Below are 1,125,354 nucleotides of genomic sequence, written 5' to 3'. Positions count from 1 at the left end.
GGGTCTGTGCCACCGTTGGCCTCCAAAAACCAACTGGCAGTGGCTACTGCTGAAAGTTTTAATTCTGGGTTCCAACATGAAGTTTTCAATAGTGCTCTTTTTGAAAGAAGGGGGCCCCCAGTCACTCTGCCATACAGGATAGCGTGACTCACAACACGCACTGCTAACCTAGGGAGTCTTTCTGCTTTCAGTTGCCACCTGCTACTGAAAATAAGAGAAACACTATTTTTTTTAAAAAGGTTTAAAAATTAAAATATTGGGCACAAGTCAGCAAGGCTGATATAAAGTCTTGCTTAGAGGAAAAGAAAAGTTTTGAGGGATTAGTTGTGAATCCATGGTGTTTAATGCACACCAACAGAGGTCAGCCCTCCTCCCATTGTGCCCACCTGAGCCACATCAGGCTTACCATCCACATCACTGGGCACCTGGCCGAACATGGCCAGGTAGGGCTCATAGATGACCGAGCGGAATATCCATCTCCAGCGATGCTCGTTTTGCCTGAGGATCCCCTGTCTGGCCACCCCAAAGGCCACCATCCACACCGCAAAGAGGAACAAGAAGAAGAACACATCGATCAGCTGCCAAGAGAGGACATCAGAACAAAGTCAGGGCCCGGCACGGCCTCCTGCACCAGCTGGACAGCAGAACGAAATCAGAGCCATGGCCTCCTGGACCAGCTGGACATCAGAACAAAGTCAGGGCCCGGCACGGCCTCCTGCACCAGCTGGACAGCAGAACGAAATCAGGGCCATGGCCTCCTGGACCAGCTGGACAGCAGAACAAAGTCAGGGCCCGGCACGGCCACCTGGACCAGCTGGACAGCAGAACGAAATCAGAGCCATGGCCTCCTGGACCAGCTGGACAGCAGAACGAAATCAGAGCCATGGCCTCCTGGACCAGCTGGACAGCAGAACAAAATCAGGGCCACGGCCATGGCTGCCTAGACCAGCTGGACAGCAGAACGAAATCAGGGCCATGGCCTCCTGGACCAGCTGGACAGCAGAACAAAATCAGGACCACGGCCATGGCTGCCTAGACCAGCTGGACATCAGAATGAAGTCAGGACCACGCCCATGGTCAACTGGACCAGCTAGACAGCAGAACAGAATCAGGGCCATGGCCGTCTGGACTAGCTGGACATGAGAACGAAGTCAGGGCCACGGACATGGCTGCCTAGACCAGCTGGACATCAGAATGAAGTCAGGGCCACGCCCATGGTCGCCTGGACCAGCTGGACAGCAGAACAAAATCAGGGCCATGGCCATCTGGACCAGCTGGACATGAGAACGAAGTCAGGGCCACGGCCATGGCTGCCTAGACCAGCTGGACATCAGAATGAAGTCAGGGCCATGCCCATGGTCGCCTGGACTAGCTGGACATCAGAATGAAGTCAGGGCCATGCCCACGGTCGCCTGGACCAGCTGGACATCAGAACGAAGTCAGGGTCATGCCCACAGTTGCCTGGACCAGCTGGACATGAGAATGAAGTCAGGGTCACACCCATGGTCGCCTGGACCAGCTGGACATCAGAACAAAGTCAGGGTCACACCCATGGTCGCCTGGGACCACCTGGACATCAGAACAAAGTCAGGGCCACAGCTGCATGGACCAGCTGAACATCAGAACAAAGTCAGGACCATGCCCACAGTCACCTGGACCAGCTGGCCTGGCCATTCTCAGTGGACCCCAGAGAAGGGCGGAGGTCCCAGGCCCAAGACAATTTAAGTCACCAGAGTTCACGCACTAATTTATAAAAACCACTGACATCATCTTTATGTCTTGGGACATCTATTTTCCAGTATTAAAATGAATGGATGCATTTTTACTGCATGCTTTCTGAGTGAGAGCCCAGCTAGAGAACAAAGGTGGAACCTAACATTGGGAGGGCCCCTCTGTCCCACCCCTCATTACACACCATGTGCATTGTTTGGGCAGGAGATACCCTAAAGCCCTGGCTGGGCCACTACCCAATTGTGCATGGAACAGAACTGCTCACGTACCCCATACATTTGTACACATAAACACATTTCTAAAAATTAAAGGAATAAAGCCAGATACACCCTGAAAAAAAATGTTGTTCATATTCTTCAAATCCCTAAATTATTTTCATTTTTTTTAGGAAAATAAAAACCATCCTTATTAGATGAGAATGAACAGTTCAATTTTTTGCCCACATAGCATGACTTCATGGTGACTGGATGCCTCAGCTATGCTTTGAATTAAAACCACAAACTCCAAGAACCTCAGCATTGGAAAGGAACTTCCAGATGAGCTAATCCAAATGCCGTCTGATTTAAAGGTGGAACAGTGGAGGTTTGGGTCATCTGGGAAGCAAACTTAGGGAAGCATCACCATCAGTGTGCAATCCTGTCACGCGTGAAGAACAGTCTGGCACCACCTTTCCCTGTTTCTTAAATTACACAGTTGTGAGACTTAGGGTCCAGCCTTCACCATGAATCTGGCAACACTTCTTTTTTTCTTTTTTTTTTAGTATCTTTTTTTTTTTTTTATTAAATCATAACTGTATACAATGATATGATTATGGGGCATCATACACTCACTTCATAAACCATTTGACACATTTTTATCACAGTGGTTAACATAGCCTTTCCGGCGTTATCTCAGTTACTGTGCCAAAACATTTACATTCTACATTTACCAAGTTTCGCAAATACCCCTGTAATATGCACCACAGGTGTGATCCCACAGATTCCCCTCCCTCCACCCATCCCCCCCTTTCCCACTTCCCCCTATTGTTAAGTTGTAGCTGGGTTATAGCTTTCATGTGAGAGTCCCAAATTAGTTTCATAGTAGGGCTGTGCTGGTGGGAATGCAAATTAATACATTCCTTTTGGAAAGATATATGGAGAACACTCAGAGATCTAAAAATAGATCTGCCATTCAATCCTGTAATTCCTCTGCTGGGCATATACCCAGAAGACCAAAAATCACAACATAACAAAGATATTTGTACCAGAATGTTTATTGCAGCCCAATTCATAATAGCTAAGTCATGGAAAAAGCCCAAGTGCCCATCGATTCACGAATGGATTAATAAATTGTGGTACATGTATACCATGGAATACTATGCAGCCTTAAAGAAAGATGGAGACTTTACCTCTTTCATGTTTACATGGATGGAGCTGGAACATATTCTTCTTAGTAAAGTATCCCAAGAATGGAAGAAACACTTCTTATCCCTAAATATACCAACCTCTTTGGACGCACATGTCCACATCTCTAAAACTGGTATAAAAGTTCCTCTCCTTTCTACACTCTTGGCCAATTGCTAACACTCAAATGAAAGCACATTGTAAAGTGTAAAATCTAAATAAGTGTGTTGTTATTAGCAGTGCACTGAATGACATTATTTGCTCCTGACAACCATCTTTTGTTAAATTTTAACCTGGGAGAAGCCCCTGATGAAACACATCAAAGAAAGTAAACCTTACTGTTTGTGAAATGCAACAGTCATTCTAAGGACAAAATCCCTCCTGTCAGCAGTTAAAGGAACTCTGAGGACAGCAAGAAAAATGATGACTGCAAATATTGTTGGCTCTTACCATCCTCTGTAACATTATAATCTTGGGTCCTAAGTTTCTGCTTACGGTGAAAATGTGGATCAGCCTTAGAGTGAAAATAATGTAATCCAGGCAGAAAATGACTCTTCCAGAATACAGAGCAGTTTTGTTAGAATTGTGGAGCCTATAGAAAAAGAGGGAAGAGAATTTGTGAGATGTTGACAAAACATTTCAAAGTTTTGTTTCTACAAATAAACTATGAGACTTAGGTAGCAAATAAACTGATGACATGAGCCAGCCAAGAGCTGGGAGGATAGGTGACTGGAAACGGGCCAGGAACACCACCCACCCAAGGCCTTGGTCTTCTGCCCTTGTGGACTCAAGTAGAGGCAAGGACAAGAGAGGACCGTGAAGGTGCGGACAGCACACCAGACAGAGCTCTCATGCACAGACACCACGGCCCAGGGTCCCAGTCACATCATCTCTGACTGTCCTGGCTCACAGGCTGCTCTCATGATGCCAGTTCCAAACACATCCTCCCACCATTTGTGACTTTCCTTGCCAGCTGTCCCCTCATGACACTTGCTGTTCACACCAGACCATCTGATTAGCTAACTCTCTGCTAATATGGTGACTGAAAGCTATATGTGGATGTAGGAGTCACGTCCAGCCAACTGTGGTTCAAATGCCAGGAACTTCAACTCACACAGAAAGGGAGGTTATTTGAGGAAAAAATGGAGTTTTTACCCCTTCAGACTGGTGGGTGAGCACTCAATATAAACCATCTGACCCTTTATAGGTGTGCGTGTGAACAGTTAAGCTTCCCTGCAAAGTGACACCCTCCAAAAGCTCAAATATAAGTGTTAGCATTTATCTTAAAGCTATTTGGGGAAGACGGGCCTGGAGGAACACAAGCACAGCAATATGAGCCATGGCTTGGGGCACACCCCAATCTCCATCACATATGGGTCCTTTGATTTTTGCCTTTCCTGGTAATCTTGGGCTGGCTTTCCTGTTACCACACTCTGGCTCTGGGATTGAGGAAAAATGCTTGTAAATGGGAGGAAAGACGCCACCATTCAAGTAAAAGTTAAGTGCATTTCAGATCGCATGGCCTGAAATGAAACAAATCTGTACGATATTTAACAGCTCCATCACCCTCTTTGCTTCCCAACTTTTAATGATCTCTCTCCAATGTTTATAAGAAAAAAGAGAAAATCATAAAGAACTGAATACCATTTTAATGATTGATCACTGGGAAGGGGAAGGGAAGAAACACCAGTTTGTGCCAAACGAGGTGTGTCTCTGATAAACAGACACTGTGGCCTTCTGTAAAAATCTCTAATGGGGGAAACAGAACCAAAAAAACAACAGACTTCCCTTGGAACTGAAATGTACAAAGAGCTATTCTCCACTTTTGTGCCCCAAACATCTAGTACCAGAGAAACGGCTGAAGACCACTTACCGGAATGCAATTCCTGCTATGAAGTAAAAAAGGCCCAGCGTGTCCATAACATTCCACAGGTCGGTAAAATAATTCACCCCATTTATGTACCACTGTGCACAGAAAGGGACAGAGAGGGGACATCAGCAGCTTGGAACATCCACCACTTCCAGATTTTTAAATGTCCACTCACTTTTTTCCAGATCTTTTTTGAGTCATTGATATGCTTGTTGAATCTTTTATGTACCAAGTAAGCCCAACCACTGTTCTTTCAAGGTGAACATGCCGACAGCAAGTATGACCTATGTAGTCAAATGTGGAACGTCTAGACACATACAGTGGTGCAAACTGTGCACTGCACAATTCTAGAAGATGTTACCCGTACTATTGTCATCATAGATTTATCTATTTACTATATGATTTTAATATGGCAAAAAAACATCTTGATTAAAAGAAACCTTTTTGGTCCTTTGCAGATTTGAGTCGTAGGATCGGAGCCAGGGCAGGAGGCTAGGAACAAGATGGTGGCCGAGTAACAGCTTCCTTGCAACTGGGCACGGTGAGTGGGAGACAAGACTCCAGGCATCTCTGGCTGGTGGGATCTGCCTATAATCATCCCTTTGAGGACCCAGGGAGTCAGCGAGAGACTTCTGGACCCCAAGAGGAGGACAAAAGCAGTGGAAAACTGGCAAGTGCTTGCGTGTGTTCAGTCAAATCCCACCGTAAGTACAGCACCAGTGAGACTTCAAACTGGAAAGGCCTTACCTGTGAGCTGTTTTGGTGTTTTTGGACTTGGCACTCAGTTGAACTGCCTTAGGAGAGCTTGGGGAGGAGTGCAGAGAACTTTGGGTGTAGTCTGGGGTCCCAGACTGAGCTGCTGAGCCAGATGGAGCTAATAGTGTTCAGCTGTGGGCCACGGGGAGCCATTGTGAGAGAACAGCCCCAGCAAGCTCCACCCTCAGGGTTGCAGAGCAAGGATCAGGCAGGAGCTAGTAATCTAGTGACTGAGCAGCCTAAAGGCGGGGACTGAGCTGCCTTACAGCCTTAACCCTCAGGGGCAGAAGAGACCGGTTTTGGCACACTGGGTACAGCAACTTAAAGACCCAGAGGAAGCAAAAGGAAGATTAGGGCAAGGAAACAGATAAAAGAAATCACTCATGAGGAAGAATCAGCAGAAAACTCCTGGTAACATGAAGAACCAGTCCAAAGCAACCCCTCCAAGGGACCATGAGGTAGCTACTGCAGAGGATTCCACCTATAAAGAAATGTTACGAATGACAGAAAAGGAATTTAGAATACACATGATGAAAACAATGAAGGAAATGATGGAAACAATGAAGGAAACTGCTAATAAAGTGGAAAATAACCAAAAGAAAATCCAAAAACAGAATCAAATAAGAGATGAATGACATGAAGAATATAGAAAAGACATAGCAGAGCTGAAGGAACTGAAGAAGTCAATTAGGGAACTTAAAGATGCAATAGAATGTATCAGCAACAGGTTAGACCATGCAGAAGAAAGAATTTCAGAGGTAGAAGACAAAGTTCTTGAGATAACTCAGATAGTTAAAGAGGCAGTAAAGAAGAGAGAGAAAGCAGAACGTTCACTGACAGAATTATGGGATTTTGTGAAGCATTCCAACATACAAGTTATAGGAATCCCAGAAGGGGAAGAAGAATGCCCCAGAGGAATGGAAGCCATACTAGAGAATATTATAAATGAAAATTTCCCAAATATCACCAAAGATTCTGACACACTCCTTTCAGAGGGAGATCGGACCTCAGGTCGCCTGAACTTTAACTGAGCTTCTCCAAGACACATTGTGATGAACCTGTCCAAAGTCAAGACAAAAGAAAAGATTCTGCAAGCTGCCAGGAGTAAGCACCAGTTGACCTATAGGGGCAAATCCATCACAGTGACTGCAGATTTCTCTAATGAAACTTTCCAAGCCAGAAGACAATGGTCATCTACCTTTAATCTACTTAAACAGAACAATTTCCAGCCCAGAATTCTATATCCTGGTAAGCTAAGTTTTAAAATTGATGGAGAAATCAAATCATTTACTGATATACAAACATTAAGGAAATTCATCACAACAAGACCAGCTCTACAGGAAATACTTCAACCTGTTCTACACACTGATCATCACAATGGATCAGCAGCAAAGTAAGAACTCAGAAATTAAAGGACTGAATCTAACTGCCGCACTGATACAAAAGATAAAACTAAGTAATGGACTCTCACAAGATAAGACGAATAGAATACCACCACAGTTATTAATTATCTCAATAAATGTCAATGGCTTGAATTCCCCATTGAAGAGGCATAGATTGGCTGACTTGATTTAAAAAAAAAAAAACCATCCATTTGGTGTCTTCAGGAAACACACCTGGCTTCAAAAGACAAATTCAAGCTCCGAGTCAAGGGTTGGAAGACAATTTTTCAGGCAAATGGAATTCAGAAGAAAAGAGGAGTTACAATCTTATTTTCAGACACATGTAGATTTAAAGCAACTAAAGTCAAAAAAGACAAAGATGGTCACTTTATATTGGTCAAGGGAAAAATACAACAAGAAGATGTTTCAATTCTAAATATTTATGCACCCAATTTAAATGCTCCCAGATTCTTGAAACAGACCTTACTCAGTCTGAGCAATATGACATCCGATACTACCATAATAACAGGGGACTTTAATACTCCTCTTACAGAGCTGGACAGATCCTCTAAACAGAAATTAAACAAAGATATAAGAGATTAAAATGAGACCTTAGAACAACTGTCCTTGATAGATGCATATAGAACACTCCATCCCAAAGATAAAGAATATACATTCTTCTCATCACCCCATGGAACATTCTCCAAAATTGATCATATCCTAGGCCACAAAACAAACCTCAATAGAATCAAAAGAATTGAAATTTTACCTTGTATCTTTTCAGACCATAAGGCACTAAAGGTGGAACTCAACTCTAACAAAAACGTTCAACCCCACACAAAGGCATGGAAATAAACAACCTTCTGTTGAATGACAGTTGGGTGCAGGAAGAAATAAAAGAGGAATCATTAACTTCCTTGAGCATAACAACAATGAAGACACAAGCTGCCAAAACCTGTGGGATACTGCGAAAGCAGACCTGAGAGGAAAATTTATCGCTTTAGATGCCTACATCTGAAAAACAGAAAGAGAGTGCATCAACAAACTCACAAGCCATCTTATGGAATTGGAAAAAGAAGAACAATCTAAGCCTAAACCCCGTAGAAGAAAAGAAATGTCCAAAATTAAATCAGAGATCAATGAAATTGAAAACAAAAGAATCATTCAGAAAATTAATGATAAACAAGGAGTTAGTTTTTTGAAAAAATAAAACAGATAAACCTTTGGTCAGAATAACTAGAAATAGAAAAGTAAAATCTCTAGTAACCTCAAATCAGAAATGACAAAGGGGAAATAACAACTGATCCCACAGAGATGCAAGAGATCATCTCTGAATACTACCAGAAACTCTATGCCCAGAAACTTGACAATGTGAAGGAAATGGATCAATATTTGGAATCACACCCTCTCCCTAGACTCAGCCAGGAAGAAAGAGACCTCCTTAACAGACCAATTTTAAGCACTGATATTAAAGAAACAATAAAAAAGCTTCCAACCAAAAAATGCCCTGGTCCAGATGGCTTCACACCAGAATTCTATCAAGCCTTCAAGGAAGAGCTTATTCCTGTACTGCAGAAATTATTCCAAAAAATTGAGGAGGAAGGAATCTTCCCCAACACGTTCTATGAAGCAGACATCACCCTGATACCAAAACCAGGAAAAGACCCAACCAAAAAGAGAATTTCAGATCAATTTCACTCATGAATATAGATGCAAAAATTCTCAACAAAATCCTAGCCAATAGATTACAGCTTATCATCAAAAAGTCATACATCATGATCAAGTAGGTTTCATCCCAGGGATGCAAGGCTGGTTTAACATATACAATTCCATAAACATTATCCACCATATTAACAGAAGCAAAAATAAAGAACATACTATCTTCTCATGATGCAGAAAAAGCATTTGATAAAATCCAGCATCCTTTTCTAATTAGAACACTGAAGAGTATAGGCATAGGTGGCACATTTCTGAAACTGATTGAAGCTATCTATGACAAACCCACAGCCAATATTTTACTGAATGGAATAAAACTGAAAGCTTTTCCTCTTAGAACTGGAACCAGACAAGGTTGTCCTCTGTCACCTTTACTATTCAACGTAGTGCTGGAAGTTCTAGCCAATACAATTAGGCAAGACAAGGAAATAAAGGGAATCCAAATGGGAGCAGAGGAGGTCAAACTCTCCCTCTTTGCTGATGACATAATCTTATACTTAGAGAACCCCAAAGACTCAACCACAAGACTCCTAGAAGTCATCAAAAAATACAGTAATGTTTCAGGATATAAAATCAATGTCCACAAGTCAGTAGCCTTTGTATACACCAATAACAGTCAAGATGAGAAGCTAATTAAGGACACAACTCCCTTCACCATAGTTTCAAAGAAAATGAAATACCTAGGAATATACCTAACGAAGGAGGTGAAGGACCTCTATAAAGAAAATTATGAAATCCTTAGAAAGGAAATAGCAGAGGATATTAACAAATGGAAGAACATACCATGCTCATGGATGGGAAGAATCAACATTGTTAAAATGTCTATACTTCCTAAAGCAATCTACCTATTGAATGCCATTCCTATCAAAATACCAACATCGTACTTTCAAGATTTGGAAAAAATGATTCTATGTTTTGTATGGAACCAGAAAAAACCCCGTATAGCTAAGGCAATTCTTAGTAATAAAAATAAAGCTGGGGGTATCACCTTACCAGATTTTAGGCTATACTACAAAGCCATAGTGGTCAAGACAGCATGGTACTGGCACAAAAATAGAGACATAAACACTTGGAATCAAATAGAAAACCAGGAAATGAAACTAACATCTTACAACCACCTAATCTTCGATAAACCAAACAAGAACATACCTTGGGGGAAAGACTCCATATTCAATAAATGGTGTTGGGAGAACTGGATATCCACATATAAAAGACTGAGACTGGACCCAAACCTTTCCCCACTCACAAAAATTGATTCAAGATGGATAAAGGACTTAAATTTAAGGCATGAAACAATAAAAATCCTCCAAGAAAGCATAGGAAAAACACTGGAAGATATTGGCCTGGGGAAAGACTTCATGAAGAAGACTGCCATGGCAATTGCAACAACAACAAAAATAAACAAATGGGACTTCATTAAACTGAAAAGCTTCTGTACAGCTAAGGAGACAACAACCAATGCAAATAGACAACCTACACAATGGGAAAGGATATTTGCATATTTTGAATCAGACAAAAACTTGATAACTAGGATCTATAGAGAACTCAAATTAATCCACATAAAAAAGCCAATAATCTCATATATCAATGGGCAAAAGACATGAATAGAACCTTCTCTAAAGAAGACAGATGAATGGCTAACAAACATATGAAAAAATGTTCATCATCCCTATCTATTAGGGAAACGCAAATCAACACCACCCTGAGATACCATCTAACCCCAGTGAGAATGGCCCACATCACAAAATCTCAAAACTGCAGATGTTGGCATGGATGTGGAGAGAAGGGAACACTTTTACACTGCTGGTGGGACTGCAAACTAGTACAACCTTTTTGGAAGGAAGTATGGAGAAACCTCAAAGCACTCAAGCTAGACCTCCCATTTGATCCTGCAATCCCATTACTGGGCATCTACCCAGAAGGAAAAAAATCCTTTTATCATAAGGACACTTGCACTAGATTGCTTATTGCAGCTCAATTTACAATCGCCAAAATGTGGAAACAGCCTAAATGCCCACCAACTGAGGAATGGATTAACAAGCTGTGGTATATGTACATGGTAATTCAGCTATTAAAAAAATACATCCTTTGTATTAACCTGGATGGAAGTGGAAGACATTATTCTTCGTAAAGCATCTCAAGAATGGAGAAGCATGAATCCTATGTACTCAATTTTGATATGAGGACAATTAATGACAATTAAGGTCACAGTGGAGGTGGGGGAAGGGGAGAGCAGAGAGAGAAAGAAGGAGAGAGGGGTGGGGAAAGGAAGAGCAGAGAGAGGGAAGGAGGGAAGGGGTGAGGCCTTGGTGTGTGCTACACCTTTGGGGGGCAAGACACGATTGCAAGAGGGACTTTGCCTAACAAATGCAATCAGTGTAACCTAGTTTATTGTACTCTCAATGAATCCGCAACAATAAAAATAAAAACGAAACCTTTTTACATTAATATTGAATATACTAGATATTGTTTCTAGTATATAAACAATTACATGTGCACATGAACAATAAAACACAAATATAATCAAGGAGGAGGGGAGAGGTGGAGCGGGAAGGGTGATTGTTGGGAGAAGGGAAGGGAATTGGGGGATTTCATCTGATGTGCACAAAGGGAAGGTGTTTAGCACATCCCCTGGGTGAAGGGCTCAACCACAACATGCACTTTACCTTGGAAGTGAGAACAATGTAACCTAAAACTTTGTACCTTCATATTAATTTGAAAGATAAATAAATAAATAAAAATTAAAAAAAAACTTAAAAAAAATTATACACCGGTGCTGTATGCGGTACCTGTGAAGACAGATGTGGTCACAGAAATGACCGATAGAAAACTGTGTATATCAGTCACGACTGTTTGGGAAAATAGTATATCGGGAAAACTCTGAGACAGAGGGAAAGGACTATCCCTTAGAAGACTGCGCCTGGACAGCCTGGATAGCACCCGTCAGCTGGAGTCCAGTGATTCCAGGCACTCATCTAGTCCCTTCCTTTGTCTACCCATTCCAAATAGATTTCCTGAGAGCACATGGAATCCCCCAACCCAGGCTCCTGGGACACAAAGACAACGGATTAGGTACAATGCTGATTCTCAAGAAATCCACCGTGCCGTGGGACCCAAGACGGACGTTAAACAGGTTGAAAAGGAAATGTGATGACGTGTGATGTGGGATGACACTGAAGCCCCAAGTGAGTCAGGTATTATATTTCCCACTTTTACAGCTGAAACCAAGGCCCAGAGAGGCTAAGCAGCTGCCAGAAAGTGGCAGCCTGATGGTTCTGAATCTCAGCAGCTTCTCCCCATGTCGCCCTGCCTCTTCAGATCCCACAGAGACCCTACAAACTTAGATATGGATGGGATTCAGGACTCACCATCAACATCTCAAGGATTACCTTTCCTTCATTTACAAGTTCCAATAAAACTTGAGTGGACCACGGGGGAGAGGGTATTACGAAATCAAGGTTCAAGCAGCCCCAGGTTGATGACATTCTGCTCAGACACTGGGTGTCCCTGGGGAGGCAGAAGGAACGGCCCACCTGGCTGGTCCCAGCAGTCCCAGGTATCATCCAACAACAGCCATCTGCTCTTCTGGTGCCCGGCAAGACGAGGGTGGTTGAGGCAGGCCCCACCTGTTGCTAGTTCCCCCCCCTTAAGACCTGGTCTCCCAGGCAGGTAGGGACCAGCCAACCTGCACTGCCCTAGCCCAGCCCAGACCCAGGTGACTGACCTTCAGAAGCTGACCCACACGGCAGGGGACATCGTGAGTGGGTCAATGCTGGGCCTCTGAGGTACCACTGCAGAGAGAAAACACTTTTGAAAATGAAAAGTGGCCTCTTTTCTGAGCAGAATGCCAGAGATAGGCTGTATCCATAAAATGCCAAGACCGTATTTCTTCGTATCTCTCAGGATTTGGAAATTCGGAAATCTCTCATTGATTTGGAAATTCAATGGGCCTCAAGATTGACCAGTGCCCTCTGTGAAGACACAATGGGATTTATCCCATTTTAAATAAACATCCACACTGTCTGTTTAATGGAACCGAGGGTTATTTAGCAACCGTATTTGCACTTATTGACTGCCTCGGTTCAAAATTCCAAATCAGCATACTAACATTTGCATGTGGGCCAGGCACAGAGGTAGATACTAACACTAATAGCTTTCCACCCCAGATACAATCTAAAACAGGTAGAACCTGTTTGGGGTTTTTGCCCCCTAACCAGTGGGACCTAGGTTAATGAAGACAGCACCAGGCCAGCAGAACTTTCTTCCAGAGGAACAACCACCTTCAGGATGGCAAATGGACATGTCTGCAGACAAGAAGAGGAACAGCGACCCCAAGTGTCGGATTCTCAGAACAGCAAGCATCTCCGTGGCTGTGTTCCCTGGACACGCGCTCAGGACCCCAGAGCAGAGACCAAAGGCTGCTGAAGACCTCAGGCAGCAGAGGGCAGAGCCCCGAGTGAGCATTGAAAGAGGACGAACAAACTAAAAAGCTTCTGCACAGCCAAGAACACAGTAAGTAAAGCAAGCAAACAGCCCTCAGAATGGGAGAAGATATTTGCAGGTTATGTCTCCGACAAAGGTTTAATAACCAGAATCCACAGAGAACTCAAACGCGTTAGCAAGAAAAGAACAAGAGATTCCATCGCAGGCTGGGCAAGGGACTTGAAGAGAAACTTCTCTGAAGAAGACAGGCGCACGGCCTTCAGACATATGAAAAAATGTTCATCATCTTTAATCATCAGAGAAATGCAAATCAAAACTACTTTGAGATATCATCTAACTCCAGTAAGACTAGCCTATATCACAAAATCTCAAGACCAGAGATGTTGGCGTGGATGTGGAGAAAAGGGAACACTTCTGCACTGCTGGTGGGAATGCAAATTAATACATTCCTTTTGGAAAGATATATGGAGAACACTTAGAGATCTAAAAATAGATCTGCCATTCAATCCTGTAATCCCCCTACTGGGCATATACCCAGAAGACAAAAAATCACACCATAACAAAGATATTTGTATTAGAATATTTATTGCAGCCCTATTCATAATTGCTAAGTCATGGAAAAAGCCCAAGTGCCCATCGATCCACGAATGGATTAATAAATTGTGGTATATGTACACCATGGAATATTATGCAGCCTTAAAGAAAGATGGAGACTTTACCTCTTTCATGTTTACATGGATGGAGCTGGAACATATTCTTCTTAGTAAAGTGTCTCAAGAATGGAAGAAAAAGTATCCAATGTACTCACCCTTATTATGAAACTAATGTAGGACCTTCACATGAAAGCTATAACCCAGTTACAACCTAAGAATAGGGAGAAGGGGGAAAGGGAGGGGAGGGAGGGGGGAGATAGGTGGAGAGAGGGGGATTAATGGGATTACACCTGTGGTGCATCTTACAAGGGTATATGTGAATCCTAGTAAATGTGGAATGTAAAGGTCTTAGCAAAATAACTAAGAAAATGCTACGAAAGCTATGCTACCTAGTGTGATGAAAATGTGTCAAACGATCTATGAACCAAGTGTATGGTGCCCCCACGATCATACTAATGTACACAGATGGTTTAATAAAAATAAATAAATAAATAAAAAGAAAAAGAAAAAAGAAAGAAAGAGGACGAGCCCAGACCCGAGTGGGAAAGTGGGATCTGAAGAGCAACATGGGGAGAAGCTGCTGAGATTCAGAACCACGAGGCTGCCACTTTCTGGGCAGCTGCTTAGCCTCTCTGGGCCTTGGTTTCAGCTGCTGTCTCTTGGCACAGAGCTTCCAGTCCTATTGCTTTCATATGCTGTTGAATTCAGTGCTGCTGAATTAAAACTGGCCCATGCAAAGATAATTCTTAAAAACAAAGAGAAGAGATACTTACTGAACACCCGCACTGCTCCCCTTGTAGCCACCAAGGCAGACCAGACAGGCAGGACGTGTATCCCTTCCTCCCGCATACCACCTGTCCCTGGCCATCCACTCCCACCCAGTGTCCCTGCCTGGTCTGTGTCCTCCCTGATCAACGCCTCGTGCCACACCTGCCCAGGGCCTTCTGCAAGAAAAATGTGCTGATCCTCTCCTGTGTGACCGCACAGGTGACTTGGGAGCTGAGGGCACACACAAAATTGACGTGGAGGTGTCGGCAATTCACAAATTCAGGCTTTACCATTGCAAGTCCCCGGGCCCATGGCCCCACAAATGTGAGACTCGCCCCCTCTGTGTTGTTACAGTGCTCCTCCCCTCTCCTTGAAAGCTTCCAGAAATCATCTCCAACTGGTGGAAAGCTCCAGAAGGGCAGAGATATTTTCCTGGTTCATGGCTGTATCTCCAATGCCTCAAACAGTGTCTGACAAATAGTAGATGTCCAGTAAATGTTTGTTAGAAGGAAAAACACATTCATGAAATATTTGGTGTAAGCCAAGATGATCTCTCCGCAATTCCACCCAGGACAAGCTCTGCCTTCCACAGGGCCCCAGAGTTAAGTCCCTCTCCCAGCTCTGTGGCTTCTATAGATGCCAGAAGGGACCAAGTAACACATGGACTCAAATGGCAGCTTCTGTGTCTTATTGCAGCAGGCGACAGGGACAATGCCAGGGGACTAACGTCTGGGAACACCAGGCCTATGAAGGAGCAGGAAGAAGACTTTTGACTTTTTACCAACCATCTAAGAGGCCACCAAAGCGCCCTCTGCTGAAAGGGTGCCCATGAGCACCTTCATGCCAAGGATGCAGGCAGGGCTTCCCCACACAGTGCCCAAGTACTGGTCTCATGAGCCATCACCAAAGCCACCCACACAGCCCATGACTCTAGCATTGAATTATGAAGACCCTGCCTCCTCAATTCATTTATTAAAAACACACACACCTGCCAGAAATGTGTCCACCCAGCTCCTGTGCCAGCCCCTGAGGTCCAACATGAATGGAGGAATGAGAAGCTGAGGCCCTGGGACTCAACCACACCAGTTTGCAGATACAACAATTAGGAGAAGGAAAACACCTGCCCTGGTGCCGCAGGAGCCTCTGCAACCGGCTCGGGGCTCCTGGTTAGACGAGTGCTGCCCTCTCACTTTCTCACTCTGGTCTGGACCCGTCCTCTTTCAAAGCTGAATCTCCTCCATCTTTCTCTGCTTCTCCCAAGCAGGGTATTTTCATGTCCTTGCTGCTGCCAACCCTCAGTAATTAAGACACAGAACTAAGAAGTAAAAGGTGGCAGCTGAGAGAGAGAGACAAGGTGGCGGGTGTCATGAGTAGAACTGTGCCCCCCCCAAATTCATACACTGAGGTCCTATCCCCCACTACCTGGGAATATGGACTTGTTTGGAAATAGGGTCACTGCAGAAATAACTAACAAGGCAAAGGTGAAGTCACACTGAAGTTGGATGGGCCGTGATCCTTATGAAAAGTGGGAACTGGGACACAGACATGCACACAGGGAGAACACTCTATGGACGTGAGGGCAGGGATCGGAGTGATGCTTCGGCAAATAAGGAATGGTGAAGACTGCCATGGTGAGTGGCACGGGACAGACCCTCCCTCCTGGCCTTCAGAAGGAGCAACCCTGCTGACAAACGATCTCAGACTTCCAGAACTACAAGATATCAAACCTCTGTCATGTCAGCCACGCTATCTGTGGGGCATTGCCACGGGGGCCACACAAACTAACATGGAAGGTGTGGCGTTGGGAGGGTGATCTGAAGCTGCAGAAACTCCCTGCACTCTAGCAGGATCCAGAAAGCCTGATAATCCTGGGGTGTCATTTCATCATCCCCCCCTCTGCCTCCACATTGCCCCCTCAGCACGTCCATCCTATGAGGTGAGGGAAGGCTGGCACAGGGCACTGGTGCCAGGACCCTCCCTGCTCACACCCCCTGCAGACTCACTCACTGACCAGGACACGCTCCTGCTGAGGCTCACAGACCCTCAAATCTTTCTCAACCCAGGACTTCTAGAAGTCATAAAAAAAAAAAAAAATTCTACCAGTGTTGGCATGACGGTTTAAGCCAACAAGGATTCTGACGCCAGTCAGTGGCTCTGTAGGGGCAAGAACAGCATCCTCCCCCATCGTCCCCCATCCATGTGCCTGCGTATGTCACAAACTACATGCTCCCAGGACACACTTGCTGAGTTGATGCATGTTTTTGGATTTGGTCTCAGAAGGGATGAGAGAAGTGACACCAACAGCAGTTCTCAAACAATCTGTAAAGTGCTGCTAAGTCTGGAAAGATTGGCTGGGATGACTTTTTATCATGGTCTGGGGACAGCATCCTTCTCCTCAAACATTTATTTCTCCAACTACTACTGGTGAAGCCCCTACTGCACGGAAGGTCTGGGCTAGAGTTTTGGATTCAGCATTGGAGAGAGTCTACAAAATTGTAGAGCCCAAGAAACCGCAGGGAAGCATGAAGAATAATTCACACAAAGTTCCTAAGATCCAGTGACTTACAGGACATTGAAACGCTACCACTTTGACATGCTGGGCGTTAAGAGGCTCTTGGCAGGGAAGTCCTGACAGTCCCCTTCCCTTGTCATGCTGTGTGGCCACAGCAGGCACACGACCGCTCCTGATGAGGGCAGCTGGCTCAAAGTCCGAGCTCTCTCTTCCCTTTGAACATGTCCCCATTCCTGACTAATTCATCTCCATCCATTAACTCTAATGGAGCGACCCTCGCCAAGGGTGAGCACGGACCTAACAGGAGCATTTATTTTGGGAAAATGATGACTGTTGAACTTCAGGAGCGACTTATTTTGAAAAGTGCTGCACAGGACGAGGCACAGGCCTCGAGGCGGCCCTACCTGTCTCACTTCATCACAGAAGAGGACGAAGACCAGCGCGTAGAGGACCAGCTCCGGGGGCTGGGGCACCGTGTGGAAGTCCATGAGCAGCACGTAGGCGAAGAGCAGCAGGAAGGCGATGTAGAAGACCACGTTCCAGGAGAAGACCACAAAGGGCGAGGTGAAGAAGGCCACGTAGGACCAGAGCAGCTTCTTGTGCTTCTCCTGGGGCTTCTTCCTAGACCAGAGGGGAGGGCGCATCACAGCCAGGGGACACAGCAGGAGGAGGGGCAGGGAGGGACAGCACCCGGAGACTGACCAGAGGGGAGGGCGCGTCACGACCAGGGGACACAGTGGGAGGAGGGGCAGGGAGGGACAGCACCCGGAGACCGACCCCACCCAAAGCCAGCCCTCGGCGGTTTGAGATTAACAAACCTAAATCTCCTTCGGTTATGGAAGGGACAATCCACCTCTACCCCTGTGTAAATCACTCCCGGGGAAGATACCAGACTGAATGCGTAGGCACAAGTGTGACTCTCCAAACACACAATCGTTGTGAGAGCACACACAGCTGCACACACACTCCAGCTCACACACACAGACTTACACATGGCTGCACACACACGCATTCACGCACGCACCTGAACGGTACAAAGCCACAGCCTACCAAGGGTATAATAAACAGACACAGAATAATCTTCCTGTTCTTGGTGTCACACACACTCCAGCTCGCACACACATGCTCACACACGGCTGCACGCACACTCCAGCTCACACACACACAGTTACACATGGCTGCACACACACTCCGGCTCACACACACACAGTTACACACGGCTGCACACACACTCCAGCTCACACATACACACAGTTACACATGGCTGCACACACACGCATTCACGCACGCACCTGAACGGTACAAAGCCACAGCCCACCAAGGGTATAATAAACAGACACAGAATAATCTTCCTGTTCTTGGTGTCACACACACTCCAGCTCGCACACACATGCTCACACACGGCTGCACACACACTCCAGCTCACACACACACAGTTACACATGGCTGCACACACACTCCAGCTCACACACACACAGTTACACATGGCTGCACACACACTCCAGCTCACACATACACACAGTTACACACGGCTGCACACACACTCCGGCTCACACACACACAGTTACACATGGCTGCACACACACTCCGGCTCACACACACACAGTTACACATGGCTGCACACACACGCATTCACGCACGCACCTGAATGATACAAAGCCACAGCCCACCAAGGGTATAATAAACAGACACAGAATAATCTTCCTGTTCTTGGTGTCACACACACTCCAGCTCGCACACACATGCTCACACATGGCTGCACACACACTCCAGCTCGCACACACATGCTCACACACGGCTGCACACACACTCCAGCTCACACACACACAGTTACACACGGCTGCACACACACTCCAGCTCGCACACACATGCTCACACACGGCTGCACACACACTCCGGCTCACACACACACAGTTACACATGGCTGCACACACACTCCGGCTCACACACACACAGTTACACATGGCTGCACACACACTCCGGCTCACACACACACAGTTACACACGGCTGCACACACACTCCGGCTCACACATACACAGTTACACATGGCTGCACACACACTCCAGCTCGCACACACACAGTTACACATGGCTGCACACACACTCCAGCTCGCACACACATGCTCACACACGGCTGCACACACACTCCAGCTCACACACACACAGTTACACATGGCTGCACACACACTCCAGCTCACACACACACAGTTACACATGGCTGCACACACACGCACTCACGCACGCACCTGAATGATACAAAGCCACAGCCCACCAAGGGTATAATAAACAGACACAGAATAATCTTCCAGTTCTTGGTGTCCCGAGAAATCTCTCCATACCATTGCTTGGAAAGAAAATTCTACAGGGAAACAGAGACAAAAAAAAAACCCATAGATCCTTATTAATACAATTATGTGCAGGACACCATGCAATCTCTCTCCAGGCCCACACCCTCCCCAAAATACGTAGCTCTGAATTAAGGGCCTTACTCTTTTATAAGATTTCCCTGGAGTCTAGGGGGCTATGATAAGACAATTTAAAATGCTACTTGATTTCAAGTCTTTTTCTGAATTGGGTTATGTGAACTTTAAAACAGAGGTTGTGTGAGTCCAAATCCGTGAGCCTATGAAGGTTTAACCAACTCTAGTTTTTGTTATGTAAGCCTAAACAACTATCTTTCTAGCTCCTCATTCAGGAGGCTGACAGGTGATGCTTCTGTCAGAAAACTGAAAGGAAGCCAGGAAGGGAGAGGCAGTGGCTTCTTGACATCACTTCCAGCTGGAATGCCTGAGAAAGCTTCCAGACTGTACCAATCCCTGAGACTGGAACAGGAGGGACTTCCCATGAAGGTGGAAATTAGAAAACTTACACCATCTCTAAGAGCTACAGGGGTGAGCATGGATCTGACAACACCAAAGGAACACATCGATTTTAAGAAAGTGCCCATCAAGCAAAAGGGATGAGGTATTTTGGGAGCAGAGAAAAGGGAAAGCCTGGACCTTCCGGCTCTGGCTGGCAGGGCTGAGTTTGGCATGTCCTGCCCACAGACAGGGCACCTGCCCTTCCCTTGGAAGAGGATGGTAGCCACTCCTTCCGGCTCATGCCTTTCTCAGCCTGAGGCTACCACAAACTGGAATGTGCTTGGCTCTCAAGGGACAGCCTGGACCACTAGGATCAGCCTTCAACGGGCAGCAAATTGCAGCTGGCGGGTAGACAGCCAGCTTCCTTGCAATCAGATGGGCAATGCTGAAGCAGGTTCCTGCAGATCCCTGGCGAGGGTGAGCCCAAGTTGCCCACAGTGGAAACTTCCATATCTGCTCCTTCCCCGTCCCTGGCTCATTGGCCTCCCCTATGCCTCCTTGCATTTGAATCCCCACTTTGGGGTCTCCTTCTTGTCCTGTCTCCCCCAACCCCCACCAAGCCAGCGCCGGGTGGCACTGTCACAGAAATCAACAGCATCAGGCTGGGTTCCATGTCACCAGCAACCTTCTGGTCCTGACTACGGGATCTCTGGTCTGGCCAGGTGGTGGTCCCACGGCCTGGCAGTGAACATGATCATGTGAATTTTAGGTGAACATTAAGGACCTAGCATCTGAATAAAACAAGACTTGCAAACTTGGGCAGGAGCATGAGTCAGGCTCCCCAAAACCCAAAGACCTGGGACACCTGCAAAGTGGGGTTTGAGGCCTAAGAAGCCCTGAGCAGTGTGTGGCCTGCCTTGGCAGCTGGCTGGTCTCTGGCGTATCTACCTGCCACCCACAGCAGAGGCTCAGACAGCAGCTGTGGCTCTTTGGGCGGTCCTTATCACAGATCCCCACGCTCATTTAACACAGCTCAGCAGCAGCAGCAAATGGATTTTGTTCATAAACACTTTGCTGCTTACTGGCTGATGGAAAAATGGGCATAATGGATCGTCAATGAGGTAGACAATCGACAGGGGGTCAAATCCCAGCACTGCTTCTTCCTAACGGTACAAGCTGGAGGAACATTCCAGAACCTCTCTGAGCTCCTAGGTGAAACGGGACGACACACTGCAGGTGTGCTGTGAAGAAACATGACCACAGAAACCACAGGTGAGGCTGACAAGTGCCGGTCCCTCCACTTCCGTGCTCCCCGCATACACCCCCACATTTCTACACCTTTGGAGAAAGGGGCTCCCCCGCAGCCTGGAACAGCAGGTAAAAACAGCTGCTCATTGAATTCAGTGCAGGAAACTTCTAGACTGGCTTCAGTCACTTCACAATAATTTCCCTGTTGCTATTACTGTTACTAATAACTGTAATGGTGACAGCTAAATAAAGTACCAGCAGCTCTCACATATTAACTCATCAAATCTTCACAGTAATCCTCTTGTGAGGATTTGATGAGATACTATCCCCATTGCTCAGATGAGCAAACTAAGGCTCAGAGAGCTTGGTAAGCAGACCCATCATCACATACCCACTTAGGTGCACAGGGGCTGAAACCCAGGCAGTGAGACCCAGAGACCTGGCTCATAATTACAATGCTATGTTGTTTGCTTTGTGGAAATGCCAAGAATTTTTTTCTCCTGCACTGTCCCTAGAAGCAAGGATTTCTGCCAGTGTCTCTACACTGCCATCTCCTCTATGGTCACCCAACTACCCCTATTATGGCTTTCCTATTGGAGCAGAAGGTTCTTTTGAATACCTTTTAAACACTGTTAAACATGAAAATGCCCATTGAGGGGGATGGTCTTTGGTGGCAGCACATCACTTACCTGGACCCCGGGCTGGGCGATGAAGTGCCTGTCTGTCGCCTCCACTGCCAGCTCCAGGCAGTTGCTCCCACCCCAAGCTTCACAGGAATAGACCAGCAGCTGCTCTGCCAAGTCCTCATCACTGCTATAACACTCCGTGAACAGCTCTGCAGGGCAAGGAGAGGGACGCTGGAGCAGGCTGCACATACCTGAGACTGTCTACACCACCCAGGCAACCCCTGAGTCCACGGGCAGCCTGGGTGCAAGAGTCCAGGCTTACAAAAAGCCCAGAGGATGTCACCGAGGCACCATTCCTGACTGGCAGGTAAGGCACAGTACAAAAAGGGGGTGGGGTAAGAAAACTGACCTATCACATTAAGGGCATGCTGTAAGTTGACCACCTAAGAGACTGCAACAAACTGGTCAACACGGGTAAGGAACCTGGCCTGCTGTACTGATTCACACATGTACTGCATGTCCGGTCAATGAAAATTAGGTCAACTTAAGGAGGTCAGTGTAGGGATTTGCAGCTCAAATCACCAAGTGTCATCACCTGCTGCCACAAGGAGCTCTGAGGGTGTGGCGTAGGGAGGTGGCCAGCTATGGAGGTTCTACAAGGGGCTCTGAGGGTGTGGTGTAGGGAGGTGGCCAGCTATGGAGGTTCTACAAGGGGCTCTGAGGGTGTGGCGTAGGGGGGTGGCCAGCTATGGAGGTTCTACAAGGGGCTCTGAGGGTGTGGCGTAGGGAGGTGGCCAGCTATGGAGGTTCTACAAGGGGCTCTGAGGGTGTAGTGTAGGAGGGTGGCCAGCTATGGAGGTTCTACAAGGGGCTCTGAGGGTGTGGCATAGGGAGGTGGCCAGCTATGGAGGTTCTACAAGGGGCTCTGAGGGTGTGGCGTAGGGAAGTGGCCAGCTATGGAGGTTCTACAAGGGGCTCTGAGGGTGTGGCGTAGGGAGGTGGCCAGCTATGGAAGTTCTACAAGGGGCTCTGAGGGTGTGGTGTAGGGGGGTGGCCAGCTATGGAGGCTCCGCAAGGGGCTCTGAGGGTGTGGCGCAGGGAGGTAGCCAGCTATGGAGGCTCTGCAAGGGGCTCTGAGGGTGTGGCGCAGGGAGGTGGCCAGCTATGGAGGTTCTACAAGGGGCTCTGAGGGTGTGGCATAGGGGGGTGGCCAGCTATGGAGGCTCCACAAGGGGCTCTGAGGGTGTGGCGTGGGGGGGGCCAGCTATGGAGGTTCTACAAGGGGCTCTGAGGGTGTGGCGTAGGGAGGTGGCCAGCTATGGAGGTTCTGCAAGGGGCTCTGAGGGTGTGGCGTAGGGAGGTGGCCAGCTATGGAGGTTCTACAAGGGGCTCTGAGGGTGTGGCGCAGGGAGGTGGCCAGCTATGGAGGTTCTACAAGGGGCTCTGAGGGTGTGGCGCAGGGAGGTGGCCAGCTATGGAGGTTCTACAAGGGGCTCTGAAGGTGTGGCGTAGGGGGTGGCCAGCTTTGGAGCTTCTACAAGGGGCTCTGAAGGTGTGGCATAGGGAGGTGGCCAGCTATGGAGCTTCTACAAGGGGCTCTGAAGGTGTGGCATAGGGAGGTGGCCAGCTATGGAGGCTCTGGGAGGAGCTCTGAGGGTGTGGTGTAGGGAGGTGGCCAGCTATGGAGGCTCTACTGTATTCCATTGCCTAATAACAAAGAAACTGGAGTGTAAATCCTCAAAGGAAACTTTTTTAAAAGTCAAGATATTAGGAACCACTGCCTAATTAAGGCCATCTTGAAGTGACCATATTATGTTTGAAATTTTAGTATGTTAAAAGAAATAATTAGACACCTTTTTCCTAACACAGAGAAGCAGGAAAACCTTTTACATTAAAGAAGACAAGAGCCAAGCACAGAGGTGTGTAGCAATCACAAACTTAAACCCACCACGTGAAAACAGGAGAAAGGGAGCGGCCAACTCTCTGCTGGCTGGAGGCACGTGTTCCGGATTCATCACACACTGAATGACCTGGGCCTCTGCACAAAGGCACTGACAAGCTTGGTTCAAGGACTAAACAGCACACAGAGGTCAGAGGTCCTGCAACGCTCCAAGAGAGTAATGCTCGGGATGCCTGTCCCCTCCTCCACGCCAGGTAATGAGCAATCCCACCTGCAGCCCCCATGGAAAGCTCAGTCTCCTGACTTCCTGAAGCTCACAGCCGGCAGCGCCAGCCACTACTGAAGTCACCTTTGGGGTTTTGGGGCTGGGGAACCAGCCCACGATGCTGCTCAGGCTGCTGCCTCTGCCGTCGGTGCTAAGCCACATGTGTCGCAGACCCAGAGGACTGGAGTCTTTGGCAGAATATTTCTGTATATGAAACTGGCAGGCTAACTCACTAGTACAAAAGTCAGGGTAAATCTCAGAACTGTCACAGGGTCGTAACGGCAAAACCCAAGTCTAAAATCCAAAGAAACAGAAACACCCTGCACACCCCGGCTTTAGCATGTGCACTCTCAGGAACATCAGTAAGCTGTGGCTTCTGTGTACCCAGACCTTGGGGCCTGCAGCCCTCAGTCAGGCTGGCAGGGAGAGCTTGGACATGCCGCTAACCTCAGCCACCTGACCTGAGTGTCACACGTGGCAGACCTGCCCCACTGCGGTGTCCTACCACCGGGGACTTACCGACAGCACGGGTCTCATACTCATTCGCCAGCTCCTCCGACTCCCCGGCAGCATTGATGTCGTTCTTCACTTTGGCCAGAGTCTTCAGGAGCTTGCTGGCCCCCAAGGCTGCCAGAGTACAGCCCCTGGTCTTTTCATGGAGGGGGGTGGGTGGAGAATTTTAAAGTTAATTCATAACCCCTTCAAGTCAACACTCACGTCAGAGGAAGAACTCATGGCAGAGGGGAAATGGTAGAACCTAAACTGTTCATAACAATGCAAAGTAAAATTTGTAACGAGCGCAAAATAGCCCTGAGCCTGGATGTGCTCGAGGTCTTGAACTTGGAATAAGCATATAAAAATAAAATATCATACCAAGATAAAGCCGTGAGAAACTGACAGGAAGACCACAATGGTAGCAGGTCTGACTAACCCTCTCTCATACTGACACAACCCCAACTGTTTTTTGGTGGTGGGGGGGGGGCTGATAAGAACACAGAAGACCCAAACAACGTTCCCAGAAAGGCTGCGTGAATTCAATATCCAATTTCATTCTCTAAAAATTGAGAATGGAGTGCAGGTATCCATATGTCATTTACAAAAATTGTTCCATGCTAAATAAAAAAGAAAATTCTTAAAAATTTTTCCAAAGCAGAATTTTTCACAGGTCCTGCTTCCTGTCCATAATGACAGAAATAGCATCACAGCTCACAGCAACCTCAAACTCTTGGGCTCAAGCGATTCTCTTGCCTCAGCCTCCAAAGTAGCTGGGACTACAGGCGCCCGTCACAATGCCCGGCTATTTTTAGACATGGGGTCTCGCTCTTGCTCAGGCTGCTCTCGAACCTATGAGCTCAGACGATCCACCTGCCTCAGCTTCCCAGAGGGCTAGGATTACAGGCATGAGCTACCATGCCCGGCCCTAGAAATTAACTTTTAAAATTAAATCTAAAAACGTTATCCACACAGAAAACAGTCACAACCTCACCCATACACACACACCACAGAAGTAGATGCCTACCAGGTTGCCCACCAAGAAGGATTAATTTGCAGGAACCCCCCCTCCCCCAAAACATCAACAGAGGCACAACCATGTTCATGGACATCAGATGCCTTTGTTAGTGATGATTTCAATTAGGCACATGCGTTTTGAGAAGATCAGACCTGCTATAACAATGCATACATTTGGCATAGATCTGATGTGGGTTTGGACACCTACCTGTTCCCATATGACTTTGGAGAGTTCCTTCTTGTTCTGAAGAATGGCCCAGATGAACAGTGCTTGCAGGGGGTGCCGGGTAATAGGAGACACATCCTGGAGGGGGGAAAGCATACAGTCAGCATGTGCAAAGGGAAATCATTTCAGGGGTCCCTCTGTTACAATAAAAGCAGGAATAGGAAGCCCTGGGACAGCACCCCACGTTGGCAGGGTCTGCAGCTTTGTGTATGAGTCCATTTTAACAGCACAGGGGCCAGTGATGTGATTTTCATCTCTGCGCCTCACCAAGTGGTATAATTTGACACAAAATCTTTTATCTATCATAAAAGGCAAAGCACAACGTAGATAGAGAGGTATAAAGGGTGAAATAAAATGTTCTGAGAGCAATTTAAAAACCGAATGACAGTCCAAAGAGAAAACAATTCCTTCTCATCCTGTAAATCTGTTTCTCTTCTAGAAAAGAATCTTTCAAACTAAATCTCAACTTTCCTAAGGTATAGTTCAATTTTATCCCAACATGAAACTAGACTTATTTCTTTGGACTGTTAAAGATTTGATTCCTAATACATCAGTTAGAAACCCAGCTCCTATTCAGCCTGGTGTACCTTCCGGTGGAAGCTTTCCAGATAGAAAATTCTTACAAGTTTTACCTGGATTTAAAATGCATGAGGCACAGTTATGCAGATCGCAAAGGGATGTAACATATAGTGGAACAGAAGCTCTCTAAATGCTTCCAATTCCTGCAAACACTTAGCTCGCTTACATTTTTGCAACATATACCTGCGTGCAAGCGTGTGCATGCACACACACTTTCACAGAATCTCGGCATTACAAAAGATAATGATCTCGTTTGGGTTCTGCCAGAAACAATCCCGAGACAAGAATTGGAGGTAAACAGCTCATTTGATTCAAAGAAAACCAATAGAGGAGAGAAGAAATGCTATTAGAAAAGAAAGAAACCTCACTTATTTAATTGTTGTGTTTAGACATTTATACTCTACTATTAATATATTTGACATGTACCCTTGCAATAAAAAAAACAAGAAGAAGAAAATTAACTATATTAAAGAAAAAGAAAAGAAAGAAACCAATAAAAGGTGCATTATCAGCCAAGCTATCTCATTGGGTAACTAGAAATGAGCCCCCCCAGGCACCTCCCAGAGCCAACGCAGCATGGGCCTCCAGTCAGCCCCTCCCCTCCCCCCGAGGGGGCTCAGGTAGGTGCACACCAGCCTCTGACAGATACAGGGGCTGGCAACTGGAAATAGGGCTGCCCCTACTTAAAGCAGGAGGCCCGGGAGTGAGGTGGTACCTATACAGCTTCCTCTCATGTGAATGCAGCTTAGTCACAGCCCCTTTTATTCCCCAAGAATACCTGCCTGTTCTTCAGCCCTTAATATGCTTGCACAGCAAGGAGCTATTTTAAGGAAATCATATCCAGTGGGCTAAGACTTGGGTCCGCAACCCTCAGGTCAAGGACCAGTACCAGTCTGTGGCCTGTTAAGAACCAGGCTGCACAGCAGGAGCTGAGCAGAGGGCAAGTAAGTGAGACTTTATCTGTATTCACAGGCACTCCCCATCCCTCTCATCACTGCCTCAGCTCCGCCTCCTGTCAGATCAGCAGCAGCATTAGATTCTCATGGGAGCGTGGACCCTGCTGTAAACCACATGGGAAGGATCTAGGTTGCACGTCTTTATGACAATCTGATGCCTGATGATCTAAGGTGGAGCTGTAATGTGCTGGAGTCATCCCCAAACCATTCTCCCAACAAGTCTGTGGAAAAACTGTCTTTCGTAAAACTGGTCTCTGGTGCCTAAAAGGTTGGGAACCACGGAGCTAAGACGTGGGCAGGGGACCACCAGGCTAAGACGTGGGCAGGGGACAACCGGGCTAAGACATGGGCAAGAGACCACCAGGCTAAGATGTGGGCAGGGGACCACCGGGCTAAGACGTGGGCAAGTGACGTTGTTCATCCCTGTTCCCTATTAGGCGTCTTCAGAAAGTACACCATAGTGAGCTGTGCAATTATGAAGACTGCAACCAGTGTAAACACAGCATGGAGCGTAATGCAAGATATTAGAAGACTTGCCAGGTAGAAACCTCAGCTTGAGTAAAGGCGTGTTAACTACCTCACGGCAAGGGCGTGGGAAAGACAGAGGTAGAGATATTTTTTGAAGGAAGACTCAAAATATCAGAGCATTCTCCCAGTACATACGTGGAATTCTACATCCATCTCATCCTTGCTATTTCTGTCTTCCTTCCGGAAGCCTCTGCGGAAGTTTGCAACCAGTTTCCAGACAAAGGTAAGGAGGGCGTCATTGTAGGAGTTCTTGGCGATCTGCAGGTTCTGGTACACGAGGGTGCTGAAGTGGCTGGAGAAGAGCTCGGTGAGCACGTCGTGGGTGAGGAACTTGCGCAGGTTCAAGCCGTTCTCCAGAAAGAGGCGGACAAACTTGGGTCTGTCCTTTATGAGAGCCGTGAACATGACTTCCTGAAGGTCTGCAGACTAAAGAGAAAGAGCAGAGCCGTACCGACAAGGCTGGGACAGTAACAGGAAGAACAGGGAAGGCATTTTTTTTTCTCAGCCACAGAGTAACAGTATTTTCAACTTCTCTTTCAATCCTGTCTTGAGAGTAAAATTTATCTTTTCAATTTTAACATGGCATCAGATTACAATTTGAACATCCAAACAGGGGAAATGGTGTGGTGGAATTTTTGTAATTGGTTAGATGTGAACTTGGATGTGACCTGCCTCTTGCTACTTTAAAGGGGAGATAAAAATACCCAATGTAGATATGACATTGCTCAAAAAATTTACCCCAGTGTCTGACATAAAGGAAACACTCAACCAGGGGTGGGGGTCAGGGACCAGCTGACGGCATCTCTCTGCCATCTACACTAGACACCCACTGTGAGCCGAACACCAGCGCGGACTCTGTAATCTGTGCCATGGGGTCTGCTGCCCTTCACAGATGCCCGTGCACCTTCCATTATGGTGACCATGTTCCCAAATGCAGGAGTCAAGATGGGATCCATCAAGCCACAGGCAAGTCACATGCCACCGAGCAAAATGCCCAGTCACGTTACATCCCAGTAAGTCACCAGGACACTTCACAATTAGATTTGATTATCAGTTAACCCATGGAAACTCATTGAGAATCTCAAGAAAGATAAGCAGTGCCCGGAGGGCTGCAGCCACGGCAGCACTCAGACGTGGGTCAGTGTCCTCCACAGTACTTCTTACTTCTTACAGTGAGAAGTTTATTACCAACCTTCAAAACCTATTACCAGCCTTCAAAAATTAGAAGATTCATCAAATATATACATTCCCAGCATTGAAATCCAGATTTAAGAGTAAAAACCAACTCTGGCAACACAGGTCCTGTTGGCTGGAGCCAAGGGGCAGCCACCTCAGGAGCCCAGGCTCTGGGTCCCACTGTCCCTGTACCCCTTGGTGGCCTGATTCCTTCTCTAGGTGAGTGTCCGCTGCCACGGGCCATGTAAATGGTTTCATTTTGTCTAATGTTGGTCTCATAGGGCTCACACATCATCTACAGGGTGACCTGTCAAGGTCCCATGAGTCCCCACTGTGTATGCAGCCGGGCTCAGTGGTGGGGGTGGCAACCCCTGGGAGGGTGACAACTGCGCTTTCTCCCTTGTCCTCAAAGCAAGTGTCCCCTGTGGCCAGCATCGCGTATTTCTTTCTATTAGTAAATCCATTTGCCTTTCCTTCAGGCACACACTTGCTAGCACAGGGCAGTGGTTCTCAGACTTTAATTGGAGGCCCCTCAGGGCTTGTTAAAACACAGATGGCCAAGACTCAGCCTTGGATGTCTGATTCAGAGGGTCCCAGGCTCAGGGAGCCTGAGGATTTGCATGGTGACAAGTCCCAGGTTATGCCCAGCTGCCCCCAGTCCAGGAACCACACCTTGAGGACCACTAGCAAACGGGAAAGAGAAAAGGCCTGAGGTCGGACACATCTCTGTTTTCAAATCTTGACTCTACCATTTTCTGGCCATGTGACCTTGAAGACTGTGTCTCTGGGCCTCGGTTCTCTCTTCTATGAAACCAGAGGTTGTGAGGTTGAAATGAGCTAACACACGCCACAGTCCCATCAGAGATTTGAGTTCAGAGCAGGTCCTCAAAAAACAGCAATAACTGGTGGCGCCTGTGGCTCAGTGGGTAGGGTGCTGGCCCCATATACCGAGGATGGCAGGTTTGAACCAAGCCCTGGCCAAACTGCAACAAAAAAAATAGCCGGGCGTTGTGTCGGGTGTCTATAGTCCCAGCTACTTGGGAAGCTGAGGCAAGAGAATCGCCTAAGCCTAAGAGCTGGACGTTGTTCTGAGCTGTCATGCCATGGCACTCTACCTAGGGTGACAAAATAAGACCGTCTCTTAAAAAAAATAAATCAGTAACCCCCCTGCTATGACACCCACAGAGTCCTGGATTAATAGCCAGCAAAATGAGGGAATCCCCCTGTGGATTGGTGTGAGGGTCCAGCACACTAACACAACAAAACTGCCTCATGCACTATGAGAAGTTACACAGACATTATCATTATTCCAAAGACTTTAACATTTAAACAAATGGTGCTTAAAGTGTGTCAGTGCTCTAAGCACTTCAGTAACCTTGTCTGATTTAATCACCCTCACAACCCAATGAGGTGGGTACCGCTATTAGTGTTATCTCCATTTTCAGATGCGCAGTGAGGTGCTGGTAAATGCTTAACCACCAGCTCTCTGAAAGAAAATGCAGGCCCCAATTTGTAGTGTGTGCCAATTCCGATGGTGTAAACACTCCCACCATGGCCAGTTCTCAGCTACCACAGTGGCATAATTGGATCTAGCGGACAGATACATTGTTAACCTTCAGAACACAGATAATAAATAGCAAATGTAGTCAAAGAATTAGAGAACGAGGGCTGATTAGTACCTTTGTTTTCATAAAATCTGTATAATTCTCTGTTGGCATAATTTAAGTTTTAATAATGACTATATTTAACAACCAACTCATAAAATACCTAAAAATTTAGCAGTTGGTTCTTACAAGCCAGTACCAGCTGGCCCCAGTATGCCACTGTAGGAAGACACTGAGGCACAGAGAGGTGATTTGCCCAAAGTCAAGTGGATGGGCTGGCGGCACAGTTCAAACTCTTAACCATTATTCCCTTCACCTTTAACAATCTTTAGCTGAAGTAATAAAATTAAATGCTTCTCCTGATATGTGCCTGAGTTTATGTTTATTTGTACCATGTGACTTTACTTAAATAGAACGTCTTACACAAAAGGTAATCTGTTTATGAATCAATTACCTAGATCAATTTACAGTTTCACTTTCCCTAACTAAAGCCTTATAATGAGCAATAGGGTTCATTATACTGAAGAGACCAAATAAAAGATAATGCTTGCTAAAGGAAAGAACAACTTAAAAATGTATAAGTCATTAGTTTATCTGCACTGCTAGCATTAAAAGTGATCGCATGTTAATGTAAATCAAGCCTTTGATTGTACAGTGATAGGCTCAAAGGTGTTTGCTAAACCTGGCAGTGAAGGATGAAAGTTATGAAATACATGCATTTGCAAATTTATGCATACATGTATAAAATTAAATATATTCTCACTGCCCACTAATGACTGAAATTAATTTGGAAGAGCTAAAAGCAAAGATGCACCCTTGTGAACAGGGTGACAGTAACAATTATCTCTACTGAGGGGGCTCCCAAGGCTGATTGGACTTTAATTGTACACAAGGGGACACTGTTGGAAAATAAGACCCAAAAGCACTAATCAAATTGAAAAATGAGAAAAGACAGACTGTTGGAAAAGTCTACAGTTTGTGTTGTGTGGGCAGCTTCCCTATCAAAGGAGCTCATTTGCCAAGCGAGGCCCAAGCGTCTAGCTCTAGGACTTTCACTGAGTGTCTTTGATGGAGGTGTCCACTTTTCCTTACACGTCTCACTGCTGACAATTCACTTTTAGTCCACCAGGTGTGGTTGGGGAGCAGAGCTGTGCTGCTGCCTTGACTTTAGTCAAGCTACTTCCAGTCACCTGCACACATACTTCTGCCCACCCGATCCCAGGAGGAGAGCTACACCCCCACACCCAGATGGGAAATCACCAAAGGCTCTGGGGAATTGATATTACCTTACATGACTCCATTTACTTTTATCTCTTCACAACAAACCTCCAAGTCAATGTTGTTACCCCATACTACAGGTGCGGAAATCAAGACTCAGCAACACTGATGTACTAGAACAGACTAATCTTTCACAAGATTAGATACTGAAGACCATGTCAGAAGTGGACGAGCCACCGTCTAGCCCCAGGAGGGCTTCTCGTTACCTCCCATCGGCGGTCATTGGTGAAAATCTCATCGTTGGCTAAGTCCAGCTGGTTCCACTCCAGCAGAAGCTTCAGCTGCCCGTTCCAGTTATCCTTATCCTGCTCGTTGGTGCTGAAGGCTGCGGGAGGGCAAGACAAGAACCCACTCACCAAAGGCCCAGGAGTCAGAGTCAGAACCACCCATGTGGCAAGTCACTAGAGCCATTTATCAAAGGTGGTGCTGAGCAAGTTCTTTGAGATTCAGACACTTAGCTCTTACATTTCACTGTTTCATTCCTACCCACATGCCGTATGTTCTAAAGTGTGTAATGAGGATCGACTCAGGCACAGTAACATCTTTCCACTGCCCATCCTACAGGGTAACAATGGCATCAGGAAATTTTCCCACAGATTCAGATTCTGTGAGTGTTATACTTCGAGGCCCATATCTAACTTATACTGTATCTAAATCTGCAGAATAATGAGCCATATTACGATGTTCTTCTTGTCTTTTCTAGAGCTAGTATTTTCTGTACCTATGTAGCTACACAGAGAAAATTCCATTTTTGTAAATACCTTTATAACCAAGTTTCTGGCGAGCATACTAAGAATAATTCTAATAAATAACTAAGGCTTAAACTGCATTTCCTGTGTGCCTGAGTAATTTACATTTATTAACCAGGCAGTTCAACTGCAGATGGTATGCCTTCGCCAAGGGCCTACTTACTGCAGGGAACATCCAGTTTGATGGAATTCTAAGACAGCAAAGACCGGAGATGAGAATTTTTTAATCTAAGGTTCTGAGCTTCAGGAAATTTGTAAGCCCCTGAAATGGAATGCAAAATGACTTACGTGTGTGACGTGAGTGTACATGTGGGTGCACGCACACGTATGTAGAACTCTGGGATAAAAGTGCATGGATTTGTCACATTGTCAAAGGAGCCTGAGTCTCAAAAAATATATATTAATGTATTTTAAACCATGGATGGGAACAGCTCTTTGGAGAGTATTGTGATTGTGTTTGAGCCGTATTTTAATGACATCAAAATTGTCATTCTATCAAATACACACAACCAAGGAGATTTGCTTCACCAGGGATAGTAGTTATTCTAACTTCTAATCAAAGTTAAATGCACAACTGTATTCTAATAAAGCTGTTTTAGGAAAGAAATGCAAGTCATTAAAAGCCACAAAAAGCAACATGAAGCTGAAACTTCAAAAAAAGCTATTTTTACTCACCTTTATACAGAGCATAGGAGATAGCATTGCTCACGATTTCATCCCCAGCTTCTTCCATTTTAATAACTGTTAATAGGTGAGAACTTTCAAGAATTTCCTTGAGCTGGAAACATTTAAAGAACTGATTTTAGGTAAGAGGATCATAAACTTCACTCCTTGGGTGGGGTCTATTTTATCCCATCATTTTTAAAAGACTCCCTATAGGGGAATCCCAGGTCTTCTTCCCATCGCCACTAATTTCTCAGTTGTAATAATGAATCCTTGGTCAGAATGAGAATAAAATGTTGGTTATACAAGAGCACACACATCAAAACCCTATCAAAACCCATACAGTAGCCCCTATCAAAAAGCCAAGCGCCTCTGACTAGGGCGTGCATGTGTGTGTGTCTATCATGAAACCTGGCACATGGCAGGAACTCAGGTGCTGAATGAGAAAACAAATGAAGAAAGGACAAAACAAAAGACCAGAGACCCCACTCAGTAGGAAAGAGAAGTTCAAATGCAGACAAGAACAGGTAGGATTTGGCAACTGGAGGAAGAACAAGAATTTGCTATGTTATCCTTTGTGATTTTTCCTGTAATGTTTAATCTTAAAATATGTTTTTAAAATTAAGGTGCCCCCTAATTCCAAGGTTTTGAACATTGGAGAGCCTGGCAGGAGCTTGGTGAGGAAGGCTCCTTCCTTCCAGAGAAGGAAGTAATCTGGCCTGAGCTGGAGGTACTAGTGGGCTTTCCTGGCAGGATCTGGAGCTGCAGAGAGCCTCAGCTGGACGGGGAGGGAAGGGTCAGGGTGCAGCCGCTGGAAGGCGGAAAGGTGGGAACTAAGAACAGCATCCCTCCGTCCTGGAAAGTAGGAGGTGAGCTTGTGAGGCTGCAGTTTCCAGAAAAGGTAGTGACGGAGGCCTGAGTTCAGAAGATGCTGCACCCCCCTGGGTGGCAGGAAATGAATGAAAACTGCAGGAAAACACAAACCATGGGGATTCTGAGGGTGAGTGTGGGAGGAGATGACAGAATGAAGGGAAATGCCCTCTCCACCTGGCTGCAGCCTTGTTCAGGCTGAAGATAAGAAACGACAAGCCAGAGAAAGGGGTGCAGGTCCCAACATTATGGGGCACAAGTGGGAGTGGACTGTACTAAGAGACTCTTTCTATTTTCCTCTGAAATAAAAAGGAAGAAAATGCATATGGACCCAGCATAAACTGATGGGACCCAGAGACCGCTACAGGGGCCTCCCGTCTGGCATCCCCTCCCCACAAACTCTGGTGTCCCCTCAGCCTCCTCCCCACTGGAGCCAGTGTGAGCTTTCCTGAGCACAACTCTGGTTGTATTTTCTCCCTACTTCAAAGCTTTCGACAATGTCCCATTACACCTGAACCAGAAGAAACGGTCCAGGGAACCGCCTGGTTTGGACCCCCACAAGCTCATAAGCTTTCACCCACAATGTCCACTATCACTATCATCTTTCAGCTCCTTGGCTGTGCCATGCTTGCCCCTCACCTCAGGACCTTTGCACATGCTGCCCCCCACCATCACCTCATTAACTCCGTCCATCCTTTAGATCTCAGCTCCCATGTCACTTCCTCTGAGAAGCCTTCCAGAAAGCCCCAAACCAGGCACATGCCCTTCCGTGTCCATGTTACTTTTCTTCAGAACATCATTTCAGTTTGAAATTATACAATGCCCTGTGTTGTAATCACTCAACATGAACCCTTTTCCAACTTCTTTTTTCTTTTGGGGGATACAGACTCTTTCTGCTGTGTACACGATTCTTTCTGAAGTATGATTATTTCAGAACCCGGTACACAGTATGTGTCCAGTGTATATCTACAGAATAAGTGAGTTAGAATGAATAAATGAACTTGGTTATAGACTGTCAAGTTGTTGAGCAGCTGAGGATAACTACGAGCTGGTGGGATATCGGGAAGTGATCCCAGGGGGAGAAGGGTAACAGAGCACTTAGAGAGTCAAGAAACCTGGAGTCCAGGTTTTGGGGTCGTCATCCACGTATCAGTGACTTCATCCAGGATTGTTCTGGAAGGTTGCTTAATTAGTATTTGACTGAATGTATAGATTCATTAATGAATAATTTCACTCTTGAGCTCAGTCTTTTAGGAAATCTGTACCAGCTGCAAAATCCCATAGGAGTACATAATTAAAATCGCAGACTAATTTTTATTATTTATATATGTCTTCTGATTGACATAATTCAAATTATGATACGTTATTAGCATAGTAGGTATGAATATGAATTAGATCCAAGTCCCAGAAAGGATAATATAATTATACAAGGTAGACTGTGACTTTGAGCCTGTCACAGATGAGTTTGCTATGATGGTTTTTTTGAACCAGAAATCAAAATTTCTCACCAAGGGTGTGGGAATCCATCAGGCTGCCTGTTTTCTGGACATCACGTGGTCCAGACCCACAAGCCAACCCATCAAAGAGGAAAGTCACAAGAACGGGCCCGGGGCCTTCGTCAGTGGGTAAGTTAAGAACTGCCTATTTCTTCTCCTTGGGTATTCTTGAACTGACCTCTGAACTTCGTCCTTCCATCACAGGAAATCACCTTGAGAGTGATAATGAATGGGTAACATCTTACTCTGAAATGTGCACTTTGGGACTGGCCTATTTGTATGTATAGAATTGACTCAAAGCAGTTAGGTCTGAATGTTTAAAGAATTAAAAGCATATAACTACTTTGGAAAGGAAAGACTTATGTTCCCTGCCAGCAGATTTCCATGCAGAAGGGGCCTCATCAGAGCGGCTGCTGGGCCACACTCCTTCTCAGGATGGGCAGTCACTCTGGCTGTGCCCAGCCAGCCCTTCCCAAGTCTCTCATTGGGCTCCCCAACCCCATGCGGGGGGCTAGTGCTCTCGTCTGCACCCACCACATGCTTTGCCTGTGTCTGGGTGGGCTCGTTTGTGTCCCTCTGAGACTCAGCATAAGGAGAGCTATTGTGGCTGCACCTCTAAGCCATGTCTTTGAACTTTGCCTTCATCATCAATAAAGTGGATATTTTTACCTCCATTTGCCTGATTCTTGTGTATATCTCTCAACCGAACTCAAATAAGATAAAAGAAAATCCCAATCAGAACTTTCATATTAAACCACCAGTTTTACCTTTTTTAAATTAATTGTAGGAAAAGATACAAGTTCATTTTATGTGGATACACAGGAGCTTTCAGAATAAAAACTCCCGGTTTTACCTCTTGTAGTAAAATCTGAAAAAATGCAACATCTCAGTTAGACATATCATATGCACAATTGCTAGGGCATCATTCAGCGCCAATGCTGTCTCTCAGTTATGGGACGAAGGCTCACATGTGTTTTTAAGTCCTGAATTTTAGACAAGGAGGCTAAATCCAGAAAAGACTTGTTCCCTGAGCATTCTGGAGCACAATGCCCCCTCCGAACTGTGGGCTGACTGCCCTCTCACGTGAAGCTAAACAAAACCATTAGGGTCCCACTTCATGTAATTTACTAGAGGGTACCTGGCAGCCTACAAGGTGGGGCTGACTTTTCTCATTATTTACAAGGATTTGGTGTGTTCAGGCTTACCTTAAATCAGCAGTTCTCAGCCTATGGGTCACGACCCCTTTATCACAATGAAAATACATTGCAGCATTAGGAAGGTTGAGAACCACTGCCTTAAATAATGACAGAGGCTACCACAAGCAAGAAGAAATTATGTTTGTTATTCCAGGACTTCAGTTTGCTGCATTTGATCTTTTGAAACCTTTCCACTAGAAATTGTTGAAATCCCAGTCTGGTTAAAGGATTTATATATTTTTTTTATTTACACCAAACCCAGCATCTGACTCTCAGGCTGAAACAGGTTCTACGATTAAAATAACCCCTGTTGTCTGCAGCCTCTTTCCTTTATGGAAACATTTCCAACTGGCAATACCTGCTCCTAAAAATATCCAACTAGCAAAGGCCATTTTTGAAGGAGCTGATGTGAGTGCAGCTCCTGACAACCACGAGAGCTTCAGTCATCGGGAAAACAAAAGTCGTTACAAGTCAACAGCAGTCACGAAACAGACAAAAGTGAGCCAGCACAGCACCACGGGGGCAAAATCTTCCCATCAGCATGGCAAATAAGAAGCAGAATACGCATTCCAGGGGGTCCATGTCTGCTACGTGACTAAGGCAGAGGACAGAGTCTGTACTGCACGGCAGGCCAGCTAATGCAGAAAGGCAAGCGTTCTGGAGAGCCGGCTTCGCCAGTGGGTACAGACTTGGTTTGGAGTCAGCATCTCTTCCTTCCCAGGGATTTCTTCCCGTCCAATCCTCAACTGATACATGAAAAACTCAGAAGCACGTTTGTTGACTTCGTGGTGTGAAACAGGGATTTTCAGCCTGCTGTGCCATGGCAGGATCTTAGATGTGCCACAAAAACTTGTAAAGATCATTAATTACATTATTTTCAAAGAAGCTCAAAGCACAGTAAGTGTATTTTTTTATATTTTTACTTTTTTTTTTTTTTTTGCTCAACATAATTTAAGCATTCCATGGAAATTTAACTATAGGTTCAATTGTGCCATAAGATAAAAACGGTTAAAAAAAACACTGGTGTAAAAGAAGGCTCATAAGCTTGTCAAACAGACCTGAATGAATTTCAGCCTTATAGGCTGCCCCTGAGGAGGTAAAGAGGCTCAGAACGTCACAAACTAACAGGAGTTTCAGTTTCCAGCTAGATGTCTGGTTGGGGCCAGAGTCTCAAAGGCCAGGAGTACAGCTACCAGCGGGGATGGATTTTTAAGGCATCCTCCCTTCCCACAGACCCCCTTCTCCTCTCAGCCCTCAGACACGGCCCCACCGACTCACCCATCTGATCCAGTTCTCAGTCTCGTCCTCAGGCAGCCGAGACACCGTGCGAGGTAGAAAACGCACCAGCTTCTCCTTGATGATGGACGACGTCAGGGCATCCTCCACCTCCACCAGGCTGGCGATCACATCGGCAATCTGGCCTGAGCCTTCCACCACGACACAAGGAATTTTACTTTTGATGGAGGTATTGATGGCCTGGGAGAAGGGAGACAGAGTCGGGCAGACGGATGAGATGCCAGTGTGCACAGAACCCAGCTCCAGACTAAGGTTCTGAATCCAGTTGGCGAACATAACACAGGGACACATCCCTGTGCTTTTTCCTTTGGGGCTTTCATCTTAAATCAGAAGCAAACCAACGTTGGCAATGACTTTATAAATGAGAGAGGTAATCGGGTTGTATGGCATCCTGTGCCCAAAAGAAATGCCATAATAAGAACTCATGTGACCAGCGTGTTTTCCACAAGTAAGGCTTTAAAATATCCCTACATACTAAATAGATCACTCAAAGTATGGACATAACTTGAGTGACAACTATTAAGACTGCAGTCAAAATCATTGTGATAACTTATCTGATCAAGCTAAGTGTTTTGTGTTATGTTTTTTCATATACTTCTCTCCTCAAATATTTTCACTTTCTCCTATTATTAAAAGAGAATAGGAATAAATTTTATGTATGGGATAAATACCTACTACACTTTTATTTCCTTTATAATAATGGCAGAGGTCAGACTAGGTTTTAAGAATTTGAATCACATAAGATAAAGGTGTGTTCACATCAGCTTATTCAAAAATACCTTTTGATACTTAGATGTTTTTAGGAGTAGGTGTTGCCACTTGGAAATTTTTCCAGAAAAGAAAGTGGCTGCAGACAACAAAGGTTATTTTAATCATAGAGCCTGTTTCAGCCCAAGAGTCAAAAGTGTAATCAAAACAAATACGTTCTTTAACTAGATTGGGATTTCACCAATATTCAGCTGTGCAAGGGCTTCACTACATCAAACGCAGCACACTGAAACCCTGAGGTAGTGAAGATAAATGGGTTTACACACGGGCACGGAGGAAACGGGAAAGCACTTTATTCCAGCCTGACACTTTTCTTAGATAAGGCCTCGTGCATAAGGCAAAGCTTGTGGTGCCGTGATTGGAACTGATGGAGGGTCAGAGCCACAGAGTGGCAGGGCGTGTGCTGGGTGGACGCTAAGCCAGGGGGCAGGAGGAGGCTCCCGCAGGGCATGTTCTCCCCTCTGCCCTCCTCTCTCCTGTTCCCTCTTCTCTGGCTGGTAACTGGCTGAGTGTTGCTGAAAACACGGCAGAAACACAGTGCCCTACACTGCAGCAGCTGCTGGCCTTCCCTTACACCCTAGGCCACCACATCTTCTTCCAAACCTAAAATTTGAAAGAACGATAATAAATGTAACCATCTTTCAACTACTGTTTCTCCATCTTTCTTCCTCTTTGATCTGGCTGCTTTTTTAGCATTCATTTATTGATAATGTCACATTGAAAAAAAAGTCTTTTATTTTTTCCTAAAAAGTCTTTCCCTAAAAGTGTTATTTAGCAACGTTCTCAACAGTAGATCTCACCATAGGTACTCAGTAACTGTCCGTTGAGTGAATGAATGAAAGACCATGGCTATGTTAAAGAACGGACCAAGGGAGGAGCTAGATTATGGTTCCAAATAACTTCACCAGCAGTTACTCGTAACTCTAGAGATGTACCCTAGTTGAGAGAGGAGAGAGGATCAGAAGTCTTTAATCTAATTCCTGTCTTTGAGTTAAATTATGTTAGGGGAAAAGGGGCGAGGTACAAATCAATATGGAAATTAATTAAAAAGAAGAGCGAAAAATCACTTTCTTGTAATGCCCTGTTCCTAGAAAAATGAGCTCTTGAAAATGATGTCTTCCGACACTGACTACAACGTGGTCACACTAATACTTTTTATTTAAAAAGAAAAACTCAAGGCTTGGCACCCGTAGCTCAGGGGTTAGGGCGCCGGCCACATACACTGAGGCTGGTGGATTCCAACCCAGCCCAGGCCTGCTAAACAACAATGACAACCGCAACAAAAAATAGTCAGGTATTGTAGCGGGCACCTATAGTCCCAGCTACTTGGGAGGCTGAGGCAAGAGAATCACTAAAGCCCAAGAGGTTGAGATTGCTGTGAGTTGTGATGCCACAGCACTCTACTGAGGGTGACATAATGAAACTGTCTCAAAAAAAAAAAGGAAGAAAGAAAAAGTCAGACAGAAGAAGGCTGGCTGCAGGCAAGATGATCTCCATGATATCAGAGTCTGCACAGATGGGCTGGGAAGCCAAATTCTTGCTCAACTGTTCACCGTTGCAGGCATGGAATCATAAAAGAATCTTTCTATGATCTCAGTACCACCTAGGGTTTGGATTTCTCTGTGTGGCATCCTGGCATCTTTGGGAGACATGGATGGGCCATAGGTGGCCCGAGAATGTGAGGTTGGGAGGCAAATCTGTGTGTGTATGATCACAGATCATCTCTCTGCAGACGGGCAGCCATAGTTTTGCAATATATATGCTGGTCACGATCCTTACCTCTCCTGAGTTAACGTCACCTCTTCTCTCTGGCAGGTTGGTCATGAAAGCTGACACTAAATGCACAGACTATTCATATCACTTCAAATTCTCACATCTGTTAGGGGAACAGTACATGGAGGAAAAACGCTACCTACTTACTATAGTGACAGAAATTAGTCAGGTCAAAGCCCTGATAAATACAAATTTGTTGGATAAGCTTATGAATCAACCTTCTAAAAAAACCAAACCAGAACTCACTTTCAAAGTCTCTTTTCCACCTCCTTGGGCAAAACACACAATGGGGATCTTGCCACCATAGTTGGAATCTGTAAAACATGAAAAGGAAAGCTTATGTTGGGCTCAACAGAAATATACTCCCCCAGCTCAAAGACAGAGAAAGTATGTGCCACTGACGTGGTGAATAAAGGCCTTCACTCAACTGCTGCACTCTCGCCCTTGAAACCAGTGTTTCAGGTGCAGAAGTAACCAAGATTCAAAAAAAGCAAACCATCAGGTTGTTAATCCAGTGTGTGTGTTTCCCCACTTCTACCCTACTTAATTACATTGCCTTATAAACTCCTACTTGTCGTGGTAGATTTTATTTTTTCTTATAGGGTGTCTAGCAGAAGAGACAGCAGTCTTTCTAATACTGACAAACCAGAGTGGAAGAGGCATTTGGCACTGCCTTTGGCAGGTTTTACCCCTCACAGTGGCTCTGGCAGAAGCAGGGTCACTTCTAGTGTTTTGAAGAAAGAAAGGAAACAATAGCTCTTCTTCGGCAATAAAAACACCTCATTGGGTGGGTTTATTATCATGCTTCCCTCAATAGTTGGTAGCTGGTGGCCATGCTGCAACTGCTGTTCCCATCGTGTATGTCCAATGCTCCAGCTCCCAAATACTGACCTGGAATAGTGAGCTCGGAGATGTACTTCTCCAGCTGACTCCGCAGCTTCGCTTCAACTGCGGGATGTCCGTGACAGCCATTGTCCACAAGCAGCAAATGGGTGTGGTTGTTGTCCAGGATATACAGGGGGTCTCTCGAGAAGTCATCCATAATGTATTGGGCTGAAAAACATCCCTGAAAAGTACAGGGAAACTTGTCTTGGAGATTTATTTGTTGGTCAAGATACATGATAACAATTTTATATGTTCGTATTAAAGCTAATACGTGGATTCAATTCTACTGATGCCTCCCCCCAGAATCCAAAATTCAGAAAGATCCTAGAGATTTCCCAAGGACAGGCTTCATTTTAAATATAAGGAAATGAAGGTTCAAAGTGATTCTGATTCTGACTGTGTCTCGACAAAGGGGTTGTAAGTTTGAAATGAAAAAAAAAATACATGGTAATGAACAGCCCAGAAGATTTTGTAAAAACAAGAATAATGACTAGAGGCTTGTGCTATATTTTTAATGCATATGTAATGCTACAGTAATTTTTTTTGAGACAAAGTCTCAAGCTGTTGCTCTGGGTAGAGTGCCCTGGAGCCAGAGCTCACAGCAACCTCCAACTCTTGGGCTCAAGTGATCCTCTTGCCTCAATTTTTCTACTTTTAGTAGATACGGAGTCTCACTTTTGCTCAGGCTGGTCTCAAACTCGTGAGCTAAAGCAATGTATCGCCTCAGTGTCCCAGACTGCTAGGATTATAGGCATGAGCCACCACGCCTGGCCAATGCTACGGTAATTTTGAAAGTGTAGTACTAAGTCAAGAATAAACAGATGATGGAAGATGAGAAAAAACCCTGAAAGAGATCTCAAAATTATAGTGTTTGTGAAATGTGACATTGTTTTAGGTCAGCCAGATTTGGGTCCTGTGGAGCAGTGCTAGGGTTTTGTACTAAATCCCTGAGTAGAAACCACACAGTAAGAAATGGCTAATAGAGGTATTATGAACAACTCTGCCTTCAACTTCTGCAAAAGACCAAACACTTTTGTTCAGGGAAGAGAGTAAAGAGACAGGAAGCTAACCACAAGTTCATATATGTCTCCGTGAAACTACTCCAAGTTGCTAAAGATTAGCTTAACAGAAACATCAAAAAAAGAAAATCTAGCACTACGATTTATCTCTAAAAATAATACATGTGAACTGTGGTATTTGTGACAAATGCAGAAGCCAAGAGAAAAATTAAAGATCATGCTTAATTCTACAACCCCAAGAGAGTTACCATCAAGATTTTAGCCTACTTATTTCTTTTTAGGAATGTTTTTTCTTAATTTTATATTTAAAATTTTAAGTATTTCCCATACCTGTACTATCAGAACATCTTTGGGAATCGCTTTTTTTCTCGTGTTTGTATAGTAATCTAACTGAAGATTTTCCTGCTACAGATATTACTGTATACTATTTAGATGTATGCCAATTTTTGGCTATCACAAGAAATATTTTAATGAAGATCTCTGTACAAATGGTAAATTCTTCAGTGGTGTATTTATAAATATGAAGTATGATTATTAGAACCACAGCATGAACAGTTCTCATGCTTTTGATACATACTTCCAAACGGTTTCCTAGAAAGAACACACATTTGCTCTTTCTCTAGGAATTTATGAAGACCCATTCTTCTCCATGTGTTAGAAGGCTATCAATATTTTTTAAATTAACAAATTAATAAAAGATGTTTTCATTGTCCTATGAAATAATCTGACCCAAAGCAATTGGGAGATAATTGTTCATTTCTCTTTAAACGCAGTCAGTGATAATCCCACTATTCAGACTTCTGGTTCTTGAATCAGTTTTGGAAAACTATAATTTTACAGAAAAACATCCGTTTTCAGGAGATTTTCAAATTTATTGACATGTCAGTATTTGTAGCATTCTCCTATTTTTCTTAATATCTACTTCATATTTAATTTGTCAGTTTTATTCCTTAAACAAAACCGTTAGCTATTTTAAAGAATAAAAAATGTTTCTTTTCTCTCTCATTTTTATGTTTTAATTATTTATTTCTGATGGAATATTATTTTTTTCCTTTCTCCATCGTTGTGTTGGTGATGTTAGTTTCCAAACTTATTAATTTGAATACTATAGTGCTTAAAAGATTGTAAGGCATGGATCTACCACTAAATATGCAAGTTAGGAAGTTTCTCATTTTTTCTACGCCTCAATTTTATCATCTATAATGAGGGTAGTAATAGTAGCACTTGTCTCATGGGTACATTGTGAAAATTAAATGATTTAATATATGTAAAACACATATATAGAATGTACTAGAATAGAATCTAGTACATAGTGCTATTAAATGTTAGATACCATCATTATTATTATTGAATTATTTATAAACTTTATTTTTACTCGTAAATGTCCATGGCTATGCATTTCCCCATGAATGCAGCTTTGGCCATATATAGCTATTGATAGATGTTCACATTTATTATTCTTAATATGTAATATTTTCATTTGTATTACTTTCTAAGTGATATGAAATTATGTTTCTTGAAGTTCATTCATGGCCCAATATTTATTTACCAGATAATTGGTTGGTTGTTTTTTAATTTCCACATGATCGTCACTTTCTCTTCATCTTTACATTTTCATTGCAATTTTACTTGTTGCCATAGAACGAGCCCTCATAAACAGTCTCCAGGGAAATACTGAAGTCTTGCTCCAATTCAAGGGTAAAAATACCTAGTTTCAGTGTTCTTTTTGTCACTCTATATGTACTATGTCCACACCCAAAACGAGAACTTTACAACACAAAGTTGACTCCCATGCCCATGACCAACCTTGCTAATAGTTAATAGTAATATTACTATTGTTGTTGTTATTATTACTATATGGTATTATAATATTTCATACCCAGCCTGCCACTGTCCTCAAAATCCTACTCCAGGCCACTCTCACCCCTGATGTTGGCATTTGATGAGAGACCATTTTCCCATCTCTTTTTGAGCATCTAGCAGTAAAAGCTACTCTCCACAATGACATAAATCAACCCCCTATCAGTACGAGGTTATTAAAAAAAAAAATACTGAGAGAAGGGACTTGGCTCAAGACTATGCAGCTAGAAAAGCAGTGGTTACTCAAACGGGGCTTCTGTCCCCAAAACCCACCTTCCTTCCTCTTCACCAGGCTGCCTCCTTGGAGATACATAGGAATTACCTCCTACTCTCCACCACCCCTTAACAAATCTCAAAAAGGGTAACAAGGACACTAAAGCAAAATAATTTAGAAGAAGAACCACAGAAACTCCAAAAATCCTGAACATTTGTTGTCTAAACTTGTAAGGAGCTCCAGATGGGAGAAGGTGCAGATTAAATTTGGATTTCCGAACATTTGGTCCCAAGCTTCTGGGAAGAGAACACCTGTTGCTTAGAAGGTCCTTGACTCACTAGAAATGTTGTTTTCAAAAGTCCATACTTGATACAAAGCTCCATATGTCTACCTTGTATTTTTAATATGAAATGCTCATTACTCCCTAAATATGTTCACAGGAAACAGTTGGCAGGGGGTGGGGGGAGACCAAATTAACCAGGAACCATAACAGTGGACTTGAATTCTGTGAATGTAGCCAAGCACAAGGCATTTTGGCCAGGCTTGAGCTCTCCCAAGGTGAATTTAAGTCTTGCTTATCAAGAACCTGACTCCAACGTGAGATTGCTGAGAACTAATTTTATGGAACAAAATGCATTCAATGATAACTCCTTCCCAAGAGTTCCTTATGTATGTCATCCTTGTTTTTAATTCCTGAGGTCCTGAAGTTATTCCTTGTAGGACAGACTTCCCCATACACAGACTCCATCTTGGGGCCCCAGGGTTCAGGCCATAGCCCCTGTCACAGCCTTCCTTCCATGTTACCCTGCAGACCTCCTCCCGTCCCTCCTGTACCTCAGCATCACAATTCCTGATGAGGGTGTCCCGGTTGGAGACCATGCCCCAAGCTGCTATGCCGATGGCAACAATGTTCTCCTCTGAGTTCCTACTGATGGTGTTGTCCCTCACCACCTCCCCGATGTACTTCATCAGGCCATAATGGATACCCCCTGTGAGAATCCAAGCACCTGTCAGTGAGCAAGAAGAGCAGATGTTCAGCTGGGAAAGGCTCCTGTCCTATGCTCAGGGACACCTAAAGAAGGGCCCACCCAGTAGGGACCAAGGACACAGCCAACATTGGCAGTTATGTTTTGAAAAGGCCTTGTCTGTGCTGTATGGCAAGGAAGGAAAACCTTAGACAGTGTTTCTGAGAGGTGGTTGATAAAAATACTGATTTGGGGCCCCACTCCAGATCTCTGGGGAATCTGCATCTTTAATCACCCTCTGGGGGACTCTTTTGTGGACAATGAATGGCTAGACTGACTGAGCTGCAAAGCAAGTTAGGCAGTGCCACTGTGGAAAGTTAGATATTCTGCTCCCAGACACCACATTCAGAGCGGAGCTTCCTGGATGACCCTGGGGCTAATGATTTTGCTTTGCTTTATAATGACAGGACTTCACTGGCCTTTTTAAGGTTTATATTTCATGATCTTCTCGATGCCAAAGTTAGAGTTTTAACGTTTTTGGAGCAAAACAGAAGTAAAGAAAATACCTACAAAAATACTATTTAGCTTAATACTATAATCTGAAGCTGAAGTCAATGACTCATTCAGAGGACTAAAACAAAAACAGTTGGAAATGACCCTGTTGTAATATGCAGGGATTTTCCCCCTTCCCCACCAGGGGAAGTCACCAGCCTCTGGATCAGCTCTGGTCCTGGGAGCCTCAGGAATTTCAAAGCAGCACTTTCCTGCAATCCCTAGAAAGCACTTCTCTTGGCTATCTCCATTCTCTCATTTTTTAACTGTCTTCAGCAGTGAAGAACTAGTTTAGTCATCTCCGTATCAGAGTCCTTCTGATATTTTTAGAAATTTGATGCGGCCCTCAGAAGTTTCATACCCACTTCTCTCAGCCAGTTCTCGTGGGACATAAATCCACCCCTCAGCACCCAGGGTCATTTGTCTAGACAGATTTCAGCCTCTCAATGTTCCTCTGTAAGGTGAGGCAACCAGAAGTGAAGGTAGCAATCCACCTGGCCACCCCAGACTATTCACTGCTGCTCTCACCCCTCAGTCACCTGGATAGAAACAGGCCACTCCTCCAGGCCAGGGACATTTGTCAGTTTTGTTCTGCTGTATCTTCAGTACCTAAAACAATTCCTAGCACACAGGAGGGATCCAGTGTTTACTGAATGAACAAATGATGCGTCTTCAGGATTTAGTAGTAAGGAAGTTGAGTTGCTAATTTCATAACAAAGAGACAACCACAATGGCCTCCTCTGGTTGGTCAGGAAATTAAGAATAAAAATAAACTGGACTGACTTGGCATCAGGGAAGGGAGGAAGGAGCTAGAAGATACTGAAGAATTTTTTTTTTGGAAGGTTTTTTAATTCTAACTTTAAAAAAAGAATAAAAATTAAAAACTCAGTTTCTTCTTGACATTAACAAAAACATTCATGTATTAAATGTATTTCCTTAGTTCTATTAGTCAATATTTCTTTATAAAGAAGTTTAAAAAAATTTTAAGCTTAGATTTTAAACTGAACTTAATTTTGAGAAAACAATCAAACCCAAATGGGGGGACAGTCTACCAAGCAATTGGCCTATACTCTTCAATAAAGTAGTGAAGGACAAAGAAAGGCTAAAAACCAGTTCTGGAGGTAAGAAAATTAAAAAGATGGGAAAAGCTAAACAGATTTGGAGTCTAAATGAAGAAAAAGGAATACTTGCTCTAAAGAACATTACTGGAGTAATTAGCAAAATTTGAGAATGAACTGTTTGGTAGCTGTATTGGTCAGTATGAACTGTCCCAGTTTGGAAATCACATTGGCTTATATGAGAGAACACCCCATAGACAGGAGATGCAGGGTCATGACCTCTGCAACTTCTTTTCAAATGGTTTCTAAAAACAAGTCATACTATGTGGATACTTACGGAACAAGATAATACAAATGTGGGGAAATGTTAACAGTTGGTGAATCAAAGTGAAGAGTGTACAGACTTTCACTGTATTATTCTTCAAATTTTTTTTGTAGATACGAACTTTTTTTAATGAAAAGTTGAAAAAGAAAGAAAACACTAACTGAATATTTGTTTAAAAACCTGTGGCTGTTTTTTCCTCCATCAGACACATATAGGCTGCTTACACTCTGCCAGGCACAATCACTCTTTCCAAAGCGCATCACTGATCTCAGAGTTAGAAAGCAAGCAAATTAAACTGCCCTTTTCAATTCGCCACAATGGAAATTCTCAGGAAAATTTTATAAGTGTAAATAACAAAATTTAAACTTTAGAAGATTAAAAAATAAAGTCCAACCGACCCAAAGAAGCATCTTAATGCCAATTTAAAGAGTTACTTTGGGAAACTCCACACACACCTGCCAGAGGGCCCTGTGCGTCCATTCATCCCAGGATACCGCTTTAGGAAAACCGAGCCCTGCAGCAGGCAGCACCTGAGCTCTGCGCGGAGACCGCGCCTCCTGCCTCGCCCCTCCCTCCCCTCTGCGCCCGCCGCGCCCCGCCCCTTCCCCGGCGCGCCCCGCCCCTCGCCGCCGCACCCTTGGTCTGCGCAATGTAGATGAGGCGGCTGACGATCTTGCGCATGCGCGGCTTCAGCGAAAAGTTCTTGGCGCCACCCGCCACGGAGATGACCAGGTTGGGCGTCCGCAGGTGCCAGTGTTGGGTCAGCAGCTCGTAGAGGGGCTCCGCGTCCGTGTCACAGGACAAGCGGATGTACTGTGGGAGGACAGAAGAGCGCCCGGGTCGGCTTGGGTTCTGGGGGCCTAGGGAAAGGGGGTGCAGCGTGGGGGCCATGCTGAGGCCCGCAGGGAGGGGAAGCTAAGCAGCTCCAGAGGCCCCGCTTGCCTGGCTGGGCCACCCTCCCTGGCCACCCTCCTATGGTAGGGCTTGGGAATGGGAGGGGATGCGAGGTCAGTGGCAGTGACGGTGCTGTCACTGAGCAGGGGGCGCCAAGGATGTAAGTAGAGGCTCTCTCCATCATCAAACACCTTTGCAGATCCCTGCAGGTGGTGCGTCGTGGGTGTGTAGAGAACACAGCTCAGGGCCCTGTGCATTTGCTCACAGAGGCTGCATCGAACCTGTCATACCAGGATGCCGGCCCTGTGCTGGCACAGAGGAGGCTGGGTGGTAATGCTGTTCTCACCTGTGGAGTTTTTCTAATCTCACCTTTTTCTGCAGTCTTTGTTGGTATTTACTACGCATCTCTTTGCCTCCACATTGACAATTCGAGGTGTCAGCATATGAATTCCTGTGCCCAGGTACAGAGCTGTGGCGACTGCTTACCTTGCCTTTCTTTCCCAGAGTCTCAAACTGAATGTCCCCAAAAGCGTCGGTGGGAAACTCCTTGGTGTGTTTCTTGTAATTCCATTTCTCATTTTGGTTGATCTGGGTGCCTTCTATGTGATGGCTCTGGGCATAGCCACACTTGCACACGCTTTCCCTGAGCACAGGGATGTGGACAGGAAGAAGGGAATTTGATTTCACTAAACCTACTTGTGGAAACCAGGCATTATTAGCTTAAATAAACACACAAAGAAATGACACCATCAACTCTTATTTGCAGACCATTTTCATTAGCTTGCTTGTGTAGAAACTATTTTGTTATGCTTTATCTCCCATGTTTTTTGTCTAACCGCCTACACGCCGCTCTGTGCTGAGAGGTGAGATTGGAGCAGGGCCCTGCCCTCATGGAGCCTAATGTGTGAGTGGCCATGAGGCTGCTATGCCACTGAGCCTCAGAAATTTGGAAACTGTTTATCCAGCATCTCACAGGATCTGTAATGCTTAGGAACCCTGAGCACCAACCCTGACAGTTTGCCCAGCTGATGGTGCAGGTGAGGTGAGCCCTCCTAACTGGGGACTGAGCTGACAGTGGAGACACTCCCATGTCAGGGAACCAAAGTGTCCCAGAGTTTAGAGGAACCATCCTTTCTGTATTGGACATTAGCTGCTTGGGGGACTTCAATAATTTGAGCTAGACAAGAACAAAGTGCAGTAAATGAACGCTAGTTCTTCCCACTAAAAGTGCAATAGAAGCTAAATTTGTCTACCAGAAGACACATATACAAGATAGGAAATTGGAAGAAGATAAAAAGACACAGTGGTGAATCCTCTCACCCCGCTCCTTCCCCAGCCTACTCTGATCACTATGCAGGTATTGATTGACAATGCTGAGTCGGAACTGGGCTGCACTTCACAGCACCCCAAGATCAGCTGGGAATGATCCTTGCCCTTCAGTTGCTCACCATTGTCTTGGGAACAGCTAAGGATGACTCCTGGCACAGTACATAAGGAATAAGCAAAACGCCTCCTTTCATCCCCCACATCCCCTCTCAGCACCTCCATGAGTGCTGAGAATGGTGTAGAGCATCTCGCTGGGCCTCCTACGTGGTGCTTGATCCATTAAGGTGACTTTTAGGTTATGGTGGTGCCACAGATACAACTTTAGGAATAGCAAAGGCAGTGACAACAGGAAGGAAACAAAAATGCAAAAAAAAAGAAACACAGGGCATCCTGAGTGTTCTGGTCTCCAAAGAGATGAACAACAAAACAAAATGAAATTCCAATGTGGCCAAAACACAAGTCTCTCCTGGGGAGGTCCTGGTCACCTTCCTCCCAGCCCCTTTCTGCCTGGCCCGCCCACTTGGCTCTGCGTCTCTCCCTGGTGTCTCTCCGATCACTCTTTGGACAGGCTTCAGAAGGATGCTAGGAATTCAAGGGGAGTGAGGGCTGGTGAAGAAAGACAGAGTGCTCTGTCCTGAGGAGGATGGAGAGTAGCAAAGTGGGTGACATGTTTGGCCACTGAAACAGGCCAGAGAGTAGGAGACGTACTGAGCAAAGGAACAATGGAACGAGAGAGAGCCACCGCATTTGGGTGACCTGACCTGCTCAGGACACTCTGACTTTACACCTGTTGTCTAAGCTCTGGTACATCAATGCCTCTATCAATCTTATCAGTGTCCCAGGTCCCACAATAAAATATGCAGTCACCTTTACCACTAGCCTACCAGAAAAAATACCCCTTGTGGCCAATGTGGACCTGCACCACAGTGCAGGAGCAAGTCACTGGATTCAGTCCTCACTTAGCCCCAGCATCTTTGTGCACAGACAACACAGCCCAGACAACCAGGTATGGTCACCCTGGAGCACGGATTTCCTAGACAGACTGAGCCAGATAAAGGTACACAAACCGAGGAAACCCTATTAGACTTGGCTTCCAGCTGCACGCAGTCTTCTATTTTCTGTTCCAATGTCCCTGACACATAAGGGTATTCAGCAAATAGCCTTTGAATGAATCAACAAATAAGTGAATGAATACATTGATGGTTTTTCCTGTAAGATAGTTTGCATTCTAATCCATGCTCGGTGATTTTTGTAAAGTAGGTGAGCTTCAGTATACATGGCTGTCATGACCAAGGAAGGGCTGTATTCACCGTTGAGCTTCTTTGACACATGACAAAATGTAGGATTAATTCTAAAAGCACTGTATTGCAGATCACATTTTCATTTACAAGATGCTAATAGTGAAAAGCATTTCTGTAACTGTTTATACGATACAATAGGAGCCAAACTAGTAGCTTTGGAGGCAAATTTTAAGACCACTCCAGAAGCAGATGGATTCCAGATCAAATTGTGGCCAGGGGCCATAATGGATCTGCACCGTAAAAGGCCCAGCACTTAACTGTCTGAAAGCCATTGGCTTCCACCATGTTTCCTGGGCCTAGAGTTTCTCTGCTAATAGTGAATCTTCTTGAAAAACTGGAAGCCTGGGGCAACTACCAAAGCCACACCACAGAGAGATTCTGTCATGAAGAAAAATGCATCTCAGCAGCAGCCTTCAGGGGCAGCTCTCTCTCCTAGGGGGAGGCTCTTGATGGCACATCAGTGCAGGGACTTGCCTGACACCACCTGATGACCTGGCCCTCTGAGATGGTCCTTGCTCCCGACCTCTGCACAGTTGAATCAAGGTGAGTCTGTCCATATAGCTGAATCATCTGGAAATGTTCCAGTTGGTAGGTCCTGGGACAGGAAATTAATCCAGGAGACATAGGTGTCCCTTTGTTGAGAACCTGGAATTCGGCCCAAAAAAAGCTGCTCCCATCACTCTCCAGGTCTCAGCCTGCTTGCCCCGGGGAGGAAGCTTCACAACACAGCTACACTGAGAAAGAAGAACCTAGCTGCGCAGCAAGAGGTGGAGATGAGGGGTGTGTGGAGGGGCCTCCGGGGCCCCCATGTGTCCACACATGGTCTGGAAGCAATGCAGACGCCCAGCTACTACCCGCTCTTAGCTGGCATTCCTGTTCCCTTATGGTAAATCCCCCTTTTAGGTTAAAGTAGTTGAACTCCTTGGAACCAAGTATTTATTACTAGAGAGTATGGAAATGACCCTCATTCTAAATATTCACCAGAGCATTCAATATTTGTGATAGCTGTAAGAATTGAGCCAGAGACTGAATCCAAACCACCCCTGCAGCAGCACCCCCGCTCCATGTTGTCGCTGCTCTCAGGGCATCAGTCTGTTTGGCCGAGAACAAAGTCAGCCAGCCTCAGTCACAGTCTCCTCGGCCCTTTCTCTTACTAAGTCCTGGGTTCTCCTCTGACGCTCCTCACCTCCCTGCACAGCTGGAGTCACAGTGAGATAGTGGGACGCAGTTCTGCCATCTGTGGGGATCTGCCCACACCCAGCCGAGACCATGACGGGAGGGAGGAGAGAATTCCCTGTCCCACTTGTTCTTGCTACAACTGAAGACGGACTCCAGCCCTTTCACCAGCTAAGGGTAGGGGTGTGTCTCAAGTGACCTCCACTGAGCCATATCTGGCTCTGTCCCGGTGGCCTGAGGGCTGGTAGCCCTCCAAGCTCCACTTTCCATGACCTGCTTTACACACACCAGCCAGGAGTTAGGAGCACAGCTACCTGCAGGCGTTAGGAGCACAGCTACCTGCAGGCGTTAGGAGCACAGCTACCTGCAGGCGTTAGGAGCACAGCTACCTGCAGGAAGGGTGGGGACTGTACACACGAGATGAGGCCGAGGGGAGAGCAGCAGGGCCCTGGTCCCCACCACGTCTGAGCGCCATGGAGCTGCACCGTCCAGACCATAGCCACTAGCCACAGACAGCTGTCTAATTTTATATTTAAAGTAGGTAAAATAACGTTGAAGACTCAGTTTGTTGGTTGTACTACCCATGTTTCAAATGATGAATGGCCCCATGTGGCTGGTGGGACCATTGAACAGACAGAATATTCCTGCCACGGCAGAAGGGCTGCTGCTGGGAAAGTGGCATTCCGCCTGCTGCTACTGGAACCCAGCACAGCCAAGAAAGTGAGAGCTGATGAGAACAAGCCGGGATCCAGGGGTCACCACCCCCGGACGCCAGGAGGTGGCCCCTAAGCTACTGGTGCATCTCAGCTCACCCTCCAGAGACCCCTCGAGAAGCAGAAATCATGAGGGGTGACAGCAGAGAGACACTCCAGTGGGGCCAGGGACTGTCAGGGGAGACTGTGGGCAGCTTATGCCAGTGTGGAGTAGCAGCAGAATTGGGGAATGAGTAATCACCTCATTTGATTCCTTTGTCTGATGAGTAATTTACACGTTACTACCTATAGAGAGACAGAAATAATAAATACGGGGAAACACGAAGCTTGCCATATCTGTCTTCCCTCTGGTCCACAACTTTGCCTGCTTTTGAGACAGAGATGGATGCCCCAAGGTGTCCCTGTCATCGCTTCTGCTGTTGAGGGCCGTGACTTCTCACCACATCGCCCTTCAATTTGGCCCAGACTTGAGACGTAATCAGTCACTAGAAGGTGATGCTGTTTCCCACACAGCATCCAATTTCCCTGTGCCAGAGGTGCACCCCAGTTTTTCCTTGGCAAATCCTCCCTTTCTGCTCTGAGTCCATGCAGACACATCCCTCAAGCCTGGCCAACCAACACCCACTGGCCCCAAGCCAGGCCAGTAACTGCCATGAATATCAGCCCAGCACTTTGGATGGAATTGCTAGGAACAAGCCCTCTTCCCTCAGTCTGGTAAATGGTAAGCTGATGACACAAACTAAAGCACAGTGACCATTCTGCCACCACCTGTGAAAAGCCTGCCCACCAGAGAAGGGCAGAAACAGCAGGTGGAGAGAGACAGGGTCTCAGTGACATTGTTTGAAATTGGGTCTGCCTGAAGCAGTGTCGTTCTTAGACAGGGAGGCAGCTGGGAGTAAAGAGAAGGCACAACCTTGGAATCAGAAAGCCTGGGTTCTTGTGGTGGCACCTGTGGCTCAGTGAGTAGGGCGCCAGCCCCATATACTGAGGGTAGCAGGTTTGAACCCAGCCCCAGCCAAACTGCAACAACAACAAAAAAAAAAAGCTGGGTGTTGTGGCACGTGCCTATAGTCCCACTTACTCAGGAGGCTCAGGAGGCTGAGGCAAAAGAATCACCTAAGCCCAAGAGCTGGAGGTTGCTGTGAGCTGTGATGCCACGGCACTCTGCCGAGGGTGACAAAGTGAGACTCTGTCTCTAAAAAAAAATAATGAAAGAAAGCCTGGATTCAAATCACTCATCCGTCTTCCACTGGCCATGTGACCTTGGAAAAATAACGAACCCCTCTGGACTCCATTTGCCTTATCACAAAAAATATAACAGTGACCTTGTCAGGGAGCTATAGTATCAGCGAGGGAGTAAATAAATTCCTCTGGCATAGTAGATGCTCGGAAAATACCTAAATGAAAGGATGAATCCAATGTATGTTTTCTACCCATCCAATGAATAGATTAATAGCAAATCCTTCAGTGAAACACGCATGGAATAAATAGCCGATTTACGGAGTCTGTACTTATCAGAATGTCTCGCAACGAGTACATTTATACTAATGGGAAGTAGAGAGCTCTCGTTTCCCTCGCATTCCTTTTTTAATTCCATGAAGTGAGAAAACACATCTACTGAGAGCCTTTCATGCTCCAATTCTATATGCCTCCTCTTTGAATCCTTACCCTAAAAGTGAGATACGCTTTTGCTAGATTTTTAGGATAGGAGAAATAGCCATGCACAGAGGGGGCAGCCAAGTCCAGCTTGGAGTCAAGGGTGAAGCTAAAGGTCCTTTCCTGACTTATTTTTACATCCTGCCTCTGTTCAACAGAAGATCTGTTTTTTAATTATAAACTGTAACAGCAACTTCCAATTAGTTAATTGGAATTACTTCCAGTAACTTCCTTGCATCATCAGCAGGCAAAGAGGAACAAGACGAGTGAGTGGTAAGATTAAAATTGTTGGAATCTGATTCGGGTGCATCTGCTGCAATCCTGTTTGTTCACTGACCTGCTCATGAGCATTTATTGAGGACCTGCTGCATTCTGAGCAGGTGGGGGCTGCTTTTGTAACCCAACCTTAATGTTCCAAAATGCATGGGACTTAGAGCTGGCGGCCACCCAATCATCAATACAAGGGAAGGCCTACAGAGGAGCCAATCAGGTGACACAGGTGAGTGTGCCTGGTCTACCCCCTGCTATAAAACCCTGGTTCATGGCCCAGGCCACTCGGGTGGACCCCCAGGCTCATACGAGTGCCAAAGGGAGCGGCAGCCTCTTTCAGGAACCAACTCTTGCCAAAGCTAACAACATTTTTTAAAAAATTAAAACTCTATGGAACAACTACAAGATACTTGCCAAATCTTTCTTACTCACACACCATTTCTGAGAATTACAAGATGACAACATCTTTAATAATAAAGTAGTGAGCATTCGTGTTTCTTATAATGATGGGTGATAATTTGCTTTTGAACATGGAAAGCAAAAACAGGGAAAATAGTAACTTACGTGGCCTTGGAATCTTTGGTAAAGAAGACACATTCTCGTTTCTTAAAGTTTGCTTGAATAAAATTCACAAAGTCCTTTGGAGAGAGAACATTGGATAATACATTACTATCTTATTCTCATTGCCACTGATATTAATAAATACTAAATAAGATCTAATCCCACTTCAAAGGCTTTAAGAATTTACCGTGTATTCATGGTATCCAGAATTTGTCCAGGCTTTTCGTGTACAAAAAGTTTTTTTTTTTTTTAAGAGGCATAGGTTTAAATTTTTGTAACTAAATGCAAATTTTTCCAAAAGTTACATGGAGTTATCTTGTAAGAAATGGCATTACACACACAAATTGTGTTTTTCTGTCTCCAAGGCTACCACGGGGAATATAAGCATTGGATAGTTGTTCATAAATAATAAATCCATGCAGATTTCCAATCCTCTCATGCTTGCTTTTTAAAAGGAGATGTGTTCCTAGGCGGCACCTGTGGCTCAAGGAGTAGGGTGCCGGTCCCATATGCCGGAGGTGGCGGGTTCAAACCCAGCCCCAGCCAAAAAAAAAAAAAAAAAACCAAAAAAAAAAAAAAGAAAATAAAGGGTGGCGCCTGTGGCTCAAGGAGTAGGGCGCCGGTCCCATATGCTGGAGGTGGTGGGTTCAAACCCAGCCCCAGCCAAAAACCACAAAAAAAAAAAAAAAAAAAAAGAAAAAAAAGGAGATGTGTTCCCAAACCTCCTTCCTTAGCTGTCTTTGTCCTCCCCAAGGCACAGTGGTTAGGCACACCTGGGACCCAGTTCTGACAAACCAAAAGCCGAAACAAACTATCTGGAAACAAATGAAAAATGCTTTGGAAATACCTTCAGTCCTCAGAGTGGGAGGAGACATTTACGGTACACATTAGATGTCATAGGACCAGTAACCAGACTATATAGGAAATGTAAATCGGATGAATAAGATAGACGACCCAATGGAAAAAAATGGCAAGAGACAGCAAACATGGACTAAAAGACAATAACCCATGAACACATGAAAAGAAGCTCAGTCATACATAAGTATTATTAATGAGGCAAATAAAAAAAACACAATGGGATCCCATTTCTCACCCACCAGGTTGGAAAAAATTAAAAAGGCAATTAACACCCAACGCAGGTAAAGGGAGGCCATGAGAAAACTGGTACAACTGTTCCAGAAAAGTGACTGCTATTGTCAATGAAGTTATCTCCCTGAGGACTCGACCTCTGTGTAGAGAGGCAGGATTGTCCTGTGCACAACCTGCACACTCAGAGTGCCTGCAGTGAGCTTTCCACTTCCCAGGGCTACCTGGCCCTGGAAGGTGAGGCTGCTTGGGGCTTCCCTTCCCCAGCAGGCCAGTGCCACTTCCTGCTGGTCATCAGGGGCTGACAGCTGGAGTGCTCAGGAAAGTTCACACGTAGTTGGCCTCTAGGCAGGGTGCTGGCACCAGAGCTAGCTCTGACTCCTTCCTGACTACAAGGCTGTCACCAGGGGATACATCTCCTGGAATGAAGTCCAAGTTGTCCCCACCCCCCTGCGAGACAATGGGGCCCATGTGCTAGCTCTACCAGATCCTTTGGACATGTTTCCCCATAAATCCTGTGTCTTAAACCAAGGCCTTATAAAAGAGAGATACTGACTGTCATCCTCCCAGCCTCAACCCAGAGAACCTTTCCTGGGGAGACCCAGCTTACACATCCAAGAATGTTAAGTATTGTTCCTAACAGTAAAAACCAGAAACCCAAATGCCCCCCACTTAGGCTAAATAAATATAAGCACACATGGGCCATACAGAGAAATTAATCAACATCTGCCCCACCTAGCAACATGATGAGTCTTCACAAGTGAGTGGTAAGCAAAAAAAAAAAAAGGAAAGGAAAACATAAATGAACACTTATAGTATAATTCCATGCACATCAAAAACAGAAAAAACTAAAACATTTTGCTTAGGGAAATATATATTCAAGTCATAAAATTATAAATAAAGCAACGAATGGGTAACACAAAATTTAGGGTAATGACGAGAGAGGAATCCAACAGGGAGGGCGTGTGGGAGATTCTGAAGTGCTGACGCTGCCCTGTGCCCCAGGCTGGTGGTGGATGCGAAGGCGTTCATTTTAATACTCTTCTTTAAGCTGGAAACTGACATTTATACATTCTTTTCTATGTATATTTCACCACGAACACATAGAAAAAAATAGCTTTCACACTCACCTGTATGCAAAAATTTTGAAAATCTGTGATGGCCATTTTTCCTCATGATTTTTTTTATCCACTTGACTAATTTTGAGTCTACTTAACACAAGTGAAGGAAAACTCAACAGCTTTGTAAGCTTGTGAAATCAATAATCGTGGAGGAAGAGTGGTGATAAAAAAAATGGCTTTGTTGCTGGAAATTCCTTCTGAAAATGCACTCTGCTGAGATGTGTACGCTTTAGGGTAAACCCCCCAGAACTGTGATGCCTTTGGATGGTCTCAGCACTTCAGCAGGTCCCCATGCTTTGGGGACAAGATGACCTGCAGGGGCTGCAGAGGCACAGGTGCACGTCAAAAGAATCAGCCGTTGTCCATCTCTGGGGACCACTGATGCCTGAAGCCAGAGGGACCCATCTGCAAGGGGCTCCCCACAGATGCTTCATTGCTTAGGGTGGGATGAGGAAAGAGGGGGGAGAAAAGTGGGAGAAGCCACCAATTCCCTTTGCCCATTATTTGGTGCTCACAGGGCCCAGCTGCGGGTAAACCTGGGGAGGCACTCAGCTGGGAGTGTGGGTGTAGGGGTAGCCTTGAGAGAGGCCTCCGTAAACTTTGTGCCAGGGAGGGGCCCTCACTTGCCTAGTCACAAAATCAGCCCCTATGTAATACCCCAGTGGGAACAAAATACTGCCCAGCACCCCAGAGCCGCCCGCGTCTTCCCTTTCTTTCCGATGCTAGCCTCTATCCCAACTTGCAGCACGTACTTGAGAGGGAATTTGGGTGTTGGACTGGAGTGTTGTCCTAATTTCCTGATAAGTGAGCGTGAGTGTGGGCAGAAAACCTGCGGAAAGAACTTTGCCCGGTGTCAGCAAGGCCAGGGCAGGAGGAGCAGCCGGGTGCGGAGGAGACCTTCTCCTGCCGGTTTAAGAAACTTTGACAGGGCACATCTGTGTCCTGAAGGCTACAGGGAGGCTGGCCTGGGATGAGCAGAGGAGGCTGTTGTGAGAAGGAATGCGAGTGGACCCGAGCTGGGACCCGCCCACAGGGCTGGAGAAGGGACTGAGGTTGGGGGATCAGATGGAGAGCCGGGGCAGCAGCATGGAATAGTGAAACAAGTATGAAGAACACAGCACTTTCCACATCCTAGAAGTCCTTTAGCAAATGCATTATTTCACTGTGTTTTAAGGTTGAAGTTATAACCTCTAAGACCATCACGCGTGACTCACACTCTCACTGTAAGACAAGTCCGTGCTCCGTGACATGCTGGAGTACAGGGTCCGGGTGCTGTCCAAGGTGCCATTTCTTCTCTTCCTCATGCTCAGCCTGGCTGCCTCAAAGGACATCTTTCCTGTGGAGATGGGGCAGGGGATAGTTTGGGTTGCAGGCAGTGAAAGGGCTTCCTTCAAAACTTCACCCCTCTGCCCCCTTCTCTTCGCCCTCTCCTCAGCCGTGTGCTGTGTCCTGTGCTCTGTCCTGCCCACTAGGGACACTGTGCCCTTGCCCATAATTGCTGTGTGTCCTCCCGGTCCCAGCCGGAGGTTCCTCCCCAGCACGTCTTCCCTGGCTCCCACCCCTGGGTCAGGATTCCCTCTTCGGAGCAGCATGAGGGCTACCAGGTCACAGCCGCCCAGCTCTGAGGGGACTGGCTGGGCTAACTGCATCACGAGCACCAGGCGTATGCGGTTTGCAGTAGCTGTTAGCTGAGGTAAAGAGTTTGAGCAAATTTGCAGAGCAGACTGTAACTAGCAGCTTGTTGGGCCAGAGGACGGGCCTCGGGCAGGCGAGGAGAATCCTGCGCCTGCTCCCAGCAAGTGAAGCAGAAGTAGTTGACCAACTGGGCTGTGGGGGCCTGGGGATCAGCGTGCTCCAAGTCACCCCAGGGACGCCCAGCACATCCCTCTTGTTAGCCTGGGCAATACAGGAACTCATCTCCATGGAGACACTGCCCCGGGTCCGCGCTCTGCTCTTCTAACTGTGACACTCCCATCCCACCCTCCAGGGGTCCCTTCCTCTCCTGTTTCCCAGACTCCAACTCAGACCCACACCCCAAGTTCTGGACAAAACCCCCTGCCACCTCTGGACCTCCAGCACACCCCGTAGATAGGGAAGAAAAGCATCACCCTTCCCTGCGCCTTGCCGAGTCCCCTCCTCCTGGCTCCAAGCCCCTTCCCAGTCCCAATTCCTCCTCGAAGCCCCTCCAAAGGCTCTTCACCTGCCAGCATCTGCCACCTAGGGCCCTTCTTGCCTCCCAGCCCAATAGTGCCCCCCTGAACCCTGCTCCTCCCTGGGACCCTGCCTTTCTCGTCTGCAGTCCCCACTCCGTCCAGAACCCCTTCCCAGCCCCCTCCAGCTGGGCAGCTCCTATTCAGCCTCCAGGCTCAGCTCACACATCACATCTTCAGGGAGACACCCCATGCCTGGGCCCCATTCCTGCAGCCCTGTTACCTTCCTCCAAATGTGGGCATTGTGACCTGTGCAATGATCTGTTTGGCCCCATAACTAGCTGAAGCCAAGAACCGAGTCTTTCTTGTTCACCATTAGACTTTGGGGCCTGGCGTGGTGCTGAATGACAGCTGCATGATATTTATTGGGGAATCATTTGAATGAATAGATATCCCCCTGAAAATCCCCCTTTGGTTTGCAAACTACTTGCAGGTCATCTTCCACAGCTCTGAATGCATAACATCCAGGGCACAGAGCAGACCATCGCTCAGCCCCACCCTGCTCCTGGCCCCTCACCCAGTAGTCCTAACACTGTCCAGATCACCCAGTGGCCCAGACTCCTCTGTCCCAATTGCCCATCCCAGGCCAGACACAAGACTCTGACATGCCACAGAAACTGGATGCTTTTAAATATGCTCCATCTTACCAAGATGTGGAAACAACTCAAGTGCCCATTAACTCACAAATAGATAAACTATGGTACATGTATACCTGGCTTTCCATTCAGCCATAAAGAAAGACAGAGCTTTTACATCTTTTGTACTTACCTGGATGGATTTGGAGAACATTCTCCTAAGTATCATAAGAATGGAAAAGCAAGCATCCAGTGTACTAATACTGATATGAAACCAGAAGATGAACAACCACACGCCCACACAAGAGAAAAACACAATTAAATTCAAGTTGGGGGAAGGGGAGGCCGGAGGAGGAGAGGGAGGGGTTTGGTAAGCTCTCACCTAATGGGTACAGTTTAGGGGCATATGGCACACCTCAGGGTGAAGCGCTCAACTGCAGCTCAGACTTTACCTAACAAATGCAAACCATGTAACCTAATCCTTTGTACCCACGTATCAATCTAGGGGGAAAAAAAAAAAAAAAAACACTCTAAATGGTTGATCCAGACAGTTTAAAACAAGGAGCATTTCTTTTACTTCTCTCCCCAGGCATTTCAAGGAGAAGCTCAGACTATTAATTGGTACTTTACATACATTATCGCAAAACCGCAAATCAATCCTGCCAGGCATTCTCTGTGATTCCCATACGGCAAATTGGTTGTAAGTAGAGCCCCGATGGTCAGGAAATAACTTTGCCTCAAAATGAAAAACTGCTTATTTCTCTCATTGCAACAGCAGAAGGGGAAGCCCTGTAAGAAAGGTGTGCCCTGCTCCCAGGTTCAAACACCTTTATTACTTACTGGTTCCTAAGTGGTTCCCTGAGGCATTGAAGTCAAAAGATGAAGGGTTAGGCATTCTCTACAAAGTCCTACATCGTGACCATTCCGGGTGCACAGGTGTGTGGATCTTTCAGGATTTCAGGCTAGAACATGAAAGAAGCATGGGAAGAAGGGACGTAAGGCCCCAGGCCTGAGGGAAGAGACAGGGAAAGAGCTCCTGGAGCCCGGAGAGAGAGGAGGAGATGCTTCTGAAGAGGAGTGCAGGGGAAAGGCAGGGAGCGAGGCCGAGCCCGGAGCAATCTCCGGCTATGGCATGTGCCAAGGAGAAGTAACAAGCCACACCCCCAGATTTGCCCAACCCAAAGCCCTCTGGAAAAGTGGGCAAAGGGCTGGAATCTAGATTCAGCAAATGAGGGGGCACAAACCACCAGTCAACACAAAAACAAAAGCAGTAAGAATTCAACAAAAACAAAACACCAAGGGGAGATGTTTTCAGGAGACAGCACTCAATGTCCAGATGAGGGTGTGGGACAGACACTGACCTAGGACCGGGTCAGTGAAGCAATTTGGCAATAAGCTATCAAGGCGTTTGTAAGTTGTCACTGTGGACCCAATGAACTGGCTTCGGAGAATCTCCATAAAAGTCTCAGAGACACATAAAAAGTTATACTCAGAGGAGGTTCATTGCATTCTTTATCGTCAGGAAAATTGGAAATGACCTGAATCTCCACCAATACGAGAACATTAACACACAAAAGAAGTAAGAGGACAGTGAGGCGAGGAGGGTGTATTTAACGACATGGAAAAATCATTGTGATTTATTGTGAGTAGAAAACAAGTAGGAGCCAAGAAATCATAGTGGCTAAAAGTTCTGGCCTTGGAGACATCAGCTTGGGCTCAATCACTCTCTCCGCAGCTCCCTTACAAATTGACTCAGCGATTATCATGGCGTGTTGTCCGCAAGGGCAGCTATTGCCGAAGGACAGCCAAATGCATCGCATATGCTGCTCAAGACACCTGGGAAGCAGTGCATCACACACTACCTATTGCTATCCGCGGGGAGTGGGACTGTGAGTGATCTCAGCTTTATTCTTGTCCTTTTTTGATTTTCCAAAATTAAATATTTTGCTTATGGCATCTAGAAAATATATTTAATCAACATGAAAAGTATCCAGAGGCTGGGCAAGGTTAAGTTAACAATGACCTTGGCAATAGCAGTGTCGGTAAGTGGGAGGTGGAAGAAGGAGGGCACCCCATGGAGACCTCTCTCTCCCCAGGGGCACCAGAGACAGAGGCTGGACTGGCCAAGAGCAGAGGGCCTGTGGCTGGTTATTTGCTCCAAAGAAGTGGACACATGTCTAAATCTTGGGGAAGAAAACTATAGAGGGGAGAGATCAAAGTGCAGGGAAGTACTGTAACTTCCTAACTGGAATAACACGAGTGTGGAGTGGGAGTGCGTGGGGAAGGCTGGGTGAAAGCTTTCCTGGATGCAGAGTTAATTCTCCTGCCCTACCACAGCACTTTGGTCTCCTCTGGATTCTTACTCCAGAGAAGAAAGGAGTCTGCCCAAGATCAGAGATGCAATGTCAAGGCTGAAGGGTCTTTCAGGCTTTTGCAACAGCCACAGCGACAGTGGACCACAAGTGTCGACTGTGGCAAGAGGAGGTGAGAGGCAGGAAGAGGTTGTGAGCAATGGAAGTGGAGAGGAGGCAGAGCACGGACTTCATGAAGAAAGCAGGTGTTAACAGGACTTGCGTCCTTGAAGGCTGCTACACCGAGGGCCTCTGCACCTGGCCAGCTGTTGGCCAAAGCACCCTCAGTGTCTGGCCACATCGGCCTCTCCAACTTGGCAACTTGCTCTCCCAAAGCATGTGAGCTGAGCAGGCATGGGTGGGCTCTGCTAGCAAGTCAAAGTCATGATCCTGTTATCCAATCACTGCAGTGACAACGTGTCACTTCGGCCATATTCTACTGGCTAGAAGCAACTCGCTAGGTCTAACCCTTACTTGGGGAGGGACAACACGGGGGGCATTGGATACCAGGAGGCGGGGATCCTCGGGAACATTTTAGGGTGTATCTACCTCCACGCCCTTGAACTTACATTTATTTCCAATGCTCTTGCTTTGTGGGACCTGAGCAACTTTTGAATAGAAAATCATGCTGGGAGTTGGCCACAAAACACAATGTAAAAATCAAAGCAAATCGAAGCTCTGAAGGCATCTGGTGCAGCAGAAATGCTGAGGGAGAAATCAGAGTAACATTAGGAAGGAGTGACTGGGCTCGCAGCCGTCCCCTTTCTCCCGGCATTCCTCTCTGCCACATCCCTGAGGGTCAGGGTTAGCTTATCTGCCAGCTGCTGGGTTCACTGTTTCTGAGCATTTATCACCCACCTAGTGCTACAGTGGTTAGTGTAATCTGGGACTCAGACCCAGAGGGGTATTATTAAATGATTCTTTTTAGATTGTGTTTTTACCTTTGAGAATAATTTTTATCTCCATGTTACTTTTTATTTCTGTATTTTCTGCACTTGTTTACACTTAGCCCTCTCTGCTTTACTGGTATCCGTGCCCCATGAGAGTCCTTCTACTCCTGACTCGGCCACCTTGGACTCCATCTAACAGCATGGACCAAAAATCCCTGGGGAGGCTCCAAGAGGAGCAAAGCACGACAGGGCACGTCCGCAGCCCTGCTCTGTGGGAAGTCTGTTTATTGCATTCACACACTGACAGCTTGACCAAGACTTCCTCCCACCCCAACACTGTAAAAAAAGTCCATTTTCATCAGATTTTTGATAAAGGACCAGGTCTAAAATTTTTACAGAGATCCTAGGCTCTTTGTACGTGCAAACTCAAGTTTGGCTGGGTTTTTTTCCAGCTCCAGAAAGTTTGTTGTTATTAGGTAAATAGGAAGGAAGGGCTTCAGAAAATGCTGGAATTCAACCAACTTGAACAAGCAAACAGTTGTTTGGCCCTTTTCTCCGGGGCCAGTGGCTGATCAGCAGGCTAAAGCCAGCCTCTGACACCCCCTGGTGGCTGGTGGATGAACAGCCGGCCCATGGATGAACTCATTCCCAGGCTGAAGGCCCCCCAGGGAGGAGCTGCAGCTCCGTTGGGTTAGTGCCAGCATGACTCACTAACGACTAGTGTGTGAGGGGAACTGTGTCTCTATGTGCCATGGCACATCTTTTTCTTTCTCTCCTAGCCCATAAAAACCTCAGGCCACCTTCTGTCAGGGAGACACTGCTTGGGAGAATATTCCTAGCACCCTCTTCACTTACTGCTGGTAATTAAAACTCCTGCAGATCAAGACCCACGTTCTCTTGGAGAGTTGTTTGTTACTTGCCAGGCAAATGAATTTCGATCTTTCCAGTAAAGGGTTTTATTGCTGTGGTTGTTACTGTCTTCTGACTACAGCCTCCCCTGGGCAGGGAGCTGCTTCCAGTGATGACAGAGGTTGAGACCTGAAGCTTCGTGAGCCGTCGGGGGCAGAGCAATGCAGCAGAGGACGTGAGGTGCTGTCCCTCCACATCACCCACCCCACAGGGAGCAGAGCACCTTGGAACGGTCACACCACACCTGGCTGTCCCCATTGCTGGCGAAGCCATGGAGAACATGGAGATATACCAGGTAAGTAACAAGCCTCTCAGAAGAAATAAATGTTCCACGTATAGGAGACGGTAGCAATAAAAAAAAAAAAATCAACAGGTAAATCTTCCCAGCACCAAGGAAAGTTTTAAGTCTTCACCACAAAAATCCCACTGGGTGTGATGCCAGGAAAAATGACTAGGGGCAGAGGTATCCTGGTGAGGTTACTTATGTTTAAGAGTGAACATAAACCCACAAAAGCAATATAGCAGAAAACATTACTGCAGAGGAAAACCACGCTGGTGCCAAACTTCTCTGCACTGTCGTGTGCCAGAAGGAGATGCAGCAGTATCTTTATTAAGACAGAAAAGATTGTGATTGAGGAATTGTATTCTCACCAACTCTACAGTGAGTGCGGCAGAAAGACACACTCAGGGAGGCCACCACATAAATCTCAGAAGTTCAGGGAAGGGGAAGGAGAGTCTGGGGGCTGGAGGGCGAGCAAGAGAGCTAAGTAGTAAGTGGAGAATGTTACTGAAAGTTCAGCACTCGTCCCCTGAAGCCACATCAGAAAAAGAGGGATAATCAGTTTAGGAGAAAGAAAGAGAAAAATGGAGGAGGAAAATGGCAGACAATGGTCTCAAAATCTGATTGCTGATTCTGGGCAGAAGCATGGAGCTTCTAAAGGTTCAGACCCCATCATCCCATCAGGAGCCAAGGCTGTCTCCAGCCCTCTGCCCAGATTCATCCCACCTTTGGGCCAGAGGAGTCCCTTCAGCCGTCTCCAGTGGCACAGAGACCAAGAGACATTCCCTGCCCCTCCCGACCACTGGCCTGAGGCAGGGATGCAGGCTTCACTTCCCCAAAAGTTGGGGAGACAGAAAATATTTTTGCCCTTTTTTTCAGCCCATTACCTCTGCAACAAGTTGGCGTGCCAGAGCCATTTCATTTGTCGGTTTAAATGTTTATTTTCACCTTGGTACACAAAGATATGAAGAGACTTGCTAGAATAGGACCTGATACAAAGGAACCAAAGAGAAAGAGGTGAGCAAAGGGTAAAATAAGAAGAGAGACTGGGAAAGTGGGGAGCCCTTCAGCCACATGGGAGACCTGCTGTCAGGTCCTAATGGGTCACCAGAAGTTGGACCCTAATCATAGGAGTGGCCAAAGCCGAAGGGAGAACATGGTCACCTGCAAGCTGCTCAGTGTCCACAAAGCAACTTCAAACCCACATTCCCTGACACAGAGGCCAGGGGTGAAGGAACTCCTGCGGCTTGGGGCAGATGAGGTGGGAAGACGGGGTGGGGGGGTGGGGAGGATTTCTCCAGGGCAGCAAGGAGGATTTTTCTAGTGGTGGAACAGTTTCATTATGTGATTGTGGAGGTAGTTACACAAATTTGCTCATGTGATAAAATTTGCATAAAGCTATACCAACACCCATGAGTGCGCATGAAACTGGGGAAATCTGAATAAAGTCTGTAGATTGTGTTTCCTGCTGTGGATCTTGCGTGACAACTGCAAAGTTATTACTGGGGGGAACTGGGTGAAGGGGACATGGGATCTCTCTCTCCTGTTTTGTCAATTATCTTTGAACCTATAATTATTTCAAAATAATAATTGAAAAGAAAATGCCCGTGCCAAAAGAACACCAGCTCACACGGTGGGGAAAGAACCTTGGCGCAGCCATGCAGTAGCCACAGCACCAAACTTAGCGGCTGTCTCTCACGAGGTCCTGAATGCAAGCTGAAGCTTCACTGCAAAAGTCAAGTTCCATGATGGAAGTGTCTCCACCGCAGGCCCAACTGGTGGTAACCCAGTCGAGAGATGAGAACTCAGCCCATTCTAGGATGCACTTGTTTAACTCTGTACAACCTTGGCTTTCCTGTTTTCATTAATAACTCAGTTATGTTTATTTATGGTCCCTACTCTCAAAAATTTCAGACAGGTCTGACAAATTTAATGAAATCCTAATAGCGACCATGGAGTTACCTCAATAAAAATTTAAATCAGAATGGACTCTTGAAACACCATTCACCTTTTTCAAAACTTCATAATAGATCATGAAGATATTCACTACCTGACGGGAGGGACGGCCATTCCAAGCTAAAAACCAACAGTTCCTCCAGCTCCCCACCCAGAGAAACACCTGTTCACTGTTATAGGCTGACGCACTGCACTCATTTAAACCAGAATGCTACCCCCCACCCCACCCCAGTGCTGGGTAGGTCTGGGGCAGACTCCAGACTCTGCATCACTAGCGAATTTCCAGGTGCAGGTGATGCTGCTGGTGTCAGAACCACTTTTAGAGGAACTTTGGGCCCAAACAGGGTGCTACAGATAACACCCACCACCTGCATTGCTCTTAGACTGCAATAAAATCTTTTCAGAAGTTGGAATCAAATCTTTTAAAACATAACAAGCATATGATCAATGGAAGGCTTAGGAGGTGATATTGTGTGAATTTTGGCTTAGTTTTTCTCTAGCCAGAACTTGAATTTCTGAACAATACGATTTGTCCTGCTAGTACATGAAACATACACGCCTATCAGGCCAAGGGTGCTGTCCACTGTCAGCAACGAGCATCAGCTACGTCTGGTGTGATGCCCATGTGGCCAGGCCTGTGCTGTGTTCTACATGCATGTCAGCTCTTTCAGTCTTCCCTCGAGTTTTATGAATTGTTATCTTTCCCCTTAGAAGGATGAGGAAACCAAGGCACAGAGAGGTTAGGTGACTTTCCCAAAGTCTCTCAGCTGGTAAGTAGAGAATAAAGGATTTAAACCCTAGCAAAGTGGCCTAAAAGCCTGATCCTCAAATTTTAAGCTACTCTGGTTCGCATTAGTACCTCTTTGGGAAGGGATAGAATATTGTTTTTACTATGTTAATACACAGTCAAAATTTAGAATTACTAACTTTATTTTGTTTGTTGGGGGAAGAAGTTGTTGATAATCTTATTTTTACTATGGATGCTCACAAATAATTTTCAGTAATCTGGAAGTCACCCATTATCAACAGAATACTCTTGCCCAATACCAAAAAGAAAAAAAAAATCAGTGGGAATACTTCTGTCTTAATACAAAAATGGCATTTGGCATGTTCTTAAATTCCCTTTTAGTCTCCCTATCACCATATTCAAACCAGTCCTAAGATGTCCTTTTCAAATCAGAGGTCTAGTTCTAAGTCTCTTAACAGTAAAAAGAATAAGTAAGATGCTCTCCTTGTGTAGCCCTGAATGAGAGAGGGAAAAATTGTTTGTGTTGTGAGGAGAATGTTCCAAAGGGCCTCCACACTAAGCCCTAGCCGTCTCCATTCCCCGCTTCCATCAGTTATTCATTACATTGGTGAGGGTGACACTCACAGAGTCTGCAAACCTCAAGGACCCATCCAGAGAAATCTTCTCCACTCTGGTTTGGCAAGAGCACAGCAGCATAGGAGAGTCACAGTGACCAGCCGGGTCAGTACGCATCTCAGCCTCCACTAGAGAAGAACTGAGATTGGCTTTGTTATAAGCATTAACCTGGTTTTCTCATTGCCTCTGTCAACCAAAGTTTTGAAACTTGAATTGATGAGTAAAAACTGGGGGAAAAGGCAAAGAAGCTCCCAGAGTCATTGTCCCAAGATATCTCACTGCAAAGAGTAGAGGGGAGAGGCGGGAGGCAGAGGACAGGCAGCAGAGAGACCCCCAGAATAAGAGGGAAGGCAGGGCGGGGGCTGAAGTGCCTGGAGCTGGGCTATCTTCACAGGTGCTGAGAATAATACCAATTCTTAGGCAAGACAAAAAGAATGAATAAGGAATGGTTACAACTTCCTTCCAAATTTTCAAGATTTATATATCCAAAGTCACAACCTTGAAAGAAAATTCTTTAAACTCTCAAGATGTCAACAAGCTGAAACTCCTGTGTTTGTGTCAGCTTATATAGGACAGACTTAAGGAACAACCATTTCTTTACATTCAGCTCAGGAATCTTAACACTAAAAAAGGCAGCACTGGCAATAATGGATTCAAAATTAAACAGAAATAAAACCTTTTAATTATTCATCTACCCTTCAGCATTTCTCTCTTGCTTCTAAATAACACAAATGCTGAGCTGGCAGGAGGGAAGTTAACGACCGGATGTGAATCTCTCCTCTTATCATCAAAGAATATTTACTAGTTGAAAGCGTTATTTCTTTACATTAATTTATGTTTTCCCATACTCTTGATTTAGGAGAAACTTGTTTAAGTTCCTAAGAAGTTTGGGAACATAAGATTGCTTTAGAAAACCAGTTGCAAAGCTAACCCATGGGTGAATTTCTTAGTAAAGCTCAGTTGAGGGGATTTCTAATGCTGTCAGTCAGAAAACGAAAACTTGCAATTATATTTAAAATCGTTCAAAAATCTAGGAACAACTTCTACATGCCTAAATAAATCTGGATAAAGACTAGCTATACTTGTGAACTTGCACTTGGCTTATGCTCATGTCTTTTTAAGGAATTTAAAGTTTTATCTTCCTTTAGTTTCAAACCTTCATAGAAAAAAAATAAACGACACCCTTCCCAGAGATACTAAACTTGTATCAATCCTCCAAGTTACAGCAACAGCAATGTCCATGGAGAGGAGACAAGCAGGGTTGGTGACATACCGTAAGTGCTGGTTTATCAGACGGGCTTTTCTTACACCCTCGAGATCTTGCTCGTCTTCTCCGCTCACAGGAGGAGGAAGGCTTTTATAACCCAGCCTTGTCCGCCCCTCCTTTTTCTCTGAGGTTCTTGGAAGTAGAGGAACAAAAAAATCTTAAGCCACTCTTAAAGCCACGGCACACAGTAGCGAGTTAGTGATTGCATCTGAGTGAGGAATGCAGAAATAGACAACACGGTATTGTAAATGCTGAGAAAGGAAGGATGCCGAACCCCCACGCTCAGCGTACCAATAACACCGCAGTATTAAATCATACTAAAATTTAACTTCTGCCATTAGTGGCATATTTTAAAAGCCACAAATAAATTGGATATACTCACTATAGAAAGTAATGACAAGATTCATTAATTAATAGGTTAAAAGCTCTTGATTAAGACTAGGAAAAAAATTCTTAAATAGAGGAAACTTAACTGCCTTTTTTTTTTTTTTTGCACGTTTTATTAACTTTCCCACACCAACACACATGTAGCATTGGGAGCAGCGGGGTTACAGACCTGAGCAAAACTAAGTGACTTCCACATTCTCTTTAAACTACACTTTGCAATAACTCTACGAGGAGAGAAGTAGTAATCACCAGTGGGCAACTTTCAGTCATTTTACTTAAATGATGTATCACAAACATAACAGTTTTGCTATAACCAATGTTCCTTGAGTCATTATTTCTATGGTATATTTATATGTGAAGTATATGTTACACATAAGTAGAAATAAGATGGTGTGATTTAAAAATTGATTGCTCAGGACATACAAATTCAAGGGGGTTGGGGATTAAATGGAATGAGTGTCAAGGGATATTTTTGTAAAGATAGAGATGTTTGAGCAAGGTCTAAAGGGAGGAAGGGGGAATGTGGTGAGAACTCCCACGGAAAGCATGTTCAGTTTAGGGAGAAAACCCCCTGGACAAAGAAGGACAAAGGTTAGGACAGAGGTCAAAAACCCAGATATCCCAAGCCTTAGACAGGTAACGAGAATGAAGGGTGCGGCCGAGTGTGAGGCAGGAGGGAAGGGCAGACGTCGAGAACTGGAAATGATGAGCTCTGTGTTCCAAAGAGGACCTGGGAGTGGGGAAGGGGGAGATCCAGCCAGACAGAGAGAGAAAGAGAGAGAGAGAACCAGAGAAATGTGGTGGATTCCAGGACTAAAACCCCCCTGCCCTGATAATTTCCCTCCTCCCTCGCCCCCAACACACAGACGCACACAGACAAGCCAGCGGGCCCAGGGTTCTCTGTCCTCAGCGTCTGCCCAGCATTTTCAGAGATGGAAAGGAATTGGACAGCAGAACCTAAAACCCAATGACCAAACTGGAAAACCCAGAGAAAAAAGACACTGAAGAATGAACTGCACACTTACATGTGAGGAAAATGAAAACAAATTAAAACTGTCATGAAACTGACCAAGGACACTCCCCATGGATGGTGACAGAGTGACCATGCTGGGCGGGCCAAGAGAAAGCTGCAGCAGCAGGGGGAGTGAGCAACGAAGGTCACGTGTAGACACGGGAGGAGACGGCCACAAATGCACAGCCACGGAGAGAGGCCTCTGGACACAGAGGAGACGGCCACAAATGCACAGCCATGGAGAGAGGCCTCTGGACACAGAGGAGACGGCCACAAATGCACAGCCACGGAGAGAGGCCTCTGGAGATGGGAGGAGACGGCCACAAATGCACAGCCACGGAGAGAGGCCTCTGGAGAGGGGAGGAGACGGCCACAAATGCACAGCCACGGAGAGAGGCCTCTGGAGAGGGGAGGAGACGGCCACAAATGCACAGCCACGGAGAGAGGCCTCTGGAGATGGGAGGAGACGGCCACAAATGCACAGCCACGGAGAGAGGCCTCTGGAGATGGGAGGAGACGGCCACAAATGCACAAGCACAGAGAGAGGCCTCTGGAGATGGGAGGAGACGGCCACAAATGCACAGCCACGGAGAGAGGCCTCTGGAGATGGGAGGAGACGGCCACAAATGCACAAGCACAGAGAGAGGCCTCTGGAGATGGGAGGAGACGGCCACAAATGCACAGCCACGGAGAGAGGCCTCTGGAGAGGGGAGGAGACGGCCACAAATGCACAAGCACAGAGAGAGGCCTCTGGACACGGAGGAGACGGCCACAAATGCACAAGCACGGAGAGAGGCCTCTGGAGACACAGCCCTGCCAACGACTGGATCTCACCTTTCCAGCTTCCGGGGTGTGAAGAATTCGGCTTCCGTCATTTACGCCGCTCAGTCTGTGGCCACCCTAGCAGACTAGCACAGCCCCAGAGGTTGAGTGTACATGGAGTTACTCAGCCCCTCCCTCAAGACAGCCAGGACCACCCAAAATGGCCCAGGCGACAGCAAAGGATCCTCACAGGAGCTTGGGTGCAGCCCCAGAGCCCAGGTTCAGCACCCCACAGGGAGCAGGTGGATGAGGGAGCGCCAGACATGGCTTCTACTGTAATCATTAGAAATGCCGGAAACCAAGGCGTTGAGTGAGTGTGAACTTCTCTCATTCATTCTCTGCTTATTAAACAGTCAAGTTCTTTGTCAGATCTCAATTTTCATTCTAATTCCAAACATTTTTGTCCACCACTAATAAAGTTGATCTGGCCAGAACACGTTCTATTCTCATGTCTTCAACAATTCCTGAAAGTCATTGTGCCCAGATCTTGGCTGTTAGTGAGCGTCCTATAGCCTGGGAGGGAGACGGAGACCAAGAGAGACAGATAGAGGCTTGATGTGTCACCTACAGACTCGCCACTTTCCCCAAGACTCATCTAGCAAGGCAAGTGGGAGATTTTTTTAAAGATTTTTTTAAATGCTAGCTTGTTGCACTATCTTTCAATGCCAGAAGGTGGCTTCTCTAACCAAACCTTGCCATGACAGACATTCACCCAGCTACAATCTCAAAGCAGGTTTCAGAGCTGAACTATGGTGCTGACCATGCTTGTTTCTCCAGACAGTTCTCTCCCACTGAGCTAAGCCCAGCCGTTCAGCGCACTCCCCTGCCACATTTGTAGACCCCAATTCTCAGGTTAGCATCTTTATTTTTTATGCTGCAAGAAAACATGTCAAAACTGAACAAACTCTTGGCCAGGCACAGTGGCTCACGCCTGTAATCCTAGCACTCTGGGAGGCAGAGGATTGATTCAGGCCAGGAGTTCAAGACCAGCCTGAGCAAGAGCCAGACTCTATCTCCACAAAAAAAGCAGAGATGTAGTGGTGCACACCTTTGTCCCAGTTGCTTGGGAGGCTGAGGCAGGAGGATCTCTTGAGCCCAGGACTTTCAGGCCCCAGAATAAAATGAGAGCTAAAAAAAAAAAAAAAGAAAAGAAAAGAGGGCGGCACCTGTGGCTCAGTGAGCAGGGCGCCGGCCCCATTTGCCGAGGCAGCGGGTTCAAACCCAGCCCCGGCCAAACTGCAACCAAAAAATAGCCGGGCGTTGTGGCAGGCGCCTGTATTCCCAGCTGCTCGGGAGGCTGAGGCAGGAGAATCGCCTAACCCAGGAGTTGGAGGTTGCTGTGAGCCGTGTGACGCCACGGCACTCTACCGAGGGCAATAAAGTGAAACTCTGTCTCTACAAAAAAAAAAAAAAAAAAGAAAAGAAAAGAAAAGCTGAACAAACCGGAGGGGAATGGTACTGATGGTCGCACAGCAGTGCAGGTGCATTTAATGCCACTGACTGTGCACTTAAAAATGGTTCAGATGGTAAATTTTATGATACGTGTACTTTACCACAGTTAAAAATGACTTTTGGAAATGTTCAGTGAAGCCATCTCTGGATTTGCACACGAGCTCTGGTTCTTGGCTACCTACAGGTCATGGGCAAACTCCTCAACTCCAAACTCAGCTCAGGAACTGGGATCCTATCTCTGTGTCTCAGGGTATGTGAGGGTTTGGGGGATTCTGAACCGACCAGCCATGTCGATGTCCCAGCCCAGTTAGAATCCCCCCCCTTAAGAGTTCAGGGTTTCCGCAGTGCAAAGGCAGCAGGGGAAGGCATCTTTCTTCCTGCCGCCTGGGCTGCAAGGGAAGACCTCTGCCCCCTGCCTCTGCGCTGGCACCTCCAGATGACACCATCTGGAGGTGCCAGCGCAGAGGCAGGGGGCAGAGGTCTTCCTCTGGTGTTCCCCTCTGCGCTGGCAGCAGAGATGCACAGGCTGAATTTGAAGCCCCAGGCCTGTTGACTCAAGATCTCCAGGTGGGGCCATGGAATCTGATGATCCTCAAGTTCAGCAGGGTGTGAGAACCACAGCTCTGAAGGTTTGGGTGTCATCAGAAGAAAGCTGTTCACTCAGCAAGAGTGAAGCAAAAACAGCCTACTGGGTGATCCTGGGATCAAAGGACAGCAGGCTGGAACTGGGCAACGGCACAGAAAGGTGACCACACCCCACAGGTGGCTCTGAGATTTCACCCCCAAGGCTTGTGGTCAAGACAAGGAGGATGAGAAGGGAAATAATGTCAACAAAAGCAATGTCACCCAGAGCTTGGGCCCCTCTGCATGGCACTGGCTCTGAGTTGCCAAGACTACTCAGATCCTGGGAGAGATTTCTTGGCCATTTATACCTCCAAGGAATTCTTCTAGAAAGCAGCGAATTGCCTATCTACTTCCAGGAAATGCATGAGCCTGCGGCCAGGTACTCTGGCACCTCTAGCCCTGGGCATCTAAGGAGCCCAGATGTCAGCAGAAGGGCGCAGCACTCAGGAGGGCTTCATCTGTCTCCCCGCGCTCCCCTCATTATTCAGATTTTGTGCCACTAGAGCTCCCGTCCTGTCCCAGGCATGTGGGCCAGGCACCCCCTGTCCTGGAGACAATGCACACCACGCACAGCAGTTCTGCCCTTTCCGTCTGAGTTGCTCAGTGGAGCTGGCTGAAAGGAGGGGCCTCTGATCCAGCATGGGGAGGTCACTCCAGCACTGCAGGGAGCATCTGCCCTTCACATGGAGGCTGCCCTCGCGACAGTCCACCAGCCTGCCACATTTCTCAACGCTGTGTATGAAGCTGGGGTTCCCGGTGGGCCCTGGCCCATACTCCAGGAAAGAGGTTACTTCCCACTGCTAGAAAAGGGGGGCCAGCGGGGCCCATTCTATGCCTCCCACTCAGTCTTCCTCCTGGCCAAGCCTAGGAGAGAATTTTGCACCATGCTGGTAACTGATGGAGGTGGGCACCCACTCCCAACTTAGAACACTGGCCATTCACGGGCTTCGGGTGTCTTTTATACCAAGTCTGGTACGAGAAACACAGACACCTGACCCTCACTCACTCCTGGGAGGAGCAAGTGCAGTTCCTGGACATCCCCATCAACTCGCAGATCCTCCCCTCCCCGGCACGGACAGTGGGCCAGGTGCTCCCCTTACCTCCATCTCTTTGCCTCTCCTGGCAGGAAATCCACAATCCCTCCTTCTCCAGGAAAATTAGCAACTTTCCCTTCACTTCTACCCACCTGAGTCCTCCCAACATCCCTGCCACTGGGCCTTTATGAACTTCAAAATGGGTGAATCTCATCAGGAAGGGGAAAGATCACCGCAGCACCAGAAGTGCAAACATGCAATAGTTCTGGGGCCAAGACCTGAGTCTCCCCATGAGTGCATTCATTCCATATCCAGGGGCTGACCACAACAGCTCCCAGCACTCCAGAGTGACCTGGGAAAGCCCAACAGTGGCAGGTAGAGGGCACCCAGCCCACCAGAGTAGGCCGTCCAAGGAACCCTACTCCCCAAGCAGGGCAGACTGCTTGCTTTGGTGGCAACTCGGGTCCCCAGGCATGGCCATGGACAGAAGAGGCTGGGGAAACCTCATCCAGCACAATGCCCCGGAGCTCCCCAGCCGGGGTTACAGCCCAGGACACATTGTGAGCCCCGTGTCTAGTCCCCAAGCTGCCCCCTCCCTGGCTTCTAACTCCTCTCAGTCTCTCAGTGGCCAAGGCCTCCCTTACTCTTTGCTTGCTTTTGTCCCAAACTGCCAGTCCACAACCCCTTTTGTGGCCTTCATCAAATATGCATACTAAACCCCAGAGCTCTCTGACCACAGCCCTCAGTTCACCATCTGGATTCTAGAAATCTCTCTACCCCATTGCATCTCATGATCCACACACTGACAATCAGGAGGAAGCCAGGTCCTTGGCTGCACTTCCTGTGTGAGCATAGCTGGTTCACAGTCTCTCCAGCTCACCATGGCTTAGGTGAGAACACACCCACCCACCATTCCACAGGAACTGGCTCCCACCCCAACTCCATCAGCAACTTTGCACATGGACAGATTTCTAGCCAACACAGGGATAGACCAACACAGAGCTCTGTATCCATGAGTGGTACCAAAACTGCATTTGCAAGAGCCAGAAGCAACTACCCAATGAGAAAGAAGCTTTTAGGTTGAGTCTGACTTCCAACATGCATAATCCACCCTCACAAAAACTATGGAAGCTTTCTTAGACCACTCGAATGATCAAGTCTCATATAAACCAACTCCATGTGTCTGCATCCCCTTCCTCAACTCCCTCTCCCTTTAGCAATGGTTCTGTGGGCTAGTAATAAAGGGCAGTGCTCAAACTAGCATGTACATGTGGACCACGTGAGAAGGCAGAGTCTGGTTTAGAGCATACAGGGTGGGATGTGGGAGGCTGCCTATCTAACAACCTCCTCCTAGGTGAGCCGATGCTGCTGGTCCACAGCACACGTTTTGGATAGCAAGGGCCCCAAAGCACCAGCACCATGGTCAGCTCCAGGATCTGCAGAAAGGAGAAAGGCAGGACGGCGGAGAGCCATCCAAAGTGCTGCCCACCTGCAGAGGGCGCAGGGGGCGAACTCAGGAGTCCATCTGCACAGGGGCTACCGGGGCTTCTCCCGATGTGGAGCTCTTCTTCAGAAGTCTCCTAACCCCCTCCGTCTTCCTTGGGAGAAGTTCAGCCAGCTCCTTCAGGCTCTGGTCTCTTGGTGTTCCTTCTGTTCCCAAGGAAGAAATTCTTGGTCCAGTCCTGAGTTCAAGGTTCAGAGGTCAGATGACTATCAACCAGCCTCCTCCTGGCTTGGCCTCATCTTTCAGCTTCACACTTTCCCAGGTCTACAGACCTCACCAGGGATCTCTCCCTCGAGAACAAGGTTGTAAGTGAGTAATTTGAGAATCTCAAAACATCAGCACCACCCCAGATCAATATCCGTCTACCCAATGCTACAAAAGCAAAGAACTCTCCATGCGTCTGAAGAATAAAATATGACATTTGTGTGGGTATATAAAGGAGACAGAGCCTTTTATTCTTTCACAATAACTGTAATTTTAATGAGCTTTTTAAAAGTTTCTTCTTTCAAATAACATCTCCTTCCAAATCCCCATTCTCTGTCCAAATCAACTAATTTGACTTACTCTTTTGTGAATATATATGAATTCTACTATTGAATTCGCACAAATATCTTCATCATCATTACTGTCCTTTCATTCTAACTGGTACAGTTACCATTCTAAACTCTGTCTAAGGAAATTCTGAGTTCATTTCATTGTCTCATTAAGTGAAAAAGAAATCTGCCCTTCTCTTGCCCAGGGTTTTCTTTCTCTGAAGGAAATAAAAAGGATCATGATAGGATGAACAAGGCCTTGGAACAACAACCTGAGTTCCTACCCACTTCTATTCTGATCTGACTTGTTACTGTAGGAAAGCCACTTCCCTTTGCTCAATTATCCAAAAGACATTTTGAAGCTATATAATTTCTGCATTTGAGCACCTGAAGCAAATGTCACAGAACAGGTTCAGTTGGGGCGAAGTGTAAAGTCTGTCCACGTGATTTCACTGTGTTAGAATGAATGTGTTGGTGGAAAGGTTAAGTGATTGGCATCTGGTAGGTCATGGAAGGACACAGGGTGGAGGTTTTGCTTTGCTCCCATGTGTTATATGACACAAAGTTACATATTCTGGCCATATGTTAACGTGTCATTACAGGATGAAAGCGTTCTTGGCACCGTTTAAGGCGCATGGTAATACAGTTGTGAACAAGAAAGTTCAGTCCCCTTCCTTACGGAGCCTTCATCCAGTCAAGGGCACAAATAACAAATAAAATACCAGAGAGTGCCAGGTGGTATTAAAAAAAAAAATAGGCCAGCATAAAGAAATAGGAAGAGACCAGAAATGTCTCTGCAAAGGCAGTAACTGGGCAGGGTCTGAATGGAACAAGAAAGCCAGGAAAGAGAGACTGGAGGGGAAGAGCTCCAGCCGGGGCAGGAGCAGAGGCAGAGCCTGGAGTGAGCTGGTTAAGCTCAAAGAAACCCAAGGCCACTCAGTCAGGCCCCCGTACAGGAGGCAGCGACAGAAAAGGAAGACGAGAAACTGACCAGGACTCAGAGCATGTGGGATTTTATAGGTTCTTATAAAGATGTTGGCTTTTGTTTGAGTAGAAGGACAATCCCTGGGGGGTTAAATGCAGAGGAAAGAGTGATCTGGTTGGTCTTTTAAGTGGCCCCTCTATTTCTCTCTCTCTGTTCACACCCCCATCTCCATTTCCAGCTATCTCTGTCTCTGTTTCTCTCTCCACCTCTGTTTCTGTCTGCACCATATTCTGTTCATTCTTACCCCTAGCCCAGTGTGGATTCTTATATGCAAAGCCACTTGAGTGCCGCAGCAGGCACAGGAGGCTGAGAGGGTGGCCTAGCACGCCGGCGGGATGCTGTGCCACGCAGGGGTCAAGGCTGGAGGTGAACACAGCTGGGACTTCCTAGGATGGGCCTGTGAGGGTGGATGAAGGGGTGACTTCAGATTCAGGACCAGGCTGGAGGCAGAGGGAACCCTAGGTGACTCCCCCGTGATGGTGCATCCCCCAACTGGGGAGGCCTGGAAGGAGGGAGGCTATGAAGTAGGAGCTTTCAGCTCTTCCAGGGTCTTGGGAGCCTTGCTTAGTTACACAGACACAAGGGGCTAAGTGAAGCTCTTTCATGAATTTTCTATAGCGGCACCCAAGTGGCTTTGCATATGAGAACCCACACTGGCCTGGGGGTGAGAATGAACAGAAGATGGTGCAGACAGACACAGAGGTGGAGAGAGAAACAGAGACAGAGATAGCTAGAAATGGAGATGGGATGGGAACACACAGAGAGCAATAGAAAGATGAGAGGGGTGCCGATTAACAAGGATCCAAAATCACTTAGACTCGAGAGACCAAAGTATTTGCTGTTCACCAACATGTATGTGAACAGTGACATCTGCCTTCTGCATTTATAATAAATCAGAATAAGGCAGAATTAATCATCAGTGAGGCACACGGGTCTGGAATAACATCCAGGCTTAAGAGTCTGGAATAACATCCCTGTGCCTGCTGCAAGTTTCTGGACCTCTCTGAGCCTACTGTCTTTGCCTTTGACAATAACACCACCTGTAAAGGTCTGGGAAGCACAGGTGTCCTGCAAAGAGAGAATCAGGGCCGCTTGCTGCTGGGGCCAGTTCAGCTCCTCCAGGGAGGTGCCCTGTAATGGCAAGACGTTTGCAGCCTCAAGTTTGTCTAATTCTGAGCAGCAGAATTAGAGAGAGGCTATGAGACTTATTTCAAAGAGCCTCAGAGGAAACTTCTATGTCTACATCAAATACAAACAAACAGGGTGTCAGGGAGCAGGAGACTTGGAGGTCCAGGGCTTTGGAGGGAAGATGTTGCCCCATCTCCAGCCCAGTGTGTTTCAGCTCCTCAGTGAGAGAACATGAAGCCACTTTGTGTATTAAAAATTCATGTAGTGGTCCATTTGGCCTATATGACCTTGCTCTATCTCACTTTAGAGCTCTGGGCAATAAGAACCCATTTCTTTCCTTTTATCCAAATTACTGAAACTTTGCTTAAGAAGACAAAATAAGTTCTGAGTGATTTCTGACCACTTTTATGTGGTAACTGCATGGGAAGAAAAACCCACTCCAGGCCCACTTGGGTTAGTGGGTCTGCTTCATCTTCCTTCTGAACCGAAGCGAGACCAACCCACCCCAGGACAGGATGGATGCTGAATGCTGCTTAAAAGCATGATGGCTGTGGGCGACCAAGTGTAATGGAAAAGGAAATACACAAAAAGATGAACAATTAAGATTATTAGAAGTATTACCAGCCCACAGAGTGGTCCCTAAGTGGAGAAGGGTTCAAATGGCAGAGACAAAAATAGTCAAATGACCCCAGATGATCATTGAATATTTGCCCCGAAAGTAACCTTGATGGGAAAGAAATTTTCCAAGGGGAGAGTGGGCACCACCGAGGGCTGGCCCCCAGAAGTCCTGTCCAGGGTTGTCTGGCTTCCAGAATCGAGGCTGGGGGCTGCAGATTTAAGCACACTTAAGACAAAACCCCCCACCCAGGGAATTCAGGTGGGTGAAAGTTGTGTTAGGTAATGAAGAAATAGGTGCCTATTATTATGAGATTCTGCTTGGGTGAGGCATTTCATCCACTGACCAAGGATAGGCTTCCTGTTAACTGTCCCCCTTCTATCTGTAGTATAATGCGGGGTTCTCAACCTGTGGGTCGCAACCCACAGGAATTGTATTAAAGGGTCGCAGCATTAGGAAGGTTGAGAACCACTGGTATAACAGAATTTCTCAAGCAGGAAGGTATTGGACCATTCATCCAGTGAAGAATTCCTATTTCTAACAAGTCTTCAGTCACTAACCATGTCAACATTTATGTGCATGGGTCCACACTCCCCCATGACATTAGCTAGTATCTGTTGAGGGCCTCGTACCTGTGAACTCCTAACAAACCTGCAAGGTAGGTGCTCCTAGCACCAGCTTCTCCATTTCATAGGAATACAACAGAGACACCGAATGATTAAGTAATTTACCCAAGGTCACGCAACTAGCAAGTGGTGGAGCGAGGTTTAAAGTCTAGGCTATCTGGGCCCCTTCTGCTCAATCTCTTGGCCAAGCCTCCAGAGGCACACATGTGCATCCCCCATGAACACACACACACAGGCACACACGCACACACACACACACAGGCACACACCGAGAGCTCCTAAGAATAAAAGGCAGAGGTAGGCCACTTGGCCTTGATGAAACTCAGTGTCAAGGCATTTCTGCTGCCCTTTGAAACTAGACTTTGTGGGAGAGGTTATGTTTTCCCTATCTCTGAGGATTACCCTTGATGTCTCCACCTCAGACTTAATAGGTTCTGATCAAAGCATTTGATTCCAAGCCACACCCTAGCCCCTTCACCTGCATCTCACCCATTCTTCCCCATACTTGCCCATGTTACCACTGACCATGAGTTGCTCAGATCAATACCCTAAAGTCATCCTTGGTTCTCTCTTTCCCCCAGGACTCCATCCAGCAGTCAGTTCTGCCTCCAAATCTGATTCAGCACAGCCCAAATCCAATTGGTTCTCTGACCAATACCAGGTACCATCAGCTCTCTCCTGATGTTGGCCACGGCTCCTTGGCCATGACTCCTTGGCCACGGGTCTTCAGCCACGGCTCCTTGCCAGTCTGCTAGCTTCTACTTCTGCTCATAGGATCCATTCTCCACTCTTCTTCCAATGTCATCTCTTCAAAGTACTTTCCAAAGCATATCAGTTCCCTTCTTGAAACCATCAGGTGGCTTCCCATTATAGTCAGAATGAAAGCCAGGTCCAGGTGGTCTACAGCAACCTACCTCTACATGATTATCAACAACAAACCACCTACACCATGTCTACAACCTACTTCCATGCAATGGTCTATGCCAACCACATCCACACCTACCTCTATCCGATGGTCTACGCCAACCATATCCACACCTGACCATATCCAATGGTCTACCCCAACCACATCCACACCCACCTCCATGCAATGGTCTATGCCAACCATCCATACCTAACTATATCCAATGGTCTATGCCAACCACATCCACACCTACCTCTATCCAATGGTTTACCTACAACCTCATCTCCCAGCACTCTCTGATCCCTCCTCAGGCTCTTAGTGCTTTCCACTTTCTATCTAGAACTCTCTTCCCCCAGATCTAGTATGTGGCTGCAAAAGCTGACCATCTGGGTGAAAACTCCAAATTCACCGTTTCACCTGTGTGATCTCAGGCAACTTTCTTAACTCTCTGGACTTATTTCTTCATCTAGAAAATGATGAAAATAATAGTATGTACCCAGGGCTCCTCTGAGAACTAAATGAATTAACCTCATATAAAGCACTGAATGCAAGGCCTTTTTTCAGGAATGCCCACTATTGTTTCTATTACTATCAATACTGTATTACTACCAATAGAAAATTGATTATGAACTTGGATTCTGGAAGGACAGACCACCATTCAGTACAGACGGTGTGACCTTGGACAAGCTACTTGATCTCTCTGTGCCCAGTTTTTCTATTTGTTAAATAAAGAAAATAATTAATATTATACCATCTTCATATATGTTATCTGAGGGTTTAATTTGTTAATACATGTAAAGCACTCAAAGTAATGCTTGGTACCCAGCAAGTATTCAGAAGTGTTTGTTGTCATTATTATTATTATATTCTCAATATTACTCTCTTCTTGCAGGTCTCTGGCCAACCATCCCACCACTCAGAGCCCGCTTTGTCCCACACTTGGGCCACTCTGTCATATCAGCCTGTCTTGTTTCTCATCTTTGCATTGATCCCTGCCTGACACTGGCGACTTCACTGTGGTGTTGTGCGTCATCCAGCATCTCTCTTCCCCACTAGAGAAACACTTCACTGGTGTTTCTCCGGGGCCTGGAGCAGAGCCTGGCACATGCTAGGACTCAATAATAGGCAAATGAACAATGTCACATTTTTCACATGTGGAAAGGCTCTATTTGCATGAGGTCTCTCTTTTTACCCTGGGTTGTTACTCTGCTGTGCAATTTTGTGGCCCACCATTCCTGCACATCAAACCTTAATGGAAGGTCTCATAATTTTATTCCTAAGTGAATTGTGCTGTTCTCAAGTTGCTGCCACCTGCGCGGCTCTCTCTGGGCAAGATGAGCACTTCTGTGCCGAATCTGCCTCGGCTCGGGTGCTCAGACACACCCTCTCATATTTACCTTCTCTGTTTACTAATTGATTTATTCTGTAATTCATTATTCACTGTATTCATTAACTTAACACTGATTGAATGCCAACTATGTACAGGCCTACCACAGAACACCAGAGTTGCAAAGACTAACACAACTTATTTCCTGCCTATAAGGAGTCACAATACAGCTAACGAGGGAGATGCAGGAATGGTGATTAAAAAGCAGTGGGCTATAGGTAATGACAGCTAGCTGTGTGCATTATTTTTACAGGAGTCCCCAGAAGGGGCAGCAACCTGACCTGGGGGAAGAAGAAAGGCGGCCACTCCACCATGTGTCTGGATGAGTGTGAACCAAAACACAGGCTGAGCGTCAGCAAACCTCTGAGGATGGCTGTCATTTGGAGTGAAGGGGAGCAGGTGGGCAGGACAGCAGATTAACTAGCTGGGCAGGGGTACTTTGCTTGGCAGAGGAGTTTGGAATTTCTCTTGCAAACAACACATAGGCATAGAAGGGCTTCATCACAGGATCAGTACCAGATTTGTGTTTAGGAGGGCATCCTTATGTCTCCTGGGTGGCCAGGTCAAGAATGGAAACAAAGGAACAATTCAATCCAAACAAGAGCTGAGGAGAGTGATGGTGATGATGGAGCAAAGGGATGAACATCTCTGAAATATAGAAGGTCCGGGTAATTGACTGACATAAGACATAAGAGAAAAGGAGGGACCAACTGAGCTGGGGAGGTTCCATGTGACTCCTTCTCACTCACTATCGCTGCCCACAGTGGTAGAAACCTCTCACCAAGGGCGGCGCCTGTGGCTCAGTCGGTAGGGCGCCGGCCCCATATACCGAGGGTGGTGGGTTCAAGCCCGGCCCCGGCCAAACTGCAACCAAAAAATAGCCGGGCGTTGTGGCGGGCGCCTGTAGTTCCAGCTACTCGGGAGGCTGAGGCAAGAGAATCGCTTAAGCCCAGGAGTTGGAGGTTGCTGTGAGCTGTGTGAGGCCACGGCACTCTACCGAGGGCCATAAAGTGAGACTCTGCCTCTACAAAAAAAAAAAAAAAAAAGAAACCTCTCACCAACACCAGCAGAACTGAGCAATAGAAAGTTAAAGACTCTAGAGAAGCATCCAATTGATATCGCCGCGGTGAACAGAATGACAGCGCCTCAAAGATGTCAACCTCCTAAGCCTGGAACCCAGGGATATGTCGCGTCACATGGGAAAAAGGATGAAGGTTGCAGACGGCACTAAGTTTGCTAATCAATGGATCTTCAAATGGAGAGATTATCCTGGCTGATTTGGGCAGTCGAAGGGAGTCACAATGGAAAGGGAAGACGGCAGACTCCGTGTTGGAGAAACTGCTGCAAGGATGGATGCAGAGTCAGGGAGACACTACAGGGCTTGGAAGATGGGGGAGAGGCCATAGTGGGGAGTGTGGTCAGGCTCTAGGAGCTGGAACAAGCAAAGAGGTGGGTTCTCCCTTGCAGCCCCCAGAAGGAACATAGCCCTGCCAGCACCTTGATTTTGGCTCTGGGAGAGCCGTGGTCTTCTAACACACAGAATTGTAAGATATGAGATTGGTGTAGAATCAATTTCATGCATGTGGGGTACATTATTTTATAGTTTATGAAGCAGTTTCTCTAGCTCATGTGGTTCTCCAACAATGCGAGGCAAGTTTTACAACCTCCTGCTTTACAAATGAGGAAATGAAGGCTCAGAGTGACTCTGAAGAGCAGGGATGAGCTCCTGGGTCTATGCTGGGCCCTTCCTCTGCCCTCACTGCCCTGTTATGTGGTGAAAGGAAAAAATCACAAATTCTCTAAAGAGCAACTTAGCAGCAGCAAAGATTTGGGGTGTTATGGGCCAAGTCCAGCAGGTTTTGTGGGGTGGATTAACAGTTCACATCTGGAGATTCAGCTAAGTGGAGATGAGTTAAGACCATTTTTACTACAAAATTAATTTCTTCACTCTGCAATTTCACTGTTGCATTAACTGTGATAACAGAGAAAAGATGGAAAATGTGGGAGCACTTCAGACAGCAGGGCTGTGTTTTGTCCCCAGCAGTATGGCTCAGCTGGGAGAGATCAGTGAAACAGGAGTCGGAAGCCTCGGCCTGAGGGCAGCCTTGGCGCGTCTGTGGAAGCCGTGGGAGGGCTCAGTGAATCAGTCTCTCATCTGCAGAATGGGAGCAGCAACATCTATCTAACTTACTGGGCGTGGCTGTCACAGAAGTCAATTTTCCATGTAGGGAAATGGGGTTGGCATTCTGCTCCCCAAGTTCATGACACAACACCCCCGGAGAGACCCAGCACAGTGCCCGTTGCATGAGGAGCACTCAATCCAGCGTGGCTGAGGCGACTGCTGGCAGCTCTCCCAGTGCATCCTGGAGGACCAGAGCCCCAGAAGCTGTGCCAAAGACCTCAGGATGCAGACACCTAGAGCCCAGAGCACCGTGAAAGAAAGCTTTGTACTTTCTTCTGAAGATATCACTTATAATCAATTGCAGACTATGGATTAAGAATTGGCCCCAATTTATACATCTGTAGTCTTTACACAACAAAGTTTTGACTCTGCTGACAACCAGAACCAAGGCACATGGACACAGAGTCCTGGGAACTGTCACTGCGTCCATGTGTATTTTTATTTTTTTGGCAATAAGTAAATTTTTCCTAATCCTAGAATGGGATAAAAATTCAGGCTCAAATATGTTCAGTGTTTTCTGATTCATTTTCCCATAAACCATGAACAAAGGGAAAAGTCATTCTTGTGTAAAGCTTTATCACAGGTGGAAACAGCCTGTGCCTCTGGTGCCCGATGGCCATAGAGATGGCTGTGGCAAACATGACCCCTGTGCCTCCCAGATTCCTGGCACAGCCAGCGCCCAGTAAATATTGGCTGATTGATTAGTAGCATGCCACACTTCAATGGCCATGCTGCATGCTATGATCAGGAACCAAGATCAAATACAGGTTCAGCCAGGTTCAGTGGCTATAATTACACACTGTAATCGCAGCATTCTGTAAGATAGGACACCTAAGGCCAGTAGTTTGAGACTAACCTGGGCAACATAGCAAGTTGCTGACTCTATAAAATATTTAAAAGTAAAAAACCAGCCAATGGCTAGTTACAGGTCACATGTACCTGTAGTCCCAGCTACTCAGGAGGCTGAGGCAGGAGGATTGCTTGTACCCAGGAGTTCAAGGCTGCAGTGAACTGTGATCAGGCCACTGTACTCCAGCCTGAATGAGAGAGTGACACCTTATCTCAAACGTATATGTTACCCGTATAGGTTCTGTGACTGTGTTTCCACCTCCCTAAATATTGCATTCTTCTTTACCTTCCTTTGAAGGTAAGAAATCTAATTTATTAGGAGACTCTTGCCTGCAACAACTCTACTCCTAGGGCCAAGTACGAGGAAGTCATTCAGCGCGGCTCCTGCTCGTGCTGCAGAGATGGGGCAGAAATGCATATGAGGACTTTGCTCACAACAGGCTTCTTTTTCCCTAAAAGATATTTATTCTCTCTACCCTCTCCCTTCTTTCCTTCTCTTTAGTAATATGTAAGGCTCTTGGCAATGCTTGCCTCTGAGCCCCTCCATTAATACTCAGACTTGGAAGTTACTAGGTCTTGCTGGACCCTTAGGCATATTTATTGCACTTAAAGAGTTGAAGACACTGTATTCACCGTATCTCCCGTTAAAGAGAACAACAGCATGTTAGTTTGCAGGTAGATAAGAACCCAGTCCAAATCAAGTTGGCTTAAGTAAATAAGGGACTTACTGACTCAGGACATTGGAAAGTAACAGAGAAACTTGTGTTTCAGAGAAGCTCAGTCAGGGGCTTAGACGACACCGCCAGGCTCCTTCCTGTGTGTTTCCTGGTTGGGCCTTCCTCTCCAGGCTGTGTTCTCAGACGTGCCTTTTGCTCATGGCTGCAGGTGGCCGCTGCACCTGGAATGTCCCTCATCACTTGGGCAGTGAAAATGGGAGAAGAACGTCCACTTTGCAGACTGCATAGACAAAAGTCTTAGAATTGAATCTTTACATTTCTGATTGGCCTGATTGAGGTCACGTGCAATTGTAATCAATTATTGCTACAATGAAATGCAACTCAACAGTCACAAGTCCACCCTTGGATCAAAATCTGGAAGCCAGTGGGCCGAATCCAGTCCAGAGATGTGCTCTGCTTAGCCAGCCTGGTGTTTTGAGATCTTCAGCTTGAACAACTTTGGCTGGTGTCTCTACTTTGCAGTTTCCTAAAGACCCTCCTGCCCCATGCTCAGCCTTCTTCACGGACTGATGTTTAGTTTTGCACACTCTTACAGGTGGAACTCAAGAACTCAGTGTAGCTGAACTAAATGAGCTTTGGAGATTACCTCTATGCCCCCAATATCTAGCCCAGAGCTCAGACAAAGAGCGATACAGAAATGCTTCTTGAGATACACTCATTAACGGACGAATCAAGACAGGAAAGGAAGCTTCTCAATCAGAGAGCCTAGGAGGCCTGGGGAGGGGGGTGGCTCCAGCTTCATCAAACATTAACCACAGGCCTTGTGCATGTCTCTGTGCCCCAGGAGGATACAGTGAGGATAAAATGAGCCACGTGTGCAAGTAAGTGCCTGGAAGCTATTTTGTGATAGTCGAGGCAAGCCAAATGTCCTGACCGACAACCCTTATCCCTGAGGAACAAATGTCTATTCTTGCTCATGCCCAAGTTGAGTGTGGGTGTTTAGTGGGCAACTAACATTTATGTGCTTCACCACATTTATGCTGCAACTCTGATGTCTCCTGCACCTAAGAGTCCCCTGTGAGATCATCTGGTAAGCCTGTCAGACAAGGGAAAAGAGTGGGCAATGGAGAGGGCAGAAGCGACAACTGTGACTTCCAACTACATTATCCAGAACTTAGCCCACGGCCAAACCTGCCTTGAAGAGAGGCTGAAAGTGTGGTCTAGCTGAGTGCCCAGGAGGAAAAGGAAATGTGATTCAGGAACAACCAGCCAGTCTCTACCAGGAGCTACAGGGCAAAGGAAGGGCTTTATTCACCTTTAATCACAGTCTCCACACCTTCATCCTGGTAGCCTTGATATGACATCTAATATTTCATGGCAAAATCAAAACAAGAAAAATTCCCTTTTTCATCTTGAAGAGGGAGAAGTAGGAGGAAGAACAATGAGAAGAAGAAATACCAGTGAGTTCACCAGCGAGTTTATAACTCGAGCACGTGTTTTCTGGAACTCCTGTTTGTTAGTATCAGCCAAATCCTCAGCTAAGGTTATATTATTCGGTCTTGTCTAGCACGGGCCTTCACTGGTAAGGAATCATTTTTAATGGTGGGAAATAGAACTTTCCGATGTACAACGTTTAACAGGAAATTTGCAACTTGTGTCTACCAAAACACATAGAAAGAGAAACCGTGTATGAGTCAGTTGTTCACTGGTAAGTTTAATTTGTAAACGTTCCATACTCTTGATGATTTTCTAAGCTTTCCAGAGAGCTTTTGCTGTTTATTACTCTCCTCATGTGACACACACGAACGGAAGGGCACATGTACACCATGGGGACTGATCTTTTCTCTTATTATCAATTTAAACTGTCCCAATTGATTTTCAAATGCTATTTGTGATACTTCTCTGAATCACCCTGCAGAGTGTGTGTTGTTATTCTAGTTCATGGATGAGGAAATTGAGGCTTAAAACTATAATGTAACTTGCCCAAGTTTCAGCTTGCTAGCAAATGACGGAGCCAAACACTGAAGCACAGCTTGTCTGACAGTCCAGAAAGCACGCTAACAATGGTCAGTCTGCCTCCTGGTCAGGGCCGGGCAGTGGTGCGGCTGCTGCCACTGTTGTCACCACTTGCTTGCTTGTTGTTGTCCTTTGTATGATTGTTTTGGTGAAGTTAATTCCGAAAGCCAGCTAAAATCTCCATCCTTGCCTAAAAGGTTTATTTCATTGTGGAGGACGTGTCTCCACCGTACCCAGTGGAACCATCCATTGTTCAAGCTGTAAACTCACTCTCCTGCCCACCTGGGCCCGCTTCTGTTCTGTAAGCCCCTGCAGCAGCAACATTCTCTCTGAGGCTCGGGGCAGCCATGTTCAGAATGGTAGGCAGCCAAAGTGTCCCCAGAGGTGTCCCTGGACATCCCAAACTCCTTCTTTGGTTTCACCATATCAGGTCATCAAGTCATCAAAGGAGCCCTGAATCCCCAGCTTCTCAGATGCTCATATTGACAGACTCTGCCACTGAAAGCAGTTGAAAGCAATTATTGAAAGCAATTTGAATTCTAAATACACTGAATTTTAGAGGAAAAAACCCTGCAATGAAACAATATTCTTATGAAAAATATATGAGGTTTCTTCCAGTAATTATAGATCCATGTGGAGATGTTTCTTTCATTGGCCATTAATTTATATCAATTATTTATTGAGCCCTGTGATGCTGTGTGCTTAAAACCACTTAGGACTGGGTGCTCAGATGTGCTTTTTAAAGGGACAGATTATAAATTCCATTTCAAGATTTTTTTCTCCTATGATTGACATGGAAAGAAAGAATAAGCAGTTGAGATCAAAATAAATCTGATCTTTAAAATGAAGTTGCTATTTCCCAACTTTAAAATGATGATATGAAAACTTTTATAATTTTTTTGCTATTAATTTCTCTGATTCCACATATGCTGCTATTCTTAAGAACATCTTTGGTGGTCCATTATGGCTATGTTATGATTCCTCTGACTCTACCTGTTTATTTCTGATTAGATGACTTAATGAGTGTCCTGGTCACACCCATAATTATAAGATCAAACCCTTTCCAGGTTTCTTTATGATATCTAGTCACAAAAATTTGCAGAGGTGTCTCATTCCCTAGACTACATGGAGTAAAACTTAGACCCAGACAACGATGGCATACCACTGTTTAATACAGATGATGATGGCACACCACTGCTTCACCCAGATGATGATGGCACACCACTGCTTCACCCAGACGATGATGGCACACCACTGCTTCACCCAGACGATGATGGCACACCACTGCTTCACCCAGACAATGATGGCATACCACTGCTTCACCCAGACGATGATGGCACACCACTGCTTCACCCAGATGATGATGGCACACCACTGTTTCACTCAGACGATGATGGCACACCACTGCTTCACTCAGACGATGATGGCACACCACTGTTTCACCCAGATGATGATGGCACACCACTGCTTCACCCAGACGATGATGGCACACCACTGTTTCACCCAGATGATGATGGCACACCACTGTTTCACCCAGACGATGATGGCACACCACTGCTTCACCCAGATGATGATGGCACACCACTGTTTCACTCAGACGATGATGGCACACCACTGCTTCACTCAGACGATGATGGCACACCACTGTTTCACCCAGATGATGATGGCACACCACTGCTTCACCCAGACGATGATGGCACACCACTGTTTCACCCAGACGATGATGGCACACCACTGTTTCACCCAGACGATGATGGCACACCACGGCTTCACCCAGACGATGATGGCACACCACTGCTTCACCCAGACGATGATGGCACACCACGGCTTCACCCAGACGATGATGGCACACCACTGCTTCACCCAGACGATGATGGCATACCACTGCTTCACCCAGACGATGATGGCACACCACTGTTTCACCCAGACGATGATGGCACACAACTGCTTCACCCAGACGATGATGGCACACCACTGCTTCACCCAGACGATGATGGCACACCACTGCTTCACCCAGACGATGATGGCATACCACTGCTTCACCCAGACGATGATGGCATACCACTGCTTCACCAAGATGATGACGGCATACCACTGCTTCACCAAGATGATGATGGCATACCACTGTTTCATTCTCTTTTTACTTTTGTGCTGTTTTCTGTTCTAGAGTCTTTTATGATAACAAAGGTGAATGCTCTAAACAAAATGGAAGTTTCCTAGTGTCAAGGAAGGAAAAAATTATGAAAAGATAGTGAAGATGACTCAAAGAATGAAGTAGTAACATAAGCAACATTAGCAAAAGTTGCCTTAACTTCAAGATAACCTAAAGTACATGGGCCTGCTGATTGGGAAAATTATTTGCAAGGGTGGTTCAACCTGCTCAGTTCCAACTCACTTTACAACTCCCTTCCACCTGCCTGGCCATATCCAGATGAGAACGGTGGCGGCTTAGCCAAGAGTGGGAAAGGGCAGGTGGTGAGAAGTGGTTCTTGCAACCAAATTTTTGTTCAAATCTTTAATCACTTCCTGTTATAGGCTGAATTGTAGCCCCTCCACCAAAATCTATATGTTGGCATCCTAACCCCTAGTACCTTAGAATGTGATCTTACTGGGAGGATACGGGGTTGTTGCAGATGAACTTAGTTAGGATCGAGTCACACTGGAGTGAGGTGGGCCCTAATCTAATCTGACTGGTATCCATTTTAAAAAAGGGAAAAGAGTCAGAGACAAAAGATAACCCTGGGGAACTGCCATGCACAGATGCAGCCAGAGACTGGGTGATGCTTCTACAAACCACAGAGCACCAAAGTTTGTCAGCAAAGCATCAGAAGCCAAGGGGAGGCCTGGAACAGGTCATTCCTCAGAGACCCCAGAAAGAACCAACTCTGGTGACCCCTTGATCTTGGACTTCTGGCTTCCAGAACTGTAAGCCAATATATTCCTGTTTGTTTATGCCATCCTGTTTGTGGCATTTTGTTACAGTGGCTCTACCGAGTAGATAAATTCCTGCAAGTAAAATTTCCACTTCAAATCTGGAAGTATTTTCATCTGGAAGTGTTGTACCTATTTACACTTGCAGTCACAGTATATACAAGTGTTCATTTCATCATAGTCTTACTAACACAAGAATTTAGGATTTGTTTTATAACAATTCACAGTTTAATAGTTCAAGCTTTCTATTTTAATATACATTATTTGATGACTAATAACCTGAAAATATTTTGCATGTTTTTGATTCTTTTAGAAATTGCCTGTTCTTATCCTTAGCCCATTTTTCTACCAGCTGGCTTGCCCATAATTATTAATTATTATTTTCATTTTTTAATACATTTATAATAAATTTAAATGATGACGTGGCTGACATCATATTTCTGGAAACAATGCTCTTATATGTTATAAAATAATGTTTTGTATACTAAGTTATCAATTTCTTTTATTAATGCAAAATCTACTGGTTTTTCCTTTATAATTTTAGCCTTTAGTGTAAGGCTTAGAAAGCTTTTCAAACTCCCAAATTATACTAATGATTGCCTATAGTTTGTCCCAATACATTTTAGTTAATTTGAAATTTATCTTTTGTTTATGGTGAGACATTGGACTCTACCTGACATTTTTCCTAGTCACCTTGCTCGGTTTCTGAAACTTGGTTTGTCTGTTAATGTTTTAATCATTATAGTTTCATAAAGTGTTTTGACATCTCATAAAACAATTATCTCACATTGTTCTTGTCTCAAAAATTTACTGCCCAACCTCATACACTCACACTTCTAGATGTACTCTGAATTCTGTTTATAAAGGAAGAAAATCTGTGAGGGATTCTGTTAAACGTATAAACTATTTGGTATGTTTGTAGCATTGTTAATAATAGAGAAGAATGACAGCGATGTTCCAGGAAAAAGAACTGGTTATGTAAATTTAGGTATCAATCCATTGCAAGTTTCTGCTGTGATGATGTGATTGGATATTTATTTGACCTCAGCAATATCTAGAAACTTTATTGAATGAAAAATGCGAGTCCTGACACATGAAGTTTATTCTTTTAATGTAAATTTGCAAACATGGATCTGTGTGTGTTTCTTCCCGAGAGAACTATCTGAAAGAGTCTGGTCCTTGCCATGTGGTCCTATTCAGCTTGTTTCTTTTTCCTCTGCACTTTCTCTGCATTACTTGACTGACACTTTCTACCATTAATGAGTCAGTTATTAAAAACAAAAGGCTGTAGTTAAATACTTAATTGACCAATTAATTCAGTAATTCTGAATTAGCATTTTTATAACACTGTATTTTGTCCTAACATTCAAGAAGATGATACATCTCTCAATTTTTAAAAGTCTTCTACTTCCCTCAGAAACATTTTCCTGTTACAATCATATACATTCTAAATATTTCTTTTTATTTGTATTTCCATTTTCCTATTTTCCCACTAACTATAATAACCATTGATAGGTGGGAAAACTTGAGAATTTTATGTATTTCTTTAATTTGTCCATTTCAACCACCTAATATAAGCTCTTTAATTAATTCTAAATGTTTCTTGGTTGATGTATTCTCTTGAATTTTCTCAGTAGACACTCTGCAAATCATCTGCCTATTCCTTCCTGAAGTTTAAACTCTTCTTTTTTTATACTTAACACCCTGGACAGCTCCTGAGGATAATATTGAGTTATATAGTGCTGTTAAGTACAGCTTTGTCTTGTTCCTCACCTAAAAACAAAGGGTGTTACTCATTGCAGCTCTGTGGAGACCCAGTGTATTCCTTCCAGACTTGTTTTGACTTGTCCTTATAGCTAAGCAGACAGGAGCAGGTGGAAGCAGGCACTGGGGAGCTTGGGTTGCCTTGGTAAAGTCTCTGTATCACCTCCAAGCTGGGGTTGGGCGAGCATGCTAACTCACAGGGAAGAGTGGGCTGTTGCTGAAGGCTCTGGGAACCCCAGATTGTTAGAGATCCTGGCCTAGCTGCCCTGATCTCATGTGTCAGAGTCCCCTTCTTTGCCAACCAGAACCCTGACCTTGGCCTAGAAGACCTGCCTCGTTTGGGGATTCATCCTTCTCAGGAGCTCAACCATGCTGGGCATTCAGTCCTAGGAGTGGTCCTCAGAGCACCCTACCTTTCTCCTGAAGATAAGCCCCTTTGTATGTTTTCAAAAAAGCATCTTCATTCAGCTTCTTGTTTTCTGTGCCCCAGAGCAGCAGTCAAGCTCAGCATAGATTCCCAGTCCCATTGTCCCTACAGCGACTGCACGCAACAGCTTCCACTGCCTGAAACTTTGCACCTGCTGATGCCCCCCTTCTACCACTCCATCCCCCACCACAGGAAGAGGCAACAGTTGGACCTCCACTTCACACCTGGCACAGGACAGGGTTCTCACTGCCAGCTTTGAATCAAAGGATTCGTTTCCAAAACTTGACCCCATCACCTGTGTAATGAGTTGAACATGGTTCCCTGACAAGACATATTATCTCCTGGGACCTGTAAATTGGAACTTATTTGGAAACATGGTCTTTGCGGATGTGATTAAGGGTCTAGAGATGAGATCATCCTGGATTAGGTAGACTCTAAATCCAATGGCTGTGCCCTTATAAGAACAGGGAAGAGGAGAAGACACAGAGGAGAAGGCCACGTGAGGACACAAGGCAGAGATTAGACGCTGGATCTACAAGCATGGAACACCAGGATTGCCACTGTGACTGGAAGACAGGAGAGTGGCACAGGTTGTCCCTCTAAGCCTCCAAAAGGAGCCACCCTGATGACACCTTGATTTTAGTCTTCTGGTCATCAGAACCATAACAAATAAATTTTCCTTGGTTTAAGCCACGCAGTGAGTGCTGATTTGTTACCGCAGCCCTGGGAAACTCACACAGCGTCCTTTCTAGGACACTCCTGGAGCCAACTATCCCAAGGTGGGTTCCACAGAAGCCAGGCTCTGAGACGGATTTATAAGACAGAGTATTTATTAAGGACTGCCCCTGAGACCAACACCAGTAGGAAATTGTGAAGGAGGGTTGAGGGAGAGTAGGAGAAAGGAAGAGTGGACAAAGGGGGCCAGGCGCAGTGGCTCACGCCTGTAATCCTAGCACTCTGGGAGGCCGAGGCAGGTGGATTGGCTGAGCTCAGACGTTTGAGACCAGCCTGAGCAAGAGTGAGACCTCATCTCTAAAACTAGCCAGGCACTGTGGTGGGCACCTGTAGTCCCAGATTCTTGAGAGGATGAGCTAAGAGGATCACTTGAGCCCAAGGGTTTGAGGTTGCTGTGAGCTATGATGCCATAGCACTCTACCAGTGCTAGTGAGACAAAATGAAACTCTACCTCAAAAAAAAAATATGTGTACAAAGGGAAAGGTTGAGCTTCAACTGAGGTCCAATGATAGCCTTGGCTGACCAATGGGTCCCTCCAGAGTTGCTCCAAGTTGGGCCACAGTGCTCAGTCATGGTCACCCCTGGATGAGTGTGACCTTGACGAGGCAGCTTCTATATCTGAAGCAGTGCCCAGAGGAGCTGACGGCCGAAGGCCACTGCCGACAGCACTCGGAGCAGCGGGGACAATGAGAGCTTCCTTGGAAAGGAATCAGAGCGGCACATTACACTGCCCAGCAGAGCTTCTTTGGTGCAATACTGTTCCTATGAGATCCATCCATGCTCCCGCATTAGATTTATTTATCCATTTTTCCTGCTGCTCATCATTCGGTCTGGACTGTGAATTGAATTGTGTACCCTACCCCCACTCAGATTCACATGTTGATGTCCTAACCCCAGCATCTCAGAATGTGACTAGGGTCTTAAGTTAAAATGAGGTCATTAGGGTGAGTCCTAATCCAATCTGACTGGTGTCCTTTAAAGAGGAGGAGATGAGGACACAGACACACAAAAAGGAAGACTGTGAAGACACAGGGGATGACCCTGCAAGCCCAGGAGAGAGGCCTGAGCACAACCCAACCCTGCCAGCACTTTGATCCCCCACTTCCAGCCTCTAGCACTGGGGCCTACACACATGCGCTGTCGAAGCCGTCGGGTCTGTGGTGCTGTGTTATGGTGGCCCGCACCAACTCACACAGTTGGAGTCCGGTTTGGAGCTGCTGCTAGCGTTCTTGTGTGTTAACGCACAGGTTGGCACAGGTGTTCATAAGCTTCCTGAGGGCACCTTGGCTTCTCTGGGCATATGCTTCTTAGATGGGAGTGCGAGGATGGTTGAGCATGTATGGATCTGACACTATATTAGATGATGCTCAAATGTTTTCTGAAGTGATTGAATGAATTTACATTTTCCCAGCAGGGTATCCAGAGTCCAGCTGTTCCATGTCTTTGTCAACACTTAGCGTTATTATCAGGCGTTCATATTTTTATACAACCTAAAGGTACATAATTGTATCTTGTTATAGTTTTAAATTGTATTTCCCCAACTATTAATGATGCGGAACACTTTGTCACATGTTCCTTGGTCATTTGTCACATGTTTCAGGGTCAGTTGGAGTCTATTACTGAGAAATACATGTTCAAATATTTTCCCTGTTTTTCTGTTGTCTCTGGCACTCTTATTAATGGTTCACATTGGTCTGGAAGTTGCAAATATTTTTCCACTTTGTTTTTTTACTTTATGGCATCTCTTACGAATAGATCTTAATTTATGATGTAGTCAAATTTATCAATTTCTCTTTACAGTTAATGTTGCTGCCTTCACCCTGGCCCTCCCACCTCTCCCTGTCCAGCTTTGCTTCTCTCTGAGCAATGTCCCCCATACCCCTGTGTGTAGGGCATGACTTCCTGGATGCCATGAGGAGAGAGACCTGGGGATGCATGACCCACAAACAGCTTTACGTTTTTATCTTTGGATTTGGCAATTCCAGAGGAAAGAGGTCCCCTCTGCTCAGCATCTTTGCATAAAATCCCTGAAAGGAATCTCATTGGCCCATCTCAGGTCACACCCTCACCTCTGTGGCAAGTGCAGCCACAAGATTAATGGCCCCATCAGAATGACATTTTATTCTAAAACAAAGGGATGCTAAGCCTGTCTACTGGAACCAGTGGGAGAAGCCAGACATTCAAGGAACTGGAAGAAGGCCACCGTGGCTGGGATATTCTAGAAAGAGAAGAGAGTGGTGTGAGATGAGACTGGATGTGGCCAGACCTGGGTCACATAGTATCTCAGAGGCCATGTTACAGATTATGGGTTTTTATCCTTAACAAGTGGTAGTGGTGATGACTTGGGCCAAGGTACATTAACAGAGTCTGCCATTCACGCGTTCATGGAATATTGCTGAGGTTTGGTTGTCTCTGGTTCAAATGTGATGACTTGTCTTTCTGAACTCCATTTTCCTCAAAATTAATGATTGGGGTAACAATTATGTTTTTAGAACTTGCTTATCCCTGGACCATGGAACATTCTGGAGCACAAAGATATATATGGTCCTTGTCCTTAAAGTCCTCATAGTCTTTTTTTTTTTTAAACTAACACCCTTGAGACATAGAAAGCAAATTCTTACTGAGTTTGAATCCATCCATATCAAACACTAAATCCATCCGTATCAAACACAGAAATTTACAGCACATCACTGGACAGGCAATACTTACAAGTGACAGGAAGTGAGGACGAAATAGTGGTTATAATAGGCCACTAATAGACAGCCTTCTGAATGGAGTTATTAACCCCAGCTTGAAATACAGATTCCTCTGTTGTCAGTCACAGTCAACAACCTAGGACAGAGCTGCCCCGTACAGCCCTGTCCACGACAACCAATTGTCCCCTATCTGCTCCATCCCATGTAGTACCTGACTACTGAGCACTTGAAATGTGGCTAGTGTGAATGAGTAGCTAAAATTTTAATTGTACTTAATTTTAATAGGCATGAAGCCTAGAACACCACCAAGATCCTAGGAGGAAGCAGAAGCAACTCCACAGTAGCCAGGATGGGAATTATATTATGCATGAAACCGCTTTACTTATAAAAGATTCTGCAGAGTCTCACAAAGATCGTAAAGAATCTCTGATTATTTTTTATGCATTTCTAACAAATTTTGTTATATGGCTTCCTGCCCACCAAAAATCAAAGCAGCAAATTAAAATTTTGAGACAGACTTTGGCATGCTGACCAAGAAGAAATAAAATTATACCCTGCTAGCAAGGGAAGAGACAGAAAAAAATGAATATTTTATAGTATTCTTTAGATTGCATTCTGCAGGACTCAAGCTTTCAAAATGATAAACATGTCAGTCCCTTTCAAAGATACAATTAACATAAAAATGATCTCAGAACCTTATAAAGAAGGGGATTTAACTTCACTGAAACCGGGTTTTCTAACCAGGGAAACTGTTTTTTTAAAAAGTTACCAAAAAATGAATCACAATTTAGGAAATGCTAAACTTGAAAGGACCAGTCAGGAGACATTTTCTGTGTGTTAAACATGTCTCAAATCTCACAAAATTTTTGTCAGAAAGTTTTATCAATTTTGCTAAACAAATGATGTTCATGCTCTTGAAATTATTTCAAAACATGCCCGTTGCCTCAAAAAAAAAAAAAAGGAAAAAGGAAAGCCTCCCAGTTTACTCTCCCAAGCAAGCCTGTTACTAAGACAGCAGAGACTTGACAAGAACAAAGAAAGAAAACAAGGGGTTAAAGAGAAAATAGTGGAGGAGACATTTTAGGAGTATTTAGCATTGGCAAAGATTGTAAGTAGCAGGCAAACGTGAAAAACAATATGATCATATTAATAAATGCCACAAGGGTAGCTGATAAAATTAAAGATCAAAATGTTCAGTGAAATAGGAAGGAAAAAGGCAAATTTCTGAGTAAAATACAAATAATAATCTGGCACCAAAACCAGATGCCATACTCAGCAGTTGCATAGGACCCAGCGGGCTGCATTAGGACTGACCTGAGCCCTAGATGTTTTCGCCTTCAAGGGCCCCAACTCTATAACAAAGTAAAAATGCATAAAAAATTGTAGTCACATGCCTGTACTGTATAAAGACTAATATCATCCAGGCAAGGCTACATCTATCTTTTTGTTCTGATTCTAAGAGAAATTAAAACATTCCCATGACCCCTCTTGTGGGCCCCCTCTCTGTCACCTGTACTGACAGAGACGCCCAGGTGGCCGAGGGCACAGACCCTCCTGCTAAAGGTGCCCCTGGTCCAAGGTCATGCCCGGCCTGGGGTGGCCCAAATCCCATGACTGACGGATGCAGGCGTGGGAAGGCCTGGCCCTCTAGGTCCAACCTCGGACACTCTGAAGAACGACCTGGCTCCAGAGTTCCCTGTTGGCCAAGGGTATCTTGGGGTCTACATCTCAGCCCGGCCCCTCCCTCATCCTCCCCTTCCTCAGAGTTCAGTCCCAAATGCACCCCCAAATAAACGTCCTGTGTTCAACTCGGTCTCAGAGTCGTCTTCCAGGAAAGCCAACCTGGGATGGCAGCACGTTAGGAAAGCATCGCGCCCAGGTTTCCATGCGTCCCCATCTCAAAAACAGGCCAGACTAAGCTGTGTCACGCAGAGATGCACATACGGGAGGCAAAACCGATGGGGGATGGGGGCGTTCTTATCACAGCCAGAGAGGGCGACCTCCAGGAGAGGGCACGCAGCGAGCTTCTGGGGTGTGACCCCCGCCCCTTTCCTTGACCCCGTGGGGTTCCGGGCCTGTTTGCTTTATGAGCACTTTATCCATTGCACAAGGATGCTTTGTGCAATCCTCTGTAATGATAAATCTGGCAGTAAAGAGAGGAAGGATTTGACCCCCCCCAAAATGCACTCATTGTCACTGTCATGGGGGTGGTGGTGCTGGCTCTGCTCCCTCTGATGGCCAAAGCAGGAAGGATCAACTGTTCAGTTTCTCTGTCCTCTTAAATTCTAAGTGCAGCTGCAGCCATAGGACAGTTACGTTCCTAACTTGCTCATCCCCTGTCCCTCCTTTTGGAGCTGAAATGTAGAAAAGATCACGTGAGAAAGGAGCAATGAAGGTCCCCACAGGTGGCCTAGCAACGTCCCCCCTTCCCCTCTAAGCCTGCATAGTTCTCACGGCCTCCACCAGCCATACTAGCAGGCTGCTCCTTACCTGCTCCTCCCAACAGGGGCACATAGGGTCCCAACCTTGAGGATGGAGCTTCACATCAAATGACCTTCTCCCTGACATTAACAGACATTCTCCCGTCTCTAAGGTTTGTACCCAGTTAGAGAAGAAGTAGGCCTGGGAATGGATGTATAACCCCCCAACATAAATGGGACTTGATGCTGAACCTGAATTCTCCCACTGATCAGTTGCTGGAGGGACTTTCAGCCCAAGGAGACAGAGTGGTTTAGAAAGTTCCTCCTTAAAATCCTCATGCTGTCAGAAAGGTCAGCAAAGCCATACACTCTCATAAAAAGGAAAGTTACAGCCCTAGAGGCAACGTCCCCTTCTCACTGCCCTTTCAAGTTGTGGCAAAGAAGTGATGCTGTCAGACCCCTGTGGGGCAAAATGGTCCATTAGGCTCCAGGAGCAGCAGGTGGGTATGCCGTAAAAGCCACACAGCACAAAGCAGGCACCTGCAAAGTGCAAAATCAAGGCTTCCAAAAAGAAGACGGGGAAAGTAATTTAGCTAAAATCCCCATTCCAAAGCCATTTAGCAATCTCTTCTCTCATATTTGCATTAATGCTTATTTGGTTTTTAGTTGACTTTTTGAAACTATAAAATAAAGTCCAAGAGTTATTCCCTAAAATAAGTTTTCCCAGATCTCAGAAAAACCATGAGATTTGGGATGTTTGTTAAAAAAAATACTGCCTTTCCTGCCTACCTACCTGAGAGTGACATCTCTGTCCCTCCCGAAAACACCCAGCCCCACACTGGCTGGTTAGGAAACCAGCATTCCTTAGCCACTGTATCCTTATGCCAGGCATGGTGCCAAGTGTTTCTTCTTAGCTCACTTTGTTTAATCCCTGCAACTCTCCATGGAGATACTATTCCCATTTTACAGATGACATAACTGAGGCTCAGATATATTGACCAAGATGGCCTCGGTTACAAATTGCAGAATTAGGACTTCATTATAGGTAGTCTCCCTCCTTAGTTAGGACAATGGAAGGATACGACGTACGTAACTGCTTAGCACAGTCTCCACCCTATGGATGAATAGTTGTTACTGTTATTATTATTACTCATTTCATTACCAGCTACAGCTCCCAGCCCCATCACGTCACCCAAGGCAGAGTCATTCAATCAGGAGCATCCTTAAGGCCCACTGATACCCTGAGAAGAGCATATAATAAACAAATGACAAAAAAGGACAGTTTACAGAAAAAAACATTAATAATGGCCACTAAACATACAAAAATATGTTCAACATAGTAGGAAAAACTAAAACAAGATAAGAGTTTACCTACTGGATTAGCAAAGATCAAAGATCCTGATAACACATTGTGTTGAAGAGAACTTTGTTTATAGGACTATAAATTGGTGGGGCCCCTGCCCTCCATCATTAGTGCCTCAAACTAAATCCTGTCCGGACATGTTATAACAAATTAGTACAAGCTTATTTTGGTGCAAAAGAAGTTTGGGAATCTATGCATAGTTTTTTCAGAATACGTATTTTCCATGAACTTTCTGAAGACCCCTCTGATACATACAAGGAAATTCAAGGTTCTATTTTTCAATACTCAGAGGTCCAGCATGAGAATCATCACGTATTAGTAGGGTATCAGTTAAGTAAAGAAAGGGACCTGCATGCAATGGCATACTCAGAAACTATGGAAGAATTGATTCATTTAGCAAATATTTAAGTTCTACTCATTATTTACAAAGAAATAAATGATAATTTGAAATATCATTACATTTAATCCTCATCACAAGCCTATGAGGAGGACTCTATTCCTACCCACAGGTGCCAGAGCAGAAGCACAAAAAGGTTAAATACTTTCCCAGATTCACACACCTGGGACATGCTGGAGATAGCCTTGGAATCCAGGCATCCCAGCCAGAGTCCTGCTTCCACCCACTACAGAATGCTGAAGGTTCTCAGGACCATTCTAATCTTAAACGTTTCCATCAGGAAATAGGATGGAATGAAAATAATGTAGTAGGCAATCACATCAAGAAGTTAGGTAACAACAAAAAAAAGCAAGTGAAGAGGATAGGTTCAATGCTAATGTGAAAGTAAAAAGTCATAAATTAGAGAAGATATAAAATATGGAAGCCTAATAAACAAATCTAAGTGTTAGTGCTTTGCAAAAAAAAAGCAAAGAAAATGTAAAACACTAGATAACCTCATGGGGGAATGAGGGAACACAAAATTTGAAACCTGCCAAACACAGAGCTGGCGCTTCCCCTCCTCCTTCCTGCCATGAGCATGGACGGCCACAACATCTAAAGCAGAGACTACCATTTTGCAACCCTAAAAGAGGTGACCTTGGGTCAAGGTCAGATCCTCTTCTCATTCTTCTCCCTTCCCAGGCAACTACCCTGTCAAAGTTTGCATTCACCACCACCCGTGTGTCTGCAACCCTCCAATTTAAATTTGCAACCCAGATCTCTCTTCTGTTCCCTGGATCCTTCATGTCTATCTGTCTACTCAGAATTTCTACCTGGATCACACACTGACACCTTCAATTCCGCATCGCTCAGGAACAAACCTGGAAGTTTCTACAATTTTTCCCCCTTAAATGTTTTTTTTCAAATGCTGTTTTTTCCTCATCATTGCATATCATTTTTAGTACATGAATAAGATGGTGAAGGGCCAACCTTGGACCCAATCAAGATAAAACTAGAGAAGGGACAGACACCATGACATAGACCAGTGGCTTGAGCACAACTTGAGCAGCCTCTCCCTGGAGAAGGGAAGCTGGTGAGATGATGTGCTAGATATGAATAAAAAAGTTATCTTGCAAAATAAAGGGAAGAAAAATTTGGAATATTAATTTTGACAATAATTTTTACAAAAATGTTCAATAACAATTTTTAATAAAAAATAGAGACTAGCATTTCCACACTGAAATAGAATAGATGGCCTAAAACCGAAGATGCAAATCCACTCAGCCACCTCAGGAGTGTTATCATTCCCATTTTACAGACTTAGATACTGAGGTTGAGCAAGGTCAAGTGGTTGGTCCTAGGCTACCAAGTGGCATAAGCAAAAAAAGTGGAGCCCAGTCAAGGCAAGAGCCCTTGGCCATTATGCTGCATCAGATTCAGGTTTCATGGACTTGGAGCTTTTTAAAACTATAAAGTGAAATATAAAAATGCCTGTTTGTTTAGAACGGTTTCTCAGTCTCAGCACTTCAACAGATAATCGGGCCAGGAAGTTCCTTGTTGTGGAGGGTTTTCCTGTGCTCCATAGGATACTTAAAAGCATCCCTCACCTGTACCCATCAGCAGTTACTGGCACACTCACACATCCCGGTGTGACAAAACATATCCCAAAACAACTCCAGACGCTGCCCAATGTCCTCTGAGGAAGCAAAACCTCCCTCAGCTGAGAACTGCTGATGTACAATGAAAAGGGAAATCACGACAAGTTACAAACACTCTAAAAGTTTATAAATACTATAAAATCTCAAAATACAGCCCATCCCAATGTTGTAATTCACAGCTCTACACTCTTCTCTACCACACTTTTAGTTCTTTTTTTCCCAGGTACCCTTTGATCACCTCTTATATGGCAAGAAGCTGGTCATACTATTTTCTGTAGAGATAACATGGTTGGTGTGAATAATTTTACACGAGACTTCACACCCAGGTGAACTGATCTGTACAGGGGCTCGAAGGTTACAGGTGCTTGGGCCCTGAAGCTCATCTATTTCATGGCAAATCCATTCCAGCACTGCTAGTTACTATGTGGCCCTGTGCGAGTTACATCTCCACCACGCCCTACCTCCAACGTCAGTTTCCCCTCTGTAAAATGTGGATAATAATAATGTCTACCTAATAGAATTGCCCTGGGGATGAAAGAATATAGTATAGAATATATACAGGACACCAGAGCATGGTGAACTGTAAGCTGCAGTGAACAGCTGGAATGACGGGGAGGGGAAAGATCCTGCCACCACCTCCACTCTCATTTTTGGCACTGGCTTGGTCTTTGTTTGCACATGAATGAAACTCCAGGACTCTTCCCAGCATCCCTTCAGAGACAATCAGATACTGTCAGGCTCAATGGTTTGTACAGCAAATGACTACTGTTTGTTCCTACTAGAAGAGACGTTTTTATTGCGTTATATAATTTCTTCTCCTCAGAGAAGTAGCAAATTATATTATTAATTTCAGAGGATGACAGCAAATAGAGAACATAACATTTCATAATAAATTCAAGTATGTGGTACAAATACTACTTAGAAGCCAGAGAAACGTGTAGGTATGTAAATGGGAAATTATCAGGTTTTTTTCCTGTCAAATCTTCCAAACTGATAGAATTAAGAAAATTCATTAAGAGTTCTAAAATATATAATTTCATTCTGCAATAGAAAAAGTGTGAGATATAAGAGAAACACTTAAAATAAGGAAGATGAGAATACAAGTGAGAATTCCTGAAGAAACAGAACTCTGGGCATTTTATAACAATCCTAAGATATAATTTTGATAAATGAAAATTACACACATAATTCTTATTTCTTGAGGACATTAGAAGCAATGCTGAAAGTAGTTGAGTATAAAAAGATAGAAAGAATTGATAACTAGAATCCACAGAGAGCTCAAATTAATCAACAAAAAAAAGAGCAAACAATCCCATCTATCACTGGGCAAAAGACATAAACAGAACCTGCTGTGAGGAAGACAGACAACTGGCTAACAAACACAAGCAAAAATTCTCATTGTTCCTAATAATCAAAGAAATGCAAATCAAAACCACCTTGAGATATCCTCTAACCCCGGTGACAATATTCTACATCACAAAGTCCCAAAGCTGCAGTTGCTGGCATAAATGTCGGGAGAAGGGAACACTTTCACTGTTAGTGGGACTGCAAACTAATACAGCCTCTTTGGAAAGAAGTATGGAGAATCCTCAAAGAATTCAAATACACCTTCCATTTGCTCCCACTATCCCATTACTAATTATCCACCCAGAAGAAAAAAAAATTGTTTTATCATAAGGATATTTGCACTAGATTGTTTATCACAGCTCAGTTTATAGTCACCAAGATGTGGAATCAACCTGGTGTCCATCCACCTATGAATGGATTAATAAACTGTGGTGTATGTATACCATGGAATACTATTTAGCCATAAAATGATGGAGACTTTACATGTTTTGTATTATCCTGGATAAAGTTGGAGAGCATATTTTTTAGTAAAGTATCACAAGAATGGAAAAGCAAGTATCCAATACTTGCTTAATAATTAGTATTTAATACTAATAGGAAGCCAGTAGATGAACTAATACATGCCCACCTAAGAGAAAAACTCAATTCCATTCATGGTGGGGGGAAGGGACAGAAGGGAGGGGAGACGGGTAAGGTGGGAGGGGATTGGCCTGCTCCCACTTAATGGTCCCTGTCGTAGCTGTGCTCCATCACTCAGGAGGTGCAGGGATATGGCACCTCCTGAGTGATGGAGCACAGCTACGACAGGGACCATGTTTACAAATGCAAACATTGTAACCTAATCATTTGTACCCTCATATGAATCTGAGATTTTAAAAGTTAGAAAAGAAGGTAAAGATTGCTGAGAGAAGATGTAACACTATTAACTTAAAAGCTAATTCTAGGTAAAGACTAGATACACTAAAACTTTTCAAGAAACAGAACAGAATGTCTTCTGCGCCTTTCGAACCTAGCCCAGGAAACCATGGAGGTCAGAAGGAAATTCAAAGGGATGACGAAAGACAGGGGTGGCATCCTAGAGCGTTTCTAAACTGGAAAACTGAAAACAAAACAAAAAAAAAGGACAGGAAATTGTCAATTAACCTGATGCCCCCTGTTTTAAAATTATTCAAAAGAAAGATGCCCTGACAGTTATCAGGTCCATAAATAATGGGGTTGACTAAAAATAGGTCATCCCAATCAATCTAACTGCCTTCTATTTTTAATGTAAACTCTTTTCATTGATTTTTAAAATGGATAGCCCATTAAAACTCATTAATCATGACCCCCAAAATGTATTTGTTTTGCAAAAAGCCTAAGGTGAAGAATAAAAAGCAATTCCCCACCACATGAAACTAGGCCAGGGATATCACCAAAGGGAACTGAAGCCCTACTTTTTCCAGGAAAAAGGTATTTCTGGTATTTCTGGGTAAAAAGCTGGGAGGTGAGGCGCAGTGATGATAAGCATCATCCAGCTGTATGACAAAGATTTCAGAATGTGTGGAGCCATGTCGGTCTTACTGGGCTGAAAAAGGCTCTAATATTGCAGAGGCAAAATAAAAAACTCATGATTGGTCTTCTCTGTTTTTTATTACATGAGTAATGCACTCTCATAATTGTATAAAAAGATGCAGCTAAGGAAAACTAATATTAAAAATGATCCATCGACCATCATCCAGAGATAACCCTGGAATCATTTTGACACATACACAGTCAAACTTTTAAAACATATGATGTATAGTTTTTTGGGGGGGTGGGGAGGTGTTCTTATTTATTTATTTATTTATTGTTGGGGATTCATTGAAGGTACAAGAAACCAGGTTACACTGATTGCATTTGTTAGGTAAAGTCCCTCTTATGATGTATAGTTTTTAATCGCAGGTACAGTGTGTGTGTGTGTGTGTGTGTGTGTTTTCAGAATCTCCTTTTGTACTAAAAAAAAAATCATATACATGTTAGATGCCAATCAATATAGTTCTTCAAATTTGTAGTTAATGGAACACAGGTAAGTGACACCATTTACTCTTCCCTTCCTCTTGTACTGGACATGATAAACAGGCTTCACGAAAGCTCCTCCAGCTAAATCCTGGCCAACATCCTTGCTTACCCAGGATAGATTTCAAAAAGTAAAGAATAGACATGTTTGCAATGCTCTTTGTACATAAAACCAAATGACCTCTGGAAATGTGCACATTTATGCTTTTTCTGAATTATGAGAAAGTATTCACTTCTTCACGCCTTCACTAACATTCGCTATTGTTCTTTATCTTTTTTTATTTGATAGGTTTTAAATGATGATTAATAGCTTTTAGTTTTCAGGGTAGAAAATTTTATACGTTTGTGGGCTATTTGTATTCCACATTGTGCTGATGCCAATTTACGGACTTCCTTCTTTTCCCTCTTGGGGTTTCCATGTTGCTCTGATAAGTTCTTATTATTAGCCCTCTGTAATACATAATGGACTACTTCCTCCATTTTGCTGTTTATTATATTTGTCTTGGGTAGTTCTTCATAAAGAAATGTTTCATGTCTATGTATTCACATTATTAAAAATATAATTTCTTTATAGTTTTGAAAGATATTAACAAATACCTAAATTATAGGAGAGATATACCATGTTAATGAATAAAAAATTTGATATCATAAAATTGTCAGTTTTCCCCAATTGATCTACAGATTCAAAGTAATTCTAATCAAAATGTCAACAGACTTTTGTGGAACTAACAAGCTGGTAAAGAGTTATTACAACAATGTGATATAGGTACAAAGACAGAAAAAAGACCAGTGAGAATCAGTACAGCATCCAGAGACAGGCCAATGTACATACAGGAAAGATATAGTTCAGGAGAGGCACTGTAAAACAGTGAGAAAAGAATGAACTATTCAACAGATGTTGCTGAGATAATTTTTTTATCCCCATTGAAAAAAGAAAAACTTCACAATTGGCTTTTTGCCTTAAAATAAATACAAAAATCAATTCCAGGGGACTACAAGTTTAAATGTGAGAGACAAATTTTATAACCTTGGATCATAAAAGGATTTCTTAATTCAAACACCAGAAATGTGTCACAAAAGAAAAGATTAAAAATAATTTATTTCGACAAAATTAAAAATATCTAATTACTAAAAAGTACTGTTAAAAAGTGGAAAGACAAACCACAAACTAGGACAGAACACTTAACAAATAAATAAAACCAAAAAATAAGAGGATACAGAAATCAAAGAACAATAGAATGAGAAAAAGGCGATCAACCCAATATAGAAATGGGCAAAAAGCAAGACTAGGTCAACAAATTTAAAAATCACATAAGAGTAGGACTGGTGACATACACCTGTAATCGTAGCACTTGAGAGGCTGAGGTAGGAGGATCACATGACCTCAGGGGTTCAAGGTCGTAGTGAGATGTGATCTCACATGATCCCTTCGGTAGTAGTGAGATGTGATCATGCCACTGAACTGTAGCCTGTCAAGAAAGGAAGGAAGAGAGGGAAGGAGAGAGAGGAAGGAAGAAAAGAAGGAAAAGAAAAATTTGTAATAAAGTGTGGTCAGTCTGTTTGTTTAGCAATTAGGGAGATAAAAATTAAAACTACAGTGAAATACTATTTTGCACTTAGAAGATCAGCAAAAATACAAAAAACCCTAAATATTATGGCTCATGCCTGCAAGCCCAGCACTTGGGAGGCCGAGGTGAGTGGATTGCCTGAGCTCACAGGTTGGAGAGCAGCCTGAGCTAGAGTGAGAACCTCTCTCTAAAAAAAATAGCCAGGTGTTGTGGCAGGTGCCTATAGTTCCTGCTATTTGGGAGGCTGAGGCAAGAGAATCGCTTGAGCCCAAGAGTTTGAGGTTGCTGTGAGTTGTGATGCCACAGCACTCTACCAAGGGTGACCAAGTGAGACTCTGTCTCAAAATAAAAAAATAAAACTAAAAACTAAATATTGGGCAAGAATACAGAACAGTAACAACTCTTATACACACATGGGTGCTGTTTTATTATCCTTTATATGTTATGCGTTCCACAGAATTTTTGTATGCATTGCATATTTAATTTAAAAATTAAAAAGAAAGAAAATAACTTTATTATTAACCTAAATGAAATGCTTCCAGTATTTATCATTAAACATTAAATATTAATTGTTTTAACATCCAATACTTATTATACTAAGGATTTTAAAATTAGAGATAATATTAAATCTATCTATGCAAGTAGACATAGCAGCACAAAATCCTAAATAGAGCTTGTATTAAAGAAGAAAGGCAGAGGAACATCATGACAGGTACTCAGAGAATAGATTGCATTAAATGCATTTATTAGGAAATAAACACAAATGAAAATATTTTAGTTATGCTTTTGGTTGAGGAAGTAATGATAGAATAAGTGAATCTAAGTTACATGAAAGGAAGAAATTAATAAAATGAGCTAAGAAATTAAAAAAAAAAAAAGTGTGTAGAGAGGCAGAGCATGATGGCGGACAGGACAGACGTGTAGCCCACCTCTCCCAGGTCACCAGGTGAGAGGAAGGGGGGTCTGGACCTTTGCCCCACGTGGATTGTTGGTGTGGACAGACAGCTGGAGATGCACAGCAAATTGGTGGATTGCTGTATATGAGGTGTAATTTAAAACCACGGGCTCTGTTGTAGATATTTTCCCTACTCGGCCATCATGGCTGGCAGGCCCCTCCCTCACGGAGGACAGCAGCTTGCAATTCCTGGCAAAACACAATTGACGAAAATTTATTCCTGAACCGAGTTTACCGACCCAAAAGAGGTCCCCCTCAGAGCCACCAGGAGCTAGGCAACCCGAAGGAAAATTGAAGGGAAGGGATCCCACCCAGGAAACAGACATTTTTGAATCGTCCGAAAAGGCAGACACCTTCCCCCTTTAAACAGGAGTGATTAAATAGACCGGACCATTCCCAATGGGGAATATTGGTGTGGGCTGGCAGTTCAGGCGTGCAGTGAACTGGCAGGTGGCTGGACTCAAAAGTCCAGATTCAAAAGTGAGACTCTGAGCCACAAAAACTGAGGATAAGGTCTCTGTGCGCTGCAGCCGGGGAGCCTGGAGCAGCTAAAGCCAGCAGAAGCCAGCCCCTCCCCCACAGCCAATTGCAGTTGCCACTTTACAGGACAACGTGGGAGCAGAGTGGAAAGATTTGTGAAGCATGGACTCCTGCACTGAGTTGGGAGGTCGGATAGGAGTGCTGTCTGGAACACAGCACCTGAGGTTGGACAATAATCAGGGAATAAACTTTTACAGAAACTCCAAAATGGCGATCGGCCAGGTAGGATGGTTACCATTGTAACAGTAGAAACTGTGAACCAGGTATAAGTCTGGGAACCACTCACAGTGCCACCTCACGTCCAGAAAGTATATTGCATTATAAATATATTCCTACAAGAGTTGATCGCTACGTCATACATATAGATGTATAATTCTACATATACAAAAATAATATTTTTGTGGTTGTGCCTTTTTTTCCTTTCTTTTCCTCATTACTTTCTTGGAGGATCTATTGTTAATTTTTCTATTTTTATTATTTTTTTTATATATTTTTTTATTTTTATTTTTTTCTATTTTTAATTTTTTCTTTCTTCTTTTTTAACTTTTTTATGAAAACCACTTTTTTCTCCTGTTTCCCTTCTCTCTTCCTCTTCTTCCCTTCTGATGGTTTCTGAGAGTGCTTACATCAGATTTTTAGAGGTTTTCTCATTTGTTCATTTCATTTGTTTGTTTTTTACCTGTTTTTTCAATTATCTTATGATTATCATTATTTTCATTGTAGTTGTTTTTTTGTTGTCTGCATGTCTATATGTTTCTGATTGTTTCTGCATCTGTGGCCTTGTGTGTCTGGTAGCCTTTTTTATCTGTCTATTTGCTCATTTGGCCTCAATAAGTTTGGTGTTTTGCTAAATCCTTGGGTTGGCTATTTTCCCTAACTCCAGTTTTCACATTCAACAAGAACAAGCAGGAGGCTAGAGCTGACAGATAATCGTGCTGCGAATACAAACCTGCAGGAGTAAAGACAGGGCCTGAGGCACAGGTTCTGGGAACTCAAAACAGCTTTTCTTCTGCAGGGGAATTTAGCAGGAACAGAAACAAATTCCCACAAAGTAACATCAATCGGGGGCGGGGCTGGAACTGAGTGAACACCACCCAGACTCCATCAAGCACCCGAGGTTGTCAGGCCACACCTCTCCCTGATGGACAGAGACAGAGAGCAGAGGCCCAGCTGAGCAGATACAGATTTCCTTGTGATTCAGGCAGGTGTAAACCCCTGGAGTATCTGCTCACTGGAGAAAGTGGGTCACAGCCCTATGGGGCTAACGGTGACTGGGTGTGACAGAGGTGCAAGGTAGGGAAGGAGGCATCAACCTTCCCAGACTAATCAATTTCCTGGGTGGGTCCTCCTGACTTCATGGAGCACTGGAGCAAGTCATATCTGAGTTGTCAACAGACCCCGGATCCAGTTGCCAGAGACATTTTAAGCTCTCCCACCTAGGACAGGTGCTGACTGAGACAATTGATTTGGACATTTTGAACTGAGCCAATTTCCTGAGAACTATTCAAATGGTGCCTTGGGTGTGCAGTTGTGGGAAGGTTTGATTTTCCTTTTCCAATTGTTGCCTGTGGGAGGCTGGGTGATTTAATTGCTGGTATTTCTCTACAGCTGAGATTTCAACCCAGAGTAACAGTTTCACTTGGGCCGGACAGAGACCAACTGAAAACAAGACAGAACCACTTAGCCCACCACACCAAAAAGGTCCCCAGTTTCTCAGGCTGTACCACAGTACAGGTCCTCAACAAAGCTCCAGGGGAAAAGTCAAACAGTATAAAATAATCATGGGGCAGAATCAACAGAAAAACTCTGGTAACATGAATAACCAGAATACATCAAACCCCCAGGGAAAGGTACGGCAGATGTAACTGAAGATCCCATTCATAAACAGCTGGCTGAGATGTCAGAAATCGAATTCAGAATAAGGATTGCAAACAAGATTAATAGAATGGAGGAAAATTAGGAATTAGAAATTTGAAGAGCAATTCAAAAGTCAGAATTAGAAATTCAAGGAGAAATTCAAAAGTTATCTCAAGAATTTAACAAATTTAAAGACAAAACCACCAAAGATTTTGATCCATTGAAGCAACAATTTGCAGCCCTCAAAGATCTGAAAAATACAATAGAATCCCTCAGTAACACAGTGGAACAAGCAGAAGATAGGATCTCTGACATCGAAGATAAAGCTTTGAAACGCTCGCAAACTCTCAAATAGGAAGAGAAATGGAGAACCAAAATGGATCATTCTCTCAGAGAGCTCTGAAATAATTTGAAGAAGGCTAATATCTGCCTCATTGGAATCCCTGAAAGTGATGAAGTGACCTCGCAGGGCACAGAGGCCCTTCTCCATGAAATTATGAAAGAGAATTTTCCAGACATGCCAAAAGATTCTGAAATTCAGATAGCAGACAGTTTCAGAAACCCAGCACAACTCAATCCGAATAAGACATCCCCCAGGCATATCACAATTAACTTCACTAAAGTTAATATGAAGGAGAAAATTCTGAAAGCAGCCAGACGTAAGAAATCTATTACCTACAAATGGAAGAATATTAGGATGACTGCAGATGTCTCTGTTGAAACTTTTCAAGCCAAAAGAGGGTGGTCATTGACTTTTAGTCTCCTAAAACAAAATAAATTTTAACCGCAGATCCGGTATCTAGCTAAACTGAGTTTCATTTATAATGGAGAAATTAAATACTTTAATGACATTCATATGTTGAAGAAATTTGCCATAACCAAACCAGCTCTTCAGGATGTTCTCAGACCTATCCTCCATAATGACCAGCCCAATCCTCTACCACAAAAGTAAACTCACTCGGAAACTTTGAATCAAACTCCAACTTCCACAGTGGCGAATAGATTAAAAATGTCCACTGGAATTTTGAAAAATTTGATACCCAAAATTTTATCAGACTTATCAGTATTTTCCATTAATGTGAACAGCTTAAACTGTCCTCTAAAGAGGCACAGGTAAGCTGACTGGATACAAAAACTCGGGCCAGATATTTGCTGCATAAATGAGTCATATCTTACCTAAAAAGACAAATATAGACTGAGGGTGAAAGGATGGTCATCCATATTTTAGGCAAATGGTAATCAGAAAAAAGCAGGTGTTGCCATTCTATTTGCAGACACAATCAGCTTTAAACCAACAAAAGTAAGGAAGGATAAGAATGGTCACTTCATATTTGTTAACAGTAATACTCAATATGATGAGATTTCAATTATTAATATTTATGCACCCAACCAGAATGCACCTCAATTTATAAGAGAAACTCTAACAGACATAAGCAACTTGATTTCCTTCAGCTCCATAATAGTTGGAGATTTCAACACTCCTTTGGCAGTGTTGGATCGATCCTCCAATAAGAAGCTGAGCAAAGAAATCATAGATTTAAACCTAACCATCCAACATTTGGATTTAGCAGACATATACAGAACATTTCATCCCAACAAAACTGAATACAAATACTTCTTATCAGCCCATGGAACATACTCCAAAATTGATCACATCTTAGGGAACAAGTCTAACCTCAGCAAATTCAAAGGAATAGAAATTATTCCTTACGGCGGTGCCTGTGGCTCAAGGAGTAGGGTGCCGGTCCCATATGCCAGAGGTGGCGGGTTCAAACCCAAGCCGGGCCAAAAACCACAAAATAAATAAATAAATAAATAAATAAAAAACATTTAGATCCTCCGTCCCGCTCGCTGGGAGAGAGCTACCTCTCCTTTTCTCTCTCCCTTTCTCTAAGAGTTGTCTGCTGGTTCTCAGCTTGAAGAAGATTCTACAGTCCTTATTGATCCTTTTTCTTGGCATTACCATTTTTTGAAGCAAAGTTAACCTAGCTTTCTAGTTTGAGCTTTCTTTTTGGCCGTCTTTATAACAATTTTTTTTAAATCTATAAAATAGACAAGAGATAGTTCTACAATGTCCAAGTCATTCCAGCAGTCATCTCTCGGTAGGGACTCACAGGGTCATGGGCGTGACCTGTCTGCGGCAGGAATAGGCCTTCTTGCTGCTGCTACCCAGTCTTTAAGTATGCCAGCATCTCTTGGAAGGATGAACCAGGGTACTGCACGCCTTGCTAGTTTAATGAATCTTGGAATGAGTTCTTCATTGAATCAACAAGGAGCTCATAGTGCACTGTCTTCTGCTAGTACTTCTTCCCATAATTTGCAGTCTATATTTAACATTGGAAGTAGAGGTCCACTCCCTTTATCTTCTCAACACCGTGGAGATGCAGACCAGGCCAGTAACATTTTGGCCAGCTTTGGTCTGTCTGCTAGAGACTTAGATGAACTGAGTCGTTATCCAGAGGACAAGATTACTCCTGAGAATTTGCCCCAAATCCTTCTACAGCTTAAGAGGAGGAGAACTGAAGAAGGCCCTACATTGAGTTATGGTAGAGATGGCAGATCTGCTACACGGGAGCCACCATACAGAGTACCTAGGGATGATTGGGAAGAAAAAAGGCACTTTAGAAGAGATAGTTTTGATGATCGTGGTCCTAGTCTCAACCCAGTGCTTGATTATGACCATGGAAGTCGTTCTCAAGAATCTGGTTATTATGACAGAATGGATTATGAAGATGACAGATTAAGAGATGGAGAAAGGTGTAGGGATGATTCTTTTTTTGGTGAGACCTCGCATAACTATCATAAATTTGACAGTGAGTATGAGAGAATGGGACGTGGTCCTGGCCCCTTACAAGAGAGATCTCTCTTTGAGAAAAAGAGGGGCGCTCCTCCAAGTAGCAATATTGAAGACTTCCATGGACTCTTACCGAAGGGTTATCCCCATCTGTGCTCTATATGTGATTTGCCAGTTCATTCTAATAAGGAGTGGAGTCAACATATCAATGGAGCAAGTCACAGTCGTCGATGCCAGCTTCTTCTTGAAATCTACCCAGAATGGAATCCTGACAATGATACAGGACACACAATGGGTGATCCCTTCATGTTGCAGCAGTCCACAAACCCAGCAGCAGGAATTCTGGGACCTCCACCTCCCTCATTTCATCTTGGGGGACCAGCAGTTGGACCAAGAGGAAATCTGGGTGCTGGAAATGGGAACCTGCAAGGACCTAGACACATGCAGAAAGGCAGAGTGGAAACTAGCCGAGTTGTTCACATCATGGATTTTCAACGAGGGAAAAACTTGAGATACCAACTATTACAGCTTGTGGAACCATTTGGAGTCATTTCAAATCATCTGATTCTAAATAAAATTAATGAGGCTTTTATTGAAATGGCAACTACAGAGGATGCTCAGGCTGCAGTGGATTATTATACAACCACGCCAGCATTAGTATTTGGCAAGCCAGTGAGAGTCCATTTATCCCAGAAGTATAAAAGAATAAAGAAGCCTGAGGGGAAACCAGATCAGAAGTTTGATCAAAAGCAAGAGCTTGGACGTGTGATACATCTCAGCAATTTACCCCATTCTGGCTATTCTGATAGTGCTGTTCTAAAGCTTGCCGAGCCCTATGGAAAAATAAAAAACTACATATTGATGAGGATGAAGAGTCAGGCCTTCATTGAGATGGAGACGAGAGAAGATGCAATGGCAATGGTTGACCATTGTTTGAAAAAAGCCCTTTGGTTTCAGGGGAGATGTGTAAAGGTTGACCTTTCTGAGAAATACAAAAAACTGGTGCTGAGGATTCCCAACAGAGGCATTGACTTACTGAAAAAAGATAAATCCCGAAAAAGGTCTTATTCTCCAGATGGCAAAGAATCTCCAAGTGATAAGAAATCTAAAACTGATGGTTCCCAGAAGACTGAAGGTACAAATGAAGGTAAAGAACAAGAAGAAAAGTCAGGTGAAGATGGTGAGAAAGATACAAAAGATGACCAGACAGAACAGGAACCCAATATGCTTCTCGAATCTGAAGATGAGCTACTTGTAGACGAAGAAGCAGCTGCATTGTTAGAAAGTGGCTGTTCAGTGGGAGATGAGACTGATCTTGCTAATTTAGGTGATGTGGCTTCTGATGGGAAAAAGGAGCCTTCAGATAAAGCTGTGAAAAAAGATGCGAGTGCTTCAGCAGCAGCAAAGAAAAAGCTTAAAAAGCGTCGTTTCCCAGGGAGTATGGAAGGTTTTGTCACTCTAGATGAGGTTGGTGATGAGGAAGATTCGGAACGTCAGAAACTTCGTAAATCGGGCATGGCATTTAAATCTGGTGACAAAAATGATGATGGTTTGGTTGAAATTAAGGTGGACAAGATCGAGGAACTTGATCAAGAAAATGAAGCAGCGTTGGAAAATGGAATTAAAAATGAGGAAAATACAGAACCAGGTGCAGAATCTGCTGAGAATGCTGATGATCCCAACAAAGATACAAGTGAAAATGCAGATGGACAAAGTGATGAAAACAAGGAGGACTATACAATCCCAGATGAGTATAGAATTGGACCATATCAGCCCAATGTTCCTGTTGGTATAGACTATGTGATACCTAAAACAGGGTTTTACTGTAAGCTGTGTTCACTCTTTCATACAAATGAAGAAGTTGCAAAGAATACTCATTGCAGCAGCCTTCCTCATTATCAGAAATTAAAGAAATTTCTGAATAAATTGGCAGAGGAACGCAGACAAAAGAAGGAAACATAAGATGTCCAAGAAGAGTTAACGATTTCAAAGAAAATAATGGTTCTTTGTTTTTAATGTTAACCTTTTTTAAATACAATACTGATGTTAGAAGATGACTATTGTACTCATTTGTTTTAGTGGAGAAATACTAGTCTGTTCATGTGTTAAATGTTATAGCAAGAAAGTACATACGCGGTTAAGTTAATGAAGAATAGTTTTTCTTTTATCAGAATGGCAACAGAAATACTTGTAGAAACTGACTTCGTAAGCTATTTAAGACAACTTGCACCACTAAGAAAAAGATAAAGTAGAACATTCAGAAAAATGAAATTTAGTAGTTCCAAGCTTCAAAGAAATGTTAACGTTTGATTCCATTCAATAAAGAACAAAACCAGTTGTATTTTTATTACTTTCATCTGAAACATTCCACATATTAATCTGAGCCTTGCAGACTTTTCAGTTGGAGTTTTGAAGCTTCTTTGTTTGCATTTCATTTTTGGAGAATTAATGTGAGATTGGCAATTCAAATGCAGGTGCAGTTTTCTTTTAATGTCATGCTGTTGTTTAGGTATTGAGTAATTGGCTTTAGATTTTGTAATTATTTCCCTGAGTTCCTGCTAGATTTCGTATTCTAGTAGTTCTATGTATTTTCAGTGAAATGTAAAAATATTCTTGTTCTCTCTGACCAGTATTAATTTTCTGAGATCTTACTGCTTGTCACTTGAATCCTGTAGCTGTCATACATCTCTGGTATAAGCAACATTTGATTTTTGAAGTGTGTAGATCATCTCTTCATACTTTCAAGATGTAATTTACCTTTCTGCATTTTAAAGACAGTTTGGCCATAATTCTAGATGCACGCTTCTGATTCATGTACCTGCACATGTTACCTTCGTGAACAGAAATTTGCATGTATAATCTGTGTTTACTTGTGACTTTCTGGTTATATACTGCTTATATCTGTGGATTCAAGTTACTGAAGTGAATATCAATAAAAAAAACACAGGCCATGTTCATTGGTTACATATTTGGAATGTTAACCAAAAAAAAAAAAAAACATTAAAAAAAAAAAAAGAAATTATTCCTTATATCTTCTCGGAACACCATGGAATAAAAGTTGAACTCAGTAACAACAGGAATCTGCATACTCATACAAAAACATGGAAGTTAAATAACCTTATGCTGAATGATAGCTGGGTCAGAGATGAGATTAAGAAGGAAATTGACAAATTTTTGGAACAAAACGACAATGAAGACATGAATTATCAGAATATCTGGGATACCACAAAGGCAGTCCTGAGAGGGAAATTTATAGCGCTGAAAGACTTCCTCAAGAGAACAGAAAGAGAGAAAGTTAACACTTAATGGGACATCTCAAGCAACTGGAGAAGGAAGAACTTTCCAACCCCAAACACAGTAGAAGAAAAGAAATAACAAAATTACAGCAGAATTAAATGAAATTGAAAACAAAAAAATTATACAACAGATCACTAAACTGAAAAGTTGGTTTTTTGAAAAGGTCAATAAAATAGATAAACCTCTGGCTAACCTAATCAGAAAAAAAAGAGTAAAATCTTTAATTTTATCAATCAGAAATGACAAAGACGAAATAACAACAGACTCTTCAGAAATCAAAAAATCCTTAATGAATATTACAAGAAACTTTATTCTCAGAAATATGAAAATTTGAAGGAAATTGACCAATACTTGGAAGCATGTCACCTTCCAAGACTTAGCCAGAATCAAATGGAAATGTTAAACAGGCCAATATGAAGTCCTGAAATAGCATTGACCATACAAAATATTCCTAAAAAGAAAAGCCCGGGACCAGATGGCTTCACGTCAGAATTCTACTAAACCTTTAAAGAGGAACTAGTACCTATATTGTACAACCTGTTCCAAAATGTAGAAAAAGAAGGAATACTACCCAACAAGTTCTATGAAGCAAACATCACCCTGATCCCCAAACCAGGAAAAGACTCAACAAGAAAAGAAAATTATAGACCAATATCACTAATTAATATAGATGAAAAATATTCAACAAGATCCTAACAAACAGAATCCAGCAACACATCAAACAAATTATACATCATGACCAAGTCGGTTTTATCCCAGGGTCTCAAGGCTGGTTCAATATACATAAATCTATAAGTATAATTCAGGACATAAATAAATTAAAAACAAAAGACCGTATGATTCTCTCAATTTATGCAGAAAAAGCTTTTGATAACATCCAGCATCTCTTCATGATCAGAACACTTAAGAAAATTGGTATAGAAGGGACATTTCTTAAACTCATAGAAGCCATCTACAGCAAACCCACAGCGAATATCGTATTGAATGGAGTTAAATTGAAATCATTTCCACTCAGATCAGGAACCAGACAAGGCTGCCCATTGTCCCCATTGCTCTTTCACATTTACAGTCTTTCACACTTAAATAGTTTAAGCCATTGGAATTAGGGAAGAAAAGGTGATCGAGGGTATCCATGTAGGGTCAGAAGAGATCAAACTTTCACTCTTCGCAGATGATATGATTGTATATCTGGAAAACACCAGGGATTCTACTACAAAACTCTTAGAAGTGATCAAGGAATACAGCAGCGTCTCAGGTTACAAAATCAACATACATAAATCAGTAGCCTTTATATATACCAACAATAGTCAAGCTGAAAAAAAACAGTTAAGGACACTATTCCGTTCACAGAAGTGCCAAAGAAAATGAAATATTTGGGAGTTTATCTAACAAAGGATGTGAAAGAACTCTATAAAGAGAACTATGAAACTCGAAGAAAAGAAATAGCTGAAAATGTTAACAAATGGAAAAACATACAATTTTAAAATCAACATTGTTAAAAAGTCCAAACTACCCAAAGCAATATATAATTTTAATGCAATCCCTATTAAAGCTCCACTGTCATACTTTAAAGATCATGAAAAAATAATACTTCGTTTTATATGGAATCAGAAAAAACCTCAAATAGCCAAGACATTACTCAGAAATAAAAACAAAGCAGGAGGAATCACGCTACCAGACCTCAGACTATACTATAAATCAATAGTGATCAAAACAGCATGGTACTGGCACAAAAAGAGGGAAGTAGATGTCTGGAACAGAATAGAGAACCAAGAGATGAACCCAGCTACTTACCGTTATTGGATCTTTGACAAGCCAATTAAAAACATTCAGTGGGGAAAAGATTCCCTATTTAACAAATGGTGCTGGGTGAACTGGCTGGCAACCTGTAGAAGACTGAAACTGGACCCACACCTTTCACCATTAACTAAGATAGACTCTCACTGGATTAAAGATTTAAACCTAAGACATGAAATTATAAAAATACTAGAAGACAGTGCAGGGAAAACCCTTGAAGAAATTGGTCTGAGTGAGTATTTTATGAGGAGGACCCCTCGGGCAATTGAAGCAGCTCCAAAAATACACTACTGGTACCTGATCAAACTAAAAAGCTTCTGCACAGCCAAGAACACAGTAAGTAAAGCAAGCAGACAGCCCTCAGAATGGGAGAAGATACTTTCAGGTTATGTCTCTGACAAAGGTTTAATAACCAGAATCCACAGAGAACTCAAACGTATAAGCAAGAAAAGAACAAGTGATCCCATCACAGGCTAGGCAAGGGACTTGAAGAGAAACTTCTCTGAAGAAGACAGGCGCACGGCCTACAGACATATGAAAAAATGCCCATCATCTTTAATCATCAGAGAAATGCAAATCAAAACTACTTTGAGATATCATCTAACTCCAGTAAGATTAGCCCATATCACAAAATCCCAAGACCAGAGATGTTGGCGTGGATGTGGAGAAAGGAGAACACTTCTACACTACTGGTGGGAATGCAAATTAATACATTCCTTTGGGAAAGATGTTTGGAGAACACTTAGAGATCTAAAAATAGATATGCCATTCAATCCTATAATTCCTCTACTAGCTATATACCCAGAAGACCAAAAATCACATTATAACAAAGATATTTGTACCAGAATGTTTATTGAAGCCCAATTTATAATTGCTAAGTCATGGGAAAAGCCCAAGTGCCCACAGATTCACGAATGGATTAATAAATTGTGGCATATGTACACCATAGAATATTATGCAGCCTTAAAGAAAGATGGAGACTTTACCTCTTTCATGTTTACATGGATGGAGCTGGAACATATTCTTCTTAGTAAAGTATCTCAAGAATAAAAGAAAAAGTATCCAATGTACTCAGCCCTACTGTGAAACTAATTTATGGCTTTCATATGAAAGCTATAACCCAGTTATAACCTAAGAACAGGGGGAAGGAAAGGGAGGGGGGAGGGGGGTGGAGGGAGGGTGGTTGGTGGAATTACACCTGCAGTGCATCTTACAAGGGTATACATGAAACTTAGTAAATGTAGAATGTAAATATCTTAATACAATAACTAAGAAAATGCCAGGAAGGCTATGTTAACCAGTGTGATGAAAATCTGTCAAATGGTCTATAAAACCAGTGTATGGTGCACCATGATCACATTAATGTACGCAGCTATGATTTAATAATAAAAAAGGAAAATCGGTATAGAAGGGACATTTCTTAAACTAATAGAGGCCATCTACAGCAAACCCACAGCCAATATCGTATTGAATGGAGTTAAATTGAAATCATTTCCACTCAGATCAGGAACCAGACAAGGCTGCCCATTATCTCCACTGCTTTTTAACATTGTAATGGAAGTTTTAGCCATCACAATTAGGGAAGAGAAGGTGATCAAGGGTATCCATATAGGGTCAGAAGAGATCAAACTTTCACTCTTCGCAGATGATATGATTGTATATCTGGAAAACACCAGGAATTCTACTACAAAACTCATAGAAGTGATCAAGGAATACAGCAGTGTCTCAGGTTACAAAATCAACATTCATAAATTGGTATACATGAAACTTAGTAAATGTAGAATGTAAATGTCTTAACACAATAACTAAGAAAATGCCAGGAAGGCTATGTTAACCAGTGTGATGAAAATGTGTCAAATGGTCTATAAAACCAGTGTATGGTGCCCCATGATCGCATTAATGTACACAGCTATGATTTATTTAAAAAATAAAAAGAATTAGTACTATGAGGAGAAAGTAACAACTATCCACAATGAACTAATTAGCAGAAAAATGTTTCTATTAGCAATAGGGATTTGCTACATATATTAACATCCGATTTAAAGTAATCCTAGTATAAGACCTAAAGATGCCCTGAATAACTCAGTGGAGGCCTAATTGCTTGAGTACACGAGGCTAAGCCTTGGGTCCTGGATCAAAGAATAAGCTAAAAATTACAATGAGTTTTTAATGTCTGCCATGTCATTGGAGTAATACTCCCAAGAGCAGCACTGCCCACTGAAATAGAGCCTGACCGCATAGTGAATTTTAATGTTTTTTTTTAAGACAGAATCTCACTATGTCGCCCTGGGTAGAGTGCTGTGGCATCACAGGTCATGGCAACCTCAAACTCTTGGGCTTAAGCAATTCTCTTGCCTCAGCCTCCCAGGTAGCTGGGACTACAGGCACCCGCCACAATGCCCGGCTATTTTTCTGTTGCAGTTGTCACTGCTGCTCAGCTGGCCTGGGCTGGGTTCAAACCCTCCAGCCTCAGTGTATGTGGCTGGTGCCGTAACCCCTGTGTTATGGGTGCTGAGCCAAATGTTAATGTTTTTAATATTTGCATTTTTAAAAAGTAAAAAGAAGTATGTGAAAACATTTTATTTAGGGCAGCACTTGTGGCTCAGTGAGTAGGGTGCCAGCCCAATATACCAAAGGTGGTGGGTTCAAACCCAGCCCTGGCCAAACTGCAACAAAAAAATAGCTGGGCATTGTGGTGGGCACCTGTAGTCCTAGCTACTTGGGAGGCTGAGGCAAGAGAATCGCCTAAGCCCTGGAGTTGGAGGTTGCTGTGAGCTGTGTGATGCCACGGCACTCTACTGAAGGTGATAAAGTAAGACTGTCTCTAAAAAAAGAAAAATATATATATTTAACACATTTACCTAAAATAACATCAGCTCAATATTTAACCAATGTTGAAAATTATTAATGCACTATTTTATATTCATTTTTATATAGTGACTTCAAAATCCAGTGTGTACTTCACACTTAGAGCCATCTCAACACAGTTCAAGTTGTCAGTCCAATGGCATATCCTATTCTCTCATGGACATGCAAAAAAATTATAATAATCTGGGAAGAATGCATCTGAACTCTTATGGGCTTTGCTTGGGTTAATTCATCTATGGTCCATAGAACATTTTATCTATAATGATTATGGGCACCTGGCCTATTCTTTGGTTATTTTGGTGGGGGAGGGGGGAGGTTATAGTATAAATACATCTATGTCTGGATCAGCTAAAATCTAAGTATATATACATGTTTTAAATGTCTAAAATAATTTTCCCATAGTATATTTTCTCTGATAGCGCTCCCTTTGCAAAGTAAGTTTTAGTTATTGAATTTTGTAGATTGCGATCGTTAATTTTATGTGTCAACTTGATTGGGCTAATCGATTCCCAGATAGCTGGTAAAATATTACTTCTGGGTGTGTTTATGAGAATGTTTTTGGTAGAGTTTGAATAGGTATATTGGGGGAAGAAAATCACCTTCATCAGTTTGTGTGGGCCTCTTCCAGTCTGTTGAGGACAACCAGATAGAAAAAAAAGTGGAGGAAGCATGAGTTTGTTCTCTCTGTTTGAGCTGGAACGTGCATCTTTTCTTGCCCTTAGACACTGGTACTGTGGATTCCTTTTTCCCTCTGACACCATTCATTCCCCTGTTTCTCAGGCCTTAGAATTTGGACTGAATCTATACCACTGGCTTTCCTGGACCTCCATTATCCTCATAATAAATATCTATCTATCTCTGCATCCATATCTATATATCATATTGGTCTGTGTCTTTGGAGAATTTGATTACTACCATTGTGCCCAGGAGTTCCACAAAGACTACACTGCCAAGCAAGCTAAATTTACAGCAGAGTCCTTTTATTGCCAGCCAGTCAGCGACTACCTCAGCGTCCCAAAATGGGGTTTCTGAGAGCAGCCCCGAGTGCTTAAAGAGTCAGGTTTTTACAGCTTGGTCTGCATCCTGGTTGGCACGCAGTTTGTCCAGGTGCATTTGGGTGGGGCAGCAAGCAAGCATTGTACAGAAGCAGAATTTTGTGGTTAGTTAACTATATGTCATACATCTTTGTTTTAATATTTTCCCATACATCTTAGTTCCAGTATTCTTTTCAGTCCGGGGTCAGTCTGGGGATAGTCAGTTCATTTCCCAGGGAGTTAGTCACGCAAGAAGTTTGTGAGTACTTTCCCATAGTGAATCAGACTTACTCCATTTTGTTTAGGGCTTGCAGCCCAGGAATTTGCCAGGCGTTAACTGGTATTTTTCTACTTTAGCCTAGGCCTAACACTATATAAAGGGAGGGAGGAAAAAAACATATTCTCATGATGACATCATGTTAGCACGTGGGAAAAGGCTAGGGATTACACACTTTCACAACCTGAGTGGTTTTATTAAGTCAAGATAAATAAAGTTCATTTTCCCCTCAAGCTTTCAAAAATTTACTGCACATCTCAAGTTTGTCTTTTAATTATTCTCTTTGACAATCTGACACAACCAGACATTTTTAGATTAAGATCAATTTTCCCCTTTTCTCTTTTTTACTTCTGCCAGTCAATTTTTCTCCTTTTCTTTTTTCAGAAAACTTTAAAATTTGATTCTAAAGGGGATGGTGTTCTTTGGCAGTGGCACTTAATGGTATCTTAAAACAGAGCTGTATTGTCCATCTGCATTTATATATAATTTTCTTTCTTTTTTTTGTTAAACAGAGTCTCACTCTTTTGCCCCGGGTAGAGTGCCATGGCATCATAGCTCACAGCAACCTCAAACTCTTGGCCTTTAGCAATCCTCTTGCCTCAGCCTCCTGAATATCTTGGACTACAGATGTGTACCACAACATCGGCTAGTTTTTCTATTTTTAGTAAAGATGGGATCTCAGTCTTGCTCACACTGGTCTTGAACTCCTGAGCTCAAGCAGTCCATCCAGCTCAGCCTCCCAGACTAAATGTGGGCATGAGCCACCACCAATTTTCTTTATGAAAACATAATTCTCTTTAAGAGATTAGAGAAAGGACAGGGATTAGGGGGTGCTAATGCGTCCCTAAAAGCAGCATCACTACACAGATTTTGAACTATCAACCCTGTTTCTTAGTCAATATAGGGCACAGGCACTTCCAAAAACCTTGCTCCTTGAAATCCACAGGTGTACTTATTTATACCCTCTTGATTCTTAGAGAATATAGAGGACCTTACATTCCTGTTTTAATTTTGGAGGCCAGCTGTTTTATTTGGACAGCTATTACTTATTTTCATTTCTAGCTTCTTTTCTTTCTAGGTTCTATGAAAATGCTCAGTTGCCAATTAGGGATCCTCTAAATTCACAATTTTCTATTAATTTTTTTTTTTTCTGTTTAAGGCACCTAATTAAAATGTGTGCTTATTTTTAGATGTTGATTCTAGCCTAGAACACTGTTCAAAAGATTCCTGCAATCTAATTTTTTAAATCCCTTGTTAATTTGTGTTCATTACAATTTCAAATCTTTGTCCAATTTACTCTTAAGGGAAAGATTTCTAAAATGGCCTTAATGGGTTTCCTGATTCTTCTTTCTGTTTCCAGGAAATATTTTAAATTTTCAGATGGATAATTTAAGTCTTGTCTTTTCTACCCTCTTGTTTTAAACTACTTTAAATTTAAAATTAAGTGAACTAGTTTATATGGATCTCATCATCCAGGACTATAGTATATAACAAAGATCCTATTGCAAATGTCTGTCCATCTTCCTGTAGTATAAGAAAATCCTTATTTATAGTACTGCCATAGACAAAAATTTAAATATTGAAGCTGAAACTGCTAGTGTGACTGTATTTGGAAACAGGGACTTCAGGAGATAATTAAGGTAAAATGAGATCATAATAATGGGGCCCTGATCCAATAGGGTTAGTGTCTTTAACAGAAAAGACACCAGAGAGCTTGCTGTCTTCTGCCCTCATTCTCTCTCCCCACATACACAAAGAAGAGGTCCTGTGAGTACATGGCCACCTATAAGCAAAGACAAGAGGCTTCAGCATGAAACCTACCTTGTTAGCACCTTGATATTGGACTTTTCATCCTCTAGAACAATGAGAAATATATTTCTGTTGTTTGCAAGCCCCTCAGTCTCAGTAATTCTTTAAGTTCTTGATTCAGCTCCAGATCAGGTTTATAAATCCAATGTCTACATAAATATCTGATTTCGGATCTGGCACAATTTTATGAATGTTCTTTTCCTGTAAAAACCTAAGGCAATGATAGCTAATTTAGATTGGAGGAAAGACTGAAGAAGTAGAAGGGCTATAAGTGAAAAGTGCAGACAAAGGGGCTTAAATCAAGCAAAATAGGTCTCAGAAGGTTATAGGATCCTTGGACAAATTGTGTTTTACGCCCCTGCATACCAATAAAGAAGCTGACTATTGAAAGGTTGGTATGTCTGTATTCTGACTTTTTTAGAGTTCATCTTAAACATATGATTTTAACACAGCAAACTTTCCATTTTTGTCATTGACATTAAAAAAGTACAAGAGTTAAGATCATAGTGAGACTCTACATAGGAAGAAGAATTTATTGTAGGAGTTTGAGACTTTGACGCAGACAAATGCACACCAGGAAGATGGGTCACTACAGGCAGTCCTATGTGAGCTCATGAATAGTGTCTCGGGTTTCCTGACCAACTAAAAAAAAATGTCAGCCAGACCTCATTTACCGTAAAAATATAGACTGAGCTAAGAGACGATCTTTCTCAAGTTGATAAGACAATAAGTGTCATCACAAAGGGTTAGTAAGACACCCAAGAAAATTTGAATAATTGCCTTTTCACAAATTTGTCATTAGTATAATGGACATCCAACCATTTCTCTTTATGATTGAATTAAAATGGAGCAAAAAAATAATCACCTTATTTCTGTGCCTGTCTCTTATAAAACACTGCCCTATATAATTGACAGAAACAAGATAATCCAGGAAAATACAAAGGCAATTGAAATAGAACTTTACACATAGACACACACAAGCACACACTAAGCAAACAGCAGAAGAACAAGCAAAAATATCTTCCAAATGTTATATCTCTAAAGCAGAAGTTCTAATGATCTTATACAAAGACCTAAACCTAAACTTTAAACAAGATGTCTAGTTATAAGTCCTAGGGTAACAAAATAAATTCTGCAATGAGAGCTCAACAAAACTAGTAAGAAATATCCCTCTATACCAATTTTCTTAGGTGTTCTGATCATGAAGGGATGCTGGATATTATCAAAAGCTTTTTCTGCATCAATTGAATCATATGGTCTTTGTTTTTTAATTTGTTTATGTTCTGAATTATATTTATAAATTTACGTATATTGAACCAGCCTTGAGACCCTGGGATAAAACTGACTTGGTCATGATGTATAATTTGTTTGCTGTGTTGCTGGATTCTGTTTGTTAGGATCTTGTTGAATATTTTTGCATCTATATTCATTAGTGATATTGTTCTATAATTTTCTTTTCTTGTTGTGTCTTTTCCTGGTTTGGGGATCAGGGTGATGTTTGCTTCATAGAATATGTTGGGTAGTCTTCCTTCTTTTTCTATATTTTGGAACAGGTTGAGTAATATAGGTACTAGTTCCTCTTTAAAGGATTGGTAGAATTGTGACGTGAAGCCATCTGGTCCCGGACTTTTCTTTTTCGGGAGATTTTGTATGGTTGATGCTATTTCAGAACTTGATATAGGCCTGTCCAATATTTCCACTTGATTCTGGTTAAGTCTTGGAAGGTGATGTGCTTCCAAGTATTGGTCAATTTCCTTCAAATTTTCATATTTCTGAGAATAAAGTTTCTTGTAATATTCATTAAGGATTTTTTGAATTTTGGAGGAGTCTGTTGTTATTTCGTCTTTGTCATTTCTGATTGATGAAATTAGAGATTTTACTCTTTTTTTCCTGGTTAGGTTAGCCAAAGGTTTATCTATTTTATTGACCTTTTCATAAAACCAACTTTCTGATTTATTGATCTGTTGTATAATTTTTTGTTTTCAATTTCATTTAATTCTACTCTAATTTTGGTTATTTCTTTTCTTCTACTGGGTTTGGGGTTGGAATGTTCTTCCTTTTCCAGTTGCTTGAGATGTCCCATTAAGTGTTAACTTTCTCTCTTTCCGTTCTCTTGAGGAAGGCTTGCAGTGCTATAAATTTCCCTCTCAGGACTGCCTTTGTGGTATCCCAGATGTTCTGATAATTCATGTCTTCATTGTCATTTTGTTCCAAAAATTTGTCAATTTCCTTCTTAATCTCATCTCTGACCCAGCTATCATTCAGCATAAGGTTATTTAACTTCCATGTTTTTGTATGAGAATGCAGATTCCTGTTGTTACTGAGTACAACTTTTATTCCAAGGTGGTCCAAGAAGATGCAAGGAATAATTTCTATTCCTTTAAATTTACTGAGGTTGGACTTGTGACCTAAGATGTGATCAATTTTGGAGTATGTTCCGTGGGCTAATAAGAAGTATGTGTATTCAGTTTTGTTGGGATGAAATGTTCTGTATATCTCTGCTAAATCCAAATGCTGGATGGTTAGGTTTAAATCTAGAATTCCTTTGCTCAGCTTTTTATTGGAAGATCTATCCAACACTGCCAAAGGAGTGTTGAAATCTCCAACTATTATGGAGCTGGAGGATTTCTTAAACTGATAGAGGCCATCTTCAGCAAACCCACAGCTAATATCGTATTGAATGGAGTTAAGTTGAAATCATTTCCACTCAGATCAGGAACCAGACAAGGCTGCCCATTGTCTCCACTGCTCTTTAACATTGTAATGGAAGTTTTATCCATCACAATTAGGGAAGAAAAGGCGATCAAAGGTATCCATACAGGGTCAAAAGAGATCAAACTTTCACTCTTCGCAGATGATATGATTGTATATCTGGAAAACACCAGGGATTCTACAACAAAACTCTTAGAAGTGATCAAGGAATACAGCAGTGTCTCAGGTTACAAAATCAACATTCATAAATTGGTAGCCTTTATATATACCAACAATAGTCAAGCTGAAAAAACAGTTAAGGACTCTTCACTGTTCCATTCACAGTAGTGCCAAAGAAGATGAAATATTTGGGAGTTTATCTAACAAAGGATGTGAAAGAACTCTATAAAGAGAACTATGAAACTCTAAGAAAAGAAATAGCTGAAAATGTTAACAAATGGAAAAACATACCATGCTCATGGCTGGGAAGAATCAACATTGTTATAATCTCCGTACTACCCAAAGAAATATACAATTTCAATGCAATCCCTATTAAAGCTCCACTGTCATACTTTAAAGACCTTGAAAAAATAATACTTTGTTTTATAAGGAATCAGAAAAAACCTCGAATAGCCAATCTATTACTCAGAAATAAAAACAAAGCAGGAGGAATCATGCTACCGGACCTCAGACTACACTATAAATCGATAGTCATCAAAACAGCATGGTACTGGCACAAAAACAGAGAGGTAGATGTATAGAACAGAATAGAGAACCAAGAGATGAACCCAGCTACTTACCATTATTTGGTCTTTGACAAGCCAATTAAAAACATTCAGTGGGGAAAAGATTACCTATTTAACAAATAGTGCTGGGTGAACTGGCTGGCAACCTATAGAAGACCAAAACTGGACCCACACCTTTCACCATTAAATAAGATAGACTCTCACTGGATTAAAGATTTAGACGTAAGACATGAAACTATAAAAATACCAGAAGAGAGTGCAGGGAAAACCCTTGAAGAAACCAGTCTGGGGGAGTATTTTATGAGGAAGACCCCCTGGGCAACTGAAGCAGCTTCAAAAATACACTACTGGGATCTGATCAAACTAAAAAGCTTCTGCACAGCCAAGAACACAGTAAGTAAAGCAAGCAGACAGCCCTCAGAATGGGAGAAGATATTTGCAGGTTATGTCTCCAACAAAGGTTTAATAACCAGAATCCACAGAGAACTCAAACGTATAAGCAAGAAAAGAACAAGTGATCCTATCGCAGGCTAGGCAAGGGACTTGAAGAGAAACTTCTCTGAAGAAGACACACACAGACACATGAAAAAATGCTCATCATCTTTAATCATCAGAGAAATGCAAATCAAAACTACTTTGAGATATCATCTAACTCCAGTAAGTTTAGCCCATATCACAAAATCCCAAGACCAGAGATGTTGATGTGGATGTGGAGAAAAGGGAACACTTCTATACTGCTGGTGGGAATGCAAATTAATACATTCCTTTTGGAGAACACTTAGAGATCTAAAAATAGATATGCCATTCAATCCTATAATACCTCTACTAGGTATATACCCAGAAGACCAAAAATCACATTATAACAAAGATATTTGTACCAGAATGTTTATTGCAGCCAAATTTATAATTGCTAAGTCATGGAAGAAGCCCAAGTGCCCATCAATCCATGAATGGATTAATAAATTGTGGCATATGTACACCATGGAATATTATGCAGCCTTAAAGAAAGGTGGAGACTTTACCTCTTTCATGTTTACATGGATGGAGCTGGAACATATTCTTCTTAGTCATGTATCTCAAGAATAGAAGAAAAAGTATCTAATGTACTCAACCCTACTATGAAATTTATGGCTTTCACATGAAAGCTATAACCCAGTTATAATGTAAGAATATGGGGATGGGGAAGAAGGAGGGGAGGGAGGGGGGAGGATGGGCGGACGGAGGGTGCTTGGTGGGATTACAGCTACAGTGCATCTTACAAGGGTACATGTGAAACTTAGTAAATGTAGAATATAAATGTCTTAACACAATAACTAAGAAAATGCCAGGAAGGCTATGTTAACCCGTGTGATGAAAATATGTCACATGGTCTATAAAACCACTGTATGGTGCCCCATGATCACATTAATGTACACAGCTATGATTTAATAATAAAAAAAAAGAAAGAAAAAAGAAACTAGTAAGAATCCAAATCGACATAAAAGCTGATTTACCTGGCAGAAGATAGGAAGATAAATGGAGTTTGGACAGGCTTGGTGAGTACACCTGTTTGGTCTAAGGATATCCTAGAATGATTCTAAGTAAGGGTCTCTGAAATGGTCTCAGCAGAAACTACAGAGTTGTCATAGAATGATAAGCCCTCCCTCAATATCTGAACTAAAAAGACAAAACTGAATGTTTTGCTGTCAGCTGTAGCTTGTATTTGCTACACAAAGCAGTTTTACCATGTTTGGAGCCAGGTGTGTTTCTTATTTGGATAAATGGCCTCTGATTTTTGCAGAGCTAAGGTAAAAACCAAAATCATGTGCTGAAAACTTAACACCCCGTGCAACAGAGTAGGCAGACAAGTATAAAAAGTGATTGGGCCAGAGGGTGGAATGAAAGGATTAATGCTGTTATCATGGAAGTGGGTTTGTTACCCAGGGAGTCGATTTCTTATAAAAGAATGAGCCTGGCCCCTCTTGTCCTCTCCTGCCCTCTCTTGCCTTTCCACCTTCTGCCATAGTAGGACACAGCAAGAAGACCCTTGCCAGCCCCTCTGTCTTGAAACTCCCGATCTCCAGAATAGTGAGAAACAAATTTCTGCTCATTATAAATTGAACAATATCATCTCCTATTATTGCATCACAAAATGAACTCCAACAATTGGTATTCAGTGCATTTTATTACATGAGTAATGAATACTTGTAATTGTAAAATACACACTCATTCTAGGAAATGCAGTTAAAGAAAACTAATAATAAAATGATCCATCATACCACCATCCAGAGACAACCGTGAAAACATTTTGATACATACATATTCAAACTTTTAAAAATATAATGCACATTATATGTAGGAATATAATACAAGTTCTGATAAATAAGTTTGTAAACTTGCCACCAGGCCCCTACATTGGCAGGACTGTACAAACAACTCAGTAAGGACTCAGAACCTTGGAATACCGTGTCTCACAGATGTGCTCAGGTCGATGTGTGGTGGTGTCTTGCTGAGTAGCATTATTGATTGTTGTTGTGTGTTTTTATATGTCAGGAGAATGGCAGAGCTTAAATTAGCACAACAAACATTTGTAAATTTCTAGTTAAATTTGGCAGAGTAGAAGTGAAATCATGGTTAGTCCAAATTTATGGGGATAATGCCATGAAGAAAATGGCAATGTACAATGTACAAAATGGCAATGTACAAATGGCAAGCTTTTTCTTGAGGGGAGAGAATGTGTCACTGATGAGGAGAGGGTAGGGCAGTCAGTAAGGAGCAGAACTGACAAGAACATTGCAGAACTTTATGGAATTCTCTGTCAAAATCATCGCTGACTGTGACAAGCATAGCAGTTAAGTAAAGATCGATAGAGAACAGGAGGAAATTGTTTGTTTGTTTGTTTCTATTGCCCAGGCTAGAATGTCATGGCGTCAACCTGGCTCACCACAACCTCAAACTCCTGGGCTCAAGTGATCCTTTTGCCTCAGCTTCCCAAGTAGCTAGGACTACAGGTGCCCACCACAACGCCCAGCCAATTTATTTCTATTTTTAGTAGAGATGGGGTCTTGCTATTGCTCAAGATGGTCTCGAATGCCTGAGCTCAAATCTCATCTCAGCCTCCCACAATACTAAGATTATAGGTGTGAGCCACCGTGCCTGGGCTCAGATAGGAAAATCTTAAAATCTCTGGATGAGAAAAGTGTGATTTTTGCATCATGACAATGCATCAGCTTATACAGCACTAGGAGGGAGTTTTTAGGCTGTAAACAAATAATTATATCGGAACACCCTCCCTACTCACCTGATCTGCCCACCCCCACCCCCAATGACTTTTTTCTTTACCTAAAGATAAAGGAAATATTGGAAGGAAGACATTTTGATGACATTCAGGACATCAAGGATAATAAGATGACAGTTCTAATGGCCATTCCAGAAAAAGAGTTCCAAAATTGCTTTGAAGAATGGACTAGGGGCTGGTGTCAGTGCACAGCTTCCCAAGAGAAGTACTTGGTGACTATAGTAATATTCAGCAATGAGGTATATAGCACTTTTTCTAGGATAAGTTCATAAACTTAATTGTCAGACTCTGTGTGTGTATTTATTTATAGCCTCTTTTGATAGTAAAAGTATACATTTTTGATAGTAAAAGTATACATTTTAAATGGGAATAACTACAACTTTTTAAAATTATTGTCAACAGAACACAGGTAAGTATCTATCACCATTTACTGTGCTATTCTCTGGTGTTGGGACTTGTAAACAATGCTTCACTAAAGCTCCTCCAGCTAATCCTTGCCAACATACTTAATTACTTCAGATAGATTTCATGAAGTACATTCATTAAATCAAAGAATAAATGGGCTCTGTGAGATTTGGCTGACACCTTGTGGAATATTAGCTCATTGCCAGCTATTTCCCAGCAAATAAATGGGAATTTATTTATGCCAAATAAATCTCCCTCTATTTTATTTGGAGCAAAATGCATGCACACAGGAGCAGACATAATTTAACTCCAATGAGAACTATTTCCTAGGCACTTAAACAGTCCTTCCAGAGTTGGAAAACTGAGTGGTGGTTTTGAAAAGCGCAGTGGTTCACACCTATAATCCTAGCATTCTGGGAAGCTGAGGCAGGTGGATTGCCTGAGCTCAGGAGTTAGAGACCAGCCTGAGCTAGAGAGAGACCCTGTCCCTAAAAATAGCCCAGTGTTGTGGTGGGCACCTGTAGTCCCAGCTAGTCAGGAGGCTGAGGCAAGAGGATCACTTGTGCCCAAAAGTTTGAGGTTACTATGAGCTATGACACCACAGTATTCTACTGAGGGTGACAAAGTGAGATTCTGTCTCAAAAAAAAAAAAGTAAGAAGAAAAAAAAGAAAATCTACCCTGGGAGTGGGAGGGCTCTGTGCAGGGACAGCCACAGAGACAGCAGGGACAGCCACCCGAGACGCTACAGCAGCCAGCTATCATCTCTGGAAACCCTGTGAGACCCCAGGTGTTGCACCCAGAAACTTCTGCTGCCAGGGAAGGAACTGTAATCCTTCCCAGCTACATGTGGGTAGGAAGTGATAAGGAAGGAGTTTGCTTAGCAGGTCTGGGTTCTTGAGGTCACATGCTCTGGCCACTACACATGGGTGGAGGGTACAGGGAATAGCATCAAATTAGATGCATGCTGCAGAGTTTCTCTTCCCTTAGCCAGGCCACCACTCTGGACCATGGGATGGGGAAAGCCAGCCAGAGAGGACTGGAAGCCCAGCAGGCTAGAAGGACAAGTGGTTGGCTAACCTGTGTATATTTGGGGGCTTTAATTAAACTTGAATTTGAGACTGACAAATCTTCCCCTGAAGCTGCCCATGGGCCAGCAAGGAAAGCCCTAGGACCTGGAAATAGTTTCCTAAGAATTGAGAAACAAGCCCAAGGAGAAGCCAATTTTGAAAAGTGGCTCTATCATACTTGTTAGAAGGTCACAGAAGAGAAAGTTATCCAAAACTTTAAAGAAGAAAAAAAAAAAAACCTATCCAAGGTCTCAAGTCTCTAAGTGTGCCAAGTTAAATGTCTAAAAATTAAATTATCTGTGGAAGCACAGTCAAAGGAAACAGCATTTTAAATTTCTGAACATTGCTGAGGAAGGGGGAGGAAGACTCCTCGGCCTGTTGGAGAAAATCAGAAAAGCTACAAATGGAATGTGTAGATTCAGTAGCCACTTGCAGCAAGATTGGGTTGGCCAGGGAGCGGTTTCAGAGAGGTAGTAGGTTGTTTGGAAGAGAATGCCATGGCTGGGGATGGCGACTCATGCATGTAAACTCATCACTTTAGGAAGCTAAGGCAGAAGGATTCTCGATAACAGGAGTTTGAAGCCGGCCTTGGCAGTAGTGAGACCCCGTCTCTACAAAATCAGAGTAATTATACAGGCATGGTGTTGCACGCCTGTAGTCCTAGCTACTCAGAAGGGTGAGGCAGGAGAAGCATGTGAGCCCAGGAGTTCAGGGCTGCAGTGAGCTACTATCATGCCACTGCACTCCAGCCTGGAGGACAGAGGGCCTCGCTGCCTCTGATAAATAAACAAATAAAATAAAAATATAAGGGACTGCTCTGCAGACCAACTTCTGAGGAAGGGAGGGAAACACGATAAGGCAGGTTACCTCTGTCAATAGAATGGCCCATCAGGGTTGTCCTCCACTGGACTAAAACGGCACAGCCTTCATACTCCCACCTGAGCCAGTCAGGTTTGGGCCACCCTGGGGCAGAAAGACCTTGGTTGAGATCGCTGTCTGCAAATGAACAATCCCAGAAGAGGCTTGGGACATCTTGAAGGGGAATCTGGCCAGCACACCTCTGCACAACACATTTTGTGAACACTTATACTTCATGAGCCCTGAAGTTCCTCTTACTCTGCCCCCTCCCGAAATTCCTAAGGGACACTTCCCAGGGTTGTGGTGCAGGCTGAAGGGGTAAATAGCCCCCTCTAAGGTACCAGTTGGTGCTTTTTTTTTTTTTGTAGAGACAGAGTCTCACTTTATGGCCCTCGGGTAGAGTGCCGTGGCATCACACAGCTCACAGCAACCTCCAACTCCTGGGCTTAAGCGATTCTCTTGCCTCAGCCTCCTGAGTAGCTGGGACTACAGGTGCCTGCCACAATGCCCAGCTATTTTTTGTTGTTGTTGTTGCAGTTCGGCCGGGGCCGGGTTTGAACCCGCCACCCTCGGTATATGGGGCCGGCGCCTTACCCACTGAGCCACAGGCGCCGCCCCTTAGTAATGCTTTTAATCACGCACCTTGGCAATCTCAACAGAGCAAGGGCACAAATATGGCTAAGGGATGATGCTGAATGAAACTCTCCTAAAAGATCAAACACAAAATAAATCCCATTAACGATACTAAAGAAATGAGATAACAAATATGTAGGGAGGGTATTTAACAGTCAATAAAAATAGCCTTTTTCCCCGGATTCTGTGATGTCTGCGGTCATTTATTGCTATTTCTTTTTTCTTCTTAACGAATCTGCCTTCTCTGTGCGGTAACTTAAGTCTTTCCAGCCCGTGCTCTCTCTGGTACAGCGCCAGGCCCGGGGCGGGCGGCGCGCCAAGTCGGCCCGGGGACCCACTGCAAGCCCCCCAGACCTCTCCAGGCCCGCCCTTATTTCAAGCGCCCAAAGGGGAAATACTACTTATTTACGTATTTCACGGAGACCTCGCGCAGCACTGTTAGAGCAGCTCTAGGATCACCCCGGCCCCCAGTTCGCCCACCCACCGCTGCGACCCGGAGCTCGCCCTCTTTCCTGTCCCCGGAGCTTCCCGGAAGCTTCCCGGAAGCGCAGGCGCAGATTGGCGGAGAGAAACTGGCGCAAACTTGTTTGAAAGGCCCAATCAGAGCCCAGTATCTCAGAGACAGCCAATAGGAAGCCTAGAGCGGGCAGGAGGGGCGGAGTCATCCATTTGAGCCGACCCCGCGCCGGGGACCTGCCCTGCTTGTTTGCAGCTGAGTTCGCGGTGAATTCAGCTCTGCGCCATGGCGGGCGAGGTCCTGGAGGAGGACGTGCTGCTGCAGAAGCTCCGGGACAGCCGCCGCCGCTTCCAGAGGCGCATGCAGCAGCTTATCGAGAAGGTGCGCGCCCCACCGGTCCGCGAGGATGGGAGGCCAAGGGCGCGGCCTGTGGGGCGGGGTGGGACGAGGAGAGGGACTGAATCCCAGGGGTGAGGCGAGCCCGAGTTGGGGGCTCCAGAGCGGGAGGCAGGGCCGGGGCTCGGGTGCAGAGCGGGGGCTTGGGACGACCCAGGCCGGACTGCGCCTCGCGCCGGCTGGCGCCTCCTCGGCCCGAGTCAAGGGCTGCCGGTGGCCCTCGGACCTGACCGGAATCCGCTCCCTCCTCCGCAGTACAACCAGCCCTTCGAGGACGACCCACTGGTGCAGATGGCCACACTGACCTATGAGACTCCCCAGGGTAAGGATGCATCTTACCCCTTCTGTGTATTTACGGTTAAGAGTGTGAAGAGAATATTGTCTCGTAGAATCTGAAACACTGTCCTTGCTTTCTTGTGGAGTGAACTTTGTTCACCTGCCTAAATAGGAGCCCAAACATTACTTGTTGCCTTGAACCTATAAATTACTTATTTCCAACAGAATCATTTATTAAAACAGCATCCTGATGACACATAGATGCATCTTGCTTGAAAGTTACCTCTACCTGGCTGGGTTGTCATCCCAGCTGGCCACTTCCCAGCCATGTGGGTTAAGGTTTTAGCCAGACTGTCTGTGTCTTCATCTGTTAAAATGGGAAGGATGGGACAGTTACATGAGTCCTTAGCACCAGTAAACGTCACATCCACTGTTGTTTGTCCTGTTTAATTTGGAGTTGTAGCTGTTGTCCTATTCTGAGTACCTGAATGGAGATCAGAGGCTGGTCTGTTCAGTGGTTAATGTTGTAAACTGACTGATATCTCAGGATTCTCTTTGGTAAATGCCTGTAGATGGTGAAAGTTTGCACTGGGTGAGATCCCATACAGCCTTAATGACAACTTACTGCCACTAATGAAATCAAATCTCAGATCAAATTCTGTTGTAGTAAACATACAGGCACAAAAGTTTCATACTGCTCCTGGAATTAAATGAAATAATTAGCTCTCAGCTCCTAGCCACACCTCGGATGAAAAATTTACATAGACGGAAATTAAAATATTCCAGTGACATGTTTCTGTTATTCTGTGGTGTGCATTAGGCCACAAGGCTGTGCAGGATTCATTCGGTTAGCAGCCCTCTCTGTGCTGCAAGGATAGGCAGTCTGGAGTGTTTTGGACAATCCACATTTCTTGAACAGCACTGATTTCACCAGTTAAATGTCATTTTTTGACTCTGATGAGAACAATAGTGGAAGCACCTTATACCTTGTATGTAGTCACTGTAGCTTATAGAAACCTAGAGAGCTTGCTAAATAAAACATAGATTCCTGGGGCCACTAACAGCGGTGGCAGATACTGATTTCAGTAACAAGCTCCTAGCTAATGTTGCTAACACTGACACTGATTTTGATGAAGAGAGCAGGGAAGTAATTGCTCACATGCACTGAACAGTCCTTCAAGGTAGGCACTGTTACTAGAATCATCAATGTTTGATAGTGGACACAGCACAAAGAAGTTAAGTAACTTGCCCTGTGTTCGCTTAACCAAAATGGCAGAGCCCTGACTTGACTTTGAGTCCCATCCACAAGCATCACTGCATTCTGGACAGTTCACAGTGCACTATGAGCAGGCGACCTGGGCTAGTAGTTTAGATTTCTCCTTTCCTCTGTCTGTCCATACAATGAACACAGTAGGTCTCTATCCCATAGGTGTTAGGGTTACTACACGAGTTATATTTAAGTGGGTGGTTGTGAATGCTAATGATGCATACTTGAAAAAGGCTTAGAATAGATCTTGGAACACAGTAAGCACCACATACATTTTTGCTGCTGTTGTTTGTGCTGTTATAATTCAGAACTATTGCAAGCCTTGCAACCCAACGATTCCTTCTTATTGGAGAGATTGAGTATATTGCCCAGCAGGACTGGGTGTACTTGAACTCCAGTGCTGATGCCTGTGCTCCGGCTTGCTCTGTACATGTGATATATAGATTGCCCTTAGGAAGCATTACTCTCTATAGGGGATGTAGAGATTGCCCTTGAAAAGTGCTTTCTCTCTATATATGTAGGGTATGGATTGTTCTCAATGTATATTTTAAGAACTGTACTGGGCATATGTATATTCCTTGTTTACATTTAACTTTCAAGTTAATGGTATGATTTGATGCGCCATTGCCTAAGGTAAGAGATTTCCATTAACAGCAAATTTGTCTAGTTTTGATTTAAAAAAAAAAAATATGACAGGAGAGTATCAGAAGCCTGGCTTGGTTTTCATTTTATCTTTTCATTTTTGCTTGCCCTTCTGGGTTTCTCTGAGTGCAGATTGGGTAGTGTTCAGGATAACTTAAATGGTAATTTTTGTTTCTTTTCTTAAGGACTGAGAATTTGGGGCGGAGGACTAGTAAAGGAAAGAAACAAAGGACAGATCCAGGTATTTAATGTCAAGTTTATTGCCAGAATGCCTTGCTGTGGGGAACCTCAATGTGAATGGAGGTGTGGGTGAGCCCTGGCTCTTAGTGTGCACAGGGAGGCTGCTGCAGGGGACTTAGTGCCTCACCTTGACTGCCCTCTTCTGTTTTTAAGGATTTACTGAGAAATGTTTCTTCTTTTGCTTGTCAAGGACAGGAAGGCACTCTGTAACATTAGCCTTTTTTGTACCTTTGAGACAGCCCAGGGGGCTCTGACGATCTGATCTCACGTGCAGAGGCTGGGTCCCCTACCACACTCCAGCTCAGTGAGGGAAAAGACAAATCCGGTTCCTCTCAAGGAAGAAAAATATGTCTGTCCCCTTCTGAGATGAGGGAAGGGTTCAGTGTGCAGGATCACATTCTTTTATGTTTTTCTACCTTTTAGAGACCTAGATTTTTTTCTTTCCCTGTTTGACTCCAGGGTGTGGCAGCTATGGGATCTGTTATTTTAATAAAATGTGCCTAATGCGGTTTGCCTTCCTCCTAGGAGGCTGGGGAGCCCTTTGTCATAATAGCTTCCGAGATTGTCTGATATTCTGTGAATCACGGAACCTGTACTCAGAGTGAGAACATCAAGGTTAAGATGACACGGCATTAACAGCAAACTAAAGTTCAGATCATCTCAATTATTTTAGTCACAGAAATGTTAGAAATACATACAACTATTAATTAGGTCATTAGATCTGAAGTGTCCAATTTCAAGTCAGAAGTTTACTTTATTATATCTTAAACAGGAAGCAGTATAAATCAATCAACGTATGCCCCTAAACTATCACAAGCATCCTCACGGTTTCATCCAATTGGTTGCAGTAGACATCTGCTGTGATCAACTGACCAGGTTACATGAAGCTACAGTGGGTGATAGCAGGGCTGGACCACCACACAGGCACCACTAGCTTTTTTTGATGAACATTCAGTTTTGGACTATGTTTCAGCATTTCAAGCTGTCTGCACTGCATTCATTCCACAATGGAACTCGTTTTCAAAAATAACACAAATTTTTGACTTACCCATGGTTTCACAAAAATTGCTCTAAAACAATTTTCTTCATAACCCAATACTTAAAATTAGCTTGACTTCCGTGTGCAGATATAGTTACTAATGATATTTTAGTGGAATGTGATTCCTGTTTACAATACACATCTTTATAAATACACATTTTAATCCTTATTTTTCCAGTTCTCTATCACCCATCATGCATTTCAATCACCATTTTTTAAAACTGTTCTCCTATTGATAGACATTTAGCTATTTGTGCTTTCCTTTATTATAAATCAGGGCCTTTATTCCATAAAGTGCCAGATAGTAACTATTTCAGGCCTTGCTGGTTCTGTGTTCTCTATGGTAATTTCTCAGCTCCATGTTGCAGGGGGAATACAGCATAGAAAATACATACCTACTTATAGCTGTGTTTAAATAAAACTTTATTTATAAAGCCCTGTCCTGAAGAGTTTAAGAATAAAGAAACATCCTTTTCAGTAAATGCTGAGAAGTGGGATTATTGGTCCAAAGGATATGTACCCTTTAAATTATGTTATAGGGTGGTGCCTATGGCTCAAAGGAGTAGGGCACTGGCGCCATATACTGGAGGTGGCAGGTTCAAACCCAGCCCAAGCCAAAAACTGCAAAAAAAATAATTAATTAATTAAAAAAATAAATTATGCATTGTAATGGAGACACCCCCTCATCAGATCAGTGTAAGAATGGTCCTAGTGGCAAAATGTTTTCATCAGGACATTTATTTAATGTCTTTGCTTAAAATGTAGGGGGACCCCTATCTGGGGTCTTCAGAATTTTCAGACCTTTTCTTGGGGTTAGAAAATGGCACACTCCGATTACAGCTTAGACATCTGCAGCAGCACAGAAATTACCATGGGTGACTGTGCCCAAATCTGCCTTCACCTTTTCCCTAACTACCAAACACTGGTGCTGTCGCAGAGGCCGTGGCAGGCTGTGCACCAGCCTATGCTGGTTTGGTTACAGTACAAGGCTTGGGGTGTCTCTAGACAACAGTGATGCTAAGCACTTAGGGGTTAGTATAGGTCCCCTGTTTCCCCATAATTCTCGAACCAAGTTTCACTGCTGCCTCCCTGAGTGAGACACGGCCCCAAAAAGCTCTGTGCGGATTTCCAGAAGTAGGATGTACTTACCAGGTAGCATTCACATGCAGCCACAAATCCTGAGTCCTTGGAGATGACACCGGGAGATCACCCCTAAAGGGATAGGTCTTGCCACCTTCTCACTGCCTATTCTTGCAAAGTTGGGTGGTTCTGAAAATATTTCAGCCTGTCTGGCATCTTGAATGGTTGAATTTCACTGAGAACCCATCGATACCATCTGCTAGGGACATCGTGGGGCCTGGTGTAGAGCAGGCTCTAGAGAGCAGGTGGAGGCCTCACCAGGACTATGGCCACCACCCCTGCGGTGTGAACTCCAGGTCAGGGTACCCAGCTGCCCCTCCATTGTAGCGGAGGCTTAAACTAGTCCCACAGGAGTGCGGGAATTGTAGGCCTTGTAGGCCTCATGACATCACCGTGAACACCACTACTTGTGGAGACAGAGAGCACAGAAAATCTTCCAGAGGCCTCTTGGCTATTTCTGGATTCTCGGTGATGACCTAGTGATATTTTGGGATTTTGTTTGCCCCAGTCCTCATGAGCCACACATGGGACTGGACACAGATGAGATCATGGCTGCCTGCATCTCTGCTCTGTCATTCAAGTGGCTACCCTATGCCTGAGCCCCAGAAGGGAACTCTGCTGGTTTCTCAGGGAGGACCTTGGCGGCCTCCCTGGCCTCGGAGCAAGCACTTACAGCGCTCCCTGCCCTCTCCTGTGCTGGTGGGAGGCTGCGGGTTCATTACTTGAGAGGCTTTGCCGTGAGCTGTTTCTCTAACGGGTGTGTCTGTATTGACTTCTGTACTTGGAGGACTCCCCTGTGAGGCCTGTGGACAGGATAGATGGCCCTCTGCAAGCCGCAGCCCAAGGTCATGAACTTTCAGCACAAGGCACGCACGTCCTGGAAGCTGGTGATTGTCACTTTTCTTCAGGTGAGTTCAGAAGGGATTGGGGATTGGGCCTGTCATGTCTCTGTTGCAACATTTTAAAATCTACATCCCACGTTGTTAAAGTTTTATTTTTTTCTACGATATTATTAAAAATGTTATTTCCTTCTGAGCTCCCTGGAGGATAGGGGACCATGTCCTGCCCACAGTTAGATTTGTGGTGCTTTTGTGTTTCTTGAATAAACATATACTCCTCCACCCCCGGCTTTAAAATGCCCGCACTTTACAGACAAGCTGCTGCCTTTTTCCTTCTTTGTCCTCCATAAGGTTCCTCTGCCGTCCCTCAGGCCAGTGTGACTGCTCTTCCCAGGCCTGTGCCTGCTGTCCTCAGCCTCTCTGCCCTGGATTATCTGCTGCGTGGGGTTTCCTCACCTTCCGTGTGTTCCTTACCTCGCTCCATTCCAGCTTCAGGCTCCATTGCTGATGCCCAACTCTGGCTGAGGGTCCTTCACCCCATTGCTGAATCGGGTTGGCATTCCTTGGGTTGTATTCCTGTTGAAACTTCTGGAAGCTCGTGCCTTGGGGTCTTTGGCACTGTGCTCCTGGGGTTTCCCTCCTTCTTCCTGCCCTCCTCCTGCCATTAGCCCCCCTTCCATCTCTCCTGCACAGTGTCTGGAGCCTTGGTCTGAGGCCCTCCTGTCACTGGTGGAGCCCCCACTTGTATCTGAGCTCTTTGTACCAGGGTCTCTGTGCGGCCCTAAACAGTTTTATCCTGGACCTTTAAACTCCTATCTCTCCCATGAGACACTGGCCTCTCTACAGTCTCTGTCCCCTTGCCCAGCCCCTTCTCTGCCCCCACCAGTCAGTGTTAGGTTAGTAATAGTCAGTAATAGTAATAGTTTACGAGACACTAAAGGGAATGCTGGTAGTCTTTCAGAGTAACACCAGAAAGGCCTTAGTTAGGATGTTTACTCATAGATGTTATTAATTTACTAGTATTAATCCAAATCTTAATACTGTAAACCCTTAGGCCCATGAATTTCCCATACTATTCGAAATAACTGAAAATAGTTCCTCAGAGCAGCACTGTCCAGTGTGGTCCCACAAGCTGCCTTTGGCTGCTGAACTGAAAATTAAATAAAATTTAAAGTTTAGTTCCTCAGCCTTATAGGTGTCCAGCAGCCTTATGTGGCTGGTGGCTGACAGAGGACAGCTGGTAGAAACATCCATCATCACAGGAAGTTCTGCGGGGCAGCGCTGGGCTGGAGTGCTCCTCTAGGATCAGAGGTCTGTGACAACTGACGGGTGTACACTCTGCTTGGCCTTGTCTCCAGCACCTGGGGCATATTCCCATCTTGACAGTTTCCTTGTTGAAGCCATAGGCGCTTTTCACTGTGGTACACACTTGAGTGACACAGTAAGCCTCCCAGAGAGGAAAACACACCCCCTTCTAAAACTCTGGATTGAGATTTTCCTTTGTTTACATTTAGATTCAAAAAGCAGTGATGTCGATGCAACTTTAGACCAGGACGATCCAGTTGCTTGGGCCGTAATGGTGAGCGCTGGCTTTGGTGACACGAGGGCAGAGCGGGGCTGGGGTCCTCGCACATGTCCTCTCAGCTGCCACAGCCTGGGGAAGAACTGTCTGCACCTTCTCAAGTCCTCTTCTGGGGCTCACTCTCACTACTGCCACCCCTCAAGCCTTTGATTCCTCCCCATGTGGATCCCCAAGGCCCTAAGTCCCTCCCCAGCCTAGCACTTAGCAGCCGGCTTCACCTAGTTTGAGCCACGTTTACTGAGCATGCATGGTCCTGAGTAATCCTGGGTGATTTTCATGGCGGTCCAAAGGCGGTGTTTGTCTTGAGTAAGCATTGTGACATTAAAAGTTGGGATCTAAGGGCAGGACACAAGTATAAGAGGGACTTTACCTAACAAATGCAATCAGTATAACCTGGTTGTTTGTACCCTCAGTGAATCCTCAACAATAAAAAAGAAAAGAAAAAGTTGGGATCTAAGTCTTGCTCCACAGTGTCAGAGGAAGGTGTTCTGGGTATCCCAGGAAGTATTTCTAGGTCAGCCTTCAAAGCCCCTTTAGTCAAGAGGTCACATAATGAGGCAGCCACTGCTCCCCTAAACAGTGTTGTTCGTGTCTGTTTCTCAGTGGTCATAGAAATCACCTGTCTCCTTCTAGGGTGTGTGTCTCACCTTCCCTAATAGACAATTCACACAGAGCTTAACCCACACGAGTGTCTTTTGTGGCCCCTGTGTCACATGATGTCACAAGCTAGTATGGCCGGCTCCTGGTTTTTCTGTGAAATTGCTCTTTTTCTGCAAGGGTTGCTCATTCACCAATGTGACTTGGTGACTAAATAAAAAAAGGTAATGACCCTGGGGAAGGCAAGTGGTATCTACTGAAGTGTGAGGTGGGGACTGGCAGTGAGGGGGAGAGGGTAGGCCTGGTAGTGAAGAGCTGGCCCTTCCCTGACAAGGTGCGAATCATCCTCCCTGATCAGCCCCACCCGGGTGCAGAGAACGGAGGGTGACACTTGTTTCCAGTGTCTGGCAGGTGGGGTGGGAAGGCCTCCCAAGTGGGAACACTGCATTTCATTTCTGATAAACTTGCCACTTGGAGTTGTTACCAGTAGTTGAGTCCTAACTTCACCTGAGAATATTCAGATTGTTTTAATTTTTTTTCCTGTTTTATAATGCTGTCATAACTTCTACTGACTTGCTTTTTTTTTTTTTTTGTCTTTTTACTTTCTTTTGGATTAACACGGGGCAAATTCCCTGGAGTCAGATTACTGGGCCTGTGGGTTCTCAGAGTGGGTGGGCCACTCTGTGCTGCCGACAGCAAGTGATGGAAAGGTGGTTCCAAGTGGCTGTTCACGGATCAGTGCAGTAATGAGCTTGCAGTTTGCTCCAGAATTCAAGAGGTCATTGTACCCAAAAGCTCTTACGAATACTGACTGCTCTTTTTTTGATCAGCCTGCAGTGCCTCAAAGCCCTTTGAAAAATGAATTAAGAAGAAAATACTTGACCCAGGTGGACATACTGCTACAAGACTCAGGGTGTTGGGAGGTAATCTGTTTCTCTGTTTTTGTATAATTAGATCATAAACTAAAGACACATTAAGGTACAATATGATCATGTTTTTCTTTTATTCTCTACAGAGCCCGTAAAGTGCATTTTGAATAATTATTTCCAGACTGTTTTATCCACATGCTGATAGACTTTTGCTTGAGTAAACACTCCAGGTCCGTGAGGACAGTGTTGTTGGGGAAACTCACAGTGGTGGGGTACCCTCCACTGCCTGCTGTTTGGGTGGGGATGAGGCTCACAGAATCTGATAGGGCCACCTGTAGGATTCCCCAAAGGCAGCCCTGGCCCTTGCGGAGAGGGGTTTGAAGCTGCATAATTTGGAGGCAGTGGCTCCCACCTTCCCTTGTGTGACCAGGCTGGGCTCAGTGGCAGAGTGAGTCAGAGGCTGGGCTCAGTGGCAGAGTGAGTCAGTGACCTGTGGCCCCAGTGTGTCCCCTTCTGCTGAGGTCGTGGCAGGTGGGGGCTGTGGTGAAGCCTGAATGGCAGTGTGGATGGCAGGAGAGGCAGGCAGCCTCGCTGCCCCTCCCTCTGCTGCCTTCTGTGTCTCTGCCGCTGCCTGGGAGCTTTGCCTAAAGGCAGAGCCTCATGTAAGGGTGGCAACTCTTTAGTTTTCCTAGTTCTGTTGTCTTATATGGTAAAAGATGTTTTAGCACCAGAGAGCTAAAATGTTGCAGGATAAAGAAAAATTCATTTCCAGAAAAGGTGGCGTCACACGAGTGGGTGGGGGATGTGCTGCTGACCAGTGGAAAGCCTGCATTTGAGGACTGCGGAATTAGCAGATGTGCTAGAAATGCTGTTTTCCTTTGCCCTAAAGCAGCAAGTGGTGTCTTGGTGGCTGCATTGATCAGAGGAAGAGGCTGGAGTGAGGAGCAGCTCTCTCTAGTCTTCTCTGCCCACCATGCCTCTGCCCCTCGGTGTTCCCCTTGTCCAGGTATAATGGTGGACAAAGAAAAGCCATCAGCCTTTCTGGGGGAAGGAGTTACTATTAGCCAAGTGGTAGCTGTGGCTGGGAGGCATCTTGGAGGCCACATAGAAGAGTTCCCAATCTTACTGGGGCACCTCTTTCCTCCACTGCTGAAAGCCCAGCCAGCCCTTGTCACCAGGGTTACATGCTGGTCAAAAGCACCATGCTAAAACACACAGTCCGTTTTGGCAGGGGAGCAGTGTCATTAGGGGACCTTGCGCTGTCAATGGGAGAACCCAGCTCCCTGTGCCCTGGGTCTCCACATTTGACAGCTCTCTTTTTATAACCACTGACTTTGATTTCAGGTTGCAGACAACAGAGCTGGAAAGGACATAGTCATGGCCCTGCCCCCTCCGCTGGCCGCACCTGCCCCTCCTGCCCCTGGTGAGTGTGACCTGGAAATGTGGCTTGCACTGCACATGCCACCGTCACCTTAGATGGAACCACTCACGCTGGGCATACCACCTGTTTCAACAACACAAACTTAAAAACACTTGCATTTCACAGGAAAATTAAGATTTTAAAAAGTCTTAATTTAAGAAAAATGAACTGTTTTTTTTCCCCCTGTAATTCTGCCTTTTATTTCAACTTAACTGCTTCGAGAAGTTTTAAATCTCCAGAAGCACAAGACTAGTGTCATGGCCACCTGTTTCACCTGTTTTCACCTGTTTCCCAGCTGGCAGCTTGTCACCCCACCCCCGGCACACACAGGTGCACATGGTGTGGATTTATCTGCAGCTGTGTGTTTATTGTCCCCCATAGATCGAAGAACAGGGTAATTCTACATGTCTGCAGAAAGCTTAGATGCCAGAAATTGAACATTAACGTGATAAAGGTTTACCAGTTGTCCTAGCCCAGGCCAGTAGTTTGCAGAATGCCCCTGGGTTTGGAGCTGTCTGATTGTTTACTCAAGGTTAGATAAACATTAAACACTTTTAGCTAAAATGCCTCTGCGTGGATGAAATGTCCTCTTGGGACCTCAGGTCAGTCTGTCGTATTGGTGACCTTTGAGTCTGGTGGTTTAGTTAGGGTAGGACCCACAGAGTGGCCTTTTCCTTGGGGTTGTCTGTGGGTGGTCCTTTGAGATCTCCCAGCAGCCTTACGTTACAGACTGTTGTATTCAAAGTTAACTGCATTCTTTTTTCTCTTTCAGTTATTAATTTGATATGCAGGCTTTTTTTTTTAATTTACAATCAATCTTGGGGTTTTTACTAAGGATGGGTTTTCCTTATTGGCTTAATTTCATTTTTTAAAACATCTTGCACATGATGTAGAGGTCAAAGCTGTGTGAGAGGTGTGTTCAGGAGTCTTCCTCCCTCCCCACCCATCCCCGTAGGGAAAGTGTCTTCATCTTCCAGTTTCTAATTAGCTTTTGAAAAGGCACCCATCTTCTAAGCCACGTGGGAAGGAAGACTCCTTTGGGGAAGGTTGGATAGAGAGTAAAATCAAATCCTGATAGCTAAAAAGACATCTCCTAGAAGAGTCTGTTCCTATACATTTGTGACAGTTTTATTTTGGAATTGTTTTGTATTGCTTAAGAAAAAGGCAGGATTCCCTCTTAAGTTCCGTGATCTGTGCATTTGGGTGGCCTTGGATGGCAGCACACCTCTCTTTATGTTTTTCTCCCAGGATCCCATGGTGGTGTCTCTGGAAAGAGTCCTGGTGACCCAGCTCAACCAGCTTCATCTCTCAGACAGTGGGATCCTTCACATCCTTGCTCAACAGACCTGGCCATTGTACCTAGAAATGACAGTTTCCCATTACCAGGGACAAGTAGCAGCATCTTCCTAAGCAGCCAGTCCCTTGGAGACGACGACATTTGTAACGCAACAATCAGCGACTTGTACGAGGGCATGCTGCATTCCATGAGCCGGCTGCTGAGCACACGGTCGTCAGGCGTCATCTCCACAAAGACGCTCATCATGCAGAACTGGAGCTCCCGGAGGCGGCACAAGTGTAAGAGAATGAACAGGACGTTCTGCAGAGGAGCCCAGCGTCCTCCGAGGGGATCCAGGGAGAGGCCTTCACCCCGTTCTGAGCCTGGGAAAGAAAGAGGAGCATTAAGAGACTGTAAGAACTTACTAGATGTTTCTTGCCATAAGACAAGTTTAAAATTGAGAAAAGCTTTTCTTGAAGTAAAACCTCAAGTTCATAAGGTGGATCCAAGTTGGAAGGAGCTTCAAGTGACACCCAAGAAGTGTTCCTCATTGACTTATTTAGATCCCAGTCGAACACATCATCCTGATCAGGAAAACAGATTTGTGACATTAAAATGGTTAATTTCTCCTGTAAAAATAGTTTCCAGACCAAGAATACTACCGGGCCATGGAGAGAATCGTCAACGGGAGATTGAAATCAGATTTGATAAACTCTATCAGGAATATTGCCTGAGCCCCAGGAAACCGCCTCCCCCAACTGGCCCCCCCAATTCCTGGGCCGTGGCTGTGTACAAAGGTGGTCCTGAAAGCCCCAGAGACCAGCGGGGTCTGGAAACCCACAGGCTCAGTTTGCCTTTCAGCAGAGCGAAATCAAAAAGGTTAAAGGAGGCTTTTGAAACCATAGGCAGAAGATCTCTGAGAGTGAGTGGACACCTGCCAAAGAGAGATGCCTCTTTGTCACTTGTAAGCACCAGCCCCATGTGGAGCCCAGGTCACTCTTGGCAGACGTCTGTCCTACATTTTCAAGGAAATAGTTGTGGAATATTTAGAAAGTCAGTTTCACCCAGCAGAGCTATTCCAGTACCAAAGATAGAGCCTCTGGGCTATGGAAGAAACCGTTATGATGAAATTAAAGAACAATTTGACAAGCTTCATCAAAAGTATTGCCCAAAACCGCCTGTGCAGATGAAGGCGCCTTTAGGTACTGGAGTGTCTCCACATAAAGCAAGTACGGAAGTTCAGGATCAAACAAAAGACTTAGGAAAATTAAATCTAGACTCTCTCTTCCAGGGTTCCCCAAAGTTGCCATCATCACTCCCAAAGTGTAGGAGAAGTCTGCTGGGCTCAAGTGCAATTCAGGCTCATCCATCTGCACGAGTCCCTTGTGCTACTGGGAGGGACAGTCAGTGTCCTACAAAAAGACGCAGGTTATCAGACCCCTGGAGTTACGGACGCTACATCGGTTCCCAGGATTCCTCAAGTGGGGTGGGCACAGCCGTCTTCAGACCAGAGCAGGACAGCTGTTTCCGGCCTGACTCAGAGGAAGAGGAGGTGGGTTTCTGTTTTTTGAATGTGGGGCTTTCTGAGTGACCATTCTGGGCAGAGGCTTTTTATGGTAAAAACCTTTGTGCCACTTTTGAAGAATCTCTGTAGAATTCTTACATTAGTGTTCATTTTCCAAGTGTTTTCCAAATACTTTTCCTTCCTCTGAAATCAGGGTTTATATCAAGAACGTATTTGTGTATACGATACTTCAAGGTGCGGCAGAAAAATGTTCTTGTAGGGGGAGTTTTACACATTTCCCATTGAGTTGAATCTGGGGCTTTTTTCTACAAGCCCTAACTTACTGTGCTCTATCCTTCTATGTCAAACTGTCCTTTCCAACCTCTGTCTCACACTGCTATGAGGTGACACTCATCTGGAAGCAGTGACTTCCTATCTGTCTGCTCTGGGTTTCTGGCAGGAAGAAGCAGGGGCCTGGGAGAGCTAGGGGCGTGGAGTTCCCTCCCCCAGGAGGGTCCCCTCAGGGCCCTACTCTTGTCTGCGGACAATCTCCGTGCTTAGTACTAAAGTCCCCGTGCCTTGAGCTACAGCTTAGTCTGCAGATCATGTGGCTGAAGTTTTAGTCTGTGTGTACGGTTTGCTTTCTCCAGAGACAAGGTGGACAGGTATTGGGTGGGTTGGGTTCATATGAGTTGTTACCTTTCTTGCGTTAGGTGCTAAATTCCCCAGTGCAGCCACTCTCTGTCCACAATTGGGTCAGGCAACATGGCCCTTTTAACTGAGTGTGGTCACTTACCCACTGGCTGGGGGATTTGGTATGACCAGTTCCCCTTGGGTTTTATGTGTGGTTTGGGCAGGTGAGGCAGTGTCCCCAGTGGCCTGTCCCTCTTACCCGGTGGTGGGCCTTTCTGTGGGAAATGAACTGTCCCTGTTTCCCCCAGCTGGACTTGTTTGGCCTTCTGTCCCTCAGCTGCTGGCTCCTGCTTGTCCAGCTCATAACCAAGGTCTAGTCTTGTTCCTTCCGCAGGTACTGCCTTTGCAGCCTGCAGTCCAGCCTGTGCATGACAGAGACCATGCTCTCCTACCCGCAGCGTCCTGCTGTGGCTCCAGCCACACGCCTGGGCCTTTCTCACCGTCACGATCCTCCTGTGCCCTTGGGCTTCTCTCCCCTCCTTCCCAGGAGACTTCTTGTTGGCATTCTTCCTCCCGTCCTCCAGTTATTTCCTCTTGTGCCCCCAGCCCTGCACCTGCCCAGCCCCCCATGCAGGTGAGCCACGACCTCTCTAGGGGCAGGCGCAGTGGACACAGGCTGCTGGACACAGGCCAGTCCCGTAGGCACAAGGCAGGATGCTGGCTCAGGCTCCTAACTCAGTCCTAGGAGCTCCCAGGTTATGTTGATATTTGTTTTTTTTAGGTTATTTCCATGCGTAAAATCATATTGAGCTAACCAAAAGCAGAATAAACCATCCTGGGTGGTCCTCCCACCCGACAATGTTAGAGCAGTTCAGTGACAGCTCAGGGTAGTCACCAAAATAACTGAAAAGAACAAGAGTAAGTAAAGTTGTAGCAAGAAAGGAAAAGTTTATTTTAACGGCCTGGGGAGCAGCCAGGCCCCGTCCTAGCGACCGCAGACATCGTGGAGAGTACATGGATTTTGTACACACCTTCTGAGGATATCACCTGCTGCTTGGAAGCTTCCTTGGGTCTTGATCAGCACTGTTCCCATGACAACTTGTATCTATCTGTGCACATCAGAAAGTCCCCCAAAACCCACAAGCAAAGTCTTGCACCTGTAAGATCTCGATTAGTCCCATTCCTATAACAGCTCACGCCAGCCCGACCCAAGCCCGCCCAAAATAGCCAAATAGCCTAACCGCATCCACCTCCACCTGCCCTGCTCACGTCTGACTAACTGCCTTACACGAGAGAATGGACCTAAGTCTCCAGGTGATAGGAAAGGTTTGCCCCAGGACCCCTACTGGGGTCAGGGACCTTAGCTGAGACACGTGGAGCTGAGTGGGACAGGCACAAGGGCAGCACCCATGCCCCCACCCTCCGGGCCTGCGTGGGTGGGCTCCCACACGGTGAGTGGCTTATGGCAGGCCCTCCCACTGGTCTTGGTCTCAAGCTCTCTCCCACTCCCCCCATCACCCTGTGCCCACTTGGCTTTTTCAGGCCAAACCATCGGCTGGGCGACTTTTATCTTCAGTCTGCTCAGAAACCTCAGCCACTGCTCGTGGCGGGCACTCAGTGGAGTGTTCTGTTTAACAAATTGCCTCTCAGGACGCTCTATTTCTCAGTTGAAAGGGGGCATTTCACTGAAAACAGCTCCCCAGCCCAGAGCCGCCCCTGAGGCCTCTCTAGGCCTCCCGACACATCAGAACTCCATTGGTACCTGGTGCCTTGGCTAACCCTGAGCCACTTTTTCTCAGATAGCCCCCACTTGTTCCTCTCACCGTCATCCCGCCCCTGGGATTCTCCCTGTGCCTTTGCCTGCTGTCCCTCTGACTGGCTTGTGTCCCCTGCATGCCAGCTCTGTGCCTTGCAGCCTCAGCCTGCCCTCACAGGACTCTTTCCCTGCCCAGCACAGAGGACTTTCCTTTTCTGACCCAGACACTTAGGGTGTCACAGTAGAGTGTGAGGTGATGTGCTGGGAACAACATCACAGCACCCGGCAGGGGAGGGTTGGCCCAGCAGGGACCCCTGCAGCTCCCCCAGAATGTGATGGTAAGTCCTGTGACCACAGCCACTTATAGTTTCATCTTAAACCAGAATATCAATGCTTAACCAGTTCTCCTACTTACTTTACTTTTCTGCTTATCCTGCTTAAACAATAACAGTTGTTAAGGAAAGGGTCCCACTAACTGTTCACTAGTTGTGACTACATGAGTAGCGTTAAGGACTGACATCCGAGTGCCAGGTCATGCTGAGCAGGTTTGAGGCCTTATCTTACTCACCCGGGAGCCCTTTGGTTAGATAGGTTCTGTCCTGGGCAGACTGTCTCTCAGCCCCCAAAGTCACACAGGCCCCTCTGCCTGCTTGAGGGGTTACTGTTGACTCTTTAAAAAGCATTTCTTAGGGTATTTATTTAATGTAGTAGCATTATGTTTTTATCGTGGGCACACAAATATATATACATATAGAGAGAGAGAGAATTTTGAGATTTTGGTAGCTGGCGTTGGGAGTTCTGGAGGACCTTTACTGAAAGTGTTCTGTCTTATTTTTCCTAGAGGAATGAAGAGCACATCTTTCAAGAGGGAAGAGAAGATTCATTTTTGTGCTAGAAAAATTCAAAGCTAATCACCTCTAGCCAGGGTGTGTTGGAGTGTTGTTTCTTTTTCTCATTTATGTTTTTTTGTTTTGTTTTGTTTCATTTTGTTTTTAATCCTCAAGACAATGCGAGAACTTGGTTGAATTATCTGCCCTTAAAGGAAATGTCAGTGAACTTGGCTGCGTCAGAGATGACTGAGTTCTTGGTATAGAAATTGTGTGAATAAAGACACTCAATTAAAACGTTTCAGTTTTAGGCCTGTTTTTCTTGTGTTTTCTTTTTTAACTTTAGACATGTCCAGAGAATTCTCCCTTAACTTTTGTTATTTCATTAAAGAATACTGTTTGCTGGTGAAAGCCCTAAAGGGGCTTTGACAAATTGAGGACTGTGGGTGGGCACATGTTCCACTGAATCCAGTAAGCCCTGGATACAGTGATCCTTGAAGGGAAATACAGCTGCGTGGTCTTTTAAATTCAGACCCATGGGGAGTTGGTTCCCTCCCTACTGTGCGTTAGCAGATTAAAATCTAATACAGGTTGAGTATCCCTCATCTGAAATGCTTGGTACCAGAAGCATTTTGGAGTGTGTGATTTTTCAGATTTTAAGGTATTGGCATATGAAGTTAACTCTTGAACGGCAAGGGTTTGAGGAGAGCAGGTTCCCTTAAATGCAGACTTTGTTCCACCTTCGCCACCTCTGAGACAGCAAGACCAATTCCTCCTGCTCAACACAAAGATGATGAAGATGGAGACCTTATGCTGGTCCTCTCCCACATAGTGAAGAGAAAGTATTTTGTCTTCCTTGTGATCTTCTTAATGACATTTTCTTTATTGTGAGACTATATACGGTATATAATACATGCAGCATACACAATACATGTTCGTGGACTATTGTTATCAGTAAAGCTTCAGGTCAACAGGAGGCTATTAGTAAGTAATTAAGTTTCTGGGTAAGTCAAAAGTTTTTGACTACACAGGGGTGATTGGGACCCCTAACCTCTGCATTGTTGAAGGGTCAGCCATGTACAGTAAGGTAGCTTGGGGATGGAACTAAAGTCTAAATGTGAAGTTTATGTTTATACATATACCTTATCACGTGGCCCAAAGATAATTTTATGTAGTATTTTTAATAATTTTATACATAAAACAGAGTTTTGACTATGACTCGTCATGAGATCAGGTAGGAAATTTTCCACTTGTGGCATCATGTTGGCACTCACAAAGTTTCAGATTTCAGATCTTTGGATTATGGATGTTCAAACTGTATAATTCACCCATATAAGCTGTCCTGGTAATTAATTCCAAACACTCTTACAGCCACACGGCATCTGTGATGTCTTGTGATTTTTTTTATTGGAACTGCTTATGATAGGATAGCAGAGTGACTTTTTTTTGTTTGTTTGTTTTTTTGGCAGTTTTTGGCCGGGGCTGGGTTTGATCCCGCCACCTCCAGCATGTGGGGCTGGCACCCTACTCCTTTGAGCCACAGGCACCACTCTATCAGAGTGACTTTTTAAAGTATTTCAAATATTCAGAATGTAGTAACAAAGCCCACGCTGGAGTAAATAGTTGTTAGTGTATTGCTGCATGCAGTATGGATTTTTGTAAATGAATGGTTAAGGATAAGACTAAGTTACACACTTTATTTCTTCCAGCTCCCTAGGCAGCTGCTTAAAAGACCACGTTACCTATGTGTGAGTCTGCTCTGGCTTCCATAACAAAATGCCAGAGGCTGGATAACTTTAGCAACAGAGATTTATCTCCTCAGTGCTGGAGAGCTCTCTCACTGGCTGACAGACAGCCGCCTTCTTGCTATGTCCTCAATGGGAAAAAGATCTCTGGTGTCTCTTGTAAGGGCACTAATCCCATCATAAGGGCCCCACCCTCATAACAACTTCCAAAGTTGTTAATTGCCTCCCAAAGGCTCCATCTCCAAATACCATCACATTGAGGGTTAGGGCTTTACCCTATGAGTTTGAGAGACATAGTTCAGTCCACAGCACTGATCAGTAAGGAGGGCAAATACTATGTATGGCTGAGAACCTGGCCAAGACCCTTAACCTTGCAGGAGGTTCATTTTTCCTCACAGAACATCCTGGCAGTGGACTGTTAGCCAAGGCCAGGGTGACCCCTACAATTCTAGGCCTTTTCCTTAGGCCTGCTGTTTCCTACAAAATGCCATCTCATCCTTCCTTTGTCATCAGGAAAACCATCTTTCATACCCACGTGCTGAGGGCTCGGCTGGGCCAGGCCTGAACTGCAAAGGGACTGCAAAATTGAGTTTTTGATCATCCAGAGGAGGAAGGTGAGGCAAAACGAATTGGCAAGGGTCTTAGCCAATGTATAAGACCTGCCAGCAAAGGACCCGTAAGCTGCATAGTATTGTCTGTTTTTGACTTTCCTATGAATCATTTAACGCTGCATACATCTGACGGGCTGATACATGGGAGCTTCTCTCATCCAACCGTTCTCTCGGCAGTTTAACTCCACTGTCCGTTTGGGGTCCTTGTATGCAAATGTAGATATGTCTGTGGCACACATAGACAAATTGAGGGCTGTGGGGGGGGGCACATCTTTCACTTATCCAATAATGCCAAATTGCTTTCCCAAACAACTTCCAGGTTGCACTAAATCCAGCACTCCAGGAGGTACTATTTCCCCCATTCTCTCTGGAGGTTGCTGACAGCCTCTAAGCTGCAGTGGGTGTGCAAAGAGCTGCTTCATCGTTTGCTCCCTTGTGATGACTTGAGATGAGCCTGTCTTCTGGGAGTGCTGGTCTCTCTGGTGACCTCTCGGGACACTGTTTTCTGTTTACCTCATTGTCTGTTACTGGTTTGGGTGTAATTATATGAACCAATATAATCCATTATATGAACCCGGATCCAATTATATGAACCAATCCAGTTTTGGTGTAAGTTTCACATAACTTCTCCCATTGATGATCTGTCCTTTAACTTTATGGTATTTCATGCCAAAGTCACATTTTAACACAGTCAAATGGTAATGGTTTGGATGTAGTTCGTCTTGAAATTTTATGTATTAAATTTGGCAGTATAACAGGATCAGGAGGTGGAGTTCCAGTGGGAGGTGTCTGAGGATCTGGAAGGAATGCTTGCTGTCTCGGGACTACATTAATTACTATGAGAGCAGTTTGTCACAAAGCAAGCATGCTCCTCCTGTTTGGCCCTTGCACGTATATCCCCTTTTCACTTCTTCCATGTCTTGATGTCGTATGTAGCCCTCCCCAGAAGCTGAGCAGATGCAGGTGTCATGCTCCTGGACTTCCCAGCTACCAAAATCATAACTAAATAAGCTTTTCTTTATAAATTACCAGCCTGGGTATTTTTCTACAGCAATGCTGAATGGACTGAGCCAGATAGCTTTTAATATTTTTTCTGGCTTCTGTTTCACTTTTAAAGAAAAACTACCCTACTTTTTAGGATCAAAAATACTAAATTTTGTTTTTCATATGTAGTTCTATAAACCTTCTGGTTATGTTTTTGCCCGGTAAGAAGAGAGAGCCAGTTACGCAGCTGTATGGCCATCTCCCTGTGCATGTATTGGACATGCAGATGTCTGGCCATCTCCCTGTGCATGTACTGGACGGTGTGTCCATCCCCCTACATCAGTGGTGTCCAAGTTTGTTTAGCAGCAACACTCCATTACTTGGCAGAAAATAACTAAATTATTTGTTCCATGGGAGCCACAAAACACTTTGAAAACCACTATTCCAGAGAAGCAATTAGCATGGATTGATTTTTTTCAGCGGCTCAGCAACTCTGTCCTGTTAATGGGACACCCGATAGTGACTGCCCTCAGCAGTTGTAGTGGGAACAGCTTGCAAGTCCTGTTTTTACCTTCTCTGGGGGCAAGCAGACTTCTGCTGATGGCCTGAGGATAGGAAAAGTCTTTCCCTGAACTCCACCCCTCTTCCCCCTAAATATTTCTTGGACTCTCAACCAAATTTTGTTCCAGAAAACTAAACATGCTTTGGTAACTACAGGCCTCAATGGTATAAATGTCACTTCCTCCATGGGCCTCCTGGATTGCCCCCAAGGGAACACGCATTCTCCCCACTGTGCCACAACAGTGCTTCCACCCTGGCTGCAGCCCTCCTCTCCCTCTGATGTGTGTCCTGTTGGCTGGCTAGACAGATGTTGACCTTGCCCTCTAAGAATGGGGTGTGTGGGGGACAGAGGCTGGACAACAGGTTGGCCTCCCCTCTCTACTTGGCACAGAGCCTGCAGTGGACACACTCAGCATGTTTGGAACTGAAGTACACACGAGGACAAGAAGCAGGTCTCCGGTCCCTTGGGCCCAAGGGCTCCAGGGAAAAGCAGGAATTACATGACGTGTTATGGTCAAAGTTCCCTTTGCCCCATCATCTATCTAGGTTCCAGGATGTCATCACAGACGGGAGCCTCACTCCTAACAACAGTGAGGTTTATTTCAATGGAAGGAAAGGAAAGGATTATTACAAACTAAACAGGGTTTGCATTGCTAAGCACAGTTACATCTTACATTGGGACTACTTAGGACATTCCTCCAGGTAAACCCAGAAGCCCATGCTGACTGCAGCTGTCCAACACTTTGAGTGTCTCCAGGGCTGCCTTCCGGACTCCAGGATCCGTGTCCAGCTGGAGCTCCTGGAGAGCTGAGAATGAGCACAGAGAAGGAAGATTCGGACACCCACTCGAAATGGTACTCCCCATGCCAAGCCATTGACTGCTGGCCAGGGTGGCTGGCAGTGGGTGGGGCGTGGACTTAGAACTTCCCACAGGAAGCCAGAAGATGGTAGGTGGGGCTGTGTGATTTCACACACATCACCAGGCCTCAGCAGCCACCCTAACATGACAGAAAGATCACCACAGAACCTGATTGCAGCATCAGGGTAGAGCATTTCATAAATAGCTGTGAATGGGGGAAACAACGGGAGACAGAGTGGCCTCCACCTGTCAGTAGCTGTCTTCCTGGGCAGTCCTCCCCACACATCCACTGCTTTCTGTCCAGGTTAGGCCAGCCACCCGCCCCCTCCCCAGACCCCACAAGAAAGGGTCACCTCGCTCTTCCCTCAGATGGCCCTGCTGGCTGGAATATGGGGCCACATGTTCATTTGTAAAAATCACTGAGGAGGCAGTCGCACTAAGCTCCCTGAATGAATTTTGGTGAGTTGTGCACTCAGAGTACAACTGAGTCCCCACTACTTACAATTCCGTAATGCTGCGAAGTCCAGCTTTTTCAGATAATTTGTAGACATCTGCTTCATAATAATTCCTAAAATTATAGCCAAAGAAATGCTTATCAGATGCATATTAGGTCAGCAGGCAAACCCCTTTGTGTCCCTCCCTGCAAAGGACTTAGTTTTACCTTCTGAGGACATCAGTTAAAGATTCTGTTGGACCAAAGTTAGCAAGAAGGAAGCCTAGTTCAAAACCAGGCAGGTAAGAAACCCAGGGGATACACGGCCCAGTGTGGGGGTTAGACCTGAGCTCAGGTCCTACCTCCACCACCTGTCTCCTCCCCCGTCCAGAGCTGGGTTGACCTGATGGCCTTCCTTCGTGGTCCAGCCTGAATCGGAAGGCATCTGTCTACTTACCTGCCAAGTTGCAGGCAGCAATTCTGATCCTTGACAAGTTATTTTTCACATAAGCCATTGTTTCTAGCAAGAAGCTATAGAGAACAGCAGGCTTTTTCTGGGTCTACAAGAAACAGGTGACACACACAGCCTGAGGGCTGTTCACCCCTCTGTCTGAGGCATCAGTTCCCTTGCAAATGGGAGGGTCTGCCCAGAGAGGGCAAATTCCCTTCCCAGCATCACACAGCAGATCAGCTGCTAGGCCAGCGAAGGAGCTTCAGCCCCTGAGGCACTCCTCTTAGACTCCAGAGGGGCTATTACCCTTGTCTAGCACCTGTGCTGCTGGACACAGTAGCTGCTGCCCACACATGGCCCATGAGCATTTGAAGTGTGGCTGGGCTGAATTAAGTGTAAAATGCTTCCTGGATTTTGAAGACTACCAAAACCACCAAAATGTAAAATATCACCATAGTTTTTATATTGATGACACATTGAAATGGTCAAGTTTTAGTTATATTGAATGAAATGAAACATTAAGATTAGTTATCACTTCTTTTTACTTTTTTGAATGTGGCTACTAGAAAACTTAAAGCCAGTTATGTAGCTTACATTCTACTTCAGTTGGTCTCGACATTTCCCATGCAGAAAGCAGAGTCACAAGAAAGGAATCTGTGGCAGTTTCAACCCCTAGTCCCAGGCCCGTGTGGGGCCACCTGGGACAGGCCGGTCCCCTTTGGCTTCTCACCAGAATGGAGCACATGGTTGTCTGGAAAGCAGCCAACTTGTCATCAGCACTGGTGTCGCTCTGTCCCCAGGGGCTCTCCAGGGACTTCCAGCCCCAGAAGTGCACACACTGAAACATGGTAGCCATACAGGCCTGGAGGGACAAGGACATAGGACAGCAGAGAAGTGTGCGGCCCACCCAGCCTGAGTGGTTCAAACAAGGGGTGGGCTGGCAAGAAGCCGGGGGCAGCCCAGGAAACACCCCGCGGAGCAGAAGAGGAGGGGGGCTGGTGGCTCCTGGGAGGCCACCTGGGGCCAGAGGCCCTGCTGGCTGGAATATGGGGCCACATGTTCATTTGTAAAAATCACCGAGGAGGCAGATGCAGCCCCACTCACCCCTGTTGCAGCACCTTTGTACCCTCAGCTGGCCTGCCTGGGACCTGGCTCTCGGAGGGATCAAGGACTGGGGCCTGGCTTGGGTGGGCAGGACTGGTCGAGTGCCCCAGCCTCTGGCTTCAGAAGAAGGGAGGGCAGGAAGGGAGGGTGGCCGACTCCTCCCCAGGGATGGGCGTGGCACTGCACCTGTCCTGAGCGTCCCTTCCCCAGCACTGCCTGCATTGGTGGCACTTCATTAACTCTCCACCAGCCTTGCTGCATGTGCCCCCAGCTTCCCTGCAGCAACTCCCCACCCCACCACCCCACTGACTGTGGTTGATAAAACATGGAAGAAGAGCCTGCGCTGAAGACAGAGGGTGGTGGGATTAGTAAGGAAAAAGGGATCTTTGAGTGGTGATGCTTCATGCCCAGGGTTGCCAGGGACCCTATGCCAGAGCCTAGGTCTGGGGAATGTGTTTCCACCTGCCACCTCACAGCAGTGGGTCCAGGAGACTTGTACAGAATTGGGGACTAAGGCACCAGTTGAAAATGACCATTGAATCCCCCCTCATGTGGGGCTAGCAGCACCCCTAAGGCTTTCTAGGAGGGGGCAGAACCACTCTGGTCTCCGCCACCTCCCCAGCAGCCCCTCTGCTGTCTGCAGGAGGAGGGGAGAAGGGCGACTGTGGAGCCTGGGTGATGGATTCCACGTGTGAATGCCTTGGTGGCACTTCGTTAACTCTCCATCACCCTTCCTGAGTGTGCCCCAGCTTCCCTGCAGCACCTACCCCCTAACCTCTCTTCCTCTCCTACCTCCCACCCCAAAGCAATGAAGAAGCTGGGCTGAGAAGCAGAGGGGAAGCCCAGCCACCTAACAGCCCCCAACATGGGCCTGCCCCGAGTGAGGAGGGGACAGGGCCAAGTCCTGATGCCCAAAAGTGACTGGCCAGTTGTAGAATCTGCTGGAAGAAAGGGAGATTGCACAGAAGATGGCTATAGGCAGTGACTAGAGAGGAGGGAAGCCAAGACACATCCCCCACAGAGCTGAGCCCCCTCTCCCCAGCCTGCTGGGTGATGAGAACAGGGCAGGGCTGGGGGCTGCAGTCCTGGGCTTTCAGAGAAGACTGAGTGGGGTGGGGAAATGCATACAGCTAACACAGCCAAAGCACCTGTCCCTTTGAGGGAAAGTGGGCCCCAGACTTTGGGACACAAAGACAAGGACACATCTTACTTGGGCTGTGTTAGTATAGGGGTCCTGGCAGTGCAGCAGGAGAGAGACCCAGGCCTTCTTCACTTCCCCTTTGAAGAAATGCTTCTTGGAAATCCTGACCACCTTTGCCAGCCTCCCGAAGAGGACGAAGGCTTTTGAACGCAGCAGCTCGCTTTCCTGTGGCCAAGGCACACACATGGGGCTGACGACAGGAGACAAGAAGCCCTAACTGTCCTCTCGGGGTCATTTTCAAAGCCATGGCTCCTGCAGAGCCTTTTGATTATTCCATCAGGGCACGGCTGACATAACCCACAAGGGACTGGGAATAATCCAGATCTAAAATCTAAAATTCTAGATTTTAGAATAAGCCTCTTTTTTTTGTTTGTTTGTTTTTTTAAATAAGCTCCCCTGACCTGCCGGCCTCGGCTCGTTCTGCTCCAGAGCTAGCCAGTGTTTCCTTTGGGAACGAGAAGTGCCCCCTCCTCCCCTGAGCAAGCTGGCCGAGGCTCTAATGTGGACTCACGTTGTCGAAGAAAATCCTGCACTGCTCAGAGATGCTGTCAAAGAAGGATCCCAGGTCGCCTTCCCGGAGCTCAGCCAGAATCCTGGCCAGGGCCTCCATGCCCTCGGCGGTCACACTGGTGTTCGCGGGCCCCCGCAGGGAGCTGAGACACCTCTCCAGCAGGACCCTCCGGTACTGCCTCACCTGGATGGGCACAGCAGCCCTCAGTCTCCTCCCAGGCTCCCCGCTGGCAGTGTGCCCCGTGGGGCCCCAGCTCCAAGGACCTGGGTGCAGGGCTGGGTGCGGTACCTTCCTGGGGGCACCAAGGGCCATGTTGCCGAGGGCGCGCAGGGAGAGCACTCTCAGGACCTCGTCCTCCTCCTGCTCAGTGCCCTTCTCCAGCATCAGCACCACTGGCTTCAGCAGCTTCTCCTGGTACAGAATCGGGTCACTCATGAACTGGAAGGGAGACGTTTGACAGTTACCCCGACGGAGGCCCATTTCTCTGCAACCAGGGATTAGATGCGATGCCCACACTGGTGCTTTGCGAGCAGAAAGTGAGGGCTTCAGGTGCCTGTTTTCTCATCAGTAAAAAGGGGACGATACTGGTGCTTGCCTCAGGGAATTCAGTAATGTGTAGGAAAGCTGGGGGAACCCTATAAACACAGACGTGTGCATTCATTCCTCTTTACGTCTTGAGTTAACGTGACAGAGCAGCTGCCAAGCACCAGAGCCGTGTCCACCCAGGTCTGAACAGAACTGTACAAGAAGCAGGAGTTTCTCTCACTCGGGAGAATCATGATGGACCTAGTACTCAAAGAGCCAAGACCTGAGGCCAATGGGACCCCCTGGCTCTCGAGTCTGTGCTTGTGTGTGTGTGCATGCATGTATATGCGTGTGTATATGCGTGTGTATATGTGTGTATATGTGTGTGTATATGCGTGTGTCTGTGTGTGTGTATGCATGTATATGCGTGTGTATATGTGTGTATGCATGTATATGCATGTGTATATGCGTATGTGTGTGTATGCATGTATATGCGTGTGTATATGTGTGTATATGTGTGTATGCATGTATATGTGTGTGTATATGTGTGTGTATATGTGTGTGTATGCATGTATATGCGTGTGTATATGTGTGTATGCATGTATATGCGTGTGTATATGTGTGTATGCATGTATATGCGTGTGTATATGTGTGTATGCGTGTGTATATGCATGTGTATATGTGTGTATGCATGTATATGCATGTGTATATGCGTGTGTATATGTGTGTATGCCTGTATATGCGTGTGTATATGTGTGTGTATGCATGTATATGCATGTGTATATGTGTGTGTATATGTGTGTGCATGCATATATGTGTGTATATGTGTGTATGCATGTGTATGCATGTATATGCGTGTGTATATGTGTGTATGCATGTATATGCATGTGTATGTGTGTATGCATGTATATGCATGTGTATATGTGTGTATGCATGTATATGCATGTGTATATGCGTGTGTATATGTGTGTATGCATGTATATGCGTGTGTATGTGTGTGCATGCGTGTATATGTGTGTATATGCGTGTGTGCATGCATGTGTGTACGTGTGCGTGCATACGTGTGTGTACATGTACGTGCATGTATCTGCATGTGTGTGCATGAGTGTATGTGCATGTGTGCATGTATGTGGGTATGCACATGTCTGCATGTGTGTGCATGAGTGTATGTGCATGTGTGTGCATGTGCACACACATGAGCCCCTGAATGTGTTTTAATGAGTCCTAAAAAGAGAACTAAACACCAAACGGGTGAGTCCAGGGGTAAGGGAAGTAACTCTACTGACTGTTGCCACGTCCAGTTCCTCAATCCCCGGTTGGGCTCGGCTGCCCTAAACCCGCAAGTGCTCTGTCTCCTCCTTGCTCCCCTCCAGCCAGTCCTAGACACCAATATCAACGGAAGCTTCCTGCAATGCTGTGTTCACTTAAACATCTACTAAACCCCTGCCAAGAGCCAGGCAGAGCACTGAGTGAAAGTAGCATGCCCTAGTTGAAATGCCCACAGGATAAAGTCGAAACTTCTTGGCTTGAGTTTAAAAAATCCTTTACAGGCCGGGTGCGGTGGCCCATGCCTATAATCCTAGCACTCTGGGAGGCCAGGAAGATAGACCACCTGAGCTTAGAAGTTCAAGACCTGCCTAAGAAAGAACAAGACCCCTCTACTAAAAATAGAAAAAATAGCTGGGCTATTTACCACAGGTTTGGTAAGGCCTATGGTCCCAGCTACTCAGGAGGCTGGGGCAAGAGGATCACTTAAGCCCAGGAATTGGAGGTTGCTGTGAGTTACGATGCCACAACACTCTACTCAGGGCACAGAGTGAGACTGTTTCAAAATACTAATACTAATATTAAAACAATAAGAAATCATTTACAATACAGTCTTCTCAACCTTGAAGAATTTGAATAACTTGCTTCTCAAAAGCCGAACCTAATTTTTTAACAGTAATAACTAGCTAGCCTTTAGCAAGTGCTCACCACGTGCAGGCGCTCTCATTTAAGTCTCACCACCACCTTGATACAGTAAGCCCTGCTGTCCCGATTTGGTAGATGCAGAAGTCAAAGCTTGGAAACTTAAGTAACTGATTCCTGGCTGCCCAGTGCTGGGCAGAGGAGCAGGACACTGCCCTGGGCCCTGAATGCCAACACCTGGACTGGGCCACAGAGAGCTCCAAACCCAGACATAGCAGAGGGCCCTCCCCTTCCCACCTTTGTTTTGAGGGTTCGTGGGGTGCCAGGAACACAGGGAGGAGCCCGAGGATGTGAGAAGGCGTGAGGGGCACACCCCGGGGTGTCTCCCACTAGGCTGGGAGACTGTACAGTCCACAGCCAAAAATCATTTTTAAACGGTGGACAAAAAACCCAAAGAACATTTTGTGACACAAGAAAATTGTATGAAGTTTAAGTTACAGCGTCCATCAATAAGGTTTCACAGGGAAGCAGCCATGCCCGCTGGTTCACGTATCGTCTATGACTGCTCTTCCACCAAACTGGCCACAAAGTCAAAAATATTTCATTACTATACAGCCCATAACCCTGTCCTAGGCTGCTGTTGGTCCCTACAACATATGTGGCAGAGCCCCTCAGCCTGTCAGAGCTCTCCTCTGGGTCGCTGGTACTTACTTCATCACCCATCAATTGGCTGCCACACTTCAGGGCACAGGCATGAACTTGGCCCCAAAGTGCCTGGCCCTGAATTATCGATGTGATAAACGAATGAAGGGGCAGGTGAGTGAATGAGCATGCAGAGGAGGGGAACTGGCCTGCCCCCGACTCCAATGCCCGGAGATAAGGCATGACAGAGGAGCTTAGGACCTCCCACCCATCCACACGCACCCGCCCACACCCGGCCCCTCACTTCCACACAGATGGCTGTGCTACTGACACGGCAGCTCAGCACCCGCGAGTCCATGCCCCTGAGCGCCAGCTCCGCCAGCCTCTGCTTGTAGCCCTCCATGTGCTGTGTGAACAGCCTGCAAAGGGAGATGGGCTGCTGGTCGGGACCACCCAGTTCCTGCCTGACGTCTTCCAGAGCGGGGCAGAGCTGGCTTGGGGCCCAGTGTGGGGTAGGGTACCATGGGAAGATCTGATATCTCTGGGTCTCACCTCCCTCGCCCACGGGGCTTGGTCAGGTGGTCACTGAAGTACTTAATCTCCACCCCCTTTTCATCAAAGGGAACAAGAATGGGGCTGCTCGAGGGTTCTGGACCTGGGAGGTAACTCCCTGTCCTGGCCCTGCTCACAGCCCTGCGTGGCCCTGGGCAACACCCTGACCACTCTCTCTGACCGCTTGTGTCCTGCTCTGAGCAAGAAGAGGTGGAATGAAAGAACCTCGCTGTGTCACACCACCCAGAGGCTGGGACGCAGGTCACTTGTCCTGGCGACTGCCCCAGAAGAGCTGCCTTCAGCCATGAGACTACGGCAAGGGGTGCCTCTTCGGTCCCACTGCCACCCCAGAGAACTGCCCCACCTGGCCAACAGGCTCACGCCCTCCAGGAAAGACGCACTGTCCCCCAGGAGGGCCCACACGGCCTGCTCTTCCAGGGCGTGCTCCAGGGTCTGGCTGCGGGTCCTCCTGAGCAGCAGCTGCATGGACTTGATGGTGATCCTGGAAGAAGGGGGGGGCGTGTGACACATCACCTGGCTTGGGGCCGTGCCCTCTGAGCCTGCTGCGCCTCCAAGTTGTGGAGGGCATGGACACGGGAGTGGGTCTGCAAAGTCTGAAAACCATGCCGTAAGATCACCTTCCAAAAACTTCTCTTCCTCACCAGGAGGTGAGAACAAGGCCCCCTCAGTGGAGGTGACTGGCTAAGATGGAAGCTTTAGGAGGCTGCATCCAGCCCAGGCCTGTTGCCTCGCTCCCTCCCACCTGCCCACCCGTCCCCCCAACCCTGGAGCACCTCTGCAGGCTCAGCTCTTCCGGCAGGGGCCCGGTGTGGACCAGCCTCCACGTCTTCAGGACAGGCGAGGTGGCCTCTGGCTGGTGAGTGCTGCCAAGCTGCAGTAGGAGTGTGTAGAGGAGGTCGGGCAGGAGGCCTGGGAGCATGTCACCCTGGTCCGTCTTCTCAATAAGGAGTTGGATGGTGCACAGGGCCTGCAGAAAAAAACAGGATGTCGGGGCTCCTGCCCAGAGTCCCCTGAGGAACCCCAGGGCCTGTCCTGTGACTCACCATCAGAGGGTCTACTGCAGCCAGGCGCCAGACATCAGCCTTGGAGGTGGCGCTGACCCTGGGGCTGAACCGTGACTGCAGCCGGCCCATGAGGCCATGGAGCATGGTCCGGGCAAAGGACACATTCTCAGACACAGCCAGCCACACCTCTGTCAGGTGGCTGACCAAAGCCAGGGAAGGAGACAGGTAAGAATCCCATCAGATGCCCCGGCAGTCCCTTAGGCAGAGGATGAACTCTGGGGCCTGAACTTCAGGGAGTTTAGGTCCTGACCTCAGGTGGGCTGCCACTGTCTGCATAATTAGAACCCAGGCCTCCGACTCCACACTCTTCCTCTGCACAGCTCACAGTAACCACAGCTCCCAGGGAAGGCCCAGCCTCACTGCTGGGTGACCTTAGAGGGCCCTCATGGACATGTCCGATTATACCCCCAGTGCCCAATTTATGGCAGCTTGCTGATATTATATCATCTAATCTTCCCTTCCATCTTTGAGGGAGATATTTTTATCTCTATATTCCACAGAGGAGGAAATTATGGCTTGCAGAGGGTAGTAACCTGCCAAACTGCAATTGAAAACAGTCTTGCTGATGGCCAAGTCCAAGCCCATAGCCCTGCTGAAAAGGTAAGTGGCCAGGATGGGTACAGAGGACAGAAGGGTGGGAATCTGGTGAGTTCTAAAAGGCTAAGGTGACAAGCCTAATACAATTTTACAAGAGTAAGTGGACAAAGAGATGTGTAAACTGCCTATTTAAACCCACAAAACCAAATGCCAAGTACAGGGAGATGAGTTTGGGGTTGGGGGAAGATGCAGCTGAGCGTCCCGTGGTAGGAACTAAGTGGCGATGTGGGCCCAACGCTCTCATTAGCACCAGGTAAAGGCACAGGGGCACAAGGAAACAAAATGGGGACTTCAGTCCTGCAATGGCAAAAAACAATTCTAGCAACAGTTGGATGAAGACCCGGGCTCAGAATGCAGCTTGCCTTGTAATGCCCTGAATAGAAGGCCCGGCTGAGCCACACACAGCTCCTGCCCCAAGGACATGTGAGACCACACGTGGGTGGTGGTCTGCCAGGCGGTAATAACTGACCAATACAGATTCCAGGGGACTAAGTGAGAAGCTGCACTGAACACTGCCCTCGCCCCCACCAGCCTTGGGAGCAACGGACACGTGTTATGTGCCAACACCCCACCATCTACTCTCCTGGACCCACCGCAGGCAGCCCAAGGGGGGAGCAGCTTTGCGGGGGAGCAGCTCCACAGGTGAGCCAGACCTGCATTCTGGCTCAGCCCTAGGGCTCTGAACACAAGGCCCAGGTTTGAAGCTCTTTGCCTTGTCCACAGACTCTGGGTGTGACACCTGCCTCATCTCCCTGTGCCAGCACAGGCTCAGCTACTCTGGAGATGATAGCCTACCTCTTTCTGGGCCCTCTGCATTTGGGGAGACCCTCCCAGCTGCCCCTGCTGTTCTGTGCTTAATTCACACTCACAACCACCTGAGGGATGCAGGCGAGGCCATTGCTTCCTTGGAAACTTGGACAAGTCACTGCCCATCTAGGGACACTTTGAAGGGTCAGGGACAGACTGGAGCATCTCTAGAGGCCTCTTTGGGCCTCAGGAGGTCTTGTGCTTATCTGCCTGGAGCTCTGTTCTCCTCAGGGCAGAAAAGGGCTGCCGTGGGGGATACTGGACGTCACAGACACTGCCCTGGAGGAAACCAGAGCATGTGAGGAGATGAGGGATGGCATTTCAGCTCTGTAGGATGAGGCAGTGAAAGTCCAGGCTGGGGATCAGTGGTTCACTGGAGGTTGGTGCCTCGCCAGGGTCCTGACCTCAGGTGGGCTGGGCACTGCCCCAGGCCCGGGCTACCAGGACATGTGGGGCTGGTGAGCAGGGCCCTGTCTGAACCGTGCAGGGGCTGTCTCCCCTGGGGCGCTCACCTCTCCATGAACAAGGGCTGGCTCCCCCAGGCTCCGTCTGAGTCATGCAGGGCTATCTCCCGTGGGGTACTCACCTCTCCATGGGCAGGGGCTGTCTCAGAAGTGCCGTGAGGACCGTCTCCTGGTGGTGGTGTGCCAGCAGCAGGATGCCTTCAATGAGAAGGCGCCGCACCTCCGAGTGATCCACGGCCGGCAGGTGCACCAAGATGGCGCCCAGGATCTCAGCCACCTGGGGAGGGGTGCGGATCACAGGGCTGGCCTGGGTCCCCCAGGGCTCCTGGCCCCACCACATGGCACCCACCCCTCCTCGGTGCTCTTGTCCAGCTGGATGACAGACAGCACAGGCTGCCGGCACCCTCTCTGCGCATCCTTCCATCCTTTGCCTTCCTCCTCAAGCTCATTTTGTTAGGCTTTCAGGGTGGGAGGTGGTGTAGGGGAGGGAGAGCCTCAGCCTCCAAGCCACTGTCCACATATAGTCCAGGTGACCTTCAACACATTTCTCTCTCCTGCTAGAATTCTATTTCCTCCTCCTCTTGGGCAACGAGAGGTTTAGGGCACGCCCTCTCAGCAGATGCAGGCTGGACCCTTGCCCGGCCCTTCTCCTCTGGGTGCAGCAGGCAGCCCAGCCCCAGCCCCAAATGGCCCCTGCCCCACGCGGCTCTGCCACCTTGTCCTCCAGGTCTGTGACCCGCATCTGGAGGAAGATGCCTATCCAGGTGACAGAGGCCTTGTCATGCTGTGGGTTCATGGCCCCAATGTTCTCACAGAGTTTCTGGATGAGCGAGACCACCTCGTCACAGTTAAACTCCATGCAGATCACCTAGAAACAGAGCAGTCAGCTGTGGAGTCTGCAATCAAGCCCCAGGCCAACTCCTGTCCTACCATGGCCTGTGATCCACCCATCCCCTCCTGCCCCAGCCTAGGCCCCCATTCTTTCTCAGACCCTGGCTCCAGTCCCTCTTGCTGTCCACAGGTCTGCTCAGCCTCTCCAGGATCCGCCAGCTTCCCCTAGGCCTCTGGGGCACACCCCCAATCTCTCCACTTGTCATCACCTGCCCCTAGCCCTGTACAGGAAGCTCTGCCTCAAAATCCACCATTCTCGCTCTGCTGCCCTGCAGCCCCAGTGTCCTGAGCCCCGATGCCCCTGCCTTGTCCAGCTGCTCTGAAGCCCGCCCTGGTCCTGAGGCAGCAGGGGCTTTGCCCTTCTGAAGCTCTAAGCCCCCTGTTCTGGGGGCTCTAGGCACTTCTGTTCCTTACTGCACCATTAGTGTGTCCATGTCCAACACCCACACAGTGCCAGTGGCCCCCTCATTGTAGGGATGGGAGGAGGCAGCCAGGGCACGTGTCAGAGGGTGCAGTGGGGAACCTGACGTTCTGCAGGCCATCTCAATACGCATGGCACAAGAAGGACCAAGGCCATTGAAGCAGCAGCCCAAAGAAGCCCTCCCCACAAGAGATGGCCCAGCCTGAGACCAGCACAGAGCCACATAGGCTTCCCACTTTTACCTTGGCAATTCTGGAGGAAGCACAGAAAACCTTCTCCACGTCCACGCCCTGGAGGTCCTCCTTACATCTCTCCAGCTCCTTTTCCTTGGAAGTGCTCCACGGGGAGCAGGTCTGACTTGCTGTTGGGAATGCAGTTTCAGACATGACCCGCAGGGACAAAGGGCCTGGCCAAGGCCACTCTGTGGCAACCTCCTACCCTGGCTTTGCCAGCCTGAGCCACTTCCAGCATCCAGGCATCCCATCCCTCCAGCCTCTACTCTCATCATTCCTCCTACACCCAGGCCTCTGCCTGAATGCCCTCTGTTCATGGCTCAGACACTTGCTGTCCCTTCAGCTCAGCTCTGGCCAGCTCTGCCATGTCTTGGTATCTGTGAGCTGACATTCTTCCAGGAGAGGCTCTTAGTGCCTGACACATACCCTCATGAGTCAATCTGGCAATAAGCCTCTCCTTCCAGAAGCTTCCATGGCCTGTCCATGAGCTCCCTCACTCTGCTCTGTTGGTCACCCATGTCTGTCTCCCTGCACAGAGCAGCCAGGCCTCCTTGCAGGGCAGGCTGCAGCTGACACCCCTGGTGGGAGTCTATCTCTCTCTGGGAAAGTGGGCCCTCGTGCCCCATCCCTCCATACCATGAAGATCTAGCAAGGTAGACAGCACATTAGTTGAAGACACACGGATTCTTTGGTGGGTGTCACAGGTGCACGGGGCAATGAGCCCAACCAGTGTGCCAAACTGTCCCAGCTTCAGGGGGATCTGAGGGACAGAAGACGTTGGAGCACGTCATGTGCTCTCCTGTACACTTGGGAAGTAGAAAGGGTGAATCCTGCTCTGAAGACACCATCCGGGAAGGGTAAGCAGCTGCCATCCACCTCTCACCCACACATCAGCTGCCCAGCTGATGGGTCCTGCCCCCAGTCAGAGCCAGCTCTGCTCTGCTCTGAGCTCAGATGCAACTGTCCCTGTAATGAGGCCCTGGGCTCCAATCAGGACTCCCCACTCAGTGCCTGAATGACCTGTGTGGGGACTTCTCCTCTCTGCCGCTCATGTTCTCTGTCTGAACAGTGGAGATGAAAGTGTCAACTCCTCTTTCAAGGAGGGTTAAGAGAATCAGATCAGAGAATCCAGGTAACACACTCCACACAAGTGCTGGTTGGGCCTCCTATAGTCCTGCCTCACTTTGCTGAGCCCTCACCCCCAACTCCATCCAGTTGCCCCAGAACTGGGAGCCTATCCGGCCCAGCTCTCACCATGCACCTTCCCCAAGAAAGTGAGGCCCATCCTGCACCCAGCCCCAGACACCACTATCCTGCTCACAGCCTCCTGAGAATCAGGCCATCAAAGAGTTTGGAACAATCACATGTCAGACAGGAAGTCTCACCGTGCTGCGTCCAACAGCTAATCAATAAAATACTGCATTGTTTTAGATTTCATGATGTTCGTGGTACCTATCAAGCTTTGTAAAATTTGTGATTTTATATTGACATATTTTCTCATTCTAAGTAAATAACCATTTTCCTAGTCAATATGGTATTCATAATTGTGTGTCCTTATTCTTACAAAGACCCTCACTGCTGCATGGACCTCAGACCCACAACACCTGGACCCACACCCAACTGAGTCCTCTCCCATCTCTTCCTTGCCTGCCCCAGAGACCCAGTACTAGTTCATCACAGCCTCTTCCCAAGGAAGTCTGCCAGGGAAAACTTGATTTCAAAAGTGTTCCCTCTGCTCCCACATAAAGACAGAAATCTGTCTGTGGATATCGGCGCAGCAGGCTGGGGTTGGGTTCTCCTTGACTCACACAGACGCCGATGCTCTGAACATAGGTCTTCATGAGGTGCAGGTGGAGTTCCATGGCCTCCTCCCGCTCCCATTCTTTCTCTGACAAGATCCACTTTTCTAGGAGCTAAGGGTAGAGCCCAGAACATAGAAGTAGACATTAAAATCCTGGGGCCAGCCCTTCTCTCAATAGCTCTTCCCCCCTCTTCCTTCCCACTCAGAGTTTGACTTCTGGTGTTGCTGTGTGAGTCTAGAAACTTCTAGTTTTCTTCCCAGGCTCCATGAAGGGAGATGACACTACAGTCAGAGAGATTCTGTCCCCAGGATCACCATCAGGATAGTGTTTGGCTATTGTGTTTGGCCTGGTTCCTAATGTTTCCTGCAATAAAAGCCCAAGGGCACAGCCCACCCTGTCCTCCAGGTAGCCCTGGGGTCCATTCTGATATCAAAGTTCATGCCAGAGCAAAGAATATTACTATAGATTAAGTGGATCATAAGGGTGAGTTCATCAAGAGGACATAACAATCCTAAATATTCATGCATCTAACAACATAGCTAAATAATACATGAAGCAAAACCTGATAGAACTGAAAAGAGAAATAAATCCACAGTGACAAGAGATTTCAGGACCTCACTCTCAACAATTGATAGAACAGGAAGGATTCAGGAGACTTGTACAATACTGCCAATCAACTTGGCCTAAGTGCCGTTAAGGAACAACACACCCAACAACAGAAGAATACTCTTGCATATTTACCAAAATAGACCATATCTGGGCAACAAAATGTCTCCGTAACTTATAAGGGGTTGAAAATATGCAAAGTATGCCCTCAGACAACAGTGGAGTTAAATTAGGAAACTAGATCAGAAAGATCTCTGGAAAATCTCTACATATTTGAAAATTTCTAAATAAAATACATATCAAAGAAAAAATCAAAAGAGAAATTCAAATGCATTTTGAACAGAAACAGTAAGATGAGAACACAATATATCAAAATCTGTGGAATTCAGCAAAAAAAAAAAAAAGAGAGAGAACAAAGTCTATAAACTTATAATACATTGATTTTAAGATTTATCGTAACATCAAAGTAATCAAGACAGTATGGTATAGCTAAAGACAGACAAACACATCAATGGAGCAGTAAAAGTGTCCAGGAATAGAACTGCACCATACAGGGTCACTTGATTTTTGACAAAGTTGCAAAGGTAATTCAGCGGAGCAAGGTGGTGCCTATTGAGCTTTGTAAAATTCTAGCAAAGGTGCTAAAATGTGTAGAATAATAAACCTTAATCCATATCTCAAACTATTCAAAAATTAACTCAAAATATATCATAGACCTAAATGCAATCCCTGAAAACAAAACTTCTAGGGAAAAAAAAGATGAAAATCTTTGTGGCCTTGGGTTAGGGAAAGCCTTCTTAGATTTAAAACCAAAAGCATGATTCCTAAAAAAAAAAAAAAATTAATTAAACAATCAAAATTTAAAACTTCTGCTCATTGAAAGAAATTGAAAACTCAATGGAAATACAAGCTACAGACTATGAGAAAATATTTCTTTTCTTCTCTCTCTCTCTCTCTTTTTTTTTTTTGAGACAGAGTCTCATTCTATCACCTTGGGTAGGGTGCCATGGCATCCTCATAGCTCACAGCAACCTCAAACTTCTGGGCTCAAGTGATCCTTCTGCCTTAGCCTCCTGAGTAGCTGGGACTATAGGTACCTACCACCACACCTCGCTAGTTTTTTATTTATAATAGAGATGGGGGGTGGGGTTTCACTTTTGCTCAGGATGGTCTTGAACACCTGTGGTCAGGCAATCCCCCTAACTTGGCCTCCCAGAGTGCTGGGATTATAGGCATAAGCCACTGCGCCTGGCCGAGTATCTTGTTCTTGATGTCTGCAGCTCACTTTCCATAGTTCAAAAGATGTATATGGGTGAAATGAGAAAGAGAAAAAATTGAGAGAAAATGTGACAATATTGCTAACTGTGGGTCTGCACAAAGATTACCTTTGTACTACCTTGCAACTTTTCAGCAAGTTTGGGGATTTTATCAAAATGAAATTACTAAAGCAATATTTTGTGCATCCCTATTTCCCATGGTATGGCCCTTAGGCCAGCTGGTGGGAGGGACCACCATCCCTGGCTCCTGCCCTCTCCCACACCACAACACTCACGTGCACCATGTCCTGCAACCCCCGGGGATCCAGCTGCCTCTGCAGGAGGTGCCCCATCAGCCGCTCCAGGGCACTCTGGGCATTCATGTGCAGGGTCTACAGCCAAGAGATAGAGCTGGGCAGGGGATGGGAGAAGCACACACACACACCCTCTCTGTGGGAGTCCAGGCCAGGGAGGGAGATGTGAGGTGGTCTGATGGTCATCCACTGTCTTCTGCTTGGTCTGTACTCTTTACAGTCATCTTCCAGGCAGCCATTGAGAGGAATCCACAACACACAGGAAGAAACTGAACTCCTGGAGCACAGTTCTCCTGACTCCTCATCCAAGCACATGTCCTTGAGGAGAAAATGACTACCTGTCCACAAAAGGTTCCTTCTCTTCTTCCATAGTATCTTTGGGAAACCACCAAGTAGTCAGGATCTAAATTTCCCAGGATGCCTTGCACAGGGAGAGCCATGTGACAGTGTGTGGCAAATGGAATGAAGGAAAAATGGCTCATAAACATCCCCGGGCTTTCTCTCCTATCTGTCCATGCTGAATAGCAACACCCCAGGGCTCTTAGGAGCTATTTATGGGAAACAGTGGGGTATCTGTCAGCCTATCCTCCTGAATAACTGTATGCAGCAGCCCCACTCCTACCTCAGTGACAACCAGACTTGGCTTGAGTAAGAAATAAGGCCAAGCATAGTGGCTCACACCTTCAATCCTAGCACTTTGGGAGGGCAAGGTGGGAAGATCATTTAAGCCCAGGAGTTTGAGATCAGCTTGGGCAACATAGCAAGATCCTGTCCCTAGAAAGAGTAGAAAAATCAATGGGGCACTTTGGTGCACACCTATAGTCCCAGCTACTCAAGAGGCTGAAGCAGGAGGATTATTTGAGCCCTGGAGATTGAGGTTGCAGTGGGCTGTGATGACACCACTGCACTCTAGCCTGGACAATAGACCAAGACCCTGTCTCAAAAGAGGGAGGATAAATTTTATCTTATCTTGCTAAACCACTGAGATTTCCGGGTTTATCTGTTATAGCAGCTAGTGTTACCTTATGCTTACTAATAGTGCCCACTACACTTTGCTGCCTATAACCACCTGAGAGTGGTTCAGAAAGGGCGACTCACAGCACGACCCATGTTAATGTAAACTTTAAGGTCCCAACACAGAAAATGAGGTGGCCCAATGTAACCTACCTTAATGGACTCATTGTCCTCTCTTGGGGGTGGGAGAGAAATTACAGAATGTATACTGACATCCATCAGCTCACTGTTTTCCTCTGTAGAGTAGAAAGGCTTCAGCTTGCTGAAGAAGAAGTGGTAACAACGAGAGTGGTCAGGAGGGCTGAGTCCATGCAGTCCCTCTGCCCAGGACAGGGGAGAGATGAGCTTCTCCAGTTGGGGGCTTACCTGGCTTTGCCCAGCCACCAGTGTCCAGTGACTATGTGTGAATGAGGAGGGATTGTGGCCCAGATCCTATTTGCTGTCTGCTTTGAACCTGTTAGTCCCCTGCTCAGAAACATTTTGTTGCTCTTCCCTGACTACAACCATGGATCTGCCCTTTCAGGCTGCTCCTAGTTCAATGATTTCCGAGCATAATACTTGGACTAGCAGCATCACCTTGGAACTCAATAGAAATATGAATTCTATGGCTCCATCCCAGATCTACTAAGTCAAAAACTAGGAATGGATGCCTGGCATCTTGGCTTTAACAAACCCTCCTGGTGGCAGCTAGCTGATGAATGCATGCTGGTACATTCTCCTTCTGTCCCCTTCATTTCTAGTTCTCCAGGACATGTATTAGAACCAGCCAAGAACCTCTAGGACCATGTGTAGGCCCCAGGGTCTGGCTTGGGACCTGACTATCAGATAGTTAAAAGTCCCTCATTAGTTCTGTTGTGCCCCCAGTGCTGACAGCCACCCCCAATCTACTTTAAATTTCTGCTCCCCAAAGGTGTCTCATACTTCTCCCTGCCTGGAGGACCCAAATCCAGTCATTCTGTTTAAGCTCAGCTCAAAAGTCAAATGCCAACTCCTGCAGCAAACCTTTTGATAGCCCCTGTTGGATAGAGTTGCATTGTTTTAGTAGCCCCCTTTTTCGTGGTCTTACATTCTTTTTCAGGGGGTGGGGAGGCTCACCTGCAAACGTAGTCCTCTTAGCTGGATCTATAATTCTGTTTGCACGTGTTTGCCTTATCTCTAAGTCCCTAAAAGCTGGGACTAGGTCTTATGTATCTCTGTGTCCCTTAAGAACCCAGCATGAACTGAATACGTGTTCACTTGGTATCTGTGAAGTGTATTTAAAATCTGTCTGTTTGCTGCAGCTTAAAGCAGCAGATAGTTCAGCTATAAGCCTAAGTGATGGATCTTCCCCCACAGGTGCAGTGTTCCCAGAGATGACCCACCCGCTTCAAATACTAACTTTATAAATCCATAAGTTCTTCCCCCTCCCTCCTTCCCTCCAATGGATTGACAACTCCAGGCAGATGAGCCTTGAGTGTTAGATCAATTTGCATAAACCATATCAATGAATAGTTGTCTTAGCCATTGATTCATTGACATAGCCCAGTTCATCCTGAAGGATGCAATCTCCCTACCATGGTCTTCAGTGTTACTGCTGAGATTTCTTGCTCAAAACATCCCCTAATCAACTGAAGAACAGCCTACCTACATGCCATCCACCTTCCAGTCTTGAAATCCTGCTGAGAATTACAGAAAGGAGCTGGATGGGACAGACCCTGACCTTTTAGGCTGGCCCACTTCTCCAGGGAGTTGCACCCATGGTGCCTGCTACACCACCAGGGAGGGCAAAGGAATACAGCCTCTGAGGGCTGGGCTCAGATTTCGTCCCATCCCTAGGGCACAGGCAGGGGCCCAGCTCACCTCAGGTGTGAGATAGCATCCATCGCCATGGACCGCACGGGAGAAACCAGGCTGTCAGTCGGCTCTGCCCTGATGACTGCCTGCCCAGCACAAGCAGGGTGGTGAGCCACTGGCACCCACCCTGAGGTCCAGCACAGCGGCATGGCCCTTGGCTGACAGTGACAGTGAAGGCAGCAGCACTCTCCAGGGTTAGTGCCAGAAAACCTGCTGTTTCACAAAGTGCTCTAAGATGCCACACCTCTTCCACCCTTTTTAGGATCATTTGGCCTTTGGCATTTTAGGAGAGGCAGCAAAGTGGGAGTGGGGCCCTAGACTTCCCTTGCCTGAGCCCAAGTTCCCTTCTCTGCAGAGCAAGACCTGATGACCTATTTCCCAGGCTGTGCCAGGCTGGCCCAGAGCTCCTGGACAGTGTGGGAGTCCCATCAACGTCCATTTCCTTCCTGCTGCTTCCTGCCTTCGCTTCCCTCAACAGCTGCTTCCAGCCAGCTAAGCAGTTTCCAGGGACCAGGGCAACGGCAGTGATGTGGAGTGGGAAGCTCCGGGGATGAAGGACACTGGCTGTCCCACAACTTCCATCAGCCTTTGAACAGTTGACATCTTCTATGTCTTGTCAAAATTCTGGACAAGTGTCACTCTAAGTCCTGCTTCCAGCAGGTCCCTGCCTCTAAATCCCTCCATGGAGAGACATACAGGCCTCATCTGGGGCAGCCCAGTGGGTCTCTGTCTCCCAGCCCCTGAACCAACTGCCTCCGGGCACCCCAGGGCCCAAGACAGCCAAGGTCTTCCACCTGATTTCCAGACTACTGCCTGTCTGTGAAACCTTATCAGACACAACCTTGTTCTCCAAACTCCTACAGTCAGAAGGTCTGGGCAGGACTGAGACAGGGAGGTGCTTCAGAGACCTTGCAGATGGCTTGTCCCTTAGACACCCTCAGGAACTCTGAAAACTTCAGACCAGAGGGAGGCCAGTCTGCAGAGCTAGACCAGGCGGCCCCTGGTGCAGCTTACCATTATGATGCCGGTGAGAGCCGTCTTCTGGGCATATTGGAAGTCCTCCAGGTCTGTGATGTTGTTAACAGCATTGGTAACCTGCACAACGCTCTTCATGAAGGCCATTTTGAGGGACACATTCTGTGCCCATAAGAGGGACAGGAGGGAGAGACATTTAGTGAGCAAGGTTCTGAAGAGCTAGGACACTCCCCACACTCTGAAGGAAGGACTCAGTGTTGGGTGCTCTGAAGAGACAGCCAGCCTCACTCTGCCCATCAACCACATTCACTGAGCACCTGTCGCATGATGGGGCCACAGGCACATGGCAAGGGTTAGGGTGAGGGGCCAGGGGTTAGAGGTCAGGGTCAGGGTTAGGATTCGCCTCCAGGGCCCCACAGAAAATGCCGCCTCCCCTAACCCCCCCAAGTTTGTGCCCAGGGGCAGCAGTGTACTCATAAGCACCTCCTGACCTGACCAGGGGCACTGAGCCATGGGTACCTCCAGAGAGGCAGGATAGATTATTGAGATGAAATGATTTTTGCTTTTACAACATGGGTGAGCCTGGAGGACATGCTAAGTGAAACTAGCCAGACACAAAAGGACGACTATTGTAATTCTGCTTCCATGGCTGCCCCAAGTGGTTAAATTCCCAAAGACAGAAAGTGGATGGTGATTGCCGGGGGTTGGGGGGAAAGGGAATGGGGAGTTAGTGTTTAGTGGATATGGGGTTTTGGTTTTGCAAGATGAGGAGTTCTGAGGACGGATGGGTGACAGCTGCACAACAGCGTGAATGTACTTAATGCCATTGAACTACACACTTAGAAATGGCTATGATGGCAAATGTCATGTTCTGTATATTTTACCACAGTTTTAAAAAAATAAAAATAAAATCATTTTTCCTTTATTCTCTGTGCTTTTGCTTCCTTGCCATTGAAAGAAAGTGGCCAATCCTTTCATGTCTCCTCTCTTATCAAAGGGCCTGGGACAGGTATCAGACAGAGCCAGAGGCAAGAACAGAGGGGGGTGGCTAGGAAAGAGGTAGGGCCCATCTCGTGGCTCTTAGGGACCCACACTCACCCCACTTGGCACTTGGGAAAGGGCTGCCTGCATGACCGCTGTGGACACCAAAGCCCAGAGACCAGCTTTTCTCTACCCTATGCCATTTAGGGCCAGGATGTTTCCTGGGTGGGGCTGGAGGGGATGCCCCACCAGCCTGGCCCAGGGAAGGTGTCCCCCGGCCACAGATAGTGGCTACCTGGCAGCTGCTGGAGTAGTGGTGAATGATCTTGGAGGTGATAGGACTATCCACGTGGTTGAGGAGCATCTGGGGGTGGCAGTAGGAGGCCACACAGCTGTACATCACCATGAGGGCACTCTTCACCGCCTCCCGCCTCCAGGGGTGGTCCTTCTGCAAGGCCAACCAGAGGGGAAGCCCTGCTGGGGAGAGCTGGGGCTGCTCAGCTGCACGTGGGACCACCTCTCGCCACAGGACCAAAGGACCTATCGAATCAGTGGAACATGCTTCCACTGACTGTTTTCTGGGTGCCTAAAAGCCCAGGCACCTAGTCATGCCTATATTCATTCACTCGGTACATTTATATTGGTCACCTACTACACCCCAGGCACTGGGCACACAGGGTAAGCAAGATAGGCCAGAGTCCAGCCCTGGGGAGGCTTCCACCCAGCAACAGCTGCCTGGACCACCCTCCGCTGTGTGGGGGGTTTACGTGGCAATCCACACACAGAGGCAGCTCACACCTCCAGGCCTTCACTTGCCAGGTGTCTGCTCCAGGCTGGGCGCTCTCAAGGCTGTGCATCCAGCAGAAATTAACAGCCTCAGCCCTGCATTCTGGCATGCACACTCTCTGAAGGGAGGTGTGGAGCCCACCAAACCCACCGTGGACAGGGTACACAAGTGCCCATGCCCAGCTGGCTGGTAAGTAGGAGTCTGAGTCTCAGGTCCTGCTTTGTAGAGACGCTGGGGCAGAAGCCTGACACACTCTGGGACACTCTCCATCCAAACGACCCCAGACCCCAGATCCCAGATCCCAGGAAAAGAGCCGAAGTCAAGAGCAAAGCCTGAGGCATGGGGGACTGGGATGGTTTCCCAGACTGTGGGACCACCCCCTGGGCAGGCAGGGGCAGCCTCCAGAAGCAGGGGCCATAGGCTGTCTGGGTCCAAACCCTGCCTCACCCCTGAGCAGCCGCCTGCCTGTGGACCAGCCGCAGCGTTCTCACCCACATGCAGCCGCTTCATCCCAGCTCGGTGGATTCCCTGTGGCTGTTCTGTGGGGAAGCACCACTGAGCGCTCCTTGAACAGCTTCTTCAGATCCTGGGGGTCTGGGCAGGGCCTGGGACTCTAAATTTCCAACCTGCACCCAGGGACCCTCACTGCTGGTCTGAGGACTGCACCAAGGTTGGCAAGGGGCGGGGCTCCTTGGCAGAATCTGGGTCCTGGAAAGCCCCAGCCTGTAATCTTAGCCGATCCAGGAACATAAACTCTGTTGGAGGAAGCCTCCAGATCTCCGTCATTTGGAAACAAGAGACCTGGAAGGGGTGTTCCCTACTGAGATCTAGAAAGGGCCAAGAGGCCCCAAGAGCCGGCTGCGGAGCGCGGGGCCCCTACCCGCCACGCGCTGATCTGCCAGGACTGCTCCGACTCCTGGATCCTGTCCTCGAACTCATGGAGCACGTTCAGCACCGTCTTCACCTGGCCGCGGGCACACAGGCCGAAGCACAGAATCACGCCCTGCAGGGAGACCCGGCCGGCTTGAGGGCAGGGGCAGGGGCAGAGGAGGAGCCCCCACACACGTGTGCATGGACACACACGCTTGTGCGCACACATGCACGCGGGCGCATGAACACACGTCCCTCTCACCTCCCGGTCGAAGTCATTGCTGTAGTCCGTCTTGTATAGCAGCTCCAGCAGCAGCACCTCCACCTTGCTGGCCTCCAGGCCGGTCGCCAAGGTGAAGCCCAAGGCCCGGTACAGAAAACCCTGGACAGGCAAGAGGGAGAAGCGCGCTCAGGTCGCCCCACTCCCGCCCGCCAGGGGGCGCTGCCGACCACCCTTTGCTACCTGACCCTCAAGGCTTTGTAATGTGCGTTTCTACGCATTTTGTATATTCTTCAAAACAAAGATTCAGGTTAGTCTGGGGTGTCGGACTGCGTAGGGACAGGCCCTTTGCACATGTTAACAGTGGAGGCCAAACTCTTCTCCTGTATAAGCTGCATCAACCAACACTCAGCGCACAAGTCTGAGAGCGCCAATTTTCCCACAAACTCCCTGAGGTGGGTTGTGATCAATGAGACACTCCGAGTGTAAAACGTTTGTGTATTACTCACAGCGATCACCTTTCCATATATTCTCATCATTCATTTTGCTAATAGATCTTTGAATTTATAGCTATATTCTTCTTCTCATTTGCGGGGCAAATTTTTCTTACTTTTTTATTCATAATAATTCTGTTTGTGTATTTGGAGACATAATGAGAGCAATGATGTATTTTCTCATTTAATCTACGCAACAACTCCATGTGGTAAATAGTATTTTTGTACTTAGAGATGAGAAAGCAAGCAGGAAATGCTAGGACCACACAGAAAATTTAATATTCATAAAATTTATCTCTTTTCCTTTCTTTTTCTTGGTTTTTTCCTAATATGCATCAAAATATTCATCAATATGTTTTCTCACCCCTTTGTACACTTAAATCTTTGATCCTCTCTGGAAGAACAAATCCTTCCTTAAAATGCTTCTTTTTTTTGTATGTTACTATTCTCTTTCATTTCCTCATTTCAATGAACTTGGAAATAATCTTGTCAAGTTGTCAATAAATATTCCTTTAGGGAACTTGACTGGAAATAAATCATACTATAGATTAATTTGAGAAGAATGGACACCTTTTCTAGTTTGTGATTTTCTATTCAAGAAAAAGAGACTGCGTCTATATTTTCAGGTTTTCTCTTTGTTTCCCTTTCTGCCCCTGGTAATTTTATGTTCTTCACATTGGTTTCACATATACTTCATATATTCAACATTTTATTTGCTCATATATTTCCCATTGTGATGCTACTTTGAGTGGGCTATTTTATATCATATTTTATTTATTGTGTTATATGTATGTAAGCAAGATGATGATTTTTGAATATTAATTTTGAGAAAGGACTGGGTCTACATACTGGGGTTATCAGCCTGGAGGCTGCTGGCAACCAGTTCCCCTTCCCCAAGGATGCCAGCCTGGGAGGAAAAGAGAGAAGAGCCTTGAGAAGTCCCTTAAGCTGCCATGCCTAATTGTGCCTTTGAAGTTATCTGAGATAACAAAACCATTTTAAAAATTAATTTTTTTAATCTTGTTTAAGCTATGTGAGTTATTATAATATGGTTTACTTGTATCTATTTGCTTATTTGATAACTATATATAACTTTCTTTGGAATGGGCCTTAAAAGAACATCTCATTAGGACCTTATACATACAAATGTACAGTGTCTAGCTAATGGAAGAGATCTGTAAGACACTGCTGTTATTTTACAGACTAAACTATGAACGATATACATATATATGTGTGTGTGCATTTTTTTCTGAGACAAAGTCTCACTCTGTCGCCTTAGATAGAGTGCCGTGGCATCATCATAGCTCACAGCAACCTCAAACTCTTGGGGTCCGGAAATCTCTTGCCTCGCCCTCCCAAGCAGCTGGGACTACAGCTGCTTGTCACAATGCCTGAGTAGTTTTTCTCTTTTTGGTAGAGATGGCCTTGCTCAGGCTGGTCTCCAGCTCCTGAGCTCAGGCAATCCACCTGCCTCAGGCTTCCAGAGTGCCAAGATCACAGGTACGAGCCACTGTGCCCAGCCTAAAGGATATATATTTGAATAAATTCGATTTTTAGTTAACACCTGTAAAAGACATTTTAAAAAACTTCTTTATGGAGATATAATTCATATATCATTAACTCTCCCATCCATTTAAAGTGTACACATTCAATGACATATTTGGAGTTGTGAAACTGTCATCACAGTCTAAGCTTGGAATAGTTTTACCACCCAAAATGAAACTTCATACCCACGTGCAGTCACTCCACATTCCCCACAGCTGTCCACCCCTGGCAATCACTAGTCTACTCTCTGTGGATTCGCCCATTCTAGACACAGTTCATATAAACAGAATCACGTGATCATGGTCCTTTGTATTTCCTTGCACCTGGTTTCTTTTAGTTAACACATAACCTTTTCTTTCTTTTCTTTCTTTCTTTTTTTTTGAGACAGAGCTTCAAGCTGTCACCCTGGGTGGAATGCTGTGCTGTGAATCAGAGCTCACAGCAATCTCCAACTTCTGGGCTAAAGCAATTCTCCTGCCTCCGCCTCCCAAGTAGCTGGAACTACAGGCGCCCGCCACAACGCCTGGCTATATTTTGTTGCAGCCGTCATTGTTGTTTGGTGGGCCCAGGCTGGATTTGAACCCGCCAGCTCAGATGTATGTGGCTGGTGCCTTAGCCTCTTGAGCCACAGGCGCCGAGCCAAGCTTGAACATTTTCAAGCTTCATCCAAGTTAGGGCATCCATTATCACTTTGCTCCTTTTGGTGGCTGAATAATATTCCATTTTGTGGCTACACCACACCTGTTTATTCGTCCACTTGTGGACATTTAGGTTGTTTCTACTTTTTGGCTATTATGAATATGCCGCTATGAACATACATGCACTTGTTTTTTGTGGGTAGAGGCTTTCATTTCTCCTTAGTGCACACAACTAGGAGAATTACTAGGTTATATGGTAAATACACCCTTAACATTTTAAGGAAATGCCAGACTTTTCCAGGTCTTAACATTTCCAACAGCAATATATAGGGTTTTAATTTCCTTATATCCTTCCCAACACCTGTTAACATCTGTCTTTTTAATTACTGTCATGCTAGGAGGCATAAAGTGGTATCTCATTATGGTTTTGATTGGCATTTCCCTCACAGTAATGATCTTAAACATTTTTCATGCACTTACTTGCCATTTCTGTCTCTGAGGAAATATCTATTTACAGACTTAGTCCATTTTTTTTTCCTTTTTATTGGAGACAGAGTCTTACTCTGTCACTTAGGCTAGAGTGTTGTGGGCATAGCCTGGCTCATAACAACCTCAAACTCCTATGTTCAGGTGATCTTCCTATCTTAGCTTCCTGAGTAGCAGGGACCACGGGTGCCTACCATAACACATGGCTAATTTTTTCTATTTTTAGTAGAGACAGAGTCTCACTCTTGATCGGGCTGGACTGAAACTCCTGAGCTCAAGGGATTCTCCCACCTTGTCCTCCCAGAGTGCTAGGATTACAGGCGTGAGCCAATGCACTTGGCCCAGACTTCATTCATTTTTAGTTGGCTTATTTGTCTTTTTATTAATGAGTTGTAAAAAATATATAGAGGTGGACATAGGTATATTAATAAGCACTTATCATACATATGATTTGCAAATATTTTCTCCTGTGGGTTGTCTTTTCACTTTCTTGATGGCATTATTTTCGGCACAAGAGGCTTTCATTTTTATGATGTTCAATTTATCTGTTTTTCTTTTGTCATTTTTGATTTTTGGTGTCTTATCTAAGAAGACTTTGCTTAGCTCAAGGTCATGAAGATTTACACTTATGTTTTCTTCTCAGAGTTTTATAGCTTTAGCTCTAATATTTAGGTTTGCGTTTTCTTCTGATTTTATTTTTATGCATGATGTAAAGAAGGAGTCTATTTTCATACTTTTGCATGTGAATATCCAGCTATTCTAGCACCATCTGTAAAAAGACCTTCTTTCCCCATTGAATTGTCTTGGCACCCTTGTTGAAAATCAGTTTATCATGAAAGTAAGGGTTTATTTCTAGATTCTCGGTTCTATTCCATCAATCTACGTGTCTATCCTTACGCCAGTACCATGTTACTGCAATTAAATAAGAAGTCTTGAAGTTAAGAAATCTGAGTCCTTTGACTTTGCTCATTTTTATCATATTTGTGTTGGCTTTTCTGGGCCTCTTGCATTTTAGGACTAACTTATACATTTCTGCAACAACATCAAAAGATACAACTGGAATTAGGATAGGGATCACGCTGTAGCTGAAGATACTTTTGGGAACTACCACCATTTTAACTGAACATGGGATGTTTTTTGTTGTTGATTTCTTTCAAAAATGTTTTATAGTTTTGTGGGAAAACTTTTACCAAAACAAAACAAAAAACACATATGTGATCAAGACCCAGAATCTAGAAGATGAAGAAGACAAAAAAAAAGAAAAAAAACCTAAACTAAAAACTAATGACTATTGATCTGGATCACCCACCTCTCCTCCCAGGACCCTATAAATAGCTACAGGTCCTGCTGGCCTCACACACACAGCATGACCCTGTTTACCCTCCCTGGGGTCTCCTCCCTGCCCCTGGCCCTGTGAAGGTGAACCTTCTCTAGAGAGGGGCTGTCAAAGCTCTCAATCTGGTTGCTCAGCTCTTTGCCCAGGCGCAGGCTCCAGCTGGAACCCCGGGTCTTCTTGAGGGAGTTTCTCAGAAACTGGGGAGGAAGAAGACATTGATGGCAGGGGACAAGGGCCCCTAGCCCCATTCTTGCCTGGGCTTTAGGAATGCTATTTGACCTTGAATAACAACTTGGCCTCTCTGGTTTCCCATTCCCACATCTCTAGATTACTTAGTCCATAGATCCCTGACCCAGTGCTAATGATCTGTGGGTCTGGGAGTGGCAGGAAGAGTGTCACCCCTAGCTGCTTTCCTGAGCATTTGGCTCCCCTGTGTGGAAGGCTCTCTCTGTTCTCCCCACTGACAGACATAGTATGGACTTTGTACTCCCCAAATCATCTTTGACAGGAGAACATGTCCTTCCGAGGCTTTGAAACTCCTCCCTTGCCAATCTCATGCAATGTCCTGCCATCCACTACCCCTCTCCCTCCTCCATCCCCATGCAGCAGACTGGCCCCTCACCTGAATTAGCTTGTCCTCCCAGGCTTTCTGGTTCCAAGTGAACTCAGTGTGCTCTGCAGGAATGTAGGCATAGTCACACCTGCTGCCCACTGACTCTTGAATTGGCCTCCTTGGCCTGGCATCCAGAACACATCCAAGGACGAGCCCACCACACACTGCACTCTGCCCCTACCTTTCCAAACTGATCAGCCATTCTCAAAGCCAAAGTAGGCTGTCTGGGTCCACCCTGAGCCTTGGCTCTTTTGTTGTTCAAGCCACACGATCAGGACTCCAAGACAGGGATGGAGTGGAGGGTTGAGTCAGAGAGGGTTCCCCAGGCACCTCACCTTCCAGGTATTGGACAAGCTGTGGTATCTCCTGATCCCACATGTCAGCCATAGTGGGTGCGATGCTCTGGCTCAGGGTCCTTAGGAGATTGAGCATGGCCACCCCACGGCTCTCCCCCTTATAGGGTGATGACATCAGCACCTGAAGGGCACCAAAGCTCTAGTCAAGCTCACTGTGCTCACTTACAAAAGGAGGGGCTGGGAAAGATGGGTGGTTTCAAACAGAGTTCAGGCTTTCCAGGGGCATAGGGAGTCCCTGCTGAGGACCCTGCAGGAAGAAGAGGAGGTGATGGGTCCAGCATGGGGTCCCTCCCTAGCCCAGGCCTCAGTGGAACATGGATTAGCATCCACAGTTACCATGAAGAGGAAGACTCATGGCTCCAGTACTGAGCCCAGGTGTAGGCAAACTAGGTGTAGGCAAACCATTGGCAGTGCCCCAGAGACACCATGGACAGAGGAGTCTAGGAGCAGGTCTGACCTTGGCCCCTGCCACATCTACCCAAGAAGGATGACAGGAGATGGACTGCTCTGTCCTGTTGGAATTGTCCTGTCCAAGTGTCTGACTCCTTCATTGTACCCTGAGTCCTTCCTACCCTTGGGCTCTGGAATTAGGAGCTCAAGGGGGAGGTGTCACAGGGCATGGCCTGGTAGTGCAGGTTAGCTACTCACCAGAAGACGGGCCAGCAACTTCTGAGGTGCAGGCAAGTCCACTGAGAAAGAAGGAGATACAGCCTCAGAGAGGCTGCCAGCCCATACCAAGATGTGCCCCCATACTCCGAGTCCCCCAAGGGGTCTTTGCCCTGGAATGTGCTTCCCTAACATGATCTCATTGCCCCATCACGGCAATGGAGAACAGGGTGGCACAGGGATTTTTCTATAAAGAAATGTCATAATTGACTTATCCTAGAAAGAGGGGAGAACTGCACTCGTCAGCTGAGGTCTAAAAGGTGTGTTTTCAGGCCATGCCCATTTTGTAGTGGACAGGCCACAACAGTGTTTTGTTTCCTACTGTGAATCTCGGCCTCTGTTGAGCAACAGTAATTAGACACCCCCGTGCTTTCTCTTGTCTCGCTGCAGGCTTTGGAAGTCAATGAGCCCATGCAAACTGGAAGTGCTTGGACAGATGAGCAGGGGTAGGGACAGGCCTGCGGAGAAGCTGAGGTACAGGGGCCTAGGAGGGGACCTAACCGCAGGGGCAGGGCGAGCAGGACACAAAGAAGGCCTCAGTGTGTCATCTGGCTGGCTTGCTCAGATCAAATTCAGAGAGAAGGCCGTGCCGTTTGCTGTCCCTGGATGCTAGAGGCCTCCCTGAATCACCTCTGCACCAGCCATGCACATCCCTGTGAAACCCTGGACCCAGGCTGGGGGACTGCACCAAACACGGGTGTTGACGGTGCCCACACCAGGTGGCCTCTGGTGGGGGTGACTTGTAAGGCTGGAGATGGGATGGCTGTAGCTCTCCCCACTCCATCATCTTCAGCTGGCCCAGAGAGGCTGAGCAGAGAAGAGGCTCAGGAAGGTCACAGCTGGAGAGAGGCTGGGCCAGGAGCTCCCCAGGGTGGGGTCTGGGCCAAGCATGTGGATCAGGGGTGCAGGCCATGGGGACGGGGACATAAAGAATGGGCCACCAGGGGGAAGTGTGCCCAATTCTAACATCTCGTTGGGTACAAGGGTAAGCTTTAGATTTTACCTATCTAGCAGGGTTCCAGATGCTTCCAGGAGTAGGGGAATGGGGGTTGAGGGTGTGTGGGGTGAACATTCCGACACAAGGAGCCCGCCTTCATTTCCCTGGTTGGTTCAGTGAGGCTGCTCACCATGCCTACTCTTGCCCGCTATTCCGGCCTCTGTATCCTCGCCGTGGAGCTGGCGTTCTGCTAGGTTGGTGAGGCTGACACAGATGGGGGTCAGGGCCTCTGTGTAGTCTGTCTCCATGATATAACACAGGAGCCTCACCCAAAACTCCTGGGGTACAGGTGGGAGACAGGGTCCAGGATTAGCTGTGGTGTCCCAGCCACCCAAGCAGAGTGTCAGGCTGAACCCACGGACTCAGCTCAGCCTCAGGTCCTCAGAGTTGTTCCCTGATCACCAGAAGCCTCAGCTCTAAACTGGCTCCACCACCAACCCCAGTCTCTGTCAGTGCATCTATATCACCCTGACCCTGTTGTGATGACAGAGCCAGTCCCTGCCAGACCCAGCATGCGCTCTGCCCAATCTCTGCCCCTGCCAGCCTCATACCAACCCCACTCCATCATCTTCATCTGGGCCCTCCCTCTGCTCCCAAGTCTTCTGCAGGTGCACTTGGGAAGATGGTCCCACTGAACCTGCCAGTTGTGATGATCAATTTTATGTGTCACTTCAGCTAGGGAGAGTACCCAGTACTGAGTCAAAAAGTAATCCAGGTACTGCCAAGGAAGTATTTTGTAGATACGATGGAAGTCCATAGACCGTAGCAGATGATCCTCAACAACATGGGCAGGTCTCATCTGGTCTGTTTAAGGGCCTTAAGAGCCCTCAACATCCCCAGTGGATTGTGGGTCCCCTTCACTCCACCCACATCCTTAGGAGTTTAAAGTGAAGCTCTTGGGCTACCAGCTAACAAGCACAGTGGCCTGACCTGTTTCAACTGCCAGGATTAGACGCCCCCCACCTCCACCCCAGTTCCTGGGTTCCCCCAGAAAGGCAGCATGATGAATAGGAAAGGGCATTCTAATCCTGGCTCGACTTAAGGCCTTGAGCAAATAAATGAGTCCCTTTAGACCTTAGTTTCTTTATCTACAAAATTGGGACAATATGATAGGAGAAACTGCCCCATAGCATGTTGGTATGATTGGGATTGGACATGCTGCACACCTAGCACAGTGCCTGCTATCTGCAGATGCTGCCTGAGCTAAAGCTGTGATTGTTATTTTCATTGTCTTTGGAATCACAGTAAGCTGCCCCTGGACAGGAAACAGCTCGTCTTTGGCCTCATTCCCTCCTTGATGCTCTTAGAGTAAATTTTTCCTATCTTATCACTATATCACATTTCATTGCCAAAGTTGCCTCATTGGTTTCTCCTATAGCTTGAAAACCCCTGGGGGTTGTACTGAGCCCTCTTAGGGCACATCCTCATGTTGTTCACATGGTAGGAACTTGATAAATGTTTACAGAATTTGACCATGAAAATCACTTCTTTACACACACACACACACACCCCTGCCTGAACTAAAGGGACTTTAAAAGTAATAGGCACACCTCAGGCAATAAGGGAGACCTGCTATATGCCAGGCACTACCCTGGCTTCTGGAGGCACAGAAATGAAAAGTAAGTTCCCATCAAGGACCTGGTGTTGGAACTGGGTCTTGAATTCTTGCAGGCAATTAGAAGAGGAAGTCCCCACAGACCCCAGGCAATGGGAATGGAAGGAGCAAAGCAAAGGTGCAGGATTAGGGGCATGTTTGGTTCTCCTGCCCTCAACCTGGAGACAGGATTCATCAGCCCCAGCATGTCAAGTGGGCAGGGCCCACTCACATTGGTCATCCCACTGACAGAAGAGGTTAAAATCTTCACGGTGTCCATGGTGACTTTGTGGACCATCTTCTCCTCCAAGTCCCTCTGACATAAGTTCTCCCGGCGGTTTGTCTGGAAAACAGGGCCATGGGGTTCCCACTCGTGGGCTGGCAGGTGTGGTCTCCTCACCCCCTCAGCAGCGCCATGCCCAGATGCTGGGTCTCCGGGATGCTCAGAGCTGTGCATGGGTCTTTTGCCTGTGGGACTGCACACATCCTTACCTTCAGGCTCATTGTGTATCTGTGCACTTATGCCGGAAACAGATGTGCGGCTACAGACTCAGGGGCACTGAGTGGCATCCTTCCCTCAGCACTTCGGAACCTATTTCCAAAGGCCAGCTACTCCATGGTCTGAATGTATGTTGGGGCCACTCACCAGTTTGTAGGTGGATAAGGTCAGCTGCACAGACACATACTTCAGCCCCCAGCCTTTGATCCTCTCCTGGTATCCAGACAGAGCCAACTGGCCAATGATACGAAGAATAGCCATCCTCACCTAAGGGGACAGTGCAGTGGGTGTGCCAGGGTTGGGGTAGGCTCTAGGGCAGGCATCTGACACTCAATCCTGTGACATGAGACAGCTGGGAATAAGGGGTGCTCTGGGGGAAAAGGGGCTACCCAGCTACTGCCCACTCTGTCTGCCACCCCAGTCTCACCCAGGTGTCCACTGTGCAGCATGCCCTGCCGAGAGCCACTATGGAGCCTTGAAGAGACACAGGGTCCCTCTCCCCCTTCTAATGTGGACTGCTTCATCTCAGCAGCTCTGGCAGGGGGCTCCAGGCAGGCGTGGGTAAGATGCAGAGCAAGCTTCCCTTCTCTCCCCTTCACAGCCCAGCTGTGTGTGGAAGGCAGCCGTGCTGTCTGCAGCCCAGCCCTTCTTCCCTCCTCTGCACTCTTCAGTCTCACTCTGAGCCAGCTGTGGCCACCATGGAGCCTGGGACTGTGGTTTTCAGACTTTTTGTGGGAAGAAGGGGGTGTGCCCCTCATTTGCTTTTTTCACATGCAATATAGACCTCAAAAATCCCTCAGTAGCTGAGCAGCTCTTGGTTTGCTCGGCCTCTCCTCTGTCCAAAGGGGGCGCCTGAGACACATAGAGAAAACTCCAGCTGGGGGGAAGGGGAGTGCGGGGGGGACTTGAGAACAGAGCCTCAACCCCATGCCAACAAGACCCCAAACTAGATTGTGTTGCAAAAGCCACGAAAGTATAGCTCCATAGAGCTGGGCAGGGGGCCAGAGCCATCCTCTGTCCCCCAGCAGGTGCCCTGAGCGCCCTCCCCTTCCTCCCTCTGCCCTTCACCTTGGACCGGGTGTCAGAGAGGGTGTTCTTGACCACCCGGATGGCCATGTAGATGGTCCTGATGTTCATCCTGGGCTCTGAAAGAGGAAAGCTGGCTGGAGGGCTGCGGCCCAGGCACACATCAGGTGGCTCGTCCCATAACGGCCTTGTGTTCTCTCCCCCAACATCCTCAGCTCAGAGGCACTTCCTTGGACATCAGCCTGGCCAGGCTCTCCCAGTCCCCTTCCTCCCTGCTCAATACACTCAGCAGCACCCTCCCCACTGGCCTGGGGGTGGAGGGCTGTTGTTTCCCGCCTTGCCCCTTGGCCATTGCTTTGCTGTGCCTCATTGGAAGCAGAGTGGATGATCCCTGAGGGCAAGGTCTCCTCCTAAGAGCGCTTTAGTGCCTTGCAGCTGGGAACACAGCTCTGGGCATGCAGGGGCTGCCAAGCACAGCTGTGAAGAGCATGGGTCCTGATGCCAAGCTGCCTGGGTTCAAATCCTGGCTCCACCACACCCCAGCTCTGTGACCTCAGGTGGACTACTGAGGCCCTCTGTACCTCAGTTTCCTCACCTGCAAAACGTGGATATAATAACAGAGCTGCTGTGAGCAATGAATGGTGTAACATTGACTGGGCTGGCTGAGTATTTGCTAGTGGAGACCCAATCAAAGAGGAGGAGTAAGGGGATGAGACAGAGCCGTGAGAAGGTTCTGGAGAGGTCCAGTATGAATGCAGGTAGAGTTAGACATGCAAGTGGATGCCACGCTCAGGAATCAGTGTTACTGCTGCTAAGTTTCTAAGGTGGCAGGGTGATCAGGCATTAAGGGAACATGGTACAAGTAGAAAACTTTATTTCTGGTTATTAAAAAATGGTATATGGTCATTGCAAAATTGAAATAAAAATTTACTTAATAGGTTAGGTGTGGCCTTCTAAACTTGTCCATGCATAAATAAACGTATTTCTTTCACATAACTGGGGTCGTGCTATAAACACTGTCAACCTATGCGGTATGTTACAATTAATACAGAGAGGGCAGCTTTTCCACAAAAGGTGTAGGTGGATTCCTTTTTTTTGGAGCCTGACTCTCACTCTGTCAGGATAGAGTACAGCAGTGTTGCCATAGTTCACTGGAGCCGCCAACTCCTAGGCTCAAGCAGTCATCCTACTTTAGCCCCTTGAGTAGCTGGGACTACAGACACATGGCACCATTCCCATCTAATTTTTCTTATTTTTTTTTACAGACAGAGTCTCGCTATGTTGCCCAGACTTGTCTCAAACTCCTGGCCTCAAGCAATTCTCCTGCCTCTGTCTCCCAAAGTTCTGAGATTACAGGCATGAGCCACCATGTCCGGCCAACCATACCCTTTTTAATGGCTACATAATCTTTCTTTATGCAGATAAATTATTTAGCCTACAAATTCCCCTTAGAAAAACATTTAGGCTTTTTAAAATGTTTTGCTTTTAACACAAAGTTACAATGAACATCTTTGTCCAGTTACCTTTGGGAATTATTCCCTTTAGACAGCTGACAAAAAGTTCAATCATAGGACCCAAGTTATGGCCCCTATCCAATTGAGCACCCAGAATCGTTTTATCAACTTACAACTGCATCAATGAAGTATTAGAGGTTGATTCCTTGTAACCCTGGACTAGAAAGGAGCAAAGCATAGCCTGAAGGCTAAATCAAGCCCAAAGCCTCTTTTATAAAGTTTTCCTGCAACACAGCCTGTTCAGCAGTCCACAGTTGCTTTTGCTCAACAATAGCAGAGCTGAATAATTGTTATAGAGACTATAACAAAAGCTAAAAATGCTTTTACAATCTGGCCTTTTATAGAAAAATGGCCAGGCTAACTGTAGCCATCATCTTTATTATCTCTGTTCATCAGATAGTTAAAAAAAAAATTGTTATTTAAATTTGCATGTCTTTAACAGAGAGGTTTAATGTCAGTGGAAGGTCCTTTTTTTTTTTTTTGGTGGTTGTTTTTTTTGGCCGGGGCTGGGTTTGAACCCGCCACCTCTAGCATATGGGACCGGCGCCCTACTCCCTGAGCCACAGGCGCCGCTCAGAAGGTCCTTTTTGTACAGTTGTCCAGGTTGTGCACTGCACAAAGGCACCTGGATTTAGGGCTGAGTGGGAGTTGCCCCCATCTTCTAACCATTATGTTCCTACAGGGCTGCATGCTACCAACAGGGGCAGGGTTGTTCAAATCCACACAAAGGTACAGGATGGGCACTAGCCTTGGTTAGAGACAGTGGTTCCCTTCTGAGATCAAAGCTAGATTTAGAGTTTGGGCTTAGGGATTAGAATCTGGGGGTTAGACTAAGGTCGAGCATTGAATCCATAGGGCTTGGGGTTATGCCCATGTGATATATTTAGGACTTATATCCAGCCTTTGATCTAGCTTTGGAGGTCAGTGATAGGATTCAGATTAGTAGTTTGACATTCAGAATCAAAATGTTGGGTGGGGGGGGGGAACATTGCTGATTAGTCCAAGGTTAGAAAATGTAAAGTAACTGAGAACCTTGGTTCCCTTGGCCCACTGAGGATTCTCTATAAAAGCAGCAAATGCCCAGACATGCAAACCAGCCTGCCCTACCCCCACCCACCTGCCCACCTTGCTCACCATCTGCGCTCACCACTGCCCTGATCAGGGCCAGAGTCCCCACTCGGATGGCCTCCTTACTCATCTCCATCTGGCTAAAGAAGAACTTCATCAGCTCCTTGGGGTAGGAGCGAGCTGCAGATGGAAGGATGACTTTGGTCATACCCACTGGGCCCACCGCAGGTCCAGCACTCAGAGGGGCAAGGGCTCCCCACAAACCTGGGGGCAGACAGGGAACGCCCTGAGAGGAGCCTCACCCAGGGCCACGAAGCAGTGCACTATCTCTGCCAGGTTCTGGTTGCTGTACTGATGTTGGCTCGAGACCTTGGTGCACACCTGGGGAGGGGCGTGCAGGGAGGTGGGGAGCTCACAGGGCACAGGTGCAGGGGCAGCCCAGCCTCCCATGCCTGAGGCTGCAAGGGTACCATGGCCTCACTCCCCAGCGGGACACAGAGGCACACAAGTGAGTTGAGTGGGGTATCAGGTGACTTCCTGAAGCACCCTGCTTCTTCTTCCTGCTGACCCATCCCTAGAATGTCCTCGCCCAGCTGGCCAGCTGGCCTCACCTGCATGTGCAGTTCTGTGAAAATGGTATGTAGCTGCATTTGGGGCACAGGGGTGTTGGTGGTGACTGACATTTCCAGGATCTGCCTCAAGACCTGCAGGGGATGGGCAAATGGTGGCAGGTGACCTTCCACCAACTCAAGGTCAAACCCTGTCCCTTGCTACTGAGTGGACTCCTTGATCAGTGGGATAAGCATCCCCTGAGAGATAATTAGAAAGAGAGACTCTAAAGCCCTAACTCAGACCTGCTGAATCCAGCCCGCACTGCACCCAGCCTCCACTGCACCCAGTCCCCACTGCACCCAGCCCCACTGCACCCAGTCCCCACTGCACCCAGTCCCCACTGCACCCAGCCTCCACTGCACCCAGCCTGCACTGCACCCAGCCCCCACTGCACCCAGCCTCACTGCACCCAGCCCCCACTGCACCCAGCCCCCACTGCACCCAGCCTCACTGCACCCAGCCCCCAGACCATTCCCACGCACAGGAAGGCCCAGGAAGTGCTGGCTAGGCAGGAGTGTGGCAGTCAAGGCCTTCTTCATCTTTCTCTCCTATTCTCTTGGAAGGGAATCCCATTATTTAGACAGAATGATGCACAGATGGTTCCTAAATCAGTTTCATTCATTCTCCTCCACTTGCTTTATAGCTAAAGATGGTGCCCCATTTGTACACAAGTCACTCCTTATGAGAAACGTCAGCCCCAGCCACGCTCAGGTCAAAGGTTGTCAAGAATTGACTGGTGTCCTCCCAAAATCCATGTCCACCCAGAACCTGAGCATGTGACCTTACAGGGAAATCAAGTCTTTGCAGGTGTAATTAGTTAAGGAACTTGAGGTGAAGTCATCCTGCCTGAAAGGTGGGTGCCCTTACAAGAAGAAAAGAGGACACAGAGTCACAGAGGAGGAGGCCATGTGACAGTGGAGGACGAGATTAGAGTGATGTCACCACTACCACAGGAATACCTGGGCCAGCAGAAGCTGGTAGGGGCAAGAATGCTTTCTGTCTCAGAGCCTGCAGAAGGAGGTGACACCTGGTTTTGAGCCTCTGACCTCTAGAACTATGAGAATAAATTTGTGTTGTTTTACAAAGGTCACAACCTCACCATGGCTGCCAAGACTTTTCAGAACCTGGTCCCGTCCACCTGGATGGCAGCACTGTTTTCCCATAAGCCCTACAGGTGCTGGGCTCCACGGCCCTCCACAGGCCACAGGTGTTAGGTCTGCTGACACGATCCCAGAATATCTGACATCCCCACCTTGCACCCAGGTGACACCTTCCCCCGACACCTAGGAGCTGTAAACTCCCTGGGTCTCCTGCCCAGGGCCGTGGTGGGGCCTCGCCTGCGTGATGAAGAGGGCCTCCATGCCGCCCTGGTACTCAGCCAGCAGCAGGGGGATGTAGTCGTAGACCTGTTCCCGCAGGTCGTCGTTGGGGAGAAGGAGCTTCAGCATGGGCTTCAGGGCCTTGATGACCCCCAGCTTCACCTGCCACAGGAAGTGAGCTCTCTGACTCATGGTCCCAGGACCCCTCACTCAGCAAGCCTTGACTTCACCCACATCTCCAGAATAAAAGGACAAGTGATGGAAGGAATTCAGAAGAAACTTTGAGGCCTCGTCCAGCAACGTGAGGCAGTGTAGCTGGACCGCCAGGTCTACGTCCCACTTACCAGCTGGGTGGCCTCAAGCAGGCACATAACCCCTCTGTGCTCAGTTTCCTCATGGAAACCCTTTGTGTTAATAAAATAGTTCTATAACATAGAGTTGGTGTGGAAATAGCTCCTGTAGGTAAGATGGAGAGAGGGCACCCAGCATGTGACCAGTGCTCTCAGAATGATCACCCACCCCCATCCAGAATTCCTCAGGGCCCTTTCCCAAGGCCAGCCTCGAAAAGTGAGGCTGGCAGGTCCATGCCATTCAGCATTCACACGTTTCCCGGCTTTGCCATAAATCAGGTCACTGTGCTCTGGGGTCCTGGGAGTGAGGCTGGACCCAGTGGTCTCTCAGCAACTCCCGACCCCACGGGCTGGACAACTGTGACCAGAGGGACTAGGGTGCCTTCCTAAGAAGGGCCCATCTCACCTCAGGGTTGTGCTGCCTCAGCCATACGGTCACAAAGTAGCGATACATTGGGAACACCTTCAGAGCAAACTGGTCCTCGGTCATCACAGGGTACACGCTGTCCTCCAGGTGCCGCAGGTAAAACTGCACCGTGTCACAGAAGGTCTCCATGGCTATCAGCCGCAGGGAGAGACGCAGGTGGAGCCAGAGGGAGCAGAGGCAAAACAAACCCTTCCTTGCCCACCTGAGGCGGGGACTCCCCCATCTCTGCCTCTGGCGGCCTGCTGTATGCCTTCCAGCCCCTCACAACTCCCTATTGCCCCCACGCCCCTGGGAGTGAGACTTGAGCCCACAGGGGTGTCTGGCCCCTCCCTCTAGAGACCACTGGGTCAAGGACAGGGCCTGGCAGGCTTCTACCCGCATCCCAGGGATTTCACTGCAGAGGGAAGCAAGCACATTGGACATGATCCTCCTTAGGCACCAGGGGTTTTTAGCCCAGGTGAAGGTTAAGTGATCACTGGGAAGGTGATCAGATTTAAGTAGCACCAAAGACCTGCCCAAGTCAAAGCCAAAATAGAAACAGTTTCCCTGTGTCTCCTGTGAATGTCCATTGCCCTTCCTGAAATGCTCAGCTACAAGGGTCATTATGAAAGCATTGAGATAAACAAAAATCAAGAAACATAAACTCCATGGGCATGGAAAGAAATGAAGCCATCCCAGCAATACCCATAAGCCGAGAAGGTTGCCACTTGCGCAGGTGAATCAGAAAGGACACTGTCGACTGTGTTTCTTGGAAGTGAAATAATGGACCTTGGCACAGGCTGTCTCAAAACATTCATTGTGACTTATGTACAAAGCAAGCTAAATGGAGTCAAGTGACAGTTTCCAACCTCTGAGCCAGGATCTTTTAAAAAGCACCCACTGTGTCTCACCCCCTTCCTCCCCCCAGAGGCCTAATCAGAAGCCAAACAAAGCAGGCAACTGAGCAAAATTATTGGGAACAAATGAACAGCACATGGCCCCACCACCACCACCACCTGCTCCCTACTCTGCTTTCCCCCTGGAGCACCTGAGCAGGCCACACCTGCAGGCCCAAGTGGGACACGCACCACTACAGATCACCTGGCGTATCTTGGCTTCGTTGGCGAGCCTCAACATGGTGAAGATGGTAGCCAGGGTGATGCCCATATACGGCATAAACTCAAACACTGTGGGGTTGGGGGAGAGGTCACAGGGAGAAGGCACAGAGGACAACCTGCTGCCCAGTGCTTCCAGCCCCCAGCATTCCAGAGCGGGGGAACACCTCTGCCATGCCCTGGCATGTCTTGAGGCTCTCCCACTCCCACCTTCTCCAGGCTTAGCTCACTGGACCCCTCAGCAGAAATGGACCAACCTGGTGCCTCCACCCTTGTGAATTACCATCCTCTGGCAGGGCCGCGCCCCCACTGTCTCCTTGCCAGTGAGTTCTCCTCCAACCCTCCTGGGCCCCCTCAGTGCTGGGCCCCTCTCTACTCTCACTTCTTGGGTGCTAATGGCTTTGAACATCACTGACACTCTGAGGTCACCCTGACCAAAGGCCAGGACCAGACCTGCCCTCTGAACTCTGCATCCACAAGTCAACTGCTCACGCCACCTCTCCACCGAGACCGCTCACAAGGGAGGAAAGCTCAGTATGTACAAAACAGAATTCTCTGCTTGAGCCCCCAATTCCAGAAATGACCCACTGCACCCCCAGTGTTTCACTCTCCTCTCCTTCACCTGTTCCCCCCTTCCCCAGCAGGTCTCACCCACAGCTGCCTCCCACCTCTGCTCAATGTGCCATCACCGCACACGACAGCCAGGAAGGTCTGCAGCTTAGTGTTCTTCAGTGGCGTCCTCTAACTCCCACACCAAGTGCAGACTCCTTACCAAGGCCCTGGGGCCCTGCCTTACCCTCCGCCTCATTTACACCCATCTCCCCTGATTCCCCAAGGCCAGCCTCAGTTCTTCAGAGAAACCAAGCCCATCCCTGTCTTTCTGCCTTGGCACTCGATGTTCCCACTGTGTGGCATGTTCTCCGCCATCCCATTCTTCACAGGGACATCCTCCTTTCACCCTGCAGGTCTCGGCTGAATATCACCGAGACCCCTGCAGAAAGGAGGTTCCCTCCCCTCATTCTAAGCTCAGACAGCTGTCACCTCACAGGAACATCAAATTCTGTGTTTGGCTTATGGTCTCTTCTGAGGGCAGGGGCCAGGCGGGTCTCATTCAATGCTGTGGTCAGGTACCTGCCACAAGGCCTGCATGGAGCAGGGGCTCAGCACATGTTTGTGGGATGACAGGGAGGGGGAAGGGAAATAAAGGGAGAAGGCAAGACTGGAAGACCGGACAGACAGTATGGTGCAGGCAGGGGGAGACAGGGGAGAGAGGGAAAGAGGATGGGAGGGCAGGAGAGATGGAGGGAGAGAGGAAAAACAAGATGAAAATGAGAGGCAGAAACACACGGAGAGAATCTTAACAGCTGAGGGAGGCAAAGAGTCAGGCGGAGATAAAGAAGAAATGCCAGAGTTAAAAGAGATGGACAGGGAGGGGCAGAGGTAAACACAGAGACAGGGAAGTAGAGGCAGAGAGAGGCAGAGACCCAGAGGGAGCCAAGGTGGAAGGGACCAAGACCTGGGCTGACAACCTTTGAGTGCCTACCATTGCCATTGGCCAGCTTGGCCAAGGTGACAATGACAAATTCATCCGTGAGGTTGAGGGGCTTGAGGTGATGCTGTAGCTCGTACATGACCAAGCTGAAGTGATTTCGGGACAGAGCCACCAGGGTGTCACTGGCCACCTCTGCCTTCACATAGTTCTCCATCTGCTGGGGTGGGAGAGTGGTGACACCACTGCCAGCAGGGCCTCATGAAACCCACCTGCCCCAGCTTTCTCCAGCCCACCCGGCTTTTGGGCCCAGCCTGTCCTGCCCCATGAGGTAACTGCACAGGGCCAGGACACCAACAGCCCAGCTCCTGGGCTCATAGAGGATAGCACCGATGGATCCCCAGGCCCTCCCACCTCTGGGGTCTCCCGCATCTCCTTGGAGGCAATGGCGACCAGCCTCTGGACACACCGCTCCTCCAGCTCCCCCTCCTGCTGGATGATTTCCTGGAGAATGTTGTAAATGTTAACCTTGCGCTTGGTGGAAATCTGGAAAACAAGTATGGTGGGTGGGAAGATTCCTGGCAGGGCAGGAGGGCCCATATGTCCACCTCCTCTCCCTCCCACCATCCTCCTTCCCCACATCCCATCTGGAGAAAGGTAACCACCACCCTCCAATCACATAAGTCTCAGATCCTGATTCCTCCATGTCCAAGACCTTCCTTTTCCCTTCTCCCTCCCCACTCATCCCACTCCCCAGTCCACGTGACTTGTATATCCATTCCCTCTTCCTTGTCAGTCAATATTCAACAAGGCAAGTGTCACATGGTCAACATATCAGTCCTCCACACACTGGCCATTGGCCATCTTGAAAGCCCAAGAAGGCAGATTCACTCTGCCTTGCACCCTAGTGAGAGAGTGTGTGAGGCCAGAACACGTGCCTCTCATTCTCTTTTCATTCCTACATCAGTAGTACTTATTACTACTTACAGTGACGTGGTTTGGGATGGATTGGACAGATGGACTGCATGCCTGCACTACCTGGAGAATAGTATTTGAGAATGACTTGTTTAATTAGGCAGGACAAGCCCACTTAAGGAATGAGGGTGGACTTCCCACTACGTGAGGCCACTGCCTGCAAAGCTCTTGGGGAAAATGGCCTCAACCTTGAGTGGGGGAGAAGGTCGCTTTCTAATAGTCCATAAACTTTAGCAAATTTGAGGACCTTGAGAAGAATTTATAAGTTCCAATGAAATTCAGTAGAGGGAATCTTAGCCTTTGTTTCCTAGTTTTGAAATAGCACATACCGGGTGGCGCCTGTGGCTCAGTGCGTAGGGCACCGGCCCCATATACCGAGGGTGGCGGGTTCAAACCCAGCCCCGGCCAAACTGCAACAAAAAAATAGCCGGGCGTTGTGGCGGGCGCCTATAGTCCCAGCTGCTCGGGAGGCTGAGGCAAGAGAATCACGTAAACCCAAGAGCTGGAGGTTGCTGTGAGCCGTGTGACGCCACGGCACTCTACCAAGGGCATTAAAGTGAGACTCTGTCTCTACAAAAAAAAAAAGAAATAGCACATACCAGAGGTTTGTAAAACTCCAATCAGAGATTTCTTATGATAACTCATGGGCATAAATTAATTACATGGCCTTAGTAGCTGCTCAGTTCTGCATGGCTTAAGACCAATATTTCTCAACTATTATTTTTATTGTTGCTGTCATTATTACTGTTGCCCCTAATGAGCCTTTTTAGACTTTTTTTTCTAATCAACCCCCATGAAATTTTAATTCACAGATATGCTATCTATGTATTGATGAGTGAGGGGTGTCCAACCTATGGCCTGGGGGCCACATGCTGGTTTTGTTAGGACTTTTATTTATTTTTTTTTTTTGCTTATCTGTGGTGTCAGATATCACAAAAAATATGCATGGACCTTTTTTTCCCTTGCTAATCAGCTTTTGTTAGTGTTTGTATATTTAATGTGTAGCCCAAGACAATTCTTAGTCTTCCAATGTGCCGCAGGGGAGAAAAAAAGGTTGAACATCTCTGCTTTATGTGCTGTATCTGTTTTTTAAATATAAAAAATTAAAATTTTCTTTGTCCTTCCAGTTTTCCCACTTGGGGGTGATATCACCACATTGAGAACACATGCTCTAGAATTTGTTCAAAGGAACCTCAAGGAGGCCTGTATCCTTAATTAACACTCTTGCTGCATGAAAAATTATAATACAACCAGCCTTTCTATGAAAGAATAGTCTTTGGAGAATATTTATAGTCAGAAGGGAAAAACTGCCAAAGACTTGGAAACCAGCAAAAATGATCATTGGATGGCCTTCCAGAGCAGTGTTTGGTGATGACTGGAGGAAGCTCTGGGATTACTGGATTCCATGGGGTGAACATCTTTCATTGCCTTTGATTGCCCTGGACTATTTTGCAGCTCTGTAGGAGAATAAGTTAAGGCCTAGAAAACTGATAACAATACAAATGTTCCCTCCATAGCAATGAAAATGATTCCTGTCTGTCTGCAGTATGTAAATGGATTTTATTTTCTGGTAAAGAATATAAATATCTATAGGTAAATTTTTTTTTTTTTGCAGTTTTTTGTCCGGGACTGGGTTTGAACCCACCACCTCTGGCATATGTGGCCAGTGCCCTACTCCTTTGAGTCATAGGCGCCACCCTGGTAAATTTCTTTTAACATCTTACTGGTTCCTGCACTAATTAAGGAATAAATGAAATATTTGATGTGTGTTAATTTTTTAAATATGCCTACTTATTTATTGTCTAGTTATTTACACTGATCACTGATTAAGGCCTGTGTATTAATTATATGTTTTTTATTTTCTACATTTCCTGATGCATTGAGATCTGGGGCCTTGCTGAACCTGGAGAGACTGTCCCTCCCAGAGCTAGCCAACTCCCAGAGAAAGCAAACAAATGTGATTTTCAAATACATAACAACTGTTATAGATTGAATGTGTTCCCTTACAATCTGTATTTGAAGCCCTAACCTCCACTGGGATGGTGTTTGAAGATGGGGCCTTTGGGAGGTTATTAGGGTTAAATGAAGTCATAACAGTGAGAGCCTAATCTTATGGGACTGGTGTCCTTATAAAAGGAGGAGATCCAAGAGAGCTTTGTGCATGCACAAAAGAAAAGCCAGGTGAGAGGGAAGCTGTCTGCAAGCCAAGAACAGAGCCCTCAGCAGAAACCAAAGTAGTTGGCATCTTGATCATAGACTTCCAGCCTCCAAAACTATGAGAAAATAAATTTCTATTGTTTAAATAAACCAGTCTATGGTATTCCATATGACACCCTGAACAGAATAATATACCAACCAAACCAGAGCCCACCTCCCAATTACCTCCTTTATTGGGCTCTGACACTCTGGGCCACTATCCACCTTCCCTTAATAACCCAGGCCAGGAACCATACAACTAGGGACAGCTACTATGTCCCAGAGCCCACTGAAGTTATTCAAACTAGCCAATCCCAAGACTTGTTATCCTGCCTCACTCGTTCCTTCCCATAGAAACCATAATAAAGACTTTGGCCCATAATTTTTTCTCATTCCCTCTGTGTCCTGACACAATGGCCCTCCTTTTGGGAACTGTAGTAACACACTAACTTTTATAATCAAGCATATCCTGGGCAGTATCCTCACCATATCTGAACAAAACCTTCATTTAAAAACATCCTGTATTGAAAACTCTTTGTTTTATGGTCCACATATCCAGGCACCTTCCTCATGGCTGCCCTCCATTTTTCTATCAAATAAAGTTTTCTAAAGAAGAACCATTTGGGGAGTTAGAGAAGGAGAAGAGACAGGGAAAAATATATGAAACTTATTTCATGGGCTCAGTGCCCATAGCTCAGTGGTTAGGGTGCCAGCCACATATACTGGGGCTGGAGGGTTGGAAACTGGCCTGGGCCTGCTAAACAAGCATAACAACAACAAAATAGCCAGGCATTGTAGCAGGTGCCTGTAGTCCCAGCTAGTTGGGAGGCTGAGGCAAGAGAATTGCTTAAGCCCAAGAGTTTGAGATTGCTGTGAGCTGTGATACCACTCTACTGAGGGTGACATAGTGAGACTTTGTCTCAAATAAATAAATAAATAAAACTCATGATTGCCTTAATGTATACAGCTATTATTTAATAATAATAATAATTGTTTTTAATTTGCAGAAAAAAATAAATAAAACTTATTTCATGAAATAATACCTGAAAGCATCTTGTCTTTTTTTTTTTTTTCCAACATCTCAAGTCTTAAAACAGAAATGGACATACAGATACAGGAAGCTCAAAGATGATCAACTAGATTCTATCTTAAAAGGCCCTCTCTGGGGCTTTTTTAACCGTCAAAATTCAAAGGCAAAGAGAAAATTCTAAAAACAAGAGAAAAGCATTAAGTCACACATAAGATAATACTTATCAGACTAACACAGATTTCTCAACAGAAATGTTATGGGATAAGAAGAATAGAATGATATATTCAAAGTGCTGAAAGGGGGAAAAAAGCTAGCTGGTCAAGAATACTATACCCAACAAAGATATCCTTCAGAAATAAAGAAAAGTAAAATATTTTTCAGACACACAAAAACTGAGGGAATTCATCCCCACCATAATGGCCCTAAAGAAATGCTAAGGGAGTCCCACACTTGGAAGTAAAAAAACGATATTTCATCATAAAAAAACATGAAAGTATACCACTGGTAGAGCAGATACATTAATGAGAAAGATAAAGGCATTAAATGTTATCACTACGGAAAACCTCTAAGCCACAAAGATAAATAACAAGGGAGGAAGTAAGGGACAAAGTATATGCAAAACAATTAGAAAACAAGATGAAAGAAGTTAGTTATTAACTATCAGTAACAACCTTAAATGTATAAACAGTTTAAATTCCACAGTTAAAATATACAGCCTGACTGAATGGATTAGAAAAAAATGAGACCCAACTATATGCTACCTACAAAACACTTGCTTCACTTGTAAAGACACACATATAGACTGAATGTAGAAAACATTCCGTACATGTAGAAAACAGAAGTATACAGGAGTAGCTATACTTAAATCAGACAAAATGGACTATAAATACAAAAACTTAAAAAATATATAATGATAAGGAGATTGATTCAGTAAGAAAATACAAGATTTATAAATGTATATACACCCAAAACCAGACCATCTATATATCTGTACAAAACAAATATTATCAGAGATAAAAAGAGATAAGCCTCATTATAATAACAGTTGGGGACTTCAAAATCCCATTTTAAGCACTGGACAGAGCTTTTAGAGGCAAAATCAACAAAGAAATATTGGACTTAACTGCACTATAGACCAAATGAACTAACTGACAATTTTAAAAATTTCATCTAACAACTGTAAAATACACCTTCTTTTCATCAGCACACAGAAAATTTTCCAGAATAGACCATATGTTAGGCCACAAAACAAATCTCAACAAGTTTTTAAAACTCAAAATTATATCGAGTTTCTTCTCAGATCACAATGAAATAAAAATAAGAATTACTAATAAGAGTAACATTTTAAATTGTACAAATGCATGAATATTAAATAACATACTCCTGAAAAGCCAAATAATTTGTGAGGAACTTAAAAAAAAAACTTAAATTTTTTTTAAACAAATGAAAATAGAAATACAACATAACAAAAACATGGTATACAATAAAAGTAGTACGAAGGGGAAAGTTTATAGCAATACATGCCTATGTCAAAAAAGGACAAAGATTTGAAATAAACAACTGGGTGGCACCTGTGGCTCAAAGGAGTAGGGTGCTGGCCCCATATACTAGAAGTGGCAGGTTCAAACCCAGCCCTGGCCAAAAAGAAAAGAAAGAAATAAACAACCTAACGATGTACTTCAAGGAACTAGAGTTGCAAGAACAAACCAACCGAAAATTAGAAGAGATAAAAAGGTAATACACAGCAGAGCAGAACTAAACAAAATAGAAACAACAACAAAAAAATGCCAAAAAAATCAATAAAATTAAAAGTTGTTTTTTAAAAAAGATAAACAAAACTGGCAAACTATTAATCAGACTAATTAAGAAAAGAGAGAAGACCCAAATAAATAAAGTCAGAAACAATAAAGGAGACATTATAACTAAGACTACTAAAATATGAAGGGTCATTTGAAACTATTATGAAAAACTACATGACAAATTGGAAAACTGAGAGGAAATGGATAAATTTCTGGAACATATAATCTATCAAAATTGGACTAAAAATAAATAGAATATCTAATCAGACCTATAATGAGCAATGAGATTGAATCAGTAATAAAATTTCTCCCTAAAAAGAGAACCCCAGAACCAGATGGCTTTACTGTTGAATCCTACAAAACTTTTAAATAAATAACATTAACTCTTCTCAAACTATTACAAAAAAATCAAAGCAGATATGAATTTTTCTAATTTATTTTAAAAGACCAGCATTACCCTTATGTCAAAACCAGAAAGAAAACAACAACAATACAGACCAATAATCCTGATGAAAATAGATTCTATTTATGAGAAGGACCTCCCGGGCAATTGAAGCAGCTTCAAAAATACACTACTGGGACCTGATCAAACTAAAAAGCTTCTGCACAGCCAAGAACACAGTAAGTAAAGCGAGCAAACAGTCCTCAGAATGGGAGAAGATATTTGCAGGTTATGTCTCCGACAAAGGTTTAATAACCAGAATCCACAGAGAACTCAAACGTATAAGCAAGAAAAGAACAAGTGATCCCATCGCAGGCTGGGCAAGGGACTTGAAGAGAAACTTCTCTGAAGAAGACAGGCGCGTGGCCTACACACATATGAAAAAATGCTCATCATCTTTAATCATCAGAGAAATGCAAATCAAAACTACTGTGAGATATCATCTAACTCCAGTAAGATTAACCCATATCACAAAATCCCAAGACCAGAGATGTTGGTGTGGATGTGGAGAAAAGGGAACACTTCTACACTGCTGGTGGGAATGCAAATTAATACATTCCTTTTGGAAAGAAGTTTGGAGAACACTTAGAGATCTAAAAATAGATCTGCCATTCAATCCTATAATTCCTCTACTAGGCATATACCCAGAAGACCAAAAATCACATCATAACAAAGTTATTTGTACCAGAATGTTTATTGCAGCCCTATTCATAATTGCTAAGTCATGGAAAAAGCCCAAGTGTCCATCGATCCATGAATGGATTAATATATTGTGGTATATGTACACCATGGAATATTATGCAGCCTTAAAGAAAGATGGAGACTTTACCTCTTTCATGTTTACATGGATGGAGCTGGAACATATTCTTCTTAGTAAAGTATCTCAAGAATGGAAGAAAAATTATCCAATGTACTCAGCCCTACTATGAAACTAATTTATGGCTTTCACATGAAAACTATAACCCAGTTACAACCTAAGAATAGGGGGAAGGGGAAAGGGAGGGGAGGGAGGGGGGAGGGGAGCAGAGGGAGGGTGCATCTTACAAGGGTATATGTGAAACTTAGTAAATGTGGAAAGTAAATGTCTTAGCACAATAACTAAGAAAATGCCAGGAAGGCTAAGTTAACCAGTGTGATGAAAATGTGTCAAACCATCTATGAAACCAGTGTATGGTGCCCCATTATCACATTAATGTACACAGCTACAATTTAATAAAAAAAAAAAAGTGGTATATAAAAAAAAAGAAAATAGATTCTAAAATCCCCCAATGAAATTCTGGCAAATTGGATTTAATAACACATGCAAATAATAATACAGGTAGATCTTGATCAAATGATGAATCCTAGGAATGCAAGGATGGTCTGACATAGGCAAAAACCAATAACTGTGATCTATCACACCAACAGAATGAAGAACTAAAATCATATAATCATTTCAGTAGATGCAGAAAAGGTATTTGATAAACATTTCTTCATGATAAAAAAAATCTCACCATGTTAGTTATAGAAGGAAAATACCTCAATACAATAAAGGCCATATAGGCAAACCCACTGCTAACATTATACTTAGTGGGAAAAAGCCAAAAGCTTTTCCTTCAAGAACTGAAACAAGAAAAGAATGCCTATATTCACCACTTGTGTTCAATATAGTACTAGAAATTCTAACCATAGTAATTAGATAAGAAAAAGGGGCAGGGCATCCAGATTTAAAAAGAGGAAGTCAGTTTGTCCCTCTTTGCAAATAACATGATCTTATGTATAGAAAAACCTACAGACTCCACAAAAATACTCTTAGAATAAACAAATTCAGTAAAATTCCAGAATAAAAAGTCAATATACAAAATCAGTTATGTTTCTATACACCAATAACAAACTAGCTGAAAAATAAATTAAGAACACAATTCTATTTACAAAAGCTACAAGAAGTACAAAATACCTAGGAATAAATTTAACCAAAGAAGTAAAAGATCTTTACAAGGAAAACTATAAAACAGTGATAAAATAAATTGAAAAGAACACAAAACAATGGAAAGATATCTTATGCTTATGTCTGAAAAACTAATATTGTTATAAAATGACTGTACTACTCAAACCAATGTATAGATTAAATGCGATGTCTATCAAAATACTAATATACACTATGAATGGAACTGTATATTAGTATAGCCATCACAGAAAATCATACAGAAGTTTCTCAACAAACTAAAAATAGAACTACCACATAATCCAGCAACCCACTGCTGTGGTATTCATCCAAAGGAAAGAAAAACAGTATATTAAATACACATACACACACCCCACACACACAGTGTGTGTGTTCCCATGTTTATTGCAGCACTATTCACTATAACCCAGATATAGAATCAACCTAAATGTCTACCAACAGATGAGTGCATAAAGAAAATATGGTGTATACACACAGTGGAGTAATATTCAGTTATAAAAAAATGAAATCATGTCATTCATGCAACATAAATAAGCCTGGAGGATATTATGTTAAGTGAAATGAACCAGGCATACACAGATAAATACTGCATGTTCTCATATGTGGGGGCTAAAAGAAATGTGAGAATTATGGTTCTTAGGGTATAGGAAGGGTAGGGGGAAGGTAGCTTAGGGAGCTGTTGGTTAACAGAGAATTGCAACTAGAAAAGATTAAGTTCTACAGCTCTCTACACTGTAGAGTGAAAATACAGTAGAACCTCTTAAGTTGACCTAATTTCATAGACTGGACATGAACCACATGTAAATGTCAGTACAATAGGCCTAGTTCCTTACGCTGACCACCTCCATATGTTGACCAATTTGTTACAAGACCTTTGGGCAGTCAACAATATAGTTAACAACAATATACTGTATATCTTCATAGAAGAGAGGATGATGAATGCTTCCAACACAAAGAAATGATAAACGTTTGCAGTGATGGGTACGCTAATTTCTTTGATTTGATCATTATACATTATATACATGTTCTGAACTATCACTCCACATCCATAAATGTGTACAATTACTGTATGTCAGCTAAAAGGGAAAGGGAAAAAATCAAAATAAAATGAAAAAAAAAATAAAGATTTCTGTAGAAAACCTCCTCTGCTTACAGAACTCCTTCGCTACCTACCCCCCAACTAAGCATAGGCTAAGATCCAGCAGTTCTCAAAGTGTGGTCTCTGGACCAGCAGTAACAGCATCACCTGGGAACATGTTAGAAATGCTGCTTCTCAGGCCCCACCCAAACCTACTGAATTAGAAACTCTTGGGGGATTTAAATCCGTGTTTTAATAAGCCCTCTAAAAGATTCTGACACTCTGGTCCAAACTCTGTCAGCCCATTATGGCCTCTAGCTGCACTTTGCATCACTCCCTCCAACATCCTTTTCCCCAGTCTCTTACCCTTGCTATACATCTCACCATTGCCCAGGTGTGTTATCGCTCCCTGTGCCCACCTGGTTTAACATCCTTGTAACTCAGCTCATTTGGTCTAGGACAATGGCTCCGAAACCCTCTATGTCAGAATCCAAGAGCTTTAAAAACTTATGAAAGCCTCAGACCCTAATGGTCTTCAAGGAGTAAGCACCTCACAGACTTGCCCATCACTGTGTCCCAGCACCAAGCACCATGTCAGTAAATTTGTGCTGAGTAACAGAGGGGCACACAAGCAGAGAAAAGTGGCTGAGCACAGAGGATGGTTCCAAGGGTGAGGTAGTCTTACCTCTGGCACCTGCAGGCAATGAATTAGAGCATTCATCACCACTAAGGGCTTGATGGTGGCCTTTTCTGTGATTATTACTGAGGCCAGGGTCTTCCGCATGTCAAGATTTGCCCCTGCTGTGTCTGTCTTTGATGACTCACTGTCAATAATGTCCAGGAGGTTCGTGACTTGTTGGAAGGTACCTAAAACAAACATGACTCAGGTGTGGTGTCAAAATGACCATTACAGGGGTGCCCCATGTGCTCCTGGCCTTCGCTACATCTCCACACTTCTAGCTTCACCTGGGACGCAATGTCCACTAGGTACATGGAGAAACTGAGGCATAGACTGGGACTGAATTCAAGGAGCTAGTGGCCAAGATGGAGTAGGAATGCAGGGATGTGGATCACTTCCTTACCATTGTCAACTGGCTCAATAGGGTCCAGGTCCCCTGTTTCCTCTGACATGTGTTCATTTGAGTCTATTGCTGTTTCTGCCATCACTTCTGCCATCTCTTTCTCAAGCTCTTTTGAGACAAACAAGATTTGAGAAATAAATAGTGTGTCAACACACCCTGTGAAGACACACCCTTGGATAAACCCTCTCATTTGTGCATGAAACCTGTCACTTTCTTCTAACCATCAGAATATGGCAAAGGTGATGGGAAGTCCCCCCACTCCCCAAGCAGATTATGCTACATGAGACTCTGTCTTAGCAGACATCTCCTGCTGACCTTGAAAAATAAACAGCCATGATGCAAATTGCCTATGGAGGGGGCCAGGTGGAAAGGACCTGAGGACCTCAGTCCTGCAGCCATAAGGAACTGAATTCTTAACCACATGAGCTTGGAAGAGGAGCCTGAACTCCAGAAAGGAATGCAAGTTGGCCAATACCTTGACTGTAGTCTCTAAGACCCTGAACAAAGGACCCATGCCCAGACTCTTGACCCATGGAAGCTGTGAGATAATAAACAGGTATTCTTTTAAGCCACTGAGTTTATGATAATTTGTTACATGGCCATAGATAACTAATACACTTGATTAAAAAGAGTACTTCTTCCCACCCTTTTGTCCAGCACTGAAAATATATGACTAATGAGAAATCCATATCAGCAGCTCTCTTCCTGCTTTCAGGGAACTCTGTCAGTGTCAGCAGCTTCTGAAGGGTTGACAAACACCAACACAGATGTCAAGATGGCAGAATAAAGTCTCTCAGGTCCTTTCTCCTCCTGTCCCAAGTTTCTTTATCCTTAAAGTTCATCCAAGGCCCTTGACCCTCCTGTGCTATTTCTTTACTGGAGATCATTTAAAAGTGACTCTGGGATTTAAACACTGACCTTTCCTTAGGGTCCTCTTTTGGATGAAAAAAAATAAACCACAAGAAAAAGCTCCGTTCTTTGCCTCATACACATCAATGGAAATATGAATGGTGGGATCAGTAGTCAAAGTAAGACAGTTGGGCTCATCAGTCATTTCCCTTATAAGGAATGGGTCTCCTGGTGGGTGGGACAGTTTCATTAGAACTATCACCGTTAGATCTCAGACCCTTGGAATCTTGAGACCCAACTGCCTCCCTGAGTTTCTGTCCGCCCAAGACCTGGAGCTTGCACAAGGACCTGGGGTAAAAACTCTGTATCATTTTGTCATTAAACTTTCTGTTGCTCTCACATGTATGTTGGATTACGATGGCCTGTTTGGGAAAGGAAAATGGTGGTAATGGGGATGGCTTATAAGCAAGTCCCAGAGGAACGCGGTCATGGGAGTCTAGGGCAGGGAGGTGTGGTCAGGACAGCTGGAGAGGAGAAGAGGAAATGACAGAGAGGTCCTGGGGAGAGGAATCCTCCTTCTCCAATGCGCAGAGTGAGAAAGTGAATTTCCACTAGCAGAATATTTAGAAGATAAAGAACATCAAAGACAGGTAAGAGATCAGGGACCCTGCTTCCCCAAATGAAAAGAGTTCTCTGTCATTTGTAGTCTACATCAATAGCTTGAACAATAAAATAGTGGCCTTTGAGAAACCTTTCTATGCATTACAGGACAACAGAATAAAACTCAGAGCCATGTAGGTCCAAGGCTGCTTAGTTAAAATTCCCACTCAAATTTTTCCATCATGCCAAATGGGAATTCCTCAGCTTCTGCTTGGATGCCTCCAATACCAGGGAGATCATTACTCTCAGGAGAAACCCATTTCTACTTCACAAAATTTAGATGGGTAGAAAATGAGCTTTCTCTATATAAAGCTAAACATTTCTTCCCCTCCCCTTAAAATCCCTGCATTATTCCTGGTTCTGCTCTTTTGCAACACATTGATTAACATGAAATAGACACAAGGACACAGTTATCATGTGCCTCTACTTTCACAGCCCCCCACCCCCACCCCGCAACCTGCACTGCCTCCTCCCGTTCCCCATGGGGCCTTCTTTTCTCTTTCAAGGATCACTCAAGTGACATGGCTGCAATTCCATTCCACAGACTGACTGCTTGCCTACCATGTGCAGCAAAGCATGGAGCTCCATGTTGTGATGAATACAGGGTGGGTAGGGCACATCTTTATCCTCTGAGCGTCTTCACATTCAACACATGAAAAATCACAAATCTAGACCCAGAACTGTATGTTTCAGTTAGCAATTGCTATGTAACCAGCTCCCTCAAAACTTAATGACTGAAAATAATCATTATTATTGTTCCTTCAGCTATACATCATCTGGGTGGCTCTGTTGGTCTGTCCCATGCCTAGCCAAGCACAACTGTGGCCATTCACCCATCTCAATCAGCTAGTGGGTTGGCTGAGGGCTGGCCGTTGGCTAGCTAGCTATTGGCTGAAGTGAAGAGGGTGACTGGGACATCCTGTCGCAGGAGTAGCCCAAGCTGTTCTCATAGGACCTGGGCAGGGTTCCAAGGGAGCAAGTGGCAACATAAAGGCCTGGAAACTGAGACTCAAAACCAGCAGCCATCACCTGCCACATTCTATCCACCAAGGCAAGTCATAGGCCATCCCAGACTCAAGGGCTGTGGAAACAGATGCCTCCCTTTGATAAAGAGAGCTTCAAAGTCACATTGTGACAGATGTGGCTATCAGGAGGGAGGTTGTTTTTTACTACTCACAGGTTGACAGTGACTTATGGGAAAAGATAAGATGCCCCTGATCATATTATCTAGAGAGGGCACCAGAACAATAAAACTATGGAGAAAGAAGTGGGCCCTGCTTGGTTTTCCAAAATGAGAATACTTTAGTTTCTGATTATGACAATAATATTGACTCTTATGCCATCCATTCACAAAATCTGCCTATCTTGGGTGCTGTCACTGAATTATGTTTCACGCTTCTGCTTCTCTAAGAACTAACCAGGAAATAGGAAAGCACTGTATTTGTGAAATCCTGTGAACTTACATGCATGAAAGGGCCACGGAAGAATGTGGGAAAATGTATAGAAGTTGACCCAGAGGCAGCCTCTACAGAGTGGACACATTTTGCAGGTTTTTACCCAGTTCCCAAGGCTCCCCCTTCCCTCATCCATGCAGCCACGGTAATGGGATCCTGGGAGCCTTGTTTTTTGCACTGTAATCCCTCCCTCAACATTTCTGATTGGACAAGGAGTAGACACTTGATCCAGCTAGGCCAATCAGATTCTTAGGTGCAGGAATTTGGAATTCTGGGTAAGAGAGAATCCAGTCTCTTTTTGTGATGGTGGAAGCCAGGGCTGGAGGGCATCTGGGACAGAAGAGCAAAAAAAGCCTTGAGGAAAGGAAAGGGTAAAGCTGTCTCCCAGAGTGAGCAGAGACAGGAGAGGGAAGGAGAGACTGGCTCAGTGCCCGCTTGGCTGTGCACTTCACGCCCTTAGGAAGTCTATCTACTTACAAAAGCACTTTTATTTTTTTTTCTTACATTACCCCTGTTGGGTTTTCTTACTTGTAAACAAGAGGGCCTAAATGCTACAGGCACAAAGGTGAAAAGGGGCTGGCGGGAGGTCACAGCAGCTTAAGGATCCCCAAAAGGGGTGGGCGTTTCAAGGAGCTGTGGGCAGTGAGGCCAGCAGTTGGTTCCCGGGTGCACCAGCGAGGGATTTAAATGAGGGTGACGTGGTTTAGGAGACACAGAGAATCTCAAAATTGTAGATGGGGACTACTGTGAACATATTATGTTCCTCCTGAGGAAGGAGGAAATGGGGCTGGAGTCCAGAGACGAGCTAAATCCCTCACTCTTTGTGTGATTCCATCTCCAATGCAAAGCCTACAAGTTTAAAATTTCTGCTTGTAACACAAAGCAAACAACAACACCCAAAATAAAATCAAAGACAAAAAACTAGTGGAGAAAATACGGTACATGACAAAAAATATTCTGATTAAAGAAATAAGCACTCTTTTTTTTTTTTGTAGAGACTGAGAGTCTCACTTTACTGCCCTCGGTAGAGTGCCATGACATCACACGGCTCACAGCAACCTCCAACTCTTGGGCTTAAGAGATTCTCTTGCCTCAGCCTCCCAAGCAGCTGGGACTACAGGCGCCCGCCACAACGCCCGGCTATTTTTTGGTTGCAGTTTGGCCGAGGCCGGATTTGAACCCGCTACCCTCGGTATATGGGGCCGGCGCCCTACTCACTGAGCCCCAGGCGCCGCCCAAGAAATAAGCACTCTTAAATCCTCAGGGTAACAAACTCCAATAGGAAAACAGATAAAAAATATTCTCCAAAAAAGAAATAGATGTGGCTCATAAGCTTGAAAAAAAATTCAACGTCTAATACTAATAAAAAGCACATTTAAAACCAGGATCCCACTTTTCACTTATCAAACTGATAGACTTTCTTTTTCAAGATAGTTCTTTGTACTAAAGAGGGTGTGGGAATTTCTGCTCTCTCACACACTGATAGTAACCCTCTGGACACAGGTTTGGAACATCTCAACATTTGTCCAGGGTAGCCATGTGGGCAGTGCCCCACCAGATCCCCTGTGCACCTCTTTAGTGACAAGTTCTCACTTTTCCCTGACTCCCAGAGTACCCAGAAAAATGTTCCATTTGCCTACAAGAGAGCCAGCTGGTGGTAGCCATCGCTCTTTCTCACGCCACCAGTCCCCTATATGTCCCAAATAAACTCCTGGCTTATTGAATCCCCGTCTCAGGGGAAGCCAAACGGAGACAACCAGCAACTGGTTATAAAGCACTTCCCTGCATGGGAATAACTACGGATATGTGCAAAGTCGTCAATATGTGCAAAAGCTTAGTTACCAGGCTGTTCCAGGAGGACCTTTTAAAAATAAAAACAAATAACTGCAATTGAATGAACCCAGAAGTTGTGGTAAAATAAATCCTGGTATGTCCATGTAATAGAATACTTCTTGGCCATTAAAAATGAATTAAATATCATACAAAAACACTGGGAGAACCTTCATCATAGAGGGACATGAAGAAGGAATGTAAGTGAATACTAGGTATATTTGGTATATCTGCAGTATCTTATAAGCAAATGTATTTGTCAAAATAGTAGCAGTAGTTATTTTGGGGTAATATGAGATAATCAGCTATTTTTTTTTCTTGTATGTGTATGTGAGCACATGTAATAAATGTGTGTGCAGGTGTGAACCTCTACATTTTGCAAACTTTCTTTCATAACCATGCATTACTTTTGTAATTAGAAATTGAAATTCAACATCAAATAAATGTAATCCAATGAAGAGAAAACACCTAAAATATGATTTATATAAATTTATTAATATATTTTTAATTGTGGGAAACATCAGAGAAAATATTGTTGTCCGGCATTATATTTTGGGTTTTCATTCAGTTCAGATCCATTTGACAGAAGTAAGATTATCCTCTCACATACACCACCCATCAATTTTAGAACATCATTCCTTTCCCCCCAAATAAAAAATTATACACTATTCTCAATGGATGCTAAGCTATTCATTCAAGTGCCCTAAAAATACAAAAATTCCCTACTCTACACACACAAATTGACACCTTGATCATAAATGAAGACTGACCATTATTGGTGAAGGGATCAATCTCAATAGTGAAGCCAGAGGACAGGTTAACAGCTGCATCCCAAGTGGGGGAGCCAGGGACCGCCTTTGACTCCTGTGCTCCCAAACAGGCCAAGTTTCTCAATGAGAAAAGTAATATAGAGTGCAAACTCTCTCTGCAAGTTATTTGAAAGATGACAAATGTGACCCAGATTAAAGATACTCAAGGGCAGCATATATATTCCAAAGCTTTACTGACTAGCAATTGGATTAAAAACCACTCTGGGAGTGACTAACGGATGCAAAGTATTTCCTCAATAAAATGAATTTAACACTGCTTCTGGTTTCAAGTTTGAAATTGAACAGGGAATGGATTAAAATGGCACCTTATTTCCTACCCACTCTTTAATGCGCCTTGGATTTGTGCGTTTTCTTAACTCGCCCTTTTTTTCCGAAACACTTCCGGCAGCCGTAGGCACAACATTTAAAGGCGATGAAGGCCACGGTCAGCACCGCGGCCAGGAGGAAGCCGATCACGTCCAGGGAGTGGTACTGGTACCAGGTGAGATCATGGGCGGCGGGGCGCAAGTGTGGCGCCCCCTTGTGCCTCATCACGAACTCCACCCAGAACACGGCCAGGTCCAGCGGCTCGATGGGGCGGTCCTTGTGGAGGCTGGAGAGACGCATGATGTTCTCCTTGTAGCTAAACACAAAGACAGTTCTGTTATGCCTGCGACGCCCATAGTGAGGATCCTGACGTTACGCTTGCTTCTGCCAGGAATGCATTGGCAGAGGAAACATATTTCTATTACAACCAGGGATGAAAACACACGCACACACTAGCAAGTGTCCTTTATCTAGGAGGAGGAGGAGGAGCCAAAATTTTAATTTTACAAATATTTTAACCTTGCTTCCTACTTATTTTCTATTTAGTGATTTTTTTGTGTGGTAAATTATATTATACTTTCTTTATAGGGAAATGAAGAAAGGAAACAGACATGTCAGAAATTATGAATCATCTCCCATTTGAAATTATACACAATCGCATCTGGTCAAAGTGAAAGCTATTTTTAAGCACCAAGTCCAAGGTGATGCTATCCTTTCAATTCAATCACTGAGACAGCAGACTGTCTTAGCATGAGGCTGTGTCTATGCCAAACGGATTCCTGTTTATTTGGGACAGTGTTCATAATTGAATCAGAACATCTGAATCCACGGACGGTTAGATCCACATACACTCTTGGTGCCCATGAAGAAGGAAGAAGAAAAGAGAGAGAAAGAGAAGGCAAAGAAGGAGGAGAAGAACAAAAATGGGGAGAAAAAAGAACAAAAAAGATACTTCTACTTGAGGCTACTTATGATCATTGCTGTTATTAAACATAACCATAATTTTGTTTAGAAACATTATTGTAATGCAGTATTAGTATTTGGGCACAAATCATGTTAAATATCTTCCTTTTATATAAATAAATCTTAAGATAGATTTTCTTGGAATTTTCAGTCATTCGTTCAATTTTTATTGAGCCTATAATGGCCTTGCCATCTGCATAAACAGATGTTTGAAAATTTCTCATTTCTCTTTATTTTGTGTAAGGGCAGTCCCAGCTTAGAGTTCAGGAAACATGGGGATTCACAATCAGATAGAGATGACTCAAAAATGAATAGAATTAGCTAACAACTTAAGCTGACTGATTAGTGTTTTTTTGTTTGTAGTTTTTGGCCGAGGCGAACTACAGTGAACACGCCACCTCCGGCATATGGGGCCAGTGCCCTACTCCTTTGAGCCACAGGCGCCGCCCTGATTAGTGTTTTTAAAAAATAATGTACAAAAGAAGTTCTACTGAGTCATTTTTGTGTTACAAGCAGTTATATTGCTGAATAAAGGATCAAAATTATTTTAATATTGATAACTTCAAGAAGGAATTTTGTCAGCATGCTGGGAGAAGCGGGATTTTGTCTCATAGGCACACACATATAACAAAGTTACACACGTGCACACTTACATGCAACATCTTCTGCATACAGACATGCTCACACATGCCTAAATGCACCTGCAGGTGTGCACATCACACCCGATCCATTGCTGAGGGAAATCCATCACAGGCTATCACTTCTTCTCATAAGGTTTGGATCAACCTATTGCCAGTAAACTTGACAGTAATTCACTAAATTTTACACACAGATCATTTGATTGATGACTTTTGCCTTTTGATCAGTTTTCAGGGCCACATGCAAACAAATTTGCCTTTGCTTTTTTTTTTGCAGTTTTTGGCTGGGGCTGAGTTTGAACCCGCCACCTCCAGCATATGGGGCCGGTGCCCTACTCCCTTGAGCCACAGACGCTGCCCTGACTTTGCTTTTATTCTAAGCCTTTGTGATATTTCATGATTCCCCCATTTATAAAACAAATGAACAAAATTTGTCACAGGTTCTAGTGCTGGGAAAAGCTATATTTCTAAGCCCCCTGGGTTGTTTTTATCTTATGGACACTACACTTCTTCTTTTTTTTTTTTTTTTTTTTTGCAGTTTTTGGCCGGGGCTGGGTTTGAACCCACCACCTCCAGTATATGGGGCCAGGGCCCTACTCTTTTGAGCCATAGGCACCGCCTGACACTATACTTCTTAAAATGGAATATTTCTTTCTGTGCAGAAACTTACAGATTAAATGTCTATGACTGTGACTTTTTTTCCATAAGTTGGAGTTTTAAACCTACCAGGGAAATAAAATTAAAAATAATTCTATCATAAACTATGTAGGATTTAAAGGATCCTTTTATAAAGAGAATAATAATCATAATTCCCAAATTATATTAGTAATAAGTATAGATTTTTAGAGATTTGTTTTCCTAGTTGAGTGTTTTGTTGACAGCTATGGCCAAAGCAGAGGAAGTTTCCCTCCCCATCTTCTCTCCTACCTTTTGTCATTGATGACTGTTTTTAGGGCATTTTCTAAATCTGCAGAAGTCATGTCAAGAACATTCAGGGTCACACCAGCTCCCCTGGTCTCCATGCGCTTTGCATTGTCCATCTGATCACCAAACAGGGGCATCATCACCATGGGCACACCGTTGCATATTCCCTCATAAATACCGTGGGAGCCAGAGTGGGTGATAAAGGCGCGAGTCTTTGGGTGACCTGAGATGCAAAATGGAGAGGATGCCAATGGTCAAGTCACTGAGTTTCAGTATGACATCATCTAGGTTCTGAAAGTATTGTAAGGACCAAGTATTATCTACATTTGGCTCTTGCAGAAATCTGCAGAAGAAACTGGGGGTAGGATACCCTGCTAGATCAAAGGCAATGTAAGGTACATTGGCCATAACGTTTTCCAGCTAAGCAATCCTTCAGAATAGTGGTGCCTAAGTCATTTTCTTAATTTAACCCAGGTTTGAACTAATTATCAAATCCTCCCAACATACCAAGCAGGTCATTTTGGGGTAACCACTTGACAAGTATCGTATTTTTCGCAAGATTGGATGGTCGACTTCCAGTGTAGCGCCACAGGACCTGGGGGGGGGGGGCAAAAGAACAGCATTTAAGGAAAGAGCATAATATAATTCAAAAAAGAAAATATGCTATAGTAGCTAAAAAGCGGGTCCTCTGCATAAACATATCCTCTACACAGCCGGGAGGGTTAATCGCTGAGAAGCTCCTGGCACCTGGCAGCATCTGGGGTCTTGTTCTGGAGGCCTGAGCCATGCACTTTGGATTTTTTCACCTTGTCTGCACTTCCAAGGAAAGTTGATTTAATAAAATGAGTGGGTGCAGAACTATGAAAGCAGAAATATAAGCAATAAATTCAGCACCCTAACCAACAGGTTTTTGGAGAAATATCCCTATTTGGTATGAAGACCCAATTTTCTGTTTAGTCTCTTAGAGAAAATGAAGCTTCCAAGATAGGTGGACCACAGTTTAACAGAATATTTTGAGAGTTAGGTCGCAAAAGAAAGAAGTTTGGCTTAGCTGGGAAGTGGCAGAGGAGACCCAATCTACGGCACTGGCACATTGAACTAATGGAGATACCAGAGGCCTGAGGTTGGGGCTCCTGTGAATGTGGGTGTGAAGGAGTAGAACAGAATCTTCTTACTGTCTGAGGTATTTTTCCCAAAGCATCAGCAATTTCCATAGCCTTCTGCTCTGGAATCTCTGAGACCATTGATCCCAAAGAGAAGACCACAATCCCATGTTCTCCAGAGGCGTTTACGTAAGCTTCAAATTCCTAGAGCCAGAAGAGAAATTTCCAGTTAATTTTTTCTCATCTTCTTGGGTGACTATAAACATTAAACTATGAATGAGATGTCTTCCTCTTAACATGAACAAAGGTGTGTTTGTGTGTGTACGTGTGAGATAGAATACAAAATTATCAGTGTGTCAGTTTTATAGTATTTCTCCCTCCCTTACTCCCTTCCTAGGGGGGCAGGCCTGTTGCTTACGGGGTTTTCTGTTCTTCTCTGAGGTGCAGAATCCAGGCGCTATGCCAATTTTCCAAAATGAAAGCATACCCTGTTTCCCCGAAAATAAGACAGTGTCTTATATAAGATGCGCTAGGTCTTATTTTCAGGGGATGTCTTATCTTTCCTGTGAGTAGGTCTTATTTTCGGAGGATGTCTTATTTTCGAGGAAACAGGGTAGATGTATTCGTGTACATGCACAGACACGAGCAGGACATAAACACGGCCATCCTTTCCCAACTGTACATTATTAGTGATCTAATTATCACCTCTCTAGAGTCTCCCAAATGGTCTTACATGATTCCAAAAAATACCCAGAGCACTAATAGAATCATATGATGTAGTAGGGTTTGCTCAGAACTGAGGTGTTCCCTGGGGACTTTCCGTCCTATACCCTGAACAGTTCCGAGCAAACCAGGACATCAGCCTCCTAGAGGTGACACACAGGAGACTTGTGACAGGGCTCAGCAAGCACAATCTGAACAGCAGGACTTCTGCCAGGCTGGACTCGGGACATGACCGGCAAAGCCCGAGTGTCCCCTGAGGTGAGCCTGCTCTCCCGTTCACCTTGGCAGGCCCCCATTCCCCTCGAGTCCCCTGACCCACAGTGGCAGTGTCACTGGGCCCATGTGAAAGGTCAGGGAGGCCAGTGTTATCCTCTTCACCCCCATGTGGCAGTTTTGGTTTGTGGCAAGAGCATCCAGAGGATGGTTTTTCTTGAGGTCCTTCTTCCCTGGGGCCCACGGCATACTCCCTTGCCCCCTCCCTCCTTCCTGGGGAGACACAGCTCACTTCCAAGTGCTTTCTAAACTCTTCTTACTGAGTAACTGCAGGTGGCTTTTACTTAAACTTACTAGGACCCTTGCCAGGGAACTGGCTCTTACATGTAACCTCGTCTGGAAAGCGCAGAGTCTAATTTGCCCTTTCTTGCTCACACTCCCACACCCACTCAGCAACCAGCCAACAAGATTCACACAAAATTGAACCCACAGGCCCATAAACATTCAAAGATAAACAGTGGGTGTTGCTGAAATTTAAATGGATGAAAGTTCGTCTACAGATCTACGCAGGGCAAACTGCCAGACGCCTTATCATAGCCAGCTCTTACACAATGTGGTAAAGGTGTGGTTCATCCCTTACTTGGCAAAATGTCCCCTAAACCTCACCCCAAATTCACAGCCCCTGGAATGGCCAAAGAGTGAAGCAAGGTATTGACAGGAAATAGCCCTCGGTTCCCCATCACTGGTCCTCTTCCAAAGTAAGGGGACCTCCCGAGTGAAAGGATTTCCCTACCCTGATGAAACTTCCCCACCCAAGATGAGACCTTTAAAATAGCTCCTAAGTTTTACTGTGAGTTTATTAGTATTTTTAGTTCTGGATTTTTATTAGATTTTCCCTTCCCAAACATCTTTTGTTTTTCCAGAATCCTCATTTAGCACTTAGCACACTGGGCAGCTGCCACTTCATCATCATGTGTTACAAGTCACCCACACATGTTTCAACCTTCCCCACTCCCAAGATTTCACCTCCTCACCATTTGGAAGTCCTCTCTGGCCTTCTATGTGGCTATTTTTCTTGGGCCTAAAGTGTGGCTATTGTCTCTGAATCGCTGCTGTCCACAAGGATGGTCTCTCACCCTGACGGGAATAACATCTTGGAATTCTTGAGTTCCATTCCTTTTCTCCCAGTGTTGTTCTACTGCCTTTTTCTTTTAGACACACCAAAGACATGTCCGATGCCAGGTCATGCTTTCTCTATGGACCTTCTTCATGGAATAAATATTTTGTCTTTATTCTTGAAGTACAGGACTTTTACCAAGAGTGTTGACACTAGAACAATCCCTACTGGGGGAACAGAACTGCAGAGTAGCTTTATAATTAACACAGGAGAAAGAAAATAAACAGTAACTTGACCAACCAGCAACAGTCAGGAAAAGGGAAATGGCAAAGTAAACCAAAAAATAAATTGGCAGCTTTACAATCAGATACACCAATTGCTAGATTCAAACAGGCAAAATGTATGCGTTAAAGCAATCTTTTTTAGATTAAAAATATTCAAATTAAAAATATCAGCCCTGTGACAGGCACGTCGGCTCACTCCTATAATCACAGTGACTCCAGAGGCTGAGACAGGAGGATGGCCTGAGGCCAAGGAGTTCAATATCAGCCTGGGCAACATAGTGAGACCCCACCTTAGGTCTCCCAGGTGTGGCTTAGGTGGCCCAGTTACTCAGGAGGTTGAGGTGGGAAGAATCTTGAGCTCAGGAGGTCAAGGATGCAGTGAGATGTGGTCAGGCCACTGCACTCCGGCCTGGGTGACAGATTAAGATCCCATCTCAAAAACGCAAACCAAAACAAACAAAAACGCACCTCCATGTTTTTTAAAAAGATAAAAAAGAAAGCTTGAGGAGAGGGACAGGAAGGGGACACTGAAGACATACTAGAGATATGTAAATAAAAATAATACGCGGAGCCAGGCACGGTGGCTCACACGTGTGATCCCAGCATTGTGGATTGCCAGGCAGGTAGATTGCCAGAGCTCAGGAATTTGAGACCAGCCTGAGCAAGAGCAAGACCCTATCTCTACTGAAAATATGAAAACTAGCTGGGCATTATGGTGGGTGCCTGTAGTCTCAGCTACTCAGGAGGCTGAGGCAGGAAGATCACTTCACCGCGACACTTTAGCCTGAGCAACAGAGTAAGACTCTGTCTCAAGAAAACAACAAAACAAAGTCATGGTGATATTAATGCCAAAAAAGTGGAATTTCAGATTAAAATATTAAGTAAAATTAAATGCTACTGTTAGGTATTATAATGATATTTTCACACCTAAGCCTGATTGCACCAAACAAGGCAGAAACCAATACATAGTCGATATAATTCACCACTTAAACAAATCTATAGGGGAGGGGTATGAGTGTATCAATAAATGCCAGAAAGGTAGTTGATAACATTCAGCAGCCTCTCCTATGTAAAGAAGAAAATAATTTAAATAAATAAATACTAGGTGCCAGGAAACAATGGCAAGCATAATACAAAATGATGAAATAAAAATCAATTTCCATTAAAATCAACAGCAAGACAGGAATCCTTCCTACCAACTATTTTTAGAGATTCTAGTGAATTCAGTAGCACTCCTACACATATTTGGCATGGAATTTAGACCAGAAGCAGCCAAAATTCCTTTATCAGCAAATGACTGCGTGTTAGATTTGTTTTTAAAGTATGAAAATTAGTATTTTGGTAAGATGGCTGAATATAATCAACTAGATATAGAAACAGAAAAAAATGACACATTTTCCAAAACTATGAAACACTTAAAAAAATATGAATAAGAAAAAAACAGAAAAATGCTAAGAAAACCACAAAATGTATGGTATTTGCTAAGACAGTGTGTGAAGTCACAACAACAAAAAAGCCCAGAAATACAAATTTTAAGTTTCCTCTGTGGTAAACTAGATTAGATGGCTTGCAGAATAAACTTGGGTACACAAATACCCTGAAATATCATAAAATACTCTGAAATACAATTTTGTAGTTAAAAAAATAAAATAAGTATAATATTTGGAACTGGAGGGATACATGTGACACTGTGTAGAAAAAGCAACACAAACATTCTATGTGCATTACAAACGTTTGTACATGACTATAAAAGTAGGAAGAACTGCTGGGGATTACTATCTCTCCATTAACTAGTTCCCAGTTCACACCATAATCTTCTTTTATTCATTTAACAAACATTTGGTGATGACTACCATATGCCTTTGGTGCTGGCATTTAAGGATCACCGAGCATGGGCAGACCCACTGGGAGGTATCGAGGCTGCAGCACATGGCAGATGTGACCAACACAAAGTCACACATGCCCCCACGCAGCTTGTGACATGAAGCAGATGATGAGCAATGACTGTGGCACCTGATGTGCTGTGATAGCCACTGCGCAGAATGCCGTGTTTGAGGGGACAGCTCTACCAGACAGTGACACTTAAGCTGACCCCCAAAATGAGAAGACATGTAATAAATTCAGGGAGCAGAATCGCAGTTGGAAGGGACAGCATGGGAGAGATTTTGGAATGTCCCAGGGACAGACGGAAGGCCAGCGTGGCGGGGGCATGTCCATGCAGATGAGTAACTGGAAGCTCCCTCACACGCGCATGTCTCCAAAGTTTTCAATTTCCAGATGAATGGGAAACACAGTTGTTTTCTTTTGGATCCTTCACAATGATGCCAAAAGTCTCTCTCGAATGCCTTCCTGATTTAGACATGCTGCCTATATTTCTCTTCTTTGATCTGAGATGTGCCTTTTGTTTGACAACCCTTTGCCTATTTCTTTTCCTCTCTGTGAAAGAGAATTATTAATGGTTTTCTACACTGCTAGGTCTTCTCATCTTGCTTTCATTTCTTTATTTTTATTTTTTCCAGACAGAGTCTCACTCTGTTGCCCTGGGCTAGAGTGCCACGGCATCAGCCTAGTTCACAGCAACCTCAAACTTCTGGGTGCAAACCATCCTCCTGCCTCAATCTCCCCAGTAGCTGGGACCACTCTACCCATCTAATTTTTCTATTTTTAGTAGAGAAGAAAATAATTTAAATAAATAAATCCCTTAGTAGAGATAGGGTCTCACTCTTGCTCAGGCTAGACTCGAATTTATGAACTCAAGAGACCCTCCCACCTCAGCCACTCAGAGTGCTATAGAAAATCAATAACACTTTCTTCTTTTTTAACCAGACCACCTTATCCAACAAACCATCAGAATCTTAGAGCCAGGAGATCTTGGAGGATCATCACATCTCTCCCACCTTATGGATGAGGACTCAGCCGCACAGAATCTGATCACACGGCAGTGGGGTGCAGACATTACCCTGGTACCTCACTTCTCACTTGTTCTTTCTGCTGCCACCAAACTTCTCTTTGCCATGACAATTGAATGATTGTTTAAAACATGAACCACATGGGAGGCATACTGGAAATAAGATCCAGTGCTCTCCAAGGGTTATAACAGCCCCTTAGCAGGAGCCAGATTCAGCATCTGAACAGTGCTTGGCCACTGGAAGATCTCAGCCAATCTCCAGAGAATAAGTGAGTGAACACCCACTAAAATGTCAACACTTCAGTAACCCTCCCTGTGCAGGAGCCTCTCCTATTATTCTCTATCATGTCTGCTGTGATTTAGAAAAGGATGTGAATGTTATCTTTCCATATTTTAAATGATATAGGAAAAAAATTAACATCTTAGCATTTCAGGGACTTTTGGCCCAATGTCAGAACCTGACTGGTGATTCCATTACAGGAGAATGGACAGCAGCCTCTAGCTTCCTATTAGAACAACTAGAAACTGGAGCTTTGTGGGCCAGGCCCACAAAGGCAACTTTTCTTGCCCAAATTTATAGATGTCAAAAAACTATTTCATCAGTCATGAACTTTGTATGCCCAGCCCAATGCAGGGCAAGGAGCATGCCACACAGTTTTCTGCACCATGCCCCAAACCCAGAACACCGTGCTCCTGGCATTTAACACTTGTTGCTTCTAAATGATTACTACCCATAGGAGCACACAGAATAAAATGCCCAAAGCATCCTTTCCCAAAATCTTGGATGCAAAGAGATAATCCAGAAGATGATGCCAAAGACAGAGAAGCTCAGGCTTAGGAGACTTGTGAATTAAAAATGAACAAAAGGAGGCATTTTAAACAATCTCAGCATGCTCGTTCAGCATGTCTCTCAGGCTGGTTCATCCGTCCAAAGGACTATATTTGTGAGAATATAGATAGATATGTAAATGTTCCCCTCAAATACACACCTGGGAGATTGGGTTTTTGTCAAGGCAATTGATCCCACCAATAAAAACCATATTGGGCATGATGGGTCTGGGGTAATCATTCACAAAGTCATTTCTCAACAGCCAGATAGATGCAGAGCTCAAAAGGTCCTGGACCGTCACATCTCTCTGAAGGAATTCTGAGGCAAGTAGTGCATATGGAGAATAAACCACACTGCACAGAAAGTTCTCCGTCAAGGCAAAGAGCATGTTCTTCACCCTCTGCAGGAAGGTCATGCAGTCTAAGTTAAAGGACAAACGCCTGGGCACGTAGGACGACGGGTTGGGACACTGGGTAGCCTGAAAGTCCAGGCTGCACGGCAGTGAATTCAAGAAGAATACGGTAGGCAGAGCCAGGTACTGAGCCACGATGGGGCCGCAGGGAAGGAAGGGGTCTGTCAACATGATGTCGAAATGGCTTTCTGCCAGGGAGGCCATGAGCTCCTTGTTGTGCAGTAAGTAGGAACAGCCAGACAGAAGCAGGGCAGAGTTATTTTGGACTTTCTTATATGTTTTGATCACACGCTGAAGGAAAGGCTTGTTCTCAAAGACGTTATGCCCAAGACCCACAAAAGCTGCATCCAAGTCCTCCCTTCCGTATGGCACAGGGTACCTCTGCAAGGTGTAAGATGCTCCTTCCTTGATGTGCACTGAGGCCTCCGGTGCCAGGACTACTATTTCATGTCCCCTCTGCTGCAGCTGCTGGATGACCCCAAGCATGCTCAGCCAGTGGCTGCCGTCCACTGGGACCAACAACACCTTCCCAGCATGAGACACGGGGGTGCTGAGCGCGCAGAGCAGCAGGCCCAGGAAAAGCGCGTGGCAGCCCTGAGGCCCCGCAGCCATGGCACCTTTGCTCCCCGCAGAGGTTCGGGTTCACCCTCTCCTACTTAAATGTCACAGGAACCAATCTATGCACCAAGTTAATGTTTGATGTGTCACGTGATTAGAGTGCAAAGACAGAGCAGGAAGTTCACTGTCAGAGATAAAGTGGGTGGAGCTTTACTGGGTTTCTGAATAGGCAACCGCCGGGACCTGGCTGGAATTCCTTCCTCAGGTCACGTTTTTGAGTGAACATAGAAAGCCAAGAACTTCTAGCACTTCTGAATTCTTTGAATTAGTATTTCCATGGACCAAGAGACAGTACCAGAGAGGAGAAAGGACTATTGTAAGGGACCCAGACATCACCTTCTACCCCCATTTTACCCGCAGTGGGCTCTTCAGGCAGATCTAGAAACCGAGTGGACCAGGCACATGAATGAGAGAAAAGCAGACGCATTTTATTAGTTTTCCATGAATTCTGAAGTGGAGGCCAAAATAAATGCTTTATACACGTTAGATAAAGAACAATAAATCTAAGAAGAAATGACAGGACATGGAAAATCTCGCTAAGGGCAGTAAATTTTCTAGGGTAGTAACTAGGAAGAAAGGGTAAGGGTGTGTCATTAACTTTGTTAGTGGGGGCCCATTGCAGCCTCTAATTCCAAGCCTTTGGTGATAAGAGCTGTTTTCTCACCCCTGTGCAGGGAGGGTACCCCTCCCAGAAGTATCTTTGTGGCTTGGTCTTCCTGAAACTATAATTTCTCCAATGTTTTCAACTCCAGATAGCCCATATCCCAATCTGGCACATTTTGAAATGGCACCTCCTTCACTATGCAGTGACAAGTTAGACTTCCTTCTCAGAAATGAAACTGAACGATTTTTAGAAAGCCCTTTAGAAAGAAAAGAACGGGATGTCACAACCCCGCCTTTGGCTCGCGGAAGACATCAGGAATGTCTTTCCCCAAAGTTCCCTCAGGACTCAGCCTGGCCACTTGCATTCCTTTTTGATCCATTTCTTCCCAGTGCACAGTCTCAATGCTGCAGCAGAGCCCACCGCAGGGGGGTCTCCAGCCCTCGGAGTTCCCACTCCATTAAGAGAAACACACAATTTAAAGGCATACACAGGGACTTGAGAGTGTGAGCCAAGCCAAGAAGGAAATGAAGGTGGGAGAGGGACGGGGACATCTGGGGCTGGAGATGTCTGGAAAGGGAGACACAGTGAGTACATGTACACAGATGGCTTCCCCAAAGACCAGTCTGTAATCACTCAGAGAATTCTCTAAATGGGAAACCAAATAGATAAGCAAACTTAAGTTGAACTATACTCATCACACTGGCCCAACATGCATGAGAAATAAGACACTTTGGGAAGTTCTGACAATCAAGAGAAAAGCAAAGGAGAGAGGTGAACAAAAACAAAGAAAATGATACAAATTTGTACTTACTGAGTGTGTGCTGTGTGCCAGGTATTGCACTAAGCACTTTGCAACACATCTTGTGTAATCCCTTAGAACTGCCCTGCAAAAGCAGATACTGTTTTTCCCATTTTACAAACAAAGACACAGAGGCTTGGAGACTAACTGAAGGAGGTGAGCCCCAGCACCTGGTTGGCCATACCTAGAAGCCCTGCTCTTAACAAGTCCCCGGGCCCTCTAGTAATACCCAGATAATAGTATGCAAACCCCTGGTTGAAATTTACAGTCAGAAGTTAGAAGTAAAACCATCATCCCCATAGTCATTATCCCGTCAAAATAAGTGGAGAGAAGACAATGGCTGGACTTCAAGGCCAAGGAGAATGTGTTCATATGGCAATGCCCAGCACCAACAGGTACACCCAGAAGACTGAGTGAAGGATCAGGGAATGAGTATGATAACTAATGTCCAGAAATGTCCTCTCTTGAAGAAAGGGCAAACCAGAGTGTAGGCAGAGCTGAACATTTCACACTTTTCTTTTGGGATCCACTGTGTTCTATACAATCCCAGGATGAAAGCACAGAACCCAACATTTTCACCACACAAGTTATTGGCCACCCACACTTCAGGATGTGCTTGGAGAGTCAGGGAGAAAATGCTAACTGGCAAGGTTTGGTGTCCTATGGGACATATCAACAGGTACTTAAAAGTGCCCTCTCATTCTGCCAATAAGAGCATGTACTTAGAGGCCCCTTTCCTTGGACCACCATCCTTCCTTAGTAGCCCTCCAGGGTTGCATGTGATTCTGTATGGACGTGCACACACATAAGCACACACACCTGTGCACACTTATATGCTCTGAAGTTCCTAACCAAGCACTCTTCACGCTTTAAGATTCTGGTGAGCAGAAAAGGCGTAGCAATGCTTTTACTCTTTGTTGCATCTTTATCTGCAATTCTGAAATTCACAGTCCAATTTAAACTTCAAGGATGATAATACTTTCAAAGTCCTAATGTCATGAAAGTTTATCTGCAGATTATAGGGAGTAAAGGGGCTGTAAACACATACAATTACCCTGGCATGATTTTATGACTTTCCCACATCACGCAGAGCCTCCAAGCTTTTTGAGGCTGCTGTATACCTAGATGGTTTGGGGCCACAACTCTGCCCCTGACCAGGGAATGTTATTTACTAATCTGAAAAGCAGACCATCCATATTCTCTCTCATGCATTCCAACTGAGAACCATTACTATGCAATCCAAGAAATCTCTTCCTCGGACCACAGCAGAGCCGACATCCAAAATCCAATGCTAATTCCTTTGTTCACCAAATACGTAGGTAATCTATGCTAGGAGCTGGGGCCAGAAAGCCACATTAGAAATAGTCCCTGACTTCAAGGAAGGGTCCAATAGACAGAGACAGACTCACAACCAGGTAATTGTAAGGCAGAGTGAGGGTGAAGTATGCTCTGGTGGTGGAGGAGTCAAAGACCAGGGCAGCAACACAATCTTGCTTTCGGGCTACAGAGTATCTGCACAAGCATTCCCAAATCCCATTAGAAGCCAGAAGTTAATAGACTACCACTCCACATACCTTTAGCTCCTCTAATCAGGTCAGAATGGAGGGGATTGCTACTAAGCCAAAGGACCAACATAAACATATTTGTTGCCCAGTGGACCATCTACAGGACCCTCCAGAGGAAACAAAGCCATCTTCCTCGAATCTCCGAAGCATTTTATTCTATTCTGCCTTGTAGCCTTCAGCAGTTTGCATATCTGTCCTTGCCACTAAACTATAGATATATACTATACATATATTACTTACAAAGTTCTGTATATAGATATATACTATACATATATTACTTACAGACAAATTTCAAATCATCCTGTCACTCAGAAGCCAGTCCATGATTTTGCAGACAGTAAGCACTCAGGAAATGTTTCTCTATAGGTATGACTTCTCCTCTCTTTGTTCTAAGCCCCATATCCAAGCAAGCAAGAGTTAAATCTAAATATCTTTCAGACTCAGCTGCCACCAGCCTATTTCAGGGCCCCCGCCTCCAGAACCCCCAAGCCCTTGTGTCCCTTCTGAATCACTGCATTGGCTGCCCCCCTGCACTGCCCCACCCCACCACCACTTCTGGAATCTTGGTCAACAGCTCCCTGGGGCCCAGAAAAAGATTCAGACTCCTCAGCATTCCCCAGAGGCCTCCTGAAAGGGACCCCAGCCCATCTGTCCAAGCTCATCCCTCCTCTCTAGCCTCCTGGTTGAGCTGTCCCTCAGTCCTCTACCTGCCAGCCATTTGGGGTCACTTGCCCTTCCCAACACTTGCTTTGTATGTTCCCAAGTTGCTTTGATCACACTGAACACTACTCTTAATTTCCTTACTACTTTATTGTGTGCTCACCAAGTGCCAAGTCCAAGGCTTCAAGTTCACTAGAGGCAATATAAAGTCTGCAATTTGTTCTGGTGAGATAACATATCCCCTTAGACCTATTATCCTTTATGATGAAATCGTAGAATTTCATTAGCCAGTCATTTCCCCTCAGAACTCAGTGATCTTGATCGGTGTATTGCCTCACAATTTATCAAAGAAAAGAATATCATGTCACAGACAGAATAGGGGGAGGTAGGGAGAATGCAGATGTCAAGACACACCAAAGAAAATCAAGGTCATGAGATGATACAGCAGTTTTAGTAGAAATGAATTACTGCATCCCAAGTTTACCCAGAAATATAAACGTGTCACACAAGTTGTAACGATTTTGATATAGTGCACAGTACTTTCTTTCTTTTTCCCTGAGAGGATCTAAAAACAGGATGGAATTTCTCCAAGCAGTGAAGAAAAATGAGTAACAAGTATAATTTGCTCTCTGTATCTTAGGGCTCTGTGACCACAGATTCAACCAACTGAAGATTAAAAATATTCACATAAATATATAATAACAATAAAACAATTTTTAAAAATTGAAAACTAGATCCAGGCATAGTGGCATGCTACTCAGGAGGCTGAGGTGGTAGGATTTCTTGTACCTAGGAATTCAAGCCCAGACTGGATAACATAGATCCTGTTTAAAAAAAAAAACAAAACTTGCATTCCATTAATTATGTATTCACTATATAAAATTTATTATAAGTAATCTAGAGATAATTTAAAGTATATAGGACATTGTGCATAGGCTATATGCAAAATATTACACCATTTTAGATAAGGGATTTGAGCATCCAAGGATTTTGGTACAACCAGGACAGTGAAGGAAGGGATCTAATCCTTCCAAGATACTGAGGGACTATTGCACTAGACCAACAGTTTGAAAAGTATGGGCCAGGGAATGCTGGGAATCCCCAGGAGCTTTTCAGGTGAATTTTGCAAAGTCAAAACTATTTCTATAATAATGCTGTTCTATGTTTTCACTCTGATTCTCTCCTAAGTGTACAGTGAAGTTTTCTAGAGGCTACATGTACAATGCATAACATCACAATAGATTGGATGCAGAAGCAGACATGAGAATCCAGATCTCTTCTATTAAGTCAGGTACTAAAAAGAGATGCAAAAAATGTAAAGTAGTGGCATGCTTCTCATTAAATATTTTTGTGTTGAAAAACATGTTTTCTTATAAATACATGATATATGTTAGTATGTAATGGACTTACTGTTATAACATTGACCAATGAATTTATATTTATTTATTTATTTATTTTGAGACAGAGTCTCACTATGTGTGCCCTGGCATCATAGCTCACAGCAATCTCAAACTCTTGGGCTTCAGCCTCCTAAGTAGCTGGGACTACAGGTGCCCACCACAATACCCAGCTATTTTTTTGCTTTAGTTGTCACTAGTTGTCATTGTTGTTTAGCAGGTCCAGGCCAGATTCGAACCTGCCAGCCTCGGTGTATGTGGCTGGCGCCCTAACTGCTGAGCTACAGGCACTGAGCCCAGGGAACTTATCTTTTTAATTTTCATTTTTAGTCTCTAGGTAAAAGAGATCTAAATATGATAGATATTTTTAGATCTAGGTAAGATAGATACAGGTACCAAGGCCAAACGGCTTGAGAACTGCTGTCCTAGACAAAGGAAATGATGGCCTTCAACCCAGGGTCAGACAACTCGCTGCCATAACACCATCCGTCGTCCAGGCAGAGAGGAAATCCTGACATAAAGCTGCTTTAAGCAAAACACATCCTAAGACATCCAGTCATAGCCCTCCCTGTCCCCCATAAATTCTACTCTTTTCTATACCCTATTTGGAGACTACAACTGGGTGGGGCCAGAGTGGGCGGGGCGGGACAGTGGGCGGGGCCGCCATGCCCAGGTCTGCGAGGAGCAGAGCCTCGTGGAGAGCTGGGCGTGCCCCAGGAGCAGTGCATACTGGGATAGAGGGCCACGCGGCCTTGACCAATGAGATGTGGCCACGTCACAAGGAGTGCCGCATCCGTTGGCTCCACCTGGTGGAACGCTGGACGTGGGCCGAAAAGTCTGACCGGCCGGTTCCCCTGGGGCTGCAGTCCATGGGCTTGAGACCCCAGCATGGTGAACTACTACGAGGTGCTGGGTGTGCCCCGTCAGGCCTCATGTGAAGCAATCAAGAAGGCGTACCACAAGCTGGCACTCAAGTGGCACCCTGACAAAAACCCTGACAATAAGGAGGAAGCGGAGCGGAGATTCAAACAAGTGGCAGAGGCCTACGAAGTGTTGTCAGACACCAAGAAACGCGACATCTACGACCGCTACGGCAAGGTGGGCATGGATGGTGGCAGTGGCGCCTGTGGCAGGCCCTTCGAGAACCCCTTTGAGTTCGTCTTCACCTTCCGCGACCCGGCTGATATCTTCAGGGAGTTCTTTGGTGGCCAGGACCCATTTTCGTTTGACTTCTTCGGAGACCCGTTTGAGAACATTTTGGGCAGTCGGAAGAGCTCCCGAGGAAGCAGAATCAGAGGGTCTGAACCCTTTTTCTCCACCTTCAGTGAATTTCCAGCCTTTGCGGGTAGTTTTTCTTTTGATACAGGATTTACTTCCTTTGGTTCCCTGGGAAATGAGGGCCGTTCTTCCTTCTCCATGTCTGGTGGTGGTGGTGGGACTGGCAGCTTCAAGTCCATGTCGACTTCCACAGAAATAGTTAATGGCAAAAAAATCACCACCAAGAGAATTATTGAGAATGGCCAAGAAAGAGTGGAAGTGGAAGAAGATGGAGAGTTAAAGTCCCTCAAAATAAATGGCAAAGAGCAGTTGCTACGCATTGAGACCAAGTAATTCCAATCCAAATGTGCTTTGACTTTAAAGCACGTTTTAAGGAATAGCAGGACGTTTTTGTTTTAAGATTGCTAGTGAACTCTACTTTCAGAACAACTGTACCCAAGAATTTATAAACACTTCATGCCAACTCCTATTTGTTGTTATTAGTGGGACTACACAAATGGAACCTCTGTCTTTAAAACTGTTGTAAATATCTGTATGCACTTTGATATTTATTAAACTTCATACTGAGGCATATGATTATTTTGTAGTGATAACACAAAATGTCACCATAGCCCCTTGAACCTTACCTTTTCCTTTTTGTTTGAAATATAAGCCATTTTATTTGCTCTGAATAATTTTTCTTCAATTTTTTAATATGTGGTCGTTTAAAGATATGAATATGTTAATACTTCTGGTTTAAAGATGGATGTTAATTGTGCATACATTCTGGTAATGTAGGAAGAGTGGAAATACAATGTTAGAAGTAGGTTTTTTTTAAAGCAGATAAACCTGGCAAAGGGGTGTATAGGTTTCCTATGGATGCTGTAACAACTTGCCACAAAATTAGTGGCTTAAAACAACACACCATTTATTTCTCTTAAAATTTTGGAAGTCAGATGTCTGAGAAACCTTTTACTGGCTGAAATCAGTGTCAGCAGAAACATCCTCCCTCTGAAGGCCAAAGGCAAAATAGTTAAGTAAATGCCTTAAGGTACATGGTTGGTTAATGGCATGTTAGGACTATAGTCAATTCTTAACTTGCTTCTACAACTATGGCAGATCCTGGAAATGTAAAACAGCATTTCCATAAGGCTACGCGAAGGACATATATCATGTTAGATTGAAAAAAGCCAGGTTTCACCTGAAGTACTAGTTGGGTGAGACACATACATATATATGAGAAAGTACTATTCAGTTGGCACAGTTTATGCCCCAACTGAAGATTTTTAGGGCATGTTGCTTTGTGATAATTCATCACAAAGTGTTGAGACGGGAGTGTCCTGTCTCCCATGGTCACTTCTAAGGAAAGGATTGCATAAAGCATGAAAGCACAAGGGCAACCGAACTAGACAGACTAAAAATGCAGCATACTTTTAATTCTTTGCAGAAAGATCGTGTGGCCTGAACACACATTAATAAGCTATGACTGGGAGAATAGGTTTGGGCATTCTTTAGTGTCCTCAAAGTCCAAACGGCATGAGAATAGGTTTGGGCATTCTTTAGTGTCCCCAAAGTCCAAACGAATTACATAAAAACTATACACAGCAGGGACATGGGAGTCAGCTGGCAGTGTCCCATGGGCACATAGAGTCTGCCACTGGAATATCAAATGAAGTCACTGAGATGCCTGGGACAGTTGCTTCTTATATACTAACTGTATAAGAAGTATCAGAATAAAACTATCAGGAGTTTTAAAAACGAGTTCATTTGCTCACCAGACAAGGGAACTCAACGCCTGTGAAGGTGTTCACTGAGTAGTTTGCTGCTTCTAAAGAAGTCAGGGGACCAAACAATGGAGTTTTGAAGTAATAGGAAGATGCGGGCACAGTTTCACAGCGCTGGAAATCAACACTCTGGACAGGGCAGGATAAGGGTGCTGGTATCTGTACCACTGGCTAAAATAAACCTCATTGTTGAGTGATCAGCAAAGGGTCGGCATAACAGCGTCTCAGAGGTCGTGAGTCTTTATTAGTTCTGGCTCATTTTAACAATTGAAGGTAAACACAAAATGTTTTAATATATCCTGGATTAGTGCTGCTATAAATAAAAATTTTTATGTTTCCAGAAGTATAAAGCACTCTATTTAAAGAATTTTCAAAATTGAAAATCTTTTTAAAATGTCCCAGCCCCCAACAGTTTGATGAGAATATTTCAGATTGTACATGAAACCAACATGTTGTACCCCTTGATTATACATATGTACACAGCTATGATTTAACAATAAAAAAAAATAAATCTAAAAAATAAAATGTCCGAGCCCCCAAGAAAACACTGCTATGGGCCTCTATGTGGGCATTCATCTTTTATGGAAGAGTTGAGAAGCTTTTTGGAGTGGTGAAAAAGGGCATGTCCTCTGGGACATAGATGACCATCTTAAATCCCCTACAGTGGATGCCCTCTATGGAATATGGAGCGCTTTCCCACAGAGCTACGAGGCAGAGAGAAGTACACCCTGTGAGCCTGAAGAGACCTGGAGACCTGTGGCCATCTCAGCAACATCCCAAAATCCAAAAAGCCAGACACTGCTGGCTGGTGCTCCACACACAACTCTTTTTAATCCAGCGTACATCATGCAATGGAAAGCCTCTGGAAGAGAGAATGTTCCCTTCAAATATTATTAAAGGATCAATCCATCTTCCCTACTGATTCCACTCTCCTGTCTCTAGAAAGAGAGATCTTCCCCATCCCTGGATAACATTCACCCAACTGCTTGCTTTTCTTTTTCTTTTTCTTTTTTCCTTCCATTCTTCCTTCTTTCCCTTTTCCTTCCTTCCTTTCCTTTCTTTCCTTCTCTTCCTTTCCTTTCTTCCCTTTCCTTCCCTTCTCTTCCCTTCCCTTCCCTTCCTTCCTTCCTTCCTTTCTCTCTCTCTCTTTCTCTCTCTCTTTCTCTTTTTTTTTTTGAGACAGAGTCTCAAGCTATTGCCCTGGGTAGAGTGCTGTTGCATCACAGCTCACAACAACCTCAAACTCTTGGGCTTAAGCAATTCTCTTGCCTCAGCCTCCCACGTAGCTGGGACTACAGGCACCCACCACAATGCCTGGCTATTTTTTTGTTGTTGCAGTTATTGTTGTTTTAGCAGGCCTGGTCAGGTACAAACCTGCCAGCCTCAGTGTATGAGGCCAGCACTTTAACCACTGTGCTACGGGCACCGAGCCCCAAATGCTTGCTTTTCTAGGAATTTCTAATTCTACTTTCTCATCTGACTTTCTCAATTAATGCAGATTCCTTTCATTTCCTCTTCTCCCACCCACGTTTAAGCCCTTTCAGTATAACTTCATTCACCATCAATCTAGGTGACTTCACTCTAGGAATTAGTCAGTGTCCTCATTACTGAATGCACTAGCTTATACTAAACTTTTAGCCACTCAAAAATCAGTTTTGGTAAGGCGGAAATCAAGTGAGCTCCTTAGTTTTTCCACTTAGGTAGTAAGAATATTTATGTAACGCCAGGGAGAGTGTTTTGTTTAAGGTATTCACATTTTAGAAAATTCAGAGGAATTCTTTACCTTGGGACTTTATGAAAACTTTGTAGACAATGATACTATTCATACATGGAGGAAGGGGAACAGTAACTTAAGGAAAGCAAAAAAGATGAAATTATTGAAGTGTAGATTGAAAGCAATAAAGAAGAAAATTGATAATGCAAATAATAAAATCAATTATGTAAATGTGCTCTTTCAGAGGTGCTTTCCCAGAATGCAAAGGGAAATAGAAAAGATAAGAAAGTTGAGGTGTAGAGTGGTGCCTGTGGCTCAAAGGAGTAGAGCGCCAGCCCCATATACTGGAGGTGGTGGGTTCAAACCTGGCCCTGGCCAAAAACTGCAAGAAAAAGAAAGAAAGAAAGTTGAGGTGTAAGATGATAGCAATGGAAGCTGAAGAATAAAAAGCTATAGATGACAAAGAAAAATTCCAATGGCTTAATAGAAGGAAACCTTCAAGTTTGGAATAAAATGTGGATTTACCATTAAGCTTACTGTCTGTGGTAGACAGAATAAGGACCTCATAAAAGTGTCCACATCCTAAACTCTGGAACCTGTGACAATGTTACATTACATGACATGGGAATGTGGCAGATATGATTACGGGTTTTGAGCATAGGAAATTATTTTGGATTATGTGGGTAGGTCCAACGTAAACAGAGGGACTCTGAAAGAGGGAGACAGAGGCTGAGATTTGAAGAGGTTATACTGCACCCACGTGAAAATGGAAAATGCCATTGAAGAAGGAAAAAAGGAAACAATAATCTAAAAAAAAAAAAAAAAAACTTAACGCTAAATGAAAGGAACAAAATCAAGCCTAAACATTGTGTGAATGGAAAGAACTCTTATATCAAAAGCAACTATTAAATTGGAGTTTCAAAAAAAATCTTTAAACTTTTTAAACAAAATTTTCACAAACAAAAAGTCAAGAGTAATCAAAAAATAACCTAGGAGTGGCAATACTAATATCAGATAAGGTGTACTATAAGGGTTATTATTTAATGATAAAGGCAAACTACATGAAGAAAATACAAGCCTTAAGCCTACATGCATCAATACAGCAGCTGTATAAAGCAAAAACTACTAAAAACCAAATATCACTTGAGCAAAATTTGTTATATAATGAAATATATTAACACATCTTTTTCAGAATTGGTCAGATTCAGTAGATTTTTTTAAATACAAAAACTGAAAGTACACCAAGTTAGATGTATCTATAGAAGATTTACAAATATTGACCATATGGTAGCCATTGACTACACATGACAATTGACCACTTGAAATGTGGGTAGTCCAATAAGATATGCTGTAAGTATAAAATGGACATTAGATTTTGAAGACTTAGCATGAAACAAAGAATGATAAAATATCTCAATTATTTTATATTGGATACATATTGAAAGGATAATTTTTTGGATGTATCTGGTTAAATAGAATGTATTGTTAAAACTCATTTTAACTGCTTTATTTGCTTTTATTAAACATGCCTACTAGAAAAATTTAAATTACATATGTAGCTTGAATTATATTTCTATTGGACAATTCTGTACTAAAGCACAAAGAAAGCCTATTAAGAATTTTTTAGTCCCATCACAAGAAAAGTTCTCTCACTTTAATCCAACAAAATTAGACAAAAATGAGAAAGATAGCCACAAAAAAACTTACCTATGTGTTAAGAAACATCCTTGTAGATAGCTCATTGAATCAAAGAGGGGAAAAAACCCTAAATTTAAATGATCAAATGAAGTGAAGAAGCAAATCAAAGACACAATACCCTTCACAGTAGTCTCAGAGAAAAAGAAATATCCTGAAATATATTTTACAAAGCAAGTGAAGCATCTCTACAGACAGAACTATAAAACCATGAGAAAAGCATAGAAGACACTAACAAATGAAAGAACATATCATGCTCTTGGCTGAGGTATTCACATTTTACAAAATTCAGAGGAATTCTTTACCTTGGGAATTTATGAAAACTTTGTAGAGAATGATGATATTCATACATGGGGGAAGGGGAACAGTAACTTAGGGGAAGCAAAAAAGATGAATTTTTTAAAACAGAGATTGAAGGCAACAATGTTAAAATGTCTGTACTACCCAAACCAATGTACAGACATAGTGCAACTCCCCAAAAATACCAAGAGCATATTTTGAAAAACTCCAAAACAGTTCTTGGTTTTGTTTGGAACCAGAAAAAACCCACATAGCCACGGCAATCCTTAGTAATACTAGTAATAAAAACAAATGCAGAGGCATCACTCCACCCAATTTAGGTTATACTACAAGTCCACAGTGATCAACTAGCACAGTATTGGCACGAAAGTAGAGACATAATTCTATGGAACATAATTGAAAACCCAGTGATGAAACCAAGCTCTTACTGTCATATGATCTTTGATAAATCAAACAAAAATATATACTGGGGAAAAGAATCCATATTCAGTAAATGGTTCTGGGAAAACTGGTTAGCTACATGTAAAAGACTGAAATTGGACCTGTACCTCTCACCGTTTACTCAAATTGACTCACAGTGGGTAAAAGATTTAAATCTAAGACATGAGATGATAAAAATTGTAGAGGAAAGCTTAGGAAACACTATAGATTATATTGGCCTGGGGAAAGATTTTATAAACAAGACTGCATCATCAATGGCAACATTCACAAAAATAATCAATGGGACTTAAGCTAAAAATCTTTTTCACAGCTAAGGACACAATAATCAAAGCAAACAGTCAACCTTCAGAATGAGAAAAGATATTTGCATGTTACCAAACTGACAAAGCATTGCTAACTAGAATCCAGAGAACTTAAAATTAATCAACAAAAAAAGAGCAAACAACCCTAGCTATAAGTGGGCAAGAGACATGAACAGAAACTTCTCTGAAGAAGACAAATGAATGGCCAAGAAACACATGAAAAAATGCTCATTGTCTCTAATCATCAGAGAAATGCAAATCAAAACCACCCTGAGATATCACCTAACCCCAATGAGAATAGTCCACATCACAAAATCTCAAAGCTGTAAATGTGCATAAAGATGTGGCGAGAAGGGAACACTTTTACACTATTGATAGAATTGTAAACTAATACAGCCATTATGGATAGAAGTATGGAAAATCCTCATAGAGCTAAAGGTAGACATTCCATTAGATCCTGCAATTCCATTGCTAGGAATCTACCCAAAAGAAAATACATCATTTTATCACAAGGAAATTTGTATTAAAATATTTACTGCAGCTCAATTCACAATTGCCAAGACATGGAAGGAGCCCAAGTGCCCATCAACCCCATGAATGAATTAATAAACTGTGGTATATGTATACCATGGAATACTATTCAGCTATAAAAAAGATGGCAGAGGGAGGTGATTGGTGGGATTACACCTGCAGTGCATCTTACAAGGGTACATGTGAAACTTTGTAAACGTAGAATATAAATGTCTTAACACAATAACTAAGAAAATGCCAGGAAGGCTGTGTTAACCAGTGTGATGAAAATGTGTCAAACTGTCTATACAACCAGTGTATGGTGCCCCATGATCACATTAATGTACACAGCTATGATTTAATAATAAAAAAAAAGATGGAGACTTTACATTTTTTGTATTTACCTGAATGGAGCTGAAACACGTTCTTCTTAGTAAAGTATTACAAGAATGGAATGCAAGTATCCAATGTACTCAATACCAATTAGAATCTAATAGAAAAGCAACTACATGCCCATACAAGAGAATAACACAAGTAAATTCAAGTGGTGAAGGGGAGGGAGAGGAAAGGATAAAGGAGAGGAGGGGGAGAGGAGGGGGAGAGGATGGATACATTGTGAGGGTGTACAGCACACGCCCAGGCTGAAGGGCTCAACTGCCTCAACTACAACCTGAACTTTACCTTAGATACACAATGTAACTGAATAATTTGCACCCTCCTATTAATCTGAATTTTTTTAAAAAAGAAAATATAAAGAAAAAAGAAAAAGAAAAATTTATTTTTTTTTCTAAATTAACATATATTTATTTGAAGTTTGGGCTACTTGGCCAGAAAAAAACAAATCGTGTAGTATTTTATTTTTTTCTTTTTTGCAGTTTTTTTTTTTATTATTAAATCATAGCTGTGTACATTAATGTGATCATGGGGCACCGGACACTGATTCTATAGACCGTCTGACACATTTTCATCACACTGGTTAACATAGCCTTCCTGGCATTTTCTTAGTTATTGTGTTAAGACATTTATATTCTACATTTACTAAGTTTCACATGTACCTTTGTAAAATGCACCACATGGGCGGAGGGAGGGTGATTGGTGGGAAAAAGAAAAATTTAAATGATTAAAAAAGCAATGAAAAGAATGATAATTTTGACCAACACATAACATACATAAAAAGCTTTATTTATACCCTAAGTTACTTCATTATTAAGAAAAATCAAATGTAGAGGAATCAAATGATTAAGGAAGTTAGAAAAGCAACTATAAAATAAACCAAAGGAAAGTAGGATGTGATCATTAATAAAAAAAATTCAATTCATGGAAATAAAAAATAAACTGTAAAAAGAATATGCAAACACAAAGGTTATTTCTTTGAAAATACCAGTAAAGGCTCGGTGCCTATAGCTCAGTGGCTAGCATGCCAGTTGCATAACCAGAGTTGGTGGGTTTGAATTCAGCCTGGGCCTGCCAAACAACAATTACAACTATAAACCACCCCCCCCCCAAAAAAAATAACCAGGTATTGTGGCAGATACCTGTAGTCCCAGCTACTTGGGAGGCGGAGGCAAGAGAATCGCTTAAGCCCAAGAGTTAGAGGTGGTTGTGAGCTATGATGCCATGGCACTCTACCCAGGCCAATAGCTTGCAACTCTGTCTCAAAAAAAAAAAAAAAAAGAAAGAAAGAAAATACCAGTAAAATAATTCAACCCAATATAAACCTTAAATTAACAAGAAAGGGAATAAGCAAAAAATATAAGACTTAAACCTGAGTCTTTTGTATGTGTAGAAAAATTCCATAAGCTACAAAAAATATATAATATATAACAAAGATTTAAATTTAAATGATCTTTCATACACCAAATAAATTGGTACAAACCTGTCTGTGGTCTTGAGATCGCATGCATTGTCATGCTAGGCACTTGTTAAGTATAATAATAATAATGATAACAGATAATATTTACTGGATACTCACAAAGGCAATATAAAAACCAGAAGGGTTTGGCAACATGCCCAAGCTCATCCAGCTAAAGAAATAAGAAGCTTGAAGCCAATGTAGTTGAACTAGAGAATATAATCACATAGAAAACCTAGAAGAAAAGAGTGATAATTTCTAAATGGCTTCTGACAGTACAACATTTTCACAAATCTAATACATACATACAGTATATATATTAGTCAGAAAACTATAGTGCATAAAGGGAAAACAAAACCAGTAGAACAAACATCGTTTGGTTTGATCAAAAACAAAAATGAAATTTAGAGTCATTTGCAGTAATATATGAATAAAAGAAGAAGGAAAATAGAAGTACAAAAAATGTGAAACCTCTAAACTCACAGAATTTAATATAAATTAAATGAATATGACAGAAATGGGCTGGATATTCTCTCAGAAAAGATGGTTCACACAATGGGTTCAGAAAAAAAGTCCAACCCTACAAAGTCCTATTTCAATTAAACCCAAATATTCAGGATGAATGTAAGGTTCCTCTAAATTCCTTGCTAACAGAGGAGATTGCATTGAAGGAACTTGGGTTTGGATAGGATGAGCTTGGCAAAGGGATCACCCCTCCTAAGAAACCTGGCCCTCTTTGGGCTCATATCTGTTCATCACTGCTTCCCATCCATGGGGTGAAAAGAGCACAGTTTTATCTCCTCTCTAGCCCCTCCCCATCCCCAGATATCAGTGCCCAAGTAGAAGACCCATCTGACACACAGTCTTCATGATGCCTTCCCCAACATCACACACCAGATGCCAACTCCTCGTCAGGCACATCTTGTCAGTACAGCTCCTGCTCTGAAGAGCTGGACTCAGGTACTCCATCCTCTGATCACAGAGACCTCGTCTTCCTGGTTCACTTCCTCTGCAATCACCCAAACTTCTGGTTCCTTTCAGTGCTCAGGGTCCTGTGACCACTTGTGTTCTAGGACGGGGCCACTAGAAATTCTTATGTCAAAAGTTGCAATCTGCTAGTTCCTGTATCCTCCTACCAACAATCTACAAGCAAATATCCTGTTAGATCAGTGGACAATGCAATTTCTCTGTTCCTGCACAACCATGAAGGTGATGCCTTTACAATGCACAGTCTGGGCTGAGTCATGCTCCTTTGTGTCAGTCCCATCCCAGCCCTTCTCCCCTCCTCTCATTCCTCTCAGTGCCTGTTGCAACCTAACTATACTACCGTAGACTGCTTAACAATTTGTCTCATTGGAGACTATTAGGAGAAGAAGTGAAATCTTTTAAAGTCAGTACATAAGTAGGCTTTTGTACAAAACTCAAATTATATGTATATATATACACACACATACATAATACACACAGGCATATGTATACATATGCACTATATATACTATATGTACAGTGGGTGCCAAAAAATATACATAGACATATTCAGAAAAGAAACAACTGTATTAAAATTGTAAGTCACATGTGGTTTCTGTCATTACAAATGTGACTTGCATTCTTCTGTTATCAGGATATATTGAGTCTTACACTGTTCTTGTTTTTTTGTTTTTTTTTTTTGAGACAGAGTCTCATTTTGTCACCCTCTGTAGAGGTGGCATCATAGCTGACAGCAATCTCAAACTCTGGGGCTCAAGCAATTCTCTTGCCTCAGCCTCCCATGTAGCTGGGACTACAGATGCCCACTACAATGCACAGATATTTTTAGAGACAGCTAAAGGCTGGTCTCAAACCTGTGAGCTCAAGTAATCCACCCACCTTGGCCTCCCAGAGTGCTAGGATTAGGGACATGAGCCACCACGCCTGTCTGAGTCTCACACTTTTAATATACCTTTCACCTTGCTTAAAATATGTATGTATTTTTCTGTGTATGTGTATGTGATGGTGATTGCAGAAATCCTAGCCCTCTGGTAGGCCAAGGCAGGAGAATAACTGGAGGCCAGGCTCTGAGACCAGCCTGGGGAATACAGCCAGACCCCATGATTACAAAAGAGTTTTAGAAATTAGCCAGAATTGTGGTACATCAGGAGGTGGAGAGGATGGATCCTTTGAGCTCAGGAATTCAGTGGTGCACTGAGCTCTGATGATTCCACGATACTCCAGCCTGGGTGACAGAGCAATACTCTGTTTCTAAAAACTTTTTCAAATAAATATATTTAAACAAAATCCTCTGCCTGGAGCACTGATTGGATAAAGGCACCAATACAGACCTGAGATAGGGGCTTCCCGTTGGCACAGTTGATGCCCCCAATGAAGACCATGTTGGGCATGATTGGCCTGGGGTAGTCCATCACAAAGTCCCCTCTGAACAGCCACACGGACCCATGGCTAAGGATATCCACCAATGACACCTGTCTCTGAAAAAGCTCAGAGGCCAGACTTGCATAAGAAGAAAAAGAAATATGGCAAATGTATGTCAGGGCCAGAGGGTAGAGCATGTTCCTGACCCTTTGCAGGAATGTCATGTGGTCTGAATTCCTTGTTAGCAACCGAGGAATATATGAAGAAGGGTTTGGACACTGTGTGCCCTCAAAGTCCAAGTCACATGGAAGGTACCGCAGAAAGAACACAGTAGGAATGCTCAGGTACTTGGCCAGCACTGCCCCACAGGGAAAAACTGGATCCATTAAAACCACATCAAAGGATGTGGCATTCAGGTGCCCAATCAGGGTCTTGTTATACATTAGCTCTCTACAAGTCCTATAAACAGTGACAGCCATATCTTTCAGAACTGCCACACTTTTAAAAAATGTCTTCAGAAAATGTTGTCTTTCAAATTGAATTTGAATGTAGTCAGCCATGATTTGATGTAATTCCTCCTGGGTGTAGGGAATAGCATAGGTTTTCAGGGTAAAAAAGTCCTCCTCTTTGATATGCATAGTCACCTCTGATGTGAAGACCATGACCTTGTGTCCTCGTGCATGTAGCTCCCGTACGGCCTCCCGCATGCTGAGCCAGTGGCTGCCATCCACGGGCAACACCAGCACCTTCCCTGCATTGGCCCAGGGCCCAGTGCTCAGCAAGTACAGCAGCCCTAGCAGCCCCAGCAGCCCCATTGGAAGATGCTGGAGTACTGGGACCATCTCACCAGCACCCAACAGCAACTACCTCTCCACCACCAGCTGTTCCTTTTATGTTCCTTGTCTTTATCTCATTATCTTATCAGAGAGCCATGTAGCAATATGGCATGTAATTGGCAGACAGAGTCCCCTCCTTAAGTTAATCATTGTAGTATAAATCTATACCTGCTGATCGCCACTGGCCCCAATCCAATCACTCCCATCTTACAAAAACTCAGTTGACCCTGCTGCTTTTTCTGGAGGAACATTCCAGTTCACTCTCTTGCATCTCATCCAATTCCCGAAACATGGCTGTGGACACACATTTCATGTCACCAACTCTTACTTCTCTTTCCACCCACCTTCCACCTGCCTGATTGTGCTCTGAAGAGTCACTGAAGACCTGCTCCCCACCCATAACCTCTGTAGATCTGACCTCATGTGGTACTCTTAAAACTCATTCCCACGTGCCTCTGTGTAAAGAGCTCATCCAGGAAAACAGAACATTGTCCAGTCAGCTTCTATACACAAGTGGGTAAAGTTTATCCCTTTTCCAAACCAGGATATCTCTTATAGTGACCAGGGAAGACTCTATTTAAAGTGGCTGTCAGACATGGGAAGATGTAAAGGGACACTGACCACAACTTGTGATGATGAGATTTCACTGAAGGGTTTGTTGAGAATTCTACATTTCCCATGGAATACAAATTGCTGTTTTCTGAGGCAAACATAAGCAAGACGGACCTAAGCAATGTCACTCGGTGGTTTCAAACAACATTATGCTCCCCTAGTCTTCTCCACACCAGATAAGAGGGAGGTGAAGCCAGTCCTTGAATCAGGCCTTTTCTGAATTTCTCTTCTCCTGAGTGCTCAAAGATACTCTGTGCAGGGACTTGGGATATATTCCTCCTGAAGAGTAGGGCTACATAATTTGGGGGGCCTTTGTTTAAATTTCAAGATAGAAAAAGCAAATGAGGGCCCTTCAGATGACAGAAACCTATGCACTCAGAGGGGTCGCTCAGAGGCTAGCCCAGCTCCAGAAAGTCACTGTCAGACATGCTTGGTAAGGCTAATGTCACCAAGATGTCCAGCTTTCTATCTCACTGTCTCCAGGTTTTCACACCTGGCCAGCTCCCCCATCGAGGATGTTACTGCTCTAGAGACTCTCTTCTGTAACAGATTCCACTGCTGGACAGATAAGTACATTCCCAGAGACTTGCAACAGGACCCCAGATGCCACAGTGCAGACAGCTACTGGTTTTAAGCCTTTCTTGCTGGCTTGTGGGCCAGAGTCCTTGTTTTCTCACTTCCTCTCACAGCACTTTCTCTGCTCTCTTTGTTGTGCTTCCTTCTCTCTGACCCACATAACTCTGATTTTCCTCAAGCTCAGTTTCCACCCTCCTACACTCAGAGTAAAACCTGTCAACTTCAGAGAGGGCCAAAGTGGGTGGAATAGAGGCAGCTTTCAACAGAAGCTCCTGTACAGAAGGAGAAAAGTGAGAATGAAGTGAACTTGGAGAAGTCGAATGCAGGGAGTTGAGCACAAGAAGAAATCAAGACGCACATCATCCTCACTGAGAAAAACTTGGAGGCTGAGAAAGAGTAAGAAAGATAATAGTGATCAGGTATGGAGAGACTAGTCTGAAGGCTTAGTTGACAAGAGGATGGGAGACCCCCGCCCAACCAGGAGGCCTACTGCGGGTTTCTGCCAGCATGCAGGGACCCAAAGACCACTCACTTCACCCCACAGAAGGGTGCCACAAGGTCCTGGTGCTCCTGAACCTGGAAATTTCCACCTCTGTGTCCAGTCCCCATCCTGCCTGATGCAGAATTGAACAAATATTCTCTCTGCAGTCATAAGCCCATAGCCCAGCCTTCCCCCTCTCTGGCTGCCCAAGTATTGTGAGAGATACAGAAATTCAAATTGTAGATAGTTTCATAAGTCCAGCATGACTCAATCCAAATAAAGCATCTCCTAGACAAATTGTAATTAACTTTGTCAAAGCCAGTATGATGGAGAAAATCCTGAAAGTAGCCAGCCATAAGAAAAATCTTACCTACAAAGGGAAAAACTTCAGGATTACCACAGATCTTTTAGCTAAAAGATTTCAAGCCAGAAGAGGATAGAAAATTTGACCTTCTTAAACGTAAGAATTTTGACCCGATGATTCTATATCCTGCTTAACTGAGTTTCATTTGCAAAGGAGAAATCAAATATTTACTGAAATGCAAATGTTCAATAAATTTTCCACAATTAGACCAGCTCTACAGGACATGCTTAGACCCTTTCTTCATAATGTCCTTGTGCCTAGCTTCCACAATGGCACAAGGAATTAAAATAAGCTCTAGACCTCTGAAAAATGAGATGACCAAAACTCCACCATACCTATTGATCCTCACAATAAATGTGAATATGTTGAATTCCCCTCTAAAGAGGCATAGGCTGGCTGACTGGATATAAACGTGCAGGCCCAATATCTACTGTCTCCAAGAAACACACCTAACCTCAAAGACCAAACTAGACTCAGAATGAAGGAGTGGAAAACAATAATCCAGAAATCAGCAGAAATCAGGGGTTGCAATCGTATTTGCAGATAAAATTATATTTAAATGAACAAAAATAAAGACAGACAAGAATGAACACTATATACTGGTGAAGGAAAGCATGCAACATGAAGTGATTTCAAAAATTAACATTTACACACCCAACCTGAATGCTTCTCGATACATAAAACAAACTTTAAAGGATATAGACAATATGATATCTTCCTACACCATAGTAGTGGGAGATTTTAACAACCCTTTGTCAGTATGGGACAGATCTTCCAAGCAGAAACTAAATGAAGAAATAATGGACTGAAACAGAACCCTAGAACAAATGGAATTAACATATATGGAACATTTCATCCTAACAAAACTGAATACACATTCTTCTCATAAGCCCACAAACTATCCTCTAAAATTGATCATATCTTAGGACATAAGTGTAACTTCCACAAATTCAAAAGAATAGCCATTATTCCTTGTATCTTCTTGGATCATCACAGTATAAAAGTTGAACTTCACAGCTACAGAAATCTTCATACCCACATAAAGTCATGGAAACTAACCTAATACTAAACAACAGCTAGGTCAAAAATGAGATTAAGAAGGAAACCATTAGATTTCTTGAACAAAACAATAATGAAGCCACAAGCTAGCAAAACATGTCGGAATCTGCAAAGGCAGTCCTAAGAGGCAAATTTATAGCATTAGATACCTTCATCAAGAAAACAGAAAGAGAGGAAGTCGACAACCTAATGGGCCATCTCAAGCAGCTGAAAAAGATAGAACAATTCAACCCCAAACATAGCAGAAGAAAAGAAACAACCAAAATTAGAGCAAAATTAAAAGAAATGAAAACATAAGAATCATTTGGAAGATCACTGGGGAGGCTGAGGCAAGAGAATTGCCTAAACCAGGAGTTGGAGGTTGCTGTGAACTATGATGCTATGGCAGTCCACCAAGGGCAATAAAGTGAGATTCTGTCTCTATAAAAAAAATTTTTTTTGGTTCTTTAAAAACATTAATAGAATCAAAAAACCCTTGGCCACAGTAACCAGAAACAGAAAAGTAAGATCTCTAATAATTTCAATCAGAAACAAAAACTGGGAAATAACAACAGATACCACAGAAATATAAAAGATCCTTAATGATTACTACAAAAAACTCTCTGCCAAGAAATATGAAAATGTATAAGAAGTGGAAGAATATCTGGTATCACACCACCTTCCTAAACTCAAACAGAAAGAATTAGAAAATTTGAATAGACCTATGTCAAGCACTGAAATTGCATCAACAATATGAACTCTCCCAAAAAAAGAAGAGCACTGGACCAGACGGTTTCATACCAGAATTCAACCAAATCTTCAAAGAACAACTAGTACCTATGTGGCATAACGCATTCCAAAACATAGAGAAGAAAGGAATCCTCCCTAACACCTTCAATGAAGTAACTATCACCCTGATTCCAAAACCAGGAAAGGACACAATAAAAAAAGAAGACTATAGGCCAACATCATTACTGAATATTGAAGGGAAAACATTCAATAAGATCCTAGCAAACAGAATATAGCAACACATTGAAAAAGTTATACATCATGATCAAGTAACTTTTATCCCAGGGATGCAAGGTTAGTTCAATGTATGTAAATCCATAAATGTAATTCACTACATAAACAAAATAAAAAACAAAGACTGTATGATTCTCTCAATTGATGCAAAAAAGGCTTTTGACAATGTATTCCTTTTTGATAAGAACACTAATAAGGCTTTGGTGGGACAACTCTTAAACTAAGGCCATCTGCAACAAACCCACAGCCAGTATCATATTCAATTGAGTATAATTGAAGGCATTCCCTTTCAGAATTGCAACTAAACAAGGATGTCCACTATCACCACTGCTCCTCAACATAATGCTGGAAATCCTAGGCATCACAATCAGGCAAGAGAAGGTGATCAAGGGGGTTCAAATGAGGACAGAGGAGGTCAAATTCTCACTTGTTGCAAATTCTCGAGCCACAGTCTCGCTAAGGTGCCAGCCATGTTCTTATACCTGGAAAGCTCCAGGGACTCAACTATACACCTCTTAGAATTGATCAAGGAATAGACTAGCATCTAAGGATACAAAATCAATGCCCTCAACTCAGTCGCCTTTATATATGCCCAATAACACGCAAGCTGAGAGTAAAACCAAAGAGGTTATATCTTTTAGAGTAGCTCCAAAAAAGATGAAATGCCTTGGAATATATCTAACAAAGGGTGTGAATGATCTCTATAAATGGAACTATGAAACCCTGAGAAAAGAAATAGCAAAAGCTGTGAACAAATGGAGGAACATACCATGTTCATAGCTGGGAAGAATGAACATTGGTAAAAAGTCCATACTACCCAAAGCAATCTACAGATTTAATGCAATTCCCAGCAAAGCACCAATGTCATACTTGGAAGAACTTGAAAATATAGTACTTTGTTTCCTATAGTACTTTGTTTCCTTAGTCAATACAATTTTTAGGAATAAAAACAAATCTAGACGCATACTGTTACCAGATGTCAGGTTATACTACAAGTTTACTGATCAAAACAGCATGGTTCTGCCACAAAAATAGAGATGTAGATTATTGGAATAGAATGGAGAATCTAGAAATGAACCCCCCACATATCATCATTTCATCTTTGATAAAACAGACAAAAGCAAGCACTAGGAAAAAGAATCCCTATCTTAAAAATGCTGCTAAGAGAACTCGTAGGCACATGTAGAAGACTGAAACACTTCTCACTAGTCACAAAAATTGACTCTCACTGGATAAAAGATTTCAATTTCAGATACAAAACAATAAAAATTCTAGAAGAGAATATGGGGAGACAATATTGGCCTGGGAAAATATTTTATGAAGAAACCCCTCTGGCAATTGAAGCAACACCAAAAATAAATCAATGGGACCTAATCAAGCTAAAAAGTTTCCACACAGCTAAGAGCACCACAACTAAAACAAACAGACAACCTTTAGAATAAGAGAAGAATTTTTCAAGTTACAAATCTGACAAAGAGCTGCTAACTAGAGTCTTCAAAAAAGCAAACAACCCCATCTATAAATGGACAAGTGACTAGAATGGAAATTCTCTGAAGATTACAGATGAATGGCCCATGAACACATGAAAAGATGCTCATCATCCTTAATCATCAGAGAAATGCAAATCAAAAGCACCCTGAGATATCACCTACCTCCAGTGAGATTAGCCCACATCACCAAGTCCCAAATCTTCATATGCTGGCATGAATGTCGAGAGCAGGGAACACTTCTGCACTGCTGGTGGAACTGCAAACTAATACAACATCTATGGAAAGAAGTATGGGGAATTCTGAAACAACTAAAAGTCCACCTTCCTGATCCTGCAATTCCATTACTAGATATCCATCCAGGAGAACGAAAATTATGCTACCACAAAGACATCTGCAGCAGAAGGTTTATTCCAGCTCAATTTACAATTACCAAGTCATTGAAGGAACCCAAATGCCCATCAGCCCATGAATGGCTTAACAAACTGTGGCATAAGTATACCATGAAGCTATAAGAAAGATGAAGACTTTACACCTTTTACATTTACCTAGATGAAGGTTAAACACATTCTTAGTAAAATAGCTCAAGAATGAAGAAACAATATCCAATGTACTTAATACTAATATGAAACCAATATATAGACAAATTACATGCTCACAGGAAGGATGAAACACAAATATAGTCTAGCAAGGGGGAAGGGGAAAAGGAGGGAGAGAAGAGGAATTAGGAGGGACGGTGATGGCAGAATGAGGGAGGGCAATTGGCAGGATCTCACATAATATGCACAATAAATTCAGAAATAAAAACAAATCTGGAGGTATCTTATTACCAGACTTCAGGTTATACTATAAGTCTGTACTGATCTAAGAGTGGTCAGAACACCACCCTGGGTGAAGAGCTTCTATGACTTGAACTTTACCTTAGGGTTGAAAATAACGTAACCTAAATTTTGTACCCTCATATTAATTTGAAATTTTAAAGAAGTGAAAACGAAAAGGCTATCCTTCTCATCACCTGCTCACTTCTTCCCAGATTACCCCCCAGGGTGAGTCCAGGAGAGCCAAGTCCCTCACACACTATACTCAGAGTGAAAGAAGGAGGGAAGAGGGAGCAGGTGCTGGGAAGGCAGAACTTGCACTTGGCTGTGACTACAGCAGTTTCTGTGGGGGTAGGAGCAAGGGCAGCTGCCACCTCTGCTTCAGGGGAAGCACTGAGTGTCCAGAGAGGGACCCTCCTGTTGAGCTCTCAGTAGCCTCCCCTCCTCACCCGGCTGCAGGTGTACCAGGTGCCTGGGGGACAGCAGACAGGGGCATGTCTAGCTCTCCTCCCTGTGCACATCTGCCAACTACACCATCATCTGCCCAGTAAGTTGCCACATCAAACCTAAGCACTCGGCAGGGCCTACATTGCTTGCTCGGGGTCAGTTAGACACATCCATCCACACTAGGATAGAGGAAGGGGCACATAACACAACAGATTAGCATCTCACACTCCCCACGTCCTGATTTGGTCCCAAATAAGCTGTAGATTTCATGTGAGGCCAAACAAAATCTCACTAGGTTCTTTAACATGACAAAAAAAAATATCCTCTTAAAATTCACCTAGAAGACTCTCTGGCTTCTGGTACTAGAGATGTCACTCCTATCAGACCGATGATCTCACAGGTTATAAACTCTTGAAAAAAAAAAACAAAAAATTTGAAGGCACTGAAGAGCAGAAACAGGAGGAACTTGAGAGAGGAACCTGAGGAAGGAAGAGTGGACAACAATCGGTGAGTTCTCTGTGTTTGTGGCTTTTTGCACAGGAACAAGGCATAGTTGGTGCCACACTCCGCCCCTACAGCTCTCTCTCTGCTCTGCTGTCCCCACCCACCCTGCACAGAAACATGGGAACAGCAGGAAGCATTTGAAGAATTATAAACTGTGTGACATGGGCAGTGTGGGGAAGGTTGCTTGTGCAGCAGGCAGGAATCTGTGAGGTCAGAGGAGTGTCAGGCCTCTGTGGGATCCCTGTGGAATGGGTTCAAGGACTTCACAGTTAACCTACAACAAGAAGCCAGGCCACTCCAGGCCCGTGAGCTAAGCTGGGAGCCTCAGCTTCTCCCTGAAGGCAGAAGGAGTCTCTGAAAGAGGTGTGGCAAGGCAGGTGTGCATTCTAGAAATATATCTCTTGCAAAGGACTAGAGAGTGGTCTGGAGGGGTCAACTTGGAATGAAGATCAGAGCCAATGCACTCAACTCTCCAGAATGTAGAACACAGTCACATGAAACATGAGAAGGAATGAGGAACAATTGCTTCTCGAATGTCTTCCTACTTTTCCTTTCACAAATCTAATAGATATATGTGAGGACAAGCTAGAAAAATTATAAAACAAAAAAGTGGTAAAGCATTAGTGAGGAGTTAAAACACCAAGAGCCTTGCTCTCTATCTTGAAAGCTGAACACAGCCATAGGACTAGAACGCTTACCCAGTTTTGAACAAGTTAAAAGGTTAGATTAGGAAGCAGTCACTTGGCCTACCATGGAATGATTAGCCGTATAGATAGATGGGGGTGACATCGCCTCCCTCCTACAATATATATTGCCTTCTGAAAGTTAATTCTAACTCAGATCCTTTGTCCACCCCCTACACATTATTCCCCCGAGGTCTTACCCAAGACTACCCATACATCACTTGTGGGGACATAGTTCCCTTGACTCCTAAATAGTCATAATAAATCAGCTAATGTTATATAGTTGATGATTGTTAAAACACAACAAAAAGCCTAGTGGGACCACAGGTCAGGGCAGCATTCTGTCAGCACGTCTTTGAAGCCTCAAAGCAATTGTCCCAGCCATAGCTACATGTTAAGAGTCTTTACTAATGACTCTGATCTCCTCTGCTGTAGCCAGTCTCCAAGGAAGTAAATGGGGGAAACGACAGTTGGTGCCCAGTGTGAGGACCCCCTGTGTCAAGTGGAAGGAGGCACTGATCTCCTAAAGCCCAGGTGTTTTCCCTTTGGAAAGGAGGGCCTATCATCCTGGTAAGAGACAACAGGTGCTGGGGAAAAGCCCAGAACCCCACAATGGAATCGAAGTTAGGGAAATGGCTAAAAGATTTCTTTCTTTCATCTTCTTTTTCTCTCTTCCTGGACCACACACAGCATAAGGGGGTCCGCCTCAGGTCCCATTCTGGGATCCAATGGTATTAGGTTCTTGTCAGGGCTTATGCTGACCCACTAGTAGCCAAGAGAACAGGGGTCTTCCCTTCGTTTGTCATAATCGAAAGCTGAAGGACTGCTTGCAACCCTGCTGCTTTCAAACACTTCCTGCCTCTTTTCCATGTTTGTCTGTGTGCTCATTTGGGTTTCTTCCTTTTGTCTTTCATTTCACGACTAAGTGTTTGGTTTACCCCAATTTCAACAGTTTTCACAAATCTTACTGAGAGAGTTACAGTGGTAGCCTTTCCCTCCATTTTATTGTATTTGGATCTCTGCCACTTTATACAGGAACTCCATTTGCAGGGATCTTTCCAACATTTTCCACTGGTCAAAAGCTATTTTTACATCTTTTAGTTAGGGTTTATTTTGTTCCCTTTTTGCCTTTGAGCCATCAACACCATGGACAGTACTCTTACTGCAGAGCAAAAAAACGTCAATTCCAGTTGCAGGGGTTACTCCACACAGCTGGATTTAAAGTTAAAGGTGATTGATTAACAGAGTTATTAAAGGTAATTCAGTGTCAGTGCCCACGGTACCCAAAGACAGGCACTTTAAATGCACTAGACTGGGAAAGAGTAGGACACTGGCTATGACAATCTCTTGGGCCAGTCCCTGTCCAACATTTAACCATTTGGAATCAATGCCGTTTGGCTTTCTGCCCTATTCATGGCAGTTGGCCCCCATATAAGGCTTTCCCAGTCAAATCAATATCAAACCATCTAAAATATTATCCCCCACAAAGGAAACAAATCCCTTTATTTCAAACTTCTTGAAAGGGACTTCTCCATCAGCTCCCTCTCCTCTTGTGGAATTAAACAAGCCTACTCTCTCATGAAAACATATTTAAGAGAAGGGGCTGAATTAGATGCTGGCACTCACAGGCTTTTCCCATATTCCATGGTAACCATGGTTTCTCTCGTGAAAAACTCCCATTTTCTATTTTGAAAGAACTAAGATCTAGTGTAAAAGAGAATAGCACTCAAAATATTTTACCAAAAGTTTGCCTGATTATATTGCTCATGAAGTTATGAAATGTTCCCCTGGGATTGAAAATTATTGGTAAAAGCCATTGTAACTCCTGCTCAATTTAGTGTTTGGTATCAGGAATTTCAAGATTTATGCCACCAATTTGCCAACAATAATGCTACAACAGGAACTCAAAAACATTTTGACATGTTCATAGGAGCAGGACTGTATAGCACCCCCCAAGAACAACTACAAAGTACAAAACAAGCCAGAGTTCAAAGCTTGGCTGTTGGTGCATGGATTAAAATCCCAGACAGCCAGGAGCCTACAGGCTCCTTTTCTGCCATCTCCCACGGGGCTACAGAGTCTTACTTAGACTTTGTCCACTGTTTACAAAGGGCAGTAAGCCCCCACGTTGACAACCCTCAGGCCACTGCAATTTTGCTTCTGCAGTTGGCTTATGAGAATGCTAATTGTGATAGCCAACAAGCAAACCCTAGCTGACATGATAAAGGCTTGCCAGAATGTCAGCACAGAAGCTCATAAAGCCTATGTTTTAACAGCAGCCCTTCCAATTCCCTGCACATGTTACAAATGTGGAAAGGAAAGACATTATCAAAAGGCATTCCCCTCGATAATAGCAAGAACACCAGTCCCAATGCTGCATCACCTGGGAAAAAAATGTCCCAAATGTGTTAAAGGGGTTCTCTGGGCCAATCAGTGCTATTCTAAATTTGATGCTCAGAACAATCCTTTAAATGGGAAATGGGGCACAAGCTCCTGTGCCTCACTAAACAACAAGAGCCATCCCTTGAATAATCTCCATGGACCTCCCCACAGCAGTAACCACACTAAAGGAAGAAGGTTCAAAAAACCCATAGCTACCTAGTGGGGATAAAATTGAGCCACGTGAAATAATATTCATGCATGAAACCATACCAAAATATGGCATAAAAAGGAAAAGCAATTAAGTCTAGATTCAATCAATCTTTTTATTAAAAGTATACCCAAACAAATGTCTGACAACTCACTTGTGTGGTTAGAATTTGTATATCCTCTTTGGCTAATGGAAAACACAAATTTAGATTGGGCAGGAGAATTCGAGAATTACCTACTCATCTCCATGCCCTCCCATCTCATGACTCTTTAGGGGTGATAGTAAGTACAAGATGCATTGAGACCATAAGCTTCAAGTTATCCCTGCTATAATTAGCCTGACAATGACAGTCCTGTTAAAGTTACTATTTTTACCCATGTCCCTCAAACTCTTTATAAGGGTGAGACTATTGAGAAAGTAAGACTTCTGCCCTATGTTTCTGAAATAAGCCATGTTCTCCCTCCTGACCTCACCCCAGCAAATTTCAGCCAAATATTTTAAACTACAAAATTAGGCACACACAACCCTTTTATGACTGCAACAATTAATCACAAATCTTTTACAGGTCTTGTAGATTCTAGAGCTGATATTACTATCATAGCAGCTAAACATCACCCTCAAGATTGGAAAACAACCACCATTTTCACCACGATCTCATTCAGGGGAGGAACAAAATAACCCAAGGAAATATTTTCTCTGGTGCATGACTCCAGATAATCAAGAAGCAACTGTTTGTCCCTTCATGTTAAATTTCCCTTCTCTTTATGGGGATGTGATTTACTGTCACAATGGAATGTCCAAATCACTTTAGGACAGACTTTCATTAGTGGCCATTGAAACTGAACTGCTCAGGCGCCAGTGGAAACGGGCTCCTCTGGTTTGCATGGATCAGTGGCCACTGAAGGGAAGTTACTTAAAAACATCCAACAATTAGTGCAAGAACAACCAAAATGCAATTGTATAGCACCTTCTATATGTGCTTGGAACACCCTATTTGTGGCATTCCCCAAAAATCTGGAAACTGAGGTAAATTCATGGCCTTAGATTGGTAATTCTCACATTATTCCAATGGGAGTTACATAGCCAGGGCTCCCTAACCTTCATTTAATTCCTCAAGAATATAGTTGCATAGGGATCTATTTGAAAGACTGATTTTTCAATATCTCTGGGCATCCATCTGATAGAAAACAATTTACCTATTCCATTCCTACTATTAATTGTGGAGCCCCAATGGAACGTTACCAATGGAAAGTTTTGCCCCAAGGAATGATTAATAGCCCTACCATTTGCCAACAGTACATGGTATCAAAAGCTTTAAAGCTGACCTGTATTAAATTCACTTTAGCTTTAATATATCATTATATGGATGATATTTTAATAGCCCCAGAACACAAAGACATCCTTTCTCTTTTTTTTTTTAAGACATCCTTTCTCAATTATCAAATTTCTTGATTGAGTCTGTAGTCTATGCAGACCTTCCAATTACTCCAGAAAAACATCCAGACTCAAAAACTTCAGCAATATTATAGGTATATTTTACATTATAAACCTTACATTGTAAACCCTGGAATTGATAAAGGTAGTTTTATGGCAGCTTAGACTCATAGTGAATTATTACAAATTGCTCTTTCTGATTTTACTGGATAACTACAACTTACAAGCCCCCCTCTGGAAGATATATATGGACTCTTAATGTTCCTTCTGACTTATTTAATACAATTTCCTCTCCACTTATACTCCACTTGACTTCGCTGTGTTTATTGGTGGGTCAAGAAAAAATGGTAAAAAGCTGGTCACTTGGAAACCACAAGAAACTTGTGAGAACTCTATTATCAGCCATCATTCAACCACTCTATAAGCACTAAATGGCTATAGTGCTAAACTTACTGAACTCATAATAGCCATTTTAGCTTTGCAATTGTTCCCTTGCCAGTGGCTTAATATGGTGGCACACTCAGCCTATGTGGTACATACAATACAAACCATTGGTGATACCCTCATGCACCAATCGTCTGATGAAACTTTGCATAATTTCTTTTCTTCCCTTCAAACCTACTTACTAAAGTGAAAACATGTTTTATTCATTACCCATATTTGTTCCCATTCTAACCTCCCTAGGTCCCTTACCCAAGGGAACATGTATGCTGATCATTAGCATATTTCAATGCTACTGTATCTGCAGCAATACAGTCTCATCAGTTTTTCCATCAGGGATACTAGCATTGACTAAAACCTATGCAATCACTTTGCCTCATGCTCACGATATTATCCAAGCCTGCCCAGAATGTCAACAGAAATCTTCTCCTCTCCCCAAAGGAGTAAATCCCCCAGGTTTGCAATTACCAAACACCCTTCTTTTGGCACTTCCCTTCTTTAGATAAATTTAAATATATTCATGTTTCTATTGACACTTACTCTCTCTGATTCATGCTGGTTGGTAGGTTGGAGGAACTATCAAACATGCATGAAAACGTTTGTTGTCAGCTACAGCCACTTTAGCACTCCTTCAACAAATTAAAACAGATAATGGCCATGCTTGTACTTCCAAAATATTTTCTTTATTTTGTCTACAATGGCAAATCAAACACACCACAGATGATCCTCACAGCCCAACAAGACAAGCCCCCATTGCAAGGGCTCAGGGCCTTCTTAAGCACCAATTGGAAAAAAAAAGAAAAACAGTGTGGAAGTATAGAGGACAGACTACCCCCAAGAACAACTACACAAAGCTCCTTTTACACGTAACTTTTTAAATTGCTTCAAGGACACAGTAACTGCTACTGAAAGACATTTAACTCCCCTACATGAAGACAGCAACACATGACTATTATATAAAACACCTTTAGGGTCCCACAATGGCTACCACTGCTGAAACTATTATCATCAACTATTATCAAGGGCCTGTTCTATTTCCTACAGGCCCTTTGTGGATTCTAGCCAGCTTGTGAAACATTATCACGTATTGGCTTTAATATAGAAGAACTGACCATGGTCACAGGGAATCTGATCCTGGAGATACACTACCACACCTTGAACTCTGCCCCCCACATGATAATAACCTGGGAGATACCTTTTAATTGATATCAATGTAGGGCTCCAGTCCATAATTTTGGAGTTTTTCCAGCTAACTATCAAGCCCTAGATATTACCTGGAGAAATGTGAAATGTATTACAAACCAATCTAGAGATGCTATGGAAAAGAGAGGAATACCACCCACTACTGCCCCAGACGAAAACACTATACCTGTTTACTATGTCCCATACCCATTTACTATGTGGATAATGATGTTCATTAACAAAACAAAAATGGGGGAAATGTGAGGACAGGCTAGAAAAATTATACAGGAAAAAAAAAGCTGTAAAGTATTACTGAGGAGTTCAAACAGTAAGAGTCTGGCTCACTATCTTGAGAGCTGAATACAGCCACAGAAATAGATACCTGGTTTTGAACAAGGTAAAAGGTTAGATTAGGAAGCAGCCACTTGGGCTAGAAGGGAAAGATTACCAGTATCAATTAAAAGGTAATATCTTCTCCCTCTTACAATATATATTCCCTTCTAAAAGTTAATTCTAACCCAGACCCTTTGGCCACCTCCCTATACATTATTCTGCTTGGGTCTTACGCAAGACCACCAGACATCACCTGTGGGGACATAGTTTCCTTGATCCTAAGTAATCACAATAAGTCAGCCAATGCTATGATTATGAATGATTGTTGAAACACAGTAAAAAGCCTCGTGGGACCTTGGATTGGGGCGGCATTCTCTCTGCACGTCTTTATGCTGGTCAGAGTATCTGCCTGTTTGAAGCCTCATCAGCGATCGTCCTGACAGTAGCTGAGTGTCAGAGTCTTTATTCACCACTCCGACCTCCTGTGCTCTAGCCAGGCTCCAAGGAGGTCAGTGGGGGACACAAGCAGACATATATACAGTGTATATATTTACAATTGAATAAATACATTGCATAAGAGAAAAAGGAAACCAAATGGAAAAAATATGTTATGGTTTGATCAAAAACAAAAAATGAAACTTAAGGGCGGCGCCTGTGGCTCAGTGAGTAGGGCGCCAGCCCCATATGCCGAGGGTGGCGGGTTCAAACCCAGCCCCGGCCAAACTGCAACCAAAAAATAGCCGGGCGTTGTGGCGGGCGCCTGTAGTCCCAGCTGCTCGGGAGGCTGAGGCAGGAGAATCGCGTAAGCCCAAGAGTTAGAGGTTGCTGTGAGCCGTGTGACGCCACGGCACTCTACCCGAGGGCGGTACAGTGAGACTGTCTCTACAAAAAAAAAAAAAAATGAAACTTAAGAGTCCATTGAAATAATACATAGATTCCTAAAAAGAAAATACAGAAAGAGAAATACCAAAACTAGGAAACCTCAAAAGTTGTGGAACTTAATATAAACAAAGTGAACCTGACATAAATGGGCTGAATCCTCTCTCAAAATAGATGGCTCATACAATGGCATCAAAGAATAAAACCCAGTTCCCGAGACTCCAATTTCAATTAAACCCAAATATTCAGGATAAATGCAAGATGCCTCTGAAATCCTTGCTAAAGGAGGAGATGCCACTATGGGAACTTGGGGTGGGATATGGCGTGTTTGGAGAGGGAGTCACCCTTCTTAAGAAAACTGGCCCTCTGGAGGCTCATATCTGTCCATCACTGCCCCACATCCACGGGGTGAGAAGAGCACAGTTTTGTCTCCTCTCTAGCCCCTCCACTATTCCTTCATTTCAGTGTCCCAAGTAGAAGACACACGTGACACCCAGTTTTCATGATGCCTTCCCCACTCTGGTATGTCCTCCACATCACACACCGGAGGCCAACTCCTAGTCAGACACATCTTGACAGTACAGCTCCTGCTCTGAAGAGCTGGACTCAGGAACTTTACCCTCTGATCACAGAGACCTTGGCTTCCTGCCTCACCTCCTTTGAACTCACTGAAACCTCTGGTTCCTTTTGGTGCTTAGGATCCTGTGACCACTTATCTGTCCCTTCCAGGATGGGGCCACTAGAAATTCTCATGTTGACAGTCACAAACTGCTAGTTCCTGTGTCCTTCTACTAACAATCTGAAAGCCAAACCCCCTGATGTAACAGATGACAATGCAATGTCTCTGCTTGTGCACAGCTGAAGGAAATGCCACAACCAGGATGATGGTGGCTTTACCACGCACAGTCTCAGCTGAGTCACACCACTGTGTCAGTCCAATTGCCACCCCCCCTCCATCTCAGTGACTGCTGCAAACCTAACTACACTACTGTAGACTGCTTAACAATTTGTCTCACCAGAGGCTATTAGGAAAAGAAGTGAAATCTGTTAAACAAGAGATAAATAAGCACTTGTACTTAAGTTATATGTGTGTGTGTGTGTGTGTGTGTACATACGGTGATTGCCAAAAAATACAAATTCTCAGAAAAGAAAATATTGTATTATAATTGTAAGTCATATGTGGCTTCTACAATTACTCAAATGTGACTTGCATTAGTCTTCTGTTATCAGTATATATTGGGCTTCACAATTTTAATAGGCCAAACCCCCGAATTCCTGGGCTTCTTAAAATGTACACACCAATGTACACACATTGTTTGTATGTGTGTATGGTGAGGATTGATGGCAGAAATCCTAGCCCTATGGGAAGCCAAGGCAAGGGAATAACTGGAGATCAAGGTTTGAGACCAGCCTGGACAATACCATCAGACCCTACCTCTACAAACAAGTTTTAGAAATTAGCCAGAATGGGTGGCGCCTGTGGCTCAAGGAGTAGGGCGCTGGTCCCATATGCTGGGTTCAAACCCAGCCCCGGCCAAAAAATAAAAATAAATAAATAAATAAATCTGAACCATAAAAAAAAAAAAAAAGAAAGAAATTAGCCAGAATGCTGGCAAGTTTGCAGTCTCAGCTACTCAGGGGGCAGAGTGGGTGGATCCTTTGAGCCCAGGAATTCAATGCTCCAGTGAGCTCTGATGGTTCCATTGCCCTCCAGCCTGGGTGACAGAGCAATGCCCTGTTCCTAAAAATCTTTTCAAATAAATAAATTTTAACATGTGCTCTGCCCAGAACACTGGTTGGATAAAGGCGCCAATACAGACCTGAGATAGGGGCTTCCCGTTGGCACAGTTGATGCCCCCGATGAAGACCATGTTGGGCATGATTGGCCTGGGGTAGTCCATCACAAAGTCCTCTCTAAACAGCCACACGGACCCATGGCTAAGGATATCCACCAATGACACCTGTCTCTGAAAAAGCTCAGAGGCCAGACTTGCATAAGGAGAATAATAAACATGGCAAATGTACCTCAGGAACAGAATGTAGAATGTGTTCTTGACCCTTTGCAGGAATGTCATGTGGTCTGAATTCCTTGTTAGTAACTGAGGAATATATGAGGAAGGGTTTGGACACTGTGTGCCCTCAAAGTCCAAGTCACGTGGAAGGAAACATACAAGGTACACAGTGGGAATGGACAGGTACTTGGCCAGCACTGCCCAGCAAGGGAAAGCTGGATCCGTTAAAATCACACCAAAGGACGTGGCATTCAGGAGTCCTAGCAGGGTCTTATCATACATTAGCGTGCTACAAGACCTGTAACACATGACAAACAAATCTTTGAACACTGCCATACTTTGAAAAAATGTCTTCAGAAAATGTTGTCTTTCAAATATAATTTGAACGTAGTCCACAATGATTTGATCGAATTCCTCCTGGGTGTAGGGAACAGCATATGTTTTCAAGGTGAAAAAGTCCTCTCCTTTGATGTGCATATTCACCTCTGCTGTGAGCAACACCGCCTGGTGTCCCTGGGCATGGAGCTCCCACACAGCCTCCCACATGTTGAGCCAGTGGCTGCCATCCATGGGCAGCACCAGCACCTTCCCGGCCTTGGCCCAGGGCCCAGCACTCAGCAACAGCAGTAGCCCCAGCAGCCCCATTCCAAAACCCTGGACTCGCACGGCCATCTCCTCAGCGGCCAAGAGCAACTACCTCTCCATCACAGGCTGTTACTTTTATGTTCATTATTTCATTTCATTATATTTTCATAGAGCAATGTAGCAATATAGCATGTAATTGGCAGACAGGGTCCCCCACCTATGTTAGTCATTGCAGGATAAGTCTATGCCTGCCTTTGCCTACCGGCCTGATCCAAACACTCCCATCTTGCAAAAACTCAGCTGACTGCTGCTCTCTCTCGTTTCTCATTCAATTCCCTAAAGACAGCTGTGGACACACATTTCATGTCACCACCTCTTACTTTTCTAATCACCCCCCTTCCACCTGCTTGTGACTGTGCTCTGAAAAGTCACCAATGACCTGGTCCCCAACCATAACCTCTCTGCTGGATGTGACCCCATGTGGTAACCCTTAAAACTCGTTTCCACATGCTCAGTGTACAGAGCTCATCCAGAACAACACAGAACTCTCCTCAGTCAGCGTCTCTACATGAGTGGGTAAAGTTTGTCCCTTTCCATCCCAGGATATCTCTTATAGCGACCAGGGAGGACACTATTTGAAGTGGCTGTCAAATATGGGAACAGATAGAGGGACAATGACCACAACTTGTGATCACAAGATCCATCCCATGATCTGTTGAGAATCCTGCATTCCCCGTGGAATATGAATTGCTGTTGCACTAGGGCAGGACAGGCCTAAGCAATGAACACTATGAGATCAGAGAGCCTCCTGCTCCCCTAGTCTGTTCCCCACCAAACAAGAAGTGTCTGGAGCCGGGCCCCAAATCTGGCCTCATCTGGATTTCTCCTCTGAGTACTGAAAGCTTTAGCCTCTGATACTCTGTATAGAGATGCAGTTGCACACTAATCCGGGCCTGTCTCACATCCTGAGTTTACTCAGGCCTTTCCCCAAGGTCATCTCCACGCTCAACTCCTGAGAAGGACAGATTCTCTCAGAACAGGAGGGTCACATCATTTATGGGGCCTTTCTTCAAATTTCAAGACAGAGAAACCAAATGAAGGCCCCTGGGAGGGTGGGACCCTATGAAATCAGAGGGGTCAATCAGAGGCCATCCCAGCTCCACAAAGGCACTTCACATGTTCTTGGCAAGGTCACTGATGCTTCCTTCTCTGGTGGCCCTGGGATGACACACAGAGTCCCTGGGCTGTCAGCTTTCCTTCTCACTGCCTCTGGGTTTCCACACCTGGCCAGCTCCCCCATAGAAGATGTTGCACCTCTAGAGACCCTCCTCAGTAACAGATTCCACATCCACTTCCAGGCAGATGAGCACATGCCCAGACACTGCTGGGGAGCCCCAGCTGCCACAGTCCTGGGAGCTTCTGGGTTGAACTCTTTCGTGCAGGCTAGCAGTTCAGAGCCCTGGTGACCTCATTTCCTCTCACAGCACTTTATCTGCTCCCATTTTTCTCCTTCCTGCTGTCTCAGCCACAAGACTGTATGATATTCCCAAGGCTCAGTTTCCATCCTACACCCAGGTGAGATTATTCTACCCATCACCTGTTCAGTTCTCTGCAGAGCACACAAGAGGGGAAGTCTCGTGGGACCACAGCCCCTCACACCCTACACTCAGAGTGAGAGCAGGAGGGAGGAGGGAGCAGGGGCTGGGAGAGCAGAACTTGCAGTTGGCTGTGGCAGCAGCAGCTTCTTGGGGGATGGGACCAAGGGCAGCTGCCATCTCTGCTCCAAAGGAAGCACTGAGTTTCCAGAGAGGGACCGTCCTGCTGAGCACTCAGTAGCCTCCCCTGGTCACCCAGCTGCAGGTGTGGCACGTGCCTGGGGGACAGCAGATGGCACATGCCTGGGGGACAGCAGATGGGGCGTGTCTAGCTTTCCTCCCTTTGCACATCTGCTAACTGCACCAGGTGTCACCTGCCCAGTAAGAAGCCACATCAAACCTAAGCACTTGGCAGGGCTACAGTGCTTGCTCTGGGCCAGTTTAGACACATCTGTCCACAGTAGGATAGAGGAAGGGGCACACACCCATACCAGAGGTTAGCATCTCAGTTCTCATGTCCTGATTTGCTCCCGAATAAGGTACAGATTTCATGTGAGGTCAAAAAAAATCTCACTGGGTTCTTTAACATGACAAGAAAAATAACCTCTTAAAATTCACCTTGAAGACTTTCTGGCTTCTGGTACTGGAGGTGTTGCTCCTATCAGACCAATGCTTTCACAGGTAATGATTATAAACTCTTTCAAATAAAAGCCACCTGAAGGCAATGAAGAAGGCACACAGGAGAAACTTGAGGGATAAAGAGGCGACCGGAGTCAGCGAATTCCCTGTTTTTGTGGCTTTTTGCATGGGAGCAAGAGGCACAGTTGATGCCACACCCCGCCCCTACAGCTCACTCTCTGCTCTGCTGTCCCCCACCCACCTTGCACAGAGACAGGGCAATGACAGGAAGCATGGGCTAAAGAAAAACTGTGACAGGGGCAGTGTGGGGAAAGTTGCCAATGCATCCGGAAGGATGCTGCGAGGTCAGAGGAGTGTCAGGCCTCTGTGGAATCCCTACGGGATGGGTTCCAGGACTCCACAATTAACCTATAACAAGAAGTCAGCCCCCTACCACCCTCCCCTCCAGGGCCTGTGAGCTAAGCTGGGAGCTCCAGCTTCTCCCTGAATACAAGATCAGTCTCTGAAGGAGGTGTGGCATGGCCAGGTGCGTGTTCCAGAAATATCCCTCTTGTAAAGGACTAGAGAGTACCTGGAAGAGTCAACTTGGACCCATGGATTTCCAAGTGGAAGCTGTTTGTGCAATGGGAGGACCTGAATCAAGGTGACCGCCAAATCTGGGCCTGAACCAGGTGAGAGGCAGTGAATGGAGACTTTCAGTAGGCAGCACAGGTACAATAGGTGCATGTTTGCAAGGGCAATGAGAACTGGGCAGTAGAGGACGGTCCCCTGGGACCTGTGAGGACACCTGACATTTTAATAGACAATGTCTTTAATACAGGGCGAATTCCCAGTGTGAACAAGTTATTTCCTATCTCACCCCCAGTAAACCACCCCTCTCCTGGACTCTTAAATGTACTAAGGTGAGATTCCACTCCCAGCTCCAGATAGAACACATAACCTGGGGCTCAACCAATCAGCATGTCTCATTGCCTTGGTTGCTGCAGTGATTGGTTCACTGATGGGCATGTGACTTAGTGAAAACCAATGAGGCAGAAGAACTTTTACTAGAAATCCTGGGAAAAAGACTCAGGCTACAACCCCAGCTTCTGGATCAGGAGCCTGGGAAGGATAACATCACCAAGGAAACGGAGTATGAAATGGAAATAATAAATGGGTCTAGGGACATAGTTCAGTGCTATATCAAGCAATACCTAACCAGATTTCCCCCGAGATTTTTCCAGCATTGGAACCAATAAAATTGCTTGCAGCAGAAAGCTTTGCAACAGAAAGCTTTGCAACAAATTCATTGAGTCAGCAATAGGGTGAGGTTGTCCAAATTGCCAAGAAGACCGCAGGTCACATCAGTTCTATTCCATGAAAAAGGTAAAGCCCAGCTCTATTTCTTGCTGTCAAACAACTTGATAAAGAAAACACACAAGAATAATTTTAAATGAACAATTAATCAGGGAAGTGTAAATTAAGGTAACCTCAAGATGTTTTTCGCCTTCTGAACTGGTAAAAACCTAAGAAGTTCAAGTATAATAAATGTAAGCACAGTTACGAAGAAAAGTGTGCACTTACACATTTCTGAGGGAAGAATAAGTTCTTAATAATTTGTGATTTTTTTAAAAAGCACATGACCTAACAAGTCTATTTCCTGGCATCTCCCCATGGAAATTCCCACATAGGAGAACAGTGAGGCATAAATAAAGATTTTCATTTGCTTGAATAAAAGTAAAAAGCAAACCACAGAGAGGGATTAGATATTTGCAAAACTATCAGTGCCAAAGAACTAGTATCCAGAATGCATAAACAACTCTTACAAGCAAACAACCTAGGTAAAAATGGGCAAGAGACTTGAGTGGGCAAAATAAGAAATCCAAATGACCCAGAAATATATAAAGAGATTCTCAACATTATTGCTTGTATAGGTAATCAATGCCTTAGTTATCAGGACAATACAAGTGAAAATATAAAATACCATTACACCCTCACCAGAATACCAAAATTTTATATATGGCAATGCTAAGTGAAAGCAAGAATGTGAGGCAATAGGAACTCTTTTACAAGGCTAGTAAGGATTTAAATTGGCACAATTGCTTTGGAAAATGTTTCTCATTATCTTATTAAATTAAAGAGATATATATTCTACCACACTGAAGCTCCTCTCCTAGGTATATACTCTAAGAAACCCAAACACATGTTTCAGAATTTTTAAAAATGTTCATTGTAACAATGTTCAAGTAGTCAAAAGCTGGACACAAAAACTATCAGTGGCAAAGAACTAGTATCCAGAATGCATGAACAACTCCTACAAGCAAACAACCTGGGTGAAAACGGGCAAGAGACTTCAATGGGCAAAAGAGGAAATCCAAATGACCCATAAATATACAAAAGGCACCTGGGAAGGAAACATCACCAAGGAAACGGAGTATGAAATGGAAACAATAAATGGGTTTCCATCAACAGTAGAATGAAGAAATAAAATGGTGGTACGTTGACACAATGGAATACTATTCCATACTGAAAATTCACAAACTAAAACTTGTAAGAACATACAATCTCTCAAACAGGTTGAACAAAAGAAGCGAGACAAAAATAAATACAGTATGATTCTATTTACATAATATGAAGTACCAAAACAGGTGAAACTCATCTGTATTACTTACAGGTGCAAATTTAGGTGGCAAAATTGTAAGGAAAAGCAAGGCAATAATCATCACAGAAGTGAGAACAGGGATGAACAGAGAGTAATATGGAGACCAGAAACCCAGGGCAACGTCTGGGTGTTGATAAACAGAAATGGCCACCAGGCATAAAGCCCAGAGCAGAGTGCTTTGGGGGCCTCTCAGCTCGGCTGCAATGTGCAGCATGAAGCACAAGCAGACAAGACTCTGTCCACCCAGAACAGCTTCCTAAGCCTTTGGGGGACCAGCCAACGATGGATTCTAGGCCTCTGTTGGATCTTGACACCTGTCTGTGAATAATAAAGTGGCCTTGCTGACTTGCCTGTCTCACTGAGCTCACAGTCTGGCAACCAGGTTTATGCAGACCTGGGAACCAGGTCTAGGAACCAGATCTAGGAATCTTAGCAGAAACTGGCCAGGTATTCCGAGTCCTGCCCTGGGACGGTAACTGGTACCTGGTGTTCTTCTCCCAGAAATTGATAGCAGTGCACAGTACTCTGCTTCATCATCATTACCAGTCCTGAGATTCTAGAATTCTATGACTTATCAGGGGTAAGGACGTGGGGGTGAGGTGAAGCTAAAGTGACAATGGGGCAGAGAGGGTAGAAAAACTGATTCCCCAAATCTTCTTATCACATACTTAGGTCCACTTCCCATCTCCACTCCAACCCTAACGTTTGAGAAACCCTTAAAAAAACATTTTGCTAAGCCTCTGTAAAGGTATTAGCATCATGACAGCCCAGATAGCCTCATGTACCCAGCTCATAGTGAGACTTTAAGGGTCATTTGCTCTGATCAAGTCTACCACATTTGAAAGACCACATAGTGTTAATGATAAATAAATTTGGCCAAGGCTCTTGTGCAATGGCTTAAACTAGAAGAATGTTTTTGCTTAGGTTCACCAGTTTGAACAGTTCTAAATGGCATGGAGCTACCCAGCCACATATCTCCTAGCATTTGGGCACATCCTTACTTTTGTGTAACAAAACAGCCCTGGTTCTCTTGCTTTCTTGACTCTACCATCCCCTCTGTCAAGGCCAGCCAGCTTCGTGGATGTGCACCTGTGCAGTCACAATGCACCCACATTTACAATGCCCTGATGGTTTTCCTCCTAAGATTAGGAATAAGAAAAGGATATCCCCTGTCCATTTGTATTCAACATTTTACTAGAGGTTCTAGTCAGGACAATTAGACAAGCAAATAAAATAAAGTCACCCAGATTGGAAAGGAAGAAGTAAAGCTATCTTTTTGTAAATGACATGATTTTTAATGTAGAAAACACAAAAAAATCCACTAAAAAAACTGATCAGAACAACACAAATGTTCACAAATGTTCATCAAAGTTGCAGGGCACAAAGTCATATTGTATCATGGTTGTAATCAAGGTTGATTATATTTCTACACACTACCAATGAACAATCTAAAATTGAAATTAAGAAAACAATTCCTGCGGAGGAGCTATGCAGGGACCCGTGATCAGCACCCTCCCAGCTCTGGAAGAGCTGCGCCGGGACCCATGATCGGCACCATCCTGGACCTCCGGAAGACCTGCACCAGGACCCATGATCAGCACCTGCCCAGACCTCCAGAAGAGCTGCACCAGGACCATGATCAGCACCCTCCTGGACCCTGGTAAGAGCTGTGCATAGACCCTCCTGGAGCTCTGGAAGAGCTGCGCCCTCCTGGACCCCGGTAAGAGCTGCAGAGGGACGCGCTACCCCATGTGCCGGGCCTCCCCATGCCCTGACCAGGAACTCCGGGAGCCCTGCAACCCCGAGTCCTCCTTCCTGTACCCTCCCTGCCTCCACACTGGCCCACTTGTCTGGCCAGGGACTCTGGTAGCCGTGTGCCCTTCAGAGCCCTCCCTACCTCTGGGAGGAGCCCTGCTCCTGGCCAGAGACTGCTGGAGCTTTGGGCCCTCTGTGCCAAAGTCACTGGGTGCCAGGCACTCCCAGAACCGTGTGCACCACCCCCTGCCCTGCTGCTGGATGTGGGGGTGTCACACTCTGGAGCTGCTCCCACAACCAGAACTCCCTGGCTAGGGCAGGCCCAGAAGAGCTACACAGGGTCACTCCCTACAAAGATCCAGCAATAATAGAGTGATTCCCCCTGGGTCTAATCTTGGAGAGACATCACCCCAACTCTGAGGATGGCCAGAGGCAATGGTGAAAAACAATCATGAGGTGAAATCAAAGGAAATACTTTGGCAATATGAATAATCAGAGTAGATAAACTCCCCCAAGGATCAATGGGGCAGACACAGCACAAGATCCCATGCACAAACAAATAGCTGAGATGTCAGAAATTGAATTCAGAATCTGGATAGCAAATAAGATCGAATTAGAATTCCAAGCAGTAACCCAAAAGATGTCTCAAGAATTCAACGAATTCAAAGACCAAATGACCAAAGATTTTGATACATTGAGACAAGAAGTTGTAGCGCTCAAAAATCTGAGAAACACAGTAGAATCCCTCAGTAACAGAATGGAGCAAGCAGAAGAAAGGATTTCTGACATTGAAGACAAAGTTTCGAACACTCTCAAACTCTTGGAGAGGAAGACAAATGGAGGGCAAAAACTGATCAATCTCTCAGAGAGCTCTGGGATAATTCGACGAAAACCAATATTCATCTTATAGGGATCCCCGAAAGTGATGAAGTGGCTTCACAAGGCACAGAGTCATTTCTCCAGGAGATTATTAAAGAGAACTTTCCAGACATGCCAAGAGATTCTGAAATTCAGATAGCAGTTTCAGAACTCCAGCACAACTCAACACGAATAAGACATCTCCCAGACACATCGTAATCAATTTCACTTAAGTTAATATGAAGGAGAAAATTCTGAAAGCAGCCAGATGAAAGAAAACCATCACCTACAAGGGGAAGAATATTAGAATAACTGCAGATCTCTCTGCTGAAACCTTTCAAGCTGGAAGAGGATAGGATGGTCATCGAATTTTAATCTCCTAAAACAAAATAACTTTCAACCCAGGATCCTATACCCAGCTAAACTAGGTTTCATTTATGATGGAGAAATTAAATACTTTAACAACATTCACATGTTGAAAAAATTTGCTACAACTAAATCAGCTCTCCAGGATATACTCAGACCTATCCTCCATAAAAACCAGCATAATCCTCCACCACAAAAGTAAACCCACCCAGAAAATTTTGATCAAATTCCAACTTCCACAGTCGCAAAAGGATTAAAAATGTCCACCAGACTCTCAAAAAGCTTATCAATATTCTCAATTAATGTGAATGGTTTAAACTGTCCTCTAAAGAGGCACAGGTTGGCTGACTGGATACAAAAACTCAAGCCAGATATATTCTGCATAGAAGAATCTCATCTTACATTAAAAGACAAATATAGACTCAAGTTGAAGGGATGGTCATCTATACTCCAGGCAAATGAAAAGCAGGAAAAAGCAGGCATTGCAATCCTATTCGTAGATGCAATAGGCTTTAAACCAACCAAAATAAGGAAGGATAAGGATGGACACTTCATATTTGTTAAAGATAATACTCAATATGATGAGATTTCAATTATTAATTCTTATGCACTCAACCAGAACGCGCCTCAATTTATAAGAGAAACTCTAACAGACATGAGCAACTTGATTTCCTCCAGTTCCATAGTAGTTGGAGATTTTAACACCACTTTAGCAGTGCTGGATAGATCCTCCAAAAAGAAGCTAAGCAAAGAAATCTTAGATTTAAACTTAAACATTCAACATCTGGACTTAACAGACATCTACAGAACATTTCATCCCAACAAAACTGAATACACATTCTTCTCATCAGCCCATGGAACATACTCCAAAATAGACCACATCCTGGGCCACAAATCTAACCTCAGCAAATTTAAAAAAATAGAAATTATCCCTTGCATCTTTTCAGACCATCATGGAATAAAGGTTGAACTCAATAACAACAGGAATCTGCATACCCACACAAGAACATGGAAGCTCAGTAACGTTATGCTGAAGGATAGATGGGTTATAGACAAGATTAAGAAGGAAATAAACAAATTTTTGGAACAAAACAACAATGAAGACACGAATTATCAGAACCTCTAGGATACTGCAAAGGCAGTCCTAAGAGGGAAATTTATAGCACTGCAAGCCTTCCTCAAGAAAATGGAAAGAGAGGAAGTTAATAACTTAATGGGACATCTCAAGCAACTGGAGAAGGAAGAACGTTCCAAACCCAAACCCAGCAGAAAAAAGAAATAACCAAAATCAGAGCAGAATTAAAAGAAATTGAAAACAAAAGAATTATACAACAGATCAATAAATCCAAAAGTTGGTTTTTTGAAAAGGTCAATAAAATAGATAAAACTTTGGCCAACCTAACCAGGAAAAAAAGGGTAAAATCTCTAATTTCATCAATCAGAAATGGTAAAGATGAAATAACAACAGACCCCTCAGAAATTTGAAAAATCCTTAACAAATATTACAAGAAACTTTACTCTCAGAAATATGAAAATCTGAAAGAAATCAACCAATAGTTGGAAGTACAGCACCTACCAAGACTTAGCCAGAATGAAGTGGAAATGTTGAACAGGCCTGTATCAAGTTCTGAAATAGCATCAACTATACAAAATCTCCCTAAAAAGAAAAGCCGGGTGGCGCCTGTGGCTCAAGGAGTAGGGCGCCAGTCCCATATGCCGGAGGTGGCGGGTTCAAACCCAGCCCCGGCCAGAAAAAAAAAAAAAAAGAAAAAAGAAAAGCCCAGGACCAGATGGCTTTATGTGAGAATTCTAATAAACCTTTAAAGAAGAACTAGTACCTATATTACTAAACTTCTTCCAAAATATAGAAAAAGATAGAATATTACCCAACACATTCTATGAAGCAAACATCACCTTGATCCCTAAATCAGGGAAAGACCCAACAAGAAAAGAAAATTATAGACCAATATCACTAATGAATACTGATGCAAAAATACTCAATAAGATCCTAACAAACAGAATCCAACAACACATCAAAAAAATTATACACGATGACCAAGTGAGATTTATCCCAGGCTCTCAAGGCTGGTTCAATATAAGTAAATCTATAAATGTAATTCAACATATAAACAAACTAAAAAATAAAGACCATATGATTCTCTCAATTGATGCAGAAAAAGCTTTTGATAATATCCAGCATCCCTTCATGATCAGAACACTTAAGAAAATTGGTATAGAAGGGACATTTTTTAAACTAATAGAGGCCATCTACAGTAAGCTCACAGCAAATATCGTGTTGAATGGAGTTAAATTGAAATCATTTCCACTTAGATCAGGAACCAGGCAAGGTTACCCATTGTCTCCATTGCTCTTTAACATTGAAGTTTTAGTCATTGCAATTAGGGAAGAGAAGGTGATTAAGGGTATCCACAGAGGGTCAGAAGAGATCAAACTTTCACTCTTTGCAGATGATATGATAGTATATCTGGAAAACACTAGGAATTCTACTACAAAACTCTTAAAAGTGATCAAGGAATACAACAATGTCTCAGGCTACAAAATCAACACACATAAATCTGTAGCCTTTATATATACCAACAATAGCCAAGCTGAAAAAACAGTCAAGGACTCTATTCCTTTCACGGTAGTGCCAAAGAAGATGAAATATTTGGGAGTTTATCTAACAAAGGATGTGAAAGATCTCTATAAACAGAACTATGAAACTTTAAGAAAAGAAATAGCTGAAGATGTTAACAAATGGAAAAACATACCATGCTCATTGCTGGGAAGAATCAACATTGTTAAAATGTCTATACTACCCAAAGCAATATATAATTTTAATGCAATTCCTATCAAAGCTCCATTGTCATATTTTAAAGATCTTGAAAAAATAATACTTCATTTCATATGGAATCAGAAAAAAACCTCGAATAGCCAAGACATTACTCAGAAATAAAAACAAAGCAGGAGGAATCACGCTACCAGACCTGAGACTGTACTATAAATTAATAGTGATCAAAACAGCATGGTACTGGCACAAAAACAGAGAAGTAGATTTCTGGAACAGAATAGAGAACCAAGAGATGAACCCAGCTACTTACCGTTATTTGATCTTTGACAAGCCAATTAAAAACATTCAATGGGGAAAAGATTCCCTATTTAACAAATGGTGCTGTGTGAACTGGCTAGTGATCTATAAAAGACTGAAACTGGACCCACACCTTTCACCATTAACTAAGATAGACTCTCACTGGATAAAAGATTTAAACTTGAGACATGAAACTATAAAAATACTTAACAAAGTGCAGGGAAAACTCTTGAAGGAATCAGCCTGGGTGAATATTTTATGAGGAGGACTCCCCAGGCAATTGAAGCAGTATCAAAAATACATTACTGGGACCTGATCAAACTAAAAAGCTTCTGCACAGCCAAGAACAAAGTAAGTAAAGCAAGCAGACAGCCCTCAGAATGGGAGAAAATATTTGTAGGTTATACTTCCAATTAAGGTCGAATAACAAGAATCCACAGAGAACTCAAACGTATTAGCAAGAAAAGAACATGTGATCCCATCTCAGGGTGAGCAAGGGACTTGAAGAGAAACTTCTCTAAAGAAGACAGACTCACGATCTACAGACACATGAAAAAAAGCTCATCATCCTTAATCATCAGAGAAACGCAAATCAAAACTACTTTGAGACATCACCTAACCCCAGTAAGAGTAGCCCACATAACAAAATCCCAAAACCAGAGATGTTGGTGTGGATGTGGAAAAAAGGGCACACTTCTACACTGCTGGTGGGAATGCACCCTAATACCTTCCTTCTGGAAGGACGTTTGGAGACCTAAAGAGAGACCTGCCATTCGATCCTATAATTCCTTTACTAGGTTTATACCCAGAAGACCAAAAATCACAATATAACAAAGACATCTGTACCAGAATGTTTATTGTAGCCCTATTCCTAATTGCTAAGTCCTGGAAGAAGCCCAAGTGCCCATCGACCCACGAATGGACTAGCAAATTGTGATGCATGTGTACCATGGAATATTATGCATCCTTAAAGAAAGATAGAGACTTTACCTCTTTCATGCTTACGTGGATGGAGCTGGAACATATTCTTTTTAGCAAAGTATCTCAAGAATGGAAGAAAATGTATCCAATGTACTCAGCCCTACTATGAAGCTAATTTATAGCTTTCATATGAAGGCTATAACCCAACTATAGCACAAGAATGTGGGGAAAGGGCCAAGGGAGGGAGTAAGTCAGGGTGGAGGGAGGGTAATGGGTGGGGCCACACCTACGGTGCATCTTAGAATGGATACAGGTGAAACCTACTAAATGCAGAATACAAATGTCTATAGACAATAACTAAGAAAATTCCATGAAGGCTACATTGAACAGTTTGATGAGAATATTTCAGATTGTATATGAAACCAGCACATTGTACCCCTTGATTGCACAAATGTACACAGCTACGATTTAACAATAAAAAAAAGAAAGAAAGAAAAATGAAAACAATGCCAAGTGGCAGAGCAAGAAGGTGGATTAAAGAAATCTCTGCACCCCATCTCCTCCTGCTAGATAGCGGCAGTCTGCGGGGGCCTGGCAGACTTCCTTGTGATTCAGGCAGGTGCAAACCCCTGGAGTGTCTGTTCACTACAGGCAACTGGGTTAGCCATCTGCAGAGATACCAGTGACTGGGTCCGACGGAGGGGCAAAGTGGGGAAGGAGACGTCAACCTTCCCAGACTGCTCTGTTTGCTGGGTGGCTCCTCCTGACTCCACGCTGCACTGGGGTGAGCTGTGTCAGAGGATTCACCAGGCCCCTGTGATCCAGGTCCCAGAGACCTCTTGAACCCTTCCACCCGAGACAAGTGCCGATTGAGACAGTTGATTCAGACCTTTTGAACTGGGCTAATAGACTGAGGACTTTTCAGGCGGTGCCCTGGGTGTGCGATTGTAGGAAGGTTTGATTCTCCTTTTCCAACTGGGGCCAGAGGTGGGCAGGCGGGATGACTTAATTGCTGATTTTTCCACACAGCTGAGACTTCAAGCCAGAGTAGAAGTTGCAATAGGATCGAACAGAAACCAGTTGAAAACAAGACAGAACCACTTTGCTCCACCACACCAGACAGGGCCCCAGTTTCTCAGGCCACAACACTGTACGGGCCCTCGATAAAACCCCAGGGGAAAAACCAAAGGGAGTAAACCATGGGGTGGAATCAGCGGAAAAACTCTGGTAACATGAATAACCAGAATAGACCAACCCCCACAAGAAAAGATACGCCAGATGTGATTGAAGATCCCATTCATAAACAACTGGCTGAGATGTCAGAAGTCGAATTCAGAATTTGGTTTGCAGACAAGATTAATAAAATGGAATTAGGAATTCGAGGAGAAATTCAAAAATTGTCTCAAGAATTTAACGAATTTAAAGACAAAACCACCAAAGACTTAGACACACTGAAACAAGAACTTACAGCACTCAAAGATATGAAAAATACAGTAGAATCCCTCAGTAACAGAATGGAGCAAGCAGAAGAAAGGATTTCTGACATTGAAGATAAAGTCTTCGAACGCTCCCAATCTCTCAAAGAGGAAGAGAAATGGAGAGCAAAAACGGATCACTCACTCAGAGAACTCTCAGATAATTCGAAAAAAAACAACATAAGGGTTATAGGAATTTCGGAGAACGATGAAGTGGCTGCCAAGGGCACAGAGGCCCTTCTACATGAAATTATGAAAGAAAATTTTCCAGACATGCCTAGAGAATCTGAAATTCAGATAGCAGACAGCTTCAGAACCCCAGCACGATTCAACCCCAATAAGCCATCTCCCAGACATATCATAATTAGCTTCACTAAAGTTAACAGGAAAGAGAAGATTCTCAAAGCAGCCCGGCGAAAGAAAACTATAACGTACAAAGGTAAGAATATTAGAATAACTGCAGATCTCTCTGCTGAAACTTTTCAAGCAAGAAGAGGCTGGTCATCAACTTTTAATCTCCTAAAGCAAAAAAACTTTCAACCCAGGATCTTGCATCCAGCTAAACTGAGTTTCATCTATGATGGAGAAATTAAATACTTCAATGACATTCATATGTTGAAAAAATTTGCCATAAGTAAACCAGCTCTTCAGGATGTTCTCAGACCTATCCTCCACAATGACCAACCCAATCCTATACCACAAAAGTAAACTCACTCAGAAACTTCGGATCAAACTCCAACTTCCACACTGGCGAAAGGATTGAAAATGTCCACTGGACCTTTGAAAAACTCGATACCCAAAATTCCACCAGACTTATCAATACTCTCCATCAATGTGAATGGCTTAAACTGTCCTCTAAAGAGGCATAGGTTAGCTGACTGGATACAAAAACTCAAGCCAGATATTTGTTGCATACAAGAGTCACATCTCAACTTAAAAGACAAATACAGACTCAGGGTGAAAGGATGGTCATCCATATTTCAGGCAAATGGTAATCAGAAAAAAGCAGGTGTTGCAATTTTATTTGCAGATACAGTAGGCTTTAAACCATCAAAAGTAAGGAAGGACAAGAATGGTCACTTCATATTTGTTAAGGGTAATACTCAATATGACGAGATCTCAATTATTAATATCTATGCACCCCACCAGAATGCACCTCAATTTATAAGAGAAACTCTAACAGACATGAGTAACTTGATTTCCTCCAGCTCCATAATCGTCGGAGATTTCAACACTCCCTTGGCAGTGTTGGATCGATCCTCCAGAAAGAAGCTGAGCAAAGAAATCTTAGATTTAAACCTAACCATCCAATATTTAGATTTAGCAGACATCTACAGAACATTTCATCCCAACAAAACTGAATACATATACTTCTCATCAGCCCACGGAACTTACTCCAAAATTGATCACATTTTAGGTCACAAGTCTAACCTCAGTAAATTTAAAGGAATAGAAATTATTCCATGCATCTTCTTGGACCATCATGGAATAAAACTTGAATTGAGTAACAACAGGAATCTGCATACCCATACAAAAACATGGAAGTTAAATAACCTTATGCTGAATGATAGCTGGGTCAGAGATGAGATTAAGAAAGAAATCACCAATTTTTTGGAACAAAACCACAATGAAGACACAAACTATCAGAACCTCTGGGACACTGCAAAGGCAGTTCTAAGAGGGAAATTTATAGCACTGCAAGCCTTCCTCAAGAGAACGGAAAGAGAGGAAGTTAACAACTTAATGGGACATCTCACGCAACTGGAAAAGGAAGAACATTCCAACCCCAAACCCAGTAGAAGAAAAGAAATAACCAAAATTAGAGCAGAATTAAATGAAATTGAAACAAAAGAATAATACAACAGATCAATAAATCAAAAAGCTGGTTTTTTGAAAAGGTCAATAAAATAGATAAACCTCTGGCCAACCTAATCAGGAAAAAAAGAGTAAAATCTCTAATATCATCAATCAGAAACAACAAAGACGAAATAACCACAGACTCATCAGAAATCCAAAAAATCCTTAATGAATATTACAAGAAACTTTATTCTCAGAAATATGAAAATCTGAAGGAAATAGACCGATACTTGGAAGCACGCCACCTTCCAAGACTTAACCAGAATCAAGTGGAAATGTTGAACAGACCCATATCAAGTTCAGAAATAGCATCAACTATACAAAACCTCCCTAAAAAGAAAAGCCCGGGACCAGATGGTTTCACATCAGAATTCTACCAAACCTTTAAAGAGGAATTAGTACCTATATTACTCAACTTGTTCCAAAATGTAGAAAAAGAAGGAAGACTACCCAACACGTTCTATGAAGCAAACATCACCCTGATCCCCAAACCAGGAAAAGACCCAACAAGAAAAGAAAATTATAGACCAATATCACTAATGAATATAGATGCAAAAATATTCAACAAGATCCTAACAAACAGAATCCAGCAACACATCAAACAAATTATACATCATGACCAAGTTGGTTTTATCCCAGGGTCTCAAGGCTGGTTCAATATACGTAAATCTATAAATGTAATTCAGCACATAAACAAATTAAAAAACAAAGACCATATGATTCTCTCAATTGATGCAGAAAAAGCTTTTGATAATATCCAGCATCCCTTCATGATCAGAACACTCAAGAAAATTGGTCTAGAAGGGACTTTTCTTAAACTGATAGAGGCTATCTACAGCAAACCCACAGCCAATATCATATTGAATGGAGTTAAATTGGAATCATTTCCACTCAGATCAGGAACCAGACAAGGCTGCCCATTGTCTCCACTGCTCTTTAACATTGTAATGGAAGTTTTAGCCACCGCAATTAGGGAAGAAAAGGCGATCAAGGGTATCCATATAGGGTCAGAAGAGATCAAACTCTCGCTCTTTGCAGATGATATGATTGTGTATCTGGAAAACACTAGGGACTCTACTACAAAACTCCTAGAAGTGATCAAGGCATACAGCAGCGTCTCAGGTTACAAAATCAACATTCATAAATCGGTAGCCTTTATATACACCAACAACAGTCAAATTGAAAAAGCAGTTAAGGACTCTATCCCATTCACAGTAGTGCCAAAGAAGATGAAATATTTGGGAATTTACCTAACAAAAGACGTGAAAGATCTCTATAAAGAGAACTATGAAACTCTAAGAAAAGAAACAGCTGAAAATGTTAACAAATGGAAAAACATACCATGCTCATGGCTAGGAAGAATCAACATTATCAAAATGTCCATACTACCCAAAGCAATATATAATTTCAACGCACTCCCTATTAAAGCTCCACTGTCATATTTTAAAGATCTTGAAAAAACATTACTTCATTTTATATGGAATCAGAAAAAACCTCGAATAGCCAAGACATTACTCAGAAATAAAAACAAAACAGGAGGAATCACACTACCAGACCTCAGACTTTACTACAAATCGATAGTGATCAAAACAGCATGGTATTGGCACAAAAACAGAGAAGTAGATATCTGGAACAGAATAGAGAACCAAGAGATGAATCCAGCTACTTACCGCTACTTGATTTTTGACAAGCCAATTAAAAACATTCAGTGGGGAAAAGATTCCCTATTTAACAAATGGTGCTGGGTGAACTGGCTGGCAACCTGCAGAAGACTGAAATTGGACCCACACCTTTCACCATTAACTAAGATAGACTCTCATTGGATTAAAGATTTAAACTTAGGACATGAAACTATAAAAATACTAGAGGAGAGTGCAGGGAAAACCCTTAAAGAAATTGGTCTGGGCGAGTATTTTATGAGGAGAATCCCCTGGGCAATTGAAGCAGATTCAAAAATACACTATTGGGACTTGATCAAACTAAAAAGCTTCTGCACAGCCAAGAACACAGTAAGTACAGCAAACAAACAGCCCTCAGAATGGGAGAAGATATTTGCAAGGTATATCTCTGACAAGGGTTTAATAACCAGAATCCACAGAGAACTCAAACGCATCAGCAAGAAAAAAACAAGGGATCCCATCGCAGGCTGGGCAAGGGATTTGAAGAGAAACTTCTCTGAAGAAGACAGGCGCACGGCCTTCAGACATATGAAAAAATGCTCATCATCTTTAATCATCAGAGAAATGCAAATCAAAACTACTTTGAGATATCATCTAACTCCAATGAGACTAGCCTATATCACAAAATCTCAAGACCAGAGATGTTGGCGTGGATGCGGAGAAAAGGGAACACTTATGCACTGCTGGTGGGAATGCAAATTAATACATTCCTTTTGGAAAGATATATGGAGAACACTCAGAGATCTAAAAATAGATCTGCCATTCAATCCTGTAATTCCTCTGCTGGGCATATACCCAGAAGACCAAAAATCACAACATAACAAAGATATTTGTACCAGAATGTTTATTGCAGCCAAATTCATAATAGCTAAGTCATGGAAAAAGCCCAAGTGCCCATCGATCCACGAATGGATTAATAAATTGTGGTATATGTATACCATGGAATACTATGCAGCCTTAAAGAAAGATGGAGACTTCACCTCTTTCATGTTTACATGGATGGAGCTGGAACATATCCTTCTTAGTAAAGTATCCCAAGAATGGAAGAAAAAATACCCAATGTACACAGCCCTACTATGAAACTAATTTGGGACTCTCACATGAAAGCTATAACCCAGCTACAACTTAACAATAGGGGGAAGTGGGAAAGGGGGGGATGGGTAGAGGGAGGGGAATCGGTGGGATCACACCTGTGGTGCATATTACAGGGGTATTTGCGAAACTTGGTAAATGTAGAATGTAAATGTTTTGGCACAGTAACTGAGATAACGCCGGAAAGGCTATGTTAACCACTGTGATAAAAATGTGTCAAATCGTTTATGAAGTGAGTGTATGATGCCCCATAATCATATCATTGTATACAGTTATGATTTAATAAAAAAAAAAAAAAAGAAAGAAATCTCTGCACCAGCAACTCTTGGTGAGAACAGGGAGAGAAAACTCCAGACATCTCCTCTTGCAGTAGTACTCCCATAAACATTGCTCCAGGGAGCCTAGTGAGACTTCAGGGGCCTGGGTGCCTGCAAAAGCTGTGTGGGTGCCTGGGTGCCTGCAAAAGCTGATCAGCCCTTTGGAGGAGGGCCAGAGACAGTGAAGGCCTGTCCTGCAGTGGGTTTGGACTTGGGTGCTCGCCGGAGCTGCCTTGGGAGGGCTTACGCAAGGGAGAAAATTTGAATGCTGCCAAGCACTGGGATTGAACCACCAGGTGAGATGGAACTCCCATTGGTTCAGCTTCTAGCAGGGCCCTCGCCCCCAGGGCGGAACAGCCTGCAGGGTCCCAGGACAAGGCCAGCTCTGGTGCACCCGCTGAGCTCATGCAGCCATGCTTGGGGTGAGTTGGGCAGCTTCTGCACCTCTTTGTGGAGGTGAAAACTACTTTGTGGTCAAGAGGCACATGCAAGGTTGAGGCATGCCTCCCAAGAAGTATGGCCAGAGCTTCAGGCTCCCAACCCTGTGAGAATTGAACACCAGGGAAACAATCACACCCTAATTGAGGGCAAATAAATCAGGAACCGGAGTAAATCAGGACTATGTCTCTATGGCAACTAGACAGTGGCTTGGCAACTAGATAATGACTTGGCAATTGGATAGTGGCTTCTGCATCCATCTTCTACAGCAGAATCAGCAAGCTTTGTTTTGCAATGCTTAACCCCTGAGCACCATCTGGTATCCAGGAAATATATTGCATTATATATATATATATATTTTTTTTTTTCTATCTTCTATCAGCACCACCTGGGGGCCAGGCAATGTATTGCAATATATACTTTTTTCTTTCTTTTCTTTTAAATTTTTGTTTTGTTGTGTTTTTATTTTTTCATTTTTACTTTCTACACTATCAAGTGTCCCATTTTGTTACACTTTTTGTGCTTTTTCTTCTTTATTTTCTATTTCTCTCTCCTCTCCTTTCTTTTTGAAGAAATTTTTCTACTTTCCTCATTTTTTCCTCATAAATTTCTCAAACAGCAACTAAAATTATCCCTATTTTTTATTTTTTATTTACAATTTTTATTTTTATTTTCTTTATATGTATTATTACTTTTTTCCTTTCTATGGTCTGCTTTGTTCTATTGTATTCTGTATTTTATTTGTGGGACAGATCCTGGCTCTGAGGCTTGGGCTGGGTGCCACGGCAGTGGCCTGGCTCAAAGAGGCCTTGAGTCCCTGGTCTAGGGTGTCCTTCTAGTTTTAGCCTTTCAAAGGACTGTATTGGTAGGTCCCCACTGTGACACACTGCTGATGTTCTTATATATTTGGTGGGGATGGGGTCTTGCTTTTGCTCAGGTTTGTAAGGAGGTCCTGACCTTGGAGGATGCACCTTCCTCAGTCCCCTAGAGTCCTGGAATTGTGGGTATGGGTCAAATGCCCTCCTGAACACTACTATTGCTCCTTTTTTTTTCTTTCCGTCCTTCTCTCCTTAAAAAATTTTTTTCCTTTCACCTTGTTTTCTTTTTCTTTCTTTTTTCTCTTCTTGCTCCTTACTCTTCTCTTCCTTTCATTCCTATACCAAAAGGCCATTCCAACACCTAAGCACAAAGACAAAGAAATTTAAAGAGAAGGAGGAAATCAGAGGAAAAAGTGGGGGAAGGAAGTGAACAAAAAGAAAATATACATGAGGAGAAACCAATGAAAAAATTCTGGCAACATGAGAAACCACAATACATCAACCCCCCAGCAAGAGATCATGAGGTAGTTACTACAGAAAATCCCACCTATAAAGAAATTATGGAAAGGACAGAAAGGGAATTTAGAATATGGATAGCAAAAACAATGAAGGGAATTGAAGGCAAAGTAGAAAACCACCAAAAAGAAATCCAGTAATTGACCCAATAAATGAGTGAAAGACATGGTGAAATTAGAAAGGAAGCTATTAGAGCTTAAGAAATTGAAGAAGTTGAGGTGGAGCAAGATGGTGGCCGAGTAACAGCTTCCTTGCATATGGGCACCGTGAGTCGGGGGAGATAGGAATCCAGGCATCTCTGGCTGGTGGGAACTGCCTATCATCACTCCTATGAGGATACAGGGAGTCAGTGAGAGACTTCTGGACCCCAAGAGGAGGACTAAAACAGTGGAAAACCGGCAAGTGGTCACGTGTGTTCAATCCATCTAAACCCGCCCGCAACTGTAAGTTCAGTAGCAGCGAGACTGCAAACCAGAAAGGCCTTACCTGTGAACTCTTTTGGTGTCTTTGGACTTGGCACTCAGTTGAACTGCCTTGGGGAGAGCCTGAGTGGGAGTGCGGAGAACTTTGGCCGTAGTCTAGAGCCCCAGTCTGAGCCCCTGAGCCAGACGGAGCTAATAGTGTTTGGCTGTGGGTCACAGGGAGCCATTGTGAGCGATCTGCCTGGCAAGCTCCGCCCTCAGGGTCACAGAGCTAGAACTGGGTGGGAGCTGGTAACCCAGCGGCCAAGTAGCCTAAGGGTGGGGTCTGAGCTGCCTTGCAGCCCTAACTCTCAGGGACAGAGTGAGACCAGTTTTGGCACACTGGGTAAGTGGATAGCCACTTCAGCAGTGACTCCAGTGACAAGTACTTTCCTGGGAAAGCTTCTGCTAAGCAAGTGAACAAGTTCAAAGTGCCTTTTAAGTGGGCTGAAGAGATTTAGGGTGTCTACCTGCTGGGGTTTGAGAAATCAGCAGCCTCCAGTTGTATCAGAACTGTGATTAACATCTCATACCCCAGAAGACCACATGTTGCCCAGACAATATTCAATAACATATACACACTGCTTTGTTTTTGGTTGTGTGTTTTTTTTTTTTTTTTGGTTTGGTTGTTTTTTTTTTTCTTTATTTTGATGTTGTTGATGTTCTTTTGTTTTTTAAGTTCAACCTTTTCCATACAGATCCTTTTTCTTTCTCAATTTTTCTAGTTTAATTATAATTTCCCATTGCTGCCTTTTTCAATAATTAGAACTTAATTTCTGCTAGTGTTTCTACCGCTATTATTTGGTTTTCCACCCAATTTTATCCTGTAAAGTTTCTGTTAGCTTGTTTTGGTTTGATTTATAGCATTTTTGTCTTTCCTCTCTACTTGGTGGAGGTGGGGTACTGTGTCTGATCAGGTTAGCAAAGAGCTGCTGACCTCAAGGGAACCACCCACCTTGGCACCCCCAGAAGGTGGGGGTATTTTAAGGTTGTGTCAAAGTACCCTACGGTACACCTATGTTGCTCTGTCTCCCTCTTTCTGTGCCTCTCTTCTTTTTGTCAATATTCCTTTTACCCACCCCCTCTCCTTTCTCTATTTTTCTTTGTTTTTCTTATCACTTGGTCCTCCTTTCTTTAATCCCTTTTTTGCTCTTCAACCTTCTCACCCTTCTGGTCCTGTAACCCTTAGTCCACAGGCACGAGAACTTAAAGAGCAAGAGCAAGTGAAAGGAAAATTAGGGCAAGGAAACAGATAAAAGAAATCACCCATAAGGAAGAATCAGCAGAAAACTCCAGGTAACATGAAGAACCAGTCCAGAACAACGCCACCAAGGGACCATGAGATAGCTACTGCAGAGGATTCCACCAGTAAAGAAATGTTAGGAATGACAGAAAGGGAATTTAGAATACACATGTTGAAAACAATAAAGAAATGATGGAAACAATGAAGGAAACTGCTAATAAAGTGGAAAATAACCAAAAGGAAATCCAAAAACAGAATCAAATAAGAGATGAACGATATGAAGAATATAAAAAGGATATAGCAGAGCTGAAGGAACTGAAACAGTGAATTAGGGAACTTAAAGATGCAATGGAAAGTATCAGCAACAGGTTAGACCATGCAGAAGAAAGAATTTCAGAGGTAGAAGACAAAGTTCTTGAGATAAGTCAGATAGTAAAAGAGGCAGAAAAGAAGAGAGAGAAAGCAGAACGTTCACTGTCAGAATTATGGGACTTTATGAAGCATTCCAACATACAAGTTATAGGAATCCCAGAAGGGGAAGAAGAATGCCCCAGAGGAATGGAAGCCATACTAGAGAATATTATAAAAGAAAATTTCCCAAACATCACCAAAGATTCTGACACACTGCTTTCAGAGGGCTATTGGACCCCAGGTCGCCTCAACTCTAACTGAGCTTCTCCAAGACACATTGTGATGAACCTATCCAAAGTCAAGACAAAAGAAAAGATTCTGCAAGCTGCCAGGAGTAAGCGCCAGTTGACCTACAGGGGCAAATCCATCAGAGTGACCGCAGACTTCTCTAATGAAACTTTCCAAGCAAGAAGACAATGGTCATCTACCTTTAATCTACTTAAACAGAACAATTTCCAGCCCAGAATTCTGTACCCTGCTAAGCTAAGCTTCAAAATTGATGGAGAAATCAAATCATTTACGGATATACAAACACTAGGGAACTTCGCCACAACAAGACCAGCTCTACAGGAAATACTTCAACCTGTTCTGCACACTGACCACCACAATGGATCAGCAGCAAAGTAAGAACTCAGAAATTAAAGGACACAACCTAACCTCCACACTGATGCAAAAGATAAAACTAAGCAATGGACTCTCACAAAATAAGATGAATAGAATACTACCACACTTATCAATTATCTCAATAAATGTTAATGGCTTGAATTCCCCACTGAAGAGACACAGATTGGCTGACTGGATTAAAAAACACAAGCCATCCATTTGCTGTCTGCAAGAAACACACCTGGCTTCAAAAGACAAATTAAAGCTCCGAGTCAAGGGTTGGAAGACAATTTTTCAGGCAAATGGAATTCAGAAGAAAAGAGGAGTTGCAATCTTATTTTCAGATGCATGTGGATTTAAAGCAACTAAAGTCGAAAAAGACAAAGATGGTCACTTTATATTGGTCAAGGGAAAACTACAACAAGAAGACATTTCAATTCTAAATATTTATGCATCCAATTTAAATGCTCCCAGATTCTTGAAACAGACCTTACTCAGTCTGAGCAATATGATATCTGATAATACCATCATAACAGGGACTTTACACTCCTCTTACAGACCTGGACAGATCCTCTAAACAGAAATTAAACAAAGATATAAGAGATTTAAATGAGACCCTAGAACAACTGTGCTTGATAGACGCATATAGAACACTCCATCCAAAAGATAAAGAATATACATTCTTCTCATCACCCCATGGAACATTCTCCAAATTGATCATATCCTGGGACACAAAACAAATATCAACAGAATCAAAAGAATTGAAATTTTACCTTCTATCTTCTCAGACCATAAGGCACTAAAGGTGGAACTCAACTCTAACAAAAATGCTCGACTCCACACAAAGGCGTGGAAATTAAACAATCTTCTGTTGAATAACAGATGGGTGAAGGAAGAAATAAAACAGGAAATCATTAACTTCCTTGAGCATAACAACAATGAAGACACAAGCTACCAAAACCTGTGGGATACTGCAAAAGCAGTTTTGAGAGGAAAATTCGCTTTAGATGCCTACATTCGAAAAACAGAAAGACAGTGCATCAACAATCTCACAAGAGATCTTATGGAATTGGAAAAAGAAGAACAATCTAAACCTAAACTCAGTAGAAGAAAAGAAATATCCAAAATCAAATCAGAGATCAATGAAATTGAAAACAAAAGAATCATTCAGAAAATTAATGAAACAAGGAGTTGGTTCTTTGAAAAAATAAATAAAATAGATAAATCATTGGCCAGACTAACGAGGAATACAAAAGTAAAATCTCTAGTAACCTCAATCAGAAATGATAAAGGGGAAATAACAACTGATCCCACAGAGATACAAGAGATCATCTCTGAATACTACCAGAAACTCTATGCCCAGAAATTTGACAATGTGAAGGAAATGGATCAATATTTGGAATCACACCCTCTCCCTAGACTCAGCCAGGAAGAAATAGAGCTCCTGAACAGACCAATTTCAAGCACTGAGATCAAAGAAACAATACAAAATCTTCCAACCAAACAAATGCCCTGGTCCAGATGGCTTCACTCCAGAATTCTATCAAACCTTCAAGGAAGAGCTTATTCCTGTACTGCAGAAATTATTCCAAAAAATTGAGGAAGAAGGAATCTTCCCCAATACATTCTATTAAGTAAACATCACCCTGATATCAAAACGAGGAAAAGACCCAAACAAAAAGGAGAATTTCAGACCAATCTCACTCATGAACATAGATGCAAAAATTCTCAACAAAATCCTAGCCAATAGATTACAGCTTATCATCAAAAAAGTCATTCATCATGATCAAGTAGGCTTCATCCCAGGGATGCAAGGCTGGTTTAACATACGCAAGTCCATAAACGTTATCCACCATATTAACAGAGGCAAAAATAAAGATCACATGATCCTCTCAATAGATGCAGAAAAAGCATTTGATAAAATCCAGCATCCTTTTCTAATTAGAACACTGAAGAGTATAGGCATAGGTGGCACATTTCTAAAACTGATTGAAGCTATCTATGACAAACCCACAGCCAATATTTTACTGAATGGAGTAAAACTGAAAGCTTTTCCTCTTAGAACTGGAACCAGGGAAGGTTGTCCTCTGTCACCTTTACTATTCAACGTAGTGCTGGAAGTTCTAGCCAATACAATTAGGCAAGACAAGGAAATAAAGGGAACAGAAAGAGGGACGGAGGGAGGGGGGTGGGGCCTTGGTGTGTGTCACACTTTATGGGGGCAAGACATGATTGCAAGAGGGACTTTACCTACCAATTGCAATCAGCGTAACCTGGCTTATTGTACCTTCAATGAATCCCCAACAACAAAAAAGAAAAAAAGAAAAGAAATTGAAGAAGTCACTTGGGGAACTTTAAGATGAAGTAGCAATTATCAATAAAAGATTATCCCATGGAGAAGAAAGAATCCAGAGCTAGAGGATAAAGCTCTTGAGCTTACTCAGGCATTTAAAGAGGCAGAAAAGAAGAGAGTAAAAGCAGAGCCATTGTTTAGAGAATTATGGGATTTCATGCAGCATTAAACATATGAATTATAGGGATCCCTCAAAGGGAAAAATAATGACCCAAAGGAAGGGAAGTCCTACTGGTGGATATCATAAAGTAAAATTTCCCAAGTATCACCACAGATTCTGACACATTGCTTTTAGATGATTATCAAACTGTGGTTCATCTCAACACAAATTGACCTTCTCCTAGACACATTGTAATGGACCTGGCCAAGGGCAAAATCAAAACGAAAATTCCGCAAGCCACCAGGACTAAGCACCAATTGACCTATGGGGGAAAATCCATCAGTGTGACAGCAGACTTCTCAGCTAAAACTTTTCAAGCTAGAAGAGGGGGGTCATCTTCTTAAACAAAACAATTTTCAGCCCATGATTCTGTATCCTGCTAAACTAAGCGTCAAACTCAATGAAGAAAACAATTCCATTTAAAATAGCATCAAAAAGAATAAAATATTTAAGAATAGATATAATTTTTTAATGTAATATTTTACACTGAAAAGTAAGAAAAGTGTTGGAAGATATTAAATAAAACCTAAATAAACAGAAATATTTCCCGCATTCTTGAATCAGAAGGTTTAATATTGCTCAGATGGGGCAATATTTCTCAAGGTGGTCTACAGATTTAACATAATCTCTATCAAAATTCCAATTGGTGATTTTTGCAGAAATGTTTGCACAAACAAACTAGCACTGAAAGTCATACAGAAATGCAAGGTAGCCAAAACAATTTTGAAAAGAAATAACAAGTTTGGAAGAGTCACACTTCCCAATTTCAAACTTATTATAAAGTTACAGTACTCAAGACAGTGTGGTTCTAGCATAAAAATAGACAGATAGATCAGTGGAGTAGAGTTAGGAGTAGTGTTAGGAGTCAGAAATAAACCAAATAAGTCAAAGGGTCCCAGGGCAATTCAGATGGAAAAGAACAGTATTTTCAACAAATAGTGGCAATATAGCTAGATATCTGTATGTTTGAAAAATGAAGTTAGACCCTTATCTCACTCCATATACAAAAATTAACTCAAAGTGGATCACAGACCTAACTATAAGAGCCAAAACGATATAAAACATTCAGAAGAAAACATGGGAGTAATAATCTTAGCCTTGGATTTGGCAATGTTTTTGAACATGACACCAAAAGTACAAGCAACAAAAGAAAAAATAGACTAGTTGTACTTGATCAAAATGTAAAACTTTGATGCTTCAAAGACACCACCAAGAAAGTGAAGAAACCCACACAGTAGGAAAACAATATGTATCATATATCTAATAAGGGACTTGTATCTACAATATATATAAAACACTTACAATTCAACCAAAAAAATTAAAAATGTACAAAGGTCTTGAATAGATATTCACTAAACAAGATACAGAAATGGCCAGTAAGAACATGAAGAGATTCTGAACATCAATAATCATTAGGGAAATGGAAATTAAAATGACAATATAGCACTTCATACCTACTAGGATGGCTATACATTTTTTAAAATGGAAAATAACAAGTGTTGGCAAAAATGTGGAGAAACTGAGACTCTCATACACTGCTAGAGGTAATGTAAAATGTACACCATTATTAAAAATTTTGTTTGTTCCCCTATAATTTAAACATAGATTACCCTATGACCCCACAATTCCTTTCCTGGGTTTGTACACAAAAGAATTGAAAACATGAATTCAAACAAAAACTTGTTTACAAATGCTCATAGTTGCACAATAGCTAAAAAGCGGAAACCCAAATGTCCATCAGCTGATGCAGTGATAAACAAAGTGATGTGTGTCCACTGGATAATGGGATATTATCCAGCTACAGAAAAGAGTGAAACACTGATGCATGCTACAGCATGAATGACCTTGAAAAGATGCTAAGGGAGGCGGAGTATGATGGTGGACAGGACGGACGTGTAGCCCACCTCTCCCAAGCTGTCAGGTGAGAGGAAAGGGGGTCTGGACCTTCCCCATCTGTGGATTATTGGTGTGGATGGACAGCTGGAGATGCTCAGTGAATTGGTGGATTGCTATATATGAGGAGTAATTTAAAACCACAGACTCTGTTGTAGAGATTCTTCCCTGCCTGGCCATGCTGGCCAGCAGGCCCCTCTCTTACAGAGGACAGCAGCTTGCAAATGCTGACAAAACCCAATTGATGAATATTTATTCCTGAACTGAGGGAGGCATCCAAAAGGAGAGCCACTCAAAACCACAGGGAGCTGGGCAGCCTGATAGAAAATTGAAGGGAAGGGATCCAGCCCAGGAAACAGACATTTTGAACTACCGAAAAGGGTGGATGCCTTCCCCCAGACCTGAACAGATCAGAGCATTCCTGGTGAAGAATTTTGGAAGGGGGTTGGCGGTTCAGGCTGTGTGGCAAAATGGCAGGTCTCGATCCAAAAGGGAAACTCTGAACCATAAAACTCAGAATAAGGTCCCCGAGTGCTCCAACCGCGGGAACTGGCTACAGTCATGGGACCCTGCGGACCCACCGCAACCACATGAACCTAGCAGCACCCTGTCTCACAGCCAATTGCAGTCACCAGTTTTCAGGAGAACCTGGGAGCAGAGTGGAAAGATTTGAGAGGAGTGGACTCCTGCACTGAGTGGGAAGGTCGGTCGCAAGTGCTGTCTGGAGCAGAACAGCCAAGGTTACACAATACTTAGGTGACAAACTTTTACAGAAACTCCAAAATGGCGATCAGCCATGGAAGGTGGTTACCATGGTAACAGTATAAACTGTGAATCAGGTATAAGGCTGGAAACCACTCACAGCGACACCGGGTGTCCAGAAAGTATATTTCAGTATGAATATATTGCTACGAAAGTTGATCTCTACATCATACATATACATGTATGTTTCTACATACAAGAATAATATTTTTGTGGTTGGTGCTTTTTTTTCTTTTCTCTTTTTCTTTCTTTCTTTTTTTTCTTTTGTTCTGTTTTGTCCTGACCATATTCTTGGAGGAGCTTTTGTGAATTTTTTTATTATTACTTTTTATATAGGTATATTTTTTATTTCTATTTTTTCTATTTTTAATTTCTCCTTTCTTCTCTTTTAACTTTTCTATGAACACCACTTTTTTCTTTTTTTCAATTATTTTACGACTATCACTATTTTTATTGCAGTTGTTTTTATGTTGCTGTTGTCGTGGGTGTTGTCTGTATGTCTATGTGTCTCTGTCTGTTTCTTTATCTATGGACTAGTGTGTCTGGTAGCCTTGGTATCTGTTTATTTGCTCATTTGCTCTCAATGAGCTTGGTGTTCCGACCTGCAAATCTGAGCTCCCAGCACTCCCCTCCACTCTCACTCTGAGGTCTGGAGGCCTGCCCCCCAGGAGTCCATATTTTTGGGTGATTTCTCGAGAGGTGTAGACAGGACCTGGACTGCAGTGGGACAGTGCTGATTCTGCAGCACAGGAGTGAGGAGATGACGGTCGGCTAAGAGGGAATCATGCCGGAGCGGCAGTGCCCTGAGGTCCAGAGCAGCAGCCGTCTTTAGCAATAACAAGACCCACTCCCAGATATCCCGTAGCCACTCCTCCTGTCTCCCTGGGCAACCAGATGAGGCCAGGCATCTTCTCAAATGGCAACCACCATGGTACAGACCTAGGACTAAAACATAGGCCCTGTAGGTAAAGGGTTTGCCTGAGGCGGTACTGGCCTGGATGGAACATGAGGAATAGAAAATGCACACACAGAGCAGGGAAACTCCCAAGGTGGGGCTGATCCAGAGGACCACTTTACTGAGCCTAAGATACACCTGGCCCTCAGGGGATCACCAGCCTATAGACAAAGGAGGCTAAGAGGCTACAGCTGATAACTAATCGTGCTGCGAATACAAACCTGCAAGAGTAAAGACAGGGCCTGAGGCACAGGTTCTGGGAACTCAAATCAGCCTCTCCTCTGCAGACGAATTTAGCAGGGTCAGAAACAAACTCCCACAGGATTGTTCTGTTCAGCCAGTAACATAAACTAAGGGTGGGGCTAGAACTGAGTGAACACCCCCCAGCCTCCATCAAGTGCCCAAGGTTGACAGGCCTCAAAACCCCCTGCTGGAGAGGCAGAGAGCAGTGGCCTGGACGAGAAGATACAAACTTCCCTGTGATTTAGGCAGGTGCAAACCTCTGGAGTATCTGCTCAATGAAGACAACTGACTGGGTCACAGCCCTGTGGGGCTAGCAGCGACTGGGTGTGACAGAGCTGCAAGGTGTGGAAGGAGGCATCAACCTTCCCAAACTGATCTATTTGCTGTGTGGCTCCTCCTGCCTCCACGCAGCACTGGAGCAAGCCATATCAGAGTACTCACCAGACCCCTGTGATCCAGTTCCCAGAGACCTCTTAAACTCTCCCACCCGAGATAGGTGCTGACTGAGACAATTGATTTGGACCTTTTGAACTGAGCCAATCGCCTGAGGACTATTCAGGTGATGCCCTGGGTGTGTGGTTGTAGGAAGGTTTGATTTTCCCTTTCCAATTGTTGCCTGTGGTGGGTGGGGTGACTTAATTGCTGGTATTTCTCCAAAGCTGAGACTTCAACCCAGAGTAACTGTTTTACTAGGGTTGAACAGAAACCAGCTGAAAACAAGTCAGAACCAATTAGCCCCACCACACGAAACAGGGCCCCAGTTTCTCAGGCCACAGCACTGTACAGGTCCTCAACAAAGCTCCAGGTGAAAAATCAAAGGGAGGAAAACATGGGACAGAATCAGTGGACAAACTCTGGTAACATGAATAACCAGAATAGATCAACCCCCCAAAGGAACGATATGGCAGATGTAATTAAAGATCCCATTCACAAACAACTGGCTGAGATGTCAGAAATCGAATTCAGAATTTGGATTGCAAACAAGATTAATAAAATGGAATTAGGAATTCCAGGAGAAATCCAAAAGTTGTCTCAAGAATTTAACAAATTTAAAGACAAAACCACCAAAGACTTAGACACACTGAAGCAAGAATTTGCAGGCCTCAAAGATCTGAAAAATACAATAGAATCCCTCAGTAACGAGTGGAGTAAGCAGAAGAAAGGATTTCAGACATTGAAGACAAAGCCTTTGAATGCTCCCAAACTCTCAAAGAGGAAGAGAAATGGAGAGCAAAAAAGGATCATTCTCTCAGAGAGCTCTGCGATAATTCAAAGAAGGGCAATATCCGACTCACTGGAATCCCTGAAACCGATGAAGTGGCCTCGCTAGGCAGACAGGTCCTTCTCCATGAAATTATGAAAGAGAATTTTCCAGACATGCTTAGAGATCCTGAAATTCAGATAGCAGACAGCTTCAGAACCCCAGCATGACTCAACCCCAATAAGACATCCCCCAGGCATATCATAATTAACTTCACTAAAGTTAATATGAAGGAGAAGATTCTCAAAGCAGCCAGACATAAGAAATCCATTACCTACAAAAGAAAGAATATTAGAATGACTGCAGATCTCTCTGCTGAAACTTTTCAAGCCAGAAGAGGGTGGTCATTGACTTTTAATCTCCTAAAGCAAAATAACTTTCAACCCTGGATCCTGTATCCAGCTAAACTGAGTTTCATTTATGATGGAGAAATTGAATACTTTAATGACATTTATATGCTGAAGAAATTTGCCATAACCAAACCAGCTCTTCAGGATATCCTCAGACCTATCCTCCATAATGACCAACCCAATCCTCTACCACAAAAGTAAACTCACTCAGAAACTTTTGATCAAACTCTAACTTCCATACTGGCGAAAGGACTAAAAATGTACACTGGACTTTTGAAAAATTCGATACCCAAAATTTTACCAGACTTATCAACATTCTCCATTAATGTGAACGGCTTAAACTGTCCTCTAAGGAGGCACAGGTTAGCTGACTGGATAACAAAATTTAGGCCAGATATTTGTTGCATACAAGCATCACATCTTAACTTAAAAGACAAATATAGACTCAGGGTGAAAGGATGATCATCCATATTTCAGGCAAATGGTAATCAGAAAAAAGCAGGTGTTGCAATTTTATTTGCAGACACAATAGGCTTTAAACCAACAAAAGTAAGGAAGGATAAGAATGGTCATTTCATATTCGTTAAGGATAATACTCAATATAGTGAGATTTCAATTATTAATATCTATGCACCCAACCAGAATGTGCCTCAAATTATAAGAGAAACTCTAACAGACATGAGCAACTTGATTTCCTCCAGCTCCATAATAGTCAGAGATTTCAACACTCCTTTGGTAGTGTTGGATCGATCCTCCAATAAGAGGCTGAGCAAACAAATTTTAGATTTAAACCTAACAATCCAACATTTGGATTTAGCAGACATCTACAGAACATTTCATCCCAACAAAAGTGAATACACATACTTCTCATCGCCCACAGAACTTACTCCAAAATTAATCACATCTTAGGTCACAAGTCTAACCTCAGTAAATTTAAAGGAATAGAAACTATTCCTTGCATCTTCTCAGACCACCATGGAATAAAACTTGAGCTCAGTAACAACAGCAATCTGCATACTCATACAAAAACATGGAAGTTAAATAACCTTATACTGAATGATAGCTGGCTCAGAGATGAGATCAAGAAGGAAACTGCCAAAGTTTTGGAACAAAACGACAATGAAGACACGAATTATCAGAACCTCTAGGATACTGCAAAGGCAGTCCTAAGAGGGAAATTTATAGCACTGCAAGCCTTCCTCAAGAGAATGAAAGAGAGGAAGTTAACAACTTAATGGGACATCTCGAGCAACTGGAGAAGGAAGAACATTCCAAACCCAAACCCAGCAGAAAAAAGAAATAACCAAAATCAGAGCAGAATTGAATGAAATTGAAAACAAAAGAATTATACAACAGATCAATAAATCAAAAAGTTGCTTTTTTGAAAAGATCAATAAAATAGATAAACCTTTGGTCAACCTAATCAGGAAAAAAGAGTAAAATCTCTAATCTCTTCAATCAGAAATGACAAAGACGAAATAACAACAGACTCCTCAGAAATTCAAAAAATCTTTAATGAATATTACAAGAAACTTTATTCTCAGAAATATGAAAATCTGAAGGAAATGGACCAATACTTGGAAGCACATCACCTTCCAAAACTTAGCCAGAATCAAGTGGAAATGTTGAACAGGGCCATATCAAGTTCTGAAATAGCATCAACCATACAAAACCTCCTTAAAAAGAAAAGCCCGGGACCAGATGGTTTCACGTCAGAATTCTACCAAACCTTTAAGAAGAACTAGTACCTATATTACTCAACCTGTTCCAAAAGGTAGAAAAAGAAGAAAGACTACCCAACACATTCTATAGCAAACATCATCCTGATCCCCAAACCAGGAAAAGACCCAACAAGAAAAGAAAATTATAGACCAATATCACTAATGAATATAGATGCAAAAATATTCAACAAGATTCTAACAAACAGAAACCAGCAACACATCAAACAAATTATACATCATGACCAAGTCGGTTTTATCCCAGGGTCTCAAGGCTGGTTCAATATCCGTAAATCTATACGTATAATTCAGCACATAAACAAATTAAAAAACAAAGACCATATGATCTCTAAATCGATGCAGAAAAAACTTTTGATAATATCCAGCATCCCTTCATGATCAGAACACTTAAGAAAATTGGTATAGAAGGGACATTTCTGAAACTGATTGAGGCCATCTACAGCAAACCCACAGCCAATATCATATTGAATGGAGTTAAATTGAAATCATTTCCACTCAGATCAGGAACCAGACAAGGCTGCCCATTGTCTCCATTTCTCTTTAACATTGTAATGGAAGTTTTAGCCACTGCAATTAGGGAAGAAAAGGCAATCAATGGTATCCATATAGGGTCAGAAGAGATAAAACTTTCTCTCTTCGCAGATGATATGATTGTATATCTGGAAAACACCAGAGATTCTACTATAAAACTCTTAGAAGTGATCAAGGAATACAGCAGCGTCTCAGGTTACAAAATCAACATTCATAAATCGGTAGCCTTTATATATACCAACAACAGTCAATTTGAAAAATCAGCTAAGGACTCTATTCCATTCACAGTAGTGCCAAAGAAAATGAAATATTTGGGAGTTTATCTAATAAAAGACGTGAAAGATCTCTATAAAGAGAACTATGAAACTCTAAGAAAAGAAATAGCTGAAAATGTTAACAAATGGAAAAACATACCATGCTCATGGCTGGGAAGAATCAACATCGTTAAAATGTCCATAGTACCCAAAGCAATATAATTTTAATGCAATCCCTATTAAAGCTCCACTGTCATACTTTAAAGATCTTGAAAAAAACAATACTTCGTTTTGTATGGAATCAGATCAGAAAAAACCTCAAGTAGCCAAGACATTACTCGTAAATAAAAACAAAGCCAGAGCTACCAGACCTGGTCTGGTCATGCTACCAGACCTCAGACTATACTACAAACAATAGTGATCAAAACAGGATGGTACTGGCACAAAAAGAGAGAAGTAGATGTCTGGAACAGAATAGAGAACCTATAGAAGACTGAAACTGGACCCACACCTTTCACCATTAACTAAGATAGACTCTCACTGGATAAAAGATTTAAACTTAAGACATGAAACTATAAAAATACTAGAAGAGAATGCAGGGAAAACCCTTGAAGAAATCGGTCTGGGCGAATATTTTATGAGGAGGATCCCCCGGGTAATTGAAGCAGCTTCAAAAATACACTACTGGGACCTGATCAAACTAAAAAGCTTCTGCACAGCCAAGAACACAGTAAGTAAAGCAAGCAGACAGCCCTCAGAATGGGAGAAGATATTTGCAGGTTATGTCTCCAACAAAGGTTAATAACCAGAATCCACAGAGAACTCAAATGTATAAGCAAGAAAAGAACATGTGATCCCATCACAGGCTTGGCAAGTTTCTCTTCTTTGAAGAGAAACACTGAAGAAGACAGGCACGCGGCCTACAGACATATGAAAAAATGCTCATCATCTTTAATCATCAGAGAAATGCAAATCAAAACTACTTTGAGATATCATCTAACTCCAGTAAGATTAGCCCATATCACAAAATCCCAAGACCAGAGATGTTGGCGTGGATGTAGAGAAAAGGGCACACTTCTACACTGCTGGTGGGAATGCAAATTAATACAATCCTTTTGGAAAGATATATGGAGAACACTTAGAGATCTAAAAATAGATCTGCCATTCAATCCTGTAATCCCTCTACAGGGCATATACCCAGAAGACCAAAAATCACATCATAACAAAGATATTTGTACCAGAATGTTTATTGCAACCCTATTCATAATTGCTAAATCACGGAAAAAGCCGAAGTGCCCATCGATCCATGAATGGACTAGCAAATTGTGGTGCATGTATACCATGGAATATTATGCAGCCTTAAAGAAAGATGGAGACTTTACCTCTTTCATGCTTACGTGGATGGAGCTGGAACATATTCTTCTTAGTAAAGTATCTCAAGAATGGAAGAAAAAGTATCCAATGTACTCAGCCCTACTATGAAACTAATTTATGGCTTTCACATGAAAGCTATAACCCAGATACAACCTAAGAATAGGGGGAAGGGGGGAAGGGAAGGAAGGGAGGGGGGAAGTGGGCAGAGGGAGGGGGATTGGTGGGATTATACCTGCAGTGCAGCTTATAAGGTTATATGTAAAACTTAGTAAATGTGGAATGTAAATATCTTAGCACAATAACTAAGAAAATGCCAGGAAGGCTATGTTAACCAGTTTGATGAAAATGTGTCAAATGGTCTATAAAACCAGTGCATGGTGCCCCATGATCACATTAATGTACACAGCTATGATTTAATAAAAATAAAAAAAAGCCAGGCATTGTGGTGGACACCTATAGTCCCAGCTGCTGGGAAGGCTGAGGCAAGAGAATCCCTTAAACCCAAGAGTTGGAGGTTGCTGTGAGCTATGATGTCATGGCACTCTACCGACGGCCACAAAGGAAAACTCTGTCTAAATAAAAAAGTAAATAAATAAAATTTAAAAAAAAAGACACCCCCCCAAAAAAAAAGAAAAGAAAAGATGCTAAGGAAGCAGACACAAAAACCACATATCATAATAATTCCAGTTATATGAAATATCTGGAATAGGGCTTGGTGCCTGTAGCTCAGTGGTTAGAGTGCTGGACACATACACTGGGGCTGGTAGATTTGAACCCAGCCCGGGGCCTGCTAAACAACAATGACAACTACAACAAGAACAACAAAAAATAGCGAGATGTTGTGGTGGGCGCCTGTAGTCCCATTTTCTTGGGAGGCTGAGGCAAGAGAATTGCTTAAGCCCAAGAGTTTGAGGTTGCTTTGAGCTGTGATGCCACAATACTCTATTGAGAACAACATAGTGAGACTCTGTCTCAAAAAAAAAAAAAAAAGAAAAGAAAAATATCTGGAATAGGCAGAGCTACAGAGACAAAAAGGAGACTGGTGGTTGCCCAAGATGGGGGGAGGAGAGAATGAGGAGTGAATACTTTAAAGCTACCTTTTGGGGGATAATGAAATGTTCTGGAACAAAAGGGTGGTTACAGTACAAAAAGCAAGTATGCTTTAAAATGATAAAGTTTATTTTATGTGTATTTTACCATAGAAAAAGAAAACAGTACAGCCACTTTGAAAAATAATCTAGCAGTTCCTCAAAAGATTAAACATGCAGGCTCAATACCCGTAGCACAGTGGTTATAGCTCCAGCCACATACACCAAGGCTGGAAGGTTCGAATCATCTTTGAACTGGCCTGGCCCAGCTAAACAACGACAACCACAACAAAAATAGCTGAGTGTTGTGGTGGGCATCTGTAGTCCCAGCTACTTGGGAAGCTGAGGTAAGAGAATTGCTTAAGCCCAAGAGTTTGAGGTTGCTGTGAGCTGTGATGCTACAGCACTTTACTGAGGGCAACATAGTGAGACTCTGTGTCAAAAAAAAAAAAAAAAATTAAACATGCAGTTACTATCCAACCCAACAATTTTATATACCCATGAAAGTTGAGAATACATGTCCACACAAAACTTACATACAAATAATCATGCAGCTTTATTCAAAATACCTAAAACAGGTGCATCTTACAAGGGTACATATGAAACTTAGTAAATGTAAAATATAAATGTCTTAACACAATAACTAAGAAAATGCCAGGAAGGCTATGTTAACCAGTGTGATGAAAATGTGTCAAACAGTCTATAAAACCAGTGTATGATGCCCCATGATCGTATTAATGTATACAGCTATGATTTAATAAATAAATAAAATACCTAAAACAACCCAAACATCAATCAGTTTATAAGTAAACAAGTTATAGTACATGCATACAATGAAATATTATGTGGCAATAAAAAGTTAGGCTACAACATGGATGAATCTTAAAAACCCTATGCTAAAGAGGAAAAGGCCATCACGTATTATGTGCTTGCATTTCAATGGAATGGAATCTACAGACATATTCAAATCCACAGAGGCAGAAGTAGATTAGTTAGTGGCCAGGGAATGGAGAAAAGAGGGAATGAGAAGTAATTGACAATACGTATGGGGTGTCTTTCGGGAGTAGCAGAAAATATATAAAATTAACTATAGTGATAGTTGTACAAATCTGTGAATGTTCTAAAGATCATTGAAATGACTGAACTGCATGGTATGTGATTTATATCTTAATAAAGTTTTTTTTAACTCACTTCATCTGATTGTCTTAGAGTTATCTAAATTATTAATCAGCCATGTTTTTAGTCTTCTTGATACTTGTGTTGAATACTTTTTCTTTCACCTTGATTCACTCTTTAGATAATTACTCATTAACAGAAACACTAAGGTCAAAATGTTCTCCATGTCTGGCAATCTCCAAGATAAGAGTCATAAAGGTAAATAGGTGGTTTTGAAAGAGAGGCAGAACATTAACATCACTGTAGACATAAGTCATGCTTCTCTCTCTCTCTCTCTTTTTTTTTTTAGAATGACTTGGCATTTTCAGGTTTTGTTTCCCTGACTTGCCTAGAACCAAACTTTAGCTCAACCAAGAAATGTTGTTAATACCCATCCTGAATGAGTATTTGCTCATAAAGACTCCTCAGGCGGGTATATGTGAATCCTAATAAATGTGGAATGTAAAGGTCTTAGCAAAATAACTAAGAAAATGCCACGAAAGCTATGTTAACTAGTGTGATGAAAATGTGTCAAATGGTCTATGAACCAAGTGTATGGTGCCCCATGATCATACTAATGTACACAGCTATGATTTAATAAAATAAATAAATAAATAAATAAATAAGACTCCTTCAGGCAGACAAAATGCGCTCAGGGTGGGCAAAGGATCCTGCTGGGACCTTGCTGGGTGGTCACTGGTGCCCATTTGGAATTTATTATATCAGAGTGTCTTAATATCAGCACTATTGATATTTTCAGCCAGATCAATTCTTTGTTGGGAGTGGGAAGGGCTGGATATTTTTTATGCACTGCACAACCTTATACAGCCTCCCTGGTGACAGTAACATCCCTCTAACTGTCCATCAAACATGTCTTCAGACATGTCCAGCCTGGGGAACAAAATAGACCCCATTTAAGAACCACTATTTAAACAGTCCCAGAACACAAGAGGAGGAAATTTGGGAACAAAAGAACTAGTCCTGAGGAACTAGAATTCAGTTTTCTAGGAAAACGCTTCCCCTAAGAATGTCACAAGAAAACCATTATTTTTCTCTTGCAGAGAGAAAGTTTCAGCCTGTGTTGAGTTAGGGTCTAAGGAAGAGAGGGGTGGAGGTCATGGTTTCCCTTGGCAGTCTACAAAGCACTTTTCCTGCCTTCACATGTCTGCTTGGATCTTCCAGTCTCCCTGTGAGGGGCAGGGCAGACATTACAGGCCTCATTTTTGGCTGAAGAAGCTCAGTCCAAGGCCATATGGATGAGAGGAGGCTGGTCAGACCTACCTCCTTGAAGGCCTTATGGGTGGGAGGAGACTGGTCAGACCTACCTCCTCCGTTCAACTTCCTTCCTTCCCTTCTTGTTGCTGACACTTTCCAGGTCACGTATCATGGAAAAAGAAAAGGGCTGGGCATACACAGGACATCACAGTGTGAAGGTGACAAGAGAGTGAGCTCTCCTCCTGCTTCTGCCTGCTATGGCAGACTACAGCCTCCGGAGTTCACTCAACATGCCCAGAAGCCAGGGTTTCCTCTTTCAAGTGAGAATCCTCTGGTGGCTCAGGTCTGTAATCCCAGCACTCTGGGAGGCTGAGGCAGATAGACCCCTTGAGCTCAGGAGTTCAAGACCAGCCTGAGCATAAGTAAGATCCCATCTCTAAAACTAGTCTGGTGTTGTAGGCACCTGTAGTCCTAGCTACTTGAGAGGTGGATTGCCTGAGTCCAAGAGTTTGAGGTTGCTATGAGCTATGACACCACGGCACTCTACCCAGGATGACAGAGTGAGGCTCTGTCTCAAAAAAAATAAAACAAGAGTCCTCGATCCTGTCATTCTAACATAAAGTAGCACTGCCTCTTTGGTGTTGCATTTACAGTTTTAGAGTTCTCCCACGAACCTTATCTCAGCATGCATGACAATTTCCTGAGTGTTGCCATTTTATAGATGGAGACACAAAGACCCAGAAGTCAGCCACCACTTGCCCACTCACACAACTGGGTTCGAATCAAAGCCTTGTAACTTTTACCCTGTGTTCCTGTTCTACCGATATGCTGGCAACAAGGGAGGGATCCCTGGAGCCAGCAGGGGACGCTTCCCACCCAACATGGGGCCAGGGCTCAGTTCTCATTATGTTCCCTCCCACAGACAAGGTTGAATAGAGAATATGTGATCATCCCTGGAGCCAGGACTCTGGCCATGACATGGCTCCAAGGCCTGCAAGCTGTCCCTTCAAAGGTTTGAGCAGTTCTTTGCATTGCAGGGGAAAAGGCTAGGATTTACCTCTGAATCCCTTTGTTCTAAGACAAACACTCCAAAGGTCCTTCTAATAATGAAATGTGAAGCTAAACTCTCTTCTAAAGTGGAGATACTTGAAACCTGAGCCTCCCAATAGAAAAAGAGGTTAGCATGAGATGGATGAGACTCAACCAAGCAGCCAAAAGGACAATGTGGAGAATAGCCTGGCAGCTGGCCTGGATCCGAGACCCTATAGGCAGAGGGGAAGGGCTAAAAATAAAGGCTCTTTTTTCATGCAGCACCATGTGAGATTCTAGGGAAGAAGTGAGGGCCAGAGAGGCAGAAAGAAAGGCGGAAAAATGCCTGCGAGAATGTATCTGGGGGTAGGTGGCAAGGTGCACAGGGCTGAAGAGGAGGCCTAGGCAGATGCCTCAATAAAGGCCATATGTAACAAACCCACAGCTAACATCACATTGGATGGGGTAAGACTGAAAGCCATTCATCTAATATTTGGAAAAGGCAGGGATGCCCACTTTCATCACTTTTATTCAACATAGTACTAGAAGTCCTAGCCAGAGAAATTAGGCCACAGAAAGAAATAAAAGGCATCCAAATTGGAAAGGATTAAGTCAAATTAGCCTTATTTGCAGGTAAAATGATCGTATACTTTAAAAAACGTAAAGACCACACACACACACACACACACACACACATACACAGACGCACACTGTTATTACTAATAAATAAATTCAGGGAAGTTGCAGGTAACAAAATCAGCATACAAAAATTAGTAACATTTATATACGTCGACAGCTAACAAACTGGAAAAGGAACCCAGAAAACAATCCCTTTTACAAGAGCTACAAGAAATATAAAGTATCTAAGAATAAAATTTAATCAGAGAAGTGAAAGATCTCTACATGGAAAACTAAAACACTGAGGAAAGAAATTAAAGTGGATGCAAAAAAAAAAAAAAAACAAAAACTGGAAAGATAGCTCATGCCCATGGATTGGAAGAATTCATGTTGTTAAAATGTCAATACCACCCAAAGAGATCTACAAGCTCAATGTAGTCATCTCTATCAAAATACCAATGACATTGTTCACAGAAATAGAAAAAAGCAATCCTAAAATTTGAATAGAACCACAAAGCAATCCTGAGCAAAAGGAATAAAGCTACAGGCATCATACTATCCAGATTTAAAATATACTACAAATCCATAGTAACCAAAACAGCATGATACCGGCACAAAAACAGACACATAGAATGATGGAGCAGAACAGAAAACTCTGAAAGAAACATATAGTGGGGAATGGACAGTCTCTTCAATAAATGGTGCTGGGAAAACTGGATAACCACATGCAAAAAATGAAGCTAGACCATTTCATTTTTGAAAGCTAGACCTTCCCCCTCACCAAATACAAAAATCAAATCAAAATTAATTAAAGATTTAAACCTAAGACCTGAAATTATGAAACTACTAGAAGAAAACACTGGGAAATACTTTAGAACATTGGTCCGGGCAAAGACTTTCTGGATAAAACTTCAAAAGCACAGGCAACAAAAGCAAAAATATTAATAGACAAAATGGAAATAACATCAAGCTAAAAATCTTCTGCACAGCTAAGGAAACAATCAGCAAAGTGAAGAGACAACCTACAGAATGGGAGAAATATTCACAAACTACATATCCAACATGAGATTAATACCAGGATATATAAGGAACTCAACTCAATAGGAAAAACAACAATATTATTATTCATCTAATTTAACAATAGGCCAAAGACATTGACATAGTTATATAGTTTGGACGTTTGTCCCCTCCAAATCTCCTGTTGAAATTTGATCCCCAGTGTTGGAAGTGAGAGGTGCTTGGTTTGGTGGTGGGGCAGATGTCTCATGGAGACTTGGTGCCCTCTCTAAGGTAATGAGCGATTTCTCCCTCAGTCAGTTCACAGCAGAGCAGGCTGCTTAGAAGAACCTGGCACCACCTCGTCTCCTTGGTCCTCCTCTCATCATGAGACACACCTATTTCTTCTTCACCTTCTGTCATGATTGGAAGCTCCCTGAGGCCCTCACCAGAAGCAGATGCTGGCACCATTCATCTTGTAAAGGCTGTAAACCCCTTAATGTAGACATATGGCAGAAAAGGAAGGTCAAGAGCATCTGAGCACACCATTTTGACTGACACCAGACCCTTACCACCCTGAACAGGAAGTCAACAATGCATCAGCATCCCCGGAGCCATCTGAAGATGGATGCATTGCCAAGCTAGACACATTACCAATAAACTGTCTCTTCTCACCTTCTATAACAGGATTTTATGATTAAACTTTATGGACTGACCTGAGGACAATGCTGGTCATACATGTAGTTTTGAACTACATATATTTAAACTACTAATATTTAAAAATATTACCATTGACCCATAAGGTGTCTTGCTCCTGCTTCAGAAAGGATCCCTGCTTTATCTGTGGAAAAGGATCTGTTGTCTGCATCTTTCAATAAACTTTCTGTGGCTAGTTGGCTCACTCTCAAATTCTTTCCATACAGGAACTCATTTGGTGAGTTCAGGGGAGTTTTCTTCCTTCACTGAGACACCCACTGCATCACTATGAGTCAAATAAGCCTCTTTTTCATAAATTACCCAGTCTTGGGTAGTACTTTATAGCAACACAAAACAGACTAAGATGGACCTGAATAGACATTTCTCAAAACAAGACACACAAGTAGACAACAGGCATGTGAGAAGTGTTCAACATCACTAGTCATTAGGGAAACGTAAATAAAAATCACAATGAGATATCAGCTCATCCCAGTTAAAACAGCTTTTATCCAAAAGTCAAAAAGTAATGTGTATTGGCAAGGGTGTGGAGAAAGGAGAATGCCCTACACTGTTGGTGGGAATGTAAATTAGCATACCCATTATGGAAAACAGTATGGAGGTCCCTAAAAAACTGAAAACAGAACTCCTATGTGATCCAAAATCCTCACTACTGGGGATGTGTACAAAAAAGGGAAATCAGTCTACTGGATAGCTGTATGCCCATGTTTACTGCAGCACAATTCACAATAGCCATGATACAGAATCAACCTAAGTACCTGCCAGAAAATGAATGGATAAAGAAAATAGAGTGCTGTGATATTGTGGAATATATATTTGGTCTTCAGCCTCAGTTTCCTGGCATACAACTCCTAAAATCCTTAGAAATTGACAGTGATGTCTTCTTGTATGCTAATGAGTTGGCTAATAGCTGGCAGCCCCTAGGTAACTTCCAGGATGGAGCCAGTCTCTAGAAAGACCCAGGTTGGATTAGAAAGTTGGAAATTTCAGTCCCCCCTTGCCCATGACCTCCAGGAAGTGAAGAGGGCCTTGGGTGAAGTTTGTCACCAATAGCCAATGTTTTAATCATTCCTGTTCACATAATAAAGCTTCCAGAAGGATAAAACCCCAGAAGGATAGGATTTGGGAAGTTTCTGGAGAGAAGGCTTGGAAGCTCCATGCCCCTTCCCTCATAACTATCCCTATGTATTTCTTCATCTGTATCCTTAGTAATATCCTTTATAATTAACTGGTTTCCCCAAGTTCTGTGAGCATGCTAGCAAATTAATCAAACTCAAAGAGGGAGTCATGAGAATCCCAACTTGAAGCCAGTTGGTCAAAATATCTAGAGGCCCAGACTTGTAACTGGTGTGATGGGCTTAGTCTTGGGCACTGAGACTTCTACCTGTGGGATCTGACACTCCTCATCCCACCAGTTACATACTTGGAATTCCCATGACTCCCTCTTTGTGACATTTAGAGTTTCTATTTGATGCCTAGGCTCCCCAGAACCAGTTCAATTATCCCCAACTTCCCACCCCTGATGTTTCCTGGTGGCCACTGCCAATTATTCAACTTATTACCAGAAAAATCAGCAGTTGTTGATGAAGAATAGTAAGGACCTTTGGAACCTGTTTGAGGCTTTCCCTTTGATGAAAATGCATTGAAAAAGAAAATTCTGGCATGAAAGATACAAGGAATAGACTGAAGTCTTTCTAAAGTATAAATATTTAAATTAACAATCTCACAGATTTTTATTTTCCAGAATAACTCTGGGCTTTTTTCCCACATGTCAGGAGGACAACTACAAAAAACTTGCCTTAAGTTAGAGGCCACCACACCTTTTCTTTTTTTTTTATCTTAACAATTTTTTAATTAAATCATAACTGTGTACATTAATGCATTTATGGGGTACATGTGCTGATTTTATATACAATTTGGAATGCTTACATCAAACTAGTTAACATAGCCTTCACCTCACTTACTTAATTGTTGTGTTAAGACATTTACACCCTACTCTTAATAGATTTGACATGTACCCTTGCAATATGTACCATAGGTGAAATCACCCTGATTGCCCTCCCTCCACCCAGCACCTTTTCTGTAACAGCTTGATAACAAATATGTAGGCTTTGTGAGCCAAACACACCTCTGCCATTTACTCTTTGCCGTTTTTAACATTGCCTTAAAATTATAAAAACTGTTCTTAGCTCTGGGTCATATAAAAACAGGCCTCAAAGGAAAAAAAAATAAAAACCAAAACACCCAGGTGTTTGGGAGGATTTGGCTCCCTGGCTATCGCTTGCTGACTCCCGGCTTAGGGTCCAAGGACAAACACAGGACAGAACTGGGAGAATGGGTTATGACCTGGACCTGTCCCGTTGGTCAAACCTTTACCTCTTTTTGTACTGAGACATTTCCAAGGTTTGTTCAACAATTCTGTGACTGTCCCCAGATCACCCATTTGATTGTGTTTCATCCTTACTAGGCATGAACCCTGTATTCACTCAAATGCCTCCATATCACCTCAACCTCAGGTCTCTTAAGGGGTCCCCCACTACTCAAAGCCCAGCCTGCCACTATGGTTTCAAGCAGTCCCCCAGGTGGCAGTTGGCTCGAGGAAGGGATGACAAAGCCTAGAATAACAATGTCCACCCATGAATAAAGAGAGCAATGCAAAAGAAACAACACAAACCTGAGACAGGGCCTTCTTGATTTTGCAACTGGTGCCTCCAATGAAGACCATGTTGGGCATGGCCGGCCTGGGGTACTCAAACACAAAGTCATACCTTAGCAGCCAGACAGAGGCCTTCTGATACAAGGTGGGTAGGTGCACATCTCTCTGGAGGACATCTGAGGCGAGGTCTTCGTACTTTGAATACAGAAAATAAAATAACAAGGGCTCCAACCCGGGCATAAGGAAGTTGACCACCCGTTGAGGAAAAGTCATCTGGTCTGAAAACATTGTGTAGCATCTGGGGATGTAGGACACAGGGCTTGGGGTTCTGCTGAACCTGTGCTCCAGGGAGCATGGGAAGCCCCTGAAGAGGTACACGGAAGGCAGGCCCAGGTACTCTGCCAGGATCACACCACAGGGTAAGCCTGGGTCTGTGAGAAGAACATCAAACTTGCTCTCCTTGAGGAAATTCATGGTGTCTGGGTCCTTCAGGAGGCTCTGGCAGTTGGTGAACCACATGTCGATGACAATCATGTTATTCCTATACTCAAACACAGGAGAGGCCAAAAAGGACCTCTCAGCAAACAGACTGTTCCCAAAGGAATGGAAACGATTCTTCAGTTCCTCTTGGTCGTAGGGCACTGGGTAGACTTTTCTTGAGTAGTATTTGGATTCTTTCAATAGCAAATTGACTTCTGGTGCCAGCACCACAATGTCATGACTCCTGGTGCTGAGATGCTCAATTACATCCCTGACACTAAGCCAATGGCTTCCGTCCAGAGGGACCACCAGCAGCTTATCACCTGCAACCATTCCCCAAAAGGCTAAGAAGAAACCCCCCACAGAAACCCTCTGAAATGCAGGAAGAAGGCAAAGGCAGGCCATCCTGGAAGGTGTTAAGGTGAAAACAATGGTAAATAGTTTACACACCCAAAACCAGCCAGTCCTTTTCACAGACCACTCCCTTGCTCTGAATTTGGCCTTCCTCTCCCTTGCTCTGAATCTTGCCTTTTGATATGAAAAAAAAAAAACCCTAAATTAATAATTAACCAGTTTTAAGCACACTGCTTCTATAGACAAACTATTCTTCTTATCAGCTTTCCCCTAAGCTTCTAGAACTTTCTGTTCATCTCCACCAATCTGCCTCTCCCACTATAAAGAGTCATAGCAATACTCTAAGGATAACTTGGAGAGACCCCTGCTCTCTACCCCACCAACCCTCTATTCTAAATTCTCTGGATCCCTCATCATTGCTGATGTCCTCGATATGTGGAGATTTCCTTCCACACTGACAAGTTCTCCAGCACCACATGACTGTCCTACAAATCAATTCAATTCTGACAGTAACAGGGTCAGTGTTTGGTCCCCCAAAGGACTGCCCCCACTTCAGACACCAACCACAAGTGGTAGGTCCCCAGGCCGGAGTTGGCTACAAATCAGAGGTTCCCACATCTCCCTTCTTGGGTTTGATCATTTACTAGAATGTCTCACAGAATGAAAGAAAACCATTTATTTCCGAGGTTACTGGTTTTTCACAAGGCTATTACAAAGGATACAGATGAGCAACCAGATGAAGAAACACAAATAGCGAGATAGGGAGAAAAGAGAATGGAGCTTCTGTTCCCTCTCCTGGCACACCTCTCTTCACACCTTCAGCAGTCTGGAAGCTCTCCAAATCCTACATGAGGAAAATGAAATTTTCAGGACCACCCCCCAACTCCCTAGGCATAAAGGAAGATAAGGCTGGAGGCCCAGCAATGCAAGACTCCCTCCTGAATAGATAGCTCTTCCTAACATTATGCTTCAGCTAGGTTTCCACACAAGGGCAAAGCCCTCAGGCACCTGCAGAGAATTTCATGCACAGATCATTCCCAAGGAAAGGCCTCGCTGGCCTCCTGTCAACAAGGACATGGCCATGATGGCTTTAGGTCTGCAGTCTTTCTCTCGTTCCTAAAACTAAAGTCTTTTCGACTCCACACTGATAACATTGATTTCAAACTTATCTTCCCAGGCCCAGAACAGAGACAAGATGGGTTCAATCATTCTTCCACCTGCCCAGGGACATCTGCATCATTGATTCTTCCTTGGCTCCCTTTTCCTCTTTGAACACTTGCCATATCTTATATAAAATGCAGAATTCCTGGGCCTTACAAGAATGTAGCCATTTGCCTCACCATCTGCCCCCTCCTCCCTTTTCTTTCTCTATGCCTCTACCCTTAAATACTGAGTTCCCAAATAAAAAAAATAAAAAATCACAAATGCATCTGGAGCTGGTGTTTTCCCGGGATGCATCCTCAAGCTTTGGCTTTATAAACCTCCATTGATTGAGATAGTTGCCTTGTTACCTGTGCTTTTGGGTTTTCTATAGACTTTGTTACATAGTAGCCATGATTAATTAAATCACTGTTAGTGATCAACTCAACCTTCAGCCTCTCTGTCCTCCCCTCCCTCCATAAGGTTGGTTCTCCTGGCAGCAGCCAGCCCCCATCCACAGGCACTTTGCATCTCCTTACACAAATGCTGGTGTAATTAAAGGAAGCTTGTTCTGCGTAACCAAAGATGCTCTAGTCACCTTTATTGCTGTCCTCACTTAGGAAATTGCAAAGGTTTTAGTCGTTCTGGCCAGGAAATGGGATCCAGGACTGCCATATATGTTTCTTATTGTATATTACAATATCACAACATGTAATCTGATAATTTACTTCAGGAAATTATTATTTCAGAAGTGCAAGTCTAGCCAGTAGGTGGTGAAAGCCCCAGAATAGAAGTCAGCTAAGCCTGGCCTTCAGAACCAGCCACCACTGGCCACCATCAGAACCAGCCACCACTGGCCACCAGGTGGCCCATCACCTTAACTTCAGATTTCTCAACTGAGAATGGGGAGGGCAGGTCATCTGAGTCCTGCCTGCTCAATCATCCACCGAGGGAGGTCCCAGAGGATGACAGTAGTGGAGACCAGGCTGTTCTGGTGAGAGGTGGTTCCTAGAATTACTAGAACAGCCTCGCCCAGAGCTAGTCACGCATACCAGGGCTGGCACGCAAGGCCCTGTCCTAACCCACATCTTTGGCAGTGGAGGCATGCTGGGACCTGGGAAAGGAGAAGCAGCCTGGGAAATGGAATTGAAGGGGTTATTCCAACCCCAAGAAGGGCTGGTCTCGGGAACACTGCCAGGATGCAAATTTATTGTTCAAAACTTGGCTCAGCACAAGCTGAGAACAGCTTCTCAGGACTCCTTCCCAGGAAGGTTGCCAGCAGGATTTCCTAATTACAATGATCAAAGTCAGGAAGGTGGCAGCGCCTTGCTCTGGGTCTATTCAGACACCAATAAGCCCCAGGAAGGTTATAAAGGGGGCACAGTGCAGGTCCCCCTTTCTGAGGCAGGCGCACGCCAGGGAGAGATCCTTCCACAAACAGTCCAGCTGGAGGGAGAATGGCAGGGGGAGTAAGAGGAGCTCAGACCTCTGATGCTTTGTACTACACCTCTGCCCTTCCAAGGACTGTGGTCTGAGCCCTTCTCAGCAGGGCCTTGCTCAAAAAATCATATGGCTTATTACTGGGTCCTGTTCTTAGGCCCAGCAGACCCAAAAGAACACAGGTTGTAGGCAGGAGATGAAAACCAGGAACTGAAACCTCTACACATACCATCACCTTGTAAACTAAAAGAGTGTTAGAAAATATTTCTTCTTTTTCAGTGTGAGCTTTGCCCATACTAGGCCTGGTGTGTGTGTGTGTGCGTGCACATGTGTGCACACACGTTTTCCTGCACTCTAGAAGGAATCTGACGTGTTGGTTAATGACAATGAATAATTCCTAAAGAATTGCTGCCATGATAGCCTAGGCCTGGTGCCAAAGTGCTTAAGGTGTCCTTGAGCATTGCCATTTACCTGAGTACCCAGGCAAAGGCCAACTTTGTCTCAGGGATTATCACAGAAAGAATGACTCAGGCTTGGGACACACCACAGTGCCTTTCCTACAAAGAAACCAGTCTCTGTGGACAAGGAGCAGATTTCCCAGCAAGTGAATGAAGAGAACTTGCACTTTGAGAGGGAGGTCTAAAAGTGTGCATGGGGGTGACTGCGTGTTAGGGCAGGAAGTGCTGGGAAAGGCTGACCCTTCGGAGGTTAACCTCTTGAGTGCTCCCTCTCCCAGATCCTTACACTACCCACAACCCATGAGCAATGGAGCCAGGACCAGCCTACAAGATTCCAAAAACCTACAAAACGTTCAAGATTTGAAAAAATAAATTTGCTGAATCCAGAATATTAAAATGTGGAAATATTTTATTAAATGGCTATAAATGTCTAACGACGTGTCAGCGAATCCATGACAGTTCAGCACATTGATGGAGACTGTATACGGGATGTGGGATACTGGGGTAATTTAGGCTGAGGGACAGCTGCAGAAGTCAGAGTGCTTTGGGCCCAGACCCAGAATGGTCAAGTCTGAATCACCCACAGAGGGGAAAGCACAGCCAGACATCTTGAGTGGGCTGTGACTTCCCAGGGTGCTTGTAACAATGTCAGGTGGTGGTCCCAGGAGCAGTGGGGAGGGCTACAGGCCACTAAAAAACATGACAATGAGACTTTTCAGAAAAGATGTAAACTAGGACTTCACTATGGTAAAGAGACTCTGGCACACAGGGATGATGGGGAAGAATTTGCTGCTGTTCCAAACTTGAAAGAACTCCTGGCACCTGGCTTCATGCCGCACCTGTCTTCTCTGCTTGGCACACTATTCCCCCAACTTCTCCCAGGATTGTACCGCATGGGAGACATGACCAGGCATCTCTGCACCCTTTACTTTTCTTTCAAAGTAGCTTCACAGTTTGCAAACAACCATCTTCTCCCCTATTAGACAAGCAAAGCCACCGTGTGCATTTGATTCTGCTATTTTCCCAGCACCTGGCCAGGCATACATAGGATCTTAATAGACATTTGTTGAATGAAGAGTCTTTAATATCAATAACAGGACAGAGCTAGCCATGTGTTCCTCGTAACACCCCCAAACCCAACAAACCAACCCATGTCTGCTCTAGGGTTAGAGACCAAACCCACCCTGGGCACATTTCACGGAGCAGGACATTACCAAAAGGCCACGGAGGAGACATTTCTAAAGAAGTTTCCCGTTACACAGGGAGGCAGTCGAGTGTACAGGCTAGGCACATGGGTTCTAAAATAACAATTTCAGGGTTCATTGTACACAAGTGTTCATTGTAGCAGCATTATTTTTTCATCACTGAAACTTGGGAACAACCCAAATGTCCATCAGCTAATGAGTGGATAAATGGGAGCAGTGTGTCATACAATGGAATACTATTCAGGCACAGCAAGGAAATGAAGTATTGATTCCTGCCACAACGTGGGGCAACCATGGAACTAAGTGAAAGACCAGCCAAAAGGGAACATGTGCTGTGATGCCATGTCTGTGAAATGCCCAGATTAAGTAAATCCATAGAGACAGAAAGTAGATTCATGCCCAGCATGAGGAGAATGGTGAGAAACGGAGAGTGACTGCCATGGTCATGGGGTTTCTCTCTAGGGTAAGGAAAATTATCTGGAATGAGACAGTGGTGATGATTGTTCATTTCCTTAAATATAACAAAAACCATTGAACTGTATATTTTATTTTATTATTTATTTATTTAAGACAGTATCACTGTGTCGCCCTTGGCAGAGTGCTGTGTCATCGCAGGTCACAGCAACCTCAAACTCTTGTTGTAGTTGTCATTGTTGTTTAGCAGGCATAGGCCGGGTTCAAACCCGCCAGCCCCTGTGTATGTGGCTGGCGCCCTAACCACTGAGCTACGGGACCTGAGCTGAACTATACGTTTTAAACAGTTAATTTCTTAGTATGGGAATTACATCTCAATTTTTAAAAAAGAATGCCTGGGTTTGAATCTTGGCTCTCTCACTCATTAGAGCCGGGACCTTGGACAAGTCATTCAACCTCTCTACACATCAGTTTTATCATTTGAAAAATAGGCCAATTCATAATGCTATCTTCTGTGCAAGTCCTTGGGATAGCACCTGTCACATGGCATGCATCCAACACCTGTTAGTTTTCATTAAATGTAATGTGCTCAGGTGTCCTCAAATTTTTTTTTTTTTTTATTGTTGGGGATTCATTGAGGGTACAATAAGCCAGGTTACACTGATTGCAATTGTTAGGTAAAGTCCCTCTTGCAATCATGTCTTGCCCCCATAAAGTGTGACACACACCAAGGCCCCACCCACCTCCCTCCTTCCCTCTTTCTGTTCCCCCCCATAACCATAATTGTCATTAATTGTCCTCATATCAAAATTGAGTACATAGGATTCATACTTCTCCATTCTTGTGATGCTTTACTAAGAATAATGTCTTCCATGTCCATCCAGGTTAATACGAAGGATGTAAAGTCTCCACTTTTTTTTTTTTTTTTTTTTTATTGTTGGGGATTCACTGAGGGTACAATAAGCCAGTTACACTGATTGCAATTGTTAGGTAAAGTCCCTCTTGCAATCATGTCTTGCCCCCATAAAGTGTGACACACACCAAGGCCCCACCCCCCTCCCTCCGTCCCTCTTTCTGCTTTTCCTCCCCCCCATAACTGTAATTGTCATTAATTGTCCTCATGTCAAAATTCAGAACATAGGATTCATGCTTCTCCATTCTTGTGATGCTTTACTAAGAATAATGTCTTCCACTTCCATCCAGGTTAATACGAAGGATGTAAAGTCTCCATTTTTTTTAATGGCTGAAAATAGTATTCCATGGTATACATATACCACCGCTTGTTAATCCATTCCTGGGTTGGTGGGCATTTAAGCTGTTTCCACATTTTGGCGATTGTAAATTGAGCTGCAATAAACAGTCTAGTACAAGTGTCCTTATGATAAAAGGATTTTTTTCCTTCTGGGTAGATGCCCAGTAATGGGATTGCAGGATCAAATGGGAGGTCTAGCTCGAGTGCTTTGAGATTTCTCCATACTTCCTTCCAGAAAGGTTGTACTAGTTTGCAGTCCCACCAGCAGTGTAAAAGTGTTCCCTTCTCTCCACATCCACGCCAGCATCTGCAGTTTTGAGATTTTGTGATGTGGGCCATTCTCACTGGGGTTAGATGATATCTCAGGGTTGTTTTGATTTGCATTTCTCTAATATATAGAGATGATGAACATTTTTTCATGTGTTTGTTAGCCATTCGTCTGTCGTCTTTAGAGAAAGTTCTATTCATGTCTCTTGCCCATTGATATAAGGGATTGTTGGCTTTTTTCATGTGGATTAATTTGAGTTCTCTATAGATCCTAGTTATCAAGCTTTTGTCTGATTGAAAATATGCAAATATCCTTTCCCATTGTGTAGGTTGTCTCTTTGCTTTGGTTATTGTCTCCTTAGCTGTACAGAAGCTTTTCAGTTTAATGAAGTCCCATTTGTTTATTTGTGTTGTTGTTGCAATTGCCATGGCAGTCTTCTTCATGAAGTCTTTCCCCAGGCCAATATCTTCCAGTGTTTTTCCTATGCTTTCTTGGAGGATTTTTATTGTTTCATGCCTTAAGTTTAAGTCCTTTATCCATCTTGAATCAATTTTTGTGACTGGGGAAAGGTGTGGGTCCAGTTTCAGTCTTTTACATGTAGACATCCAGTTCTCCTAACACCATTTATTGAATAGGGAGTCTTTCCCCCAAGGTATGTTCTTGTTTGGTTTATCAAAGATTAGGTGGTTGTAAGACGTTAGTTTCATTTCTTGGTTTTCAATTCAATTCCAAGTGTCTATGTCTCTGTTTTTGTGCCAGTGCCATGCTGTCTGGAGCACTATGGCTTTGTAGTACAGACTAAAATCTGGTATGCTAATGTCCCCAGCTTTATTTTTGTTACAGAGAACTGCCTTAGCTATACGGGTTTTTTTCCGGTTCCATACAAAACGCAGAATCATTTTTTCCAAATCTTGAAAGTACAATATTGGTATTTTGATAGGAATGGCATTGAATAGGTAGATTGCTTTGGGAAGTATAGACATTTTAACAATGTTGATTCTTCCAAGCCATGAGCATGGTATGTTCTTCCATTTGTTAATATCCTCTGCTATTTCCTTTCTGAGGATTTCATAGTTTTCTTTATAGAGGTCCTTCACCTCCTTCGTTAGGTATATTCCTAGGTATTTCATTTTCTTTGAGACTATGGTGAAGGGAGTTGTGTCCTTAATTAGCTTCTCATCTTGACTGTTATTGGTGTACACAAAGGCTACTGACTTGTGGACATTGATTTTATATCCTGAAACATTACTGTATTTTTTGATGACTTCTAGGAGTCTTGTGGTTGAGTCTTTGGGGTTCTCTAAGTATAAGATCATGTCGTCAGCAAAGAGGGAGAGTTTGACCTCCTCTGCTCCCATTTGGATTCCCTTTATTTCCTTGTCTTGCCTAATTGTATTGGCTAGAACTTCCAGCACTACATTGAATAGTAAAGGTGACAGAGGACAACCTTGTCTGGTTCCAGTTCTAAGAGGAAAAGCTTTCAGTTTTACTCCATTCAGTAAAATATTGGCTGTGGGTTTGTCATAGATAGCTTCAATCAGTTTTAGAAATGTGCCACCTATGCCTATACTCTTCAGTGTTCTAATTAGAAAAGGATGCTGGATTTTATCAAATGCTTTTTCTGCATCTATTGAGAGGATCATGTGATCTTTATTTTTGCCTCTGTTAATATGGTGGATAACGTTTATGGACTTGCGTATGTTAAACCAGCCTTGCATCCCTGGGATGAAGCCTACTTGATCATGATGAATGACTTTTTTGATGATAAGCTGTAATCTATTGGCTAGGATTTTGTTGAGAATTTTTGCATCTATGTTCATGAGTGAGATTGGTCTGAAATTCTCCTTTTTGTTTGGGTCTTTTCCTCGTTTTGATATCAGGGTGATGTTTACTTAATAGAATGTATTGGGGAAGATTCCTTCTTCCTCAATTTTTTGGAATAATTTCTGCAGTACAGGAATAAGCTCTTCCTTGAAGGTTTGATAGAATTCTGGAGTGAAGCCATCTGGACCAGGGCATTTGTAATCTATTGGCTAGGATTTTGTTGAGAATTTTTGCGTCTATGTTCATGAGTGAGATTGGTCTGAAATTCTCCTTTTTGTTTGGGTCTTTTCCTGGTTTTGGTATCAGGGTGATGTTTGCTTCATAGAATGTGTTGGGGAAGATTCCTTCTTCCTCAATTTTTTTGGAATAATTTCTGCAGTACAGGAAGAAGCTCTTCCTTGAAGGTTTGATAGAATTCTGGAGTGAAGCCATCTGGACCAGGGCATTTTTTGGTTGGAAGATTTTGTATAGTTTCTTTGATCTCAGTGCTTGAAATTGGTCTGTTCAGGAGCTCTATTTCTTCCTGGCTGAGTCTAGGGAGAGGGCGTGATTCCAAATATTGATCCACTTCTTTCACATTGTCAAATTTCTGGGCATAGAGTTTCTTGGTAGTATTCAGAGATGATCTCTTGTATCTCTGTGGGATCAGTTGTTATTTCCCCTTTATCATTTCTGATTGAGGTTACTAGAGATTTTACTTTTCTATTCCTCGTTAGTCTGGCCAATGGTTTATCTATTTTATTTATTTTTTCAAAAAACCAACTCCTTGTTTCATTAATTTTCTGAATGATTCTTTTGTTTTCAATTTCATTGATCTCTGATTTGATTTTGGATATTTCTTTTCTTCTACTGAGTTTAGGCTTAGATTGTTCTTCTTTTTCCAATTCCATAAGATCTCTTGTGAGATTGTTGATGCGCTCTCTTTCTGTTTTTCAAATGTAGGCATCTAAAGCGATGAATTTTCCTCTCAAAACTGCTTTTGCAGTATCCCACAGGTTTTGGTAGCTTGTGTCTTCATTGTTGTTATGCTCAAGGAAGTTAACGATTTCCTGTTTTATTTCTTCCTGCACCCATCTGTTATTCAACCGAAGATTGTTTAATTTCCATGCCTTTGGGTGGGGTCGAGCATTTTTGTTAGAGTTGAGTTCCACCTTTAGTGCCTTATGGTCTGAGAAGATACAAGGTAAAATTTCAATTCTTTTGATTCTGTTGATATTTGTTTTGTGTCCCAGGATATGATCAATTTTGGAGAATGTTCCATGGGGTGATGAGAAGAATGTATATTCTTTACCTTTGGGATGGAGTGTTCTATATGCGTTTATCAAGCACAGTTTTGCTAGGGTCTCATTTAAGTCTCTTATATCCTTGTTTAATTTCTGTTTAGAGGATCTGTCCAGCTCTGTAAGAGGAGTGTTAAGGTCCCCTGTTATTATGGTATTATCAGATATCATATTGCTCAGACTGAGTAAGGTCTGTTTCAAGAATCTGGGAGCATTTAAATTGGGTGCATAAATATTTAGAATTGAAATGTCTTCTTGTTGTATTTTTCCCTTGACCAATATAAAGTGACCATCTTTGTCTTTTTTGACTTTAGTTGCTTTAAATCCACATGTATCTGAAAATAAGATTGCAACTCCTCTTTTCTTCTGAATTCCATTTGCCTGAAAAATTGTCTTCCAACCCTTGACTCGGAGCTTTAATTTGTCTTTTGAAGCCAGGTGTGTTTCTTGCAGACAGCAAATGGATGGCTTGTGTTTTTTAATCCAGTCAGCCAATCTATGTCTCTTCAGTGGGGAATTCAAGCCATTAACATTTATTGAGATAATTCATAAGTGTGGTAGTATTCTATTTGTCTTATTTGGTGAGAGTCCATTGCTTAGTTTTATCTTTTGCATCAGTGTGGAGGTTAGGTTCTGTCCTTTAATTTCTGAGTTCTTACTTTGCTGCTGATCCATTGTGGTGGTCAGTGTGCAGAACAGGTTGAAGTATTTCCTGTAGAGCTGGTCTTGTTGTGGCGAATTTCCTCAATGTTTGTATATCCGTAAATGATTTGATTTCTCCATCAATTTTGAAGCTTAGCTTAGCAGGGTACAGAATTCTGGGCTGGAAATTGTTCTGTTTAAGTAGATTAAAGGTAGATGACCATTGTCTTCTTGCTTGGAAAGTTTCATTAGAGAAGTCTGCGGTCACTCTGATGGATTTGCCCCTGTAGGTCAACTGGCACTTACTCCTGGCAGCTTGCAGAATCTTTTCTTTTGTCTTGACTTTGGACAGGTTCATCACAATGTGTCTTGGAGAAGCTCGGTTAGAGTTGAGGCGACCTGGGGTCCGATAGCCCTCTGAAAGCAGTGTGTCAGAATCTTTGGTGATATTTGGGAAATTTTCTTTTATAATATTCTCTAGTATGGCTTCCATTCCTCTGGGGCATTCTTCTTCCCCTTCTGGAATTCCTATAACTCGTATGTTGGAACGCTTCATAAAGTCCCATAATTCTGACAGTGAACGTTCTGCTTTCTCTCTCTTCTTTTCTGCCTCTTTTACTATCTGACTTATCTCAAAAACTTTGTCTTCTACCTCTGAAATTCTTTCTTCTGCATGGTCTAACCTGTTGCTGATACTTTCCATTGCATCTTTAAGTTACCTGATTGACTGTTTCATTTCCTTCAGCTCTGCTATATCGTTTTTATATTCTTCATATCGTTCATCTCTGATTTGATTCTGTTTTTGGATTTCCTTTTGGTTATTTTCCACTTTATTGGCAGTTTCCTTCATCGTTTCCATCATTTCTTTCATTGTTTTCAACATGTGTATTCTAAATTCCCTTTCTGTCATTCCTAACATTTCTGTATAGGTGGAATCCTCTGCAGTAGCTACCTCATGGTCCCTTGGCGGGGTTGTTCTGGACTGGTTCTTCATGTTGCCTGGAGTTTTCTGCTGATTCTTCCTCATGAGTCATTTCTTTTATCTGTTTCCTTGCCCTAATTTTCCTTTCACTTCCTCTTGCTCTTTAAGTTCTCGTGCCTGTGGAAGTTGCGGGCGGGTTTAGACGGATTGAACACACGTGACCACTTGCCAGTTTTCCACTGTTTTAGTCCTCCTCTTGGGGTCCAGAAGTCTCTCGCTGACTCCCTGTATCCTCTCAGGGGTGATGATAGGCAGATCCCACCAGCCAGAGATGCCTGGAGTCCTATATCCCCAGACTCACGGTGCCCAGATGCAAGGAAGCTGTTACTCGGCTGCCATCTTGCTCCGCCTCCTCAATTTTTCCCGCGGCTGCTCGGCCCGCGCTGGCCCTGCACACAGCCCTAGCGCGCTAGTGCATGCGCCACACATCTGTCCTCAAATTTTTTAAACAGGGGGCCAGTTCACTGTCCCTCAGACCATTGGAGGGCCAGACTATAGTTTAAAAAAAACTATGAACAAATTTCTATGCACACTGCACATATCTTATTTTGAAGTAAAAGAAAAAAAATGGGAACAAATACAATCATACCGCCTCATGTGGCCCAGAGGCTGCAGTTCAAGGACCCCTGGTGGAAATTCTCAGGGGACTGTCCACCCAGCTGAGGACTAAATAACTCGTGGGTGTCTTGCAGCAAGAACAGGATATTGGCATCTGGTCATGTTGTTTTGAAGACCAGCTGAATGTGTGGTTAATTTTCCTAACATTGTGGAAATTGGAAATGACCGTGCTAGAAAATGCATATCACTGACCCAGTTATGGCTAGTGTTGATTCAAGGCCACATACCAGGCATCCACGTGCACCATCACATTTAATCATGCATTACCGTATTTAAACAGCTCTGTGGGGTGGTATGTTTTATCTCCATCTCACCTGTTTAGAAATTCAGGCTCTTACACAAGGTTATGTAAGTTTCATAGCTGAGTATGTATGAAGTCAGGTTGGGATGGCTCTAGAAGCCACGTGCTCAAACACTGTGTGAAATCACCACCTAAGGTACCCTAGTGCTGAAACCATGACCCAGGGTACCAGTTCCTGACTCAATGAATTACTAACATCTTCTCTGCCTGAGACAGGCAGTGGAATGCCCTTTCTCCTTGACCCCTCTGGGGCAGGAATCATGCTGAGGAAGTGATACCAAGGAAAGACAAAAGCTGGGAAGCAGCTAGAAAAGAGGAACAGAATAGGGAGGGGAAAGTAGCACAGGAGCTGGAAAGGTGCATACAATAAAGCCCGTGATGCTGGGGAAAACAGGATCATGGGGGACCTTGACAGCAGGAAGATAGGGCAGTGACAGGACACAAAGTACCCTCCGCGTATCTAGAGTGGGCCAAAGACGTGATGTGTGGAATTGTACATGTTCTCAGGGTAGGTTAAAGGGCAGAGGAGTGGGAAAAGAGAAACAGCAGTATCCTCACGCAACCTTCAATATGAGGGAGGAGAGGCTGCAGGAAGGGTGAGTGCCAAGGCAGATGGAGGCTCCAGCTGGGCTCACCTGTTCAGAAAGGTCCACAGGTTCTTGGGGGAGTCCCTACATGAAGCATGTGCATGTATATTTGTACATCATAGTGAAGGGGACCGTGTGGATTGTCCCCTCACTCTCTTCACAGTGTCTTTTCATTGTCCTTTTATGCAAAAACATTTTTAATTTTGAAGAAGTCAGATTTATCTATATTTTTCTTTTGTGTCTTTTGCTTTCAGTGGCACATCCAAGAAACCACGGCCATATCCAAAGTCATAAAGATTTACCTCAATAACCCTGGGTAGACTCAGTGAGATTTTGGAAAAGGAGACCCTCAGGAAAACCCCCTAGGTAGATCCTAAGGCGCCTCATGCAAATGCCCATGCACACACACAAAAGCACACATGCAGATACACAGGCATACAACACACACTCTGTCATAAGCAGTGTTTTCTTACCACACAAATGAGACTCAAACTATGAATCTTGTTCTCCGGAAAGATACAACAAGCTGTATGGTTTTCCAAGGCATAGACCACCTGTCTGAAGCAAAGAAGGAGGAATACACAGAGTCCATAGGTATTTCAATGGAATTTCCTTTGTACTTGTGCTGTATCCTAGGCTCTTTCTCAGATAGCCCTCTTGGAAATATAAATTCCTCTTTGAGAATTCAGATTGCTTTACACTTGTCAATACATACACCAATATGTAACCTTCCACAGACATAAAACATTTTCTACATATAGATCACTTAAAAGATACATAAAAATATTTCTTATATCATTAAAGTTGTATCTATAACAAAAAACATATAAAATTATGTTGTGTTCAATATATTCCATATTTTATAGATGTGTCCATATCATAGGTTATATAAAATCATGTATCTCTAAAACTCTCTGGTGACCCAGGAAGTTGCAGGGCTCCACCCTTGCCTAGAGAGGGCAGGGTTCAGCCAAACCCTGAATGGCTCTTGCCACTGTAGTAGATGGAGGGTGAAGGGAAAAGAAAGCCGTTGGCAGGCTCAGCCTCTGAACTTCCACTAACTTGCCCCTCCTCGCCTGTTCTTGCTAAGGGCAGAAAGTCACCCCTAACTTTGAAAGACATGTGAATTGAAATGGTAGACATTTTTGAAATTTTACTCTTCTGACTTTTTAGAAAGGGCATTATTGGGTCACATTGGGCCAGGTGTGGTGGCTCACACCTGGAATCCTAGGACTCTGGAAGGCTGAGGCAGGTGGATTGCCTGAGCTTCACAGGTTTGAGATCAGCCTGAGCAAAAGCAAGACCCCATCTGTAAAAATAGCCAGGCATTGTGGCAGGCTCCTGGGGTCCCAGCTATTGTGGAGGCTGAGACAAAAGAATCTCTTGAGCCAGAGAGTTTGAGGTTGCTGTGACCTGTGATGCCACAGCACTCTACTGAGGGCTACAAAGTAAGACTCTATCTCAAAAAAAAAGAAAGAAAAGGCATTATTTCACTTCTCCTAGAGTTGGCTGATAAGTCACTGTTTCACTAAACATCTGCTAAGAGATCCATGCAAGATTATGACTGTCATTACACAGTCTACAGAACCTTGTGAGAAGACAGAACAATGGATAGAAATAGCCCATTCCTAACAGATGATACGCTGAGATGACAAACCAGGTGGTTCGCCTGGATGTAGCAACTACACATTTGGCAAGAATCTTACACCTGCATTTGTCAAGGCTTTTTCAAGAGCAAGTGACAGAATCCCAACTTCAACTGGTGAGACCAACAATATGACTTAATAGTGTTTTGGGAATATAAACTATAATAGAGCACAGTAAGGATACAAACATCATGGGAGGGAATTATTTACAGATGCTATTACACACCTAATAAATCAGACACACTATTAACAGGAATTAGTACATGCAAGATAAATGAGCAAAAACCAAAGCTATACTTTAACTGCCCAATAATTAAAATGTAAAATAGAAATGGAATAACTGCTCCGTGCTTGATAGTTTCAAATAAAATAAACTGCCTAAGCATACATTTCAATAAAATAATCTTATATAAAGTGCAAAATATAAAACAAGTGTGATGAAATAATGAGAAATACATCTTCCAGAACAGAAAGACTTAACAGCAAAAAGATGCCAGTTTTTCTCAACCAAGGAAAAATCAGCAAACCGACATAAAAGACTCTACTCTACCGAGATAGAAGCAAGATATGACAATACATGAATGTGAAGACAGTATTTTTTTCCTTTTTTTTTTATTTTTATCAAATCATAGCTGTGTACATTAATATGATCATGGGGCACCATACACTTGGTTCATAGATCGTTTGACACATTTTCATCACACTAGTTAACATAGCTTTCATAGCATTTTCTTAGTTATTTTGCTGAGACCTTTACATTCCACATTTACTAGGATTCACATATACCCTTGTAAGATGCACCGCAGGTGTAATCCCATTAATCCCCTTCCCTCCACCTACCTCCCCCCCTGAATGTTTTTGGAGTCTTCTTCACAGAACCAAAAAGTGGGAAAGGCCTAAATCCTTCTCAATAATGAATGACTGATAAAACTATTACTACATTGCATCCAAACTAATGATTTCTCTGCATTTTCAAAAGAAAGTGTCTACTCTGTACAGACTGGCCTATAAAGAAGTCTGTGATTTATTGGTAGAAGAAATACAATGTGAAACATGATATATTACAGCCTGACACTTAGTTTTAGTTTAATAAAATAAACGTAAGAATTTACACAGCTTTATGGTTTTATAGCAAATGATTTCAAAACATTTTAAAAGATGCTAAGAGCTAAAGTAGCTACAAAACTACTAAAGTAGCATTTTCCTGAAGGGGATAGAACAAGATCACTAACAAAACACAGAGGTTCATTTCATTTTTGTTTGAAAAACACTACTGAATAATGCACCTGCAATTTATGTATGATTATATACGTAGGTCAAGAAGGGCACCATTATAAAATTTGGTAAACAACAAACAATTGAATTGAAAACATAATTTATTAAACTAGAAAGAAATTCCAAATTCAACAAATATAAATGACAAATAACAGCTAAGTAAGGAACCTTTCTCTTTTTGCTTCAAGTCCAAAGCCAGGTAAGCCTATTCTGTTAAAGGAGAGACAACTCACCTCAGGCAATGGCTTTCCCTGGTGGCAGTTGATGCCCCCAATGAAGATCATGTTGGGCATCAGGGGTCTGGGAGATTCCAAAACAAAGTCACTTCGCAGCAACCAGACTGATGTGTGGCTGTACAGATCATATGCTGTGACAGGTGTCTGCAGGATTTCAGCGGCACTTTCTAGGGCTGTTTGTATAAAAATGGGGCAAAATAAATGGTCTCCCAAGTAGGAGATGTGGTTCCATACTCTTTCCTCGAAAGTCATGGCATCTGAGTACCCTGAGAGAATTCTGGGAACGTAAGAAAGAGAAGCAGGGAGCTGTGCACCTTCTTCAAGATAATGGCAAAATATCCCCCTGCTGAAAACCACAGAGGGGAGTGAAAAGTACTTGGCAACTATTAAGCCACACATATCAAAAGGGTCCAGAAACACAGCATCAAAAGAGCTCTCTCTTAAGAATTCTACTAATTTTTGATCACTAAACAAACTCCTGCAGTGTGAAAAAATTAGCTCAAAAAAACCAGTGGTTGAGCTTCTTAATGCATCAAAAGAACTTTGTTCTCTATGTTTCCATTGTTCATCAGCAAAAGCCAAGAACTCCTGGTCCAAATCCTCCAGGGAGTAAGAAGTTTTAAAAGTCTTCACTGTACAATTCAAAGATTGTCCCAGTTGCCAGCTCACCTCTGGCATGACCACAACCACCTCATGTCCTTTCTGGATGAGTCTCTCCACAACCGACCGCATAGTGAACCAGTGGCTCCCATCCATGGGCACCACCAGCAGCTTGCCTGCCTCGGCCAGGCCAGGTGTGAGCAGCAGACACGCACACAGGGGGAGCAGGCTGGGCAGCCCTGCAGGAGCCATCGCAGAAAAACAGCCCAGAGCAGTCAGGCTGCCTGGACGCTAAGTTCCAGTGACACAGCAGGAGGAAGAAGGGCAGGCACAAAACCTGTGTTCAAAAGAGGGCGTGAACGCACATGTTCATAGAACAAATCACACTCACTGCCAATGATTGACTCATAAACACAATAAAAAGTGGGCAGCTGCTGAGATACTCACTCTATGCTCTCCAAATGAAACTACTGTATTATCTTTGCCTTACAAATTTATCATGCTTAATACTGCAATGTGACTTTAGAAACTGATTATTAAGCAATGCCTTGGACTCTGACAATATAGAAAGATAAATAGGAGAGAAAATAAATACAGAAAATAAAATAAAGTTTGTATTTTTGAAATTTGATTCAAAGTAAAATGTGTATATTATTCACATATTAAAAAACACTCTTTGCCCCAAAACAAATTCTCATTCTCCTGATCCAAGGAAAGACAGCAAGGCCCTCTGCAGTGACTCCTGACTGACCAGAAATTGGCCACATATGTTTCTGCACTGTGTGTCCATTGCTGCTCGTCTTTCTATTTTCCACATCTGTGAAGCCTCTGAATTGCTGAAAAAAGGAACAACCCTTCCAACATGGACCATCCCGGGATTTGATGAAGAGTACCTGGCAGATATGCTGTATGCAGGAGGTAGTCACCTGCTCAGCAATGCCTCAGCACTCAGCTGAGATGCCTCTCTCTGCCCTCCACACTTCCGCTTTCTAGCCAGAAGTGTGGATAGATCTCTGCCGAGGGCTCACCACATCACCTCAGGTGCTCTCCTTCAGGAGAATATGCATTGGTCTCCCCCACTCCGCTGAGCACTCCTTGAGATTTAGGGGTGGTCATCCTCATGTTTTCCCCCTCTTTCCACAGCTCCTGTGTGTGCCTTGCACAGGAATGTGTGCTGCATTGGACTGAACTGGACTGTGCAGGGTTCCCAGGTATCTTCCTGGTTGAGCCCATTGGTGTGAGTCAGGGGACACCATGGGGAGCACTCAGGGATGGATTCTGCAGCCAACCTAAGAGCATCATCCTTGCTAGAACAACAGATGGTCCCCACAAGTCACCTTGACTGTTACTGGACATTTCCTTAGTCTCTATTCACCTTGCAGCCTGGGGCGCTCTCATAGGATGGTCATGGACAAATGAAAATGGCAGTGCATGATCTACCTTCCCTGAAGGCTCATGTCAGAGCAGAAATCAGAGAACTGGAAATAGGAAATCACCAGAGGAAAGCAATGAGACAACAGCAGGTTCTTTCAGAGCAATTAACTGGCTAAAGTTCTAACCAGACTGATCAGATCACAAGAAGAACATGAGAGAGAGAGAGAGAACAAATAAATTACCAAGGAGAGGAATGAGAAAATCACCACGAATTCTACAGATATCATGATAATAAGAGAATATCATTAATACATTTGTGATAAGAAATTCTACAGTGTAGACTGCACAGACAAAATCCTTACAAGACAGAGCTACCTCAATTTACACAAAAGAAATGAAAAACCCACATAGAGGTAATCTATACTTTTTTTTGTGGCTTTGGGTTTGTAATTATTTCTTATAAATAATATATCAATTCCACATGACAGGGTAGATATATGGAATGGGATATTATTCATCCCTTAAAGAGGAAGAAAAATCTGACACGTGCTACAACATGGATGAATCCTTAGGACATTTTACTGAGTGAAATAAGCCAGACACCAAAAGACAAAGCTGTATGATTCCATATTTAAGAGATACCTAAAATAGTTGAATTCATAGACTATCAGAGTTGAATGGTGGTTACCCATGGCTAGAAGGAAGGATGATAGGGAGTAATTGTGTAATCAGTCCAAAGTCTCAGTTTCAGATGATGAAAAGAGTTTTGGGAATAAATGGTGGTGTTTGGAATGTCAAAAGACCCACCATTGAACTGCACGCTTCAGATGGCTGAGATAACTTTCATGTCATGTGTATTTTTTCCACATTAAAAATGAAAGAAATAATTAAAGCAAAATCACCCAGGTAAAATACCATATCTTCTTAAATCCATTGAAAAAATAAAGCCATATAATCATCTCAATAACCATAGAAAAAGCATTTGGCAAAATTCAAAATCCATTCCTGATAAAAAGTCTTAGCACAATCAGCCAATAGAAAATGTTTAACCTTAATGAAGGGCATCTTTGAAAAACCCTCAGTTAACCTCATACTTAATGGTGAATGACTGATCATTCTACTCCTGAGGTCCAATCCATGTCTGCGATGAGTATGTGGCTGGCCCATAACCACTGTGCTATGGGTACCGAGTCAACTTTAAAATTTTTAAATGTTGATACTTTAAGTCACACAGCAGCAGAATATTTTTGGAATGCTCCATCCTCCAAACACACTGAGATCCTATGGAAGGACCCCTTATCTGGTACCTGGCAAGGGTCTGATCCTGTGTTCATATGGGGAAGAGGACAGGTTTGTGTTTTTCCTAGAACAGCTGCTAGCCCTCGTTGGCTTCCTGAAAGACTAATCAGACATGAACCCAGAACATGGACTTGTCCCCACAATGAAGAAACTGAAATTGACTTTCAAAATGGTCTACCACTGAGCAAACCATCATGGATGGCAAAATCCCTGACATGGGGCCAACTAAAGAAGCTGACTGATGAGTTTACTGAATTGTGTGATGCTGTGGAGGGCCAGACACCCTGGAGAAACTTTTTCTAACAATGATGGCTATCATTTCTTGTCATTCTTCTGCAGAGTCAAAGCCAAATGATTCCTCCAATTAAAGGCATCCATTCATGAATTGAAGCTAACAAATAAAAAGGGAGGAGATGTGGAGAATGGGCAGTGAGGCTGCAGGCCCCCCCATAGCCTGGGGAGAATTCAGACAATGAACCCCCAACAACTTCTCCTCCTTTCCAAAATAACCATATACTTTTCTTCATGCTCCCTCTGCTAGAAGTCACATAGCTCTTTCTCTAGTTAATCTTTAGGAACTATACAGAAATTCTGGGTGTGTATAAATCTGACTTGGGGAGAATTTAACAAAAAAATAGCTTTTTAATTTAAAACAGACCTGCCTATTACATTTTGTGCTCTTCATCAATTAAAGAAGCCAAGTAGCATTTTTAGTTTTATATTGTCTGTTTTCCACTGGTGTATCCCTGCTGATTTGTTTATGGCCTTTTATTAACTGTCATTTTCTAAAATTTTTTTCAATGAAAGGACAGAAAAGAAGAAAGGCAAATGTATCTTCCCTTTTCACTTCTGATCTGAAGTGTGATCTTTCCCTTTTTTACTTCTTATCATATGTTAACAAAGTTAAGTAGGAACCATTCACAGGATGATCTGGGGTTTTTTATTATTAAATCATAGCTGTGTACATTAATGCACTTATGGGGCACAATGTGCTGGTTTTATATGTAATTTGAAATACTTTCATCAAAGTGGTTAACAGAGTGAAAGTTTGATCTCTTCTGACCCTATATGGATACACTTGATCACCTTTTCTTCCCTAATTGCAATGGCTAAAACTTCCATTACAATGTTAAAGAGCAAGGCGGAGCATGCTGGTGGACAGGACAGACGTGTAGCCCACCTCTCCCAAGTCACCAGGTGAGAGGAAGGAGGGTCTGGACCTTTTCCCCTTGTGGATTATTGGTGTGGACAGACAGCTGGAGAGGTGCAGCGAATTGGCGAATTGCTGCATATGAGGTGTAATTTAAAACCACGGACTCTGTTGTAGAGATTTTCCTTGCTTGGCTGTGCTGGCCAGCAGGCCCCTCCCTCACGGAGGACAGGAGCTTGCAATTCCTGGCAAAATCCAACTGACAAAAACTTATTCCAGAGCAGAGTTTGGCACCCAAAAGGGGAGCCACTCAGACCCACAAGGAGCTAAGCAACCTGATGGAAAATGGAAGGGAAGGGATCGCACTGGGAAACAGACATTTTGAATTGTCCAAAATGGTGGACACCTTCCCCGAGAACAATAGGAGTGATTAAATAGACTGGACCATTCCTGATGGGGAATATTGGTGTGGGCTGGCAGTTCAGGCTGTGTGGCAAACTGGCGGGTGGCTGGACTCAAAACTCCAGATTCAAAAGTGAGATTGAGCCATAAAAACTGAGTATAAGGTCTCCATGCGCAGCAGCCACGGGAGCCGGCGGCAGCGAGACCCAGCAGCAGCCAGCCCCTCCCCCCACAGACAATTGCAGTTGCCAGTTTACAGGAGAACGTGGGAGCAGAGTGGAAAGCTTTGTGAAGGGTGGACTCCTGCACCAAGATGGGAGGTCGGATAGGAGTGCTGTCTGGAATAGAGCAGCTGAGGTTGCATAAAAATTAGGTAATAAACTTTTACAGAAACTCCAAAATGGCAATCAGCCAGGTAGGGTGGTTACCGTGGTAATAGTATAAACTATCAATCAGGTATAAGCCTGGGAACCACTCACAGGGCCACCTGGTGTCCAGAAAGTATATTGCATTATAAATATATTCCTATGAAAGTAAATCCCTACGTCATACATATAGATGTATATTTCTACATATATATAAGAATAATATTTTGTGGTTGGTGCCTTTTTTCTTCTTTTTTTTCCCCATAATTTTCCTGGAGGAGCTATTTTTAATTTTTATGATTATTTTATTTTTTATGTTTATTTTTACTATTTTTAATTTTTTCTTTCTTCTCTTTTAACTTTTTTATGAACACCACTTTTTTTTCCCTTCTCTCTTCCTCTTTTTCCCTTCTTATGGTTTCTGAGAGGGCTTACATCAGATTTTTAGAGGTTTTTTTTTTTTTTGTTCATTTTGTTTGTATGTTTTTTCCCCTTTTTTAAAAATTATTTTACGATTATCATTATTTTTATTGTAGTTGTTTTTTGTTGTTGATGGGGTTGTCTGTATGTCTATGTGTTTCTGATTGTGCATTTGTGGTCTTGTGTTTCTGGAAGCCTTTCTGTTTATTTGCTCATTTGGTCTCAATGACTTTGGTGTTTAGACCTGCAATTCTGAGCTCCCAGCACTTCCCTCCACTCTCACTCTGAGGTCTGGAGGCCTGTCCCCCAGGAGTCCAGACTCTTGGGTGATTTCTCGAGGGGTGTGGACAGGGCCTGAACTGGAGCTGATCAGTGCTGATTCTGCAGCACAGGAGTGAGGAGATGAGAGTCAGCTGAGAAGGATTCACGCCGGAGCAGCAGTGCCCTGAGGCACAGAGCAGCAACTGTTTTTGGCAACAATACGGCCCACTCCTGGATATTCCGAAGCCATAACCCCTCTCTCCCTGGGCAACCAGAGGAGGCCAGACATCTCAGACAGCAACCATAGCAGAACAGATCTGGGACTGAAACACAGGCCCTGTGAGTAAAGGGTTTGCCTGTGGCGGTACCGGCCTGGGTGGAGCACAGGAACCAGAAAACGGACGTGAAGAGCTGGGAAATTCCCAGAGTGGGGCTTACACAGAGGACGGCTTTACTGAGCCTAAGACTCACCTGGCCTCAGGGGATCATCAGCCTATTGACAAAGGAAGGCAGGAGGCTAGAACTGACAAACCTACAGGAGTAAAGACAGGGCCTGAGGCACAGGTTCTGGAAACTCAAAACAGCTTCTCTTCTGCAGAGGAATTTAGCACGGACAAAAACAAATTCCACAAAGTTCTTCTGTTCTGTCAGTAACATCAATTAGGGGGGGGCTGGAACTGAGTGAACATACCCCAGCCTCCATCAAGTGCCCAAGATTGTCAGGCCTCACTGCCCCCTACTGGATAGAGGCCGAGAGCAGCGGCCTGGCTGAGCAGATACATATTTCCTTGTGATTCAGGCAGGTGCAAATACTTGGAGTATCTGCTCACTGGAGGCAACTGGGTCACAGCCCTGCAGGGCTATCAGTGACTGGGTGTGACAGAGGTGCAAGGTGGGAAAGGAGGCATCAACCTTCCCAGACTAATCTATTTGCTGGGTGGGTCCTCCTGACTTCACGGAGCACCGGAGCAAGTCATATCCATGTTATCACGAGACCCCTGCATTCAAGTTCCCAGAGACCATTGAAACTCTCCCACCTGAAACAGGTGCTGACTGAGACAATTGATTTAGACCTTTTGAACTGAGCCAATAACCTGAGGACTATTCAAGTGGTGCCCTGGGCATGTGGTTGTAGGAAGGCTCCATTTTCCTTTTCTTGGTATTTCACAGCTGAGACTTCAACCCAGAGTAACTGTTTCACTAGGGTTTAACAGAAACCAGCTGAAAACAAGACAGAACCACTTAACCCCACCACACCAAACAAGGCCCCAGTTTCTCAGGCCACAGCACTGTACAGGTCCTCAACAAAGCACCAGGGGAAAAAATCAAAGGGAGTAAAACAATCATGGGGCAGAATCAGCAGAAAAACTCTGGTAACATGAATGACCAGAATAGATCAACCCCCCAAAGGAACAATATGGCAGATGTAATTGAAGATCCCATTCACAAACAACTGGCTGAGATGTCAGTAATCAAATTCAGAATTTGGATGGCAAACAAGATTAACAAAATGGAATTAGGAATTCGAGGAGAAATTCAAAAGTTGTCTCAAGAATTTAACGAATTTAAAGACAAAACCACCTAAGACTTAGACACACTGAAGCAAGAATTTGCAGGCCTCAAAGATCTGAAAAATACAATAGAATCCCTCAGTAACAGAGTGGAGCAAGCAGAAGAAAGTATTTCTGACATTAAAGACAAAGCCTTTGAACGCTCCCAAACTCTCAAAGGGGAAGAGAAATAGAGAGCAAAAACGGATCATTCTCTCAGAGAGCTCTGGGATAATTCGAAGAAGGGCAATATCCAACTCATTGGAATCCCTTAAATCCATGAAGTTGCCTCGCTAGGCACAGAGGCCCTTCTCCATGAAATTATGAAAGAGAATTTTCCAGACATGCCTAGAGATTCTGAAATTCAGATAGCAGACAGCTTCAGAACCCCAGCACAACTCAATCCCAATAAGACATCCCCCAGGCATATCATAATTAACTTCACTAAAGTTAATATGAAGGAGAAAATTGTCAAAGCAGCAAGACGAAAGAAAGCCATTACGTATGAAGGGAAGAGTATTAGAATGACTGCAGATCTCTCTGCTGAAACTTTTCAAGCCAGAAGAGGGTGGTCATCGACTTTTAATCTCCTAAAGCAAAATAACTTTCAACCCCGGATTCTGTATCCAGCCAAACTGAGTTTCATTTATGATGGAGAAATCAAATACTTTAATGACATTCATATGTTGAAGAAATTTGCCATAACCAAACCAGCTCTTCAGAACATTCTCAGACCTATCCTCCATAATGACCAACCCAATTCTCCACCACAAAAGTACTCTCACTCAGAAATTTTTGATCAAACTCCAACTTCCACACTGGCAAAAGGATTAAAAATGGCCACTGTATTTTTGAAAAATTCGATACCCCAAATTTTACCAGACTTATCAATATTCTCCATTAACGTGAATGGCTTAAACTGTCCTCTAAAGAGGCATAGGCTAGCTGACTAGATACAAAAACTCATGCCAGATATTTGTTGCATAGAACAATCACATCTTAACTTAAAAGACAAATATAGACTCAGGGTGAAAGGATGGTCATGCATATTTTAGGCAAATGGTAATCAGAAAAAAGCAGGTGTTGTGATTTTATTTGCAGATACAATAGGTTTTAAACCAACAAAAGTAAGGAAGGATAAGAATGGTCACTTCATATTTGTTAAGGGTAAGACTCCATATGATGAGATTTCAATTATTAATATCTATGCACCCAACCAGAATGCACCTCAATACATAAGAGAAACTCTAAAAGACATGAGCAACTTCATTTTCTCCAGCTCCATAATAGTTGGAGATTTCAACACTCCTTTGGCAATGTTGGATCAATCCTCCAATAAAAACCTGAGCAAAGAAATCTTAGATTTAAACCTAACCATCCAACATCTGGATTTAGCAGACATCTACAGAACATTTCATCCCAACAAAACTGAATACACATACATCTCATCAGCCCACGGAACATACTCCAAAATCGATCACATCCTAGGTCACAAGTCTAACCTTAGTAAATTTAAAGGAATAGAAATTATTCCTTGCATCTTCTCGGACTACCATGGAACAAAAGTTGAGCTCAGTAACAACAGGAATCTGCATACTCATAAAAAACATGGAAGTTAAATAACCTTATGCTGAATGATAACTGGGTCAGAGATAAGATCAAGAAGAAAATTGCCAAATTTATGGAACAAAATGACAATGAAGACACAAATTATCAGAACCTTTGGGATACTGCAAAGGCAGTCCTAAGAGGGAAATTTATAGCACTGCAGGTCTTCCTCAAGAGAACGGAAAAAGAGGAAGTTAACAACTTAATGGGACATCTCAAGCAACTGGAAAAGGAAGAACATTCCAACCCCAAACCCAGTAAAAGAAAAGAAATAACAAAATTAGAGCAGAATTAAATGAAATTGAAAACAAGAATTATACAACAGATCAACAAATCAAAAAGTAGGTTTTGTTAAAAGGTCAATAAAATAGATAAACCATTGGCCAACCTAATGAGGAAAAAAAGAGTAAAATCTCTAATCTCATCAATCAGAAATGACAAAGATGAAATAACAACAGATCCCTCAGAAATTAAAAAAATCCTCAATGAACACTACAAGAAACTTTAGTCTCAGAAATATGAAAATCTGAAGGAAATTGACCAATACTTGGAAGCACGTCACCTTCCAAGACTTAGCCAGAATCAAATGGAAATGTTGAACAGGCCCTTATCAAGTTCTGAAATAGCATCAACCATACAAAACCTCCCTAAAAAGAAAAGCCTGGGACCAGATGGTTTCACATCAGAATTCTCCAAACCTTTAAAGAGGAATTAGTACCTATATTACTCAACCTGTTCCAAAAGGTAGAAAAAGAAGGGAGACTACCCAACACATTCTATGAAGCAAACATCACCCTGATCCCCAAACCAGGAAAAGACCCAACAAAAAAAGAAAATTATAGACCAATATCACTAATGAATATAGATGCAAAAATATTCAACAAGATCCTAACAAACAGAATCCAACAACACATCAAACAAATTATACATCATGACCAAGTCGGTTTTATCCCAGGGACTCAAGGCTGGTTCAATATCTGTAAATCTATAAGCATAATTCAGCACATTACCAAATTAAAAAACAAAGACCATATGATTCTCTCTATCGATGAGAAAAAGCTTTTGATAATATCCAGCATCCTTCATGATCAGAACACATAAGAAAATTGGTATAGAAGGGACATTTCTCAAATTAATAGAGGCCATCTACAACAAACTCATACCCAACATCATATTGAATGGAATTAAATCGAAATCATTTCCACTCAGATGAGGAACCAGACAAGGCTGCCCATTGTCTCCATTGCTCTTTAACATGGTAGTGGAAGATTTAGCCACCGCAATTAGGGAAGAAAAGGCGATCAAGGGTATCCATATAGGCGCAGAAGAGATCAAACTTTTGCTCTTCGCAGATGATATGATTGTATACTTGGAAAACACTAGAGATTCTACTACAAAACTCTTAGAAGAGATCAAGGAATACAGCAGCATCTCAGGTTACAAAATCAACATTCATAAATTGGTAGCCGTTATATATACCAACAATAGTCAAGTTGAAAAAACAGTTAAGGACTCTATTCCATTCACAGCAGTACAAAAGAAGATGAAATATTTGGTAGTTTATCTAACAAAAGACGTGAAAGATCTCTATAAAGAGAACTATGAAACTCTAAGAAAAGAAATAGCTGAAAATGTTAACAAATGGAAAAACATACCATGCTCATGGCTGGGAAGAATCAACATTGTTAAAATGTCCATACTACCCAAAGCAATATATAATTTTAACGCAATTCCTATTAAAGCTCCACTGTCATACTTTAAAGATCTTGAGAAAACAATACTTCGTTTTATATGGAATCAGAAAAAAATCTCGAATAGCCAAGACATTACTCGGAAATAAAAACAAAGCAGGAGGAATCACGCTACCAGATCTCAGACTACACTACAAATCGATAGTGATCAAAACAGCTTGGTACTGACACAAAAACAGAGAAGTGGATGTCTGGAAGAGAATAGAGAACCAAGAGATGAATCCAGCTACTTACCATTATTTAATCTTTGACAAGCCAATTAAAAACATTCAGTGGGAAAAAGATTCCCTATTTAACAAATGGTGCTGGGTGAACTGGCTGGCAACCTGTAGAAGACTGAAACTGGACCCACACCTTTCACCATTAACTAAGACAGACTCTCACTGGATTAAAGATTTAAATGTAAGACATGAAACTATAAAAATACTAGAAGAGAATGCAGGGAAAACCCTTGAAGAAATCAGTCTGGGCGAGTATTTTATGAGGAGGACCCCCCCCCCCAGGCAATTGAAGCAGCTCCAAAAATACACTATTGGGACCTGATCAAACTAAGAAGCTTCTGCACAGCCAAGAACACAGTAAGTAAAGCAAGCAGACTGCCTTCAGAATGGGAGAAGATATTTGCAGGTTATGTCTCCAACAAAGGTTTAATAACCAGAATCCACAGAGAACTCAAACGTAGAAGCAAAAAAAGAACAAGTTATCCCATCGCAGGCTGGGCAAGGGATCTGAGGAGAAACTTCTCTGAAGAAGACAGGTGTGTGGCCTACAGACACATGAAAAAATGCTCATCATCTTTAAGCATCAGAGAAATGAAAATTAGAACTACTTTGAGATATCATCTAACTCCAGCAAGATTAATCTATATCACAAAATCCCAAGACCAGAAATGTTGGCATCGATGTGGAGAAAAGGGAACACTTCTACGCTGCTGGTGGGAATGCAAATTAATACATTCCTTTTGGAAAGATATATGGAGAACACTTAGAGATCTAAAAATAGACCTTCCATTCAATCCTATAATTCCCCTATTAGGCATATACCCAGAAAACCAAAAATCACATCATAACAAAGATATTTGTACAAGAATGTTTATTGCAGCCCTATTCATAATTGCTAAATCATGGAAAAAGCCCAAGTGCCCATCGATCCATGAATGGATTAATAAATTATCGTATATGTACACCATGGAATATTATGCAGCCTTAAAGAAAGATGGAGACTTTACATCTTTCGTGTTTACGTGGATGGAGCTGGAACATATTCTTCTTAGTAAGGTATCTCAAGAATGGAAGAAAAAGGATCCAATGTACTCAGCCCCATTATAAAACTAATTTATGGCTTTCACATGAAAACTATAACCCAGTTACAACCTAAGAATAGGGGGAAGGGGGAAAGGGAGGGGAGAGACGGGGGAGGTGGGCAGAGGGAGGGGGATTGGTGGGATTACACCTGTGGTGCATCTTACAAAGGCATATGTGAACCTTAGTAAATGTGGAATGTAAATGTCTTAGCACAATAGCTAAGAAAATGCCAGGAAGGCTATGCTAACCAGTGTGATGAAAATGTGTCAAACGGTCTATAAAACTAGTGTATGTTGCCCCATGACCACATTAATGTACACAGCTATGATTTAATAAAAAATAAAATAAAATAAATAAAAAGGAAGCTGAGCAAAGAAATTTTAGATTTAAACCTAACCATCCAACATTTGGATTGAGCAGACATATACAGAACATTTCATCCCCCCAAAAAATGAATACACATACTTCTCTTCAGGCCACGGAACATACTCCAAAATCGATCGCATCTTAGGTCACGAGTCTAACCTCAGCAAATTTAAAGGAATAGAAATTATTCCTTGCATCCTCTCGGACGACCATGGAATAAAAGTTGCACTCAGTAACAAAAGGAATCTGCATACTCATACAAAACCATGAAACTTCAATAACCTTATGCTGGATGACAGCTGGGTCAGAGATGAAATCAAGAAGGAAATCGCCAAATTTTTGGAACAAAACAACAAAGAAGACACGAATTATCAAAACCTCTGGGATACTGCAAAGGCAGTCCTAAGAGGGAAATTTATAGCACTGCAACCCTTCCTCAAGAGAAAGGAAAGAGAGAAAGTTAACAACTTAATGGGACATCTCAAGCAACTGGAAAAGGAAGAACATTCCACTCACAAACCCAGTAGAAGAAAAGAAATAACCAAAATTAGAGCAGAATTAAATGAAATTCAAAACAAAAGAATTAAACAACAGATCAATAAATCAAAAAGTGGTTTTTTTGAAAAGACAATAAAATAGATAAACATTTGGCTAACCTAACCAGGAAAAAAAGAGTAAAATCTCTAATGTCATCAATCAGAAATGACAAAGACAAAATAACAACAGACTCCTCAGAAATACAAAAAAATCCTTAATGAATATTACAAGAAACTTATTTTCAGAAATATGAAAATCTCAAGGAAATTGACCAATACTTGGAAGCACGTCACCTTCCAAGACTTCCCCAGAATCAAGTGGAAATGTTGAACAGGCCAATATCTAGTTCTGAAATAGCATCACCCATACGAACTCTCCCTAAAAAGAAAAGCCGAAGACCAGATGGCTTCACATCAGAATTCTACCAAACCTTTAAAGAGGAACTAGTACCTATATTACTCAACCTGTTCCAAAATGTAGAAAAAGAAGGAATACTGCCCAACATGTTCTATAGCAAACATCACCCTGATCCCCAAACCAGGAAAAGACCCAATAAGAAAAGAAAATTATAGACAAATATCACTAATGAATATAGATGCAAAAGTATTCAACAACATCCTAACAAACAGAATCCAGCAACACATCAAACAAATTATACATCATGACCAAGTCGGTTTTATCCCAGGGTCTCAAGGCTGGTTTAATATACGTAAATCTATAAGTATAATTCAGCACATAAACAAATTAAAAAACAAAGACCATATGATTCTCTCAAATGATGCAGAAAAAGCTTTTGATAATATCCAGCATCCCTTCATAATCAGAACACTTAAGAAAACTGGTATAGAATGGACATTTCTTACACTGATAGAGGTCATCTACAGCAAACCCACAGCTAATATCGTATTGAATGCAGTTAAATTGAAATTATTTCCACTCAGATCAGGAACCAGACAAGGCGGCCCATTGTCTCCACTGCTCTTTAACATTGTAATGGAAGTTTTGGCCATCAAAATAGGGAAGAAAAGGTGATCAAGGATATCCATATAGGGTCAGAAAAGATCAAACTTTCACTCTTCGCAGATGATATGATTGTATATCTGGAAAACACCAGGGATTGTACTACAAAACTCTTAGAAGTGATCAAGGAATACAGCACACTCTCAGGTTACAAAATCAACATTCATAAATCGGTAGCCTTTATATACACCAACAATAGTCAAGCTGAAAAAACAATTAAGGACTCTATCCCATTCACAGTAATGCCAAAGAAGATGAAATATTTGGGAGTTTATTTAACAAAGGATGTGAAAGATCTCTATAAAGAGAACTATGAAACTCTAAGAAAAGAAATAGCTGAAAATGTTAACAAATGGAAAAACATACCATGCTCATGGCTGGGAAGAATCAACATTGTTAAAATGCCCATACTACCCAAAGCAATATACAATTTAATGCAATCCCTATTAAAGCTCCACTGTCATACTTTAAAGATCTTGAAAAAAATAATACTTCATTTCATATGGAATCAGAAAAAACCTCAAATAGCCAAGACATTACTCAGAAATAAAAACAAAGTAGGAGGAATCACGCTACCAGACCTCAGACTATACTATAAATCGATAGTGATCAAAACAGCATGGTACAGGCACAAAAATGGAGAAGTAGATGTCTGGAACAGAATAGAGAACCAAGAAATGAATCCAGCTACTTACCGTTATTTGATCTTTGACAAGCCAATTAAAAATATTCAGTGGGGAAAAGATTCCCTATTTAACAAATGGTGCTGGGTGAACTGGCTGGCAACCTGTAGAAGACTGAAACTGGACCCACACCTTTCACCATTAACTAAGATAGACTCTCACTGGATTAAAGTGAGACATGAAACTATAAAAATATTAGAAGACAGTGCAAGGAAAACCCCTGAAGAAATTGGTCTGGGCGAGTATTTTATGAGGAGGACCCCCCCGCCAGGCAATTGAAGCAGCTTCAAAAATACACTGCTGGGACCTGATCAAACTAAAAAGCTTCTGCACAGCCAAGAACACAGTAAGTAAAGCAAGCAGACAGCCCTCAGAATGGGAGAGGATATTTGCAGATTATGTCTCTGACAAAGGTTTAATAACCAGAATCCACAGAGAACTCAAATGTATAAGAAAAAAAGAACCAGTGACCCCATGGCAGGTTGGGCAAGGGACTTGAAGAGAAATTTCTCTGAAGAAGACAGGTGCATGGCCTACAGACATATGAAAAAATACTCATCATCTTTAATCATCAGAGAAATGCAAATCAAAACTACCTTGAGATACCATTTAACTCAAGTAAGATTAGCCCATATCACAAAATTCCAAGACCAGAGATGTTGGCATGGATGTGGAGAAAAGGGAACACTTCTACACTGCTGGTGGGAATGCAAACTAATACATTCCTTTTGGAAAGATGTTTGGAGAACACTTAGAGATGTAAAAATAGATCTGCCATTCAATCCTATAATTCCTCTACTAGGTATATACCCAGAAGACCAAAAATCACATTATAACAAAGATATTTGTACCAGAATGTTTATTGCAGCCCAATTCATAATTGCTAAGTCATGGAAAAAGCCCAAGTGCCCATCGATCCACAAATTGATTAATAAATTGTGGTATATGTACACCATGGAATATTATGCAGCCTTAAAGAAAGATGGAGACTTTACCTCTTTCAGTTTACATGGATGGAGCTGGAACACATTCTTCTTAGTAAAGTATCTCAAGAATGGAAGAAAAAGTATCCAATGTACTCAGCCCTACTATGAAATTAATTTATGACTTTCATATGAAAGCTATAACCCAGTTATCACCTAAGATTGTGGGGAAGTAGGAGAGGGAGGGAGGGAGGGGGCAGGATGGGAGGAGGTAGGGCAATTGGTGGGATTACACCTGTGGTGCATTTTACAAGGGTACATGTGAAATTTAGTAAATGTAGAATATAATTGTCTTAACACAATAACTAAGAAAATGCCAGGAAGTCTTTGTCAACCATTTTGATGAAAATGTGTCAAACTGGTGCCCCATGATCGCATTAATGTACACAGCTATGATTTAATAATAAAAAAGTAATGTTATTTATGTCTGCACTTGATGATTGGACAATATGGGTTTGAACTGTAGGGGTCTATTTATGGGCAGAGTTTTAAATTAATGTATAAGAAAACTTTTTGGATATTTGTAACAGTTTCAAAAGTCTTACAGGTAAACAAATGTAGCTTAGAATATCAAAAAGAATTGAGGGAAAAAGTACATACGTAGTGAACACATATGCATGTGGATTTCAGTCTATTCATTATGTTCTAATATAAAATATGTGAATCTATTATAAAAAGATAAAAATTATCGACCGGGGGCGGAGCAAGATGACAGCCGAGTAACAGCTTCCTTGCATCTGGGCACCGTGAGTCTGGGGAGATAGGACTCCAGGCATCTCTGGCTGGTGGGAACTGCCTATCATCACTCCTATGAGGATACAGGGAGTCAGCGAGAGACTTCTGGACCCCAAGAGGAGGACTAAAACAGTGGAAAACCGGCAAGTGGTCGCGTGTGTTCAACCCGTCTAAACCCGCCCACAACTGTAAGTTCAGTAGCAGCGAGACTGCAAACCAGAAAGGCCTTACCTGTGAACTCTTTTGATGTCCTTGGACTTGGCACTGAGTTGAACTGCCTTGGGGAAGGCCTGAGTGGGAGTGCGGAGAACTTTGGCCGTTGTCTGGGGCCCCAGTCTGAGCCGCTGAGCCAGACGGAGCTAATAGTGTTTGGCGGTGGGTCACACGGATCCATTGTCAGTGATCTGCCCTGGCAAGCTCCACCCTCAGGGTCACAGAGCTAGAAACGGGTGGGAGCTGGTAACCCAGCAACCAAGTAGCCTAAGGGTGGGGTCTGAGCCGCCTTGCAGCCCTAAACCTCAGGGGCAGAGTGAGACCGGTTTTGGCACACTGAGTAAGTGGATAGCCACTTCAGCAGCGATTCCAGCAAGAAAGCTGGGAAAGCTTCTGCTCAGCAAGTTTACAAAGTTCAAAGTGCCTTTTAAGTGGGCTGAAGAGAGATTTAGGGTGTCTACCTGCTGGGGTTTGAGAAATCAGCAGCCTCCAGTCGTATTGGAACTGTGACTAACATCCCATACCCCAAAAGACCACGTGTTGCCCAGACAATATTCAACAACATATACAAACTGCTTTGTTTTTGGTTGTGTATTTTTTTTTCTTTTTTTTTTTGTTTGGTTGGGTTTTTTTGTTTGTTTATTTTGACGTTGTTGATGTTCTTTTGTTTCTTAATTTCAATCTTTTCCATACAGATCCCTTTTTCTTTCTCAATTTTTCTAGTTTAATTATAATTTCCCATTGCTGCCTTTTTTAATAACTACAACTTCATTTTTGCTAGTATTTCTACCGCTATCACTTGGGTTTTCACCCAATTTTATCGCCATAAAGTTTTCTGTTTGCTTGTTTTGGTTTGAGTTATAGCATTTTTGTCTTTCCTCTCTACTTGGTGGAGGTGGAGTACTGTGTCTGACCAGGTTAGCAAAGAGCTGCTGACCTCAAGGGAACCACCCAACTGGGCACCCAACCCCCAGAAGGTGGGGTTTTTTAAGGTTGTGTCAAAGTACCCTACTGTACACCTATATTGCCCTGTCTCCCTCTTTCTGTGCCTCTCTTCTTTTTGTCAATATTCCTTATCCCTACCCCCTCTCCTTTCTCTATCTTTGTTTTTTTTTTCTTATCACTCGGTCCTCCTTTCTTTCATCCCTTTTTTGCTCTTCAACCTTCTCACCTTTCTGGTCCTGTTAGCCTTAGTCCACAGGCACGAGAACTTAAAGAGCAAGAGGAAGTGAAAGGAAAATTAGGGCAAGGAAACAGATAAAAGAAATCACCCATGAGGAAGAATCAGCAGAAAACTCCAGGCAACATGAAGAACCAGTCCAGAACAACCCCGCCAAGGGACCATGAGGTAGCTACTGCAGAGGATTCCACCTATACAGAAATGTTAGGAATGACAGAAAGGGAATTTAGAATACACATGTTGAAAACAATGAAAGAAATGATGGAAACAATGAAGGAAACTGCTAATAAAGTGGAAAATAACCAAAAGGAAATCCAAAAACAGAATCAAATCAGAGATGAACGATATGAAGAATATAAAAAGGATATAGCAGAGCTGAAGGAAATGAAACAGTCAATCAGGGAACTTAAAGATGCAATGGAAAGTATCAGCAACAGGTTAGACCATGCCGAAGAAAGAATTTCAGAGGTAGAAGACAAAGTTTTTGAGATAACTCAGATAGTAAAAGAGGCAGAAAAGAAGAGAGAGAAAGCAGAACGTTCACTGTCAGAATTATGGGACTTTATGAAACGTTCCAACATACGAGTTATAGGAATTCCAGAAGGGGAAGAAGAATGCCCCAGAGGAATGGAAGCCATACTAGAGAATATTATAAAAGAAAATTTCCCAAATATCACCAAAGATTCTGACACACTGCTTTCAGAGGGATATCGGACCCCAGGTCGCCTCAACTCTAACCGAGCTTCTCCAAGACACATTGTGATGAACCTGTCCAAAGTCAAGACAAAAGAAAAGATTCTGCAAGCTGCCAGGAGTAAGCGCCAGTTGACCTACAGGGGCAAATCCATCAGAGTGACCTCAGACTTCTCTAATGAAACTTTCCAAGCAAGAAGACAATGGTCATCTACCTTTAATCTACTTAAACAGAACAATTTTCAGCCCAGAATTCTGTACCCTGCTAAGCTAAGCTTCAAAATTGATGGAGAAATCAAATCATTTACGGATATACAAACATTGAGGAAATTCACCACAACAAGACCAGCTCTACAGGGAATACTTCAACCTGTTCTGCACACTGACCACCACAATGGATCAGCAGCAAAGTAAGAACTCAGAAATCAAAGGACAGAACCTAACCTCCACACTGATGCAAAAGATAAAACTAAGCAATGGACTCTCACCAAATAAGATGAATAGAATACTACCACACTTATCAATTATCTCAATAAATGTTAATGGCTTGAATTCCCCACTGAAGAGACATAGATTGGCTGACTGGATTAAAAAACACAAGCCATCCATTTGCTGTCTGCAAGAAACACACCTGGCTTCAAAAGACAAATTAAAGCTCCGAGTCAAGGGTTGGAAGACAATTTTTCAGGCAAATGGAATTCAGAAGAAAAGAGGAGTTGCAATCTTATTTTCAGATACATGTGGATTTAAAGCAACTAAAGTCAAAAAAGACAAAGATGGTCACTTTATATTGGTCAAGGGAAAACTACAACAAGAAGACATTTCAATTCTAAATATCTATGCACCAAATTTAAATGCTCCCAGATTCTTGAAACAGACCTTACTCAGTCTGAGCAATATGATATCTGATAATACCATCATAACAGGGGACTTTAACACACCTCTTACAGAGCTGGACAGATCCTCTAAACAGAAATTAAACAAAGATATAAGAGATTTAAATGAGACCCTAGAACAATTATGCTTGATAGACGCATATAGAACACTCCACCCCAAAGATAAAGAATATACATTCTTCTCATCACCCCATGGAACATTCTCCAAAATTGATCATATCCTGGGACACAAAACAAATATCAACAGAATCAAAAGAATTGAAATTTTACCTTGTATCTTTTCAGACCATAAGGCACTAAAGGTGGAACTCAACTCTAACAAAAATGCTCGACCCCATCCAAAGGCATGGAAATTAAACAATCTTCTGTTGAATAACAGATGGGTGCAGGAAGAAATCAAACAGGAAATCACTAACTTCCTTAAGTATAACAACAATGAAGACACAAGCTACCAAAACCTGTGGGATACTGCAAAAGCAGTTTTGAGAGGAAAATTCATCGCTTTAGATGCCTACATTCGAAAAACAGACAGAGAGCACATCAACAATCTCACAAGAGACCTTATGGAATTGGAAAAAGAAGAACAATCTAAGCCTAAACTCAGTAGAAGAAAAGAAATCTCCAAAATCAAATCAGAGATCAATGAAATTGAAAACAAAAGAATCATTCAGAAAATTAATGAAAAAAGGAGTTGGTTTTTTGAAAAAATAAATAAAATAGATAAACCATTGGCTAGACTAACTAGAAATAGAAAAGTAAAGTCTCTAGTAACCTCAATCAGAAATGATAAAGGGGAAATAACAACTGATCCCACAGAGATACAAGAGATCATCTCTGAATACTACCAGAAACTGTATGCCCAGAAATTTGACAATGTGAAGGAAATGGATCAATATTTGGAATCACACCCTCTCCCTAGACTTGGCCAGGAAGAAATAGACCTCCTGAACAGACCAATTTCAAGCACTGAGATCAAAGAAACAATAAAAAAGCTTCCAACTAAAAAATGCCCTGGTCCAGATGGCTTCACTCCAGAATTCTATCAAACCTTCAAGGAAGAGCTTATTCCTGTACTGCAGAAATTATTCCAAAAAATTGAGGAAGAAGGAATCTTCCCCAACACATTCTATGAAGCAAACATCACCCTGATACCAAAACCAGGAAAAGACCCAAACAAAAAGGAGAATTTCAGACCAATCTCACTCATGAATATAGATGCAAAAATTCTCAACAAATCCTAGCCAATAGATTACAGCTTATCATCAAAAAAGTCATTCATCATGATCAAGCAGGCTTCATCCCAGGGATGCAAGGCTGGTTCAACATACGCAAGTCCATAAACGTTATCCACCATATTAACAGAGGCAAAAATAAAGATCACATGATCCTCTCAATAGATGCAGAAAAAGCATTTGATAAAATCCAGCATCCTTTTCTAATTAGAACACTGAAGAGTATAGGCATAGGTGGCACATTTCTAAAACTGATTGAAGCTATCTATGACAAATCCACAGCCAATATTTTACTGAATGGAGTAAAACTGAAAGCTTTTCCTCTTAGAACTGGAACCAGACAAGGTTGTCCTCTGTCACCTTTACTATTCAACATAGTGCTGGAAGTTCTAGCCAATACAATTAGGCAAGACAAGGAAATAAAGGGAATCCAAATGGGAGCAGAGGAGGTCAAACTCTCCCTCTTTGCTGATGACATGATCTTATACTTAGAGAACCCCAAAGACTCAACCACAAGACTCCTAGAAGTCATCAAAAAATACAGTAATGTTTCAGGATATAAAATCAATGTCCACAAGTCAGTAGCCTTTGTATACACCAATAACAGTCAAGAGGAGAAGCTAATTAAGGACACAACTCCCTTCACCATAGTTTCAAAGAAAATGAAATACCTAGGAATATACCTAACGAAGGAGGTGAAGGACCTCTATAAAGAAAACTATGAACTCCTCAGAAAGGAAATAGCAGAGGATATTAACAAATGGAAGAACATACCATGCTCATGGCTTGGAAGAATCAACATTGTTAAAATGTCTATACTTCCCAAAGCAATCTACCTATTCAATGCCATTCCTATCAAAGTACCTACATCGTACTTTCAAGATTTGGAAAAAATGATTCTGCGTTTTGTATGGAACCGGAAAAAACCCCGTATAGCTAAGGCAGTTCTTAGTAACAAAAATAAAGCTGGGGGCATCAGCATACCAGATTTTAGTCTGTACTACAAAGCCATAGTGCTCAAGACAGCATGGTACTGGCACAAAAACAGAGACATAGACACTTGGAATCAAATTGAACACCAAGAAATGAAACTAACATCTTACAACCACCTAATCTTCGATAAACCAAACAAGAACTTACCTTGGGGGAAAGACTCCCTATTCAATAAATGGTGTTGGGAGAACTGGATGTCTGCGTGTAAAAGACTGAAACTGGACCCACACCTTTCCCCACTCACAAAAATTGATTCAAGATGGATAAAGGACTTAAATTTAAGGCACGAAACAATAAAAATCCTCAAAGAAAGCATAGGAAAAACACTGGAAGATATTGGCCTGGGGGAAGACTTCATGAAGAAGACTGCCATGGCAATTGCAACAACAACAAAAATAAACAAATGGGACTTCATTAAACTGAAAAGCTTCTGTACAGCTAAGGTGACGATAACCAAAGCAAAGAGACAACCTACACAATGGGAAAGGATATTTGCATATTTTCAATCAGACAAAAGCTTGATAACTAGGATCTATAGAGAACTCAAATTAATCCACATGAAAAAAGCCAACAATCCCTTATATCAATGGGCAAGAGACATGAATAGAACTTTCTCTAAAGACGACAGACGAATGGCTAACAAACACATGAAAAAATGTTCATCATCTCTATATATTAGAGAAATGCAAATCAAAACATCCCTGAGATACCATCTAACCCCAGAGAGAATGGCCCACATCACAAAATCTCAAAACTGCAGATGCTGGCGTGGATGTGGAGAGAAGGGAACACTTTTACACTGCTGGTGGGACTGCAAACTAGTACAACCTTTCTGGAAGGAAGTATGGAGAAACCTCAAAGCACTCAACCTAGACCTCCCATTCGATCCTGCAATCCCATTACTGGGCATCTACCCAGAAGGAAAAAAATCCTTTTATCATAAGGACACTTGTACTAGACTGTTTATTGCAGCTCAATTTACAATCGCCAAAATGTGGAAACAGCCTAAATGCCCACCAACCCAGGAATGGATTAACAAGCTGTGGTATATGTATACCATGGAATACTATTCAGCCATTAAAAAAAATGGAGACTTTACATCCTTCGTATTAACCTGGATGGAAGTGGAAGACATTATTCTTAGTAAAGCATCACAAGAATGGAGAAGCATGAATCCTATGTACTCAATCTTGATATGAGGACAATTAATGACAATTAAGGTTATGGGGGGGTGCAGAAAGAGGGATGGAGGGAGGGGGGTGGGGCCTTAGTGTGTGTCACACTTTATGGGGGCAAGACATGATTGCAAGAGGGACTTTACCTAACAATTGCAATCAGTGTAACTGGCTTATTGTACCCTCAATGAATCCCCAACAATAAAAAAAAAAAAGATAAAAATTATCAAAAATTTTTACACACAAACAAAGACTATACATGGCACCATTCTCAGTCAAGAAAAATGTAAATAACTGGGATATAGCTTTCATGTGAAGGTCCTACATTAGTTTCATAATAAGGGTGAGTACATTGGGTACTTTTTCTTCCATTCTTGAGACACTTTACTAAGAAGAATATGGGAGAAAGGGGAAAGGGAGGGGAGGGGGGGAGGGAGGGGGAAGGAGGGGGATTAATGGGATTACACCTGCAGTGCATCTTACAAGGGTATATGTGAATCCTAGTAAATGTGGAATGTAAAGGTCTTAGCAAAATAACTAAGAAAATGCTACAAAAGCTATGTTAACTAATGTGATGAAAATGTGTCAAACGATCTATGAACCAAGTGTATGGTGCCCCACGATCATACTAATGTACACAGCTATGGTTTAATAAAAATAAATTTAAAAAATGTAAATAAATGTGAAGACATCGTATAAATCTTCAGACATAAAATTAATAGTAGTTCATACTGGAATAATTTCATCACCACATCCTCTTGCTATTGCAGTGAGTTCAAGCATTGCAAGTAAGTGTTTAACACACTGTGTGATGCTTATCGTCTCCACATGAGCAGTGCAATTCCACAGTAAATTGCATGTGAAACTAAAAAGTAATATCTCATGGTTCTCACATATTTTTCATCATGGTTAGTGTAAGATCAACAATATCATAAACCTTGAATAACACCATGGGACCCACACAAGTTACCACTAGTGAAGGGGGATGGTCTCCCCAGAAATGAAAAAAAGTCACGGCACTTAAAAAAAAAAAAAAAAAAGCTGAATTGCTTGATAAGGTTGGCAACTGTGTTTGCCCACAATTTCAAAATAAATGATTCTTACGTAAGGACCATTGCCACAATAATAAAAAAAGAAAAAGAAAGCATATTTTAGAAGCCATTATTTCACCTTTATCAGCAAGTGCCCATATCTTGCACTTGTTGTGAGATAACTTATTATTTTGTATAAAAAATGCTGAGTGTATCTCCCATTGGCTGGGCTGCTAGCTGGGTCACCATTGTCGTAAGATCTTGGATGCTAGCAGGGCTGCCATCGTAGGAAGGTTCTGTGGGAGGAAGGGTCCCAGGGTCTTATGGCACAACTGGCTCTGGCACACCTGATGAGCTTGGGCATCCATTCTTGGGGTGAGCTGAGTGGCTACCACACTCCCTGGGAATTGTTTTTGGGAGAACTGTGAGACGTGCCTCCTAAGGATTCTGGGGAGCTTTAAGACTCCAACCCTGCACAGACTGTATGATGAGGACAATCTGGCACTGACTGAAGGCAACTAAGTCAGGAAGGCAGGAACCTATGTACTCAGCAGCTAAAGATTGGTTTCCTGTGTATTCTCAGTCTCCTAACATCACAGCGCCACCTGGTGTCCATATAATACATTGCAATATGTGCATTTCTATTATTTTTGTTCACCTTTCCCAATACTTATTTAGGCTTTTTTTCTTTTCTCTTTTTTGTTGTTGATATTGTTGATCTTTTTGGGTTTGTGGGGGTTGTTGTTTTTGTTTTGTTTTTATTTGGTTTGTTCTATTCTTTTTATTATTATTAAATCATAGCTGTGTACATTAATACGATCATGGGGCACCATACACTGGTTTTATAGACTGTTTGACACATTTTCATCAAACTGGTTAACATAGCCTTCTGGGCATTTTCTTAGTTATTGTGTTAAGACATTTACATTCTACATTTACTAAGTTTCACATATACCCTTGTAAGATGCACCACAGGTGTAATCCCACCAATCACCCTCCCTCTATTCACCTCCCCCCTCCCTCCCCTCCCTTTCCCCTTTCCCCTATTTTTGGGTTATAACTGGGTTATAGCTTTCATGTGAAAGCCATAAATTAGTTTCATAGTAGGGCTGAGTACATTGGATACTTTTTCTTCCATGCTTAAGATACTTTACTAAGAAGAGTATGTTCCAGCTCCATCCATGTAAACATGAAAGAGGTAAAGTCTCCATCTTATTTAAGGCTGCATAATATTCCGGTGTATGTATACCACAATTTATTAATCCATTCGTGGATTGATGGGCACTTGGGCTTTTTCCATGACTTAGCAATTATGAATTGGGCTGCAATAAACATTCTAGTACAAATATCTTTGTTATGATGTGATTTTTGGACTTGTGGGTATATTCCTAGTAGAGGAATTATAGGATTGAATGGCAGATATATTTTTACATCTCTAAGTGTTCTCCAAACATCTTTCCAAAAGGAATGTATTACTTTGCATTCCCACCAGCAGAGTAGAAGTGTTCCCTTTTCTCCACATCCATGCCAACATCTCTGGTCTTGGGATTTTGTGATATGGGCTAATCTTACTGGAATTAGATGATATCTCAAAGTAGATTTGATTTGCATTTCTCTGACGACTAAAGATAATGAGCATTTGTTCATATGTCTGTAGGCCGTGTGCCTGCTGACTTCAGAGAAGTTTCTCTTCAAGTCCCTTGCCCAGCCTGCAATGGGATCACTTGTTCTTTTTTTTCTTATACGTTTGAGTTCTCTGTGAATTCTGGTTATTAAACCTTTGTGGGAAAAATAACCTAAAAATATCTTCTCCCATTCTGATGGCTGTTTGCTTGCTTTACTTACTGTGTTCTTGGCTGTGCAGAAGATTTTGAGTTTGATCAGGCCCCAGTAGTGTATTTTTGAAACTGCTTCAATTGCCTGGGGTGGTCCTCCTCATAAAATACTCGCCAAGACCAATTTCTTCAAGTGTTTTCCCTGCACTCTCTTCTAGTATTTTTATGGTTTCATGGCTTAAGTTTAAATCTTTAATCCAGTGAGAGTCTATCTTAGTTAATGGTGAAAGGTGTGAGTCCAGTTTCAGTCTTCTACAGGTTGCCAGCCAGTTCACCCAGCACCACTTGTTAAATAGGGAATCTTTTCCCCACTGAATGTTTTTAATTTGCTTGTCAAAGATCAAATAACGGTAAGTAGCTGGGTTAATCTGTTGATTCTCTATTCCATTCCAGACATCTACTTCTCTGTTTTTGTGCCAGTACCATGCCATTTTGATCACTATTGATTTATAGTATAGTCTGAGGTCTGGTAGCGTGATTCCTCTTGCTTTGTTTTTATTTCTGAGTAATATCTTCGCTATTCGAGGTTTTTTCTGATTCCATATAAAATGAAGTATTATTTTTTTCAAGATCTTTAAAGTATGACAGTGGAGCTTTAGTAGGGATTGCATTAAAATTGTGTATTGCTTTGGGTAGAATGGACATTTTAACAATGTTGATTCTTCCTAGCCATGAGCACGGTATGTTTTTCCATTTGTAACATCTTCAGCTATTTCTTTTCTTAAAGTTTTATAGTTCTCTTTATAGAGATCTTTCACGTCCTTTGTTAGGTAAACTCCCAAATATTTCATCTTTTTAGCACTATTGTGAATGGAATAGAGTCCTTAACTGTTTTTCAGCTTGACTATTGTTGGTATATATAAAGGCTACCGATTTATGAATGTTGATTTTGTAACCTGAGATGCTGCTGTATTCCTTGATCACTTGTAAGAGTTTTGTACTAGAATCTCTGGTGTTTTCCGATATACAATCATATCATCTGCGAAGAGCGAAAGTTTGATCTCTTCTGACCCCATATGGATACCCTTGATTGCCTTTTCTTCCCTAATTGTGATGGCTAAAATTTCCATTACAATGTTAAAGAGCAATGGAGACAATGGGCAACCTTGTCTGGTGCCTGATCTGAGTGGAAATGATTTCAATTTAACTCCATTCAATACGATATTGGCTGTGGGTTTGCTGTAGATGGCCTCTATCAGTGTAAGAAATGTCCCTTCTATACCAATTTTCTTAAGTGTTTTATCATGAAGGGATGCTGGATATTATCAAAAGCTTTTTCTGAATAAATTGAGAGAATCATATGGTCTTTGTTTTTTAATTTGTTTATATGCTGAATTATACTTATAGGTTTAAGTATATTGTACCAGCCTTGAGACCCTGGGATAAAACCAACTTGGTTATGATGTATAATTTGTTTGATGTGTTGCTGGATTCTGTTTGTTAGGATCTTGTTGAATATTTTTGCATCTATATTCATTAGTGATATTGGTCTATAATTTTCTTTTCTTGTTGAGTCTTTTCCTGGTTTGGGGATTAGGGTGATGTTTGCTTCATAGAACGTGTTGGGTAGTCTTCCTTCTTTTTCTATATTTTGGAACAGGTTGAGTAATATAGGTACTAGTTCCTCGTTAAAGGTTTGGTAGAATTATGACATGAAGCCATCTGGTCCCGGGATTTTCTTTTTAGTGAGGTTTTATATGGTTCATGCTATTTCAAAACTTGATAAGACCTGTTCAACATTTCCAATTGATTCTGGCTAAGTCTTGGAAGGTGACGTGCTTCCAGGTATTGGTCCATTTCCTTCAGATTTTCATATTTCTGAGAATAAAGTTTCTTATAATATTCATTAAGGATTTTTTGAATTTCTGAGGAGTCTGTTATTTTGTCTTTGTCGTTTCTGATGGATGAGATTAGAGATTTTACTCTTTTTTTTTTCCTGGTTAGGTTAGCCAAAGGTTTATCTATTTTATTAACCTTTTCAAAAAACCAACTTTTTGATTTATTGATTTGTTGTATAATTCTTTTGTTTTCAATTTCATTTAATTCTGCTCTAATTTTGGTTATTTATTTTCCTCTACTGGGTTTGGGGTTGGAATATTCTTCCTTTCCCAGTTGCTTGAGATGTTCCATTAAGTTGTTAAGTTCCTCCCTTTCTGTTCCCTTGAGGAAGGCTTGCAGTGCTATAAATTTCCCTCTTAGGACTGCCTTTGCATTATCCCAGAAGTTCTGATAATTCATGTCTTCATTGTCATTTTGTTCCAAAAATTTGGCAATTTCCTTCTTAATCTCATCTATGACCAAGGTATCATTCAGCATAAGGTTATTTAACTTCCATGTTTTTGTATGAGTATGCAGATTCCTGTTGTTACTGAGTTCAACTTTTATTCCATGGTGGTCCAAGAAGATGCAAGGAATAATTTCTATTCCTTTAAATTAGCTGAGGTTAGACTTGTGACCTAAGATTAATCAATTTTGGAGTATGTTCCCTGAACTGATGAGAAGTATGTGTATTCAGTTTTGTTGGGATGAAATGTTCTGTAGATGTCTACTAAATCCAAATGTTGGATGGTTAAGATCTAAGATTTCTTTGCTCAGCTTTTTATTGGAGGATCGATCCAACACTGCCAAAGGAGTGTTGAAATCTCCAACTATTATGGAGCTGGAGGCAATCAAGTTGCTCATGTCTGTTAGAATTTCTCTTATAAACTGAGGTGCATTTTGGTTGGGTGCATAGATATTAATATTTGAAATCTCATCCTATTGAGTATTACCCTTAACAAATATGAGGTGACCACTCTTATCCTTCCTTACTTTTGTTGGTTTAAAACCTATTGTATCTGCAAATAAAATTGCAACACCTGTTTTTTTCTGATTACCATTTGCCTGAAATATGGATGACCATCCTTTCACCCTGAGTCTATATTTGTCTTTTAAGTTAAGATGTGACTCTTGTATGCAGCAAATATCTGGCCTGAGTTTTCGTATCCAGTCAGCTAACCTGTGCCTCTTTAAAGGACAGTTTAAGATGTACACATTAATGGAGAATATTGATAAGTCTGGTGAAATTTGGGGTATCGAGTTTTTTGAAATTCCAATGGACATTTTTAATCCTTTTGCCAGTGTGGAAGTTGGAGTTTGATCAAAAGTTTCTGAGTGAGTTTACTTTTGTGTTAGAGGATTGGGCTGGTCATTATGGAGGATAGGTCTGAGAATGTTCTGAAGAGCTGGTTTGGTTATGGCAAATTTCTTCAACATATGAATGTCATTAAAGTATTTAATTTCTCCATCATAAATGAAACTCAGTTTAGCTGGATACAGAATCCGGGGTTGAAAGTTATTTTGCTTTAGGAGATTAAAAGTCAATGACCACCCTCTTCTGGCTTGAGAAGTTTCAGCAGAGAGATCTGCAGTCATTCTAATATTCTTCCCTTTGTACGTAATGGATTTCTCACATCTGGCTGCTTTCAGAATTTTCTCCTTCATATTAACTTTAGTGAAGTTAATTATGATATGCCTGGGGGATGTCTTATTGGGATTGAGTCATGCTGGGGTTCTGAGACTGTCTGCTATCTGCATTTCAGAATCTCTTGGCATGTCTGGAAAATTCTCTTTCATAATTTCATGCAGAAGGGCCTCTGTGCCTAGCGAGGCCACTTCATCACTTTCAGGGATTCCAATGAGGTGGATATTAGCCTTCTTCGAATTATTCCAGAGCTCTCTGAGAGAATGATCCTTTTTTGCTCTCCATTTCTCTTCTTCTTTGAGAGTTTGGGAGCGTTCAAAGGCTCTGTCTTCAATGTCAGAAATTTTTTCTTCTGCTTGTTCCACTCTGTTACTGAGGGGTTCTACTGTATTTTTCAGATCTTTGAGGCCTGCAAATTCTTGCTTCAGTGCATCAAAATCTTTGGTGGTTTTGTCTTTAAATTCGTTAAATTCTTGAGACAACTTTTGAATTTCTCCTTGAATTTCGAATTCCAACTTTTGAATTGCTGCTCGAATTTCTAATTCCAAAATTTCCTCCATTTCATTAATCTTGTTTGCAATCCAAATTCTGAATTTGATTTCTGACATCTTGGCCAGCTGTTTATGAATGGGATCTTCAGTTACATGTGCCATACCTTTCCTGGGGGGTGGGGGGGAGGTTGATCTATTCTGGTTATTCATGTTACCAGAGTTTTTCCTCTGATTCCACACCATGATTGTTTTACACTGTTTGATTTTTCACCTGGAGCTTTGTCAAGGACCCATACAGTGCTATGGCATGAGAAACTGGGGACCTGTTTCGTGTGCTGAGGCTAAGTGGTTCTGTCTTATTTTCAGCTGGTCTCTGTTCAACCCTAGTGAAACAGTTACTCTGGGTTGAAGTCTCAGCTGTAGAGAAATACTAGCAATTAAGTCACCCCGCCCCCCACAGGCAACAATTGGAAAAGGAAAATCGAATCTTCCTACAACCACACACCCAGGGCATGACCTGAATCGTCCTCGGGCTACTGGCTCAGTTCAAAAAGTCCAAATCAATTGTCTCAGCCAGCACCTGTCTCAGGTAGGATAGTTTAAAAGGTCTCTGGCAACTGGATCACAGGCGTCTGGTGACTACTCTGATATGGCTTGCTCCAGTGCTCTGTGGAGTCAGGAGGACCGACCCAGCAAATAGATCAGTCTGGGAAGGTTGATGCCTCCTTCCCCACCTTGCACCTCTGTCACACCCAGTCACTGATAGTCCCACAGGGCTGTGACCCAGTTGCCTGTAGTGAATAGATATTCCAGGGCTTTGCACCTGCCTGAATCACAAGGAAATCTATTTCTACTCAGCCAGGCCACTGCACTCTGCCTCTGTCTAGCAGTGGGAGGTGAGGCCTGACAACCTCGGGTGCTTGATGGAGGCTCAGGTGTGTTCACTCAGTTCCATCCCCGCCCCTGATTGATGTTACTGACAGAACAGAACAGAACAACTTTGTGAGAATTTGTTTCTGTCCCTGCTAAATTTGAGTTCCCAGAGCCTGAGCCTCAGGCCCTGTCTTTGCTCCTGCAGGTTTGTATTTGGTTACCTGTCAGTTCTAGCCCCCTGTCTTCTTTTGTCTATAGACTGACAATCCCCTGAGAGCCGGGTGCGTCTTAGGCTCAGTGAAGTGGTCCTCTGGTCAGCCCTGCCCTAGGAACTTCCCGGCTCTGTGCGTGCGTTTCTAGTTTCTGCGTGCTCCACCCAGGCCAGTACCGCCTCAGGCAAACCCTTTACTCATGGGGCCTGCATTTCTATCCCAGATCTGTTCTGTGGTGGTTGCCACCTGAGAAGATGCCCATCCTCCTCTGGTTGCCCAGGGAGACAGGAGGTGTGGCTTCAGAATATCTGGGAGTGAGCCCTATTATTGCTAAAAGACGCTGCTTGTTTGTGCCTCGGGGCACCGCCGCTCCGGTGTGGTTCCCTCTCAGCCGACTGTCCTCTCCTCACTCCCATGCCCCAGAGTCAGCACTGACCAGCTGCAGTTTAGGCACTGTCCACATCCCTCGAGAAATCACCCAAGAATCTGGACTCCTGGGGGACAGGCCTTCAGACTTCAGAGTGAGAGTGGAGGGGAGTGCTGGGAGCTCAGAGTTGCAGGTAGAGAATATATACAGTTTTATACAGTTTTATCCCTAGCAGGAGAATGCCGTGGCACCCTAGTAGGGGAGGTTGGTCCAGTTTTTAGAGGGTCTCTCCTGTGGAGTGTAGTGGGAGGACCTTTGAACTCTGCTCGTTTGTTTGTGGGGCACTCTGAGCCATTCTCATGGGGGTCGGGAGGACTCCCGTCCACTTGGTGATGGATTTTGTACCTTTGTTTGTATCCTTGGAGTTGCAGCTTGCCTCAGCAGGTTTGATGTGCATTCTTCAACCTTCTCTCTTGGTGCAGCTCAAATCCACCAGGTTACTTGCTAAATTTCTGTCCTTTAACTCTCCTTCTGGATGGAAGCCTCTGACAGGTGGGCAGGGCAGCGGGAAGTGGCAGCTGGCGGGCACATGACGTGGGCTGGGTGCCGGGTGCAGGTGGTGGTGCCGGCAACTCCGGTTACTGTCACTACAGTTGCCGCTCAGTCGCGCTCTTCCACCCCGCTGCCTCCTGCCTTCCCACTGGGTATCTGGCATTGCCAGGACAGGCCAAACTCAGCATGGCTTCCTCTTGTAGTCTCCCAGGTGAGCTTCAGCCAGCGACGTCGGCAGGGGCAAGGCCCCGGTCCCGCACCTGCGTGCCTGTTTTGTTGTATTCTTAATCTTCATCTTCACTTTCTTCAATACCATGTGTTCCTCCATCTTTGTTAAGGTATTCCACCACCTTTTATGTTCTCTTTCTTCTTTATTTCCCTCCTTCCCTTTTTTCTCTCTTATTGTAAAGACTTTTCTACTTTGCTCATCTTCCCCACATTCATTCATTATACAACAGCTAAGATATCCTTTTTTATATTATCTTACATAATAATTTTATTTTATTTATCCATTCTTATTTTTTTTTGTTTTCTCTGAGGACTGGGATGTCATGCCATTGGTGTGGCTGAGAGTTCATGAAAGTGGTCTGTCTCAAGGAGGTCATGAGATCATAGACCAGGGTGTCTTTCTAGCTTTGGCCTTTGGAAAGTCAGTATTGGCGGTCCCTTCTGTGATATACAGCTGAATTTTACTTTACCTTCCTCTCCTTTTTTTTTTTCACTTTCTCTTCCTATAATTTTGAGAGGTGGGGGTCTTGCTGTTGCCCAGATGGGTATGCAGCTCTGGATTTTGAAGGACCCACACAGCCAAACTTAAAAGTCCTGGAGTTGCAGATGTGGCCATAGCACCCTGCTGAATAATACCATTTCTCCTATCATTCACTTTCTCTCTTTGTCCTTCTCTCCTTTCCTCCAATTCTTTTATTTCACCCACCTTCTTTTTGGTTTTCCTTTTTCTTTCTTTCTTTCATTTCTCTTCTTTCTCACTGCTAGCACTTGACCCTTCTCTTCCTTTTGGCCTTATGTCAAGAGGACAGTTCAACACCCATGCTCTAATACAAAGTAATAAAGTGAAGGAGGAAGTGAGAAGAGAAAGCAGAGGAAATAAGTGAACAAATGGGGATTGAAAATATGGGTGATAAAGAAGATCAAAAGAATGATGAGAAAGTACAAAAATAGAACCAAAAATTATAAAAGGTATGAATATAGGAAGGATATGACAGACCTTAAGGAAATTATGTAGTCAATCATGGAACTTAAAGATGCAGTAAAAAGTAGTAATAACAGATTAGACCATGGAGAAGAAATAATCTCAGAGCTAGAGGATAAACTCCATGAGTTAACCCAGGTAGTTAAACAGGGAGAAAAGAAGAGAGATAAAGCAGAACATTCATTCAGAAAATTATGGGACTTCATGAAGTGTTCAAACATATAAATTATAGGGATCCCTGAAGGGGAAGAAGAACATCCCAAAGGAATAGAAGACCTACTTTAGGATATCATAAATGAAAACTTCCCATGTTTCACTAAAAATACCAAAGCACTCCTTTTAGAGAGATATCAAGCCCCAAGTCATCTCAACACAAAGACAACATTTCCAAGATACATTGAAATGAACCTGTCCAAAGTCAAGATGAAAGAGAAAATTCTGCAAGTATCCAGGAGTAAGCACCAACTGACATACCAGGAAGATCCATCAGGGTGAAAGCAGACTTTTCAGCTGAAACTTTCTAAGCCAGAAGGGAATGGTCATCTAGCTTTAACCTTCTTAAACAAAACAATTTTCAGCCCAGAATTCTGTATCCTGCTAAACTAAACTTCAAAATTGATGGAGAAATCAAATATTTTCCACATTAAGACCTGCTTTACAGTAAATACTTAGACATATTCTCCACGCTGATCATCACAATGGACCACCACTGAAGGAAACACCCAGAAATGGATGGACAAAACCTAGTTTCCACAATGGCAGAAAGGATAAAACTAAGTAATGGACTCTCACAAAATGAGATGAATAGAATTCCACCACACTTACCAGTTCTCTCAGTAAATGTTAATGGCTTGAATTCCCTAGTAAAGAGGCACAGCCTATCTGATCAGATAAAAGAAGCACAAGCCATCCATATACTGTCTCCAGGTAACACATTTAACCTTGAAAGATAAATCAATACTCAGGTTACAAGAGTAGAAAGCAAAAGAAAAGAGTGGTCACATTCTTATTATCAGATACCAGTGGATTTAAAGCAAGTAAAGTTATGACAAAGATCATCACTTCATACTGGGTCAAGGGAACAATACAACAATAGGACATTTCAATTCCAAATATTTATGTACACAACATAAATTCTCTGAGATTTATGAAGCAGACCTTTATTTGTCTGAGCAATATATTCCATAACACTATAATAGCTGGGACTTTAATAGAACTGAACAGATTCTCTAAACAGAAACTAAACAAAGATACAAGGGACTTAAATGTATCCCTAGAACAAAGGGATATATACAAAACACACCATCCCAAAACTAAGGAATATACATCATTCTCATCAGCCTATGGAATATACTCCAAATAGATCCTATCCTAGGATAGAAATCAAATCTCTAAAAATTAATAGAATTGAAATTATACCTTGTAGCTTTTCAGACCACAAGGCCATAAAGGTGGAATTCAACTCTAACAAGAATTTTCATCCTCACACAAAGGCACGAAAATTAAACAACCTTATGATGAATAACAGTTGGGCCAAAGAAAAGATTAAGGAGGAAATTGTTAAATTCCTCAAACAGAACAACGATGAAGCTATGAGTTACCAAAACCTGTGAGATACAGCAAAAGCAATGGGAAATATCTTGCATTAGATACCTACATCTGAAAAACAAAAAGATAGCACATTAGTGTTAAGGAAATGGAAAAAGAAGAAAAATCTACTTCCAAACCTAGCAAGGGAAAAGTAATAGCCAAAATTAAATCCCAAATTAATGAACTTGAAGACAAAAGAATCACTCAGAAAATGAATGAAACAAAAAGTTGGTTCTTCACAAAAATAAACAGAATTGATAAACCTTTGGCCAGATAAATAAGAAACAGAAAAATAAAATCTCAAATAACCTCAATAAGAAATGAAAAAGGGTTAATAACAACAAATACCACAGAGATACAAGAGGTTATCTCTGACTACTACAAAAAATATCTATGCCCAGAAATTTGACAACATGGAGGAAATGGACCAATACCTGAAATCATACCCTCTCCCTAGATTTAACCAAAAATAAATAGATCTCTTGAACAGACCAATATCAAGCACTGACATCAAAGAAACAATAAAAAATCCTCCAACAAAAAAATGCCTTGGACAGATGGCTTCACACCAGATTTCTATCAAACTTTCAAAGAAGAGCTTATACCCATACTGCAGAAACTATTCCAAAACATTGAGAAGGAAGGAGTCTTCCCCAACACGTTCTATAAAGCAAAAATTATCCTGATACCAAAACCAGGAAAAGACCCAACTAAAAAGGAGAACTACAAAAACTTTCATTAATGAATATAGATGCAAAAGTATTCAAGAAAATTTTAATCAATAAATTACAGCTACACATTAAAAAAAATTATACATCACGATCAAGTAGGCTTTGTCCCAGGGATGCAAGGCTGGTATAACATATGCAAATCCATAAATGTAATACACCATATCAATAACAATACACCTAAGCAAAAACAAAGATTAATGATCCTCTCAATAGATGCAGAAACAGCATTTGATAAAATTTGGCATCTTTTTCTAACAAGAACATTTAAGAATATAGGCATAGGTGGCACATTTTCTAAACTGATTAAAGCCATCCACGACAACCCCATAGCTAGTATCATATTGAATGCAGTCAAACTGAAAGCTTTTCCACTTAGAACTGGAACCAGACAAGAATGACCTCTATCACCACTACTATTTAACATAGTGCTGGAAGTTCCAGCCAATGCAGTCAAGCAAGAGAAGGATATAAAAGGCATCCAAATGGGCACAGAGGAAGTCAAACTATTGCTCTTTGCTGATTATTTGATCTTCTACTTAGAGAACCCCAGAGACTTAACCACAGGACTCCTGGAAATGATCAAAAATACAGTAATATCACGGGGTATAAAACCAATGTCCATTAATCAGTAGCCTTTGCATATGCCACTAATAGCCAAGATGAAAATCTAATGAGAGACACAATTCAAAAAAATGAAAACCTATGACAATACCTAACAAAAGAGGTGAGGGACCTCTACGAAGAGAATTATGAAACCCTAGGAAAAGAAATAGCAGAAGACATTAACAAATGGAAGAGCATACCATGTTCCTGGCTGGGAAGACACAACATTGTTAAAATGTCTATACTTCCCAAAGCAATCTATAGTTTCAATGCAATCCCCATTAAAATGCCAACATCATACTTTGAAGACTTGGAAAAAATAGTTCTTCATTTTGTTTGGAACAAGAAAAAAGCTTGTATAGCCAAGGCCATTCCTAGTAATAAAAACAAAGTGAGAAGCATCACCCTGCCAGACTTTAGGCTATATTACAAGTCCACAGTGATCAAAACAGCATAGTATTGGCACAAAAATAGAGACTGGAACCGAATAGAAAACCAAGAGATAAAACCAATCTCTTGTATCCATCTGATCTTTGATAAATCCAACAAAAGCATACACTGGGGAAAAGAATCCCTACTCAAGTGCTGGGAGAAATGGATACACACATGCAAAAACTGAAATTTGACCTATTCCTTTCACCACATACAAAAATTGATTCAGGATGGATAAAATATTTGAATTAAGGCGTGAAATTATAAAAATCCTCAAAGAAAGAGTGGGAAAATCTCTTGAGGATGTTGGCCTGGGGAAATATTTTATGAAGAAGACTTCCATGGCAATTGCAACAAGAACAAAAATTAACAAATGATCCTTAATTAAACTGAAAAGTTTCTGCACAACTAAGGGCACAACAATCAAAGCAAATAGACACTCTTCAGAATGGGAAAAGATATTTGCATATTAAGAATCTGAGAAAGGCTTGTAACTAGGATCTATAAAGAACTCAAATTAATCAACAAAAAAAGAGCTAGCAATCCCATTTATCACTGGGCTAGAGACATTAAAAGAATCTTCTCTGAAGACGCCAGATGAATGGCTAACAAACACATGAAAAATGCTCACCATCCCTAACCATCAGAGAAATGCAAATCAAAACTACCCTGACATATCACCTAAGCTCAGTAATATTAACCTATATCACAAAATACCAATGACACAGACACCAGCACAAATGTGAAGAGAGGATAACACTTTTACACTGCTGGTGCAACTGAAAACTAATACAGCCTCTTTGCAGAGAAGTATGGAAAATCCTCAAAGAACTCAAATTAGACCTTCCATTGGATCTTGCAATCCCATTCCTAGGCATCTACCCAGAAGGGAAAAAATCATTTTATCATAAGGACTAGTTTGTTTATCACAGCTCAATTTACAATTGCCAAGATGAAGAAACAACCTAAATGCCCATCAACTCAGAAATGGATTAACAACTGTAGTATATATCATGGAATACTATTCAGCCATTTAAAAAGATGGTAACTTCACATCTTTCACATTAACCTGAATGGAGTTGAAATATTCTTCTCAGTAAAGTATCACAAGAATGGAAAAGCAAATATCCAATGTACTCAATACTAACATGAAGCCAGTAGACAATCTAATTCATTCCCACATAGGAGAAAAATTCATTTCATTTCAAGGGAGGCGGGGGAGGGGGTTGGGACACTCCCACTGAATGGGCACAGTGTTGGGGGTGTGGCACACCTTTTGGGTGCAGGACATAACTACAAGAGGACTCTTCCTAACAAATTCAAAGATTGTTACCTGGTTGTTTGTACTCTCACATTAACCTGAAATAAAAAGAAAAAAAATCATTGAGGAGAAGAGATAACTGCCTGAATAGGTTTAATGCAGATGAAAGTGACCTATTATGGAAAAATAATGCCACAAAGGACATCTGTTATTAACAAAGATAAGCAAATGCAAGTATTTACAGCAGGAAGAAGGAGTTCAACTCTACTGTTCTGTGCAAATGCAATCAGGCTTATGATCAGGATGGCCCTTGTCTATGAGCTGCTAACCCCCAAACCTTGAAGGAAAAGAGAAATCTTTCGGTTGTATAACAGGAAGGCATGGACAACGAGAACACTTTTTCTGGATTGGTTCTATCAATGCTTTCTCCCTAAAGTCAGAAACGTCCTTTCTGATAAAGGATGACCCTTCAAAGTTCTTTTGACATTGAACACTGCCCTGCCTACCCACAACCCCATGAGATCAGCCCAGAAGGTGTCAACATGATATATTTGCTCCAAAAAACGGTGTCTCTAATTTAACCTCCAGATCCATGGATTATAAGGACCTTTAAATGTTCATTATACACACACTGTGTGTAAAGGATTGTTCATGCTATGGAAGAGGATCCCACAGAGAGAACATCACAAAAGTCTAGAAGGATTATACCACTATAGATACCATTGTTGTTACAGAAAAAATTGGCAAAGTCATTAAGCCGCAATTTCTGCTATATAAATTGTGTCTAGGTGTTCAGAATGACTTCAAGAGATTTATTGTAGCACTAATCCAAGGAAATCACCAAGCTAATTGAGGATTTGCCAAAATAAAAAAAGGAAAAAGTGGTGGGGCATAAAGTGGTTTGACATATGGATCTTTGAGAAATTCAAGAGCTAAAACATACCACACCTAAGAAATCAACAGAGAAAGACTTGATGGAGATGAGTGCTTTGGAACCAGTTCCAGATGATGAGGAAGAAGATAAAGAAGAGCAGTGCCTAAATCAAATTGAAATCAGGTAACCTGGCAGAAGAGTTCCAATTGGTAAAGATCGCTTCTGACTTCTTCTATGACACAGAGCCTTCTGTGACATGCACACTCACTGCAACTAAGACAAACAGTGGAAGGAAGATCAGTAGTGTGGAGAAGCACATTTTAAGAAAAATGTTTGACAAAAATTATGATATGTTTTTGGTAAAGCTACTCTGAATGGACGCCTCTTTCCTGCCTCCTCTTCCAGCTCCCACACGTCTGCCATCCCGGAGGCAACAATACCAACTCCTCATCTCCCTCCTCCTCCCCTGCCTACTCCACCTGAAGGCAAGGAACATGGACACCTTTATGGTCATCCACTTCCAACGAATGGTAAATGTGCTTTCTCTTCCTTTGATAGTCTTAATAACATTTTCTTTTCTCTGAGTTACTTTAATTTAAGAACACAGTATATAACAAGCATGAAAAATGTGTATTAATTGATTGTTCATCTCATTGGAAAGCCTTTCAATAAACAGTAGGCTAGTCTTAGTTAAGTGCTTGGACAGTCAAAAGTTATATGTAGATTTTCAGTTGCATGGGAGGCCTGGTGTTCCTAAGGGTCACTTCTACTTGCAATGAACACTTGGAAATTAGAATAAAATAGAACTTAAATAGCATCAGAAATATGAAATACTTAGGAAGAAATCTGACCAAAGAGGTAAAAGACTATACACTAAAAATTACAAAATATTGTAAGAAGATCTAAATAAATACAGAGATACACCATGTTCATCAAGGAAGCCACAGATTCTGAAGAAACCAACTCTCCCAAACTCATCTACAAATTTAACACAATCATAATCAAAAGCCAAGCAGGATTTTGGTAGAATTGGAAAACCGGTTTTCAACATCCTATGAAAGTATAAAAGATGTAAAACATCTCTGAAATGAAGGAAATTATTACACAGCAATAGTACCTCATTGTCAAAATTTATTACAAACCTAAAATAATCAAATATTTCATAAATAGAACAAGGGAACAGAGAGGAATCCAGAAATAGATGCACAGATACACAGACACCAATTATTTACAAAGTTAAAACAATTCAATAGAGAAAAGAACAATCTTCAAAAAGGGCATATGTGTACACAAGAAAGCAAGAAAAGACATCACCTCTGGGTTCTTCCTCTATTTTGGTCTTTTCTTTCTTGTGCTTTTTGGTATCACATCCAAGAAACCATTGCCACATCCAGGTCATGAAAATCTGCCCCAATATTTTCTTCTAAGAGTTTTACAGTTTTAGATTTTCTATTTAGGTCTTTGGTCCATTTTAAGTTAACTTTTGTGCATAGGATGAGGTAAGGGTCCAACTTCATTCTTTGGTGTATGTATAGATAAGGCACCATGTATTGATAAGACTATTCTTTCCCAGTTGAATGGTCTTGTCAGCCTAGTCAAGAAATCACTTGCCCAAGGACGTATTGGTTTATTTCTGTGTTCCCAATTCTATTTCATTGATCTGAGTGCCAAAGACATTCTCCAGATGACAGGGGGGAATTTAAGTATGAACTGGAAATTAGATGGTACTGAAAAATTACTGATTGTGTTAGGTATGACAATGATACTATCACATGGCTATGTAGCAAACTGTCCTTATTTTCAATATTTAGTGAAATAATTAGGCATTGAATGACATGTTAAAAATGTCCTAAAAACACCCCATACCCCAAAATTTTCTTAGAGAGGAATGAAAATAAGGGGTGGATAAATCAGTACAACCAAATAGTGAAAAGTATTCAACCTAAGGGTGGATCATGGTGCTCATCATGCTATAGTCTCTCCTGTATGTAACTTTGAAAGATTTGACAGTGAAAAGTTGAAATAATCTTGATAGAAGGACTTAGTCTAACCCAGTGACTATTAACTTTTAATTGAAATTAAAAACAGAACCTAAGACAAGTCAAGGAGGCACACATCTCTTATTGTTGTGTGACCACATCCCACCCCTAGTTCTCCAGAGCTATAGCTGCCCCAAATCATATAGACTGAACCTGAAATCCTTGCAGCTGGACCCAGTCATCATTTCTCCTAGAACTCACCTAATACTGAAAAAGACTGGGACTGATTGTTTTTTGCACAGAAATGATTTTAATTTCTCCTCAATCATGATCTGTCATCCTATTTAAAGAATTATATCACTGGATATGATTCCCTGGATAGACTCAGTAAGATTTTGGGCCAGGAGACCCTCAAGAAAATTCCCTAGGTAGAGCTTAAGGCAGCTCACACCAATGCCTGCCTGCACACACAAAAGCACACATGCACATACACATGCATACAGCACCCACTCTATTGTCAGCAATGTTTTCTTATCACACAAATGAGATTCAGACTATGACTCCTGTTCTCCAGAAAGATACAAAAGCAGTATGGTTTTCCAAGGCATAGAGTGCCTGTCTGAAGCAAAGAAAGAGAAATATACAATGTCCATGGGTATTTCAATGAAATTTCCTATGTACTTGTGCTGTACCTAGGTTTTTTCCCAGAGAGCCCTCTTGGAAATATGAACTTTGAGAATTTGAGGTAAATTTGAGAATTTACCTTTCTTTACACTTGTAAATGTATACACTAATACATAACCTTCCATAGCTACAAAACATTTTATAAATATACATCACTTAATAGATATATAAAAATATTTCTTGTATCATTAAAGATCTATACATAACCAAAAACATAGAAAACTATATTGAGTTCACTATATTTCATATTTTATGGATGTGTCCATACCATAGGTAATATAAAATAATACACAACTTCCTATATCTATAAACCCCTCTGGTGACCCAGGAAGTTTCAGGGCCCCACCCTTAATTAGAGGGCAGGGTTCAGCCAAACCCTGGGTGGCTCTTGGCACCATAGTGGACCGAGGGTGAAGGAAAGAAGAGCCCTTTGGCAGGTTCAGCCTCTGAATGTTCACTAAATTGCCCCTCCTCAACTGTTCTTGCTAAGGGCAGAAAGTCACCCCTAATTTTGAAAGACATGCGAATTGAAATGGTAGCTATTTTTGAAATTTACTCTTCCGACTTCTTAGAAAGGGCATTATTTCACTTCTTCAGTTGGCTGAAAAGCCACTGTTTCACTAAACATTGGCCGAGACATCTGTGCAAGAATACGATGGTCATTATACACAGTCTACTGAACCTTGTGAGAAGACAGAACAATAGGTAGAAAAGAATAGTCCATTCATAATAGATAATACACTGAGATGACATACCAGGTGTTTCGCCTGGATGTAGCAACTATACATTTGCCAAGAATCTTACACCTGCACCTGTCAAGGCATTTTCAAGTGCAAGTGACAAAATTCTGACTTCAACTGGCAAGACCAGCAATATGACTCAATAATGTTTTAGGAATATACACTATGATACAGCACAATAAGGGTATAAACATCATGGAAGGGAAATATTTATAGATGGTAAAAAACTGTACTTAATAAATCATCATATTAAGAAAAACCAGTAAATTGAAGATGAATGTGCAAAAATCAAAGCTATACCTTCGTTGCCCATAGTCAGTTCAAAATGGAAATGGAAAAACTGCTCTGTGCATAGTAGTTTCAAGTAAAATAAACTGCCCAGTAATAATTTTAATAAAATAATCTTATATAAGGTGAACATTTTTAAACAATATGTCAAGAAATAATGAGAAATACATCCTCCAGAACAAAAAGACTTAAGAGCAAAAAGATATCCATTTTTCTCAATGAAGGAAAACCCAGCAAACCCTGGCTGGGTTTAAAAGACTCTACTCTGCCAAGATGAAAGCAAGAATATGGAAATACATGAATGTGAATAAAGTATTCAAGAAGGTTTTTGAACTCTTGTTCATAGAAGCAAATAGTGGAAAAAGTCTAAATCCTAACTAATATTGATTGATTAGTGAAGCTATTAATATGTTGCATCTAAACTAATGATTTTCCTGCATTTTCAAAAGAAAAGGTCAACTCTGTATGGTTTGGCCTAAAAATAAATTTGTGATTTATTGGTACATAGGAAATACAAGGTAAAACATAATAAATTTGAACCTGATATTGATTTTTAATTTAATTAAATAGACATAATAGGAAATAATTTCAAAACATTTTAAAAGATGCATAGAGCTTAAGTAGCTAGAAAAATACCAAGAATATTTGCCAATAGACGGTAGAACAGGATCACTTAAACAAACAAAGTTTCATTTCATTTTTCTTTTGAAAACAGTATTGACAAATGCAGCTGCAAATTGTGTACGATTATATACATATATCAAGAATGGCACCATTATAAAATTTGGTAACCAACAATGAAATGAATTGGCAAAACATAATGCATTAAACTAGAAAGAAATTCCAAATTAAAAAAATGGAAATGACAAATCATAACTAAGTAAGAAATCTTTTTTTTTTTTAACTTCAAGTCCAAAGACAGGTTATGCCTATTCTGCTAAAGGAGAGACAACTCACCTTGGGCAACGGCTTTCCCTGGTGGCAGTTGATTCCACCTATGAAGATCATGTTGGGCATCAGGGGTCTTGGATATTCCAAAACAAAGTCACTTCGCAGCAACCAGACTGACGTGTGGCTGTACAGATCATATGCTGTGACAGGTGTCTGTAGGATTTCAGAGGCAATTTCTAAGGCTGTTTTTATAAAAATGGGGCAAAATAAGTGCTCATTCAAGTAGAGGATATGATTCGATACTCTCTCCTTGAAAGTCATGGCATCTGAGTACCCTGAGAGAATTCTGGGAACGTAAGAAAGAGAAGCAGGGACCTGTGCACCTTCCTCAAGATAATGGCAAAATATCCCCCTGCTGAAGATCACAGAGGGGAGTGAAAAATACTTGGCAACTATTAAGCCACACATATCAAAAGGGTCCAGAAACACAGCATCAAAAGAACTCTCTTTTAAGTATTGTACTAATTTTTGATCATTAAATAAACTCCTACAGTGTGAAAAAATTAGCTCAAAATAATGAGTGGTAGAGCTACTCAATACATCAAAGAAACTTCGTTGCTGAGATTTCCATTGATCATTGGCAAAAACCAAGAACGCATGGTCCAAATCCTCCAGGGAGTAAGAAGTTTTAAAAGTCTTCACTGTACAATTCAAAGATTGTTCCAATTGCCAACTCACATCTGGCATGATCACAACCACTTCATGTCCTTTCTGGATGAGTCTCTCCACAACCGACCGCATGGTGAACCAGTGGCTTCCATCCATGGGCACCACCAGCAGCTTGCCTGCCTCGGCCAGGCCTGGTGTGAGTAGCAGACACGCACACAGCGGGAGCAGGCTGGGCAGCCCTGCAGGAGCCATCGCAGAACCACAGCCCAGAGCAGTCAGGCTGCCTGGACGCTAAGCTCCAGTGACACAGCGGGAGGAAGAAGGGCAGGCACAAAACCTGTGTTCAAAAGAGGGCGTGAACGCACATGTTCATAGAACAAATCACACTGCTGCTAATGATTGACTCATAAGCACAATAAAGAATAGGACAGCTGCCGAGACACCAACTCTTAGCCTCTCCAGATAAGACTACCTTATTATCTTTGCCCTACAAATAAATTATGCTTAATACTGCAAAGGGACTGTAGAAACTAATTATTAAGCAATGTTTTGGACTTTGACAACACAGAAAGATAAACAGGAGAGAAAATACAGAAAATAAAAAGGGAGAAGAAATACAAAAATAAAGCTTGTATTGATGAAATTTAACTCAAAGCATATTATCCACTGAATAGAAAATACTCTTGCCCAGAAAGAAATTAGCATCTCCTGTTCCAAGGAAAGGCAGCAAGACCCTTTGCAATGACTCCTGACTGACCAGAAATTGTCCAAAAGTGTTTCTGCACTCTGTAGCCATTGTTGCTCATCTTTACATTTTCCACACCTGGGAAGCCTCTGAAATGCTGAACGAGAGGGGCAACCCCTCCTACTTGGACCATCCAGGGTTTGATGGAGACTACCTGGAAGATATGCTGCATGCAAGGGTAGTCACCCACCCAACGCTGCCCCAGAACTTGGCTGAGATGCTTCTCTCTTCCCTCCACACTTACACTTTCTAGCCAGAAACATGGATGGACCTCTGCTGCAGGCTCACCCATCACCTCAGGTGCCCTCCATCAGGAGAGGATCCATTGGTCTCACCCACTCTGCTGAGCACTCCTGAAGTGTGAGGGGGGATCTTCATCTGTTTTCTCCCTCTTTCCACAGTTCCTGTGCTATGCCTTGCACAGGAATGTGTGCTGCATTGGACTGAATTGTACTGTGCATGGTTCCTAGGTACCTTCCTGGGTGAGACCATTGGTGTGAGTCAGGGAACACTTCTGGGGAGCACTCAGTGAGGGGTTCTGCAGCCAACCTAGGAGTATCATCCTTGCTAGGAATAAGATGCACCCCACAGGACACCCTGAATGTTACTGGATATTTGCTTAGTCTCCATTCACCTTGCTGCCTAGGGCACTCTCATAGGATGGTGTAGGAAATGGGCTGGAAGGTGGCAGGGCCCCTCGCAGCCTGGGGAAGCATTCAGGGAATGACCCCTACCCACCCAGGCCTTCTCCTCCTAGATTAACATTCTTTTCACCTGTCAGAACTCACATAGCCCATGCATACTTTCCTTATTACCCTGGCTGTTAAGATTTACCTTATTAAATATACTTTATAAATCTTATTGACTTCAGCGATGAATTCTGCCAAACATGGAGAGAAGAAATAATACCAATTTCTCACTCCCCACAAAATAGGAGGATAGGAAATTGCCTAATTCTTTCAATGAGCTGAGCATTCCCATGATATTAAAATCAGATAAAGACATTTTTTTAAAAAAGTACAGGCTCTTGTGAACATAGACGTGCAAGTTCTAAATAAAAATTTAGTGCCTAATTCAATAAGATATAAAATGTATACAACATATAAAGGTAATATACAATAATCAAGTGGGGTTAGCTCAAGGACGCTGAATCAACATCAGAAAATCATTCATGATTGTCATACCAACTTGATGACAGCATTATTTATAATACCTAGGACTGGGAGCAGCCCTACTGTCCATGCACAGATGAACACTTAAACCAAATAGGGTAGGTGTATGCAATGGAATATCATTCAGCCTTAAAAAGGAAGAAAAATCTGATACATGCTACAACATGAATGAACCTTCAGGACATTTTGCTGAGTGAAATAAGCCACCAAAGAAAAAAAACTATATGATTCCATATTTAAGTGGTATAAAGTCATGGAATTCATAGAATTACTGAGTTGAATGGTGGTTACCAAAGGCTGGGAGGAGTGATAGGGAGTAATTATGTAATGGGTCCAAAGTTTCAGTTTGGGATGACATAAACAGTTTTGGAAATGAATGGTGGTGTTTGGAACATCAATAGACTCAATATTGAACTATATACTTCAAGTAGCTGAGATGATAACTTTCATGCCATGTGTATTTTTTCTACATTCAAAATGAAATAAAGAATTAAAGCAAAAATCAGTCTGCCTAACATAACATATCCTAAAATATACATTGGAAAAAATAAAGCCATGTAATCATTTCAATGATCATACAAAATGTATTTGGCAAAATTCAAAATCCATTCCTGATAAAAAGTCTTAGCACAATTAGTCAATAGAGAAAGTTCTCACCCTAATGAAGGGCATCTTTGAAAAACCCTCAGCTAACCTCATACTTAATGGCAAATGAATTGCAACAAATTGCAAAATCTTGCAGCTAAACCATATAAATAACAATTATCAAAAATAATTGGGAAAAAGTTAGATATGTAATGAGTGCATAAAATACATGTATACATAGACTCCAGGGTTTGTTTGTTTTTTGTACCATGATAAAACAGTAGGCTAATCCTAGTTGAGTATTTGGAGAGTCAAAAGTTATATTTGGATTTTCAACTGCACGTGAGGGCTGGCGTTCCTAAGGGTCATTTGTACTTGCAATGAACACTTGGAAAGTGGAATAAAAATAGCATTTAAATGGCATCAGAAATATGAAATACTTAGAAAAAACTGACAAAAAATGTAAAAGACTGTATACTAAAAGCTACAAAATATTATAAGAAGACCTAAATAAATCCAGAGATATACCATATCCAAAATAAGCCACAGATTCTGAAGAAATCAACTCTCCCAAACTCATCTATGAATTTAACACAACCCAGCAGGATTTTTGGTAGAAATTGTAAAACTGATTCTCAACCTCCTATGAAAATGTAAAAGACATACACTAGTCAAAACATCTCTGATATGAAGGAAATTATTACACAGCTATTAGTATCTCATTTTCAAGACTTATTACAAACCTAAAATAATCAAATATTTCATAAATAAAATGGGGAACAGAGTGGAGTCCAGAAATAGATGCACAGATACACAGACACCAATTATTTACAAAGTTGAAACAGCAATTCAATAGAGAAAAGAACAGTCTTTTCAACAAGGGCATATCTCTACACAAGAAAGCAAGAAAAGACATCACCTCTGGGTTCTTCGACTATTTTGTTCTTTTCTTTCTTGTGCTTTCAGTGTTACATCCAAGGAACCATTGGCACATCCAAGGTCATGAAGATCAGCCCCAATATTTTTTTCTAAGGGTTTTACAGTTTTAGATTTTCTATTTGGGTCTTTGGTCTATTTCAAGTTAACTTTTGTACACGGTACAAGGTAAGGATCCAACTTCATTTTTTGTTGTGCAGAAATGCAGTTGTCCCAGTACCTCATGTAGACAAGACCATTCTTTCCTTTTTGCATGACCTTTGCAGGGTAATCAACAAATCAGTTTCCCAAAGGTGTATTAGTTAATTTCTGATTCTCAATTCTGTTTTGTTGATCTGAATGCCAAAGGCATTCTTTCAGACAATTGGGGGAAATTTAATTGTGAACTGGAAATTTGATGATATTGATGAATTACTGATTGTATTAGGTATGACTGTGATACTAGCACATGGATATGTAACAAATTGTTCTTATTTTTAATATTTAGTGAAATTATTAGGCATAGAACAACATGTCAAGAATTTCCTAAAAACACAACAGCCAAAATTTTCTTAGAGAGGAAAGAAAATTGCATGAATCAGTACAACCAAATATTGAAAGTATTTAACCTAAGGGTTGATCTGGGTGCTCATCATACTATAGTCTCTCCTACATGTAACTTTGAAAACTTTGATAGTGAAAAGTTAAAATAGGAGGGATGATGGGAAGATGGCGGACTGAAGCTTGCTTTCCACAGAGGCTCCCATCCTGAAGGAGAGTTAGGGGACGAAAATTTAGCAAGTAACCTGATGGATTCGAGCAACACCAAGCGAGAAAGTTGAAGAATGCACATCAACCCCGCTGAGGAGAGCTGCGACCACAAGGAAGCAAACAAAAGGTACAAAACCCATCACCAAGTGGACGGGAGTTCCCCCTCCCCCACCTGATCAGCTTAAGGGCCCCACAAACAAAAGGGCAGAAATCAAAGGCCCTCCCACTACACTTCACGGGAGAGACCTACTACAAACTGGACCTACCTCCCTTACTAGGATGCCTAGGCATTCTCCTGCCAGGCATAAAACTGTATAAATCTGTAAATATCCTTTGCTGGCAATTCTGAGCTCCCAGCACTTCCCTCCACTCTCTCTGAGGTCTGAAAGCCTGTCCTCCAGGACCTCGGATTCTTGGGCGACTCCTAAAGGGGAGAGGACAGTCCCCGAGCTGCAGCTGGTCAGCGCTGATTCTGGGGCATGGGAGAGAGGTGAGGACAGTCAGCGGAGGGAGACCCTCACCAGGGTGGTGCTTCCCCGAGGCGAGGTGCAGCAGCCCTCCTTGGGCAACAATACAACCAGGCATATAACTGAGTCAAACTCGCTACCAGCTGCTCTGAGCTCCCTGCTGCTCTGAGCTCCTGGCGCTCCCCCCGCCCTCGCTCTGTGGTCCGGAGACCTGAGCGCCTGCCATGTGACAGGGCAGGGAATTGGGTGGAGCTGAGTCTGTTTTTCGCTGCCTGGCAGTCCTGGGCTCCAGCCGCTCCCTCCGCCCCGCCCCCATTCTGAAGCCTGAAGGTTTGTGCTGCGACAGTACAACCAGGTGAGAGACTGGGAGGAACTGAATTTGCTTGCTGTCGACCGGGCTCCCTACAGCTCGAAACCCCTGCTGGCTCTGGGCTCCCGGCGCTCCCCCACCCTTGCTCTGTGCTCTGGAGACCTGAGTGCCTGCCATGTGGCCGGGCAGGGAACTGGGTGGAGCTGAGTCTGTTCGCTGCCTGGCAGTTCTGGGCTCCAGCCGCTCTCCCCACCCTGCCCCCACTCTGAGGCCTGAAGGCTTGAGCTGTGGTGGTACAACCTGGCGAGAGACTGGGAGGAACTGAATTTGCTCGCTGTCGACCGGGCTCCCTATGGCTCAGAGCCCCTGCTGGCTCTGAGCTCCTGGTGCTCCCCCTGGCCCTCACTCTGTGGTCTGGAGACCTGAGCGCTTGCTGTGTGGCTGGGCAAGGAACTGGGTGGAGCTGAGTCTGTTCGCTGCCTGGCGGTTCTGGGCTCCAGCTGCTCCCCCCACCCCGCCCTCACGCTGAAGCCTGGAGACTTGGGCTGCAGCGGTGCGGTGGAGCCAAAGATTGGGAGGAATTGAGTGAGCTTGCTGCCGGCGGCTCTGAGCTCCCAGCACCCCACCCCACCCTCACTCTGGGATCTGGAGGCCTGTCCCCCAGGAGTCCAGATTCTTGAGGGATTTGTCGGGGCGTGGACAGTGCCCAAACTGCGGCTGGTCTGTCCTGACTCTGGGACACAGGAGTGAGGCAGGGGGAGACCCACATCAGAGCGGCAGTTCCCTGAGGCGGCTGAAGCCATACCCCCTGCCTCCCTGGGCAACCAGAGGAGGCCACCCCTGAGTATAGGATTTGCCTGAGGTGACTCACAGAGCCTGGAAATATCCAGGGTAGGGCCGACTCAGAGAACTGAGACTTCAACCCAGAGTAAGTGCTTCACTGGGGTCAAACAGAAGCCAGCTGACAATAATTCAGAACCACTCAGCCCCACCACACCAGACAGGGCCCCAGTCTCTCAGGCTACAACACTGAAAACCCTAGGAGAAAAATCAAAGGGAGTAAAACAACCATGGGGCGGAATCAGTGGAAAATCTCCGGTAACATGAATAACCAGAATAGATCAACCCCCCCAAGGAAAGAAATGGCAGATGTAATTGAAGATCCCATTCATAAACAACTAGCAGACATGTCAGAAATCGAATTCAGAATTTGGATTGCATACAAGATTGATAAAATGGAATTAGGAATCCGAGGAGAAATTCAAAAGTTGTCTCAAGAATTTAACGAATTTAAAGACAAAACCACCAAAGACTTAGACACACTGAAGCAAGAATTTGCAGCCCTTAAACATATGAAAAATACAGTAGAATCCCTCAGCAACAGAATGGACCAAGCAGAAGAAAGGATTTCTGACATCAAAGATAAAGCCTTCGAACACTCCCAAACTCTCAAAGAGGAAGAGAAATGGGGAGCAAAAATGGATCATTCTCTTAGAGAGCTCTGGGATAATTCAAAGAAGGCAAATATACAAATAATAGGAGTTCCGGAAAACGACGCAGTAGCATCGAGGGGCACAGAGGCCCTTCTGCATGAAATTATGAAAGAGAATTTTCCAGACATGCCCAGAGATTCTGAAATTCAGATAGCAGACAGTTTCAGAACTCCAGCACAATTCAACCCCAATAAGTCATCCCCCAGACATATCATAATTAGCTTCACTAAAGTCAACATGAAGGAGAAAATTCTCAAGGTTATCAGGCGAAAGAAAGCCATTACCTACAAAGGTAAGAACATTAGAATGACTGTAGATCTCTCTGCTGAAAATTTTCAAGCCAGAAGAGGGTGGTCATCGACTTTTAATCTCCTAAAGCAAAATAACTTTCAACCCCGGATCTTGTACCCAGTTAAACTGAGTTTCATCTATGATGGAGAAATTAAATACTTTAATGACATTCATATGTTGAAGAAATTTGCCACAACCAAACCAGCTCTCCAGGATATTCTCAGACCTATCCTCCATAATGACCAACCCAACCCTCTACTACAAACATAAACTCACTCAGAAACTCCTGATCAAACTCCAACTTCTACAATGGTGAAAAGATTAAAATTCTCCACTGGACTTTTGAAAAACTCGATACCCCAAATTTCACCAAACTTATCAATAATCTTCATTAATGTGAATGGCCTAAACTGTCCTCTAAAGAGACATAGGTTAGCTGACTGGATACAAAAACTCAGGCCAGATATCTGTTGCATGCAAGAGTCACATCTTAACTTAAAAGACAAATAGAGACTCAGGGTGAAAGGATGGTCATCCATATTTCAGGCAAATGGTAACCAGAAAAAAGCAGGTGTTGCAATTTTATTTGCAGACACAATAGGCTTTAAACCAACAAAAGTAAGGAAGGACAAGAATGGTCACTTCATATTTGTGAAGGGTAATACTCAATATGATGAGATTTCAATTATTAATATCTATGCACCAAATCAGAATGCACCTCAATTCATAAGAGAAACTCTAACAGACATGAGCAACTTGATTTCCTCCAGCTCCATAATCGTTGGAGATTTCAACACTCCTTTGGCAGTGAGGGATCGATCCTCCAACAAAAAGCTGAGTAAAGAAATTTTAGATTTAAATCTAACCATCCAGCATTTAGATCTAGCAGACATCTACAGAACATTTCATCCTAACAAAACTGAATACACATACTTCTCATCAGCCCACGGAACTTAATCCAAAATCGATCACATCTTAGGTCACAAACCTAACCTTAGTAAATTTAAAGGAATAGAAGTTATTCCATGCATCTTCTCGGACCATCATGGAATAAAATTTGAGCTGAGTAACAACAGGAATCTACATACTCATACAAAAACATGGAAGTTAAATAACCTCATGCTGAACGATAGCTGGGTCAGAGATGAGATCAAGAAGGAAATTGCCAAATCTTTGGAACAAAACGACAATGAAGACACGAACTATCAGAACCTCTGGGACACCGCAAAGGCAGTTCTAAGAGGGAAATTTATAGCACTGCAAGCCTTCCTCAGGAGAACGGAAAGAGAGGAAGTTAGCAACTTAATGGGACATCTCAAGCAACTGGAAAAGGAAGAACACTCTAACCCCAAACCCAGTAGAAGAAAAGAAATAACCAAAATCAGAGCAGAACTAAATGAAATTGAAAACAAAAGAAAAATACAACAGATCAATAAATCAAAAAGCTGGTTTTTTGAAAAGGTCAACAAAATAGATAAACCGTTGGCCAACCTAATCAGGAAAAAAAGAGTAAAATCTCTAATCTCATCAATCAGAAATGACAAAGATGAAATAACAACAGACTCCTCAGAAATCCAAAAAATCCTTAATGAATATTACAAGAAACTTTACTCTCAGAAATATGAAAATCTGAAGGAAATGGACCGATACTTGGAAGCATGTCACCTTCCAAGACTTAACCAGAATCAAGTGGAAATGTTGAACAGGCCCATTTCAAGTTCGGAAATAACATCAACCATACAAAACCTCCCCAAAAAGAAAAGTCCGGGACCAGATGGTTTCACATCAGAATTCTACCAAACCTTTAAAGAGGAATTAATACCTATATTACTCAAACTGTTCCAAAATGTAGAAAAAGAAGGAAGACTCCCAAACACATTCTATGAAGCAAACATCACCCTGATCCCCAAACCAAGAAAAGACCCAACAAGAAAAGAAAATTATAGACCAATATCACTAATGAATATAGACGCAAAAATATTCAACCAGATCCTAACAACATATCAAACAAATCATACATCATGATCAAGTTGGCTTTATCCCAGGGTCTCAAGGCTGGTTCAATATACGTAAATCTATAAATGTAATTCAGCACATAAACAAAGTAAAAAACAAAGATCATATGATTCTCTCAATCAATGCAGAAAAAGCTTTTGATAACATCCAACATCCCTTCATCATCAGAACACTTAAGAAAATCGGTATAGAAGGGACATTTCTTAAACTGATAGAGGCCATCTACAAAAACCGACAGCCAATATCATATTGAATGGAGTTAAATTGGAATAATTTCCACTTAGATCAGGAACCAGACAAGGCTGCCCATTGTCTCCATTTCTCTTTAACATTGTAATGGAAGTTTTAGCCACCGCAATTAGGGAAGAAAAGGCGATCAAGGGCATCCACATAGGGTCAGAAGAGATCAAACTTTAGCTCTTTGCAGATAATATGATTGTATATCTGGAAAACACTAGGGACTCTACTACAAAACTCTTAGAAGTGATAAAGGAATACAGCAACATCTCAGGTTACAAAATCAACATTCATAAATCGGTAGCCTTTATAAATACCAACAGTAGTCAAGCTGAAAAAACAATTAAGGACTCTATCCCATTCACAGTAATGCCAAAGAAGATGAAATATTTGGGTGTTTATCTAACAAAGGATGTGAAAGATCTATATAAAGAGAACTATGAAACTCTAAGAAAAGAGATAGCCGAGAATGTTAACAAATGGAAAAACGTACCATGCTCATGGCTGGGAAGAATCAACATTGTTAAAATGTCCATACTACCCAAAGCAATATATAACTTCAACACAATCCCTATTAAAGTTCCACTGTCATACTTTAAAGATCTTGAAAAAACAATACTTCATTTTCTATGAAATCAGAAAAAACCTCGAATAGCCAAGACATTACTCAAAAATAAAAACAAAGCAGGAGGAATCACACCAGACCTCAGACTATACTACAAATCGATAGTGATCAAAACAGCATGGTATTGGCACAAAAACAGAGAAGTAGATGCCTGGAACAGAATAGAGAACCAAGAGATGAACCTAGCTACTTACTGTTATTTAATCTTTGACAAGTCAATTAAAAACATCCAGTGGGGAAAAGATTCCCTATTTAACAAATGGTGCTGGGTGAACTGGCTGGCAACCTGTAGAAGACTGAAACTGGATCCACACCTTTCACCACTAACCAAGATAGACTCTTACTGGATTAAAGACCTCAACTTAAGACATGAAACTATAAAAATACTAGAAGAGAGTGCAGGGAAAACCCTTGAAGAAATTGGGTTGGGTGAGTTTTTTATGAAAGGACCCCCCGGGCAATTGAAGCAGCTTCAAAAATACACTTTTGGGACTTGATCAAACTAAAAAGCTTCTGCACAGCCAATAACACAGTAAGTAAAGCAAGCAAACAGCCCACAGAATGGGATAAGATATTTGCTGGTTATGTCTCTGACAAAGGTTTAATAACCAGAATCCACAGAGAACTCAAACGCATTAGCAAGAAAAGAACAAGGGATACCATCACAGGCTGGGCAAGAGACTTGAAAAGAAACTTCTCCGAAGAAGACAGGCGAGCGGCCTTCAGACATACGAAAAAATGCTCATCTTTAATCATCAGAGAAATGCAAATCAAAACTACTTTGAGATATCATCTAACTCCAGTGAGACTAGCCTATATCACAAAATCTCAAGACCAGAGATGTTGGTGCCGATGTGGAGAAAAGGGAACACTTTTGCACTGCTGGTGGGAATGCAAACTAATACATTCCTTTTGGAACGATATATGGAGAACACTTAGAGATCTAAAAATAGATCTGCCATTCAATCCTGTAATTCCTCTGCTGGGCATATACCCAGATGACCAAAAACCACATCATAACAAGATATTTGTACCAGAATCTTTATTGCAGCCCTATTCATAATTGCTAAGTCATGGAAAAAACCCGAGTGCCCATCGATCCACGAATGGATTAACAAATTGTGATATATGTACACCATGGAATACTATGCAGCCTTGAAGAAAGATGGAGACTTTACCTCTTTCATGTTTACATGGATGGAGCTGGAACATATTCTTCTCAGTAAAGTGTCTCAAGAATGGAAGAAAAAATATCCAATGTATTCACCCCTACTATGAAACTAACTTAGGACCTTGACATGAAAGCCATAACCAAGTTACAACCTAAGAATAGGGGGAAGGGGGAAAGTGTGGGGAGGGAGGGGGGAGATTTTTTAGAGGGAGGGAGATTGAAAGGATCACACCTGTGGTGCATCTTACAAGGGTACATGTGAGCCTTGGCAAATGTGGAATGTAAATGTCTTGGCAAAGTAACTAAGAAAATGCCAGGAGGGCTATGTCAATTAATGAGATGAAAATGTGTCAAATATTCTATGAACCAAGTGTATGGTGCCCCATGATCATATTGATGTACACAGCTATGATTTAATAAAAAAAAAAAAGAAAAGCTAAAATAAACAATCTTGATAGTAGGACTTAGGCTAGCCCAGTGACTGCTAACTTTGAATTGAAATTGGAACCAGAACCTGAGAGAAGTGAGGAAAGAACACATCCCTTATTGCTATGTGACCACATCCCATCCCCAGGGCTCCAGAGTTACAGCTGCCCCAAATTGTGTAGACTGAACTTGAACTCCTTGCAGCTGGACTCAGTCATCAATTCTGCTGGAACTCACCTAATGCTGAAAATGATTGGCACTGATTGTTTTGCCCACTGAAATATCTTTCGTTTCTCCTGAATCATGATCTCTCATCAATATTTACAGAATGTAATTGCATCGAAGGATATGATTCCCTGGAGAGACTTGATGACATTTTGGGACAGGACACTCTCAGAAAAATTTTCTAGGTAGGACCTAAGTCACCTCACACAGATGCCCCTGCACACACTCAAAAGCACACTCATACAACACTCAATCTGTCATCAGCTATATTTTCTTACAATACAAATGAGTCAAATGAGGACCCCTTGTTCTCCAGACAAATACAAAAAGCTGTATGGTTTTCCAAGAAATAGGGTGGTGTCTGAAGCAGAGGAGAAATATACAGTGTCCATGAGTATTTCAACAAAATTTCCTTCGTACTTGTGCTGTATCCTAGGCTCTTTCTCAGAAAGCCCTCTTGGAAATATGAACTCCTCTTTGAGAATTTAGTTTTCTTTACACTCATAAATATATACACTAATATGTAACCTTCCATAGCTACAAAACATTTTATACATATATATCACTTAATAGATATAAAGATATATAAAAATATTTCTTATATCATTAAAGATCTATGCATAACCAAAAACATATAAAACTATATTGTGTTCAATATATTTCAAACTCTATAGATGTGTGCATATCACAGGTTATATAAAATCACATATAGCTTCCTTTGTCCCTAAACTCTTCTGGGTGATCCAAGAAGTTGTAGGCCCCACCTGTGGCTAGAGGGCAGAGTTCAGCAAACCCTTGGTGGCTCTTGGCACTGTAGTGGATCGAGGGGGAAGGGAAGAAGAGCCCTTTGGAAGGCTCAGCCTCGGAATGTCCACTAAATTGCCCCTCCTCAACTGTTCTTGCTAAGGGCAGAAAGTCACCCCTAATTTTGAAAGACATATGAATTGAAATGGTAGATATTTTTGGAATTTTACTGTTCTGACTTCTTAGAAAGGGCATTATTTCACTTCTTCAATTGGCTGAAAAGTCACTGTTTCACTAACATCTGCTGAGACATTTGTGCAAGAATATGACTGTCATTATACTCAGTCTACTGAACCTTGTGAGAAGACAGAACAACAGGTAGAAAAGAATAGTCCGTTCATAATAGATAATACACTGAGATGACATACCAGGTGTTTCGCCTGGATGTAGCAGCTATACATTTGCCAAGAATCTTACACCTGCAACTGTCAAGGCATTCTCAAGTGCAAGTGACAGAATTCTGACTTCAGCTGGCAAGACCAGCAATATGACTCAATAATGTTTTAGGAGTATACACTATGATACACCACAATAAGGGTATAAACATCATGGAAGGGAAATATTTACAGATGATAAATCATGTGGACCTAATAAATCATACACATTATTAAGAAAAACTAGTAGATTGAAGACGAATGTGCAAAAACCAAAGCTATACTTTCATTGCCCATAATCAGTTCAAAATAGAAATGGAAAAACTGCTGTGTGCACAATAGTTTCAAATAAAATAAACTTCCTAGGAATAAATTTTAATTAAAAAACTTACATAAAGTGTAAAATTTAAAGTAGGATGTCAAGAAATAATGAGAAATACCTCTTCCAGAACAGAAAGACTTACATCTAAAATACATCAATGTCTTCCCAATAAGTAAAGCCCAGCAAACCCATTTAAAAGACTCTTTCCTACTAAAATAAAAGCAAGAATATGGAAATACCTGAATGTGAAGAAAGTATAAAGAATGATTTTGGACTTTGTTCACAGAAGCAAAGCATGGAAAAAACTGTACATCTTTATCAATGTTAATGAATTGATAAAACAATCAATTTGTTGTATCCAAACTAATGATTTCTCTGCATTTTCAAAAGAAAGGGTCAATTTTGTATGGATTGGCCTAAAATGAAATTTGCGATTTATTGATATAGTGAAATATGATATATTAGAGCCTGACACTTAGCCCTAGTTTAATAAAATAGACATAAGAATTTGCATACTTTTATGGTTTTATAGCAAATTATTTCAAAACATTTTAAAAGATGCTAACACCTAAAGTCACTTGAAACCTACTAAGAGCATTTTCCTGAAGGGAGTAGAACAGGATCACTAAAAAACACAAAGTTTCATTTCATTTTTGTTTCAAAATAGTATTGAAAACTGCAGCTGCAAATTGTGTATGATTATATACATATATGGAGAATAGCACCATTATAAAATTTGGTAACCAACAATGAATTGCATAGGCTAAACATAATTCATTAAACTAGAAAGAAATTGCAAATTCAAAAAATGGAAATGACAAATCACAGCTGAGTAAGGAATCTTTCTTTTTAGATTCAAGTCCAAAGCCAGGTAAGCCTATTCTGCAAAAAAAAAGAGACAACTCACCTCAGTCAATGGCTTTCCCTAGTGGCAATTGATGCCCCTGATGAAGATCATGTTGGGCATCAAGGGTCTGGCAGATTCCAAAACAAAGTCAGTTCTCAGCAACCAGACTGACGTGTGGCTGTACAGATCATACGCTATGACAGGTGTCTGCAGATTTCAGAGGCAATTTCTAAGGCCATTTTTATAAAAATGGGGCAAAATAAATGGTCCTCCAGTTCCTTATTGTGTGCCTGGACCGGCAGTGTCCCAACTCCTTCTTATTCCGACTGCTGGCCCAAGTATAGGTTGGAGCCGCAACCCTACCCCATCAGAAACCTTTTCAGCACAGGTCCTCTCCCCGCACTCCTTGTGCTCCCTAACATGCCCAACCCCAGCATCACCTCTTCTCCCTACCCTCTCCCTGAGGAAATTAGGAACCTGTTGGCAGATGAATTAAGAAGTGCCATTAAGGGGAGGCAGAGCAAGATGGCAGCCAAGTAACAGCTTCCTTGCATCTGGGCACCGTGAGTCTGGAGATATAGGACTCCAGGCATCTCTGGCTGGTGGGATCTGCCTATCATCATGCCTGAGAGGATACAGGGAGTCAGCGAGAGACTTCTGTACCCCAACAGGAGGACTAAAACAGTGGAAAACCGGCAAGTGGTCACATGTGTTCAATCCGTCTAAACCCGCCCGCAACTGTAAGTTCAGTAGCAGCGAGACTGCAAACTAGAAAGGCCTTACCTGTGAACTGTTTTGGTGTCTTTGGACTTGGCACTCAGCTGAACTGCCTTGGGGAGAGCCTGAGCGGGAGTGCGGAGAACTTTGGCCTTTGTCTAGGGCCCCAGTCTGAGCCGCTGAGCCAGAAGGAGCTAATAGTGTTTGGCTCTGGGTCACAGGCAGACATTGTGAGCGATTTGCTCCGGCAAGTTCCGCCCTCAGGGTCGCAGAGCTGGAATTGGGTGTGAGCTGGTAACCCAGCGACCAAGTAGCCTCAGGGCGGGGTCTGAGCCGCCTTGCAGCCCTAACCCTCCGGGGAAGAGGGAGACCAGTTTTGACACACAGGGTAAGTGGATAGCCACTTCAGCAGTGATTCCAGCGACAAGCACTTCCCTGAGAAAGCTTCTGCTCAGTAAGTGAACAAGTTCAAAGTGCCTTTTAAGTGGGCTAAAGAGAGATTTAGGGTGTCTACCTGCAGGGGTTTGAGAAACTAGCAGCCTCCAGTCATATCAGAACTGTGATTAACATCTCACACCCCAGAAGACCACATGTTGCCCAGACAATATTCAATAACATATACATACTGCTTTGTTTTTGGTTGTGTTTTTTTTTTTTTGGTTTCGTTTTTTTTTTTGTTTATTTTGATGTTGTGGATTGTTGTTTTGTTTTTTAAGTTCAACTTTTTCCATACAGATCCTTTTTCTTTCTCAATTTTTCTAGTTTAATTATAATTTCCCATTGCTGCCTATTTCAATAATTAGAATTTCATTTTTGTTAGTGTTTCTACCGCTATCATTTGGTTTTTCCAGCCAATTTTATCCCGTAAAGTTTTCTTTTTGGTTTGATTTATAGCATTTTTGTCTTTCCTCTCTAATTGGTGGAGGTGCGGTACTGTGTCTGATCAGGTTAGCAAAGAGCTGCTGACCTCAAGGGAACCACCCAACTGGGCACCCCCAGAAGGTGGGGTTTTTTTTAAGGTTGTATCAAAGTACCGTACTGTACACCTATATTGCTCTGTCTCCCTCTTTCTGTGCCTCTCTTCTTTTTGTCAATATTCCTTTTACCTACCCCCTCTCCTTTCTCTATTTTTCTTTTTTTTTCCTTATCACTCGGTCCTCCTTTCTTTCATCCCTTTTTTGCTCTTAAACCTTCTCACCCTTCTGGTCCTGTAACCCTTAGTCCACAGGCACAAGAACTTAAAGAGCAAGAGCAAGTGAAAGGAAAATTAGGGCAAGGAAACAGATAAAAGAAATCACTCATGAGGAAGAATTAGCAGAAAACTCTGGCAACATGAAGAACCAGTCCAGAACAACCCCACCAAGGGACCATGAGGTAGCTACTGCAGAGGATTCCACCTATAAAGAAATGTTAGGAATGACAGAAAGGGAATTTAGAATACACATGTTGAAAACAATGAAAGAAATGATGGAAACAATGAAGAAAACTGCTAATAAAGTGGAAAATAACCAAAAGGAAATTCAAAAACAGAATCAAATAAGAGATGAACAATATGAAGAATATAAAAAGGATATAGCAGAGCTGAAGGAACTGAAACAGTCAATTAGGGAACTTAAAGATGCAATGGAAAGTATCAGCAACAGGTTAGACCATGCAGAAGAAAGAATTTCAGAGGTAGAAGACAAAGTTCTTGAGATAAGTCAGATAGTAAAAGAGGCAGAAAAGAAGAGAGAGAAAGCAGAATGTTCACTATCAGAATTATGGGACTTTATGAAGCATTCCAACATACGAGTTATAGGAATCCCAGAAGGGGAAGAAGAATGCCCCAGAGGAATGGAAGCCATACTAGAGAATATTATAAAAGAAAATTTCCCAAATATCACCAAAGATTCTGACACACTGCTTTCAGAGGGATATCGGACCCCAGGTCACCTCAACTCTAACTGAGCCTCTCCAAGACACATTGTGATGAACCTGTCCAAAGTCAAGACAAAAGAAAAGATTCTGCAAGCTGCCAGGAGTAAGCGCCAGTTGACCTACAGGGGCAAATCCATCAGAGTGACCGCAGACTTCTCTAATGAAACTTTCCAAGCAAGAAGACAATGGTCATCTATCTTTAATCAACTTAAACAGAACAATTTCCAGCCCAGAATTCTGTACCCTGCTAAGCTAAGCTTCAAAATTGATGGAGAAATCAAATCATTTACGGATATACAAACATTGAGGAAATTCACCACAACAAGACCAGCTCTACAGGAAATACTTCAACCTGTTCTGCACACTGACCACCACAATGGATCAGCATCAAAGTAAGCACTCAGAAATTAAAGGACAGAACCAAATCTCCACACTGATGCAAAAGATAAAACTAAGCAATGGACTCTCACAAAATAAGATGAATAGAATACTACCACACTTATCAATTATCTCAATAAATGTTAATGGCTTGAATTCCCCACTGAAGAGACATAGATTGGTTGACTGGATTAAAAAACACAAGCCATCCATTTGCTGTCTGCAAGAAACACACCTGGCTTCAAAAGACAAATTAAAGCTCCAAGTCAAGGGTTGGAAGACAATTTTTCAGGCAAATGGAATTCAGAAGAAAAGAGGAGTTGCAATCTTATTTTCAGATACATGTGGATTTAAAGCAACTAAAGTCAAAAAAGACAAAGATGGTCACTTTATATTGGTCAAGGGAAAAATACAACAAGAAGACATTTCAATTCTAAATATTTATGCACCCAATTTAAATGCTCCCAGATTCTTGAAACAGACCTTACTCAGTCTGAGCAATATGATATCTGATAATACCATAATAACAGGGGACCTTAACACTCCTCTTACAGAGCTGGACAGATCCTCTAAACAGAAATTAAACAAGGATATAAGAGACTTAAATGAGACCCTAGAACAACTGTGCTTGATAGACGCATATAGAACACTCCATCCCAAAGATAAAGAATATACATTCTTCTCAAAATCCCATGGAACATTCTCCAAAATTGATCATATCTTGGGACACAAAACAAATATCAACAGAATCAAAAGAATTGAAATTTTACCTGTATCTTCTCAGACCATAAGGCACTAAAGGTGGAACTCAACTCTAACAAAAATGCTCGACCCCACCCAAAGGCATGGAAACTAAACAATCTTCTGTTGAATAACAGATGGGTGAAGGAAGAAATAAAACAGGAAATCATTAACTTCCTTGAGCATAACAACAATGAAGACACAAGCTACCAAAACCTGTGGGTTACTGCAAAAGCAGTTTTGAGAGGAAAATTCATCACTGTAGATGCCTACATTTGAGAAACAGAAAGAGAGCGCATCAACAATCTCACAAGAGATCTTATGGAATTGGAAAAAGAAGAACAATCTAAGCCTAAACTCAGTAGAAGAAAAGAAATATCCAAAATCAAATCAGAGATCAATGAAATTGAAAACAAAAGAATCATTTGGAAAATTAATGAAACAAGGAGTTGGTTTTTTGAAAAAATAAATAAAATAGATAAACCATTGGCCAGACTAACGAGGAATAGAAAAGTAAAATCTCTAGTAACCTCAATCAGAAACGATAAAGGGGAAATAACAACTGATCCCACAGAGACTCAAGAGATCATCTCTGAATACTACCAGAAACTCTATGCCCAGAAATTTGACAATGTGTAAGAAATGGATCAATATTTGGAATCACACCCTCTCCCTAGACTCAGCCAGGAAGAAATAGAGCTCCTGAACAGACCAATTTCAAGCACTGAGATCAAAGAAACAATAAAAAAATCTTCCAACCAAAAAATGCCCTGGTCCAGATGGCTTCACTCCAGAATTCTATCAAACCTTCAAGGAAGAGCTTATTCCTGTACTGCAGAAATTATTCCAAAAAAATTGAGGAAGAAGGAATCTTCCCCAACACATTCTATGAAGCAAACATCACCCTGATACCAAAACCAGGAAAAGACCCAAACAAAAAGGAGAATTTCAGACCAATCTCACTCATGAACATAGATGCAAAAATTCTCAACAAAATCCTAGCCAATAGATTACAGCTTATCATCAAAAAAGTCATTCATCATGATCAAGTAGGCTTCATCCCAGGGATGCAAGGCTGGTTTAACATACGCAAGTCCATAAACGTTATCCACCATATTAACAGAGGCAAAAATAAAGATCACATGATCCTCTCAATAGATGCAGAAAAAGCATTGGATAAAATCCAGCATCCTTTTCTAATTAGAACACTGAAGAGTATAGGCATAGGTGGCACATTTCTAAAACTGATCGAAGCTATCTATGACAAATCCACAGCCAATAATTTACTGAATGGAGTAAAACTGAAAGCTTTTCCTCTTAGAACTGGAACCAGGGAAGGTTGTCCTCTGTCACCTTTACTATTCAACGTAGTGCTGGAAGTTCTAGCCAATACAATTAGGCAAGACAAGGAAATAAAGGGAATCCAAATGGGAGCAGAGGAGGTCAAACTCTCCCTCTTTGCTGACGACATGATCTTATACTTAGAGAACCCCAAAGACTCAACCACTAGACTCCTAGAAGTCATCAAAAAATACAGTAATGTTTCAGGATATAAAATCAATGTCCACAAGTCAGTAGCCTTTGTGTACACCAATAACAGTCAAGATGAGAAGCTAATTAAGGACACAACTCCCTTCGCCATAGTCTCAAAGAAAATGAAATACCTAGGAATATACCTAACGAAGGAGGTGAAGGACCTCTATAAAGAAAACTATGAAATCCTCAGAAGGGAAATAGCAGAGGATATTAACAAATGGAGGAACATACCATGCTCATGGATGGGAAGAATCAACATTGTTAAAATGTCTATACTTCCCAAAGCAATCTACCTATTCAATGCCATTCCTATCAAAATACCAACATTGTACTTTCAATATTTGGAAAAAATGATTCTGCGTTTTGTGTGGAACCGGAAAAAACCCCGTATAGCTAAGGCAGTTCTCTGTAACAAAAATAAAGCTGGGGGCATCAGCATACCAGATTTTAGTCTGTACTACAAAGCCATACTGCTCAAGACAGCATGGTACTGGCACAAAAACAGAGACATAGACACTTGGAATCAAATTGAACACAAAGAAATAAAACTAACATTTTACAACCACCTAATCTTTGATAAACCAAACAAGAACATACCTTGGGGGAAAGACTCCCTATTCAATAAATGGTGTTGGGAGAACTGGATGTCTACATGTAAAAGACTGAAACTGGACCCACACCTTTTCCCACTCACAAAAATTGATTCAAGATGGATAAAGGACTTAAACTTAAGGCATGAAACAATAAAAATCCTCCAAGAAAGCATAGGAAAAACACTGGAAGATATTGGCCTGGGGAAAGACTTCATGAAGAAGACTGCCATGGCAATTGCAACAACAACAAAAATAAACAAATGGGACTTCATTAAACTGAAAAGCTTCTGTACAGCTAAGGAGACAATAACCAAAGCAATGAGACAACCTACACAATGGGAAAGGATATTTGCATATTTTCAATCAGACAAAAGCTTGATAACTAGGATCTATAGAGAACTCAAATTAATCCACATGAAAAAAGCCAACAATCCCTTATATCAATGGGCAAGAGACATGAATAGAACTTTCTCTAAAGACGACAGATGAATGGCTAACAAACACATGAAAAAATGTTCATCATCTCTATATATTAGAGAAATGCAAATCAAAACAACCCTGAGATATCATCTAACCCCAGTGAGAATGGCCCACATCACAAAATCTCAAAACTGCAGATGCTGGCGTGGATGTGGAGAGAAGCGAACACTTTTACACTGCTGGTGGGACTGCAAACTAGTACAACCTTTCTGGAAGGAAGTATGGAGAATCCTCAAAGCACTCAAGCTAGACCTCCCATTTGATCCTGCAATCCCATTACTGGGCATCTACCCAGAAGGAAAGAAATCCTTTTATCATAAGGACACTTGTACTAGACTGTTTTTTGCAGCTCAATTTACAATCGCCAAAATGTGGAAACAGCCTAAATGCCCACCAACCCAGGAATGGATTAACAAGCTGTGGTATATGTATACCATGGAATACTATTCAGCCATTAAAAAAAAATGAAGACTTTACATCCTTCGTATTAACCTGGATGGACGTGGAAGACATTATTCTTAGTAAAGCATCACAAATGGAGAAGCATGAATCCTATGTACTCAATTTTGATATGAGAACAATTAATGACAATTATGGTTATGGGGGGAAAACAGAAAGAGGGAAGGAGGGAGGTGGGTGGGGCCTTGGTGTGTGTTACACTTTATGGGGGCAAGACATGATTGCAAGAGGGACTTTAAAATAAAAATAATAAAATAAAAAATAAATGCTCCTCCATATAGAGGATATAGTTCTATATGCTCTCCTTGAAAGTCCTGGTGTCCAAATACCCTGAGAAAACTCTGGGGATGTAAGAAAGAGAAGCAGGTACCTGTACACTTTCTTCAAGATAATGGCAAAATATCCCCCTGCTGAAGATCATAGAGGGGAGTGAAAAATACATGGCAACTATTAAGCCACACATATCAAAAGAGTCCAGAAACACAGCATCAAAATAGCTCTCTCTTAAGAATTCTACTAATTTTAGGCCATTAAACAAACTCCTGCAGTGTGAAAAAACTAGCTCAAAAACACCAGTTGTTGAGCTTCTTAATGCATCAAAAGAACTTTGTTCTCGATGTTTCCATTGATCATTGGCGAAAACCAAGAACTCCTGGTCCAAATCATCCAGGGAGTAAGAAGTTTTAAAAGTCTGTACAATTCAAAGATTCTCCCAGTTGCCAACTCACCTCTGGCATGACCACAACCAACTCATGTCCTTTCTGGATGAGCCTCTCCACAACTGACCACATGGTGACCCAGTGGCTCCCATCCTTGGGCACCACCAGCAGCTTGCCTGCCTCGGCCAGGCCAGGTGTGAGCAGCAAACACACACACAGGGGAAGCAGGTGGGGCAGCCCTGCAAGAGCCATCGCAGACCCATAGCCCAGCTGTAATAAAGCAGGAGGAAGAAAGGCAGGCACAAAACCTGTGCTCAAATGAGGGCGTGAATAACCATGTTCATAGAACACATCACACTGCTGCCAATGATTAAGTCATAAGCACAATAATGAATGGGCAGCTGCTGAGATACCCACTCTTAGGCTCTCCAAATAAGACTACCTTATTATCTTTGCCCTACAAATTTATCATGCTTAATTCTGCAAAGTGACTTTAGAAACTAACACTTTGGACTCTGACAACACAGAAAGATAAACAGGAGAGAAAATAAATACAGAAAATAAAAAGGGAGAAGTAAAAAAATACAAAAATAAAGCTTGTATTGATGAAATATGTCTCAAAGAAAAATGTGGATGTTATCCACAGACCAGAAAGTACTCTCTCCCAGAAGGAAACTGGATCTCCTGTTCCAAGGAAAGACAGCATGGTCCTTTGCAGTGACTCCTGACTGACAGGAAATTGTCCACATGTGTTTCTGCACTCTGTAGCCATTGCTGCTTGTCTTTCTATTTTCCACACCTGTGAAGCCTCTGAAATGCTGAACAAGAGGGACAACCCCTGCTATTTGGACCATCCGGATTTGATGGAGAGCAATATGCATTGGTCTCCCCCACTCTGCTGAGCACTTCTGGGGGCCAGGGGTGGCCTTCCTCCAGTTTTCCCCCTCCTTCCACAGCTCCTGTGCTGTACCTTGCACAGGAATGTGTGCTGCAATGAACCAAATTTGACTATGCAGGGTTCCCAGGTATCTTCCTGGCTGAGCCCATTGGTGTGAGTCAGGGGACACCTGGGGAGCATTGAGGAGTTCTGCAGCCAACCTAGGAGCATCATCCTTGCTAGAACAATATATGCACCCCACAAGTCACCCTGACTGCTACTGGATATTTGCTTAGTCTGCATTCACCTTGCAGACCGGGGCCCTCTCATATAATGATTGTGGAGGAACGAAAATGGTAGTGTGTGTTCTACATTCCCTGAAGGCTCACGTCAGAGCAGAAATCAGAGAATTGGAAATAGGAAATCACTAGAGGAAAGCAATGAGACAACAGCAGGTTCTTTCAGATCAATTAATGTTCTAAAGGTCTAGCAAGAATGATCTGATCAAAAAATAGAGAGAAGAAATAAATTACCAAGGAGGGAAATGAGAGATTCATCATAGATTCTACAGATATCAATATGAATGTGTGTATGACAATAAATTCTTCAACTTACGTGACATGTACAAATTCCTTGACAGACACAAGCTATCAGAATTTTTACAAGAACAAATAAATTACCCACATAAAGATAGCCTATATATTATAAACAGACATTATATCTGTAATTCCAACATTTCCAAAAATAATACATCAAGTCCAGAAGACTTCAGTGATGTATTCTACCAAATCTGGAAGGAAAAAATAATACTAATTCCTCACAATCTATTGTATGAAATAGGAGCATAGGAAATTTCCTAATTTGTTCAGTGAGCCCAGCATTCCCACAATATTAAGAACAGATAAAGAATTAAGAGAAAAAAAAAAAAGGTACAGACCACTATAACTATAGATTTTATGGCCATAGCAAAAAGGTAACAAAGACATTATATCTGGGTTCTTCCTCCCCAACACCTAGAACCTGATTTAGCCATCATAAAAAAAAAAAAATGATGGAAACCCAAACCAAGGAATATTCTACAGAATGCATGACCCAGTACTGCTTAAAACTTATCAAAGTCACCAATAACAAGGGAACTTGTGTCCTGCATAAGAACCCAGAAAAGAAAATAGGATATTAGGGAAAAAATAATGGAATCTTAATAAAATATAAACATTAGGGTGGTGCCTGTGGCTCAAAGGAGTAGGGCGCTGGCCCCATATGCCAGATGTGGAGGGTACAAACCCAGCCCTGGCTAGAAACTGGGGGAAAAAAAAAAAAATATATATATATATATATATACACACACACACACACAGTAGTTCATCATAATACGTTAAAATTGGCTCGCAGTGGTGATTAATGTGCCACAAAAACAAGATTTAACACGAGGGAAAATTGATAAAAGGCTTATGGGAATTCTCTGTAATATTTTTTGCAAACTTGATTTAAATCTAAAATTATTCCAAAATATTTATTTTAAAAAAGTGAGGCAGGAGGCAGAGGCAAGATGGCCAACTGGACCCAGCTTTCCACAGAGGCTCCCATCCAAAAGGAGAGTTAAAGGAAAGAAGTTTAGTAAGTAAGGTGATGGCTTGGAGCTGAGCCAAGAAAGAAGGTTGAAGAATGCACATCAACCCTGCTGAGGTGAGTTGTGACCCCAAGGAAACAAACAATAGGTACAAAATCCATTGCCAAGCAGACAGCAGTCCCCTCCCCCATGAGAACGGCTTGTAGTATACTTTCTACAAACAAGAGAACAGAGTTCAGATATCCTCCTATTTTATCCCATGGGAGAGACCCTCTACAAACCAGAACTCCTTCCCCTACTACAGTGCCATGGCACTCTCCCGCCAGGCATAAAACTGAATAAAACTGTATATATTCTCTACCTGCAATTCTGAACTCCCAGCACTCCCCTCCACTCTCACCCCAAGTCTGGAAGCCTCTCCCCCATGGTGTCCAGATTCTTGGGCATTTTCTCATGAGGTATGGACAAGGTGTGGGCTGTTGCAGGTCTGTGCTGATTCTGCAGCATGGGTGAAAGGAGAGTCATGCTGAAAAAACAATCAATAGAATCAGACTCTATTCATTTCATAGTGCCAAAGAAGATGAAATATTTGGGAGTTTACCTAACAAGGACATGAAAGATCTCTATAAAGAAAACTGAGAAACGGGGCGGCGCCTGTGGCTCAGTGAGTAGGGCACCGGCCCCATATGCCGAGGGTGGTGGGTTCAAACCCAGCCCCGGCCAAACCGCAACAAAAAAATAGCCAGGTGCTGTGGCGGGCACCTGTAGTCCCAGCTACTCGGGAGGCTGAGGCAAGAGAATCGCTTAAGCCCAGGAGCTGGAGGTTGCTGTGAGCTGTGTGATGCCACGGCACTCTACCAAGGGCCATAAAGTGAGACTCTGTCTCTACAAAAAAAAAAAAAAAAAAAAAAGAAAGAAAACTGAGAAACTCTAATAAAAGAAAACCTGAAATGTTAACAAATGAAAAAATATACCATGCTCATGGCTGGGAATAATAAACATTGTTAAAATGTCTATACTATCCAAAGCAATATAAAATATTAATGCAATCCCTATTAAAGCTCCACTGTCATACTTTAAAGATATTGAAAAAAATAATACTTTGTTTTATATGGAATGAGAAAAAAAACTCAAATAGCCAAGATATTACTCAGAAATAAAAACAAAGCAGGAGGAATCATGCTACCAGATCTCAGAGTATACTATAAATCAATAGTGATCAAAACAGCATGGTATTGGCACAAAAACAGAGAAGTAGATGTCTGGAACAGAATAGAGAACCAAGAGATGAATCTAGCTACTTACGGTTATTTGATCTTTGACAAGCCAATTAAAAACATTCAGTGGGGAAAAGATTCCCTATTTAACAAATGGTGCTGGGTGAACTGGCTGGCAACCTGTAGAAGACTGAAACTGGACCCACACCTTTCAGCACTGACTAAGATAGACTCTCACTTAATTAAATATTTAAACGTAAGACATGAAACTATAAAAATACTAGAAGAAAGTGCAGGAAAAGCTCTTGAAGAAATTGGTCTGGACGAATACTTTATGAGGAGGACCCCATGGGCAATTGAAGTAGCATCAAAAATACACTACTGGGACCTGATCAAACTAAAAAGCTTCTGCACAGCCAAGAACATAGTAAGTAAAGCAAGCAGATAGCCCTCAGAATGGGAGAAGATATTTGCAGGTTATGTCTCCAACAAAGGTTTAATAACCAGAAATCCACACAGAACTCAAACATATTAGCAATAAAAGAACAAGTGATCCCATCTCAGGGTGGGCAAGGGACTTGAAGACAAACTTCTCTGAAGAAGACAGGTGCACGGCCTACAGACATATGAAAAATGCTCATCATTCTTAATCATCAGAGAAATGCAAATCAAAACTACTTTGAGATATCATCTAATTCCAGTAAGATTAGCCCATATCACAAAATCTGAGGACCAGAGATGTTGGCATGGATGTGGAGGAAAGGGAACAATTCTACCCTGCTGGTGGGAATGCATACTGATACATTCCTTTTGGAATGATGTTTGGAGAACACTTAGAGATCTAAAACTAGACCTGCCATTCAATCCTATAATTCCTCTACACCCTACTAGGTGTATACCCAGAAACACAAAAATCACATTATAACAAAGATATTTGTACCAGAATGTTTATTGCAGCCCAATTCATAATTGCTAAGTCATGGAAGAAACCCAAGTGCCCATCGATCCACGAATGGATTAATAAATTGTAGTATGTACACAATGGAATATTATGAAGCCTTAAAAAAAGATGAAGAGGCTCAGTGAGTAGGGCGCTGGCTCCATATGCCGAGGGTGGTGGGTTCAAACCCAGCCCCGACCAAACTGCAACAAAAAAATAGCCGGGCGTTGTGGCGGGCGCCTGTAGTCCCAGCTGCTCGGGAGGCTGAGGCAAGAGAATCGCGTAAGCCCAAGAGTTAGAGGTTGCTGTGAGCCGTGTGATGCCACGGCACTCTATCCGAGGGCGGTACAGTGAGACTCTGTCTCTACAAAAAAAAAAAAATATGTAAAAAAAAAAAAAAAAAAAAAAGATGAAGACTTTACCTCTTTCATGTTTACATGGATAGAGCTGCAACATATTCTTCTTAGTAAAGTATCTCAAGAATGGAAGAAAAAGTATCCAATATACTCAGCCCTACTATGAAACTAATTTATGGCCTTCATATGAAAGCTATAACCCAATTATAACCTAAGAATATGGGGAAGGGGGAGAGTGACAGGAGGGAAAAAAATAATAAAAAACAAAAGAAAGAAAATATGGGGTGAATGAATCAGTACAGCAAAATACTAAAAACTATTTAACCTAAGGGTGGATCTATGGGCATACATCACATTATAGTCTCTCCTTCATATAACATTGAAAACTTTGATAACAAAAAATAGAAATAAATAATTTTGATGGGATGACTTTGACTTACTCAGTTAGCATCTAAATTTGAATGTAAATTGGAAGCAGAACCTGAGAGAGGTGAGAAAAGCACACATCTCTTATTGCTGTGTGACTACATCCCACCTTCAGTGCTCCAGAGCTCCAGCTACCCCAAATTGTGTAGACTGAACCCGAACTCCTTGTAGCTGGATCCAGTCATTAATTCTGCTGGAATTCACCTAATGCTGAAAAAGGCTGAAACTGATTGTTTTCCCACTACAACTAATTCAATGTTCTTTGGAATTATGGTCTACCATGCTTGCCAGAGTATTTAATTATTCACTGGATGTAATTTGCCTGAGTAGCTCAGTGGTATACTGTTACTTGCCACCTTCAGGAAAATCATTTACATTAGATCTGACATACCACACACAAACATGGGCACATGCACACACTCAAACAAACATGCACACAGAGAGAATAGACACTGTACACTCAGACACAGATGCACAAACACACACAGAATATGACTCTGTTACTCTATCACTAAACAACGTTCCCTCCTCATCAGACAAATGAGGTTCAGATGATGACTCTTGCTCTCTAGCAGGCACAACACCCTGTGCTTTTCCAAGACACGGGGTTCCCACCTGAAGTGAGGAAGGAGAGATGTACAGTGTCCAAGAGTCTTTCTATGCAAATTTACTTTTATAGTTGTGTTGTATCCAAGGCTCTCTGTCAAACAGTCTTCTTTGAAATCTCAATTCCTCTTTGAGAATTCACCTTGATTTATAATTATAATTATAAACATATAAATTAATATATAACAACCAAATGTATTTCTCCCTTAATAGGTACATAAAATTATTTGATTTATAGATTTTATAGATATAATCAAAAATATATAAACTATATATTGTTCAATATGTTTCATGTTGTATAGACATCTCTGTATAATAAGTAATATAAAATTATAATGCTATGTATAGATTTTGTATTTCTAAACCTCCCAGGGTAACCCAAGAAGTTGTAGGGCCCTACACTTGGCTGAAGGGCAGGTAGCAGGCAAACCCTGGGTGGTGCTTGGTGATGTAGTTGATGGAGGGTAAAGGGGAGGAGACTTTAGACGACCTCAGCCTCTTACTCTACAACAACGGTTCTCTACCCCCTTTTAACAATGAAAATACATTGTGGCTCCAGGAATGCTGAGAACCACTGCTCTACAATAACTGGCATCTTCTTGCCTGCTCTTGGCAAAAAGTCATGACTAATTTTGAAAGACCTAAAACTGTAGTTATCCTGCTTTTTGTCATAGAATGAGCATTATCCCACTTTCCCACCAGTTGGCTAAAAATCACTCACCAAACATTTGCAAATGCCTGAGGGAATATGACTCTGTTACAACATTTACTGAATCTTGGAGGAAGACAAAATGGTAGATAAAAATGCATAGTCCATCCCAAATAAAATAAAAAGAGCCAAAACTATGTTTTAGTTGTCAATACATTATACCCCATAAATGCATTAATGTACACAGTTATGATTTAATTAAAAAAATAAATAGTTAAAAGAATAGTTCAAGTGCTAAACGTAACATCCACTCTTCACATAAACTCTTAATCTCAAAGTAATTTAAAATTGTCTCTATTTGAACAAAAAGTCAGTTTTGTTTCTTGAATGGGGAAAATAATTAAAGTGGTTTGAATTCAACAACAAAAAAAATAGAAATGGGAAAACTGCCCTACAAACAATAGTTTTATAAATAATAAATGCCTAAGAATAAATTCTAGTAAGAGATAAAATACTTATATAAAGTGCCAAATTTCCTAGATAGACATAAAACAAGATCTGGATAAATAAAAAGGAATACATACTTCTCCATAGGAAAACTTAAGTGCAAAAGATGCCAATCACTTGCAAATTAATAAACATATTTCATATAAAAATAACAGAGTCCTAAAGGTTTGTTTTTAGTTTTGGAAATTGTTAGACAAAACAATTTTAAATTTTGTGAAGGAAAATAATGAGGATAACCAAGAACATTTAGTGGGAAAAATTGGGTATAGGGCTTACCATGCCAGATGCTAAGACTTACTAAAATACTAGTATAATCAAAATATGGTAAGACACATAAATATAATTAACTTAGAGTCCAGAAGCACATGTAAATAGATGTATAAATTTAAAATATGACACAGATGCATTTTAATTCAATGAATAATGGATAAATTTTTTATTAAATGGCATCAAGACAAGGGACTGTCCATTGAGAAAAGAAATAGACCATTTTTTGTGTAGATTACAGTTCTCATGGGGAAAAAATAATACTATCACTGTTAGAGGAATTGAAAACACTATAACCCAGTCAACCTAAGAATAGGGGGAAGAGGGAAAGGGAGGGGAGGGAGGGGGGAGGTGGGTAGAGGGAAGTGGATTGGTGGGATTACACCAGCGGTGCATCTTACAAGGCTATATGTGAAACTTGGTAAAGGGTCTGTAAAGCTAGTGAATGATGCCCCATGATCATATCAATGCTATGATTTAATAAAAAAAAAAGAAAAGAAAACATTAAAACAGTGGGCGGAGACAAGATGGCTGACTGAAGCCAGCTTTCCACAGAGGCTCCTGTCCAGAAGGAGAGTTAAAGGACAGAAATTTAGCAAGTAACCTGGAGGATTAGAGCTGCACCAAGAGAGAAGGTTGAAGAATGCACATCAACCCCCCTGAGGTGAGCTGTGACCCCAAGGATACAAACAAAAGGTACAAAATCCATCAACAAGTGGACGGGAGTCCCCTCCCCCAAAGAATGGCCCCACAAACAAACGAGCAGAGTTCAAAGGTTCTCCCACTACACTTCACAGGAGAGACCCACTAAAAACTGGACCTACCTCTTCTACTAGGGTGCCACAGTGTTCTCCTGCCAGGCATAAAACTGTATATATTCTCTACCTGCAACTCTGAGTTCCCAGCACTCCTCTCCACTCTCACTCTGAGTTCTGGAGGCCTGTCCCCCAAGAGTCCAGATTCTTGGGTGATTTCTCGAGGGGTGTGGACATGGCCTAAACTGCAGCTGGTCAGTGTTGACTCTGTGGCACAGGAGTGAGGAGAGGACGGTCAGCTGAGAGGGAACCACACCGGAGCGGCAGTGCCCCAAGTGCAGAGCAGCAGCCGCCTTTTGGCAATAATAGGGCTCACTCCCAGATATTCCAAATCCACACCTCCTGTCTCCCTGGGCAACCAGAGGAGGCCGGTCATCTACTCAGGTGGCAACCACCATGAAACAGATCTGGGATGGAAACGCAGGCCCTGTGAGTAAAGGGTTTGCCTGAGGTGGTACTGGCCTGGGTAGAGCGTGGGGACTAGAAACACATGCAGAGAGCCGGGAAGTTCTAGGGTGGCGCTGACCCAGAGGACTGCTTTACTGAGCCTAAGACGCACCCAGCCCTCACGGGATATCAGCGTATAGACAAAGGAACATGGGAGGCTAGAACTGACAGCTGAACTGAATACAAACCTGCAAGAGCAAAGACAGTGCCTGAAGCACAGGCTCTGGGAACTTAAAACAGCTTCTTTTCTGCAGGGGAATCTAGCAGAAAAAATTCCCGCAAAGTTGTTCTGTTCTGTTCTGTCAGTAACATCAATCAGGGGCATGGTTGGAACTGAGTAAACACGCCCCAGCTTCCATCAAGCACCCGAGGTTGTCAAACCTCACCTCCCTCTGCTAGATAGAGGCAGAGCACAGCAGCCTGGCTGAGCATAAATAGAATTCCTTGTGATTCAGGCAGGTGTAAACCCCTGGAGTATCTGTTCACTACAGGCAACTGGCTATCAGTGACCGGGTGTGACAGAGGTGCAAGGTGGGGAAGGAGGCATCAACCTTCCCAGACTGATCTATTTGCTGGGTGGGTCCTCCTGACTCCACAGAGCACTGGAGCAAGCCATATCAGTGTAGTCACCAGACCCCTGCGATCCAGTTGCCAGAGACCTTTTAAACTCTCCCACCTGAGACAGGTGCTGACTGAGACAATTGATTTGGACTTTTTGAACTTAGCCAAACGCCTGAGGACTATTCAGGTGGTGCCCTGGGTGTGTGGTTGGAGGAAGGTTTGATTTTCCTTTTCTAATTGTTGCCTGTAGGGGGTGGGGTGACATAATTGCTGGTATTTCTCCACAGCTGAGACTTCAACCCAGAGTAACTGTTTCACTAGGGTCAAACAGAGACCAGCTGAATACAAGACAGAACCACTTAGCCCCACCACACCAAACAGGTCCCCAGTTTCTCATGCCATAACACTGTATGAGTCCTCAACAAATCTCCAGGTGAAAAATCAAATGGTGTAAAACAATCATGGGGCGGAATCAGCGGAAAAGCTCTGGTAACATGAATAACCAGAATAGATCAACCTCCCCAAGGAAAGATATGGCAGATGTAACTGAAGATCCCATTCATAAACAGCTGGCCAAGATGTCAGAAATCGAATTCAGAATTTGGATTGCAAACAAGATTAATGAAATGGAGGAAAATTTAGAATTAGAAATTCGAGCAGCAATTCAAAAGTGGGGATTAGAAATTCAAGGAGAAATTCAAAAGTTGTCTCAAGAATTTAATGAATTCTAAGACAAAACCACCAAAGATTTTGACTCACTAAAGCAAGAATTTGCAGGCCTCAAAGATCTGAAAAATAAAGTAGAATTCCTCAGTAACAGAGTAGGCAAGCAGAAGAAAGGATTTCTGACATTGAAGACAAAGCCTTTGAATGCTCCCAAACTCTCAAAGAAGAAGAGAAATGGAGAGCAAATGGATCATTCTCTCAGAGAGCTCTGGGATAATCCAAAGAAAGCTAATATCCACCTCATTGGAATCCCTGAAAGTGATGAAGTGGCCTTGCAATGCACAGAGGCCCTTCTCCATGAAATTATGAAAGAGAATTTTCCAGACATGCCAAGAGATTCTGAAATTCAGATACCAGACAGGTTCAGAACCCCAGCATGACTCAATCCAAATAAGACATCCCCCAGGCATATCATAATTAACTTCACTAAAGTTAATATGAAGGAGAAAATTGTCAAAGCAGCAAGACGAAAGAAAGCCATTACGTATGAAGGGAAGAGTATTAGAATGACTGCAGATCTCTCTGCTGAAACTTTTCAAGCCAGAAGAGGGTGGTCATTGACTTTTAATCTCCTGAAGCAAAATAACTTTCAACCCCGGATCCTGTATCCAGCTAAACTGAGTTTCATTTATGATGGAGAAATTAAATACTTTAATGACATTCATATGTTGCAGAAATTTGCCATAACCAAACCAGCTCTCCAGGATATTCTCAGACCTATCCTCCATAACGACCAGCCCGATTCTCTAACACAAAAGTAAACTCACTCAGGAACTTTCGATCAAACTCCAACTTCCACAGTGGTGAAAGGATTAAAAATGTCCACTGGACTTTCAAAAAATTCGATACTAAACATTTTACCAGACTTATCAATATTCCCCATTAATGTGAACAGCTTAATCCCAGATCCAGAAATGTTGGCATGGATGTGGAGGAAAGGGCACACTTCTACACTGCTGGTGGGAATGCCCACTAATATGTTCCTTCTGGAAGGACGTTTGGAGAATACTGAAGAGACCTAAAAATAGACCTGCCATTCAATCCTATAATTCCTTTACTAGGTTTATACCCAGAAAACCAAAAGTCACAATATAACAAAGACATCTGTACCAGAATGTTTATTGCAGCCCAATTCATAATTGCTAAGTCATGGAAGAAGCCCAAGTGCCCATCGACCCACGAATGGACTAGCAAATTGTGGTACATGTATACCATGGAATACTATGCAGCCTTAAAGAAAGATGGAGACTTTACCTCTTTCATGTTTACATGGATGGGGCTGGAACATATTCTTCTTAGCAAAGTATCTCAGGAATGGAAGAAAAAGTATCCAATGTACTCAGCCCTACTATGAAACTAATTTAGGGCTTTCACATGAAATCTATAACCCAGTTATAACCTAAGAATAGGGTGAAGGGGGAAAGGGAGGATTGGGAGGGGGGATGTGGATGGAGGGAGGGTGACTGGTGGGATTACACCTGCGGTGCATCTTACAAGGGTATATGTGAAACTTAGTAAAGGTATAATGTAAATGTCCTAACACAATAACTAAGAAAACGCCAGGAAGGCTATGTTAACCAGTGTGATGAAAATGTGTCGAATGGTCTATAAAACCAGTGCATGGTGCCACATGATCACATTAATGTACACAGCTATGATTTAATAATTAAAAAAAGAAAACATTAAAACATAATATGGAGAAAATGTTTATATATAGGGAGAAATATATATATAGAGAGATACAGATATATAGATAGAGATAGAAATACATATCAGGTTTGCAAAGACCTAAACTAGTTGAAATCCAGAAAACAGGACATTTGCACTGGACTGTTTATCACAGCTCAATTTACAATTGCCAAAATGTGGAAACAACCTAAAAGCCCACCAACCCAGGAATGGATTAACAAGCTGTGGTATATGTATACCATGCAATACTATTCAGCCATTAAAAAAGATGGAGACTTTACATCTTTTATATTAACCTGGATGGAGCTGGAACACATTCTTCTCAGTAAAGCATCACAAGAAAGGAGAAGCAAGAATCCAATGTACTCAATTCTAACGTGAAGGCAGTAGACAATCTCTTACACACCCATACAAGAGGAAAATTCAAATCAATTCAAGGTGAGCGGTGAGGGAATGAGGGAGTGGGGAGAGGGGAGGAGTGAGAGGGATGGGGGTTTAAGGTGTACGGCACACCTCTTAGGGGGTGGGACACAAGTATAAGACTTTACCTAACAGATGCAAACCTAATTCTTTGTACCCTCTATGAACCTGAGCCAACTAAAAAAAAAAAAACATCCAGAAACCATTAAGGAAAAAGTTAACCAATGTGACTACCAAAACATGAAAGTCCTATGTAACAAAATATGAACAGCTAGAAGAAAAATGTTCGTGGAACACATAAAAAGCCATGTGTTAATATCCTTAATACTCACGAGCCTTAAGCAATAAATTATAAAAAGACAAATAGACCCATAAGAATGATTGAAGAGCGTCAACATGTCGTTCACAGAAGAAGTGCAAATAACCTATATTTCTATGAAAATGAGAAGTAAAAATTCAAACAGTTACACACAATTTGGTTTTTGCCCTGAAAATCAACCACATTTTAATGTGTGACAACATTAGAAGCTGGAGAAGGGCCTGCCTGCTCGGTAGCCTACCCGCCCGGCGCCACTCAGGAGAAGGTGCCAGGGGACGCAGAGCAGCTGGAGGCGCGTGGCCCCGGCCCCTCCATCTCCTGCGTGGGCGCTGCGGCCGAGGCCGAGGACTACAGCGACAAGAACCCTCGGGAGTGCAGGCGGGCAGGCGGCATGGAGCGATAGGAAGATGTTTGTGGATTCTTCTGTGGGATCAGAGGGCACGCCTATTATAACCGGGAAACTCCAAGTATAGCAGTGAGGATGGATGAACAGGCTCTTTTAGGGCTAAATCCAAATGCTGATTCAGATTTTGGACAAAGGGCCCTGGCCTATTATGAACAGTTGAAGATTTCCCCAGATGCTTGGCAGCTGTGTGCAGAAGCTCTAGCCCAGAGGACATACAGTGATGATCACATAAAATTTTTCTGCTTTCAAGTACTAGAACATCAAGTTAAATACAAATACTCAGAACTAACCACTGTTCAGCAACAGCTAATTAGGGAGACGCTCATACCTTGGCTTCAAGCGCAGATGCTGAATCCCCAACCAGAGAAGACCTTTATATGAAATAAAGCAGCCCAAGTCTTCGCCTTGCTTTTTGTTACAGAATATCTCACAAAATGGCCCAAGTTTTTTTTTGACGTTCTCTCAGTAGCGGACCTAAATCCGAGAGGAGTAGATCTGTACCTCCGAGTCCTCATGGCCATCGACTCAGAGCTCGTGGACCATGACGTCGTGCACACATCAGAGGAGGCTCGTAGGAATGAATACTCTCATAAAAGATACCATGAGAGAACAATGCATTCCAAATCTAGTGGAATCGTGGTACCAAATACTACAAAATTATCAGTATACTAATTCAGAAGTGACATGTCAGTGCCTTGAAGTAGTTGGGGCTTATGTCTCATGGATAGACTTGTCTCTGATAGCCTAATTAGCATTATAAATATGCTGCTAGGTCATATGTCAATAGAAGTTCTCCAGGAAGAAGCATGCGACTGTTTTATTTGAAATTGTAAATAAAGGAATGGACCCTGTTGATAAAATGAAACTAGTAGAATCTTTGTGTCAAGTGTTACAGTCTGCTGGATTTTTCAGCATTGACCAGGAAGAACATGTCTACTTCCTGGCCAGATTTTCTAAGCTGGTAAATGGCATGGGACAGTCGCTGATAGTTAGCTGGACTAAATTAAGAATGGGGATATCAAGAATGCTCAAGAGGCACTGCAAGAGACTGAAACAAAAGCTGATGCTGCAGCTCCTGATCCATGAGGATGATGACATCTCTTCCAACATTATTGGGTTTTGTTACAATTATCTTCATATTTCGAAACAGCTTACGGTGCTCTCGGATCAGCAGAAAGCTAATGTAGAGGCAATCATGGTGGCTGTTATGAAAAAATTGACTTATGATGAAAAATGTAACTTTGAAAATGAGGGTGAAAATGAAGCCATGTTTGTAGAATACAGAAAACAACTGAAGCTGTTGCAGGACAGGCTGGCTCAGGTCTCCCCGGAGCTGCTGCTGGTGTCCGTTGGCAGAGTGTTTAGCTCTACACTGCAGAACTGGCAGACCACGCAGTTCATGGACGTGGAAGTGGCCATAAGATTGCTGTATATGTTGGCTGAAGCTCTTCCCGTGTCTCACGGTGCTCATTTCTCAGGGGACGTTTCCAAAGCTAGTGCTTTGCAGGATATGATGCGAACTTTGGTAACGTCAGGAGTCAGTTCGTATCAGCACACGTCTGTGACATTAGAGTTCTTTGAAACGGTTGTTAGATACGAGAAGTTTTTCACAGTCGAACCTCAACACATTCCATGTGTACTAATGGCTTTCTTAGATCACAGAGGTCTGCGGCACCCCAGTGCAAAAGTCCGGAGAAGGACCGCGTACCTGTTTTCTAGATTTGTCAAATCTCTCAATAAACAAATGAATCCTTTCATTGAAGATATTTTGAATAGAATACAAGATTTATTAGAGCTTTCTCCACCTGAGAACGGATACCAGTCCTTGCTGAGCAGTGATGACCAGCTATTTGTCTATGAGACGGCTGTCTATGATTGTCAGCAGTGAGTACCCAGCTGAGAGGAAGCAGGCCCTAATGAGGAATCTGCTGGCCCCACTGATGGAGAAGTTTAAAGTTCTGTTAGAGAAGTTGATGTTGGCACGAGATGAAGAAAGGCAGGCCTCTCTAGCAGACGGTCTCAACCAGGCAGTGGGGTTTGCCAGTCGAACCAGCAAAGCTTTCAGCAACAAGCAGACTGTGAAACAATGTGGCTGTTCAGAAGTTTATCTGGACTGCTCATAGACATTCTTGCCAGCCTTCAGTTGTCCCTTACAAAAAGGACATTCTCAGAAGTGGAGTTCGCACTTTCCTTCATCGAATGATTATTTGCCTAGAGGAAGAAGTTCTTCCATTCATCCCATCTGCCTTAGAACACATGCTCAAAGATTGTGAAGCGAAAGACCTCCAGGAGTTCATTCCTTTTATCAACAAGATTACAGCCAAATTTAAGGTGCAGGTGTCGCGGTTCCTGCAGCTGATGTTCATGCCCCTGCTGCACGCCATCTTCGAGGTGCTGCTGCGGCCGGCAGAGAACCACCAGTGCGCGGCGCTGGAGAAGCAGATGCTGCGCCGGAGCTACTTTGCGTTCCTGCAGTCACCGGCAGCGGGATGAGAGCCGTCATTGCCACCCAGGGTGCGGAGAATGTGTAAAGAGTGCTGGTCACTGTTATCCAAGGAGCAGTTGAATATCCAGATCCAATTGCACAGAAAACGTGTTTTATCATCCTCTCAAAGTTGGTAAACTCTGGGGAGGTAAAGATGGACCAGTGGGATTTGCTGATTTTGTTTATAAGCACATCGTGCCCGCATGTTTCCTGGCGCCTTTGAAGCAGACCTTTGACCTGGAGGCTGCGCAGACAGTGCTGGCTTTATCTGAGTGTGCAGTGACACTGAAAACCATTCATCTCAGACGGGGCCCAGAGTGTGTTCAACAAGAATACCTGCCCTCCTTGCAAGTAGCTCCAGAAATAATTCAGGAGTTTTGTCAAGCGCTTCAGCAACCTGATGCGAAAGTTTTTAAAAATTACTTAAAGGTGTTCTTCCAGAGAGCAAAGCCCTGAGGACCAGATCACTCTGTGTGCACTACCTGATCAAGAATTCAGTTAATTATTTATAAAGAAGTGACTTTTGTGTGCCATTCTCACTGGTCTTTTTAACATTGTTTTGAGCTTCTTATTGGGATTTTTCTGTAAAATGGGTATAATTTTCCCTAAACACAGGTATGTGACAACAAGAGAAGTTGTGTGCATGCCAACTCAGATTCTTCTATATGAAAATGCTGTTGAAAGACACAGCAGTTATCTTAGTACCTTAATTTTTTAATTTGAAACTTTAATTCAAGTCCTTTTTAAGACTATAGCTGTGGAAAACAGGGTACTTACTTTTTAAAAAATTGCTGAATATAAAATGTTTGAAAAATATAATTGTCTTTTATGTGTGCAAACGCATAAAGTATGGGAGGTATAACAATCAAAACTAATTTTTTTGTAGATAGCCATTACATTTCTTTAAACTGTCTCAATGCCAATGTGTATTCTACAAAAGAAAATGGTTTCATAAATTAACTGATTTAGAAGTAGGTACCAGTGTTGTACATTTTTTTATAAAAAATAAAATAAATTTTATGTAGCAAAATCTAAAAAAAAACAATTCAATTTAATTTAAAAAAAGAAGCTGGAGAAGGTATGGAAAACCAGAACTCTCAGATGCCATTGGTCAAAATATGAGATTGTTCAATAAAATGAAAGAAATTTATCAAATATGTTAAAAGGTAATATCTGCAAATCATTTGACCCAGCAATGCCACTTGTGGGACTACAGACTACAGCGATAAAGGAAGTATTTAAGAACGTTTGGGAAACTTCTAAATATCTATCAATATCATTTGGTTGAAAAAAACAATTGTGTATTCCAACCAAAAACTTACACAGATATTAACAGAATTTGTTGTATCTGTATGCATTGACAGGTAAAGCTATCTATGACATATTGGCAGGTGAAAAAAGTAAGGCAAAGAGCAACATGTCCCACTTAATAATAGATTATATTTAAATAAAAGAGATACAATAATTTACATGAGGTATCTGGGTAAACAAAATGATTTCAAAAACTGAAAACAATGTGTACAAAACTGCTAAAAACATTACTCAGTATGGGTGGCACAGGATTAACAAAAAAGGCAAGCTGCACTTCTTCCTGTGTTTCTCATTATTTTTCCATAAATAGTGTTAAAAGTGAGCCAGAGAGAGGCCTCGGCTCTAAAAAATAGTGGGGCATCTGGTGGGTGCCTATAGTCCCAGCTACTTGGGAGGCTGAGGCAAGAGAATCACTACATCTCAAGAGTTGGAGGTTGCTGTGAGCTATGATGCCACAGCACTCTACCCAGGGCAACAAAGTAAGACTCTGTCTCAAAAACAACGTACAGCCTGGTAGTTGGTAATTGTGGCATAAGCCTATAATCTCAGGTACTCAGGAAACAGAGCTGGAAGGATGGATCCATCCCAGAAACATTCAAGGCCATCCAAGGCAACACATTCACATCCTATTTCTAGTTTTTTAAATGTAGTTTCATGCAGGAACAGTAGCTCACACTGGTAATCCTAGCACTCTGGGAAGCCAAGGCAGGAGAATCTTTTGAACTCAGGAGTTTGAGTCCAGCCTGAGCAAGAGCAAGACCCCATCTCTACAAAAAATAGGAAAATTTGTGAGATGTGGTGCACTTTTAGTCTCAGCTATGAGGATCACTTGAAGCCAGGAGTCTGAGGTTGCTGTGAGCTACAATGACACCAGTACACTCTACCAGGAAAGACAGAGCAAGACTCTGTCTCAAAAAAAAAAAAAAGTACAGCTTGGAAATTATGTACATCTATACAAATTGTGTGTATGTGTGTATCAAATGACACAGTTTGCTAATTCACAATTACCTGCATTAACACAAAATAATTCATTAAACCAGAAAGCAATTTGAAATTTGATGAATGTAAATGACAATTCATAGTCCAGTAGGAATTTTTTTTTTTTTTGGTTAGGTCCAAAACCAGATTATGCTTCTTCTGCTAAAGAAGAGACAACTCACCTCAGATAATGGCTTTCCCTTGTGGCAGTTGATGCCCCCGATGAAGATCATGTTGGGCATCAGGGGTCTAGGATATTCCAAAACAAAGTCATTTCTCAGCAACCAGACTGATGTATGGCTGAAGAGATCAGATACTGTGACAGGTGTCTGCAGGATTTCAGAGGCAATTTCTAAGGCGAGTTTTAAAAAATAGGGACACAACAAGTGTTCCTCCAAGTGGAAGAGAGAGTTCCGTATTCTCTCCTTGAAAGTCATGGCATCCGGGTAACCTAAGAGACGTCTGGGAACATAAGAAAGAGGAGCAGGGCTCTGCGCACCTTCTTCAAGATAATGGCAAATTACTCCCCTGGTGAAGACCACAGAGGGGAGTGAAAAGTACTTGGCAACTATTAAGCCACACATATCAAAAGGATCCAGAAACACAGCATCAAAAGAGCTCTCTCTTAAGAATGCTACTAATTTTCGGTCACTAAACAAACTCCTACAGTGTGAAAAAAAAACCTCAAAAATACCTCTGACTGATGTCAGTAAAAGAGAATAGAAAGTTTGTCCCCGATTTTCCCATTGATCATTGGCAAAATTCATGAACTCACGGTCCAAATCCTTCAGGGAGTAAGAAGTTTTATAGGTCTTTGTTGTACAATTTGCTAGTTGTCCCAGTTGCCGGCTCACCTCTGGCATGACCACAACCACCTCATGTCCTTTCTGGATGAGTCTCTCCACCACCAACCGCATGGTGAACCAGTGGCTCCCATCCATGGGCACCACCAGAAGCTTGCCTGCCTCGGCCAGGCCAGGTGTGAGCAGCAGACACGCACACAGGGGGAGCAGGCTGGGCAGCCCTGCAGGCGCCATCGCAGAACCACAGCCCAGAGCAGTCAGGCTGCCTGGACGCTAAGCTCCAGTGACACAGCGGGAGGAAGAAGGGCAGGCACAAAACTTGTGCTCAAAAGAGGGCGTGAACATGTTTATAGGACAAATCACACTGCTGCTAATGATTGACTCATAAGCACAATAATAAATCATTAGCATTTGCTGAGTTCACGGTTGTGTATTTTCGGGCAAAAGTAACAGTGATCTTTGCCTTAGGGACAAATCGTACCCAGTACTACAATGTGAGTTTAAAAACAGACCTTTGTGGTAACCCACTTCCCCCTAACAGATGGTAAATGTGCTTTCTCTTCCTTTGATTTCCTTTCTCTAGGTTACTTTAGAGTAAGAATACAGTATGTAATACACACAAAACGTGTATTAATAGACGGTTTGTCTCATTAGCCAGCCTTTCAATGAACAGTAGGCTATTCCTAGTTTGAGGAGTCAAAAGTTATATATGTATTCTCAACTGCATGGGATGATGGTGTTTCTAATCTTCACATCATTCACAAATAACTTGTACTCGCAATGAACACTTGAAAATTGGAATAAATGTACCATTTAAATAGCATTGGAAATATGAAATGTTTGGGACTTCAAACTAGTGCAGCCTTTATTGTAAGAAGTATGGAGAATTTTCAAGGAACTAAAAGTAGACCTTCTATTTGACCCTCAGACTCATTACTAGGTATCTACCCAAAAGAAAAAAAAGACTTTTACTATAAGGACATTTGCACTAGAATGTTTATAGCAGCTCAATTCACAATCACAAAGATGTGGAAAAAACCAAAGTGCCCATCAACCCATGAATGGACTAATAAACTGCAGTATGTGTACACCATGGAATACTATTCAGTCATAAAAAAAGATGGAGACTTTGCATCTTTTGTATTTACCTAGATGGCTTTAGGGAACATTCTCCTAAGTATCACAGGAATATAAAATCAAACATCCAGAGTATTTGATTCCAAGTTCAAATTAGTATATTAATAACCACAGGCCAACTAAGGCCCACAGGAGAATTAAATTCCAGAAGGGGGGCTCGGCATCCATAGCACAATGGTTACAGCGCCAGCGACATACACCAAGGGTGGTGGGTTTGAAACCAGCCTGGGCCAGATAACCAACTGCAACAAAAGAATAACCAGGCATTGTGGTGGGCATCTGTAGTCCCAGCTACTTGGGAGGCTGAAGCAACAGAATTGCTTAAAACCAAGAGTTTGAAGATGCTGTGTGCAGTGAGGCCATGGCACTCTACTGAGGGTGACATACTGAGACTCTGTCTTCGGGTTAAAAAATAAAAAGAAGGGGGTTAGAGGGGAAAGAGGTTTGGGAAGTTGTCACCTAGCAGGTACAATGTGCAGGTATATGGCAGATATATGTCCTGGTAAAGGATATGAGTGCAACTTGAACGTTACCTTACAAATGCAAATGATGTATTCTAATCATATGCATCCTTATGTTACCCCACAATTTCAAAATAAATACTTATTTAAGGGAAAAAGAAATAGGAAATAGGTACAGACTTAACCAAAAATGTGAAAGACTCTACACTGAAAACTTCAAAATTTGATGAACAATATTCAAAAAGACCTAAATAAATGTAGCGATACATCATGTTTACAAATGAGAAAACACAAGATTCTGAAGAAGTCTGCACTCCTAAATTGATCTATAAATTCAACACAATCCCAACCAAAATCACAGCGGGTTTTCTTGGTAGAAATTGGCAAACTGGAAGGAGGGGTGAGATGGCCGACTGGAGCCAGCTTTTGACAGAAGCTCCCATCCATAGGGAAGAATTATGACCAGAAAGTACCCAACAATGCTGAAGACTGGGAGCCGAGCTGAGAGAGAAGAGTGATAACTGCACATTACTTCTGCTGAGGCAAGCTGAGACTCCAAGAAAGCAAATTTCAGGTACAAAACTCATCCCAAAGGAAAAGTATCTGCCCCCTCCACTAAGAGTGTTTGTTTTTTTTTTTTTACTTTTTGGCTCGCTGTAAGTTTTCTACAGGTGAGCAGTGAACTGAGGACCTCTTGTCTCACCCCACGAGAGAGAGTTGCAGGAAGTGGGGACTACTTATCCAGAGGGACCCTGCTGTGACTCTGAGCACTCTCTTGCCAGGCATGAAAGTTGAAGTAACGGTTTCCCTGCCATTTTGAACTTTCAGTCTACCCTCCCCCCTTCACCTGATGGTCCAGAAGCCTAACCCCTGCAGAGACCAGAATGTCTGCAGTTCATTGCCTGGTCCGGGCACTGCAAGGGCCATGGTAGAAAAACTACACTGTAACTGTGAGCCCAGCAGTAGTGCAAACAAATGAAGGAGGCTGTCAGGCTTGGCTCTGCGAAAGTGCAAATGAGCTGTGGGAGAAGGTTTGTGAGCTGCGAGCCCTGCCTTGCCAGAACTGAGTGCACCACACCCCACCCTGCCAAAGCAGCCCTGCCAGAGCCAAAGTTATGCACTCTGCCCAGCCAGAGTTGCTTGTCACGTGTCCTGCCCTGCCAGAGCCCGTGCCCGCAAGCCCCACATCCTGCCCAGCTAGAGTTGCTCGCTGTGAGCCCCACCCTGTCAGAGCCACCAGTGCCCTGCCCTGCCAGAAATGCACACCCATGTGCCCTGCCCTGCTGCTGGAGCCATGTGCTCCACACTCCCGGAGTGGCCACTACAGCCACCTCCCTGGCCATGATAGCCTCCTGGGAGCTGGGCAGAGACATCTCCCATGAAGGTTCAGCAACAGTAGAGTCATCCTGCCAGAGCCTAATCTAGGAGAAACACCTCCCCAACTCTGAGGACTGACAGAGGAAGCCAGACCTCACCCTATTGGGACACCAGTGCAGCAAAGCAGTTAGGGCAAAGGCACAGTGGCTGAGGGAGAAAATCATTTGCTGACTTGTTTTCCTCAGGTACGGACTGAGCTCAGGTGGCACACTCTTCATTGCCATTGAGTACCTGAGGCAGGCTAGTCTCACCTCCCCCAGCTGGTGGGTAGCAGAGGGTGGTAGCCAGGCTGAGGGGGCACTGACTTTGACTCTGGGAGATGTGAAGCCCTGGCTCATCTGCTTATGGAGGGAGCAGGACCACAGCCCCAAGGTGTTACCAGTGACTGGACATGAAAGAGGTGCAAGGTGTGGAGATTCCAGCCCACTGGTCTAACTCAGCTACTGGGCAGCCTTGAGTGCTGGAGTGAGCCACATTTGAGCACCCAGTAGACCTCTGCTATCTAGTTGCTGGAGACCTTTCGAACTCTCCCACCTGAGAGCTGGTACTGACTCTGTTAAATGGTTTGGAACTCTGAACCTGGGCCAATCACCCAAAGACCCTCTTGGGTGATACCTTGGTTGTGTGGCAATGAGAAGGGTTGATTTTCCTCTCCCAGTTGTTGCCCATGGGGGTGGTGTGTCTTAGTTGCTTGTATTTCTCCACAGCTGAGATTTCAACCCAGGGTCACTGATTCACAAGGATTGGAAAAACACCAGCTGAATATAAGATAGAGACATCTCCCCCCACCATACCATGTAGTTCCCCAGAGCCTCAGACTGTAATACTGTACAGATACTTTGAAAAGCTGTAGGGGAAAAAGCTACAGTCACCAGTCCCAAATCCTTCACAAAGGGCTGGTTAATGACAACTACAGGAGCCCCCAATCCAATTTCACCTTACCTGCTCATCTAGCCAAACAATGAAAAATAATCATGGGGCAGAATGAGTGGGAAAACTCTGGCAACATGAATAATCAAGAGTAGATCAACTCCCCCAAGAAATAACAAAACAGACACACCAGATGATCCCATTCATAAACAAATGGCTGAGATGTCAGAAATCGAGTTCAGAATTTAGATGGCAAATAAGATCAACAGAATGGAGGGAAAGATGGAATTAGAATTTCAAGGAGTGATTCAAAAGTTCTCTCAAGAATTCAATGAATTTGAAGACAAAATCACCAAAGATTTTTGACACACTGAGAAAAGAACTTGCAGCCCTCAAAGATCTGAAAAATATTGTAGAATCCCGCAGTAACAGACTAGAGCAGGCAGAAGAAAGAATCTCTGACATTAAAGACAAAGATTTTGAATGCTCCAAAATGCTCAAAGAGGAAGAGAAGTGGAAAGGAAAAACAGATCATTCTCTCAGAGAACTCTGGGATAATTCGAAGAAAACTAAAATCTGCATTATAGGAATTCCTGAAGGCAACAAGGTTGCTTCGAAAGGCACAGATGCTCTACTGCAAGTAATAATCAATGAGAACTTCCAAAATATAACAAGAGATTATGAAATTCAGATAGCAGACAGTTTCAGAACCCCAGCACAACTCAACCCAAATAAAACATCTCCCAGACACATTATAATTGAGTTTGCCAAAGTTAATATGAAGGAGAAAATTCTGCAAGCAGCAAGACATAAGAAAACCATAACCTACAAGGGCAAGAATATTAGAATGACTGCAGATCTCACTGCTGAAACCTTTCAAGCTAGAAGAGGGTCATCATTGACACTTAATCTTCTAAAACAAAATAACTTTCAACCCAGGATCCTGTATGCACCTACACTGAGTTTCATTTATGATGGAGAAATTAAATACTTTAATGATGTTCACATGTTGAAGAAATTTGCCATAACTAACCCAGCTCTCCAGAATATTCTCAGACCTATCCTCCATAATGACCACCACAATCCTCTACCACCAAAGTAAACTCACACAGAAACTTTTGATCAAACTCCAACTTCCACAGTGGTGAAAGGATTAAAAATGTCCACTGGACTTTTGAAAAACTCAATACCCAAAATACTACCAGGCTTATCAATATTCTCAATTAATGAGAATGGCTTAAATTGTCCTCTAAAGAGGCACAGGTTAGCTGACTGGATACAAAAACTCAGACCAGATATCTGCTGCATACAAGAATCTCATCTGGGCAGCACCTGTGGCTCAAAGTAGTAGGGCGACAGCCCCATATACCAGAGGTGGAGGGTTCAAACCCAGCTCCAGCCAAAAACTGCAAAAAAAGAATCTCATCTTACCTTAAAAGATAAACATAGACTCAGGGTGAAGGGATGGTCATCTAATTTCAGGCAAATGGAAATCACAAAAAAGCAGGTGTTGCAATTTTATTCGCAGATACAATAGACTTTTTTTTTTTTTTTGTAGAGACAGAGTCTCACTTTATGGCCCTCGGTAGAGTGCCATGGCATCACACAGCTCACAGCAACCTCCAACTCCTGGGCTTAAGCGATTCTCTTGCCTCAGCCTCCCGAGTAGCTGGGACTACAGGCGCCCGCCACAACACCCAGCTATTTTTTGGTTGCAGTTCAGCCAGGGCCAGGTTTGAGCCCACCACCCTCGGTATATGGGGCCGGCGCCTTACCAACTGAGCCACAGGTACCGCCCTACAATAGGCTTTAAATCAACAAAAGTAAGGAAAGATAAGTAAAGTCACTTAATATTTGTTAAGGGTAATAGTCAACATGATGAGATTTCAATTATTAACATTTATGCGCCCAACCAGAATGCACCTCAATTTATAAGAGATACTCTATGAGACACAATCACCTTGATTTCCTCCAGCCCCATAATAGTCAGAGATTTTAACACCCCTTTGGCAGTGTTGGATAGAGCCTCCAATGAGAAACTAAGCAAAGAAAATATAGACTTAAACTTAACCATTCAATATTTGGATTTAACAGACATCTACAGAACATTTCATCTTAACAAAACTGAATACACATTCTTCTCATCAGCCCGTGGAACATACTCTAAAATTGATCACATCTTCAGTCACAAGTCTAACCTCAGCATATTTAAAAGAATATAAATCATTCCTTGTATTTTCTCGGACCATCATGAAATTAAAGTTGAACTCAGTAACAACAGAAATCCGCATACTCATACAAAAACATGGAAACTAAATAACTTCATGTTGAATGATAACTGGGTCATAGATCAGATTAAGAAGAAAATTACCAAATTTTTGGAACAAAATGATAATGAAGACATGAATTATCAGAACCTCTGGGATACTGCAAAGGCAGTCCCAAGAGGGAAATCAATAGCATTGCAAGCCTTCCTCAAAAGAATGGAAAGGGAGGATGTCAAAAACTTGATGGGACATCTCAAGCAACTGGAAAAGGAAGAACATTTCAACCATAACCCAGCAGAAGAAAAGAAATAACTAAAATTAGAGCAGAATTAAATGAAATTGAAAACAAAAGGATTATACAACAGATCAATAAATCAAAAAGTTGATTTTTTGAAAAGGTCAATAAAATAAATAAACCTTTGACCAACCTAACCAGAAACAAAAGAGTAAAATCCCTAATTTCATCAATCAGAAATGATAAAAGCCAAATAATGACAGACTCCTCAGAAATTCAAAAAAATTTTAATGAATATTTGAAAAAAACTCTATTCTTGGAAGTATGAAAATCTGAAAGAAATAGACCAATATTTATAAATACATCACCTTCCTAGACTTAGCCAGAAAGAAGTGGAAATGTTGAACAAGCCTGTATCAAGTTCTGAAATAGCATCAATTATAAGAAATCTCCCCAAAAATAAAAGTCCAGGACCACATGGCTTCACATCAGAATTCTACCAAACCTTAAACAGGAACTAGAACCAATATTACTTAACCTTTTCTAAAACAGAAAAAGAAGGAATATTCCCCAACACATTCTATGAAGCAAATATCACCCTGATCCCCAAACAAGGACAAGACCCAATAAGAAAAGAAAATTATAGACCAATATCACTAATGAATATTGATGCAAAAATATTCGATAAGATCCTAGCAAACACAATCCAGCAACACATCAAACAAATTATACACCATGACCAAGTGGGTTTTATCCCAGGGTCCAAAGGCTGATTCAAAATATGTAAATCTATAAAAATAGTGCATCACATAAACAAAATAGAAAATAAAGACCATTTGATTCTTTCAATTCATGTGAAAAAAGCTTTTGATAATATCCAGCATCCTTTCTTGATCAGAACACTTAAGAAAATAAGTATAGAAGGAACATTTCTTGAACTGATAGAGGCCATCTACAGCAAACCCACAGCCAATTTCATGTTGAATGGAATAAAATTGAAATCATTTCCACTCAGATCAGGAACCAGACAAGGTTGCCCATTGTCTCCACTGCTTTTTAACATTGTAATGGAAGTCTTACCCATCACAATCAGGCATAGAGAAGGCAATCAATGGTATCCAAATAGGATCAGAGGAGATCAAACTGTTACTCTTCACAGATGATATTAAATTATGATGGTATTTCTGGAAAACCCCAAGGACTCAACTACAAAACTCCTCAAAGTGATCAAGGAATACAGTAGCATCTCAGGATACAAAATCAATATTCACAAATCCATAGCCTTTATATATACCAACAACACTCAAGGTGAAAAAACAATCAAGGACTCTATTCCCTTTAAATAGTGCCAAAGAAGATGAAATATCTGGGAGTGTATCGAACAAAGGATGTTTAAGATCTCTCTAAAGAAAACTATGAAACTTTGAAAAAAAGTAATAGCTAAAGATGTTAACAAATGGAAAAATACTACGCTCATGGCTGCGAAGAATCAACATTGTTAAAATGTCCATACTACCTAAAGCAATCTACAGATTTAATGCAATTCCTATTAGAGTACCTCTGTCATACTTTAAAGATGTGGACAAAAAATAGTACTTCATTGTATATGGAAACAGAAAAAAAACTCAAATAGCCAACACATTACTCAGAAATAAAAACAAATTAGGATGTATCACACTACCAGATTTCAGACACTACTATAAATCTATAGTGATCAAAACAGCATGATACTGGCACAAAAATAGCAAGGTAGATGTATGGAACAGAATTGAAAATCAAGAGATGAACCCAGACACTTATCATCATTTGATCTTTGATAAGTCCATCAAAAATATAAATTGGGGGAAAGATTCCCTATTTAACAAATGGTGTTGGGTGAATTGCCTGGTGACTTGTAGAAGACTGAAACTGGACCTACACCTTTCTCCTCTAACAAAAATTGACTCTCGCTGGCTAAAGGACTTAAACTTAAGACTTGAAACTATGAAAATTCTTGGAGAGAGTACAGGGGAAACACTTGAAAAAATTGGCCTGGGAGAATACTTTATGAGGAGGACCTCCCAGGCAATTGAAGCAACATCAAAAATGCATTACTGGGATTTGATCAAACTGAAAAACTTCTGCACTGCCAAGAGCACACTAAGTAAAGCAAGTAGACAGCCCTCAGAATGGGAGAGGATTTTTGCAGGTTATATTTCCAGCAAAGGTCTAATAACCAGAATCCATAGAGAACTCAAACTTATTAATAAGAAAAGAACAAGTGATCCCATTTCATTGTGGGCAAGAGACATGAACAGAAGCTTCTCTGAAGAAGACAGGTGCATGGTCTACAGACACATGAAAAAAAGCTCATCATCTTTAATCATCAGAGAAATGCAAACCAAAACCACTTTGAGATATCATCTAACACCAGTAAGAGTAGCCCACATCACAAAATTCCCAAACTACAGATGTTGGCGTGGATGTGGAGAAAAGGGAACACTTCTGCACTACTGATGGGAATGCAAGCTATTACATTCCTTTTGAGAAGAAGTTTGGAGAACACTTACAGATCTAAATGTAAATCTGCCATTTGATCCTGCAATTCCTCTACTGGGTGTATATCCAAAAGACCAAAATCATCTGGTGATTCTGGGAAGATGGCCAACTGATAGCAACCCTTGTCAGAGGCTCCTGAACAGAGGAAAAAAACTTGACAGAATCAGGCTCTACAAAGCCAAAGACGGGAGCTAAGCCAAGAAAGAAATTTGGCAAGCTGCAACTCCAAGAAAGAGCATTCAAGAAAACAAATTACAGGTACAAAGCCTATTGACTAGAGATGGGACATCCCTCCCCCAAGCAGGAGGCCTGCCACAGGCTATCTGTGAATGAGCAGGGAACAAAAGACCTCTCATTTTACCACGCTGGAGAGAGCTGCTAAACTCCAGGTCTCTTTCTCCAAGGACATCCCATTTAGGAACCTAGACACTACCCCATCAGGCATAAAATTGAACAGATATTTTTCTCCACAAGTCCAAACTCCCAGTCCACCCTTTCCCCTTCGCATGGTGATCTGAAGTTCTTCCCCCTGCAGAGCACAGAGTGTTTGGTCTTGTCCTGAGAGACCTGGGGATAGTGTGGACCACCAACCATCAGGACAGAATCTGTGACTAATGGGGAAGAAAGAGGGTGTGGGAAGAAAGGGGCACTCAGTGAGAGGAGGAGCAGTCCCCTGGTTATGACTATGCCTGGCCAGTGGTAGTGTTGACCCTCGGTTCAGGCTATGTCTAGTGGGATGGGGTGCAGAACCCCCAGGTCTTATGGCATCCACAGCAGGAGAGTGGTTGCCCCATGTGAACTGAGTTTGGCAGACAGGCTCAGTCCCTGCTGGGCCTGAGAGCAGAGGCTTGATAGGCGTGGACTGTGACCTGAGAGCAAGGGCATGGTCTGATTCCAACAGAAGCCTCGAGCAGTGACTTACTGGGTGTGAACCAAGACCTCAGTGCTTACCAGCGCTTACCTGAGCAGAGGTTTACCAGGTAAGAACTGAGACCTACAGGCAGACTGTGGTGCCCTGACTCTAACACAGCCCACAAACAGACGCTTGTCAGGCAGTGGACTGAGACTGACAGGGGGGACATGGTCCCCTGACTCCAACTAGTCTGGCAAGCATAGGCTAGCTGTGTGTAAACTGAGACAGAGGGCAGGCCTGGTGCCCTGACTCCAACAGAGGCTTGCCTGGCAGCTAGAAAAGAGTAACAGAATAGGGAGGGGAAGGGAGCTTGGGGCTGAAAAGAAGAGAGCTGGAGAGATGCATGCAATAAGTCCCATGATACTGGGGAAGACAGGATCATGGGGGACCGTGATAGTTGCGGGGCAGGCAGTGACAGGACACAAGAGTACCCTCTGCGTATCTGCAGTGGGCCAAAGAGGTGGTGTGTGGTTTTGCCATCATGTTCTCCTCTTCTCAGGCTGAAGAGCAGAGGAGCAGGTAAGGGGAAGTAGCAGTATCCACACGCGACCTCCAATGCCAGGCAGGAGTGGCTGCAGGAAGGGTAAATGCCAAGGCAGATAGAGGCTCCTGCTGGGCTCACCTGTTCAGGAAGGTCCACAGGAAGGGAAAGTAGGGTGGTTCGTGGGGAGCCCCCGTATCAAGCATGTGCATGTTCATTTGTACTTATTAGTGAGAAACCCCACAAAGGTTTGAAGGAGAGCATGAAAAAATTCATCACAAAGCAAGGGAAAAGAACACTAGACAGAGAACGTGCACAGAGGCCGATCCCTACTTACAGTGGAAATGTGCAGGGAAGGGGGGGCACGCAGCCAGTCCACTCTGCACTGTCCCTGTGGGGTACATGTGTCATCAACATCTTGGCACAGGAGAGAGGCTGACAGGCCCTTCAAGGCCAGAGAAGGCTCCTTGCTTTGGGAAGACCAGGAGAATGATAATGCACTCCACTTTCCTAGCAAGGGAAGTGTCTGTGAAACCTTTGTTGTGGGGCTCTCTCTGGCTGGGTTTCCTTCTTTCTAGAGGTATGATATTTCTACAACCAGATGACTTTCTTTCCTGGCCCAGCTTCTGTTTGGAAGAGATTTGTCACCCCTCAGGCCTCTGAGCAGACAGCAACAGGAGGAAGAAGGATAAGCCTCCTGCAGTGCCACCCCCTCTGGAGCTCCTGATGCTGAGGGCCCACTTTCAGTGGTTCCGTGAGAGCCACCACTTGTCCCTGTTCTTCTGAAAATGAGGAGTCTCTCAGGATGTAAGATTCCCAGTGCTAACCTTGGGAATGTTCTGGGAAAACCAGCATGTGTGATCACCCTCTCAGGGAAAAGTACCGCCAGGTTCCCAAAACGTACATTTACAAGGAAAATAGGTAGCTGATGATGAAAGCGTGTCAGACGGTCTGTGAAGCTAGTGAATGATGCCCCATGATCATATCAATGTACACAGCTATGATTTAATAAAAAAAAAGAAAGAAAGAAAGAAAGAAAAGAAAATAGGTAGCTGACAGCCAGGTTTGCCCTGGGCTTCACTTATTATCTGGTATTCAGGACCATGTCTTCAGCATATTTAACAAAGGATTCTGATCATTCTTCATGTCTCACCCGACAACGCTCCTCTGAAGGTCCTGGCTTGGGTCTAACATAGGGCTGCTCAGTGTGTTCCCTGCCCAGCGTGACCCGAGGGCAGCCCCAAAAGTTAAGTGCTGAGGAATTCTCATACCACGTCATCCAAGAAAGTATCCGCAGTTCTGCGTTTTAGAGGTCTTCGGATTATTTCATTTCATTTCCTAGCTTTTGTTTTTCTTTATTTTACAAACGATATGGATCTGTAATGAATTACAGAAAATGTGATGCTGGTTCTTAAAACAGACAGCTTGGGAAGCACTGCCGTGAACTCACATCATGACGCTCTGGGGTCCAGGGTGTGTCTTCTTAGATTCGTATGCAACGCGCTAGAGGACAAGATGCTAAGGGCTTTGGCTCAAAACACTCAAGACACAATCCCAAATGCTGAGTGGTAGAAGATCAAAATCCTTAAGGTCGAAATCCCTAAACTCTGAAACTCCTAATGTCTAAGATCCCCATAATCATAACCACAGGGTAGAGTGTTTTTTCCTTTTTCTTGTCTATAGAGTTTGTTCCCCACTATTTTAAAACATCAGCATTATTTTTTATAATTAACTACTTTATGTATTTCATCTTCATATCATTTCCCATACTGAAGGTATAAATTGTGTGGAGATCTTTTAGCAACTTCTAATTTACTTTAATACATTTTTGCAAATTTGATTTTGCTAAATTGTGCATTTTCACAAAGTTAGTTTAGTGTATAAAAAATATGTATGTGCAAAAAAAGTTGACACTGCCTCAAAAAGAGATGCCCATTTTATACATCTGCATCTTGGAAACATGAAAAATGTGGCTCAGCGCCCGTAGCTCAGTGGTTAGGGCGCCGGCCACATACACAGAGGCCGGTGGGTTCAAACCCTGCCTGGGCCTGCTAAACAATAACGACAACTGTAATCAAAAAGTAGCCAGGGATTGTAGTAGGTGCCTGTAGTCCCAGTTACCTGGGAGGCTGAGGAAAGAGAATCACACAAGCCCAAGTGTTTGAGGTTGCTGTGAGCTGTGATGCCACAGCATTCTACCAAGGGCAACATAGTGAGACTCTGTCTCAAAAAAATAAAATAAAAATAAACCAGACACATGAAAAATGTGAACATCTTGGCTCTTTGGATAACTGTATATACTGGCATGGCCCATACTGGTTTTTGTTCGATGTCATCAAAAGATGTGGATTGCATGGCTGCACTCATAAATCTGGGAGCACACAATCACCAACTACCTTTTTGACCTATTTCTTTATGAATACAGCTCATTTGGTCATACTTCTTGTAACCGTGTGTCTGTCATTAGTGTAGTTGAATGTTTGTTTGCAAAATATGTATGTTGCTATTGCCAATTTTATTGTATAAGATGGCCTATGCAGTGTTCCTTTGTCTTTTTAGGTTGCTCGATTCCCTTTAAAATTTTTTTATATTTTCAGAATTCTATTGTTTGATAGAATTAAAGAATCAAATCAATTCAATTTTGATCTTTAAGAATCTTAACATTCAGAACTGTGGCATTCAGGATTGTGCATTTCAGGATTATGATGCCTTCCGGGAGCCTCCACATCAAGCACGTGTGTTCATTTGTACATCTTAGTGAGCCCATGTGAGATGTTTTGTTCCTCTTAAAAGTGTCCTTTGATGCACAAACATTTTTCAGTTTGAAGAAGTCCAATTTATTGATATTTGTCCTCTTGTTTCTTGTGATTTTGGTGTCACGTCCAAGAAACCACTGCCATGTCCAAGGTCATGAAGATTGACCGCAATATTTTCTTCTAAGAGTTTTACAGTTTTAAAGTAAAGCAAATAGACAGCCGTCAGAATGGGAGAGGATTTTTGCAAGTTATTTTTCTGACAAAGGTCTAATAACCAGAATCCACAGAGAACTCAAACTTATTACTAAGAAAAAAACAAGTGATCCCATTTCATTGTGGACAAGAGACATGAACAGAAGCTTCTTTGAAGAAGACAGGTGCATGGTACAGACACAAGAAAAAATGCTCATCAACATTAATCATGAAAGAAATGCAAACCAAAACCACTCTGAGATACCATCTAACTCCAGTAAGAGTAGCCCACATCACAAAATCCCAAAACTACAGATGTTGGCATGGATGTGGAGAAAAGGGAACACTTCTGTACTGCTGGTGGGAATGCAAGCTAGTACGTTCCTTTTGTAAGGAAGTTTGGAGAACACTCAGGGATCTAAATGTAGACCTGCCATTTGATACTGCAATTCCCCTTCTAGGTGTACATCCAAAGGACCAAAAATCATTTGGCAATAAAAATATTTTCACCAGAGTGTTCATTGCAGCTTAATTCATAATTGCCAAGTCATGAAAGAAGCCCAAGTGCCCAGTGACCTATGAATGGATCAATAAATTGTGGTATATGTATACCAGGGAATACTACGCAGCATTAAAAAAAATGGAGACTTTACCTCTTTTATGTTTATATGGATGGATGGAGCTGAAAAATATTCTTCTTAGTACAGTATCTCAGGAATGGAAAAAAATATCCAATATACTCAGTACTACTGTGAAACCAATTTATAATCACTCACACTTGCATATGAAAAATGAAACAAATGTATAGCCTAGGATGAAGGAGGGAAGGGGAGAGAGAGGGGAAGAGAGGGGGATGGGTTGTTAGAGGGAGGGTTAGTAGGGGGACCACACTTATAGAGCATATTGGCAAATACAAGTTGGATCTATCAGGTGTAGAACACAAATGTCTTGACGCTCTAATTGGGTAAATGAGGTGAAGGCTATGTTGATTAGTAGGATGTAAGCACTCAAACTTGTATAAATAATCAACACACTAAATCCCATAATGGCATAAATGTATTCATGATCTATATACAAATGACTTAATAAAAAAAAAATCCCAGTCACTGCTGTAGGAGATGTGGGGGTGATGCCCTTTCTCCCCACTGCAGAGGCACAACCAACACTCTGCCAAAAAGACAGTTTCTGTGAATTTATAGTTATTCATTAAAGAGAAAACCACCAAAAAAAAAGTTTCACACTTCCTGATTTTCTGTTTAGATCTTTGGTCCCTTTCAAGTTAACATTAACTTTTGTGCTTGGTTGAGGTAGGACTTCAACTTCATTCTTTTGTATGTGAAAATTCAGTTCTCCCAGCACCCCATATGGACAAAGTTATTCTTTCCCATTTAAATAGTCTTGGTAGCCTAATGAAAAATTCAATTGCCCAGAGATGTATTGGTGTATTTCTAGGTTCTCAATTCTAGTTCATTGATCTGAATGCAGAAGCCATTTTCAAATCTATTGGGAGAAATTTAAGTATGCATTGGCAGTTAGATAATATTGAAGAATTACTGATTGTGTTAGGTGTGATAATGATACTATCACATGGCTATGTAAGAAATTGTCCTTATTTTCAATATTTAGTAAAAGAGCTAGACATGGAATGACATGTCAAGAATTTCCTTTAAAACATGACAGCCAGAAATTTTCTTAGAAAAGAAAGAAAATAGGGGGTGAATGAATCAGTACAGCAGAATAGTAAAAACTATTTAACCTAAGGGTGGATCTGTGGGTGTTCATCACATTATAGTCTCTCCTTCATATAACTTTGAAAACTTTGATAAGAAAAATTATGAATAAATAATTTTGATGGGAAGACTTGGGCTTACTCAGTTAGCATCTAAATTTGAATGTAAATTGGAAGCAGAACCTGAGAGAGGTGCTGTGTGACTACATCCTACCCCCATTGGCCAGAGCTCGAGCTGACCCAAATTGTGTAGACTGAACCTGAACTCCTTGCAGCTGGAACTAGTCTCAATTCTGTTGGAACTCACCTAATGCTGAAAAAGCCTGGGACTGATTGCTTTTCCCATTACCACTAACTCAATGTTCTTTGGAATGATGGTCTCCCATGCTTGCCAAAGTATTTAATTATTCACTGGATGTAATTCGCCTGGGTAGCTCAGTAGTATGTTGTTACTTGCCAGTCTCGGGAAAATCCCTTACATGAGGCCTGACATACTACACAAAAACATGTGCACACAAACACACTCAAACACACATGCACACAGAGAGAATAGACACTGCACACTCAGACACAGATGCACACACATACACACGCACACACAGAATATGATTTTGTTACTCCATCACGAAGCAATGTTCCCTCCTCATCAGAAAAATGAGGCTCAGATGATGACTCTTGCTCTCTAGCAAGCACAACACACTGTGCTTTTCCAAGACACGGGGTTCCCACCTGAAGTGAGGAAGGAGAGATGTACAGTGTCCAGATGTCTTTCTATGCAAATTTACTTTTATAGTTGTGTTGTATCCAAGGTTCTCTGTCAAACAGCCTTCTTGGAAATCTCGATTCCTCTTTGAGAATTCAGCTTGCTTTATAATTATAATGATAAATATATACATTAATATATCACCACCACATGTATTTATCCCTGAATAGGTACATAAAATCATTTGTTTTATAGATTTTATAGATATAACTAAAGATATATGAAACTATATATTGTTCAACATGATTCATGTTGTATAGACATCTCTATATGATAGGTGATATAAAATTATAACGCTATGTGTAGATTTTGGTATCTCTAAACCTCCCAGGGTAACCCAAGAAGTTGTAGGGCCCTGAAGTGCTTGCTGTTTGGTGCTGTAGTTGATAGAGGGTGATGCGGAAGAGCCCTTAGACAATCTCAGCCTCTTACTCTACAACAGTGGTTCTCAACCTGTGGGTCGCGACCCCTTTTTAACAATGAAAATATATTGTGGCTCTAGGAACACTGAGAACCACTGCTCTACAATAACTTGCATCTTCTTGTCTGCTCTTGGCAAAAAAGCCATGACTAATTTTGAAAGACCTAAAACTGTAGTCATCCTGCTTTTTGTCATCGAATGAGCATTATCTCACTTTCCCATCAGTTGGCTAAAAATCACTCACCAAGCATTTGCAAATGCCTGAAGGAATATGACTCTATTACAAAGTTTACTGAACCTTGGAGGAAGACAGAATGATAGATAAAAATGCATAGTCCATCCCAAATCAAATGAGCCAAAACTACATTTTAGTTGTCAATACACTGTACCCCATAAATGCATTAATGTACACAGTTATGATTTAATTAAAAAAATAGTTTAAAAGGACAGTTCAAGTGCTAAACATAACATCCACTCTTCACATCCACTCTTCACATAAACTCTTAATCTCAAAGTAATTTAAAATTGTGTCTATTTGAACAAAAAGTCAGTTTTGATTCTTGAATGGAGAAATAAAGCAGTTTGAATTCAAAGACAAAAAAAATAGAAATGGGAAAACTGCCCTATAAACAATAGTTTTATAAATAATAAATGCCTAAGAATAAATTCTAGTAAGAGATAAAATGCTTATATGAAGTGCCAAATTTCATAGATAGACAAAAAACAATATCTGGATAAATAAAAAAATACGTATTTCTGCATAGGAAAACTTAATAGCAAAAGATGCCAATCATTTCCAAATTAATAAACGTATTTTATATATATTAACAGAGTCCTAAAGGATTGTTTTTAGTTCTGGAAATTATTGGACAGAACAACTTTAAATTTTGTGAAGAAAAATAATGAGGATCACCAAGAACATTTAGGGGGAAACAATTGAGTATAGGGCTTAACATGCCAAATGCTAAGACTTATTAAAATACTAGTGTAGGGGGTGGGAGACAAGATGGCGGACTGAAGCCAGCTTTCAACAAAGGCTCCCGTCCAGAAGGAGAGTTAAGGGACAGGAATTTAGTAAGTATCCTGGTGGACTTGAGCCTCACCAAGAGAGAAGGCTGAAGAACGCACATCAACACCGCTGAGGCAAGTTGTGATCACAAGGACGCAAACAAAAGGTACAAAATCCACCACCAAGCGGACGGGAGTCCCCCTCCCCCATGAGACCGGCTCTAGAGCCCCACAATTGAACAAGCGGGCAGAAATTAAAGGCCCTCCCACTACACTCCACGGGAGAGACCTTCTAAAAACTGGACCTACCTCCCCTACTGGGGTGCCGTGGTGTTCTCCTGCCGGACATAGGGCTGAATAAAACTTTGGGAATCCTTTGCCGGCAACCCTGAATCCCCGGCGCTCCCCTCCCGCCCACTGAGGTCTGGAGGCCTGTCCCCCAGGACTTCGGATCCTTGGGCGATTTCTCAAGGGGAGTGGACAGTCCCCGAGTTGCGACTGGTCAGCATTGACTCTGAAGCACGCAAGTGAGGAGAGGGCCCCGGGCTGAGGGGGAGTCACGCCTCGCGGCACTTCCCTGCGGTGCAGTGCAGCAACCCTCCCCGGGCATACGGGGCCCAAGACCGAATAAGACTCTGGCCTCCCCGCTGAGAGCTGAGAAACCCTACTCTCACTCGGGGTCTGAGGGCCTATCCCCCAGGAGTTCAGCTCCTTGGGTGATTTCTCGAGGGGAGTGCACAGTGCCTGAGCTGCGTCAGGTCAGCGCTGACTCTGGGACACGTGAGCGAGGAGAGGGCACTCCGCTGAGGGGAAATCAAGCCTTGGTGGCACTTCCCTGCGGTGCAGTGCAGGAGCCCTCCCCGGACCGTAGTATTGTGTGAAACTGAATGAAACTCTAGCTTCCCCCCGCCCCACTCCCAATCGGGGTCTGGGGGCCCATCCCCCAAGAGTTCTGATTCTTGGGGGATCTCTTAAGGGGTGTGGACCCAGCACAAACTGCGGCCGCTCAGTGCTGACTCTGGGGCGCGGGACAGAGGAGAAAAGGGTCGCCTGAGTGCCCACACCAGAGCAGCAGCTCCCTGGAGGTAGATCAACAGCCGTTTTTTCTTTAACGGCAGAACGCTCACTTCTGGATATTCTGAGGCCACACCCCCTGTCTCCCTGGGCAATCAGAGGAGGCCACCGGTGACACGGCTCACAAACCCGGAAGCCTCCAGGGCGGGGCCGACCCAGAGAGGTGTTCAGACGCAATTCTCCAGCAGCAAAGACGTTTGAACTCAAAACAGCCCGTCTCCTGTAGGCGACGACAGGAACAGAGACAGAACCTCACAAAGTTGTCTGTTCTGTTCTGTTCTGTTAGCAGCATGCATCAGGGACGGGGCTAAGCCTGAGTGAACGCCTCCTTCCCATCACCTGCATCAAACACTCAAAGATGTCAGGCCCCATCTCCTCCTGCTAGATAGCGGCAGTCTGCGGGGGCCTGGCAGACTTCCTTGTGATTCAGGCAGGTGCAAACCCCTGGAGTGTCTGTTCACTGCAGGCAACTGGGTTAGCCATCTGCAGAGATAACAGTGACTGGGTCCGACGGAGGGGCAAAGTGGGGAAGGAGACGTCAACCTTCCCAGACTGCTCTGTTTGCTGGGTGGCTCCTCCTGACTCCACGCTGCACTGGGGTGAGCTGTGTCAGAGGAGTCACCAGGCCCCTGTGATCCAGTTCCCAGAGACCTCTTGAACCCTTCCACCCGAGACAAGTGCCGATTGAGACAGTTGATTCGGACCTTTTGAACTGGGCTAATAGACGGAGGACTTTTCAGGCGGTGCCCTGGGTGTACGATTGTAGGAAGGTTTGATTCTCCTTTTCCAACTGGGGCCAGAGGTGGGCAGGCGGGGTGACTTAATTGCTGATTTTTCCACACAGCTGAGACTTCAAGCCAGAGTAGAAGTTGCAATAGGATCGAACAGAAACCAGCTGAAAACAAGACAGAAGCACTTTGCTCCACCACACCAGACAGGGCCCCAGTTTCTCAGGCCACAACACTGTACGGGCCCTCGATAAAACCCCAGGGGAAAAACCAAAGGGAGTAAACCATGGGGCGGAATCAGCGGAAAAACTCTGGTAACGTGAATAACCAGAATAGATCAACCCCCCCAAGAAAAGATACGGCAGATGTGATTGAAGATCCCATTCATAAACAACTGGCTGAGATGTCAGAAGTCGAATTCAGAATTTGGTTTGCAGACAAGATTAATAAAATGGAATTAGGAATTCGAGGAGAAATTCAAAAATTGTCTCAAGAATTTAACGAATTTAAAGACAAAACCACCAAAGACTTAGACACACTGAAACAAGAACTTACAGCCCTCAAAGATATGAAAAATACAGTAGAATCCCTCAGTAACAGAATGGAGCAAGCAGAAGAAATGATTTCTGACATTGAAGATAAAGTCTTTGAACGCTCCCAATCTCTCAAAGAGGAAGAGAAATGGAGAGCAAAAACGGATCACTCACTCAGAGAGCTCTCAGATAATTCGAAAAAAAACAACATAAGGGTTATAGGAATTTCGGAGAATGATGAAGTGGCTGCCAAGGACACAGAGGCCCTTCTACATGAAATTATGAAAGAAAATTTTCCAGACATGCCTAGAGAATCTGAAATTCAGATAGCAGACAGCTTCAGAACCCCAGCACGATTCAACCCCAATAAGCCATCTCCCAGACATATCATAATTAGCTTCACTAAAGTTAACATGAAAGAGAAGATTCTCAAAGCAGCCCGGCGAAAGAAAACTATAACGTACAAAGGTAAGAATATTAGAATAACTGCAGATCTCTCTGCTGAAACTTTTCAAGCAAGAAGAGGCTGCTCATCAACTTTTAATCTCCTAAAGCAAAAAAACTTTCAACCCAGGATCTTGTATCCAGCTAAACTGAGTTTCATCTATGATGGAGAAATTAAATACTTCAATGACATTCATATGTTGAAAAAATTTGCCATAAGTAAACCAGCTCTTCAGGATGTTCTCAGACCTATCCTCCACAATGACCAACCCAATCCTATACCACAAAAGTAAACTCACTCAGAAACTTCGGATCAAACTCCAACTTCCACACTGGCGAAAGGATTAAAAATGTCCACTGGACCTTTGAAAAACTCGATACCCAAAATTCCACCAGACTTATCAATACTCTCCATCAATGTGAATGGCTTAAACTGTCCTCTAAAGAGGCATAGGTTAGCTGACTGGATACAAAAACTCAAGCCAGATATTTGTTGCATACAAGAGTCACATCTCAACTTAAAAGACAAATACAGACTCAGGGTGAAAGGATGGTCATCCATATTTCAGGCAAATGGTAACCAGAAAAAAGCAGGTGTTGCAATTTTATTTGCAGATACAGTAGGCTTTAAACCATCAAAAGTAAGGAAGGACAAGAATGGTCACTTCATATTTGTTAAGGGTAATACTCAATATGACGAGATCTCAATTATTAATATCTATGCACCCAACCAGAATGCACCTCAATTTATAAGAGAAACTCTAACAGACATGAGTAACTTGATTTCCTCCAGCTCCATAATCGTTGGAGATTTCAACACTCCCTTGGCAGTGTTGGATCGATCCTCCAGAAAGAAGCTGAGCAAAGAAATCTTAGATTTAAACCTAACCATCCAATATTTAGATTTAGCAGACATCTACAGAACATTTCATCCCAACAAAACTGAATACACATACTTCTCATCAGCCCACGGAACTTACTTCAAAATTGATCACATTTTAGGTCACAAGTCTAACCTCAGTAAATTTAAAGGAATAGAAATTATTCCATGCATCTTCTCGGACCATCATGGAATAAAACTTGAATTGAGTAACAACAGGAATCTGCATACCCATACAAAAACATGGAAGTTAAATAACCTTATGCTGAATGATAGCTGGGTCAGAGATGAGATTAAGAAAGAAATCACCAATTTTTTGGAACAAAATGACAATGAAGACACAAACTATCAGAACCTCTGGGACACTGCAAAGGCAGTTCTAAGAGGGAAATTTATAGCACTGCAAACCTTCCTCAAGAGAACGGAAAGAGAGGAAGTTAACAACTTAATGGGACATCTCACGCAACTGGAAAAGGAAGAACATTCCAACCCCAAACCCAGTAGAAGAAAAGAAATAACCAAAATTAGAGCAGAATTAAATGAAATTGAAAACAAAAGAATAATACAACAGATCAATAAATCAAAAAGCTGGTTTTTTGAAAAGGTCAATAAAATAGATAAACCTCTGGCCAACCTAATCAGGAAAAAAAGAGTAAAATCTCTAATATCATCAATCAGAAACAACAAAGACGAAATAACCACAGACTCATCAGAAATCCAAAAAATCCTTAATGAATATTACAAGAAACTTTATTCTCAGAAATATGAAAATCTGAAGGAAATAGACCGATACTTGGAAGCACGCCACCTTCCAAGACTTAACCAGAATCAAGTGGAAATGTTGAACAGACCCATATCAAGTTCAGAAATAGCATCAACTATACAAAACCTCCCTAAAAAGAAAAGCCCGGGACCAGATGGTTTCACGTCAGAATTCTACCAAACCTTTAAAGAGGAATTAGTACCTATATCACTCAACCTGTTCCAAAATGTAGAAAAAGAAGGAAGACTACCCAACACGTTCTATGAAGCAAATATCACCCTGATCCCCAAACCAGGAAAAGACCCAATAAGAAAAGAAAATTATAGACCAATATCACTAATGAATATACACGCAAAAATATTCAACAAGATCCTAACAAACAGAATCCAACAACACATCAAACAAATTATACATCATGACCAAGTTGGTTTTATCCCAGGGTCTCAAGGCTGGTTCAATATACGTAAATCTATAAATGTAATTCAGCACATAAACAAATTAAAAAACAAAGACCATATGATTCTCTCAATTGATGCAGAAAAAGCTTTTGATAATATCCAGCATCCCTTCATGATCAGAACACTCAAGAAAATTGGTCTAGAAGGGACTTTTCTTAAACTGATAGAGGCTATCTACAGCAAACCCACAGCCAATATCATATTGAATGGAGTTAAATTGGAATCATTTCCACTCAGATCAGGAACCAGACAAGGCTGCCCATTGTCTCCATTGCTTTTCAACATTGTAATGGAAGTTTTAGCCACCGCAATTAGGGAAGAAAAGGCGATCAAGGGTATCCGTATAGGGTCAGAAGAGATCAAACTCTCGCTCTTCGCAGATGATATGATTGTGTATCTGGAAAACACTAGGGACTCTACTACAAAACTCCTAGAAGTGATCAAGGAATACAGCAGCGTCTCAGGTTACAAAGTCAACATTCATAAATCGGTAGCCTTTATATACACCAACAACAGTCAAATTGAAAAAGCAGTTAAGGACTCTATCCCATTCACAGTAGTGCCAAAGAAGATGAAATATTTGGGAATTTACCTAACAAAAGACGTGAAAGATCTCTATAAAGAGAACTATGAAACTCTAAGAAAAGAAATAGCTGAAAATGTTAACAAATGGAAAAACATACCATGCTCATGGCTAGGAAGAATCAACATTATCAAAATGTCCATACTACCCAAAGCAATATATAATTTCAACGCACTCCCTATTAAAGCTCCACTGTCATATTTTAAAGATCTTGAAAAAACATTACTTCGTTTTATATGGAATCAGAAAAAACCTCGAATAGCCAAGACATTACTCAGAAATAAAAACAAAACAGGAGGAATCACACTACCAGACCTCAGACTTTACTACAAATCGATAGTGATCAAAACAGCATGGTATTGGCACAAAAACAGAGAAGTAGATATCTGGAATAGAATAGAGAACCAAGAGATGAATCCAGCTACTTACTGCTATTTGATTTTTGACAAGCCAATTAAAAACATTCAGTGGGGAAAAGATTCCCTATTTAACAAATGGAGCTGGGTGAACTGGCTGGCAACCTGCAGAAGACTGAAATTGGACCCACACCTTTCACCATTAACTAAGATAGACTCTCATTGGATTAAAGATTTAAACTTAAGACATGAAACTATAAAAATACTAGAGGAGAATGCAGGGAAAACCCTTGAAGAAATTGGTCTGGGTGAGTATTTCATGAGGAGAACCCCCCGGGCAATTGAAGCAGCTTCAAAAATATACTACTGGGACTTGATCAAACTAAAAAGCTTCTGCACAGCTAAGAACACAGTAAGCAGAGCAAGCAGACAGCCCTCAGAATGGGAGAAGATATTTGCAGGGTATAACTCTGACAAAGGTTTAATAACCAGAATCCACAGAGAACTCAAACGCATCAGCAAGAAAAAAACAAGGGATCCCATCGCAGGCTGGGCAAGGGATTTGAAGAGAAACTTCTCTGAAGAAGACAGGCGCACGGCCTTCAGACATATGAAAAAATGCTCATCATCTTTAATCCTCAGAGAAATGCAAATCAAAACTACTTTGAGATATCATCTAACTCCAATGAGACTAGCCTATATCACAAAATCTCAAGACCAGAGATGTTGGCGTGGATGTGGAGAAAAGGGAACACTTCTGCACTGCTGGTGGGAATGCAAATTAATACATTCCTTTTGGAAAGATATATGGAGAACACTCAGAGATCTAAAAATAGATCTGCCATTCAATCCTGTAATTCCTCTGCTGGGCATATACCCAGAAGACCAAAAATCACAACATAACAAAGATATTTGTACCAGAATGTTTATTGCAGCCCAATTCATAATAGCTAAGTCATGGAAAAAGCCCAAGTGCCCATCGATCCACGAATGGATTAATAAATTGTGGTATATGTATACCATGGAATACTATGCAGCCTTAAAGAAAGATGGAGACTTTACCTCTTTCATGTTTACATGGATGGAGCTGGAACATATTCTTCTTAGTAAAGTATCCCAAGAATGGAAGAAAAAATACCCAATGTACACAGCCCTACTATGAAACTAATTTGGGACTCTCACATGAAAGCTATAACCCAGCTACAACTTAACAATAGGGGGAAGTGGGAAAGGGGGGTGAGTGGGTAGAGGGAGGGGAATCGGTGGGATCACACCTGTGGTGCATATTACAGGGGTATTTGCGAAACTTGGTAAATGTAGAATGTAAATGTTTTGGCACAGTAACTGAGATAACGCCGGAAAGGCTATGTTAACCACTGTGATAAAAATGTGTCAAATGGTTTATGAAGTGAGTGTATGATGCCCCATAATCATATCATTGTATACATTTATGATTTAATAAAAAAATAAAAAAATAATAATAAATAAATAAATCAAAATAAATAAATCAAAAAAAAAAATACTAGTGTAATCAAAATATTATAAGATGCATAAATAGAATAAAATAAGACTCCAGAAGCACATGTAAATAGATGTAGAAATTTAAAATATGACAAAGATACATTTTAATTCAATGAATAATGGATGAATTTTTTATTAAATGGCATTGAGACAAGGGACTGTCCATTAAGAAAAGAAATAGATCATTTTTTATGTAGATTACAGTTCTCATGGGGTAAAAATAATACTATCACTGTTAGAGGAATTGAAAACATTAAAGCATAATATGGAGAAAATGTTTATATATAGGGAGAAATGCATATATATAGATACAGATATATAGATGTAGATAGAAATAGATATCAGGTTTGCAAAGACCTAAACTGCTTGAAATCCAGAAAACAGGACATTTGCAATGGACTGTTTATCGCAGATCAATTTACAATCGCCAAAATGTGGAAACAACCTAAAAGCCCACCAACCCAGGAATGGATTAACAAGCTGTGGTATATGTATACCATGCCATACTATTCAGCCATTTAAAAAGATGGAGACTGGAGAGAGATTAAAGATGGCGGCCGAGTAACAGCTTCCCTGCAACTGGGAACAGCGAGTCTGCGGAGACAAGACTCCAGGCATCTCTGGCCGGTGGGATCTGCCTATAATCATCCCTTTGAGGATACAGGGAGCCAGCAAGGGACTTCTGGACCCCAAGAGGAGGACAAAAACAGTGGAAAACTGGCAAGTCGTTGCGTGTGTTCGATCGACCTAATCACACCGGCAACCGTAAGTACAAGCAGCAGTGAGACTGCAAACCAGAAAGGCCTTACCTGTGAACTGTTTTGGTGTTCTTAGACTTGGCACTCAGTTGAACTGCCTCGGGGAGAGCTTGACCAGGAGTGTGGAGAACTTTGGGCATTGTCTGGGGCCCCAGACTGAGCCACTGAGCTGGGTGCAGGAAGCCATTGCGAAAGAACTGCCCCTGCAAGCTCCTCCCTCAGGGTCTCAGAGCAAGGATAGGGTGGGTCAAAGTAACCTACTGACTGAGCAGCCTAAAGGTGGGGGCTGAGCTGCCTTACAGCCTTAATCCTTAGGGGCAGAGTGAGACGGTTTTGGCACACTGGAGCCTTGGGCTGTTGCCCTCGGGAGAGTGCCATGACGTCACAGTTCATAGCAACCTCAAACTCCTGGGCTTGGCGCCGCCCAGACCTCCATAAGAGCTGTGCAGCGACCCCCAACCAGTGACCCGCACCCACCGGGCCTCCACATTCCCCGACCAGGAACTGCGGGAGCCACGCAACCCTGTGTCCTCCCAGCTTCCACACTAGCCCGTTCATCTGGACAGGGACTCTGGTAGGTGCATGCCCTTTGGAGCCCTCCCTGCCACTGTGCAGAGCTCTTCTCCTGGCCAGAGACTGCTGGAGCCTTGGGCCCTCTGTGCCAAAGTCACTGGGTGCCTGGCACTCCCAGAACTGTGCGCACCACCAACAGCCCTGTTGCTTGATCCAGGTGTGTCACAACCCGGAGCTGCTTCCACAACCAGAACTCCCTAGCTAGAGCAGCCCCAGAGGAACTACACAGGGTCACTCCCTAAAAAGATCCAGCAACAATAGAGTGATCCCGCTGGGGTCTAATCTTGGAGAGACACCTCCCCAACTCTGAGGACAGCTAGAGGCAACGGTGAAAAACAATCATGAGGCGAAATCAACAGAAAAACTCTGGCAATATGGATAATCAGAGTAGATCAACTCCCCCAAGGATCAATGGGGCAGAAACAGCACAGGACCCCATGCACAAACAAATAGCTGAGATGTCAGAAATTGAATTCAGGATCTGGATAGCAAATAAGAACAAATTAGAATTCCAAAAGTTATCTCAAGAATTCAACGGATTCAAAGACCAAATGACCAAAGAATTCGACACATTGAGAAAAGAAGTTGCAACCCTCAAAGATCTGAGAAACACATTAGAATCCCTCAGTAACAGAATGGAGCAAGCAGAAGAAAGGATTTCTGACATTGAAGACAAAGCTTTTGAATGCTCCCAAACCATCAAAGAAGAAGAGAAATGGAGAGCAAAAACAGACCACTCTCTCAGAGACCTCTCGGATAATTTGAAGAAAACCAAAATTCGTCTTATAGGGATTCCCCAAAAGTGACGAAGTGGCTTCACAAGGGGTCTCTTCTCCATGAGATTATGAAGGAGAACTTTCCAGACATGCCAAGAGATTCCAAAATTCAGATAGCAAACAGTTTCAGAACTCCAGCACAACTCAACTCAAATAAGACATCCCCCAGACACATCATAATCAATTTCACTAACGTTAATATGAAGGAGAAAATTCTGAAAGCTGCCAGACGAAAGAAAACCATTACCTACAAGGGGAAGAATATCAGAATAACTGCAGATCTCTCTGCTGAAACCTTTCAAGCTAGAAGAGGATGGTCATCGACTTTTAATCTCCTAAAACAAAATAACTTTCAACCCAGGATCCTGTACCCAGCTAAACTGAGCTTCATTTATGACGGAGAAATTAAATACTTCAACGACATTCACATGTTGAAGAAATTTGCCACAACTAAACCAGCTCTCCAGGACATTCTAAGACCTACCCTCCATAAAGATCAGCGTAATTCTCCACCACAAAAGTAAACTCCCCCCAAAAATTTTTGATCAAATTCCAACTTCCACGGTCGCAAAAGGATTAAAAATGTCCACCGGTCTCTCGAAAGGCTTATCAATACTCTCAATTAATGTGAATGGTTTAAATTGTCCTCTAAAGAGGCATAGGTTGGCAGACTGGATACAAAAACTCAAGCCAGATATCTGCACCATCCAAGAATCGCATCTTACTTTACAAGACAGATATAGACTCAAGGTGAAGGGATGGTCATCTATATTCCAGGCAAATGGAAAGCAGAAAAAAGCAGGTGTTGCAATCCTGTTCGCAGACACAATAGGCTTTAAACCAACCAAAATACTTAAGGATAAGGATGGACACTTCATATTTGTTAAAGGTAATACTCAATATGATGATATCTCAATTATTAATATTTATGCACCCAACCACAACACACCTCAGTTTATAAAAGAAACTCTAACAGACATGAGCAACTCGATTTCCTCCACTTCCATAGTAGTTGGAGATTTTAACACCCCTTTAGCAGTCCTGGATAGATCCTCCAAAAAGAAGCTAAGCAAAGAAATTTTAGATTTAAACTCAACCATTCAACATCTCTACTTAACAGACATCTACAGAACATTTCATCCCCAAAAAACAGAATACACATTCTTCTCATCAGCCCACGGAACATACTCCAATATCGACCACATCCTAGGCCACAAATCTAACCTCAGCAAATTTAAAAAAATAGAAATTATTCCTTGCATCTTCTCAGACCATTATGGAATAAAAGTTGAACTCAATAACAACAGGAACCTGCATACCCACACAAAAACATGGAAGCTAAACAACCTTATGCTAAAGGATACATGGGTTATAGACGAGATTAAGAAGGAAATCACCGTATTTTTGGAACAAAACAACAATCAAGACACGAATTATCAGAACCTCTGGGATACTGTAAAGGCAGTCCTAAGAGGGAAATTTATAGCACTGCAAGCCTTCCTCAAGAAAACAGAAAGAGAGGAAGTCAATAACTTAATGAAACATCTCAAGCAACTGGAGAAAGAACACTTCAATCCCAAATGCAGGAGAAGAAAAGAAATAACCATAATCCAAGGAGAATTAAATGAAATTGAAAACAAAAGAATTATACAACAGATCAATAAATCCAAAACCTGGTTTTTTTAAAAGATCAACAAAATAGATAAACCATTGGCCAACCTAACCAGGAAAAAAAAGAGTAAAATCTCTAATTTCATCAATCAGAAATGGTAATGATGAAATAACAACAGACCCCTGAGAAATTCAAAAAATCTTTAATGAATACTACAAGAAACTCTACTCTCACAAATATGAATTTGAGATATCATCTAACTCCAGTGAGACTAGCCTATATCACAAAATCCCAAGACCAGAGATGTTGGCGTGGATGTGGAGAAAAGGGAACACTTTTGCACTGCTGGTGGGAATGCAAATTAATACATTCCTTTTGGAAAGGGATATGGAGAACACTTAGAGATCTAAAAATAGATCTGCCATTCAATCCTGTAATCCCCCTACTGGGCATACACCCAGAAGACCAAAAATCACACCATAACAAAGATATTTGTATCAGAATATTTATTGCAGCCCTATTCATAATTGCTAAGTCATGGAAAAAGCCCAAGTGCCCATCGATCCACAAATGGATTAATAAATTGTGGTATATGTACACCATGGAATATTATGCAGCCTTAAAGAAAGATGGAGACTTTACCTCTTTCATGTTTACATGGATGGAGCTGGAACATATTCTTCTTAGTAAAGTGTCTCAAGAATGGAAGAAAAAGTACCCAATGTACTCACCCTTATTATGAAACTAATGTAGGACCTTCACATGAAAGCTATAACCCAGTTACAACCTAAGAATAGGGAGAATGGGGAAAGGGAGGGGAGGGAGGGGGGAGGGAGGGAGAAGGAGGGGGTTAATGGGATTACACCTGCGGTGCATCTTACAAGGGTATATGTGAATCCTAGTAAATGTGGAATGTAAAAGTCTTAGCAAAATAACTAAGAAAATGCTACAAAAGCTATGTTAACTAATGTGATGAAAATGTGTCAAACGATCTATGAACCAAGTGTGTGGTGCCCCATGATCATACTAATGTACACAGCTATGGTTTAATAAAAATAAATAAATCAATAAAAAAAAAAAAAGAAAAGAAAATCTGAAAGAAATCAACCACTACCTGGAAGCATGCCACCTACCAAGACTTAGCCAGAACGAAGTGGAAATGTTGAACAGGCCTATATCAAGTTCTGAAATAGCATCAACTATACAAAATCTCCCTAAAAAGAAAAGCCCAGGACCGGATGGCTTTACATTAGAATTCTACCAAACATTTAAAGAAGAACTAGTACCTATACTACTAAACCTCTTCCAAAATATAGAACAGAAGGAATATTACCCAGCACATTCTACGAATCAAACATCACCTTGATCCCCAAACCAGGGAAAGACCCAACAAGAAAAGAAAACTCCAGACCAATATCACTAATGAATATAGATGCTAAAATACTCAGTAAGATCCTAGCAATTAGAATCCAACAACACATCAAAAAAATTATACACCATGACCAAGTCGGATTTATCCCAGGGTCTCAAGGCTGGTTCAATATACATAAATCTATAAATGTAATTCAACACATAAACAAACCTAAAAATAAAGACCATATGATACTTTCAATTGATGCAGAAAAAGCTTTGATAATATCCAGCATCCCTTCATGATCAGAGCACTTAAGAAAATTGGTATAGAAGGGACATTTCTTAAACTAATAGAGGCCATCTACAGCAAACCCACAGCCAATATCGTATTGAATGGACTTAAATTTAAATCATTTCCACTTAGATTAGGAACCAGGCAAGGTTGCCCATTGTCTCCATTGTTCTTTAACATTGTAATGGAAGTTTTAGCCATTGCAATTAGGGAAGAAAAGGCAATCAAGGGTATCCACATAGGGTCAGAAGAGATCAAACTTTCACTCTTCGCAGATGATATGATCGTATATCTGGAAAACACTAGGGATTCTACTACAAAACTTTTAGAAGTGATCAAGGAATATAGCAATGTCTCAGGCTACAAAATCAACACCCATAAATCTGTAGCCTTTATACATACCAACGATAGCCAAGCCGAACAAACAGTCAAGGACTCTATTCCTTACACACTAGTGCCAAAGAAGATGAAATATTTGGGAGTATACCTAACAAAGGACGTGAAAGATCTCTACAAAGAGAACTATGAAACTCTAAGAAAAGAAATAGCCGAAGATGTTAACAGATGGAAAAACACCATGCTCGTGGCTGGGAAGAATCAATATTGTTAAAATGTCCATACTACCCAAAGCAATATATAATTTTAATGCAATTCCTATTAAAGCTCCGTTGTCATACTTTAAAGATCTTGAAAAAATAATACTTCATTTTATATGGAATCAGAAAAAATCTCGAATAGCCAAAACATTACTGAGCAATAAAAACAAAGCAGGAGGAATCACACTACCAGACCGGAGAATGTACTAGAAATCCATAGTGATCAAAACAGCATGGTACTGGCACAAAAGCAGAGAAGTAGATGTCTGGAACAGAATAGAGAACCAAGAGATGAATCCAGCTACTTACCGTTATTTGATCTTTGACAAGCCAATTAAAAACATTCAGTGGGGGGCGGCACCTGTGGCTCAGTGAGTAGGGCGCCGGCCCCATATGCCGAGGGTGGCGGGTTCAAACCCAGCCCCGGCCAAACTGCAACCAAAAAATAGCCGGGCGTTGTGACAGGCGCCTGTAGTCCCAGCTACTCCGGAGGCTGAGGCAAGAGAATCGCTTAAGCCCAGGAGTTGGAGGTTGCTGTGAGCCGTGTGACGCCACGGCACTCTACCCGAGGGCGGAACAGTGAGACTCTGTCTCTACAAAAAAAAAAACATTCAGTGGGGAAAAGATTCCCTATTTAACAAATGGTGCTGGGTAAACTGCCTGGCAACCTGTAGAAGATTGAACTGGACCCACACCTTTCACCATTAACTAAGATAGACTCTCACTGGATAAAAGATTTAAACTTAAGACATGAAACTATAAAAATACTTGAAGAAAGTGCAGGGAAAACTCTTGAAGGAATCGACCTGGGTGAATATTTTTTTTTTTTTTGCTTTTTTTTTTTTAATTGTTGGGGATTCATTGAGGGTACAATAAGCCAGTTACGCTGATTACAATTGTTAGGTAAAGTCCCTCTTGCAATCATGTCTTCCCCCATAAAGTGTGACACACACTAAGGCCCCACCCCCCTCCCTCCATCCCTCTTTCTGCTTCCCCCGCCCATAACCTTAATTGTCATTAATTGTCCTCATATCAAGATTGAGTATATAGGATTCATGCTTCTCCATTCTTGTGATGCTTTACTAAGAATAATGTCTTCCACTTCCATCCAGGTTAATACGAAGGATGTAAAGTCTCCATTTTTTTTAATGGCTGAATAGTATTCCATGGTATACATATACCACAGCTTCTTAATCCATTCCTGGGTTGGAGGGCATTTAGGCTGTTTCCACATTTTGGCGATTGTAAATTGAGCTGCAATAAACAGTCTAGTACAAGTGTCCTTATGATAAAAGGATTTCTTTCCTTCTGCGTAGATGCCCAGTAATGGCATTGCAGGATCGAATGGGAGGTCTAGGTTGAATGCTTTGAGGTTTCTCCATACTTCCTTCCAGAAAGGTTGAACTAGTTTGCAGTCCCACCAGCAGTGTAAAAGTGTTCCCTTCTCTCCACATCCACGCCAGCATCTGCAGTTTTGAGATTTTGTGATGTGGGCCATTCTCACTGGGGTTAGATGATATCTCAGGGATGTTTTGATTTGCATTTCTCTAATATATAGAGATGATGAACATTTTTTCATGTGTTTGTTAGCCATTCGTCTGTCGTCTTTAGAGAAAGTTCTATTCATGTCTCTTGCCCATTGATATAAGGGATTGTTGGCTTTTTTCATGTGGATTAATTTGAGTTCTCTATAGATCCTGGTTATCAAGCTTTTGTCTGATTGAAAATATGCAAATATCCTTTCCCATTGTGTAGGTTGTCTCTTTGCTTTGGTTATTGTCTCCTTAGCTGTACAGAAGCTTTTCAATTTAATGAAGTCCCATTTGTGTATTTTTGTTGTTGTTGCAATTGCCATGGCAGTCTTCTTCATGAAGTCTTCCCCCAGGCCAATATCTTCCAGTGTTTTGCCTATGCTTTCTTTGAGGATTTTTATTGTTTCATGCCTTAAATTTAAGTCCTTTATCCATCTTGAATCAATTCTTGTGAGTGGGGAGAGGTGTGGGTCCAGTTTCAGTCTTTTACATGTAGACATCCAGTTCTCCCAACACCATTTATTGAATAGGGAGTCTTTCCCCCAAGGTAAGTTCTTGTTTGGTTTATCGAAGATTAGGTGGTTGTAAGATGTTAGTTTCATTTCTTGGTGTTCAATTCGATTCCAAGTGTCTATGTCTCTGTTTTTGTGCCAGTACCATGCTGTCTTGAGCACTATGGCTTTGTAGTACAGACTAAAATCTGGTATGCTGATGCCACCAGCTTTATTCTTGTTACTAAGAACTGCCTTAGCTATAGGGGTTTTTTCCAGTTCCATACAAAACGCAGAATCATTTTTTCCAAATCTTGAAAGTACGATGTAGGTACTTTGATAGGAATGGCATTGAATAGGTAGATTGCTTTGGGAAGTATAGACATTTTAACAATGTTGATTCTTCCCATCCATGAGCATGGTATGTTCTTCCATTTGTTAATATCCTCTGATATTTCCTTTCTGAGGAGTTCATAGTTTTCTTTATAGAGGTCCTTCACCTCCTTCGTTAGGTATATTCCTAGGTATTTCATTTTCTTTGAAACTATGGTGAAGGGAGTTGGGTCCTTAATTAGCTTCTCATCTTGACTGTTATTGGTGTATACAAAGGCTACTGACTTGTGGTCATTGATATTATATCCTGAAACATTACTGTATTTTTTGATGATTTCTAGGAGTCTTGTGGTTGAGTCTTTGGGGTTCTCTAAGTATAAGATCATGTCGTCAGCAAAGAGGGAGAGTTTTACCTCCTCTGCTCCCATTTGGATTCCCTTTATTTCCTTGTCTTGCCTAATTGTATTGGCTAGAACTTCCACCACTATGTTGAATAGTAAAGGTGACAGAGGACAACCTTGTCTGGTTCCAGTTCTAAAAGGGAAAGCTTTCAGTTTTACTCCATTCAGTAAAATATTGGCTGTGGGTTTGTCATAGATAGCTTCGATCAGTTTTAGAAATGTGCCACCTATGCCTATACTCTTCAGTGTTCTAATTAGAAAAGGATGCTGGATTTTATCCAATGCTTTTTCTGCATCTATTGAGAGGATCATGTGATCTTTATTTTTGCCTCTGTTAATATGGTGGATAACGTTTATGGACTTGCGTATGTTAAACCAGCCTTGCATCCCTGGGATGAAGCCTACTTGATCATGATGAATGACTTTTTTGATGATAAGCTGTAATCTATTAGCTACGATTTTGTTGAGAATTTTTCCATCTATATTCATGAGTGAGATTGGTCTGAAATTCTCCTTTTTGTTTGGGTCTTTTCCTGGTTTGGGTATCAGGGTGATGTTTGCTTCATAGAATGTGTTGGGGAAGATTCCTTCTTCCTCAGTTTTTTGGAATAATTTCTGCAGTACAGGAATAAGCTCTTCCTTGAAGGTTTGATAGAATTCTGGAGTGAAGCCATCTGGACCAGGGCATTTGTTTGCTTGGAAGATTTTGTATTGTTTCTTTGATCTCAGTGCTTGAAATTGGTCTGTTCAGGAGCTCTATTTCTTCCTGGCTGAGTCTAGGGAGAGGGTGTGATTCCAAATATTGATCCACTTCCTTCACATTGTCAAATTTCTGGGCATAGAGTTTCTGGTAGTATTCAGAGATGATCTCTTGTATCTCTGTGGGATCAGTTGTTATTTCCCCTTTATCGTTTGTGATTGAGGTTACTAGAGATTTTACTTTTCTATTCATCGTTAGTCTGGCCAATGGTTTATCTATTTTATTTATTTTTTCAAAAAACCAACTCCTTGTTTCATTAATTTTCTGAATGATTCTTTTGTTTTCAATTTCATTGATCTCTGATTTGATTTTGGATATTTCTTTTCTTCTACTGAGTTTAGGCTTAGATTTTTCTTCTTTTTCCAATTCCATAAGATCTCTTGTGAGATTGTTGATGTGCTCTCTTTCTGTTTTTCGAATGTAGGCATCTAAAGCGATGAATTTTCCTCTCAAAACTGCTTTTGCAGTATCCCACAGGTGTTGGTAGCTGTGTCTTCATTGTTGTTATGCTCAAGGAAGTTAATGATTTCCTGTTTTATTTCTTCCTGCACCCATCTGTTATTCAACAGAAGATTGTTTAATTTCCATGCCTTTGGGTGGGGTCGAGCATTTTTGTTAGAGTTGAGTTCCACCTTTAGTGCCTTATGGTCTGAGAAGATACAAGGTAAAATTTCAATTCTTTTCATTCTGTTGATATTTGTTTTGTGTCCCAGGATATGATCAATTGTGGAGAATGTTCCATGGAGTGATGAGAAGAATGTATATTCTTTATCTTTGGGGTGGAGTGTTCTATATGCGTCTATCAAGCATAGTTGTTCTAGGGTCTCATTTAAATCTCTTATATCTTTGTTTAATTTCTGTTTAGAGGATCTGTCCAGCTCTGTAAGAGGAGTGTTAAAGTCCCCTGTTATGATGGTATTATCAGATATCATATTGCTCAGACTGAGTAAGGTCTGATTCAAGAATCTGGGAGCATTTAAATTGGGTGCATAAATATTTAGAATTGAAATGTCTTCTTGTTGTAGTTTTCCCTTGACCAATATAAAGTGACCATCTTTGTCTCTTTTGACTTTAGTTGCTTTAAATCCACATGTATCTGAAAATAAGATTGCAACTCCTCTTTTCTTCTGAATTTCATTTGCCTGAAAAATTGTCTTCCAACCCTTGACTCGGAGCTTTAATTTGTCTTTGAAGCCAGGTGTGTTTCTTGCAGACAGCAAATGGATGGCTTGTGTTTTTTAATCCAGTCAGCCAATCTATGTCTCTTCAGTGGGGAACTCAAGCCATTAACATTTATGGAGATAATTGATAAGTGTGGTAGTATTCTATTCGTCTTATTTGGTGAGAGTCCATTGCTTAGTTTTATCTTTTGCATCAGTGTGGAGGTTAGGTTCTGTCCTTTGATTTCTGAGTTCTTACTTTGCTGCTGATCCATTGTGGTGGTCAGTGTGCAGAACAGGTTGAAGTATTTCCTGTAGAGCTGGTCTTGTTGTGGCAAATTTCCTCAACGTTTGTATATCCGTAAATGATTTGATTTCTCTGTCAATTTTGAAGCTTAGCTTAGCAGGGTACAGAATTCTGGGCTGAAAATTGTTCTGTTTAAGTAGATTAAAGGTAGATGACCATTGTCTTCTTGCTTGGAAAGTTTCATTAGAGAAGTCTGCGGTCACTCTGATGGATTTGCCCCTGTAGGTCAACTGGCGCTTACTCCTGGCAGCTTGCAGAATCTTTTCTTTTGTCTTGACTTTGGACAGGTTCATCACAATGTGTCTTGGAGAAGCTCGGTTAGAGTAGAGGCAACCTGGGGTCCGATATCCCTCTGAAAGCAGTGTGTCAGAATCTTTGATGATATTTGGGAAATTTTCTTTTATAATATTCTCTAGTATGGCTTCCATTCCTCTGGGGCATTCTTCTTCCCCTTCTGGAATTCCTATAACTCGTATGTTGGAACGCTTCATAAAGTCCCTTTAATTCTGACAGTGAACGTTCTGCTTTCTCTCTCTTCTTTTCTGCCTCTTTTACTATCTGAGTTATCTCAAAAACTTTGTCTTCTACCTCTGAAATTCTTTCTTCTGCATGGTCTAACCTGTTGCTGATACTTTCCATTGCATCTTTAAGTTTCCTGATTGACTGTTTCATTTCCTTCAGCTCTGCTATATCCTTTTTATATTCTTCATATCGTTCATCTCTGATTTGATTCTGTTTTTGGATTTCCTTTTGGTTATTTTCCACTTTATTAGCAGTTTCCTTCATTGTTTCCATCATTTCTTTCATTGTTTTCAACATGTGTATTCTAAATTCCCTTTCTGTCATTCCTAACATTTATGAATAGGTGGGATCCTCTGCAGTAGCTACCTCATGGTCCCTTGGCGGGGTTGTTCTGGACTGGTTCTTCATGTTGCCTGGAGTTTTCTGCTGAGTCTTCCTCATGAGTGATTTCTTTTATCTGTTTCCTTGCCCTAATTTTCCTTTCACTTCCTCTTGCTCTTTAAGTTCTTGTGCCTGTGGACTAAGGGTTACAGGACCAGAAGGGTGAGAAGGTTGAAGAGCAAAAAAGGGATGAAAGAAAGGAGGACCGAGTGATAAGAAAAAAAAGAAAGATAGAGAAAGGAGAGGGGGTGGGGATAAGGAATATTGACAAAAAGAAGAGAGGCACAGAAAGATGGAGACAGGGCAATATAGGTGTACAGTAGGGTAGTTTGACACAACCTTAAAAAACCCCACCTTCTGGGGGTGCCCAGTTGGGTGGTTCCCTTGAGGTCAGCAGCTCTTTGCTAACCTTATCAGACACAGTACCCCACCTCCACCAAGTAGAGAGGAAAGACAAAAATGCTATAAATCAAACCAAAACAAGCAAACAGAAAACTTTACGGGGATACAATTGGGTGAAAAACCAAATGATAGCGGTAGAAACACTAGCAAAAATGAAGTTGTAGTTATTAAAAATGCAGCAATGGGAAATTATAATTAAACTAGAAAAATTGAGAAAGAAAAAGGGATCTGTATGGAAAAGATTGAAATTAAAAAACAAAAGAACATCAACAACGTCAAAATAAACAAACAAAAAAAAACAACCAAACAAAAAAAAAGAAAAAATACACAACCAAAAACAAAGCAGTTTGTATATGTTATTGAATATTGTCTGGGCAACATGTGATCTTCTAGGGTATGAGATGTTAGTCACAGTTCTGATACCACTGGAGACTGCTGATTTCTCAAACCCCAGCAGGTAGACACCCTAAATCTCTCTTCAGCCCACTTAAAAGGCACTTTGAACTTGTAAACTTGCTGAACAGAAGCTTTCCCAGCTTTCTCGCTGGAATCACTGCTGAAGTGGCTATCCATTTACCCAGTGTGCCAAAACCAGTCTCACTCTGCCCCTGAGGGTTAGGGCTGCAAGGCGGCTCAGACCCCACCCTGAGGCTACTTGGTTGCTGGGTTACCAGCTGCCACCCGTTTCTAGCTCTGTGACCCTGAGGGCGGAGCTTGCTGGGGCACATCACTGACAATGGTTCCGTGTGACCCACTGCCAAACACTATTAGCTCCGTCTGGCTCAGCGGCTCAGACTGGGGCCCTAGACAACGGACAAAGTTCTCCGCACTCCCGCTCAGGCCTTCCCCAAGGCAGTTCAACTCAGTGCCAAGTCCAAGGACATCAAAACAGTTCACAGGTAAAGCCTTTCTGGTTTGCAGTCTCGCTGCTACTGAACTTACAGTTGTGGGCGGGTTTAGACGGATTGAACACACGCGACCACTTGCCGGTTTTCCACTGTTTTAGTCCTCCTCTTGGGGTCCAGAAGTCTCTCACTGACTCCCTGTATCCTCATAGGAGTGATGATAGGCAGTTCCCACCAGCCAGAGATGCCTGGAGTCCTATCTCCCCCGACTCACGGTGCCCAGATGCAAGGAAGCTGTTACTTGGCTGCCATCTTGCTCCGCCCCCGACCTGGGTGAATATTTTATGAGGAGGACTCCCCAGGCAATTGAAGCAGTATCAAAAATACACTACTGGGACCTGATCAAACTAAAAAGCTTCTGCACAGCCAAGAACATAGTAAGTAAAGCAAGCAGACAGCCCTCAGAATCGGAGAAGATATTTGCAGGTTATACCTCCGATAAAGGTCTAATAACCAGAATCCACAGAGAACTCAAACGTATTAACAAGAAAAGAACATGTGACCCCATCTCAGGGTGGGTAAGGGACTTGAAGAGAAAATTCTCTAAAGAAGACCGACAGAAGATCTACAAACACATGAAAAAAAGCTCATCATCCTTAATCATAAGAGAAATGCAAATCAAAACTACTCTGAGATATCACCTAACCCTAGTAAGAGTAGCCCACATAACAAAATCCCAAAACCAGAAATGTTGGCGTGGATGTGGAGGAAAGGGCACACTTCTACACTGCTGGTGGGAATGCCCACTAATACGTCCCTTCTGGAAGGATGTTTGGAGAATACTTAGAGACCTAAAAATAGACCTGCCATTCGATCCTATAATTCCTTTACTAGGTTTATACCCAGAATACCAAAAGTCACAAATTAACAAAGACATCTGTACCAGAATGTTTATTGCAGCCCAATTCACAATTGCTAAGTCATGGAAGAAGCCCAAGTGTCCATCGACCCACAAATGGACTAGCAAATTGTGGTACATGTATACCATGGAATATTATGCAGCCTCAAAGAAAGATAGAGACTTTACCTCTTTCATGTTTACATGGATGGAGCTGGAACAGATTCTTCTTAGCAAAGTATCTCAGGAATGGAAGAAAAAGTATCCAATGTACTCAGCTCTACTATGAAGCTAAATTACAGCTTTCACATGAAGACTATAACCCAACTATAGCACAAGACTATGGGGATAGGGCCAAGGAAGGGGAAGGGAGGGGGGAGGTTTTGATGGAGAGAAGGTAATGGGTGGGGCCACATCTATGGTGCATCTTAGAATGGGTACAGGTGATTGCACTAATGTACACAGCTATGATTTAACAATAAAAAAAAAAGAAAGAAAAAAAAAATGGAGACTTTACATCTTTTATATTAACCTGGATGGAACTGGAACACATTCTTCTCAGTAAAGCATCACAAGAAAGGAGAAGCAAGAATCCAATGTACTCAATTCTAATGTGAAGGCAGTAGAGAATCTCATACACACCCATAAAGAGGAAAATTCAAATCAATTCCAGGTGAGGGGTGAGGGAACGAGGGAGTGAGGAGAGGGGAGGAGTGAGAGGGATGGGGGTTTAAAGCATACAGCACACCTCTTAGGGGGTGGGACACAACTATAAAACAGACTTTACCTAACAGATACAAACCTAATTCTTTGTACCCTCTATGAAGCTGAGCCACTATTATTAAAAAAAAAAAAAAAAAAAAAATCTACAAACCTTTAAGGAAAAAATTAACCAAAGTGACTACCCAAACATGAAAGTCCTATGTAACAAAAGATGAACACCTAGGAGAAAAATATTTGTGGAACACGTAAAAAGCCATGTGTTAATATCCCTAATACTCATGAGCCTTAAGCAACAAGTTATAAAAAGACAGATAGACCTATAAGAATGATCGAAGAGTGTCAACATGTCATTCACAGAAGAAGATGTGCAAATGGCTTATATTTCTATGAAAATAGAAGTAAAAATTGAAACAGTTACACACAATTTGTTTTTTGCCCTGAAAATTAACCATATTTTAAAGTGTGACAACATCAGAAGCTGGAGAATGTATGGAAAACCAGAACTCTTAGATGCCATTGGTCAAAATATGAGATTGTTCAATAAGTTGAAAGCATTTATCAAATGTGCTGAAAGGTAATGTCTGCATATTATTTGACCCAGCAATGCCACTTGTAGGACTACAGACTACAGCGATAAAGGAAGTATTTAAGAATGCTTGGGAAACTTCTAAACATCTATCAATATTCTTTGGTTGAAAAAATAATTGTGTATCCAAAGCAAGAACTTGCACTATTATTAACAGAACTTGTTGTATCTGTATGCATTGACAGGTAAAGCTATCTATGACATATTGGCAGGTGAAAGAGGCAAGGTAATGAGCAACACGTCCCACTTAATAATAGATTATATTTTAATAAAAGATATATGAGAATTTACATTGGCTAGCTGGGTAAACAGAAAATAATTTCAAAAATTGAAAACGATGCGTACAAAACAACTAAGAGCATTTTTCCAGTGTGGATGGCACAGGATTAACAAAAAAGGCAAGCTGCATTTCTTCCTGTGTTTCTCATTATTTTTCCATAAACAGTGTTAAAAGTGAGCCAGAGCGAGGTGAGCCAGAGCGAGGACTCGTCTCTAAAAATAGCCAGGCATAGTCCCAGCTACTTGGAAGGCTGAGGCAAGAGAATCGCTACATCCCAAGAGTTGGAGGTGCTGTGAGCTATGATGCTACAGCACTCTACTCAGGGCAACAAAGTAAGACTCTGTCTCAAAAAAAAAGTACAGCCTGGTAGTTGGGAATTGTGGCATAAGCCTATAATCTCAGGTATGCAGGAAACAGAGGTGGAAGCATGGATCCAGCCCAGAAACATTCAAGGCCAGCCAAGGCAACATACTGATACCCTATTTCTAATTTTTTTAATGTAGCTTCAGGCCGAAACAGCAGCTCACACCAGTAATCCTAGCACTCTGGGAAGCCAAGGCAGGAGGATCCTTTGAACTAAGGAGTTTGAAACCAGCAAGAGCAAGACCCCATCTCTACAAAAAATAGAAAAATTAGAGATGTAGTGGGCATTTGTAGTCTCAGCCACTGGAGAGGCAGAGGCAGGAAGATAACTTGAACCCAGGAGTCTGAGGTTGCTGTGAGCTACAATGACACTGCTGCACTCTACCAGTCTTGCTCTGTCTCAAAAAAAAAAAAAAAAAAAAAATTGCAACTTGGAAATTATGTACAACTATATGAACTGTGTGTATGTGTATATCAAATGACACGGTTTGCTAATTCACAATTACCTGCATTAACACAAAATAATTCATTAAACCAGAAAGCAATTGCAAACTTGATGAATGTAAATGACAATTCATAGTCCAGTAGGAGTTTATTTTTTTTTTTAGGTCCAAAGCCAGATTATGCCTATTCTGCTAAAGGAGAAACAACTCACCTCAGGCAATGGCTTTCCCTGGTGGCAGTTGATGCCCCCGACGAAGATCATGTTGGGCATCAGTGGTCTGGGAGATTCCAAAATACAGTCAGTTCTCAGCAACCAGACTGACGTGTGGCTGAAGAGATCAGATACTGTGACAGGTGTCTGCAGGATTTCAGAGGCAATTTCTAAGGTGGGTTTGAAAAAATAGGGACACAACAAGTGTTCCTCCAAGTGGAAGAGAGAGTTCCATAGTCTCTCCTTGAAAGTCATGGTATCCGAGTAACCTAAGAGACGTCTGGGAACATAAGAAAGAGGAGCAGGGCTCTGCGCACCTTCTTCAAGATAACGGCACATTACTCCCCTGGTGAAGACCACAGAGGGGAGTGAAAAGTACTTAGCAACTATTAAGCCACACATATCAAAAGGATCCAGAAACACAGCATCAAAAGAGCTCTCTCTTAAGAATGCTACTAATTTTCGGTCATTAAACAAACTCCTACAGTGTGAAAAAAATAACTCAAAAACACCTTTGGCTGATGTCAATAAATGAGAATAGAAAGTTTGTCGCCGATTTTCCCATTGATCATTGGCAAAATTCATGTATTCACGGTCGAAATCCTCCGGAGAGTAAGAAGTTTTATAAGTCTTTGTTGTACAATTGGCTAGTTGTCCCAAGTGCCGGCTCACCTCTGGCATGACCACAACCACCTCATGTCCTTTCTGGATGAGTCTCTCCACAACCAACTGCATGGTGAACCAGTGGCTCCCATCCATGGGCACCACCAGCAGCTTGCCTGCCTCGGCCAGGCCAGGTGTGAGCAGCAGACACACACACAGGGGGAGCAGGCTGGGCAGCCCTGCAGGAGCCATCGCAGAACCACAGTCAGGCTGCCTGGACGCTAAGCTCCAGTAACACAGTAGGAGGAAGAAGGGCAGGCACAAAACTTGTGCTCAAACGAGGGCGTGAACATGTTTATAGGACAAATCACACTGCTGCTAATGATTGACTCATAGCACAATAATAAATCATTAGCATTTGCTGAGATTCCCGGTTGCGTATTTTCAGGCAAAAGTAGCAGTGATCTTTGCCTTAGGGACAAATCGTACCCAGTACTACAATGTGAGTTTAAAAACAGACCTTTATGGTGACCCACTTGCCCCTAACAGATGGTAAATGCGCTTTCTCTTCCTTTGATTTCCTTTCTCTAGGTTACTTTAGTGTAAGAATACAGTATGTAATACACACAAAACATGTATTAATAGACAATTTATCTCATTAGCCAGCCTTTTAGTAAACGGTAGGCTATTCCTAGTCAAGTATTTGGGGAGTCAAAAGTTATATATGTATTCTCAACTGCATGGGGTGATGGTGCTTCTAATCTTCATGTCTTTCACAAGTTACTTGTACTCGCAATGAGCACTTGGAAATTGAAATAAATATACCATTTAAATAGCATTGGAAATATGAAATGTTTGGGACTTCAAACTAGTACATCCTTTATTGGAAGAAGTATGGAGAATCTTCAAGGAACTAAAAGTAGGCCTTCTATTTGACCCTCAAACCCATTATTAGGTATCTACCCAAAAGAAAAAAAGTCTTTTACTATAAGAACATTTGCACTAGAATGTTTATAGCAGCTCAATTCACAATCACAAAGATGTAGAAACAACCAAAGTGCCCATCAACCCAAGAATGGACTAATAAACTGCAGTATATGTACACCATGGAATACTATTCAGTCATATAAAAGATGGAGACTGCATCTTTTCTATTTACCTAGATGACTTTAGGGAACATTCTCCTAAGTATCACAGGAATGGAAAATCAAACATCCAGAGTATTTGATTCCAAGTTCAAATTCGTATATTAACAACCACAGGCCAACTAAGGCCCACAGGAGAATTAAATTCAAGAAGTGGGGCTCAGCATCTATAGCACAGTGGTTACAGTGCCCGCCACATACACAGAGAGTGGTAGGTTTGAAACCAGCCTGTGCTAGCTAACCAACTGCAACAAAAAAAAATCAGGCATTGTTATTTTTGAGCATCTGTAGTCCCACCTACTTGGGAGGCTGAGAAAAGAGAATCACTTAAACCCAAGAGTTTGAGGATGCTGTGTGCTGTGACGCCATGGCACTCTACCAAGGGATTCTGTCTCTCAGAAAAAAAAAAAGGGGGGCGGGGGGTAAGAGGGGAAAGAGGTTTGGGAAGTTGTCACCTAGCAGGTACAATGTTCAGGTGTATGGCACACTTCCTAGTGAAGGACATGAGCACAATTTGAATAGTACCTTACAAATGCAAATGATGTATTCTAATCATATGTATCTTCATGTTACCCCACAATTTTAAAATAAATAAATGATTATTCAAGGAAAAAAGAAATAGGAAATAGGTACAGACTTGACCAAAAATTTGAAAGACTCTACACTGAAAACTTCAAAATTTGATGAACGATACTCAAAAAGACCTAAATAAATGCAGAGATACAACATGTTTACAAATGAGAAAACACAAAATGCTGAAGAATTCTGCACTCCTAAATTGATCTATAAATTCAACACATTCCCAACTAAAATCTCAGCAGGTTTTCTTGGTAGAAATTGGCAAACCGGGAGGAGGGGTGAGGTGGCTGACTGGAGATAGCTTTTGACAGAAGCTCCCATCCAGAGGGAAGGATTATGACCAGAAAGTACGCAACAATGCTGAAGACTGGGAGCCAAGCTGAGAGAGAAGAGTGATAACTGTACGACACTTCTGCTGAGGCAAGCTGAGACTCCAAGAAAGCAAATTTCAAGAACAAAACTCATCCCAAAGGATAAGTATCTGCCCCCTCCCCCAAGAGTGTTTTTTTTTTCTTTATTGGCTTACTGTAGGTTTTCTATAGGTGAGTGGTAAACTAAGGACCTCTTGTCTCACCTGGGAGAGAGTTGCAGGAAATGGGGACTACTTATCCAGAGGGACCCTGCTGTGACCCTGAGCACTCTCTTTTCAGGCATGAGAGTTGAACTAATGGTTTCCCTGCCATTTTGAACTTCTAATCCACCCTCTCCCCCTCACCTGACGGTCTGGAAGCCTAACCCCTGCAGAGACCAGAATGTCTGCAGTTCATTGCCTGGTCCAGGCACTGCAAGGGCCATGGGAGAAAACCTACACTGTAACAGTGAGCCCAGCAGTAGTGCAGACAAAGGGGGGAGGCTTTCGGGCTTGGATCTGCAAAAGTGCAAACATGTTGTGGAAGGAGGCTTGTGAGCTGCGAGCCGTGCCTTGCCAGAAATCAGTGCACCACACCACACCTTGCCAGAGCTACCCTGCCATAGCCACAGCCCCATACTCAGCCCAGCCAGAGCTGCTTATCATGCTCCATGCCCTGCCAGAGCCCAGTGCCCTGCACATCCCATGTCCCACCCAGCCAGAGCCACCAAGAGCCTGCCCTGCCAGAACTGTGGGCCTTGTGCCCTGCCTTGCTGCTGGAGCCATGCACCCCACACTCCCAGAGGGGTCACTACAGCCACCTCCCTGGCCATGGGAGCCTCCTGGGAGCTGCAGGGTTACTCTCACGAAGATTCAGCAAAGTAGAGTGATCCCACCAGGGTCCAATCTTGGAGAAACACCTCCTGCACTCTGAGGACTGCCAAAAAAGCCAGACCTTGCCCTATATGAACACCAGTGCTGCAGAGCACTTGGGGCAAAGGTGCAGTGGCTGAGGGAGAAAATCATTTGCTGACTTGTTCTCTTCATGTTCAGATTGAGCTCAGGTGGAACATTCTCCACTTGCCATTGAGTACCTGAGGCAGGCAGGCCTCACCTCCCCCAGCTGGCAGGTGGCACAGGGTGATCGCCAGGCTGAGGGGGCATTGACTTTCCCTTGACTCTGGCAAAGCCCTGGCTCATCTACTTGTTGGAGGGAGCAGGACCACAGCCCCATGGAGTTACCAGTGACTGGGCATGAAAGAGGTGCAAGGTGGGGAAAGAGATAACAGCCCCCTACTCCAACTCAGCTACTCGGCAGGCATTTGTGACTCCACAGAGTACTGGAGTTAGCCACATTTGAGCCGCCAGTAGTCCTCTGCTATCTAGTTGCTGGAGAACTTTCAAACTCTACCACCTGAGATTGGTACTAACTGGGTCAATTGGTTTGGAACTCTAAACCTGGGCCAATCACCGAAGGACCCTCTTGGGTGATACCTTGGTTGTGTGGCAATGAGAAGGGTTGATTTTCCTCTCCCAGTTGTTGCCCATGGGGGTGGTGTGTCTTAGTTGCTTGTATTCCTCCACAGCTGAGATTTCAACCCAGGGTCACTGATCCACAAGGATTGGAAAAACACCAGCTGAATATAAGATAGAGACATCTCCCCCCAGCACACCATGTAGTTCCCCAGAGCCTCAGACTGTAATACTGTACAGATACTTTGAAAAGCTGTAGGGGAAAAAGCTACAGTCACCAGTCCCAAATCCTTCACAAAGGGCTGGTTAATGACAACTACAGGAGCCCCCAATCCAATTTCACCTTACCTGCTCATCTAGCCAAACAATGAAAAATAATCATGGGGCAGAATGAGTGGGAAAACTCTGGCAACATGAATAATCAAGAGTAGATCAACTCCCCCAAGAAATAACAAAACAGACACACCAGATGATCCCATTCATAAACAAATGGCTGAGATGTCAGAAATCGAGTTCAGAATTTAGATGGCAAATAAGATCAACAGAATGGAGGGAAAGATGGAATTAGAATTTCAAGGAGTGATTCAAAAGTTCTCTCAAGAATTCAATGAATTTGAAGACAAAATCACCAAAGATTTTTGACACACTGAGAAAAGAACTTGCAGCCCTCAAAGATCTGAAAAATATTGTAGAATCCCGCAGTAACAGACTAGAGCAGGCAGAAGAAAGAATCTCTGACATTAAAGACAAAGATTTTGAATGCTCCAAAATGCTCAAAGAGGAAGAGAAGTGGAAAGGAAAAACAGATCATTCTCTCAGAGAACTCTGGGATAATTCGAAGAAAACTAAAATCTGCATTATAGGAATTCCTGAAGGCAACAAGGTTGCTTCGAAAGGCACAGATGCTCTACTGCAAGTAATAATCGATGAGAACTTCCCAAATATGACAAGAGATTATAAAATTCAGATAGCAGACAGTTTCAGAACCCCAGCACACCTCAACCCAAATAAAAAGTCTCCCAGACACATTATAATTGAGTTTGCCAAAGTTAATATGAAGGAGAAAATTCTGCAAGCAGCAAAACATAAGAAAACCATTACCTTCAAAGGGAAGAATGTTAGAATGACTGCAGATCTCTCTGCTGAAACTTTACAAGCCAGAAGAGGGTGGTCACCAAATTTTAATCTCCTAAAGCAAAGTAACTTTCAACCCCAGATCTTGTATCCAGCTAAACTGAGTTTCATTTATGATGGAGAAAATAAATACTTTAATGACATTCATATGTTGAAGAAATTTGCCATAACCAAACCAGCTCTTCAGGATATATTCAGACCTATCCACCATAATGACCAACCCAATCCTATACCACAAAAGTAAACTCACTCAGAAACTTCAGACCAAACTCTAATTTCCACACTGACAAAAGGATTAAAAATGCCCACTGGACTTTTGAAAACTCAATACCCAAAACTTCACCAGACTTATCAATATTCTCCATTAATGTGAACAGCTTAAACTGTCCTCTAAAGAGGCATAGGTGAGCTGACTGGATACAAAAACTCAGGCCAGATATTTGTTGCATACAAGAGTCACATCTTAACTTAAAAGACAAATACAGACTCAGGATGAAAGGATGGTCATCCATACTTCAGGCAAATGGTAATCAGAAATAAGCAGGTGCTGGAATTTTATTTGCAGATACAATAGGCTTTAAACCAACAAAAATAAGGAAGGACAAGAATGGTCACTTCATATTTGTTAAGGGTAATACTCCATATGATGAGATCTCAATTATTAATATCTATGCACCAAACCAGAATGCACCTCAATTTATAAGAGAAACTCTAACAGACATGAGCAACTTGATTTCCTCCATCTCCATAATAGTCGGAGATTTCAACACTCCTCTGGCAGTGTTGGATCGATCCTTCAACAAGAAGCTGAGCAAAGAAATCATAGATTTAAACCTAACCATCCAACATTTGGATTTAGCAGACATCTACAGAACATTTCATCCCAACAAAACTGAATACACATACTTCTCATCAGCCCAAGGAACTTACTCCAAAATCGATCACATCTTAGGTCACAAGTCTAACCTCAGTAAATTTAAAGGAATAGAAATTATTCCATGCATCTTCTCAGACCACCATGGAATAAAACTTGAGCTGAGTAACAACAGGAATCTGCATACTCATACAAAAACATGGAAGTTAAATAACCTTATGCTGAATGATAGCTGGGTCAGAGATGAGATTAAGAAAGAAATCGCCAATTTTTTGGAACAAAACGACAATGAAGACACGAACTATCAGAACCCCTGGGACACCACAAAGGCAGTTCTAAGAGGGAAACTTATAGGACTGCAAGCCTTCCTCAAGAGAACGGAAAGAGAGGAAGTTAACAACTTAATGGGACATCTCAAGAAACTGGAAAAGGAAGAACATTCCAACCCCAAACCCAGTAGAAGAAAGGAAATAACCAAAATTAGAGCAGAATTAAATGAAATTGAAAACAAAACAATAATACAACAGATCAATAAATCAAAAAGCTGGTTTTTCGAAAAAGTCAATAAAATAGATGAACCTTTGGCCAACCTAATCAGGAAAAAAAGAGTAAAATCTCTAATCTCATCAATCAGAAACAACAAAGTCGAATTAACAACAGACTCCTCAGAAATCCAAAAAATCTTTAATGAATATTACAAGAAACTTTACTCTCAGAAATATGAAAATCTGAAGGAAATTGACCCATGCTTGGAAGCACGTCACCTCCCAAGACTTAGCCAGAATGAAGTGGAAATGTTGAATAGGCCCATATCAAGTTTGGAAATAGCATCAACCATACAAAACCTCCCTAAAAAGAAAAGCCCGGGACCAGATGGTTTCACATCAGAATTCTACCAAACCTTTAAAGAGGAATTAGTACCTATATTACTCAACCGTTCCAAAAGGTAGAAAAAGAAGGAAGACTACCCAACATGTTCTATGAAGCAAACATCACCCTGATCCCCAAACCAGGAAAAGACCCAACAAGAAAAGAAAATTATAGACTGATATCACTAATGAATATAGATGCAAAAATATTCAACAAGATCGTAACAAACAAAATCCAGCAACACATCAAACAAATTATACATCACGACCAAGTCGGGTTTATCCCAGGGTCTCAAGGCTGGTTCAATATACGTAAATCTATAAATGTAATCCAGCACATAAAGAAATTAAAAAACAAAGACCATGTGATTCTCTCAATCGATGCAGAAAAAGCTTTTGATAATATCCAGAATCCCTTCATGATCAGAACACTTAAGAAAATCGGTATAGAAGGGACATTTCTTAAACTGATAGAGACCATCTACAGCAAATCCACAGCCAATATCGTATTGAATGGAGTTAAATTGGAATTATTTCCACTCAGATCAGGAACCAGAGAAGGCTGCCCATTGTCTCCATTGCTTTTTAACATTGTAATGGAAGTTTTAGCCACCACAATTAGGGAAGACAAGGCGATCAAGGGTATCCATATAGGCTCAGAAGAGATCAAACTTTCACTCTTCGCAGATGATATGATACTATATCTAGAAAACACTAGGGACTCTACTACAAAACTCTTAGAAGTGATCAAGGAATACAGCAATGTCTCAGGTTACAAAATCAACATTCATAAATTGGTAGCCTTTATATATACCAACAATAGTCAAGTTGAAAAAACAGTTAAGGACTCTATCCCATTCACAGCAGTGCCAAAGAAGATGAAATATTTGGGAATTTATCTAACAAAGGATGTGAAAGATCTCTATAAAGAGAACTATGAAACTCTATGAAAAGAAATAGCTGAAAATATTAACAAATAGAAAAACATATCATGCTCGTTGCTGGGAAGAATCAACATTGTTAAAATGTCCATACTACCCAAAGCAATATATAATTTCAATGCAATCCCTATTAAAGCTCCACTGTCATACTTTAAAGATCTTGAAAAAACAATACTTCGTTTTATATGGAATCAGAAAAAAACCTCGAATAGTCAAGACATTACTCAGAAATAAAAACAAAGCAGGAGTAATCACACTACCAGACCTCAGACTATACTACAAATTGATAGTGATCAAAACTGCATGGTATTGGCACAAAAACAGAGAGGTAGATGTCTGGAACAGAATAGAGAACCAAGAGATGAATCCAGCTACTTACTGTTATTTAATCTTTGAAAAGCCAATTAAAAACATTCAGTGGGGAAAAGATTCTCTATTTAACATATGGTGCTGGGTGAACTGGCTGGCAACCTGCAGAAGACTGAAACTGGACCCACACCTTTCACCATTAACTAAGATAGACTCTCACTGGATTAAAGATTTAAACTTAAGACATGAAACTATAAAAATACTAGAAGAGAATGCAGGGAAAACCCTTGAAGAAATCAGTCTGGGTGAGCATTTTATGAGGAGGACCCCCCGGGCAATTGAAGCAGCTTTAAAAATACACTACTGGGACTCGATCAAAGTAAAAATCTTCTGCACAGCCAAGAACACAATAAGTAAAGCAAGCAAACAGCCCTCAGAATGGGAGAAGATATTTGCAGGTTATGTCTCCGACAAAGGTTTAATAACCAGAATCCACAGAGAACTCAAATGCATTAGCAAGAATAGAACAAGGGATCCCATCGCAGGCTGGGCAAGAGATTTGAAGAGAAACTTATCTGAAGAAGACAGGCATGCGGCCTTCAGACATGAAAAAATGCTCATCATCTTTAATCATCAGAGAAATGCAAATCAAAACTACTTTGAGATACCATCTAACTCCAGTGACACTAGCCTATATCACAAAATCCCAAGACCAGAGATGTTGGCGCGAATGTGGAGAAAAGGGAACACTTTTGCACTGCTGGTGGGAATGCAAATTAATACATTCCTTTTGGAAAGAGATAGGAGAACACTTAGAGCTCTAAAAATAGATCTGCCATTCAATCCTGTAATCCCTCTACTGGCCATATACCCAGAAGACCAAAAATCACATCATAACAAAGATATTTGTACCAGAATGTTTATTGCAGCCCAATTCATAATTGCTAAGTCATGGAAGAAGCCCAAGTGCCCATCGATCCACAAATGGATTAATAAATTGTGGCATATGTACACCATGGAATATTATGTAGCCTTAAAGAAGATGGAGACTTTATCTCTTTCATGTTTACATGCATGGAGCTGGAACATATTCTTCTTAGTAAAGTATCTCAAGAATGGAAGAAAAAGTACCCAATGTACTCAGCCCTACTATGAAACTAATTTAGGGTTTTCACATGAAAGCTATAACCCAGTTACAACCTAAGAATAGGGGGAAGGGCAAAAGGGAGGGGAGGGAAGGGGGAGGTGGGTAGAGGAAAGGGAATTGCTGGCATCACACCAGTGGTGCATCTTACAAGGGTATATGTGAAACTTGGTAAACGGTCTGTGAAGCTAGTGAATGATGCCTTTGATCATATCAATGTACACAGCTATGATTTAATAAATAAATAAAGACAAAAAAAAGAATGCAATGAATTCAAAGACAAAATCACCAAAGATTTTGACACATTGAGACAAGAACTTGCAGCCCTCAAAGATCTGAGAAATACAGTAGATTCCTTCAGTAACAGAATAGAGCAGGCAGAAGAAAGGATCTCTGACATTGAAGACAAAGCTTTCAAATGGTCCCAAATGCTCAATGAGGAAGAGAAGTAGAGAGCAAAAACAGATCATTCTCTCAGACAATGCTGAGATAATTCAAAGAAAACTAATATTCACCTTATAAGAATTCCTGAAGGTGACGAGGTTGCTTCGAAAGGCACAGATGCTCTACTGCAAGAAATAATTGATGAGAACTTCCCAAACATGGCAGGCGATTCTAAAATTCAGAGAGCAGACAGTTTCAGAACTTCAGGACGACTCAACCCAAATGAAACATCTCCCAGACACATTATAATTGACTTCGCCAAAGTGAATATGAAGTAGAAATTCTGCAACCAGCCAGACAGAAGAAAACCATAACCTGTAAGAAGAAGAATATTACAATGACTGCAGATCTCTCTGCTGAAACCTTTCAAGATAAAACAGGGTCATCATCGACCCTTAATCTTCTAAAAAAAAAAATAACTTCCAACCCAGCATCCTGTATCCAGTGAAACTGAGTTTCATTTATGACAGAGAAATTAAATATCATAACTAACCCAACTCTCCAGCATATTCTCAGACCTATTCTCCATAATGATCACAACAATCCTCTACCACCAAAGTAAACTCACTCAGAAACTTCTGATCAAATTCCAACTTCCACAGTGGTAAAAGGAATAAAAATGTCCATTGGACTTTTGAAAACTCGATACTCCAAATACTACCAGGCTTATCAATATTCTGAATTAATATGAATGGCTTAAATTGTCCTCTAAAGGGGTGCAGGTTGGCTACTTGGTACAAAAACTCAGACCATTTATCTGCTGCATACAAGAATCGCATCTTACCTTAAAAGATAAATTTAGACTCAGGGTGAAGAGATGGTCATCCATATTTCAGGCAAATGGAAAACAGAAAAAAGCAGGTGTTGCAATTTTATTCACAGATACAATAGGCTTTAAATCAACAAAAGTAAGGAAAGATAAGGATGGTCACTACATATTTGTTAAGGGCAACACTTCACATGATGAGATTTCAATTATTAACGTTTATAAAAACACACACACACACACACACATATATATATACACAATTATTAACGTTTATGCACCCAATCTAAACGTGCCTCAACTTATAAGAGAGACTCTAACAGACATGAGCAACTTGATTTCCTCCAGCACCACAATAGTTGGAGATTGTAACACCCCTGTGGCAGTGTTGGATAGATCTTCCAATGAAAAACTAAGCAAAGAAACTACAGACTTAAACTTAACCATTCAATAATTAAATTTAACAGACATCTACAAAACATTTCATCCTGACAAAACTGAACACACATTCTTCTCATCAGTCCATGGAACAACCTCCAAAATTGATTACAACTGAGGTCACAAGTCTAACCTCAGCATATTTAAAAGAATAGAAATCATTCCTTGTATTTTCTTGGACCATCATGAAATAAAAGTTGAACTCAGTAACAGAAATCCGCATACACATACAAAAATATGGAAACTAAATAACCTTATGCTGAATGCTAGCTCGGTGATAGATGAGATTAAGTAGGAAATTACCAAATTTATAGAACAAAATGATAATGAAGACATGAATTATCAGAACCTCTGGGATACTGCAAAGGCCATCCTAAGAGGGAAATTAATACCACCACAAGCCCTTCTCAAAAGAACGGAAAGAGAGAAAGTCAATAATTTAATGGGACATCTCAAGCAACTGGAAAAGGAAGAATATTTTAACCCCAAACCCAGCAGAAGAAAAGAAATAACCAGAATTAGAGCAGAATTAAATGCAATTTGAAAAAAAAGGATTATACAAAAGATCAATAAATAAAAAAGTTGGGTTTTTGAAAAGATCAATAAAATAGGTAAACCTTTGACCAATCTAACCAGAAACAAAAGAGTAAAATCCTTAATTTCATCAATCAGAAATGATAAAGTCCAAATAATGACAGACTCCTCAGAAATTAAAAAAATCCTTAATGAATATTAGAAAAAACTCTATTCTCAGAAGTATAAAAATCTGAAGGAAATAGCTCAATAATTGGACACACCACCATCCTAGACTTAGCCAAGAAGTGGAAATGTTGAACAAGCCTGTATCAAGTTCTGAAATAGCTTCAATTATAAGAAATATCAAAAAGAAAAGCCCAGGACCACATGGCTTTACATCAGAATTCTACCAAACCTTAAACAGGAACTAGAACCTGTATTACTTAAGCTTTTCCAAATCACAGAAAAAGAAAGAATACACCCCAACATATTTTATGAAGCAAATATCACCTTGATACCCAAACGAGGAAAAGACCCAATAAGAAAATTATAGACCAATATCTCTAATGAATATTGATGCAAAAATATTCAATAAGATCCTAGCAAACAGAATCTAGCAACACATCAAACAAATTATACACCATGACTGGGTATACACTGGGTTTTATCCCAGTGTCCCAAGCATGGTTCAACATTTGTAAATCTGTAAATATAAAGCATCACATAAACAAAATAGAAAATAAAGACCATATGATTCTCTCAATTGATGCGGAAAAAGCTTTTGATAGTAACCAGCATCCTTTCTTCATCAGAACACTTAAGAAAATAGGTATAGAAGGAACATTTCTTAAACTGGTAGAGGCCATCTACAGCAAACCCACAGCCAATATCATGTTGAATGGAGTAAAATTGAAATTATTTCCTCAGATCAGGAACCAGACAAGGTTGCCCATTGGCTCCACTGCTTTTTATCATTGTAATGGAAGTCTTAGCCATCACAATCAGGCATAGAGAAGGCAATCAACGGTATCCAAATAGGATCAGAGGAGATCAAACTGGTACTCTTTGCAGATGATATGATTGTATATCTGGAAAACCCCAAGGACTCAACTACGAAAGTCCTCAAAGTGATCAAGGAATACAGCAGCATCTCAGGATACAAAATCAATACTCACAAATCCATAGCCTTTATATATACCAACAATAGTCAAGGTGAAAAAACAATCAAGGACTCTATTCCATTTACAATAGTGCCAAAGAAGATGAAATATCTGGAAGTGTATCTAACAAAGAATGTGAAAGATCTCTATAAAGAAAACTATGAAACTCTGAAAAAAGAAATAGCTGAAGATGTTAACAAATGGAAAAATATACCATGCTCCTGCCTGGGAAGAATCAACATTGTTAAAATGTCTATACTTCCAAAAGAAATCTACAGATTTAATGCAATCCCTATTAAAGTACCTCTGTCATACTTGAAAGATATAGAAAAAATAGTACTTCACTTTATATGGAAACAGAAAAAATTTCAAATAGCCAACACATTGCTCCGAAATAAAAAGAAATCAGGGAGGGTACAGGAGGGAGGACGCAGGGTTGCACGGCTCCTGCTGTTCCTGGTCAGGGCATGCCGAGGCCCGGCGGGCGCTGGTCGCAAGTCGGGGGTTTCAGCACAGCTCTTACGGAGGTCCAGGCAGCACCAAGCCCAAGAGTTTGAAGTTGCTATGAGCTGTGACGCCACGGGACTCTACGCAGGGCAACAGCCCCAGGCTCCAGTGTGCCTAAACCGGTCTCACTCTGCCCTGAGGCTTAAGGCTGTAAAGCATTTCAGTCCCCGCCTTTAGGCTGTTCAGTCACTAGGTGACTAGCTCCTGCCCAATCCTTGCTCTGCAACCATGAGGGCAGAGCTTGCTGGGGCAGTTCTCTCACAATGGCTCTCTGTGGCCCAGAGTCAAACACTATTAGGTCCGTCCAGCTCAGTGGCTCAGTCTGGGGCCCTAGACAATGCCCAAAGTTCTCTGCACTCCTGCTCAAGCTCTCCCCAAAGGCAGTTCAACTGAGTGCCAAGTGCCCTCCAGAGCCCTCCCTGCCTCTGCACACAGCCCTTCTCCAGCCTTGGGCTCTCTGTGCCAAAGTCACTGGGTGCCAGGCACTCCCAGAACCGTGCATACCACCTCACACCCTGTTGCTGGATCTGGGTGTGTCACACTCTGGAGCTGCTTCCACAACCAGAACTCCCTGGCTGGGGCAGCCCCAGAGGAACTACACTAGAATGATGAATAGAATGATCAACAATAGAATGATCCTGCTGGGGTCTAATCATGGAGAAACACCTCTCCAACTCGGAGGACGGCCAGAGGCAATGGTGAAAAACAATCATGAGGTGAAATCAATGGAAAAACTCTGGCAATATGAATAGTCATAGTAGATCAACTCCCCCAAGGATCAATGGGGCAGACACAGCACAAGATCCCATGCACAAATAGCTGAGATATCAGAAATCGAATTCAGAATCTGGATAGCAAATAAGATCGAATTAGAATTCCAAGAAGTAACCCAAAAGATATCTCAAGAATTCAACGAATTCAAAGACCAAATGACCAAAGATTTTGACACATTGAGACAAGAAGTTGCAGACCTCAAAGATCTGAGAAACACAGTAGAATCCCTCAGTAACAGAATGGAGCAAGCAGAAGAAAGGATTTCTGACATTGAAGACAAAGCTTTCGAACGCTCCCAAACTCTCAAAGAAGAGAAATGGAGGGCAAAAAAAAATCACTATCTCAGAGAGCTCTGGGATAATTCGAAAAAACACCAAGAAGGAACGTATTAGTGTGCATTCCCACCAGCAGTGTAGAAGTGTGCCCTTTTCTCCACATCCACGCCAACATCTCTGGTTTTGGGATTTTGTTATGTGGGCTACTCTTACTGGGGTTAGGTGATATCTCAAAGTAGTTTTGATTTGCATTTCTCTGATGATTAAGGATGATGAGCTTTTTTTCATGTGTTTGTAGATTGTGTGTCTGTCTTCTTTAGAGAAGTTTTTCTTCAAGTCCCTTGCCCACCCTGAGATGGGGTCATGTGTTCTTTTCTTGCTAATACGTTGGAGTTCTCTGTGGATTCTGGTTATTAGACCTTTATCGGAGGTATAACCTGCAAATATTTTCTCCCATTCTGAGGGCTGTCTGCTTGCTTTACTTTCTATGTTCTTGGCTGTGCAGAAGCTTTTTAGTTTGATCGGGCCCCAGTAGTGTATTTTTTTTCTTCTTTTTTTTTTTTTTTATTAAATCATAGCTGTGTACATTGATATAATCATGGGGCATCATTCACTAGCTTCACAGACCGTTTACCAAGTTTCACATATACCCTTGTAAGATGCACCGCAGGTGTAATCCCACCAGTCACCCACCCTCCACCCACATCCCCCCTCCCACCCCTCCCTTTCCTCCTTCCCCCTATTCTTAGGTTGTAACTGGGTTATAACTTTCATGTGAAAACCCTAAATTAGTTTCATAGTAGGGCTGAGTACATTGGGTACTTTTTCTTCCATTCTTGAGATACTTTACTAAGAAGAATATGTTCCAGCTCCATGTAAACATGAAAGAGGTAAAGTCTCCATTTTTCTTTAAGACTGCATAGTACTCCATGGTATACATATACCACAATTTGCTAGTCCATTGGTGGGTCGATGGGCACTTGGGCTTCTTCCATGACTTAGCAATTATGAACTGGGCTGCAATAAACATTCTGGTACAGATGTCTTTGTTATATTGTGACCTTTGGTCTTCTGGGTATAAACCTAGTAAAGGAATTATAGGATCGAATGGCAGGTCTATTTTTAGGTCTCTAAGTATTGTCCAAACGTCCTTGTCCAAACGTGGGAATATTAGTGGGCATTCCCACCAGCAGTGTAGAAGTGTGCCCTTTCCTCCACATCCACGCCAACATTTCTGGTTTTGGGATTTTGTTATGTGGGCTACTCTTACTGGGGTTAGGTGATATCTCAGAATAGTTTTGATTTGCATTTCTCTGATGATTAAGGATGATGAGCTTTTTTTCATGTGTTTGTAGATCTTCTGTCGGTCTTCTTTAGAGAAGTTTCTCTTCAAGTCCCTTGCCCACCCTGAGATGGGGTCACGTGTTCTTTTCTTGTTAATACAGTTGAGTTCTCTGTGGATTCTGGTTATTAGACCTTTATCAGAGGTATAACCTGCAAATATCTTCTCCCATTCTGAGGGCTGTCTGCTTGCTTTACTCACTATGTTCTTGGCTGTGCAGAAGCTTTATAGTTTGATCAGGTCCCAGTAGTGTATTTTTGATACTGCTTCAATTGCCTGGGGAGTCCTCCTCATAAAATATTCACCCAGGTCGATTCCTTCAAGAGTTTTCCCTGCACTTTCTTCAAGTATTTTTATAGTTTCATGTCTTAAGTTTAAATCTTTTATCCAGTGAGAGTCTATCTTAGTTAATGGTGAAAGGTGTGGGTCCAGTTTCAATCTTCTACAGATTGCCAGCCAGTTTACCCAGCACCATTTGTTAAATAGGGAATCTTTTCCCCACTGAATGTTTTTAATTTCTTGTCAAAGATCAAATAACAATAAGTAGCTGGATTCACCTCTTGGTTCTCTATTCTGTTCCAGACATCTACTTCTCTGCTTTTATGCCAGTACCATGCTGTTTTGATACTATAGATTTCTAGTACAGTCTCAGGTCTGGTAGCGAGATTCCTCCTGCTTTGTTTTTATTGCTGAGTAATGTTTTGGCTATTCGAGGTTTTTTCTGATTCCATATAAAACGAACTATTATTTTTTCAAGATTTTTAAAATATGACAATGGAGCTTTAATGGGAATTGCATTAAAATTATATATTGCTTTGGGTAGTATGGACATTTTAACAATGTTGATTCTTCCCAGCCATGAGCATGGTATGTTTTTCCATCTGTTAACATCTTCAGCTATTTCTTTTCTTAAAGTTTCTTTCACATCCTTTGTTAGGTATACTCCCAAATACTTCATCTTCTTTGGCACTACTGTGAAAGGAATGAGTCCTTGACTGTTTTTTCAGCTTGGTTATTGTTGATATATATAAAGGCTACAGATTTATGGGTGTTGATTTTGTAGCCTGAGACTCTGCTGTATTCCTTGATTACTTCTAAAAGTTTTATAGTAGAATCCCTAGTGTTTTCCAGATATACAATCATATCATCTGCGAAGAGTGAAAGTTTGATCTCTTCTGACCCTATGTGGATACCCTTGATCGCCTTTTCTTCCCTTATTGCAATGGCTAAAACTTCCATGACAATGTTAAAGAGCAATGGAGACAATGAGCAACCTTACCTGTTTCCTGATCTGAGTGGAAATGATTTCAATTTAACTCTATTCAATACGATATTGGCTGTGGGTTTGTTATAGATGGCCTCTATTAGTTTAAGAAATGTCACTTCTATACCAATTTTCTTAAGTGTTCTGATCATGAAGGGATGTTGGATATTATCAAAAGCTTTTTCTGAATCAATTGAAAGAATCACATGGTCCTTATTTTTTAGTTTGTTTATGTGTTGAATTACATTTATAGATTTACGTATATTGAACCAGCCTTGAGACCCTGGGATAAATCCGACTTGGTCATGGTGTATAATTTTTTTGATGTGTTGTTGCATTCTGTTTGTTAGGATCTTATTGAGTATTTTAGCATCAATATTCATTAGTGATATTGGAATAGACCTGCCATTCGATCCTATAATTCCTTTAATAGGTTTATACCCAGAAGACCAAAAGTCACAATATAACAAAGACAGCTGTACCAGAATGTTTATTGCAGCCCAATTCATAATTGCTAAGTCATGGAAGAAGCCCAAGTGTTCATCGACCCACAAATGGACTAGCAAATTGTGGTACATGTATACCATGGAATATTATGCAGCCTCAAAGAAAGATGGAGACTTTACCTCTTTCATGTTTACATGGATGGAGCTGGAACAGACTCTTCTTAGCAAAGTATCTCAGGAATGGAAGAAAAAGTATCCAATGTACTCAGCTCTACTATGAAGCTAAATTACAGCTTTCACATGAAGGCTATAACCCACCTATAGCACAAGACTATGGGGAAAGGGCCAAGGAAGGGGAAGGGAGGGGGGAGGTTTTGGTGAACGGAGGGTAATGGGGGGGGCCACATCTACGGTGCATCTTAGAATGGGTACAGGTGAAACTTACTAAATGCAGAATACAAATGCCTACATACAGTAACTAAGAAAACGCCTTGAAGGCTGCGTTGAACAGTTTGATGAGAATATTTCAAATTGTATATGAAACCCACACATTGTACCCCTTGATTGCACTAATGTACACAGCTATGATTTAACAATATAAATAAATTAATTAAAAAAAAAGACATGAAACTATAAAATTCTTGGAGACAGTGCAGGGGAAACGCTTGAAAAAATTGACCTGGGAGAATACTTATGAGGAGGACCCCTCAGGCAATTAAAGCAACAACAAAAATACTTTACTGGGATCTGATCAAACTCAAAAGCTTCTGCACTGCCAAGAACACTGGAAGTAAAGCAAGCAGACAGCCCTCAGAATGGGAGAGGATTTTTACAGGTTATATTTCCAGCAAAGGTCTAATAACCAGAATCCATAGAGAACTCAAATTTATTAATAAGACAAGAACAAGTCATCCCATTTCATTGTCAGCAAGAGACATGAACAGGAGATTCTCTGAAGAAGACAGGTGCATGGTCTACAGACACATGAAAAAATGCTCATCATCTTTAATCATCAGAGAAATGCAAACCAAAACCACTTTGAGATATCATCTAACTCCAGTAAGAGTAGCCCACATCACAAAATCCCAAAACTACAGATGTTGGTGTGGATGTAGAGAAAAGGGAACACTTCTGCACTGCTGGTGGGAATGCAAGCTAGTACGTTCCTTTTGGGAAGAAGTTTGGAGAACATTCAGGGATCTAAATGGAAACCTGCCATTTGATCCTCCAATTCCTCTACTAGGTGTATACCCAAAAGACCAAAAATCACTTGGCAACAAAGATATAAGCACCAGATTGTTCACTGCAGCTCAATTCAGAATTGCCAAGTCATGAAGAAGCCCAAGTACCCATCAACCCATGAATGGATTAATAAATTGTGCTCTATGTATGTCATGGAATACTATGCAGCATTAAAAAAAAAAAAGATGGAGACTTTACCTCTTTTATGTTTACATGGATGGAGCTGGAAAATATTCTTCTTAGTAAAGTATCTCAGGAATGGAAAAAATATCCAATGTACTCAGTACTACTATAAAACCAATTTATAATCACTCACACTTTCATATGAGAGATGAATCACAACTACAGCCCAGGATGAAGGAGGGAAGGGGAGTGGGAGAGGAAGTGATGGGGTGGTTCGATAGAGGGAGGGTTAATGGTGACACCACACCTATGGAGCATATTGCAAGGGTACAAGTCAAATCAATTAAGAACTGAACACAAATGTCTTCAAACTGTGATTAAGTAAATGAGGTGAAAGCTATGTTAGTAAGATGTAAGAACTCCAATTTGTACAAATAATCAACACATTGAATCCCACAAAGGCATAAATGTATTTATGATCTATCTATATATGACTTAATAAAATAAAAGAAATTGGCAAACTAGTTCCAAAACTGCTATGAAAGTATAAAAGACATATGCTAGCCCAAACATTCTGAAAACCAGGGGGGAAATGAGATGGCCAGTTTCAAAGCTTATTACCAAGTTATAAGAAGCAAACATTTCATAAATGTAACAATGAAACAGAATACAGAGTCCAGGAGTAGATGCATATTTATATGGACATTAATTTTCTACAAGGTTGCAAAGGGTATTTAGTAAAGAACAGTTTTTCCAACAATTTTATGGCCATAGCAAGGAGGCAATGAAAACATTACTTCTGGGTTCTTCCTCCCCAACACCTAGAACCTGATTTAGCCATCATAAAAAAAAAATGACAAAAACCCAAACCAAGGAATATTCCACAGAACACATGACCCAGTACTGCTCAAAACTATCAAGGTCACCGATAACAAGGAAACTTGAGAGATCGCCACAGACTGGAAAAGGCTGAGATGATGGCGACTAACAACCTGTCATGTCCTAGATGAGATCCCAGAAAAGAAAATTGGATTTTAGGACAAAACTAATGGAATCTTAATAAAATATACACATTAGTTCATCATAATACGTTAAAATGGGTTCACATTAGCAATAAACATGCCACAAAAACATGATTTAACACTAGGGAAAATTGAGAATGGGCTTATGGGAATTCTCTGTAATATTTTTTGCATCTTGATATAAATCTAAAATTATTCCAAACTAAAATATTTATTTAAAACAAGTGATACATTCTGCAGACTGGGAAAAAATACTTGCAGAGACTTGATCTGATAAACAACTTATATGGAAGGGCAGCTCCCATGTGGCCAGTGGTTAGGGCGCTGGCCACATGCTCCTGGGCATGTGGCTTGGTACCCGGCCCAGACCTGATAAACAAACAAACAAAAAATAGCTGGATGTTGTGGTGGGCACCTGTAGTCCCAGCTACTCAGGAGGCTGAGGCAAGAGAATCTCTTGAGCCCAAGAGCTTGAGGTTGCTGTGAGCTGTAATGCCACAGCATTCTACTGAAGGTCACAAAATGAGACTCTGTCTCAAAAAAAAAAAGAACTTTTATCAAGAATAGATTTAAAAAAGAATAGATAAAAAAAAAACTATTAAACATCAATAATCACAAAAAAACAATTAAATGTTTTTTAAATGGGCAAATATTTCAGCAGACATTTAAAAACACAGATATGCAGATGACAGTCGCACATAAAGACATTCAACATCATTAGTGAGTACAGAAATTAAATTAAAACCGCAATGCTCCAGCATCCCTTCATGATCAGAACTCTTAAGAAAATTGGTATAGGGCGGCACCTGTGGCTCAGTGAGTAGGGCGCCGGCCCCATGTACCCAGGGTGGCGGGTTCAAACCCGGCCCCGGCCAAACTGCAACCAAAAAATAGCCGGGCGTTGTGGCAGGCGCCTGTAGTCCCAGCAGCTCGGGAGGCTGAGGCAAGAGAATCGCGTAAGCCCAAGAGTTAAAGGTTGCTGTGAGCCGTGTGACATCACGGCACTCTACCAAGGGTGGTACGGTGAAACTCTGTCTCTACAAAAGAAAAAGAAAAAGAAAATTGGTATAGAAGGGACATTTCTTAAACTGATAGATGCCATCTACAGCAAACTCACAGCCAATATTGTATTGAATGGCGTTAAACTGAAATCATTTCCACTCAGATTAGGAACCAGACAAGGCTGCCCATTGTCTCCATTGCTCTTTAACATTGTAATAGAAGTTTTAGCCATCGCAATTAGGGAAGAAAAGGCAATCAAGGGTATCCATATAGGGTCAGAAGAGATCAAACTTTCACTCTTCGCAGATGATACGATTGTATATCTGGAAAACACCAGGAATTCTACTACAAAACTTTTAGAAGTGATAAAGGAATACAGCACACTCTCAGGTTACAAAATCAACATTCATAAATCGGTAGCCTTTATATATACCAACAATAGTCAAGCTGAAAAAACAGTTAAGGACTCTATTCCATTCATAGTAGTGCCAAAAAGATGAAATATTTGGGAGTTTATCTAACAAAAGACATGAAAGATCTCTATAAAGAGAACTATGAAACTCTAAGAAAAGAAATAGCTGAAAACATCAACAAATGAAAAAACATACCATGCTCATGGCTGGGAAGAAACAACGTTGTTAAAATGTCCATACTACCCAAAGCAATATACAATTTTAATGCAATCCCTATTAAAGACCCACTGTCATACTTTAAAGATCTTGAAAAAATAATACTTAGTTTTATATGGAATTAAAAAAACTTTGAATAGCCAAGACATTACTCAGAAATAAAAACAAAGCAGGAGGAATTACACTACCAGACCTCAGACTATACTAAAAATTGATAGTGATCAAAACAGCATGGTACTGGCACAAAAGCAGAGAAGTAGATGTCTGGAACAGAATAGAGAACCAAGAGATGAATCCAGCTACTTACTGTTATCTGATCTTTGACAAGCCAATTAAAAATATTCAGTGGGGAAAAGATTCCCTATTTAACAAATAGTGCTGGGTGAACTGCCTGGCAAGTCTTCAGAAGAAGACTGAAACTGGACCCACACCTTTCACCATTAACTAAGATAGACTCTCACTGGATTAAAGATTTAAACTTAAGACATGAAACTATAAAAATACTAGAAGAGAGTGCAGGGAAAACCCTTGAAGAAATCAGTCTGGGCAAGTATTTATGAAGAGGACCCCCGGGGAATTGAAGCAGCTTCAAAAATACACTACTGGGATCTGATCAAACTAAAAATCTTCTGCACAGCCAAGAACACAGTAAGTAAAGCAAGCAGACAGCCCTCAGAATGGGAGAAGATATTTGCAGGTTATGTCTCCGACAAAGGTTTAATAACCAGAATCCACAGAGAACTCAAACGTATAAGCAAGAGAAGAACAAGTGATCCCATTGCAGGCTGGGCAAGAGACTTGAAGAGAAACTTCTCTAAAGAAGACAGACGCACGGCCTACAGGCATATGAAAAAATACTCATCATCTTTAATCATCAGAGAAATGCAAATCAAAACTACCTTGAGATACCATCTAACTCCAGTAAAATTAGCCCATATCACAAAATCCCAAGGCTAGAGATGTTGGCATGGATGTGGAGAAAAGGAACATTTCTATACTGCTGGTGGGAATGCAAATTAATACATTCCTTTGGAAAGATGTTTGGAGAACACTTAGAAATTTAAAAATAGACTTGCCATACAATTCTATAATTCCTCTACTAGTTATATACCCAGAAGACCAAAAATCACCTTACAACAAAGATATTTGCACCAGAATGTTTATTGTAGCCCAATTCACAATTGCTAAGTCATGGAAAAAGCCCAAGTGCCCATCAATCCACGAATGGACTAGCAAATTGTGGTGCATGTATACCATGGAATATTATGCAGCCTTAAAGAAAGATGGAGACTTTACCTCTTTCATGTTTACGTGGATGGAGCTGGAACATATTCTTCTTAGTAAAGTATCTCAAGAATGGAAGAAAAAGTACCCAATGTACTCAGCCCTACTATGAAACTAATTTTTGGCTTTCATATGAAAGCTATAACCCAGTTATAACCTAAGAATATGGGGAATGGGGAGAGGGAGGGGAGGAAGGGGGGATGATGGGCAGAGGGAGGGTGATGGGTGGGATTACACCTGCGGTGCATCTTACAAGGGTACATGTACCCCTTAGTAAATGTAGAATATAATTGTCTTAACACAATAAGTAGGAAAATGCCAGGAAGGCTAAATTGACCAGTGTGATGCAAGTGTGTCAAACTGTTTAAAAACCAATGTATGGTGCCCCATGATCAGATTAATGTACACAGCTATGATTTTAAATTAATAAAAAAAAAAAAACTGCAATGCAAATATACACCCAGTAAAACAGCTACAGAGTATAAAGACTGAGCATGCCCAGTGCCTGGAAGCTGAGAAGAGCTGGGCTCTAATGTGATGCTGGAGGGACTCCACAATGGTCCTGCCACTTGAGGACATTGTTTAGCAGTTTCTCAGTAAGAAAATCATACGCCTCCCATAGAACGCAGCTATTCCAATGCTGGGTGCTCATCCACAAGAAAAGAAACCTTACTGCCTTTGTAGTTTTTATTTGCTGTATATTATGATGTGTCCATATGTTACAAAACCTATCCATATGGAGACACAGTGCCCTGCCCTGGCTAGCTGAGGAATTCTCATACCACGTCATCCAAGAATCAGCAGTTCTGCGCTTTAGAGGTCTTCGGATTATTTCATTTCATTTCCTAGCTTTTGTTTTTCTTTATTTTACAAACGATATGGATCTGTAATGAATTACAGAAAATGTGATGCTGGTTCTTAAAACAGACAGCTTGGGAAGCACTGCCGTGAACTCACATCATGACGCTCTGGGGTCCAGGGTGTGTCTTCTTAGATTCGTATGCAACGCGCTAGAGGACAAGATGCTAAGGGCTTTGGCTCAAAACACTCAAGACACAATCCCAAATGCTGAGTGGTAGAAGATCAAAATCCTTAAGGTCGAAATCCCTAAACTCTGAAACTCCTAATGTCTAAGATCCCCATAATCATAACCACAGGGTAGAGTGTTTTTCTTTTCCTTTTTCTTGTCTATAGAGTTTGTTCCCCACTATTTTAAAGGGTCAGCATTATTTTTTATAATGAACTATTTTATGTATTTCATCTTCATATCATTTCACATACTGAAGGTATAAATTGGAGATCTTTTAGCAACTTGTATTCACTTTAATGCATTTTTTACAAATTTGATTTCGCTAAATTGTGCATTTTCACATAGTTTAGTGTATAAGAAATATGTACGTGCAAAAAAAAAAAAGAAATATGTATGTGCAAAAAAAGTTGAAACTTCCTCAAAAAGAGATGCCCTTTTTATAAATCTGCATTTTGGAAACATGAAAAATGTGGCTCAGCGCCCGTAGCTCAGTGCTTAGGGTGCCGGCCTCATACACCAAGGCCAGTGGGTTCAACTCTTCCTGGGCCACTAACAACAATGACAACTGCAACAAAAAAAATAGCAGAGCATTGTGGTTGGCGACTATAGATCCAGCTCCATGAGAGGCTGAGACTAGAGAATCACTTAAGCCCAAGTGTTTGAGGCTGCTGTGAGCTGTAATGCCACAGCACTCTACTGAGGGTGACATAGTGAGAATCTGTCTCAAAAAGAAAAAGAAAGAAAGAAAAATATGAAAAATGTCAAGATCTTGGCACTTTGGGTAACTGTATATACTGGCACGGCGCATACTGGGTTTTGCTTGATCTCATCAAAACACATGGATTGCTCACCACTGTATTTCATACGACTGCACTCATAAATCTGGGAGCACATAATCACCAACCACCTTTTTGACCTATTTCTTTATGAATAGGGCTCATTTGGTCATACTTCTTGTAACTGTGTGACTGTGATTAGTGTAGTTGAATGTTTATGTTTGCAAAATATGTATGTTATTATTCCCAATTTTATTGTATAAGATGGCCTATGCAGTGTTCCTTTGTCTTTTTAGGCTGCTCGATTCCCTTTAAAATTTTTTTATATTTTCAGAATTCTATTGTTTGATAGAATTAAAGAATCAAATCAATTTGATTTTGATCTTCAAGGATCTTAACATTCAGAACTGTGGCATTCAGGATTGTGTATTTCAGGATTATGATGCCTTCCGGGAGCCTCCACATCAAGCACGTGTGTTCATTTATACATCTTAGTGAGCCCATGTGGGTTCTTTTTTTCCCTCTTCAAAGTGTCCTTTGATGCACAAACATTTCTCAGTTTGAAGAAGTCCAATTTATCGATATGTGTCCTTTTGTTTCTTGTGATTTTGGTGTCACGTCCAAGAAACCACTGCCATGTCCAAGGTCATGAAGATCGACCCCAATATTTTCTTCTAAGAGTTTTAATAGTTTTAGATTTTCTATTTAGATCTTTGGTCTCTTTCAAGTTAACATTAACTTTTTTTATTTTTTCAGAGACAGAGTCTCACTTTGTCACCCCCGGTAGAGTGCTGTGGCACTCTCACAGCTCACAGCGACCTCCAGCTCTTGGGCTTAGGCAATTCTCTTCCCTCAGCCTCCCGAGTAGCTGGGACTACAGGTGCCCGCCACAACGCCCAGCTATTTGTTGTTGTTGTTGTTGTTGTTGCAGTTTGGCCAGGGTAGTTTGAACCCTCCACCCTTGATATATGGGGCCAGTGCCCTACTCACTGAGCCACAGACACCACCCAACATTAACTTTTGTGCTTGGTTGAGGTAGGAGTTCAACTGTGAATATGCAGTGTGTCCCAGCACCTCGTATGGACAAGGTTATTCTTTCCCATTTAAATGGTCTTGGTAGCCTAGTGAAATATTCAATTGCCCAAAGATGCATTGGTATATTTCTGGGTTCTTAATTCTAGTTCATTGATCTGAATGCAGAAGACATTTTTCAAGTCTATTGGGAGAAATTTAAGTATGCATTGGCAGTTAGATAATATTGAAGAATTACTGATTGTGTTAGGTGTGATAATGATACTATCACATGGCTATGTAAGAAATTGTCCTTATTTTCAATATTTAGTAAAAGAGTTAGATATGGAATGACATGTCAAGAATTTCCTTTAAAACATGACAGCCAGAAATTTTCTTAGAAAAGAAAGAAAATAGGAGGTGAATGAATCAGTACAGTAAAACACTAAAAACTATTTAACCTAAGGGTGGATCTACATTATAGTCTCTCCTTCATATAACAAAAATAGAAATAAATAATTTTTTTTTTTTTTTTGTAGAGACAGAGTCTCACTTTATTGCCCTTGGTAGAGTGCCGTGGCGTCACACGGCTCACAGCAACCTCCAACTCCTGGGCTTAGGCGATTCTCCTGCCTCAGCCTCCCAAGCAGCTGGGACTACAGGCGCCCGCCACAACACCCGGCTATCTTTCTGCCGCAGTTTGGCCAGGGCTGGGTTTGAACCCGCCACCCTTGGCATATGGGGCCGGCGCCCTACTCACTAAGCCACAGGTGCCGCCCAGAAATAAATAATTTTGATGGGAGGACTTGGGCTTACTCAGTCAGCATCTAAATTTGAATGTAAATTGGAAGCAGAACCTGAGAGAGGTGCTGTGTGACTACATCCCACTCCCAATGCTCCAGAGCTCGAATTGCCCCAAACTGTGTAGACTGAACCTGAACTCCTTGCAGTTGGATCCAGCCTCAATTCTGCTGGAACTCACCTAATGCTGAAAAAGCCTAGGACTGATTGCTTTTCCCACTACAACTAATTCAATGTTCTTTGGAATGATGGCCTCCTATGCTTGCCAAAGTATTTAATTATTCACTGGCTGTAATTCACCTGGGTAGCTCAGTGGTATATTGTTACTTGCCAGCCTTATATTAGGCCTGACATACCACACAAAAACACGTGCACATGAACACACTCGAACACACATGCTCACAGAGAGAACAGACACTGCACACTCAGACACAGATGCACACACACACAGAATGACTCCCTTACTCTATCACCAAGCAATGTTCCCTCCGCATCAGACAAATGAGGTTCAGACGATGACTCCTGCTCTCTAGCAGGCACAACCCACTGTTCCTTTCCAAGACACCTGAAGTGAGGAAGGAGAGATGTACAGTTACCGTCTGTACAGTGTACGTCTTTCCATGCAAATTTACTTTTATAGTTTTGCTGTTTCCAATGCTCTTTGTCAAACAGCTTTCTTTGATACCTCGATTTCTCTCTGAGAATTCAGCTTGCTTCATAATTATAATTATAAATATAAACATAACTTTTATATAATTTAAATTATATAAAAATTATAAATATATAACCACATGTATATATCCTTTAATAGGCACACAAAATCATTTATTTTATACATTTTATAGACATAACCAAAGATATATAAAACTATATATTGTTCAATATGTTTCATGTTGGATAGACATCTCTATAAGATAGATGATATAAAATTATAATGCTATGTATAGATTTTGGTATCTCTAAACCTCAGGGTAACCCAAGAAGTTGTAGAGCCCTACTCTTGGCTGAAGGGCAGGTGCAGGCAAACCCTGGGTGGTGCTTGCTGCTGTAGTTGATGGAGGGTGATGGGGAGCCCTTAGACAACCTCAGCCTCTTATTCTACAACAGTGCTTCTCTATCTGTGGGTCACGACCCCTTTTTAACAATGAAAATACATTGGCTCTAGGAATGCTGAGAAGCACTGCTCTACTATAACTTGCATCTTGCCTGCTCTTGGCAAAAAAGCCATGACTAATTTTGAAAGACCTAAAACTGTAATCATCCTGCTTTTTGTTATAGAATGAGCATTATCTCACTTTCCCACCAGGTGGCTAAATATCACTCACCAAACATTTGCAAATGCCTGAGGGAATATGACTCTGTTACAAAGTTTACTGAACCCTGGAGGAAGACAGAACTGTAGATAAAAGTGCATAGTCTATCCCAAATAAAATGAAAAGAGCCAAAATTGCATTTTAGTTGTCAATACATTGTACCCCATAAATGCATTAATGTACACAGTTATGATTTAATTCAAAAAATAAATAGTTAAAAAGAACAGTTCAAGTGTTAAACGTAACATCCACTCTTCACATAAACTCTTAATCTCAAAGTAATTTAAAATTGTGTCTATTTGAATAAAAAGTCAGTTTTAATTCTTGAATGACTTTTTATTTGAATAAAAAGTCAGTTTTAATTCTTGAATAACGCAGTTTGAATTCAACAACAAAAAAACAGAAATGGGAAACTGCCCTATAAATAATAGTTTCATAAATAATAAAGGCCTAAGAATAAATTCTAGTAAGAGAAAAAATGCTTATATAAAGCGTCAAATTTCATAGACATAAAACAAGATATGGACAAATAAAAAGAAATACATATTTCTGCAGAAGAAAACTTAGTAGCAAAAGATGCCAATCATTTTCAAATAATAAACATATTTCATATAATATTAGCAGAGTCCTAAAGGTTTTTAGTTTTTGAAATAGTTAAACAAAATGATTTTAATATTTCTGAAGGAAACTAATGAGGATCACCAAGAACATATGGGGGGAAAATTGAGTATAGGGCTTACCACACCACATGCTAAGACTTACTAAAATACTAATACAATCAAAATATGGTAAGATGCATAAATAGAATAAACTGAGAGTCCAGAAGCACATGTAAATAAATGTAGAAATTTAAAATATGATAAAGATGCATTTTAATTCAATGAATAACAGATGAATTTTTGATTAAATGGCATCAACAGAAGGGACTATTTCACTGAGAAAAGAAATAGATCATTTATTGTGTAGATTACAGTTCTCATGGGGAAAAAATACTATCACTGTTAGAGGAATTGAAAACATTAAAACATAATATGGAGAAAATGTTTATATATAGGGAGAAATGCATATATGTAGATACAGATATATAGATGTAGATAGACATCAGGTTTGCAAAGACCTAAACTGCTCGAAATCCAGAAAACAGGACATTTGCACTAGACTGTTTATCATAGCTCAATTTACAATCACCAAAATGTGGAAACAACCTAAATGTCCACCAACCCAGGAATGGATTAACAAGCTGTGATATATGTATACCATGCAATACTATTCAGCCATTTAAAAAGATGGAGACTTTACATCTTTTATATTAACCTGGATGGAGCTGGAACACATTCTTCTCAGTAAAGCATCACAAGAAAGGAGAAGCAAGAAACCAATGTACTCAATTCACACCCATACAAGAGGAAAATTCAAATCAATTCAAGGTGAGCGGTGAGGGAATGAGGGAGTAGGAAGAGGGGAGGAGTGAGAGGGATGGGGGTTTAAAGCATACAGCACACCTCTTAGGGGGTGGGACACAAGTATAAGAGGGACTTTACCTAAGAGATGCAAACCTAATTCTTTGAATGCTCTATGAACCTGAGCCAACTAATAAAAAAAACTCCAGAAACCATTAACGAAATAGTTAACCAATTTGACTACCCAAACATGAAAGTCCTATGTGACAAAAGATTAATAGCTAGGCGAAAAATGTTTGTGGAACACATAAAAATTCATGTGTTAGTATCCCTAATATTCACGAGCCCTAAGCAATAAGTTACAAAAAGACAAATAGACCTGTAAGAATGATTGAAGAGTGTCAACATGTCATTCACAGAAGAAGTGCAAATGGCCTATATTTCTATGAAAATGAGAAGTAAAAATTCAAACAGTTACACACAATTTGTTTTTTTGCCCTGAAAATTAACCATATTTTAAAGTGTGACATCAGAAGCTGTCAGAGTTCAGAAAACCAGAACTCTCAGATGCCATTGGTCAAAATATGAGATTGTTCAATAAATTGAAAGCGATTTATCAAATGTGTTGAAAGGTAATGTCTGCATATCATTTGACCCAGCAATGCCACTTGTAGGACTACAGACTACAGCGATAAAGGAAGTATTTAAGAATGTTTGGGAAACTTCTAAATATCTATCAATATTATTTGGTTGAAAAAACAATTGTGTATCTAAAGCGAAAACCTACACAATTATTAACAGAATTAGTCATATCTGTATGCATTGACAGGTAAAGCGATCTATGACATATTGGCAGGTGAAAGAGGCAAGGTAATGAGCAACACGTCCCACTTAATAATACATTATATTTAAATAAAAGAGATACGAGAATTTACATTAGCTATCTGGGTAAACAGAAAATGATTTCAAAAATTGAAAACGATGTGTACAAAACTGCTAAGAGCATTTTTCCAGTGTGGGTGGCACAGGATTAACAAAAAAGGCAAGCTGCATTTCTTCCTGTGTTTCTCATTATTTTTCCATAAACAGTGTTAAAAGTGAGCCAGAGCAAGGACTCATCTCTAAAAATAGCCGGGCATTGTGGTGGGTGCCTGTAGTCCCAGCTACTTGGAAGGCTGAGGCAAGAGAATCACTACATCCCAAGAGTTGGAGGTTGCTGTGAGCTATGCCATGGCATTCTACCAAGGTCAACAAAGTAAGACTCTGTCTCAAAAAAAAAGTACAGCCTGGTATTTGGGAATTGTGGCATAAGCTTATAATCTCAGGTACTCAGGAAACAGAGGTGGAAGCATGGATCCAGCCCAGAAACGTTCAAGGCCAGCCAAGGCAACATATTCATATCCTATATCTAGTTTTTTACATGTAGCTTCAGGCAGGAACAGTAGCTCGCACCGGTAATCCTAGTACTCTGGGAAGCAAAGGCAGGAGGATCTTTCGAACTCAGAAGTTTGAGACAAGCCTGAGCAAGAGCAAGACCCCATCTCTACAAAAAAACAGAAAAATTAGTGAGATGTGGTGCACTTGTAGTCTCAGCTACTGGAGAGGCTGAGGCAGGAGGATCACTTGAACCCAGGAGTCTGAGGTTGCTGTGAGCTACAATGACACCGCTGCACTCTACCAGGAGAGACAGAGCAAGACTCTGTCTCAAAAAAAAAAAAAAAAGTGCAGCTTGGAAATTATGTACAACTATATGAATTGTGTATATGTGTATATCAAATGACACAGTTTGCTAATTCACAATTAACTGCATTAACACAAAATAATTCATTAAACCAGAAAGCAATTCGAAATTTGATGAATGTAAATGACAATTCATAGTCCAGTAGGAATTTTTTTTTTTTAGGTCCAAAGCCAGATTATGCCTATTCTGCTAAAGGAGAGACAACTCACCTCAGGCAATGGCTTTCCCTGGTGGCAGTTGATGCCCCCGATGAAGATCATGTTGGGCATCAGGGGTCTAGGATATTCCAAAACAAAGTCAGTTCTCAGCAACCAGACTGACGTGTGGCTGAAGAGATCAGATACTGTGACAGGTGTCTGCAGGATTTCAGAGGCAATTTCTAAGGCGGGTTTGAAAAAATAGGGACACAACAAGTGTTCCTCCAAGTGGAAGAGAGAGTTCCGTAGTCTCTCCTTGAAAGTCATGGCATCCAGGTAACCTAAGAGACTTCTGGGAACATAAGAAAGAGGAGCAGGGCACTGCGCACCTTCTTCAAGATAATGGCAAATTACTCCCCTGCTGAAGACCACAGAGGGGAGTGAAAAGTACTTGGCAACTATTAAGCCACACGTATCAAAAGGATCCAGAAATACAGCATCAAAAGAGCTCTCTCTTAAGAATGCTACTAATTTTCGGTCACTAAACAAACTTCTACAGTGTGAAAAAAATAACTCAAAAACACGTCTGGCTGATGTCAATAAAAAAGAATACAAAGTTTGTCCCCGATTTTCCCATTGATCATTGGCAAAATTCATGAACTCACTGTTCAAATCCTTCAGGGAGTAAGAAGTTTTATAGGTCTTTGTTGTACAATTTGCTAGTTGTCCCAGTTGCCGGCTCACCTCTGGCATGACCACAACCACCTCATGTCCTTTCTGGATGAGTCTCTCCACAACCGACCGCATAGTGAACCAGTGGCTCCCATCCATGGGCACCACCAGCAGCTTGCCTGCCTCGGCCAGGCCAGGTGTGAGCAGCAGACACACACACAGGGGGAGCAGGCTGGGCAGCCCTGCAGGCGCCATCGCAGAACCACAGCCCAGAGCAGTCAGGCTGCCTGGACGCTAAGCTCCAGTGACACAGCAGGAGGAAGAAGGGCAGGCACAAAACCTGTGCTCAAAAGAGGGCGTGAACGCACATGTTCATAGAACAAATGAGCGCAATAATAAATCATTAGCATTTGCTGAGACTCCCAGTTTTGTATTTTCAGAAAAAAATAGCAGTGATCTTTGCCTTAGGGACAAATCGTGCCCAGTACAGCAATGTGACTTTAAAAACAGACTTATTAAGCAATACTTTTGAAACCCGATACTCAGAAAGATAAAAAGAAAAGTAAATTTGAATAAAGCTTGTATTTTTATAATTTATTCCAAAGAAAAATGTGGGATTTTATCTTGTGATTAGCAAAGGCTCTCTACCTGGAAAGAAGTTAGCATCTCATGTTCCAAGGAAACACAGTGAGGCCCTTAGGCACTGACCTAACTGGCAAGAAACTGTTGATTATGAATGTCTGTGCCATACACAAGCATTACTGCTGGCCTTCCTCCACGTCCAGCCCGCTGAGGCCTCCGAAGTGCAGAAGTAAGATGGACAACCCCTCCTCCCTGACCCAATCCAGAGACTTGATGGAAAGTAACTGGCCTCTATTTTATTTTATATTTCAGGTTAGTATGAGGGTGCATACAATTAGGTTACTTTATTTCTGTTTGCAAGGTAAAGTCCAAAGTCCGAGTTGTAGTTGTGTCCCTCACCCAAGAAGCATGCCATTTATCCCTACACTGTACCCAGTAGGTGGGAACTTACTGAGGTCTTCTCCCTCCTCCCCTTGGCGGATTTAATTGTTTTTCTCTTGGGCCGTGCAGGCCCACAATTGTTGATCTACTAGTTTCAGATTAGAACTGAATACTTGGGGTGCTCACTTTTTCATTCTTGAGATACTTTACTTAGGAGAATGTTCTCCAAATCCAGCCAGGTAAATATAAAAAATGCCAAGTATCCATCATTTTTATGGCTGAAAAGTACTCCATGGTCTACATACACCACAGGTGCCTGATCCATTCAAATGTTGATGGGCATGTGGATTGGTTCCACATCTTTGCGATTGTGAATTGAGCTGCTATAAACATTTGCGTGCAAATGTCCTAATGGGATTGTGGAATCAAATGAGAGGTTTACTTTTAGCCTCTCTTTGAGGATTCCACATACTTCTTTCCAAAAAGGCTGTACTAGTTTGCAATCCCACTGGCATCTATTTTAATTTGCTTTCCTCAGATACGCACCCAGTGGTCAGTCGCCTGTACCTGCTCAGCTGCCTGAGCACTGGGCTGAGATGCCTCTCTCTGCCCTCCACACTTCCACATTCTAGCCAGAGGGGTGGACAGACCTCTGCTGTAGGCTCACCTGCTTCAGGAAAGTGTGTCTTGGTCTCTCCTAGTCTTCTGAGGAATCCATGAGGTCAGGGGATTGTCTTCCTCGTGTTTTCACCCTCCTTCCACAGCACCCATTAACACTGGCAAAATCCATGAATTATGCCTTGCACAGAGAAAGTGACAGGATCATTTTTTTGCATTGGAATGAATTGAATTACGTTGCTTTTCCAGATGCCTGCCTGGGTGAGCCCATGGACGTGTGTCAGGTAACACCCTGAGGAGCACTTAGTGAGGCATTCTGCAGCCAGCCTAGCAGTATAATCCTTGTCAGGAAAATAGAATAGATAAATAATAGAAGTGGCTTTGTGTGATCTATCTTCTCTGGAGGCGTACTTCAGAGTAGAAATCAATGGAATAGAAACAGAGAAGATCATTAAAACAAAAAGCCATTTCTTCGAGATGGTCAATTAACTTGATAAAGCTCTAGCCACAATGATTAGGAAAAAAGCCAGAAAATAATTAACCAATAACATGAATGAGATAGGTGGTATCCCCACACAGTCTATAGATATTAAAATGATAATAGAATATGTATCATGAATGTGTTTATGCCAAAAAATTGTACAACCTAAGGGAAATGTACAAGTTCCTTAAAAGACACAAACTACCAGTGAAGGGGCACAGTCTTCTGCACCCCAGAACAGTGGCTTAATCTCATATGTGCTCCTTGAGGTACGAGGCCCTGAGAAGAGAAAATTCCATTCTCGGCTAGAAGCAAGACGGGGGGTTAATTCCTCCCTGCTTGCTGAAAAGGCCTTGAGAAAGGAATCCCAGAGGACCCTGCCAAGTCATAGCTGGAGATTTAACACCCGCCTGGGGCTGAACTGTTGCACTTCGTTCCCTAACTTCAAGTTACACAAAAGTTTCATTTAACCTTTTAGGGAGATGGGCGAACAGAACAGACAGCCTGGTGTCCTTGTGGTTTATCTTTAAGTTAAACACTCCAGACTTAAAAATGATGTGTATGTGCTTTGTAACATTTATGCTGAAGAGAAATTTTTTATGGCAGTCTCAACTAGTGCTTTTGTTTTTTATTCTTGGTTATTTTTATCTGATGAGTTTGGATATATAATTCAGTGAATAAAGATGGGTAGTCACTGAAGGCCTGCGTGAGCCTCAGTCTTCCCTTTACAAATCATTCATTCGGTCTACAGTGCTTCCTCTGTGTCGTTGACTAGACTAACAGACAGTAACACTACCAGTCTTTACCGAAGAACAAATAATCAAAATAGAAATGACCTATTTATTTCAAGTTGCAATTGAATTTATAATTCAAACTTTCCCACAAATAAAACATTAGGTCCAGATGACTTCACTGATGAATTCTACCAAGCATGGGAGGAAGAATAATGCCAGTTTCTCACTACCCATTCTATAAAATTGGAGCATAGGGAATTTCCACATTCACTTGATGAGAACAGCATTCTCACAATACCAAAACCAGAAAAAAACATGACAAGAAAAACTATACATTCTCATGTCCACAGATGCAAAAATTCTAAACAGAATTTTAGCAAATCTAATTCAAAAATATATATTAAATAGTATATCATAATCAAAGGGAGTTTGTCCCAGGAATGCAAGGCAGGTCCAGCATTCAAGTGTGTACAGCCACACTCATATTGGCATTATTCACATATGTGTGCATGTATAATATTCATAATGGAAGGTCACTCTGCCTTAAAAAGTTAGAAAATTCTAACCCATGCTACAATGTGGATACATCTTGAGGGCATTTATCAAGTGAAATAAGCCAGTACAAAAAGGAAAATACGTCATTCCACTTAAACAAGGAATCCAAATAGTCAAATTCATAGAATCAAAGAGTGTAATGTTACCAGGGGCTAGGATGAGGGAGGAATGGTGAGTTATTATTTAATGGATCCAAAGGTTCAGTTTGGAAAGATGCAAAGAGTTCTGGAGATGGATGGTGAATACAATGTAAATGTACTCAATACGAAACTGTACTCTTAAAAATGGGAAGATGGTAAATTTTATGTTATGTGTATTTTGCCACAATCAAAAATAAGAAGTTATGAAAAGAAACTCAATCAAAATAATACACCATGCAATTAACTTTTTAAAAGTATGGTATCACCTCAATAGGCACCAAAAAAGTACTTGACAAAATACAAAATCCATTTTTGATAAAAATTATCAGCAACCTAGAAAAAGATGAGAAGTTCTCCAATCTAATGATGGGGGAAAACCCACAGTTAACTTTATACTTAGTGCTGAATGCCTCAATTCTCTTCAGATCACACACATGTCAAGGATGTCTGTTCTCGGGCGGCGCCTATGGCTCAGTGGGTAAGGCGCCGACCCCATATACCGAAGGTGGCAGGTTCAAACCCGCCCCGGCTGAACTGCAACCAAAAAATAGCCGGGTGTTGTGGTGGGCGCCTGTAGTCCCAGCTACTCGGGAGGCTGAGGCAAGAGAATCGCTTAAGCCCAGGAGTTGGAGGTTGCTGTGAGCTGTGTGACGCCACTGCACTCTACCAAGGGCCATAAAATGAGACTCTGTCTCTACCAAAAAAAAAAAAAAAAAAAGGATGTCTGTTCTCTCCAGTGAAGGCTATTCAATCTTGTTCTGAAGGTTCTATCCAGTGGAGCCAAACAAGAAAAAAACTGTCCAGATGAGAAAGAAAAAGTAAAAAAACCTCATCTATATGTTTCATCAATTCAGTGGGAAATTCTACACATCTCAGCCCCACACCAACAAAAACTGTTCTGTTTTTAACATATAGACTTTACCTGCTTTGTTTCCTTCACCTCACCTCTTTTCCTTCCAATAATAGTTGTAATCCTATGCAAATCTGCAAATCCGTTCTTGATTCTGCAAATTTTCCTTCTGTGATGCCCCTAAGGACAATTAAGCTCCAGGCTTTCTGCTGTGGGAAGGTTTTATGAATTGCTCTGAATGTGTCTTTAAGTTATTGTGACCAAATATGTTACATAAAATTTACCATTTTAACCATTCTTAAGTGTACATACGGTTCAGTAGCATTAACTCCATTCACTTTGTGCAACCATTACTGTGGAGTTTCTAATCTTCCCCAACTGAAAGTTGTACGTGCAGAAGTAACTCCATCCCTGCCTTCCCTCCAGCTCCTGGCAACCATTCTCCTTTCTGTTTCTATGCATTTGCCTGCTCCAGGTACTGCGTAGAAGTGGAATCATATATGTCCTCCTAGGTCCATTTTGTAGCATGTATCACTGCCTCACTCCCTTTTAAGGCTGAATAATATTCCACTCTGTGTGTATGTCACATTTTATTTACTCAGTCATCTGTCAAGGAACCCTTGGGTCATTTGCCCTGCATTTTAATAAGAAGAAGATTACATCCTAGTGAATGTCACCTCCTGGGCCTTCTATTAAACAGCATTCACATCTCTGTGAATTGTAACTTCTGACCATCTGCCTCACCAGGTTTTGGTTTGCTGTTTCACTTATAAAACGGGACTTCCAAAAGTTTGTGGAAAACATAACTGAAAGATAAAAAATATAAAATGTAAACTTTATTTATCAACGTAAGCTCCCTCAAGTTCAAGAAACTTTTGTAACCAATGATACCAACTATTTAATCCATCCCTAAAGAATTCATGCAGTCCTTTTTATATTAACTGAAGAAAAATAGGTTCCTTTTCCAGATTTTTTTTGGGGGTGGGGGAGACATAGTCTCACTATATCCCTGGTTAGAGTGCTGTGGTGTCACAGCTCACGACAACCTCCAACTCTTGGGCTTAAGCGATTCTCTTGCCTCCACCTCTCAAGTAGCTGGGACTACAGGTGCCCACCACAATGCCAGGCTATTTTTCTGTTGCAGTTGTCATTGTTGTTTAGCTGGCCCAGGATGGGTTTGAACCCTCCAGCCTTGGTGTATGTGGCCGGTGCAGTAACCACTGTGCTACAGGCGCTGAGCTCAGATATTTTTTTAAAGATGAGAAATCAAAGGAAGTCAGAAGGAGCTAATCAGGACTGTAAGATGGATGCCTAGTGATTTCCCACCAAAACTCTCCCAAAATCATCCTTGTTTGATGAGAACAATGAGCAGAAGCATTGTCATAGTAGAGAAAGATTCTCTGGCAGAATCTTCCTGGGTGTTTTTCTGTTAAAGCTTTGCCTAACTTTCTCAAAACACTTTCATAATAAACAGATATTATTCTTCTTCGATCCTTCAGAAATGCCTTGAACAACTACCCCCAAAATTGTTGCCATAACCTTTGCTCTTTGCACTTTCACTTTGGCCACTTCCACTTCTCTGAACCACTTCTTTGATTGCAGTTTACCTTCAAGATTTTACAGATAAAGCTGTTTCAACTTCTGTCATAATTCTTCCAAGAAAAGCTCTAGGATTTTGCTCTCTCTTATTTAAAATTTCCCGAAAACTCTGCTCTTGTGTGCAGCCAATCTGGGAACAACAGTTTTGACAGCCATCCGTCGGGAAGATAATGGTTCTAGAAAAAAAGAAAACAAAACCATTTTGACAACCATCAATTGGAAAGTTTTCTTCGGTCAGAAATGTGTAAGCTGAATCAGTTGAAATGTCTATGGTGTTGGCTGTTGCTTCTGCTGTTAATTGTTGCCTCTCTTCAATTAAGGCAAGAATAAGATTAATTTTTCCTTGAAAACTGATGTGGATGGTCTGCCACTGCAGGCTTCATCTTCAATATGGTCTCATCCCTTCTTAATGTGAGTTATCCATTTGTAAACTGCTTGTTTCTTTGGGGGCACTGTCCCTATAAATTTTCATGAAGCATCAATGATTTCATCATTCTCTCACCCAAGCTTTACCATAAATTTGCTATTTGTTCTTGCTTCAATTTAGCAGAATTCATGGTAATTTGATAGAAGTTCTATTCAAACTGACATCTTATCCCTCTTAGTGCCTCAAACTAGATCCTGTTCAAATAATGTTATAACAAGTTAGTATGAGTTTCCTTTGGGACAATTCCTGCACAGTTTTTTTTTTTATAATAACCATTTTCCATGATTTAAAAAAAATAGCCCTCATATACAAGTTATGCATGCAAAGATAAAATAATAATACCTACCTCATTTTATTTTAACTTTTTATATTTCTCTTTTCTCTATCCACTTTGAGCTCCTCAAGGGCAGTGCTTGTGTCCCACTTAGGAACTGTATTCATCTATGAACACTCTATCAAAAGAAACCCCATTGGTGACTTCAATGAAAGAATCCTTTTTATCTTGCAGGAAAAAAATGTCAGGAGATAGATACTCTAGGGCTGGCACATCAGTTCTACGATGTCATCAGGGTCTAAGTTTCTTCAATCTTTATAGAGCAATCTGCATCCTGTTGTTCTTAATGGTTGCCAGAGCTCCAGCCATCATGTCTACATCTCAGGTGGAAAAGAAGGCAGAGAAAAGGGCAAAACAACCAGTGTTTTCCTGTAAAGAACTTTCCCAGAAGCCTCACCCAATGACTTCTACTTTTAATAGCATCTACTTCACAAGGTTATTGAAAGCATTTAATTAAATGAGTTCCTATGTGTAAAAGCACTTACAGTGATGCCCGTTAGCTATTGTTTCACATGATCACCCTGAGCTGAATGGGAGTTTGTACACCCTATAAAATTGGGGGTCTGCTAGTAAGGAAGAAGGAGAGAAGCAGATTGGGTAGAAAGATAGCGGTGTTGGCCACAATCTGTCTCACTCTTTGTAATGCCACAGTGCCAGACACGAGAGGTGTTCAAAAAAAATTGTAGAATGGAAGAAAGGAAGGAAGGAAGGGCAGGGGGAAGGATCATAGGCAGTCAAACAGTTGCCTGGCTTTGTTGAGAAGGATGGAAATAGTGGTTAAGAATGCAGACCCCAGAGTCTGGTGGCCAGAACTCAGATCTCATTGCTAAAGCTTATTTGCTGTGTAACCTTGTAAAAACTGTTTATCTTCCAATATGTACTCATCTGCAAAATGGGAATAATACCAGTTCCCAACTTGTGCGGTCCTTTTGAGAATGAAATGAAATAGCACTTGAAAGCCCTCTGCATCTGCCTGGTACAGAGTAAATGCTCACAACTTTAAAAAAGTATTATTAATCTTTCTGAATTAATATACCTTATCTGCCCTGCAGCCCACCATTCTCACATGATGAGAATACTTGGTTGAAACCTTCATGGGTACAGAGTCTGGTCAACAGCTTTATAGATTCAACTCTAATTTCCTGTGGAGCAAATTAAATAAAAGATTTAAAATTGCACTCTAAATTACTGTGAACTGCTATGGGGCTACACGGCAGATAAGGTATAACCTCTGACTTGGTAATGCTAACAAAATGATCAGATGTAACTTTGCTAGAGACAGGGGCTCTAGGAGAGGTACATTTTATAGATCACATCTTATTTAGGCAGATCTCGAAATATTTATCAATAAATTGGAACTTGTGCTGGGCTTTTACGCTGAATAGGATTGAAAAGAAGACCTGAGATGATGAACATCCTTTGCAGAGGGGACATGAATAAGATCACAAAGGCCTGAGTGAAGCACAATGGCTCACACCTGTAATCCTAGCTCTCTGGGAAGCCAAGGCAGAAGGATCACTTGCACTCAGAAATTCAAGGCCAGCTTGAGCAAGAGCAAAACCCCATCTCTACAAAATAACAGAAAAATTAGCTGGGTGTAGTGGTGTGTGCCTATAATCCCAGCTACCCAGGAGGCTGAGGCAGGAGGATTGCTTGAGGCCAGGAGTTTGAGGTTGTGGTGAGCTACAAGGACACCACTACACTCCAGTCTGGGCAAGACTCCGCCTCAAAAAAAACAAAATTTTCATAGAGGCAGAAAGGCATATGGCACACTTGGAAATGCTTCGCTGGAGAATAGGTGTGTACTGAGAAATACAGTACAAAATACAGCACAAAACAAAATGTTGGGACCATGAGTGAACTAAAAACATCAAAATGAAGCATTTTTACAGGGGACGATGAGGAATCATTGAAGCTTCTTTAGCAGAGAATTTTGAATTGAGTGATGTGCAGGATTGGATGGGGAAAATTAACTCCACTTAAAGGGCTATCATGGTAACACAGGAAAGACCCTCAAGAGAGGGTCTGATAGGAGAAGAGGTAGCTGTGGAAATGGAAGAATATTGCTCAGGAAATACTTCGAGTTGCAACTAGTTAGATTCACGGACAAAAGACGAAGTTTCAAATATAGCTACAAGACTTTGATTCTGATGAGAGAAAGTATGGGTGGTCTTAAGAACTCATTCATTCATTCCATAAATATTAATTAACAATCCTGTGGTGAGCCGGGCACTGTTGATGTTGTCAGGAATACAGCTATAAACAAGGCAAAGCCCATGTCCTTGTGGAGCTTAATCTTCCAGTGGTCATTTTTGGTCAGGGAGAGAAAGTTTGAGGAATATCTGCTGTTAGCAAGAGGGAGGATGAAGCACAGGGGCATAGAAGCAGAGAGTAGAATATTGTGGAGCCAGGGAGGAAAGGCACATCCAGGAAGCTGCTGAGAAGCGACGAGGCAGTCAAGCCTGATGAGAACTGAAGAAGGCTATCCCCACTGAAATTTCCTAGTGCAGACATTTTGCCTACTAGATGGTTCTCTGCCTCCAGTTCTTTCCCTATCAACACTTCCAGGACCTCCCTGCCACACGAATCTGCCTCAAATGCTCCAAATACAAATTCCTTGGTTTTCACTTTCGCTCCTGCCTTTCCTGCTTTATCTATCACTATCCCTTTTCTGGATCTCTAAAACTTTTAGCTTAAGTCAAAATTATTTTCTCCCTGGCTCCCTCATTCACTCTTGCATGGAAGCTGTATTGGACAGGGATGATACCCGAAGGAGGCGATCGACATAGGTCACCTATGGCGCTCAAGTGGGAAAGAGAGGATAATTTTGAGATATTTTGAGTGTACTCTTACGCATGATACTTACGGTTAGTGGAGACCAAATAAACACTGAAGATGTTACAAAAGTTCGGGGAATGTGGAACACTCTTTACAGGTTGCACTGAAGATACACTTGTAAACTGTCTTTAAGCACTACACAATTGTTTCCCACGTTCAGGTAACTTGACAATTAACTTGCCAAAAGGCAAGGGATCTTCCTATACCCTACTGCAGCCAGTATGGATTATGGAGAGCAGCAATAAAGGCAAACTTAGAAAACGTAAATGAATGAGTATTCAGCGGGCAGCACGGACCCTCGAACGCACGAGCAGATCTGGAAGGTAGCGCAGCCCCCCGGGCCGACCTTCGGAACTCACCGGGAAGAGAAACGCCAGTGCCCATAAGGCCCTTCGCGACCGGCCCGCGCTCCCGCGGGGCACCCTGGGAGGCGTAGTCCGTGCTGCGTAAATCACATTCCGAAGACCCGCCCTCGCCAAAATGGCGGCGCCCAGTTGGGGCGGGTTCACCAGCTGCGCGTTTTGGCCGGGGCCGGGGTCTGGGCTTTAGGCAGTAAGTGGGGCTGGCGGCCGGGAATTCCGAGGGGTCATGGGAAGCGTGGGGACGTTGTTGGCTGCACAGCCTAAGGAAGGCGAGGCGGGGGCGGCCCGGGCCTGCCTGGGGACACGGCTCTTTTCTGAGGTTGAGTCAGTGGTCTCCAGCCGCGGAGGTCTCTGCCTCGTCGTGCCTCTGGGCCGAGTGGTGGCGCGGAGGAGTGGGCTCCGGCCTAGGCTTTGGAGAGGAAGATTAGGGAAATCCACACGCTGAGCGCAAGGCTAGACTGTCAGTTTCATTTTTGGTGCTTTTCTTCTTTGGAGTGAGTTAAAAAGGAAAAAACTATTTCAGCGCTTTCTGTCAATTAGAAACTGTGCTAGCCACTTTGCTTTTCTTCTCTCCAAGTAACCTTCCACTACCTTGGATATGAAATCTTGAGCCTGTGACCTGTGTTCCTGGGGCTGATGCTTGGATTAGTGAGAGTATTAGCGGGATCGATAATTTTTTTTTTTTTTTTTTGTAGAGACAAAGTCTCTCTGTACCGCCCTCGGTAGAGTGCCGTGGCGTCACACGGCTCACAGCAACCTCTACTCTTGGGCTTATGCGATTCTCTTGCCTCAGCCTCCCAAGCATCTGGGACTACAGGCGCCCGCCACAACGCCCGGCTATTTTTTTGTTGCAGTTTGGCCGGGGCTGGGTTTGAACCCGTCACCCTCGGCATATGGGGCCGGCGCCCTACTCACTGAGCCACAGGCGCCGCCCATGGGATCGATAATTTTAATTGCAGTCTCTCCCCCTCCCCAGTGAACCTCCTCCCAGCCTTCCATCTTTGGAACTACGTACTAAACTATCAGGAAGATCATTTAATTAATTTAAATGTCATAATCTGGCACAAGGTACCGAGGGGTGTGAGAAGCAGAGATTTCAGTGAGTGAGGGATGGACCCAAGGACCCTGTCAACTTTTGGAGACTAGGATTGGCTTAGCGAACCCAGTAGTGAATTAGGCATGATGGTGTTTTCTAATAAGTGATCTAAATGTGCCTTTTAAAGAAACAGCTGTCGTTTTTTGTGGACCAAACCCTGTACTCTAAGTGCTTTTCTTCCATTATGTCATTTGACTGTTAAAAGGAGCCTAGGGGCCAGGTGGTATCCCATTTTATACATAAGAAAAGTTTAGCACCCAGGTAGTTAGGATCCTGACTGGGATGGAAAAAAATGCAGATCTTATTACCTCCAAAACCCAAGCTACTGTACATACTTTCTAAGGAATGACTTGACAAAATAGATATTCCCAAGTGTAAGATAGGGAGATTTGGGAAAATTTTATTTAAAAAATAAAATCATTTATGTAACATGTCATTTTTTTTTTAAGGGTAGAATTTAGTTTCACAATGTTTGGGGACCTATTTGAAGAGGATTATTCCAGTGTGTCAAATAATCAGTATGGAAAAGGGAAAAAATTAAAGACTAAAATTTTGGAGCCACCTGCTCCTAGAGAATTCACCAATTTAAGCGGAATCAGAAATCAGGGTGGAACCTGTTACCTCAATTCCCTTCTTCAGACACTTCATTTCACCCCTGAATTCAGAGGTATGCTATGTTACATTCATTTGATCCATATTATGTACTGTCTTTATATGTAATTCATTATGCAAAATCACAAAGTATCTTAAAGATGTATTGCACAGTATGTGTTTATTGTTACATATGTGAGATATAAATTGGTAATTGTCTCTACAGAGAAATTTGAAGCTTAAATTATCTTAAATATTTTCAGTGCAGTTATAATGTTTAGTAACAAAAAACAAGGTAATATATTTCTTTTCTAATTCAATTTGAAATGCAATGTAAAGATAATTCTGTCATAAGTATAGGCTTTCATTGTTGCTATACTATTTGTATTTTTGTGTTTTAAAACTTTTCCAAAATAACAAACACTTAAGCCAGAGTTATCTAAGCAATTTTATCTGCCTTTTGGAGTGGGGAGGGCTTTTACATTATTTACAGGGGTTCACTTGCTATTCATCTGCATTCCTGAAATCTAAAAAGCTCTCAACTTGGGGCAGTGCCTGTGGCTCAAAGGAGTGGTGCCCCTGCCCCATGTACCGGAGGTGGTGGGTTCAAACCTGGCCCCGACCAAAAAACTGCAAAAAAAAAAAAGGAAAAATAAAACCTCTCACTTTGATTTAATCTGATCTGACCTGAACTCCTATGGCTTTAGAACCTGACCTGGTATAAGGCTATTTAGTCTCTGGTTTTCTCACTTGTATGAATATTTTTGCATTTATTACAGGAATATTAATCTGCTTAATTAATGGGTAGTATGTCCCAGACCCTGCTGGGAATATAATGTAATGTACATAATCCTTTTTTCTAAAATGTGGACATTCCAAAGACCCAAGGTAGGGTCTTGGTAAGGGATTGTGTGCAAGGAACAGAAACCCACTCAAATTAGCTACATTAAAAAGGGGAGTTATTGTAAGAATATGGTGGAGTCTCCCAGAAACAGATTGCAAGAAGCCAGCTTGACCTTATTGGACCCTTGATTTCTTGCCTCTTTTTCTCTATGTGTTTGTTCCATCCCCATCTCTGCAAACCAGCTGTATCTTTAAGACTCATAGCATCTGTGTTCCCTTGATCTCAGTGCGAACATTACTTTGCCTTCACATGGCCCTGACGGGACCCCAGCACCACATGGCTTTGTAACTCAGCTTTCCGCATATCTCCATGTTCTGAGGACAGGCAACCTGATACTTCCTGCATCTAGATTGCCATGTTCCCTTCCTATCACTAAATTTATCTAATCTTTGTGATGTTTTCTGTTTGCATCAAAGCTTGAAAGACTTCCTGCCTCCAGAAATTCAGTAAATACTTACCACTGTCTTCTTCCCAGGTCCATTCTAATGGAGTGGACTGCAGGTGGGATTTAAGAGTGGTGCCTCTTGTCCTTGACTCTGTCCCTTCCATAAAAATATCTTCCTGATGTAGTCAGTAATTCTACCATTAGAAATTTTCAGCATTAATACACAGATTCCTAAAAGGGATAAAATTTTTCCAGGTTTTAACATCCAGTAGAACATCTGTAGGTTGACCACTTGAGGGAATTTAACAAACTGGTCAACATAAGGCACTACACCCACTGTACTGATACATCATGCAGGGCATATCCAATCTGTGAAAATTAGGTCAATTTAAGGAGGTGATCAGTACAGGGAAGTGGTCAACTTTGAGGTTCAACTTGAAGTAGAAAAGTAGCCTCAAAGAGACTGAGGGAGAAGTGAGGCAGTGGAGAGTGCCACTAGGCAAGAGCAGGACCAAGAGCCCGGGCCGGCTTCCTCCCCAGCAAAGGGGAGTCACTGGCCACCGATGTGGTTTGACGTTTCGGCGTGGAGCGTGCACTCCTCGTGTGACTTAGCATGGATCCTGATGCCGAAGTGGGGGAGATTTGTGGTTTAACGTTTTGGTGTGGAATGTGCACTTCTCGTGTGGCTCAGCATGGATCCTGATCTGAGGGGGGGAGAGGAGATTTAGTTTGGAAAGGGTAAGGAAGAGCAGAGAACTGGGAAAGAAAAAGTTCAGAGAAGTATTTTAAAGGATAGGGCTAGTACAGTGGAGTAGACCTGGCACCAGGTAGCTGAAAGTTAAGGGGAGGTGACTACAAAAGTTCTTGTATAGTTTTGTGCTTTAACTTGTAGGTTCAAGGTTCACTACTATATTTCCTAAGATTCCTCATGGCTTTCGGCCATAGGCAATGAGAAGCCATTAAAGATTTCTGATGTTACTGTTTTTAGTTTTCTGTGTATAAACTAAAGATTATTTGCCTTAGCATGCCACTTCATTTTCTTCGAGTCAGGGGTTAAAAATGTTATAAGAGGGGGCGGTGCCTGTGGCTCAGCGAGCAGGGTGCCGGCCCTTTATACGGAGGGTGGTGGGTTCAAACCCAGCCCCGGCCAAACTGCAACAAAAAAATAGCCGGGTGTTGTGGCGGGCGCCTGTAGTCCCAGCTACTCGAGAGGCTGAGGCAGGAGAATCGCCTAAGCCCAGGAGTTGGAGGTTGCTGTGAGCTGTGTGAGGCCACGGCACTCTACCGAGGGCGATAAAGTGAAACTCTGTCTCTACAAAAAAAAAAAAAAAAATGTTATAAGAAAGTAGAGCATGGCGAGTAGGGCTGTAAATATTGCCACAGTCATATTTCTAAATCTTTGATTGGTTTCACTGGTGGTCTTGGCTTTCTAAAACAATTTTTTAATATGAAATAATGTCATTTACATCTCTGATTCTACTTTTCTGTTTAGAAGCTTTGTTTTCTCTTGGTCCAGAAGAGCTTGGTTTGTTCGAAGATAAGGATAAGCCTGATGCAAAGGTATTAAATGTGTGATTTACTGGGGTGTTTTGGAGTACTGAGGCAATGTTTTTTTAGGAAAGATTAAGTTATTCATAGAAAACAATAATCTTATAAATTGTCGAATATGGCTTTTATTTTCAGAAAGTGATTTGGCCTATACCCTCTGGGTAATAGAATTTTCCTTCTAAAAAAGAATTACTGTTCCAAATGTAATACTGCTACTGCAGTATAAAAATACCTTACTCTTGGGCGGCACCTGTGGCTCAACGGAGTAGGGCGCCGGCCCCATATACCAGAGGTGGCAGGTTCAAAAACTGCAAAAAAAAACCAAAAAATTACTCTCTACTGTTTATTTTTTCTTCTGATGAAGAAAAGGTTTGCGTATCTTCCACACCAACCTATCAAAAAAAAAATAAAAATCCATTTAAATCACTTGGTTGCAACAATACCAAAATTCAAAAGGAAGAGCAGTTTTCTTTTTTTTTTTTTTTTGTAGAGACAGTTTCACTTTATCGCTCTCAGTAGAGTGCCGTGGCGTCACACAGCTCACAGCAACCTCCAACTCCTGGGCTCAGGCGATTCTTCTGCCTCAGCCTCCCGAGTAGCTGGGACTACAGGCGCCCGCCACAATGCCCGGCTAGGAAGAGCAGTTTTCTTTTAGTTTGGTACTCTGTAAATAAATTGAGTAAGGAATTGTTTTATTATTTTATATGTTACTGTGGTGAAATTTTATTTAAAGTGCAGGTGTAATCATGTTCTTACCTGCTAAAAATAACTCAGAAGTTTCTTATCACTTTCAGGCTCAAATCTAACAGGAGTCTTAAAAGGAGTCTTTTGTGATCCAGCCCTATGCTTCTGAAGCCATCTGTGTGGCTTTTGTGTATTTTTTTAATTCCCAATCTGTTGCAGACCAGTACTTATGTAGTATATAATAAAAATGGAGTAGGAATGTCAAATTGCCATAAAGGTTTCTAAATACTTGTTCTCTTTTCCAATCCCTAAAATCTAGCCTACAAACAAGACTCTACTGGCCATTGCTCAGTCTGGCTCAGCCCTCACCACGTCTACTAAGACAGAAACAGGCATGAGCCTGTCGAAAGTGAGGCAGGGGTGACTGGCCTTATAAAGTGTCAAAACTCAAGAGTGCCTGGAAATTTTCCTCAGAGGGAATATATGTGTATCAGAGATATCTGAGAGAAAGAATGGGCTGTTAGAGATTCAAACTATTGTCAGTCTGTAAATAATTGGCCTATTTGAGCTTTAACAGTAATCTCAACTAGGTCAAGGTAGGAAACGCCACATTTAAAAACCTTTTTGGATTGAGTTACAATTTTCAAAAATAACTGTGTTATAATCAGTTCTCCATTTATGTGTAATAAGAAATATATTTATAAACTGTCTTCTGAATGAACTAGGAGATATGCAAAAACTAGTATGCTGTTGTTTTCAAACACCTCAATCGCACTTAAGAATCCCTTTAGAAGTGTGTGTGTTTCTCATTCAGGTTCGAGTCATACCTTTGCAGTTACAGCGATTGTTTGCTCAGCTTCTGCTCCTAGACCAGGAAGCTGCGTCCACAGCAGACCTCACTGACAGCTTCGGGTGGACCAGCAATGAGGTACGGAGGTCAGCTCCTGTAAGGAGGTGCTACCAGCAGTAGAGGAAAGAGTAAATGCTAGTTAATGTTATCTAACTTCCTTTAATTTTTGTCTTAGGATCTCAACATATTGTTTGAATGTTCCCCCTCACATTAAAAAATTACAAGCCAGAAATACGTTTTTTAGACACTTTCTATATACAAGATTTTATGAATGATCATTGAGATACAGTATCTATTACCTGGAAATTACTTACCATTTACAAAACAAACTGCTGATCAGCTTTTTAGTCTTTGACTCACAATAATGAATAAATTAAATGGTAACCATTTTTTTTTTAATTCTGTCTGCCTTTGTGGCAAGCTTTGTGTTTGACAAAATCTGGGTATTCTGATTTGAATGTTTGCTTTAGTCAAAACAGTGAAACCATTCTTGGCAGGACTTTTCATTTGCCTGACTTTCTCCTGACTTGTTTCATTTTTCCCTGTACCTATTGTGTGTGGGCTTTCTTTCCCTTTCCAGTTTGGGTTCCTGACAGGTGTCCCACTCTATACAAACACCTATACTCTCAAACACCTCACTCTATACAAGCAATGAGAAAAGGTGCTTGTCAATACTGATGAGCCATGAGCTATCCAGATTCCAGCAAATGCAGGTCTTTCATTTTTTATGGACCTGCTGGTATCCCTGCAGAGACGGGAATGGGTGACGATCACAGAATTTAAAGAGGCAATGATAGGAATAATATTATATTGTCTTTAACAATAAAGTTTGAACAGTGGTCTTCTAACCGGGAACATTTTTTTAATTAAAGAGGTAGGACATGGGCTTTAATGTAAAAGGGAGTAATAATACAGTCCCTAAACAGGTATGTTAAATTTTGATGTAGCGCTGGTGCTTGGGGTTAATTCTTTTTGTTTCCTTTAAAAAAATAACCACTTCTTTGAGATAGAATTTACATGGCATAAACATCACGCTTTGAGAGGGTATAATCCAACATTGTTTTTTTTTTAGCATGTTCACAGAGTTGTGTGATTGTCACTTCACCACTACAATCAATTTTAGAACATTTTCATCACCCCCAAAAGATATCCCAGTCCCACGAGCAGTCAGTCCGCAGCCCCTCTCCCGCAGCCCTGGCACCTCTGGCCTCCTTTTTGTCTCTGGACTTGCCAGTTCCAGACATTTCACAGGGAGGGAGTCAGAGACTGTGTCATCCTTTGTGACTGGCTGCTTTCACTTCGTGTTTTCAGGATTCATTTATGTCGTACTATGTGTGGCTATTTCCTTTCTTTCTACTAACAGATAAGACTCTATTAGATGAATATGCCACATCAGTATTTTTTTAATCTAGTAATCAGCTGATGGGTTTCTGTTTGTTTTTGATAATGAGTTTCCACTGAATTGCTGATTTAATACTACTTGAAGTCATGAAAACCTTTTTAATTTTATTTTCTCTAAATAAAATCTGCAGGAAACTCTCTAGGACTGGATCTGTAGTGGTAGTAGAAAAATTTGTGAGGTACCTTTACCAAATGTAGGGTGTTCAGAAAGAGAGCTTGAAGACTTCCATGAGTTTTCAGCCCCATCAGAACCAGTGATCCTAGAGAAATTTATATTCTTTAGTGTCTTACATTTTGAAAGACAAAACAGAGATCCCAAGTCCCACATCATGCTCCAGCTTTCATCCACTTTATCTGCTACTCTTCACACTATACTTAATTTGAAATTGTCTTCACTGCCTTTACATCTGTGCCCTCCATTGGTTCCTCGGCCTCTTTTATGCTTTCTTTGTCCAAGTCAACAGTGACATGCATGTGCTGAGTCGAGGAGATGTGCTCTATTCTCAGCTGAAGGGGCTCTTGGTGGCACTCACCACTCTCCTTAAAGCCCTGGCTTCTGGTTCTGGGACTGTCACTCACCTGAAATTGCCTTCCCCTGTTCTTCCTCCTCTTCTCCATACCTAAGTGGTGGTGCACCCTGCACTCTGGTTTATAAATAGTACCTGAAGAGAAGTTCACACACAGCTACGTGACTCATGAGGGAAACCAAGTTCTGTCGCAAGCTTTTCTCAGTAACGCTGTTAGTCTTGTTTTAGCAGTTTATTCGTCCAAGTAATAAATGCTGGTTCTTTTCTAATGTTGCTAATTAAGACTTGCGCTCACCACTAAGTGAAGTTTTCGTGTGCAGACATCACCTGCTCTTAGATGCTGGTCTGTGGCTATTGTTCCTTCCCCCTCTCTCCTTTCTCTGGCTTAGCCACATGTACAGTTTTCCACAAGAATAAATGTATTGGTTCGGCGTCCGCAGTACAGTGATTACAGCGCCAGCCACATATACCGAGGGTGGTGGGTTGGAACGTGGCCTGGGCCAGCTAAACAATTACAACAACAACAAAAAAATAGCTGGGTGTTGTGGTGGGCACTTGTAGTCCCAGCTACTTGGGAGGCTGAGGCAAAAGAATTGCTTAAGCCCAAAAGTCTGAGGTTGCTGTGAGCTGTGATGCCGCAGCACTCTACCAAGGGTGACATAGTGAAACTCTGTCTTAAAAAAAAAGAATAAATGCACTTTCTGGTTGTCAGGGGAATTGAGTTATATGTGCACACTGCCTGTTCATATTTTCATTTTCCATTATAAATAAAAATAGGTAGTGTGCTCTTAACCTGCTCTTAGCTTACTTGTGTAGTCATACTTATCAAGGCTTATCTTGGATGCTTGGTAAATCTTGTGTTTTGTTAACTAGCATTTTTTTTAATGTTTTTAAAAATCCGAAGCAAATGACTACATTTAAAATTTACCTGTTTTGGGCAGCGCCTGTGGCTCAAGGAGTAGGGCGCCGGTCCCATATGCCAGAGGTGGCAGGTTCAAACCCAGCCCCGGCCAAAAAAAAAAAAAAATTTACCTGTTTTATAGGAGATGAGGCAACATGATGTGCAAGAACTGAATCGAATTCTCTTCAGTGCTTTGGAAACTTCTTTAGTCGGGACCTCCGGCCATGACCTCATCAATCGTCTGTATCATGGAACCATCATTAACCAGATTGTTTGTAAAGAATGTAAGAACGTCAGTGAGAAGCAGGTGAATATGCTGGAGTATTTTAGTTATAAGTTATGTCATAAATTATAATTCCTGTACTTAAACCTATGTGCTGTAATACCATGAGATTAAAGTGTTTTTTATTAGAAATATTTTATTGCATTTTTTCTTTTACTGTACACCTAAGTCACAAGTTCACCATGTAAACTGAAGGAAGCAAACATCTTGAAACTTAATCTTTTATTCAGTATTCTAATATTTGGAAGTGGATTTGGGGGATATTTACGAAGAGAAGACTGCAGCCTCAGGAGAGAAGCCAGTGTCATCCTGGTTGGAATATTGTCAAGAACGTTAATTAGGGAAATAATAAAAATAAAGAAGACTGAGGAATGTTTAAATTGACAAACATCTGCAATTAAATATTAGATTTAGTTTATTACTTTCCTTTAGAAAGATCATTTATGTATGCATGCTTATGTTTATGTTTATATAAACCAAATATATTATGCACAAAGCTATTGTAAACCTGTTTTAATTAGTATAACTGTCAGTTCTTTGTAATGACACAGACTACCCATTTAATCTAACTGGAAATTAGATACTGGAAATTTGTTCATGTAAGTATAATAATCTCTGTTTGCCCTACAAATCTCATATGGCCAGTGGTTTCATCACTGAACAGTAATCCTTTAATAAAAATCTATTGTGTCAAGAGTTGAAGAAAGTATCTGTGTTTGACTGTATGAACAGAAAATTAAATGCTATTCTCTGAATGTGTTAATTGCTGTTTGGGAATTATATGTTTTTTCTTCTTTGTTATTTTTTAAGAATGAATTGGGGATAAAAAAATGTTTCTTGACCCTATAGGCTATGCAGATAGAAAACTTTCTGGGTCAGCCCAGTTTAGAAATACATAGTAATTAAAATGTTGTGTCTGTCTTTGAATTACTGTGATTGACTTAGCTATGATATAATAATTCACAAAGTAATTTTAAAACAATGCATATAAGGCACATTATAAATTAAAGACATTAACTTTTTACATGTGTTACTTTTATTACTTAAGATTTCCACCATGAACTAACTAATGCCCTATTATCGTCCATTCTCCTTAATTCCTTAAAATAATACTGTTGCACACATACAGAACTATAAATACGACTTTGACTTTCCAAATTGTAATAATATTACTACAGATATATTGTAGTTTAAATGTATTTATAGTAGAATTGATAGACTCCCTTTTTGCAAAATATCCTCCTCTTAATTTTCATAGAAATACCTTCTTCTGGCTCAAGTAATTTATTCTAATAACTTCTTCAGTTATAAACAAAAGTATATGAAGAAATAAAGTTTACATTAAAAAATTCAGCCCTGCCCTTGCTATCATATCCTAGTATAGAGAGTAAAACTGTGCTATTAACCTTGTGTGTATACTGTTCTATATTCAGATACATGTTTTATTATGGTTTACATGATTTTGTCATAAAATAGGCTTATTATAACTATAGTAGACTCATAAACTTCTTCCTTTATAAATTCTTTCTGATATATTTTAAGCTAAAATTATAGTTTGATTTAGAAGGAAGAATAATTTAATGTTAGGAACATATTATCTGATCAGGAGATCCACATCTTCTATGTACAATGATTTAGAAAAAATATATCTGATTATTCCTAATATGTGTGTGTGAGCTGGTGATGTCTTTGTACACCCCTGTGAAATTGTTTGTTTTCTTCAATGTTGTATTCATGTATATTTCAGGAAGACTTCTTAGATCTAACAGTAGCAGTCAAAAATGTGTCTGGTTTGGAAGATGCACTCTGGAATATGTACGTGGAAGAGGAAGTGTTTGACTATGACAACCTGTACCATTGTGGGACTTGTGACAGGCTGGTTAAAGCAGCAAAGGTAAAGACAGATACCTGCCTTTTCCCAGGGTCCCTGCTTAGGGCGTACCAGCTACTGAGTACTAACAGCAGGGCTGTCTGCCAGCTGAAGTCAGTGTGTATGAAAAAGTCTGGAGGAGACACTTGAAGCTCTTCACAAATGTATTTGTTGAAAATACATTTACATTATTATCTGATTAATTTTTTACAGTAGAGAGTTTTTTTAAGTTTTCAACCCAACAGTTCTCTCAACTTCCTTTTCTCCCAGGAAAAATTAATACCTTAATGTTTTTTAAGTATGCCTTTGTTGATAAACACTCCATATCCTGCTGTTTAGAAATTACTATTGTGAAAAGACAGTGTGTATTTTTATTCCTGCCAACTGAGAAGCTTGTTGATCTTTTCCTTTCTTTGTTTACTACTATGAAGATAGATGGCTCTCTGCGTTTTCTTAATATGCAGTTATTTTGTATCTTGATACATGTCCTCCCTCACTCTGGCAAATCTAGGATGCCTTTTGCTCTTTGACCAGGTAGGAATACTTAATAAGTAAGCAAGTTAACAGAGAACACTTCTGGTTTTCTTGCTGTACAGCAAAACAAAATACAAGGTAAAAGGAAAATAAGGTTAAAGCTACTGATTTCTTTTGCTATGTGAGGGCCAAGAAAGAAAAATAAAGCAACTCAATGAGCTTAGAATTCTGATATTTCTCAAATTTGTTCACTATGTTCATATATAAATAGCCATTCCTATAGATATAATTCATAGTTATTTTCGATTCTAGGAAAGAAGAGAAACTTCTCAAGAAGGGAAATGAGAGGCAATTCCCATTTAGGCTAATGGAATACTTTCCCAACATTCCAGCTCCTTTATGACGTGGCATTGATTTATTATATTAGTACTTTGGCATTTCTGAAAATCTGCCACATATTGGTGTTTAATACTAGTTTTGTTGTAAGGTCTCTGAGCTTTACTGATTGAGTCCTTTGATCCAAGGTTATCTTGTCTTTTTGTTCTAAGAGACTGTGGCATCTATCTGAATAACTCTCTTTGGGACAGATTTTACAAAAACATTTTATAAAGATTTTTTTTCACTTTATCTTCTAGCAACCATTCATTTATATTTCTTTTTCACCACTCTTTCACAATTCTGTGTAATTTTTCACTATGGAATTGTTCTTTAATATATGTCTTACACAGTTAATTTCCACCCAAAGCGTTACCAATGCTAATAAATTGCTGAATACTAGTAATTCATTAATATCAATATAAAAATGATTATGATAGATAATTGAGAAATGTCTCTATGTCTACGTATGTATACATCATGAAAGCCATTTCCCTTTTCTTCCGACTTGGATGTGCTGTCTCTAGCCCTCTCTGGCCTTCCTTCTCAGCTCCCTGTACCTGTGGCCAGTGTGGCATCAGCCTTGCTTCTGTCTGTCTCGTCTGCAGCAGTAACTGCCCACTGCAGCTGGATGACATGGCCTGCTGTTCATACACATCATCGGCTTGAGCTCAGTTCAGTCAATGGTGACTGAGCACTGTCTCGAACAGCTACCATAAAGGGCATGTTTATGCAGTGACTCCATTATGTTGAAGGGATAGCACTCTTCCTATAGCTGGCAATTATTGAGTTTTTTCAACAAATAAATGAGCATTGATTTGTAATAGACAATACATGACACTGATTTTGTATCCTGGAGTTTATAGATGAAAATAGTATAATAAAAATAGTACACTGTATGCCTGTAGTTTTCACAATAAGATTTAAAACCAGAGTAAACTTTATACTGTTTAATATATATTTCCATCTATCCTTTTCCCTTTATGAAATTCAAAGAGAAATATTTATCATTCACCTATTATTTTCTACTTCACCTTTCTTGTTAAAACTACGATCTAATGAATAAGTATAAATTTCAAAGTTTGGAAAAGTCTTAGATACTTACACATTCTTCGTTTGTGGTTAGACTTAATGTATACATTAGTAAAATAAAAACCTCTTGCTAAACAAATACAGTTGCTTTATATACCTTTTATACCATTTGTTTGATTCTTTTTTCAGTGGAAATTTTTTGATCTAGATACTTTTAAAATTGCATTCTATTCCAGTTGCATCAGATTAGTTGCATTCTAAGTGTAGTTTGGCTGAGCTACCTAAATAAAAGCAGATTTTCTTGTCCTCAGCAGTGTCTTCTCAACCAAATTATAGTTGAGTTGCTCAGTTTTTAATGCGTATTTTTAGAGCTTATCTGAAAAATCTACCATGTTCTTATATTGCTGGGGAGGGAGAGAGTTACTTAACTTTTTTTACCCACTAGATTTATGGAACTTATTTCAAATATATTTTAGTGATATTAGATATATATGACTGTGGATAATTTTATACATGGGAGAAGGATTTTTTTTCTCCTCAGAGATCGTTAATCCAAGAGGGCTGGGGACACTGATGACTCTTAAACAAAAATATCTGTCTGCTTTCAAATTTAAGAACAGTGACGATGATATCCCAATCAGTAGATCTTCTTAACTTTTGAGGAGTTAGAGTCTTTTTGAAAGTCTAACAAAAGCTATGGATCTTCTCCCCAGAAAAGTAGATATGAACATGAAATTTTTGTATCATTTCATGGTCTCAGATTCTTTGAAACAGGTTCCCAGGTACCAGGTTAAGAGCTCCGGTTCTTCACTAAACAAAAAGAACTGGGTATGGAGACACCAAGAAAAAGACCAGGAAATGAACACCGTTAAAGGGGGACTATGCCCATGAAATAATATTTTAGGATATCAACACTAAAAACATAAAATAGGTTTGTAGATTTTTAGTTGTAAACATACATGAGTGATGCCAACCTCAGACCCATGAAATAGGTAAGTTTATATCACAAGTTATTTTGCATCCATAGTAACAAATTTATGTGATCTAGGGACATTTTCCCCTTAGAACTGTCATAAGGTATTGTTTCTTCCTACTCCAAGAAACATTATGTATCCCTTTGTATAACTCTGTTTTTAAAAAGCATTGTATATTTTTCTCTTAACAGTCGGCCAAATTACGTAAGCTGCCTCCCTTTCTTACTGTTTCATTACTAAGATTTAATTTTGATTTTGTGAAATGTGAACGATACAAGGAAACTAGCTGTTACACGTTCCCTCTCCGGATCAATCTCAAGCCTTTTTGTGAACAGGTTTGAACCATTTTACTCTTAAATAATTCTTCCTTTTCCCTTCCCAAGATTGCATCTTTTATTTACCTGATTTTCAGTTGGCTGTGGCAGAATCTTTCAACCTTGACACTACTGATATTTTAACTGAAATCGTTCTCTTTTGTGGGAGATGATTGCAGGCACTGAGGGAAACTTGGCAGCATGCCCTCTGTGAATGGGAAAGTCTTCAGAGGAGGCAGAGGGGAGGGTGGGCAAAATCACCTCTGGGTGGGAACCACTGATTTATTTATAGTCCGTTTGAATTTCCAAATTTTCAGTTCTCTGCTTGAAAATCTTTGAAATGAAAACTCAAGGACAAAATTAGAAATAGCCCTGCATTTAGAAAAATTACCATTTATTGGTACCTTGCTATTTGGAGGTTGTTTATTTTAGATGTAATCATGAATTATGCATCTAGAAAGTGAAGAGGTGAGTGAACTACACTAGTCGAAAGTGTGTAACCCTTAAGACAGGAAATAAAACATTTTGAGAATGAATTAATTATAAAATCAACCTATTTTATTACCCATTTTCAAATATTTTCATACATTCCGTGCCAAGATTGGAGTGTGATACTGTGTTTCTTGGCACGAACCACTTTTTATATTTATTAAGAGTAGAATATTAGCTAGCTACTAAATTTCCAAGTTAAAATAATAACATTTTTGTAAATGTTTTTAAATTCAGACTCTTCACACATGAGTCTTTTCTACTTCAAACCTAACTCCTGAGCGTTTTGGTTTTTGTTTTATTGTTTGAATTATCACTCAAAGGTTCTAAAGTTTTGTTGACCCTGAACCTGTTACTGGCATACTCAGAATGAATAGTTTTCCCAGAGTTAGTTAATATACTTGCCCCTCCTTTTATACAAGATAGTTTGTCACATGATTTTAATATACTTTGATATAACCAAACTGGAATAAGTAAAGAAATGGAGCACTTATCTAGGAATGCACATTAATTTTACTTTTGGATTTCTGTAATAATAGAGAAAAATGTCACTTTGCATCTTTGTGTACACTTCTTGTCTTCTGCCTGAACCAGACATTTGGAAATGTTTCACACTTAAATGTATAATTTAAAAGTATAATTTTTTAAAGCAAATCCTTCAAATAACTGGCATCCCTCGAGTGGCATACATTTAACATCACAGATGAACACTGAGTTTAGACATCAAAAATACCAAAGGGGCTTAGATCATGTAGTTCAGACTCCTCAACTCTGAAAACTCAGGCTTCTTTTTTCTTCTGTATCAGGAATTTAAATAACCTAAAAAAAAAACCTTTTTTGGGGGGGGTGGCGCCTGTGGCTCAAAGGAGTAGAGCACCGGCCCCATATACTGGAGGTGGTGGGTTCAAACCCAGCCCTGGACAAAAAAAAAAAAAATTTTTTTTTTTTTTTTTTTTTAGAAACAGGGTCTTGCACCGTTGCCCAGGCTGGAGTGCTGTGACGCAGTCATCACTCACTGTAGCTTTGAACTCCTGGGCTCAAGCAGTCCTCTACCTCAGGCTCCTGAGTAGCCGGAGTTACGGGGGTGCAACACCATATCTGGCTAGGGAATTTAAATAAACATCTTAAAAGTATCTCTTATCTAAAGTGATTTTTTTGTTTCATTTTTAACTGCTAGTATAGAACCTCATCAGTTGAGTCACTCATAATTATAGAACATAATAATTATAGAAAAGGATGATCGTAGAATTAACAAAGCAAGAAAGAACATCTTCATTCCACTAAACTGCCTCTAAGTAAGACCAGCTGGTTTTCGTAATTGCTAAGTTCCTTCTCTATGCAGAGGATGGAAGTGTCATGAGGAGTGATAGTAGATCTGGCTTTGACTCTGTAGCACAAAATAGTTAGGATATAGGACAGTTTAAACAGGTAAAGAATATACGTATAAAGCAGTGTAATCGGTATGATGCAAAGATAGGTTTCTCTTGCTAAAACTATCTACAACAGAGGCCCTGATAGGGTATTTGTCTCACTGGCATACATGATTTTAACCAAAGTATGTAAAAATAATATCTCTTTTAGATACATGTGTTCATGTTTAAGAGGCAGGATTTGATTGGTGTAATATAATTGGTATTAGACCAATGAATTAAGAATTTTAAAATTTAGGCTGGGCACAGTGACTCACCACTGTAATCCTTGCACTCTGGGGGGCCGAGGTGGGAGGATTGCTTGAGGTCAGGAGTTCAAGATCAGCCTAAGCAAACCAAGATTCCATCTCTACTAAAAATAGATTGCTTGAGCCCACGAGTTTGAAGTTGCTGTGAGCTAGGCTGATGCCACAGCCTTCTAGACCAGGTAACACAGCAAGACTGTCTCAAAAAAAGAAAAGAATAAAAAAAAATTTAAATTTAGAGCCAGTTACTTAAATTCATCTTTATTTCCCCTTAAATAACAATAATAAACAATCAAGTTTCTTATTGATTTCAGTTGTCCCTTTGATTATGTATCTTACCATGTTATAAACTATACCAATGTTTATATTATTTTTTTCTTTTAGAGTGAATTAGATGACTTAGAATATATATACGACCTCTTCTCAGTTATTATACACAAAGGTGGCTGCTATGGAGGGCATTATCACGTATATATTAAAGATGTCGATCATTTGGGAAACTGGCAATTTGAAGTAAGTACAGAAATTAATTTATTTTAAATATCTTTGCAATCTCTTTGCATTTCTGCTTCTGTTATTTTGTTGAGGATAATCTTTTACCATATAGCATATACTCGCTCTGTAGAAAACTTTGATTAGTACTGAAAATTAATATAGATATACTTTTAAATTTTTATTTCCAAATAATTTCAGTTGTACTGAAAAATTACTAGAATAGTAAAAATAGTTCCTGTATACCCTTTACCTAGATTCTCTAGTTGTTAACATTTTGCCACATTTGTGTGTGTGTGCATACACAGACACATCAGGTCCTTTACCCCTAGGTACTTCAGTGTTTATCTTCTAAAACCAAGGATATTATCTTATGTAAGTATTAGTCAAAATCAAGAGCATCTAACATTATATAATACTGTTGTCTAATATTTAGGTATATTCAGATTCCACCGGTTATCCAAATCACATTCTTTTTGGCAGTCTTTTCCCCACTTGAGTGTCAAGTCCAGGACCATCATCCATTGTATTTAGTTAGCTATCACTTAAGTGTCCTTTAATACGGGGCCATTTCTCAGTTTTCACTTCATTATGACACAGAGATGGCACTGTTCCTATAGCTGACAATTACCAAATTTTTGCTGACAAATAAAATGAGCATTGATTTGAATAGCACATGATAACAATTTTGTATTCTGTGTATTATAGGTGAAAATATAATAAAAACAATAAATTCCATGCCTATAACTTCCCCGGTAGGATTTAAAACCAAGGCAAATATTGTCCTATTTTATACACTGCAACTGCAAAGTCAGGTCTTTTGTAGTAGCTCTTTAAAATGGTTCTCATGGGCCAGGCGTGGTGCCTCATGCCTGTAATCCTCGCACTCTCAGAGGCCAAGGTGGGTAGATTGCTTGAGCCCAGGAGTTTAAGGTTGCTGTGAGCTATGACACCACAGCACTCTACCAAGGGTGACAAAGCCATACTCTGTCTCAAAAAAAAAAGAAAGAAAATGGTGCTCAATAACCACTACTTGAATTATATTTAAAATTTCAGTCTTCCTAGAATGACTTCCTTTGAACGGTGTTGTAAGTTTTTTTGTTGCATTTGGGAAAATCGCCCATTACCATTCACTGAATAATCCATATTTCTCTTCCAGTCTACTGTGCCAGTTCTGTTATGTCACTTGTACATTTTAGTGTGATTCTGTTTTTCAATTCTCTATTCTGTTGTTCTTTTTTCCTACTCTTGGGCAAATGCCACCTCATTAATTTTCCTGGCTTTATGTAAGGAGCCGTAGTATCTGTAGGGCTAGTCTTATATGTGGTTGTTCTTTAGGAGTATTGACCTTCTTGGATTCTTATGCTTCAGTGTACAGTACTAGAATCACCCTGTCAGCATTCTCAGCATGTGCGTGTGCGTGTGCGTACACATGCATAGAGGTCTCGAGTCTTCTTATGTGAAGAGGTGTATCTTTCAATTTTTAAAGCTCTTTTAATGTTTTATTAAAAAGTTTTATAATTTTCTTTAAGAACTTACAGGTAGATGTTCTGAGGGGAATCACTAACTGAGTCTGGTTCCTATGATATTATAATTATAACATATCAACCCCAAACTCTCAGTTTTCTAAAATGTAACTAAAACACAATAAAATGTCTATATGTAAGTCACAATCACCATGTTAGGGTGTAAAATGCTTAAAGCATAGCTTTCTGATTATGAAACACTTAATATGGCTGTTGATGAGTAGTTGCTCTCGTGTAGTAATGTGGTTTCTCTTGGTGCCAATGTTCCCTTTGTTAACACTCAGCTTGGTTTTCAAAACATCTTTTATATTTCTTTTTCTTTTCTTTTAACATACCCTGTGGTCAAGCCTTCGATATTTTTGCCATTCTATCAGTTGTATTTGGAATGCATTGAGATATATACATCCTCTGTAAATTTGGATTTGAAAAAAGTCAAACTGTGTTCTACCAAAAACAACATTTATGGGCAGTGCCTGTGGCTCAGTGGGTAGGGCGCCGGCCCCATATACCGAGGGTGGTGGGTTCAAACCCGGTCCCAGCCAAACTATAACAAAAAAATAGCCGGGCGTTGTGGCGGGTGCCTGTCATCCCAGCTACTTGGGAGGCTGAGGCAAGGAAATCGCATAAGCCCAGGAATTGGAGGTTGCTGTGAGCTATGTGATGCCATGGTACTTACCAAGGGTGATAAAGTGAGACTCTGTCTCTACAAAAAACAAACAAACAAAAAAAAAAAAAAAAAAACAATGTTTACCACGGAAATGTTCTGTGGGAATCATTATGCCTGTACTCTGTGTTTTTTGGACTGTTTGTGACTACTGTGTTGAAATGCAATTATCTTTAATATATTGATTTTATAAACTAAAATATATATTTTACTATGTAAATTTAAAAAATGTATATACTAACAACGGTAATCTCACTAAACACTCATACGTTGTACAGTTTAATGAAAAGTATATATTTGGTCTCTGTCCCCAGTGGTGGTTCCTAGCACAGAGCTCTTTGGAATTTCCTGAGTGGTGAGAGTGTCTTTTGTTGTTCATAACATAAGGAGCCCCTTTTCACCATCTTTGAGTTGATGCTAGTGAGATCACTCCTAGATACCTCAAGATGGGGCTAGTGACCAGAGACACCAGTCATGTTATTGGGGGCTTGAAACTTCTGGACCTTGGGGAATGGAGAGGGACAACAGATTGAGTTCAATGACCCATGATTTAATCAGTCATACCTCCGTGATGAAACATCAGTAAAAACAACTGGAAAACAAGGTTTGGGGAGTTTATGGGCTTGGCGAACTCATCTTCATGCTGGAGGGTAGCCACCCCAATTCCATGGGGAACAAGGTTTCTTGAACTCTGGACCCTCCTGGACCTCACCCCATGTATCTCTTCATCTGGCTCTTGATTCATATCTTTTATCATAAACTATAATGTAAATATAAGCTCCTGGGTCCTGTAAGTTGTTTCAGAAAATTGTGAACCTGAATTAGGGATTCTGGGAACCCTAGAATGTGTCCTCAGGCAGGCAGGAGTCCAGGTAGCTGAGAGACCCCATTTATGGTTGGTGTTTGAGGGGACTCTCTAATTTGTTAATTACTTCTTCAGGGATAAGTAACAGAAACTCTTTTATTGCCTTCCTTCTCAGGAGGAAAAATGTAAGCCAGATGTGAATTTGAAAGACCTTCAGAATGAAGGAGAGGGCGGTGATCCGCTAGTGATTCTCAGAGCTATCTTATTACAGGTAATGAGTGGGCGTGTCTGTGCGTGTGTGTGTGTGTGTGTGTGTGTGTGTGTGTATCACACACACACCAGATTTATTTGGCAGATAGGATATGGTTACCATTCATAGTGTTTTTCCTTTAGGACAGTCTTCATGTCTACATTTTAAAATTTTTTATTGGGGATTTTCTGGTTATAAAAGAAATATATTGTCATGGTAAAAAAATTCAAGGGGAAAAAACCCAGAAAATATATAAAGAAAATGAGAATACTTCTGTTTTGTGTACATATATTGGGGCTAAGTTATGATTTTTTTTTTTTGTCAGTCATTTTAAACAGAATTTTACCTCAAGTATATGACTTTTAATGTTTAGTCCCCTGTTTTAAAGATATTAAGTCTCCTTTCATTTATTCATTCATTCTTAATAAGTGATCTTTTTATACTTTCCGTTAGGGCCTGTGCTGAGTACTTTAACTGTGTTGACCGGTGGCCACTGTATTAATTTTCCAGAGCTGCCATAACAAAATACTACAGACTGGGCGGCTTAGACACCAGAAATTTATTTTCTGACAGCTTTAAAGGCTGGAAGTCCAAGATCAAACTGTCAGCAGATTTAACTAAGGCTTCCCTCCTTGGCTTGCAAGTGGGAAAGGACGCTGCCTTCATGCTGTGTCCTCACTGATTTTTCTCCATTCGTGTGCATGCCTGGTGTCTCTTTATGTGTCCAGATTTCCTGTTCTTATGAGAACACCAATCAGATTGCCTTAAGGCATACCCTAGAATGAAAAACAGCCTCATTTTAATTTAATCGCTTCTTCAAAGGCCCTGTCTTCAATTATAGTCACATTCTGAAGTATTGTGGGTTAAGGGTTCAACATATTAATTTTGGGGAGATATAATTCAGCCTATAGCAGCCACATCTTACCCCCTTTTAGAAGTTATTTCTACTTAGAAATATTCAGATAAGACATTAATCTTTCCTTTTAAGTATTTCTTCTTAAAATTCATATAATAGCAGGCATTTGCCAAGCCTCAGGCTGTTCTTTGGATATTGCTATTTAAATGGTTGAACTGTGACCCATGAAAAGTGGGAGAAATCCAAATTTTCTAAACTGAGGCTTAATCTACTTCTTAAAAAAAAATTTATAATGAAATAATTATGATTAATCTACTTAGATGTTTGCTGTTCTAGACATGTTTAATTAGATATAATCCAGTTAGTCTCTCTGAATTTGTAAGTGTCACAATTATTTCTCATCAGATTTTCTTAAGTGACTTGGTATTTCTTTCATAAGGAGGAAAATAATCTAATTACTGTTGATCAACTGGGCCAGAAACTCTTGAAAAGGATAGGAATATCTTGGAACAAGAAGTACAGAAAACAGCATGGACCACTGCGCAAGGTAACACACAGCATCATCATAGGAAGTCCCAGTCCCAGAAAATTTTATTATGATCCTAGCAACATGAATTCCTCTGCAAGAAGATATTAAAAATATGTGAAAATAGGCTGGTCATGGTGGTTCACATCTGTAATCCTAGCATTCTGGGAGGCTGAGGTAGGTGGATCATTTGAGCTCAGGAGTTTAAGACCAGCCTGAGCAAAGCAAGACCCCTGTCTCTACTAAAAATAGAAAAACTACCAGCTATTTGGGAGGCTGAGGCAAGAGAATCGCTTAAGCCCAAGAGTTTGAGGTTGCTGTGAGCTGTGATGCCATGGTAGTCTACTGAGGGCGATATAGTGAGACTGTCTCAAAAAATAAAAAAGAAAGAAAAACTAGGCAGATTTTGAGGCAGATGCCTATAGTCCCAGCTACTCAGGGGGCTGAGGCAAGAGATTGCTTGAGCCTAAGAGTTTGAGATACTGTGAGGTATGATGATACCATGACACTTTACCCAGGGTGACTGAGTGAGACTCTGCCTCAAAAATAAATAAGTAAATAAATAAATAAAATTAACTATGTGAAAATAAAATCAGTATTTTTGGTTAATGGTTAATTCTGCTAAGTTACTTAATACTACTTTTAAAGTTGTCTTTTATAGAACCAAGAAGTAAGCAAAACCAGGGAGGAGTGGCTCCCAATCACAGGAGCAGAAACAAGTCACAAAGGTCAAACTCTAAAGCTTATTTTACTTATAAAAATGTCTTCAGGTACTGGATCTTTCTTTCATCTAAAATTCTAGTAAACTTGGTGACCTAGATTCCCAAACTGTAGGATTAGATGCAAAAACTGATACGGCCAGAAGTAAAAGAGAACTTGAAGTAAAAGAGAACTTGAAGTAAAAGAGAACTTGAAGTAAAAGAAGCAAAGCAACAGAACCTTTAGTAAATGTTTTGAAGCTGTTTTCTAAGAAGCAAACCACCCACATCAAACAATCAACTGGGCCAGAAACTCTTGAAGTTAAAGTGCATCTTTTAATTAAACCACACACACAAAAATAGATTTTTTTGTTGCTTCTTATATTATTTTGGAAAATTATAGTTTTATAGACAATTTGGCTTTTCATTTATGGTGTCAAATTTATTGGCATAAAGTTCCCAAAATATCTTGTATTGTTCTTTTAGTGTCTGTAGAACCTGAAGCTATATCCCCTTTTCATTTCACATATTAATAATTTGTGTTTTTCTCACTTTTTCCCATCAGTCTAGCCGAGAAGGTTATCAAATTTATTTCATAAAACTTTCAAAAAGCCAACTTTTGCCTTAGGTATAATTAGATATAATCTTATTGATTTTCTCTACTGCTTAACTCTTTTCTGTTTCACTTGTTATGCCCAGGAATCTTTCAAAGACTATACTGACACACAAGTCAAATTTAAAGAGGAGTTCTTTTATTGAAGAGCTGGCCGGCAACTGCCTCAGTGTCCCAACATAGGGTTTCTGAGAGCAGCCCCCAAGTGCTTAAGGGGTTGGATTTTTAAGGCTTGGTCTGCATCCTGGACATGCAGGGTGCCCAGGTGCATCTGCGTAGTTTAGCAAGCATTGTATAAAAACAGAATTTTGTGGTTAGTCATACATCTTCGTTTCAGTACTTTTCCTTCTAGTATTTCTTAAAGGTCAGTCCAGGGACAGTTGGTACCTCCCAGTCCCTTTCTCAGGGAGTTAGTCAAGCAAGAAGTTAGTGAGTACTTTTCTCATCTAACTTGGGAGTAAACCAAAACTCCATTTTGTTGAGGGCTTGTGGCCGAGAAATTTGCCAGGAGTTAACTGGTATTTTTCCACCTTAGTCTAGGCCTAATATACTGATTTCTTACTTTTAATTATTTCCTTCTACTTGCTAGAATATAATGTGATTATCTTATTCTAGCTTCTTGGGTTGATATCTGTTTTTTGTAACCTTCTTTCTAATACTCAAAGCTATAAAATTTCCTTCTAAGCATGTTCAACATGCTTTCAGTCTCATTCAATTCCAAATATTTTGTAATTTGCCTTATGATTCTTTGACCCACAAGTTCTTTAGAAATGTGTTGCTTAATTTTTAGCTAAATAGAAATACTTAGGGGATTTCTAGTTATCTTTTTTTGTCAATAAATTGCTTTACAATTAATGCCATTATACTTTGAAAACATTCTCTATATGTTTTTATTTCTTTTGAATTTATTGAGATTTGTTTCATACCTCGTAAGGCAGGGCTTAGGAAACTACGGCCTTGGGCGAAATGTGGCCTCTGGCCAGTTTTTGTACAGTCTTTCTTTAGTTGAGAACAAGTTTTATATTTTTAAAGGATTACTTTTTAAAAGATTATATAAGTACCTACATAATGCTCTCGATGTTACCTGTAAAGTATTTACCATGTGGCTTTTTAAGAAAAAGACTCCACCCCTTCTGATTTGTCAGGACTTGAATTTCCATGTGCTTTGTACTTGGCAGCAGGTAGCTCTGCTCAGATATGAAACCTCCCAGCTGTTGCTCTCTGCTGGGTGCCTTGGGGTCTTGGTCTGTTCATCTACCATTTAGGAGTTATCCAAGGATTAGAGGGAACTTGATGTGGGTTTGGGCTTCTTTACAGCATGTTTTCTCTTACGTTCCCGCCTGTCTCCTCAACCCAGTAAGACCTCTGCCACTTTCCTGCACTCTTCCACAAACCGAGGCTGGAAGTATTGTATCCTCTTCACTTTGTCTACTTGTGGTTACTTTCCCAACAGTTCTCATTTTGTCTAGAGTTTATCATTTTCATCAGGAGGGTTAGTCTAATAAAAGTTCTCTGCCATTACTGGTGCTACCCTGCATTGAAATTTGAGGCTGAAGACTTAATTTTCCACTATCAAACAAAGAAAAACTTGGCAGTAATGAACAAAACTTTCCTTACATGTAAAAAAAAAGAAACTTCATTGCTAAGCTTTCAGATTGCTTCTATTTTATTGTATCTAAAACAAAGTAGCTGCAAAACTATTTTACCCTCTGTTCTGACACACTGTTGACTGTCTTTGGGTCATGCCCTGTGGTAAAGGCCTATGCTCTTCTGTTTGTGATTAAATGATAGTTTTGAATAGAAAGCTGACATTACCACAATTTACTTTCTTTCTAAGAAAAAATGAGAAAATCACCTTTCCATGGTGATTGGTGAGATAAGCAAGTGTTATATTTTGCTCCCAAGTGCTTTTCTATATAAGGTAATTTTTTGCTGAAAGAAAAGGAAGTGATGCAAGGCCACGCGGAGACCAGGAGCAAGGTAGGGGTGAGGAGGCAGGGACAGGCAGAGAGGAGATGAGGAGAGAGATTGTTTTTCTCTCCTAATCCTTTAGCAAGAAGAACTTGAGAAACAGTCTGTGCTTTGATTTTATGAATTTGCCTGTCAGCTTCCAGAACAGAAAACACTCAATGTTGAAAGATAATTTAGGCATGTGGTGCCACTTTATCCCAGCAGAGTCTTTCTGGGCCACTAGTTTTCGAATTATACTTTTACAGGCATGCCCTGTGTGATTGCCTGTGTGTCGTGTTTTGTTTAGATTGCTTTTAAATATTTTAAAAGTGTTTATTTTACCTAATCTGTTTCAGTTAAACAGTAATTATACCTTATAACACTGTTTTTAAAAGGTGTTAAAACGGTGTTAGTAAGGTATAATTAAAAATGCTTCTTAGATTGTAGCATGGCAACTTTCTCCCTTGGCATAACTATTAAGACTGTTTAACAAAATACTCTGGTTTTGTTAAATGTTTTATTATACCCAGATGGATTTCCTCCCACTCCAGCTGACCAGGCCAAAGTTAAAGATGAAATTAAAAGCTCTAATCACAGAAAGGAAGAAAACAATGTTTTTATCATGTCTAATTTAAAAAAAAAAAATGTTTTTATTAATCTACTTTTTTTTGTTTGTTTCTGTATAGTTCTTACAGCTCCATTCTCAGTTATTTCTACTCAGTTCAGACGAAAGTACAGTTAGTCTACTGAAGAACTGTTCTCTCCAGGCGGAGTCTGATTTCCAAAGGAATGATCAACAAATTTTCAAGACACTTACTTCAGAAACCTTGGGATTAAATGATAGTGCCTCCTGTCCTCACTGGTTTGATATAAATGATTCCAAAGTCCAACCAATCAAGGAAAAGGATATTGAACAGCAATTTCAGGGTAAAGAAAGTGCCTACATGTTGTTTTATCGGAAATCCCAATTGCAGAGACCTCCTGAAGGTATGAAAAGAAAAATGTACCAATTTGTTTAAGTTAATGATTTAAAATGTTTGAGTTTTTGCCCTAAAAGTTTGTCATTTTATAAAGAGTATATATTTTTACTTAACTTTCTCTCCTACAATAATGTGAGATTATAGTTAGAGTCTCAAAATTGGGTTTTCTTGGTCACATAACATCTTCTTACTATGTTGGCAAACTTGAACGTGATTGAACTGTGCTCTGTTGACTTGGCTCTGTCATTCAGCCCTGTGTTGCCTTTGAGTTGTAAGTGGCCTTGCTCTTATTTTCTTATCTTGCCCTTTATCTTCCTCTTTCTTTTATCTTTCTCTTCAAAGTAATGTGTTCCTTGAGCAAGTGAAACATCTCTGAAGCACTGTTCCTTGAACTTACTAAGAGAACCCAGATCATGGTGCTATGCATCAAGACCCATAGTAATAGACTTTTTTTTTTTTTTTTGCAATTTTTGGACGGGACTGGGTTTGAACCTGCCACCTCTGGCGTATGGGGCTGGCGCCCTACTCCTTTGAGCCACAGGTGCTGCCCAATAATAGACTATTTTTTAATTGAAGTTGTTAACATAAATAAGTCAGTAAGACTTTCTGATCACTTTCCAAAGTCTGCTTAAAAGTAAAAAACCCTAATTAGGAGAGGTTTACAAATTGAGACTTATCTGTGATTAGAGATGAGGATAATGTTCTTAAAGAATGAGAATAGTAATCATTTTTATAAAGAATAAATTTAAAGTAGGTACTAATTTTCATGCGAGTCAAAGGAAATTAACTTTGTAGATCTGAAACAGTTATGCAACTATGCTTTTAATCAGAAAGGCTTTGCATTTTCCTGGGAAGAAAAAAAGATGTGGTAATAAGTCTGATAAAAATATTGTATATCAGAATTCACAGTTATGGAAATAACTCTTTATCAACAGAAAAAGAACATCTTCGAGTAGAACATTAGTCTTTGCCATGGATTAAGATTTTAATATGAGCAAAACTGGAGCATATACTTAATGATAGCTTTCCAGTTAGCTTAGGAATTGAATAAAGGTCCAGCCAAAATCTTGATAGACCTTTCTGGGGAGTGAAAGGATAGAACTTTATAAGATGATTCTAAAATTCACCTAGAAAGATAAAATAATGAAATTGAAGAAGGGACTGTGGAGAAATTTCCTGTGTCCTTAGAAGCATGCTTCTCAAGTTATGGTGGTGATGGAAGTGTGATAATTGCAAAGGTAAACAGAGCATCCAAAGAGCAGGGAGCCCAGGAATTGATCTGAGCATATTTGGGATTTTAATCCATGGTAAGGTAGTTCAGATAAATGGGGAGAAAATGAATTACTCAATAAATACAACTGGGAAGTTGGTTAGTTGCTAGGGAAATACCTGAGGCATTTTCCTTATTATACAGTCACTTAAATGGTAGCTCCTTTAATGTTTATATAAAGAAGGAACCTTAAAATATATAAAACGTAAATATTTATCTGATTATAAGGTAGAAACAACGTTTCTAAGCTTAAAAGAAAGAAAGGAAAAAAATTAAGGAAAAAAGATATAAATCTTAAATAGAATTAAAAAGCAAATGACAAACTAGTGAAAAACAGTCAAATCTGTGAGTAGCTCTCCCATCTGTGGAGCGCGCTCACACCTGTGAGTAGCTCTCCCCTCTGTAGAATGTGCTCACACATATTCCCCTGTGCTCAGCAGCAAACTGGGGAAAGGATATAAATGAGTAATGTACAAAAGGAGAAATTTAATTTCTATTTCTCCAAAAAAATTTTCAACGTAACCCATTAACAAAACAACATGAATGATAAAGAGATGAACAGTGTTGAGGAGCCACTTCTTCCCTTCCAGGCCTCATATTGCTCTATTCCTGTGACCCTGGGTCTCCACAGTGGCTGCTTCTCCACAGCTGGTAGTTATGTAACTAACATGATCAGCTGGGTGTATATATTCAGCAGCCTTAGAAAAATTCATGCCCTTTATTTCTACAAGTTTGTCTTAAACTAATCCGAGCTGTGTGTGAATATTTATGTTCAAAGATGTCTTGTTACTCCTATCCCCATTATTTTATAATAGTAACTATTTGGAAATCACCTTAATGTCTAGGAGAAAAAGGTTAGACGTATAAATTATGTTACTTGTAGAATGGACTAACATCCAATTGTTCAAGGCTTTGGAAAAATACATGAAATGAAAAAGCAAGTTACAAATTTGGTGAATACTATCCCAGTTGTTTTAAAAATGATGTGTGTGTGTGTGACTTGGGAGCAAAATTATAGGTAGTAACCTTTTCTTTTACACTTTTAAAAATAATTTTCAGAATTTTTACATTTGTAATCGGGATGAAAATGTGAGTGTTCTTTTTAAAAAGTATACTTAAAGAGGGTTGAGGAAATGGAATTCTTCTGGCTTGGCTTAAAGACTATTTACCTTTCATTTTTTCTAAGCTTTTCATTTTTCAGATGGAAAAACTGAGACTCAAAGAAAATTAGTATTCACACAGCTAGCCAGTAGCCCTTTTCCTAGCTCCCAGCAGTCTTTTCTGGTTATTACGCTACCTCGTCAGCAATCAGATTTTATTTAACCAACGTGAATTAATGAAAAGTTTTGTTCACAGCTCGAGCTAATCCAAGGTATGGAGTTCCACATCACTTGCTAAATGAAATGGATGCAGCTAACATTGAACTGCAAACAAAAAGGTAGTTTTAAATCACTTTGGGAGTTTAAATAGTATTTCTAGAGAAGGAAGGTCTATATTAGGCCTTAAGCATTTAATAATTAACATTTTTTTTTAAGTCAACTAGTTAATGTTGGTATCTGAATTTTCTAGTGAGGGTATCTCTTACTTTGAAATTATCCTTATCTGTGACGGTGGCTAAACGATGGCATACAAAATGGCCGTGGCTAAGTAGGAGGCCTGAGGAGACCAGAGAACCATGAGCACACGCTAGGCTGAATGAGTTGTGTCCTGGCCTGGCCCTATCATTGCCTTGGTTACAGAGAGAACCAGCCAATAAAATGACCCCTCCTATTTAAGTGGTTGTGGAGGACTGGCAGGTGGTGATGAAAGACCAGAGGGGGCAGATTTTCAAAAGAAAAGAAATATGGACTCTACAGACTGTTGGGTCTAATGTTAATCTTGGGCAAAAGCCTGTAATGGCTTCTTAAAGGAATGCTGTGTGAGAACTTGATGATCTCACCCTTCTGTTCTGGGACCTGACCTCGGACCCTGAAGAGCTGACTCTTTATTTGTGCTCCCACAGGGATGAGGTTAGGACCCAACGGACTGATTACATAGCAGGGATGTCTTCCACATTTTTATCATTGACTTAGAGCTGGGGGAAAAACTGGCAAATATGATGAATAACATGCCAAGATCAAAGGAACAGAAGTCAGGATACTAAAAAGATAAAAACCTAACAGAGTGGAGTATCTTAAGCACAAAAAATAACCTACATCAGCAGTTGGTATTGAAACACACATAAACACCTGAGGGGTGTTAGCCAGCCAGCCTCAAGCTCTTCAGTGTAGTCGTGTTCTCTGACCACGTTAACAGAATCGTGTCTGATGTGCCTGAGTCACGGTGCTAAGCTTTATTCCAGCTCTGTGTTGGTTGGACTCTACCTATGGTGGTGTGTTTGGCCCCATGCTGAGTCAGCTGACAGTCAACACCAGGCTGCTGCTGCTGAAAAACTAAAGTGAATCTATTGGCACGTAGAAGAAAAAGATGTTATTTACTCAGGTGGACTGGAGGCCTTATTTGTATTATAAATCTAATATTTTTGATTTGAGATGAAACAGTGTCATGTAAAAACATTGTATTTATTTTCTCACGCCTCGTTAAAGGGCAGAATGTGATTCTGTAAACAATCATGTTGAATTGCATCTCCACCTGGGCCCTCAGTATCGGTTCTTCAGTGGGGCTCTGCATCCAGCAGTCTCTCCAACAGAATGCGTGTGGGATTTGACCTTTGATAAAAGGAAAACTTTAGGAGATCTCCGACAATCAGTATTTCAGGTAATCTAGCCTTATTTACTCTGAATTTAGACAATAAGGGCCATTTCAAACATTTCATCCTGTTTATGATACAACTTTATTTTTCAAAGCTGCTTAGGAAAATCTTAGAATTTGCCATGTCATAGAGGGCTGGCCCAGACATTCTCTCTTCTTGTAAGTTGTTTAGGAGCCCCACTCCTACCAGCAGCTTTTCAGGTGGAATCAGGCCTGGTACATTTTATTTGTGGGGAGAAAGAGTATAAATACAAATTTCTCTTTTTTTGGAAAGTAAATGAGAACTACTTTTCAAAGGGGATGAGAAAATAAAGGTGAGCATCTTGCTTAAAACAGAACTGTGAAACAAAAGCAATGAATTTTGTGCCCTCCCAAATAAGGTAGAATTTATTAATAAGATTCATCAATGAAGAGCAAAATATCTACTAGACTACAATGAAAACAAATGTTATAATCATTGTTTCCGAATAATCTACCCAGCGGGGTTCTAATCTAACCCAGCTGTGCCCTTCATGTCACTTAGAGTACTTTCACGTAATCTGTGCTATTTGGTTCTTTAACCTTGGTGGGGCATGCTAGTCCCATTTTGAAGATGAGATAATTGAGTTTTAAGGAGACTCAATGTCTTGCCCATGGTCAGAAATCAAGTCATGGTAGAACTGGGACTCTAGCCCGGCCTCCCCACTGTCTATCCAGGCTCCTTTCCTGAGAGCCACTCTACTTCCTGACCAAGGAAGGGGAGACAGAAAATGTAAGCACCTCTCCGCCTGCCCTCCGAAGTAATTTAAATGGATTTTCTGAAAAACTGTATCACTCACCAAAATTATTAGCTTTCTTCTGATTCTCTTCTTCTAAGAAAAATAAACCAGTTTATTTTTTAACTTTAGTTGATTTAAATGTTACTTAAATGCTGGATCAGTGTCAGGGTTTCTAAAATTGCCTAATATTTCTGAACTTTTCATTAAAAGTTTATTTCTGAGCTAATTCTGCTTGAGGCAGACTTGAGGATCTGAACCTGTCTAGGGTGACATTTCAGATGGAGAAGATCTGACTTCGTCTGCTTTAGATACACGGCAGTCTGTGCTTTCTGGTCTTTTAAGTGCACGTCCCTACTAACTATTACCTTACAAGTAAGGCACTGGCAAGCGGCTAAGAAAGTGACACAACAAACTGATCACTTAGAAATACGAGATTTCACTGGAGTGGGAAGAGGAGGGGGATTGGTGAGCTCACCTAATGTGCACAATGGAAGGGGCTACGGCACACCCCCCAAGCGAAGGGCTCAACTACAACTTGAACTTTACCTAACAAATGCAAATAATACAAACTAATCATTTGTACCCTTGTATTAATGTGAAATAAAAACAAATTGGTATTATAGACAAAGACTAGATAGTTGTGACTTTTATGGGTGACATTTTGGTGAGGTTACCACAATGTCTAGAGTCTGAGATCTGGAAACTTAAAGAAAAAATCCCTGGTAATCTATTAAGTAAACCAGTAATGCCACTTAATACATTTTCAAATTAACATTCCTTTCAAGGGAACTAGAATAATAGTGTGTCCTGGATTCAGTGTTGCTTTTCCCTGAATGTTGCTGACTAACAAATAAGTTCTGTCCTTTTGGGGGAAAGTCCCTATGCTGGCTGATCAGTTTGCTTTCTGCTACAGTGATCTTCCTTGAATTGAGTAGAACTCTTGAGGTAATGGTGCTCCTTGTGTTGTCATCAGTCAGTAATGGTTGAGATTAGTCAGTTTTGGATTTGCCTGATTTAACTAGTGATTTCTTCCAAATCTTTGCTGTTGGGGTGGGAGTGTGCATCTGTTTGCCCCGTTTCATCCGTATGTGTGAACTGGCACAATGCTGTTCTTACTTAACCTGCGAAGGTGCGATTTATCTACTGATGTAGACATTTGTACATATGTTACTTTTCACTGTTCTCTTTCCTTTCATGTTCTTTAGCTGTTAGAATTTTGGGAAGGAGACATGGTTCTTAGCATTGCAAAGCTGGTACCTGCAGGACTTCACATTTACCAGACACTTGAAGGTAAGATAAAGATGAGAACAGCAGTTCACTTTACGCTTGTACTTTTTTGTGGGGCTTGTCTGTGCCTTTCTGCCCTTGGCCAGTCCTTCCTCCACCTGCTGTGTTCTTAACCATAGATTATCTTCACACTGTCACTTTCAAAAATAATCTATGCAATTTATATAAAACAGGGTGGACATAAAGTTCATGTGCAATTTAAAGTAGTTTAACATAGTAAATTGCACACAAACTTTATGAACATCCTGTAATGGAATTTTTTGTAACATGGAAACATTTTATATTTTGTGAAATTTAAGTGACTTCTCTACCAAAAATTTCTTTTAAGTGTTTAGAATTTTTTTTTATATTACTACAAATTGTTGAAATAGTTTGAAACCATCTGAATCTGATTTAGATGACTTGGTTTTCTGCCCAGCTCTCAGCTTCAGACTTTGAAAAGTACTTCAAAAGTTTAAAAATAGTCACTTCCTTTAAATAGCAACAAAACGATGATGATAGCAGCAGCGGGGTGACGTTTAACTGGGACTTCACGATGCCAAGGCCTTTAACAAGTGTTTTATGTGAATTATCTCATTCGATTGTCACAAAATTCTCTCATCTTCGTTTCATAAATGAGAAAACCGGAGCTGAGAGACCTGACACACACAGGGACACGCAGGTGACTAATGGTGGGGCTCGGACGGGTGGTGCCCAAGACTCAGTCCTGTGCACAGTGTCATGTACCCCAAGTACACTTGACCTTGGTATCAACTCTTGTCCTGCCACTGTGCTCACAAAGCTTATGTCACAATACCTTAAAGAAAAATATAAAGCAATAAAAATAAAGTCAATATACTAAAAATTATTATAGCTTTTTTCCTTAATTTTCCTTAATAAGAATGCTTTTTCAAGCAGATATTTAAATGTCTCAGCTTTTTCTTCAGCTAAATTGTTTTTGATGATCATGACAAATGGTCTCACTGGTGATCTCATCTTTCTAGGAGATGAACTGACACTGTGTGAAATTGAAATTGCTGATGGGGAAGATATCTTTGTATGGAATGGGGTGGAGGTAAAAAAATTACTGAAGAAATATTTATGATAATTTTGGATTTTTAAAAAGGCATTGTAAGGCAATTTTGTTCAGCATATGTGAAGGCCATTAGATAGTAGAACACTGCTGAAATGTTCAATGAACGTTAGGTACAGTCAATGTTAGTTGTATTAAAGAAGGATTTATTGAGCACATCTGTTACGCCAGGCTGACATCAGGTGCTAGACAGGAAAACCAGTCATTCAGTCCTTTGGGAATTTATAGTGTGAGTAATGGCACTCGGCGTGCTAGAGTAAGGGTCTGTGTACAGTGCCTGGGGGAACTCCAAAGGGAGTGGGTTGAGCAGCTGCACTGACGTAGGGAATGGAGGTGGTTTGGAGGTGCAGAGTGAATTTCTATCTTAAGGCGGTGAGGAGCATCTCAGCCACTCTGTGGACTGACCTTGGTCAATTGGCTTCATCACTACCACTGATAACTCATCAGTGTCTACCATTAGTCCAAATTTCTCTCCTAAATAATAAAAAGTGGGTAAGAGAAAGTTTCAAAAGAAAAATCTAAAGTTGTTCCTCTGATACTTAAAAGACACTTGGGAAGATTTAATTTTACTTTAAAAAATGACAATTGATCTACGATAGTAGTCTTTTACTATGTTACTGTGTTGACTTAATGTTGGCCAATATAAACTTACTAATGGGTGTCTTGGTGTGATTGCAGGTTGATGGAGTCCAGATTCAGACTGGTATTCACTGCGAACCTCTGCTTTTAAATGTTCTTCATCTAGACACAAGCAGCGGAGGAGAAAACTGTCAGCAGGTGGTAGAATCTCCTTGTGTCTTTCCGTCCAATGCAGAAGTGGGCACTGTCCTCGCAGCCTTAACAGTCCCCACAGGTGTTATCTTCATAAACAGTGCCGAGTGTGCAGGGGAAGCCAGCTGGGCTTCCCTTCCCAAGGAAGACATGAAGAAGACGTTCAGAGAACTAGGCCTCAAAAATGGAAGCTCAGTCTTAATTCAGGATTCTAGAAATAATGATAACAGGTAACTCACTAAAGAGAGAAAAAGAAAGAATTTTTGAAAGTCATTTTAATTAAAGTATCATCCAGTAGAACTCTAAAGCTTTATTTTGATGGTGAGTTTATTTTTTTTTTATTTCTAGACATTGTGTTTTAAATATTATACATCAGAATGTTTTAGGTTATGCAACTTATAGAAAAAATGTCATAAAATGATGTTTTGGTAAATGTGAACAAATAGTTTAGGTGTCTTTAATTTTACAGGCTGGATATGGTCTAAATAAGTTGGCAAGAAAGCAAATTCCTACCAGGTAAATTCTGATTAGTGCCAATTATATAACTGAAGGCACATTCTCACATAGAAAATTCCTGAAACTTTTCTCGAGGTTGTTATTAAGATCATGGTAAATTGTGTCTTGGTATTTTGTTTTTGGAAACCCATAAGACAATTCAGTTTTTCCTTATAATTCTTTCTGTGTCTCAAGAGCTGAGAGAGTCTGTTGCCCTAATAGGGTAGCTTCTTGGGAATCACCCCTTGGTCCTTAATTCACACTGAAGTTCAGAAGTGCTATGTCGCACTGCCTTGTCATCTCTGTCTGTGACAGGACATTTCCGTAGTCGGTGCGTCATGCACTGTAACCCCCACAGTTCCATGAACTTCAGACTTCAAGTGCCCTGCTTTGTCAGCGCTGTGCGTCTCCCCAGACTCTGTGTTGGTGGCAGGTGGCCCCAAGGAGCCCAGCACTGTGCACTGTGCTTATTTTGTGTAACATTCATCACTGTTAGCCTTTCCAGACAGAGGTTTTCCAGACATGTATTTCTTCCCCCCACTTATAAAAAAGTTTGTTGTAGTATATTCCTCTACAGAAGGTAACAGACATTTTTTGGGACTTGGGAAATGCAGACGTGGAGACAGAAGAGACCCCAGACAGCACCCATGACTGACCATGCAGTGCAAGCACAGGCAGCTTCTGGGTGCCTTTCCTTTTTTTTCTGAACTCAAATTACTGGTTTTTGTTTTCAAGGTTTTTTTCTTTGAAAACATAATAAATAATGATTACTTTGTAAATAAATTGTATCCTTCTCTCCCCTCTACCCATATTTGGCAGCTGCATAGTAATCTGTGTTGATGTTACAGCCTGCCTCAGTGTGCTCCCGGGTGAGGCAGGACCATGTAGGGGGCAAGGGCCAGGGATCTGATTTGTTTACCAACTTTGCCACTTGCCAGCAGTGTGACCACGGGCAAATGTTTTCATCTTTCTCTGTTGAGTTTCTTCTTCTATAAAATGGAGATAATAATTAGTACCAACTTCATTGAGTTGAAAGGATTGAAAGAGTTAAGTGCTTACAATGTGTTTGCACAAAGTAAGTGCTAATCGTGTTAACTGGCAGCAGTCACTCATTATCATCGTCCAGCTTTTCACTAAGATCTTGTGCTTCCAACTTTGTTTTATTTAGGATTGCTAACGTAAGATGTGTCAGGGTGGAATAACCTGATATAAACAGTAGAATTGTGTGTTAGGGCCTTGATACACACTCCCAAGAGGACTTCCACTAGCCCACTCAGTGCTTCTGTGTGAATCAAAAGGAAGGCACCCTGCGTCAAGACACTGTACTACTATCTGCAGGAAACTTTGGTTAGAACAAGATACTCCTAGTTGCTATCATCAAAACAAAACTCTGTAGGAGAAATACACATACACAATGTATATGATGCAGATGACACTTCTTACATGTGGCACCTTTGTGCAGTGTCAGCCTGCAAACCATATACCACTACACTGTTGTTAAACTAAATCGGAATCCTGTGGGTGGGCCTCTGGTGGAGATTCTCTTTTAAAGCTCCCTGAGGGATTCCAGAGTGCAGGCAGAAGTCAACAACTGATTGCTCAGTGACAGCAGCTCTCTGCAACAAAGTATTCTTACAAATCAAAAAATATCTGGAGTCATGAACATAGAATCCATAGCTGCTTTCCAGCATCACCCCCAAAGGTAGCTGGCTTTCAGAGAAACAGCTCCGTGGAACTTGGTCACCTTTAATTAGCCACGTTCAGGGACACCTGCAAAATTTTGGAAGTGGTGTATTAAAAAACTGCTATTTTCTTATCTTTTCTTTTTACCCACAGTTTGTTGACCAAACAAGGGAAAGGGACTGGCATGAATGAGATGGACTGGCTCCAAGTTAAAAATTTCTGCCAGTTAGAATCTCCAGAGCAGCAAGTGAAGATATCGGCAACCGTGAGCACAGTGAGTAGATCACAACCACAGTGCGGCTGGCGGTGCTGCAGGTAACAGGACTTTAACTGGAAAGCAACACCTTAACATTTCAGAACCGTTATCTCAATAGACTTTCAATCTCTTAAGAAATCAACCTTTTGGGCAGCGCCTGTGGCTCAAAGGGGTAGGGCGCCAGTCCCATATGCCGGAGGTGGCAGGTTCAAGCCCAGCACTGGCCAAAAACCACAAAAAAAAAACTATGAAGAAATCAACCTTTTGTTTTTAGCATTTGATTATTGCTTATTTATCACTATTAGTCTTTGGCATAGTTCAGGAAAATACATGGGGTTTTTTCCCCTCCAAAGCCTGGAATTAGAATGAGGGCGTTACCTATTTTATTAGTTCATGGAATCCCAGAAAATGAAATTCTCTGGCTTCCTTAAAAATGCCATTTTCAAGGCTGCTTTCTGTATTTTTTTAAACGAAATATACAATTTTGGTTTTGTGCTGTGTATTTTTGTTTTTGAGTTTGCCTTAGGTGGCTCTGCTTCTAGTCTGTGCTCTGTACACAGCCAGCTGCTCCTCCATGCTCCATTTGGAGACTGCGATGCTGGTTTTTATTTTGTTCGCTCTTATCAGGAAAGTTAGTGGTTCGTCAGCTTATTCCCTTTCCAGCTAGAATTGTTTTGTTAGCTTTCTGTAGATGTCCTTTCTATCCCGATTAACATCAATTTGGTAAAAATTTAACTATGAGGATCTATTCTAAGTTTTTGCTTTTGAGTCTATAAAAAAAATTTAGGGATAGAAAAAATTTTTTTCAAGCAGGCAAAAACTAATACATTTCAAGTAATTAATATCTCAGATAATCTGTGCACACATTGATAATCTTCATTTTTATCTTTCCATTGGCTTCAACTTACACACAGTCATTAATTTATTTCTCTATTTCAGGTGGTGTTTGATATTCGAATTAAAGCCATACAGAAATTAAAATTAATGAAGGAACTAGGTAATCATATACGTTTGCTTTTTTGGTTCTGGTTTAATTTTGTTTTGAGTTTTAATTGAAAAAAAAAGGGAATGTATAAAAAAAGTTTAGGGAAAACTCATGCACCTCCCACACAAAGTGGACTGATGTTAACATGTTGCCATGTGCTCGTTTTTGGTTGAAATATTGAAATAAGTTCCTTTATGTCCTTCTCAGACCTATTCCCTCTGTCTCCCCAGACGCAGCCAATATGTATGATTTGAGTTTGGTGGGTCCAAGTGTTCATATTATAATATATATTAATATATCATACACATGCGTATGTGTATATATTATATTTTCCTACTTACATAAATTCTGTCATACTGAATATAACTGCAGACTCACTGATCATCAGTGTTAGGTTTTCTTTAACCACTTTATTAAGTTATAACTTAACATACCATAAAATTCACTCATTTAAATGTATAATTCAATGATTATCAGTATATAGAATTGTACAACCACCACCACAATCCAGTTGTAGAACACTTTGATCACTCCAAAAAGATCCTTGGACTGATGTGTATTCCAGGCCTCTGACAACCACTAATCTACTTACTTCTGTCTTTATAAATTTGATTTTCTCAACATTTCCTATAAAGGGAACCACATAATATGTAGTGTTTGTGTTGAGCTTCTTTCACTTAACGTACTGTTTTTAAGGTTCACTTACGATTTAGCCTGTATCAACAGCTTATTCTTTTTTCTTGTTGACTCGTATTCCATGGTATGGATATACCACATTGTGTTTATCATGGACAAACATGAGTTGATGGACATTTGAACTCTTTCCACTTTTAGACCTTTATGAGTAATGCTGCTATAAACATTTGCACGTAAGATTTTATGAGGACATGTGCTTTCACTTCTCTTGGGTAGATGTGTAAGATTGGAATTGCTAGTCTTATGACAAATTTATGTTGAACTTTATAAGATATTGCTGTACTATTTTCCAAAGTGGCTGACCCATTTCCATTCCCACTAGCAGTGTGTCACGGTCACAGTTTCTGTACATCTTTGCCAATCTTTGTGAGTGTCTTTTTTTACTTTAGCCATGTTACTGTATTTGAATTGGTATCTCGTGCAAGTTTTGCAAGAACTCAAGATCAATATATAGAAATCCATTTTATTTTTATTCTCTAGCAACAACTAAAGGATATCAGAATTAATAAAACATTTTTAGTTGCATAAATTATCATGAAATTCTTGGGGATAAATTTTTTTAAATATGTGCAAAACTTGTGCACTGAAAAGTAGAAAACATTGCTGTGAGATATTGAAAAAGCTTGAATAACTGGAGCCGTGTACCACGTTCGTGGATCAGAAGACACAGTATCGTTAAGAGGATAATTCTCCCCAAATTGATTTATAGATTCAATGCATTCCCAAAATCCTAGCCTTTTTCTAGAAATTAACAAACTGTTTCTAAAATTTATACAGAAATGCAAAGAATCTAAAGTAGTTATAATAATTTGGGGGGGGAACCCAAATTTGCAAGAGTTACACTATCTGTGTATTTCAAAACTTATTCTAGATGCTATGTTTTGGCATACAGGTGGACATATAGGACAGGGGTCAGCCAACTGTGGCTTACAACCTGTTTTTACACAGCCAGTGAACAGAGAGTAGTTTTTGTACTTTAAAAAGGCAGTTTAAAGAAGAATGTGCAGCAGAGATCCTGTGTGGCTCTTGAAGCCTGAAGTATTTACAGTGAAACTAAATAGAGAATTAAGAAATAGGTTCATAAAGGTGCCAAGGTATTTCCATGCAGAAAGATAGTACAAGGTTGGACAATGAAGTTTATAAACCCATCCTAGAAAAAGTGCTACATACTTCATTGTAAAGTAAAATACGTGAAACCTAGTCACGTAGGCCAGCATCCCACCCTGAACTGGGAAGTCCAAACAGACACTTTACAAAATGAGAACTACCTGTGAGTGACCAGCAAGTACACATGCTCGGACTCACTGGCCAGCAAAGCCATAGTGATGTGCTTCTGTGCCCTAGTACTGACCCGGCCAAGAGTTAGTGAAGACGTGGAGCAGCTGGAGCTCCCATACCCTGGTGGGATTATCAAACGCTACACTCACTTTGGAAAAGTTCTATTCTTTCTTAAAAATTTAAACATGGGTGGCGCCTGTGGCTCAACGGAGTAGGGCGCCAGTCCCATATGCCGGAGGTAGCGGGTTCAAACCCAGCCCCGGCCAAAAAAATCACAAAAAAAAAGAAAAATAAAAATTTAAACATTCACTTACCAGTTCTACTTCTAAATACTTACGAAGAAAAGTTAAAACATACGCCCTGGGTGGCACCTGTGGCTCAAAGGAGTAGGGTGCCAGCCCCATATGCCGGAGGTGGTGGGTTCAAACCCAGCCCCAGCCCAAAAAAAAAAAAATATATATATATATGCCCTTACAAAGACATAAACGTTCCTAACTCACAACTGGAAACAACCCAAATGCCCATGAGCAAGTAAATGGATAAGAAGTTGTATATGTAACCGGAGACACTATTTGTCACTGAAAAGCAGTGAACTGCTAGTTCCACCACAAGCAAAACCCCGATGAGACTCAGTTTTATGCCACGTAAAGGAGGATAGGTGCAGACAACTTGTATGTACGAAATTCCAGAGAAAGAAATCTCAGCTATAGTTAACAGGAGGCGAGTCAAGATCAAGGGGGAACTACAAAGTGGCACAGGAATTTTAGGAGGCAATGCAATCAGTTTGCCCTTGGTTGCCAGGTGTGTATATTTATCAGACTCTATGAACTGGTGGTGTTTTATTATAAGTAAATTATAATTCAGTTAAAAGCCTATGATTTATTAAAATGAGTGGTTCACTGTCTTCCCCTGTAACCAGTCTCTCTTCTTCCTCTCTGGCTGTCCTCCCAACCATTCTTCACGTAGCAGGTGATCTTCCTCAGTACATGTGACCGTCTGCTCAAAGCCCTCTACTGCTTTTCTGTTGCATTTAGGCTGATTCCTTAACCTAGCTACAAGAACCTGCATAATCTGACCCCTGTCTACCTGTAACCTCATTGGGACCCACTTTTCTGCTCATACACAGCATACTTCCCATGCTGACTTCTTTGAGTGTTGTGATACACAGTCTGTCTTCCACCCAAGTCTTAGTACTTTGAACTCTCTCTCAACTCTCTCTTCCCTTCACTCTCTTTCTCTCTTTTTGTAGAGAGACAGGGCTTCACTCTTACAGTGGTATCTGGAATACAGTGGCATCATCATAGTTTACGGCAACAGCAAGCAATTCAATCCCCCTTCCCCATGCCTGTCTAATTGTTTTATGTTTTTAGAGATGGGATCTCCCTGTATTGCCCAGGCTGGTCCCAAACTCCTTCAAGTGATCTTAGTAACTCAGCCTCCCAAGTGCTACCCTGTTTCCCCGAAAATAAGATAGTGTCTTATTTTAAGGTGTGCTCCCAAAGATGCACTAGGTCTTATTTTCAGGGGACGTCTTATCTTTCCTGTAAGTAGGTCTTATTTTCGGGGGATGTCTTATTTTCGGGGAAACAGGGTAGGATTACAGGCAGGAGCCACCACACCCAACCTCCCTTCAGTCTTTATCTGTTAACTTCAGTTACTCATTTAGTCTCAGCTGAAATGTTATTTCTACTTTCATTCCTGACCACACAATCTCAGTTTATCTGCCTATTACACTTTCCTTATACCCTGCACTGCCTTTTTATTTGTGTCATTAACAACTATTGCCCCCATTAGACAAGGCTCTGTGAGGGCCAGGTCCACACTTTTTTGCTTATTGCTGTATTGCCAGTTTCTAGACAGTACCTGGCACTGAGGATACCCAGTTAGTACCTGTCAAATGAAAATGAAGATTATAAGGAGACAGTATTTAAAAAGCATCTTTTAATCTGAGGAACTCCTTGTATAAACTGTCTCAGTTGACTAGAAGTTCACATTATAATTATATGCTAGATTCGTATTACTGTAGTATAAGATACTGAACTCAGGATCACAGAAAGATATTCTTCTGTGATCTAATAAAGTTAGAACTTCTAAGGCCCATGCTGTTCTTCCCCATTCAGAAAGTTCAGCTCTCCCCTGAACCAGCCCCTGATTTATAAAGTCCTACTTTAAGAATTCTGTTTGGACTAAAAAGCTGGTGTGCTCTTTCCCACAAAGCAGAAACTGTATCCTCAGAAATTGTGCATGCTGGTCTTAACCCATTTAATAAACAGAATCACCCAACCTATTTTAAAAACAGGAAGTTCTGATACGTACAAGGTTTAGTTACCACAGTTTAGTTCTATAACATCAGCCCCCCAATAACGTGGTTCAGATTTCAGCAGCCGTCGTGTTAACTGTAACTGAGCACAGCACGCACTTGGCCCTGACTCCCCAGCATCCAGATCACCACACAGATCTCAGAGGTGCAGCAGGAGAGCCCCAGCACTGTGCTGCTCGCAGGTCGGCTGGTGGCTGGTCAGCGCATGCACAGTTCACCACACAGACAGCAAAGGGTGTAGTTGTGTTGCTGCTTTTCTCCCAGCAGTAAACTCATGTGACGTTTTACCAGAATGGATAATTGAAAGAAGAAGTTGACCAACAAAGAAGCAAAGATGTATGGGATTTGGGAATTGTTGACACTGCTGCCACTTGAGGGGCTGTAGATACGCAGCTGAGGAAGTTGGTGGAAATGAACTTACCAGCACGCGTGACGACAATGGGGATGGAGAGGATGAAGCCACCCAGCAGAAGTGAAGCTGACAGAGACTTCTCCTTAAAGGGACTCTCCGAGTACTTCATGAGAATTTTCCAATTACTTTATTGAAAGCACAAAATAAAAATCACTGGAAGCTGATCTGCATCATAAACTGTACCATGAGAAGAAAGCAAGCCTTGTTTAAACTACTTTCCATGTGTGTTTTATAGAGAGAGCATTTTAATCCTCAGGTTCTAGTGTTTTAAATTACAATGTAAATACTAGTTTTACTAGTTTTTCTTTTCGCAACATGTGTAACAGTTTTAAATGTTTTGACAAAAGTTTTTTAAATCCATGGAAAATTGTAATTTTCCCCATTGATGATGATTAAGATTGCTTTGCATTTGTACAGTTGTGCACCATTGTGCAAAGCAAAGAGTGCGTGTACTTGTTTGGGAGGCTGCTGGTTGTGTGTGTACAGGGGAGTGGGTTATGTTTTTGTTTTGGTGTTTTAGTTTACTGTAGCTTTCTTCTGCACTATAGAGTTTCTCTCTTTCATGTCTGTCTGGTGCCCTGACCAGCTTCCTTCTGTTTATAGTTGAGAACAGCTGTTTGAGACCTATTGATAGAAACGGGAAGCTACTTTGTCCAGGTGAGTCTTTTTGGGTATCTTTCAAAAGCTGCATACACTCATACCCACCTAATGCCTTCCAATACATAATATTCTTTTAAAAACTTTTTTTTTTTTTTATAGAGACAGAGTCTCACTTTATGGCCCTCGGTAGAGTGCCGTGGCATCACACAGCTCACAGCAACCTCCAACTTCCTGGGCTCAAGCGATTCTCTTGCCTCAGCCTCCCGAGGAGCTGGGACTACAGGCGCCCGCCACAACGCCCAGCTATTTTTTGGTTGCAGTTCAGCTGAGGCCAGGTTTGAACCCGCCACCCTCGGTATATGGGGCCGGCACCTTACCAACTGAGCCACAGGCGCCACCCTTTTTTAAAAACTTTTAAGAAACTGATTTATAGACATCTGAGTGTCTTACTCATGTGTTCCAGAAAACCTTACTAGAAACAAACACTTAATTTTTTTTTTTTTTTAAGATTCTCACTTTCACCCTCAGTAGAGTGCTATGGTGTCATAGCTCACAGCAACCTCAAACTCTTGGGCTCAAGCAATGCTCTTGTCTCAGCTTCCCAAGTAGCTGGGACTACAGGCACCTGCCACAACAGGGGTCTCGCTCTTGCTCAGGCTGGTCTTGAACCTGTGAGCTCAGGCAATCCACCTGCCTCCACCTCCCAGAGTGCTGGGATTACAGGCATGAGCCACCGCGCCCGGCCCACTTTGCTTTTCTAAGTGAACACTTGTCTTTGTGATTGATTATCCAGTCCTCACTTTAGTCATGTTTATATTTTTCTAGCTTTATTTTCAAAGGTTTTTTGTTTGTTTTGCTGATTTTATTATAATACCAGTTATGGAATAAAGTCTTTGGTTCTCATCTCTGTAACACCTCTTACCATTAAACTCAATTTAGTCTAAGTTTCTTTTTTTTTTTTGAGACAGAATCTCACTATGTCACCCTTCATAGAATACCGTGGTGTCACAGCTCACAGCACCCTCAAACTCTTGGGCTCAAGCGATTCTCTTGCTTCAGCCTCCCAAGTAGCTGAGACTACAGGCACCTGCCACAACACCTAGCTATTTTTTGGTTGTAGTTGCATTGTTTGACAGGACCAGGCTGGATTCAAACCCACCAGCTCTGGTTATGTGGCTGGCACCCTAGCGCTGAGCCTAGTCTAATTATCGATGGTAATCACAATCACAATTTTAAAGTTGGAAGAAGCTAGTTCATCATTCATTGATCAATTCAGAATATGTGCCTTTTAATCCATATTGACAGTAGCTGTTTGAACAAGTCATTTTTATTGAGTAGGAAACTAGAACATTCCTAGTTGCTTCTGAGCACTGTTGTATAGATACAGGAGTAAACATGGGAGTGTAGAAACAGAAAATCAGGCCTAGCCACAGTGCATGTCGCCCTTTTGTCTGAAATGCAACTCATTTTTCTTCTTTTTTGATATTCCTGATTTTCAAAGAAAAACTGATTTCAGTATATTATTTTGCTTAAAGAGGTAGGAATTAATAGCATGCCTCACATTATCGAAACTCTTTACAGTGCCAGATTGTTATACTTTGAAGGAAGCAGAACTGAAGATGGGGAGTTCGTTGGGCCTGTGTCTTGGAAAAGCACCAACTTCCTCTCAGGTAAAATAAGTTCATCTGTCAGAGTAAAATCGACCTTTCCATAACCAGAATGTCTTAATTTTATAATTAGTACCATAACCACTCCAGTAATAACCTTTTTCTTGAAAAGTTTTTCTTTTCCTTAAATGATACATTTTATTTTAGGAGTATGTATTTATTTAAATATAAAATATTATGCCAAAGCATATTTATAAAGTTCTTTTCTGTGAAAATTTTGTAGTTAAAAGGGATTTTTAAGATTGTGCAGGCACCATGTTCAACCACTATATTTCATAAATTCTAAGATACATTCGGATCTTAGTATCTATGAGATTAGGTTGTATCGTACAGTTGGTGGCATTCTGCAGTTATAGCTACACTTGGCTTTTTTTTTTTCTCTCTTTTAGTAGTACATAAAATAATATAATAGTGGCATTTTAGATTTAATGAAATACAGTATATTGATTTTGGACTTCGTGACTCTGTACAATAATATAATAGTCTCTCAGCAACCTCTCTTTCCTCTTGACTTTATCACTGTTCAATTTCTATATAAAATATCATCAGGTTACCTGGCCAGCGGCCCTGCCTAGTTAATCAGCTTATTATAGAAGGCCATAATGATATTCTTATTGTTAATACCCTAGCAGAGTAAGCTGGACTCATATCAGGTTTCCCGTGATTTGTGGATTCACTTAATTAGTTTTCCAACTACTTTGCCTTCATTTTGCTTTCCCTTGAACTCTAGCAAATAACAGTGATGAAGCTGATAGGAAGGAAAACATGACAAGTGATGTTGAGTTAGAAAAAGCAGAGCTATAAGGAACTGAATTGACAAGAGATGAGATTTTCATTTTTCCTTGGAGTCTTGGGAATTATAACATACAGAATTCTAGGCAGAAAATAAAATTATAATCAAGTGACTCAGAGAACAAATAATTGCTTTTAACTATGTATAGTAATTGGAAAGTGCCATAGGCAGTTTCTGAGACGAGGTGGAGCTCACGGGAGAAGGAACATGTGCAGGAGGGGTTGGTAAGGAGTAAAACACGGTGATGGAGCATTTCTTTACATCCTTATGTAGGTGAAATTATTTTTTAAATTATAGCATTGGATTACTCAACATAGTCTCACTTCTACATAATTTGAGATTTTCATTAAAGTTTCATGGACCCTTGGCTTTACTTTTACTTTCTTGAAAGCAAATAATACATGCATTGAATTTTTTAGTTCATGCTAAAGTTCATTCATACTTCTGTGTTGGTCTTAGCTGTTCCTGTTTTTCGCAATGGGCAGTGATGTTCAGCCTGGCACAGAGATGGAGCTGATGGTGGAAGAAACAACGTCTGTGAGAGACGTAAGTGATTTTACTTTTTATATTCAGGTGAAGGTATTGAGCACGGGGAGCCAGAGGCATCCTGTGTTAGGGTTTGGAGCACCTCAGGCTGGGGACTATGTAAAATACTTCAAAGAATTACATGTGCCTACTAAAGGAATAGTATGGAGAGCTTGAAAACTGGTGAACCAACTGGAATTTTTAATTGAAATCACTATTTTTTTCCCGATTACCAATAATATTATGGAAATTTGGAAGCTACAGAAATAGATTTAAAGAAAAAATGAAAACCGTTCATCATCTCAAGCCCACTAATATTACCATTTGGCATATTTTTGTAATATTTTATATATACATAAACACAGGTATCAGTGTTTGTATATATGTGTGTGTGATACATAAATGAACAATTATGTCACTGTTATTGACAACTGGGACTTTCAGTATTAGAAAATGAAGAGACAGGTAAAATCAAGGCGATTAAATAAAAACCCATACTTCTAAATGTGAACTGAGTCTGAATGAGCTTCATGTATTTTTTCTTTCTTTTTTTTTTTTTTTATTGTTGGGGATTCATTGAGGGTACAATAAGCCAGTTACACTGATTGCAATTGTTAGGTAAAGTCCCTCTTGCAATCATGTCTTGCCCCCATAAAGTGTGACACACACTAAGGCCCCACACCCCTCCCTCCATCCCTCTTTCTGCTTCCCCCCCCCATAACCTTAATTGTCATTAATTGTCCTCATATCAAGATTGAGTACATAGGATTCATGCTTCTCCATTTTTGTGATGCTTTACTAAGAATAATGTCTTCCACTTCCATCCAGGTTAATACGAAGGATGTAAAGTCTCCATTTTTTTTAATGGCTGAAAATAGTATTCCATGGTATACATATACCACAGCTTGTTAATCCATTCCTGGGTTGGTGGGCATTTAGGCTGTTTCCACATTTTGGCGATTGTAAATTGAGCTGCAATAAACAGTCTAGTACAAGTGTCCTTATGATAAAAGGATTTTTTTCCTTCTGGGTAGATGCCCAGTAATGGGATTGCAGGATCAAATGGGAGGTCTAGCTTGAGTGCTTTGAGGTTTCTCCATACTTCCTTCCAGAAAGGTTGTACTAGTTTGCAGTCCCACCAGCAGTGTAAAAGTGTTCCCTTCTCTCCACATCCACGCCAGCATCTGCAGTTTTGAGATTTTGTGATGTGGGCCATTCTCACTGGGGTTAGATGATATCTCAGGGTTGTTTTGATTTGCATTTCTCTAATATATAGAGATGATGAACATTTTTTCATGTCTTTGTTAGCCATTCGTCTGTCATCTTTAGAGAAAGTTCTATTCATGTCTCTTGCCCATTGATATATGGGATTGTTGGCTTTTTTCATGTGGATTAATTTGAGTTCTCTATAGATCCTGGTTATCAAGCTTTTGTCTGATGGAAAATATGCAAATATCTTTCCCATTGTGTAGGTTGTCTCTTTGCTTTGGTTATTGTCTCCTTAGCTGTACAGAAGCTTTTCAGTTTAATGAAGTCCCATTTGTTTATTTTTGTTGTTGTTGCAATTGCCATGGCAGTCTTCTTCATGAAGTCTTCCCCCAGGCCAATATCTTCCAGTGTTTTTCCTATGCTTTCTTTGAGGATTTTTATTGTTTCATGCCTTAAATTTAAGTCCTTTATCCATCTTGAATCAATTTTTGTGAGTGGGGAAAGGTGTGGGTCCAGTTTCAGTCTTTTACATGTAGACATCCAGTTCTCCCAACACCATTTATTGAATAGGGAGTCTTTCCCCCAAGGTAAGTTCTTGTTTGGTTTATCGAAGATTAGGTGGTTGTAAGATGTTAGTTTCATTTCTTGGTTTTCAATTTGATTCCAAGTGTCTATGTCTCTGTTTTTGTGCCAGTACCATGCTGTCTTGACCACTATGGCTTTGTAGTACAGACTAAAATCTGGTATGCTGATGCCCCCAGCTTTATTTTTGTTACAGAGAACTGCCTTAGCTATAAGGGGTTTTTTCTGGTTCCATACAAAACGCAGAATCATTTTTTCCAAATCTTGAAAGTACGATGTAGGTACTTTGATAGGAATGGCATTGAATAGGTAGATTGCTTTGGGAAGTATAGACATTTTAACAATGTTGATTCTTCCCATCCATGAGCATGGTATGTTCTTCCATTTGTTAATATCCTCTGCTATTTCCTTTCTGAGGATTTCATAGTTTTCTTTATAGAGGTCCTTCACCTCCTTCGTTAGGTATATTCTTAGGTATTTCATTTTCTTTGAAACTATGGTGAAGGGAGTTGTGTCCTTAATTAGCTTCTCATCTTGACTGTTATTGGTATATACAAAGGCTACTGACTTGTGGACATTGATTTTATATCCTGAAACATTACTGTATTTTTTGATGACTTCTAGGAGTCTTGTGGTTGAGTCTTTGGGGTTCTCTAAGTATAAGATCATGTCGTCAGCAAAGAGGGAGAGTTTGACCTCCTCTGCTCCCATTTGGATTCCCTTTATTTCCTTGTCTTGCCTAATTGTATTGGCTAGAACTTCCAGCACTACATTGAATAGTAAAGGTGACAGAGGACAACCTTGTCTGGTTCCAGTTCTAAGAGGAAAAGCTTTCAGTTTTACTCCATTCAGTATTGGCTGTGGGTTTGTCATAGATAGCTTCAATCAGTTTCAGAAATGTGCCACCTATGCCTATACTCTTCAGTGTTCTAATTAGAAAAGGATGCTGGATTTTATCAAATGCTTTTTCTGCATCTATTGAGAGGATCATGTGATCTTTATTTTTGCCTCTGTTAATACGGTGGATAACGTTTATGGACTTGCGTATGTTAAACCAGCCTTGCATCCCTGGGATGAAGCCTACTTGATCATGATGAATGACTTTTTTGATGATAAGCTGTAATCTATTGGCTAGGATTTTGTTGAGAATTTTTCCATCTATATTCATGAGTGAGATTGGTCTGAAATTCTCCTTTTTGTTTGGGTCTTTTCCTGGTTTTGGTATCAGGGTGATGTTTGCTTCATAGAATGTGTTGGGGAAGATTCCTTCTTCCTCAGTGTTTTGGAATAATTTCTGCAGTACAGGAATAAGCTCTTCCTTGAAGGTTTGATAGAATTCTGGAGTGAAGCCATCTGGACCAGGGCATTTTTTGGTTCGAAGATTTTTTATTGTTTCTTTGATCTCAGTGCTTGAAATTGGTCTGTTCAGGAGCTCTATTTCTTCCTGGCTGAGTCTAGGGAGAGGGTGTGATTCCAAATATTGATCCATTTCTTACACATTGTCAAATTTCTGGGCATAGAGTTTCTGGTAGTATTCAGAGATGATCTCTTGTATCTCTGTGGGATCAGTTGTTATTTCCCCTTTATCGTTTCTGATTGAGGTTACTAGAGATTTTACTTTTCTATTTCTAGTTAGTCTGGCCAATGGTTTATCTATTTTATTTATTTTTTCAAAAAACCAACTCCTTGTTTCATTAATTTTCTGAATGATTCTTTTGTTTTCAATTTCATTGATCTCTGAATTGATTTTGGATATTTCTTTTCTTCTACTGAGTTTAGGCTTAGATTGTTCTTCTTTTTCCGATTCCATAAGATCTCTTGTGAGATTGTTGATGCGCTCTCTTTCTGTTTTTCTTTTTTTTTTTTTTTATTGTTGGGGATTCATTGAGGGTACAATAAGCCAGGTTACACTGATTGCAATTGTTAGGTAAAGTCCCTCTTGCAATCATGTCTTGCCCCCATAAAGTGTGACACACACCAAGGCCCCACCCACCTCCCTCCTTCCCTCTTTCTGTTTCCCCCCATAACCATAATTGTCATTAGTTGTCCTCATATCAAAATTGAGTACATACGATTCATGCTTCTCCATTCTTGTGATGCTTTACTAAGAATAATGTCTTCCACGTCCATCCAGGTTAATACGAAGGATGTAAAGTCTCCATTTTTTTTAATGGCTGAATAGTATTCCATGGTATACATATACCACGGCTTGTTAATCCATTCCTGGGTTGGTGGGCATTTAGGCTGTTTCCACATTTTGGCGATTGTAAATTGAGCTGCAATAAACAGTCTAGTACAAGTGTCCTTATGATAAAAGGATTTTTTTCCTTCTGGGTAGATGCCCAGTAATGGGATTGCAGGATCAAATGGGAGGTCTAGCTTGAGTGCTTTGAGGTTTCTCCATACTTCCTTCCAGAAAGGTTGTACTAGTTTGCAGTCCCACCAGCAGTGTAAAAGTGTTCCCTTCTCTCCACATCCACGCCAGCATCTGCAGTTTTGAGATTTTGTGATGTGGGCCATTCTCACTGGGGTTAGATGATATCTCAGGGTTGTTTTGATTTGCATTTCTCTAATACATAGAGATGATGAACATTTTTTCATGTGTTTGTTAGCCATTCGTCTGTCGTCTTTAGAGAAAGTTGTATTCATGTCTCTTGCCCATTGATATAAGGGATTGTTGGCTTTTTTCATGTGGATTAATTTGAGTTCTCTATAGATCCTACTTATCAAGCTTTTGTCTGATTGAAAATATGCAAATATCCTTTCCCATTGTGTAGGTTGTCTCTTTGCTTTGGTTATTGTCTCCTTAGCTGTACAGAAGCTTTTCAGTTTAATGAAGTCCCATTTGTTTATTTTTGTTGTTGTTGCAATTGCCATGGCAGTCTTCTTCATGAAGTCTTTCCCCAGGCCAATATCTTCCAGTGTTTTTCCTATGCTTTCTTGGAGGATTTTTATTGTTTCATGCCTTAAATTTAAGTCCTTTATCCATCTTGAATCAATTTTTGTGAGTGGGGATAGGTGTGGGTCAAGTTTTAGTCTTTTACATGTAGACATCCAGTTCTCCCAATACCATTTATTGAATAGGGAGTCTTTCCCCCAAGGTATGTTCTTGTTTGGTTTATCAAAGATTAGGTGGTTGTAAGATGTTAGTTTCATTTCTTGGTTTTCAATTCGATTCCAAGTGTCTATGTCTCTGTTTTTGTGCCAGTACCATGCTGTCTTGACCACTATGGCTTTGTAGTACAGACTAAAATCTGGTATGCTGATGCCCCCAGCTTTATTTTTGTTACAGAGAACTGCCTTAGCTATACGGGGTTTTTTCCGGTTCCACACAAAACGCAGAATCATTTTTTCCAAATCTTGAAAGTACGATGTTGGTATTTTGATAGGAATGGCATTGAATAGGTAGATTGCTTTGGGAAGTATAGACATTTTAACAATGTTGATTCTTCCCATCCATGAGCATGGTATGTTCTTCCATTTGTTAATATCCTCTGCTATTTCCTTTCTGAGGATTTCATAGTTTTCTTTATAGAGGTCCTTCACCTCCTTCGTTAGGTATATTCCTAGGTATTTCATTTTCTTTGAGACTATGGTGAAGGGAGTTGTGTCCTTAATTAGCTTCTCATCTGGACTGTTATTGGTCTACACAAAGGCTACTGACTTGTGGACATTGATTTTATATCCTGAAACATTACTGTATTTTTTGATGACTTCTAGGAGTCTTGTGGTTGACTCTTCAGGGTTCTCTAAGTATAAGATCATGTCGTCAGCAAAGAGGGAGAGTTTGACCTCCTCTGCTCCCATTTGGATTCCCTTTATTTCCTTGTCTTGCCTAATTGTATTGGCTAGAACTTCCAGCACTACGTTGAATAGTAAAGGTGACAGAGGACAACCTTGTCTGGTTCCAGTTCTAAGAGGGAAAGCTTTCAGTTTTACTCCATTCAGTAAAATATTGGCTGTGGGATTGTTATAGATAGCTTCAATCAGTTTCAGAAATGTGCCACCTATGCCTATACTCTTCAGTGTTCTAATTAGAAAAGGATGCTGGATTTTATCGAATGCTTTTTCTGCATCTATTGAGAGGATCATGTGATCTTTATTTTTGCCTCTGTTAATATGGTGGATAACGTTTATAGACTTGCGTATGTTAAACCAGCCTTGCATCCCTGGGATGAAGCCTACTTGATCATGATGAATGACTTTTTTGATGATAAGGTGTAATCTATTGGCTAGGATTTTGTTGAGAATTTTTGCGTCTATGTTCATGCGTGAGATTGGTCTGAAATTCTCCTTTTTGTTTGTGTCTTTTCCTGGTTTTGGTATCAGGGTGATGTTAGCTTCATTGAATGTGTTGGGTAAGATTCCTTCTTCCTCAATTTTTTGGAATAATTTCTGCAGTACAAGAATAAGCTCTTCCTTGAAGGTTTGATAGAATTCTGGAGTGAAGCCATCTGGACCAGGGCATTTTTTGGTTCGAAGATTTTTTATTGTTTCTTTGATCTCAGTGCTTGAAATTGGTCTGTTCAGGAGCTCTATTTCTTCCTGGCTGAGTCTAGGGAGAGGGTGTGATTCCAAATATTGATCCATTTCTTACACATTGTCAAATTTCTGGGCATAGAGTTTCTGGTAGTATTCAGAGATGATCTCTTGTATCTCTGTGGGATCAGTTGTTATTTCCCCTTTATCATTTCTGATTGAGGTTACTAGAGATTTTACTTTTCTATTCCTCGTTAGTCTGGCCAATGGTTTATCTATTTTATTTATTTTTTCAAAAAACCAACTCCTTGTTTCATTAATTTTCTGAATGATTCTTTTGTTTTCAATTTCATTGATCTCTGAATTGATTTTGGATATTTCTTTTCTTCTACTGAGTTTAGGCTTAGATTGTTCTTCTTTTTCCAATTCCAAAAGATCTCTTGTGAGATTGTTGATGTGCTCTCTTTCTGTTTTTCGAATGTAGGCATCTAAAGCGATGAATTTTCCTCTCAAAACTGCTTTTGCAGTATCCCACAGGTTTTGGTAGCTTGTGTCTTCATTGTTGTTATGCTCAAGGAAGTTAATGATTTCCTGTTTTATTTCTTCCTGCACCCATCTGTTATTCAACAGAAGATTGTTTGGTTTCCATGCCTTTGGGTGGGGTCGAGCATTTTTGTTAGAGTTGAGTTCCACCTTTAGTGCCTTATGATCGTCTGAGAAGATACAAGGTAAAATTTCAATTCTTTTGATTCTGTTGATATATGTTTTGTGTCCCAGGGTGTGATCAGTTTTGGAGAATGTTCCATGGGGTGATGAGAAGAATGTATATTCTTTATCTGTGGGATGGAGTGTTCTATATGCATCTATCAAGCACAGTTGTTCTAGGGTCTCATTTAAGTCTCTTATATCCTTGTTTAATTTCTGTTTAGAGGATCTGTCCAGCTACTGTAAGAGGAGTGTTAAGGTCCCCTGTTATGATGGTATTATCAGATATCATATTGCTCAGACTGAGTAAGGTCTGTTTCAAGAATCTGGGAGCATTTAAATTGGGTGCATAGAAATTTAGAATTGAAATGTCTTCTTGTTGTATTTTTCCCTTGACCTATATAAAGTGACCATCTTTGTCTTTTTTGACGTTAGTTGCTTTAAATCCACATGTATCTGAAAATAAGATTGCAACTCCTCTTTCTTCTGAATTCCATTTGCCTGAAAAATTGTCTTCCAACCGTTGACTTGGAGCTTTAATTTGTCTTTTGAAGCCAGGTGTGTTTCTTGCAGACAGCAAATGGATGGCTTGTGTTTTTTAATCCAGTCAGCCAATCTATGTCTCTTCAGTGGGGAATTCAAGCCATTAACATTTATTGAGATAATTCATAAGTGTGGTAGTATTCTATTCGTCTTATTTTGTGAGAGTCCATTGCTTAGTTTTATCTTTTGCATCCGTGTGGAGGTTTGGTTCTGTCCTTTAATTTCTTAGTTCTTACTTTGCTGCTGATCCATTGTGGTGGTCAGTGTGCAGAACAGGTATTTCCTGTAGAGCTGGTCTTGTTGTGGCGAATTTCCTCAATGTTTGTATATCCGTAAATGATTTGATTTCTCCGTCAATTTTGAAGCTTCGCTTAGCAGGGTACAGAATTCTGGGCTGGAAATTGTTCTGTTTAAGTAGATTAAAGGTAGATGACCATTGTCTTCTTGCTTGGAAAGTTTCATTAGAGAAGTCTGCGGTCACTCTCATGGATTTGCCCCTGTAGGTCAACTGGCACTTACTCCTGGCAGCTTGCAGAATCTTCTCTTTTGTCTTGACTTTGGACAGGTTCATCACAATGTGTCTTGGAGAAGCTCGGTTAGAGTTGAGGCGACCTGGGGTCCGATAGCCCTCTGAAAGCAGTGTGTCAGAATCTTTGGTGATATTTGGGAAATTTTCTTTTATAATATTCTCTAGTATGGCTTCCATTCCTCTGGGGCATTCTTCTTCCCCTTCTGGAATTCCTACAACTCGTATGTTGGAACGCTTCATAAAGTCCCATAATTCTGACAGTGAACGTTCTGCTTTCTCTCTCTTCTTTTCTGCCTCTTTTACTATCTGACTTATCTCAAAAACTTTGTCTTCTACCTCTGAAATTCTTTCTTCTGCATGGTCTAACCTGTTGCTGATACTTTCCATTGCATCTTTAAGTTACCTGATTGACTGTTTCATTTCCTTCAGCTCTGCTATATCCTTTTTATATTCTTCATATCGTTCACCTCTTATTTGATTCTGTTTTTGGATTTCCTTTTGGTTATTTTCCACTTTATTAGCAGTTTCCTTCATTGTTTCCATCATTTCTTTCATTGTTTTCAACATGTGTATTCTAAATTCCCTTTCTGTCATTCCTAACATTTCTGTATAGGTGGAATCCTCTGCAGTAGCTACCTCATGGTCCCTTGGCGGGGTTGTTCTGGACTGGTTCTTCATGTTGCCTGGAGTTTTCTGCTGATTCTTCCTCATGGGTGATTTCTTTTATCTGTTTCCTTGCCCTAATTTTCCTTTCACTTCCTCTTGCTCTTTAAGTTTTCATGCCTGTGGACTAAGGGTTACAGGACCAGAAGGGTGAGAAGGTTTAAGAGCAAAAAAGGGATGAAAGAAAGGAGGACCGAGTGATAAGAAAAAAATAAGAGAAAAATAGAGAAAGGAGAGGGGGTGGGTAAAAGGAATATTGACAAAAAGAAGAGAGGCACAGAAAGAGGGAGACAGAGCAATATAGGTGTACAGTAGGGTACTTTGGTACAACCTTAAAAAAAAAAAACCACCTTCTGGGGGTGCCCAGTGGGGTGGTTCCCTTGAGGTCAGCAGCTCTTTGCTAACCTGATCAGACACAGTACCCCACCTCCACCAAGTAGAGAGGAAAGACAAAAATGCTATAAATCAAACCAAAACAAGCAAACAGAAAACTTTACGGGATAAAATTGGCTGGAAAAAACAAATAATAGCGGTAGAAACACTAACAAAAATGAAGTTCTAATTATTGAAATAGGCAGCAATGGGAAATTATAATTAAACTAGAAAAATTGAGAAAGAAAAAGGATCTGTATGGAAAAGGTTGAACTTAAAAAACAAAACAACAATCCACAACGTCAAAATAAACAAAAAAAACCAACCAAACCAAAAAAAAAAAAAAAAAAAAAAACCACAACCAAAAACAAAGCAGTATGTATATGTTATTGAATATTGTCTGGGCAACACGTGGTCTTCTGGGGTATGAGATGTTAATCACAGTTCTGGTACGACTGGAGGGTGCTAGTTTCTCAAACCCCAGCAGGTAGACACCCTAAATCTCTCTTCAGCCCACTTAAAAGGCACTTTGAACTTGTTCACTTACTGAGCAGAAGCTTTCTCAGGGAAGTGCTTGTCGCTGGAATCACTGCTGACCTGTGTGTCAAAACTGGTCTCCCTCTGCCCCCGAGGGTTAGGGCTGCAAGGCGGCTCAGACCCCGCCCTTAGGCTACTTGGTCGCTGGGTTACCAGCTCCCACCCAATTCCAGCTCTGCGACCCTGAGGGCGGAGCTTGCCGGGGCAGATCGCTCACAATGTCTGCCTGTGACCCAGAGCCAAACACTATTAGCTCCGTCTGGCTCAGCGGCTCAGACTGGGGCCCTAGACAAAGGCCAAAGTTCTCCGCACTCCCGCTCAGGCTCTCCCCAAGGCACTTCAGCTGAGTGCCAAGTCCAAAGACACCAAAACAGTTCACAGGTAAGGCCTTTCTGGTTTGCAGTCTCGCTGCTACTGAACTTACAGTTGCAGGCGGGTTTAGACGGATTGAACACACGCGACCACTTGCCGGTTTTCCACTGTTTTAGTCCTCCTCTTGGGGTCCAGAAGTCTCTCGCTGACTCCCTGTATCCTCTCAGTGGTGATGATAGGCAGATCCCACCAGCCAGAGATGCCTGGAGTCCTATATCCCCAGACTCACGGTGCCCAGATGCAAGGAAGCTGTTACTCGGCTGCCATCTTGCTCTGCCTCCCTCTTTCTGTTTTTCGAATGTAGGCATCTAAAGCGATGAATTTTCCTCTCAAAACTGCTTTTGCAGTATTCCACAGGTTTTGGTAGCTTGTGTCTTCATTGTTCTTATGCTCAAGGAAGTTAATGATTTCCTGTTTTATTTCTTTCTGCATCCATCTGTTATTCAACAGAAGATTGTTTAATTTCCATGCCTTTGGGTCGGGTTGAGCATTTTTGTTAGAGTTGAGTTCCACCTTTAGTGCCTTATGGTCTGAAAAGATACAAGGTAAAATTTCAGTTCTTCTGATTCTGTTGATATTTGTTTTGTGTCCCAGGATATGATCAATTTTGGAGAATGTTCCATGGGGTGATGAGAAGAATGTATATTCTTTATCTTTGGGGTGGAGTGTTCTATATGCGTCTATCAAGCGTAGTTGTTCTAGGGTCTCATTTAAATCTCTTATATCTTTGTTTAATTTCTGTTTAGAGGATCTGTCCAGCTACTGTAAGAGGAGTGTTAAAGTCCCCTGTTATGATGGTATTATCAGATATCATATTGCTCAGACTGAGTAAGGTCTGCTTCAAGAATCTGGGAGCATTTAAATTGGGTGCATAAATATTTAGAATTGAAATGTCTTCTTGTTGTAGTTTTCCCTTGACCAATATAAAGTGACCATCTTTGTCTTTTTTGACGTTAGTTGCTTTAAATCCACATGTATCTCAAAATAAGATTGCAACTCCTCTTTTCTTCTGAATTCCATTTGCCTGAAAAATTGTCTTCCAACCCTTGACTTGGAGCTTTAATTTGTCTTTTTAAGCCAGGTGTGTTTCTTGCAGACAGCAAATGGATGGCTTGTGTTTTTTTTTTTTTTTTTTTTTTTTTTTTTTTTTTTTTATTGTTGGGGATTCATTGAGGGTACAATAAGTCAGTTACACTGATTGCAATTGTTAGGTAAAGTCCCTCTTGCAATCATGTCTTGCCCCCATAAAGTGTGACACACACTAAGGCCCCACCCTCCTCCCTCCATCCCTCTTTCTGCTTCCCCCCCCCATAAACTTAATTGTCATTAATTGTCCTCATATCAAGATTGAGTACATAGGATTCATGCTTCTCCATTCTTGTGATGCTTTACTAAGAATAATGTCTTCCACTTCCATCCAGGTTAATACGAAGGATGTAAAGTCTCCATTTTTTTTAATAGCTGAATAGTATTCCATGGTATACATATACCACAGCTTGTTAATCCATTCCTGGGTTGGTGGGCATTTAGGCTGTTTCCACATTTTGGCAATGGTAAATTGAGCTGCCATAAACAGTCTAGTACAAGTGTCCTTATGATAAAAGGATTTTTTTCCTTCTGGGTAGATGCCCAGTAATGGGATTGCAGGATCGAATGGGAGGTCTAGGTTGAGTGCTTTGAGGTTTCTCCATACTTCCTTCCAGAAAGGTTGTACTAGTTTGCAGTCCCACCAGCAGTGTAAAAGTGTTCCCTTCTCTCCACATCCACGCCAGCATCTGCAGTTTTGAGATTTTGTGATGTGGGCCATTCTCACTGGGGTTAGATGATATCTGAGGGTTGTTTTGATTTGCATTTCTCTAATATATAGAGATGATGAACATTTTTTCATATGTTTGTTAGCCATTCGTCTGTCATCTTTAGAGAAAGTTCTATTCATGTCTCTTGCCCATTGATATAAGGGATTGTTGGCTTTTTTCATGTGGATTAATTTGAGTTCTCTATAGATCCTGGTTATCAAGCTTTTGTCTGATTGAAAATATGCAAATATCCTTTCCCATTGTGTAGGTTGTCTCTTTGCTTTGGTTATTGTGTCCTTAGCTGTACAGAAGCTTTTCAGTTTAATGAAGTCCCATTTGTTTATTTTTGATGTTGTTGCAATTGCCATGGCAGTCTTCTTCATGAAGTCTTCCCCCAGGCCAATATCTTCCAGTGTTTTTCCTATGCTTTCTTTGAGGATTTTTATTGTTTCATGCCTTAAATTTAAGTCCTTTATCCATCTTGAATCAATTTTTGTGAGTGGGGAAAGGTGTGGGTCCAGTTTCAGTCTTTTACATGTAGACATCCAGTTATCCCAACACCATTTATTGAATAGGGAGTCTTTCCCCCAAGGTAAGTTCTTGTTTGGTTTATCAAAGATTAGGTGGTTGTAAGATGTTAGTTTCATTTCTTGGTGTTCAATTCGATTCCAAGTGTCTATGTCTCTGTTTTTGTGCCAGTACCATGCTGTCTTGAGCACTATGGCTTTGTAGTACAGACTAAAATCTGGTATGCTGACGCCCCCAGCTTTATTTTTGTTACTAAGAACTGCCTTAGCTATACGGGGTTTTTTCCGGTTCCATACAAAACGCAGAATCATTTTTTCCAAATCTTGAAAGTACGATGTAGGTACTTTGATAGGAATGGCATTGAATAGGTAGATAGCTTTGGGAAGTATAGACATTTTAACAATGTTGATTCTTCCCATCCATGAGCATGGTATGTTCTTCCATTTGTTAATATCCTCTGCTATTTCCTTTCTGAGGATTTCATAGTTTTCTTTATAGAGGTCCTTCACCTCCTTCGTTAGGTATATTCCTAGGTATTTCATTTTCTTTGAAACTATGGTGAAGGGAGTTGTGTCCTTAATTAGCTTCTCATCTTGACTGTTATTGGTGTATACAAAGGCTACTGACTTGTGGACATTGATTTTATATCCTGAAACATTACTGTATTTTTTGATGACTTCTAGGAGTCTTGTGGTTGAGTCTTTGGGGTTCTCTAAGTATAAGATCATGTCGTCAGCAAAGAGGGAGAGTTTGACCTCCTCTGCTCCCATTTGGATTCCCTTTATTTCCTTGTCTTGCCTAATTGTATTGGCTAGAACCTCCAGCACTACGTTGAATAGTAAAGGTGACAGAGGACAACCTTGTCTGGTTCCAGTTCTAAGAGGAAAAGCTTTCAGTTTTACTCCATTCAGTAAAATATTGGCTGTGGGTTTGTCATAGATAGCTTCAATCAGTTTTAGAAATGTGCCACCTATGCCTATACTCTTCAGAGTTCTAATTAGAAAAGGATGCTGGATTTTATCAAATGCTTTTTCTGCATCTATTGAGAGGATCATGTGATCTTTATTTTTGCCTCTGTTAATATGGTGGATAACGTTTATAGACTTGCGTATGTTAAACCAGCCTTGCATCCCTGGGATGAAGCCTACTTGATCATGATGAATGACTTTTTTGATGATAAGCTGTAATCTATTGGCTAGGATTTTGTTGAGAATTTTTGCGTCTATGTTCATGAGTGAGATTGGTCTGAAATTCTCCTTTTTGTTTGGGTCTTTTCCTGGTTTTGGTATCAGGGTGATGTTTGCTTCATAGAATGTGTTGGGGAAGATTCCTTCTTCCTCAGTTTTTTGGAATAATTTCTGCAGTACAGGAATAAGCTCTTCCTTGAAGGTTTGATAGAATTCTGGAGTGAAGCCATCTGGACCAGGGCATTTTTTAGTTGGAAGCTTTTTTATTGTTTCTTTGATCTCAGTGCTTGAAATTGGTCTGTTCAGGAGTTCTATTTCTTCCTGGCTAAGTCTAGGGAGAGGGTGTGATTCCAGATATTGATCCATTTCCTTCACATTGTCAAATTTCTGGGCATAGAGTTTCTGGTAGTATTCAGAGATGATCTCTTGTAATGGCTTGTGTTTTTTAATCCAGTCAGCCAATCTATGTCTCTTCAGTGGGGAATTCAAGCCATTAACATTTATTGAGATAATTGATAAGTGTGGTAGTATTCTATTCGTCTTATTTGGTGAGAGTCCATTGCTTAGTTTTATCTTTTGCATCACTGTGGAGGTTAGGTTCTGTCCTTTGGTTTCTGAGTTCTTACTCTCCTGCTGATCCATTGTGGTGGTCAGTGTGCAGAACAGGTTGAAGTATTTCCTGTAGAGCTGGTCTTGTTGTGGCGAATTTCCTCAATGTTTGTATATCCGTAAATGATTTGATTTCTCCGTCAATTCTGAAGCTTAGCTTAGCAGGGTACAGAATTCTGGGCTGGAAATTGTTCTGTTTAAGTAGATTAAAGGTAGATGACCATTGTCTTCTTGCTTGGAAAGTTTCATTAGAGAAGTCTGCGGTCACTCTGATGGATTTGCCCCTGTAGGTCAACTGGCGCTTACTCCTGGCAGCTTGCAGAATCTTTTCTTTTGTCTTGACTTTGGACAGGTTCATCACAATGTGTCTTGGAGAAGCTCGGTTAAAGTTGAGGCGACCCGGGGTCCGATATCCCTCTGAAAGCAGTGCGTTAGAATCTTTGGTGATGTTTGGGAAATTTTCTTTTATAATATTCTCTAGTATGGCTTCCATTCCTCTGGGGCATTCTTCTTCCCCTTCTGGAATTCCTATAACTCGTATGTTGGAACGCTTCATAAAGTCCCATAATTCTGACAATGAACGTTCTGCTTTCTCTCTCTTCTTTTCTGCCTCTTTTACTATCTGAGTTATCTCAAAAACTTTGTCTTCTACCTCTGAAATTCTTTCTTCTGCATGGTCTAACCTGTTGCTGATACTTTCCATTGCATCTTTAAGTTCCCTAATTGACTGTTTCAGTTCCTTCAGGTCTGCTATATCCTTTTTATATTCTTCATATCGTTCATCTCTTATTTGATTCCGTTTTTGGATTTCCTTTTGGTTATTTTCCACTTTATTAGCAATTTCCTTCATTGTTTCCATCATTTCTTTCATTGTTTTCAACATGTGTATTCTAAATTCCCTTTCTGTCATTCCTAACATTTCTTTACTGGTGGAATCATCTGCAGTAGCTACCTCATGGTCCCTTGGTGGGGTTGTTCTAGACTGGTTCTTCATGTTGCCTGGAGTTTTCTGCTGATTCTTCCTCATGAGTGATTTCTTTTATCTGTTTCCTTGCCCTAATTTTCCTTTCACTTCCTCTTGCTCTTTAAGTTCTTGTGCCTGTGGACTAAGGGTTACAGGACCAGAAGGGTGAGAAGGTTGAAGAGCAAAAAAGGGATGAAAGAAAGGAGGACCGAGTGATAAGAAAAAAAAGAAAGAAAGAGAAAGGAGAGGGGGTGGGTATAAGGAATATTGACAAAAAGAAGAGAGGCACAGAAGGAGGGAGACAGGGCAATATAGGTGTACAGTAGGGTGCTTTGACACAACCTTATAAAACCCCACCTTCTGGGGGTGCCCAGTTGGGTGGTTCCCTTGAGGTCAGCGGCTCTTTGCTAACCTGATCAGACACAGTACCCCACCTCCACCAAGTAGAGAGGAAAGACAAAAATGCTATAAATCAGACCAAAACAAGCAAACAGAAAACTTTACGGGGATAAAATTGGGTGAAAAACCAAATGATAGCGGTAGAAACACTAGCAAAAATGAAGTTGTAGTTATTGAAAAATGCAGCAATGGGAAATTATAATTAAACTAGAAAAATTGAGAAAGAAAAAGGGATCTGTATGGAAAAGATTGAAATTAAAAAACCAAAGAACATCAACAACGTCAAAATAAAAAAAAAAAAACAACCAAACAAAAAAAAAAGAAAAAAATAACCAAGAACAAAGCAGTTTGTATATGTTATTGAATATTGTCTGGGCAACACGTGGTCTTCTGGGGTATGAGATGTTACTCACAGTTCTGATACGACTGGAGGCTGCTGATTTCTCAAACCCCAGCAGGTAGACACCCTAAATCTCTCTTCAGCCCACTTAAAAGGCACTTTGAACTTGTAAACTTGCTGAGCAGAAGCTTTCCCAGCTTTCTCGCTGGAATCACTGCTGAAGTGGCTATCCACTTACCCAGTGTGCCAAAACCGGTCTCACTCTGCCCCTGAGGGTTAGGGCTGCAAGGCGGCTCAGACCCCACCCTTAGGCTACTTGGTTGCTGGGTTACCAGCTCCCACCCGTTTCTAGCTCTGCGACCCTGAGGGCGGAGCTTGCCGGGGCAGATCGCTCACAATGTCTGCCTGTGACCCAGAGCCAAACACTATTAGCTCCGTCTGGCTCAGCGGCTCAGACTGGGGTCCTAGACAAAGGCCAAAGTTCTCCGCACTCCCGCTCAGGCTCTCCCCAAGGCACTTCAGCTGAGTGCCAAGTCCAAAGACACCAAAACAGTTCACAGGTAAGGCCTTTCTGGTTTGCAGTCTCGCTGCTACTGAACTTACAGTTGCAGGCGGGTTTAGACGGATTGAACACACGCGACCACTTGCCGGTTTTCCACTGTTTTAGTCCTCCTCTTGGGGTCCAGAAGTCTCTCGCTGACTCCCTGTATCCTCATAGGAGTGATGATAGGCAGTTCCCACCAGCCAGAGATGCCTGGAGTCCTATATCCCCAGACTCACGGTGCCCAGATGCAAGGAAGCTGTTACTCAGCTGCCATCTTGCTCTGCCTCCCCATGTATTTTTTCTTAAAGAAGTGTTTTTCTAGCTTGGTCCTCTGACATAGCTTAGAAGCAGTGACCAACTCCATAGCAGCAAACACCCCTACACCCAGATTATGGTTGCTAAATACATTTTTCTTTTTTTAATGAAAAGCAATTGGGGCATCTTAGAATAGTTTCTGGTTTTATATGTAGGTCAAGAAATATGTAGGGTGAGACTGGAACATTCCGTCATCATAGGAAGCAGTAAGGCTAATACCAAAGAGTCTTGGAATCCTCAAAAAGATCACGGAGCCCAATAGTCAAAGATAGGAGGCCATTTGAACATCAGTGAGAATGATAATTAAAATTAATTAAAACATATGCTTAAAATCTACGTGTTCACAATGATTCTAAAAGAAAATATTTATTGGTTACCTGTAGCGATGGTAGGAAACCATAAATGGGGAAAAAGCATTTATTCTGTTTTTTCTTTGCAATGAGAAGTTTTTCTTTATAGAAATATTCCAGCTAATAAATGAATAAGGAATTTTAGAATATCACAAAAAAAATTTTTTAGAATATCACAATTTTGGTCAGTCCCTGAAGTCGCCGCCCTGGCCACCCCTCTGCCAGCTGCTCTGGTGCCACCTTGGGCCGGTGTCTCCAGGCACTGACGGGTACAGCGGGGGGCGGCCGAGCGCTCCTGTGGCTCCAGCTCTGTGCTGGCAGCGGCTTCCTGGCTTCTCCATGGGGCTGGCCTGCGCCCGGATGCTCTGAGAACATTTCCACTGTTGCTTGGAGGACACACACAGTGGGATTCAGAATTCTTGGAGAATTGCCTTTGTGAGAAGCCGGAAGTATTTCTTTTTAAATTCCATCTCTTAGTTTTTCAAAGAAACATCAAGAAACCATGAACAACATTAGTAATGAAGAGTTTGACTGCCACTTGCTTGATGAAGGTTTTACTGCCAAGGACATTCTGGACCAAAAAATCAATGAAGTTTCCTCTTCTGATGATAAGGATACCTTCTATGTAGCAGACCTCGGAGATGTTCTGAAGAAACACCGAAGATGGCTAAAAGCTCTTCCTCGTGTCATTCCCTTTTATGCAGTCAAATGTAATGACAGTAGAGCCTTGTGAAGACCCTGGCTTCCATTAAGACAGGATGTGACTGTGCTAGCAAGACTGAAATACAATTGGTGCAAAGTCTCGGAGTGCTTCCAGAGAGGATTCTCTATGCAAATCCTTGTAAACAAGTGTCTCAAGTACGCTGCCAATAATGGAGTTCAGATGATGACTTTTGACAGTGAAGTTGAGTTGATGAAAGTTGCCAGAGCACATCCAAAGGCCAAGTTGGTTTTGCCAATTGCCACTGATGGTTCCAAAGCAGTCTGTCGACTCAGTGTTAAATTTGGTGCCACACTCAAAACCAGCAGACTTCTTTTGGAACAGGCAAAAGAGCTAAATATTGATGTCATTGGTGTCAGCTTCCATGTAGGAAGTGACTGTACTGACCCTGAGACCTTCTTGCAGGCAATCTCTGATGCCCGCTGTGTCTTTGACATGGGAGCTGAGGTTGGTTTCAGCATGTACCTCCTTGATATTGGCAGTGGCTTTCCTGGATCTGAGAATATTAATCTTAAACTTGAAGAGATCACTGGTGTAATCAACCCAGCATTGGACAAGTACTTTCCATCAGACTCTGGAGTGAGAATGATAGCTGAGCCAGGCAGATATTATGTTGCATCAGCCTTCACACTTGCAGTTAATATCATTGCCAAAAAACTTGTATTAAAGGAACAGACAGGCTCTGATGATGAAGATGAGTCCAGTGAACAAACCTTTATGTATTACGTGAATGACGGAGTATATGGATTGTTTAATTTTATCCTTTATGATCATGCTCATGTAAAGCCCTCTTCTGCAAAAGAGACCTAAACCAGATGAGAAGTATTATTCATCCAGCCTATGGGGACCAACATATGATGGCCTTGACTGGATTGTCGAGCGCTGTGACCTGCCTGAAATGCATGTGGGCCACTGGATGCTCTTTGAAAATATGGGTGCTTACACTGTAGCTGCTGCTTCTACTTTCCATGGATTCCAGAGGCCGACTGTCTACTATGTGATGTCAGGACCGACGTGGCAACTCGTGCAACAAATCCAGAACCCCGACTCCCTACCCGAAGTAGAAGAACAGGATGCTGGCACTCTGCCTGTGTCTTGTGCTTGGGAAAGTGGAACGAAACATCCCCCAGCAACTTGTGCTTCAGCCAGTATTAATGTGTAGATAGCATTCTGTAGCTGTTAACTGCAAGTTTAGCTTGAATGAAGGGATTTGGGGGGACCATTTAACTTAATTATTGCTAATTTTGAAATGTCTTTGTAAGAGTAGGGTTGGCACTGATGCAGCAATATGTAAGATTAGGAGATGGGGTCACACTTATCTGTGTTCCTATGGAAACTTTTTGAATATTTGTTTTATATGGATTTTTATTCACTTTTCAGACATGATATGAAAGAGCGCCCCTCCGCTGCTCAGCAAGCATTTGTAGCTTGTACAGTGGCAGAATGGGCCAAAAGCTTAGTGTCGTGATCTGTTTTAAGAATAAAGTATCTTGAAATTAAAAAAAAAAAAAGAATATCACAATTTTTCAACTCCTAATAAATCGATGGACGGAGGCAATGATCCTCAAAGATGCTAACAGTCCCCAAAATGAGCACACTCAGACACTACAGAAGCTCAGTACAAAACACGTGCTATTCCTTCAAAAACCAAAACCCTACAGCTGCATCTGAGCAAGCCTCTAGGTCTGCAGTTTAGAAGAAACTCAGGAGACATAAGCACATGTAAAATGCACCTCAGGTCTGCAGTCTGCAAATTCCAAATTGGAAAACTCTTCTTCGACAGATAAAACTGCAGTCCAGGGGAAACCTACAGGTCAAAAGAGTCTTAAGAGAAATAGCAACCAATTGCATGTATGGACTTCATTTGAGAAGGCAGTGAAGGTGAATACTCCATCATGTGTTTCTCTTAAGCAATGAAAGCATTTAAGACTGTAGTTTTCTTTGAACACAGCTTTGGTCCCATTCCCCATGTTTTAATTAATGTGCTGTCATCACCATGATTGTCCAAATAATCTATAATTATACTTTATAGCATTCTTTAATTTTATTTTTAATCATATAAGTGATCGTAATTTATTCTCACTTGGTCACCACCCTATTCTAGACCCTTCTCTAGAAGTCACTGTTGTGATCGGGGTGACATAATCTTCTCCACACCAGTAGACTTCGTGCCGTTCAGACCTTTGCTGCCCCTGTGCCAGAGTGTGCCTGAGTGCACACATAGACATGAAGGGCGCAATTTGTGTCTGTGGCTTCTTTTAAATCATAAATGGGATCAGGCTGCATGCATTGTGCTAGAACTTTAAATTTCACTTGAAATACTTTAAAGAACTTTTAAGACCAATCAAAATTTCCTAGTTTTTTAAAACATTCCCCCATTGATGGCTATTTTGATTGTTTGCCATTTTTCTCTTTTTACAAACAGTATAGCAGTGAGCATCCTTATTTTTGCTCCCTTTGCTCTAGTGTAGTAGAAATTATTTTTTCATAGAGTCTTGCTCTGTCACCATGGCTAGAGTGCAGTGGCATCATCATAGCTCACTGCGCTCTCAAACTCCTGGGCACAAGTGATCCTGCTGCCTCATCCCACCAAGTAGCTGGGACTACAGCCAGTTTTTTCTGTTTTTAGTAGAGATGAGGTCTTGCTCTTGCTCAGGCTGGTCTCAAGACTTCTGACCTCAAGTCATCCTACTACTTCAGCCTCCTCCCAGAGTGCTAGGATTATAGGCACGAGCCCTTGTGCCTGGAGAAATTAAATTTTATTTTTACTTTTTGCCCAGGATTTAATTACTGTTTTTGTTTTCTTTAACCTTTTGTTAATATTGTCTCATTTTTGTATCATGACATGAGACTACAGCGTGCACACTTCTTGGTTTTGTGTTCTACAATCAGCTGTTTCATGGATGCTAAATAAAGGCTAATTTTTTTTCATAGGATTCAAAGTTTAATGCGTGTCTATGAAATCATTCTAATTAATCATATCTGGTTAAATACACACTGTCAGTCCTTATGGGAAAGAAGTCGTGGTTCACACCTACTCAGTAAATGAAACTTTGAACACTAGAAAGTGAACACGAGAAAGTGCTGTGGTTTTTTCCCCTCCTGAACTGGGCCTACCTAGCTCTTAGAAAGGGAAAGCTGACTTGTGTAACTGTGTGTATCTTTATCTATTCAATAATTATTAAATACAATCAGACTTATATAGGTCTAGGGTCCAAAAAAGAATATTTTCTCCTAGAAAAATAACTCAGAAATGGAAAAATAACATTATATGTAATTTTTTTTACAGTGTTTAAAGATAATGCTGGAGAAATCTGGCCTACCAGGTAAGCTGTTTACCACAAAGATATAATCTTATTTACATTCTTTGCTTAAAATTGATTATCTACAAACCTAATGAAAACCTTTCAAACTTTTTCCCGTCCAGCATTGTGGAAAAAAATTTGAAAGGATTGTGGAGGAAAAAAAAGTAAATTCCATTTCTATATATACAAAATGAGTTCTTCTGGTTTCTGTTTGCAAACTGAAAGCAAGCTAATGGTAGATCAGTGCCGAGTAAAGGGAACCCAGGTAGAACCCAGTGGGGGTACAAAAGAAATAAAGCTAAGATTTATACCACCAGGAATTTCTCAGGTCTTTCACTCATTTATATTTTTACTCTAATTGCAAATTTTAATGCATTAGGAATGTAACGAGAATGAAAAAAATAAATCCAAGGTAACCAGAAGCAGCTTCCCTTCTGGGTGGGGTCCTGTTGGCAAGTGTGGTGTGGCATTGCTCCGCTTTCAGCAGATGGCTTTGCTGTCCTCAACTGCATTGAAGTGGAGGGCTAAGTGCTTGTTATCTGGGAAGGAACTTAAGGTACTCTGGGTACAAGGCATTCTTTCTAGACCTGTACATGCAATATCTCCTTTAATCTAGACAGGAGTCCCACCATGCAGGGATTCTCACTTCTTCCTGCCTTACAGAGAAACAAGGGCTGAGAAAGGTCCCATGGTTCACCCAGAGTTATGCCACAAGCAGCGAGGTCTCTCTACTTTCAGAACCATGCTTGCTGTGAAGTAGTGGTGTTTACTTTTAACTTTTAGGTGATTTTTGAAGGTACTTAAATTAAGTTTCAAAGTCGATTTAAATATCACTGTACTTAAAACTGGAACCGATGACAAGAGGGTTGCAAAGAAGAGTGTTTGCATTCACACATGGGCCTGTGGAGATAGTTATGAGATCTGTGTTTATTCCTATCAGAAGCTTTAGGTGGGTGGGGGAGTCTTTTGCTTATGAACATTGCTATTATTTTTAATAGCAAAGGTTTCTAACTTTGCTCCTTCCACTTTCTCTCCCCCCCCCAAAAAAAATTATCACTTCACCAGTGTAACAAGTTTATACTGAAAAATCAGTATCTTATATTAAAGTCCGTTTAACATTTACAAATATTCACTTATGCCATCTTCACTGAAATGCTATTCAGAAAGCAGAAAGCTCTATGTTTTTGTTTGATTGACTGCCAGGTAGATAGGAATAATTTTCTTGCACACATTAGCAGTTGCTGAGCAATGTTATTAGCTCTTCCAGCTGTAACAGTAAAACAGACCTCAGTTCATAAGGCTTTCAGAGGAAAGTCCATACTTACATAGATATGGGGATATGTGGATACTGATGAGTGATATACATTGTGTATATAAAGTATATAAATAATAAAAGCATAATGGGAATATTAGATAATAATGGCAAGTATTGTTTTTATTTGTGAATATATAGTTCTTGGTGGAAGAGAGGTCAAATAGACCAAATTGAGGAAACAGCTAAATTTTTTTCATGCTCTGGAAGAGATAATTTTCTTAAAAAAATTAATGAATACATTTCATTTGATATTCATTTATTTTGAGGGCCATCCCTGACTGGGCGTGGTGGCTCACACCTGTAATCCCAGCACTCTGGGGGTCCAAGGCAGGTGAATTGCGTGAGCTCACAAGTGTGCGACCAGCCTGAGCAAGAGCGAGACTGCAGCTCTGCTAAAAATAGAAAAACTGAAGCAAGAGGATTGCTTGAGCTCAAGAGTTAGAGGTTGCTGTCAGCTGTGATGGTGCCGTGGCACTCTACCTAGGGCGACAGCTTGAGACTCTTTCTCAAAAAAAAAAAAAAAAAAAAATAGAAGGCCATCCCTGAACAAACTCTTAAAACATGTTCTGATTTTGGTTGTATCTTGATTTTGATTTCTTTATAGGAGATACATGGCATTTACGAAAAATGGATTGGTGCTATGAAGCCGGAGAGCCTTTATGTGAAGAAGTAAGATTATTTCTATACATTTTAGTCCTAAAAATGATGAAGTTTATTTTGTATTTCAAGGCATCCATCCCACTCATGAGAAAACTGTAATTACTTTCTATAGGATACAGACATCTGTGAACGGGTCTGTTTTCACTTTTTCTTCCTGTGGTTTTTGATAGAGGGACCATTTCTAACATCTGTGATAAATCCCTTTCTGACCAGTGGGAGAACATGTGCCGAGGAGGGTAGTTTAGGAGGCAGCCAACTACAAAGAATAAACAACAGTTACCTAAAGGCCACACCAGTGGCTTAGGAGTAGACACAGAGTGAAGCTTTGTGAGGAAGCTTGGATACTTGTGGTCAGCTGCCCTTTCCCCTATCTTTACCTGCCTGGCTTCTGTTCAGTGACACAGTGGCACTGAATGTCATCATAGGGCCGATTTCAGCAGGCCTGCTGGAGCCTTCCCTGGGACATGCACTGCTGCACAGCAGTCAGGAAGGTGGCAGAGATAGGCCCCCTGAGCCTGGACTCAGGAGTGACTGCAGAGCAAGAAGCAGACTTCAAAGACTCTTCGGTGTGGCTGGCAAAAGAATGCATTTACTCCAAAAGTTTCAGCATTTTCTTCTCTAATTTCCCAATCCGTATAAACAACTCATCTAAAAACAAATTCATGACCCTCAAAACTGGCTTCTCTTTCCAGATTTGCCACCTCTCTTCCCACCCTAATCGTTTACACTAAAACTTGCTCACCCTACTCACCTCTGGTTCTTCCTATTTCCAAAGGCACATCAGTTCTTCCACTCCTTTCCTGGGGGCTCTGAGCCTTCTCTTGCCTCTTACCTAAAGTACTGCACTTCCCCTGGCCCAGGTGTTTGCCACTTCAGAATGTCATGGGTGGAGCAGCCAAACTCGTCTTTTGAAACACCTCAGAAATCCCACAGCCCTCGGTTTGCACCTGGGCTTCTGGTCCTTATTGATTTATTTATTTTTTATGTTAGCCATTCATCTGTCATCTTTTTTTTTTTTAATAATTTGTTTTGTTTTTGCTTTTTTTTGAGACAGGGTCTCACTATGTCACCCTTGGTAGAGTGCCGTGGCATTATAGCTCACAGCATCCTCCAACTCTTGGGCTTAAGTGATTCTCTTGCCTCAGCTTCCTGAGTAGCTGGGACTACAGGTGCCCACCACAACACCTGGCTATTTTTTTTTTTTTTGTAGTTATTGTTTGGCAGGCCCCAGCTGGATTCGAACTCACCAACCCCATTATATGTGGCTGGTGCCCTAGCCACTGAGCTATAGGCGCTGAGCTGTGGTTTGTTGTTTTCTTTTTTTTTAAGTTAATGTGAAGGTACAAACAACCAGGTCACAATATTTGAATTTGTTAGGTAGAGTCCATCTTGAAGTTGTGTCCTGCACTCAAAAGGTGTGCCGTACACCCAACGTTGTGCCCATTAACTGGGAACACACCCGTCTCTCCTCCCCACCCCCCAACCTGAATTGAATTGAGTTTTGCTCCTAAGTGGCAGTGCATTACAGTGTCACATTTATTTCCTGCTCCTCTCCAGCCACACTTCACATTCTAGTCAGTCTAGTCTCTTAATTCTATGAAAACACACCATACCTACGATCAACCCTGTTCTCTTTTTCATGAGAAATTCCTTCTTTTGTTTCCTCCAGACTTCTAAATCCAACCCATCTTTTTAGGCTTAACTAAAATTTCACCTTTCATAAATCAGTCTCATCATTTCTCCTCTCGGCCGTCTCTCTTTCCTCAGATCTTGTGTGATTTATTATGGAGTGCTATGCTGATTTTATAGTCTTAGCTTATTTCCTGTGTCTTCAGTACTGGCTTTATTATTCCTTCATGGCTTGAAGGGTCACAGAGGCACAGGGTTAAGAAGACACGGCGCTCCCTTTGCTCCTTTCAGAAGTCGTAAGTGACAGAGAATTTCTGTACCCCAGGATGCAACGCTGAAAGAGCTTATGATATCTTCTGGAGATACTTTGCTTTTAATAGAAGGAAAACTTCCTCCTCTGGTAAGATTTTACATATGAATAGACATTTTTGAAGTAACAGTTATTAGTTCCTGATTACAAAGATGATACATTCTTATTGTGGGAAAACTGGGAAATACAGACAGTCATAACAGAATATCTAATGTATATTTCCTTCCTGTAATTTTTTTTTTTTCTTTTTTTGGGCAGAGTCTCATATTTATAGGGCACTCTACCCAGTTGCACTGGGTAGAGTGCCCTATAAATATTTGATAAAAATTTGAAATCAATTGTGTATAAAATTTTATTTCCTACTTTTTATACATAACATTTTAACTTGATCATGAAATCCAAAACACTCATTATATCCAAGGTAATGATTTGCTACAGTTTAATTCACCTATATCCTCATTGTTGAAAATTTAGTTTCTTTTTATAAATAGTAAATAGTACTTAAGTATAAATCCTTTTTAAAGTTCCAAAGGTAGAATTACTAAGTCAACAGGCATGGACTTTTCATAGACTTGATGCTGTACATGTATTGCCAAGTTGCTTTCCCAACAAGTTGTACCAAATTTCCAATCCTATCTAGCAGCGTAGGGAAGGGTTCATTTCATTACTTTTTAAATTGATTCTATTAAATGTGGATATGTATAAAGAGCAAAGAATAAAAAATGGCCCCAAATTTCAATACTCAGGTAACCACTTGTTAGGATATGACTAGAAAATTCAAATAGCACAGAAGGTTATGCAATGAAAAGCAAAAGTCACTCCCACATCCTTCTCTCTGGAGAGAGTGACAATTAAATTATTCCTCCTTGTATATCCTTCTAAGAAAAACATTACTAGCCCTTGTATGCTGAAGGTAAATGTGTGCCTGTCCTTTTTAAAGTTTACATAAGGAGATAAGACATAGTGTTCTACACTCCAAAGTTTACGTAAGGAGATCAACTGGAAAAGTTTGTTTCCCGTCTTTCCTTGATACAAGCAACAATGCGGGTAAACTGTTTGTTGTTACTGTATCTTGGGGCACTCCCCACACAAACCACATGCCCCACAAACCTGCTGCCCTCTTCCTTCTCATAACCTCATAGCATTGTGTTGTATTTTTAAAGTGATCATTAAAACTAATTTTTGAATAGGTATACTCATGCTACAAAATTTTAAGTATATAAAATGCTGGGGCAGGAAGAGTCAACATCCGTCTTCCTGTACCTGGCCCCAGCCACCCAAAACCCCTCCCCACCCACAGCTGGAGTCTTCTGCCTCTTTCCAGAGGTCTGTACTTTCAGTACACACTCGTGCGTGTTGTGTGTTAGATACACAGCACACATACGGATACAACCACTCACATACATGGATAGATTCCTTTTTCTTTGCTGAAAAGCTTATATGCTAGGCACATATATTCTGTACCTAGGTTTTTCATTAATATTTTACCTCCCAAGCACGTGCTGTATGGGTACATATGAAGCTATTTCATTCTATTCAATAGGTACATAACATTCCATTATATGTAGGTACTATAATTTATTTAACTAGTCTCTTTGTGAAAAGTACGTAGGTTGTTTCCAATCTTTTGCTGATACAAGCAACAATGTACGAAAACATCTATGTGCCACGTTGCATGTCCATGCATATGAGCAGATAGACATACAGGTAAATTCCTGGAACCGAAAGTGCTTGGTGAGAAGTACCGAGCATGGCTCTGGCCTCACGTGATGTAACCAGCCTTCTAAAGAGGGACTCTGAGGTTGGGTCGTGGGTTTTGCTCCTGTAAACAATTGGCATGAATGTCCTGCAAGTGCAGCTTAGTATGTATGTATGTGCTAGTTTATCAGAAGGTAAAGTCCTAAATGTGAAACTTCCACATCTTAAATTTTGACAGATATGGCCACATTGCTCTCTGAAACCTTTGCAGTAGTTTATATTTCTACCACCGACTTACAAGAGTTCAAGTTTACCCATATTTTTACCAACAGAATGTTATTAGACTTTCTGGTTTTTAACAATCTGCACGGTGGAAAAAAATGGAGTTCCATTGTTGTGATTTATTTAACCAAATGGGGCATGAGTTTTGTTTTTTTTTGTTTGTTTGTTTGTTTTTTTGGTTGCAGTTTGGCCGGGGCCGGGCTTGAACCCGCCACCCTCGGTATATGGGGCCGGCGCCCTACCGACTGAGCCACAGGCGCCACCCATGAGTTTTGTTAATCTTCACCAGCTTGATAAATAGAAAAATATCCTAATAGGCATTTATTGAACTGTATATTTAAAATATTTTATATGGTTATTTTTCACTTTCTCGTCTTCTGTTGCTGCAAACTGAGCACTGTAACATCTTTAATCTCTTAACAAGCCTATCAAAGTTCTTTACTAACAAAAAAAGAAAGAGATGGGAAGAACTGGCTAAATTAGTAAAACCGAAATTACAGGAATTGCAGGGTACGCGTGAAGCAATGGGTCTGTTCCATGCAGTTTGTTAGATCAATATGTTGTTGCTTCTTTGTAGTAAACGAACTGCCGCGCCCGTGCTTCAGGCCGTAGTGCTCTGGGGGGGTGGACAAGTACGGGCACAGTGTTTGCAGGCAAATGTTTGTTACTGTGTGTGTGTCTTCTCATTCATTTATCTACAGAGATAATTCTAAGCCCATGTTTATCAACCTCTTTTATCTCATGGCACACTTGAACCTATAGTTAAACTTCTGCAGCGAACTTAAATTATGTTGATCAAAAAAAAAAAAAAGTAAAAAATTATACTTACTGTGCTTTGAACTTCTTTTGAAAATAATTTGCCTAAGATCCTCTCATGGCTCACCGGTTGAAAATCACTGCTCTAAGCAAAAAACAGAGTCCAGTCACCCTGAAGTCTGATTTTTAAGGATTTCAAATTGTTGATTGTTAAAATAATGAACAAGTATAATTTATGACAGTTAATAAATCTAAGGAAAAACAGTAAATTCAAGAACATTTCATGTCTTCAAGACTGTTTGTGGGAGTAAAAGGGGAGGGTCACTTAACCACAGTATTGAAAACGCTCCATCCTTCAGGGTTTCCTGAAGGTGCCCATCTGGTGGTACCAGCCTCAGGGACATGCAGGGCCCTGGCAGAGCCCGCAGGACCAGACCAGCTGTGCTCCTGCTGCAAGCAGGACGTCCAGAACTGCTTCCACCCAAGGTGAGCACAGAAAGAGATTCCAGCTGCCAGCATGTCATAAAAGTAGAATGGCTCTTTTGCTCTGAGAGGCAGCTGAACTATTTCGTATAAAAATGCAAGGTTGAAAATTAAAACCTATTTATAACATAATAAGTTATTGGATAATGGTAGCACCAGCCTATTCTTACACAGTGCTTTGTAGCCTCTATAAAGCTGTATATATCTTATTTTTATTATTATGTCAATATATTATTCTTTTTCAAAGATCTTTATATACATCTCTCAAGATCCTCAGGGCCCAGAGGCTCCATTTATTTTCCTGTACCAGGATATTGAGGCTTCAGCCAATTCCAGTGACCCACAGGGGCAGAGACCACATCCTGCACATCTTCTGGCCTTTCTGCCTCTACCCCCAGAGCCCTCAAAAACTGCTTCTAGGTCATCTGACATGATTTCACTGACTTCTGAGAAGAAATATAGACAGAGGACAAATATGTTAACCTTATTCAAAATTTAGCATACACATCACCACAGGCAGAAGTTGCTAGCTGTGAGTTGCGTTGCCTTCATACAAAGCAGAGTTCTACTTCATAATATAGAAAACACAATTTAATCTCTTTTATAACTGTGGATGGAAAAAAATATTTTAGTAAGCCCAAGTCATTAGCTATATTATTTCTTTATTTCTTTTTATCACATTATATGTAATTATTTATCTTTTCTAGTGCCTTTGAGTATTACGTTTTTATTTTTATCTTTTAAACCTCAACAATTAAATGAATATAAATGAGTCAAATCCTATCGCCTTATTCTTTGAAATTAGGATTATATATAGAGAGTTATATGTTGAATCAGCTATGAAATTGCCATAGTTTTTTTAGTTGGGTTATATTAATTCTTTAGTTCATGTTAATTAATTCTTAAAAATGCTTTAATGGTAGAATACTAGTTACATGTCAGATTTTAAAGGCATGTTTTAATGAGTATGTTTCTACATGAAGTAAAGAAAAAGGTTTGTTTTTGGTAGTATTATATTTCTATATCACAACAAATGGGAAGTACACTCTGTGCAGCTTAACAAATGGGACAACTCTGAGAAATGCACAGTTGGGTGACTTCATCATTGTGTGGACGTCATGGGTGCAGCTGCACAGACCTGCACAGTGCGGCCTCCGATGCCCCTGGCTGTGGGGTGCAGCCTGCTGTTCCTGGGCCCCCCACTCTGTGCAGCGTGTTGCTACCCTGAGCACTGTGGCAGCTGCAGCACGGCGGTTAGTATAGAAAAGGGACGGTGAAAGGGCAGGTGTAACCTTAGGAGACCACCATGCTGTGTGCAGCCCACCTTTGACCTAAACTCTGTTGCCCATCACGTGACAGCACATTTCCTTCCGTAGACTTTCCCAGCAGCGTGTTTAGGGGAGGGCCAGCTGTGTCCTTAAGACGTGGGAAGAACAACCCCTTCACTTACTTTACTCATGACCTGTCTGCAAGTTCTCAGCAAGAAACAAAGACACATAATGAAGCTGAGAATGAGTAAAGATATTCCAAATTTGAAATTCAGTTGCCAGCTTTTATATTCACAGTTTTCAACGACCCATCATTTTTTTCCCCATTTTAAAACAAAGTTGGGAAACAAAACGCTTGTTGGGCATATACTCCGCGGTGCTTGCCACACTGGCACTGAGGAGATGAACACGACGACGGCCCACCCCCTTGAAAGTCCCGTTCTGTTGAGGCCGATTAAATACGCTCATTCACGAAGGCAGGCAGAAGAACGGCAAGTGGGATCGGTGTTACGAGAAAGAATCAGGGAGGTCACGTGAGGAGTACAGGCAAAGTCTCCTCCCAACCAAGTCTTTGAAGCGGGAGACACTGTGCAGAGACGCATTCTAGGCAGCTGACACGAGTTCAATCTTCATGATCTTCCCCAGCAGTGGCCCAGCCCACTTACCCACCAGGCAGTGCCAGGGACTTGGAGTCACAGGTTCCCAAATGGAATCTTAATAAACCTATTTGTGAATCAAAACATGGCAATCTGTTTCAGAAATGTGAGACAGATAAGTTTAAAGTTCCTTCTAAGCATCCAGCTCTGTCCTTTGGAAGGTGCTCCTGGGAACGTGCCTGCGGAAGGTCCCCTCCTCTACTTGGGAGACGCGGAGGTCACAGAAGACGCCGCACTGGCAGATCTGAAGTCTCAGGTCAGGCTTCTTCTGTAGCGTGACTTAGTGCTGATACCGCTTCTTCCAGTGAGATATTAATATATTCTTCTATCTCCTTTTCCCCCAATTACAGTCTGTTCTGATATGGCATTTGTCATATGCCATGTTCAGTGGTAAGTACCCAGCAGGCAGCACACGGTGGCCCTCACTGACCCACTCTGACAGGCATGCTGTACTTTGTTTGAATCTACACTAAGTGACTTGCGGCTTCTGTTCATTTTTATTTTATAGGGAAACATGGTTTCTTGAAACATTTGTAAAGCATCCACTTTTACCCCTTTATTTACATTGTTTTTGTACCATTGTGATCCATATGTTAAATGTTGTTATGAAAAGCTGTGTTATCAGTTTCCCAGGAGCTCAGGACATCAGCTCTCAAGTTAGGTTGCTAAACTAGATGTGGTATTGTTTTCTTTCGCATTAATATTCACAGAGAAGGGGGGTTTTCTCCAAATGGAGAGGCTGGATTAAGTACAACAGTGTCGAAAGGCGTCTTTCTTACTGTTGTTGGACTTTAGTGAGCGTCCCTTCTTTCTCTCGAAGGCAAGAATGTAGAGGCGTGAGCTGTACGACCAGCACTTGTGGATCTTTGGCTTTTATGTGTCCTTAATGTATGAAATCACCTTCTTCAAAAAAGCAGACAGCTTGATTCTCATGAGAACAACTGGGAAGTTACTTTTTTCTTGTATTAGGTTGAAAGATGCTGTTTTTAGATCAAAAATGGATGAATATTGGCAGCTTAATATGTTTCAACTTAAATATAAATGGGAGCTAAAAGTTATCCACCCCTGCTGAATTACAACAAGCAGTTTGGGCCTGCTGGTTAGAGCCAAAGACTTGACAGTGTTGCAGAATCAAGTGTTATTTCATTGACAGAGCAGGCACTGGAGAATTGCGTTAGCACCAACGAAGCTGAAGGTGAAGTCCTTTTGTTAACGCAGACTCTAGTCTTGTGAATTATACTCACATAGAAATTAATCCTAAAGTCTCATTTTTGGAACATAATGATTGATTAAAATGAGCTTTTGGCTCATATTTAGAAATATAAAGCTCATTTTGTAAGTTGCTTTCAATGGAGATGAATATAAAAACTACTCAGGATCAATTTCATTTAAGAGATACATATTCCTATGATTTTCAAAAAAGATTTTTATCATTCCTCGAGGTACTCTTTCCCTCCGATGTCATTATGTAGTGCTGCTTGTTTTTTCTGAAGCAGAATGTGTTTAAGAGTGCTTTCTAAAACCATTGGAGAAATGTCTGTTTCTTTTTCTAGGCCATGGCCTTACTCCCTTTCCTGGAGTCCAGTATTCTGTCCCCAGCCTTCCTCAGAGCCTGGACGGTAGAGAGTAAGCGCCTGGGCAGACTTTTACGAGCCAACCAGCAGCTGCTCAAGTAGGTTCCTGGGTGGGCTTGCTGTCCCTCCCTGCTGCCACACTGGGCAGTGGGGAGGGCTTCATAGAGGGGTTGGCCTTTTGTGTCAGACAGTAACAGCTCACTCCTGGCAATTCCAGGAATGTGGGTTGGACAGTGCTTTTTACCACAAACTCTAGTGTGATTTCAGTTTTCCATGTTAAGTCCAAATGTAGCTTTGTGTATTTTTTCTATGCTCCAGAAACTGTGGCGCTGTCATGACTTAGAAGTATTTGGAGTGAAGGAGAAGGCAGGGGTGAACTGGTCCTCCATTAGGCAATGTTTGATTCAGCTCCTCCTGGAACTCTGAACTCAGAGAGTACTTGGGGCATTAAGTCATTGTTAGTTTCCTTTGCAAAAAGCAGCCCTGAGGGCTTCTTTTACACCCACTCTCTTACCACCCCAAAGTGACTGGCATAGGGACCTAACCCCCGGTTGAACAGAGGGGCATTTCTTTGACAACTTCATCTTTATGGAGCCAGACTTGCACATCCCTGTTAGGAACCAACCCAAGGATGTAATCACCATGGCAAGTATTCTAGTTTTTGCCCTTTACTGAAAGCTCAAGTGTCCTTATATGGTATTCAGAAAACAATCCTTTGTATAAGAAAAAGCTTAAAATTTGAAAAAAAAATAGTTTAAAAAATTAAGTAGCATGCCACTCTATATTACTTTGTTTCACCTATCAGGGAATATAAACTGGGACGGAGAACTGAGATCTGCTTAGAGCCCCTTCAGAAAGAAGAAAACTTGGGGTAAGAAATTCTATTGTACAAATAATGTTATGCACACATGTCATAGGGGGTGATTCGTCTCTTTAAAAATTTAACAATTTAAGGCAGACACGGTGGCTTACGCCTATAATCCCAGGACAGGACTCTGAGAGGCTGAGGTGGGCGGATTGCTTGAGGCCAGGAGTCGGAGACCAGTCTAGGCAACATAGTGAGACCCCATCTCTACAAAATGAGAAAACAAATTAGCTGGACGTAGTGGCATACACCTATGGTGCCAGCTACTCAGGAGGCTGAGGTAGGAGGATCACTCCTGAACCCAGGAGTTCAGGCTGCAGTGAGCAATGATCACACCACTGCACTCCAACCTGGGTGACGGAGCAAGATCCTGTCTTTTAAAAATTAAACATGTACTCTTAACCCAAATTATATATTCAGGAGTAGTTTCCTAGAGGGCATTTCCTGGATTAAAGAGTATGGATGTTTTAAACCTCTTAAATTGTTAAATTTCTTTCGGTAAGTTGTCACAACTTCTGTGCCCACAAGCAGAATTGGTGAGTATGTGTTTCACCTCACTCTCTAAGCAGCACTGTTTAGATGCTGCTAAATGAACGTGGTCATCTTGGTCTGACTTGCAGCAGTGCTTTGAGTGCTCCTAAGGTGGGGCACTTCTTTAAAGGCTTATAAGTGGTTGTATCTTTGAGTGGGTGAATGAATTGTTTCATATATTTTGCCTACTTTTGTAATAAGGGTCTTAGAAAAGAACACTGATGCAATGTGTACGAGCACTGCATATGGGAAGAGAAAAGAGAGAGCAGGCACAGTCCTGTTCCTGGGACTGACCCCGGAGCCCGTGGCGTGGTCTGTGTAAGGACAGGTCTGAAGTACGTGGGAGCACAGGAGATATGGAAGACTGCACCGAGGGTGCGGGAGGCACAGGAAGGCGCATGAAGGCTTTGGTAGCCTTAAGACGTGCGAGAGTGTCATCTCCTCCACCTCAGCAGCTCTGAGGTAGGACAGGAGGGTCTTTCTCACACAGGAATTACTGGGCCAAAGGGCACAGACGGCAGGCGGCTCCTGCTGCATCTCCAGAGACCTCTCTAGCACCCCAGGCCCAGGCTATGGCGGGGAGCGAGGACTGTACCCCACATAGGTGACTCCCGAGAGCTCCAGCACTTACCTTTACTCTCCAGGATAGTGGCTGCGTCTGGGACATAAATGTCATTGCTTTGTGGCCCTTCCTGTCAGCCCCCAGTGCCTTTTCCTAGCTGATGGAGTATTTGTGTTTGGTCCCTTTTCCAGTGGATTCTGGATGCTGGATGCCCGGCGCTTCCAATCACTTCAGATTGTCTGAACGCCAGTCAATATTCTAAATGACATGGGAAAAAGACAGTGAATTCTTTGCAAACTGCTGTGTCTTAGTGTCTTGGGACCATATCTGAGTCAACATGCAACTCAAAAATAATTTTTTAAAAGAAATGTTGAATGCAGGAGATAGTTTGAGGTTAGGGTGATGTTTACAATATGGATAAGAAGGATTTGATCCCCCAGGATCTCCCCTACTTTTAACCACATGCCAATTCCCTGACTAATGTTTGGTAAGATTTGACAAGAATTTGGGAAAAATTTAAATGCATTCAAAGTTTGTGAAAATTTAAAAAAAAAAAAAAAAAAGCAGCTTTGAAGCTTAGCGCCGTCTGTCATAAGCAGCGAGCGCCCTCTGAGCTCAGAGGAGCAGCCGTGCACCGCCATGGGCCTTCCTTGCCTCTCCTGTCCCTGGCCAACCTCCAGGGCTCTCTGAGCCCTTCAGGGAGCCTGTCCCTCATCTTCCTCTTCACAGCCTGCGTCACCCCGGCACCTTCAGCATTTGCACCCACAAGTGTTTCCAGCACTGGCAGGCATGAGTGGCACAGGCTCCAGGGCCCAACCTATCAGAATCCCTCTTCCACCGCAGCCTCCTTCGCATTCTGTGAGCACCATGTCCGCCAGGCCCATCCTCCTGCACCCTCTGCTCCACAGCATCACCCTTCCTGCTGGTGACAATGCCAGGGTAGCAGAAATACAGCATTTACGATCACTCTGTGTCTCTGCATCTTAAAACTAATAGTTTACATTCCCCTTTTCTGCCTTCCAGCCCTGTCTGCAGCTCTGCCTCACGTCCTGTAACAGTCCCAACAGGCCCTTTTTCTGTTTCTCTTCCCTCCCCTCCTCCTGCAGGCGCAGCTCCACATCTCCCACCTTGTGTCTCCCTCCTCACCTTTTTTTTTTGTAGAGACAGAGTCTCACTTTATTGCCCTGGGTAGAGTGCTGTGGCATCACAGCTCACAGCAACCTCCAACTCCTGGGCGTAAGCGATTTTCTTGCCTCAGCCTCCCGAGTAGCTGGGACTACAGGCGCCCGCCACAACGCCCGGCTATTTTTTTGTTGCAGTTTGGCTGGGGCCGGGCTTGAACCCATCACCCTCAGTATATGGGGTTGGTGCCCTGCCCACTGAGCGACAAGTGCTGCCCTTTTTTTGGCAGTTTTTGGCCAGGCCGGGTCTGAACCCACCACCTCCGGTGTATGGGGCTAGCGCCCTCCTCCTTTGAGCCACAGGCACCACCCACTCCCTCCTCAACTTTAACCCTGGACTTCTTCTCCCAGCTACCCTACAGAACCCCAAATCCAGAGCATAACCAGCTCTCCTCCCACCAGCTGCTGGCCCTGGATGGGCTTCAGTTAGGTTGGGGCCCTCTCATCCTTCCCACGCGGCTCTGCAGCCCCTACCCAGGGCAGAGCCTCTTTCCTTCCCTTCACCACCAAGGAAGCTTCCCCACCCTCTCCAGGGCACTCTGCACAGACTGAGAGTGGGACCCTTTCTCTTTGGACTTTCTGTCCCTGTGCATCTTCCTGTTCGTCTGTCCAGCCTTGGAACTACACTGTCACCACAGCAGTATAATCAGTCATGGTGCTTGGTGAGTCCAGCCCCTTGGCTTTGTTCTTTAAAATATCTTAGCTCTCTGGTTCTGTTCTTCATCAGGATTGAAGAAAATCAAAGTTGAGAATAAGGGTACCCCTCTAGTATTCAGGATTGAAGGAAAATCTCTCCTTATAAAACCCAGCAAGGTCCCAGGGGAAGCTTTGCCTGCCGTGCTCCAGCACTCGCCACGTGTGCTTTTCACCCACTTGTCGTAAATCTGGCGTGTGATTTCTGTTTTCTGGTGCAGCCCCCAGGACGTGCTGCTGAGGACACAGATGCGCATCCCCGGGGAGAGGGCCTATGCCCTGGCCGTGGACGTGGTATGGGACACCACACAAGGCTGGACTGCCAGGTCCCTAAGGCAGAGGGTCGCTGACTTCTATGACCTTCCTGTGGAGAAAATTGAAATTGCCAAATACTTTCCTGAAAAGTTCGAGTGGCTTCCAATATCTAGCTGGGTAAAGTTGTGGGGCTTCCTTGGAGAAATGGGCCTTCCTGGCCTAGCGAATAAGTTAACTGCAGCTTTTCACAGGGATGAGGAATCTAGTAAGAATTTGAAGCTGGGTATTAAGATGTTTTGTTTTCCTCTAGAGCCAGCAAATTACCAGGAGAAAAAAGAAGAAAAAGCAAGATAATTTGCAAGGGGCACCTTATTACTTGAAAGATGGAGATATTATTGGTGTTAAGGTAAGTTGATTAACAGCAAACATCACTTAGACAAGACACAAGGTTCAAATGATTTTAAAGTTTTATCAAATCTTCAAGACACAGATAATCCCATTTTATACAAACTGTTTCAGAGATTGGATAATAGAGGGAAAGACAGGCAACTTGTTTTATGAGACAACAAACCCCAGTACGAAAACTGCCAAGGATTATAACAATTTAGACCAGTTTCACTTATGACCATAAATACAAAATTCTAAATAAAATACTAGCACATCAAACCCAGCAAGTATGTTTTAAAAAATATTACAGTGTAGCAATATAGTGAGGTTTATCCAAAGAATTCAAGGACAGCAATGTCAAGAATATAGGATATAATCACTGTACTGCCACATTAAAGAAGAAAAATCACATGGCTGATCCAACAGATAGAAAAGAAAAGCATACTGTAGATTTTACTGTTAAAAATTCATTTTCATTCATGATTTAGAAAAAGAACCTAAGCAAGGTGCAGTGACTATAATCAGAGTGCCTGTAATCCCAGCACTCTGGGAAGCTGAGTCCCAGCTACTCAGGAGGCTGAGGCAGGAGGATTGCTGGAGCCCAGGAATTGGAGGTTACAGTGAGCTACGACAACACCACTGCACTCTACCTGGAGCAACAGAGCAAGACTCTGGCTCAAAAAAAACTAAAAGAAAAGAACTCAGCACAAACTAGTTAGGAATAAATGGAAACACCCTAACCTAATATGGGTACTTCCTGAAAACTTACTGCAATATTCATATCAAAAACTTAGACCTCCAACTTTAAAAGTAAATAATTAAAAGTTGAAAGGGAGATAAAAGAAACGAGAGAAAATATAAAACTGTTCTTACAAAGGTAACTGAAGATTAGACTATCCAGCAAAACCACTAAATCTGATGGAGAATTCTAAAGATTCCAAGATTGATACGTAAAACCTCAGGGTACATGAACACATCCAGCAAAAGATTTCTTTTTTTTTTTTACTTTTTTGTAGAGACAGAGTCTCACTTTATGGCCCTAGGTAGAGTGCGTGGCCTCACACAGCTCACAGCAACCTCTAACTCCTGGGCTCAAGCGATTCTCTTGCCTCAGCCTCCCGAGTAGCTGGGACTACAGGCGCCCGCCACAACGCCCGGCTAGCAGCAAAAGATTTCTTTCTGTCTGTCTTTCTTTTTTTTTTTTTTTGTAGAGACAGAGTCTCACTTTATGGCCCTCGGTAGAGTACTGTGGCGTCACACAGCTCACAGCAACCTCCAACTCCTGGGCTTACGCAATTCCCTTACCTCAGCCTCCCAAGTAGCTGGGACTATAGGCTCCCGCCACAACGCCCCGCTATTTTTTTTTTGTTGTTGCAGTTTGGCCCGGGCCGGGTTTGAACCCGCCACCCTTGGTATAAGGGGCCGGTGCCCTGCCCACTGAGCCACAGGCACTGCCCTCTTTTTTTTTTTTAAGTCATAAACACATAGATCATATATACATTAATGAATTTATGGGGTACAATGTGTTGACTTTATATACAGTTTGGAATGTTTATATCGAACTAGTTAATATATCCTTCATTTACTTAATTATTGTGTTAAGACATTCAAGGTGCACATTGCAAGGGTACATGTCTAATCTATTAAGTATAGAGTATAAATGTCTTAACCAGCAAAAGATTTCTAAAACCTTCTGGAGAGTATTGGAAAAATATAACCGAACTGTATTAAAGAAAGCTGCAGTCAGATGCAGAGCCAGGCCGTATTTTTGTAAGGGCAGCAAAAGATGTCACTTCTTCCCAAATCATCTATACATTTAGTACAATTCCAGTGAAAATCCACATGGATTAGGTTAAATCAAATAAATTGAATAAATTCATATGTTAGAGCAAAGAGCCAGAGAGCTAGGATATTTTTAAAGAGGAACAACGCCAAGGTTCTTGCCTTACAAGCACGAGGAATGATGGCAGTGCCGTGGTGACAGCGTAGTTTTGAGGCAACATTAAAAATGAATTATTCAGTGAATGGTACTGGGAGAACTGGCTGCATGGGAAAACTGTATTCATCATTTCGACTTAAAGAGGGTTACCGAATTTATACAGGTTGGATATCTTTATTCAGAATGCTTGGGAGGCCAGGTGCAGTGGCTAACACCTTAATCCTAGCGCTCTGGGAGGCCAAGGCGGATGGGTTGCTTGAGCTCACGAGTTTAAGATCAGCCTGAGCAAAAGCAAGACCCTGTCTCTACTAAAAATAGAAAAACTGAGGGAAGAGGATCGCTTGAGCCCAAGAGTTGGAGGTTGCTGTGAGCGATGATACCATGGCATTCTTCTCAGGGCAACAGCTTGAGTCTCTGTCTCCAAAAAAAGAAAAGAAAAGAAAAAAAATGCTTGGGAACAAAAGTATTTCAGAGTTCAGATTTTGGATTATTTGCATTGTACTTACTGGTTGAGCATCTCTAATCCAAAAATCTAGCGAAGTCTCAATTATTCCAATGAGCATTTCAAGCATTAAGTCAGTGTTTAAAGTTTTAGATTTTGGAACATTTTGGATTTTAGATTTTGAGATCAGGGATATTCTACTGGCATAAGCTTCAGGACCCATAAAACCCATATCTTCCTCCGCTCACAACCGGATATGGCAGTCAGTGTGAGGTTGAACACGTGAAAGTGAGAAGCATTTATTTTCAACCTTTAGAAGAAAATCTTTATGACTTTGGGTTCAGAAGGATTTTTTCAACCTTCAGAAGAAAATCTTTATGACTTCGGAAACCATTAAAAGTGAAAAGGCAAATTACAATCAGGGGAAGACACATGCAGTAATGTAAGTAGCAGGTTATTATCCAGAACATGTGTCACACTTTTACAAACCACTTCAAAAAAGATGACTCAACAGAGGAGAGATGAGCAAGGGCTGCCACCGTGCAGTTCACAGGCGAGGACTGCGGGGCCAGTGAGTCCCCCGTGACGGGCAGAACCTGCTTCCCCAGCAGAGCTGTGACTGGTGCAGGTGCTCTGGAGAGCAGCTTCCAGTGTTGAGTACGAAGGTGCCCGTACTTCACCACCAAGTTAAAGAGATCCTAGCAAAATCCAAATACACACCACACAGAGAGATGGGCAGACCGTTCAGTGAAGCACTGCTTGTAATAGCATAAAGAGAAAAGAGCTTAAATGACCCCCTCGAAAGGAGATAAATGAAAAAATAAATATTGCTTCGGTGGCATAATACACAGCAGTTAAAACAAATGACCCAGAGCTGCAAACATCAATAAGAAAATACACCCAAATAAAGAAAAAGTCAGGATGAACACTTACATACAAGATAAACCCACCTAAAACGTGAGGTTTCACGGAGGATTGTGTCTCTAAGGAGTCACAGAATAAAAGTGAAGGTGGGGGCAGTAACACAACTGAGCTCACTGTAGGGTTGGGGAGGGCCTGCAACAGGCGCTGCCAAGTTTTTTCGTTTAGAAATGAGGCAAACACAGTACAAAGATACTTACTACTAATAGCTAATGTTTCCTGCGTGTTCCACTGTATGCCGAGCGCTCACTGAGGCGCCCTCCCCGGGGGCAGCGGAGGGTGAGGCCAGTATTTCTCGTAAGGAGCGTCAGAAACCCTTCCCTGTCTGGGGTGCTGGGAGACCTGTTCTCCTCACTCAGTGGAACCTGAGGTTTGAGGGAAATTTCGAGGAGTTAGAGGACACGTCGGTGCCTTTCCGAAGCTCACAGTCAGCTAGAGATACACACAGGGAAGCAGGTTGATGGTGTTTCTGGTGTAGCCCCTGGAGGGTTGTCAGGGCCCAGTGGACACCTCCTGCACTGTCTGTGCCTAACACAGGCCCCTGTGCTGGGCTCACCCCTGGGGAGCATTTGCTGCTGAAGGCGAAGGTTAGACAGCTGCAAGTTAATTTCCCTTATGAAGCTCTTCCTGCCACCCCAAGGTTGTTTTCATGAGCACGAGAATGGTTTTTATCAGTTACTAACCTAGTTGATGTAAACTTGAATATCCCCTTTTGTCAAATTATGTAGTTTTTAAAACATCTCTTTTAAATGTAGGCTAAAAAGGTGTCTGAAAACATTACTCATTATTTTGAAATGTAGAATCTCCTGGTCGATGAGGACGACGATTTCAGCACAATCAGAGATGATGCTGGAAAAGAAAAACAGAAACAACTCGCACTGGGGACAAAGAAAAGGTAATTAGCAGTATGGGCTCCGACAGCCATTGCCGCAGTCGCCCTCTGACTTCTCACTCCGGAGGGAAACCTGACCGCGGCTGGGGGCTTGCCGTGGAGCTGTCACAGCGTGGGCGCTCCTCTGCCATGCACTGGGTGGCTGCCCCCTCAGGTCCTGGAGCCTCCTGTGGACATGTGAAGGCAACATGCACCACAGAGGCCTTGTGAGAAGTCCTCCCGCCCTCTTCCCTGCACACGTCATCCTCCTCCCACCACTTGCAGCCTCGCCACACTGCCCGGGTCACAGCCTTTGGTTTAGGGTCCCACCCCTCCTGTCTCCGGCACCCACACTGTGAGCATCCCCAGCAAGCCCCCACCCGACCACTGCCACTCCACCTTCTCACTTTCTCTCCCAGGGTCAGAGCCTCGCTGCCCCCAAGGGCCCCTGTGTCTTCAGTGCCCTCAGCCCTCTCCTCTGTCCTCCCTCGGGCCTCCCACTCTATAGTGCCTGCTTCTTCTTTCCCCACCACACATGCTGCCCAGGTCACGCTGCCTGAGGGCTCACTGCTTCTACTTGGGGAGCTGTGGACCTCGGTGCACAGCCGGGCTCTCTCCCGGCCTCCAGGCTCCTGCAATAGCCCATAGAAGCTTCAACTCGCACGCCTGCTTTGTGCGGCTCAGTTTATCCTGTTCAGCCAACCCAGCACCAGGAGCCCCAGCACCTGGCCCGTGGTACCTCCACACAGGCCACACCAGAGGCCGCGGGGGTGTCTCCATCTCTCCCCACCCCAGTCTCAGTAACTCTGGCTGTCTCCTCAGTCAGCCTTTCCCAGGCTCAAATTGCTCCCACCTTGGTAGATACCATCTTTTCCTACCCGGATCACTCAGTAGCCTTTGATGTGATCTATCCCCTAACCAGGCCCTGCCCACCTGCTTCCCTTTCCTCCTGCCCAGCAACACGCCAGGTGTCCTCTGCCTTTGGGGGTGGTGTCTAGCCACGGGAAGAGAGGTCCAGGTAGAGGTAGCCAGGCATGTAGACCCTCGGGGCCATGGCCATGAGCTGAGAATTGGGGTGTGGTCGGGAGCCTCAGAGGGTTGGAAGTGGGAACCCTTTGAAGTGATGACTGGCTGGTATATGGTAGCCTGAATTCACATTTCTCTGCTCATGCGTAGTGCTGGTTGAGCGCAGTGATCTTAGGGGTAATAGTGGAAGCAGGGAGACTAGTGAGGAGACCATCCTGCTGATTACGTGAAGGTGACAGTGGATGAGACTGGGCAGTGAGGATGGAAGGTCCCAGACTGTGGCAGAAGCAGTGGGAGCTTTGCTCTGTAGTTCACAGCCGTACCCTCAGGGCCTGCAACAGATGCTCAGGGGACACGTTCAGTTTTGGAGTCACACATGGACCTCAGGTTGGTCCTCCCTGCTGTGGTGCCCCGGACGACGCCCTGCTCCCTTGTCCCTCTACTGTCGCCCCTCCTCCAGGGCACACCCTTGCCCTGGGAGCTCCTCTTCTGTGCTCTTTGTGTCGTGGGCAGCTCCTAGGCAGCACCTTCCCCATCATGTCAGGGATCCCCAAGAGGTCAAGGGGCAGTTCGCCCCCATTCACAGCTCCACACCTCGTGGGGCCCTCATGAATGAAGGATCTGGCTGCTTTGAGGTTTCCCTATTTGCAAGTCACACATAGATTATTTAGAGTCACATGTAAAATTCTCTGACACATTTGATACATGCACACTGAAATCTTGCCTTCTTCCACATTCAAATGGGATAAAACTGTCTCCTTCAGACCTCTCACATGGTAAGCTATCAGCAGGGCTGCCATTTTGAGTCATCCAGCACCTTTCCCGGCCTGTCACCTGCACATCCGTCTGTTGTCTCAGGTAGGGCATTTTTAAAATCTGTGTCTGTCGCTGAAAATCTTATCCCCGGCCTCACACACCTCATTTGCACAATATCAGAACAGTTATGTTTACCAGCACTATGACGTCACCACTTACCATCTTGTTTTTCACTTACTTTATCTATTTTTCGGAAAGTTAATAGAATCACATACCTTTAAATGTAAAAGCCACGAAGAGTTTCACTGAGAAGACCCATGTCCAGACCCTCCGTGTCCTCGGGTATGGACGGGCGTGGCTGTCACCTGCACATCCTCCCAGGGACAGCTTCCGTGCACGGGGGACATGAGCGTGCTTTTCCTCTTTTGACACAAGCCTCTTGGCATGCCTTGCTGTTTTCACTTAACCCGCCTCATGCAGGGGGTTGGTGTCCTGCTGCCTGAGACCACGGCGTGGGCACAACGCCCAGTTCTCCATCCCCATGTCCCCAGTCCTGCCGCTGTCCTGCTGCCTAACCCTGTCTACTCAGCGTGTTGCAGGGCAGGTGTGGGCACACTTGTCGGCCACAGTTCTCCAAGGGGAATTAACTGGGTCGAAGGAGGTAACTGTTTATAATTCTGGAAACAAACCTGTAAGTAAATAAGAAAAGACCAATAGTCAAATAAAACTCCAGTGGCTGACCCCTCCCTGCACTGAGCACCTCCTGACAGTGACCTGATCCTCATGGGCTGGACATGAACCCATGTACGTGTCAGTCCAGCAGCCCTGGCTCCTCAGTTGACCACTTCCACATGCTGACCAGTCTGTTACAGGCCCTTCTGTGGTCACTTTACAGAGGTTCTCCTGTACAGGTAAAGGTTATGGACATTCACAGGAAAGGAAGTGCAGATTGCTGGCCAACATATAAAAATGTGCTCAACCAGCACTACGCATGAGCAGAGAAATGTGAATTCAGGCTACCAGCAGATCCCCCTGCACACCCACCAGAAATGCTGAAATGGAGAGAGGCTGCTGACACCAGTGTGGCGAGGAGGCAACGGGACCGGGCCTCTTGGGCCCTGCTGGGGGATGGGGACAGCCACTGTGGAAGATGTGGGGCCTTCCTGAACCATAGCAGCGCCACCTGAAGTGTGTGCTCATACCACGTAGGCACCAAGGTGTACGAAAAATGTGCAGCAGCTTTAATCACTGCCAAATCTGGCACAGCTGAAAGAATGCCCAGCGGTGGGCCAGGCCATGGTGCTGAGCTCAAGGACCAGGCTGTGCAGGTGCCAGTGGAGCTCCTATATGGTGTGGTCATTTGAGTGCAGGTCACAACCAGTGCCAGTCACACTGGCACTGGGGGGTGTGACTGGGTGGGGTCCAAGGGGTTCCCTCAGGCTGGGGGCTAAAGGAGCAAAGGCACCCCTGCCTCGTGTCACGGAGGTGTACGTTTGTGGCAGTCCACAGAGCTGTGTTTATAGTCTGTGCACACCCCATGAATGTTAAGCTTCAGTTTCAAAAGTGAAGGGAAAATGAATACTCTGCTATGAGAAGTTTTCCCCTAGCACATTGGAAGAGCCAAGAGTTTGGGACACGCCACATGGCCAGTGTGTGGGGAACCCACCATCCTCACACATGGGGCTGGTGGGAGGGGGACGGAGTCCTCAGGTGGGGGGTGTGGGAATAGCCAGCACCATTGCCAGCACCTGTCCCTGTTCCAAACCCTTCAGTTCAGTGACCCCCCCACCATCCCCATGACTGCAAGTCAGTGACACTCTGTCTCCCACAGCCGAGAAGCCCTCCATGTGCAGAGTGATGACATCCTCTCCAGTGCACAGACCCCTGGCCGGCCCCGAGGACCAGAAGCTTCTCTTTCTATCCACGTGGGGAGTTTCAGATAGCACCGGCCACACCAGGTCTCCGGGCGCAGGGCACAGGTTCTGCGCTCTGCTCAATAACCTGGAAGCAAGTGTTGTCAGCTTGTGGGTAGAGCCTCGGGTCCCACAAGCTCTGCTTCATCACAAGCACAGGGACGTCTCTGAGGCCAGACAGGTGCACTTCGCTCAGCTCTGTGACACACACCTAGACACCCTACACACAGGTGCCAACAGCTGTGACCTCACACCACACCTGACCCCCAGCCGCCCTTTTTACCAGGAAACTTACTGCCTGCTCATTAAGCACAGATATGGCCACGTGGCCCGTTGTTCGACTCTGACAGGTCTGTATAGAATCCGCACGTGCCCCATCACCTCTTCCCCCGTCTAGATGACGCCTAGTGATCCGCACTGACAGAGGCTCTGACATCCCGCTGTGCTGCTGGGCTGGCCAAGCTGTGCCAAACTGGGAAAGGTGGTCTATTTTCTGGGCTTCATCTCCCCCCACATCATCTGGTCCTCATCTATGTCCTGTTCCCCCTTTGGTCTGAGTTAAAACTGTGATGCTGAGGTGTCAGTTCTCTCTCCGTACTGAGGAGACAGATGGGAGTTACTCCAGCTCTGAGGGTTCATTCTGACCTAGCTGATCAGACATTCTCACTGCTGCGGCCACTGCTGCCCACGACACCTCAGCCTATCCTGGCTGGAGGCCTAGTGGGCAGGCAGGGTAGTGGTGGAACAGGCCTGGCATGGTCTAGGGGGCTTGAAGTTATCCTAGGAAGGCTAAGTTGACATATTCCTGAGTAGCCTCAATCAAAACAGATAAGAAAAAGAAAATATAAAGATGTTTTCCTCCTAATTCAGCACAGATCATTATTCAACTTAAAGAAATACAGCATCTGTGTCACTGAGTTGATTTGGGACAGTGGGATGGTTGACTTCCTCAGACACCAGCCTGTTCTTAGCTTGGTTGTCACATGCATTTCACGGATTCTTGTCAGCCCTGTGTCACTGATGTGAAACCAGAACTAAAGAGAAGGGCAGGGAGTGAAACTGGGCACAGCGTCTCTGCCTGTGTGCCCAGCTCCTGCTGCCCACGCCACCTTTCCATAGAACTGATGCTCACTGAACAGGTGGCCTGCTTTCCCTTCTCAGTTCTACTGGCAAAACCACTATTAGAAACCCCTCATCTCTTCTGGACATGTCAAGAGTTTCTATGTCTTAAATAACATGTCCAGTTCTGTGGAGCACTTAGACGTGAGAAGCTGGACTTTGACTAGCGAGCCGCTTCCCAGTCCTCAAACACTACTCAGCCTCAGGAGGCGGCCTGGGGGTGCAGACTGTGTCCTCATGGGTCCCGTGGGGGGCTTCGATACCAAAACTACATATCACGGCTGACGATGCTGGAAACCCAGCCCTGCCATGTACAGGCTGCTCCTTTTCTTTTACTGGCATATTTCCTTATTATGTACCTGTGGCTCATAGTAATAAAATATTAATTTAATAACTAAGAAGCTTTACTTTTAGAAAGCCAGAGGTTTCTCTGAACGTTTCTAGAAGTACTGAGACCAGTGTGGGTGGATGTGCCTTAAAATGCTGTCCAGCAGGGGCGGCCACTTCTGTTTTTTTTTGTTTTCCTTCTTTCTCCTTCCTTCCTTTTTTCTCTTAACTTTTTTTCTTTTAATTTAGGGATAAACTGGGATATACAGGGAGAAAGCTCTAAAATTTTGTTAAAGAAAAATAAACCATTTTTAAAGTTGAAGCCCTTAGTGTGCGTCAAGTCTGACTGCTTTAGGGTCTAGTTAAGAGAGGAACTTCTGTGGCCTTTCCCAAGCACACTTAAGATGGTAAATGAACACGGTTTATATTTAGAAATACTGTATCAGTAGTGCTTTAGAAATAACAAAATCATGTTTGGGTTTTAAATAAATACAGACTCCTGGGAAAACTGCATTGGACAAAACTGGATACAGCCTGGCTCTCTTCTAGGGAAAACAGGATCGGCAGTGGGGGCAGTGGGGCTATTGCAAAAACATATATTCGGCATGTTTTCCTGTCAAAAAAGGAAGGGGGGCAAGAGTCCCCTGCAAACCCATAATATAGCTTCATAGATGCTTCCACCGACTTAACTGTGAGGGACCAAACTGCACCAGCCCCAGCCCCTCACCCCGTCCGGACAGGAGACCTGGATAGCTCATCTTTCCTTCTGGTCTCGATGATGCAGCTGTCCAGAGGCGGCCATGCAGGGTTCAATAAAACACATAACCGCGGCATGGGGGCATTTTCACTCTAGAAACTCACTGCACTTCAGAGAGGAGCATGGAGCCACGTTCCTGGTATACGAGTGGAGAATTAAAGGATGTTTGCAGCTCCCTCGAGTGTTCCATGTCCCTGTACCCTGCACATGTCCAGGGCCCGTGTCAGTGGCCACGGAGTAAGCCACCCAGGACCAACAGAGACCTCCAGCTTTTGAAACTAGAGCCCCCAGTATGTCTGCCTCACCCCGGCTCAGGTGAGTGAGTGCCCATAAGACGGTGGAGCCTCTGCTGGGCCCTGCTTGTCTCTGTTGGTTCCACCTCCCCCTGCAAGCTCTTCCCAGGTGCTGAGATGCCACCAACAGCTCCAAGACACCCTGTCAGTTACCAAGCGCCACTTTCCTGAAACGTCCAAGTCACGGCTTGATGAGTGGGGGAGAGGCGAAGGCCAGTTACTAGAATAGGGACCTGTGCTGCTCCAGCCACACGTGTGCTGCAGAGACGACAGGGCCCCACCTTCATGTGGCTTTTCTGCCTACAACCCCCAAAGAAAGGCACCCAAAGGTGCTGCCCGCTCCTGCTCCCAGCCTGGTGGATGGGACTCCCTGCTCAGCAGCCGATAGCTAAATGACACGTGTGAGCACCCCCGGAGACAGTGGGCAGCAGGGGAGGTGGCTGCAATAAAACTCTCCCAGCAAACAGAAGGGGCAGCAGGTCCAGCAGGCAGGTGACACTCCTTGGGCCCATCTAGGACAACCAGATAGAGCACTTGGGAGTTCTCAAGAGGCTCAGTTTTCAAATGCCACAGATCACAACACCTCCACTTTGCAATCACCCTACACTTGAATCGTCCCGTCTCCTGCAGATCACCTGGCCATCCCTGCCCCAGATACCACCTCTCAGAGAAGCCCTTCCTGACTGCTTTCCAACTGTGGAGCCAAGCCCAGTGTGGGACAGGCCGCACTGGGGCAGGGTGGAGGCTGACGGGGCTCAGCCAGCCTCCCCCAGGCCAGTGCCTATTTGGTTGTGGAGGTACCAGCAAGGAGTGCATGCCAGCTTCTGTGCTGTCACCTGTCACATGGGCTGGGCTTCCCTGAGGCCTGAGACGCAAGAAAGCACAAACACTCAAAAAGGCGATCTCTGGCGTCCAACCGTCCTCAAATTCCCATCTCGGCCACATGCTGGCTGTGTCACGGGACAAGACACGGTGCCTGTGAGCCTGGTTCCTCATCTGTGGAGAATAAACACCCACCACGTGGGACTGTTAGGGGAACAGAGGAGTTAGTATGTGTAAGATCCTTGGGCCAGCACTTGGCATAAAACACTGTAAAGGTGTCAGCCATCGGCATCGTGACAGTGGTCCTCACAACCTGTGTCCTCTACTGACTGGCTCAATCACAGACGTGTGAGGCAGTTCTGGCCAAGGGGACAGCAGGGGAGGTCAGCTGAACACACAGCTATTTTTGGTTTTTCTTTTTTTTTTAAAGACAGGGTCTCTGTGTCACTCAGGCTAGAGTGCAATGGCATCATCATAGCTCACTGTGACCTCCAACTCCTGGAGTCCAGCCATCTCCTGCCTTAGCCTCCCAAGTAGCTAGGACTGTAGTCATGGGCTACTGTGCCTGGGCTGAAGCCACAGCTTCTGAAAAGTCTCCCTTTGTCTTAAAGAGGAACACAGAAAAGTGACAGCCATCTGCCCCCACACAGCTTACACCGGACAGTCACATTTGGACCGTGCCTGTGGCTGTGGCAGCCATTTCACAGCCATGAGGCTTGAGGTCCTGAATGGGACACATGAAAACTGCATACCAGGGAGAAAAAAAAAAACGGCCTTGTTAGCAGAGAAAAAGGGACAGAGGGCGGCCAGAGGGCTGCCAGCACGTCCAGACCTACCTGCTTCTGTCACAAACCCAGTTCCCATCCCTCACTGCAGGAAATTGGGGAAATCAAAGTGACTTTGGTCTTGGAGAGGCAGCTCCCTTGGGATGAAAGTACTGAGAACAAACAGCAGCAAGAGCACTGCAGGTGTGCGGCTGTGCGGTGGCCTTGCAGTCAGAGCGCCTCAGCACCGCCCCGCCCTACCTCCCAGCCACGTTCTTCAACCAGCAGATCACAGCCCACATGCTGAAAACTAAATGGCATCCTGTTTGGCTTTTCAGCCACCAACAAATCAACCTATTTTAGGGCAGCTACAAACCAACTCTGAATCCAGTTCGGAAAGGTTTTGCCAACTGGTATTTTTATGTCAAAGCACAAGGAATGATGAAAAGGACTCTTGACAATAGAAGATCAAAAACAGGCCTTTTTATTTATACACAGAACAACATATTTACAGCATTCGGGTGTGGACTACGTATGTACATAACGATATAACAGGCATTTGCATCCACGGCAGTCACTGTATAAATTAAGGTTATAAATACGGGGGGGGGGGGGTAAGAATGCCCCACCTGAGGGCACAAAGACTCTTCAGGGACCCTTCCTCCCCTTCCTCCTTCCTCTACATGGACAGGACAGTGAAGCCTGTCAAGCAGCCCCACAGCAGAACACCACCCAGCGTGGAGACACCTACCCCACACCCAGCCAGCAGTTCCTTAACATTCGTGCTCATTTTTTGTCACTTCTATCTTGTTAGAATTAGAAAAATGTTTTTTATGTAAACAGTGCTGTTTTAATCACTGACGACGTGTTTATTTTAAACACTACCCTTGACCCAAACCCAATGCTTTCCTAAGAGAACACCAAGGACTCGGGGTGGCCGTAGTACCCCCAAAGCTACCAGTGCCAGTTCTTCCTCATGTCCCCTCTTCACCCAAGTCCCAGCCTGTCCCAGTGCCTGCTCTGGGATCTCAGAGTCCCAGAGGGCCACTCGTGCTGGGAACGCAGGACAGGCTTCCACCATCCTGGGAGCCTTTCCTCTGTGCCACCAAGTGACTTCTGTGGCTGCCCTAGCTCTGCCTCCACTGGGAATGACTGCCGTGCGACAGACAGAATCCAATGAGGCAGTGAAGCCCATGTGAGATTCTCTAACCAAAAATCCTAATGCCGACAACCCCATAGGCAAGGATGAGTGGCCACGGTGACAGAACCCAGGGCCTGGGGCAGGTGCAGCTAGAAACGTGCCATCTTGCTCTCCACTCTCACAGACAGGGCCCGGGCTCAGCCCCTGAAGAACTACCCAGGGGAGTGCCCCAAGCCACAGACGCAGGCCTGGCCAGGGGGACCACCCGGGGGACAGGGAACGCAGACAGGCTGCAGAGAGAGTGGGGGTAAAACATTGCTGAGCCTGCTGCCTGGACCCTGCCCAGACCCCGCCCAGTGCTACAGGTGCCTGTGGATGGACAATGCCTGAATGGCTCCCGCCCAGCTCCTTTGCACTTCAGATGAGGTGACAGAAACTAAAAGGCTGGATGCCCACAGATGCTACTGACACTGCCCTCATCTTCAGGGTTTGGAGCCACAGCCTGGCAGCCAGGCCAGAGCCACTTCTGCACCAGGGCTGGGTTAAAGAAGTCCCTTTCCAGGTCATGTTTCTAGCCCCCGTGAAGGGAAAGAAAGGGCAGGTGGGGCCCGTGGGGCCCAGTAGCACCCTCAACCTGAGGACTGTCCCCCGGGTGCTGCCCTCTCCCCACCCCAGGCACTGCCACCTGTTGGTTCAGAACCAGCCCAGCCTGGAGCTCACACCTGGGGACAGAGGCAAGGCGGGAGCAGTGTGGACACTGGCAACGCCTTCAGGGACACCAGGCCGGCAGCAAGAGATGAGAAGCCACTGAGGGGCAGAGACTCACAGGACAGCACCGGCCTTCGGCCTCAACAGCCCATCAGGAGGAAAGGTCCAGATGGCTCTTGTGTCCCGGGACACACTGCATGGGAGCCACAGGAGGAGCAGAGAGCAGTTCCCAGGCCCAGGAAGCTTCTACACAGAAACACTGAACTGATGCCAACACCCTCTGTCCACAAGGAGATGGAGGAAATCCGTCTCTCTCACAGTCCCAAACTGACCTCCACGGGCCTATGGTGTCCTGTCCATGGCTAGAGAGGCTGCAGGGATGACCAGAGGGCCCTGAGGCAAACGTCAGCTGAGGAACATTACACCACTGACTTGGCTTAAGCAGGAAGGACTTTTTTCTTTCTCTCTAGGTCAAATTAAAATAAACAGTACTGGAAATATATCCATGCCACTTTCAAACCAGGAAAGAGCAGGATCTTTGTTTAAAAGAACATCTATTATTAAACAGGGTCGACAGCAGGGCTGCCTGGCAGGGCTACCGTGAGGAGCCATAGGGTGGAACATTCTGCTGTAGGCAGAGCCCTAACCACGCTGTGAGCCTGGAGAGGAAGGACACAGAGAGTCGGCTCTGGACGACTGGATCACGTGGTCAGGCGCTAGGAGCCAGGGAGGCCCGACTGAGAGTGACTGAGAGTGCCGAGTGCTGTCAGCGAGGGCCCAGCAGGGGACACATCTGCCCCAGGACTCCGAGCTGGGGGCATTGTTTCTAAGGTAGCTGTGTTGCCATGTCCAAGCCCCCAGGGCTGCCGTGTGGGCACTGAGAGGCCTCCTGCGGCTGGCGAGGGGGTAGCACCATGGAAGGGCCAGCGGCCTCAGTCACGGGAGGCGCTGGGCACGCAGGCCACGAGGGCGCAGGCTAGGCCTCGGCGGCAGGGCTGCTCCGGCTCAGCTCCTTGATCCCACACAGGATTCTCTTCATATGGCCCACTTTGGTCACGCCAAGGTCCTGCAACAGAGAGGACAGTCCCCGTGGGTGCAGGGAAGAGAGGGCCAGATGCTCTACAGACAGACCTGCAACCGACAGCCCCGAACTTTCTGAACAGAAATGAGGATGAAAATGATGACATGGGAACGGTGGAACCAAACGGAAATGGCACCTAAGGCATAGCCATGCAGACACCGACACATCAGTCCTGCCTTCCACAAAGTTGCTGCTGTCACCACATACAGATCCAAGACACAGACAAAACACAGGCCTAAGAGCAAGGCATGCCAGGTGACCTTGCCACAGCCACTGTCCTCTCGCCCTCTCGAGACTGGGCCAGTACCTCAATGCCCAGGAGGCCAGGCCCCGCGAGGCCCGGCGCAGACCCAGCCACACACGTGCCAACCTCCCCTATTCCGCTGCTCCCCACGAGGTGAAGACAGCAGCGCATGTAACTGCATGTAGGAACCACCTCGTGTTTTCAGTCCTCAACCCACTACAGAGGCCTGGAGGAACCCCGTGGCCGTGTGCTTGCTTCACCCAGGTGCTGTCCCAGGCCAGAGCTGTCCAGGTCAAACTCAGCACAGGGGATGTGCAGGGCCCCCAGCAGGGCCTCAGCGTTATGAAAGTAGCTCCTTGTCTGAGCAGCCTGAGAAAAATCAAGGCTTTCCCCCCACTACCTCTGCTCCTGGCTTCATTAGGCTGTGGTGGGTGGAGCCATCACTGCTGAGGGCAAGGGCCACTGCCACCTACCACTAGAGGCACACACAAAGGCCTGAGCTAGAGAAGAACCACAGAAAGAATCATGGTGCTGGGACAAGGCCAGGCCGGGGGATGAAGATGGAGGTGAAAGGAGCTGTGGGGAGGCCCAGGTGCAGGTTCCGAGGAGACGCCTGCAAGTACCTTGAGGTCCCTCCGCTCCAGGTGCAGGAGCTCAGAGCCCCGGATGTCGTGCCGTGTGAAGATGTCCTTATACTCACAGAGACTGAGGTGCTCCAGCCAGGCAGCAACCTCCTCTGTCCCCCAGAGGTGAACTGTCGGAGACGGAAAAGCATGGGAGCAGTGAGTGCCCAGAGCCCAGCGCAGGCAGGTGGCAGCCGGCACCCACAGTGACACATCCCAGCAGCCAGCGTCCCGGACACCCAAACAGCCAGCGCCCAGACAGCCCAGCAGCAACACCAATATTCCCCTGGGAGCCGGCACCCGTCACCCAGCCACAGGCAGCCCCCACCAGCAGTGCAGGAAGCAGCAGGGGACCCCTACTCGCTGCAGCAGAGCTGGTGTCTATTCCTGCCAGGTGGGCCACCAGCATTCCGGACATTCCCCCATGTCCCAGGAGGGATCAAACACCACCAAATACGAGGAAAACATCAGGACTGGGTGGCCGAAGCCAGCTTTTCCCCTGGCTCCCAGAGGGTCTATGTTTCACCTTACAGCCCAGCAGGAAGGGAGACGCACACAGATTGAGAGTACACGGAGTCCAGCCACCACCATCAACAGAAGCCCGACTTTTGGACCAACACGCAAAGAAGAATCAAAATGAGCTGCCCTACTAGCGGCAAACGCCACCCCCAAAATCTAGGTGTGGAGGCCCATCCAGCACCCAACAGCCTTGGTGCTCAGGGCTAGTACTTTAGACAGAGATTTGAAGCCCCAATTTATTGACCCAAAGGAAAAATCTCCCTTAGTGCCCTTTCATGTTGATTTCATCACCCACAATCACTGGGGGCCTGAGGTTCCCTGGGGAACCTTGATCAATGACCCAATTACGTGGGGTCAGCAGCCCATCAGGGGAAGCAGGCGCAGCGGCCCCAGCAAGGCCTGAGTCCAGAGTTTTCGTCTCCAAGTTCATCTTGTCACCTCTGCTGTCTCCCTTCCCACCTCGAACCCCCAATTCAAGGCAGGCAGGACAACTCAGTGGCCCACCACCCAGAGTCTCTGTGGAGAGCACGTTCAGGCCGGGGCGTGAAGTGGAGGGAAGCGGGAAAGGGTATGATTTCACAGCTGCAGACAGATGGGCAGCATGTGAGCTGCTACAGCATGGGGACCTCAGGGAGGAGCCACAGGCCAAGGAGAAAGCAGAGACCAGGAGAACCAGACCGCGACAGCGGGCGCCAACGGCCAGAAACACACACGGGGGAGGAGCAGGTACCCGGGGTGCCCAGGCTACTGTGAGCTTCTTTGTTCCTGTTGTTTTTCTCCTTTTTAAACTTGGTCACGAGGCGGAATTTACCACTGCGGCTTCGTTTAGAAAGATCCAGCATGGTGTTCTGTTGGGGAGAGTGAGAAACACTGAGAATCAAACCTCAGTTTATCCAGGTGCAGCACAGGGTAAGCAGGGGAGGAGAATGAGGCAGGAGGACAGCTGGAGACACTTTGTTCCTTAAAGGTTCTGCTCCCTCATTTATTCTTGAATTTAGTGTTGATTTTATGTGGTGTCACAGCTCACAACAACCTCAAACTCTTGGACTTAAGTGATTTTCTTGCCTCAGCCTCCCAACTAGCTGGGACTTACAGGCACCTGCCACAATGCCCAGCTATTTTTGTTGTTGTTGCAGTTGTCATTGTTTTAGCTGGCCCAGGCTGGGTTTGAATCAATAACCTCGGTGTATGTGGCCAGCGCCCCTACCCACTGAGCTACAGGTGCCACTCCTGCCCGGCTATTTTTAAGAGATGGGGTCTTGCTCTTGCTCAGGCTGGTCTCATCAAACTAGTAAGCTCAAGCGATCTACCCACCTCAGCCTCCCAGAGTGCTAGGATTACAGGCAAGAGCCACTACGCCTGGCCCGTTTAGTGTTGATTTTAATGCCTCCTAAAAATGATCTAAAAGCAATCCTAGTGTCTATATTTATATTCCCTTTTTACTTTATAACATTTGCATTTCTTATGTGATTAACTTTTAGTAACTATTATAAATATTCACTAAAACTTAAATGTTACAATTATTTATCAGTATTACATATATTAAATGAAAATTATGAAAATGTTTGCTAATCTTCTAGTGTTGACTTCTATGCTTTGATTATTAGTATCACAAGTATCTTTCTAAATAAAGCTATTCCTGCACTTTCATCCTTTCCTTGCAACAGAACGACAGGAAGGTGAGTGTAGAGACACAACAGTGCGTCTCTGCGGGGCCCTGTCAGCAGCTGCCTCTCACTGAGCACCCAGGTGATAGTGCGTCTCTGCGTAACATGCCATTTATAAGAGAGACACCCCAAATAAAGCTTGATAGGAAAAGTATGAAAAAGGATATACCGAACAAGTAGACTTGAAGATAAAAAGAATTACTAAACACAAAAGTTCATTACACAATGATAAAAATCTATGTGCACCCAGGGACACAGCCTTGAAAATACATAAAGCAAAAACACAGAGAACCACAAGGATAAACTGAGACATCTACAATCTAGTGACTGATCAAGAAGACAAAAAAAAAAAAAAAAAAATCATAGGGACTTAATGATGTAAAGAACAGAACTACATAAAAGATATCTTTATAAAAACTAACCACCCCCTGCACCATAAAGCAAGTCTCAATGAATGTCAGCACAAGTAACATACAGGCCACTGTGTTAGAGCACAGGGAAACCAAGTTAGAAATCAGTAACAAAACAGTCATTAGAATCCCATGCAACAGAAAAATAAAAATACACTTTTTAAGTAACTCATTTAGGTGCTATTAGTTGGCATGCAGTTTTTTTGACTATTATAATCATCATGAATTAAGACTACACATAATAACAATGATATTTTACCAATTATAATGTGATTTTCTTTTTATCATTATTATCATAGGTATGCAATTCTACTTTTTATATTGGATTCTTGTATTGTGCTTTCTTGTGATTGTTTTATGTTTAATCTTTCTAGGGCAGTAGTTTTTACCGGGGATAGGGAAGAAGCAAGGCTCTTGTGAGCACCACCTGTTCAGGCTTCTTACTCGCCACAGGCTGAGAGGATCAGCCTCAAGAGGAACATGTGCGTTTCTTTGAGATTTTTGTTTGTTTGTTTGTTTTGAGACAGAGTCTCAAGCTGTCGCCCTGGGTAGAGTGTCGTGGCATCACAGCTCACAGCAACCTCAAACTCCTGGGCTTCAGCGATTCTCTTGTCTCAGCCTCCCAAGTAGGTGGGACTACAGGCACCCACCACAACGCCTGGCTATTTTTTGGTTGTAGCTGCCATTGTTGTTTGGCAGGCCTGGGCCGGTGCCCAGCTGCTGAGCTACAGGCACTAAGCCTCTCTGCTCTCTTTGTGCTGTCTGCTGTAACCTTACTAGTCCCTTATTTTTTTACAATATAGATTACACTTTATTTTTGTCTTTTAAGGTAATTTAGAAACATACATCTTTTCAATTCTATTAAAAACTACCTTTAAGGGCGGCGCCTGTGGCTCAACGGGTAGGGCGCCGGTCCCATATGCCGGAGGTGGCGGGTTCAAGCCCAGCCCCGGCCAAAAATAAAAAAAAAAACAAAAAAAAAAAACTACCTTTAAGTTTTTAAAAACAGCACTAACTCTACATTTCTCTAATTATCTAAGTCAAGAATGGTGTTTTTCAGGCAGCGCCTGGGGCTCAGTGAGTAGGGTACCGGCCCCATATACCGAGGGTGGTGGGTTCAAACCCAGCCCCAGCCAAACTGCAACAAAAAATAGCCCGGTGTTGTGGCAGACGCCTATAGTCCTAGCTACTGGTAAGACTGAGGCAAGAGAATCACCTAAGCCCAGGAGTTGGAGGTTGCTGTGATCTGTGACACCACGGCACTCTACCCAGGATGATAAAGTGAGACTCTGTCTCAAAAAAAAAAAAAAAAAGTTGTTTTCACTTTCTTTTCCCTTAAGGGAGGGAGGTAATGTGCTTTCTTCCTACCCACTTCTCCAGCCCTGATCATGTTACTGTGCCTCTGTGGAATAGTTCATGTACTATTACCACAGTCACTTAGCATGAAATCTTTATCACATTTACAATTAACCATTTAACCAATGATCTTGACGAGCTTGCCCTATCCTTTATCTGGGGCTGGAAGGCCTCTGAGCCAGCTGCCTGTGCAGGGTATGCAAATGCCTGAGCATCCTGAGAAGAGCGTGCCAAGCGGCTGCTGCCAACAGGTTCTCCCGGACTAAGCTGGGCAGGGCTGCCCCTGTGTCGTGTCCAGCAGTTGCGTCTCTTCTGTGACTGAAGCCCATTCTGTTCCACCCTTGGTCAGGGGTAGCGGGGAGCCCAAGGCAGTCTAGGGCCCGCCACGTACCCAGATGCTGCCCTCCCCTGGGCCTTTCTGCCTGGTGCAGGATTCGACTATGCTCCAGGATGTGACACGCCTGAGGTCCTGTCAGGGTCTCTGAGTACATGCAGAGAAAGTGCAGGTGGAGAGCAGAGCACGCCAACTCTGTTCCGACCACAGCAAACTCCCAAGAAGCTGCCATTTATCCAACCAGTACGTCTCCATGCTGGGGCAGGCTGCAGGGCCGAGCTCACCTCCCTTCTACCTGCACCCCGGGCAGCCCTGGACAGCCCTGCTGTTCCTTCCACACCAAAAGGAAGGCAAAGTATGCCTGGTTATCAAAGGGCACTCTCCCCCCAACCCCCAACTCCTTCCTACCTGCCAACATCTCTCCCTGCTTTGAAGGGCTTTTTAGTGAGACGACTGGAGAAGGCGCACTGCAGGCTGCCAGACTGATACCATCACAGTCCTGAGCTGCACAGGCCCCACTCAGCACAGGCACTGAACCCGTCACCACATACCTACCTCCTCGTCGCCTGGCTCTGTGAGCTGGCAGAGCCAGGGGGTGTCCGCCAGCTTCCGGAGCTGTCGGTCCATCTCAGTGAGAGCGCTCCCAAGCCTCTCTTTCTGAGGGGGATCCAGCTGCTGCTCCAGTGAGGGAGGGGGAAGGGAGGGCAGGGAAGGAGAGGCTTATTGATCAGCAGCAGGTACCAGGCCCAGGAGAGCCCTGGGCAGGTATAAGGCCTGACCTAGGGCTGAGCTCCTCTCAGAAAGTTCTTACAAAACCTTTGTAGAAACTAGGTCATAGGGTACCAAACCCAGAAACTCCCTTCCTGACTGTGTCAGGTGAGAATGTTGACAAGGAAAGCACATCAGCAGGGTAGATGCTTGACCTGCTCCTGTCCCCCTCTGGGCCCCCTGAGCAAGGGGACGGGGCATTCACCCGCAATGAGGTGGGAATGCCGAGGCAGCGAGTGTGACTCCGGGAGGCAGCAGGGGTTTGGAACAGACGCTGAACTTGGGGTGGTTCTAGAGCTCAGGTACCTTTACCAAGTCCCTTTCATGTCCTCATTCTCTAAAAGAGGAAGGCTGGCCAGGCCACCTCTCGGGCCCCTCCCATTGCAGCTTCTGTGACTCAGGGACCCTCCTGTGACTGTGGTCCCCCAGGCTGATGTGGTCAATTTGCGGGGCTGAGTGAGGAAGACTCTGGACACAGATGAGGATACAGCCGGCTCTTGGCTGCAGGGGAAGGTTCAGCACCCACAGGTTCTGTGAGGTGAGGACACATCTTTTACCTCTAACAAAGATGTTCCTGCTGTGAGAGCCTCTGACAAGCTACAGACAGCTGGCAGGGATGCTGCCTACAGGAGTGAGCACCAGCCTCAAGTCAGACCAGATGACCCCCTCCCTGAAAGCTGGGAATTCCAGACCAAAATGTGCCAGCCTCTGAGCCTGGCAACCTGGTGACAACAGTTGTTTCCTGTCCAGCCAAGGGCCTGCTCTAGGATCAGCTTACCAAGGCCATCTTTCCAGCCAGCAGCAGCTCTGTCTCGCTGCGCAGAGCTCTGAAGTTATTCACCATTTCCAGGACAAAGCTACAGCTCAGTCCCTAGGAGAAACCAGAACACACAGCTGTGTGAAATGCCAAGAACTCTATCAGCCGGGAAAGAGCCCGCACTGGAAAGACCAGGTACCTCTGTGGTTCTGGGCTTGCCGTACACTCGGTCCATGCACTTGGAGCTGGCGTTGACGGCATGAGCAAGTTCCTGTTCCACGTCTCGGTGGGACTGAGCTATCTCCCGGATACTAGACAGAGCAACACCGGCAGGTGTCAGGCCCAGTAGAGGGACTAAGACATCTTGGTCTAAACATAGCATGTACCACCTAGAGGGCCGAGGCCAAGGGCCGGCAGGGTGATAGGGACTGTAGCCTGGCCATGCTGACCACTTAGTCATGGTCACTGGCACAGGACAACCCTGCAGGTTATTTCCTGACCCTCAGCAGACAAATGAGGGCTCCAATAGGAAATCTGACATTAAAATCGCAGTTTTCCAGAGAGGAAAATGCACAAAATGGGGTCTACACTTTGTAACACAACCAGAGGGCATCGTGCAGCCCCTGCAGACCTGCAGTAAGCTGTACACAGATCCAGAGGGCCCCATGATAGACCACACAGCCCCACAACAAGCCCCGTTGTGTACATGGAAATAAGAGAACCCTCCTATGAAGGGATAATCCTCTTGCACTGATAGGCAGAGACAGGGCCTGGCACACAGCCCAGGTTGCAGCCATGAGGGAGCTGGTGAGAGGACAGGTCAGGGCGGGTCTCAGAGCTTGGCAGGTGGCCTGGGGGCGTGGGGAGAGGTGCAAGCAGAAGCCATAGGAGCCACCTGTCCTGACCTAGGAAAAATGTGCCAGTGCCAACAGCTTCCCACAGGGCCATGCCGTTGCATAGGCACCTTCCAGGCAGGCTTTGGCGGGCAGGAGCAAAGACAAGAAGCTACCAGAAGGCTGCTGCCAACCAAGGACTTGGATGAATGCTACATGAAGCCCTCTGGCTCTATCACTGATCTGGCCAGGGCCCCAGCCAAAGACCAGGGGGCAACGGTGATACCAACTACCAGGGCAGAGAATGAAGGTACCAGTCTAGACACACTGAACCCAACACACCATGGGTGACCAGGAGAGGGACTGGCCTGCTGGACAAGTCTGGTGCTGTGGAAGGGCAGAAACTGAAGACTGGCACGGGTGGTCCTTCCACACACCACCCAGACACGGCCACCTGGGAAGGGTACCCAGACCACCAAGCCCGGAGCCCAGGGCAGCCCACCCACAGCCAGGAGAAGAGGAAAGGATCTAGGGGTGGTCAGGAGGGGAGGTCAGGAGGAGGAGGCTGGGAGCACCAGCCGGCGTGCACCACAGGAGGAAGAGCAAGGAAGAAGCAGAAGGGCTAAATGCAACTAGAAGAAACCAGGCAATGGCCAGAGAGGGTCCACGTCAGTGGGCAGCAGCGGCCACATGGGCGAACAGTGGACAGAATAATGACTGCCTTCCCCAAGGGACACAGTGACTCTGGGAGCCATTTCTCAAAGTGAGGTAAGAAGTGCCTTTTTCAGGTGCCTTTTCTAAGTACACATGGGAGCAGAGTACAAGCCTGCTCCCAGACCCAGGGAAGGCAAGGTGAAGGCTGCAACCATGGACCATCCTCAGGAGTCCAGGGCAGGCTTTCAAGTCTGTGAGTGGCTCTGAAAACCACTGTGAGTTTTGGTTTTCCATCTATGTAAACTCTGAGCAATCTCTGAAAGACCGTCAGGGGAAAGGGGTCAATGCCAAGGTGAGCAGAAGAGGCTGAGCCCTCAGGGGTGACCCAGATCCAGCAGGTAAACCGGGAGGTCCAAGGAGGGGCAGAGTGAGGCAGAGCGCACCTGCGAATGAGGACCCCAGCTGCCTGGCCAAACTGGTCCATCTGGGTGGCCTCTTCCTCGGACAGCATCTCCGGATGCAGAGAGAAGGACGTCGGGCGGGGCAGCTCACACTTCTGCTTGTCTTCCCAGGACTTTAGGGTGTTCTCAAATGCCTGGCACACGAGAGCGCAGAATTAGACCTCCTGCAGCCCTCGGGAGAGGGTGGGAGTGCATGTGACCTGGCAGCAGCTGGGGGCACCAACAAGGTAATAGAAAAGGGGGGACCCAGACTTTGCTTTCATACTGGGGGAAGGAGCTGGCCCTAGAAATGATTGCCCTGTTAACATCATGTGCCCCAGGGCACCAAAGGCAGCTGTGCTTACCCTGTCTCTGGTCAGTGTCTGTGCCCGGTTCTTGTGGACAATCCGGATGTACCCTGGGGGCTGGATCCAGGCCTCTCCATCCACCTGCACAGGTACGCCCTCATCCCCCAGGATGGAGATCTTCACCGTGCGACACTGAGCAAGCAGCATGACAATTATTCATGTATGGAGCCAAAACCTCCTGGGGTTTTGAAGTGCTGTCAGCACCTCTGTGATCTTCCTGCCTGCACGCCCACCCTCGAAGCTCCCTGACCAGCCCTCTCTACCATGATGTGTGGCCTGCAGCCGGCTGTCCTGCAGTCAGACCATCGCCAGAGCCTGCTGCTCCCAGAGCCTGAGTCTCTCCTCAGCAATACTGCCCTATCCTGTCCCCACTGTCCCCCACCAAGCACTGACCAGCACCAAAGGCCAATCAGCATAGGAGACCCTGGCACTGGGATACGGCATCAGAACCCGGGGTTGGGGGAGGAAGGGAAAGAGGTCGGGCTACCACCAGCCACTGGGGCCACACGCAGACCCTCCCAGGGCAAGCCAGGAAGGGGTGATGATGTCCTTTTCCTGTTTAACAAAAACAGCTGCCAAAGAGATGAAAGCATCAACTTCAAGCTACTGCTGGGAGTGTGCAGAGGGGGGAGGAGATTAGACAGTCCTAGGCTGGGGTCCACAGCACCCTCCTCTGCCCCCAGTCTCTGTGCTTAAAGTCTTCCAGCCCCAACAACCCCGCAGAGAGACCCCACACAGCCCATCACAGCAAGAATAGGTCAGCCCTGCCCTAACTCCCCTCAGTAGCATGAGGCCCCCAGGGAGAAAATCACCTCCTCCTGCCAGAGACGCCAGCTGGGCCCCACCCCGGCTCCTGCCCCAGAGAGCTGCAGACATGGGAGAGCCTGGCCCAGCTGCTCCCCGTCATCTCGCCTCCACAGAGGAAGGCCAGGCCCAGAGGGCTCACATGGGATACATGTTTGAAAAAGTTATGTGGGGGCTCGGCGGCCTGGGCCTGCCAAACCACGACGACTACAACAACAAAAACAACAACAAAAAATAGCCAGGTGTTGTGGCACCTGGAGTCCCAGCTCCTTGGAGGTTGAGGCAAAGGAATCACTTAAGCCCAAGAGCTGGAGGTTGCTGTGAGCTGTGACACCATGACACTCTACCAAGGGTGACATAATGAGACTCTGTCTCAAAAACAAAGAAAAAGAAAAAGTTATTTAACTGTCAGACACAGCCCCAGGAAAAGGCTCTGGCCCGGGGGGCAAGGCTGATGAGAGTGTGGTCCCAGGAAAGCACCGCTCTGGTGCGCTATATCCACTGAGAGTGAGGTTAGCACAGGGCAGACCCTCCAGGACCATGGCCACTACCTGGGCGATTCGGTGATGCTGCAGCTTAATTACTCGAGAGACTGCCATCTGCATGCTGCCAAACACGGCGACCACCTCCAAAATCTTGTCATCGAATGACGGAGCTGCAAAAGTCTAAAAGGGCCAGCGTCAGAACAGGATGGGTCGTCATGAAGACCAAACGAGCTCACAGCTACAGAGCAGGTGGGGCCTGGGCCCATCACATGTGCGCTGCTGACTGTGTTTGCTGCTACACACGAGGGGAGCCGCCCCCCAGTTAAAACCTATCAATACCTCCTTACAGCTTTTAGCACAAATTCCAAACGCCAACCCCCGCCCAGCATGTAGAGCCCAGTAGGATCCAAGCCCCCACAGAGCAGTCGCCCACTGCACACTGCAACCAGGGGACCTTCCGCCACACCCCTGCCCCGCTCCATCTTGCCTCGAGCCTTCACATGCGCTGCAGCAGCCTCCCTCTCCCATCTGCCCACCTGACAGGGCCAGCTCGAGTCATTCTTCAGGTCTCAGCCTTCCAGAAGCCTTCCCTGACACACCCTGCTCCCCTCTGTATCAAGACCACTCTGCCTGGCCCTCTACATGGTGAGTTCCTGGCGAGCAGCCCTGGCCTGTCTTGCTTTCCAGGGCACTCCAGTGCCAACCCAAGAAGGTCGTGACAGACCACCTTACTGCTCCTCCCCTCCCTGAGCTTGGGCCCCCACGCCCATACGTACATCATCTTCCTTAGTGCCCCCCCAGAAGTTGGTCCCTCCAGCATAGCTGGGAATGTTGAGGACAGCAATTCCCTGAAGACTGGGCAGTGGGATCGGTCGCCCATCACACTGAGCAGCAGAAATGAAGAAGAAAAGAAAAGAAGTGCGCAGCCTCAGCCACCCTTCACAGCGTCCACACAGGGGCTGAGCAGGCTGGGCCCGGGCAGGGATCCCCCCAGGGTGTTCCCACACAGGGGCGGCTGACACCTGTGCGGGGGACTCCGGCTCACCTCCAGCAGGACCTTCTGCTCCAGGTTCTTGTAGGTTCTGTGCAGCAGCTCCTTGGTGCCGAGGACACCATACCACATCATGTTCTTGGTTCGACTCCTGGAAACAGAAGCAAAGCCTTGCAGTGGCCAGGGAGGCATCTGACCACCAATGATCTAAGTCCAGCAATTATTTACAGCAGTAACACCAGAAGGTAAGCAGGACGCATTGTTGTTCTCCCAGATAAGCATAAACGTATGTATTTACCAATAGGAAGCTTTATTAAATAGCAACATTTTGCCAAGAAAATAACCCTATCCTGAAAAGCAAATAAAGTTACAGAACCTCACAAAAAAATTTATACATCATAATTTTTTTCTGGCTATGAAATTATGCCTACCATAGAAAATTTGGAAATACAGAAAAGCATAAAGTAGAAATAATCTTCATGATCCCAACGCCTCTCCAGACGCTCCACACGCCCTGATGACGAACCTCTGGAGTACTTCCTCAGTCCAGTCAGGTGCCGGAGTCAGCTGGACTCGCTCGTTCACACAGCCCCACGGCCTCCCGTTCACGCCACACCACGCTGCCAACACACCCTGGTCCCCACGCGCTCCTCACAGCTCAGCACGTCTCTTCCAGAACCCCCCTGCTCAGGCCCTACTGACTGGGCTCTGAACACACACCCTAAGGTCTGTAAATTACGAGGCAGTAAGCCAATTGTACTCATACCTCTTTAACAACAATTCTAATTATTCCTTAGGACAGATTCACAGAAATGGAATTTTTCTAGAGACCTTTTCAAAGTTTTCAATACAAACTCAAGAAAGGTTAAACCAGGGTTTCAGCACCCTAAGAAGTACTATTCCTGCCCCATTCTTTAACTTTTTATTTTACTCTGCTAAATTATATTTTATTTTAATACTGTTCTCAATTATTTTGGACTAACAGGAATTTTTTCTGGTACCTAGGCTAGAGTGCTATGGCGTCACAGCTCACAGCAACCTCAAACTCCTAGGCTTAAGCGATCCTCCTGCCTCAGCCTCCCAAGTAGATGGAACTACAGGCACCTGCCACAACACCTGGCTCATTTCTAATAGGGATTTTGAAATAATCTGACTCCACTGTCACATGCTGTGTAACAGGAATGTGACCTGGACCCCCTGAGCTATCTTCCTTCACTGAAGAGCCCCAGAGTTCAAACGTATTTGAGTTAGTAGCTTTTGTTTTCCTAGAAATTTCCAACTATATACCAGTCTGACAATTAAGTTTAAGAACTCATACCTCCATACTGAATATCACTATGGTCACCTTCAGTTAGGAAGCCATGCACCAGTGCCCGCTTCTAGTCCACCTTCACAGCAATTTTGGAACCCTTTTTCATTCTAGAATGGCCATCAGAGCTGCCATCGTACAGCGCGCACACACACAATAATGAACGCCACTCAGCAAGACACTGGCCCACACTGACACAAACGCGGCTCTAAGACACTAACACACCGAGGTTATAAAACCTTATCGAGTTGTTTGTACAGTGCTGCCGACGTAAGCACACAGTGGTGAGTTTGTGACTTTAATTGTCAGGTCTCATACGATGAAAACTCTGGTGGTCACTCCAGAAAAAGAGCTCCAAAATTGCTCTGAAGGGTGGACTAGAAGGCATGCATGTGTAGCTTCCCAAGGAGAGTACTCTGAGGGTGACCACAGTGATATTCAGCAAAGAGGGGAGATCATGAACTTAATTGTCAGACCTCATATAACCCTCAGGTATTAGTGTGTCCCTCACCAAGGTGGCAGTGACACCCACAGAGGACAGGCACCAAGGGGTCACGTGGTTGAGCCTGCTTAGGCCACTCCTGACCTAGCAGATGGGGACTCCAAGGAGGACATCTGAGCTGCCCCAGTGACTGTTCTCTGCACTGACGGTGCCTTCCTCCCGCCAGCTCCCCTCTCCCAAGTTCTCCTAAGAATGTTCAAGCTGAACAGTCTCTTCCAGATTACTACTCTAGGGTGGGGCAGGAGATGTTCTTCCCCACTTCTTGTGTTTCTACTGAGAAGAGGAAATTTTCACCTCTGCCTGGGAAGGACTCGTCCCTAATTTTTCCATCCTCTGCCCAGGCCAGGAGCAGTGGGAATTTCTGGGAAGAGACTGAGCAGCTCAGTGGGGGTTCTCTCAGGCCTCACAGGCAGGCTCTGGCCCTGCCTAAGGGAGCCTCAGAGCCCCCTGGCTCTGCCCATGTGACTGGGCAGAGCCCCCTTTTCTGCTGATGCACACGCAGACTTTCCCACATCTGTCTAGCAGGTACTGTAACTTCTTAGCCCACTCAGATAGCCCACCTGCCCCTTCATCGCAGAGCCAGAGATGGGACCCTCATTAAGAGATGCAGCCCATTCCAATGACCACCATCGCTGGTTTTCTCGTGTGGAATTTGTCACAACTTGGCCAGCCCCACAGGGGTGAACTCCCTTCCAGGCTGGCTTCCTGGACTGCCTCCTGCTCCTCTCGTTCTGACAACGCGTGGGCTGCTCCACACGTTCTTTACCTGCAGCCCCCCGCAGTTCCCTACCATCTGGAAGAAGCCAGGAAGACCTGGAGTCTGTCCCCTACCTGCACTTCTCCGGGTGTTCATCACGCTTGTTGTTGAAGTCCAGGGATATCTTTGCATCCAGGCCAATGCCAAAATAGTTGTTCATGACACATTTCTCTGTATAACACTCTCTGCGAAGGTAAACCTTAAATCAATCACGACAGTCTCGAGGCAGCCCTGCTTATTAGCAGTTTTACCTCATGGGCTCCCAGCCTCTCGGCATTTCTCTTCTTTAGGGCAACACTGACATCTTTTTCTTTTTTTCCTTATAAGAGATTTACTGAGATATAATTCACATATCAAATAATTTACCAATTTTAAGTACACAACTCAGTATACAGAGAGTCATTTAACCATCACGATACAAATTTTGCAATGTTTCATTACCCTTAAAAGAAAGTTTTACCCTTTAACCATCAGCTCCAGCCCCTGGCAGCTGCTAATCCTTTCGCTCACCTAGCATGGAGTGTCCAAATTTCATTCATGCTGATGTTGCATGTCAGTACCTCATTTTTATTGCCAAATAATATTCCACTGTATTATTTATCAGCTGATGGATATTTGGGTTGTTTCACTTTGGGTTATTATTTATGAACATTTGAACACAAGTTCCAACACAGACATGTATCTTCAATTTTCTTGGGTTTTTGTACCCGGTGGCAGAACTGCTGGGTCACATGGAAATTCTAGGTTGAACCTGAAGAGCAGCTACCAGAATGTTCACCAGGGCAACGGCACACCATTTTATATCCCCACCAGCAGTGTCAAAACTGACAGTATCTTTATGGCTCATAAACTCACAAGTTTGAACTCTGGATCTCAAAATATTTCTCAAACATCCTTAGACCCAATCAGGGCAGTCGCCAAATTAAAAAGGAAATGACTTGAAAATGTCCCTCCCAGGTGGCGCCTATGGCTCAGTGAGTAGGGCACCGGCCCCATATTCCAAGGGTGGCGGGTTCAAACCCGGCCCCGGCAGAACTGCAACAAAAAAACAGCCGGGTGTTGTGGCGGGCGCCCGTAGTCGGGAGGTGCTAGTCGGGAGGCTGAGGCAAGAGAATCACCTAAACCCAAGAGCTGGAGGTTGCTGTGAACTGTGATGCCACAGCACTCTATGGAGGGCAAAGGAGTGAAACTCTGTCTCAAAAAAAAGAAAATGTCCACCCCAACCCCATGGCAACAAGAGCTTTCCTTCCCCAGGTGTACACTGTCAGGACAGTCTCAGTCTGGCTTTTCTTCCCAGGGCTAAGCCTCCTCCCCAGCCACAGAGCCCAGGGCCCACAAGGAGAAGGAGGGGGGCGAGCAGGAGCCACATGCCCCAAGTGCCACGGACACTCAAGGGTGGTGCCCAGACTCTGAAACATTTTAGCCCACTACAATCTGGTAGCCAGACCTGAGAGCCAATCGCCACGTGTACGTGTTTCCATGACATACCTCCTTTGAGTGCCTGACAGCTGGCCGAGAGCAAAGCTCTGAGACAGAACTGTTTACTAAGCTGAAGATCAAGTGACTGATCAATATTTATGGGTCCTGGGAATAAAGAGAGCCAAGCCAGAGAAACAGGGACACAGGGACAAAGGGAGGAGGTACCGACACTGGGCTCATGGACTAAGGGAAGAGGGCCAGCAGCTGCCTGGGCAGAGAGGGACAGGCTCAAGGCCTGGCTGCTATGGCCACAGTCCTGGGGCCCACACGGCACAGCCCTGGCACACCACCAAGGGGGAAGGCAAGAGAGCACAGTGCTGTCTCCCCGGGAAAAGAGGAGAGCAGGAAAAGAAAGCAACAGACTCAGCCAGATGTGCAAGTTCAGCATCTCAGACGAAGAAGCCAAAGAAATATCTAGATCAGGAGGGCCCTGGGGCACTGCTCACAGGCAGACTGCGGCCCTGGCCTTACTGAGGAAAATGGCATCAGGAAGACTAAGGACTGTTTCTGTGACACTATAAGGAAAGCAGGAGAAGGGAGGGCACGAGGGAGAAGCAGGCTGAGAGGAAAGTCATTAGCGGGGCGGCTGAGGTCAGGGAGAGTGACCATGGACAGTCCGTGCGAAGCTGGCTTCTGGGAGGCATGTTTGAGCCCAGTGACAGTCTCAGAAGGCAGCAACAGGTGACTCAGATTCAGAGGACACGTGCACCCACCAAGGGACCCTGGGTAGGAAGCCGGGTGCAGCCTTCTCAGCTAACACCAGCTGGAGAATAATCCGCTGCTCACTAATGTCTCCAGATGGCTCTGAAACCCCTTGTCTGGGCTCAGCAATGCTACAACACTATGCCCATTTGGCCAATACTCATACTCACAGGTTTTCTGGTTCGGAGTTAAAGGGATCAGCGTTAATTAATAAGCGACTGATGACTGAACCCCCTGGCAAGGACCCGGACATCCCAGCCCGAACACCTGCAGAAAACGCAAGCAGGAGGGGATGCCGGTCAGATCCATAGTCTCTGCGGACCCTCAGTCTGCAGAACATCACCACAGTTAAACACGTCCAAAGCCATCTACCAGCATGTCCACGTTTTGCCAATAGATAGTCTCAGGTCAAAAATTCACCCACATCAACCCATATTTGTGGCACAAAAACATTACGCGGTAGAAACCAACACCTATGAGATACCTAAAAATAAATTATAAAGTGAGTTCTCATTAAATGTGAGAAGCTCCACCAAAATGATGTCTTAGAATCTGGTCATACAGCTTCAGAAGGCTACATTCACGAGCCATGAACACTTCAGATGCCCCAACCCTGACTCTCCTGGCAGTGTTGGAGCAACACTGCAGCGCCCTCACCACAACGGCTCATCCCAACCCTTTCCATTTCCATAACATCAGCTTACTGATTCTTCAAAGCTCAATTCAACATCCTTCCCAGCGCGGCCTCCCAGGAGGCTGCGGGGCACCACATGCTTTGTTTAAAAAGGGTGCTGGTCACATGCACCTCTCAACACCATCTTCCCCAGAGCACACCAATACTCCAAAGGCAGTGACCAGTGCCCAGCCACTGATCACTTAGGGAGAGCCCTAGCCAGCCCTCTGATTGGCCCACCTGGGAGGGGACACTCACTCGGGTACAGGATCTTGGTGTTCAGCGCAGGCAGGCCGTCCCGGCTCCCCGACTGGGGGGGAAGAGAGGCAGAGCTGCCCAGCGACAGACTTCCTTTGCTGATCACCTTTTCACAGGGGGCTTTAGACACTGTAAGACAGAACAGGACACCTGAGGTTGTCTGACATGGGAAGCCCTGGGGCCCATCGCAGTATGAGCAGAGGGAGGACTGGGCAAAGGCAGGCTGCAGAACACTGGTCAGCCATCGGAAGCTCCCAGATAGGGCAGCAGGGCTCGCATGGCCTGCTAAGGGCTTGGGCTCATCTAGGGAGTGGCACAGGCAGGAGGGAAAGCCCTAATCTCAGTCTGGGCCATGGAAGATGGGGTCCACACACAGCAGAGCTCTGACGGATAGCCATCTAAGGGTCGCCACGTCAACTCTGAACAGGTGCCTCCTAGTGGCCACCACACAAACAGACCCCAGAAGGGACAAGGGTCCATCCCTATCGGTTATTAGGGCACAGAGAGGTTGTGAGGGAAGAAGCCAGGACGAGACGCCAAAGCTGCTCTGTGAGGAGGGCCCCTCCAGCCGTGGAGGTCCTGCTGGCTCTCCTGGCATCCACCAGATAAACTTCCCATGCGCAGCAGTGATGCGTGGAGACGAGCCACAGGCTGCAAGTCCACACGGCCGAGGGCCAAGCCACAAGCGCGCCAGAAACTTCCAGGGCCCGTGTGCTCAGTCTCGCCAACCCCAAACCCTGCCGGCAACACAGAGGAGAGATGGACGAGGCCGGTACCTTTGCGCTGGCTCCTCCCTTTAGCAGCCACACAGCTCTCGCTCTGGGACAGGCACACCCTGCTGTCCGTCTTCTCCTCTGTCTCAGAGAGACCCAGCATGAACCCCTCTTGCTCTTGCGTCTGGGCGTTCTGCTCATCAACAGCTGTGCAAGGAAAAAGTGTCAGCAACTGACATGTGGGTGTCACAGCAAGTATGGCAACCTGGGCTCTCCACATATCCACTAGCTGAAGGTTTAGACCCCAAAGCTCCACCCCACCCAGCCTTCTCCCTGGCCCCACACACTGTCAGTAGGACAGCCCCTGGCACTTGTGGTAATAGGCTGGGAGAGGGAGGATGAGAGGCTGGAAGTACAGGGGCCTGGAGCAGCCGGGGGGGGGGGGGGGGGGGAAGGGCATGGCTATCAGCTGGGGGGAGGGTCCTGGAAAGCCAGAGTGATGGTGTTCCAGCGTTCCCTTCCATTACCACACTCAAGGGAACACTGGGAATGCTGGTGCTTGCCTAAGGAAAGACACTTCTCACCAGGAGACCAGATACCTTTCTCTGTGTGTTCTATGATCTGGCGAATTGCTTTCTTCAGGCTGTTAGCCCTTAGCATGAGCTGTTCCCGGCGCCGAAATATCTGAGGCCGAGCTGGACAGGCCATTGCCACTGAGCGGTCCCTGGTAGAGCTGCAGATGCTTCCAGGCCCATCGCCATCTTCAGCCTCTTCGGCGATGGTGGGGGGTGGGTTGGGCAGTGAGGATGAGGCCTGGGACTCGTCATCCAAGGTCTTAAGGAGCGAGTCCAGCTTCTCCTTCAGGACAGAGCACTGGACAGGGAGCACAACAGCATGCAGAGCGCCCTTCTCCATGTCGTGATGCACCCCCATCCCTGACCCCTACCCGGGAACCAACCTTCTTGGCCATGACCTCTGACTCCTCCGAGCTCTCAGTTGTCTTTTCATAGGCCTTCCCTACCCGGGCCACAAAGTCCTTCACCGTCTCACAGAGCACTCTGGGCGGGGAGACAGAAGACACGTCTAGAGAGATGGCTCCAGGCTGGGACTCGGTGCCCACCTGCCTGAACCCCACCTTTCCCATGACTGCTGGGCACTTACTTAGCCGAGGAGATCACTACCGAGTGCTGGTCTGAGGTCAGGATTTTGGAAAGATGGGCTGCCACCGAGTCTTCATAGAAGAGAATCTGCTGCACCTGCAATCTCCCCAAAATATGGTGGGGGCCTGTTAGTCTCTGCGACAGAAAGCTTCACAACACTGAGTCCCCGTGATTCGCCCTCACCAACTTCCCTTTGGACAGGTGACGACAAACAGGTGACCACAACTCTCTCCTAACAGATATTATCTTGCCAAGCAAAACCTCAACTCCAAAACCCAACCTGAGGTTCACTAACGCTTTGGGAAAGGTTTCAGAAGGTTCACCAAGCTGTGGACAAACTGAAAAGATGGATCTCAACAAAGAAAAAGATATGAGTATGTACTAGCAGCTTACAAGCGTTCGGTATGAGATCACCACACCAGCCTGTGCTAGGCATGCTGCCTCTAATTCCATGTCATCCTGAGGTGGGTGGCCCGCTGGGAGGCAGGCTCACAGCAGAGGCCTCACCCATCTAGCTGCCAGCGAAATCTCTCTCAGTGTAAATCATGCTCGTCACCACGGGCCTCTACCTGCTGAGCTCCATCCCCATGGGGGTGTGATAACTTCTCCCTAGGACCTAGCCCATGGGTCAACAAACTTTCCTAATGGCCAAATAGGTCTCTCCACATATATTTATCCATCTTCTAAAAAACAAACAAAAAACAATTCAAAACACACACACACCGCTTTCCCAGCTCACAAGGCTCCATGAAAGTAGCTGCTGAGCCAGCCTCCCTCTTCCCAGTGCCCAGCCCTGCTGACTGTGGACTGCCCTGGCCAGAGCCCGGCTCACACACAGCTGCCAGCCACCCGCCCAGTGGTCACGAGCATGGCTAGCCCTGTGCCAGCACAGGTCCACAGCTAAGGAGACAAAGTGTGTCTACGCCCTAAGAGGGCACAATAGAGTTAAAGCTGAACAGTAACCACCACCCGCCAAAAAGAACTCAAAGCTGAACTAGAGCAGGCTGATACAAGGGGCAGCTCTGGATGTCACAAAGTAGATGGGACAGGCGGCAGCTGGGGAACGACAGGGTGCTCTAGGCACACAGGAACAGCAGGAAACAATAACACCATGCAGGGGTCAGAGGAGCTGATGGGGCATGCTAGGAGAGCAGGAAGCCCCCTAAGCCCAGTGCCAACCCCAGGAAACTCCCAGACATCACAAAGGCCAAAAGCCTCTGCCGAAGGAGGGGGTGAGAACCACTTGGCCTCCAGCTCCACCTGTAGTTCACCCTGAGCGCCCAGAGGGCAGGGAGGCAGCGGGACACTAGGTGGGTGGTGCTGCGGACAGCGCTGCGGACAGCAGCCCCACGTACCTCGGAGTCCTCACTGAAGTCCTCGGTGACGGTGGAGGAGGAGGCCTGCCGGGGCAGTTTGGTCTCATACGCCATGACACTCCACCTACACAGCACAAGGTCAGCTCAAGTCAGCTCCACCTGCCGTGAGCAGGCACAGGACTGGTGCAGGACAGACAACCCTTAAGGGTAGACCCTACACCCTCCCCTTCCCCTGAGCCCTTGACCTGACTGTGTTTTTAAGGCCCCGGTCAGGTTCTGTGTTTGTAACGTGGCTCTTCACCGGGCTGAGAACAGAGGTCTCCCTCCACAGGCAGCAGGGCGCTACAGCCCCACTGCCAGGGAGAAACAGACCCCACAACCGGCTGCCTCTGAGATGCTGCTTCTGGGAGAAGCATCTCACCCTCCTTCGAAGAGCTGGCCACAGAAGCTGCTCAGGGGCCCGTGGAAAGGTGGGGACATTGCAAACCCACCTGTAATCAGAGCTCCAGGGTCCTGCGGTGGTGGGGGCAGTGTTCCATGGGTACCCACACAGCTTACTCAGGGAGGGTGCCAAGGGATATCTTTAAGCACTAGAGGGTGAGTACCCAGAACCACCTCTGAGACAGAACACAAGAGATGGAACTGCTCCTTTGCCGGTGGGTTATCAGAGGCTGGGCTGAGGCGCCCCGGGCACACTCAGGTTTGGCCCATGAGAAAGCCTAGGGCCATTTTGAGAGCCTGTTTTTCTGAAGTTTTGTTTTTATCCTTTTCATAGTCTGACAAAAAAAAATCAAACACTACCAGAAAAAAGTAATATATGCTCAGGTTAAATTTTTACAAATAACTTTGCCACAGACTAAGAAGGAGGTTTAAAGCGCTGGTCAAGATGGCCTCTCTCGCAGAAGACCTCTCACCCATACGGCCAGGAAGTGTCCTACTCACCGGTCCAGCATCTTGGTGCTGGCTCTTTCCAGCTTCTCCAAGATCTGGGGCAGCTGGGTGTCGTCATCACAGGCCGAGCCCCAGCCTAGCACGCGCGCCAGGTCATTCCCGGTCCCAAGCGGCAGCACTCCCAGCTGGCACTACAGAAACAGCAGGGAGCAGGCGTTCATGCCCCCAGGGAGGAAGAGTCATCCCCAGCACCCCAGCCTCCCAGTTACCTACAACAGTGGCTAAAATCAAGTGACTTGTGCATTACAGGCAGAGCCCACCAGAGAGGACAGTCTCTATAATCCAACAGAAAATGCCAGTGTCATCGGCCCTCCTTCTCCCCTTTCAGCTGCAGACCATCAACCCTTTAGGACCTCTCTGATCTACTTCCCCCGATGCCCTCCTTCCCCCCTCCTTCCCATGTGCCCTGAAATGGTCCCAACCCTGAAGGACTGTTCTATAATTCCCCAACACCCGTCTCCCCATCCACTACAGTATCTTACTCACGAATGCCAAATTCTTCCCAAAGCATCACTAAGTATTATTTCACTCCTCTAAAAACATCTTCAGTGGCTTCTAAATACTATCAAAAATGACGCCAGGACCATTCACTGTTTGAACAATCACACTTGAGCAGTCCTTAGGGCTCCATCTACACCCACCTACTTGCCATTCCCCAGAAAGACCTTGTACATCACTCGGACCTCATCCCCCACTTGGAATTCCCATCCCAGAGTCCCCCTGACTCCCTCACCAGCTTCCTTGCGGACAGGTGACCACAGAATCCTTACCACACCAGTTCAGTGCTTAGGAGCGCCTCCCCCCCACCCCCGCCAAGGCACTGGCTGCCCCACAGCTCTCCAGCCTTCAAATCGGACAGCACAGTGACTAGTGGGGCCATAAGGCCTACAGTCCTCCCTGCAGCTCACAGGGCCCTTTGCTCATCTCATCAGCTGCAAATGACCTACAAAAGGTCCTGCCATTGTGTGGGGATGGCAAACACACACAGGTCCCGCCTGACCAAGAGCCTGGCCTGAGAGGGCAGCAGAGCCTGAAACACAGATGGAGAGAGCCCAGCAGGGGCCTCAGAAAGGGCATCCTGGAGGCGTAAAGGGGAAGGAGCGTGTACGGCTGCAGGTGATATTCTTGGTAGAAAGGTGACACACTGTGAAGGGGCGAGTCAGAGCTCAGCAGCAAGGAGAGGATGACAGAGAAGCAGAGAAGCAAGGCAGAGCCAAATCCGGGGCTCCGGAGACCTTTCCTCAAGCCAGAGAAGCCACCACAGAATGCCAGGGGACATGTGGGTAGAACTGCCCCAGGAAGGTCAGTGGCTGAGCTACGGAGGGATGGAGGCCAGGGACTCGGCACAGCCACAGCATGCAGGCGGCTCAGAGTGGGGATATGGCAGCGGGCAGGGGAATGTGAGGCGACTGACTGAACCCAGCAGTTAGTGAGAAAGACTGGGGGAGAAGGTGGAATGAGGAACCACCATCAGATTTCCAGCCTGGACACCTGCACCGTAATGTCCTCAGACTCAAAGCGAAGGAAGGTGGATGCAGCCAGGCGACAGCTGTCTTGGAAGCTCGTGGCAGCCCGAGACAGCCAGAGAGCCTGGGTTCAGCTATAAACTGTGGCTCCTTGAGGAGATGGCAGGGAAAACCCTGTGCGTGGCCGAGCTCTCAGAAGAGTGAGGGGGAGGAAAGACCCGGCAACGCTGAGGACGCAGATTTCCAGCGGAGGCAAGGAGGGGGATGTCCCTACTGAGACAGGGCAGCCAGGAAGAGAACAAGCACTGAGGGGGCTGGGGTCCCACAGAGGGGATAGCTGTAGCATCACACGCCACAGAGAAATGAAAGGAGATAATGGTCATGGACGAAAAGAACCACAAGGTTTTGCTGTCTTCCCAACCAGCCAGTGTAAACCTGTAAATGATCCAGGAAATCAGCAGAACTGGCTCTGCATAGACCACTCTGACCCACCACCAGGCGGTGCTGTCTCCCTGTCCTGAGCAGCTGGCCCGCCTCAGGGTGGCCCCCACCCTGGAGTCCAATACTGTAAATGCCAGCAGGAGGGCGCAGCTGGGGAGAGAACGCAAAATCACTGGAAAATACGTACAGGTCCCACAGGAGACTGGGATTGTTTTTCTTTAAGAATCATAACAAATAATACAAATCTTTCATAATCTGGGGTATTGGCTAAGTTTCTCAGTATGACAAAAACCTTAAAAGAAAAAGACAAAAATAAACCAAGTATATTGAAGACAAATGACAAACTAGGGGGAAAAATGCCTTCAAAAAACAGATAAGGAGTTAATGTAACAATAATCCTTAGACGTCAAATTCTTTAAAAAAGAAAAGTGTATTCCCAAGAGAAAATGAGGCAAGAAAACATGAATAAGTGATTCATTTAAAACTTCATCAACTGAGATATTCAACTTCACCAGTAATTAAAGAAATCAAAATAAGCATTTTTAGGCAGTGCCTGTGGCTCAGTGGGTAGGGTGGCAGCCACATACACCGAGGCTGGCAGGTTCAAACCCGTCCTGGGCCAGCTAAACAACGATAACTGCAGCAAAATATAGCCAGGCATTGTAGCAGGTGCCTGTAGTCCCAGCTACCTGGGAGGCTGAGGCAAGAGAATCGCTTAAGCCCAAGAGTTTGAGCTTGCTGTGAGCTGTGACACCACAGCGCTCTACCAAGGGTGATATAGTGAGACTGTCTCAGCGCTCTACCAAGGGTGATATAGTGAGACTGTCTCAAAAACAAAAACAAGCAAACAACGACAACAAAAAAAATAGCACATTTTTTTTTCTTGTCTACTTAGGCAAAAATTCAAGAGATGAGCACCTGACAGTATGGGGGAAAAGGTCGGCTCTCTGAGCACCAGGGACTTGAAGCGGCACAGCCTGGTGGGGCCATGGTGAGGCACGTCCACACTCACATCCAGCAGCTTCAAAAAAGAGAATAAACGAGAAGCCGCAGGCTTCACCAGAGCTGCCCCGGCAAGTAGTCTGGGGCCCACGCCTGGCAGAGGGGGTGAGCAAGCCCAGTGGAAAACCTCCACACAGGCCCCCACTGACAGCCAATGAGGTGTCCCTGACACACCAGTGATTGTGAAGTACACTAAGAGAATAGCAGGGTACTGCGGCCCATTTAAGTAACAGCAGCACTAGCATACTCTGCAGGTGGTATAACAGACCGCTGATCAGCCAAGTGTTAGCTGTGGCTAATTACCTGGGAGAGTGGTGGCTGGGAGAGACAAGATGAACATATTTCATAAATGATCAGGAAAATCCATTTTTATTTTAATATGAAAAACTAAGTTTTGTGACCCATAATTCTTGTTTAAGTTTATTTTTGTCCCCTCCTGACAAGCAGGAGGCATCAAGCCATAAATCAGCACCCAACAAAGAGATAGCAGGGGGCCAGAATGGGCAACAGCCCCCCAGACCTGCTCTGACCTGGGTCCCTGGAGGACTGTATTTTCTGTAGAGCCCTCTACTTCTAACTGTGAACTTCCTGCTCACACATTACAAAGCCCCTGGGCCACTGGCCTGTCCTCCCAGGCCACGATCTGCACGACTTCCAGAGTCGCACTGGTCCCTGAGAAGAGGCACTCCAGGAACCAAGGGAGCTAAGACCAGGTGACCTCACTAGCCTCGCACCCGCTCCCCAGCTGGGCTACTCACGGCCCGTACCTGTTTGTGCAGGTTGAGGCTGTCGATTTCAGAGAGGACCCAGCCAACGCTGCCATCCCCACCACAAACCAGAATCCGGAATGTGTCAAACTTTTGGAATAACCGTAAGCTGCAGAGAAAAGAGAAAGTCAGCAGAATGACATACACGCTACAGGACACATAGCAGGCCTGTCAGCCCTGGGCCAGCTCTGGCTGCAGTTGCCCTCAGCTGGCCTGCATCAGGGGCCAGGCGTGCAGAGGTTCTGACATGCAACGTAGACTCTGCACAGCTCCTGCACTCAGGTCTGCTTTGTCAAGTGGAACCAACCAGGGCCCTACCAAGCCCAAATGACTCTGAAAAATGAGCTGCTGGGTCCTCAGCGGACACCTCACAATGACAGTGATGCTGCTCGGGCATCAGCCCCTGCCGGGCACATGGGCACAGCTCCCACACCTGTGCTGAGGCCAGGGGCCTGCGGCTCCCTTGCAGCCCTAGGCTGACAGATGCCACGTGTGTCCCTTTGCAGCACGTACACCCTGGGCTACTGGGTCCTCGGGTCTCCTTGCCCCTTCCCCACAGCATCCCCCTCAGGGCACCCTGCTGCCACTGCTCACTCCTCACACTCTCCCCAGATGGCCTCCTCTGCGTTTTGGCTTCAAGAACCACACAGACGCTGATAACCTTGAACTGCCCCCAGCCTGCTCCTGAAGGCCGACACCTGCCCCTGTGCGCCAGAATGCAGCACTGGTTTCCCACAGCACCTCCCAAAGACACACATCCCTCTTCTGAGAACTGTGCCGACCCAGTCTGCAGGCTGACCCTGCCCTCCTCTGCCCAGCCCTTCCTGGCAGCCCCTCCTCCACTCCCACAAGCCACACTGGCTCAGGCCCACATCAGGCTCTCTGGAGTCACAGCAGCCTCCCCATCAGCCTGCCACTCTTCCTGACACCTCCTACTTGTGTTTGCAGTGAGATCTTTCTAAAACACAAGTCCTGTCAAGTGTCTCACTTTCTGAGGTTGTTCCTTATGTTAGTAAAGAGTCAAACCTCTCTTGGCCAGTCCCTATGGCCCATGCTGACCCACAGCTGCCCCCTTCTGCCTGGCACAGCCACTCTCCAGCCCAGTATCTCACTGCACCCACCTCCCATACAGTCATCAGGATACTGGTGCTCTTCAGATGCCAGCTCTGTGAGGTTTGGTTTGATTTTCCAGCCCCCCTCCCTTTGGTCTCCAGAGAAGCTGCATATCACCCCAGTGGATGACAGACCACCCTGCCACACACCCCCGAGGCCCATGCACCTGCCTCTAGCTCAGCACCTGACCAGAGCGTGCACTCAGCAGACGGGCAGGCACGGTGACACAGAGCCAAGTCAGAGTCTGCACAAAGCCTCCTGGGTGCACCCTGCTCTCAGGAGGAGCAGTGAGAGGTCAGGCTGGGAATTATGACAACAAAGCCACAGTTCTGGGCCCTGTGATAAACTGTATGGGAAGAGCTGTTTCCCAGACACAGGAGTGACCAGATCAACCCCCTTAGGCCTCTGGGGCTCCCTACATCATCTCTCTTTTTTTTTTTTTTTTTTTAATTTTTTAATTGTCAGGGATTCGTGGAAGGTACAGAGAACCAGGTTACACTGATTGCATTTGTTAGGTAAAGTCCCTCTTATAACTATAACCCTGCCTCAAAGAGATGGGTCACACACCATGACCCCTCATCCCCTCACTCCATCACTCTCTCAGCTCCCCCACTCCCCCACCCCCCAACATGTACTGGGTCAGAACTGAGTACGCTGGATCTTGTTTCTCCATTCTTATGAAGCTTTACTAAGAATGTGTTCCAGCTCCATCCAGGTTAACACAAAAGATGTAAAGCCTTCATCTTTTTTAGTGGCTGAACAGTATTCCATGATACGCATATACCACAGCTTGTTACTCCATTCCTGGATTGGTGGACATTTAGGTTGTTTCCACAATTTGGCAACTGTAAACCGAACTGCGATAAACAGTCTAATAATGCAAGTGTCCTATGACAAAATGATTTTTCATTTTGGGTAGATGCTCAGTAATGGGATTGATTGCAGGATCAAATGTAAAGTCTAATTTGAGTTCTTGAGAATTTTCCATACTTCCTTCCAAAAAGGTTGTATTACTTTGCAGTCCCCCCAGCAGTGTAAAAGTGTTCCCTTCTCTCCACATCCACACCAGCATCTGCAGCTTTGAGATTTTGTGATGTGGGCCATTCTCCCTGGGGTTAGGTGATATCTTACGGTGGTCCTGATTTTCATTTCTCTGATAACTGGGGACGATGAGCATTTTCTCAAGTTTGTTAGGCTTTTGTCTATCTTCTCTAGAGAAGGTTCTATTCATCTCTCTAACCCATTGATATAAGGGATTGTTGGCTTTTTTCATGTTGATTAATTTGAGTTCTCTGTAGATCCTAGTCATAATATGCAAATATCTTTTGCCATTCTGATGCTTTATCTATTTGCTTTGGTTGTTGTCTCCTTAGCTGTACAGAAGCTATTCAATTTAATTAAGTCCCATTTGTTTATTTTTATTGTTGTTACAACTGCCACTGAAGTCTTCATAAGCTCATTCCCCACAGTAATAACGTCAAGTGTTTTCCCCACAGTTTCTTTGAGGATTTTTATTGTTTCATGTTTTTATCCATCTTGAACCAATTTTAGGGAGTGGAAAAGGTGTGGGTCCAGTTTCAGTCTTTTACATGTGGATATCCAGCACCGTTTATTAAATAGGGATTCTTTCCCCAGTGTATGTTCTTATTTGGTGACTATGTTTCATTTCATGGTTTTCTATTCGGTTCCAGAAGTCTCTGTCTCTATTTTTATGCCAATACCATGCTGTTTTGATCACTATGGCCTTGTAGTACAGCCTAAAGTCTAGTAGGCTGATGCCCCTGGCTTTGATTTTATTACTAATAATTGCCTTGGCTCAATGGGATTTTTTCTGGTTCCATACAAAACAAAGAATTATTTTTTCCAAATCTTGAAAGTATGATGTTAGTATTTTAATGGAGATTGCTAGATTGCTTTGGGAAGTATAGACATTTTAACAGTGTTGATTCTTCCTAGCCAGGAACATGGTATATTCCTCCATTTATAAATATCTTCTGCTATTTCTTTTCTTAGGGTTTCATAATTTTATTTATTTTTTTTAAATACAGAGTCTCAAGCTGTCACCCTGGGTAGAGTGCCATGGCATCATAACTCACAGCAACCTCTAACTGTTGGGCTCAAGCAATCCTCTTGCCTCAGTTTTTCTATCTTTAGTAGCAAGGGAGTCTCGCTTTTTGCTCAGGCTAGTCTTGAACTTGTGAGCTCAAGCAATCCACCTGCCTCAGCCTCCCAGAATGCTAAGATTACAAGCGTGAGCCACCGTGCCTGGCCCATAATTTTCTATATAGGGATCCTTCACCTCTTTTGTTAGGTATAGTCCTAGGTATTTCATTTTCTTTCAAGCTATGGTGAAGGGAATTTTGTCTTTGATTAGCTTCTCAACTTGGTCGTTACTGGCATATACAAAGGCTTCTGATTTGTGGACACTGATTTTATATCCTGAGTCATTACTATATTTTGTGAGTACTTCCAGGAGTCTTGGGTTTTCTAAGTATAAGATCATATCGTCAGCAAAGAGGGAAAGTCTGACCTCCTCTGCCCCCATTTGGATGCCCTTTATTTCCTTCTCTTGCCTGACTGCTTTAGCTAGAAGGTGTGTTGAATGGTAGTGGTGATAGAGGACAGCCTTGTCTGTCCAGTTCTAAGTGGAAAAGTTTTTAGTTTTACTCCATTCAATATGATATTAGCTGTGGGGTTACCATAGATGGCTTCAATCAGTTTAAGAAATGTGCCACCTATGCCTATTTTCTTCAGAGTTCTAATTAGAAAAGGATGCTGAATTTTATCAAATACTTTTTCTGAGGATCATATGGTCTTTGTTTTTGCTTCTGTTGATATGGTGAATTATGTGTAAGAGGTGCGTATGTTAAACCAGCTTTGCATTCCTGGTATGAAACTACTTGATCATGGTGAATGATTTTTTTTTAATGTGTAGCTGTAATCTATTGCCTAGGATTTCACTAAGAATTTTTGCATCTATATTCATTAATAAAATTGGTCTGAATTCTCCTTTTTAGTTGGGTCTTTTCCTGGTTTTGGTATCAGGGCAATGTTTGCTTTGTAGAATGTGATGGGGAACATTCCTTCCTTCTCAATTTTCTGGAATAATTTCTGCAGTATGGGTATAAGCTCTTCTATGAAGGTTTGACAGAATTCTGGTGTGAACCTAACTGGCCAGGGCTTTTCGTTGTTGTTGTTGGGAGATTTTTTATTGTTTCTTTGATCTCAATCCTTGAAATCAGTCTGTTCAAGACATCTATTCCTTCTTGATTAAATTTAGGGAGAGGGTGTAATTCCTCCACCCTCCACCAACATTTCCTCCACATCATCAAATTTCTGGGCATAGAGTTTCTTGTAGTGCTCAGAGACAATCTCTTGTATCTCTGTAGCATCTGTTGTTATTTTCCCTTTATCATTTCTGACTGACGTGATGAGAGATTTTACTTTTCTGTTTCTAGTTAATCTGGCCAAATTTGGCTTTCCAAAAAACCAAATTTTTGTTTCATTAATTTTCTGAACAGTTCTTTTGTTTTCAATTTCATCTCTGATTTAACTTTGGTTATTTCTTTTTTCTGCTGGGTTTGGGATTAGGTTGCTCTTTTTCCAATTCCACAAGGTGATTCATGAGTTTGTTGATGAGCTCTCTTTCTGTTTTTCGAATGTAGGATTCTAATGAGATAAATTTCCCTTTTAACACTGCTTTTGCTGTATCCCACAGATTTTGGTAACTTGTGTCTTCATTGTTGTTATGTTTGAGGAATTTAATGATTTCCTCTTTTATCTCTTCCTGAACCAAAGTATCATTCAGCATAATGTTGTTTAATTTCCAAGTCTTTGGGTGGGAATGAACATTTCTGTTGGAGTTGAGTTCCACCTTTATTGCCTTGTGGTCTGAGAAAATACAAGGTGCAATTTCATTCTTTTAATTTTGCTGAGGTTTGATTTGTATCCTAGGATGTGGTCGATTTTGGAGCACATACCATGGGCTGATGAGAAAAATGTATATTCCTTAGCTTTGGGATGGTATGTTCTGTATGTCTATTAATAGCATTTGTTCTAAGGTCACGTTGAAGCCCTTTATATCTTTGTTTAGTTTGTGTTTAGAGGATATTTCCAGTTCTGTCAGAGGGGTGTTAAAGTCCCTAACTATTATGGTGTTACGGATATCATATTGCTCAGACCCATCAAGGTCTATTTCATAAATCTGGGAGCATTTAAGTTGGGTGCATAAATATTTAAAATTGAAATGTGTTCTTGTTATATTGTTCCTTTGATGAGTATAAAGTGTTCATCTTTGTCTTTCTTAACTTTAGTTGCTTTAAATCTGCTTGTATCTGAAAATAAGATGGCAACCCTCCTTTCTTCTGATTTCCATTTGCTTGAAATGCTGTTTTCCATCCCTTCACCCTGAGTCTTGATTTGTCCTTCAAGGCTAGGCGTGCTTCCTGGAGACAGCAATGGATGGCTTGTGCTTTTTTATCCAATCAGCCAGCCTGTGCCTCTTCAGTGATGAGTTCAGTCCCTTTATTGACATTTATTGAGAGAACTGATAAGTGTGGTAGAGTTCTATTTATCTTATTTTGAGAAAGTCTGTTGGGTAGTTTTACCCTTTGTGCCTTTCTGGAAGCTAAGTTTTGATCTTTATATTCTGGGTGTTTACTTTGTTGGTGGTCCATTGTGGTGCTCATTGTTGAGAACAGGTGTTAAGTATTTCCTGTAGCCCTGGTCTTGTTGTGATGAATTTCCTCAGTGCTTGTATGTCCACAAGAGATTTGGGTTCTCCATCAATTTTGAAGCTTAGCTTATTAGGATACTAAATTCTGGGCTGAAAACTGTTTTGTTTAAGAATGTTGAGGGTGGATGACCATGCTCTTCTGGTCTGTTGTCATCCTAATGGCTGTGCTTCTGTAGGTCAGTTGTCACTTACTCCTGGCTGCTTGCAGAATTTTTTCTTTCATCTTTACTTTGGACAGGTTCTTTACAATGTGTCTTGGAGAGATTCTGTTTGAGTTGAAGATGATCCAGGGTTCAATATCCATCTGAAAGGAGTGTATTGGGGTCTTTGGTAAAACTTAGTAAGTTTTCCTTTTTATCATCTCCAGTGGGGCTTCCACTCCTTTGGGACAATCTTCTTCCCCTTCCGGAATCTCTATTATTCATATATTTGAACTCTCTATGGAGTCTCATAGTCCTCTAAGCACCTGTTGTGCTTTCTCTCTTCTTTTCTGCCTCTTTAACTACCTGTGTTAACTTGAAAACTTTATCCTCTAGCTCTGAGCTTCTTTCTTCTCCATGGTCTAACCTACTTTTGATATTTTCTACTGCATCTTTCCATTCCCTGACTGGCTCCTTCATTTCCTTAAGCTCTGCCATATCCTTTCTATATTCTAGGTATCTCTTATCCAACTTTGCTTCTCTTTTTTCATTTTCTCATACATTTCTTTCTTTCTTTTTTTTTTTTTTTTTCTCAGACAGAGGCTCACTTTGTCACCCTTGGTAGAGTGCTGTGCAACTCTAGCTCACAGAGTTAGTTTGAGTTGAGCTCAAGCAATTCTTTTTGCCTCAGCCTCCCAAGTGGTTGGGACTACAGGCACCCGCCACGATGCCCTGCTATTTTTAGAAATGAAGTCTCACTCTAACTCAGGCTGGCCTTGAACCTGTGAGCTCAGGCAATCCATCTGCCTCGGCCTCCCAGTGTGCTAGAATTATAGGTGTGAGCCACCGTGCCTGGCAAGTTTATTAATTCTTTATAGGTGGAGTCTTCTGCAGCAGCTGGCTCATGGTCCCTTGGGGAAGTTCCTCTGTTTTGGTTTCTCACGTTGCCTGAATTTTTCTGTTGGTTCCTTCTCATGTGTTCTTTCTTCTTGTTCACCTCCTTGTCCTTTTTCCTTCTCACTGCCTTCTTTGTTTCAAACAGAAGTCCTTGCTCTTGATGACAATATAATGCAGTATGTTGCTGGGACAGCAGGTGGTACAATTTTTTTTTTTTAGGAGACAGAGCACAGCCAGCAACCTGCCTGGTCCTTATTCCAAACTTAGCTGCCTTCGGTCATCACTTCATTATTTCCTCAGCATTCAGACCTTACAGGTTGGGATCTTAAAGCTCACAAGAATCCTTCACAGTACCCCCTGACTCTAGTTCCTGTGGGGTGCAGGAGTCCTTCAGTCTGTCTCAAGAGTGGAGCTCTGATCCCGGCAGGCAGAATTAAGACAGTCATGTTTTAGGCCCCTGATAACACCTTCTTTCGACCTTCCCACAGTGGCAGCCCCCTTCCCTCAACCTTCTCATTATGGCTGCCTCACCAGTTACCAAACCTTTGGCAAATCCACTCCAAATGGCATTCAAACCTAGTTGCTGTATACTGTTCAAATCCACCCACTCTTCCAAGCTTTCCACTCAACATGCAGCTTCCACAACTGAAAACTCTAGAAAGGCTTCCTCCCATCCTGGACCTCCGTGGGCAGCCAGCCAATCCCAGCTGGTCCCAATCACTTGCCTAATTCATCAGATTTCCACTGGTCCAGATCATACGCTGTATCCACCTCACTACCTCCTCGCTGTGCTCCCAGAACTTTGACACTGGGTAAGGTCCCCACACCAGGTATGACCAGGTTTTCTCTTTTTTCCCCCAAGTCGTTCAAGGAGAGCTCAATTGAATGATCCTTCTGGTCTGCCATCTTACTTCACCCCTCCTCATCTCATGTTTAACCCCTACTACAAATCAAGGCGGTATGCACACATGCCCAGATTAACACAACTCTCAAGTTCTGCTGTACCGCCGGTCCTGCCCAAAGCCATTTAAGGCACTTTTCCAACAGCACTTATTTACACCATTTATAGCACTATTTACAGCACTCATCAAAAGCAACCTGAGCCTGATGGGTTGGGACTTGCAAGGGATATATGATAACTCCACTTCTCTATGTTTTAATCAAAACTATTAATCAACCTAGTGGTGAGTGTGACCATGGTATTCAGATGAGAAATCTGCCTGCTAAAAACAGGCAGCACACGTCCTTTGAGGAAACAGGCTCTAGTGTCACCATTTGCTCTGCAGCAGAGCCTTGCGGTGAGGAAGAAATCAACACAGAAGACGCCAGAGGACCAGTGTGGAGCCCAGGCATGGGCTAAGGTGTGGCAGCTGAGGACAATCAGACAGCCTCCAGGGTCACAGCACAGCCCCACCAGATCCCTCCCAACAATAGGTACTGTGAGCGCTGGCCACCATGAGCACCCTGGACAAGCTCCCTGAAGTACCACTGAGTCTCCTACAGCTCCTGCCTGGAACTGCTGCTTCCAAAGGAAAAAGGAATCAGTTCAAATGACAAAATTCACAGAAGCAAATGTTTTCCACAAATGTACAGAAGTATGAAACCAGAGAGAACCATGCCAGCTCCCCAGGGAGCCAAAGAGCAGCTTAATCCCTCTGCCCCAAGCTGCCACCCCAGCATGCCGCCTACCTCACAGCACCAGCACCCAAGCAACCTCATGTCCCAATGTAACAGACTCCCCTTTGGCCTCATGGAGGAAAGCTGCTTCCTCACTACTGACCAGCCTACAAAGAACATGGCAGACCTGCAGATACTGACACACAACATACCCACAGTGCCGCAGGCTGACACACACAGAAAGCACCTGTCCAATACCAGGTAAAGCAGGATCCTATTTGGTGCATGTCTGCGTGTGTCCGTGAGCACGTGTACGCTGGAGAACATGCACTTCTGTTAACTCAGAGTAGGTACCTCTGCAAGGGCAAAGTGGGGAGTGGGTGGCTCAACCTTTCTTCCTTTCTTTCCCTCCTTCCTTTCTTCCTCCTCTACTTTCCTCCTTTCCTTCCTTCTTTCTTTTCTTTCTTCTTTCTTTCTTTTCTCTTCCCCCACCTTTCTTTTTTTTTTTTAATTTATTTAAAGACGGAGTCTCACTCTGTGGCACAAGCTGGAGTGCTTTGACATCATCATAGTTCATAACAACCTCAAACTCCTGGGCTCCAGCAATCTTCCTGCCTCAGCCTCCCACGTAGCTGGGACTTCAGGTATGAGCCACAATGCTTGGCTAATTTTTCTCTTTTTTTGTGGAGAAGATGTCTCGCTACATTGCTTAGACCGGTCTTCAATTCCCGGCTACAAGTAATCCTACCACCTCTGCCTCTCAAAGTGCAAGGATTATAGGCATTAGCCACTGCACCTGGCCTTTTTTCCTATTTAAAAATTTCTGAGTCTTTGTTATTTTTTTCACAAGTACACATTATCTACAAAATTTTTACAACTCCAAGAAAAATAGAATTTACAAGCTTCCTACCCAAGGTGTGGTCCTCCATTCATGAGGTCAAAGACCTGGGCAGGGTTCAGCAGCTGTTTGAATCTTCTGAGGAACTTCACTCCCTGGTTGTCCCCACTCTTTGAATTGACAAAAACCAACAATGGGCTTGTACAAGATGGAGGACAGCTGGCCTTCCAGAACCCTGGATGTAAGAATGAATAGGACAGAGAAAATATAAGCTGAGAGGCATTGCTGATACAAGCAGCAGCCCAGACACCCCAAGGGATACACACCTGACATATACCCATCCCCATAACTCAACAACAGATGAGTGAACACAAGTCCACAGGGCCACTCCCCAAGTATGATGAGGAGTCCAGGCTCCACTTCACTGCTCTCTCCTCTGACCCTTCATCTGGAGAGCTGATTCCCCTTAGCCACACACCCCAGCACCTCCCTTCCAACAGTGCTTGTCAACATACGACATGTGTTCCAGCAGTGGTGATAGCAACTACAAGGCAGCACACTAGCATCTGCCAGACGGAGAAAGGCCCAGACTCTCTGGCTCACAGAAGTCAGAGAAAGCTTAGACTCTATCCACTCAACAGCCAATGGCTCCTTCAAATCCAATGACCAGCTTCGGACCAAGTGTGACTAATATCAACACCCTAAAGTCAGCACACTGTCTACTGCCTCCGCATGGGTCCCCACCCCTGTGGCAGTGCCTGACCTCAGTGGCTGACCACACCACACCAAGCTAACCAACTCTCCAGTAGGAGAGGAGAGAATGCATGAAGGAGGCCAAAGAGGCGTGTGTCGTGGGTGAGGAGGACAGGAGCACGGTACCCACCATCAGAGTCGATGCTGTTGAGCGCTGTGGGGGGGATGACTGACACTTTGCACAGGCCCAATGGGCACTTGGTCTGCAAGGATTCCTTACATGACGTGTGCACCTGAAACAAGATTCCATATGCCACCAAGGTCCCGCACACGCCACCAGGGTCACCCTCACATGGACCCAACTCCCTCTGCTCCGCAGCTGATGAGCTGGCCTCAGTGGGGCTGACCTGCACCCACCTGTGTCCTGGATTTGCCTTTGAAAAGGCATGACGCAGAAGCACCAGGTAGGAGCCAGTCATCACCCACCCTGTGTGAGCTATCGTCCTGGCCCAGGCACAGCAACATTAACTCTCAGGACTGAATTAAGGGCTCTTGGGGCAAGGTGCCTCTATGTGGTCAGGCCCCCTCCTGAGTTCTCATTAGGTAGCTGCAGCACCCATCTCCCAACAACAGCCGCAGCAGGGAATGCATGGAGGCTCCCTGCCTCTGCCGGCCATATCTCACCTAACGGGGCAATGTCACACCCACAGCCTAAGAGGGACCCCACAGGTAACACCATTGCTCTTCCTCCTTCTCACATGTAGCTGTGGCTGCTGTGAACACTGCCCCAGAGTGAACCACTCTTGGAAAGTCTCTACTGCTTTCCTGCTTCCACACCCCAGAGATCTGCCCCAAACAACCCCAGCATAGCCTATCTATAGTGCCATATGAAGATATGACAGGTGTTATGAAAAAAACATCCGCGTCTAAATTCAAGAGTAAGAAACATACATACACACATAAAAACCAGTCAATAATAATGAGAACGACCAGACAGAAGGCAAAGTCAAGTCACCACACAGTCCAGACCCTAGACTCACAGAGCTGGAGGGGCCTCCCGGGTAAATATACCAGGATTCAGAAGGTGAAGCCCCACACAGGACACAGAGGTACAGGTCCTTGGGACCACGGGGAACAGGCCACCCAGCTCCGGTGCAGGGCTCGCACTCACCATGGCCTTGCACCAGAGGCAGCGCCAGTCCTGCAGGCGCAGCACACTGCCACAGGTCTTATCACACACTGTGCACTTGGCGCTCACGGGCAGGTTTCCTTCTAGCCACTGGTGGGGCATGGCAATCTGTGACCAAGCAGAGACAAGTGCTGGAGATGCTCCCAGAGCCTTGGCTCCAAGGCCAGCCTGGCCAGAAATGCCTTCTGTGAACCCAGACCAGGCATTCTTCCCAACAAGCACCTTCCCTGCCGGCAGTGTGGGGAGAACAGAGAAGGCCTGGGAAGTGCCCGAGGAGCAGCAACCACAGAGGGCCCCCACATACTATCCACATGACACCTGATCTCTGAGTGACCATCTCGAATGAAACGGCAGGGGGAGGGCAGGGTCCCCTGATGTACCCCATCTGCATCCTCGATGATATCCTTCCCGATTGAGGCCAGCGTGGTCCACTTGCAGTTATTGGTTGCACGCACTGCACACCGCTTATGAGCCTTAAATTTGCACACTGAAAGAGAAGGGACACATGAGCCTGCAAGCTCATCTGTGACAGGAGCTTCCCACACTGAGCTGACAGGGTTATGAGAATCATCCAGGCCTAGCAAAGTCTTAGAAGGAACCAACAGCACTCCCAGCTTGTAGCTGAACTGCTGTTACCTGCTGAGAGGCTGATGGTGGCAGCAAGAGGCAGAACTGAGACCAGACACAGAAGATAGTCAAAGTGTCCGTGAAGTTTCTGTAACAAGTCTCCTGCACCCTCTTTTACAACTACTTAACCCTGCCCTCTGTGCAGCACAAATGTGGACACAGGGAGTACTTTTTATAGACAGCAAAATTTCCATTTCATGGAATATTCATGTGTCACACAATATGCTTCCTTTGATTTTTTCCAACCATTTTTCAATGTAAAAGCCAGTCCTACGTTGGAGAGCTGTATGAAAATAGAAGGCAGAGTGTTGCAATCCCCACTCAGACCACTGCCCTTGCCCCTCACCAGACTCCCTCACTTAGAGCACACGGGCCCTGACCTCTAGCTCTGTAAGACACTTGTAATCCCAGACCCAGTCCACCTGGGGAGGAGACTCTCATCACATTGGAGCCAATCAGTATTTCTGAAATGCCTTTCCCTCTGCATTCCCCATGCTTCCTCTGTTTCTCCTGACCTCCACAGCCCTTCTTTTTGATTTGAGCACTACAAAAAATGATTTAACAAGGACTCCTCAGTCGGTAAAAAAAAGGTGTCACAGAAATCACCTTATCCTTGACTGACCAGGTGGCAGTGGCTTTTTATGGTGACTGAGTTTGGATTTCCAAAGTTTTATTTAGTAAAACCTCAGGCCACCTTTCTCACCAGAATAAGAAACACATCATCCGTACCTTCACAAGACAGCCCGTGGGATGTGACCCCAGACAGAGCTTCCCGGCACACGTTGCAGTAGGTTGGCCTGGCGTGGGAACAGGCATACCAATTGTGTGTCCCTGAGAAGTGGTCCATGCTGTACTGGGTGGGCTGGAAGAAAGAAATAAAGATGGCAAAGATAAGAGGACCTTTGAAATTCTTAAGTGTGGCAACTTAGGATTAAACAAAGTATCCAAGAAAGGGAGGAGGAAGGTTTACAAAGGACAGGGTCATGGTGTGCAGGTCTACACCACAGAAAGAACCGGTGGGAGCCCCCATTTTGTAAGAAACCTGCTGAGAATATGAGTTCCAGAACCGCTGGCCTGCACGGGGAGGTCACAGGCGGCAGGACATTAGGGAAAGGGCCACTGAGGCAACAACAAGCATTTGCAGAAAGATGTTTTCCTTTTCTAACCTCAAAATGCTCCCTGTTCTGGACAGTCTTCAGAGCTGCAATCCAATCTTCCATTTCTTTTCTGTTATCAGCACACAAAATAAGCTTCCTACATGGAGTGATGACCTAGAGAGAAAGAAACATGTTCAATATATCTGTGAACAAAGAATGAGTGCCTACAGCTAGAAACACTTTTAAAAAGTCTACCTCCAAAATGTGTGTATAAACTAAAAAATTACTACTTCATTCAGGTACGTACACTGAACGGAACAGAAAAATAGTTACCATGGGTCACTAAAAATCAAAAACAATCTACAACCAAAAAGACAAGGAAATTTGTTTACTGGTGATCAACTTAAGTAGACACTTATAACTACTCACTACATAGACATGGCACGAAGCTCTAGAAAATTTACAAGAAAAAGGGGTGGAACACGGAGGAAACACAGTCGGGCTGGCTAAGAGCCCACACGCTGGTGTCCAGCACTTGCTCGCTTTAGTAAAGTTTGCTCCACAGATAATTCTAGAATAACACAAACATGTACCACACATAAATATTCTTATAGAAAATCTCAACATAAAACAACAGGGGAAAAAAACAGCTCCTATAGTCAGAGTCTGACAACTTCACAGGAGATGAGGCCACGGACCTGTTAATCATCTGCAGACGAAAATTATATCCACAATATAGAGTGTTTATAAATCAGTAGGAAAAAAACTTTCTGGTATTAAGAAGAGGCTATGAACTTGCATGTCACCAAAGAAACACAAAACAGCTAATAAGCAAATTAAAATCTACGTAATCACTCCAGTCGTCAGAGAACGCAAATGAAAACAGCAATCTATTTTTCACCCACGGGATTAGCAAAGTTTTAAAAGATGATCTAGTGGTGGCAAAGTCATAGGAGAAAAGTCAAGTACTGGAAGGAAGTGAACAAGGCGCAAACTGTTTACAGAAAAATTTGACAACATCTATCAAAATCTTCAAAGGTCATAAACTTTTACTTGATTTTATTTTATAAATGATGTAAAAGATCTACAGTCACAGGTCCAAAGTCAAATCTACAAAACAAGGTAGAGCCAGAAGTCTGGTTTTTACATCTTTCCCCTCCATCTGGGCTCCCATAGGTAGCTTTAAAAAAAAAAGGATGGTTTATCCCTTCCATTTTTGAGATATGTGAAAACATATACATTCGGGTCTCCCCTTTGTAAACAGTACCACAGACACCTTTGTCCCCTCCGTAACAATATACAGAGATGCTGAGCTTCCTTGGTCTGTCCTCCTCCACTGGACAGAAGCACCATGGTCTGTTCAACCAGCACCGTATTCAGGGGAATCCTGTTCTGTGCTGCTCCCACAGTGCTGCCATGAACTGTCTTCACACGGAGCCTCGCCTATTTTCACCAGCGTATCTCTGGGATGAATTCTTATGCCCTGACAAACAGTAATGTGCATGTGCAGTTTTGCTGTTGCCAAATTCTCCCCCACCAGGTTGTACCATCCTGCATTCTCACCAGTAGTGTTAAGAAAATGTCTGCCTCCTTACAGATTCCTCAATAAAATACACTATTTAATTTTTGGATTTCTGCCTATCTTATAGCTTTAATTTACATTAAGAAGACCCAATTTAGGAACACACAATTTACATTATTAGATGATCACGTTTCTGGCTCATGTTTCCCTAGTGATTAAGCGTCATCACAGGGGGTGGATAGAATCAGGCCCTCTGTGCACAGCTCATTCTTCCTTCCACATATCCAGGGTTACTGGGAGAAGAAAACCTGCAGTGAGGCTGGGGGTAGAAGTGGCAGAGCCAGGGAGTGGGGGAGGAGGAAAGTCAGAGCACAGCAGGGACCGTGGGCCGCTCTGCTCTCCTTGCCTTGAGAGCACAGAGTACCCTTTCCCACCAGACAATGCCCACGTGCTCAGCCTACCAAGTGTCTCTTCTAGGCCAGGACACACAAGATTCTTGCCCTCATACAACTTACACTGGGAAGAGACAGACAGACAGCCACTTCGGATGCTGACTTGGCTGTGAAGACAGGGCGGCGCCTACGAGCAGAACTGGTGGTGTGCAGGCGCGGGTCTGAGGAGTCCACGGAGCCAGGGCGGTTGAGCAGGAGCAGCCATCACTTGTCCATCAAGTCTGCACAGCCTGAGCAGCACTCCCTAACTGCTCATTCTGGTGCTTTAGGATTTGCACATTTTTGTCAGAACCAACACAGCAAAAGGAAAATAATACACCATACTTTGCCATGTGTAACGTGCTCCTGTGTATAATCCACACCCACATTTTGGCCCAAACTTTCAGGAAAAAAAAATCTGTCACTTGAATTTTTTATTTCAAAAAAAAAAAAAAAAAATTTTTTTCTTTTTCTTTTTTGGTAGAGACAGAGTCTCACTTTATCACCTTCAGTAGAGTGCTGTGGCGTCACAGCTCACAGCAACCTCCAAATCCTGGGTTTAGGTGATTCTCTTGCCTCAGCCTCCCGAGTAGCTGGGACTACAGGTGCCTGCCACAACACCCGGCTATTTTTTTGTTGCAGTTTGGCCGGGGCCAGGTTTGAACCCACCACCCTCGGTATATGGGGCCAGCACCCTACCCACTGAGCCACAGGCACTACCCCTTTTATTTCAAATTTTTATTTGCTTACATTTAGGCACTTGTTTTTTCTATTATAAAGGAATTTTAGTATTTATTTTTTAACATATTATGGTACAAGAAATTTTATGTAACAAATAATTACAAAACACAAGAACAGGTACAAGGAATAGGAAACTGTCTGCACCAGCAACACAGCACCACCTATGGATAATCTCATCCTTATTTTTCACTCAAAAATTTGGGCAAAAAGGTGTGTGTTATACAGAGCCAGACACAGTGCTTCATTCTGCAGGATTACGTGATGAGTTATGCAATCAGGATACGTACAGAGGCCAAGACTTTCTATGTCCCGTTTATGTTGACTACTCCCATGAGGGCCTGAACACGGTGGGGCCCAGGCTACCCTAGAGCTCAGCCAGGTCGTCTGGGCCCGGAAGGAGGGGCTTACTGGAAGAGCTGCATGGGTACGGGATGGCTGGGCAGCCATCTGCAGACAAGACCATCAGGCTGAAAGACAGCGAGTCAATGACACAAATGATAAATGACACCAGTGCCTTAATCTCGGTGACTGCTTACAGAAAATAAACACTAAGCAAGAGATAAATGTCCAAGCAGCTGAATTTGAGCTTTTTTGTTTGATTTTTAACTGTTACATATCTCTGTTCTGCTGTGAAGAAGCCTTAGAAAGATGTAAGTCCCACCCAGCCACTGCCTGGTTGGGAAATGTGGACAGGCTCTTTCTCTTCTAGAAAAAGTATGGAAAAGCCACCTGGTGGGGCTGTGATGGGACTGAACGGGATCTAATGTGCACAGGACCTGGGTAGTGTTGAGCCCCTGGGCATGAAGCCCTTGTAGCGATAGGACTTGGAGTAGATGCTTCTCTGCTCTGTGCCGCCATTTCCCCATCTGAAAACTGAGGTTATTAACGGCAACATTGCATCCTAGTGTCGTCATGAGGTGTAGGTCAACGCAACCTCGTAAAGTTCTGGGACAGCCACAAGTCTCCTCAGTGCCACCTCACACTCAAAGCCCTCAGCTTCAGGTATCATCACTGGAGATGGTCAAGAGCAGACTTTGCCTTCCTTAAGACCATGCTGGGGTCAACAGTCTACCCTTCCAAATCACAAGAATCATCACAGGAGAGTCCCTCAAAAAAAAAAAAAAACCAACAACTCAATCCCCTGCTTCTTTGCAGTAAGGCCCTGCCACCTGCTCAGAATCCATGTTTCCTGGCCACCCACAGAGTGGTCACAACTGGGCCCAGCCTCTCTGTGCTGGTCCTCCCCGCACACACATGACCTGTCATGCCTCATGCTGGTGCTGAGCCACCTTCTTGGAACGCCCCTCCTGGCAAGCCTCCACACAGCTTCAGGCAGGGAATATTCCGTTCAGGCAGGGACCCTACCTTTCCCTCCTGTCCCCTGGAACCAGCCCCAGGCTGATATCTGGTAGGGGTGAGGGTGGGCCTCCTTGGGAGGCCAATTCTGGGGAATGCTCTGGATAGCACTGCCTATTCAGCCCCTTGATGCGGGAGACGGCATGGGCAGGAAGGACGCTGGTGAGGAAGCAGGGGCTGGGCGCAATTCTTCAGGCTACGCCTCCCCAGCTGCTTGCCCCATCTACCAGGGCAGAAAAGAGGAGGATGCAGGAGAGACGCTCAAAGGAATACAAGAGTGTTCCTGTATTTGGACTGCAGCCAATACCATCACTACTGCCAAATGAAGAATGGTACAAAATTGGACCAGCTCCAAAATCCAGCCCTCACACATAAAAGACTGGACACCAGAAGATGCTCACATAAAGTAAATTTATAAGGAAAGAAATGGCTTGGGCGGCTCCTGTGGGTCAGTGAGTAGAGTGCCAGTCCCATATACCGAGGGTGGTGGGTTCAAACCCGGTCCTGGCCAAACTGCAACAACAACAACAAAAATAGCCGGGCGTTGTGGTGGGCGCCTGTAGTCCCAGATACTCAGGAGGCTGAGGCAAGAGAATCGCCTAAGCCCAGGGGTTGGAGGTTCCTGTGAGATGTGATGCCACAGCACTCTACTGAGGGCGACAAAGTGAAACTCTGTCTCCAAAAATAAAAAAGAAATGGCTCACACGAACTAAATCAACTTAAAGGATAAACGCAAGTGAAAAGTGGGGCAATAAAGAGAACTCAAAAGAACAAACCAATGACATCAATGAGATTCCGCAGGCCAGACCTCAGGCCGTGGTGTCAAGAGAAGGTAGAGAATTCCACCAGAGGGCAGGAAGACAGGTGGCAGCAGGAAAGCCCCCAAATGGAGGGAGAAAGCTCACCCTCAGGAAGACCGGCCAGATGAACACAGGCGGGCACAGAGGAAGGAGGACAGAACAGCAAGGCGTTTCTCACAGAATCCTGAGGCAGGACAGAACAGCTACACATGGGTTTGAATTCAAATAGGGTTTGAATTCTGACATACTTGCTGGAATCCTCCTGAAAGTAAAAGAACTTAAAAATTGTGAGAAAAAAAGCCTACCAACTAATAAAAGACGAACAAAAGAACAGCTATTTCACAAACGGCCAAAAAGCACATGACCAGCTGGTTGGCTTCAGCAGTCAGCAGGGAAGTGGAAATCCAGACCACAGCGTGATAAATCTTCCAGGATGGCCGGACTGCAACAGCCACTGTCAAGTGCTAGAAAGGGTGCAATTGATGCGACCACTTTGGAAAGCAGCTGAACTTACATGGACCCTGCAACTCGGCAATCTCAACACTCACCAGGCAAAGAGGCGAACACGCATGTTCCTGACACACAAGAACGCTCACAGCATCACTGCTGTCAACTGGGCCCCACCAGCTACCCCTCAAATGCCCAGCCAGCATCAGTAGAGCAGATAAATACAACGTACTATACGAACGTGAAGAACAGGGAACAGTGAAGAGGAGACACCTGCCGCTGCAGGCAGGCAGACGACGGATCTTATAACACTGCAAGAAAGAAGCTCACACGAAGGACAGGCTGCACAATCGCCTTTGTGTAAAGTTAAAAAAAACAAGCTGAACTAATCTATAGTGTCAGAAGCCATCTACTCCTAGCAGCTACTTTGAGGGGAGGGGCAAGCAGGAGGCTCCTGGGAGCTGCTCCTGCCCCCCCACAACTGGGCCATTCACTGCGCTGTACACAGATAACAAGTCCACTCTCACAGGGCACTGCACCTCAGTAAAAAGGAGGCAGGGCCTGGAATTTGTCAGAAATGTAAAACTAGAAAGAAAACTGCATGGCTACCTAGACTCTTTGACGAACCTGGTTAGAAAAATAAACGTCTGCGAAATGGGCAGAGGAAGATGGGAGAAAGAACGAGACCCTGGCAGAGCCGTGTTAGAACAAGGCTATGTCTGAGACATACAAAAATGCTCATAATTAAAATTATGAGATGCCTTCTTTTATTTTTTACCTACCAGATTCACAAAGATCAAAAGTGTGATTACATGTTCTCACTCTCGTGCGCTGGGGCGCAGATGAAAACGTCTGCGGGGAACAAGTAAAAGCCAGCAACCTTTAGAACATAACAACAGTACTTCTGTAAACTTGCCCTCTTGTACATCCTCATGTGAAATCACGTACTGTATATACAAGGCTACTCACGGCCACATTCACCATAAAGACCACAGACTAGAAACTGCCCCGGTCACAACAGGGCGAGCAGGAAACAAGCACAGTAATGACCGTGCATCCGTGTAATAAAACGCACTAAAAAGACGGAAGCTGCTCTTCATGTACTCACAGGAACAACCTCCAAGACACACCGTTACAGGATAAAAGCCAACAGCAGCCAGAGTACAGAGTAGAGGGCAAAGTAAGACCACTTACCTCTCTCTACTAGGGGACTTCTGAGTGGCTGGGAAACTCCTTATACCTTTTTTCCTTATGATTTCTGTACCATGTGCATATATTACCTATTCAAAAATTATCTGTTTAAAAACTATAAAGTCTTAAGTTTATAACAAATGCTAAGGACAAAAATAAAAGCCTTAAAATTTCTATTTGAAATAAAAACTTTTGTTTCCATTCTTTCACTTAAGTACATGATCTTCCAAGAGAGATGAGAAAATCTCTAGCTACTCACAAAAAGGTTGAGATAGCCAGGCCAGTAAAAATGTCTTCCAGTGTCCTGGGAAGAATTAGCCAAGGGCCTTATTAAATCATGGGTGGCAATCAATCACTGAGAAATCATGGTGAAAAGAAATGTGCTCAAGACATGTAAGTGTTGTTACTTTTTTTAAAAAACAGTCCCATTCTGTCACTCAAACTAAAGTGACATGGTTTCAGCCTACATTGTAACAACCTCAAACTCCTGGGCTCAAGGGATCCTCCCGCTTCAGCCTCCAGAGTAGCTGGGACTACAGGTGCCCACCACCATGCCTGACTAATTTTTCTATTTTTAGTAGAGACAGGGTCTCACTCTTGTTCAAGCTAGTCTCTAACTCCTGGCCTCAAGAGATCATCTTGCCTCGGCCTCCCAGAGTGCTGGGATTATAGGTATGAGCCCCTGTCCCCTGCCAGATGTGGTTTCTTAAATGGAGAAGAAGGCAGACTCTGACTTAACATACATAAGAGCTGATACAACAAGGACAGCTTCAGCCAACATGCACAGGGTGCTCAGAACACCCAGGGCAACCTGCTGGGTGTCTTACCTGCTCGACTCAACTTCTCCACACCTGATAAAGTGGTATCAGGAGGGAAGGGAACCAGCCAGGAGACCTGCTCGAGGTCCCCCAGCAAATGAAGTGTGACAGCCAAGACAGCAGGCTCCAGGCCAGGCCCCCAACCTCTGCCCAGAAGCTGCTTCTCACCTGGACAGTGGGTAGACTGCACAGAAACCTAGGCCAGAAGCAGTGGACAGGGGCAGAGGACAACTGGCACTCACAGGTGATCCCCCAGGCACCTTCGGAACGAGTGGTGTCTGGGGCATTTCAGTTCCTTTTTGGCAGGGTAACGGGAGTGGAGGATTACCATGAGGACAGAATCTATATCTTGTAAGTCATCAGACCAGCTGCCCCTCCCAGGTTTTCCAAGAGTTCAAAACGGAAGGTGAAGAAATAAGATCTGGAGGGTGATGACGAAGGCAGTTTCTCATGGGTTCACCATCAGGTTGTCACTGCACCAAAACCACCACATCTAATCCAACCATTTCAAACAGTTTGCATGTGCCTCTCGTTTGCAAATTGACATTTCTAGATGACAAAAACATACAGGTCCTGCAAATTGTGTCACATGGGAACCACAGGCCACACCAAAATAGGCCTGAAAGTAATCAATGTGAAGCCCTGAGTCCAGGATGATCTAAAGGCCACAGGGACACAGAATGGGTGAGGGCAGAACATGCAGCCCGCACTGATAGCTGCTCACTCTTCCCATTACAGGGACTTTCTACTCTACTGAGGGCAAGAAAAGTCCCAAGGCAGCAGGTAACAAACATGAGCAGACTCCGAAAGGGGGAGAAGGTGGGAGACTGGTGAGGGGCTTGGCCTGAGGGATGACACAGTGGCAAGTTCTATGGATTTTCTTTTTGCCTCGTATAGTCTAGACTTGCAGCTAAAGAAGACAGCAGCCAAAAACACGAATGGGTCTAAGAGGGGAAAAGGGGAAAAGAGCCCCAACAACAGCCTCCTCTTTACAGACAAAGGATGAGGAAAGGGGCAGCCAGACAGAGAAATCAGCAACAGTCCTCAGTAATCACCCTACACCAGCCAAGACCACAAAAGAAACAATGGCCCAAGCCCACCACAAAGGCTGTAGGGAGGCACCCCAGCATCCGCCTGCTACAGGGCTTGCAGAGAAGGCCAAGTAGACAGCTAGGGCTTCTCTCCCTGCCAGCGGTGATCAGTTACTCCCCGCCCCAGTGTCAGAGGATACGCAGGTGGCAAATAAGGGTATGGGAAGATATTCAGCAACAGTGCCCCCAGGGAGAGGCACACTGCCACCCAACTGAGGGAGGCTGTGCGTCTGCCAGGAGGGTGCGGAGAAACCGGGTCACACTGTTGCTCAGGGTGTAAAATGGCAGAGGCACTCTGCAAAACAGCTTGTCCGTTTCCTAAAAAACAAGCACACAACCGGCAGTGGGTGAAGGACAGAGGTACTGTGGTGCACTGACCCCTGGAGTGCCACTCAGAGGCCGGAAGGAACAGCTACTGACACGCACTACAGCCAGGAAGGCCTCCAGGGAATCACCCTAACGGGATGGAGTGGCTCTGCCGTTTTATATCCTGACCAACAGTGTGATTTCATTTATATTCGCTTTTGGAAATGACAAAATTCAGAAATGGAGAACAGGCTAGTGGCTGCCAGGGAAGTGTGTGCGAAGTAGGGAGGGAAGCACGTGCTGCTGCTGTAAAAGGCACCAGGAGCGGTCCCTGTGGAAATGGAACGTTCTGGACTGTAGCAAGGTCAGTATTCTGGGTGTGATATTATATTGGAGTTGTGCAAGAGGCTATCATAGCATGAAACTGAGTAAAGGTTACAAAGAATCTCAAGATAAAAAGTTTAATTAAACAGAAGTAACCACACTCAGCCATATTTGAGTTTGAACTGAGACAAGCAAGGAGTAACCCCAGAACAATGTTGCGTTTCTGCAGGATGGGGGCACGTGCGGTTAGCATGAGTTAAAAGAGGAATCTTATCTTGTTAAAGTCCTGTGTATGGAGACAGCGCAAGGCGTGACACATGTGGCTCGCCACCAAGAAAACATGATGCGGCTACACCTTCGGTACACATTCTCAAGAAAAAGCCCGGCGGGTCCTCTACATCCTGGGGGCTGTTAGTGGGTGTTGGAGTCAAAGTACACATGGGAGTGCCACGAACTGTACCCCAGCTGAGGCGTTCCTTCGCTATTAGGCAGCAACACGTGGCTGGGGCACTCGGCCTACACAAGGCAGCCCAGGAACAGCAGGATTTGCATTAACTAAACACAGCAGTGCCTGAGGACTCAGGGGAGCTCTGTGACCAGAGCTCGGCCTGAATGAGCCCAGGCTCCTGCCTCGGACAGAAATGCACTTCCTGGGAGGAGTGGGCTGGCCCAGCACCCACCTAGGCTATCCCTCACGTGCACTGCATCTGGGAGCAGCCACAGGCACCAGCAAGACAAGGGCCTGGAAAGGTGCTGCCTCCCCAGACAAGCCCCTCAGGGGTCCCACTACACAGCCAGGGAGCCTCCAGGTCATCCTGTGTCAAATGCCCCCCAGAGCTCTCGACTCTGCCACCACCCACCCAACCTCCCAAGCTAAAAACTGCTCCCCAAACACCACCTTCACCACACTCACCCCTCATCTTCAGGCTCCAAATTCTTCCTTTCTGCCTCAGAAATAAACTCAGGTGACTTTTATTTGAACAGATGAGGTTCCTGCTCTCATGAGGTGACATTTGAATGCAGGCAATAAACAAACACTTTAATATTAAGACGTGAAAGTAAATTACACAGTATGGGCAGCAAAGACACTGATGAGTGCTCTGGGGAAAATGAGACCAGAACAGGAAGGTGTGGGGATCAAGGGGCTCTGTAGCAAAGACAGGGAAGAGTTGAGGGAGGAGGCGGAGCGGGGGAGGAGGTGAGGGAGGCGGTGGAGCTGGGGAGGAGTTGAAGGAAGAGGTGGAGATGGGGAGGAGGTGAGGGAGGAGGTGAGGGAGGAGGTGAGGGAGGAGGCGGTGCTGGGGAGGAGGTGAGGGAGGAGGCGGAGCTAGGGAGGAGGTGAGGGAGGAGGCGGAGCTAGGGAGGAGGTGAGGGAGGTGGTGGTGCTGGGGAGGAGGTGAGGGAGGAGGTGTGCTGGGGAGGAGGTGAGGGAGGAGGTGTGCTGGGGAGGAGGTGAGGGAGGAGGTGTGCTGGGGAGGAGGTGAGGGAGGAGGTGTGCTGGGGAGGAGGTGAGGGAGGAGGTGGTGCTGGGGAGGAGGTGAGGGAGGAGGTGTGCTGGGGAGGAGGTGAGGGAGGAGGTGAGGGAGGAGGTGTGCTGGGGAGGAGGTGAGGGAGGAGGCGGAGCTAGGGAGGAGGTGAGGGAGGAGGTGTGCTGGGGAGGAGGTGAGGGAGGAGGTGGTGCTGGGGAGGAGGTAAGGGAGGAGGTGTGCTGGGGAGGAGGTGAGGGAGGAGGTGAGGGAGGAGGTGTGCTGGGGAGGAGGTGAGGGAGGAGGTGGAGCTGGGGAGGAGGTGAGGGAGGAGGTGGTGCTGGGGAGGAGGTGAGGGAGGAGGTGTGCTGGGGAGGAGGTGAGGGAGGAGGTGGAGCTGGGGAGGAGGTGAGGGAGGAGGTGAGGGAGGAGGTGGAGCTGGGGAGGAGGTGAGGGAGGAGGCGGTGCTGGGGAGGAGGTGAGGGAGGAGGCGGTGCTGGGGAGGAGGTGAGGGAGGAGGCGGAGCGGGGGAGGAGGTGAGGGAGGCGGTGGAGCTGGGGAGGAGTTGAAGGAAGAGGTGGAGATGGGGAGGAGGTGAGGGAGGAGGTGAGGGAGGAGGTGTGCTGGGGAGGAGGTGAGGGAGGAGGCGGAGCTAGGGAGGAGGTGAGGGAGGAGGCGGTGCTGGGGAGGAGGTGAGGGAGGAGGCGGAGCTAGGGAGGAGGTGAGGGAGGAGGCGGAGCTAGGGAGGAGGTGAGGGAGGTGGTGGTGCTGGGGAGGAGGTGAGGGAGGAGGTGTGCTGGGGAGGAGGTGAGGGAGGAGGTGAGGGAGGAGGTGTGCTGGGGAGGAGGTGAGGGAGGAGGCGGAGCTAGGGAGGAGGTGAGGGAGGAGGTGTGCTGGGGAGGAGGTGAGGGAGGAGGTGTGCTGGGGAGGAGGTGAGGGAGGAGGTGAGGGAGGAGGTGTGCTGGGGAGGAGGTGAGGGAGGAGGTGGAGCTGGGGAGGAGGTGAGGGAGGAGGTGTGCTGGGGAGGAGGTGAGGGAGGAGGTGGAGCTGGGGAGGAGGTGAGGGAGGAGGTGAGGGAGGAGGTATGCTGGGGAGGAGGTGAGGGAGGAGGCGGAGCTAGGGAGGAGGTGAGGGAGGAGGTGGAGCTAGGGAGGAGGTGAGGGAGGAGGCGGAGCTAGGGAGGAGGTGAGGGAGGAGGCGGAGCTAGGGAGGAGGTGAGGGAGGTGGTGGTGCTGGGGAGGAGGTGAGGGAGGAGGCGGAGCTAGGGAGGAGGTGAGGGAGAAGGTGTGCTGGGGAGGAGGTGAGGGAGGAGGTGGTGCTGGGGAGGAGGTGAGGGAGGAGGTGTGCTGGGGAGGAGGTGAGGGAGGAGGCGGAGCTAGGGAGGAGGTGAGGGAGGAGGTGTGCTGGGGAGGAGGTGAGGGAGGAGGTGTGCTGGGGAGGAGGTGAGGGAGGAGGTGGAGCTGGGGAGGAGGTGAGGGAGGAGGTGGAGCTGGGGAGGAGGTGAGGGAGGAGGTGTGCTGGGGAGGAGGTGAGGGAGGAGGTGGAGCTGCGGAGGAGGTGAGGGAGGAGGTGAGGGAGGAGGTGTGCTGGGGAGGAGGTGAGGGAGGAGGTGGAGCTCGGGAGGAGGTGAGGGAAGAGGTGGAGATGGGGAGGAGGTGAGGGAGGAGGCAGAGGGGCAGACCTAAAGCAGGCACATGGTTGGAAGTTAGAGCTGGAGTTGGGAAGGTGACCAGCCTAAAGGAACACTGGGGCCACAGAGGGCCACAAAGGTCTCCTTAAGAACTTTGGCTTTTCTTCATGTGAAATGAGGAATTGGGGTAACTTTTATGTAAAAGGCTGACACCCAACTTGTGTTTAAAAAGTTATCAGTCGGTGGAAGTCAGGATGCCTTTGGGAGGTTCTCCAGTAACCCATCAAGAGGCAAAGTTAAAAAGAGCAGCTGGGCTCCGAGTGCTCAGGTGGGACAGAGTGAGACAGAGGAGACAAGACAGAGACCAGGGCCAGGGACACCTCAGTGACGCAGCTTCACAGGCGGGAGGAGCCTCATTAGTTCTCCTCCGGCCCTGCTCACCTCACCCGGGAGATCTCGCCATCGGTTTGGCATATTAAAAGAGTTAAAGACCCTAGAGCAACGAGAGAACTCACACGTTACCACTGCTGGTGGGAGCCTAAGAATACAGAGTTCTGGAGAGCAACGTGATGCCCTCCGGTCAAGCTGAAAGCACGCACATCTGGCCACGGATCCTTACAAACACATTCTAGAGATATACTTACCCGTGTGCCCAGGGAGGTAACAGTAAGAATGCCCATGCTGGCTGTTTAGAATGGTGAGAGGTGGGAAGACGTAAGTTAACAGTGGGACGCTGACACGCTGGACACCGCGTAAATAGCAGCTCTGTGGCCTCAACTCAGGCTGGACTTGTGAGCAGGTCTGAAGGACCCAGCCCAGTCTCCAGGAACCTGGCACCATTTAACTGAAGACAGATATATCCATGTGAATAAATCTCAGAACAACGCCACAGGAGGTGTCCAATATGCCCTTGGTTCAACATTTTAAAACTGGCTAAATGATACTATATATACTGTTTGTGTCTACAGACACACATAGAGAAAGAACAGAAACGTGCAAACTCAGAGTAACTGAGGAGGGAGGGCAGGAAGGGACGAGGACAAGAAAGAAAATTCAAAGGGCCGCCATGATATCCATAACCTTTATTTCTCAAGGCTGGAAAGAGTCCTAATTGTTCACCATTTTAAATGCTTTGGCCAAAACATGCTAAAATACTGAAGACACACGCAACATGGCTGCACTTAACACATTTGTTTATAATTGAGCCATACAGAGGGCAACAGGTTGGTCAGGACCCGTGCCATGGATGGATTCTGCTGATAAAACTGGGTTGGGGTGTGAGGAGGGGCTCCTCCCACAAGCCACACTTGGAATTCATTCATTCACCATCTCTAACACCCTGTTTGGTGCTCCCAGAGCTTTACACACCCTGGCAGGCCGCTGATGACTGCTGGACATTGCATGACAGACACAACTCCTCAGACTGTACTACAAATCGATAGTGATCAAAACAGCATGGCACTGGCACAAAAACAGAGAAGTAAGTGTCTGGAACAGAACAGAGAACCAAGAGATGAATCCAGCTATTTACCATTATTTGACCTTCGACAAGCCAATTAAAAACATTTAGTAGGGAAAAGATTCCCTATTTAACAAATGGTACTGGGTGAACTGGCTGGCAACCTGTAGAAGACTGAAACTGGACCCACACCTTTCACCATTAACTAAGACAGACTCTCACTGGATAAAAGATTTAAACTTAAGACATGAAACTATAAAAATACTAGAAGAGAGTGCAGGGAAAACCCTTGAAGAAATCGGTCTGGGTGAGTATTTTATGAGGAGGACTCCCCGGGCAATTGAAGCAGCTTCAAAAATACACTACTGGGACCTGATCAAACTAAAAAGCTTCTGCACAGCCAAGAACACAGTAAGTAAAGCAAGCAAACAGCTCTCAGAATGGGAGAAGATATTTGCAGGTTATGTCTCCGACAAAGGTTTAATAACCAGAATCCACAGAGAACTCAAACGTATAAGCAAGAAAAGAACAAGTGATCCCATCGCAGGTTGGTCAAGGGACTTGAAGAGAGAAACTTCTCTGAAGAAGACAGGCATGCGGCCTTCAGACATATGAAAAAAAGCTCATCATCCTTAACCATCAGAGAAATGCAAATCAAAACTACTTTGAGATATCATCTAACTCCAGTAAGATTAGCCCATATCACAAAATCCCAAGACCAGAGATGTTGGCGTGGATGTGGAGAAAATGGAACACTTCTACACTGCTGGTGGGAACGCAAATTAATACATTCCTTTTGGAAAGATGTTTGGAGAACACTTAGAGATCTAAAAATAGACCTGCCATTCAATCCTATAATTCCTCTACGAGGCATATACCCAGAAGATGAAAAATCACATCATAACAAAGATATTTGTACCAGAATGTTTACTGCAGCCCAATTCATAATTGCTAAGTCATGGAAAAGCCCAAGTGCCCATCGATCCACGAATGGATTAATAAATTGTGGTATATGTACACCATGGAATATTACGCAGCCTTAAAGAAAGATGGAGACTTTACCTCTTTCATGTTTACATGGATGGAGCTGGAACATATTCTTCTTAGTAAAGTATCTCAGGAATGGAAGAAAAAGTACCCAATGTACTCAGCCCTACTATGAAACTAATTTATGGCTTTCACATGAAAGCTATAACCCAGTTATAACCTAAGAATAGGGGGAAGGGGGAAAGGGAGGGGAGGGAGGGGGGCGGAGGGAGGGTGATTGGTGGGATTACACCTGCGGTGCATCTTACAAGGGTACATGTGAAACTTAGTAAATGTAGAATGTAAATGTCTTAACACAATAAGAAAATGCCAGGAAGGCTATGTTAACCAGTGTGATGAAAATATGTCAAATGGTCTATAAAACCAGTGTATGGTGCCCCATGATCGCATTAATGTACACAGCTATGATTTAATAAATAAATAAATAAATAAATAAATAACTAAAAAAGACAGACACAACTGTTCTCAATTTGCCTCTCAAATTTCTCATTCTGGAGTCAGTTCCTGACTCCTAAATAGCTGGCTTCATGTAGGAAAACAAGGCTGACACTTTATGAAGGGAGGAAGGGGGAGGTACTGGCAGGACCTCACACAAGGAGACTTTTAGAAGGAACCAAGAAAAATACCTTCTCTCTCTCAACACAGCCCCTCCCATGAATCGTCAGGATGGCTGCCACCACAAACTAACATCACACCCTAGGAACTTCCTCAAAGTACACAGAGACACGTGTCCTGCACCAGCCAAGGAGTAGACAGACATGGGCAAAAGTTCACCTGTGCCCAAAACAGTACAAATCTGGGTAGACGACTTCCAGCCTCTGCAGAGCTTGTTTGGTGGCCTTGGAGAGAAATTTTCTCTCATTAAAAAAATACCTTAGATAATAGGAATTCACCACAGAGAAGATTCTCTCCCCTGCAGGCTTTCTGTCTGGTCAGGTGAGAACCAGAGAATATTACTAGCATGTGGGCAAGGCTATAGCTTTAAAATCCCTGGCCTTCAGCTTCTGAAACATTTGCTCCAACACTCGACCCTCTGGAGTCTTCCGGTAACACACAATTCCTTCCATTTACTTCATCTTAAACCCTTACCTTTAACTCTACCCAGACAGCATCCATGGTCTGATCGCCACCATCACCTGATCTCTTACCTGCTTCCGTCCCCTCTCTCAGGATCCGGGTGACCCAGCAGAAACAAAAAATGAGTTTTAAAATCGGTCGATGAGAACCTGAGGATCACAAAGCAGACCAGAGATGCCCAAGAAACAAGTCAGACCATGCCATTCAGCCGCCGACGGAGAGAAGCAAAGGGACAGTGTTGGACAGGACGAGGAGGTCGGAAACACTCTGCTAAATATAGCTCCTGCTCCACGGCGGCGCTTGGAAAGGTGGCGGAGAATAAGCCTCTGGGTAATTTCTGTCACTTCCTGTTACTCACATCCTGCTGTCCCAGTGCTGCCCCAGACCCTGGATTCCCCACGCACAACTCCCCACCTGGAAGCCCCTGAGAACATTCAAAGCAGCTGGGATGTGCGTAGACAACAGACTTCCTCATGGAGCACCACACTGAACAAAAGTAGACACCACCACACAAGCTCCCAGAGGGCCCATGCGGAAAGAACCCAGCGTCCAGGTCCAGACCTCCGCACAGCACTGCGTCACATACCCACATGCCCGACAGCTCCGTGCACTGCCCTGCCTGTAGCCCAAAGGGGGACCCAGGCACAGGTGAGCCAGGCACGGGCTGGACCATGCACCTCCTTCTCTGGGGTAGTACCTCACCCCAGTCTCAGGGCAGCTCTAGGGGAAAGGAGGGAGTCCAGCCACCACAGATACAGGTGCCGATCACAGCATAGGCAAGGCACCCTCTGCCCTGATCCGTCCCCACTCCCAGGAACTCAGGAAGCTTAGGCATGGAGCAAAGCCAAGTTGTTAAAGTTAAAATCACACATCATCTATCAGAAGATAGATTTAAAACCAAAAGAGAGCAAAAAGTGAGCATTTTTCTACCTAAAAATGAAGCATGATGAACTTTTCCACGTCCCTTATGCACTCAATATTTCGGCAGAGCTTCATTAAGCCTTGCAACGTGCTGATCTGCAGGAAAGCTAGACATCTGAGACTGCCCTGAGCTGGGGACAGGCTGGGGACGTGAGAGCTTCTGGGAGGAAGGCAATGTTATTGCCCATGACAGGCACAAGTTCAGAGGAGGTACCTCAGGTGCTGTTCCCAACAGTAGGCTGCTAACTGTAAGCCAGCATGCAGACAGCAACACACAAACAAACATGCTCCTTACAGCAATGCCTGAAATAAGCTAGGCCTCCAAACAGAGGGACCAGCAAAGTATTAGTAAGTTACAACATGTTCATATGGAGGAATGCCATATGGGCAATTTTTAAAGGGGTGATGAGAATGAATATTTATGGACACAGAAAGATGTTCATCAAGTAATATAAAAAGCAGGTCACTAATGTATAACTGATCCCACTGTGTGTAAAAGTGTACTGACTGATATTCACAAGAAAAGGAAGAAAAATTATTTGTCTATAGGATGGTCTCAATCTTGGCACCTCTGAAACTTTGGGCCAGATAATTCTTTGCTTTGGGGGCTGTCTGCACACACTACAGGTCGCATTTAAGGAACTGCGCGGCCTCCCTGAATTGTACCACCAGATGTCAGAAGCACACACACCACCCTGACCTGCGCTACTGTTCCAACACGTTGTGTCCCCAGATGTCCTCTTTGGATCAATCTCAATTCCCTTACCCCCTTTACTCCTACCCATATACGGGTCTATATTATAATGTTGATCTCTAGAATCTCAGTGAGAGGACTTCTGAGTGGCTTTTGTTTGAGTTATCTATTCTTAATGATCTATAATGTATGTTATTTGTATTAAAAAGAGAATTTAAAAATCTTAGCATCCGTAAAACATTACAGGTGTTGTTGCTATAATGTAATTTTTGAGTCCCCCCAAACCCTCACATTTTGCAAAAGTGCACAACAAAAAATAAATAAGAAGTCTCACGGGAAAAGGCAAGCTGGGGCAGGCAGCTCAGAATCTGAGCGAATTTGTAATCAAGTCGTAATGAAACAACAGCAGTCCAAATTTTTTAAAACATTACCACAATTAGGGAGGTGCCTGTGGCTCAGTGAGTAGGGCGCCAGCAGAGGCCGGCCCCATATACTGAGGGTGGGGGATTCAAACCCAGCCTCGGCCAAATTGCAACAAAAAGTAGCCAGGCATTGTGGTGGGCTCCTGTAGTTCTGGCTACTCGGGTGGCTGAGGCAAGAGAATTGCCTAAGCCCGAGAGCTGGAGGTTGCTGTGAGCTGTGACCCCACAGCACTCTACTGAGGGCAACAAAGTGAGACTCTCTTAAAAAAAAAAATTACCACAATTAGCAAACTACATAAGGAAATACTACAGTTAATATAACAATTAAAAAACTATGGCTCAGCGCCTGTAGCTCAATGGTTAGGGCACCAGCCACACCCACCAGGGCTGGCAGGTTCAAACCCAGCCCAGGACTGCTAAACAACAATGACAACAACAAAAACAAAATAGACAGGGATTGTGGCAGGTGCCTGTAGTCCCAGCTTTCGGGAGGGTAAGGCAAGAGAATTGCTTAAGCCCGAGTCTGAGGTTGCTATCAGCTGTGACACGACAGCACTCCACCAAGAGGGACATAATGAGACTCTATCTCAAAGAAAAAAAGCAATTTCAAGGCTGAGCTTGTGGCCACACAGCGCACAGCAGCAGGGAGGAAACAGACGTGAGGCTTCTGAAGGCCTTGTTGTGTCCTATGCTTCTCCTGGGCTGGCTGCGTCCTGCAGTTGGTGACCTCAGCTTTTGGCTGCTGAGCCAGTATACTTCTCGTTAGAGAAACACACCACAGCAGAAAGGAGTGTACCTGCACCCCTCAGCTATCACAGAGGGGACAAGGAGCTCAAACACCTGGGAGTCCCAGCCATAAAGAAATCTAAGCCGAAGTTCCCTGGCAGTGGGTCTTTAAGGGGTGGGGGGAGAACAGTGGGAATGTTTTGGCTTTATTAAGTCTGACAGCCCACACTGTCATATTGATCCATTTTTCTCTGGGTTATTTGATGGTAGATCTGCACATATCCAAGTACATACACAGTAATGCTACAGTCAGAAAGTATCAGAGAAGAGAAGGGTAGAAGGCTCATAAGCAATCTCTGAGCCGTCCACTGTTCTGATCACTGACGGTCAACCTGATAAAGCAATAAACTCTCCCAGAGAGAGCGGCCAAGGTAAGAGCACTGCATCTGCTGACTGCAGCCAGGGGTCCGCCCTCAGGACAAAGTCTTGTCCCCACCTTATGAACTGACTCAAGGCTGTTTTCATATTCAACACTTCCAGCAGTTAAGTAAACCATGGAATAGCTGCCAAGCAGAGAACAAACAAAAAGCCACATGAGAAGAGAAAAACAAGGCTTATAAAGAATTTATAGAAGGGCATAGTTACACTGTACTCTTAAAAGTGGTTAAGATAGTAAATTTTGTTATGTGGGGGAAAGGAAGTGTATTTATAGGAGAGTATTAAGTTTTAAAAAACAAAGATTTAAAAGGCAGCACACACAGGACAACTGGACGTCCGCATCTTATGCGGCGGCGCTGAGGATTATTTTCTTGTTTGTTTGGGGTTTTTTGCCTTCTATTTTCTATTTCCCAAATTGTCCACAGTAAAAGGTGTTCTTAAATTTCTCTATGTGGCTTTTTCTTCCTGCGAAAATCAATACCTAAGATAATTACCACCAGTTACCTACACAACCCCCTTCAGCAAGTGACCCTGCCACCCATATGGCCTCCAACCAAACCCACGTAAAATACTGCCTCCCCCGAACCCTGCAGCTAGGGACAGCTAGGGACAGCAAAGGAGGTGAGGAGACACCACCACTGGGGAAGGAGCTTCCAGGAAAGCTCTGAAAGGGGGATGACTCAGCAGCAGCTATGCCACGGGGCCATTGGCTCTTAAATCTACAAGGTGACCTTGAGAAGGGAACCTCATTCTAACAACAGCTGAGCAGAAAGACAGCAGGTGCCTGGGTCTCTGACCACAGGAGCTGCCACACCATTCCAAGACTGTTGAGTGAAAAATAAACCTTTACTTTACTTAAGTCACTGTTACTTGGGTTTTCTTCTACCAATCCCAACTTAATCTAAGTTGAGAAACCATCCCTGTTATCGCCCAGAGAAGAAAAACAAGGCACAGAAATGGAGTCGTCTTTATCCCCTATCTGCCAAGAATAGATAAATTGATTTAATTCATAAGCATTGAAAACTCTAAACTCAAATAGGCAGCAGCGCCAAAGGAGCCTGATTTAATAAAGCTGAAATAATAACACTGCAAATCAATTCCAGTGTGAGGAAATTATGGCAAGCCACCTGTTTTTTAAATAAAGTTTTACTGGAACACAGTTGAATTTGAACATTTACAAGCTGCCCATGGCTGTTACAAATGGCCAGGCTACAACTGAGTTCAGCAATTACCATAGGGACCCCAGATCCACAAAGCCTAAAACACCTGGCCCTTTTATAGAAAAAATCTGCTGCTGGGCCAAGTATGGTGGCTCATGCCTATAACCCTAGCACTTTGGGAGACCGAGGCAGATAGATAGCTTGAGCTCACCAGTTCAAGACCAGTCTGAGCAAGAGTGAGTCAATACTAAAAATAGAAAAATTGCCAGGCATTGTAGAGGACGTCTACAAACCCAGCTACTCAAGAAGCTGAGGCAGGAAGATCACTCGAGCCCAGGAATTTGAGGTTGTTGCGAGCTATGATGATACCAGGGCACTCTAGCTAGAATGACAGAGCAATACTCTGTCTCAAAAAAAAAAGTCTGCTGCTAACCTCTTATATAAATTATTGGTCACATGTATCTTGGAAAGAGTATAAAGAGAATTTGACTTGGAGAAGTGAAACACAATTACTGCATAAAAGAAGGAATGTGGGGAGAGCAGAGAGAGAAAGAAGGAGGGAGGGGTGGGGAAAGGAAGACCAGAGAGAGGGAAGGAGGGAGGGGGTGGGGCCTTGGTGTGTGCCACACCTTTTGGGGGCAAGACACGATTGCAAGAGGGACTTTACCTAACAAATGCAATCAGTGTAACCTGGCTTATTGTAACCTCAATGAATCCCCAACAATAAAAAAATAAAATAAAAACTAAAAAATTTAAAAATGAAATTAAGGAAACATTTAAAAAAAAAAAAAGAAAAAGAAGGAATATGCAATTTGTCCCTTTTCCTCCGCCGCTGGCTCTACAACTAAGGGGTCCCTGTTCTGTCCTCAGATGAATCCCTAAGTACATGGCATGCTGTTTAGTACATGCTTGATAAATACAAAATTCAACACTCCCTGTTACCCAAAGTGTTACACCTCAAAACTGTGTCTGTATGCTTAATAAGTAATATAGAATGTAAAACCCTACAAAATTAAAAACTACCAGAACAACATATACTTCAGCATAATCTCCCGAGCACACCCTACTACTATTTCACATGAAAATGAAGAGTTTATTCTGTGAGCTGAGGGTCCCCATGTTCTCCAACTTTACTGCGCTCCAGCCTGAGCACTCGCCCATTCAGGAAAACAACCACGTCTCCCGCTGAGGCCAAAATGCAACTTGTGTAAGGGTGCTCCCAAGTCTCACTCCTGGCAAAGAACTAGGCCAGCAGGGGCAAAATCCAAAGTGTGGGTGCTTCTAGCCCCTTACAGCTCCCTCAGGCAGGGAACCCAGGGCGACACATCTGCTCCGGGCCAGTGCCCAGAAAAGAATGGCCAGGTGCTCACTCTAGGGAGATGGCCTCCCCCCGCTGACGCCAATCCACCATGCAAGGCACTGGTACAGTCATCGCTTCTCTAAAAATAATTCCAAGGAAAATGTCTTTAAATACATCACTACTGCATTTCCTAAAGAAAAAAAAAAAAAAAAAACCACAACACCACTTTTGTGATGAAGCAAAGCTACAGGACTGCAGAGACAAGACAAGGACTGTGACACCTGAGACATTTTAAAGTGTCACACAGTCCTGCTCAGGACCCATCTAAAGGTGAGGTCGCAGACTCACAGCACACGCTCATGACTGGAAGTCTGTCTGTCCTAACCTCACTTCATGTACTGGGAAATGGATGGCCAGAGAGGACAAGTGACTCATCAAGGCCATACTGCTTGTATGAGAGACAGCTGGGACCAGGAGACAGCTGGCCAAGTCACCCTGTCCAGAGCTCACTGTGGCCCATAGAGGACAGAGAGCCTGTCTGGTGACGCTCATGGTCTAAAGGGGCTGTGTGTTCTGGCAAATGAACTTGGCACTCTGATTAACATGAGATTGTGTCCTTCAGCTCTAGCCCAGGAAGGGGACTGGACAGTAGAGCTGTTGTTCTAAGTTCTCAGCTCCAATGAGGGAGTCTGACTCCCAAGCCAATCTCTGTAGCTGTGACAGGTGTGCAAAGACCAGCCTCCTTGAGATGCAAAGGACAAGTGGTCACAGACCTTTATAGACGCTAGGGACCTACATGCAGTCTACAGAAGTCATTATCTTCAAAGAGAAATGCTTAGTTCAATGTACCCTGTCTGCTTTAACTCCCTGACTGATTCATGTACCTGGTCCAGGGGCTGTCATCTATAATCTATCCATCTCAGAGGAAAGGCCATCTCAGACCACATTCCCAGTCAGGCAGGTAAACATACACAAGGCCAAGTGCCTACTGGCATTATCCCCCCTCATCTACAACCATCCTCTTCCTAAATTTTAGTTGGATGTTCAGCAATGATTTATCCCTTTCCTCTGACCAACCTCACACAGCTTTCCCTTGTTCGTCTGGTATTTCAAGCACATTGCAAAAATGAAAAGTAGTAACGTCAAATGCAAGATTTAACATTTTAAAAGACCAGAATAGAAAAAGGTTAAAAATATGCTTTCCACTGGCAAGTCCTGACTCAGAGGGTCTGTGTCTCATGAGGAATTTGAACAGCCACCATGAGAGGGCCTGACATGCTGGGTGGCCAAGACCAGCTGCCCTGACTCAGGAGCCATCTCTCTTTGTCATGGAATGGCTGTGACACAGTGTCCTGTGTATAAAAGAGAGGGAACAGTTTCCCAGAGATGGAACAGAGATATAACAACGACAAGCAAATTAAGCCAACAGTATTTACTGAATGGCTACTTGGTGCCAGGCATGGCACTGGGGCACTGGGCTGGGAAAAGGTCAGTAAGGCCAGGACGTCTCTTCTCTCATTAAAGTTTCCATTTCTCCCTTCAACAGACACAAGTCAGAGGGAAAAGGAAGAGGATGCATAAAATGTCAACATGGACACAAGAAACAAAAAGTCTGAACAGACTATAACCATTTAAGAAGCTGAATTTATCATCAAAAATAACAAAAGAGGCTTGGTGCCCATAGCACAGTGGTTACAGCACCAGCCACCTGCACCGATGCTGATGGGTTGGAATCGACCCTCACCTGCTAAACAACGATGACAACGGCAACCCAAAAATAGCTGGACGCTGGAGTGGATGCTTGTAGTCCCAGCTACTTGGGAGGCTAAGGCAAGAGAATCACTTAAGCCCAAGAGTTGGAGGTTGCTGTGAGCTGTGATGCTACAGCACTCTACTCAGGGCAACATAGTGAGATTCTGTCTCTTAATAAATAAATAAATATAAGATAAAAAAAATAAAAAATAAAATCTTCCTGCCGCACACAAAAAAAAAATCTGTATCCACTGAAAAATTCTAAAAAAAAAGGTAGGGAAGAGGATGAGAGAAAATAGAAAAGGACAAATAAAACAAAAGAAAACCAAACTTAACACAAACTTTATCATAAAACAAAGGGGAACACTGACCCTCCTTTTTTATGATGTCAGTTTGCATGTTTTATGAAGCCAGCTTACCCCTACTACCAAAACCTGACAAAGATGGAAAGAAAGTCAAAGAGGAAGTTTGAAAGAATGAAAGGAGAGAGGGAAGGAGGGAAATAAATTACAGACTAGCATTCCTCATACAATTAGACGTAAAAATCCTTAACGAAATAAAACACATAGCAAATTGAATCCAACAATAAATAAAAGGACAATACATCATGAGCAAATATGGTTTATCCCAGAAATGCAAGGTTGGTTTAAATTTGAAAATCAATTTAGTTTGCCCTTTTAACAAAATAAAGAAGAAAACTCATATAATTACTTCAACTGGATACAAAAAGTGTTTGACAAAATTCAACACCCATTCATAACAAAAAAAAAAAAAGCTCTCAACAAACAAGAACATCCTCAAACTGATAAAGAATATCTGCAAAATGCCTACAGCTAACATCATCCTTGATGAAAGCCTCTGTTTCCTGCTAAGATTGTAAAAGGTGAAAGGCTTCCTGCTTTCCAACACTGTACTGGAAGTCCTAGCCTTTGCAATAAGGCAAGAAAGGGAAGTAAAAGACATCTGAGTCAGAAAAGAAGTAAAGCTGTCCCTAATTTGCAGATATATGTGACTGTTTATATGGAAATTTCTAGAAAATCTACAAAACAACTACTAGATGCCAGCATTGCTTTCAAAGTCACCAAATCCACTGAATTCTTATATATTAGCAGCAAACTGGAAATTTTTTTTTATACATTTCAGTTAATAAAAACAAAAACATAAGCTATATAGAAATGAATCTAACAAAAGACATTAAAGACATCTACAGTGAAAACGACAAAACACTGATGAGAGAACCTTTAAAAGACCTAAATAAACAGATAAAAGACTCAAAGATAAAGAGGGTATCAATTCTCTCCAAATTGATATATACAGATTCAATGTAATCTCAATCAAGATTCCAGTACGTCTTACTTATAAAAACTGAAAAATTAATTTTAAAATTTCTAGGAAAATGTTAAGGACTTACGATAACCATAGCAATGTTTTAGGGGGTTCTTTTGTTTTGTTTTGAGACAGAATCTTACTAAGTCACCCTCGATAAAGTGCTATGGCATCACAACTCACAGCAATCTCTAACTCTTGGGCTTAAGTGAGTCTCTTGCCTCAGTTTCCCAAGTAGCTGGGACTACAGGCACCTGCCACAATGCCCGGCTATTTTTTTGTTGCAGTTGTCATTGTTGTTTAGCAGGTCAGGGCTGGGTTTGAACCCACCTGCCTCAGTGTATGTGGCCAGCACCCTAACCACCGAGCTACAGCGCTGAGCCAACCATAGCAATGTTGATAATAAAGTTAAGTGAACTATTGTTCACAAAAGGCAGGAAAAATGTTAGGTGATTTACCTATCTGATTTCAGCACTCACTATAAAACTACAGTAATCAAGAAACTATGGTATTAGGCTAAGTGTTGGTATTCAGTCCAATGAAATAGAAATGAACAGAAAGTCCAAAAAGAAACTCAAAAACAAAAGATCAGTTGACTTTTGACAAAGGTGACAAAGGTAATTAAATGGGAAATGGACTGTATCTTCAATAAATGCTCCTAGAAAAAACTGAAAAAACACGTGGGAAAAAATGAGTATCAATTCGTAATTCTAATTAACACCAAAAACTACAAAACTTCTAAAAAAACATCTTTGCAAGCTGAAGTAGATGAGGATTTCATGGATATAATACAAGAAGAATGAACCATTAAAACAAACTGATAAAAGCCAAACACTGTGGTTCATGCCTGTAATCCTAGGGTGGCCAAGGCAGGAGGATCACTTGAGCTCTTGAAGAGTTCAATACCAGCCTGAGCAAGACCCTGCTGAAATAGAAAAGACAGCCAGTGTCATGGTACATGACTGTGGTCCAGCAACTTGAAAGGTGAGACAAAAGAATCACTTGAGCCCAGAAGCTTGAGGCTGTATCAAGCTATTTTAACACCATTACACTCTATCCAGAGCAACAGACCAAGGCTGTTTAAAATAAAAAATTATTACAAATTCAATTTCTCCAGGAAGAAAGACTTCTGTTATTCTAACGATGTCACTAAGAAAAAGGCAAACCACAGACTAGGAAAAAACATGCACAACGTATTTATCAGGCAAAGGACTTATAAGTACTTTGTATATCCAGAATACATTCAGAAACTTAAAACTCAGTAAGATAAAAAAAAAAAAAAAATACAAAAATGGAGAAATGATTCTAGCACACACTTAACAGAACAAGATGCCAAGTAGCCAATAAGCACATGAAAAGATGCTGCCATTATTAGTTCCTGGGAAATGGAAATTAAAACCACAATGATACACCTACTCTAAGTATCATTACATCATCCAGAACTTAAAAGACTGGCCACACCAAGTGGTGTTGAGGGTGTAGGGCAACTAGGACGCTCATGCACAGCTCCTGGGAATGTGAAATGGTACTACCACTCTGGAAAATAGTTTGGCGGTCTCTTAAAAAGTTAAACAACACATGGGCGGCGCCTGTGGCTCAGTGAGTAGGGCGCCGGCCCCATATACCGAGGGTGGTGGGTTTGGACCCGGCCCCGGCCAAACTGCAACCAAAAAAATAGCCGGGCGTTGTGGCGGGCGCCTGTAGTCCCAGCTACTTGGGAGGCTGAGGCAAGAGAATTGCTTAAGCCCAGGAGTTGGAGGTTGCTGTGAGCTGTGTGATGCCACGGCACTCTGCCGAGGGCCATAAAGTGAGACTCTGTCTCTACAAAAAAAAAAAAAAAGTTAAACAACACTCACTATACAACCTAGCATACTAGGTACTTACCCAAAAGAAATGAAAACGCATGTCCACATGAAGATTCGTATGCAAATGTTCACAACACTTTTGTTTGTAATAGCTCAAAAGTAAAGACTAGCCAAATACCAAGCAGCAGAATAAACTGTGGACCACCCCTACAATGGAATGCTACTCAGTAAGAAAAAGAAATGACTGACACATCCACCACGAAAAACTCCAAAACCATTATGCCAAGTCAAAGATGTCAGACATAAGAGCAAAGTACACACTGCATTATTCAGTTTTAATAGTAGTCTTTTAAAAATCCAAAAAGATCTACAGTGACAGAAAACAGATCCAGGTTTGCCCTGGAAAGGGGGAGAAAGAGAAATGCATTACAGGGAACTCTGAGGGTGATGAAATGTCCTGACTGCAGTAATTGATCCATACGTGTGTGTGTGTGTGTGTGTGTGTGTGTGTGTGTGTGTGTGTGTGTGTGTGAGAGAGAGAGAGAGAGAGAGAGAGAGAGAGAAAACCATCCAACTGTATGCTTTAAATATTGCCATTTACTGCACATCAATTATACCTCAATTAAGCTGTAAAAATATTTTTCATATCAATGTATTTTAGTGCACTGGAATATTCATTAAAGAACAGTATGAACCTTTCCCTCAATGACCGGAATGCCCATACAGTTTGTCATCCAAGCCAGGAAACATATGCAAGTCAAAATGGGTGCTAAAAATAATTAGCAGGCTGTATGAATTGACAGTGGACAAACCAGCACAGGGGCAGGCAGGGTGGCTCCCACCTGTAACACCAGGCTGAGGTGTCTGGATCGGCTGAGCTCAGGAGTTGGAGACCAGCCTGGGCAAGAGCAAGACCCCATTTCTACTAAAAATAGAAAACTAATCAGGCATGTGGCAGACGCCTACAATCCCAGCGACTTGAGAGGTGGGGCCAAGAGGATCACTCAAGCCAAGTTTAAGACTCTGTCTCCAAAAAAAAAAGTCAGGCGTAGGACAAATCCCCAAGTTCCAGCCTCCGTGGTCGGTACCCCTTCACCCTCTTTTTATGAAGAGGAGGAAATTAAAGGACGGAGTGGGACTACTCCCACGCCTAATTATTCCAAATGCCTAATGCTTCTGCTCCAGTCTCTCGTGGGCTCTATGGCCAGTGAACAACTACGCTACAGAAAAAGCTCCTCTCATATAAAGTCTGACAGGAATGGAGGAGGGCCCAGCCACAGCCCTGGGCGGCTCCACACAGGGCACGGTCTACAGCAAGCCAGGTCTGGAGGGCCAAGTCTAGAGACAACCGCTCTACAGTCACCCTCCTGTCTCACGAGTGTTTCATCTTTGAGTTTAACATTTCAAACCAGGTTCCAGTTGTGGAGGGGAGGAATGACTGGCTCATAAACAGTAGGCCCCCAGCCACAGAGGAGGGAAGTATCTTAATTTGATGTAAAGTTGTTTCGAGGAGATAGAGATTTGACCTCTATATACTCTGAAATACCAGGTTATTCTGGGACAGGAACATAAGATTTTTTTTAACATAAATTCCTAGAGAATGATACCATTTTCATAACTTTTAGGGAAAAAACAGGACTTGGCTCAATCCCACCCTTGGCACATTTACCAAAAAAATACTGAGTTAAGAAAGACTAAAATCATTAATTTCCTAGACATCCTAAGAAAAAATTCAGCCAAATCTACATAGCTTCTTCCTACCAAATCGTTTTCCCTCACTAAAGTACTATGGTCCAATGATTATCCGTGGTTTATTTCCTCTTATAACTTATAAATAAAGGCACAAGTACATTGCACTTGTTAATAACAACAGGCAGGCTGTTAACAATCCATACACGTACAAACACACACGTACGTTCTTCCACACATACGCACATAACATAGCTCAGATTTCACAAATACAACCCCACTAAACACACAGCCCAGACAAGTAGCAGACTTTCTCCCACCCAGACTTTACACACTGTGAACAGATGTCACAACTGGTGCCATCACTCACCAGCCAGGCTCCCCAAAGAGGACAGTGCCTTCCACCTATGTCTCCCTAGAGAGACCATAAATACCAAACCTGAAGCTTCACACAGAGTAATCTGGCCTTTCAGACCAGCTGAACCACAGAAGCAGGTGCTGACTTCACTTAGTAAACAGGCAGCCACCAATGTGGCTCAATGCCTGCTTCTTCCTGCTTCTTAAACCTGAGAACACAGCGTGGATTATAAAGCATGGAATTCGCTGGACTGACTTCCTTCTGTACCTGCTCCCCGGACCCGTGCTGCTGTCTGAAGCACATTTTAACCATCACAGCATGCCATTCCCTGAGTACTCACTCTGTACCAGGTGCCCCCACCACCACCACGCCAGGGAGTACTACCTAGTTTTCAGATGGGAGGATGAAGGTGGTTAAAAATGTGCCCAAGATGCCACCACCGAAAGCTGGCATAGCTGGGACACATGGTCAAGCTTCTCCTAGAACCCAGCACTGGAGCAGGAAAGGAGCAGGCTTGCTTGCAGAAGTGGGGCCAGAAGGCTGGAACTGTGACCTGCCTGGGGCTTCCCAACAGGCAGAGCAAAGACACTTGGTACTTAAGAGGACTCGGGGGACTCACAAATACAATTCTGCCCATCCCAGTCCTAGGCCGGCAGTCAGAAGAATTGGGAAGAGTCTTTTGTGCAACAGTTTTTCCTCTGTCTGAGCCAAAGTGACTGGCTTAGGGGTTTTGCCAAGGAAATGTCTGAGATCCAAACAAGCTGAGAAGGAAAATGATGTTGAAATCTAGATAAAGGTCATGGTTCCTCACCCAAGGAGCAGCCCTAACCACCCCCCAGGCTGACGTCTGCTGGAAATAGTTGACAAAGTCAGGCAGAGTTTCACCCTAGGCAGGCCTACCAGCAAACTTCCATTCATTCAACAGATATGAATGCCAAAAAGACAATGTTTAAAATAATTAAAAATATTACTTTGACTCATCACATAACTTCCTTTTTATTCAACTACTTGAGAGATGGAGCCAAGCCATAATTATATTTTTAATTACACTAGGTTTCATATTTTTATTGGTTATAGCCTCAAAATTCTTTAAGAGTAATAAGTCTTTCCTAACGGCTACCCTTCAGCTGCAGATGCTATTTTTAATACTATCCATGCAGTTGACCTCGCCTGAAAGCCTTTGAAATTCCTACTCAAAGTAACTGCTACTGTTACCAAGTTAAACCCTATTACTTGCTCACAAGTAGTGATGAGTAGCGCTGGAAATAAAAACTAGGAACATTCAGAGTACACTTCTGTGACAACCCAATGACCTATGAGATGAAGTCTATAGTAATCCCATTTCCTAGATGACAAAAATAAGTCTTAGAAAGATAAAGTAGCTTGCCCTAGTCACACAGCTAATAAAGAAGACCTTCTTTATAACATACCTTGTGGATACCATAAACTATGTCGACAATATTTCTTGGGGAAAAGGAAATTATATAAACATAGGAAAAAGCACTCTTCTCTTTACAAGGATGATCATTCTGATAAAGTTATTTCAAGGTGATCATTAGGCTGACACTAGTGACAAACCCTGGAGAACTGAATCCCAAGAGCTACATGTATGAGGTGTGACCACAGGACTAGGTGTTGGCAGGCGGGATAACAGCAGAAGTGCCACGTAATACTCGGAGGAAGCCAAGCAGCAGGAGGTCCTCACCTGTTCTGTGCCATGGACAACTCTGGTAATCTGGTGAGGCCTACAACCTCTTCTCAGAATGTCTGTAAGTGCCAAAAATAAAATACTAATGATTGCAATGGAGACCTTTTTTATTTCATTTATTTATTTATTTATTCTTTGTGTTTTTTTTGTGAGACACAGTCTCACTATGTAGCCCTCAGTAGGGCGCTGTGGCATCACAGCTCACAGCAACCTCTAACTCTTGGACTTAAGTAATTCTCTTGCCTCAGCCTCCCAAGTAGCTGGGATGGTAGGTGCCTGCCACAACACCCAGCTATTTTTTGGTTGTAGCTGTCATTGTTGTTTAGCTGGCCCAGGCTGGGTTCCAACCCACCAGCCTGGGTGTATGTGGCCGGAGCCCTACCCACTGAGCTGTGGATACCACCAAGAGACCTATTTTAATAAAATAAAGTCATACCCACAGACCCATTCTAAGGGACCCTGCGCAGATTATGAATTCCTATGAGGAAAAACACTTCCTTCTCTCTTCCATCTGCCCTTTTCCCAAAAGGAGACACAGTGGTTCCCGGCACTCGGGCAGCCCTCTTGGACCGGGAGAAGCACATTCTGAAAGGGTTCGGGCAACCCTGAAGAATGACCGTACTGACCGAAGACTGTTTTCCTCGGTGTGGAAGAATAAAACCCTGCATAATCACTGCATTCCTACTGTGGTATTCTGCCTTATAATCAGCTTGGTGCTGGCTCCAAACAGTTACATCTGTGCTGCAAACCCAGAGCCTGTGACTACAACCTTACACGGAAAGGTGGTCTTTGCAGATGTAATTCAGTTAAGGACCTTGAGAAGAGATCATCTGAGATTATCTGAGTAGGCCCTAAACCCAATGATAAGTGTCCTTATAAAAGAGTGGCTATCCATAGCTCAGTGGGTAGGGCTCCGGCCACATACACCCAGGCTGGTGGGATGGAACCCAGCCCAGGCCAGCTAAACAACAATGACAGCTGCAACCAAAATATAGCTGGGTGTTGTGGCAGGCACCTACCGTCCCAGCCACTCGGCTCAAGTGGCTAAGGCACCAGCCACATACACCTGAGCTGGCAAGTTCAAATCCAGCCCGGGCCCACCAAACAACGAGGGCTGCAACCAAAAAATAGCCAGGCGTTGTGGTGGGTGCCTGTAATCCCAGCTACTTGGGAGGCAGAGGCAGGAGAATCACTTCAGCCCAGAATTAGAGGTTGCTGTGAGCTGTGACGCCACAGCACTCTACCCAGGGCGACAGCTTGAGGCTCTGTCTCAAAAAAAAGAGAGAAGAGAAGACACAGGAGGAAGCACAGGCCATGTGAAAACAGAGACAGACACCAAAGCGACGCAGCCACCGGGGCAGAGAGAAGCACCCTCCTAAAACCTCCGGGAGCACAGCCTGCCAACACCTTCCTTGACTTCAGATCTCTGGCCTCCAGAAGTGTGACAGAATACACTTCTGTTGCTTCATTTATGTGATAATTTGTTAAGGAAGCCACAGGAATCTAATTCAGCAGACAAACCTAATTCTAATACACATGACTTTCATGATTTTCTGCCAACAAGAAATACTATGAATTAGATATAAACTGCCTTCCACATATGCAGCATTACACGTGGTGTCACGCAGAAGCAGCCCTCCCGGCCTATGTCTCAGTTTGTTTTGTGCTGATATAATAGAATACCATAGAGCAAGTAATTTTTAAAAAAAGAGAAATTTACTTGGTTCACAGTTCTGGCAGCGGGTAAGTCCAAGAGCCTGGTGCCGGCCTCCTGCCGCAGCATCCCACGGCAGAAGTGCGAGAAGGGGCGAGAAGGGCAACGGGAGCAAGCGCAGGGCGGGTGTGGGGAGGCAAACGCACCCTTTATCTGTAACACACGTCCATGACAAGAGCATGAAGCCATTCATGAAGGCAGAGCCCCCATGACCTCAGCACCTTTCAAAGTCCCACCTCTCAATGCTGTCACCCTGGGGGTTAAGTTTGCAAGTTCCAACACAGGAACTCTGAGGGACACATGCAGACAGACCATAACAACATGTATTCCTAAATATAATTTTCACTCAACTTAAACTAAAAACATTCTTTTAAGTTAACTTTTTAATTGTAATTGTTTTCATTTTTTTTTTTTTATTTTCAGTCCCCATTATTTGGCCACTCTATTTTCCTAAAATTTAAAAATAAACCAAGGTCCTGCCCTTTTCCTTACTCTGTCCTTACATGACACCAACAAGTATTCGCTTATTTTCTGTTTTCTTTTTAAGCTCCTTCTCATTCCCTCCAACCGGTTCCTCATCCCTCACAAGTGTGTCCTCAACGCCTCTTCCACCACCCTCCACCCACCCACCCCATCCAGCCATGCCCCTAGGATAGCAGATGTCCCCAACATCTGTTTACGCGTGCTCCGCTCAGTAGTGGTGGAAGAAGACAGCACTCCTCCTGTGTCGGCCGTTCTGCCCCTTTTTAAAGGTACACATGCTAATCAGAGATTCTGGGCATTTGGGTACCTTGAAGTTCCAGTTACGATTCATCTGAAATAATGTAAAGTAGACAGAAGCTGAAATACAGAAGTACTCGTGCCCAAAACTGAAGCTGTAAACCAGAACCAAACTAGAACTACCTAAAGTAGAGGAAGTTTTATCTTCTAAACCTTCAGAACAGATAACAGAAAAGGACCCGAGACAAGCAAAGGCACCTTTCTAAGCACAAACCGTACCCTCTCCTGAGCAAAGGGGGGGTCAGGTGGCTGCTGCTATGTGGGGGAGACCGAACTCATTTCCCCAACACCCTTCCTGTGATCTCAGATGCTTAATCTAGCAATATCTTCAACAGGAAAAAAATGAAACATTCTCAGCTCCTATGCTGCCAAGAGTGAGTAAAAAAAGTTTAACAGCTCAACTATGACACACCTACACAATGAAGCATCTGCCACTGTAAAAAGGATCATTGTGGAGACTCCCAACATGGGGCAGCTTACAATAAAAAAGTAAACAGACCCAAAACACAAAATTATACATACACTAATAGGTGTGTATAACACATGTAAAATAACATATGAAAAATCTAAATGGAAATGTGAAGAAAGAAAACATTTGGTAAGCTGCTCTGTGAGCATTTTCTCCGTGTTTTAAATTTCCTTTAAAATCATTCCTACAATTTAAACACTTTAAGAAATAAGCGGGCTGGGCACGGCACCTCACACCTGTAATCCCAGCACTCTGGGAGGCTGAGGTGGGTGGCCTGCCTGAGCTCAGGAGTTTGAGACTAGCCTGAATAAGAGTCCCTGGTCCTCATCGCTACTAAAAATAGAAAAACTAGCCAGGAGTGGTGGAAACACCTGCAGTCCCAGCTACTCGGGATGCTGAGGCAAGAAGATAGCTTGAGCCCAAGAGTTTAAAGTTGCTGTGAGCTACCCAGGGGAGCAGAATGAGACTAAGGAGAGAACCAGATGAAGAAACTGACCCCCACACAGAGCCCGCTAGGTGGGAGGCTGGTCCTGCTGGCCTGCGGCCTGAACAGATGCATCCAAGTCTTTGAGACTTCCCTACCTCTCTCTCTCTCTGCAGGAGGAACCCACCTCCCAGAAGCAGCTTCCACTCCCACGCCTCACTCAGACACTTCTTTCTCACCACTCGCCAGATGTTTTGTTTGTATTTTCTTCTACACCACATAGCACAGAAAGAAGTCTCCCAGAGCAGGGAACACACTTATCCGCCCTGTATACCCTCAGGCACCTAGTAAAGAGTTTGCTAGAATATAGGATTGTTGAAAGAAGGAAAACAAAACATGCATCCTTTCCAGTTGATTTCTGTTTCATTTCAGAAATGAGGTTGCCAGGGTAATGCCTCACTCAGTGTCAAATGATTCCTGTGTTCTCCGGGGCAAACAAGACATCTTCAAGCTGTCAAACTTGCTAAACACAAACAGAGCACAGGATGTGGGCCCTCCCAAAGCTGCCCCGAAGGTGAGGTAGGCAATAAGAACACAAAGGGAGCCCTGGCCCACCGCCAAGTCAACAGTGAGCTTCTCCACCGGGTCTTTCAAGAAGAGACAAGGCAACATCCTCTGTGTCGTGTTAAACAAAAAGGAGTAACAGAACCTACTTCTTCCAGTACGTACTCACACAGTCAGCCCAGAGGGGCAGGGCGCTGGGGATCCTACACTGCAAAGAGAATCCCAGGCCTGGAGCTCAAGATGTGGCCGAGGACACAGATTACTAATTCAGCATCACGAGTACCCTCAGGAGTGGGTCTAAAATCTGGCTATACCCCAAATCTTGGAAAGCTTTGAGAAATCACCCACTTTTTAAATCAGCATCAGGATCTCTGAGGATTGTGCCAGGAATTTTTTTTTCTTTTTAAGTTCTGAAGGCTGCTCAAGCCCAACAAGTTTGGGAACCATTGCCCTGAAGGAGCGGACAGTAGCTAGCTGACCACTGTGTGAACAGGAAGATTGCACTTAGGAGATAGTTTTCCTAATCATTTCAGGAATGAAGAGGTTCTATGGGGAGAATCTGGAGAGAGGGCTCCCCAGAGGCAAGAGCCAGCAGGTGACCTGTGCCAGGAAGCTCCCTAGGAAGGAGCAGGCTTGGCAGATGCAGGTCTGTTAAGGGCAAGGCCAGGCTAGGAAGAGAGAAGCAGGGACCAGACCCCTTGGACTTTGCAGGGTAAGAAAGGAGGGGCCACTCAATGGTTTATAGTGCTTTAAAAATGGACAGAATATGACTCCTTCTAATGACCTTATATTTCAGGCATATTCTAGTGAAATTCATCTTTGCCCTTTGAGGTTCAACTCCACTGCAGTTGCTGCTGTGACCTGAGGGGTAGTAACAGTGCTGCCAGACTGCGGCAGGTCTATCAAATCTGGAGGGATTCCTGGTAATTTTGTTCTACTACAAGTTATCATCCAGTAAATGGATAAACTGTAAAATGTAAGTATACCAAACTTCCAAGTAAGTACCAATTGACATAATTAATTAGGTATACTGTTTTCAATTCGTTTGCTGAATGATCACAATGCCCTTGCATCATGCCACATTATACTGATTCATTTAATCCTCACAACCCCACAAAGCAGGTACTGGTATCAGCCCCATTTCTCAGATGAAGAAACTGAAGCTCAGACCCATTCTGTGACTCGCCCAAGATCATAAGCCAGCAAGAGGTTGACCAGGGAGTCACACCCTGGCTTCCAAGTCCTTGCCTTTAACATCTATGTTACCCCACAAAGTCTTGTTCTTTCAGAGATTTAAAAAAAAAAAAAAGGAACAGCACCTAGTCCTGTAGTCTAGTGTCTTAGATCTGGTGGAAAAAAAAAACAGACACTGAACATTCAAGGTAGAGCCCCTAACTCCTCTGGGAAGCTCACTATTTGGAAATACATAGCATCTAAGTTCCCCTATAAATGAAGTATAATGCAACTGAATACGGTGCATCAAGAGGCCACTAACATAACAACCGGAACAATTTAGAAATGCCGTCCTTTTCTCAGGCCTCCTGGGCTATCTGAGCTTTGCTGGGTTCTAGCTCTTGGGAAAGAGCAGCTCAGACCCTGCCCTCTGGCCATGCAGGTGACTCTGCCTGCAAGGAAGGCCTGGAGGGACCCAGCAAGGGAGCTGGAGCACTCCTCCCACCCCTCACCCTCCACCCTCCAAGTGAGTCATATATGTACTTGGCAAAGTCAGGGCCTGGGCATGGACTCAACCTTCATGCTGCCCAAGGCAGAGGAACAAGGAAAGCCTCGCATGGCCAGAGAGGCAGCTGGTAAGTGGCCCCTCTGAATTGGGATAGGGCACACCAGCAGGAGTCCAGGAAGGCACAAGAATGAGACAGCACCAGGCAGCCAGGGCCGACAGAAGGTGCTGGGTCCCTGTGGGAGGGGGCTGTCCACCAGGCATTCCCATACTCTCCCAGGAATGGCGGTGTGCTCTGGGTTCCCTGCCCTGCAAGGAATACAGGCCAGGGCTCAACTCTTGCCTGCGGTCCACTGTCCTGTACAGGATATCTGCCATGAGTCACACCCATGTTCACCTCTGTTTGACGAGTCCCCTTGTTCTGCTTAGCCTGGGAAATATTCACTGAATTGAATTCAACATTGATTCTGCCCCCCTCAAAAGGGACAGAGACTCTGACCCTATCCACCATGAAGTCAATCTCTGAGGGGACATTTCTAGAACTGGAAAGGTCAGTTATGCCAAGACGCCCTTGGTAAAGGGAAAGGAACGAAGCTGCCAAGCCCCATGCTGGGCACCACGCTGGAGTGGCCGTGTGAGGGCTGCTGTCTAGATGGCATTACCACAATACCCCACTTTTCTTCAATACTGTTATTTAATTCCCAGAGTTACTCAAAACAAAGCAAAGTGCCAATAACAGTGAGGGACATGCAGACCCTGCCTGAGGGCAGTGCCCACTAGTGTCTGGACCTTTCCCTCACCTCCACAAGCCCATCTAGGCTTCCACATCCCACTTGGCACAGCACTGGCCCCACCCCACCTCCTCACAGCCACCTGGCCACATTTTTCCTACAGATCTAGTCTCAGTAGCAGACAAATTCTTACAATAAAAATCCAATTTTAAAAATCTTGATGGCTTCCCAAACATTTGACAAAATGACCAAACTTTCCCAGCCTGGAAAACACTTTGCCTCTAAGGGTGCCCACCCCTCCCAACCCACAGCCACCTGGCCACCGCCCTCCTCTGCCTCCAGCCACGAAGTCTCACCCCACCCCCGACGGCACCACATTCGCTTCTCTCCAGCCCTGCTCTGACCACACACACCACCCACATCCGCTCCATGGACTAGAGGCTTCAGGAACAGGACCTGATCCACAGCCACCTCCAGTGTATGGTCTCAGACTCTGCTCAGCACAGTCAGCAGAGCAGCAGGACCCAAATCATTCTGGAGCTGGCAGTGACCAAGCTGCTCTTTCCTTCAACCAAGTATGGGCACTTACTATGTGCTGGGCTTGATGTAAAGCAATGCACAAAAGCGACTAAAACCCTTACTCTCACCAAGTACACTTCAACTTCATAATCACTAAGACGGATGGACGCTAGGCAAGGTGGCTTTCAGGCAGGGAAAAAGAAGTCTGAGAACACAGCCGTGCTATAACTTACTGCTTTTATTCTTTGTTACTGCATTTTTAAATACGAAGTTACATTAAAGGAGATGATGAAAATTCACTGAATCTCTATCAAAATAGGACTTCAGTTAAAAATGATGAAAAACACCAACTTAGAGAAATAAAAGCACTAAACTCTAATGACCTTACAATTCCTTGCCTGCTCCACAGTTTCCAGCTGCTAAGGGAAGATTATAAAAAGGAGCCAACGTAGAACTTGAAGAAAACAACTGAAATCACTAAAGCACTCAAAAGTTGGGGGGGGGCCTCTAAGTCAATGAAAGCACACGAAACCCCAAGAGAAAATGGAAGTGCTCACAGGGAAACCTCTCACTGTGGGAGAATAACTTTGTGAAACAAAACATTTTTTAAAATATTTTACCTATCACGGCTCAGCACCCATAGCTCAGTGGTTACGGCACCAGCCATATACACGGAGGCTGGCGGATTCAAACCCAGCCCGGGCCAGCTAAACAACAATAACTGCAACAAAAAAATAGCTGGGCGCTGTGGCGGGCACCTGTAGTCCCAACTACTTGGGAGACTGAGGCAAGAGAATTGCTTAAGCCCAAGAGTTTGAGGTTGCTGTGAGCTATGACACCATAGCACTCTACCGAGGGTGACATAATGAGACTCCGTCTTAACAAAAAAAAAAAAAAAATTTACCTATCAAACAAGAGTAACTTAGGGTAAAAGCAAAGTATGCCAGAATGGGGGGGGGGGGGGATAAGTGCAGCAACAAACAAAATTTAAACTTTGATAAATTAGAACTAGGAAAAAAAACCAGCAAACTAAAATAAACAAAAGAGCGTAACAGACATGGAAGATGAAGAACACCCTTCCCTCCCTGACCCCACTGCCCACGTCCTCTTCTGGACCGCTCAGCCCACCTGACCAGCTGCTGCTCCACGTGCAGAAACCTTAACTCCTTCATCTAAGCCACCTGCACCTGCACATCTGGCTGTGCTCACTGCCCTCAGACCCCACCACCCTCTAACTCAACCCCCAAGTCATCTCTGAACAATACGCAGCACAGATAGAGTGAATCTTTTTGACACCTGCAAATCTGATAATTTCACCAAATAAAATTATTCAGTGGCATCCCAGGTCCTGAGGACTAAGTCCCAAGCCCTTGCCCTAGGGCCCTTGGGGTCATCTTCTCTCTGGACTCCACTAGTGACAACAACTCTTCACTTCTTCAAACACACTGCATTGTGTCCCCATCATAAGACCTTTGCACAGCTGGTCCCACCACTTGTACCCATTTCAAAAGCACCTACTTGCAAAAGACACACAAAACAGAGACACTCACTCACAGACACACAGGCAGCACAGGCTCCCTTCAGCGGTGTACCACTCATCACTCTTCATGTCTCTGTTGAAACCTCACTTCCTCAGGGGAGACTGCCCCAGCCCTTCCTGGAAACCAGGTGGAGATTCCTCCTGGAGCTCCATGCTCGTTTATCTGATCCCAGCCAGGTACAAGCCTGCCACAGAGGAACTCCTCTCTGTTTCTGCTCACCATTGGAACTGAGCGCTTAACCAGGGGGCGTCACTTGGGACAGACCCTCAAAAAATGCTTGCCAAACCAATGAATGAATAAACAAGCAAAATTCCCAACAAATTAGACAAAGCACATGAACCACAACTTTTTTTTAATATAAAAAAAAAAGAAAAGAAAAAAAGAGTATTTTCAAGATTGGAAAACGCAAACCAGAGTCTGGAAGAACAGATTCACTATACACCAGACAAACAAACCAATGTCACACAAGGGGAAAAGAGGCTCTTAGAAGATTTCAGTCATGACTGTCTTCCAAGGTGGCACCGACACTGGGGCTGCCTCCCTGTAACACTGACCCTGGAAAACAAGATGTTCCTAAAGCTGCCTAACAAAAACACCATACTTTGATTCCTTCCTGAAAAGCAGACATTTTGCATTATTTTTCTTTCATGTTCTTCAGTCCTTTCTCATTTTCATCAGTTTGATACAAACAACTGAAAAGCTCTTGAAGCAAAGCGCTGGGTGGCATGCTCTGCGTAAGGTATGAAGCTTCACCAAAAAAAGAACATCACCATTTGGGCCTTCTATGAGCAGATCTGGCATAAGAAAATATGTGAACTATAAATGTTAAAAAAAAGTTTTCATTCCAAATCATTCTAAAATATAAAAGTAAACAGTCCATAAAGAGGCAATACGGAAGGGCGCTGCCAACAAAGCACAACGCAGACACAAAACACAAGAATTAGGGGCTAGAAGATTCTAACAGCAGAAAATGGCTGAAGGCATACGTTACAAGGCAAAGTACCTCCAACTGAAATAAAACAGATTTTAGCAAAATACTGTCTGTGAGAATTAAACCTAAAATAACATGTAAAACTAAGCATAAAAGTTAAGACAGAAGAAGGTGAAGGAAGGAATACACTGTTTTTCAACCTTTATCTTACGGCACACTTGAACCTATAGTTAAAACTTTTGCAGATCACTTAAATTACGTTGATCAAAACAAGAGTTAAAGAAAATACTTAATGTGCTTTGAACATCTTTCGAAATTTCCACACCGTAAGACCCTCTCTTGGCAGGCACGCCACTGCTGTGGCACACTGGCTGAAATCAGTGGGCTAGTACATCAATTAAGTGATAAAAAAGAGAAGGGAAGCTATTACTGCATTAATAAATGATTACTCAAAATTAGCAGATTATCTTTCTTTTTTTTTTCACATGACATCTTCCACCTTACCCAACAATGTCACATTGTTTTCTAGAAATTTTCACACATCAGCAGTGCATGAAAGTGCCTGTTCTCCACACCTTCATGAGGTAGTATCCGCCTTTGTAATTTTAGCCATTTTTATTTATATGAAATGAAATTTCATTGTGGGCTTAATTTACATCCTTTTTTTCCTGTTCAACCTATCATTTTATTTATTTATTTATTTATTTATTTTTACATATACATGTGTTTATTAGGTTCCCATTTTTTGCCTTCACAAAACTGAAGAGGCTTAAAATTTAATAACAATAACAATGTTTAAGATAAGGACTAGAAACAAAAACCTTGTAAAGAATCAATGAACATAAATACATTCAGAAAAGAAATCAGAGAATTGCTGCATCGATATATTAAGCAATAATAATAATAATAACGTAAAGAAAGTAACATTCACATTGTCAAATAAGAGTATATCTATTATAGAATGCTTTGACTCGGAGATTCAGTATGGAGTCATCAGTTAACTTCTTATTATTTTTTTTAAGTCTCAAAAAATAGACAACTAATATTTATAAATAAAAGTAAAAGATAATTTAAAAAAACAGATCATGCCAAATCTTATAGACAATAGAAAAAGAAGAATTACTTCAAAATCATTCTACTTGACCTGGGTACACCTGATATTAAAGTTGGAGAGAATATATTATTATAAAGGGGAAATTACAAACACATTTCACTTATAAATGAGGATGCACTATCCCAAACAACATACCAACAAGTTGAATTAAAAATTAATGTTTAATGCACTCAACCTAGACCTCCCATTCGATCCTGCAATCCCATTACTGGGCATCTACCCAGAAGGAAAAAAATCCTTTTATCATAAGGACACTTGTACTAGACTGTTTATTGCAGCTCAATTTACAATCGCCAAAATGTGGAAACAGCCTAAATGCCCACCAACCCAGGAATGGATTAACAAGCTGTGGTATATGTATACCATGGAATACTATTCAGCCATTTAAAAAAATGGAGACTTTACATCCTTCGTATTAACCTGGATGGAAGTGGAAGACATTATTCTTAGTAAAGCATCACAAGAATGGAGAAGCATGAATCCTATGTACTCAATCTTGATATGAGGACAATTAATGACAATTAAGGTTATGGGGGGGTGCAGAAAGAGGGATGGAGGGAGGGGGGTGGGGCCTTAGTGTGTGTCACACTTTATGGGGGCAAGACATGATTGCAAGAGGGACTTTACCTAACAATTGCAATCAGTGTAACTGGCTTATTGTACCCTCAATGAATCCCCAACAATAAAAAAAAAAAAGAAAAAAAAAAATTAATGTTTAAGTAATGTACTTCGGTCAAAATTAAATTCAATTTATGCGAGAATTAGTCACTATTTTCTTGTCTTTTTTTCTTTCTTCTTCTTCTTCTCCTTTCCCTCACCCACCCCCTCCTTCTCTGTCTGGTCTCCCCTTCCCCCATGCCCCACTGTGTCATTAATTGTCATTAATTGTCCTCATATCAAAATTGAATACATAGGATTCATCTTCTCCATTTCTGTGAGGCTTCACTAAGAATAATGTATTCCACCTCCATCCAGGTTAGTTCAAATGCTGCAAAATCTCCAATTTTTTACAGCTGAATAATATTCCATGGTATACATATACCACAGCTTACCAACCCATTCTGGGTTGAAGAACATTTAGGTTGTTTCCACATTTTAGCAATTGTAAATTGAGCTGTGATAAACAGCCTAGTACAAGTCATGGCTGGGAAGAATCGACATTGTTAAAATGTCTATACTTCCCAGAGCAATTTAACGATTCAATGCCATCCCTATTAAAATACCAACATCCTACTTTCAAGTCTTGGAAAAAATGATTCTGCATTTTGTATGGAACCAGAAAAAAAACCCGCATAGCTAAGGCAGTTCTTAGTAATAAAAACAAAGCTGGGGGTATCACCATACCAGATTTCAGGCTGTATTACAAGGCCAGAGTGGTCAAGACAGCATTACAAGGCCAAAGTGGTCAAGATAGCATGGTTGGGCGGTGCCTGTGGCTCAGTGGGTAGGGCGCCGGCCCCATATATCCAGGGTGGAGGGTTTGAACCTGGCCCCTGCCAAACTGCAACAAATAAATAGCCGGGCGTTGTGGCGGGCAGCCTGTAGTCCCAGCTGCTTGGGAGGCTGAGGCAAGAGAATCGCGTAAGCCCAAGAGTTAGAGGTTGCTGTGAGCCGTGTGACGCCACGGCACTCTACCCAAGGGCGGTACAGTGATGCTTTACTCATGTTATTTCTAAGTTTTTACTTTCTCCATTCTGAAGCCTTGTTAAATATGTGTTTAGATAGATAATTTGGAGAAGATTCTGTTCATCTCTCTTCCCCATTGATGTATGGGATTGTTGGTTTGGGAGGCTGAGGCAAGAGAATTGCTTAAGCCCAAGAATTTGAGGTTGCTGTGAGCTATGACACCACTGCACTCTACTGAGGGCAACAAAGGGAGAGTCTTATCTCAAAAAAAAAAAAAAAAAAAGAATTAAAACAAATTACTATTTTTATTCTATCAAAGTAGCAAAGAGGTTAAAAAAGTTTAATCCACAATGTTTCCAAGGGATAGAAAAACATACTTTCAGAAAGTCCCATGGGGAATATAAACCAGTGTTAAGTTTTAAGGGCAATTTGACAATAATATACCAAAGACTTTGTTTTCAGAGGTGAATATTGATACATTTAATCATCAAAAAACATACCACCTCACATATTAATGCAGAGACCAGGACAAGAAACTAGCAAATTCCCTTTCTCTCTTCATGCTGCTTGCTCGGGGGTGGCCCCACAGGAAAGCGAGCAAGCAGAGGACACTGTTTCCTCCACTCCCCTCTCCCAAAGCTCCCTCTGTAGTGCTCCCAAAAGCCATATCCGTATCTTTAGCTTTAGAGCAGCTTCACTTTGTTCTTGACTAATAGGAACACTGGCAGACCCCTCTCCACTTTCCTAAGTCTTGCTTGATCATAGAGCAATTTTCACCAAATGGTGGTTTGCATCAGGCATCCTGGGTTCTGCTGATGAGGAAGAGAAAGCAATGTCCTGCCTTCCCAGAAGACTGAAGAAGACCTGTGCACAGACTCCTGCAGCCCACAGTGGTTGGTGAGGAATGGGGTCTGCATTCAGATGGTGAACAGCACCGACAGAAACGGGAAAGATCCTACAGAATGAATTTGAAACAAAAAAATACTGCATCTCTTGCAGCCCTAGTACTCAGGGCTTGCTGCCTCTTTCGGGGGGTGTAACTGCTGGGCACCAGGCACCTGTCAACTGACTCAAATGTTCTCGTTACCCCACGTCCCATATGTCACCACTGACTGCTCATAGGAGGAGCCTCTCTGTTGAGTGTGTTTCTAGGGAACCTTAGTTTTAACCTGGCTTTGTCCTTTTAGCATGTCCACAGGTGAAAAGGCAGTGTTTATAGCACTAGGAAAACTTAAAATGCATCTGGAGGAATCAGTGCCTCTGCCTGCGGGTGGAATCATCCCAGACAACCCTCACCAAGGCGTTCCAGTCACAGAGGTCCTCAGAGGTCTCCCCAACTCAGGGCAGTGTCTACATCTGGAAGTTAATTATCTGTCACTCTGCATACATTCCCCATAGAGACAACAGATAAATCCAGGTTCATGCTCAGACCAGGCTGACAAAGCTCACGCAGTCATTCATGTAGTACTGGAAACACAGTGCCACGTTAGTTTTTTCTATGGCTGTTTATTGAAAATATAATTCATCCTTTTAAAGTATATAATTCAGTCATTTTTTGGCATATTTATAGTTATAGAAATACAGGTATTAGTTTAGAAAATTTTGTTACCCCAAAAAGGAATCCCAAACCCATGAGCAGTCAGCCCTCCGCCTTCCCCCAGAGCCCAGGGCGACGGGTGCCTCCTCTCTGAATCTAACGTCCGCCTGTCGCAGACGTCTCACAGACACAGAATCACACTCTGTGCAGCCTTCTGTGTCCGGCTTCTTTCACTTAGCACAATGTTTTCAAACTCACCCAAGGTGTAAGTGTGTGTCAGTACTTCGTGTATTTTTCAAAAGCTTTTTAAAAGTTCATACTTTTTTACCTCAAATGGAATTGCATTCTAAGAATTTATATCATAGAAATAATCAGAAAAGAACAAAAGGACTGTGTCTAAGTGTGCCTCCCAATATTACATATAAAAGGAAAACCACGGAATATTCAATAGTAAAAACTGATTAAATATACTTACACATTTATATAAATAAAATATTATGCAACATTAATAAATGAAATTTTGAGGTATGTTGTGCTAGAAATAGATCATTGTTAAGAAGGTTAAGGACTGTATTTTATTAAAAATATTTGATGAGAATATTAACCAAAATAAAGGTTGATCATCCCTAATTCAAAAATCTGCAATATTCCAAACTCTAAAATTTTCTGAATGCTGACATGATGCTCAAATAGTCACTGGAACATTTCAGATTTTATATTTTCAGATTACAGATGCTCAACCAGTAAGTATAATACAAATATTTCAAAATCCAAAAAGATCTTATATCCAAAACATATCTGGTCCCAAACATTTTGAATAAGGAACACTTAACCTACATACTACTGGGTATCTTTCGTAACAGAAACACGGATGGTTTTTGTTTTTTTTTTTTTTTTGCAGTTTTGGCCGGGGCTGGGTTTGAACTCGCCACCCTCAGCATATGGGGCCGGGGCCCTACTCACTGAGCCACAGGCGCCGCCCCACACGGATGGTTTTTAATTCCTTATTTATATTTTAAAATTTTCTTCAATGACATGAATAATTACAACAATTAATTTATATATAGTACATTTTGGGGGGAGAAAAAACAACTTTTGGAATGTGAAAAGAAAGGCATTCAAAGTTGAGACTCCCTTGTGTTTTCATAATATACTTTGTATATATTATGATAAAAAATAAAACTAAGAATAAGTCACATCAGTAGATTAAAAGCAAAAAGTTATGAAAAACAGGGGGGGAAAGGCAACAAATGCATCAAACAATGCAGAAATTTATCTAGAATGCAGAGAAGTAGAAGTAATCATAATCCAAGAACTGGGCTGAGTGAGGATTACATTGCCTATAATCCCAGCACTCTGGGAGGGCAAAGTAGGAGCATCCCTTGAGCTCAAGAGTTCAAGACCACTCTGAGCAAGAGCAAGACCCCATCTCTATGAAAACAGAAAAATTAGCCAGGTGTCGTAGTGGGCACCTATCAGCTACTCAGGAGGCTGAGGCAGGAGGATCACTTGAACCCAGGAGTTTGAGGTTACCATGAGCTAGGCTTATGCCACAGCACTCTGCCTGGGCAATTAAGTAAGTAATTAAGTAAAAACTAAAAAATAATCATAATAATAATTAAGTAAGTAATTAAGTAAAAACTAAAAAATAATAATCCAAGAACTGGTTCTTTTTAAAAACAAGAAAACAGGGCAGCGCCTGTGGCTCAGTCGGTGGGGTGCCGGCCCCATGTGCCGAGGGTGGCGGGTTCAAAGCCGGCCCCGGCCAAACTGCAACCAAAAAATAGCCAGGCGTTGTGGCGGGCGCCTGTAGTCCCAGCTGCTCGGGAGGCTGAGGCAAGAGAATCGCTTAAAGCCCAGGAGTTGGAGGTTGCTGTGAGCCGTGTGAGGCCACGGCACTCTACAGAGGGCCATAAGTGAGACTCTGTCTCTACAAAAAAAAAAAAAAAAACAAGAAAACATGAGAGGCAGAATGAAGCAGAAGGGTCACTTGAGCCCAGGTGTGGCAAGGTTGCAGCGGGCTATTAGGATACCACCACACTCTAGCCCAGACAACAAAAACCCCCAAAATGCTAGAGAGTGTAAGAAATCTGACAAGAAGCTAAACAAGCTAAACAAATAAAATGAGAAATGGAAAGGGACTGTAACCAGAAACACGGTTAAAGGACACAATAACATATGCTACTACATCTGAAGGTATGGAACGAGAAAGCAAATTATAAAAAGGGACTCAGAATCGGAACAGTTAAAATGATCAAAAAGCAAGAAATAAACCTTCCAGGAAAGTTATCAACCAGAGCCTTATCTCCCTGAAAAGTCTTCCTTACAAGTAATTTTTAAAGTTCTCTCAAACTCCAGACAACCAACCCCAAAGCCACATAACAGGCTGCAGAACATGTAAATCACAGAAAGGTAATAAATGGATTGTATGAAGCTAGCTCAACTCTGAAGTCAAAACACAGCAACGGTGTGGACAACAAAGGTACAACTATTATGTACCCATAAAAATTAAAAATAGAAAAAAATATATTTTTTTTAAAACCCACAACAAAGGCTACTTTCTACCTATAAGAAAGCATACACAGGGCGGCGCCTGTGGCTCAAGCAGTAGGGCGCCGGTCCCATATGCTGGAGGTGGCGGGTTCAAACCCAGCCCCGGCCAAAAGAAAAAAAAAGAAAGCATACACATTAATGGGAAAATTCTACATACAAAATAAGGCAGTAAAATTCAAATTAACAAGAATTATTTGCTATTAGGAAATATTCAAATAACCAAAACTAAATTGAACATGTAAATTAATGTTCAAAGCACTCCAGTGAAATTCAACACCTAATCCCATTAAAAACTCTAAAAACCTCAAATCAAAGAATGATCCGTTTACATGGTAAAAGTATCTGTCTTCAGAGAGTAAGTAAAGAACAAAATTAATGGAGAAAAAGTACAAACACTCCAAGTAAAAGGAGGAATAAACAAAAAGCAGTGACATCATACAGAATAACAGGAATTTAAATGAAGGAAGGAAAACTCCATTCACATCGGCAACATCAACAATAAGTCTATAAATGAATAAAACAAAACAAAACAAAATTACCTGAAACTAACTCTAGCACAAAATGTCAGATCCTAAATAAGAGGAAAATTACTCATCTGGACTTAGTTATAAAAGAATAATTTCTAAAATTAGGGGGCATACTTCCTAGACGAAATAGCCTAAGACAGAAAGAAAAATATTTTTAAAGATTCTAGTGCTATTAAAGTCATCTCATAAAGCCAAAATTGCAAAATCATACAAGAAAATGCTATAACGCTATTAAATAATATGGTAAACATTTAGATCAGCTGACATGTGAGAGTGTCCACCATAAACTGTCCAGTGGAAAAAAAAACAAATGTAACCCAAAAGTTGATCTCCCGGATGTACAGAGATAGAGACAGGGCTATTACAGAAACAAAGATGAACCCTGAGAGTGGGAAGCTGGCCCCCCCGAGTGGTCAAATATCACATTAATTATATGTATTTAAAACTTTTGCAGAAAGTTCTATGCAACTTTTACAAATTTAAGGGGGATGAGTTTAAATGTAAAATTAAAAAAAAAGAAATGAACAAAATATTAATAGTCTACATTTTCAGGTGGCTGAATTACAGGGTTTTTTTTTTTAACTTCTTTAACATATTTTCTGCATTTTTCCAGATCTTCTAAAATAATCACACAAAAAAACAAAACATACAGAACTGTTAATCAGAACATATTTAAAAAATTCATTTGGCCCGTCTTCCTCTATGCTTACGTGTGCCCAATTCTCAGTTATTCTCCAAACATAGTATTCTTTTCTGCATCAAATATAAAATTTACCAGGAATCATTCCAGTAAGAAAGAAAATGATGGAAACGTTTGAGCTGTCAGCACGTATTTGTTCAAATCAAAAAAGAAAGCCAACCATGGTGAAGAATCAAGGAAAGTATGACTTAGGGATCTTACCGTAAAACTATTGTTGACATTTTTGGTGCTGGATTCAGCCACGCTGGCATCTGTCAGATCCACCTCATCAAATATGATTGACTAGAGAAAGACAAAGACAAGGACTAAGGCACGCCAGGACAGGCACATCCCTGAGCACTGGCCACTACCACCCTCCACTCCCCCAGCCCTCACCAAGCACCCACAGATACCCAAGCACCTTGAAACTGGAGCATCTGATCAGTAAGTCAAAACAAACTAATTCACCCACCTGCTTCTTTCTGACCAAGAGTGTCAAGCTCACAGGTACAGTGCCAGGATTTTTTTTTTTTAAGCTAAGGGGTTCATTAGTAATTGCATCAGTGGAGGGGAAAAATAATCTACTGCTAATATTTCTGTATTTATTTTTTGTAACTTCAAAACACTACTACTAATACTAGCATTCACTTTTTTGTGTTGTCGGTGTTTAGACAAAGTCACTATATCACCCTCAATTGAGTGTTGTGTCATCACAGTTCACAGCAACCTCAAACTCTTGGGCTTAAGCGATTCTCTCGCCTCAGCCTCCCAAGTAGCTAGGAGTACCGGAGCCCGCCACAACACCCAGCTATTTTTTGTTGCAGTTGTCATTGTTGCTTAGCTGGCCCGGGCTGTGTCAAACCCTCCAGCCTCGTGTACGTGGCTGACGTCATAACCACTGTGCTATGAGCACCAAGCCCAGTATTCACTTTTAGATGTGAGATATGTCCTCATCTAGTGGTCTACCCGAGAGTCTGGTCTGAGGATTCTCTGTCCTTCTGGCTTTAGTCCTCCAGCTAGCACATTTAGAGGGAAAGCTTCCTGATAAAATTAATTATTATATACGAAAAGAGACAAGCCCAAATAGAAGGGATGTGGCCAGGAACGAAAACAAGGGAGCAGAGAAGAAGGAATCCAGTCCTGAAGAGGCAGGCCCCACCACGCAGCTGGGACAACACCTGGGACCTGCTGCCACTGTCCTTTCTTCCTAATCCCCCAAAACTCCCCCCAAAATTCCTGCTTGCCTCGCCATTCCCTCTATTCTAAGATGACTCCATCCAGAATCCGGAAGGAAATACTAAGAAAAGAGGCTCAAATTTTAAGTAACTTCCTCCTCCCCTCCCAACAGAACTAAAATAATAGTAAGAGTTGGGTTTTTTGTTGTTGTTGTTGTTGTTGTTGTTGTTTAAAGAGGGAAGTAGTCAGAACCCTTTCTCAATAAGCTGCTTTGTTCAATTTCAAATTTAGTATAATAACTTTCTAGGCCTATATCTGAAAATGTAAATGATTCAGATTCCATATTTTTAACATCAAAATATGAGCAATAGCACCAATACTGATACAAAAATATAAGTCTTCAGAATACCAGCCAACACACTGGTATCTGAAATATCAAACCCCAAATTCATTTTAAACATGGCAGTAACCTGTAACTTTCACTGGCTCTCCTCCTCCAATACCATCTGTCTGGCGATGGTATTGGAGGTATTAGCTTTAAATCTTACCTACAATAGGACACACACAACAGGACCATCTGCTAGAAAGCCTAGGAATAAAGAATTTCACATTTCTGTTCACACACCAAGAAGCCTAATACATTTCAAAACACTTTTAGTCCCTAATAAAGAGATTCATAAGCCTGTGATCCTTGATCCTCCATCTTTCTAAAACAGTGGTTCTCAACCTTCCTAATGCCACAGCCCTTTAATACAGCGACCCACAGGTTGAGAACTACTGTTCTAAAAGAAAGCTTGTGGTTATTTCTGTGACCCTTTTTTCCTTAAAAAAAAGGTAAATAAATAAAAGATTAACTTTTATAAGAAATAAAACATGTTTTGAGACAAATAAAACCTGACAGCCTAGAATATTACAAATCTAGCTGGAAATCACAGGGCTGAGAAGAGAAGCTCTTCTCAAGCAACCCCTGCGGCTCCTGGGGCACTCCAGTGTGCCTGCCCCCGCCTTACCTTCGCTGTTTTGGCATAGTACAGCGTCCGCCCTCGAAGCTTAAAGTATCTCCTTTTTGATCGTTGGAATGAATTGTTCTGTTTGGTCAGCATCCCCTCTTTGATGATGGTCTGAAAGTACAGAAACATGCTCATGAACTTGCATTTGCAAGGTACCTGTCCACTCCCCCAGCAGAAACACAGCCTGCTGCCGCCAGTGCACACTCAGGTCTCAACAGAGAATTATTTCTCACACTCTGGCCAGACCTTGACCTATGCGCAGGCCAAGTACACTCCTGGGGAGAGGGACGCACCAGTTCTCTCCGGAGGGTGGGTGCCTGTTTGGGGTAGGGGTATCAGAGGTCCAGTGTGTGCTCCGGACATGCCCAGCACATGAGCAGAGGGGGACACTGAGGCTGGCAGGCCCACAGCAGTAACCAGCAGCTGGGAGGACAGCTGGGATGCCAGTGCATTCTCCAACTTCAGCATTTGCTATTTTTCAGCTATTCTTGGCCCAGTCTCTGTGTTCTCTGGCTTCCTGCCATTTCTCAGGATCCTACTGCCAAAACTGTCCACGTCAGTTGCTCTGGGGTTCTGGGGTTCAGCGCAGTTCCAGGCCTGTGTCCTCTGCAGCCCCCTCCACCACTCACAGGCCAGGCACACGCATCCTCTCACCCCCACGATCTGATGGGTCCAACCCACGACAGGAGATGTGCTCCTCAGAGAATCCAGAAGTGGACAAGTGCCTTGGCCCAATCTAAGCTAAGAGTACAGGAGGCCCAGTTGTTCCCTCCCCTTGTGCCCCATGGGCCAGACTCCTAATGAGATGGTGAGCCCCTCACCATTCAGAAATCAAATGCTCAAAGAACTCTTTTTTTTTTTTTTTAAGAGACAAAGTCTCATCTCGTCACCTTCGGTAGAATGCCATGGCATCACAGCTCACAGCAACCTCCAGCTCTTGGGCTTAGGTGATTCTCTTGCCTCAGCCTCCCGAGTAGTATGCTCAAGGAATTCCTTGGACATGAAGTACTCTGAACCACTCTGAGCCAATAACATGGGCAAAACAAACCGATAACGCACATGAAAACAAGAGCCTGGCTCTGGGCATCTGCACACTTTCTTACACCCTACCTAATAGAAAAGGCAAAGGCCATTCCACAGGGACTCTCGGCACGGAAATGGAGGGAGAACCTACTCATGTAACTTTCTATTCAAGGATAAGCACATTGGTTCACAGAAACCTTAGCATAATTACCTAATCCCATATAGCTTTACACATTTAGTAGTGTTTTAAAACAGTACAAGCACGAAGCACTTAGGCATCTGTGGCCACTTAAAACTACCTAAGATAAAACCAGCCAAGAACAAAACACAGAAACCTCATGTCACTCAAACCTATCAGAACACAAGAGCAGACACCACACTATCAGGAACCCCCATCAGCCACTTCACAACACAGGAGGGAGTGAAACAGAGACAAAGGCTGCAGAAAGCCCCCACCCCACACCATCAGCAAACACACGGACAGGACAGGCCCAGGCAGGCAGTACCGTGCAGGCCAGCACACCGCACCTGGGGGTCTCCTCTTCCTTACCCCTCCACAGGGCATCCTCACTGTGCCCCTTCAGGGCAGGGTAGGCCGGCTGCACATGCCACAACCACATGCCCATCAGGATGGACTCTGCTTTTGGCACTGGCCTAGTGGTACAAACACCAGCATTTCCCAACTCCAGAGGATCAGCACAGGGGAAAATTGCTAGAGAATCTACTTATTCATTCCGTGGCCTATACCTTCACCTCGAACTTTGAAAAAGGGCACCTTTCTCTCTCACTCCCCAGTAATTAAAGAATGGCAGGAAGAACGAAGAGAAAGACACAGTATCCAGTGGCCAAATTTTCTGGTGAGGCTTATTTGCCAGAAGCGGCCTTTCCCTCCCATCTCCACCCACCCCTAGAGGCAGCAGCATCTTCACCCACCCACTGTAGGGATCTGACTACAGGCATTAGCAGCCAGGTTGTGGAACAGAACAAGGATGATCCAGGCAGAGAGAAAGCCCCGAAGGATGATCCTGGCAGCTGGGACATAAACCAGTCTGCAACGTGAACGGCCTGGTAACAGGTTTGTTTGTGAACATCAAGTCCAAGTAAATGATGCTCATTTCAAATACATCTATACACAAAATACCGTCCACAAAAGCCTAAGACAAACACCATGAGACCCCTTCTATGTGGACCTCAATCAGAACGCACCTGTCCTCACCCCCATTTGTCTTCCTTACCTCCACAGGCGACGTCATCTCTCTGCCTCTTTCTCAATTGTAAAAAAAAAAAACAAGCCAAAACCCAGAAAAGTTCTAAGTTATCTTTAAAGGACAGATGCTAGAGTATTTTTTCTTGCATCTCCTGCTATCCATCTCATACATAAAAGAAAAAGCAAAATTAAAACATAGCCTACTACACCACACACACACACACACACACACACACATTTCAGAAGGCGGATGAGAGACTGTGATCTTGGGCTGCCCAAGGAGAGCTGCTGCTCTATTTATAGAACCCAATGCTCAGAAAAAGACTCTGGTGGGTTTCAGCGGAAAAGGCTGGGGAAAAGATAAAGACCATTATTTCTTTGAAGCTTTCTCAGAAACTTCATTTCTTCTCCAGATTCACTGCTCAGGGATACTATAGATACGCTGTAGAATATTTTTAAACACTGTGTCAAAAGCAATGAACTAAAAGTGGTCAAGAAAATAAGACTCCTAAATAATCCGCTGTGTTTTTGCATTTGGCAGCCTGTGAAAGGCACCCACAGGAAACGCTGCTCGGCTGGCAAGGCCCCTCCTTACCCACAGAGCAGAACCAGGACCGAGATCCAGATGCAGCACAGCTCGCCGGGGCATGCAGGGCTCCCAGGCACGCTGCAGGTTCTGTGCAGGGACACAGGGCCAGCAGTCATACACACCATCTAGGCGACCCTCTTCAAGATCAGAGACAAATCTGTAACACACATGGGCACTGAGAAAATGCGGAGCAGCCAGTCAAAGAGCAGCAAGTGGAAACGCTAATGCTCTCCTGCCAACAAACACAGGCAGGAAACAAATCCCAACGCCGGACTCAGTGAGGAAGCCCAGCAAAGAGCAGCAAGCCTGAGCCTAACCATGGCCCAGAATGCCATAGCCACCCAATGACAGACCTGACAGGAGCCCGACCCACAGGCCCAAGACTGCTACTCCCACTTGCTATGGGGAACCACAAGTCCACAGTGTTCTCTGCTTAAGAGTAAGACAGCTTGGCCAGGCGTAGTGGCTCACACCTGTAATCCTAGCACCCTGGGAGGCTGAGGTGGGTGGATCGCCTGAGCTCATGGGTTCAAGACCAGCCTGAGCAAGAACAAGACCCCGTCTCTAAAAATAGCCGGACATTGTGGCAGGCACCTGTATAGTCCTAGCTACTCAGGAGGCTGAGGCAACAGAATCACTTGAACCCAGGAGTTTGAGGTTGCCGTGAGCCGTGACGATACCATGGCACTCTACCAAGGGAGACAAAGTGAGACTCTGTCTCAAAAAAGAATAAGACAGCTCTAGAAATGTCCCCTGAAAAAATGGCTTCGAACCAGGGTGCACAGAAAGTCCAGAACAGGTTCCCTTGAGCCCAGGTCATACACCCACCCACCCGCCAAGTATTCCTGCCTGCCAGCAGCCAGTCACAGGGTGAGGCTGCCCATTCTTTCCTTCCTCAAATGCTCAGCCACATCGCTAGGTGCCAGGCACCAGGCTGGCCTCTGACAGCTATAAAGACAGGACCTCAAATAAGAAGACAGTAAATAGGCACCCAAGGGCGTGCTCTGGGACACAGTGCACAGGGGACTGAGCAATGCCCTGAGAGGGAGACTGCACATAGCAGGTCTTTAGAAGACGGAGCAGGCAGAAGTGGAGAGGGCCTACAGAGGTCCACAAGCTGCCCCTCAGGCCAGAAACAGACCCCTGTTGGGGCAGGAAAGGGGGAGTGGATGCCCCAGATCACTGTCTGGACTTCATCACGTAGGTCATGGTGGACCCAAATCAGGGAGTAATGGCTTAGGAACACACTTTAGAAAGATGACTCTGGCCAGAGGAAAGGGGGCAGGAGTGAAACTTTAGAGGCAAGCAAAACACTCCAGAAACTTGTGTTAACTTGTCTTGTAAGGCAAGAGTATGAGGGGAGAGATATGGACACAGGTTTGAGAGATCTCTGGGACAAAGATGGGGCGACTGATGGAGGGGTCAAGACAAGGAGGCAGAACAGAAACTCTGGGGTGGGGGAATGCGGAACCTGCAGGCCTTGGACATCGGGGCATTTAGTGTGAGCTGACAGGCCAGCCCTGTGGGTCTGTGGTGTGAGAGAAGGGATATGCAGATGCCTCACCGAGGTCCCCTCGAGAAGGCAGGAGATGCAAGGAGGCCAGGGAAGCGGGGACCCAGGGACACCCATCTCAGGGACAGAAAGGAGGAGAGGAAGCCAGAAACCCAGGTGAAATGCAGGGTTTTGAGAAGCCCTTGGCAGTGATGTGGAACGCAGCAACAAGGTCACAAATGAGACACGGGAAGGGGCTAGAGAAGGTGGCCACAGGAGGCCCCCGAGGGCCCTCCCAGGAGAAGAGGTGGTGGCCGGACAGAGGCCAAAGTCAGACCAAATCACACTGAGCATCACATGGACAGGAGGAAGCGACATTGACAGAGGGTTTATCTAAAAAGTTATCTTTTACTTAGATAACTGCTTAGCTAACTTTACTTAACTTTAATAAGTTTCTTAACTTTTTATAAACATGGAATCATACTGTACATACCAGACTTTAACTTGCCTTTTTTGCCATAACGTATCGTCGGCATACCTCCACTGTAAACATGTTTTGTCAGCTACCAAGTATTTCACCGCACTAATGTGCCTTGTCTGCGTCACTCAACTGCTTCCCACTGCCGGGACATGTAGAATGGTTCCGCCGTCTCAATACTACCAACAATGTCTCAGAGAATGTTCTGCAACTAAACATCTACATTTGTCCTCAACTATTCCTCAGAGCTAGACGTGGAATGTGGAGATCAAAGATAGCCCAAAGCAGACCTGGGAGATTTGGAAGCTCAACCTGTTGACAGAGGTGGCTCTGGGGGACCAGACAGAGGAGAAACAACTGGCTCCCTCCCTCCACCCCCGACACACAAGCTCCAGTGGGATTCCAGATGTGATACGAGAGGCAAAACTTTAAAACTTTCAGCAAACAATATAGGAGAATCTCTTTATGGCTTTGGAATTGGGAAAAGTTTCTTAAATATGATTAGGAAAAACTACTAGACATAAGATATGACTGCTAAACTCAAACTGTATTACAACTGAGAACTTCTGCTCATCACAGATACCTTAAATAGAAAAGAAAAAAAAAACCTGAGAGAAATACGTGCACTACTACAGACAGCCAGAGCAACCAGGTATACCAGGGCTCCTGTGAACAATAAAACAGGGGAAAGCCACCGGAGAGGAAGTCGGCAGAAGGCATGGACTGCCATTTGCTAGGAGAGTAAGGACGCATAACCTCGGGGACGCCGCAGGAAAGAGCCCGTGGGTGACAGCCTGGTGCTCTGCTGGGTGCACGTGTGCAAACACGCACAGTTCATGACTGTGCTTCACAACTTACACCAATACTGCACGCATTATTTTATACAAGAAATGGTAAAAGGACAAGTAAAGTTAATCAATTAAATATAGAAGTAGACTCTCAGGCTATTAGTGTCCTGTGCATCTTTGTGTAAGAATTTCCACATTTACCTGGTAAAAGAAACAAATGAAAAACAACCACCCATTAGCCAACTAACTAAAAGAATCAAGGATGCGCCTGTAGTCCCAGCTGCTCGGGAGGCTGAGGCAAGAGAATCGCCTCAGAGCTGGGGGTTGCGGTGCGCTGTGACACCAGAGCACTCTACCAAGGGCGACAAAGTGAAGTTCTGTCTCTTAAAAAAAAAAAAAAAAAGAAAGAAAGAAACAAGGAAGCCAACTCACGAATCCATCTCCTGGGAGCAGAGAGCCACCAGCCTGCCCCGGGGACCAGGAAGGCTAGGAGCTGTGCACAGACAGCTGGGAAAGGGGATGAGAGATAAAAGTAAAAGGAGCCGTGGCTCAGTGGGTAGGGTGCCGGCCCCATATGCCGAGGGTGGCGGGTTCAAACCCGGCCCCAGCCGAACTGCAACAAAAAAATAGCCGGGCGTTGTAGCAGGCGCCTATAGTCCCAGCTACTTGGGAGGCTAAGGCAAATGAATCGCCCAGGAGCTGGAGCTGGAGGTTGCTGTGAGTTGTGACGCCAGGGAACTCTACCAAGGGCAACCAAGTGAGACTCTGTCTCTAAGAAAAAAAAAAAAAAAAAAGGATTCGTCCAGGGCAGCACCTGTGGCTCAGTGAGTAGGGCGCTGGCCCCATATACTGAGGGTGGCGGGTTCCAACCCAGCCCCAGCCAAACTGTAACAAAAAAATAGCTGGGCTTTGTGGCGGGGGCCTGTAGTCCCACCTACTTGGGAGGCTGAGGCAAGAGAATCACCTAAGCCCCGGAGTTGGAAGTTGCTGTGAGCAGTGATGCCCCAGCACTCTATCGAGGGCAACAAAGTAAGACTTTGTCTCTAAAAAAAAAGAAAAAAAGGAGTGGAAATGAGCCAAATGCTCACCTCAGCCACCTATCATGTCCTTAAACATTTTCAGTCCTCCACCAAAAAAAAATTTACCTAAAGCTGTGTAACACCATCTAAATACACAAAATCAAAAAAAGTGAAAATATTATCATAAGAAATCAATACACAAAAGGACTATTAAAATGTTTCAGTGGCAAAAAGCTAATAAAAGTTATTACTATCAACTCACTACTAAAGTTTTGTAAGCATTTTAATATGTATTCTCTTTTTGAATAGAACACTTGTCATCTATGAAACAGATACTAATACTCCAAATAACAAATAAGAAAACTGGTCAACAGAGAGACTGAGAAACGTTTCCAAGGTTAAATAGCTAATAACAGATCACAAAAGGAATCTCTGGCCTCCTTACTCCTATCTGGAAGCCTCTTTTCCACAGTTTATGAATATCATAAATCATAAACAGGAAACAAACAGAAAATAGTTTATTAACAAAACGTTAAAGCATGTATACAATATATTCAAAGTCATACAGGTTATTAAATGCTTACCTAATATACACCTTATCTACTAACCACATATGAGCCATTTTTACCTTTTAATCCTCATGCCAAGTTTGGAAGAAGGTTGTAATGTTCCCATTTTACAGATTAGAAACCAGAAAAATCAAATAACTCAAGCAAGGGCATGCAGCTAGTAAATGGCAGGCCTAGGATTCAAACTTAGGACTTAGAGAGCCAGGCCAATAATACTTGCTGGCAAAATGAAACCTCAGCATAAAAGTCCACTGATAACCAATTTAAATCAATTAGGCGAGGTAAATTCCTTCATCTATTCAAAACACAACCCACAAATCCATCCTGACTCAGAACTACCTCCAACTTACCATGCCCCCACCTGCCCCTGACCTTATCACTCCTGTCCAAATGCACAAGTGTGCCCACCAAGGGCCACAAAGCAGTGCTTTCCCCGCAGCACACCAAGGACCAGAAGGAGGGCAGGCAAGCTGAGGCGCCCCTGTCAGTGCTGCAGAGCCAGGGTCCATGTCCAATGCTGGCACGTTGATGGAACAGAACCCAAAAGAGGTTTTCTAAAGACCCTAAAACACCACCTCACGGTAAAGAACAATAGAGAACGCCCAATTTCCCCTTTACACCAACCCTGGTTTTCCTCCTCCAATGTACTGTCTCTAAGATTAAAAGTGACTATGTCCCAAATTCCATGTCATTAAAGGCTCCACTGAGAGAAGGAGAGGCTTCATTCTTGCCCCGGCTAAAGGGAGGAAGGACTAAATCAGAAAGGCCATAGAGTGACCCCAAAGTGAAATGCCCAAATCCCCAACAAAGTGCCCCTGGATCTGCCCTCCGTCCAAAGTCCACACACGCTTTCCCTCAAAGCAGGGTCACCTCTCTCACCACAGTGTGGCAGACACTGTCAACGCCCCCCCACACTGACTCTCTCCCCTCAATCCTGAACAGGGTGGTGGTGCCCACATGGGCTTTCATCACAGTGCTGATCCCCACTTTCTCCGTCCTGGTCAAAGAGACCCAAAGAGAAGTCTTATCGGAGGCAGGGAAGTGGGCAAGTTGCTTTGCTGCTATATGGGAACACATGTGGCTTCTACTCTCCCTTTCTCCTTTTTGCTTTGAACACAGATGCAAGACCTAGTACTGCAGCAGCTATATTGTGGCCACGAGGTAGCAACTGTTGTCCCAGTAACATCGACAAGCAACCAAGCCTACTGTGTATATAGGTAATGACAGGGTGGCTGCTCTGTCAGGCATCTACTCTAATAGTACTGAATGCCGCTGTCCCTGGGGTCCCAGTCGCCACACTGCCAACGCACCTGTCTTCAATGAGCCCTTACTCCAACTCGCTCCTATCTTAATACCATCAAAGCTGAAAGAAGCATCAGAGGCGCTCCCTGCTCCTCTACTTCCCATTGCTAATTGGCTGCCACATCACTGATCTGACCTGTTAAACACCTCTGGAGTCTGCCCCTCTTCTTCACCCCTCTGTGATCACCTTAGTTCACATCCTGCCTCAGGCTTACACTGTCCTGTCTCTGTGTCTCATTGTCTCTCTAAGTGTGACCCAGACCACCCACATCAGAACCCTCAGAATGCTTGTTAAAAATGCTAATTACTAAAAAAAAAAAATAAAAATGAATAAATAAAAAGCAAGTTGCTGCTCCATTCCCAACCCCCTAAAGCCTGAGAATATGAATTTCTGCCAAGAGCCCAGGTAGTTCCTACGCACAGAGAGGGTATCCTCGGCCCATCCTGGCTCCAACCTGCTCCCACAGTTCTCTTAACTTCGCCTGCAGCTACAATTACCTGGCAAGCTTTGAGAAGCAACGACCCCACCCGGTCCCCACCCTACCAGTGAAATCAGAATCAGTAGGGGAGGGCCCTGGGGTTCCGTGTTTAAAGTTCCCCAAGGGCTGGGGCCCTCATAAACCTCTCCTGCTGTGTCTTCTGTGAAGACTTGACATGGCCCACAGGACTCTTCTCACCCCTCCCAGGGCCTTTTCATCTCTGCTCACAACCATCTGACCCAAACATGACTGACTGCTTCACATCACAGTACTTTTGAACATACTCGTTCCTCTGCTGGAAAGTCTCGGCTCCTTTTCTACTGGTCAAGACCCAGTCAAATGCCACCCACCACCTCTGGAAAGCCTTTCCAGACTCCCCCAGCCAGAACCAGTCGTCGTCTGCTTTCTAAGGATGTGAACTCCATCAGAAGGCTGTCTTCCTCACCAGACCCAAAGTGCCAGGTGATGGGAGTATTCAGGTGGTAATATTTACCATAATTTCCCCAATACCTTGGGAAGTTTTCCAAAATGCCATAAAGGAGTAATACCCCTAACCAGGGAAAGAAGCCAGGCCTCTGGGAACCCAGGATCTCTAAATGAACCTTCACGGGAGGGGAGGGACCTTGCTCCAGACCCAAGTCTAAGCACTTTTCATAGATCATCCCATTTGATCTATCACAACCACCCTGAGGCACAGTAAATGTTCCCATTTCACACATTCACAGAAACACGGGCAAGGAGAAGACAGAATCAGTATGGTATCTGTGGAATGCCTACTGCGTGCCAGAAGCTTATTTAAAATCATATTTAAAAACCGCCCTGTGCCTAGTTACTACTTTGTTTTACTTATGAAGAAACTGAGCTCCAGAGAGGGTATGAACAGCAACAGAGAAGGGGCAGGTGTGGGCTTCAAACCAGGGCTGTCTGATTTCAGCTGTCTCTATGCTTCAAAGCAAATAAAAAAGAAATTGGGGAGGATTTACTTTTCATTATTTTTGTGTTTACAAGTTCAGACTAAAGTATGGCTTTAACTAATAATCCTACTTTCTCTGAGGGTGAATTACACACAGACCCACGTCCACTACACACCAAGCCCACCAGCCTTAACCACTACCAGCGTGAGCAACACCCCAAATATACCCACACTATGCGCAGGTCAGTTAAGGGAGGAAAGACTAACTCGAATTCTATGAAGCCTATGGAATAAACCCATCTCCCTATCAAGCTATAGAATGAAATTACTCTATGTTTCAATAAACATTTATTGAACACTCAGGTGACAAGCACTGCTGGGAATGTGATGATGAAAGGGATGCAAACCAATCCTTGACCTTTAAGGAAAGGCAGCACTCCAGTAGAGGAATACTTTGCATGGTAAAAAGTACCAGAGGAACCAGCTTTAAAATGCTCCAGTAAGGGGGCACGGACGGGTGGAGACAGATGAAACAAAAAAGACAGAACTCCTGTCTCTACTTCAGTGTCTGTCTGGAAATTTCCATAAATTGGTTTTTTTGGTTTTTTTTTTTGTAGAGACAGTCTCACTGTACCGCCCTCGGTAGAGTGCCGTGGCGTCACACTGCTCACAGCAACCTCTAACTCTTGGGCTTACGTGATTCTCTTGCCTCAGCCTCCCGAGCAGCTGGGACTACAGGCGCCCGCCACAACGCCCGGCTATTTTTTGGTTGCAGTTTGGCCGCGGCTGGGTTTGAACCCGCCACCTTCGGCATATGGGGCCGGCGCCCTGCTCACTGAGCCACAGGCGCCGCCCCTCCATAAATTGTTTTAATGCATCATGGGAGGGAGTGTGGACAAGGGCCCACGGACACTCAAGTCAGTGAAACACAGCAGAGGCCTGAAGCAGTCTCCCCAGTTTCCTGAGCTGCCCAGCCACCTCCGAAGCCCCCACAGGGAGGGAAAACACGGCAGCAGTACCACACCAGGACTCCAATTCCTCCTCTCGAGGGCCACACGTTTACTCCCAGCCGCTCCCTCCCAGGCTTTCTGACACTGCATGGAAATTAAGTCCTGTGTTAAACAGCCTGACTCCGCCAACTGGTCTGTCAGAGACAGGTTACTTCTTATTTCCTTGAGAACACTCAGAACCTAGCCACTGTTAACCTCCTACTATTCATTTTGAGATAATATCCTTCCAGTCTGTTTTCAAGTGTGTAAATAAAACAAAAAGTCTGGTTATATAATGTTCAAATTATTTAACAACTTGCTTTTCCAAACAATAGACTGTGACTAGATGAGCTTTTACTGTGTGTTATTGCTTTTCCAAACAATAGACTGTGACTAGATGAGCTTTTACTGTGTGTTATTTCTCTCTACGTTACTTCTATTTTTTTTTTATTCAAATACTTAAGGATGGTGATATGATTATGAACACAGGTAAGAAACTTGACAACACTGCATGCATGTTTCCACGTCAAGCCAAAACATATCCTATTTATCAAGACCTTGAACTCTCCACTTAATTTAGATTTATTCGGCAGCACCTGTGGCTCAATGAGTAGGACGCCGGCCCCATATACTGAGGGTGGTGAGTTCGAACGCCGACCGCAACAAAAAAATAGCCAGGTGTTATGGCGGACGCCCTGTAGTCCCAGCTACTCGGGAGGCTGAGACAAGAGAATCTCCTAAGCCCAAGAGCTGGAGGTTGCTGTGAGCTGTGACACCACAGCACTCTACTAAGGGCAACAAAGTGAGACTGTATCTCCAAAAAAAAAGAGTTAAATGTTTAAACAAAGGAGAACATACCTAAGTTGTTCCACATAATGTACGCATTTATTAGGATATCGTGAAATTTAAATCCTATGTTTTTACAAATCATGCCCTGTTGTATACTTGACTCCTTATACCCTGTTTTGACCCAACAGTTATGTTTGGGCTGTATTTTAGAACATTCCAGAGAAGAGGCTGAGGACACATTTCTCCATCTACTACTACCTAAGAGTCACGTCACGTCAAGACATATCACTCTTATAATAAGTAATCTTCCATTAAGGGGAACATGTTATCCCTTTGTTTGTTTTCTTTAGTATAAAATAATAACTGCCCATTTTGGAAAACACAGGAAAGTAAATGTAAAAATAAAAATAATACAAATCTCACCACCCAACACAATCCCCAACATCATTTGGGAAACGTTCCCCACCTTATTTCCTGTGCACAGTGTTTGACGCCAGCTGAAATGCACTCTGGAAACCCAGTTTGCCTCTTTATATCACCAACATCACAAAGTGCTGCCCTGTTACCGCCTTCCTCAATTACCTGGCTGGCGAGCTGCTTCAGGCATTGAGGGCGGCAGCTCCGCCACCCAGCTGTGTCCAGCTGTGTCACCTGGTGCGGCCTCTACACAGCTGTGAAAGGGAGAAGGCAGAGCATGGAACCCAGCGCAGCGCAGGCACTCGACACCTGTCAGCAGCAGCTACTACCCTGAGGACTGGGATCATTAAACTGGAGCGTGTGAGTAGTTTTTTTCCTAACTTGGACGAGGACAAGTGAAACTGTCTACAACTTTTATATTTAATGGTGCAAAAAATGGGTTGTCTGTGATGCTTTTTTCCATATTTAAATGATTTCCTCAGGATAGGGTTGCATGGTAGAATTCTGAATCAAGAGTATGCAATCTCCTGGAGTTATTTAGACACTCAGCAAATCACTTTCCCAAATGGTTAGAACCATCCTGCTGCCAGAGGGGTAGGAAACTGCATTAACTACAGTTCATACATGTATTAGCAGCAAAATTCCAGCTCACACAAAAGACCAAGTTAGATACAGAAATACATTTAGACAATTTTGACTAACAGACAATAAAAATAATTCACACAATTATACTCACTGGCTCACAGTACCGGCAAACCTGGGTTTAGCATGCCCTCTAAGAAGCCCATGAAAACCTTCAGCCACCAGAGAGAGAGAAAAAGACAGAGGACAACTTCCCAGCCTTCCCTTCTGCCCAGCTTCTGAGTACTAGTCTATTTTTACCAAAGAGTTCAAATACAGAGACTACAAGGTGAACAGGGACTCAATTTTTGATTACTGTTACTTCAAACTTTACCAGCTATGAAAAGAAGTGAATCAAGTCCATCCTCTCAAATGTGAAAGAGATGTACAGTCCTGTGGCAGTGCAAATCCTGAAATGCAGACACTTCCAAACCCTTTAAATGTGTAATACGTCTCACAGCCATCCACAGGGATGATTCTATTAAGAAACAATTTATAACTCCACTAATCCACAATGGTTGAGAATACCAAGCACCCCTGAAAAGCCTGCTAGCTGTGTTTCTAATGCAGGACTATCTGTATGGCTTAATAAGCAGACCCCAGCTTGGAAGAGCAGCCCTCCCCAACCAGGGGTGCCGGGGCAGCTGCATATCCACACAGGAAAAAATGAAGCTGGAACTCTATCTCACACCACCCACAAAAAATAACCCGAGAGGGGATCGAAGACCAAACGTAAGAGCTGAAACTGTAAAACTAATCGAAGAACACAAGCATAAACCTTGACAGTGGATATGTCAATGGCTTTTTATATATAACACAAAAAGCACAAGCAACAAAAGAAAAATAATAAATTGGATTTAATCAATATTTAAAACTTGTGCCTCAAAGGACAGTAGGAAGAGAGAGAAAAAAGGTAACTTACAGAATGAGAGAAAATACTTGGAAATCATGCATATAATAAAGTCAAAGAACTATTTACAATTCAACAACAAAAAGCCAAATTTAAAAATGGGCCAAGGATGTGAATAGACATTTCTCAAAAAAAATATATACACACATGGCCAGGCGCAGTGGCTCACACCTGTAATCCCAGCACTCTGGAAGGCCAAGGCAGGTGGATCGCCTGAGCTCACAGGTTCAAGACCAGCCTAAGCCAGAGCGAGACCCTAGTCTCTAAAAATAGCTGGGCATGGTGGCAGACACCTGTAGTCCCAGCTACTAGGGAGGCTGAGGCAAGAGAATCGCTTGAGCCCAAGAGTTAGGGAGTTAGCGGCTGCTGTGAGCTGTGACACCACGACACCGTGCTGGGGGCAACAAAATGAGACTCTGTCTCAAAAAAAATGTGTATCTATGTATACACAAATGACCAACAAGCACATAAAAAGATGCTCCACATCATTAGTCAAAGAGGAAATACAAATCAATACCTCATAATGAGATACCTCTTTAACCCCTCTAGAATGGCCATAATTTAAAAAAAAAGGAAAACGTTGCCAGTTTCTCAGTCAGATAAACAAAGCATTACCCAGCAACTCCACTCACAGGCATTCTAACAGTAACCATGCATGAATGTGCACAGCAGCTCTGCTCAGAATAGCCGAAAGGCAGAAGCAACTCAGGCATCCTTCAACAGACAGATGCACACAGCAGTGTATCCCCCAATGGAACAGAAACGCAGCCCTGAAGCAGGTGCAGTGCACACGCCGAGAGGCCCTGAAAACACTAAGCTCCCTGAGAGACACCAGGCAAAAAAGGGCCCACATGCTATATGGCTCTGTTTATACAAAATATCCAAAATAGGCAAATCCGTGGAGATGGAAGACAGACTAGGGGCTGCTAGGGGCCAGGAGGAGGGGGAAATGAGGAGTGTCTGCCTAATGGGGGAGAGATTTCCATGCAGGAGATAAAAAAGTCCTAGAAAGAGATAGTGGGTACGGTGGCACAACACTGTTAATATCACTGAACTGTACACTTTGAAATGATAAATTTAAAAGAAAAGGAGGGGGCTTTCTTTCATCTTTCCACAAGAACAAAGCACCCTCACCAGAGGATGAGAGTTGAGCCATCCTGAAAGTGGGGGACACGTCCCCCATCATAGCCATGACTCGGCACCCTTCACCCTCAGACACAGCAGAGCAGGGCCAGCAGAAGTGGACAGCAGGTGATCTTGAAACACTGACCACATAAGAACAAACAGTCCTGCACAGAAGGACACAGAAAATGGGGCCACTGCCCACCCACTTCTCACAGGAATCAGAGCAAGGGAAGAGCCCGCCCAGAGCAGTGGACACAGCCTCAGGCCTGTGGCTGACCACCCTGCGGCCAGCCCGAGGGCACTTGGCATTACTTCCAGCAGCCAAGTGCATAGCAAATGGCAGTTCAAACCCACAGACTGGTGAACACCATTCAAGGAACAATAAAGCAAAAAGGGGGGTTTGGAAGGCTGAGAAAAAATATGCAATGAAGTACATGCATATATCTGAAATGAATTACTACAGAAAACAGAAGATCATTTTAGAAAATTGAGTCTTATTAGCAAGATGCAGGAAGACATCTTTTTTAAAGCATTTAATACAGGCTTTAATAAAACCTGTATTAAAAAATTAAAATTAAAAAGTTTTTTAAGGATAGGGAGCACCAAAATGAGAAAAGGATGAAATTAAAAGACAACAGGCTAAAATATAGTCCAAGATTAGAGGAGGAGGCAGAAATAATCACACTGCAGCAAACTTAAAATCCACCTAGAAAATATATACTGCAGAAAATTCCACTGGTGGAAAAAGACAAAACTGAGGTTCACAGGATGCTGTGTGATGAAGTGCACAGGAGAAAATACTGCCAGAAAACCTCAGGGACAGAGTGGTGAGAGGGCAGATTATCTAACCTATAAATGGTGAGAACCACAAAGTACATGGAGACACAGCATCCCACATCTAGGATGTGTCCCCCAAACGTCAACCTCAAGTCTTTGAGACCTCTCACTTCCAATTCAAAGGAAATACAGAGGATAAAGGAATGATGTAAAAGAAACCATGAGGAAACAATCAGACAAATCCAAAACTGCCCTTGTCTCTCTTCAAGAAGTTGGTATCAGAGGGGCGCAGGGAATGGTCAGCAGAGGCCAGTGGAGGGAGCTGTTCTCAGTTAAGAAACTAAAGAAATACAATCACCAAATACCGTGCACATAATAATCTGATTGGCACCTGTTCCCAAAGGAGCCATAAAAGATATTTTGGGGGCTTGGCACCCATAGAACAATGGTTACGGCACCAGCCACATATACCCAGACTGGAGGGTTCAAACCAGCCTCGGCCAGCTAAGCAACAATGACAACTGCAAAAAAAAAAAAAAAATAGCAAAACACCTGCCACAGGTGTTGTGGCAGGCACCTGTAGCCCCAGGTACGTGGGAGGCTGAGGCAAGAGTTTGATGTTGCGGTAAACTATGATGCCACAGCACTCTACCCAGGGCAACATAGTGAAACTCTGTCTCCAAAAAAAAAAAAAAAAAAAGACATTTTTGGTTCAATTGGAGAAATCCAAAGCCGGTACTGGCATGGTTATAGGAAAATATCCTTACTTTTGGGAGATGTAAGCTGAGGCATTGTTCAGGGGTAACTGTCACACTGGTCTACCTCTGGCTGCTCACCTTCTTCCTGGGCTCCTCCCTTACCAGTCTTCCCTTCTCAGACTCCTCCTCCTCCACTGCCCACCTCCTACAAGCCAATGGTTTCAGCACCTGCCCAGGACCCGATCCACTCCAACTCCTTGGCCTCCCAAATAGCTGGGACTACAGGCGCCTGTCATAACACTGCACACTACCCTTGCTCTCAGGCTTCCCCACCCCCACTGCTGCCACAGGACGGTTTGACAGCCAACTCAAAAGGAGGGAAGAGGCATGATCTGGATCAGCGAGACCTAGGTGGCTTCCCGTCACACTGGCAAGTCGCCTTTCACTCACCAGCGAAACTGGGGTAGCTAAGAATACCAGGATCCAGGATCGCACACAGAGCTAAGTGAAAGCAAAATCCCCAAAGCTTGAGTCCTTATCTCAGAGAAGCACTCCACCAACCAGTTGTCAGAGGGGCCACAAATCCCCTCCTGCCCAACACCCACACCAAACCATCACCGACTTCTCACAGTGTCACCTTCCAAGTATCTCTCAAATCCAACCAATTCCTAGCTCAGGCTGCCATCATCTCTCACCACATTGGATCCAGCATCCACTCAGGCAACTGCACCACAGCCAGAGCCTCTTTCCAACCCAGATCTGATTCTGCCATTCTGCTTACTAAAATCTTAAAAGCAACAGTATCCCATTGCCCTGGGGAGGGGGGGGGGGCCCAGGAAGCAGACATAGCTCCCTAACAACCTCCAAAGCAGCTCTCAGCCTCAGGTCACAACTGAGTGCTCCTGGCTCCTACCAGCTCTATCAACAGGCTCCTTCCTTGCCACAAGGCCTTTGCTATTCCCCTTTGATCAGCGCCCTCCTCCTCGTTCTAGTATCAACATTTTTTTTTCCTGAGACAGAGTCTCACTTTATCGCCCTTGGTAGAGTGCCATGGCATCACACAGCTCACAGCAACCTCCAACTCCTGGGCTGAAGCAATTCTCTTGCCTCAGCCTCCCGAGTAGCTGGAACTACAGGCGCCCACCACAACGCCTGGCTATTTTTTGGTTGCAGTTCAGCCGGGGCCGGGTTTGAACCCTCCACCCTCGGTATATGGGGCCAGCATCCCACCAACTGAGCCACAGGCGCCACCCATACAGCGAAATTTTGACAAACGTGCCTGTGCATTTGAACAGAACTTAAATTCTGCAATTAAGAAGTACAAAGTTCTATTTATGTCTATTATGCAAAGTTTATTAGCCACATTGTTCAATTCTTCCACATTTTTACAAAAGTTTTTGTCTGCTTGTTGTAACAGTGTGTGAGGTAAGTATGTTAAAATATACCACTAGGACTGTGGATTTCTATCATAATTAATTTTTCAGAATTTTACAGGAACAATTTTCCTTTTATATATTTTGAAGTCATGTAATTAGGTATTTACAAATTTTAAATGGTTGTATCTGAAATAAACCTCATATCATACCTTTATCTCTAATAAAAATTTTGGTCCCAAAGCCTATTTTATTCTGGATATATACGTACTAGAAATGTAGGATCAAATGGCAGGTCTATTTTTAGATCTCTAAGTGTTCTCCAAACATCTTTCCAAAAGGAACGTATTAGTTTGCATTCCCACCAGCAGTGCAGAAGTGTTCCCTTTTCTCCACATCCACGCCAACATCTCTGCTTTTGGGATTTTGTGATGTGAGCTAATCTTACTGGAGTTAGATGGTATCTCAGAGTGGTTTTGATGTGCATTTCTCTGATAATTAAGAACGATGAGCATTTGTTCATGTGTCTGCAAGCCATGCACCTGTCTTCTTCAGAGAAATTTCTCTTCAAGTCCCTTGCCCACCCTGAGATGGGATCACTTGTTCTTTTCTTGCTTACATGTTTTGAGTTCCCTGTGGATTCTGGTTATCAAACCTTTGTGGGAGGTATAACCTGCAAATATCTTCTCCCATTCTGAGGGCTGTTTGCTTGCTTTACTTACTATGTTCTTGGCTGTACAGAAGCTTTTTAGTTTGATCGGGTCCCAGTAATGTATTTTTGATTCTGCTTCAATTGCCCAGGGAGGTCCTCCTCATAAAATATTCACCCAAGACAATTTCTTCAAGTATTTTCCCTGCACTTTCTTCTAGTATTTTTATAGTTTCATGTCTTAAGTTTAAATCTTTAATCCAGTGAGAGTCTATCTTAGTTAATGATGAAAAGTGTGGGTCCAGTTTCAGTCTTCTACGGGTCACCAGCCAGTTCACCCAGCAGCATTTGTTGATTAGGGAATCTTTTCCCCCACGGAATGTTTTTAATTGGCTTGTCAAAGATCAAATAGCGGTAAGTAGCTGGGTTCATCTCTTGGTTCTCTATTCTGTTCCATACATCTACCTCTCTGTTTTTTTGCCAGTACCATGCTGTTTTCATCACTATTGATTTATAGTATAGTCTGAGGTCTGGTAACTTGATTCCTCCTGCTTTGTTTTTATTTCTGAGTAATGTCTTGGCTACTCGAGGTTTTTTCTGATTCCATATAAAACAAAGTATTATTTTTTCGAGATCTTTAAAATATGATAGTGGAGCTTTAATAGGGATTGTATTAAAATTGTATATTGCTTTGGGTAGTATGGACATTTTAACAATGTTGATTCTTCCCAGCCGTGAGCACAGTATGTTTTTTCATTTGTTAACATCTTCAGCTGTTTCTTTTCTTAGAGTTTCATAGTTCTCTTTATAGAGATCTTTCACATCCTTTGTTAGGTAAACTCCCAAATATTTCATCTTCTTTGGCACTATTGTAAAAGGAGTAGAGTCCTTGACTGTTCTTTCAGCATGACTATTGTTGGTATAGATAAAGGCTACAGATTTATGAAGTTGATTTTATAACCTGAGACGCTGCTGTATTCCTTAATCACTTCTAAGAATTTTGTAGTAGAATCCCTGGTGTTTTCCAGATATACAATCATATCATCTGCAAAGAATGAAAGTTTTATCTCTTCTGATTCCATATGGATACCCTTGACCATCTTTTCTTGCCTAATTGCGATGGCTAAAACTTTGATTACAATGTTAAAAAGCAGTGGAGACAATGGACAACCTTGCCTAGTTCCTGATCTGAGTGGAAATGATTTCAATTTAACTCTTCAATACGATATTGGCTATGGGTTTGCTATAGATGGCCTCTATCAGTTTAAGAAATGTCCCTTTTATACGAATTTTCTTAAGTGTTCTAATCGTGAAAGGATGCTGGATATTATCAAAAGCTTTTTCTGCGGCTCGGCGCCTATGGCTCAAGTGGCTAAGGCACCAGCCACATACACCTAAACTGGTAGGTTCAAATCCCACCCGGGCCAGCCAAATAACAATGACAGCTGCAACCAAAAAATAGCCGGGCGCTGTGGCAGGCACCTGTAGTCCCAGCTACTTGGGAGGCGGAGGCAGGACAATCGCTTGAGCCCAAGAGTTGGAGGTTGCTATGAGCTGGCACTCCACCCAGGGCAACAGCTTAAGGTTCTGTCTAAAAAAAAAAAAAGAAAGAAAGAAAAAGCTTTTTCTGCATCAACTGAGAAAATCATATGGTCTTTGTTTTTTGTTTATGTGATTAATTATATTTATAGATTTACATATATTGAACCAGCCTTGAGACCCTGGGATAAAACCCACTTGGTCATGGTGTATAATTTGTTTGATGTGTTGCTGGATTCTGTTTGCTAGGATCTTGTTGAATATTTTTGCATCAATATTCATTAGTGATATTGGTCTATAATTTTCTTTTCTTATTGGGTCTTTTCCTGGTTTGGGGATCAAGGTGATGTTTGCTTCATAGAATGTGTTGGGTAGTATTCCTTCTTTTTCTATATTTTGGGAAAGGTTGAGTAATATAGGTACTAGTTCCTCTTTAAAGGTTTGGTAGAATTCTGACGTGAAGCCATCTGGCCCCAGGCTTTTCTTTTTAGGGAGATTTTGTATAGTTGATGAACTTGATATAGGCCTGTTCAACATTTCCACTTCATTCTGGCTAAGTTTAGGAAGATGGCGTGCTTCCAAGTATTGGTCTATTTCCTTCAATTTTTCATATTTCTGAGAATAGAGTTTCTTGTAATATTCATTAAGGATTTTTTGAATTTTTGAGCAGAATGTTTTCTCTTTCTTGCCTTCTTTCAGATTTGGAATTCCTATTTTTCTCTTCTTTTAGTTTAGATAACATATGGTCTATCACAATTGTAGTGGTCACCACACAGATGACAAAGCTGATCTCTGACTCAAAAAAAATATATGCATAAAACAGTTACACTCCACTTACCTCCTTTCTCACATGACATGTTGTCATGTATTTTAATTCTATATATTTAAAACACAAAGACGTGATTAACTTTTACAGTCAATAATCACTGGCCTCTTCCACATACATACCCTTTCAGTCACTCTTCATTCCTTCCTGCAGCTCCAACCTCTCACCTGAGATCATTTTCCTTTAGCCAAAACAAACACGCCAAAGGAAAAGAAAAAAATCCTTAATGTTTCCTTTAGTGTGGGTCTGCTGGCAAAAACATGATTTTCATTTACATGAAAATGCCTTTTAGTTACCCTTTATTTCTGAAGGATCTTTCTGCTGCATAAAGATTCTGGGTTAGTGCTTACTTTAAGCACTGACATTTCAAGTGACTTCTAGTTTCCACTGATTCTGTTAAGAACATAGCCATCAGTCTATCCGTTGCTCTATTTTTTTTTTTTTTTTTTTTGGCCGGGGCTGAGTTTGAACCCGTCACCCTCTGCATATGGGACCAGTGCCCTACTCTTTGAGCCACAGGCACCGCCTATCCGTTGCTCTTTTGAGGGCAATCTGTATCTCGCTATTTTTAAGATTCCCCTCATTAATGGTTTTCAACAGTTTTATAGGCAAGTGTCACTTAATGAGAGGGATATGGTCGAAGAAATGTATCACTAGATGGTTTTGTCACTATGCGAACACTGAGTGAACTTACATAAGCCTAGGTGGTCTAGCCTCTATACACCCAGGCTATATGGAATATACTCCTAGGTACACACTTGTATAATGTGTTACTGAACTGAACTCTGCAGGCAGTTATAACTCAACAATAAGTGTCTGCGTATCTACACACATCTCATCATAGAAAAGTATGTTAGAGATGTAGTATAAAAAGATTAAAATGGTACACCTGTACAGAGAACTGACCAAACTGGAGCTTGGAGGACTAGAAGCTGTCCTGGGTAAATGAGTGAGTGAAGGGAGAGTGAACATGAAGGCCTCGGATGTTACTGCAAACTGCTGTAGACTTTATAAACACTGGACCCTTGGTCTACACTAAATATATAAAATTTATTTAAAAATTCTTTTTCTTTCTTCAATAATAAATTAATCTTACTTACTGTAACTTACTTTGTAAGTGATTTAATTTTTCTGGCTTTTTGACTCTTCTGTAATAACAATTAGCTTAAAACACAAACATGTACAGCAGAACTAAAGTATTTTTTCTTTATATGCTTATTCTATAAGCTTTTTTCTATTAAGAAAAAAATTTTTTTTTACTTTTTTAATATTTTATTACAATTAACACAAAAACACACACATCAGCCAAGCCCTACACAGGATCATCAATATCATTTCCAATCTGGTCCCACTGGAAGGTCTCAGGGGCAATAACAATCATGGATCTGTCAGTGCCTATAATAATAATAATGCTGCCTTCTAGAATAACTCCTGAAGGACCTGGCTGAGGCTGTTTTATCATTAACCTTTTTTGTAAGTAGATGGAATATATGCTAAAGTAACAATATTGGCCAGGTCCTCACGCCTGTAATCCTAGCACTCTGGGAAGCTCAGGCAGGAGCATCCCTGGAGCTCAGGAGTTCAAGACCAGCCTGAGCAAGAACAAGATCCCATCTCTACCAAAAATAGAGAAAATTAGCTGGGCGCTGTGGTAGGCGCTTGTAATCCCGGCTACTTGGGAAGCTGAGGCAGGACTGCTGGAACCCTGGAATCTGAGGTTGCTGTGAGCTGGGCTGACCCCATGGCACTCTAGCCTGGACAAAAGAGCAACACTGTCTCAAAAAAAAAAAAAAAAAAGTAGTAGTAGTATAGTGAATATATAAATCAGTAACATAGCTGTTCATTTTCAATATCAATATTATGTACGTACAAAATCATAAACACTCTGGTTTTTCTTCAGATTACATAAATCTTCCACCTTTTACAAAATCTAAGTGCTAGACTTATACACAACCGGCAATGCAGTACGTTTGGTTGCCACAGCATCACCCCAAACCCGTGAGTAACACATTGCAGTAAGGCAGTGACGACATCCCTAGGCAATATGGGCTTTCTCGGCTTCATCATAATTTCATGGGACCTCCACCACACAGGTGCCAGGTCACTGACCAAAATTTAGTTAAGTGGTACATGACTTTTATGAAGGAAGCAGACGTAGTTTTTGTTAGTGTTCACAGGGCTATCAAATCTGTGGGTGGTTATCTTTTTTTTTAGCTGTAGGAAATTTTCAGGCATTATCTTTTCAAATATTTTGTCCACTCGATTTGCTCTCTCCTCTCTTCTGACAATTAAACACAAGTCAGACCTTCTTACTACACCTGTCTCCTACCATCTCTAAGTTTTTCTACTTTTTTTATGTCTCCAGGTTTCCTTGCCCACATTTTCTCTTGAGCTATCAACTGGGTCACTAAATTTTTTCAGTGTGTGTCTAATCTCGCCTTCCTCTGATTCCTTAATTTTAACTGTTAAATTTTTCAGTTTTAGAATTTTCATTTACGGGGGGGCACAGTGGCTCACACCTGTAATCCTAGCACTCTCGGAGGCTGAGGTGAGTGGATTGCTTGAGCTCAGGAGCTTGAGACCAGTCTGAGCAAGACTGAGACTGAGTCTCTACAAAAAACAGAAAAATTAGCCAGGCATGGTGGCATGCACCTATAGAACCAGCTACTTGGGAGGCAGAGGCAGGAGAATCACGTGGGCCCAGGAGTGTGAGGTTGTGATGAGCTGTAATGATCATGAGCTCAAGCCCTTGCTGATCTGTCTTTATATTATAGTCTGTTGTTTCTATGAGTTTTAATTCACGTGCCTTGCTTTCCTGCGTGTCTATTTTTTTTTCTTTAATTTTATTGTTGGGGATTCATTGAGGGTACAATAAGCCAGGTTACACTGATTGCAATTGTTAGGCAAAGTCCCTCTTGCAATCATGTCTTGCCCCCATAAAGTGTGACACACACCAAGGCCCCACCCCGTTCCCGCTTGTCTATTTTTTTAATGTAATACAACCCTGAATTTACAAACTGGCTTATGGGGCGGCACCTGTGGCTCAGTGAGTAGGGCGCCGGCCCCATATGCCGAGGGTCGCGGGTTCAAACCCAGCCCCGGCCAAACTGCAACAAAAAAATAGCCGGGTGCTGTGGCGGGCACCTGTAGTCCCAGCTGCTCGGGAGGCTGAGGCAAGAGAATCACTTAAGCCCAGGAGCTGGAGGTTGCTGTGAGCTATGTGATGCCACGGCACTCTACCAAGGGCCATAAAGTGAGACTCTGTCTCTACAAAAAAAACTGGCTTATGGAAGTAATTCGCAGCCTCAGATGATATTATCTCTCTCTAGAGAGGTTTGCTTCTGTTAGGAACCTGAAGGTAATAGTACTCTGGGATTATTTTAATCTAATTTTAGAGAAGGGAGATGATTTGAAGCAGAGCTACAGTCCTTCCAAGGTCTTACTTCTAGCTCATCCCCACTCCTTGGAAGTGGCTTTTTGGGATTGCAACCCAAATTGGGGGAAAGGGGTAGGGGGGAGGTATCACCCAGGACTGCTGTCCTTTGGCAGACCCTACAGCCCTCCAAAGCATTCTGACTCACAGAACTCAGCCTCTGAGCTGCCAGTACACAGCCCTATGATGGTCTCCTACAGCTGCCCCAACCAAGTACCACAAACTTCATAGCTTAAAACGACAAAAATGTATTGTCTCAGTTCTGGAGGCTAGAAGCCTGAAATCAAGGGGTCAGCAGGGCCACACTAAGGCTCTAGGAGAGAGTCCATCCTTTCCCTCTTCCAGCTTCTACTGGCCCCTGACGGGGCCTGGTATGCGACTCTGTAACTCCAATCTCTGGCTCTGTTTTCACATGACCTTTTTCTGGGTCTCTATCCAAATCCTCCTCCTGTTTCTCTTATAAGGACACCAGACATTAGATGTAGAATTCATCCTAAATTCAGGATGATCTCATCTCAAGATCTTTAATTAAATATATCTGTAAAGACTCTATTTCCCAATTAAGTCAGACATATTAATATTACAAAGTTCCAGGTAGACTGGATTTTGGAGGAACACTAAGCCCCCTACAGGCCCCTCTACTGATTCCAGGGTCAAAAGCAGCTCCAAATGTTGCTCTCACTTCCACGGACCTTCATTCTACCCAAATTCTAGTCCTGTAATTCAACATCATCTAAATAGCAGATTGTGCTAGGCACAATGGTTCCTCAGAGGCAGAAGTTGCTCTTTGCTACTCAACTTTCAGATCTCAGCCTATAGTCTCCTCCTCAAGAAGCCCTTTCCACACCTCGCTGCTATGAGGGCAAGTTCATTTATGATGTCCTCTCAAAGCACTCTGGCCCTCTCCTGATGAGCGCCCATCACCATCACAACTTTACACTAACCGGGTGATTATTTTATTAATGTCTTCTAGAGTATCTCTGGGAGTCTATTCTATTGTTATTGTTCAATAAGGTAGCACAACACTGAACAATGGTAAGATCTCAAATACTTGCTGAGTTAAACTGAATTCGTGAAATAAAACAACACCTAGCCTGTGGTATTCCCACTAGTATTCAATAAATTAACAATTTCTTTGTAAGTTGTGTGTTGTTAATTTTCAGCCAGATTTGTTTTTATTTGGTCTTCTGGATGCCAGAAATGGAGACTCACCCAGACCAGTCTGAGCTGGAAGAAGATGGGGCCAGGGAAATGACTACTATTTGGGATACAAAAAGTAAACAATCTGAAAGACAAAAATAATCAGAAGCAACCATTTAGTGATGACATCCTGTGTATCAGGTACTATGCGTTCTACGCATAGATCTCACTTAACTCACTGAGTTGCCATCATCATTCCTATTTTATGGATAAGAGAATATTATCGTTTGCATTTTGCAAATATGAAAACTGAGGCTCAGGAACACACAGCTAACACTGTCATTACAACTGACCCAAGAGCTAATATTTTCCCTGATTACTGATAAGGAAACCAACTCCCAGGAGAGATTAGAAACATCCATGATTACGTGGTTCATAAGTAAAAGAGAAGGGTCTGAAACAACTTCATCTGAGACCAGAGTTTAGGCTCTGAAATCCTACAATATACTAGCATTAAAAACCTTTACACTATTTCACATCTACTAGGGTTGGTATAATCAAAAAGAAAGATAGTAACAACCACTGGCAAGGATATGGAGAAAATGGAAGCCTCTTCATACACTGCTAGGAATGTAAAAGGGTGTGGCAGCTTTGGAGAACACTGTGGCAGTTCTTCAAAAAATTAAACACTGTGTTATCACATGGCCCATCAATTCTACTTCTAGGTGTATACCCAAGACAAATGAAACATATGTCCACACAAAAACATTTGCATGAGTGTTTACAGTGGCATTATTCAGAACAGCCAAAAAGTAGAAATAACCCAAATGTGCATCAATTGATAAATGGGTAAATAAAATGGAACATATCTATATAATGGAATATTAACTAGCAATAAAAAAGGAATTAAGCAGCAATACATCCTGCAACATAGATGAACCTTCTTGTAAATACCAAGCTAAGTGAAATAAGCCAGACACAAAAGACCACATGGTGTATGAGTCCATTTGTATAAAATGACCTGAATCAGCAGATAGAGGCAGAAAGTAGACCGGTGGTTGAGTAAGGTTGAGGGAGCTGGGAGGAAATAGAGTGATGAAAATGTTGCAAAATTGATAGTGGTGATGGCTGCACCACTGTGAATATAATAAAAAACCACTGAACTATACACTTCAACTGAGTGAATTGTATGCTATGTGAATTACATCTCATAAAGCTGAGGGATATAAGTTTTTTACAACTTAAACCTTTTACCTAATTTCTATTAAGTTAATTTCACAATGAAAAAAAATGCTTGTTTAAATTTGAAATCAGGCACTCTGACAGGTGGACTGCCTGAGCTCACAGGTTTGAGACCAATATGAGCAAGAGTGAGAACCCGTCTCTAAAAATAGCCAGGTGTTGTGGTTGGCGCCTGTAGTCACAGGTACTTGGGAGGCTGAAGCAAGAAAATCACTTGAGCCCAAGAGTTTGAGGTTGCTGTGGGCTAAGACACCATGACACTCTACCAAGGGCAACAAAGTGAGATTGTCTCAAAAATAATTAATTAATTTGAAATCAGGAATACAGCACTTTCATGCACATATCCAAAATAATGCTGACTTTTCAGAAACTTAAATAAATTAAACTCTATCTTTTTTGGGAGGGGGACAAAGTCTCACTCTGTTGCCCTAGCTAGAGTGCAGTGGCACCACTGTAGCTCACAGAAAGCCCCTGCTCCTAGGTTCAAGCAAGTGATCCTCCTACCTCAGCCTCCCACTGCAACTACAGGTGCATGCCACCATGCCTGGCTAATTTTACTTTTCTATTTTTTTTCTATTTTGCTCAGTCTGGTCTTGAACTTCTGAGCTCAAGCAATCCTTCTACCCCACCTTCTGCAGTGCTAGGACTAGGCACGAGCCACCACACCTGGCCTAAACTCTATATTAACTGATAGCCTCATAAAATTACACTGTTCTTTACTCAAATTTCAAAATACCTTATAATATGCTAGTAAATTTACTTGTCAGTATATATAAGCTCCATTTTCTTTTTTCCATTCTAGCTACGCAGTCCTATAGAGACATTACCGTGTACCATGACAAAGAAATACAAATGAAGTAATGCGTTTGCTGGGGGCAGTTTCTTTTCTTTTTTTTTTTTTTTTTTTTTTTTTTTGAGACAGAGTCTCACTATGTTGCCCTGGGTAGAGTGCTACAACATCACAGCTCACAGCAACTTCAAACCCTTGGGCTTAAGCGATTCTCTTGCCTCAGCCTCCCAAGCAGCTGGGACTACAGGCGCCCACCACAACACCAGCTATGTTTTCTTTGTAGTTGTCATTATTGTTTGGCAGGCCCAGGCTGGATTCGAACCCACCAGCTCCAGTGTAAGTGGCTGGCACCCTAGTCACTTGAGCTATAGGCACCGAATCTGGGGGCAGTTTATTAATTCAAACAGAGATACCAGACATGCATGAAATGCTAAACTAATTGATGGCCATACTGAATCTACACACATCAAATTTTTAGCATGCTAAAGACAGGGGAACATTCTTTCAAAGTCTTACAACCTAAAGATGTATTGGGATTTTGTAAAGCTTTTCTTCACACATGCATATGCCATAAGGTCTTGTTTCTCAGTGTGGTCCATGGACAAGCAGCAGCAGCAGCAGCATCTCCTGGGAGCTTGTTAGAAAATGCACATCCTAAGGCCCCACCCCAGGCCAAAATCAGCCAGAATCATCCTTTTCACAAGACCCCCAGCGGACATGTCTGCACATTAAAATTTGAGAAGCACTGTCATAAAATACTCTGTCCCTTTTTCTCTTCATTCAGACAGCTCTAGCTTGCAAAAGACTAATGTTTTTAATACTTGACATACATACAGCTCTGGTCCCGGGCCAGCGTGTCCTCAGATCCATTCTTTGTTCTGCTCTATTCCAAATTGTGAAGGGGGTGACCCCTGCAGGCCAGGGTTCCCAGGCAGGAGAGGAACAGAACTCCTACGTCTGCTACAGCAGCTGTGCCCTCCCAAAGCTCCAGCCCCCACCAGACAGAGCCCCAGTTGTTCCACTTTTTGATGGGTGATGGCTGCCCCTGGAATCTGATAAGCCCTCTCCTATCAATGCTTTTGCCCTCCAGCTCAGGAGGCAGTGGTTTCCTTCTTGCTATTTCCTCTCCAGCTTGCCTCACCGCCTGCAGCTTGCCTTCTCAGTTCTTTCCATCACCTGTGCGACCCCTTCTCTACATTACATTTCTCTGTTTTAAATACCTAAAATGTGTTCTGTTTTTCTTTTTGGACCCAGAATGATAACCTGTATGTCACTCTGGATATTTCTATTATGTACCACATAAATCAAAATTATGAATGGCTTATCTGCTTAAAAAAAAGGTGGAGGGGGAGCTACTGCACACTCTTTAAACCTCAAATTTCCCACATTCTGACAATCTCTAACAACTCAAAAGAAAACCAGCCTAAGCTATCTGTACAGCAGATGCGACCGTGTTCAGAAACTCAAGTCCTCAGGGTGTATTTTTAACACTCCACTCAGCACTCCTCCTCAACCAGAACAGCTGGTACAAAGCTATTGTTTTAGGGGAAAAAATTAAGAAAGCAAAACACCTCCTAAAGAACAAAATTTGGACTAACACTGGAATCTCGGAGAAATCAAATCTCTCTCAACACCATCTTGATCTTAATCACACTTGTAAATCACATGATCTACCCAACACCCAGGCTGCACCTTGTTTGAGCAACAGGAGAGAGCAGCTCCTATCTGCTGTTTAGAGCTACTTGGAGATCTTCCCAAAGCACAACAGATCCACCACTCCCAGGCTCTACTAATCCTTTGTGGTTCCTTCCTGCCCTAGACCTAAATGCTAACCCTTCAAATGAGCTAGGCCTTCAAAACCCAGCCCAAACTTACCTTTCCAGCCTTTGGGTTTTTTTTTTATTTTTTTGAGACAGAGTCTCACCCTGGGTAGTGTGCCTTGGTGTCACAGCTCACAGCAACCTCAAACTCTTGGGCTCAAGCAATCCTCTTGCCTCAGCCTCCTAACTGGCTGGGACCACAGGTGTGCACCACGATTCACAGCTAGTTTTTCTATTCCGAGTAGAGTGGGGGGGTCTCGCTCTTGCTCTGACTGGTCTCAGCCTCCCACAGTGCTAGGGAAGGGGCCTCTGCACTCAGCCCCTTTCCAGCCTTTAATTCCACTCAACCTTACATACCTTCTGGCTCAACTTTTGAGCATTCCCAGGTGTGCCCAAATCTTTAGCCTGGCAGATTCTCCACCGCTCAAGATCCTACCTTAAAAGGAATGTCTTCATCTTTACCACCACAGGGCAATTCTCTGTTCCCGGAGCTAGCACAGCACTTGCTACGTTGTAATGTCACCTGCACCAGTGTCCATGTCCCCACTAGACTGAGAAACCGTATGTGGAGAAATTGCCTTCCACCCTGGTTGAGATCCTGCGGATGGTTCAAATCCAGATCCACATTTACTACCTATGACACCTGGGACAAGTCACATAACCTACTGCAATTTCCAGTTTCAGAAAAGGGCAATTATAACATCCAATTCATAGGGTTATCACCAGTACTAAATGAGCTAACCCAACAGAAGTGCCTGTCACATAGTATTTAAGAAATGTGACCGGGCGGCGCCTGTGGCTCAGTCGGTAAGGCTCTGGCCCCATATACCAAGGGTGGCGGGTTCAAACCCGGCCCCGGCCAAACTGCAACCAAAAAATAGCCGGGCGTTGTGGCGGGCGCCTGTAGTCCCAGCTACTTGGGAGGCTGAGGCAGGAGAATCGCCTAGGCCCAGGAGTTGGAGGTTGCTGTGAGCTGTGTGAGGCCACGGCACTCTACCGAGGGTAATAAAGTGAGACTCTCTCTCTACAAAAAAATAAATAAATAAATAAATAAATAAATAATTAAAAAAAAGAAACGTGACCTGCTATTGCTATCATTAATATTATGATTATTACTGTTATACCTGGAACAAGGAGGTGTTCAACATCTATTAGCTGAATAACTGGAGCACATTACAACAAATCTGTCCGAACATATTAAGACTAAGGTCTCCCGTCACTGGTAAAAGAAGCTGACAGAAGAGAAAGCAAGAAATGGCTCCCATGGGGAAGGGACCAACCGAGCCTGACCAGCCCTGGAGGAAAAACGCACTGCAGCAAGAGGAGAACGTCGTGCCAGCTGGCGGGGCCGCCCCACGGACACAACCTACTCTCGGCCACCTGTGCAGCCACCTGCCCGAGGAAGCCGTGTTCTAACGGGGAGGGCTCACCTGTAGCAAAAACCGTAAGCAGTTTTCAACTCTACCCACAATGGGAAAACAAAGGGTGCAACTTTCCTTCTACAGAAAGAACATGCGTCTTTCTGCGTGTAATATTTAGCGTCTGGAGTTCTCCGAGAGAGTTGGGTGGCAAGCGGGTGCGCGGTCCCCCTTGCCTGAGGAGAGAGGGGCAGACGAACACTGAATGCTCCTCCCTTCCCTTTGGGACGAAGGCGTGAAAAGATGAAGCCCCGCACCCGGATCTGAACGGACTTCAGCGGGCACCGCAAGTAAGTCTTCAGAGTACCCGACGCCGAATAACCTGGCGGCCAGTCCTCTTCAGAAATGCACGACCGGGGGCCCGACGAGGGCGCGAAGCCTGCAGGACGCAGCCGGGATCCCCGAGTCTGACCGCTCGGCGGGACCATTCGCAGACCCCCGCTCTAGGCTCGCCCTTCCTCCCGGTCCCAGCAGCGCAGCGCGCGCCCCTCGCCCCAGTGCGCGGTCCCCGCGGAGAGGCCCCCGGCGGCGCCCACCTGCGAGCCCACAGCCGGACCCGCCGCCCGCCTGCCGTCGGCCCGGGGGCGTCGCGCTCGGTCCGGGACGCCGGCCCGTTACCGCCGCGGAGCGCGCTCGGCCGGGCAGTGGCGCCCGCGGGACCCCGGGCCGGGCCGGGCCTGAGCGGCCGCTTCGGCACAACCACGGGCCTCGGCCGGCGCTGTGGCGGCGTAAGGGGCGCGCGCCCGCGCCATCGTGCCGCGGGCTCACCTTCTGACGGATCTGGCCCGACGTGGACACCTTGCGGATGAGCTTCTGCGGGGAGCCGGGCTCCGCCTCTGGCTCGCTGTCGGACGACTCCTCCGGCGGCGGCGGCGGAGGCGGTTGCGGCGGACCCGGCGGAGGGGCGCCCGCCGCCGCCGCCATGCTGCCGGGCCAGCGCGCGCACCGCGGGCGGGGGCGGGGCGGGGCGAGCCCGGGGGCGGGGTGAGGGTGGGGTGAGGGCGGGGCGGGCCCGGCGGGGGCGGGGCGGGAGCGGGACGTTCTCCTGCTTTGCCCCCTGCCGCGCCCCCTATCGGCCAGGCGCGCAGCCGCACACGGCGCCCCACAGAGTCCCTCCCCGCCCCCACTGGAGGTGTGTGGCTGGAGGTAGGAATCCCTCCTCCCGTCCGCTGGTTTGGCTTTGGTTTGTTTTCTTCCAGGGACCCAACTTGTGGTTTTTTGCTTCTATGTTTACTCGTTTTTAACTCTTTAATCTTCCCCATTAGAATTAAGTGACCTCCAGGAGGCCGGGAGAGTACCTCCCCAAGCTATGTGTCTGCAGCATCTGCAGTTTGAGGACAGGTGGACGGTGCAGAAGTGCGGGAAAGAAAGAAGAAAGTGCTTGGACGGGTCTCCGGGAGGCCAGAACAGGGATGCACAATTCCATCTGGGAAGGCTTCCTGGAGAGAAAGGCACCAGATAGATGGATGATGAGAACAGGACTTATCCTTAGAGAGTGAACTGTGTTCTAGGGAGAGACCGGGTTCGTGCAGAGGCCTGGAGACCAGAGAGACCAGGAGTCTGGAAAGAAGAAAGGGAAGATTGAGCTTGGAAGAAAATGGCAGTCAGATTGGAGCCTGGGGGTGGGCAGGTCACACGGGGCTTTGTGAACCGGGTAAGGGGTTGGCCTTTTATGCTGAGCCTGAGGACAACAGGAAGCCCTTAAGGGCCAGACTGGGTCACAAAGCTGGGGCCTATGATCCAGGCCCTGAAGTAATGGGGCAGGTGGACTCCTGGATTACTGGCAAGAGCTAAGAGACAGAGAAATGAAGATGTGAGCTGAGACTTGGGAGAGGAGGGATCAGCCACTGGAGGGAGGCAGAGGTGACTGGGATAAGCCCAGGTCTTCCATGGGGAGTGCTGGTTAGTGGATGTGGGGTCCAGCCCTCCACTGGCCAAAAGAGGGGGAAGTGCATTGGAGATAAGATCAGTTGAGTCTGAGGTGCCTGTAGAGATATGCAGGAAGAAGAGGAGGAGGAGGAACAGCTGTCTACCTCCCTGCCCTGCTATGACGAGCAAATCAGGAGGGGGCTGCCCATGTGTCTCCTAAGCACTAGAGACCCAGTGGCTGCTAGCCAGCCTGCCAGTGAGTTTGCTGTGGCCCCCACAACACTGGGCAAGGCTTCAGGAGGCAAAACAAGTGAACACCACCAAGCCGTCCCAAGCATCTGGCATGGGGATGTGGCCGGGGAATGGCCTCATTGCCAGGACAGAGGAGGGCAGGGCCTAATGTAGGAACATTCTGGGACAAGCCAGAGGCCCCGTGTGGATCAGGCTGCACTGCCCTTGTTGTAGCCAGTAGCCACATGTGGCAACTTAAATTTAGATTTCAATTAATTAAAATTCAGTTCCTCAGCCACATGAGCCACATTGAAGTGCTCAGGAGCCACATGTGGCTTAGCAGCTACCACACTGGGCAGCACAAATCTAGAACACTTCCGTCACTCAGGAATTTGTGCAGCACACAGAGAGTGACAGCCCCAACCAGGCACCAGGCACATGCCAGACACTTGACCTGCAATACTAGTCCTCATACAACCACACAGAGCAGGCATGGTGGTCTTATCCTGGAGATGAAGCCCCTGAAACCTGAATTCCAATACTTCTCCCACTGTGTGGCAGGGAGGCAGGATTTGAACCTGGATCACGTGATTCCCCAGTTCATGGTACTTCGGGATTAGCTCACCCAAGAGGAGCTTGTACTAAGAGGATAGAAGGACACTGCCATGGGCTGATGTGTCCTACCATAGTTTATGTGCTGAAGTCCTAAGCCCCAGTACCTCAGAATGAGACTATTTGGAGTTAGGATCTTGACAAAGGTAATTAAGTTAAAATGAGGTCATGAGGACACAGAGGGAACTCTATAGCCAAGGAGAGGCCTCAAAAGGAAACATGTGGCTGGGCACCCGTAGCTCACGCCTGTAATCCTAGCACTCTAGGAGACCAAGGCAGGTGGATTGCTTTAGTTCAGGAGTTCAAGACCAGCCTGAGCAAAAGCGAGACTCCATCTCTACTAAACAGAAAAACTCACCAGGCATTGTGGCAGGTGCCTATAGTCCCAGCTGCTTGGGAGGCTGAGGCAAGAGATCTCTTGAGCCCAAGAGTTTGAGGTTGCTGTGAGCTATGATGCCTACTCAGGGCAACAGAGTAGAGACTCTGTCTCAAAAAAAAAGAAAGAAAGAAAGAAAAAGAAGAAGGCATGTTCCCTCCACTGCCAATACCCTGGGCTGAGACTTCAGCCTCCACGACTGTGAGGCAATAAATACCTGTTTAAGCCACCCAGTCTGTATTACACAGATCAGTACAAAGACCATCCTGCCTCACTTCAGAATTAGGTCTTTTGTATCAATTAATTACAATTTAGTGTGATTCATAACTGCAAAAAGATAGGGGTGTATAAGGTGGAGGAGGAGAACTGGGTGTACAGGGGAGCAGGGTGACCTGAGCAGGGTTTGGTGTTGGAATGGAAAGGAAAGGAGTTTTCCTGGACACAAAAAGGAGGAGACGACTAGGTAAGCTGAGAGGGTGACAGGGGATTTGGGTGAGCCAATGGCAAGGTGGGTGCGGGAGACAGGGCGTGAGTAGCTGCAGCTGGATCCAAGGCAGCCTCGGCATCACAACTCACCAGAACCACCGAAGAGTTTTTGGAAAGTAGAGGAACTCGGGTAGCTGGACAAAGAGGGATCCAGAGGAGAAAAGACTAGAACAGGTCTGGCAATGCTGATTTGGGCCAGGACTACAATGTCAGTCATGGAGATTGAGGTGACAGCTGTGGGACGCAGGAGGAAAGGGAAGAAAAGGGACCAGCGCCTTCTAGTCAAGAGATCAGACAATAGGGAATAGTCAGGGTGCCTCCCAGATACCAGGCATCCGGGAGGATGACATGTCACCAAGCCAAAGCAGAGCTAAAAATGAAGAAGACAAACTGCATTGGAGGTGCCTGTGTACTGCTGCCTGCACCTGTTAGGGTCATCATTTTAGAGGCAAAAGGGCTGGGATATGAACGTGAGTACAAGTGCCGGCTGGGAGGCAGAACAGGAGGACGTGTGCAGTTCCAAGAAAGTTGTAGGGACAGTCAGCAAGAGGAGCCCAGGGGATATGATGACTAAACGTCACTGGAATCCTAGATGGGATCCCAGAACAGATAAAGGACGTTAGGTGGAAAGTGAGGGAGCCAGAATAAAGCACGGGTTGTATTTTAGTAATGATGCGTCAGTACTGATTCACACCATGAATAATGGGAGTCTGGGTATAGAGGCCGCTCTGTCCCGTCTATGCAACTTTCCTGTACATCTAAAACTATCAAAATAAAAAGTGTATCAAAAAAGAATATTAGGCTTGGCAAGTTGTATTATATTGTTAAAACAGAGAAACATAACTCTGGCATAAATTGTCTTTGAGGAGTGGAGAAGCCTTTTGTTCCCCTGGTGCACAATGCTGTCCCCACTGCCAGATCAGCCCGACCGTGACTGTGTTGCCCTGACAGAGCACATTCCCTCCAGCGCCTCTTTATTGAATGAGTCACATTGTGAATCATCTCTAATGACAACGCTACTCCCTGAGTTCACCCCCACCTTAAGGGCACATCAAGGCGGCAGTAATAACACACTTCACATCCAATCTAATCCCTCCTTGTGACATGTCGGTGAAGAGGAACTGCTTCACATTGGGATATATAAATGGGACACTTGAAAATATGAGAATAATCCTATTTTACCCTGCGCTAGGGTTATGATTGACATTTGGAGTGGGACATTTCTTCGCTGCATGTGACATATAGCTTCCCTCACCCCTGGGCATTGTGACAACCAAAAACTGCCCCCACACATTTCCAAACATGCCAACTCACCCCCCCTCACTCTTCACGGATCAAAAAGTTGAACTATTCATGTCTGTGAAATTAAACTGGGAGTAAAATAAAAAATACATATAGGAGTAAGAAAACACCTAAAAAGCAGTTTGCTGCACAAGTGCTAAAATCACACTGAACTGCATATGTACACAAGCTTAACTGGGGAGACCTGAATGGGATGGTGGACGATCCCGATGTCAGTGCCCTAATGGTGACAGTGCAGTCCAGCTTGACAAGATGTTACCACTGGGGTAACATCTGAGATGGCTCTGTATTAGTCCTTACAAATGCATGCGAATGTGCAATTATCTCAACAAAAATTTCAACTATAAAAAGAACTTAAAGGCATCTGTTGTTGAATCATAAATGCTAATCCTCCCCCCACTTGCCAAATTCTCATACCCCATTCGGCACCAAACAAGGTCTATTTATAGACTCAGTGACACCAGCATTCAAGTTTTGACTCTCACTAACTGTGTGGCCTTGCATAAAGTACATGACCTCTCTGAACTGCAATTTTTTCATCTAATGAATGGGAATAAGTACTGACTTACAAGTTTCATTGGAATGATTGTATATCCTATGTGCTCAATAAATGGCAGGGACTCTACTTCTCCAGCCCTTTGGCTGCTGATCGCAGAACTTTGTCCCCAGTTTTCAGCCACTGCTTCCTCTGTGCAGCACCTTCAACTCCTTTGTACCCTGTTTCTTGTACTGCACCTGCACCCTCCCCACCCCCAAAATCCCAGGCTGCACATTCAACCTGCTCACAGACTTCCTGCCTCCTGACACCGGGGTCTACACACCAGTAGAGACAACACCACAAATGTGCAAGCAGAGCTGAGCTGAAGTTCCACATCCTGCTCAGGGCAGCGGGCTGCTCGATTCCTGTCCCTCCTGCCTCCTCACAGCAGCCAGCCACAGCCTACAAACCGGCTGGCACCTAGACGTCTGTATCAGGACATTTGGAAACTGAAATAACTTGGAGGACAAGGGCTGTTCTGACCTCTTGTCTCCAGTCCCTACCCCCGGCTCCCACCCATGCATTCCCAAAGGGTCAAGCAATGCAGGATACAACAGGCTGGTCCCATCACCGGGCACCATGAGTGGAATCCCAGGCCCTGCCTTGCCCAAGGGCTCCAGGGAATAGCCACAGCAGGCTGTGCGCCATGGCCATGGCAGAGAGCAGGCAAAGGGCTCAGCATGACAGGGGTTCTCCAGTGGAGCGTGCCACCCTGGCCTGGCATGAGAGACTGTGTCTGACTAACCCACAGGCTAAAGTATGATGATGATGATGATGATGATGATGATGATGATGATGATGATTCCCCATCCCTGCCAATAACAGGCTGCCCCAAAGCCAACACACAGGTCCACACATCACTTTGTCTATGTGGAATTCCATCCAAAGTTCCCTAGTGGAGCCTCCTCATCTAAATCCAGTCCCCAGGCTCCAACCCAGCCTGGAATCCTGCTGAACAAGCCCAGATGCTGGGAGCTTCCATGAGCATGCACCCCATGCCCTGGCCAGCCCTCTGCTGCTGTGTTCAGTCCCAGAAGCCTGATCCAAGAGTATATACCCAAATGCCTGCCATTCGCTCCCTGCCTTCTGTGGGTGGGTTGAATGGAGGAAAAATCACCAAACCCCTTCTTCTGTCCTGTAAAAGCATGGACCAGAGCCTTATACACACCCCTTGCCCTTGCATAGCTACCATGAGCATGGTTCAGTCTCTGTGCCAGGCTGGGGGTACTGCAGGCCAGGAAAGGACCTCTTGAAGAGGGCCCTGTAGCACCTTCATTATCCCTTCTCCACCTGCAGCTACACTCCCTCCCCAACAGAGAGCACCTGTCCATGACCTGTCTCAGTGAAGCACACCCCAACCAAGAGGCCCACATGGCCGACAGTGAACCCCTTTTTCCAGGCCAGGTTCTGAGGGCAGTTGCTCCACCTGGCTGCTGAGAATCTGAACCAATCAGATTCTCCTTCCCTGCAACTGCAATCCGGGATGGACCTCGAGACGCAGATGCGGGCAGTGCCCCAGGAATGGTGGCCCAGAAAGTGGGTCCCTAAGCTTCTGGGCTGAGACCCCAGGACTCCTCCGAGTTCTGCCCACCCCAGATATGGCAGCTCGAGCTCTTCCTTGACTCAGCTCTCTGGCCACTCCAGGGTTCTTCCTCCCCCCCTCCCGTTAAACCAAATCTAATTTCGTGTCTTGCACAACTCAGAGCTCAAACAGGGACTTAGATCCAAAATCAGGAATAAAGAGGATTTTTGCCCACACTTGTTCTCTGCCCTGCTGATCTAAAGAGGCTCTTGACGGGCCCTGCAGTTAGGACTGTTTGGTTAATTAGAAATACCCCCCATGTGTTTCTAGAGAAACACCTCAGACCGGGCCCCGTGGGCAAGCCCCGTATGCATCACGGCCTCACTGGGTGAGCCCATTGGTTTCTGGTCACCTTCTCATCCTGATGGGCCAGGGCTGGACGTGGATGTCTGGCGTCCCCCTGTAGATGCTGTCCACACCCCAACTCCAGCGACCCCAAAGGCAGCAGCTTCTGTGTCAGTGGCATCAGCTTGCTGCCTCCCCAACAAGTCAGCCTGACTCATGACGGGGGGAGAAGGGGAAACCTTTATTTCTGGGAAAAAGACTATTACTTTATTTAGCATAACTCTACAGGGCCAGTTGCAGGTCAGCTTGTGGCACTGGTAACTAACTACGGGGCAGCCCCATGCGTCCCGAGCTGATGGTGTCACTCATCATTGACGTCACCCTTGTCTTTTTTCCCTTGCTCAGTTTCTTCTACATCTTTCAGATTTTGGCGAGCAAACTCCTCAAAAACTAAATTTTCATCTGGAAAGCTAAAAGGAAACAGACAACATTTTGATCATTGCACACTCTTTGAAGCTAAAGCTGAAACAAGAGCCTTGATCTTCTTTTTTGCAACAAAGAGATCAAGGTCTTCCCCCAGGACGGCACATGAGGGCACGCCATTTCCTCACTCATGGCTTTCAGTCTGAGTCTCATTTGTAAGCACAAACAAGAGCGTAGGGAGGAACACGCGGGCGTGCTGTGTGTGGGTGAGGTGGCACCAGGCAGCAAAAGGGAGGGGAGCAAGGGACGTGCCACCTGAGCCAAGCACGGGATGCATCCGGAGACTCGAAGAGGGGTTTGGGCTAGAGAAGGAGGCTACAGGCCACAGTGAAAGCCGGGGCAGTGTTCAGGTCACTTACCTGTCCTTAGCTGGAAGCATGGAATAAGGAGGGGGTGGGGACGGGGAGAGAGAGAGATCAGCATCTGTTAGTATAAATTCTGTACCATCCTTGTATCTGGGAAATTCCTACCTCGCTGGGGTGACTTTATAGTTTGAGGGCTAATATGGCCTAGATACATTGTAATCCATGGTGAGTGTGGAACTCCTCCTTCTCACCACCCCACTCCTTCTCTCCCTGTGCTTCCAACCATTGCTTCCCTCAGTGGCCACAGCCCTCCTCTCCTCAAAGGAAAACTCCACAGTCCCCCTTCTAGGACACTTTCCTCTAGGACACCAAGCCCTTGGATGGTGCTTCTTTGTTCAAAGTATTTCTGCCTAAGTGCCCATCAGACACCATCTAGGTCAGAGTGGCCAAGGTGCCGGTAAGGTGCACGTTCCAGGCGTCCCCACCCTGATGGGGCTCCCAGGGGTGAGACCTAGGACTTGATGGGGGTCTCACCAGCACCCCAGGGTTGAAATGTGCACTAAAGCTACTCTGTTTTCAATTCCTGTTAACATGTTGAACTCTTTTTTGTTGGGTTGTCTGCATGTTTTGTGTCCCCAGATTAATTGCCAATGGCTTGAGTGGCTTTTGTTCTTTCTTACCTTTCTGCCCACCTAGCAAAGCGCCTACTGTTTGGGGGAGCACAGCGGTGGCTTGAAGGAAAGCCACTGTTTTTGTCTCTCATCCCAGTACTTTGAGTGAAGTGCTTACAGGGTCACTAGGCACCTAGACCAGCTGGCTCATCAAAACATCCCCTGGGCAATAAATACCCTGCATCCCACAGAGCTCAGCCATCAAATGACACTAAGTGGGCCCATCGCCCCTGAGAGAGACAACAAGGAAGAATCAAATCAACGGGATGGGGTACAGATGCTCTGGACAGGGAACAATAAAACTGGCCAGCATTTCATACAGATACTTGGCCTCAGGCTCTGGTGGGGCTTAACTACAACTCAGGCTTCTGTTTAGAATTACACCTGCCCAGACTCAGGGAGCCAGGAGCTAGGCAGGGAAGATATGAGATCCGGTGACTCGTAATCTCTAGAAATCGCAATTTTGTGAGTGACCATTGGGGGATTTGCCCTAACCCTGGCTCCCTGAAATCTCATGGTACAAAACACAAAGATCGTACTTTCATCTTAACATTGTGATATGTTTGACACAATGGACATACTGACTGGGATATGAAAATGTATGTGGAAAAAGAATTCCACTTCTCCCAAATTAAGTCACAAAGTAAGTCTGTTCAAAGTTCCAGAAAATTGGGTGGCGCCTGTGGCTCAAAGGATTAGGGCGCCGGCCCCATATGCTGGAGGTGGCAGGTTCAAACCCAACCCTGGCCAAAAACTATAAAAAAATAAAGTTCCAGAAAACACCCTAACATATGCTATGGCACCTCCTCAGGTGACCACCTTTTTAATGTCCCTGGAAGGAACCAGAAAGCATCTTAATCTCACAAAGTTAACAAATAGTATTCTAATGATATAAGCATAAAAGAATTAAAAATGTATGGCTAGACCAGTGATTTTTTCAACCAGTGTGCCAGGAGAGGATCTTAGGTGTGCAACAAACATTTTTAAAGATCATTAATTAAATTATTTGTGAAAGACGTTCAAAGCACAGTAAATATATTCCTTTTTTACTCTTTTTTCTTCTTAATATAATTTAAGTGTGCTGTGGAAGTTTATAGGTTCAAGTGTGCCATAAGGTAAAAAAGGTTAAAAACACTGGGCTAGACTGTAGTTTTCTCCAGCGGAAAGTTTTGGCAAAGTGCATTGACGGTTTGAATCTAAAATATTTGGAAAAGAAGATTTCAGGCAAAATATTTTTGAGACAAAACATGGGAATTCATTCTAATGTTTAAATGGCATTTCATTATCAACATAGAAAAACTATTATAAAGTTGAGAAAAACAGACCCTGCTTGTTTTACCACTTTTACTTAAAATATCCCTTACTACTATACCTACAGAGAGTTCTCATTTAGACAGGTCCGTTTTTCTTTCTTATTAACTCAGTTGCCTTAACACACGGCGGAGAATTTTTTCTCACAATTTCTGAGATTGTACGTGTTATTTTTGCCGCTTCATTTACCTTTTTAGAAAGAGATCAGATTCACCCGACAGTTGACTTCTTCACAGCGTACAGTCAATAGCTGTTAGTCTGTACGTAGAGTTGTACGGATTTACAATTTAAATGAGCTGAGGTGTCAGGAACCCAGACTGACCCTCTTTTCTAGTATTTTCTGTATTCTCAGTATAGCCGCCCATGTCGAATATATTTATCATCTTCTAAATACCTATGAATGCTCCCAAATGAAGCATGAAGGCTTTCGTTCTCAAACAAAATAAAAAAAACCTCGGGCTCTCAATTTTATTTTTACCTAAATCATCTTTAAATCTAAATCCATTTCTGTTGACAGTGGAGCGTCTACTTTTCAATCACTCCTGGTAAAACCTCACCAGATGGTTCCCTTTAGGACCAAGGAAGCTACATCCACTATGTCTCTACCAGAGCAGCGGGCTGGGGGGTCAGCACTGAGCAGGTAAGCACTCTCGCCCGGCCACGCTCACTCAGAGGTGAGGCCAAGAAAGACTAGGACTCAAGAATAAGTTTGCAAGTAGTGAGGAGCTAGAGAAAGCCAAGGCAGGGCATGACTGACCTGGGTCCCCAGGCTGGGGATGCATGAGGCGGAATGGGACCTCAGTGGCCACTTCACTGGAAAAAAAAGAAGAATGCAAATTAGTGAGAACAGCTGTAGGCACACACATGTGCACACACCACTACAAATCACACTGCAGAACTGTGGCTACGGAGTCGCCAAAAAATCCCCAGACCCAGGCTAAAAGGCAGTTAATTCAGTGGGATTCAAAACAAAACAAAACAAAACAGAAATCAGGAAGTGATCAACTAGGAATTTTAAATGTCTTCCCTGGAATGTGGTCCAGAAACCTCAGTTACGCAGGACAGGGGAAACTGGTATTTTTAGGTTCCTCTCACTTCCAGTTATTGGTTACAGTGACATGATATAGTGGGTGAAGAAGTGGTGAAATCCTAGAGAAAGGATAGTTTCTAAAAATATTCTTTGCCACAACATACACCATTTTTAATATGCTACAATCTCTGAAGCTGGTGAGCTGGAGGCAGGACGCGGTCCCTTGCTACGGAACAGAACAGAAAGGAGCAGGAAGCACTGAATTCCAAAAGCTAAAGGGCCTAGGGGTGATGTGGAATTTATGCAAAAGAAAGAGGGAAAGAAGTCAGGAAGGAGAGTGGAAGAGAATTCCTGAGAAGGACAAATGGAAAAGTGAGAGGAGAAAGTAAATAAAAACAGCGTTACTCTTCCCTCCGCCAGGACCCATGGTCTTCTCCCCAGGGTGGCCTTCGGCCCAGGGACGCCTGTGCACTATGAAGCCACCCTCGTCAGACCCAGTGCAGGCAGGGTCTATCTAGGGAAGCAGGTGGAGCCTGGGCTCCAGGTGAGGGAAGGAAATGGCGAGTGTTGGGGTGAAGGATCATATGGGGTCAATGCTTCTGCTTCTTAGCACATGATTTAGAAGATGGCCTGCAAAGTGACAATAACCAAGAGATGGCAACAACCCAAATGTCCCCCAATGGATGAGTAAGCCCTGAGGGACGCAAATCAATCACAAAAGGCCACATTTTAATATTGAAAATTCCACTCACGTGCAATAATCCAGAATAGGCAGAGGGACAGAGACAGAGGGCACACTAGTGACTGCCAGGGGCTGCAGGGAGGGGAAATGGAATAACTACTTAACGGGTATCAGATTTCCTTTTGAGGTGGTAAAAATGTTCTAGAACTCGGTAGTGTGGACAGTTATGCATCATTATAGATGTACTTAATGCCACTGAATTGTTCATTTTAAAATAGTTAAAATGGTGAAATTTATATCATGTGTGTTTTACACACACACACACACACACAACGGCCACATGGAGTGTGACAGTTTTCTGGGTGTGTGTGTGTGGTTACCCAGGTGTAGGCCTAGCTGTGGTCTCAAAGAAACATCCCAGCCTCACACCCATTAGTCAAGGTTTTGGGGATGCTTTGGGAGGCAGGGGCATCATTCAAAATAGCTCTGAGAATAATTCCCAGAAATCAGTTGTCACAGGTTACTGTTGTCTTTGATACCCTGACAGTCAAGCAGAGAGGGGAGGTGCAGAGGCTTACCTGGAGGTGAGCTCTCCAAGAAAGCTGCAAAACATAAAATAAATGGCTACTGTAAGTGTCCACAGTGGAAATGTGACTCATTTCCCATAATTCAGAGGTGGGACATAACCAGTTCTTACGTCCTTCATGCTCTGTCAAATTGTAGGATGCAAACATCCTTTAATGTTGAATTTCATTCTTCCTCTCTACCCATGATTTCATCTCCTTCTCAAGAGGATTAGTTACTAAGAGGAGTCCCTTAGGTTCAAGCCCTGACATTCAACAGCAAGCCACAGAGGGCACTGGGAAATGCCTGCTACTCACTTTCCTTTTTTTTTTTCCTTTGGAGACAGAGTCTCAAGTTGTCACCCCGGGTAGAGTGCTGTGTCATCACAGCTCACAGCAAGCTCAAACTCTTGGGCTCAAGTGATTCTCTTGCCTCAGCCTCCTGACTACAGGAGCCCGCCACAATGCCCAGCTATTTTTTGGATGCAGTTGTCACTGTTGTTTGGCAGCCCCAGGCTGGATTCGAACTCACCACCAGCTCCAGTGGATGTGGCTGGTGGCCTAGCCTCTGAGCTACAGGGTCCAATCCTACTCACTTTTCTTGATGACTAAAAGAAACTCCACCCTACTTTTAGATCCTCTCAGAGAAAAGAAAAAAAGGTACTATCCACTTTGAAAAATAAAACAAATATAAACACTGTGCTAAGAAAAATATATATGCAAAATAGACATATGTTTTACTTTGTTGTCCCCCATTAAAAGTTGGGGAAATCTTTTTTTATTCTTTGCTTTCTTGCTTTCTTTTTTATTTTTTTATTAAATCATAGCTGTATACATTAATGCAATCGTGAGGTACAATGTGCTGGCTTTATATATAATTTGAAATATTTTCATCAAACGGGTTAACATAGCCTTCATGGCATTTTCTTAGTTATTGTGTTAAGACATTTGTATTCTACATTTAGTAAATTTCACATGTACCCTTGTAAGATGCACCGTAGGTGTAATTCCACCAATTATCCTCCCTCCTTCCATCCATCCTCCTCCCTAAAGTTGGGGAAATCTTTACCTACTTAGAAATATGGAACATACACATGGACTCTCCTTTGATGGCTGAACTATCCAAAGCTCATTCTGGTAAAAGGCCCAATGGTAGTTGAAAGGAAAATGAGAATTCAAATTTTTCCTTTTTTAGAGACCGGGTCTTGCTCCATTATCCAAGATGCAGGGAGGGACATGATCATAGCTCATTACAATCTCAAACTCCTGGGCTCAGGCAATCACCCTGCCTCAGCCTGCAACATAGCTCAGACTGACTCCAGGTGCATGCCACCAGGCCTGGTGAATTTTTTTTCTTAGAGACAGGGCCTTGTTTTGTCACCCAGTCTTGTCTTGAACTCTTAGCCTCAAGTGATCCTTCTACTTCAGCTTCCCAAAATGCTGGGCTTAAAGTTTTTCCCTTTTAATGAGATTAAGGAAATGGACAAAATTGGCTTCCCAGGAAAATGGGAACCTGTTCCCTTGGAGCTTGGAGATATTGGCACTCTTGTAGGAAAAGGAGACCCCCAAATCCTGTGATTACATGTTTGGGAAAGGAAGGGATCCTTTATGGATGGATGCCTCCTAAGAAGGAAATAACTGAAGATTTACTGAGAGTTCATTTTACAGCCGTTACTTTTTTTCTGAAGCACAATATAACACTCGACTAATGTTCGTTCTTGCCCATCAGCTTCTACCACCTGGGCACACGCACACCTGTGTTTGCAAAGTGGCACCAACAGTGCACATGTTTCACAGTCTGCTTTTCTACCTTTTCCCACGTGACACCGTATCAGACAAAGTTGTGAAAGTAGACAAATAAAATCTCTCCCAAACTCTCCTTGGTCATTGGTTGAAGCTGGGGGCTTTTCCTTGTTTTCTGCCTTCCGGTCATTCCGGAAGGCAATGACCAAGAGCAGACTGAACACTGGCTCTAGGACACTTACCCTGACACCGTGAGCTTCACCTTGATCTGGTAAGACACCAGGATCCCCAGGACGGTTCGATCTATGCCCTCCTTAATGCTGCAAAGAGAAGGAAGGAGGATTCAGGACAGCAGAGAGCAACAAGCAGGGCGTGACCTTCGCCTCCCACCCGGGCGCACTGTCACAAAGGCAGCTTCTCCAGGAATTGGTGAACCCAACCCAGCTACCAAAGTCCTGGAACTTGACATGTCTGGGAACTCCCAGGACTTCCCCTAGAAGTTCACAGAAGGTGGGCTGTGCTTCCCCCTTCCCCGAGCTCTACCTCCACTGATGCTCCTACACCTGGTCACCTAGCCCTCTTGGCTCCTCCCTGCCCCTCCTGCCCAAACTGCCACTCCTGGAAGTCACTGAGTCCTCCCACAGGTGTTGTCTGCCTGGAATTTTCCAGCAATTTATCTCCCACATGCTAGGGTCCTCCTGACAGATCTTGTCCTCCTGGGCAGCCTTTGCCCTCATCCTTGGCTGTGCACCAGCCTTGCCAAACACAAGCCTGCCCTGAACAGGCTCCTTTGCTTCTGCCTCCCAAGACTTCAAGTTGAAGCACCCACCCACTCCCCCCACACACACACACTTTGCAAAGCCTTCCTGGACACCTGCAGGCAACAGAAGGGCTCCCACTCTGTGCTCCACTCCTGGGAAGAGGCACATGGACCTCTATGACAGCCCTCCTCAAAGGGAATCATGATTGTACTTGGCCAGGCCCAGCAGCTCTGTGTCCCCCACACCCAGTATTGGGCCTGGCACCAATGTTTTTTGCTTTGTTTTCCAATCAATGTTTAAGTGAATGAACAGGGTGCATGAGACCTTCCATTGTGCCCCAAACAGAGGGCAGTGTGACTTTCCTCAACAAAAACTTTATTCCAGATTCTACTAATATGCACCAAATTCCTACTCTCTGGCAGGCACAGTGCTGGGCTTTTCATCATAGATCTTATCAAGTGTGAGCTAACGTGGAGGGCATAAGTATTCCAGAATTTCTAATAGCAGGAGTTATGGCACAGGGAAAAGATCATGAAAACCTAGATATTGACAGAACAGTGTGAATGATGATGGAGGAACCTGGAGGCTGGAGGCTGTGCTGACAGCTCTGGGGACGGGCCTGAGGTAGCAGCCAGGCACGTGCTGGGCCAGGAAGAAAATATCAGCCCAGGGAGCCTCTGACAGGAGACACCTTGGACTCGTGCTTCCAGGGTGACAGCACTCTCCAAAGAACTCCCTCAGTTTACTGCCTAGAGCGCCTTTAAAAGAGGACCAAACGCCTGATAATCAAAACCTTAAAGGCAGAATCAGTATGTTACAAAAAAAAAAAAAGGACAAAACACCTTTATCCCTTGACTCCCACCTGCTTTATGCCAAAGGTTCACTGTCTACCCCACTGGTCTCAGAGAATGTGAGTGTTGGGGTCACAGCATCGCCTCAGGGTGGTGTACTGGGTCATAGAGGGAGCCCTCAGCACATCTCTTGGGGAAGAGGCAGAGAGCAGGCCTTGAACCTGGGTCTCCTACCCTGGACGCTCCCCAGAGGAGGAGCCTGGAAGGACAGCCCAGAGCAGCCTCAATACTGCCTTTGGAGCCGCCCTGCACAGTCCCCACTAGATCTGCCGCCGGAATTCAGCCTGCAGTTCCCTGAGTCAGGGTTAGCAAATTGGTGCTTATTTTCATTAAATGTAATCACACCTGTAGCCATCGGGCCCTCTTGTTCTTCACCTTTCCTGATGGAAATGAATAAATGAATGAATTTAGCTGATTGCATTGGCCCGTTTACATGCCTAGGGCACTCCACTGGCTAACGATGCTTTGGAAAGTAGTAACTGACATTTCTGGAGCACTTTTACTGTGTGACAGCCACCACCCTTTACATGGACTGTCTTTTTTTTTTGAGACAGAGTCTACTGTCACCCTCAGTAGAGCGCTGTGATGTCACAGCTCACAGTAACCTCAAACTCTTGGGCTCAAGCGATTCTCTTGCCTCAGCCTCCCAAGTAGCTGGGACTTCAGGCACACACCACAACACCCGGCTATTTTTTGAGTGCAGTTGTCATTGTTGTTTGGCGGGCCCGGGCTGCCAGCTCCGGTGTATGTGGCTGGCGCCCTAGCCACTGAGCCATAGGAGCTGAACCCATGGACTGTCTCTTAATCCTTATAGCCACTCTAGGAGAGTGGAACAATTATCACCCTCAGTTTACAGATGGGAGAACTGAAGTTCTCAGAGAGCTCAAGTCCTTTGCCCAAGGTCACCCAGAAGGCAGGCAGTAGAGAAGGAATTAACACAGGGCTGTCCCCAGAGCCCATAGGTGTCATCACCACATCACACCAGGGGGGAGTGGGACCCTTGTTCAGGCCCTTAAGTCTGCAGCCTGCATAGCAAACTTGAGGCCGTCATGCTGCGCGTGTGCACCTGCAAGCCCCTGACGTCTCAGGCCATGTCCTGAGCCTGGAGGACTCACATGGTGGTGGAGGCCAGGTTGGTGTCCTCGTGCTTGATCTTCCCGTCCAGGGCGATGCCTCTCCTTTCTCGGTTGTTGGCCAGCAAAGGCAACAGCATCAGCGTCTTAGTCAAAGTGCTGTTTGGTGGCACTTTTTCTCTGGATGAAGAAAAACAGAGTAGATTTTTGACTATTGAAGCTACTACTAACCCCATCAGATCCTATCTGCTATATAGCATCTCCAGGATCAAGGTTCCCAAATCGATTTAGTAGGAAGATCAGCCCAGGTACCTATGAATGTGCCTGATGAGAAGCAGAGAAGCCTTAGTGAGATCTCAGAGTAGGCTGGCAGCAACAGTAGGGCCTTTCCTGAGTTTCTAGAACGTTCTGTGGAGTTAAATGAGACCAACTGGCCCAAAAGTCAATCTCCTGAGACTGTGAACAATGTGGTGGGCTGCAAAGCCCTGTGTCTGCAACATGCCAGGCTGGAACTAGTAGGGGGACCAGAGTGTGACTGCATAGGGGCTGAGAAGGGTGACACAGGGGCCTCCATCTGTGAACCCTGCACAGGCCTGGCTTGGGTGGCACATGTTTTTTCTCTAATGGATGTTCTTTTTTTTTTTTTTTGCAGTTTTTGGCCGGAGTGGGTTTGAACCCACCACCTCCGGCATATGGGGCCAGCGCCCTACTCCTTTGAGCCACAGGTGCCGCCCATTTTATCTATGATTTTTTTTTTCTAATGGATCTTCTTGATTATCAGTTGGGTTTCCCAACGAGAGATGGCAGGGACTCCATGCCAAAGGGCAAGTCAGAGATTGAGCTGGGGACACAGCCCCGTGGGTTTCTTCAGGGCCTGGTAGTGTCACTGGGATCACGACACAGCCTCTGAGGTGGGACGGTGGCTCTGCCACTCACGTGTGCCAGGCCTGAGGCCTGTTCTTGCAGCCTCTCACCTTATCCTCTGACAACCTCATACCCAGCAGGTGCTCTCAAGATCCCCATTTTGCAGGAGGGAAGCGTGCCCACAGCCACACGGCTGCAGACTCTCTGAGGCAGAGCCTGGGTGTGTGGGCAGCACACCTTCCGTCCTAGAGCCACCAGAGGAAGGTAGGATGTGGCCTGAAAACCCTGCCCAGGAGCTGGCATAGGACTGTTTCCTGACCTTGTCCCCAGACAGCTGGAAGTTGGAACTGCCTCCTCCTGGAAGGACTGCCTATCTGATCTCCCTGGAGAGTCTAAAGCAGCAACAGCTTATCCTGCCTCTAGTGTATACTGGAAGCTCTTTACAGAATTTTGCTTGAGCCCAGGTGGCTCACATCCTCCCATCTTGTCCTTATAGAACCTCTCTTTATGAGCATAATTGGGCAGTAGCATCAACAAAGGCAGAAAACAAGAGTAGGTAGGGGGCCCTTGGGGTTGAGCTCAGATGAGAGCCGTCCCAGCAACAGAGCTTGCCCAAGGACTGCGCCAAGGGCATGGGGCCACTTCCCAGTGCCCTCAGGATCTGGGATGGGATGATAGGCAGTGGCTTGGTTCCAAGGAGACTGGCCCACCAGATCCCCGGGAGTCATGGGGTTCTGGGACGATGGCTTATGCTTTGTAGCTTTTGGGGTGGTCTCTTGCCTGAAACCTGCTACTATGGCCTTTGTTCCCTAAGGTGAGGACAGGCTGGAAGGTGGGCCAGGAATGATCTCCCTGGAATGATTTCCAGTTTCCTGGGAATTCTTTGGCCCCAAATCCACCTAAGAGTTAAAAAGAGGCCCAGATAATGAGCCATACGTTAGAGGAAAACTCAGCCAGGAGCATTTATCCCTGTTGCTGCTGGGCGCATGCCACAAGGCCAGCCAGGGCCAAGACCCCCAGGGAACAAGGATGACCCTAAAAGGTAGGACAGAGCCCAGGCCAGGCACAAAGGAGGCAGCTAGGGAGCGGCAGCTCTTTCCTGCTTTCCTCCCCTGCAGACCTGAGTTTCAACTAAAGGCTGAATCTATTTCAGTAATAGTAACATTTTTCCTTAAAGTTGCCTTTTGAATATTAGGTAATATTGTCCTAATGAATCAGTTTGTCTTTCCTCACCACCAACCCCATCCTCCATTCACTCTGGTAGTATTTTGTTATATACAGTGGTGCTTAGAATACACCAGAAGCGAAGAGGAAAGAGCTGCCTGATCTATCAGGCCTGCAAAGCCTGTGTGTTAAATAAATCCGTTTGACTTCTTGGCACAAAGCAAAACTGAGCAGGTATCTCATGCCAGCATGGAAGGGCTGTTTGCAGGGTTGTCATTTGGTTTTGATTCTAATAAAGGAAGGATAGTCATTCTCAGCAACAGGCTGAGAAAGTATGAGTACATCTCTCTAACCCAGCTCTCATTGGTGCAAGATTTGCAAATTGAAGAGGTCAAATGACGGGGACTGCTTGCCCAGGTGGACAGTTCGTGTGACTCTGATGCAGGCAGAAAGAGCATCCATTCCTCACCCCTCATTGCCTGGATGAATAGAAAGGCCCTGCTTTCCCATGGTGACATTCCCAACTTTACTTCCCTCCTCTCCATCATTCTTTAGCTTGGCCTCAGCCTCAGACACCCTGTGAGATGGGTGACGGAGGTGTAAGGCAGATGCAGGGTGAGCTGTTAACTTTCTTTGCAGCCCTTGGAGGAAGACAAGGGGACGGAAGCGGCAGCCTGGCAGGCTAGCTGAGCATTCTAGTTCCCTCTTCAGCGATGAGCAAAAGAGGAACTGGACAAAGAAGGCTGAGCCGCCCAGGAAATGGAAGCCCAACCAGCTACTCACTGTGTTTCCTCCATGGCCACCGGCTTGACGTAATAATCACTTGAGTAGAGAACCACATTGGCCACTTGTTCCACTGCAAAGGGAAGACAGGAGTCGGGTGATCAGCCCCGGTCCCTTCATGCACACACTTGGTCCCTGGAGGCCTTCCAGAGACACACTGCCCCTTGCTCTCCAGTGACCATTTAGTCCACTTCCCAGTCTTGGCCCTCAGACTGCAGCTTCAAGGCTACAGTTTCCAACTTCTGTCCACAGGCCATTTCTGGTCACCCAGAACCGGCTCCCACCTGCAACCCAGTCCAAGACTGCAGCTCTTGGGTGACGTGTCCTCTCCTTGGAGCCCATGATACACCAAGGTGTCCTCCAACTGTCTGCCAGCACCCCAGAACTCACTGTCTGCCCTCCTTCCCTAGTCCTTTTACAGTATCTTCTATCTTATTTAATAAGCGGGTTCGCTCCTGCTTTTCCGAAAACCACCCAGAGGCCGGGCAGACTTGATCTGTGGGTAGGATGTGGTAGATAGGAAGGTGGGCCCTGTAGCCAGGCTATCTAGGCTCAAATCTGCTTAGCTGTCAACCGTGGGGTACGTTATCTAGCTAGTAAAGCCTCAGTTTCCCCATCAGCAAAATGAGGGTGATAATTACATGTAATTTACAGGGAAGTTGTGAGGATTAAAAAGCCAACTTTACTTTCAAATCAATTCTGAGGATTAAAAGACACAATTTGTGTGAAGCATTCAGCACAGTGCCCAGCCTATAGAAAGCAATTAACATTTAGTTTCAGAAAATGCACAGCTTCTTTTAAGGTTAAAGAAGCTATTTGCTATTAGGATTCATAAAACTTTCAGGAATAATTTTAAATCAAAATATCACATGATACTTGATGAATCCTCCTGCTATGATCTGAAAGACTGTGTCCCTTCACAATTCATATGTTGGCCAGGTGTTGTGGTGGGCACTCGTAGTCCCACCTACTCAGGAGGCTGAGGCAAGAGGATCACTTGAGCCCAGGAGTTTGAGGTTGCTGTGAGCTATGATGACACCTCTGTACTTTAGCACAAGAGACAGAGCAAAGCCCACTCCCAAAATTCTCATGTTAAAATATTAATCCTAAGGTGACGGTAGTTAGAGGTAGAACCTACTGGAAGGTGACCAGGCCATGAGGACAGAGCACTCATGAATGGGATTGGTGCCCTTATTAAAAAGGCCTGGGGGAGCGTGCTTGTCCCTCCCACCATGCAAGGACACAGAGATGAGGCACCAGCTACAGGGAACGGGGCCTCATCAGACACAGCGTCTGCTGGTACCTTCACCTTGGGCCTCCAGACCTCCAGAACTATGAGAAACAAATATTCCTTGTTTATATGCAGCTGAGGTTATAGTATTTTTGCAACAGCAGCCTGAATAGACAGAGACCCTGCCTACCCTGCAGAGCACAGCACTGGATGCTGTACACAGCATGCTAAGTCAGGAGTGCACAGAGACCCTGCCTACCCTGCAGAGCACAGCACTGGATGCTGTACACAGCATGCTAAGTCAGGAGTGCACAGAGACCCTGGCTACCCTGCAGAGCACAGCACTAGATGCTGCACACAGCATGCTAAGTCAGGAGTGCACAGAGACCCTGGCTACCATGCAGAGCATAGCACTGGACGCTGCACACAACATGCTAAGTCAGGAGTGTACAGAGACCTGGCTACCATGCAGAGCACAGCACTGGACGCTGCGCACAACATGCTAAGTCAGGAGTGCACAGAGACCCGGCTACCCTGCAGAGCACAGCACTGGACGCTGCGCACAACATGCTAAGTCAGGAGTGCACAGAGACCCTGGCTACCCTGCAGAGCATAGCACTGGACGCTGCACACAACATGCTAAGTCAGGAGTGCACAGAGACCCTGGCTACCCTGCAGAGCACAGCACTGGACGCTGTACACAACATGCTAAGTCAGGAGTGCACAGAGACCCGGCTACCCTGCAGAGCATTGCACTGGACACTCCATGCAACATGCTAAGTAACTTGAGGCCTTAGAAAGACCTAACCACACACAAACTGACCCAACATAAAACAAAACTGTAAATTAAGTATTCATATCAGCAATAAGAAAAATATAGAATTCTTTAGCATGCATGCACCAAAATTCCTGAACCTACTCTATGATGGACACATGGGAAAAGAGGAAAGTGATATATGACCAAGAGGGTGACAAGCCCTCCTGGTTTGCCTGGATAAACCTATTTTAGCCCCCAAAGTCCCATGTCCTTAGTCCTGGGCAACCTGGGACAGCTGGTCACCCTGAGATGCTGTAAGTGTAACTCTGTCTTGGCCATTGAATGTTTGAGTCATTCCAGCATGTCTTTTAATGGATCCCACCTAAGACCATCACATTCAATCCTCTTCACTTTGTTGCCCTTCGAGCTGAGATATGTAGCGACAGCAAGCAGGAGGCACCTCCCTGCAGGGTATGACAAGGTCAGCCAGCATGTGATGGCCATTCAAGGCAAGACAGTTGCGCTCTGCCATTTACAAAGCACTTCTGTATGGGCCCCTCCTTTAGCCTCATGAAGCCTGAAAGGTGTGCAAGGAGCCTCACTGTGGATGCCAGTTGGGATTCAGAGAGGGCTTGGACAGCCCCCAAACTAAGGCCCGTGTCTCCCATCTAGGGTCTTGCCCAGCACGCTATGCCGCATTCATCAAAGACAATCATGATCTGAGAAGAAGACTCCTCCTATGGAGGAGACCCGGCTGGCACAGGGGGCCCCTCTGGGAGGGCGTGACCGCGGAAAGGCAGGAAGATCACCCGTGTATTAGGGATGCTGTCTCAGGACAGAGGCCAGCGCTAAGTGAGCAGGAGTTTGGATGCGATGCCCTTTAAGGCTTCTCTGCCTCTGTAGTCCTGCCACCTATGACAAGTGAGAAAATCTGGCAGTTCCAAGGACCCGCTTCTCTGGCCCAGGCAGTTTCAAGGCCTTACTGGGCCAGAGAAGGGCCCATCGGAAAGTATGGTCAGGCTGAGAAATTCTAGAAGACTCTGCCCTCTGGTCTTGAGAAGAAGGTCCTACCAACCTAGCACTTTAATCTTCTTCACCGTCTTCTCCGTGTTATTGGTCACGGTCACAGTCACAGGGATGGGCTCCCCATGGAAATAGATCTGGAAAAGTGAGCAGACAAGTCAGAAAAGAACAGAGTATGGAGCATCTTGGTTTTTTTTTTTTTTTTTTGTAGAGACAGAGTCTCACTTTACTGCCCTCGGTAGAGTGCCGTGGCGTCACACGGCTCACAGCAACCTCCAGCTCCTGGGCTTACGTGATTCTCTTGCCTCAGCCTCCTGAGAAGCTGGGACTACCGGTGCCCGCCACAATGCCCGGCTATTTTTTGGTTGCAGTTTGGCCGGGGCCAGGTTTGAACCCGCCACCCTCGGCACATGGGGCCGGCGCCCTACTCACTGAGCCACAGGCGCCGCCAAGTATGGCGCATCTTTAATCTTAGGCTTTCTAGACTCATCTCAATCCCTGAGTGCTAACTGAATTCAGATACTTTTCAGGAAAGTGTTTCCTCTAGGGAAGGGTCTGGAACACGTTCTGCAACACAGTTCTGAGCACCATGTCTAGGAAAGGCAGGGGGGTTTCAATAGAGTCATGAGGGGCAGGAAACCTCCAGCAGCACCAGCTGTGTACCCTCCCCCCAGGCGGGCATGCTGGTGCATGTGTGCACACACATGACTGATGGTGACCGGAGGGATGAGAGACAGCCTTGGCCAGCATCCCTTCACCTCGCCCTGTGCAGCTTCTGTGACACTTGCGCTCACAGGCAGTAAAGAATGTGGGGTACCATACCTAGCAATGCTGCATGAGTGGGCGAGGCCCCCAAGGTCAGAGAGAGGGCAGAGGCAGCTGTGGTGGTTAAGTGAAAGACACCCCTGTTCTCTTCCTATCTTTTGGGACAGTCTGTGGGTTAAATGCAAGCCAGCTTGACCCTATACCAAGGGTCATCGTGACTAGCTCCACAGTATGAAAAAGGGGAGTTTTCAGCAGTCCTAGAAAAAAGATCCCTTGCCATGCCCCCCACCCCCCACAGTTAGGGGCTGGGGCTGGTGCAGGGCCGCTGGGCTGTGCCCAGGGCCGCTCCCCACAGGCGCAGCAGCGGTGGATGGGTTACCTCTTTGGCGAGGGAGACTGTGAGGTTCAGGGGCTTGTCAGACATGAAGAACTGCCAGGCCGCTTGAGCCTGGGGCTGGGGGCCCATTTCGGGGGGAGCGTGCTGTACTTTCCGGATCAGTAACCGCACGGAGCTCCTGCGGACGGAGGCGCAGACAACCGAGTTAGTTCCTGCTGCTGTGGAAGGCCTCAGGGCTCTCCCCTCCATCACACTGGGACTCTTCAGTACTGAAGGGACAGGATGAACCAGAAGAGGGACAGGACATTGGTCTGAGCCAGAGGATCTGGTTTCCGGCCCCTGTCTAGGATTCCACCAGCCAGGTGCATGGGGCTGGGCAACGCCCTGATGGACTTGTAGCCTCTATCAGGCTCTGGCTCTGCCTCCTTCTGGGTGAGGCTCACATGTGACTGTGCCATGTGCCTTATGTAACACGAGAGTCTCTACTGCTACCACACGTCATAGAGTGCAGAGATGCATATGTTGAGCCCAGGGAGAAAACGTGAAAGGCACAGCAGGCACTGGAAGGACAGGGGACGCGGGTTGCTGCCTCATGGTTACAGAGTTGCTGTTTGGGGTAATGGAAAAGTTTTGGGTATAGAGGGCGGTGATGGTTACACAACATAGTCACGTTCTTAATGCCACTGAATGGCACATCTTAAGACTAGTCAAAATTATACACTTTATGTTTTGTATATTTTACCACAAAAAAAGATTTTAAAAGAAGAAAACTAAAGAAAAAGTGAGTCTGAAAGCTTTTAGGGACTTCCATCAATCCTTAGGGTCATGAACTACCCCATCATTGGGGTAGACCATTCAGTCCTTGACTGCCCTACGCTGGGGAGGTGCTGTCGCTCCTGCCACGCTGGCCCTGTGGGAAGAGTCCTGTCACACTGAGACAAACTGGCCCCCACACCCTGGGCCCCTCTCCCACTCCACAGGGACACTCATTCACCTCCTGGGGATTTTGTCCTCTTCACCATCAGGGCAGTCTATGGCGAAGGCTTTGACCTCAAAGTCGACCCCACAGCACTGTTAGGGTCAGAGAAAAGATAGGCATTGGTCAGCATTGCCCTTCCCAGGCATGGGGGATCCTCTTTGTCTGAGCCATATCCTACTCAAGGCCACCCATTAGGCATAGATTTAGAAGCATATTAATAATGAAGTAATGACATTAGTGTGAGGAGTGCGCTGTGGGCTCAGAGCCCCCCATGCAAGGGGAAGCCTGATGGGCCAAGAGCCATGGAGGGTGACTGGTATCTTGGCAGGTCATCACCTCCCTCCAACTCACACACTTGGTTGTCCTCAAACATGTCCTCTGTGTACGGTCCTGGCTTCCTCCCACCTACAGCAGGGCCTAGAGGTACAGGTGCTCCCGGGACCTGTGCAGGGACCCATGAGTGCCCTGTGGCGGGTCACTGGCTGTTCACCTACAGCCAAGCATGGACAGGTAACAGCACCTGGTGCTGGCAGCTCTTAGGATTTTAAAAAGAAGCTGATGTGGAATTTAGGATCAAATCACCTGATTTTTAAGTTAACTACATAAAGAAACTTTGAAGCATTGCAGGGGCCAATACATGTAAGTATCTGCCAGTGACCATCTCTCAGCCCCCACGTGTGACTCCCTGGGCCCCCGCACAAGCCCTCCAGAACCTCGCTGGCCTCTGCACGTCCACATGCAGTGGGGAGCCCACCTGCCCTGCACCAGCTGCTGGAGGGGAAGTGGAGCTGGCAAAAGTCCATGAACCCAGCTGCCTCCACTAGGGCATCTAAGCTACAATATCTATTGGATCCGCAACTATGTAATCACAGCAATCCTCAAGGATTGAAAGCTCAAGGTTGAAAATAAATAGGTGTGTCTACCAGCCATCAGCCAGGCAATGTTGAGCCATGTCAGCCCGCTGTTCCTGCTGAGTTGCACCCATTCATAATCCCCCTGGCATAGCATTCCTCCGTCCTGAGACGCCTATCTGTATCTATCTATTTATTTAGCAAACTCCTATGTATCCTTTGAGCCCCAGCTCTAAGGGCTCCTCGGCTGCACAGCCCTAAGTCCCTGACACTGTGACGCTGCCCCCAGGATCCCTGGGCCCAGGCGGACCCCGTTTTCTGCCCTCTCCTCTCCTATAACAGGAAATAGGTGATCATTTCTTTGGCCTGTGTACAGTGTTGTAAAAGTCAAGAAAAGTTGCTGAAAAATCGGAATTTCAGGCTTCTCAAAAAGCACTGTAAGACGTGCCAAAGCCAATTGAACTCCCCCTCTTCTTCAGTCTCCCATCTTCCCATCTCTGCTGCCCACACCCCATTTTCCCAGACCAGCCAGCAGCTTCCAAGTATTTCAGAAGTGAGGTTTATGGGCAGCGCCTGTGGCTCAGTCGGTAAGGCACCGGCCCTATATACCAAGGGTGGTGGGTTCAAACCCGGCCCCGGCCAAACTGCAACAAAAAAATAGCTGGGCGTTGTGACGAGCGCCTGTAGTCCCAGCTACTCGGGAGGCTGAGGCAAGAGAATCGCTTAAGCCCAGGAGTTGGAGGTTGCTGTGAGCTGTGTGAGGCCACGGCACTCTACCGAGGGCCATAAAGTGAAACTCTGTCTCTACAAAAAAAAAAAAAAAGAAGTGAGGTTTAAAATGTGCTCCCCTAAACAGATGTGTATGTGTGAGGCACCTCTCACGACACCACAGTCAGCTTGTTATGTGTGAGGCACTCCGAGGTTTCCCATTCCATGCTACTCTATTCTGTCCCTATCCCATTTCATTTTTAAAATGCCATTTCTGATCCCCTGCATTGATTTCACAAACTACTAAAGAGTCAGGACCCCGACACTGAAAAGCGCTGCCCCTGCCCTGCCCCCACCCGCATCAGCCATTCTCTGCACTCACATCTTCTTATCCTCCTCGCCCCTCCCTCGTGAATCCTGGATGCAGGCAACTCTCAGGGCCTAAAATCCTCAGATCCCAGCACCCCTTACTCTCCTCCTGTCCTCACTGCCCTGCTTCAGTGCCTAGAGTCCCTGGGCCACCCCGTCACTCTTCCCCGTCACACTTGGCCCCTCCACAGCAGGTGCGTGGCCAGCTCCAGCCCCAACCCCGTCCTCAACACAGTGGTCACAATGACCCTTTGTAAGTCAAAACCTATCAACCGGAGCCCACCAGTGGCTCCCACTCACTCAGAGAAGACCCCACCTGTCTGCGATGTCTATAGTTTTCCAGGATAAAAAGTTATTTTGAAAAATCTATCGAAGAAATGAACAAATCCATGGCATTTCTTCCTGAACTCACCTTCCCTGTGTCTTGAGGAGCCGGCTGCAACATCACAGAGCAGGGCAAGTAGTCGGGAAACTGTGGAAAGAAACAAATCACCTATCTCAGAGGGATTGTTCCACGGTAATATACGATCCTCATACAGCAACAGGAAAATAAAGATGATTAGAAAGAAGAAAAACACATATTCCCCTATACTATACTCTAGTCCCACGATGCATGTGTGCCCTTACACATACGTAAGTGTGCATATGTGGTGTGTGTACGTTTTACAGAGGTATCCAGGTAGAACCACATGATGGCCACATCCCTCGTTTGGTTTACTCACCCCTTCTTCTGAAGCACTATGACATTTTCCTTCCTGTTTCTTGAAATACAGTCCCACACCATCACTGGTAGGGCTCAACCAACACACACTTCACTGAGCCAGTCACCCGTGTTAGCTACTTAAACACTCTATAACAATACTACAGTGACCATCTTTCTTTATACACCTTAGCACAGTTTTAGCCAATTAATTCCACGGGCTACATGGCTAGGAAGAGAAATCACATTTTTTAAAGGTTTCTGATACATGTGGACATGATGTCTCCAAAAAGTGACGGCACTTCAAACTCCCAGCACAGGTGCTTGGGAGCACCCAGGACCATATCAGTCTTTCAAAACACAATTTTGTAAAAAGAAATAAAAAAAAAAGGCAAAAGACAAAACACAAATGTAATAAAATAGAATACCATTTGCCATTTCATTTGCTATTTAAACTATTTTAAATATACAGTTCATTGGCCTCATATGCCAGACATTCACTTTTTTCTGCAATAATCACCACCATGTATCTCCCGGACTTTTACATCACCCGAAACTGACCCTCTGAGCCCATTAAGCCCCAAGTCCTCACTCCCCCTGCCCACCCTGGGAGCCTCGGCTCTGCTGTCTGTGTGACGCTGACCACTCCAGGTGCCTCCTATCAGCGAAGTCACACACCATCTGTCCTGTGTGTAGCTCCTTTCACATACTGTGAGCAAGGGTCACCGTGTTGTGACATGGGTCAGAATGCCACTCCCCTTTAACGCTGAGCCACATGGCTTTGGAGGAGTGAAGGAAGCAGAAGCTTCCTCACATGGAGTTCACCCCAGACTTCAGGAAGCCTGCACACTGGCGTTGCTGGCGGCCAGGTCTCACTGAGCAAGACATGGGCCTTGACAGAGAGGTGAGGGGCTGTATCTCCATAGACCCTCCAAACTGTGGGCGAGGCTAACATCGACATCTTTTCACTAAGATCTCCTGTCCTGTAGAGCACACTTTCCTGCTTTGAACTTCCTGGGGCCACCGAGGGGCACCTCCGCGACCTTTCTTTTTATAGCAGAGCTATGAAGGAGTAAGGCATGCTCATATAATTAGGTGGTCGGGAGAAGGGACATATCTAAACTGTGGGTTGAAACGGCGCCTTCAAAGGCTAAGAGGCTATTTTCAAGGTCTTAAAAAAAGACAGCCACAGACCTTGCAATCTAGAATTTCTTTCAAGGATGCAATTTACGGGCCCACAGATGTGAGGTCCTTTGTCCGTCCCCTTCCCTGTGCCCCCGTTCACATTGTAGGGTGCTGTGGGTGAAGGAAGCAGGACGAGGGCCAGGAGTCACCCACCGTGAGCAGGAAGGGGTACGTGTTGCTCCCCAGCTTCTTCAGCAGGCTCTCTTGCAGTTTCGTGGGGGTGCCCGCAGCTCCCACAGGAGGGTACACCTGGACCCGAGAGAAGTACAGGTCCCTGCGGAAGGTCAGGCCGATCACATCGATGTCCTCCTGGCCGTAGCGGAAGGCGCAGGTCAGAGAGACGTACACTGAGAAGGGGAGGGAGACAGTGTCAGATGCGCCCCTGGGCCTGGCGTCCGGCCCACCAGTGGAGTGGGCAACAGGACTCCAACCTTCAGCGTCTGGAAGGAGTGGGGTTTGAGAGAGCCATGCTATGCGGCTAGTCCGTGAGCTTTGAGAGAATCAGCCTCTTCTCAAAGGTTCCTGTTACTTCCCCTGCAAGGCTGGGTCAGAGGGTTTGAAAGCAGTTCCCTCCCACCTGCGTCATTTTGCCAAAATGGCAGAAATCTACATACTGAGAAGATGGATCCCTGTCCTCCTGACCCCCTTGTCCCCATCTTGCCTCTGTCTCTTCATCCACCAGCTCAGTGGCCTGGGAGGGCAGTGGCCTGGGAGGGCAAGCTGTCTGGAGGGAGGGAGGGGGCAGGGAGCAGACAGAGACTGGGCTGGACAGCAACTGGCCCTGCTCACTCTGCTTTCCTGCTTACTGAGCCTTCTCCACATCAGCACTTCTGAACATTCTGTTCATCGACCAGACTTAACCATGCCTCCAAAGCACCAAGAACTGTAGGAAAGCTCACTACACAGTTTTCAAAAAAGACACTAAGCACATATTTCTCAAATATAAAACCTATCAGAAGTGGCATCTCCAAGGACTTGCTAGCTGTTGGTTGAGGATTTTGCCTATGTCAGCTCCAAGGGTAACTGCCCCTTGCCACAGGCCACTTGTCCACCCTTCATTCAAGATGCCCAGAGATGGCCTGGCTTCACACTGCCCTCAGCAGGACTGGCTTCCCTAAGTGAAGGCACTGTTCTCAGGCCAACGGTATGGGCTTTTAGGACTCAAACCACACTTCTCCTGGAGCCAAAGACAAGCCGGGCACCCAGAAGGAACGTGGCTATGACACAGGGGGTGATTTGGGACCCTGTTTTAGCCATGCCCCCTCACTGCCAAGAGGGCCACAGCTGATACATTCCAATGGGCTCATCATGGGTTCAGAACAATTCCTTAGAGTTGCCACTAGCAACCACTCAAAAGGCATATTTAGAACGGAACTGAGCCAGTGACATTATCATAAGGGTAACTTGAATCCGTTCTAATTTAGCTTACGTAACTGTGATTAGTAACAAGTTACTTGTCACTCACATCACAACTGCCCGAGATCTTCAAGGGCACTGTGACCTTACTTCCCTGAGAACCAGGGAAGTAAGCCCAGAAGCACATCCTGGGTTCTACTGCCCCTGCCTCCAAGCTTGATTTCCCCCTTTTAGGATAAAACCACGAAGGAGCCCTGAGTTTGCCCCTAGCACAGGACTGCATGCGGCAGGGGCCAGCACACAGAGTGACAGACCTGGGCTATGTCCACCACTCACAGATCTGCTGCCCTGGACAGAGCCAGCCCGGAGACTCTCCCACCCTTCCAGGGAGGACGAGGAGCACCCTCTCACCTTTCTTTCCCTTCACGAGTTCAGGGTCAACCAGCACGACACCATCTAAGGCAAAAGAAGGAATGAACAGTGAGGGTGGAGGAGATCAAAGAAACCAGATAACCAGATGCTACTTTGAAAACTACATTAGGTGTGTGCTTTATTTGTTTTGTTTTTTGAGACAGAGTCCCATTCTGTTGCCTATCGAGAGTGTTGCAGCGTCATAGCTCACAGCAACCTCAGACTCTTGGGTTTAAGCGATCCTCTTGCCTTAGGCTGCAGGCTAGCTGGGACTACAGGTGCCTGCCATGACTCCCAGCGACAATTGCCCGTGTAATCCATGTTCATTACAAGAAAATTAAAAAGGAAAGTTAAAGAGCAAACGAAGTCATTCAGATTCCCACTACCCAGAATAATCCATTGTCAAGATACTTGGTGCAGAATTATTTCCATACACATATACATTTAATTATATGAATGTTTTTACTATAAAAACAACCCTATTGTACGTACTGTTCAGTTAACTTTTTCCCAAACAACTGTATATTGCAAACATCTGTTCACGTTCACATACGTGTGTGTATATAATATACTACACATTTTACTAGCTACATATTACTCCATGAAATGGATGTGTCATAAATTATTTAATATACCTCCTATTGTTAGGGCATTTGTATTATTTCCAATCTTTCCTATCATAATGAATATTATGAATAATCTTTTTTTTGAGACACAGTCTTACTCTGCTGCCCAGGCTAGAGTGCTGGGGTGTCATAGCTCACAGCAACCTCAAACTTCTGGGCTCAACCAATCCTCTTATCTCAGCCTCCTGAGTAGCTGGGCCTACAGGTGTCTGCCACAAACCCAGCTAGTTGTTCTACTTTTAGTAGAGATGGAGTCTTGCTCTTGTTCAGGCTGGTCTCAAACTCCTGAGCTCAAACAATCCACCCACCTCAGCCTCCCAGATTGCTGGGATTATAGGCATGAGCCACCTTGGCTGGCCTGATGAACAATTTCATACGAAAATCTTTATGTCTCTCCGTGATTTTTAAAAAATAAATTACCAGAGCGGTGCCTGTGACTCAGTGAGTAGGTTGCTGGCCCCATATACTGAGGGTGGCGGGTTCAAACCCAGCCCCTGCCAAACTGCAACAAAAAATAGCCAGGTGTTGTGGTGGGTGCCTATAGTCCCAGCTACTTGGGAGGCTGAGGCAAGAGAATTGCCTAAGCCCAGGAGTTGGAGGTTGCTGTGAGCTGTGACGACACAGCACTCTACCGAGGGCGATAAAGTAAGACTCTGTCTCTAAAAATGAATAAATAAATAAATAACCAGATTGGATTTGGCTTTTGATAACATGCTGCCAGAGGGCTGAGTATGGTGGTTCATACCTGTAATCCTGATACTCTGGGAGGCAGAGGCAGGTGGATTGCCTGAACTCAGGAGTTTGAGACCAGGCTGAGCAAGAGCGAGACCCTATCTCTAAAAATAGCCAGAAGTTATGGCAGGCACCTGTAGTCCCAGGACTAGGGAGGCTGAGGCAAGAGGATCACATAAGTCCAGGAGTTTGAGGTTGCTGTGAGCTGTGATGCCGTGGTATTCAATCCAAGGTGACAGAATGACACTGTCTCAAAAACAAACAAACAACAACAAAAAATAACCTTCCAGAGAGGTTTTTTTCAAGAAACATTTTCATCTTCTGTTCCTGAAACTATCAGTGTTTCTACTTTTGTTTTTAAAACAAGTTTTTATGTTGAAATAGTTATAGATGCACAGGAAGTTGCAAAGATAGTACAGTATCCTTCATCTAGTTTCTTCCCATGGTTACATCTGACATAATTATAGTACAGTATCAAAACTAGGAAGCTGACAGGCACATTTTGAAGGACGCTTTGGTTCTTTTCAGTTTGGAGCTCTTACAAATAGAGCTGCTATGAATAATCATGTAGAGGGTTTTGTGAGGACATAAGTTTTCATTTCTCTGGGATAAATGCCCAGGATGTCATTGTCGGGTCATGTAAGTATATGGTTAGTTTTTTAAGAAACTGCTGAACTGCTTTTCAGAGCAGCTGTACCACGTTCCCACCCGCCGCCCGTGAGTGAGCCGCTTTCTCTGCGCCCCTGTCAGCATTTCGGATTGTCACTGCCTTTTATTTTAGCCGTTTTGATAGCATTTATGGTGTTAATTTGCATTTCCCTGGTGGCTGCTGATGTGAACATCTCGCGAGCTTGTCATCCCTCTGTCTTCTTTGGTGAAATGTCTTTTCATGTCTTTTGCCCATTTGCTCATTGGATTTTGCTTTTTTTAACTCTCAAGCTTTGTGCATTCTTCTTTTTTTAAATATTCTTTTTCCCTTTTTTCTGTTTATTTATTTATTTATTCACTTTGTCACCCTGGGTAGAATGCTGTGGCATCGTCGTAGCACACAGCAACCTCAAAGCCCGGGGCTCCAGTGATCCTATTGCCTCAGCCTCCTGAGTAGCTGGGACTACAGGCGCTTGCCACAACGCCTGCCTAGTTTTTCTGTTTAGTAGCAGTGGTGTCTCGCTCTTGCTCAGGCTGGTCTTGAACTCGTGAGCTCAGCCATCCTCCAGCCTCGGCCTCCCAGAGTGCTGAGATTACAGGCGTAAGTCACCACGCCCAGCCTTGAGCGTTCTTCATATATTATAGAAGAATCCTGAGTCTCTTTACCTTCTAAAATTGTTTCCAATCAGCCATTGGCACCTCACTGATGTTTTAATTTGCATTTCTATAATTAGATTACCAGCAAGGTTGATTTTTTTTTTTTTTTTTTTAGAAACACAAAACTAGCTGTTGCTGATGACTTACAGGAAGTTTTACTCCAGACAACTTACCCACAGGCTCTACTTCGCTGACGTGGTCTATATAGTCTCTCTTCCCCAGGTAGATGGTCACCTGTGGGAGGAACAGGCGTGGGTTTTAAATGGCCAGAGAACACTAAGCGAAGGGATCCATGCTAAAAACTAGCAAAACCCAAATCTTTTCATTAGTCCTGAAGTGAGGAGGCTATGCCACTTGTGTGTTACCCCTCTCCTTCCCGACGGGCCATGGGCAAGGTGTGCTCTGCCCTCACTCCTCACAGATTTGCTCTCAGGAATTCTTCCCACCTCTCAGGATGGCCAGGGGCTCCCTGCTCTCCCCACCTTTCCCCATTAAGCCCAGGGCTGATATCAACCAGGAAACTTGCTGAATTAACTGAACACTTGAGTGGAAAGTTCTATCCCTGCAAATGAGACCATTATCACTCATTTGCATGTTAAATAATTTATTTCAAGTTGTAGAATGAAAGTCTTCCCCTCCTTGTTAAGAGAATTTCTGGACTGAGCAAAGAGGTGGGTGCTCTGAGGTATCCTGGAAATCCTGTTAGGTAAGCTTCTGCACAGGTACCCCTGAACCTGTGCTCTGAGGAAGGTGGGGGGTTGCTGGCTGGGGAGGGGATGACTACGGTCTGGGCCCTCACCCTGCCTGCATCCACACCCTTGGCAGTGAAGCTCTCTTTACACCCTTTGTAGGAGAGCGTGCGTTAGGTCCCCACAGTCTGTCACTTTAACCCATGCTAAAACAGTAAGAATTCAGATAAGGACCCCCTTATAATTGTGTCCTGTTCCCAAAAGATGTACCTACCATACCCCTGTCCCCCCCTTCCCTCTAACAAAGACAATCAATGTAACCTGTTACTGTGTACCCTCAATGAATCCCCAATTGAAAAAAAAAGAGTAAATTATGATAACAAATTCATTCAAACCTAATGCATTCATATATTTGTGCTAAGTGGAGGAATAATAGGGATGTGTTGGCTGTTTATAGTATGCATAATGTTTAAGAGAATTCAGTGTATCAGCAAATCAAAGAGAATGCATTATGATTTCAATTTATAATATATAACTGGATAATGTAGTAACTTCTGACTGTATGTCCAATGTATAAGAAACTTTGACTCAACTTAAAACACAGCATTGGAATATGTAAGAAAACCTAATATTCATCATATTTATAAGTTTCATATATTAGAGTTACTAAAATTCTTTTTGTTAGACAATTGAATGATGTGAAATAAAAGCAAGTATATTAAAAAAAAAAAAAAAAGAATTCAGAGTCCTCTGTGCATCTTGAAGCCATCACAGTATTTACCAGTCTGGTGCACAAAGGAAGCCACTCAGTGTTTGCTGAGTGTGCTGTGACTGCAAGCACTCACCTTGGCCAGCCCCTCGTTCTGACACCCATTTTTAATTCCATGACCAGCCCATATCATTTTTGCTGGCATTAAATCCTCTTCTATACTATACCCCCCCCACCTGTATCTGACGTCCTAACGTGGGTTCCTGTGCCTTCTAGGTTATGTGCATGATTGACGTTGAAGCAATTTCAGGCAAATGCTACCAGAACCCTGGTTTATAGATAAGATTCCATGGGGAATCTCCTAAACCCAGGGCCAGTCGCTGCATGGAGGCCTCAGTGGCCTAGGCAAGGGTGGGAGGTGGCATCTGAGAGAGCACAGGCCTCCTAAACACCCCGGGTGTCTTGGCTCTGCCCTCCAGATCCACATGCCACCCTGCGGGGCTGACCCAAGTGAGCCACTCCAGTGGATTCCCTGGTCTCTGGCTTCTGGGAAAGGCAGGCTGGAAGTCGGTGGGAGGGAAGAAAGGAAATAGGTGTTTGTCCCCACTGGCCCGGAGCTGGCACAGCGACCCACCTGGGATCACCATTCCTAGCAGCTGGCCCTGCTGGCCCCTGAGTTCTGGTACCTGCTCCTGCCTCAGGCCCAGGGAGGTGTGAGCGCCCAGCTGCTGCTGGTCCCAGTGAGGTTGTCCAGCTCTCTCATCCACACCTCCCCACACCTGAGTAAACAGCTTCTTTCGAGAAACTCTCATCCCATCCCCCTTTTTGGAGGGTGTCTTGCAGGAACCCTAACGGCATTGCCACCCTGCTGCTCACTGCCTGCCGGCAGCTCACTAGCTCCCTATGGAATAAAATCTGGTCCCTTGAATGCGGCCAGCAGGGCCATTTACCTCCTAGTACCAAGCCACCCTGAGGGTCCTGTGCCTCCCCTGGGGTCAGGCCACAGCAGCTTGGCCCTCGTTCCCCACACACCACTGATTCATGCCCTGTCCCCAGTGTTCCCACGTGGGGAGGGCCCTGCTGCATCTCCACCTGGGGAAATCTTATGTACACTTCAGGGGACACTACAGGGTCCCCAGACCTCATGCACCTGGCAAAGGCTGGCCTTTGGTGCCCCAGAAGCGTGTGGCCTGCGATCCCACCCACCTGGCCCACACTGTGTGTGGCTCTTGTGTAGGAGCCTGTCCCCTCCAGTAGACTTTGAACTCCACAAATTGGGAAAATGCTACTTTCACTCTTCCACACATAGTCACAGAGGCCCCAGCAGCTCTGTTGGGCACTGGAGATAAAAACCAAATAGGACACCCCGTTGGCCCTCGAGATCCCTGCTCTTTGGCTAGAAGCCCCACAGGTGAACTGGCAATCACACCCCTGGGGTAAATGCCAGGGCAAAGGCGGTCGGGAGGGCAGTGGGGGGAAAGGAGAGAGTGAAGTTTCTTCCTTTCAAAGGAGGATCTCCTAAGTGGTGAACAGGACAGATAGCAGAGCCAGGTAACAAGGGAGGAGGAGGGAGTGCTGTCTGGGTAAAAAAAAGCAACATATGCAAAGCCCAAAGCCAAGAGCAGGGCACACGGCAGCTGCCGAGGCTCCACCTCGGGTGAGCGGCCACCAAACGGGGACACCGGCTGCTGCCAGAAAGGGTCTTCTAGGCCCTGACCCTAGAGAACCTCTAGGAAGATGTTGAAACATTTTAAGCAGGGTGAAAGACCTGATTTAAATAGCATTTAGAGGAGCTAAACAGAGAAAAAGTATTTGGAAGAATTATTAATAAACGGCATTGAGAGTTCTCAGCATGTTCCCAGTGCCAAGCCCAGTGCTCGGACACCATAGTTTCACTTAATCCTCACAACAACTCTCTGCGATAGGAATTAATCCCATGTCCTAGAGAGGGACACTGAGACTTGGGGGGTGTGAGCAGCAAGGGGCAAGTCAGTTACGCGGCCTGACTGTGGCCAGGCGGAGGGCACAGAAGAGTGGATGGGAGGGAGCGAGGTAGGTGGAGAGTGTGGGGGTTTCCTTCTCTTTCAAGCTTTGGCTGCAAGGGAAGGAGAACTAGAAAGGGGAGAGGGTCAGGGGAGTTGGTGGTGGTTGTTTTTAAGATGCATGAGGCCAGTGCTTGTTGTTAGGTTTGGGTGAAGGACTAGAAGAGAAGGAGAAGCTGCAGACACAGCCCGTTAGGAGGGACTGACAGCAGGGACCCCTGAGGAGGACCGTGGGACCCAGGGTGTGAGTAGCAGTGAACCTCAGATGGCAGCGAAGGCCCCTGCAGCTGCAGTGGGAAGGTCAGGGGAAGAGTGGGACCAGGCTGAGACGTGGGCCCTCGTGATCGTAGCCAGCCTGATGGGGGCCCACCCAACAGCCACACCCCTTCTCCCTGGATAAAAGTGGCCAACTGTGTTCAGCATCTGCCATCCTCCCCACTGTGTCCTAAGAGGCCAGTCCAGGGGATGATTCTGGACTGGCCTGATCTAATTATGATCATCTAATTCCTTTGGTTCAGGATTGGTTTAGGGTGATCATGTGACCAGTTTTGATCAATGAGATGTGAGAGAAGTCTGCCTGAGGGATTCTGGGAAAGATTTTCTGACCCTTGTAAGAGAGCCCACGAGGCCATGGCCTCTTCCTTCCTCCAAGTGAGGGTGAGACATCCGGGGCTGGGGTAATTACCTCCCCACCTGCTGGAAGATGCGGCTCACAGATGAGGGCAGAGACAAGAGAATAGCAGGGAAGTGGAAGCAGAGCCCTGCCGTACGATGGCTGAAATTGTACAGTGGTTGCAGGGGAAATGACTCTAATACATGATGCATTGATAAATTCTATCTATAGACAAAAAACTCTGAATTTCTTGGTTCAAAGAATGTCTAGGTATGAGAGGAAACAACAGGAGAAACCAGCAAAAGTGGTTTCCTTAAAGCAGGCTGGAGAGATACAAGTTGAGAAAGAGTTTGAAGAATGAAAGTCTGTGGGATACCCAACTTGTCACCCCCTAGAATCAGAGTACTAGATGAAAATGACAGAATTCCTCAGCGAAGAGAGGAAAGGGCAGAGGAAGGAATGTGCACAGCCCAGGTCTCTTGGGTGGCACTATAAGGACTGGACAGCTTATTCTGAGGCCAGAGATTAAAAACCAAACAGGACACCCTATTGGCTCTCAAGGTCCCTACTCTTTGGTTGGAAGCCCTACAAATGAACTGGCAGTTGCACCCCTGGGGTAAAGTAGACTTCGGAAGTCAGCCAAAAGAACAATCTAGAATAATCTAGATCCACCCTGGTAGCCACTAGTTACAGGTAGCTCCTCGAAATATGGCCACTCCAAATTGACATGTGCAGTCAATATATACCAGCTTTCAATGACTTGACAAAAGAGTAAAAAATATGTCATCATTTTTCACATTTCACAAGTTAAAATGGTATTTTTTATCTGTTAGGTTAAATATAATAAAGTATTAAGGTGAATGCTACTTGCTGCTTCTTATTTTTTAATGCATCTACTAGAAAATTTAAAATTACATATGTGGCTTGCACTGGAGGGTGCTGAGCTAGAGCACTGACTCCTATAAAACCGTCAAGTAGAGCAGCGAGGATCCATCACCAGAGGCCTGGGCCAGAAATTCATGGGCACATTGGGATCACCTAACATGACCCTGGAGAGTGGTAGAAAAGGAGCAAATTGGGCATGTTCCCTTCTCCAGTGGCCCTGCAGGCCAACTGAGGTCTGAGAGGCTGGCAGTGGGGAAAGCGTCCCCTTGATCAGCATCTGGACTTTCCCCAGGCACAGCACATGACAGACAAAGGGCCAAGTGTGTCACAGGTACTGATGAAATAGTTTGAAATGGTAAGCGAGGCGCTCATGGTGGCTTGAAAAAGAAGTCGAGGTGGGGGTAAGAATGTGGGGCCTCAAATTAGGAGAGTATTGAGGGTTGCAGGACTGAACTCTCAGTGGGATTGAAGGAAAGCTGTATTTCTGTAATTCATTCACTCCTGTATGTCTCCTCGACCACCCATCTGAGACAGATGGAAAATAGGCACAGGCTTCCCTAACCAACAAAGGGTGTCTACACATTACTCGAACCAGGTCCATTTATTGATTCTTCTTTTACAATAATTTCCGTCAAGCTGCACCACTTACCGATTTGTCCCGGGAGATCTTCTTGAAGATAACATGGTTCGGTTCAGACTTACTGGTCTTCCCACTGGCCATATTGCCTGTCCCCAGAAGGTTCTTCTGCCTTGGTCTGTACGTCAGGTGTTAGCGTGCTGGGAAAAGGAAAAGCAATCCTACATACCAAGTCAAGAACATCATGGGTACATCCACTGGGCATTTCCTTCTAACCTGCTTCAACACCCTAGTTATATTAAAGAAAGTATTTGCATACTTATTTTACTGTGGTCTGCCATTTTTTAAAAGTCTTTCATTTTTCTTGGTAAGATTCAAACATTCGCAGTGAAGCCCACCAGGGATTCTAGCTAGACTCCAAGAGAAGGTTGTACTTTTTGACTAAACCTTTAGCGTTGTCACACTTAGCCAGGTTGAATTTAAGGTTCTATCAGGACCGTGTTTTGTAGCAAATAAATAGAAAAAGCTCCTGAAAAGCACAACATAACCACCTCCCAAAATCAGTTTTCAAAGAATATGTTAAAATCCTCAAAGTTCAACTCAGCTACTCATACTAAGCAGTGTTCTCCTTTCCTGCTCTCTCTTCCCACTCCTGAGTTTTCCAGGAGGCCATCTGAGTGGCCTGGAATTAAGTCCATTTCAAGTTTCCTTAACTAGCAAAGTCTTATGGAAACCCACACAGAAAAGGTGAACCAGGGGCAGACCGGCTATGTGGAAATGCCCATGTTGCTCCTCCCATAACCTGCCCTGAGCCATGGTGGTCACATACCTTGTGCTTTGTCCCCAACCAAGTGGGATGGGCTGGGTGGCAAGGGGAGGGTCCCTACACCCTTGAATATCGAGCAGCCAGCCTCTGCCCTAGGCAAGCTGGCCCTGTCTCACCAGGTGACCACTCGGAGGCTCGGGCAATGTGTGTGTGGGATCTGCAGGGGATCTGGCAAAGAGGCCCGGCACCCTGGTCTCTTTGTGTAGCAGCCAGATCCCATTTAAGGAGCAGGCTGGATTAGCGCTGAGATGGGGAACTGGTGGTTTCAGCAGTTCTAAGCATTAGGCAAGCCCCCACCTCTACCTCCTCCATACAGAGGGTCCCATGGATGGGTGAGTCATCTGGCTCACTTGGGGAAGGCAGGATGGGAGGGACAACAGATAAATGAAAGCTACTCCTTATCCTAAACCTCTTTGGGTTCTGGAAATAGACTGATTATCCCTTCACCCCCAGAATCCCCAAGACAGGAGATTTGATTAAACTTGATTAAACTCAGCAGCCAGCTAATTCAACCTTGGAGGTGGGGGTGTAAACAAAAGGTCAAGGAGAAACGTCAACCTCTAGAGATGAACCTGGTATTGTGCCAGCCGAGCTAGGTACACTCCTCTCCTCCACCCAGGTCCTCCTGAGTGCATTAGGGGTCCCGTCAGATCCCCTCACCCCAGGTCGTGTCTCTGGGACCTAAGCTCTTCCACTCCTAGCGCCCCCTCAGGAGTCCACACCATCACCTTTGCTCCTCTGGGCCACAATGACTCTCCGCTGTCCACTATGTCCCTCTCTACCTGCCAGACCCTTCTCAGCACCTGGACAGAGACAGTCCTAAGCCCTGAACTGTCATCCCTCCTGACACTGGCCCATTGCTCCCAGGACCACAGGCAGAAACCTGGTGGCAGCCCCAGCCTCTGCCTGCCCTGCTGTCCCTTTTGCCGGGAAGGAGCCTCTCCTCTCTCCCCTTCGGCCCTTCAGATTTTGACTAGGAGTCACTTCCTCAGAGGAGTCATCTCCAACATCCAGGACCAGGTTGGAGGCACGGTTGCACTTCACCCCCGCTTGGGAGATTATTCTAGTCTCTCTTCTCTTGCTTGGCTCCACGCTCCAAGAGGGCAGGGGCCCAAGCCATGTGTTCCATTCACCTTCGTGTTCACAGTGCCAGAACAATACCTGCTCAGAGAACATTCAGAGAACAGATGGAAGGCACAGTGGACTTCACTGGGGAACTAAGCAGGTATGTGCAGGAAGCCTCTCCTGACATTTGGGGTGTTGGCAGCTATCGACACATTCCAGCAGCTTCCATCTAAGTCTGCACAGTGCCTGCTGGGGCCTGTAACCTCTGACGGTCTCCTCACTGGTCTCTCCCTCGCCGTCTTGGCTCCAGTCCACTGACTGCCCTGCTCTGCAGGGCCTTTGTCCTTCTGTTTCCTCCCGGACAGCCAGGGGGCCACTCCCTCAGCTTCTCTGAGTCTTTACTTCAGTGTTGTCCATCGTACACCCCATTGTGACCCACTCGGCTCACATTTTTCCTTCCCCGTAGTAGTCACCATCTAACATACAAGGAAGCTTTCCTGCTTCTTGTCTAGTCTCTGCACTCCCCATGCCCCCAGGACCTGCTGGGATGTAAATTCCAGACACGTGGAGATCCTTGACTGCTCCGTATCTCTCCCATCTCCAGCATCTAGAATGTGGGCCCCACTACATCCTTGGAGCAAATCAAGTCTCTGGATTGCAATAGTGTTAATGGCTGGTGCTTATTCCTTAATTTTGCCTAAAATTGGTAAAGCTTCTTTATTTCCAAGGGAAAAAATTTTTTAAAGAGAAAAATGGTAGCTAATAAACATAAATGGAATCATGAATTTTTTTTTTTCTGCAGTTTTTTTTGGCCGGGACTGGGTTTGAACCCACCACCTCTGGTATATGGGGCCAGCACCCTACTCCTTTGAGCCACAGGCACCACCCATGAATTTTTTTTTTTTTTTTTTTTTAATTTGGCCGGGGCTGGGTTTGAACCCGCCACCTCCGGCATATGGGACCGGCGCCCTACCCGCTGAGCCACAGGCACCGCCCTTTTTTTTTTTTTTTTATAGAGACAGAGTCTCACTGTACCGCCCTCGGGTAGAGTGCTGTGGCGTCACACGGCTCACAGCAACCTCTAACTCTTGGGCTTACGCGATTCTCTTGCCTCAGCCTCCAGAGCAGCTGGGACTACAGGCGCCCGCCACAACGCCCAGCTATTTTTTTTTTTTGTTGTTGTTGTTGCAGTTTGGCCAGGGCTGGGTTTGAACCCGCCACCCTCGGCATATGGGGCCGGCGCCCTACTCACTGAGCCACAGGCGCCACCCCATGAATTTTTTTTTAAGACAGATTAATTTTGTTGCTGTCAGTAGAATGGCATCACAACTTATGGCAACCTCAAACTCTTGGGCTCAAGTGATCCACCAGCCTCATCCTCCCAGAGTGCTAGGATTACAGGCATGAGCCATTGCACCAGAGGAATGATGTTTTCTTGAAACTTTTTTGACAGTCTTATTCTGTCACCCGGGTTGAGTGCAGTGATGTCATTACAGCTCACTGCAACCTCAAATTCTTTTTTTTTTTTTTTGCAGTTTTTTTTTTTGGCCAAGGCTGGGTTTGAACCCACCACCTGCAGGATATGGGGCCAGCGCCCTACTCCTTTGAGCCACAGGAGCCACCCAGCAACCTCAAATTCTTGGGCTCAAGTGATCCTTCCATCTTGGCCTCCCACAGTGCTAAGATTACAGGTGGCAGCCACCATGCCCTGGCCTAGTTTATCATTTGATAAACTCTGATTGCCTGCTTTTTTATTTTTTGTACTTTTGATACTTTGACATTTGGGCACCGTTGACCCTAGAGAGATGGCCCCTCCCAAGACTAGCCAATTCCCAGAGACAGTAAACAATCATCTTATACCAACTACTCCATCTAGGGCCCACACCCCCAGCCCTCATCAGGCTCTTCCACACCAGGCCACCCTCGTGATGGACGACCCAGTCCCCTCTGGGTCAGGTATCGAACAACTAGCGATGACCCGAACACTCGAGCTGGCTGGAATTATTCAATGTGGCCAACCCTAAACCTACTTCCTCTGCCTGGCCAAATTCCTTCCCACAAAAACCACAAAAAGACTCTTACCCACGTTTCCCTCCCTCCTCAGCCACCCTCGGCATTTCACTGTGGGCTGTGGGGTACGGCCAGTCCCTCCTTGTGGGAACGGCTCTTGTCTCCTGATCTGTTGGCCTCACCATGTCTGAAGGACAGTGAAACCTACATTTCACAAGAAACCAGGCATGAAAGTGATGCCACATGGACCCTGGTCTCATCACAAGGTGCATCACAGGTCCAGGCGTTCATCTCAGCATCGTCAGTGGCGTCAGCCACATGTGATGTGTTCCTGTGGGTTAACTTGAACCCACGAGGCTTTAGACGACACCATTTCATGGGGAATGTAAGGAATAGCTAAATGGCATAAGAGAGCTGCCAGACAAAACCCTAAGTCAATGCCATAGAAAGAGGACATACAAAAGACACTGGGGACTCAACATCCAGATGCATTGTGTGGTCCCAGATGGGACAAACAGGAGGTCCAGGACATTTTAGGTCCACTGGGATGGTCGGAACATGGTTAAGATGAAATTGCTGGAACAGGAAGGTAGAGATTGTGACTGCAGAGAAGGCTATAGGATGCCACGTGTCTGACACACACATGTATTTACACACATGTACGGATGCTTGTACACATTTATATATACACATACACACGCATGTTCATGTGCTAATGCAAGAAGGAGCAAACGTCTCTGTGTGGTGGAAATGGTAGGGTGTCTATTTTTTCCCTTAAAATTACAAAGATAAAAGAAGGGAAAGTAGCCGGGGCTCTTCTTAGAGGGCTACCTGAGCTGCGGCTGCAGGACCTGTGCCCAGTCTGCAGCAGTAGGCGTTCCTGGAGTCCCCGCTCTCCTGCTGCGCTGGGGCTGCCCCGCCCCAGAAGGCCCCAGACTGGCCACGCTTAGTCACTGACCTGCCAATACCTAGCAGGTGAGAAGATGTGGGGTGGACAGCATGACAGATCTCACCTTTTTTGGAAATGTCATTGCCAACCCTTCGGCCTCTGGTGACTTTTTTTCTCTTGGTGAAGAAACAAGAAAAATAAGGACAGTCTTGTGAGTTTTTTTCGAAGAGACAAATTTGTTCATTATAAAGCACTGCCTTTTAAGATTCTGGGATTCTCAGGTTTTTGGTACCAATCCTTCTTCTGCCCTTCCCCCTCCATCCCCCCCCCCCCCCGTTTGCTAAGTGCACCACTTCATGAGTCTTGGTGATTCTACACAGTTGTGTAACCACCACCGTGATCAAGCCATAGAACATTCCACAAGTTCCCTGGCACCTATTTCTGTCAACTGCCCCACCAACTCTCTAGTCTCAGGCTACCACAGATCTGCCTTCTGTCATCAGCTTTTCATTTTCTAGAATTTTACTGTGAAATTTTAAAACACCCCAAAGTTGGAAGAGTAACACAATAAACACCCACACAGTCAACACCAGGATTTGACAATGAACATTTTTCTCCAGGAGCCATCTATGTCTATTGTTTTTTCCTTTTTGAACATTTGAAAGGAAATGTAGACATCATGACACTTCACTCATAAATATTTCAGAGCACAGCTCTGAAGCATAGGAACATAAACGTCCTTTCTTTTTGTAAAATAAGAGTGCACAGTAGTTGAGAAAAAAGTCCTTACTTGGTAAGTATAAAAAGTAGGCAACTTTCCCCTACATTTCTTTTCAAAACAAACTGGCCTATGACTTGCCAAACTCTGGGAAGCACGGACTATAGCAATCAATACCTGTTTCTCTAGAGCTGGGCCCTGTGTTTCATCTCCAAACACTAAACACAGCGTGTAGGGTGGGGATGGGAGGACAGTAAGCTAAGAGGCTTACATAGGCTTTGGGGCCAGGTTGTCGTCTTCAGGGTTTATTAGGGCACAGGCTGCTGAACATCAGCTACAGAATGGACACCGTATGTCCCGTGGCCTTAATGAAACAGAAAACACAAGGGAAGTTTCAGGCAACTGGTAGTTTTGAAGAGTGCCAGAGATCAGGGCTTGTAAAAGCTACTTTAATTCTGACACGTATCTCTTAGCCAATCTATGTAAACACCAGAGGATCTGCGCAGGGTTGGGCACGCTAGTAATATCTGAAATCATACAGGCAATCCAGTGGGCTTCTCAAGGGATGAAGAGAGCTTTAAAAAATCACTTCATCCACGCTCTACCCCTTAGTAGGATCTCTTCTGTAACAGCTCCAACAAGTTGTTGAAGGCTTTTAGGGATGAGGAAATCATTACCTTGCTGTATGTCCACTTTTCTTTGAAAGCATGGTAGCCTGGAATCGGCTTCTCTGCTACTTCTCAGTTGCTCCAGGTCGGTCTCTCCTTCCCTTGGGACTCCTTCATGATTAGAAGGGTGCTCATTCCTCATGGCTATTGAAACCCTCTTACTGCCCTGGGGTCCTACCCCTAGACAGATTTCAAATGTCCACCTGGAAGCATCATGCTAAGGGTGGTATCCGCATTCTAAGTTCTGCGTAATGGGAGCATTTTGTACAAGCAGCCCCAGAGGAGTCCTGGGTTCTGTGGCCCACTGATGAATCCACTGTGACACTGAGAAAGTGCCTTGGCCGATTTCCTTTCTTCTTCTGTATAATGGCAGTTGGGAAGATTCTCAGAATGTGTAGGTGAGCTCTTGAGAAGGTGAATTCTTGTGCAGGACAGAGGCAGGACGATTCTGGTGAAGATTTTCTCTGGTCTCCCCCGGAGGTGTCTGGGTGCTTCTTTTCCCTTCACTCATGCCACCCGGACCCCACATCTGACCGGAGGTTCTGACGGTGCTGCTTCAACACAAGAATGTGGAACCAATCGAAAACCCAGGGTCCTTCCCCTGGGATCTGCCTCCTGAGGTTGTGTGTGAAATTGTGCAGCTTTGCCTCTTCCCGGGGAGAGGCCACACTTTTCTTCAGATCCACTGCTATGAATCAAAAGTCCAAACACACTACTATCATTTTTTTTTTGGAATTAGAGAAGGTAGCTGCACTATATTGTACCTGTACTAAATGCCACTTTAAATTGGTTTATATTACATGGACCTCATATCAGTAAATTTAAAAATAAACACACTTTCAACACAGCCTTGTGTGTACACGTGTGAATATAAAGCAAAATGTCACACCTCTACCCTTACCTGTTCTTACTTTTATGAATGACTTTTCTTCCCTCTTTATCTCCCTTTCAGCTGGTTATGGTTTGAAACTATGTTGGGACTGTTTGGGTTTGTTTTTCACTGGTTCGGTTTTTGTTTTTTTTTGAGGCAGAGTCTCACTCTGTCACCCAGGCTCGGTACAGTGGTGTCATAGCTCACAGCAACCTCAAGCTCCAGGCTCAAGCGATACTTTTGCATCCTCCTCACATGTAGCTGGGACTACAGGTGCCTACCACAACATCTGGCTAATTTTTCTATTTTCAGTAGAGATGGGGTCTTGCTCTTGCTCAGGCTGGTCTCCTGAGCTTAAAGGATGCTCCAGCCTCAGACTCCCAGAGTGATGAGATTATAGGCATGAGCCACTGCGTCCAGCCCGATTCAGTTCTACTATGAAAGACCCACCATGTGCCAAGCACTCTGATCATGTTTTTTTTTTTTTTTTTATTGTTGGGGATTCCTTGAGGGTACAATAAGCCAGGTTACACTGATTGCAACTGTTAGGCAAAGTCCCTCTTGCCACTCTGATCATGTTTAAGAGCTCCTGGGATCTCCTGACTTACTCCTGAACTATCTGGGTGTGTACTCCTGGGGGCAGCAGGACTTCAGGCTTTTAATGAGAAAGCACAGTTTGCAGTTGTCGTCCTACTGCAGGCTCCCAAGCACACCCGCCTACCTTCTCCCCACCAGTTACCTGAGAAAATGAATCCCAAGACTAGAATTCACCTTCCATCTTCTCCCAGTGTCTTGGGGTCAGAAAAGTCCACAGAAGCTTGGCACTCAGTAGTTTGGGGGGTTGTTTCCCACTAGAGACATAAACATACCCCAAATCCAGTGGGGAACACTAAATAAATATCAGCAAGAGATACTGTTCTAGAATAAATAGACTCACGTGATGGGAGCGTAGACCCTACTGTGGCTGATTGCCAAGATGGCCATCACAGCATCTCTTCCTGTGCCCACACCTCTGGGGATCACCCACGTTGCAGCAGGGTTGCCTGTACCAAGCAACAAGTTGAGCCAACCACAGCAAGGGGTTACACGCTGATGCTTGCTTTCTTGCTGTGCTGCTGACTGCATGCTGACAGACAGGTATGAGGCTATCCTCTGCCATTCATCCCAACCCAATCAGGCCTGCTAGCTCAAAATCCTAAGAAACGATGTGTGTTTTAAACTTTCAGGTAGTTTGTTACATAGCAAAAGCTAACTGGATGCTGATTCACACACACTCATGGTGAATAACACCATTGCAATAATCAGGACAATGTGAATACGGACTACATGGTGGGCGTCCCAGTGAATTCACATAATTCCGTTAGGTGTTACCATGGCCTGGTATCTATCAGTGTGGCCTGCATGCTAAATTATGGGTACGTGGCATGCTTGAAGCTTGCTTTAAAACACGTTTGGGGAAAAGTGCCTTGAGGGTCCCTGCACACAGCATAGGCCGCCTCCTTCGGTCTGGGTGTTTCCTGACTTGGACCTTCTCACTGTGCTTGCCAATCAAGGGTGAGAACATGAGGGCAGTGTGGCCCAGAGGAAGACTCACTGAGCGGGAGTGTTGTGGGGCACAGGAATGGTCGGAGCAGGTAGAGAATGGAAGAATCTGGAATGAACAGGCCAGGAGGGGTTCAGAGGCACAGATGGAAACCAGCTTGGACCTATTAGGGACCAGAGTTCCCCAAGATCAGACAATGAGACTTTGCTGAAGTGAGGCTGCTAAGTTTCACTTTATGGACCCAAGTCCCATCTTTCACTGGCAGCCACTTTTATGGAATCTAGGCACACAGACAGCCCACCTTACCCATGATTTCCAAAGTTCACTGGATGAGAACAGAATTTTCTAGCAGAAGTGGGACTTACTGAAGTAGGACACAGAAGACAATGTAAGGGACACGGCCAGCTTGTCTTTGTCCCTGAAGAACGCGTACCTTGTGTCACACCTCTCCCCGTGGGCCTGGCGTAGCAGTGCCAACCTGGAATCAGGACTCTAAGATAAAGACAACTTCTTGCTCAGCCGTGAAATCCCCCCATTTGTGAAACAGGATACAATTCAGATTATAGGATTTGAGACAATTCACTTTTTTACTATCCCAGGCATCTCCTAAAACTAAAAATGATTGCTGTACCAATCCCCACCACTAGTCTCCCCCTGCCTCTATGCCGGTTTCTAGTGGAAAGTCCACATTTCAAAATGTCTAATTGACTAAAATCCCTGTTGTGCTTCAGATGTGAAGACTCATGACTAGTCCTACAAGCTTTGGTACACTCAGCAACTGGAATTTCCCAGCTGACCAGCTCTGAGGCCTGGGCTAGACTCTTGCAGCTCAGAGGGTCTGTTTGTTTATCCCAGTGTCCAACCACAAGCATCTTGGGCCATGACATGTGAGACACAGGAGGGGCTTTACCACATACATGATGGAAGGTGAAAGTCATATGTGAACAACATGTGCTTTAATAAGGCCTGGGGCTGGGCGCAGCAGCTCACACCTGTAATCTTAGTACTCTGGGAGGCCGAGGTGGGTGGATTGCCTGAGCTCATCAGGTTTGAGATCAGCCTGAGCAAGAGACCCTGTCTCTAAAAATAGCCAGGCATTGTGGCGGGCACCTTTAATCCTAGCTACTCAGGTGACTGAGGCAAGAGAATAGCTTGAGCCCAAGAATTTGAGGTTGCTGTGAGCTATGATGCCATAGCACTACCAAGGGTGACAAGTGAGACTGTCTCAAAAAAGGAAAAAAAAAAAAAAAAAAAGAGTAAGGCTTGGGACTTATCATACCATTTTGGGAAATGATCTAAGGAAAATGTATTATCATTTTCTTAATGGCCAATCACAGTAGCTCATGCCTATAATCCTAGCATTCTGAGGCTGAGCCAGGTGGACTGCTTGATCTCAGGAGTTCGAGACCAGCCTGAGCAAGAGCAAGACCCCATCTCTAAAAAATAGCCAGGCATTATGGTTGGCGCCTGTAATCCCAGCTACTTGGGAGGCTGAGGCAAAATAGATCACTTAAGCCCAAGAGTTTGAGATTGCTGTGAACTATGACACCACAGGCACTCTACTGGGGGGACAAAGTGAAACTGTCTCAAAAAATATGTATTTTTTTAATCCACAAATTCCGAGATGTCTTAGAATCAAAGCAGATCTTGTAACATTTACAATCAAGACAACCCATCAGCTCTGACTACCTGGCAGACAGTCACCCCTCCCCGCCATGTGGGCTGCCCAGGGGAACCACCTGGGAAATTAAAAACCTACCCTCGGCCATGTCCCAACCAATGGAAACAGCAACTAGGAGGGCCTCTGCTGATGTGCTGAGCAGGGAATAAACGAAGTCACATTCCCTAGTGCTGTGAGACCCCTTACCTTTAGTTTAGTCTTGACAGTTAAGGGACAGAAGAGTTTTCAGTACAGGATGGAGCTGAGACTGAGAAACAGAACAGCTATGCTTCCCTCCAAGTTCAAAACCAGGATAACCTGAGGCAACTGTAACACTTATTTGAGGCCTGTTTTTGAGAATCACTTATGTTTATTCAGCTTTTCTCAAGTGTTGGCTGCCTCAGGCTTTAGATCATAATGGAACCTTCACTCAAGCTGCTGGGCTAAGGGGTGTCTGAGCTGCCACAGACAGATCACTCCTCAATGAAGTAATTCATGTCTCTTTAGCAAAGAGAAGTTCAAGGCCAAAAGGAAACCCATACAGTTCCTAAAAATCCCAGAAGAGCTCAGTTTAGAAACTGCAGGAGTCTGTGTGCTGGGCTCTTCTACCACAGGTGGCCAACTTGTGAAGAACCTTCTCCAGTTTTGGTTACAATTTGCACATGATGTGAAACTGCAAATACTGATGTTGGTAGAGAGCAATCATTTGTGGAACAGAGTTTACATGATGAAAATGAGAAAAGACCTCAGAAAAGTATTATCCATTACTTAAAAACAAAGAAACACCAGGAAAGCAAAAGAAAGAACTTTCTTTTCCCTTTGTTAGGGGCAAAGGAATATACAATAACCACCAAGAGACATGGAGTTTGAAAAGTATATAACAGATTTTTTATTTACAATCAAGTTCTGTTGGGCAATATAATCAAATAAATAAAAGCTGTGCTCTATGACTTTCGGCTCTCCTCAGCACAGGTTCTCTGAAGGGCAAACCAAGAGGGTAGATGCAGGCAGGGAAAAGGGGAGGAACAGAGCCCAGGCCTGCCGGCAGGACGGCCAACTCACTCCTCTCGCCAGCTCCGGCCTTCACGGCCCCCAGTGCCCAGAGAACAAGTGTGGAAGAAAAACAGTTAAAGTGCAAATTAAAAAGTGATGGAAACACTGGTGTTTCAGACACTTAAAGAGCTAAAATTTTATACACAGGTAAAACGGTGACGATGACACTGCTATGGCTCCCAGGATGGGCTTCCTGCACTGAGGCCCTGCACACAGGCCTGGCGGAGGAGCAGCAGCAGGACTCCCAGCTCCAAAGGAACACGTTTGGAGACCTCGAACCCCATCACTAACAAGAACCTTCTGGGTGTTTGCAGCAAACCCTCTTCTCTGGCAAAGGCTGTCATACTTCCTCTTCTCTCAAAACTTTTTTTTTTTTAAAAACCAAACTGCGATTTATTTCTTGACTAAGAAATAAATATGTAGAATTGGGGGTGGGGGGCAGAGATCTGAAGAGTTGAAGAGACAGACAGGAACCACAGTAAGAATAAGGTGCATTCAGAACAAGAGCCCTGTAATAACACCGCAGCCTAGCAGCAAGGGCCGCAGTCCCCCAGGGCCAGGACAGGCCCGGCGTTGAAGTTTCCATTAATCTAATGCTTAAAGCAAGTTCACTGGGCAAATGACTCCAAGGTGACAGGACATGCACTAGGCCAGAACCAACTCTGGAAGGACGGGAGAGAGCACAGGGAACCAACACGGGATGTGTGGGGTGTTTTTGGCACTGCTGTCCAGAGAGGAGACCTCAGGGGCCCTGTGCCCCTCTAGTGAGGTATGGAGGTCAGAGCTAGTAGTGTTTCCCATGCGAGCCAACAGCCCAAACCTCTGCTAAGGGACTCAGTGTCAGAGTTGTTCAGTGTTATTCTTCCAGGCCAGCAGAGACCCTAGTCAAATCCTCAGGAATCCCGTCCAAAGGAGGCCACTAAGCTGTATGGCTCAAGTTCTTCTCTGGGAAGTCAAAGCTATGCCCGGCACACGGCCCGCCCGGACTCGGCCGCAGAGTCCACGTGCTTCTCTGGAGGAGGGTGCTGAGGTTCCCCGGCCCCAGGAGCCCTGTCAATACTGTGCCCACAGCACAGCTTTGGATCCTTTGTCTACACTGACGACATGTGAGCCAGAGGGGGACCAGGTCACGGCGTTGATGGAGGAGCTTTAAAGGAGAGATGAGAAGAGCATCAAGGTTCAGAACACGTGTGCTGAGTCTCAGTAAGCCGCATACCAGACGCACATGTACTCGGCGAGTCAGGCAAGTTCTATCTTGCCCCCACCAGCACTCTGGGCCACTCTAGCAGCCAAGCCTCTCCACATTTGCCTCAAGGGTGACCTCTGAGTGAGCTGCAAGAGACGTTGTATGTGCCTCTCAAAAGCTAGGAGAGCCTGCACCGGTGGGGAGCAGCTGCTGCTGACTGAAGCTGCAGAGACCGAAGCTCTGGAGGAAACTGGGCTCTCTGCGTTCCAACTAGCAGGTAGGCTTGAGCAGACAGAACAAAGCTAGGAAAAAGTGGGCCTAGGGATGCTACCAGGTGGGCACCCAGATAAAAAAGGCCTATGAAAATCAGCGTTTGGAGCAAGCCAGTTTACCGACAAAAGGGAACTGGGAACTTCCAAGGGAGGAAGGAGAGTAGAGAAGGGGAAGGAGAAGACCTAGAACATGACAGAGACGGGGACATGTCTGTAACCCGTTCTCCAAACCCAGACACTCTGTCATGATTGTGTCATGTCTGCTGTGCCAGCAGCCCCAGCTTCTCTTCACAAACCCAGCTGAGTCAGCTGAACAAGTGGGTGGCTGCTGCCCTCACGAGGCTGACTGAGGTGTGAGCCGATGAAGACATGATACCAGGAGGGAAGCGAGTCACAGGCCTGGCCCACAACCTCAGGAGAGCTGACAGGGTCCCTCTTACCTGTGCTGCTTTGAAAGAACCTTCTCCACTTTCCCTGTGAGCACACTCCAGATGTAGAGGGAGCCTTCAGCTGAGCCTGCTGCCACATAACTGCCGTCAGGGCTGGAGAAGGCAGGAAGAGAAGGCTGTTAACTCCCCATGCCCAATTCAGCATCCTCATGGTCCTCCTGCCGAGAAGGAATTATGACTACTCCTGTGTCCCCAGACATCAGAGCGTGCCACTCATGTCCCTACAGCTGGATCTGCTTTATTCTGTTACTCTGGCCTCACCATGCACATTACTTCTGAGATGAACCAAGTTGCGGGGTAAGGGGCACCACTAACCTGAAGACAACCCTGGTCCAATCAGAGCCACACTTGAACCCAGGTGCACTGAAACAGACAACAAGGCACTGTCACTAGAGAGCCCAGGCCACACAGCATGGACAAAAGAAGGGCTGGAGGCTTCCAGACGTCACAACCCTCAGGAAACCACTATGTTTTTAGTTACCTGAACGTCTGCTTGACAGTATTTGTTCGAAGATCAATAACTTTTAGCAGGTCATCCCGGGAGCAGCTCAGGAGCTCAGTCCTTTCTGGGTTCAAGTCTAGGGCAGTAATCTTTCCCAACAGCTCCATCTCTCGGACTATACTCTCTGATCTAAAAGAGAGATGAAAAAATTGAGAAAATGTAACATGGAAAGGTCAGAACTTCATTTTAACCAGGATATCATGCCATGGAGGAAAGAAAAAGCATAATTTAACTAGAATGTGATACTCTAAGAACAGTGACCCTTAAATTAAACCCAGTGACTATTTTTGTACCAACAGACCCTATGACAGTAGTTTCAGTATGAGAACTCTGAACCTGGTAAAAATCTCCTTGTTCATTTTTAAACTGAAAATCAGAGCTTCGGATTGGGATGAGCTAGCCAGGGCCACCATCCAACTGGTATTACTCCAATGCTTTAATTCTAACTTTTGGATAAAGCTGGCACAGCCCTGGGTTAGAGGCCGGCTGCCACGTGTGCTTACCTGTGTCGTCTCTGGCAGGTTTCCTGCCACAGTTTAGTTCTGGGCCCTCTGACGCCAGCATAGCTATTTCAGGTGTGGAACTGGGGAGTCCAGGACAGAGCCACCGCCCTACACACCACCCTCTTGTCTACTCCCAATTCTTTTCTGTGCCCCATTCATGCCCAGGTCACCTAACAGCCACCTTCAACAGGTCCCTTTGGTGACATTCACAGCCAAAGGAGGTGCTGACCCCACCAGAGTTCGCTTTCAATGATATTTTTTACTTACACCTTAGGTAAACAAGAGTTTATCTAATTGTTGCTAAACATTAGCTTGAAGCAAGTTGCTCCACCTCCTCAGGACTAGATCACTACCACCCCGTTTAACTTGAAAATTTCACATTTTAAGGCCCAACTTTAGGTTTTAAAACTAACCAAAGATTGGGTCAGCGCCTGTGGCTCAAAGGGGTAGGGCGCCAGTCCCATATGCCAGAGGTGGAGGGTTCAAACCCAGCCCTGACCAAAAACTGCAAAAAAAAAAAAAAAAAAAAACCCCAAAAAACTAACCAAAGATTATAAATAGAAGTTGAAGTGGTGTCAAGGAGCTACAAGCATCATGACAGGGCTTCCTGGAGCCAAGCCACATTCTGAAGCACCATCTGTACTCACAGGTCCTTCGCGCCCCTCTCTCTGCGATGCTACCCTGCTGGGCAACTGGGCTTCTGGCCCAACTGCCTCTACTCAATCAGATCACCAACTAACTCTTATCCACCTCTGGAGTAATCAGCCCAGGACTTCTGCCACAGATGGCTCTGCTTCCCCTCCCTATCCTGAGCATCGTGAGGAACTGCTCCACCCCCGCACCCCGCTGCCCAGCTTTCCTTCCCTCTGGGCCCCTCCTCTTCAGGCAGCTCCCCAATCACTGCCCTTGCCTTGCTTATGTGACTACTCTGCTGACCATTCTGTCTGCAAAGTCCTTCTATTCACTGAAGACTCTTTTTTCCTCCACCTCCAATCTCTTAAAACTTATTTATCCAAATGTCTATTAGAAACCACAAATTAATGTCCACAAAGATACTCATCACACACTCACCCTAACTCTGTCCTCATTCGATCTCCACCTTGCTGTTTCCCTCCTTCCTTGTCCTCTGTCAATAAGCCCTGTCCAAATCTGCCCTCAAATTGATTCCCTCCCTCCACTGCCTGGATTTCAGGTCCTTATCAACTCTTTACTGATTCATTGCTCCCTAACAGGCCCTCTTGAAGTGTTGCCAAAGCAATCTAGTAGACTCTTGCAGAGTAATCATTTCCCTGCTGAACCCCTGATGGCTTAGAGGATCAAGCGTCTGGCAATGGCTTACCAACCCCGTTGTTCTTATCAGGAAGGCCTCTAAGCGGCTTTTCTTGAATGCCTCCTCACCTCCCCAGGCAAATCTCGAAAGGCTTTCTTTAACATACTTGGACAAAGGTCCCAGTGTTTATGCCAGCACACTGTTCACTCACTTTTTTTGTCTTCCAGGACATTTAAAATTACCTACAGGTAGGAATGGAGCCTCGTCTTTGCTTACCCAGCAGCTAGTCAAGTACCCAGTACACAGTGCACATCCAACCAACGACTGTCAAAGTCCAGTCTACCTGACTATAAAGCATACCAACGTGAATAGTAAGGTAATGGTGTACAAGAGGTCATTTCTGCCATCTCCTGAGATTTTAAAACAGACTGTCTGCTTGCAAACTTTTGGGTATCATACCGAATGTCCCAGAAACGAATTTTCTTATCAAAGTGTCCACTCATTACACACTGCTCTGTGCAGACAATATCATTGCAGCTGGATCCTGCGAACACTGTCTTTATGCCTGAAAGAAAAGCAAACATCATTACTGAGCAGAGGCCCCTCTGGGCTGTGTATACAACCCTGCTACACTCTAACCACCAAGTGCCCAGAATCACTGATTTAAATAAGGCCTGATATAAGAACAACTGTCATTATCTCAGCACCCTCTAAATGTGAAACCACACCTGAAATTCAATTTCTATCACCCCCAATGCAGACTCAGACCTGGGGACAAACCCCTCATGCTAATGTCTAAGTATCAACACAGAAAGACAGAATTTCCTCACAGACTTTGCTGCGTAGATCCCAGAGTTTGAGAGTCCGGTCGTGACTTCCTGAGACAATCCGGGCGTTGTCCAGCAGGAACTTAGCAGAGAGCACTTTCCCGCTGTGTCCCGTGAGCGTGTGCTGGGAGAGAGGACACAGCCTGAGTGAGCCTCGGCTTTCACAAGCCACCCACTCTGGCGGAGTATCACAGCATCTACAATCCCAGGGCCAGTGTCTCAAAGCACCCTGAGATATGATCAGCAACGCTCAAAGTGGTGAGAAAGCAGGGGAAAAGACATATGGGGAATGAAGCACCGTTTTACTCAGAATCTCAAACAAAGAGGCCACACGTTTCACACTGAGACTACTTTGGGTATTGCCGAGAGGTGAAGTATGAAGACCAACAGACTAAATCTCCCACTAAAAATAACATTAAAACCAAAACTCCACCTTCACTAGCACCAAATGTCATGTACCCACCCCGTACCCCCCCCAAACCCCTCCAGCCTCAGAACAGGGGCAGGGCAGCTGGAGGACCTCTTTGAAATCAGTTCTACTACAGACACCTTGCACTGTTCTCGGAGATTCCTAGCTGAGCCTGGATTACATGACATTAAAACATTTAAACAGCCTGGATTTTACCTTGTGCTGGTGGAAGGAAGTTTCATATTTAAAGTCAGATGAGACAGGGTCAATTGTAGGCACAATTTACAGAAGGAAACATCAAGACTCTATATAATCAAAACCCAGGGAGGGTTTTAGTCAGAGGTCTCAGCTGAAAATGTCAGATCACAGCCACAGACACCTGCACTCCTGCCAACAGATCCCTTTGCGACTGAGCTGTTGGGACACCCACCATGGCGTTCTCTCTGGGCTCACCAAGGAACATAGAATGGGGACATCCGGAGTGTCAGCTGCCCTTCCGCCCACCACAGCACTCCTGGAGCCTGATGGAGGAGAGGCAGCTGGGGACCGTGACGGTGCAGGGAGTGTCTGGGCTTCAGCCCTTTTACTATTCATCATCAACCTCTGTACAAAAGCGTGTGGAATCCTAAAGTCCCCAAAGGTATTCACTGATGTTTTCTAAGTACAAAATGCCTTGTAAGACCCTAAGACACTTAGTACAACTGTTAATTTACTCGGTTCCAAACCCAACTCCCAGAGATGAGACTTCACAGTTCAGTGCTCTTTAGAGACCAACCTCTCTGCTAGTCTCAGTGCAACCACCCTGTCTGAGTACAGAACAGAAAACTAGGGCCATGTATACTTCCCCTCGTCAATGGAAGAAATCTGCATGGATTCTAAGACTCATTTATCCCACATTTAAACCTCTCTGAAACGTCCAACATGTTACAACTGCTGCCCACCAGGTGGCAGCTGTGTTGCAGACAGGTGAAAACTTCCCACTTATCTTTTGGTAAGATCAAGGAAGCTCCAGCACCAAACCTTACATTAAATATGATACTCCTCATATTTGGGGTCAAGCCCTGACAAACCCAGCCTTAGTCAAAAAGTCTTAAGTCAGGGGCCAACTGCACACTCATTTTTATACTCTAAATGCACATCTAACACTCTTCCTAAAAATTAACCCATGGGTCTTTTCACCTCATAGCAGAAGCAGTTTTTCATGTGACAGCTGAAAACTCATGGTGTTTGGGGTCCCGCTGATTTGGCTCTGAACACCTGGGCCTCAGAGCTATGTGCAAGGAACATTCCCCAGCTGCTTCAGGAGGGACTCAATAAGGCTAATGTGTCAATTCCCTTTTTCCAGGTCTTTGCAGATGTGCTATGATAAGCACTGATGAACATACGGTTTTCTCCTATGGACTCATTTCTAAGAATGGAATGAAACTACTACACTAATGGACAAAGGGAAGAGGTGTTCTTTCCTTTGGCTCTCATCTGTATTCAAGCTTGCCTCTTAGTCTTCTGCTCGTCATATTTTTGATGGCAATTCAGCTGGACCTGCCTGAGGATGACTAACTACCTCTGCCCCCCAGAAGAGTTTGGCCCCCATAAGCATTCATTCACTTTTATCATTTATAAGTTCTTTTAAGTGGCTCAGATTTAAAAAGTCTTTTACCCAGTGTTTCTGAAATTTATTTTTAGTTTTAACACTGCTTTCAGGTTTTATCTTCCACTTTTAAACAGGGCTTACCAAGAAACAGGCAGTGGGTATAGATGTCACCCACAGCCTGAGCCTCAAAATGGGAGGCAGCGATTAAAGACTCCTTTGCTCCAACAGACTGTGCACAGGCTCCCTCTGTGCCTTGCAGTAGGTCCTGTGCTCCGACTGCTATTTCTACACACAAAACGGCCCATTCAGATAATGTCTGAACCACACAGCTAACATTAACACCAACCAAAGCCAAGCCATCCCTGAAAAAGGCGGAACTTGCTCATAGTCTCTGAAATGAAAACCATCACCTAGCAGCCCGCCCTTACTGTGGCCACTTCCCACACCAGGGTCAGAGCAGTCAGCAGGGTGGGCTCTGTCAACTCAGTCCCTAAGGCAGGATCTTCCAGGGCAGCCAGGCAGTTCGGCCCCGACTGGACTTCTCAGGGAGGAATAACAGAGGACTCCTTTCAGTGCCAGGCTGTGTCTAGGTCACACTCACAAATCAGACATACAGCAAGTGCCCAACAGCTGCTTCCTGCACACCAGCCTCTCCTAACACCATTCCCTTTTCAGGTGCACTCAGGAGATACTGACCAGGATGTGGATCATGCCCGTGTGTGTCAGAACGTGGCCAGATGGTCCAGTCCTGTCCTCCAACGCCTCTTGTTAACTGGGATCTATGGAGAAGCTAGCACCACCTCTTGACAGGGAGCCTAAGACATGCCCGACATTGTGCCCTTTGTCTTCAAGCCCAGCTCCTAGTCTCTAGGTCCCCTTGTTATTTCAGACCCAAAGATGATGCCTACCTGTAAAGGATTCCTTTTACCAATGAAAAAATGTCACCCCGCACAATTGGCTAACCCCTCAACGGCTCCCCTCCTACCTCCAAGGGCCTGACATAAGGGAGGCTATAAGGCCCTCTTTAATAACTGGTCAGTTTTGCCTAGTCTAGAATAATACAGACCAGTTGAACACAAGAAAGCACAGGCCTCAATCTTATTAACTGCTACCTTAGGCTATTTTGAGGGGCCTATTTGAGCCTTAGTTTCCTAGTCTATCTACCTCACCTGGCCTCCCTTTAAGGAAACTACCCACAGTGGAAGATTCAACCCTATCTTAAGTGTCCAGTAAAAGACTGGTTAGATGAATCATGGCACACTGCAGGACAGATGACAATGCAGCCACCAAGACTGGCTAGGCTGTCTTCTCCCTGGGTATGAGGCAGAGCTACAGGGCTTTCAGGGAAAGCCAGTTCAAGCACCTGGATAGCTGTCACCTGGGGCAGGCTCCCAGAGTGCACAACACACGCTTTGTCATCTTCAGGGTTCATACTCTACACGTTCAGACCCAGATCTTCTTTAAACTGAGAATGAAAAATTACTACTCTTGAGATACTGGCTAGCATTTCATAGGTAATTTTCCATACAGCTCTTTCAAGAAGATGGAAAGCCTAGGTTAATGTATGTTTCTAAGAGTCTTCTCATGTAATGCCTGCATCTTCTGATGAGACCACCAGAAACGTACCCACCAGATCATTCACTACAGCTCCAAGAAGTTCACCCTCTTAATATCATGCTCCTCTGTTCTTTTGTGTGGTTTAACAACCAGTGTCAAATTTATTGGTAAAATGTCTACCAGTGCCAAATTCACCCCCCATTACCTCTCCAGAGCTTTGATTTAATAAGCTTATTGGATGATTCCTTCAAGCTTAAGAAAAAAATGCCTCCGATCTTCAAACATTTACCGGGGGACAGTACACGGTTATGGGCAAGTCAGAGGCCCTCAAAGTCTTGCAAAAGGACTATTCTAGTTAACTGCAAATCAAGCTATGTGCTTTTTTATCATTACAACAAAACCAATACAATCACGAAATTTCCATCTTGCCTTGGATGATAAGGGACTTTACACCAAGTTTGGGTTCAAGTCCAGATTTCCTCAACATTAGGACTCGTGCTTCCTTCCCGATGCCCGTCTCCCAGCTTGAGTTTCAGTTGCTTCCGAATTGTTTATCTCTGTAAGTACATCCATATGCACTTTTATATCTTACTTCCCAGCTACACTCTGTGATGTAATGATTGGGTCTTAGGGCCCATAAGAATTACAATTCACATGCTGGTGCTAAATCTGTGAAGTTAAACTAAAACTGGTATCTATGAAAACTATTTAGTTCTTGTGAGCAGAAGTATATCAACTTGTTCACACAAATGTGAGGGTCTTATTGCAAATATTCTGAAATGGAACCTTAGACAAAGTAAGAGTGTGAAGCAGAAACATACTTTCCAAGGAGGAAAGGAAAGGTCAAGGTAAATTGGCATCATTTTCAGAAAAACAGCACAGGACTCGTAACTGATCATTTGCCTTTTTTTTTTTTTTTTGGAGACCAGAGTTTCATTATGTTGCCCTCGGTAGAATGCCGTGACGTCATAGCTCACAGCAACCTCAAACTCTTGGGCTTAAGCGATCCTTCAGCCTCAGCCTCCCATGTAGCTGGGACTACAGGTGCCCACCACAACACCCTGCTATTTTTTTGTTGTTGTTGCAGCTGTTATTGTTGTTTAGCAGGCCCAGGCTCAGTTTATGGGGCTGGTGCTCAAACCACTGAACTACGGGCGCCGAGCCACTTGCCATTTTTTCCACATTTTGTGCTATGTGAAGTTTGGAGATGGTAACTAACTTTCTTAACCGAGTCTTACCCGTAATCGATAATCATCCACAGTCCAGATTCGACTTGCAAAATCATTTGAAGCCGCTAAGAGGTAAGACCCCTACAGGAGTAAAGGGGGGGGGGGACAAATTTTAGACAAAATAGAGAAATTCAGTCCACACAATACCAACTCCCCAATAATCAAGTCTAAGGCTGAGATGTCTCAGCCACACCCCCAATCTGAATACCAGCTATTGTTGGCAGTGTGCTGACAAACTCATCAGCCTCTGTCTAGTTCACACCTTTCTCATGAGCTCCCTAGATTTTCACCTAAATGTTGTCGTATAGACACATCAAGCTCAAACGAAACCTCAGCTCACTTTTCCCCTTGCAACCTTCGCCAGCAGCAAATACTAATTCTCTATACACTGCCCAAGCCAAAATATATCCCAGAGGCACCCTGACTCTTCCCTTGCCTCACCTCCCAACTGTCCCTCTCTGAGACCTGCTCATCCTTGCTGTACTTAGCTAGACCCTCTCCTCTCCAACCTCAGGACTCCGCCACAACGTGGGCCTCTAACAGGTCTGCAGAGGCACTGAACACTTGGGCCACAGCCGATCTTCCCCCATCCATCATCAACACTGTCACAGTTCTCTCAGAATTTAATGCTATACCCATACAAACTTCTCAAGGCTCCAAACAGCTTTACGGTCAAATCCTACCACACAACACATACTCTGACCCACACCTAACTTTTTAACCTTATTTCCTTATTACTCAATTAAATTCAATCATTCCCCAATCAAATTCAAGGAGTAGCTCCTATGAACCAATGAGTCCAGGCACTGTGCTGGGTGTCAGGGGTACAAAGATGACTAACATCCACACACTCATCCCCAGGGAGTTAGTCCCCACTTTAGCAAAAGCAGCAGATACAGACAGCCACCACTCCAGTAAGTTTGCAAAAGATGCTCCAGAAAAACAGAAGGACCCTCAGCCCAACCAGGGATGTGAAAAGCCTCCCCAAAGATGAGAATGTAGATGAGGGCTCCTGAGAGATGAGGAAGCCACCCTTGCATCCCTACCTGGAACTTCCACCCCAGCTGCTATGCCAATCTGCCCAGACTCTCCTCAGCCTCCCTGCCTGTGATGTCTACTCTAACCTTTTTGCACCTGACCTTCGATGACCCTGAGGTCTGCCTTGAATGTCCTAGTGTGTTCTCTAACCCTCACACTGCTCCCTCATCAGCATTCCCATCCTACTCATCTCCACGATAATCTTAGTACAAAGATTTGCAGTTAAATGTTTTCATGTCACTCTCACTTAAATGGCAAATCTCTGAGGGTAGGAACCACACTGGCCCTGGGAGTACAGCCTCTAAACACTCAAAATATAGCTATTAAGAAGAATTTACAGAACACAAACATCACACCCTGGAATACATAAGCCCAAACCCAAGGGTTTATCATATCAATTTTATACTCCCATCTTTCTCCAACATAGATTTGACTTAAGATACAGAGGATGGTAGAAAAACCAGGTAAAGTTACTTTTCAATTTCTTTTTTTTTTTTTTTGAGAGAGAGCCTCAAGCTGTTGCCCTGGGTAGAATGTCGTGGCAACACAGCTCACAGCAACCTCCATCCAACTCCTGGGCTCAAGCGATTCTCCTGCCTCCGCCTCTCAAGTAGCTGGGACTACAGGCGCCCACCACAACACCCAGCTATTTTTTTTGGTTGCACCGTCATTGTTGTTTGGCAGGCCCGGGCTGGATTCGAACCCGCCAGCTCAGGTGTATGTGGCTGGCGCCTTAGCAGCTTGAGCCATAGGCGCAGAGCCAAGTTACTTTTCAATTTCAAAGAACCAAATATCTTAAATTGTTCTCCAGGCTGGGTGTGGTGGCTCACACCTGTAATCCTAGCGCTCTGGGAGGCAGAGGTGGAGGGTTTGAGACCAGCCTAAGGAAGAACAAAATTCCATCTCTACCAAAAATAGAAAAATTGGCCACACAAGGTGGCTCATGCCTATAATCCTAGCAATCTGAGAGGCCAAGGTGGGTGGATTGCTTGAGACCAGCCTAAGCAAAAGCGAGACCTGTCTCTACTAAAAATAGAAAACCTGAGGCTTAAGCCCAAGAGTTGGAGGTTGCTGTGAGCTATGATGCCACAGCACTCTACCCAGAGCAACAGGTTGGGACTCTATCTAAAAAAATACATAAATTAAATAAATAAATACATTTAGCTGGGCATCATGGAGGGCGCCTATAGTCCTAGCTATTTGGGAGGCTGAGGCAGGAAAAACTCTGGCACCCAGGAGTATGAGGTTGACATGTGCTAGAGTGAGGCCATGGCATTCCAACCTGGGCAACAAAGTAAGACACTTTCTCAATAAAAAAAAAAAAAAAAAAAGGTCTCCAAAACCTCTAAAATCATAGATATTATATACTTACAGCACTATCAAACTCAATGCTTGTAATTCCTGCATTACTGCCAGATAAGGAACCCTTGAATTCACATTTGTCTGTACAAAAAGAAAAACATTGAGAAAAGACAGAGTTAAATAAAGCCAATAAGTTAAAGTGGGGCACTGGGATAAAACAGAAGCCAATGACACCATTGAGACAGCAGCTTCCCTATACCTTTACAGAACCAAACAGCAGCAGAATGGTAAGAGACACAGCATACTGTGAGTATCTTAGAACAATGAATGCTTAAGTAGATACCGACCCCATCATTTTGCACATGTGTTCTTAAGCTATTCTTGAAGAAATTTAGATCGCCCTTTATAGAGAAAGTATGGGAATTTATGCTATTTCTCAGTAATTTTTCTAATTTATATAAATAAATCTTTGGGTCTGACCAGTATTTGTGCTGACTTTATCACTTCTGTAGAAACTGACCATCAAAATTTCAGAACCCATGGTGTGATTTTCAATAAAGTTTGAAAAGGAACTTTTTTTAGTTATGTTAACTGACTAGTCATCAGAATGCCATAAAGCTTGTCTGCTGTTTCTGGAATTTCTCCTTATACCTTTTCTTTTTATTTTGTTTTGTTGTTATCGAGACAGAATTGTACTATGTTGTCCTCAGTAGAGTGCTATGAAATCACAGCTCACAGCAACCTCAAACTCTTGGGCTTAAGCGAGTCTCTTGCCTCAGCCTCCCAAGTAGCTGGGACTATAGGTGCCTGCCATAATGCCTGGCTTTTTTGTTGTTTTTTTTTTAATTGTGGTTGTCATTGTTTAGCTGGCCCAGGCTGTGGCCAGCGCCCTAACCTCTGAGCTACGGGCGCCGACCCCTTACACTTTTTCTTGATGAAACTAACATTCTGGCAAACCAGCTAAGCGCCACTGTTCCTTTGCCCTGAATTGCTCTTTCTCACCAACAGGTCAACACCCCTATCCCGCCTCTCTGCTTTCTGACAACCTGGCCATCCACAGGGAAACTTTAATCACAATCACAAAGAAAGAAGCCAAAAATCTCCATGATTAAAGTTCTTCTTTACACACACACACACACATTATATATAAAGTTTTTTTTTCTTTTTTCAGATACCATCTTGCTCTATTGCCCTAGATAGAGTACAATGATGTCATCATAATTTATTGCACCCTCAAAAAACTCCTGAGCTTAAGTGATCCTCCTGCCCCAGCCTCCAAGTATCTGGGACTATAGGCCACAACACCTGGCTAGTTTTTCTACTTTTAGTAGATGGGATCCTGCTCTTGCTCAGGCTGGTCTTGAACTCCTGAGCTCAAGTGATCCTCTTGCCATGGCCTCTCAGAGTGATGGGATTACAGATGTGAGCCACTGTTCAATCCTAAATTCCTTATAAAATGGGAGCTTAAGGACCATCTATGTTGGTAAGGCAGGAAATTAGGGAATCGTAATTGAATCCATAAAAGAGGATAAGAACAGGAACCATTCTAACAGACCTTTCTCTTACTCAGTACTCCTGAACAGCGGTGATACAAGTAGGACCAGAGCCAGAATGGCGTGAACGCTGACCTGAAGCTGTCATACATATTCAGGGCATAGATTTCTAACCTGGCTGGTGAACCCTCCCTAGAATTTATTTGCAAAATACAGCACATTTAACCTCTTCTCCTGGCTCCCAGCTCTCATTAGATTAGTACATAATTGTGAAAAAGTTGAAGAAGGTTAATATCCACTAATTAAGGTATCACTTTATTTAGAGGAGATCTTTATAGACAAAAATATTACTGCAAATTCTAAGAAATTTCTCTATGGCTTATACTCAAAATACCAGTCTATGTGGTTGGCATCTAGCACAGTGCCAACATGTGAGAAATGACCCATCAAGGGGTCATTGCCTCTTCTCTTCACTCACACTCCTAGGGGAGGCCACGGTAACAGCGGGTCTGAAATTACCTCCCAGGGGAGCACCTGCTTGAGACAAAAACAGAGGTTCCTGTTGGATAAAAACCACCATTCTTCTGATATTTTTAAAGGATACAAAACAGGGCCCCAAAACTATTTCATAAAAGGTCTCTTTGAACTTAGCCTCTTCCAAGATGTAGCAGTAACCAAGAGGGGAAAAAAACTTCAGAATGAAGAAGTTTAGAAGCAAGGGCTTACAAAAACCATAAAATGCTGCCAAACATCCTATGTTACTTCTGTAAACTCAGCAAAAACTTTTATTAACATAAATTATACTCTGGCACAAATTACGTCAGTATTCGTTTTGATTAGTGTTTCTTTCCTTCTCACCAACAAAAAGGTAACCCTATTACTGGCTCTTCTAATTTTCTTATAGGTTGTGATTGTACTGACCAAGAAGTAAAAAGAAAACATTTCTAATGTTGGCCAGACACAGTGGCTCACATCTGTGATACCCTAGTCGTTTGGGAGGCCGAGGCAGGAAGATTGCTTACAGTCAAGAGTTTAAGACCAGCCTGGGCAACATAATGAGACATCTCTACAGAAAAAAATAGTAACAACATTAGCTAGGCATGTGGCTTTTGGCTGTAGTCCCAACTGCTAGGGAGGCTGATCACTAGAGTCCAGGAGATTGTTACAATGAGCTGCAATGCTGCTGCTGCATTCTAGCCCAGAATGAGACCTTGTCTCAAAAAATAAAATCTAATGTTATTTCTATTTAATCTCAATGACATAATCAAAACAGACTATTAACTTGGATTTTATAAGTCAAATCCCCTAAAATTTCTTTTTTTGTGGTATGTTTTTATTATTGTTTTAAAACAATTTCTGCAATCACTATTCATAAACTCACATGTTGTTTCAGAGAGAAACAACACATTGTCACGGGCTTCAGCTCTAACTGGCTGTGATTTAACTACTGAGTCCTTTTTTTTTTAGACAGTTTTATTATGTCGCCCTCGGTAGAGTGCCGTGGTATCACAGCTCACAGCAATCTTGGGCTTAAACAATTCTCTTGTCTCAGCCTCCCAAGTAGCTGGGACTACAGGTGCCTGCCACAATGCCCAGGTACTATTTATTGTAGTTGTCACTGTTGTTTGGCAGGCCCAGGCTGGATGCGAACCTGTCAGCCCCAGTGTATGTGGCCGGCGTCCTAACCACTGAGCTATGGGCACTGAGCCGACTACAAGTCTCTTTCCTGAAAAATCAAGGTCAGGGCAAAAATAAGGAAGCTTTACTAATAATCTACTCTAACCACAGGAATTAATAGATTGCTCTTGCTCTAATAAACCTCACAGGTAGTAACTTACATGATTTCTTAGTTGCTCTATTGCCTAGAGAAGGCTTCAGTGGGAAGAGCATCATAGGACTTGTATTAATCTTAGCTCTACCACTCACTTGCCAAGTCAATCACTGACTAGCTATGTCAATCAACTACGTAAGTCATGTAGTATTTGAATTTTATTGTCTTTAGACTTGTTCTTTGACTTTACTTTAGTAAAAATACAGGCATATTTAATTGAATCTCAAAAATGTCAGAACTGAACTATGCCCAGCTTCAAAAATTCAATTAACTTCCATTTTCTGTTTTAATGCCATCCCATTTCTGAGTACCCTGAGTTCCAATCAAAGAGAGTAAGTCTTAATCTAAGGGCTCTTCTCTCATAAGTTATTTGTTAAATAATTTTTTCTTGTTAATATACTTTTCTTTTCTCAAGCCTAGATATGACTTCATTTTTTCCTAGGCTATCGCTACTGTCACCATTAAATGCATCAACTATAGGCTGATGTACCGTTTTATTACGGAGTTCACAGTCATAAGATTTATTTTCCTCCTAGAACTGGTACTACTTTTCAAGATGCTGATTAGTATACATTGAGAAAAACTACACATACCCGTATTGTAACAGTATTTCCTAGTCACTATTTGGGTAATCTGAGCTAGCATCAACTTAGATACAAAAAGTAACAAATAATGCTTCGGTCAGATGATTCCTTACATAAAATGGTGCATGTTTTAAGATGATGAACAAAAAGTGCTTGATAGCAAGGCCAACCAGATGCTGCCAACAGAGGTTCTTTCTGTTCACTCCAGTGGGCTCTCACCTCCAAACACTTCCCAAAGCTTAACCCTCCGGTCCATGCCTCCTGTGGCCAGTAGCCGGGACCCTGGACTGAACTGCACGGCATTGACTTCCCCATCATGTGCATCCTGCAAGACAAGCACCATGTTTCAAACCCCACCATTCCCATTCCCGGAGCCCAAGGCAAATGCCCACTCCGAATACCCAACAGGGGAAATGCTCACCCTTTAATAGAGGTGGACTCAATCATACACTGAGCCGGGTTCCTAGCTCAGGGTTCTCCTCAGAGTCTAGTATCAATTTATTTGCATAGGTACTGTTAAATACAGTGCAGCCTTTTCAAAGAATATTCAGAATCTGTGTAGGCTGTCTAAAGTTTGGTTTTGGATTAATTTTATTTATTCCAAGAATAACAACCCATATCAATCTTAATAGCTTAGAAACCAGCCTAGAATTAACTGCCTCTTTTGGTCCAGATTGCATTAACACTACTTGCTAGATTTATCACTAAATACTAATTTACTATGAATATTAAATACTAGGTATCTAAATAATGTATAGCACAGGGCCTCTCATGATAAAGCCTTACATGAGTCCCAATACAAGCAGAGTGCTGGTCCTACCACTAGGCATCAATCTATGTTTATAATGGGATTTCATGTACTTCTTTTTGGAAACATAGCACCAATATCTACTGGTAGTGTGACCTCATTTCCTACTTTCTCAAAGCCTGAGTTTGCTCATCTATAAAACAGGTTTTCGGCCAGGCATGGTGGCTCAGGCCTGTGGGTAGATTGCTTGAGCTCAGGAGTTGAGATCAGCCTGAGCAAGAGCGAGAATCCATCTTCACTAAAAATAGAAAAATTAGCTGGTCACGGGGGGTGGGCACCTCTACTCCCAGCTATTCGGGAGGTTGAGGCAGGAAGATCGCTTGAACCTAGGAGTTTGAGGTTGCTGTGAGCTAGGCTGAGGCCATGGCACCCTAACCTGGGCAGGTTAGGAAAGACTGTCTCCAAAACAAAAAACTTTTTGTGACTCAGGACGGTGTCTGTTCACAAGCAGGCCTCCAATAAAAGTAACAGTTGTTATTTTGAGAGAGTTTAAATTCTACATAGGGAAAATTTCTGAGCCTGGCAAAAACACTGAAACCCATGATCTGAAAAGATGGCACTTGTGCTCAGGATGAGAGGAGAAACCAAGTAAAAAAGCATTCTATATTAGGGAGAATAAAAGAAAAAAGACTGCACGTAATTAGGGAAGTATTTTTGGATAAAATACAGTGTCTGGTATTCGCTGCAAACTGCTCCAGGAGAAGTAGGGGAAGACAGTTAGCAAGACGGGCAAACTGGACTAACTGCAGGTGCTTTCCTGAACGGCGTTCCCCGGGACATCTGTGTAGACTTACTTCCATGTATGTTTGAAAATTTCCTTCACAGAGAGGGGGAAAGAAAGACTAAAACATGCCTAAAAGGTTATTCTGGGAAAAGCAAAACCTGTTCTTCATAACTGCCTAGAACTGAATGAAAAGATGGGTGAAACATCAGAGTGACTGGGAAATAAGCATCACTCTGTATGGCAAATTGATTTCCCACTTTCCCACTTGTGTCCTGTTGCTGAAAATTTGTATGACAGGTGAGCAAATCTTTACCTGCATATAATTTCCTTCCTGTTCGTTTTTATGGTTCCTTTCTCCTTAGGAGGTCTCAGATTGAAAACTTGAGATCATGCACCATCACACCCGTGACTGCCACTCGTCAGTCTCCTGCGTGCCTGGTTCTGTTGGATACTCGTCAGCTGTGAATCATGCACTCTCAGAAACACACACTGACAGAATCCCCAACTGTCAGCTGCTCCATTATCCCATACACATGACTTAAATGTGACAGGAGAGAAAACAATGGGCTGCTTGGAGCTGAGGGCAAGGAAGGGACTGTGACATTCAGTGCAATCAGACCTTTTACCAATCATCATTGACCTCTGTGAGAAGCCCAGGCCTGCGATGGAATCACAGGAGTAGAGTGGGAATTGGTAGGGGCCTCGATGTCCCCTAGTCCACTCCTCCTCCAAGGCAGGACTCCCCATAGTAATGTGGCTGACCACTAGGCCAGTTAACTGGGCAGGAACACCTAACTGTTGTTCAAGTTCTTCCTTTTGCCTGGAATGGAAAGTTCCCACCATATAAATTCCATCCCATTTGTACAGCAAGTCTGCCCTCTGCAAACCGGCTCCTTTAACTCAACCCCCAGTGCTCTGACAGCCTGAGCTATGTTCCAAAAGTTTCCTCAGGCTATTTTGGATTTCTGCTCAATTATTCCAGCCAAGATGCAGATTAACTGTTAGCACCAGGACCCAGCTCTGAAATCCAGGTGACAGGCTTGGTATCATAGCAGCTTCTGCCCAGGACTGCGTCCTCTTTGGAATCATGGCCCTTCTCATCACCATCCATGATTAGTTCTTCCTTGCCCATCCCTCTCAGACAATCCTGTGTTACAGAGGATGGCTGTAATAAAGTCAGTCCTCTGAGGCCAGGCCCCGCTCCCATACCAGGTGTGGAGGGGTTTGTGGCTGTAGCATACTTACAAAGACACACAGTGCAGTAGTTGGCACCCTCACTTCTTTACCAGAACCTGGGTGAGTATCCATGTTATCCTGGGGGGCTGGGAAGGAGACAGAGCGTCTCCTGAGAAACAACAGAAAGACAAGCATTAGACAGGGTCACACAGGCATGTGTTCATCCAACATCACAAGGACTCACACACAAGCCTGCTTCTGCAGACTGCCTCTGTCAATAGCTTTTGTCACTTTTAGACTCTTCAAGCCACAGAGCTATTCACAAAGCATCAGAAGCGTCCTCACTAACGTAGGCCAGCACATACCTTACTCTCCTACTTGCTAACTCAGGCTCCAAAACTCAATACTGAAAAGCAATCCTGGACAACTTGCTTACCCAGTCATAAACTGATCTAACAGCTAGCTCAGAAGTAGCTCTTTGGTATTTCTGCAAAATTACTTTAAGATGGTTTCTATGCCTAGTCATAAACATACTCAGTGTACACCATGGTCAACGTAGAGTCCAACGCATGCCAAGAGAAAGAGCAACGAGAGCATGAGGACCATACAAAGATGTCAACGTGACAGCCCTGCTCAGAGGGCTGCCGGCATTCCTAGGAACATGCAAAGCATCCTGGTTAGCACGTGTGCATCTGATGATTGAGGGTAGTGAAGCGTGATCAGCGTAATTATCAATGACCCACATTCACATGCTGGGCTAAGAGAGAGAGTATTTTCACCTGGCAGCATCAGAAGAAGAATGATGTCCCAAAAGGGGAGACTCGGACAGACTAAAGGGAAAGGCCAGAGATCAGCACGTAGCGAGATTAAAAGAAAGGAAGTTGAGGGAAGAAAACGAAGAAGCTAAATGAAAAGCTGAAATTAAGGCATCCGTATACACTGCACCACTGAAATTCTAGTGTACATTTAAAAAATAATAAATCATGTACATATACTTAGGTATATTTACATACATTTTTAAAAGGAAAGGTGAAGGTTTTCTAACCTACCCAAAGATATTAGTGATAGAATCCAGAAGGCCTCCAGCAGGCTGTGAGAGTCGCTTACTAAAGAGGAGGGGAGGATAGGTTTAAACCTTAGAAACATTTTGCCCAATCAATCAATAAAAACAGCCCATAAAAACAGGTACTTGGCAGTATGTTTCCCATTTAGTTCCCAAACCCCAGCCAAGAGAAACCCAACACAATACTCAACCACCAGAAAACATGGGAAGATAGAAGGGAAAACCCAGCCTAAAGGTTTTAAAAGAAACAAGGTTCCCTAGTATTAAATTCATTTCCCTGGAAATAAAGCCTTAGACAAGGAAACTGTCTAACTGACCTAATGATTTCTGGCTGTTAATAATTAACCCTGCTCTTTTGGTCCTGCTTTAGGGAAAAAAAAATCCTTGAGTTCTAATAAAAATTAAACATATGATCTCAACAATCGTTCCACCTGATAAAGTTTAACTATCTTTTAGGAAGGCACTACTTTGTTTTGTATTTAGAAACATGAGGCCACCTATGCTCTCTCTCTCCAATTAAACAGAGGTCAGCCTAGAAAGACTCGACACCTCCGTGGTGTGCCAGCGAGGGTCAGGGGTTTGGGTGCACCAAATTTTGTTCTTCTGTTGTGTCTACAAATTTGCTGCCCAGCTGCTGCCTGAGCTCTCCCTTTCCTGGCCAAGTGTCTACTTACGTGGCTGCTCTGCTGATGGCTCGCATGGGAGAGGTCTCCTCAGTGTGATCAGAGGTTTCATCTACAAGGACTTCAATGTCATCATCCCTAGAAAGAAGGGCAAGGGATTCTGATTCTGCTAAACAGGAGCTTTGTGATGAAATCTGTATGGCAAATGCCAACATTGCTTTCTAGTCACACACAACCTAGGTGATTTGGCTATGACAGAGATGGTTAAAAGTTCTCTGGAGTGGGGTGGCACCCGTGGCTCAGTGGGTAGGGCGCCAGCCCCATATACCCAGGGTGATGGGTTCAAATCCAGCCCTGGGCCAAATTGCAACCAAAAAAATAGCCAGGCATTAGGGCAGGCACCTGTAGTCCCAGCTACTCGAGAGGCTGAGGCAAAGAATCACCTAAGCCCAGGAGTTGGAGTTTGCTGTGAGCTGTGTGAAGCCACAGCACTCTATGGAGGGCAATAAAGTGAGACTCTGTCTCTTTAAAAAAAAAAAAAAAAGTTCTCTGGAGAAAAAGGAAGAGCTGCCAAGCTCTGGGCAACTTAAGGTCCTCAAATTTTTTAAACAGGGGGCCAGTTCACTGTCCCTCAGACTGTTGGAGGGCCGGCCTATAGTTTAAAAAAAAAAAAAAAAAACTATGAACAAATTCCTATGTACAATGCACATACCTTATTTTGAAGTAAAAAAACAAAACGGGAACAAATACAATCATACCGCCTCATGTGGCCCATGGGCCGTGGTTTGAGGACCCCCAATTAACCTGTTCAAATCAAAGCCAGAATACCAACTGACAATAACCTGAAAAGTGACCATTTGATCCCTCTAGGCATAAACAAGCTCCCACTTGAAAAGCAATCAAATAATGGTCTGTTGATTCTGTAACCGCATAACCAATACCAAGGTAGGGCTTTCCATCAGAAGTCAGCTTCACAGTTCCCATGAGACCAGCTGATGGGGCAGCTATGGTATGTAAGAAAATGACACTGCAGGGAGAAGAATCCAGGGGAAGCAAATGGTTGATTGCTAAAAGGGCCATTAACAATCTCATTTCAAATATTACTTTAATTAAAGACAGAGAAAAGCAAAAGCTAAATGCCATTCATTTTTGACTCTGGGTATTTTGTGCTTATGTTTTAAACATGCAATGCCTCTGACAGGTAAGATACATTTCCAGGGATACTATCAAGTCCCAGGAAGATGCTCCTTTTGTTGTTGTTTATCCCAACGGATACAAAGTACCCCTGGGATTTCCCTTCTTCATTTTTATAGACTTCTTTCCTGGTGAGAAGGAAGCTAGTAATTATTTTGGCCTTAATGACCTCCTACTAAGTTGTAATCTTTATGAAAAAGTAAAATAATAAAAGGTAATAACCCAAGACTTTATCACCTACTGTTTGGGTTCATAAGAACTTGAAAACATGATTTTTCCTTCTTCACGATTAATTATCTGGATTATGTAAATATATACTCAAGAACTTGTTACCAAGCAAGTTAAACCAAGTCAAAGTAAATTTATTTTCCTTGGCTATTTACTCCAGGATTATGTGTAATTGTATCATATTCTTGGCCAGGATGTAGACGAGAATAAAGGCAGGCCTAAATCCAGAGGACAAAGCTGTGCTTTATTTTCTTCTTGGTTGATTTTCACAGATTTCAGTGTGGGAATCACCTGTGCTTTCACAAGGACCACATGAGAAATGCAAAGGTGGCAAGAAGAGCAAACGTGAGCTGAGCCTGTGACAGTGCTCTAAGACAGACTTACGGTCATCAAGTCCCTGGAACTATGCACAGGCCCAGGACCCTAAGAAAATACCATACTCTGCCCACTCATTATCAAATGTCCTTTGACCTAGAAATTCCTCTTAGGTAACAAGCACAGTGATTAAGAACAGATCTTATTCCTTTAAAGAGACAAAGTCTCTCTCTGTCATCCAGTCTGGAGTGCATGATTATAGCTCACTATGACCTCAGATTCCTGGGTTCCAACAACGCTCCTGCCCAGCCTTCCAAGGAGCTGAGACTATAGGCACACGTGCTACCACATCTGGCTAATTTTTTTTTTTTTTTTAGGCTAGTCAAGTGAAGCAGTGGGAGTGGAAAAGGAACAAAGGAATCTGTAACTGCACAGCTGGCTAATTTTTAAAATTTTTGTACAGACCGGGTCTTGCTATGCTGCCCAGGCTGGTCTCAAACCCCTGGTCTCAATAATCTTCCCTCCTCAGTCTCCCAAAGTGCTGGGTTATAAGCATGAGGCACTGCGCCTGGCCTAAGAACAGACCTTTACAGCCCTCGGTTTGCATCCTAGCTTAGCCCCTGCCTATGCAATCCTGGGCAATGTGCTCAACCTGACTAAGTCTCACCACACCCAATCACCTGGTTTTGCTGCCAAATGACACTTTTTGTAAGCTGTTATTTTTAAGAAACCAAACCTCATTTCCAGGCTAAGTATTTATTTACTTTGTGGCTTTGGGAAAATAGGTCTGAGATTAATTTTCCACATCTAAGAGTGTAGGAGAAGCACACATATCCTATATCTAAAGCAAAGGCTTGGTCTAAGGATCTTTGCTTTCTTATAAATCGTGTTGGTGAAAGACTTCTGAATCTAAACCACTCTCCTCCACTTACAAAGACGCAACCAACATTTTTAAAAATAGTGGCTTATAATTCTAAAACAATTTCAGTAGAAAGGAAACACATTATGGAGCAAAGCAAATTTTGTTATTAAAATACCCACCCCTTGACGCATGTGGCTCAGTGAGTAGGGCGCCAGCCCCATATACCGAGGGTGATGGGTTTGAACCCGGCCCTAGCCAAACTGCAACAACAACAACAAAAAAAAGCCGGGCGTTGTGGTGGGTGCCTGTAATCCCAGCTACTTGGGAGGCTGAAGCAAGAGAATCGCCTAAGCCCAAGAGCTGGAGATTGCTGTGAACTGTAACGCCAGTGCCCTCTACTGAGGACAACAAAGCCAGACTCTGTCTCTTAAAAAAAAAAAAAAAAGTTCCCACCACTCTTATAGCTTCAAATTTGAGGGAAGATCCCCTACTTCCATTTGTAGGCAGGTGAGGAAAAGCTTCAGAACCAATTCAATTCCTTTTGTTCTACGAAATCTTAGTTTTTTCTTTTTTTTACAAGTCTCACCCTGGGTAGAGTGCCATGGCATCATAGCTCATAACAACCTCAAACTCTTGCACTCAAGCAATCCTCTTGCCTCAGCATCCCAAGAAGTTGGGACTACAGGTGCCCACTACAATGCCTGGCTATTTTTTTTTTTTACAGACTGGGTCTTGCTCTTACTTAGGCTGATATTGAACTCCTGAGCTCAGGCAATCCACCTGCCTCAGTCTCCCAGAGTGCTAGGATTGCAGGTATAAGCCACCATGCCCAGCCTCAGAGACCTTACTTTTCATGTGGGCATCCACTTAAAGAAAGGTGTCCAACCTGCTGCATGCTGGTTTTGTGAGGACTTCTTTTGCTTATCTGTGGTATCAGGTATCATGAAAAGCATGCATGGACCTGAACCTTTTTTTTTTTTTTGTTAATCAGCTTGTCCTGCAGTGTTTTTGTATCTAATGTGTGGCCCAAGACAACTGCTCCAATGTGCAGCAGAGAAAAAAAAAGGAGAAAGAACCCCGAGCCCAGCCATTTCTCAACAACAGGCCCAACTACAGACAGAAAACCAATCAAAGTGTCAACAGGAAACAGTGTGGTGGTAACGTGCGCAGAGTACAGGAAGTGAGAATTCACACCCACAGCTGGGGGAAGCATAAACAGAAACAACTTTTTGGAAGGTTCTTTGCCAATATGCTCTAAAAGCTTTGAGTCACTTTCAAGAATTTATCTTAAATAATCAGAAACATGGTCAAAGACCATATTCAATACACTATTTATAAGTGCAAAATCTGAAGCCACCAAAATACAACTAAAATGATATACAGATGTTAGTTCTGGGAGGTGGTGAGAATTACCTGTTTTATTTTTTTTGTTAATTTTTCAGTTTTCTTTCTAAAATCTATAAAATGATTTTACAGACATAAAACACTGTGAAACTATTTTAAAAGAGCCACCCTATTAGAAGCATAGTTTTGATCTACCTCTCTACTTACTGGTCAACTGGTAGAGGTTCCTTCGCTGCTTCTGCGAGCTCTTTCTGCAGCCGGGCTTGCCGTCGCCTATTAAGAAAAACCCACCATTTATGTCTATTTAGGGAAGCACGGGGTTTGGACTCTCAATAAAATACTTGTCCTAGTAACACATTCAAATATTCAGTGCATTTAAAACAACTACCCTGGGCAAAGACATCCAAAGTTCCAGACCCAAACTGGTAATAAGAGTAAGGCTCTCTTGGCTTGGCACCTGTAGCTCCATGGCTAGGGCCCCAGCCACATACACCGGAACTGGCAGGTTCGAACGCAGCCTGGGCCTGCCAAACAATGACAACTACAACCAAAAAATAGCCAGGTGTTGTGGCAGGTGCCTGTAGTTCCAGCTACTTGGGAGGCTGAGGCAAGAGAATCGCTTAAGCTCAAGAGTTTGAAGTTGCTGTGAGCTGTGATGCCACAGGACTCTACTGAGGGCGACACAGTGAGACTTTGTCTCAAAAAAAAAAAAAAAAAAAAAAGAGTACAGCTCCCCTTCATGAAGGGTCTCTGAGTAGAGCCTACAGGAGAGACTCTGTGCTTAGAGAAAGCAGTGAATTAACAAGGGAGACCTGCTGGTTGGGATCCAGAGCCTACTAGGACAGGTTTATTGGGGGTAAGTCATGGCTGTGACTTAGTTTTCCACAGCAAAACATCATACACATGTAATCACAGAGTTTCCCTTGTCTGAAATGCATGAGACCAGAAGTGTTTCAGATTTTGGATTATGAAATATCCACATTATTATTACCAGTTGAGTAACCCAAATCTGAGAATCTAAAATGTTTCAATGAACACTGGAACATTTGAGCATCTTGTTAATGTTCAAAAAGTTTAAGATTTTAGAACATTTCAGATTTTCAGACTTCGCATGCTCAACTTATACTAACACACCCATAGCATGAGTCTTAACAGTGAGGATTCACTGAGAACTTACTTGTACCTGGTACCAGTTAATAGTTTTAATAGATTTTTAGCTTATTTAATCTTTTTAACAACCCCCTACATACTATTATTCCTATTTTACAGATGAGGAAACTGAGGTATACTGAGACTCTTAAACTATCTAAGTTATATAACTTCAATTTATTAAAGCTAGACACAGAAGTCTTTTTTTTTTTTTTTTTGTAGAGACAGAGTCTCACTTTATCACCCTCAGTAAAGTGCCATGGCATCACAGCAACCTCCAACTCCTGGGCTTAGGCGATTCTTTTGCCTCAGCCTCCCAAGTAGCTGGGACTACATGCGCCGGCCACAGCACCCGGCTATATATTTTTGTTGCAGTTTGGCTGGGGCTGGGTTTGAATCTGCCACCTTTGGTATATGGGGCCGGCGCCCTGCCCACTGAGCCACAGGCGCCACCCAACATAGAAGTCTTGAGAAAGTTTTAACGTGGTCAAGTTCATCTACTCCTCTTACAATCATTTTTGTCTTCTTCTCAAGTACTAAATTTAAGAACTCCCTAATTTTTAATCTTGGTCTCATTCTCTCTTTCTTGGCAATTTCACTTCTAACTAAGGCTACCCCCTGTATGTGGAGGACCCCCAATTTAGAACTCTGGTACTGCTAGTGATTCCCATCAAGAATTGTGCTGGAATTTCTTTTAAGCTTCTGCAACAGTGGTAATGCTCAAACTGAGGAAAGGTCCTCTGGTTGGCCTATCAGATTCCTGGGAAGGGATGGGGGTACAGCTTGAAAAAGTCCATTACATGCCTGATTTTATATCTAGAAAATGAAAAATAAGTTTTACAGGACAAATTATGAAAAATGCAATTTACCCACATTTTCTTAGGTAGAAGAGACTGTCTCTAAACTATGAGAGAAAACCAAAATTTCAGTGTGGGGTATGTGAGGAACACTGCAGAAAAGTCACCTGCCAGTAGACTGTATGAAATCTACCCCCTTCTCTAACTTCAGGTCCCAGTTCTGCAAAGTAAAGAACTTGATCTAGGGTCACAGGGAGAAGAGAGTGTCTGCCTACAGCCAGGTCCTATCAGTATAGCTGAAAGTGCAACTACTCCCTGACAGCACCTCAGGCGGCCGCTGGGCCTCACTGTGGGGACACACCTCAGTCTGGCAAGGGAGGCAGGAGACCAAGCTTTACAACATGCTACCATCATGACCCAGGGAAACAGATACTGCTAGAAGTATGAAGAAACATGCAAGCTAGAGGACTGCCACACAGTGGGTAATGACGACCTTCCAGGAGGAGGAACTACCTTTCTAAGACCAGATCAGTATGTGAAAGGGAGGAAGTACGTGAGCAGAGGAATGAAAAGCCTCCCCAGGCCTCACGTTTGAATCCCATGAGGACACCGCCAAGTGCTTATTCTCAGGAACACATTTCAAAGGCAGCTATCTGATGTGTCCCCCAGACCATTTCATGAGAATTCTGCATCATCCTCCTTCCCTGTCGGGACACCCAAGGGCTCTTCCCTGGTTCCACCACTCACCTCCCCAGCTTCTCCTTCCTACTACCGTGAACACATGGCCAGCAGGCAGCCAGCTAACCCAGGTCCTCTCACACTGCCAAAGAACTCCAGGGCTTGAGCCATGCTAGTTACTAAAAATAAATGTGAAACAGAAAGAACAACTCATCTTTTTTCTTTTTCTTTTTTGAGACAAAGTCTCACTTTGTTGCCCTTGGTAGAGTGCAGTGGCATCACAGCTCACAGCAACCTCAAACTCTTGGACTCAAGTGAGCCTCTTGCCACCCTCTCCCAAGTAGCTGGGACTTCAGGTATCTGCCACAACGCCCAGCTATTTTTAGAGATAAGGTCTTGTTCTTGCTCAGGCTGGTCTGGAACTCCTGAGTCCAGGCAATCCACCTGCTCTGGACTCCCAGAGTGCTACCATACCTGCCCAGCTCATCTTTTCTTAATACAAACTTTAAAGGTTAGAAAATAGAGGAAAGAATAAAACATGAAGACAAAAACCACAATGTCAACACCCTAAAATAAACTCCATTAACAGTACATATAATTCCTTCTAGTCATTTTAAAATATGCATACAAAATGGCAATCATGTTTTATGAAAGTATCTTATATATTTCTATTTTCTGTTATATTACTTTTAGGCATTTTTTGTGTCTTAAAATATATAATTTTAGGCCAGGCACAGTGGCTTATGCCTGTAATCCTAGCACTCTGGAAGGCTGAGGTGGGTAGACTGCTTGAGCTCAGGAGTTAAGAGACCAGCCTGAGCAAGAGCAGGACCCAGTCTCTAAAAAATAGCCAAGTGTTGTGGTGGGTGCCTGTAGTCCCAGCTACTTGGGAGGCTAAGGCAAGAGAATGAGTTGAGCCCAAGAGTTTGACGTTGCTTTGAGCTGTGACGCCACGGCACTCTACCCAGGGTGACAAAGTGAGACTGTCTCCAAAAAAAAAAAAAAAAGGCTCAGCACCTGTAGCTCATCCGCTAGGGCACCAGCCACATATACCAGAGCTGGCAGGTTCGAACCCAGCCTGGGCCTGCCAAACAACGAAACTACAACCAAAAAAATAGCTGGGCGTTGTGGTGGGCGCCTGTAGTCCCAGCTGCTTGGGAGGCTGAGGCAAGAGAATCGCTTAGGCCCAAGACTTTGAGGTTGCTGTGAGCTGTGACACCACAGCACTCTACCAGGGCTGACATAGTGAGACTCTGTCTCAAAAAAATATATATATACACACACACATACACACATATAATTTTAAATGTTTTTATAAAATTCCAATAGGAATATATCACAAATTAGTTATCCCACAAGGAACGTATTACTAATTTTTCACTACTATGAATACACAAAACATTTATCAACAAGTCCCCACACTTCCTTAGGATGAAGGTGAACAAGCAGGAACACTTTTCGCCCTGTGAGGAGGCAGTTCAAATGTGCTTCCCACCAGCCACGGGAGGCCAGTGAGTCTATGCATCCTCTCCTGACACCTTGTCTGCCACACTCAGACCATGTCCATCTCTGCCTTTTGAGCACCCTAGGAGCTCTTGTCCAGTCTTTTCCTTGCTGACTCTGTATTAAGAATATTTATCTTAAAAGTGCATTTCCCAGTTTAGTTTCAATGTTCTTTGACATCAGGAAATCTAAAAAATTTACAGAATCCTCTGTATTTTCATTACTTTTATGTTTAGAAAGGCCTCAGAGACTCCTTGCAGAATAAGCAGGGGAGTCGCTCACCTCTCACATGCTACCCTCCTACTGCTGGGCTTCGGCTGTGCAGATTCTGTCCTGGAGCGGGAGCTAGTGCTCATCAAGACTCTCCATGACCCCTTCCTACTGTCACTTATTCATGCTTCAATCAACTGCAATACTCTCTCCAAATTCAAAACTAGTGAGGTGGGGATTAAAAAAGATATGTTCTAATCTTTGTAGAACTTCTGTTAATAGTTTTCAGTTGATTTTTTTAGAGTTTCTAGGAGAATAATCACCCTCTTCTTTTCAATGCTGCACTTGAGATTCAGTCCCATACCTGAGTTGTTTGGTCAGGACATGCAGGGACTTCTGAGAACACTGACGGAATGCGCCTTTCCTCCTTTTCTTGCTGGTTGTTTTTAAGGGCAGTGTATGTGAAATGGTGGACCACCATAGATCTATTGAACTCTCTGGAAAAGCTTTTAACAAGAACATTTTCTATGACAGAGATAGAGGTTCCTGATGTCTTAGGACAGAAGGCTTCCCTGTTAAGAACACTACTGCCTGTTGGTCAGAGACAGGTGTCACTCACTCATTCATTTTTTGAGACAGAGCCTCATTCTGTCACCCTGGATAGAGTGTTGTGGTGTCATCACAGCTCACAGCAACCTCAAACTCTTGGGCTCAAGAGTTCCTTTTGCCTTAGCATCCCAAGTAGCTGGGACTACAGGCACCCACAACATCCGGCTAGTTTCTCTATTTTTAGTAGAGACAGACATTCTTATTCTTGCTCAGGCTAGTCTAGAACTCCTGAGCTCAAGCAATCCACCTGTCTTGTCCTCCCAGAGTGCTAAGAGGCATGAGCCACTTTGATCAGCCAGAGATAGGTGTTTTTATTTAAAATTCTCTTAATAATTTAAGACTTTCTATCAGGATTAACCAGAATGGCCCTTTGGGGATGGACTAAAATGATCATGTACTATCTTATCTAAAGTGATGTATTTACTTAATTACATGGATCTGAATAGCTTCCTAAAATTTGGTGGCAGAGTTTCTAATCTTTCTCTAATTCTGGCTTAATTTATATTGTCAGGAATTCGCTTTTCCCCTCATAATAATGAACCAGTCCCCTGGCAAGTGTATGGGCCCATGCCCTTCAAGGAGCTATTCTTTTGCTTAGCTACAAAGTACCCTTATAAATGCAAATTTCTTTTATACTCACTACCAGTATTTCTAATTTTGTTAGTGGTTTATATTTTTTCCTGCCCCATCGCCCTGAAATTAGAACTACCGGGTTTCTTTCTTTCTTTTCAAAGAACTAGGATCTACTTTACCCCAAAACAGAAACCAACCACTAACTGGACTGATGCCCCACCTGGAGTCCTTTTCGTTCTCTGCGTTCAGACGATTGGCTTCCTGGGCTTTCTCGGCCATCCACCTGGTGACCAGCTCCTGGTTCTCTTCAGTTGTTTTCCTTAGTTTCTCCTCCAAGGCAGTGAAAGTGATCTGCAGGGCATCATATTCATCCTTCAGGGTCTGGTTGGCTCTTTCAAGGTCCTGAAGCTTACTGCGCAGTTCTAGGCACTCTGTCTCCAGGTCGGAAATAGTCTGCAAACATTCTGCAATTCTGAAAGCATGACATTAAAGGAAGAATGGCACTTTGCCAGAGTCCCTGCACCAGAGCCAGCAAGGCCTGGCTGAGTGCTCCAACTCAGGGCCAATAACAGAGACACAGGTCATCACACTAGGCCCCATGTGAAACAAACACTTCATGTTCACTGAATCTCTTAGCCAGGCCCAGCCCAATAGTTCAGAGAAAAATCCTGTATGAGAGGGGAAATTCATCCTATAAAGAACCAGTAAAAACACCTTTGGAATTTAAAGGAAGAGGACATTTTGGATGCTTAGATAGAATAGTACAAGGGCCTTATAAGGAGCTTATGTGTTTCCTTCTCTAGCTCTGACCATCCCGGACAAGCGTTCCACCTTTCTAAGCCTCTAGATCCCTCCCCACATGCCAAGGAAATTCAAGCGCCTCCTCCAGCCTTAAGGTTGGAGATCCCATTTATCTCATGTGCCAGACCTGACTAACAATAATCTTGCTCATAAACTCATTCTCCTGCTCCCAGTGGCCACGTACTCAGCTCTTCTGGCCCTAACCCCACGACAGGAAGACTCCAGCTGCCACACATAGCAGCCACAGGAGAACCAGGGGTGCCTCTGGAACACCTGCAAGGGGCAAGGTTACTTCCCTAGGCAGATGCTGGAAGCCCCAGGTCCTGAGGAGAGTGGTCCTTGCCTTTTTCTTAGACCTGTAGAAAAGCATCCCAGACTGTGCATGCATTAAAACAAAACTTGCTGAATGCACTGTGGCCACTGTCCACTACTGACCCCACTCATAAGAGTATAGCAAAATAGGACATGTGACCCAATGACCAGGCCCCAAGGATGCATGGCCTCTACTCACTTTGCTTCATTCATCTGCATCTCCCTGTCTTTCTGCTGCATTTGGTTTTTCAGGTCAATCACCAACTGAGCTAACTGGAAAATAAAGAAGAACACTTTCATAAATAAGAGATTTTAGGCCCTTACTTGGAAACTACCTATAGGGTGACTAATTCCTTTTATTTATTTTTTTTTTTTTAAGACAGAGTCTTACTTTGTCACCCTGGGTAGAGTGCTGTGGCATCAAAGCTCACAGCATCAAACTCTTGAGCTCAAACAATTCTCTTGCCTCAGCCTTCCAAGTAGCTGGGACTACAGGCACCTACCACAATGTCTGGCTATTTTTTTTAGAGAAGATGTCTTGCTTGTTGCTCAGGCTTGTCTCAAACTCCTAAGCTCAGGCAATCCACCTGCCTCAGCCTCCCAGAGAGCTAGCATTACAGGCGTAAACAAGCTGGGTGCCAGGGAGTAGAAGGGCCTATGAGGACACACATGGGAACTGTCCCTGCTACAGCACAGCTTGGACAAAAGAGAAGTGTTCTATGTGACCACCTGGGGCTCCCTGAGGACAAGTGCCTACCCCCTGACCACTGCTGCCTTTTCAGAGACTTACTGCTGAAGAAACTATCAACTCAGCTGAACTAATGATCAACTGTATATTCCTACCTAGAGCTTTGCCAGACCACCACCCAGGGTCAGCACAGCCTAGGACTTGCTTCTTCCTAGTGAAGGTTTCTGAACTTTCAGGGCTCACACTCAAAAGCTGAATGGCCTTTTTACTTTTCCCTACTCTTTCATTCTTGTGATGCCACATTTGGCCAAGCAAGACTGCTGCCAATTCTAGTGGTTAAGTGACTACACTCCCATCTTCCCCCATGGGGCCCTCACAGGGAACAGAGGACAGATGAGGAGAAGGGCTGGTTTACCTCTCCACGTTTCTTGTGTAATTCAGTCAGTTCTTCTTGGTGTTTAATCCTCAGCTGGGCCATTTCTTGTAGCTGACTATCATTCCATGTGCCATCATGTCCAGGACTAAATTCCCAAACCAAGCAGATGAAGAGAACATGCGAAAAAAAAGGGGGGGGAGGCAGTGGGGGAGAACTCAGGCTCCAAACCTCTCCAATGGCAATTGAACAGTAACTTGAGAATTTAAACCCATCCGTGTTCACATAGCCAATAAACCCTTTTGGTGTTTCTAGTAGCTATGTTTTGAGCCACTACACATGGGAAGTAGGAGACATAAGATACGTGGTAAAGCAAAGTAGCCACCACCACCAGCCAAGCCCAGAACAAAGAATGGAAAGTTCCCAAATGGGGTGTGGGTGAGGCAGACAGAAGCCAAGAAGGCTCACTCACTCAGCCAGTACCTAACTGCCCACCAAGTACCAAGCACTGTTCTCAGTGCTGGGAGAAGGCAGTGAATGCACAGGTCTGCTCTCACACCACTGACATCAGTCAAGACCAGATGGACAGGCTCGGCGCCCATGGCTCAAGCGGCTAAGGCACCAGCCCCATACACCTGAGCTGGTGGGTTCGAATTCAGCCCGGGCCCACCAAACAACGATGGCTGCAATCAAAAAAAAAAAAAAAAAAAAAATAGCCGGACGTTGTGGCAGGCGCCATAGTCCCAGCTACTTGGGAGGAGGAGGCAGAAGCCCAGGAGTTGGACGTTGCTATCAGCTGTGATGCCATGGCACTCTACCCAGGATGACAGCTTGAGGCTGTCTCAAAAAAAAAAAAAAAAAAAAAGACCGGATGGACAATAATGAGGAAATATGTGCAGTTAGGAGTCCTATGCGGTGAAAATGCAAGCAGGTGCAGGAACAGAGAGACAGGGCCCTGTTTTTTCTAGGGTAACCAAGGAAGGTCTGTGAGGAGACACATGACTGGAAAGAAATGAGGAACAAGTCACATGGACCCCTTAGGAAAGGGCCCCTGGAGCAGGCACATGGTTGGTGTGTTGGAGGGAGGGTGCGGAGGACGGAGCGGGTGTGGTCAAGGAGGAGATGGGGAGATCACACATAGCCTTGTGGGCTCCTCTGAGCTAGTGTTTACTATGTGTGAATAGAACCTGCTGGAGAGTGATGAGCAGAATGACTTAGGGGTTAAAAGATTACTCTGATTGCAGAGCAGACTGTAGGGAGGCAAGGGCAGAAATGGGGGCCAGTGGGCAGGCCACAAAGCAGCACAGACACAGTATAGACGTCAGATGGTAGAGCCTAGCCCCAGATGAGAGAAGGGGAGAGGCGAGATGGGGTCAGATTCTAGACCCAATCTGAGGAGAACACCTGCAGGACTTGCCTTTGCATTAGCTGTGGGGTGCGCAGACAGACAGAAGCCAAGGACAACTCAAGGCCTTTGGCCTAAGCATCAATTGTCCAAGGGAGGTGTCACCTACTGAGGTGGGCAAGCTATGTGAAGAACAGGTTTGGGAAGAGGCCTAAAGAGTTCAGTTGTGGACTTTCAAGTACATCTGTCAGGCAGAAACTGGATAATAGAAGTCTAAACTTAAGGTAGCACCTGGAGCTCAGTGGGTAGGGCACCAGCCACGTACGCTGAGGCTGGAGGGTTCAAACCCGGCCCCGGGCCAGCTAAAACAACAATGACAACAACAAAAAAAAACAGCTGGGTGTTGTGGCCGGCACCTATAGTCCCAGCTACTTGGGAGGCTGAGGCAAAAGAATCGCTTAAGCCCAAGAGTTTGAGGTTGCTGTGACGCCACAGCACTCTACCCAAGGTGACAGCCTGAGATTCTGTCTCACAAAAAAAAAAAAAAAAAAGAGTCTAAACTTGAAAAAGACATTCAAGCTGGAGGCTAACATATAGAAGTTCACCTAAAGCCATGGGGGTGAATTCAGAACACCTCAGGAGTCAATGTAGCTTTAGAAACTTTGCCAACTGTTTGCATAGTATGTCAGAAACAGCAGCAGATGACCATAATGAGAATTTATAGTTCAGGAGAAGGAGCTTGGCTGGAGCCACAAATGAGAATTATCAGATTATAGTGAGTAGTTGAAATCATTCCCCAGGGAAAGCCTGTAGGTGAAGAAAAGGAAGGCTAGATACTCAGATACCAAAACCTAAAGGAAGGAGGGAGAGCTGGCCACTCCACATGACCTACGAGAAGATAAAAAGTGGGAAAAGGGGCCATATAACAGTCCCTCCTAACCTTACCATCTACCTCTGCATGCATTTCCATTACATACCCGAGCACAAATTAACACCTTATCCTTTGACGTAACCTGGCACTTCCCCACTCTTAGCCCATGAAGTACAAGTCAAGAGATTAGAAAGTGAAACACACTTTACACAAAATCACCCTAAACTAGGCAAAATTAGACAGTGCCTTATCAAATCCTCTTTTTCTTTTTTGAAATACAGTCTGTGTCGCCCTTGGTAGAGTGCGTGGCATCACAGCTCACAGCAACCTCCAACTCCTGGGCTTAAGTGATTCTCATACCTCAGCCTCCCAGGTAGCTGGGACTACAGGCACCCACCACAACATCCGGCTATTTTTTGTTGTCGTTGTTGTTTGGCAGGTGTATGTGGTGCTGAGCTCCAGGGGCAGAGCCAAATCCTCTCATTTTAATACAAAGCAATACATAATACACAAAGCAGAAGGCATGGTCCCCTCCCAAGGAGCTAGCATTCTATAGGAGTCAAGAGGTGAAAACAACATAAAGAAAAACAAACTTGTTTATCATAATTAGAGGTGGAGATGTCCCCAGGCAAGGATGGTTTTGTGTTGGGAGGGGTTTCAGAAGAGGAACCAGAGGAGGATCTCCTAGGAACTAAATGTAGATAAGAGCAGGTAGAGGGGCTAGACAGTTAAACCTCAAACTACACCAAGACAAACAGAACTCAACAGAATTGCAAGGACACAAGTCATCTATTACAAAGGGCCTCCAAGGACTTCCTTTTTACTCAAAATGAAAGCCAAAAGCCTTCATATGACCCTGTAACAATTTCACTGACATGACAAAACAATCACCTGCCAGTTGTGCTTAACCCCAGATTGCAGGGCCCCACCAGCAGGAGATCTGCTTTCCTAGCAAGGCCCATCTGCATTTCTAACTGGCACTCAGGTGATGGGACTGCTGTGGGGTCACAGGGACTCAGCAGCCTGAAGGCAGAGGTGCTCAAATTTTAGAGATCCTCAGAATCACTGAGAGGATTTCCTAAAACCCAAAGCTCTACCATCAGAGTTTCTGATGAAGTAGTTTCTGGGGCAAGGCCCAAGAATCTGCATGTCTAACAATTTCCCAGATAATGCCACCAGTCCAGGAACTGAGCTTAGATAAACAACTTCCAGGCAAAGTGATGAAAACACTTAAGAGAAAAGCCTGGTACAGAAACTGATACAGACTGCTATTTGAGCACAATGTGCAGTGTTTGAAGGATAATTAGGATGAAATGGGCAGGACCTAAGGAGAGACAGGAGAAGGGAAGGAAACCAATCAGGAGCCCATCTTCTGTGGACATCCTCACCACATTCTCCAGCCAACACCTCTTGGAGTTGGTCTCCCCCACTGAACTCAGCTCCTCTCCAGAGCAGGGGTTCTGGTTTATTCTTCTCTTCATTTCCAACACTTAGCAGGCACTGCAGTCACAGAAGTCTACCCAGTGAACAAAGCTTCAGTCTCAGAATGAGGGGCCCGATAATAAATAACAGCAAAACACGTGCAAACTAAGAGACAGAAGAGGCTGTGGGGTGAAGAACATTCCCTGAGGGAGTACAGGTAGGGGCAGGATATGGAGGGGAAAAAGGAACCACAGATGACTTGTGGAAAATGGGGATGCCATGAATAGAAAACAGGCTTGTTATGGATACTGTTTGCAGGAAAGGAAAAGCCTTCCAATGACATGACTATCCCACTGAAATTCAGCTAAAAGACTGTCACTTATTTACGATACCTTTCCAAGCCAGTGAGTTTGGCTGAGATAAAGGATACAGAAGTCTAATCAGAAGGAAAGGGCGAAATGCCACAGGAGTAAATAAATCAGGCTACATTTACTATTTTTTTTAAACCCTAAATTATCAACTTTGTTTTTAAAAATGCTAAATGTGTTTACATTTTAGAACATATACTCTTCCTACACAAATCACCAAATATGCAACATGATAAACATTTCTGAAAGAGACAGTAAGACTCTAGAATAAACCTATTTAAACTATTTTGATGAAATATGGCTGACTTTTGGACCGTGACCCCTGATAAGACAGTAAATATAAATAAATGTGTATAAATAACCTAGTAAACACATTAAACACCACACCACGAACACATGTGCACGTTTAATGAAACAGTCAACCTATTAAAACACACTTTTTATAATCTAGTTCTTAAAAGAAAAAGCTTGTTGCAACCTGCTAATTTGATTTCAATCTAATACAGATGCTGCTCCTCTTATAATGGGGCCACGTCCCTTATGATAAATGAATTACAAGCTAAAAACTCTAAGTCCAAAATGTAACTTACAGAACATAACTTAGCCTACTCAAACATTCTCAAAACACTTACATGAGCCTACAGTTAGGCAAAAATCACCTAACACAAAGCCTATTTTCTAATAATGTGCTAAATATCTCATGTAATTTCCTGAATACTGTGTGGAAAGTAAAAAACAGAATGGTTGGTAGGCACTCAAAGTACAGTTCCTACTGAACATGTTCTCCTTCTGCACCATTGTAAAGTTGAAAAATTTAAGTCAAACCATTCTAAGGACCCTTTGTATGTTGGAAAAACACTGAGCTAAAAGGATCAAATAGACTTATATGGTATGAACAGTAATTTGTGTTTGCGAGCCAGTCAATCCTATATTAACAGTATCTATGAAATCTGCTTGGAAATAATTGCCTCTAATTAATTTTTTTTTTTTTTTTTTGCCTCTAATTAATTTTTAAAAAGCAAAGTCTGGTAGGTTAGAAGGGAAACTGACCTAGGGTTACCTCATGAACTTGCCTTAAGAAATTACTCAAGCTGAGAGCACAATGATAACTCTTTTCTTTTGAAAAAGGTTCTCATTCTGCTGCCGGAATAAAGCACGGCAGCAGCAGCACAACTCACTGCAATCTCAAACCCGAGTTCAAGCCATCCTCCTGCCTCAGCCTCCTGTAGCTGGAACTACCAGTACACACCACCACAACCCACTACTCCTCCCGCATCAGCCTCCTAAAGTGTTACGATTACAAGCATGAGCCACCGTACCCAGCCAGTATATACATATTGTTTACAAAACAATTTTACTTACTTGTTTTTAGCAATTCTTGAGAGGGGCTGACAAAAACTAAAACACACAAATGTTATTTGACCTGCTTTAATTTTTTTATTTTTTGAGACAGAGTCTCACTCTGTCACCCTTGGCTGAGTGCCATGGTGTCATAGCTCACAGTAATCTCAAACTCTTAGGCTCAAACAATCCTTCTGCCTTAGCCACCTGATTAGCTGGGACTACAGCCGCCTGCTACAACACCCAGATAGTTTTTAGAAACTAGATCTTGTTCAGGCTGGTTTTGAACTCCTGAACTCAAGTGATCCACCTGCCTTGGCATCCCAGAGTGCTAGGATTACAGGCATAAGTCACCACACCTGGCCTTGGCTTGCTTTGAGTGACAACTGAACTGAGATTAATTTCAACAGAGGAAACACAAATAACACAGGTTGTTTCAAAATACCTTATCTCATGCCTGTTTGGTATGTCATGCTTTTCAGCTTGTAGTTTCTGGGCCAACACTGAATGAAGATCTGACTTTTCCAGTAGCTTGTTATCTATATAAAAAAGGTCAGAAATTAAGTTATTGTAACTTACGTACACTTTACATCTTATAAAGTTTGGGACCAAAAAAATAACCAGAAGATGACATGGGTAGGTTTCACCTTTTTTTAGGTGTCAAAGTACTAGGCAATACACTTTGTTGCCACGGCAGCAATCATATAAAATCCAGAAACATACATTCCTTAGATGCTTGTTGGCCTAAGCTTGGGCAGTCCAGCCACAAAACCTGTCCAGCCACAGAACCTGCAAGAATGCACCCACCATTAAAGGAAGCTGAAATTGCTTTCTGCTACCAGAATTACTTGTTTCTACTTTGGGAGTAAAAATGAAAAGAAAAGCAAAAACACGTCAAACAACAGCAAAGTAGTGAAATGATATATGCTACACACCTTTAAATAATAAAGGGGAACTTTAGCATACTTTGGTAAATTTAATTACTTTAGAGCAAGACACTAGGGAGATAAACACAAATGAGAGTCCCCACCATGAAGAAGTTAAAATCTAATGCAGTTAACTATAAAAAGGTAGAGCAAATAATCCCTATTTTTATGGATGGTTTGGGGGGTAACATGAGTTAGGCCTTCAAGGAAGTTGACAGTCTAGGCAGAAGGAATAGCAGAGTTGTTGGGAAAGTGACAAGAAATACAGGTTGGAGCCAACACACGAGAAGGAGGAATTCAGACTTTTTCTTACCCGCAATGAGGAAATACGAAATTGTAAATGCAGGCAGATACTTGATCAGATTTTCATTGGTAAGAAGTCAAACATAATTCTGAAGTTCCTTGCTCAGTTACTGGGTAGAAGATACTACTGTATTTGAGCACAGAAAGATAGCACTTAGGGAGAAAAATGAGTTCTCTTCCTCAACATAATACATTTAACGGGGGACCTTATGTAGGAGCTCAAAAGAAAAAAATGGGGCTAGAAAGAACACGTAGTTAACCTACACACAGAGGAGTAAAACCAGACCAGTGGAAGAGGCACCAGTTAGAGTAAGAAATTGAAACTAAAATAGCTACATTTGAAGGAGGTTGTCACAAATCCTAAATCTGAGAGCAGAACAAAATTTTAACAGGGTCGATGTTAGTCATTACTCCTATTAAAAGAGCTTATCTCTCCTCATAAATGGTCTTGTGTCCCACTTCTTGACATCTGAAATGAGAACTCCTGAGCAGAAATTCTCTTTTCATCTGTATTAGTCAAATGAATTAGCAGAGCCAAACAGAGGTGGTTCCAACCTTGGACATCATAACCAAGAGAAAGGTTTAAAATTCACCAGTGTCAAAGGGCTCTCACAACATCTCCAAAATGTGCCACCAAAGCTTTGAGCCCTGTGATAATTTTAGGTCTTTCAAAGGACATGAGGCATTTAAGAGAGGTCCTTCCCTAAAGAGACGGCTGGAGCTGGAGGGAAGCCTTTCCCTTCCCTCCACAGCTTCTTTCCATCTTTGTCTCCAGGCTTAGAGGCAGGGTGTGTACAGGGGACTCTGGGTTGATGGAGGGTACGAACTTAACTGGCCTGAGAAGGCTGGAATGACAGGAAAGGAGGTGTTTCACAGCCACACTAGACATAGAAATGGTCTCTGTAAATGTCAATCCTCTTCCACTGAACACTTGAACAGGCAAAGGGTGTTTCCCTCTCCTGCTCCCTATTAACCTCCTCACCAGGCCCCTCAGGCAGGTGTTACTACTATTACTCTAGCCCTGTTTAAATGTTTTCTCTCCATGAATGACCTCGTACTGAAGGGCAGAAACACATTCATGTCAATGAGACAACCAGTGCATTACATTAAGCAGGGTGTTTTATAAATGCAGCAAACCAGATTTAGAGAGGTAAGTGAAAAGACTAATTAGCAGGGTGGTTAGTCCAGGCTTCCAACCCAATTTGACTTTCGGAGTATATTACCTTTTAGAGAATAAGCATTCAGTAAATGCCTAATGAACTGAATTTATGTCACTTGTGAGGGAATCATGTTTTGAGTAAGAGAGACTTCCTATGTTTCTGGCTTTCTGAAATGACAATGATTTGCCAGGGGCTCTTAAAGAGTATAAGGAATTGCACGACAGGGACACAACATCCCCCTTTCTTCCTACTTTTGTTAAAAGAATGGGTGCAGTAAAAGTTAAGGACCATTTATTAGCCAATCTAGTGAGAAAAGCAAAAGTTAAGTGACATCAAGCCTGAGTTCAAATCCCCCACCACCACCAATTTGCTGTGTAACACCCAGCTTGCCCCATTTCTCTCAGCCTCAGTTTTTTCATGTGTGAAAAGAGCAATACGCTGCTTATAGAATTTGGAAGAAAGTTAAATGAAATAACACATGCACAGCACTCAAAACTTTTCTGCACATAAGAATCATTTGAGAAGCATCAAAAGACATTGCTACTCTACATTGTGATTCAGTTGGTCTGAAGTGTGGCTTGGGCTTTGCAATTTTTTTAAAAAGATCTCCAGGTGATTCTAAGGTGCACGTAAGTTTGGGAACCACTGATTTAGCTCCAGAATTCAATGAAAAACAATGATTATTTAAATCCCATCATCAGTATGACTCCAGAGACATGTCAGGTTTTCTTCAAGAGGAAAATGGAACCTTTCCCAGGGGTCCTCAAACTGCGGCCCGCAGGCCACATGAGGTGGTGTGATTGTATTTGTTCCCATTTTGTTTATTTACTTCAAAATAAGACATGTGCAGTGTGCATAGGAATTTGTTCATAGTTTTTTTTTTTTTTTTAAACTATAGTCCGGCCCTCCAACGGTCTGAGGGACAGTGAATTGGCTCCCTGTTTAAAAAGTCTGAGGATGCCTGCTTAGACTGAAGAGTGGCCATTTCTACTCCCAATATGAGTCACCAGTTATGGTAAAACTGGGGAGGTAGGGCAGGGAAATGCTCATTTAGATTTACGTAAGATACTCTTAAATTCCAAGGGATAGAGGAGAAAAACTACCTTTCTCATATTGAAGGTTTTCAATAACAGCAAAGGTCACGTCCCAACTAAAAAGTACGATAACACTCAAAATGCGAAACAGTGAAAGAATACCAAGGTGGCGTAAAGGCAACAGGTGTGAAGAGTTAAAAGGCCACACATTACAAAGCACTCAGAAGACGGTGCTAATTCTGCAAGTTAAAGCTTAAAGTCAATACCTGTTTCGTTCCTAGAACCCCATAAATGGCATATTTCTGGAGCCTTATTTAAGTGCATAAGCATCATGTAAGCTGCTGGGATTTACAAAACACCCACACGAACAGGGCCTGCCCACAAAGATCACACAATTTAGCAGGGGAAACCCTTCACGATCATCCTCAGACAAAAAACGAAGTGAGGAGGAAAACGTCTAAACAGGCGTGGAGCGCCCGAGGCGCAGCGTGCCCGGGGCGGCCGCCATGCGCGTGGACGGCATCGGGCCGGCCTCCGGTCCCAGCCGGCGCCCGGCACAGGGTCCGCCCGCCCGGCTCCCGGCCCGCACGGGCGCTGCTCACACTGCACGATGATTTCCTCGAACGCCTGCCTCTGCAGTCGGTCCCGGCGCCTCAGCTCCTCCGAGATGTGGCGCTTCCAGCGGGGGAATTCGGCAGCGCGGAGGCCCGACGACATGTCGCTTGTTGCCCTCGCGCTTCAGCGCCACCAATCCGAGCGGAGGCTGCTGGCCGCGGCCCGCAGCATGAGGCGACAGGCGGGCGCGGGAAAACCGGCAATCCCAAAGCTCACCTACACACGACGGTTGTCCCCGAGGCCATCCGGGACCGTCTTCCGGCTCCTGCCGGAAATAGTTTTGGCGAGAACCGGAAGGCCCGCCTCCTCTCCCGGCGCCTTTTGAGGCACGCACGCGGTCGATGACGAGCCAGGGCGCTCTCTACTGACGTCACCCGGAGCCGGAAGCATCAGAGACAGGGAGCGGCCGCTGGGAGGCGTGCTGACCGCGCTGTAAACAAGCTCTAGGTGGGAAGGAGGTAGGAGGAGGATCTGTTCTGCTAGTGTACTTACGTTTTTTTCCTCCGCTTTTCAACCCTTTTTGTATTTTCTTTCTTGGCCTGCTTCTCCTTTCTCATCTCTCGGTTTACAAAGAAATGAGGTCTACTCTCCATCATGAGCAACAACCTCCCTAAGCCTCAGTTTTCTAATCTGTAAAATGGCCCACTTCAGAGGATTGTTATGATTAAAAGGAAAAACCTATGTAATGTGATTGGCATTGTGTCTGGCACATGGTAAACCTAGCTTTACCTAGACACCTGGTATCCTTACAAGGCCTACCAAAATCTGGCAGCTTTAGCGAGGACTTCCTACTGATCTTGGAAACGGTTTTGTTTTGTTTTGTTTTGCAGAGAAGAAGACGAATGGAAACAGCTAAGAAAGATGTGACTCGTGTCTTAGAATTTGTACGTGTTAATCATTAGAATCCTAGAAATTATGACCAACAGTAAATGGATCCTTATAAGGTAACTTAATGTCTGTAGTTATTGAAAAGGGGAGATGGAAGACACAGAGGCTCCTAAGAAGATTGAATCTGTGAACAAGCCCAGTAGAACAGAAAACCTGGTTCTGTAATTGAATTGTTTGAACTCCATCTATCTTTAATAGGTTAGTGAATTTACTGCATGCAGATGGAATTGGACAAAATAGGAGGCCAAAGAAGAGGAAAAGAATGTCAGAAGTTGCCTTTTCTTCCTGTGTTTCTCAAGGCCAGAGGAAGATCCTTTACAGAGAGATAAGAAAGTCTTTCCCCTCCCATGGAGCAGAGAAGAACAAGTCCCAGAACAATAAATTCAAGTCCCAACCTTCAGACAATTTTTGTATTTACTCTTTTCCTTGTCCTTTTGGTATTCCTGATTTCCTTTACCCTTCAGTCAACAAGTGTCAGGCTTCCAGAGATATAGTTAAAGATGTTACATTGTCAGTATAGAGTGGTCTGAAGCCATCAGAACGACTCGTAGAGATCAGAAATAGAAGTGACTTGCAGGTCTCTCTCACCTCTTCTCCTCCATGAGAGGACCTACTTCTGACTCTCTTTGGAAGTGCTCTAAACTGTGTTCTTCTTAAATAAAGTCTCTCTTTTTTACCCTGGGAGAGAAAAAATGACTTCCTCATATACGGAAGAAAATGAAAGTCACCAACAATGCCTTCAAATGTAACAGTGGCACCAACCTCAAAAAACCATAACATCACATAGCATCAAATCTTGACTTTGAGAATGCTAATTTCCCAGGCAAGATTATGATTAAAATATGTTTACAAATTTGCCCAACCAGCAATTCCACTTGCAGGAATATTTGCCAAGAAATACTTGGACACATGTCCATATCCATATACAAAGACATTTGTCACAGCATTGTTAATAGTAGTAGGAAGTGGGAAACAATCTATATTTTCAACAATAAGAGACGGGTTATGTTGGCTCACACTTGTAATCCTAGCACTCTGGGAGGCCAAAAGCAGGTGGATCGCTTGAGCTCAGGAGTTCGAGACCAGCCTGTGCAAGAGCAAGAGCCCCATCTCTACCCAAAATAGAAATATTAGCCAGGTGGTATGGTGGATGCCTGTAGTCCCAGCTACTAGGGAGGCTGAGACAAGAGGATCTCTCAAACCCAGGAGTTTGAGGTTGCTGTGAGCTATGACACCACAACACTCTACGGAAGATGACAAAGTGAAACTGTCTCAAAAAAAAAAGAAAGAAAGAAATGGGTTAAATTATTATGTAGCGTTGAAAATGGCAATATATGGTATAAACCCAGTTTATGTAAGATAAATGCATTCTTAGCTCCTTGTAGACGATAAATATTTGTTGAATGAATGAAGAATAATTTCTAAGCCAAAAATAGGAAGATCTGCTAGTTCTGCCATCTTCGTAACTCACCAGCTTTATTTTATTTATTTGTTTGCTTTTTTTTTTTTTAGCAGAGTCTCGCTTTGTCAGCCTCAGTAAAGTGCTTGGCATCATACCTCGTCCCCAACTCTTGGGCTCAAGCAATTCTCTTGCCTCAGCCTCCCGAGTAGCTAGGACCATAGGCACCCGCCACAACACCCAGCTATTATTTTTTTTGTAGAGACAGAGTCTCACTTTATGGCCCTCGGTAGAGTGCTGTGGCATCACACAGCTCACAGCAACCTCCAACTCCTGGGCCTAGGTAATTCTCCTGCCTCAGCCTCCCGAGTAGCTGGGACTACAGGCGCCTGCCACAACGCCCGGCTATTTTTTTGTTGCAGTGTGGCCGGGGCTGGGTTTGAACCCGCCACCCTCGGTATATGGGGCCGGCGCCCTGCTCACTGAGCCACAGGCACCGCCCAACACCCGGCTATTTTTAAAGACGGGGTCTCCCTCTTGCTCAGCCTGGTCTCGAACCTGTGAGCTCAGGCAGTCCACCCGCCACAGCCTCTCAGAGAGCTAGAATTACAGGCATTAGCCACTGTGCCCGGCCTTCACCAGCTTTATTGAGGACACAACTGCAACCACATTGAACTCTCTTCTGTCTATTCACCACACCCCTCACACTGTAGGGACTTTGGATTTCCTGTATGTGTTGGGTACTCTCTGACCATCTTACTTCTCTGAGTTAATTCCTGGGAGTTCATTCTCACTTCAGTAGTTACTGTGCTTCTTCACAACTTACAGACAACAGATCTTCCCAGTGGGGTCAGACTCCCTCCTCCATGTGCACCTCTCCTCTATGGCGTTCATCCCTGTTGCAGCATTACACATACTTGCATCATCACTTGTTTAAGGCGTGTCTCCTCCAGTAGACTGTAAACTCCATGAGGGAAGAGCTGTGTCTGATTTTGCACACCCTTGTATCGCTAGCAAAAATATGAAGACTTGCACGTAATAGGTGGTCAGTAAATATTGCTTCATTAAATGAAATATGTGAAAGTACTAATAGATATCTCTGGGCAGTGGCATTGCTGGTGTTTTTGTTTTCTTGTGTGTCCTAATGTGCATTTTCTGATTGGTGGACATTATACATGTACTATGTGTGCAAAAAAAGTTCTAAGGATGAACATGTATTTATGGATAAAACCATTTATTTAGCAGGTTGCTAGGCTCTGTGGTCAATGACTGATAAGCAGGAATATTTCTACAGCACTCTTCTGAGTAGTACCTCACACATTATAACTCATTTGCTCCTTACAATAGCCCACCTTAGTAGTCTTTTCATCCTCATTAAAAGGTGAGGAATCTGAGGCAGAGAGATGGCCAACTTGCCTAAGGACATCTGGCCAGTAAGTGGCAAGACTTAGGTTCAAATACAGACAGTTGGATTTCGCATCTGAACCTTTAACCACTGCCCTGTCTGGTCTCTGTTCAAAGTGACACTGCAGTTCAGCTCGACTAAAGTACGTGACATGGAACAATTTTAAATGATAGCAATTTATTCCTAAATCAGCAAATAGGGAGGGTATCCTGGTAAAGAGAAAAGTGGGTGATAAGGAGGCATTCAGAGACCCCGAGGGGAGTGAAGGGAAGTGGGGTGAGGAAGGGAAGGAAAAGAAAATAGATTGTCTGACTACTCTGGTGACCGATAATGGATCTTAAGAATTTTGATTTGTTCTGCTAAATAATGAGTGTATAAAAGATTCAGCATGCTTTGCTGGGAAGCAGCTCCGTGGGATGGATTCTGACTGCCTGTAATGGATGTAAGGCAAATGTAAAATATCCCAAGATCCCTGTAGCAATATTTAAGCAGCACAAATATGCTCACAGAAAGAGTGGAAGAGGCATCACTTTATCAAAGAACTTTCTTTGTGGAAAGTCTAGTTTCACCGAAATGAAGTACCACTAGCTTTAACGTAACAGTATTTCCATGGCAGCATTTCCACTGCAGAAATCTTCCAGGAGATTCTCACTTTAATCATCAATGCCTACACACCTCATCTGTAAGATCTAGTTCAGAGAAATAAATTCAATTCAGAGAAATAAACTCGAGTCCCAATCTTCAGACGATTTCTGTGTTTACTCTTTTCCTTGCCCTTTTGGTCTTCCTGATTTCCTTTACCTTTCAGTCAACAAGTGGAAAAAAAAAAGAAAAGAAAGAAAAACAGCTGCCCCCCAGTGTGTGTCTGGCACAGGGCTGAGACAAAACATTCCCAGCTTGGATCCCGACCTCAGGGGGCTCACTGTCCAGGTCAGGAGAGCTGGAGCGGTGTGGTTCATGGATGTGAAGAATATAAATTACAGAGGGCCAGCCCGAAAAAAGGACCAAGGGGGTTCACTTCTGTTCTTTTTTCTTTTATTCTTTTAAACAAATATCATTTCCTATTTTTAAAAAGGTATTTTAATCTTTATTTCCACTCCTTTCCATCTCTTTGCAAACTTATATTACTAAAAGTGAATATAAATTAAGTTTAGCTTATTATTAGCAGCTCCCAGAGTAAACTAAAAGGTAATCAAGAAACCAGCTGACACAGGCTTCCAGACACACCAGTGATCCTTCCAGGGGTTGGTTTGTTTTTTTTGGAATGACAGTAATGACATTCCCTTCATGCATCTGTCACTGGACATTTCCCCTCTTGTCTGTCTGTGTTCTCTTTCGTGTCACTGCTTTTGTATAAGCATGCACACTGAGGGAAGTCTACATCATCAAAACTCTCTGCATATGTACATTAAGCCACATGCAGGTCATGTCACCCCCTCCATACGCATGGTGACACTCAGATTTTCTGTTTTACACAGGACTGTCTGAGGTGGTGTAATTATCCTCTAACACAGCATTTTAGTAACATTCAACTTTCTCAGAGGAGGGCCTTGTATCTGCTTTATATATTAGCAGCCAGTGGATTGAGAGTCCTACCAAGGGGGTTCAATGTGGCACTGCTGACAAGCAGGACTGTAATCCCTGGTGAGGATGGAGTGTTAGCTTCCCTTGTTTTGTTTCTTTTTTCTTTCTTTGAGACAGAATCACTCACTCGTAGCTCACAGTAACCTCAAATTCTTGGGCTCAAGTGATTCTCTTGCCTCAGCCTTCCATGACTACAGGTGCCCATCACAAGGCCTGGCTATTTTTTCTATTTTTAGTAGAGATGGGGTCTCCCTCTTGCTGAGGCTTGTCTCGAACTCTTGAGCTCAGGTGATCCACCTGCCTCAGCCTCCCAGAGTGCTGGGATTACAGCCACCATGCCAGGCCTGGTTTGTTTCTTTGATCTTTGAAAAGATGATCACATTTCTCCTAGGAGCTACTGCCTTTTTCCATTACAAATAACAGTTCATGTTAAAAGTGATTTTCACACACCTGATACTGTGTTCTACATGGATCAGTCCCTTTAATCCTTACAGTGCTACAATGCAGCCACTATTAATATTGACTTTTTTGCAAATGAGGAAATGGCCTCACAGGACCAAGAGCTCTGATAGAGTTAGACACCCTGGATCCAGCTGCTCCTGAAACCAATCTGGCCCTATTTTCCATCCTGGGTTTGTGTCAGCAAATTCCTGTGTTTCACTTAAGCTGGTTTCCACTGGGTTTTTATTTTCACTTGCCACCCAAGTCTAACACAGACAAGCAGGCCCAAGAAGACCAGGGATGCACAGACAAAGGGCAGTCAGGAGGTCAGGCTCCCCACTTGCACGGGCCGACGAGGGGGGAGGGCGGCCGGCTGCACGGCTCTCCTGTGCTTTTTGTGGTAACCAGCAACCCATGTCCTGGGATTCCTGGGAAGAGTTTCTGGCTCTGAGAGCTCCTGAACTTCTGAGTAAGTTAAACTCTGTTCTAGATAATAGTATCTGTCGGTGAGAGAAATTTTGAATTTTTAAAAATCATAACTCAAAAGTTATAATTAGAAATATTAGAATAGACCTAGAATGTTAGAAAATACTGTTGTTGCCATATGTTAGAACTATTTTCTCTTTTCCTCCTAAACAGAAAGTGAAGGGACACCATCTCGAACAGCACTGTTCAAATGACTCACGGGGTATTAATAGCTCTGCCGAGCGTCTAACCAATGCCGCGTCCTCGTGCAGGAGGAGCAGACAGTAGGCAGCAGAGCAATAGGGTTTAGAGCCAGTAAATATTGGCAAGTGAACACTGTATGTCTTGAGATGTGGGTCTTTGCTTAGGTATTGTTGGGGCTCAGAAAATATCCCAAAATGAAGGACTCAGAAGCAAAAGGTGGTCTCTGACCTCCGGCCCTTCTGCCTCTCAGACCCATTCTCCTCCAAGGCTGGCCAGAGACACTAGAATTCCTCTTCCCCAAGCAGGTTTCATAGAAAACAGAACCCCTTTTCCTAAAAGCCAGTTATAAAATCTTAAAATACTCTGTGCAAAAATTGGCCATAAAGGAAATTATCTGAATACGATTTGACTATAGGTCGTACCATCCCCATTGCAGAGAGGTGTCTGCCCCACACCTAGAGGGAAAGAAGGCTGCTCCGAGAGGCCTGGAAGCATCTAGACAGGCAGGCTCTGCTGGTTTCCTGCTCAGTGTGTTAGCATTAGCTCATACCTTTTTTATCCAATCATCTTCCCTCATGGCTGCCTAACTGTGTTGAACCTGAGCATAAAAAATGGATAATTTACCCTGAATCTTTGGGTCTTCATTCTGAAGTTCCCATGTATACACGTTAAGTAAATCTGTATGCCTTTTCTCCAATTAATCTGCCTGTTATGAGTGGATTTTTCAGGGAAACTTCAGAGATACTATTGATATAATAGTATCAAGTTGACAATCTGTCTTTAAAAAGGCCTAAAATAGGATTAGCCATTTGTTGAACTTGCTCAGCCCCGAACACTTTGCCAAATCAGAAGGAGCTGCTGAGGGACACAGCTTCCTGCAGAGATGGTGCTCCAGGACTGGCCCCTCTGCATGGCATGTGACTCCCCATGCAGCCAGCTCTGTCCTGAACATCTTCTTTCCAATAAGGTGGCACACTCTGGACCTCAGTCTCCTATTAAGCTTCCCCATAGGTAAAGTTCCCTTAGAAATCTTTGCACATCTCCCTTAATCTTGTCAAAGAGAATGTGTGGATAAATGCCTTCTCCAGTTCCCAGCACTGCCCTGGTTATCCTGGAAGTGTGGGACAGTCCAGTCCTGGGGCAGGCAGTCTAGCCTGGGAAGCACACAAAGGATCAACTGTCCTTCCCTTCGGGTTCAAGTGACCTAGCCCCGCCCGTGCAGAATCCAGGCGGAGGTGGAGATTCAGGAGTGGCTGCTCTGCTTTTCCCCACTTGCCCCTGAGACCTCTCGTGGCCCTGGACCCTGCCCTAGACCTCGGGCCTACATAATAATTTCTCTTCCCTCCCCCACTTCCTCCCTTTATTTTCTTTAGTTCTCTTTGCCTCTCTTTCTTCAAGACCCCTTCTCCTTGAACCCAACATGATCCCTGCCTCATGAAGGTTAAGGTTGTCAACCACTCTCTGTCCGTACTTCCTCATTTAGAGCGTGTGTATTGGAGGCAAGAGGAAGTGACCTTTACGATCTGATCAGGAAGTGGGGGTGGGGAAGCTCTTTGATGCTTGCTGGTGACTCTCCTGTGCCTTATTAAGCTATAGGAATGTCTTTCTCTGGGCCAGTCTTGACCTTATTACAGAAACCCAGCCCTGACCATACCCACTGCCTTGAAAGTCATCAACTTCAGGAGGGGAGGATAAGAGGAAAAGGAAAACACTCATCCTCTCATGCAAACAAGAATTTAAATAAGATACCGTCTGCAGGTTTGTGAACCAGGCATCAGTGAACTAATTTCCAACAGGAACTAGAAGCGCAGGCAGCCTGCCGAGAGTCTTCTTGTGTCAGCCGCATTTACTCCTCATAGAAGTTAGGTAGCTGAAACTAACTTCTAATTTAAACCAGGAATTAGCAGACTGTGGCCTGCAAATCCACACGGCCATCTATTTTTGTACAGCCACCTCAAGGTAAGGAGAATTTATATTTTTTTAAATGTAGAAAAAGACTATTAGCTTTCTGAGGAGAAGAGTTCCTCAGTTTTGCCTCTTAGCCTGCAAAACCTAAAATATTTATCATATGGCCCTTTACAAAACATTCACTGCCCCTGGACTCATCCTTACCAGGTCTGTAGATTCAGCTACCACAGAGGCCGACATAGGGTGGATCCAGGGACGGCTGTGGGTGCAGTGGACAACGTCCCTGCTCCTCCCATCCCTCTGCTGTGCCCTTCTTGGTGATGGCATCATCCTTGGGATGATGGGAAATGGCTGCAGTGGTTCCAGGCACCAAGGTCAGTGAAACTGACCATCCAGAACAGACAGGCCCAGACTGAACTGGTACCTTCTGCCTCTTCCCTCTTCATAAAGCCCTCAAGGAACCACCAAGAGACAGAAAGAAACAGAAAAACATTAAACAAAATGGAAATACCACTTTTGATGACACTGTCCACATTGCCAGACAGATGAGGCACTGATCTTTAGCCAGAGAACTCTCTAGAACCACTAAAGAGATCCTGGGAATGGCCCAGTCCCAGTGGGCTGCAATGTTGATGGCCACCACCCTCACCACATTATAGCCGACATCAACAGTGGTGCCATGGAACGCCCAGCTAGCTAAAAAGTACAAAGGAAAATGTTTCAATAAAGGATCATTTGACACCCCCAAAATAAATAAATAAAATTAAAAACGGCTTATTGGGTAACCTTGAACTTGTGACTTTAGATCTCCTAGTGGGGGAAGCTCCATCGACTGACAGCCCTGGGGTTCTAAATCCCCCTCCCTGGGGCCGAGGGGAATCTTCTCTGCTCCTTCTCTGATACCCACCCCAGACAATCCTGCCTCCATTTGTCGTGATGCCACAGCACCCCCAAGATTGACGGGTGGGAATTGCTTTATCTCTGAGTGACCAAAAAACTCACCTCTGTCAAGTTTCTAAAAGTAAATGAAGTCGGTTCCATAGGCGCCACCTCCAGAAATGGAAAACTACCAGCAACCCTTTACGAAGCTTTGTTGCTAAAATGTGAAAAGGAAAAAACTTAAATCCCATTTTGGGTGAGCAAGTGTTTCACTGGCAGAAGCTATTTTTTTTTTTTAAGTGAGTGAGTGCCCCTTACATGAAAAATGAAGTATCTGTTGTTGCTGCCCTAGTCCAGATAGAAGAAAAAAAAAACTATACTCTTGGTTGAATTTGAGTGAGTGAAGTTCCAAGAGAATAAGTAGCAAGAGGGTTCAAAGAATTTTGAAAATAATTATTTTGGATTTTTGTTTGAGGTTTTTGTTGTTGTTTGTTTGTTTGAGACAAAGTCTCACTATGTCGCCCTCTGTTAGAGTGCTGCGATGTCACAGCTCACAGCAACCTCAAACTCTTGGGCTTAAGCAAGTCTCTTGACTCAGCCTCCCAAGTAGCTGGGACTACAGGCACCTGCCACAGGGCCTGGCTATTATTTTTTGGTTGTAGTTGTCATTGTTGTTTGCTAAGCCAGAGCCGCATTTGAACCCACCTGCTCCCATGTATGTGGCTGGCACCCTAGCCACTAAGCTACTGGTGCCGAGCCTTGTTTGAGTTTTTGAATTTGGAAAGTCTAGCAGTTGTTAACACAGCTTCAAGTTAGCAGCTAAGGAACCTAGCAAGGAGTGTGGTGTGCTGTGACCCCAGGCACAGAGAGAAGTTTCTGGAACTCTTGGAAACATGATTCAACTGTCAAAACACATGAAATCAGCACTTCCAAATACTAAACTAAATGTCAGTATTCTATTTTTTTGGCAACAGGTATGTAACATAAGTTGTCCCTGTGATAAAAACCAAAGAAAAAATTTGAGGGAATCTCTTACCCCGGTGGTCACGCTCCCTGCTGCTTATTTGAGGGGATCTATTGCTGGCTTACGCCGGTGGTCACGCTCCCTACCATATCAGTCCCTCTACTACACATAAATCCTAATGGCTGGTTCCAAAGGCATTTCACATTATTTTGGTAGGCCAGAGTTCTACAAAGGACTCTTGAAGAAAAGTCAAAGGTTGTTAAGATACCAAAGTCTCTGAAACATCTAGCCTCGTAGCTTTCAGCTGGCCTTGACCACTTCACCCTGCCTCCCACGTTGCAGAATGCTCATTATAACCATGTCTTTGTCAGTTGTTACACGACAATGATAGCAAAGTATTGCTAGTTTGATCGATGACAATAGCATATGATTGTTTTAATTTGCATTTTTTCCGTAAAATTGGAGACTTCCCCGTATATTTATTACTTGTTTGTTCTCTTTGGATAATGACTGACTACATCCTTTGCCTATATTGTCTAGGCAAGAATAAAAAATTAGGCCAGGCATGGTGGTTCACACCTGTAATCCTAGCATTCTGGGAGGCTGAGGCCGGAGGATGCCCTGAGCTCAGGAGTTCAAGACCAGCCTGAGCAAGAGCAAGACTCCAATAGAAAAATTAGCTAGGTGTTGTGGTGGGCACCTGTAATTCTAGCTACTCAGGAGGCTGAGGCAGGAGGAGGCTGGAGCCTAGGAGTTTGAGGTTGTTGTGAGCGAGGCTGACGCCACGGCTCTTTAGCCTGGGCAACAGAGTGAAGTTCTGTTCAAAAAAAAAAGAAAAGAAAAGAAAAAAGTACCTGTGAATTGTTTAGAGGCAAAGCTAATAAGAGCTGATCTTTGAGGGATACTTTTTCTCAGGATTTCTCCAAGATACCTTCTTTGTAAGGCAGATGGAAAGTGGGCATGGGCTTGGTCCCCCTCTCCCAGGTGTTTGTGCATCGGGAAACATCCTTCAAGGACATTTCACGAGTTCTTCCCTTAGTACTTGTGAAGAATTGTCAGACCTGAGTGCTTCCATATCATAGCCTTTCCATATCTTTAGATGAAAACGTCTGCTAACCACGGCGTTATTATAGAGTAGCCACACCTTTCTCAAGCTGACACTTCCATGGGAGAGTAAAAACAAATTATTTTAGAAGGTCAAGTAGCAGCTAACTAAGTCCTCAAGTTCAGCAGCTTGGGCAGAACAGCTTCTGAGCAGCCACCCACCTAACAACATCCTTGCAGTCCTAGGACCAAAAACTATACGTGTATTCCTAGAGGCAGCAGAGCCCCAAGGTGTACCTAGTGGCCACGCTAGAACCGTTTCATGCCATCTATTTCCCTGGGATTTGGGGCTCCTCTCTTCTTTGAGTCAGGGATACTTTGAGACTTAGTTAACTCAACAAGTATTTATGGAGTGCCCACTGTATGCCATATGCTATCCTAGATGCTAAGGAGGATCCACTAGAGTCTCTCCTCAACGAGCGTCCCTTCTTTTATTTTATTTTATTTATTTATTTTTTTTAACGAGCTTCCCTTCTAAGGGGAAGAGACAGGTGATGTTAAAAATCATATTAAAGGGCGGTGCCTGTGGCTGAAGGAGTGGGGTGCCGGCCCCATATACCAGAGGTGGTGTATTCAAACCCAGCCCCAGCCAAAAACTGCAAAAAAAAAAAAAATCATATTAAAGAAATAAATGGTACATGTTCAGAGGTGGTGAGTGCTATGGGAGATGAGGAAAAGCAGAGAGGCAGGAGGATGGGGGAGGGGTGGAGCGTACATCAACAAAGTAGTGTACATCAACAAAACGGTCAAGATGGGCTCATTGAGAAGGCAAGATTTTAGCAAGGCCTAGGGAGGCAAGAGAGTTAGTGAGGAGGGTATGTGGGAGCCAAAGAGAAGCTTTCCAGGCATAGGTATCAGTTAGAGCAGGTGCAGTTGGGGCCCTCTCCATCCTCTGCAAATGCAGTGATGCATTTGCCCCTCTGTTGTAGAGTGTGTTGGCACCAAAGGCTCCTACCTGTCCCTTTCTCTGGAGGATAGCTCTTGGCTGATCTGAACTGCCTCTCCTCTTCGACATGTCTAGCAGGGACCAATGTTTGACAAATAGAGGTAGGATGCAGGTTTCCAGTCCCCTTGCCTCTGAGTAGTCCCCTTGCCTCAATCTCCAATCTCCATGAGGCTGTGTACCTACAGAGCTCCCCATGGGATCGGGCAGAGGCTACACTTCTCAAAGAATCCTTGCTTAAGAATCCCAGTCTCAGCTTGGCGCCTGTGGCTCAAGCGGCTAAGGTGCCAGCCACCTACACCTGAGCTGGTGGGTCGAATCCAGCCCAGGCCCGCCAAACAACAATAACGGTTACAACCAAAAAATAGCCAGACATTGTGGTGGGTGCCTGTAGTTCCAGCTACTTGGGAGGCAGAGGCAGGAGAATCGCTTGAGCCCAGGAGTTGGAGGTTGCTATGAGCTGTGACGCCACAGCACTCTACCCAGGGCGACAGCTTGAGGCTCTGTCTCAAAAAAAAAAAAAAAAAAAAAAAATCCCAGTCTCAGGCTCTGCTTCCAAGGAACCTAGCCCAAGTAAGACCTAAGGCCAGGGGTTGCCTGATATGTCCCCAAAAGGGCAAGGAAGCTACTGTGGCAGAGGTGTCTCCCCAGGCCCTGTGCACACACACAACCATTCTGCCTGGGCCACTGTAAAGAAATTCAGCAGCAACAGTGTTTCTTAGGCCCCCACCTATGGGCTGGTAACCCCATATGTTGACATCCTGATAAACCATCCATTTCTCCAGAGAAGAGAAAAGTGTTGGAAGGGCATCTTTGCAGATAGAACCTTCTGTCTTCAGTTAAGACAAGCTGTCCATTTGCATCTTGCTAAAACTGCTTTCCTGGGAAACTACTTAGTCCATTTGCTATGGGTTCTATTCCTGCCCCTGCAAATTCCTGCTCTGAAGCCCTAGCCTCACTATGATTGTGTTTGGAGATGGCCCTTTTGGGAGGTAATTAAGGTTAATTGAGGTCATAATGAAGACAGAAAAGTAGCGTACAAGATGGAGTCTCAGAAGCTAAGCTGAAGCCGTACAGCTCACCCAGACTGCGGCGGTCACATTCCTCCCACCCACCCTTCCCCCAAGAAAACTTCGTTAAGGTTTCTCCATGATTGTAAGATGTTTACCTCAAGAGACTCGAGGACCCCTAGATAGATAATAGGTGATATTGGTGAAGGCTACCTTGATGTTATGTTTTCTTTAATGATTCTCTTAGATGTTTTGTTGAAGTGAAAATCACCTTTCTGTTTAAACATTTTGCAATGTTAGAATGAAGACTGTTTTGATGTTACTTCCCATTAGCTAATATTAAAATTTCCTAGGTTTGTTTCCTTGTATTCCCATTATAAAAATTATTAGAATTGTAGGCTGGGTGTGGTGGCTCATGCCTGTAATCCTAGCACTCTGGAAGGCCAATACCAGTGGATGGCCTGAGCTCACAGGTTTGAGACCAGCCTGAGCTAGAGCGAGACCTTCTTTCTAAAAATAGCCAGGCGTTGAGGCAGGCGCCTCTAGTACCAACTATTCTGGAGGCAGAGACAAGAGAATTGCTTGAGTCCAAGATTTTGAGGTCACTGTGAGCTATGATGTCATAGCACTCTACTGAGGGTGACGAAGTGAGACTCTGTCTCAAAAAAAAAAAATTATAGGAACTATAACTGAGGCAGAACAGTCTTTGAGAAACTACTTCTGATGTTTTCCAGAATTGCTGGCCTTCTGATAATAAAGCTTATTGGACCTAATCCCCGTCTCTGCGTTTGGGTGACTGTGACAGGCAGCCAGATCCTTTTTGTCCAGTAACAATAAGGGTGGGACCCTAATCCCATAGGACTATTAGCTTTATAAGAAGAGGAAGAGAGAGAAGAAAAGGAAAATCTCTCTTTCCCCCTTCCTGTGTGAGGACACAGCAAGAAGGCAGCCATCTTTAAACTGGGAAGAGAAGCCTCACCAGAAACTGAATCTGCCTGCAGCTTGATCTTGGTCTGCCAGCCTCCAGAACTGTGAGAAATAAATTTGTGTTGTATAAGCTGCCCGGTCTGTGGTATTTTGTCTTAGCAGCCTGAGCAGACTGATAAATCATCAAAGCTACAAGAGTTGGCATTTTTTTGGTTTGTTGTTGTTGTTGTTTTGAGACAGGGTCTTGCTCTGTCACCTAAGCAAGAGTGGCATTGTAACAGCTCACAGCAACCTCAAACTCTTGGGCTCAAGTGACCCTCCTTCCTGAGAAGCTGGGACTATGGGCACCCTGGCTAATTGTTCTATTTTTTGTAGAGATGGGGGTCTTGCTCTGGTTTAGGGTGGTCTTAAACTCCTGGGATCAAGCAATCCTCCCCACTAGCCCTCCCCCAAAGTGCTAGGATTACAGGTATGAAAGAGTCGAAGTTTCGAAGATTCTCGAGTTATGTTTGTGAAGATCACTTTTCTAATCCTGTTGGGAAACAGTTCCAGGGATGTCACCAGCCAGCTCCAGGGCAGCCAGGGTGTGCTCAGGCTGTGGACAGAGGGTGTGAGAACCCAGGGTAAGCCAGGACCGAAAGTACTTTTCTACTCTTATACCTAACCATAAGATGGAGGCATTGTCTGAAGATAGACCAACAGAGTCTTTTCTCAGAATTTTAATCATTTCCTGTGTAGCTGCTATTCTATGAATACACAGGTAATCTCCTTTTATATAGAAAATTAATTCCAAGAGTTAATTGGGGTTTTTTTCAATATGTAAAATGCTTAACTCACCCCCACATATCCTGGCAATAAAACCAAACTCTTGACAAGTATTTGAAGAAAACCATTTGGAGATTGGAGACATAGCTTGGAGACTTGTTTTCTTTGTTGAGAAAGACTCTCACTTTGTCGCCCTCAGTAGAGTGCTGAGGCATCATCACTCACAGCAACCTCAGACTCTTGGGCTCAAGCCATCCTCTTGCCTCAGCCTCCTCAGTAGCTGGGACCACAGGCACTCACCACGATGCCTGGCTAGTTTTGGAGACGGGATCTCACTCTTGGTCAGGCTGGTCTCGAACTCCTGAGCTCAGGCAATCCACCCGCCTCAGCCTCCCAGAGTGCTAGGATTATAGGTGTGAGCCACCACGCCTGGCCTCCCTGAGCCTCAGTTTCTTCCTCTATAAAATACACACAGGATGCACCCTACAGAACAGTGAGAATCCGATACAGAATGCACAAGATGGTGCACATTTATTTGGCCCAAAGGCATTGTTCAAGCAGTCCTGGAGCTACTCTGAGCAATCCCTGTGATGAACAACTGGCTGGATTTGAGTGAATTTCCCCTATTCCTGAGTAGATTCTCATGTGGCCAACCTAAGAGCTGCAAGAACATTGCTTAATCTTGGACACACACCTGTGTCTGCTCACAGGTGAGAGATCGGGCAGGCACAAATGAGGGCGTGAGAGCTCTGCTAGGTACATTTCCTGTGGAATGTTCACCTGCAGCACCAGCATCACTTGGGGAACGTTCAAAATGCATGTTCCCAGGGTTCACCTACAGTGCCTCCCCACCACCCTCAGCTGCTGAATCAAATTCCTTGTGAATGGTCCCAGAACCTGCACTTTTAAGCCAAGCTCCTCAAGTGATTCTTAGGTATGTACACCTAAGTTTGAGAAGCAAAGGTCTGGCAACTAAATTAGATTTTATGGTCATTTACAAGTGATTGCAGATTTTGTACCAAAACTATAAGCAAATGGTTTTAATAGCCTGTTTAGAACAGCTTGTAGTTAAATTTTCTCATGCACTATAATCAGTATTCTTAGGTTATTTATTGACAAAAAATTTGGAAGCTTAGTGTATGTTACTTAGGATTAGTAATTACATTATGTAAAAATATTCCTCAAGTCATGTATATCATATAGTCTTATAACCAATTAGGGTGATTTAAGAGGAACAATCAGAAACTCTTTTCACATTATTCACTGAAAGTCGAGCCAGTAAAAAACCAGGAAAGACACGCTGGGGTAGGTAGGACCTGGGTATAATCGACTGTGTTATGAGGTCTGAGTTTTGTTTTGCTGCTTGGACTCTGATGCCAAGATGCACAGAACATTAAATGGCAACAAAATGAATTTTGCAATAAATGAAGAGCACAGGTTCCCTTAAATTTAGCATTCTGACTTCATTAAAAAGTTTTATTCCAGCACCTGGAACATGCTGTGAAAAAGAGATCACAGGATGACATAAAACAACCTCTCTGTCATCTGGGAGTCTATATTTAGAGTCGTTTCTGAACGTTGCTGCACCACTGGGACTGTGGGAAAGATTTTCCCTTTCATTATGCAACATTGTGAACCAGAACCAAAAATTGAAGACAGCTAGTTTTAATATTTTTTGTTAACACCATATTGTCGAATGGGAGAATGCCAACGGCAAGAAAGAATGTCTGAGAAACCTGCTGTCCGTATGCTGCAAGCTGGGTAATAATTTCAAGAGTGGAAACAAGGAAAGAGCGAGCCTCAAAAACACGAAATCTGTGACACATGTTATCTCAGAATGGCACCCAGTGGCAATCAGGTGACCTTGATAATGTTGGACATCAGATGGCCATTCTCACAGGGGCCATCCTCACGGGTCTTTGAAGGCAGGACTCTCAGAACCTGTCATTTTGAGAAAGGCTCACTCAGGAAGCTTCTGGGTACAAATAGTGGGAACCACCATGTATTAACCCCAGTTTTCATTATTTTCTCCAGTCTCTCCAACAACTCTGAAGTGTATTATATGCATCATAACAAAGATATTTGTACCAGTTATTACCCTTCTCCCAAAAGACAGAGAGGGTAACTTGCCCAACTAATTAATGGTGCCATTAGGATTTGAAACCAGCTCTGGCTCTTGATTGTTCCCTGACTACGTCTGTCACAACACTTTGCCTCCTTTGAGTCAGGTGTTTCTCCAAGTGGGATGCCCTCACCACCAACGTCAAAAGGATCTGGAATGTTCCTCGGCACCGCCCACGCCAATAGAATCAACCTTCCAGGTAGGGCCCTGGAATCTGCATTTAACAGGTTTCCTGGTGAGGACCTTTATCTTTGAGGCATCCAGAAGCTGCATGGTGTAGAGTAGCTGTCTTTATGGGTTTTATGAGCAGCCCCCAGAAAGCAAAAGCAAAAGCAAAACTTCCGGACACTTCTGCATCATCTGCAGCAAATCGTGAAATCCCAGCCTGGCTTCCACCTGGTGCTCAGTGTACTTCGGAGCCATCCTGCTTTGTGATCAGGTGGTATTTACTTGGGGAACCAAATCCTTGTATTAACATAAGCAAAACATAATTAGAAAAATCTGTTATAAAAACCACTCTGCTCTCCAAGCCAAATATAAATTACTTTGGGCTAAGTCATGCCAGGAATTCCATTTCGTTAGCTAGTATAATTAAGAATGACTGTCGTAGATGTTGGCGTGGATGTGGAGAAAATGGAACACTTCTACACTGCTGGTGGGAATGCAAATTAATACATTCCTTTTGGAAAGATGTATGGAGAACACTTAGAGATCTAAAAATAGATCTGCCATTCAATCCTATAATTCCTCTACTAGGCATATACCCAGAAGACCAAAAATCACATCATAACAAAGATATTTGTACCAGAATGTTTATTGTAGCCCAATTCATAATTGCTAAGTCCTGGAAAAAGCCCAAGTGCCCATCGATCCACGAATGGATTAATAAATTGTTGTATATGTACACCATGGAATATTATGCAGCCTTAAAGAAAGATGGAGACTTTACCTCTTTCATGTTTACATGGATGGGGCTGGAACATATTTTTCTTAGTAAAGTATCTCAAGAATGGAAGAAAAAGTACCCAATGTACTCAGCCCTACTATGAAACTAATTTATGGCTTTCACATGAAAGCTATAACCCAGTTATAACCTAAGAATAGGGGGAAGGGGGAGAGGGAGGGGGGCGGAGGGAGGGTGATTGGTGGGATTACACCAGCGGTGCATCTTACAAGGGTACATGTGAAACTTAGTAAATGTAGACTGTAAATGTCTTAACACAATAACTAAGAAAATGCCAGGAAGGCTGTGTCAACCAGTGTGATGAAAATGTGTCAAACGGTCTATAAAACCAGTGTATGGTGCCCCATGATTGCATTAATGTACACAGCTATGATTTAACAAAAAAAAAAAAAGAATGACTGTCGTGCCAATTGGTGTCACTGTTTTTCTTAATTGTTTGGACAAGTGTACCCCCCCATCTTTTACTCCCACCGCATGTGTAGTTTGAAAGAGATGCCCTCAAAAGACGATCTTACTCGTGTTCGAAACAAACTGCACTGGGTTTTTTCCACTTGCCCATCGTCCTCCCCATCCATTCTCTGCCCTTCTCTTTGTGCTCTGTAGGTTGGAGGCTGACCCCTGAGGACAATATCGCCTGCCCAGCTCCTGTGACCTCTGGATTCAAGTTGTGTTTCACCAAAGGGAAGAACCAGCAGGGGGATAAAAGGGCAGAAGAGAGAGGTCAAGGTAACTTTGACCCAGAACTTTCCTGCCCCCAGTCCATTCTTGGTTTCCTTTACGGCTGCAGCTGCGGCAGGGCTCCAGCTCTCATGGCCACTGTCAGATCTCAGCTTCCCTCTGTTGCTGACCCATGCATGCCTCGACCTTCCTTGCTGGTAATAATTTCAAGAGTGGAAACAAGGAAAGAGCGAGCCTCAAAAACACGAAATCTATGACACATGTTATCTCAGAATGGCACCCGGTGGCAATCAGGTGACCTTGATAATGTTGGCCATCAGATGGCCATTCTCACAGGGGCCATCCTCACGGATGCTGGTCCTCTCCTTCTGCCTGCACCTCTGAAGATCTTCTCTTTATCAAGGGTTCTCTTAAGTGTGCCCTTTCTGCTGCGCGTTCAGATACATCTCCTTATGTTCATGGGTTATATGTACATAAAAATGTCTAGTCTATCCAATTTACTGGGTTAATTTACAAATGTAATTACTAAGGTAAAATGATTGGCTTTAGGGCGGCGCCTGTGGCTCAGTCAGTAAGGCGCCGGCCCCATATACCGAGGGTGGCGGGTTCAAACCGGCCCCGGCCAAACTGCAACCAAAAAATAGCCGGGCGTCGTGGCAGGCGCCTGTACTCCCAGCTACTCGGGAGGCTGAGGCAGGAGAATCGCTTAAGCCCAGGAGTTGGAGGTTGCTGTGAGCTGTGTGAAGCCACGGCACTCTACCAAGGGCCATAAAGTGAGACTCTGTCTCTACAAAAAAGAAAAAATAAAAATGATTGGCTTTATTTTCAAATATATAAATGTGTTTATGTGTATGCACGCACACATATATACGCATATGTGAAAAATATTTCAGAGTGGCAACCTACCCCCTCCTACCTTCCAAAGGAGGAAAGACTTTGTTGGTTCAGTTGAAGGAATTGATAGAGATGGACATGGAGAAAGGGGAAGGGTGCAAGTCTAAACTTTTTTTTTTAGAGACCGAGTCTCACTTTGTCACCCTCGGTAGAGTGTTGTGGTGTCACAGCTCACAGCAACCTCCAACTCCTGGGCTTAGGCGATTCTCTTGCCTCAGCCTCCCGAGTAGCTGGGACTACAGGCGCCTGCCATAATGCCTGGCTATTATTTTGTTGTTACAGTTTGGCTGGGCCAGGTTCGAACCCACCACCCTCGGTAAATGGGGCCAGGACCCTACCCACTGAGCCACAGGCACTGCCTGCAAGTCTAAACTTTACTTTATAAAAAGGCAGGGCATGAGCTAGGACAGAAAGAGGATGTTAGGGAGACTGGGGATGGGGGATGGGGCAGCTGGGCTGTCATGAAGTTCTTTGGGAGAAAGATGGCAATGGGAATTTTAAAGAATCTTTTTGTGGATTATGCTGTATGATTTTCCTCTCATTCCAGCCCATCAGAAAAACTTTCAGTTATGACCAACGTTTCTCTTCAAGGCTGTGGGGGTTTTAAAGCATGCCTGCAAGTTCTTTGGCATTTCACCCATCAAAAGGTAGAGTATAGTTCTCTCTGCCTTGGATGTGAGCTTGCTTCAAATTCAAAGCAGCAGAAGTGATTACACGTGACTTCAGAGACTAGGTCATAAAAATGATATGGGCCGGGGCGCAGTGGCTCACACCTGCAATCCCAGCACTTTGGAAGGCCAAGGCGAGAGGATCACTTGAGCCCAGGAATTCAAGAACCTATTGGGCAACAGAGCAAGAACTCAGCACTACAAAAAGAAAAGTTTTTTAAATTAGTCACGTGTGATGGTGCCTGCCCGTCATCCCAGCTACTCAGGAGGTTGAGACCAGAGGATCACTTGAACCTGAGAAGTTTAGGGGTAGAGTCAGGGTCCACTAGAAAGACAGGAGGCTAGTCCAGGGATTGAGGAAAGGCTTTACTAGAAAAGAGCAGAGTGGAGTCTGACCAGAAGTCAGCTTTTTATTAGTGTAGTTGGGATGTGGGAGAGGGTTATGAGAAGTGAGAGAAGTCGTCTTTTTTCTGCAGAGTAAATGATGCTGTGTCAGGGACTGATCTTAGAATTACCCCTTCCACAGAAGTGGTAACCTCACCAGGGCCTTATCTCTAGTGTCAGCAGGACCAGGGTAGGATTGCTTGTTCTGATGTTTCCCAGGAACACTGGCCTTGAAGTACCAGGAATGTGGGGAGGGGGTTGCTGTGATCATGCAGTTGGGTTTCTGACCTGCTTTCTCTCACTAGCTGTCTCCCCAAAAGGCTGTACTTTTGTCAGAGTCCTGAGAATTCCTTCCCCACAGAGCCCAGGAGTTCTAGGTTGCAGTGAGCTATGGTCAAGCCATTGCAGTCCAGCGTGGCTGACAGAGCAAGACCCTTGTCTCAAAAAAAAAAAAAAAAAAAAAAATGGGGCGGCACCTGTGGCTTAAGGAGTAGGGTGCCGGCCTCATATACCAAGGGTGGCCAGTTCAAACTCGGCCCCAGCCAAAAACTGCGAAAAGAAAGGCAATGTTTTCCACCTGGTTCTTATTCTCTTTCTCTCTTTCTCCCGCAGAAACGCCATACTTGGAATCCAGCCACTGTGTTATGAGGAAACCAGAGAGTCACACGGCAAAACCACACATAGGTGTTGCAGCCACAGCCCAGCCCAGCCCAGGTCCCTGCAAGAGCCAACAGCAGGCAGTGCCTGTAGCTCAGTGGGTAGGGTACCGGCCATGTACACAGAAGCTAGAGGGTTCGAACCCAGCCTGGGCCAGCTAAAACGACAATGGTAACCACAACAAAAAAATAGCCAGATGTTGTGGTGGGTGCCTATAGTCCCAGCTACTTGGGAGGCTGAGGCAGGAGAATTGCTTAAGCCCAGGAGTTAGAGGTTGCTGTGAGTTGTGATGCCACAGCACTCTACCCAGGGTGACAGCTTGAGACTCTGTCTCCAAAAAAAAAAAAAAAAGCCAACAGCAACAGCAGATTTGTGAAGAAGTGAACCTTCCTATGGTTCCATCTTCAAGCACCCGCAGTGGTGCTGAGATAAGGTTTCCCTCACAAGCCATGCACAAGTTGCAGATTTGTGAACAAAATAATGTTGTCATTGTTTTCAGCTTCGAGACTATTTGTTACACAGCAGAAGGTGACTGGCACAAAGCTTTTGAGTCAGACTTGGGTTTCTTTTCTTTCTTTCTCATTTTTTGCCCTGGGTAGAGTGCCATGGTGTCACAGCTCACAGCAACCTCCAACTCCTGGGCTTAAGTGATTCTCTCGCCTCAGCCTCCTGAGCAGCTGGGACTATAGGCGCCCGCCACAATGCCTGGCTATTTTTTGTTGTTGTTGCAATGTGGCTGGGGCTGGGTTTGAACCCACCACCCTTGGTATATGGGGCTGGCACCCTACCCACTGAGCCACAGGCGCCACCCACCCTTGAGTTTCTTAAACTGGCCTTAAGGTGGCCCATTGTTTATCAGTAGCAAGACGATGATACGGAGACAATATTTTTTTACCCTCTTAGCAGCCTTCAGAAAAATTTATCTTAGGGAGAGTTATATAGGTAATAGTATGACAAAAACTGTGTGACTAGCATGCAGGAGATATTTAATAAATACATATTTTGAGTGAACAAATAAGCTACTTGGGGTGGGGAAAGGAACCCTGGAGGACCATACTTTAGTAACAGTAGCCATTGAGGGTGGGTGTTGATGCTTCTAAGGCTGTGGTTTGGCTCAGGGCCTGGATAAGTGGATTGTGGGAGTATGGATCTGCGTTTATTTGCTCTGTTTCCTAGAGAAGGGAGCCAGGAGATAGCTCAGTGGTCTATCTCTATGTAGGGAGAAAGAAAAATGGGTTTAAACCTGGTAGTGGAATTTTTCAGAGAGAAAAGTGTCTTTTTGTAGCAGAACATCTTAAGGGCCATGGCTGTTGCAATGACACCCACCCCTCCCTAGCACCCCCAAGCATGGGCAGGGTAGGCTTTGAGTAGACAGAGAATCCTGTGGCTCAAAAGGACAAAGTGAGAAGATTGTGGAGAGTTCTCAGGAAGGGGAGGGCAAGTGCAGGGGATCAGGGACTTAGAGAAAGTAGATCAGAGAGAAATTTCGGGTGGGTGAAGAACTTTAAATACAAACAGAAGCCTAACAGCTGTTTGTTTGTGAATTGTTGACTTTGGGTTCTGTGATGTAACAGCCATCCATTACTCTGAATTTTCAGTGAAGTCTGCCTTGGTGGTATTTTGGGGAGTGAAGGAATTGAGGCAGGATCCAGAATGTTACAGAAAAGGGGCAGGAGACCAGAAATACAGATAGGGAAGCAGAGACCACGTGAGGAAGTATAGCTCCCCAAGAATACCCATTTCTTTAGTGGTTGCTCTAGAGCAATGGTTCTCAACCTTCCTAATGCTGTGGCCCTTCAATAAGTTCCTTACGTTGTTAATTTTATGGTTGGGGGTCACCACAACATGAGGAACTGTATTAAAGGGCCGCAGCATTAGGAAGGTTGAGAACCACTGCTTTAAAAGTATTAACTTAAAAAAAAAATAAACAGTAGTTAGGCCACATGGTGGCTCATGCCTGTAATCCCAGCACTCTGGGAGGCCAAGATGGGAGGATTTCTTGAGCTCAGGAGTTTAAGGCTGCTGTGAGCTATGATGCCTCAGCACTGTAGCCTGGGTGACAAAGTGAGGCTCTATCTCAAAACAACAACAACAAAAATTCTACCCTAAAAACAGGCACTATCTCAGTTTCTACTTGGTTCACTTTGATGAGGAGTCAGCACTTACAGCCCAGTTGGACTGTTAAGTCCTTGCCCCTGGCTTACATCTTGTAGATTTAGAGTGGCAGTGCCTGGCTTTGGCTATGGACACAAAGTAGTCCTCCAGCACCCGGGGGTGGGGCCTTTACCTGGATCCTCAGCTAGATGGAGCAGGGGTAGGGTTGGCAGATAAAATATAAGAAATCCAATCAAATTTGAATTTCAGAGTAAAAACCATGCTTTTTTTAGTATATTTTTCTATTTGGGGACATATTTACACTAAAAAATCATTTGTTGTTTATCTGACATTCAAATTTAGGCATTATATATGTAATTCTTTTTTGTTTTATACAGTCTCACTCGGTCACCTAGGCTAGAGTCCTGTGGCCTCAGCCTAGCTCAAAGCAGCTTTAAACTCCTGGGCTTACGCGATCCTTCTACCTCAGACTCCCGAGGAGCTGGTACCAGGCCAGCCCACAGGCCATTCACCTCTCTTATTTCTACTTTGTGGGCTGACAATCCTGGGCGCCACAATGCCCGTCCAATTTTTCCATTTTTAGTAGAAATGGGGTCTTGCTCTTGCTCAGGCTGGTCTTGAACTCCTAAGCTCAAGTGATCCTCCCTCCTCAGCCTCCCAGAGTGCTGGGATGACAGGCATGAGTCACTGCGCCCAGCCTTATGTTTCTATGTACAAAATATGGCAACTTTCTGATAGTTAGGCCTTGCAGTATCATTGCTGTGCTCCTATGTCTGGCCAGGTTCCTCCAGAAGTGTCAGCATTCTCTCTTCTCATGAGTCTGGGGGCAGTATCTACTGGGCTCTCATGCTGTGTCACGCACCCAGGGACAGAGTGGGGAGGAACTCAGCATGGGCCCTGCCTTGCTGTGGGCTGATGGTCTCTGCTTCCTTCTCTGTCCCCCTCCATCAACGCCTCCTACAGATGCCTTGCCTTGCCTCCCCTTTCAGCCATCAAGGGCAGATTAGCTCTCATGCAGATTAGCTCTGCCTAATGGACTCCTCAGGGATTGCTGGTCACTCCAGGGATTGTGTGACTTTTTGCATGGGCTCCAGATAGAATGTTTGTTCTGCTGAGGAGTCTACAAATATAAGCGTCTGACCCTGTGGCCCCCAAGCCCACCTGGCCTCGCTGGCCCCCTACTGCTTACCTTCACTCTACAAGCTCTTGTTCATCACACGCCAACATGCCAGTTCCTTCCCGTTTCTCCACCATGCCGAGCCCCTTCTCACCCCGGGGCCTGTGCACTCCCTTCTGTCCAGAATGTTCTCTTCTAGATGCTGAGCCCTTCTTATATTATAGAACTCAGAAATGTTTTTCTGAGCACCCAGGATAGTTAGCCCACAGAGTAGCCTTTTGGCCTGTGGCACCAGTGCTAGGCAGGGCACAGCCCTGCATGGCCTGGCACGGCACAGCAGGGCCCCGCGCAGTAGTCCCACTCCCGCCTGCTGCTCTTTAGACCTGAGGGCTTTATCCGGCCTTGAGCATTGGTTTTGCCACATAGGCCAGAAGAGCTGAGGCATTAACACCCCTTTCGAGGTGGCCCTTGGCTATGACTCATGAGAGCTGGAGGGCTAAGGCAGGTGTGTGTTTGATGCTGGCCCCTGACGTCAGCCCAGGTGGCCACATCGGCTCCCTGCTCTGGATCCCTGCTCCCAGGGTGTCCTTATAGCTTCCTTCCCTCCTGCCTCAAGTCCCTGCTCCCTTACTGTTATAGTACTCCCTGGGTTACTCCCTCCCTGACTCAGAGTCTGTTTCTGGGGAACCCAAACTAATAAAACAGGTGGAGATTTACTGACCCCAAACCTGCTTCCCTGGCAGTTTTAAATGTAGGACCAAGAGAGGGCCACACACACAGAGGGCCAAGATGGACTGGGGACAAAACGGAGGAGAGAAGCAGCAGACTGGATACCACAGTGGGATCCTCCATGCAGACACGGAGAGCCTCAGGCATCCAGCAGGGCCACAAGGTGCCAGGGCCGCAGGGGTGGCTCAGGGTTCAAGGGGCTCCTATGTCCTGATAGCCAAGGCTTCCTCCCCTCCATCGCCCTGGTGGCAGAGCCATCCCTGAGGTGACCCCCCATCTTTGTCCCTTGAAACTGAAGGACCCCGGCTGGCCCAGTGGCATTTGCACAGAGGGATAGCACCTCCTTCCTCCCAGCTTCCTGCTGTCATGAGTGTTAAGTGTCACAGTTAGTGTCCTCTCTCAGCACATGTGCTCTCTGGCAGTTCACTTCTAGGAGTGATACTGCCACCCCCTCCAAACTGGGGGAATTTATCAATGAATGTCCGGGGGCTAGTAGAGGCCAGGGATGTTGCTGGACTGTGCACCGACAATCCCACACCAAAGACCAATCCAGCCCAAGTGTCAGTAGTGCCGAGGCTGAGAAGCCCTGCCTGTGGTTTCCCAGTTCCACATGGGTTAGTTCCTCCAGGTGTTACCTGCAAAATGGAGGCATGCTTGTCCTAGGCAGCTGGACAGGATTCCTGGTGACAGATTGTAAAAGGCATCTGAGGACTGGGGGAAAAAAGTGTTCTCCTGTGCACTGGTCAGCAGCATCCCTGGCCCCTGCCCACTAGAAGCTGCTGGCCTGGACGAGCCTCTTTGTGTCTAGGCGAGTCCACTAGGCCTCAACTGGGTCAGTGGCCTTTAAGGCCTTTCACAGCCTCTACTTGCTCCTGGGTTTCTTGCCGGGCTAATTTACTTGCACTATATACTCGTCCCTTCTTCGTCTTGGACGTTCCTGTGGCCTGCAAAGACCCAGCACAGAAGCATCCCTTGTCTTCCAAGGAGAGAGAAGGAGATGACATTCAATGGACCCTACCCCCAAGGACATATCAGGCACCGAGTCAGAGGCATTGCAGAGAGGGGCTTCTTGAATCCTCCCAGCCACACAAGGCAGAAGGTGTGCTTCCCCCATTTTATAGACGAAGAGACTAAGGCTAAAAAAAAGCTGAATGAGGCAGGTGTGATGGCTCACACCTATAATCCTAGCACTCTAGGAGGTCAAGGCAGGTGGATTGCTTGAGCTCAGGAGCTCCAGATCAGCCTGAGCAAGAGCAAGACCCCATGTCTACTCAAAGTAGAAAAACCAGCTGAGCATGTGGCAGGTGCCTATAGTCTCAACTATTCAGGAGGTTGAGGCAGGAGGATTCCATGAACGGAGGAGTTTGAGGTTGCCCTAGCTGTGAGCTAGGCTGACGACCTGGAGCACTCTAACCTGGGGCAACAGGGTGAGACTCTATCTCAAAAGAAAAAAAAAAAGTTGAATGATCTGTGGAAGATCATGGTTTTAGGAAATAAAAGACAATACAGTTAAAGCCTATTCTATCTGACCCTTAGCCAGGATATACTCCGCCTCAGGCCTCCCTCAGTGAAAGTGCAGACACTCCCCAGGTCAAGTTCACTGTTAGTATGCGTGTGAGTGAATGAAGGAAGGAAGAGAGCTGTACACCCCTAGTGCAAGAATACTCCCCAAAGAGCCCATCGTTTTGGGCTGCTGTGGCCTAGGAGAGCACTGACCAGGGTAGATCAACTGCCCACTTGAAAATAAGAAGGAGCGCGGTTTGGGCCCACCTGCCAGTGCTGTCCCTGCCAGTGCAGACTCCCCCAAATGGAACCTGGAGAGGGCCTGAGTGGGGAGACTGGGCATCTACATTATAAAGGGTCTTTGTTGGGGTAAAGCTTAGGGCTGAGCTTGCTGCCTCCCTGAAAGCTTCTGGGCCTTCCCATGGCTAGGTCTCCATGGAAATTCATTTGTCAAGAGAAAAGTGCTATTTTAAGAATATGTGAGGATGAGAACCTGGTAGGCTGGGGTTAGGGAAGGTAGCCAGAGGGTACTTTTCTGAATGCCTCACTAATTGCCCCCTATTGGGGTGGAAACAGATGGCATGGATAAAAATCTGAAACCCCAGAGAGAGGAGGAGCTGGCCGGGCTGACCTGGGTCCCCAAGGGTGTCGTGGAACTGTAGCCACTGTCCCCCACACAAGGGGGTGGGACATAGGCGCAAACTGCTGGCAGATACTCTCCACCATGAAAACAGCTCCTTCAGGGCACACAGAATGGCTGCCCTCAACCACCATTCATAGGATCATGGAAAAAAGGAGAAATTGCTTCTTGAAAAAAAAAGTGACTATAGCTGTGTCTGCAGTGCTGAGGGAGATAGAATTCATTTAGGGGTAGGGGACACTCGGGTGGGGAAAGCTTGTTAATTAATTCATCTGCCCTCCTGGTTATGGGGCTTGGTGAAGAAAATGGAGGAGTCGTTCAGGTAATAAAGAGGTGGGAATATCTATGTGTCCCCCTCACCTGCCATGGGGGGAACGGGGTGTCTGGGAGACCTAGAATTGTCAGGAAGGAGAAAGGTGAGAGAGATCTGGCTGGAGTGGCCCCCAGGAGAGGGTGGCAGCCCAGACCCTAAAGAGAAAGGTAGTCAGGGACCCCTGGGATAGGGGTAGGGCTGACAGGTTGCAAGGACAAGGATGAAAATTCCTAAAGTCCACAGTGTTTCCAGTTCTGGGCACTGGGTAGGCTCTCGTTGTCCATCCACACGCATAGCTAGGTCCTCACAGCAGCCCTGGGTCAGCCTGAGGGGGAAAGGGACAAGGGCCCTGTGCTTGTTCAGGTGATTAGAAAAGAAGTCAGAGCAGGAGATGTGGGCACCAGGCGCCGTGTGCTACCACTTCCCTGCTTGCTTCTCTGGGAACCCACAGAAAGGGTAGGTGAGCCTGGACGCCCGCCCCAGGCTGGTGTAGGAGCGCCATATCTTTGCTCTCTTGGGTACAGCAGGCCGGCCTACCCAAGCAGCCAGTGGGTTCCCCGGGGGCCCCAGGCATCAATGCCCTGGCCCTCAGTTCTCTGTTCTGGTGGGGGCAGCCTAAAGAACGTCTGTGTGTCCCCAGCTCTCCCCCTGGCACTGGTTTATTGAGTCAGAAGGCTGGGGCCTGGGGGCTTGGTTCCACGTGAGGACCTCAAAGTGGGCTCATAGGGATGGGAGCCCACCTAAGTAGAGGTAAGGGGTGGTGGGCCCAGCGGGCTCTGCATGCCACTACGGCTGGGCAGTGAATGGTTTGCTCCGAGGCTGCTAAGGACACCACGCCCTCAAGTTCTGCCCAAGCCTGATGTCTAACAGGAGCAGGGGCTGAGCGGCCCTCAATGGGGCTGCCACACCTCGAGCTATGCTTCACGTCTACAGGTCTGGGGGTGATCTCCAACCTGGAAAGGGCTACTGTTTATCATCTCTGCAGCTGGAGTGGTGAATACTCAAAGACAGGAGGTGTTGGGGGGACGCTTGGAGCTAGGTGGCTATGGGGTGCTCACAGTTCTAGGGAGATGTGCCCATGGAAGATGTCCACTCCTGTTCCTGGTCCAGGCCTGGCTCCAAACTGCCTCTGTGGTGTCTCATCTGGTCAAGGCAATGCCCTCCAGTCACCACTCCCGCTGCCTCCTTCCGCCGGCTACTGCTATGCAGGCCCTGCAGTCTGGAAATGTGTCTGAAGCTCTGAATGTCTGGGGAAAAATTGGCACACAGACTGGAGCTGAGTGTGAGAAGCACAATGGATTTATTGTTCACAGAGACTACACCTGGGGGAACGTGGGGCTTGTATCCCTTCTCTTGTGTTCATCACACCTCTGGATTGGGCTTCCTATGCAAAATGCAACACAAGGGAAGACGTCACTGATCTATTCTAGTAACCAAGGAAGCAACTGAAAGCCATAGAGCTGGGACAAAAAAGCCATGCGTGTGCTATGCTGAGAGTCCAAACTTCAAGGCCTGACCTCCAAGGAGGCCAGGTGGGGGGCTCTGTTAGGAGAGGACTTGGGAGCCATGGCTGAAACTCTTCCACCAGCACAATGGGATAAGTGTTGAGGGGCTTGGCTCAGCCCGGGCTGGCTGCCCACTTTGAGGACATGAGGAACCCAGCACAGGCCTCAGCCTCCCTAGCCCAGGCTAAAGCCGGATGTCTCCGCTGGACAGCAGGCCACTTCCAACTGAGGAATTGAGAAGCAGGGTAGATCCCTGCCCTCTGCTCAGCTAAGCCAGAGCCACTCCCCCGCCCAACACCTAGGCTTTAGCTAAAGCAGCAGGCATCACTGAAGCTAGAGAGGGCTCTTTGTACCCTAAATTAGCCATTCAGATGCTTCAGCTCCTTAAGGCCGAGCCCTTGTCTGGCTCCAGGAGGGCGCTGGCCTTCTTAATGCTTTGTCCAAACCCCTCAGGACACACGCCACTTTGAACTGGTGGGTTTGGGCGTGTAGTTTTAGTTGTCTGGAGACCCGGCTCTCGAGGTTGTCCTGACATAATGTTCATAAAGCACTTAGGACGGCACCAGGCGCAGTGAGTGCTCACTTCACGTGCCCATTATTATTATTAACATTACTATTATTTATGTCTCCACCTTCAAACGGTGCTTCAGTTCCTTTCTTCAAAATGATGACCTGAACAAGGCACTGGGGTCCCAAGTACCAAGGTCAAGCTAGGGACCAGGTTGGTCGTTGCCTGTCTGGTACATGTATTTCCTTCTGACCTCTGTCCATGTCCACACTGTGTGCCAAGTTTTGCAGACAGTGCACGTCTGGTACCACAGGGAAGCCAGGCCCTTTTCTGAAAAATATGAAACCTTGCATGGGAAGCTAGTGGATGGAGTCCACAGGAGGGCCCGAGAGAGGGTCCGAGGGGCTTCGTGCTGTTCCTCTGGGCTCCGGACTCGCCAGCAGCTCTCCAAGGGCTTCACTGTGGGAAAGAACAAGGCCTGTCAGGGCTCATCTCACTCAGCCACATTTAACTAAGTGTCCCTGTGTCCCTGCATGCTATGAGCTAGGCCAGCCCTCTTTTAACATGTAGCTGAAAAGAGTTGGCACATACTGTTCTAAGCACTTTACATATATTCTAATGTATATGTACATACGTATAAGTAATATATATATGAAATTGTATGTAATGTATATTTAACTTATATACAAATTATAATGTATATTAATAATAGGTAATTGTCTATGATAAAATGTAATTCTTCCTACACATTTATGAAGCAGGTGCCACTAATAGCCCCCCCTTTTCAAACAGTTTTACTATGTCACCTTTGGTAGAGTGCTGTGGCGTCACAGCTCACAGCAACCTTAAACTCTTGGGCTTAAGTGCTTCTCTTGCCTCAGCCTCCCAAGTAGCTGGGACTACAGGTGTCCGCCACGACACCTGGCTATTTTGTTGTTGTTGTTGTCATTGTTGTTTAGTAGGCCTGGGCAGGGTTCAAAGCCACCAGCCCCAGTGTATGTGGCCGGCGGCCTAACCACTGAGCTACAGATGCCGAGCCTAATAGCCATTTTTTTTAACAGATGAGTAAACTGAGACCCACAATACAGAGACAGAAGGGGAGAGCTAGGATTGAATAGGATTTAAATCCAGCACAGACTGGCTCCAGAGTCTATTCCTAATCGCTATTCATTGAGCTATATTCATTCCTATAAAAAAACATTTATTTTATAGGAAGGATGGGGATGTTGTGTCTGAAGTCTCTAAAATACCAGGGACATTTAAGTCCTAACCCTAATGATGGCAATGATGGACTGTAAATGACCTAGGCTCCTTCTCTTCACCGACACTTACTCTGAATCCAGCACAGGGCACGGGTATTCCTTTTAACCGCTGCAGAGGCAATGCAGGGTCAGGGGGACAGGGAACAGAGAGGCCTGGGTTCAAATCCTGACTCTAGCCTTCCTCATGGAGCAGCTCCTAGGACGATCACATACCCACCTGCGCACACACATGTACACCCACGTGTGCACATACGCGCCCAAGCCCACGCTCAGCTGAGCACACACCTGTGCCGCTGTCCTGCTGAGCGACCCCTCCTCCGGGCGAGGCTTGCCATGGTGTGGGAGCTCGCTGCTGTCACGGTAGTCACGGCCCTTGGAGTGCTGCAGGTGAAGGACTGCAGGGCTCTTGATGGGCAGGGGTGGCCGCGGCGTGGGGGCCGGGACCGTCTGCGGGCTCATGTCCGACCGGGAAGGCTTGATGGGTCTCTTGGCAGGCACGGGGGCCTGGGAGCTCGCCGGGGCCTTGGGCTTCCCTTGGCCCTTGTCCCCGGCTGCCGCTCTGCCCTCCGCAGAGGAGGACGAGCAGGTGAAGGAGCGCAGCCGGTGTGCGGGGACTAGCTTGCTGGTGCCCTCGCTGCGGTCAGCCTCCTGGGCTTTGATGAGCGTGATGCTGGGCGTCAAGATCCCGGGCTCCGGGCAGGGAGGGGGCTCCTTCCGCAGCGTTTTGGGCGATTCCTGCTCCTTCCTGGGCGCAGGCTTTGGGAAGGGGCTCATGGACCCATACAGTGGGTTCTCAAACATCTCCGGCTTGCTCAGCGGCAGGTCCTCCAGCGCTTCCGCCCCCTTCCCCAGGTCACCCGGCCTAGAGTCACAGAAAAGACAGAGCCGCACTCAGGAGTCTTACTGGGGCTTAACGGCTCTCAGCTTTTCTTTTGGGGTGATAAACATGTTTTGTAGGGTGGCGCCTGTGGCTCAAGGAGTAGGGCGCCGGTCCCATATGCCGGAGGTGGCGGGTTCAAACCCAGTCCCGGCCAAAAATAAAAAAAAAACCCACAAAAAAAATGTTTTGTAACTAGAGAGACGTGCACACATTGGGGAACGTACTGAATGCCACCAAATTGCTAGTTTCAAAATGGTTAATTCTATGTCATGCAAATTTCACTTTGATTTAATAAAGGAAAGCAGACAGTACGGTCTTAATGGTATTGTCCCTGTGGGTTACCTCAGTTCTGGCCCGGGACCTTTCTCACCATAAAAACTACTCAGATCAGGCTCACACCTATGACCCCAGCATTCCTCAAGGCCTGAGGCAGGTGCATTGCCTGAGCTCAGGAGTTCAAACAAGCCTGAGCAAGAGACCCAGTCTCTAAAAATAGCCAGGCGTTGTGGTGGGGCCTATAGTCCCAGCTACTTGGTAGGCTGAGGCAGAAAGATCACTTGAACCCAAGAGTTTGAGGTTGTTGTGAGCTATGACACCACAGTTCTCTACCAAGAGTGACAGAGTAAGACTCTGTCTCCAAAAAAAAAAAAAGAAAGAAAGAAAAGAAGGCTCGGCACTTGTAGCTCAGTGAGTAGGGTGCCAGGCACATACACCGAGGCTGGTGGATTCAAGCCTAGCCCGCCTGTTAAACAACAATGACAATTCCAAGCAAAAAATAGCTGGGTGTTGTTGCAGGCACCTATAGTCCCAGCTACTTGGGAGGCTGAGGCAAGAGAATTGCTTAAACCGAAGAGTTTGAGGTTGCTGTAAGCTGTGACACCACGACACTCTACCCAGGGTGACAGCTTGAGACTCTGTCTCCAAAAAAAAAAAAAAAAAAAATTTAAAAAAAGAAAAACCTACTCGTATCAGAGCATCAATGGGGAAGAGGCACCCCACTGGAGGTTTCGTAGGAGAAATAGAAGTATGAACCTACCCAGCCAGGCAGTTCCAGCCCCTGTCCTCACCAGAAGAGCCTGCTGGCCACAGCCCCTCCCTCACTGCTCTGACAGGTACTCCCCCACCCCAGCGTCTCCTCTGTACCCAGCAATTTTGCTGACAGTCATTTCCATGGCTGCTCAGGGAGGTGATCAGACTTCTCCTCGGTGACCACTTGTGTTCCTAGAGGGTCTCAGTTCAGGAAGCTCCACCTGCGAAACCCACAGGGAGCCATAGCCAGTATGAGACACTGGCCCAGCCATTGTGAAGCAGCCATGGACAAGAACCTTTGCTCAGGGGGGCATTCCTGATACCCCATTCTCTCCAGCTGCACCATGTCCTCTCCCGGAGGGCCCCTGGTGCACATGACTTTCATCTCATAACTCACTGTGGGAGGGAACAAATGCTGGTCATGGTGAAAATCAGGGGAACTTGGGCATTTATGAATATTGGGGAAACGAAGACCAGTTCAAGAAGACAGGCCTGTTTGGCTTATGGGCAGAGAAAAATTCCATGTTGTAACCCAAAGCAGATAAGCACTGCCTTGGTTGGTTTGTTTTTTGACTGATTATTGCTCTTCCTTGAGGTGATTTCCTGTAATTATGAGAACGAGGATGGGAACACATTTCACTTTCTGGTCAACAGGAAAATCTCCCAGGGGAGTGTGCTGGGTTCTGCTTTCTCCGAAACGAGAAGCTCTTATGAAGCATGTGGGTCTCTGGGAGCCTGAGCTGCTCAGACCCCAATGCCTGTTACTGATAGAAAGTGCATGGAAAGGCTGTTTAAAGGTCTTAGCAGCCGAGGCTAACAGACTCTCTGGGGAGCAGGTGTGGGACAGAGGTGCCCACAAGATGCCGGGGGCTCAGGAGAGGGTAGCCTCAGGGGCTTGATGTACACTCAGGGTGTTTTCCCATTAGTTTTGGAGAAGAAGCAGGTACAGAACTAGAAATGCAGGACCTTTGGGCAGCTGCCCTCTACATGAGGCCCTGCCCTGCATCCCTCTGCTGAGTTAGCTAGGGAAGAGGGTGCCAGAGAGAGTGAGTGGCCATGACCAAAAGCTTTCAGATGAAGGAGCAAGAAGTTCTGACCCCTGGCTGCCCCCTCTCAGTGGCTGAATTGGGAGGAGAGGGCTTGCCTCGGAGAACTGCGGACAGATCAGCAAGAAAACCTTGGGCACAAGGATCTTTTTGATCCTGAAGCTCACTCCCCTGGGCAAAGAGCAGAGAGATGGAGATTGGTTGAGTCTTCCCCTAGGAGGCAAACTTCTGTCACCCTTAGAGAGGGGAAGGGTAGGTGGAGTCAGGTAGGGGAAGATGGGAGCAACACAAAAAATGCAAAAATAAGTTTTACATCCATGACCAAAGATAACAAAAAGTCGACTCTCATGGCAGGCCATGGTTATTGAATAAGTGAACCAATAGCCAGTGGACAGAGCTAATTCTTGTGGCAAATGACTCTACTTCTCAGACTCGGGACACTGCAAATCTCTATTCTCTAAATTAGCAATGTACGTGCCAGGGTCTGACAAGTGTCCTCTTTCTAACCACATGACACAGAAGTAGGGCAAACAGTCATCCTCGTTTGCCCAGCATTGAAGGATTTCCTTAGATGTGGGACTTTTTGTGTTAAAACTGGATCAGTACTGGGCAAAACAGATGGCTGGTCACCCCACTTGGACAGGAGAACATCAACAGCATTGTTGACATTGTCTTTGCCCCAGGCCTCACTCGGGCTGAGCCGGGGACCTGGGTGGCAGAGATGGTGCAGGTGGCGTGGAGACTGTGGTCTTGCTTGTGGGTGCCCATCTGCAGCTGTCCCCCATAGGGCGAGAGGGAGCACTATCCCCACCAATCTGTGTTCAAATTGTTAAGCACAAAGATACTGACTTTGAGAACTTCAAAATCTTTGTGTAAATGAATCAGCTCCTTGTGCTTTGTCGTTGGTTAGAGTTCCATTTCCCTGGGTCAAAGAGGTGGCCCTTGGCAAACAGGCACCTTGATACCCACCACATAGTGGCCTTTGTCCTCTTTTTTCCACGGGAGGAAATCAAGGCTGTTTTTCCTTCCCTTGAGTTTCTTAGGGAATGTTCAGAGTCTTAAATATTATCACAAAGCCAGAGGTTAAGAGAGCCAGCTGTGTTCCATGTCAGCCCTGTCCTGTCCGGTCCTTCTCTTCTTCCCTCCCTACCTTCCTTTCATCTATCCATTTTTAGTGGAAATGCTTAAGGAACTGAACTGTTAACTGTTCCTCCATGCAGAGGAAGCTGTGCCAGGCCAGATAAGGGAAGGCTGAAGCTGGCAGGAGCTGCCAGAGAGCTAAGATGGAGGGTGCTCCTGCCACCCTGGGGAGCCCAAGTCCTCATGGAGAAAGGAAGGAAGAGAGATCTCAGTGAGGAAGACGCTCACCTTGATTCTTGTGTCCTGAGGCAGGGTCCCCGGTTTGCTGCTGAGGACGAAAACTTCTTAGGTGATAGGGGTGGCTGGCAGGGAGGTGTCGGAGGACTCTCTCCCTTTCCCAGCACCAGGGAGGAGTCCTTGGGTGGTTGGTCATAGCTCCAGGGTGTGGGCTGCTGGTCTGGGGACAGGGTCTGCTTCATGGGCATTGGCTGCCCGAAGGGTCCAACCCCCATGTAGTTCGGATTGATGATTTCTGTGATGCTGGAGCCACCACACATTGGGACCCTGTAGGAAAGACACAGAGTCGTCACATCTCAGGAACTCCTTTGCTTCTTGAGGGAAGCACCAGCCCAAGGATCATGTTCTTGGCCTCAGCCTCTCTCAGACTCTCAACACCTTCACTTCTTGGGCAATGTATTCATTTATTCACTCATTCATCCATCCATGCAACACCACAGTCCATCCATCCATGTAAAACCATAGTCCATCCATTTATGTAACACCATAGTCCATCCATCCATCCATCTAACACCATAGTCCATCCATCCATCAACACCATAGTCCATCCATCCATTCATCCATGTAACAGCATAGTCCATCCATTCATGTAACACCATAGTCCATCCATCCATCTAACACCATATTCCATCTATCCATCCATCCATCTAACACCATAGTACATCCATCCATCCATCCATCCAACACCATAGTCCGTCTGTCCATCCCCCTATCCATCCATCCACCCATCCTCCATCCATACAATACCACAGTCCATTCATCCATCCATCCATGTAACACCATAGTTCATCCATCCATCCATTCATCCAACACCATGGTCCACCCATCCATCCAACACCATTGTTCATCAATTCATGCATCCATGTAATACCATAGTACATCCATCCATCTATCCATGTAACACCATAATCCATTCATCCATCCATCTAACACCATAGTCTATCCATGTAACACCACAGTCCATCCATCCCTCCATGTAACACCATAGTCCATCCATCCATCCATCAAGGTACCACCATAATCTGTCCATCTGTCTATCATGCATCTATGTAATACCATAGTACATCCATCCATGTAACACCATAGTTAATCCATCCATCCCTCTATCCATGCACCACAACACTCACTGAGCACCTACAAGCACCAGGCCCTGGGCCAGGAGGAGGAATTATGGTCGTGAATGAGGCTGGCCACCATGGCCCCTATTCTCATGGAATTCACATTTTATGGAAGCAACAAATCAGCTCGATGGCAGACATGTGGTGTGTCTGTAGTGCCCAAGTCTGAGAGTAACAGAAGTGGAGAGGGAGACGCACAGGAGGGTTCTGCCCCTATTTGAGGAGGTGGTCTTTTAGCCAAGATAAGAAGATGAGCAGACAAGAGAGAAGGAAGGGGAGGATGTTCGTGGCACCGGTAGGAGGAAGTGCAAAGGCCTTGAGGCCAGAGGGACTTGGCCTGTTCTGGATGGTCTGAGGGCTAGTGAGCAGGTGGGGAAGATGGAACAGAAGCTGGGCTTTACCTGGTACATGATGGCCTACACAGGCCTGTGTACAGTATCAGGATGGGGAGAGCCACATGGGCATTTAAAAAAATGAGGTCACAGAGGTCAAGGCTAGAACCTGGTGTTGGGGGGAGTTAGCTTTAAAGCTGTGGAGGAGGTGGCCCCAAAAGACACATGCACCGTATGCTGTCTTTGTGTCAGGTAATGACCTCAGCAGGTCTACTGAGCTCTGCATATGTAGGTTACAAGGAACGTAGTTCCCATCTGCGCAGCCAGCTTGGCCTCCAGCTGTTTCTCCTCCTAGCCTGGCCCCCCTGCCATACACGCCTAGTCAAAATGGAAAAGAATTTTTCCCTACATGGATCCTGATTCTGGAACCCCACAGACACTTCATAGGCAGGGTGCCCTTGCTGAAGGGATCACAGTGGGAGAAGGGTAAGAGGAATACTCAAGTGCCTGAGGCTGGGACCACCAGAGGCTAGAAGGGACCAGGCTGAGAAGGGAGCTCCTGTGTGCACAGGAGTAGGTGGGGTGAGGGCTGAGGGGACAGGCAGGGTGGTGAGGGAGGAGAATCCTCACTGGCTGGACTGTGGAACTCAAGACCACATAGCAGGCTGAGACAAGGTGCAGTTGAGGACAGCTGTCCCCTGGTGACATAGACTTTAGCACCCCTATTATTCCTGGTTCAGGCTCTGCCAAGAGTAACCTGTGTATATTTCTCCCCAGTGATCTTCCTATTAATATCAAGATGGGGTGTAGTTGGCCATGGACCTCCATGACTTCCAATGTCCCAAATCCCACAGGAGACATGGCAACTGTTTGTTGACTTGGAATCCCCCTGTCAGCCCTACAGTCACTTTTTCCTGAACGAGGCCATGAGTTCCTAAGTCAGGGACTGCACCTAATTTGCCTTCATTCCCCTAGGCTTGGATGCACAGTACAAGCTGATTGAACTATCCAGCATGGAAGTGTCTCCCAGGCTTTGTCTCAGACACACAGGCTTCCCCAGCGACATAGGTTTGTGGCAAGAAGACTCGAGGCAGAAGGCTGGAGAGCATCTCCCCTGGGCTGGAGGCTCCTTCTCTGGAAGGGAGCTGCATCCTTGGTTTTCCTGGGCTGCAGATGCCTCTAGGGCCCCACATCTGCAGAGTCACACTAGTTTGTAATGAACCCCTGGCTGTCCACTCTACCTGCAGGCAGGTTCCCACTGCTTCATGGGGTCGTGGCTGGTGAGGCTCTTCAAGGACTTGGGGGCACTGGACTCATCCCGCTCTGTCTTCACAAAGTCTAGAAGGAAAGGGCCGGGAAGGAGCACATGAGGGCCAGGCCCCTGAGTTTGGGCCAGGGATGGCAAAGTGGACGTGAATAATGGCTACGTGGGGAGGTGGGTTAAGTAAGACTCTGAGGCCTCATAGGAGTGCAGTGATTGGTTAGTTATGCCTGTAAGAGTCTGAATGTGTGACCCAGAGTTGTTATTTCATGTGACATGTCCAGCTTGTTGGTCTCAGCAAGGGACCAAATAGGCAAATACTTCTTGTCAGATCAGAATAAAGCAAACATTAACAGGAGGTTCAAAGGGCACCAGTACTCAAAGCCAATCTGTTCATGGGGATGGAGCAGGATGGAACCTGTTCTGTTACAGACCCCCATCTTGATTTGACTGTGGCTTGTGGCTGTGGAGGTACCAGTCCCCATCATACCAATCTATTGTCCTGATGGAGAAAAGAGCTCCCACAGGGTAGAAGTGGGAGCCCCTGGATAGACCAGAGCTTTCCCCATGTGGTGAATTCTGCTCTCTTGCTATTTGTGCTGGAGGCAGGAAACCAACACCTTTGCCAATGCCAGGCTGGCACTTGCACCTTGGCTTAGCCACTTACTAGTTATGTGACCTGCAGCCAATCACATAACTTTGGGCCTTGGTTTCTCCATCCACCAAGCAAAGATAACAATGCTTGGCTCCTAGGGCTATTGTGAGAGGGAAATGAGATGACATTTATGAGATGACCATTTTGTGATCATAAAGTATATAGTTAAAGCCAATTCATTGCCAGCGTTGTTATTTGAGTGCTTTTGAGCAAGAATTAAAGCAAAAAGCGACAAACAAACCAAACAAATAAACACAAAACAACAAAACACCCCCCCCAAAAAAAAACCCCTACCTGTCACCTGTATAAAAGCAAAAAATACTTAATTAACAGATTTGGTGCAGCTTTGTACTTCTCACACAGTTTATTACTTTAAGCAGAGAAATTTTCATGGATACTAACAGAAGTACAAATGTTCATTTCCAAGTTTTAAAATTTGGGGCAGGATTAAGAGAAAATTATAAGTTAAATTATAGATACTCCCTGGTGTTCCCACTATGTTATTTAGGTATCTTAGCCACATTTCTGAATTCTCATAACAGAGTGGTGACAATTTATATCTGTCCTTTGGGGACAGAGAAAGCATGGCTCTCAAGGCTGTTGTTTTGTGTGGGGTAAGGATAACACCTACAATGAGTATTTGTTAGCCTGGGTGGCTGCATGGTGTCACTTCTGAGAGCCATGGTAAAAGAATCCTCCCAACAGCCAGCCAACAGTGGTGAGTGGTGTTTAACAGGCAAAAAGGGTGTGAAGGGTGAGGGCAGACCCCCGGCTGCTGCCATCGTGGAGGGTGGCTGAGCTGAAGTAGGGGAAGCGGGAGAAAGGCACCAAGAACCTGGGTGAGGGCTTTGGATATGTAGTAGATAGAAGTGATTCAGAAGGTGCAGAGCCCTGGGTGAGCGCCACAGGGGAAAATATTGGCACTTGTGAGAACGTGTCTGTACATGAGTGGCACCATGCAGCCGTGTGGAAGACCAGAGAAACCCTAAATCTCAGTTGCAGCCACAGCTTTAGTCTCCTTCCCTGGATCACCTGGGAAGAGCCACTTAACCTTGGGTAGGTTAGCTTTGTTCTCTTGGTCCCTCCGTGGTGGAGGTGCTGAGCGACAGTGGCAAGGCTGAAGGCTGACGGAAGGTGAGGGCCAGCCCTGGGTAGTGCACAGCCTCATGTCCCTGGAGACATGAGCTACCTGGGGTCAGGGGAAGCAGGTTGGATGTTGGAGTCTGTTGGGAGTGAGTCAGGGGAGGGGAGGGCCAGACTGTCTCTGAGATCCTTTCCAATGCTAGATATCTGCACAGAGGCTGCAGCGTATGGAATATTCATGAAAGTGTGCCCCTGTCCCAAAGGCAGTGGGGCTGAAGAGGGGGCTGCCAAGGGCCTGGCACTTACCGTAGAGCTTCTCCCTCATTTTGCCCTGGGAGGTCTGCAGCTTGATTTCCCCCCGGAAGTGGCCAGTCATCTCTCCATGGTGGGTCAGGGGCGTGTAGATGGGCAGTGGGGTTTCTGTGGCCTCTAGCCGGAGGGCAATGCAGCCCTCACCTGGGGGATGAGGGGACACAGTTGAGCGAAGACCCTGTCTTCTCATAGCAGACACCAAGCACTAGGCTGAGAATCACTCTACCACCTGGGGACAGTCTTTGGAAATGAAGACCGAGGTGAGGGTTCTTTCATAAACCCTCAGAACAAGGCCTCAGCAACGGGTGGCCAATGCCTCAAACCTAACAGCAAGACGAGCTCCACGTGGATTAGTCAACGTAAAGATAAATCTCATTGGGCGGCGCCTGTGGCTCAAGGAGTAGGGCGCCGGTCCCATATGCCAGAGGTGGCGGGTTCAAACCTAGCCCTGGCCAAAAAAAAAAAAAAAGATAAATCTCATTGTAGAAAACCCAGCAGAAAAACAGAATTAAACAATGATCTGATTTCTGTAGGGGATGATAACTTCCTAGGGTTTGAAGCAAGGCAAGAAATGATAAAATGAGACCAGAAAACAGGATAAACAAGCCTAAAATGTCTGCACAAAGGAAAAAACTAAAATGAAAAAGGAACTGGGAAGAGGAGCTGTGGCTGGCTTCACAGGCAGGGGGGTCTTGATCTGAATGCCACAGGAACTCCTCAAAACCAAGTCCCCCAGAGCTGAATGGGCAGACCATACAAATGGGTATCTCATGCAGAAAGAACTGCAGCTGGCTAATTTCAATTAAATAGAAAATAGTTCAGCCTTCCTAGCCATCAAAAATGCAAACTCAGGCCAGGTGAGGTGTCCGTCTCACACCTGTAATCCTAGCACCCTGGGGAGGCAGGAGGATCCCTTGATCAGGAGTTTGAGACCAGCCTGAGCAGGAGTGAGACCTCATCTCTACTAAAAATAGAAAAATTAGCTGAGTGTTGTGGCAGGCACCTCTAGTCCCTGAGGCAGGAGGATCATTTGAGCCCAGGACTTTGAGGTTGCTGTGAGCTATGAAGACACCACAGCACTGGAGCCTGGGACGAGAGAGTGAGACTCCATCTCAAAACCAAAACGAAACGAAATTCCCACCAGCCATTCCAGAATAAGGAGATTTAAAAAGGGGGGCAGGGGACTAAGGAAACACTAAGGTGCTATTCCACAGACGTGAAATTAGCACAAAGAGAAGACAGAGAAATAGCACCCTGTGCAGGGGTGGGGGCTGGGGAAACCTGCAAGGTCAACTCACACAGCCTTTATGGCACTCAGTTTGCTGTGAAATGCCAAGTTCAAACATATTTAAACCCTCTCACCCAGCAAACATGGGAACCTGTCCCAAAGAATAAAAAATGTAGCTGAAGAATGTAAAATGTCCACAGAGAGACAAAAGTAACTAGCAGGGCCTCAATAATAGCAAGAAGGAACAGTTCTAAAAATGAGGATACAGTAAATCCATGGACTGTTACCCAGCATTAAAAGGAACAATTGTGAAGACTGTGTGGGAGGAACGTGGAAAATGTGTATTATCTACAGCAGGTGAGGAAGGCAGAATGTACGACGGTATCTCTGTGATGACAAGTGCAAACATCCTCACATGCCTACCTGTGAAGACGGAGGTGGACAAAAGCAAATGAAAAGGATCGCTGTAACGGAGAAGGAGACTGTCTATTGATTCTTTTTCCTTTGTGTCACCGTGATACTGTGTGTGAGTGTGAATAGCAAGAGGGAGAACCAAGGGGGAATGCAGCGTCGGAATGAGAAAACGCAGCTCACTCTGCTTCCTGCCACGGAGCTTCAAACATTCCAGGACCCGCACGGGTCCTCACCTCTCACCCTCTGCAGGCTCTGCCGCCTCTGCCCTGGCTTGGTGCTGCCCTGGGAGGGGGTGAAGGCTGCAGCAGATTCTAGAGCCAGGCTGCCTGGGCTCTAGTCCAAGGTAACATAGTTACCATCGCCAAGCCACTCAGCTGTGTGGCCTTGGACAAGTCTCTTCAGCCTCCTTCCCTCACCTCTCCAACAAGAGGACTGATGGCACCTGCACCCAGGTGTTCGCAGAGCCTGCACAGTGGGTGCCTCACACAGGTCACCCCGTGTGTCCACAGCCTCTCTCTCTTTACTGGCTTCCACCAAACAGAGTTTAGACACATGCAAAGTTCTTCCATTTAAAATAAAAGTGCAGCAGCTCATGCCTGTAATCCCAGCACTCTGGGAGGCCAGGGCAGATAGATCGCCTGAGCTCAGGAGTTGGAGACCAGCCTGAGCAAAAGGGAGATCCTGTCTCTACCAAAAATAGAAAAACTACTGAGTTTTGTGGTAGGTGTCTATAGTCCCAGCTACCCGGGAGGCTGAGACAAGAGGATCATTTGAGCCAAGAATTTGATGTTTCCCCAAAGGAGCTGCCACCTCTGTGCTCCCAGCAGAGGCTATTGACTCCCAGGCAGGTGTGGGGCCAATCCTGGGACCCCTACCGTAGGATTCGTCGCTGTCAGAGGACTTAATGCTAATTAGGATGTGCTGGTCCAGCAGGTACTCGGGGTCAGAGATAATGGGCTTCAGCTGCAGAGAGAATGGCACAGGATTAGAGGTGACAGGTGGGGGACAGGTATGAGGGTCACCAGCCAGATGTGAGGAATGGGTGAGACAACAGGACCGAAGCTGTTCTTAACGACATCCACATCTGCACTATGTGCAAGAGAACAGGCAGGAACCCAGCTGCACCCTCTAGCCAGCAGGCGAGAGCCAGCTTTCTTCCCTGTCCCCACACAGTGCACTACAAAGTTGGGCTGCACTCCCAGCTCCTAGGGAAACAGCCTGACCATAGATGGATCCCAGCCCATCACCTCCCTGCCCTTCCTTTGCAGATGCAGGATCCCGGGGAGGAGGCAGGCTGGAGTGACTCCACACCCAACCTGGGGAGGATGTGTGCTCTGTGTCCTGTTAGTGGTGTGGCTCAGTGAATGACAGACAGACTCCCACATTCAGGTTCTGTCCCTGACTTCCTGCTGCCAGCCATGTTCAGAGCCAGGGGCTGCTGGGCTGGCCCTGCTGTGCTGATGACAGGTTTTGCACGAGCCGGGTGACGTCAGACCACACCAACGCAGGGCTGGGTCCATGCACGCACAGGGAGGAACGTTACAGGCATACTAGATCCTCATGTGCAAGTAGGCTGCTCCTTATGATGACTGCGACCCAGCAGGGCCACAAAGAAAAGTCACGCGCTGCTCTAGGCTGCCCCTTCCTTTCCCTCCACAGATACCTAAAGGCCCATGAGGGGCAGGGCTCAAACACCAAGCTGACCAACGGGATGGACGCACTATGCCATTCAGAAAGTTCCAGAACTAATGATGGGAAACTGTGGTGGGGATTCTGGGCTTCCTGGTGCAGGTTCTGAGGTTGTACAGCCCCAGTGACCACTGGGCTCACTGATGTGTGGTGACATCTGGCTGTAAGTTAGAGGCGGGGCAGGGGCAGGGGCTGTGGATGCAGAGGGGAGTGGGGCGTCAGACACCTGAGCAAGCAGTGTCTCTGGGGGACATATTGCCATGGTGGAGGGGGGTGGGGCGACTATCTGAGTGCCACAGCAGGAACTTAGGGGTGATGAAAAAAGGGTGTTGGATGATGGGCGAGAGGGCATGAAACAGGGAGCAGAAGGTGCTGTGGGAATACCTGAGGCTGGAGAGGGAGGGGCTTGCCCCATTGGCACCAGGGAGTTGACTGGACAAAGTGGGGGACACCAAGCTCAGACAGGGATTTCAGAAAGACCCTCCGGCTTCAGGATACCTCAACAAGAAGATAGGAGAGGGGGCTCCTGAGAGGGGGTTGTGGGATGGGGAGGGGACAAAGGCAGGAGGAATGGAAGGGGGTGGTGACAGCACCTGGGAGTGGAGGAAGATGGTGTCTAGGGGGTCCCTGAGGGGACCAGAATGCTGGCATATTTTCAGCTTCACCAAAAGAGGAAATAATTGCTCAGTTCTGTGTGGAAGCAGCCAAAAGAGGAGGAGCAGCAGGTGGGTGTGGGCTGGGTGAGGCAGAAATGTCTCTTTGGAGCCTGGGGCCTGCAGGATGCAGGGGCCTAAAGACAGCCCCAGGACAGGAACTCTGGACAGCTGTTGGGGCCTCAGCAGAAGGCCCCCATCAGAGCCATCTGCACAGGCTGGATCTCGGTATTTGGGATCACACCCATATCAGGATAATCAGTTTCCGTTCCTGAGATCACATGGCCTTTTTATGTGACCCAACAGTTGGTTCCAATCAGTGGTTAAGGCCAGTGTGGGTAGCTTGGCCCCTGAAACCTGCCTGCACCCCACCCCAGCCTGGAAGAAGATGGGCCCCTCACCCGTTTCAGGCTGTCCTTTGAAACCTCTGAGGGAACCTTCCAGGGGAGGCCCTGAGACCCGTCTTCTGTGTCCCAGCCCTGGACTGCCCTCGTCACACTCCCTCTCAGCGTGAGAAAGGAAGTGTCCCCCTCTGCTCTGAACCAGCAGGAGCATCTGATCAGCACATAGCCATTGACAGCCGGCACCACCACTGTCAGCTCAGCATCACAAAAGCAGTTTTGGTAGAAAGCTATTTTTCTGCAATCAGGATGCTTGTGTCGCACTAAGGTTTGCAGGCATGTTTTCAGTCCCCCCCTCAGCTCATTCAGGACCATGAACGGTCAAGTACTTCCTGGGTTCACAGTGTGTGGTTAGAGCCAAGCGACTCCCATCTATGCTGCCCATGACCCTCTGGGCCACTGAGCAGGTGATCAGCACCTTTCAAAGGAACTGGGGGTCTTGGGGGTTGGGTCCCAGCCTGTCACTGCAGCCGTGTGACTGTGACCTGCCAAATCACATGGTTAAACATGTCGACCTCCAGATGCCTTACCTAGTCCATTAGGGGCACTGAATCCATATGGGATATGAGGGTCTGAAAAGCGTGAGGTGGACCACCTTAAACGAGAGCTGCTCCCCATCTGCAAGTGCAAGTCCTGTTCCCTCTGATCAGGCCCAGCTGTCGCTCTGCCACTGGCCAGCGCTGCTGGCCTGGTGAGTGCAGAACCTTCCCTGTGGAGCCTCTTGCTCCAGAATTACCTTCGGAAGGCTCTCCTCAAACTTAACCACCAGCTCCCCTTCGCTTCCTTCTTCATTTTCTCCTTCCTGACTCTTGACAAAACCTGTTGGAGGACAAGAAGTTTGGTTTTTAGACAACAGGGCAAGAACCAGACTGAAAAGACCCCTGGGGTCGTCCCACCTGGCCGGAGGAAGCTGCTTTTTTTCTCTGTAGGGGCCTCAGCACCCTTTAGGAAGCAGACTTGCTGGGAATTTCTATTTTTGTGCAAGGGATGGTCATTTGCCAACACAGTCTAATTATTTTTAGGAAAATCAAAGAAGATTCTTCCTCCTTTTCAGCTCCCTTTGCAACAAACCAGGCAACGAAGAAATCATCACATCACAGGCAAGAAGATTAGGAAACATGACAGCTCATCCCACGCCACTCAAGATAGCAGCCTTTTGAAATTCTAATTTAAGCTCCCTAATATGCTGTTTCCATAGAAATGTGTGCAAGTGTCTCGATAGTTTATTAAAAACACCCGCACAAAAATTCCTCACCCTTTTTGGAATTGCTTTGACCCTGCCTGGTGAAGTGGGGCTTGGGGCCTCAGTGGCACAGGCTGTTCTATCCCCAGGCCTAGGCCAGGCTGACTCAGACAAGGAAGGGGCATGGAGGGCACAGTGGTGGCTGGTGGCACATGCTTCTTCCTGAATTCCAGAAGCATCCCAGCCATGCACTCACAAAATGCCCCCTGCCCCTTCTCTAGACCCCTCAGTGAGGAGGGATAGAAGCCACACGGGTCTTCACTTGCCATGGGCAAAATGCCTAGAAATGTCCCCCAGAAAGGGCATTTCCTAAACACGGATTATGCCACGCGCTGCTGGCTCAGAGGGGGCTGTCCATCTCCAACTTGATTTCAGCTGTGGTGGTTGCCCTGAGAAAGATTCTGTGACCTTGAAAGAGTAGGAGGCAGGAACTAAGGCAATCAGGCGTGGGGGCAGCTGGAACTGGCCCCGCACTCTCTGGTTGGGTCAGACCCCTGGCATGGGGGAAACCGAGGGGGTTGCCATCCGCCCTGAGCAGGCAGGGAAGGGAGCCCACTGCCTGCAAGGAACTCACAGGTCTATATGTCCCTGTAGCTGCCCCTCTCCCAGGACTACAGCAGCAGCACCGTAAGCCATTAAAAGACCCCCCTCACCCTACCTGGGAGTCCCCTTGGACCCTCCACCTGAAGCCCTATTTGTCCGACTTCTTGGAGGCCCATTGAAGAGTCTTTCCCAGGAGAAGAGAAAGGGGGCAAGGTACCATTCACAAATAGGCATTTATGAGAATGAGCGGGGGGCCTGTCCACCACAGGGGCGGCTCAGCGCCACTCACTCTCCAGGCAGCTCGAGTGGAACTCCAGGTAGAACTTGGTCTGGGACTTGGTCTTCAGCGTGGCGTTGCACCTGAGGAACTCGATTTGCCCTTGGCTGTCGGTGGTTCCAGGGCCTGCAGTGGGTAGAACAGGGACTCAGCTCTCTCCAAACTCTCTCCAGGGATTCAGCTTCTCCCCATACACTCTTTCCTCTGGCTCCTCACTCTGTGTACTGAGCTCCTCCTTAGGGCCCAAGGAAGGTTGGAGTCAGTGGAAAGAAGGGTTTCCCTTGAAATAAAGCTACATAGAAAGCCACCACCCATAGGCCCTGATGGCGGTGACAACCTCCCTGATGTACCCTGAGCTGCTGTGGGAGAAGCAGAGGGAAAAGCGAGGGGCCTGAGGAGTGAAGACCTGGTCTCTGCTTCGTCTCCCAACCCAAGTGTCAGGTGACACCCTTAACCTCGCTACCTCGGTCTCCCTACTAGATCCAGCAAAGAGCTTGTGGGCTGACTCAGTTGCTCAATATCCACATCTCTTCAGTTTCAGCTAGAGAGGGATGCCTGCGCTTTCTTCCTTAGGCACAGTTATCCCTTTCCTTACTCCGGGCTCCGTAAGCTCATTTGTACTCAGCTAACTTGCCTGTACGTGTATTAATGCAAATGATGCTTCTGTGAGCATCCTTGGTTTTAAGCAAATGTTCTGTCCTTCTGTATAAATTCTGAACCACCTGAGAGCAAGAACAAATATTTCCTTCTTTCATTACCTCCTGCCTGTCTTCTTCCTGTCTCTTTCTAAATCCCGTAGCGCATAGGCTAGGCTCTGCTTAGATAGATGGTCAATCATTGTTCAAGCCAGAGGATCAGTATTCTTGAGCCATCTACTGAGTGCCCGTGGAGGGAAGCTTGATACCTGGGGTGCTCTACCCCGAAGAGACGGCTGCAGCAGCCCCACTGATGCTGCAGGAACTCAGGGAAAAGGGAGGTGGATGAAAGCTGTGAAACCCAAAGGCTAGGAAGGTTCTGGAAAGGCACAGTGGCCAGAGCTAGGGCGCAGACAGGGTGGTGGCGCAAGACCTGGGGTGGAGAGAAGTCACAGGGCTGGGTCTGTGGATGTTTGACCCAGCAGTGTGAAGAGGAGCCTCACCAGGTAGATAGCATTCAGCCTCACGACATGAAGCATGCAGAGCAAGATGGTCTTTCCCAGCCTACACTTGTGTCCCCCACACTCAGCCTTTCTAAATGAGCCTGGGTTGTCTGCTGACCACGGAAGGAGGGAGTGGGCAGAGCAGACGACAACATGGCGCCCTAATCACCCAGGCTGAGGGCTGAATGGGCAGACTACCGATTATGCCTGGCCTCTGCCGGGATGAAGGCAGCCTGGCAGCCAGGGCTCAGCTGGATTATTTGAAAAATTACCTGCAAATTAAACATTGTTTACTCTAATGTTTCCCCAACTCCATCGTGGCATCCCACCTTCACAATTTTTACCATCTCTGCCTACCAAGCACCTGCACTACTATTTACTTAATATTTTCTCTAAATAGATTCGCTTTTTAAATTTAAATGTGATTATATAAAGTATATCACAGTACTAAATGGAAAATCAATATTGCTTGCCTTACATAGAAAAGACACATTTAAAACATGAAACGTATTACTTGCAGGTGTTCAGCGATGGCTCTGCTGCAGTTTTTTTTTTTTTTTTTTTTGCAGGTTTTGGCCAGGGCTGGGTTTGAACCTGCCACCTCCAGCATATGGGGCCAGCGCCCTACCCCTTTGAACCACAGGCGCCACCCTGCTGCAGTTGTCTTTGATGGCAGATACATCACACTTAGGTAAACACAAATTTTTCACACTACACTAAAACCAAGGCACAGCAGGCTGACACATTGGCCAAACAGAGCAGGTACGTCCTCTGGACTGAAATTGTGATATGGCTTAGACACAAAGAGCCTTGAACTATGGGCTGTGGACTTACCTGGAAGGATGAGCCTTCATCTCACACAGACAACTGTCACAACCAGAAGATGAAAACTCACTGCTCGTTGTCTTTGAGGAACATAGAGAAAAGGACATTGATCACGGCTTACCATTCTTTGAGACAAACTGGGAAGTCACCCCAGCCTCAAATGTGGCAAAGACAGGGCTGTGGTCACTTGTCATGATGTCGGTGGTACTTCCTGCAGGGAACAGAAGGCATTTCTGAGCAAGGCAAAGGAAGCCTTTAGGTCAAACCAAGAATGGCAAGGCAGAAATAAACTATCTTCATGAAGCCCTCTAGGAGTCTCACGGTTTTGTACCTGTTGTCCTGTTGACCTTTTTTTTTTTTTTTTTTTTTGCCCGGGGCTGGGTATGAACCTGCCACCTCTGGCATATGGGGCCGGCACCCTACCCACTTGACCACAGGTGCCACCCTGTCCTGTTGATCTTTAAGTGAAAGATAATGAGTACAGTGCCTTCTCCATAGATAAAAAATGCTGTGCTAGTTTTTCCTAATGACTCATGAATGTTTTTTATTTTTTTTATTTTGAGACAAAGTTGCACTCTTTCACCCCAGCTGGGCTGCAGGGATGTCATCCTACCTTACTGCAATCTCCAACTTCCCGGCCCAAGCAATCCTCCTGCCTTAGCTTCCCGAGTAGCTGGGCCCACAGGCACACACCATTATACTCAACTAAGTTTTTTGCATTTTGTAGAAATAGGGTCTCACTATGTTGTTCAAACTGGTTCTGAACTCCTAATCCAAACTATCCTCCCATCTCAGCCTCCCGAAGCACCGAGATTAGAGGCATGAGCCACTGCACCTGGCTGACTCATGAATTTTTAAATAGATTATGGAGTATGAACCCTGGGGATTTTTCTCCTCTGGTCATTTTATTTTATTGATGAAGAGTCCAAGTTGCAGAATGGCTGAGGACTTAAGGTCATTCAGCTCACGAGTAAGAGAAACAGGGTGACTTCCCCATCTAATAGTACCTTGCAGGATCAGAAGACAGTGGAAGTCGGGACAGAGTGTAGACAAATATGTTAAAGAGCTTGGAGGTCCGATAAGAAGGGAAGGCCCCAGAGCACATTTAGAGAGGTAAAGAAAGAGAATAGTTCTAGAAGACAGTTCTTTAGAGATAGCCAGTTGGAGGTGTCTGGCAGATTACTGGGTACTCAAAGCTGGAGATTTATCTTTAGATTTGAAGTCCATGAGGTTAGGTGGAAATAGAAGCCATGAGGATATCTGAGCTTTCACAGGGAAGATATGAAGGAGGAAAAGAGGTGAGGATGGAATTCCAGGACACACCAACTATTCATGGGCAGGCAAAGAAAAAACATTCTTCACAGGAGACCAAGAAGGTAATAAAGCAGATTTGATCTCCTTTTCTATAAAGCTTTTATAAATCAGCAAGAAAAGATAAACATACCACTACTTAACCAATCAAAGGGTATGAGCAGAAAATTGGCTGAAGAAACATAGATGTACAATAAACACAAGGACTCCCCTTGCTAAGGATCACCAGAAAACCAAATTGAAACCATGAGATAGAACGGAGAAAGAGATTGATAAGAAAAACGTGAGTGGGGACACTGGCTGTGGAGGAGGAGGTGAGTCAAGGGTCCAGGGGGAAAGGTTATTCAGGAAAGAAAGAGGATAAGCTTTCCTGAGAAGGAATCAGCCTGAAAACTGTTAGGACACAGACAGGAAGAGGTCAGTGAGAAGCAGGAGAGGATGGCGTTCAGGAGTTGGGCTGGGTGAAAGGCTATGAATTTGTGGTGACAATAGAGGAGAGGGTGTTATAGGGAGCAGTTAAAAGACAAGCAGGGTTTTTTTTTTTTTTTAATTTTTATTTTCAGCTTGCTTGGTCATCATTCTTCTTCGTTTGAAGTACTCTTTTTTTTTTTTTTTTGTTCATTTTCTTTCTTCTTTTTTTCAATGCTTCCTCTGGCGATGCTCTGTCCCGTTGTCTCCCCAGTAGCTGGGATTACAGACGCCCACCACAACGTCTGGCTAGTTTTGATGTTAGTAGAGACGGGGTCTTGCTCTGGCTCACTGCTGTTACATACAGGTCTCGAACCTGTGTGCTCAGGCAATCCACCCGCCTGGGCCTCCCACAGCGCTGGGACTACAGGCGTGAGCCACCACGCCCGGCCAGGTTTTGTTTTTTAATGTTCTCAAAATATGAAGGGTGCCAAAAAATGTATACACATTTTAAGAAAGGAAAAAACTGTATTGAAATTGTAATACTCAAATCACATTTGAATTTTGCAATTGAGGTGCTCAACATAACTTGTATTCATCTTTTGTTATTGGTATATATTGAGTATTACAATTTTTTTTTTTTTTTTTTTTTGAGATAGTCTTACTTTCTTACCCCTGGTAGAATGTAGCTCACAGCAACCTCAAACTCTTGGGCTCAAGTGATTCTCTTGCCTTAGCCTCCCAAGTAGCTGGGACTACGGGTACCTGCCACAACACCCAGCTATTTTTAAGAGATGGGGTCTCGCTCTTGCTCAGGCTGGTCTCGAACTCATGAGCTCAAGCAATCAACCCGCATCAGCCTCCCAGAGTGCTGGGATGAATGTTACAATTTTAATATAGTTTTTTTCTTTCTTAAAGAAATGTATACAGTTTGGGGGCATCCTCTCTATTTTAGATTGCACTGAACGTATTAGTAATGGCACTACAATGTGCCCTTAAACTTGGGAGGTAGATCGTCAGATGGGTGGCCCCCAGAGAACCATACTTCCTAGTAACTATACCCTCTGTGGCCTCCTACCACAGTGACTTTGGGCTTGGCCATGTGACTTCCTTTAGCTAATGAGACCTTAGTAAATCTGAGGCAAGTAGAAACTTAAAATGAGTTTCCATAGGCAAGACTAGCAGATTGAAACCCTGAGACCAGGAGATGAAGAAGCCTGCACTAGCCTGCTGGATGATAAGTTACCACCCTCGCCCCTGCCTATAGCCAGCCAACTCCAGATTGGAATGGGCTCCCACTTGACTGTGTCAACACCAAATAGAGCAAAATTCACCTGACTCCAGAGAATTGTGAGCAAATTAATGTTGTCTTAAGCCACTGAGTTTTAAAGTAATCTGTTACACACCAATAGATAGCTGGTATACCTGGGTATGCAACTGCCACAAGAAGACCCAGGCTCCTCGGTCAACCCCATTTCCTAACCTCTGGATATCCGTTCCCTTTTCTTTCCCAACTCTGTGCCCACCCCAGACCTCAACTCAGTAAACCCTACTACTATGCTTTCTGGCATTTCATGCTGTGATTATTAGCAAAATTCTCTAAATCTTCTTCCATCTTCACATTTCAAACCTGGCCCTCCCCAGACAATACTGAGGCCTCCCAGGTGAAAGCTTCTTTTCTCCCCCATTCCTCATACCCTGGGCCCAGAGGGTATGGGTACATCTTGCTCCTCATTGCCACTTCCTGATTAATCTTCCTTTTCCCTAAAACCTCCACTGTTGAACAGTTTTGAATGCCAAGTTTAGGTTCAAAAGAGTAAGTGGCAATTCTGTAAGCATCAACTATCTCTTGACTCTCTGCAGAGGCTGGCTGAAGGCAAACAGTTGAGTCTTCCTAGAGGCAAGAATTGGCAGGACTCAAGGGGTCAGAGGGTGTGGGAAGGAGAGCGCTGACATGATGACCTGTGTACTGCTGGGAAGGACTGACAGGCCTAGAGACTCAGGTGTGGAAGGGGATGAGGAGGGAATAGACGGTGAGGAAGCCGCAGGTAGAGGGTGGAATATGGGCACTTCTAGGTTTTAAAGGTGGAGTAATTCCTTGGCTGTATGAGTATGGGTTGCCTTTCTGCACATCCAGAGGTGTTGTGTGAAGTTCGCCTAGTGAAGTTCTGGAGAAGAAGAAAGGAGGAGAGAGAGGGAGAGAAAGGCTGAAAGGCAGAGAGAGAGGTTGAGAGAGCGAGAGAGAGGGGGAGAAAGAGACTCTAGGAACTAGGGAGAGAGAGCCTGGGAACTTAAGAAATGCAGGTTTGAACTATTCAAGGGCAGCTACTCTGTCTGGGCTCTTCCGCATAGCAGAAGGCACGCGCAGAAGAAAGAAATAAAAATCAGTTCAACTTGTGGGACTAGAGTTAAATGAGTGGGACTGATTTTCTGGTCCCCACCCAGAAAGAGGGGGGCCTGGAAGATAGCCACTAGGCAGCTTCAAGTTTCCCCCTATCCCTCACTGAGAGGAAGGTTGGGGTTGGGGCACCAAGCTGGACAGACCTGGGGTCATGAACTGCCCACCTGGGGCTCCTGGCCTGTGACTTAATCACGTGAGGTGCACATTGGGGACCAGGATGACCCTCCTATGGACACCATTGCCTGGGAATTTGAAATGTTTTAAAAATAATATCATGACTATGAGTCAGTAAAGTGTTCCAAGTAATTCTGCACTGTGAAATTTTTTTTTTTTGAGACAGAGGGACTAAGAGGGACTTAACCTAACAAATGCAATCAGTGTAACCTAGTTTCTTGTACCCTCAATGAATCCTCAACAATAAAAAAAAAACACACACACACATTGTATCCCACATATGCATAAATGTATTCATGATCTAGGTGTATTTGACTTAATAAAAAAAATAAAAATTAAAAAATGAAAATGAAAAAAAATTAAGCTTCTGCTCATTATGCAACACATGAAAATTCAATTGAGAAGCCACCAAAATAAATAATGCCTAAGACAAAGTTTAAATTTCTACACTTATATTTTTGAAGAGCACATGAAAAAAATTCCCATCTTATATTCATAATTTAATCATCTCATAGGTTATTTAATTTGCCTTTTTCTTAATCTGTTCAGTGTTTCTTTTTTTAAATTAAATCAGCACGTGTACATTAATGCAATCATGGGGTACAATGTGCTGGTTTATAAAAAAAAACAAACAATGTGCTGGAGATGGTAACAAATGTAATAAAGTAAAAGAAAGAAAACAGAGGAATAAAAATTTGAAAAGAGAAAGTAAAGCTTTTGTAATTGGAGATAATAAGATTATATGCTTGGCAAATGCAGGCAAATCATTTGGAAGCTCTACAATGGCAAGAACTTAATTCCTAGTGAACAAAGCTCAATCGCAGAAGTCAGTAGCTCCCACAGTAAGGCGTCAGGGTGGAGCACCAGTAAGAGCAGGGCACCAAAACTGCGAGTCTGAGGGGAGAAAATATAATATTTCTTCTACCCTTATAAGTTCATATCTGGAACAAGCCTTCTATAACAAAAGATAGATGAATGGCGGGGCATGTGCCCCATGCCTGTAATTCTAGCACTCTGGGAGGTTGGGGTGGGAGAATCCCTTGAGCGCAGGAGTTCCAGAACAGCCTGAGCAGGAGCGAGACCTCATCTCTATTAAAAACAGAAAAATTAGCCAGGAGTGGTGGCAGGTGCCTGCAGTCTCAGCTACTCTGGAGGTTGAGGCAGGAGGATCCCTGGAGCCCAGGAACTTGAGGTTGCTGTGAGCTAGAATGATGCCATGTTGCTTTAGCCTGAGCAACAAAGTGAGACTCTGTCTCACAAAAAAAAAAAAATTAACAGGAGAAAAGCCACTTTTACACATCACATGCGAAGAGCCTCAGTTCAGAGGTATTGCTCTCAAGGAAATGGATTGAAGCTTTGCCTTAACTGGTATTTTTCTTTTCTTTTCTTTTTTTTTTTTGAGACAGAGTCTCAGTCAGCTACCCCAGGTAGAGTGCTGCTGTGGCATCATCATAGCTCACAGCAACCTCAAATTCTTGCACTTGAGCAATCCTCTTGCCTCAGCTTTCCAAATAGCTGGGACTACAGGCGCCCACCACAATGCCCAGCTAGTTTTTCTATTTTTAGTAGAGATGGGGTCTCACTCTTGTTCAGCCCGGTCTTAAATTCCTGAGCTCAAGAGATCCACCCCACTCAGCCTCTCAGAGTGCTAGGATTATAGGCATAAGCCACCATCACCTTATCTAGTATTTTAACAAAAAGCTGTAAATCTTATTAGAGTAGTGATAAGACAAAGGAGAGCCTCTCAAAGGTAGGAAAACTGTGGGAAAGTAGTAAAGTTTGCTCCCAAATTTCCCTGGTCTCACTGGCTCCACCTGAGCTAATAAGCAAGTTGTCGCCAGTAAAAGGAAATTTTACACTTCTGTCTTTAGATAGGTCTTTAGACTTTTTTTTTTTTTTTTGTAGAGACAGAGTGTCACTGTACCGCCCTCGGGTAGCGTGCCATGGCATCACACAGCTCACAGCAACCTCCAACTCCTGGGCTGAAGCGATTCTCTTGCCTCAGCCTCCCGAGCAGCTGGGACTACAGGTGCCCACCACAACACCTGGCTATTTTTTGTTGCAGTTCAGCCGGGGCCGGGTTTGAACCCGCCACCCTCGGTATATGGGGCCGGCGCCCTACCGACTGAGCCACAGGTGCCACCCTGCACTATAAATTTTTGAGATCTGACTTTTTAACTAATAGGAACTTTTGAGAATATGCACTGAAGCAATTTAGAACTCCTTCAGCTGACCTGCAACTTTGAAGGTCAATGATTACTGCATAACTTATTCCATAATTATTGATTCTAATACTGTATATTACGCCTTTTTCATCAATTTAACTCAATTTATCTTTAAGCCTCCCCAAATACATGTATACGCACTTACAATATATATTAGGTTGAACCATACCGAATTTCCAATAGTTGACCATTTTTGACCTATTAAATCACTACTTTCATATGGTTCCAATCTAATATGTTCTTTTTAAGAGAAATAAAACCAAATTTCTTTTTAAAAATTCTCTGTAATTCAAATGTTTCCCAAAGCAGAGTATTTATTGTCACAGCTGCAGGTGGTGGGGATATACCAACTCTTCCAGCTCTCTGGGTTAGGGTTGCAGGGAGTGATCCCATTTCATAGAAGACCAGATGGAAGCCCTTCATTTTAGGGCAGTCATACCTACCAACTTGGTGCTGGTCTCTGAACCCGGTCTGCCTTCACCCAGGGTGTCAACTCACCGTAGGACTGACACACCACGTGCACCAGGGGGTAAGACTTCCAGAGGACTCGGTCACACCAGGAGGGCAAGTTGTACTTCATCTGCAAATGGAAGTCACAGGCTTTATAAAATGCCTGCTACTTATTTTTTAATCAGTAACAGACAAGATTAACTGGTGACCTCTGCAATCCTCAAATTCATCTGCTACAGGATTTTTGTAGAATTTCTCCCCCATCCCCCGTGACTTTAAACTTTTTCCATTTGCTTCCACCACCGACTCTACTGTGGTGCCCCACACTTTCAGACATCCTGGACTCCTAGACTAAGATCAATTCACCTGGGTATGTTCCCTCACCTGTCCTCCTACCTTCTTCAGTAGCTCTTATCACTTCACCTTCGATTTCTTTCTTTCTGACTCAGATGAACCCCTCTACTTATATTTTCAACTCAGACTCTACTCACCTTCTCCAGCTACTTGCTTTGATGACATACATCTAATAACATCTAGCCGTATGCCCACTCCCCTGTTCATTTATCTACACATTCACCACCTGTCCACTCACCCTTCTCTTCATCCACCCACCCATCAATCATTCAAACATTATCTATCATCCTATATGACAAGCCCCATCCAAGGTCTCAGGCTGCCATAGTGAGCAGGACATCCGCTGGGCGTGACAGATAAAAAGTAAGTCGGTAATGGTAACAACCACCTTTAATCAATGCTCTAGCTCTTTCTTCCTCTGTCTACAAACATAAAGATACCCATCCTAAAAGAGCCTATCTCTGCCATATGCTTCAATTACCCTCTTTTTTCTTCCTTTTACCAATTTTCTTCCAAAAATGTTCTACTTTCACTCGCTTACTCTTTGTTCTTTAACTTGAGGTACAACTTATATGCAGTAAAGTATGTTAACCTTAAGGGTACAGAAGGAGGTACTTTTACATTTGAATACACCCATTTAACCACTACCCAGAGCAAGATTAGAAAATTGCCATCACCTCAAAGGATTTCCTCATGCCCCCCTCCTGTCAATACTGCTACTTGCTAGAGGTTGATAGAACTGAGACTAACATCCCTGTTGATTAATTTTGCCTATCTTGAAACTTGTATGAATTGACTCCTTCAGTATATATTTTTGTGTCTCTGGACTCATTCAATATGTATTTTCTATTTTTTGGTTTGGCTCTTTTACCCATTTTGTTGTTGTGAAAATTCTTTATTACTGCTGAAGTAGTTGTCCACGGTCTGTATATACTACAGTTATCCATTCTACTATGAATGTATGTAGAGTAGTTTCCAGTTTTTGAGATTATGAACAAAGCTGCGATTAGCATTCTTATACCCATCTTTGGGTGAAAAATCTACTTATGTTTCTTGCACACACCCCACAGTGGAATTATTGAATCATTGGGTAGGTGAATGCTTAGTTTTCATAAATGCTGCCAAACCGTTTCTTCTGAACACTGTAGTTCTCAGCATCAGCTGCACCTGAGAATTACCTGTGACGCTCTACAGATATTCATAGAACCCTGCACCACAACGAGGGACTGTGTATAAGACAGTGGTCCTATAAAATCATAATGAAGATGAAAAATTCCTATCACCTAGTGATATCGTAGCCCTCATAATGTCATAGGACAACACGTCATTCACCTGTTTGTGGTGATGCTGGTGTGAATAAACCCATTGGCTGCCATATAAAAGTATAGCATATATAATATACAGTATGTAATATTTGATGATAATAAATGACTGTGTTACTCATTTATGCATTTACCATACAATTTACCATTATTTTAGAGTGTACTCCTTCTATTTATATAAAAAAGTTAGTTAGAAAAAAAAAAAAAGTTAGGCTCGGTGCCTGCAGCACAGTGGTTATGGTGCCATCCACATACACCAAGGGTGGCGGGTTCGAACCCAACCCAAGCCAACTAAACAACAATGACAACTGCAAACAAAAAATAGCTGGGCGTTGTGGTGGGCGCCTGTAGTCCCAGCTACTTGGGAGGCTGAGGCAAGAGAATCACTTAAGCCCGAGTTGGAGGTTGCTATGAGCTGTAATGCCATGGCATTCTACCAAGGATGACATGGTGAGATTCTGTCTCAAAAAAAAAAAAATGTTAACTGAAAAACAGTCTCAGGCAGTTCCTTCAGGAGGTATCCAGAAGAAGTCATTCATTGTTATCACAGGAGATGACAACTCCATGCATGTCAGTGGGACAGTGATATTGATGATCTCGACCCTGTATAGGCCTAGGCTAATGTGTGTGTGTTTTTAAAAAGTTTGAAATGTAGGCTTGGTGCCCGAAACACAGTGGTTATAGCACCAGCCACATGCACCAAGGCTGGTGGGTTCAAACTGGGCCTGGACCAGCTAAACAACAATGACAACTGCAAGAAAAAATAGCCGGGCATTGTGGCAGGTGCCTATAGTCCCAGCTACTTGGGAGGCTGAGGCAAGAGAATCACTCAAGCCCAAGAGTTGGAGGTTGCTGTGAGCTGTGATGCCATGACACTCTACCGAGGGCAACAGCTTGAAACTATCTCAAAAAAAAAAAAAAGAATACAAATAGAAAAACCTTATACAATAAGAACATAAAGAAAATATTTTTGTATAGCAGCACAACGTGTTTGTATTTTAAATTGTTATTACAGGCTTGGCACCTGTAGCTTAGCAGCTAGGGCTCTGGCCACATACACCAGAGCTGCTGAACCCAGCCTGGGGCCTGCCAAACAACAATGACAACTACAACCAAAAAATAGCCAGGTGCTGGCAGCACCTGTGGCTCAAGGAGTAGGGTGCCAGCCCCATATACCGGAGGTGGTGGGTTCAAACCCAGCCCTGGCAAAAAACTGCAAAAAAAAAAAAAAAAAAAAATAGCCAGGTGCTGTGGTAGGCATCTGTAGTCCCAGCTACTTGGGAGGCTGAGGCAAGAGAATCACTTAAGCCTGAGAGTTTGAGGTCACTGTGAGCTGTGACGTCACAGCACTCTACCAAAGGCAACATAGTGAGATTCTGTCTCAAAAAAAAAGAAAAAAATTGTTATTACAAAAGAGTTAAAATTAAAATGTTCATAAAGTACAAACATTACAGTGAGCTAAGGTTTATTGCTGAGGAAACAAAAATTTTTAAATAAATTACGTGCAGCCTACAGTAGTGACCAGTGGTGTCTGACCTGGCCCTTCACAGCCTCTCCCCACTCACTCACTACTCACCCACGTGCACAAGCACAAACACTGGCTGGTGTGTCACAGCTGCACACCCCACTCAGGACACTCACCCGCCACTCAGGTCTGCAGCCCAGGAGCGGCGGTGTGGTTGCTGTCCCAGCTAGGTTTGTGCAGGTGAACTTTGCGACGTTTGCCCGACAACAAAATCGCCTAAAGACACATTTCCTGTCTCTAAGTGACACATGACCATGTCAGCTGTCAAGCTGCCTTCTGGACATGTGCTCTGAGATCTTCCATTAACATTATACAATCAACAAGCCAGAAAACAAGTTCTATCTTTCTCTCCCAAGCCAGCCCCACTTTCTGGTTTTCCAGTGCTTATTGATGGCAATCAGACCTTCCAGCCTATCCTGCTTTTCTCTTTTTCTTTTGTTTTCACTGTTTCTCTCCCTGATTCAGGCTCAAAATATTGCCGAGCTGGAAACACCATCAACAGCCTCCTTGTTGCTGCACTTGCGTCATCCTCATCCTTTATAATGATGTCACCAAAATTCTTTATGTGTCACTTTGATGTCACCAGCGCCCAGCAGAACTGTCAGTGGCTTCCTGTTGCCAGTCACCATCTGGCATCCAGGACACCCCACTCTCCCAATCTCAGGCCCTTGTCCATTTCATCTTACACCCATGTCAAACCACACACGTGCCCTGTGGTCTCGCCCTGACAGCGTCTGTAGGCCAGGTGAGCCCATCCTCACAGTGGGCAGGGGACCCCTCATAAGAGGGGTTCACTGGGGGCCTGTTGTGGGGGTCTCAGCCTCATCTGCAGCAGCAGCCCTGAGCGGTTTCTGCCTGTCAGTCTCTTCTCTTCTCTCCACTTCTGTTCTGGAATCTATCTAACACGTGGCCTGTCTTACTTCTAGTTCTTCACTTGTCCCTGAGCCCAGCTGACACTCGGAACTCTTTTAGACAACATTTTGAACTTGTTCTTCATTGCCCTAGACTCCTAGCAGCCCTGGTCGCCTAACCACCCCAGCTCTCTAACCCTTCCCTGATGGCTTCTCAATGCATTTGGCATCATCATATTCTGTCTATAATTAGTTAACTACACATTTCTCTACTCCTTGGGGGAAGACATCTCATTCATCTTTGCTCTCCCAACACCTAGGAAAACGTCTAACTCATATTAGCCCATCAGTAAATATGCAGTAAGTAAAGTGTGGAGGGGGGGAATGCACTTTGTTGCCCAAGCTGGAGTGCTATGGTGTCAGTCTAGCGCACAGCAACCTCAAACTCCTGGGTTCGAGCAAGTAGCTGGGACTACAGGTGCCCTGGTTGGTTTTTCTGTTTCTTTATAAAAACAGGGTCTTTCTCTTGCTTAGACTGGTATCAACCCCCTGAGCTGAAGTGATCCTCCCATCTCAGCCTCCCAGAGTGCTGGGGTTACAGGCATGAGCCACTGCACCCAGCCAATAAATATTTTTATTGCATCTTTCCCCAAACACGGTTCCTTGGAACATAAGTGGCCTTATGAGATTATAATTAGCATTCCACGATCGACTGAATTTAGCACACAGATTTCCTCCTGGAGAACCATAATGCTGTTAAGCCTGTAAAGGCTCTGATAAGTCCTGCAGTCAAGAAATCTGTTCAGTGTTGATCTGTTTAGCAAGTATATTTGATCACAGGCCTTATTTTAAAAATAAGTTTCAGAATCCAACTAAGGAAATACTGCTTTAGAATCCTCTCCGAATCTTAGACTATCTAGACAGAAGGTAAATTGTAAGGGTTCTTGGTCCTGTTTGTTGCAGTGCACAAGCGTAGCTGTCCTTTTGAGATGCCACAAATCATCGTGTGATTTCTAATGTTTTTTATTTTCTTTCCTTTTCCCCCCTTGCCTAGTGGATCAGGATGATTTGTGCTTTCTGTCTGCCTTTTGGAAACAGATATGAGGTGGGTGGAGAGGGCGAGCAGGGAAGATTTCTATGAAGAGGACTCACCCCCGTTGCTTTCTGCTTCGTGTAGGCGTACTTGTCCCGAGTCAGTCTTTCAAAACGGTAGGTTGGCGCAAACGTGATTTCTTCCTCCTCTGAAACAGAGAGGCTTTGACATCAATTCTGGTTCCCCAAGTTTCACATCTGGCCAACTCTTCCCTCCCCTGTAAAGATATTGAGAGGGGCAAAGGGGAGAAGGAGGAAGACTGGAGGGCCTGGGAGCACAGCCTGGTGATCTTACCGAAGTGCAGGAAAACCTTCTGCTCCCTCCTCTCTGTGAGCAGCTGGTCGTGGGACAGCAGATCTGCATACTGCTGCTGCTTGATTTTCTGGATGATAGTTTCAGCCTCCTGGAACAAGGACATGCCCAGGCTGCTGGTGAGACACCCCTTCCCTTCTGATCTGGGCCCACTGAAGGTCTATGGCTGCACAGCTGGATGACCCGGGTGGCAGAGCGTTGGTGGGAAGGGGTGGCCGTGACAGTTATGTAGGAACTGAAAGGAAAGGCTGAGGCCCCATAGCAGGAACAGAGGTGAGTCCCTGCGGGGTAGGTGCCTTGGCCCAGCTCAGTGCCTGTGGCCCCTTGACTGCCTGGAGCTGACTCAGGGAGCCTACCCTGTGCTGCCCCGTCCCCCTGGGGACATTTCTTACCCAGGTGGGCAGATCCACGCGGTAGTTGAGATCCCCGAGCCAGAAGAGGTGTGTGAAGCGGTGGGTGATATTGAAGGGACTCAGCTTCTTGTCTCCCAGGGCCAGGAACCGGAGAATGTTCATGTAGTTTTGGTTTCTCCTAACATAAGGTCACAGCGACCACCATTACATTAGATGCCAGGAAATAGCTTTTCTGAGATTCAGACAAAATTCATCCACACATGAGGTCACTATTATGCTGATGCTGTCTCTGATGAGACCATGCAAAGCCCTTAAAGGCCACAGGACACCCACAGGGTCCCAGGCAGGTGGTCTGGTGTTGAGGGGTGAGAGATCTGTCTGGGCAAGTAACCCAAACACAGGCCCATGAGGGGATGGGCTTCATTACCTGAGTTTCTTTTCACTTCCAGAAGTCAAGTGGCTGTTAACAAACCCCAAGGAGGTTCCATTGAACATGAAGGACACCCCCACAGCTCCTTTATTCCCTAAAGGGAGGAGGAGAAAGAAAAATCAAAACACCAATAGGCAAACTTACTAACGGCTATAAAGTCAAGGCAGAGAGGAGCTAGGAAGGGGAAAAGGGCTGGGCAAGAGGACAGGTGAGAGCCCAAGGGCCAGCATACCCCCGGGCAAGGGACAGGAGGCTGCTGCTATAAGCCACTCAAGTGTCTCTCTAAAGTGACCAGGGTGGGCTTGGCGCCCGTACTCACTGGTTAGGACACTAGCCACATACATCGAAGCTGGTGGGTCAAATCCAGCCGGGGTCTGCTAAACACCAATGACAACTACAACAAAAAAATAGCCAGGCATTGTGGCAGGTGCCTATAGTCCCAGTAACTTGGGAGGCTGAGGCAAGAGAATCACGCTTAAGCCCAAGAGTCTGAGGTTGCTGTGAGCTGTGATGGCATGGCACTCTACCCAGGGCAACAGAGTGAGACTCTGTCTCAAAAAAAAAAAGTGACCCATGTGCCAGGCAGGCAAGGCTGGCCCCCCATCCCCACTCACTCCAGGTGAGACCCCAACGCACACTGCAGTCACACCTTTTCTGCCTTCATCTTAATCTATTTTGTGCACGTGTGTTCCCTGGAGCTGCAGCAGCACCTGAAAACTTGTTGGGAGGGCAAATTTTCAGGCATCCCCCCAACCACCACCAAGATCTACTGAATCAAAATTATGGGCTGGGGCCCAATAATCTGTGTTTAACAGCCCCTCAAGGTCGCTGGTGGCCCCCTGCCAGTTAAAAATTGCTTTTATATTTTTAAATGGTCAGGAGAAAAAAAATCAAAATAAATTTTATGACATATTAAGTTATAAAATCCAAACGTCAGTGTCCATAAGGCACATTTAACTGGAACATGACCACGCCCGTTCACTTAGGTGTCGTGGCTGTCAGGCTACCACGACACAGGTGAGTGGTCACCACAGAGCCCACATGGTCCCCTGAGCCTGGACTATTCATCATCTGGCCTCTTGTGGAAAGAGTGTGCTGACCCCTTTCAGAATCAGCTCTGTCCAGGACAGTAGCCACGAGTGGCTGTGGAACAAGAGAAACAGTAGGTCCCAAACAAGACAGGCCGTAAGTGTAAAATGAATGTCAGGATCACGCAGGATGTGAAATACCTATCAATGTTTTATATTGAAAACTTACTAGAATGATAGTATTTTGAATGTATGAAGTTCAATAAAAGCTATTGTCAAAATTAATTTCCATTGTTTCCTTTCATTGTGACTACCAGAAAATTTAAAATGATCTGTTTAGCTTCAGTTTCATCTCAGCTTCATGGTCATGTTCCAGTTAAATGTGCCTTATGGACACTGACATTTGGATTTTATAACTTGGACACTCTGGGTGAACCGTAAGCTGCATAGCCAGCTCAAGGCTCAGAGGAAGGCCTGGCAGGCCAGCTCATGCCACAGGGAGGCAGAGAGAGGCTCAGCACAAAGGCTATGGCCTTGGCCAGCCCTGCTCAGGGACATCTCCTTTTCCCCTCCTGTAGAGCCAATCAGGTTGAACTGCTGGCTCTGAGCCCCACCTGGGTTTCAATCCCTGTCCACTACTTTTTTTTCTTTTGTAGTTTTGGTTGGGGCCAGGCTTGAACCCGCCACCCCTGGTATATGGGGCTGACACCCTACTCCTTGAGCCACAGGTGCCACCTAGTCCACTACTTTCTTATCACTAGTTCTTGGGCAAGTAATGTAACTTCCCTGGAGCCTCAGTCCCTGTCCCTATCTGTGAATGGGGACAATGGTCCCTGCCACCCACTGAGTGTTTATGTTAAATGAGACTATCCTCGTGATGTGTCCAGCACCCCACCTTGCACAGGGCACACTCTCAGAAAGGTCTGGGTGGTTCTCTGGGTTAAGGTCCTATCAGCCCACACCAGCATTTGCTCCAGTACTGTGCTAATGGCTGGAAGCCATTTCAGGGGAGTGTCAAGGCAGGCTGGCTCCAGGGGAGAGGGGAGGGGAAGGGGAACAGGTGTTTGAGTTTCCAGGCCTCGAAGCTGCTCAGTGGCTATAAAGCTCAGACTCTGCTTAAGACTCCCTCTGACCGCCCATCTCTGACTGCCTGGCACCTCTCTGGCCCACACTACACGTGTGCTCTCTCTGTTCCTCCTATCTGCTCATGTGTTGTCTATGGAGCACATGAGCAGGGCTCCTCTGGGAGTTAGCCCAGGCCCAGACACAGCTGTGATGATGGGGCTGCGCAGAGGACATGCCTGGCCGGGGATGGGTGGGGTGGGATGGTGGTTTTCTGTTGTAAATGGACCCTATGCAGTGGGGCAGGGGCAGGGAGGCCAGACTAGAAGCTGGGGGAGGGAGACCCTGGACATGGTGGCTCCCGGGTCACAGAAGGCCCTGGGCATGGCCCAGGTTACCCACTCCAGCCCCACCTGCCTCTGTGGCAGGAAGGAAAGGGATGAGTGGAGGTGGAGGTGGAGGTGGATGTAGGCAGTTTGCAGTTTGTCAGCAGAAAAGCTGAGAAAGCTTTACTCGTTTGAGTGCAGCAATTCCCCATTCCCTGTTATCTCTGGGACCCTGTCCTGTCCCCAGTTCCAACCAGCAGAAACTGCTGGCCTCGTCCTCGACAACCCCTGAGGCCTCGTGTGTGTGTCCCACACATAGGTGCAAGCACCCTCCACACTCATGTAAACACACACAAATACATACCACGAACTCACACACACACACAAAACAGGGACACACTTATAGTGTGGTACACACACATGAACTTGCATGCATGGCTCACACCCCCACACACTCACACAGACACACAAATACAAACACATACGTAGACTTGCTCTAGACTGATACTACAAACACTTTCACACTGACAAGCACACACTCATAGATACAGGGACATCCACACAGACACACAAACACACACCCACAGACTCACACCCCACCCCCATGGAGCCTCCTGCTGCTATTAAGTTCCCAACGCACCCTGATCTGTCCCCACTGACTTTCAACTGCTATCAATATTTCCAGATCCAACCCAGGTGGCAAGCTCTGGGTCGGGGGCCGGCCACCTTTAGCCTGAGCTTGAATACAAGGTCTTACTAGCACCCAGCCACTCCCATTCACCTTTCGTGATAGCTGAAGTTGCTTTCCTGTTGCAAAGGCAAAAATGAGCCATCACATATGACCAGCTCGGCCCACAATATTTACCAATATTTTTTTCCAACAAAAGTTTGTTGATCCCTGTTACAGGCTCTTGCTACTCAAAGTGGCCTCTGTGGACTGACCAAAAGCGCTGGAGCCACCCAGAAGCTTGTCAGAAACTTGGACGTGCGGGCTCCACCTGAGCCTGACTAAGTCAGAAGCTGTAGTTCCGCCAGGTCCCCCCAAGTGCTGGTGTGGACCCTGAGCGAGTTTCACCTAGGGGGACCAATCATCCCCGTTTGCCCAGGACGCTGTTTTTAACTTGGGTGACACAAATGGTGAGCAGGGGCAGAGCGTGCCCTGAAGGCCGGGAGCCCAGCCCGCTCACCCAGGGTGTTGGCGATGCCCGTCTTCACGTTGTCTGTGCAGATGTGGCTGACACGGTTCTCGTGCTCTGGCTTGGCCAGCACCACAATGCGGATGTTCCAGAGCGTGTGGATGGCGACCTGGTGGGGAGGGACGAGGCTGGGACCTTCGACCAAGCTGCAGGGCTTGGACCCAGAGCATGGCAATTCACACCCACCCCAGACCAAGTGTGGAGCATGGCATCTGCGTCCCTAACCTGGGGGTCACTCCTAATGACACCAACATATGAGACAAAACATCTTAAAGGTGAGAATGGGGTTCACGAGGGCAGGGAACACAATAACCCAGCAATTTTCAGCAATACCGCACAGACCCCATCAATTTCTGAATACAGGTGTATCTCTCTGGCCCTGGAAGCATGGGGACCACTGAGCCCCCATCCCAACATCTTTCGAAGTGAAGGGCTGATAGGCTGAGACTGCACTTGCTTCTGAGACGCTCTTCCCGAGCAAAGCCCCTGTCCCGGAGCCCCACCCGGGGCTGCTGCTCACTGTTTTAAAAGTGATGCTGGTGATTTCTTGCAGGGAGTGTTTGAGGATCTCCAGCCACTCCTTCTCACCCAGGGGGTCCTCCTGGGTGCCGATCACATAAATGTCATGGGGGATGTAGTCGGCAGAGTCGTCCCGCGTCTTTCCCTGCCCCTTGGAGAGAAACCAGGACGTGATCTTCTTGGGAGGGGGGGCGTTACCTTCAACAGCAAAACCCAACACCAAATGAGTCAAAGGCATATCCGATCAACAGCATCAGGACAATTCAAAACAGGGAGAAGGGACATGTGGGGGGAGGTCACATGATCACGCAGGATCATCTAGACAGCCACAGAATGCAAGCTGGAGACCTGATGCCCACTCCACCCAGGATGCCAGCAAGGGGCAGAACTCGGTTAAGCCTCCTTTCAAAGAACAGAAACAGTGAAGATGCCCTGACATCAAATACCGCACTACACTTGGGACTATGATAGCAATTCAGCCACAGTTTTGTCCCTCAGGGAATTTCCATTCTATTTCAGGAACAGCCAAGTAAGCTGACAAGTTCGGAATGGCAGCTTCTAACCCGTTGTTGGGGGACAATGAAGACTCCCTTGCAAGAGGCAGATCCCAGCCCAGAGCTGAGTGATGAGCAGGTGTCGGCCAGAGAAATGGGAAGAGGGTGGAAGACTCCTCCGTCCCCATTTCAAAACTGAATCGAAGCAGCTTAATCAAGGAATGACGAAAGGTCTACTCTCACAACACCCTTAAATGATGGGTAAACTTTTCTCCCCCCCAAAGACAAACTTCTTTGCTCACAAGTGCCAAGAAGCCAGGAACTGGGATAACTTGACCACAGCTGAATTCTGCCTCCTTGAGTGGCTCCCAGTGGGTGCACAAGCCAGTGGCTAGTGGGTCACGATTTTGGAGACCCCTCCATCCTGTCCTTGTGCAGCAGGGCCCCAGCCAGCTGCTTCTATGTGTCTTCTGTGGGAAGCCCCCCACCTTGTGCAAAGGACAGCCCTGACTGTTCACAGCAGAGGAAATCAGGCAGCCAGTAAGACGCGAGACTTCCAGGGCACTGTCAGGGCTCTACTTCAGTGCTGTCTGGGCCTCTGCGACATCTGGGGGTGGGGGGTGAGAGCATAGGGCAGGCTGATGCCAGGCAGAACTGGACTCAGGACACCAGTAGAGACTGCTGAGACCTGGAGCCTCCTGTCTTCCCTTCTGGAAACTGGCCTGTCCTCCACTTGGTGGGTAGGCCACAAGTCCCATGCCACCAGTTCATTTCCAGAAGGTCCCTGCCCCTCTAGGAAGGAATGCTGCAGGGTGGGCGTGACTCTGCTCCGGATGAAGGGAAAGAGAGGCCGGGCAAGGTGGCTCACGCCTGTCATCGCAGCAATCAAGGAGGCTGAGATTGGAGGATCCCTTGAGCTTAGGAATTCAAGACCAGCCTGAACAAGAGGGAGACCCCATCTCTACCCAACATAGAAAAACTAGCCAGGCTTGGCTGCGCCTGTAGCTCAGGGGGTAGGATGCCGGCCACATACACCGAAACTGTCGGGTTCAAACATAGCCTGGGCCAGCTAAAACAACAATGGCTACCACAACAAAAGAATAGCTGGGCGTTGTGGTGGGCACCTGCAGTCCCAGCTACTTGGGAGGGTGAGGCAAGAGAACCGCTTAAGTCCAAGAGTTTGAGGTTGCTGTGAGCTGTGACGCCATAGCACTCTACCAGGCCAACAGCTTGAGACTCTGTCTCAAAAAAACAAACAAACAAACTAGCCAGGCATAGTGCTAGGCGCCTGTAGTCCCAGCAACTCAGGAGGCAGAGGCAGGAGCATGGTTTGGGTCCAGGAGTTTGAAGTTTCTGTGAGCTGAGGCTGATATCACAGCACTCTAGCCTGGGGCAACAGGGTGAAACTCTGCCTCATAAAACACACAAAAAACCCAAAAAACAAAAACAAAGGGAAGGACACCAGTTATATTAACATTTCAGATAAACATACACTTCACATTAAAAAATAAATAAATAAAATTTCAGATAAACGGATAGTTTTTAGAAGTAGCTGTTTATCTGGACGTCTTCTATCTACTAATTTATTTCTAGCTGAATACTTACACTAAATAATGATTCAGGACAATATGTACATTTAGTATAATATGTATACTTAGTACATAAGTATTAGTATATAAATATATACTGTCTATTAAGTTTTTTTTTTCCATTCTTCCTTTAGCAATTCTCTTGCCCTTTGCCTCCCAAGTAGCTGGGATTACAGGCACCCACTGCAATGCCCGGCTTTTTTTTTTTTTTTTTTTTTTGGTAGAGATGGGGTTTCACTCTGGCTCACTCCTGCTTATGCTAGTCTCGAACCTCCGAGCTCAGGAAATCCACCTGCCTCGGCCTCCCACAGCGCTGTGACTACAGGTGTGAGCCACCATGCCCGGCCAATATACAGTATATATTTGATACAACATATGTTTAGTCTATCTTTAGTTTTATTTTTAGCTGAATACTTAATGAAATATTTAGTATATTTATGTATTTAGGATATAAAATGTATTAGATCCAAACATATGTATTTAGAATTAATTTCTAACTAAATACCTATGCTAAAAAGTCATTTACTGTTCATATGAAATTTAAGTTTGACTGAGCGTCCTCTACCAATCTATCCACCTATCTCTGTCTCAGCAGGTGGGCTTCTTTCTTCCACACCTGGGGCTCCTTAGAGAACTGCTTCAGGCCAGCAGGGCTCCCACCAGCCCTTCCCCTAGACATTCAGACTCTTTCTCTAAAACTTTCTAATGTGGATTCTCAAAGCAACACACTCTGGCTGCTCTTGGGGTATAGTGGTTCTGGAACTCATCATTCTTACCCATCGTCTCAGTGGCAGGGAGGAAGGACAGGTGCAGCACCTCCTAGCCCGTCTGAGGACAGCCGAGGAAGGGAGGCAGAGCCCAGGGGGGTGGCTAGGGGGCGCGTGGGCCTACCCATGTTCCAGGTGCCAATGAAGATGGTGATCATGTCGGGCTCCGGCTGCTCCGAGTGCCTGTTCTTCATCTGCTGCAGCAGCTGGCAGAAGCCTTCTCTCTTCTAGGGGGGGAAGGACAGACAGACTCAGAAAGGCCCCTGCCTCCCCTGGACGCTCACTGTGCAAAGGACCTGGGTGGCTTCAAGGAAACCGAGTGGAGTGTAAGTCAGCACAAACTTCAGAACAGCAACTTGGAAATACGCGTCTAAAGCGGTAAATTAGAGGCTTCTGTGACCGGCCATTCCTCTGCAAAGTCGTGATTACAGGAAAATAATCAGGAGTGGCCCAGAGCTCCCAGCACGACCCTACAGCACGTGTTTCAATCCAGAAAAAAAATCAGGAACAATTTTAACATCCCATCTTGGGGGAGCCACTAATAATTATATTGTGGACCATCCGTAAGCTATGATAGAACGCCATAGTGTTTAAAAATTATGGCCCCAAAATACTTTATCAATGTGAAGACATGAATAGGCCATTAAGTACAAAAAGCTAGTTGTCAAAATGGTATGATTGGCATGATTGTATTTTTATTTTTAAAAAATACTTGGAAGGGTATAGTCCAAGGTTAACCAGCCGTACATGGGTATTTTTATTTTAAACACTCACTTCTTTGTATTTGCTACTTTGTCACCAATGAGAATAGATCACTTACACAATGAAAGAAAATTTAAATTAGAGAAAACAAATAAGAAGTAAAGGGCACATAAGGGCTGTCACAGACTCCTTAATATTTTTCACTTATTTTCTAGGGTACGTAATGGGGCCAGAGTAGACTTGGCAGGCTGACTTTAAATGGTGTAAACAAACAACAAAACTTCAGGTTGGACCATAGGACATGACTAGTGTTTGACTGTTTCATACCGCAAGGACAGTAATTTCATAGGAGCCAACTTAATAACGGCACATCTCAGTAAGCCTGCTCTGAAGAGACCCGCTCGTGAGGATGTGATGACTGTCTTTACTGACACCTCCCTGTAGCTGGGGATGGTGCACAATTCGATGCCTCAGTTTACCGGTGTGTCTCAATCCTTCTGAGCTTGCAGTGGGGCCCACATGCCGAGACCGCTACCCAGCCAGGCCAGCTCTCCCTGCTTCCCCCTCGCCTATTCGGCCCCCACTCTGTTTCTCCCAGCCCCCTCCCTGTCATTCCTGGCAGCTCTGGGTGCTCCCAGATCTCCTGCCAGCCCATTCCCAACACTGCAGGTGAAAGTGGGAGGGGGGTCCAGACGCTTGGGGGGAGGGGAGCTGCTGTTTGCCTGCCCTGGGATCCCTGGCCCCTTGACCTAACGGAGGTGCTGACATAAGCAGCCGGTCACTGGTGTGCTAGGTGCCCCTCTTGTTCTGTGGTCCAGCCTCACTGCCTCACACGAGCCACGGTGAGGATGGGTTTTGGCCCCTGGTTCACATTTCTGGTAGGGGGTCAGGTCGGGTCACAGAGGACCCAGCTTCAGTTATGTGGCGATCCAGCTTGGGTTTTCCCACTGGCTCACAGCAGCTCTTACCCCAGGGGCCAGTCTTGGAGGGGGTGTCTCATTTCTACAGAGTAGGACAAAGTGTAGAAAGTGAAGCCTTGTCAAGACTCAGATTTAAAGCCAGGGGTGCCCCAAAGAGCTCCCAAGTCCAGCCTAGAAAAGCTAAAAGCCTCCCAACTGGGCTCAGGGCTGGATCAGAGGCAGGTGAGAGAGGGTGTGCCCCTGGCTAGGGGGCAGCCAGGCACAATGGGAACTGGAGCGGATGCCGGCCTGGAACTGGTCCTCACCTCTGAGCTCAGCTTTCCCAGATGAGAACTAACTGAGCTAATGACGCCCACTCCCTGGCACAGAGCAAGCCTCAAAGGACATGTGTCCCCCCAGCCCACTCTTGGCCCATCTTAGCAATTTCTCGCTTACTTTGGAGTCGGCAAAAACATATTCCTTCCGTAGGATCTTCTCCTTTTCGGTTTCCACCAAAATCACTAACTTGTTTAGAAACTTCTGTGACTTGATGAGCTGCAGGACTGAAGAGAAACGGAAATTCATTTATTCATTCATTCAACATACAGACCCTCCGCCATGTTCCTGACTTCCTGGCAGAGCCTCAAATCTGTCTGACCTCGCAGATCCCTCTGTTCCTGGCTGCTCTTCCCAGGAGGGACTTGTCCTTGGGAAAGGTGGTGCCCAGTACACGCAAGAGGTGGTGGCCCGGACAGCAGAGACAGCTCTTCTTGTATTTTATCTTTCTCCTTCCTTCTCCCCTCCTTTTCTTTTTTATTTCCTTTACATTTCTTCCCTCCCTTTTTTTGCTTTGCTTTTATTTCTAAATTTCAAACTTTTACCTTTCAGTTTCATCAACTATTCAAAGACTCAAATTGTCCTATGTTTTTGCAAATGATAGCGCCCTTCCCAATTTCAAGTTTCCTAATGGATCTTTTTGGAATTTTACTCCATGTTTCCAAAAATCATGTTTAGATTGCTACTTTCTTTTTGTTTTGAGACAGTCGCATTATGTAGCCCTTAGTAGAGGACTGTGGTGTTGTAACTCACAATAACCTCATGGGCTCAGGCGATCTCCTTGCCTAGGACTATAGGCGCCTGCCATAATCCCCAGCTAGTTTTTCTATTTTTAGTAGAGATGGGGTCTCACTCTTGCTCAGGCTGATGTCCAACTCCTGAGCTCAGGCAATGCACCTGCTCGGCTTCCCAGAGTGCTGGGATTACAGATGTGAGCCACAGCACCCAGCAAGGTTGCTGTTTTCTAAAGCTTCAGTTTTAGGTATTTCCTACCACATATTGTCTGCAGAAGATGAGGATTCACACACACAGCCTGTCACCTTTACACTCCCTCATGCATAATTTTAGTCCCGTCATCTTCCTTCCAACAGTCATATTGGCCAGATAAGCACTCAGGGCTTACTTTATTACGGTTATGGAAGTACTGTTGATAGACCAGCCCTGACCGCTGTTCTTTTCCCACACAACTTTTTATCCTAGAGTTAATTACCATGTTTTTTTCACTGTTTCTAACTATCCCCCAGCTTGTCATTCTTTTTCATGTTAGTGAGCCTTTTGATGAGTTTTATCACCCTGCAGGAGCCTTTCCCAGAGCCTCTGGGTCTTGTCTTCTCTGGACCCGTGACCTCTAGGCCTGATGTGGAGCCTTCCCCTGGGGCCTCTCTTCATCATTTGAGAATTCCTCTACCTTTCCTTGGAGCCTATCTTTCTTGGTTGACACCCTCATTTTGGTAGACCAACGCTGTCTAGTGGCTTTCCAAGAAAGGAAGAACAGGTGACATATTTTTGGAGGCCTTGCATGTCTACGCTCACATCTAACTGACAGAACTCTCAATTTGAGATAATTTCCCCCAGGACTCTGGAGACCTGGCTCCATCAAGTTTAGTTGGCTTTGCTGCTGCTAAGCAACAGTGTTCTGATTCACCTGTGCACAGGTGAAATCCTATAGGCCTAAGGCTGCTATCCTTAAATGAGGGCTTCCTGGCAAAGTTGGCCTTTGGTTGGCACCTGGGAACTTGGATTTCAGAAGGGTTCCCACCATTCCCAGAACTGAGCAGCTCACTGCACCTACACCATTTGTACAAACAATATTATTTATGCAAACCACCTGCTTCCCCCTGGGGGTCTGGAGTCTGGGTACCTGCTAGACAAAGGGTACCTATATGACCAACAGCCAATTTAAAAACTCCACATGTGTTGTCACAACTCATTGGAGTAAGAATGAAGTGTGTCTGGCGTGACTCTGCTGGGACAGCAGCACTCTTAGAAGTTTGTGTCTGGTTTTCTCCAGACATCATGCCCTGTGCCTTCCCCTTGGGGGATTTTGCTTTGTACATGTATCCTTTCAATTTAATAAATCATAGCTGTATGGTCACATGCTGAGTCCTGAGAGCTCTCCTAGTGAATCATTGAACCTGGGAGTAGTCTTGGGGGACCCCGACACAATCTGTCATACCACTTGCTCTGCAAGTTTTTAGGCTCTTTATTTTGAAGCCAGCATTACATGGGCCCCCTCCCGTGTGCTGAGCACTCCAGCCAACCTGGAAACTTGTGCTGTTCAGGGCTGAGATTTCTTCCTGAATTCCTTCTTTCCTGTATTCTTACTGACGCTTATTATTTTGGTACTGGGCTTCCTGAGCTGGTCTTCTACATGTTTAAAATATTGCCTCTCCTATTTTCCATTAGTTCGTCCTTTCGTTGTACTTTCTGGGACCTGAACTTTATCTTTCCACCCTTGCACTGAGTGATGTTTAAAAATTCCTGTGATATTTGAATTTCTCCGGAGTTGCCTCTCCCTTGTTTCGTCCCTTTCCTCACCTCTGTCCTTCATTTTTACTTTGTTCTCTGACTACTCCTTTTGGATCACATTCTGTTCCTGTGTCTTGGTCCTGTTTCTTTTTGTAACAGAATTTGTTTCTTCCAAGTGTTTGTCTTTCTGTCCCATTGTTTCCTGCACTAGGCTCCTCCCCCCCCCCCCCCCCCCGTGATTTTTGGCTGTGTGCTGACAATGGGGTTGTTGAGCAGGCTTCTCCTCTGGGGGGCTGATTTCCTGAGGAAAGCACTTCTAGGGGCTCCTGATGCCACCAGCTCCTGAGACCTTTGTGGGTGCCATCGTAGGGGTTTGGGGTCTGAGTTGGGTGTTTGGTCCCTATGAGCTGGCCATTACTACCCATCTGCTTTTGACTTTGGAATTTTGTGACTCTCATGTCTGTGTCCCTGTGTGTCTTGCCTTTCAGAAGGGACTTGCTGACAGCGTATGTGTACGTAGGACACTGCTTACCCTGAGCAAGAAATCTCCCCAAAGGGAAATCACATCGTTTGTCTCACTCTGGTTTATTGGCACACAGCAGCCAGAGTTGTCCCTGCTTGAAACCTTCTAACAGCTGCTCGCTGCACCCAGAAGGAAATGTGAGCCTGGTCCCTGCCCGGCCTCTGCCTCCCCTGAGCTCTCTCCTGCCAGGCTTGCTCCCTCCTTGGAAATCTGCCCAAGGGCCTCTTTCTCTGGATTTTGCATGGCCAGCACCTTCTCCACATGCAGGCGTCTTCGTAGGGAGGCTTTTCCCAATCATTTTCCTATTTAAATTCCCAGCCTAGAGTTGATCACTCCCTGACAAATTCCTGATTTATATATTTGTGTATTCGTTTCCTCCTTTACCCTCTTGAGTAAATGCGCTCAGGGGAGTCCAGTCAAGTAATTAGACAGCTTGTTCAACTCTGTACACCAACACCTTGCACACAGTAGGAGCTTTATATTTCAGCATGCGGCAGCTGACTGTTCCCATGCATAGAAGACTATGACGCCAAAGCTGTTAACAGGCATGGTGACCAGAATAGGGCAAGGAAGCTCCAACGCCTGTAACCACAGATTTCCTCTGGGTGGGCTCCACCTTCCTGTAATAGCCATGACTGGAAACTGACCGTGGGCCAGGCTCTGTGCTAAGGGCACACCAGGCCCTGTTAACATTCATGGCAATCCTACTAGGGACTCCTGTCTGTGGAGGAGACACTGAGGCTTTGAGGAGTTTAGTAGCTCACACAAGATCACGCCTTACGGCGGCACCCATAGCTCAGTGGTAGGGCACCGGCCATGTACACTGAGGCTGGTGGGTTCAAACCCAGCCCAGGCCAGCTAAACAACAATGACAACTGCAACAAAAAAATAGCTGGGAGTTGTGGCGGGTGCCTGTAATCCCAGCTACTTGGGAGGCTGGGGCAAGAGAATCACTTAAGCCCAAGAGTTTGAGGTTGCTGTGAGCTGTGACACCATAGCACTCTACCCAGGCCGACAGCTTGAGACTCTGTCTCAAAAAAAAAGAAAAAGATCGCGCCCTGTGAAGTCATGGTGCCAGGACATGGCCCCATTTACCCAGAACCCTTACCCTGAGCCCCACTGGCCATCGGTGCCACTTATAAAGAGACCACGTGAACACAGGGCATGTGCGCGTGATTTCACTCACGCATGCATGAGCAAACATTCATCCCTTCACTGTGTTCATTCACTCATTCCTTCCTTCACTGTGTTCATTCATTCATGTGCTCATGCAGGATGCATTAATGGGCCACTTTGTGCTGAGCACTGCTTTAGGCTCTGGGAATTTAGTGGAGAACAGAGTAGAGCCACATCCCAGGCTCTGCAAAGCCCACATGAAAGGGGGGGATGTGGGATTTATGAGCAAAGTTGCGAGCACCTCAGGTGATGGGCATACATTAAGTATGCACTTGCTGAGTACCAGGACCAGTGCCAGGGCCTGCAGATTCCAGGCTGTGTAAGGTAAAGACCCTGCTCTCTTTGAGGGAAGGAACTTGCAAACAGAAAATGGTGTTTTGACATGACAGAAGGTGAGTGAGCTCCACCAGCTGGGGAGGACTGGAGCCAGGTGGGTGGCCCCCAGAGGCTGGCAGGCCTTGGGCACCTAAGCTGCCCTCTTACAGGCTCACACATGTGCCCTGAAACAGCCCTTTTTTTTTTTTTTTTTTTTTAGAAACAGGGGTCTTACTACGTTACCCAGGCTAGTCTCAAACTCGTGGGCTCAAGCGGTCCTCCGACCTCAGCCTCCTGAGTGGCTGGGCTGCAGTTGTGCATGACTGTGCCATCAACATAGCCCATTCTTGCCTTGGGCCAAGTTTTCTCAGGACACTCATCTCCAGCTCTGCTCTTTCACCCAATCTGCTTCCACAAAGGGGAATATCACCTCTCAACGGCAACTGCTCCAATGCTTGGGCACTCAAGGCCCTGTACACAGTTGGGACAGCGTGCCTTCCTGCTTCTAACCTCCAGGGCCACCATGAGCTATGTGGGACATGTGCTTTCCCTAACACACTGCACTGATGCCTGAGCCAGAGTGAGACCTCATCTCCGAAAAGAACAGCCAGGCGTTGTGACGGGTGCCAGTGGTTCCAGCTACTCAGGAGGCAGAGGCAGGAGGATCGCTTGAGCCCAGGAGTCTGAGGTTGCTCTGAGCTATGATGCCACAGTTCTCTACAAGGGTGAGACTATCTCAAAAACAAAACAAACAAAACCACAAGAAACAAGCATAACCCAGTCTCAAGGGCGCCCACTGCCCTCTGCTTTGCTCTGAGGCTGATCACCAGGCTCTGCCCAACACTGGCATTGCCCCTGCCTCCTGCACCCTGAATGACCTCCCTAAGTGGGGGTATCCTTAACTTGGGCCATAGCTGGAACACCTGCTTACCCTCCCAGACCCAGACTTGAAGGTCTTGCTTCAGGTTTTCCGAAGCCTTCCCACTGCACCTGAGATAAAATCTAAACTTGTGACCAGGCATGAGGCTAAGTCGTCCCATATCCCCTCCCTCCAAGGCTGCCACTCGCCCCTCCCAGGCCCCTCCCTCATCCCAGGTGTGCCCTGCCTGTGTCTGCCATGGGGGTTGGCACCTGCTGCACTATGATTGGGATGTTCTTCCCGCAGACCCTGCTGACCAGTTGCTTCTTAACCATGAGGTCCCAGACTGTGCCCCATCTCCCCCCTCAGAGGGCCATCCCTGTCCACTTCGTCTAAACAGCCCCCCTTCCCAATCTATCTCTACCCCATTACTCTGCCTTCTTTCCTTTGTGGCACTTACCAGGAGCTCAATCATCCATCATAGGGATATATGTATTTTATTATTGGCCACACAACACACCAGAATAGAAATTTCATTTGGGGAGGGCCTTTTCTATCCTATTCTCCCTGGATCCTGAGTCCTGCCACTGTGGCTTATCCATAAAGATTTGTTTTGTGCATGCATTGATTTGATGGTACAAAAGCAAAGCCTCAGTTGCTCAGAACCCACTAACAACAGCTGACCCTGGGAGTGGTCGTCACATGCTGGGTTCTGTCCTAAGGAGCCTCCCACGTGTCATCCACTTAATCTTTGTAACTTCTGTTTTATAGATAAGCAAACTGAGGCCCAGAGAGGCTACATGACATGTTCAAAGTCACGCAACTGCTAAATGGCAGAGCTGCGATGTGACTTTAGATAGTTTGGCTCCAGAGTCCAGGTACTTCTGAGCCGTGCTGGACTGCCTCGCAGCTTATGCTAAAGAAGCTAGTGATTGTCAACAGCACTGCATCCATGCAGAGCCTTGTCCCAGGCACTGGGAGGGGACAGGAGGGATCAGACTGGCTGGGGCAGAGGTGTACACACACACGCACGCGCACACACACACACAGTCTTGCACAGGACCACCAGGGCAGGACATGCTGAGTATCTGACAGGTGTGAGCTCACTCCCAGGGGTTCAGAGACGGAGTGCAGGGGACGCCTCCTGAGGGGAGTCGAGAGAAGTACAGGAGTCCACAGGCAGCAGGTGTGATGGACTGGCTGCAGTCTGCTCCTGACCCATCACCTGTCAGGCACAGGCAGGGGGGGGGCACGAGGGATGCAAAGGGGCCTACTTTTCTTGTGGCTGTAGAACTTGTCCTCAGAACCATCCTTGGACTTCTTAATAATCAGTTTCCCAGACTCCACGTCGACTTTCAGCTGCATTTTCTGAGGGATCCCCAGAGACTCTGATTTCACCTTTGAGGAGGAAGAGACGTCGTTCATTGATTTTCTGGCATTTGCAATGCTGACCCAAGCCCCTTGTCTTCATGGCTGACTCTTGGCTGGTATCCCAAGTGGGGCCATTGGGCTTCTATTTCCCGATCTCCCTTGCCCAGCATCCCACATGCACGTTTCCATGGGCACAGGAGTCTAGAGAACTCTGGGGGAGCCCGACTCGTCCTGCCAACCCAACAGGTCTGGGGGAGGCAACAGAAGCAACAGCCAGCTGCCAAAAGGTCCGTTCACAGATGACCACAACAACATTCATTAAGCTGATGTGTCATCTACTTCCGGAAAGGATTTTAGTAATAAATTTAAACTCCCAGGCTGTGTTCTAACCACTAATTGAACATTTACTGCTATCAATTAGGAAAAAAGCTGCCTACACATCCTCCGAAAATGGAAATCTATCTTAACACAGATTATGCCCAGGGCTAGAAAGGACTTTGGGGTGGGGAGTGTGTGTGTTGGCGGGGGTGGGGTGGGATGTCTCATACTGAACTTCTAAACATGGGTCAGGGCTGGGCTGAATGGATGAGAATCTCTGAACATTGTTAAGAAAAACACATTTCTGGGCCCAAGCCTGCAGATTCTCCCAGTCTCTCTCAGGGAAATCATAGGCATTGCACACTTTTATTTTTCTGGTTCCCCTTTCCCTTGAGGCGCCACTTTGCAGCCTGTTTAGGGGCCCCTGTTTGATGTCCTCATCACCCCCATTTTGAGAAGGACAAGCGTATAGCATCTTGATCCCTTACCGTATCACCTGAAGGGGGTTCGACTGCCTACCACTCTGGCTCCCTGTGGTTCCACAGCCACTTACCTCAAAGGTGACAGGAGGGATGAGGGAACGCCGGTGGGAGGACTCGGGACCCTCGTGCAGCAAGGCCTTGACCTGTGGGCATCAGTGGGGACATGGAGCCAGCATGTCTGGGCAACTCTGTGCAAAGAGGGGGCCAAAGAGAAGCCAAGAGCAGCTACAGGATCCCCACGAGTACCTTATCTTCGATGGAGGACAGCAGACTCGTCAGCTGGCTCAGCTTGGACACCATGTTGATGGGACTGGCCTCACAGGGCACCTGGCAGAGGAGGGAAAGAGTCCGCGAGGGCAGCAGTGCTGAGTGAGAGCCATGGAGAGGAGTCACGCCAGGCTCTCCCCACACGTCCCCTCATCCCATCCTCCCCACAGCCCCGGGAGAACTATTATTATCCCCACTGGCAGACAAGGACACCAGGAATATCGACTATCTTCTCAAAATTTGCAAAGCCAAAAAATAAATCTCCACTTCTTCCCTCTAAGTCTGCCTCTGCCCTGGTGCCTGTCGCCTCACCTGCTCATTTACCTAAACAAAGCTCCAAGACGGCCATGAACGTCACCTTTCCTCCTCCCACGACTCCTGCCCAATGTTCCTGTCCTACTTCCAAAATACGCCCAACCCTACTGCTTAAAATCCCAGTCTAGCTCCTCCCCACTTCAGGGAGAAAGTTATCTGGACCTCCCGCTGCCCTCAGGGACTCCTCCTTTCAGATCTGCCTGGAGCTCCACTTTCTGAGGAATCTCCAGAGATTCTATTTCACTTGGGAGGGACACGGCCTTGCCATTTGGGCCTCAGACCCACAAAGAGGTCTTCCCTGACCACCCTCTCTAAAATAGCCCCCAGGTCATCTCTATCAAGTCACCTGCTTTATTCTCTATCAGTCACCACAAGCTAAAATTCTCTCCTTCCTGTAGGGTTTCATTGTATGTCTCCCCCAGATCATAGGCACCCTAAGAATTGAGACCAGGAACACTGTGTTCAATACTGCGACCTTGCTGCTCAGAATCGCGTCTGGACAATGAGGATGCACAGGAAAGTTGTTCAGCAAATACATGGAACCCAGAGAGCTGTAGTTACTTGTCCAAGGTCACACGGCTAGTAAATAGCAGAGCAGAAACCTGTGGTCCTGTCTGCCTCGCACCAAGTACATGGTCTCATGCATGTGTTCACAGAGCAAACGTTTACGAGGCATGTGTTCATGCTGGACACACCTCCAGGCACTGGGGATTTAGAATTAATAGGACACCATCTCTACCCTCCAGAAGTAGGATGAGCAAATCAAATATATGCAGGACTGACTTGAACACAAAAAAGAATGAAATGGGAGTTATCACCAATTAGGCAATGTTCTTTACCTACCCCCTTGCTCCTAACAGCAGCCAGGCTACACTTGCTTTTGATCTCAGTTTTCCTTCCAGCTACTTTAGTATAGTACTTCTACCATCACCACCAGCATCACCACTGCCACCTTTACTACTACGATCAATAGCATTGTCATGATCAATAGCACCACCAGTCATCAGCACCATTACCACCACCAACACCACCACCAACATCAACACTACAAATAACAGTGCCATCCCTACCATCCCCACCATGACCACTACCACTTCCACCATCATCACTGCCCCCACCATGACCATCATCACCATGACTACCACCTCCATCACCACCATCACTACTGTCCCTACCATGACCACTACCACCTCCATCACCACCATCACTACCTCCACCATGTACACTACCACCTCCATCATCACCATCCCTGCTCCCACCATGACCATCATGACTACCACCTCCGTCCTCACCATTACTACTTCCACCATGACCATCATCACCATGATTACTACCTTCATCATTAACATCACTACCATTTCCATCACTCTCATTACCACCTCCATCATCACACTCACTATTATCCTCAAGCACCACACTAGCCCCCCGTCACAACTATCACCACCATTATTATGTCAGTTAACAATGCTTTCTCTGACTACATTCTGGTTTTCCCCTTGCTGCTTAATAAAGCTCACAATTCATCTACAGTTACTGTCAATCAGGGAAGTAGCTGGAAGGACTGCAGCTGAGACTCAGGCCAGGGCACATGAGGCAGGCTGGTCGGTAGATGAGACAGCTCAGGACCCATTTTAGGGTTGTTTTTCTCATAAAGAACTGACATAATAACACAGATTCAAGGTTCCTCATTTTCCCTGTTGGATGCTTGGAATTACCTGTTCTCTACCCTGGGAAGTCACCATGCAGTTTTAGGCTGATGTCTTTGCCCCTCTCAGATTTGTGACTTTGGAGGAGGGCTGGCAAAATCTTACAAAGCATAATCAAAGTTATTAACAAACACGGAGTTAGTGCTTGGAACAAAAGTTTTGAGAAAAATATTGGAATTTCCCTCTATCTCTGTCTAATGATAATGATTATTTAATGAGTTCTTATAATGTGCAGAGCACATTTCAAATGTATTAACTCAACCATCCCTCACGTGTATTGGTTCTTCTTTTTTTTTTTTTTTTTTTGTAGAGACAGAGTTTCACTTTATGGCCCTCGGTAGAGTGCCGTGGCATCACACAGCTCACAGCAACGTCCAACTCCCAGGCTGAAGTGATTCTCTGGCCTCAGCCTCCCGAGTAGCCGGGACTACAGGCGCCCGCCACAACGTCCAGCTATTTTTTGGTTGCAGTTCAGCCGGGGCCGGGTTTGAACCCGCCACCCTCGGTATATGGGGCCGGCGCCTTACCGACTGAGCCACAGGCGCCGCCCAGTTCTTCTTTTTTTTTATTTTGAGGCAGAGTCTTAAGCTGTCACCCTAGGTAGAATGCTGTGACCTCATAACTCACAGCAACCTCCAACTCTTGGACTCAAGCGATCCTCTTGCTTCAGTTTTTCTATTTTTAGTAGAGACAGGGTCTCGCTTTTTGCTCAGGCTGTCTCCAACTCGTGAGCTCAAGCAATTCACCCACCTCGGCCTCTGAGTGCTAAGATTATAGGCGTGAGCCACCACACTGGCCTGTATTGATTCTTCTCATCTTTGTTTAGCTTTGTGGGTAATAGAGCCAAGAGTGGTCTGTTTATAATCAGGATAAACCAGAGATTTGAAGGAGGATGAACCCAGTTCTCAGCCAGTGGTGTTTTGACCCTCAAGGGCATTTGATAATGTCTGGAGACATTTGCATTTGTCACAGCTGGAGGATGCTAATAGTGTCTAATGGGTAGAAGCCAGTGTGTGCCCTACTATGCACAGGACAGTCCCCCTCAACAAAGAATCATCCAGCCCCCAACGTCCCTAGGGTTGAAACTGAGGGCATAGTTCTCAGCTTAGCCTCTCAGTAGGTGAACTGGAATGAGGGCCACCTGTGGTTTACACAAGCTGGCCTAATCACCTCTCTTTACTTTTTCAAAGGAGGACACAGGCTCTAAGGAGGGCCTTCTTTCTCACACAGGGCAGACCCAGGTCTCTCCCCAGCCCTAAGGCCAGTAATCACTTGGATAATGTTGCATTTTGCATCCTAGCAGTCTTTAAATAAGTTCCCTTGCCCACATGAGGCAAGAGGCCTGATGTTGCTAAGAGTCTACCAGAGTCAGCGGTCTCACACCCAGTTTCACTTACTCCCTCACCTAATCCTGTAGTTGGATATTACTATCCCCATTTCACAGATAAGGAAACTAAGGGTGAGTGGGATTTTGAACTTGAGTGTTTCCTCTCTTCCAGGTGGCCTCAGAATTCCTCCTTTATTTGTGAATTTCTGAAGGCTTATCATGAGTGACTGCTCTCTGCTTTCTGTAAGTCCCAGATGTCATAAGGACGGGTTGGGAGCCAGACTTACCCCACTCTGCATTTGTCACAGCTGGAGGATGCTAATAGCGTCTAAATGCAAACACTGACCCCTGTGAGCAGCACCCTCACCAAGCAGCAAGCACCCTCCAGGCTGCAGCTGCCTGTTCCTGGAGACCATCTCTCCTAAACCACTTCAGAGATCTGGCTGTGTGTTTTTCCACCCAAACTATTTAAATTCTAGTGTCTGGCAGGGCCCATTTCATCTAGATTTGCTTTTACTTTCTTGGAAATTAATCCATTATTCTCTAGAAGAGAACAGTGTTTTTTCGTTTAGAGACAAAACCACAATGAAAAGTCTCTCTCTTTTTAAAATTTATTTATTTTTTTTTTGAGGCAGAGTCTTACTGTCCCAGAAGTTGCCTCCAAAGCTGCCATACATAGAGAAAAAGGGAAATTGTGGCTAATTATACCTTTATCTACAAAATATTCATTATGAATTTTTTTTTTTGAGACAGTCTCACTATGTCGCCCTCGGTAAAGTGCTGTAGCACCATAGCTCACAGCAACCTCAAATTCTTGGGCTTAAGCTATTCTCTTGCCTCAGCCTTCCAAATAGCTGGGACTACAGGTGCCCGCCACAACGCCCGGCTATTTTTTGGTTGTAGTTGTCATTGTTGTTTGGCAGGCCCGGGCTGGATTTGAACAGCTCCAGTGGATGTGGCTGGCACCCTAGCTGCTGAGCTACAGGCACTGAGCCTTCATTATGAAATTTTACAAAATATTCTCTACATGTTGGCCGCTTCTTTGTAAAATATAGGGTGATGTCGGTGCTGTATCTCAGCGGCTAAGGCACCAGATACATACAACGGAGCTAGAGAGTTCGAATCCAGCCTGGACCTGCCAAAACAGCAATGACGACTGCAACAAAAAATAGCCAGGCATTGTGGTGGGTGCCTGTAGTCCCGGCTACTTGGGAGGCGGAGGCAGGAGAATCACTCGAGCCCAAGAGTTGAAGGTTGCTGTGAGCTGTGATGCCACAGCACTCTATCCAGAGTGACAGTTTGAGGCTCTGTCTCACAAAAAAAACCCCAGGATTGAGGGAGGCGCCCATAGCTCAGTAGGTAGGGCGCAAGCCACATACACTGAGGCTGGCGGTTTGAACTGCCCCAGGCCAGCTAAAACAACAATGACAACTGAAAAAAAAAAAAAAAAAGATAGCCAGGCAAAGTTGTGGCAGGCGCTTGTTGTCCAGCTACTTGGGAGGCTGAGGCAAAAGAATCACTTAAGCCCAAGAGTTGGAGGCTGCTGTGAGCTGTGATGCCACAGCACTCTACCAAGGGCAACATAGTGAGACTCTTGTCTCAAACAAACAAATACATATATATAGGGTGACTTTAGGGATATCCTATATATCCTTTCCCCATCTTAAAATTGGGTGTTTCTACTTAATTATTTGTAGGGGCGGGTTGTTCGTCTTTGTTTTTCAAGATAGAGTCTTCCTCTACTGCCCAGGTTTGTGTGACATGGAGTCACTGTAGCTCACTGCAACCTCAAACTCCTGTGTTCAAGAGATCCTCCCACCCAGAGTGCTAGGATTACCTTACACATGAGAGCTCCCGTACCCAGTCTTGCAGGAATATTTCAAAAAGATACATTAATACTTTGTCCTTAATTCTTCTTTTTCTTTAAATTAAAGTAAGTCTGTAATTATATTTGAGTCTCAAGTGGCTTGCTGGTATGTCCTTAATTCTTTATACCTAACATTTGTTGCAAGTTATTTTCTCTCAAGATACAGCTTTTTTCTTTTCTTTTCTTTTTTTTTTTACTCTTTTAAACTTTGCTGGTAACAACTATTTTTACACAGATCTTAGCTTAATGGACAACATGGCCTTGGCCCAAACTGGTCAGGCCATGATCCCTGGAGGGAGGTGGAGGAGGGGCAGGAGGCAAAAAATGGGGTTTAGGCACCTCATGTTTTTCTTTCCTTTCCGTGTCTTTTTGAGACAAAGTCTCCTTCTGTTACACAGGCTAGAGTGCAGTGGGGTCACCGTGGCTCACTGCAACCTCAAACACCTGCGGTGACTTGCCTCAGCCTCCTGAGTAGCTAGGACCACAGGCACTTACCCCCGCACCCTACTAGCTTTTCTATTTTCAGTAGAGATGGGGTCTCACTCCTGCTCAGGCTGGTCTCCAACTTCTGACCCCAGCCATCCACCCACTGGATGAGAAAAGATGGAGACAGGCCCTGCTTCTCTCCTTATTTGGCGCTAAGTAAACAGTTCTGCTGATGGGTGCATAACCTGAAATCTTTACTCTCCAAGTCCAAGTCTGGCAGTAGGAAATGCCTTCCTGGGGAAGGCAGGATGCTGAGGCTCCCACCGTCACCCCAATGTCCAGGTGAGCAAGCGGTGGGCAGTGTCCCCCTTCTTCCTTCTGAGCCCTCTGGACACTGTCCAACTTGTCCCTCCCAGTTTACTGATCTCATCCTTCCAACCCCAGACCCTTTACCTGAGGACGTGGACGGAGGCCGGGGGAGAGCTGCTGGTCAAACAACCTCTGCAGAGACTCCAGGGATGGGAGGGTCCGGACGACTTCCCTAGGGCAGCGGGACAGGTGAAGGTCAAGGATTAGTGGGCACAGAGAAGAGCTTCAGAGGCAGTGCGGGCTCTAGCCACCCCTGGTCTGGCAGAAGCAGGTAATCCTTTTCAAAAGGACAAGCCCGGGCAGAGACCAAGGCTTGCCAGTGTCGGCCCACCCACCCTCGACCCCCACCCATCCCATCCCATATCAAACTGGAGTTGTCATGTGTAGTACTGATTTTACCTGGGCTTTGGTTTAGCCAAACTAGACCATGTAGCCTGTAGAAAATTTGAATCTTGAATCACAAAATTGCTTTGAACTCAGTCACCTCTGTTCCCAGCCTTCAGGATTTAGAAGAATCTCTCACAGACACACATACCCTGGGTGTTAAAAATGCAAATTTCGGGGCCCAACCCGGTTTAGTCTGGAATCTGCATTTTAAATATTGGGGCTTCCTGGCGCTGGTGATCCCTGGATTCTGATGCAAATCTCCTCCTGGCAAGTGGAGGCCCAGAGGGATTTTTCTATTGTCTCATCCACTGATCACTCCTTACTGGGCTTCATCAATTCCCTTCTCCTCTTTTTCTACTGTTGTTTTAAGTGTGATGGGCAGACAATTTTGAGTTCTATTTTTCACTTTTTATTTCATCAAAAACTGTTCATGTTTTTATATTTTTAGCATTCTGATGGTTTCAAAACATTCTATCAAGTGAAAGTGCCAACACTGATTGCTAGATATTTGGGTGACTGAGATCTTTGCTATCATAAAGAAAGGCTGCTCTGAACAGCTCTGTTCATACAACTTCTCTTATTTTCAGTTACAGAATTAGGATAACCATCGATGATGGCTCTTAGTATTACCAAACCCTAGGGAAGATACCAGAGTTAGCGTCACCAGCTCTGCTCAGACATGCTCATTCAATAGCTCTAATTTCTGCACGTTCTCTCTCTTTTAATGGGCTAATCCATTGATGAATTCAAAATGGATTTACATATCTGTAATTTCTAATGTCTGAGTATTTTTCTACTCTTGATTTCTGGTTAATTTCTAGTGTATTCTTCTTTGTATAAATTGTTTTATTTACTTTGCCAATTTTGCCTTGGGAATTCTGTTAGTATTTTATATATTGGTATAAACTTTACATATTATCTTCCTTTTTATTTAATCTAGATGTTGTGAGTGTTTTGTTTTTCCTTTATGTATTGTCATCTGGGGGGGCTGGATTTTATTATAAAATGATATATAACATAATTTTTTTCTTTTTTTGAGATAGACTATCACTCTGTTGCCCTTGGTAGAGTACTGTGGCATCACAGCTCACAGCAACCTCAAACTCTTGGGATCAAGTGATTCTCTGGCCTCAGCCTCCCGAGTAGCTGGGACTACAGGCACCTGCCACAATGCCCAGCTGTTTTTTTAGAGACAGGGTCTGGCTCTGGCTCAGGCTGGTCTCAAACCTGGCCTTGGCCTTCCAGAATGCTAGGATTACAGGGGTGAGCCAGTGTGCCCGGCCTTATAATTTATTATTGTCATCTTGTTTCATCTTCTCCTGGGTAATCCTTTTCTTACATTTGTTTTTCATCAGTATTTAATAAGGCGAAATCATTTGCTTGTTTTAAATTGTTTTCTAACTCTTGTTATGATTATGTTACGTTGGAGGGTTTTGTTGTTTCTCTATGTTTAATTCCTTACCTCATCTATAGATTACTATTATTGTTTTTGATGTGTGGTAGAGCTGAGTTCCTCCTACCTGTGTTCTAATCAGTTTCATTTGACAGCAGTTTCTCTTTTGCGTCCTTTTCTTGGGTTAGTTCATTGTGTGAGCTCTTCCTCAATATTGCAGGATTTATTTCCAGGCTGTATCTCATTTATTCAACTAAAACCCCAGACTTTCCCAGGCATAGGAGGCAGTAAATTGAATTATAGATTCCAGAAAGGTGTGTCAGTTTTCCGACTTTCAAAAAACATCCTTTGGGGATCACAGATGATAGTGGGGAGGTCTCTGACAGGGGGAGGGAGGGAAGCAATGGGCAGGTACGGTTCTGAGTTTTGGTCCCCCCTTCCCAAGAGCTGCTGGTCCCTCTCTTGGCAGAGAGGGACCTTATTCTGTTTCAATAAGCAGAAAGGATGCCAGGCTAGAACATTTTCTTTTTTTTTTTTTTTTTTTTTTTTTGGTTTTTTTTTGGCCGGGGCTGGGTTTGAACCCACCACCTCCGGCATATGGGACCGGCGCCCTACTCCTTGAGCCACAGGCACCGCCCCAGGCTAGAACATTTTCCTGAAGCACTACTTCAAAACAGTTTCAACATCAAATAGATTGTCTTCCCTGTTCTCATTTTACAAAATGTTACTCTAAAAACACAAACACACTCCCGCAAATGGAATCTTCAGGATTTTCTAAGAATTATGCTGCTTTTCTCTGTATTTCTAACCGTTTTAGAGCTTTGAAAGATTTGATTGGCTCTCAGACACATCTGGAGGTGTCAGTTAGGGTCAGAATCACACAGGGACTGCAGCTGGAGTACATCAGAAGAACCAGCCTTACTGTGCAAAAGGATTTGTCCAAGGACCTAATCGTTGGCAGGATCCCTGGAAAGAGCATCCAGCCTCTGGCTCCTGGCTTCAGAGATCCCAGCCTCTGTCTGTCTGGCTCCCGGTCTCGGGGATCCCAGCCTCTGTCAGGCTCCTGGCCTCGGGGATCCCAGCCTCTGTCTGTCTGGCTCCCGGTTTCGGGGATCCCAGCCTCCATCTGGCTCCCGGCCTTGGGGATCCCAGCCTCTGTCTGGCTCCCGGCCTCAGGGATCCCATTCTCTGCCCGTCTGGCTCCCGGTCTCGGGGATCCCAGCCTCCGTCTGGCTCCCGGCTTGGGGATCCCAGTCTCTGTCTGGCTCCCGGTTTTGGGGATCTCATCCTCTGTCTGTCTGGCTCCCGGTTTTAGAGATCCCAGCCTCCCTCTGGCTCCCGGCCTCGGGGATCCCAGCCTCTCAGCCTCCCTCTGGCTCCCAGCCTTGGGGATCCCAGCTTCTGTCTGGCTCCCGGCCTCAGGGATCCCAGCCTCCATCTGGCTCCCAGCTTGGGGATCCCAGTCTCTGTCTGGCTCCTGGCTTTGGGGATCCATCCTGAAGGCAGAGCTGCTACTGGGAGGATCAAAGACAGAGAGGGCTACAGTTCTCCAACAGGTCTGGTCCCAGGGATAGATGGAAAAGCTCAGTTCCCCTCCCCGTCCCTGGTCTTCCGGGACTGCCCAGAAAGCCACCTCCCACCTTGTTCCCTGCCATTAATTTCCCCAGTTCCCAATTTCCATCTAGCACATCCAGTGTCTCAGAACCCAGAACGATAAACTGAGAAAGAATGTTTGGTGCTTTGTTGTTTCCTTTATTTTTGCTTCCTTGATTTTTTTGCATCTTTTCCTTGTCTTGCTTTAGCAAAATTTCTTAGACAGTATTAACATCGGATGATGTCTTTTTCTTTTGTTAAAATGTTTAATGGAGTGATTTAATGTTTCCCTGTCGAGTGTGATTGGTTTTACTTTGACACATATTGCATTATTAAGGAAGTAGCTTTCTATTCTCTTAAAAAAAATTTTTTTTTTTTAATTAGACGAGAATTGAAAGTTTTATCTATTAGGACTTCTATGCAAATGATTCCATTATCTTCTAATCTACTGTTAAATTACGGTGCTTTCTTCTTGTTGTCTTATCTTTGGAACGATTTCTCAGGTACATCCTCCCTTTTTCATGTTGCTGAATTCTATTTGCTAGAATGTTACTGAAATGATATATATTAATAAATATACAGTATTAAGGTGGAGCAAGATGGCAGCTGAGTAACAGCTTCCTTGCATCTGGGCACCGTGAGTCTGGGGATATAGGACTCCAGGCATCTCTGGCTAGTGGGATCGGCCTATCATCACCCCTGAGAGGATACAGGGAGTCAGCGAGAGACTTCTGGACCCCAAGAGGAGGACTAAAACAGTGGAAAACCGTCCACAGGCATGAGAACTTAAAGAGCAAGAGGAACTGAAAGGAAAATTAGGGCAAGAAAACAGATAAAAGAAATCACTCATGAGGAAGAATCAGCAGAAAACTCCAGGCAACATGAAGAACCAGTCCAGAACAACCCCGCCAAGGGACCACGAGGTAGCTACTGCAGAGGATTCCACCTATAAAGAAAGGTTAGGAATGACAGAAAGGGAATTTAGAATACACATGTTGAAAACAGTGAAAGAAATGATGGAAACAATGAAAGAAACTGCTAATAAAGTGGAAAATAACCAAAAGGAAATTCAAAAACAGAATCAAATAAGAGATGAACGATATGAAGAATATAAAAAGGATATAGCAGAGCTGAAGGAACTGAAACAGTCAATTAGGGAACTTAAAGATGCAATGGAAAGTATCAGCAACAGGTTAGACCACGCAGAAGAAAGAATTTCAGAGGTAGAAGACAAAGTTTTTGAGATAACTCAGATAGTAAAAGAGGCAGAAAAGAAGAGAGAGAAAGCAGAACGTTCACTGTCAGAATTATGGGACTTTATGAAGCGTTCCAACATACGAGTTATAGGAATTCCAGAAAGGGAAGAAGAATGCCCCAGAGGAATGGAAGCCATACTAGAGAATATTATAAAAGAAAATTTCTCAAATATCACCAAAGATTCTGACACACTGCTTTCAGAGGGCTATCGGACCCCAGGTCGCCTCAACTCTAACCAAGCTTCTCCAAGACACATTGTGATGAACCTGTCCAAAGTCAAGACAAAAGAAAAGATTCTGCAAGCTGCCAGGAGTAAGCGCCAGTTGACCTACAGGGGCAAATCCATCAGAGTGACCGCAGACTTCTCTAATGAAACTTTCCAAGCAAGAAGACAATGGTCATCTACCTTTAATCTACTTAAACAGAACAATTTCCAGCCCAGAATTCTGTACCCTGCTAAGCTTCAAAATTGACGGAGAAATGAAATCATTTACGGATATACAAAACATTGCGGAAATTCGCCACAACAAGACCAGCTCTACAGGAAATACTTCACCCTGTTCTGCACACTGACCACCACAATGGATCAGCAGCAAAGTAAGAACTCAGAAATTAAAGGACAGAACCTAACCTCCACACTGATGCAAAAGATAAAACTAAGCAATGGACTCTCACAAAATAAGACGAATAGAATACTACCACACTTATCAATTATCTCAATAAATGTTAATGGCTTGAATTCCCCACTGAAGAGACATAGATTGGTTGACTGGATTAAAAAACACAAGCCATCCATTAGCTGTCTGCAAGAAACACACCTGGCTTAAAAAGATAAATTAAAGCTCCGAGTCAAGGGTTGGAAGACAATTTTTCAGGCAAATGGAATTCAGAAGAAAAGAGGAGTTGCGATCTTATTTTCAGATACATGTGGATTTAAAGCAACTAAAGTCAAAAAAGACAAAGATGGTCACTTTATATTGGTCAAGGGAAAAATACAACAAGAAGACATTTCAATTCTAAATATTTATGCACCCAATTTAAATGCTCCCAGATTCTTGAAACAGATCTTACTCAGTCTGAGCAATATGATAACTGATAATACCATAATAATAGGGGACCTTAACACTCCTCTTACAGAGCTGGACAGATCCTCTAAACAGAAATTAAACAAAGATATAAGAGATTTAAATGAGACCCTAGAACAACTGTGCTTGATAGACGCATATAGAACACTCCACCCCAAAGATAAAGAATAGACATTCTTCTCATCACCCCATGGAACATTCTCCAAAATTGATCATATCCTGGGACACAAAACAAATATCAACAAAATCAAAAGAATTGACATTTTACCTTGTATCTTCTCAGACCATAAGGCACTAAAGGTGGAACTCAACTCTAACAAAATCACTCAACCCCACACAAAGGCATGGAAATTAAACAATCTCCTGTTGAATAACAGATGGGTGCAGGAAGAAATAAAACAGGAAATCATTAACTTCCTTGAGCATAACAACAATGAAGACACAAGCTACCAAAACCTGTGGGATACTGCAAAAGCAGTTTTGAGAGGAAAATTCATCGCTTTAGATGCCTACATTCGAAAAACAGAAAGAGAGCACATCAACAATCTCACAAGAGATCTTATGGAATTGGAAAAAGAAGAACAATCTAAGCCTAAACTCAGTAGAAGAAAAGAAATATCCAAAATCAAATCAGAGATCAATGAAATTGAAAACAAAAGAATCATTCAGAAAATTAATGAAACAAGGAGTTGGTTTTTTGAAAAAATAAATAAAATAGATAAACCATTGGCCAGACTAACGAGGAATAGAAAAGTAAAATCTCTAGTAACCTCAATCAGAAATGATAAAAAGGAAATAACAACTGATCCCACAGAGATACAAGAGATCATCTCTGAATACTACCAGAAACTCTATGCCCAGAAATTTGACAATGTGAAAGAAATGGATCAATATTTGGAATCACACCCTCTCCCTAGACTCAGCCAGGAAGAAATAGAGCTCCTGAACAGACCAATTTCAAGCACTGAGATCAAAGAAACAATAAAAAAGCTTCCAACCAAAAAATGCCCTGGTCCAGATGGCTTCACTCCAGAATTCTATCAAACCTTCAAGGAAGAGCTTATTCCTGTACTGCAGAAATTATTCCAAAAAATTGAGGAAGAAGGAATCTTCCCCAACACATTCTATGAAGCAAACATCACCCTGATACTAAAACCAGGAAAAGACCCAAACAAAAAGGAGAATTTCAGACCAATCTCACTCATGAATATAGATGCAAAAATTCTCAACAAAATCCTAGCCAATAGATTACAGCTTATCATCAAAAAAGTCATTCATCATGATCAAGTAGGCTTCATCCCAGGGATGCAAGGCTGGTTTAACATACGCAAGTCCATAAACGTTATCCACCATATTAACAGAGGCAAAAATAAAGATCACATGATCCTCTCAATAGATGCAGAAAAAGCATTGGATAAAATCCAGCATCCTTTTCTAATTAGAACACTGAAGAGTATAGGCATAGGTGACACATTTCTAAAACTGATTGAAGCTATCTATGACAAACCCACAGCCAATATTTTACTGAATGGAGTAAAACTGAAAGCTTTTCCTCTTAGAACTGGAACCAGACAAGGTTGTCCTCTGTCACCTTTACTATTCAACATAGTGCTCGAAGTTCTAGCCAATACAATTAGGCAAGACAAGGAAATAAAGGGAATCCAAATGGGAGCAGAGGAGGTCAAACTCTCCCTCTTTGCTGACGACATGATCTTATACTTAGAGAACCCCAAAGACTCAACCACAAGACTCCTAGAAGTCATCAAAAAATACAGTAATGTTTCAGGATATAAAATCAATGTCCACAAGTCAGTAGCCTTCGTGTACACCAATAACAGTCAAAATGAGAAGCTAATTAAGGACACAACTCCCTTCACCATAGTTTCAAAGAAAATGAAATACCTAGGAATATACCTAACGAAGGAGGTGAAGGACCTCTATAAAGAAAACTATGAAATCCTCAGAAAGGAAATAGCAGAGGATATTAACAAATGGAAGAACATACCATGCTCATGGATGGGAAGAATCAACATTGTTAAAATGTCTATACTTCCCAAAGCAATCTACCTATTCAATGCCATTCCTATCAAAATATCAACATCGTACTTTCAAGATTTGGAAAAAATGATTCTGCGTTTTGTATGGAACCGGAAAAAAACCCGTATAGCTAAGGCAGTTCTCTGTAACAAAAATAAAGCTGGGGGCATCAGCATACCAGATTTTAATCTGTACTACAAAGCCATAGTGCTCAAGACAGCATGGTACTGGCACAAAAACAGAGACATAGACACTTGGAATCGAATTGAAAACCAAGAAATGAAACTAACATTTTACAACCACCTAATCTTTGATAAACCAAACAAGAACATACCTTGGGGGAAAGACTCCCTATTCAATAAATGGTGTTGGGAGAACTGGATGTCTACATGTAAAAGACTGAAACTGGACCCACACCTTTCCCCACTCACAAAAATTGATTCAAGATGGATAAAGGACTTAAATTTAAGGCATGAAACAATAAAAATCCTCCAAGAAAGTATAGGAAAAACACTGGAAGATATTGGCCTGGGGAAAGACTTCATGAAGAAGACTGCCATGGCAATTGCAACAACAACAAAAATAAACAAATGGGACTTCATTAAACTGAAAAGCTTCTGTACAGCTAAGGAGACAATAACCAAAGCAAAGAGACAACCTACACAATGGGAAAGGATATTTGCATATTTTCAATCAGACAAAAGCTTGATAACTAGGATCTATAGACAACCAAATTAATCCACATGAAAAAAGCCAACAATCCCATATATCAATGGGCAAGAGACATGAATAGAACTTTCTCTAAAGATGACAGACGAATGGCTAACAAACACATGAAAAAATGTTCATCATCTCTATGTATTAGAGAAATGCAAATCAAAACAACCCTGAGATATCATCTAACCCCCGTGAGAATGGCCCACATCATAAAATCTCAAAACTGCAGATGCTGGCGTGGATGTGGAGAGAAGGGAACACTTTTACACTGCTGGTGGGACTGCAAACTAGTACAACCTTTCTGGAAGGAAGTATGGAGAAACCTCAAAGCACTCAACCTAGACCTCCCATTTGATCCTGCAATCCCATTACTGGGCATCTACCCAGAAGGAAAAAAATCCTTTTATCATAAGGACACTTGTACTAGACTGTTTATTGCAGCTCAATTTACAATCGCCAAAATGTGGAAACAGCCTAAATGCCCACCAACCCAGGAATGGATTAACAAGCGGTGGTATATGTATACCATGGAATACTATTCAGCCATTAAAAAAAATGGAGACTTTACATCCTTTGTATTAACCTGGATGGACGTGGAAGACATTATTCTTAGTAAAGCATCACAAGAATGGAGAAGCATGAATCCTATGTACTCAATTTTGATATGAGGACAATTAAGACAATTATGGTTATGGGGGGGGAAACAGAAAGAGGGAAGGAGGGAGGGGGGTGGGGCCTTGGTGTGTGTCACCCTTTATGGGGGCAAGACATGATTGCAAGAGGGACTTTACCTAACAATTGCAATCAGTGTAACCTGGCTTATTGTACCCTCAATGAATCCCCAACAATAAAAAATAAATAAATAAATAAATATACAGTATTTGTTATTTATGAATATACTATATTAATGAGTCTATAGTAATAAATATATTAATAAATGAAACTAGAGATAGTTTTATTTTAGGCTATTATCTTGACTAGGTTTTTGGATTTGAATCACTTTCTTTTAAGAATGAATTAGGCGGGGGGGGGGGTTTGGGAGGGGGTCCGGGGGGGGCACCTGTGGCTCAAAGGAGTAGGGCACCAGCCCCATATACCGGAGGTGGCGGGTTCAAACCCAGCCCCTGCACCCCCCCCAAAAAAAAAACTGCAAAAAAGAAAAAGGAATGAATTAGGCAATGTTTGTCACTCAGGAATAATTAATACACTCTTTGTTCCTTGGAAGTTTAAAGAAGGGCTTTCATGGTAATTTTTGTGCTTTTTGTATTTTATGCAAAATATGTTTCCATTTAATTATAATTTGAAATGTGTAGGCACATAATTATACACTATATTCTTTAGAGATTTGCAAATCTTTAATGCAGATTATCAAATTTGTAATGTTTAAAATTTTCCTACTTGACTATTTCTCTGAATGCATTTCTGTTTTTATTTGTACCATTTTCTTCTGCCCTCTGCCTTTCTGGTGATTGTTATTGTTCATTTGCTCAATGATGATCTCTTTTTTTTTTTCTTTTTTGAGATAGACAGCATCTTACTCTGTTACCCCAGACTAGAGTGCCCAGTTTTCTATTTTTAGTAGATACAAGGGCCTTGCTTTCGCTCAGGCAGGTCTTGAACTCCTGAGTTTAAGCAATCCTCCCACCTCAGCTTCTAGGTAGAGTGCCATGGTGTCACAGCTCACAGCAACCTTAAACTCCTGGGCTTAAGTGATTCTCTTGCCTCAGCTTCCCAAGAAGCTGGAACTACAGGCGCCTGCCACAACGCCCAGCTATTTTTGGTTGCAGTTGTCTTTGTTATTTTAGCTGGCCTGGGTGGGTTCGAACCCATCAACCTCAGTGTATGTGGCTGGTGTCGTAACCACTGTGCTACAAGCACCGAGCCCCAAGGGTGATTTCTTAAAGATTCGGGGTTTTTTTCCCTACTGTATCACCAGCCCTGGGAACGTTTCCTGACATGTAGCTGGTATGTATTTGATCTTTATTTGTGAATATAGCAGTGAATAAATGATGTTTCAGGTACTTTTTTGGACCCTGGAATTATCAAGGTGATTAGGACATGATCCATGATGTCGTCATTACTGTAAGTCAAGAGACTTACAGTCTGGACTGAGTTCATGTGCTTGACTCTTTTTGTTCCTTTCTAAGATTTCCTAAAATTCCATCCCTCCGTTACCCAAGTCTCCAAGCTGGCAACTGTTCAGGGGCACTTAGAGCATTAGTGTCTCCACTTCTAACTCGACACTCACTGTTCAGCAAACAGATGTGGAACAGCTAGAAACTGCGAGAAGCTTTCTCTTTCTTGACATCATGTACCAAGATGCAGGCAGGTTGGGGAAGCCACTGTCACCACAAGGAGGTGGTGACCAGGATCCCAGGGAAGTCCAGGTGGCAATGCAGTGTCAGAAAAAGCTGCCATTAGCCAGGCGTTGTGGTGGGTGCTGTAGTTCCAGCTACTTGGGAGGCTGAGGCAAGAGAATCGCTTAAGCCCAAGAGTTGGAGGTTGCTGTGAACTGTGACGCCAGGGCACTCTACCCAGGGCAACAGCTTGAGACTCTGTTTCACAAAAAAAAAAAAAAGAAAAGAAAAGAAAAAGAAAAAGCTGCCGACCTGTAGGTTTGTCTGGGGCAAGCCTAGTAGAGAGGCTTAAAAGATATATTTCTTCCTCAACACGGAAGCAGCAAAGAATAAGATCTTCCTCCTCAAAGCAGAAATAAGAGCTTAGCAGCCATTATGAAGTGATGTGGCATAAAAAGAAAGGCCATTTGCATGTGTTTTCCCTTAGCAATAAGTGATTCATAGTAACAGCATCAAATGGAAAGAAATCCCTCCAAGGAAATGTATAAAAATGATGGCTCCGGAGGAGCCTATAATCCCAGCACTCTGGGAGGCAGAGGCAGGTAGATTCCTTCAGCTCCAGAGTTGGAGACCAGCCTGAGTAAGAGCAAGACCCCCGTCTCTAAAAAATAGCCGGGCGTTGTGGTGGGCGCCTGTGATTCCAGCTATTAGGGAGGTGGAGGCAAGAGAATCACCTGGGCCCAGGAGTTTGAGGTTGCTGTGAGCTGTGACGCAAGAGCACTCTATAAAGAGTGACAAGGGTGACAAAAAAAAAAAAAAGAAAAAGAAATGATGCCTGGCTCTGGGTCAATTGGCTAGAACCACATTAGCTGAAAGCCAATTCATTGAAACTAAGCCTCACTGTCCATGTTGCTGAGTGCTCAATTTGTCAAAAAAATTACTTATTAAATTTACCAAATATTGTGCTTTTAAGAGCCTTTAAAAAGAGAGTGAAATTTCATTGATGGTGGTGAAAGATTCTTTTTTTTGCTTGTTAACTAAACTAAGATTGATATGACCCCAGAAAAATTGGTAACAGAATCTTGGAACTGCTGTGTGTGGAATAAAACTAAACAGCATAGACTGAAAAAAAATTCGCCTGTATAAAATGCTATTTTTCCAACCAAATGTTAACCTTTTGTTTGTGATGGGATTGTTTTGTTTTGTTTTGTCTTCTTTCAGATGTTTTGGATTTTTTCTTTTTTCTTCAAGCTTTAAGCATTTAAAATATTCTTTGCTGATTCTTCACAGCTGTATCAACCTTACTTTTGCACTTCTAACAATAAAAATGTAATTGAACTCGAAATCAACTTTAAGGTTAACTAGAATAAGATGAATCAAAATAATCTACAAGAAATCAGAACTTTTACTAATTAGTCATTCAATGACTTCAAAATTAGAAAACTAAAATTTTGGTGAATCAATTCACCTTAAAAAACTGAGATAGCTGGAAATCTTGGCCTACAATCACCGCCACAGAAAACAGACTAACTTAGGGAGGTGTCTGTGGCTCAGTGAGTAGGGCAATGGCCCCATATACCGAGGGTGGTGGGCTCGAATCCCGGCCCCGGTCAAACTGCAACAACAACAACAACAAAAAATAGAAAGAGAGAAAAGAAAATAGACTGACTAATATATCTCCTCCTGGTGCCCTTATGTGCTTGCCAAGCATACTGTGTGAAGCCAGCAGGAGCAGTGACAAAAGTCTTAAGTGCTGAATCCTGGCCATGTCCTCACCCCATCCCTTGCTCAGAGCAACTGGCCTCAAATTAAATTTAGTTTAAAAAAGCAGCAATTCAATAGCCGGGCATTGTGGCGGCTGCCTGTAGTCCCAGCTATTCGGGAGGCTGAGGCAAGAGAATCGCTTAAGCCCAGGAGTTGGAGGTTGCTGTGAGCTGTGTGAGGCCACGGCACTCTACCGAGGGCCATAAAGTGAGACTCTGTCTCTACAAAAAAAAAAAAAAAAAAAAAAGCAGCAATTCACCAAGCTACAGTTCAAATTCTATGAAAATAAGACCTCCAAACAACCACTAAGATTTCTAAACTCTGTCAACTGCCCAGTTACTGTGAGTATAGCAGAGGCATTTGGACAGCCAGACGAGGGCATAGGGGTCCCGCTAATGAGCTGCTTCTCCTGCCTGGCGCACCCCCACGGGCCCGTTGTTACCCATAGAGCTCCCTGCAGAGCTGTGTGGTCAGTTTCTTCAGGTGGGGAAGACTGCTGGACCCTGTCTTCACAAATTCAGAGTCCAGGGTGAGCTGAGTACTTAAATAATCTTGGATGGCTTTAAGATGCTCTTCTGGAATCCTGAAAAAAACAGAAATAAAGACATGCTTACCCTGTTCCTTTAGGCCACCAACACCAGCAGTAACAGCAACAATAACAAATCCTCATCCTGAGACCCCGACTGAGACACGGTCCTTCAGAAGAACGTTCGCACACCTATACGAAGGTTCCTGTGGCCTTCCTGACGGGGCAGAGCAACAGCTCAGAGCGAGAGGAAGGGGTCCAGCAAGAGGGGCTCCTCTCTACCGAGCACCCCTGGGTGTTGCTGGAAGGACAAGATTCTGGCAGCGGGTACTGGGAAATGTTTATCCTTTACAAAAGAGAAAAATTCTTGGGAAATGAATAGTGGCATTGTTTTCCCATCTACTCATAAAGATAGGATTTGAGGGCTGGAAAGATGCTCTGGTCAGGAGATGGCAAACGGCTTTAGTTCACATACATAGCACAAGTTCAGTAGCCAAAGGCTACTGGAGTGGTGTAGAGAGAATCTGGAATCATCCCTCCCAGGTTCTGTGGGACAGCCCGTGTGATGAGTGATGGGGCCAGGAATGTGGCCCTGCCTAATTTGGGCCAACCTCTTCAAATGACAAAGTGAGTGGGACTGAGCCAGCATCTGCTCTCTGTGCACATCTGGTAGTGCCCAGCAGGGGCCACACTTAATGGCTGGTCAGGCCTTTGAGGCTAGTCAGACTTTTGCGTTCTATCTTTCAGCGGCTTTTGTTCTGGGTAACTTTTGAGTCTTTGTTCCCACGAGAATGAAAATCATAACAAAGGCAAGTATTTCCTGAGCCAAATCTGAGTACTTCGTGCCCACTTTCTCCTTTAATCCAGAAATCCATTTTATGGGGCAGATATTATTAGTGTTATTAATTATTTCTGTTTTACAAATGAGGAAACTGAGGCTCAAGGTTATTAATCACCTGTGTAAAAAAAATTATTACAAGCCTTAAAGATTTCTGTTCCATTCCTGACATATAATCGAGTTGAGGCCAGAGGGACCTGTGAAAGAACGAAAAGCTGTTGCACTTGAACTTGGGCAGGGAGAGATGCCATTATGATTTATCTGGATTGAGAAGTCACCAGCTCTTTACAACCAGTTATCACAACACGGAAGGTTAATCTATATTCTTGGTCTCGACATAAAAATCCAGTGTCTGCCTGAGTCTTTTTACTAAAAAGGACAAATATCTCTTCTATAGTACTAAAATATATATTTAGCAGATCTAATGACAATTGACTTGTAACTTTGAGACATGCATCCTTGTTATAGGAAGCTCTTATTTGTTAAAATAGTTGCTATAGAAAAGTATTGACATAAAGCTGCAAACTATGTTTATCAGAGAAGGTTACTTTTACTCAGAAAATTCTGTTAACCTATTAACTACGACTTAGTTGATGAGATCTAACTGTACAGATTGTCTTATAATTTAAAATAATCTAAAGGTGGTCCTCCAGGTGACCAAAAAAGTGACTTGACAAGCAAAAATAGACTAAAACACAGTTAAAAGTTACTGAGAGGGCTGGGCCCAGGGCCTCATGCCTATAATCCCAGGGCCTTTGGGAGGCCAAGGCTGGTGGATCACTTGAGGTCAGGAGTTTGAGACCAGCCTGAACAAGAGTGACACTCCATCTCTACAAAAAACAGAAAATAATTAGCTGGGGATGGTAGGTCACAACTGTAGTCCCAGCTACCAGAGAGGCTGAGGCAGGAGGATCTCTCCAGCCTAGGAGTTTGAGGTTGCTGTGAGCTAGGCTGACACCACTCTAGCCTGGAGCAACAGAGTATGACCCTGTCTCAAACAAAAAAACAGACACAATGAGGAATCTCACTTCCCCTTGACCCCGGGACCTGAGGGTGGCCCTGTGTTGCCTCTTTCCTCAGTTCTTGCTCTAGCCTCATTCATTCATTCCCATCTCCAAGCAGAAGTTTTAGGAAGGGTCCACAACCACGAGTTTGCTGAGAAGCAAAGCTAGAGAGAGCATATCTCCTCTCTCTGGTGTTCCTACCTTGGCCTGCCCCATTGAGGCCAAATGCCTGTACCAAGAGTGGAGGGTCTGAGGAGGGGACATAGTCAGCAGCTTGTGGGAGAGTTGAGAGGCGAGGTCAGTGGGTGGCACACCGGGCATTCCTGCCTATTCCCCAAGGAGCTCACTGCATTTAGCATCTAAATTCAAGGCAGCTGAACAAGGGCTGCTCCGCAGAACGTTTTTATAAGCATTTGTTATTTAGACACATATTTCAGGATGATCCTGATCATCTATCACAAATACGCGGCTATTTGGCAAATAGCACAGGGAGTGTGCATGGAATACAACCAGGTGTGCTCAGAGAAGAGCCAAAGGTGTCAAAGTGGAAGTGGAAAAACACCAGGTATCTTAGCAACCCCGCCTCGTGCACACCCTCAGGCAGTTCCTCTGCCTTCTGCCAAGTTGGAGGGTGCAGGGCAGCCCTGGAGGCCTCAGATGGGTCTTTCAAGGAGCAGATGCTGCTTTAGCTCTGCCACTCAGATTCTCTCTGTGGGGGGATCATTTCTCATAGAGAAACTAAGAAAGTTTTAAAATTATTAATGCACGGAATTCACTGTGTGCTAATTTACTAATCCGTCCAACACATATCCAGTGATGTCTACGTTCTGCTGGCACTGGGGACACAGTGCCCCTCGTGGAGCTGCCTTCCAGTGCACTCCATTCCCCTGGTCTCACTTGAAGACCATAGTGCAAAAGTCCCTGATTGGCAAAACAACGCCCCATCCAGAGGTACCCCCATCTGCCCTCTGGTCACCAGGCCCATAATTAGGGTCAGCACCCAACATCATGCAACCAGAGATGTGATGGACTCCCCATGGGACACGCAGCCCCAGTGGCCCCCAAGGGCTGCAGGGTGGGGACTCACCCGCTGGTGTCCAGGTTCTGCAGTCGCTGAAGCAGAGTCTCTGCGAGGCTTGGCCGGCTGACCTCGGGTGCTCGGGGATTCTCTATCGAAGGAGGCGCCTCCTTGGCCTCACAGGCCCCGGCAGGCAGAGGGATGTTCCTCGGGGGCAGCTCGGGCGGAGACACGATGCTCTCTACCCAGGACGGCAGCAGGACACCATCGGTGAGGACGTGTGTGCATAACCCTGTCCCGCACGCCTCCCCATGGTGCCCAGCTCACAGATCCCCAGCTGTGCCCGTAGTTCCTTGCTGACTCCCTGATACAGGGAGAGCCTCCGCCCCAGGAACCTGGTCTTAGTGCCCCTCAGGGGTTAGCACAGCTTCTGGGTTCAGACACCCCATCCAGCGGAGGCTCTGGGCAGCCTGCAGGGCTGGTGGCCTTGGCAGATGGGCCACAGCCTCAGCAGGACAGGCTCAAAACCCTGGTGGGCACAGGACAGGCCTAGTTCCCAGAATGAGGCCAGAGCCACAGGAGGGGTAGGAGTGGGGGAGGGATAGGCAGCCTGGCCACCCCATCCCACACTATCCCCTCTCTCCAGCCTCCACCCTTCCTTCCCTGAGGGGTGGGGAAACTGCAGTCTTGGGGCACACGCAGCCTTCTGGATCCTTAAGCGTGGCCTTTTGACTGAACCACATTTTACAGGATAAATCTTTTCAATAAAGGGATTTGTTTTGTGAAGTTTGGATTCAGTTGAGGGGCTGCACTCGGGGATCTGGACGATCACATGTGGCCCTGAAGCCACCGGTTCCCACCCTTGAGGGGGGCCTTGCCCATCACCTTTAAGAGAATGTCCATCCTGCACCTACCACAAATGGGCAAGGGTCACCAAGGGTCCAGGAGTCCCTGTAGGAGCTGCATCCCAAATTTGCTGCCCCCACCACCCTGCCTGCCCCACCCCACCCCCGTCCCCGTCCCAGCCACAGCACCTCTTTTTAGAGGACAAACCCTCCACTTCCTCTCCTGTCTGGGGTTGTAATGACAGCAAGAAGTCTGTTAGGGCAGCATTTGAGAAGCCCTGAGTCAAATCAGACACCTTGGCTGGTCACTGCACGTCACGTTGCTCTGGGCTGCCTCTTTTGGGGAAGTGAAGCCAGCAGTCATAAGACTGACGTTCTTTCTCCAGCCCTCACTCACAGAAACTTGTCGGGGTCTTTCTGCAGCCATCCCTGGAGGGCTCAACAGGCTGGGTGGGTGGCCTGAGGGAAGTGTCATGTGGAGGACAGTTCTACAGGGCAGCTGCTCAGCGCTCAAAGCTAAAGCTGCCCAGAGGGCCCTGGGCACATGGGGACAATGGGGCAGGTGGGATCTGGGCATGATGCTGGTGAGCGACCATGGACCCACACGGGACATGTCATCCCTGATCCTGGAGAGCATCTCTCGCTCAGACCAAGGAGGGGAGAAGGGACACGGCCTGCTGGGAACCCTCTCAGCCTCCACGGAGCTGCCATCCTTAGGAAAAATTGAGCCTTACGACCATGAATGGGGCTTCAGAAAGGCAGGAGGAGGAGAGGGCCTCGGTGCCCACAGGAGAGGGAGAATGAGGACACCCAGCCAGGGACTGGCAGCAGCCCTCTGGGGACGTGCCGGAACCAGGCTGGGATCCCAGGTCTCTGCTGTAGGACTCAGTAGGGTCTCCAGGCAAAGCCCTGGCCAGCTGAGGGGCTCAATTAGGTATCTCGTGGTTTTCTTTCAGGAAAGAAACCTCTGAAGGGAAGAGAGGGGTGCCGCCCAGGTGAGCTCTTTCTCTGTATGACTTTCTCTAACCTGCTCTCTCGCTCTTCTCCTATGCTATAAAGGGCAGGCCTGAGCCTCACATACTTTAAAGGGGTTGTACATGGTTTTCAACACACTTTTAGAGGCTTTCCCCCTTTTAATGATAACATAAAGAAACAGGGGTGCAGGGGTCTCCTCCATTCGCCTCCCAGTGAAATTCAGCTGATTATAATGACGATCATATTGAGATGCCTTTACTGAGCACTTACTGTGTACTAGGCTCCAGGCACTACATTCATTAACTCACTGGATCCTGTGACACCTGAGAGGTTAAATAACTTCCTCAAGGTCACACAGCTGGGCAGCACCTATGGCTCAAGGAGTAGGGTGCTGGTCCCATATGTCGGAGGTGGTGGGTTCAAACCCAGCCCCAGCCAAAAAAAAAAAAAGGTCACATAGCTAATAAGCTGTACTGAGCTGGGGAGCAGGAATTCTAGCCCTTGACTGCCAGACCCCAGTGCCTGGGTTCCTACCTTGTCCTTAGCCACCCTGCCAGTGTCTCCCTCTGACAACAAGATGAACACTTGTGGTCCTGGTGGGAGGATCCCGTCCCTACCTGTGTCCTCCTCAGGGTCGTCACCTGCATCCTCCTCCTCCAGGGGCACAGGGTACTGCAGATGGGTCACCAGCCCCATGTTTTCCTTCTTGTAAAACTCAATGAGCTGGTCCAGCGTGGTGAAGAACTTCATGGGGACACCTTCCGACGCCTTCAGACAGAACAAGCATATTTTAACTGAACATAACATCACTCACTACCTGCAGCAGAGACCAGGAGCTGGGGGAGTGACCACCATCCAAGAAAAAGCCTTGGGCTCTGACCTGGGTTGCGTGGCCCCCACACACCCACGCCCTCACATCCTGTCCCCAGCGGCTCCCAAGAGCCCTTCTGCAAAAGGCACAAATTGGATAGTTTTAAAGATCTTTTCCCTTTCAGTTTTTTAAAAAAACATTTATTTTAAAAGGTATTTTGTTATACTCCATAGTATGTTTTTAATATGGCAAAATTAGAAAATACAGATTTTTTTTTTAAGTAAAAAATCACCTGTAATCCCACAACTTTGAGAGGCTTATTTTCAGTTGTTTAAAATGTTTTCCTAGACTTTGTAGTTATTTTTATTTTTCTCTCCCCACAAAGATCTTTTATTTTTAAACACAGGAAAAAAATCTATTCTAGCAATTGCTGTGCTTTTGCCTCAGCCTCCCAAGTAGCTGGGATTACGGGCACCCACTGCAATGCCCTGCAACGCCCGGCCATTGTAGTTTTTTTTTTTTTTTTTTTTGCAGCTGTCATTGTTATTTTAGCTAGCCTGGCTGGGTTCAGATCCTCCAGCCTCGGTGTATGTGGTCGCCCAGATGCTTTGCTTCTATTTTTTTATTTGTTATAATTGTTTATTTTATCAAAACTCAGAGAATGACCTAGGCAACACAGAAATCTTTCCGCCTCGTTTATATCTCTGTTGCTGGTAACAAAGGAACTTGGGGGTAATTCTGCTTAGCTATTCAAGCACCTGGAGTCTCGTCCCTGGCTCCAGCAAAAAATTCCAAGTGGTCTTTTGCCCCCTCCCTCGCTGCCTGACTGAGGCCCCCACTCAGGGGCAGCTGGACTGGTGCAAGGGATCAGGCTGTTGGTGGATAAAGGAATGAACAGCAAAGAGATGCACCATCTTGATTAGGCTGTTGGTGGATAAAGGAATGAACAGTAAAGAGATGCACCCTCTTGATTAGGCTGTTGGTGGATAAAGGAATGAACAGCAAAGAGATGCACCATCTTGATTAGGCTGTTGGTGGATAAAGGAATGAACAGTAAAGAGATGCACCCTCTTGATTAGGCTGTTGGTGGATAAAGGAATGAACAGTAAAGAGATGCACCCTCTTGATTAGGCTGTTGATGGATAAAGGAATGAACAGCAAAGAGATGCACCATCTTGATTAGGCTGTTGGTGGATAAAGGAATGAACAGTAAAGAGATGCACCCTCTTGATTAGGCTGTTGGTGGATAAAGGAATGAACAGCAAAGAGATGCACCCTCTTGATTAGGCTGTTGGTGGATAAAGGAATGAACAGCAAAGAGATGCACCATCTTGATTAGGCTGTTGGTGGATAAAGGAATGAACAGTAAAGAGATGCACCCTCTTGATTAGGCTGTTGGTGGATAAAGGAATGAACAGCAAAGAGATGCACCATCTTGATTAGGCTGTTGGTGGATAAAGGAATGAACAGCAAAGAGATGCACCCTCTTGATTAGGCTGTTGGTGGATAAAGGAATGAACAGCAAAGAGATGCACCATCTTGATTAGGCTGTTGGTGGATAAAGGAATGAACAGCAAAGAGATGCACCCTCTTGATTAGGCTGTTGGTGGATAAAGGAATGAACAGCAAAGAGATGCACCATCTTGGGAGCTGGACGTCGGGGTCAACTCTTCCCCTAGGCTGACGGCTGCCTTCTTTCCTCAGGGAAGGGACCCATTGCAGGTGGGAAAGGAGCCAACAGAAAAATAGGGAGGAGGGTGGAAAGCCCACCCAGCTGGTGTGCAGGTGGGTGTGGCTGAGCGTGGCTGTACCCCCTCCTGACCCGCCTGCCTCCAGCCTGGATACTGTGGCTGGGATTTGCTCAGGAGGCTGCAGGATGGCCCGGCCTGAAGGTCTTCAGGATTGTGGGTCAGTAGGAGAGCAGAGGAGGCAGGAGAAGCCAGACTGGGACAGACTCGGACCTCTCCTAAGCCCTTGTTCCAGGGTGCTCGACTCCAAGTTAGTAGCGAGGACACACACACCTCGCTGCTCGCCTGTCTGCTCGGGGTCCTGCCTCTCCCCCTCTCTCTGTCTTTGCACGTGTACTTGTGTGTGTGCATACGCACTGCACACACGTAGAAATCTGGGCGCAGGAATGTGTCTGTGTGTGTGTGTGCGCCATAAGCTATTTAGCAAATTTATACAGAGTTTAACAAAAGGGTTTTCTTTAATCTTTTCAATAAATTCCCTTGTTTTCACAAAGCCCCATGTTAAAAGATCTCTTTCCAGCATCGTTGAACAAGAAACATCTGAGCAGCGCAGCCAAGCCTGCTTAGTAACTTGAAAAGACTCGAAAGCAAAAGTGAGCAGAATCACAAAAATAATTTGACACCATGCAAGAACTCTTAACTGAACTTCATTTGGTTAAAGCAGTCATGAAAAGTGTCATCTTGTCAGAGTACAGCTAATGGATGACAAGCCATTAGGCATATGGAAAAGGGATCTGAAGATATCATTAAAAGTCAAAGTGGAATAACTGGTGGGAGAATCTGGAAAAGGATTCTCAGTGGAGCATGTCTACGGAACACACGTTGAGATTTGGGGCTTTAAAATGCACTGATGCTAAGAAGTGTTATCTTACGCATCACTGAAAAGCTGAGGCGCAGGCTGCACTACACCATTGGTCTTAGACACATTTGATTCCAGAGATGTTAAATCCAGAAACAATGAACATCTTAGAATTGATGAAATTCGCCGTGTACCAGGCAGACAGGAGCAGGGATCTAAGACAAATCCCTGTGCATCCGCTAAGGCAGGAGCTGAAAGCGAAAGGCAGGTGCTGAGCGCTGTTTGTGGGGCAAATGATGGTTCCCAGAGGCTAGGGAACAGGGTCTAATGAGCCACGGCTGCTGGCGGCCCAGGCTGTCTGGAAGGTTGGGTCCATACCTCAAGGACGGTGGACAGGTGGGCCTGTGCTGGGGAGTGTGCCCTTCCCCCACAGCCTCCATCACAGGGAACCCTGGGAAGAGCAGCACCAGGCCTGCTCCGGGAAGCCGGGCTGCAGGTGCAGCTCCCACCTGAAGGGAAGACCCCCTTTTGCACACACGCGCCACGTGGAAGCAGCCTATCCCCACAGCTCACACGTAGACAGAGGACACAGGGAAGACCAGAGTACCAACCAGGCAGAGTTAGGAGGACCTGGTCCCTGAGGGCACCCTTATAAGTCTTCGCCATTGGCACTAGGACCTGAAGAACTTATGTTCAATGCACATTCAAGGGCAGGGACAGGAAGAGAAAGGGTCAGTGCCAAGACAGGGATCACAGAAGCCACTGAGCCGACCCCAGCCTGGGGTAGGGGGAGGAGTGTGGTGTAGATGCCGGTGGGAGTCTTTGTGGGTATAGCAGAGGGGGCAGCCCATGTCACTCACTGCATCTTGTTCTGCAGCTGGACCTGGAGAGGACCTTGCCTCAGGGCAGGAAGGCCCAGAGGGCAGGGCAGTGTGGCCAGCAACAGGGATGGGTCTGCTCACAGCCATACTGGTGTGTGACCTAACCAACCCCACCAGGTCAAAGCCAAGAGTCAGGAGCAGGGCGTCCAGGTGGCAGTGTCCTGACCACAGGCCAGCAACCACAGTGGAATCCTGCAGGGATGGGCCTGCCTGCCTGTGTGCCCCAGAGTGGGGCACCAGGTCTGCTTACTCTGCTGTGCCCTCAGGTTGCATGGTAGGGCCTGGCAGTCTGATGGGCAGTTAGTGGTTTGGAGCCAGGGGGAGAGATGGGCAGTGAGGACCTTCTGTGAGTCTGGGATTGCGGGTGCAGAGAAACAGTGGGGAGGGAAGGGCAGCGGGGCTTCCCTACTCCACACCTAGCACATCCACCAAAGGTCGTGCCTTTTCAACAATTTTAAAGGGCAAAATGTGGACAAGAGTTACCATATGCATTAGCACTGGCGGAAGCAGATGTCATGTTAAACTGGGGAATTTGGGGAGAATTTACGGTGTAGGGATACCAATAACAAGTGGTACACACACCCCTCCCCCAGAGTTGACTGCAATGGGGAACAGTTATTACCCTAGGAAGATCCTAGGTGAGGGGCCGCTGCTGGACCTTCCCAGGGAGGGAGCCAGGGCAATAGACCCTCCCACCCCACCCCACAGTCTATTCCCATGCTCCTGGCACCTGGCTGTGGTTCCTTTTGGGCAAGGAGCAGGTGAACTTGAAGGCAAATAAAAGATGCTCAGGGGTGGCGCCTGTGGCTCAGTCGGTAGGGTGCCGGCCCCATATACCGAGGGTGGTGGGTTCAAACCAGGCCCCGGCTGAAATGCAACCAAAAAATAGCCGGGCATTGTGGCGGGCGCCTGTAGTCCCAGCTACTTGGGAGGCTGAGGCAAGAGAATCGCTTAAGCCCAGGAGTTGGAGGTTGCTGTGAGCTGTGTGATGCCATGGCACTCTACCGAGGGCCATAAAGTGAGACTCTGTCTCTACAAAAAAAAAAAGAAAGATGCTCAGGACGTGAGGACCCCTGGAGAAAGGCACCAGGGAACCAGCGGGGAAGCAAGCACTGGTGTGTCTACATGGGGACCTGTGTGTCCGTGTGAGACACCCGGCTCAGACTAGGGCACAGCACCAGCCATACTTCAGGCGAGGAGAGGGCTGTCCTTGGTTCCTAACAGTCCAGGCCACCAGACTCCGTTCCCCATTCTGCAGCCACTGCTTTCCATTAAAGACTCTCAAGTCATTTTGAAATGGAGAAGGAAACCCCGAAGGCCCAAAGCCATGTGCTGCTGGCGTGATCCCCTAGCTATTCTCCGTGCTGCTGGGGTGATGCCAAAAGACCAATCCACAGTTGGATTTTTGCTCTGTGGCAACTCCCATGTTCCAGGAACACAAGCCTTTTCTTTTCAGCAGGTAATCAGTGCACATTAACAGATGGCATGATTTTGAAAAAACAGAGAGCAACATTTCTTCCTTGAAATTGGTTCGTTAACTTAAGGAGTTCCAGGTTCAGAGAAGCCCCCTTCCGGGTTTACCGGGTCAACAAAATGGACATGAACTCATGTTCATAACCAAAAGTTAGGCAGAAAAAGCATGGTAGGGGCTGAGTTCAGATTGTGAAACAAAATACCTATTTTTTTTCCTGCCTCTCAATAAAATCTTTTGTTCTACAGAAGGCTCTGGGCCCTTTCCAGCAAGATCATTCTCACAAAGCCTCTTCAGCCAGCTCCCCACCAAGCCCAGTAGCTCACTCAGCCTTGTGTTCTGGTTCTGTGCCTGTCTTCCCCATGATTACATAAGTCCCTGCAAGAAAGGAACCCTTGGCCCCTCTGTATACTCCACCAAGTCTCTTTGTAGGAGGTGGCTGGAGACAGAGTGACAGACGAAACTACTATTGTGGGAGACATGCACATTGCAGAAAATGGGCATCCCAGGTGAAAAGGTGTAGAGGCAGGACGGCACCTGTGGCTCAAACGAGAAGGGTGCCAGCCCCATATGCCAGAGGTGGAGGGTTCAAACCCAGCCCCAGGCCTTGCAGGGAGAGATGCCTTCACCTCTGTCCAACTGCTTGACTCCTAAGCTCACCCAGGTAGTGGTACCCTGAGGAAGGTACAGAAACTGTTTTGCCCAGCCCTGAGCCTCCAGTGGTCTGGACATCAGCTGTCCTTTGTTTTAAAGACCCTTCTCTTCCTGAAGCCTGGGCTAGAGGTTGTCCCTCCCGTCTTCCCTTGCTCTGTACCTTCTCCAGGGAAAGGGGGAGGGGGCCACCTCTAGCCCAGGTTTTAGGAAGAGAAGGGTGCCAGGGTCTTTATAACAAAGGACAGCTGATGTCCAGACCACTGGAAGCTCAGGGCTGTGCAAAAACAGTTTCTGGCACTATGAGTGTCCAACACCTTCCAGAGGAAAGGGGGATGCAGAGGGGAGCGCCAGACAGGCTGAAGTCTCCCAGGGGGCAATTTTAACTTGGCCACTGTCTGCTGTCTCTAAATGGGGAACTGAAATGGGACCAGGCTCGAGGAGGAAGCCCATGGGGAGAGGAGAGCGGGACGGTGGGCATGGGGAAGCCCCCAAACCTCTGAGCCAGCTCAGCCCGGCAGGTGAACTTGGCAGGCCTCAGCCCTCTTCTGAGCCCAGGAGCTCCTGAAATGTTTTTCTGTATTTCCCTTCTGTCCTCAGGACCATCTCAATCTCCATCTACCTCCTTTCCCCAAACTTGTTCCTAAGAATGGCAGACCCAAAGTGGGAGAAGAAGGGAAGAGGAGGAGAAGCGAGGTCCTGGTCTCTTGGGCCTTTCGTGCACTGGCAGAGTTTGGATTTTGTTCCAAGAGTGATTTCAAGCTACTGAAGGCATTTAAAAGCGAGTGTGTATGATATGATCAGAATTACATCCTTAAAATATCACCTTGGCTGTGTGTAGTGCCAGTGTGAAAGCTGGGGGGCAGCAACCCCCTTCTGGCTCTTGAATGAGGAAGCCACAGAGGAGGCAGGACATAGCGTGGGAGGTGGAACAGCACCTGAAAGAGGGGAAGTGTAGCGGAAGGAGCGGAGTGGGGGGCTGCTCCCACATCTCCAGCTTTAGAAACTGGTGTGATGTCAATGCCATTTAATGAGATGGGAAAGGTAGGGGGGTGGGTGAGGACAGAGAGTTCAGGTGTTGGAAGAACTTATGAGGCCGAATTCAGACCAGTAGTCCTTCAGCCATATGGCCTAGAACGGACCCCAGTTCGTACCTCCTTAACAGACAGTCCTCTCTTCCCCAGTTTGTACCTCCTTAACAGACAGTGCTCTCTTCCCCAGTTTGTACCTCCTTAACAGACAGTCCTCTCTTCCCCAGTTTGTACCTCCTTAACAGACAGTGCTCTCTTCCCCAGTTTGTACCTCCTTAACAGACAGTCCTCTGTTCCCCAGTTTGTACCTCCTTAACAGACAGTCCTCTCTTCCCCAGTTTGTACCTCCTTAACAGACAGTCCTCTCTTCCCCAGTTTGTACCTCCTTAACAGACAGTCCTCTCTTCCCCAGTTTGTACCTCCTTAACAGACAGTCCTCTCTTCCCCAGTTTGCACCTCCTTAACAGACAGTCCTCTCTTCCCCAGTTTGCACCTCCTTAACAGACAGTGCTCTCTTCCCTAGTTTGTACCTCCTTAAAAGACAGTGCTCTCTTCCCCAGTTTGCACCTCCTTAACAGACAGTGCTCTCTTCCCCAGTTTGTACCTCCTTAACAGACAGTCCTCTCTTCCCCAGTTTGCACCTCCTTAACAGACAGTCCTCTCTTCCCCAGTTTGCACCTCCTTAACAGACACTGCTCTCTTCCCTAGTTTGTACCTCCTTAACAGACAGTGCTCTCTTCCCCAGTTTGTACCTCCTTAACAGACACTGCTCTCTTCCCCAGTTGGTACCTCCTTAACAGACAGTGCTCTCTTCCCCAGTTTGTACCTCCTTAACAGACAGTCCTCTCTCCCCCAGTTTGTACCTCCTTAACAGACAGTCCTCTCTTCCCCAGTTTGTACCTCCTTAACAGACAGTCCTCTCTTCCCCAGTTTGTACCTCCTTAACAGACAGTGCTCTCTTCCCCAGTTTGTACCTCCTTAACAGACAGTCCTCTGTTCCCCAGTTTGTACCTCCTTAACAGACAGTGCTCTCTTCCCCAGTTTGTACCTCCTTAACAGACAGTCTTCTCTTCCCCAGTTTGTACCTCCTTAACAGACAGTGCTCTCTTCCCCAGTTTGCACCTCCTTAACAGACAGTGCTCTCTTCCCCAGTTTGTACCTCCTTAACAGACAGTCCTCTCTCCCCCAGTTTGTACCTCCTTAACAGACAGTCCTCTCTTCCCCAGTTTATACCTCCTTAACAGACAGTGCTCTCTTCCCCAGTTTGTACCTCCTTAACAGACAGTCCTCTCTTCCCCAGTTTGCACCTCCTTAACAGACAGTGCTCTCTTCCCCAGTTTGCACCTCCTTAACAGACAGTGCTCTCTTCCCCAGTTTGTACTTCCTTAACAGACAGTGCTCTCTCCCCCAGTTTGTACCTCCTTAACAGACAGTGCTCTCTTCCCTAGTTTGTACCTCCTTAACCGACAGTCCTCTCTTCCCCAGTTTGTACTTCCTTAACAGACAGTGCTCTCTTCCCCAGTTTGTACCTCCTTAACAGACAGTCCTCTCTTCCCCAGTTTGTACCTCCTTAACAGACAGTCCTCTCTTCCCCAGTTTGTACCTCCTTAAGAGACAGTGCTCTCTCCCCCAGTTTGTACCTCCTTAACAGACAGTGCTCTCTTCCCCAGTTTGTACCTCCTTAACAGACAGTCCTCTCTTCCCCAGTTTGTACCTCCTTAACAGACAGTGCTCTCTTCCCCAGTTTGCACCTCCTTAACAGACAGTGCTCTCTTCCCCAGTTTGTACCTCCTTAACAGACAGTCCTCTCTCCCCCAGTTTGTACCTCCTTAACAGACAGACCTCTCTTCCCCAGTTTATACCTCCTTAACAGACAGTCCTCTCTTCCCCAGTTTGTACCTCCTTAACAGATAGTGCTCTCTTCCCCAGTTTGTACCTCCTTAACAGACAGTCCTCTGTTCCCCAGTTTGTACCTCCTTAACAGACAGTCCTCTCTTCCCCAGTTTGTACCTCCTTAACAGACAGTCCTCTCTTCCCCAGTTTGCACCTCCTTAACAGACAGTGCTCTCTTCCCTAGTTTGGACCTCCTTAACAGACAGTGCTCTCTTCCCCAGTTTGTACCTCATTAACAGACAGTGCTCTCTTCCCCAGTTTGTACCTCCTTAACAGACAGTCCTCTGTTCCCCAGTTTGTACCTCCTTAACAGACAGTCCTCTCTTCCCCAGTTTGTACCTCCTTAACAGACAGTCCTCTCTTCCCCAGTTTGCACCTCCTTAACAGACAGTGCTCTCTTCCCTAGTTTGGACCTCCTTAACAGACAGTGCTCTCTTCCCCAGTTTGCACCTCATTAACAGACAGTGCTCTCTTCCCCAGTTTGTACCTCCTTAACAGACAGTCCTCTCTTCCCCAGTTTGCACCTCCTTAACAGACAGTCCTCTCTTCCCCAGTTTGCACCTCCTTAACAGACACTGCTCTCTTCCCTAGTTTGTACCTCCTTAACAGACAGTGCTCTCTTCCCCAGTTTGTACCTCCTTAACAGACACTGCTCTCTTCCCCAGTTGGTACCTCCTTAACAGACAGTGCTCTCTTCCCCAGTTTGTACCTCCTTAACAGACAGTGCTCTCTTCCCCAGTTTGTACCTCCTTAACAGACATTCCTCTCTTCCCCAGTTTGTACCTCCTTAACAGACAGTCCTCTCTTCCCCAGTTTGTACCTCCTTAACAGACAGTCCTCTCTTCCCCAGTTTGTACCTCCTTAACAGACAGTGCTCTCTTCCCCAGTTTGTACCTCCTTAACAGACAGTGCTCTCTTTCCCAGTTTGCACCTCCTTAACAGACAGTCCTCTCTTCCCCAGTTTGCACCTCCTTAACAGACAGTCCTCTCTTCCCCAGTTTGTACCTCCTTAACAGACAGTCCTCTCTCCCCCAGTTTGTACCTCCTTAACAGACAGTCCTCTCTTCCCCAGTTTGTACCTCCTTAACAGACAGTGCTCTCTTCCCCAGTTTGTACCTCCTTAACAGACAGTGCTCTCTTCCCCAGTTTGCACCTCCTTAACAGACAGTCCTCTCTTCCCCATTTTGTACCTCCTTAACAGACAGTCCTCTCTTCCCCAGTTTGCACCTCCTTAACAGACAGTGCTCTCTTCCCTAGTTTGTACCTCCTTAACAGACAGTGCTCTCTTCCCCAGTTTGTACCTCCTTAACAGACAGTCCTCTCTTCCCCAGTTTGCACCTCCTTAACAGACAGTGCTCTCTTCCCCAGTTTGCACCTCCTTAACAGACAGTGCTCTCTTCCCCAGTTTGTACTTCCTTAACAGACAGTGCTCTCTCCCCCAGTTTGTACCTCCTTAACAGACAGTGCTCTCTTCCCTAGTTTGTACCTCCTTAACCGACAGTCCTCTCTTCCCCAGTTTGTACTTCCTTAACAGACAGTGCTCTCTTCCCCAGTTTGTACCTCCTTAACAGACAGTCCTCTCTTCCCCAGTTTGTACCTCCTTAACAGACAGTCCTCTCTTCCCCAGTTTGTACCTCCTTAAGAGACAGTGCTCTCTCCCCCAGTTTGTACCTCCTTAACAGACAGTGCTCTCTTCCCCAGTTTGTACCTCCTTAACAGACAGTGCTCTCTTCCCCAGTTTGTACCTCCTTAGCAGGCAGTGCTCTCTTCCCTAGTTTGTACCTCCTTAACAGACAGTGCTCTCTTCCCCAGTTTGCACCTCCTTAACAGACAGTCCTCTCTTCCCCAATTTGTACCTCCTTAACAGACAGTGCTCTCTTCCCCAGTTTGCACCTCCTTAACAGACAGTGCTCTCTTCCCTAGTTTGTACCTCCTTAACAGACAGTGCTCTCTTCCCCAGTTTGTACCTCCTTAATAGACAGTCCTCTCTTCCCCAGTTTGTACCTCCTTAACAGACAGTCCTCTCTTCCCCAGTTTGTACCTCCTTAACAGACAGTGCTCTCTTCCCTAGTTTGTACCTCCTTAACCGACAGTCCTCTCTTCCCCAGTTTGTACTTCCTTAACAGACAGTGCTCTCTTCCCCAGTTTGTACCTCCTTAACAGACAGTCCTCTCTTCCCCAGTTTGTACCTCCTTAACAGACAGTCCTCTCTTCCCCAGTTTGTACCTCCTTAAGAGACAGTGCTCTCTCCCCCAGTTTGTACCTCCTTAACAGACAGTGCTCTCTTCCCCAGTTTGTACCTCCTTAACAGACAGTGCTCTCTCCCCCAGTTTGTACCTCCTTAACAGACAGTGCTCTCTTCCCCAGTTTGTACCTCCTTAACAGACAGTCCTCTCTTCCCCTGTTTGCACCTCCTTAACAGACTGTGCTCTTCCCCAGTTTGTACCTCCTTAACAGACAGTCCTCTCTTCCCTAGTTTGTACCTCCTTAACAGACAGTGCTCTCTTCCCCAGTTTGTACCTCCTTAACAGACAGTGCTCTCTTCCCCAGTTTGTACCTCCTTAACAGACTGTGCTCTCTTCCCCAGTTTGTACCTCCTTAACAGACAGTGCTCTCTTCCCCAGTTTGTACCTCCTTAGCAGGCAGTGCTCTCTTCCCTAGTTTGCACCTCCTTAACAGACAGTGCTCTCTTCCCCAGTTTGCACCTCCTTAGCAGGCAGTGCTCTCTTCCCTAGTTTGTACCTCCTTAACAGACAGTGCTCTCTTCCCCAGTTTGCACCTCCTTAACAGACAGTCCTCTCTTCCCCAATTTGTACCTCCTTAACAGACAGTGCTCTCTTCCCCAGTTTGCACCTCCTTAACAGACAGTGCTCTCTTCCCTAGTTTGTACCTCCTTAACAGACAGTGCTCTCTTCCCCAGTTTGTACCTCCTTAATAGACAGTCCTCTCTTCCCCAGTTTGTACCTCCTTAACAGACAGTCCTCTCTTCCCCAGTTTGTACCTCCTTAACAGACAGTGCTCTCTTCCCTAGTTTGTACCTCCTTAACCGACAGTCCTCTCTTCCCCAGTTTGTACTTCCTTAACAGACAGTGCTCTCTTCCCCAGTTTGTACCTCCTTAACAGACAGTCCTCTCTTCCCCAGTTTGTACCTCCTTAACAGACAGTCCTCTCTTCCCCAGTTTGTACCTCCTTAAGAGACAGTGCTCTCTCCCCCAGTTTGTACCTCCTTAACAGACAGTGCTCTCTTCCCCAGTTTGTACCTCCTTAACAGACAGTGCTCTCTCCCCCAGTTTGTACCTCCTTAACAGACAGTGCTCTCTTCCCCAGTTTGTACCTCCTTAACAGACAGTCCTCTCTTCCCCTGTTTGCACCTCCTTAACAGACTGTGCTCTTCCCCAGTTTGTACCTCCTTAACAGACAGTCCTCTCTTCCCTAGTTTGTACCTCCTTAACAGACAGTGCTCTCTTCCCCAGTTTGTACCTCCTTAACAGACAGTGCTCTCTTCCCCAGTTTGTACCTCCTTAACAGACTGTGCTCTCTTCCCCAGTTTGTACCTCCTTAACAGACAGTGCTCTCTTCCCCAGTTTGTACCTCCTTAGCAGGCAGTGCTCTCTTCCCTAGTTTGCACCTCCTTAACAGACAGTGCTCTCTTCCCCAGTTTGCACCTCCTTAACAGACAGTCCTCTCTTCCCCAGTTTGTACCTCCTTAACAGACAGTGCTCTCTTCCCCAGTTTGTACCTCCTTAACAGACAGTCCTCTCTTCCCCTGTTTGCACCTCCTTAACAGACTGTGCTCTCTTCCCCAGTTTGTACCTCCTTAGCAGACAGTCCTCTCTTCCCTAGTTTGTACCTCCTTAACAGACAGTGCTCTCTTCCCTAGTTTGTACCTCCTTAACAGGCAGTGCTCTCTTCCCCAGTTTGTACCTCCTTAACAGACAGTGCTCTCTCCCCCAGTTTGCACCTCCTTAACAGACAGTCCTCTCTCCCCAGTTTGCACCTCCTTAACGGACAGTCCTCTCTTCCCCAATTTGTACCTCCTTAACAGACAGTGCTCTCTTCCCCAGTTTGTACCTCCTTAACAGACAGTCCTCTCTTTCCTTATTTGTACCTCCTTAACAGACAGTCCTCTCTTCCTCTTAATTTCCTTCCCTTCTCTTTTCTTAAAATATTCATTTTTTTCCCCTTTCTTTTCCTTCCTTTGAAGCATCCTGGACCAGCAGGCTCCTGGGCCCGGGGCCAAAGCTGCAGGCAGGACATAGCGGGACACAGGGCCAGTGGAGATTAGGGTACAGCCGGGCTGAGGACACGACCAGGCCTTGGAGTTCTGCACAGCAAGGGCCAAGGAGGAGGTGGGCCAGTGGGGGGAGCAGCAGAGTAGGAGACAGCAGTGACTGAATGAAGTTATAAATATGTATTAAACAAGCCGATGATTGAAGACATGGAAAAGAAACACTGCCAGGCTTCTCACTGTCAGGGAAAACATCTGTGCATCTGGAAAGCAGGAAAGCCCGGGAGTCCATCCCAGGTGCGGTAGTGAGCACAGTGAGCACACCTCCGCTCTGTCTGCTGAGAGGGCTCCAGCACTCCCCCAGGAGTGAGCACGCCCGCTGTGCACACCTTGGTTGCTAAATACCATTCTGTGCTGACAGGAACCAGGGATCCTGAGAAAGGGCTGAGTGCGGCAGCCCAGAATTAAGGGCTGGGAGGTGTGGCCAGGGCCTGGAACATCTGCTGCCCCAGAAAGTAAAGACATGCTCAAAAAATGATGGGAATTGGTCAAAAGGAAATAGGAACCAGCAGCCTGCTGAAGGGACAGTAGGAAGGAGGTTCAGCACGATCGAAGCATCAGAATGAGGGATGCAGATGATTATAGACCACTGAGAAACAGGCATTCGTGTGTCAAGATTGCCACAGATAAATGAGAAGGGAATGCCAGCGAGGAACTGTCGAGGGAATGACGGAAATAATCCCAGTTTGGCAAACCTCATGGCGGTAATTGATTCAGGCTAGAGTCATCCATAGATGTTAAAACCGGGCAGGTGAGAGTCTGAGGAAGAACAGGATACTTGGATAGTCTTGGAGTATCTTCCCACATAAGTTATTAATTTCAAAGAGAAAAATAGTAATTTTACAAAGAGGAAACCTGGCAGACACCACTTTAAACAAGTGCTTGGTGACTCAGCACCTGTAGCACAATGGTTGTGGTGCCGGCCACATGCACTGAGGGTGGCCGGTTCAAATCCAGCCCTGGCCTATGAAACAACAATGACAGCTGCAACAAAAAAAAAAACAGCTGGGCATTGTGGCCGGCACCTGTGGTCCCAGCTACTCGGGAGGCTGAGGCAAGAGAATCACTTAAGCCCAGGAGTTGGAGGTTGCTGTGAGCTGTGACGCCATGGCATTCTACCTAGGGTGACATTGTGAGACTCTGTCTCAAAAAATATATTATAATAATAATGAAAAACAAGTGCTCGGTGTTCACTTAGGCAGTACCAGGACAGAGCCCAGGCTCAGGATGGGTGCCTAGACAGGACACAGACGGCTGCTGTGGTCCGGGCCAGTGGAAACCCCAAAAATCCAAATCAAGTGTCAGTTTGCAAAATTCTTAGCCTGTTCTCTTCAAAAATGCCTAAGCCATGACAAAGCACGGTGCCCAACTAGAAGAAAGTAAAGGGACGTGACTGTGTATGACATGAGCCTGGATTGAGCCTGCGGTCCAGAAGGTGGACAGTACGTGGGTCCCCCAACCTGAGCAGTCCATCTGGCTTCTGGGGCAACTGACAGATACAGACTGATGGTGTCGCTGGGGGCAGGCTTTGTGGGCCTCTGGGCACAAACGGAGGCTCAGCACTTGGCAGGACCCTCTCTGCCTCTCAGACCCTAGCAGACTGGTGGACTGGTGGCTTCGGCACTTGGTACAGAGCCCTGTGCTGGGACAGGGAGCTTGGTGTTCGTGTGGCACCAGAGGCAGTGGAAGTTCCTGCAAGTGGTCTTGTCAGACAGCTGCCTGGCAGGAGCTGACACGGGAGGAGGGGCCAGCGCCCCGTGGAGCGGGAGGCTCTTTGAGGATGTTGCAAAACTATTCTTAGGAACTTTCTGGCAGTCAGGCTGTGGGAATTTGAGCTTCCCCGTCTCATAAAGACGGCTGGTTTTGTGGGATTGTGAGGCTTGAGCTGTGAGCCATGACTGGTACTTGAAGGGCGAGGAAGGTGGCCTTTCCACGTCTGGGAGGGGGTCTTCTCTGCCTCTGCTCACTCTCGCTTTAGAACACACATCAGCCACTCACAACAGAGATAGGCTCGTGGTGGCCAGGATATGATTTTCTACTGTCTGCCTGTGTCAGAGGCAGAGAATGGGGGTCCTTTTGAGGATTCCCAGGACCTCCATGGCTCTCTCTGTTTGGGGACCCCCTCAAACGGAGGATGAATATCCAGGGAGCAGTAAGTGAGGGGGGAGGGAAAATGGCTGTGGATTATCCAGGAGGTGTGGCAGGAGCTGGGCCAAATGTGTTCACACATGGCGCCTAATTTATATTTTATCTAATATTACAAGGGGATCCTTATCTCCAGCTTGCAGATGAGGAAACTGAGTCTGGGAGATGTCAGGCAACTTGCCTGGGCAGTCAAAAACGTCAGAAAACCAACACTCTGGGGGGGACATTTCATGATGAGAAAAGGGGTAGGAGGTGGTGGGTGGGGACCCACGATGGCAGGGCGGGGATGCTGGCACTAGCTATCTCTGGGCACAGTCCTGTCGCCACTGGCCTGCCCCATAGCAGGGGCCCAAACCCCATGTCTGGGGACTTTAAAAGAAAGAAAACCAATGCCAGGCTGGATCAGAGTCTCTGTGTGCAGAAGGGAGTGATGTCACAGCTCTGGGGAGGGGGCAGAGGCTTAGGAGCAGGAAAGTGGACACTGAGCGCAGGCCTGCCCAGCCCCACCCAGCAGCTGCAGCCCGGCCTTGGGTCTCTGAGCTTGCTTCCAAGCCCACCCCTTCCCTGAATCTCACAGTCCATGCCCACATTTCTTAGACCATGGCTGGAACTGACATGACCTTCAGCTCCTTCCTTGAGTGCACAATGTCCTCCTCTCTGCTTTTCAGTCTTCCCAGGCTGGGCCTGCACTCACGTGTTTGCAGAGCAGCTGCCAGGCCAGTTCTCAGACATGGGCATTTGCTTAGGCTTGCCCGGCTTTGTCCCTGTGAGCTGGGCATTGAGATCATCATGCCCTAAGTCTCTGCTCTTCCCTCTCCAGTATTTGGGTGGGAGTGAGTCCAGTGCTCTTCTGGAAGACTGGAGCAGCTTAGGAAAGGCTCCCTGCCCCCTTTCAAAAAGCTGCGTGCTGTAGAGCTGGGAATCGACCACTATGGCTGGCACTGGGATGGCAGCTCTGAGATGTGTCATCTGAGAAGTCGTGGGTATCACCACACTCAGAGGAAGGGTAGGGGTGACAATGCCGTCTGTCCACATGTGCTCCGGGTGTTTGGATGGTGGAACTCTTACCTGGGGACCTCAGACCTCCAGTGAAGCTGCTGGAAAAGTCTTTGGTGACTAGAGTCACAACTGGCAACTAAAAACCATGCCTCATACCTGGAATCACAGTGAGGTTGTCAGTTAACTGTGGAAAAGGTTCTGCACTTTCTCCAAAAACTCATGTGCATGAGGGTAGCCCAGGGGACGAGGAAGGGAGCTGCAGCACAGTAGAGCTTCCCTGCTGCAGGGTTCTGCTTCCGTGGCTTTTGTCACGGGACTTCACAGCACCTTGTAGCAGGCCAAGATGAATCAACTTCTTTGGCACACCCGCTGATGCTGGGCCTGGCCACGTGACTTACTGCAGCCAATGCAGTGTGGCCAAAAGCACCAGTTCTGAGTGGAGGGCATGAAGGGCACCAGGGGTTTCTGCTGGTTCCTCCTGGGTCTCTGTGGTCTGGTGGAAGAGCTGCCCCAGGGATCCTCTAGCCCTAAGCCTCGTCCACAAATGAAGACATGAGGAGCAGACCTGGACTCGACCAGAAACCTGGAGTCCAGCCTCGTCCAGCTGTATCCAGGTGAGCTTGGCAAGACCAGCCAACCACAGCCAACCAGCAGACCCAGGAGTGGAAAAGCAATGTTTGCTGCTGTAAGTGCTGAGAGTTTTGGGACTGTTTCTTATACAGCAAACACTGACAGATACAACTATGATGGGAAGAATGAACTTCCTCCCAGGGTCTGCATCTTTTTGTTGTTGTTGTTGTTGTTGTTGTTGTTGAGACAAGGTCTGTCTCTGTTGCCCAGGATACAGTGGCATCATCATAGTTCACTGAGTAGCTGGGACTACAGAGGTATGCCACTGTGAAGGGCGAATTTTGCTATTTTATTAGATAGACAGTGTCTCATTCTTGTTTGGGCCTGATTTTGGACTGCTGGCTTTAAATGATCATCCCACTTTGGCCTCCCAGAATGACAGGATTACAGGTGTGAGCCACCACGTGCAACCCCAGGGTCTTCCTCTCGTTGAATCTTCAAGATAGAATTATCTCCATTTACCCACAAGGAAACTGAGACTTCAAGAGGTCAGTTAACTTGTCCAATATCACACAACTTGTTTTGTCACTGGGTCCTATCACGAGGGACAAATTTTCAAGTTCCCCAGGCTCATTCCCACTATGACTTCTCGCCATCTCCCAGAGGCCACCATCCTTTCATCTTGTCCCTGTATGGGCCTTTAGCCCACTCTGGGCCCCACCATCTCTACAGTGAGCCTAAGCCCCACTGTGGCCCCCAGAGGCGCTCTCCACAGCTTCCTGGTGGCCTGTCTCCCTCCCTGTGGCCTCTGGCCATTGAAGCATCTAGCCAGGACCAGTGCAGACCAGGGCTTGCCCAGAATCCAGTGGAAAAACAAGGTATGGTAAATAATTAAGGAGACAATGACAGGATGCAAAGGCTTGTTAGGAGAAGACAGTGCCTGGGGAGGGTATCCAGGGGCCTTACCCAGCTGGGTCAGAAAGGAATTCACCAAAGCAGCAGCACTGAAGCTGAGATGCACAGCATGGGCGGGAGCTGGGCAGGCACAGAGACGGGAACAGCATGGCGGGCAGAGGGAGCAGCATGTGCAAAGTACTGGTGCCCATAAAGATTCAGAGTTCCTTATCACAGCAGGTCTTCACATGGAATACAGTTGGTGTCCCACCAGTCTCTACCTCCCTTGGATCCCTTATCCAGCTCTACACTCTGGGGCTCTGCTCCTAAGGACTTCAACCTGCTGCCTCAGAAAATTGCCCAGGGCCCTGGGGCCACTTCATGCATGTGGACACCTGGGAGGCCTGCGAGAGAGCCCACGGGTCCTGCAGTATTTACAATTAAGTTCACGAACTCATCCCAGAAAAAGTGCTGCATACCTCATTGCTAAATATCACTGTGGTCAGTGCTTAAGTGCTCCCCTTAAGAAGTTATGTATCAACACCAGTGCCTAGTCCGTGCTTCAAAGCACTTTGGACTTTTTTTCCAGAAGGGCCATTAGCACTGTCATATTACCCTTGATGTCCTGAATGTCACAGAATGTCTTCCTTTCAATATTTCTTTTATCTTTGATTAAAGAAAAAAACCATCGGGGTCCAGATCAAGTGGGTAGGGAGGGTTTTCCAATATAGTTATTTGATTGTTTTTTTTTTTGACAGAGTCTCAAGCTGTCACCCTGTTTAGAGTGTCATGGTGTCACAGCTCACAGCAACCTCAAACTCTTGGGCTTAAGTGATTCTCTTGCCTCAGCCTCCCAAGTAGCTAGGCCTGGAAGCTATTTTTTTGTTGTTGTTGCCATTGTTGTTTCAGCTGGCCCAGGCTGGGTTTGAACCCACCAGCCTCAGTGTATGTGGTCAGCACTCTACCCACTGAGCTACATGCACCACCCCCAATTATTTGTTTACTTGTTAAAACCCTCTCATAGACAGTGCTATGTGAGCTGGTGCACTGTTGTGATGCAAGAGTCCTGAGTTGTTAGCTGAGATTTTTAGTTAAAATTTTCCTAACTGATTCTCTACTGATGTTTACTCAGTCTGCTAGGTCAACTGACCATGTTGATGCACAATTTGATGAATTTTTGCAGTGTTTCATGGGTTCTGCTTGTTACTGGCTGCCATGACCTCTCTTTATCAGTGATGCTTTCTCTCCCCTCAGGAAAACATTTAATCCACTTGTACATACTTTCTTCAGGGCATTATACCCATAAACTTGAACTAACATGTCCCCGATTTCACTTCCCCTCTTGCCACGTTTAACAAGAAATTTGACATTTGTTCGTTGCTCCAATTAAAGCTCCAACATTCTCTTGATGGTACACAAAAGCACACAACAATAAAGAAGTCACTCAGCAAGACACCTCCACACCTCGACACAAACACAACAGTGAGACACTGATTTGCCAAGGTGTGAAACCTTATCAGCTATTTGTATAGTGCTGCCAACATAAGCGCACAGTGGCAAGTTCATAAACTTAATTGTCAAACCACGTATGCAAAAGCCTGGTGGCTTGCCGCCCTGCAGGACAAAACCAGCTCCACTGGGATCAGACCAGGGCTGAGACTCCATGTGAAATCCCACCAGGCTCTTTCCCCTTCCCCATGTTGTCCCTATCGCCCTCACTGGTTTCTCCTGGGAGCCCTTTCTGAATGAGTTACCAGTGCTCAAATTCAGGCTCTTCTCCCAGGAGAACTTGCCTGTGGGGCTCAGCTCTGAAAATCAGCCCTTGCAGGTACCCATTGAGCCTGCCCTTGACAGCAGACCAAGGACTTCCCCTCAAGTCCTCAACCAGAGCCCAGTAGCACAGGCAGGGGATTTGGACCCCACATTTTATGAAGGAGGGAGCTAGTCACACATGAAACCCTCAGCTTTCTTTTCCTTTTCTCCCCCCCGCCCAGCATGACTGTCCATGAAGACCACTACCATCCTCCCTACCACATCCCGCTTCCCCTTCTGCTGCCCAGGTCAGTCCAAAGTCCTGCTCTTTAGTGGGACCTTGTCCCTGTGAGTCCCTGAGCCAGCTAGAGAGGACATGCAGGTACCCTGAGGGAGACTGGGCACATCCAGAACTCCAACATCTCGTGACAAAATGCATCGCATCTTTACCTCAGTGTTGAGGATGAATATTTTTTAAGTGCCCAAACAACTCGAGTTTCTGGTGGCCTTCCCATTTACAGGCAAAGAAGGGCCAGGTGACTTTCCCTGTAAGTGGCAGGCAGAGCCAGGACTTGAACGTAGGTCCCTCACTCCAAGTTCTGTGGTCTTGGACTCTCAACGTTGCCGTCCTCCAGTTTCTCGGCCTGTGTGTTCTCATACCTTTGGTACAAGGCAAGTCTGTCCTGAACTCCATCCCCAGGACCTTATTTACCAATGGCTGTTGTATACTGGAAAATGCTCCCCACCTCCCCAACCTGCGTATATACACAACGCAGACCAGGGCAGCCATTCTGGAGAGCAATCAGGCATGTGCCCTGGGCTCCCATTGGGCCAACTCCAATGATGCCATCACAGGATTGTTTTCCTGGCAGAGATTTGGAGGGAACCTGGGTGCCGATTACTGAGAGAGTGGACAAGGCGTCCCCCGGGAGCTGCGCGGCAGCCACAGCAAGGATGGATGTGCACACAGCAACACGGAGGAATCTTAACAGAGACTCTTTGGTGAAAAAAGTGAAAAACAGAACCAGAGTTGTGATACCACTTCAGTAAATGTAAAATGCGTGTACACAAAACAGCAATATGCATTTCATAAGAACATACTCAAGGAAAAAGATGCCTACTCAAACGGTTTCCCCTGCGAGGGAGGGTATGCAAGTGTGACATGGGAGAGGTGAGACTAAAACAACTTGTAAAACTGCACTTTATAGTGAGAAAGTGCTGTGGTTTTGATCATGTAGCCTGATTGTGAAAGATTAGTTCTTTTTATTTTTTCTTTGAGAAGCTCTTTCTCTGTCAGCTGAGCTAAGTGTAGTGGCTATGTGGCCCCATCAAGACTCACAGCAACCTCAAACTGCTGGGCTCAAGCAGTCCTTCAACCCCAGCCTCCTGGGTAGCTGGGACTGTAGGTGTACCACCACAACTGGCTGATTTTTCTGTTTTTAGTAGAAATGGGGTCTCACTCTTGTTCAGGTTGATCTCAAACTCCTGGGCTCAGGCAATCTCCTGCCTTAACCTCCCAAAGTGCTGGGATTACAGGTGTGAGCCACTGTGCTGGGCCTGAGAGATTAGTTCTGAGGTCTGTTATAGCTTCTCTGATTAGACCTGAATTATCTGTCAAAACATTCTGTGCCTCAGTTTCTTCTTTGGTCAAGTGGGGAGGAAGGAATGGGCAAGGGGGAATAATAATAAGTCAGAAAGTGACATGGACTATGGTGAAAAACATGAAATCTGAAGCGTGGTGTGAGGGAAGCAGGTAGGGCGTGAGGCACTAGGGAGAGGTGGGGACTGTGGCGCATCGGAGAAGAGCCCCTCTGGAGGGAGCAGCTTCCACTTAGTGTCAGTTATATTCTCATGTGCTTAGAGTTGCAGAACTTTAACATTTTCATGAGAAGATAAAACATCCAGATGCTTAGGTGAAATCTTAGATTTTTAAATGTCTGTAAGTTGTTAAAACCACAACATCAGTCACAAATTCTTATCTTAGCTCTGCCACCAGTTGGCAAGACCTAGAACATGGTATTTATCTCTTTAAGACTAAACATATTTCTTTGTCCATGAATGAAGATTCTAAGACCTACTTGGCCAAGTGGTTAGATGAGCTAATATAAGCCCAGGGCACACCTCTCAGTCAGAAGAGCCTCATCATCAGGGCACACCTGCTGTATGTTGATAATGCTAATGTTTCATCAACTCCCATTTTTCAAATGAATAAACAGAAACTCAGAGGAGTGGAAAGTTTGCCCATGATCACATAAGAAGAAGAGGCAGGTAGAAAAAAATGTCCAGCACACAAGCATGAAAGAGGTAGAAAAATATCCTTCCCAAACATGCCAACAAGGGTTTGGGGATTAAAAGTGTTCTATGTAAAGCAGATGTGATTATTAACCTGTCTGACTCCTAAAGAGCTACAGTGGTTGCTGATAAAGAATGGCTATAGTAACCTGGCTTATTGTACCCTCAATGAATCCCCAACAATAAAAAAAAAAAAAAAAAAAAAAAGAATGGCTATAGTCCTAGAGGCAGGCAGACCTCACCAGGGCTTAGCAGATGTGAGTTTATAGCACACAGCTCTCATAGTGTCCTGGTTCTGGCTCCTACTGGCTCAAATCCCAATTTTCCATAAATCCCAAGAGCTGATTATTAAAGGTAGCCACTATGGTGAGAACACCACAGGAATTGGCCTTGTTTTCATCCCTGGAGAACTGGTTGTCAGATGTTTATCATCAGGTATGGTCCCGTGACATCTACCACTTTGGCAAAATAATTTCCTCAATTCCTATTTAAGATGACCAGAGCGGTCTAGTTAGTCAGGGGATGAGAGTTTGCTGGTGTCTGGCCCTCATCACTCAGGGCATCAGGCCTCACCAAAGAAGAATCCCACAAGGGATTGCACTAGCTCACAAGACCTTGTCACTGACCACCCACTTGAACCGATGGGCCGTTTGGGTGATGTCTTTCCCTTGGCACACCTGACCCTGATTTGCATCCTCCTTCCAGAGCAGAAACTTTCTCAGAAATCAGAAGCAAGGCAACTAAGAATGCCTGCATCATGGCCCAGAGGAGCTCAGCCAGTGCAAAACAGATTAAAGCAACTCCCTTACCCACAAATAAGTTGCATTGAAAGGAACAGACAAGTCTGCCATTGTTTGCACACAACTCCACATACCTGAAGTCAAAAGAATGACTTTAAAAAGGATTGAGATAATTCAGACACATAGTTAAGAGCACCGTACAGACACCATCACTTTCCTAGACACCCACAAAACCTAATTGGAAAATGTCATGGAAAAGAAAAGATCCTGTTGGCGAAAAGTAACTAAAACTCCATTGTACCTAGGAACAGGGCAGGGGTCAGCACTTCAGGGAGAAAGCATAAAAGAAAGCAGATATACGGAAGACCAAAAATCACACCGTAACAAAGATATTTGTATCAGAATGTTTATTGCAGCCCACTTCATAATTGCTAAGTCATGGAAAAAGCGCAAGTGCCCATCAATCCACAAATGGATTAATAAATTGTGGTATATGTACACCATGGAATATTATGCAGCCTTAAAGAAAGATGGAGACTTTACCTCTTTCATGTTTACATGGATGGAGCTGGAACATATTCTTCTTAGCAAAGTGTCTCAAGAATGGAAGAAAAAGTACCCAATGTACTCACCCTTATTATGAAACTAATGTAGGACCTTCACATGAAAGCTATAACCCAGCTACAACCTAAGAATAGGGAGAAGGGGGAAAGGGAGGGGAGGGAGGGGGGAAGCAGGTGGAGGGAGGGGGATTAATGGGATTACACCTGCGGTGCATCTTACAAGGGTATATGTGAATCCTAGTAAATGTGGAATGTAAAGGTCTTAGCAAAATAACTAAGAAAATGCTACAAAAGCTATGTTAACTAGTGTGATGAAAATGTGTCAAACGATCTATGAACCAAGTGTATGGTGCCCCATGATCATACTAATGTACACAGCTATGGTTTAATAAAAATAAATAAATAAATAAATAAAAAGAAAGAAAGCAGATATAAAAGAGAATCTGAATAAATGGAAAGAAAAACCATGATCTCAAATCAAAAGACTCAATATTACAAGAATACGAGTTATCTTCAAATTAGCCTCTTAATTCAATGTAATTACATACAATTCCAACTAGAATCTTTAGGGGACTTGATAAGCTGATTACAAAATTCTCCTGGAAGAGAAAATGCAAGGAACAAAGAAACAAAGAGAAGAACTGTAAGTGGGAACTTAGTCTATTATTAAAAACCCTTTCTGATCCTATGTCAGAACTTGACTGACATAATGATTTTTCCATTCTGCTCCCATGTCAGAAGACGTCGGACATGTTTTTTGTTTTTTGGGTTTTTTTATTCCTCTCATTCCATGACATGAGTACATTCTTTGGCCTTCAAACACAGTTGATGATTGGTTATAGGAAGAAACAGCCTGTTCTACTGGAAAAACTGACAGTTATTTTAGAATACACTAAGTTTATGGGAAGAGTGGACAGAGCTGATCAGTACTATGGATGTTATAGATTTACAAGGGGGTCCTACAAATGGTGGAAAAATTATTCTTCTGGCTGATGGGAAATGCAGTTGTGAACAGCTATATCCTTTACTCATTAGATAAGAAGAAAAGGGGAGACAAAGTGCAGACACACCTTCCTTACAGGGGAACTCTCATCACTTGGCTTGTGAGCAATGTGAGGAACAGAAATTCAAGAAAGGGGAAGAGCATCATCTTCTGACAGTGAAGAAAGGCTCAATGAGAAGATGCATTTTATAATGCAAAATTAAAAACATCAACAGAGAATTGCATGGTTTGCAGCAGAAGAAATGAGAAAGGTAGAAAGAGAAAAACCACTTTCTACTGTGAGACTTACAAGAGGAAGCCCGGACTCCACCATGGAGATGGCTTCGAGAAGTATCACACTCAAAAAATTATAAACAGAAATAAACAAAAACACTTTCATTATGTTATGTAACCTAAAATGGATAATAAAATAATCAGATTAGTTCATATTTACGGTTTTCTCTTTTAAAGCTGCGAGTATGCGGGTGACAGAAAAATTGGATTAGAATTATAGGTATGAAAACACACAATAAAGCTGCAGTAATTAACAATTATGTAACCGGGGCAAGAATAGATTAATCAATCAATGGAACAGAAAGAGGAGCCCAAAATTAGATTAGGGCTACGTGGGAAATAAACATAGGATGCGATGGCGCAGCCAATCCATGAGAAAGGACTGTTTACTCATTCGGAAGATGAAGTTATATTCCTTATTTTATACCAAATGTAAAAATAAAGAGCTAAATGTAAAAGCATTTTATAAAAGTGTTAAAATATTTTCCCGGAATAAATACTACTGAGATAAATGATTCACAAAACTCAATCCATAAACGAAAACATTTATTGTACTCAAAGGCTTTAAACTTTCACAATGGCATAATGGGCTGTAGATAATGTTTTAAAAGATAGCAGGCTGGCAGAAAATATGTGCAGCATCACTGAACAAAAAAATCAAGATACAAAGCATATGAAGAGCTTTTATAATCAGAAAAAACATTTTTTTTTATTCAAGGCTTTTATCTTGGTTTTTTGTTGTTTTGGGTTTTGGGTTTTTTGAGGGTTTGCTTGTTTGTTTGTTTTGAGACAGGGTCTCGCTCTGTTGCCCAAGCTAGCTCACAACAACCTCAAACTCCTGGGTTCAAGTGATCCTCCTTGCCTGAGCCTCCTGAGGAGCTGGGACTGTTTCTATTTTTCGTAAAGAAGGAGTCTCACTCTTGCTCAGGCTAGTCTCGAACTCCTGAGCTGCGGGGCGCCTCCTGCCTCTGCCTCTCAGAGTGCTAGTACTACAGGTGTGGGCCACTGTGTCCAGCAATCAGAATGATTTTTAAAAAGGAAAAAATGAACAAAATATAAATAGGCAATTAACAGGAGAAGAAACGCAAACGGTGAATGCACGTATGAAAATGGGCTTAGCATCATTTCTAATCCGGGAAACGCAAAGTAAAATACTGAGACTACATATTTCACCCCTTGTTTGGGGAAGATTGCGGACACTGGTATGTCCAGAATTGTGAAGTGTGGGGGCATCGTGGGCGCCAGGAGACATCAGGTGGGAGGATCACATGGAAGAGTCTGGGACACGGCAATTTGGCTGTGTTCCTTCTTGGAGAGAACTTGAATATGCGCGCAGAGGCACAGACGAGGCTTGCTTATTGCAGCATTTGTCTTTTGTAGTATAACAACAAAAAAGAAAAATTGTCTAAATGTCCATCCATTATCGTGTGACAGTTAAATAGCAGAGATGTGTGAACTAACTTGGATAGATCTCGGAGACAGATTGCAAAGGGAAGAAAGCAAACTGCAGAACAGTATGTACGCTATTATTCCATTTATAAAACAAAACAAAACAAAATCGTATCTCTGCACACATCTCTGTACATGCACGGAGGATCACAGACGCTGAGCCTCTGCCAGTGGCTGCCGCTGCAGCAGGGGTGTGGGGGGAGTAAGGGCAGTTTTTCACTGTCTAGTCTCTGTTCTTCCATTTTATTTGCATAATTAAAAAATATGTGTGTATTTCACTTAGATTAAAAAAGAAAGCAAAAGAAAACATGATCAACTGTTTGTAGGCAGGTGGCCCAGGGTCCCTTAACCTTGAAGCTGATGTAGATTCCTGCCTAAGAATGAGCATTCCTACTAGGAGGCCACACTGGGGAGAGGGAGAGACTGGAGGGGGAAGGCTGTAAACAAGAACAGATTAAAAAACAAAACATAGCCCCCTACCAGCTAGTTTTTGCCTTGGAAGGGAATAAAAGGTGACTTTAAAGAAACTACCTTTAGGGCGGTGCCTGTGGCTCAAAGGAGTAGGGTGCCGGACAGGTCCAAACCCAGCCCCGGCCAAAAACTGCAAAAAAAAAAAAAAAAAAAAAAACAGAAAAGAAAAAGATAAAAAGAAACTACCTTTAACTATTATTACATGGAGATGAGGTTTTATTTTGGAGTGATGAAAATGGGAGCTAGATAGAGGTGGCAGCTGCACAATATGTAAATATGCTAAATGCCGTGACATTATTCACTTAAAAATGATTAATTTTGTGTTGTGTGAATTTCAGCTCAATTGAAGAAACAACCACCCGAAACCCTCCATGACTCCCTGCTGCCAGCAGAGTCCTAACCTCCAGCCCAGCACTCAGGGCCTTCCCCCGCTTCGTTCCAGTCCTCCTTTTTCCCAGGCATCTTTGCTGTGCTCCTGCTTGAGACCCCAACTTATGGAGAGTCCTTATCCCCACACTTTCTGAGACCATCCCATTTCCTGTTATAATTATTGTTTAGTAAAGACAAGAAATAACATGGAACCTGGTTTCTCGTACCCTCCACGAATCCCCAACAATAAAAAAAAAAAAGAAAGAAAGAAATAACATGGAAAAGCAATTTTTTTTTGTTTCGTTTTTGTTTTTTTTTTTGAGACAGAGCCTCAAGCTGTTGCCCTGGGTAGAGTGTCGTGGCATCACAGCAATCTCCAACTCCTGGCTCAAGCGATTCTCCTGCCTCAGCCTCCCAAGTAGCTGGGACTACAGGTGCCCACCACAACGCCCAGCTATTTTTTGGTTGTAGTTGTCATTGTTGTTTGGCGGGCCCGGGCTGGATTTGAACCCGCCAGCTCTGGTGTATATGGCTGGTGCCTTAGCTGCTTGAGCCACAGGCGCAGAGCCAGAAAAGCAATTATTTTAAAGATTCTGTCTCAACTTGGTTAAAAGGAATTAAAAAGTATAGACATCGGAAAATAGAAGCCCCTTCTCTTCTAGGCAGTGATACCCAATAGAAATAATGTGAGCCTTGTGTATAATTCTAAATTTTCTAGAAGCCATATTTTAAAATTATTTTTAAAATTGGGTAAATCAATTTGATTAATATATATTATTTAACCCAATATATCCAAAATCTTAAGATTTCAATAAAAAATTATTAAGAGATTTTTACATTCTTTTCTCTTTTTATTTTGGTATAAAGGCTTTGGAATCTGGCATGTGTTTTGCCCTCAGCACATCTCAGTTCAGATGAGCTACTTTCGGGGCTAAGGGGCCAGGAGACAACATAAAAAAGTGTTCTGCCAAGAGCGTGTGGCCTGGAGCTGCCAGACCAGCAGCAGGAGACAGCTGGTGCCAGGGCCCAGCTACGGATGTCATAAGGACTCAAGTAACAAATATCGTTATTCATATTATTATAACTCTCTGTTCTTAGGCAACATCTTCAATAATGTTTTTGTTCTTTTTCTTTTTTAAAAGAAAATTCTTCCCCCACCCATAACTTTTATTTACATTTTTTGAGACAGAGTCTCACTCTGCCACCCAGGCTACAGTGCTGTGGCCTCAGCCTAGCTCACAGCAACCTCAAACTCCTGGGCTCAAGTGATCCTCCTGCTTCAGCCTCCCAAGTAGTTGGGACTACAGGCACCTGCCACATTGCCCAGTTAGTTTTTCTATTTTTAGTAGTGACGGTGGTCTTGCTCTTGCTCAGGCTGGTCTCAAACTCATGAGCTCCAGTGATCCTCTTGCCTCAGCCTCCCATAGTACTGGGATTGCAGGCATGAGCCACCACACCCAGCCATCCCCAATCATTTTCAAAGGGAGTTATAGCAAACTTAAAATTGTGCACAGTTCTCTATAGCTTACCAGGCATGATCTGACTGCCAAGTTTTTGAAACTCTTTTACCCCAAAATAGCAGAGGACAGTCATTTTAAAGAATGCTTCAGTGAGCTTTCAAGGGGTTAACGTAAAGACTTTATGACTTTTTTTTTTTTTTTTCAGTTTTGGTGGCTGGGGCTGGGTTTGAACCCACCACCTCCAGTATATGGGGCCAGCGCCCTACCCCTTGAGCCACAGGCTCCACCCAATTTATGACTATTTTTTAAGATGCCAAAGACATTAGAGGTTCTAAATTTAAATTTTACAGAAACATAAACATATTTGATAGTCTCCCAGGAAGAAAAGCTAGTTTCAATGTCAGGGGATTTTACTTCTGTTTCATATTTTCGATTTGAACTTCCTCACCGTCACAACTTTCCTAAGAGAAAAAAGCAGAGATGATGGATACTGATCTGCGGTAATCCTCAGTCCAAAAAAGGAAAAGCTTGACAAGAGAGGCATTAAGTCGCCTGCCAGGCTGCATAAACCTCCCGGAGCACTCTCCCAGGACTTGTTAGTCAACTTTTCTTTCTGTGTAATCACTTTCACCTCAGGGTCAAGATTATTTTACCTACATCTTCGTTTATGGAGCAGGAATCCATGGAGCTTTTCCAGGTGTAAAGTGTGGGTTGGGGTTGGGGGGTAGAACGGGCTGGGGGCTGGTGAGGGTTGCAAGGTACCCCTGGGTGCCTGGGAGCCAGAGACAGTGATGGGCCTAGGGTTCCTTGGCCTGGCTCTGTTTGTCTCAAGATGGAGGTGGGGGAGGTTGAGGGAGAAGGGGATGCTGTTGGGGGGTTTCCAAGTCCTCCTCCACCCCCACATTGAACATTCGCCTTGAAAATTGCCATTTCCCCTGCCACATGCAATAGAGGAAGCTCGCCTCCTTCCCCGTTTCCATTTCTCCTTTCCTTCTCACCCCAAACAAAGGTCCTGTATTTAAGAGGCCTCTCAGTTGAAACTCCTCCCCTTCAAGAACCAGCCACATGGCTTTTGGCACCACTTGGATATAGATGGTGTTTATAATCGTGCAGGTTCATTGGTACAAAAACCTGCACTAATCATTATATTTCAAACGGCTTCCTGGTTCCAACGGGCCCAGAGTTGAAGCAGTCTCCATTTTCCATTGCCAGGAGCCTCGAGGGATATTTTTATCCTTAATTACCCATTCCTGAGGCAGATGCTCTTTTTTCCAGCTTGCTTCTTTTCTTATAGTAAAACTCTCAAGGTACTCCAAGGGAAACGGATAAACACCTTGTCCTCAGCCCTGAAAGCCAGTCTGCAGAAGGGCTGCCTGTGGACTGGGGGGAAGCTGATCTCCAGATGGGAGATGATCTTGGATTATTCACATAGTCCAAGTCCACTCACAAGGGTCCTCATGAGGGAAAGAGGGAAGCAGGGTCAGAACTTTGGAAAAAGCATCATGAGAAAACCTTGAGTGGCCACTGCTGGCTTTGCAGATGGTGGGATGGGCCATGAATGCAGGAATGCCGGTGACCTCCTAGAAAAAGCAAGATTATAAATGTGTGTTGCTTTAATCTGCTCAGTTTGTTATTTGTTACTGCAGCTGGCAGTGATGATAGCTGTGAAAAAAATAAGCTGAGTACAGTGTGTCGTGGCTACAGGGGCAGGGCATGAATTTAGATGGGAGCAGCCAGCCACGTGGTAATCTGGCGGACAGAGTCCCTGGCACAGGGCCAGGGCAGATGCAAATGTCCTGGGGCAGGAGAAGTTTAGTGTCTCAGGGATAATTGTCTTGTCAAAGTCTTCCTGGGAGGAGAGAGCTGCTCTGTTGTTTTGTTTCCCAAGCAGCCATTGGTACCCTTCTTGTAGACTTTTGAATATAATGTCCAATCTTCTTGTTCGAGTGTCTGTTTTCTCTCTTTAGAGGCTGTAACTATTCCTCATGTCCTGTCCCTCTCTCCATGTGAGATGCTGAGGCCTCTTTGTAGGCGCTTACTGGTACACGTTTGTGAGAGACATTTGGATGTTGGAAAACATGTTTCTACATTTCAAGACTACGGAGCATTTTCCGCTCACTCATGAAGGACCAAAAACGTCATAGAGAGATGGGATGGACACTCTGATGGCCATCAGCCTCCCAGAGTCTCTTGACTTGGACAGTCAGAAATAGCTAAAAAGAAGGGATTTGGGGAACTCACTACTATCTCATGGAGAAGTTCTTTGTAAAAATGGCTAACTGATCACCTACTAACTAATCCAATATTTGAAGGGAAATTTTGACTCATCCTACTCTGGGATTCCTCACAATGAGGTAAACCTCTGCCAGAGCAGGGAGGCTGAGGTCAACCTGGAAGAAGTTTTGTGAGCGCTGAGTGGTAAGTGGAAGCACCGCCCTCAAGCTGAGCCTCCCTGGGCCTCGGTGGGTGGCCGTGAATGTCTGTCCTGTGCCAGTCTCTGGGGAAGACATGAAGGCAGTTAAGACCCTCACCCTTGCTCCTGAGGCGTCCACAGCTCCTTGGGGGAGAAAGACACTGGGCTGACCCCTCGACAAGGCAGGGGCACAGTAGCAGAGGAGGAGATGTGTTTGGCAGACACAGGAGGGGAGCAAACATTTCAGATGATTTTTAGACCACTTTTCTGGGCCATTTACTCCTTCCCATTCAAGAGGAGCTCCTTTTACTATAGAAGTTTCTTGAAACACCTTTGCTCTAAGATGTATAAATCTGGAGTTCAGAGGACAATTTGAAAACTGTTTGCCATTCATTGGTGTCTATAATAAAAAGGCCAGGAAGGAGGGACCATGTCCATGAGGCTGACTGTTATATTTACAGTTCCCAGTTGGTGTTCACTGAAGAATGAATGAATGAGCTGTAGAGAATCTACAAGCTGCCATTATGACCCTTAAAGGACAGTCAGGACATATGACAATGACACTAATTGAATTCAAAAGAAGCTGCATCTTGCACCTCGGTCAATGAGGATAATGGCTCAAATATCCCACAGCTGGTGCCAGAGCTGGGTCAGCCAGCTTCCCCATGGTTGGGGAAGCAAAGGCCGGTAGCCAAACCTGGCGGCAGCAGCAGACTCACATGGACCTCACCCCCCAGCCCAGAGCACAGGTTGCTGGGCGCCGTGCTGACTAAGAGCCAAGCCCAGGATGTTGAGAGAGCCAGGGCACTCTCCCAGGTCAGGTGACATGCCTCTCCTGTCACTTACCAGTCTCATGAGCCAAGCAACCAGTGTTACCCCATCTGATCTTCTGTTTCCTCGAATTAAAACTGGTAATAATAATGATAATAACAATAACCTCCCTCCCAGAATTAAAGAAGGAATATGCAGTGATAAGGTCTCAGTAAATAATAGCAAAAGGGATGGGAGGCCCCAGGCAGGAGTTGTGGGACCCTCCGATCCTTCTGTGTCCTCAGGGCTCTGTCTTACCACTGCGTGGTGGGATCTCACACACATGCCACTGCCCTCATCCCCTGCCTCTGTTTTCCCCAGTTCTTCAAAGTGGTGGTGACAGAGGCCCAGTGAGCAGGCACAGCTCTTGAGAAGGGCCTGGATCTAGAGGCCCCGACCCTTGCTCCCGGGGTAGGACACACAGCAGTCAGGGTTCCTGGCCGCTCATCCTCCTCTCCAAGCCCCCCTTGGAGGGTCTTTCTGTGATGCTGGGATTCTGAGTCATTCATGTCCCCCAAATCTCAGCACTTTCTCCCTCCCACGTGCCTGCAGAGGGAGAAAGCCAACCTGGGCTTTTGCCCGGAAACTCTCCCTTCATGTGGGTTCGCTCCTCTCCTCTTACTCGTTATTTTAAAATAGTCATTCACTGAGTCACGAGCCAGGCCCTGAGCTGTGTGCTTTACATAAACTATCTCTTTCAGTCCTCAAACGTCCCTGGAGAAGTACTGCCACCATCCCACTACTCCTGACCAGGAAACAAACTCCAGAGAATAAGCTGCTTACCAGAGGGAACTAGGACATTCCATTGACCAAGACACGTGGAAGGGCCTCTCCGAAAACACAGCTGCAGGACTAGTGAAACCTCCTGGGACACATAAGCAACCTCCCAGGGAGATATAAAGGTCATGTCTGCATGACCCAGGAGTGAAAATCCACAAGGAGAGAAGAAGGGCAGAGACTGACGACCTGGCCGGTTATACAAGGCGAACAGCTGGGTAAGGCGCACTTACAACAGGATGAAACCTCAGCGCTGCCATGAAAATCCACAACAGAGAGCGTTACAGCAACGCGGAGTCTGGAGAAAGAGAGCCCTTCTCAGAATAAAGGGGAACTTGACCAACTCGTGGAAGCAAGTGTGGCAAGTCAGTAGATGCGGGGGGCACCACAGAGACTCAATTTAATAATGATAAGTGCAGAAAAGGGCAAAATCAATCATAATTTTAAATGAAACCTACAGCTTTGTCTTTCTATCTTTTTAAGGTGGCAGCAGAATTATTTCGTTCAATAAATATTTATTGAGCATCCGCCATGTTCTAGGAACAGTTCTAGAATAGACAACACATAAGTCAAGTGATAAATATATAGAATTAGATAGTCACAAGCATCACAAAGAGAACAAAGGTGGGTAAGGGGTTAAGGAGCAGCCCATGAAGGATGGAGTGGCTGTTTGTATGGAGTTGTCAGCAAGCCCTCTCAGAAAGACTCTCTTCTGTTTGGTAAAACTCTGAGCGGCCTCTTGCTTATATGAAGGTTAGACCCAGAACTTGATCTTGAAGGGCGAAATTGAGATGAAAAGTTAAACAATTTTATACCAACCAAGTAATCAAGATGTCTCCCCAGTGCACAGAGATTGCTAACACGCTGATTGATTTTTTTGTGCCTTTTCTGGTTAGAATTGGAGAAAGAGATATTGAACTCCAGGATGTTTGACATACAGAAAAATCATAATGGTGTCTATGACAGTGTGGGCACGGGGCCCAGAGACAGGATGCAGGCTACAGCCAAGGAGGGGACACAGCAGGGGCTGTGTGTTTCAGACCATGGCTGTGGGTTTTTGGCATAGTGAAACTTGATATTCAACTGAAAAAAAAAATTTTTTTTTTTTTGAGACAGAGTCTTACTATGTTGCCCTCGGTAGAGTGCTATGGCATCACAGCTCACAGCAACCTCAAACTCTTGGGCTTAAGCGATTCTCTTGCCTCAGCCTCCCAAGTAGCTAGGACTTCAGGCGCCTGCCACAACACCTGGCTATTTTTTTTTGTTGTTGTAGTTGCTATTGTTATTTGGCAGACCTGGGCTGGGTTTGAACCTGCCAGCCGTGGTGTATGTGGCTGGCGCCCTAGCCGCTGAGCTATAGGCACCAAACCTCAACTGAAAATTTTTATTTTCTTCTTTGGAATTCCCCTGGAATAACTATGTGCGTGAGTATGTGTGTAAGTATGTTTTTAGCTGTAGGTAACAAAAAAACCCCAACTTGATGGCTTGAACAAAAAGGGATTAATTAACTCACAGAACAGGAAGTTAAGAAGTAGGGCAGATCCTGAGCTGGTTAATTCCGTTGGCCTAATTTGATGGCTTCTTCAAGGACCCAGGTTCATTTTATCTTTCTGCTCTACCATCTGCCTGTCAGCCTCACTCTCTAGCTTCCTCTCCTCATGGTTATAATATGGCAGCAGCACCCCAGCCATCACATCCTATGACAGCTTCCAAAGGTAGAGAAGGGACTGTTTCATCCTTGTATCTGTTTCTGAAACAAACAGACCTTTACTAGAAGCAAACAACACTTTTCTTGCCTCATTGGCTGCAATTGCTTCCTATTGCCTGGTCTCCTTATGTCAGTTCTGTGCTGGTCTGGGTACCAAAGAGAGGCAATGGGCCCAGGATCTGAGGCAAGGTGGGCCAGAAGGCCTGGAACACGGAGAAGTAGGGATAAGATGGCCAGGGAGGATGGGGAGAAAAATAAAGACAGTCATTGGGAGGTAGGAATGACAAATAACATGGATACTCTTTCCAGAGTTCTCTGAAATACTTGGGAAAGTGTTCCACATCCTGAGCCACACAGGAGCGGAGTGGCCTGGTCACAAGGGTGCGTGTATCCCCTAATTCTAGATGATTGGGGGGGAGGGGAGGAGCCTTGGTTTTCTTAGGGGATTCCAAGGAAGAAATCAGAAGCACTAGAATAAATCTTAATTGAAAGCCCAGCGGAAGAAAAGTCTTTCAAGTTAAAGAAAGATCTGAATTTGTACAGTAAACAAGCTGAACACATTCCAGGCACTGTCAATGAGAGGAAAATGACAAGGCCGGAAAAAAATCCCTACCAGCTTCGGAAACAGCGGTTCCCTCTGTTGGAACTAGTATAAGTTGGGCCTTTGGATTTTGTTCTTGGGACTACTTGTGACGCTAAATTTCCAAAGGTCATAGCAACACCTGTGCAGGATTTTGAGGGAATACTTGGTCCCAAGAATTTTATATCTATCAAATTCCTTTTTGAATATGTAAGCAACGGGAAGATGTTTTAGGATATTCAGAGACTTGGAAAACAGCTCAGTCTGGGTTCAGCAGAAACAAATCAAAACACAGGCTTTAATGTGGCTGTCATGGCATAAAGAGACCCTCCCAACCACAGTGAACCCCCAACCCCATGGAGGCCACTGTCCTTGGCGTGGCTGTGGAGTCCTGGCAGGGTGGCCCTGGTTGTGCTGGGCTTCTGTTACCTGAGCCTTGTCTGCCCTGTCACTGTGCAACTCCAGGAAGCGTGAGTTACAGCCACATCCTTCACCCGGCTCAGACGGAATCTTTGCTTCACTTGGTGACCACTCAGAACAATAACAGCTGCCACTCGCTTCCTGCCCTTAATAACAATGGCTCAACCGTTACCCTCTCAGACACTTGTGACGGAACGGGTTTTAGAAAGTTGTTTTGTTTTCCCCTCTGCAAAAGCCACACTGCCCAGAGCAGCGTGACAGCCACCGACAGTACCAGGGACTTGAGTCTCTCGTCTTTGGAACTCGTCAGAATGGCTTGAGCTACTGGATTTTTCTTCTCAATTGGGAAAGAATAACGAAAGAGTCTACCAGGCAGATATATTCTAATTCCTTCTTTAATTTGCATTAAAACCTGGGGTGAGACCTGGGGGCGCTACTGCTTCACTGACACGGTCAGTGCCCTGGATACAATCTCAACATCAAAAGAAGACAGGAAGTTCTCAGAGAACGCTGATGTGGCCAGCCCGATGGGCAGTTTTTATTTCCTGCTTTTTTCCTCTTAGAGGGAAGATGTCAGCCAGGGAGCAAGGGCTGCAGGGTGACAGGATGCAGCCGAGGGGCCCTCGGACTTCAACCGCAGCCTTGGGTTTGAGGCAGCCATTTACATGGCACTTCTGATCACCCCAGAGTTGGTGCATCAGGATGGCCTGTCCAGCTCTCCTTTGCTTTCCCAGGGAGGAGAGTCCACTCACAGGCAGCAGCAGCCCGACAGCTCATTCTGAAGTCAGCGGCTCAGGACAGGGGCCTCTTCCTCTAGAGGAGGGTCACTTCCCTTTCCAAGGCAGGAAGGGAGTCCAGGCTTCAAAACACTCCTTCTCTCTGTGTGGGAAACTCAGGCCTGAGGGGACTGGCTGTCCTGCCTTGCTCTGGCCTCATGTGGTGCTCAGCACCCCCCATGCACACACCCAGAACAGGTGATGCAGGTTCCAGTCCAGAAAGTCCTGAGGGTTGCCGAGTGACTGCAGCTGTTAAACAACTGCTTAAGGACTCCACAGGTTGCTCAGACACCTGGGATACCTGAAGGTGGGAAGTCCACAGCCCAAAGAGCAGAGCTCAGGGGGACTGAGGCCACAGGAGTTTGCCGCCCCTTCCTGCCCCCAGGCTCAGCCTAGAATCTTCTAAAGCACCTCCAGTCCCTTCTCTGTCCCCCCTCCTACCCTGCTGCCTCTGCAGCAGGAGGTATGTGTCTGATTCCACTTTTCAGCAGAGTTTTTTGGTGGTCCTTGCCCAAGGCCACATGGTTAGCCAAACTGGACTCGAACCCAGCTCCCAGCTGGGAACAAGAGTCTGTGTTCCTTCCAGGGACCTCAATGACTTATCCCAAGGACTAAATGTAATTTGTGATCAAATGTTATCTACAAGCGTGTAAAGGACAAGAGGCCAAGCTCTTGTGAGAGGCCACACTGCCTGCCTCCGCTGTCCCTCTAGGCAAAGTCCTAGGCTGGTCCTGTCCCTATGGTCCCAGGGCCCAGACAAGTTCCAGAACAGGCTCAGAGCTCAAGGAGAGAAGGCTCAGCTGGAGAGTTCTGGTGGTCTGGCCAGGAGCAGGAGTCCCAGGGAAAAAGCTGAAGTAGGGTGGTGCCTGTGGATCAAAGGTGTAGGATGCCAGCCCCATATGCCAGAGGTGGAGGGTTCAAACCCAGCCCTGGCCAAAAACTGCAAAAATAAATAAATAAAATAAAGAAATACTGTTTAAAAAAAAGACAAAGCTAAAGTAACTAAAATAAGAATCAGTAAAGCCCTTTGGTGCTTTACTTGGCAATGATTCAAGCCAGATTCTTACTTTTGGGAGCCTCATCCTTGGGTGGCACCAAATAGACTCAGGTGTCAGGCATGAGTTATTTAGAAACTGTGGCTAAGCTCAGAAAAGAGTGTGAGGTTTTGTCTCTACAAGAAAAGAGGAACTTGACTTAAAATAAGCAGTGATCAATAACTGCTAAGGCTTCCTCGGAAGATCTCCGGCTTGGCGTAATTGGGTGTGAGCTCTTGTGGGCTTCTCAGAAGACTTCTGAGCTCATTTTAATTGGGGTGTGTGTGTGTGTAATTTGATAGGATGGTGTATGTGTTATCCTTAAAGCTGGAAACTTCCGCAGGCCACCTAGGCCCACAGCTCCCTGTACCTTAGTCACCTGGTGTTGGCTACGGAGGAGGTCACAGGCCCAGCGCCTGGGTTGGGAGCAGCTATGCCCAGCAGGACCACACCGCTCATGCAAACATGGCCTGCCCATTGCCCTGGCTGGGTGTAGCCCTTAGATGGCCACGCTATGCCCTCATGACTCTGCCACTGTCTCCAAAGGGTGCTCCCAGGCAGCCTGCTCACACAGAAACTGGGACTGGTGGCGCCTGAGTGGCACATGCAGAGAAAGCCTTTGGGGGCTAAGCCCGTCAGATTCCCTGTTGAGCCTGGGAACTGAGAAGAGAGCCTGCTGGGAGGGAAGAGCAGACTCAGAGGGGTGCTGAGTCACGGTAGACCCTGAGTGCAGGGCCTCGAGCGCCCTTCCCCTACGTGCTCCGTGCATCTGCATAGTCAGCCCAGACAAGTCTGTTCCTTATACCCCCAAACCCAAGGAGGCCCTGGGTTTTGAAGCTGCTGCAGGACAGGCAGCAATTTCCAGGGTCACAGGATGGACCCGGCACAGCAGGAGTGTGACGATGAGGGCAGACTCGAGGCTCGGTCTGTGTGTGTGTAGGTTGCGGGTGCAAACCCTGATGAGAAGCCACAAAGGCACGTCTTTCCCAGTCATACTTAAAGTTTTCTTCACTTTGAAGGAATAGAAGAAACCACAGTGGAAAAAAGATCAAAAGCGTCAACCAACTTTTAACTTAAGAGAGGTTAGACTCCTCTCAGCAAACTGCCTATCAGGGACGCCAGCCCAGCCAAGAGCATTCACACAGGCCTAGACCTGGAAACTACGTAGGGTGCGCAGAGGCTGCCAACTGCCCACCTCCGGCTGGCCTCCCTCGGCCCACCACGGCCCTGACAGGTGAGGAGCCCAAAGAGGCAAACACGCTGTTGGTGAACATCTGCCTGGTGACTGAAAGGAGGGTCTTCCCCCAGGCAAGCCAACACCTGCCCTCTGTGACTTCCACCAAGAACCAGGCCAGACATGCAGGCATCCCAGATTAGCTAAAAACCTTCCAGTGGCTGCCCTTTGGGTGCTAGCATGGAAGAAGCCAAAAGCGACATTCAACCTGACCTCTACAGCCTAGAACAATTCTGCCCTCGCCCAAATCTGCATCTCCTGTGGGAGCTCTGCAGCCGCAGACCCCGGGCAGGTAGCCCCATGGCCCCCTCAGTTGGACCAAGCACGCCCCGTAGGGGCTCCCTTTGGATGGTTGGCTTGTTGAAGTGATTCCTTGGAGCTCCTGAAAGGGTCTTCTCCAGAGGCATTCTGCTGTCCTCCTGGCCCATTTCTGGTGAGTTTTGCCCCAGGGACCCGCCTGTTGCCTTGCCCCTTGAGTCCAGTGCCTCCTGGTTCTGCACAGTGACTCATCCCCTTCAGGGTTTGGAGGAGGTGCCTGTGCCCTGCCCTCCCCACACCCACCTTCCCTCCACAGACCCATCATCATTTCTCTGTGACATGGTGCCCAAACCCTGTCATCCAGCTGTTCTGCTCAGACAGGGCACTCTACCTATTACTGTGTCTCCTGCCATGGTCCCTGAGGGCTGAGCGTGACATGAGCACACATACTCCATCCTCAGCGAAGGACATTGAAATGCCACCTGCTTTGATCCTCCCACCCTTTGTTCTTTTTTTAGACAGAGTCTTACTTTGTTGCCCTCGGTAGAGTGCCGTGGCATCATAGCTCACAGCAACCTCAAACTCCAGGGCTCAAGCCTCCCAAATAGCTGGGACTACAGGCACCTGCCACTGCACCCAGCTACTTTTTTTTTAGAGATGGAGTTTCTCTGTTGCTCAGGCTTGTCTCAAACTCCTGAGCTCAAGTGATCCACCTGTCTTGGCCTCCCAGAGATACCCCTTGTTCTCTTAATGTAGCTGGATAAAATAGCTTCCCTCCTTTCCACGTCACTGTCTTCTTCTCATCGTCATATACGGTGGTCAAACAAAGCTTTTGTTACACCAGAGATTTTCAAACAGTGTGCTGCGAAAAATTTTTCTTTTTTTCAGACAGAGTCTCACTTTGTTGCCCTCGGTAGAGTGTTGTGATGTCATAGCTCACAGCAACCTCAAACTCTTGGGCTTAAGTGATCCTCCTGCCTCAGCCTCCCAAGTAGCTGGGACTACAGGTGCTCACTATAATGCCCAGCTATTTTTAGAAATGGGGTCTCACTCTTGCTCAGGCTGGTCTTGAACTCCTGAGCTCAAGCAATCCACCTGCCTCTGCCTCCCAGAGTGCTAGGATTATAGGCATGAGCCATTGTGCTCCATCTTTGCAGCAAACATTTTTTTTTTTTTTTAATTTGGCCGGGGCTGGGTTTGAACCCACCACCTCCGGCATATGGGACCGGCGCCCTACCCGCTGAGCCACAGGCGCCGCCCGCAGCAAACATTTTTAAAGATCATTAATTAAATTATTTTGAAAGAAGTTCAAAGCATGGTTAAGTATATTCTTTTTTCACTCTTTTTTTTTGATCAACATCATTGAAGTGTACCATGGAAGTTTAACTATAGATTCAAGTGTGCGGGAGAGAAAAAAGGTTGAAGAACACTGTGCTATACGAACTATGATAGCGTGGTCTTCCAGGCTTGAGTTGGCACAGTTGGTTTTTCTTTAACTGCATTTAAATTTACCTGTAAGTTTTGTGCATTTAGATTTATGTGGTGAAATCAGATGCCAGGAACATCGGCCTTGGACAGAACAGACCTCAGCAAACTGAAAAGCGCTGTTCCGTCCTAATCTTCTAATCTGGCAGAAAACAGGGTCTGTTCTCCCACAAGTTCACCTCCCTTCTCTCCTTCCAGGGCCACTTCCTCTCGCCCGTTCAAGGGCACTGAAGACAATAATCCATCAAGCCACAGCCACCTACACCTGCTTGTCCTTCAGCTCCCGCAGTTTTCCTCACCCTGGCTTCCTCCTCACACTCACAGACACCAATAACCTCTGGTGTTTCCGTTTCATGATGTCACAGAGCATGGTCACTTTGGAAGGTCACAGTTCACCCACCAGACCACCCCCCCACCCGGACTTGAGAGAGAGAGCCAAGCTCGGCCAGGCCTCATGTCTGGGCCACTGGGACATGTGTTTTCATCTGCCTCCTTCCCACTCCTTTCCTGCCAGTAGAGGCTGAAGTCAGGTTCAGATGTCAAGGTTTATACAACACTTACCTGAACGGTGAATTTATCATCTTCGTTGGGCAGAATTCTGTAGGTGTAAACACAGTTTCGATATCTGAAATAGATCAAAGACTTCATTAGAACCCAGGCAGGAACCGGGCAGGAAAATCCAGTTTCCTCGTTAACAAGACCACCTGACATGGCCCAAGGAATCTCGGCACAAAGTCTTTAAAGCTTGGAGCAGACCGTTCTCTGGGATGGAGATGAGCCCTGCCACCCAGCAGCCCTAGACTGAAGCACCACAATTCACCCACCCCTCAGCACTCAAGCAGCCCCAGGAAAATGCAGTTGGGGTTGCTTGGGTGGGGACACTTCAGCCACAGGGTGTGAGCTAAGGAAGTCCACTGTCTGGAAGGGCTTCCTCTGCCCTGGGGCTGCCTTGTTGGCCAGGAGAATGAGCAAGGAAGAGGGGGTCACAGAAGAACCCAGAACCAGTGGGGCTGAGCAAGGTGGCAGCTGCTGAAAGGGTCTCAGGCAAGGCTTGCTAAGTGGCTTTCTCTCCTTGGATACTTTGACCCATGGGGTTATTCTCCCAGGAGGGTGAGTGAGCTTAGGGCTGTGCTAGGAATCCCAGATTCCCTTGTCTTTCTGGAAGTTCCACCTTCTTTTGGTTCAAAATCCTGAGTGAGAAGGAGGAAGTACTTTTGACTTTCCTAAAACCTTTTAGAGGAAGGGGAGTTATCAAGTCTGAGACCCCTGGAACAATGGATCACCTGTGGGTAGTCCCAGCCTGCCAAGAGCTGTCAAGAGTCTGGAGAAGGTTATTTGGATCTTATGCTCTTAAAGTTGCTGGTCGATTCTCTGGCCCAACAGCATCTTGTTGCATTTCTTCCACTGGGGGCTCTCATGAGCCTTGAAAGCCTGAGCCCCCCCAGACAGGAGCCCTGCTCTGCCCCCAGCCAGCGCTTCATCTTAGCTCTACTGAGCCCTCCCAGGTCCCAGGCTCTTCACGGAGCCCTTACACATGCTATTGTTTAACTAGATTTTTAAAAGTGTACACTAATCAAAAAAAATTAAAAACACGCAGAAAGATATAAAATGAAAAGTGAAACTCTCTTTCCCCCTCCCGTGAGCCCCACTTCTTAGATTTCCTACTCTTGTTTGTAAATCATTTCAGAAATTTTAAACATACACCAAAGCCTATGTACACATATCTTTTAAAATACAAATAATATCAGGGGCGGCGCCTGTGGCTCAAAGAAGTAAGGCGTAGGCCCCATATGCTGGAGGTGGAGGGCTCAAACACAGCCCGGGCCAAAAACTGCAAAAAAAAAAAAGAAAAAACCCCAAATAATATCACACTAAATACCTTGTTCTGAAATCTCTCTCTTTTTTTTTTTCACCAAAAAAAAATAATAATAAATAAATAAATAAATAAAAGAAGAAGAAAAAAAAGAAAATCTTAGAGGTCTTTCTCCGTCTAGTGGGAGATGATTTACTAGCATTTTCATCATGTGTTGTACAAGTGTTGACCCCTGTTAGTGACCACAGATCTAGAAGGAGGTTGTGAGACTCAAAGACCTGGCCATTTCTGTCTTGATAGAGATGACAAACTCCCTTTCAATGAGCTTGTGGCCTTTTTTTTCCCTACTCACCGGATATAAAAGCATCTATTTCCCCACACCCTGTCAACTGGCTGTTATCAGACTTTTTAATCTTTGCAAATCTAAGAGGTGAAAATGATAGCTTGCTTTAATTTGCCTTTCTTTATGAGAAAGGTTCTTCAACATGTTCTCATGTTTAGTTATTTGTATTTCTTTTTCTATGAATTTGATTTTCTTTTTATGTCTTTGGCTTGATTTTTTTTTTGGTATCTTTTTTTGCTTATTTATGTATAAGACTCTGATATAGGATACAATATATTTTCGAGTTATCATCAACTGTTTTCTTTCCTTTTACTGGGTAGAAGTTTTGCAATTTTATGAAGCCAATTTTACCATATTTTGTTTTATGGCTTTTGAATCGATGGGTGCATAAAGAAAATTTTGGATGATGTTTTGGGTAATTTCACTACCACACATCTCTTTTTTTCCCATAGGAACGTTCTTGTTCTCTACCACTTTAGTTCCCATCTTTCCCCTCCCGGTGACGGCCCCAACCCACCTTAACCCCTTTCCCCATCCCCCAGCTGCTCCCCTGGCCTGGGCAGAGCTCTGCAAGGTAAGAGCAACAAGGGGCTGAGGACAGCTCTGGTCTTATCTCTCAGTGCTCTGTTCTTGTGACATTTCCTCCTGTAGGCATGCAAATGAGGCAAGGGTGAGAACAGCCCCTCATTTGGCTGAGGGCAGCTAATTTATGGAAGAGTTGAGCTTGTAGACAGAAAGAAAGAACATAGAGTCACAAAGAGAGAGACAGCGCCAGCCGCACAAAAAAGAAAAGCCCCTTTGGTTTAATCAGGTGTGGCAACAAGGCTTTATGGCTTTGTCAAAGGTGTTCTAGAAACGTTGAAACAAAGAAACAGTTCCACATCACTAAAACAGATCAAAATTCAAAATCTAGTGAAATAGGAAGAGATGATGCTTCCCCCTTAGACAGTAACATCTTAGCAGATGTCAGTGACTCTGCATTGCTAGTGCACAGGGCTGCACACGCTGTCCCTGGGGCTGGATCAGCTTTGATCTTCAAGGAAAACAGGCAGCCCCACTACCACCACCACCCTTGCTGCCTGCAACCCATGGGGCAAGCCTTAGTTCCAACCTGCGACCCGTGTGGGGCGGGGGTCTCTGCAGGGAGGTGGAGGAGGGCACCCACTAGGCCTCCCCCACACTCCAGCAGCTGTCCTCACTCTAGTCCTACATGTAGACACACTATGCACAGGCATGCGTACATGTGCACATACAACACACATGGGTGTACACATAACACACACGTGCCCACATGCGTACACACAGAAATTTTAAACATACCCAAAAGCCTATGTACACATATCTTTTAAAATACAAATAACATCAGGGGCGGCGCCTGTGGCTCAAAGAAGTAAGGCGTATATGTACACAGGCAGACTCTTACACGCAAAAGGCTTAAAACGAAGCTAGAACATAACCTGGGCACCACGCTCACTGCTCTTTAGGGTCAATGCCCCCCACTCCCAGCCCTTTCCGAGCTCTTTGGGTTGGTTTGGTGACACGTTGCAGTCTCTCAGCCGAGACTCCTTTTGGTGACTGGTTGCATTTCAGAGTTAGGGACCAGGAATATGCCCGTTGGAGGTGCAGGCTGGGACAGCCCCAGGCCCAGTATCTCCTTCTGCCATGAAATGATAATGTCCCATTCTCAAGCGAAGAGAGCTTACATTTCCCTTGGGACTCCGAGGGGTGCTAGGTGATAAGAGGTGCCCACCCGATGGGCACCAGACAATAAGAGCAGGAAGCTGCCTGCCAGCAGCTGGGCATTCCCAGATTACGTCAACCTGGTGTAGCACAAGAAGTTTTACTTCCGTAGAGAGACCAGCAGATGCAAGGAGGAGGAAACCATCACAGTGCTTTCTTCATCATTTCAGATAAATATTACTGTTTCTGCATGACCGATCCCAGCCAGATCAACACTGACAACCAGGGCCAGAAACATCCCTTACTGTGGTGAGCTCTGCAGGGAGACAGAGACAGCAGGCTCTGTAAGGCAAGACCCTCGTTAGCGTTGCTGTTTCGCCCTGCTTTCCGGCTCCTGCAATTGGTTTCAAATCCCTTTGGGACTCTCAGTATAAATCATTTCCAATTTCTGATGTTGTGTGGATGTGTTTTCTCCTTTTCTTGGTTAAGTGAAGTAGGAACAGACTTCTGGACAAGATGGGGTGGCAGAAGAGAGCTGGAAACTCTGTGTTCAAAAAAGCCATGTGGACCAAGATAGAAATGAGAGAAGATGTAAAGCAGCCCTGGGAACCTAAGGCGTTCACCCTCCAAACCTCAAAGACTCCAGCCCAGAGAATGCTGAAACTGATGAATGAAAAAGGTCATTAGTTGCTAACTTAGGGAGAGCCGGGAGAGGTGGTCCAGTGGCCGGAAGGGGTGAGGCAGGGTGAAGCTGGCAGAGTGCTGTTGGGCTCCTGCTGTGCACTCTGCTCCCCTTCAGCCAACAGCTCTGGAGTCCGGCGGGTCACTCCTTGTCCATCAGCTACATAAAGCAGACGCCCGGCTACGGGACCCCTGGTGTGGAGCCCCCACTCTGCACGGCACACCACACCCTCACTGCTTGTCCCACATAGGCTGGGTCTTGGACTGGGATCTCCATGTCCCCCGTAACCCACCAGCCCTTTTCTGCTTGGGAAATGGATTGGGGCAGAAACCCACTCCCATCTTTGAATGAACCTGATCTGATTTTTCTTGACTGTTCTTTGTCAGAAAAGAAAAATCACCAGATCTATGAAAACACATCATCTCTCAAACAGTAGGCACCATTTTTCTAAAGACTCCAAGGAGCTAAGGACTTACTTTATCTTAATTACAATCCATGACTTAAAAAAACAAAAAACTGAAACATTCTGGAGCAGTCTGATCTGTGAACTTGGATAAGATCTAAGAGAACCCGCCTCCCTGAAACTGGAAGAATCTATTGTGAAAACTGAGCAAGCTGAGACAAACAAAACTGATCAGAAGTGAACAACAGAAGGCTTACGGGCAGAATCAAACACACAACATGGGCAGGAAACAGCAGCTATGGACTGGAGAAAGTTAACGAGGAAGAAGAAAAGCTAGAGAAAGTGGTACAGAGGAAAAATATAAAGGGATTTTAAAATGAGAAGGAACAAGAGAAATACACAGTGCAGATCTCAGTGCTCAGACACATGTAGTCGCGGTGTTCTGAAAGGACAGAGGTAATTTTTCAAAATATAAATACCAAAAGCAGAACGGGTCAACAAACCTAGGAGCCTGAGACTTGAAAAGCAGTAAAATAAATGCACAGACTTCTAGCAAATAAGGGGAAGAGACAAATGCAAGAGAGTGGACACTCTCCTTTGGGCCTCCTCCAGCCCCAGCCAGCTCCACTCTCTCCCTTTCCCCTGCCCTGTGTTCAGAAAGCTGACCTCCATGGGCTGCTTCACCCAGGTTTGGCCAGTGGAAGGCACTGACGGGGGAGAAGAGGGGGAGATTTGAGTAAATGTTCCCCGATCCCACCTGCCTGCTGCAGACCACGGCTGGAGTCAGCTGGTCCTCTCCTAGCTGTAGACCTGCCCGGCCCTGTGACACGGCTCTGCACCCTGCATTTCCATGCGGAGGTGCGAAGGGCTCCCCTGGTTGCCAGCCCCAGTGCACTTGCTGCCCTGTCTCTGTCATCCCCTTTCAATATGGCATCTATTTCCCACTGGATCCTGGCCAGAGTCAGAAATGAAGGAAGGAAGACAGCCACAATAAAAGAGAAACCTTACAGAGCACTATGCTTGATCATAGCCAGAAAATTCGAAAATCTCAACACACAGATTGTTCTCTGCAAATTTTATATCAGAACTCACCAAAAGGGACATGGGAGGAGAGAGAAAACAGGACTAAATCAATATGAAAGAAGAAATTGAAGTATGTACAAAAGAATAATCTCTATAAATGGCTCTGAGGAAAAGCGGCTTTCCCAAAATTTTTTGAATATTGCCCAAATCAGATAATGCTGATGCTACTAAGAGGCTCCAGGATGTTTTATAAAACTTACATGACTCTTAAACCGTAACATGACCAAAATCATATCAATAAATCTCACCTATGAATACGTATGTAAAAATCTTAAATAAAATTCAAATGCAATAGAAAATATTGTACTTAAGAAGAGTTCATTTAATCATACAAAATGCTTCAGTAAACCAAGTATAAGTATATGAAATTCAGCTATTTATCAGTAAATGAAGTAAAGGACACAATATAATCATCACAATAAAAGGACATTGGATAGAGTTCAGTACTCAGTCTTACTATGCAGCACATGTGTGAAGAAAATCACAAAATTCAAAATAATAGAGACAGCTGGGCGCGGTGGCTCACGCCTATAATGCTGGCCTGCTGGAGGTCGAGGAGGGTGGATTGCTTTGTTCAGGAGTTCAACACCAACCTGAGCAAGAGCGAGATCTTATCTCTATTAAAAATAGATAAAAACCAGCTGGATGTTGTGGCGGGCGTCTGTAGTCCCAGCTACTTGGGAGGCTGAGGCAGGAGGATCGCTAGAGCCCAAGAGTTCGAGGTACCCATGAGCTATGATGATGCCATGGCACCCTACCCAGGGTGACAGAGTGAGACTCTGTCTCAAAAAAAAAATTTTTTTTAAAGAGGCAGATATATTTACTAGTGAGAAGACTGAATACTACTAAAATGTTGATTTTCACACATTATGTTATGGATTTTATGCAATTGCAATCCAAGTTCCAATAGTAATTGGTTCCATCTTGACAGAATTATTATCTAATGCACCTGGAAGAGCACGTGAAAATCTTAAAGTAAAATATTTTATAACTATGTTATACCAACCACCTGATGTTTTGGGCATGATGTTGGTGTGGGCAAAGAAGGCGTACGGTGCACAGGGCACACGAGCAAGAGACACGTTGGGTAGTCCAAATAGAGGGCGAAAAATACAGGGAGAAGGGTAAGTAAGAGGTTCGGGGAAAGACGATTACTTGAGAAAAATACACATAAATCTTTATCTTACATCATTCATTAAATTAATAACAGAGAATGAAGGGTTCAATGTAAAAAAGCAAGCAACAAAAACAGAACCCCCATTACGGTGCCATTTCTTTTTGCTAAGTTCTGTGCTAAGCATGTGATACACATTTTCCATCCAATCTACCCCAAAGCACCACCACGTGGGTTTTTCTTACCCCTGGTTTTCAGATGAGGAATTCAGGGCCCAGTGGAATTAGACTGAATCTTTTTTTTTTTTTTTTGGTAGAGATAGAGTCTCACTTTATCACCCTGGTAGAGTGCCGTGGCGTCACACAGCTCACAGCAACCTCCAACTCCTGGGCTTAAGTGATTCTCTTGCCTCAGCCTCCCAAGTAGCTGGGACTATAGGCGCCCACCACAATGCCTGGCTATTTTTTTTGTTATTGCAGTTTGGCCCAGTTTGGCTGGGGCCAGGTTTGAACCCGCCACCCTCGCCATATGGGGCGGGCGCCCTACCAGCTGAGCCACAGGCGCCGCCCGGCCCAGTGGAATTAGATAAACTGCTAGAGGTTGAAGGCAAGGTTGACCCTTAAAACTAAGTCTGTTGGCTCCAAAGGCCCTGTCTTAACTTTCCTGTCTCACACAGGAAGAAATAGAAGTGAATTTTTGTGTGCAGAGGTATTTTTTAAATTTTTTTATTATTAAATCATACCTGTGTACATTAATGCAATCATGGGGCACCATACACTGGTTTTATAGACCATTTGACATATTTTCATCACACTGGTTAGCATAGCCTTCCTGGCATTTTCTTAGTGATTGTGTTAAGACTTTTATATTCTACATTTACTAAGTTTCACATGTACCTTTGTAAGATGCACCGTAGGAGGTATTCTTGACATTGAAAAGCAAAGGAAGAAACCACAAAAGAAAAAGATTGATAGATTTTATTTTACTCAAATTTATAATCTCTGTATGTAAAAAAAAAAAAAAAAAACCATAAAGTTTAAGGAAAACTGTGATGCAAATATTTGGAACAAGTATGACATGAACAACTCACACCAGTTGATAACAGGAAAAGCTACAGCCTCGACAGAAAAATGGCAAAGAGAATTGAACAGACCATTCGTAAAAAAGCAATTTGGTAGGTCAATAATCCTGCCGAATGAGCTCAGCACAACTGCAATCTAGTGCACATTAACCTCCTTTCACTCTGTAACTTGATTTTTTTAAAATGAAAACATTCAGAACCAGGAGATCAGAAAGAGGTGGCACCCTCTTGCACTGCTTGCTGGAGGATTGGAACTAAATTTCTGGAAAACAATCTGTCATTCTGTACCGAGGCTTTAAAATGTTACTATCCTTTGATCTAATAATTCCACTCCTGGGAATCTGTTTACAACATTTCTGTGCAAAGACCTTCATCACCGTCACTGAACAAAACACCACTGATCACTGATGTCTGACAATAGACGCATCATTTCATGAAGTAGCTCACATCAAGGAATAGAACTTTCTGCAACCATTAGATATATTCAAGAAAAATTCTAACAAAATGGGAAAGTGCCAGCGCTGCCAGAAACCAAGACTAAAGTTATGCATATATACAGTGGAGATTATACACACGGGAGAGAGAGTGGGACGGAGCACCAATGAATGAGCAATATTTATGCTGGTCTCTTAGAGACCGCAGGACTGTTTGTCTGCTTTATGTTTTGTTCTTTTGCTTTATACTTAATACTATTTTTTAAAAGTTTACTTGAAGAAAGCTGCAGTGTTTTTCAGGTCTATTTATCTTTCCATCGCCTCTGACAATTGCATGGCCCAACCAGCCCCTCTGCTCTGAAGAGCAGGTTCCTGCTGGCAAGTGAAGGGCCTGGACCAGCCCTCCCTGACATTGTTTCCAATAAGTAATTGAATTCAAACTGCTTGGAACCTGCACTCTTAATATGATACTTTTCTAATTAATGGGGACGAAGGGAGCAGCAAATGAAATGAAGAGAGACCAAGAACCTGATCCTCACTGTTGCTGCAGGTGTCAACCCGGCAGCTTCCTCAGTCCCCTTAGCATCTCCCTCCCTAAATTGGAACTAGAATTTGCTTGTCTTCAGATGGCCAGCATTTCCTCTTTTTTTTTAGGCAGTCTTACTCTGTATTTTATATGAGGCAATCTCACTCACTATATTTTTTGCAGTTTTTGGCCGGGGCTGGATTTGAACCCACCACCTCCAGCATATGGGGCCGGTGCCCTACTCCTTTGAGCCACAGGCACCTCCCTATATATTTTTAATATATGCATCATCATAGCTCACAGCAACCTCAAACTCGTAGCCTCAAGCTATCCTCCTGCTTCAGCCTCCTCAGCAGCTTTGACTACAGGTATGACTGAATTTTTTCTACTTTTAGTACAGCAAGTCTTGCTCCTTGCTCGGGCTGGTCTCAAACCCCTAAGCTCAAGGGCTCCTCCTGCCTGCGTTTCTTCTCTGTTCTCTCTGGTTTCATCTGACATCCTCCTCGCCTCTGTGTCCTCACCCCTCTCAGGCGTCAACCCTGACCCCAGCCACTGCCGCACTGCCGGCCACCGTGCGTCATTGAGTCCTCTTCCTGCCCCGAGGTCTGTGAGCGCTTCCTCTGAGGAGGTCCCGCATGACAGCCCAGTGTCTCCCAGAGGCCTCCAGGAAGTTCCAGAAGTGACCCTCTGCCACTGTTCTCTCTCCTTCTGTTGTGGAATTTTCTTCACAGATGGGCCCTCTACTCATCTGCTTCTGAGATGCCACTACTTACTTTTTTGTACACACAAAACTAATGCCCAACATTATTTTTATGGCTGCAAAGCATGTGAAGGCTGCTTACCCTGTGCCTGGCCTTGCCCTACACACGAGGTTCACCCCTTCCATTTTATCCTCTCAATAACCCGATAACAACAGCAAGACCAACAACCCAAGTTTTGAAATGTCCAAAGGATCTGAATAGACAGCTTCTCCAAAGAAGAAGAAATGGCCAACGTCATTAGTCATTAGGAAAATGAAAATTAAAGCCACAAGAAGATGTCACTTCACACCCATGGGGATAGATATCATAAAAAAGGCAGATGATAACAAGGGGAGAAGCTGGAACCCTCATTCTTAGCTGGAGGGAATGTGAACTGTGCAGCCACCAAGGAAGACAGTTCAGCAGTTGCTCCAAGTGTTAAACATAAAAACTGCCATGTGATCCAGCAATTCCACTCCCAGCTACATATCCAACATATGGAAGACATATGTTCGCACAAAAATTTGCACATGAATGTTCAGAGCAGCATTATTCATCCTATCCCAAAGTGGAAACAACCCGAATGTCCATCCACTGATGAATGGATAAACAAAATGTAATGTGCCCACCCGGCCGAGTATTAGCCAGCAAGAGGAATGATTGTGCTACCACTTGGATGGACCTGGACGGATTAAGCTAAGTGAAAGGCACTAGACACCGAGGGCCATATGGTGTTCGCTCCCATTTAGGAAGTATCTGGAAAAGGTAAATCCACAGAGACAGAAAATAGATTAGTTTTTGCCATGGGCTCTGGGGGAGGAGAAACAGGAGTGGCTGCTAACGGGCACAGAGTTTCTTTTTAAGGTATTGAGAATGTTCTGGAATTAGATACAGGTGTTGGTTGTACAACATTGTGGATGTACTAAAACCACTGAATGGCATACTCTACAAGGGTGATTTTACAGTATGTGAATTATACCTTAATTTTTAAAAATAACCCAAAGACTGGACATGATCATGTCATCCTCATGTCCCCAAGGAGGATGTTAGGTTGGCACAGGAAGGTTAGCATCTTGCAAATGCTGGACAGAGCTGGCTGGCCACAGAGCCTTGCTCCCAAGGCCTGCAGGGCACAGCATGAACTGGGGAGGAAGGGCAGAGCTCCTCTCACCCCGTGTGCACAGCTCACCACCATGCAGGGCTTGTGCCCCAGATGATGGGCTGATGTCCGTGCTCAGGTGAATTTGATTGGTCAGATAGGTAAACATGCAAAACACCAAAGTTAGTGGTTACCCTGGACCTGGAGAATTGTTCTGGGGGTGGGCATGGCACAGAAAACCTAGAGAGACTCAACTTTAACATGGTTGTTCTGGGTCACTTTACAGAGAAGATGCAGTTAACGAGTTTAGTACATTGACCCTCGTGGACACATAGCCCCTTTTTGGTCTTGCCCGGAGAAGACCATTGGCTTGTTTTCCTGTGTAAACCAGGTATCAGGAGCCCTGCTTATTGTCTGGGCCAGCACTTTTTCCTACTTATTGTCAATACCAGACATGAAAAACAATGGCTTGTTACGTTTGCACAAACATAATTAAAGAATGGTGTAAATTTTACTGAGGCTTTGAAAGGAGACTGAAAGGAGGGAGATTCAGTCACTGGGTCACGCCACACTTGTACACCTCTGCTGGACATTTTCACCTCCCAGGTCCCTTCTCTGTGGTTCCATCGCCAGGGGTCCCCTCTCCAGCCAGCCCTCTGCCCCCTGCCCCTCGCCCCCCGCACAGCTCACCTTACTGGCTGCTATTAATTTCTCCCTCCCCCAAACAGCAGTGAGTCTAGTCCTGGCCCTGCTATTTGTTAGTTGTGTAAACGTGGCATATTTCATAACCTCTCTGTGCCTCAGCTTCCACATCTGTAAAGTGGGCATAGCAGTGTGTCCTCCAAGAGTTACCATGGACATTAAATGAGCGAATGCACATAGAGAGCCCGGAACAGCACCTGGCTCACATTAGGTCCTTTCTAGGTCCTCTGCATAGAGGGTCCTGACAGGCTGCTGTAGTGGAGCAGGTGCAGGCTGCTCCCCCTCGAGTGCCCACCACACTATGTCTTCCATACAAGTAGAAAGCCTTCTCTGAGGAAAATTTTGGGGAATAAATATCCTTCTTGTACTTTTTCATCTCTCTTGCCGTGCCGACAAGGCCACCGAGTCCAGAGCCATCTGGCACACTGTCCCTGGGAAGGAGCCTGCCCAGAGCTTGTCCTTGAGCCTGGGAAGCCTGTGGCAGCTGTGTGCTGAGGGAAACCAGAACCACTTCCCTGCCAAGCCAGCTGGACCTGGCCTTGGTTTCTGGGCCAATGGCAGCGGCATGCCTTCCCCTTCCCCACAAGGGAGTGTTGGTGGGAACGTCACCTGACCAGGCAGCTCACCATGGACTGCAGCCAACTGGATCAGGGCCACTCTTGGGCCCTGCTGCTCTTACAGAGAGGGAGGGTGGCACCCCTGACCACACGGGACATTGCTCTAGTCCTGCCCATACAGCAGGACCCTGTCCCCAGAGGTATACTGATTCTCCGCCGTATAAAGCACCCGACAGGTGAGCCAGCCCCTGTGTGGCAGGAGAAGGCGGCACAGGCTTGATGCCTCTTAACTTCTCCAATTTCCAATGGGCTGGACATCCCCATCACGGGGCCCCACAGCCTCCCCGCGGCATGGCCAACTCTGCTGAGGGAGTAGAGTGGGGACCAGGTGAGCACGACAAGGGCTACCTACAGAGCTGGACTTAGATCTCTGTTGGACACCTGCTGGGGCCTCCGCACTGCAGTGCTTTGTGCATGGAGATGGGCACCGGGCTCCCTTAGGGCAAGGCTCTCTGAACTGCTAAAGCAAGATCAAAGCTTTCCTGCCCAAGGGTAGGTGACAGGGTTGACCTCTCTCGAGGAAATGAAGGGTTTGCTGGGTGTGGGGCTCGCGTGTGCTCCTAAGTCATGTGGGTGGCACTGTGCTGCAGTCCTATCCTTTGATGTTTCCCCCTCCCCCCATTCCATTTAAATAGTCAAATCCTATCCTCTTTGCCTTCCCCACAAGGCTGCTGCTCAGTTCCTAAAGCTGCAAACACACCTAGCTAAACTGTCAGATGGAGGCCCTGGCTGTCCCCAGCTGTCCCCTCCTATCCCGTGGCCCACCAGGGCCCAGGCAGGAGGAGGTCTGGGCCCCTGAGGACCGGAAGCGGGGATGTGAGGTCGTTTTCCACATGGGTATTTCTAGGCTGGGGGGCATAAGCCTCAGTAGTTTCCTTCTGCAGTCCCGCGTGCTCATTTTTTTGTGGGGGCGGTCTCATCACCAAGGGTCACGGATAGACTCAGCTGATTTCCAGGGAGACCTCTGAGGTGCAAAGCCTGTTACCTCACCAGCCCCTGGGGCTCCGGGCCCCACTTTTTCTGCCAGCAACCCCGACACCAGGCTATGGGCTGGAGTGTGGGAGGTCAGGCTTACACTGACCCCAGGGAACAGAGAAACCTAAGGATGGTGGAATGTGTTTTTCATTAAGTTAGATCTCTTTGGTTTAAATGACTTGGCTTTTTATTCATTTATTTTTTAGGAAGAGTCTGTCCTTCCTGCCTTTTTGGTGTTAGGGGATGCTTTATTTCATAAAATGAGGTGTTAGGAGATGACAGTTATCATTCATTTGGTCAGTTTTTAGCCTTTAAATCTCCTTAATTGGCAAAATCAAGGGCAGCCATGTAAGGTGTCCGGTTTTGTAGAAAGTCTGCTGGTCTGTGGTATCCCGCAGCCTAGAACAGAGCCTGACCCTGCAGGGAGGGCTGCTTCCCTCCCCACCACCCCAGCAGAAAAGAAAGGGGCCATGGTGTGTGTGGCCAGGGGCCTTAGGACAGAAGGTTGGTGAGAAGCCCTGGCTTGGACTAAGATGGGAGGTGCTGGTGGACGTCTGTGGGCATCACGGGAACCTCCCCAAGAAGAAGACACTGCCCACCCATAGTGGCTCTAAGAGTAACCCAGATCAGACTTGGGGTCAGTAGAAGAGGTGGAAGAAGGAATACAGGACCTGGTCTGGATCCCAGTTTTGCCCTCAGAGAGCCTGGTGGTGGCTGTGGGCCAAGCCCCCTGCAAAGCCAAGACTATTGGACTAGAGGTTCTCTGGGCCCTCTCCAGCTCAAACTCTTGCTCACTGGGATCCTAAGCTGCTCACAGTTTGGAGTCTGAGTCCCCATCTGTAACCTGAGCATGACCACAGGGCCATGGCCCACAGTGAAAGTGGATGATGGAGCCCTGGACATTCTCAGCACACAGCCGAGGAGTCGGCCCTCAGCCCACATCCCGCTGGGCAGGAGAGAAATCCACATGGGCCAAGTGGAGTCAGACGGTGCTGTGAGATGCTCTGGAGACTCCTCCTGCCCCCCCCCCCCATGTGGCTGCAGCTCTGCCCATGGGGAAGTCCAGGTGACCTTCCCTCTCCTGAGGCCAGAACATGGGGACACAGAGAGCCTGCCTCCATCAGCCCAGGACAGTTGCCTGCTGTGGGCCCCAGCTGGTTTCTAAGGCCCCCACTGACCCTCAGACACCCGGCTTCCCAGGCTTCCACCCCGAGTCTACACACACGCCTGGCTTGGCTGGGGCTGGCGGGGGTGGCTGGCACTGTATGGTCTCAGTTGCAGCATCTGGGGGCAGAAGGTCTTGACTTTGACTGCCGTCTCTCACTTCACCTGCCCAAGCCTCAGTTGCCTCATCTACAAACCTAGGGGTGTTAGATGTTAGCAAGACCTGCTCCCCATGCTGTGTGTGATGAAATGGGCTGACAAATGCTCGGCACGGGCATGGGGGCTGCTGCGTGAGTCAGGGCTCAACAGGTCTGTGCTTAGCCACCCACTTCCCTCCCGCCTGGAGAAGGGTAGGGGCCTGGGCTGTTCAGAGGGACCTTTCTGCCAGGCCAGGGACTCTATCTGAGAGGCTCAGGTGGACACACCCTTCCCCAGCTGCACCCTGATGCTGCCAAGGCCCAACTGGGGACACAATTAGCTGCACGGGAATGGCCTCCTTCAGACGCTGGACAAGAAGGGGGTTTTAGAAAGGAACCTTCAGCAAGTGGCTGGTTCCTCTCTAGTTAAGACAACTAGCACATTCAGCAATGTCCCAGTGGGGGATTTGATAATGACAGAGACTGGGCGGGGATACAGCTGAGTGCCTAGGAGGGAGGGGAGAGGCTGCTCAGGCGCAGGCTGTGAGGGTGACTTCCTCTGCTCTTGGGGCCCAGAACACTACTTCTGAGTGAATTGAAAGTCTTTTCTTGATTAAACCCACCCCATATTCTTGGCTCCCCAAAAATACAGCTTCCTCCAGGGGCCCAGAGGCTGGGTGCGGGAAGGGCTCCCTCTTGCCACTCTCTCCTCTTAGGGCAGAGATCTCACCAAGGGGGTCGCAACCCCTTTGTAACAATGAAAACACATCGTGCATATCAGATATTTACATTACGATTCATAACAGTAGCAAAATTACAGTTATGAAGTGGCAATGAAAATAATTTTATGTTTGGGGGTCACCACAACATGAGGAACTGTATTAAAGGGTCACGGCATTAGAAGGCATTAGGAAGGTTGAGAACCACTGTCTTAGGGTATCTGGGCCAGCATCTTCCACCAACACCCGAGCGAGGCGAGTGGTCTCTAACACACCCACCACCACAGAGCTCTGAGGTTCCTTCTGACTCAAACAACCCCCTTCTCCCCTGGTCCCTGGGACCCAGGGAAGCCCCGGCACCACAGCTCATGGCAGCTGAGGTATGGGACCAGGCTCCAGCGTGGCCCTAGGAGCTCTGGCACTATGGAACCTACTGTGAGATGGGCCCCCTGAAGTCCAAGGGCAAGGTCCAGGTGGGCCTCAGCTGGGGACAGGGGGAAGAGTGCACAGGCCAGGATGCCTCATTCTGTGATGTAAGAACAATCCCCCATGCTTTGCCCCTTCCAAGCCCCTGGCTGGGCCTCTCTTCAAAGTCGCCCCCCACCCTATCTCAGTGCTCCAGGACTGAGAGCGTTGTACTCACAGCACACAGAGCGCGTAGGCCCGGGAGATGGACTCGCTGGCGCGCACGAGGAAGCTCCCATCTTTGCCCGTCCTGGACAGCAGCTCCTCTGCCTTGGAGCGGGTGATATTGCCGTGGTTCCAGCAGGGGACCATGGCGGGCGTTGGCCTTGTCCGGCTGGGCTGGCGGCCACCCCAGCACTGACAAGCCGCTGAGGGGAGCTGAGGCCCCTGCACTGCAACCTGCTGTCTGTCTCCTCTTGGTGGCCTCGGCTGCTGCCACCAGCTTTAACTGACTGACTTCCTGTTTCGGGCGCTCAGCAGGGAAAGGAAACTGAGCTGCAGAGAACTTCCTCATTACAGAAACCAAGTGAGAGAGAGAGAGAGGGCCCTGGCCACCCACCTCGCTACCTGCCCATGTCCCTGCAGGGCTCACTGCCCTTCTCCCTCTGGAGCTCTGTCCTTCCCTGTAGCAGTCTCAGCTGCCAGAAGCATCAAGCATCAGCTAAAGCTCTGCCTGGTGTGATTATCAGCTTCCTGGGTGTTAGGAGATCCATGGGTAGCTTCTGCAGAAGTGTGGCCCAGCAGGCGTGGATGGGCCAAAGCAGCGATGGCCATTTGGGGTGGCCATGTCCTGGACAGACCCCTGCAGCCTTCTGCTCTCCCCCCACCCCCAACACACCCAAGGGGTGCAGCTTGGCAGGATAGAGCACAATTGAGGGGGGACAGTTGAACCCTGCCCCTCCCCTTGCAGGCCCGCAGCTGTCCAGACCCTGTTGAGCTGGGTACTGGGAGATCGGCTGTGGCTCTGTGATCTGTTACAGTCATTCCCCGGGGGCTAGCGGGTGGGGAGGAACTTGGGGGCCACCCATTCTCCATAGGCAGTGCCACCCTCATCCTGGCAGCCCGGCTATAAGGAGCTTGGCAGCTCAGGACATGGGCCAAATCCAGGATGGACATGGGCTGGTTTTCCTCTCTGGGCCTCTTTGGGATGCTCAGGCAACAAGCTAGGAGAGGAGATCCCACAACCTCACAGGGGAGGCTGGCCACGTGGATGACACTTTTCTGCAATCTGCAACCCTGCAGAGTCTGGGTTGCCAGTCCGACTGTGCCTCACTACATCTGCCCACCACTCAAAGGGGAGCTGCCTCCATGGGGCCGCCAAGGACCAGCAGATTTCTGGGGCTCCAAAGTGGGTACCTACACCTTGGAACCCAGAGCTGGGCACCTTCAAGGGTCAGGCCTACCAAAGGTGGATGGGCAGGTGCTGACCTATTGCACAAGTAGAGGCACCCAACCCCACATCCAGGCCACGACCCTACCCTGGGCTTGACAACTGGCCCCACCAGGCAGCTTTGCACATTCCAGCTGCAGGCACTGAGCCATTTCTTCTCTCCCTCAGCCTTAGTTTCCTCTCCCCTAACTCAAGGGACGAAGCTCCCACAGGAGATCATGTGTGCAGGGACTACATGTGAGCTGTGTGGGGCTGTTCCAGAAAAGGAGCCCCCCAAGCTCCCTCCTGTAGCAGGCAAATCTGTAAAGTGAGCAAATCACTCTGGTTCAGGGGCCCTCTGGCCAATGGAGATGGTAGCTGGTCTCCACACTCTAGCCTCCCAGGCCAGTTTGGTCTAGAGCACTCCATCTGCTCCTCGGCGGCCCAGGCCTCCCCTCCCTGCCCTGCCTCGGCTCTGCACCACCCAGCCCTCTGTGTAGGCCCTCACCTACTCACACTGCACATGGCAGGCTCCTCCTGGATTCCTTACGGCCACCAGAGACTTTCTGGAGCTCCGGCACTAGTGTCTATCACGAGGATGCTTCTGCAGTACTGGTCCCTTTGGACCCTGATCCACTCATCTGTAGAGACCCTACCACATCTGAGACTGAGGGTGTACAGAGTGCTCCCCAACACCCAGCTTCCCATCCCATCTCTCCCACCCCTCTCCTGCTGTCAAGAGCCCATTCACGGCTCCTGAATTTTACCACCCATCACATCTTCACTTTCTTCCCTGCCCAGTCCCCTGGGGCTTCCAACACAGCAGCTTTCTTGTCCCCCCTGCCCCCACATTCAGGAAATCCCAACATCTAGACCAGAGCTGCCCTTATAGGGGGTGGTACCTGGGCAAATGGTTTTTTTCGGGCCCTGTTGATACATACAATTTAATTAAATCACATTAGAAAGTTCGTGGACTGACTCATGTGAGATGCAGTGAGTTGTCCATGAAGATGTGGAGTAACAGCCAGAGAGGTGTCCTTAGGGCCACGTCCAGCGTACAGCCAGCCCTTGCAAAGCATCTGCATGACTCCCTGTCCTCCCTTCCCATGCGGGGAGGCCAGGAATCACCTCCTCCTTTCTTTTATTGCCAAACATGCCACACCTCTCACAGAGAGAGCGAGGTGGTCACTCACTCCCAACAATCCGGGCTTTCCCTGTGAAGACAGCACAGACCTCCAGCCTCAGCACTCCCCAGGCACTGTTTGTGCCCCACTGCCTCCATCACCACTGGCGGCAATACTTTGTCTCTGCAGCCCGCGATGGTGCCTTTCAGCATCCCCCTCCCAGGCTGTTCTTTTGCTTTGTAGATGACCACAATGCAGGTCTCCCCCAGAGCATGCAAAAAAAAAAATGCTTACGTTGCTTCATTATCTTATCCTGTTAATTTACTCTGCTGAATCTTAAGCACGAACATGAAATAATGCATCTTCCAACCATAGCTTCTCAGTGTTTTAGACCAGCGGTTCTCAACCTGTGAGTTGCGACCCACAGGAACTGCATTAAAGGGCCGCGGCATTTAGGAAGGTTGAGAACCACTGTTTTAGACCATAATCCTCACATTCCTACCTTGTGGTCCCATTTAGTGATGACTGCACCCCTCCCCCCACACGTGAGGGCAGACATAACATCACCCTGGAGAGCCCAGTGTCCCCACATCATTGGGAGGCGGGAGGACAGTGACCGGAAGGCCTGTGGGTGTGGTGGAGCAATGTTCTAAAAGCTGTCGGAGGAGACGGCCGCCTGACTTCTGGACAGGAGCCTTCAGAGGGGGCAAGTGACCACTGAATGCTATTGGCAGGGGCACAGAGGGCACAGGTCAGCTGCGCCCATCACTGCTGCTCTCAGTACCCAGTGTCATTCAGGGTGACCTGGTCCCAGCAGTCACATGCAGCTGTGGGACCCCAGAATGATCTCTCTATCTATGTCTCCTATTGGTTCTGTTGCTCTGGAGGACCCTGACCAATAAAGGAGTAAGCACTTGACTGTGAAGTTGGAAAGCTGCTTGCTAGTGTGATCAGCGGTGATTCCCTCACCTACAGACCTGATAAAAAGATGTCTTGGACTGGAGAAGGGGTTGTTCACTCCTGGGGAGGCACCTGTGATCATGTACTACTGTTCCCAGTGCCAAGAGGCCCAGGGGAAAGTGGGCCAGCCCCTGCCCCTGCATCTGGGAAGACCATCATGGAAAACCAGTCAAAGCTGGAGGCCAGCCCTTGCTCACAGCCTGCACATCTTGCAGGAGTGATGCTGTCCTCCGTCCTGAGCATTTACCCTGCCCCCATCAGCCCCTCCCAAATCAAAGACCAGGGATACTTGTTGAGGTGGTAGGAGAGGAGGGCAGTCCCCAGCCGCTGACCAGGGTGAGAGTAGAGCTACCCGCTGAGACTTTCCGACAGAGCTGGGACACCTCCAGACCTAGGGGACCCCATCCTCCTTTGCCCTCCAGGGAGGAAGGACTCCTCCCCACCCAACCCTTTCTCACCCCAGCTGCTTATGGAGTTCCGTCAGGATGCCTGGCTTCTCCCACCTGCCTTTCCACTCCATTTCCCATTCTGCTTCTCCTTCTAGCGTCTCCAGAGTTGGCCTTTCTGGACCCACCCAGGCCCCTACAGATAATCTGCTGAGATCTGCAGAGCTAGCTGCAATGGTCTGCTGAGGTCAGGATGGCCTTGCCACAGGAGCATGGTGTTCCTAAGACTGGGGAGGGGAGGCTCCAATCATGGCGCCCTCTTCCCCATCCCCCTCTGTGCCTCTGGTGACTCCAGGCTAGGGCTGTAACTCAGACCCTAAATTACACGTGCAGCAGCAGGGCTAGAGCCAGATTCCCAGATTTGCCACTAATACTTAGTATCTCTGAATCCCAGTTTGCATCTCCAAGTGGGGAGTAATAACAACCATGTTGAGGGGTGTCTGTGGAGCAGTACAGGGGGGTGCTCACAACAAGGTGGCTCTCCTAGGTGGCCCCCTGACCAGTGCCCAGAAGCTCTGGGAGGTAGCTGGCATCACAGGCTTCCACTGCTAGTTTCACAATCCTGGTTTGAGAGAGGACAGAATTTTTTCTTTTCTTTCTTTCTTTTTAATTGCAGATAAATATGAGGGTACAAATGTTTAGGTTACATTGTTTTCATTTAGAAGATAAAGTTCAAGTTGTAGCTGAGCCCTTCTCCCAGTGGGTGTGCTGAACACCCTCACATTGTGCTTATTAGGTGAGATCTTCCAATCACCCTCCCTCCTCTCCCCTCCCCTCTCTCTCCTCTCCCCTCCCCCTCAAGTATAGACTATACTTGTGTTTTCTTTCATGGGGGCGTATAGTTGTTTATATATTGGTTTCATATTAATATTGAGTACATTGGATTTTTTTTTTCCATTCTATTGATACTTTACTAAGAAGAATGTGTTTCAACTCCATCCAGGTAAACACAAAAGATGTAAAGTCTCCATCTTTTCTTATGGCTGAATGGTACTCAATGGTATACGTATAGCAAAGTTTGCTAATCCATTTATGGTTTGATAGGCACTTGGGTTGATTCCACATCTTGGTGATTGTGAACTGAGCTGCAATAGACATTCTAGTGCAAATGAAGAACAGGATTCTTTCTTTCTGTTGTGAAGAACTTGACCAGGTCAAGGTCTGAGCCTCCTGAATCCGGCCACCAGGGGGCTCCTGAGCACTGACCTGCGTCCTGAAACAGAGTCCTGTGTGACTCCCCGCCCGTGGGCCACTGCCCCAGCTAACACTGACAACAGAAACGCAGGCCGCTCCCACTCCGTCCCAGGGCCCATGGAGACTGTGACTGTGTTCAAGGACACCTGTGGACCAAAGACCTGGTAGTGAGTGGCACCCCCTTCCCTAACGATGCCAGGAAGTCTAATATGCTGGAACTGCACCCCGGAGAGCCAGATGGGTGGGAAGGATTGAGTAAGAGAGAGCCGTGTCCCAAAAAACAACCTGTGCCTTTCATCAAGATTATTGTTAAGGACTTGGGAAAATATTTATAATATAATGTTCAGTGAGAAAAAATTGGGAAACAGAATTTTTTCCCACATTTGGGAATTTTCCACAATTGGAAAAAATTCAAGCCTGGGAAACACCTAATAACACAGAACATTCAGTAAGGTGTCATATCCACTTTTCCTGCTTTACCTTACAGACCACATAATACTTTTATCATAATGAAAATTAAATAAGTAAAAACTAAAATCCTGTGGGAAGAGCTTGGTTTTATGCGGATGGCTGATTATACCCCTCCTTTCGCCTCCATCAAGTTTCCTAGAGGAAGAGCTAGGTCAACATTTTTCTCTTTAATTTTTTTTTAATTGCAAAGCAGTACATACACGTAGTAAAAACTCAACCAGCATGGGCAGCGCCTGTGGCTCAAGTGCCTGTAGGGCGCCGGCCCCATATGACGGAGGTGGAGGGTTCAAAACCGGCCCCAGCCAAAAACTGCAACAACAACAAAAAAAAAAAAAAAAAAAGAAGAAGAAGAAAAGAAAAAGAAAAGTAGTACATGCACATAGTAAAAACTCAACCAGTATGAAGGGGCCACAATGAAAAGTAAGTCTTCCTGCCAGCCCACACCCCAGGCCCACTTCTCCAAGGCCAGTGTCTCTTGTAGTCTTTCAAACTCCATTTTTGCAAAGATTCTTTTCTTCTTCTTTTCTTTTTACTCTGTTGTGCACCTTGCTTTGTCTATTTAGTATTTCTGAACATTTCACAGAGCTTATTTTATATCTACCACATTTTTTTAAAGATACGTACTCCTTTGCATCAAGACACAATGCATTTTACCAATCTTGTATTCATGGACACTTAGATTGAAAGAAAAATCCCTAGAAAAGCACAGGGGTGTGGCTGGATGCCTGCAGCACAGTGATTAGCGTGCCGGCCACAGACACCAGGGCTGGCGGCGAGTTGGAACTCGGCCTGGGCCTGCTAAGCAACAACAACAACAACAACAAATAGCTAGGCATTGTGGCAGGCACCTGGATTGTGGCATTTGGATGTGGCAAGAGGATTACTTGCCCAAGAGTTTGAGGTTACTGGCTATGACACCATGGCACTCTATTGAGGGTGACATAGTGAGACTCTGTCTCAAGAAAAAAAAAAAGCACAGGGCTTCAACCGTTGTGTGCATTTTTAGTTTTGATTGACCGTGCCATATTGTCCCCTGAAGTGGCTATACCAATTCATATACCCACGGCAGATGAGAATTGGGACATTTCCCAATAATATTTTCTTAAACCCAATGGGGCCATCCTGGAGTATCCTACATTAAGAAAGACGTGGAAGCAAATCCTACTTATGAAGCAGATTTTGTTTCTTTTTTTTTTTTAAAGGCCCAGTGACTTGTGTTTCAAAGGAACTCTTAACTTTCAACGCAGCATTTATTTAAGAATGAGGTCTCCCCAAGCATTTACTGTATGATTTGAAGTTTTAGAAAAAGCACATACTTTCCCTTTCCAGATAGCTACCTGGGTCTGTTTCCTGGGCTGACCCCACAGCCCCTCAGCAGCTCTGCTGCATAAGCCCACACCTGATGTGGGCAGCTTGTGAGTTCTACTCTGCATAGTGACCTGGTTGCCATAGCAACTTTCCCTCTCCTGGTTCTCTGCCCCCAGTGTCAGAATTTACAAGTTCTAGGGACAGCAACTCCCCACCTTGAGACTCCCCTGACCCAGACCCTGAGCCAGGCCACATGCTAGCATGGGTCAGCCCACCATGGTGACCACGCTGCTGCCACCACTATGCCCAGACCCCTGAGCCTCTTCCAGTCTCTGATCTGGCCTCAAGCATGAATCATGACAACCTCCTTTGGCAGGGTCTATTACTGCACTTCCTAAATGCATTTTCTGCCAACAGCCACCCTTTCCGTGGTGATGCACGTCAACTTCCCAGCTCCATGATCTGTTCCTCTTCCTCTCTGCTTCTTTGGCCAGCAGCAGTCTGAACCAAGGTGCTGAGAAACCCACCTTGCTGGTTCTGGCTTCACACCCATCAGGATCAGCCACCTGTGCTGGCTTCCTCCTGCCCCTCCCCCTGCTTGGCCAGACTGGGTCTCAGGAAGCCCTAGGTCTTCCTGACTGCATCCTAGCCAGTGGGTCAGCTCCTAAAATGGCAAGGGGACATCTCTGAAATGCCTCTTCCATCTTGATCTTCCTGCCACCACCCCCACCCGGCAGCATCACTTCTTCCCTGGACTGGTCCAGCCTTGCAGGCGGCAGGATGCTGAATGTCACAGCCATCCCACCTCCTCCCACCCCTGCATAATACGCCTGCTGCACCCTTGGAGTTGAAAGAACCAGACCAGCGCCATCTTAGGAGTTAAGTTTTGCTCCCCACCACCATTTCACTTTCCAGGCAAGCCCAGGCAATTCGCTGAAATCATGAGACAACTGCCCACCAATCAGGGACCCCCCCCACCTGACCAATCCAGAAGCACCCCCTTTGTTTCAAGCTGTGCATGCCCACCCACTGCGCGGGACCATAAGAACTCCCTGCTCCAGAGCTCGAGGCTCCTGGCTCAGATCCATTGTAGCGGAGACCCCGGGAGCCCAAGCTCGAACTTGCAATAAAACGGCTCTTTTGCTTTTGCATCAGACTCAGATCCTTGGTGGTCTTTGTGGGGGATTTCAAGATCTGGGCACAAAAGAGTCTTTTCCCATCACAACTTGCACTGTCTTGTGTTCACCTCTCTTCTTACCTCATTAGATTCTCACCTCCCTGAGAAGGCAAATTTGTCCTATTCATCCCTCACCACTAAAGCACCGGCCTGCGCTGCTCAGGCTGCCGGAACAAGCTACTGTATGTAGACTGGGTGGCTTCAGCAACAGGTATTTATTTCTCACAGGTCTGGAGGCTGGAAGATGCAAATTACGGTGCTGTCATGGTCAGACTCTGGTGGGGACTCTCATCCTGACTTGCAGACAGCTACTTTCTCACTGTCCTCACCTGGCCTTTCCTCTTCTCCTCCTTTCTGTATAAGGTCACTAGCCCTCCCAAGTTAGAACCCCATACTTATGACTTCATTTGACCTTCATTACCTCCCAAAGGCCCTGCTTCCAAATTCAATCACACTGAAGGTTAGGGCGTGAGTGGGTGAACAGCAGGGATGGGGAGGGAGTGGGGGGCACAACTCAGTCCATAGCGTTACTCAAGAAGTGTCTGCTGAATTACAAAGCCAGCTGATATCCTTCATCAACCATGGGGGAAACGCTGCTGAGCTCTCTGCAGGAGCTGCCTTGTTCCAGCTTCACAGACACTCCCCAGGGGAGGTCCTATTATTATCTCCATTTCACTGGCAGGGAAATAGAGAATGAAAGGTTAAATAATTTGCCTAGAAGTTAGTGGCAGACCTGTGATTCCAGCTCACTCCTGCTTTATCTCCTAACCACTGTGTGTCATGTACCTTGTGTTAGCTGAGCGGGACTCCTGTGCTGACCTCTGAAATATGTCGGGCCTGGAGCTTTCACCCTGGTCACCCAGCACTCTCTCCTGCGGGCCTTTCCTCACACCATTACTGGAACTAGCTCAGATGAAGAAATAACTGGCTCTGGGCCCGAGGTGCTGGTCTCCAGCACATAGGCGTCTCAGACAAGCATTTTAAGGTCCTTGGAGACGTGGGTGGCCTGTAGATTCAGAGGAGGTTCCCACTGGAACAGAAGGATAAGTCTCATCTGTCTTCTGCGATTTTTTATGGTGAACTCAAATTTGTCTTGATGACCATGGTGGAGGTGTGGTTGAGGGTGCCAAGGTTGGTGTCATGCTGCAAATCCCTTCCCACAATGCCTGGAGGTCATCGGTCTCACTGCAGCTGTAACCTAGTGACTCCCCCCAAACCTTCAGTTCTGAATCCTGTTTTCCATCCAGACTGCACAACCTCGCCTGGGTCACCAGGTTGGGAATGCCCTGCCAAGTACTTTCTAAGGCAGCTTACTGCCTGTAGGGTAAAGCAGGGACCCTTTCCAACCCCTGGCAGACTCTGCTCTCACCACTGCCTGCCTGTCCCTCCCTCGTTTCCATACCACTCCTGGTAACTTGGCAGGAGTCCTCCTCACGTGGTGCCAGGACCCAGCATCTCCTGCCAACTCTGTCCATTGTCACTACTGCCCCAGGGACTTGTGCACGGCAAACCTTAGTCTCCAACTTGTGTGCCGCTCCCAGGTCCTGCTCTACTCCTTTGCCACCTGTCAACCCAGGCCCTGCCCAGGCCGTTCTTCCCCTCCTCACCCCTCCCTCCCACAGGCTCCATCCCCAGCCACAGCTGTTCCCCTCAGGCCCCTCCTCTCCCCGTCCAGCTCCTCCTTCTCCAGCCCACAGACTCCCTGAAAACCTCCAGCCAGACCCCAGCTCCTGAGGGGCTGTGGACATTGCCAGAGAAACACCCCCAGTAGGTAGCTCAGCCCAGGACAAACCAGGCTTCCACCCAGTGTGACAACCAGAGTCGCTAGCTCCCCTCTGCCTAAATCTTTGCAGCCAACCTCGCCTTCCTACCTCACTCCCCACACCATAGGCTGGCTCACCTCCAGACAAATTAAAACCCCTCATTTTTCTGCCCATAGACAATGGATGGACTCCTAGCCAGCTTCTGCTGTGTCCACACCTGCCTCCTTCCCATTCTTCCCAGGTGCTCTGCCAAGGTTCTCCCATTATCACAGCAGCCCCCACGGCCACCCCCAGGCCCTTGGATTCTCTCCCTTGCCTGCTCACTCCGCCTTTCCCCCAACTTACAAGCAAACTTAAGATTTTTCCATCCTACAAAATAGAAATAAGAAACACTCCCCGCCAAACGTTCTCAGTCTTAGCTAAAAATGTGACCCAGACCAATTAAATAGGCATCTCTAGGGTGGGGCCCAGATCTCCCCAGGGGAGTCCACGGCAGCTGAGATGAGGAGCCGCAGTCCTGGCTTCCTCCCTGCCCTTGTACAGCCTGTCTCTTCCACGATGAGCCTTTTTAAGTAAGTCGTCCTTGCTCAGTATGACCACGTCATCCTCTCCCCCTGCCACCTGACCCCATCCTCCCCCTACCCTCTCCTGAAACTTTCTCCAACCACTTCTGTCTCACAGCACCAACTCTATCCTCTCCTCAGCAACTGGGCTGCAGCCAGGGACCCGCAGGCCTGTCCTCCCACCTGAAGTTCATCGCATCACTCCCCAGTTCTCCATCTCCCTTCCTGACCCTCTGACAGGCTGCTGCTCCCAGGCCTTTGCCCTTGGCCTTGTCTTCTGTCTATCCCACCCTCTCTCATGGCGTTTCCCTACTCGTGGTTTCTGCATCTGTATCCCTAGCCCTGACCTCTCCCTGAACGCCCTCCACACTCCCTGCTGCACACGTGGGTGTCTGCAGGCATCTAAACCCCATCTCATCTGAATTTCTATCTTTACCCCAAACCCGCTCTTCTGCATGTGTCGCTATCTAGATACTGTCACTTCTCTCAAGCCAGAAACCAGGCGACGTCTTCATCCCCACCCCCTCTCTCACCACCCACATCCCATGGCTCATCCAGTTCCAGCTCCTGGGGACTCACTCCCTTGGCTGCAGCCCCAGGGCCCTGCCTTCATTTGGCATTGTTTGTCCCTCTGAATATTTGAGGAGGACCCTCGATAGCCTGTCCTCCTCCAGGCTCCTTCCCACCCTACTAACACCTCTGATTCTGTCCTACACGTGGACCACACTGTCTTTTTAAAATGCAAATCTGAAGTCAGGCCTTGTGGTTCACGTCTATAATCCCAGTGCTGTGGGAGTCCAAGGTGGGAGGGTCATTGGAAATCAGGAGCTTGAGACCAACCTGGGTGACACAGTAAGACCCTGTCTCTAAAGATAAATGAATAAAACACAGCTCTGAGTCTCACTCCTCCAGGCTAAATTTCCTGATGGCTTTGCCCATCCTCGCCTGAAATGCAAGATCCCTGGCAGGTTACATTGTGCACACTTTCTCTGATGCCCTCCTGCCTCTTCCACACTCACTCCGGGCTCTAGGACAACTGAACTGGCACTTTGCAGGTGTCCACTCATTTACTGACTCACAAGATATTGACTGAGAGTTTACCATGAGTGCAGACACTGCCCTAGACCCCAAAGACGTAGCAGGGAACAGAACTCTCTGCCCTCCTGAAGCTTTCACTTTGTGTTGGGGATTCTTGCCCTTGGCTGTGGTACTTGTCCATGGTCTAAGTACTTCTCTAGCCAGAGTTTATCTCAGGCCCCTTTGATCACACAGGGAAAGGGCAGACTCCAGAGCCTGACCTCCTAGCTTGGCCACTTAACATCATGGGCAAGTGGTTTAACCTTTCCATGCCTCAGTTTATTCCTCTATAAAGTGAGGGTGATAGAATAGACTGTCCCATCAGGTTGTTGTGAGGATTAAATAATAAACACCTGTCAATGGCTTAGAATGACACCTGGCCCACAGGCAGCCCTGGATAAACATTCACTTTTGTGGTATTCCCTCAGCACAGTGCATAACACATAAGGGAGATTTAGCTAATATTTTCTAAGTGTATCTTTTTTTAAGTGTAGTTAGTACTTTTGAAGTTAAAACTAAGTGGCAGGTGGTGCCTGTGGCTCAAGGAGTAAGGCACCAGCCCCATATACTGGAAGTGGCAGGTTCAAAACTGGCCCCAACCAAAAACTGCAAAGAAAAAAAAAAAGAATAAAGCTAAGTAGCACTGATGTTATAAAACTACACTTGGAATGTCACTAAAAAGTCTAAAAAGAAGGAAAATGCTGCACACGTGGAGGTAACGTAGCTTGGATAACAATCTCCATCTGGGCGCTCCTGGGCCAGAGCCTCCTTTGGACAGAAGGAACCACTGGACACTCGACTAACAGCCTTCAGGTGTGGAGAAAGGGAAGCCAGTAACGGGACCCTGGTTCTGTGGGGGGATCCTTGGGCTTCTGGGCCAGGTAGTAGGGAGACCTGCATGGGCCTGATCCTGTCCAGACAGGACTGTGTGATGTTGAGCAAGTCACCAACCTCCCAGGCCTCTGGTTCAGCCTTATCAGATGGAGAGGTAATACCCAGGGCCTTCTGACCTCTGTGTTTCTAGAACCTTTCACATGTGTGTCCACACCTCTGGTCTTGTACTTGGGTTGTAAACCACCCAGGAGAACGCAGGGACCACGGCTTGTGAATCAAAGAACAAATGCCTGACTTAGGTTTTCTGGGAGCTCGGGTGTTTGAAAGTATAAAAGAGCCATTGCAGGACATTTTAACTCGTTCTTGGTAGTTGTGCTTAACATTTGCTAACAGTAGATTTCAAGAGGTTCCAAATGATCATCTTTCACTCAATAATCCCCTTCAAAGGATGTAATTACCTGTATTAATCACAGGTAAGGACTAAGATTTATTCACAAAGATGTTCATCTCAGTGTTACTTATAACAAAAAATAGAACTTACTTCCCTTTCTAATTCTAAAGTATTGGTTAAGTAATTCACATCTCCTTGACATGCTTTGCAAGAGAATGAGCTGGGGAAAGGCTTAGGATATAGTGTCAACCCAGTCAGGGAAGGGCTTAAAAATCATGATCCTAGGGTGGCACCTGTGGCTCAAAGGAGTAGGGCGCCGGCCCCATATGCTGGAGGTGGTGGGTTCAAACCCAGCACCGGCCAAAAACTGCAAAAAAAAAAAAATCATGATCCTAGATGGATTTTATACATAATCTCTTTTGGAGAAAAAGGAAAGTTCACAGATAAGACCAGAAGAAAATGTGCCTCTGGTTAGTGGGCTTATGAGTGATTTTTTTCCCCTAGTTATTTATACTTTCAAATGTTTGGCATCTATACTTTGAAGCCCTCTTCTAAAAACAGTATGAAAATGGAATTTGAGAAAGCAATACCTTGCCAAAAGTACACTCAGCTTTCTCACCTCTGCTAGCAGCACATGGAAATACTGGATTCCTTCCTTCCCTCTCCACTAGCTGGGGATGAGAAGTGGATGGAGGTATGGCCCCCAGCACTGACTCCTCCTGTGGAAGGAAAGGGGCCTTTCAGCACTGTACTCTCCAGCCCTACATGGCTCTGTGTGGTGCGGCCTTCCTACCTTGCCGACACGAAGGATGAAGCCTGCATCTCGGCTTGGTTCAGGCACCTCGGGCTGGCAAGTCCGCAGAGCAGAGCCGACAGCCCAGATGCCATCTTCCCCCAGCACTGGTGAGGAGACGGGAAGGGCAGGGATGGGAAGAAGGCAGCCCCCCAGGGGCTCAGGCCACAGACTGCAGAGACAGGCCAAGCAGGATTCCACGGCCCAAAGAGCAGAAGCCCTTTGTATTTCTTGGATGTTCAGAGACAAAAGAGGCACCCAGAACAGAGGCAGGAACGCTGGTCTCAAATCATCCGTGCTTCTAGCCAGTCGTGGGACCTGGAAGTCCCTGGACCACATGGGACCCTCTTCATCCACCTGCCAATTGAGTTTGTCGGACTTATGCTTCAAGGTCATGTCCATCTCTAAAGGACAAATGTTTCGTGTCTTGCTACTACTGTACGTGGCCTTAACTCTAAGAATCCACAAGTTGGAGTTGGTCTGTGGAGCTGCCATGTTGACACCAGTTAATCTCAGCTGTGTAGAGGAAGGATCTCTCCTGGGTGGGGCAGGCTCTTCCCTGTCAGCACAACAGCTTTAGCAAGTCACCCAGCCTTCTGTTCTCATGGGGCAGGGCTCTGTGCCTTCCACGGTGCCCACCATAGAGATGTTCCAATTCCTCTCTCACCACGCCAAGCCTCACTTGAGTTTAGCAGGGATCTTCTTGACCTCACACCCCTTGCCCTCATCACCCCCATCCCAGATGTCTGAGGCGGTGTGGAGGTCCCTCCTTGTGGGAACCACAGGCCATTTCTGGGGGGCAACTGGTAGGTAGCAGGGTCGGGCCAGGGGTCTGTTTAGAATGCATAGTCTTTTATGGCAAGAGTCAACAAGAAGTGCTGGTCCCTCTGGGAGGAGAGGACAGGGCAGAACTCTGCACACGTGTGTGCATTTGTGCACGTGTGTCTAGGTATGCGTACGTGTGAGCATACATATATGGCTTGGCATGATGCAAATTCTGGGCGGAGGCAGAACAGGACATGATTTATGGGCCTTGCCAAAAGATGGCTCTTGTCACTTTCTTATTTTCTGCATTGACAGATTTCGACAGCTCCCCCTGTCAGGAGACCAGCAGTCTAGCTTCTCGTGTCTCAGGTCTCACAGTCTTCATGCACCTGGCACACGTGTTGGTTACGGGAACAAAGGCAGGCAGTGGGCTGGCTGAGGGCAGGGTGGCCCGAGACGCAGGCTGCAGAAGGCTGTCGAAATTTGTTGTGTAACTTCATGACTTTGAAACACACGAGAATTTATTGTCAGCCTTTCTATTAGGTTAATATTAGTTATACCAATTAGAAATGCATCTTTGAGTTACAGAATGGTCACGCGCCTCCTGCTGCTGTGGTTAAGAGGATGTGTGGCAGAGAAAGGGCTGGTTGGTGGAGGGAAGGTCACGGTGGGCTAAGCTCAGGGGTCTATGGGGAGTGGGAGACCAGCGGAAACGAGAGGGCTCAAACCCGCTGGCACCAAGGCAAGACGCTCTGAGACCTTGGCCCAAAGGATATTCAAATGATTCTTCAAATCATTTTGACCAAATTAAAAGAGCGTGCCCAGCAGTTCACCTTCCCTGTTCTGACAATGGGTGCTGCAGGCAGAGAGAAAGCCTGAGCCGGTTTTGCCAACCCCTCAATCCCAGTGGATCATCAGCCACCCTCATCTGAGATCCCAAGAGTTTCCAAGGCTTAAATGCCACCAGCAGCCGTTTTCATAAGCAAAACCCATAGAGTGGTTGAGGGGTCATGCAGAACTGGAAGGAGACTCCTGCATCTTGAACAAAGCATTGGACAGGCTGGGCTCTTCCTCGGGGTTTGTCTGAGTTTCCAAACTTTTGCCAGTACTAGAATCATCCGGGGGCTGCTAAGATACGGAGTCCTGGGCTGCACCCCAGAGCTTCAGATGGTGGGTCTGTATAAGTCCATAGCACTCGATAGGACTCAGAACTAGCCTAATAGAAACAGCCTTTTTCTTTCTTTCTTCTCTTTTCTTTTCTTTCTTTTCTTTTTATTTTAATTGTTTTTTGTTGGAGATTCATTGAGGGTACAGAGAACCAGGTTACACTGGTTGCATTTGTTAGGTAAAGTCCCTCTTATAATTATGTCCCACCTCCAAGAGGTGTGTCACACACCATGACCCCCCACCATGTCCTAGGTCATCAATTGTCCTCATATCAGAATTGAGTATTTTGGATTCTTGCTTCTCCATTCTTGTGATGCTTTACTAAGCAGAATGTGTTTCAGCTCCATCCAGATTAATACAAAAGATGTAAAGTCTCCATCTTTTCTGGTGACTGAATAGTATTCCATGGTACACATATACCACAGCTTGTTAATCCATTTCTGGATTGGTGGGCATTTAGGCTGTTCCTCTTTTTTTTTTGACAGAGTGACATGGGTAGAGTGCCATGGCATCATCATAGCTCACAACAACCTTAAACTCGTGGGCTCAAGCAATCCTTCTGCCTCAGCCTCCTGAGTAGCTGGGACTATAGGCACCCACCACAGAGCCCAGCTAATTTTTTCTATTTTTAGTAGAGATGGGGGTCTCACTCTTGCTCAGGCCGGTCTCAAACCCCTGAGCTCAAGTGATCCTCCCGCTTTGGTCTTCCAGAATGCTAGGATTACAGGTGTGAGCCACTGTGCCCTGCCGAGAGCTAGCATTTCCCACGACTTTCCAGGTGATGCTGCTGCTCCAGGAACCACACTTTGCAAGCTGCTTCTCCGAGGTGCAGGCAGAAACTCAGGAAGTGGGCTCCAAGGTCAGCACCAGCCAAGGGCAGGAGACTGAGGAACCTGGGTGGGCAGCCAGCTGTGCCTTTCAGGTCCTGGTGTCCATGCCGATGGCTCCTAGAGGGATTAGTCAAGCTGTATTGTCCGTCTTCACTGAGGCCTCTGCTCAAATGTCACACCCTCAGGAAGCCATTGGTGACAGCAGGTACCGTGGCCCCTCACTGCTGGCCACGCTGCTCCCTCTCAGTCAGTCGCCTTGCAGTACAGAAGCTGCATCTCCTACTTTGTTGTTTATGAGTTTATTGTCCACTTCATCCCATAAGAGGTGAGTTTCTGGAGAGCAGTGGCTCTGTCTTCTCACCATTGACTCCCTCGTCACTAGAACAATGCCTGGTGGTGCCCACGTGAGTATCCCAGGGAGGCAAACGGAATTTCAAGTGCTCCTTGTGGGTGGTATAGAAAAGGTGGCCTTGGCCACATCACCCACCCTGACCCATTCCCCAGATCCTTAGCAGATTAGTTCTACAGAGTTTTGGCAATGGGAGTGGTGACAGCAAGCCCATAGCACGTGGCTCCCACCACCTCACTGTCATCTCCCAGGAGCCATCAGATTGCGCACCAAACAAAGAGGGGAAAGAAATGGGATGTGGCAGAAATAATGGCCCTTGTCCTGGGAGTTCCTCATGGTGACAAGAGACCAAAGAAAGGGCTTAAATGAGGGCATGACAGAAATGGCCCCTTTTTAATCTTTCTCTTTTCTTTATGTTTCTCCCCTAACCTGTCCAGAAGGGTTGGCAGTGACTTCCAGCCACCAGGATCTGGAGATGTCCAAGGGTGCAGAGCCGGGTCCACAGCAGGTGCAGACGCACCTTCCTCACCTCCTCAGCACATGCTTTGCAGGCGCTTTGGCAAGAGGTGCAAGGCTGTGCTAGTTTCTGTTGCCATCACAACAAGTTGTCACAACCAGTGACTTAAAACAGCACACATGTTTATTCTCTTACAGTGCTGAAGGACAAAAGTCCAAAGCCAGTTTCACCGGGCTGAAGTCAAGCTGTCCGCAGGGCCACACCCCCCAGAGGCACTCAGGGACCCTTCCTTGCTTTTTCCAACTCAGAGCTGCATTCCTTGAAGCCAGCAGCGGATGTAGCCCCTCGCTGCCTTCTCCCCTGGTCAACTCCCCCTTGGCCTCCTTCTTATAAAGACAGTTGTGATTATATGTTTGTTCCACCTGAAGAATCCGGGATACTCTCCCCATCTCAAGAGTAACTTAATCGAATCTGCAAAGTGCCTTTTGCCAGGCAAGGCAACATTTGCAGTTTCCAGGGATCAGGACGTGGACGTCTTTGTCAAGGAGAGCACAATTCAGCCAACCACGCCTTGGCCCCTCCTCAGTAGCAGGTATGCCAGCTGCCCTGCACCTCCCCAGTGTCTTCCCAGGGCTGGTCTCCTAGGCTCCAGGAGTCCAGGTCACTCCCACTGTCCCAGCCAGGCCACAAAACAAAGTGGAAGAGCACCTGAGACCAGCCCAGTCGGGAAGGCTGTGTCAGAAGATAAAGATGGCATCTAAAGAGTCTGGGCGACTGCTCAGAGGCGAGAAGGTGATAGCAGCCCTGAGTCAAATATCTGCAAGAACCAGGGCCACGCAGGCCCCCCAAAATGGAGCTCCGGTTCTCCCTGGTCTGGGCTAAGGAGAGCATGTTTGTGGGGCCCAGATGTCCCTCCTTCCTGCTTGTGTCTGCACCTTTGTTGTTGGCCTGGCTGAATAAGGCTGGTCCACCAGTGCCCAGGTTGGACTTGGCAATGGACATACAGTGGTCATGCTCCTGGGCGCACACATGCACACACTCCAACCCCCAGATATCCTGGGAAATGCCAATGGGCTCAAAACTGACCAAGGTAGCCCCCAACAACGTCCCACAGCCTGGACCTGGAGCTCTGTGTCATCGATTTGGGGGGCCGCCTTCCTGAACTCCAGAGGCTAGACTACTGCCTCTGACACTTGCACACCAGGAAGATGGCCCTGAAGCACACATTCTTTGCATTTGTTTATTTATCTATTTGTTTAAGAGGTGATTTTTAGGAGAAAGTGGGCAGAGGGGAGGGTCTGCTGGAGTTGCGTGTGTGTGTCTCTAAGGATATATACTTATTACAGTAAAGACTCTGTTTCATTAAGTGTACTGAATGTATCCTGGATTGGATCCTAGAACAGAAAAAGGACATTCATGGAAAAGCTGGTGAAATCTGAAGAAAGCTCAGAGCTTAGTAAATAGGCATGTACCAACGTTAACCTCTTAGTTTTGACAAATGTATCATAGTTATGTGAGATATTAACATCAAGGAGAACTGGGTGTGGGGTATACAGGAACATTCTGTACTATTTGCAATTTCCCTGTAAATCTGAGGTTATTTCAAAGTTAAAAGTGTTTTTAAAAATTCTATTTCAAAATTTTAAAACCAAGCATAAAACACAGCTTTGGAAGTTAAACTAGCAAATCCGCTATTCAGTCCAACTTTTATTTTTTATTGAGATACAACATGTGTGTGATAAGGTACACACGGCTTGGCCAGCTGGAGACACCACTCAGCTGCAAGGACCTATGACCATTGTCACCCGTCCTCCCCAGATGAGACAGCCAATTAGAGGGGCTCTGTGGGTGGGGAGCAAGCTCATTCTTCCACTGGACATGTGACAAAGGCCACTGAAGGTGCCCAGGAGTCAGAAGGGTGCTGGCCTCTTCCCCCCAGGCCAGGTTCCCTCGGAGGTGTCACCCCTCAAGACAGCCGCTGCCCGTCTTTTATCTTTCTTCTGTGATGGTACACTCATTTAAACATGTATGTTTTAAATTTCAGAATATTATAGGGACGCACATTTTGGTTACATAATTAGCTTTTGTATGCTTAAAGTCAGAGTTGTAAGTGTGTTGTAAGGGTGCCCACGGTGCCCGCTAGGTCTGAATTACACATCTCATCCTCCCCGGACCCTGCCCGATCTTTCTGGCAGGAAGCACACAGGTGCAGTACCCCTCCCCTCTCTTCACCCCGATGAGATAAGAAACGGGATGGACTAGGTGACTCACCAAGACCTGCACGGAGCTGGCAATGGGGGACAGGCAGGTCCGGGACCGTCCCGCTCAGGGACTCAGAAGCCAAGCTCCTTCAGTTTCTGGGGTGAAAATATTAATAAATCCTCCAGGAAGACTGCAAGGATGAGGGAGGGAAAGAGCCACGAGGCCGACTTCTGCACTCACTGTTAATGAGGGGGAACGAAGGTGGCCTCCAAGTCCAGAGGACACCAGGAGAAAACAAATTAATAAGCGCATCAGCCGGTGTATGGAAGCAGGAGGTGGGCCCTGCTGGGTCAGCCCAGCTGGCTCACTGAGGCGGGAACTCCTCTGGGAAGGCTTGTTTCAGGGTGAACATGAGAAAGACGACCTCCTCGTAATTATCTGATTCGTACAGACACCCGAACAGCGGGGACCCATCGGGGCCAGTCCCCATGCTCTGAAGGTCGGAGTAGGCACAGCTGCCCGTGGCCAGCAGAGCCGGCTTGGACCAGGCTTCGGGGGCTGGGGGCTGCTTATTGAGGTGGACACCCAGGTTGAGCCTCCGCTGGGGGTCAGTCGGGTGGGTGTAGAGCAGCCACGTCTCAGAGGAGCCGGACTCTGAGCTGGGCCTGGGGAAGCTGACGACGCTGCCGTGGCAGCCGTGGGGCGGTTCCATGAGCTGCTTCACCAGTCGAGTCTCCCTAAAATCAAGCCCACCGTTGGCACTCTGGGACTGGACCCTGGCTCTGAGGGAGCTTCTCGCATTGAGGTACACCAGCTTCTCACCCCCAGCCCCGATTTCAGCCACCTGGCACTCCAGGGTGTCCTGGGCCACAAAGCCCCCTCTCTCCCACTTGTCCCCGTGGTCATGGCTGAGGAAGCAAAAGGCGAAGGGGGATGGCCCCTGGGGAGGGGGCAGGTTCTGATAGGCGTAAGCGGGCAGCACCAGGCTCTGGGTCTGGTTGTTCAGCTGCAGACAGTGCCCTGGGCCCACTGCAAAGGTGGCCCATTCCTTGTGGGCTGGGCCAATGGCTGAGCCGGTGAGGTCTCTGGCGGGGCTCCAGGTCCTCCCATGGTCGGTGCTGGTGACTTGGCACAGCCGCGTCACATTGACCCTGGTGTGCAGCTGGTGTTGCTCGGAGACCTGCCCCGGGATGGCAATGAAGAAGAGGAAAAGGGTCCCTGTGTGCTCGTCATACAAGGGGCACGGGTTCATGGACCGGTGGCCGTCCAGCTGGGCTTGGGCCACTGCCTCCTGAGCTTGCCACTGAATGTGGAGAGAGAGGAAAGAGAAGTGTGACTGTGAGATAAGCAGTGATGGGCACAGGGGCTGCACACCTGGGACAGGAGGGGACGCATGTGTCATGGGGTTAGACTCAAAGGTCGCTGGGGAGAACCCTTCACCCAGCAGCTGTGTCCTCCTACAACATCCCCGAGAGTGTGGGCCAGGGCCCCACCTCCATCCCTCCAAGGCAGCCGCTGTTCCCACCAGAGCTCCTGCCACATGCTAGACCCCAAGACACAAAGATGACTCAGGCATGAATCACCCCAGCTGGTCCTGGCTCCTTCTGTCCACCAACCCAGCCAGCCCACCATCCTGGAAAACACTGCAGACAGCAGCAGCCTGACCAGTGCTGGACAGAAGGCGGCAGTCACTGCCCGCCTTCTCCACACTCTGCTCACACAGCTGAGGAGGGCTCACCCTGGGCCGTCAAGTCCCCAAGCCTATGTCACACACACTGTAGCTCTGCTCTTTGTCCCCACTCAACAACTGCCCTGCTGAGCAGTGCCAAGAGTCTAACCTCCAAGGTGTCACCTCTTGGTCAGCCCTGGGGGCCAAGTGCTCTCAGCTCCATCTCACTGCTTTAGAGCAGGAGGTTGGGCCTGGGTAGAGGAGCTGCCCAGGCCATGCCTCTGGTAAGTGGCAGGGCCAGGATGCGAACCCAGCATCAGTCTGTGCTTCATTAGTCTTCAGCTACTACGTAGTAACAATCAGAAAGGAGAAACAAAGAGAACATCAACCCCTTCAAATGTGATGAGCCAGTGTGAGTGCCTCCATCAGGATGAATTGCTTGACCTACGGGCTGGAACTTCAGGACATAAACAACCCCCGAGTTACCTGAGACTGAGCTGGGCGTCTCCAGGATGCTGGGAAACTCACTCAGTCACACAGCAAAACAGACGCAACCAGGCCACCTGGACTGCACCCGTGTGAGGGCTGGCGGCTCACAGGGCACCTTCTTTGCCCTGTCCCTGGATGGTGCCCTCAGCCCCTCTTGGACTCCCATGTGTCTTTTCCCTCTAATCCTCCAGACCTCAGCCAGTGAGAGATGGAATTCTCCCCTATTCCATGACATCCAGGCCTGGCTCCCCCCTCAGACCAGCACAGGGGTGAGCGGAGAGGGACAGTGCAGAGGTTGCAGCCGCGCCTGCCTCACCTGGACGCGGTGTGCTGATGCATCGTAGTGCCCTCTGCGTAGGACAATCAGCTCTGCGTGCTCATCCTTCTTACTCATCCGCTTCTCCACAAAGGCCAGCAGGGTCTTCTGCTCCGGCAAGTAGAGCAGAGCGGGGATTCTGTAGGCATGGGCTCCCGACTGGAACACTCTCTCCTTCTGCAGGACAGGGCCAGATGCCATGGGGCTGAGGTAGGAAGGAAGAGGAGTTGAGTCACCTTCTGTCATACCTGAGATGAGGCCAGAGTCACCCGCCAAGGCAGGTGACACTCACCCTGTGGGCAAGGGGCCTGTCCTTTCCCTCATGGGGCTTGTTCTCCCTCCCCACACCCTCACGCCCTACTTTTCAACTCTGCATTCACCTCCCATGGTGGTTGCAGCACTCAACCCCTGAGACATTGTCGGTGGTGGGTCTGGAAAGGCATATTTTGTATTAGATTTTTTTCCTTACAACAGATTGGTGATAACCTTCAGCTGCTTTTGCCCAACCCAGCCCATCAGTCCCATGACAAAGCTCCGCAGGACGGGCGCACTTTGGAGTGGCGTTCTGCAGCTGTCCAACTGCCAGAAAGTGACACATGGGATCTTTTTATAACTCCAAAGCCCTAGAAAGTTGTCTTAGAAGAAAAAGAGAAAAAGCCTCAATTCTGGAGGCTCTGCTCCCAGCTGCCTGAGGCTAAGGCCCGCCCACTCCCCCTGTGTGGGCTCCCCCCGAGGCAGCAAGGGGGCGGCTGTGGAACAGAAGACACAGTGGCTCCTGACAGCTAACCGGGCTGCGGGAGCCTCCAGAGGTATAAGAAAACAGAAAAAAAGCTTTTTTTTGAGACAGAGTCCCACTTTGTCACCCTTGGTGGAGGGCTGTGGCACCATAGCTCACAGCAACCTCAAAGTCCTGAGCTCAAGCGATTCTCTTGTCTCAGCCTCCCGAGTAGCTGGGACTATAGGCGCCCGCCACAATGCCCGGCTATTTTTAGAAATGGGGGTCTCACTCTGGCTCAGGTTGGTCTTGAACCTGTGAGCTCAGGCAATCCACCCACCTCGGCCTCCCAGAGTGCTAGGATTATAGGCAAAGAAAATAAAAAATTTAAAAGTATTTGTCTAAAAAGGGTACAGAGGGAATGGAGATAACTTGGTGATGGTGGGTGACAATGGCCACCCAGGTCCCAGCCTTGGGGAGGAGGCTGAATGAACGTGATGACTGGCCTGCCCAGGACAGAGGGACCCTTGTCCTCACTGGGAACAGCTCAACTCCAGAGTTCCCTGGTGTTGGGCCCTGCCATGTGCCTGAGGCCTAGTGTAACTTCCCGAGCTTGACTAGAAGTAGATCCATCGAGCTACTTCTGTGTAGCAATGACTCAGCAAGGCCTGGCCTGAAACTGCCTCTACCTAGATACAGCCAACGTGGTACCATGCCATTGGCCCAACCCTGTTTTACCACCCATCACACCATTTCACGTACCTCATCCCCCGCCTCCTTTCCCCGCCCCTTCCCCGTGCCCCGTATAAATGGCTCCTTGACGCAATAAAGTTGAGATCCTGCTTCGACAGACTCCCGGCTCCGTGTGTTCCTGTTGGAGCCGCTGACACTCGCCATCCGGCTCAGCCCCTGGGACGAGATCGGGCTGGCCCTGATCTTCCCTCAACTGCGACTGCCGCCGACTGCCAGAGGACCCGGCACCCTGGGGTCACTGGGTCTCCCTGAGCCTGCTTTGCTGCGTTTCCCTTTGTCACCCCTCCCATCCACCATGGGGATCCTGGAAGACCCCTGCCGGAGGATGGGTCAGAGCCACTGTCCTGAGCTGTGGCCTTTAGAGGGTAGAGGGGATGGGACAAGAGCCAGCAAGTCCCCTCTGCCTGCCCTTCGTGTCACTCCCAGTTTTTCTACAGGTATGCGTGGTATCTGTTTAAAACTTAATATTTTGAGAAATAAGTGTCATCTACCAGTCTTCTGTCAAATCCCCAATGAACATTATCCTGAGGACAATGAGACCAAATAAAACTTAGAAAGGCTAAAGCTACATGGGAGAATGTTCCATGGCGTGAGCAGAGGTAGAAGACTCAAGCCCCTGCGATGGACTCTGGCCCTGCTGGCTGTGCACTCTGAGACACAGGCTGGGTGGACACAATGAGGGCTGCCAACACTGTCAACAAGGAAGAAGCAAATATGATTAAAAGCTAAAATGAAAAAGGGAGAAAGACGGGCAGTTTCACAGCGCATCTAGATCAGTTCTCTAGAAGAGTGATCAAGGGTTTGTTGAAGCTCCATGGAGTTTGCTCTGGAAAGTATGCCCTCGATGAAAATCAACAGTGCTGGTAGAACTCAGATTTAAACGTTTATATCTCAAATGTCCTCAGAGCTGGCCTTCCACATCCTGAGTGGGAGGGAGGTTGGCTGAGGAAAGCCACAAGAATTCCAGAGGGGAAGACAAGACAGAAGAACTTCTGGGAGACTCAGAAGGAAAGAGATGAGCAGGGTCTTTGAGGTTGATGAGGGGGCTCCAGACTAAAGCCTAGGAAAGGGGATGGCAGCTCCAAAAGGTGAATGTGACAGGGCCGGCTGCTGGTGTCAGAGAGAGAAGAGAAAGCACACAGGTGAGAGGCCTCAGGCAGAGCCAGCGAGTGGAGTCCCTGGCGGTCCCCTCTGTGCTGAATACTGAGATGTAATTCACATGCTGTAAAGTCCACCTTTTTTTTTTTTTTTGAGTGGCCACATTAGTTTTATTTCATTTACGTATTTTTATTGACCTTTTACACTGGGATCATGCAATATTTCATCATATAAATGTAGTGAATTTTTATGTAGGAAAAATAATAGTACTTGGCTTTCTTTTGTACTCTGACAAATAGTTTCTTTCTTTTTTTTTTTTTTATTAAATCATAGCCGTGTACATCAATATGATCATGGGGCACCACGCACTTGTTTCATAGAATATTACTTTTGCACTGCTGGTGGGAATGCAAACTAATACATACCTTTTGGAAAGATATATGGAGAACACTTAGAGATCTAAAAATAGATCTGCCATTCAATCCTGTAATTCCTCTGCTGGGCATATACCCAGAAGACCAAAAGTCCACCATTTAAAAGTGTGTGATTCCGTGGCATTTTAGTATCTGCATGAGGTTATGCAGCCATCACTCTCTCATTCCAGAATATTTTTGTCACCCCCAAAGAAATTCCATATCCTTAAGTAGACCCTCTCTGTTCCCCTCATCTGTGTCTGACTCCCTGGATCTGCCCGTTCTGGACACTTCACAGAAATGTGACCATACAAGATGTGGTCCTGGGGGACTGGCTTCTTTTTTTTTTTTTTTTTTTGTAGAGACAGAGTCTCACTGTACCGCCCTCGGGTAGAGTGCCGTGGCGTCACACGGCTCACAGCAACCTCTTAACTCTTGGGCTTACGCGATTCTCCTGCCTCAGCCTCCCGAGTAGCTGGGACTACAGGCGCCCGCCACAAGGGGGACTGGCTTCTTTCACTTAGTAATGTTTTCCATTTTTTTCAGATTGTAGTGAAAATCAGTACTTCGTTCCTTCTTATGGCTGAAAAGTGCTCCATTGTGTGGATATATCACTGCTGTGGTTTGCAAGTACATGTCCCCTCCAAAGTTCATGTTGACAAGTCATCGCCACTGCAAGAGGCAGGACCCTTGGGAGGTGGTTAGGTTTGAGGGCTACACCCTCATGCACGCGAAAGGGCTTGAGGGACCAGGCTTGCCCCTTTCCAGCAGGTGAGGGGACAGCCTTCCTTTCCTCTGGAGGATGTAGCAACAGGTGCCGTCTTATCTCACCCTGAGCCTGATGGAGTAACTTGGTCTTATACTTCCCTGCCTCCAGAACTGCGAGAAATAAATTTCTATTATTTATAAATTACACGGTCTGTGGTATTTTGTTACAGCAGCACAATTGCACTGAGACAGCCACTTTTTACTGATGTGTCCATTAGTTGATGGACATTTGGGCTGTTCTCAGTGTTTTTTTTTCTCTTTGCTATAGTGATTGAAGCTGCTATGAACATTTCTGTATAAGTTTTGCGTGGACATGTTTTTCATTCTCTTGGGTATTTGCCAAGGAGGGGAATTGCTGGGCGGCATGGTAATTCTACATTTAACCTTCTGAGGAATTACCCAACAATTTTTCAAAGCAGCTACACTACTTTACATTTTCACCAGCAATGTAGGAAGGTTCCAATTTCTCCACATCCTTATCAACACTTGTTATGGTGTCTTTTTGACTCTAGCCGTCCTAGTGGGTGTGAAGAGGCATCTCGTGGTGGTTTTTGATTTGCATTTCTCTGATGACTAATGATGCCGAGTGTCTTTGTGTGTGCTTTTTGGTCATAGGAGCTGGATCTTAGCCTGGAGGCAATGAGAAGATTTCAAACACTTTTAGGCAGGGAGCGAGCACTCCAACCTGATTTATTTATTTTTAGGAAGTCCCTCTTTCGGTTTCATGGAGGAGGGTGTGGAAGGTGAGTGTGTTGCAATTTTCCAGGTGAGATTAAATTACAGGCAGATGAAACAGGGGCCGTGGTGACTCAGGGTGCCTGACTCTTAGAGATGGGGCAGCAGGACCGTGGTGACTTGGAGAGCCGGCTGGCGAGGACCTGAGAGTTGAGCCGCCCAGAACTGATCTCCACAGAGCCTGTGGCTGTTTTCCAGATCCCTCCTCTAGATTCGAATCTCCTTGAGGGCAAGGACAAATTTATTCTTTCCTGTAATTGCTGTGCCCCTATCATGTACCTGGCATTGTTCTAGATACCTGGGAAGCATCTTGAATAAAACAGACCAACATCCTCTCTTCTGTGGAGTTTGCTTTATAGCTCGGATGAGAGGGTTGCTATTATTGCCAAATACCTAGGTAGGACTCACTGGGACCAGGACTGGTCTGAGCACCTTACAGGGATTGCTTCATCTGACCTTATAAACCCCCGGCCTCTGTAAACCTGTGAGGCTTACAGCAATGCCCCTTGTGAAAGAGATGCTGGTGTGGAGTGGGGAAGCTGTGGACCCCTGCCAAGCCCTGCCCCGAGGCAGGCTGCTGGTCTCTCTCTAAGCATTTGTCTGGTATGTATTTAGAGACAAGGCTGGGCGCAGGAGGGAGTGGAGGAAAAGGAGGACCTCGGAGGTCCTCCAGGACTCTTCCCTATTGTCCTCAGCCCCAGTCCAAACTCCTCCCCACCCCATAATAATAATACCAAACACTCATAGGGCCCTTACAAAGTGTCAGGAACTCTGAGTGCTCTCCGATGTTTTCTAAATATGTTTGTAAATTGTATTTTAAAACTTTGAAGTTAGAAATATTGATTCATTTAATCCTCGTAATAGCCCATGAGTTAGATACCGTTGAGACTCCACTGTACAGATAAGAAGACCAAGCTCGCCCAACCCTTAAGTGACAGAGCTGGGCCTAAGCCCATGTAGCATTTCCTCCAAGAGGAGTTGTGGAAACGCCACTGTCCTGCACCTCATCAAATTCCCAGAGCTGCTCAGCACTCCCTGGTGACAGCTGGCCCACCACAACCCAGCTCTGGCTCCGCACACCAGCAGGCTGATGTAGTGGAAAGAGAACTGAAGTAGGGGGTCAAAAAATGGAATTCTAGTCTTAGGTCTATTTATAATAGGTGGTATGTCGCTGGCAAGAATCTGCCTTCTGGCTGGGCACAGTGGCTCACACCTGTAATCCCAGCACTCTAACACTCTGGGAAGCTGAGGCAGGAGGATCCACTTGAGCTTAGAAGTTTGAGACCAGCCAGAGCAAGAGCAAGACCCTGTCACTACAAAAAAATGGAAAAATTAGCCAGGCATGGTGGCATGCACCTGTAGTGCCAGCTACCCCAGAGGCTGAGACAGGAGGATCACTTGAGCCCAGAAGCCTGAGGTTGCTGTGAGCTAGGCTGAGGCCATGGCACTCTAGCCTGGGCAGCAGAGTGAGACTATTAAAAAAAAAAAGAATCTGCCCCACTGGGGTCCATCTCCCCACCTGGTAAAAAGGGAGCTGGTGAGGGGGCTGCACAGGCCCCTTCCACTGCTTGAGGATGAGCCTACATGGGGATGGAAGGGAAAGGGGTAGGGAATAAGCTGGAACCCAACTCACCCAGGTAGGGTTGGGGCAAGGGCCTCAGTACAACCAGCCTCACACTCCAGGAGCCAGACAGAGGGGTAGCAATGACAGGTTAAACTCCGAGAAACTTGCACATCAAAAAATGGTTAGCCAAACATCAGCAAATGTATATGGTCTCACCTAAGGCTACCAGTGGCTGGCACTGCTATGGCCTTGCTGGTGCCAAGCCCAGAGCCAAGCACAGCACACAAGAAAGCCACTTCTCCTCACACAGCCCCCACATGGTGCTGGTGCTCCCATCACAGAAGTGAGGACACCAAGGAGCGGGGCAGAGGCAGCAGACACCTCCCCAAGAGTACACATCCAGGCAATGGGTGGGTCTGAGTCGACCCTGCCGGGTCTCAGAACCCACACTCCAATCATGGGCTCTCCTGCCACGAGACCAATAGCTGGGACCCTGAAGTCTGAATGTCCTGGAAAGTTTCTCTCAAAAGACAAGCAGTGGAGGGTCCCCGCCCACCCTTCTCTGCCTCTCCTGGTGGGAGTTCAATCTCTCTGACTCCTTGCAAATCCTGAGGCCTCACTGCCAGCAGTCACTTGCTCACTCCAGGGAGATGCTTTGGCAATTCACAGGTCCCTATCGGGCACCTTCTGTGTGCAGGGGAACAGAAAAGCCCTCTCCCTGGCCTCTGGGATCCCAGGTTAGAGCCAGTAATTGTGGGGGATGAGGAAGAGTCTGAAGCTTTTCCCAGAGGAACAGCCTTTGTTCTTGGGCTCACATGGGAATAGTGGAATGATGCCATCTCTCCAAAAATCTGGCAGCTGCCTGCATCCAGTCAGTCCCGGGGGGCAACAAGCCCAGAGCACGGTCAGCCTCTTTACCCAGGAAAAACCCATTTCCAGTGGGTTCAATAACACAGCTTGGGCCCAGAGCTTGCTGGAATTCCCTCCCCAGGCCAGGACTGTCACTTGCCCTCGTGGAAGCCCAGAGGGTGAGATCAGGGTGCGTTCATCAGGCTGACCTAAGCTCTGCACATAGTCCTGTCATCCAGCATTCCTCTGGAATTCCTGAGAACCAAGTAGGGTGCTCTCCCGGGGGGTGAGGGCCCATGACTGGTGTGCTCTTTAAAACTACCATGATTGGAAGCATTCCTAAACATCATTCTCTCAGCAACTACAAAGAACTCTTGTTTATGTAAGCAAAGGAATGGGCCAGTCGATTTAGAGATAAGCCATACCTTCCACAGAGTTTTCCAAGCCCCGGGTGTCTGGGTGTGAGGTCAGGGTGTGAGCAGAGGTGAAGGGAACTTGACTTCTAGAAGCGCAGTGTGGTTCCTGCATGCACCTGGCCTGGCCTCACGTCTCAGGCCCCCTTTATTGGATCCACCCTATATAGACCTAAGGGAATCCTCATCATCTCCTCCCACTCATCTTCACACATGCTCCAGGGACAACGTCAGTGCACAGGCCCAGCCCTGGCCCAGTTAGGATACTGGGGCTTGTTAGGTGGGAAGGAGTCTGTCCAGCTCTCCACATGGTCATGCCTGAGTCAGGGATGAGCCAAGGGTAGTCTGAGTCAAGTTTGCCACTTAAAACAGAGGCTTTGAGCAAATCGTGTTTAAGACAAGACTTCCCAGGGCGCGGGAGTCTGGAACGTGCAGAGCCAGGGAGCCACACAGGACTCAGCTGCTCTTCTGGTTTTGCCTCAGACTAGATGGGTGAGCAAGGCCACTTTTTTGACTTCTTGGGACCTCCATTTTCTCCTCCGAAAAACAAAGGTGAAAATACCACAATATACCCTAAGCTGCATGAGGGCAGAGACCTTGCATGCCTTGTTGGCTACTGCGGGTCAGTATCTAGAAGAGTTTCTGATACACCACTGGTGCCTGATAAATACTCATTAGTGAACGAATGAATGTGACCTTGCCAGGCGGGGCAGAAGGGAAGATTACATCAGACAACCTGTCTGAATTGTTTAACCCGGTGTCTGGCACATGGTTGGGACCCAGTAGGTGTTAGTACCTGGTGACAACCTGTTTTCTGCACCATCCACCATAGTCAAGTCAAAGGCTCCATGGGCCCTGAGCTTATTTCTGGGAGGAAGAGGCATTGGCTGGCACATAGCCAGAAAATATAAACCACCTCACTGCAGTTCACCCCCAGACAGTGTGAGGGTGAAGGATGAAGCTGGAAAAGGAAGGATGGGTGAGGATGAAGCTGGAAAAAATCAAAAGGCAGTCAAATTCAGCCCAAAGTACACTTTTTGTCTTAGCCTTCAACCAGGAGGCTGGTGAGGGCATTGCTTTGTTCCCCTTCCCTGCTCTGGACAAAGTCCTTGCACGGCAGCTTGGGTTGGCTGCTCAGCTACACGGATCCCATGGCCCAGAGCCAAGTACATACACACCCAACTCTCCTTCTGGGAGGGAAGCTCTCCCTGACTGCCCCCCAGGTCACAGTGGCCTTCTGGTCCAGCCTCCTCTCCAGTTAAGAGAAATGGTCATGTCAGTTGGACCTTGGAATTTGTCCTTGAATGTTCCTCCCAAAGGCCTCCACTTTCTATTTTCTCTATCAGAACATAGATATTGGGATATTGGATTTTAAGTGGTTATTGGGTTTTCTTGATTTGGTCTGCATATGTTTTTTAACTTCTTTCTTGTTTTTCTCTCTTTACTTCCTGTTGCTCCATTCTAGGTGATTTTTTCAGATATTGTCTTCCAAATCAATAAATCTCACTAAACTTCAAGGTGTGCCTAGTTAAAAGTCTTTAAATGCAATATTTCTTTTTATTTCTACAATTTCTATTTAGCTCTTTAATCTGCTTTTAAAAAATTAATTTTCTATTCTCGTTTTATAGATTTTATTCCATTTCCTTAAGCACTTTAAATGTGCTTATTTTAAAGAGTTTTACATGTATTAATTTATCAAATTCTAACAGCAACCCTATGAAACAGGTGCCTTTTATCAATCCCATTTTACAGAGGAGAAAGTGAGTCAAGTTGTGATTATGTTACTAGTTGAAGGTCACACAGTTAGCGATTGATGGAATCAGTATCTCAAAGTAGAAGCAAAGGAGCTTGAACTGCTATGGTCTGAATTGTGTAATCCCAGGATTCATATGTTGAAGTCCTAACCCCCATTAAAGAGGTAATTAAAGCAAAATGAGGTCATATGGGTGGGCCCAAATCCCACATGGTGTTGTTATAAGGAAGGAATGGAGGAAGAAGAAGTGATAAAGAACACAAACATTCGAATTCACAGAAGAAAGACCATGTGAGGACCTGGGGAGAAGACAGCCATCTGCAAGTCAAGGGGAGAAGCCTCAGTAGACACCAAAGCAGTTGACATCTTGACCTCAAACGTCTAGCCTCCAGACCTGTGAGAAAATAAATTTCTGTCATTTAGGCCACCCAATCTATGGAATTTTGTTATAGCAGGCTAAGCTTCCTAAGCTTTGAACATACAAAAATTTTTAACCCTTTTCTCCAGTGAAGTTCAAATATTTGTGGATGCCTAGTTTGCTCAAACTTACTATCTGACTGATGACAGAAGAAACTTAATTATTATACGGTAAAATCCCATGAAGGTAACAATTCCACACATCCACTTCTGAAACTAAAAGCATACTTATTTTTTAAAGTCTCTTTTTATTGCATATTGCATATCTCTATTTCCATATGTATCAACTCGCCCATTTTTTGGTGGGATGCCTTTTTTTTTCTTGAGACAGAGTCTCATTATGTTGCCCTCCATAGAGTGCTGTGGCGTCACAGCTCACAGTAACCTCAAACTCTTGGGCTTAAGCGATTCTCCTGTCTCAGCCTCCCAAGTCGCTGGGACTACAGGCACCCACCACAATGCCCGGCTATTTTTCTGTTGCAGTTGTCATTGTTGCTTAGCTGGCTTAGGCTGGGTTCGAACCCACCAGCCTCGGTGTATGTGGCTGGCACTGTAACCACTGTGTTACAGGTGGTGAGCCTGTTATTATATATATATATATTTTTTTTTTTTGTAGGAATAGAGTCTCACTTTATTGCCCTCGGTAGAGTGCCGTGGCATCACACAGCTCACAGCAACCTCCAACTCCTGGGCTTAGGCGATTCTCTTGCCTCAGCCTCCTGAGTAGCTGGGACTACAGGCACCCGCCACAATGTCCGGCTATATAATTTTTAATAATTTATAATTTTCGTGTGCAAACTCGTCTTCAATAGGAATTATCTTTTAGGTGTGATGGTGGAATTGTTCCTATTAGTGCCACACATCATGGAGAACTCCCCATAATTGCCTCTACCTAAGAGTTAAGGATTCATAGATTTTCAAATTTCTTCTCAGTTTCCATCTTGGGATCTCTGTATGTTATGAGTGGTTAAAAGTCAGACTCCAAGTATGGATCTAGCTTGTTCTTCACTTTCTTGTAGGGGTTTCTATTTCTACCCATGGCTGAGACATTTTTTACATCTGACCTGTAATCCCTCTTCAAGCTTCCTGCTATGAAGCAGGCACTGATTCTTGTTCCTCTATAACAATTAATTTGAAACAAACACCGTAGGAAATGTATGTAATTGTCACTAAAGTACTCAGCTCACCAGGGTATATATAGAATTATCTACTCATTTTTGGCATCTGGAGCGTCACCTTTTGACCTGAAATATATATGTAAATCACAAAAAATATATATCTAGAATTTCTGTGTCTTGGGGAAATTTTATGTGACCTTGAGCAAGCTATTTAACCTCTATATATCTGGCTTCCTTATCACGATACTGTAGGGATGACTAAGCAAGTTAGTCCACAAAAAGCACTTCGGACAGGGCCTAGATCACAAGTGAGCAATAGAAGTTTTGATAAGTATTCCTACTTCTGCTCAAGGCTTTTTCTTGACCAGACCTGGTCCAACATCTTTATATAGTTAAATTTTATTTTTAAAAATAACTGTAGCAAATAAAAATTCAAACATTTAGGTTCTTCTTCTCTTCTCACTCCTCAAAGCAAACATGACATGAGAAATCACTAGGTAATCTTAAAAGAAACTCTCTTATAATTAATAAAACTCATTACATTTAGTTATTCAATTCCTGACAGTGCACAATTATAAAAATCACTTTAAAACAATTAGTTTGGTAGGTGTGGTGGTTCCTACCTGTAATCCTCGGACTTTGGGAGCCTAAGGCTTGGAGGATAACTTGAGGCCAGGAGTTCGAGTTTGAGATCAGCTGTTAAGAGTTTCACCAGTGACTTTGGTGAAAGTCAAGAGCGTGACTCAGTGTCTACAAAATGTAGAAAAATTAACAAGGCATGGTGGCACACACCTGTAGGCCCAACTACACGGGAGGCTGAGGCAGGAGAATCACTTGAGTCCAGGGATTTGAGGTTGCGGTGAGTAATTATGATGCCACGGCACTCTAGCCTGGGTGATAGAATGAGATCCTATCTCAAAAAGCAAAAAATTAATTGGTTTGTGATTATTTAACTCATTACATGAGCTAGATTAATGACCTATTAAAAATGAACACCCAGAAAATCATTGCAGAAACTTCTGGTTAAGGGCACTCAGGCCTTAAAAGGGATTTCTCAGTATCATCCTAGACTATTCCTATAGCAGAACAGCATGCAGCCATTAAAAACAGCAAAGAGCTTCAAGGTGTGTTGAATCGGAAAACCACCAAGAGACTAACGCGGAACAGTACATGCACACTGTGATCTGGCCTGAGTGTGTGTGTGGGATGCGGGTAAGGAGGGAGAAGTTATGTATATAGAACATTTCTGGAAGGGTACTGGTGAAACTCTTAACAGAGGTTATGTAAAATGTTTTTGAGAAAGAAAGTGACGAGATCAGGTCTGTGTCAGCAGATTCACATGGATACTGAGTAGGATGGGGTAGGGAGGGCTGGAAGCAACTGGGAGAAACTAAAATCAGAAGACGGGTTTAAAGGACATTGCCGTCGCTGGGAAGCAGGGGATGGGGCCCATATTAGGCAGGGAAGTGGAGCAGAAGAGAAGAAAGGAGCTCAGACAGGCTTTAGAAGCCTCCCCACTGTAACTGAAAATGCTTGAAAGGCCCAGTCTCCTGTGCCAAAGAACTGTTAGGATTCTAGCTCCCCAGGGCATTGCACTGGGCACCTCAAGATACTACCCCACCAGTCCTGTCACCCTCATCTCAGACTTCAATCCCTCAGCCCTGGGCCTCAGGCAGCATGGTGGGGAGACAGGTCCACAGGCCAGTGGGCCCAGGGCTCACAACTCCCGTGCCCCTGCTGGCCCTGCCCACCAGGAATCTGGAACCAGTCCCCGTGCCGACTACTGCCCGCCACACCCAAGCACACCATAACACACATCAGCTACCATAACACTCTGCACTTAGGAAGTGCTCAAAATACGTGTGTTTGAGAGACAAGATCTTGTTTGGTGGCCCACGCTGCAATCACTATAGCCTCGAATTCCTAGAATTAATAGATCTTGCCACATAGCTGAGATTACAGTGTGAGCCACCATCCCCAGCTTAAAATATACTTTTTAAATGAGTGGAACTATGAAAGAGAGTGAGCAGGAGGGTGAGGGTCTCAGAAATGTGGCGTCTGATGGCTTGATGAAGCAAAGAGCCACTGCTCCTGCAGGTCAGAGCCATTGGCAGGTGTCTCCCCAATGGCAGGTTGACTGCTCTGCTGGGAACCTTTGGTGGCAGGGGACAGTGAGAGAAAGGAGGGAATGATTCCATTTATTCTGATAACTTGTGGGATTAATGTAGTGCCCTGTTCAAATGTTTGCTGAATGAAGGGAGGAGAAGGATGAGTGGGTGGATGGGTGGATGGTTGGATGGGTAGATAAGAGATGACTTCGGTCCGACTTTCAAAGACAAAACCACAATCAGTTTTCTGTGCCTCCAGTTAACAACCAGTGAAGAATTGTGACCTCCCTGCAGGCCGAACAACCTAAAGGAGCTGAATCCTGCCAACAACCTCATGAACTTGGAAGTGGATCCTCTCCAGTGGAGCCTTGAGTCTAGACCCCAGGCACTGCAACCCCTTTACTATAGCCCATGAGAAACTCTGAGCAGAGAATTCAGATACACTATGGCCACATTCCTGACCCACAGAAACTGTGAGTGAGATAATAAATATGTGCTGTTTCAAGCTTTGGATTAATTTGTTACCAGCAATAGATGGCTAAAATGAAGGCTGATGTGACTTTTGTATAATGATGGACCCGTAGCTATTAAACTTGGCAAATGTTGGCAGTGGTTAAGGGCTTATGTTTTGAAAAAAATTGGCCTGGGCTTGAATCCTGGATCCCCAGCTTACTAGCTGTGGGACTTCTAGCAAGACGGTGGACCTCCAGGAGCCTCTGTTTCTGCGTCTTTAAAATGGGCATGATTCTCTGCTCATAGTGACCGTGCAAGGATTACATAAGGAGATGATGTAATGTCCTTAGCCCAGCTCCCTTCAGGTGGTAAGCACTGAATGGAAGGAAGCTATTGGCAGTAACAATAATAACAGCAATAATGGAGAAAGGTCCCTCACAAAGCAGCGAGTGTCCCGGGCCTGGAAATGATCAAGCTGAGCCCAGACATCCACATGTAAGAAGCGAGTCCAACCCTAGATGACCCAGAGCCTTCCCCAGATCCTCGATGGGAGTGCCCTGTGCCTGGGCTGGTGAGAGCCCCCCTGCCCCAGCAATCAGTGTTACCTTGCACTGGAGGCTACTCCAGCCATTCCCAGCCTTCACCCGGGGTAGCACCTCCCTCCAGCACGGACTCTGGGCTACATGTGTGGCTGCCTCCCTGGCCCAGCCCAGGGGCCCAGGAAGGTAAACGCCCAGTCAGGAAGTGATAGTTGCTTTGTCCTCTCTTGGAAAATTCTCCCCGGGAAGGATTCCTGACCTTCAAACCTACCCCAGCCCTCGGGACAAAGCATTTGGCTGGAAGCTCTGGGGGACACAGCGGAGAGCCTGTGTCCTGGAGGCTCTTGGGGACACAGCGGAGAGCCTGTAGACTTAGTCGGGAACACACCAGCCAGCTCTCAGGTGCTAGACAGGACAACAGAAAGGAAGAGCCGTCCGGAGCTAGTCCAACCCCAGGAGCTCCTTGCCGGCAGGTGAGCAAGTGGTTTTATGGGTTTTTTTGGTTTGTTTTTAATGGAATGAGATGAAGCAAGAGATAGGATAGAGGCTGCTGGTAGGACAGGAAGGAGAGGAGATGGCCACCGTCCCAGATGGAGGCAGCCCCGGATTCCACAGGTTCTATCCTGTCTGGGCTTCTCCACATGCCTCTGGGACTCACTCTCACCACACGTGAACCGGGGTAAGGATCTCAGGCCCTCTCCTGCCACAGCTGTGGGGGCAGATGAAATAATAAACAGGAGTTGCTGCGTGATTGGCAGGGATCCAAACAATCAGAAAATCCAGGCCATGTGTTAAAAGTGAAGCTTGCCTAGGGTGGCAGTACAGCAGTAAGCCCGTCAAGGGACCTTCTAAGAACAGGGCGCTGTCACTGCACAGGTCACACACCCCTGACAATAAGCGAGTCTGTAACTGTAACGTGCTGACATCTCATGCCCTGGTGGTTCAGACCTCAGGGTCAGGAAGTGCACCTGGGGAACAAAGTCACAACCATGAAATGACAGTCACTGCTGTGATGTCATAGCCCCTCTGTCATTCCCACTGCCCCCACCTGCTCAGGGGCCCTTTCAGAGGAGTAAAGGACGGCTCCTTCAGAACCTTCTGGATTTGTGCACCAGGCTGGCATCCAGCCAAAGCATGGAGGTCTAAAATGTTTAGGGACATAGTTTTCTTGGATGTCAAAGCAGGAGGTTCTTATTTTCTGTTTTGATTTAACATTTGGAACATTCACACAGTCGCTGGCTGTGTGAACCAGAACTTGGGATTCCTGCACTTTGGGCAGTTCTGCCGTGTTCTGCTGATGACCAACACAGGTTTGCCTCTCAGAATGACGCAGTCCCAATGCAGTGAGATGGCTGGCGGGGGTGCGGGGGTAGTGTCCCTGGTCGTGTGCCTTTGTCCTCCCCTCCTCTTTTCTCTCTCTGTTTTTCCACTTGCATGCCCTCTTCCTTTTTCACGCACCTTAGGCTGCCCTTTGGGAAGGGAGAAGCCATGTCTCCTTGGATGTCTTAAGCTTCCTCCACCCAGTTGTCATGGAAACCTCTACCAGGGAGGGCCCCCCACAGGAAGGCCAGGGGGTGATGCCAGTGACAGCATGTAGCTGTCCACAGCTTTGGGCCCAGGAGCCAGAGCTGGGGGAGACAATTGCTCTAAGAACTCTGCTTTGCCGGGGGGATACTCTCACCTTGGCAAGAGCATCCTGTCTGCCTCATAGTGGACAAAACAGCCAAGCCTTGTGGGGCTTCCCTGAGGCCAAGAGGAGGCCAAATCTAACCGCCCAGTCCTGCTGGCTCCACCAAGGGACACAGGAGCCGCTGTTTATCCCAAGAAGCTGGTGAGCTGCCAGCCCCAAGGCAGACATCCCAACTCCCAGGATGGTGTCTTTTGCCCATCTCTGTGAGCCTGTTACATCCCCAGCTGCTCAGCTCTGACACTCTAAAGTTACCCCCTAGCGCCACCCCAAGGGCAAGAATCCCTTCACTCCATCAGCTAAGTGCTGAGCACTTTGTACTGTGAATAGGGCTGGGGGACACCAAGGGGAAGATGGTAGAGTACTTGAAGCAGGAAGCCCTCTCTGCAAAGGGGACACAGGACCACCCTTCCCATTCCAAGGACAGTTATAAGGTCACAAGGCTGAGAAGCTGAGCTGAGCTGGGGGTTTCCTCTCTGAGCCTTTTCAGAGGCCCCCAGGAGTCCTCAGCAGGCTGCTGGGGCAGGGCGGCATGTGTCCCAGGAGAAATTCCTTCTGTTGGCCTTGGGTCAGGCCAGGGGGGGAGCTCTGGTCTGGGCTGGAGGAACCGCCAGCCTGTACCTACCTCCTTTTGGTTGACAGCGTCCTTGAGGCCGGCTCCCTGGGAGACCACCTGTGGTCTGAGCACAGAAAAGGGCTCGCTGCCTGGAATGTCCCTCAGCCCTGAGCTTCTTTTGGAAAAATGGCTCAGGCTGTTGATAAAAGGACCTCAGTGTCTGGGTCACCTTCAATTTGCCTTACTTTTGGGGTGGGGAAAAAAGCAATCATGAATTCAAATGAGGAGAATGGGGAGGATCAAAGGGACAGTCGGGGAGGCCTTCAAGCTGAGCTTTACTGAGCAAGCGAAGCAGAAGGGGAGCTGATTATAAAGTAATACTCTCTAACTGGAAAATAAGTAGTAGGGCTTCCACGGTCATGCTGACTGAATGCCACAAGTTCTGTAAATAGCACACATTCACAGACGGCACCTTCCAGGTGAAGGGACAGAGGGTTTAACAAGGGGGCCAGAGCCTCACAGGGTGGCAGCTGGCAGAAGTGGTGGTGGGGACTGGGCAGAGTGAGGCCTGTTTTAAGGGAGGCTGGTTGGACAGGTGTGCTGGAGGAGAGGGCAGGTAAAAGGAGTGGCCAGCCCATGATGCCTGGACCCCGGAAAGAGATCAGGGAAGGGTCCTGACGCCAATGTGTCTCATGAAAAATTCACTCTCACTTCTGAACCTGGCACTAGTAGCCTTTCCTTTAGTTGTCTTCACTTTGGGCTGGAGCTTTGAGCACCAGTGTCGGTGTACCCCATGGTGAGCTGATCCAGCCACCAACTATTCAGATCTTTGATGGGTTTAAAAATACAACTGCTAATTCATCCTTGTTTAAACGTATGCTTGTTACTGGAGATAAGCTCTTCCAAACACAAGCTGTCCAGAGGACAAGGGAGCCCAAAGGGTGGGAGTGGTGACCACTGAGGATAAGGCAGGTCCAGTCCTGAGGTGTCAAGGGTCAGTCCCAAGTGGCTAACGTGGGAAGCATTGCTCAATCCCACAAACAGGTTAGTACAACCTATTTGTGTCAGTTTTTCAATCCACCATGACAGTGAACTCCATGCAGGCTGAATCCTTAGAGAAAACTTTATACAGCCAGGCAGCAAATATTCACTTGCACTCCACCTGGGTCATCAGTGACACAGCCACCAGAAGGAGACTAAGCTCCCTGCTCCCCTCCCAAGCTCCCCATCTTCAATACAGCACACCCCCCTTTCCTGCTGTCCAAATAAGTAGATTAAGAAAACCCAGTTTCCCACCCTTAGCTGATACACTTGACATTCCTGAGCCAAAACAGATTCCATTACATCCCACCAATGGGGTGAAAAATTTCCAAGTCATTTATTACATCCTCAGAAGCCTGGCACACAGGCGCTGCTTTTCGTGATGCTCTCTAGTCGTAAATCCACTCATGAAAGTGGGGTACATCTATACAGACGTGTTCGCTCTCATCTGAGTGATAAAAACATTCCTCGGTGGATTCTTGAGTGTTGGAGGAAAGCCTTCTTTTCTGTGGAGTTCCTTTTTAGGTTTGAACTTTAAAATGATTTTAAAGTTCTTTATTTCTGGATTAAAAAGAGCGTCTGGCACAGGGACAATTTTTCCCCACGCCTGAGCTGTTGGAGCAGTCACCTGGGACTTGCTGCGGTTTGGGGGCCTCTTTGGAACCAGTTCCAAAGTCAAGAGTAGTCACCTGCAGTTGGCTGATCTGGGTTTCAAGTCTAGGAGAAGGACTGGAGGGCTTCTAGCTTGGGGTCAAAATGCTCTATTTAAATAAACAGGCCTACCTACGTTGTGTCTGGAAAAAACATTATTATAGCTGACTTGTGTATTCATTGAAGAAACGGCACCTAAACTGCCAATATAGAGAAGCGCGGGCAGATGGCCCGGCCGGCCAAGGTGGTCCTCCTGTAACCCCAGGCTGGCCACTGTCTATCTTTGCTACTTCTCTGAGTTCTCTGTAATCTTTCAAGGCTGCTTTCTTGGGAAAGGCTGTTTGTTTTAAGTCAAAATGTTTTAAAATAGAAGTGTTAAGACATGGTTTATAAATCATACTTTAAACCATTTTGCCAGAGCCAGGCTGCCTGAGTTCAAATCCTGCCCATACCACTTGCTGGCTCTGTGACCTTGGATGAATCAGTTAACCTCTATGGGCTTCCATGGCACCCTCTGCAAAAATGGAGGAAGTAGGTCCAGTACAGTACAGTCAAGGTCACATAGGATCATTACACAAGTTCCTTGAGATGATGCATTAAAGCATTTGGCACTTACAGAGATTTTAGCTATTATTACTTGATAGACCTTGAAAAAGACCATGAATCCCTTTTTCTTTTCTTTCACCTTTTTTTTTTTTTGAGACAGAGTCTCACTATGTCACCCTCAGTGGACTGCCTGGTGTCACACAGCTCACAGCAACTTCCAACTCTTGGGCTTAAGCCAACAGTTCTCAACCTGTGGGTCATGAACCCTTTTTAACAATGAAAATACATCCTGCATAAAAATTACAGTTATGAAGTAGCAATGAAAATAATTTTAGGATTGGGGGTCACTACAACATGAGGAACTGTATTAAAGGGTCACAGCATTAGGAGGCATTAGGAAGCTTGAGAACCTTAAGCCTTAACCGATTCTCTTGCCTCAACCTCTCAAGTAGCTGGGACTACAGGTGCCCGACACAACACCCAGCTATTTTTTGGTTGTAGTTGTCATTGTTGCTTGGCAGCCCTGGGCTGGGTTTGAACCCACCAGCTCCACTGGTGCCCTAGCCTGCTGAGCTACAAGTGCCAAGCCTGGATCCCTTTTTTCAATATGAAAGCTTTAAGCAGAGAAAAAAGCTTTAAGCAGAGCAGGGAAACATACCAGTTCCCCTAGTCTGGGAATCAATTGCTAAACAAGAAGGTGCCCTCACGGAGCAAGAGCCAGCTGGAGGCTTCTCCCAGCCAGCCCGAGGGTTCTGCTCCCCTACCCCTGAGAAACTCTCCTCTTTAATGTGCCACTAAAGTCCACCTGTCTCAGCCCAGAAGTCTGCGCAACCCCCAAATAACTGATTCTCCCCCATGGCAACTTCCATCTGGTGGATAATACTTCTTGATAAGAGAAGGTATTTTTTCCAGCAAAACTCTGGTGCTCCAAAACTGTTTTTTTAAATGAGTTTCGTAAATGCTGGTGTGGAAAGAATTGGGGGGAAGTCAGTAGTGGTGAACCTCAGAGTTAGTGCCCCCGCCATTCGCCCTCTACGGCTGCTGTCACAAATTGCCACAAACATAGGGGCTTAAAGGAACACAAATGTGTTGTCTTACAATTTTGAAAGAAGTCCAAAAAGGGTCTCACTGGGCTGAACGCAGGTGCCGGCAGGCAGGACTGCATTCCTTCTGGAGGCTCCAGGGGACAATCCTAGTTCCTCACCTTTTACCGCTTTTAGAAGCCTCTCCCTCCACCTGCAAAGCCAGCAACATGGCCTCTTCCAGTCTCTCTCTGACTCTCCTGCCTGCCTTGTACGAGGAACTTGTGATCACACTGGACCCACCTGGATCATCCAGAATAATCCAAGATCCTTAACTTAATCACATCCTTACAAGTCCCATATAAAGTCCCATATTCATAGGCCTGGGCATGTGGACATCTTTGGGGCTGGGTGGGCATTATTCAGCCTACCACAAAGAAATACTAGAGCTTTCTTCTTCTTTTTTTTTTTTTTTGAAGAGACATAGTGTCAATTTATCACCCTTGATAGAGTGCTATGGTATCACAGCTCACAGCAACCTCCAACTCCTGGGCTTAGGCGATTCTCTTGCCTCAGCCTCCCAAGTAGCTGGGACTACAGGCACCCGCCACAATGCCCGGCTATTTTTTGTTTGCAATTTGGTGGGGGCCGGGTTTGAACCTGCCACCCTCAGTATATGGGGCTGGTGCCCTGCCCATTGAGCCACAGGCACCGCCCAAAATACTAGCGCTTTCTTAAAAATATCTTTGGCATGTTTGGAAGCAATGGGCGACTCCTTGAAAAATGTGTAAAAGCTGCTCCTCATCAGTGTGACCTTGGGGAGGCATATAGGCTGGGGGGGTCTCTGCTTCCTCACCTTTAAAATGAGAGATGCTGAGGAAATCATGCCTTGTTCCCTAAGTGGACGATGGGGTTGCAGATGGGAAGAGTGTCACCTTCACCAACTGCCAAGCCTGCATCAGTGGGACCGAGGTCCAGGTGCTCGGCTTCTGAGACAATACTTGCTTGGTTGCTCCTGCCTTAGTGGACAGTCTAGGAAGTTTTGGCCTAGAGCAGATCTGAGACTACCACAAGGGCCTGGTCTGCCTAGAGGAGACTTATCCATTGTGTGTTGTGGGGCAGGCATGGGGTGAAGGTTTAAAGAAAGTGACCAGGCTGGGCGGCCCCTGTGGCTCCATGAGTAGGGCGCCGGCCCCATATGCCGAGGGTGGCGGGTTCAAACCCGGCCGGGCCAAACTGCAACAAAAAAATAGCCGGGCGTTGTGGCGGGCGCCTGTAGTCCCAGCTGCTCGGGAGGCTGAGGCAAGAGAATCGCGTAGGCCCAAGAGTTAGAGGTTGCTGTGAGCCGTGTGACGCCACGGCACTCTACCCGAGGGCGGTACAGTGGGACTCTGTCTCTACAAAAAAAAAAAAAAAAAAGAAAGTGACCAGGCTGGAGAGAAGCTCCTGGAGGGGCCAGCCTAGCATCACTATCCTGGGACCAGACGGCAGGGAGGCAGAGCCTCCAGAATTCTAGGCTCTGGGGGTCAGAAGAGGCAGGGACAGTGCCCTGTGCACACTCCCAGGTGGGAGCTGACACCCTAGCACCCTGCACACAGCAAGTGCTCACTAGAAATCGCTTACCAAGTGACTTTTGGGAAGCGGCTGAGAGAAAGCCTACCTCAACCCAACATCCATGCAGCCCTAGCCCTGGCAAGACTGAGGGAGGGAACCCAGGTAAAGCCCAGCCTAGTAAACAGCACAGGGGTGAGGGAGAGAGAGCAGGAGAGGGGAGGGGTGAGGCACTGGTCTCGATTCTGGGATCTTAAGAGTAAGCAGGGGGTGGCCCTATGCCCTGCGTGCTTTGTCACAAAGGAATGGATTTGGGCATTTTCTGGGGTTCTCGGCAGTCACTCCATCTTCCTGCCCTGACGGTCTAACGAGCTCCCTCCACTAGTCTAGGAGACGAGGTATCTGGCTCCTGGAGGCCTGAGCAGGTCCCAGGGCTGTGGGAGGGTCCCACACAGATCTGCCTGGACTTTCTGCTGGGGTGCAGGGAGGCTCTAGAGAGGCCTGTGGATGCCAGGCAGGAAGGTGCAGGTGGAAAGTGGGCACAGGAAGGGAAGAGTCCCCGGGAGGAGGAAGGAGCCGGCAGCAGGGCAGGGGCAGATTGGGGCACAAGGGAGAAGGAACTGCATGGTCATCACAGCGAGCAGAGGGGCCCTGGGCCGTCTCGCACAATGACTGCGAACCAACTGTGACATCTGTCTGCCCTCACCCAGGCGAGGAGGTCGGAAATGCCAACACGCATTAAATCCTGGATCTGTTGGAGAAAGGAAACTCAGGGGCCACACAACAAGCCTGGGCCTGGGGCACGACCTCCAACATTCAGTAAACCCGAATCCATCATCTATGGTGTGTGCCAAGTTCTGGGACATCAGAGACCCCCACGCGGGGCTGGCCCAGGGCCCCTGCATGGCTCAGTGTGACCCCAGCATGTCATACTGTGACCCTCTGGCTGTTCAACTACCCTCAACCATGACCTGCCAGGCAGATCCTGTGCATATTTGTCCCTGGACCTGGTGCAGCGCAGGTGGCTGCTCAGTAATCAGGGTCCCTGGAGTTGCCGTACATAGGGAATATGGGAGATGTAGCTAAATGTACCTTTATTTACAAAATATTGATTATGAAATTTTGCAAAGAGGTGACCAATATGTACAGAATATTTTGTAAAATTTTGTCATGAAGATTTTGTAAATAAAGGTACATTTACCTATAATTTCCCATTTTCCCTATGTATAGTGACTCTAGGGGTGACTTTTGGGACACCCTGTATTTGCTAGAGAGAGGAAAGAGCCGATGGCTGGACAGATGCTTCCCAGGATCTCCGCCTGGGTGGGAGGCAGGGTGGTCTGCATGTGGAGGGGCTTCTCAGGTCAGCCCAGGAATGAGCAGGGCTGAGTCCTCGTTAGAGGGTATTAGGAGGAGGAGGAGGAAGGAAAGGAGGAGGGTAGAGGCAGGGCTGGCTCCGGCAGAGCAGTGGCTCAGCACAATCTTCCCTGCATCTGGTCACAATGCACAGGACCTCTGGGAAGGGCCCAAGAATCTGCATTTCTTTAACGTTCCCTGTTGCTGCTGCTGCTCACAATGGGCCTCACAAGTAGAGAGGGGGAAAGTTCAGGACAGACGTGCCTCTGTGGTGTCTGCTCAACTCACTGGTCCCTGAACGTCAGTTCTTTACTTTCCACATTTGCGATTTTTTTTAAATTTTTTTAATTTTTTTTTATTGTTAAATCATAGCTGTGTACATTAGTGCTATCAAGGGGTACCATGTGCTGGTTTCATATACAATTTGAAATATTCTCATCAAACTGTTCAACGTAGCCTTCATGGCATTGTTATTGTATGTAGACATTTGTATTCTGCCTTTAATAAGTTTTGCCTGTACCCATTCTAAGATGCACCGTAGGTGTGACCCCACCCATCACCCTCCCTCCACCCTAACCTCCTCCCTCCCTTCCCCTTCCTTGGCCCTTTCCCCATAGTCTTGTGCTATAGTTGGGTTATAGCCTTCATGTGAAAGCTATAATTTAGCTTCACAGTAGGGCTGACTACATTGGATACTTTTTCTTCCATTCCTGAGATACTTTGCTAAGAAGAATATGTTCCAGCTCCATCCATGTAAACATGAAAGAGGTAAAGTCTCCATATTTCTTTTTTTTTTTTTGTGGTTTTTGGCCGGGGCTGGGTTTGAACCTGCCACCTCCGGCATATGGAACTGGTGCCGTACTCCTTGAGCCCAGGCGCCGCCCAAGTCTCCATATTTCTTTAAGGCTGCATAATATTCCATGGTATACATGTACCACAATTTGCTAGTCCATGTATGGGTCGATGGGCACTTGGGCTTCTTCCATGACTTAGCAATTATGAATTGCACTGCAATAAACATTCTGGTACAGATGTCTTTGTTATATTGTGATTTTTGGTCTACTAAAGGAATTATAGGATCCAATGGCAGGTCTATCTTTAGGTCTCTAAGTATTCTCCAAACATCCTTCCAGAAGGAACGTATTAGTGTGCATTCCCACCAGCAGTGTAGAAGTGTGCCCTTTTCTCCACATCCACACCAACATCTCTGGTTTTGGGATTTTGTTATGTGGGCTACTCTTACTGGGGTTGTGTGATATCTCAAAGTAGGTTTGATTTGCATTTCTCTGATGATTAAGGATGATGAGCTTTTTTTCATGTGTTTATAGATCGTGCGTCCGTCTTCTTTAGAGAAGTTTCTCTTCAAGTCCCTTGCTCACCCTGAGATGGGATCACATGTTCTTTTCTTGCTAATACATTTGAGTTCTCTGTGGATTCTGGTTATTCGACCTTTATCGGAAGTATAACCTACAAATATTTTCTCCCATTCTGAGGGCTGTCTGCTTGCTTTACTCACTATGTTCTTGGCTGTGCAGAAGCTTTTTAGTTTGATCAGGTCCCAGTAGTGTATTTTTAATACTGTTTCAATTGCCTGGGGAGTCCTCCTCATAAAATATTCACCCAGGCCGATTCCTTCAAGAGTTTTCCCTGCACTTTCTTCAAGTATTTTTATAGTTTCATGTCTTAAGTTTAAATCTTTTATCCTGTGAGAGTCTATCTTAGTTAATGGTGAAAGGTGTGGGTCCAGTTTCAGTCTTCTACAGGTTGCCAGCCAGTTCACCCAGTACCATTTGTTAAATAGGGAATCTTTTCCCCACTGAATGTTTTTAATTGGCTTGTCAAAGATCAAATAATAGTAAGTAGCTGGATTCATCTCTTGGTTCTCTATTCTGTTCCAGACATCTACCTCTCTGTTTTTGTGCCAAAACCATGCTGTTTTGATCACTATCAATTTATAGTACAGTCTCATGTCTAGTAGCGTGATTCCTCCTGCTGTGTTTTTATTGCTGAGTGATGTTTTGGCTATTCAAGGTTTTTTCTGATTCCATATAAAACGAAGTATTATTTTTTCAAGATCTTTAAAATATGACAATGGAGCTTTAATAGCAATTTTATTAAAATTATATATTGCTTTGGGTAGTATAGACATTTTAACAATGTTGATTCTTCCCAGCCATGAGCATGGTATGTTTTTCCGTTTGTTAACATCTTCAGCTATTTCTTTTCTTAAAGTTTCATAGTTCTCTTTGTAGAGATATTTTACATCCTTTGTTAGGTATACTCCCAAATATTTCATCTTCTTCGGCATTACCGTGAAAGGAATAGAGTCCTTGACTGTTTTTTCGGCTTGGTTATTGTTGGTATATACAAAGGCTACAGATTTATGGGTGTTGATTTTGTAGCCTGAGACATTGCTGTATTCCTTGATCACTTCTAAAAGTTTTGTAGTAGAATCCCTAGTGTTTGCCAGATATACAATCATATCATCTGCAAAGAGTGAAAGTTTGATCTCTTCTGACCCTATGTGGATACCCTTGATCGCCTTTTCTTCCCTAATTGCAATGGCTAAAACTTCTATTACAATGTTAAAGAGCAATGGAGACAATGGGAAACCTTGCCTGGTTCCTGATCTAAGTGGAAACAATTTCAATTTAACTCCATTCAATACGATATTGGCTGTGTGTTTGCTGTAGATGGCCTCTATTAGTTTAAGAAATGTCCCTTCTATACCAATTTTCTTAAGTGTTCTGATGATGAAGGAATGCTGGGTATTATCAAAAGCTTTTTCTGCATCAATTGAAAGAATCATATGGTCCTTATTTTTTAGTTTGTTTATGTGCTGAATTACATTTATAGATTTACATATATTGAACCAGCCTTGAGAGTCTGGAATAAATCCCACTTGGTCATGGTGTATAATTTTTTTGATGTGTTGTTGGATTCTGTTTGTTAGGATCTTATTGAGTATTTTAGCATCAATATTCATTAGTGATATTGGTCTATGATTTTCTTTTCTTGTTGGGTCTTTCCCTGGTTTAGGGATCAAGGTGATGTTTGCTTTGTAGAATATGTTGGGTAATATTTCTTCTTTTTCTATATTTTGGAAGAGGTTTAGTAATATAGGTACTAGTTCTTCTTTAAAGGTTTGGTAGAATTCTGACATAAAGCCATCTGGTCCTGGGCTTTTCTTTTTAGGGAGATTTTGTATAGTTGATGCTATTTCAGAACTTGATATAGGCCTGTTCAACATTTCCACTTCATTCTGGCTAAGTCTTGGTAGGTGGTGTACTTCCAGGTATTGGTCGATTTCTTTCAGATTTTCATATTTCTGAGAGTAGAGTTTCTTGTAGTATTCGTTAAGGATTTTTTGAATTTCTGAGGGGTCTGTTGTTATTTCATCGTTACCATTTCTGATTGATGAAATTAGAGATTTTACTCTTTTTTTCCTGGTTAGATTGGCCAACGGTTAATCTATTTTATTGATCTTTTCAAAAAACCAACTTTTGGATTTATTGCTCTTATATAATTCTTTTGTTTTCAATTTCATTTTATTCTGCTCTGATTTTGGTTTTCTTCTGCTGGGTTTGGGGTTGGAGTGTTCTTCCTTCTCCAGTTGCTTGAGATGTACCATTAAGTTATTAACTTCCTTTCTTTCCGTTTTCTTGAGGAAGGCTTGCAGTGCTATAAATCTCCCTCTTAGGACTGCCTTAGCAATATCCCAGTGGTTCTGGTAATTCGTGTCTTGATTATTGTTTTGTTCCAAAAATTTGGTGATTTCCTTCTTAATCTTGTCTATAACCCATCTATTCTTCAGCATAAGGTTGTTTAGCTTCCATGTTTTTGTATGGGTACACAGGTTCCTGTTGTTATTGAGTTCAACTTTTATTCCATGATGGTCTGAGAAGATGCAAGGAATAATTTCTATTTTTTTAAATTTGCTGAGGTTAGATTTGTGGCCTAGGATGTGGTCGATTTTGGAGTATGTTCCGTGGGCTGATAAGAAGAATGTGTATTCAATTTTGTTGGGATCAAATGTCTGTTAAGTCCAGATGTTGAATGGTTAAGTTTAAATCTAAAATTTCTTTGCTTAGCTTCTTTTTGGAGGATCTATCCAGCACTGCTAAAGGGGTATTAAAATCTCCAACTACTATGGAATTGGAGGAAATCAAGTTGCTCATGTCTGTTAGAGTTTCTCTTATAAATGGAGGTGCGTTCTGGTTGGGTGCATAAATATTAATAATTGAAATCTCATCATATTGAGTATTACCTTTAACAAATATGAAGTGTCCATCCTTATTCTTCCTTATTTCATTTGGTTTAAAGCCTATTGCATCTGCGAATAGGATTGCAATGCCTGCTTTTTTCTGCTTTCCATTTGCCTGGAGTATAGATGACCATTCCTTCACCTTGAGTCTATATTTGTCTTTTAATGTAAGATGCGATTCTTGTATGCAGCAGATATCTGGCTTGAGTTTTTTTATCCTGTCAGCCAACCTGTGACTCTTTAGAGGACAATTTAAACCAATTCACATTAATTGAGAATATTGATAAGCCTTTCGAGAGTCCAGTGGACATTTTTAATCCTTTTGCGACTGTGGAAGTTGGAATTTGATCAAAATTTTCTGGGTGGCTTTACTTTTGTGGTGGAGGACTATGCTGGTCTTTATGGAGGCTAGGTCTGAGAATATCCTGGATAGCTGGTTTAGTTATGGCAAATTTCTTCAACATGTGAATGTCATTGAAGTATTTAATTTCTCCATCATAAATGAAACTAGTTTAGCTGGGTACAGGACCCTGGGTTGAAAGTTATTTTGTTTTAGGAGATTAAAAGTCGATGACCATCCTCTTCTAGCTTGAAAGATTTCAGCAGAGAGATCTGCAGTTATTCTAATATTCTTGCCCTTGTAGGTGATGATTTTCTTTTGTCTGGCTGCTTTCAGAATTTTCTCCTTCATATTAACTTTAGTGAAATTGATGATGATGTGTCTGGGGGATGTCTTATTTGGGTTGAGTCCTGCTGGAGTTCTGAAACTGTCTGCTATTTGAATTTCAGAATCTCTTGGCATGTCTGGAAAGTTCTCCTTCATAATCTTATGAAGAAGAGACTCTGTGCCTTGTGAAGCCACTTCGTCACTTTCAGGGATCCCTATAAGACGAATATTAGTTTTCTTCGAATTATCCCAGAGCTCTCTGAGAGAGTGATCTGTTCTTGCCCTCCATTTCTCTTCCTCTTTGAGAGTTTGGGAGCATTCGAAAGCTTTGTCTTCAATGTCAGAAATCCTTTCTTCTGCTTGCTCCATTTTGTTACTGAGGGATTCTACTGTGTTTCTCAGATCTTTGAGGGCTGCAACTTCTTGCCTCAATGTATCAAAATCTTTGGTCATTTGGTCTTTGAATTCGTTGAATTCTTGAGATATCCTTTGGGTTCCTGCTTGAAATTCTAATTCAATCTTATTTGCTATCCAGATTCTGAATTCGATTTCTGACATCTCAGCTATTTATTTGTGCATGGGATCTTGTGCTATGTCTGCCCCATTGATCCTTGGGGGAGTTGATTTACTCTGATTATTCATATTGCCAGAGTTTTTCTGTTGATTTCACCTCATGATTGTTTTTCACCATTGCCTCTGTGTGTCTCTCCAAGATTAGACCCCAGTGGGATCACTCTATTGTTGCTGGATCTTTGTAGGGAGTGACCCTGTTTAGTTCCTCTGGGGCTGCCCCAGCCAGGGAGTTCTGGTTGTGGAAGCAGCTCCGGAGTGTGACACACCCAAATCTAGCAACAGGGCAGGAGGTGGTGTGCACAGTTCTGGGAGTGCCTGGCACCCAGTGACTTTTTCACAGAAAACCCAAGGCTCCAGCAGTCTCTGGCCAGGAGAAGGGCTCTGCGCAGAGGCAGGGAGGGCTCTGGAGGGCATGCAGCTACCAGAGTCCCTGGACAGATGAGTGGGCTGGTGTGGAGGCAGGGAGGGTACAGGAGGGAGGACGCAGGGTTGCGCGGCTCCCGCAGTTCCTGTTCAGGGCATGCGGAGGCCCGGCTGGCGTGGGTCATGGATCGGGGGTCATGGTGTAGCTCTTATGGAGGTCTGGGCAGTGCCAAACCCAGGAGTTTGAGGTTGCTATGAGCTGTGACGCCACAGCACTCTACCCAGGGCAACAGCCTGAGGCTCCAGTGTGCCAAAACCGGTCTCACTCTCCCCCTGAGGGTTAAGGCTGTAAGGCAACTCAGTCCCTGCATTTAGGCTGCTCAGTCGCTAGGTTACTAGCTTCCGCCCGATCCTTGCTCTGCAACCCTGAGGGCGGAGCTTGCCGAGGCAGTTCTCTCACAATGGCTCCCTGCAGCCCACAGCCGAACACTATTAGCTCCATCCAGCTCAGCGGCTCAGTTTGGGGCCCTAGACAATGCCCAAAGTTCTCCGCACTCCTGCTCAAGCTCTCCCCAAGACAGTTCAACTGAGTGCCAAGTCCAAAAACACTGAAACAGTTCACAGGTAAGGACTTTCCGGTTTGCCGTCTCATTGCTGTTTGTACTTATGGCTGCTGGCAGGATTAGGTCGATCGGACACACGCAACCACTTGCCAGTTTTCCGCTGTTTTTGTCCTCCTCTTGGGATCCAGAAGTCCCTTGCTGACTCCCTGTATCCTCTAAGGGATGATTATAGGCAGATCCCACCAGCCAGAGATGCCTGGAGTCTTATCTCCCCAGACTCACCATGCCCGGTTGCAGGGAAGCTGTTACTCAGCCACCATCTTGCTCCACTTCTCCTCTTTTGATATTTTTGTTCTGTAAACCATGCTCCAGGCCAGGTACAACTGCTTCTCTGGTCTGGTCTGTCCAGGAGGTTAGATGTCCAAAGTCAATGCCTTGTTGTCTTTAAACTTTGGGTCAGGGGGTTTGTTGTCTCATGACTGTGGGGGCTAAGTCCAAAATCCACAGTGTAGACCACCAGGAAGGGCAGGCACTAACTCTCAAGCTGAAACTGCAGTGCCCACATTTGTGATTTTTAACATATCCTTGTACCACTTGTACTATTAATAGCTCCTACAGAGTGGCTTTAAATTAAATTCCCTTCTCTAATTATTTTCATCCTAAGCATTAATATCTGTGAGAACACAGGTTTGACGTGGTAATTGGATTTTTTCTCTAACACATATAATATATAACTGTTAATGTTGTGAATGTTTGACTGACACACCTCCCAAAATCACCCTGAAGGCACAAGTTCAAGTCTCACGTGGTTAGAAGGAGAAGAGGGGACTATGTGGATGTTACCCAAACTCTGTAATACATTAGTTGAGAGACAGTTGAAAGAAACCACAGCCCCTCAAAGTCCTGCCATGATTGCTTGATTTTTAAAAATACTTCCCTCTTGAATAACATTCTCACCCAAACCAATTCAGAAATTCTGGACTTTCTGGCCATTGCCTGCAGGGCTTTGCCACTTTTCGTGTCTCTCCAGTCCTCTGCCCTCAATTGTTGTTGCTGGGCCCTCTCCTGCCCCAGCCAAGCCCAGGCGCCCTCCAGCCCAGGCCTCAGTTCACAGCACCTTCTGGGCAAAACTTCTAGGTGGCTGCAGACACCTCCCTCCTAGCTGCGGGCGGGTGGGGGGACTCAGGATCACAGGAGAAGTGTGCAAAGGCACTTTGGACACTTGCAGCACTGCATAGATGAATGTAGGTTCTAGAAGGGAGAGGCCAGAGGGGCACGTGTCAGGGAAGATAAGAGGTGCTTGGGAATGGCTTCCTCCTGCCCTGCTGAGGCCACAGCCAGTGGTCTGTCCCTGGGGCTAAACATAGTGTCCTCCTAACCTTCATTTCTGCAAGGGGGAATCCAGTTCTTCCTAGGTCAAAGGTCCACTCTTCCCTGGGCAGCTGTGGCCAGGAGGCTGGGGGAGTGTCACTCAGGGTGCCCCTGCTCCAGAGCAGAGAACAAGCAAACTCCCTAGGAAGGCAGGATGCTCCCCCCGCTCCCCGTACAGATCCTGAGAAGTCAGGTGAGACTGAGAATGTCCCAACTGGGGATGCAAGCACCCTTTGCACCCCTTTTCCAATTGTTAGGGACTGAATGTTTGTGTGTCCTCAAAATTCTTATGTTGAAGGCCTAACGCCCAACAGGATGATGTTTGGAGGTGGGGTCTATGGAAGGTACTTAAGTTAGGTAGGGCCCCCATGGTGGAGTTAGTGCCCTTATTAAGGGAAGAGGAAGAAATCTCCCCATCTCCATCCCGGCACACACTGAGGAAAGGCCAGGTGAGGACACAGTGAGAAGGTGGCCGTCTGCAAGCCACAGGGAGAGACCTCACCAGAGCCCAACCATGTTGGCAACCTCCAAAACTATGAGAAAATAAATTTCTGCTGTTCAGGCCACCCAGTCTGTGGTACTTTGTTTTGGCAACCTGAGCAGACAGAGACACCAATATTGGTCTTGTCATTTATAGCAGGACTTTCTGTAAATCCCATGAATGTGGGTTAATAAACGAGTTCACACTAACCCTGACATGTAAATGATCCCACTACTAGAATTCAACAAAGACCCAGTGTGGGTGTGCCATTTCCTACTCACAAATATCCCTATTTGGCATAGAAATGACATCCCCACTTTCATGCAGTGTCTATTTCACTGCGTCTGGGAGCTCAGCCTCCCTGGCCTTTCGCCCTCCCGCTGAGGCCACAGACCCTGCCCACAGGGTGGGGAAGATTGACAAGGGCGGTGGCTGGCCAAGGCAGCTCACCCTAGGAGTGGTCCTTGTCCCCAGCTCACTCACTCCCGAGTTCACACCCTGTCTGGTGGCTGGGAAATGGGAGAGGATTAGTAACACAGGGCAGCTTCACTTGAGTGAAGTAGGTTGAGCCCTCTCCTCCCCCCTCCCCTGCCCAGCTGAGAGTGGCTGCCATTCTCAACATGTCCAGAGGGGACAGACCTCAGCAGCTCTTCCAGCCAGTCCTGGAGATTTTCCTTCCTGGGACAGGCCACAGGGAAGGCCTGGATGGACTCCTCAGTTTGTGTCTTTTACATCGAGTATTATACACATTTTACAACCTTTGATTGTTTATGCACCAAAGAGTAAAAACAATTTTATAAAGCAGATCATTCACTTAGTTGCAAAGACTAAAAAGAGCAGCGTGGAGCACTGCGATGGTGTGTCTGCGCGATGCCAGCCACCATAATTTCATTAATCCTTGCAGCACCACTGCACAGCTGAGGGAAGTTTCCAGAAGGGAAAGAGGCTACAGAAAGGACACGGTTAGGTTTAGGAAAATAGGAGATGTTAGGAAATTCCCTTCTGCTTGCTTCGTAAAGGTCTCAGACCCAAGGCTGTGCCCAGGGTTTGAGTGGACAGAGCCCACACCCGAGGACCCCGTGCCCAGCCTCATACCATGAACTGGGTATGTGGCTTCACCCTACAGCTGAGCAGTGGAGCCTCCAAGGACATGTTGAGTGTCCAAAGAGATCCATCCCCGAGTCCCACCAGGATGGCCTGGGAGGGCACACCTTCTCAGAGGGGGTCCCTTAGCTGCAGCCCATTGTGGACATTGGAGGAAGGGAAAAGACCCATCCAACACCCACTGGGCCACCAAGCGGTGAGCTGGGAGCGGAAGACTCACCCTCCCACCCATGCGCCACTAGCTAAGAATTGTGGGAGTGGCTTCCTACTGCCGCTGTGCAGGGGGCACCCGCATCTGCCTCCAGCACTTGCCCCCCCCCAGTCTGCCCAGGGGTCCCCATGTAGAAGGCTCCACCCCGTGTGGAGGCAGAAGTTTGCTGGGCAGACTGTGGCCCCCGCTGGTATGAGCAGCTGGGAGCTGGAGGGCTCAATTTCCCAGAGAGAGCCAGGGCACAGGGGACAGCCCGGCTCCTTGAGGATTGTCAAGGAATGAAGCAGCCCCAGCCCCAGTCTCTGAGGACTTGTTAGAATTGCAAATTCTCGGCCCTGAGCCAGACCTCCTGAGTGGGCGCTCTCCTGGCGACTCTGAGCCCCCTCACAGAGAGAACCACTGCTGTGAACACCCGCAGACAAGCAGAGGAATTGAGGAAAGAAGCCAGGAGAGAGAGAGAACGTTCTGTCTGATTCCATTTCCATAAACGACCCACATAGGCAAAGCAAATCAATGCTGGTGGAAAAGTCAGAACTCATCCTTGGGGGCAGAGAGCTGTGACAACCAGGGGGCATTTGGTCTCTTTCTGAAGTGGTGGTAACGTTCTCACGTTGAATCTAGGTTCTGGTTATATAAGTGTCTGCAAACACTCAGCAATCTCCATACTTCATACGGGGACTTTCTGAACCCCACTAAATCAAAAAACGTGTTTAACCCTGTGAAAGGGTAAAGTGGAAGTGTCATCACCCCTTCATCACAGAGCCTCAACATTGGTTTAAATCATGCTGTGATGACCTGGGGGTCTGCCCCACTGCTCCAGAAAGTAAAAACTTAGGCGTTCTTTTATCCTTGGCCGAGAAGGTTTTATGAATTCACCCTGAAAGGGGCCTCCACAGACAACAGGCCAAGCTGGCTAATTAAACCCAGAGAGGACTACTGACCAACACATCTAATGTTACCATTTTTGGTAATGTTGCTGCTTCCACATTTTTCCTGGTATATAGATAATATTTCCGGAGAACAAGCTGCCTTGTTCAATGATCTGGGTGGGTATTTCACAAATAGATTGTCTTGGAGGGGGTACTAGGAAGTCATGTTGTGCAAAGCAAGACATTCTGTGTGTGTTCCACTCTGGTTTGGGGGGTGGTTTGGAGGCTAAAGGAAGAATCTGGTCTCACCTGCTAAGAAAATTTCCAAGCTTAATGTCTCTGGGGCCTTGACTTTGAAGAATGGAGTTTTTCGGCTCTGTTAACTATCTGCCCATAGGCTATAGTAGATTCAGACCTACTCAGTTGTTCTTTCTTTTCTTTTTTTTTTTTTTGTAGAGACAGAGTCTCATTTTATGGCCCTCGGTAGAGTGCCGTGGCATCACACAGCTCACAGCAACCTCAAACTCCTGGGCTTAAGCGATTCTCTTGCCTCAGCCTCCCGAGTAGCTGGGACTACAGGCGCCAGCCACAACGCCCAGCTGTTTTTTGGTTGCAATTTGGCTGGGGCCGGTTTTGAACCCACCACCCTGGGTATATGGGGCTGGCGCCTTACCGACTGAGCCACAGGCACCACCCTACTCAGTTGTTCTTTATGAGGATAATCTTGGCCCTACTGACAGCCCTCCATTTTTTAATAGCTTTATTAAGCTGTATTAGGTCAAGTAAGAAATGTCCAGTTCCCTTATGTACTAAGTTTGACAGTTGATATCTCTGACATTTCACTTTGACACTTCTTGGGCTTTGGGGGTTTTTAAATTTGTTTTTATTGCCAAGGTACATTCTCATTCTTTCAAATGCACATTTTAGTTTGTGATTATATTTCAATTTTTTTAGAGCAATTTTGGTAAAACCACGGATAAGTCATAGTTTTCAGTATGAGTTAGTTCTATTGTGGAATCAATGCAGGGAAGACAGCTTGAAGTATAATGAAGTATTTGGGAAGGATGTGGCTAATGAATGCATAGTACATCAATGGTTTCAAAGTTCCATTCTGGTGATTTTAATCTCAAAAATGAGCCACGTGGGTGACCTGAGACCAAGGTGGATAATGATAAGCCCAAAAGCTGTCATGGAAGTGAGTCCATCTCAACCTATACATGAATTAGCATCGAGGTTTGACATTACCATTCCAATAGTACTGGACCATTTGAAGCAAAACAGCAAGGTAAAGAAGCTGGATAGATGGGTTCCGTGTGAATTAAAGGAGTGTCAGAAAAGACACCACCTTGCAGCTTGCCTTTCTTTGCCGTCATGACATAAAGGGGAACCATTTCTACACTGTATTGTTACATGTGATGAAAAATGGATCCTATTTGACAATCACAAGCGTTTGGCACAATAGTTGGATAAGGACGAAGTGCTAAAACACAGCCCCACACCAAATGTTCATTCATTTGGTGTCTGGAGGTCCAACGCTACTCATCTGCTTTCTGTCTTGGTGGGTTCTATTCCAGATGCTTCATAGAAACGCAGTCATACAATACTGGCCCTTAGTGACTGGCTCCTTTCACTTAGCAAATGTTTTCAAGATTCATTCATGTTGTAGTATGTATCATTAACTTAATTTCCTTTTATGGCTTCATAATATTCCATTGTCTGGATATATCATATCCATTCATCAGCTGACAGACATCTGACATCTTTCCTCTTTTCACCAATGAATGATTCATGCCGCTGTAAACATTTGTGTACAACTTCTTTTTTTTTTTTTTTTTAATTGTTGGGGATTCATTGAGGGTACAATAAGCCAGGTTACACTGATTGCATTTGTTAGGTAAAGTCCCTCTTGCAATCATGTCTTGCCCCCAGAAGGTGTGGCACACGCCAAGGCCCCACCCCCCTCCCTCTTTCCCTCTCTCTGCTTTTCCTCCTCCCCCCATGACCTTAATTGTCATTAGTTGTCCTCATATCAAAATTGAGTACAGTATGTTTTCATTTCTCTTAGAAATGTACTTAGGAGTAGAATTGCTGAGTCCTATGATAACTCTATGTTTAACTTTGAAGGAACTGCCAGACTATTTTCCAAAGTGCCTGCATAATTTTCATTAGCTAATTCTTCATTAGCATATAGGGGTTCCAGTTTCTCCACTTCTTTACCAACACTGGTTATTATCTATCTTCTTTTTGATACCCACCTCAATGGGTATGAAGTACAATTATCACTGAGTTTTTGGTTTGCAATTCCCTGATGGCTAATGACGTTGAGCAAGTTTTCATGTGCTAATTGGCCATTTGTGTATCTTCTTTGGAGAAATATCAAATCTTGTGCCCATATTTTAATTGGGTCATATTTATTACTAATATTAAGTTGTGTGAGTTTCTTATGTATTCTAAATATGAGACCTGCAAAAGCCTTCTCATATATATGATTTGCAAGTTTTTTCTCCTATTCTATGAGGATTTTCTTGATGATATTCTTTGGGGCAGAGTGGTTTAATTTTGATGATATCCGATTTATTTTCCTTTGTTGCTTGTGCTTTTGGTATTATATCTAGAAAATCATTGCCTATATTTTCTTTTTTTTTCCTTTTTTTTTATTGTTAAATCATAGCTGTGTACATTAGTGCAATCGCCTATACCCATTCTAAGATGCACCATAGATGTGGCCCCACCCATTACCCTCCCTCCACCAAAACCTCCCCCTTCCTTCCCCCTTCCTTGGCCCTTTCCCCATAGTCTTGTGCTATAGTTGGGTTATAGTCTTCATGTGAAAGCTATAATTTAGCTTCATAGTAGGTGCCTATATTCTCTTTTAAGATTTTTATAGTTTTAGCTCTTACAGTTAGGTCTTTGATCTATTTGGAGTTAATTTTGATACAATGTGAGGTAGGGATCCAAATTCAATCTTTGCCATGTGGATAATAAGTTGTCTCAGCACCATTAGTTGCAGACCATTCTTTTCCTATTGAATAGTCTTAGCACCCTTGTCAAAACTCATCTGACCATAGATGTATGAGTTTATTTATGTTTTTTCAATCCTGTTCCATTGATCCGTGTGTCTATCCTTGTGTTAGTACTACACTGTCTTGCTTACTGGTGCTTTGTAGGAGGTTTTGAAATCAGGAAGTGTAAGTCCAACTTTGTTCTCCTTTTCAAGATTGCTTTGGTATGGGTAGCTTGAATTTCAGATGAGTTTTATGATCGCCTTGTCAATTTCTGCAAAGAAGTCAACTGGGCCTTTAAACAGGCTGTCACTCAATTTGTAGAGTATTGTCATCTTAACAATATTAACTCTTCTGATCCCCCCAAATGGGATAGCTTTCTATTTATTTTGGTCTTCTTTAATTTCCTTCAATAACATTTTATAGTTTTCAGAATCCTGCTTTTATGCTTCTTTTGATTTTTTTTGTTGTTGTTATTTGTTTGTTTGTTTTGAGACAGAGTCATACAGAGTGCCTATATAGGGTGCCATCGCATCACAGCTCACAGCATCCTCAAACTCTTAAGTTTAAGTGATCCTCTTGCCTCAGTCTCCTGAGTAAGCTGAGACTACAAACATGCACCACTATACCCGGCTAGTTTTTCTATTTTTAATAGACAAGGAGTCTCACTCTTGCTCGGGCAGTTTTATGCTTCTTTTGTTAAATTTATTGCTAAATATTTTATTCTTTTTGATGATGTTGTAAATGAACTTTTTCAAATTCCATTTATGATTTTTCCTCCCTACTACTAGAAATAAAATTGATTTTTGTATGTTGATCTCATATCCTGCAACCTTGCTGAACTTGTTTATCAGTTCTAATAGTTTTTTTTTTTTCTTTTACTGGATTTCTTAGATTTTTCTACACACTAGATCATGATATCTGCAAATAGAGATAGTTTTACTTCTTCCTTTCCGATCTGAATGACGTTTTTTTCCTGACTAATTGTCCTGGTAAAACATCTAATATTTTACAATTTGGGGCAGTAGTGATGAGAATGGGCATGCTTATCTTTTTTCTGATCTATGGAGGAAAGCATCCAGTCTTTCACAATTAAATATGGTTATTGCTATGAAGTTTTTGTAGACACCCTTTATTGAATTTGAGGAAGTTTTCTTTGACACCTGGTTTGGTGAACACTTTTATCATAAAGGGCTGTTGAATTTTGTCAAATGGTATTTGATACCATATGTCTAATAAGACAATTGTGGTTTTTATCCCTATTCCATTCATGTGATGAATTACATGAACTGATTTTTGCATGCTAAATCACCCTTACCTGCTGAGATAAATTCTAACTTGGTCATGGCTGTAAAATCCTTTTCATATATTCCTGGGTTCAGTTTGCTTGTATTTTGTCAAAGATTTTTTTCTTCCTTTTCAATAAAAGATATTGGTCCTTAGTTTTCTTGTGACATTTTTGTCTAGCTTGGTAACCCTTTTATTTTTTATAGTTTTCGATGCCTCTTCTATAAAATAACATTTTCACATACAAGAATTTATTTCCAAGCTGGCCATTCTATTTCAGTAATCAACTCTTGTACCGGTATCACATTCCTTTTATTCTTATAACATTTTATGTTGTGTAGAAGAAGTAGGCTTTGTTATTACCCACATTTCTCCCAACATTTGGACTAGCCTTTCTGTCTGTCCTGCAAATGAACTTCATAATTAAATTTTGTCCAAATATTCTGATTAGTTCTTTTAATTGGGATGACACCAAACCATATATTAATTTAGTGAGAATTGACATATTGTTAATATTCCATTTTTCCATCCAATAAAAACCCACACTTCCCTGAACATGCAAGCTTCCTTCCATCCCCACAATTCTCCTTTGTATGGGTTGTTGGTGTTTATTGATACAGTTATCCTGGGTTTTCTGGCTTCTATCACTGGAATCTCTCTACTTTCTAATTTGTTCCTATTGACATGCAGCGAATCTATCTTATTCTGGACCTTAGCTAAAATCTTTGTAATTCCATTCGCTTCAGTTGGTTCTTTTGGGTCTTCTAGGCATACAAATCATATCACCTGCAAATTATTCTGAGAGATGAAAATCATCTTTCTTTCTGACAACTTCTTTGTTTTATGTCCCATTTATACCCAAACCTCTAGAAACATGTTAGTAATGATGAGAGAGAAGCCCTGCTCTTACTAGGAACATCTCTGGATCCTCCCCATTACCACATGTGAGATGTACACAGGGTTCTTTATCATAGTGAACGTTCCTTCTAGTCTCACTTTTAATGGTTTTTGTTGAGAATTAGTACTTAATTTTGTCAGCTGCCCTACTTATGTGCTATATTGTACTTTCTATTAATTATAAAATTGCCTCAATTTTATATAAATCACTCCGAGAACATTGGATAAAGGAATTAAACATCTCATTTAAAGTTCATTCTTATTCTGATCTATTAGGAAATCCCATTTTTTGAAGATACAAACACAAAACAGCTATATTTCTCCTCATAATGGCTATCAGCTTCCCTCTGTCCAAACACATTTCCCTGCTGGATAGCAGGGCTCTTGGAGGCTTCTTTTACATAACTTCAGATTATATAACTTCCCCATCTTTTTCTGTTTTAGAGCTGATTCATTTCCGCATTTAAGACTTTGTGCTATTTGTTTTTCTCAAAAAATTAGTTTATTTAATTTTTAAATAGATTAATACATTAACATAGCTTAAAAATTTAAGAATATTAAAAATTTTAAAGTATCCTTCCTCCTAACGCTATTCCCCATCTGCCCAAACTCCCACATTTAATTTTATTTACATGTATTTGCACGCAACTAACCACTGGTTCTAATTTCTCATATCTCCTTCCAGAAGTTTTTAGGCATATCCAAATAAATTTGAATACACTGCCCTCTTTACACTGATGGAAACATACAGAGGGTACCAAAAAACGCATACACATTTTAAGAAAGGAAAAAACTGTATTAAAATTAGAATACTGAAGTCATGTTTGACTTCTGCAGTTACAAGAGGTACTTACATGTGACTTCATCTTCTATTTATCTTTCATTATTGATATACATTGATGATTACAATTTTAATACAGTTTTTTCCTTTCCTAAAATACGTACAAATATATATATATTTTTTGGCACTCTCTGTATAATACATACCCTTCTGTCCTTGCTTTTTTAAAAAAAAAAGATATTCGGCTCAAGCGGCTAAGGCGCCAGCCACATACACCTGAGCTGGCGGGTTCGAATCCAGCCCGGGCCCGCCGAACAACAATGACAGCTGCAACCAAAAAAACAGCCAGGCGTTGTGGTAGGCACCTGTAATCCCAGCTACTCAGGAGGCGGAGGCAGGAGAATCACTTGAGCCCAGGAGTTGGAGGTTGCTGTGAGCTGTAATGCCACAGCACTCTACTCAGGATAGCAGCTTGAGGCTCTGTCTCAAAAAAAAAAAAAAATAGATATTCTAGGATCAGTAGAGTGCTGTGGTATCACAGCTCATGGCAGCCTCCAACTCCTGGGCTTAGGCAATTCTCTTGCCTCAGCCTCCCGAGTAGCTGGGACTACAGGTGCCTGCCACAATGCCTGGCTATTTTTTTGTTGCGGTTTGGCTGGGGCCAGGTCCAAAACTGCCACCCTTGTATATGGGGCTGGCGCCCTACCCACTGGATCCCTTTTTAATGAGTACTGACTGCATCTAGACCTTCTAAAAAGTGTTTAGAATTTTCTAATTTACTTGCTCTTGAACAATGTTGCCATGACTCACTTGTTTCTGGATGACGCCAGAGTGAGTCACCTGTACCTGGGCCACTCTCTGTATTTGCAGGCAGACCCGTAGCCAATCAAAGCAGATTTTTTTTTTTTTTTTTTTGAGACAGGATCTTGCTCTGTTGCCCACGCTAGAGTGCAGTGGCATCATCATAAGTCACTGCAGCCTCAAACGCCCAGGCTCAAGTGCTTCTCCTGCCTCAGCTTCCTGAGTAGCAGGGACTACACATGTGCATCATCACACCTGGCTTGTTATTATTATTGTTACTTGTAGAAATGGGTGTCTTGCTATGTTTCTCAGGCTCATCTCCAACTCTTGGCCTCCTGAAGTGCTAGGATTAAAGGCATAAGCCACCATGCCCAGCCTTGCTTTTTATTTCGACAGATGTTGCCAAACTGCCCCATGGAGAAGGAATCAATTTAAAGTCTCACCAGCCATGATGGGGCTGCCTGCTGGCTTCACCAACGGCTTTGCAAACATTTAAATTTTTGCTGATATATGTAAATGAGAAAAGCCTTCTCAGTGTGATTTGGATTTTCTTTTTTATTATGAGGCAGGAGGTTGAAAATCTCTTCACAAGTTGTCCCCGCTGCTTCCCCGGAGTCTGGCTCTGTTGCCCAGGCTGGCACGCAGTGGCATCATCATAGTTCCCTGTAGCCTCCAACTCCTGGGCTCAAATGAGCCTCCTACCTCAGCCTCCTGAGTTCTTTCCATGAGTTTTAAAGGGTGATTTGACCTTCCTGTGATCTGTTTATATCCTTTGCTCATCCAAGCTCAAACTTTCCAAAGCTTAATCATATACTATTCAAAATTCTTCTCCCTACCTTGAGCAGAGACGAAACTGGGGAGTGAGAGATGAACTGGCCTAGGGAAACCCCCTTCCCCTCCAACCCTTCCCTAAGGGAGGGGACGGGAGAGGGGCATGGACCAGTGACTCCAGGTCTCCTTCCTTGACTAGTTATGCATCCGTGATTGGAGCGGTCCGTCTGGATCAGCCCGATGGGGTCTTTGGTGTTGTCTTGAGCTAGTGTTTAATCTCAAGCCCTCCACACTGGACCCCACCCCACCCAGAGAGGCCACCACAACTCCCTCTCGCCCCAGAGGGGTGTACATGCTTCCTCCTGGGCAGCCTCCAACCCCTGCCACTTGCTGACCTTGGGGCTCCAAGGACCCTTAGGGAACTCCAGGATCTTTTGTGCAAGGACTACTGAAAAGACCATGGAGAACAAAGATGGGGAGGAGGACTTCCTTCAAGGACACAGAGCCACAGTCCCTGTGAGCCCCATGGTACAAAGTCTTCCAGCAGGTCCTGCCTGCAGAAATCCTCTAACCCAAAGCCAGCTCCAGTCCCGGTTTGTTCAGTGTATCTCCACATCTCAGGAAGCATAGGTGGGGTGACAAAAGGACAAGGCACCATAGCCCTAAGCTACCAGAACCCTCTCACAGGAAATCCAGAATGGACTCACAGGTCCACAGCCCTGCAAGTTCCCAGCTGGGAGCCTCCCCTTCCTGCAGGGATCCCCATCTTTTCCAGGGCTCCCTAGCAACCACCTTCCTCTTTGGATGGAATATGGTCCCCCCCAGGAGGAGCGCCAAGCTCCTCTCTTCTTCCTCCTTTGTTTTTATTGGGGGGGGATTACTGCAGGGGGCAGCCTTCAGCAGTCCCTGGGGCTGCTGGCTATACTGAGCTCCAGCACTCTCTTGTTTGGCCTTAACAGCAATTCCAGAACCACAGAAAGAAATACTGCCCTGTGTTGTATGATGTTTCCACCACTTGTTTTATGCTTCCTGCTTTATATATTTTCCATATAATTTTGCCTTTGCCCATTCTGTGATATCAGTTGTGATTTCTCTTTAGTCACTGTTGATTGAGTTTATTAGAGTCCTTACTTTTTTGTTTCTGGTTAATCTGGCCAAAGGCTTGTCAATTTTGTTTATCTTTACAAAGAACCAACTTTTTGCTTCAATAATCTTCTGGTGGTCCTTTTGTTCTTGGTTCCATTTAGTTCTGCTCTGATCTTATTTCTTTTCTTCTGCTGGGTTGGGGATTGGTTTGTTCTTCCTTTTCTAGTTCCTGGAGATGATGTGTTGCATCATTGATTTGCGTTCTGTTTTTTGGATGTGGGTACGTAAGGCCAGGAGTTTTCCTTGGGGCTGCTTTTGCTGCATCCCACAGATGTTGATAACCTGTGGCCCCATTATCAATTAGTTCAAAGAATCTTCTGATTTCCATCTTTATCTCTTCCTTGACCTAAGTAGCATCCAGCCATAAGTTGTTTGTTTCCATAACTGGTAGGGGTGAGTGTTTCCGTTGGAATTGATTTCTAATTTTATTCCACTGTGGTCTGAGAAGATACATGATATAATTTCTATTTTTAAAAATTTTTTCAGATGTTTTTTGTGGCCTAAGATGTGATTGATTTACAGAATGATCCATGAGCTGATGAGAAGAACATATATTCCGTAGTTTGGGGGTAGAATGTTCTGTAAATGTCTAGTAAACCCATTTGTTCTAGAATACTGTTTAAGTCAATTGTTTCTTTGTTTATTTTCTGCTGGGAGGATCTGTCCTGTTTTGTCAGAGGGGTATTGAAGTCCCTGCCTATTATAATGCTGTTGTTTATCATTTTGTTTAGATTGAGTAGGATTTGCTTTAGAAATCTGGGAGCATCTGTGTTGGGTGCATAAATATTTAGCATTAATATGTCTTCTTGTTGAATTGTTCCCTTCACCAATATATAATGACCATCTTTCTCTCTCTTTACTTTTGTTGATTTGAAGTCTATGCTGCTCTGTGATGAGAATTGTTACACCTGCTTTCTTTTGGTTTCCATTTGGATGGAATATTGTTTTCCAACCCTTCACTTTGAGTCTGGATGTCTCCTTGTGGACTAGATGCATTTCCTGGTAAGAGAAGATACTTGGTTTGCATTTTTTTCACTGGGGAGTTCAAGCCATTCATATTTATTGAGAGAACTGATGTGTGGGGTGGATTTCTTTACATCTCATTGTGCAGCACTCTTGCTATGTTTTACCTCTTGGGCCATCGTGGTATCTAGACTTTGGCCTGTAGCTTCCGTATAGTTTTACACTGGTGGGGGGTCTATTGTGCTAATCTGTGTATAACACAGATCTGAGTGCTTCCTGTGAGGCAGGTCCAGTTGTGACAAATTTCCTCAAAGTTTGCTCGTCAGGCCTCAGTGCCTATAGCTCAGCGGCTAGAGCACCAGCCACATACACCGGAGCTGACGAGTTCAAATCCAGCCCAGGCCTGCCAAACGACAATGACAACTACAACCAAAAAATAGCCGGGTGTGGTGGCAGGTGCCTGTAGTCCCAGCTACTTGAGATGCTGAGGCAAGAGAATCACTTAAGCCCAAAGAGTTTGAGGTTGCTATGAGCTGTGATGCCACGGCACTCTACCCAGGCAACATAGTGAGACTCTATCTCAAAAAAAAAAGAAAGAAAGAAAAACAAAGTTTGTTTGTCAGGAAAAGATTTAATTTCTGCATCAAATGCGAAACTTAGTTTTGACGGATAAAAAATTCTAGGCTGGCAGTTGTTCTATTTAAGAAGATTGAAGGTAAGGTCCCCTCCCTTCTGGCTTTTAAGGTTTTTGCTGAGAAGTCTGCTGTTAGCATGCTGGACTTTCCTATGTAGGTCAGTTATCGTTTACATCTAGCTGCTTGTAGAATTTTCTCTTTCATTTTGACTTTGGCCAGGTTAATTACTATATATCTTGGATATGTTCTATTGGTAATGAGTCTTTCCAGAGTTCAATGATCATGTAGTACATGTATCTAGATATCTGAATCTCTGGCAATATTTGGAATATTTTCTGCAATAGTACCTTCAACTAGAGTTTTCATGCTTTTAGTACCCTCTTCTCCCTCAGGAATACTTATAATTTATATGTTTGCACCGTCCCAAATCTCTCTAAGAGATGGCTTTACCTTTGTTCTCTTCTTTTCTGCCTCTTTAAATGACTGGCTTAGCTTGAGAGCCTTTGTCTTCAAGCTCTGAGATTTTTTCTTTTTCATGCTTTAATCTGTTGCTGAAACTTTCTGCTGTGTTTTGAAACTCTGAATGACTTTTCATTTCTTTAAACTCCCTTATACCTTTCCTAATCCTGTCCAGTTCTTTGGTGACTTTTTTGTTAATTTCTTAAAATATTTTTTGGGCTTCTTTTTATGGGTATTCAGCTTTGTCTTCAATTCTATTCATCTTATTCACCATCCATATTTTGAATTCCATTTCTATCATTTCTTAATTCTATGCTCAGAGCCCTTGGTTTCCTTGAAGAGCTGCTTTTAAAATCTCATCATCGTCAGCTTTTCCATAAATATGAAATAAAAGGGGGGCAGGTGAGGTGGTTCATACCTGTAATCCTAGCACTCTAGGTGGCTGAGGTAAGAATATGGCTTGAGGCCAGGAGTTTGAGACCAGCCTGACCAAGAACTCCATCTCCCAAAAAAAAAAAAAGAATTCTGGGGACATAGTGGCATACATCTGTAGTTCTAGCTACTCAGGAGGCTGAGGCAGGAAGATCACTTGAGCTCAGGAGTTTGAGGTTGCTGTGAGCTATGATGACACCACTGCACTCTAGCCTAGGTGACAGAGCAAGACCTTATCTCGAGAAGTAAACTATACACACACACACATATACATACACAACAATTATAAATATATATGCGATGTGTGTGTGTGTATAAAATAAAATGTTATCCTTTGGGAGTTCTATTGCCTGAAATTTCCTATCTCTCATGTGATGCTATACTGGAATCAGGTTGGGAAGTGAACCACATCATGTTGAGTTACTAAAACCCAGTTGGTGAGGTATTATCATTTGTAGGTGTGACTCATCAAGAAGCCCTGCAGGTTTCTTCCACCTGAGTGTCCCCAGACACTTCTCCTTCCTCTGCCGCCCACATGAACATGGCTCATTTGTGCTTGAGCTTCTGCAGTAAATACGCCATCCCTGTACCTCTTCCCCCTTTTGCTCTCCACACTGGTCACTTTTGCCAGAGGACTGTCTAGTTAGTTCTTTCTCCTCTGGCTTTGCTTCTTCCCCCGGGGCTTTCTGCATGTTGCAGGTCATATGCAGACATGCATGCCAGCACTGTCTGCAGTCTGAACTCCTTCCTGTAAAAAAGAAATTTACTCAGCCTCTCTGTAGCCCTGGCTTCAGAGTTAGGGCCCAGGCTTAAAGTTAATTCCAGTGATTTCTGTAGCATCACCAGGAAAGGAGGTGCAGTTCTCCTTTGACAACCCCCCCTTCTCTCACATATGCATCTTGCCACAGTTTCTAATCCACATCAGTGTTCCAGACTGCTAGGATATATAACCCGTGGCAACAGGGCCATGGGAAGAGGACAGCTATAGACTCCAGGCTCAGTGAGAACTCAGCAGCAGCGTGGCCTTTAGCAGCTCCTTCATCTCACCATGTTCTAGTATTCTCATCTCTAAAGAGAGGTCATCTAGACTAGCAACAGTGATTGCTAAGTTGGTGCCCACTGAATTGTTTTTGTCATTCGTATTTTACCTTCTAGACACTCTTTGGTTAGTTCTATGCTGGTCCATCCAAAGGACCATTTTCAAGTCCAGCTTTTGGCCACGGGCACCATCTCTCTCTGATCTCAGGCAGACTTCTCCTTTGAGCCCCTGCTTCCTTCTCCAGTATATTTAGGTCAACAGCCTTAAGGAAAATGGGGGAGGGGGTCATAGTTCCTTTTCTCCCTGTTAAGCCGAGACTAAGCCATGAAATCCAGTTGGGGAAGCTCTGCCCCGTCATCCAGGGCCTCCCGCCTCCCGGCATCCTTGCTGCAGCCTCTGCTCAGACATCTTGAGGCTTCACTGACTACCTTACCCAACCTGGTAATCCCACCCCCATGTTCCCACCCTCTATCTGCCTTCAAGTATTTACACAAGGACGGAGTCACCACCCTCTGCTACTTTCTGTTATCTACCCCTCCTCTCTCCCTCACAGCTGGGGTCCTCCATTTCCTCAAGTGGCCACAATGCAGAGGAGACAGCCCCACCCTTTAAGCCAGCAAAGCCTGGCTCCCAGCTACCCTCCTCCTGTCCCCTTTCTCCTCCTGCTCCTCCCCACCCTCTCTCCCTAGCTTCTGAATTTCTGCTTTAAATTTAACCAGGATCTTTCTCTCCTTCTCTTTGGAAATTCCACCTCCCTCTCATCCTTGTGCATGCTTAGAGCATCAAAGTGCTACCGTGAGTGGCCATCTTCAGGGGCAGGTGACAGCTGTCCTCCTGTGGCCTTTCCTTTTTCTACAATCCTCCAGGGCTCCCTTGAGACTCTCAATGCAGGCCACCCTCAGACACAGAACATCTCCAGGGGCAGCTCCCTTCCAGCTTTTCTGCCAAACTAGAAGCTTCCCAATTTCCCTCCACTGTTTATACTCCTCCTCTCTAGCTTTACCCACTTTGATATAGGAAGGAAAACAGCCTTTGTTGTTCAGCGCCTGTGGCTTAAGCGGCTAAGGCACCAGCCACATACACCTGAGCTGGCAGGTTTGAACCCAGCCCGCCAAACAATGACGGCTGCAACCTAAAAACCAGCCTTTGTTGCTGACACCCCAAGGCAACCGTGCCTTTTACCTGGGAAGAGGCTAAGGAACAAATTCAAGGGCCAGGAGTGACAGTGGAAATGATGCAGGTGCCAGGGCTCACCCAGGACTGGCTCTCTCTAAGGGACCAGAGGGGGACCTTTTGCCTCAACAAGCCCCAACTTCCCTCAGAAACTACCTGCCCCTGGGACTGAGTATTCAAGCCCTTCTTGTCACAGCTAAGACAGCTTCACTGTCCCACCCACTCTCAGGCTACCCTTCCTGACCACACGCCCCACCTACAACACTAACACACCTCAGTCTCCACAGGCGTCCTGGCTCCCCTCCCTGAGGAGACTGATGAGGTCTCAGTGTCACCTGTGGACAGCTTTGGGCTTGCAGAGCCCACACTCCCTGAAGTCAAAGCCAGGGACTGACCTCAAGCGAAGCTCTCCCTGCTCTGGGCCCCAGAGCAGTGGCTTCCCTATGCGCTGCTCCTCACCAGAACCTTCCCTGCAAAGGTCTCCCCACTGCCCTCTGCTTTGCAGTCATTTTCTCCTTCCCATGGCCTGCCTTGGGCTGCAGGAAGGCTGGGCCCACCTTACCAGGCCGTTCCTGACACACAGAGGGACGGGACACGTAGAGCAGGGGCCCGAGTGCTTGCGTGGGTTTGCTAAAGGTCTGTCATCCAGAAAGGAGTCTTCCCCTCTTCCTCTGGTTTCCACCTTCAGCCCCACCCCTCACTCCACTCACGAGTGGCATATTGGGACAGTGAGGGACAGGACCTGCTCCAGCCCCCTTCCCACTTTCTCCAGCCCCCTCCGCACAGCACCTATTCCAGTCCCCTGGCCTATTCCCTGGAGACCTCCTCTGGCCTGTACCCAGCCCTTCCCCAGCCAGGCTTCGCTTGCCTCTGGCCTGCGGCAGACAATCCCTGGCCAAAGCAATGAGTGGCACCTGCGGCCCCCTCCCCCGTGGCTCCTCCTTCCACACTGGCTGCTCTTCCTGGACCCCGCCTGTGGGTGCTCCAGCAACAGGCAGCACGGGCATCCTCTGAGGGCTTGGCAGGAATGCAGTCTCAGGCCCCACCCAGGACCTCCTGAGTCAGAGTCCTGGTGATTTCCGCGCTTGAATGTGAGTCCCTAGGATGCCTGCGAGCCTTCCACCCTCACCCTGGCAGCTGGGCGTGCAGCCAGCCCCCCACCTTCTCACCACGTGTCCTGACTTCTCTGGCCACTGACTCAGGCAGGGAGGACTTCCAGCCCTCAGCCCAACACTGGGAGGTTTAACTGTCCCTCTTGGCTTCTGTGCCCAAAGCTACATAACTACCAGGGAGAGAGCAGAACAGAGCCCCTCCTGCTCTGAGTCATCCAGTCCTGCCTTCAGGCAGATCACAGCAGTGCCTTCTGACCACGTTGCACAGGACCCAGACCCACTCAACAAACGGGTCAGAGAGATATAGCATGACCCTTGCCACCCTATTTACCAGCAATGTGATTGTGATAGTGGCAAGTTACCAGAGCTCTGGGAACTGCAGCTTTCTTGTCCATAAAATGGGGATACTTGTTACACTGAGCCCACCAGAGGTTGTGAGGCTTAGTGAAGGTAACGTCCATTCGTCTGTTGTTGTAAACAAGAGGTGCTTACAGAGTGCTGTTGTGTGCCCCGTGTCAGGGCAGCAATGATGCAAATGGACCAGATCTTGCCCTTGAGAAGCTGCTGACAGGGAGTGAGGACAGACATACAACAAACACGTGTGTCATCGCCAGCAGTGCCCAGGGTCTGCTGAGTGAAACAATGAATGGATGAGCACGGTGCCAGTGTGGCTAGCCCCCAATCACAAGGCTAACCCCACTCACCTCCACCCTGAAGTCAGCTCTGGAGCAGAAAGAACACAGGGCTTAAAGCTACTGAGGAATTTACGGGGAGCCTGGGGGCTTTTCTGCAGTTAATGGATATCAGGGGTCCTCAAACTGCAGCCCGTGGGCCACATGAGGTGGTGTGATTGTATTTGTTCCCGTTTTGGTTTTTTACTTCAAAATAAGATATGTGCAGTGTGCATAGGAATTTGTTCATAGTTTGTTTTTTTAAAAACTATAGTCCAGCCCTCCAACGGTCTGAGGGACAGTGAATTGGCCCCCTGTTTAAAAAGTTTGAGCACAGCAATTATGAAAGTATTCCAGGCCCAGAACACATCTGCCTGAAATAGTCAATAATTGAGGAGAAATTAGAGGTTCTTTCAGAGAGTTTTACAAGTTTTTCTTTGGGCAGGAGGAAATAGTCTTAGAGATAGTAAGATTTGGGAATGTATTTTCCCAGGGTTTCAGAGCCTCCTCATTTGAGGAAAATGGGATTGTTGGAGAATAATCCTCTCTGCTCTTGTCATACCACAAGCATCCCTCTGAGGGCCCTGTGAGCCTCTGTAGGTCACAGAATTAGCCAGAAGGAGCTGCTGACAAACACATCACCCTGTTCCCTTGTGAGAAACTGAGGCTCACACATGCCCAGTGTTAGGCAGTGGAAGTGGAGATTCAAGCCCAGGTCCCCTGACTCCCAGCTTGGTGCCCTTGGCAATGTGGAGGTGTGCCTGTGTCCAGGACACTGCACAGTAGACCCTGTGATGCAGGCAGCATCGGGCTGAACTACAAGTGCAGCACGCTAGGCTGAAGTAGCCCGACGCTGTGGCTCACCTGCCCCCAGGTCCATCTGCATGTCCATGACAGTCAGGGAAAGGCTGACAATACACAGAGACCAGTGTGAGCAGCTCCAGGGGCCAGGGCGTGCCGGGGCGTGCCGGGGCGTGCCGGGGCTGACTCCAGCAGTCATAAGGGAACTTTGGGGGTGATACAACCGCTCTGTATCTTGGTGGTGATGGTAGTGATAGTTTACAAGAACTATAAAGGTTTATCAAAACTTCTAAGAAGAGTGAATTCTACTCTGTATAAATTATACCTCAAGTTTTTAAAATGCAGCCTGAAATAATAATGGTGATGATAATGATAATAATAATAACCTCGAATGCCAAAGTCCGTGTTACAGGCGTGACACAGAGGCCCCGGGGATCCACCTCATCAGAGCAGAAAGAGGCCCAGTTAGCAATAGCCAGCCTTCATCAGCCAGGCGTGTCTGCCTGCAGACCTTCCTCCAGGACGGTGCCTCAACACAGCATCCTGAAACTGGGGTACTCACACCCAGATCCGGCTTCCCTCCCACTTCCCTGACTGGCAGGGCCATCACCGTTGGGCACCCTGGCCCACCCCCCAGCCATGGGGATGCTGCCTTGCCCACTCCTCCCAAAGCCACCACAACAACAGCCCCCTCTTCTCCCTGTTTCACAAAAGACATGGGCAAAGAGGTGGCCCTTCCTTGAGTCTCTAACACCTTTTTCTGGACATGTAACCCAGAAAACTGCACATGCTCACACACACTTTGTACCCTTGAAGCCTCTGTGAAGTCCCCAGGACCCCAGGTTCCAAACCCTCAGGTGGGTGATAACTATGCAGAATCCCCAGCTTGTCGTCTGTCTAGTGCACCCTGCCACCTGCTTCGACTCACTCAGAGGACCCCTAGCCTGCAAGGAGGGCCATGCCAGGAAGGAGATGGGGTTTGCCAGGACAGTCCTGTGTTGTTCCTATTGTAGGCCCTTCTCCTGTAAAGAGAGTGCTGGTTCAGATGTGACCATTCTGTTACTCCAGCCACAGGGGGTGATGGTCATGGGCTGGGGGCCTATTCATCCCACATGGTCGTATCATGTTTTATGAGGGAGACCCTAGTGCACCAATCAGACGTGGTCACCAGCTGATGGCAAGGCTGTCCTTACAGGTTCAAGGCTGCCCATCTCTAAGCTTGTACCCTTGTGAGATTCAGCACTGGCCGGCAGGCTTTTCTTATCCGGCTTTTTGTGCCTACACATTTAATCTCTCTTATTTTTGCTACTTTTTCTCTTGAATTATTCAAGAAATGTTTACTTGAAAGTAGTTATATGAGCCACTTTAGTCATTTCCCCTCAAAAGTGCATCCTATGAATAATATAAACAAGCCCCAATTATAAAATGATACCTGAATGGGCCCAAATTGCAGTGATTAAGCTGTAATTTTCACTGACAAAGCCATGGAAGGCAGAATGTGCAGATTATTCCAAATTTCATCAAATTCCAATGGGAGCAGAATCCCATACTCTGAATAGAATATTTAGCCTGATGATTCTAACTGAAAACCATTCTCTTTCTATTCTAAAGCACTCAAAACCAGAGAAGTTTGTGGAGGTTGTTGACCTCCAGTAGCTCTGTTGAGAAACAGTAGGATCTATTTCCATGGAGACTGAGGAATCTGAAGATTTGGAAAAGACCCAGAGGAAATCAGTGAGAGGTTCACAGAACATTAATGGTGAACCAACCACGGTGAGGCCTGAGTTATTCCCAGAAAATGAGGAGACTTCTTGTGCTGACCAGGAGATCCATGATAAAGAACCCCATCGCTGCACCCCGATTCAGAGAAACTCGATCTTCAGCCGTGCCATGAGACACAGAAGCAAAACCAAGCCCAAAGACACCTCTGCCTGGAATGCCACCTGCCTTGCAGGTCAGTGTCACAGCTCTTCCTTTACATCTAGTTGGCATCGTCAGTGCTGAAAGTCCTCATTAAATGAGAATAAACAGCACAGAAAATTATCAAGGACAGTTCCAATAAAGTAGTGCATTTAAAAACCACTACCTACAGAATTCAAATCCCCCCCAATATGATGATGTGTTTGAAAGTGTTGACCCTAGTTATACAATTACACTGGCTTCTATCTGAAAGAAATTCTTGTTCTAGAACTCAACAAAACCCCCAGGAGTACAAGCATTCTAGGAGACCTGGGGGCTGCCCATTCACAAGGGAACAGGAATTCCTCAGTAGTAGGGTGTTAGCCTGTTCTCCCACCATCACCAAGATTGCCAGAGTCTCTGCTGCCCTGAAAATAAACAAGATTAAACCTTAGGAATATTTTTGCAGCAGGACCCCTTAACCTTTTAGAGCAGTTCCTCGCACATTTTATCTGCTCAAAATATATTTGTTGATCAGAATAATGTTCAGAAACCTTTACAAAAGGAAGGTGTTGGCACACAGACCCCTCTCCTCATGACTTGCCCCCCTGGCTGGCTCACAGTATGCTTGGGCCACAGAGTGTGTGCCAGTTCCCTAACCCTAGGGACACAGCCGTTGCCACTAGACAGTGCGTTACACTGAATGCGCTGAGGTGGCAACCCTACTTCAAATCCAGGGACTCCATTAATTCATTCAAAAATATTCATTAAGTCCTATATCGGGTAAACTACCCTTAAAACATGGAGGTTTAAAACAACAACATTTATTATTTCTTGTGGCTCTGAGGGTTGGTTGGGTGGTTCCTTTGGCCCCAGCAGTCAGCTGGTGGCTCCTCTGGCGTTGAAAGAAGGAGGATGGCTTTGCTCATCTCCCTGGCAGTTAGTGAGCTGCTGGGCCCAGGGGAGGCCTCTGCTGCACATGTCTCTCATCCTCCAGCAGGCTGGCTCAGGCTTATTCACATGGCTGTGGGTTCCCAGAGAGCAAGAGCAGGCCTCTTAAGGCCTATACTCAGACCTTGTATATTCACTTTACCACATTCTGTTGGTCAAAGTGGCTCATAGGACTGGCCCAGAAAGAAGTGGATGGGGAAGTTGACCCTATCACTTGATGACAGCAGAATTTGTGGTTGCTGCCAACTACCCTACCTAACACTACCAAAATCATGAATCGAGTACCGAGTTAGGGAAGAAAAATACAGTGTTTGAAATACCATGGCCATGGAAGCTAAGTGACTAGCATGTTATATTACTCTTCTGTCTGTTGGGAAATTTCTGTATATTAAACATTAAAATCACACTCTCACACACAAAGAAAGCTGGATTCCAGTCTCTGGCCTTAAGGAATCTGCAATATTGTCATGATGTCATTTTACTGCAAACCATATTTTACTGCAAACCATGTGTCATAATTTGTAAGAGTGGGAAAGGCAAAGTCCTAAACCCTTCTGGTGAGGTTAGGAAGACTTCCCAAAGACATTTTAGGGGAGACATGGCTAGAGAGAGAACCAGGCACTTGTAGGTATCCAGTGGCCATACTAGGAAGGCACTTCAAGGGTATTCTTACCATACCCATTTTACAGATAAAAAACAACTGAAGTCCAGAGAGATCAAGCTACTTACCTAAAATCACACAGCTAGTTGAGTGGTACAGCTTGAACTGAGATTCAGATCCTTCTAGCTCCAAAGCTTGTGTGGATGGACAAGTGGGTTAGAGCAGTAGAAAGTTTCCCACAGAAACACACTGCAAGCCACGAGGGACATTTTAAATTTTCTAGTACCTACACCAAGAGTAGGTACTAGAAATGGGTGCAAAGAAATGGGTGAAATTAATTTTAGGGTTGTATTTTATTTAACCTGACAGATGCAAAAAAATTATTATGGTATCCTACAGTTAATAATAAATATAAAAATCATCAATGAGCTATTTTACACTCCTTTTCTTTTTTTTTGCACTAAGTCTTTGAAATCTGTTGAGTATTTTATATTTGCAGCCCCCTTGGTTTGCATGCCAAGTTTTCATTGGAAATACTTGATCTTGATTTAGATTGCACAAAATGTGCAGTCAGAAAAGTGGATTTACATACGCAAATTGTTCCAAATATCCTGAAAAGTTTCCCAATAACTGAATCAAGTGTGAATTTTTTCTTAAATATAAATTAAGTAAAATGAAAAATTCACGTCCTCAGTCACGCCAGCCACATTTCAAGTGCGTGGGGTGGCTGACCGTGGCCAGTGGCTGCCCTCTGGGCCAGGGCAGGGTTAGGGTGTTGCAGGCAGCAGGAAAACAGATGCCGCTGCCAGGGCTGGGAGTCAGGGTGCTTTTTCTGGGGTGCAGGAAAGGTGGGTGTGGGGCTGTGTCTGAGATGAGGCTGGGGAGGGAAATAGGTGGATAGGGAAAGAGCCTTGAGTTCGTGCCCTCCCCAGCAGAGCCGAGGATGCTGATGCCAGCGCAGACATAACTGGGGTCTCTTCACTGCCTGCCCCCCACCCAGAGGTGCCTTCTATGTCCAGCCCTAAATATTTTCCCCAGATGTGCAGTTTTATTTCTAAAGTGATCTCTCCCTGGAGTTAATGCCCCAAGCATGTCTGCTTTCCCACCTCTGTGCTCATTATTATTTAGTTTTCAATTAAAATGCATTATAACCCCAAAATTAAGTCATAGCTATTACTTCCATACTAAAATAAACTAGGGTCTGTAGATATACACCTGTAAACACTAAGGCGGGGAATGTTACCAGCCACTGTTAACCTGAACAACCATTTCATACAAAACACTACTGGTCAGGCCCTAACAAGGCCAAATAAGCCTCCGTGCTGAGGCTGAAGATTGTTTACTCACTTCCAAGGCCTGCTGTCATAAACCAGTTAAGAAACTAAACTCCATAATACCAGTCAAGAGTCATGGGCACTCTGTACACCCAATAAAATATTAACTAACTATAAATTTAATCTAAAATAAAAATACTTTGAAAATATAATCACTTTAAAATTAAAAAATTATGTAACCTTATAACTTATAAAAAATCTGTTTAACATATGATGTAAAAAATAACATTACTGATATTTACTTTTACTATAAAAATAAAAAATAATCCAGCCTGAGGAGAGACCCCATCTCTAAAAATAGCCAGGTATTGTGGTGGGCACCTGTAGTCCCAGCTGCTCAGGAGGCTGAGGCAAGAGGATCGCTTAAGCCCAAGAGTTTGAAGTTGCTGTGAGCTGTGATGCCAGAGCACTCTACCCAGGGCAACAGCTTGAGACTCTGTCAAAAAAAAAAAAAAAAGAAAAAGAAAAAAATCTCTGCCACTCTTCAAAATTACTAACTTTTCTCTAAATAAAAATAAAACTATTAATCTCTCATCTCTTCCTCGGTCCTGCAACATTATGATTATAATTTTCATAGGGATGGTGTCCCAGGTCACAGAATACAGCACAAAGTACGCCAAGTCCCTCTTGGGGGTGAAGGAGGCTCACCCCCCTTCCTTTCCCTTCCTGGGTGATGGCTGCCACCAACCTAGGCTTACAGAGAATTGCCGGTAAAGGGGAGATGCCTGTTTTCTAACTTGCTCCATTTCTTAAATGTTACAGATTCACAGGAAAATGGGAAACCTGTAAATGAGTCCCTGCCCTTGAATGTCCCCCAGAGCAGAACTCCTCCCTGGAGAACACCAAGGCAGACAGGCCCTGGAGCTCCGGGAACCAGGTAAGAAGCAGCAAATCCTGGGGAAGCCCCAGTTTGTGGAAAGATATAGCTGGGACCTTTGCCACAAAGACTTGACGGCTACAAGGGTGTCTTTTTTTTTTTTTCTTTCAAGTTATATTTGATTGCTCATGTTTAAAAAAAAAGAAAAAATACAATTTCCTTTAAAAAAAAACTTACCTATTGTTAACTTTTCTATCACAAAACTAGGAAATTTTAGATATTACATACATTGAGAAATAAGAAAGAAAAATCACTGGCTTGCCACCACCCAGAGGGGTTTTAATATTTTGTAAATGTGTTTCGGGTCTTTTTTCTGTATGTTATGCGTACTTTCTCTTCATAATGAGATCTTACTTGAAATATTCTGTAGCAGGACTGGATTATGATTTATTAATCCTGCTCCTCTCGCTGGATATTTGGGTATTATATCAGTTAACACTGAATTCAGCTGCTTACAACAACACCCGACTAACCAGACAGGGTCTGCGCGGCTCAGGTGAGACATGTCGGGGGTTATGGTGCAGTTCCCACGTCATCAGGGACCCAGGCTCTGTTTCTGTCACTGGTAAATTGACTCCATCAATAAGGCAGAAGGTGCAAATCAATACAGGGGAGGAAACAGAGATCTTTGAACCGAGGCAGCTTCAAATGTTTGCTGGTTTGCCACACTATGATAAATAGCGTTGTGTCAGAATCCCTCATTATTTAAGTTACATTCCTTAGCCACTTCACAGTATCTACAGGTCCCTGATGGTTACCGGGGAATGGTATCCCCGTATCTGCACTGAGGAAGTATGGACCAGGCAAAGCACCCAGAATCCCAGGGTGCGATGGGGAGGCCACACTTTGCTTCCTGAGGTTGTGTACCCATCGGGTCTGGATCATGCACGCACATGTGTGCACATGCACACACGGACCAATTAGATACCCTATTTCCCCAAAAATAAGACAGTGTCATATTTTAAGGTGTGCTCCCAAAGATGCGCTAGGTCTTATTTTCAGGGGATGTCTTATCTTTCCTGTAAGTAGGTCTTATTTTCGGAGGATGTCTTTTTTTCAGGGAAACAGGGTAGCAAGGTCAACTGTTTTCTGTTGTCTCTGATCTGGCTTGAGCCCTAGTAGCCAAGAGCAATACTGAAAATGTCTGACCATCTATAAGGGACATTCCAAGAGATGGTGAAGCCACCCTTACCTCACCCCCCAGTGGAGGGTATCAACAGAGTGATAATAAAAATAACTGACAACCAGGATCCAACCCTGGAGCAAGACTCTCAGTGGGGCAGAGGAGGGAGAACTCCCACTGTCTACTTGCCAGTCAGCACATCAAAGCCTCTATATTGTAACAAACGATAACAGTGAGGGAGTGAAGGGACCAGCTACCAGGTTTTGTTTGGAGGAAGTTGTCTGGGGCTGTGTGTTTCTACCGGGGTTGGGGAGGGTGTGGTGGTGGTGGCTATTTCCTCATCTTAAGCCAAATAAGGGCATGTGTGCTGCACAAGATCTACCTGGAAATCTCTGAAATTTGGAGGGCATAGGGACAGGAACCTGACTCTCACCTGGAAACATCTGGAGCTGGGCTGGCTGAAGCAGCCTGTCCAGGAGGCAGGGGCATTTCCCCACAGGCAAGGCAGGGACCCACGATTTCTCAGAGCCAAGTGTGGACTCAGGGAAGGAAGCCAGTTACAACCTGCTTAGGGAAGAACTCCTTCCAGGAGGGTGTCCTGCTAGGACACAAAGTGGCCGCCTTCAGAGTTTGCACACACCAAAGAACTGCGTCAGACACCCCCGCAAGGTACCTCTGAGGAGCCCTGGCAGGGGCCAGACTTTGAGGGCCCAAACAGCAGCTAGAGGCGGGGAAAAGATGGAGCAAGATGTAAAGGCTTTGACCCTGGCTGCTCTGGGCCAGGAGAGGGAGGAGTTGGCAGTTTGGAAATCGCTTGGGGTTGCACTTTTTAATACGCAGTGAAAGAGACCATTTGCTTGTAACCTACAAGGATCTGCCTGAGATTACAGGCAAGGCCCAGTCGGGCAGTGCCACCTCCAGAGCAGGCTCAGGAGGGAGAAGCAAGCCTTCCTGGGTGCGCTGCCCACGTCTAGCCTGCCCAGACCTCTGTCTCACGGCTTAGTAAGGACAGCACAGAGGTTCTGGTGAGTGTATGTATCAATCTCAACCACCTCAAAAACAGGACTTAGTGCTCCACTGTGCCACTGTCTCTATGCCATTCCAACTTGTCTCTGAGCTGGATTTCTGTGGCAAGGTGAGTCATAACACAGCTGCTCTGGGACCGTTTTCTAGATTAAAACCTCCTGATGGGCTGTCGGGTTCCAAGGACTGAGAGTTGTCTTTAAAGGTAAAGCCCCAAATACAAGTTTCTCCTGTGTGTTACACTGACAGTCAGTGAGCCACTCCACCAGTGTCCGAAGTGAGCCGCCTGGGGTGCTCACCCATTCTGTTTCTGTTCATCCCATTTCCTCCCTGTTTCCCTGGCTGCAGAGCATTCAGGGGGTCAGATCTGTTAGTTGTCTCACTGTATCCCTGCTCTTACCCCCACCTCAGCATCCCTGTCTTTTTAGACTGGGCCCCTGATCTAAAGAAGCATGGTTGATTTTGAACATCTCTTGTCAGTTTCTAGTCAGTTTCCCAGAGCCTCTAACTATCCATTCCTCTTTGAATTCTCTTTTGTTCTAAGCCAGGAAGACAATTCTCTGGCTTCTTGCTTGATCTGTGCACATAAAAGCAGGTTTTATGACCTAAATTAATCAGAGAAAAAATGCCGGCAAAAACAACAAAAAAAAGCCCTACATAACACTAAGTCCAGTAACAACTGAAGAGAAACTAGAGTGTTCATCTCATGAAGAGGCCCAAGCATTTTATCTCCCTGTTTTGTTTTGTCACTGTAGCTAGTGTTTTTATAAATGCAATTTTAACAGTACTTCACTGAAGGCCAATGTACATTACAGTAAAGTGGGCCTGCAGCTGGATAAATTTGTGCATAGAGACACCCATTTGACCATCAAGCTGACCAAGACAGAGAACATACTAGAAAAGCCCCTGTGGCTACTTTTACCTCAATGGCCGACCCTCAGACATAACCATCTGACTTCCAGCATGTTAGGTTTGTTTTGCTGGTTATTAACCTTCATATGAGTGGGAGCACACAGGGTATGCTCAGCGCTGTCTGCCTGATTTTGCTCAACATAATATTGTTCAGATCTGCCAATGTGCGTGTATCAGGTTTTTTTTTATTGCTGAGTATTACCATAATTTGCTTATCCATCCTTCTATTACTGGATATTTGGAGTGTTTCCAGTTTTTAACTATTATGAATAAAGTTGCCGTGAACGTTCTTAGACAAGTCTTTATCTGGAAGCCTGCTTCCATTCCTCTGGAGTAAATACCCATGAGTGGACTTGGATGGATGTTTATTTAACTTCAGTAGAAACAACCAAATAATTGCTCAAAATGGTTGCACTATTTTACATTCCCACCAGCAAGATTTCCAAGTCCCACTGGCTCCAGATCCTCACCAACACTTAGAATTGTCGGTCTTTGTAAATGTATCCACCCTTATATTGTGTGGTTTTTCCCTGTGGTTTTAATCTGAGTTTCCCTGATGGCTCCTGATGTTGAACAACTTCTCATATGTTTATTGGCCATTCATATATTTTATTTTGTGCAGTTCCTATTCAAGTTGCTTGCCTATTTTTTTTTTTTTTTAATTTTTAGGAGTTCTTTATACTGGGTGGCCATAAATTTTTATTGCACACGAACTTTATAGCCACCTGTGTATCTTGAATTTAAGTCCTTGGTCAGATAGGTGCACTGCAAATACACGTATTTTCTGTCAGCTGTAGCTTACTCACCTTTTTAAGTTTTCTGTCTTTAATAAGCAGACATTTTTAATTTTGAGGAAGACAAATTTACCAATGTCTTATTGTTTGTTCTTGTCTATCCTGAGAAATGTTTTACTACTTCAAAGTCATGAAGACACTCTGCTGCTTTTCTTACAGAAGTTTGATACTTTTACCTTTCACATTTAAGTCCCTGGTCCATGTGGATCTCTGGTTAACTCTAGCCTGTTTATTTAAAAGGTCTTCTGTTCACCCAGTGAACTGCATTGATGCTTTCTTCAAAAATCCAATGATGGCAGGCATGTGGGTCTATTTCTGGACTGTTTTCTATTTCATCGATCTCATTGTCTACGCTTATGCCAATACCAATGTCTTAAATGCTGTTGCTTTATGCTAAGCCTTAAAATCTGGTAGTGTGAGCCCTCCTACTTTTTTTTTTTTTTTAAGATATTCTTAGCTATTTTGAGTCTTTTGCATTTTGATATAGATTTTGGAATCAGTTTGTCAATTTCTACCAAAAAAACTCTGCTAGGATTTTGGTTGAAATTGCATTGTCTCTACAGATAAATCTGGGACTCAAAGCATATGCTAATTAGCTTGATTTAGCCATTCCACAATGTACAAATCTTTCAAAACAACATGTTGTATGTGATAAACATATTCAATTTTTATCTGTCAATTTTGAAACATTGGAGGGATCACTGACAGCTGAACGTTGGCAACTTAAATTGTTCAAACTATGTCCTAACTTTCCACTAATTTAGATATTCTTTAAATTAATCTAGTCATGATTTATAGTTTTTACTTGAAGATTTTATACTCATCTTAATTACTGTTGTTCCTAGGTATTTTATGTTTTTTGTTCCTATTTTGAATGCCACTGTTTTGTAACTTCACTTTTCAATTATTTTTGGTAATACCTAGAAATGTAATTAACTAGTATCCTGTGGTGTTAATAAATTTGCTTATTTGTTCTAATTTGTTCTCATTGTTTGTGTGTACAGACTGGATTGTCTATGCACACAACCTTCCCATCTGTGAATAAAGACAGTTCTGTTTCTTTCTTGGCAATCTTCATGCCTTGCACAGTGTAACCTCCACAGTTGACCACCTCCCGGCATTGACCCTCTCCTTAAGTTGACCTAATTTTCATAGACTGGACACGCGTCACACGCACTCCGTGAACCTTTCGTTTGTCGACCATCTTCAGTGGACTAGCTTATTGAGGTTTCTTGGGTGGTCATCTTACAGAGGTTCTACTGTGTTTGTTTTTCTTGCCTTATTGCATGGTGAGGACTCCATTGCAAGGTTGGATGGAAGTGGTGAGAGAGGGTATCTCTGTCTTCGTCCCTGCTCCAGGCTGCGTTGGTTGCAGAGATCAGGAACCTCAGATCAGATTTGCTCAAGTAGAAGAGGGGTATGGTGCCAAGTGTAAAAGACGCGTCCATCTTCACAGCAATGAAAAGGCCACCCTCACCAGAGCCACTTTACCCTTTCTCCAGGATGTGGGGCCCATTCCTCCTGCTTCTCTCTGCAGACTGCTCTCCTGTCCTTCTCTGCCTTCCAGCTTGCACGTGACTCAAATGGCAGTCATAGGCAGGCTCACTTTTCAGCCTGACTCTCCACAGCTAACAGGGAGAAAAAGTATTTTGTGTCTCTTAGAGAAAAAGTATTTCTAAGGGAAAGCGTCTGGCAGCCTGTCCTTGGGTGTTGATGTCTGAGGCACTCAGCTATAATAGCAAGAGGCAGGATCAGGGAACCATTCCCATTTCCTCAGAGGGAGCTGGGCCAGGTGCCCCAAACACATCTGGTGTCCTTGGAGGCTGGTTCTCACACACAAGTCAATGCCAGAGAGCACCGGGTGAGGTGAGAAGCAGAGGATGGAGACAAGGACATGGGGTCTTTGGAGGCCCAGGGTGGGCTCAGGAACAGGCCTTCAGTTTTTAAGAAGTGTGGATGGTGCAAACATGGGCATGTGATGTTCTTCTTAGTGGTCAGTGCCTGTCCCCAGAGGACGGCTGGTATCTTTCTAGGCAGACTACGAACTCCAAGACTCTGACTCCACACCCCAGAGTCCCCTGTTCCACTGCGGAATGTTGGCTGTGAGAAGGAGGAGCTCCTAGTTCAGTGGTTCTCAACCTGTGGGCCACGACCCCTTTTTAACAATGAAAATACACTGCGGCATTAGGAAGGTTGAGAACCACTGTCCTAGTTAATCTGCCCAGTGTCCCCTCACCTGCAATCCCCTTAGGGACCCTCTCAAGTTAAGTTGTTATAAATTGAATCTTTATTTGTATAAGTGCAATGTCATGAGTCAGGGTTCTAATCCCAGAAATCGTTGCATACCACAAAAGCACCAAACTGATAAATACATACATAAAAAAGAATAAAACTTTAATGTGCTTTTATAAATTGGTATTTACTATATAAAATTAAGCTGCATCATCAAATGTCACAGGGAGCAGTTTTTCTGCAAATAAACAAGCATCAGTTTTTTTTAAAACATAGTCCACTGACCTTCGCCTTTTCCTGGTGATGCCCTGAGGGAGTTACAGGAGTTTATTACTCCAAGAATGGTCAGCCTGCCTTAAACATTGGCGTCACCCCCAGGGTCGATGCCGGGGCGCTGGGGGCAGCCACAGTCGGAACTAGCAGCTCTGTGGAAGCTGGTTGGGGCCATACTTTTCCAGTTACTAAATATTGTGAATATATCCCTGGATCCATCTCAAAAATGACCATTGCCATGAGCTCCCTCAATGCCACCAAAGACTCATATGTGACACCTTTGAATGACTATGCTGGGCAAAGACCAGTAGGAATATTGGATATTTCTGTGGAAATGTACCTGTACAGTTACTCTGGGGGCAGTTTGTTGGACGTTCATTGTGCTAGTTTGGGTTGTTACTGTGAGAATCTTACAGCAAGACAGTTTGTAAACTCCAGGGACAAACATTGAGTCACTGCAAGTTGGGGGCTGTCTCTTTTATTCAAGAAAGCTGTTTCTGGGTTTTGTCATTAGTCTGTTATTTGGGGCAATATAGGAGCTGAAGAAATGCAGCCTGGCCCCAATCAAGTGTGTAATTTGTGGGACTCACAGGAGCGAGAGGAACGGGTTGGACAACACCAGGCCGAGGCAATCAGCAAATCCAAACAGGATGAATGGCCCAATTTCTCAACTGCAAGGAGCAAAATAAGAAAAGAGAGCACACGATTAAGAGTCTAAAGGAAATAACCGCTGAAAAGGAAGGGGGGTAAATCGAGCTGCACCGTTCAGGAGAAGTCTGCGGTGAGGTTTCTTCTGTCAACACTGGTCCTACAAGTCGCTGCCTCTGGAGTTCTTCTGCTGATCAAGAACATAAGCCTGGAAGAAAATGCTGTGCTGTTTATTTACTGAAAGGTACTTAGAACAATTTTATGTTCTTGAGATGGAGAGAATGACAAAAATTAAAGTCAAAACAGAGGAGAAAATTGAGGAAATGCAGAGTCAGGGGGCTACAAGTGACTGGGCAACCGGACACAATACCCTGGAGGTGGTGCACATGCCACCACCGAGGGTGACCTGTGCTGCCGGGGGCCAGGGTGCAAGAAACATTCTGTCACCTACAGAATCAGTCATGACAGTCCTGACACGAGGTGTGAGGATGTTGACTCTGCCATCCAGAAAGCTTTCCACGTATGGAGCAGAGTGACCGCCCTGAAATTCAGAAAGGTAACCACAGGAAAGCTGACGTTATGATACGTTTTGCACATGGAGCACATGGAGACTGCAGTGTTTTGATGGCAGACGTGGAGTCACAGCCCACACTTTCGGACCTGAATCTGGTATTGGAGGAGATGCACATTGTGACGAGGCCAAGATCTGGACTAACAACTCCAGGGGAACAGACTTGTTCTTTCTTGCTGTTCATGAGCTTGGCCATTCCTTGGGTCTCAACCATTCCAACGAATGAAAGGCCTAACATTCCCCACCTATGATTATACTGACCTCTCAACACAATTCGCCTCTCTGCTGATGACACATGTGTCTTTCAGTCCCCGTAGGGAGGCCTGAAGAACACCAAACCACGCCAAATCCTGACAGTCCAAAATCGGTTATCCGTGACCCCCGTTAGAGTTTTGATGCTGCCACTATAGTGAGAGATAAAACCATTTTCTTTAAAGACAGATTCTTCAGGTAGGAGGCTCCTGAGAGACCAGAGACAGGTAATAGCTTGATTTCTCCCTCGTGGCCAACCTGGCCATCTGGCATTCAAGCCGCTTATGAAATTGAAGCCAAAAATCAAGTTTTTCTTTTTAAAGATGACAAGTACTGGCTAATTAGCAATTTAAGACCATAGCCGAATTATCCCAGAGCATCCATTCTCTGGGTTTCCCTGACTCTGTGAAAAACACCTATGCAGTTGTTTTTAACCCACTTTTTCATAAGACCTACTTCTTTGCCGATGACCGACATTCAAGGTCTGGTGAGAGGAGACAGTGCATGGAGTCTGGTCATCCCAAACCGATCACCAAGCACTTCCCAGGAACAAGGCCTAAAACTGACACAGTCTTATGTTCTAAAAACAGATGTGACTGTTGGATCTAACCAATTTGAATATGATGCCTCTACGTAGGATCATGTCACCAAAAAGGTGAAAATCATTAGCCAGTCTGGTTGCTAGGGAGGGTGTAATTCATGGTGTTTATCAGTTCATTTCAGCTTAATAAGTAATTATTACACAATTTCTATGTGTTCCTTACACCACTTCACAGTGCTTTGTGTCATGAAATAATATAAAATTTACAGGCCATACCAAACGATTACATTTTAAAAATGTCTTTTTAGGCCGGCACAATGGCTCACGCCTGTAATCCTAGCACTCTGGGAGGCCACGCTGGAATTACAGGTGCCTGCCATGACACCTGGCCATTTTTAGAGATGAGGTCTAGCTCTGGCTCAGGCTGGTCTCCAACTCCTGAGCTCAAGCAATCCAACCACCTTAGGAGTTCGAGACTAGCCTGAGCCAGAGCGAGACCTCATCTCTAAAAATAGCTGAGCATCGTGGTGGGCACCTATAGACCCAACTACTTGGGAGGCTGAGGCAAGATAATCACTTGAGCCCAAGAGTTTGAGCTTGCTGTGAGCTATGACGCTATGGCTCTATCAAGGGCGGCAAAATAAGACTCTGTTTCAAAAAAATTGAAAAAGGTCTTTTTATTTTGAAAATCCTGATTGTCAATTTTGCTTGACTCCAATATTAAGTTTGAAAATAGACACCTTCAAAAGCCAAAAGAATACTTTTTGAAAAAAGCTTTGCAAGTTGGTTCTTAACATCCTTGGACTGAGAAATTATAATTACTTCTCCAGCTTAACTAAAATTAAGCCTATATATTTTTGCTCAAATAAAAACTTTGAAGAAAGGCAAGAAATATCAACCAACTGCAATAGATAGAACTTGTCTGAATCCTTTTTCAGATAAACATACCATAGCCAGGGAAGTGTAACAGACAATCAGGGAGGTTTGGACACTGATCTGATATTTAATGGTGTTAAATTATCATTAATTTCTTTAGGCATGAGAATGGTATCATAGTTGTATTTTTAACTATATATAATTCTCCATATCTTTTGGAGATATATTCTGAAATATTATGGATGAAGTGATAGGATGTCTGGGGTTTGCTGCAAAGGAGTCCAAGGCCTAGGAAGGAGTGGGTGGGAGGAAGCTGGGCTGAGCTGAGAACTGTGGGAGCTGGGTGATGCGTGTTTGGGAAGTTCATTATACTTTTCTGTCTCCTTCAGTTAGGTTTAGAAATTTTCCATAATAAAAACTTTCATTTCATTTTATTTTTTTACGAAATAAAAAAGCAGGTGCTTAAGTATAGAGACCTTTCAGCCCTATTCCCTGGTCCACGTTCCTTTTCCAGGTTGGTGGCACAATTGACTCTTACCATGACCATGGTGGCCCAGGTGGCAATGACTATATGCCCTCCAAAGGCAGAACCAAGCCAAGTTTTGTTCCCTCTGAGCATTTAGCACATGTCTGAGAAATAGCTGAAGATGCCCCGGACTGCACAGACCAAGGCTCTTGCAAAGCCAGCTCACTGTCACCAGGATAGGTGCATGTTCACTGCAGCTCCGGCAGGATACAGACTCAGAGGGGTTTGTCTTCCTCCCTGCCTTTTGAAGCTAAACTATTTTCCCACCTCCCCTAATAAGGCAGGAGACTAAGTGCCCTCAGCAATAAAGATACAAATTGAGCATTGTAAATAATTTCCTCTCCAGGTCCCTGGGACCCAGCATTGCCCGCCCAGTTCTGTGGACTGTAATAGACAAAGGACACAAGAGCATTCAAAGTTCCTCCGGCCACTTGGACAGAGGGACTGAAGAGAGGTTTAGATTTTCTATCTGTAAAATTGTTTCTATTTTCACACTGTCTCAGAACGAATATAACTGTGACTTCTGTTTCACAGTTTACATAGCTAATTTCATATACTTCTGACAGCTCTGTGCTATTTTCAGCAGTTCTAAATGTTTTTCCCCTTTGGGAAGGTGAGGGGGCATGTCCCCCTACTCCCCACAGCCCTTGCGGGTTGAGCTGCAGGGCAGGTGGCTCTCGGGTGTGGCACTGGAGGTGGGTGCAGTCTGGCCCCACTCCTCTGGTGGGGGCCCACAGTTAGGGGTTACCTAACAGGTGCAGGAATGTGCCCGAAACTCAGATCTGATGATGTCAAAGTCTGGGATATGCTGACTCTAACATTTAAAACAATAACAGCACCAGCGCCGCCAGGGCTGCTGGGCCTGCTTTGAAGAATGGATGGGCTTAACCCACGATAGCATCTTTATTGCTTTAAACTCTTGACACGTCTCACTTGCTAAATTGCCCTTTTAGCCTTATTAGCCTTATTTTGGTTATTCTCGCTTATTTTACTCTTCACTCCTTTAATTTTCAAGTGTCTTTCCTTTGCTCCTTTACCTTCTTTCCTCCTTCCTATTTCAGTCGCCTTTTAAATATTCTTCTTCTATCTTTTAGGTTTGTAATACCAGCACTATTAAAAACCAGCACTTTGGCCCGGTGTGGTGGCTGACGCCTGTAATCCTAGCACTCTGGGAGGCTGAGCAGGTGGATCGCCTGAGCTCATGGGGTCGAGACCAGCTTGAGCAAGAGTGAGACCCCCATCTCTAAAAATAGCTGGGCGTTATGACGGGCACCTATAGTTCCAGCTATTTAGGAGGCTGAGGCAAGAGAAATGCTTGAGCCCAAGAATTTGAGGTTGCTGTGAGCTATGAAGCCACAGCACTCTACCGAGGATGACAAAGTGAAACTCTGTCTAAAAAAAAAAAAATAGCACCAAATCCTTTTCCCCCTTTATTTCATTTTTGTCTTGCTGTTTAAATTCCTAACCTTCTGGAGATTTCTTTTTGTTTTAATTTATTGTTTTATTTTCTGTTTCTTTTTAACTGTAATCCTTCCTATGCTCTTTCATTTTGTTTACTGTTTATAACTGTAATGTTTCAGTAACCTAATTTTGGTTCTAAACTACTATTTCATTGATTCTCTCAATCCTTTATACATAATGTTAATTGCTCTGTTTCTTCTATTATTCATAATCTTTATTTTTTTTATTTTATTTTTTTTTTTTTGAGACAGAGTCTCACTTTGTTGCCCTCAGTAGAGAGCCATGGTGTAACAGCTCAAAGCAACCTCCAGCTCTTGGGCTTAGGCAATTCTCTTGCCTCAGCCTCCCGAGTAACTGGGACTACAGGCGCCCGCCACAACGCCCGGCTATTTTTTGTTGCAATTCTCATTGCTGTTTTAGCTGGCCCCGGGGCCCGGTTCAACCCCGCCACCCTCGGTATATGGGGCAGGCACCCTACCCACTGAACCACAGGCACTGCCCTATTAGTCATAATCTTGTCTTGTATTGGTTGTAGCATTTTCTAGTTCTTTTGAATTCTTAATTTAAAATATTTTCCTTATGAGCTGGCTCTGGGGGAGGATGTGGAAGGCAGAGTGAGTGGACAAATAAAACAAATAAACTTGTTTCTCTCCGTTTCAAAACCCAACCTACCCTGACCCAGGTCTCTGGGGAGCCAGTCCTTGCACAAGCCAGAGGCAGGTTCCAAGTGGATTGAACGTGCTCTTCGCCTCATGGGTATATCAGCCCTTGCTCTTCCCAGGCCTCAGTCACTTGCAGAGACAGAGTCGAGTCTGAAACCAGAAAACACGCAAACAGTGCCCAGCACCTGCCAGCCCGGGATGAGCGTGGGGGTGGCACGGAAGAATTAACGCACTATTGTTTCAACTTTATAAAATTCAGAAACATGCCAAACTAAATAAGGTGGCCAGACTGAGATTCAAAACCTCCATCTCATCATAGAAAACGCCAGAACAGCCCCAAAGGAGAACCGTTCAATGAGATAATCGGTCTGGAATCACTTTAAGTGTCAACCCACATGAAGACTGAGGAGATGCTCCTAATTACAGGCGGGCAGAGAGGCCCGACCCATCTCACTCTAAAGGACATCACAGTAGACACTCACGGAAATCTGAAGGGAGTGGGAGATTCATTGTTGACAATGTATTAAAGATAAATTCCTGACTTTGATGATTATACTTGGGCTCTCTAGGTGCTAGTCCTTGGTTATAGAAAATACACACTAAAGTATTTGGGGTTATCAGGTCAGCAACTGACCCTCCAATGGCTCAGGAAAAGCAAAAAACAGTTCTTTGTATTATACTTGTAACTTGTCACCTTTGAGATCCTTTTAAAATATAAAAGTATTCAATATCTTGAGGGAAAAAGACTTCAGGCTCTGGATATAGACTGCCAGGCTTGACCTTAGGCAAGTTATTAGCCCTTCTTTGTCTCAGTTTCTGCATCTTTAAGTTGGGGATATTGATGATAGGTGATGTACAGGGGCATTACAGAGGAAAAGTGAGTTAATATCTGTAAAGTGCTGAGAACAAGGACTGGTGCCCAACCTGTGTTACCCGTGACCAGGTCCCAATGATGTGAAAGTGCTGCCTCCAAGGGGCCTCTGCACCTGCTGCCACCCCACCCCCGCCGTGGCTGCACAGTTCCTCGTCACCCTGCTCACTTAGCTTCCTCCACGAAGGCTTCCTCCAGCCACCACCCCTCCTTCATGCTTCCTGCTTCACACTGGTTTAGAAAACCCTCTCTTAAGCTCCCACCGCACCCTGTAACATCTCCATCACATATATACATAGGTAATTTTCTGACGACTTATTCATGTTTTCTATTAGACAGTAACTAGAAGTGCTGGACTGGGGTCTTATTCATTGTTATATCCCAGGGCTAAGACAGTAAGAGAATGAATGAATGAATGAATCGATGACCCACATGGATGCCTCCTCTGTTGGAGTATAAAGTACCTTCCTTTAAGTTGAGAGTGTGATTCCAGGCCCAGTTCTGGAGAGTTCCATTTACACTATCGTCTATGTAAAAAGTACCCCTGGAGTTGGGCAGTGCATCCCTGACCATAAATGAATGGTTCCCACAGAAGATAATCTGTCCCATTACCCACATATCAACAGGAAAAAAGAATAGTTTCGAAGTTAGCTGCTTTAAAACAAAAAAATCATTATTTTTGGCAGGTACTTCACCCCCAAAACTTGAAGTTACCAATCCATTAATGTTTTTTGTTTTGTTTTGTTTTTTCTGCAGTTTTGGCCGGGGCTGGGTTTGAACCCATCACCTCTGGCATATGGGGCCAGCGCCCTACCCCTTCAAGCCACAGGTGCCTCCCTGTGTGTTTGTTAATGTAACTAGTATTTATTGAGCACCTCCACTCCCATGAGTGCATATTTCTGTCTGAAAATTCTTTATTTGGGGACTCAGGGAGATATTTGGCCTCCATTCTCCCTGACAACCTATGAGGCCCCCATGGCCCAAAGCCAATGTTCCAGGAGCTCATTGTGGGACCCAGTGTGTGGCCCAAATGCCTTCCTGCTTGGAAATGTTTCTTTTTTCTGGGCCTCAGTTGTTTTAGTCGTGTTCCCCAGAAGAAACTGTGCACGTCCTGGGGCAAACCCAGAACTGCCTTTCTCGAATCTTCCTGGAGATCACCCAGAATTGTGCCCCTAGGCAGGTGGTGGGTCGCAGAGGATTTAGCTTCCTAGTTTTCATAAAAGGATGTATGTCAAAGTCATTAGTAATATATCTTATGTCCTTTTAAAAGAGTGTATGTTGATTATGCTTTGGCTTTATTTTTTATTTTTTGAGCATGCTGGTTATATAGGAGCAGCTGTCTCAAAACGATGTGAACAATATCAAGAGACAGATGCACTTGTGCAAAGGTAGATCGATCAAAGCAATTGACCATGTTTCTAAGACTTTGGTGCCCAAGTGGCAAGAAGCTGGAAGAGTCAGAGAATAGAAACCCCCAAAACGTTGTTTGGTAAATAATATCATTTCTGTGTGGAAACTGCTATGTAAAGTTAACTGATCGAAGATTAGGAAATCCTGTAATCACCATGAGAGTAATCAATATCTCTGCAAAAAGGTACTAGCTGCTCTTCTGGGGCATCTTCCAGAAACACCGGGATGTAAGTCTTCCCGTGGAGAGAGCCATGTTCAAGAAAACGAAGTGAATGGCATGGATCCCGATGTTTCTGGACTTGACAAGCATTACCTCACTCAGGAAAAAAATGCAGGGAAAACATTTCAATGGTTGTTGCACACACGAGGTGCTCAGTAAATGAGTGTTAGAGTTTGGGCAGCGTCAGTTTTCTCTATGGTTCTTACGCTAACGTGATTCTTATGTGTTGTCCTTGGAATTTCTATGCATATTCCCAGTTCTGGCTACTCCCCGTCACTTTTAAAAATCTGCCTAATCCCTGTGCAGAGCACCTAAGTTCTAGGTGTTTGCCTGAGCCCCAGCCTGCCTCCGACAGAGCCCTGCTCAGGCAGCTTGAAGACCTTGAGGCTGTTTATCCCTTTGATAATCTGAGTTTTATCCCTAGACCACACCAGCTCTCCCACACACAGGGCTATGCCCTTGGACTTTACCATTTTGTACCTTCCCTTCACCCTTTAACTCTGGCAGAAACATCTCCAGAGTTGCATTTTGCTATCACACTCTTGGCTTATGCTAAGAGATGCCATAAAAAACTGCCACTCACAAGTCCCTGTCGTGCTCAGCATAGAGTCCATGGGAGAAATTACTTGCTTTGCCTCTAAACAATGTACTGGAATTTCCACTGCACACGGCGAATGTGGAGAGGGTTGCAAAGGAGTGAGCAACATGGTCCTCGGCACCCTGATGGCTCCTAAGTGCAGCCAAGCTCAAGGCCCCTGCAAGGAAGTGTAAAACCTCCCCGCTTCCTGTTCTCCCTCTCTGACACGGGTAATTGGCGCTGTCGGCCCCTAAATCCTGACACTGCCAGTCAGGCAACTGTAAAACCTCCAAATTAAGATCTTGACTCTGCGGTGTAGAATAATAGCACGCTCTATTTTGGCCAAGTGTAATTACTATGCTGGGATTCAGGTCTTCCCAGGTTGCCTAGTCACGTGTCTGCAGAGAGGAGGCTGTCATGCTTTTGACTGTGGAGAGAGCTAAGAATCTGCGTGTGAGCAGAAGAAACTAGGTGGCTGGGCTGGGGTTCAAGGCAGAGCATCAAACACAGTGATTCACTTGTGGTACAAGGAGGACCTCAGGGAGAGCCAGGGGCAATGAACATAGGAAAGTTCTGTCCTAAAGGGATGGCAGATTTGGCAGGAAAGTCCTACTTTGGAGTCTGCTCTGCCCAGTGCAACGCTCCCCCAAAAGATAATGGCACTGGTATTTTCATAACTTTCCTGGCAAAAAGCCATAGGAATGCAGATATGGCAGCCACCTCCAAGAGGGACCCAATGGCCCCATGTCCTGGTATTCACTGAGTGTGAGCTGCACTTACTGGCCACTTTTAATAACAGATGGACGTAATAGGGTGTCAGAGGCAAGGCCATAACAGGCAGAGAGGCATCAATTGCTCTTGCATCACTCACTCTGGGGAGCAGCTTCCACATTCTTCCGTGTGGTGGGGACACTCAGCAGCCCACAGAGAGAGAGCCCCCATGGTGAGAAATCGAGGCTTCCTACTAACAAGTACATGCATGAATTTGGAAGTGGAGACTCTGGCCTGGCTAGCTGCTTGATGACAGCCTCAGGGGACACCCTGGACCAGAAGCAGAGGCTTCTCAATCACATGAGCCAGGTGAGAGAAGAAATATTGCTATAAGCAGCAAAGTCTTGGGGCCACTTGTTACACAGCAATAGGTAACTGATACACTGATAGCAGTGTGTGCTAGGTCTGGAAGGTAATTCTACTTATACACATCTGATGCTGGTCAAGGTGCCAGGCATTCCCCCCCCACTGTCCCTACCTGCCTTTCTCCTGTTCCCCATGCTGGGAGTTCACCAGCAAATCCCCTCCCACCTCCCCCCCCACACACATTCTACACAGCCCTCAGCAAGACTGACTGCTGCCACCGTATAAAATGCCAGCTTCCTTGAAGCAAACAGGGACAAGCTCCCAGGGGTCACTTATGCTCCCTGGAAAGTAGCTGGATCACATCCCAACCCACTTCCCGGCTCACTCACTGGTTTCTCCTGGGAACTCTTTCCCAATGATTGCATTTGAATCTCAGGGGAATCTGGCCTACAACACTCTGTGCAGAAATCCAGCCTCCTTGAAAAAAACTAAAGAAAGAAAGATGTCCTGTCTTACTGAAATTTCTCCTGAAAATCACCAGATTTTCACCAAATCCCTTAAGGATTTCCCTTCCCATAATTAATTAAGATAACTTTTAAACAAAGAAAATAGAAGTCTAAATATTTAAGTCTTGAAAAATTATTTACTGGTCCTCTACGATCTGAAAGACAATAAACTGAATTCTTCAGAGAATATAGAGATGAAGTGATGTGCTCCCGAAGAGCACAGTCTTTTCAGAGTGCGCCAGTATGAAATGATCAGCATTTCATTATTTGATGCTCTGGAGCTTCTATGTACAATCACACGAAGTCGGGAACAGCCGGGCATGTGTTGGGTGCCACTGCAGCTCTGAGGGCCAGTTGTCTGTCCATGCTATGTATTGGGTGGGTGCTTAGTAGTCACTTGTTGAATAAATTAACTACTGAGCAGTTGGTAGTTGATATAAATTTGTCAGTGCTTCCTCCGTCCGTGTTTCCTCTGAAGCATGTGGCGAAGTTAATCATGTGTTAGTGAAAAAGAGACTGAAGTGATGATAGACAAAGCCAGTCTCAGTTTGATGGTGACAGTTTCTGATCAAACTGTCTCTGACAGGGGCAGGAGGACAGATAGGGGTGATGGGACCTCCTGGAAGTGACCTGAGTTCACAACAATTGTTTAGGACTGAAGAACCTTCCCAGCTCCACAGGGGCCTGAGATGGTTGTACCCACAGCCCAAGAGGTGGTCGTGTCCCTTGGTGGTATTTTCTGTAAAACCAGAATACAGTGGTGCCAGCCTGCAGGCAGGGGCTAGACCAAATGAATCTGTGAGGCTTCTCTTCCCAGATCCCTGTCTGCCAGGACACAGGGGATGGTGGAGAGTTATCAACACTCCAGGCAGAGGTGGGCCCTGATTCTGGAGGGGGGAGCTGCCAAAGTGGCCCCACTGCCCAGCCTCAGCACCTATCAGTCCTCAGTGACATGTTGATCTACGCATCCTTTAGAAATAAGTTTCTTTCCTCCTAAGTAGGCTGTGTTAAGAAAACATACTCATACAGACAACACAGCATGCGGTATTCACAAATCAGTTAGAGAAACACAAACATCTTAAAATTAAAACTAGGAAAACATTATTCACAAAAGAACATAAGAAAATAATAGGCTGGCCGTGGTGGCTCACACCTGGAATCCTAGTACTCTGGGAGGCCAAGGCAGGTATATTGCCCGAGCTCACAGGTTCAAGACCAAGCTGAGCAAGAGTTAGACCCTGTCTCTAAAAATAGCCGGGTGTTGTGGCGGTACCTGTAGTCCCAGCAACTGGGGAGGCTGAGGCAAGGGAATCACTTGAGCCCAAGAGTTTGAGGTTGCTGTGAGCTGTGACGCCATAGCCCTCTCCTGAGGGTGGCAAAGTGAGTCTCTGTCTCAGGAAAAAAAAAAAAAAAGATAATAAACTAGTAATCACTAGTCAAGAAAGAAATACAAAATAAAACAAGACATTTTTCATCTATTAAATTGACACTTTTCAGAATTCTAATGCTGAGCACTGGAAAAAGTGTGGAGAAAGATACTGGAGGGGAATAAACCAAGGTAATCTTTTGCCATTTCATAATATATGTAAAAAGCAATTAAAATGCTCCCAGTCTTTGACCAAGAGCCTATCATATCCTAAAAAATACTCAAAAGTCAGACAAAGATGTTTATCACCAGGCAATTTACAGTTCACTGCGTCAGATGATGGATGCTAATTGAGCACGTGGTGTGATCCAGGCTTTGGTCTCAGGACTGGGGATTTAGCAGTGAACAAAAGGGGCCAAAAGCTTTGCCTGGTGGGGCTTGGATCCCAGCAGGTCCTGGCTCCACAGAGCTCCCCAGCTTGGCAGAGTGCCTGGCAAAGTCCTCTTCTTCCTTCGGCCTCTGCAACATCCTTAACCCAATATTTCATACTGTACATTTATACAATAAACTTGATTGTTAATACATTTCTTTAAATCACATGTGTTATTGGGCGGCGCCTGTGGCTCAGTGAGTAGGGCGCCAGCCCCATATGCCGAGGGTGGTGGGTTCAAACCCAGCCCCGGCCAAACTGCAACCAAAAAAAATAGCCGGGCGTTGTGGCGGGCGCCTGTAGTCCCAGCTGCTCGGGAGGCTGAGGCAAGAGAATCGCGTAAGCCCAAGGGTTAAGAGGTTGCTGTGAGCCGTGTGACGCCACGGCACTCTACCCGAGGGCGGTACAGTGAGACTCTGTCTCTACAAAAAAAAAAAAAAAAAAATCACATGTGTTATTTCTCTAAATGCTTTTATTCCTTTCTCCCAACATTTTTTTTTTTTTTTTGAGACAAAGTCACTCTGTTGTCCTGGTAGAGTGCTGTGGCATCATAGCTCACAGCAAACTCAAACCCTTGGGCTCAAGTGATCCTCTTGCCTCAGCCACCTGCGTAGCTGGGACTATAGGTGCCTGCCACAATGGCAGGCTAGTTTTTCTATTTTTAGTAGAGATGAGGTCTCACTCTTGCTCAGGCTGGTCTTGAACTCCTGAGCTCAAGCCACCCTCCTGCTTCAGCCTCCCAGAGTGCTAGGATTACAGCTGTGAGCCATCACACCCAGCCCCTTTCCCCCAACTTTTCAGGAAGAAAAATTTTAAACATACAGAAAAATTAAAGGAATAGTACAATGAACTCCCATATGCCCTCAATCTGCATTCGAAAAACTATTAAGCCTTTACATAGTTTTGTTCTCTCTCCTCTCTCTTTTTCCCTCCTTGATTTCCTCCAAACCATTGAAAGTAAATTGCAGACGTTGTAATTCTTTACCCTAAACACTCACCATACAGCTTCTAAGAATAAGGACATCATTCTAATCACAGTGCCATTATCACACCTAAGAAAATTAACAATCACTCCACAATATATTCACTATCCAAGCTACATTTAAGTGTGCCTCAAAATGTCTTCGAGGGCTGGGATTTATGAGTCATGATCTAATTAAACCCTAGATACACTGATTTTGTCATTATAATTCTATGCATATAACAAATTATCACATGTGCCCTATACATATGCACAAATATTAGGCATCAATTAAAAACATTTTATAAAGATCTAATCAAGTTTGGAACTGCATTTGTTGGCTTGATCTCTTTAAGCTCCTGTAAGCTAAAGCATTCACTGCCTCCTTTAGTTCCAGGACTGACTTTTGAAAATCCAGGCTTATCGTGTGGAAAGCCCCCTCTGTGGATTGGTCTGCCTGCTTACTCGTGTCCCTTTAACTTGTTTTCGCGCTCCTTGTATTTCCTCGAAACTAGGAGTTAGGCCTAGATGCTCGTTGGACTCAGGCTAAACATTTTCAGTGAGAAAGCATCCTGGCGATGTGTACTTCAAAATGCATCCCATCAGCTGAGCCTGCTATTTCTGAGGCTAACTTTGATCATTTGGTTAATTTGGAAGCTGACAGATTGCTCCCAAGTAAAGGTACAGTTTTTCTTTTGCAGCTAACAAGTTATCTGCAGAGTGATAGTTTGTGACCACGTAAATATTCTCTGTCCTATTATTAACCTTTCACCCGATGGCTTTTAACATGCATTAACCATTCTTCCTGAACCAACTATTACACTGGCAATGGTAAATTGGGGGCATTCTAGTATTCCTTCTACTTATAGTAGTTGATTTTCTTCTGTGAAGAAGACCCCTCCTTTGTTTTTTGATTTGTTTTATTTTGGTTTTGAGTATCACTATGGACTGTTTTTATTTTTTAATTCAATGTGTTTTAGTCCAATATTGTCCTTTGCTTTCTGAGGCCCCAGTGGTCACAAATCTGGCCAGTGGGAGCCCCTCCAAGCTGGCTGTGATGCTCCTGGGTGTATCCCCTGCTGTCTTCAAGCACTTCCTTACCTTTGGACATAGCAAGATACTATATATATTTTCTTAGACTTTCTGTATCCCAGGTGTGGAATCGGCCATTTTTCTCCAGCGCCCTAGCTCCTCTTAGTTGAGAATGGCATTTAGAAGCCCAGATTTGAGTAGTGGGTGTGCTCATTACTATAGGTAGGTCACTTCTTCTGGCGTTCTTCAAGCCAGGAAATCATGTGTGTGAGTTCACAGGGATATCCGTAACTGCAAGCCAGTACACAGTGTACACTCTGCTCCTGTTTACATCTCAGCTCCCTAGCGGTGGGAACCCTGGTTGTCATCACTATATTGTAGAATCTGGCTCCATTCTACGAAAACACACAGAATTTCAAAATGACTCTACCTCTGTCATAACCACAGCAAATCTACTGCAGCGGTCTCCTTAGGTTGCTACAAAAAGTACTCCAAACTGGGGGGCTTAAAAACAACATAAATTTATTCTCTTACCATCCTGGAGACCAGAAGTGCAAAGGCAAGACATTTGCAGGTCCACGCTCCCTCTGAAAGCTGCAAGGGAGAATCTGTTCCAGGCCTCTCTCGGCTTCTAGGTGTTGCTGACGACCCTGATGTTCCCTAGCTGGTGATACTTCATTCCATTCTCTGCCAACATCTTCACGTACTATGCTCCTGTCTGTGTGTCTGCCTCTCTGTATCCAAATTCCCCTCTTCTTATAAAGACACCAGTCGGTGGCACCTATGGCTCAGTGGGTAGGGCGCCGGCCCCATATACCGAGGGGTGGCAGGTTCGAACCCAGCCCCGGCCAAACTGCAACAAAAAAATAGCCAGGGGTTGTGGCGGGCACCTGTAGTCCCAGCTACTCAGGAGGCTGAGGCAAGAGAATCACTTAAGCCCAGGAGGTTGCTGTGAGCTTTGACGCCACAGCACTCTACCAAGGTTGATAAAGTAAGACTCTGTCTCTAAAAAAAAATAAATAAAGACCCCAGTCATTGGGGTAGGACCCACTCTAATCCAGTGTGGCATCACCTTAACTTGGTTACATCTGCAAAGGCCCTATTTCCAAATCAAGTCACAGGGTAGGACTTGATGGTATCCTTTCGGGGGATACAGTTCAATCCACAGTGCCCACTCAGCAAGGTGTAATATGTCTTCCCTTTTTTATAGGCCTAAAAATAGATCTGATAAAAGTATAAAGATAGGCTTAAGTGCCTGTAGCTCAGTGGTTTAGGGTGCCGGCCACATACACCAGAGCTGGTAGGTTTGAGCCCAGCCTGGGCCTGTTGGACAACAATGACAACTTCAACCAAAATATATATATAAAGATAGACTACTGTGTTTAAAAATTACCTGAATTACTTTTTTTCTGTCTGGTATATAAGTAACTTGATGATCACTTAGGATCACTTAGTTTATTTTAAATTCTAGAGTTTGATGAGTTTGATATTTTCATACTTTTAGATCTTTTTTTTTCGAGACAGAGTCTCACTTTGTCGCCCTCGTAGAGTGCCATGGCATCACAGCAACCTCCAGCTCTTGGGCTTAGGCAATCCTCTTGCCTCAGCCTCCCAAGTAGCTGGGACTACAGGTGCCCACCACAACGCCTGGCTATTTTTTTATTGCAGTTTGGCCGAGGCTGGGTTCGAACCCGCCACCATCAGTATATGGGGTCGGCACCCTACTCATTGAGCCACAGGCACTGCCCATACTTTTAGATTTTATTTTATTACTTGAATATATAAAATATTTATATGGTTTATAAGTCAAAACTCTATAAAAAGACACTCTTACCCTCTACCTCCTCTTTGAAAGTAACCATTTTTATTAGTTTCTCTTTCTTCTTTTCCTTTTCTGGAGAGAAAAAAAAAGTGTGTATATGATTGTTTGGCTTCTCTTTCCGTCGTTAGCTCATGGTGGCCTGCGACAGATGCTTTCACTCCTGGCATTTAACACTGGGGATCACTTCATTTCGGCTGAGAGACGCCTCCCTCATCCTCATTTCTACAAGCACATAGTACTCCACTGTGTGACTATGCGATGGTCTAGTCAAACAATCTCCTTGGGAAGGGTACTTAGGATGTTCCGGTATTCTGCTCTCAAGACTAATGTCCCAGAGAATAAGCTTGTGCAAATCTTGCTTCGTATTTGAAGGTGTGTGTCTTCTGGGTGAATTCTCAGAACTGGAATTGCTGGCTCTAAGGGCAAATGCGTGTGTAGTTTTATAATTATTGTCAATTTCCATTCCATATGAGGTTAGACAATTTTCTTCTCCAATCAGCCATGTATGCAGTGCCTGTTTCCCCTGATTTTTAGTTTGGTAATCGCAATGGATTTTAACCCAGAACATTCAGAGCAGTCCACCTTTTTTTTTTTTTTTTTTGCAGTTTTTGGCCCTGGCCAGGTTTGAACCTGCCACCTCCGGTACATGGGGCCAGCGTCCTACTCCTGTGAACCACAGGCACCACCCCAGAGCAGTCCATCTTTAAGACAAACACACAATGGGTGGAGAGTCACATCATATAAAGTATTGAGACCAGGGGACTTGGTTTAAGGAAGGGACAGGGTGTGTTCTAAGGTGTCCTCAACAGGAAGGAATTTTTTCCTTCTGTTCTGTCATTTTTCTGACTCATGACTGTGGAGAAGACTCTCTTTTCTCCTGGTAAAAATCCATCACTTCTTGCAGAAAACACTCAGCTGGTGACAGGTTAGAGTCTCCTTCTTTTTTAAGAACAAATGCTAATTTTGAATAGAAGCGTGGTTTTCCGGTGAGCTAAAGACCCTCCTCCAGGATCCCCATAAAAAAGGAAAGAGGAGAGATCTATTAAGGGCCATCTTTTTAGCCGAAGCTAAATGGAGAAACAAGCTTTAGAGATCCCACTGACTCTGACAAATAAGAGCTACTCCAAGGCTGAGCAACATTTTAGAAATAGCAATAATTTAGCATGCAACCCTCTCTTCATGGAAAAAATGAGACACAGCTTCAACATTAGGAAAAGCAGCAGCAACTGGTCGGTTCAGGGGAGGAGTGAACTAAGTAGGTTACAAAAAATAATTTCACTTGTCGGCTGGTAAACTGATTTCGCCTTCAGAAAATAATGGTACTTTAGTTAACAGGGCACTCGCTTCTTAAGGAGGCAGCAAGGAAAAAAGATTTATGGGCAAATGGGGAAAGGTCTGCAAGGTGTTTCTATGGCTGTGATTTAGTCACAGGCACAGTGATGATTCCAAAAGAAAGTCTATGTGCATTCAAGCTTCCTCCAGGCCCACCTCCTGCAGCAAGCAAGTTACATCATGTGCTGGCCCTGCCCCTGGGTGATGGGGGGAGGGAGGGGATCAATCAGGCTCTCTCATCTCTGCACAATCCAGTAGACAGAGAATTAACCTTCCAACAGAGTGATCAGAGGCTCAAGAGAAGCCCAGGTGATGTGCTTTAGGAGATGTAAGAGTGAGCAAATACAGCCATCTATGTGACAAAATCGGGGGGCTTCCTGGAGGAGGAGACACCTGAACAAGTACAAGTGGGATATAGCCATGCAGGAGGGCAGGGAGGGGCTTGTGGTGTCAGGGAGAGCTGCCTGTGACTGGAGGTAGTGACTCCTTCCGTGACTCCTCTCCTGGGACCATGGCTTCAGCTGAGAAGGAGGCAGTATCCTGGTTAGGACTTAACCATGTGGGTCTCTGAAAGGAAAACAATTTCTGGAAGAGGGACTATTTTTATAACCAGGCAGATTAGGTATCAGGTAAGTGCTTTCGTTTTAATGATGCCAAGAAGTAATTTACTCTGAAATCTGAATTCGTGAGTCTTTAGAAAATGAAGAGCTTTTTCAAGACAGATTTATGACATAAATGGAGGTATTTTCCCCCCAAGTATATCTAGAGAATACAAAATACAACCCAGCCCCTGTTTTTCAACTTGAGAAGGACCCCCTTGGTTATGGGAATGCTTAGACTCATGCTCTAAATTTATGTGCATTAAGGAATTGGTGTTGTTTTTAAAAGTAACTGTTTTTCCCTTATTACATAAGTGACACATTTATTGTAGAAAAAAATTTAAACACGGATGAGTAAAAGGAGGAAAATTTCCTCCGAATCCAACTAACCAGATCCAAGTACTGTGAAATATTTCTGGTGATCATTCTTTAGTCCTTTTAAAAGTATATAGGCAGCCTTCAGATTCCATATATAAAAGTCTATTTTAAATAAAATAAGACTAAACTACCATCCAATTTTGCAATCTGCTTTTTATTTAAAATACTATGGATGCCTTTCCAGATTATTAAATATCCCTCTAAAATGACTTTTAATGATGTGGCACACCATATGAGCGGTATGTCATAATTTAAATAGTTAATCTTCTATTCTTGGACATTAAATATTCCACTGTTGTAAATAACACTATAAAGACAATTCTCGCAGCTCATTTTTTGCATAGACTCTTCATAGTTCATTAGGATATTTTCCTAGAAGTAGAATCTCTCTGCCAAGGAGTGTGATTCGCAGATTTATGATATGTGTTATCAGATTGCCCTCCAGAAAGGTTATACCCATTCAAATTCCCTCCCCCAGAGGCAAATGACAGCTCCCAGGCTTTGGCAACCACTAGCTTTTCATTTTTAAAACTCTCTGACTGCTGTGTTTCTGATATGCTCCTAAAACAGCCTGCTTTTTCAATGTGATGACGTTCAATTATTTTGTGCTCATTTGTGTACTGCTGTCCCCAGTGTCCTTATCAGACTCAAGACTCGTGAAAAGCTTTGAGTTCTTGGGAAGAAAAGTGTTTTGTCAACATTACAATGGGGAGTCAAGGACTTGGCACAGAGCAGTTCGGTGATACACTGCACCTGTGTCCCTTACATTTCCCCCAAAGGGACCCATGTCTACCAAAGCATACTGATTATTTCACAAGAACCTAAATCCTTGAACAATTGGTCCTGGTAACTCAGAAAAAATTATTCTTTCTATAGGATATGAGGATGGAGGTGGCTGATAATGTTTCTGTAGGAAATGAACAGTTATTGTACTGTGTAGTAGCACTTGCTGTTTGTTGTGGAGAATATGTCTCTAAAATCCAGTTATTTGTAATTTCAAAGGAACAATGTCTGCATAACTTTTCATTATTACTGTTCTTAACTGTATGCTATTCCTTCAAGTCCACTTTATGTATGGACTGTTCCTGACTGTAAACGGTTTTGCTGCCTTTGGTTAATGGTTAGGTGGCACATTCTCCGTTACAATAGTGAGCTTACTTTATCACTAAATGTAGACTACTTAAATAATAATATCACTTTCTTTTTTTTTTTTGTAGAGACAGAGTCTTACTTTGTGGCCCTCAGTAGAGTGCTGTGGTGTCACACAGCTCACAGCAATTTCCAACTCCTGGACTTAAGCGATTCTCTTGCCTTCAGCCTCCAGAGTAGCTGGGACTACAGGCGCCCACTACAACACCCAGCTATCTTTTGTTGCAGTTTGGCTGGGACCACGTTTGAACCCACCACCCTTGGCCTAAGTGTCCAGTGTTTGTTTATTTTATTTATTTATTAATTTATTTATTTTGAGACAGAATCTCACTTAGTTGCCCTCAGTAGAGTGTCGTGGCATCACAGCTCACAGCAACCTCCAGCTCTTGGGCTTAGGCGATTCTCTTGCCTCAGCCTCCCGAGTAGCTGGGACTACAGGCGCCTGCCACAATGCCCAGCTATTTTTTGTTGCAGTTTGCCCAGGACCGGGTTTGAACCCGCTACCCTCAGTATATGGGGTTGGCGCCTTACCAACTGAGCCACAGGCGCCGCCCCAACATCACTTTCTTTTTCTTTTATTTCCTCTCTCTCTCTCTTTTTCTTTGAGACAGGGTCTTGCTCTGTCTCCCAGACTAGAAAACAATGATGTCATCATAGCTCACTGCAACCTCAAACTCCAGGGCTCAAACGATTCTCCTGCCTAACTCCTGAGTAGCTAGGACTACAGGTGCCTACCAGACCCAGATATTTTTCCTATTTTTCAAAAAGACAGGGTCTACTCTTGCTCAGGCTGGTCTGGAACTCCTGACCTCAAGCAATCCTCCTGCCTCGGCCTCACAAAGTGCGAGGATTAAGGTGTGAGCCGCCACCCCCAGCCCATGGTCTATTTGTATAGTTTACTAAGTGCTCTCACTAATATAGGACTAAATTAAATTAACTACATAGTTTGTAAGGTGATTCAAAGGGAATAAATCTGAATGGAAGGAAATGGGATGATTTGTTCCTTTATAGTCTGAGTTCTCATTAAGATTATATAAGCCCGGCTCAGCACCTGTAGCACAGTGATTACAGTGCCGGCCACATAGACAGAGGAGGCTGGTGGGTTCGAACACAGCCCAGGCCAGCTAAGCAACAATGACAACTGCAACAGAAAAACATCTGGGTGGTGAGTGCCTATAGTCCCAGCTACTTGGGAGGCTGAGGAAAGATAATTGCTTAAGCCCAAGAGTTCGAGGTTGCTGTGAGCTGTGACTCTATGGCACTCTACGTAGGGTGACATAGCGAGACTCTGTCCCCCCCAAAAAAAGAATATATAAGCCAGTGGGGTACAATGGCTCACATCTACAATCCTTGCCTCTAGCTGAAGAGGGTGGATTGCTTGAGCACAGGAGTTCCAGAAGAGCCTAAGCAGGATTGAGATGCCATCTCTACTAAACAGAAAACACTGGCCTTACATAGCTGAAGCAAATAGTTGCTCATAGTTGCTGTGAGCTTGATGATGCCATGGCACTCTATGTAGGGTGATAGATTATGTCTCAAATGATATACATATATATATATATATATATATATATATAAGCCCCCATGGCCATAACCTAAACTGTAAATTATGCACACCTAGGCAGCTTCTAAACTTATTTACTCCAAATTTCATCCTCAGCATTATCTTGGAAATTACAGTATTTACTCCTTAGCACCCCCTGCTTCAGGATGCTCCTGTTGGTCAAAAGCCCATGACATCACCCAAGCGCCAGACCCTGTATACCCCAGGTTCCTTGCTTAGAAATATTCCAGAGAAACTCATGTCTTAGGGCCTCCCTCGTTTTCCATAGTTTCAGATAAACACATAACCATTGTAGCTTCTTATCTGTGAGTTATTTAGGGGAGTCTTTTGGGGAAATGGATTCCCGGCAAGACTATATAATAGTCTGCGTCTCAGAATTGAAGGTACGGCTACCATTTGTTCCAGCCTTTTAAAGACACTGCTAAGGTCACATGAACCATCAAAATCATCAAAATGCATTGGAAATTCCAACATTTCACTGGCAGAAGCAAAATTCTTGGCCATCTATTTTTGATTCAGAAAATGCAGTCAGCATGGCAATATCCCAGTTCAGCAAGCAAGCCCTAGGACTCTGGGCCTGCTTCCCACAATCACCGAAACCTTCCAGTGCTACCGTGTCTCCTAATCAGACAAGAGCTTGCGTATGTCTCCTCATCCCTCTGGCCTTTCCCCTATTTAACCAAAATCACAGTGGTCCCCACCATAACCACCCGTCAGAAAGGAGCAGAAACAAAGCAAAATCCTCCTCCCTTCCCCAAAACACTGAATCCAGCTTTAAGGGTTTTTGGAATTTACCAAGGAAGATCACAACTACCTCCCCCAAGCTCGAGGCACCAATCCCGAAGCCATGACCTGCTGGTTTCCAAAGAGGTGGGTTGAAGGATCCTCACCGACCAAGAGGAGCAAGACGAGATGCCGGTAATCCAGATCTCATCATGAGAAGGGCATCAGCAGGCCCCCATCGGGGACCTTCTACGTACTGACTCTTCACAAGTGCCAAGGGCATGGAAAACAAGAAAAGATGGAGGAATCACCACACTCTGGAAGAGACGAGGGAGGTATAACAACTGAGTGCAGTGTGGGATCCTGGACCAGAAAAAGGACATTGGTGGGAAAACTAGCAAAATTCTAGTCCCGTCTGCAGTTTAGTCAATACTATGTTATCCATGTTAATTTCCTGGTCTTGGTAAATATGCTATGTAATATTTATCAACAGAAGTTGGATAAAGTTTACAACTTAAATCACTTTTCTGTAAGTGTAAAGTATTTCAAAATAAAGTCAGACCCCAGGGCAGCACCTGTGGCTCAGTGGGTAGGGCACTGGCCCCCATGTACAGAAGGTGGAGGGTTCAAACTAGGCCCCGCCTAAAATGCAGCAAAAAATAGCCAGGCATTGTGGTGGGCACCTGGAGTCCCAGCTACTCAGGAGGCTGAGGCAAGAGAATTGCCTAAGCTCAGGAGTTGGAGGTTGCTGTGAGCTGTGACACCACAGCACTCTACCGAGGGTGATAAAGTGAGACTCTGTCTCTCTAAAAAAAAAAAAAAGAAAAAGAAAAAGTCAGACCCCATTAAAAAAAAAAGTGTAAGGCTAAGAGGACGCCAGTGGTCTACTCAGCGACTGCAGAAGACTTAAACCCACGATGTGCGGCATGCAGCATGGAGCCTGCCAATTTCCCTCCGTTGACATACTGTACCAGCTCTCTTCCAATGAGTCCTGGAGGTGTTGCCTACAGAGATCAATGACATCTTCACAGCTGCCCCCAGCAAGCTCAGGTCCCCTGGGGGCAGAAACCATGCCAGCAGGTGAGAACAGATTTGTGCTAACACAGCAAAGGGCAAAGCCCTGGGGGCTGTCAGGAGTGACCCAGCTTTCATCTGGGCCACCCCAGCCTGGTCTTCTTTGAGCAATGGTTCACTAACAAGGTACTGGGGAGTCACTCAGGATAACAGATGTGAAGAATCAGATGTTTTTGAGGAAGATTAACATGGCAGCTGTGTTTAGGACAGATTCAGGGGAGAAAAGGAGATCAGAGAAAGGGTGGCCGCTAGAGGAAAGTGATCATCGTGCAGATCATACTAGATATTTGCAAGGTTAGGGGGCAGTCCACAAGACCACTCGCACCTCTGACCCCAGTTTCAGAGTGTGGGGGTCCCCAAGTATACTCTCAATTTTAATAATTTGCTAGAAGGACTCACAGCATTCACTGAAAATGGTTAAACTCACAGTTACCATTTATTATGGGGAAAGGGTACGGATTTTAATCAACCAAGGGAAAAGGTGCTTGGAGCAAAGTCCAGAAAATTTCTGCATGTGAAGCTCCCAGTGGTCTCCCCAGGAATCACAGAGAGATAACTTTTCCAGCAGCAGTGCATGACAATGGTCATGGAGTATTGTCAACCAGAGAAGCCCACCTGAGTCCAGAGTTTTTATTGGGGCTTAGTCCCATAGACAGGGTTGATTGCCCAGATGGCTAATCTCACTCTTCATCCCCTCTAGGAGTTGAACTAAAGCCCCCATGTGAGCTAAAGCCCCCATCCTATCTGGTGTGGCCCAAACCTGTTGCATAAGGACAGACACTCTTTCAGACATGAAAACAGTTTAGAGATCACCTCCCAGGAGCCTACAGCAAAAGCCAGACCTCTTTCTGGGTAAGATTTGTGCCTTACTACAACAGGCTAGACAGATTTTGTTTTTACATTATCTCCATAACATGTTACAATCCTGAACATGAAAAGAAAAGAAAAATCTCCACCTTTACCTCTCCAGTAAAATAATTGCAGGATTCCTGGATTTCTTGGACTACAGTGAGCCAGGTGGTGGCTTCCCAAGCACACAGCTTGTCCTTTTCCTAACTTTCTTGGAGGGTTAGCCTTCTGAAAGGACTGACTGCTGGTTCTGCTTAAGTGGATTGAATTTGCTGATTTCGAAAGCAAGAAAAAAGTCTTGAGAGTGACACAAATAAACTACTATATTTATGGATTTCAAAGATACAATTAAATAAAAGCTATCAAGCACATGTTTCTGTAAATTTCTGATATTAAAATTTAATACAGTTTCTCTTTTCTTAAAATGAATATATATGTGTATATATATTTCATATATATTATTTTTTTAGCACCCTCTGTGTATTTGAAAATGTCTTCTCACTACCAAAAAAAGGGATGATGGAGAAAATTCAAGGCATTTCTTACTAGATTTAACAATACAAATATTTTGTCACATTTAATTGTAGTCTGGTGACATATCATGTGTAATATGATAATGAAACAGCTCTCAGAAATGCCCAGACCTAGAAAAGTATGGAGAGGCCAAAGCCTAGAATCATTGGGGAGGACAGTGTCCCCTGAAAATAGAATAAGAGAATAGAAATTTACGGTACTTTATTCCATAAAAGTTACTCTTTTTTTTTCCCGATACAGAGTCTCACTTTGTCACCCTTGGTAGAGAGTTGTGGCGTCCCAGCTCACAGCAACCACAACCACTTGGGCTTAAGCGATTCTCTTGCCTTAACCTCCCAAGTAGCTGAGACTACAGGTGCCCGCCACAAAGCTCAACTATTTTTTAGAGGCAAAAAAGTCACTCTTGACTTCCTATAATATACTCTGTGATCTCTGGCTCCTTATTTCACACTCTGGTCTTGTTTCTTCTGTAAAATAGCCAGGTCACCTCTAAACTTCCTTCCACTTCCAGAAATTTTCCCTCAAGGTCAGGAAAAATTTTATGAACATAAATAAGAGCTCTAAATCCACTTTGCTTCCAATAGTTAATTCTTATAACTAACTCAAAGGAAGAAATAAATAATGTCTAGATAAAATACCCTAAAATAACTAATTCTTAAAAAAAATACCATTATCATTCACATATATTTATAGGGCAGTTACTAGGTGCCAATCAGGTATAAAAATTTGGAATATTTTTCAGTACTTTATTTTGTGAATGATCCAGAGCAAAATATCAGGTAAGAAGAGATGTTAATAGCAGCCTGCCTAATAAGCACTAAATATGATAGAAAATAGAACATGTGGAACTTAGCTTAAGATTACATGGCTCAGAACTCAGTGACTTTCTAAACTGACTTTATAATTAGGAAGATATTTTTAGCTTATTTTTAAATTGGAAGATTTTTATTGTGCTCATCCTAATATATGTAATTTCACTTTAATATTTTCTGATTTGTTTTAAGTGAATCTTTCTCTTTGGTGCAGCAGAGTGTGAAAGTAGCAGTTTCCAATAAGTGCTACAGCAAGTGCCAGGGAGGGCGAAGCCAGGCAGACCGGGGGCCTCCGTGCTGGCTCCGGAATGCTCTTCCCCAGACCTGAGGGAAGATGAGGCTTAAGTGAGGATGCTCTGTTCACAGGACATCACAGTGCCAGGCAGCGACTGCTGGTTAGACAGAGGAAGGACCTGGTGGGAACACCCCAGCGCGCCTCAACCTGCAAGGGAGGATTTCTCCAGGGGGAACAGAGTCCCAGGGGAGGGAATAGCTCTTGGAAATGCCCAGACTCTAGAAAAGTATGGAGAGGCCAAAGCCTAGAATCATTGGGGAGGACAGTGTCCCCTGCCCCCAGTGCAGACACTGTCATGGGGAAAGGAGGCTGGGCTTTACCCTCAGGTGACAGGATTCCTATCCAGGCGCTTAAGCAAATGAGGGACAGAATCAGACCCCTGGTATAGAAAGGGGGCAGAGAGAAGCATGGACTGACTGGGCCCAGCTACCAAAGGAGGGGAGGCTGCTTTGAGGGACTTTGGAGACTCAGGGAGCTCAGAGGGCCATCAGCACATGGGCTGACAGGAGGTACAGAAGTCAATGCCAGCTCCCAGGTTGCAACTGGCCTCCTGGTTGGCATCGGGGGCGGGGGTGGTGAGTGCCCTGCTAGACACTGAGTTTTAGTTGTTTAGGGGAAGGATGTAGACTGAATGTCCACCCCCCCCCATTCATATGTTGAAATTTTTGCCCCAAGGTATTAATTAGAAGGTAGGTAGAGCCTTTGAGAGATTAGGTGGAGAGGGTAGAGTCCTCAAAAATGTGATGGGTGTCCTTTACTGGAGACCCCAGAGAGCGCTCAGCCCATTTCTACAGCAGGAAGCTACAAAGAGAAAGCCATAATCTGCACCCAGCAGAGGGCCCCCCCACCCCAGAACCAGACAGCTCTGGCACTCTGGCCTCCGACTCCAGCCTCCAGAGCTGGGAGAAATAAATTTCTGTTGTTTGTAAGGCACAGACTAAGGCACAAACTAAGATAGAAATTGGTGCTATGAGGTAAAGGTGCTGCTGAATATACAAACCTAAAGACGCCAAAGTGTCTCTGGTAGATGGTGGAGGTAGCAGTTTTGAGGCACATGCCAGAGAAGGCCGAGATGGCCATAAGTGGGGCTTTCAAAGGTGATTCTGGGGAGAGCTCAGGAAGAACAGAGGAGAGCCATCAAGGAAGCTGCCTTCTCCTAACACCTAAGCAATCACGGACAGATGGATGGCAGAAACAGGGGTTGGAAAGGCCATTCCGATGAGACCTCCAAGGCATATGTGATTGAGCACTTCCAGCCAAAGAAATTGGCTGGAAGGTCCACTCATTCCAGTGTTTTTTGTAAGGTAAAAATTGGATATTTAGCTGAGTGAATTTCTGTGCAAAGTGTTGAAGGAATGGAGGGCTTGGTTCTTCCTGACTTGTAGTAAAGTTCAAGAGGACAGAAATGGTGTGAAGAAGGAACTGTTAAACAAAAAAGGACTTAAAGATTTGGAAAATTCTGAGCCTTTCCATGTTATAAAATATGAGAAAACATGTTTGGAAGAGGACACTCAGGGAGTGATGGACTGACCATTTGAAAAGGAGATGAACATGGTGTGAACAACACACTTAACCATCTCAACAAAAGCCACGTCTAGAGTGGGCTGGTGCCAGCTGTGACTGAGGACACAGAGAAAATGAGGGAGGAAGGCTGGTGGGCTTCTCACACCCTCCAGGCCGGACCGGAGAACTATTTGGCTGTGAACATATACTACTCTTTAAGACAAAAGAAGAATGACCCAAAAGTCAAGGCAGGACACTCCCACCATAGGCCAGAATGCCCAGGCCGGGGGACAGGGCTGCCTCCACCGTGAAGGCAAAAGGCTAGACCCCATCCTGACAGAGAGACACAATAGGGGTCACCACAGAGAACCATGGTATGGGTGGGGCCACCACACAGAGCCACGGAGTAGGCAGTGCACCACCAAGCTCTAGGGAGGGTATCACCATCTAAGTGGGCTCTGAAGGTGGAACCACCCCCCGCCAGTAGGTATGCAAGGCAGAGACTCAAACCAGAGAGGATTATTCTCAAATTGAGATCTCACGGAATTTGCCTTGCTAGGTTTTGGACTTACTCGGGACTTGTCACCTCTTTCTTCTTTCCTATTTCTCCCTTATGGAATGGGTATGTCCATCCTCTGCCCATCCCACCATTGTATTTTGGAAGCACAGAACTTTCTTGGTTTCACAGGTTTACAGTTAGAGGGGAATTTTGCATCAGGATAAATCACAGCTTGGGTCTCACTCATACCACATATCTGATTTGGATGATACTTAGATCAGTCTTTGGACTTCAGGCTTTAGAGTTGATGCTGGAACAAGTGAAGACTTTTTGGTCATTGGGGTAAATGAAGTATTTTGTATGTAAGAAGGAGATGAATTGGGGGGGGCAAGAATAGAATGCTAGAGACTCCATGTTTGTGCCCCCCGCCCATTCATATGTTGAAATCCTAACCCTTAAGGTGATGGTATTTAGAAGGTGGGGCTTTGGGGGGTGATTAGGTCATGGTCATGAGGGTGGAGCCCTCATGAATGGGATTAGTGCCCTTATGAAAGACACCCCCCTCCCCAGCTCTTCCCCTTTCTTTCCCTCGAAAGGCTGCAATGAGAAGCCGGCAGTCTGCAGTCTGGCAGAGGGCCCTCCCCAGACCTAGAAGAAATTTGCAGCCTCCAATACTGTGAGAAATAAATGTCTGTTGTTTATGCACTGCCCAGTCTATGTATTTCTACAGCAGCCTGAACAGACTAAGACAGGCGATGTCCAGGTGGAGATGGCCAGTGGTGGGTTAAAATGCCGAGCATGAGAACAGGGCTGCCTGGAGACACCCGTGCAGTGACAGAGAGTCAAGGAAGGGAGGCTCGGTTAGGAAAGGGTAGAGCAAGTGGTGGCGGCCAATATTCTGAGGCCTCAAGAGCAAAATGAGATCAGGCCAGGGCTAAGTGGAAGCTTTAGGAACTGATCTCAGTCAACCTGAGCACCCTTTTCTAGAGTCAGAGCTGGGGCTAGAAGCGAGGTGGAACGGCGTGCACTCTGCCAGGATCTTCCTGAACTCTGGAAAGAGGAATTTCGCCTTTCTAAGCAAAAGCCACGCGGCCTCCCCCCCGCCCCCACCATCCTTGATCACAACTTCTGTGTTCAAAGCTGGATACCAATCCACTAAAGTCAAGCAATTAGTAAGTAATTGCATCCCTTCCATCATTATTTGCATCTAAAAGAAACGAAACTTGTTAATTTAAACAAATGCCCCGTGGGTGGGAAGTGGGGGGGAACCTGTCCAGTTCTCCACCCGGCACCCTTCGGGTAGCCCGGGGCCCTAAGCGCAGGAACTGGCCCTGGCCGCGGACGCGGGCGCTGTAGCCAGAGCGCCCTGTGAGCCGGCTGACCTCCGGAGGACACCAGGCCGAGTGTCAGCTGTCCCGCAGGATGGAAGCCCGGGAGCGGACGGCCTTTCGCCGAGCCCGGGGCGGCTTGCTCGCCCACGCCCACCTTTGGGAACATTTGTCCTCGCCCAGCGGGCATTCACCTGCTTCTCACTTTCATTCGCCCTCTTCGCTCTCTTTTGCGCTCTCGATCCATCGAACTCAACTACCTAACACCAGGCGCAGATTCCAAGAATCAGTGCGATCCGGCAGGGAACTCGGGCGGAATTTTCGGGTACTTGATTTCTCCCCCTCTCGTTCCCCTAAACCCATCCCGGTCACGCGTAGCCGAGGGCGCTGGTCTTGCGGACGGACTTGCCGGGGTGGCCCTTTCCCCGCCGTAAGGGTCAGGAGCGGGCGTGCAGGGGTCCTCTGAGACCTTGGTCTCTGCCTTGAATAGAGAAGGAGGCACCTCCAGCTGGGAGGCCTCGGGGCTGCAGAGAGGGATCTCAGAGCCGCATCCCCGCGGGAGACAGCAGAGAGCACCTGGGGGTGGCAAAGCGGAGCGTGACCTCGTCCGCGCGGTCCAGCGCGGCCCGCGGAGCTCAGCCTGCAGGCCCCACCGCGAGGAGGGGGCGGGCAGGCCAGGCGCGGCTCGCGGGTCCCGGCTCAGCCCTGTCGCTCTCCCGGCCCGGGCGCAGCGGCGGCGGGGAAGGCGCAGGCGGCCGGAGGTCCCGGCCCGCAGCGGGCGCCCGAGGGACCGGGTCGCGCCCAGCCGCGGCGCCCCCGCCCCGCCGCCGCCCGGCCTCGCCCCCGCCGCGGCGCCCCTCCCGCCTCCCCGGTTGCCGTGGCAACGCCGGGAGCCTCCGGGCGCGCGCCCGCCCGCGGGAGCGCTCGGCAGCGGCGGCGGTGGCAGCAGCTCGGGCTCTAGCGGCTGGCGCTGCGACCCGGCTCCAGCGCCCGCTCGTCGCCCGCAGCCCTGTCCCCGGCCCCAGCGTGGCCCCCGACCCGACCTCTGCGCCTGCCCCGCCGTCGACCCGATGGAGCTGCTGGCCGCAGCCTTCAGCGCCGCCTGCGCTGTGGACCACGACAGTTCCACCTCCGAGAGCGACACGCGCGACTCGGCGGCGGGACACCTGCCCGGCAGGTGAGCACCGGCGGCGGTCCCCAGGTGCCTCCTTCCAGTTTGCGCCCCGAGCCATGGGCACAGACCTGCGCGGCCCAACCCCAGTCCCCCGCCCGCGGGTCCCAGCCGCCCCCACTCCCAGCCCTGGACTCTGTCCGGCCCTCACCCCGCCCGGTGGGTGCTGATCCCCACCTGGGCCGCGGCCACCTGGGTCGCTGCCTCGGGTCGCTGCCTCGGGTCGCCTCCCGCCCCCTTGATCGGGCGCTCTGGATGTGCGCGTCCAGCGCGCGGCTCCCCTCCTCCGCGCCGCGTGGCCCTGGGACGCGAGGATTGGGGCTCCAAAGGGGACTGGGGCGGTGTGACGGCGAGGGACACAGAGTGGCCTCCTCACCGTGGGGCCCGTCGGGCCGGCGGGTAGGCGCCGCGAAGCGGGCAGGGCGCGCCAAGTTTCCGACGCCTGTCCGCGAGCTCCAAAAACATGATGGTTTGGGCGGGCTGGTGTTAGGAATGAATCACCCCGTCGCGCCCTGGTGCGGTGACAGAAAGGACCTGAGGGGCCCGCCCGGTCGGGAGGGGCGGTAGCTGCGGGCAGAGTCCGGCTGGCCAGCAGCGGCTGGTGGGCACGCCCCTCGCCAGCCGGCTAAAGTCTGTCGTTCCTTAAAAATAACCAGCCCCTGGCCCTCCTTCCTCTCTGACAGCCAGTCTTCCTCCACCCTGGGAAATGGGGCCACGCCCGACGAGTACCCGGCCCTGGCCGACAGCCCCACCACTCTCACCGAGGCCCTGCAGATGATCCATCCCATTCCCGCGGACTCCTGGAGAAACCTCATTGAACAAATAGGTGGGTGTCTTGTGGCACGGGGCTTCCGTTGGGAACTTGGGTTCCTGGAGGACTGTGGGGTTCCCTCTGCTCGTGGTATGCCTGGTGAAGGAAGGCAGCTGATGTGGACAAGGAACGTTTGTGGCACATTGGTTCTAAATGGTTCCACAGGCAAAACTGCCACCTTTTCCTAGCGATGTACAACTGGGCTTTAGCATTAGATGTCTGTCCCACTCTCCAGAAAGGTCCACCTGCCTAGCCCTTTTCTTGGGGAAGGGGCTCTGTTCCCCCTGTCACTTCTACCAGAGGAAGGTGTGGAACCCAGCTGCTGGGCTGTTCAGGGGGGACTCCATTAGCCCCACCAGGGAAGGGCTGGAGACCTGTTGGCCAGACTGGCAGCTGGGAGGCAGGGCTGGAGCTGGAGAGAGGGGTCTGGGAAGAGGAGGTGGTGGCGGACTTTACTCGGAAGAAAGAAGGGTAAAGTAGAAAGAAAGCAGGATCCCTGATAGGTCTCCGGAAACGAGGCTCAGCCTCTGTGTGCCCAGCTCCTGCACAGAGGCAGCCGTAGTGCTGTGAATACGGAAAGTGCATTGAACCACATCACAGCAATTCCAGCACATACATTAAAAAAAAATTTCTAGTGACATCAAGCTAGTCTTCGTGTCGTCACTGGGACCAGGGAACAGATAATATGTGTTCCCTTATTCTGAAAATGGTAACGGCTGCTTAGAAATCTTATTATTCTCTGTTGTTTGTCAGAGCAGCTGACAGTCTATTCATTAAATTAAAATTCTACATTTGGAAAATTTCTCCCCTAAGTATATAATTATTGTCCTCCATCCCAAAGGCTTGGACAGACCCAAGTGTCTACAGGGGGAGTGGAGCTTCCTTGGCCATAGGAGCCCCAGTGTTGGGAGACTCCTCCTGCAGGGCCCCTAGAGGAGCTGAGAGGGCGACTGGGAGTCAGGGCTGGAGCAGTGGCACACTGCGCAGTTCTGCTGCTGAGCTGCGCTGACTCCAGGAATTTTGTTCCCAGTGGGTCCCCTCCTGAGTGCCAGCCCAGGGTAGCAGCTCTTCCCTTTGTTCGCTGGGGCAGTGAAGAGGAGCTGATCTAAAACCCAGGCGAATCAGGAAATCCTGGCTTTACAACAAAGGCTCCTGAAAAAACCCTTTATCACCCCTCACAGTGAGGACAGCCACCTCTGCTTCTGCCCCTCACACCGGAAACGTGGACCTACACCCTCTCAAAGGGGTTTCTCTTTGGCTAAGATCAGTGCCATGGTTGGAAAGACACCTAGGCTGGGGGAGAGATTTGTGCTGCCGCCTCCCATCTCTGTTATGGGTGTGTGGAACTGCCTTTCAGTCGGGCCAGTGGCATAAGCTCAAAGCCTGCAGTCCGGGCCCTGCTTTCTAGTACCCGTTCCTTGGGGTCTCTATTTCTTTCCTCTGGTAAGCAGGAGAGACTCTCACATTCTGATTCTGTCCCCATGACCTCTGCCAGTATCTGCTGGTGTCACAGTGACTGTCTTTTCCTGGCTCAACAGATGTGCTTAACCACAGCACAAGGCAGCCCACCTGCATCTCACCCTTGGTAATAGACGAGGTCTATGCTAAGCAGATCTCTGCAGCAGCCTAGCTGCCTTCAGCTCTGGGGGTCCAGTCGCTCTTTGCCAGGTATCAGGAAAGGATGGCGGGTTCCTAAAGACACAGTCTACTTCAGGGGAAGAGAAAGTGGGAAGAATTTGTGGGCATTTTATAGACCCCAGTGTTGGATATTGCAAGGCTCCTACCAAGGCCAGACAAAATTATTAGGTGTCAAAACTGTGTGTGATGTGGTGTCAACTGTCATTACAGTTGGCGGTGGCCCTGGTCCCTAGTAGATGATAGACTCTGAGACCCTGTGACTAGATTCACCTACATGTGTGTGAGTATATGTTGGTGTGTGCCACTGTTGTGTCTAGAACCTTACATAATGCTCAACACACAGGTGATGCTCCCTAAATAATAAATGAATTCTTTGCCTTTTAGAAGTTTCTATTTGAACAATTCAAATCGATTCTCTTCTAAAACACAGAGTTTGAATGACTCAGGGGGCTTCAGCAAGAGGAGCTGGGGGCTTCTTCCCCCTTCTGGGCAGCCCACACAGCCTGGCACAGGTCACTGTGATTAGGAGATATGGGTGCTGAGCCTTCTAGCTCCACTTGGATATAATACCAAGTGCAGGATTTTATAGGTAAAGACACATGAAGTTGTGCTTACTGAACGCACAAAATATAAAATAGGAAAACACTCATTATATGAACAGTACATTGAGTATAGACATTTAGTCAGACATATAGTTCCTTATTTGTATTATAATCTGAATTTAAGGCAAGTAAAGAAAAGGTTATGAGAAGTGGTTACACAGTGTGTCAGATAACTCTTTGTAACCACAGTAACTCCAAGAAAATTGGTATCTAAATTCATATTCTGAACACCTCAGAATAACAGTATAAAGTTTTAAGAAAATTCTAAAATTTCTTACGTTGAGAGTCTTTGGCCGCAAGTCACATACTATCTAGCAAGAAGTGGTCTTGAACAACGGAGGTCTTTCATCTCAGTGAACAGGTCCAGAGGCCGGGAGTTCCAGAGTTGGTTCAGTCGGCCCAACTGTCCCCAGCTGCTCTGCCTCCGCCCCCCTTCCATTGGCACCTTATGTCATAAGATGGCTGCCGGGGCCCTTAGAAGATGTCCTCTTGCTCTCCTTGGCCAATGTCTTAATCTCTTCTTGCCACTGTAACAAAATACCTTACACTGGGTAATTCACGAACAACAGAAATTTATTGCGGGGCTGTGTGCGGTGGCTCATGCCTGAAATCAATTCCAGCATTCTGGGAGGCTGAGGTGGGTGGATTGCTTGAGCTCAGGAGTTCGAGACCAGACTGAACAAGAGCAAGACTCTGTCTCTAAAAATAGCCGGGTATTGTGTGGGTGCCTGTAGTCCCAGCTCCTCGGGAGGATGAGGCAAGAGGATCACTTGAGCCCAAGAGTGTGAGGTTGCTGTGAGCTAAGATGCCACAGTACTCTACCGAAGGTGACCAAATGAGACTCAGTCTCAAAAAAGAAAGAAAAGGAAGAAAAAAAGAAATTTATTGCTCACAGTTCTAGAGGCTGGGAAGTCCAGAATCAAGATGCCAACAGATCTAGCTGCCCCACTCTGCTCCAAAGACGTGGCAGAAGTGTCACTAACCCCACTCATGAAAGCAGATCCCTCTTCTCTTAATCACAAGGCCCCATCTCTTACTACTGTCACATTAGGTATTAGGTCGCAAGATTTGAATTTGGGGGAACCCAATGTCTCAACCCACAACTGGCAAGAAGAAGGGAACTGTCGTTGTAGGTTTTGACCAGTCCACCTTCACGCATTTGCCCGAGCACAGAAGGGGTCAGCACGGAAACGGAACCCTTTCCCTGCCAACTAGGAAGCAGGGGTGGGAGGGATGGAGGAGAGTGGCCAATGATGTCTGCCACAATGTGTTTCCAGAAATATTATTTTCAACCCAGCTACCCACATGGCCAATATTTTTGTCTCATTCCAGCATATGTATCCCAGTGAGATGTTCAAGATAGTATTTACCCATGATTTGCTGACTTACGACATATTTTTGAAGCCTCAGAAATATGCCAACACTTCTGAAGTGGCTTCAGACACTTCTGGGAGGTGGGGTATTCAATAAGTATCTGAGCACCTACTATGTGAGTACTAGGCATTGAAAAGTGAATCCAAGTCAAACCGGGACAGCTGGTCTTTAAACCTCTGTAAACAGCATCAGACTTGAAGGATGATAATCAGCTCAGTGTTTGCAGCAGTTATTAGATCTCACCCTCATTATTGAACTGATGTTAGACTTGTGTTTCTAGATCTTTGATCTGGGTTGCATGGGGTTTTATTTTCTTTGTGATTCCTTTGTCAAGTTAACACCATATTGTATCCAGCTAGATTACATCATTAGAAACACACAGGCTCTTAAGGTTTTGAAGGTAGCGCTTGCCTTGGTATAAAGGCTTTCCAATTTAGAGTTATGGAGCATCGGAAGCCAACTAATTTAATCCACAGGCTGGACTTATTAGATTCCTGCTCGTTAAATATAACTTATCCAGCCACATTCAGGATTTCAAAGGTAGCCTGTTTTTCTATTTTTCCTTTTTTTTTACTGCTTAGATATGTTTAACAATTAGGTAAAGGACTAATAGCTAATATTTGTACTGCATTGTAAGAGCAAGTGCTTGAAGTACTGTCCTGAGTAGATAAAAGACAAAAATAAAAAATGAGCAAGTGCTTATCAAATGGTACATTTATCCATGTGGGACCTTTCTAGAATTGTCTTTGTTTCATAGACAGCCACATCAAGGGGCCCTGGGCACTCACCCAGACCAGTACGTCCTGGTGCCTGGGCACCCCCCACAAGACTCTCCACTCCTCACCTCCTTGACTCCGCTCCCAAGCTGTTTACTTCAGTATTATTCATGACCCGGGGCTGTCCTCTGCCTTGTAACCACCCCCTGAATCTGGCCCTTGGCTTCTTCCCCTCCACCCCCACTTGGTACAGGGCAGGCCTCCTTCCTCACCCTCCGGGGGCCTGCTGCAGTCTGGGGTTCTAAGCAGTAGACCAGAGTGGCTGACTGTGAGGTCTCCCCCTCAGGGAAGACTCCTGCCTCTGTGGCACAGCAGATAAGACCCCTTTCCTCTCAGCCTCACAGCAGACAGGATGGCTCCCTCCCAGCCACAACAGGCCCCCCACACACACACCCCCCAGCTTCCTGTGTAGAGCCCTTGTGACTGCCCCAGGTCAGGACATCCCATGGGGTCCTGGGACACTACATTTGCTCTGATTCTTCTGAACCACCAAATCTCCTTTGAGGCTAAAGTGCATTTATTTCAAGTAGAATTTGTCAGGGAAATATATTTGAAACTGTGAAAAGGAAAAAAGGAATATTTCCCTTTTAAATCTTCAGGTTGATGAGCTACTGATTCCACCCCCCTCCTCTTCAAAATGAGAATTTGCAGCTGCTCCCATTTCACAAATGGACGTACTTGAGTTTTAATACGGAAGCATTTAAGGCCATGGGAAGTACCCTGTTGGGATATGGAAACATAACTGGGACATCTCTATCAATGTGGGAATGTAGACGTCAGGTTCTAGGCTCTTGCTGCTTGCCATATGTGTGTGAGGAAAGCATTTCTCTGTGTGAGGGAATTTTCAATTTGTTTAGGAGTTTCTTTATTTGCTAGAAGCAACTTACACACGCTGTTCTTTCCCCAGAAATGAAGATGGTAGCAATTTATTCCCGAGCCTGTCACTGGGCTGTGTGGCAAAGCAGTCACTCAGATGTGATGCGAAGCTTCATGTGGAGATCGGGAATGAGGGCTAAAACCTTCTTCTCTCTATCCCGACTCTATTTGACATCAGGGCTCCTGTATCAGGAATACCGAGATAAATCGACTCTCCAGGAAATCGAAACCAGGAGGCAACAGGACGCAGAACTACAAGGCAATGTGGACGGGTCCCTGGCCAGCGAGGACACTCCCGAGGAGGAGGAAGAGGAGGAGGAGGAGGAGGAGGAGCTGGCAAGCCCACCTGAGAGGAAGGCGCTGCCTCAGATCTGCCTGCTCAGTAACCCGCACTCCAGGTTCAACCTCTGGCAGGATCTGCCTGAGATCCGCAGCAGCGGGGTGCTGGAGATTCTGCAGCCGGAGGAGATCAGACTGCAGGAGGTAGGGGCAGGGTGGGGGTGGGGGAGCTTCCGTGGGAACGCAGATGCTCCCCTCAACTGCTGTGGGCTGAGGCTTCCTCTGGGCAGCCAGCTTCCCAGGCTGGTTCACCAGAAGGATTTCTAGAACGTGCAGAAAAATCAATACTATTTTATAGGCAACAAAAAGTATTCAGTTACCTACTAGGACAGCTCCACCCCAATACCGAGTGTTCCTGCTGTTTCATTAGATGGTGTGATGGTGTTGTCCCACACCCTTTATCATTGCTGCTGGGTTTTCCCTTTCTGTGTGACGGCTGAAACACTGATGATGTTATGCTCACTGTGACTGTGATGTAATCCAGTTATCTGTGGGTGACAGAATCTGCCCTATTTCTTTGCACCTGTGTTCTTACCCTACAACTTTATTTGGGACCATTTGAACTTTGAATGAGGAGGGCCCCTCGGTTGGCCCACCTCTCCTTGAAGTGGTACAGAAATCTGGACCCTGTGCTTCTCACCCCTCAGCGGTTCTCAACCTATGGGTCGCGACCCCTTTTTGACAATGAAAATACATTGCAGCATTAGGAAGGTTGAGAACCACTAGTCTAGGCAGACCCAGCTGACCGTCCATTAGGCCGGGCACACTCATGGGAGTTGCCGATTGGTTTGTTGCTAGCAGGCAGAAATAATCAATTATAAATTAACCAGTCACAGAAACAGCTAAGAAATCTGTTTGTCTTAGATGAACAAAGATTATTTGGGTATTAGAGGGAAAATTTGTGGTGCAGAGAAACAAGAGTATGATCAATAGTAAAGATGGAGAATGGTGGAGAGAAATTATGAGTATGCAAATGTGTGTTAATTGTGAATTTTTTTTGTTTTTTGTTTTTGAGACAGTCTCAAGCTGTTGCCCTGGATAGAGAGCTAACCTCAAACTCTTGGGCTTAAGCGATTCTCTTGCCTCAGCGTCCCGAGTAGCTGGGACTACAAGCGCCCACCACAACACCTGGCTGTTTTTTGTTGCGGTTGTCATTGTTGTTTAGCAGGCCAAGGCCGAACCCCCCAGCCTCGGTGTATGTGGCTGGCGCCATAACCACTGTGCTACAGACACCGAGCCCCGGCTATTTTTTGTTGTTGCCATTATTGTTTTATCTGGCCCAGGCCAGGTTCGAAGCCACCAGCCTCCATGTATGTGGCCGGCGCCCTATCCACTGAGCTATGGGCGCCACCTAATTGTGAAATTTTAAAAGTGGTACAGAAGAAAAAAAATGAAGAGGTTTGGTTTCTATCAATCAGCACTTGTTCCACCCAGATTCCACCACATCTGTCCTCTCTTGCCACCCTGTGCTCTGTTCCCACCCTCACTCACACCCCAACCCCAAGCACACTCACCTGCCTTCACACCCATCCTGCACTTCTTCCTACAGCAGAAATGGCCCCAAAGGTCCTGCACTTCCTTAACTTCCGCTACTCCTGCCCTAGATTATACAGAAGTAGTCACTCTTGCTATGCATTGTTTTGTCTTTGTTTAAAAGACAAAATACACAAAAGCTGTATACTGAGTTAATGACTGAGGTTGAGAGCTGAGTCTGAGACCAAGACAGATGGGCTTTTCAATGAATCGGCCACTGGGGAAGGTTTGATAACACTTGATTTTTGTTTTTTGTTTTTGTTTTTTTTTAATTAATATTAAATCATAGCTGTGTACATTAATGCGATCATGGGGCACCATACATTGGTTTTATAAACAGTTTGACACATTTTCATCACACTGGTTAATATAGCCTTCCTGGCATTTTCTTAGTTATTGTGTTAAGACTATTATATTCTACATTTACTAAGTTTGACATGTACCCTTGTAAGATGCACCGCAGGTGTAATCCCACCTATCACACTCCCTCCACCCATCCTCCCCCCTCCTTCCCCTCCCTCTCCCCATTCCCCATATTCTTAGGTTATAACTGGGTTATAGCTTTCATATGAAAGCCAAAAATTAGTTTCATAGTAGGGCTGAGTACATTGGATACTTTTTCTTCCATTCTTGAGATATTTTACTAACAAGAATATGTTCCAGCTCCATCCATGTAAACATCCTATAATTCCTCTACTAGGTATATACCCAAAAGACCAAAAATCACATTACAACAAAGATATTTGCACCAGAATGTTTATTGCAGCCCAATTCACAATTGCTAAGTCATAGAAAAAGCCCAAGTGCCCATCAATCCACGAATGGATTAATAAACTGTGGTATATGTACACCATGGAATATTATGCAGCCTTAAAGAAAGATGGAGACTTAACACCTGATTTTTGAAGGGCCACCTTGTGTTTACCTCGGTGTCCTGCTCAGTAAAATCAGGAAAGTGTTTAGTCTTGCAAGCAGCACTTTGTAATGGCTGCATCAGAAGTTTTTCAAGTGAAACTTCTGATATAGAACTTAGAGATAAATCCTGGTAGAACTTAAAAACATGGTATAAATCTTTTACAACATAAGTGAAGCTAAAAGTAGAGAAAAAGGGCCCATGTAATAAAAGGAGAGCAAAACAGGAAAAAAGCACACACACACACACAAATAGCATAAGATAAGGTGGCAGAGTTTAGCAAACACATCAGTTACATGAAAATTGCTTATACTCCCCCATTAAAAGACAAAAATTTTGCCAGGCTCAGTGGCTCACACTTGTAATTCTGGGACTTTCAGAGGCTGAGGTGGGAGGATCACTTGAGGCCATGAGTTCAAGACCAGCCTGGGCAACATAGTGAGACCCCATCTTTAAAAAAATTGTAAAGAGAATGGAGAAGCATGAATCCTATGTACTCAATTTTGATATGAGGACAATTAATGACAATTAAGGTTATGGTGGGGGGGAAAGCAGAGAGAGGGAAAGAGGGAGGGGGTGGGGCCTTGGTGTGTGCCACACCTTCTGGGGGCAAGACATGATTGCAAGAGGGACTTTACCTAACAAATGCAATCAGTGTAACCTGGCTTATTGTACCCTCAATGAAATCCCCAACAACAACAAAAAAAAGAAAAAAAATGTGCTCCTAAGCAGTACCCCTTGGAAAAAAAAAAAAGAAAGAAAGAAAAAAGAAATATAAATTGGCATGTCCTCTGCTGTCCCAGAAAAAAAAATCTTGTGTTATTTAATGTGGTCAATCTGTTCCTACTCTAATGGGTTATTTCATAAAAAATTTTGCCTGTTTGAATTTATAAAGTACATATCCTCTATGAATCTATAAAACCCGATTGATTACTCCAAAAAAAAAAAAGACAATAAAGTATCATAATGATAATGAAATTTTAAAAAAAATTGTAAAGAATTAGCTGGCCATAGTGGTGAGTGCCTATAGTTCCAGATACTCCAGAGGCTGAGGCAGGAAGATCACTTAAGCCCAGGAGTTCAAAGCTACAATGAGTTTGCAGTGATGATGCCTCTGCACTCTAGCCTGGGCAATAGAGCAAGACAAAAAAAAAGCAATTTCCAGGGCGGCATCTGTGGCTCAAGGGAGTAGGCTGCCAGGCCCATATGCCAGAGGTGGCAGATTCAAACCCAGCCCCGGCCAAAAACTGCAAAAAAAAAAGAAAAGAAAAGAAAAGAAATTTCCAATTGATTAGAAAATTAAACCCGTCTTATTAATCAGATAGAGTAGAATTCAGGGCAAAAAAAAATCACCAAAGTAAACGGAGTCATTTTATGTTGTTAAAGGTATCTTATCCATTGATAAAGGCACTGCTTTGTTGTTGAATGTTTTAAAATTAATAAATAGCTGATGAATACACTTTCAATGTTTTAAAAAGTGCAAACAATATATACATATCTAGGCCATTTCTTGGATCATCAGTTCTCACTAGGTGGCCAGCTTTGTCTGCTGTATCTTTCCCTACAAAGCACAGCCGTGAAGCATTATGTGGTTTGGGAATTTAGACGCTTGTTTTGGCTTCACAGTGTTCAGCAGCAGTTTGCTTTGGGTTCTAGTTTTTAGCCATTTGCCTTTCCTGAACTTTTCAGAGCTTTCAGCTCAGTTTTCATAAAAACAACTCCCTTGGCACTGAAAATGCATTGGTTTTTATCATTAAATGATATAATTGCATCACAGGTACAACTGGCTTGAATAAGTTTAAGGAAGAATGCAAGTGACAGTCTGTGCACAACCCCCAGGGGGTGAGAAGCACCGCAGGTGGCTGCCCGGAGCCATAGGGGGCCACAGAGAGTACAGGTGAACTCCCGGTCGGTTGGCTGGTGGAGGTGCTCAGGAGAGCCGTGAGTGCACATCTTTGCGCTCACAGGGGACCATGGCTGTAGGATAGATGCCTGGAAAGGGAACTGCTATTGAAAATGAATTACCTTTTAAATGGTGGTGGAGACCACCAAATTGCCATTCTAAAAGGCAGGCCCGGGCGGCGCCTGTGGCTCAGTGAGTAGGGTGCCGGCCCCATATGCCGAGGGTGGCAGGTTCAAACCCAGCCCGGGCCAAACTGCAACAAAAAAATAGCCGGGCGTTGTGGCGGGCGCCTGTAGTCCCAGCTGCTCGGGAGGCTGAGGCAAGAGCATCGCGTAAGCACAAGAGTTAGAGGTTGCTGTGAGCCGTGTGACACCACGGCACTCTACCCGAGGGCGATACAGTGAGACTCTGTCTCTACAAAAAAAAAAAAAAAAAGAAAAAAGGCAGTCCCCCTCACCACAGCGGGGCTGTGCTCTCTCCCATTTATTGGATGAAGAATGATATCTTGCGCTTATCCCACCTGTGCTTGGGGACTTGTGGTTCTGAGCATTTTTTCATATGTTTATTGGTTGTTCCCATTTATCTATCAATTGCCTGTTCTTATCTTTTGCCTTTTTGCTATGGGATTGTTTACATTTATCCTGTACACATTTGTTGTTGGTATCTATTTATCATGTTGATTTAGAATAGCTTTTTATACATTCTGGATATAAATTATTTTTTAATATTTATCAAATGTTATTTCCTGCAGTATAGTACAGGGCAGGCAATAGAGATGATGGCTCTACACATGGTCGCTGGCACCCAACTGCTGGGGTTTGATGCTCCCCTGATACTCCTTAGCTGCGCGGCCCGGGGTGAATTACTGAACTTCTCATCTGCAAAATGAGCAGCGCGGGTAAGGAGCAGGAGGCGCGGCCTGGCACGAAGCTGGCCGGGCTCAAGCGCTTACTCGCCTTCTCTCTCCTTTTGTAGGGTCTTTTTTCACATACAAATCTTTCCTCCTTTCTATAGAAAATCTGTCAGTGTTTTTTATTATTTAAACCTGATCTTGTGGAGACTGTGTCTTATGGTTAGAAAGGTGATTTCCAAGCAGCTGGGACTACAGGCACCTGCCACAACGCCCGGCTATTTTTTTTGTTGTTGCAGTTTGGCCGGGGCTGGGTTTGAACCCGCCACCCTCGGCACATGGGGCCGGTGCCCTACTCACTGAGCCACAGGGAGGCTGAGGCAAGAGAATCGCGTAAGCCCAAGAGTTAGAGGTTGCTGTGAGCTGTGTGACGCCACGGCACTCTACCCGAGGGCAGTACAGTGACACTCTGTCTCTACAAAAAAAAAAAAAGAAAGAAAGAAAGGTGATTTCCAAGAGTCACACTTTACAATGAAAAGGTAACAGTTGCGAATGTTTTGGAACAGGACAGCAAAATAGCACAGACTCTGTCAGAAACGAGAGCAGCCGTGGCCACATGCACGCCACTGTTTTATGGGAATGTGACACAGTAGGAACATAGGGAATTGGGGGGTAAATCAGATTGATTGAAAATATTTTTATTGAACTTGGTACTCTTTAAAGCTCTGCCACCCATGTGGCTGCTGAACATTTCATGTGTGCTGAGTCCAATTGAGAGGCGCCGTGCATGTAAAATGCACACCAAAGTTCAAAGAATTCAAAGACATGAAAGGGACAAATGCCAAATTAACTGAACTTCTAAGATGTCAGCTTGAGACCTTAGGTGAAAACATACCACAGACACCCTCAGAAGGAGCACAGGTAGGTTAGAGGCTCTACAAGATATTGTGTAAAAGCTTTGATGAGATGGATGATTTTCTAGGAAAATGCAAGCTGCCAAAAATCAACTCAAAAATAGAAATTTTGAAAATGCAGAAATATACCAGTGAGCAAAAAAAATCACCTGCAACAGAGATGTTGTGCCAGATGACTAATGTTCAAAGCCCAGAAAAGTCTCCTATTACAGAGACTAAGTGACAGCAGTGCTGGCCAGTAGGACTTCCTACGATGGTGGAAATGTCCTGCATCTGTGTCACCAATGGCCACATGTGGCTGTTGAGCATTTGAATCATGCTTAGTGTAACTAAGGAATGAAGGGTTTAATTTTAGTCAATTTAAAGCAACATCTGTTCAGCCACATGCTGCTGCTCTAGTGGCTGGTGCAAGTCCAGAGCAGACATCATCAAACCTCCTCTTAAAAGACCAAACAATAAATATTTCAGGCTTTGCAAGACATACCGTTTCTTTCAAAACCACTCAACCTGCCACTGCAGCGTGATGTCAACCAGAAATGATATGCAAAGAAATGTGTTCCAGTAGAACTTTATTTACAAATCCAGGTGGCCACTCTGGGCAGTAGTGGTCTAAAGCATGGAAAAGAGAAATGTTGATAACCAAATATAATAATTAGAGCACATAACACATACAGACATTTTTAATCCACAGGTAAAATAGAAGTACAGATATGCGTGTTTGTGTATACACACACACAAAGTCAAGAACACTCCCCCCTCAGTAATCAATAGAACTAAAATCACTAAATCAGTAGAAGAACTAACCACCATCACCAAACAGAACTAGTAACTATTTATAGAACACTGTGCCCAATGGTGCAGAATGCACTTTTGTTTTCAAGTGCACACAGAGCCATCACCACATAGAACAGAATGCCCCTTAGCGAATGTAAAATAATTGAAGTCATACAAAGTATGTTCTCTGACCCTGATGGAACTAAACTAGAAATCAATAACAAAGATAATGAAATCTAACACTTGGACATGAACATACTTCTAAATAATCCCAGGGTCTTCCTGGCTGCTATCCACAAGATGCCAGTAGCATCTGTGCCCCCAGTCATGACAACCACAATTGTGTCTAGACCCAGCTGAATGTCCACTGGGGGTAGAATTGCTCCTGATTGAGCACCACTGCCCTACAGAAATAAAAACTGGTGTTCACAGAAAAAAACATACACATGAATGTTTATTCATAATTGTCAAAACCTGGAAACAGCCCAAATGTACTTTAACAGAGACACTGGTACATACTTACAACCGCATAGTAAGCAACAAAAAGGAACAAACCATTGACACATGCAGCAACTTGCATAAATCTTAAAGGCAAGTTGCTGAGTAAAAGAAATCAGCAAGGGGACATGTGGTACTATTTATATGACATTCTGAAAACGACCAAGCTGGTGTTGGAAAACAGATCAGTGGTTGCCAGGAGCTAGGGGGTTGGGGGACACTGTGATGAGAGCAGGAGTTTGGTGAAGTGAAGGAACTTTGAGTATCCTGGTTGTGGTGTAGGTTACATGAATCTACACATTGTGTTATAATTCACAGGACTGTACCCTTCAGAAGTCTATTTTAGTGCATGATAGTTTAAAAAGTAAAGTATCAAAAGGGTTGAATGTCTTCAATTTTTGTTCAACCTAATGAAATAAGTACTACCCACCCACCCCCAAAATTGAAACATAGATCTAGCTCACTGTGAATTAAGATTAAAAAATTGCATACCATATAAATAAATCAAAGCTGGAGGTAGATTAAATAAATAATATATATTGAACAAGTATGCATTAATCCAAAGATGATGTAATATTTGGATGTTTGGGAACCTAAATTTGTTATATGCATAGACCAGAGGAGAAAAGTGCGCTGATCTTCAAAGAGGATGAAAGAGGTATCAGTGTTTATTACTACCTAAATAAAACTCAGAAGGATACTTTTTGAGATTTATAAAGAATATCTCAGGGTGGCGTCTGTGGCTCAAAGGGGTAGGGCACTAGCCCCATATGCTGGAGGTGGCGGGTTCAAACCCAGCCCCGGCCAAAAAAACCACACACACACACACAAAAAGAATATCTCAAATCTAGAACCAACATCATACTTACCAAAGAATGGTTTGTGGTGGTGAAGGCAGAACACAATGCTAGCTGACACTATTCCACGTTGCTCTGGAAGCTCTAGCCCGGGCAGTGAGCCAAGGAAAGGAGAGAGAGAGAAAGACATAAAGCAGGAGAATCAGAGCCATCCTTGCCTGCCAGTGACGGTCGCCTACTTGGAAAACCCGAAGGAGCCAAGCGAAAGTGCTGAATCTAATGAGACAGTTCCCGGAGGTGGCTCGTTATAAAATAAATGTATAAAAATTAGTTGTTTTCATATATATTGGCAAAACCCAGATCTCAATCAAGGAGAAAGAAAGCTCTATCAGTAAGAGAAAGGTGAGCACCCAAAGAAAGAGGGCAAAGCAGTTTGCATAGAAGACTGGCCAGTGAGTTAATGAAAAGAAAAAAGATCAAACTCGCTTTGATTACTCGCTGTAATCAAAGACGTACAGACTAGAGCAACATCGAGCTACTATTCTCTTCTGCTTTTCCAAATGAGAGTGACTTCTAAATAGATGTGTTTAAAGTCTGGTGTTGGGGGAATTTTTAAATCTGCGCTCTCAAATAGACCTGCTAGGGAGGGGATATTTGTACCAAAACTAGTAAGAATATATTTGTACACTCTCTGGGATTTGTTTCTAGATACTTACCTTGCAGAATAATCAGGCCTGCACCAAAATATTTGTTAATTAGGATGTTCATCCCAGTAGAAATTGGGAGAAAAATGCAGGGGAGAAACCTAAATGCTTAATGATAAGGGAATTGTTTAGTAGGGTCCACGTGGCATACAGCTATATACACAAACATTTAAAAAAGTGCTTTCAAAGAACGAAATAAGACAAATATTCATGACATATAAAGTTTTTTTTTTTTTTTTTTGTAGAGACAGAGTCTCACTGTACTGCCCTCAGGTAGAGTGCCGTGGCGTCACATGGCTCACAGCAACCTCTACTCTTGGGCTTACGCGATTCTCTTGCCTCAGCCTCCCGAGCAGCTGGTACTACAGGCGCCCGCCACAATGCCCGGCTATTTTTTTATTGCAGTTTGGCTGGGGCTGGGTTTGAACCCTCCACCCTCGGCATATGGGGCCGGCGCCCTACTCACTGAGCCATAGGCGCCGCCCGACATATAAAGTTTTTTAAAAGCAAAATAGAACGTTACATCTCTGGTAGAATGGTCATAGAACTAAAGATTCTTACTTTTCAAGTACATTTTTGCTATTCCAATGGATCAGATATAAATATTTTTAAATAACTGAGAATGACCTACTGGCACAATATTGTTACATCTAGTAGTGAACAATCTGCACGGGACTCCAGCGGGTCTTGCTCTGAGATTTTATATTCTGACTTTTCGTATTTATTCTTCAAAAGCCCTATGTGCTTCTATTTTGTTAAAATCTGATAAGGGACATAAAATTGAGGTCTTCAGATTGTTCCAAATCAGTGACTTCTGGATTAGGTCTTTTCTTCATTCTATTTGTCAAAGCCAGGCAGGCAACTGGTGCTGCCAGCTCATCTGTTGTCAGAACATCTTTTCTTCTCTAGCTACAAAAGCAGCAGGACAAGACGGATTGCTGCTCACACAAGGAAAACACCCTCCCGTGATGGTCTTTTGGAAGGCCTAAGTCTCAATCAGTTGTAGAAGAACCAGGATCTAGAAACAAAATACTGTAGTGGGTTTTCCCCCCTTTTAAGTAAAAATTTTAAGTAAAAATTAGGTAGCTGAAGTTGGAGAGGGTTATGGACTAGGATTTTCTCAGTTTAGTTTTTGTTTTATAACTTGTTGTAAAGCTCTTGGTTCCCACCCTTCTTTGGGTCTGAGTTGCTATTTGAAGACTCAACAGTTTGAGAAAATAATCAGCCGTAGTTTCAAATTAAAAGTTGTGAAGGAGGCAAGTGTAGAAAGGGTAGAGGATCCCAATGGGGAAGGCCAGTAGGCTTTTCTGAAACATGGTGGGAAGTGGTGCAACAGAGAATTGTCCAGAAGGAGAATGAAGAGCACGGAGGCCAGAAGACAACTGCAGGGGGCCGGTTCTCAGCTGGGGTGCATCGCCTGGCCAAGCTGCTCAGGCCTGGCACTCGTGTCTGGAGAAATAAAGGAGAAACTGGAGGTGCCGGGGCGGCCACTCCTTCAGTGGCCTGGTTGTGTCTCCAGCATATGCAGGAACCTGTTCCCGCAAAGGAGATGGAGAAAGATGGGCTCACCAGGGGTTCCCCAATCTCAGTGGGCTCGGTGTGTAGAGCTTGAAAAGTGAGCAGGGAATGATACTGTGTCCCAGGAGACAGGCGTGTGTGTGCACACGCTCACGGGCGGCCTCCCAGGCTGTTGCTTGGGGTGGTGGCAGGGCCCCCACGTGCCCAGACAGGACTGGCAGCTTCACCTGCCAGGAAACCAGAAGGGAGGGACCCGGCAGTCGCCCTGTGCAGGCCTCACCGTGGTCTATTAAGAGTGATGTAACACGCCACATGCTCTGAGCCTGTGCAGCCTCTGACATCAGAATGGTATTTGTTGCTCCTCAACCTATTTTAACAACTTAGAACTTACATGTATTTACTTTTCTTCTTCCCCCAAAAGAAAACTATCCACTTTAGAAGGAAATTATGAGAGGGTTTTTAATATGATGGACTTGTGATTTATTATTTTATCTACTAATGCTCTCTGAACCATGCATTTGTCTCTTGAGGATTAACCTTAACAATTCAGCAAAAGAGCCTAAATCAGGAGAGGACATGCTTTGAGGGGAACAGTAACCATCACCTAGAACATCAGATATCTCCTGGCCTGTCTGATTCAGAAAGTAAACACTGGCCAGACACAGTGGCTCAAAAGCCCTAGGATAAGACGAGTCTGGTGGATCACTTGAGCTCAGGAGTTTGAAAACAGCCTGAGCAAGAGCAAGACCCTATCTCTACTAAAAACAGAAAAATTACCTGGGTATTGAGGTACATGCTTGTAGTACTGGCTACTCGGGAGGCTGAGGCAGGAGGATCGCATGAGCCCAGGAGTTGGAGGTTGCTGTGAGCTATGACACCAGATAGAGTGAGACTCTGTCTATAAAAAAAGGAATGAAAAGATCAGCAGTGATAGAAAGTCTCTTTCCCACTCCTGTCCCCAAGCCACCCAGGTCCCTCCTTGGACACTTATTTAGAGCCTGTGTGCGTGTGTGGTGAGCACAGATGGTAAACTCCTGTGCACGTGGCCCTGCTTTTTCCCACTCAGCAATGTTTATCATATCTTTTTGTATCACTCCTACTCGAGCACCCTCATTTGTTTGCAGCTTTGTAGAGTTCACTGTTTAGATGTTCCATCATTTAGAAAACAGTCCCATTAATGAACATTTGCAATTAGAAATGCCGGGTACCAAGGATGTTCATTGCAGCATTATTTATAATAATACAAGATTGACCATCCACATAGTGGAATACTATGGGAATTGTTATGTGGAATTGGATCAAAGGTTGAATGTTTTTTAAATTTTGAGGCTAGGTTCGGTGGTTCACATCTGTAATCTCAACAATTTGGGAGTCCGAGGCAGGAGGACAGCTTGAGTTCAGAAGTTCAAGACCAGTCTGGGCAACATAGCAAGACCTCATCTCTATGAAAAGTAGAAAACTTAGCCTGGCCTTGTGCTGGGCACCTATAGTTCTGGCTACTCAGGAGGCTAAGGCAGGAGGATTGCTTGAGCTCAGAAGTTTGAGGTTGCAGTGAGCTATGATGATGCCACTGCACTCCAGCCTGGACAGCAGAATGAGACCCTGTCTCTAAAAAAACAATAATAATTAAGAAACTATTGAACTATTGCTTAATTATCTTCATCCTCCATCCACATGGATGAGTGAACATGTTCCCTACTGCCAACATGGTCCCAATTATTATGGCTTGACCCAGTGTGCCAGGTCAAAATGGTATCTCATGAAGGCTTTAGTATACATTTCTCTTAATGTGAGACTAATCATATTTTCATTTACACTTACCTATTTCAGTGTAAACTCTTTAGCAAATGATTTTACTAACCAAGTCATCTGGAGGCAACAGTGGTGACCACTGTGAGCACTGAGGTTTGGACTGCTGGGGGGAGGAACAGCTGCCTCTCCCCTCACCACCACCACCCCCCGGCCTGCACCCCATGCTGTGTTTAAGATGTGACTCCCTCTGGTCTCTCAGCCACGTGAGGAGGTAGTTGTCACTCCCCGTTGCACAACCAGCTCTCTGAGCCAAAGGGGCCTCCGCCTGGGCTTGTGCTGCTCACACCACTAGGTCCAGCCCTTTTTGGCGTTTCCCGAATTCACTGGCGACCCTGCTATGGCAAGTCAGGGCACGGGCTCAGGAGTTGGACTCTGTCATCGTTGTTCGCAAAAGAAAGATATGCTTTTAGGAGTTTCTTCTTAACTAGAAGCATTTGAAGTCACTTCTGTGATCCCAGATGCCTGTAGAGTACAAATGACTGTGCCAGCCACAGGAACGAGTCCACTTGGTGGCAGCTGTGGGCTGTCCTGGGGAGAAGCAGTGTTTGCAGAGTGAGGCTGTGGATCCTGGGTGGCTGCTGGGAGAGGCGGGAGAGAGCAGGCAGGCCTGTGCTGACATCCCTCAGGCTTAGAACTTGGGCGACACATGCAAAGGGGAAGATCTCACAGAGGCTCTGGACACCAGGGCTCCTCCGCTCTGGCGTGCCTCGGAATTGCCGGGACATCCTGATAAAAGACAGGTTATTGGTGTGTCTGGGGAGGGCCCGAGAATCTGCATTTTAACAAATGTGGTTGTGGTTACCAGCCAGGAGACTGCATTGAGAAACAGTGACCTTTTCCTCCTTTTTGCCTGGTTAACTCTTACGAGTTTGTGGACTCTGCCCCTGTCAGGAGGACTGCACGACCCACCCTGAGGATGAGGAGGGACAGAGTTCTGGGAACTAGGGGGAGCTCAGGTGCTGTCAGCTTATAAAGGCTGCTGTCACAGAAGACCCCAGACAGGAAGGCTTAGATAGTGTGACTTCACTGTTCCACAGTCCCAGAGGCTGGAGGCCCCAGGACGAGATGCCAGCCAGGCTGGTTTTCGGGGAGGGCTCCCTCCTTGGCATTTCTCGAGGTGTCCTCACATGGCCTTCCCTTCCCTCCACAGAGACGCCCGGTGTCTCTGCCTCTTAGAGGGACACAAACCCTGGGGTCTTACCACCCTAAGAGCCCTATCCCCAGATACAGGCATGTCAGGGGTTAGAGCTTCAGCGTGAGAATTTGCAGGAACACAGTCTGGTCCATGACCAGTGGGGATCCATTCTATTCTTCCCTGGGGGGCACAGATGGGAGCTCAGACCAACACCCTGGGATAGTGCATCTGTCTGGGAGGGTCTGGCACTCAGGTAGATGCGAGAGGGCTCCCAGACCCGGGCTGCGAGGAAGGTAGCAGGTGGCCAGTAAACCCGGGGCTTCTCTGAGTCCTTGGTCTGCCGGCCTTCAGCTCTGACCCCTGCAGAGATCACCCTGGTGACTCAGGCCAACGGCTTCATCACATACCAAAGATCATAGCATCAAAGACAGCCGTGGTTTGTTAACACAGAGGTTGGGGAAGCCAGACACCAGTCCAAATCAGGGTAGCGTGCACAACGGGAAAGAGTGCCACAGAGACCCTGGGTTGTGGGACAGGTGGTAGAGCGCCAGCTGGAGAAGTTGTCCAGCCTTGAGCTCTGCTGAAGGTGGGAGATCACAGGACTGATAGCAGTGGGAATGTAGGTGCAGGATTAAGGGGTTACATAAGGCGAGCTTGGCTGGCCAGAGAGTGAGGGCCTGTTTGACAATAAACTGCAAGACAAGCTGGGTCATCTTAAGTCGGGCACTTAGAGGCCAATAAACTGAGTTTTTACGAGTACAGCATCCTGCCCAGGAGTGGTGGCTCACACCTATAATCTCAGTGCTTTGGGAGGGAGAGGTAAGAGGATCGGTTGGGGCTAGAAGTTTGAGACCAGCCTGGGCAGAAGAGTGAGACTCCCATCTCTACATTGAAAAATAAAAGGGCGGCGCCTGTGGCTCAAAGGAGTAGGGCACAGGCCCCATATGCCGGAGGTGGCGGGTTCAAACCCAGCCCCGGCCAAAACTGCAAAAAAAGAAAAAAAACTGAGCAGTGCCTGTGGCTCAGTGAGTAGGGCACCGGCGCTCAGTGAGTAGCGGGTTCAGACCCGGCCCCAGCCAAACTGCAATAACAACAAAAAAAAAAAATAGCTGGGTATTGTGGTGGGCACCTGTAATCCCAGCTACTCCGGAGGCTGAGGCAAGAGAATCGCCTAAGCCCAAGAGCTGGAGGTTGCTGTGAGCTATGATGCCACAGCATTCTACCGAGGGCAACAAAGTGAGACTCTGTCTCAAAAAAAAAAAAAAAATTAGACACTTAGCTGGGGATAGTGGCATATGCCTGCAGGTAGTCCCAGCTACTCTGGAGGCTTGAGACAGTAGGTTTACTTGAGCCCAAGAATTTGAGGTTGAAGTAAGCTATGATCACACCACTACACTCCAGACTGGGCAGCACAGCAATACACTGTCAATAATAAAATCTTGCAAGGGCAGCACCTGTGGCTCAAAGGAGTAGGCCGCCGGCCCCAAATGCCGGAGGTGGTGGGTTCAAAACCAGCTCCAGCCAAAAACTGAAAAAACAAACAACAACAAAAAAAAACCTTGTAAATTTACAAGTAAATAATATACAAAGTACAGTGCTCTTTGTGTGTTAGGGCAGGTTGTTCGGCCTTCCTCTGTTTTAGTGGGTTGGTTCCTCCCAACTTTCTTGGTGTCCCCACTGCCTCTTTCCTGTCCACTTGCTGAGACATCAGGGGTCTCCTTTGTTTTCTCGAATGTGTTACTTGAAAAGGGTGGTCCTGGGGGCCCTAGGCACCTGGCCAGTCCTGAGGCTGTGCGATGTCCCCAACACAAAGCAGCCCTTGTGCCCTGCTCGCCAGGCCTCACTCAGGCCCTGGTCCCAGACCCCCAGGGGCAGCTTAGCTCTGCATGCTTCTGTGGGTACTCCCCACTCAGCGGGCTGGGTGCTGACCTGGGTTCTGTGGGTACTCCCCACTCAGCGGGCTGGGTGCTGACCTGGGTTCTGTGGGTACTCCCCACTCAGCGGGCTGGGTGCTGACCTGGGTTCTGTGGGTACTCCCCACTCAGCGGGCTGGGTGCTGACCTGGGTTCTGTGGGTACTCCCCACTCAGCGGGCTGGGTGCTGACCTGGGTTCTGTGGGTACTCCCCACTCAGCGGGCTGGGTGCTGACCTGGGTTCTGTGGGTACTCCCCACTCAGCGGGCTGGGTGCTGACCAGGGTTCTGTGGGTACTCCCCACTCAGCGGGCTGGGTGCTGACCAGGGTTCTGTGGGTACTCTCCACTCAGCGGGCTGGGTGCTGACCTGGGTTCTGTGGGTACTCCCCACTCAGCGGGCTGGGTGCTGACCTGGATTCTGTGGGTACTCCCCACTCAGCGGGCTGGGTGCTGACCAGGGTTCTGTGGGTACTCTCCACTCAGCAGGCTGGGTGCTGACCTGGGGTCTCCAGTCTTGGGAGTCTCTCAGCATTGAAGAGTGAGGGAGACGCCCCCCTCACTGAGGCTAACCCCAGTCATCTGAGATGCTCCATGGTGTCAGCCAGAGAAAAATCTACATTTACAGTACAAATACAACCAGGCACTTCCTGAGCTTCAAGGTGGTGGGCTGGGGGTGCCCTGATGGGAGGCGGGCGTGTCTTCTCCCCCACAGGCTGGCTGGGGGACCAGCTGGGCTGTGAGATTCTGGCCCATCCTCAGTCCTGCCCTGCTATGGCAGAGGGACATGGGCCAGAGAATGTGAGTCAGAGCCTGGTGGCCTCACTGGGCCCTGCAGTGGCGGCTCCCTAGAGGTTCCCACCCCCACCTCTACTCTGGCATCCCAGTGGGCCCTCTTGAGACAGGCCCTCCTTGGCCCCTCTGGCCAGAGTGAGGATAGCACGCAGATATGGATCAGCCCAACCTCAGAGCATCTGCCGGGTGCTTTGAGATGGCTGGCCGCAGACTGAGCACTTTCCATTGTGTACCTCACTTCCTGACAACAGCTGGGCAGGCCAGGGACTGTTGTTCCCATTTTGCACCTGAGGAAACTAAGGCTTACAGGGGTCCTCAAACTACGGCCCGCGGGCCACATGTGGTGGTGTGATTGTATTTGTTCCCGTTTTGTTTTTTAACTTCAAAATAAGATATGTGCAGTGTGCGTAGGAATTTGTTCATAGTTTTTTTTTTTTTTTAAACTATAGTCCGGCCTTCCAATGGTCTGAGGGACAATGAACTGGCCCCCTGTTTAAAAAGTTTGAGGACCCCTGGAAGGATTAAGAATTCTCACCAAAGGCAGAAGTGCTGGCTAACTCCCAAGGCCAGGCCTCAGCCTGTCAGCTGCTCAGCCGCCCATAGTGGACGCCAGGCACACCATGGCCCTTACCAATGGCAAAGCCACTGGGATGGGGCCAGGCCTGGCCTCATCCAGAGCTGATGGGTTTATTCCTCACAAGGAACCCAGGGCAGGAATGGACAGAGGCAGGAAAACCAGCAAATGATTATTGGCAGATGCCAAACAGAATAGTCAAGACCTTGGAGTGCCATTCGGAGACCTAGCTGGGAGTCCTCCAGTCGGGAGTCATTGTAAGTGAGGGTTCCCTGAAGACACGCTGTGCCTGTGTGCCAGCAGCAGTGAGGACTGAGGAAGCAGTGCCACCAGGGTTTGGGGGCCACACAGCTCCACCACCCAGCAGAATGAGCTCCCTGCATTGGAGGCTCACACTCACACCTAACACTTGCACACTCACACACATACACATGTTCACACTCATACCCCATATGCATACCCCCACATTCACTCAGTCACATACCCACTCACACATGTACACACTCACAGAATCACACTCACTCATGCACACACACACCCCACACTGACACACAGCCACACTCACACTCACATGTAACACCCATTCCCACACACACTTCACACCCCACACTCTCACCCTCACACACACAAAGCCATGCTCACACAGCTACACTCACATGCACACACAGGTGAACACCCCCACACACAGCTGCACTCACACGCATGACCTATTCACATGCACACACATTTACATACGTGCATACACCCGTTCACACCCATTCACAAACACATATTCACACACACATTCATACACGTCACCCATTCATGTACACATACACATACATACACTCATTCACACACATTCATGCGCACACATCTACACAGTCACATACACCCATTCGTGTGCACACACATACATACCCCCATTCACACACTCCCGCTCACGTGCGTGCCCGTCCCAGTGGCTGCCCCTCAGCACGCCTCACCCCCCCAATGCGTGTCACCTCTGCTCACTCTCTCCACTGCTCCTCACACGCCTCACCCCCCCAATGCGTGTCACCTCTGCTCACTCTCTCCACTGCTCCTACATGCCTCACCCCCCCAATGCGTGTCACTTCTGCTCACTCTCTCCACTGCTCCTCACACGCCTCACCCCCCCAATGCGTGTCACCTCTGCTCACTCTCTCCACTGCTCCTCACACGCCTCACACCCCAATGCGTGTCACCTCTGCTCACTCTCTCCACTGCTCCTCACACGCCTCACACCCCAATGCGTGTCACCTCTGCTCACTCTCTCCACTGCTCCTCACACGCCTCACCCCCCCAATGCGTGTCACCTCTGCTCACTCTCTCCACTGCTCCTACACGCCTCACCCCCCCAATGCGTGTCACCTCTGCTCACTCTCTCCACTGCTCCTACACGCCTCACCCCCCCAATGCGTGTCACCTCTGCTCACTCTCTCCACTGCTCCTCACACGCCTCACTCCCCCAATGCGTGTCACCTCTGCTCACTCTCTCCACTGCTCCTCACACGCCTCACCCCCCCAATGCGTGTCACCTCTGCTCACTCTCTCCACTGCTCCTCACACGCCTCACCCCCCCAATGCGTGTCACGTCTGCTCACTCTCTCCACTGCTCCTCACACGCCTCACTCCCCCAATGCGTGTCACATCTGCTCACTCTCTCCACTGCTCCTACACGCCTCACCCCCCCAATGCATGTCACCTCTGCTCACTCTCTCCACTGCTCCTCACACGCCTCACCCCCCCCAATGCGTGTCACTTTTGCTCACTCTCTCCACTGCCCTGGGGTGTCCTGGGATGTGAGTGCTCTGGCCGCAGCAGAATTGGCTGTGTCCTCCACTGGGCACTCAGGGCCTGGACCTGGACCTGGCACTCAGCAGGTGCTCAGCCAGCTTTTGTGGAACGGGCAGATGAACCAGAGAGTGAGTGAGTGAGGCGCAGAGCCAGGAGTCCCCGTCAGCTCCGGACCGTCACGCTAAGGCTTGGATGAGAGTGAAGATAATATCTGTAAGGGAGAGACAAACATATTGATGTGGCAAATGATCTGACGCACGGGGGAAGGCAAATGCATGGAAAACTGAAACCCATGGATAATTAACTGCCAAAACGGGTGAGGACGGGGTGAGTGTGGGCAGCGGGCACAGCCACCTCAGCCAGCGTGACTAAGGCCCGGCCGCCCTGTGCCCAGCTTCCCTGGCCCTTGTCCGCCAATCAGGACGAAGGTGCCAGCCTCCAGGGAGCCGGGCGGCTCTTACTGCTCTCATCCCAGGTGGCTCTAACAGGCATCCTGCAGGCAGATGAGGTCTGGTGGCTGTGCCTTTCAGGGACCCGGGTCCAGGTGTGGCAATTTCTCCCCCTTGGTGTCTGTGACACTCATCTGTGTTGGTGTTGTTAGTTGTATTTGCTTGGAACTTGTGAGCTGTAACCACTTGATATTTTCTTAAGAGCCTTAAATTTAAAAGGAAAATGAGTTTGTCACAGTATCTGTAACAGAAGTTTCTGGGAAACATCACCCAGTGTAGCTAGGCTGGGCTTTGGTCATCCTCTGTGCTGGGGCTGCTGTTCAGCTACTGAGGCCCAGTGCCAAGTGTTTTTTGTGGCTTCTAATTTTTAGGTAGACTAGACAGGTGAGATGTGGGGATCTTCAGTGACACGGGGCCGGATGGGCCCTCACTGCTGAGGGTGGCCCTGGGTCTGCAGCGGGCGGCCTGCCCTGCGGTGCTGTCAGCAGGAGCCAGCACCCTGTTGGGGTGCGGGTTTATGCTATAGGGTGTCCCCAGCATGCAAGAGTGCTTTGCCAGGTTGGCTGTCTGGCAGTGCTTCCAACAGCAGGGGCCCCATAAACCCTGCTCTACCCAGGAGGTGGTAGGATGTCTTCCCTTCGCCATCCGGCTGTGTGACTTTGGGGACATGACTTCACCTCTTTGTATCTGTTTCCTTTTGGTGAAAAGGGAGGAGCTGCTGTCATTCTTCCTGGGGGACCTGGGAGGATTAAATGAGACAGCACGGGAAATCCCACCACTCCAGGGCCTGGCACGTTCCAGGAACAAACACTCCCTAATGCTGGAGTTTGTGCTTAGCCTTGAGCCCTGGGTCGGGGAGTCTGACCAGTGGGGAGGCTGGAGGGGGCCCCCAAAAAAGTGAGATGTGAGTTGGGTGGGACCCAGAAGGGTGGACCAGAACCCCCCTGATCCTCACTGCCCTGGGTCCCATCCCTCCCCACTCCAACCGTGTTGGTTTACGGGGACTGCCGTGACAAATTACCACAAGCTGCGTGACATGGAACGACAGATTGTTCTTCCACAACTGTGGAGGGAGGTCAGAAACCTGAAATCAAGGTGTCAACTGGTCCAGGCACGGTGGCTCATGCCTGTAATCCCAGAACTTTGGGAGGATATCTGAGGCCAAGAGTTTGAGACCAGCCTGAGCAACACAGTGAGAACTTTAAAAAAAAAAATCCCCCCCATCTTCCGTTCTCTCACCCCTTGCTATCTCTTTCTTCTCTCTCTTTTTCTCATCTCCCCACCCCCACTCTTTTCCCTTTCTCTAATATACAATAAGCTTATGCTTGTATTTATTTATTTACTTATTTAGTTTTTTGAGACAGAGTCTCACTCAGTCACCCTGGGGGAGAGTGCCATGGCATGGTAGCTCACAGCAACCTCACACTCTTGGGCTCAAGCAATCCTCTTGCCTCAGCCTCTCGATTAGCTGGGACTATAGGGGCCCACCACATACCTGGCTATTTTATAGAGAGGGGGGTCTCGCTCTAGCTCAGGCTGGTCTTGAGCTCATGAGCTCAGGCAATTCAGCCACCTCGGACTCCCAGAGTGCTAGGATTACAGGTATGAGCCACCGCACCCAGCCCAATAAACTTATACTTCTATATTCTAAAGAAAACAAAGTGGCTGGGCGTGCTCCCTCCGAGGGCTCTAAGGGGAGGCTCCTTGCCTCTTGCAGTTTCTGGTGGCGGAGGTGGCTGCAGGCGTTCCTTGCTTTATGGATGCCACACTTCAGTCTCTGCCTCCACCTCCCTCCCTCCTCCCCGTGTGGGTGTCAAAGCCCCCTCTGCCTCTCTTTTATGAAGATACCTGTCACTGAGTTCCAGCCCCAACCTAAATCCAAGATGATCTCATGTCAAAATCCTTAATTTAATTACACCTGCAAAGACCCTTTTTCCAAATAAGGTCACATTCACAGATACTAGGGAGTGAGGATGTGGACACAGGTTCTGTGGGGCCACAGTTCAACCCACTGGATAGCCCCAGGGGGCCTGAACCCTGCAGGCCTTGGTCAAGGAGCATCAGGTAGTGGGGCAGAGGAAGGTGGGGACAGCCCCAGGCTGGTCTCAGGAAGGGTTGCTGGGTTTACTGGTAGACAAGGAGGGGAAACAAGCCTGGGCCCACCGCTTGTGTTTGCTGAATGACAGGAGAGAACAGAGCCCCCATTAGTTTTGTTGTGTTCATAGGTTCAGTAATCAGATAGTAACTGTGATGGAGACCAAAGATGCCTCCAGAAAACTCATTCAATTACAGATTTCTTTCTTTTCCAAAATCAAAATCACCTTATCGATTACATTATAAAACCAAACCATATAAGTAAAAATATGTGCTTGTTTTGAACTTTTCAGACAATTTAAAAGGTAAAAAGAAAAGAAGAAAAATCACCCTGGATTCCGCTTCTGCGATGCCTGTGGCTGCCACGTGGCCTTTTCCTTCCAGGCGGGTTTCTGGGTGTGGGCAAATGCGATCCCCTTCCCTGCCAGCCTTCACCCGATTTCCACGCCCAGAAACCCCTGGCCGCCGTCTGGCCTCCCACTTTGGTTCCTAGGCGGTCTCTGGTGTCGTGTGGCAAACCAGGAAAGTGTCCTCCATGAGGAGTGGCTGCCCTACCCCTTTGCCAGGGGCTGATGTGCCCCGAGGGAAGAGTGGCCTCATCACCATCCCATGGCCCCTGTGGGAGCATCTGTCCCCGCTGGCTCCTATAGGTGGTTTCTTCTTTTAAACTCCGTGGGGTGTCTCTCTGCCCCTCTCTGTGTTAACAAAAGGCTGGCGTCTTCATGGGAGGCTCCAGGCAGTAACCTTGGGGTCTCCCTAATGCAGGCCATGTTTGAGCTGGTCACGTCCGAGGCCTCCTACTACAAGAGCCTGAACCTGCTGGTGTCCCACTTCATGGAGAATGAGCGGCTGAGGAAGACCCTGCACCCGTCCGAGGCACACATCCTCTTCTCCAATGTCCTAGACGTCCTAGCTGTCAGTGAGCGGTGAGGACGCAGGGACAGCCACCCCTCTCGGGGCCTTCTCCATGCCTAGGGTGTGGTCAAAGCCAGTGACAAGCACTCGTGACACTGTCTCCTCTACTTCTGTGTGTTTGGAATTTGCCATAATAAAACATAAATGAATAAAAATGTAAATCCAAAGATTGCCACCACCAGTCCCAGCAGGGCGGCTAGCCTCATCCCCAGAGTCCCCTCCATCAGCATATGAGCTCTGAGTGTCCCACACCCCCTCACCCCAGCTGGAGTGACCTCAAGTCTGGCTCTTTTATGCAGAAAACTGCGGTCAGGCAAATTTAATTAAGTCAGGCAAGTCCAGGAGTGTTTGTGTAAGCCCTGGCTTGGTGCGTGCGGGGCCACGAGACCCTCTGTGTCCAGTGCAGGGCGTGGTCCTGGTGTCACGCTGTCTCTTCTCCTCTGCGTTGCACCTTCAGTGACTAGTGGAGGTGGTCGTAGGAGCTGCTTCCAGCGAGGCCTGTGTGAAGGAAGCTGAGCCAGAGTGAGGAAGAGAGGAAACAAACCCCAGTCACATTGCTAGGACAAAAAGCCATCGACCGTTTCCACAGCAGCCTGTGGAATTTTGCAGCTAAGAGCCACATGGGGATCAGCCAAGTTGCCCCTCATGCTTGGACATGAAGCCACGGCGTGGCATAACAGGGCAGCCCCTCACCGAGCAGTGAGGGATACTTACCGTCACACGCGGCTCGCTCTCGTGGGTCCCCTGAGTGGGTCCTTCCTTGGCATTGCCCCAACCCTTCCTTCTGCAGCCCAGCCACTTCCTCATAGCAGGCCCAGCTAGTAGGGTTAGGAGATCACGGCTGACTAAAGCCAGGGCAGCTGTGAGACCCCTTGGCTGCCATACTTCTTGTTTCTGTGTTTGTATTTTACTCTGGAAAGTTCCAAACATGCGGAAGTAGGGAAACCCACATATGGAGCCCCACGCACCGGCCTCGGGCTTCTGCAGCAGATCCTCATTCTTGTTTCATCTCCTCTCCTGACCCATTGGTGCCTGCCTGAAAGATGAGGTCGCCCTCTCTCAATGCTACTAATGCCATTGTCCACCTATGAAACTGAACAGCAGTAATTCCTTGATGTGGCCAAATACGCAGCCAGCACTCAGATTCCCCCCCAGTCCATCTCACCGGCTCATCTTACACTGGTTTGTCTGAGCCAGGACCACTCGCTGCCCTTGGTGGGACTTTTCCTGAGTCTCTGCCACCCAGACCCCCTCAACCCGAGCCCCTGCCCCCTGCAGGTTTCTCCTGGAGCTGGAGCACCGGATGGAGGAGAACATCGTCATCTCTGATGTGTGCGACATCGTGTACCATTATGCAGCCAACCACTTCTCAGTGTACATCACCTACGTCAGCAACCAGACCTACCAGGAGAGGACGTACAAGCAGCTGCTGTGAGTGTGCCCTGCCCCAGGCCTCGGGACACCCCCTCCTCCTGCACGGTGGGCACCTTTGGCATCTCCCTCTGCTGCCCAAGGTCCAAATGGGCCACAGAGGTTAGCCCTGCTTCTGGGAGTATCCAAACCAGCACTTCCCAGGGCATTTGGTGTCATTAACCCACCCTGACCCTCTTGGGGTCAGGACCTGTGTCCAGAACAGCCGAGCAGAACTCTGTGAGGATAGAGAAGAGAGCATGAAGCCAAGTGGACAGTCTGCCCAGGGCGGCAGAGAAGTGGGTCTGAACCAGCAACAAGGGTAGGGATGGGCGGGAAGGAGTCTCTTTGATGGTTTTCCAGCAGTGCACTTGAACTCATTGCAAATCTGCCCATTGTGTAAACTTTCTTAGGTGTTTCAGTTGACAAGATGATTTTCAGTCAACTGCTCTTGAATTCTTGCGCTGATACACCAGGCTTACCCGGAGAGGTGTTGCAGTGCCACAGTGAGGTGTATATATAAGGACTTCCCGAGTAGTAATACCTGATCACACACTGCACTCCCATAGCCGTAGAGTTAATTATGAATGTTTCAAGTCTTAAGTATTTGGGCATTTGGGTGTTTTAATGGTAGGTGTTAAAAACGTTGGAATTTGAGGGAATTAACATGCTATTTGGGGGACAAGCGCTAAGAAGGCAAGCACCCAGCAGAACAAGAATAGGGTGCAGTGCCTAAGAGTCCATGGGGCAGCCCTTCACCATGCCTTGGGCCTGCAGCCCACCGCCGCCAACAACGTCCTCCCCAGCCCCTGTTGGCGCCGCAGACAGCCACTGCCAAGCCCACCTTGTCAGAGATAGTGCAGGCCTTCCGGGCAGGTGTCTCCAGCTCCCCGCTGGGTAGAACCTTCTACCGTGCCCTGATTCACATCCCTGGCCACCCAGGCACGCTCACCCTCCCACACACATTTTGTTCCGTGTTCATGGCCTGACAGGTGAAGCCACTATTGTTATTTGACTTGTACATGAACAGTTTATTTTCCATTTAAAGAAAGAAAGGAAGAAAGAAATAGGCATGTTTTCCGTGTCTGTGGGTCATCTGGTTCCTGGGAGGCCATGGATGAGGCAGAAATGCCTCCAACTGGGGCCTCCTCCGAGCCCACAGACCCACCCCCACATCTGTGTCCCCAGCCAGGAGAAGGCAGCTTTTCGGGAGCTGATCGCACAGCTGGAGCTCGACCCCAAGTGCAAGGGGCTGCCCTTCTCCTCCTTCCTCATCCTGCCTTTCCAGAGGATCACGCGCCTCAAGCTGCTAGTGCAGGTACTGTCCAGTCCTCCCTGCCCTGCCGGATTGGCCCTGTGGTCATTCCAGGCTCTGGTGGCTTTCTAGGAAGTCCATCAGTTCCACAAATCCCATTTAAGCTCCTACTGTGTGCCAGGCACATTCCCAAGCAGTGGGAGCTCAGCCCCTTTCCCCAGGGAGCCACGTTCAGGAGGGAAGAGACCACACACAGCCAGGAAATGGTCATGGCCATCAGGACAGTAAGAGGGAGTGACACCATCAAGGAACCGCCTGGCCACTACCAATTATGGGGGGTGGATTCAGAAAGACAAGTGACATTTAAGCTGAGACTTGATGACAAAGAGGGGCTGACCCAGTGATGATCTGGAGGAAAGAACATTCTACCCAGAGGGAGTGGCTTATGCAAAGGCCTGGGGGCAGGTGAGACAGTGGATTCTGTCCTCAGTGTGACAGGTGCCACTTGATCCACTGAGGCTGCTGTGGAGCATAATGGCAGGAGAAGGGGCTCATCTTGGCCTGAGGAGCAGGGTGGGGAGTAGAGACCTGGAGGGAACTTGGGGAATTGAGATCAGTGACTTGCTGAGAGAGGAGACAAGAGGCCTGAGCTGCACAGGGTGAGTGGCACAGAATGTGCAGCATGGCCGAGCTGGGGAGGCCAGGTGTGGAGGGCAGGTGGGGAGGCCAGGTGCGGAGCGCTTGACGTTCACTGTGGAAGGAGCTGAGCTCCAGGTAGCTGTGGCTGTAAGTCATAGACAGGAGGAATCAGAGCAGGAGCTGTTGGCATCTGGGTGGAATTTTATATTAAATACAAGAGACCACCAAGGAAGGGGAAATAGAGGCCTTAGACTACACCCTGGGCTGGGCCTTTGACTACACCCTGGGCCTGGGCCAAAGCCAGGCCCAAGAAGGAAGAGCCGTGAGGGGGGACAGACCCAGGAGAGGTGGAGCCCAGCCTGAGGCCTCCTGAATGAGACTGGGACCAGGCAGCAGGATGGAGACCCCCACCCCTGCCTGACACATGCTGGGGACATGTCTGTTCACAGCCCAGGCAGGGGGAGCTGTTGGCAGCAAAGCAGATGAAATAGGTGGCGCAGAGTCCAGCTGTGGCTCTGAGGGGAGCAGCCTAGATGGTGACCTGGAGGTCAGAAGTCAGGCAGGTGGAAGGCCAAACGCAGGGGTCAGCTCACACCAGAAGCCACAGTAAAAAGGAAGGGAGGCCCAAGCTGGGGAGGAGGGACTCAGGAGCAGCAAAGAAACAGGTGTCAGAAGCAGCCCCTGTGCAGGGATGGCAGGTGACAAGGACATGGGAAAACAGCACAGTTGTCAACCTGAATCATAACACAGCCATGATTAAAGGAGTTCCTTGAGAAATTTTTTAACTTGGAAAAGCTGAAAGAGAAGACAGTGACATCTCCTAATTATACAGAGAAAAATATTTTATAGAAATTTTATTAAAAAAGAGCATATATGGATGTATAAAAATCTGAACCTTTGTAAAATGTAAACCAAAAAAACTAAGATTAAGACCTAGGGCAAAGCTGTTGTTAGGAAAACAATGGAATGGGGAACCTCAGGGAGGGCTCAAAGGAGGGATGGTGGGGAGCCCAGGGGAGGGGCGGCCCAAGTAGGATGGCAGGTCACTGCCTCAGGTCGGCCACCAGAGTGGCCTGGGCAGATGGAGCTTTTAGTCCAGTGAGAGAAGATGGAGCCTGAATTGTTCTGTTCAGCAGGGAGAATAATCTGGGAGTAGGGCAGTGACGGTTTGGTGACTGGCCACCTGCAAAGGGAAGGCCTAGGGAGGTGTATGTAAGACTCACAGGTTTCTGGCTTGGCTGCCCGAGGTGGGGCAGGTGACCACACGGCAGGCCTAGGGCCCAGAGGCCTCTGCCCATGCAGTTGGAGACCTCCGCCCCTGGTCTCCCACCCCCATAGCATTTAGTTCCCCTTGGGGCCAGGGTGGCCCTAAGTGCACAGGACAGTCTCTCTCTGCTGGACACTATACCGGGTTCCTCTTTTGCTTTGATCTTTGCTGTACCCTGAGGTCTTGGGCTCTGGCTGGTGACGGTAGAGAATGGTCAGTCCTCACAGCACACTTGAGCCCGTGGTCATCATTTCACAGCCTGGAAGGTTGGATGCTCAGCCCGGCCTGTCATGGCTTCTCTGGCCGTCTGTCCTAGAAGGGAGTGTGTCTATGCAGGAGGGGGAGACACTGAGGGGAGGAAAAGTCGGAAGCAAGGGAAGTTAATGGGCCTTTCCCTGTGCTTAGAATATCCTGAAAAGGGTGGAAGAGAGGTCAGAGCGTGAGTGCACGGCCTTGGACGCCCACAGGGAGCTGGAGATGGTGAGTCGCCCCCTCTTCCTGTGTGCTCAGTAAACCGTGTGCTGGTCTCCACCCACCTGCCCGGTCCTGCTCCCTAAATGCAGTTTAAGAATTGTTTTTGCAATGCAGAAAAGTCATTTGGGCTACAAAATACACAAGGTGTGGCTTGAACTGAGCTCTGTGAACATGCCTGCCAGGGACGTCAGGGTGGCATCCTCGGGACACCTTCATCTGTGTGGCACTCTTCGCCACCACAGGCTCCCAGCCCTTGTTAGCCACCTGGTGCTGCTCACTGCAGGCACATGGCTGCAAAGACCCCACACTTGTCTCTGCCTGTGTCCCGAGTCAGCAGCCACCTCGCCTCCCTCCTGTGAGGCCCCCCAGCTGTCCTTGCTCTCCTTGCTCCCTGACATAGCTCCGGCCCTGAGCTCCGCCCTCCAGATCCATCTCCCGTGTGCGTCCCTAGGAGAGAGGTCGCTGGCCCTGCCCAAGAGCCCTGGGCTTTTCCTGCCTAATCCTCAGAGAGGGACAGTTTCTCCTGGGGACTCTGAGCAGATCAGGGGCTGTGTGGGAGGGGTCAGCTAACACATTTCCACCCTCGGTGCCCCTAGAGTGCTCGGCTGTGTTTGGGGCCTGGTGTCAGCTGCAGCTCAGAGCTAGTGTAGGCAGCTGGGCTGGGGCACCCCTGTCGTGCTAGTGGCCCCATGAGGGGGGAGTGTGGGCTGCAGGAAGTCCATCCCACTTCTGTGCCACCCAGGGCGGAAGCTTAGTAAAAGGAAACTGCCCTCGGTGGGCACCTGGTGGTGGTTTTAAGCTACAGGGAGCCACGGGGGCTTCCTACTTTTACGTAGTCCGTCCCTCACCCAGACCAGTCCACTACCAAAGTCCTCTGGCAGTTGTACCTGGGAACACTGGGGAGGAAAGACTCCTTGCCTCAAGCAGGTAGTCAGAGGGAGTCAGTGACCCTTGAGCCAGAATGTCTTTTGGACCCCTGGCCACCCCTGGAAGCAGAAGGTGCATTTGACCCAGGTGAATTCATTCCAGCCACGCTGGGCCACAGGAAGTGGGTCCTGTGACCTGTGAGGGGCCCATGTGCCCCAGGAGGTTCTTTCCTGCTTTTAGCTGTTTTCCTTTTAATGAAAGGTATACTCTGTGTCTCACAGCTTAATTTTTAAAAATAAAGGTTTGTTCTTTTCTCTAATTTATAAAACTATGCTTAAAACAAGAAAACTCAGGGCGGTGCCTGTGGCTCAAAGGAGTAGGGCACCAGCCCCATATGCTGGAGGTGGTGGGTTCAAACCCAGCCCAGGCCAAAAACTGCAAAAAAAAAAAAAAGAAAAGAAAAGAACACTCAGAAAATGCTTATGAGTAAGTAGATCATACTGCTCTCGGGCTAAACCACACCCAACTGCAACATGCTGCAGCAACCTTCTGCGTGCTGGCACACACGTGGCACGCGCGACACACACAGGGCACACATGGACACACGTGCCACGCACGACACACAGGGAACACATACATACGTGGCACGTGTGACACACACAGGGCACACGCGCACGTGGCACACGTGACACACACAGGGCACACATGCACACATGTGGCACGTGCGACACACACAGGGCACACATGGACACACGTGGCACGCGCGACACACACACAGGGCACACACGCGCACGTGGCACGCACGACACACCCACACAGGGCACACATGCACACAAGTAGCATGCGCTTCACACACACAGGGCACACATGCACACGTGGCACGCGCGACACACCCACACAAGGCACACATGCACACGTGGCACGCGCAACACACCCACACAGGGCACACATGCACACAAGTGGCACGTGCGACACACACCCAGGGCACACATGCACACACGTGGCTCATGCGACACACACACAGGGCACACATGCACACACGTGGCATGCACAACACACAAGGCACACATGCGCACATGGCACGTGCGACACACCTACACAGGGCACACATGCACACAAGTGGCTCGTGTGACACACACACAGGGCACACATGCAAACACGTGGCATGCACAACACACACAAGGCACACATGCACCCATGTGGCACGCACAACAGACAAAGGGCACACATGCACACACGTGGCACTCATGCAGCACACACACAAGTCACACAACCGTATTCTTGGCAAGGGCTGTGGCCCACACGCCACTCTGCTGTGTTAGCACACAGAGAGTTACTGCATTTAACCGTTGCCCAGCGCTCAGTTATATGGATCTATTGCTGTTATTTTAGTCAAGCCCACCTGGCCATTTAGGTTGACTGCGGTGTTTCTCACTGTAAACTACACTGCAGACAACAGCCCACTTCTCTGGGCACTATGCCCTGTTCACACTTTCTGGAGCACCCGTGGTATGCCAGGCTCTGGAGTAGGTCCCACGGGCCAGCACAGGGTCGTGCTCCCAGAAGCCCTGCAAACGCAGTATTCTCAAGGCCTCTTGGCACCTGGTTGTGGCTAGGAGGGCAGGGAGAGTCTTCATGCCCTCACGGGTGTGAGGCCAACCTGGGCCCTGTGGGGCTGCCCATCCCAGTTTGACAGGTGAGGAAGGAGGCTGGATATGTGTGTTCCTGGCAAGGACAAGGCACTGACTTTCTCCACTAGAACCAACAGGTTATCCCACCTCCCTGTGTTCCGGAAGGTGCTAGAGAAAGGAGCTGCAGCCCATTGGAGACTGGCTGGCCAGTCTCAGCTACTTGGTGCCTAGTAGCCTGGTCCCTCAGGCTGAGAAAGCTGGCGGGGGGCCTCATGTGCCCTCCTCCCTGTCCCAGGTGGTGAAGGCGTGCAACGAGGGCGTCAGGAAGATGAGCCGCACGGAGCAGATGATCAGCATTCAAAAGAAGATGGAGTTTAAGATCAAGGTGAGTGGAGGGATCAGGGCCAGCTGCACCCATGGCCAGGTCCCTGCCCCCACCCCAGGGCACAGACAACCTGTGGCTGGCTGGGAGCTTTGGTCACTAGCCACACTCAGGTCCCTGCTGCCCCATGACCTCCCCAGCTGAGGTGGTCTGCCTGCCCCTGGCCTCCAGACTCCATCACAGTGGCCTCGACATACCTTTTGAGAGACAAGTGTCCAAGACCGTTGTGCAGGGACCTGAGCTGTCTGCCTGGGTGTGATCCTGTCCCTATCCACCAGCTGGTGACCTCGAGCAGTCAGTTTATATGAAGTGTGGCAGGGATCCCTGTTTCAGGGATTTACAAATTGGGAGGACTTGGAAGCTACTAACCTTCCCCCAACGCTTTATGTAATACTGCAGGCATTGGTGAGCCCCCGGGGGCCCTGGGCCTGCATTCCTGGTGACTTGGGCATGTCAGCACATGGTGCTGAGGTCAGACTGGGTTTGGGAGCTCAGCCCCACTCGCGGATGCAGAGGTGGCCTCTATCTCCACATGCAGCTGCGCCTGGCAGGCTGAGTGCCAGGTGTTGGTGCCTGCCCCAAGCTACATAGTCAGGACCAGTGGCTGTCCTCACCCCCAGGGTCCCATTTCTTCCTCCCCCCTTGTAAAGTTGGCCCCTTCTTTGATTCTGCATCAAGCAGATGAACCTCATGGGGGCAATGATGACAGTCACCAGCCACCACACTTAACAGGCACACACATGCAGTAGTCACGGTGGTTCCCTGCACACGCTCACATGTAAACAGATGTGCACATGGACACACAGGCATGTACACGTGTACACACACGCACACATGCATGTACATGTACACACACGCACACATGCATGTACATGTACACACATGCGTATGAGCACATACATTGCATACCTGCACATGCAGCGTGTGTGTACACACATGCAAACACACAGACACACGCACACACATACAGGGACGCACATTCACGGTCAGACTCACGCACTGCCCTGCCATTTCCCTGCATCCGTGTACCCGGGTCCTGGGCAGCAGCAGGACACAAGACAGAGCCAGCATGGCCCTGACACACTGCACGTCACAGTATAACCCGTCCCCTGCGGGGCGTGGCCTGCCTGATGCCTCCTCTCCCCAGTCGGTGCCCATCATCTCCCACTCCCGCTGGCTGCTGAAGCAGGGCGAGCTGCAGCAGATGTCGGGCCCCAAGACCTCCCGGACCCTGAGGACCAAGAAGCTCTTCCATGAAATTTACCTCTTTCTCTTCAACGACCTGCTGGTGATCTGCCGGCAGATCCCCGGGTGAGTCAGGGCCAGGACATGCCAGGTGAGCATGATGGACACTGGGTTTGGCTGGGACCTGGGGGTGCAGCGAGGAGGCAGAACACAACTCAGGCTCTGGGGTCAGGTTTAAGGGTTTGCTTTCTTGCTGTCCAGCTTTGGGCCTTTGGCCTCGGTTTCCCCTCCTGTTAAGTGGGAGCTTGCTCCTGGGGTTGTGGAGGGCCCTGCTCAGCGTCTGACACAGCCAGTGTTCAGCAGAGTGGCCACTGCAGTGTCATCAGGGCTAACTCCTCGCCTGTACCTGGGGTGGGTCACTCTGGGGTGAGGAAAGCAGGCATTCAGGTGGGAGCTTCCAGAGTGGGTGAAGAGAGGCAGAGCTGTGGGGGTGGGCTCTCCTGGGACCCCCCCACAATCCTCCTTGAGGCTAACCTTCCTGCCCTGCCTCCCCTGGTCCCCAGAGACAAGTACCAGGTGTTTGACTCAGCCCCAAGGGGCCTGCTCCGCGTGGAGGAGTTGGAGGACCAGGGCCAGACGCTGGCCAACGTGTTCATCCTGCGGCTGCTCGAGAATGCGGATGACCGGGAGGCCACCTACATGCTGAAAGCATCCTCTCAGTGAGTGCCTGGAGACCCTCGGGGCACCTGTCCAAGCGGCCTTGCCTGCCCATTCGCCCATCCCAGTCGTAGCGAGGCTCAGCACACACTCGTGCAGGAGCAGCCTTGCCCCATCCTCCCTGCCCCAAGACCTCGATGTGAGGCTTCTGTTGGTGTCTGGGGAAGAGGCCCTGGGGGTGTTTGTGCCTCTCCCGTGTGTGTACTCATGTTCCCTCAGGGCTTCAGACTCTGGGCAAGTCTGTCTTTTCGGATGGGCCACCTTAGAGCTTCAAGCCCTCCCCCTGCTGCTCCCTGGCCTTGTGGCCTCAAGCCTGCACCATCTCCTCCTGGGCAGCCTCAGAACCCTTGAAAGAGGTGAACAAGATAGATGTGGGGAGACAGGCTTTGTGAGCCATGAGACCCAACTCTCTCGTGCCCTGCCGAGCTGGGCCTCCGCCTCTCTCCTCATCCCTAAAGCTGGTGCAAGGGGAGGGATGAGAAACTGTGGCTGCAGTGGAGCTGACCGCGGAATGTGCTTTCACGAGTCTCCTTGAGGGACCTGGTAGAGAAGCACCACACTGGAGGACCACAGTGGGGCTCCCGGGCCTTTGCGCAGTTTCCGTGTGTGTAACCCTGGGATGGACAGTTTCTGTGGCTCTGCTGAGCTGTCCCTGGGGTAGCCTTGAGTGATGCTCTGGCTGGCACTGAGTGGCTGCTAGTTGAGGGGGGGTGCTGTTGCTCTGTGGTTGGGGCACTGTCCTCTTTCCTGCACTAGGAGTGAGATGAAGCGCTGGATGACCTCACTGGCCCCCAACAGAAGGACGAAGTTTGTTTCGTTTACATCTCGGCTGCTGGGTAAGTCACCAGCTGGGCCAAGGGACACACCTTGTGCTTTGGCGTGGTTCAGCCCTGCTTTGGGTGCTCTGTGAACTCTCCCCGAGCCAGAGGTCCCAGAGGCCTGCGTGGGCCTCCACAGAGGTGGGCCTTGTATACCAGCTAACTGCTTAGTGTCAGGAATGCTGGCATCCCCAAGCTTTGTAAATGTTGGACAGAGTTAACAAAGAAACTCCTGGGTTCTGAGTGGCAGGTACCACATAGACACCGGAGGAATTAGGGCTTTGGGGGTTGCCAGCGTCTGAAACACTTACAAAATCTGAAAGAGCACAGCCCTTAGAGAGGAGCTGCTAAGCCTGGTCAGCTCACCCTGTCCTGACCACCCCAAAGCCGCTGCCAGGGCCACAACCCAGGTACGGGAAGTTCCTTTTGCAGTCTAAGAGTCACCTCACAGCCTGTTAATCCCTTTATCTGAGTATTGCTTTTTCCTCAGAACTTCTGGCTATTTTAATAATCTTTTTTTTGGAAACAATCTTTCCTCTCCCGCAAATGAGCCTTTTTCAGTGGCTGTGGGAGTTCGTTTTCCTATTTTAGACAGAGCCCAGCCACTTGCTGCAGCACCATCCCTATTGGCCACTGGGTGGTGTCCAGGGCTTACCTGGGTATAGGCAGGGGGAGTGACGCAGCAGTGAGGACATGCCACACCCCTCTGCCCCCATCAGACTGCCCCCAGGTCCAGTGCGTGCACCCATATGTGGCCCAGCAGCCAGACGAGCTGACGCTGGACCTCGCCGACATTCTCAACATCCTGGACAAGACTGAAGACGGTGAGTCCCAGTGACCTTCCCCCACCTCCCACCCCCGGGACTCTGCCCTGAGCCTTGCCCAGCCTGAGGGATGAAGATGAGGTAGGAGAGGCAGACGCCACAGCTGGCTGGTGTGAAGGTAGAGCCCCGCGTCTCTGCCACATCTCTGCTCCCTGAGACACTGCAGCACCCGAGCTACCTTTGGCCTTCCCTCAGAACCACAGAAAAGACTTTTCCCAGTGCCACTATTTCCACGCCCGCCCCCAGAGCTGTTAGGTCTCGCCTCTTCCCCTTTGCAAGTGGATGGCTCCCTGTCCCTTTCCCCTGGATGGCCCTGGTCTCAGCGCCCCCATCACAGTGAGAGGGAAGAAGACCAGGTACTTTCTAACTCTGACCCCAGACCCTGTATTGGCAGCAAGAGTTCCCAGGCAAGCCTGTGGCCACCATGCTTGGAGCCCCACGTGGGCCCAGAAGCCACCCCAACCCCTGCCTGCCCCTGCTGGTAGCATCAGTTCCAAGTGGAGCTTGCTCCCAGTGCCTGCAGAATAACACTAACCCCACTTCCTTTTTAAAATCATATGCCTTGTTTCTACATGAATTGCCCCTAATGAAAATCCCCCAAACGTTCAGAAGCACCTCCCTTCCCGTTTCTCCCTCTCCTCACGCAGCGCTCTCCAGGGGAGGCCATTTCCAGACAATCCCTCTCATGGGTACTCCCAAAGTTCCAGGGGCTCTCCTGCCCGCCCCCACAGACTACCAACACCCTGACACACCTCCCAAACCCCTGAGCAAACACATGGTGACCTCTGGGAGGAGAGAGCCAGGGGACTCAGTGATTCCTGGTGTCCACCAGAGCATGCTGGCCACCCTCAGCTGACCACACTGGCCCTCAGGAGGCCAAGAGTCTGGGAGGAGTTGCCCAACAAGAAGGTGATTGCACAGCCCAGGTCAGCTGCCTCCCCCACAGGCCCCTGAATGCCTCTAGCTTTGGGGGGTGGCCCTTGGTGTGTCTTGGGCTCTAAGAGGCAGCCTGGAATTGCCGAGGATCTGGAGTGGTTTCCAAAGTCAGTTCAGAACCGTGTAGCACAGAGTGTGACTGGCTGCGCCCTACTGGGTTTGTCCTGTGAACGTGCCCACGTGCCTCTCCTGGAGCTCTAGCTTGTGGGGTAAACAAATCTGAGCGTCTCCATCAGGGTACATGGAGCAGCTGCCCTTTGGGAAAGGCCAACTGGACCCTTAGTGTCCCCGCACAGATCGGACCTCTGGCCAAGAGAGAGCCTACCCCCCTACCCAGGCCTGACCCTCTGCCCCCTCCCTGTGTAGGGTGGATCTTTGGTGAGCGTCTGCATGACCAAGAGAGAGGCTGGTTCCCCAGCTCCATGACTGAGGAGATTTTGAACCCCAAGATCCGGTCTCAGAACCTCAAGGAATGTTTCCGTGTCCATAAGATGGATGATCCTCAGCGAAGCCAGAATAAGGACCGCAGGAAGCTGGGCAGCCGGAATCGGCAATGATCCCTGGTGCAGGGCACCACCTGGCAGAGGAATGTGGGCAGGTGGGGGCAAGGCCTGGCAGGAGACCCCAACGGACAGTGGAGGGCTCTGGGGAAGGACAGCCCGTGGGATGTGACTTGGGAGACCCAGCCCTCTCCAGCACAATCAGTGCTCTTGAGACTTCGCCCCTCGTTCACAACCTGGATGAAGGCTGCCTGTGTCTCCTGATGTGTTTGTAAATGAGAAGAAAGTATATTTTAAGCAGTGTTACACCACGTCTCTCCTATCTCTTAGAGGGGGTGGAAGTGGGTGGGCATGTTCCAGGGCCTTCCTAGAGACTGGAAGAGGCCCCAGACCCAGGCTGTCCTTGGCAAGGGACAGGCAGAAGGTGAGGATTGTCCCCACCCCCTGCACGAGTCCTTCTCTACCTTGGAAGCCATTGGCATCTACCAGGCACACGGTGGGCCGTGCTTACCTGAAGGACCTTGACGAGTGGCCCTTGGTCTCCAATTCATAGCACGGAGGGCCCACACCACCTCTGGCTCCCCAATGGGCTGGCTGTTAACTATGTTCTGGCCCCTTGAGGAGCCCAGGTGTTTTAAGGAATGAATTGGTCACTGCATCTTATATTGGTTATGGTTATGAGAAGAGCAAATATCACTTTTGGCTGCATTAAAAGAAGCATCATGTATAAAATAAAGGAGATGAAGGTCTACTCTTTATTGTACTGGACCCACAGGATGAGGTATTGGGTTCTGGACAGGAGGAGAGGCGCAGCCTTCAAGGCCCTGGAGGAGGCACGTTCCAAAGGAGGGGGCAGAGGAGGTTCCCAGAGCACAGGAAGCCAGGGCAGGGCCTCAGAATGGGAGAGGCCTCTGCTTATAACAGGAGGGGCTGTTTGAGGGAATTGGGGACACCCTTCTTGCAGAGGAAGTGAAAACACAGATTTGGAAGAGCACAGAGGCACTGGGGTATCTGTGGGTGATGGTCCCATGGGGGGTCTGATCACAGGTATAGGGCTGGGATGCTGGCCTCATTTCTGTGCACTCCCCCCCGCCCCACCCCAGTGGTAGCCAGTTACCCAGAGGCTGCAGCTCCTCCCAGGCCCAACCTGCTCTGTCCCCAACTGTTGAGGGGCACTGTGTGCCTGGGACCACACTGACTACAGGCCTTTGCTTTAAATCCAGTGGCACTATGCGGCATCTTTCCACAGGCCACAGCACAGCTTTCTTGAGACCTCAGACCTTTGAGAATAGGAGTCCCCGGGAGCATGGGTGCACCTGCAGGGCTCACTCAGCTGGGGAGGGCAGCCCCCTGGACCCAGTGAGGGACCCACCCCTGGGGGGAACGCCTGCCTGAGTCCCCAAGGGTGGGCCATCTGCTTGTGGCCCTTGCTTTGAGAAGATGGCAGACAGCCTGCAGAGCAGACCATCTGCTCTCAGGGAGGCCTCAGCTACTCAAGGTGATGTGAAAAGAAATAATTTCAACAGTTTATGAAAATCAGTTTGATGACACTCCTTTATATGCAGGAATTTTCAATCCATGATGTGTTGCAGGGGCTCTGGAGTAAAAATAGGTTGAGACAAGCTCTCCACCCATGTGAAGTGTCTGGGCACTGGGGGTTTGTCAGGAGTTGAAGAGCCCTGGGGAGGGATCTTTGGTCTGGGGACCTTCTAACAGCCCCTCTTCCAGGCCTCAGCTCCAAAGGCCCCGGGGTGGGAGAAGGGACAGAGTTCTGGCCTCCCTGCTGTACACAGGGCAGGTCGGCCACCATCAAACTGAAAATTATGCTCCTGGCGGGGTGCGGTCCCCATGCTCCCACCCCCTCACTTGCCCCCACACTCAGACACCAGCTGAGCTGAGCTGAGCTGGGAAAGACGTTTTTCTTTCCCTGAACAAGTCAGCTGCCCACGTGGGAGCTGCCGGCTGAGCCCAGCCAGGCCCGGCAGTACGAGTGGGGACAGTATCCTGTGTCACCCCTCCACTCACGAAAACTCCTGGTCAGGGGCTTCCAGGGGCCCTGACTCTGCAGGCCTGGGGGTCCGAACCCGCAGAGGGGACCCTGCTGCCCGGCTCAGGCAGAAGACGCACCCTCCCCGCAAATATCCAGGCGTCGGTTGGGCGCCCCAAAGACCCTGCCCTCTGGCATCTCTCGGCCCAGCCTCCAGGAGCAGGGCGGTGGCCCTGGCAGGCCCACGGCCTCCCGTTCTCCAGCCCTCGCCTCTCCTCTCCCGCCCTTCCCTGTCCTGGGCGCCCGCTGAGGGGGTGGACGGGTGCCGGTCCCAAGGGGCGCCTTGGGGACCGCGCAGGGTTGTCCGCTGGGGCCTGGGCAGGGCGCCACGTCCATGACCCCACTAAAAGTGTGGGCTGCGAGCGGCAGCGGAAGCCCAGCGCGCGCTCCTCGGGCCCCGGGCCGTGGCACACGAGACCTGCGCTCGCACCCAGGTGCACACCACGCGCGCGGGCTCCGACACGCTAGGCTCACACAGGGCGAGTCCCGGCCGCTCACGCCCCGGCACGGGCACACACGCACGCGGGGACACACGCACGCGGGGAGTCGCACCGCGGCCGGGCGCGGCCTCTTTATTCGCTTCAGGAGGCAGAAAACTTTCTCAGCGCGACCACCACGAGCGCCAGCACCACGCACGTGGCCAGCAGGGCGGCGATGGCGATGGCGGCGATGGCGCCGGGCCCCAGCGAGCCTGCGGAGGGTGAAGGAAGCGTCAGTCCCAGGCCCCTGCCCGGCCAGCCCTTCGGTCCTCCCTTGCGCCCCTGCCCCTCCCGCAGGCCCATACCGCCGCTTTGGTCCAGCGGCTCCTGTGCTGTGCTGTCCTCCGGGCCTGGCGCAGGGGTGGAGGCGGGGGGAACAGTGTCCACAGGCTCCCGGGAGGGGCTGGTGCTCTCCACGGGGCCTTCTCCGGATGGCAGCTCGACGGGCTCGTTCCACAGTGTGGGCACAGGCTCCTGTGGACCCCCGGCTGCAAGGCCAAGGCAAGGGGTGGGGACCTGGAGACAGGGCAAAGGGACGGCACCTGGCCCCCCTTCCCTGCCCAAGTTAACCAACTGGGTGGGGGAGCACCTCGGGGTGAGGGGGGACCCTCTCATTTCAGTGGCAACTTGGAAATTTTCCCAGCACCAATAGGCTGTTGCCCCAGTGGAAGATCCGTTGCCACCAAATTAGGGGAGACTGCCACCCCAGCCTTCCACCAAACTCAGAGACCACCCTTTGGTCAAGGGGAAGAGGCCCAGCCAGGCCTCCCATGTCACAGCCAAGTAGGGGAAGGGTCTGCAATTTTGTTACCCCAGTGGAAGATTCCTTCTGGAGGCTGGGTCGACAAAAGACTTAAGTGTGCCCACTGCTTGGGAGACCCCAAGGTCTGGGGCTCACAAGCTTCTTGTCTCCCAGAGAAATAGACAAGCCACGGCCTTGCTAGCTCACCACACACCCAAGACAGACCAACAGGGAGGCACCTCCCTGTTCCACCACGGCCAGCATCTGGCCAGGGAGGCCCCCACAGGATTCCTGGGTACCAGGCCCGGCCAACCTGGGTGGTGTCTTTTGGGAATTAGCCCTGAACTCAGGAAGGGGAGTGACTAGCTCCTGAGAGGGCAGAGATCACCCCCTGGAGCCAGTAGGCATGGACGAGCAGTCTCCCTGGGAGTGGAGCAGACCTCTATAGAGGGCAGGTGGAATCCCAGCTGGTCCCAGCAGCTTGAGGGGCTAGACTTCCCCTACCTCCGGGCTTTCAAATCAGAAGGGCTGGGGCCCATCCTAGCTCTCTGATGCTCTCCCCCTGGGACCCCAGAAGACCGACTTCACCTCTAACTCCATCTCCCTGAACTCTGGGACAGGGTTCAGACCCTGCCTCTCAAGCATCTTGCACAAGTTGGTAACTGACATCATCACCATCTCTAGCTGTTGTCTTCACTGCGGGGCCCTCTGGCAAAGGGCTGGGACACGTCTGGGTATAAGCAAGCTGCTCCATATGCCCTGTGTCTCTGCCAGCTCAGGAGACCTTTGACAGCTGGTCCAGGGCTCATCTGCAGCCAGGGCCCCAGGGGCCAGGGGCAGAACATGCCCAGAACCATGGCTGAAGTTGACTGGGCAGGGCCAAGGTGCATTCTTATCTCCATCTGCATGTGGGTAGACTCTAAGTTTGCTGTGGTAAGAAGAGGGAACAAGGCTATGGCAGTGACCGCCTCCCCCAAAATCTGTCCTCTGGGAAGCCAGGAATAGACACAGTTGTCAGCCAACCTGGCAGCAGGTGAGTGCAGGAGGACAGAGCCCACGGGATTGTCAGGAGACCAGTGATGGAAGGACCAGGGTGACAGACTGAGGGTGGAGAGGGGGTGGGCTACAGGGCCCCTGAGGAGGTTCCATGCACCTTGGGGTGAGGATACCCAAACTCCATGGAGTGATGACATGCCACTACACACTCTGAGGCCTGGTGTCACTGCCACAGGGCTGGGCACCACGGGCTCTCCCCTGGCCCCACTGTCCCCAGCTGCCTTGCCTTTTGGTAAATAAGTTTGTTCAACGCTCAGTCTGACCACAGGGCCCCGCGGCTAGGCGCCCTTACTCACAGACGGCCTTTGTGTGACCATGAAGGGCCTTTTCATCCCTGCCCTGGCCTCCTGCCCACTCAACCTGGCCTGCTCCCCCACCGCAGTAGCTGTGGCCATAGGCATCCAGTGGGGAGGGCAGAGGCCAAGAGGCCCATGGACCACTCCTCTCATCCTGTGTGCTACAGGACCCTGGCCCATGAGCAGAGGCCCTGTGCACACCTGCTCAGAGCTTCAAGCCCCTGGGTGGGGTACCGAGAGCCTCCCAAATACCCTCCTTCCCAGAATGGCAGGAACCACCAGGACCCCTAAGACTGTGGGGTGGGGGTGGCGTGCTCCAGCCCCTGCCTGTGGGGCCTGCCTGCTCTCGGTAGGACATGTGGAGGGAAGAGGGGAGGTGAGGGCAGGTGAGGTCCTGGCTGTCCACAGAACATCCTGTTGCAGCAAAGCCCGCCCACCCACCCACATGGTGTGTACACAGTCTGACCTTGGGGCCACTGGCCAGTGGCCTGGGCTGGGTGAGCTGGTGGCACAGGAGTGGAGAGCTGGCAGGAGGCAGAGCCTCTGCCTCCACTCACATGGACCAGGAGGTGGTTTCACTGGAGTGAAAGGCAGCTGGAAGGATCACAGCCCCAAGATCCAGGCAATGGAAGACACCGCCCTCTGCTTTAGACAACTTTTACCCCAGTTTCTAGAGGCACACACCAGCTTGTCCAAGTTGGCATCTTCCCAATCAATGGGAGGAGGCTGTTCCACCCAAGACCACCCCGCCATCAGTGGAGGGGCCGGGCTATTGAATATATTGATACAGTCCCCTAATGTTTGCTGCAGGCTGAAAGCCCCATATGTTGCGCTCATGGTCCCTGTGAGGAGGGTAGAGCATGGCACGTGTGGCCATCCACCAGATAAGTGAAGGCACAGAGAGGTTAAGAAGCAGACTGAGCCTGGCTTGGTGGCTCACACCTATAATCCCAGCACTTTGGGAGGCAAGGCAGGAGGATCACTTAAGGCCAGGATTTCAAGACCCTGTCTCTACCAAACAAGACCCTGTCTCTACCAAACAAAAACAAAAACAAAACCCAGCCAAGCAGGGACAGCACCAGAAGCAAATCCAAGCCACAAGCTTCTTCTTGGGTTATCACCATCACCTACACTTTCCCAGTGTAGATGGGGGTCTCTCACCTCCCCACTGGAGGTAGGAGTCCTACCAGGCCTCCCTTTCCTTAGAAGCTCTCCCAGGCCACATTCTCAAGACCAACATCCACTTCCCTCCATCACAGATCTATAATCACTCCCCAAGGCCCAAACTGCCAGGGACTTGAAACACTCTCCTGGGACACAGACAGGCTGCCCTTCGGCCCAACTCCTGGCCAACAGAGATCACCTTCTTCTAGGAGCAAAGCCTACTGCCTGTGCCCTATCTGTGCCTGGGCCAGTCCCTCCAGCTCCCCAGACCTAGCCATTTTGACTTCCAAAGGGCCTGGGTCCAGTGTCTGCACCATCTGCAGAGGGATTTCAGGCCCTATATGCTTTCCTGAAATTTTTCCTGAGATGGGAACAGTATCTGAATCATCATTCTCTAAGGACATTGCAGAAAACCAGTAGGAGAGTTTGAAAAGTAACCAGCAAAGGCTCTGTGTTCTTCCACCCAGGTGGCTGGGCCTGTGCCTGGTGTCCCTTTGCCTCCCAGATCTAGGAGCCTTTGTGTTTTAGAGCATTAGAGTAATCCCTGCATCCATGGCAGCCAGACTTCCCTGGGCCTGGTCCCTAAGTCATCTTCCTACTTCAGAGGCTCTCATCCCACTCACTAACGATTCCCTGCGACTTTCACCCCGCACAGCTGCTGCCGGCCGTTCTCATAGGAGCTCTGAAGAATCCCCCAAATGGCCGTGCCATCTCCTGTGAGGGGCTTCTTCCCCAGTGGACATTGGAGAATCCAGCCCCAAGGTAGTTCCTGGCCCTGGGGGGCTGGTGGCAGCACAGCTGAAGGCCTGCACCCCTTACCTGTGAGCACCGCAGGGGCCAGGACCCCAGAGACCAGCAGCAGCGCCATGCACAGGGCCAGACAGGATGCCATCCTGGCCAGAGTGAGTGCAGCACAGGCGGGACGCACACAGGACTGAGTGGTTAACTTCAGAGCAGCAGGAAAGAGGCATCAAAGGGTTGGGAAGGGTTTTCATCAATGCAAACTCTGTCCTCCTGGGACACCGTGCCCGCCCCCCCCGCCCCCTCCCACCCCACGCACGCGCAAACACACACATACGCATAGCAAAGGCTTACAGAACAGACCTGCTTTCCTGAACTTGGAAGCAGCCCCACCCTCGGAGAAGGAAAGAGGAAATTGCTCTCTCCTCTCTCCTCCATCTTTCACGCACACCCTACCTCCCTCACATACCCCTTAGTGGAAGGTTTTCAGAGAACCCATTCCATTTCAATAGTCAGCACTGAGTCCAGGCCAGGCCCTGCTCACATTCGGGTTCTCCAGGCCTGGCCAGGAGCAAGTACTCAGCAATGCTTGTTAAAGAAGCACTTATATAGTTTAGGTCCCTAACATCTGGCGGCCCTAGTCATTCCAGCAAAACTCGCGTCATTCATGGCCCCTTTTTAGTCCCTGCTGCCCAGGTGCTCTCCTTTGGTACTGAGACTTGAATTATCTCAGTGTGCTCACGACATCCATCTTCAGGATGGGCCTGGCCTAGAGCTGCAACCCACTGCCCGCTGTCCCTGCAACAGCACTCAGGGCATCTAATGAACATCTCTAGCTTCTCATGCCCTCCGTCTTGCTCCACCAGTGGAGTGGGGAGGCACAACTCCCACACAATGAAAAGTCCTCAGAGGTCTCTCTTTCCCTCACTGTCCTCCACCAAACCTGCAGAGAGCTCTGCCAGCACCTCTACCTCACATCTTCATGGTTTCCACTGCTCTTAGAATAAAAGGCCAAAGGGCGGGCTTGCCTTGGCCCTGCTCTCCATGTTGCAGTCCACTGGCCTTGACTGAGACCCTCCACAAACTGACCTGATCCCGCCTCAGGGCCTTTGCACTTGCTGTCTGTCCCCTTGCCCAGAAAGCAAACCCCTCATTATGTGGCTACCTCATTCCCATTCAAATCTCAGCTCTGTCAGCCCTCCGCTCACCTGTGACATTACTTTTAATTCTTTCTTAGCACATATATTTATATGAAATTACCTTGTTCCTTTTTCTGTTTTTTAAAAATTTTTTGAGGAATAACATTCTGTGAAGTGCACACATCTTAAGCTTATGTTTACAGATTAAGGAACTTTTAGATATTAAAAAGTTCCAGTGTAAACATCACCCAAGTCAATAGAGAACCTCCCCAGCACCCCAGCAGGACTCCCTTGGGCCCTACCCCAGTCAATGCCCCCCAAAGTACCATTTCTTCTGTCACCATAAGTTCATTTGGTTTCTCTTGAACTTCAAATCAATAGACTCACGTGATACAAACTCTCATGCCTGACTTCTTTCCTTCAACATCAGTCTGTGAGACTCAGCAGTGTTGCAACTTCATTTCCTCTGCTGATCACTACCCAGTTGTGGGACTGTGCCAGATTGTCCATTCTCTCACACATTTGTCCATTTATCTATTCATATCCATTCGGTTTGTTTCCAGGCTAAAGGTTTTATGAATACAGCTTCTACAAATACCTTTTTTTTTGAGACAGTCTTACTATGTCCCCCTCAGTCGAGTGCTGTGGTGTCTCAGCTCACAGCAACCTCAAACTCCTGGGCTTAAGTGATTCTCCTGCCTCAGCCTCCCAAGTAGCTGGGACTACAAGCATCCACCACAACGCCCAGCTATTTTTTTCATTGCAGTTGTCATTGTTGTTTAGCTGGCCCAGGTCAGATTCGAACCTGCCTGACTCAATGTATATGGCCAGCACCCTAACCACTGAGCTATGGGCGTGAGCCTACAAATACTTTTCTTTTTTTGCAATTTTTGGCCAGGGCTGGGCTTGAACCCACCACCTCCAGCATATGGGGCCAGCGCTTTACTCTTTTGAGCCACTACAAATACTCTTATATACATCTTTTTTAGTGGAGATAGGCATTAATTTCTCCCAGTTATGTATCTAAAGATAGAATTCCTAGGCCTGATGTTTAGCACCTGGAGATATTGCCAAGTAGTTTTCCAAAGTGTTTGTTCCAATTTATACTCTCTTCACCAGTTCTCCATATCCTTACTAATACTTGGCATTGCCAACCTTTTGTTTCTCGTCATTCTGATAGCAATGGAGTGATGGGGGTGGTGCCTGTGGCTCAAAGAGTAGGGCACTGGCCCCATATACCGGAGGTGGCAGGTTCAAACCAGGCCCCAGCCAAAAAAAAAAAAAAAATCTGAAAAGAAAAGAAATGGAGTGGTGGTATGTGTTGGTTTTCATTCACATTTCTAATAAAAGTTGAACACCTTATTATTAACCACAGGAATCTCCACTTTTGTGAAGGGTCTGCTCAGTTTTCTGGCCTATATATAAGGGTAGCTGATCTTTATGTTTTTTGTATATTCCAGATAAAAATACTTAATCAGATATATGTAATGGTGCCTTGAGATACTGTTTTTTTTTCTTTTTGTCTTTCTCCATCCTGTGATTTAAATTCCAAGATAGCAGGGGCAGTATTTTTGTTTTGTTTTGTTTTGTTTTTGTTTTTGCATTCTCAGAACCTAGCACCATGCCTAGCAGGAATTTACTATGTGAATCCAAATATTTCAGTTGGGACTTGGGAAATAGTTGTAAGATTGGGTACTTTCTCACCAGGCATGGTGGCTCACGCCTGTAATCCTAGCACTCTGGGAGGCCTACACGGATGGATTGCTTGAGTTCACGAATTCAAGACCAGCCTGAGCAAAAGTGAGATCACATCTCTACTAAAAACAGAAAAAGTGAGGCAAGAGAATTGCTTGAGCCCAAGAGTTGGAGGTTGCCATGAACTATGATGCCACAGCACTCTACCCCAGGGTGACAGCTTGAGACTTTTCTCAAAAAAACAAAACACATTGGGTACTTTCTCACTTGTTTAATCATTTGTTTGCTCTTAGCCCCTCTATTCTCACATCTCTGTGCCCTGAGCTACAATGGAGCAGCAGCTTTAGGTAGCCAGATGCTACCATACTTGACACTTGCCTGCCAGCTGACTTCCTATTAGGATCTGCCAGTGGGAAGCTCTGGTGGGAGATGGAAGGTGAGAGGGGAGGAGAAGTGACTCTTTCCCCTTCAGATTTTTGACATCTTGGGTGGCAGCAGAGTACCGGCTACACTAACGTCAGTGGCAAAAGCTCAGGTGGTGGCAGCTGCAGGGGCAGCCACAGAAGGCTGGAGGTGGAGGCTGAAGGCTGGAGGCTCCCGGATCTTCCTCAGCAGCTGAGAGCTGAGTCCAGAAGCCTTAGTGGACAGTGTTTGGGCCTTGGAGAAATTTCTGCTCCTTGGCTCAAGCTGGTGTCCTACTCACAGTCACTTATTTTTGAGCAATATTTCCTTTTCTCTTTTGCTTCAGTCCTTTAAACATTGCTATTACAAATTCCTGTCTTAAAAATCTCTTCTGTTTGAAATACCTAGAGTGGTTTCTGTTTCCTAGTCAGACTCTGACCAGTATACTAATTTGTTCCTAAAATGGTCCCAGAAAACAGACCCTCAGAGATCTGTTTCTGGCCTGGTTTGCCACTCTGAGCTTGAGTGAACACTGCCAGTGGAAATGTATGGCACGTTGTATGTTGAGACACGTGGTGAGCATGAAGTGCCCGTTGAAGTAAAGGACCAAGGGATGCTGTACTTGATGTTTTCAGTGGTGATTATGATCAAATGAATAGAAGACTGGCTAATTTTTACTGCATTAGGGACTCAGAAAGAAAATAAAAATTGTACAATGATAGTTGGGAAAAAAAGAAGAAAAAAATGACAAGCTCAGGGCTTTAAATTCTAAGGTCCAGGCATGATCAGAGCACTAGAGCATTTCTTTTTTTTTTTTCTTTTTGCAGTTTTTGGCCAAGGCTGGGTTTGAACCCGTCACCTCTGGCATATGGGGCCAGCGCCCTACCCCTTTGAACCACAGGCGCCGCCCAACACTAGAGCATTTCTATGGTCTTCTCCGTAAAGTCTCTTCTTTCTTGTAGCAACAGGCACAATTGGTTTTACAAATCAGAACTAAAATTAATTGTACAGGTTGCAGGATTATAATATTAAGTTGGATTCACAGCCTTGCCAATTCTTTTAAGTGAAATTTAAAGCACCTATTGGGAAGGAATGAGATCTTGAGATTTGGAATGTGGATTTTTGAGCAGATCAAACAAATCTGAGAATCTTCCACCCATAAATCCCCAGGTCTCCCTTGCAAAAACAGGCACTTCTTCCTTGTTCTTGTCTGAATAATAACCTCATCTGCTAAGTTCCCTTGCAAGACTGGCTCGAGAGTCTCCTTCAGATGAGTGTGGTGCTGGAGTTTTCATGGCCAGTCACTTTGATAGACATTATTGTGGCAAATGTTGTCTTTCTTACTGCTTCAACAAACCAGAAGACAAGCAATTATATATGAATTAGTAAAAGACATGAACAAAAAAAAAGATTGTGCCTGTTCTCAAGACCCACCCTGACCATCCCTGCTTGCCTCCATGTCCAGAACTACAGTTAGATACAGCATTCCCAAGGGCAATAAGCACAAAGTTTGACTTAGGAGGAAGTACAAAGTAAAACTATTATTAATTTTTGCTACCAAGAAACTAGTAACTAAGTACCAAGGTGACATATTTTGCTAATGTGTATTAATAAAAACCTGGTGTGAGAACAAATTCTAAGGTGTTAAACTAAATGGATAGTATGTGAATATGACATTAGATCCGGCCACATATACTGATAGGGGTGTGCTTAGTTGAGATTCTGAATCCAGTGTCCAGTGTCTCAAGCATCTAGTAGCTCTGTCTGGTCAGCTGACTAAAACATAGCATCAACAGCAGCATAAATGCAACAAGATTGAAGAACCTAACTCAGTGAAAGGCTTAGAAAGCAAGGAATGTTGGAGTGGATTCATCTTAGGTGACTCACACGTTCACTAACCCCAATAAGTTCTCAATAGACCCCAGTGCATACTCTCTTCACTGAGGCATTGAGAAATAAATGCATTTGTTAGGAGAAGACCAGCATCTTTAAAAAGCTATGTATTGCCTGTCCCTTGCAGGTCAGGGCTGATAATGGAATCAATCACTGATTTTGATAAGAATAATGTGATTCTAAAGCAGAAGCCAAGGAAGGCAATGTATCCTTAAGGAAGTCCCCACAAAATGGCCACATGTATAGACAGGAGATCTTCCTCCAGATGTTCTCCAAAGGCACTGGCAGCCAAAGACCAGAATAACTGTGCTGGAGAAAGGAGATACATACTATCTTGCATGGATCACTAGACATTGACTGCGTTGACACTCATCTCTGGATACTCAAAATGCCATTGTATTCACCCAAGTGAGGGCTGATAGAAGTCATGTGATAGATGGAGTCTTGGCCTGATTTCATCTCAATAGAGGGCAGGGCTGAGAACCATCCTGGGGAGGCTGGACGAGCAACTGGCACATACTCCAATATTCAATCAAACTTCACCAAAGATAAAATTATTCAGAATTTCAAGACAGTGTATTTCAAAATATTATTACCATACTAAAGGGAGAAAAGAAAGTCTCAGATCACACACAAAGTCTAAATTACACAGACAGCTGCCTAACCTCGTGCCAATGTATTTTTATAACATTGAAGGTGCATCTTTACAGAAACAAGTACAGAAATCTACTCAGAAAGCCTGTCTCTCGCAGTGGTATGGGTTAGCAATTATCTAACTACTTTGTTATATCCTAGGATTGAGAAAATAAGGAAACACTAAGGATGATGGGAGCTAGGTTTGTCACTTATTGGAGAAGCGAACTACAAACATGAAAAGGAGAAAGAGTCAATGGATTCTGTGGTGTTGTGCTGGAATTAGAAGATATAGACTCATGGAATATACAGATAAGTATATAGATAGATGAATGTACATTATCTGCACACATAAGCACACATGAACTCCCAATTTCCTCTGTGAACACAAGCTAGAAGCAATGACACCCCAATAGTAATGAGCACACCCAGTACCCAGATTATGATTTCTAGACACCATTTCTCACTAACACGAACCAGGGCTCCTTAGAGAAATGATTAATTCCATACCTGAGAAAGGAAAAGTAAATGATGAATCTAGACTATCTCATGAAGGGCGGCACCTGTCACTCAGTGGCAGGTTCGAATCCGGTCCCAGCCAAACTGCAATAAAAACTAGCCAGGTGTTGTGGCGGGTGCCTGTAGTCCCAGCTGAGGCAGGAGGCTGAGGCAAGAGAATCACCTAAGCCCAAGAGCTACAGGTTGCTGTGAGCTGTGATGCCACGGCACTCTACCGATGGCAACAAAGTTAGACTCTTAAAAAAAAAAAACTCATGAAAAAGTAAAAATTCATCACAAGAATGGAGAAGCATGAATCCTATGTACTCAATTTTGATATGAGGACAATTAATGACAATTAAGGTTATGGGGGGGAAGCAGAAAGAGGGACGGAGGGAGGGGGGTGGGGCCTTGGTGTGTGTCACACTTTATGGGGGCAAGACATGATTACAAGAGGGACTTTACCTAACAATTGCAATCAGTGTAACCTGGCTTATTGTACCCTCAATGAATCCCCAACAATAAAAAAAAAAAAAAAGAAAAAAAAATTTCTCAAAAATGATGGGGATATGGCAAAAGAACACAGAAGCCAGCTGTAAATAGACAATTTGTACAAGAAAAATGGTGTTAGATTATGCTAATACATAGTGGGTGTACGTGTATGAAAAGCTCCTCCTTTTGGGTATGTGTGTATGAAAAGCGGAGTGTTTAACAGAAGCAAAAATAAAGACCATATGATCCTCTCAATAGATGCAGAAAAAGCATTTGATAAAATCCAGATCCAGCATCCTTTTCTAATTAGAACACTGAAGAGTACAGGCATAGGTGGCACATTTCTGAAACTGGCACACAGCTATCTATGACAAACCCACAGCTAATATTTTACTGAATGGAGTAAAACTGAAAGCTTTTCCTCTTAGAACTGGAACCAGACAAGGTTGTCCTCTGTCACCATTACTATTTCAACATAGTGCTGGAAGTTCTAGCCAATACAATTAGGCAAGACATGGTAATAAAGGGAATCCAAATGGGAGCAGAGGAGGTCAAACTCTCCCTCTTTGCTGACGACATGATCTTATACTTAGAGAACCCTAAAGACTCAACCACAAGACTCCTGGAAGTCATCAAAAAATATAGTAATGTCTCAGGATATAAAATCAACGTCCAGGCTCGGGGCCTGTGGCTCAAGGGCTAAGGCGCCAGACACATACACCTGAGCTAGTGAGTTCAAATCCAGCCTGGGCCCGCCAAACAACAAAGACTGCTATAACCAAAAAATAGCCAGGCGTTGTGGCAGGCACCTGTAGTCCCAGCTACTTGGGAGGTAGAAGCAGGAGAATCGCTTGAGCCCAGGAGTTGGAGGTTGCTGTGAGCTGTGATGCCACAGCACTCAACCCAGGGTGACAGCTTGAGGCTCTGTCTCTCAAAAAAAAAAAAAAAAAAAACAATCAATGTCCATATGTCAGTTGCCTTTGTATATGCCAATAACAGTCAAGATGAGAAGCTAATTAAGGACACAACTCCCTTCACCATAGCTTCAAAGAAGATGAAATACCTAGGAATATACCTAACAAAGGAGGTGAAGGACCTCTATAAAGAAAATTATGAGGGCGGCGCCTGTGGCTCAGTCGGTAAGGCGCCAGCCCCATATACCGAGGGTGGGGGGTTCAAATCTGGCCCCGGCTGAACTGCAACCAAAAAATAGCTGGGCGTTGTGGCGGGTGCCTGTAGTCCCAGCTACTCGGGAGGCTGAGGCAAGAGAATCGCTTAAGCCCAGGAGTTGGAGGTTGCTGTGAGCTGTGTGATGCCACAGCACTCTACCGAGGGCCATAAAGTGAGACTCTGTCTCTACAAAAAAAAAGAAAATTATATGAAATCCTCAGAAAGGAAACAGCAGAGGATATTAACAAATGGAAGAACATACCATGCTCATGGATGGAAAGAATCAACACTGTTAAAATGTCTCTACTTCCCAAAGCAATCTACCTATTCAATACCATTCCTATTAAAATACCAACATCGTACTTTCAAGATTTGGAAAAAATGATTCTGTGTTTTGTATGGAACCAGAAAAAAACCCATATAGCTAAGGCAGTTCTTAGTAATAAAAACAAAGCTGGGGGCATCACCATACCAGATTTTAGTGTGTACTACAAAGCCATAGTGGTCAAGACAGCATGGTACTGGCACAGAAACAGAGACATAGACATTTGGAATAGAATAGAAAACCAGGAAATGAAACTAACATCTTACAAACACCTAATCTTCGATAAACCAAACAAGAACATACCTTGGGGGAAAGACTCCCCTGTTCAATAAATGGTGTTGGGAGAACTGGATGTCTACATGTAAAAGACTGAGACTGGACCCACACCTTTCTCCACTCACAAAAATTGATTCAAGATGGATAAAGGACTTAAATTTAAGGCATGAAACAATAAAAATCCTCAAAGAAAGCATAGGAAAAACACTGGAAGATATCAGCCTGGGGAAAGACTTCATGAGAAGACTGCCATGGCAATTGCAATAACAACAAAAATAAACAAATGGGACTTCATTAAACTGAAAAGCTTCTGTACAGCTAAGAAGACAACAACCAAAGCAAAGAGACAATCTACACAATGGGAAAGGATATTTGCATATTTTGAAGCAGAGAAAAGCTTGATAACTAGGATCTATAGAGAACTCAAATTCACATGAAAAAAGCCAACAATCCCATGTATCAATGGGCATGAGGCATGAATAGAACTTCTCTAAAGATGACAGACGAATGGCTAACAAACACATGAAAAAATGTTCATCATCTCTATATATTAGAGAAATGCAAATCAAAACAACCCTGAGATATCATCTAACCCCAGTGAGAATGGCCCACATCACAAAATCTCAAAACTGCAGATGCTGGCGTGGATGTGGAGAGAAGGGAACACTTTTACACTGCTGGTGGGACTGCAAACTAGTACAACCTTTCTGGAAGGAAGTATGGAGAAACCTCAAAGCACTCAAGCTAGACCTCCCATTTGATCCTGCAATCCCATTACTGGGCATCTACCCGAAAGGAAAAAAATCCTTTTATCATAAGGACACTTGTACTAGACTGTTTATTGCAGCTCGATTTACAATCGCCAAAATGTGGAAACAGCCTAAATGCCCACCAACCCAGGAATGGATTAACAAGCGGTGGTATATGTATACCATGGAATACTATTCAGCCATTAAAAAAAATGGAGACTTTACATCCTTCGTATTAACCTGGATGGAAGTGGAAGACATTATTCTTAGTAAAGCATCACAAGAATGGAGAAGCATGAATCCTATGTACTCAATTTTGAGATGAGGACAATTAATGACAATTAAGGACACAGTGTGGGTGGGGAAAGGGGAGAGCAGAGAGAGAAAGGAGGAGGGAGAGGTGGGGAAAGGAAGAGCAGAGAGAGGGAAGGAGGGAGGGGGGTGGGGCCTTGGTGTGTGCTACACCTTTTGGGGATAAGACATGATTGTAAGAGGGACTTTACCTAACAAATGCAATCAGTGTAACCTGGTTTCTTGTACCCTCAATGAATCCCCAACAATAAAAAGAAAGAAAAGCAGAGTATTGACTAATAAATGTAAAAGGAATAGTTGGCAAACACCTTAGTAGTAACTGTTCAAGTTAAGAACCATCAATGAAGGCCAGGCGTGTTGGCTCACACCTGTAATCCTAACACCTGAGGAGGCTGAGGCAGGAGGATCGCTTGCATGTTGGCTCACACCTGTAATCCTAACACCTTAGGAGGCTGAGGCAGGAGGATCGCTTGAGACCATACTAAAAGGAGACCAAAACCAGACTGACCAGATTGAGACAAAAACGAAAAACGAAAAAAATTAGTCAGGCAGGATAGTGTTAGTCCCAGCTACTTGGGAGGATGAGGCAGGAGGATGGCTTGAGCCCCAGAGTTTGAGGTTGCAGTGAAATGTGATGACGCTGTCACTGCACTCTAGCCCACGCAACTGAGCCAGTCTCCAAAGAATCATCCATGGATGTTGAAACTAATGGCTTTGATGACGAGCTGAAAATATACACAGTCTCAAAGCATCTCCTGTAAGGAGAAAAATCATTATTTCACAGTGGAGAAACCTGGCGGACACCTCCTAAACCAACTAATTAAACTTATCATCACCAGTTATGGTTCAAACTGACATCCTGTGTCTCCTTAGGTAGGATGAGCTGAGGACACAGTATCAATTCTGTAGTATTTTTGCCAAAATTGCATAATCACAATCAAATCATGAGAAAATATCACGCAAATCCAAATTGAGGGTACTCTAAAAAAAGATTTGTCCTCCACCCTTAAAAAACGTCAAAGTTTAAGATTGAGGCATTGTACCAGATTCAAGAAACATTGGTAACTATCAGAGGTATTTACCCTGCAGGAAAAAAAAAGAGGAAACATGATAACTAAATGCAAAAAGTTATCACAGATGACATCATGCACCTTTTGGTTTTCCTTATAAAAGATATTAGTAAAACTGGTAGAAACCTGGATATTAATAGCATTGTATTGATCTCCTAATTTTGGTAACTGTACTGTGGTTATGTAAGAGAATGTGCTTGTTTTAAAGAAACACACCCTTAAATGTTTAGAAATAAGGGACATGATGTATGCAACTAATTATCTTAAAAGGTTTAAGATTTTCATGAACTATTTCTCAAATAGTTCATTAAAAATGTTCATGAGTCGGGCGGCGCCTGTGGCTCAGCGGGTAGGGCGCCAGTCCCATATGCCGGAGGTGGCGGGTTCAAACCCAGCCCCGGCCAAATTAAAAAAAAAAAAATGTTCGTGAGTATAGTTGAGAGAAAATGATAAAACAGATATGTAAAAAAAAAAAAGTTTTTTTTTTTTGAGGCCAAGTCTCACTGTTGCCCTTGGTAGAATGCCATGACATCATAGCTCACAGCAACCTTAAACTCTTGGGCTCAAGCGATCCTCTCGCCTCAGTTTTTCTATTTTTAGTAGAGACAGGATCTTATTCTTGCTCAGGCTGGTCTTGAACTGGTGAGCTCAAGTGATCCACCTGCCTCAGCCTCCCAGAGTGCTAGGGTTACTGGAGTGAGCTGCTGTGCCTGGCCTCAAATATATAAAATGTTAGTAAGTAGAGGCCTTGGGGGAAGGTTATGCAGAAGTCCTCTGTACTTACTGTTCTTGCAACTTTTAAGTTGAAACTATTTGAAAATAAAATACCTTCCTCTCCATCAAAAAAAAAAAAAATCACTATTTTTCAATGACTAAATAAGTAAAAATGGGACCTGACAACACTGCCTACCTTGTGACTATCACATAGCGGGAAGGATGCCAGGACATCAATAAAGTATTCTTGCAGGGGGTGAGGCAGGGAGACCCTGCATTTAATCAGGTCTCTAGATCTGACTACTAATTTACAGAAAATGCAGGGGATATGAAGAAATTCACATCATAAGGGAACTCCTCACTAAATCCAGAATATAGAATGTTCTTGTGAAAAAACAATCTGGGTTTTCAACATTCTTTTCCTTGAGGAAGAACTGTTAAGACTAAAAGTGACTTAAAATACATCAACCGAATGCAATCAACATTGCTTTGATTTTGATTCAAACCTTATAAAATGACATCTTTCAGATGATGAGACAGTCCTCTATGTACTGTGTTGTTAATGTGATAAGGAACTGTGGGCTGTTTTTTTTTTTTTTTAAGGTATCCTTTTCTGTTACCATGCACATTAGATAATCATGACTGACATATCTAGGATTTGTTTTAAAATATTCTAAGGGGGAAAAGATGGGATAAATACAACAAAATGGGCAAAATCTCAACAGTTGTGGATTTGGCTTATATTAGGTATTTGTTACACCACTCTATTTTTTTTCCTAGGAAAAAAATTGACCTTGGAAAACAACTTATTGAAGACGACAGCAACCCAATGATCTTAAGAATGCTAAAGATTCAGATCCCTCAGGTCACCTAGCAGAAGAGAAGCTGGCAGATGGCTAATGAAACTTGGAATGAGTAGTGAAGATGTTAAAACAGTCTCACCCACAGTCTTCGGGAACAGGCACAGAGGACTGGGGCAGCTATGCATATTGTATTCATTAGATAGATACATGTGTAAGTTAGTAGATGAGAACCTCCGTTTTCCCCTATTGCTTTGTATGTAGTATATAGAAATATGTAGTCTTTAGGGTGTCCAATAGAGGCGAGACTGTCACTGAACTAGCAGCAGGACCTGATGGACTGAGGGATGGGACCAGGAGACAGTGTTAGTGGTTTCCCTACTTAACTAACCTTTCAGTGACTTTACCTTCCATTTTGCCAACCCTTCCAATACCCATTTTCTTTTCTTCCCCTTCTCTCTTCCCTCATTTCTTTTGATTATCTAAGGTGGTTTCTGTATTATCACAGAACCCTGAGCTGTTTAAGGTCCATTTCATGTTATGTGTACTGAAGCCAGAGAGTCCAGAGAGGTGACTCTGTCCCCTGACACGAGGATTACCATGTTTGCATTTCAGTTTAGATCTTCTTCAGTAAAACTGAAAAAGGTGGGCGGCGCCTGTGGCTCAGCGAGTAGGGCTCCGGCCCCATATACCGAGGGTGGCGGGTTCAAACCCAGCCCCAGCCAAACTGCAACCAAAAAAAAAAAAAAAAAACTGAAAAAGGTTACTTGTCCGGCATTGTTAAGGAGCAGAGTGTCAGTACACTGCTGTACACACGACTCACACTTTCTAGGAGGCTGGAACTGAAGGAAACCTCCCAGATCAGCTAGGTTGTTGGGTCTGTACTCAGGCTATCCATTTAGATCACCTAGAGATCTTAAAAATAATTTGCAATGTGGGGGCCTCACCCCAATTAGAAACTCTGGGACATAGAGCTCAGGGATTCATTTTTGTTTCAAGTTCCTCAAATCATCTGGGCCAAACCCTTCATCTGACTGGCAAGAAAACTGACACTCAGAGACAGGACAGGAAGTACTGGTTAACAATGAGGCTGGTGCTAACACAAATCATCCTGGAACCCACGCCACCTTGCCTAAGGGTTACTTCTTTGCATTAATTTTAAGACATCTAAGGTGCTTACCGATTTAATATGCTCCATAGCACCTATACATGTGCCCACAAATGCCCTTCTCACTTGCAAGATGGCCTATAAGTAGTTATTTCTCAAGCATTTATGTTCTGGGAACTATATAACTGTATTTTAATTTATTGATCACAACTTCCTAATAATTCTTATATCACAGATGAGGAAAAAAAATGCAGAGAGAAAATTATCCCAAGTAGGTGATAGGACCAAGGCACAAATCTGACAGCTTCACTCTAGGTTCCCCATTCACAAAACCTCTCCCAGGCTCACTCCACAGGGTACTTAAAATAGAACACACAGCAAGATCGAGGCACCTGCTCTGGGTCCCCAGGTCTATAGCACAAGAACAGAAACCACAGTCTACTCTGAATGCCCTCACTGGGAAAGACTACAATCCTTGTCCACAGGCAAACCAGGGTAACCACTAGGACTGGATTCTTTTCGCATGGTCACTATGCACAAACTCAACTACCCCAAAGGTTTCCCATTTCAAAACAGAAGACTGAAGAGAATGAGGTAGGGATAGCAACTGCCAGTCCATATCTAGTCCCCCCATTTCTTAGTAACCGGATCCCAATGACATTTGGGATGGCAGAAAACTCAACTAAAATCACAAAACTTTCTTTCTTGCAACTAACTATAGTATGTATCTACATTTTGGCCAATTAAGATTCAAGATGATTTCCTCCTAACTAAACCCTGTGAGGGCACCTGCTCATCCAGTCACTGGATGTGGAATGTGATGATTGGGCCAGCCTAAGTCACGTGGTGCTAAGTCCATTCCCATTGCCGAAGGTGGATTTCCCATAATTGCATGGATGGCCATCTGGAATTAGGACAATTGAGTAGAGGGGGAGGAAAGGTGCTGAATCAAGCAACACATTTTCAAGATGAGCAGATTTCAATCTTTTCTGGGGTGAACAGAAACTCAGTATGCAAATTCAGCTTTACAAGCTGAGGTAGAGATGGGGGTTTAGGGTCCTGTCTTCTGTCACTCATAAGCTTATGACCAGGTGGATTGAAATGAGTGTCAAGATACTTGTGAATTCCATTCCCATGACATCATCACCATGGCAGCAATGGGGGGTGGGGGGACACCAAGGACAGCTTTTGGGAATAGCAGAACAGCTATTAGGGAAAGAGACCACCTTCCCTTCCTTCCCAGCGTGTGTGTGCGGTTTCTCCCACATGATGAACTTAAGTACAGTTGTTACTTAATTGCAAAACATTCCTATTGATTGATTTCTAGAGGAAAATCCTCCCTTTGAAGGTTCCCAGCCAGAACTAGCAAAAGGCTACACCGGTCCTTGGTTTTCCAGGAATCTAACAACTGTAAAATAAGTACCACACATCAGGCTGTTTTAAGGTGCCAGACTCTTCAAGGTCCCAGGAAGTACTAACTATAGTATCTTCACCAGGAATTGACTTGACTCAACCAGGACTAAAGCCACACTCCAGAGTTGGCTGCAGTAAGAAACCCATTGACTGTAAGGCCAGCTTCCACTGGAATGTGCTCTGGGTGTGCCTGGCTCTATTTAAAATGTGCACATCTGTGGCTCTTTGGATGAAGCTCTACCTCACCTATTGGAAATGTTCATTTCAAAAGACCCCTTTTGCTTAATTAGAATCACACACATACTTTTTATTTTTATTAATAACGTACAGAGGGCATTTGTATAAAATTACCAATTTTGTCACCAGGTCAATTTTAAAATAGAGTGCAATGTACACACACACACACACACATATATACAGGGGTGTGTGTGTGTGTGTATATATATATATAAACATGTATATAAAAATTGGTTTCCCTAAAAAATAATTATTTAAAATAAAGCCAGAAGCACCACTGTATGTTCTGAAATTTACAAACACAAGAAACAAGCCAGGCTCAGTGGCTTATGCCTATAATCCCAACTACTGAGGAGGCTGAGATGAGAGAGCTGCTTGAGCCCAGGAGTCTGAGACCAGCCTGAACAACTTAATGAGACCCTATCTCCAAAAAAAAAAAAAAAAAAAAGGAGCAAAAATCAATTTAGAACCACTGAAAATAAGGCCCCTGTTACATATGCATAAACTCCTTTTACTCCATGCAGCTATCTCCCCCAAATGGCTACGATGTCTCCCATCTCACCTGTTCTACAATGTGGCTTTGCCACTCCTTCCATCACAGGTATGTGGGGGCGGACCACATGCTCTCCTCTTGAATCTGAGTGTACTTTTAAGAAAAACTCAAACTGTGTTTTCCCTCTGTTTTCACACCAATGCAGTAACAATCAACACAGAAGACTTCTGTGACCAAATATGTAGGGATTCTTCCCCACCACAACCAAGCAATCAATTCTCTAGTGGACACTAGCTGGGTGTCCCACAATTCAATTCTGATACTACCTGGAGACAGTGTCAGATCCCACAGGGGACTCATTCCCACAAGACTGAATCCTCACTGCAGACACTACTTGAGCATGTCCGGGCCGCCAGAACTTCTGACTAGTTTCAAATTGGGATTCCCATGACCCATCTTTGAGCTCAACTTGCTAGAGCAACTCACAGAACTCAGGGAAGGGTGTACGTTTACCAATTCATTACAAAAGATATAGATGAAGAGGAGTGCAGGGTGGGGGCTGGGGGAAGGGACGCAGAACTTTCATGCCCTCCTGGGTGTTCCACTGTCCAAGAACTTCCACACTTCAGCTATCCACAAGCTCTCTGAATCCTGTCTGTCCTCTTGGGCTTTTATGGAGATTTTATTATGTAAACATCATTAAACCACTGGTCACTGGCTATTGACTTAACCTTCAGCCCCCTCCCCTACCCGGAGGCTGGGGGGTAGGGCTGAAAGTTCCAACCCTCTTGCTGGGTGGTGCTGGCCTTGCTTAGGTGCCACCAAGCACAGCCAGGCTCACACCAAACAGACCCCCAGTGCTACGTAGGCCCTGCTGCTACAGTATTACTACTGCTGTCAACACACACCAGGTCCCACCCTCCATGGCTGCTCTGCCTGAGGGGAGAGACATGCTGTCTGGGCCCCAGCTTCTCTCTGCCTTGGAGGAGATTGTGCTACCTCAGTCCCCAGCTCCAGAAAGGAGGGACAGAGCAGTCAGCTTACAAAAGACAGGGTATGCTCAGAATTCAGGAACTCTTCTCCACGTACAGAGAAGGACCTGTCTCGCCCTTGGAGATATATACTCCTTATGGTTTGTGTGCTTTTGCTCCTCAGTAAATGTATGTTGACCGTGACCACTTTGTATTTGTGATCACCCCGTTACCTACCAGGCACCAGTGCTCACTCTTCACACTGGGAGCCAAGAACCAAGAGGGACCCAGCCCTCTGATCCTGTCTTGGTCTTTCCAGCTCCACCCTCAAGTTACCAAGGGGCTGCTAGCCATCAGTCAGCTCATACAGAAAGAGATCACTTTGGAGTTTAAGGATTTGGAGAACTGTAGACCAGGAAATGGGAAGGAAGACTATGTATTTTATGATACCACAGTTGTGGCTACTTTAATGGAATATAGTGTCAAAAGACCCTATGGGACTCCTGAGCTTAAAGGAGCCAGAAGAGGCAAGGCAGCTTCTTCTGC

At 44.8% G+C, this 1,125,354-nt stretch overlaps 15 protein-coding genes, 1 long non-coding RNA gene, 2 other non-coding genes and 2 pseudogenes across 48 annotated transcripts in view; 7 read left to right on the top strand and 13 right to left on the bottom strand.

The window, feature by feature from the left end:
• Positions 1-69,546, bottom strand: part of TRPM8 (transient receptor potential cation channel subfamily M member 8) — a 100,427-nt gene extending 30,881 nt beyond the window's left edge. For 2 of the 4 annotated variants that reach the window (XM_053598047.1, XM_053598046.1), the window contains exons 1-4: positions 12,206-12,260; positions 4,987-5,078; positions 3,564-3,705; positions 407-578 (exon numbers count right to left, since the gene is read on the bottom strand). In XM_053598047.1, coding sequence (XP_053454022.1) covers positions 407-578; positions 3,564-3,705; positions 4,987-5,078; positions 12,206-12,214 — 415 coding nt within the window. In that variant the 5' untranslated portion in view covers positions 12,215-12,260. Of the gene's footprint in view, positions 1-406; positions 579-3,563; positions 3,706-4,986; positions 5,079-12,205; positions 12,261-12,561; positions 12,620-17,617; positions 17,835-19,459; positions 19,573-21,951; positions 22,098-24,572; positions 24,703-25,770; positions 25,867-27,986; positions 28,278-32,115; positions 32,235-33,333; positions 33,437-38,161; positions 38,360-40,966; positions 41,035-41,611; positions 41,787-45,532; positions 45,706-48,233; positions 48,412-48,978; positions 49,136-55,498; positions 55,573-58,916; positions 59,039-69,509 lie in introns of those variants that run through there. The other 2 variants (XM_053598049.1, XM_053598048.1) reach the window with 2 other exon arrangements.
• Positions 69,547-112,751: 43,205 nt separating this feature from the next.
• Positions 112,752-115,859, top strand: LOC128590480 (matrin-3-like). Its single transcript, XM_053597804.1, has one exon. It carries the CDS (start codon positions 112,984-112,986, stop codon positions 115,666-115,668), a length of 2,685 nt encoding a protein of 894 aa, XP_053453779.1. The 5' UTR covers positions 112,752-112,983; the 3' UTR covers positions 115,669-115,859.
• A 19,299-nt stretch (positions 115,860-135,158) lies between these two features.
• HJURP (Holliday junction recognition protein) lies at positions 135,159-151,494 on the top strand. Of its 2 annotated transcripts, XM_053597303.1 has the most exons (9): positions 135,159-135,304; positions 135,575-135,641; positions 137,690-137,745; positions 140,711-140,831; positions 142,277-142,341; positions 143,772-143,864; positions 145,155-145,233; positions 146,479-148,058; positions 151,241-151,494. In XM_053597303.1, exons 1-9 carry the CDS (start codon positions 135,209-135,211, stop codon positions 151,292-151,294), a joined length of 2,211 nt encoding a protein of 736 aa, XP_053453278.1. In that variant the 5' UTR covers positions 135,159-135,208; the 3' UTR covers positions 151,295-151,494. The 2 variants fall into 2 exon arrangements, with proteins under 2 accessions (XP_053453278.1, XP_053453279.1); XM_053597304.1 differs by lacking the exons at positions 135,159-135,304; positions 135,575-135,641; positions 137,690-137,745; positions 140,711-140,831 and adding an exon at positions 141,725-142,073.
• Positions 151,495-155,728: 4,234 nt separating this feature from the next.
• MROH2A (maestro heat like repeat family member 2A) lies at positions 155,729-207,247 on the bottom strand. Of its 2 annotated transcripts, none has more exons than XM_053597281.1 (41): positions 207,140-207,247; positions 206,743-206,924; positions 197,007-197,138; positions 196,647-196,809; positions 195,077-195,175; positions 193,989-194,140; positions 193,251-193,394; positions 191,913-192,005; positions 191,604-191,682; positions 191,368-191,481; positions 188,762-188,838; positions 187,841-187,960; positions 187,427-187,537; positions 185,731-185,878; positions 184,586-184,626; positions 183,917-184,058; positions 183,591-183,643; positions 183,058-183,165; positions 178,512-178,631; positions 178,260-178,382; positions 176,888-177,040; positions 175,651-175,773; positions 174,643-174,722; positions 172,957-173,065; positions 171,772-171,867; positions 169,620-169,724; positions 168,448-168,571; positions 167,821-167,939; positions 166,982-167,134; positions 166,389-166,543; positions 164,378-164,537; positions 164,108-164,301; positions 163,678-163,815; positions 163,066-163,180; positions 159,975-160,124; positions 159,687-159,869; positions 159,185-159,340; positions 157,601-157,732; positions 156,877-156,979; positions 156,489-156,554; positions 155,729-155,934 (listed from the first exon to the last, which is right to left on the bottom strand). In XM_053597281.1, exons 1-41 carry the CDS (start codon positions 207,231-207,233, stop codon positions 155,813-155,815), a joined length of 5,031 nt encoding a protein of 1,676 aa, XP_053453256.1. In that variant the 5' UTR covers positions 207,234-207,247; the 3' UTR covers positions 155,729-155,812. The 2 variants fall into 2 exon arrangements, with proteins under 2 accessions (XP_053453256.1, XP_053453257.1); XM_053597282.1 differs by having other exon boundaries at positions 163,072-163,180; positions 207,140-207,233.
• A 5,159-nt stretch (positions 207,248-212,406) lies between these two features.
• On the bottom strand, positions 212,407-476,456 carry LOC128590125 (UDP-glucuronosyltransferase 1A1). 7 transcript variants are annotated; one of them, XM_053597296.1, is made up of 9 exons: positions 475,115-476,456; positions 444,180-445,052; positions 362,839-362,985; positions 305,030-305,151; positions 303,492-304,359; positions 216,769-216,900; positions 216,101-216,188; positions 215,597-215,816; positions 212,407-213,384 (listed from the first exon to the last, which is right to left on the bottom strand). In XM_053597296.1, exons 1-9 carry the CDS (start codon positions 475,967-475,969, stop codon positions 213,087-213,089), a joined length of 3,603 nt encoding a protein of 1,200 aa, XP_053453271.1. In that variant the 5' UTR covers positions 475,970-476,456; the 3' UTR covers positions 212,407-213,086. The 7 variants fall into 7 exon arrangements, with proteins under 7 accessions (XP_053453271.1, XP_053453272.1, XP_053453274.1 ...); XM_053597297.1 differs by lacking the exon at positions 362,839-362,985 and having other exon boundaries at positions 475,115-476,451; XM_053597299.1 differs by lacking the exon at positions 444,180-445,052 and having other exon boundaries at positions 475,115-476,170.
• LOC128590130 (dnaJ homolog subfamily B member 3-like) lies at positions 229,618-231,240 on the top strand. Its single transcript, XM_053597305.1, has one exon. The coding sequence runs from the start codon at positions 229,714-229,716 to the stop codon at positions 230,434-230,436; it is 723 nt and encodes a 240-aa protein (XP_053453280.1). The 5' UTR covers positions 229,618-229,713; the 3' UTR covers positions 230,437-231,240.
• On the bottom strand, positions 256,175-259,555 carry LOC128590421 (UDP-glucuronosyltransferase 1A3-like). The gene is made up of 2 exons (XM_053597739.1): positions 258,492-259,555; positions 256,175-256,376 (listed from the first exon to the last, which is right to left on the bottom strand). Exons 1-2 carry the CDS (start codon positions 259,439-259,441, stop codon positions 256,175-256,177), a joined length of 1,152 nt encoding a protein of 383 aa, XP_053453714.1. The 5' UTR covers positions 259,442-259,555.
• On the top strand, positions 396,427-401,045 carry LOC128590126 (exportin-T-like; annotated as a pseudogene).
• A 3,477-nt stretch (positions 476,457-479,933) lies between the features above and the next one.
• LOC128590131 (uncharacterized) lies at positions 479,934-485,605 on the bottom strand. Of its 2 annotated transcripts, XR_008381225.1 has the most exons (4): positions 485,282-485,605; positions 482,428-482,735; positions 481,663-481,830; positions 479,934-480,861 (listed from the first exon to the last, which is right to left on the bottom strand). It is a non-coding gene; the product is annotated as an uncharacterized LOC128590131 (long non-coding RNA). The 2 variants fall into 2 exon arrangements; XR_008381224.1 differs by lacking the exon at positions 479,934-480,861 and having other exon boundaries at positions 480,874-481,830.
• Positions 485,606-485,651: 46 nt separating this feature from the next.
• USP40 (ubiquitin specific peptidase 40) lies at positions 485,652-576,757 on the top strand. 7 transcript variants are annotated; one of them, XM_053597283.1, is made up of 32 exons: positions 485,664-485,805; positions 487,161-487,378; positions 490,084-490,151; positions 491,638-491,751; positions 494,645-494,809; positions 496,533-496,679; positions 499,702-499,845; positions 502,373-502,501; positions 505,651-505,746; positions 507,021-507,128; positions 511,055-511,355; positions 513,975-514,056; positions 515,204-515,375; positions 517,333-517,417; positions 518,398-518,468; positions 519,165-519,487; positions 521,589-521,709; positions 522,631-522,688; positions 527,986-528,039; positions 529,564-529,652; positions 530,902-530,988; positions 552,001-552,037; positions 553,936-554,000; positions 555,946-556,020; positions 559,026-559,152; positions 561,235-561,329; positions 562,627-562,745; positions 563,453-563,518; positions 566,701-566,911; positions 567,045-567,140; positions 571,224-571,318; positions 574,908-576,757. In XM_053597283.1, the coding sequence occupies exons 2-32, from the start codon at positions 487,180-487,182 to the stop codon at positions 575,017-575,019; spliced, it is 3,711 nt and encodes a 1,236-aa protein (XP_053453258.1). In that variant the 5' UTR covers positions 485,664-485,805; positions 487,161-487,179; the 3' UTR covers positions 575,020-576,757. The 7 variants fall into 7 exon arrangements, with proteins under 7 accessions (XP_053453262.1, XP_053453263.1, XP_053453258.1 ...); XM_053597284.1 differs by lacking the exon at positions 555,946-556,020; XM_053597285.1 differs by lacking the exons at positions 485,664-485,805; positions 490,084-490,151 and having other exon boundaries at positions 487,243-487,378.
• Positions 548,418-549,873, top strand: LOC128590129 (ornithine decarboxylase-like; annotated as a pseudogene).
• A 2,783-nt stretch (positions 576,758-579,540) lies between the features above and the next one.
• On the bottom strand, positions 579,541-700,622 carry DGKD (diacylglycerol kinase delta). Of its 5 annotated transcripts, XM_053597291.1 has the most exons (30): positions 700,458-700,622; positions 669,275-669,385; positions 667,311-667,391; positions 619,766-619,870; positions 619,329-619,461; positions 618,353-618,459; positions 617,955-618,080; positions 616,974-617,076; positions 616,163-616,325; positions 606,751-606,859; positions 603,066-603,205; positions 602,163-602,247; positions 600,809-600,903; positions 600,606-600,705; positions 600,247-600,520; positions 599,711-599,854; positions 598,935-599,063; positions 598,174-598,270; positions 595,897-596,007; positions 593,309-593,405; positions 593,040-593,147; positions 592,330-592,443; positions 590,972-591,106; positions 590,610-590,761; positions 588,879-588,990; positions 588,701-588,793; positions 587,710-587,829; positions 584,118-584,235; positions 582,869-582,999; positions 579,541-581,986 (listed from the first exon to the last, which is right to left on the bottom strand). In XM_053597291.1, exons 1-30 carry the CDS (start codon positions 700,611-700,613, stop codon positions 581,897-581,899), a joined length of 3,639 nt encoding a protein of 1,212 aa, XP_053453266.1. In that variant the 5' UTR covers positions 700,614-700,622; the 3' UTR covers positions 579,541-581,896. The 5 variants fall into 5 exon arrangements, with proteins under 5 accessions (XP_053453266.1, XP_053453267.1, XP_053453265.1 ...); XM_053597292.1 differs by lacking the exon at positions 582,869-582,999; XM_053597290.1 differs by having other exon boundaries at positions 581,844-582,999.
• Positions 700,623-707,208: 6,586 nt separating this feature from the next.
• SAG (S-antigen visual arrestin) lies at positions 707,209-738,460 on the bottom strand. The gene is made up of 15 exons (XM_053597194.1): positions 738,177-738,460; positions 732,763-732,823; positions 729,927-729,971; positions 728,313-728,506; positions 726,687-726,746; positions 724,362-724,438; positions 723,410-723,545; positions 722,318-722,402; positions 719,255-719,327; positions 716,486-716,623; positions 714,001-714,078; positions 712,031-712,054; positions 710,498-710,553; positions 707,813-707,822; positions 707,209-707,440 (listed from the first exon to the last, which is right to left on the bottom strand). Exons 1-15 carry the CDS (start codon positions 738,246-738,248, stop codon positions 707,332-707,334), a joined length of 1,218 nt encoding a protein of 405 aa, XP_053453169.1. The 5' UTR covers positions 738,249-738,460; the 3' UTR covers positions 707,209-707,331.
• An 11,311-nt stretch (positions 738,461-749,771) lies between these two features.
• Positions 749,772-791,177, bottom strand: ATG16L1 (autophagy related 16 like 1). 3 transcript variants are annotated; one of them, XM_053597049.1, is made up of 19 exons: positions 790,853-791,177; positions 787,273-787,366; positions 781,523-781,628; positions 780,619-780,692; positions 779,527-779,778; positions 773,995-774,060; positions 769,896-769,982; positions 769,208-769,264; positions 768,938-768,988; positions 768,228-768,327; positions 765,670-765,775; positions 761,613-761,683; positions 759,212-759,283; positions 754,420-754,540; positions 754,049-754,154; positions 751,796-751,945; positions 751,630-751,677; positions 751,306-751,407; positions 749,772-750,554 (listed from the first exon to the last, which is right to left on the bottom strand). In XM_053597049.1, the coding sequence occupies exons 1-19, from the start codon at positions 790,965-790,967 to the stop codon at positions 750,461-750,463; spliced, it is 1,872 nt and encodes a 623-aa protein (XP_053453024.1). In that variant the 5' UTR covers positions 790,968-791,177; the 3' UTR covers positions 749,772-750,460. The 3 variants fall into 3 exon arrangements, with proteins under 3 accessions (XP_053453024.1, XP_053453025.1, XP_053453026.1); XM_053597050.1 differs by lacking the exon at positions 768,938-768,988 and having other exon boundaries at positions 790,853-791,130; XM_053597051.1 differs by lacking the exons at positions 768,938-768,988; positions 769,208-769,264 and having other exon boundaries at positions 790,853-791,130.
• On the bottom strand, positions 755,167-755,427 carry LOC128591071 (small Cajal body-specific RNA 6). The gene has a single exon (XR_008381507.1). It is a non-coding gene; the product is annotated as a small Cajal body-specific RNA 6 (non-coding RNA).
• Positions 767,347-767,623, bottom strand: LOC128591072 (small Cajal body-specific RNA 6). Its single transcript, XR_008381508.1, has one exon. It is a non-coding gene; the product is annotated as a small Cajal body-specific RNA 6 (non-coding RNA).
• Positions 791,178-819,604: 28,427 nt separating the features above from the next.
• Positions 819,605-949,556, bottom strand: INPP5D (inositol polyphosphate-5-phosphatase D). 2 transcript variants are annotated; one of them, XM_053597130.1, is made up of 27 exons: positions 948,971-949,556; positions 933,577-933,640; positions 893,585-893,735; positions 891,217-891,388; positions 888,204-888,344; positions 875,316-875,403; positions 869,201-869,281; positions 869,026-869,097; positions 868,058-868,181; positions 861,562-861,668; positions 859,629-859,731; positions 856,656-856,852; positions 856,127-856,244; positions 852,521-852,617; positions 852,133-852,271; positions 851,723-851,831; positions 851,488-851,576; positions 846,332-846,413; positions 839,436-839,525; positions 837,364-837,477; positions 836,025-836,107; positions 833,421-833,508; positions 830,898-831,047; positions 828,834-828,930; positions 826,134-826,409; positions 822,096-822,672; positions 819,605-821,007 (listed from the first exon to the last, which is right to left on the bottom strand). In XM_053597130.1, the coding sequence occupies exons 1-27, from the start codon at positions 949,102-949,104 to the stop codon at positions 821,005-821,007; spliced, it is 3,546 nt and encodes a 1,181-aa protein (XP_053453105.1). In that variant the 5' UTR covers positions 949,105-949,556; the 3' UTR covers positions 819,605-821,004. The 2 variants fall into 2 exon arrangements, with proteins under 2 accessions (XP_053453105.1, XP_053453106.1); XM_053597131.1 differs by lacking the exons at positions 819,605-821,007; positions 822,096-822,672 and adding an exon at positions 822,698-823,940 and having other exon boundaries at positions 948,971-949,236.
• Positions 949,557-968,336: 18,780 nt separating this feature from the next.
• On the bottom strand, positions 968,337-970,707 carry NEU2 (neuraminidase 2). The gene is made up of 2 exons (XM_053598222.1): positions 970,507-970,707; positions 968,337-969,335 (listed from the first exon to the last, which is right to left on the bottom strand). The coding sequence occupies exons 1-2, from the start codon at positions 970,705-970,707 to the stop codon at positions 968,397-968,399; spliced, it is 1,140 nt and encodes a 379-aa protein (XP_053454197.1). The 3' UTR covers positions 968,337-968,396.
• Positions 970,708-984,422: 13,715 nt separating this feature from the next.
• NGEF (neuronal guanine nucleotide exchange factor) lies at positions 984,423-1,102,644 on the top strand. Of its 6 annotated transcripts, none has more exons than XM_053598318.1 (15): positions 984,423-984,675; positions 1,020,660-1,021,002; positions 1,024,596-1,024,710; positions 1,061,370-1,061,512; positions 1,066,942-1,067,246; positions 1,088,839-1,088,999; positions 1,090,267-1,090,419; positions 1,091,587-1,091,716; positions 1,093,965-1,094,039; positions 1,096,827-1,096,916; positions 1,098,061-1,098,224; positions 1,098,662-1,098,817; positions 1,099,572-1,099,651; positions 1,100,353-1,100,457; positions 1,101,760-1,102,644. In XM_053598318.1, exons 2-15 carry the CDS (start codon positions 1,020,735-1,020,737, stop codon positions 1,101,948-1,101,950), a joined length of 2,136 nt encoding a protein of 711 aa, XP_053454293.1. In that variant the 5' UTR covers positions 984,423-984,675; positions 1,020,660-1,020,734; the 3' UTR covers positions 1,101,951-1,102,644. The 6 variants fall into 6 exon arrangements, with proteins under 6 accessions (XP_053454293.1, XP_053454294.1, XP_053454296.1 ...); XM_053598319.1 differs by lacking the exon at positions 984,423-984,675 and adding an exon at positions 984,723-984,881; XM_053598321.1 differs by lacking the exons at positions 984,423-984,675; positions 1,020,660-1,021,002 and adding an exon at positions 1,060,523-1,060,692.
• Positions 1,102,645-1,104,483: 1,839 nt separating this feature from the next.
• Positions 1,104,484-1,108,618, bottom strand: SNORC (secondary ossification center associated regulator of chondrocyte maturation). The gene is made up of 3 exons (XM_053598326.1): positions 1,108,497-1,108,618; positions 1,104,725-1,104,907; positions 1,104,484-1,104,631 (listed from the first exon to the last, which is right to left on the bottom strand). The coding sequence occupies exons 1-3, from the start codon at positions 1,108,567-1,108,569 to the stop codon at positions 1,104,522-1,104,524; spliced, it is 366 nt and encodes a 121-aa protein (XP_053454301.1). The 5' UTR covers positions 1,108,570-1,108,618; the 3' UTR covers positions 1,104,484-1,104,521.
• Positions 1,108,619-1,125,354: the final 16,736 nt, after the last annotated feature.

The sequence above is a fragment of the Nycticebus coucang genome, chromosome 7 (genome assembly GCF_027406575.1).
Source record: "Nycticebus coucang isolate mNycCou1 chromosome 7, mNycCou1.pri, whole genome shotgun sequence".
In the NCBI taxonomy this organism is placed as follows: domain Eukaryota; kingdom Metazoa; phylum Chordata; class Mammalia; order Primates; family Lorisidae; genus Nycticebus; species Nycticebus coucang.
This window is presented reverse-complemented; position numbering and strand designations above follow the sequence as displayed.

What these genes read in the sequence shown, in the direction of transcription:
- LOC128590480 (XM_053597804.1), top strand. Translation starts at nt 112,984, where the DNA reads ATGTCCAAGTCATTCCAGCAGTCATCTCTCGGTAGGGACTCACAGGGT.
- HJURP (XM_053597303.1), top strand. Translation starts at nt 135,209, where the DNA reads ATGGCGGGCGAGGTCCTGGAGGAGGACGTGCTGCTGCAGAAGCTCCGG. An exon ending in GACCTATGAGACTCCCCAGG is followed by an intron (nt 135,642 to 137,689) that starts GTAAGGATGCAT and finishes TCTTTTCTTAAG; the next exon opens with GACTGAGAATTTGGGGCGGA. An exon ending in CAGTTGCTTGGGCCGTAATG is followed by an intron (nt 142,342 to 143,771) that starts GTGAGCGCTGGC and finishes TTTTTTGATCAG; the next exon opens with CCTGCAGTGCCTCAAAGCCC.
- MROH2A (XM_053597281.1), bottom strand. Translation starts at nt 207,233, where the DNA reads ATGGCAGAAGTGATGGCAGAAACAGCAATAGACTCAAATGAACACATG. An exon ending in GCAATGACTTCGACCGGGAG is followed by an intron (nt 178,383 to 178,511) that starts GTGAGAGGGACG and finishes GTCTCCCTGCAG; the next exon opens with GGCGTGATTCTGTGCTTCGG. An exon ending in CTGCAGTAGACCCTCTGATG is followed by an intron (nt 164,302 to 164,377) that starts GTGAGTCACAGG and finishes TTTTTTCTGCAG; the next exon opens with GCCCTGTGCACCATCCAACT.
- LOC128590130 (XM_053597305.1), top strand. Translation starts at nt 229,714, where the DNA reads ATGGTGAACTACTACGAGGTGCTGGGTGTGCCCCGTCAGGCCTCATGT.
- LOC128590421 (XM_053597739.1), bottom strand. Translation starts at nt 259,441, where the DNA reads ATGGCCGTGCGAGTCCAGGGTTTTGGAATGGGGCTGCTGGGGCTACTG. An exon ending in AAAAGATTTTTAGGAACAGG is followed by an intron (nt 256,377 to 258,491) that starts GCATTGCTCTGT and finishes ACCTCCTTGGAG; the next exon opens with CCTGGCTAGAGCACAGGAGG.
- LOC128590125 (XM_053597296.1), bottom strand. Translation starts at nt 475,969, where the DNA reads ATGGCGCCTGCAGGGCTGCCCAGCCTGCTCCCCCTGTGTGTGTGTCTG. An exon ending in AGGGAAAGCCATTGCCTGAG is followed by an intron (nt 445,053 to 475,114) that starts GTGAGTTGTCTC and finishes GCGTCCAGGCAG; the next exon opens with CCTGACTGTGGTTCTGCGAT. An exon ending in TGGGAAAAATACCTCAGACA is followed by an intron (nt 216,189 to 216,768) that starts GTAAGAAGATTC and finishes CCCCCCCCCCAG; the next exon opens with GTCCTGTGGCGCTACACTGG.
- USP40 (XM_053597283.1), top strand. Translation starts at nt 487,180, where the DNA reads ATGTTTGGGGACCTATTTGAAGAGGATTATTCCAGTGTGTCAAATAAT. An exon ending in AGCATGGACCACTGCGCAAG is followed by an intron (nt 507,129 to 511,054) that starts GTAACACACAGC and finishes GTTTCTGTATAG; the next exon opens with TTCTTACAGCTCCATTCTCA. An exon ending in ATTGAACTGCAAACAAAAAG is followed by an intron (nt 514,057 to 515,203) that starts GTAGTTTTAAAT and finishes GCCTCGTTAAAG; the next exon opens with GGCAGAATGTGATTCTGTAA.
- DGKD (XM_053597290.1), bottom strand. Translation starts at nt 700,613, where the DNA reads ATGGCGGCGGCGGCGGGCGCCCCTCCGCCGGGTCCGCCGCAACCGCCT. An exon ending in GCCTCTGGTGCAAGGCCATG is followed by an intron (nt 617,077 to 617,954) that starts GTGAGTGCGAGC and finishes ATCTTGTTTCAG; the next exon opens with GTGCACACGTCATGTAAGGA. An exon ending in GAACACCCGGAGAAGTGCAG is followed by an intron (nt 593,406 to 595,896) that starts GTAGGGGACAGA and finishes TTCTGTTTCCAG; the next exon opens with GAGTCGAACCAAGAACATGA.
- SAG (XM_053597194.1), bottom strand. Translation starts at nt 738,248, where the DNA reads ATGGCCAGTGGGAAGACCAGTAAGTCTGAACCGAACCATGTTATCTTC. An exon ending in GAAGAAGATTAAAGTGCTAG is followed by an intron (nt 719,328 to 722,317) that starts GTTGGTAGGACC and finishes TTCCCTTTGCAG; the next exon opens with TGGAACAAGTGGCCAATGTG. An exon ending in AACCTGGCCTCCACCACCAT is followed by an intron (nt 714,079 to 716,485) that starts GTGAGTCCTCCA and finishes TTCTCTTTGCAG; the next exon opens with CATTAAGGAGGGCATAGATC.
- ATG16L1 (XM_053597049.1), bottom strand. Translation starts at nt 790,967, where the DNA reads ATGTCGTCGGGCCTCCGCGCTGCCGAATTCCCCCGCTGGAAGCGCCAC. An exon ending in TACACAAGAAACGTGGAGAG is followed by an intron (nt 780,693 to 781,522) that starts GTAAACCAGCCC and finishes TTTATTTTCCAG; the next exon opens with TTAGCTCAGTTGGTGATTGA. An exon ending in ACTGTCAAGCAGACGTTCAG is followed by an intron (nt 751,678 to 751,795) that starts GTAACTAAAAAC and finishes TGTCTGTTTCAG; the next exon opens with TGCACCTGGGTTCAAGTGTG.
- INPP5D (XM_053597130.1), bottom strand. Translation starts at nt 949,104, where the DNA reads ATGGTCCCCTGCTGGAACCACGGCAATATCACCCGCTCCAAGGCAGAG. An exon ending in ATGATAAATTCACCGTTCAG is followed by an intron (nt 893,736 to 933,576) that starts GTAAGTGTTGTA and finishes TTCTGTCTGAAG; the next exon opens with GCGTCGGAAGGTGTCCCCAT. An exon ending in CCACTCGAGCTGCCTGGAGA is followed by an intron (nt 836,108 to 837,363) that starts GTGAGTGGCGCT and finishes GTCCTCCAACAG; the next exon opens with GTTTTGTCAAGAGTCAGGAA.
- NEU2 (XM_053598222.1), bottom strand. Translation starts at nt 970,707, where the DNA reads ATGGCATCTGGCCCTGTCCTGCAGAAGGAGAGAGTGTTCCAGTCGGGA. An exon ending in CATCAGCACACCGCGTCCAG is followed by an intron (nt 969,336 to 970,506) that starts GTGAGGCAGGCG and finishes CTCCACATTCAG; the next exon opens with TGGCAAGCTCAGGAGGCAGT.
- NGEF (XM_053598318.1), top strand. Translation starts at nt 1,020,735, where the DNA reads ATGGAGACTGAGGAATCTGAAGATTTGGAAAAGACCCAGAGGAAATCA. An exon ending in GTCCTAGCTGTCAGTGAGCG is followed by an intron (nt 1,089,000 to 1,090,266) that starts GTGAGGACGCAG and finishes TGCCCCCTGCAG; the next exon opens with GTTTCTCCTGGAGCTGGAGC. An exon ending in AGGACGTACAAGCAGCTGCT is followed by an intron (nt 1,090,420 to 1,091,586) that starts GTGAGTGTGCCC and finishes CTGTGTCCCCAG; the next exon opens with CCAGGAGAAGGCAGCTTTTC.
- SNORC (XM_053598326.1), bottom strand. Translation starts at nt 1,108,569, where the DNA reads ATGGCATCCTGTCTGGCCCTGTGCATGGCGCTGCTGCTGGTCTCTGGG. An exon ending in GGCCCCTGCGGTGCTCACAG is followed by an intron (nt 1,104,908 to 1,108,496) that starts GTAAGGGGTGCA and finishes TTGGCCTTGCAG; the next exon opens with CCGGGGGTCCACAGGAGCCT. An exon ending in GCCGCTGGACCAAAGCGGCG is followed by an intron (nt 1,104,632 to 1,104,724) that starts GTATGGGCCTGC and finishes CACCCTCCGCAG; the next exon opens with GCTCGCTGGGGCCCGGCGCC.